Source organism: Felis catus, chromosome B1 (assembly GCF_018350175.1).
Source record: "Felis catus isolate Fca126 chromosome B1, F.catus_Fca126_mat1.0, whole genome shotgun sequence".
Taxonomy (NCBI): Eukaryota; Metazoa; Chordata; class Mammalia; order Carnivora; family Felidae; genus Felis; species Felis catus.
The window spans coordinates 164802290-165729433 of NC_058371.1; the positions used below are offsets into that span (position 1 = coordinate 164802290).

Sequence of the window (927144 nt, forward strand, 5' to 3'; positions counted from 1 at the left end):
CTAGGACAGGGTCTAGATAAGGACAAGGGAGAAGTGGTTGAAATTTGAAGTTGTTTAGTAACTAATCTGAGAGCAGATGAGAGAGAATTCTAGAATTCATAGATGGCAGATCAAGGAGGGAGCAGAAGCCCAATCAGCTAGTCTTGCCAGTGTGTCTGATGAGTGTTTACTCTGCACTTCCTGCCCAACTCTAGTATAATGTAATGTTTCTATAGGAATAGATTACTTCAGAGTTTTGGATATATCTTTAAAAAACGCCAACTTTTCCAACTTGAAATATGATATAGTTAAACTTCTTACCATTAGGTGGCAATGTTGGTCTACAATCACAACCTCCAAAGCCTGAATGAAACTACATTTTTCTTCACAGAAATTATAGGTAGTAAAATCAGAGCTCTTTGGCAATAATGGGCATTTTTTTCCTAACATGAATATTTCCAGAAGATTTTAGCATAGCAAACTATATGCCAGTCTAAAATTAAAGCATGATCAAATAAAATTTAATATGCAAATTTAATGGATATAGCAACAAGATAAATTGAAGCATTTTAGTATTTCTTAATTTCAGAAAGATCACCAATGCAATAATGACAATTACATTACAAGAAGCTTTTTACCAATCTGTGAGCTATGTATTAGAGGTAAGCACACACAAAAAAGGAGCAAGCAGCATTTATATTGAAATTCACTTTATATTTTTATTAAAAAATATCCATTGCTTTAAAAAGTTTGGAAACTATTGATATGTTTTAACAGTGTTGGAAGTATGCCTGGCTAAAACACTGTCAATGTGGTTAACATTCTACCTTATGACTACAGAAATTGTATTATTGGATGCCTTTGTTTATAGACCGTTCAGAATATAAAATACCAAACAACAGGCCTATAGACTCAAAAGAAAAGGTTGCTATTCCCTGGACTAGTTTATCTCTAGGTGAAGGAAGAAAGCAGGAAATTCACGGAAAGGAAATTGGAGCACATAGAAAATGCAAAAAGATTCCAGAGATCGTCTAATTCACCCCTCCTCGTTTTACAAGTACAGAAATGATGATGAGGCAACACTACAGTTGGTGAGGGTGTAGAGTGTCAGGAACTTGGAGTAGCAGTGGGAATTTTTACCTTATGTTGGAGAGCCATGTGCTAATATCTGCTAAAGCCAGGGTCAGGCTGATCTAAAAGCCAGCAATTTCATTGTTAGGTATAGTCACTACAGAAAATTGGCCACGTATGCACCATAAGACATGTCAAAGAATGCTTATAATAAGTAAAGGTTGGAAACAACCTAAATGTCCATCAAAAGGAAGCCAGATACATGAATTGGAATATAGCCCCATAATGGAATACCATACAACATGCTTGAATAGTAACAGATACCAACACTTAACCTAGTGTTTAGTTTGTGCTGGCACTGTTCAAGTTCTTTCTAGATTTCAGTGCATTTAATCTTCGTGATAGCTTGTAAGTTAGGTTCCACTATGTGTTCTGTTTGAAAGATGAGGAAAGCGAGGCACAGAGAGTGTAAGTAATTTGCCCAAGGCCCACAGGAAGGAAGTGGTATAACTGCTCCTTTGAACCCGAACAGTGAGGCTTCAGGGCTCCTGTTCTTCACCCTTGCATTCATGAGCCGACTTTCATGTGCACAAAATATCACCTACACAAAATTTACAAACACACAACACAATACTCAGTAGTGTGCATGGATCTGCACCTCTGATGTCACAGTTTAATAACAGGCATGGGAATATTCGATAGCAGAAATTGGAACAGCATTTACACTTGTGGGGCTGGAGAGAATGAGACGGGGGTGGGGGGAGAGTGAAAAATTCAGAGGACTTCAACAGTCCGTGATGTTTTATATTTTTAAAAACAATCTGAAAGACATAAGTTCAAATGTTAAGATCTGATGAACCTAGGTACAAATACATGTATTCTGTAATTTTTGGTAAATGTGAACTATTTCAAATGGAAGAGAAAAGAGGAGTAGAAGAGGTGAGTATGAATTCACACAGTTAGTTTAGTGACAAAGCCTGGACTTTTGACCCTTGGTTCAGTGTTTACTTCACTGTGAGGTTGCCCTTGATTGCTCTCTACACAGACCAAGTTGAGTGCTTTATGGGGTTCTACTTGGTGATAACATGTCTGTTACCTGTATGTTTCCACTTTAAGCTAGTCAGACTGCATATTGAGTAAATTCGAGACAATACCTTCTAGAATTACATTTCATGTCTGGCTCTTGGTTTCCTGATGAGTTAGAGGTGAAAGAATGCATTTTTCACCAATGCATTCCTTTGGGGTTCTGAAAATAGCAATTTACCACAAAATTACTCATCGGCCTGACAATGTTGGCCCTTAAAAAGAGTTGATATTGGATTTCTTTTCAGATTGCCAATTTCTCTTTTTAGTTAGATTCATTTCTGTTTTATCTGGGTTGAGCTTTAGCTAGTTGGATGCGGTCCAAAAAGCTACTTGAGTTCGTTCTTTAGAGATCATGGAGCCTGTTTCCTGGGTTTGTCACAAAGATTGATGATGCCCAGGAGCATAGTACCATTATGGCACCAAAATCCATGATGTTCCATGCTTTCCTTCAGTGGTCTCATTGCTTTCTCTCTGCAGAAAGGGGGACCAATGAGCCAGCCACTCAGGGCACAAGGGATGAACATTTGCCTACCATTATCAGGAGTCTCTAGAACACAGATGTATTTTTTTTTCCACTCATTTTTGAATGTAATAAGTCACTGTCCCTAGTTCCTTCATTTGCCAAAAATACTGATAATCAATAGATTTATATTACAGATATTTCCATTGCTCCATTCAGATATAATTTCAAAATGCCCAAAGAGCACAAAATATATAAAATTACTACGGAAGCATACCACAATAACGTAATATGAAATTTACTTCAATTATATTTCTTTTATTTTTATATCTAAAATAATTGGGCATTCGAAACTTTTTGATTAAAGAGAGGCAAGACTCTTTGGGGACAGAAAACTGAGAGTTGTTTTTTACTGAACTGCAATAATGGCTATTTCCTCCCTTTTCAGAAATTCTTTTTTCACATTTTGGTACTAAATCTCTTAACATAGACCTCTTGGTTTAACACCAGTGACCTAGTTTCATTTCTGTCTCTTACCTGGCGAGGGAGACTGCTCTTCTGGCCTCCATGCCAAACCAGAAAGACTTTGCTTCTTTGCAGCTCAGAAAGGATGGTCAAAAATAAATCACAAAGGATCTAAAAATACATAATATAGGGCGCCTGGGTGGCTCAGTCGGTTAAACGTCCGACTTCGGCTCAGGTCATGATCTCACAGTCCGTGAGTTCGAGCCCCGCGTCGGGCTCTGTGCTGACAGCTCAGAGCCTGGAGCCTATTTCAGATTCTGCGTCTCCCTCTCTCTCTGCCCCTCCCCTGTTCATGCTCTGTCTCTCTCTGTCTCAAAAATAAATAAACGTTAAAAAAAAATAAAAAAAAAACATAATATAGCTTAACCATATTTCAAACACTTATCTGCAATCAAATATAGTATGCCAAAGGTATTGACCATGTGGATTGAGAGTTTGCTCTCTGAGTCTGGTTAAGATCACGCTCTTCAAATTAAATGGTCCTTGAGAACAGGAAGCCATAACCAAATCACCTAGTTGAGCTGTAAATAGGTTTGTGGACAAAGGAAATAAGTAAATATCACTTATTTGAACTTTCAAAAATTTATCATAAGGATGCTTACTATTGTTTCAATTATATATGACATTTAGAGTAAGATCATACAAGTGGTAGGGTTAAATAGATTCTGGGCTTACTGATCCTGATGGGACCAGTTACACCTAACATGTTTAAATATGATCTTAAAATCAATGGATGAGCTTCAGTATAGATAAGTTCCACTGGAGTACCCCAAGTAAAATAATTCAAATTATAATTTTTAAGTAATTGGCTTTAAGCAATCAAATACAGTAAAGAATACAGTAAAGGCCTAGATAAGGAGTTTTGTAGCCTGTAATGTTCCAGGGAGTACTTACAAAAAAAAATCACAAAAAGTTTGGGTTTCGTTAGGAAGTTTTAAGAAGAAATTTTCCTGCCTTTGTAGAAAATCATGAGCATCCAAACTTAGGAAATTGTGTGCTCTTCTGTTTAATGAACCCCGAATATATTTTATTAGAGCTTGGTGGGGTCTGGAGAATGAGTGAAAAGGTGACACATGGATTAATGGTGCGGGAGAGAACACAGGACTCCAGTACAGAAAGACAAAGGCTGGGAGAAATGCACTTAAAAAAACAGCAACAGCAACAGTAAAGATACCTAGATGATTATTAAGAGAATGGAAAGACTTAACATTGACTAATTCATCTATAAAGTTCCTTCAGAAGCTGATTATTCCCATACTTGTCTCTGAGGACTAAGAGAAAAGGAATATCTAGTCTTACTGTGCAAAGAGGCCTCAACGCTCATCATCTACTCCTAAAGCCAAATGTAAGAAAAACAGAGAGATCCAGCAGCTTCGGATTTTGCTTCACTGATTGGACTTCCCTGAGTGCTGCACTTGTAAGACACATGACAACATGGTACCAGAGGAAGGCTATTCTCATTGGGGAACAAATGATTCTTAGAAGTGTAATTTTTTTTTTTAATTTTTTTTAACGTTTTTATTTATTTTTGGGACAGAGAGAGAGCATGAACGGGGGAGGGGCAGAGAGAGAGGGAGACACAGAATTGGAAACAGGCTCCAGGCTCTGAGCCATCAGCCCAGAGCCCGACGCGGGGCTCGAAGTCACGGACCGCGAGATCGTGACCTGGCTGAAGTCGGAGGCTTAACCGACTGCGCCACCCAGGCGCCCCAGAAGTGTAGTTTAAGCAGAATGTTGAGGCAAAGAAAAATATTTCTGAGCTGAGAAAGGTCAGGTGCGATAATGAAGGCAACTGTTTCCAGGGCAGTCTGTTCAAACTTCCTTGATTATGACCCATAATAAATGACCCATATAACATGCATTTTGATTGCGATCTAGAAAACACATAGCTGTAACAAACCTTTCAGAAAAGAATACTTCCCCTTATAACGTGCAATGTACTCAAGGACTTTCTCTTTTATCTATTCTATTTTAGTTCTTTTGAAAAAATGCTTGTTGCAAATTACTAAATTGATATCGTGATTAATTAATGGACCACCACTGGCAATTTGGAAAAAAAATAAGCTCTCTTTCAGAGAATAAGTAGGATTGCTTGGAAGAGGAACGAACTCACTTTAAACTAGGCAGAGATGAGGAAAATCACGTAATGGGAAAGGGGCGGGAAAAATGTGTAATGGTGGAGGTTCTGGAAGTCTCTTCATACAAAACATTAAGAGTATAACTCCTCACAGTGCTGTCACTAGGAATGAAAAATAGCTTATTTGGAGTGGTTGCCTGTTATTTCTTGAGAGCAAACTGATAATGAATCACCTTGTTGCCAGATGGTTCCATAATTTTTAAAAAGTGATATATGAATGTCAACCTCATTCGCAGGAGTTGCTTCTAGTTTTTAGAAGATTTTCTTTCAGCACGTTCAGAGAAATAGTGAGTCTTTTTCTAGATCACCTAGAAGTGGCAAGAATGTTTGTAATGTTTTGTAAGGTGCCTTGAATCTCCTCAGAACTAGGGTTTCTCAGATTTTATTTTTCTCTTCAAGAGAAAGCAATAATTGTGGAAATGAAGGCTCCTACTAACTTTAGAAGCATTAGGCACTGTTTGGCACACTGTCACGCCATATTAGGAACTAACATGTTTCTAGTATCATGGTTTTTTTTTTTTTTTTTTAATGTTTTATTTATTTTAGAGAGAGAGAGAGACAGACAGACAGAGGAGAGCAGGGGAGGGACAGAGACTGAATCTGAAACGGGCTCCAGGCTCCGAGCTGTCAGCACAGAGCCCGACGCGGGGCTTGAACTCATGAGTGGTGAGATCGTGACCTGAGTCGAAGTCGGACGCTTCACCGACTGCGCCACTGAGGTGCCCCTCTAGTATCATAGTCTTGATGCCAACCCTGGAAAAATAAACACAACAGAATATTTCAATAACAAGCCTGGAAAGGATCTTCAGATGTCAAGTTAACTATTGCTCAGCTCATCTGAGTAATATCTAACGGAATAATATCTAAGCACTTTCAAAAGCCTCAAGGAATTAAAAATTGATCACCTCTTTTAAGCTGATGATTGTATTCTCTGACAGCCATCTCATTTCTGTTGGAATGTTTTTCAAATTCTTGTAATGACTTTTGATTAAAGGTCTGTAGAAAATTTATTGAAATCGAATTATCAGCTTTCCCCCTCAAAACTGGATTATTTGTGTATTGTGGGTTCAGACGCAAGCAGAGGATAGTAACGGCTTAGAAGAATTCAGGAACTGTTGTTTAAACATGATCGATCTCTATTTACTTTTCACGCTGAAGTCCGGATAGAAGCAGGACAGACCTGCCATGACATTTCTCAGAGAAGTTCCCCGGGATACTAGCTTCTATCTGGATGTTTCAACAGATCTGCCTTTCATCCCGTAGGTCTCCTCTCCCAAGATCGCCTCATGGTCTGAGATGGCTAATTCAGCTTCTGCCATCCTATTTACACATTAGGCATCTGGAATGAGAAAGGGGGAGGGCATTTCTTTCCTTTAGGACACTTTCCGTTTCCACTCACATCTCACTGACAAAAACTTAGTTGTGCGGTTACACCTAAAAGCAAGAGAGGCCGACACGGCATAGTCTTTATATTAATATATAATATTACATACATGATATATTCCGTATAAAATATATGTAAAATAATAATATAACATATCATATACAATACATAATAATATAAATATAAGTAACATATAATAGTGTATAATATACATTATATATAATATTAAAGTCTAGCAGAAATACCTGTCTTCTTCTTTTAGCAATGGAACCCCTGAAGTTATATATATCTCATATTTGGAATATCTGCCCAAATAAATCTGTTGTTTCTTGAGACCATTATGTACTCATGAGTTATCCTGCTCCCAGCCTATCTTTTTTTTTTTTTTTTTTTTTTTTTTAAGGTGATATCTGAATGTCAACCCTACTTCCAGGGCTTTCTCTTCTAGTTTTAGAGAACTTCCTTTCAACATATTCAGAGAAATAGTGAATCTTTTACTAGATCACAGATGAACGGCATGAACATTTTACAAAGTGTGTTGCGTTTACTCAGAAGTAGGATTTCTGCTAGACTTTAACTCTGAGCTGGGGGAAGGAAAAAAAAACCTGTTGGTTCCTTGGGTGCTCCCCAAGGCTATAATAGGCCCTCAAAGGAAACAACCAAGTTGAACATGGGGAAGGCTGGATCCTAGACCTGGAGTCCCTAGCCTCTAAAAGAGTCTCATGCGCCAAGTAGTGCACTGAGACCGCACACATTAGGGTCTTGCCACCACAGCATCGGGCATGGGAGCAAGCCTGAAGAATGTCTGAGACAAGTCTCTTACAATGGACAAGCACCCTAAGTTCCTGTCTGAGAAACTGTATCTTCTACTTGTGCACAGGTTTCTAGACCCTCTCTTGTACTCAAGAACTTTGTTGTTACAATCATCTCCCCCTTGCCTTGCCCCCCCCCATCATGCTTTACCATCCCCTCACCCCCTGTGGATTGTCCCCTTCAATGTGCAATGGCTCAAATCTTAAAAGAACATCTACCTGATGCTTGGCCCTGTATCTGCTTCCAGCCAACACCGCATTCTGCTCTCCTTGACTGTAAAACTTCTGTAGAATTTGTCTTTGCCAACAGAGAGAGTTCCTCTCTCTCTGTTCTTCCTTGAACCTGACATGATGAAGTTTTGCTGCTATCACTCCACTGAAATCTCTTGTCAGGGTGACCAATATCAATGACCCCTGCTTTGCCAAATCTCGTGGTCAGTCCTGAGTCCAAAACTCACCAGATCTCTCAGTGGTGTTAGGTAGAAATGATCACTTCCTTTCTGGAAATGCTTTTCTTCACTTGCCTTTCAAGATACTTGGCTTCCAGTCTTCTCTGACTGGATTTCCATCTCCCTTGGTTCCCCTCCTCATTGAATCTTTAAAGGCCAAAGTGTCCCGTGGCCACCATAATCACTCCCTAAGTGAGCTCACATATCCCATAGCATTTTACAACATCTATGTGCTGAATGCTCCCAAATTTGTATCTGCAGCCTCTCCTCTGAACTCCAGACTTGTATAGCGAACTGGGCACATGGTATTTTCTTTGCTAAATGTACTTTAATAAGAAATATAAATTTTGATTTTTGTTTCTGGTTCCTGGCCCAAGCTCCTAAAACCGTTGTAGTTCCCTAAGTGATAAGAGCTATAGGAATATCTTTTTAAGATTGGGTTTTTGTCACTGACTCCTGAAGCCAGCTCCAGAGTGAAAAAATTTAAAAAGCATTTTTTTTTGTTTTTCATAACATGCCTCTTTCAACCACATCTGAGTTTCTGTTGACGAGGTAACTTTTGGAAAGCCCCTAAGGATGGGGGCTGGTTGCCAGGGGAATAAACCATGGGATTAGATAATTGGAATTTTCAGCCCTACCCCCTGACCTTGGGAAGGGGAGAGGGACTGCAGGTTGAGTCAATCACTAACACCCAATGATCTAATCCATTAGGCTTATGTAATGAGGCTCCAATAAAAAATCCTTAACCCAAGGGGTTTGGAGGGCTTCTGACTTGCTAAACACATTGAGGTACTGGGAGGGTAGTGCCCTCAGAGTTATGAAAGCTCCTTACCCCTTCCCACATTCCTTGTCCTGTGAATATCTTCCATGTGCCTGGTCCTGAGTTGTATCATTTATGATAAATCAGTAAGAAAAAGTAAACTCTGTCTCTGAAAATTCTAGAAAATTATAGAACACGAGGTGGGGGACATGATTTATAACTAGTTGGCTAGTAGCACATGTGACAACATGAGACTTGTGACTGGGCATATGAAATGTGTGTGAGGGCAGTTTCGGGGGACTGAGCCCTGAACCTATGGGGTCTGTACTCTCCAGGCAGTTAGTGTCAGAACTGAGTTAAATGTCAATTCTGCAAATTGAATTGTTTTGTTTGGAAGAAGCTATGCATCTAGTGCCAGAAGCATTGTTGTGCAAGCTGGTGATCTTGTTTGTTTGTTTGTTTATAGTGAGAATTTGATGTGTCCTAGGCAGAACTCATGACTTTTTTCTCAAGCCTGTTTCTTTCCCTGTCCTCCCTATGTCAGAAAATGACACTACCATTGACCCAGTTCCTCTGGTGAAAAACTTTGAGTCTTATTTTCTTGACTCTTAATCTCATACCTGTTATCTAAGCTGTCAGTGAATGTTGTGAGCTCAACCTTCAAGATATACCCCGAGTGTGAGGGTAATCTGTCACATCCATTGCTCATCTAAACTACCGTCTTTCACCTAGATTCCTACAGTAGCCTGTACCCAGCATCTAATTCCACTTTTACTCTTCTTACCTCAACAGTCCATTTCCACGGAGTTGCCACTGTGATCTTTCAGAAGCAAAATCAGATACAAAAAAAAAAAAAAAAAACCTAAGGCTTCCTTTTAGGATATTGTTGCCCCTTTCTTGAACCTCATAGTGATTACTTAGTTCCATCATTGAGAACGAATTTTTCTACTTCTGTTTTCAAGATGCTCTCCAACTTTCTTTATGACCTTTGCCTTGGGATTCAACGGAATTTTCTCTTTTCTGGTTCAAACACGTGCCATGTTTATTTTTTCTTCTAAACTTTGGCCTACCGCTCAGATTGCATCTTTCCATTCTATCCAAATCTAACCCTGCCCCTGGCGTCTTCATGAGTCTCTTCATCCTAATCCTAGTACTTTACCTATCGTGAATCTCTCTCATCTCTGAGTACATTATGTCCAGTGCCTGATAGTATTAGATATCTGCTAGACTCAATTATTGATTGATGGATGGATTATTAAGCTGAATATTTGAAAACAGTTTACATTAAATATGAATAAACGTTTGTTTGATTTTTGTTTCTCTTGTGGTTTTCCTCAACAAAGTAAAATGATAAAGTCAAAAAAAATTTGTTTCATTTTCATAAAATTTACATTATACAGTGCTATTTTTATCATTCAATTCTGAATATTACTAACTAAAGGAAAAAAAGAATAAGTCCCCTAAAGTTATATTTTGAAAGTTATTTTAATGTGACTATGGAAACAACCTGATTGTTAATATTCTAGTTTTCCGCTGCCCTATGTATGGCAGAAAATCTTTTTTACTTATTTTGGCTGGTATATTTTGCACTTTATGTCGTATTCTTAATTTCCTTAAAAAAAATTTTTTTTTTTAATTTAAGAGAGAGTGAGCAGGGGGCCCTGGGCCAGTTTCCATGTTGAGTCTGTTTTGAAGGTTAACTGCAGGCCAGGCAGAGACTGCAAGGCTGCTGACCCAACGTGCGGTAGCAGGAAACACCGGAAAAGTTCTTTCCCACGATGTCTCTCCAGCGCCCTCTGCTGAGAAAACTTAAGGTGGTGTTCTCAGACGAGGTTGCTTAAAAGAGTGCTGTCCATTATTATAGAGCATATATTGAAGGGTGAATTGGAGTTGAGAGGCAATAAATTGATAACTGGCATAATGTTTACGCAAATATATATGTATCTGTCAAGGATAAATGTATTTGGGGGGCTCTGTATGGGTACTCTGGCAAAAAGAATCCACATCAGGATAATGTACCAGTAATGGACAAATAAATATAATTAAATCACATTTTTCAAGGGGCTGGACAATAGACGTATTCAGATATATTATTTTTTCTATATTTTATAATTCTTTTCAGAATTGAGGGGTATCACACATATCGTAAATTGCACAAATCATAAGTGTATATATTTTTTGTTTTTATACGTATACACACACATGAAACTACCACCCAGATCAAGATAGAAGTTTTCCACCACTTAGGTGGCTACCTCACTCCTCTTCTCAGTTAAAATCCTTCTACCCCCATCAGAGGTAATCACTAATTTGGCTTCTATTTCTAGTTCAGAAACTTTATGAAATTGGAACCACACGTAAGTACTCTCCTGTGTCTGGCTTCTTTTGCTTAATATGATATCTTTGAGATCACCCATCATGTTATATTCATATATGTGTGTGTGTGTGTGTGTGTGTGTATTCATATATATTCATGTTATATTCATATATATATGTGTGTGTATATATATTCATATATATTCATGTTATATTCATATATGTGTGTGTGTATGTGTATACACACACACACACACATATATATATATACACATACACACACACATTTGTGTGTGTGTCCATTATATGACTACACAACATTTATTTTTCTATTCTGGACATTAGGATTGTTTCTAGCTTTTGGTTGCTATGAATAAAGCTGCTCTAAATGTGAGTTTTCTGGACATATACACTCATATCTTTTAGGGGTATATACAGAAGTGGAATTGTTTGGTTATGGTGTTATAGTACTAAGTCATATTTTAGTAGATATTGCCAAACATTTTTTGAAAGGGTTTCAACCAATTTCCACTTCCACCAGTATTAGAGTTCCAGTTACTCCACATTGTTGCCAACACTTTGTATTGTCAGCCTCTTTTTAGCTATTCTTCTGGGTACTATTTCCAATAATCAAAATTAATTGGACCTGCACAATTATAGTTATCGATCTTTATAATTTTAATTATATTTTATAATTTTAATTGTGTTTACTTATATTTAATTATATTTATTATATAATAATTTAAAAAATTTTTAACATTTATTCATTTTTGAGAAACAGAGTATGAGCAGGCAAGGGGCAGAGAGAGAGGGAGGCACAGAATCCGAAGCAGGCTCCAGGCTCTGAGCTGTCAGCAGAGAGCCCCACGCGGGGCTCGAACTCACAAACTGTGAAATCATGACCTGAGCCGAAGTCGGACACTCAACCGACTGAGCCACCCAGGCGCCCCTATTATATAATAATTTAATATATACTATATAATAACATAATATGATAATAAATTAATAATTTAATACATAGGATATATACTAAATAATATAATTTTAATTATATTTATAATTTTTAATTATATTTCCCATAAACACACAAAAAAATCTTGTTTCTCCCAAATATTATCTGAAATTCCAAAGTAAAAATAACAGCAATGGTCACTTTGTAAACAGGTTCTCAACTGACATATGCTTCCACATGGTATACAATTCTTCACTGCAAAACTTTACTATCATTCTGTAATAGTTTCTTAACACAGATAACACATATGATTCCGATTCCAAAATAATTATGATTATAAATTTTTATTTTGTCATATGGCAGGGGAAAAATTCTCGTTATGTGAGGATTTTTTCACTTGATTAGGCCCTCTAAAAGTAACTGGAATTTCTCTGTAAACATTAAATACATTTATACAGTAATCATATGGCATGGTGTTTAAGAATATAGGTCAGGAATCACGCTACTCTGTTGCGATTTTGATTCTGCTAGGATTTTGAATAAGAAAATTTTGTGTTTGTTTCCTAATTTAAAAAATGGTATCCATGATAACAATACCTAGTTCTATCAGCAAAGGCAGATTACTTAACCTCTGTGTGCCTCGGTGTTCTCAGCTGTAAACTGGGAATAAATAGGGCTATTGTGAAGAATTCATTAACACATATATATTAAGACACTTTGAATAGTGTCTGGCACTTAACAAATGCCATTTAAACGTTAGGTATTTATTATTAATGTAGAGAATTGAGGTTGAAGAGTTGTATAAAGACAGTAGTTCCAAACAGCAATCAACATATTCCTCAGTCCCAGTCAGACCCCCAATTTTTTGACGTTTATCTTTTTTTGATGTTTATTTATTTTGAGAGTGGGGAGAGGCGCAGAGAAACAGGGAAAAAGAGAATCCCAAGCAGACTCCCTGTTCAGCGCTCAGCGCAGTATATCTTACTGGAAAAGTCAGCAAAGTCATGTCATGGCTTTCAATTACTTTCCTTAATAAAATCTACTTTAGGGAGCTGTCATGAAGGTAAAAATCAGCCTCCTTCGGGACCTTACTGTAAACTATAAACTATAAAAAACTATGAGACTTATCCTTTATATCGCTATAGCAATTCAGAAGGGCGCTTGTCTGTATTCCATCCACTTTCTCTCAATACTCCCAGCTTTCCTTCCTTCCTTCCTCTACGCCCAAGTGTTTTCATTGTTTATTTCCGTCAGTGAGAATTCTCCTGCCACCTGAAAGCGCGGAGTCAAGGCTAAGGCTGGAGAATAGTCAATTACAGCCACTCTGACAGAACCCTGATACCCAACTGGGTTTAAGGTACCGTTGGGGAAGCCTTAGCATCCTCTGGAGTTGAGAGCACTTAGGGCCCGCCCACCTCCCAATCTTCCGCCCTCTCTGGGCGACGATCCCACCCAAACCCCAGAGCACGCCGGGAATTGTAGTTTCCGAAGGCTCGGTGCAAGTCAGCGCACGCGCTTTGAGCAACTCTCCCTCCCAGAAACGCTCCCGGATAAGGAAGTGGCCAGTGATGCCACGCGTTCTGCGGCAGTCGATCTGGGCTTCTGGGAGTTGTAGTCGCCCGGGGCGGGCGCCGTCGGTAAGGAGACGTAGCTTTCCTTGGGGTCCGCTACTACAGTTGGTCTCCCGCGGGAGCCGAGGGGTCAGTCTGTACTTTTATCCGCACTACGCTCCCTCTGAGGCTGAGGAGGCGCTTCCCTTCTCCCGGGCTCTCCCTCTGCGGTACTGGATGCTCCTTCCCCTGAGGTCCATTTCTCTGTCTAGTCCTCTCTCTCCCTGGTCCATCTCCTAAACCTGGGCTTAGCGGGGACTGGCCCTCCTAGTGACAGGGCCGCGACCTTCTCACACCAGGTCCTCGCCCCGCGGGGACCCTCCTCATTCTGCTCCTCTCACTGGCTTCCCCCACTGCCCCTTTCCCCGCCTCGGCACCCGCTGCGCTCACTCTCCTTCCACTTATTTTTTTCTCCCCCTTCCTCTGCAGGGATGGAAGCTTCCTGGCGCCAGGTGGCCGGTGGCCGAGGCCGAGCCCGAGGACGGGCCACTGCGGCCCCCTCTTCGGGAAATGGACTCCATCTTCGCGGCGCCGGAGGGGGGCGAGAGAAGGGGTCAGTGGGCGCTGTGGGTCCTGGCCCCAGCCCCAGAGGAGCCGCGACCCCTGCGGCTGCAGGTAGTTCGGCCGGGCGCAGCCCCGCGGGATCTGAGGCACTGCAGACCTCCGTAGCCTGTGGTGAGAAAGACTCCGTCCTCGGTTTCACCTGGATACCTATTAAGGCGCTTACTGCCCAGAACTGCCTCCCTGCCCTTGCTCTCGTTCACTGATTTTCTTCTCCTTCGAGTTTATTATTGCCCCTACATCTCAAACTCTGCAAGGAAGCTACTCATTTCGGCATTCTAGGCAGATTCCCAGCATACCTTTAATTTTAATTGACATTTATCAGCGTCTCCTCTTTGTCCGGTGTTCTTTTCTTTATTCGTTTTTGCCTACTGAATCCCTAGACCAAAAGTTGCAAACTGTGGTCCGGGGTTCTGATTTAGCCTATAGTTTGGTTTGGTTAACACAGTCCTTTAAATCTGAATTGGTTGCCAGCAGGTTTTTTGTTTTTCTTTTTAAAAATCTCATAAAAATCTGGTTAATAACTTTTCTTGTAAAATAGGGTCGTGTGGCTTCATTACCTTTGTTCATGGTAACAGTCAACTTGCAGAAATTCCGTTTAGGCACTCCATTTCACGTGGTCTCTCCTACCTTGGGGGCAGTTGTCATTTTCCACCTTTGCAAGATTGCCTTAGTTTAGTAACTTAAATGGTCTATGCCCCGTAAGCACTTGAGTTTGAGGTGTTTTCCTCAACTTTGGTTGCTATTCACAAATTTCATGTCCTTTTCCGGATGTCTGATGTGGCCGCACCTGGAATGTCAGTATCCTTCATCCACGGCTGTTTGAGTGGAGCCTGAGAACACACAGGCAACTGAATTGTCCATGCTAATGGAGGATTGCATGAAGCTAAAGGAATAATCCCCCAAATCATTTCACTTTTATGTTTGGAATTTATTTTTCAGAATATATTTTTTGAGGGGAGGAGCAAGTTAAGCTTGAGTGCTTTTTTTCCTAAGCTACTTTTTAAAAAAAAATTAAAAAAAATATTTATTTTTAAGAGAGAGAGAGAGCATGCACGCGAGCGCGCGTGAGCAGGGGAGGGGCAGAGAGAGAGGGAGACACAGAATCCCATGCAGGCTCCAGGCTCTGAGCTGTCTGCACAGACCCTGACGCCTGGCTCAAACTTGTGAACCGTGAGATCATGACCTGAGCTGAAGTCAGTTGTTTGAGCCACCCAGGTGCCCCTTTCCTGAGCTACTTTTAAAGTTATTCTCATAGCTTGCAGTTACTGAGTTTATTTTAATTCCAGTATAGTTAATAGTTAACATACAATGTTATGTTAGTTTCAGGTGTGCAATATAGTGATTCAGTTCCATACAACACCTGGTGCCCATCACAAGTGCCCTCCTTAATCCCTGTTATCTCTTTCACCCATTCCCCTATCCCCTCCCCTCTGGTAGTCCTTAGGAGTTTATGATAGTGGTGGTGGTGAAATGTGTAAGTTGGAGACCAAGAACAGTTTTGGTAATGTTTCTTGGACTTTGTGGATAGTAGAAAAGCAAGCATTCTTCACCTGTATGTATGAGATTTGACTGTAAGAAATAATATATATAGGAAGTTTGTTTTGTCACCTTTCCTTGAGAGGATCTTATGTGGATACCTTGATCGGGTTATGGACGTTTTTATTATATCTTCTAATTCAGCCTTAAAAAATGTATCCTTGGGGTGCCTGGGTGGCTCAGTCGGTTAAGCGACTGACTCTTGGTTTCAGCTCAGGTCATGATCTTGTGGTTTCATGAGTTCGAGCCCCGCACTGGGCTCCGAACAGGCAGCCTGCTTGGGATTCTCTCTCTCCCTCCCTCTCTCTGCCCCTTCCCTATGTGTGCTATCTCTGTCTCTCTTAAAATAAATAAATAAACTTATTAAAAAAATAAATTAAAAAAAGATCCTTAAGTGGTCTTTTCCCAAAATTAATGACATTTATCATCTCTCTTATTGCACATCAAGTTTTGGGTCGTATAGCTCATAGCCATTACTTTTTTCCTAATACACAAAGATTCTTATAAAGGCACTGTATACATTTCTTTCAGTTTTATTTGAAATACTGAAATAATCCCCACCTAAACTGGCTTTAAAATGTAAATTTTGATTTAATGAGGGAACAAAAGATAAAACACCATTAAGTACACATACACAACCCAGATTAAGAAAGTTTATCCTGGTAGGGGCTCATCAGTTTCAAGCATAAAGTTTAATTTTAAATTAGTGATTCATAATTTTAAATAAGTAAAATTAAAATCCTCTCAATATGGGCATTAATAAGTTCATATCAATTCAGTATGTTTGGGACTTATTTCCTAAAACTGTGGTTGTTGTCCATAAGACTTTATTAATAGTTACTTAGTGCTTAAAGAAATTTCCCCTGGTCCTTGCCCTTAAGTAGTTGGGAATACACTATGAAGTAATCTAATTCTTTTTGTGTTATTATTTAACCAAATAACAAAATGAGAAGTATAGTCAGTGATAGAATAGTGGAAGAACTGATCAATTTATTTAACATTTCTTTTTGGAATGAAGCTGTTGTAAGAACCGCATTTTCTGTATTGGCAACATTTGGGTGGATTAATGTTAAATATATATATTTTGTGACCACATTTTAATAAAGGCAAAATGTCCTTGAGCTTTCTAAGAACAGATGATAAAATAACAGGTATGCAGTGAATATTGTTTGTGCAAAATCTTCGGTGGGCTAGGTAAGGCTGGGCTGTAGTGTGGAAGAGGATTGTTTGAGAAAGCATCCATTTTAACTGATTCTGATGTGTTCCCAGTTGGCATGATTCCCACCTCTTAAAAATCACTGTGTATGATTTGTTTTTAAACATCCCATTTTTAATTTTTTAATGTCCTTATTTTGGGATTGGTTACAGTTTTTTGATACTTTTATCATATCTTTATAATTTTTTAATCGATTAGTCACTCTGTTTCTAGAACAATTTGCTGCATTTAGGATATTTAACAAAAGTGAAAGTTTTCATTGTAGTATTCTCTTTTTTTTAATATTTTATTTTTTATTTGAGAGAGAGAGTGCACGAGCATGAATTGGAGGGAGAGAGGCAGAGGGAGAGAGAATCTTAAGCGGGGTCCATGCTCAGCAAGGAGCCTGATGCAGGGCTAGATCCCATGACTCCGGGACCATGACCTAAGCCGAAATCAAGAGTGGCTTGCTCAACTGACTCAGCCACCCAAATGCCCCAATGGTGGTATTCTCTTTAGTTATATGACAAGAAACTTGAAAATACTTTTTTTGTGCATAAAGCAAAACAGAATGCTCCAAGGGTGACTTTTAAATCTGTGCTTTTAGAGATTGTTTTGAAGAAATGAAACTAATTTTTTTTCTTTTAAACAGAGCTAATGTCTCAAAGGAAATTTGAGGAAATCAAGAAGGCCAATCAAGCTGCAGCCAAAAAACTTGTTGAAGAACACTTTAGCTCTTCCTCTGAAGAAGAAGGAGATGAAGATTTTGAAGGAAAACAGGGAAAAATAGTTGCTAATACATTTACAACTTACACTACTCAGACAGGTGCTGTATGGTCTTTTAAATTTTGATTTTTTATAGTTTTTATTTAAATTCCAGTTAACATACAGTGTAATACTAGTTTTATGTGTACAATTCAGTGATTCAGCACTTATATATAAAACCCGGGACTCATCACAGCATGTGCACTCCCATCACCTATTTAGCCCGTCCCCCCCATCCATCTCCTAGTAACCATCAACTTGTTCTCTGTAGTTAAGAGTCTGTTTCTTGGTTTGCCTCTCGCTTTTATTCCCCTATGATCATTTGTTTTGTTTAGAAAATTCCACATATGAGTGAAATCATACGGTATTTGTCTTCCTCTGACTTACTTCGCTTAGCATAATACTCTCTAGCTCTATTCATGTCATTGCAAATGGCAAGGTTTCATTCATTTTTATGGCCCAGTAATATCCTATTGTATATATAAACCACAACTTCTTTATCCATTCATCAGTCACGGACATTTGGGCTCTTTCAGTAATTTGGCTATTGTAGATAGTGCTGCTGCAAATACTGGGGTGAATGTATGTCTTCGAGTTAGTATTTTTGTGTTTTTTCAGAAAATGCCTAGTAGTGCAGTTGTTGGATCATAGGGTAGTTCTATTTTTAACCTTTTGTGGAACCTCCATACTATTTTCAAGAGTGGCTGCACCAGTTTGTATCCCCACCAACAGTGTAAGAGGGGTTCCCTTTCTCCACATCCTTGCCAATACCTGTTGTTTCTTGTGTTGTTGATTTTAGCCATTCTGACAGGCGTGAGGTAATATCTCATTGTAGTTTTGATTTGTGTTTCTCTGATGGTAAGTGATGCTGAACATCTTTTTATGTGTCTGTTGGCCATCTGAATGTCTTTGGAGAAATGTCTGTTCATGTCTTCTGCCTGTTTTTTATTTATTTATTTTTATTTATTTATTTTTAATGTTTATTTTTGAGAATGAGAGAGAGCGCAAGCGGGGGAGGGGCAGAGAGAAAGAAACACAGAATCTGAAGCAGGCTCCAGGCTCTGCGCTGTCAGTACAGAGTTCAACGTGGGACTCGAACTCACAGACTGCGAGATCATGACCTGAGCTGAAGTCGAACACTCAACCGACTGAGCTACCCAGGCACCCCATCTTCTGCCTGTTTTTTAATTGGATTTTTTTTTTCTTGGTATTGAGTTTTATAAGATCTTTTTATTTTAGATACTAGGCCTTTATCAGATATGTCATTTGCAGATATCGTCTCCCATTCTCTACATTGCCTTTTAGTTTTTTCGATTGTTTCCTTTGCTGTGCTGAAGCTTTTTATTTTGATGAAGTCCCAATAGTTCATTTTTTGCTTTTGTTTCCCTGGCCTCAGGAGACATACCTAGTAGGAAGTTACTATGGCTGATGTCAAAGAAGTTACTGCCTGCTTTATCCTCTAGGATTTTTATGGTTTCCTGTCTCACATTTAGGTCTTTAATCCATTTTGAATTCATTTTTGTGTATAGTGTGAGAAAGTGGTCCAGTTTCATTCTTTTGGGTGTTGCTGTCCAGTTTTCCCAACACTATTTGGTGAAGAGACTGTCTTTTTCCCATTGGATATTCTTTCCTGCTTTGTTGAAGATTAATTGACCATATAGTTGTGGGTTCATTTCTGGATTTTCTATTCTGTTCTGTTGATCTATGTGTCTATTTTTGTGCCAGGACCATACTGTTTTGATCACTACAGCTTTGTAATATAACTTGAAGTCCAGAATTGTGATGCCTCCATCTTTGCTTTGCTTTTTTAAGGTTGCTTCAGCTATTGTGGTTCCATACAAATTTTAGGATTGTTTGTGAAAACAGAAATGTCTGCAAAAAATGCAGGTATTTTGGTATTTGGTATTTTGATAGGGATTGCTTTAAATGCACAGATTGCTTTGGGTGATATAGGCATTTTAACAATTTTTGTTCTTCCAATCCATGAGCATGGAATGTCTTTCCATTCTTTGTGTCATCTTCAACTTCTTTCCTCAGCATTTTATAGTTGTCAGAGTACAGATCTTTCACCTCTTTGGTTAGGTTTATTCCTAGTTATATTATGGTTTTTGGTGCAATTGTAAATGAGATTGATTCCTTGATTTCTTTTTGATGCTTCATTATTGGTTATAAAAATGCAGCAGATTTCTGTATGTTGGTTTTGTATCCTGTTACTTTAATGAATTCATGTATCAGTTCTAGTAGTTTTTTGGTGGAGTCTCTCAGGTTTTTGTATATAGTATCATTTTATCTGTGAAGAGTGAAAGTTTTACTTCTTCCTTGCCAGTTTGGATGCCTTTTATTCCTTTTTGTTTGATTGCTGTGGCTAGGACTTCCATTACTATGTTAAATAACATGGTGGTGGTGAGATTGTTTCGTTCCTAACCATAGAGGAAAAGCTCTCAGTTTTTCCCCATGGAGGATGATCTTAGCTGTGAGTTTTTCATATATGGCCTTTATGCTGAGGTATATTCCTTCTAAACCTACTTTGTTGAGGATTTTTATCGTATTTTGTGTTGTGTGTTGTATTTTGTCAAATGCTTTTTCTGCATCTATTGAAAGGATCAATGGTTCATATCCTTTCTTTTATTAATGTGGTGTATCATATAGATTGATTTGCAATATGGAATCACCTTTGCAGCCTAGGAATACATTCTTCTTGGTCAGGGTGAATGATTCTAATGTAATGTTGGGTTTGGTTTGCTAGTATTTTATTGAGAATTTTTGCATCCATATTTATCAGGGATAACTGGCCTGTAGTTTTTTTTTTTTTTTAGTGGAGTCTTTATCTGGTTTTGGTATCAGAGTAATGCTGACCTCAGAGTATGAATTTGGAAGTTTTCCTTCCTTTTCTATTTTTGAAATAGTTTGAGAAGAATAGGTATTAACTCTTCATTAGATACTGGTAAAATTTGCCTGTGGACTTTTGTTTCTTGGGAGATTTTTTATTACCGTTGAATTTCTTTGCTGGTTATCTGTCTGTTCAAGTTTTCTATTCCTGTTTCAGTTTTGGTAGTTTATATGTTTCTAGGAATTTATCCATTTCTTCCAGATTGTCCAATTTGTTGGCATATAGTTTTTCATAATATTCTGCTATAATTTTTGCATTTCTGTGGTTTTGGCTGAGATCTCCTCTCCTCATTTATGATTTTATTTATTTGGGTCCTTTCTCTTTTTGATATGTCTGGCTTGAGGTTTATCAATTTTATTATTTTTTTTTCAAGGAACCAGCTCCTTCTTTCATTGATCTGTTATATTACTTTTTTAGTTTTTATCACTTATTTCTGCTCCAACCTCTCTTATTTCCTGTCTTTTGCTGGCTTTTGGCTTTGTTCTTTTTCTAGCTCCTTTAGATATAAAGTTAGGTTGTTTATTTGAGATTTTCCTTATGGTGGGCTTGTATTGCTATATACTTCCATCTTAGCACTACTTTTGCTGCATCCCAAAGGTTTTGGACCAATGTGTTTTCATTTTCCTTTGTTTCCACATATATTCTTTATTTCTTCTTTAATTTCCTGGTTGACTCATTCATTCTTTAGTAGGATGTTCTTTAACCTCCATGTATCTGTGGTCTTTCCAGATTTTTTCTTGCGGTTGATTTCAAGTTTCTTATCATTGTGGTCAGAAAATATGCATGGCATGATCTCAGCCTTTTTGTGCTTGTTGAGGCTTGATTTGTGACCTAGTATACGATCTGTCCGAAGCGCACTTGAAAAGAATGTGTATTCTGCTGTTTTAGGGTAGAATGTTCTGAATATATCTGTTAAGTCCATTTGGTCTGTGTGTCATTCAAAGCCATTGTTTTCTTGTTGATTTTCTGTTAGATGATCTGTTCATTGATGTATGTGGGATGTTAAAGTCCCCTCATATTACTGTATTATTATCAATGGGTTCCTTTATATTTGCTACCATTTTATATATTTGGGTGCTTCCACATGTTGGGTGCATAAATATTTACAATTGGTAGATCTTCTTGTTGAATTGTCCTTTTTATTATGAAACAGTGCCATTTTCATGTCTTGTTATAGTCTTTGGTTTAAAGTGTAGTTTTTCCAATGTAAGTATTGCTACTGTGACTTTCTTTTGATTTCTATTTGCATGATAGATGTTTCTCCACCTCTTGCTGTCAATCTGCAGGTGTCTTTAGGTCTAAAATGAGTCTCTTGTAGGCAGCATATAGATGAGTCTTGTTTTTTTAATCCATTTTGATACTCTGTGTCTTTTGATTGGCACATTTAGTGCATTTATATTCAGAGTAATTATTGATATGTATTTAGTCCCATTTTATTATTTGTTTTGTCATTGTTTCTGGAGATTTTCTCTGATCCTTTCTTGTCTTTGTCACTTTTGGTCTTTCCGTTTCACTCAAAGAGTCCTCTTTAATATTTCTTGCAGGGCTGGTTTTATGGTCAAGAACTCCTTTAGTTTTTGTTTGTCTGGGAAACTCTTTATCTTTTCCTTCCATTCTGATAGCCTTGCTGGATAGAGTATTCATGGCTGCAGATTTTTGCCATTCAGCACTTTGAGTATATCATGCGACTCCCTTCTGGCTTGCCAAATTTCAGTTAAGAAATCTGCAGCTAGCCGTATAGGTCTTCCCTTGTAAGTTAAGGACTTCTTTTCCTGCTTTTAAGATTTTTTTCTTTATCACTGTATTTTGCAAATTTGGCCTGCTTTTGATGATTTTGATGGGAGTTCTTTCTGCCTCCGGGATCTGGATGGGTGTTTTTTTCTCCAGATTAGGAAAGGTTTCAGCTATGATTTCCTCAAATAAATTTTCTGCCCCCTGTTCTCTCTCTTCTTCTTCTGGGACTCCTTTAATATGAATGTTATTACATCTGATGGAGGCACTGAGTTCCCTCAGTCTTATCTCGTGATCCATAATTCTTCTTTTTGTTCAGCTTCATTATTTCCATTATATTGGCTTCTATGTCATTTATTCATTGCTCTGCTTCTTCCAGCCTTGTGTTCATTGTATTAAGCCTGTTACCAATCTCAGTTATTATATTTTTAATTTCTGACTGACTCTTTTTTTAACTCTTTCATCCCTGCAGTAAGGGTCTCCCTGATGTCTCCCATTCTTTTCTCAAGCCCAGTGATTATCCTTACGATTGTTGCTTTAAATTCTCCATCAGGCATGTTACACATATCTGTTTCGCTTAGATCTCTGGCTGTGACTTTATCTTGTTCTTTCATTTGGGATGAATTCCAACATCTTGGCATTCTAAGTCTCTGCCTTCTTTGTGTTAGAAAAGGCTGTGTGTTTCTTGCTTCTGAGAGTAATGGCTTTATGAAGAAGAGGTCATGTAAGTATCCAGGGCCTGGTACCTCAGGGAGTGTCTCTGGTGTGTGCCGCCTGCACCCTGCTATTGTGGTTTGGTTGCTCTATTCTTCAGGCCAGTCATCTACAGAGGCTGTCCTTGCCTGCAGTGGACAGTATTTGGACCTTAGCCAGAATGTGGTAAGTTCTAACTAGGTGTGCTCTGGTCTGCTTGTTAAGTGAGATCTGATACTACTTCCACTAGACTGAAGCTCTGAGAACTCTGGTTAGGAGATGTGGTATGGGCGGGGTTTCTTCTGGTCTTCTGGGGGAAGGAGCCTGCTGTGCTAGGACTGAAGCCAGCTTGCCTGCAGTCCTGCCAGAGCATAAAGGTGTGGGACTTTGTATAAGCAGGTTAGGCAGTCAGTGTTGGTGCTGCGCTGCTTTACCACAGGTGGCTCTGTGTTTATACTGGGGGGTGGGGGAGGGAAATGGCATGAGCTGCTCCTTTGTCCCTAGGGAGACGTCTCTGAACACTGCCTCTCAGGCATACACTCCAGGAGGAGTGAATAATCTTCTCTTTGTGTGCCCCAGGTGTTTTTCAGATCACTGTTTCCATGCTGCCTGACCCCAAGCCGTTTGCCTGCCTTCTCTCCGAGAACAGTGCAGTGCTGTCAGGGCTCTGTGCCAGCCAAGCCCTATGACCTTTAAAACTCTAGTGTTTAATCCCTACTGGTTACAAGAACTCATGAAGATCAGCCCTTCTTGTTTTCCCAGCCAGTGGTTTTGGGGACAGTTCTAGTGCATTCTGCTATGTGCTCCTCTCCCTTGACTTTCTCTGGGACCAGGGCTCCCTCCCCTCCTCAGTACTTGTGATCCGTTTCTCCCCTAAACCATGTCTCCGCACTGCCTATTCTTTAGTGTGGCTTCTTCTTTCCCTTTAATTATGGAATTTGTTTTGTCAGTCTTCAGGTTGATTTCTTGGGTATTTAGAAGATTTGATAGTATCTAGTCACGTTTGAGGGAAGAGACGAGCCTAGGGTACTCTGTCGCTGTCTTAGTTCACCCTAAATTGACTTTTTTGACATCAATGAAAATATATTTCTGATGTTTATACGTTAAAAAATGTTTTTAATTTTTATTTTAGAGAGAGAGAGACACACAGAGTATGAGTTCGGGAGGGGCAGGCAGAGGGGGAGACGCAGAATCCAAAGCAGGCTCTAGGCTATGAGCTGTCAGCACAGAGTCCCATGCGGGGCTCGAATTCAGGCGCTGTGAGATCATGACCTGAGCCGAAGTCAGAGGCTCAACACTGAGCCATCCAAGCACTCTATATTTCTGACTTTCAAAAAACTAGTCTATATGGAATAGTTGTTGCATTTTAATTTTTTTTCTTTTTTTTAACGTTTCCTTTATTTTTGAGATAGGGAGAGACAGAGCATGAACAGGGGAGGGTCAGAGAGAGGGAGACACAGAATCTGAAACAGGCTCCAGGCCCTGAGCTGTCAGCACAGAGCCCAACGTGGGGCTCGAACCCACGGACCGAGAGATCATGACCTGAGCCGAAGTTGGCCGCTCAACCGACTGAGCCACCTAGGCGCCCCAGTTGTTGCCTTTTAAGAATGAGCATTTTGTATCATTTTGTGCATTTTATTATTTGAGTTACATGTTCTAGAACACTAATCTTTCCATAGAGCAAATAGAATGGCAGTGTCCCTTATAGGCTTAGAAGTTCTCCTGTATGTGTAATTGGCAGTTCATTAGATTCTGGAGGGGGATGTCAAAGTTCTCTGAAATGCATGGGATCAAGTTGTCCCCAGTTATGATTTGGTTGGGCTGGAGTACTTTATTCCCTTAAATCTATTCTTCATTTTTCTGTTTTTCATTGTGTTAAATGTGTTTTGAAGTCAATTTCATTTCTTGACTTTATTCCTTTATATCTTAAAAAACTGATTTTATACTTTTCTTAGAGCTAAGTCTTCTCGTATTTGATGTGTACAGTCACATTAAATGTTGTATGTATCTGGTTTACCCTCTTTAAAAAAAAAATGTTTGTTTAGTTTGAGAGGGACCACAAATGGAGGAGGGACAGAGAGAGAGAGAGAATGAGAGAGAGAGAGAGAGAGATTGAGAATCCTCAGCAGACTCTGTGCTGTCAGTGCCGAGCCCGTCTCAGGGCTCAGTCCCATGAATTGTGAGATGACCTGAGCCAAAATCAAGATTCAGAAGCTTAAGTTCAAGTCCTGCATCAGGCTCTCTGCTGTCAGCACAGAGACCGTTTTGATCCTCTGTCTCCCTCTCTCTCTGCCCCTCCCCTGCTCACGTGCTCTCTCTCTCTCTGTCTCTCAGAAATAAATAAAAACATTTTTAAAAAGAGAAAAAAAGAGTCAGAAGTTTAACCAACTGAGCTGCCCAGGCACCCCCTGGGTTACTCTTAATACCACATTTGTTTATGAGAGAAGAGGGCCTGTGTGTGCTGTGTGTGCTGCTCTGAAGGATTCGGTACTAAGCATAAAAACAGATTATTTTAAATTTAAGTGCTTTAACATTTTATACTTAAAGACATTATTGGAAAGATGCTTGCATGTGTTACCAACATTAGTCAGTCACCTGAGTGTTCGATGGCATCATGAGGGCACATATTGTCAGGTAGATTTTACCCTGTTAAAGAATTGAGATCAGGAAGCTTCTTTAAAGTCTGGCTCAGCCAATGTAGGTTGATAAAGTGTGACCTTTATCAACTGGCTCAGCCAGGTTAGTTGATGAAGAGGTAATTTGAGTTTAGTAAGTTTCTTTCTTCTGGAGGACATTATAGGAAGCAACCTTAAGAAGTTTCCTGCCTTAAGACCTTACTTAAAATAGTCTAGATAGAGAGAAGTTTTATTTTAAATAGAAAATTCAGTACTTTAACTCAGTATTTCTTTGTAGTGTTGAAAAAACATTTTTTATGTATAAGTTACTAATTTTTGGTCTGGCTTTCGTCTTAAAGTGTTAAGGCAATTTTTCTTACATCGTTTTTTGTCAAATCCATAAATATTTTGATTCTTGTTCCTTTGTGTTCTCTACCTATATCAAAGGAGGGAAATCTTACTACTTGATTTAAGAACAATAAATGTTAGAGTAATGAGGTGTTTCCCATCTCACTTTAGTGAATTAAATGGCAGAACTTTGCCAAAGAAGTTCATTCTTTTTGTCTGAGTCCTGCCTTTGTATTTTCATGACGCTTCTCTCAAATTTCAGAGTTGCATGGTCACCTTCCCGATGGATGTCTCTATCTTGTTGACCCATGGACATACTGAACATCTGTTGAAAGATAACTTATTTCTTCTCTTGTTTTGTTTACTTCAACACCAGAATTTTTTCACCCAAGCCAGAAATCTGGGCACAGTGATGGCATAGACATAATATGAGTGTGTCTCATCCAGTACCATTCCTCCCCTCTGCCCATGTCAGACATCTCATCAAACACAGCACCCTTTCCTTTGAATGTTGGCATGAATGTTGGCGTTTAAAAGCAGCACAATCTAATTGTCACCAAGCCCTGCTGAGTTTTACTTCCTATATTTCTCAACTCCACCCTTTTTCTCCCCACATGCCATAATTGCCTAATTCAGTCCCCTACAGCTGTTTAATATGTGGATTAAATCTGTATAACTCTATGAGATAGATACTACTATTGCTATCATTACTGTTTTAAAGATGAGAAAACAGACAGAAACAGGTAAGTTGTTGAAAGTCATTTTTTGCTTTATCTGCTGCAACTGCCTCTTAACTGGTACTTGAGGCTTCTGGTCTTGGCCTTCTTAGACTCCTCTTTCTTCTGTTGCCAGAGTGATCTTTTTAAAATGCATGACTTCATGGGGCGCCTGGGTGGCGCAGTCGGTTAAGCGTCCAACTTCAGCCAGGTCACGATCTCGCGGTCTGTGAGTTCGAGCCCTGCGTCGGGCTCTGGGCTGATGGCTCAGAGCCTGGAGCCTGTTTCCGATTCTGTGTCTCCCTCTTTCTCTGCCCCTCGCCCGTTCATGCTCTGTCTCTCTCTGTCCCAAAAATAAATAATAAACGTTGAAAAAAATAAATAAATAAAATGCATGACTTCAAATGCCAGGCTATCCACTATGACATCTTGGACAGTATACCTAATCCCACGGCCAAACTTCAATACACTTTTCAAAGAAATCTTAAATAAATTTTATAAATACAAGGTTGGACTTTATTTTGTTAAAACCTGTTCCATCATGTTCTCAAATTCTGTTTTACATGTGAGCTGTTAAATTAGGTGAAATTTAAAATGTTTTACAGTTGGGGCGCCTGGGTGTCTCATTTGGTTGAGCGTCTGACTTCAGCTCAGGTCATGATCTCGCGGTTTGTGGGTTCAAGCCCCGCATCGGGCTCTGCGCTGACAGCTCAGAGCCTGAAGTCTGCTTTGGATTCTGTGTGTCTCTCTCTCTCTGCCCCTCTCCACTTGTGCGCACGTGCTCACTTGCTCTCTCAAAAATAAATAAACATTAAAAAAAATAATAAAATGTTTTACAGTTGACCCTTGAACAACATGGGCTTGAGCTGTGGGTCCAATTATATATGTTTTTTTTAAAAATAAATTTATGTACAGTATTGTAAATGCATTTTCTCTTCCTTGTGATTTTGTTAATAACATTTCCTATTTTCTAACTTGAGAATACAGCCTGTATTCTCAACATATGAAATATGTGTTAATTGATTATGTTATCAGTAAGGCTTCTGGTCAGCAGTTGGCTACTAGTAGTTAAGTTCTAGGGAGTCACAAGCTATATACCCAGATTTTTGACTGCATGGTTGTTCAGGGGTCAGCTGTCCATTTGTTAAAGCCAACTATGTTGAAAAGCAAAGGAAGCTCACAGAATATGATCATTAAGTCTGCCTTTAAGGATACTCTTTAAACTTCAATGTTTATTTAAAATAAAGCAATTGTCTTTAATAATTTTATAATTTATAGTTATGGGAGTGAATTTATATATATTTTGTTTAATATTCTAAATTATATTTGTTTATAGAGCAAGTTAGCAAGGTAGAGCAAGTTTTTGTAAAGTGCTGTGTTTACTTGGGTGATTTCAGAAAGTAAAGAATTAGCCACGTGTCCTTTTTATTTGACTTTTCTCTTTGGTGACTTAAGTTTTGGTTTGAACCATTGTATTGCCGTGATAGTTTATGCCATTTGTCTACTTTTCTTCGAGATTCAGTTAACCTCTATTGAGGAATCTTTATTGTACCAAGGGCATGTAGTTTTATTTCTCTTACACTAAAGCGACTCAGATTATTAGAGATCGTATGCTTTGAGGTAGCTTTTCAGCCTGTTACTTCTTGGATCTCTTGTAGTAACATTTAGAGGCAGCATAGCATAGTGGTCAAGTAAGGCTCACGTTTAGTCAGACTGAAGTTACTTAATTGTTCTCACATCAGTTTTCTCATCTGTAAAATGAAGATAAAAATAGCTTATTTAATCCTACTAAAATACAAATAGTATAGTGCCTATCAAATAAATGCTCAATAATTGCTTACAGAAAATACAGTTTGGTAGTATTTTCTAAGAAGTTCATGTTCCCCTTTTAAGTAAAGTTGTGAACATAATTTAATGAAACAAGGTTATCATAGTGTAACGACCTTGGGATCACTTCATTTAACACGTTTTATTAAGAATACACTGTGTCTCAGCACACACACTTATATTTAGGCTAAATGGCTCTGCTGAGCTTTGACTTTCCAGCTTCTTTCACTTTGCTTTTAGGTATGCTTTTCCTTAGTTACTGGACATCTTGGAGCTCTTGCCTATGGCTCTGCCCCCACCAAATTTGCTAAGGACGGTAATAGCAGTAAAAGCAAGTATGTTCTGAGAGGGCGGATGTACTGTTTTTAAATCAAGTACATAAGATTTAATGCATGTACTTTGTGACCTTTTGGCAGCTCATTGGTTGCTTTTTTTTTTTTTTAACTTCTCATTTTTCAACTGTATTTCAAGCAATTGATATGGCTTCAGTCCTCAATGTGATGCTATTAGTGAGTTTGTTATTTTCAGATGTTGCTTAACATGAAATTTTCAATTTTTAAATTTCAAGATGGAGATATGCGCGAATTAGAGAGAACCAAACAGTACGTACATGAAGCTTTCCAAGCAGGGGCCATGACTTGCTTAATTTGTATTGCTTCAGTGAAGAGAAACCAAGCAGTAAGTTTTTCTCTTTACCTATATTAACGTATCTTCCCAAAATATCTTATTTTGCGTTTATAGTTATTTATTATTTTATTTTATTTATTATTATTCTTTTGCTTATTTTTGTTAAAAAATGCTTCATTTGTGATTTTTGTTTATGAATTGATTTTCATTTTGTGAATCTAAATTTGAAAAAATTACCTCTAAAGGAGCATCCAGTATTTTTAGCACTCTTAATAAGTGAAGCAAGTATCTTCAGTTTTAATGTACATCTCAGTTTGATAAAGCATAGCATCTGTACTTTAGAGATTCCCATAAATACTAAAATGTTAAAATGCACTGTGTTTCACTACTTTCAGCAGGGTTGAAAAAAAAAAGGTAGATATGGTCCTTGCCTTCAAGGAAGTAGAGCCTGTAGTGAGCTTCTCTTGTGTTGAAGACACTGTAGAAAATGGCTAGGGTCACTGGGGAGAGATGGAGTCAGATAAAACTCATGGACTTAGAGGTGCTGCTATGGTCTAATGGTGAAGTTATCCATAAATAAATAAGGGCATAAATTAAAAGGGCATTAAAGAAGCAGTTAAGGGGAAGTAATGACTGAATATGGTAGACTCAGTGTTTAGATTCAGATTAATCTGCTGTTACAGCAGTATTACCTAGACACAGAAAATCAGGCCAGACTAATTGAGTTGGTTGTGTAGAGTGAATCAGAAATTTAACATGCATTGGATAGGATAGATATAGATGGCATGTGCCTTTGGTGTCACATCTGGTGACTTACTCTGATCTCAAGTGCGGTGGGTGAATAGTTTTTCCGCATATGGTTATAGTCCCACCTTAAACACTTGCTGTGTATGTAGATTTATTTTTTTTTAACCTTAGTCCTTTCTTCTTGGGAACTGACTCAGGTAGTACACAGGAATTGTGCACAAGCACAGGGGAGTTAATGCCCCTTGGGGCAACATTCTTCCACATGGAATTAATTGGTGGATGAATGTCCCAACATCCTCTGCTAGAGGTTGGGGCCTGGGTAATTGAGATGTGTTTTACATGGTTCTCCACAGGGTCCCTAACAGGACTGAACTTTGGCCCTTAGTGCTAATCAGCTCAACAACTTACTATTTATTAACATTTCCTCTTCCCCACCTTGTCCCCTCATTGCTGCATACCAGTTCTTTATTCAGGCACTGCTTTAGGGCTAACTCAAACTAAGAAATTGCCTTATTTTTTAATTCTATTGCAGTTTATGCATTATGCTACTTGTCTGATTGTATTGAATAGTTGCCAAATGTTAAAATGAAAGCAGAATAGGGGCGCCTGGGTGGCGCAGTCGGTTAAGCGTCCGACTTCAGCCAGGTCACGATCTCGCGGTCCGTGAGTTCGAGCCCCGCGTCGGGCTCTGGGCTGATGGCTCAGAGCCTGGAGCCTGTTTCCGATTCTGTGTCTCCCTCTCTCTCTGCCCCTCCCCCGTTCATGCTCTGTCTCTCTCTGTCCCAAAAATAAATAAACGTTGAAAAAAAAAATTTTTTTTTTAAATGAAAGCAGAATTGATTTTTGTCATTGAAATGTTGGCAGGTTTTAAAAATTAAACTACTTTACTATTCTTCAAGTTTTAGTGTATATATATATATGTGTGTGTGTATATATATATATATATATATATATACTTTAGTGTATATATATACCTTAGTGTATATATATATATATATATATATATATATACACATATATATATATATTTAAGTTTTTTGCTCACTTAATTTTTGGAATTTAACATTAAATGCTAGGTTACGAGATTTTACATAACAAAGGGGCTATGTAGAGAATATATGTACATATTATATTTCAGGATTCCTTGGTGGCATTATTTATGATTGGAAATACCTAAATGTCTAAAAAGAAATCGGTTAAATAAATGGCAATATATAAATCTACACGATACACTGTATAGCTGTAAATATCATGTATGAACATATTTAATAACAGTAAATGCTTATACATATCATTACAGCATAACCTTATTTTTAGAAAAGTTTGTAATATATACCAAAAGCATTGGAGATCATTCAGAATGTTAGTAGTAGTTATTTCTAGCTAAATGAATCGGGGTAATGAATCGGGGTAAAAACACTTTTTATTCAAAGTGTTTTACGCTTAAATAAATAGTTATGAAGAACATTTCTTCTATTAGAATGGAAGGAAAAATTTTTTTCCTTTATACTTTGGTAGCCCTTCAAAATAAATTAATGGGATGCTCATTTTAAAGTATTGCGGAATTATCAAAGAAAATCATGGCATGCGTGTTAATTTCTGATACCTTTTTCTTAGGTTTGGAGCTGTTCAGGATGTTTCTGTATATTTCACATGCCCTGTATCCAGAAGTGGGCTAAAGATAGCCAGTTTCTAGTATCTTCTCCTTTGACAGATGACGATTTTGGAAAAAGAGATTATCCTTGGCCATGGTAACTTTTTGCTAATTTAGTTGGAACAGTAAGTTGTAAAATAAATGAAAATTGTAGCTCAAAAGTTGCTTTATTGGCAGTTTCAGGATCCATGTTGGGTTTTCAATTAGTCATTTGGTTTGTGAAGTTAAGGAACTTTGGTAATGGCTTTTTCTTTCTTTTTCTTTCTTTCTTTTTTTTTTTTTTTAATTTGTGTAACTACTTGTTCCTTTCAAAAACTAATAAAGCGTTCAGACTTTTTCTTCTACAAAACGACTCCTTAATTATCCTTTTTAAAGAACTTTCATTTCTTTAAAATTCTATAGGACTAGAATCCTTCATAATTCTGGTACTTCTTTTCTGGAGTTACTGTTAGTATACATTAATTAGTATCACCTTGTAGAAGACTGTCATCTAATGTATTTTGATCATAGCCTTCCCGGGTTTATCTCTGAAATCTCTCAAACTGCAGGTGTATGTTATCCAGCCTTACCAGTTTCTCCACATTTATTTATTAGTATGCTTATTGTTGATGAGTATTTGTGAACTTCTGTTACATTTCCAGAAAGAATTGGGGTGTGGAGAATTTATATCTCTGCTAAATAAAGATAATAAAAAAATAATCCATACTGGCAGCTCAGAGGGTAGATTTACTGTCAGGGTAATGAAGCATAAACTTTAGGGATTCTGTGTTCATATAAATATTCACTTTTGTAACTTATATTTGTAATTTTATGTTCTTTTTTTTAACAGAGGCGCCCAAATTGTGTAAGATTCAGACCTCAGAAAATCTGGATCCATATTGGACCTCCCCTTTTTACTACAAATACTGATACATTTGTAAAATTGTGGTAGTGTAGTTTTTAAAAAACATTTAGACACGCTAGTTACTTTAAAAATAATTCTCGGGGCGCCTGGGTGGCTCAGTCGGTTAAGCGTCCGACTTCAGCTCAGGTCACGATCTCGCGGTCCGTGAGTTCGAGCCCCGCGTCGGGCTCTGGGCTGATGGCTCAGAGCCTGGAGCCTGCTTCCGATTCTGTGTCTCCGTCTCTCTCTGACCCTCCCCCGTTCATGCTCTCTCTGTCTCAAAAATAAATAAACGTTAATAAAAAAAAATAATAATTCTCAGCATTCTGTGAGGGTTTATATTCCCATGTTAATAATGGGGATATTGAAGTTGTTAAAGCAAATTGATATGTTCAGCCTTCTCTTACTCTTAAGTGGTGAAGCCAGCATTTGAAACCTAGGATTTCTGACTTCTAAATTCAGTGCTTTCTCTATTCTACGGAGTTCTCGCTTGTAGTACTACTTTTAGAGATATTATTTGTTTTCTCTTCAATGAATATTAGCTTCTCTGAAACATTTTAAAATTTCGGTCTATGTTTTGCTACTCCATCTTATTTATTTGTGGGAGAATTTCAGTGTTCAATAGGTACAGAATTGAACTAGATACTCTGGCTTAGTTTTAGAGATCTAAACTTTGTGTATACTTTTTATCACCCTTGCCCTTCTCACTTCTTTTTTAAGAGGTCATTTTGCCACAGTGCTGGGAAGTAACCAGTTAAGAGATGAATGAACTGCTACTCTTCACTTAAATCTAAAAGGAACAAAAAATTGAATCAACCGTGTAGTAGTAATCTTGCATTCTGTACTTCACCTTTCTTAAGAAGGAAAATCAATGACTAGTCTGGATTTTGTTTAATCCTCATCAAGATGGAGCTAGAACTTGATAAAAATATTAATGGTTTTAAATTGGTTGTTTTTGTGGAATTCAAACATTTAAAATATATGTTTCTACTAAGATATTGCTTGTTTATAAATAAGATATGGCCTAATTACATTTCATTATTGCATGCCATTATTTTAAATAACACATGCATTTGCACATAATATGCTTATCTCTCCCAGTCTCTTGGAGCAATTCAGCCTCACTGTTGGACAGGCAGTATTAGGGTTTTGTGAGTTGCGTTTTAGTCATCCATATCTAGCCTTATTTAAAGTACACATCCCCCTCCACACTAGCTTAGAGGAATGTAGCCATTTGTCCTTTAGTAAAGGAAAATTATAACTCTTCCAGCAAAATTCTAGAGGAGCGTCTAAATGAATGTTTAGATGAGACATGGTATTTTGTTTTTGACTTTTGATTACAAGAACAAATATCTGTCATTATTCTGAATATTTTTGTGAAAAAATATTATTTTGGAAACAGAACATGTTCTCAGGACAACGAGAATATATATGATACAAGAGAAAGTGATGACATGACTTTTTCCAGTATAGTGTACTAACTGTACTCATTTGTCTGCAGGATAGTAAGGGTTAGAGCATCTTTTTTGAATGGAGTGATCTATGATCTACAGGTGAATTTGATAGAGCTTAAGGTTAACAGTGCTTTTTAAAAATCTTACTAGGTAAGAATCTGCTTTAACAGAGGATATGAGACAATATTTGAACTTTCTTTGAAGCACATTTGGAATATCTACTTTGTATTAGATGTAGAAACATTCTTTCTTTCAAGGATTTTCCCCTTTAATTGTGGATTTTAGGCAGGTTTCTTGCTGCTGCATTGCCTGCCTATAATCTGGTTTCTCTCTTCTGTTCACAGTTGCCAGTATATTTTACTTATTTGCACATCACCCAACCAAACTTTTAAAACATTGAGCTTTATAAAAATTAGAGTGAATACGTCAGGAATAAAGTTCATCTGCTTAGTAGAAAGCTAATGTGCCTTTCTTTTTGTAGCTTCATTCTAACTGTGTTTCATATAGCACCAGCTAGTCACATGTGGTTATTTAAATTTTGAAAAATTATGAAAATTTCTGTTTCTTCCTTAATTGTATGTATCAGCCACATTTTAAGTGCTCATTGGTCATATGTGGCTAATGTCTACTGTCCTGGACATGGCAGGTAGTAGAACAGTTCCATCATCTCAAGAAATCATATCGGACAGAGCTGTTCTAGATTGTTGAAAACGGCTTTTGTAAAATCTTATTTCATACTAACATAAAGATGGAGTGGGTGGTACATTAACATAAAATTGAGTATATTATACTCAGTGTATTTATATTCCTTTCCCTCGTGTCACTTTTAAAAAATGAAATTCATTTCATAATTTTATTATTTTTTTGTAGTCCAAAATGTAGATTTGAATACAAGCGATCTGACACACCTAGTAGGTACTACTGCTACTGTGGAAAAGTAGAAGATCCACCTTTGGATCCATGGCTCGTGCCTCATTCATGTGGCCAAGTATGTGAGAGAGAATTTAAACCTCCTTGTGGCCATAAGTGTTTGCTCCTCTGTCATCCAGGTGAGCTATATATTACATTTCTGATTATTCGTGGGTGGTTATTTCTTATGTTGAGGCAAAAAAAAAAAAAATTGTGAAGGTTTAATTCCGAGCTTACATGTACGTAAGAAGGTATCAGAAGGGAGTGGTTTTTAAGGTATCACTAAAGACAGTTTTACAAATTACTGGTAGGTGTAGGAATTGAAAGTTTTAAATTTTGACTTACGATTTTGTTTTTCCTTTCATTGGATTCTAGGTCCCTGCCCTCCTTGTCCAAAGATGGTCACAACTACTTGTTACTGTAAGAAAGCAAAACCGATCCCTCGTAGGTGCAGTGCCAAAGAATGGTCCTGTCAGCTTCCGTGTGGGCGCAAGTTGCTTTGTGGACAACATAAATGTGAAAGTTCTTGTCATGCAGGTAAAAGGTCATACCTCTAAGGTGTTTTGACTTTTTAGGTAAAAATCAAAGCAGCGTTGGGGCACCTGGGTGGCTCAGTTGATTAACGTGTCCGACTTCGGCTCAGGTCATGAGCTTGCGGTCTGTGAGTCGAGCCCTGCATCAGGCGCCATGCTGACAGCTCAGAGCCTGGAGTCTGCTTCAGATTCTGTGTCTCCCTCTCTCTCTGCCCCTCCCCTGCTGTGCTCTTTGTCTCTCTCTCTTTCAAAAATAAATAAACATTAAAATTTTTTTTTAAATCAAAGCAGTGTTTATTGTTTTTATAACGTTTCTATGCTAATTTATCATTGTGGCTTTAGGAAATTGTCCTCCCTGTCCACGAGTCAGTAGACAAAAGTGTGTCTGTGGGAAACAAGCCGCTGAAAGAAGCTGTGCCAGTCCACTGTGGCACTGTGATCAAGTAAGTGCATGTGCATTTGAAGGGCTGGGAAGTAAAGACTGCAGAGAACATAAGCAGTTAGAGGTGCTAATTAGGTTTAGTTGGATAAAAGGAGAAGAATGGTGACTCAAATGAATTACTTTCATGTTTCAGGAAACTCTTTTCCAATTTAATACAATTTTAATGACTGGGAGAAATTTTCTTTTTCAAATTAATAGCTATTTGTTGAATTTTGGATTTAGTACATATGTGCCCTGCTTCTTGCTGTCTCTCCCACCTTCCTTGTCTTTCCCTTCTCTTGAACTGACACCACTCTCTTCTTAACTGCATCCAGTTGAGGAAGTAGGATTGATTTTGTAGATTGTCCAAGAATTGACATGGTTTTCGTACCATTTGGAATTCTTTGGTAGATGGCCATGTGAAGCTATATGTACTTTTTTCCTTTTATTTTTAGAATATACCCTTTGGTACATAGGAAACGTGTGTGTATGTATGTGTGTGTGTATATGTATGTATGTGTATATGTTTACATGTGTATGACACGTGTTAAGATACAAAGCATAATAGGAAGAACATAAGTTGCTAATGATCAAAAAATGAGTTATGTCGTGCACAAAGGCTTTGTAACTTTTAAGTCCTTCACTGTTGCTTGTTGCATTTTATTTTAGGTGTGTGGAAAAACACTGCCATGTGGTCATCATACATGTGAGCAAGTTTGCCATGTTGGTGCTTGTGGAGAATGTCCTCGATCTGGGAAAAGGTTCTGTCCATGTCAGAAGTCAAGTAAGGCTTTTTTTAAAACCTTTAACGGAATATGATTATCATGCTCATTAGAGTACTTTCCTAATTAGACTTCTCTGGGAGTTCATAATGTAGTTTTGGTAATAATACAAATATGATACTAGATTTCTTTACGTTTGGTGAAAGGACAATATAACTTGGTGGGTTAAGAACTCAGACTTTGGAGTCCGGCATGTCCTGGTTCAAAACCCACGTTCATGAAATAATAGTTTTCTAAAGTTAAATGGGCACAGTAATAGTACCTTCCTTATAAAATAAAGAGAATGGAATGATAAAATGCACGTAAAGTATTTGATGTAGTGCCTGGCAATAAAGGAAACCTCATGATCAGAGACTTATTATTATTAGGTTACAGGTGAATTTAACTTTTGGCTGCTTTGAGATAAGGCACAGAAGGTTGTAGTTTGAGTCTTTGACTCTGTACCAGCTGTACCAGCACACGTGTTTATAAGGTTATTGGCAATATTTGTCTTACTATGTTTATGTTAAAGATTAGTTTCATAATGTTTTCAAGTCTACATCTTTCCTTTTTTTTCTAATCCTGTGAGGTTAAGAGCAAATTTTCCTTTTATAATTCTATAGATTGTCTAATTCTTCATAAAGGTGTACATGGTCTTACTCTTTTATTGAGATAAGTATTTCTGAAATAGTTAGCTCATAAACACATGCTTTTTGAGGATGGTAACTTGTCATGTGTCACATTCTTTTTAAAAAACAAACTTTTTTACTAGGGATTATTTTTATTAAATGTAACTGTTGCTGGGCACCTGTGTGGCTCAGTTGGTTAAGCCTCCAGCTTTGGCTCAGGTCATGATCTCACGGTCTGTGGGTTCGAGCCCCATTGTCAGGCTCTGTGCTGACAGCTCGGAGCCTGGGGCCTGCTTCAGAGTCTGTGTCTCCCTCTCTCTCTTCCCCTCCTCTGCTCACTCTCTCTGTCTCTCTTTCTCTCTCAAAAAAGAAATAAAAAATTTTTAACTGTTTCTAAAAATTATGTACATAACAAAAATTCATAGTCTGAAAGGGTTGTCATTCTTTAGGAAGTCAAAAGAATATGGCATGTTATTAGTGCTTTATAGTAATGTATCTTATTAACTTTGACTTTTTGTCTGCTCTTAGAGTTTTCTTTGCCTTGTACAGAAGATGTGCCAACTTGTGGAGACAGTTGTGACAAAGTACTTGAATGTGGAATCCACAGATGTTCACAGCGTTGTCACCGAGGTCCTTGTGAAACATGTAGACAAGTTAGTCATCTCCTGTAGTAATTAATTTTAAGAATCACCTAGCATAATATGTCAAGTGAGATTATTCTGTAATTGTTTTCCATTATTTGTATAAATATCTATGTCATGATTTGTATGAGTTTAGTGACCTAATACTTATGATGGAGAAGCAAGAGAGTATGCCAACAATCAAATCTAAAAATTACCTTTTGTTTGATTGTGTTTGGTAAAAGTTTGTATGTTGTTATTTTCATAATCCAGCTCGGGGTTGGTTGTTTTCAGAAGACACTCAAGGCACTGATAAAGTTGATCTAATGATAATGAAAGAAACAAATGCCTAGAAGTGAGATGTTAAAGTTGTATATGTCATTTTGGTTTTGACCATATTACTAGATAATCTAATTTCTTTTATTATACTGAGACAAGATGTGCAGATGGTATGGTGTAACTAGATGTGATTTTAATGTGTGGTATTGTTTTACTATTTAATATCCAATTTTTACTATAATGAAATTCTATGAAGTCTTTGTTGGAGCAGAGTAAGATACAAACAATATTTTAAGGAAATTTAGCTTTATTTTTGGTAAAGCCTTTGTATGAAATTTTTATAAAACTTTTCTTCATTTTTTACTGATTATAGAGATTGCAATGTGGAAAAAAAGTCAACAAAAGTTGGTTTTAATAGCGTTTATTCGATATTTCCAGGAAGTGGAAAAGCAGTGTCGCTGTGGAAAGCATACAAAACGAATGCCATGTCATAAACCTTATCTGTGTGAAACTAAGTGTGTTAAGATGCGGGACTGTCAGAAGCATCAGTGTAGGAGAAAGGTATGTGTAGGAAGCTTGGGAAACTGTTTGAAAAACCGTCTTGAATTTGTCCTTTTTGTGCCTGTGATAAGTGTTACCATGATTTGTTCTTCAGATGTTCAAGCATATTCTTTGCTTTCCATATGAAATACTAATAAATGTTCTAGATTAATTTTTTTTATTTGAGAGAGAGAGAGAGAGCAGGGGGGAGAGAGGCAGAGGGGGAGAGAGAAAAATCTTAAGCCCACTCCATGCTCAGTGTGGAGCCTGACTGCAGGGCTTTATCCCACAACCCTGGGATTATGACCTGAGCCAAAATCAGGAGTTGGATGCTCAGCCAACTGAGCCACTCAGGCGGCTCTGTCTTAGATTAATCTTAATTGTTTATATCAGTGGGAAATCTTATCAAGTTGTTTAAATGATGGGTCTTTTTGGTCCTCGACATAAGCCTTTCAACTTGGTTCCTGGGCTGTTTCTGTTCCCTGGATTTTAAATCTTTTTTTTTTTTTTTTTTTTTTTAACGTTTATTTATTTTTGAGACAGAGAGAGGCAGAGCATGAACGGGGGAGGGTCAGTGAGAGAGAGGGAGACACAGAATCTGAAACAGGCTCCAGCTCTGAGCTGTCAGCACAGAGCCCGACGCGGGGCTTGAACTCCCAAACCGCGAGATCATGACCTGAGCCAAAGTCGGACGCTTAAGTGACTGAGCCACCCAGGCGCCCCTGTTCCCTGGATTTTAAATCATCATAGCAGTGTTAGCGTGATAGTTCATTTGGTGGTAGAGGCTTAACTTTTAGTGTTCAAATCTTGTTTATAAACACTTGGTTCTATGTAAGGTTGACTGGAGTATTTTATTGAGTCTGTAGATTTGTGGCTTTTTTTGAGTCCTGTTTATCATTGTGAATTATCCCTTACCCTTCTGGTAAGGTTTTCTTGTGCCTAAACCCATTTAGATATAGTGATACCAACTTTGTTTTGTTTAACGTTAACATGGGTATCTTTTCCCATTCTTTTACTTTTAACTTATTCATATCTTTAAAGTAGATTTCCTGGGGTGCCTGGGTGGCTCAGTCATTTAAGCAACCAACTCTTGATTTCACCTCAGGTCAGGATCTCAGGGTCATGAGATCAAGCCCCGAATAGGGCTCTGCGCTGTGTGTGGAGCCTGCTTAAGATTCTCTCACTCCCCCTCTATCTCTCCCCCCTCCCCTGCTCACATGCACATGTACTCTCTCTCTCTCAAAATAAAGTAGATTTCTCATAGATCACATATAGATTTTATTTTATAATATCTTCCACTTTAAACATTGACAGTCTTTGTCATTTAATTTGGCTGTAAATCATTGACATTTAATATGATCTTTGGGGCACGTGGGTAGGTCAGTTGGTTAAGTGTCTGACTCTTGATTTCAGCTTACGTCATGATCTCACGGTTCATGAGATTGAGCCCCACCCCCGAGCTGACAGCGCAGAGCCTGCTTGGGATTCTCTTCCCTCTCTTTCTGTCCCTCTGTCACTCATGCTCATACTCTGTCTCTTCCTCGCTCTCAAAAACAAACTTCAAAAAAAGTTTTTTAAGTTTATTTTTGCTGACAGCAGCAAGCCCAATGTGGGTCTCGAACTCATGAACTGCAAGATCATGACCTGAGGTGAAGTCGGATGCTCATCTGACTGAGCCACCCAGATGCCCCTCCCCCTGCCCAAAATACACTTTTAATGTGATCTTTAGTATGGTAGTATTTAAATCTGTCATTTGCTATTTATTTTCTATTTGTCCATCTGTTGTTTTTTCTTTTACCATCTTTTTGTTTTCTGTTTAATTGAGTATCGTTTTTCCATGATTACATTTTGACTCTTTTATTGGATTCTCACACATTTTATATACATGTATTTTATAAACTCCAAATACATTAATTTTACTTTTGCTTTAAATAGATATCTTTTAAAGAGTTTGAAAAAATAAGAAAAGTAGTCTTTTATATTTATCATCAAACTCACTACTTCTGGTGCTTTTCATCCTTTTACATAGATTGGGGTTTCTGTTTTCATTTTTTTTCTGTCAGCGGACTTCTAACGTTTTTTGTAATGTTGGTCATGACGTCTTTCAACTTTTATAAACTACCTTTAGCCTTTGTGAAACATAGTTCTATGGTAAAATTCTAGTTTGGTAACTTTTCTCCCATTCTTTAAAGATGTTGCTCCATTATCATTTAGCTTGCATTTTTTTTTTCCCCCGACAAAGAGTGTGCTGTGATTGTTATCTTTCTTCCTCTGCACGTAATGCCTCTTCTTTCCTTTGGGTATTTTTAGATATTTTTCTCTATACTGTTGGTTTTCAGCAGTTTATTTGCGGTGTTCCTTCGTATGGCTTTCTTTGTGTTTCTTTAGCTTAGTTTTTGTTGAGCTTCTTTGGATCTGTTTATAGTTTTTATCAAATTGTGAAATTTTCAGTCTTTGTTTCTTCAAATATTTTTCCCACGTGCACTGCCTTCTGAGACTCCAAAGACATGTATGTTATGCAGCTTGAAGTCCTACAGCTCACTGATGCTCCATTTATTATTTAGTCCTTGTAATTTATGTGTTTTATTTTAGTTTATGTAACTTTGTCTTCAAGTTCACTTATTTTCTTCTACATTATCTAATTTGATATTTATATCTGCCTGTGTTTTTTCATCTCAGATATAGTATTTTTTTTATCTCTGAGAGTTGGAGTTGGGTCTTTTTTATATCTCCCATGTCTTTCCTTACCATGCTCATGCTTTCCTCTATCTTCTTGAATATATGGATGGGCTATACTTACAATGCCCATTTTAATGTCTTTGCCTTCTAATTCTGTCATCTATCATGTTTGGGCCTATTTCTATTGATTGACTTTTCTTCTTTTGGATTATATTTTTCTGATTGGTAATTTTTGATTAGTTTTCAGACATTGTGAACTTTACATTTTTGGATGCTGGGGGTTTGTTTTGTATGTCTTTAAATATTTTTAAGCTTTATTCTGTTTTGAAGTCAAGTTATTTAGAAATCATTTGGTTCTTTTGAGTTTAATTTTATTAGGTGTTTTGAGGCCACCCTTTTAGTTAGGACTAACTTGGTGTCGCTACTGAGGCAATAATTCTTGTAAGTACTCTAGGTGATGCCTGTGTGTTAGGAAGTTCTTCCATTCTGGCCATAGGGAGCACAACCTATTTCTAGTCTTGAATAATCTCTGGAAACAGTTGTACCTTCTTCCACTGGTTCTTTCTCAGATTTTGAATAGTTTCTGCTTCACACATGTAAATATCGGTACTTAGCCAAAGACTTGAGAGGTCCTTTTGTAAGTTCTACAGAGCTTTCTCTGTACTGCTACCACTTCTTCACAAATTCAAGCCACGCTGACCTCTCTGAACTATGAATTTTGTCTTCTCAGCTTGGTGAGACCACCAGACTCTGCTTGTGATCTTCTTCCTTGTCCTGTAGCCTCCAGGTCTGAGCAAGTGCTATCAGAAGACTCACATTGTTTGTTTCTCTTCTTTTAGGGTTGGTGTCTTATGCTGTCTAATTGTCTAATGTCCATAGTCTGTTGTTTCATATATTTTGTATGATATTCTAGTTGTTTAAGATAGAGTAAATCTGATTGTTATTCCTCCATGGTCAAAAACACAAATGTCAAAAGTCTTATTAAGTCATGGACCACATAACTTTCTTTTCTCCCACTGTTAACTGGCAGAATGATAGGCACATAGTTTTACTTGGTAAATATTTGTCTAATTGAATGAACTATTTTGACTTTTAATTGTTTTTCAATACTGTGTGTTCTGAGTTATTTTTATATATTGAAACTTGTTCTTAAGTAGGTTACAACCCTAAGTTTCTTTAAGACAGTTGTAGTATTTTTTTCTCCAAAGTTTGGATATATGAGAGGCCAAGGAAGGAGTTAGCATGGCAAGATGGGCTTTAAGTAGTTAGTTGCTTTGTGTTCATGAATGAAAATTGGGAGAAGTTTGCACGAATGGATTGGAAAACAAGAGAGGTGACAAAACAAAGTTAGAAACAATTAGCCTTTCTCTTTTTCTCTCCTTTAGTCTTTGATTCCATGGTTTGAAAATAACTGCTGGGGTGCCTGGGTGGCTCAGTTGGTTAAGCGTCCAACTCAGGTCGTGGTCTTGTGGTTCATCAGTTTGAGCCCCACATCAGGCTCTGTGCTGCCGGTGAGCAGCCTGCTTGGGATTCTCTCTCTCCCCCTCTCTGCCCTTCCCCTACTCTTTCTCTCTCTCTAAAGATAAACAAATAAACTTTAAGAAAATAACTGCCAAACTGATCTATACATTGAACTATACATTGATTTATTTTCATTGAATTTAAAAAATAGACTAATTGCCTAAATTGACTGTAGGAGTTGACCAGATCCGTTCCTTTGGTTAATGCTGGCAATCTCTGCATAGATAAGTAGAAATGAAATTATCTAATGGGACTGTTGTTAGTCACAGAATAATTAACTGAAGGGCAAGAAACCTTAGCTTAATTTCATTAAATTAGGTCATTGTCTATTTACATTTATAAGTTCTTAATACAGTCTGTCTACTTAGAAGAATGTGGATACTCTTGAATACTTTTATTCTTATGGTGAAAAGTTCTTTTGCTTTTCATAAGTTCTGAGAATAATGACATTCATATTATGTGTGGTTTTCAAGTGACCTGTTCTCTGTATATTGCTTTCCCTTCAGTGTTGTCCTGGAAACTGTCCACCTTGTGATCAAAACTGTGGACGGACTTTAGGATGTAGGAACCATAAATGTCCATCTGTCTGCCATAGAGGTAAAATTTAATAATAGCTGTAATTTTTTGTTTGTACTTATACAGTGCTTTATAGTTGATAGAGTTTTATATTCATTATCTTACTCTTAACAACTTTGAGAACGTAGGGCAGCACCAGTATCCCTATTTTATGGACAAGGAGATTGAAGCCAAAGATACTTCAGTGACTTACTCAGGGAAATACCTAGTAAAGAAGTATGGCTAAGATTTGAACACAGGCTTTCTACATATAAAAGTTCTTTCCATAATGCCATGTTGTTTCCTTACTTCTTCCCAGCATCTCCCCCACAGTTTTTAAATTAGTTATTATGTTCTTAGGTTTTTCAGCATTATTTTGAATATTAGACACTTATATGGAATAGACATCTAGTAAAGGATTGGATGTATCCTAAGCCAGTGTTCTCAGCCTTTTTGGTCCCAAGATCCTTTTACATTCTTTTTGTACCCAAAGACCTTTTGTTAATGTTAGTTTCATCTATTGATATTTATTGTATTTGAAGTTAAAATACAATGTAATAATATTTATTATTTAATTTAAAAATAATAGTAGTAAACCCATCACATCTTAATACAGTAACATTTTTTTGGTGAAAAATGACTGTTTTCTGAAACAAATGTAGTGAGAAGAATGGTATTTTACATTTCTGTGAATGTCTTTACTGTTCAGCTTGATAGAAGATAGGCTACATTCACATGTGTGCTTCTGCATTCAGTCTGTTGTTATACCGCTTGACCCATAGCACCTAGAAAACTACTGTAAGCACGTGGGACCTTGCAGACCTCCTGAACAGGTCTTAGGGTTGCAGAAGTTATTAGACAATGAAAACTGCCTGGGTGTCTCAGTCAGTTAAGCATCTGACTCTTGGTTTCAGTTCTGGTCAGGATCTCACGGTTTTGTGAGTCCGAGCCCCACGTCGGGCTCTGTGCTGGCAGGGCAGAGCTTGCTTGGGATTCTCTCTCCCTTTCTCTGCCCCTCCCCCACTCATGCTGTCTTTGTCTCTCTCAAATAAATAAACTTAAAAAAGAAAAACTGAGTTAACTTTACCCATTTGGAGTAGGATGATATAAAAAAGGAACACTGATTGTATAGGGTAGTAGGAAGGGATGGACTTTAGGGTAAGAGGTCCTGGTTCAAGTCTGGACTTTGCCACTTAGTAATGTTATGACCTGGAACAAACTATACTGTGGGATTAGGTGGATGCTTGATACCTTCCTTAATCTCTTAGTCCTCAAAAACCTCAAAAAATATGTTGTGCTGCTGTTATTTTGTATAGTAAGGAAATAGGCAAAAAGACTATTGGCCCAAGGTCATAGAACTAGTTGCAGGCAGGTCAGATGGGAACTCAAACTTTAATGATCTTTACATTATATCACATTGCCTCCCTGTTAGGAAATGTGGCAGATTCTATTAATCCCATAGACATTTTCCTATGAGTGTTCTCTCATGGGACTACTCATAGTGTTAGTGTCTTCAAATTGTGAAGTTTAGGACTAGTTTTTCAGTTTTCACCATTACTGAAAGAATTTTATTTTTATATAGTCATATAACATCCTTGATTCATTAGATTTCATTAACTTTAAGAAAAATTGTTTTAATGTTTATTATTTTGAGAGAGAGACAGAGCATGAGCAGGGGAGGGGCAGAGAGAGAGGGAGACACAGAATACAAAGCGGGTTCCAGGTTCTGAGCTGTTAGGTTAGAGCTTGACATGGGGCTCAAACTCATGGACTGCAAGATCATGACTTGAGCTGAATGAAGTTGGGTGCTTAACCAACTGAGCCACTCAGGTGCCCCAGATTTCATTAACTTTTCTAATGTTACTCATTAATTCAATTAAAAAAGTGTTTTTGAGTGTCTACTAAGTACCAGGCACTGGGAATATATAATTGAACGATATTGACAAAGTGCCTTCTGCTCTTATGGAACATTTTTTTTTTTTTTTTTTTACTTCCCCTCAGTTAGAATATAAATAAATAAATATAGAATATCAGGTAGTGACAAGTATAGAAAGAAAACATAGTGTGATCGGGGAGGACTCTAGAAAGGTGACATTTGAGAGGAATCCTAAAAGAAGTAAGGGATATAAGCCATGTTAAAGAGAGGGTGGAATAGTGTTTTGGGCAAGAAAGCAGTAATTGCAAAGGCCTTGAGACAGGAGCATTTGAAGGAATTGCAAAGAGGACTGTAGTAAGTGCTCAAGGGACAAAGGGTAGGAGATGAGGTCGAAGAGATGGTGGGATGAAGGGTGCTGGAGAAAGAATATGTATAGGACCTTGTTGACCGTTACTAAAATGCTGGCCTTTACTACAATTAGAAAACCTATCTAGTTATATTACCATTAAAGGAATTGGATCAGTAGTTTAGAATTGCCAAGAAAACACCAGGCTTAGTTGATTTTTGCACATTAACAAAATTTAAGATACATATATTCAATCTCTTTATAAACTGTTTGAGAGTATATGTAAAAAAGGAAGATGTCCGATTATATCATCTGACAAGGAAACTAAGAGAAAATGATCAGCCAATCTAACTCATAAACTCTGTAACTCGTAAATATTTGTAAAATATTAAAGTTTCAGCTAGTCAAATCCAGCTATCCAGTATTAAGTATTAGCTGTCTAAAACCTTAATCTTTCATAACCAAGTTGGGTTTATTCCAATAACGTATATGATTGGTTAAACTTTAGTAAATCTAATAATGTGATTTACCACATTAGTAGTTTAAAGGAAAAATGAAACTAAGTAAATGTCTAAAAAACAGTTGATGAAATTCAATATCCATATTTGATGGAAACTTAACTGGAAATAGAAGGGAACATCCTTAGCCTGATACAGAGTATCTGTAAAAAAAAAAAAAAAAAAAAAGGTAGAGCAAGCATCATATTTAGTAGAGGAGTGTTGAAAACATATCCCACTCTTGTTTATTTTGACGCAAATCCCATAAATCCTTCAGTATTCATTTCTAAAATGTGGATTCTTTTTTTTTTTTTTAATTTTCTTTTTCAACGTTTATTTATTTTTGGGACAGAGAGAGACAGAGCATGAACGGGGGAGGGGCAGAGAGAAAGGGAGACACAGAATCGGAAACAGGCTCCAGGCTCTGAGCCATCAGCCCAGAGCCTGACGCGGGGCTCGAACTCACGGACTGCGAGATCGTGACCTGGCTGAAGTCGGACGCTTAACCGACTGCGCCACCCAGGCGCCCCTAAAATGTGGATTCTTAACCTGAAAATAGTTAATATATGTAACATCAGCAAATATCAGCTGTTTAGATATCTTGTCTCATAAATGTCTTCATTTTTTACTTTAGTTTGTAAGAATCAACAACCTGATAAGATTGACGTACTGCAATTGGTTGATGTCTCTAAAGTCTATGAATCTATACTTTCCCTCCTCCATCTCCTTTTTTTTTTTTTTTTTTTTTTTTTTACCCCTTGTCACTTATTTAAGAAACTAGGTTGCTTTATTTAGTCACAAAGTCTACATATTACAGATTGCATCTCTGTGGTATTATTTGACATTTTCTTCTGTATTTCCTATAAATTATTACATTATTAGTGGGATGTAGAGGTTTGATCAGATCCAGGTTCTTCTTCTTTTTTTTTTTTTTTTTTTGGCAGAGCATTTATTTTTATTTAAAAAAGAAGCTTATTAGACCCTAACAAAAATTACTTTAATGGAAAGTATGTGGAAGATACTATTGTGTAACTTTCACCATCCACAGTTATAGAAGACATATAGAACCATTATTCCATACCCTTTTTCATCATTCTAGATACCTTCATAATCAAGGTTATACTGTGACTCTTAGGAAGAGGATGCTAACTGGATGTTTGCACTGTGAACATAGGAAATTTTGACTTACACTTCTTTAAGTTCAAGGTTATCTGTGTTTATGGTTCCAGAACATTCTGCATGAGTACCCATTTTGGCCGTTGACCCACTGGTCACTGTAGTTACCTTCTGTATGCTGCTTTTTCATTTTAAAAATCTTTCTGAAGCTATTTTAATTTGTCATATTGTACAGGTATCTGTAACAAATTCTGTTGATCAGTAGGAAGACTGTTCACAGAAATTGTTGCTTATTTTTCTCAAGATTTAATTTTCATAAAAGGAAAAGTGATGCTGTAGGTTAGCGTAGCAAAAAAGGTGTTATGTTAAGTTTTCTCTTTGAATTGCTGAAAGTGATTGAAAATTATCATTGTTAAGGAGAAATGATATAATATGCTGAATGAGAAGAGTTAAAGGTCATTATTTTAGAACATTTGACATCTAGTCATTCTTTTGGAAAGATTAAAATTGATCATGTGGATCAGGATAACTTGGCTTGTGTTACCATCAGGGAAATACTTCATGGATTACACTTATCAAAACACTGAAATATAAATTTGGTAATTTGTATAATCCATATATATTTATATTTTTCCCTATTGTACTTTTTACTCATTTCCTTATTCTGTGTTCATTATTTCAACCAGAATTCTTAACTTCTGTTCTTTTTAAGAGCTGTTTTAAGAGGCTTTATCCAGGATGCTTTTCATCACTTATCTGTTATCAGGTTAACTGCTATTCAGTATTTTGCTTGGTCTTGACACAAAGGCGGCAGTCTCTTATGATCCTCACTCCTTAGTTGAAGACTCTTATTCCCTTCTTGCTATTTCAGTTCTAGTGAGGAGCCTTAGTTACTGAGAACACTCGAGTGGGAAGAAGATGATGTTGGAACCGTGGGGAGAATGTTATAGCCTGTTTAAAAGAGTTTCTTTGATTTTGTTTTTATGTATCCTTACCAACATACAACAAAAGAAGGTAGAAAGCTGAAACCAAATAACCGTTCTTTTTGAAATGTTTAGAAAAGAAATATTTGGAGTTAGAAGGGTTATAAGGGTATAACCTAAAATAAGGGTCGAGAATGAGTCCTTCACAAAGCACGAGTAATAGAAAATTGAGTATTCTTGTTAATAACCTGAAGAGAGATGTTATTCTTATTGGGGAATTTATCTAAAAATAATATACTTGAATAAATTTAAGTAAGTTTATCTAAATTTATCTCTTGCTGGGGAATTTATCTAAAAATAATACACTTGAATAAGCAGTATGTGTGAAAATAAGCCAGAAAGACTATTGGAAACTTTAGATTTTCCAAGACTTAGATCCATTTTGCTTGTGCAGCGGCAATTAAATTAGTAGAGTGTTAAATTTGTTATTTAGAGTAGAACTTTTAGGAATTTTTAAAGAAAATTTTAAAACTTTTTAATGGAATTACCAGTGTAGATATAAAAAGTATACAAATCTTAAGTGTATAGCTTGATGAACCTTTACAAACTGATCATAACCAGGTAACCAGAACTCAAGATGATTAAACAGAACATTACCAATATTTCCAAAACCCTCCTTGTATCCTTTGTAACCATCATCCTGATTGCAAACAGTATAGATTAGTTTTTTGTGTTTGTTTTGTGTAAATGGAATCATATATTACATACTCTTTGTGTCTGACTCTTTTGCTCAATGTTATGTGTGTGAGGTTCATTCATGTAGTTCCTTTATTCTCATTGTGGAACATCCAGTTGTGTGAATGCTAACCTCATTGATTCTACTGTTGAGGGGCATTCGAGTAGTCATAGTCCTTTTTAAGTTTCAGACTTTTTTTTCAGGTAGTTGTTATCCCTGCCCGGAAACTGTAGATGTGAAGTGCAATTGTGGTAGTACAAAGGTGACAGTGCCCTGTGGCCGGGAACGTACCACAAGACCACCCAAGTGCAAAGAGCAGTGCAGGTTAGTATGAAGTTCTGCACAAACTTACATCTGCTTTCTTACGAATTTAAATTCATACTGACTTTTAATATTGTTAGTATCTTTAATTTTTCTTTAATGTTCTAAAATACTGATATTCACAATATTCTTGTTCTGTATGGAGTCAGAAGATAAATAGATAATTGCACTTTAGATGTAATTGTTTAATGATCAAAAGTAATTTAAAAAATTGTACTTTATGATTTAGTCGACCACCAACTTGCCATCATACAAGTCAAGAAAAACATCGCTGTCACTTTGGCTCTTGTCCTCCATGTCATCAACCTTGCCAAAAAGTTTTGGAGAAATGTGGTCACTTGTGTCCTGCTCCATGTCATGATCAAGCATTAATAAAGCAAACTGGCAGGGTAAGGGAATATATTATTAAGAGGTAGTGCATTGCTGTGGGTCATATTTTCTTAATTTTACTTAGTCATTCAACAAGCAATGATTAAGTACCTACTGGGTGTTAAGCACTGTGATAGGAGTTGGGGTACAAGGTAAATAAGACTTGATCTTTTGTCTTAAGCTCACAGTATAGAAAAAGCGAGAAACCAGTAAACAAATGTTCGCTAATACTGTGTGATAGTCATGTTGTAATCATGATACACAAGAGTTTGGCAGTCTTCCTTCATATATTGTGGTTCAGGGTTAAAGATATCTTTTTGGTTTCCTCAAAGATTCATTCACTTATTCAGTGAATATTTTTTAAGTCCGTACTGTGTGATAAGCATTCTTCGCGGTGCTGGGGAGACAACAGTGAACAAAATAATGGAGATTACATTCTACTGGTGGAAGTTGGATTTTACCGTTCTGTTTGTCATTCTTCTTTTGGCTAACGAGAAGTGAAGGAGGCTACGTTGCCTTTGTTCTGCCATTTAAAAACTGGGGTCTGCCTCAATTTTTATTGTCAAATGTGTGTAGAGGGGAACAATCTGATAATGACAATCTGATGGAATAAAATATTTCACTAAGCACAATTTGTTGATGACTTGAAAAAATTTCAATCTGCTTGAGCAGAGGATATGTGGAACTATTCGAGTCTTACAATGGCCCTATGATTTAATTCCTCTGCCTTAAAATTGTTAATGTATTTTACTTGTAGCACCAGCCTACAGGCCCTTGGGAACAGCCTTCTGAACCAGCATTTATTCAGACTGCATTACCTTGTCCTCCATGTCAAGTTCCTATTCCTACGTAAGTATTTTACAATTTTAAAATGTTTATTTATTTATTTTTGAGAGAGAGAGAGAGAGAGAACATGGAGGGGAGAGGCAGAGAGAGAGGGAGACACAGAATCCAAAGCAGGCTTCAGGCTCTGAGCTGTTAGCATAGCATCTGACGCAGGGCTCGAACCCACTGACCATGAGATCGTGACATGAGATCAAGACATGAGTCAGACACTTAACTGACTGAGCCACCCAGGCACTCCAATATTTTAGAATTTTAATTTAAAAAAGAAAATCTTTCTGGGGCACCTGGGTGGCTCAATTGGTCAAGCGTCCGACTTCGGCTCAGGTTATGATCTCATGGTCCATGAGTTCGAACCCTGTGTCGGGCTCTGCACTGACAGCTCAGAGCTTGGAGCCTGCTTCGGATCCTGTGTCTCCCTCTCTCTCTGCTCTTCTTCTGCTCATAGTCTCTCAAAAATAAACAAACATAAAGAAAAATTTTTTTTAAATAAAAAATATCTTTTGACACTTTAATTTGAAGTGTGTCTTAGGCCACCTACTCCCCTTTTTCTTTGTTGAGTTTATCATTCTTTCAGGCCTAGTCCATAAACCAGTCTCTCTTTTTCAGCCTTATTCCTTTCTAAATATATTTTACATACTGCTTGAAAACCTCTCCTGTGTATATATTTTTTCAGCCTTTCCCCCAGCTGGAGTTTAATATCCTTATTAGTTTCCATAGCAGCTCTTCTTATCATTACAATAATTCATCCAAGAGATCATCCTCTGTTAGTTTTTCTGACTGATTCCCATGCTAGTCTTTGAGTTCCTTTAGGATGGAGGAAAGCCAGGTTTTAGGTAAGACGTAATTGAAAATGAAAGTAGGTAGTTTTCTGGAGGGACCAGAAAATGACCTGGACTGAGTTGTAAGGAGCCAAACCTAATAATAGAATCTTGGAATGGTTCATTACAATAATTCATCCAAGAGATCATCCTCTGTTAGTTTTTCTGACTGATTCCCATGCTAGTCTTTGAGTTCCTTTAGGATGGAGGAAAGCCAGGTTTTAGGTAAGACGTAATTGAAAATGAAAGTAGGTAGTTTTCTGGAGGGACCAGAAAATGACCTGGACTGAGTTGTAAGGAGCCAAACCTAATAATAGAATCTTGGAATGGTTCATACTTTCAGTAGAGGTTATGGAATATAGAAGAAGAGGAAGCATAGAATTCTGGGAAGCAACAGAAAATCACCATTAAGGTTCCAAATTGAATATTGGTACGTCTTATGTATCAACCTTTTCCAGAGGGGCTTCTTGTTTATTTTTAAAAGCTCTCACTCTCATTTTGTCCCTCCACATCTTTCTTTTCTGTTTAAGTAGCATGTATATTTTTGTATATTGGTTATGGAGTCAGGTTCGGAGGCAAAGTGTTGCTGGGAGCTATACCTACAGAGTGATTTTAGTCTGGATATTAGTGAAAGATTCATAAACACTAAAATTGTATAATTGTAGTCAGTTATCTTTGAATTCCTTAGTTTATCTTACAGGAGGATTATTTAACAGATATGCCTATCTTCATTCATTCAATTAATTTGCTTGAAATCTTAGGTTGGATTAAATATTTTATGACAATAGAAAAACTGCCTGGAATTACTAAGTCATGTTTACTAGAGGTTTAAAAAATTAATTTAAAAGTCTTTCCTTTGCACTTGAATGTGCTGCTGGAAGTTTTTTTGGATATGTATATTAAAATTGTGTTTTAGAGTAAGAACTTTTGAGCCCAGTGTTGTGCTTCCCGCTAACTACTACTATGAATAAGTCATATCCCTTCTCTGTTTGTAAAATAAGGAAATTCAGGATATCTACAGAAATGTCAGTGTGGAAGAGAAATTTTTGGAGGTCCTTATCAAAATCTATTCATTGTGTCTAATAACAATTTTTTCTAAAGTCTATTTTTTCTGATATTAGTATAGCTACTTATACCCTCCTTTGGTTACAGTTTACATGGAGGGATAGACAGATTCTTAGAAACACAAAAACAACTGAAGCTGACTCAGAAGTAGAAAATCTGAATAAAACTATACCTAGTAAAGAGATTAAAGTAGTAACCAAAAGCTTACCATAAGGAGAAGCTGAGGATGGGTGACTTTACTGGTAAATTCTACCAAACATTTAAAGAATTAACACCAATATTTCACTGTGGGGAGACATTTCCTGATTCATTCAATGAAGCTGGTATTTCCCTGATACTAAAAGCAGAGAAGGACCTCATAAGAAAACTATAGACCAATATCCCTTTTGTATATAGATAACAAAAATTCTCAACAAAATACTAACAAACTGAATCCAGCAACATGTAAAAAGGATTATGCATATGACCAAGTGGATATATCCCAGAAATATGAGGTTGATTCAACATATGAAAATCAAAATATCAAAGTAATATTTTATCACTAGAATAAAGGACAATTGATAGATTCAGAAAAACATTTGACAAAATTCTACACACTTTCTTGATTAAAAAAAAAAAAAAACTCAACAAACTTGGAATAAACAACCTCCCTCAACCTGATAAAGGGCTGTATGAAAAGCCCTTAATCATACTTAGTAGTGAAAGACTGAAAGCTTTCCTGTTAAGAACAGGAACAAGACTAGGATGTCTGTTCTTGCTCCTATTTATGTTTACATTGTATTAGAGGTGCTAGCCAGACCTATTAGACTAGAAAAAGAAATAAAAGATGTATTCATACTATTTGTATTGTTAGATGATGTGATCTTGTATATGAAAAATCCTAAGGAATCCTTACATAAGTTATTAGAGATATTGAATGAGTTTAGTAACGCTATATAAGCAACATTGATATACAAAAGTCGATTCTATACACTAGCAATGAACCATCTGAAATGAAATTAAGAAAACATTTCTACCTCCAGTAGCCCTAAAAAAGCACCTTGGGCGATTCAGTTGGTTGAATGTCCAACTCTTGATTTCAGTTCAGGTCATGATCCCAGGGTCGTGGGATTGAGCCTCACATCAGACTTCATGCTGAGTGTGGAGCCTGTTTAAGATTATCTGCCTCTCTCCCTCTGCCCCTCTCCCCCACTCTCTATCTAAAAAATTAAAAAATTAGAAAACCAACTTGTTTATTCAACAAATTTAATGAAAGAAATCTAAGGTTTTATGCACTGAAAACTGCAAAACATTGTTGAGAGAAATTAAAGAAGACCAAAGGCTCTGGTACTGGCATACATACATATAGATCAAGGGAATAGAATTGAGAGTCTAGAAATAAATTCATACACTTAATGGCCAGTTTTTGACAAGGGTACTAAGATAATTATTTAGTAAGTGGCAAGATATCCCACTTTTATGGGTGGGAAGACAATATTGTTAAAGACACTACTACCCAAAGTAATCTACAAATTTGACATACTCCTTGTCAAAATCACAGCTGGCTTTTTTCCAAAATTCATATGGAAATATAAGGACACAGAATAGCCAGAACAGTCTTGAAAGTGAAGAACAGATTTAGAGAACTCATATTTCCTTATTTTAAATTACAAAACTTTAGGGGCGCCTGGGTGGCTCAGTCGGTTGGGCGTCTGACTTCAGCTCAGGTCATGATCTCACGGTCTGTGAGTTCGAGCCCCGCGTTGGGCTATGTGCTGACAGCTCAGAGCCTGCAGCCTGTTTCAGATTCTGTGTCTCCCTCTCTCTATGACCTTCCCCCATTCATGCTCTGTCTCTCTCTGTCTCAAAAATGAATAAACGTTAAAAAAATTAAAAAAAAATAAATTACAAAACTTTAACAATCAAGAATCTGTGGTATTGTAACGACGGACATATTGATCAATGGAATAGAATTGAGAGTCCAGAAAGAAACCCATATGTTTATGGTCAGTTGATTTTTCACAAGAGTGTCAAAAAAATATAGTGGGTGCTGAGAGAACTAGATATTCACATGGGAAAAAAAATGAAATTGGAACTCTACTGCACAACATATATAAATCTTAAAATGGGTCAAAGATCTAAAAGTGAAGTTTTAAACTCTTAGAAGAAAATAGGTGTAACTCCTTGTGTCCTTGGGTTAGGCAGTAGCTTGTTACATATTGCTGCCACCTAAAGCATAAGCAACAAAAGAAAAAATAAAGTCAGGACATTATTAAGAAATTGTGCTTCAAGGACACAATAAAAAAATTGAAAACGTCACCCACAGAATGGGGGAAGATGTTCGTAGATCATATATTCTATAAGAGTATTATCCAGAATATATAAAGATTTCTTTTTTTTTTTTTTTTAAGTTTATTTACTTATTCTGAGAAAGAGAGCACAAGCAGGGGAGGGGGCAGAGAGAAAGAATCCCAAGCAGGCTCTGTGCAGAGCCTTCAAGCAGGGCTTGAACTCACGAACCATGAGATCATGACCTGAGCTGAAACCAAGAGTCAGATGCTTAAGCAACTGAGCCACCCAGGTGTCCCAGAATATGTAAAGAATTCTTAAACTGAGAAGCAAAAAAGCAATCTGTTTTTAAAAATGGGCAAAATCTTTGAATAGACATTTCTCTAGAGAAGATCTACACATGGCCAGTAAACGTGAAAAGATGCTCAAGTAATTATTAGGGAAATTCAGGTCAAAACCACGTTAAGATGTCAATTTATACCCACTAGAATGACTAAAATAAAGAAGACATAAGTGTTGGTGAAACTATGGAATAGTTGGAATCCTCTTACATTGCTGATGGGAATGTAAAGTGGTGCCACTACTTTGCAAAGCAGTTTGGTAGTTTCTCAGGAAACTAAACTTGGAGTTACCAATTTTAGGTATATACCTAAGAGAATTGAAAATATGTGTTCATAAAAAACTTGTACATGAGTGTGACAATAATAGCATTATTATTAATAGCCAAAAAGCGGAAACAACTCAAACGTCTGTCAACTGATGAGTGGATAAAATGTGGTATAACTATGCAATGGAATATCATTCAGCTATAAAAATGCATGAATTAACTGATACGTGCTGTAACATGGACGAACCTTGAAAACAGTATGCTAAGTGGAAGAGGCCAGACATAAAAGGCCACATAATGTTTGATTCCATTTATGTGAAATATCCAGAATAGGCATATGCATAGAACCAGAAAGTAGATTAGTGGTTGCCAGAGGCTGTGGAGTGATTTCTAAGAGTTATAGGGTTTCTCTGTTGGTAGTGAAAATATGCTTGATACTGGTGATGATTACACAACCTCGTGAATATACTAAAAACCACTGAATTGTGCTTTAAAAAAATTTTTTTTAAGGTTTATTTTTGAGAGAGAGAGAGAGAGCATGAGTGGGGGAAGGGCAGAGAGAGAGAGACGGAGACGCAGAATATGAAGTAGGCCCCAGGCTCTGAGCTGTCAACACAGAGCCAAATGCGGGACTCGATTCCACGAGCTGTGAGATCATGACCTGAGCCCAAGTCAGAGGCTTAACCGACTGAGCCACCCAGGAGCCCCTTAATTGTACTTTTTTTAAAAGTATAAATCTTATCTCAGTTTTAATGAGGAGACAAACATGTAAAGGTCTTTGTAATTCTGATATAATGATTTTTCAGTGGCAGGTGTAATAAAATTAGTATAAAGTATATGTTAAAAATATTACTTGTCACATGAACACTGAGGTAGTATAATTTTTTCTTAGAGTAGAATGTTCATGTCTTCTTGTCCCTTGCCTACCATTTTTAAACATAACCTGACTTTTAATAATTTGGCTGTGTGGTAAAAGAATTCTGAACATAAAATACGTGCTGTATCATTATGGTGCCTTTGGCTTCAAGTTGCAAAGAACCTACCTAAAAAGTGACATAATAACAACGGTTTTGCCTTGTGCAGTTAGACTGGAGGTAGAGCAGCTCTGTGGTTGGTTAAGCTGATTAATGTAGTTCTGCATCATCAGGGGTCCAGATTCTGTCTTTCTGTTTTATCCTCAGTGTGGCATCTTTGCTCTCAGGCTACTTGGCTTTCTGTTAAACTTCCCATCCAGACAGGAAGCTTTCCAAAGAGAGAAACAAACTGTTTATGTCTTCTACCATCATCTTCTATTTTTAAAGAGTGAGAAGCCTTTTCCAGAAGCCCCATAGCAAAACTCCTTTCACATTTCATTGGCCAGAGTAGGATCACAAGGGAAAGGGAAATGAAATGTTTATTTTTTAGTTTTTTTTAAATAGACTTTATCTTTTTTTAGATGATTTTCAGGTTTACAGAAAAATTACCCAGAAAGTAAAGAATTCCCATATGGTCCTGCAACACAGTTTCTCTTGTTAACATTTAGTGTGGCATATATATATATTTTTTGTTTACATTTGAGGAACTGATATTGAATAATGATAATATTATAAACTAAAGTTCATAGTTTATACTAGGGTTTATATTTTGTGTTGGATGGTTTTATGAGTTTTGATAAATGCCTGATCTCGGGTATCCGCTAATTACAATATCATATACTATAGCCACTGCCCTAAAAACATCGTGTACTATTCTTGTTTATCCCTCACCTTCTTCCTCAAGTCCCTGGTGACCACTGATCTTTTTAATGTCTCTATCATTTTGCCTATCAGAATGTTATATAGTTGGAATCAGATGGTTTACAGTCTTCTCTATGCATTTAAATTTTCTCTATGTCTTTTTATGTCTTGGTAGTTCATTTCTTTTTATTGCTGAATAATATTCCATTGTATGAATGTACCACAGTTTGTTTATCCATTCACCTATTGAAGGACATTTTGGTTGCTTCCAAATTTTGGCAGTTATGAAGAAAGCTGCTTAAACATTCACGTGTAGGTTTTGCTGGATCATATGGTAAGTCTAGCTTAGCTTTGTAAGGCACTGCCGAACTCTCTAACAAAGTGACTGTACCAATTTTGCATTCTTATCAGCAACAAGAGTTCCTGGTGCCCTGTATTCTTGCCAGCGTCTGCTTGTCAGTGTTTTGGGTTTTAGTCATTCTAACAGGTAGGCAGTGGCATCTCATTTTAATTGGCAGTTTTGTAATGACATGATGTTCAGCATCTTTTCATAGGTTTGTTTGCCACCTGTATGTTTTCTTTAGAGGGTGAGGTGTCTGTTCTCTGTTCACATCTTGATCATTTTTCTTAATTGGATTGTTTGCTTTATTATTATTAAGTTTTAAGAATTTGTCTTACAGTTTGGATACAAACCCTTTACCAGATATGTTTTTTCCCAAAGTCTGTGGCTTTTCTTTTAAGTGTTTTTCACAGGGCAGATGTTTTAGTTTAATAAAGTATAGCTTAACCGTTTTTCTCTCGGAGATCACGCCTTTGGTGTCGTACCTAAAAAGTCATCCCTACACACAAGGTCACCTAGATTTTCTCCTATGTTGATAATTTCACATTTCACATTTAGGTCTGTGATCCTTTTTGAGTTGTCTGTTGTGAAAGGTATAATGCCTGTTTGGATTTTTTTTTTCCCCATGTATATGTCTTTATTCCAGTACCAACCATTTGTTGAAAAGACTATCCCTTCTCTATTCAGTTGCATTTTTCCTTCATCAGAAACCAATTGAGTATATATTTGTGTAGGTCTGTTTCTGGGCTCAGTATTCTGTTCCACTGATCTATTTGTCTGTTTACTGTTACCAGTACCATACTGTCTTGATCACGGTAGCTTTATAGGATGTCTTTAAGTTGGGTAGTGTTAGTACTGTGTTGTTCTTCAATATTGTGTTGACTATCCTGGATTTTTTTGTTTTTCTATATAGACCTTAAAATCAGTTTGTTGGTGTCCACTATTAATAACTTGCTGGGATTTTGATGGGAATTATATTGAATCTAGATCAAGTTGGGAAAGAATCAACATTTTAACAATATTGTGCCCTTCTATCAATGAACATGAAATATCTTTATATTGTCTTTGATTTCTTTCATTAGCGTTTTGTAGTTTTGCTCATATAGATCACGTATATATTTTGTTAGATTTGTATCTATTTCATTTTTTTGTGCTAATATAAATGGTGGTGTGTTTTTAATTTCAAATTTGAATTGTTTATTTCTGGTATATGGGGGAATAGTTGGCTTTTGTATGTTAATTTTGTATCCTGCAATCTTTTTATAATCACTTATTCCATATGTGCTTTTTTATGTAGTAAAACTAGTGGCGTTAGCACCTTTGCTTTAGGTAATCTTTTTGAAGAATTTATAATGTTTTCATTTTATTTTTTTTCTTGCAGAGAATGTCTTGGGAAGCATGAGGTGAGTTATAGGTACAAGTTTTAAGTAAAGCTTATAATCTATGCTACTGTATAGGGATTGTTAGAAATGACAAAGTCAAAGTATTGTTTTTTGTGGTTTTTTTTAGTGCTCTAAAAAGTACAAGAATTTATGTGCTGATTTTTAAAATATACAGTGCTTTTGAGAATTAGTCTATGTCTGTGTGGTCACCATAGCATCATTATATTGAATTTCCCTTTTTAGGAATAGAATGTTTTGCTTCTTGGCATTCGTTTTTTTGGATTTTTTGACAGGTTACTTTGATTTTGATAATAACTATTATTAATGAAAACGTGTTAGACCTTTATGAAACTTGTTTTTAAATGATAACAGAGTCATTTCAGACATATGGGTCAGAAGGTTTTGTGTGTGTGTTGCTAATATTTTCTTTTCTTTTCTTTTCCTTTTTTTTAAGGTGAGTCCACTACCATGCCATACTATAGGACCCTACTCTTGTAAGAGAGTCTGTGGACGAACCTTAGATTGTCAGAATCATACATGTATGAAAGAATGCCACAAAGTAACTGAAATTGATGTCTTCATTGGCAAAAACAAGGTAATATCCTTAGGTTGAATATATATGTGCTTATAGTATGCTTGAAACATTCTTTTGGATAATTATGCCATAAATATTTTTCCATTTTGTTATAACTATTTTCCTTTTTCTTGCCCTCATCTCTTCTCCTTCCTTGCCTTTCTTAATACAAGCAGCTTTAACAGCTTGGTGTACATTTCTCTGTATCTTTGTGCTAGCTCATGATATGCCTTTTAATGTACTCTTTACATACTGTACCTGTGCTAATACATAGGCTTTCGTTTTATGATAAAAGTACAGAAATTACGTATCTATTTAGATAGTAGATAGCAATATCACTTCCACTTCTGTCCGTTTATATCTCTGAGTTTAATTCTGGAACATTTTTTCTTAGCTGTTTTTTAAACCTAACATGTATGATAGACAATGTCCACAATTTTAATAAATTTCTAATCTTTTGTTGGGAATAAAGTAAATAGCATCACAGATGTAGGGTATGTGTGTGTGAAATTCACTAAAAGCATTTTACAAATCATGTAAGTCAACCATCGAAAGATCTCTAAAAATTGCCATTTTACAAGGAAAAATAAATATAGCAATAACATTTTAAATGATACTAAATTTTTTGTATATAATATATAAATAACATAAAACATAAATATATATATAAGTATATATATTTAGAGTGGGAGAGTATGAGCCAGGGAGAAGGACAGAGGGAGAGAGAGAGAATCTTAAGCAGGCTCCATGCTCAGCATGAAGCCTGATGCAGGCCTTCATCCCACGACCCTGGGATCATGATCTAAGCTAAAATCAAGAGTCAGACACTCAACTGATTGAGCCACTCAGACGCCCCTATTAAATTTTATTTTTAAACATTTAAATTCATCAACAAATAAACTAACAAAATCCAGCAAAATCATTTAAAATAGCAATAAAATATACCAGATTCCTGTTGAAACACAATACAGATAGTCAGTCTCCTGCTCTGAATTTCCTAGGCCATATGCAAGGTTCTTCTGGCCAATAAAACATAGGCAGAAATGTTATTCAACTTCAGGAATAGTTAGAGAAATCTTAATTTATCATTAACCATTCTTTCTCTGTTTCCATGATGGAGGAGGTTGTATGTCTCTTGTGATACAGTTAAAAGCTAGCAAACTTCTCATCATCCTGTATCCCAGAATCATTGATTTGCCGGAGTCCCCTGCCAGCCTACATTTGACATGATGTGTGAATAAAAAATAAACTTTGTCCCCTCCCCCGTTCATGCTCTGTCTCTCTCTGTCCCAAAAATAAAAATAAAAAATGTTGGGGGAAAAAAAAAAAGAAAAATAAACTTTGTTATATAAAAAATTATATATTTTTAAAATATTTAATGTTTTCTCAAAGACTTCCATTCTATAGGGAATCATAATATTATTAGCAAGTGTGTGTAATGAGAAGTAAGCCAAAGATTTTAAGATTCATTTTATTAAATAACATTAAATTTTCAAATGTTTAAATCATTAATATGAATTGTATGCTATTGAAAAATTCACTTGCATTGTTACTTTTTTTTTTGTCTTTGATTCAGTGGTTGTAAAGCCTGATAATATAAATGTCCATAGTATCATTCTTGCTCATGTGCAGACATATATGTAGAGATATATTGCCTATAATTTCTTCATTGATCCGTGCTTTGATCCTTAATAAAAATGTTCTCATGATAAAATGAAAAAGAGAGTGGAATTATAAAATCATACTCACATAAATATAATAATTCAAAATCACTTTAGTCAGAGTACAGCTGCTATATCTTCTCTAGATTTCCAGAACATCAAATGAGTTGGAAAAACTCATTTTAAGAGGTGATAAGACACCAATTGTGGAATTATCTTGGATTATCCCAGCATTGCTTCATGGGCAATGGCTGTGGTAAAGTATGGGTTATAACTTACATGCAATTCATCTCAATTTAGCTACAAGTCCACCTTTGTCTCCCACTCAAGGAAGGCTACTACAGTGCAAGTGAATGAAAATTACATTATTTAGGGGATAACTTTGCAATCATTCTAATTTATATATTGAACATGAAATATATCATGAACTCTTTAGAATTCCTTACTGTAACATCTCAGTTGAGACCCACTGGAGATGATCTCCTTGTATGTCTCTCTTGACCCAAATGGCTCAGGAATTGTTAATTCAGCTTCTACCTTGAGTTGTAGCACAGAGCTTACAACATACTAAAAATATGAAATTAATAAATATTAAATATCGGGTATTTAAAAAGCGTTTATTGACTGGAATCAAAAGTCTTTTGTTTCTTATCTCTGTAGATCTCTCAGTCCAGTCAAAGCTGTTCTTATACGCTATGGCTCTGATTGCTACAATTAGCAACAGATATATCTCTATTGTCTAATTCACTGGCTGCAGTGAGTGGAACTGTGGTTAATTGGGGAAAGGTGTGAGATTGATGGCACTTGAAGTGAGTGTATTTCCCAAGGGCACAAATCGGTACATAATCACACATGACACACACATTTCGTATACACTTATGTATATGGTAGACCCTTGCCACGCAGCATTGGCATCACCTGTAATCTTGTTGGAAACACAGAATCTCAGGTCATACCTCAGCATTTAACGATTGCCAAGTGATTGATCATGCACAAAAGTGTTTGAAAATCACTGCTACAAGCAAGTGTGTATGATGTGTCATGTTTCATTGATTTAAAAAAAAGAATTTTGTTATAATCATCAGACTTTGTAAGAGATTGGAACTTAATTATTTCAGCCATTAAAAACAAAGGATAATTCTGTAATGTGATAGAGGTTCTAATTTTTGCTACGATGATAATCATAGTATATAAATGTCGAACACCTTAAATTTATGAAATGTCAAATATATTACAATAAAACGGGAAAGAAAAATTTTACTTATCAAGATTCATTTTCCAATTTGTAATAATATTGCACATGTTTATTCTGCCTTCTCATCATCTCCTTGCTTATAATTAGGATTGCTATCCTTCTGGGATTTCTAGACATCAGATGAATCAGGAAAAACTCATTTAAAAAAGATGGTATGACTAATTGGGGAATTATTATAGATTATCCCAATATTGCTCCCTTGGTTAAAATTCCTGTCTCCCTTTAAAAAAAAATTTTTTTTTTAATGTTTATTTTTGAGACAGAGACAGAGCGTGAGCAGGAGAGGGGCAGAGAGAGAGGGAGACACAGAATCTGAAGCAGGCTCCAGGCTCTGAGCTGTCAGTACAGAGCCTGACGTGGTGCATGAACCTGTGAACCATGAGATCATGACCTGAGCCAAACTCGGATGCTTAACCGACTGAACCACCCAGGCGCCCCAGTGTCTCCCCTTTTTAAAATAAGAACTGTGTAAGATATTTGACAGCCAGTCTTGCTGTATTTCTGAATTAAGGTAGATTCTTCTGGAAGATAGAACTTGATATTGGAAGTGATCCAGGAAGATAGCTTAGCGAGTATAGATTCAGTGATTTTTTTTTTTTTTTCATAACTGGAACAAAGGAGCCCCATACCATCAGTATAATTCTTCTTTTGCAGATAGGGAAACTGAAGGTTTTCAAGTGACTTGTTCATGCTAATATAACCAAGAGAGTAGTAATAAGAAGGTAGTATCCCTGATACTACCTGATATTAACTTCCAGCCCAGTATGGTCTTCTATTTATTTAAATGAAAGATTATTACAGATGTACCACATAGCCAGGAAGAAACAAATGAGATAGACTATGTGTGTCATCTTTGGTTATGTTTGCATATTTTGAGATTCACTGCTTCTCTTTTTCCAGTCTTTCCCATTTCAGAAAGTTGTTTTATCAGTTTTACACCATTCTGCAGATCAAAGACAGGAACATTGCTTAATTTCTTTCTTATCTTCCTTTCCTTATCTCACAACAAATCTTGTTAGGTTTATTATCTTCAAAGTAGATCCCTGAATCTATTTCTTATAACCTCTGACACTAACCTTCTCATTCAAGCCACCATCACCTCTTCCCTAGATTTCTGCAGTATTTTCCTAGCCAGGCTGTCCACTCCCACGTTTGTCTTACTGCGTTAGCCAAATTCGTCTTTTAAAAATGTAAGAAAACAAAATAAGTCATGTGTCATCTCCCTGCTCAAAACCCATCAGTAGCTTTCAGTTACTCCCAGGATAAAATGCAGATGGCCTTATGATAGCCTAATAAGGCTTTATACTGATCTAACTTCTGATGACATTTCCTACCTTTTCATTCATCACTCACCTGTTCCCTTCTACTTTTGTTCTTGTTATTCTTTGAATATTACACATTTGTTCTTCTGTCAGAGCTTTTGCACTTAGTTTTTTTTCCACTCTGGAACTCTATATTCTTGTGGCTTTCTCCCTTATTTAACTTAATTCCTGTTCAAATATGAACAGGAATTTCTTAATGTTGCTCCTATTACCCTCTCTTATCCTGCTTTATCTTTTTTCAGAATATTTATGAAGACATTCTGTTATGTTCTTTATCTCCCCCATTTAAATTTAAGTTTCTTAGGTCAGGGATCTCTCCCATTTTGCATATTCCCAGTGTGTGAATGATTCCTGGCACATAACGCTGAATAAGTGTGAATAAATTAATATACTTTTTAAATTAAAAAATAGAAATTATTTGTAGAAGAATGGTTCATAATTGAGACACTTTTTCTTTTTTGTTCTTTTCTTTTTTTTTTTAATTTACATCCAAGTTAGTATATAGTGCAACAATGATTTAAGGGGTAGATTCCTTAATGCCCCTTACCCACTTAGCCCCTCCCCCCTCCCACGAGATACTTTTTCTTTTTAATCGTGTATGTTAAAAGTAGCTTGGGTTTTTATTGACATAATAACTCGTTTGTAATCATAACTTTACTTAGGAATGATAAAAAAAAATTTTAAACTTTAAGACACTATCCATGTCTATAGCTCTCTTATTTCGTGTATGACATATGAAAATAAATACTGTCTTGTAATAACAATTTTTAACCTTTTGTAGATATAGTTAAATTATTAAATACTAGAGGAGAGAGGTGCCTTCTTGAGTTACATTCAAGTACATTTATTTTTTTCATATATTTTTTTCAAGTTTATTTATTTTGAGAGAGAGGGAGATCACACATGTGTGTATGTGTGAGTTGGGGAGGGGCAGAGAGAGAGGGAGAGAGAGAACAACAAGCACGCTTCATGCCCTCAGCACAGAGCCTGATGGATGGCTTGATCTCAGAACTGTAAGATCATTACCTGAGGAGAAACCAAGAATTCTACCCTTAAGCTTAACCAACTGAGCCACCCAGATGCTTTGAAGTACAATTACTTGTAAATGTAATGTAATCTTGGTTCACTGAAGTGCATTAAAACATAAACTTCTGGTCATTCTTTTTCCCCTCTATGCATGTTTCTCTTTGGCTAGATGAGATCAGTATCTTCAGAACACTGAATGCTTTGGGAATTGTTATTTATGTATTAACAGGGTGTTGATTTCTTTAGTTTGATGGTGATCGTGCTTGTTGGGCAGAAATGAATTGATAATGTTTTACTCTTTATTTTTTTTCTGCTACGAACCATTCTTTAGGAAGTAATTTAAATTTTTAGTAGGAATACCTCATGTAATCAAGTACAATTTCAGATGACGCAGTTTGATTTAATGAAGTTTGTAGACATAACAGTCTTTGTGAATAGTGGTGATATTGATAATTTTGCTATTCTTCATTTTTAATATATATTTTTTCACTTTGAATAATTTTAAAGAGTGAAAGCATGTACCATTTTATTAACTATATTCTCAAGAGCTGCAAAATTGCTTTTTTTTTTAATGGGATATGTGAATTTTGTAGTTTTAATATATAGAAATGTTCAACTTCTGTACTTAGATGATTTATTTCCTTACTACCCATCAGGCTGGCCCAGAATGCCTTCAGTGTGAAGAAGGGTGCTCTAAATCACGGCCTCTGGGTTGTCCCCATCCATGTGTTTTGCCATGTCACCCTGGAGAATGTCCTCCTTGTGTTCAGATGCTTAGAATAAAATGTCACTGCAAGATCACAAGCCTTTATGTGGAATGTAGGTAAGTGGACTGAAGAAGTATTTACTACAATTATTTTAACCAGTATTTCTTTGTAATTCAGAACCCTATACAGTATTCTTTAGGAAACATTATTCACCGTTGCCCATAGACACTAGAAGCCTAGACTTTCCAGTAGAGACCTGAAGAAAGACATGTAGAATCCCTCACCTTCTAGATACTTAGTCCTGGTTTCAAGGGCAATTCTGCTTTTTTCATTTGGGAATTCTGTGTAAGAGTTTTAAGGGAAAAAGTTTCATCAATCACTGCTTAAAAAAAAAATAGAAATATTCCTATAGCAGATTGTCAAGCAACTGTGTCAAACTAGAATTTTGTTGGATCAAAACTTGATGTGCGCATAGTTACTAAGGCATAATTTTTAAATTCTATGGAGCGCCTGGGTGGCTCAGTTGGTTGAGCGTCCGACTTCAGCCCAGGTCATGATCTCGCGGTCCGTGGGTTCGAGCACCGCATCGGGCTCTGTGCTGACAGCTCGGAGCCCGGAGCCTGTTTCAGATTCTGTGTCTCCCTCTCTCTGTGACCCTCCCCTGTTCATTGCTCTGTCTCTCTCTGTCTCAAAAATAAATAAACATTAAAAAAAAAATTTAAATTCTAGACTTTTATTACAAGTGTAGCTGTTCTGGCATATGCCATACTAGGCTATGACTTCTATATTTCCTTTACTTAAAAAAATGCACACTTAATAATATGTATATTTTTGCTTATCAATTATGTGGAGGGGAAAAATTACCATTTTTTTCCTATTTAATCACAATCTAACATAATTTATCTAACTTGTTCAGCTCCGTTTCACCCAAGTTTGTAAAGTGGGCTGTGTGTAAGTGTATTTGACTCAAGTTAAAGTTGGGGATATGACTTTGTTTCTCATTTTTTTTTAACATAAATACTCTTTGAAAAATGCCTGTTAATAGTATCTTAAATTTGCTTTTGTCATTTATACTATAGACTACTGTTTTTTTAAATTGGAAAAGTTAAATTTTATTCTTTTTATATATTAAAATTATTTTGTTGAACTTTTTTTTTTTTTTAATTTTTTTTTTCAATGTTTTTATTTATTTTTGGGACAGAGAGAGACAGAGCATGAACGGGGGAGGGGCAGAGAGAGAGAGGGAGACACAGAATCGGAAACAGGCTCCAGGCTCCGAGCCATCAGCCCAGAGCCTGACGCGGGGCTCGAACTCACGGACCGCAAGATCGTGACCTGGCTGAAGTTGGACGCTTAACCGACTGCGCCACCCAGGCGCCCTTTTTTTTTTTTTTTTTTTTTAATTTTTTTTTTCAACGTTTTTATTTATTTTTGGGACAGAGAGAGACAGAGCATGAACGGGGGAGGGGCAGAAAGAGAGAGGGAGACACAGAATCGGAAACAGGCTCCAGGCTCCGAGCCATTGTTGAACTTTTAAGAATGAACTATTATAATTTTTAGCTTTAGAGTTTTGTTTTAGAGTGAAGAGGGCAATTTTGCTTTAGTAATTAGTGATACTAAAGAAAGGAGATTTTCTTTGGTCTTATAGGGTATAAATTTCCTTTTCTTGCTTCTTTTTCCCTTTGTCACGTAGTCTCCAAAGTGTGACTTTGCCTTTTTACCTTCTTGTCCAGAGTGGTTGCCTTTCCAAGATTGACTCCTTGATTCTTGTGTACTTTTTAAAGTTTCTTCCTTTTAGTCAGTGTTCGTATCTACCAGTACTTTTTCACATTTAGGGTGGACTTTCTCTTTCTGGTGTGATGTTAGCTCAGTTGCCCTCTTCTCTTTTCTGCTCAGTTTTTCCAGAACTCTACTAGTTCTCTGAAATGATTTGCTGTGGGAGCTTGAGAAATAGCTTCGCTATGAATTGGTATTTATTTTTCTACTTGCCTGTAATTTGAAATTTGTAGAAATTTGTATCTTCTGGTTATATGCAGGTCATGGGATTTGAATGATTTTATTATTAATGAGCTGAATGATTGTGCGGGGAGGATATGTAGATAGATATATTTGGATTGAGTTGGCTTCCATTACTACAGTTATCTGGAGTTCCTTTTCCCTTTCCTTGAATGTATGTTTAAAGTGTATGATTTTCAGCAGAATATACATTCTTTTCAAGTGTACATGGACCATTCTCCAGAATAGATCACACAGTAGTTCACAAAAGAGGCCTCAACAAATGCCAAAAGATTAAAGCCTCACCATGTACCTTTTCTGACTACAACACTATGAAACTAGAAGTCCAACTACAAGAAAAAAATTGGGAAGACCACAAATATATGGAGGTTAAACAACATACTACTAAACATTGAACAGCTCAACCAGGAAATCAGAGAAGAAATAAAAAATTACATGGAAACAAATGAAAATGAAAACACAGTGGTCCAAAACCTTTGGGATGCAGCAAAAGCGGTCGTAAGAAGTATATAGCAATATAGGCCTACCTCAGGAAGCAAGAAAAATATCAAACAACCTAATCTTATACTAAAGGAGCTAGAAAATGAATATCAAACAAAACCCAAAGCCAGCAGAAGGAAGGAATAAAAATTAGAGCAGAAATAAATGTTATAGAAACTAGAAAAATAGAACAGATCAGTGAAAACAGGAACTGATCCTTTGAAAAAAAAATTAATAAAATGTGATAAACCTCAAGCCAGACTTATCAAAAAGAAAAGACAAAGGACTCCAATAAATAAAATCACAAATGAGAAGATAAATAGCAACCAACACCACAGGAATACAAAAAATTATAAGAGAAAGTTATGAAAAATTGTATGCCAACAAATTTTTTAAAGTTTATTTATTTTGAAGTGGGGGGTGGGGGGAAGGGGCAGAGAGAGATGGAGAGAGAACTCCAAGCAGGCTCCACACTGTCAGTGTGAAGCCCAGTGCAGGGCTCAAACTCATGAACTGTGAGATCATGACCTGAGCTAAAACCAAGAGCCAGATGCTTAACCAACTGAGCCATCCAGGTGCCCCTGTATGCCAACAAATTTAACAACCTAGAAGAAATGGGTAAATTCCTAGAAACATGTAAATGACCAAAACTGAAACAGGAAGAAATAAAAAACTTGAATACACTGGTAACCAGCAAAGAAATTGAATCAGTAGTCCAACTCCCAACAAACAAAAGTCCATGACCAGATTCTACCAAACATTTAGAGAAGAGTTAATAACTGTTCTCAAAGTATTCAAAAAAAATAGAAAAGGAAGGAAGACTTCCAAATTCATTCTATGGGGCCAGCATTACCTTGGTACCAAAACAAGCTACCACTAAAAAAGAGAACTACAGGCCAATATCCCTGATGAACATAGATGCAGAAATTCTCAATAAAATACTAGCAAATGAAATCCAACAATGTATTAAAAAAGTTATTCACCACCATCAAGTGGAATTTATTCCTGAGTTGCAGGTGTGGTTCAGTATTCACAAATCAATCAACGTGATACACCACATTAATAAAAGAAAGGATATAAACCATATGATCCTTTCAATAGATACAGAAAAAGCACTTTACAAAGTATAATATCTGTTTATGATAAAAACCCCAACAAAGCAGATTTAGAGGGAACACACCTCAAAATGACAAAGGCTATATATAACAACCCCATAGCTAATATCATCCTCAAGGGGGAAAAACAGAGCTTTTCCTTTATGGTCAGGAACAAGACAGGGATGTCCACTCTCACCACTGTTATTTAACATAGTAATGGAAGTCCTAGCCACACAATCAGACAAGAAAAAGAAAGAAAAGTCATTCAAACCGGCAAGGAAGAAGTAAAACTTTCACTATGACATGATAACTATATATAGAAAACCTGAAAGAGTCCACCAAAAAAAAACCTGCTAGAACTTATACACAAATTCGGTAAAGTTATAGGAAACAAAATCAGTGTACAGAAATCTGTTGCATTTCCTTACACCAATTGGAATTTAAATAAAAACTTAAAATCACAATGAGATACAACTACATACCTGTTAGAATTCAAAAGATAAAAGATTGACAGGTGTTGAAAAATTAGTTTATTACTAATTATAATTTTTTTTAATGTTTGTTTATTTTTGAGAGAGAGAAAGAGAGAGAGACAGTGCGAGTGGGGGAGGGATGGAGAGAGGGAGACACAGAATCCGAAGCAGGCTCCAGGCTCTGAGTGTCAACACGGAGCCCTATGCAGGGTTTGAACCCAAGAGATGTGAGATCATGACCTGAGCCGAAGTCGGCAGCTTAACCAACTGAGCCACCCAGGCACCTCCCTCTTTTTTTTTTAATGTTTATTTATTTTTGAGAGAGAGAGATAGTGCAAGTGGGGGAGGGACAGAGAGAGGGAGACACAGAATCCGAAGCAGCTTTAAAAAAAATTTTTTTTTACTGTGTATTTATTTTTGAGAGAGAGATGAAAAATTAGTTTATTACTAATTATAAAATGACAGGAACAAAATGATATTAACTCTTAAGTTCAGAGGTGAGCACCATACTTACAAGGATGAAAACGTACAACTTCTGGGAGAGCCAGAAATTATTAAGTGAATTTTTGCTAAGAAAATTGCATATGTTACCTTAGAGTACATTTATACTAATTTGATAACACATATTTAAGATAATAGTTTTGACATTAGGCTAAATTTATGATATATTTTGGCAATTATGTATACTAAAAGGAAATAGGAAAAGCAGGAAAAGAAAGAAAGAATAAAAAGGAGAAGAAAGGTAATGGGAAGAGAAAATAAGATTCATATGGTAGGGATTTTTTTTTTTCAACGTTTATTTATTTTTGGGACAGAGAGAGACAGAGCATGAACGGGGGAGGGGCAGAGAGAGAGGGAGACACAGAATCGGAAACAGGCTCCAGGCTCCGAGCCATCAGCCCGGAGCCTGACGCGGGGCTCGAACTCACGGACCGCGAGATCGTGACCTGGCTGAAGTCAGACCCTTAACCGACTGCGCCACCCAGGCGCCCCCATATGGTAGGGATTTTAAGAGTGTCACTAGTTAACTGACTCATGCAATGTCTGTTGTGGTTGTATTCAAGTAGATTAGAAAGTAGTTTTATTCCCTGGTGCTTATGACTTCCTGAATTACCCACCAAGTCAAATATAAAAGCACACAGACTGCTCTAAAATGATTGAATCTAAAATGAATCAATTTCTAATATTAATAAATAGCTTACCAAAACAACTTAAAAAGATTTCCTAAAACAAGCTCACTAAATTCTTCAATTTGAAGTAGGTTTTTTTTTTCTCTTTAAGAAAAAGCAAGCAAAGGTGGGTGGAAAGAGAGAGAAAGGGAGGCAAATCAAGAAACAGACTCAACTACAGAGAACAAACTGATGGTTGCTAGAGGGGACGTGGATGGGAGAATGGGTTAAATAGGTGATGGGGGTTAAGGGGTGCACTTGTTATGATGAGAGCTCTGAGTATTGTATGGAAGTATTGAATTACTATATTGTACACTTGAAACTGAATTACAATTTATGTTAACTAATTGGAATTTAAATACAAACTTAAAAAAAAAGAAATCTGGGTGAGCATTTTCTCAGGATCAATTTTAAAGTAATATATTGAGCCATCAGTTTTTAACCGTTCATAGAAGTGTTAGGAAAATGATAATTATATGATAATATAATGATTGATCTATCAACAGGGAAAGATAATAGCAGGAACTCTTAAAGGGATCATGTTTTATATGTGTTTTATACTCCCTTTTTGCAGTGATTGACTTTTTGGCATTTGATTTATTGGTAATAGATAAAGCGCTGGAAGGTTTCAGTTATCAGACCAGGTAAGTAATTTGAGATAGTTATTACAGATGGTACACAAAATAGTTTTCAAGAAAAAAATGAACTAGGGTAATTTTGTGGATATGTTTGAAATTATGAATTACTTTTAGAGAAATTATGTTATAAAATGGACTTTGGTTTGAATGGCATCAAAATTTCCTCTTTTATTTTTAGAAAAATAACCACTGCTGATATAGATGAAAAGAATCTCCTTAGTTGTTGCAAAAATCAGTGTCCTAAAGAGGTAAGCTTTAATAGAAACTTTTAAGTTGTATTTCTATGGCCTTGTTTCTCTTGGATTTTCTTTTTCTCGTTTGGTCTTATTTCAGGTCTTTTCTGAACCTGCTAGACATGTGGGTCCAGAAAAGAAGATGTGATTGAGGTCTGTAAAAATGTAATACATACTAACTGTGGATGCACATCTCTTTATGAAATTTTGGGGGTATTAGGACTAAGACTGACCCTTCGAAGATTTTTTTCCAAGAGCAGTTTTGAAGACAGCTTATATACTTTATATGATAGAGTATTGACCTAATGCTTTGCCCCTCCTTAAAATAATAAATAGGTGAAGAACTGTGTGAGTCATAGGCTGTGAGACAGTAAATCCATAGTAGGTTATTTAAGAAGCAGATTTGTGTGTGTGTGTGTGTGTGTGTGTGCATGTGCGTGCGCGTGTGTGCACGTGTGTATGTATGAACTTTAAAGTTCATTATTATTTTGAATTAATTAATACAAAGTACTTATGTTAAAGTTTTATTTTTAAATATTCTGATTCTTGTATGTGCACTGTATCCAAACTGAAAGTATTAAAAATAGTTCAGAAAAATTATTCAGAGTGTAAAGGTTAAAAGTCACCAGTGATTTTTCTTGATGATAATTTGAGAAACCACAGTGGTCCGTCTATAGTTGGTTAACTTAAAAGTCAGAGTATTCCCTTTTTTGTTGTTGGAGGTAGGGCAGTAATAGTTACTTGATTTGGTTGGACATTTATAAAGGAATCCCTTTGACTTACAGATATACTCATTGTACCACTTTTATTTTAATTCTGTCTTTATGTATTTACCTGTTTCTCGTCCTCTTTATAGTCAGGGAGAGATGGCAACAAAGCCTTAATGACAAGTATAGAAGTCATTCTCTTTAATTAAATAAAAAGAAATTAACGCATGATATGCCTTTTTGTTAGCAATATTTCCTTTTAACTAAAACTGGATGCTTTTTATGGATTTCTGTTTAAGAACTATTGGAAGTTGAACCTGTGTATTTTAAAAGTTATGTGAGATTATAAACAGACATTTCAAGCAATAAATGATTATTTTAATAACCTGTCTTTGTCATACAAGCAAAACTAAGGGGGACATTGGGATATTTCAAATTTAATTTTCTGAATTCTTCAAATCCTGAGTTTTTCCTTTTTAAAATAAATTTTCTTCTGTCCACATTCAGATTCCAGGTAATAAGTGGTTGAGAATGTTTTATTTTTAATCTGACTCAGTAACTTGGTATGAGATTGTAGTTAGAAATAACAAAATTAAATTTAGGGATTGCTAATTTGCAGTTTAACATTTCCTTGGCTGTGATTCGTTTGTGATACTGTTACGACATTTGGTGGGACTAGATGGATGGTCACTGTTTAAAAATTTGTTTTCCATGCTCATGATTATTTGGATTCTAGATCATTCTGGAGCCCTGAGTATTTCCAGAGTCTCCTTGGGCTCTCTTGAAAAATATAGCCTTAGTTTGGGAACGATCCAGGTGGCTGTTATAGTTTGAAACAGTCTAGGAGCGGACAGGTGTCTAATAGAACTTACTCTAGTTTATGGCCTCTCAACATTGGTAAGGCTACAGCAATACTTCTCAAACAGTCAGTTTAAGAGCTTCTTGAAATAGATTAATGGGCCCTGCCCCAGAGTTTCTGGTTTTGGGGGCCCAAGAATTTGCATTTCTAATAAGCTTATATATAATAGTGATATTGTTGGTCTGGCACCACAGTTTTGAGACTCACTAAGCCATAGAATCAAGTCATACTTGGGATCAACCAAGAACTGTGTCACTTTGCATCTGCAGCAGATATCCTGTACTCAGAGTTAAGGTATAGGAGGATGGTAAATTCTGATGTGCTGATAGATTCCTGTTCACTTTCTCTTCCCCTCCCCATACTATGGATTTCTTGAGGGCAGGGACTATGTCATGTTTGACCTTGCATCCAGTCCTTTGTTCCCTGTTTGTATGTATTAGGCAGTTGGTAAATGTTTGTTGAATGTGAATTAAACTGAACTGTGGGAGTGATATAGGCATATCCTTCTAGATATACACACTCTATGTCTTCTGGACTGGTTTGAATTTAAAAGAAAATATAAAGATACCATGAAGAACTAACTACACCTTTAAACTGCCCCACATACACAATTCTGCTTTTAAAAAATATTTCTGAATTTGGTTTTATCATCCCCATGCAAGCTTTTTTACTTTTTGCTTGGGAAAATTATTTAATGTCTCTGTAACTCAAATTGTTCATGTATACAATGGGAGAAATAATACTCACTTCTGAGCGCTGAGTATTAATGAGTTAATAACATGTAAATGTCTTAGTATATGGTAAGTGCCTTATATGTGCTTGCTGTAGTGATGATGATATATGTGAGTATTTATCCACAAACATTGTTTAGCAAGCTTTCCTTAATTATTTTTAAAGAGCTTTTTTAATTGTTGTGATTAAAATGGAACATTTTGAAGTAGACAGTATTGGTTACTGATGAGGTGTTGGATATGACATATGCAAATGTTAGCAGAATGATGTTAGGGACTGAGTAGAAGAAAACCATTCCACATTGAGTAGAGTAGGCTGTCTCTGCTTTAAATGAATGTGAAGGTTAGATGTTTTAGAAAAACCTCAGTATTTTGGTGTGAAGTCTGTAATGAAGATACAGTCTTTATATATTATGCATTTTAATCAGCTTCCTTTGAAACTGCTTTTCAGCTCTTTTAGAATATAAGCTGGCTTTTAAGATAACACATACTTGTACATCTGATTTTTTTAAACAATGAAATTATTACCTAGTCAGAAATACGTAATACATATGGACAGTTTAATAAATGGTTAAAAAGTCAAGACCGTATAGCTCCACCCAGGTTAAAAATTACAGTGTGACTGCATCTCAGAAGTCTACCAAAGTCCCTGTCTGACTGTGGTTTCCTCTTTCTATCCTATATGTTATCTCCATCTCCCTTTTATAGTAATTTACTTGCTTTTGTTTATAGTTTTCATCTGGAAACAATATTGCTTGCCTAATTTTATATTGAAAGTTCAAAAGTATGAACTTATGTGACCTACTTACTGTGCTTTATGTTTGTCACGTTTATTACATGTTGCCACAGTCTTTATTCCATTATATGAGTATACTATAGTTCACTGTGTTTTCTTTACTGTGGGTAGATATTTGAGTTGCTAAAAATACTGTTATGAACATTCTTGTTTGTACATTCTAATATATGTGCATATAGGTTTCTGTATGTGCCATTGCTTATTCATAGGAGATGTATAATTTCAACTTAAAGTCATATTGATTTCCAAAATAGTTGTACAGTTTACTATCAGTAAATTTTCCTGTTTACTACCAGTATTTTAAAGTTCCAGTATTTTAATTTCCAGTTACCACCACACTTGGTATTGTCATACTTTTTAAGTTTTGCCAATTCTATGGCATCTGGTGATTTTAAATTACGTTTTCCTGATTACTAGTGGTTTTTAATACTTTTTCAGGATCAATGACATTACTTTTGTCTGTGGGGCATATGTTGGATACCAGCACAGCAGACTTCTGGATGAGTTTCAGTTCTCCTTGCAAGCTACAGAATCAGTTTGGTTAACTTATCACACATACAAAAAGACATATTTGGAGGATATTGAAGGCCAGTTCATAGATTTTGAAGGAAACGCTGTTACAGCAAACTTTGGGAAGGGCAGGACCTGGGCAGCCCCCAGGGGCTTGCCAGCAGGGGCTTGAGGGCTCTGTAGTGAGATGACTATTCAAACCACCATCTCTTTCTTTTTGGTTTTCAGTTATCAGGAGAGAAAATCTGATTGGTTCCCCTTAGGTACGGGGGGCTCCCTTGGCACAGGCAGCAACAGACAGGGAACTGGAATGGGTGGTACAGTCATGGCCATAGCTCCTGGGAGAACTGTGGTAAACCAGGCAGCCATCCCAATTTATGTCTTCTGTTTCTTCTACCAGCAGAGAAGGTGAAAGGCAGGGAGATTCATGGAAGAATTGTGAGATGGGGGTAACAGGATTAATACAGTATTTAGAGAAAAGAGGTACATTTTAAAGGTAGAAGACCCAGCCAGAGAAAAGAGACTTTTAAGATGGTAGTGAAATTGTGGAGAGTGACCATGGGGTCTTTTAGGACTAAGGCAGAAAGATAGGACATCTGGTTTTTAGCTTTTCATCAAACCCCAACACGTTGAAAATATAGAATACTGTAGTCACAATTCTGAGTAACTTCAGAAAGTCTATATTGATTCTGAAAAGCTTCCCTATTCACTTTCCCCATTAGAGTTATTGATTTAAAGTTGAAGTAGAGTGGTTAGTTACTTTTAGAGAGGATGACCGATGTCATTACCTCGATGAAGGAAAGAGCAAGAGGCTACAGAGACCTGTTTGGAGAAGAAGAGAGGATGGGTGGTAAGTTGATGCCAAATGTTTGTCTTCTTCATGAAGTCAGGCTAGAGGCACTGGCAGGAATGGAAGTGAGGAAGAAGTTGAGGAGGACAAAGACTTTAAACCACCCTGTGAGGCAGATATTTGATAGTTCAAAAGTATGAACTTTTGAGCTTAGTAAGCAGTGTTCAAGGCCTGTAGTTAGGTAGAGAGAAAAACAAAACCGAAGTGGTCCAGGAATGTTAGTGTGAAACTCATTCCAGCAGTGCAGCCCTATTGTGGGACCGATGAAAATGTAGCCTGAGTGATCCATATTTAGTTTTGGTGCGAACGTCTCGGCTAAAAATGAAACAACAAGAAATTTAGTTGCACACCAGAGAGAGACTAAAGGCAATGGAAAAGACTTCTGAATGTTTTAAAGTCAGTAGAGATAATAGTTTGAAGAATCAATCTGGTGAAATATAAAGATCAGAAGTTGGAGAATTCAATGTTTATTAAGGTGTATTTGTTAATGAATATAAGAGACACAAAGAAATAGAAGACCATTGCCCTCATTATAATACCTTTTATTATAATAGCTAAATATATTGAGAACATTTAATCCTCACGACAGCCTTACAAAGTTCTGTTTCCCTTCCCAGTTTTATATGTGAAGCACAGAAAAGTCAGGAGGTTTGCCCAAGATTTCACAGTTGGTAAACAGGGAAGCTGAAATTCAGTTCCAGGCAGCTTGACTTTGGAATTTAACCACTAACCAATGGTGTCTTTTATTCACAGTCTGGTTGGAGAGACAGGAATCTATGAAGTGTCTAATTTTTTTTTAATTTTTAATGTTTTTATTCATTTTTGAGAGACACAGAGCACAAGCAGGGGAGGGGCAGATAGAGAGGGAGACACAGACTCTGAAGCAGGCTCTAGGCTCTGAGCTGTCAGCACAGAGCCCATCATGGGACTTGAACCCACGAACCATGAGATCATGACCTGAGCTGAAGTCAGATGCTCAACAGACTGAGCTACCCAGGCGCCCATAATTTTTTTGAAGACCACACAAACAGTGTCACAATAGTTTAAAAGTAGATTTCTTACATAATTACTATTATTTGTTCAAATATAGGCAAATTTCTATCATGTTACTATGGTGATCTAAGCCATTTATTGAAGTCTGGATAAGATTTGAATACAAAGAAGATCACAATGTTTCATCTGAAAGCTTGACTGTGATAAGAAGATAGTAAATAACTAAAGACAAGGAGCCACATAGACATCATGGCAATTGCTTAGTTGGTTTTGGCTACTTATATAATATGTTTTAATACATAGCGGCAAAGAGAAATGATTTAGAGTAAAAGGCTAAGCAGTTGTATTACAACATAGTGCCTTAAGGACAAGAAAGTTTTCTTTCTTTCTTATATAACCATATAGGGAAGGTAGATGTGTTATCACTGTGCTCCATGTATTCATCCAGGAACCCAAATAAGTCAGGCAGCTCTGCTTCATCTTGACACATGGTTTCCATTCGTGCTCTAAATGTCATCATTTACAGCACATTGGGAAGGGAAGAACATGGGTGTATGCTCTTGAAAAGCTTGAAGGCACAAAAGCACTTTTGCTTACATTTCATTGGCCAGAACATAGTCACATGGCTATAACTAGCCGCAACCCTGATGTAAGATACACTCTTGGAGTGGAACTGGGGAGAATATTTAACATTTATGTGTAAAGTAATTTATATCTAAAAGAAAAAGTTGGAAAATTATATCATTATCCAGGGTTGATTGACCGACCCTACTGTGATAGACTCTCTTAAAATAGCTGTTGGAGGAAGGGGAGTTTGTAGAGTATGACTAGAATATAAATATGCAATTGCTTTATTTTCGTTTTATTTTAGCTTCCTTGTGGTCACAGATGCAAAGAAATGTGTCATCCTGGTGAATGTCCCTTTAATTGCAACCAGAAGGTAAAACTTAGATGCCCTTGTAAAAGAATAAAAAAGGTAAGTATTTTAAGTTATTGAATATACTTTTCTGTGTAAAAAAAATTTTTTTTGTCTCTGTTTTGGTAGTTTTTGGCTTTACTTTTTGCCTTTTAATTTTAAGGTCTTACCTTTTAGAATCTTTATTGTTAGCCTATTTCTGTAGGTACTTATTTTTAAAATCAGCTTTGTTTGGCAATTTAGTTTTCTGTAATTTACTCATAAAAGAACTTTGTTTTATGTTGGAACTAAGTTCAGTGCCCTCTTTTTGGGTAGAATCAATATGCTCTAGATTTGAGGGGTGCCTGGGTGGCTCAGCTGGTTAAGCGTCCGACTTCAGCTCAGGTCATGATCTCGCAGTTTGTGAGTTCAAGCCCTGCGTTGGGCTCTGTGCTGACAGCTCGGAGCCTGGAGCCTGCTTCGGATTCTGTGTCTCCCTCTCTCTCTGCCCCTCCCCCACTCATGTTCTGTCTCTGTCTCTGTCTCTCTCTCTCTCAAAAATAAAGATTAAAAAAAATTTAATATGCTCTAGATTTGAGGTCTTTGTACAAGGAACATGGAATGAGTAATAGAGTGAGTTTCATGGTTTAAGAAATGGTCTGGAATTTAACCTTTGTTGCTCTTAATTATGAAATAGTTTTTGCCATCAGTATCATGTTGTGAAAACACAGCCTTAAAAAGACTTCACATGGACAGTCTTATAACAAACTGGGAGAGAATTCGTTTTAAGATAAAATAGTGGTAATGGAGGAGTAAAAGAGCAAAACTTTTTTTTTTTTTTTGTAATGTTTGTTTATTTTTGAAAGAGAGCGAGAGAGACAGAGTCTGGGGGCGGGGGGGAGGCGCAGAGAGAGAGAGAGGGAGACACAGAATCCAAAGCGGGCTCCAGGCTCTGAGCTATCAGCACAGAGACCCAATGTGGGGCTCAGATTCACAGACCACAAGATCATAATCTGAGCCGAAGTCGGACGCTTAACCCACTGAGCCACCCAGGAGCCCCTGAAAGGGCAAAACTAAGAACTGGGAAGCTCAGTGGAAGCAAACTATACACCATTCAGCTAAACTAAGCTTACACAGAAGAGTCTCACTGTTCTCCAGTGTCAGCAGCTGGGTGGTCTTGTTTTCAGCCTCCTTTTCCTTGACTTGCCTGTTCACACTGTTGACCTCTGATTTTTGCTATCTCGGTTACAGTTGTAACTCCTTTTTTCCTTCATATTCTTATGGTCATCCCCTAAAGTTAGTCTTTTTCTTTTCTTTAAATTCATTCAACAAATATTTATTGAGAATCTTCTGCTTTTATTGAGGATATTTGCTTTTTACTTTTTTTCACAGTTCCTACCATCACTTCCTGGGATAGGTAGCTTCTGAATTTAAATTTAGAAGCCTGACCTCTTCTGAAGTTGAATCCCTAAGTTTTAGATATTTAAATTGGACTGCTTTATGTGAAAATCAATGCTTAGTCAAGTCACTTTTCATCTGAGATGTCTCTCATGTCCTGTTACTGTCCAAATACAGTTTGCCACCCACTAGAAGAACTTTGGCAACAGCTCATTCTTGGACTCTGATAACAGCTTCATAGCAGATTTCTCTGCCTCCAAGTCTAGTACTTCCTTAATCTAAGTTCTTCAGTGGTTCTTCATCACTATGGGAAAAGAATATACATTTAGAAGAAACATCTATGTACATACTGACTTGGCATTCAAGTGAATCTGTGATGGTGAATGTTTGCCTGCTTATCTCCAGTCTCATCCTCTAGCAGCCATCTCTGTGAATCTGTTACTTAGGTGTCCTAACATGTATGCTACCTTACGCTTTAATCTGTGGCGATGTATACATTCTTCCTTTTGTGTAAAATGCAAAGTTTTTTCCCTTTACCATTCCGTCCACTAGAATCCTGCCTCTAGTATTCAGTGCAAGCATTTCCTTGTTTGGGAAGCTCTTCCTTGTCCTGACTCCCTTAGGAAGACTTAGATGCTGTTTTCCCTTGGTTTCCTTTATCCTAGGTTCATGACTAAGAGCTTGATGATCCTAGGGACATCTGCAACCTTGTTTTCTCATCCATAAAAGAGAATTTATACTTAGATTTATTGAAAAGAATAAAAGAGGTAATGCTTATGTAGCATTTAGTACAGTGATTGCTATGTTTAATAAATAGCTGCTGTTATTATTAGTTAACCACTTGTCATATTATTCCATTCTTTTCCTTATTGTGTCCCTGTCCCTCATACAGTGCTTGGCATGTAATAGGTACTCTGTAAGTACCTTTTTTTTTTCTTTTAAATTTTATTTATTTTGAGAGAGAGAGAGAGAGAGAGAGAGAGAGAGAGAGAACGTGAGAGAGCACACACAGGGGAGGGGCAGAGAGAGGGAAAGAGAGAATCCCAAGCAGGCTCTGTGCTGCCAGTGCAGAGCCAGACATGGGGCTTGAACTCACAAAACTGTGAGCTCATGACCTGAGCCGAAACCAAGAGTCGGACACTTAACCAAGTGAGCCACCCAAGCGCCTCACCAAAATTTTAAAACTTTTTAAAAAGATTAAGTGGTTGAGAGGGAAATTTGTAGCTCTCCAGAAAATTCTCTAGAACTGAATGAGTTGGTAGCCATTGGCCACATATGGCTGTTTATTTATTTGAATATTTTTTAGCTTTATTGATGCACAGTTGACAAAAATTATACGTATTTAAAGTGCACACATGATGATTGTCCACATACATACACTGTGAAATGATTACAGCAATAAAGCTAATTAACATTTACCTCACAGTTACTGTTTCTTTGTGGCGAGAATACTTACAGAGCATATTTAAAATATATAATACAGTATTAGTAACTATAGCCAGCATGTGGTGTATTAGGTTCCTTAGAACTTATTCATCTTATCACTGAAAATTTGTAGCCAGTGACCAATTTCTTCATATTCTACCTAGTCCATAGCTCCTAGAAATTTCCATTCTCTTCTCAGCTTTTCTAAGTTCTTCTCAGCTTTAATTTTTAGATTCCACATGTAAGTAAGATCATACAATATTTGTCTGTATCTGACTTATTTTACTTAGCATGATTGTCTCCATGTTCATCCATGTTCTCTAAATAACAGGATTTCCTTCTTTTTTATGGCTGAATAATACTGCATTATAGGTAGGTAGGCAGATCACATTTTTTTTCATTCACTTATCCATTGATGGACACATGTCTTGTTACCATATTTTGGCTATTGTGAATAATGATGGCAGTGAATATTGGAGCACAGATATCTCTTAGATGCTATTTTCATTCCCTGTATAGCCAGAAGTAAGACTGCTAAAACCTATACTACATCTCTTTTAAGTTTTTAAAGAAGCTTCCACACTGTTTTTCATACTGGCTATACCAATTTACATTCCTGCCAACACAGTGCAAGGTTTCTTTCTTTTTTTTTTCTGTAGTCTTGCCATGACTTGTTATTATTGGCATATCAATTATAGTTATTCTAACAGTTGTGAGTTGATTATGTCATTGTGGTTTAGATTTGCATTTTCCTGGTGATTAATGATATTGAGCCCATTTGCGTATACCTGTTGGCACATATGGGTATTTAAAATTTGAATTTTAACAAATTAACAAATAATAGTAAACCTCCAGTTCTTCAGTTTCACTAGACACATTTTGAGTTTTAGTAGCCATATGTAGTTAGTGTTACTCTGTTGGGTAGTGCAGATTTAGAACGTTTTCATGACCTCAGAAAGCTGTGTTGGATGCCACTACTCTAGAGCATTTTATCCCCTGGAAGCCTTAGAAATATAACAAACAATAAAAATAAAGAATAAAAATGAAATTAAAGCTAAGTTCGTAGTGGCTCTAGTAAATAATTATTAAATGGATGCTTTGAATTTTATGTTCTTTACTTTTTTTCAATTATGAGGCAATAAAAGAATGATCCCTCTTTGAATTAAGACATTTGATGCTTGTAACCATATCATCATTAAATATTTATGAAGTGACTCTTAGTATGCATAACCTTAAGCTGTTAGAGAAATTTTGCTTTTTTGTGGCATACAGTTAGGACTTTGAGGGAAAAAGCTTTTAAAATCAAATTTTTAAAAATATTATTTGTAGGAACTACAGTGTAACAAAGTACGTGAAAATCAGATTTCAATAGAATGCGACACAACATGCAAGGAAATGAAACGGAAAGCATCTGAGGTAATGTTACATTAAATGTCAATTCTAATTTGCTAATTAATAGCCTTTTCATATTTTGTGGATTACTTTATGTGCTTATTACAAACAGATCTCATCTCTTTTTGCTTTTGTAATAAAAGCCTAGTTTTGTAGGCCTATTTTCAATCCCCAGGTGTATTGTTCAGTGTGTACTAGATTTTTCCATACCAGTTAGTGTATAATGCTCTGGAATGGGACATAGGTTTTCATTTTAATGTTAGTCTAAGCCTCCTGAAAGCTAGGTTAAAATAATACAAAATAAGGTTTTGGAATTCTTTGCTGTTTGGGTTACCTCTAGGGTCATCATTTGCCTCCATTAATGAATGCATTCAGTGAATAAACTCTTGATTTTGTTTGATACTAAGGATTCCCTTCCAGATAGAACATTTGCAGAAAATGGTCAATTTCAACTCTAGAAAAAGAGTGGTATTGAATAATTTATTATAGACTTAGTATGATAACTCAAGAGAAAAAAATCAGCTTTAAAAATATTTCATTTTGCAGTTTTGTGACTCTTTGAATTGTGATCTAATATCTATTATAATTGTTAAACTGAAATGTTTATATACTGTGTAACACTATCCCTCCCCTCCCCTTCCAGTCGGTTAGACAGAACCTTGGTAACACTTCTCAGTATAACCTTTACATGTCATTAAGTAACTTCCAATATAAAGTTCCTAGAAGTCATTCTGGGTTAGTGGATCCTGGGTGGGAAGATGTTAAAATTCTGAATAAAATTTGATGGTTATGATGGTAATATACTTTTAAATGTCTATGAAACAGATAAAAGAAGCAGAAGCCAAAGCTGCTCTTGAAGAGGAAAAACGAAGACAACAGGTAACTAAACAAAATACCTAGATTTATGTCTTTTTGTATCGTTGTTAGTTTTTAGAGAAACACAAGGTATATTCCACATACAAACTAAGGGCTGGTCTACTGTTTTCTGGACTGAAAATAATACATTTCCTACAAAACAGAAATTAGCCATTCCCTCACTTCAGTCCAGCTATCCTGAACCTCTCAAGAAGCATGAAATCTTGTATATTCCCAGATATTTTGTATATTCCCAAATTTACTTCCTTGCCAGGCTCATCCATTCTCTAGTGATAAGAATTTTAACTCCTCTTTAGGTTGGTGGGTGTTGGTGGGGTGTGGCAGCATCCATTTTTTTTTTATTAAAAATTTTTTTTACAGGCGCCTGGATGGCTCAGTGAGTTAAGTGTCCGAATTTGGCTCAGGTCATAATCTCACAGTTCGTGAGCCCCGTGTCGGGCTCTGTGCTGACAGCTTGGAGCTGGAGCCTGCTCCGGATTTTGTGTCTTTCTCTCTCTGCCCCTCCCCTGCTCACACTCTGTCTCCCTTCTCTCTCTCAAAAATAATAATTTTTTAAATGTGTTTTTTTTTTTTTTTTTTTTTTTCTTGAGAGAGCGAGAACGAGAGAGAACATGCTTGAGCCGGGGAGAAGCAATGAGAGAAGGGGACAAAGAATCCTAAGCAGGCTCTGCGCTGACAGCAGCAAGCCCGATGCAGGGCTTGAACTCATGAACTGTGGGGCTCTAACCCACAAATGAGATCATAACCTGAGCCAAAGTCAGACACTTAAATGACTGAGCCACCCAGGCCCCTGGCAGCATCCATTTTAAAGTACCTCTTGGAGCACTTGTCTTCACTTACCTAAAATTATTTGAGTTCTATTTTACTGGGTTGTAAATTGTCTGTAAAAGTCAGTGTTGTTTACTAACCAATGCACTTATTTTAATAATACATTCCCTTATTTCTCCTTCATTTTCATAAATGCAGGATTATTATCTGCTCTTTGTTCTATAGCAGATACTACATTTCTGTACATTTGCTCAAATACTATCTTGATTGTATACTCCAAAGAGTGGCTTAAGTTTCTAATAGTGACATGATTGTTTATCAGTTTGCATTTTGAGATGCTTCCATACTTAGCAAAAAGGGTATATTATATGCAAACTGCTGCCTTTTGAATGAGGAAATTGAAATTTATATGACTTGAGGGGAGGGCATTGGAAACAATTCAGGTAGCAAATAAAAGTGGGCTAAAATGACCTCTGATGTTAAATGGTTCTATAAACTTGGTTTGCCTAATATTCTGAAATTAGTTATCAAAGCTCTTACAGTAAAACGTGGATTGACTAGAATCCTGGGAGGTTAATTTATTAGGAATAGTTGAGGGTGAATCTTCTTTCCCTTTTTATAAACCATTGTGGACGGAAATTTTTAATATATTCACTATTTACTGACCTTTTCAACAGAGTGTATAGAACATTGTTTAAATTCTGCATGATGAATGTGGGTCATCATTAAAGCATCAATTATTTTACTGTGTCAGTTCCCAAGTTTGGCTCCTTTTCATGTATATTGATCTTGTTCTCTATTTCAACCACCACGAAAAATATTCTGACATTTTGATTCCTTGAAGAATGCTACTTTGTGTTAAATTAAGTCCAGGAGTAGCTCATCTTCACATGTGGTTTACGGGTGAAGTAATGGATGTGTTAACTGAAGTTTGTACAGTTGACTCTCGAACAACACAGGTTTAAGCTGCAGGGGTCCACTTAAATGAGGCTTCTTTTTGATAGCTACAGCACAGTACTGTAAATGTATTTTCTCTTATGATTTTCTTAGTAACGTTTTCTTTTCTCTAGCTTATTTTATTGTAAGAATACAGTATATAATACAACATACAAAATATGTGTTCATCAACTGTTCGGTAAGGGTTCCAGTCAACAGAAGGCTGTTTATTAGCAGTTAAGTTTTGGGGGAGTCAAAAGTTGTATGTGGATTTTTGACTGTGGGGTCAGCACCCCTGACTTCTGCATTGTTTAAGGGTTAACTTGTATTTCCTTTAGATAAATAAACAAGTACAGAATCTTGCATGGCGATTACATACATATTTTAGTTAATGACTATCGTGGTTCAGTTACAATGCACTGTAGTGTATCATGTTACGTTATCATGTATAAAGTTAAGTTCTTAACAGTAGAATAAAAATCCGCATTTCATGAGTATCATCCAGTTATCCTTTTTTTAGAACCAGTTTTTATATTCTACTTTCTAAAATAGTCATTTTGACTTAAAGCATGAAGCATTTTTCCCCTGAAGAATTTCTACTCTGTTTTTAAATGTATTTGATAAAGAGAAGACTCAATTTCTGGCAGTTTTTTTTCTCTACTCACTTGAATTTCCTTCATAAAGCCATTAATGTTTATTACTAGCATTGCAAAAAGCTAGAATTACAGGTATTTTTATTCTCACTGGGCATCTCTTATCGCTTGCCAGAAATTGTTGTGAAAACTCAGTAGGTAAATGGTGTTGAAGTATAAAACTAATGTCTATATTTAGGGCACCCTTTTTAAATCAGATATTTCTGTATTTTGTGTCAAAGTCAGGCCCATGGTCTGAAATAATCTGTGACTCCCCATTTCCCTTTCTGCTTACCTAAACTCTGAATGTGTTGAATGCAATCTGTAGTGGAGAGAGTTTTTTTAAAAAAATCAAATCAATATATTTATTTTATACCATTACTATTAAAACATTTCACAAATTGATTTTCATCCAAGTGGAGAATGTCAAATCAGCGTACGTGTCGAATCTAATAAAAATGATACTGTTTTGTTTTTGACTTAGGCTGAACTGGAGGCTTTTGAAAACAGACTGAAAGGTCGTCGGAAGAAGAGCAGGAAAAGAGATGAAGTGACAGTGGAGCTGACGCTATGGCAGAAATACAAATATTCTCTCCTTCCCGCATGTGCGCTGGTGGTTTTAGTGTTTGCCTGGTACATAGCCCGTGATGTGGCATAGAAGTTGTGATCTGTTCACATACCTCAGACTGGATTTAGAGAAGTCAAGTCTGGAACGTTAGGAAGTGTATACTGTAGAACATATATATTCACATTCGTCTCTGTGTTCTCTTCCGGCTGTTGTTAGAAGGACGGAATGCCAAGCTTTCTCCTGATGAGCATACCGGAAGTGGTAGGGTAACATTGTTCACTAGTAAAAGCATGACCGAAATTGTGAAATCTTTCATAAGTCATAGCCAGTGGCAGGGTAGCACATCAGTTGTTCAGTGCGCTTCCTTGTGTTAACACAGTTGTTTCATTGACTATTTCAAACCAACTTTCTTTTCTTTTCTCTTTTCTTTTTCCTTTCTTTCTTTCTTTCTTTTGCAAAATTAAGATGAAACTGAGCCATATGTGCAGTAAAAGGAATATTTCACAATGTTTTGGTTACTTATTAAAAGGTACTTTTCTTGATCATGTAACTTTGTACTTTAAAAAAAAAAACTATTCTCTAAAAGACCTCTTAAATTGTAACATGAAGCTATAATTAGATGTAATTAGATTCCAGAAATTGGCTTATTAGTGAGGAATTTTTATCAGTTATTGAAATAAGTTTTTATGTGGTGGGTTTCTCAGAGGAAAATATAATTGTTTTTAAAAAATGTCAGGCTAGATTTCTCACATGTGGCTATTTCTTGTGTAAGAAGCACTTAACTGAAGTTTGGCATGTTTTGTAAAACTTGTACGTGTCTTCTCAAAGTAACAATAAAAGAAAAACTGATATTTATGAGCAATAAATGCTTGAGCACAGGGCTTATGAGCTTTCTATACTGACTCTCATTTCTTTTTACCATGATCCTGTAAGTAGATGTCAGCTGGAAATCATCAGTTCTTATGAAAAAAACACTCTGATAGAGAACTATCAGTAAGCCAAATCTGTTTGAATTGTCATTTTAAATGGTTTTGCTATTTAATTTTTGTATGATTAATGTTTTCATTAAACTTTTTCATACCAAATTTGTAACCTAGAATATTTACTAACTATTATCTAGAAGATTCAGGAGCCAGTAATTTTAGGTTAGGTATTAGTATCAATATATAAAAGCTCTAATACTTGATGCAAAACATAGTTAATTGGTAGATACTGAAAAATGCAGAAGTATGTTTTAAACAGAAATACAGAGAAGGATTTTTACACTTTGCTGACCTGAATTCAAAATTTTTTAATGTTATATGCATTCGTCTAGTATTAGCTAGTGTCTAAAATGAAAGGGCAGTCATTCTTTTCATTATGGTATTTGTGTTTTGATTTTAGACTTTTTTTTCTTTTTTACCTTTCTCCATGTTAGAGTAACTGGGTTAGTGTTTCAGGAGCTCTAAGTTAGAGCTGCTACACTTATGTCATTTCCTGACTCTAAAAGGTGAATATTAAAGACTGAGCAACTAGGTGTCTACCTGAGGAGCTATTTTTCATGTATCTCAGAATCTTGGCCTAATAAATGAGCCTAAAGCCTATTTCCTATCTGTTTGTTGGGCTTCTGTTCTTGCTAGTTTTCTTTCGCATTTGTGGGGAAGAATTTAGTGAGCTGAGGAATGAGACTGATTAGAATAATAATAATTAAGCTGTTTATTATTTTGTAATTGCTGGCTAGTAGTTCAGAGCTTTGTTAATTTACCCAAAGTCACACAATTATTTATTTATTCAGTCAACAGATGTGTTTCCTGTGTTACAGGTACTTTGTAGGTACTGGAGATGAGAGTGATCCTTCCTCTTAGGGAGTGACTAAGGAGTGGAAGGGGACAGGAAGGAAATAGATACGCAATAAAATGAACATCCTTTCATGTGTGATAGGTGGTATTAAAAAATGAAAAGTCATGAAAATGGGGGTAAGTGGGGACTAGCTGTTCTATTCTGGGAAAGTCCCTCTGAGATGGGGACATCTAAGCTGTGCCCTGAATGACCTTCACTTGAAGACATGAGGGAAAAATCCATGAGGGAGGAAAAGTAGCAAGTACTAAGTCTCTGAGCCCCATAGACCATGGTGAGGAATTGGGGTTTAGTCCATTCGCAAAGGGCAGTGTTGGAAGGCTGTAAGTGGGGAATAGTTACTGTTGTTAGGATGACTGGCTGGCTGCTGGCTGCTGGCTGCTGGTGGAGAAAAGACTAGAAGGGAGCAAGGGAGGGGGATGGGCTGGGAGGCAGCCTAGGCTGGAGGTGCTGGTGATGCCTCGCCCAGTTCCCCATTGCCCTTGAAAGAGTGGCGAGCACGAGGAAGTTGCCAAAACTGCTGCATGATGAATGGAAGGGGAATGAATGAGATAGGATAGTTCTTTAAGGTCAACGTGAAGTTCAGTTTGGCCTAACTACTGGTTTGGAGGGAAATAAAGCGGTACATATGGACCTTTTTTTGCTTCAGTCTGAACTAGAGAAGGAATGGAAGAGTTATCAAATAGCCACTAGAAAGGACACAGATAAAATTGTGAATGTCATGGCCTTACTTTCCTATTCACTCTGTGTCATTGTAAAAGTTTAGTAGCTTACTATTTGAAATTTGTGGAAATTTTAGTTTTTCGGCTTAAACATTTAGGGAGTGTTCAGAACCTAGTGTTTGTATTTCAATTACTTTAGTCAAGTCCAAATTAAATTCAAATTTCAAATAAATTGGTATAATCTTTGCTGAAATTGCCAGAGGAACTTGATTGAAGCAAAACATTGAAAACATTTGCTTTTTGCAAAGAAGTCTGATGCTTGAACTTCATGGCTATTAATGTTAAAGATTTTATTTATTTACTTATTAAGTGTTTATTTTTGAGAGAGAGAGTGAGTGGGAGAGGGACAGAGAGAGAGAGAAGCAGACTCCATACTGCCAGTGCAGAGCCCGATGCCGGGCTCAAACTCACGTCAAGATCATGACCTGACCTGAGACAAAACCAAGATAGGGGACGCTTAACCAACACCCAGGTGCCCCTACTTACTTATTTTTTAAATGTTTATTTATTTTGAGAAAGAATGAAAGCCCATGAGCAGGGAAGGGGCAGAGAGAGACAGACAGACAGACAGAATCCCAAGCGCTGAGCTCTGTCAGTACAGAGCTCAATGTGGGGCCCGACCCAGAGTTGATCTCACGAACTGAGCTGACATCAAGAGACGGAGGCCTAACTGACTGAACCCCCCCCCCCAGGTGCCGCGATTTTTGTTAAAAATTTTAAACGCAGGTAAGTATCTGTGGTAGTGTTTCAAGATGACCTAAAGCTTTTTTGGCTCTTCATGTTATTTCACATGACCCAGGTGACTCCTCCAGGTGTTACCTTTGCCCATCCTTGGGTGTTAGTGAGGCAGATGTTTAAGCTCTGGAGTCAGAATTGATGTAGGGCAGCTATGTCTCCTCTCTGGTCTTTGGAAGTTGTCCTCTGTATTGAGTGGCAGTGATTAGACCACCTAATCCTTGGGGCTTAGAGTCTACTTATAAGTCGGCGAGCTTCGTAGAGGGAAGAAGCACCCCCTAGAAGAGATGCAAATTTGGGAGGGGGAGCTTCAAATGCCTCCACGGACAAGAGAGACCAGGCATCCACCTGGAAAACCATTTCCAGGTATTGCAGAATCTTGGTCTATTGGGGTAAGCTTAGGGCTCTTATTTGCTGCGCTTCTCTTTATTTCTAAGCTTCGATTTCAGTTAATGTGCGACATGTACTTATGTAGAACTGTGAAGAGTTACCCACATACAGCCTGAAATTCCACAGTCCAGATTCATTTGAGTTAAAACACTTTCAGAGAGACATTCCCTTTTCATCATCATCTGGCCATTCTCTACCTTACAATATTTTCTCCTCCTAGCACCAAACAGTACCTGTCATTGTATCATGGATTTGTTTGTTGTCTCACCTGCTTCACTAGAACATAAGTTCCATGAGGGCAGGAGTGCAGTTTTGTTTGCCGCTGTAACCTCAGAGGGGGCATGCCTCGCCACAGAGTAGATGCTGGCATTAGTTTTCTGGGGCTGCCATAGCAAATGGCCACAAACGGAGTAGCTTGAAATGACAGAAATTTATTCTCTCACAGTTCAGGAGTCCAGAAGTCCAAAATCAAAGTGACAGTGGGATTGATTGGCTGCTTCTGGAGACCGAAAACTATTCCATGCCCCTCTCTCAGCTTCTGGTTGTGGGCATCAGTCCTTGGCTTGTGGACATAATCACTCCAGTCTCATCTCTGTCTTCGCATGACCTTCTTCTCTGGGTCTGTGTCCTTTTTCTGTCTCCTCTGTATATTTAAGGTCCACTCAGCCGGTATAATCTCATTTTAATTAATTACATCTCAAAGGACCCTATTTCCAAATGTGGAAGGTGACATTCTCAGGCTCCAAATGGACATTGGTTTTGGGAGGGATGCTATTCACACTGCAACACTTATTGTTTAACTTCTGTAAGCCTCAATTTCCTTTTGTAAAATAGTGACAAGCATTAGCTATTATTATATGTCTGCAACTATTTTAAAGCAGTTTACGTTTTAAAAATTGCCATGACAGCCTATGCATTCTCCTTTTACAGCAAAGGAAAGTAGGTTTGTTTCAAGGATCAAAAACAAAATAGATATGTCACTTTGTGAAGTACTTGGTCACATAGTGGTTAGAAAATCTTAGCCACTCACCTGGGTGGCTCAGTCGGTTAAGCGTCCAACTTCAGCTCAGGTCATGATCTCACAGCTCATGGGTTCGAGCCCTGCATTGGGCGCTGTGCTCACAGCTCAGAGCCTGGAGCCTGCTTTGGGTTCTGTGTCTCCCTCTCTCTCTGTTCCTCTCCGGCTCATGCTCTCTCTCAAAAATAAGTAAACATTAAAAAAAAAAAACTTTAAAAAAAATCTTAGCTATAATAATATAGGTAAGTGTGACTTAATCTCATAACTTCAAGACCTCTGTTACAAATGGATTCACAAATCAGAGGGGGAAAAATCTGTCGTGAACTGAGGCACCTCAGCTTTTGCTCATGTGGTCATTGTCAATGAGATGGGCACTATCCCTCTGAAGACCAGGCAGAATGCTGACCAAAGGTAGGGGCGTTTGGACAAATTGCAGGAAGGGGCCCTGTTGGTGAGGAAACAGCACTAGGTGGGCAAGGGCGCTAAAAATAAAAATTCCTTTGGAAATTTTTCTGGACCAATTCTTATTCCTTTTCCCCAAATGACTGCTCTGGTATAGTAGAGGAGGGGACTGATACACTAGTAATAATATGTACAGCAAAGCAGAAGGTCTACCCATGCTACTCTTAACATATGCACAATATTTCAGTGTGCTGATAAGGGTATGTTGATTTTGTCTTTTTAATTAAACTCTCCCCTGCAACAGGCAAATTTCCAGTCCACCTATTTCTTGCTCTTTAACATTGTAAAAAAATCTTTGCATCTTTAGATCTCAGCTGAAACTGCCACGTTCTAAATCCCCTAAAGCCAGCCTCACATTATTTTCAAGTATTTTTACATAGCTTATTCTTTGTGTATGTTTAATGCATCTCTTCTACTAGACTGACAGTTCTCTGAGGGCAGGAGCCCTTATTTTGTTCACCTGGTGGCTAGCAAATCCTAAATGATTATTAGTTGAATGAATAGCTAAATAGATAGGTCGTGGGGGTAGCGTATCTATCTTAGCCACTGCTTGCCTATTACCGTCCTCGGAGGCTGGCTGCAGCTTTAAAATATATTTTTCTTGTTCTCAAATTGCCTTCATTTGTAGTACTAAGCACTAAGGATGTCTGTCATATATGTGACCAAAGTTTCATCTGTAAAATTATCCTTTGCAGAGATACATTCAGTATGTTTAAGAAGTTGATTTTTCCCATCAACCTCTTTAAGGTTTGTCTTATTTCTTTTAAATGATCTAACTAGTTGAACATACACTGGAAGTGCTAGACAATAAAAATTTCAAAAGGCTAGAAATGTTTCTCTTGTAAAATTAAAGCATTTTAAGAGACTAGCCGGCGGTTGTTATTTTAAGTGGAAAAGCAAATGTGGCAAATTTTTAAAAGGGCATAACTCAGGTCATTGAAGATTACTGTGGGCCCTCTGCATATCCGAAGTACTTCAGATGTTATGAGACTTCTCACATTTTTGTGATTTCTTACATTATAAACCCTTCGTACAAAGTATATAAAAATAGATGTTTCCTGTCATGCCACCAATACCTCAAGTATTCACTCTGGTACCATTGGTAACCAGAACTGGTTGGTTTTTTTTTTTTTTTTTTTTTTTTTTTCTGGAAAGAAGTTTAAGGAATTCTTATCTGACACCAGCAATGCAAGCAGTGTTAGTTCTCAGAACACAGCTGGTGTGGAAGAGAGAGGGACACCCGTCCACACCAGCTATCTCCAATCCACTGATTTATCTACTTTGCTTTCACAGTTCCTGCAGCACCTCCACCAGAGGGCAGAAAGTGGAAGAGAAAGGAGGGGACACAAATCCATACCAGCCTTCGGAATGCTTGTAGAACCCTTGAGGACTGAATCCAACCCTCCTTTTGCAAACGGAGTTAACTGTGGCTCAGGAAGGCCACGTGATTTGCTCAAGGTAGAGCTGGCTGAAGAATCCCCTAGGCTCTTCGTTTTCAGACTGGTGTCCCTGCAGTAATAACTTCTGATGAGGCAGTATTTCAATAAGAACACAGTCCTCAAGTTACAAGGCTTCCGGGGCATCCCAGCTCAGCACTTGTCTAGCCGTGTAACCTCGGACCGGCCACTTCAGCTCCCGAAATCTTCCTCATCTCTAAAATAAACAGTAAGAGTACCTACTTCATAAAGGGGTTGATAGACCCAAAAGAGAGAATCCGTGTACAGTGATTAGCACAAAGCTTGCCTCAGATACTAACAGCTTAATTTTTTGAATGATGGTAAACTTGTCAGATACTGGATTTCAAATCTGATGTTTGGAACACTGATGAAATCAGCGTTTCAACTATTTTACTATATATTTTTTACTGTTTCATTTCATTTCAGAAACAAAATACAGATTTTCCCCCCACTTGTACAAAGGTAGACAGTTTCCCTCAGCAATATTATTCAATGAACAGGTGCCTGGTGCATACTTTGTTGACTATGCATGGCCTCCACCAGAAAAATGGAGATGGGTGTATTCCATGACCTCATGAATCATTTTTGAAATTTCCATTAAGATCTTGACCGAAGTCGGATAAAAACTCATTTTTCAGAAAAAAATGCAATGTAGTCTCCCTGCCCCCCACACCCCCGGACAGATGACAACTGTCTTGGCCTTCACATGAGAAAGGAATCTTTACCCTTGTAAATACCGGCAGTGCCCCCCTTGCTGTCTGCAGAAGAGCGGATGATAGCGAATCACAGAAAAGCAGGGTTGCCGGACCCCTCGGGGGCAGCCTGTGGATCCCTCCCTAGGAAATTGCCACCTGGGCTTATTAGGGAAGCAGCCTGAGGTTCCCCCACATGCCTGCAAAGCTCAGCAAAGTCTCAGGCAGTTTTGCAAAAGCAGTTTCTTCATCAAATATGTAACAGAAGGCAAGTTTCTATTTGTCTAATGCAAATAATGCTCGCCTTCAAAACGTTACATCTTTTTTTGAGAAAACAAAGTTGGCCTTTTATTGCCAGTGCCCGCAGTTATTTCGATTTTTACTTGGCTAAGCTCTGGCTAAAAGAAAATGGTGTAGGATGTGATAAGGAGATTTTGGGGCGCCGAGAAGTAACTCTTGCTCCCAACTATTCTGTCTCCCAGGGCCCAAAATTTCAGGTCTTCTTTTCTTGCTGTCCTCGCGGGGTGTAAGTCTAGGGGGGTGGGGAGCCAGCAGTCTGCTTGGCCTCCCCCTCTGCCCCTGAAGAGTAACTTCTTTGAATGCAAAAGAGGTGGGGTTGCGGAGGATCTGTCCTTAAGGGCTCATATGGGTGGGACCCAGAGACGGCAGTGAAGGGAGGGAGTGGTCCGCGGGTGGGATCTGTGGAGCAGACAAAATGTGGGGCCCCTGTCCCTTGAAGTTCAACTTGTCTCTTCCTGAGTGAGGAGCAAGTCGTCCGTAGTACGTTCCCCCCCACCCCCAAAGGGCACAACGGGGAAAGAAAAGCGACCAGGTTAAGAGTGGGCAGAGGAAAAAGCGAGTCATGTGCTCCAGGAAACAGTCCCCAGCCCTGGCTCGGGAAGAGCGCTACCGCCCAGCCGGAGCCCCGGAGCAGGTAAGATCCACGAATTGCGCTTGCCCGCAAACAGGTCGGATGACCTCTCAGTGCAGATGAATTCGGGGTCGACCCCTCCTTCCCCTGCGGCCTCCTCCCCTCGGTGCCACCTTCCTCCCCCGCCGTCGGTGAGCTCCGGCTTGCCCGGCGGCGTTGAGCTCCCAGCAACCAGTCCTCGGGGCGCACGATCCTCCACGGGTCGCCCAGCGTCCGCGACCCTCGCAAGGTCATGAGCAGACTTTCCTTCAACGTCCGAGTCGGGTCGGTCCGGAGACCCCGCTCTCCTCGGCAGGGGCGTCGGCACGTCTCCCGCAGAGTCCCTCCTCGGCCGGGCGCCCTGCACGCGGCAAGTGGACTGGGCGGCGCGCGGCCGCCGGGGGAGGCGGCAGCTGGAGCCGTCGGCACGAGCCCCTCGGGGATCCCCGGCTTCCCCTCTGCGCCAGCGCCGCGGACGCCCGGGACGCCCCGGCCCCGGAAGCACTGCGCAGCAGCCCGGCCGGCCCCAGACGTAAGCCTGCTTTCCGACTGCGCGCCTCTCGGTCTCCGTCCCTCGCAGAGCCGGGGCTCGCGCTCGCTCCCCTCGCGGACAGCCCGCCCATTCTGAGCGTTGGCTTATCCCAGAACCGGCCCCTCTCGCAGCGTGCCGCGAACTCCCGCGTCCCCTGCGCGCCGACTGTCTCTGGCGCAAGTCCGCCTGGACACAACGGGCGCCGGCCTCCGGGGGGCGCAGGCTCGGAGCGGCTCTGGGTTTGGCGGGCTCCGATCCTGTCTTGGGAAGGGACCGCGCTGCCCCTACTTCGGGAGACGGAAGGGAGGGAAGGGCGTCACAGACGGTTCGCACTGGCCTGAGCCCCCAGGAACAGGGTCTGATTTGCGACCGCCCTTCTTTTTCGGGGTCAGGAGGGTCGCAGAACCGCTCACTGCCAGGCGGTGCCGGCTGCACGGAGTCGGGGACCAGTGACCGCTCTGTGCGAGCGGGGACCGAGGGCTAGGCGGGCGGGAGGAGGGTGGTGTCGTGTCGGATCCTGTGGGGACTCTGCCCCAGCTCCCGTGGCGGGCGCCCCACCCCCGGTGCCACCAGCTTGGGGCCGGTGGATGGCGGTGTAGGCGCTTTTAGCACTGCTGGTCAATCCCAGACCGAGCCCCTGGCGCTCGGAGCTGCGAGCCCAACAGGAAAGCGGCCGGGCTGGGCATTCCCAGGGAAGCTGTCCTCGCAGTTCAGAAAGTGGAGCTTTCCTCCCGCGGGGAACCTCTGAGAACAATGCGCGGCAAAGACCAATTCTTGGCTAAGCCTCCGACGGCTTCTGGGTACACATTTGTAGTTTTTAGGTTTTTGTCTTTGTAGACTGGTTTGCTGGTGGAAACAGAACTCTGCGAAGGAATGCCCGACTGCTACCAGAAAGGGAGCCAAGTTCAGGATGTACTGACGAAGGCGGGATCATTATCCAAGAACACACACTTTAGCTGGCGGTGTTGAAATTAAAGATGCTGCAAAACGTTAATTTTTTGGCATGACCCGGAGAGCATGAGGAGAATTGCACCCATGCATCCCGTTTGCCCCGTTTGCCCCATCACTGTCTTAGGCATTCCACTTTGCCTGGCCAAGCCGAAAATGGGGCTGCTTGGCTAAAGGAATACTGACCAGTACAGAACACTCGATCCGCAGGAAGCGCTCAAGCAACCTCCAGACTTAACCTGTTCCACAAAATCTACCCGGACATGCAAAGTGCACACACATACATGCTTTTGTGTTTGAGACTGTTTATTGAGGGTAGGTATGGAAAAAAAATCACAAGGGTGAAAAGTGCTGTTAGCTGGGGTGCCTTGGAGAGTAGAGTATGGGTTTTGGTGTCTAAGTTCAAATCTCTGGCTTTACCCCTTGAAAGCTACAAAGCCCTGGGCAAGTCAGATACTCCTGTTGAACCTTGATGTTCCACCTGGATCCAGCAAATGGAGATGATACTGTTGGCCATTTATAAGGACGCTGTGAGGATTAAGGAAATAAATATGTCCCGGAAAGACTATCCATGATAGTTGTACATTCTATGAAGTCTCCCTAACCTGTTTTTACTTACAGAGCTGGTCCCATCTCAGATCCAATGAGTCTGCCAGGCTTTTCTGCACAGCCAGGCTTCTGTGATTCTAAAGCCGTGCTCTCCAATAGAGTAGCTGCTGGTCACACATTGTTATTTAATTAGTGTCATTATTTAAATTCATCAAAATTAAATCAAATGAAAAATTCCATTCTTCAGTCTCACCAGACATTTTTCAAGTGTTCACTAATCCCACGTGACTAGTGGCTACCGTATTATGTTGATAGAACATCTTCAATGTGGAATGTTCTCTTGAGCTTTCTTTTACTTGAGTGATAATTTAATGAGGCTCTTGGATGATACAGTTTTTCTGTTCAGTTGCCTCCTTTTGCTTCTTTTCTTCCCAAAGAGTGGTTTTGTATAGCTAAATCACTTCTGTTTTGTTGAGGTCTTTGACACGGGGCACTTGTTGAATGGTAAATGGCTAGACTCCTTTATAAATCAACCAACAAGTGTGAATTAGCCACAAAGTCCTTGGGCATCCCCTCTCAGCCTTGATGGTTTTTGCTAATGTATTCTTTTCCCTTCACAATGAGCCTCATGGCTGATGGTTTTCCTAGTTTTAGAGCAGAAACTCTGACATAATAGAGGAACGCTCTTCTCTCTCCCTTATGCCCTCCCATGTTGTGCCATTTTTTTACACGAATGACAGTTCTAGAATACTAGGTTCAATGTTTGCATCGAAATTTACTGGGAGTGTTCGATTTATTTAGATTTGAAACTAATACCTCTGCCTTATTCTGTAGGACCCCTTCCTGAACTCACTACCCTTTGACAGACCATATTTTACTTCTTTATTCTGATTATTTTCTGTGTCCTCCTACACTGAGAAGCTCCTACACTGAGAAGGAAGAGATTTTTTCTGTGTTTGCATTCATTGCTAGAAGAGCGCCTGGTACATAGTGGGTACTTATTAATTATTTGTGAATGAACGACTGTACAGAGGTGTATTTGGAACTAGCTAGGACAGATAGATGCTGAGTTGGTTTCCAAGGGCTCTGTAACAAATAACCACAAACTGGGTGGCTTAACACAATAGAAATGTATTCGCTCACTGTTCCAAAATCAAGATGTCAGCAGGGCCATGTCCCTTGAAAGTTCTAGGGAAGAATCCTTCCTCCCCTCATCCTAGCTTCTGGTGGCTGTTGGCAATCCTTGGCTCATAGCTGTATCACCCCAGGCTCCACCTCCATAGTCCTTCTTCCCTGTGTCTCCATGTTCTTTCCTCTTTTCTTTTTTTTAATTTACATACAAGTTAGTTAGCATATAGTGCAACAGTGATTTCAGGAGTAGATTCCTTAATGCCCCTTACCCATTTAGCCCATCCCCCCTCCCACAACCCCTCTAGTAACCCTCTGTTTGTTCTCCATATTTAAGAGTCTCTTATGTTTTGGCCCCCTCCCTGTTTTTATATTATTTTTGTTTCCCTTCCCTTATGTTCATCTGTTGTGTCTCTTAAAGTCCTCATATGAGAGAAGTCATATGCTTTTTGTCTTTCTCTGACTGACTAATTTTGCTTAGCATAATATCCTCCAGTTCCATCCACGTAGTTGCAAATGGCAAGATTTCATTCTTTCTGATTGCTGAGTAATACTCCATTGTGTGTGTGTGTGTGTGTGTGTGTGTGTGTATATATATATATATATATATATATATATATATATATATATCACATCTTCTTTATCCATTCATCCATCAATGGACATTTGGGCTCTTTCCATACTTTGGCTATTGTTGATAGTGCTGCTCTAAACATGGGGGTGCATGTGTCCCTTTGAAACAGCACACCTGTATCCCTTGGATAAATGCCTAGTAGTGCAATTGCTGGGTCATAGGGTAGTTCTATTTTTAGTTTTTTGAGGAACCTCCATATGGTTTTCCAGAGTGGCTGCACCAGCTTGCATTCCCACCAATAATGCAAAAGAGATCCTCTTTCTCCGCGTCCTCGCCAACATCTGTTGTTGCCTGAGTTGTTAATGTTAGCCATTCTGACAGGTGTGAGGTGGTATCTCATTGTGGTTTTGATTTGTATTTCCCTGATGATGAGTGATATTGAGCACTTTTTCATGCGTCGGTTGGCCATCTGGATGTCTTCTCTGGAGAAGTGTCTATTCATGTCTTTTGTCCATTTCTTCACGGGATTATTTGTTTTTTGGGTGTTGAGTTTGATAACTGTTTGAATATTCTCCTGCAGTATGTTTCTACACATCTTTATAGATTTTGGATACTAACCCTTCATCTGATATGTCATTTGCAAATATCTTCTCCAATTCTTTCAGTTGCCTTTTAGTTTTGCTGATTGTTTCCTTTGCTGTGCAGAAGCTTTTTATTATGATGAAGTCCTAATAGTTCATTTTTGCTTTTGTTTTCCTTGCCTCCGGAGACGTGTTGAGTAAGAAGTTGCTGCGGCCAAGATCAAAGAGGTTTGTGCCTGCTGTATCCTCGAGGATTTTGATGGCTTCCTGTCTTACATTGAGGTCTTTCATCCATTTTGAGTTTGTTATTGTGTATGGTGTAAGAAAGTGGTCCGGGTTCATTCTTCTGCATGTCGCTGTCCAGTTTTCCCAGCACCACTTGCTGAAGAGACTGCCTTTATTCCATTGGATGTTCTTTCCTGCTTTGTCAAAGATTAGTTGGCCATATGTTTGTGGGTCCATTTCTGGGTTCTCTATTCTGTTCCATTGACCCGAGAGTCTGTTCTTGTGCCATCTTTTCTCTTATTATAAAAACACTGGTTATATTTGATTAAGGGCTAACCCTAATCCAGTATGACCTCACCCTAACCAATTACAAAGATGGACTTTCTTTCTTTCTTTCTTTCTTTCTTTCTTTCTTTCTTTCTTTCTTTCTTTCTTTCTTTCTTTCTTTCTTTCTTTCTTTCTTTCTTTCTTTCTTTTCTCGTATTCTTTTTAATTATTTAAATCCAAGTTAGCTAACCTATGGTGTAAAGACCCTATTTCTAACTCACATTCTGAGTTTCCAGTGGACGTGAGTTTTGGGGGACACTATTCTAGCCAGCACAGAAGCATAGATAGACAATCTTTTCCCTGCCTGGATTCCCAACTCCCTAGAGGTTGATTTTGTTTCTGGACTTTGCTGGATCTGCTTTGTTCTAAATACAGTCCACAGCGTTTGTTATTCTTACAAAGAATCACCACACGGGTTGGGAGGTTATGTGTGCTGTCCACAGCCCCTTCCTGAGCCTGTCACTGTTCCCAGCCCTGTCCCTGGCCTCTAATATCTCTTGGCTCAGGTGGAGCCACTGTGGTCCGAGAGCACTAGCTTGTCTGCCCGCCTCATCCGTGAGCCTTTCTGCAGGGGTGTTTGCTCAGCTCTGAGCTCTGCTGAAGGGTGCCCATAAATTATGTTTTCCTCTCCGCCTGCTGGCAGTTGCCTCCATTAGCTCACCTTACAGCAGCTGTTTGAATATTCTCCTGCAGTATGTTTCTACACATCCAAGCCATCAGAGCTGGTGGTGACAAGTGACGTTTCAGTGCTCAATGCGGATCCAGGGTGGTCCTGTAGGTGATCCATCTTGCCATTCAATATCGGTGTTGAAACTCTGTCAACAGCTCAGGAGGACATCTGTGGAGAAAGGCCAGGCAGCCAAAGGTCTGGCTTAGGAGTGGGCAGAAAATATTGGGGTGGGTGGTGAAGAACGTTTTGGTGCCACTAGCTGTGCTTAGCCTGGCACCGCTGGAAGCCTTTTGGCTGAAGGGCACCTTTTATTTCCTGCAGTTGGGAGACTTTTAAAGAAAGGTCTTTGTGCAGCTATGAAAGTGCACCTCCAAAGCCATGAAGGTCATTCTGCTAAAGTGTCACAGTAGCACCAGGAAATCTTGATTGGGGGGTCCCTGAACCCCACGGGTGGTGAAAAATCCCTATGAACAGTTCCATGTGAATTTTTCTGGCTATGATACCCTGAGAGGTTAAGAGTCTTGTGCTAGACCCAAATTGCTTCAGCTTATGAGAATCCAGCCACACAGCCTGGACAGAAGGAGGAGTAGATCCATCCATTTGCTCAACAAACACTTGTATGCCAGGCACAGTACTAGGCATTGGGATACACCAGTGAACAGAACACAAAGATTCATGCGCCCCGGGAGCTTTAGTTTTCAACCAAGCAATGGCACTTTATCAAGAGTGCAAGGAAGAGAGCTAGCTGTTTAAGTAGTATGAATCACATTGCTGGTCATTCTACCTAGTGCCCTGGAATGAGAACCCGAGATACGAGAAGGGGGTCTCCTGTTAGTGTCGGAACACTGGTGCCTTTCTATGTGTTCGTGTTGCAGGTCTACATGTGATTCTGTGCCTTCTTGTCCTCTGACCTCAAGCCAGTTCATTAATCTGTTGCTAAACTGACGAGCTTGCTCCATCTCTGGAAAAACTGAGCACGTGGAATTTGTTTACGGAAGTTATATTGGTCTCCAGTGTGGCACTTCTCCTAAGGACTTTCAAGGATTATTTTGACTGCCCACGATTTTCCCCTTTGTGTGCCCATTTCAGAGCCTCATCCTGAAAGCAAGAGGCTCCCTGAGTTTACTTCATGTATTTCTCTGTGATCATTCAGAACAATTTTGGTCCAAGTTGAACAAAAACAGGAAATCGCAAATGGGCATTCTAGTCTTCATCTGATACTAAGTTGCTCTGAGACTTTACAGAAGTCACTTAATCTGATCCTGGTGTCCTCGTGTGTAAAATGAGGTAGTTGGACTAGATGCTGTCCAAGCTTTCTCGGTCTAAAAGCTGAAGTGTTAATGTGGCAGAGAAAATGAGCAGCACATTGTACCATTTTTTTTTTCTTTCCTTCCTCTCTTTCCAACCTTCGAGAAGTGCTGTCTGGGGAAGAAGCATCCTAGCAGATCTTAACGTCTGCTTCCCTCTTTGTGGCTCTGTTTGCTGATTCTTCTTGTGGTGACCATCTGCCAAAGTGCAAAATTGCCTGTTCAACCCCAAGGAAGACTGATCAGGGAAATCCGATCACCAGAGTTCCAATCTGTCTGGGATATCTTTTCTGGCCAGAAGTCAGAGCTGAGCATTTCACCAATGCGTGTGGCTTGCGGGTGGTGGAAAGTGGGGCGAGACAGTCTTGGGTGTTGGGGTCTTCCAACAGATGACCCGGGACCAAGTTGGGAGCCAGGTGTGCCTCTGGGTGTAGCTGAGGAGCAGTTTGACACAGGAGAAAAATCATCTTCCTTAAATGGCTAGGTAGGACATGCACCCCTGTATATTCAGTTAAGAAATAATAATAATAATAATAATAACAGTAATAATAAAAGTGTTCAGAGTAGCAAAAAGGAATAAATTTTTTTTTTTTTTTTTGGAGAAAAGGAAGAATTGTTGGATCTCTGAAAGTTAGGAAGCTTGGTTGTAAAATAACTCAGGAAGTAGAGTGAACCTGATTAAACTGTTCAACCCAAGCCCGGAAATAGGCTCAGGGCAGCCCTGGGTGCTCATGCTTGCAGACCTGGGTCAGACTCTTGCTCGTCACTTAGGAGCTGGTTGTGCCTCCAGCAAGTACGTTTTCCTTAGGCTCAGTTTCTTTCTCTGAAAAATGGGAACAAGGTCCCTCTCCCAGGATTATGATGGAGGATTCAGTGAAATAATGCTTTGTGGAGGTGCTTTGTAAGAACACAAGTTGCTAGAGATATATATGTCTCTACACATACCTAAATATATAGATATATATTTTTTTTTTCAGTTACTGTTTTTTAGTTACTGTTGTGCATGTCCCTAGATGATATCCGTCTTGATTTGAAATCTCAATTCTGTGTTCAGTTGCTCTTCCTAGAGAAGGTTGAAAGAAGAAATGTTGCTCTCTACATCTGGGCTCCCTTCTAAGTATGAGTATGACAAAAATAAAGCAATTGCAATTTACCACTGCCTTGCTTCCTTTGTGGTCTATAGCAGCACTGTCCCTTAGAAATACAATGTCGGTCACATGTGTAATTTAAAACCGTCTAGTAGCTACATTTGAAAAAGCAAAAAGAAACAGATTAATTTTAATAATGTATTTTATTTAACTCACTGTATCTGGAATTTTATAATTTTAACATGGAATCAATATAAAAATTATTAATGAAATCTATTCCTTTTTTTTTTTTTTTGAGTGGGGCAGGGAAAGAGAGAGAGAGAGAGAGAGAGAGAGAGAGAGAGAGAGAGAGAGAATCTTAAGCATGCTCCAAGTTCTGTGCAGCGCCTGATGCCAGGCTTGATCCCACACCTCTGGGATCATGACCTGAGCCCACACCGAGAGTCAGATGCTCAACCGACTGAGCCAACCAGGCGCCCCTGTATTACTTTTTGTTTATAACAAGCCTTCAAGTTTCAATACTCTTACAGCACATCCCAATTCAGATGGGTCACATTTCAAATGCTCAATAACCACATGTGGCTAGGGGCTAGTGTTTGGATAGTATAGAACCATATGGAGTATGATAGGTTGAATAGTGCCCCCCCCCCCCATCCACGTCTTAATCCCTGGGATCTGTGAATATCACCTTATATGGCACCAGGGACTTTGCAGATGTGATTGGTTAAGATTCTGAGATGGGGAGATTATCCTGGATTATCTGGGAGGACCTGCTGTAATCAACAAGTTCTTGGACAGGAGGGTCCATCAGAAGAGGAAGCAATGAGATGGTGGATGTGGAGATTGGAGAGAGGAGCTTTAAAGATGCAGGAAGGCCTACCAGCCATGCCCTACAGACAGGGAGCCACTAAAAGCTGAAAAAGGCAAGGAAACAGATTCTCCCCCGAGAGCCTTCCATAGGAAGTGGCTCTGATAACACCTTGACTTTGGCCCAGTGAAACTGATTGCAGACTTCCGACCTCCAGATTTATAGGGAAATAAGTTTGTGTTGTTGTAAGCCACTGTGGTAGTTTGTTACAGCAGCCATAGGAAACGAATTCCTTACTAGTAGCCTAACAGTAACATCATTTCTAAGACCGCTTTGAGAACGGCTACATCACCTTACACAATTAGAATTATTGGCTTCATCGCGGCCCAGTCTAGGGTACCTATGCACAGTCATTCATTCTTAGGGTTGGCATGCGTCGTGGCCATTCTCCCCGAGCAGTGGGGTCTGTTTCTGACTCTGACTCGGTTGCAGCCCTTGATGGCAAAACTCAGTTGATGTCTTGTCATTGTCCTTGAGAATGAACAGCGGAGAGAGGTTTTTCACATTAGGGTATACAGTACACAGGAGGAAAAAAGGTGTTCAAAAAAAGTTACCAGCTCTCTCTACCATTCGCTCAATGTTTTCCTACATCTAAAAATGTACAAAGAATTAATGTCTCTTAGTTTGTAAAAATGTACTGCCATGTGGATTTGGTATGGGTAAAGGTTTACTCTTTATTTTTTTATTTTTATTTTTTTAACGTTTATTTATTTTTGAGACAGAGAGAGACAGAGCAGGAATGGGGGAGGGTCAGAGAGAGGGAGACACAGAATCTAAAACAGGCTCCAGGCTCCGAGCTGTCAGCACAGAGCCTGATGCGGGCCTCGAACTCACGGACCGCGAGATCATGACCCGAGTGGAAGGTGGCGCTTAACCGACTGAGCCACCCAGGCGCCCCTAAAGGTTTACTCTTATGACCTTTTATCTCTGAATGTTAATGAATGTGATTGGACCACTGCTTCTCAACAGCATGGGAATCACCCAGAGGGCCTGATATAACCTGGGTCGCTGGGTCCCACTGCCACAATTTCCAATGTAGTAGATCTGGGGTGGGGCCCCGGGATTTGCATTGCTAACAAGTTCCAGGTGATGCAGATAGGCAGGTGGGCTGCAGAGGTGAGTAGATGGGCTCTGGGAGAGCCCCTGGGAATACTCTGCCTGCAGGAGGACGTCCCAGGCCTGGCTTCCGTGGGGAGGGTGCAGCACTATTGCTGGGAAGGCCCCCAGGCCGGCCTGCCCAACCCCCACCAGAGTAGACACGGAATCTTCTTCCAACAATAAGCTCCGTGGCGGCTGTTGCTAAGGAACCTCGGGGTCGGAATCCCTCGTCTTGCGTGGCTCTTTTGTGTCTCCCTCCCTGAGGTCAAAAGTAGATGACAATCCTGACATCCCTAAGTCTCAGCCAAAAATACCTCCTTTGCCACACAGGCCTGAGCTAACTTCTCAGATTTCCCAGCTGGAGTGAATCGCCCAGCCCTGGGGCTGCCCCAGTGGAAAGGCTATAAACAGAAAATACCAGGTTAAAAATAGCCCTGGGGAGGCCCCACAAAGCTCTCACCCAGCTGCTCCCTCCAGGTGACCAGTTCCGGGCAAGGGGGCAGGTAGAAGAATTAAGCCAAGAATGACTGAAGCCCAGTGTCATTGTGTAGAAGAGTTAGGGCAAATTTTAGAGACTAGCTCCCTCTCTTCTGATGTGTGTGTGTGTGTGTGTGTGTTTAATGTAAATTCTAGACTTGGTAACTATGGTCCTCAACCTGGCTTGTGGTGATTTTTATGCTGCCTTCTTCTGCATAAGAATAAAGCTGAGGGGCACCTGGGTGGCTCAGTTGGTTAAGCGCCACCTTCCACTCAAGTCATGATCTCACGGTTCATGAGTTTGAGCCCCACATCAGGCTCTGTGCTGACAGCTCAGAGCCTGGAGTCTGCTTCAAATTCTGTGTCTCCCTCTCTCTCTGCCCCTCCCCCTGCTGACACTTTGTCTCTCTCAAAATAAACATTAAAAAAAAAAAAAAAGAATAAAGCTGAGCTTCCCACTCTGAAATTAAAATAGAGGAGAGCCTTTCCGAAGGTGTCCTTGGTGAGAAAGTCAAGTGGACCCTTGGAAGGACCTGTGAGAGCTGATTTATGTGCCAAGGTCAGCAGACTGCATCATCCTGTGACCACCTTAGCTTGCCTGCTCGGCTCCCTCCTGATCGCCCTGACCCTTTCGTCTAGATTGTTTTGACTTTACCTCTATCAGCTCAATGTCAGTAAGAGAAACAAAAATTCTCCCTAGATAAGGGATAAATATTTCTAACTAATAATATTCTGCAATCATTTTGTGTCAGAAACTCCTAAAAGCAGGCAACTCTCTCCCTTTCTTCCTTGAAGAGAGTTTTCCCAACAGGTGAAAAAATATCTTCGTTCCAGAAAAATTATTTATTCCCCCTAATGGAAGTAAGCAAAACTCATGGGATAGCTACTATAATTTTTATTAGAACAAATTTGTAATTAAAACAAAATTTCTTTAAATTGTTTATTGCTTTTTTAATTTTTAAAAGCAGGCTTTTCTTTTTAAAAAGTTTGTTGTTTCTCCACTCACACTTCTCAAAGACAAAGGAAAAATGTAATAAATTATCCAATTTGGCCTTTCCCTCCTTTATGGAGTGCTGGATGTTCTGCCCTGTGGCTGGGAAATTGGTCAGGTCGGGTAGGAAGCAGTGAACACAGAGCTTCGGTGGTGGTCTGCCTGCTGGAGCATAAAACGGGACACACACAATGCATACACTCACGACCTCCTGACTGACAGGTAGGGGAGAAAGTTGGAGGATCTAGATCTTGTCCTTTTATTCCTCTTTTGTGTATGTTTCAGTGAGAAGCCAGTGAACAGAGGAAGAACCTGATTGCCCCCTGTAGATTTCAGACCTTTGTTTGGATCTCCCTTTTCTTGCCCCTTAGTGATCAAGTCCTGAATCTGTTTTATGGGTAGAGAAAAGCAAGCTCTCTGGTCCCAGGAGGGGCAGTGCAGTGCCCAAGACCTGGCTGTGGAGGGGTGCCCTGTGGGGTGTAGGGGAAAGGAGGGCCTGTGTGGGGTTGGCGTGGGTTGAGGGTCAGAGCTCGAGTGGGATGAAGGTCCAAGCGTGGGGCAGCCGAGGCAGGGCATCAGAGCTTGGACAATGTGAGCATGGCATCCATACGACATGGGGCCGGGACACTCCTTGTAGACTGCAGGACTGATCAAATAATTACACATATTAAGAATAAGACACATTCTTGCTATTGGAAAAAGGAGTTAAAGACAGAGAGAGGCAGAAAGCTAAATCTAGAACCCTGTGATATGGGATTGGAATTGGAGATACTTGTGTAAATGTATGTTTCAACATATAAAATTAGATAAATATAGAAGTAATGTGTGTGGATATGTGGATACACGAGTGCACATGCCGTATAAATACATTTTCCCCTCTAGCTCTGTCTGCTGAAAGAGACCGGGCACAGCAACAACCTAAGAGTGATGAGCACACCCTGTGAGTTCCAAGGGACAGCCAGAGCTAGGTTTAAAAATTTTTTTTTTCAACGTTTATTTATTTTTTGGGACAGAGAGAGACAGAGGATGAACGGAGGAGGGGCAGAGAGAGAGGGAGACACAGAATCGGGAACAGGCTCCAGGCTCCGAGCCATCAGCCCAGAGCCTGACGCAGGGCTCGAACTCACGGACCGCGAGATCGTGACCTGGCTGAAGTCGGACGCTTAACCAACTGCGCCACCCAGGCGCCCCTTGAGCTAGGTTTAAAATACCATTTGTTACCAAAAGGAACCAAGGTTCTTGGAGAAATGATTGATTCCAAGGGTGAAGCAAGAAAAGAGGCTAAAACATCTTGTTCCAGAAAGCAAGGAAGGGCTCAAAGAATGATGGGTGCATGTTAAAAGGACACTGAAAGCAGACTGACGTGGCTCCCACTGACCAAATGGGGGGCAATTTAGCATGAAATAAATAATGGTGGTAACAGATTATAAACCATTCAATAAAATAGGAAGCCAAGAGTTCATGCACATGTCAATAAAAGAATACACTGAAAATTTGAAGGGATGAGATAGTTTCATAATTTCAATACCTCACCACAAAATGCTTCTTGATTACACAAATGAGATGGGGAGGAGGGGGGTAATATTCTAGCAGGGAGGCGTGGCACACACCACGTGATTGATGTAATTGTACCAGTAGAGAAATACATTGATAGGATTCCCATGAGAAGAATATAGTATCACTTTTGTGATATTTCTTTTTTTTTTTAAGTTTACTTTTATTTATTTTGAGAGAGAGAGAAAGAGAGGGAGGGAGCAGGAGAGGAGCAGAGCGAGAGGGAGAGAGAGAATCCCAAGCAGGCTCCATGCTGTCAGCACAGAGCCTGACACAGGCTCCATCCTGCAAACTGTGAGATCTTGACCTGAGCGGAAATCAAGAGTCTGATGCTTAACCGACTGAGCCACCCAGGCACCCCACTTGTGATATTTCTGCTACAGATATCTAAATTTAATCCTAAACCACAGCTAAACATCCCACAGAATAACTGGTCTGTAATTCCCCAAAGCGTCAAAGTCATGGAAGTCAAAGGAAGACTGAAGGAGACCAAAGAAACATGAAAAGACTGGGGCACCTGGGTGGTTCAGTCAGTCAGATTTTCTCTCTGTTTGTCCCTCTCCTGATTGTTCTCTCTGAAAACAAAACAAAACAAAAGCTAAGTGTAATATCTGATTCTAAATTAGACTTTTTGGGTGTAAGGGGTATTATTGAGACTATTGGCAAAACGAGCGAATTCTGAGAATTAGATGGTAGCAATGTTCTAGAAGTTTTGATGGTTGTACTGTGGTTATGTAGGAGAATGTCCTTGTTTCTAAGAAATACCCACTAACGTGTTCCAGAGTGATAGGGCATCTGGTTAGCAACCTATGAAATGGTTCAGAAAAATCGTTGTTTTGTACTTCTACCTTTTCTATAAATAGGTGGTTGTTTTGAATTTTTAAAAAAGGAGAAAAAGGTAAATGAGTTTCATTTGATAATTTTAAGAGATTTTAAAACTTTTTATGTTTGTCTCTACACTAAGTTTATTTATAATCATGGCAACCTATTTATTTATTTTTTTTTGGAAAGCAGTAAACAAAAAGTATACTGTTAATATGCAATTTAATCTTATATTTCCAAAAGGAGAATTTCTTCTAACTTCTTCATATGAAAACAGGGTTATTTATAATCACTTAGTTCACAATCATATTTTTAATTTTTTTTGTAGAAGATAAGAGTCAATGCACCAAGTTTATGCAATTATTAAACATTGAAAGATATCTTTTTCGTATTAGTTTAGTCTCTTAATTTGGATTCAGGAGTTTGCCTTCTCATAAGCAAATTAGATACATCCAGTAGATACATATTATGCATTTTAAAACATTTATCATTTATACATTTGGTTTTGTCTCAAGGTGTAGAAAACTTTGGCACTGGCAAAAAAAAAACCAAAAAACTCAGGAGAGTTAACAGATGTTATTCTTTGCAAAATACTATATTATCATTTTAAAAAATTTCCCTTTCACCTATTTGCCCATCCACCCCCATCCACCTCCCTTCTGGTAACCACCAGTTTGTCCTCTGTATTTAAGTCCGTTTGTTCATTTGTTTTGTTTTTTAGATTCCACATATAAGTGAAATCATATGGCATTGGTCTTCTCTGTCTGACTTATTTCACTTAGCATAATAGCCTCTAGATCCATCCATGTTGTTACAAATAGCAAGATCTTTATTCTTTTTTATGGCTGAGTTTTCCACTGTACATATGCACCACATCTTTTTTATCCACTCATCTATTGACAGACACTTGAGTTGCTTCCATATTTTGGCTATTATAAATAATGCTGCAATAAACATAGAGGTTCATTTTTCTTTTCAAATTAGTGTTTTCATTTTCTTTAGGAAATTGCCCCAAAGTGGAATTACTGGATAATATGGTATTTCTATTTTTAATTTTTGAGGAATCTCCATACTGCTTTCTACTGGGGTTGCATGAATTTATATTCCCACCAAGAGTGCACAAAGATTCCTTTTTCTCCACATCCTCACCAACACTTGTTATTTCTTGTCATTTTATACTAGCCATTCTCACAGGTATAAGATGATATCTTATTGCAGTTTTGATTTGCATTTCCCTAATGATTAGTGATGTCAATCATCTTTTCATGTGTCGGTTGGACATCTGTATGTCTTCTTTGGAAAAATGTGTATTCAGGTCCTCTGCCCATGCTTTAATTGGATTATTGCGGGCGGGGGGGGGGTTGGCATTCAGTTGTATAACTTCTTTATATATTTTGGATATTAGTCCCTTATTGGATATATCATTTGCAAATATCTTCTCTCTTCTGTAGGCTGCCTCTTTGGTTTGTTGATAGTTTCCTTTGCTATGCAAAACATTTTTATTTTGGTGTAGTCCCAACAGTTTAATTTTGCTTTTGCTTTTGAGACATATTTTTAAAAATGTTGTTAAAGCTGATGTCAAAGAGATTATTGCCTATGTTTTCTTTTAGGAGTTTTATGGTTTAAGGTGTCACATTTAGGTCTTTCATTCATTTTTAGTTCACTTCTGTGTATGGTATAAGAAGGTGGTTTAAGAATGTGGTTTTCATTCTTTTGCATGTAGCTGTCCGATTTTCCCAACACCATTTATTGAGAAGACTTTTTCTTAATGTATATTCTTGCCTGTTTTGCCATAGATTAATTGACGATATCAATGTGGGCTTATTTCTGGGCTCTCCAATTTGTTCCATTGATCTATGTGTCTGTCTTTGTGCCAGAACAATACTGTTTTGATTACTATAGGTTTGTAGTATATCTTGAAATCTGGGATTGGGATACCTCCAGCTTTGTTCTTCTTTCTCAAGATTGCTGTGGCTATTCCAGGTCTTTTGTGGTCCCCTACAAATTTTAGGATTATTTTAGCTCTGTGAAAATGCACTTGGTTTTTTGATAGGGATTGCACTGAATCTGTAAATTGCTTTGGGTAGTACAGACATGTTAGCAATACTAATTCTTCCAATCCATGAGAATGGTATATCTTTACATTTGTTTGTGTCATCTTTAATTTATTTCATCAATGTGTTACTGTTTTCAGAATATACGTCTTTTACTTACTTGGCTAAATTTATTCCTAGGTATTTTATTTATTTATTTTTGGTATAATCATAAACCGATATTTATTTATTTATTTATTTATTTATTTATTTATTTAAAAAATTTTTTAACGTTTATTTATTTTTGAGAAGAGAGAGACAGAGCATGAGCGGGGCAGGAGAGAGAAAGAGGGAGACACAGAATCTGAACAGGCTCCAGGCTCTGAGCTGTCAACATAGAGCCCGACACGGGGCTTGAACTCACGGAACGTGAGATCATGACCTGAGCTGAAGTCAGACGCTTAACCAACTAAGCCATCCAGGTGCCCCTAAACTGATTTTTAAAATGTTCTATTCCTTGGGAATACTAACTGTAAAGACATTAAAACGGTATTTAAAAATATGATGGATGGGGGGATGCCTGGGTGGCTCCGTCGGTTAAGCATCTGACTTCAGCTCAGGTCATGATCTCGTGGTTGGTGAGTTTGAGCCCTGCATCGGGCTCTGTGCTGATAGCTCAGAGATGGAGCCTGCTTCAGATTCTGTGTCCCCCTCTCTCTCTGCCCCTCCCATGCTCATGCCCTGTCTCTCTCTGTCTCAAAAATGAATAAAAACATTTTTAAAAAATTAAAAAAAATATGACGGATGGGCTGATGAGGCTTATAGTCTGAAAAGTCTTCTTTTAATCATCAGCCTCTTATAATTTTAGGAAATGTTATACAATTCTTAATACTTTGGACTCTGATCATAAATATTAAACAGCACAGTTTATGTTGTAAATATGATTAACATAGGGGCTATTCGGTGGCTCAGTCAGTTGGGCGTCGAACTTCGGCTCAGGTCATGATCTCATAGCTCATGGGTTCAAGCCCTGTGTTGGGCTCTGGACTGACAGCTTAGAGCCGTGAGCCTCTTCAGATTCTGTGTCTCCCTCTCTCTCTGCCCCTCCCTCCTTGTGCTCTGTCTCTCAGAGATAAATAAACATTAAAAAAAATTTTTTAAATAAATGTGATTAACATATTAAAAACATTTGAAACCCTCATTGGAAAGAAATTGGGAAGCTAAATTATTTAATTATGGATGAAATAATTCTAGTAATTCAGTTTTGAGTGCTAATAAGCAAGTATTCATTAGAAGTCCTTGTCACTGAAGTATTTCCAATATTAGACTATTCCCTGTTGTAGTTAAAACAACATGTTAAGTTTTAATGAAAAAGTGGTAATTAGTTTTGTATGTTCCTTGTTCACATTACCACATATTATGTACCCAGTAGTTACTCTGTATAGCACTTAATGCAATTATAATTAAATGAATATTTGAATAACTATATACTCTCTTTCTCCTCTGACAGACTGTGTGTTTCATGAATATCGTTTTCAGTAGCCACTTGACATAGATGTACAATCTTGAAAGCATGGTTTCCAAATTGTTCTTGCAGTGAACTGTCTACTGGCAGCTTTAAGAAGCCAGTTTTCAGTAATTTCTCCAATTCTTTCCTCCTTGGGGGCAATCAATTTATTTGTTCTTTGAGATTTTGCCTTGCCCCTCCTTCTCTGTTTGACTTCTTTGGGTTCCAGCCATGTATTTGTCTAATAACTGCCAAAACTATCTTCCCTCTTCTAATAGCCTCCCTAAGAGTAGTAGACCTGGGTGAAACTTTGCCATTCTCTATCTAGACCTTCAGAGTCATGTTTTCTTCTTCCTATCTGCTCAGCCTGTTGGCTCAAGGCTCAGCCTTTCTCTTAAGGAAATCTCTTTCTTCCTCTAGCTTCATTAGTTTGTTGTTAGGGAAATAAGACTGAAGTGTGTTTTTTAAACCATTCCACATCTCCTTTGACTCTCTGAGTTAAGTTGATTTTGTCAAGACAGATTGTTCAATGCACAGGCCTTTTAAAATGTCTTTTTAGGATTGCATTTACAAAACTTTTATTGAGTTGTGTTCCTAGTTCACCTCAGGAAGATGAAATACAAAATGATAAAGCTGTCTATTCCTCTTCGTTTTGAAACAAAATCTGCCACTTTTCCCTGACAGAATCCATGAATTAGTCTCTAAAATCTAAAGCCAGGGCTAGAGGTTATTTAATTAACAAATCCAGAGTGAATTAGGACCATGTGGTGGAGGATGGCTAAAACTTGTGAACAAGCCCCATGCATTTGGGTACCTCCACTTGTTGGTTTATTTCCATGGATCTGACTATAATTTAAAACAACATCATGAGAAATGGCATCTGGGGAAGCCTTCCTTCCATATTTGTTCTAAGACTGACACAAATAGTCAAAACTAAAAGTTCACATCTACTCCTGGAAAGCCAAAGGATCTCAGTTGCTTTGTAGTTTCTCAGAAGCACATTTGGATCTGCTCACCTCTAGGACTACAAAGGCTTGGTCCTACCTCTTCCTCATTGGAAACATTGGACCAAGCTACACCTGGGTAGCTGGGGGCAGAGCCTGCAAAGATGGTCCAAAGTCTAAAATCCTTCATGGCTCATACTTCGTATGGATCCACCAGAGCTTAAAACCTCATGCCCTGTCTACCCAAGAAATAATCACTCCAGTACAACTCACTCTTACTCAGTATTCCTAGTTTAATGTAGTAGATGTTAGGTTTCGAAGGACCTAATAAATTATGCCTCTCTTCTTTAATTAATTAATGTTGACAGTAAGAGTCTATGTGTGTGTGTGTGTGTGTGTGTGTGTTTTATATGCCAAGTACGGTGATGGTCACAATGAAATGATAAAATGTTTGATCTCGAAAAGTGTACCATCTCTCTGTGGACAAAAAGGTATAAACGCTCATCATTTACCTGAAGGCATTAACTCTCAGTGCTAGTTAATGCCTATAGGATGTGGGAGAAATTTGCTAACCTAGGACTTTGCCTTGCATCCAGAGCATAGAGCTTACCGTGCAATATGTGTTCAATAGATGCCAGCTGAACAGCCCCAAATGTTTCTTAACCAGAAAACATAGTACCCTGGGAACACTTAGAAATAATGGAGGATGTGCTGTTGGTCACAATGCCTGGGCAGGGTGAGGAGAATTACTGCTGGCATTTATTAGGTGGTGGCCAGGGATGCCAAATGTCCTGAAATATGTGTGAGAGTCCCATCAGTGAAAAATTGCCCTGCAAAAATATTAATTATGTTGATTTCCCTTGGCTTCCCTCCTCCCTCAACCAACACACACATGCTCCTAGCCCCATCAGAATGAAGGCTGGAGAAATACTGTTGTTTAATCTTGGGGCAAAAGTGAAAACTTACATATTTTTAAAAACATAGCAGTGTGGACTGACTGTACCCTAGTTCACTTAGCCTTTATGGTTGACTTACTGTCCTTTCTGCATAGTTTTACTGCCAGATCATGGGCTATTGAAGTTACTCATTAAGGTGTGCATCTCCTGGGAGGTAGACTGTCAACTCCTGGAGGGCAGGGGCTATGTCTTTCTCACCTTTGTATCCTTAGAGCTCAGCTGCACAGAGAATAGGTGCTAAATAAGCATGAGTGGAACAAGCCAAATTAATGTTTTAGCATGTAGCATAGACATGTTTTGTAATGGAACACAAGATAGGACTTCTCTGAATTTTCCAACTAGAATACTCATGAAATATAGCAAAACAAATGATGACTGTGAAGTTTGGAATACACCCCTTTGCTACAGGTATTCAGAAAGAAATTGCTGCTTCATCTAACACATAAAATCCTAACTTGTACTTTTTTTTTTTTTTTTTTTTGCTGCAAGATCCCTTTCAGGTAGGTTCAGTAGGTTAACTGTTTTCGACATCTGTTTATGTTTTACTTTGCATTGAAATGCCTGAAATGGATTGTTGTAGAGCATAAAATCCATTTTGTCTTGTATGCATTCCCTGATTATTTTCAGCTGTAGGGAGTCAATATTTTAGTTCTGTACTCACTTTCCCAATCTGTTTGAATTTTTTAAAGTCACAACATTTCCATTGTTATAGGATCAGCGAGTCAATTAGGTCTCAAATTTGCACGAAGTCAACAGCTTCCTTAGTGCTCCATGAAAAACAGGTTTGGCTTCATTTGACAATATGTTAGGCTCCTCTGGATTTTGCTGTAGCATCCTTAGAAATATAGTAACTTATAGTCAGGATGTGAAATTTAAAACATTTTAATGAATGGATGTCAAATATTTAATTTCCTGAGGGACAGATAACCCAACCCTCTTCCCCCTTTCCCGCTCCCCCCCTCCCCAGCCTCCATTGTTTCCAAAGAAACATACTGAAAAGGCTTTAAGACTCTGTAATACATGCAGAAAGACTTCTGATATTGTATCTACTTTAAAAGGAATCTTTTATTACTTTACGATTTGTGGCTGTCATAAAATGGTAACATCAACATGTTTGAGATTGGGGGCAAAGTCATCTCACAACAAGGACGCAGGGCCCCATTTATCTATCTTGTCTAGATGGGGAGTTGCCTGCTGTTTCGTTCTGAGATCATCTTCTGTAACTGTAACAGAAATATGACCCTCCCACCTTGCTCTGAAGAAAATGAGGTTTACCTTAAAAGATTTTCCTGTTGCCCCTGAAGACATCGCCTCACTTGAATAAAGATTATTATAACTTTCCCCCAGAGACTGAATTGAACAAACTCAACACAATGTGTTGGAGAGAAATCAAGGCTCTTAGAGCTTTTTGAACTTGAAAGAGACATTGTTATTCTTCTTTTCTTTTGCTTTACCAATTTCATTTTATTTTTGGAATATTTGTGGTTGGCACCAGACATTTATTTTTCAACCCTTACTTTACACATATGGAAATATGGTTAGGACACGGTGATGGCTTATTAAGGTCACCTAGATTGTCAGTGGTGGAGACAATATTGTACAAGTTGTCTCTGAAACATTCCAATCTTCCCTCTCATATTTCAGACTTCAGCTAAACAATGCTACCCTCAAAACAGAAACAATGAAGTGATATGCTGCCTGGGTACTGGATTATTATTATTAGTCTCCTCGGCAGGAAAAATATTTGTCGGTATTTAGTGTCTGTATTGAGCATCCCTTGTGGGATGTGGGGATATGGAACTTGGGTTGGGGGTACTATCTGGTGCTGCTGTTAAGTTAATTTTCAAAGGAGAAAATGTGAGCCTGGTTGCCTTGCAGAACCATGTGTTCTGGTGTGAACTGAGTAATTTCATTTCGAGAGAGCTCATGAGTTCTTTGAACTTTTTATGCTTCAATTAAATACCAGAAAATGGGATGAAAAGACTTACTGAAAACCAGATGCTTGTTTTTCATGCCTCTTGGAATATTAAAAACAAACATCACAACAAAAGACATTTGGGTTTGGCATAATTCACTGATGGATGATTTTGGAGGCATTTTGCTTAGTGGTAGAGTGGGAGCTAATATTTGAAGAATTAACAGATGTCTGGTCTGAGTGTATCTAAATCACTAATCTCTTATTCAATAAATCTACTTTTAATTCATATAGGGAACGCTTCCACAGCTCATTGAGACCAGAGCGGAGAAAGCATCTAGTGCTGGCAGGTTTTCTTCTCAAATATGGGGTAACAGTTGGCTTGTGTTTTGTCAGTGGATAGACAGTGGGAGGGGATTGGAGAAGCTCTTTCTTGGGTACTGAAAGCACATTTCAAATCACATTTTGGAGTGATGGTCGTACAGGACCATGTTCCATGCTGAATATCGAGCAGCAAGTGGAGTCTTGGGTGTCTGCATGTTTTCGGGACTGTAATTACATTAACACGTGATAGCATAATATTCCCACAGAGTTTAAGGGAGCTTCTAGGTCTTGTTCAGGCCACAGCAGGCAGAGTGACCTTGTCCTTCTTGCAGGCTGCTCCCTGCATCACGGAAGCAGCAGAGTACAGAATATATTGACAGTTTATCAGCTTTCTGCCCAGCAGACTAAGGTGCTAGGTTGGTCTCGAGCCAACACATAGTTTGGCGGTGGGATGAAATTGTTCTTGTGGATTGTTTCTAACATTGTAAGCAAATCTTGTTTGCTAGGACAGATGGGTATTGAATTCTGCCATAGTTTTGCATAAAATCCCATCCACCAAAATGTGTGCTGTCATTTTGGCTTAGGAATGTTTTTGATATTTGACTTGCTCGTATCATAAACCGCAAAGCGATACATAGAATTTTACTAGATCTATGAGTTAGGATAACTTGTGGGTAGTAGGTAGGAATATTTGTACATGGCTAAAATTAACAGGCTACTGACTAACCAGCCCATCTTAACTAAGTCTACATAATTTCATAATTGTATTTAAGAATATAATCATTTTGGGGCACCTGGGTGGCTCAGTTGGTTAAGCACTCGACTTCGGCTCAGGTTGTGATCTCATGGTTTGTGGGTACGAGCCCCGTGTCCAGCTCTGTGCTGACAGTTCAGAGCCTGGAGCCTGCTTCCTATTCTGTGTCTCTGTCTCTGCCCATCCCCTGCTCATGCTCTGTCTCTCTGTCTCTCTGTCTCTCTCTCAAAAATAAAAAATACACATTAAAAAATATATAGTCATTTTGATTTTTAAGAAAATCCATAGTATAGTATCATGTTATAAAGGTAGAATTAACCTCCACATTTCAAAATACTCTGTTAATCTGGAACAGTTTGTATACTACCTCAAGTTTGTCTAATCTTTGGTTGTAATTTAAGCAAATCCTATTTGAAATAAAAATAATCAACATATCTCTACATATGATATTGTACCTTAAGAAGTAGCAAGCTGATACTAGTCTTTTATAAACAGTGTCTTTGGGTGTGCATGCCACTTTTGGAGCTATTGTAGGCCAAGGAGAGCATATGTTTGACAAAACCTTGGAATGGTCAGGAAATAGGGTTTTTGTTGTTGTTAATTAGGTTTTTCACGTATTACATATGAACCTGAACCTCCTTTCTATTCTGACTTTTTACTGTTGAAATGATGTTACTTACACTGTGCTAGGCAGAACAATATCCCTATCTTTGAAAACTGATCATTAAGGCCAATGCCCTGCATTCTCAGGGCAAAATATTCTACACTATAGAAACTGTAGAAGATTCCATATTTTCCAGAATTTCAAGTCATTCTCTGGCAATATTTTATAAATTTAATTCTTGACAGTTTACTTATTTTCTTATGATTTTTCCAGCTCTCATATCTAAAAGATAGAGAATAGAAAACTTACGCACTTAAAGATTCCAGGTAATTAAGGTTTTACTAGATAATTAGATCAAGGTTATAAAGGTAATTTTGAAATGTGAGCTCTAGGAAGAAATTGAAAAATACCACAGACAGGCCACTTCTAAAATGTATCTCTTAATGGCTGGCTGTGGTAACCTCCATTATGCCATATCTGACCTGGGAGGAGGGGCAGAAACATGGAGACTCAGGAAAAGGTCTATTTCCTACCTCCAAAGGACAAGCTGTACTCAGGAATGGGTGGTTTTGAGTCTTTTAGGATGAGGGCCATGAGATCTGGTCCTTCATAGGACATCTGGATCCAGCTCTGCATGACTCAGGGTAAAAGCTTAGTCTGTCTTCGCAGGGACAGAGCTGGAGTGTGGACAGTGTGTTCTAAAAAGTTCCGAAAGCCATAGAATTCGATCAAATTAAAAAATCATGAGATCTCTGGTCTTTCTACTGAGCTTTAGAAAAAGGAACTGAATGACTGCATATTGCTTTGGATTCTGCCTTTTTGTCAGTTGCTTTGAATTATTTTTATAAGTTATTCACAAAGAGCCTCACACTCATCTATAAATGGGTATGGTAATAGCAGCCACCTAGTAGAGTTTTTTGAGGATTAAGAGCATTTTTATATGCGAAGCACTGAGAGCAGTGCCTGGCTCACAGGAAATGCCCAATTGATTTTTTGCTGTATTGTTATTATTTCTGTTATTATTATGATGGTAGTAATTATTCCAACATGGAACAGCATTTTACTCCTTGTGTTTCCAGGACTCTTCTGACAGTGGAAATGCAGATTTAGATGAATTTATTGATTCATCATTTTAATACTTTTATGAAGTGCCTACTACAGTCAAGGCCCTTTTCACGTATAGGGCTACACTGGCGAGCAAAAGCCAACATGGTCCCTGACTTTATGGCGCCTACAGTGTGGCAGGAATAACCAACAGAATCTAATGAGCACACACATGTATGTAAATTGCAACTGGGATAAAGAGCAGAAAGATGAGAACTAATCATGGTCATGAGTGGATGTAGGAAGGGTGAGTCTTGAGGGACACAGGCTGGTTGGGAGATGGAGGGAGGCCGTTCTAGGCAGAGAGTTCTTCTGAGCATCCGGAAGAGCCAGGTGGCAGAAGGTAGAGAGGGAGGCCATGAGAGGTGTCCAAAGAGGCTAGCATTGGTGGTGCAGACCCAGAAGGGTCCCTAGATCCTGCTACTGCAAAGTGTGGTTCTCAGACCACTAGCATCAGCGTTACCTGGGAGCTGGGGAGGAATGCACAGTCTCAGGCTCCACCCCAGACCTGCTGGCTCAGACTCCTCCCACATGTTTCACATGTACATCGAAGTCTGACAAACACTGTCTTCTACGCCACGTGAAAGAAGTTTGCCTTTGTTTCTGGAAGGTTTTAAACAGGGCTACAATGTGAGGTTGGAAGGGGACAGGTGAGGATAGGGGGAAACCAGGTAGGAGATTGCTGAAGTTGGGAGAGAATGTGGGGTTTCCAATGGGATTGCGAGATGACCTAGTCCACTAATTGCCTGCATTTTAACCAACCTCACATTTTATTGCTTGCTCCCTATTAACTCCTGATGAAACATTTTCATTACTACACTGTATTTAGAAATTTAAAAAAATGTATATTTATTTTTGGGAGAGTGTAAGTGGGGGAGAGGTGGAGAGAGGGGGACAGGGGATCTGAAGTGGGCTCTGTACTGATAGGATGACAGCAGCGAGCCTGATGTGGGGCTCAAACTCATGGACCTTGAGATCATGACCCGAGCTGAAGTTGGACGCTCAACTGTCTGAGCCACCCAGGTGCCCCTTTAGAAATTTTTTAGAAGTTTATTTATTTTGAGAGAGAGAGAGAGAGTGCAAACAGGGGAGTGCAGAGAGAGAGGAAGAGGGAATCCCAAGCAGGCTTCTCACTGTCAGCATGCAGCCCTACTTGGGGCTTGATCTCAGGAATTATGAGATCATGACCTGAGCCAAAATCAAGAGTTGGACGCGTAACTGACTGAACTACCCAGGTTCCCCAGAAATTTTTAATTGAAAATTGATAAGCTATATTTTACTATGTTGTAAATTTTTTCTTCTGAATTTATCCTTGTTGAAGACATATAAAAGGCACCTAGCTCCTGAGTAGCAGGAGATAATCTACTGTGGTCACACTGAGTTTCTGTGATTCTGGTCAAAGGCAAACACACTTGACAGTTATATTATTTATCAAAAAGTCTCCTATGGTTTTTATCTCCCTCCCATACACAGTAAGTAAATTAAAAACCCCAAACATTTCTTGGGACATGTTTTGAGCTTTAATTGTGAGTCATTTATTCAATTGAGAAAACATATATTTAATTGATCCTACTATGTACTATGTACTATGTACTAGTACTCCTACCTAGTACTGAGATTGTAGATTGATAATTTTAGTTTGTACATACATGACCATGATCCAAAGTAGAAAGTGATAAGTGCATAGGTCAGTTAAAATTGCTTCAACTGCAAGTGATAGAATATTCAGACTGACAGTGATTTATCAAGAATTTATTCTTTTCTCATGGGAATGTAGTCTGGAAAATAAGCAGTTCAGGACTGATAGATCAGCTTCACAAATCTATCAGGGATTCAATTTCCTTCTTTCTTGCTACTCGGCTGCCTTCTGCATATAGTTTTTACTTCAGAGTCTAAAATGGTTGCTTGAGCTCCAGCTATTACATTCATATTCCCACCAGCAGGAAAGAGGAAAGACAATACCCCTCTCTTTGAGGACCCTTCCTGTAAGTCACATTTACTACTTCTAGTTTCATTTCATGAGCAAGAACTCATGTATGGCCTTACATAGCTACAAGCGAGGCTGGGAAATGTTGTCTCTATTCTTAGTGGCCATTAAATATTGACTCAAACAAAATTTAGGATTCTGTTTCTAAGATTAAAGGAAAGAATAGATGCTAGCAGTCAATTAGTCTCTGCCACCTACCAGAAATTCAGATAAGGCAGAGGGAGATTATTTATAGCTAGGGTATCAAGGGAAACTTTCTGAATGAGGTTAAATATGAATTACTTCTCTGAGGATTTGGACTTAGGCAGGTAGATGTTGGAGAAATAGTGTGGAATCATGATTTCCAAACTGTGGGCTGAGGTCCCCCAAACACTGCAATGACTCACAGAGGCTCTGCTAGTTATTTTCAGTTTTTGAAGGGAATCCAGTGATACTCAACATTTGTTGGTTATCAAAAGAAATACTAGCTTGAGATAGTTTACAGTTTCCACATTGTACTATATTCCTCTTGATATCATCCTGTCTTCATAAGGCTGGGTTCTTGATGGTTACTGTGTAAAAAGTTGTACCACAGAAAAAATCACACGCGATGAATGGTGGTGATTTCCAATCTGATTCCAAGGTTTGAGGTGTTGTGTGTAAGTATTTGTCATTACTTAAGAATCACATGAAAATTTTGCTTATTTCAATTTATGTGTTGTATTTTTTCAAATGGCTACTAAGTGCTTAGGATGCAAAAACGTATAAAATAGTGGTACCAAGAGACTTAAAAAAATGGAATTGTTAGGCATTTCTTTTGGTTCAGGCCACTGAAAAAAAATTACCTGGAAGCCGATAATTCCCTGAGCCAAGAATGTCTGGGAATCTCTGATTTAGGGGGTTAATGGTGTTACAAAACCACTTCTTTTCATGTTCTTAACAAAGATAGTATTTAAAAAATTTTGCCTATAAAAAACCCCACTAAAATTTACTCTTTGAATCACAAAAGTTTCTAACTGACTTCAAAGCTCCTAATAGGAAATGTGAGTATGGCATTGTACCAATACTCCTAGTAAAAGCCAATTTTATTAATTTTAGTATATTTTCCCTGAACGGGAAATATTTTTACTTTTTTTTACCAAACACATTTTCTACTCCATGATTTTGGAATAGACTTTGTAAGGCGTATATAATTTAAAAAGAGAAGTACTAATTTCCATTAATGATGCACAGAGCAATTTCTGTTTAGGTGATTTATTTCATTTCTTTATTCAACTGGTATTGGTCCACTCCTGATTGTGTTCAGGTGCTACTGTAGATGCTGGTACACTGATGAGAAGAGGGAACGATCTGCATATAAAGAGTCACAACTGAGTTAGTACTATTTATGCTATGATTACAGAAGCAGGTATCTCCTTGTTCTAAAGCAGCTTCTGCCATTTGCAGCTGTGGAAGTATTCCCAAGACTGCACTATGTGCTAATAAAGTCAGATGTTCTAGGAAGGCAGAACAAGATAAAGGCTAATGTACCTGAAATGTCAACTATGGTCTCTTTGACCTTTGAAATCTTTTTTAAGTTTATGTATTTATTTTGAGAGAGAGAGAGAGAGAGAGAGAGAGAGAGAGAACACGAGTGAAAGAGCATGTGTGAGCAGGAGAGGGGCACAGAGAGAAGGAGAGAGAGAATCCCAAGCAGGTTCCATGATGTCAGCATAGAGCCTGACGTGGGCTTGAACTCAAGAACCATGAGATCATGGCCTGAGCCAAAATCAAGAGTCGGATGCTTAACTGGGCGACCCAGATGTCCCTGACCTTTGAAATCTTAACAAAATGGACTTGAAATCCCACACACCCCTGTGGAAGTCCAAAGCCCTCTCCAAATCTCTACCAATACACTGGGTACATGCTTCTCATGATCGTATCTTGGTTCTAGGCTCTGAATTTTCTGAATTAGTTAAGTTTGGGAATCATTTTTCATGTTGCCTTTTCTCGTATCCAGTGATATACATCCTCTTCATCATTCTGGCTAGAATGTAGAGAACAAATTAGGGAGAGAAATAATGGATATAGGTAAACATGATGGTAAACTTTTACTAGAATATAAGATCTATGAAGCTGGAGGTTTTTTCCTGCACAATGATATATCCCAAGTGCCCAAACATCACCCGACACACAACAGGTGCTCAATTACTTTTTCCTGAGATAGGAAACTCTAGAAAAATACCAGATAGGAGGATAAAGATTATTTGTTTTGTTTCAGACATGTTAAGTTTGAGGTATTTTTGTAACATCCATTGAGAAGATGTCAAATGGCCTGTTGGATACAAAAGTCTGGAGCTCAGGGGAAAGATTTATGCTCAGTATTTAAAGATGTAAGTCACATGTACAGGGTTGGCAATTGATGCTATTTGTGTAGGTGACATTGCCTGGAGAGTGTGAATGTGAGAAAAGAGCCTACAGAAAGAGAAGGAATGACCATAGAGGCAGGAGAAAGAGAAGTCAAGGGAAGAAAGTGCTTGAAGCAGATGGGAGTGGCTGAGAATTTGATCATTCAAATGATATTGAGATGTCATTACAATGATGACTGAAAAATGTCATTTGGATATGGCAATATGGACATTGTTGGTGACCATACCAAAAAGTCTTTTGGTGTCGTGACAGAAGTGGGTCCCAAATTGTAGTGGCCACAAGAGTAAATGGTAAGTGAAGAAATTTGGACAATAAATATTAACAACTCTTAGGGTGTTTGGGATGCAAACAGAAGGAGAGAAATAGGACAGTGGCTGTTGCAATTAGGCTTGAGGACGGTTAAAAAATATAACTGGAGAAATCTAAACATGATAAAAAGCTGATGGCAGTGAGAATGGGGTGGGGAATGAGGGAGAGAGGGAGAGAGAGAATAAGAGAGAGAGAGAGAGAGAGAGAGAGAGAGAGAGAGAGAGAGAGAGAAAGAGTTTGGGTTTGGATGTATGATTTAATGGAGAATTAAGATGTAAGATTCCTGAGCAGGGAAAAGGAGATGAAGTGTGGGAGGATTAGCCTTTAAAAAAATTTTTTTTAAGTTTATTTATTTTGAGAGAGAGAGAGAGCACGTGGGGTAGGGACAGAGAGAGAGAGAGCAAGAGAGACTTCCAAGCAGGCTCTGTGCTGACACAGTGCAGAGCCTGAAAGGGGGTTTGAACTCATGAATTGTGAGATCATGACCTGAGCCAAAATCAAGAGTCAGATGTTTAACTGATTGAACCACCCAGGCACCCCAGGATTAGTCTTAAATACGAGGAGCCTTAAATAGCTTCTCTGTTTGAACAGGAAGGAAGGGTCTATAAATGATTAGGCGTGTAGGTTTAGATTTAAGTAAGTGAGGCAATTCTCATTTGACAGTTTTTGTTCTCTGTGTAAGATGGGAATTGAGATGGGTCATTCTTTAGGGTGAGGGCAGAATGGGAGAAGGTAGTTTGAGGAGAATGGAAAAGGCTTTAAGTCAGCAATTGAGTAGTCCTGTTGAGTGACTTTTTACAGCTACACTCAACTGTCCAGGTGTAGATACAGAGAGATAAGATTGTTGGATTCATCTGGTATTGACTTTTACATGATGGATGAGAAGAAAATTTAGAGGGGTGAGCAGGTTCAGGGCATTAGCAAGAGTATTGTTGCATTAATGGCACAAAGATTTTAAAGAAGATATGTAGGGAAATGCAAAAAGGAGAGAGCTGATAGACTGGAACAAGATAGAGGCATCCATGGACAGCCGGTCTCCAAAGAGTCAGAGGCTGGCTGTCATGAAAATGGTTGAGTCAGCAAGTTCAGGGGTGAGCATGAGAGAGTTAAAAATATGAAAGGAGAGGGATGAGAAGGTCTCCCACATGGAATCAAGTTGACTCAAGAAAATATCCTAGTTAGACAGATTGTATCCGTACATGTGGTATAAACCAACATGGCAGCTTTTAAAAGAAATGTAGCTCTTAAGATATAAGAAATGAGTTTTTACCAGCAGGATTAACAAAACACAAGAAGGACATATTTGAAGTATGTGCAGGTCAATCAGATGCAGTCTTGCCCGCCTGTCCCATGGAATGCTGTGCTTGTGCTTGTCTTACAGTTTCAAGCCCGTGGAGGTAGTTTCTGGAAGAGGGTGCCCTCTGGAGAGAGGGTTGTAGTCCACTGAAACAAAGCTTAGGAATTTCCCCAGCAGGTTATCTCATCTGGTGTTATTAACTCAACAAGAGAGTCTAAGAGTTATGCCATGCCCAGGGGAAACTCCTCTGGCCTCTGAGTAATGCAGCACTTATAGCTATAGTCCTAAGTGGTCATGAGTACAGGAGGACAGTTATGAAATTGACAATAGTGCTGGCTTTCTTCTAAGTATTTCTTTCTCTTCTCCCCTTGATAAGAGCAAACAATTTCCTAGACACTGGAGAACATATTTGCACAAATCCTGAATATGGTTTCTGGAGGTCAAGTACTTGTTGACTTGTTGACTTGACTCCTATATCTATAGGAGATATCAGAATGAGCTTCTAGCACTTTCTCCGCTGACTCTTCATGGATCAATACTAAATAGGATGTGCTTGGCTACAAGATTCCAGACAGTGCTGAGGCCATTGTGAATTTGCTACCTAAGAAGATGATCTCTGTAACCTCCCGTGACCATCTTAACAAAGAAACCTTTTCTACTGTTATAGAAGCCAAAGAAAGTTCATAACTTCCTTACCTCTCTGATTGTATCTTACCACTCTTTAAAACTATAGTAGGACTTTTCAGGGATACTTCTCTCGGAATTATGTTTGCCTCAAGTGCTGGTTCTCTGTAATGCTTTACCTGATCCTGCAGCAAGAAATTGTATTCCTATGTTTTGAATTCTTACAGCATTTTAGCTGTAAGTGTCATGGTGCTTAACATTTGCTACCTTGACATGTAGATATATCGTTTATGGACTTATCTCTCCTATAAGACTGTGAGCTTTTGAGGGACAGTTAGTCTGAAATCATAGTTACATCCATCACCATGCTGATGATAATCTTAGGTTTTCAATAGCTAATTGCTGAGTAAATGAAGTAAGTCAATAGATTCTCCTACTGTCTCTGTTGGGCTGTAGTCCCACACTTGCTTATATCCATGCCTGAAAGGACACCACCCGTCCAACGCTGGTGTTGTAATTATTGTGCTATTGCAGATCTTATATTAAATTGTGTCAGTGTGTTGGTTTGCAAACTTAGGAGCTTCCTGGGTAAAATTCGAAACTGGCTTTTACACACAGAGTGCAAGGAGATACTGAAGAAAAAGACAGACCACTTCAGATTGGTAGATGGTAGGTTTAAGAAGCAAGGTAACTTACTATGAGGCTTGTCTTAGGCAGACAAGATGAGTGAATTTCCACACCTGCCTGCCTGAATCATAAAAGTTTATATAGAGGCCTTAACTAGGTTTAGTCATGTGTATTGTCCAGATGGTCTCAACAACACATTGCTCTCTCAAGGCTGCATTCTTGAAAATGGCTCTGGCTGTGGGAACAGTGGTACATTTCAAGGACGGGGGAGGGGGTGAGGAGCCTCTGATTGCCTGGGTCCTGCTCACGGGTCGATGGGTGGTCACATTCTTTTTATGGTCTCCTCTAACACAATGCCATGTCTTCGTGCAGATCAAATTGTAAATTCACTCTGATCTCACTTTGGCTGGTGGATTAAGCCAGGTGCAGAGGGAATGGGTCAGTAAAGACATTAACCTAGCAGATCAAGCCATTCTCAAGCTAACATCATAGGTTCTTTCAAATAATATGTCTCATGGGGTATGCTTAAAATTACAGAGGGTGCCATTACATCACAGTACATGTAGTGAACACTGCCTGCAATATGTGTTAGCGAATAAGAATTGATTCTGATTTAGGGGGAATAAATCAGAAATGGAATATCACATATGCCTTGCAATCCAGAAGAATGTATCCAAGTTGCCTTTTTATCCATGAGAAATTTTCAAGTACTTGTTATATGCTGTAAACGATCAAGTACAGGACCATTCTATTAGGAACTTCTTGATTAGGATAAAGGTCTATCTCAAAGGCCATTCATTTTTCAAAATTAGACATTCGTTATAAGGGAAGAACCAACAAAACCTGATAATGCATGGCATGGGGGGATGGTGGAGAAGTGAGGAGTCTTGGGGTACTGGAGTAGTGGAATGTCTGTTAGCAAAAATATGGAAATCAAGAGAAGAACTAGCTTTAAGGTAGAGACAGAGAAAGAGATTAATTTGGTTTTGGACTTGTTGAGAAGAGATGCTGCTGAGCACCAGGCATTGGAAATATATGATACAACTTGGAAGGAAGCTGGAGACTCGAGAAAGGTTCAGGAGTCACTCATGCAGAGGTTATCGTTCAAGCTCTGAAACTGTCACAGAAGAAAATGCTAGGAGAGTCAAAAGTCTAAGAGGAAGCCGTGAGAAACACCTTCACATGGGATTGGAAGAATCGCTCATAGTGAGGGACTCAAATCACTTATAATTTCATCTCAGACTCCTGTTGAAAATGTCAGTGCCCTAAACTAGCCATTTGCAAGAAATGAACTTCCAGACATCATTTCTGGCAAGGGACTGAACTAAAAATTAAGGTATTTAATTTTAGTTTAAATTAGCAAAATTTCAAGTACTTTAAGATAAGAATGTTGTCGGAACCATCTCATAATACTTTCACAAATAGATAGACTGCAGGGGCAGCCTGGACAGTGGAAGGTATCCTCAGGGGTTGTCAGTGTTTAACTGGTCAACAGGACAGGCTCTCTTTTTCATTGTTCAGCTTGTCACTAAATACATGGTCAGTAATATTTAATCTTGCTGAATTATAAATGGCTGAAAATTAATTTTATCCAGATTCATGCAGATTGGGTTTAGGACTGAGGGGACAAACAACAATGAAATCTGGATAATGTCCTGTCTACACCTACTCACCAATATTTTATCACTGTACTAGGTAGTCTTTGCTTGTAGCTCTGGGCCAAGATAAGTCCTTGCCATGGAAACTCAGAGCCCTTTGAAATAATACCAAATTGGCAAATATGTTAAAAAATTCAAGATGGGATATCGTTAAAAGTTCACGTACTCCTGAAAAACACTTCAGAAACAGATGATTTTATCTGCCTTGAATGTGGTTGTATAGTTATTTGTTCACTTAATAGTGTGATTTAATGCCTAAGTTCATTTTCATGCCCTAAAGCACACGCACTAGAATCTCTCAGGAATGCTGCTTCTCTGAATGGACAGCCGTACGCTATAATTTCATACCGTGTATTGCGTTGCCTTGTAATATTACAACCATGTTTCATATTCCTCTTTTACGTTAGGTCTTGGGAGCTGTTGACAATAACATGGGTGATGGCTGCTCTCAGAAGCTGGCAACTGCGAATATTCTCCGCTTCCTGTTGCTCGTCTTGATTCCGTGTATCTGTGCCCTCATTGTCCTGCTCGTGATCCTGCTCTCCTTTGCTGGTGAGTGATGCCACTATTAAAGAAAAATGAAGTCAAAATGAAAATGAGCATAACCGTCATTTCTACTTAGTACTTATTTAACTTGAAGTGTCAACTTGGTGAAAGGGTTACCTGTTGACTATCTAATGCAAATCTGAAGTTTCTGCCAGTGTAATCACTCTGCTAGTAATTATTATCAATATAAATTAATGAAGTAATTAATTAAAAGCACTTAAGGTGTGATTACCAGGTACCAGGCACTTTGAAAGTCCCTGAGAACTTAGGGATGGTTAACTTTAAGTCCTTCTTTCTTAGGAACTCATGGGGGAGAGGAAGAGATGATTACTACACAAGGCAACACAAGTTGATGATGGAGGTTTACCCTAGGTACTTTGGGGGAAATCGAAGAAGGGTTCATGAGGCATTAACATTTTAACTTTTGGAGAGTTCATAGCAATTCAGGTAAGAAGGCCATAGTACAAGTACAGGGTTTGGCAGAGAAAATAGCAAGTGCAAAAGTATAACCTTGTGCTAGATGGAGGTAGACTTAGGAGATTGGGTAGAATTTTGGCAGTGGGAGTAAATGCAGTTAGATTGATAGATAAAAGTCCAAATGACACAGACCCTTGCATGTTGTCCTAAGGGAATTGGGCTTAAGATCCTAGGTAATTGGTTTTCAAATTCTATTCCATGAAACCAAGGTTCTGAAGAAGAATTCCAAGGATTACACAAATGTTTTCTTTTTTCTTTCTTTTTAAAAAAAATGTTTTATTATTTATTTTTGTGTGAGAGAGAGAGGGAGCACACACAAGCAGGGGAGGGGCAGAGAGGAGAGACAGAATCCCATGCAGGCTCCATGCGGTTAGCGCAGAACCCAGTGTGGGCCCAGACTCACAAACCTTGAGATCATAACCTGAGCCAAGCTCAAGGGGAATATGCTTAACCAACTATGTCACCCAGGTGCCCCCTTTTTTTTTTAATTTTAGAGGGGGGGGAGCTGGAAAGAGGGGCAAAGGGAGAAAGAGAGAATTTTTAAAAAATGTTTATTTATTTTTGAGGCGGGGGGAAGGGCCAGAGAGAGGGAGAGAGGCAGAGAGAAGGGGACAGAGGATCTGAAGCAGGCTCAAAGCCCAATTTGGGGCTCGAACTCATGAACCACGAGATCATGACCTGAGATGAAGTCGGATGCTTAACCCCTGAGCCACCCAGATGCCCCAGTAGAGAGAGAGAGAGAGAGAGAGAGAGAGAGAGAGAATCTTAAGTTGGCTCCACACTGAGTGTGGAGCTTGACATGGGGCTCAATCCCACTAGCCTGGGATCATGACCTGAGCTGAAATCAAGAGTCAGAACCTCAACCAACTGAGCCACCCAGCCTCCCTGCAAATGTTTGTTTTGGCTTTCAATTTATAAAAGAAATCTTAAACACATACTCAAACTAAATATTACACACCAATTTTTAACCGAGTGGAGACCAACAACCAAGTAATTTGTGCTGACAGATTAATTCATTTGTATTTGGATCTTGCTATCTCTGTAAATGAATCAAATGCTAAACTTAAAAGGTGAACTGTTAGTGGGGAGAAACCCCAAAATACTACTTTTGGTAGTTACCTATTGCTATGAATCAGGATTTTTTTGATCATGTGCATTCAAATGAAATAGAGAAATAAATAGCAAGATGATTTTGATCAAATTGCTTACCAACAATTTTGAATTTTTATATTTCATCAAAACTACCTATTATTTTCTAATTGGTTTTTAATAAGTTATGTAAATTAATCCTAATAAAATACAGCTTCTATTTGTAGATATTAGGAACTTATATAGTATTAATTTGAAAATAGTATTTATTTTCTAGAAAAATGCTTGAGAACCGCTGCTATGAGTGGTAGTTTACCATTAGAGGATCTTTCCAAGCAGGGATAAATCTGATCATATTTGCATCTGCAAAAGACAGTAGGTCTAGATAAACCACAGAGGATTGGAGGCAGAAAGTCAGGAGGCCTTTTTGAGGCTCTGGCTATGGTCTAAGTAAAAAAATGATAAGGGCTTGAATTAAGGCATTTGGTGCATTAAAATCAGAAATCAGGACTGATTGGATTTTGCTGTGAAGGAAAAGAGGTATCAATGTTGACCTCTGAATTTTTGGCTTAGGCAACCAGGGTGATTTTGGTACCATTTGTTCAAGGAGGAAATAAAAGTGGAAGACTGTGATGTAGGTAGATGGAAGGCAGGTTGGAAGTTTAGTTTGGACATGTTAACTTAGAGATACTTGTGGGAAAACAAAATATATTGGCATCATAGTTTAAGTGCATTTATCTTGATCAAATTCAACAGTGTAGGCAAGACTAAGAAATGAATGTAGGTATAGGGGCGCCTGGGTGGCTCAGTCGGCTAGGCGACTGACTTCCGCTCAGGTCGTGATCTCACAGTTTGTGAGTTCAAGCCCCGCGTCGGGCTCTATGCTGACAGCTCAGAGCCTGGAGCCTGCTTCAGATTCTGTGTCTCCCTCTCTCTCTAATGCCTCCCCTGCTCATGCTGTGTCTCTCTCTCTTTGTTTCTCTCTGTCTCTCTCAAAAATAAATAAACATTTAAAAAAATTAAAAAAAAAAAAGAAATGAATGTAGGTATAGAAGAACATGTTGCTTTCCTAAGCAAATTTCAAGGGAAATTGTGACTACACATGATTTTTGGCTTTCGTGTTCACTTTAGAACTTAGGGTGCCTGAGTGTCTCGGTTGAGTGCTGACTCTTAATTTCAGTTCAACTCCTGATCCCATGGTCATGAGATCAAGCCCCAAGTTGGGCTCTGTGCTAGGCTTGGAGGCTGCTTGGGATTCTCTCTCTCCCTCCCTCTCAGCACTGTGCCCCCCCCCCCAATAAATAAATAAACATTAAAAAAAAAAGAACTTAACTCTCACCCCACTGTTACTGGTTTGAAGCTAGAAGGATCCAGAAGAGAAGCCGAGTCTGACCAGTTATGAAGGTGTGAGTCTCACTGGCAGTTGAAGCAACAGAAATAGATGAACCATAAACAGGAAGTGTACTGATCAAAAGCTGAGGGCAAAAGCCCTGGAGTATTTAAGGGGAAGATAAAGAAACAAAAGGAATCAAGAGATACAGGAAGAACGGTCAGAGAAGAAGGAAAAGAACCTGAAGTGCTGGGTTTCATACCCAAGAGAGGAGAGACACTGCAGAGGTTACAAAGTGACAAGTTAGAAGAGGAAACAGGAAGTGGCTCAGCCCAGGAAGACTTCAGGTTATCTACTGGAGTTTAGTCGCCCTGTCCCCACATGGTACCAACTGTGGTCTGCTCTCAGGCCAGAGACAGGACAAAACTCTGAAACTCTTCTCTGCCACTCTTTTCTTCCAAGACTCACCTCTTCTCCAGAATTGGCCAGCTTCTGTTTCCTTTCCTGGGCCTTCGGGTACTTTTTTGGTGTGTTTTGTCCAGATTTATAGTTGTTATCTTTGCGAGGGTCTGTCTGATAGGAGCTCCCTCAGTCAGACCACTGTCATTTTTAAAGGTCTAATTCTTCTAAGAGGTTCAGAGGCTCACACACACTGAAGAGTATTTCCTTTCATTCTCAGGGTAGAATGCTAAATGTAAGTTTTAAACACATTTTTAAGTACCTCAGGGGGTGATGGGGGGGTGGGAGGGAGGGGTGGGTGGGTGATGGGTATTGAGGAGGGCACCTTTTGGGATGAGCACTGGGTGTTGTATGGAAACCAGTTTGACAATAAACTTCATATATTGAAAAAAAAAAATAAGTACCTCAGGGCTTAGAGGCCTCTGCACGGAGGTGAGATGCTATTAAAGCAGTGCTTAGTCGGGTTAAATTTGTTTGCTTCTTTATTTATTAGATTCTAATTTTTGTACAGCTTTATTGAAATATAATTCACATACCTATTTAAAGTGGATATTGAACAATTTTTAGTATATTCACAGATAAGTGTCACCATTCCTACAATCAATTGTGGAACATTTTTATCACTTTAAGAAGACACTCTATGCTTTTTACTGTTAGTCCCCTATATTTCCATCCTCCCCTTGCAGCCACTAATCTATGTTCTGTCTCTATAGATGTCCCTAGTCTGGACATTTCGTATGAGCATATGTGGTTTTTGTAACTGGCATTTTTTACTGGCATAATATTTTCAAGATTCATCCATGTTGTAGTATGTATCAGTACCCCACTCTTTCTTATGGCCAAATAATGTTCTATTGTATTGATTTACCACATTTTTAAAATCCATTTGCCAGTTGATGGACATTTTAGTTGTTTCCGTCTTTTGGTTATTATGAATAATGTTTCTCTGAATATTCATGTACAAGTTTTTGTGTGAACCTGTTTCCATTACTCTTGGGTTATACCTACGAGCACAATTTTTTTTATCACTATATATGGGATTAGGAAATGTACCATTTATAACCACTTTTGAGTACGATTTTGGCTTATATTTAAGTAACTTTTAGAAAGTGAGAGTTTCCTGGACAGTTTCTTCAAAAACATTCTGTTCATAGATTCTGCCCCAGATGATTTGATATGGATATGTTAAGTAGTATCTGCTCAAATAAATATTTTCTATTTTATAACTGACATGTTTGTTTTTGTAATAAGCAATAAAACAGTTTTATATTTTTGTTTTTAAAAATAACCTTATTAAATTATTCTGCTTACTTTAAAAAATGTTCTGTTTGGTTTGAGTTTTTAACTGCATGCTCTTTCAAAGTTATTTATTTATTTATGGGTCCATAAGTGTTGCTGTGGGATGCTGGGATGCCAATTTTGTATAAATAACAGGAGTTGTAGCTTCAAAAGACAACAATAATAGCGAGAGGATTATGAATAGGAAAAGATAATAAAAGCCTTATGCTAATACAGATGCACTCTGTGTAGTAGTGTTTTGTCCCTTTGGGCTTCTCTCATGCAAAAAGTCAAGTTAGTAAAGAGATTCTGGAAGATAAGGGAGTTGGACTTTCTAAATAATTATTTCAGGAGCAGGATATAGAGGAGAGCAGTAGCAAATTATTTCTCTCCTCAACCCACAAACCTGAAGCTGGAGCTACAAAGGTTTAGTTTAGTATTTCTTTTTTTCTTTCTTTCTTCTTCTTCTTTTTTTTTTTTGAAAGTTTGTTTATTTTGAGAGAGACAGAGAGAGAGTATGAGTTGAGAAGGGGAAGAAAGAGGGAGAGAGGGAGAATCCCAGTTGGGCTGTGTGTGATCAGTACACAGAGCCTAAAGCAGGGCTTGAACTCATGAAACTGTGAGATCATGAGCTGAAATCAAGAGTCGGATTCTTAACTGACTAAGCCACTCAGGTGCCCCAGTTTAGAATTTCTAAAATTATTGGATAGTCTGAGCTGTCCATATAGTTCCAAAAATTTGGACTCTAAAATAAAGATTTAGGTTTTTAAAAAGTGAATGTCCAGGATCAGATGGATTTCAAGGTGGATTTTACCAAACATTTAAAGAAGAACTGGGGCACTTGGATGGCTCAGTCAGTTAAGCTTCCGACTTTGGCTCAGGTCATGATCTTGCCATCCATGAGTTCGGGCCCCGCGTTGGCCTCTGTGCTGACAGCTCAGAGCCTGGAGCCTGTTTCAGATTCTGTGTCTCCCTCTCTCTCTGCCCCTTCCCTGCTCTCTCTCTCTCTCTCTCTCTCTCTCTCTCTCTCTCTCTCTCTTTCTCTAATAATAAATAAACATTAAAAAATAATAATAAAAAAATAAAGAAGAGTTAATATGTATTCTCTTCAAACTATTCCAAACAACAGAAGAGGAAGAAGAGCTTACAAAGACATTCTATGAGGCCAGCATTACTCTGATACCAAAACCAGACAAAGACACCACACACACAAAAAAAATGATAAGCCAGTATCCCTGATGAACACAGATGCAAAAACTCTTAACAGAATAGCAAACTATTCAATAATACATTAAAAGGATCATTCACCAGAATCAAGTGGAATTTATTCTGAGGTTGCAAGGATGGTTCAACATTTGCAAGTCAATCAATATGATCAACGACATCAACAAAATGAAGAATAAAAATCATGTGATCATCTTAATAGATGCAAAAAACCATTTGACAAAATTCAACATCTGTTCATGATAAACACTCTCAACAAAGTGGGTTTAGAGGGAACATACCTCGGCATAATAAATGCCACATGTAAAAAAGTCACAGCTAACATCATACTCAATGGTGAAAAACTGAGAGCCTTTCCTATAAGATTAGGAACTCTCACTACCTTTATTCAGCATTGTACTGGAAGTCCTATTCATGGTAATCAGAAAAGAAAAGAAATAAAAGGAACCCATATTGGTAAGGAAAGAAGTTAAGCTGTCACTATTTGCTGATGGCATGATACTATACATAGAAAATCTTAAATCCTCCACCAGAAAGCTATTAGAGGAAATAAATAACTGGTAAATCTGCAGGATACAAAATTAACCCCCAGAAATCAATAGTATTTCTATACACTAATGAAGTAGCATCAATAGGAGAAATTAACAAAACAATCCATTTAGAATTGCACCGAAAAGAATAAAATACCTAGGAATAAACTTAACCAAGGCAGTGGAAGACCTTTACTCTGAAAACTGGAAAACATTGATGAAAGAATTGAAGATGACACAAACAAATGGAAAGATATTCCATACTCATGAATGGGAAGAATTAATATTGTTAAAATGTCCATATTATCCAAAGCAATCTACAGATTCAATGCAACTACTATGAGAATACTAAGAGCATTTCACCTAGAACTAGCAGAAATAATACTAAAATTTGTACAGAACCCATAAGACCCCAAGTAGCCATAGCCAACTTGAGAAATCAGAACAAAGTTGGAGGTACCACAATCCCAGATTTCAAGATATACAACAAAGCTATAGTAATAAAAACAGCATAGTGCTAGCAAAAAATTGACACATAGATCAATGAAACAGAATGGAGTTCAGAAATAAACCCATACTTATGTAGTCAATTTATGACAAAGAAGTCCGGAATATATAATGGGAAAAAGTCTCTTCGACAACTGGTGCTGGGAAAATGACAGCTGCATGCAAAAGCGTGAAAGTGGACCACTTACTTACAGGATATGCAAAAAATAAACTCGAAACGGATTAAAGATCTAAATGTGGCACTGATACCATAAAATTCCTAGAAGAAAACATAGGTAGTGATTTCTTTGAGATCAGCCATAGAAATATTTTCCTTGTGTGTCTCCTGAAGCAAGGGAAACACAAACAAAATTAAACTGTTGGGCTACACCAAAATAAAAAGCTTCTGCACAGTGAAGGAAACCATTAACAAAACAAAAAGATAACTTACTGAATGGGAGGGGATATACCAAATGATATACCTGATAAGGGGTTAATATCCAAAATACATGAAGAATTTATACAACTTAACACCAAAACCCCACAGAAATCCAATTAAAAAGTGGGCAGAATGGGAAAGCAAGCTGGTACAGCCACTCTGGAAAACAGTATGGAGTTTCCTCAAAAAACTAAAAATAGAACTACCCTACGACCCAGCAATTGCACTACTTGGCATTTATCCAAGGGATACAGGTGTGCTGTTTCGAAGGGACACATGCACCCGCATGTTTATAGCAGCACTATCAACAATAGCCAAAGAATGAAAAGGACCCCAATGTCCATCGATGGAATGGATAAAGAAGATGTGGCATATATATTCAATGGAGTATTGCTCGGCAATCAAAAAGAATGAAATCTTGCCATTTGCAACTATGTGAATGGAACTGGAGGGTATTATACTAAGTGAAATTAGTTAGAGAAAGACAAATATCATATGGCTTCACTCATATGAGGACTCTAAAAGACAAAACAGATGAACATTGGGGAAGGGAAGCAAAAATAATATAAAAACAGGGAAGGGGGACAAAACATAAAAGACTCTTAAATATGGGGAACAAACAGAGGGTTACTGGAGGGGTTGTGGGAGGAGGGATGGGCTAAATGGGTAAGGGGCATTAAGGAATCTACTCCTGAAATCATTGTTGTGCTGTATACTAACTAATTTGGATGTAAATTAAAAATAAATAAATAAAACAAGTTTAAAAAAAAAACTGTAAGCAAAAAAAAAAAAAAAAAAAAAAAAGGGCAGAGGACCTGAATTATATTTTTCCAAAGAAGACATAGACACATGAAAAGATGCTCAACATCACCAATCATCAAGGAAATGCAAATTATAACCCAATGATACATCACTTTATAGCTGTCAGAATGGCTAAAATCAAGAACACAAGAAACACTAAGTGTTGGTGAAGATGTGGAGAAAAAGGAACCTTCATACACTGTTGGTGGGAATGCAAACTGGTGCAGCCCCTGTGGAAAGCAATGTGGATATTCCTCAAAAAATGAAAAAAAAAAAATAGAATTACCATATCATCCAGCAGTTTCACTATGGGTATTTACTCAAAGAAAATGAAAACACTAATTTAAAAAGGTGTACGTACCCCTATGTTTATTGCAGCATTATTTGCAATAGTCCAGATATGGAAGCAACCCAATTGTCTATCAATAGACAATTGGATAAGATGGTGTGATATATATACACAACGGGATATTATGCAGCCATAAAAAAGGATGAGATCTTGCCATTTGTGATGGCATGGATAGACCTAGAGTCTGTTATGCTAAGTGAGATAAGTCAGACTAGGAAAGATAAATACCATATGATTTTACTTGTAAGTGGAATCTAAAAACACAAAAAAGTGAATAAACAAACAAGCAAACTAAAAGTGGAATGAGACTCTAAATACAGAGGACAGACTGATGGTTGCCAGAGGGAAGTGGGTGGGAGGATGGGCAAAACGGGTGAATGGGATTGGGAGGCTTCCTGTTACTAAGTCCCAGGAATAAAAGGCACAGCATAGGGAATATAGTCAATGATATTGTAGTGGCATTGTATGGTGACAGATGGTAGCTACATTTGTGGTGAGCACAGCATAACAGAGAGAAGTTGCACTATGTTGCACAGCTGAAACTAATGTGACTGTATGTCAATTACACTAAACATTTTTTTTTAAAGATTTAGGTTTTTGAAAGACATTGAAAGGAAAATTGAAGAGTCGGAAAGTTACAGTATTCTCCCTAGATTTTTATTTCTTTAGTTACAACCTAATAATGAAGGGCCATGTGACATAGAAATGTAATTTATAATGTCACTGGGAAGCTGGGGTTTAATGTCTTCCTCTTCCATTTACTAGACGTGTGAGTTTTGGTCAGATGCTTTAACTTCTCTGTCAGCGGAGGAATATAATTTTTATTCATTTCGCAGCATTGTTACAAAAGTCAAATGAAAAAATTTGTGAAAGTGTTTTTATAAATGACAAAATTCATTATTAAAGGAAAGAATTAGTTTTTACTATACTCAAAAATTGACTAAAAATGGGTTTATCTTTTTTAAACTCTATCCATAAGACCTAGAATCTTTGTGCAATGATCCAGTGTCATAGTAATCCCATAATCCATAACCCCATAACCCTATTACCCAGCCATTGCCACAGTGTATTTCAGTTATGAGTATAGTTGCTAGGAAGGAATAAAATTGACTCGTTGTTGGATTTGCAATGTGATGGCAGGTTTCACATGAAACCTTTATGCTTAGACCTGAGTGTTAATTTCAGAGGTTATTCATTTCTTATCAGAACTAAACTGGGGGCAGGTTATATTGCCATCACATCCTTAGAAGAGTGAGTTTATGCCCTGGAGTACTTTATTAGAGATTGAGCTGATATCTGCTTGAAATTATATGTAAATGTATAAATAATATCTAAACACATATATGCAATATTTATTTTGCTATGTTGGGAAACATTTGAAAGAGATAGAATTGTGGCTATATTTGATACTGAATTATTCAGTCTTTTAACAAACATTTATTGAGTGCAAGGCAATCTTCCTTGAATAAACTTGGCATTGAATAAACTTGGCATTGAATAAACGTACCCTCCTGGGTACTGGACCCCACAGTTCAATGAGAGAGGAAGGCATTAAAAAATGATCACTCAATTAATTAATGCCAACAGAGGTAACTGATGTGGGAAGAAACAGTTGCTAGGAGAGCTTATGACAGGGGCCCAAAGCTAGTTTGAGTTGAGAGCAGACTTTTCTGATGGAGTGGCACTTTAATCTTGAACTCCACAATGGGGACAATAAGGGTGTTGGAGTAAGGGAGTGACATGTTTGATCTGGTAGAGGCTTTTCAAAGGTGCCTTTGGCAGGTATAGGGAGAGAAGGTTGAAGTGGGTAGAGTATGTGTCAGGGAGAAAAAATGAGGGGGGTATTGCAACATTCCTACAAGTGTGGTGCTTTAGGTTTTGGTTTGCGCTGAGTTTTGCAAACCATTGTTCATCTTAATTTAATTTCATCAAAGTTATGGTCCAAAAAAATCTCATTAGGATGCTCCCAATCTTCTTTCCCAGGCTGTTGAAGCCTTGGTTTCAAAGGCTTTTCCATACATCCACATCAAAAATACATTTTGTTTTAGGCATAAGCTTATTATGAGTGGTATAAGGTAACATTCCTAATTTTCCTAATACTATGAAAGGACTATGTGGTTTGTTTGTTTGTTTGTTTGTTTGTTTTTTGTCATGCGGTGAAGAAGAAAGAAAAATGATAGTGGTGAAGATTGTTGCAAGTATGGTAAATAGGCCATTTTTCTTGAACTCAAGAGAAATATTCCTTACAAAAATGCTAGATCAGCTAAAGATCATTGATTAAACTTAGAGTTTTTCTCTTAGCAAATGTCTTTGCAGCTTGTGGCTTTTACGAGAATTTGGAATTATAAGAATTTTAACTTCCTAATTTATAATGTTGCATTTTGACTATCACTTTAACCTGGAAAAACCTCCCAGATCCTTATTTCCTTACACCAAAAAATTTAAGATCCTCTACGATCCTTTATGACCTGACTCCGCATTTTACTTAGTTGAGCCCCCAAATTCCTTTAATAACCCTGGCCTTCTGGTACAGATTCAGGGACATAAAGCTTCCAAACTTGAGAATAGTCTTCTTTAACCGCTCAGGTCTGAGGTTATATGTAACGTCTAAAGCTTTTTGAAATGGGAGTCTAAAGCCTTACACTCGAAGTGTGGTCCATGGGCTGGCAACATCAACATCACTTGAGAGTTTGTGTGAAATGCAGATTCCACGCCCACCTCCTGCCTTTGCCTTCCAGCAAGATCCCCAGGTGATTTCTGTGCTTGATCCAGTCCTCAACCCACTGCAATCTGGTCTTCCCCTCTTTCTCTTCTTGTCCTACTACTAAATATTCTTACTGAGGCACTGAGTGCATTGTATGGTGGCCTCACTGAGGCGGTGACTTTTTATCCAATGCACAGCATTTGAAACTGATGTGTGTTTGAACAAGACTCTGAAATGAAGAATGCATGCTTTCTCTCTGTGTTTGTTTGCACCAGCTCACAAAGAGCATGTTCATTGTTAGTTGGTGCCAGCAACACTGTCTTTCATTCAGGTAGGGTCACGTGACCAGATATAATCTTGCCCAGTTTTGACTCTCTTCCCAAAATGCTCTTCTGTTTGGCCTGCATATTATCATTTCTGATTTTTCTTCTATTTCTGACTTTTCTTTCTCCGTCTCCTGGAGCTTATCTTTCTTTACCTAGCCATTAAATGGTTGGGGTTTCTGTCCTAGGCTCTCTCTCTTCTCACCTAACACCTATGACTCTCTTGGAAGTGTCATCCATGCCCATCCATGAGTTGCTTCATCATTCACACATGCAACAAATATTCTTTAAGGCCTACACTGGTGCCAAGCATTCTGCTGGGCACTTGAGATGCAGACATGCATAGAACACCTTCCTACCTTCAAGAAGGCAGACAAGAAAACAGACAATTGCTCTTGAGTATATGTGTGATACAAACAGTGTGTGCGCTGGGACCACAAAGATCAGATTTGTGGGGGTCTGACAAGGCATTCTGGAGGAAATGCTTAGATTGCTCTAGATTTTATACTCAGTGATTATAACAATAATGAAAGCCAGCTCCTACAAATTCTATTTTTCATTCTCTGTATTAGTCAGGATAGGCTATGCAATACCGTGTAACAAAAATAACCCTAAAATAATAGTGGCTTAAAAACAGCAAAGGTCAATTTCTCACTCATGCTGCATGTCCTTTGCGAATGACATGGGGGCTATGCTCATTCAGGGACTAAACTGATCACCCAGCCATCATCTTGCACCTGTGTAGTTATTGTGCCAACGAGAAAGAAAAAGAGCACTGGAGATTCTTTTCTTTTCCTCAAAGGGGTATGATATGATATTATTAACTATAATCGCCATGCTGTACATTAGATCCCCAGAGCTTATTCAACTTATAACTGGAAGCTTGTGCCCTTTGAGCACAACATCAGAAATGTCCAGAGACAGAGAATGTGACCCAAGCATATGTCTTAGTGAATGCGAGAGACTTGAAAATATTTGATGAACAGCCTTAATGACTATCACCCTTATCTCAGTGGAAGGTCCCTTCATATACACAGTAATTCAAACCAGAAACCTTGAAGTGACCTCTGACTCTTTCCCTGATGAGCCCATAATTTTTGCCTCTTCCAAATGTTACCTGAGTCCTCACTGCTTTTGTCTTGGATCAGACCTTCCTCTTTTCTCACTTGACCCCTTTCCATCACCACGCTGCTGCCACAGTGATCATTCTAATGTGCCACCCTTTTTAAGATCCTTCAAAAGTTCTTCATCACAAGAACAACTCCAAGCCTTTAACAGGAACTCCTCGTCATAGTCTGGCTTCTTCTCTCTCTTTAGCCTTTCCTCTTGCCAGGCCCCCATGTGCTAGCCATGTTTAGTTACTTGCCGCTAGGTTTTCAGTATCTTTCTCCCTTTGCTCCAACTAGAAAGTTCTCCATTCCCTATTACTATACCTCCTTCTTCTTCCCCACAGATGCTTTGCTCAAACTTCGACAATCCTTAATTATCCTTTAAGATTTATATTGAGTATGATCTCCTCCTAGGAAACCTTTCCTGGCTTTCTCAAATGGAATGACAGCTACCTCTCTGCTTTCTGTCATCAGATTGTCTTATGCTTACCATTCTCAAAGCACTTGTATCATGGTTTGTATTTTTAGACTACATGCCTATTTCCCTCAACTAATCTATAAACGTCTTGATGATAAGGAGCTTTTACAAAATGTTGTGTTTTCAGCAGAGAGTAAATACAGCATTCCTGGCACATAGAAAGTGCCCAGTGAATGTATTACCGCATGTCTAGAGATGTAAAGATGAGGAATTACTTTTAAGCTCCCATCATAGGAAGATAATTTTTTTACATGTGTATGATGGTTGATTTTTTAAAACCTGCAGACTTTGTCCAAAGTGAGAAGTGTATATGGGTGTATATGTGTGTGTGTGTGTGTGTGTGTGTGTGTGTGTGTGTGTGTGATGTCCTGACTCCATTCTTAGGTGCATTAAATAACTCTTGAAAGTGGGGCGCCTGGGTGGCGCAGTCGGTTAAGCGTCCGACTTCAGCCAGGTCACGATCTCGCAGTCCGTGAGTTCGAGCCCCGCGTCAGGCTCTGGGCTGATGGCTCGGAGCCTGGAGCCTGTTTCCGATTCTGTGTCTCCCTCTCTCTCTGCCCCTCCCCCGTTCATGCTCTGTCTCTCTCTGTCCCAAAAATAAATAAACGTTGGAAAAAAAAAATTTAAAAATAACTCTTGAAAGCTTCAGTTTCCTCCTCCCTGAAACTCTGTAAATGAGAGTTAATTATAGCATCTGTTTCAAAAGATTGTTGGAAGACTAACTCAGTAGATGCTTATAGTGAAGATCCTTAGCAAGGTGCTTGTGTTTGTTTCCTGTTGCTGCTGTAACAAATTGGTTACTCGGTACAATGCAAATACCTTACCGTGGAGTTGTAGAGGGCAGAAGTCGAAATAGGTCTCAATGAGCTAAATTAAGGTGTTGGCAGTGCTGTATTCCTTCTGGAGACTCTAGGGGATGGTCTGTTTCCTGTCTTTCCCAGCTTTTGGAGGCTTCATGTGTTCCTTGGCTTGTGGCCTCTTTCCATCTTTAAAATGAGCAATGGTCCATTAAGACCTTCTCACACTGCGTGGCTCTGATACACAAAACCTCTCACCTCCCTCTTCTGCTTGTAAAAACCCTGTGACCATCTTGGGCTCACATGAATAATCCAGGGTAATTTCCCCATCTCAAATTCCTTAACTAATTCACATTGGCAACATCTCTTTTGCCATTTAAGGTATGTAGGGTAGCATATTCACAGGTTCTGGGACTTAGGAGGTGGATGTCTCTGGAGGAACGTTAATTTTGCCTACCACAGTGCTCGATACATTCATTATAAGTGACCAGTGAAGTTCAGATATTATCATTGGAATTATAGACTTTTCCTTAAACATTTTTTTTTTATTTTTAATGTTTTATTTATTTTTGAGAGACAGAGGCGGGGGGAGGGGTGGGAAGGGGCAGATAGAGAGAGGGTGACACAGAATCCGAAGCAGGCTCCAGGCTCTGAGCTGTCAGCACAGAGCCTGACTAGGGCTCGAACCCACGAACCATGAGATCATGACCTGAGCCGAAGTCGGACGCTTAACCAACTGAGCCACCCAGGTGCCCCTCCTTAAACATTGTTAATTAAACAGAGCTGTGTTCCAGAGCTGATACACTTTTGAGCCAAACAACCTTGATTGGTGGGGCCTTGTATTATTAACTGGGCGTGAAAGAGCCACACTTCTTTTACTCCAAAAGTAGGTTAGGTGATTCGCTTTTGAAATTTTCCTTAGCCATTTTGTTATGTGGGATGCACTTAGGGTAAATGGAAATTGATAGTTATTTAAAAGTACCTAAATAGCCCTAAGGAAGACAGTTTTACTTTCATTACTATCATCATGTACTAATGACTAACAGTTATTGAGAACTTACTATGTGCCAGGAACTGTTCCAAGTGTTTATATATATATTGACTAATTTGATCTTAACAGCCAGTCCCATGAGGGGAGGGACTTTTATTTTCCTTATTTAATGGCAGTTGAGACTTTGCCCAGTTTCGGGGCTAGTGAGCACCAGAGATGGGATTTAAACCCACGGGGTCAGGCTATAGAACCTGTACTTTTAACCACAGCACTGTAAAAATAAGAGTGTAGAAAATTCTGGGGCGAAATTGGAAGAGTGAACCCTCGATTGTGGGCTAATCACTCTCAGCATTTTTATAGCTCACCGTGGTGTAGCTTGAGGGTATTTAGTTGTATCGAGTTCTAATGTTTGTACGTTTTAAAAAATGACCAACTGTGAGGTGGGAGTTGGTCGGTTTCCAGAGCTGCTTGAAAAGAAATTGTCTAGTGAGTTCAGGCTTTTAAAGACAGGTCCTTAGGTTTATTCTCTCTCCTTCTTTGTCGGTTGGTCCATCTGTCTGTCTCTTAAAAATATACTTTAGGGACATTAACTACAGCAACTACCATGGATCATATATTACCTGTCCCTTTCTGTCTATTCTGCCAGCTTGTTTTCATATGTAGAATTTAAGAGCAAGGAAGCTGAATTTTTTAGAAAGTTATTATCTCAGTGTTTCCAGTCAGTGTTTCAGAAGATGACCCCCTTCTTCTTCCTCTTCTTCTTCTTCTTCTGGTAATTCATTTAGCTAATTTTTTTAATGTAATTTATCGTCAAACTGGCTAACATGCAGTATGTAAAGTATGCTTTTGGTTTTGGGGGTAGATTCCTGTGGTTCATCACTTACATGCAACACCCAGTGCTCATCCCAACAAGTGTCCTCCTCAGTGCCCCTCCCCCATTTTCCCCTCTCCCTGTCCCACCATCAACCCTCAGTTTGTTCTCTGTATTTAAGCGTCTCTTCCGGTTTGCCTCCCTAAGCAGATGTTATTAACGCTTTCACCCCTGTGGTTTGATGAAAAAGATAAAGGAAAGATTAGTAATATGGTTAATTATTACAAGCAAAATGTTGAGAACAACTGTTGAAATATTTCATACGGAAAGCAACTCCTTTTGAATGGATTACTCAGGGATGTAACTGTGAGGAGTTTGCATTTGCTAAATGTGTGTTGACAGAGCTGGATGCTGACTCAGAGGGTTAGCCTGCTAAGTAAGTCAACTTTATGGACTTTAAAAGTTCATCATGGCCACGTTAATGGAATTAACATGTAATTGTGAAAAGTCTATTTATGCCAAAATAAGGAACGGTGGGAGCAACTAATAAATGGATGAAAATAAAATTATATCTAATTGATTGGTAAATTTTTCTGTATGAATGAAATCTGTATTACATAGTCATCAAGTCTATCAAATACATTTATTTTGATCTCAATCATTGTGAAACTAAAAAACAATTACATAAAGTCTTTCATCTTACTTACTGCATTTAATACTTACTCATAATCATACAGACAGTTTGGAGAGTATGTTACCTGCACCACATGGTCACGATTGAGTTTTTATGCTCCGGCGTTTTATTTAGAATCCTTTAGCAGATGAAACTGTTGACCTTAGTTAGCTAGAAAACAGCTGCTTTTCTATGTTGATTTGTAGTTAATGTTTTCCAAGTGTCAAGCACATGTAGGGAAATTTTTTCCATAGACTGATATTAAACATTTTATTTATATTTCTTTTATTTTTAATGGTCCGTGGACTGTTTGGAGAAGTGAGAGCCAATTAGAGCATTCGCTGTAAATTCTTCTAGAAAAAAAATCTCCCTTGGGTATTTCTATAATGAATCAATATCACATTTGTTTATTTTAGTGACATACTCAGTTGCAGTGCTATATTCTGGAAACAATCTGTTGTCTATTTTTACTAAGTTAAAAATACATGATCTCTTTCAAGGTTTTCAGGAGTTTCGGCCTAAAGCCAAAGTGAGGTGATTTCCAGTAATCTTAGGTTTGACTATTTTGTCGATGAATGAATACCTTGAGAAAGTGACCAGTTGATAATCCTAGTTTTAATGCCTGTATCTTATAGTCATATTTATAGTTCTGGTCAAAGATGAAGGTAATTTAGTTCCTTCTCTTAGTTTTTCTAGAATTTGAGTTTGCTTTTTGGCGGGTTTTCCGATCTAGGCTTGGTAAATATATGAGCCCTATTATTTTTATTTATTTGTTATGCGCAGGTCACTGAAACTTAGTGGAAAATGTGGAGAAATAAAGGCTGAACCTAAGCAGGCACTGTTGTCCTTTGGCGGCAGATGTAGAGATATGAAGAGCTTGTGTCCTGGGTACTAAGTAGCATAAAATGGTGGATGAAATTGAGAAACTGAGAAAGCCAGAAGGAAACACCAAGATTCACCACATTTCATTTATTTGTTGTGAGTCTCAGGCGAAATGGAATTGCCCTGTATTCTTTGGGCACCGGGAACCCTAGATGGGAGGCTCAGTTTCTATGCCTGAAGCTTTTGAGAAAGCAGTGGTTTCTTCACAGGATTAGGTTATTTGTGGTAGAAAAGAAACTCTCTTGGTTGTTCCAATGAAGTGGGTAGTTTTGTGAGCCATCATCTTCCTCTTTGGGTTAGCCAGGGTAGAATGAGACTTGGGAAAGTAGTTCGAGAATTTTCTCAATATGTTTTTAAAAATAAACACTTCTAGTTATGTATCAGAATTTTTTTTTTTTTTTGTCTTTCAGGAACATTAAAAAAAGCCTATTTTAAATCAAATGGGACTGAACCTTTGGTCACCGATGGTGAAGTCCCAGTGTCTGATATTGTTCTTACAAATACGATTTGTAACAAGAGCACTGTGACGTCTGCCACGCATCCCAACCAGCACGTTCCAGCCTGGACCACGGATGCTTCTCTCCCAGGGAACCAGAATCACAGGAACACAAGTAAGTCTGAAGGTACTGAATACCCATGCCCTTTAATGTTTGTAGAACCTACAGGTGGATTTTAAGTGTGGCAACCAAGTGTGACCACGAACTGTCCACAGAGGCCACATTGCACTCACTTACCCAGCAACCCTAACTGAGGGTTCTGTTCCTAAACATGAAATGCCATCAGCTCAGCCATCCAGATAGGGAGGGATAAGGGTGGGAAAGGAAAACGTATGAATGTCATTCAACATTTCTGAGGCACACTGCTTGCCCCGATAGAATGGTAGTGATTTTTATGGTGGTTCATCTCTGAAAGTTTGTGCTTCTGTTTTGAAGTTTTGAAGTTACTTGTTTTGAGATAGATAAATGAATATGTAAGTGAAGTTACTTATTTTGTTATTGGTGCCTTGTGGGAAGGATCTCGGTTCTATAATAGAATGTCAATGATTTAATGGGAACTATCCCCCCCCATTTACTTTTGAGGTGCTCACGCATTCTTCTTTCCTTACTTCCCTCTTCTCCCCCCTTTATTGGCTGTGCAATTTATTTTATGTGTTGATGACTGACAATCACACCTTAAGGAAAATGGTGTGTATGAAACCCTGCTTGAGGACCAATGCCAGCTATTCTAGAACAAGAGCTGGGAGAGAGAGAGGACAGAAAGTGTGGAGATGCGACCAGGTAGATAGTGGCAGACGGTGTGCTGTGGAACATGATTTTATTCCTCAATATCCCTCAAGTTTTTAGTAAGGTCACTAAGCTTCCAGATTGCTGGTGGGATTAGAGTTGGGGGCAAGCGCCTGAGAGCCTCAGCTCTGACCCAGTCAGCTCTGGCAAACATAATCAGAGCGCAGTCACTGTAAGAACTTTCTCTGTAGTTGTCTTCATTCTTATTTTCTGCTTCCCCAAACAAGGTCATGTGATTGAAAATTATACAAAACCCATCCATCTGGGGTCATTTCCTTGTTTGTTCCTCCCTCTTGCATGAAAACCCACAAAGAGAATCACATCCTAGGTCTAGGACAGAGTATTGATTTTCATCCTGAGCCAGGAAGGGAAGGAGGAAGCTAAATTTTAGCGATCATGGTATATATTTGACAGTGTCTGAAGAAAAGTAGGGTTATTCTATTGCTCTAGACCCAAAGAGACAGACTGTTTGGATTCCATTGTTTCACACAGCACCTACATATTTTTTTTTTCAACATTTATTTATTTTTTGGGACAGAGAGAGACAGAGCATGAACGGGGGAGGGGCAGAGAGAGAGGGAGACACAGAATCGGAAACAGGCTCCAGGCTCTGAGCCATCAGCCCAGAGCCTGACGCGGGGCTCGAACTCACAGACCGCGAGATGGTGACCTGGCTGAAGTCGGACGCTTAACCGACTGCGCCACCCAGGCGCCCCTCACACAGCACCTACATATTAACTGTTTCTGATGCTTGGTGTTTACCAGTGATTAATACGGATTTGTGTTTATTACCTGACGGTAATAACTGCAAACCCAAAGTATGACAAGTAAAATTTGCTTTCCTCATGAGTTTTACTTTGAAGTTTTTAATGTTTGCGTCATGTTTTAAGCCCTTCATTTTTCTTAAGGACAGTGTTTTTCATCAGAAGTGCAGAGGTAATTTAAGCAAAAGCTCAGTCCCATTAATGTGTTTGCAATTATAGCAGTTGTGATTTTCTTTTGCTAAGTGGATTTTTCTCTCTTTTGAAAGTTTTGTCATTTGTTAAGATTCAAGTAGAAGTGGCAAACACATACTGTGAAGAGTAAAGAAACATATGGTATTTGTTACTCAGTTTGGAAGCTTGATGGAGGTCTGTTCGACTCGTTTTCTCTTCCTATGACTGGAACATTGCGTGAGACTAGGAATGTAATTTGACATATAAAGGAAATCCAGGTGAAATTAGCACGGTTAAATGGAGAAAGGTCAACACCTTTGAATATATGTCATTCCGTGTTGTTCATGTACTTGACAGCATTGAGCTTTACTGCTAACGACATAGACCTTCAATACACTATCTTAACTAAAATTGTTCATTGCAAGGGATTCGATAGTTTTTCATACATTTCAGTAATATTGCTAGCCTGTGATTGTAGAGCTTTTGGTCATTTTTAGGGCATATTTAAATTCTTTTCTCCTTATGTATAATTAACTGATGACGTATGCAGGACAGGCGACACATACCATTTCAAGTTATGGAACTGAGGCTTAGCTGACATATCCCAAATTGCTTGTCTAGTACGTGATAGGCATGAAATTGCAATTCAGATCCTGGGACTTGTAGACCAGTGCTCTTTCAAGTTTTGCATGCTTCTTCATTTAGTCTTATTGCTTTCATTGCAGGAGTCGAGCAAATTTTAAGCTCCAGGAGACTCGTCTGTTTTGTTTGCTGCTGTATAGCCAGTGCACAAGAAAATATTTATTGAATGAATAAGTAAACAAACTGCAGACATTTCAAATTTTTAATATCTGCTTTGTCACTTCTCATTAATAATGTCTGATCACACTTCTGCACTTAGTAGTTACTTAACCAGTTTTATTTAAAATATCATGTAGTCCCTTGTATCACTACTAACACCTAGGAGAGAATTTGCTTTTGTCCCTCTGAAAAAATTGCTCTCTAATTAAAATGTCATTTTAAATTCCTGGCATATGTAAAAGCTATTTAAGTCCACTTCAGTCCAAAAATACAGTGGCCAGACATTCTGTTCCATCCAAATATCCTGGGTAGGAAACCGAGGACTAACCTTCTGGCAAAAGGTACCAGGAAGTAGCCTCTCCTGAACACATTTGCCCCTGGGCATCCTTAATATCAAGCCAAAGCATAGAATACCTTAGTTTGTAAAGTCTTAATCAGAATCCTCCCTGTATGACACTGTGTGACAGAGCTTTGTAAATGTATAAAGTAGGTTTTATGTGACATCTGTTACTGCTGGACTTCCATGAGCTGCATTTTGAAACCCAGCTGTGACACGGAAAGGGAAAAGGTTGATAGCTCGCATGTTATATTTTAGCAAGGCATTTTTCTAGGTTGCCTTTTGTATTTTCCCCTTTTCTCCTTGTATATGTATTGAAGCATAAACTGAATTTTAAGGAAAGAAAAAAAAAAAAACTCTTTGACCAACCAAAAGCATTTGGGTTAAAAATAATATGGTGGCCAATGGAATATCCTGGAAACTGATCAGGAATTGAAGTGACAAAAGAGTGGGGTAATGTGCTAAAAGCTTAAGATGTTCCTTTTTCTCATCATGTTGTTTGATAACCAGATCCGAAATCTCTGCATCAGATGAGAATGCATCATATCTATCATTCACTTTAATCAAAAGAACACTTTTTGAGTTATTATCCACCTACTATAAAATTCACCCTCTAATACGTAAAATACAAGATTTTAAGAATGCATTCACAGAGTTGTGCAACCACCACAACTATCTAATTTTAGAACATTTTCCTCCATGCAAAAAGTGTTGGGGGCACCTGGGTGGCTCTCTTGGCCATCTGACTTCGGCTCAGATCTCACAGTCTGTGAGTTCGAGCCCTGCCTCAGGCTCTGTGCTGACAGTTCAGAGCCTGGAGCCTGCTTCAGATTGTGTGTCTCTCTTTCTGCCCCTCCCCCACTCATGTGCATGTGCGCGCGCTCTCTCTCTCTCTCAAAAATGGATGAACATTAAAAAAAAAAAAAAAGAAAAGAAAAAAGAAATGTTGTATCCATTGTTCCTCATTTCCCCATTCTCCCATCCTGTGTCCCAAACTCCTACACTTTCCGTCTTTATGGATTTGCCTATTCTGAACACTTCATATAAACAGCATTATATAATAATTATGTGGCTTTGGGACTGGCTCCTCATAGCTTTCTTGAATATGTGCACAGTCTGGCCTTCTAGGTCCCAGAGAATGTATCAGAGCCATTCTAAGGCCCCTTTGGCTATCTTATTCTCCAGTTTTTCCTTTTTAAGTGTTTTGGGTCAGCCTCTTATTTCCACGGGCATCTTTGCCTTAGGTAGCTGTGAAGTTTAGCAACCGCCACACATTGTTTTTGACAAGTGCCCTGGGGATAGGGCTGTTTGCATATAGACAGTTCTGAGTCAGAAACAACAACAACAAAAAGTTCTGAGTCAGGTCAAGTAAGGAGAAGCTCTGAGAATGGATTCTTTCCAGGGATCTTCCAGACAGGTTGAATAATGACAGTTTTCTGGGGACGGCTTTTTGGATAGCTTCAAACCCATTCTTTCTTCTCCATTGCCTCCCCCCTCAGTTGCAGGTTTTTGCAATAAATGCAAAGCCATTGGTTTTCAAGGTTACCGCAAAACTGAGGAGATGGTGATGGAAATAGGGCAAGATGAAATGCTACAAAGCTCAGAGTTCTCACTATGGTTCAGTCATTTTTCTTGAATAAATGTTCCTCTAATTGATGCAAGCCTTTGGTTAAATTCCAAAGTTTTGAGAAATTTGATTCTGATAATTTTTTTTTCCAGTGTTTTCACTGCTTTTACATAGGCGCATATTTCTGGAGGATCTTACTGTGCTGTTCGGGAATTGCTTCCTACCCCTCAATCATTTTTATCTTCCTTATCTACTCTAGTGCTTGTTTTTCATCTCCTCCTACATTGGGAGCTTGTTTTCTTCTTTTTTATAATGCACAACTATGTTCATATTATACATATTATGCTTAAATGGAAGTATTTTTCTTTTTCTTTTTTTTTTTTTTTGCATAAATCTCTTCATTCCCTCTCCTTCCTTTTGCATTATATTACCCCCAATCTGCCCATGGTTAACCCATGTTGACTACTTAGTGTATATGATTTTATAGTTTTCCCCATGCTCATATAATCATACACAAACATATATGCACATACCTGTATATAGAATAACATACGTACAGGTTTTCTTGTCATTGTTTTTCAAAAAATGGGATCACATTTATTACATAAAATGTTTTCTTCATTCAAGAATACTTTGAGTAAATGTCTCCAAGACAACAATTTAGCTTTAATTCATTATTACAATGACTGAATAGCAGTCCATATTGTCATTAGGCCATACTTTATTTCAACGATTCTCCTAACAGTGGACATTCACCTTATGTTTACTTTTTTTTTTTTTCTTCAAGGAACTATATAGAGTCTTCTGAATATAAAATGACTTGGATCAGAACAGTGAAGCTGTCTAAAAAGCAGAGATTTATTAGCACTGATAACTTTGTACCAAAAGTGCCCTAACCACATGCTCAAAATTTGCTGAGTGTAGAAAGCTTATATACCAATCAAAAACCCTAAGGTTATTCTTTCTTCCTGGTTTTCTGTTTGTTACATAGTATTTCTATTAGCTTGAAAATGAGTTCTGCAAGAATATGAGGCTAAGAGGATTAGAGAGCATCTTTGGAAGTTTTGCCACAAGTACTATTCATCAGGCAACTATCCAAGGGAGTACTTGGGAGAGGGAGTCTAATTAGACATCAGAAATCTTTCTTTTATCCTGACGGTTTCTAATACTATTAACAATAGAACCCTAGATGTCTTTATTATATTTTTCAAAACTCAGTTCTGCTGTCCTCAGAGTAAGATACACACCTCTGTAGATTGCTGACTGTGGATTATTGTGCCGTTTGGAGTAGGAATCTGTGCTTATCTGTTCTTACATGTGTAAATGTAGATGAGTGAATGGATTAAATGCATCTGAGAATTGTATCCTTAGCATTCCTCTGTTGTTGTTGGATAGTACTTCTCCATCTGGGGTCTGAGAGACCTCAGATGTATTCTGGGGATCCAAGAATTCTCTGTAACAATTTCTTAAGTATATGCTTTCATTTCAACGACAATATAAAATAGCTAATGTAAGCCTGATCTCGATAACCTGGATAACCATCTTATAACAAGTACTTACATGGACTTTTGATGCCTGTATTTGAGCTTCTATTTATGATTTATGTTGCTGCTAAGCTGCATTGCTTAGACATTTGCCACGCATCAAGAAAGGAACAGAGGCAGACTTGATATTCTTCTCAGTTGCAGAACTAAAGTTCATACCAGCTTCTTGTGCAAAGGGCACCTTCAGGGCAACTCAGATGGAGAAAAATGGTGACCCACTTACTCAGCTGGAATACATTGTAGTATAAGTGTCCTAAAGACAGAAGAAACTTGTGCCTCAGCACCATGCTTTTCAGAGAATAATGTTAATATTATTCATTAATGTAATTAACTTAAATTTCATTAGTTTTGTAGTTTTGTTTCAATTTAATTTATACACACTAATTTTGTAGTTGTGTTAGATCTATAGGCATAAAGTGGTTTATATCTAATTGTATATATACTTGCATAACTTTCTTCCCGTAAAAATGCCTATACAATTTTCAGCTTGCAAAATACTGCTTTAGGGTGACAGAATGCTAGCTGTTTGTGTCACATCTCCAGAAAAAGCAGTGATGCTCTAGGGCAAAGCTGCTGCTTCTTCTTTTTCTTCTTCTTCTTCTTCTTTTTTGACCCCACCCCCACCCTAACCCTATGGCAGAGTTTCTTAAATTTTTTGTGCCCAGGGCTCTTTCTGAAATCTGATGAGGCCTCTGGGTACCTTCTCAGAGTATTGTTTTGGTGCTTAAAAAAAAATTACACAGAATCACAAAGGAAGGCAATTTTATTACAATAAAGTTACCAAAATATTAGAAATACAAATTCATGGTACAGTAATTCACGTGTCTATTAATGCATTAAACAATGGTATCTAGTTATAGGCCAATAACTATAATTTTATAACAGGGATGAGCATAAATAATAATTTGAAACGTCTATAATAACTCCAGGTTGATATGAAAATACCAGATATAACTTTTAATTTGTTCTCCTACATTTGTTACCTGCATTGATAATTTAAGTATGCTCAATTTCAGTAGGAGATTAATGGAAATAGAAATGCTATTTTTCTTCAAATCAGATTCTTCATAGACAGTAAAAATTCTATGTATAGGCACTTTTGGGGTCTTTGAATTATGAGTAAGGACACATATTCCAGATGAAAAAAGTAGTTTTTGGTAGCTAAGAGAGTTGAAGGCCTGTTTAAGCTGCTTCATTAGGAATTTGCTACTACAAAATTTACTGTAGTTGATAGGGAAAAATCTGTTATAAAATGGCCGACAGGACTGATAGGGGAATTTCAGTCCCTGCCTAAAGACTTCCGTTTCCGGGTTCTTCTTCCCACCCTGCTTGCCGCGAGCACCAAATTACTACTAATGAGGAATACGGAAGTAACAGACTATAAACTGTCCCCTCTGTTGATGCCCTGCACTCAGTCCTCTGGAGAACGATCTCCTCTGAGACCCCCGGTGTAAAATAAACCTCCTGCCTTCCAAGATCTCTGAGTGCCACTTGGTTCTTCTGCTGGGTGATCCAGACCAGTTTCCGTAACACAGTCATGATCCTGGACACCATCGCTTATGTACTCTGCTAACCCCCAGTGTTCCACACCAATGTTCACGTCCAGTTGGTTGCCCTCCGCTGTATATTAATCATATTCTTCAGGCTTAAAGAATACTTATGAGATTCAGACATGGGCTTCTCGCTAGCATCAACATCTAAGCAAGAGCCAGCAAAGCATTTGAATAATTGCTTCATGTTCTTCCAGTTCGCATGGTAGCTTTCTAGTGAAGATCGGCACCCTTCTTGGGAGAGAGAGAAAGGAAATTTGAATGTAACACTGGACTCTCTTTTTTTCCCCCCACTCTTCCTTTTTTCTCCTCATTTCATCTTTGGATGACTGGGAAGTATTGGGTCTCTCCCAGAGAGAGCAAACTTGCAGAGGTAGGCTTTTGAAAGGGGTAATGGATTGGTGACTGGCTCACTCTCCTTTGACTACAGTCCCAGTCTTCCCTTCTCAAAGATCTCTGGGTAAGACTTTCTGACCTTCTTTCCAAAAGGAATCCTTCCACAGGTGACATATTCCCCCACATTCCACAGGTGACATATTCCCCCAAAAGCATGTTCCTGTAACACATTACTAAAGCAAGCGAGTCAGAGTTTAGGTAGTTATGTCAAAGGCCTGTGGCTCAAAATTTTCCTCTCCAGATTTATTATCAATTTCCTTTTCTGAAAGAACAGCCCAATATCTTTGATCTGTATAAAGAAAAAAATAATAATAACAAGGTAATACTGCATTACAATCACAGTCCCAATAACAATTCAAGGTTACAAATCATCTTTTAAAAGACAAATTCTCAGATAAAACTAAACAAACAAACAAACAAAAACAACTGTGTAAATTATTCTACTCTCTGGTTCTGAAAGAAAATTGGCATTGTGTATATTCTTTTGCCTGAATCATTCAATTTGCTGACTGTCTTAGGTTTTTGGTCTTTGTACAATTCTGTGTTGAAAGCAAAAAAAAAAAAAACCATCAGTGGGAATCTGTTTGCTGTTATTTATGCCTTTGGAGAATATGTCTTTTCACTTACTTGTAGTTGAAATGAATATGATAATGAGTTTTGTAAGCCAAAAGCTTTGTACCAATTTACATTTGATATAAACCACTCCTTGTCTTTTATTGTTAACATATTTTATGCTTATATTTTTCTCCACTGCATCATTAATCTAATATTTGTATGTGGTGTTTGAATTGATAAAACTTACAGTACTTGTTTATAATTATGTTAATTGGTGTGAATTCACTCTGATGTGTACGTACTCTTCCAGGCTTTATGAGGCATCTCAATTTCTGAGAGTTTAGGATATTCTGGGAAGCACCATTTATTCATCAGCAACTGTTTATTGGGTGCCATGCTCTGGGGTTTGGCTGTGCAGACTATAAGGGTGAGTCAGGTAGAAATCCTGTCCCCCAGTCGTAGCTGCTGTCTGGTCACTGCCTTAAGATAATGAACATATTTACAACCTGAGAAATTCTATAGGAGTTTCAATGACAGAGGAAAACATGGTCTATTTCAATTCTTCTTATTTCTTTAAAAGATAAGGTTTCTAATTCATACCATTTATATGCTGTAAGAAATACAACATTTCCCCAAACAATAAAGTTTTATTTATAATTATAAAGGTAAATTTTAGTTTAAAGGTTTGACCTGGAGTTTTAATTTTTGGTGAGATTATACTGTTTCATTCTTATATTTAAAAACTTATTTATCATATAATTATCTTAGATAAATTGAACAATAGTTTTCAATTTTATGGGAAGGCCAACCTTGCTTTTATAGGTACTACTGAGAATTTGATCACCTCAGGAAGTGGGAGGTCTAGAATTATACAATTCCCTTCTTGAAATTTCTTTTCAAATTTCATTGTTTATTAAGTAATCAGCTCAGAGAGTTTGTTTCTGCTTTGGTTGTATGTTTAGAAATGTGTTCTGACAATGGATATACATTAAGAAACTGATTTATGTTAACTCGATGGCTATTAAGCCACAGTATGTTACCATATTATGTATCCTTTAAAGTCAACAGAAAAGTTTAAACATAAATAATACAAGAGTGCTGCCATGAAAAAGAAATGGACACTTTAAATCAAAAGTCTCTGCTAGTTTTAGAGTCCAGGGATTGGCCAAGTGGCCATGTTATAGCCAATCATGAGATGCAGTGAAGCAAGTAATGTGTGGGGACACATCAAGTTCTGTCAGTGTTCAGGTGAGGACCGGCCACCCCTTCCTTATTTCCTGTTTCTCCCTTTGGGAATGGAGATGTCTATCTTATGCCTGTCCCACCATTGCATTTTGGAAGCACATAACAAGTCCGTTTTCAGTTTCACAGCTGGAGAGGAATTTTGCCTCAGGATGAACTGTACCTTGAGTCCCACCCATATCTGATGTGGATAGTATTTAGATAAGACTTTGGACTTTAGACTTTGGAGTTGATGCTGGATTGACTTAAGACTTTTAGGGCTTTGGGGATAGAATAAATATATTTTGCGTTAAGAAGGACATGAATTTGGGAGGGGCAAGGGTGGAATGTTATGGACTGAATGTTTGTATCCCTCTAAAATTCGTATGTTGAAGCTCTGACACCCAGTGTGATGGCACTTGGAGATGGGGACTTTGGGAGGTAATTAGGGCTAAAGCAGGTCATGAGGGGGGACCATCATGATGGGATTAGTGCCCTTATAAGAAGAGACAGAGGAAAACTTGCTCTCCCTCTCTCCATTTTCACCCCCAAAAGAGGTCATGTGACCACACACAGCCAGACGACATCCTCTGTAACCCAAGGGGAGAGGTTTCATTGGAAACACACCATGCTGTCACCTTGATCTTAGACTTCCAGTTCCAGAACTGTGAGAAAAATAAATTTCTGTTCTTTAAGCCACCTGGTGTATGGTATTCTGTTATAACAGCCTGGGTAGACTAATGCAAGTCTCACTTATAAAATGCGAAGCTATTAAATAGAATATCAGCAACCAAATCTATTAATACCAAAAAATACATTGCATCTTAACAAAACAGGCTTTATAAAAATGCAAGGATGGCTTAACATTAGACACTTTATTCGTATGTCTCCTCATTTAATTAATACAGTAGATTTCTTTTATCGATCATCTCAATTGCTGAAGCAAACACATTTGTTAAAATTTGACAGTAAAAAAGAAAGAAAATTTCTTTAATTCTAAAAAGAATATCCCTCAAAAACCTGGATGCTTTGACATTATTTGCAATTACAAAAGAATGAAATACTCTAAATGTCCATTAGGAGGGAACTGTTAAAACCAAAACAAAACATGGTTTAGCCAAGTAATAGTGTAAGATACATCTGGGAAGATAATGAGGTAGATTGCTACACACATATATATATATTATGTATATATAATGTATAATATATTATATACATAATGATTTCTGGACTAAATAGTGAATCAGTAAGTCAAGGTGCAAAACAGTGTATAAAATGTCACCTTTTGTGTGATAAATGGAAAGGGGAAATTATTTATTTACCTTAAAAAATAAACAGAGGATACACTAGAAACTAATAAAAATGTTTCTTATTGGTGACGAGAGGCAGGAAGGAAGTGACAGAGATGCAAATAAGACATGTTCATATGTACCATTCATGTAGCTTTGATTTAGAATCAGGTAAATGACTTACTTAATGAACAATTATACCAAAGGAAGAAATTCATTAAAAATTGAAAACAAGGCAACAAGTTATCTAACTGTATATCAAGTTAGTGACTTGACCATCTAAAATAAACGAATTATCTCCACTGAACTTAGAATATTTTGATTGTTCATCCCTAGTGGATGTACTCTAAGCACCTAAAGAATTGCAAAGAAAGCTTAAACTTCAACAAGTAGTATTGTTTTCCTCCCAACTTTACTGAGGAAAAATTGACCAATATAATTGCATATATTTTCAGTGGAAAATGTGATGATTTGATATACATACACATTTTGACATGTTTGCCGAGATCAAGGTAATTGATGCATCCATGATTTCATGTAGTTAACTCTGTGTGTGTGTGCTGAGAACACTTCTACTCTCAGCAAATTCAAGTCTATCACACAGGGTCATTAACTATAGTCACCCTGTTGTACATTAGATCCTCAGAGCTTATTGATCTTGTGACTGAAAATTTGTACCATTTGATCTACATCTGTCTATTTCCCCTCAGCCCCTAGCAATCACAAGTCTGTTCTCTGTTTCAGTGAAATCCCTTTTTTTTTTTTTTTTTTTTAAGATTCCACATATAAATGATACCATGCAGTATTTGTCTTTCTCTGGGTTTATCCATGTTGTTGCAATTGACAGGATTTCTTCTTATGACCAAATGATATTCCATTACATTTTCTTTATCCATTCATCCATCAATGGGCGTTGATGTTGTTCATGTCTTGGCTGTTGTAAATCATGCTGCAGTGAACACAGGGTGCATGTATCTTTGTGAATTGGTGTTCTCATTTTTTTGCAGATAAGAAAGAAATTGTGCTTTCCCAGAAGTGGCATGGCTGGGTCATATGGTAGTTCTATTTTTATTTTTGTGTGGAATCTCCACACTGTTTTTCATAGTGGCTGCACCAATTTACATTCCCATCAACACTGTTCAAGGGTTCTCCTTTCTCTACATCCTCATCAACACTTGTTATCTCTTGTCTTTTTGATAATAGCTATCCTAACAGGTGTGAAATGATATTTCATTGTGGTTTTGATTGGCATTTCTTGATGATTAGAGATGTTGAGCATCTTTTCATATTATTTTTAGCAGTTTGTATGTCTTTTTTGGGAAACTATCTATTCAGGTCCTTTGCCCATTTTAAAATTAGGATTATTTGTTTTTTTGCTACCGAGTTGTGTGAGTTCCTTATATATTTTGACTATTAACCACTGATTGGATATATGATTTACAAATGATTTTTCATTTCAGAGGTTGCATTTTCAAGTTTTTTAGTTTTATGTGGTTTCACTTATTTACTTAGCTTTTGTTGCCTGTACTTTTGGTATCTTATCAAAAAAACCATTGCCAAGATCAATGTTTGGAAGCTCCCCCCTCTCCTGTTTTCTTTTAGGAATTTTATGGTTTTAGGTGTTATATTTAAATCTTTAATTCATTTCAAGTTTCCATTAGGCAGTCTTCAGTCTTATTGTTATATTGGGGTTGTTATTTTGAAAGCGTTGTTTGCACATTACAGGAGAAAGTGAGTAAGTATTTACATTCATGTTGTCAGGAACCAACATTTTCAACATAAGAGAAAAGAGATACAGATACAAAAATAAGTAAAACACTGTAATCTTAATTTTGAATTGAAAAGGAAAATATTTTTTCCTTCTTTGAAAATACGTAATAGTTGGGGCACCTGGGTGGCTCAGTCAGTTGAGCCTATGACTTCGGCTCAGGTCATGATCTCACAATTTGTGAGTTCAAGCCCCGCGTCGGGGTCTGTGCTGACAGCTCAGAGACTGGAGCCTGCTTCAGATTCTGTGTCTCCCTCTCTCTCTATCCCTCCCCGACTAGTGCTCTGTCTCTCTCTGTCTTTCAAAAATAAGTAAATGTAAAAAAAAATTTTTTTTTTAAATACGTAATAGTTGTCTCTGTTCAACATAAAGCGAAAGAAGTGACAACTCAAGGACAATGAACACATTTGGTCCTTACTTCCTGACAAAGTTCTTGAAGAATTCTTCTATTAAGTTTATTAACTTAAACTGTTTGTATCTTGATGTCCATCATTCTGATGTCATAACGAAATATGGTTGCCTTTTTCATATGCAGATTCATTTATTCCTTCATTTCAGGAAAAAAATTTTCTTTTATTTGTTATATTTTTTAAAGATGTTAATTTTTGAGAGAAAGAGATACAGAGCACAAGAAGGGGCAGGGCAGAGAGAGAAGGAAACAGAGAATCCAAAGCAGGCTCCAGACTCTGATCTGTCAGCACGGAGCCTGACATGGGCCGAACTCACAAACTGTGAGATCATGACCTGAGCCAAGGTCAGATGCTTGACTGACTGAGCCATCCAGGGGCCTCAGGAAAAATTTTTCTTACTAACATTTTCAGGACTTTTCTCTTCCACTTCTGGGTTCTTGGATTTAGAAGGATATTTTTTGTTGACTTGCTATTTTCCTTACATGTGCATCTTCTTAAATGTGCTTATAGTGATTATCCTAAGACTCGTCAATTTTGATTTATTACTTGTAAACATTTTCAGTGTTAAATTACTATTATTAGTCTTATAGCCGCAATTTTCTTAGTTTTCTTTTATTACAATTTTTTCTTTTGTCTTTGAGCTGTATTTTTTTTGGTAAACATATATTTTATGCATGTATATATATATATATATATATATATATATATATATTAAAATAAATATATATATTTATTTTAATTCCAGTTAGTTTACATATTGTGTTATGTTAGTTTCCAGCATACAATATAGTAATGCAACAATTCCATACATCACTCTGTGATCATCATGACAAGTGCCCTCCTTAATCCCCATCACCTAATTAACCTAGCACCCCCCTCTGGTAACCATCAGTTTGTACTCATAATTAAGAGAGAAATTAGGGGAGAAATTAGGGGAGAATTAGGGGAGAAATTAGGGGAGAAATGTCTGTTCACATCTTCTGCCTATTTTTTAATTGGATCATTTGAGCTGTTGTTTTATTAAACTCTTTCCTTAGTGTTTTCTTATAATACATAGCATTTATAAAGATTTTGGGTTTGTTTGTTTCTGGGTTATATTTTTTAATGGGTTTTTAATCAGTCTTTTGTTCTTCTCCCCATCCCTTCCTTTTGATTCATTGTATGAATAAATGTACAACCATTAAAAACAATGTTGTGGAAGAATACATACTGATATGTGGAAATGTTCAAGATAGGTTAGTGAGCGAATAAGTAGACTAAATAATATACTTTGCATATATACAGAGCATTGTGATGCATTGCAACATTATATATATTCATATTATGTTAAGTAATATACAATGTATCTTTTGAAAGAAAAAAAGACTAGCAAAATAATGTCAAATTTATTGTGTGCTCAGTATTATGCTATATACTTGATTACATGAAAGCTCTATTACGTAGGCACTATTAATATTTATTGACTATAGCAGCAAATACAATAATAATTTAAAATAGATTTCTACTTATGCTTGCCTCATTTCATTGTTAGTTACATAGGTTGTTTTCCACATCTTCTAATAGTAGGGATTGAATTAAAGTTTACATAGGATATGGAAATACAGGCAACAGATATATAGTGTAACGTTCCAAAATCAAAATAATTCAATAATCTGATTTAACTTAAAATACATCATTTTCTTTCTTAGTTCCTTTCTGCATCCAAGGTACAGACTTTCATTTTTTTTTCAAACTTTAAAATATGAGGAATACTCTTATTTTCCTCTATGTTTGTGAGCAAGCAAAGCAATAAGCCCCAGGTTTCTGATTTTTATGGTAATAAATAAATACCATAGCCAGTGCTACTCAACCTCGCAAATTTTTAGGCAATTTAAAGAAGTCTTTACAAAGAAGCCTCTTGCATTCTTTTTCAATGTGATGAAGGATTTCAAGTATACATAATTTAATAATCACCATTGCTTCTTGCTTCCTGCTTCTTCCTTCTGTGTTAAATTCTCTTCTTAATTGAAAATACTCCTTGGAGGTTTGACCAGTGGGAACTATTTCAGTTTTGGTTTATCTTCAAATGTCTTTATTTCCCCCTCAAAATGGCATGACTGTTTAGCTAGGTTGGCAATTTTTTTCCTCTCATCAATCTAAGAATTTTATTTCACATTTATCTGGATTCTTCAATGCTATCAGAAACTTTAGTGCCAACTTAAATTTTATTTCCTTGTAGGCAATTGGAATTTTGTCTTTGGATGTTTGAAGTTTTGTGTGTGTTTTAAAATAAACTGGTTATATTACAATGGATGGAATGTGGGTATCTTTCTTTCTGTTTATCATCTATCTATCTATCTATCTATCTATCATCTGTCTATCTATTTTAGAGAGAGAGAATGTGCACAGGGGAGAGGGGCAGAAGGAAAGAGAGAATGAGAGAGAGAGAGAGAGAGAGAGAGAGAGAGAGAGAGAGAGAATCTTAAGCAGGCTCCACACTTAGCACGGAGCCTGATGCGGGGCTTGATTCCATGACCCTAGGATCATGACTAGAGCTGAAATCAAGAGCGATATGCTCAATCATCTGAGCAACCCAGGTGCCCCTGTATTTCTTTTTATATATCTTGTCTGGAAGATGTACTTCTTGAATTTGGGGATTCAGATATTTCTTCAGTTTGGGAGAATTCTCAGCTTTTAATGCTATGAATATAACCTCCCTCCTGATGTTTCTATTCTGTCTTTCTGGAACTCCAATTACACTTAGGTTGGACATTCTCATCCATCCTTCATTAATCTTTGTGCTAAATTCTGGTATATTTCTCAGGTTTGTCTTCTAGTTCTTTAGTTCTCTCTTCAGCAGTATCTAATCTTCTATTTTACTCTATTCACTGACTTTGAAATTTTATCATTTATATGTATTTTTCATTTCTAGAGATTCTGTTTGGTTTCGTTTCAGATTGTCCAGTTTTTTTAAATTTATAGTGTGTCATTCAAATGACTACATTTTTGTCTTTAGTTGTTTCATTCATACGTGTTTTTTTTTTTAATTTTTTAATGTTTATTTATTTTTGAGAGAGAGAGAGACACAGCCTGAGTGGGGGAGGGGCATAGAAAGAGGGAGACACAGAATCTGAAGTAGGCTCCAGGCTCCATGCTGTCAGCACTGAGCCTGACTTGGGGCTCGAACTCATGAACTGTGAGATCATGACCTGAGCTGTAGTCAGATGCTTAACCGACTGAGCCATCCAGGTGCCCCCATTCACACTTGTTTAATAGCCTCCATTGATTGTTCAATTGTCTGAAGTTCTCAGACTTTTAATACTGCTGCTGGTTATGGCTAATGATTTATTATTCTTTCTCTTAATGGATTGGGTTTATGGGTTTATGACTTTAGGTTATAAACTTCCTTGGATTCAGGTCATGGCACTCTAGGACAATTTTGTGTTCAGTTTGACCAGGCACCCCAAGGTAATACTGTCCTGGGACCAATTTTTATGTTAATATTTCATTTTTGTGGTTCTTGGATCACATGCATAGTTGTAATTTCAAACGCTTGGGAAGGCTAGAACTGTGGTAAAAAGTGCCCAAAGAAATGTTTTGTTTCCAATCAGAACCTAGGCAGAGTCAGACAGGCATCCTCATACTATGCCTGAGCTAACTGAGTCCTTGTTTTTTGTTGGGGGGATCTTTGTTCCTCTTTGTGCTTCTTATGGATACAAGACTTCATTTCTTTTTTTTCTTAATTTTTTAAATTAAGTTTATTTATTTATTTTGAGAGAGACAGAGACAGTGTGAACAGAGCAGGGACAGAGAAAGAGGAAGAGAGAGAATCCCAAGCAGGCTCCGTACCATCAGTGCAGAGCCCAATGCTCAAACTCACGAAACCGTGAGATCATGACCTGAGCTGAAACAAGGAGTCTGACGCTCAACCGACTGAGCCACCCAGGCACCCCTGCAAGGTTTCATTTCGTTATTGAAAATGATAGCTTCCTTCAAGACAAGGCCATTGTAATATTGACTCATGTGATATTCATTCATGTGATGTCATCTCATGTACTCACTGCTTTTGTTGTCAGTTTGCTACTGTCTTTCTGGAATCCTGAGATTTCCTTTTCTTGATGGAGAGTTCAACTGTTCACATGAAAGAAATTTGTTTTAGTTTACAAAATATTTCTCAATGTTTATCATGGGTGGACTTTTAGATTATTTTCTAATATTTCAGAATTCATTCTTTAAAAAAATCAATTTACACAAAAATTTTTAGTCACACACAAAAGTAGAGAGAATAGTACAATGAATCTCAATATGCTGTCTCCCAGCTTACCAATATTGTATCAATTTTGTCAGGATCTTTCTTTTTTTTTAAATTTTTTTTAATGTTTATTTATTTTTGAGACAGAGAGAGACAGAGCATGAACAGGGGAGGGTCAGAGAGAGAGGGAGACACAGAATCCGAAACAAGCTCCAGGCTCTGAGATGTCAGCCCAGAGCCCGACGCGGGCTCGAACCCACAGACCGTGAGATCACGACCTGAGCTGAAGTCACAATCTCAACCGACTGAGCCACCCAGGCGCCCCTGTCAGGATCTTTTTTCCTAGTGACTTTTGTAGCAGAGTTAAACTTTCTCCTGTAATTACACAGAGGAATTTTGACATTAACTAGTTTTTAATTACAATACTATGTTTCATAGTTTTAAGAAATCACCTAGAGAAAGCAAAGGCTTTATATAGCAGTATGTTAAATCTAATATTAAATACTTAATTCATCGTTATTAAAATTCACATTCCAACATTTTCCAATTATAGGAAAATCACAATGTCCCTACACAGACACAAAATTGAATTGATGTTCCCCCTTGGAGTTTTTGTGTTGGGTACTCCAGGGCTTTCACCGCACCATTCAGATCTCTGCCTCTCTTTGTTTGTATTCTACCCCATTTGAATTTGGGCCAATCTCACTAATTTAAAAAAAAAAATTTCATTTATGTATTTTTGAGAGACAGAGAGAGCACAAGTGGGGAGGGGCAGAGAGAGGAGACAGAATCCAAAACAGGCTCCAGGCTCTGAGCTGTCAGCATGGAGCCCGACATGGGGCTCAAACTCTCAAACTGTGAGATCATGACCTGAGCTGAAAAGTCAGACGTTTAACTGACTGAGCCACCCAGGTGCCCCCAATCTCACTGATTTTTGACTCCGTTTCTTTGCTGTTTCAACTTCATTCATTCGTGTACATGTTTAAGCTTCCTGTGTTTCTCTTTTTTGGCTTTATTATCCCAGGGCCCTCTACTCCAGTTACTTCCATCTTCACCCTAACGTGAAAAGGCAGAGAGTAGAGAAGTTTCAGAATTTACATTTTTTTCTAAGGTCACATTTTACAGCGTCCTGTTTTTTGTCATCTGACAAGTGAATTGACATTACCTACTCTTGTTGGTGACAAGTAGGAGAAAAGTACTCCCAGTTTCCTGTTAATATCTTCTTGATAAAGAAGAAACACTTTTCTTAATGTTCTACAAATCTCTTCAGTTACAGTTTGGCCAAATTCATCTAATGTGTCCATAGTAGGGATACAGTATAGCCATTAATATTTTCTTGAGAAATTCCCTGTGAGTCAAGGGCTCAAAATGACTGACTCATGATGGGTGGGCTTTACTATGTGCACTGTAATTTAGAAGCAGGTATAAAGCCGCAAATATTTCAGCACAACGTTTGGAACATTGGATCAGCAGAATTAGACCACGTTTTCTCTCCTGGATAAACGTGAGACAAAAGAGGCCACTTAACAATGGCAGGGAATGGGTTCCTCACTGGTCCTGTGTAGGCAGCTTCCCTGGAGAGATGTATGACTCTCTCAAGCTGGAGTTGAAATGTAGTTTGCACATACATCCAGTTTCCCAAGAGGAGACACTACTTTCATGCAATGTTTGAATGGGTGGACAAAGCCAGGGATGCTGTGTGTTTGGATATCTCTGCCTCTGACACCTTAAAATCTTAGAAAAAGATAGAAGTCCTCTAAGTTGGAGGCCCCTACAGCTCTTAAACTGATCACCTTTAGTTCTTACCTAATGTCATAGAGAAATCCTGGGACTGCTGCTCAAATATCCCTACGTGGAGAGTGATGGAGTTTTGTGGAGGGTGGACTCCTTTTCTAATCATTGACCAGCTTCATAAACATGCTGACCTGTATGGTTGCACAGAACTCTGAGCACAGGGCTCCACCCATTGTTTAATGCATTGCTGTCGCTTTGTTGAAATTATTAACGATAATATAAATATTACAAATAATATAATATAAATAATATAAAATAATTTTTGAACAAGGGGCCCTATATTCGCGATTTACCCTGAGTGCCCTAAATTAGGTAGCCCATTCTGTCCCTGGGTTTTACTGTGATTGGACCAACTTCAGTCTCTTATTTGCCCTTGAATTAAGGACAGTGCCAAGCAATGTCATGAGTTAACAGTCATTGGCCAGTCAGGACCCCTGCCTGGAGCCGGGGATAGGGAGAGGTCTCCTAAACTTCATGGCTGATATTCCAATTAGAGATGAGGAAGTTGATACTGAGGATACAACCAATAAGAACTAGTCCATTCTTCCTCCTTGTTGTTGAGTGGTTGCTTATGTTTTACTTTCACTTTCTAATCTTACACTGCCTTGTAATAAGATAAAAGGTATATTTGTTAAAAAGAAAAAGTATATCATATGCATCCCCAGAACTAAAATTTTCAATATTCCCTTTTGAGATTCCCTTTACAATCTTACTCCCTTTACAATTGTATTCTCTGTAAAGTCTTTCTTTGTAAATTCAGAGAGTAACAAAGGTAAATATCAGCTCAGCTTGAGACTGACTTCTTACTGATTTTAAAGTTAGAGAATTCTGGGGGTGCCTCAGTCGGTTAAGCTCAGTCAGTTAAGCCTCCAACTTCAGCTCAGGTCGTGATCTCACGGTCCTTGAGTTTGAACCCCGCGTCGGGCTCTGTGCTGACAGCTCAGAGCCTGGAGCCTGTTTCAGATTCTGTGTCTCCCTCTCTCTGACCCTCCCCCGTTCATGCTCTGTCTCTCTCTGTCTCAAAAATAAAGGTTAAAAAAAAATTTAAAGTTAGAGAATTCTGAGTGAGAGATGGTTATCTGAATGGGTGTTGTACAAATACATTAAGAACCACAGTACTTAGCTGATATAATGCAGACCTTGGTATTACAGATCTGCCCTCTCACATATTCTTCCAGTATTTCAACGTTGACTGTGAAATGGGGTTCCCAATAAAACTACACATGTTGGAAAGTCCGCTTAGATCTCATTGCCTTCGTGAACAGTGAAGTTTAAAACTAACCTCAAGTGAGGCACTGATTTTATAATAAACCCTACCCTCTATGAACATGATGTGTCACTAAGTAGTTTCTTATACTCTCGTCATTTTAGAACTTATTTTTGCCGTTAGTGGCATTAAAAACCAAACAATTTTCATGTGTGTTAAAGTACATTTTGGGTAAATAAATAAAATGTGGTCTAATTTCAAATTCTTATTTTTAAATTCTTTAGCACCGAGACTAATGCCTATATTTAATAGAGAATACATATTTTCTCAATGAATAACTAATGTTTTTTAAATATAACACCCAACATTTGTTTCTTTTTCAAGTAAGCAAACTAATTAATGAAACTTTGAATTTTGACCGTGTGTGTGTGTGTGTGTGTATGTGTGTGTGTAATGGAATATAATCACGGAATTTAGACGAAAACGGCCGATGAAAGCTTAATGTTTCAGCCTCGGTTTTTCTACCCATACACCATGGATACAAGTATTTCTCCTTTCTAGTCTACAGAGTTTTTGTGAGTCACAAATGAGTTAATCATAATAGTGAAAAGTTTTATAACTCACCATATGTGCTAATGACAGGCATTATGGAACATCACTTAATCCTTATAATAACCCCAAATATAGTAATTTGCAGATGAAGAAACATAAATAGAAAAGTTCAGTAACTTGTGAAAAGCCACATAAATATGGAATAATAAAAGCAGGATTTGAACCAGACCAATAGATATAATTATATAGAAAATGTTAAATCCCAATCCTCATGCTTCTCCTGGCAAAATTTGGTAGCTCATACGTAACTCTGATAATTAGTGTTGTACCAGCCAGGCACTTACATTTTTTGCATGTGCAAAAATTGGCAAGACATTGAGTTACCAATGCCCTTGACTATGTCTGTAAAGACTTTTTACAAATGCCACAGTTGACTCATGTGTTTTACTTTGTCTCATTGATTTTCTTTTTTTTTTTAATTTTTTTTTCAACGTTTATTTATTTTTTTGGGACAGAGAGAGACAGAGCATGAACGGGGGAGGGGCAGAGAGAGAGGGAGACACAGAATCGGAAACAGGCTCCAGGCTCTGAGCCATCAGCCCAGAGCCCGACGTGGGGCTCAAACTCACGGACCGCGAGATCGTGACCTGGCTGAAGTCGGACGCTTAACCGACTGCACCACCCAGGCGCCCCTCATTGATTTTCTTTTATGAGAAATAAAATAGTTACCATATTTGGATTCAAAGATGTTTACAGAGTTGGTTAGGAGGCCAGGATCTTCACAGAAGGACCTGTCTTTAACTCTCTGTTCCTTCTTATCTTACTGTAACCCTTTTACGGATCTTCCTAAGTACACGAAGTCCTTTCATATTAGTTTGTGCCAGAAATTATTCTGACAAGATGTAACTGTCCCCATCAGTTATCTAGAATAGAGAATGGCTTTCATTATTCCATTCTGGTGATGTAGTCCTGACCTGTGTTGACTTTGTAGTACAGCCAGGAATAGATACTAAGCATTCCCAATCCAAATGGACTCTTAGTAAGGACAGGTGAACTACTTTTAATAGCAAATTCACTGTTTCCTTTGAGAACGTTTAATTTTTGCCAATCTTAGAGAAGCAGCTCTATTGCTAAATCCAAGGAGAGTCATCAAAATATTCTACAATGAATGAAGTGAATTTACCATGTTTAAAATGGAATAGTATCTTTGGCAGAATTGTACGGAGGAAAAGAATAGGTTATGGGATCAGAAAAACCTGGTTTCGATTCTACAAGTTAACATCTGTGTAATTTTGAGCACTTTCTTACCCTCACTGAATCTATCTCATCATATATAAAATAGGAATAAAAAATCTTTCTCATAGGATTGTAACGTACCTAGAATATATATAACGTATATATTGTATATAACGTATATAATGTATATAACGTACCTAGAATCATAAATCCAGCCTAGAAGGTACTCAAGGATCTTTTGTCTATTTTCTTACCTTTAAGTTGTTTTACTTAATACAAAACAATAAGTGGAAGGGAAATTTTAAGTATATTTAATAACAAGAGACAACTTGAATAGATACTAATAATTTATTTAGGCTTTTACTGTAAACCTATCTCAGCCTATCCTCTCTGAATTGTATGTTTTTCTTGCTGAAGGTACCAACACTGTTGAAATGATAGTTGAACATCAGCAGTATGATGATTTCTGTTTTCTCTGCTAGGGTGCGGTCTCATGCTACAAGCAATTGAGCATGCTTAAGGGTAACAGAAGGTATACCTTTTACTGGAAAGGGAGGGCAGCCCTTTCTCTCTTACTTCCAACTGCTGCACTATATAGTCCAGAGGGGAGTCCAAGATAAAAATTAATCTAGTGAAAGAAACAGGATGGGATGACTCCCTAGGTCATGGTAGGTTCTAGGGAACAGATAATTAAAAACAATAGTTGCAGTATTAGCCATCAACATTGGTGCCTTTGGGTCTGAGATATACTGGCTCATTCACATCTACTATCTTTTGCAGGAAGAAATCTTTTAGTGGGGACAATCTGTTCCATTGAATCTTTGCATTCATGCAGTGAATAACTATTGTCTACTCTTTGGTATCCCAGTGGTTTCTATCATTGTGGAAGAACGCTGGGAGTAAATAGATAGATAGACAAGATTGTATGAGGTAGTCCTAATACTATAATGAAAATAAAATAGGATGATGTTATTGAGGGATATAGGAGCACTTTGGATGATATGCTTATGGGAACTCTTGCTGTCCTCTGGGAAGGAAATACCTTTTGTGCATGTGTGTGTGTGCAGCTCACAATGCCATAACACAGTAGCACATCAAATGTGAGTTACCTTACTATTTTGTACTTTTCAAATGATTTCTTAAAATTCATTTCTCAGTATTCTCAATATTGATTCTCAATATTCTTTGGCTAGGTGAGGATGAATTAGCCTTTTGATCATCTCCTCACTTCAAATTTAGTTTATCATCAAGTGTATAAACCCCAAAGCTGTGAGCCCTACAGAAAATAATGTAATATAAAATGAATGATACTGGTCAGTGTACATGGGTGCATTATCTATGAATATAAATTCAGATCGATGACATGCCATTACATGCTGTTTAGTCTTTTCCTTTCATGGGCCATTAGGAATTATATTCTTTAAGATATGTTTTTAACATAATAACCCTTTTGGTGTTAGCCTGGGGTGGTTCCAAACAGAAGTTATTCAGAAGACCTAAGTTTGAAGATCTGGAATTTTCACAGAATGGCTCTGCATAGCCAGGCAGATGTCTTAGCCTTTCTGCAATTGAGTTTTCTCATGTATACTATAGATGTGATACCACTTTAGCAGGTTGTGAAAATCAGATTGTTGTGAACGAGGGCCTCTGAGTACCTGGTTTGGTGCTTGGCACCTGCTGGTTTTCAATACATGTCTTCCTGAGACTGAATTTTCCACCTATTTTTTTCACCTTTTTTGGTGGAGTCAAACTCTTACTCTCAGCTCTTTTAAGTAAGCATCTCTGCTTGTAGCACAATACATACAGTTGTGTCATTTTGAAGTTTACTGTCTGTATGATCACTCTGCCTGTGCTTATCTCCCACACTGAAATGTGTTTTAACCTCCCGCACCAAATGACATGACGGTCATATTCATGCAACGTGCCCGGAACCCCTGACCTTAGCACTCACGTGAGGCTGAATTTATGTGTTTATGTGTCTGTTTGTGTTCTGTCTGAGTATTATTTTGACTTGGATTTTCTTCTTCTCTGACTCCTGTCTTTCCCATTTTGTATTTTGAGTTTGAGGAGGTCGAAAAAAGTGTTGTGCCCTTAAGTTTTTGGCCGTGTCTCCTCTATGTTCTAGGATGAGAGAAATTCCACATGTCATTGATTGGCTTTGAAAAGGAAAATCATGTTTTGATCCTGCCTCACTAAGCTCAGCGCATTTTGGGTTAGATAATAAAAACAGTGGTGAAGTGTGTGTTTTCATGAAGAATGAGACTCCGAGCTAATGGCTACAATCTGGTCATTTGGGGGAAAGACTTCTTACACGGTTTGGGCAGTTTTCAGAGAGGTTTGAAAGAGACGTGACGTTAGGCAGTGTACTTAGGAGACTAGGAAGGGCAGTGAGACGATAAGAAGTGAAGTCTCTGAGGTGACCTATGTGAAGGAAACAAGCAGAAGCGGAGGTCTGGAATCCTTCTGTGATAGGCTGTATTTGCTCTGTATTACAGATCAAAGGGTTTGTTCGGCCATTTTGTCAGAGATGCAGAATTATTGTTAAACATTGTTTTTATTAAAATGAAATTGGCCTTAGGTTTGGAGAGGTTTTTCCCTTTATTTCTTTGACTGGGAGTTATATATCAGAAGAGACGTTTCCTTTCTTGTTGAGCTCTGTTCCCTTGCCTTTATCCTCCTCAACGTAATTAGAATTAATTCTTCCACTGTGTTTCCGAAACCTGAAGACTCTGGGTTCAAGTAGCAGCTTGCTTAAATAATAACCAAAATTTTAATTATCACCTTCTTAAATGAAAAGTAATAAATCTTTATATAAACCAATAAGAGAATACAGAATTCAAAGAGCAAAATAGAATAGTCTCCTAATATCCCATCACCTGGATTCATATTAATATTTTTATTTATATGACACCAACCATGCAAATTTAGGGAATGAAGGAGAAAGAGAGGCTACGGAGGTGGTAGTGAGCCAATTATGGAGGAAAATGAAATCGGAGGCTCTGAGCTGACCCTGAACTGTTAGCATGGACAAGATTGGAATCCTTTGAGTAACCATGTATTTTTAAAAATAGGATCATGGTATGCAAATTGTTTTGTGACTTGCTATTTTTATTTAATACAAGCACCATTCTATGTGATTAAATAGTCTTCTAAAGCATCTTTCATATATTTAAGTATTCTGTTGTTTGTTTCATAGTATTTTTAAGCAACTCCCATTGGTGAACGTTTAGGTGATTGCTATCTTTTTATTATAGGGGGCACCTGTGGGGCTCAGTCAATTAAGCGTCTGCCTCTGGCTCAGGTCATGATGTCGGAGTTCATGGGTTTGAGCCCGATGTGCTGACAGTGGAGAGCCTGCTTGGGATCCTCTCTTTCCTCTCTCTCTCTGCCTCTATCCAGCTTGTCCTCTCTCTCACAAAATAAATAAATAAACTTTAAAAATGTTAAAAAAAATTATAAACTATGCAGAGATGAAGATCCATGTAGATAAATCCATGTTCACAACCATGATTATTTCCTTAGGATAAAAGTATTAGAAATATCACAGTGTCAAAGGGTATGCATTTAAAACTTTTTTTTTTTTGGATACATATTGTCCTGCCTAGCTGTAATCCAAAACAGTATTTGCCAACTTATATGCCCATCAGCTGGCTGTGAGAGTGTATTTTTCTATACATTTGCCCAGGACACAGATGCTACCCCTTTGTGAATATTAGTAGCTTGATTTCATTATCATATGCATGCAGGCACGTGCACACGCACGCGCGCACACACACACACACACACATTTATTTGTATGTATGTGGGTGTCTAGAATCTAGAATCTAGAGTCATTCTTATTTGCAGAATGTATTTTATATTATGAACATTGTCAGTCTATCGTGTCAAATGAGTTTGCAAACATATGATTCTGTCGTGCCTGCTCCTAAATATAAATATCTTGACTTCCCAGGTGCCTGTATGAACATCACCCACAGCCAGTGTCAGATGCTGCCCTACCACACCACGCTAACACCTGTCTTCTCATTTGTCAAAAACATGGAAATGGAGAAGTTCCTCAAGTTCTTCATGTACCTCCATCGCCTCAGTTGCTATCAATATATCATGCTTTTTGGCTGTAGCCTCGCCTTCCCTGAGTGCGTCGGTGATGGCGATGACAGGTATTTTGGAACAAAATCATTCAGTGATAAGAGTCAGTTGTAGCAGAAGTGACTGAGGGGGAATGAGATCATCCCAAGCTACCACCGTATATTTTTGTTAAAGGAGAAAATATCTCATGCCAGTCATAGCCAGTTGTGATTCTTTTAAACTAGATTTTTTTTTTTTGAAAACCTAGAGTAGTTTTATTTCTGGGAAGAAATTAGTCAGGATGTTAGGTTGAGGCGATCAGCTGGGATACTGAGTAGCTGTTTCAGTGAGGGTCTGGCAGAAGACAGCACACTCAAAGGGGTGACTGAAAAGAGTTTATTGAAGAGAAGATTTATGGAGGTGTGGACAGGTTAAGAGAACAAATAAATGATGAGAGGCACCAGGGTCTCATGATAGGGGGATGCAGTTCCACCACCCAGGACTTGGAAGGGGAGAAGGGCGGACAGCACCTGGAGAGAATTATAGCTGTGGGTAAGAGGTCTTCCAACAAGCCAAGTGCTGTGACCCGAGACAGAGGAGCACAGCCACTGCCAGCCCTTCAGCCCTGCAGGACAGAGAAGAAGAAATAAATACCCCAACCTCACTCTCCTGCCCTCTCCCCTGCCAGGACCTCCCAGCAGATCAACTCACCCACAGCTATTGGGCAAGGGTGTGTTATTGAGCACATTGGATGAGATCCCAAATCTCGTCTAAATATCATCAGGTCCTAAGTGCCAAATCTCATCCTCTAAATCAGGTAAAGGTGAGACACTAGGTGGTTCTTCTGGTCAACACTGGAACCCATAGCAGGTGAGGAGGGTGTGGGGTAGATGCAGAAGGACAAACAGAGACTGTCTAGTGCTCTATCAAATAAGATTGGAAAGAATTCTCTTATTTTGGGTGTGGGGAAGCATTTGTGAGTGAGCATGCTTGTGTATGTGTCTTGTAAGCTCATTTCTTTTTTTTTTTTTTTGAGATATAAAATTGATACAAACATTATATTGGTTTCAGGCATACCACATAATGATTCAACATTTGCATATATTGCCAAATGACCACCTCAGTAAGTCTAGTTAACACGCACCACCACACGGTGGCAAATTTTCTTTTTCTTAGAATGAGAAGTTTATTTTGCTTATTTTTTTAAGGTTTATTCATTTTTCGGAGACAGAGAGACAGAGAGACAAAGCGTGAATAGGGGAGGGGCAGAGAGAGAGGGAGACATAGAATCTGAAGCAGGTTCCAGGATCTGAGCTGTCAGCACAGAGCCCGATGTGGGGCTCGAACTCACAGACCACAAGATCATGACCTGAGCTGAAGTTGGACGTTTAACTGACGGAGCCACCCAGGTGCCCCTAGAATGAGAAATTTTAAAATCAACTCTCTTAGCAACTTTTAAATGTACAATAGAGTATTATTAACTATAGTCACTATGCTGTATATTACATCTCCATAAATTATTTAGTTTATAACTGGAAATTTGTACATTAATTTGACCACCTTCACCTTACTGAAATAGCATAACTTCAATATTACATTATTATATTGAAATAATTTTCAATAAGAGTAAATCAATTAAAAGTATGTTATGGAATATTTTAAATTTACTAGGTATACATCTTAAAAATTTTTTCAAAGCATGTACTAAATACAAAATTACATGGAACATCAGTTGTTTTCTGAATTAAAATGTTAAGGTATCTTTGGAATAGTAATGTTAGAATGAGATGCATTTTCAAGTGTAAATAGATTGCATATTATTTGCAGTATTTTTTTTTAATGTTTATTTTTGAGAGAGAGAGAGAGAGACAGAGGGAGAGAGAGAGAGGGAGGGAGACAGAGTGTGAGTGGGGGAGGGGCAGAGAGAGAGGGAGACACAGAATCTGAGGCAGGCTGCAGGCTCTGGGCTGTCAGCACAGAGCCCCATGCAGGGCTTGAGCTCACAGACCGCGAGATCATGACCTGAACTGACGTCAGATGCTTAACACTGAGCCACCCAGGCGCCCCTATTTGTACTAATTTAATTAGTGTATAAAATGTGTTTGGAACAGGACACAGGCGTCTTATTGTTTTCACTGGAAAATGCCCGAATGGCCACAGAATAAAATCTGGGTAAAACAGAAACAGTAGATTATTGTAGAAATAAGTAAAGAGCTATGATCAGATACTGTGTTCAGGAAAACATTTCACTCGAAAGAACCCTATGCAGAGCAGCAGGCTTTCATGGTGATAAGAGTGAAGCAGTGGGAGCGTGACATGATGGTTGGATTAGTTTTCTAGAGCTGCCATAATAAATTACTACAAGCTGAGTGGCTTACACATTTATTCTCTCACAGTTCTAGAAACGAGAAGTCTAAAATCTGACAGGGCCATGCTCCCTCTGGAGATTCTGAGGGGGGCAGGGGACATTGTCTCCCTTTGTCAGCTTCTGGTAGTTTCAGGCTTTCCTTGACCTGTGGCCACATCACTCTACTCTCTGCCTCCGTTTTCACATAGCCTTCACTGAGTGTCTCTCTTCTCTTATGAGGACACTTGTCATTGGTTTAGGTAGCCCAAGAGGGTCTCATCATTTCAAGGTTCTAATTACACCCACAAAGACCTTTTATCCAAATAAGGCAGTGTTCAGAGGTTCCAGAAGTTAGGACGTGGACACATCATTTTGGGACCATCCATTCAACACACTGCAACCGGTGAGGAAGCAGGGCACAAAGCCACACGTCTCAGCCTTATCTTGTACGTAGATAAAACAATGAAAGAGAGTGCATTCAGCTTCCTGGAGACTCTGAATTCCCTTTGGTCATCCTTATTGTAACTCAACCTCCACTCTCACTTCAATCAACTGTAAAATTTTAGTGATGCTACTCATAGCCTTCCGGGCACTTTTAGGTAAAATTTGTTTCTCTTCTGACCTGGTTCATCCTGAGAAATGCTCTAATATAAGTGTTTTCCATTTTCTGTTATAATGGATAATAATTTATAGTCACTTTTCAGGTATACTTTGGAGACTTATCCTATTTTTTATTATTACATTTATTATTATACTTAACTTTATAATTACACTTTCAGACCAGTGCTTCCTGCTGTCATTTAGTGTGTGCATAGACCCAGCTAGCTAGATTTAATAAGCAAAACAAGTTAATAAAGGTAAAATGTATTTTAGAAAATAGTTCAAACATTTTTCTTCTTTTTCACATAATATCATCCATTATACTAATTTTTTTCTACTGTTCAAATAATGGAGCATTGCTTATATTCTATTATAGACAAAATAGCTATTTGGTAATATTTAAAATTTAGTTTAAAAAGATCTAGTGGGATATATAAATAGTATAGTTTTTAACCTGCCCCCTCAGATGCTCATTAACTACATATATAACAATGAACTTTAATAATTTCTATTTACACTAGGATTGCTATCAATAAATATGTGTATCATATACTATAACACAGGCTAATTGAAGTTGTGTATAATTTCTATGGATTCAGTGACATATATCTCAAACTATAGAGATTTCGCTGATAAGCCATTTGGGTAGTCATAAAAATATGAGTTAGAAGGACTAGCTTAAAAATATCAGCAAGTAACTAGAGAGAAATTCACAATTTCTGGGCCAGGAGAGTAACAGTTGTTTCTGGATGGCTTTTTGATACACAAGATACAATTAAGGTGTCTGGAAGAGAAACCATCCACATGCTTTCTATGTGTAACTATCTCTCATTCCAACCTTGTTTAAATAATCAGCCTATAACATTATCAAAGCTGTAGGGAAGTCAGTGTGCCTTGGAAGGTCCAGCTTTGCTTGTAGAAGACACCCAGGAGACCTGCTGATGTGGGATGATGGTCACTCCACTCACATCTTCTAATACTTTGTAGAGAAACTCTGTGCTCATGGAATGAGTCCTTAACATTAAAAACTGGACATGCTTGCTATTGATTCTTTCCCCCCTCTGGAGTATTAATTTGTCACTAGGTCCTTTGTAGAAATTCTTAATATCCGTGGAGATGAAATAATCTTTATCTACCTGGATTAGTTGAGATTAAAGATTATATCTCAAACCTAGGACTACAGGACAGTTTTCTGTAGTGTACTCAGTCCCTGTAGGATTGTGTTAAGGATCAAATGACTTTCCTTGAATGAGCTTCCTCAAAAGAACTATTATGCTTTTTCCCAAATAACTATGTTTGCTGGAAGTTAGAAAATTTAATCTGGTAACTACAGAGAAAGCACTTAAAGTTTGGGGGCAGATGAACACTGACTCAATCTGTAGCTCTGTCAATTGCCAGTTAAAGGGCCTTGGACACATTAGTTAGTCTTGTGAACCCATGGTTTACTCATTTCTATGATGAGGGTGATTATACCCCCTTTATAGGCTGTGTATTCGACAGAATGTGTTTGTGTGTATTCGACTGAATGATTTATGCAAAGTGCCCATACATGGTTTCCCCTACCTGGTGCACAGTAACTTCTCCATAAATAATAACTTAGTGTTATCGATATGGTAGTCCAAGATGATATGTGATTTTCTGGGAGTATATAAACTTCATCACCTCCTTTAGAGATGCAAGATTTGCAATTTTTTTTTCTCATTCTTCTCACCTTCTAAACCTGATTAGTGATATTGAGCATCATTTCATGTGTCTGTTGGACATCTATATGTCTTCTTTGGGAAAATATCCATCAGGTCCTCTGCCCATTTTTTAATTGGATTTTTTTTTTTTTTTTGGTGTTCAGTTGTGTAAGTTCTTTATGTATTTTGGATATTAATCCCTTATCTGATGTATTATTCGCAAATATCTTCTCCCATTCAGTAAGTTTCCTTTTTGTTTTGTTGATGGTTTCTGTCACTGTGCAAAAGCTTTTTATTTTGGTGTGGTCCCAATAGTTTAATTTTGCATTCATTTCCCTTGCCTCAGGAGATATATCAAGGAAAATGTTTATATGGCTGATATTGGAGAAATTACTATGTTTCCTTCTAGGAATTTTATGGTTTCAGATCTCACATTTAGGTCTTTAACCCATTTTGGGTTTATTTCTGTGTATAGTGTAAGAAAGTGGTCTAGTTTCATTCTTTTGCATTTATCTGTCCTGTATTCCCAACAGTATTTGTTGAAGAGACTTTTCTCCATTATATATTCTTGCCTCCTTTGTCGTAAATTTGGGACCATAAAATTGTGGGTTTATTTCTAGACTCTCTGTGTCTATTCTTTGTGCTGGTGCTGTACTATTTTGGCTACTGAAGCTTTGTAATATATCGTGAGGTCTGGGATTGTGGTACCTCCGCTTTGTTCTCATTTCTCAAGATTTCTTTGGCTATTTGGGGTCTTCTGTGGGTCCATGTAAATTTTAGTATCATTTGTTCTGGCTCTGTGAAAAATGTCTTGGTATTTTGATAGAGACTGTATTGAATCTATAGATCGCTTTGAGGGGTATGGACATTTTAACAATATTAATTCTTCTACCTATCGGTGTGAAACATTGTTCCATTTGCTGGTGGTGTCTTCAGTTCTTTCATCAATGTTTTATAGTTTTCAGAGTACAAGTCTTTCACCTCCTTGGTTAAATTTATTCCTAGGTATTTTATTGTTTTCGGTGCAATTATAAATGGAATTGTTTTCTTAATTTCTCTTTCTGCTATTTTGTTATTAATGTATAGCAATACGGCTGATTTCTGAGGACTAATTTTGTATCCTTCAACTTTTCTGACTTGACTTATTACTTGTAATAGTTTTTTGGTGGACTCTTTAGGATTTTCTGTATATAGTACCAGGTCATCTGCAGAGAGCAACAGTTTAACTTCTACCTTGCCAATATGGATGCTTCTTATTTCTTTTTCTTTTCTGATTGCTGTGGCTAGGATTTCCAATAATACGTTCAATAATAGTAGTGAGGTTGGATATCTTTGTCTTGTTCCTGATCTTGTAGCAAAAACTCTCAGTTCTTTTTTAATCATTGAATATGTTGTTGGCTGTGGGTTTTTTATATATGCCCTTTATTATGTTGAAGTATGTTGATTACTGGAATGATTAAAAAAATATTTGCTATACTAGAATTATAAAGCCTCTCCCTCATCACCAAATTTATACTCACAATTCCTACTTACTGCACATCATTATATTGCTACACCATTTCTGAGTTAAATTTTACTGATAATGTTTTAATCAGAAATTAAAATTTGTCTGCTTCTAATGTAATTTTGGAGAGCTTACTGTATTCTTAAATGTGTTATTTTATAAGACAGCATGGGCCAATCTCCTATGTAAATGCAACCCTGAAGTCATCTTGAAAGCTATTAGAAAATATAATTTGTTTTAAAACCATTTTTGGGGGGCTCCTGGGTGGCTCAGTCAGTTGAGCATCTGACTCTTGGTTTTGGCTCAGGTCATAGACCTAGGGTTGTGAGATCAAGCTCCAGATCAGGTTCTGTGCTGACAGTGTGGAGCCTGCTTGGGATTATCTCTCCCCCCTCCTCTCTCTGCCACTTCCCCACTCTCTCTCTCTGTCTCTCAAAACAAATAAATAGACTTAAAATTTTTTGGAAGTATTCATAAATTATATAAAGTCAGCATAAGCTTATTGTATTAATTTTTTCTAAGTGGAAAGTAATTACATACTGCTAATTTATTTTATTAAAGATTTTTTCTATGTCCCAAGAACTCTATTATGGCACATTTGGGAATAAATGGAAATATTACAGATTGACATTTTTTAATAATTATAATTTTAAAATTTTATATAGGTCAGTAGTCAAATAAATAAACTTTGTTGCTATTACCAAGTAAATATCCTGAAAGCCATTTGCCACTTGCTTCCCTGATCGTATCAACTAACTTGGAAGCAGCAGTCTTTTCAGCCATACCAGTGTTGACTACATGGCTGTTCAGATGGTCAATTGTGTCTGTCTGCTTTTCAACTTCAGGCAACACAGTTGATGTTGTCTGCTTTTCAGCATTAGACATAAAAGATTAAATGGTAAGTAAGCTTCCATTTTATGAGCCAAAATGGCCCCAAATGTGGGTGAGATATAGTCGAATAACTCATATTATTTTTATTTTACAAAGACATAAAGCTAGACCATCCAGCCCTGATAGCTCGGCTCCTTGTGATTGTGTCCTGTCACATCACTGATGGTGTCTCAAGCACACATATTTTATGAAGCTCAGTGGAATCATTTGTTTACTTTTCTCCTCAAAAGCTCATTGGTATTACGTGGCTGTGACTAGAATTTAGATTTAATCTTTTTGATTCAATTCATTTGAAGATCCATATGTAAGGCGTCATTTCATGAGGTACAAAAATCAAAACAGCTGCAAAAATAATTTAACAATTGCAAGTTTCTTGTGTGATTCGTTAATCCTCTATTCCATGGGCCCTGGTAAATATGCCAAGTATTAATGAGAATCAGGATCGTGTCAGTTAGAAGTTGAGTGGAATTTTATATTCCCTTTCAGGGGTGGTTGTGTGGTTTTACATTATTCACACTCATCTTAATTCAAGCTGTGTTTATCTGTTAGTATTTCCTTGTTCTTCTATTTTAAGGGCGACCCCCTACTGCTGGCATATTAACAAGACACTTAATCTGTAGAGTTTTCATCCTTAGCAATTTTATTAACATTTTAAGAGCATTTTCCTCTTACACAAGAATTATTTCGAGATTGAACAGCACGTGTAAAATTTGCTGACCTAATGGGGAGGAAATCATATGAGCAAGACCGGCATGAGTTCTTGTATAGTCTGTAGTTGGGAGTTAGGTAGTTATGGTTTGCTCCCAACTTTGGTACTGACAGCTTTATTCCAAGCAGGACACTGAATTATCCCCTGCATGTGACTCATTTGTTTTTTCAAAAAATATTTGCTGACTGTACATACTGGGTATATAGCCGCAAACAAAATAGATCCTTGACCTCGCGGGACTTTTATTACAGTGAAGGGAAATAAGCAATAAGCAAATAAATAGATAATAAAAAAAATTAAAATAAATAAATAAATAAATAGATAGTAGTATATCACATAGTGAAAAGTGCGATGGAAAAAAATTCCAGCAAGGAATTGGAGAGCTTTGGGAGAATGGGTTTTGGTGGCAAGATGTGTAATTTTAAGCAGAGCCTTGTTTAGGAGAACTTCACTGAGATCTGTGAGGATATGAGAATCTAGGAGATGAGGGAGACCGGGACATCGGTTGGTGTTTCCAATTTATTTATGCCTTTAGCAAGCATTTGTTGGCACCTACAATGTGCCAGGTGCATAGTTTGATGTTGGGGATGTGGAAATGAATAAAATACAGTTCTGCCTTCAAGGAACTCAGCATAATAGGGGACCAGACATGAAAACAATCAAATTGTACAATGCGATCAGTTCACAAAGTGTGGGGGTTACAGACAGACAAAGGAAGCCCTCTTTCCATCCTGCATTGTTAGAGAAGGCTTCTCCCAGGGAGGAAGCAACGGCTGAATCGGTTTTGCAGGATAAATAGAAGTTCGTCATGTGGACAAGGTAGAAAAAGAAGACGTTTCAGGTAGAGCAACTGTCTAGATCTAGGATATATTAGGGGAACTACAACTAGTTCAATTTTGCTAGGATATAAAGTGGGGAGGGGCGCCTGGGTGGCTCAGTCGTTAAGCGTCCGACTTCAGCTCAGGTCACGATCTCGCAGTCAGTGAGTTCGAGCCCCGCGTCAGGCTCTGGGCTGATGGCTCAGAGCCTGGAGCCTGTTTCCCATTCTGTGTCTCCCTCTCTCTCTGCCCCTCCCCCGTTCATGCTCTGTCTCTCTCTGTCTCAAAAATAAATAAACGTTAAAAAAAAAAAAAGGATATAAAGTGGGGAGAGAACAAACATATTTTAGGGAATTTTAAGAAGTAGAATTAATAGCACATAGTGATTAGTTGCATATGAATGGTGAGGTTGAGGGTGAGGCAAAGGCTTTTGGGCTTGCAGACTTAGGTGGATGGTATTACCACCAAGAAAACCATGTATATCAAGGGAGAAGTCGTGGCTGTGGTGGGGGGGGGGGAGGGGGTTTAGTGGATAGTGAGTTAATATTGGCGTAATGTCTTTACCTGGTTCGAGAAGTGCATGATAGTACTTTTCCTTTCAGAGGAGATAAGAGCATTTTCTCTTCTGTAAGAGATGACATGATTGATATTTTCATCTAGTGGTTTGCTAGTACACTGGCTCCCTGAACCAAAAAAAAGAAACAAAACAATCATTCGTGACACTGGCTGATTTCTGTGGTATAAATACTCCCAGATTTCAAGCTAATAATAGCTTAACAATCTAATCACACCCCACATTGTGTTTTATCCCTTGACAAGTGTTTGCTGAGCTCCCACTAGATACAGGGCACACAGCAGCATGCTGGCTATTTCTCGTTTACCACTTCTTTTTTTTTTTTTTTTTTTTAAGTTTACTTATTTATTTGCAGAGAGAGCACGTGTAGGAGAGAAAGTCCCAAGCAGGCTCCATGCTATCAGCACAGAGCCTGAAGCAGGACTCAATCTCATGAACTTTGAGATTATGACCTGAGCCAAAATCAAGAGTTGGACACTTAGACTGAGCCACCCTGGTGCTCCCCTCTCATTTGCTTCTCGATGTCCACTTGCCACCATCCTCCGCCTCACTCTTGTCCCCAGGGGGCTTTCAATCATGCTACTTTCTCCCTTGCTGTGGGGCTCAGCCAGTGGGAGCCACCAACAGGACATCAGCATATGGGAAGAGTCAGGGTGTGTAGTAATCCCGCACTTCTTTCTTTGCCAGATTGCGTGGTTGGCTTGCATTCCACCACGAGAATCTGTGGCTGGTACAGGAAGCCTTCTCCATATGGCTTTCTCTAAGTTCCAATGACTGCTCCTTCCCTTGTTCCTTAAGACTGGGATGCTAACAGTAACCATCCCAGCATACTGTACTACCCCTTGTTGACTTTTCTAAACCCTGCCAGCGCCTTTGTTAAGTGGCTCTTTCACTAAACGCTCTGCAGTGATCCTACTTGCTTTCCCTCTGGAACCGTGGCTATTTCAAAGGAAAAATAAGACAGACATGGTCTTTGTTTTTAAGGCGCTTCAGACCAATGTGACCAAAAAACATCCTGACATTTCCCATTATTTCTCCTCTGATGTGGGACAATGACATAAAACATCCTCTTGTGCACTTTTCCATCTCCATAGCTAGTGAAGCTGGGAACCAAGGAAACCTCTTTCCTACCTCTGTCATACCCCGTCTAAGCCATACCTCTTATGAGGTCCCTTGAGGCCAACAGAATGTGCTGGCGTAGGAAGCTGACGTGGTTGGTTCACCAAAGAGAGAACAAGCCATCTGTTGTTTTTGTGTTTTCCAGCAGTGGTGATGAAATCATGCTCCTGTGTCATTTGTAGGTTTACTCCTATGTTACTTACCTGTGGCTCACGTCTGTGAGAAGAGACCAGCTGGGTGATGCATTTTGGAGCCCTGGCTGGAGTCATACTATCTGACTATGAGAACTCTTTTTTTTTAGTTTTCATGTTCCTCACAATGTAAAAGGAGGAAATAGGAGCCAGTTATCCTGTAAGACATTTCCAGCATTAACATTCTTTTCATGCTAAGGTCTGCAGCTCTGGGAGCTGCCTGTGACGAGGACTCTGTGAGCATTGTTGACGGAATAGCTCACCCTAACAGAAAATTTAGGAATATGGTTTTCAAAAATGACTGTATGAGTCTCATCAATGAGTGGCACATCTAACTCAGTAGCAGTTTCTGACCAAGCGATATATCAAAGAAAAGTATATTATTTACATACTACTGCATAACAAATTACCACAAATCAGGCAGCTTAAAACAACGCACACCGAACTCTTTTCATGCCTAGCACAGCCATGGCTCATGGTCCCAAGAAGCATTGAAAGTGTGTAGCAGCTCCAAAGCTTTGGATGCTGGATAAACTGACCGGTATGTTTGCCCCTCGCCCATCTACTGGTCCCCATAAACTGAGAGAATGTCTCCCTCTTATTATTTTCCTAAGGAACAGACTTAAGTATGCCCTAACAGGAGGTGAAGTAAAGAAGATCTGTACGTAGTGTTTTATGAAGATTGATGGCAAGGTCTGAACTGATATAACCTCCCCTGCAGTTTTTATGGATGTCATCAGCATTGACAAGGCTGGGGAGAATTTCTGTCTAAATTCTCCTTGGTTTTAAAGACCTTCAGACCAATGTGACCAAAAAATACCCTGACATTTCCCATTATTTCTCTTCTGATGTGAGACAAGGGTGCCACCAAGAGTCGCTTTGCTGTTCATTGGATTATACCTGAGGAAGCCACGTGTAGGTTATGCAAAGTGAGAAGCAAAGTGGGGACAAAAGTGGGGACAAAAGGAATCCCTCATCTGATGACCCATGATGCTTGCATGATCTGCTATCCTAATCCCCTTCTCAAGGTGAATGACCATTCAGAAACTGGAGACTGGAAAGACTGGAAAGTTTGACACTGGTAATCTATGTATGGTGACCAGAGGGTGCTAACCTGGGAAGAGTTGGTGTGATCACCAACAGAGAGAAACACCCTGATTTGCCAATGGCAACAGCTTTGCCACACGGCTGTGTCCAACATTTTTGTTATTAGCAAAGGCAATAAACCATGGATTTCTCTTCCCTATGGAAAGTACATCCACCTCACCATTGTTGAAGAGAGAGACAAGAGACTGGCAGCCAAACAGAGCACTGGATAAAATTGTCTGTAGGTGGTATAATTAGAAATCTTCATACTTTATGGCACAAAAATAGACACTCCGATCAATGGAACAGAATAGAGAACCCAGAAATGGACCCACAAACCTATGGCCAACTAATATTTGACAGCAGGAAAGAATATCCAATGGAATAAAGACAGTCTCTTCAGCAAGTGGTGCTGGGAAAACTGGACAGCGACATGCAGAAGAATGAACCTGGACCACTTTCTTACACCATACACAATAACAAACTCAAAATGGTTGAAAGACCTCAATGTAAGACAGGAAGCCATCAAAATCCTTGAGGATACAGCAGGCACAAACCTCTTTGATCTTGGCCGCAGCAACTTATTACTCAACACGTCTCCAGAGGCAAGGGAAACAAAAGCAAAAAATGAACCATTAGGACCTCATCATAATACAAAGCTTCTGCACGGCAAAGGAAACAATCAGTAAAACTAAAAGGCAACCGAGAGAATGGGAGAAGATATTTGCAAATGACATATCAGATGAAGGGTTAGTATCCAAAATCTATAAAGAACTTATCAAACTCAACACCCAAAAACGAATAATCCAGTGAAGAAATGGACAAAAGACATGAATAGACACTTCTCCAGAGAAGACATCCAGATGGCCAACCAACACATGAAAAAATGCTCAACATCACTCATCATCAGGGAAATACAAATCAAAACCACAATGAGATACCACCTGACACCTGTCAGAATGACTCACATTAACAACTCAGGCAACAACAGATGTTGGCGAGGATGCAGAGAAAGAGGATCTGTTTTGCACTGCTGGTGGGAATACAAACTGGTGCAGCCACTCTGGAAAACAGTATGGAGGTTCCTCAAAAAACTAAAAATACAACTACCCTATGACCCAGCAATTGCACTACTAGGTATTTATCCAAGGGATACAGGTGTGCTGTTTTGAAGGACACATGCACCCCCATGTTTATAGCAGCACTATCAACAATAACCAAAGTATGGAAAGAGCCCAAACGTCCATTGATGGATGAATGGATAAAGAAGATGTGGTACATACACACACACACACACACACACACACATATACGTGTATATATATATATGCGTGTATATATACGTATATATACGCGGATATATATACACGTGTATATATACACGTGTATATATATCCGCGTATATATGTGTGTGTGTATATATATATATATATATATATATATATATACACAATGGAGTATTACTCAGCAATCAAAAAGAATGAAATCTTGCCATTTGCGACTATGTGGATGGAACTGGAGGGTATTATGCTAAGTGAAATTAGTCAGAGAAAGACAAATATCATAGGACTTCAACCATATGAAGACTCTAAGACAGAACTGATGAACATAAGGGAAGGGAAGCAAAAATAATATAAAAACAAGGAAGGGGACAAACATAAGAAACTCTTAAATATGGAGAACAAACAGAGGGTTACTGAAGGGGTTGTGGGAGGGGGGATGGGCTAAATAGGTAAGGGGCATTAAGGAATCTACTCCTGAAATCATTGTTGCACTATATGCTAACTAATTGGGATATAAATTTAAAAAATAAAATAAAATCTACTGGAAAAAATAAATCTTTATACTTAATACAGCAGAAAGAAAGAAAGAAAGAAAGAAAGAAAGAAAGAAAGAAAGAAAGAAAGAAAGAAAGAAAGAAAACATTACACATCTATTATCTCACAGTTTCTGGTGTTTGTAACCTGGGAATGACTTACCTGGATCCTCTGCTTTAGGGTCTGTCATATGGGTACAATCAAGGTATTGGCCAGGGCTGGGGTCTTATTTGAATCATACAATTGGAAGAATTTCAGTTCCTCAAGAGTTATTGGACTGATGACCTATTTCTAGCTGGCTGTTGACCAGAGGTCACTCTTAAATTTTTTTTTTTAATGTTTATTTATTTTTGAGAGAGAGACAGAGCGTGAGTGGGGGAGGAGCAGAGAGAGAGGGAGACAGAATCAGAAGCAGACTCCAGGTCCTGAACTGTCAGCACAAGGTCCAACGTGGGGCTCGAACCCACGAACCAGGAGATCACAACCTGAGCTGAAGTCGGATGCTCAACCGGCTGAGCCACCCAGGCACCCCCAGAGGTCACTGTTAAGTTCTTGTCATATGAGCCCCCCAATATGGCAACTTGCTTCACCAAATCCAATAAGGAAGAGTGTGCTAGCAATAGAGAAGTCATAATCTTATGTACCGTAATGATGGAATGACATCCCATTACCTTGTATTGGTTGCAAGGAGTCTCAAGAAGAGGGAGGGACTTCAACAGGCATGAATAACAGGAGGTGAGGATCATTAGGGACCATCTTAGAGTCTGCCTGTCACAGAGACTCTTTTTTTTTTAAATGGTAAAAAAGTTTTAAATCCTAAGCTCTTCTAATATATTGAAAGGTTGGTTTCTTTGCCAAAAATAAAAAGTGGCAACAAAATGCAATGTGAGATCCCGAATGGAGGTCTTGGGAAGATTTGAATAGAGTTCTTCGTTAAAGGTATTGTACCAATATTAATTTTCTGGTTCTGATGATTATACTGTAGTTACATAAGATGTTTGCCTTGGGGGAGCCTGGATGAAGGATATATGGAAACTTTTTGTAATATTCCTATAACTTGTCTGTAAGTCAAAAAGTAGGTCAAAGTAAAAAAATGGAAAAAATAAATGATTTGTGAAATTTAAAACCCATAGCTATATAAGCTTACTTTGTGACCTTGTTCAGGAACTTTAAAATTTATCTCTTTATCAGAACTTTGTTTTTTTTTGTTTTTTTTTTTTTGCAAATAACATGTATAGATTTGGGGAGACATGAGATGTTGGTTAAAGGGCACAGTAAAAAAAAAATTTTAAAAACTGTAAATAAAGCTAACAATTTTGGTAGATAAATTCACTAAAAATTATATTGGTAAAATCTCCCATTTTTTAGGTAAATTATTTTAGAATGTCCCTGCTCGTGAAAATAAAAGCTTCACTATCATTATATAGTGGAATTATTTACGTATTTCTTTATATGTCTTTGTTTCAACAAATAGTTACAGAGGTGATGCAACAGGTTTTCTGCTTGAACTTTAGTTGAAATGTGTTAGGGATTTGGGCACAACACCAAATGTGCTTCCCACATCAATTTAAAATAATCGCCCGTGCTAAAATTGTATTCTCATAGCCAAATCTGTCTCTTCGCCTGTGCGGTGCACTGTTTTCAGATGTCAGTCTGCTTACTGCTTGGGTATAGACACTCCTAATCCAAAATAGTGTGGCCTGTCTCACCACACTGTTCCATGTGATGAAAAGCCAAATACTTCAAGCCCTCGTAAGCAGTTGGATTTCGTGCAAAGCAAGAACAAATGGCTCCTCGTTTTGCTCCCTGTTTAAAAGGGCTGCTTGTTATAAATACTCATCACCATTTCACATGTCCTGCTCTAACAGGTCTCTGTCGGTTACCCCTCTTAAGAGAGCTATTTGGAAACACTCTAGACATTTTTCTTAAGTCCTATTTTTAGAATGGAAGGCCTAATGGTATTTTAATGTCTCTATATATTCCCAGAACAAATCTTAAGGAAAAAAAAAAATGTTACCTTTCGAAATTTAGCAAAGCTGGTAGGTTTAGCACTGCCCCTCTGAGAAGTATTGTGTTAAAGAATGAATTTTGATTTATAGAATGTTAGTAGGAAAAGGACCATGAGAAACCAGCCCTTCCAAACCCCTCACTTTTCGAATGAGGAAAGTGTGAGTCTTCGTGTGAGTGAATTGTTGGCCCAGGATCAGACAGTGAGGAGTGGCTGTGTGGAAGTTTTAGAGTGGTGGACGTATGCTTTGCTACAGAAAATGATCTTGATCAGAGTCCGTAACGGTCTTATCTGAGGTAAGACTCAGCTTTAGAACATGAAAACAATCTTCTAGGTGCTTGCGTGAAATTTTAATGCTCTTCTACAAGATTCTGAGAATAGATGTTAAGTCATCCAAAAATACGTGGGCTCAGAAGTGAGGAAAAGTCCGTGAACCTCTCGAGAGAATTGGGCCCTGCGTGTTCGACAGCTTTGCATGGATCTCCCCCACCCCACTCTATTGGATGAATGTTTCCCTGGTAAATGGCACCTGGCATTCCATCAACTAGCTATTCCTTTGCTCCAACCATCTTCTAATGATGCAAAAACCTTGGGAAGGTTAAGTGTCCCTCGGTTATTATGAATTACTCTGTGCTATTTTCATCTCTTTTCTTCTTTGGCAGCCTAATTGGGATCTGATCATTTGAGGAATGTAGTTTTGATTGTAGGAAGGGAAGGAAATGTTTAAGAGTGAGTAATGGTCTGGGGGGGGGGGCGGTTATCTAAGTGGGACGCTGGAGCGAGGGTGGCCAGGATCATGTCAGAAACTGGGAAGGTCAGGAACTAGAAGGCAAAGAAAGAATGCTGAAGACAAGCCTGGCTTGCTTGTACCATGACTGTGGGCTGTCTCACACCTGGAAAAGAAAGAGAAATCACTTTACCCTTCCTTTGTGTTCCTTAGCCCCTTGGGCAAATACCGATTCATTGCAGGTTAACTAGGAGTTTGTGGAGTGAAGGGAGAGCCCAACCCCGTGTATACGGCTGGTCCACTCAGAAAGTGTATACAAGCATACCTTGTTTAATTGCACTTTCCATTATTGTGCTTCACAGATGTTTCATGTTTTGCAAATTGGAGATTTGTGGCAACTCTGTGTCGAGCAAGTCTATCAGCATCATTTTTCCAACAGCATTTGCTCACTTCATGTCTCTATGTCACATTTGGTAATTCTTGAAGTATTTCACATCTTTTTATTGTCACTATATTTGTTATGATGATCTGTGATCAGTGATCTTTGATGTACTATTGTATTTGTTTTCGAGGGTCATGAGCCACACCCATATAAGAGAAGGAACTTAATAAGTGTTGTGTGGGTTCTGACTGCTCCACAAGCTGGCCATTCCCCTGTCTCTCTCCCTCTCCTCAGTTCTCCCTTTTCCATGAGATGCAGCAATATTAAAATCAGGCCCATGAATAACCCTACAATGACCTGTAAGTGTTCAAGTGAAAGGAAGAGCCACGTGTCTCACGTGAAATCAAAAGCTAGAAATGATTAAGCTCAGTGAGGAAGGTGTAGCAAAAGCTAAGAGAGGCCGAAAGCTAGGCCTCTTGTGCGAAACACCCAAATTGTGAATGCAAAGGAAAAGTGCTAAGGAAATTAAAAGTGCCACTCCAGTGAACACATGAATGATAAGAAAGCTAAACAGCCTTGTTGCTGATAGGGAGAAAGTTTGAGTGGTCTGGATAGAAGATCAAACCAGCCACAACATTCCCGTGAGCCAAAGCCTCATCCAGAGCAAGGCCCTAACTCTCTTCAATTCTGTGAAGGCTGAGAGAAGTGGAAAAGCTGCAAAAGAAAAGGACGAGGCTAGCAGAAGTTGGTTCATGAGGTTTAAGAAAAGAAGCCATCTCTAGAACATAAAGGTGCAAGGGGAGGCAGCAAGTGCTGACGTAGAAGCTGCAGCAAGTTACCCAGAGATCTAGGTTAGGTACTTAATGAAGGTGGCTGCACTAAACAACAGATTTTCAGCGTAAATGAAACAGCCTTCTATTGGAAGAAAATGCCACCTAGGACTTTCATAGTTAGAGAGGAGAAGTCAAGGCCTGGCTTCAAAACTTCAAAGAACAGGCTGACTCTATTAGGGGCTACGGCAGTGGTTGACTTGAAATGGAAGCCAGTGTTTCTACACTCTTCCAAAATCTCTAGAGCCCTTATGAATTATGCCAAATCTACTCTACTTGTGCTCTATAGATGGAACGCAAAGCCTGGATAATAGCACATCTGTTTACAACCGTGATTTACTGAATATTTTAAACTAGATCTACTGCTCAGAAAAAAAACATCTTTCAAAATATTGCTGCTCATTGACAATGCACCTGGTCACCCAAGAGCTCTGATGGAGGTGAACAATGAGGTTAATGTTGTTTTCATGCCTGTTAACACAGCATCCATTCTATAGCCCATGGGTCAAGGAGTAATTTTAATTTTGAAGTCTTTACTATTTAAGAAATGTGTTTTGTAAGGCTATAGCTGCCATAGATAGTGATTCCTTTGATGGATCCGGGAAGAGTAAATCAAAACCTTCTGGATCGGATTAACCATTCAAATTCCTTAAAGACATTTGTGATTCATGGGAAGTGGCCAAAATATTAACATTAAAAGGAGCTTGGAAGAGGTTGATTCCGAGCCTCGTGGATGACTGGGAGGGGTTCAGGACTTCAGTGGAGGAAGTCACTGCAAATGTGGTGGAAATAGTAAGAGAACTAGAACGACAAGTGGGGCCTGACGATGTGACCGAATTGCTGCAATCTCAGGACAAAACATGAACAGATGACGGGCTGCTTCTTATGGATGAGCAAAGAAAGTGGTATCTGGAGTTGGAATCTACTCCTGGGAAGATGCTGCGAAAATTATTGAAATGACAACAAGAATTTAGAATACTACATAAGCTTAATTTATAAAGCAGCAGCGAGGTTTGAGAAGATTGATTCCAATTTTGAAAGTTCTACTGTGGGTAAGACGCTATCACACAGCATCATTGTGCTACAGAGGAATTGTTCATGAAAGGAAGAATCCGTGGATGAGGCAAACTTCATTGTTGTCTTATATTAAGAAATTGCTACAGCCACCCCGACCTTCAGCAACCACCACCTGCACCCCAGCAGCAGGACCCTGTACCCCAGGGTCCTGATGAGTCAGCAGCAAGACCCTGCACCCCAGCAGAAAGATTATAACTCGCTGAAAGCTCAGATGATGAGTAGCATTTTTTAGCAATAAAGTATTTTTTTAATTAAGGTATGGTCACCACTTTTTTAGACATGATGCTATTGCACACTGAATAGACTATAGTGTAGTGTTAACATAACTCTTATAAATGCAATGGGAAACCAAAAAATGCATTTGATTTGCTTTGTTGTGACTTCACTTTATTGTGGTGGTCTGGAGCCTGTATCAAGTTTTGAACTAACCTTGAGTGGTGCTTTTGGAACATGTGTTCTTGAAGTATAGACTCACATAAATAGAGTTTAACTGAGCGTGTCCTGGGATCAGTCTGCCTGGGTCTGAATCTTGGCTCTGACACTCACTACCTCAGTGATCTTGGGCAAGTCTCTTCTTATTTTTCCTGTGCTTCAACTTTTTTATTTGTATATTTGGGGCCATAATGAGGAATGAATGAGTTAATGCACATGAAGCACTTAGAACCTAGCAAAGTGTCGCAAAGGAATCGCGTAAGAATTCTGTGTTTTCCAGATTTCCTCAACCATGTCCTTTGGTTTTATTTGAGAAAATACAGTCTCTAACTTCTCTGGAATATGATTTTAAAATGCTATTTAAGTGATGCTTTCTTAAGTCCTATAAACATCTAATGTATTTCACGATGGCAGTCAAGTGTCTTCTTTGTACCAAGAAACTTGCCTGAACCGATTCATAGTTTTATGTCCGAAACCTAATCTTTCAAATGCAAAACCTCTCTTTCTGCATCTTCATTAATAAATTTAGTTACATTTTAATGTAGGTAGATAATTATATGGAGATCAGGATTCTAAAAGATACTCAGTTTTTTTTTATTTTTTTTTTAACGTTTATTTATTTTTGAGACAGAGAGAGACAGAGCATGAACGGGGGAGGGGCAGAGAGAGAGGGAGACACAGAATCAGAAGCAGGCTCCAGGCTCTGAGCCATCAGCCCAGAGCCTGACGCGGGGCTCGAACTCACGGACTGTGAGATCGTGACCTGAGCTGAAGTCGGAGGCTTAACCGACTGCGCCACCCAGGCGCCCCTAAAAGATACTCAGTTTTAAGACAAATTCCTGAGAGGAAGGCCAAAAGCATTTGCATCTGAGTGTAATTGTTGAGGACCCCGTTTCCATACTTTTATTGTTCTTTTTAAAGTTTATTTATCTGGGGGGAGACAGAGTTTGAGCAAGGGAGGGTCAGAGAGTGACGGAGAATCCCGAGTAGGCTCCGTGCTGTTAGCACAGAATCCAAAATGGGTCTTGAACTCACGAACCAACCGTGATATCATGACCTGAGCCAAAAATCAAGAGTCGGACACTCAACTGACTGAGCCACCCAGGCGCCCCCATATTTTTATATATAATAAGATCTCTCTCCCGAGATTCTTTTATAGATTCTATCAGACTCTATCACTCTATCAGTGGCTGGTACATCCCATTATGTTTCTGCAATCCATAGAAGTATCAATGGGGAATTTTAATGTTCTTGTTTCATCAAAGGATTTTTAAAGCTGAATTATTCCATCCTTATGTGAGAATAGACAATATGGAAGAGTAGATAGAGCATGAACTGAAATTTCAAACACCTGGATTCTCTTCCCGCTTCTGCCATTAAGAAGATTGTGCTCTTGAGCGTGTCCCAGAATCTTCTTAGGCCCATCTCCAATAAGGGTTTGAACCAGATATTGTTTAAGGTTGTCACAGTGTGTGCTTTGCCTTGACTGACATGTATATTTTTTTCCCCAGTTTCCTTAAAACCACTTGAAATGGCTTAGCCCGATCACCAGCCAGGGTGAGAGATAGATACATTTTATTGCTGCAAAGTAGGAAACGCCACCTGTGTACGGAAGGGAACAAGTCCCTGGCCTTCGTGTTGTAGCATTCTGATCCAGAAGTGTTTGATTGCCTGGCGGTTGAGTAGAGACAGGCTCCCAGAGCATCATTACCCTTACCAACAGCAGACAGTTGTTTGCATTTTTCTGTTTTGCCAAAGATAAAAGAGAAATCTGAGAAGATAAAAAACTTTAAAAACCGAAGATAAATAGTTTCTTACTGTAGATAAATAACTGAGTTTCCACTTGTCGTTGCTTTTTTTCTGGGGAGGCTGTGGAGGTTAAGGCACAGCTTTCTGTCTGCCTCTCAAAGATACTTTTAATTTCTCAAAGGGAAGATGAAGAAATGAGATTAACCTATTTTGTGACCTACTTCTGCTTTTCCAATTTGGGGACCTTCATTTCTATGTTAATTTACTCCATTTGAGATTAACTAGAGCTCCTTTTTTTTTTTTTTTGACAGTTTTACTTCAGCACACGAAATTGAGGGAAAAAAAATCATTTGGGATAAATACTTCTACAAGAGATAGTGAGCTGATATGTTATGGAACTAGCTTCTTGTCCCTAGAATCATGATAATAGGGTGGCTGAAATCCTTGTTTTAGGACTTAATGTGGAAATTTAAATTGTTTTTTTTTGTATTATTTATTATTTTTTTTTAAATTTTTTTTTCAACTTTTATTTTATTTTTGGGACAGAGAGAGAGAGAGAGAGAGAGAGAGCATGAACGGGGGAGGGGCAGAGAGAGAGGGAGACACAGAATCGGAAACAGGCTCCAGGCTCTGAGCCATCAGCCCAGAGCCTGACGCGGGTCTCGAACTCACAGACCGCGAGATCGTGACCTGGCTGAAGTCGGACGCTTAACCGACTGCGCCACCCAGGCGCCCCATCAGGAAGTAGTCTATAAAAACATTAATTTTCATCTTTTCTTTCCTTCTAGTCATGGACTCCTGCCCTGTAGGTCCTTCTGTGAGGCTGCAAAAGAGGGCTGTGAATCAGTCCTAGGGATGGTGAATGCCTCCTGGCCGGATTTCCTCACATGCTCCCAGTTTAGAGTCCAAAACGAAAGCAGCAACGTCAGCAGGATTTGCTTCTCACCACAACAGGAAAGAGGAAAGCAATGTAGGTGTCTGTGTTTCATTTCATTAAAAAAAAATTTATTGAAAAACGCTATTCATACAAGCACATATACAAATAATATATACTTCAATACGTTTTATGAAAGTGATCAGATCCTTATGAGTAGCACCCAGATTAAGAAATAGATCACACCAAGCTTATACATAAATGTTCATAAGTGGCATTGTTTATGGTAACCAAAAAGTGGAAACAACCCAAATGTTCTTCAACTAATGTGTGGATTAAAAAAAATAGTATATTCATACAGTGGAATAGTAATTGACAGTAAAAATGCACGAAGTACTGATACATGCTACAACACGGATTAACCTTGAAAATATTAGGTAAGTGGAAGAAGCAAATCACAAAAGGTCCAGCATCCCAGAAAATCTCTCAAGCCCCCTTTCAGTCGTCTGAAAGAAACCCAAAAGAAACCTCTCTTCTAAGAGAAGCAATCTAAGGTGACTTCTGCCATCTTAGATAGGCTTGCCTACTTTTGAGATTCATGTCATTGGAATTGAGCAGGATGGACTCCTTTTGTATCTAGCTTCATTTGCTCAACATTATGTTTGAGAGATTCGTTATGTTTTCACCTTTGTGGTTCCTTCATTCTCATTGTTGTATAGTATTCTAATATATGGTTATATCCCAATATATTTTTTCTATTCAGTTGTTGATAAATGTTTGAGTTGTTTCTAACTATTATGAATAGTGACGCCATGACTATTCTTGTACATGTCTTTGAACATGCTCATATGTTTATTCAGCAGAGTTTTTTAAAGTGGTTGTACCCATTCATCCTCCTACCAGCTATGTTTAAAAGTTGCAGTTGCCCCAAATCCTCCCCAGCACTTGTTGCTGTCTTTTTCATTTTAGCAATTCTCATGGTGCTGTGATCTTTTGTGGTTTTAAGTTGCATTTTCCTGATGAGTTAGATTGATTTTTCCGAAACTTTTAGTTATGTGAATATTCCTTTTTGTGAAGTGTCTGTCCAAGTATTTTGTCCAATCTTTGATTGGGAAGTCTCCCTTTTTGTTCTTGATTTGCATTTCGTTATGCATTCTGGATATGTCAACTCGTGGGAATATGTATTGTGACTATCTCCCACTTGGTTGGCTTGCTTTTTATTAGTGTCTATTGTGGAACAGAAGGTTGTAATTTTAATGGGTCCATATTATCAACCCTTTATTTTGTGATTCATTTTTGATATCTTATATAAGACATCTTTGCCTACATCAAAACATAGAAGCTTTCCCCCACCCCCCCACCCCATGTTTTCTTCTTGGAGCTTTATTGTTTCAGTGTTAACGTTTATACCTAAAATATTCTGGAACTAATTTTTGTGTATGGTGTGAGCTATGGATTAACTTTTTTTTTTCCTGCACATATATTTAATTGACCCCACTGCCCTTTATTTATTTGGAGTACTGTCTTTCCCCTCTGCACTGTCATGTCACCTTTGTTATCAGTCAAGTGAGTGATTATATGTACATATATATCTAGACCCTCCATTTGATGTAGAATTAAGCCAATACCACTCTGTCTGGACCACTGTAATTTTATAATAAGTCTTTAAATTTAATAGTTTAAGTCTTTCAGCCTTTTTCTTCTTAAAGATGGTTTGCCTATTCTTGGCCCTTCCATTTTATGTAAATTTTCAAATCACCTTGCAGTTGCCACAAATGCCTTTTGTTTTCTTTTGTTTTGTTTTGAATTGGGATTGTATTAAATCCATAAATCAAACTGGGGAGAATTGCTTTACCACACTGAGGCCTCCAAACCATCAAAATGATATACTATGGTAATCTTTAATTAAGTATTTTAATGACTTACTCCTTAAATTTTGTCAAAAATGTTTGGTAATTTCAACCAGAAAGATATTACACATCTTCCCTTGGATTTATTCATGGGTATTTGATATTTTTGATGTCATTGTAAATAGAAACTCAAAAAAATTTTTTTTCTGTTTGTGTAGAAATAAATCACATATTGATTTTTATAACTCTCATTTGGATTTTCTAAGTACACATTATGTCATCTACAAATGGCAGTTTATTTTCTTCTTTCTAATCATTGTGCTTTCTGTTTTTCCTCTGTCAGAGAAAGGTTTCAATAATTCACCTTTAATTATAATGTTTGCAGAAAGACTTTATGGATATCTGTGTCAGATTAAGGAAGTCCTTTCTATTTCTGGTTTGCTAAGGTTTTTTTTTTATTTTAAATCAGGAATAGTTGGGGCACCTGGGTAGCTCTGTCGGTTAAGCGTCCAACTTCGGCCCAGGTCATGATCTCACAGTTCATGGGTTCAAGCCCCACGTCGGGCTCTGTGCTGACAGCTTAGAGCCTGGAGCCTGCTTCGGATTCTGTGTCTCCCTCTCTCTCTGCCCCTCCCCAGCTCATGCTCGCACTCTGTCTCTGTCAAAAATAAATAAACTTAAAAAAAAATCATGAGTAGTTTTTGAATTTTATCAAATGCATTTTCTACACTTGTGAGATGATACAATTTTCTCTATATTATGTTAAAAACATAATATTTAGTGATATATAATGCATATGCCATAACATTCACTCTCTAACATGTATAATTAACTGTGTTTTTGTATACTTGGAGAGTTGTGCAACCATCACAGCCATCTAATTCCAAAATATTTTTATCACCCAAAAAAGAAACCCCATACCCATTATCAGTAGTGCCATTTTCTCCTCTCCTACTCCCTGGAAACCACTAATCTACTTTCTGATTCTATGGATTTGCCTATTTTGGCCATTTCGCATAAATGGAATCAGACGATATGAGACCTCTGGTGATTTGCTGCCTTCATTTGGCAGTTTTCAAGGTTTATCCATGTTGCAGTATGTATCAGTACTTCATGCATTTTTATTGCCAATTACTATTACTTTGTATGAACATACTATTTAAACATTTTTTTTAGCTTTTATTTATTTTTGAGAGACAGAGAGAGACAGAGGGCAAGTGGGGGAAGGGCAGAGAGGGGGAGACACAGAACCCGAAGCAGGTTCCAGGCTCTGAGCTGTCAGCACAGAGCCTGACGCGGGGCTTGAACCCACAATCTGAGATCATGACCTGAACCGAACTCCGGCGCTTAACCGTCTGAGCCACCCAGGCACCCGATTATACTATTTTTTTAAATCCATACATTAATTGAGGAGCATTTAGGTTGTTTCTACTTTTTGTTTATTATGAATGATGATGCTACAGTGGACTTTCATGTGCAAGTTTTATGTGAGTATATGTTTTCAATTCCCTTGGGTATGTATCTTGGAGTAGAATTGCTGTGACTAGTAATAACTGTTTAACATTTTGAGGAAATGCCAGTCTCACCAGCAGTGTAGAAGGGTTCCAGTTTCTCTGCATCCTCACCAACACTTTTTATCCTTTTTGATTGTAACCATCCTGGTGGGTAGGAATGATATCTCATTGTGGTTTTGTTTTACATGTTGCTAATGACTAATTATGGAGTTAATTCAACATTTCATGAGCTTGTTAGCCATTTGTATGTCTTTTTAGAAATATATTTTCAAATATGAGGCCCATTTTAAAACTAGGTAATTTGTCTTTAAATTGTTGAATTAGGGGTGCCTGGGTGGCTCAGTCGGTTGAGCACCTGACTTCTGCTCAGGTCATGATCTCCCGGTTTGTGAGTTCGAGCCCTGTGTCAGGCTCTGTGCTGACAGCTCGGAGCCTGGAGCCTGCTTCGGATTCTGTGTCTCCTTCTATCTCTGCCCCTTCCCCACTCATGCTCTGTCTCTCTCTCTGTCTCTCAAAAATGAATAAACATTAAAAAAATAATGCAAAAATAAAATAAATTGTTGAATTGTAAGAATTCTTCATCCACTCTGGATACAAGCCCATTATCAGATATATTATTTGCAAATATTTTCGTATGTTCTGTGGAGTGTCTTTTCAAATGATTTTCCTGTTTCTTTTTTTTCTCCAAGTGATTTTCAAGTGACTTTTCTTTTTTTTTTAATGTTTTTTTATTTATTTTGAGAAAGAGCTAGAGAGAGCACAAGCATGAGAGGGGCAGAGAGAGAGGGAGAGAGAGAATCCTAAGCAGGCTCCACGCTGTCAACATGGAGCCTGATGCAGGGCTGGATTTCACAACCATGAGATCATGACCTGAGTCAAAGTCAGGAGTTGGATGCTTAACTGAGCCACCCAGGCAACCCTCAAGTGACTTTTCTTGGTTGTGTCCTTTGAAGCACATAAGTTTTTTTTTTTTTTTAACTTTGAAGGAAGTTCACCTTATCTATCTTTTGTCACTTCTGCTTTTAATGTCATGTCTAGAAAATTTTAGTCTAACCCAAGGTAGCTAATATTTACTCCTGTTTCCTTCTAAGAGTTTTAAGATTTTAGCTCTCATATGTAGGTCATCAATTCATTTTGAATTAATTTTCGTATATGGTATGAGGTAGGGGTCTAACCTCATCCAGTTATCTCAGGACCAACTATTGAAGAGACAATTCTTTCCCCATTGAATGGACTTGGTATCCTTGTCAAAAATCAATTGGCCACAGATGTATGGGTTTATGTATGAAATCTCAATTCTATTCCATTTATTGATATGTCTATTCTTATGTGAGCATCCACTGTATTGATTATTATAGCTTTGCAGTAAGATTATTACTGGAAGCAAAGAAGGACATTTAAAAATGATACAAGAATCAATGCATCAAGAAGACATAACCTAATGTCAGAGCTCAGAAATATATGAAGCAAAAACTTATAGAATTAAAGGGAAAAATAGATAACAGTTAATACTCCCCTTTCAATAGTGGATAGAAAAACTAGGTGGAAGATCTATAAGGAAGAAGAATTGAAAAACATTATAAGCCAACTTGATTTACTAGCCATCTGTAGAACATTACATCTAACAACAGCAAAATATATGTAAGCATGTATGCATCTCAAATTTTTCTTTTTTTTAATGTTTTTATTTATTAATTTTTGAGAGAAAGACTGAGCCTGAGTGGGAGAGGGTCAGAAAGAGAGAGAGAGAGAGAGAAAGAGAGAGAATCCCAGGCAGGCTGGCAGGCTCTGCACTATCAGTGCAGAGCCCAATGCAGGACTCAAACTTATGAACCGTGAGATCATGACCTGAGCCAAATCAAGAGTCAGAGGCTTAACTGACTGAGCCATCTAGTCTCCCCTCAAATTTTTAATTTTTTAACTTTCAACCTATTTGTGTTTCTGAATATGAGTTGAATAGTGTTTTTTATGCACTAGGCAAATCCTTGCCTTTTGACTATAGTGTTCAATTTATTTATTTATATTTAATGTAATTACTAATAAGAGAGGATCTACATCTTCTGTTGTGCTATTTGTTTTCTTTTTTTTTTTTTTTTTTTTTTTTTTTTTTTTTTAGAGAGAGAGAGAGAGGGAGAGAGAGTGAGCTGGAGAGAAGGGTAGAGAGAAAGAATCTTAAGCAGGTTTCATGTCCAGTGCAAGGCCCAACATGGGGCTCGATCCCACAACCCTGCTTGTTAAGCATCTCTGGTGAAATTTTCATTTTATTGTTGTACTTTTCAACTACTGAATTTCTATTTGGTTCATTTTTTTTTAAGAAAAAACTAATTTATATCTCTTTGTTAATGCTCTATTTGTTGAAACATTGTTATTATACTTTAGTTCTTTTGAAATGGGTTTCTCTAATTCTTTGAATATATTTAACATAGCTGATATAAATTATTTGTCTGTAAGTCCAATATCTGAGCCTCCTCGGTGACAGTTTCTATTGACTGTTTTTTTTCCTTACATATCAGTCACACTTTCCTGTCTCTTTGTCATATTTTGTTGCTGTTGTTGAAAATTGGATATTTTAAATAATATAATGTACAACTCTTCAAATCAAAATTTCCCTCTCCCCAGGATTTGTTGTTGTTACTAGTTGGTGTTGTTACTAGTTACTTGTTTAGTGATTTCCCTAAACTAACTTTGTATTGTAACATTTGTATTCTTTGTCATGTCTGGCCACTGAAAGTTTTACCCAGATAGCAGCTCAGTGGTGAGCTGTTGATTGGAGAGATATTTTTTTAAATGCCTTGAACCATTAAGTCTCCCACCCTTTTCCAATAGGTTCTGTGTGTATATTGTGGTAGGACTTAAACACTCTGGCAATTTACAACTCTGCCTTAGCCTTCAATTCCTACTTATGCAGAGCCTCAATGTCAGCTAGAGGTAAGACATCAGAGGGATATTCCCAGCTGTTCTTATTCCAAGTGTCAGCATTCGTTTTCTTTCTTTCTTTCTTTCTTTCTTTCTTTCTTTCTTTCTTTCTTTCTAAACTCCCTAATTCAGGCTTTACATTGCCAAAAAGATCTGCTTTCATTAGCTGCTTATCCTTCAGTAGAGCTTGAACATTCTGACTATTAATTCTTGGGCTTGGTCCTCAGTTTTCTAGACTCTCCAGCTACGGTGTTGTAAGAGCCTCTTTCTAAGCTACTGCAGAGGCTTTTTGGCTTTCACACATGGGTTACAATTATCTGTAGCTTTGAGTTATTGTTTTCTAGGTCATTGATGCTTAGCAGTAAGGCATCCAGTTCACTGTCCTTATAGTTACTTTTTTTTTTTTTACACTTCTCAAACCCCATTCAGTGCATTCCTGTGCATAGGTACATTATTCCAATTCACCTCTGATAAGGGTTTTAACAATTGGACTGCCTGATTGTGTCGGGGAATGTCTGCCCTAACTACCAGGAATGACAACACTTTCACAGCAGTGAGTAATCCAGATCAATAACCTTATGTTACAACATGCTCTCTTGGATCACTCCTGAGACTGTCACAAACAAGTCGAGTTTTTCAGAAGCAGTCATTGAGATGGAGTTTGTTGTACAGGATATTCATTAGGCATCAGCACTTGTGTAAAGGAGGGAGAGTAAACAGGATTGAGCAGAAGAAGAAATTGAAATTTGATCCAGGCCCTTCAAAGTCTCTTGCTAAATCCATGCGAAGCTCTGGAGTATATGTGATCTGAGAAAGGTGTTCCATATTAGGCCCAAATAGCTGGTTCTTTACATCCCCATCTCAGTCATTGATGTGGTCCTTTCTGGGTAGGGTGTACCTTTGGGTGAGGCAGCTCTCTGCGGTTGGAGCAAAATCTGAAGGAGATAAAGACTGTTGGCTGACAGTTGGGGCAACAAGGCCTTTCTTGAGGGCTAGACACATAGTGGAACAGATCACCTGGATCCAACAGAGACTGACTGACTTTGCTGTATTAATAAGGCTCCATCTACCTACCTCTGGTTTGTCCTAAGTCTGAGGGTGCACTTCGCCTGTGGTCCCAAATGAGAAACTGGGTTTTTACTGTGTTCTGTTCTTCCTTGGGCAATCCCAAATTCTATTTTTCCCTTCTCAGAACAATAAGATTGCTGGAATTTCCATTTTATGTTGCAGAGGTATTTAGCCTCTTGCTCTTTGTGGAAAATGAAAGGGGAAAATCCTTCCAAGTGATAGGCCTACTTGTCTCTGTCTCCTTTCTCACCACATACATGGCCCCTTAATACCTCATCCCTTTGGCAGTATCCAAACTCTAACTTGTGTCTCTCTATACCTGTGGGAATGCCAAGATCTCTACTGGTTTCTCTGCCTCTTTGCAGAGGTGCTATATCCAGATGCTCAGTTTATAGCACCATGCCAATAACTGGAAAGTTCCATAAGGGGAAAATATATCCACAGAACGCACACTCTTTGTTCTACAGTTATTTTCTCTCCAGGATCTTGGCCACTCATGTCCTAACAGTCTCGAGAGCTATAAGATGCCTTGATACAGATGTTTCTTCTGTTTTATCTGGCTTTTCTAGCTTTACTTGATGAGGGCATAGACCTGCTGGAAGTTACTACACTGAAGCCAGGAGTAGAAGTTTGTTTTATTTTATTTTTTTTAACACAATGTTTAGTAGAGGTCTGATGTTAAGCTGGGTTTCCATCCAAAAGACGGTATATAGCAATAAACCATAAGAACGATAAGTGAGTGTATCTGAAAGAGAAGTCCCTCACATCTTATCTTGTTTAGTTACATTTGCCCCTGTTTTGATAAGAACACTTTATTAGTTGTCTTTATTAGAAGTCATTTGGAAAATGTAGCCCATTGGTACAGGATTTAAGAATCCATAGAGAAAATTTAAGAATCAAAACATCATCAGTGTTCCTTAACGCTGATGGTTAAAGCGTTTCTTGAAAATCAAAGTAAGATTATCAATATTATTTAATAGCTCAGACTGAAATGCCACTGAATATCGATAGGTTCTCCAAATATCAGAAAATATAAATTTTCTAATCTCAAAAAGTACCTTAGAAGTTTGATGAAATATTTATATCCAAAAACATATGTTTAAAGAAACAGAAATTTCCTACGAGGATCTGAGATCCTCTGCTTGTCATAGTCTTTTTAGAATTCTTGTTGTAATATTTTCTCTGCATAGAATTGATTCTCTGAAAATAAACCTGATAAAAAAGTGTTTGATGCAATATTTTCCTAGAATTTAAAATAATTGTTCTGTCTCGTGCTTAATGGATAAATAGGATGTAGCAATTCTAGATATGTTCATGATACATGTCCTAGGGAGAGAGCTACTGCTAGCTATGATCTTTGTGTGTGCCTAAGAACATAATTTCTAGCATACACACACATGGTTACTAAATATGTGTTCATGTACTAAGAATATGAATACAACTAGAAAAGTCTTTGTTATATAATATAGTCTTAATCATATAAGGGTTTATGCTATAGGGCCACTTATAAATACAACTAATGAAGTCCTTTTCTCATTTTTTCATTTATTTGACAAATACCAGTTGAGTGCCTGCTCTGTTTTGAGCATCATCCAGGGAGTCTGAAAAAATAAAAGTAATCACAATAATCATAATATTAGTTTATACCCATTTCGTGCAGGAGTTCTCAACCAGGAATCACTTTGTAGCCCCACTGAGGAACATTTGGCAATTTCTGTAGACATTTTGGTTGTTACAGCTCTACAGACAGAAAGGAGTTGGTACCAGCATCTAGTGAGTAGCGACCAGGTATGCTGCGTAACCTCCTACGATGCACAAACAGCTCATCACAACAAAAGAACTATGTGGCCCAAAATATCAAAAGGGCTGCTTTTGAGAAGCCTTGGTTTAATGTTTATGTTTTGCAAAGTATTTAACAATATCAATGATAATAATTTCCATGCTTCCTACTTTTAAGGAGTGTTAAGCCTAATCTGGTCCACCCTTATGTGAGAACCAATGTAAGAAGAGTATGAGTGACTACATTTATACATGCTGTCACACAGAAACTACAAAGGGACGCAAGTTAAATGTCAGTGGAGTAGAGGGGAGCCAACTGCATAAAGGAATTCTGAGTATCCGAAAAAGAGAAGGATCCCACCTGCAAAGATGAAGAGAAAAGCTATTCTGTAGGCATTCAGCCCTGTGGACTTGTGTTGGGCATCAGGCTCCTATTCAACCCATGAAATGAAGGGTCATTAAAAGTTAATCACCATTTTAGTCTTCTCTTTCCCACTTGTGAATAATTTGCCCCAAGAAAATAGTAATTTCCCCCCCTTATGTTATGGACCCTGTTCTCCTTTCCAGAATGCCTTCATAGCTGTTAGCTCACTTGCTTCCAGAGTAGATCTCTGAGGTATTATCATCTTCATTTAATTAATTGGGAAACAAAGGGTCAGGGATATCGTTTCAAGGTTATTTTAAATCTAGCCCGCCCCCCCCCCCGCCCTATCATCTTCCCAGTAGTCCACCATCATGGGACTATCCCGAGATTCAATTATTAATCCTTGAGCACTACCTTCTGTTACAGCCCCCTACTCACAGGAGCTTTCTGAATGTCTTTTCAGACTGAATTGAACCTAAACCCATGACTTGTAACAGCTGCTTTTCCCAAGGCACAGCTCTGTGAATTTCATTCTTATTTTAGCATCCTTCAGTCAACACTGAAGATATTTTGTTGTCATATAGAAGGATACACGGTTGTCTCGTCCTTTCTGTCTTTTAGCCGTGCTACATCCTGTAAGGTAAGTCATGTGCTAAAGGACAACGCCGTGGGAAGTGTTCTTCAGAGGTTTCAAAATAAACACTTGTGTGCGTTTCCGTAGTTGAGTTGTGAGAACGCAGGGGCTAAAGGTCAAGGCCCATCAATCATTCTGAGCTTTCTGACTAATCCTTTACCTTCTCTGTGATCACATATGAAAAGGCTTTTTTAAATGGTATTTCTGTAGGTCTAGAGAAATCTCCCCGGCCATGAAAGAACTTCAGCTATTTATTTTTTTCCTTGTCCTTTTCCTTTTCCTCCTCTCTTATTTGCCTTTTTTAGCTTTGGTCCCTGAGAGCAACCATTTCAGCCCAGTAGCAGCAAAAGGGTAGTTTTGGGATCTTGGTAAAACTCACACTCTGGATTTCTCCTGTTGACATGTGGATTCATCTGGGATAAATAATGCAATACTGTTTCTCTGAGGTACTTAGTTTCAGTGTTTTGCCAGAGACACTGGCAAAAGTTTGATTATAGGTAGCGTCATGAAGTTACTAAGAGCTAGCCAGGAACTTTTCGTTACAATGAATAGTCAAATAAAATGGGGTTTTCTTAGCACTTCAGATTTTCCTACATTTACGGTTTTAAATTATTCAAATTTAAACTAAGGAAACATTTTCTTTCTTTCATATGTAGATGTTTCTTTTAAAGGCACCAAACTTAGGTCTGAAGAATGGTGTTCAAGCCCTGACTATCTACTTATGAATTGTGTGGGTTTGAGAAAGTTTCTTAAACTCTTTTATCCCCTCTTTTCTCACCATTGATTATTAAGTTTATTTACTTATTTTGAGAGAGAGAAAGAGCATAGGAAGAGCAGAGAGAGAGAGAGAGAGAGAGAGAGAGAGAGAGAGAGAATCCCAAGCAGGCTCTGCACTGTCAGCACAGAGCCCGACATGGGGCTTGAACTCACAAATGGTGAGATCATGACCTGAGCTGAAACCAGGAGCTGGATGCTCAACTGACTGAGCCACCCAGGTGCCCCTCCTCCCTTTTTAATAGGAATACTTATTATTATACATCTGGGTGGTATAACTGTTTTATGGGCAAAAGGAGAGAATGTATCTGAAAGAATTCTGCCAACCATAACACCCTATGCAAATATGAATGCTTCAATTAAACAGATATTTAGAAGTATATTCTGTATGCCAGGCAGTTTGCCAGGAACTGGAAAAGGAAAGATTACCTGCACACTTTTAAAAAGCTTATAGACCAGTGGAGAAATAGAATCTAAGCACAGAAGCAGAGCCTGAGACAAGAGTTGGAGCATAAATGGTGTATTTGAGAGAGGCATGGGACGGTGAGGGAGGGTAGATGTGATTTAGGGAAGGGAAGATGGCCAACAAAAGTAAATTATTAAACCAGCTACCATAGTGGGCAACTGGAGAGCTTAATCTCTTGGGAAAATCTGGGCAATAGTGTACAACATATGGCTCAGAATTATCCCACTAGAGGAGTGAAGTGGCTGGAGTGTGCACTTACTTGCTTTAGCTTTGGAAACTGATAGTATCTACTATAAGTATTATGTCTTGTAATGGCAGAGACAAGGGATAGTGGGGGAGGATGTATACAATTTGCCTGTGCCCTGCAAAAAGCCTGGGAAGGCTTTTGTCCCACTGACTTCTTCATTTGTAGCACTCTCTTTGCCTTTGGTTTCTAGACCAATGCTCTGTTTGATCTGCTTCCCACCACACAGGCCACTCTCTGAACTCTTTCCTTTTCCTCTACAGACTCCTTACGTTTTAACAGATTCTACTCTCAACCTTCTTTCCTTAACATTCTGTATGTTTCCTCTAGGAAATCTCTTGCTTGTGGCCATGTAAGTACTGATGAGTCTTAAATCTATATTTCACCCCAAATTTTATTCTACGTCCCCAAGCTTCATACTCATATTCCAATGTCCTCGCTTCCATTTCTCAAACAAAGCTACTTTTCTCCAGGTCTCCGGGGATTTTCATCCATGTTGCTAAATCCCATGGAAAGTTCTCAGTTCTCCTCTGGCTTGACCTCCTGCAGCATTTGCCACATTTAATTACTCCCTCCTCCCTGATAATCTCTCTTCCCTTGGATTCCAGGGAGAAGCCACTTATTTTCAGCCTCCTCTGATGTGTCTCCTCATTTCTATCACCTCTAAACATTGGAGTGCCCTACAGCTTAGTCTTTGGATCTTTCCTGTTTTTGTGATCTGATTCAGGCTGTGGCTTCATGCACAAACTACCAATGTGAGTCTCAAGCCTGAATCTTCTCTGAACTTTGGGACTGCATGCATATTTAGGACTCTCTCTCATTCTCTCTCTCTCTCTCTCTCTCTCTCTCGTACACACACACACACACACACACACACACACACACTGCCTTCTATTTATTTCCACTTGAGTGTCTGAAAGGCATGTTAAACATAACACATACAAAACTGATCTGATGTTGCCCCCACACCTGCTCCTCTCCCAGCTTCCCCCATCTTAATAAATAACAATTTTTCTATTCCAGTTGCTCCAGCCAAAAATTTTAGGTCATCCTTGACCCTATTCTCTCTTGCTCATACCATAGCTGATCTATCAGCAAATTCCATTGGCTCTGTTGTCAAAATATATACATAATCCAACCAGTGCTCACCACCTCCATAACCACCACTTGACCCAAGCCACTTCAACTTGTTCCTGGACTCTCCTTCCAACTCCTTATTGGTTCTTTGCTTCCTTCCTTTGCTCCTGTTTGCTATTTTCCACACAGAAACAAAATGTTCTTTTTTGCTACTTAAATGTTCACCTCTCTACTCTCCAAGGTTTCTAAAGGTTTCCCATCTCATTCACTTTGAGAGCCACCATCCTTACAACCTTCAGGGCCACCCATCAGTATTGCATTGGACAACTCCAGGGGAGCACCAGTCACACAGAATTCAATATAACTAGTGCTTCTCAGAGCAACATACATCCGGCCCTACATTATCTGGCTGTCTTACCCCCCTGACGCCTCTCTTAATACTTTCCTTTTTTGCTTCTTAGGTTCTAGCTATTCTGTTCTATCTGCCTGCCATGCTGTTCCCCCAGATATCTCCTCCCCGTTCTTTTAGACACTTGTCTGTAAGACCGTTAGGGTGAGTAGCCAAAGACAAGGTACGAAAGAGAAGCCATACCAGTAACAGCTATGATTATCCTTGTTATTGGGGTAGTGAGAGACTCAAGGACATGGAAGAATTCTTAATAAAATTCATGATCAACTTGAATTTCATTCTGCTATGAATTGAACCTTGAAGGTTTTTGTTTTTGTTTTTGTTTTAAATTATTTAAAGTCCCTAACAACTTCTTTCCATCTATTGCACTGTAAGAAATGCTCATCTGGTGGGTTCCCACTGTTTTTCTGTGAGAACCACAGTCTTGTTTCGATTTCTCTATGCCACATACCCAGCCAGAAGAAGCAGTGCCAAACAAAATAAATTTCTCATTGAGCCTAAATACTACCTGTTCTCTTTGGGCTCAGTAATTTTTGTTTATAGATCATTTGAGATTAGGTTTCTATTCTCTGCCAAACACTGCTTTGCTCGAGGCAGCACAGTGGTTCCTCAAACAGAAATAAGGAGGTGCCTGCCCTCACTTGCATTTCGTTCTTCTTACCCTCTCTACAAGTTGGTCCCACGGCTTAGAGGTTGATGACTCAGAAGCCCAAGAGCACAGACTGAGCCCTGTATTATTTTGTTCAGTGGCTCAAGACCAAGGGCATCCACATTTTGTTCAGTATCGTGCCTCACAATCAGAAATCCCCATCTGTGGACTTACGGATTATGATCAAATACAGAAATGTTTAGCTACAAAGGAAACGTCTGATGTTTTCAACATATATAAGTACATACCTCTAAGCGTTTCTGGTCAGTGATCACTTTGATCACTGCAACAAGAATGCCCCTCTGTCACACCCTGAACCATTCAAAACATCCTTTATTTTAATTCTAAATTCAGCTTTATATCCCCCAAGGGTGGTCAATTTAATCATAACAGAACCAGGTAGCTGAAAGAAATTGCCGGGATTTTTTTTTTCCCTTCACATGATTGATATATTAGCTTAGTTCTAAGTTTTGTATTTGTCTTCAAAAATTCCCAAGAAGGGATACCTGTTTATGTCTTTTTGGTGGATATAGTTTCTTAAGCTCAATCAGTTCTCCTTGAAATTGAACTAAAATGATGTAGTAATTGCCTAGTAACTCAGCCATCCAAGTGTCTGAACTCTAGGCCGCCCGCTGAAACTAATGTGTGATTCGGGATCGGCACATCAAAATCTGTGAATCTCTTTTGAAATTGCAATTTCATTATGCCAAATAGCACTGCCATCTTCATAACCTCAATTCCATTGAGCTCAGCAGTTGGGAAGTAATTGCAGTCTCCCTTTTCATCTGTTCAATCTGTATGTTTATTTTGTGTCTGAAGCCCTGCACCCATTGAAACAAAATGAGCTGAATTCTTTTTTGCTTAATGTTTATTTATTTTTGAGGGAGAGACAGAGACAGAGTGTGAATGGGGGAGGGGCAGAGAGAGAGGGAGACACAGAATCCCAAGCAGGCTCCAGGCTCTGAGCTGGCAGCACAGAGCCCGACATGGGGCTCGAACCCACAAACCCTGATATCTGACCTGAGCCGAAGTTGGACGTTTAAACCGACTGAGCCAACCAGGCACCCCATGAGCTAAATTTTAATTGAGGAGGCAGTGTAAGACAGTGTTTTAAAGCTGTGGTCTTCTAAATATTTTTGCCTGTGGAACCCTGAAAGGATTTTGAAAAACGATACACCCCTTGCACAATTTGAAGTTACTGTCTAAAAATTTTAAATCATGAATGTAGTTGGCAAAGAGTATAATTTAAAAGATATCACAATAATTGACATTTTACAATGAAACCATTATATTACTTTTTTAAATGTGTCCAAAGGAATTTAAATACCATAGTGAGGGGGGTTTCACCAGCCATTCAAAAATTACAAGCTCTTCTTTTCACAGTCAATGGACATTACATGGATTCTCTTTCTCCCTGAACTCTTATTTCTATTTTCCTTCTACAGAATTTCATTCTAGTGTAATCTCTTTGAATGCGGCGAATTATTTTCTATCACACTACCATACATCTCTAGAACTAAACCCTGGATTACTTTGAAACATTTTCCCTCAGTCATGAGATTCCGAGTGTCAACAACTTCTTTTTTGATTAATTGATCATAAAAATTATGATTTGAATCTATTACAAGCTTTTGTAATTACTAAATGTGACATTTGCTGGAGGTTCATCTCTTTTTTAAAAAATGTTTATTTATTTATGTATTTTGAGAGAGAGAAAGCACGAGTGGGGTAGAGGCAGAGAGAGAGAGGGAGAGAGAGAGAATCTTCAGCAGTCTCCACACTTAGTGTGGAGTCTGACATGGGACTTGATCCCATGACTGTGAGATCCCATGACCGGATCCCATGACCATGACCAAAATCAAGAGTCTGATGCTCAACTGACTGAGCCACACAGGTGCCCCTGGAGATTCCTCTCTTGATGTGTTAGAGGAATGGTTGGCTTTCTTTTAAAACTGGTTTGTGTACAGTGTAACAGAGTTTGTGATATATTCCGTTCCTGTATTTTTTCTTCTAGATGATTGTGCTTTAGAACTTATTCACGTAATTAAGTACAGGGAATAGAAAGAATTTTATTAGAGTAATGGCATTCAGTTATTTGAACAACTTCCCAGTTTAATGTCAAAATCCACATTATAATAACCTATCGTTAAAAATTATTTCTAATGATTAGATGACAACTTTATTAGATTCTCCTTCCATTTTTGAAAGCACAGAGTTGGAAAGAACTGTACTTGCATCTGAATTTGTTATTCCATCAGTAGAGTCTTCATGATCTTAATTTCTTAGACCTTTAGCAGGTTTTATCAATGGTCGACGTATGGCTTTTTCACTTAGAGGCACTTTATTTAATCCTGTATACTCAGAAAGAATTTGGAAAACAGATGTATTGTTAATTTCAATTAATTATTATTTTTTTAAGTTTACTTATTTGGGGGGAGGAGAGGGGCAGAGAGAGGGGTGGGAAAGAGAGAATCCCAGGCAGGCTTCACACTGTTAGTGCAAAGCCCCATGTGGGGCTTCAACTCAGAAACCACGAGATGACCTGAGCTGAAGTCGGACGCTTAACCCACTAAGCCACCTAGGCATCCCAATGACACAATATTTTTGATATGATGGGAGGTGGGTGGGGGATGGGCTAAATGGTGATGGGCATTAAGGAGGGCACTTGTTGGGATGAGCACTGGGTGTTATGTGTAAGTAATGAATCAATGGATTGTACCCCTGAAACCAATACTACACTGTATGTTAACTAAATTGAATTTAAATCAGTCAATCAATCAATAACTTATCATATTATTGTGTGCTTTAAATATATGTTTTAAAACTTTGGAGCCATTGATTTGATTCCTTCAGTTTATAGAGAATTTACCTTACTGGTAAAGTCACTTTCCAATGTTAAGTTAATTGGCCAAATTAGAGTTACTTTTTGACAGAAAGAGGCTGACTTTATTTTTCAGCTTATATTAGTGTGTCGATATGTGTTCCCATAATAAGAATCTTTCTGTTATTTATTTCTTTTACTTATTAAGTTATACAATATTCACTTTTTCCCCCTTGTGTATAGTTCTATGAGTTTTAACACAGGCATAGATTTGTATAACCACCAACGCAATCAGGATAAAACAGTTCCATCCCCCCAAATATATCCTCATATTATTCTTTGTAGTCAAATCTACATTCCCACCTCAAACCTCTGGAAACCGATGATCTGCTCTCCAAACCTACAGTCATGCTTTCCCCACGATAGAATACTATGCTTCATTATCTTTTGAGACTGACTTCTTTCACTTAGCATAATACCTTTAAGATTCATCCATGTTGTTACATGGATCAATTTTTTCATTTTACTTTTTAATAGTATTTCATTTTATGGATGTACCCCAATCTGCTTATTCATTCATTTGTTGAAAGTAATTTTTTGTTTCCAGTTTTTGGTAGTTATGAAAATTATTGCTAAACATTTGATTATAGGATTTGTAAGCAAATTTCTCTAGAATAAATACCTAGATTGGTAAATGTATGTGTTGCTTTTTCAGAAACTGCCAAACTGTTTTCCAGAATGGCTATGTTATTTGGCTTCTCCTTCAACAATATATATGAGTTCAAGTTGCTTCACAAGCTCATCAGTATTTAGTATTGCCAGGGTGAATTGTGTTGTTGTTTTGTGTTAGTCATTCCAATAAGGGTGTAGCGGTATCTCATTGCAGTTTTAATTTGCATTTGCCTAATGACTAATGATAAGCATCTTTTAACATGTTTGCTGTCAGTATATCTACTTTGGTGAAGTGTCTGTTCATATCTTTTGCCCATTTTTTCCCTTACATTGTGTGATTTCTTATTTGAGACTCCTTTATGTATTCTGGTGCAAGTCCTTTGTGAAATATGTGGTTTGGAAATAGTTTCTCTCAGTCCGTAAGTTGTCTTATTATTTTCTTCACATTGGCTTTCACAGAGCAAATGTTTTTAATTTTGATGACATCTAATTTATTAATTTTGCCTTGCATGGAACATACTTTGGTGTCCTATAAGAACTCTTTGCCTTATTCACACACACAGATTTTCTCTATAATGTCTCCCAAGACTTTTTTAGTTTTCATTTTATTATGATTTATAGTGAGTTAATTTTTGCATAATGTGTGACGTATAGGTCAAGTAGTATTTTTTTCTTTTTGCACATGGATGTCCAATTTTCTAGGACCATTTGCTGAAAAGATTGAATTGCTTTTGCAACTTTGTTAAAAAGTAATTGACCATATTCATGTAAGTCTATTTCTGGACTCTGTTTTGCTCCATTGATCTTTGTGTCTATCCCCAAACCAAAAACACTCTGTCTTGATTATATCTTTATGTTGTCTTAACATATGGTAGTATGAGTTTTTCAACTGTGTTCTTGCTCCAAACTTATTTTTCTGTTCTAGTACTTTGCTTTTCTATGTGAGTTTTAAAATCAGCTTGTCAAAACTCCTTCAAAGATTTTGACTGGAATTATGTTAAAGCTCTAGATCAATTTAGGGAGATACCAGTATGATATCTTAAACATAATGAATCTTTCAAACAATGAACTCTGTTTATCTCTCCATTTATTAGGTCTGCCATGGTTCTTTTATCAGCATTTTATAATTTTCATTTATATATCTTGCACATATTTTGTTAGATGTTTTTAGAGCTATTGTGCAAGGTACTGTTTTCAGAATATTGGCTTCATACTGTTCATTGCTTATTATGGTAAACAGAATTCTGAGATGGTCTCCAAGATTCTAGTCTTCTGGTATATAATCTCCCTATTTTTGAATGTGGGTATGAAATCTGAGTATAATGAGATGGTCACTCCTGTGATTAGTTATGTTATATGCCACAGTTGACTTCAAGAAAGGTAGGATATTTTTGGCAGGGCTGACATAATCAGATAATTCCTTAAACTGAATCTCTCCTCCTGGTTTCCTGAAGAGTTGTCGTGGAAGATGTAGAATTCTATCAAATGTTTTCCCACATATGTTGGCATGATTATGTGGGGTTTTTTTTAGTTTGTTAATGTGGAGTTTACATTTATTACTTTTTCAATGTAGAACTAGTCTTGCATTCCCAGAATAAACCCCATTTGTTTGAGTATTTTGTGTACATATATGATTTTCCTTGAGTTAGTCCTGTTTGGGTTGTGCTGAGCTCAAGTCTAAATTCATAGTGTTCTCTGGATTTCAGAAGTTGAGTCATTAATTTTTAAATAATTTTTTGTACAAATCTCATTCTTCTTTCTTTCTTGGATTTTAATGACATCAGCATTAGACCTTTTTATAGTATCTAATAGGTCCCTGAAGTTATGTTCATTCTTTTCAATCTTTTTTCTCTCTATTGTTCAAGTTGGGCAATGCCTATTAATCTATATTCAAGCTCATTGATTCTTTTTTTTTTTTTAATTTTTTTTGTTTTCAACGTTTATTTATTTTTGGGACAGAGAGAGACAGAGCATGAATGGGGGAGGGGCAGAGAGAGAGGGAGACACAGAATCAGAAACAGGCTCCAGGCTCTGAGCTGTCAGCACAGAGCCCGACGCGGGGCTCGAACTCACGGACCGCGAGATCGTGACCTGGCTGAAGTAGGACGCCCAACCGACTGCGCCACCCAGGCGCCCCAAGCTCATTGATTCTTTTCATTGTCATCGTCATTCTTCCATTCAGTAGCCTTTTAAAAAAATTATATTTTTTAATTCTAAAATTTCCATTTGATTCTTATAACTGCTGTTTCTCTACTGAGAACTTCTACCCTTCCATTCATTTCAAATTTGTTGACCCTTACTTCATGGAGCATGGGTGTAATAGCTGCTGCAAAAGCCTGTCAAATAATTCCAGTATCTAGGTCTTCTCACGAATTGTGTCTACTGATTATCTTTTCACCTGGGGGTTGCTGAAAGTGTCCTGCTTCTTGGTATGTCAACTAATTTTGGATTACATCCTGGGTGTTTTGAATATATTATGAAATTCTGGGTCCTGTTAAAAATCTCTGGATAATGTTAATTTTTGTGTATTTGTTTTTCTTTATAGTCAACTGAGCCAGTTGGGTTTAGGTCACAAGTCCCAATATACTTTCTGTGGTCTTTAGTTCCAATGTGTCAGCTTACTTTTCAAAGATTTTGTGGTGTTACTTGGATCCTCCACACATATTCGCCTCCCAGTGACTGTTGGGCCATGGAATACATTGTAGTTCAGTTCTCAAAGACTTGGTATTCTGTTTCAAGTGATTTTCATGCATGTATCTCCGGGGGCTAAGTCCAGGACTCAATACACAATTCTATGGGATTTTCTCCTCAATCTCTCTTCTCTCTGTGATCTCTCCAAACTCTCTGGCTCCCAGGGACTCTTCTTCCTGGTCCTTTGTGTCCACAAAGCTATAGTTTCAGCATCTTTCACTGTCATATCCTCCTCCAGGGCAAACAGGCAACCCAGCCCATAGCTGCTCCCATTGTTGTGTGAGTACAGCTCCAGAACTAAGACCTCCCTCTAGAGGAGGGTCAAGAGAGAAAACAGCTTGGAGGATTGCCTCCCCACTCTTTGTTTTGCAGGATTCCTCCCTCCCATCCCTCTGACCAGGGAGAGAGTTTCTCCTGGCCATGCCTGTAGCTCAGTTCTATGATTTTGCTGCCCAGACTCTATGTTGGGAAATATGGGTGAAAAAGGAAAACACCAGAAAAGTCACTTCCTAATTAGTCTTTTTCTTTTTTTAAATGAATGAGGTACAAGTGACATAACATTGTGTTAGTTTCAGGTGTACAATATAATGATTTGATATTTGTATTACCCTTTTTTATGTCTTGATATCCCTTCCCAAGCTGCCTGCTATTCTTAACTTTTCAGATCCCATAGATAGTTGCTTTATGCGTTTTGTTTGTGATTTTTAGTTAAAATCAAAGGAGGAGATAAGATGGAATATTCTTATGCCATCTTAACTGGAACTGGTAGCGTCTAACCTCATTTGCACTTTTAATTTTAGTGCATATATTTAGGAGGACAGTCCGTGAGACAAAACCCAATGGCTGGACTCAAGTTTGTTGCTGTAATGAAATGAGTTCCCTGTCCTTCTGTGTTTCTTGTCAGGGCTCTTTTGACTTTGCCCTTCAAGGGGTTTCCCTGGGAACAATATATTATCTGACATTTGGGGAATGAGGATGCAAGATAGCTAAACTGAAGATATTTTGAAATGTCTACATGTTTGGAATTTCAGATATTTTGCACCTCACGATGAGGCACTGGAGCAGGTTTGGAATGGATAAGAGACATGTCTTTATTTTGTCAATTAAAAAAAAAGAGACATCATGAGATGGGGAAGGGAAAACTGACAACTCCAGCCTTGGACAGGTAGGGCAATTAAGTAGGGCAGTTATAAAAAAGAGGGCATTGATTCCTTTAAAACTATTTCTACCTGTGTGTAGCCTTGGAAAATCTTTGCTTATGCCCAGGGCTACTGTGGAATCCTTCAGACTTGGCTTTGATCCCAGTTCTATTTCTTTAGTGATAAAGTTGAAAACGGGCACATACGGTGTCAAAATGAATCACACATGACAGAAACTCATAGGCACGTACACAAGTGATTACATTAATACATGGGATAAATATTAAGAACAGAAAAATGCTGACTAACTGTGAGGACGGATAGCTACATGTTAGAGGCTGGTGGCGCTAGTCCGTGCGAGCGTTACTTTGGCTAGAGATTTGCAGAAGGGAAGATCAATGACTTTTAGTTTAAGTTCTTCTCTGGTGAATGTGGGTAAGGCAATTACAGAACTGGAAAAAAAAATGCAGAAGAAATAGTAGAGGAACTTTTTAATCCAAAGAACAGTTTCAACAATAGTATAATAATAATAATATATAACACTTGCTGAACATTTGTTATATACTAAATGCCATGCCAGGCGTTTAGAGATATTATCTTATTTACTGCTCACAGATGCACTGTGAGTATCAGAGCAATTCTTCCCATTTGGGGCTATATATTGTGTCTCCCCAAAAATTCATATGTTGGAACCTGAACTTCCAAAGGAATGGTATTAGGATATAGAGCCTTTGGGAGGTAATTAGGTTTCCATGAGGGTAGAGTCCCATGACGGGATAAGAAAAGAGACTGGAGCTTGCTCTCTGTGGTATATATCAAGGAAGGCCATGTGAGGACATAACCAGGAAGAGAGCCCTCACCAAGAACTAGACCATGCTAGCACCCCGACTTTAGACTTCCAGCCTCCAGAACTGTGAGAAATGAATGTTTTGTGTTACCACCCAGTCTATGGTATTGTTGCTACAGCCCAAACTGACTGAGACACTTCTCCTTTTGTAGATGAGAGGACAGATACTTAGATTCTATCATTTGCTCAAGGTTATCGAGCTAGGACGACGCAAGCTGTGATTTGAACCCATTTGAACCTGGGCCGGGTAGAGCTCACAGATTTAGTATATCACTGTTGTAAACGAAACACACACATTTTAAAAGGAGGAAAGAAGATTTCTGTGTATATTTAACTTAATGACCTTCAAAATTAGCTCCAAATGGTGATTTCTGTGTACAAAGACTATTTATTTAAAAATCATTCATTGGAAGCACTTAATTAGAATGGATTAAAGATTAGAACTATGGCATTAGGCCCACAAAGGAAGGGAGGGGTTTATTCCATACAAAAAGTTCATGTTGCATAAGGAAATTTCTATGTATATGTATATAGCACATGATTTTATATATATACACCAAGTACTGTTCATTTGCCTTATATTTTGTGATTAGATAAGCAAGCAGTGGCCACCTGCACATACTCCAGTTGGCTTCTTCTCTTCTTCATGAGAACGTTCCTTTTTTTTTTTTTTCATGGTTTGTAGTTCAAATAAATCTCAACATGGGACAAAAAAAGTGGCCATTTAGCTTAGAACTGTTGATGTTGACTGGGTAAGAAGTTTGGAGTTTTGCTTTCAACCTCTTCGGACAAGATGTCAGAAATGCGTGGCTTAATTTAGGCTAAGGCTTTGCACTGAAAATAAGTCTGCCTGCTGGCAGTCTTATAACTGAAGAAAACATGTAATGTTCAGATCTGCCCGGTATAGAATAGTAGTGATAAAAATAAGAGTCTTGACATATTTTTATCTCATGAAGTCTCCTTATTTTGCAAGTCGAATGCAGATGCAGACATGAATGTACTGACCTTTTATCTATTTCTGTGATTTGTAGCACATTTTTGCTATTTTTATGAAGCAGGCAATGCAAATTGATCTGACTGGACACTTGACAGAAAGTAAAATGCAAGGCCACATACTTCTAGCAATAAAGCAACATGTATCGTTCAGAACCTTGTCCTACTAAAATCAGTTCAAATGGATATGATGTTTTAGATGAAATATGAAAAGATCTTCACTCAAAAATCTTGGGGAACACTTGACAAGTTACTTCTGTCCACTAAGTAGCATCTAGAGGGCTCGAAAGAGTTAATGCTTTCTGAGATTGCCCAATACACACAGCCAGTGGCCCCACAGGATCTGGCTTTTTACTCCATAGGATTTTATGAAATATTATTCTTTGGGGTTGTTAAGCTGTTTCCAATTTTCTCTTGGATTTCAGAAGACTCCCTGCTAAGTATAACTTTTGAATAGAGGATTTTTACAGATTTTTATAAGACAAAATCTGAAGACTAGAAAATGTCTTGCTCATCTGGGAAACTCAACAGCCAGAGGATTAACATTTGAACATTATAACAAAACAAATAGTATCTTGTTCTGATAGAAAACAAAATTGTTTCATATGATTTAACAGCCGTGTTTATTTTTTTTTTTAATTTTTTTTTCAACGTTTATTTATTTTTGGGACAGAGAGAGACAGAGCATGAACGGGGGAGGGGCAGAGAGAGAGAGAGACACAGAATCGGAAACAGGCTCCAGGCTCTGAGCCATCAGCCCAGAGCCCGACGCGGGGCTCGAACTCCCGGACCGCGAGATCGTGACCTGGCTGAAGTCGGACGCTTAACCGACTGTGCCACCCAGGCGCCCCAACAGCCGTGTTTAAATGAACAAATTATTAGAAAGATTTAAGTAAAAGGGAATTATTTTTATGTTCTTGTTTTTTGAGAAGCCAGCTTAAAGAAACGCATTCACCCCTTCCTTCAGCAGGTATGGAAAAGCAGCTACAGGCCATTCATGCATACAGCAAATGTGTGTGGAGTGCCTATTGTCACTGGGGTTGTTTCAGCCACTGGGGATTCAGGAGCATACAAAACAAAGTCCCTGTTCCGAAGGACTCACACATTGGAGAATTTGATGATTCTCGTGGGAGAGGTAAAGACGGAAGGTGTTTGGTTGGGAGAAGATGGAGGGTGGTGGTTGTACCACTGGCCACAGTAGAAACCACAGGGAAGAGAACAGTTTAGGAGGAAGAACCATTTGGGCTGTGACTTTCCAGATCGTATCAGTTGGGTGTAGGTACCTGAAGCTCAGGAGACAGGTTTGAACAGGGCAACAAGAGCTTGGGAGTTGTCTGTATAGATACCGGGCTGAAAGCAAAGTGGATGAGCTCATAGAGGGTGAAGGTGAAGTGCAAAGGAGACAAAGAGGAATGAGCTCGAAAGTTCAGGACATGTAAAGGGCAGCTTGCAAAAGCAGTTTTGATATCTGTCCCCCTCTGAGACCCACCGGAGTTGTGGGAAATGGCTCACCGACTCATCTCTTGACTGTATCACAGACTAAGGAATACTAAATCTTCTATTTATTCCGGTATTTCTCCTTCCTCTCTCGTGTGTTTCCCCCAGTTGATTATGAAACAGGCTGGTGCCCTGCTGGACCCAGGAGGATTGGGATGGAGGCACTGGGACTCGGGAAAATTGGAAAAAGATGTGACTCATTGTATTCTGTGAGAAGATAAAAAATGTATATAAATAAACATTGTTTTGCTTAAAAATGAGTTTCTATTGGTTTTTAGCTCAAGTTAGGCGACAGCTAAAAACAAGGTCCTTAGAGCAATAATACCAATAACAGCAACAACGGTAATGATAAGTTACTTTGATTGCATGCGTGCTGGGTGCCACTTGTGTTAAGTGCTTTGCACATTCTGTTTCATTTAATTTTCTATACAGTGTTCCGGGTACATAATGTCATCCTTATTTTACAAGTGAGGAAACGGAAGCTTATCACTTTAGGATATTTCCTGACAGAATAACCTTGATACTCAGTGCCTTTTTGAATGAGAGAGTGAATGAAGGGGCTTGCAGCAATGAAACAAAGAATACTAATTTAAGGGGTACTAAATTAATCCAACTGTTTGCATCGCAACTAGGGAATCTCATTGGGGTATTAGGAGCAACAAAAGAAGCAAGCTCGTAGTCATGTTTATTGCAGAAAAGGGAATGAACTTTCAGAAACTAAGGCTAAGGAGATAGTGATTCAGGTCACTAATGTGTGTCCCTGTTGGCATTTGGCCCAATCAGATGCCCAAAGGCAGTTCTGCCTGGCAGGCTGGATTGCGGTCTATTTTCATTCCTACTTGGGATGCTGTGCTCTTCTGCTGCCTAGTTCCCCCTTCAGTATCCTGTCTCTGTCCCTCCTTCTCAGCTTGTCACTTTCATGGTGCGATATGAGGCTATCCATGCCTCTGTTCCTCTCTCAGCTAGTGGCTAACCTTCCCAGTTTCTTCCAGGCCTGGCAGGGTCCCCGAAGCTGTATCAACTGAAGTTCCTATATCCAGCAGTCGTGTAATAGAGTGCCTCTTTTTTCCCTATATTTAAATGTAATGCAGCTGCTTTATTTTTTATTCTGTGTCATGCCTCTAACAGATTGAACGTGAATAACTAAAACACCAGAAATTTGTTACTGGTGTCCCGGTCCCACTTAAGAATCTCTTGTGTCCAGGGCCAATGTCGTTAGATTTTAAAAAGAAAAACAAGCAAACAAAAGCTTAGGTCATTTAACCTATCAAGTTTAGGCTTAATCACATTTTGGGGGAGAGGCAGGTTGTTGAAAGTGGTGCGAGTTGAGGGTGCAGAGCGTGGACGTGTGAGAGGACGGGGGAAGGATTGGGGTCAGTGAATGAAAGAGCTGAATGAAGGATTTCTTGGCTGGAAGAATACAGGCTGGTTAGAGAGGAAATGAAGGCTGGGAAAACTGGAGGGGGCCTTTGAAGCTAAGAATGAGGAGTCTGCATTTGATAAGGAGAACAATAGCGAGGCCACTGGCTGGGAGGGGTGACCTGGTCAAAGCTGTGGGTGAGAAAAAACATTTTTTACCAACTGGTAAAATTGAGTATATACTGGTTTTGCATGCCTGAGTCGTCTGTTAGATCCATTGTTGTTGTGAAAAACTCTGAAGGGCATTACGATGGAAAATAAATGCGGAGAATCCACAGTTCTGAGATGTCCGAGTTGCTACACAAAACATTAATTTTCCGTTAAGCAAACCAAACGCAACTTTTCTTGTTCCAGGGGGCAGGCATCTTTTTGGTCTTGACAGTTTAATTCTTAAAAATACCCTTTAGTTCCGATTTTCAGAGTATTATTTCTGTAGGAATTTTGTTTATGTCAGCTACAACTAATGAGCATCTCCATACGTTACACCATAATGAATATATTCCTTCTGCATTTTTTCCAACACAGTATTCTTTCAGTTCGCATGTATTTTTTTAACAAGTGTGAAAGGGGCTTAATTTTCATTCGCTTTTTAGTAATATTTGTAAAGCGTCAACATTTGTGTCAGTTGAAGCCGTCTTAATTTTTTTAGTTGATGCACAAAAATAAAATGCCTATCATCCGTATTGAAAAACTGAGGTTTTTGGCTATAAATTATAATTGCATTGCAAGTGAACACATATGAGTAGAGAGTATTTTATGTATTTTATGTACATATATGAAAACTACTATTTGTTCTGTGTGATTTCACATTGTGATAGAGTGTGATCCTTCATCTATTAAGTTAACATTTTTCTTTGCTATCTAAAGAAAAAGGTATAGGAAATGACAGTGAACTACAGTACTCAAGTAACAGCTCTGATCGTGTTTCGGACAGAGAGCAAAGGTGTCTAAATGCTTTTTGGCTATAACATCATCATGTTGACTCATAGCCCTTTGAGTTGCAGAAGTTGTATCCATAAAACTTTCATAGTTATAATCATTTATAACCCGATCTCTCGTTCATTGATAGAGCTTCATTTTGTGCCTTTCTGCTTCCAAAGCCATGCAGTGAAACCAAAGTTGAGGTGTGTGAAAGCCCAAGGGTAAATCAAATATTGGAAGATGATGGTTGTTTGCACTAAGCCCTGAATACGCTGAATGAGTCATTGTATAAACTGAACAGATGTTGGGAGCAAGTTGGCACAAAGTAATGAACCTCATTCTCATCATATATCATTGGGTTACTTTTTAGTGCCTCCAAGGGTAGATGTGCTTTTTAAACAACCAATTTACTACTAGGGAGCAACATAAACATTAGGGAAAATAGAGTAGTACATTTAGTTCAATTGAGTATGTCAAATGACAATTTGTATAGTTCTCTTAAAATTCAGATGTTGAAAAGTCTTGTGCTTCTTTCTTTTCTCTTCAGGGAGGGTACCTCATGCCAAACAGATGCAAAGTTTCGAATTCTCTCAAATGCTCCCTAGAGGAAATTTGAAGTGTTCCTTGGCAAACTCATCCCAATCTGTCATATTTGTTAGGAAGAGGAAATTTGTCCCTGCCTCAGATTGCAGGAAAAAGAGGCTTTTTCCTCTTTTCCTCCTCCTTCCCCTCCCCCTTCCCCTCCTTTTCCTCCTCTTCCTCCCCCTCCTCCTCTTCCTCCCCCTCCTCCTCTTCCTCCTCCTCCTCCTCCTCTTCCTCCTTTTTTCTGCATTAATCCTTCATGGAGAAGAAAAGGCATTTGGGCACTTTCTTCCATGAAATCTCTCTTTGTGTGTCTGGAGAATATCATGAAGATTATGATCACTGCACCAGTATCATCAAGGGCTCCTGACACAGGCCAAATGCACTTTGGGCATGTTTTTGTTGCGGGGAGATTATTCATGGTTCCGTGATCAGACTCATTGATTCTGATATGAAGGATGCTCCCTTGGTGAGAGGGTGATGTGTTTTCAGTTTGTGGTAACTAGTAGATTTTGATGGCACTCTTTACTTATTTCTTTAGGTTAGAATACTTTGCTTACACAAAACCCCTGATGCCTTGCATTTTAGTTATTTTAATTAAGTAAGTTGTATCATTTAATGCATACTAATATTTTAGTTCTCTTCGCCATTCTTATTTAGCCAAGATAATTTAGAATTCCAATTCTCTTAAGAATCCTCTGCTTTCTCAGGGTTGTTTTCTTGCATTTTCTCAATATTACCAAAGAATATAATGGTCTTGAGGCTAGGATTAATCCTTACCCAACATCATTTAAAAATGTCACACTGGCAACATTTAAAATATATATAATCACTCTCCTGAGTTCTGTTACTGTTATTCAGTTTTTTACTGTATTGACAATAGGTTTGTTGATTTGAAATTATACTGATCATTTTCATTTAACTAGAGTCTGCCATCTTGTTCAAGATCAGGGTCAGCAAATGACAGCACATGGAGCCAACTAGAGCCTGTAGCCTGTTTTGTAAATAAACTTTTACTGAAACACAGCCATGCCCATTCATTTATGCATTCCCTATGACTGCTTTTGCTGCACAATGGCATAGTTGAATATAGTTTACAACAGAGACTATGTCACTGCAAAGTGTAAAAAATTTACTATCTGGGGCGCCTGGGTAGCTCGGTTGGTTAAGCGTCTGACTTCAGCTCAGGTCATGATCTCACAGTCTGTAAGTTCGAGCCCCGCATGGGACTCTGTGCTGATAGCTCAGAACCTGGATCCTGTTTCAGATTCTGTGTCTCCCTCTCTCTGCCCCTCCCCCACTTGCACCTCCCTCCCTCCCTCTCTCTCTCAAAAGTAAATAAACATTAAAAAATTTTTTTTTTAAATTTGCTATCTGCCCCTTTGTAGAAAAAGTTTGCCAACCTCTATTCTAGATTAATTCATATGTGCTTAAGAGCGTTGGAAAGGACATGAGAAAACCTGGATTCCAGTCCTGTCTCTACATTCTCATTAGCCCACTGATGTTGATTCTCCGGCCTATGTTTCCTCATTCATAGAATGCGCAGGCAGAACTGTATGATCGCCAGTGTCTTTCAGCTTGAAATTTTCAGAAATCTGATTAACACTATTTTACTTAAAGTAACTTGAAGTTGATTTTTTTCTTACAGATTTTTGGGTTTGTTACAATCCCTCTTGAGCATATTAGACACACATCCAAATTTCCACACGTATTCAATGATTTAAAAATTATAATATAGCTTGCCTATATGAGCTCCATATGTGCCAAGTATGGAGGCGGGCATTTTACTTTATCTCTTTTAATCTTTAAAACGCCTGTCTAGAGTGGATGTGAATGTTCCCACAGCTGTAAGAGGCAGACCCAGGACTTGAACTCAGTTCTCATGGTGAAGCTCCCTGCCCTTTCCACGGTCTCTTTTCATATGCCTCCTCTATTGTTATTGTCATTTGCATAAATGGTAGTATCTCATTTATCCAGGGGTTGCCACTTAAATTATTCAGAACACAATCAATAATTAAAAAGTAAAAAAACAAAAAGATTAGATTAACCGAAAAGATGGTCTCTTTTAACCACTAAAAGTATTTCCCAAGGTCCTCTTTTATAGCCTGTTCACTTTTACTTTAAAAAAAAATAATGTTTATTTTGAGGGGGAGAGAGAGAGAGAGAGAGAGACAGCGTGAGTGGGGGAGGGGCAAGAGTGAGAGGGAGACAGAGAATCCAAAGCAGGCTCCAGGCTCTGAGCTGTCAGCAAAGAGCCCAATGTAGGGCTTGAAGTCATGAACCATGGGATCATGACCTGAGCCGAAGTCGGACGCTTAACTGAGCCACCCAGGCGCCCTTATTCACTTTTACTTTTGAACAAATATAAAAACTTGCTTTTTGTTTGTTTGTTTCCCAAACCTCTATAATTAATGGCAAACCAATTGGAATCAGAGATGGGTAAAACCACAGGTGCGGGTTATCTTTAGTAGAGATGGTGATGGTGGAGACTATGGATAATGTAAGAAGGATTAATCCTAAATGGCAAGAGCCTAAAGCAGGTGGCAATCCTTGGCAGCTCAGTCTAGGGACAAATTTACCGCAGGAAACTCCCAGAGGCACTGAAAAATTTTTGCTTCTCATCGCAAAGACCCTGGAGCAGCAGGGAAATGTTTAAAATTAGCACACTCGATTTAAGAAGGTGGAGAAAGAGTGCTCTATTTCATGAAACTTTAATACAATGTTGAAGGATATTAGGAATCTCAAATAGATAACGCTTGAGTTATTTGAATTTCTCACTATGTGGAATATTTCCTTCCTTCAAAGTGCTCAGCAAACAAAATACTGCCGAGTCCCGAGTATTTGAGAAATCTTTCTCCAGATTTTCACCGATTTCATCTCACTTTTCTGCTGTTTGTTATTGCCTTAGTCAGTGTTCACACTCTGAAAACAGGGCTCTAGAGAGAAGTAATTAAAAGTCTGACTTTTCAGTTTCGTGTATTACCAGATTTTCTCCACACCTCATTCAGTCTTACATGTTCCCACTACCTCTTTTTATTCCCTATGGCTCTAAAGAAGGTCTTATTGTTTTCCTTTTATTGTTTTCATTTTTTCCAAAGTAGAGACTTTGGTTTCTAAAAACCATCTTGCTTTGATCCATTGAGTATTATTGATTGTAAAGTGAATTTGCAGAAGGTAAACATTTCTTCTACTGGTAGGCTCTTGCAGAGGTGGGGGGAGTGGATGGTGGCCCTTCCTTTTATGTTTCTCTCTTGTATTCAGTTCTTGGTTTCTTCTTCCTGACGTGTAGGCATTTCCGGCCATGTTGATTTTCTAACCCATCATTTCTAATTGTCTACTTTGGGAAATGTTTTAAAACCTCAAACATTTTTTGAGGTAATATTTGATGCTATTTAGTTTGGGGAAAATGCGCTAGAATTACTTGTGGAAGTTAAGAGATCTGGAAATATTTAAAGCATTCATCCCTCATACCTCTGACTGTGAGGGTCATACCAAAAGCCTGAGGCACTATACTTCCTTAGAGTAAATTCCTCCTTTCCTTGCTGCCTATATTATGATATTGATTTAATAATGTCACTAATAGTCCGCTAAATATGTTAAAAGCTCATTTGAAGGCAGATACTATGCATAATGGTTTGCATGTAATATGCCCATTAATCTTCACTATAAGGCAGATACAGAATTACTGGCAGTCTTCGGCTAATAAATGGGCTATATTTCAAAGATATACTTGCAGATTAGTTGTTTCAAACATGAAAGATATTTTCTCATAGAAGCTCTGTTGTGGGTACATCTCTAGCTTGAACTGGATTACGAAGTCTATTGGACTCATAGCCAACATGTGTAAATGAATGTCTGTGTGGGAAGGTACGTTCTGAGTCCTCATTGGGATGCAGTGGGCCCACCTTCTTCCTTGGATCCTATATTTATTACAAGTGACTTGGCTTTATTCTCAGATCTTCCTTATGGACAGTGGGAACGAAACCACCCCCCCCCAGATTCAAACCGTTCATATCAGTTATAGAAAAACTAACCTGCTGTAACAAAAGAGATCTTGAAATACAGTGGCTTAAAGGAAACAACACTTTGTTTCTCTGTTAAGCAGTAGAACCAAGATGAATTTTCCAGTTTGTAAGCTCAAACTTCCTCTATGAACTCATCCAAAGACTTGAGTTCCATCCATTTTTTTTTCTTTTTTTTTTTTTCTTTTGCCTCTCCAGTTCCTAGATTATGGTCCTTATCTGAGTGATTGAAGCTGGCTGAACCATGTAGCTGTGCTCCATCTTATGGGAAGGCAAAGAGAGGAAGCACATGGCAGCCAGTCACGTTTAAGCCTGCAAAATAGAAGAATCATCTGCTTATAATATATTGCTGAGAACTTAGTAACATGACCACACTGAGCCACAAATGAGCTAAGATATGTAGTCTTTAGCTGGTCAGCCATAGGGGCACCTCAAACTCCATTACTACAACAAAGGTAGAGGTGTTTTAGGATGAACAACCAGCAGTCTTTGCCATATCCCGGTGGTGGTACCCACGTCTAGACAGGAACTCTGGCGGGATTGAATTTGGTGCCTGTGGCAGAAGAGATGTGGGTAGAGGTTGGATACAGCGAGTAACACAGGGTAGGTTTTGGGGTGAGTGGGACGCTGGGTCCCTTGCCATTGTAACTTCTTGGAAGAACTCGTTGCAGATTTTCATCTCCATTTCACCTCCTGCCTTTCTTTTTCCCTTGGAAGGCTGAAGGCAGGGCTGGTTTCATGGCTGGTGATCTGTGCAGTGAGTGGCACAGGACCCTAAGGTCAGAAGGGTTCCAGGCTTGGTTTTAGGCTATGCTGTCACCGTCTTGAAATTGCTAATAACTTTATATTTATACTTGTGCTTTGTGATGAGGTTGGATGGGACAATGGAGCAGGTGTGTGAGTGGCAGAGATATGCTAGGTAGTAGTGTGTGCACATGTGGGCATATGCCAACAGGCATGGCGAGTGAACGGTGTGGGTGCTTAGCAATTGGCCTGGTGCCTCAAAGCACATGCATATGCCTGAGGATCATCTGGAGGTGGCCGGGTCAGGACCTGGGTCCCCATTGGTGGCCATGATGCAGCCACAACAACAGAAACACAACAAAGCAGGTTTTGAGGGTGTAGTGGTAGCCTTGGCCCTGGGCTAGAAGAGGGGCTCCACCCATGAACCTGTGGGAGGTCAGCCTGGCTGACTGTCCCTGGAGCCTGTCCCTGGGGCATCTGCACAAGTATTAACTCTACAGCCTGAACCTTGAGACGGAAACTTCTGGTGCTTGGGCAGCCGGCTTTGTAAGTAAATTATCACACAATAAAAGCGTACACATGAACATTGCAATAAAGCATTAATCAGAGTTATTAGGATTCTTCAAGGACTTAAAAATCCTTGGTTTTGAATGCTGAAACATTGCAAAATACATATCCACAGGCTTAGAAATAGAAATCACATTTAACTATTGTCATTGGAAAAGAACACTATTTTCATATGAACTTTGGATGAACCATTTGTTAACAAGGAAGATAACTGAAAATGAGAATTTTACATAAAATTGGCAATACGGCTATAGAATGTATAAACAGGCATTTTGAATTGTATATACATTTTAAAGCCCTTTTTGATTTCTTTTATGATCTCCACAATTTACAGGGAATATCAGAAGAATCATCAAAATATCATTGTATAAATTTACATTTAAAATAAAATTCAGACTTCCATGAAACTGATTCATATGAAGAGTTAAATCTTTTTATAAAAATTGCTCCTAGAGAATCATCAGCTCTAGATATGCTAAAATTTGTATTTCCGAACGGTTTATCAGACATCTATCCTAATGTTGTCACAGCCTATAAATGCTGCAAACAGAAAGAGTAAAATTTGCACCAAAGATTCTTGTCAAAATTAAGAACGAACAAAAATCATTTGCAATTTTGCTTTTTTGTTGAGCTACTTACTGAATCTATTTTCATTTATGTAGACTAAAAATAATGTTGCTAAACATTAAATTAATACATGAATTTGCAGAAAAGTGAGCCAGAAAAATCACATTAATAGGGTATTGCTATTTAAAAAAAATTTTTTTTAATGTTTGTTTATTTTTTTTGAGAGAGAGAGAGAGATAGAGTGTGAGGCGGGGAGGGGCAGAGAGCAAGGGAGACCCAGAATCCAAAGCAGGCTCCAGGCTCTGAGCTGTCAGTATAGAGTCCGATGCAGGGCTCGAACCCACAAACCATGAGATCATGACCTGAGCTGAAGTCGGATGCTTAACCGACTGAGCCACCCAGGCGCCCCAATAGTGTTTTGTTATTTATTGTATCATATTAAATTATGACAGACACAAAAATATGTTTTGTGCTATTTGTAAGTTTATGTTGTTCTTCATATATCACTATTATTGATATTATGTTTTATAAGTAATAAAGTATTTTTAAAGGAAAATATGTATTTTAGTGTCCTTGAAGCACTTTTTTTTTCCCTGCAAGGGCCTCTGTGTCTTCAGTTTCCACTGGGCCCTACACATTATGTAGTTTGTACAGGTTGGGGGACTAGTTTATCTGCTCAGCTTTCTTTTCTGTCTATTCTATGCCTGCTATGTATAGTTCTTTTGCAGGTTTTAAAGGATTTTGGTTACTAATAATGAATGAAACAGTGAGAACAGTCAAGGCCACGCTCCTCCTCAGGCCTTTTCTGTCTCTTTGCTTGGCGCTTGGCTACTCAGAAAGTAAGAAACACATGTAACTGATGGCTACAAAAGCACAGATATAGCTCTTGGTTGCACCAAAGCCCGATAGAAGATTCATTTACATTTTAGAGTATCATCCCTGAGTCTTTTGAACACTCTTATTACAGGAATAGAATCAAACAGCAATTATCCACCTAGTGATTTTGTGCAGCCAAGATGCCTGCTACCCTGGGCTCCTCTTACACTAGAATTGACTGAATCAGGCTGGAGTCAAAGACTGAGACTAGAGATTCCAGACCATGGCATCTCTGACACAGGGAATGGGAAGGAGGAAGAGGAGGGCAGTCAGCAGGTGGGACAGAAGGCACATCTGTTTGAGCCAGTCATTTGCAGGTGGCTGTTCATACGTACGGGGCGCACAAATAGAGTAAGATGTTAAGGCATCTGTGGTAGGCCGAATAATGGCTCCCCAAAGAGGTCCATATCCTAATCCCTGGAACCTGTGAAGATGTTAGGTTACGTGGCGACGGGGAATTAAAGTTGAAGAATGGAAGTAAGGGTTCTACCCATCTGACCTTAAAACAGGGAGATTCTCCTGGATTATGTGGGCGGCCCCATTGTAATCACAGGAGTCCTTAACAGTTGAAGAGAGAGGCAGAAGAGGAGAGTCAAAGAGATGTGAAGCACACACAAGAGCAAAGAGATGCTATGTGGCTGGCTTTCCTTATGGAAGAAGGGGCCACAAGCCAAGGAATGGGGGCAGCCACCAGAAGATGGAAAAGGAAGGCATCATTCTCCCCTAAGAACCTCCCAAAAGAAAGACAGCCTGCTGGCACTTTGATCCTAGCCCAATGAGACCTATGTCAGACTTCGACCTGCAGACCAGTGGGAGAATACATTTCCATTGTTTTAAGCCACCCAGTTTGTGATCATTGTTGATGACTGTAATAGGAAACTAACACAGCACCCTTGAGTGTTTATATTAAGGGTACAGGCTCCTGAGTCAGACTACATGGGTTTTGGTGAGGAGCTGTGCTACTTATTAGCTGTGTTATGGGGGAAATTTCCCAACTTTTCCAAGCCTTGGTTTCATCCTCTGATAAATGAGGTTATCACCATCATGGCTGTGTTCTAAGGAAAAATGAAGGTAAATCCTTTAAGACCTTGCCTGGTAAATAGAAAGTTCTTGGTAAGTGTTAGTTTAAACAAAGTCATGGGGGGTCTGATCCTGGACGGAGTTTTCAGTAAGGCAAAAGACTTTCTTCCTCATCTATTCCGTGTCATTCACTGCTACTCCCCTCCCTGACATCTTTGGCTCTTGAAGATCCCATTTGACTCTTGGTCCTCTAGGGCTCTTACCCAGGTATGTCCTTGATGGAGTCACAATCTTTAGATTCCACCGTTTCCTATATTTCATGCTAAGTTTCCAATATCTCTTAAAGAAAAATAAATACACAAGATAAATATATAAAGTACTATCTCCAGAGGTACTAGTCACTGATATTGCCTTCATCTTTTATGGTCTCTGCAAGGCCTTATGATTTCTGCCATGTCCTGCACTATGCCTTCTGCCGACAGCCTCGTGGAATTCTTGGTGGTTGAATAAATGAGGAGTCCCAAGGAACTGCCTTTTAATTGAGGACTTTTGGCTTACGTTAAATGAGTGAAATCCAAACTGAAGAATTTCAGTTGGGAAATATTTTAGGGAGAGAGACCTCCCAGGAGCCCTTCGAATCAAGCCAACTTTCATAAACATTTGGCCTCGTTTTCTGTCTACTTGTAAACAGCTCTGGAATGGCTGTCACAAAAGTTTCTTAGGAGGGTATTTGCTGAGTAAAATTGGCAGTTTTTCTTCAGAGTTCTTAGAGCAGAGGGGTTGGAGCTGATGATGCTAACATTTCAGAAGAGCTTTGCTACAGCTGCGAAGTTTCATTTCGATCTGGATGCCGCGGTGAGACGTTCTAACAGGCATTTGTAATGAGATTGATTATCTTGTAATGAGATCGCCTGCTAAAAATCCGTTTCAGTTCCATAAAAATCGTATTATGGATAGATTACAATCCTAAAAATGTATACAAAGCCATTTGAAAGAAAACCGTCGGAGTCAAAACTGGATCTCTAAAGTTCTTGGTTGTTATGAGAATGGAAAATGTCAATTCCAAAACAAATGCACAAAGTACGTGTTAGTGTTCCATATGCACAGGTCTACGAGGCTTCCGTATTTTTGGCGTCTGTAGTTAAAATGCAAAATTACACTGTGATTTGCTGTTTAATAGAAATGCTGAGAACCCATAAAAGACTGTTGTTTTCAAATACTTTCACACACCTGGCCACTTCCGGCAAGTATAGGGCAGGCTCTGTAGTTTGCTTGGTGGTGGGTCTCCCTCTGGTGGTTGGTGTTAAGGAAGGTACCGGCTTGAAAGCAGTCACCGGATTTATTCCCCTTGGTGTTTGGCTGACACTTAAATCTGGAAAGCGACTCAAGAGTTCCTTTCTCCTATTCTGTTAAATACAGACCAGGCTACATATTTTGTATTTTGACCATTTCAACAATATGGGAAGCTTTCTTATTTGAACAGAAGTTAGTCAGTCAGCCTGTAGCCTACCCTCTATGACTGTGTCAAAATCAGTTTTGACTATTAGGAAAGCTAACCTGGATTTTCTATCTCTATGGCCAATTTTGGCATATTTTGACCCCAAAATGTCTCTTGATTTGGCCGGGATGTTTTCCATTTGCTTTAGAAAAGGCTCTGAGTTGAATACCACATTTATTCAGCCCACCTGTGTGTCCATCACTTTTCCATGACCCATGGCATAGCAGGAATCAGACAAAAATTACTGCCCTCCTAGAGTTTCCGTTCTGTGATGCATATAGATATGGTTTACAAATACATACATTTTATAAAGATTTTTGGCTTCACCTGTGAAACATTTGTATAGCTCAAGGGACTATGAATTTAAAAGGCATGGGGCGCCTGGGCGGCGCAGTCGGTTAAGCGTCCGACTTCAGCCAGGTCACGATCTCACGGTCCAGGAGTTCGAGCCCCGCGTCGGGCTCTGGGCTGATGGCTCAGAGCCTGGAGCCGGTTTCCGATTCTGTGTCTCCCTCTCTCTCTGCCCCTCCCCCGTTCATGCTCTGTCTCTCTCTGTCCCAAAAATAAATAAACGTTGAAAAATAAATAAATAAATAAATAAATAAATAAAAGGCAAATAGGGGCTCCTGGGTGGTTCAGTCAGTTAAGTGTCCACTTCTTGATTTCGGGTCAGGTCATGATCTTACAGTTGGGAGTTCGAGCCCCACGTCAGGCTCTGGAGCCTACTTAGGATTGTTTTTCTCTCCCTTTTTCTGCCCCTCCCCTGCTCACGCTCTCTCTCTCTCAAAATAAATGAACATTTAAAAGCTTTTTAAAAACAAAGAAAAAATGGAACAAAAAGGGCTCCAATAAATCAACAAGGAAGAAAACCAACAGAAAAAATCATTGGCAGAAGTGGGACTTCATGATATCACATTTACCTGGTTAAAGACACAAGCAAGAGTGCCCATTGGAAAAGAGCCATCTCCCAGCTAGAATTCCCTGTGCATCTTTACAACCTCTCGCATAGTGGGGGTCTCAGGCAGACTTCCCTGTAGCACTGCCCAGAGCCTGTGTGCTGAGTATGCCTGCTTGGAAACCGCACGTTCCCTACCCTTTTGGCAAGTGGCAGCAAATGGACCTTTTCCCAACGGTATTCACCCCCTTGCTCAGCTCGGTCCCCCAACCCATCTACCGTTAGCTGATCCCTGTGGCATAAAGTTTCCCAGGATTAATTTAAGCACATTAGATTGATCAGTTGAATATTTCCAGATGAGACTACATTACTGCTCAGACTGTGGTGTTGAGAGTTTATAGTGATAGACACGTAGTTTGTGACTTTCCATTATCTGCTCTAAGGTCTTTCCTCCTCTCAGGGATAACATAGAGCTTTTCCTATTTGACTCAGGGCCGATCTTAAAGACAAATTATTTGCCACCCATTTCTAGTCCCTGTATGGCTTTCCTGAAACTGCAGCCTCATTCCAACCTCTCACCTCTTCCTTTCCTTGGCTCATTCCGATTGGATCACTATATCTTGTTCACAAAGACATTCTTCCTGTTTACCTATACAAAGAAACATGTGAATCCTATGAAAATGTTGAAAAAAAAAAGTTAGCAGGTTTGATTTTTCCCCCATCCCTCTGAGCCCTTGGGTGCTGTGTACCCAATCTTCTAGTTTCAGTGCACTAGCAGCTACGACTCTGGAATGCAAGTTAATTAAATGGTGCTTATATTTAGTTTTAGGCAAGGTTGATTTTTTTTTCTGTGTTAGGTTTAGTCTGTGTGGCTTTGCGATATACAATCCTGGTAACTAGGGATACTAGGAGAAATTTTATGTGGCTGTGCTGTGAAAGGCATGCAGTGGGAGAGAGAACTCAGGGACCTCTGTGTTCCACCAGTATGTAAATCATCTAGCAGAACACAAATGCTTTAACAGTCAAAGTCAACTTTCCTGGAGCAATTGACTTCCTTTTCTGTCTCTGAGCCAAAGAAAAGTTAGGAATTCTATCCCTAGATGCTGTTATATTGGTTCCTGTGTGTGTCGATCTCTTCAGAAGCAGGCTCTTTTCCAGTTATCTTGGTTGTTACAAAGAATCCAGTGCCCCCACCTCCCAGCTCCAAGGAGGCAGTGCTATATCCCTTTAAAGTTGGGAAAGGGGACCCTCTACTCACTCACAGGTTAACCCTTGAAGCGCAAGGCATTTTTCGACACTCGGTGATGACCATCTTTCGGAAGTGAGTTACGCATTTCGCAACCTTAGTAAACAGAGCATGCTGGTCATTCCAGGTGCTTTCTATCCATTACTGATCCATATTCTTAAAGGCCATACCAAAGCAGGTAGGATTCAGATAAGGAAACTGAAGCTCAGAAAGGTTACATAAGTCACCCAAACTAGCATGAATCGCTTAATTTAAATCCAAGTTCATACTTTTTCTCCACGATTACTTTTATTTTCATATCAGGTTCATTATCGTGAATAGTTACTTTTCTGGCCTCTAGATCCAGTCACTATCAGTATGGTTATTAGAGTGAGTGTTTTAAACTAACCATTAATTTATTTTTTTCTAATCACAATACCATTTAGGATTGAAGTTTCCTTTCATTGTGGGGTGGTTTAAGCTTGAAGGGTCGGGTAACTGGAAGTGTCTAGGCTTTCCCACCCCTGCCCTGACCTAAGCAATGGAATGTGTGCTGTCTCCACGGGCTACTGTGCAAGGGCAAGTGAGTGGGGTTTGTTGCCATCTGTTAAGAGGAAGGAGATTGGAGAAGGTCTGGAGCTCTAATTGAGGGCTTGAGAATCTCAGCACCCAGTACTGGCTATCTGATGTGGAAGATAAGTGAGATCCTACAGTATCCTGAAGATTAGTGACTTTTTAAAGATGAGAGTACTTTGGGATACTGTAAATTATAATAATTAACAATAGGGAGTAGGTGGGAAAATGATACAAAGCCATCTAAATGGGATTTGAGGTGAATTTTTAGATAATAAGATAGAACTGTTATCTCTTCTTGAAAGACGTTTCCTCTAAGTTCTTAGAGTAAATTCTAAATATATATGTCTATTCTATGTCTGGGTCTCAGGCCACAATAGTATTGCATCATAAGCAATTTATTCCAGCTTTTAGATTGTCATTATATAAAACACATAAAATGAGCTGAAGTAAAAGAAACCAGGATTAAAAATAAGTTTGGGTGAGTTGAAAATTAAATCCATGAACTATTAACTTATAAAATGAAATCAGTCCAATTTGTATAGCTTAACTAGTAAGAAAAATAACACGGAATAGCTCTTCAAGCTTATTATTATTTTTTGTCTGTTTATCTTTCTCTTAAGTCTTTCCATAGGTGGTGTGACCGACTTTCACATGTAATAAAGGTCAGGAAAAATGCTAGTATGTATAATTTTTCAGATACTACCCTGTGAATGCAAGAGACTGTTACTTTCTTTCCAAATAATATATATCTCTTTTAGTTCTCCTAGATTTATATGCAGACATCTAATTCTTTTCTAAAAAACACCCTACATTTGTTTGAAATTTGTCAATGTAATGTATATATTGTTCCATCATTTTCATTTCATGATTCATAATCAATAATTGCAAAATGTCATATGAGACAGACTTACGTTTGGAGAAAATCTCAAAAATGTTCTAAAGCACCATGAAATGATCATTCTTGTTTGGAAAATAAACTGTTTATTTCTTAAAGCAAACTCAGAAAGTAGCACCCCTCCCCCCTCCGTAAAACCTAAATGTTTGAGTAGGAATCTCTACCTGCCTTGTCAAGAGGGTAGACTGGCTTAGGCATAGTTTCTAAATTGTCCGCGTTCTCTAGAAAGCTGAAGTTACGTTATTGCACTTACATGCAGGGAATGATAAATGACACAATCATTGTAGGCATCTTATTTTCCAGTGGTTTTTGATAAAATTGTTTTAGGGTTCTATTTGGGACTTTTAGACACTAAAGCTTGGGGTAGTAGATTAGTACATCCTTTTAACTGGACAATTCCTGTTTGGAAGTTTTCCCTTCTTTCCTCCCTCCCTTCCTTCCTTCTGCAATGTTGAATGAATACATTTTTTTTTTTAAGTTTTGTTTAGACTTCTGCTTGGCAGTCTATTTCTGTCAGTCTCTGATCGTAAAGCTAACGTCCTCAGTTTTCTCCTGCTCTGTCTCTACCTTCTCCTCTAATTAGATTTAAAATCTGAGCAGGATTTTGTCTAACTCTATTTTATACTGTGATTTTACTTGAGACATTGAATGCTGACCTGGAACTGCTCTCCAAACTCTATATTCTCTCTTCTATCAGAGTGCCACCAGTCACAGAACTATTTTTGTTTCCTGCTAATGATTTTTAGATAATTTCACAATGACTGATTTTTTTATAGAATGATAGATCCTCCCTCCATCATGCTGTCAGGCGATACATATACTTAGTTCTTATTTTCAGGATTTTAAGCTGAAGGCCAGATGGCAAAGTTTCCATCGAATCAAAGCATAGCTTTATTTCAGAGAGAGAGAGAGAGAAAAATGAGTCAAGAAGTAACTTAATCTTGAGGACATTTAATTGGGAGTTGTTTTGATTTTCTTTGGCCATTTATTTGACAATGATAGTTTCTCACTAATTGAAACATGTTATATACCAGTCACTGAGGGACTTGCAACTAACGAGTTGCACTGTGTAAGGGAACTCGCTGGACCTGGTCTCTGCAGCAGGTGTAGGAGCACCACAGAAAATAAAAGAGAAAGTCACCATGGTACTTCTGCTGTTAGACTATCTAAGTTAAGAAGTCCCCAAGTGCATTTATTCAATGGCATTTACTGACCACTTACCATAGTCTGCTTTGGAACAAAGATCTGTATGTTAAAAGGTGGTAACAGAGTCCTTTGCTCCCTTGGTCATGAACAAAATATCTGTGTAATAGAGCAATCTACTAAGAAAACAAACAGGGGGTGCCTGGGTGGCTCAGTCAGTTGAGCGTCTGGCTCTGGCTCAGGTCATGATCCCACGGTCCGTGGGTTCGAGCCCCGCGTCGGGCTCTGTGCTCAAGAGCCTGGAGCTTGTTTCAGATTCTGTGTCCTCCTCTCTCTCTGCCCCTCCCCAACTCATGCTCTGTCTGTCTCTCTCTCTCTCTCTCTCTCTCTCAAAAATAAACATTAAAAAAAATTAAAAAAAAAAGAAAACAAACAGGATCTGTGTTACCATCTCTGCATTTTCAGAAGAGAGAGATCAGCTCTGGGGAGGGAAGGACTGAGCAGAGATCGTGTGGCATCACCCAGAGTGGGGTGGCACAGGGCGGGGGGAATGTTTGGAGGTGTAAAAGTGGAGCAGGGGATGTAGGAGGCATTACCCAAGGCTCAGAAGGGGGCTGAGTTTTGCCATGTCCCTCACGTAGCAGGGAAAGAGGCAGGATGTCAGACATCCTCAGGATCCCACAGATGGCTGTGTGGGGCAGCCTAGAAAGCTTGACTCTGGGGACCATGACACTGCACCCTGGGATGGATCAGACATAGTGGAGTAGTCTATTCAGTACAAACCTTAAGGGCGTAGAACCACGAGTCCCTCAGCAATTCTCTGAGGAACTGAAAACCAGAGTCCCTTCCTCGGTTCTTCCAGGTACCATGTAAGCCCCTTGGATCCTCACAGCGCCCTAGGAAGGCTGAAATCCCTGAAACACATGTCTGAATAAGATTTCTTATCACCTTTTTGAGTGGGGAAGGATGCGTTCATTTCGTTTAGAAAAATAAAGCGATGTGGCGTTTCTCATACTGTAGTGTGACAGAGTTAGGTCCACACCCACTTCTGAGCTCATTGTGCTTCCTTCCGTGTCTACTTCTCATCGTCACTTCTCAAGTCATGAAACTTCCCTGAACTCTCCTACTCCCACCTCGAAAACTACTCGTCCGATAGCTCATTCTTCCAAGTCTAGATATAAGGAGAAGCACAACAGCTTGTAATTAAATTCAGAACTAAGTATTCATAACCCCCCCCCAAAAAAGTGTAATTAAAGTGTAATCTCTATGAGACTTTAAGTAAACACTTAAAATCTTCAGGGTGAAGGGTCGTCAAACTTGTTTGGGCAGCAAAACCCCATTTTCAAAGGAAATTTTCCACGGACCGAAATTTGTAAATCGGACAATTTGTAAAGCGAAATTTGTGGCACTCCCTGGCTAAAGTGGAGAGGGGACTGGAGATACCCCTCCAACCCACGATGTGGCCCCAGAGCCCCTTCCCTTGGTCTCCTAGAGTTCATCGGAAAACCACCATTCATTTTAACCTAAGGAATGAGTAGTGTGGGTGTAGGTTTGGGGGGAGTGACATCTCCACAGGCCAGCGGGGAAGATTATTTTAGGCAGAAGTGTCCTTTATACCCATTGTCCTACCACACAAGCAAATGCTCCTCAGAAGGCCAGCTTGCCAGCAGGTTTGAGTGAGTATCCCACAATAACACAGAGGGATTTTTAACATTTCATCAGCACCTTATTTCCCTGCCAATTAAAAGAAGAAAGTTGTAGGGGCGCCTGGGTGGCGCAGTCAGTTGAGCGTCCGACTTCAGCCAGGTCACGATCTCGAAGTCCGTGAGTTCGAGCCCCGCGTCGGGCTCTGGGCTGATGGCTGGGAGCCTGGAGCCTGCTTCCGATTCTGTGTCTCCCCCTCTCTCTCTGCCCCTCCCCCGTTCATGCTCTGTCTCTCTCTGTCCCAAAAATAAATAAAAAACATTAAAAAAAAAATAAAAGAAGAAAGTTGTAACATATGTATTGCCTTTAAACATCTCCCCCCAAAGGAATGATCATTTAGTTCTGCTAGGCACCTTATGCTCTGTCTTTACTTAATTATTTAACAACTATTTAATTCTATCCTAGACTCAGGAATGAGAGAAACTGATACAGTGCTTTCTCTCACAGAGCTTACATTCTAGAAGGGAGAGAGGGGGAGACAATAAACAAACAAATACCCTCTGCTAATATAAATTATGGGAATCATAAAACAGTCTTTTTTAAAGCAGGCTGTAGTTCTGATGGTTTTGAGCATCAGCACTATTAGAAGTGATTAGCATGGTGCACCATGTTTAATAGAGGCCTAGTAGATGTGCAAGAAGGTAAAGAAGAGAATGAGAGCATTTCTCACCTTGGAAGACAGATACTTTTCCTGAGGAAGCCGCATTTTAGTGATAGGATTAGAGAGAGAGACAGAATAAGACTGGCTTCATGTTTGGATGGTAAATATATCCCTGATGTTGGTGACTCTTCATCCCCAGCCCCCTCTATCTTCAAGACTGATCATTGTTTATTTGATTCATGCCAACCGGTAGGCAAAACTGAGTACCACTCTGCTCCCCACAAAGAACATACTCATACAAAATCACTTGAAAATGCCTTAAAAAAACACCCCACTTCCTTTGATATCTACCACCCATTTATTCGCTTCTGCAGCAGCAAAGTTGTCCTGCCTTTCTGAGCTACTTCCTCCTCTTTTATTCTCTCTTAAACATAGACTTTTGTCCTTCGAACTCCATTGATAAACTGCTCTTATTAGAGTCCCCACTGACCTCACATTGCCAAAATCTCATCTGGGCACATGGTGTCAAATCGATATGCTGACAACTCACACATTAATATTAATATTGTTTCCATTTGGATTTTACTCCTATCCTCTTTCCCAGACGTTGAACTTACATATCCAGTTGTCTACTTAATATCTCTACTTGGGTGCCCCCTGTATATGTCAGATGCAACAAGTCCAAAATGCAACTCTTGAACTTTTTTCCCACAGTCTTGCTCCTCCAGTAGGCTTCTCCACCTCAGGAGATGGCAATTCCAGCCTTCTGGCTGGCGGGAAACTTGAAGTCCTCATTGGCTCTTGTCTTTCCCTCACAATTCTCATTGTGTGGGCCAGAAAACCCTCCTGGCTCTACTTTGAAAACACACCCAGCATCCAGTCAGGTCTCGGCACCCTCACTGCTGCCCCCACGAGGCCGCCATCACTCTTTCTGGACAGCTCTGATAGGCTCCTAACACTAGTTCCCACTGGTTTCTTTGCCCCTCTAGAGTATTTCCAACACCACAGGCAGAGATCCTTGTAAACATAGGTCAGATCATACCACATTTAACTGAAACCTTGTAATGACTTTACTTTTAAGTCTTCGCAAAGCCCTAGGTGGTTGACCCCTCCCCTCTACTGTCCTTCCTGTCTTGCTACATTCTCCACCACTTGCTCTACTGTGGCCACACGGGTTTCTTTGCTTTCCCCATACCCCACACCCCCGCCAGACATGCTCCTGCCTGAGAGTCTTTGCACTGAGACCTCCTTCTGCGGAAATCTTCCCCTGAAAGTTGGTTAATTCCTTCACCTCTTTGAAATTGTTACTTAAATGTCAACTTTTAGTGAGGCATAGCACTGGCTCCTCTCTTTCCCCATGGGGATGCTTTACTCATTCATACACAGAGCTCTCTGATACCCATGCATACCTACCCATGTTAATGTTCAACAAAAAGAAGGGTGTGCTAGTGAGTATGGCATGGAAAGCTGGGTAAGAACGAGTTGACTCACTTGAGCATATCGTTAGATTTTCTTTCTCCTTTCTCATCTTTTATCTTTCACCTCAATCCTTTTATCTACCCAAAGAAACAGTGCTCTCCACAAGAGGAATTCTTGTATCAGCTGCTAAAAGATTAGACATGTTCTTTTTCGTCTAGTCAAATACTCTCGTAAAAGGTAAGAGCGATAGAGGTTGACAGTAACTTAATTTCAAGAAGCATGTAGTATGAAGGGCTAACAGGCTCTCAGTACAGGCTCAGGTGATAAGAGTCTCTGCCAGGTCAGCTTTCTTTTCAGACGTTGAGTTGAACCTGAGCTTCAGACTTTATACAAAGGCTCAAAGACTGAGTGAATGAGGACATTATACAGTCAGTGATTGGTAGGTAGTTTCCGAAAAGGACTCCAAAAATTAACAATCAAAGTATTGAGAGCATTTGCCAATATAAATGCCTCCCATAATACACTAGCAGAGCAAACTGAGAGACCTGGAAGCGGCTCTAGAAAATCTAAAGGTCATTTCAGGATATGGATGTTATTTCAGCAGGCTGTTATCAGAGACCAAAATACTGAAGAGTTGATCATCTTCATGGGTATATACTCTTCAGAATCCAGAGAATACTGAAATCAGGTGGTTCATAATTATCCCCATCATCTGGACATGTAAACTAGTGTCTTAGGCAATATTCCTTTGTATGCTGCTATTATTGCATTAATATTAATCAGTTGCCAGGTGTCTAAATGGAAATCAACTTTGGTGGTGAAGTACCTTTACTTGGTAAAATTATCTTTATCAGATGACCATCAGTAGAATATATGCTACCAAAGGTAGGGGATTATTTTTGTTTTCTTCACTGCTGTGTCCCTAGATGCTAGAATAATGCCTAGCACAGAGTAAACATCCAGTAACTGATTAACAAACGAATCTTCTGTTGATCAATTTGCCATTGATTTAAAGTCCAACATGCACCTCTTAGAATCATAGATGATTGTATAGCATGTCAAGATTGTATAGCATGACTTCTCCTCATGGGATCTTTCTTTTTCACCTTAAGGGCTAAGTCAAAAGGTTATTTGAATGAAGATAATTGGTATAAGAAAGTGAAATTTATGGTTGAAAAATTTCGATACAGATTTGTTACGAGCTCTCTCAGGGTGTTCTCTAAAAAACCCAGAGCTGAGATGGAATGTCATCTCACCTGGTCCCAATCACCTGAAGGGCAGACATTTATCTTTTGTTTAGATAGAAAAATAAAGACAAACTTGAACTTTTACTTGGAACTGATGTCTTTGAACTGACCACAAATAAGGTGACCACACAACTGCTCTGGACAAGAAACTGGGCGCGTGTGTGGTATGGAGGACTGAGCCTGAAGCTCAGACCTCATGATTCTGTGTCTACCTGGCTATATGACTTTGGGCAATTGTTGTCTTAACCACATGACACTCCAATTTCTGTATTTGTAAATCACCGTTTCCCCTAAGGAAGGTGAATAGAATGCCTGCCTGTCTACTTTATGCGGCTGCTTGGAAATTCCAAAGAAGATGTGTTTGAAGTACTTTGCTAGTTGAACAGTTTTACACACCAGAAGTGGAAGTGCTGAATACAAGTTAAGGAGAAATCAAACAGAAAATAAACAAAAGTTATTCTGAGTTTACAAAAATAGTATTGATTAATGAAACTACGAACTTCTAAAGAAAGAATAAGAATAAACAAACAACTTACAATGTAAAACCAAGGGCAGTCACACCTCCCACTGTGGAACCACACAAAAGAAGTCAGTGTCTGCTGAATCAGCCAAGACAGGGGGATATCAATAATCAAAACAATGCAAGCAATGCTATGTTTTAAATTTGATCCAGATTTGATATAACCATACACAAGAGATGGCTTTACTGGAGTAAAATATTTAGGGTCTTAACGATGAAATCTAGATGTTAGGAGCTATTTACGGGTGAACTTTTAGCTACATTTCTGGAGGAATCATCGGAGCCCTAAGGTGGGGAATGCAATAATTCTTCTGAAACATTGCAGCTGCTGAAATGCAGACAGATGGAATTTCTGCAGTCTCTAATATAACACAGAAACAATCCCAACAATAGGATAAACACTTATGCCTTGAAAATGTTCTCTTAACCCTAGAGAGAGGATATTGTATAGACCGGCCAGTAAAATCTTAGTGTTTTGGGTTCTCCTTTTATATCTGGTTTCCTGTGTACCTTTTAGAAGTCTGTGTTTGTAGGTATAGGAACGCAGTCCCGTGCTGAGTCCTCTAAGACTATTCAAAATATAAACATGTTTCATATTTTAGTAGTTGAGGTCCGTAGATGTAATTTGTATTGATACTGAAATGGTAGCATGTAAAGGAAAACCAGACATTTGTTGCTGATCTTTTGACGATTACATGTGAAGTAATATCATAAGAAACTTAAATCAATCAAATGGTAATTAATGTTCAGCAAATCAAAATTCTGATTTCCTTGATACCATTGGAAAATAATTAAGTAATTGCATTTTTTTCTTTGCTTTTTTGGTAATATACTGTGCTTCATTGAGATTGAGGTGACTTTTTCTCATCATATATTAACTAAGAAACTTCTGAGTGCCAGCCACTCTCTTAAGAGATACTTTTCTGCATTTCTAATTCTGAGTTAAAATATTCTGTTATTTCCTAGTTCTCTTTAGTTAGTCAACAAAGCTCATCTCATCAAGGAATATACCCTTCTGGGAGCAGTGACAGCAAGCAGGCAACTGACCACACGAATGATCACACTATCTTTTGTGGAGGGACAGAGACAAAGAGAGACAGAAGTTTTCAAGGGTTGCGTTTATTTACTGTTACTCTGAATTGAAAACTCGTGAAAAACTCAGCTTTTTTCTTTTCTGATTAAAAAAGTCAGACATCATGAAAGCCAGTGGTATGCCCCAGCCCAAAGCTCTTAGTCCCGTGAAAGGAAGTGGGCACGATCCCGTCCTGCACTTTCCCACTGCGTTGCTAAAGCCAGCAGGTGCACATAGTCCACATAGGGGATGCTCCTTAATCACCTGGCTCTGGTAGTGAGGGGGTGGCGGTATTTCTGGGCACCACAAGATTGTAACTATTGGAGAGACAGTTCTTGGCAGGCTAGATATATGCACCCTTATGTTTACTGCAGCATTAGTTGTAAAAACCAAGATATGGAAGCAACCGAAGTGTCCATCAGCAGATGAATGGATACAAAAGATGAAGTATATACATACACAATTGAATATTACTCAGCCATAATAAAGAATGAAATCTTGCCGTTTGCAACAACTTGGATGGATCTACAGAGTATAATGCTAAGTGAAATAAGTCAGACAAAGACAGATACCATATGCGTTCATTTATATGTGGAAATTAAGAAACAAAACAAATGAACAAAGAAAAGAAGAAACAAAAAACCAGACTCTGAAATATGAGGACTAAATTGGTGGTTGCCAGAGTGGAGGCGGGTGGGAGGATGGGTGAAATAGGCAATGGGGAGTAAGAGTATACTTACCATGATGAGCACTGAGTAATGTACAGAATTGTTGAATCATTATATTATATCTGAAAGTAATATAATTAATTAATACAAATAATTAATACATATAAAATAATTAACCACATGTAAACTATACTGGAATTAAAATAATAATTAATTAAATAATTAATTAAAATGGGTAGAAGATCTGAATAGACATTTTTCCAAAGACATGCAGATGGCCAAAAGGTAACTGAAACGATGCTCAACATCACTGACAATCAGGGAAATGCAAATCGAAAGCACAATGAGATACCACCCCACCTCTGTCAGAATGGCTATTATCAAAAAGACAAGAAATAAAAAAGAAAGACAACAACTGTTGGTGAGGGTGTGGCAAAAAGAGAACCTTGTACACTGTGAGTAGAAGTGGAATTGGTGCCTCAACCACTATGGAAAACAGAATGGACTTTCCTCAAAAAATTAAAAGTAGAACTACCATGTGGTCTAGTAATTCCAGTTCTGGGAATTTATCTGAAGAAAAGGGAAACACTAATTCAAAATTACGGGGCGCCTGGGTGGCGCAGTCGGTTAAGCGTCCGACTTCAGCCAGGTCACGATCTTGCAGTCCGTGAGTTCGAGCCCCGCGTCAGGCTGTGGGCTGATGGCTCAGAGCCTGGAGCCTGTTTCTGATTCTGTGTCTCCCTCTTTCTCTGCCCCTCCCCCGTTCATGCTCTGTCTCTCTCTGTCCCAAAAATAAATAAATGTTGAAAAAAAAATTATATATGCATTCCCACATTCATTGCAGCATTGTTTATAATAGTCAAGATATGGAAACAACCAAAGTGTCCATCAATGGATGAATGGTATATACATATGTGTGTGTGTGTGTGTGTGTGTGTGTATACACATAATGGAATATTACTGAACCATTAAAAAAGAACCATAAAAAAAGGAAATTTTACTATTTGTGACAACATATATGGACCTCAAAGGCATTATGCCAAGGGAAAAGTCAAAGAAAGACAAATACCACATGATCCCTCTTATAGGTGGAATCTTAAAAACAAACAAAAGCAAAACAAAGCACCAAACTGATGGACACAGAGAACAGATTGGTGTTTGCAAGAGGCAGAGTCTAGGGGGAGGTGGAAGAAATGGGTAAATATTGGTTTTTGTCTGTATTCGTTTAAATAAATTGAATAAAAAGATCTTTAAAAAACAAATAAAAGACCTTATTTCAAAAAAAAAAAAGTCCATATCTAAAAAAAAACCCCAAAAAACAAACTCATCAAACCATAAGGGAAGAGAGCAAGAGAAGAAGGAACAAAGAACTAGAAAGCAGCCAGGAGGCAATGAACTGAATGGCAGTTAAGTACCTACCTAATAATTACTTTAAATGTAAATGGACTAGGACGCACGCACGTTGTGGTGGCTGTGGGAGGTGCTGCTGCGAAAGGAGGCAGAGGAGGAGATGGGGCAGAAAACTGGTTTGTCCCACAAGAGCATAGGGCATGAGTAGGGCAGGGGTCCTGACTCAGGAGCTTCTGGCCATGCCTGGTCTCTTCATTGTCCTGGAAAAGGTCTGACGTGGGACTGAAATGAGAGGGACTCCGTGTCCCCTGATCTCTGTATGTTATCATCTCGTGTACACCTCATTCCCACAATAGTCCGGCTTGTCCGTTCCCTGATCTGCAAATCCCCATTCCTTCATGGATTTGAAGGCTCTGCTTTCCTCCTTGAATAACTTTGCATCCCTCTCACTTGCTGAAAGTTGGGACAATTTGGATTATGGTGGAACCAATCCCACAACACACTGTGAACACACTCTTCCTTACCAATAACTTGACTGCGGAAGTGATGCAGGAGGCGCTGCAAAAGAAGGCAAGTCTCACTCTCTCCTACCATCTGCCTATTTTCTGACCCTTGAAGCACATAACCTGGAAAACCTGGAAGGAGTGCCTGGTGCTCCTGGCTCTGGGAAACCGTCCATATTTATTCTCCTCACACAGCCCAGGATGCCACGCCTCAAGAAGTCAGCAGCCAGTTGGCTTAAGGGCTTGGAGTTTGCACCTCCAGGCCCATACATCCATCCAAAGCTCCCAACTACCCCACGAGGGGAATGTACAGGGTAGAATTCGGTGTTAACTGCACCCACGGACCGGCCAAAGTCATTTCTGCAGTGAAAGGAATTGTGCGTGTTTCTGTCACTTCTTCTACTAGGACTGGTGATGAAGAACAAACGTGGATTAGTCTGAATTGTAGTCAGGGGGATTTGATGCAGGTGGTGGCTGTTCTTTCTAAGAGCAGACATTTTATCCGAAGACTGAAATTCTGTCACTGGGGAAGCCTCAGCTCCCACATGCTGGAATGGGACAGTTGTGCACGGTGGATGTGTCTGTTTCCTTGGCAGCCATGATTGTGTGAATCAAAAGTCACTTTAAACTATCTCATGGTCGCCTTGCTCTTGAGGTAAGAAGGACCTTGGTGTCTCCAGTCAAAGCTGTGACCCTGTGCACTGGTTCTAGGAGCACTGTGCTGCAGGTTGGCAGTGGCCGACCTTTCCCTCACAAGTGAGATGTCCCGTCGTGATGCTCTGTATGCTGCACCCCAAGGAATAAATGTCATCCTGTGTCAACACAGCAACATCGAGTGAAGCTTTCTTTCTGATCTTCAAGATATGCTGGGTGCTCCCTTAGGAAAATAAGATTAATATTATCCTGTCAGAAACAGACAGGGACCCGCTTCATGTGGTGCACAGCACACAGGAACAACAGGATGACAAAATCGACAAACTGATTGGTTCCCAATGTGAATGCATAACGAGAATCAACGGAGTTGGTATCCTTCTGGAAGAATGTCTTAGAATGTACTTATTTCTGGTTTCTAAATCTGCTTCATCAAATGTTCTGTAGCTCATATGGTGAAAACCATGACGTAACTACCATTAAAGAACAAATATTTATCATAAAAGATGAACTAAGAATATACAATGTAAAGTAAATATTCATTATAAACTCCAGGAAAGATCAACTAAAATCTGTTTACTTAACATTCTTGGTAAGTAGCTCAAGTAATTGTCTCCTTAGCTTAATTAAAGGTGCAATGTGTCATTCTAGATCTTTCTGCCCTTAACCAGTTTAAAAACATACTTTTAGGGGCCCCTGGGTGGCTTAGTTGGTTGAGCGTCTGACTCAACCAACTCATGTCATGATCTCCTGGTTTCTGGGATTGAGCCCTTTATGGGGCTCTGGGCTGACAGCACAGAGCCTGCTTGGGGTTCTCTCTCCCCCTCTCTCTGTGTCTCCCCCACTAGTGCTCTCTCTTTCTCAAAAATAAATATTAAAAAAATAAAAGTGAAAACATACTTTTAAAAAACTTCAGATTGGAGCACTGATTTCTAGGTAGTAGCCTCTAGAGGTTGATAAGGTCTGTCTGTATGTTCCTGTTTCTAGATTACTAATCTCTCACCTAAATTTCAAAATCAGAGGGAGTTTTTTTTTCTTAATATACATGAGCATTATTCATAACTATTATTTTATTGCTTTTAGGTAACTCACCTGTAATTTTATTAGTAATATATAAAAATGGTTAGCTTTCAAAATAATACCAGTAATTATATAATATTAATTTTGTGCCAGGCACTCTCTTAAGTATGTTATAAATATTTTCAATTCTTTATAAACAAGAATATAGTTATTATTATCCCCATTTTACAGATGAAGAAACTGAAACAGAGGTTAAAGAGTTTGCCCAAGGCCACATAGTTAGGAAGTGATGGAGTTAGGACACAAACTCAGGCAGTCTGGCTCCAGAGTCTGTGTTCTTAACTACTTCTTAATCAGCATGGATGATAAGACTGACATAGGAGGTATGTAAGAAATCCTGAAGGAAAAGTAATCCATTTTAACTGGGATTTTCTCTGGGTGGTATGATGGAAGGTTTTTCTTTTGAATGCTCGTATACATGTATATTTCTAATTTATGCTGAGCATGTTACTTTGGTAATGAGAAAAGAGAATCTTTTAAAAATACTGTCTAACATGGGGCTCCTGGGTGGCTCGGTTGGTTAAGCATCCAACTTCGGCTCAGGTCATGATCTCTCAGCTCGTGGGTTCGAGCCCCACGTCAGGCTCTGCGCTGACAGCTCAGAGCCTGGAGCCTGCTTTAGAGTCTGTGTCTCCTTCTCTCTCTGTTCCTCCCCTGTTCACGCTCTTTCTCTCTCTCTCAAAAATAAATAAAGATTAGACGAATTTTACATTTCTTTTGTAGGACCCCTTTCCTACCAATCTTACCTCCTGGAGGATTTGGGATCCTAGCTTACAAATTATTCTTGGTGATTCACCTGTAATATTAATTCACTACAGAAATAACCAATTGGACTGAGCCTTAAGAAATGCACCCAGTTAGAGAATTGGAGGAGGAGCCAAGAGAGGAGGTGGGAGAAGATCAGCAGTGTCAGAAGCCAAGTAGAGAGCTTTGATGAAATACCGTCAACAATGTCCAAGTGAGAGAATGAGACAGCAGACAACTTTGAGATACTGTCTCAGTGGTATTTGCTTCAGTTATTGTTTGTGTTTTATGTGGGGAGAATAGGGACAGAAATTGGATAATACTTAAGAGTTTAATACTTCAACTTAATTGGATAATACTTAACAGTTATTGTGATTGTGCCAAAAATATGCAGAGGGCCTACAAGGAAGGTTTTCTGGGGGAAGTGGGTAGAATTCAGTCAAAAGGTACAGCTTGAACAAACACAGTAAGTGTAAAGAAACAGCACAATGCATTGAAAAAACCCAAGTAACCAATTCATTATTGTCAGGGCAGAAAGCAGGAGGCAGGGAAGGTATGGTCAGAGATGATGCTTAAGAAATAGCCTGGGGCCAGTCATTATCAAACCATTTTAAATTTATGGCACACTTAAGGTATAGCATGATTTTACCTTTAACAGTTAATCAAGTTGAAGGTTGTGGATTCCTTTGGATAGAGTTCCAGAAGGGGTTAATTGATCATATAATTTCTTTATGATTGGTCAAACTTATTGCCAAATAGTTTTTTTTTAAAGAATGACATTACTACTGTAACTTTTTGTTTTTTATTTTTTAAATTTACATCCAAATTAGCCAGTATATAGTGCAACAATGATTTCAGGAGTAGATTCCTTAATGTCCCTTACCCATTTAGCCCATCCCCCCTCTCACAACCCTTCCAGTACCCCTCAGTTTGTTCTCTGGTTTATGAGTCTCTTCTGTTTTGTCCCCCTCCCTGTTTTTATATTATTTTTGTTTCCCTTCCCTTATGTTCATCTGCTTTGTCTCTTAAAGTCCTCATATGAGTGAAGTCATATGATATTTGTCTTTCTCTGACTAATTTCACTTACCATAATACCCTCCAGTTCCATTCACGTAGTTGCAAATGGCAAGATTTCATTCTTTTTGATTGCCGAGTAATACTCCATTGTGTGTGTGTGTGTGTGTGTGTGTATGTGTGTGTATATATATATATATATATACCACATCTTCTTTATCCATTCATCCATCAATGGACATTTGGGCTCTTTCTATACTTTGGCTATTGTTGATAGTGCTGCTATAAACATGGGGGTGCATGTGTCCCTTTGAAACAGCACACCTGTATCCCTTGGATAAATGCCTAGTAGTGCAATTGCTGGGTCATAGGGTAGTTCTATTTTTAGTTTTTTGAGGAACCTCCATATGGTTTTCCAGAGTGGCTGCACCAGCTTGCATTCCCACCAATAATGCAAAAGAGATCCTCTTTCTCCGCGTCCTCGCCAACATCTGTTGTTGCCTGAGTTGTTAATGTGAGCCATTCTGACAGGTGTCAGGTGGTATCTCATGGTGGTTTTGATTTGTATTTCCCTGATGATGAGTGATGTTGAGCATTTTTTCATGTGTCGGTTGGCCATCTGGAGGTCTTCTCTGGAGCAGTGTCTATTCATGTCTTTTGCCCATTTCTTCACGGGATTATTTGTTTTTTGGGTGTTGAGTTTGATAAGTTCTTTTATCAAACAAAGTTCTTAGATTTTAGATACTAACCCTTTATCTGATATGTCATTTGCAAATATCTTCTCCCATTCTGTCGGTTGCCTTTTAGTTTTGCTACTACTCTAACTTTTCTTTACTGGCATGCTAACATTTATAAATAACTAAAAATACCCCCAAATATATCATTTATAGTTAAAAAAAAATAAAGTATCACTGAAGATTTAAAAAAAATAAATAAATGTAAATTGACTAAATTCTCCCACCAAAAAACATGGAGTGGCTGGATAAAAAAAAAAAATTATAATAAAATCCATTTTTTTGTACCTACAAGAGACTCACTTCAGATGTAATGGCACTCAAAGACTGCAGGTGAAGAGATGGAAAAAGATGTTCCATGCAAACAGAACCCGAAAGAAAGCTGGGGTAGCTATGTTTATATGCAACAAAATAGACTTTAAAACAAACACTGTAATAAAAGGCAAAGAAGGGCATTATATAATGATAAAGGGGTCGATCCAATGAGAGGATAATAATTTTTGTAAATATTATGCATGTAACATAGGAGTACCTAAATATATAAAGCAAATATTAACAGACCTAAAGGGAAAAATTGACAGGAATACAAAATAGTAGAGGCCTTTAATACCCCATTTACATCAATGGATAGATTATCTAGACAAAAAAAATCAATAAAAAAACATTGGTCTTAAATGATATATTAGACCTGATGGACTTAATAGATATTTACAGAACATTTTATCCAAAAGCAAAAAAATACACATTCTTCTCAAATGCACATGGAACATTCTCCAAGATAGATTATATGTTAGGCCCCAAAACAGGTCTTCATAAATTAAAGAAGACCGAAATCATATCAAGCATCTTTTCTGACCACAACAGTATGAAACTAGGAATCAAAGAAGAAAACTGGAAAGGTCACAAATATGTGGAGGTTAAATAACTCCACATAAATATATACATAAATATACAATGAGTCAATGACAAGATCAAAGGAGAAATCAAAAAATACCTTGAGACAATAAAAATGGAAATACAAATCTTTGAGATGCAATAAAAGTTGTTTCTAAGAGGGAGGTTCATAGCAATGTGGGCCTACCACAAGCAACAAGAAAAATCCCAAATAGCAATCTAACCTTATACCTAAAGAACGAGAAAAAGACAAAGAAGCAAAGCTCAAAGTTAGTAGAAGTAAGGAAATAACAAAGATCAAAGCAGAAGTAAATGAAATAGAGACTGAAAAGATAATAGTAACTAAGTAACTTGAGCTTGTAACCAAGAGCTTGATCTTGGAAAAGATAAGCAACATTTAAAAATCTTTACGCTCACCAAGAAAAAAAGAGAGAGGGCTCAAATAAATAAAATAAGAAATGGAAGAAGAGAAGTTACAACTGATACCACAGAAATATAAAACATCTTGAGAAACTATGAACAATTCTGTGCCAGAAAATTGGATAACCTAGAAGAAATGGATAAATTCCTAGAAACATATAATCTTTCGAGATTGAATAATGAAGAAATAAAAAGGCTGAATAGACCAATTACTGGTAAGGAGATTAATCAGTACTCAAAAACCTACCAACAACAAACAGAAGTCCAGGATCAGATGGCTTCACTGGTGAATTCTACCACACATTTGAAGATTTTATATATATCCTTTTCAGACTCCTCCAAAAAATTGAAGAAGAAAGGACACTTCAAAGTTCATTTTATAAGGCCAGCATTATCCTGAAACCAAAACCAGACTAGGACATCATAAGAAAGGAAGAAAAGAAAAAGAAAAGAAAAGAGAAGAAAAGAGAAGAAACCAAAGGAAAGCAATAGGCCAATATTTCTAATGAACATAGATGCAAAAATCCATGACATTTTTCACAGAAATAAAACAATCCTAAAATTTGTATAAACCACAAAAGATCATGAAGAGCAAAAGCAATCTTGAAGAAAGAGAATGAAACTGGAGGTATAATGCTCCCTGGTTTCAAACTAGATTATAAAGCTATAGTAATCAAAACAGTACGGTATAGGCATAAAAAACAGACACATGGATCCTTGGAAAGGAATAGAGAGTCCAGAAATAAACCCGTGCGTATATGGTCAATTAATTTACAGCAAAGGAGACAAGAATATACAATGGGGAAAGGACACACTCTTTAAAAAATGGTGTTGGGAAAACTGGACAGCCATATGCTCAAGAATGAAACTGGACTACTCTCTTACACCACACACAAAAATAAACGCAAAATGGATTAAAGACTTGAATGTGAGACCTGAAACCATAAAATTTATAGGAGAAAACATAGGTGGCAAGCTCCTTGACATCAGCCTTAGTGATGAATATTCGAATCAAATTCCAAAAACAAAAGCAAAAATAAACAATTGGGACTACTTGGAACTAAAAACCTTCTGCACAGCAAAGGAAACCATCAACAAAATGAAAGGCAAGCTACTAATGGGAGAAGATATTTGCAAATGATGTAACTGATAAGGGATCAATATCCAAAATATATGAAGAACTCATACAACTCTATAGCAAAACAACAACAAAACACAACCTGATTTAAAAATTGGGCAGAGGATCTGAACAGACATTTTTTCCAAAGAAGACATACAGTTGGCCAACAAGCACATGAAAAGATGCTCAACACCACTGATCATCAAGGAAATGCAAATCAAAGCACCATGAGATATTGCTTCCCAGCTGTTTGAATGGTTATTATCAAAAAGACAAGGAATAGCAAATGCTGACAAGGATATGGAGAAAAGAGAACCTTCATGCACTGTTGGTGCAAATGTAAATCGGTGCAGCCACTATGGAAAATAATATGGAGGTTCCTCAAAAAATTAAAATAGAGCTACCACACTGATGTAGTAATTCCACTTCTGGATATTTATCTGAGGAAAACGAAAACATTAAATTGAAAAGATATATGCATCCCTACATTCATTGAGCATTATTTACACAAGCCAAGATATGTAAACAGCCTAAGTTTCTATTGATAGATGAAAGGATAAAGAAAATGTGATATACACACACACAAAGGAATACTACTCAGCCAAAAGAAAAAAGAATGACATTTTGCCATTTGTAACAAGATGGGTGGACCTTGGAGGTACTATGCCAACTGAAATAAGTCGGACAGAGAAAGACAACTACCATATGATCTCAATTATGTGTGGAATCTAAAAAACAAAACAAAGGAACAAAGAAGACAAAACAAAACATGGAGATACAGAAACAGAATGATGGTTTCTAGAGGGGAGGGAGGTTGGGTGTGAATGAAATGGGAGCAAATGGGGGTCAAGAGGTACAAACTTAGTTACAAAATAAATAAGTCATGGGGATGAAATATACAGTAGTCAATAACATTATGGTGCATATTTGTAAGTTGCCAAGAGAGTAAATCTTAAAAGTTCCCATCACAGGGGCGCCTGGGTGGCGCAGTTGGTTAAGCGTCCGACTTCAGCCAGGTCATGATCTCGCGGTCCGTGAGTTCGAGCCCCACGTCGGGCTCTGGGCTGATGGCTCAGAGCCTGGAGCCTGTTTCCGATTCTGTGTCTCCCTCTCTCTCTGCCCCTCCCCTGTTCACGCTCTGTCTCTCTCTGTCCCAAAAATAAATAAATGTTGAAAAAAAAAATTAAAAAAAAAAAAAAAAAGTTCCCATCACAAGAAAAAAAATCTGTAACTTTCACTGGTGATGGATGGTAACTAGAACGACTGAAGTGATCATTTGGCTGTGCATACAAACATTGAATTATTATGCCGTGCACCTGAAACTAATATAACGTTATGTGTCAATTATACTTGAATAAAAACAGACACCATCATTATAAGAACATTTGTAAAATACAGAGGAAAATAAAACGAAGAAAATAAAAATTGCTTTTAATCCCAATACTGGGGATAATCACAGTAACCATTGATTTACTTCTTTCTAGGCCAAATTATATTTTTTTTTGTACCAGTGTTTTTCCACTTAAATTATCTTGAACTTTGTCCTAAGACATCGAGTATTTTCGGCAGTATACTTTTCAATGGCTCTAACAGTATTTCTTATTATGAATGTAACAAAATTTATTTAACCAGCCTCCTACTATTGCATAGTTCTTTTCTATCATTTCCTCATTATAAATCATGATTGTACAAATAGCCTTAAAAATAAAAACTTGCACTTATTTATAATGATTTCCTTTGTATGAAGTCCAAGAAATAAGGCGCTTGGTGAAAGGTCATGCACATTTGAAAGGCATTTGATGCACGTTACCAAGTATTTAAGTCTATTTTAACACCCATTTTATTTTGAAAAGGAACTGATTTTGCCTTTTGTTAATGATTTTCCTTAAAAAAAAATCTCTCTAGCTTTTTGTCTTACACTTGTCTACTGTAATTTTGAAGCAATTGAATATTGATTAAAAAAAAGAGTACCATAATACTAAGCAAAAAATATTAAAATGTAACTATGCTGAAGAAAAGAATGAAAAAATCCTTAGGTCATGTTTCACATTCCTTATGCCAAAACAGACTCTGATATAGTCAACTGACATCCTTTTAAGGCAAGTAAATATATTTCACTACAGATCAGGGTGTCTCTAGGCCTGGTTCAAGCACACAACGATGGACTGTTTTTACTGTAACTTTACTGTGCAGCGTTGGGTAGCATTTTAATTTTTTTTAATGTTTATTTTTGAGAGAGGGAGAGAGAAAGGAAGGTGGAGCGTGAGTGGAAGAGGGGCAGAGAGAGAGGGAGACACAGAATCCCAAGCAGCCTCCAGGCTTTGAGCTGTCAGCACAGAGCCGCATGGGGGCCTTCAACTCACCAACGTTGAGGTCATGACCTGAGCTGAAGTCCGATGCCTGGTGCAGCAATTTAGAAGGAGAGGGTTGGGGTTTTTTGTTTGTTTGTGTGTTTGTTTGTTTGTTTCTTTTTTTTTTTTAATGTTTGTTCAACTAACAGCACTTCATTTTTAAATAATTTGCAGTTAAGAAAAATATTCACATCTGGTATTTTCCCCACATAAATCGTGCAATTGATAAGAACACCTACCCTCTTGTGCTCTGAACACGGAGACCTCTCACCCCGCAAGCCTAGTGCTGAGTTTTCTTCTGCGTTTCTCAGGCAAACACTGTTTGTATTATTCCCAGGCAATTTCACCATTCATGTTCTAGAGGGCCAAAGGAAACTCGGTGAGGGAATGTGGACACAAATCCGTTGGAGAGCAAGGGAAGGTTTTCCCTCTGTTCTTCATTTCTCCCACTTTCGATGGGAAAACCCTTCTGACGCTGTGTTCCCACCCTTGTATTTCAGCGCTGTGCGGAGGGGGCGAGAGCTTTCTGTGCGCCAGCGGGTACTGCGTGCCCCGGAAGCTGCAGTGCAACGGCCACAACGACTGTAACGACTGGAGCGATGAGGAGCATTGCAGTAGGCGCGGGGCCCTGGGGGTTGTGCGGGCGGCCGGGTCCTAGTCAGGCGCCTACAGACCACAGCCATTGCATTGTCAGAGCCTGCCGACCACCGGCCCTTGCGTAGACCACTGCTAGTTTGCCTTTCTAAAGTGAGCCAACGGGTACGGGGTTTGCGAGCCTTTCAAAGGCCTCATGCCCTTAGCAGGGCAGGAGCTGGAGGCCGCAATGGAGCTGCTCAAGGACTGGGGCGTTGTGTTGCCTCAAGTGCTCAAAATTGCAAGAAGGCTTTTTTGTTTATTTTGTTTGGGGGAGGATTTTGTTTTTGTTTTTAAAGTTTAATGAGCTATAAAGGTCAGCTTTTTGGAAAAGGACGTTTTTAATAGGGAAAATTTTCACCCTTGTGATGCTTAACATTCCAGGTCCAGCAGATGCAAAACCTCTTGTTTAGGTTTTCTCGAAACCTGGAGAGAGACCATGGTGTTAACTGTTTTGAATCCATGCATTGATAGATTCAGCCATAAACATCGTCAGTTTGTTGGCTATTGATTTGATTGCTTGTTTTGACTCGATTGCTGGGTGGCTTGTCTAATATTGTAGTAGTCTGCTTGGGCTGCCGTTCAAAATACTGCAGACTTCATGGTTTCAATAGGAGAAATTTATTCTCTCCCAGTTCTGGAGGCTGGAGAGTCTAAGATCAAGGCCAACCAAGGTCAGTGTCTGGTGACAGTTCTCTTGGCTTACAGGCAGCTTCCAGCTTCCTATGTGCTCACGTGACCTCTTTGGAGGCAGAGAGGGACCGGGAGAAGATGGGAGAGGGTGAGAGAGAGAGAGAGAGAGAGAGAGAGAGAGAGGGCTCTGGTGCCTCATCCTCTTATAAGGTACTTAGATTAGGGCCCCACTTTTGTAGCCACATCTAAGCTTTATCACCTTCTTACAGATTCTGTCTCCAAATACAGTTATTTGGGGGTTAAGGCTTTAACATACACATTTTGAGAGGACGTAAACATTCTGGTCCTACATATATATATATACATATATATATATACACACACACACACACACACACACACACTCCAACTTTCAAGTTGTTTTGCACTTATGCAACAGATGAAAAAGAAAAATTCATCTCAATAATACATTGCAGGATTTGCATCCAAAGCAGAACGATATGTAGTGTTCTAATTGCTTTTTAATGGTTATACGACCAGCAAAAGTTACCACGGGAAAAGCTGTGTTTTACTCCCTGTAGGAGTTGCCAAGGCTGTATGAGAGCTCATCACTGTTGACCTTAATTGAGAGGTTCTTGTGGTCTCTTTGCCAGGTGGACCACCTTTTGTTTCTCTGAAGGATTAGGATGCTTATTTATCATAAGTGTTGAAGGCAGTATATTATGATAATATTTCAGGTCAGCGTTTCCCTAACTCATGTTCCATAGTTCCTCAGTCTTGAAAACTGCATGAGAAAAAAAAATAAATTTGAGACATTCTGCCAAATCTACTTTTTAGAGAGTTGCAACACATACACATTGCAAGCTCTGAGAAATGCAGTTAAAAAAAAGACTTACTGGGGTGCCTGGGTGGCTCAGTTAGTTGAGCGCCCGACTTCGGCTCAAGTCATGATCTCACGGTTCGTGGTTTCGAGCCCTGCGTTGGGCTCTGTGCTGACAGCTCAGATTGTGCTCCTGTCTCTCTCTTTCTCTCAAAAATAATAAACATTAAATAAATAAGTAAATAAATAAATACTTATTAATTTTGCTTAGCTTCGTATTTTCTCAAAATTATTTGTTCATTTATACCCCTACTTTTATTTATTTATTTTTCATGCATTCTTTTATTTATTTTGTGTAATATCTAGCATCCTATGGAACTTCAGATATTTTGGAAATATTTTCACTATGACATTTGTTTTTATATTCTGGAATGACCTGTTCAGAAAAGCCTGTGGCATGTGATTTTACATGAAAAACACTTTCACAGGATGTATACTTACATTAGGGAGTACTGCTGTAGAATTAGGAGGAAATATTTTATAGAGCACCCACAGTAGGGAATTTAAAATGATTCAATAGAATTATGGAAATTATGGAAATCGTGGTGGAATCTTTTCCTTATCTCCCAATACAGCCCATGTGGGCATTATTAAAATTCTGCATGTGCCTCTACTCCCGGTGTGGGCTCACACTGGCCCCTCATTCTGTTCCTTCACTGCAGTGAGCACTGCACTTAAAACAGTAAGAGCTTTCTGCTGCATTGGTTGCAATGGATTTTGAAGGAGCGAATTTTCCAGTCAGTGACTGAACAAGGAAGGTATTACTATTCTATAAGGTATATAGCAATGTCCTAGGAACTGAAAGTTTATGAAGGAAGATACGGGCTTTCCTCATGAGCATACTTCAAAACCCATGTGGCTTGGTCAGTTGAGGAAATAAAATACATCCCTTCAGAATATTTGTCTATGAAAATGCTTAGTTAGACATTGAAAGCCTTTGCGTGTAATTGTTTCCGGACTCACGAGGACATTTGATTCTGAGTTTTAACCTTCAGTGCTTGTGGCATTTCAGTGCGTTCACTGAGGGTGCCACCCTCCCGCTGTCCACCACCCTGTGGTGAAGGAGGAGTGCTAAGTCTGAAATAGGGCATGGATGCAAATCAGAGCGTGAATGCAGCCTGCATACTCCTGAAGGGAGAAGACGGTTTTGCTGGGCATTCCTAATGAATGAGCAGAAAGATATGCCGGTTCCCAGGGCGCTGGCAGGTATAGGAGGAGGAGGACTCCTCCTCTATGCTAATCAACTATGCTGGTAGCATTTATTTACATGATGTGATTGCATTTTTAGCAGAGGAGGTATTATCCCTTTTTGTCCAGCTGCAGTGCTGAGGTTGACAGTGATGAACAAATTTGCCACTTGTTCAAAGTGCTAGATTTGAACCTGGTTCTCTACTTCTCTACTATTTGTTTGTTTGTTTTTATTGAAGTGTAGTTGATACACAAATGTCATATTAGTTTTAGGTGTACAACATAGTAATTCAACAATTCTGTACGGTACTCAGTGCTTATCACAAGTGTAGTCACCATGTGTTACCTTACAATATTATTGACCACATTTCCTATGTTGTACTTTTCATCCCCATGACTGATTTATTTTATAACTGGAAGTTTGTATCTCTTAATCCCCTTCCCTTATTTCACCCATCCCTCCAGTCCCCTCCCCTCTGGCAATCATCAGGTTTTACTTCGTATTTATGAGTCTGTTTCTGTTTTGGTTTGTGTTCTAGATTCCATGTATACATGAAACCATAATGACATTTGTCCTTCTCTGACTTATTTCACTTAGCATAATACCCTCAAGGTCTACCCATGTTGTCACAAATGGCAAGATCCCATTCTTTTTTATGGCCCCAAATATTCCATTACACACACACACACACACACACACACATACACACACACACACACACACCCCACATCTTTTTTATCCATTCATCTATCAATGGACGCTTAGGTTGCCTCCACATCTTGGCTATTGTAAATAATACTGCGGTAAGCATAGGGGTGCACATATCTTTTTGAATTAGTGTTTTCATTTTGGGAGGAGTAAATACCCAGTAGTAGAATTACTGGATCATATGATATTCCTATTTGTAATTTTTTTGAGGAACCTCCATACTGTTTTCCACAGTAGTTGAACCAATTTACATTCCCATCAACAGGGCACAAGGTTTCCTTTTTCTCCACGTCTTCGCTAACACTTGTTGTTTCTTGTCTTTTAGGAACCAGCTATTCTGACAGGTGTGAGGTGATATCTCAATGTGGTTTTGATTTGCATTTCCCTGATGATGAGTGATGTGGGGCATCTTATGTGTCTGTTGGCCATCTGTATGTCTTCTTTGGAAAAATGTCTCTTCAGGTCCTTTACCCAATTTTTATTCAGATTATTTGGGGTTTTTGGTATGGAGTTGTATGAGTTCTTTATATATTTTATATACTAGCTCTTTATTGGCTATGTCATTTGCAAATATCTTCTCCCATTCCATAGGTTGCCTTTTTGTTTTGTTGATGGTTTCCTTCACTGTGCAAAAGCTTTTTATTTGGTGACGTCCCAACAGTTTATTTTTGCTTTTGTTTCTTTTGCCTGGGGAGACCTATCCATAAATGTGTTGCTAAGGCTGATGTCCAAGGCATAACTGCGGGTATTTTCTTTTAGGAGTTTTGCGGTTTCAGGTCTCACATTTAGGTCTTTCATCCATCTTGAGTTCATTTTTGTGTATGGTGTAAGAAAGTGGTCCTGTTTCATTCTTTTGCATGTGGCTGTCCAGTGTTCTCAATACCATTTATTGAAGAGACTGTCTCTCCATTATAAATGCTTGCCTCCTTTGTTGTAGAGTAATTGACCATACAAGCGTGGGTTTATTTCTGGGCTGTCTATCCTGTTCCATTGATCTATGTGTCTGAATCCAGCCTTGAATGGGTCCAAATCTAATTGTTGTTTTTCCCAAACTGTGCTGCCTTTCACTTGCTCTTGTCCGTGTAAGTTCAGACTTGGTGAACAATTATATTCTGATCACTTATATGACAGGAAAATGTTTATTTTGGATGCTCTATTATACTTTGGGTGATGATTGTCTATTACACCGGCGTGCCAGGTATCTGGGACTGCTTACGGACTTTCTCCACTAACTAATTTTGTCATGTCCTTCAGTCTCTTCCTAAGTATTTGTAGAATGAATGGACTTCCAACCACCTGGAATAATTTTAGTGGGGTAGTGAAAATATTTTCAAAAATTAAGGAAAGTTTTCTTTTAGAAATTTCTAACTCTGTGACTTTAGGCAGGCTACCTACCTCTCTGTTCCTGGGTTTCTTTGTCACTGAGGCTGGCTGCACTTTAGCACTGCAAGAAGCCCCACCTGCAGGGATCCTAATCCAGTGGGTCTGGAGGCGGAGCCCAGCAGACCTTCGCAAAACTTCCAGGGTAACTCTAATATACAGCCAGATATGAAACCACTGGACTAGAGGGTGTCTGGTGTCTCTTTTGTTGCTCACATTCTATAATCTTTTGATTGTATAACCAGCTCTAGAACAGTGTCTGGTAGATAACTAGTGCTTAGCAAATGAATAAGAAAGCTTCAAGAAAAACGGTTGTCACAAGGAAAATAGCGGCCACAAAGTCCACACACTTTATGCCACCTACAATCACTGTCAAATACCTTTGGAAATCATTTGCTCGGAATTTAGAGTAAAATTGGTTGACTTATATTTTAGTATAATTATACTCTAAGCTATACTAATTATACTATACGCTAATTATGCTGTGTTAACTACTTATTCTAAGTATAATTAATTACACTAATGATCACAACGTGTAGTGATTACTCGTGGTGGACGTTCTGGAGTCAGGCTGCCTGGGTTCCTCTCTCTGCTTTGCCATTTCCTGCTTCTGTGAACTTGGGGAAGTCACTCAATCTCTCTGGGCCTCAGTGCCCTCATCAGTGAGATGGAAACATTAACAGTAACTATCTCTAGAACTATTGTGCAGAATGCCGAATCCTTGGCTAGAAAGCACATAGCCCATTGTCTGTCTGGCATGCTATAACCCTTTCAAGAGTGATAGGACTTCTGGTTGCTAGTGTGGTTATTGCGTTTTTATTCACCACATCTTTGCTCCCCACGCCAGCTCACCTCCACCTCTGCCCACCACCTCTCACCTCCAAGGTGTAAAGGATGGTCACCGGAAGCCATGAAGGCAGCTCATAAAGGTCAGGGGGGTACATTGAAGAGGAAACAGAAACATGAAAACATCCACCCCAACTTTAAAACCAGCACCACGTGAAACTATTTTAGAAAAGAAGCACAAAAGAAAAACTGGTGTTCCATATGATGTTTCTGAATCACCAAAAATGACCACACTGACCATATTCTGTTTCCTAAAAGGCAGGGATGCAAGTACATATTAGAACTGTTTCCATCAAAATAATAAAAAGGAAAATATTACTCTGTACACTGAAGGAGGAAGCTTCAGATGTCTGGAAAATTCGCTTCAGTTTAGTAGCAATCTGATTATACAAATCAGTAAGAGTATTGAATAGTCTTGAATTCCTGCCATGTGCGAAGCATGTTGTAGGCACCCACGAGGTATAAAGACCGTTAAGACACGGTTTCTTTCTTCAGGAGTCTTTGAGTCTAATCAGAGGAATAACATGAATACGGAGATCATTGAATATGGTACTTTAGAGCAATACAGTAGAAGAGATGTCACAAAGGGAAAGAAGACTGGTGCAAACAAAAAGGCAGGGGCCGTAGGTTCTATGACTAGATGACAAGGGCAAGTTCATTAGGAGTAAGATTAGTGTGAGAAAGCTGATGAAAAGATGGGATTGAAACCAGGCCTTGGACACAGGTGATGTTTGGAAAATCTAGTTCAGTGATTCTCAAGAGAGGGCAGTTTTGCCCCCCTCTCCCCCCTCTGAGGGGACATTTTGCAATGTTTGGAGACAAATTTGACTGTCACGAGTATGGAGTTTGGAGGAGGTGCTACTGGCATTTAGTGGATAGAGGCCAGAGATGCTGGTCAGCATCCTACAATGCACAGGATCGTCCCCACAATCAAAGAATTACCCACTCCCAATTTGTCAATAGGACTGCTATTGAGAAGTCCTCCTTTAGAGCTAAAAACAGTCAGAAACCCCAGGAGTCAAGAAACCTGGGTAACCGTAACGAGCTGGGCAACTGCAGGCAAACTATTTAACCTCTCTGGTTGTCTCAAAATGAGGGCGCCTCTGGGTGGAAATTGAGCATCCATACTTGAATCTTGAATTGAGGCAACACAATTATGTTCATAGACTTGTAGAGATTGAGAAAAGTGAATGAAGCTCTTGATAAAAACTTTTCTGTTCCTTAGTTTTCTCCTTTAATTTAATGATAATTTTGAGGGATGAAAGTTAGTAGAGTAAGATGCCAAACTGAAATAAATATCAACATGGAAGAACTGCAGAAGTAACATTTTGTATCAGGTACTCATTAAAGAAAAAAAAATCTGTATCTAGAAAAACATCTACCTTAGGTTATGTAAAGTTATGCTTGTATTGAGCAAGAAAATCATAGCAAGAAGCTTTTGAAAATTTTGATTTGTTGGCCCTAAATGGTGCTGGCATCTCTTTTCAGTCCAAATAAACATTTATTCCAATAAAAGGAGGCACTGTGATCTTTGCTGTTTGCTATGCATTTCTGGCTGCGCAGCGCCTCTGGTTAAGGTTCTGTGTGTTTACTAATCACGCAGACCTCAGGGAGGTAACAAGTTGTTTTCCAAATGCAGCTCATTTTGTATCTATCCTCTGAAAATGGCTTCTAACCAAGGAAGTGGTAACAGTGGAAAGTTCAATCTGCACCTGTGTGAATAATGAGGAATTAAAAAAAATGCTTGAGTCATCTCCATTTATGAAATAAATGTTTATTTTTATGAAACAATTTAATAAATGACAGCATTAATTGAAAAAAATATCTACAGCAAGGTGTTTTAATATGCAACGTTTTTAGAATGGGCCTCACAGAAGGGATGCATGAATCATTGGAGATTTGTGGCGTGTTCCAAGGTTAATCAGATTCTAAAAGAAGTATTTGATTCCCCAGTCTTACCATTAAAAAAAAAAAAAAGTGAAATGTACTGCTTAAAAAAAAAGAAAATTAACTCATATCGTTTAAAATATGTCACCCCGTCCACCCCACTCCCTCCTCTGGGGAATGCAAATACTTTTGTGCGATGGTCAAATTGAGGCCCCTGGTTATTGCTGATTCTAGCATACTGACTGAGTCAAAACCTGCTACAAGAGTAATTTAGATTAAAAACAAAAACAAAACAATAATAAGAAAGATTTTTTTCAAATTTCCCAAGGAAATGTATATATTTTGATGCACAAATTCCCTAACTTTGCAGAGTGGGCAGGAGAATCAAAGTTTGTAACCTTTCTTGACCCAGCATACATACAGCGTGGGGTGCAGGGTGGGGATTTAGCGCCCTCTGCTGAATGGGAGGAAATAGTCCTGTCAGGTGGAAACTGGGACCTCTTTTTAATTATTTTCCTTTATGATGGTCATCCTTGTTATTAAACTTATTCAGCCTGGGCGAAATAAATAAAAAGCACTTCCAGAGTTCTGTGTGTGTAGAAGTGGGAGCATGTATGTAGACACGTGTGTGTGTTGTCCACATACGCACCCTCTTAATGTAGGCACTGAACAGATAGATGGTCCCTAAGGAACATTACATTTTTTAAACGATATGACCCTACAAGTATGTAAGTAGCTTCTTCAAAGAACGCTTCGTGAAATAGAAACTTATAATTCATGTAACAAGTATAATATTTTGATGTATGTGGTCAACAGTTTAACTGATCCATGCCCAAGAATTTTGGTAAGGAATTATTATAGAGTCTGGGATGTTTACAGTGAAGAGGTACTCATCGCCAGTCGTGTGAGATGCAGACTTATGCTTGAGGAGAAGCAATCAGGTAGAATTTAGGAGACAATTAGATTCTTGGTCTTCATCAGCCAAGTAGACTTGTCCTCAAACCTGTCCCCTTTGTTCTTGCTTTTCCTTCTGCTTGAATCATGCTGAAACTTTCATCCCATCCACTCTACTGAGATCCTGTCTTCCATGATCCCTCTCCAGCTTTAAGAATCTGTATTTTGGGGGCACCTGGGTGGCTCAGTGGGTTAAGCATCCGACTTCAGCTCAGGTCATGGTGTCATGGTCCGTGAGTTTGAGCCCGGCTCAGGGCTCTGTGCTGACAGCTCAGCCTGGAGCCTGCTTCAAAATCTGTGTCTCCCTCTCTCTCTGCCCCTCTCCCACTCACACTCTGTGTGTGTCTCTCTCTCTCTCTCTCTCTCTCTCAAAAATAAATAAACATTTAAACAAATTTAAAAAAAGAATCTGTATTTTGAACGTAATTCACTTTAAATAAGAGAAAATACTTTTAAGAAATTTCATTTCTATTAAATGCAGGCTTCTTCACACATATTGATTTAAAACATTTTTATAACTTTATTGAGGTACAATTTCCATACCATATGGTATCCCATTGATTTTTAGTAAATTTATGGAGTTGTGTGACCACCACCACAATCCACTTCTAGAACTTCTTCATCTCCCCTCAGATTTCCCTCCCACCTATTTGTAGTCAGTCCCCATTCCCACCCCTTCAGCCACAGGTAACCACTGCTCGGATCTCTGTCTCTGTAAGTTTTCTTTTTCTGGGAATTTCATAAATGGGTCATACAATATGTAGTCTTTGTATCTGAATTCTTTTATTTAGCATAATGGTTTTGAGATTCATCTGTACTGTCACATGTATCAATGGTATGATATTTTTAATTGCTGGATAGTATTTCATCATTTGAGTATTCTATATTTTGAGTATTCATTCACCAGCTGGTGAACGTTTGGTTTCTAGTCTTTGGTTATTATAAATAATGCTGCCACAGACATTTGCATACAAGTCTTTGTGTGGATGTATGTTTCATTTTTCTTGGGTAGATTTCTAAGGATGGAAATCATGAATCATATGATAAGGTTTATAGTTAACTTTATGAAAAGCTGCCATACTGCTTTCTAATGTAGCATTATTATTTTACATCCCCAGCAAGTATATATGAGAGCTTCAGTTTCTCAAAATCCTTGCCAAATACTTGGTATTTTCTGTTTATTGTTATTGTTATTATTATTAATTACCATCTTAGGGGATATGTAATGGTAGCTTATTGTGGTTTTAATTTGCCTTTCCCTAATGACTAATTATATTAAGCACTTCTTTTATGTCTCCTTCGTATGTCTTTTGTGAAGATTTTCTATTCAATTCTTTCATGTATTTGAAATTGGGTTGTCTTATTATCGAATCTAGAAGTTCTATATATATTCTGGATGTAAGTCCTTTATCTGATACATGACTTGCAACTACTTATTCCAGTATGTGGTTTGTCTTTTCATTTTCTTAGTAGCATCTTTTGAAGCACAAGCCTTTAATGAAGTCCATTTGTTATTATTATTTTTGTAGTGGCTTGTGCTTTTGTTGTTATACCTAAGAATTCTTCCAAGGTCAAAAAGATTGTTCCCTGTTTTTTTTTTTCTAGAAACTTCATGATTTTAGCTCTTACATTGAAGTCTGTGATCCACTTTGAGACAGTTTTTGTATACGGTTTGAGGGAAAAGCTAGACTTCAATTTTGCAATTGGCCCAACACCATTTGTTGAAGAGTATTATTTTTGCATTGAATTGTACTGATATCTTACACATACTGATTTACATTACACATATTTATTAATCTCTTCCTTAAACCCTATTAAGTAATTGATATTATCCTAGTTTCATAAATCAGTTTACAGATTCATAGACTTTAACCACTCCAGTTATTCAAGTTCTCACAGCTAGTAGTAGATGGCAGAACCAGGGTGCCCAAGTATCTGGTTCACCCAAGTACAAGATCTAGTACAAGGACCAAGTCCAAGTCCTTCCATATTACTTATTTCAACATTAAACTTTAAGCTTCTGGAGGTTACATAGCACTTAATCTTATCTTGTCACCATAATCTAGCCCAGTACTGATTATTTGAGGGTCATGTTATGAAACACTGAGTTGACTTAAATGATATTGTGTGTGTGAAAATAACAACCTTATCATCTAAATAACTTTTTCTCTCCATTCTGTTCATGCTTATCACGGACAAAACTAGACTTTCATTTTATTTTATTTTTTAAAGTTTAGTTATTTTGAGAGAGAGAGAGAGTGCAAGTGGGGGAGAGGCAGAGAGAGAGAGAGAGAGAGAGAGAGAGAGAGAGAGAATCCCAAGCAGGCTCTGTGCTGTCAGTGTAGAGCCCGACATGGAATTTGATCCGACAAACCATGAGATCATGACCTGAGCTGAATCTAGAGTTGGACACTCCCACCAACTGTGCCACCCAGGTGCCCCTAGACTTTCATTTTAAAGGAAATGTTTTAAGGAAATAACTACTCAGCCTGTATTAAAAATCATTCATTCTGCATGAACATGAATTTCATTAGGAACTTTGTTGAGTTGAGAGTGTCTGTGCTCGTATTTGACTATAAAGGAGCTTTCAGGTAACATAAAGTGGATCTCAGATAAAGACTTTCAGAAAGTGTTAGAAGCATTGGTTTGGGAGCCAGAAGGTTCTAGTCCTCGCTCTGCAGGAACTTGGTAAGTGATCTTGAACAAGACCTTGGATGTCTCTGCATCACAGTCTCCTCACTGGTAAAACAGTAGATGTGGACCTGGTTACCATTATGATTTCCCTCCCGTGATATGCTTTTGTTAAATGAATATCCTATAACATCCTGTTCTGCTCTGATGACATATCAGCGGCTTCTCTTATATACAGATTGCAGTGAGGATTTGTTTCACTGTCACACGGGCAAGTGCCTTAATTATAGCCTTGTGTGTGATGGATATGATGACTGTGGGGACCTGAGTGAGGAGCAGAACTGTGGTAAGTAGTATTGTTTCCCTGAAGGTTTTCATTTAAAATGACAGACGTGCATAGTCCAGAATTCGTAGCTCATTGTTTGTTCACGTGATTAGCACATTAACTTGCAAAATGGCTGGTTTCCTTATTTTTAGAAAGAGGAGGTTTTTTCCAATTACTCGTCTCAGTCATGTCTTATGTGTCAATGTAATATTTCTTAAAGTCACAATAACGAAGTGCTTAAGAAGTAGAGTGGAAAGATGGGTAACGGTTGTTAATACGTTAACATTTTCTCCTTGAAAGTGTTGTATTTCTTCTCTGGTTAGGGCCAGTGGCCCATATTTAGATTTTGAGCTCTTGAGCAAAACTTCACAGACAGATGTATTGTTGTGTGTACATCATAGAGTTTATAGTTGGGAAAGGTCTTATAGATGACCTAATCCAAACCCTCCTTTTACAGTGAGATAACTGGAGAAACCGGGGGGGGGGGCGGGGGAAGGTGGGGGATGGGGTGGAGGGCTTGAGTAGTTGGACAGGTCAATGGAGAGGACCAGGGAATATAGTTACTGTGTGAAAAAGAATGGTCTTAACCACTCAACATAATTCCTCTGAAGATAGTAGGATATCATGAAGCTTGTGCTCTTAGGGTGACTTTGCGCCTCTGTAACGGTAATCATTACAACTTTCCCTTAGACCAGTCTTTGCCCCACTTGCCCATCATTATTAGCAAGCTGAGCACGTGGTGCTTCTTCTGGTTTCTGCACATGTATCCCATCTGTTGTGTCTTTCTTCTTTTCTCAGCACTTCATCTTCCATATACTATACCTTACTTTATTGCTGCAATATGACCTTTCAGACCCATGGTTGCTCCATGAGTCTGTCAACGACAGTGGTACTCTCTCAGTGGATACTCGTAATTGTTCCTCGTTATTGAATCTGTTATCCACGAATCCACACACATCTGTTAAGTGAGACTTATATTAAGGCTTTTCCACATCTCATGGTAAGGAATCCCACAGAGTCTGCTCTCTGTGAGAAGAAACTTGACTTAATTCCCTCTCTTTTTTTCTCCAGGAATGTATAGTTTAGGGAAGAGGTTAAACCTAGGCTAAAAAGGATCATGAAAAAAATATAAATATTCTGCATTTCTTACCCAGGAGTTTTTTTTCCAATATGAATTATATATTAAGATAGTTTAATAAAAAGCCTAAGCTTAGCATCAGGAAAGATGACAGGAGATATTTGCCTTCCCAATTTATCAGAGAGAGGTAGGTTACAATTCTTAGATACATGGTAGAGTCCTCACAAATCAAATCAGCTATCTACATTGTGAAACCCACATCACAGGTCTGTTTATGTTAGCCAATGTAAAAATAAAAATTTTTCATAAGGAAAGAAAACAACAACAAAACAAAAACAGGAACAACCCATGGGTCCTGAGAAAGCTGCCCGGTTGTTACTCATTTGAAAAACAGACAGATCTTACCCCACAGTGATGGTGGCCAGTGGGTCACATGCTTGGGTAGGAGGTGGCATTTTAATTGTGCCGGAGCCACCATAGAGAAAGCATTGAAGGTATCTGAACAATTGGAACAGACTCTCTTCAGCTGGAATCATGAGTCATTCAGCTCTAAGTCTTTGTCGTGCTGGTTCTCTACATCCCCCTGAGTTTTTGTTTCCTCCAGATTGTAATCCCACAAAGGAGCATCGCTGTGGAGATGGACGCTGCATTGCAATAGAGTGGGTTTGTGACGGTGACCATGACTGTGTGGATAAGTCCGACGAGGTCAATTGCTGTAAGTGCCCTGCAGATTTCCATTTGCTTATTTTTTCCTTTCTGCCTGTTTAGACAAATATAGTGTCCAGCACTCAAAGGGAAGATCGCTGTACTTTGCTTCTAATCTATGAAGATAATAATTGAGCGGTGTGATGGCAATAACAGTGTCACGTATCTGGCTTCCACATGGGTCTCCCCAGAACTCCAAGCTTAATTTGGCTGCTCTGGCCAGGCCGGTGTCTGTTTTCTGTCTCACTGGCCACGCATCTCCTTTCTGCATCTGTAACTTTGTCAAAGAGGTTGTTCTTCCCAAAGACTGGGGGACTCCTTTTCTGCAAGCTATGTTTCAGTAACTAAGCTTCCCTGAAGGAACCTCCAAACATGCTCTCAGTCACTATTTGTGGGAGAACATGGAGAGGATTGCCAGAGAGAAGAAAGCCTTCAGTGTTCCTAGGGTTACATAGAGCACATGATAATAACTACAACTTTATGGGCTGTTGTGTTTCTGGGTGAGTAGACAGTCTGGAATAGTAGAAGCTAGATGTTAAACGAGAATAGTATTGACCTGAAGGAGTTAATATGATGCATTTGGTGCATGTTCAAACCAATTAAAGTTTTTATTCCATCTTTTGCTGTCTAATAAAAATAGGCAAATTGATACATATAAGATTGAATATTTAATTTTCCTATAATTTGAGGCAAAATAGAAATATGGGTCATATGGGTTTTATTTTGACAGAAGAAAAGCCATCTAAATTAATTAACAAATGCAATACCCAGCTTTCCCTTTCCCTGAATTGACTTGGAACTGAGTCCTTGCTGGTGGACATAGTCAAACAGAGTGGACAATATCTCGATGGATCCTGGGAAAGCAAGGACATGGTACTCAGGTCTACCGATTCTGGTGTTCAGCCTCAGTTCAAGCATATGGAGCTTTAATATTAGACAGTAACTCAGTGAAGGCTGAGGTTACATGAATGGGTTTCTGATGCTCGAAAAGACAATAGGGATAGAATTTAGACAACCTTCAGGAACTGGAAGGTTAGTAGCCACTAGACCATCCCTATCAAACGTCAGATGTTATAAGCAGTTTTGAAATAAGGCGTTTATTATGTGCCGGGTACTATGCAAATTCTTTCACATACGTCACTTCGTTGGCCCATTAGGTGAGATTGGAATAAAATGAAATGTTTGGGCTTTGAGTCAGAGAAGCTTGCCTTCACATTCCGGCACCAGCTTTTAACAGCCTTGTGGCTCTGAGACGGACGCTAACCTCTCTAGACTTTAGTTTCCTTATTCTATACAAGGTTGATAATATCTACTTTGCAAGTCTGTTATGAGGATCTGAGATTAGATACATAATACTGCTAGCACAGTTATTGCCATATGCTAAGCCTTTAATAAATTATAGCTTTTATATTTGTAATAAAGTTACTCTCATCCTTAAGACAATTTCTCACCCTGCCCTTATCAAGAAAACGTTAGTTTTTAGTAAGTGCTATTTCACACGGCAAGAGAGAGCCTCAAAAGAAAACTTTCCATCCCCAAAACACGTGGAATGAAACAAATTAATGACACATTCGTTCATTTACGTGGAACATGCAGATAGAACGTTTCATTTCTTGGTAATGCCAGATAAGCGGGAATCCTGTCTACGATCCGCAGACAGAAGTACAAATCAGTGCAGCGAATATTATTCTGGCCTCCGCAGCTTGTCACAGCCAGGGTCTGATGGAGTGCAGGAGCGGACAGTGTATCCCTAGCTCTTTCCAGTGTGACGGAGACGAGGACTGCAGGGACGGCTCTGATGAGGAGAACTGCGGCGACAGTAAGTGTGAGAGCATTCCTCACCCGCGGACTTTTCCCTGGGAACGGAGCAAAGAGTTGGGAGTTACCTAATGCTTACGTAGGATTTCCACATAAACAATTCCAGATTGCCCAGCTCAGCATGGCTCACAGCACTGGCTGGCCGTAAAACCCTTCCTTGTGGTCAATATAATTCCCCAGCATCTTGCACTGAACAGTCCTCCCTCAGGATAGACGGTGGAGGTTGAACACTTAAACAGCATGGGAGATTCAGTGATCTGTCTTATGGGGAAAGTCAACACGATGATCAAAGAAAAGTTGAGTCTGTAGTATTCTGTTAAATTACATTAGGTTACAATGTATCAAACGTGACAGCCTCCCCGGGTGCCTCGGTGGCTCAGTTGGTTAAGCGCCCAACTCTTGATTTCCGCTGAGATTTACGATCTCGTGGTTCACAAGATTGAGCCCCATGTTGGGTTCTGTGCTGACAGTTCCAAGCCTGCTTGAGATTTTCTCTCTTTCCCTATCTCAAAAATAAATAAGTAAAAACAAACAAACAAATAAAAAATGTGATTGCCTTCTACAATAACTATGTGCAGAGAAACAGTTTCTCTCTCTTTTTTTGTGTGCCCTGCCGTGTCATTTTATTTTCATTTATTTTTTTATTTCGAGTCGTTATTTAAATTCTAGTTAATTAACATATAGTGTAATATTGTTTTCAGGAGTAGAATTCAGTGATCGATCACAGAGAAGCAGTTTCATACCTCACATTAACAAGTAACATACTCAACTACACTTGAAAAGGGTCACTGATGTCTTCTGTGAAATTCGAAAAGAAAATCAAATAAGTTGGTTTTTAAACTGTGTCTATTTCTGTCAGAAAAGAAGAGCCCTTGACTTAAAAATCACTACATTTGTTTGTAAGTGACCTTGCCACTCACCGGCATAGCCTAGTCATTAACAATGTGGCTGCTGGATGGGATGCCTGGGTGGCTCAGTCAGTTGAACATCTGACTCTTGATCTCAGCTCTGGGGGACTCAGGTCTTGTTCTGAGGGTCGTGAGTTCAAGCCCTGCATTGGGCTCCATTCTGGGTGTGAAGCCTACTTAAAAAAAAAAAAAAAAAAGAATGTGGCTGTAGGTGACTTTGGGCTGGTAACTGAACTCTGTTGTGTCTCAGGCTCTGTGCCTGTAAACTCAGAGTAATACCTACTCAGAGGGCTGGCACATCGTGAGCACTCAATAAACATGAGCTATCATTATCACACGACTGTTGTGTTAAAACATGTCTTGGGCTGCGTATATCGCAAATTGGCCAATGAGGTCGGTCACATGTCGCTAAATTAATTTTGTCATAATGGATATTGATCCTTAGAATAACTTCAGTGAAAAAGCATTCCAGGCCTAAAAAGAGGTACTTTTTTTTTTTTTTTAATTTTTTTTTTCAACGTTTATTTATTTTTGGGACAGAGAGAGACAGAGCATGAACGGGGGAGGGGCAGAGAGAGAGGGAGACACAGAATCGGAAACAGGCTCCAGGCTCCGAGCCATCAACCCAGAGCCCGACGCGGGGCTCGAACCCACAGACCGTGAGATCGTGACCTGGCCGAAGTCGGACGCTTAACCGACTGCGCCACCCAGGCGCCCCTAAAAAGAGGTACTTTTAATCACAGATGTAGTACCTAAGAAATCAGGTAATGAGTACTTCATTTTACCAATTTTAGCATTCAGAAGCAGATTCTTTTCTAGCCATGAGTTAGGATGTGCATATCAGCCAAGCACCTCCCTTTGGATCAAACCGTTCTTTCTTTCGACATAATTCATCTGTGTTTGAGACAATTTTGGATTCTTTACTATGCAATGGCAAGATTTAGAAACTATTTCCTAGCACATGTGAGATGTAAGAAAGTCATGCAATAAAGTGGATCAAAAGTAAAATTTTTACCATCTTCATATTACTTAATCTAATGAATCTGACTTAATAAATGCATATTGTGGTGCTAATATGTGGTCAACCACTGGGAATCTGGTGGCAGGCGAAATAGGTCAGGGAGTTTGCAGGCCCCTGGGGAAGACTGGCATGACACAAATAATTGTGTAAGTCAGTGTCTACCATGGAGTGACATGGGCCAGGAGGGAAAGTTCAGGGAGCTTTGTGCTGTATATGGGATGCGTGAGCTGGGACAGGGCCTTAGGGAAGTTTCCCTGAGGAAGAGACGTTGGAGCTAAGATGTGAGGAATGAGTGGAGCTGACTTACTGAAGTAAGGTGGGACTGGAGAAAGCACTTGGGACACGGGGATCCGCTTGTCCGAAGGTTCCAGGAAGGAGAGGAACAAGGCATATATGTAGATACCAGGAGAAGGCCACTGTGATTAGAGCCAGGAGTGAAGGGGGAAGGTGCTACTCCAGAATGTTGTCACCAGTATCCCAGGCCGGCTCTGCTAGGAAGACTGGGGAGGGAAGTAGAAGCCGCCCAGGCCTTTGGGCCCCATTCAAGATTCAGGCCTCTACAGCCCTCAGGCTCCGCTCTCAGCCCTGTTGTCTAGTCTCCCGGAAGCTCCAGTGATGCCAACCTGTGCCCTTCCCACTCCAGCCTTTGTGTATTCTGCTTTCTGCTTGGGAAACCATTCTACCTTCTTTCTTTTAGTTATTTTTTATTTTTAAATTTGTATTTATTTTTGAGAGAGAGAGAGAGAGAGAGCGTGCGCGCAAGTGGGGGAGGGGCAGAGACAGAGACACAGAATCCAAAGCAGGCTCCAGGCTCCGAGCTGTCAGCACAGAGCCTGATATAGAGCTCAAACTCACGAATTGAACTGTGAGATCATGACCTGAGCCGAAGTTGGACGCTTAACCGACTGAGCCACCCAGGCGCCCCACCCCATTCTACCTTCTTATGCCAACTTAACCCACCTGCCTTAAAAACTCCTTTGAGAAGCTCTCTCCTTATTGTCCTAGTTTGCTTCTACTGCCTTACATATACCTTACATACACAGTGATCACACGGCTTAGCTGTGTGTGTAAGGTTCTGTTCATGGCCACATGCCTAGGTGGAGTATAAGCCATTTCACTTCTTTTATTTTTTTTTTTATTTTTTTATTTAAAAAAAAAATTTTTTTTAACGTTTATTTATTTTTGAGACAGAGAGAGACAGAGCATGAACAGGGGAGGGGCAGAGAGAGAGGGAGACACAGAATCTGAAACAGGCTCCAGGCTCTGAGCCATCAGCACAGAGCCCGATGCGGAGCTGGAACTCACGGACCATGAGATCGTGACCTGAGCCGAAGTCGGACACTCAACCGACTGAGCCACCCAGGCGCCCCACTTCTTTTATTTTTTAATGCCTCATGCCTAGCCTGTCACCTAAGCTTGTCACATAGCAGACGCTCAATATCAGCTGAAATAATGAATGCAGGTTGTCTTATTAAAATTCTTTAAGAGACTGGATGCATTGATATTAGCCTGGCTTACCTTGCAAAAGTGGTTTGACCCTGATGATATTAAAAAAAAAAAAAAAAAGGAGTGGTATCTGTTTTCTTTGAAGGCTGTGATATATACTGTTGCACATTAATGGGAAGGAAAGAGTCCAATATCATAAACATTATCTGAGAATTATAGATAAGAATGACTTTATGTACACATATACTGTTATTTATACTTAAAAATGCCTTGCAAGATTTTCTAGATTCTAGATGACATATATGAAAGTAACTGACTATAATGAGCAAGAGGTAGAGAGAGAATGGGTAGTAATTTATTACCCTATCCATTTAACCTACAAATGACCAGGAAATCAATGGGAAAAGCAGTTTCCTTTCTACAAACCTTAAGGAAAAGCCATTAGGCTGATGTTACTGCTTTCATTCATTTGGAAACAAGAAACCCAATTCTCAGGTCATCATAGCTAGGCCAGTGATACTTTCCAAGGACATACAGAAAATATGGATAGCAGCTGCATAAGATTTGCACCATGATAAAGTATCCTTACTGTATTGGTGTTGATGCCCTATTTATTTTTAGGGAAAGCATTTTCCTTACAGGGAAGAATAGAGTTGGGTGCAAATGAGTCCTTAAAATAATATCATTTGATACTCAAAATTCCAAGATCATTATCTTGGCCTTTCTCTCCAACTACCTAAATTTTATTCTGTAATCAAGTTTATTCACCCATGTAAACATAAAACACCTTTTCCCCCTGTTAAAAGTAACAACCACCTGTTTTGTAGGCTAGGTTGCCTCTTATTTCTTCATTCCTACAGAGTCCTTTTTGCAATAACAGTGTTGTATTTAGTTGCCAGGACAATTAATCCAGAAAGTTACATATTTAACGTGTGTTCAATATTTTTGGAGAAATTGGAAGGGAATTAAAGTTGTGTCATTCCTCCGCTCCACCAGACGTTCTTGATACTTTCTATCCCCGTGTCAGGACTTTACAGATGATGAAAGCAAATGTGCCTTTTCCCCCCCTCTGTAGGTCAGACTCCATGTCAAGAAGGCGACCAAAGATGCCTCTACAATTCCTGCCTTGATTCATGTGGCGGTAGCTCCCTTTGTGACCCGAACAACAGTCTAAATAACTGTAGTGAGTACAGCAGCTGACAAATGCGATCATCATGTCAGGATGTGCCTTTGGCTGTTTTCTTCTGAATTGACATTAAAATGTTGAAATCTGGAATCCCTCCAAATGTGTGTGTGTGTGTGTGTGTGTACATTTATATACATATTTCTTTTTTAAAGGCTGCATGTGGTAGCGGAAAAGAAACAAAATGGTCTTAGTTAACTTAAATCAGAAACAAATGTGTCATTGTGAACGGCCTATAAATCCACCTTGCTTAATATCATTACCATTATTTTCGATTCAGCATCAGCTCCTATATATTACGTTCTTGGCTCCATCTATGGGCAGATGCTATCTTTCTTCCGTTTGAAAGCACAGCTTCAAAAATAGAAACTTTATCCAAGAAGGGAATATGAAGTTCATCTAAACAGCCACCTAAAACCGTGGCGGGTCTGTTCTCCTAATAAGATGTATTCTCACCTTTCCGGGAACTTTGCGGGCCTGTAATGATCTTGAGGCTGTTATGTAAATTTGCTTTGGTGACCAATGGTGGAAACAGGTGGCTTTCTCAAAAGAAGCTTTCAGGAGAGGGAACTCCTGGGGAAGAGAAAAGGGGCAGGGATTGCAGACGGCTGTATAGACTCTCGTGGGAAATTGAAAATGAATCAGAAAACCCCACAAGACTCTGATTTCTAGTAATGAACTCTTATTTGTGGGCTCCGCTTTCATATTCTGCTTTTTTCACTTTTTATAATCAACTTGTGGCCTCATCTTCAGCTTGGGGCTTGAGGTTTAGAAGCAGGTCTGTCAGCTGTTCGTTTACAAGAAAGTATAAAGGTTATCTCCCAGATGAAAGGCCGAAAAGTTCAGGTTCTAGTTTTACGCAGTGACCTTTCTGCGTCACTGTAGAGCTTATAGGGGCTGCTCCTGTACCCACAGGGATGTGAGGGAGGCAGCCAGTGAAAAACCCAGACTGAGGAGTTTTTGTTTATTTTCATGAGCACTTAATACCTGTTTGGGGAAAAGCACAATCCCCAAGCCTTTTCCATTTCCATTTCCATATGAGAGAACGGTTGAGATAGATATTAATGTAACCATTAAGACATACTGCCATTTTCCTCACTCTAAACTGATGTAAATAAGTGTGTGTTCATATGCATGTATGTATCTGTATCCGTATATGTATCCGTATACGTATCTGTATACGTATCTGTATATGTATATGTATATGTATATGTATATGTATATGTATATGTATATGTATGTGCTGGGTCCATTTCACGTTGCTTTATCTCCCAATCTGCTCTGGAACTTTTTCAGGATTGTTTCTTTACTACACCTTTAGCTTGGCGTAAGTAATTTTAAACAATGACAGTGTCATCTCAAAGATATGTGTTTATTATTGGTTTTGGGGGTTGTCCGACATGGAATGGCACTTTGTGTTAGATTCAAAAAACGTTGAAAGGGCACTGTGAGCCTGTGTCAAATTTGGGTGGGGAGGAATTGAGCGTATGTTGTCCTATTTTCTCCATTTTTGAAATATGTCAAAATATAAAATTTAAAAATATGTTACACCTGTCAAAAAGAGAAGTGGAAAGAAGGGCACTAGATAACTCTGGCTCATAGCCTACTGGTATTTATAGCGTGCAGACAATGTTCCAGGCTCTGGGATGGGCACCAGGCACTTTAATGGTGAAGAAGGGCGACATGATTTCTGCCTTCCTGGAGACAACTTTTCAGTATGGGAGAACATAGTGCCATCTTTCCACTCAGGTATACTGTATGAGTTTTATCTTTATGTTCTTTTTTGAATGCTTATTTATTATTTTTTTGAGAGAGAGAGAGAGAGAGCAAGTGCGGGGGAGGAGCAGAGAGAAAAAGGGAGAGAGAGAATCCCAAGCAGGCTCTGTGCTGTTAGTGTGGAGCCTGAGGTGGGGCTTGATCCTATGAACTGTGAGATCGTGACCAGAATTAAAATCAAGGGACGCTTAACTCACTGAGTCACCCAGGCACCCTTCTCTTTATGTTCCTTAAATACACTCAAACAATGTCCTTAGCACTTCACTGTCTCATCAGCTTTCTCACTTACCACCACTAATATTCTCGCCAGCTTCTTCCATATATATTCAGCAGACATTTGATCATCCCCTCTTCTGAGTTCCAGGCACTGGGCTGGTCATTGGTCCCTCATTCCTACTCTGTTATTAAAAATAGTTTATATCCCTAACTTCCAATTGAAAGTAAAGATTTTTTTTTCTCATTTTTCAAAGAGCTTCATGGTGGTATGTCTGTAAAGTTGGTCAAGGAGCATCTTCTCTCAGAAAACGTCATGCATTTGAATATGTGATTAATTATTTGAAGATCTTTACCACTAGAGAGACTATCGTTACCTAGATTCTGAGGCACAACTACACAGCACTGTCTTTCTCTAGCTCCATACTAATGGAAGTATGAGTTTGAAGAATGTGGATATTCTGTCTGATGGAGTCAGCCTGTTACTGGAGTTGCTGGGATTCTGGTTCTTGAAGACACTTGTTCTTGCTATCCCATAATATATAACTTACTAATGGTCTCTGAAGATATACTAACTGGGACCCGGGCATCAGTATTTTTTAAATTTCCTGGTGACTCCAATAGGCAGCCAAGGTTGAGAATTATTAGCTTAGTGGTTTGTCCGTGGCTAGGCTGCAAGGGTATGGGACATCCCTGAAACTGAATATAAAAAAGTCTTCATAGTTTTCAAAGTTTTCAGTGGAGAAGTCCATGGCTTATCTCAGACTCCCAGAAATACCTACAGTTAAAAAAAACCCCTAAAACCCACATCTCTGATGATATTGTTTACTGAGAGGCTTGAAGTATCACAGTATTCCCACATCCACTCACAATCCCAAATCTTTAATACCTCCTTGAGGCAAAATACAGACACATCCTTGCGTTAGGGGATAGGAGCAGGGTGTGGGATACTAATCCTCACTTCCACGTGGTGGTGTGCAATCCAGACAGCCAGGGAACCCTGTGGAAAGAGCAGCTCCTGGGCATGTGTCCTTCCTCCCACTCTCTGTGCCCATGAGCACCATGGCTGTATGAAGCCAGGTATGACTGTCATACCCCAGGGACTCTCAGGTTCCCCCATAGTGTTCCATCAACTGTTACTTCTACATGTTTACTCATGCCTTTTTTCCCCTCCAATGCTGAAGAAGCAATGGACCGCTTTGTTCTTTACATAGTTTCCTACTGACCTCCCAATTTACTGTCCTCTCCTTGCAATCTCCAGTTGGAAGGAACAGATAGTATAGGGATATGGTAAAGGAACCAAACACCATAAGGGTTAAGGACTTCAGTCCTTGGGAGCAAATGGTAGATGAGAGGAATGGTCTCTTTCTAAAAGTATTCTCAACTAATGAGTGAAAACTAAATGATTAAATTAGAATATTACCATATAGTGACACTGATTGGTTACTATTTGGTAACATTAATCAGTGAATTAATGGGTCAAGGCATTGAGCATCTACAGCTGCTGACATCACAAAAGGAGAGAAATCAGTTATACTTTGCCTTCTGATGAAAGAACACCATAGCACCTATAGCCTTACCTAAGGGATGAAGCCTCATCAGCCCTCTGCATTCAGCTGCCCATGTTCTGGAAATAAGAGTAGCAGAGGAATATATTTAACTTCACCAGGACTGAGTAGTCAGCAAAGTCAAACTCTGGGACACTCTACAGTTCAAATCTCTGGGTTCTTCCATAGTTAAACTTTAATTAAAAATAAAGGATGGGCGTCCAGATGGGTCAGTTGATTAAGCATCTGACTCTTGATTTCAGCTCAGGTTGTGATCTCACAGTTGTGATCTCATCCTGTGCTGAGCATGGAGCCTGCGCCTGCTTGGGATTCTCTCTCTCTCTCTCTCTCTCCTTCCTCTGTCCCTTCCCTGCTCACCAGTGCACAAAATAAAAAATAAACCACTCTCAAAATAAAAAAAATATTTTAAAAAATTTGAACAAAATTAAAGGATGGAGGGGAAGACAAAACAAGTTTTAAAAAATGGGCAAGGCTTAACTCTAGTATTTAGGGTGAAGTGCACACTTAGGTAATAAAACTGTAAGAAGACTAAGGTGACAAGTATGAACTCAGTTGCTACTCTGCGGAGAAAGAAGCTTGATAGAAGATAGGGTATATGGAGGGTCATCTGGGATGTCTGGCAAAGTTCAATTTCTTGATTTGGGTGGTAGGTACACGGATGTTCACCTTATAAAACTCATCAAACCACTAAAAATAATGATAAAAATAAATATAGAGTTTGAGGCAAAGATGAATCTTAGAATATTGTATATGCCAGTAGACGTTGAAAGTGCCGTTTTTCTCGTGTAAATGACCATTTAATACATGATTTGCATGGGCGCCTGGGTGGCTCAGTCAGTTACGCGGTTCACTTCACTCAAGTCACGATCTCAGTTCGTGAGTTTGAGCCCTGCATCAGGCTCTGTGCTGACAGCTCAGAGCCTGGAGGCTGCTTCAGATTGTGTGTCTGCCCCTCCCCGCCCCCACTCTGTCTCTCTCTCTCTCTCAAAAATAAACATTAAAAAAATACACGATTTCCAATGGCTTCATCGTGGCAAGGATGTAACATCATTTAGTTAACAATCCCCTCTTTAGGTTGAATTTAACAAATATGTTTTCAGACTTTGAAAAGTGGGATATCATTAAGACTCAATTAGGATCAATTTTTTTTTCAACAGATATTTATTAAATCTCATCTATGTTCAGGAAAATGTGCTAATGAGCACGTCATTAAACTCGCATTGAAAACAGTCCTGCAGGATTAAACGTCTTCACGTTTGTGACACGACTGCCCTCTAGTGGCTGTCATAAATCAAACTAGTGAGTGAGTGAATAATCCTTAAGATAAAAAAGCTTATTGATGGGGGCGCCTGGGTGGCGCAGTCGGTTGAGCGTCCGACTTCAGCCAGGTCACGATCTCCCAGTCCGGGAGTTCGAGCCCCGCGTCAGGCTCTGGGCTAATGGCTCAGAGCCTGGAGCCTGTTTCCAATTCTGTGTCTCCCTCTCTCTCTGCCCCTCCCCCGTTCATGCTCTGTCTCTCTCTGTCCGAAAAAATAAAAAAAAAAAAAAAAAAAAAAAAACGTTGAAAAAAAAAAAAGCTTATTGATGCTATAAATCATAGAACGTGAGGTTGATAGATATTTTGAGAGTTTATATTGCTTAGCAATTCCTTAACAAGATTCCTTAACAAGATTCAGTCGCCCTTACCACGTTCAGTAGAGATCTCCAGAATAATGTATGATCACAACTTCACCCTTTCATCTTCCTTGGCTCGGAAACACTGAAAGCTTCTATCTCATCTCAAATCATTAGCGATATAGTTTCCACATATAGAAAAGAAAAAAATATCCATGTGATAGGTCTGCTAGTCATATAATACAATATACCAATAAAAAGTTAAAACTTGATAGGGCGGTAGAGGAAAAGCTAGAAAGGTTTACACAAGAAAAGAAAAAGACTGCATCAAAAATTCATGTGAGTCATCCCATTTTTGTAAAATTACACTAAAGAAACTAGGACAAATATGGTTAGAGTTGCATCTACTGACTTATATGATGGTCATGATTAATAATTAAGCAACAAAAGTGAATTGAGGAATCATAGGAATGGTATAATTCCACTCTGGCAGAAGCAAGCAAGCAACCTCCTTCATGTGTGTAAATGCTTCTATGTAAATGCTTGTATGTAAATGCATGTATGTAAATGCTGTATGTAAATGTCTGTATGTAAATGCTTGTATGTAACTGCTTGTATGAGCCAGTGAAAGGCATGGAAGGCTCAAACCCAGTCTGTTGGCTTTGAGGGTCAGTGAGAGGAAGGAGGGCAGGGAGACCATGAACTTTTTCTTTACACATCTTGCGTTGTTTTTATTGTTATGAAGAATATTCATTTTTTGTAATATGAAATCCAAATATTTAATGTTACCCCTCTTTATAAATCAATGGACATGATATTTTTTTTTAATTTTTTTTCCCAACGTTTTTATTTATTTTTGGGACAGAGAGAGACAGAGCATGAACGGGGGAGGGGCAGAGAGAGAGGGAGACACAGAATCGGAAACAGGCTCCAGGCTCCGAGCCATCAGCCCAGAGCCTGACGCGGGGCTCGAACTCCCGGACCGCGAGATCGTGACCTGGCTGAGATTGTGACCTGGCTGAAGTCGGACGCTTAACCGACTGCGCCACCCAGGCGCCCCTCAATGGACATGATAAACTGAACCAGCCCCACACCTCCTCTGTGTCTTTCTCTTCTCTCCACCCTGTATTCATTCTCATGCCAACTTTACAGCATTACACTTTGGTCCTGGGTGGCTCAGTTGGTTAAGTGTCCAACGCTTGATCTCAGCTCAAGTCTTGATCTTACAGATCCCAGTTCAGGTTTGGAATCTCAGGGTCATGAGTTCAAGCCCCACGTAGGGCTCTGCACTGGTCATGAAATCTACTTAAAGACAAAACAAAAAAGGAAGTAATAAATCAGAAGACAAAATGGGTAAAAGGAAACCTAAAAGAACGTCACCTTGGGGCGCCAGGGTGGCTCAGTCGGTTAAGCGGCCGATTTCGGCTCAGGTCATGATCTCGTGGTCCGTGAGTTCGAGCCCCGTGTCGGGCTCTGTGCTGACAGCTCAGAGCCTGGAGCCTGTTTCGGATTCTGTGTCTCCCTCTCTCTGACCCTCCCCCGTTCATGGTCTGTCTCTCTCTGTCTCAAAAATAAATAAACGTTAAAAAAAAATTAAAAAAAAAAAAAGAGCGTCACCTTCAGATAGATTGAGCCAAGGGAAAAATGAAAAAAGACTTTCTATGACATGCATACTGGGCACTGTGCTAGCAGCTGCCTATACAGAAATGATTCCTGGTTTGGAAGTTCTTCAACCAAATGATTTACCTTTTGATGCAAGTTATATACTGTTTGCGTTCCAGTCTTAGTTATTTTTTTTAAAAGAAGGTAAGATATATTTCAATTTTGTAAGTTTTTAAGAAATTGTTTTACATATGAAATTTACTATAGGTATAGATGTAGACATAGATATATAGATACATACCTATATGTGTGTTTTGTTTTCTTGTTAGGTCAATGTGAACCAATTACGTTGGAACTCTGCACGAATTTGCCCTACAACCATACAAATTATCCAAATTACCTTGGCCACAGGACTCAAAAAGAAGCCTCCATCAGCTGGGAGTCCTCTCTTTTCCCTGCACTTGTTCAAACCAACTGTTACAAATACCTCATGTTCTTTGCTTGCACCATCTTGGTACCAAAGTGTGATGTGAACACAAGCCAGCGTATTCCACCTTGCAGGTAACACAGTGGGGTCTCCCCCAAGCACCCTCACTTCCCCTCAGGGAGAACCAAGGGAGCAGAGACTAAGTTTGAGTTTAGACAAAGTCCGTGTTGCTGAGGAGCTCTGTATTTAACAAATTATACATTTAAATGGTAAAGAAGTAGGAATTCTAAAATGAATATTTGAGTAAGAAGTAACTGCTGAAGTACCACACAGTGGAGGCATGGACTACCTTTGATAGTAGTTCACAGACTTTAATCCAATAAGATCATCCACGTTTCATTTTGGTGGATCAAGAAGTGTTCTAAAATGTGAGTTAATGGAAGATGGAGTGTATCTGCCTTTTTCTCTGGCAACGTGGATGTATTTAAAATGCTGCCTCCAGGGCGCCTGGGTGGCTCGGTCGGTTAAGCGTCCGACTTCGGCTCAGGTCATGATCTCACGGTCCGTGAGTTCCAGCCCTGCATCAGGCTCTGTGCTGACCACTCAGAGCCTGGAGCCTGTTTCAGATTCTGTGTCTCCCTCTCTCTCTGCCCCTCCCCTGTTCATGCTCTGTCTCTCTCTGTCTCAAAAATAAATAAACGTTTAAAAAAATTAAAAATAAAATAAAATAAAATGCTGCCTCCTAGGGCACCTGGGTGGCTCAGTCGGTTAAGCGTCCAACTTTGGCTCAGGTCAAGATCTCGCGGTCAGTGGGTTTGAGGCCCGCGTCGGGCTCTGTGCTGGCAGCTCAGAGCCTGGAGCCTGCTTCGGATTCTGTATCTCCCTCTCTCTCTGCCCCTCCCCTGCTCGTGCTCTGTGTCTCTCTCAAAAATAAATAAACATTTAAGAAAATAAAATAAAATAAAATAAAATGCTGCCTCCTCACATGTACCCCAATGTTTACAGCAGCGTTTGCAACAATAGCCAAATCATGGAAAGAGCCCAAGTGTTCATCAACTGATGAATGGATAAAGTAGATGTGGTTTATGTATTCAAGGGAATACTATTTGGCAATGAGAAAGAATGAAATCTGGCCATTTGCAACAATGTGGGTGGAACTGGAGAGTATTATGCTAAGTGAAATAAGTCAGTTGGAGAAAGACAGATATCAAAAGTTTTCACTCATATGTGGAACTTGAGAAACTGAAAAGAAGACCATGGGGGAGGGAAAGGGGGAAAAATAGTTACAAACAGAGTGTGAGGGAGGCAAACCATTAGAGACTCTTAAATACAGAGAACAAACTTGAGGGTTGATTGGGGGGAGGTGCTAAGGGAGTGGGGAGAATGGGTGATGGGCATTGAGGAGGGTACTTGTTGGGATGAGCACTGGGTGTTGTATATAAGTGATGAATCACGGGAATCTACCCCTGAAACCGAGAGCACAGTGTGTGCACTGTATGTTAACTAACTTGACAATAAGTTATATTAAAAAGTAAATAAGCAAAATGCGGCCTCTTGATAGCACTCAAAAGTTAGAGACATAGGGGCACCCGGATGGCACAGTCAGTGGAACCCTGAAGGTTGGACAAGGGACGCACGTTGCTGATGTTTTCCTGCTTGCTGGGATGAAATAAGGGGCAGAATTTCAAGCTTGCGGCTTGAATTGAGAATGAGCGATATCCCACTTCGGGGTAAGAGCACTACTCCGGAGTCCACTGTCTGGGCCACGTCCTGGCTCTCCTTCGCTGCCCCGTGGCCGGGGACAGATTTCCCCGTCTCTCTCAGCGTTGGCTCTTCTCCTGTCTGTGAAATCAAGAGAGTAGGTTGTTGGGTAGGGTCGTTGGGAGAGTAAATGAACGTGCATCAGGGTGGCACCTTCTGACTGGCAGATCTGATGAACACCAGCTCTGATGGCAGGAGAGGAACACTACTGTCTGGTGGCAGGTGGTTCCTGTCCTGTGCCGTAGGTTGTGACGTAGTCAGAGATGGCGCCCTTCCAAGAGGTGGTCACATAGGCGGGCCACTGCACTCCTCGCACTGTTTTCCATCAGGGGTGAATATACAGATGTGCTTGTCCAAATGTGAGCGGTAACTACGGAAGCTCTATGCTGGGATCAGAAGTCACTTAGAGCTTTAAGAAAAAGCAGTGATATCAATATAGTGGACAGATGGGAAAACAATAAGTTAAATACCCAATATCAAGCGGATGACAAGGAGGGGGCATCTATAGAGGACAGGAAGCAATAAAATTTCAAAATGAGTTGGGGAACTAGATAACCAGAGTAAAAGTTAATGTTGTCTTGTGCAGACATAATTCTGGAAACTTCTGGAAAATGCCTTTAAAGTATCGCTAATAAAACGTCTACCCATTTTATGTGAAAAATTTATTTCTCAATTTTATTCCACTTTTGCTAAGCAAGGTCAAGGATAGTGAATAATCACCTCTGATGATACGTTAAAAATGTCTGCCTTGATTTTCTTTTCATATGTATAAAAAATGTCCCTAATGCAGTATTCTCTGGAACAAATTAATATGCACATATGATTTATAATTTCAGGGCTTATGTTTCATATTAAAATGCCCAAGATGAGACTGAAATGTTATTCAATCAACATTTTAGTGAACTTTCTTCAGACACTTTCGTTCTGTTTCTCGTATCTACAAGTACATGTGTCATTTTCAGTGGCTTTCAAAATGACTTTTGCATTTTGGTTATTTGTTCGTAAGATTTTTTTATATTCGTTCAAGAATAATATACTGTTATGTTCATGAAGCAGCGTTGCTTTTGCCAATCTTGTTTATTGATCTTAAAATTTCATGAAAAATTTTTTTAACGTTTATTTCTGAGAGAGAGAGAGAGAGAGTAGGGGAGGGGCAGAGAGAGGGAGACATAGAGTCGGAAGCAGGCTCCAGGCTCTGCACTGACTGACAGCAGTCAGCCTGATGCGGGGCTCAAACCCAGGAACTATGAGATCATGACCTGAGCCAAGGTCAGACGCTTAACTGACTGAGCCACCCAGGCGCCCCCTGACTCATAACTTAAAAATAAAACTTTAAGGGGCGCCTGGGTAGCTCAGTCAGTTAAGCGTCTGACCTCGGCTCAGATCATGATCTCACCATTCGTGGGTTCCAGTCCCTCATCAGGCTCTTTGCTGTCAGTGCAGAGCCTGTTTGGGATCCTCTGTCCCCCTCTCTCTCTACCCCTACCCTTCTACCCATGCATGCACTCCTTCTCTCTCTCTCTTTCCAAAGTAAACATTAAAAAAAGTCTTTAAAGGGGACCTGGGTGGCTCATCGGTGAAGTGTCAGGACTTCCACTCAGGTCATGATCTTAGGATTTGTAGATTTGAGCCCCACCCCCACCCCATCAGGCTCTGTGCTGACAGCTCGGAGCCTGGAGCCTGCTTCAGATTCCGTGTCTCCCTCTCTCTCTGCCCCACCTCCACGCACCCTCTGTCTCCCTCTCTCTCTCAAAAATGAATAAATATTAAAAATACTAAATATTAAAAATTAACATTTTAATTCTTAAAAAAATCTTTTGAGCCTGAAAAACTTAACATTTTCGAGCCCTTACAACATGTTAAATATGTTAGGGTACTGCTGCTGTCTCCTTCTCAAAATGTCCTGAGAGAGGGCCCTACCATCAAGGATGCTGCCTGTGGCTGCATTGTCTTATTTTGATTGTATTGTCTTATTGCACTACTGTTGTTTTATTTTAATGTATTCTTGTGTTATTTCCATTTTATGGAAAAAATAGGAAGTGGTAGAGTCAGGCACTAGACAATGTTCCATGTAATTAGGTATCCTATGGCTAATTTAAAATCGCAGCAATTAAGTCATATACATTTTTTATAAATCTACAATAACACTCTTCAGTCTAACAGAGGGTTATTGAACACTATTGAATTTCCCATTTTTGCAAAACTAATGTGGACATGCCATGGCTCTGTTGTTGCCCCAAATTCTGAGGCTAAACCAGCATTAAATTATGCTCTGCCTTGTGCAAGAGTAAATGTAGACAGAGTTTTCTCTGAAATTTTCCCCCATTCTATTGTCAACCTTTCCCTACCAGTTTCTGGCCAGACTGGAGATGACCCTTCTAGAAGGCCTGCCCCATTTTATTGAGGGAGAGACCAAGACCTTTGTTGAAATTAATAGTTTAAAGTTGAAAACTTCTGAAAATAAATAATACATTTGAAAGGAAATAAAAAATTTGCCTGAAACTTCTTTGGTTATGTTTCTTTTTCTTTTTTAATTATGTAACTCATTTCTTGGTAATGTGGTGAGGCAAGACCATTCTTCCCCCACCGGAAGTAAAGAAATCTCCTGTGAGACAGGCTGATACCTCACTTGGTACAGAGGCGCCTGGGTGGCTCAGTAGGTTGGGCATCGGACTCTTGATTTTGGCTCAGGTCACGATCATGGTTGTGAGACTGAGTCCTGAGAAGGGTTTGGCACTGGGCGTGGAGGCTGCTTAGGATTCTCTTCCTCTCCCTCTGCCCCTCCCCCACTGGCACTCACGTGCTCTCTCTCTCTCTCTGTCTCTCTCCCTCTCAAAAGAAGAAAATATATATATATATATATATATATATACACATATACATATATATATGCTTTGTACAAATGTGATAACACAAATGGAAGCACCTAGCACAATGCTTAGTGTATGTTTTCTTTCAAAAAGAAACGAACACATTTTATTTTAGCCAACTTGAGCTCAGTGTAGCTGGGTTTGGGGGGAGGTGCCAAACTTGTCAACAACACTGATCCAAGTTGAAGTGATGATGACAGTGCCTTGGGTAAGCCAAGCTGGCACATGGAATGGCTCCCATGGCTGTTCGCCAGAGGGAGAGAACTCTACGGTTGAGGGTATGGTATAGATGCCATGACCCTTGGTGGCCGACTCTCCAAACCGATGCTGGGAACTTCCTGACTTGGAATAAAAGCATTGGAGAATGTGTCTTCTTGGAAGACAGAAGAGAGAACAGAAGGGTATCTGTGTTCTGGATGCTGTTCAAGCGCGTAAACTTGCGACTAGTTGATATATAGATCCTGGAGATCTTATGCACAATATAGCGAATATAGACAACAGTATTGTATTATAATCATCAAGCTTCCTAAGAATCTGGATCTTAATTTTTCAACCACTAAAGAGAAATGGTAATTATGTGATGTGATAGAGGTTCTATCATCACATTGTAGTATATAAATGTTATCAAATCAACATGTTTTACACCTTAAATATACATCATGTTATATGTGAAATACATTTCAATAAAAACACACACAGCAAACTTTTATTTCTGCAACGAAGTTTCTTTTGGTGAAATTGTGTTGCTGGAATGCATTTCCCTTGTGGAGGTATTACTCTTTTTGTTTTCCCAAATATCTGTTACGTATCTGTGCATCTATACTGGTATATACACACACCAGATACACACATAGACCCACACTCGTGCAGAATTAGAACGCTACGTATATTCCTGACATACCATTTCAGACGTAGCTATTTCTGTTACTCATGTTTACTCTTTCTTTCTCTTTCAGAGCACTGTGTGAGCACTCCAAAGAACACTGTGAGTCTGTTCTTGGGATCGTGGGCCTGCAGTGGCCTGAAGACACAGACTGCAGTCAATTTCCAGAGGAAAATTCAGACAACCAAACTTGCCTAATGCCTGATGAAGATGTGGAAGGTTAATTTTTAAATCAATTACCGCCGGTTATCTAACATGGACGAATAGATCAGCTCCCTTCTTGAGTTTCCCGGTTGTTATTGTTCTTGCTGTGTTCTATTTAGTTGTCGATCAGGCGGCATGGGTGAGTGAGTCTATGAACTTGATTCGTTGAAGAATGTGGTGCTGATCTGTTAAACGTTGTCTTCATTTTAAAAATAAATTGCAGAGATGTATGTAATATTCCAGGTATTTATCTTAACCATACTCAACTCACAGAGCCCATTATAGGCGGCTTTTATACTAGGGTTCCTGTAGGTAATGGTGAACATCGAGCCTTGGTTACTTTAAAGTTTTTAGAGACCTTGGCAACATAGGATCATCAGGTAGAGAAAGAGAATCCAGGACCTGCCCACCTGGTGGAAGGATTAGAACTGGAAACAGTTGGACACATCAAGGTGTCATTAGAAGCATTGGCTCCATGGGCTATTTCAGGCTCTGACAATCCGTGGAATGGACATGGTTGTCCATTCGGGAAGGTAGTTAATTGCTGAAAAGCATAAAGACACTAAACAACTGACGGGAGAGACGATGCCAAGGGTGAAGGAAAAAGATCCCCATCAGCAAGCAGAGAAAGCCAAGCTACCTTTGGTTGGCTCAGCTTTGTGGAAGACCATCTTCTCTTCAGGAATAGCTCCTTGGCAATAGCCCACCCGTAAATGGATAGATCAGTTGATGCTTCCAGGTTTTCTGTCCAGCGACAATAAAGTGGCTTATTGTTTTTAACAGAATGCTCACCTAGTCACTTCAAGTGTGGCTCTGGACGGTGTGTTCTGGCTTCTAGAAGGTGTGATGGCCAGGCTGACTGTGACGATGACAGTGATGAAGAAAACTGCGGTATGCGTGTGAGATGACACTTTTCTGGAATATACGTTAATGCCTGGCTAGGATAAAGGCCTGTATTTAAAAATGTGAGCTGTTCTGATAGTCATGGGCAGGGATGAAGATCGAATGCTAATGCATTTACTTTTAATATTACCAAATGGCAAGGTAGGACTCAGTAGGTATTTTTCCTGTTAACTCTATTGATTTTCCCTAAATTATACTTCCGTTTATGACCTTGCTGATATATGTCCCTAGTAAAAGGAGAAGCACTTCACAAATGCAAGGGATTATTTTTATGATTAGAAACGTTAAAGCAGTTGTCCTCTGTTTAAAAGTCAGAATAACAGTGTCTTTGCATATGATTTCCATGTTGCTAAAGAGGCATCTAAGGTACACAGACAGAATTCAGGCTCCAACGTTCAAATTTAATTGGAATTCGTTTCCATGCCCTCTCTGATTTTGTCTCTGTCGGCAGAGGATAAAACTCTTTCTGACGTTTCTTCGTGGAGTTCCAAAATCACCAGTGGAAAGGCCAGAAATGCCAATGGTAATTTGAGTGAAGCTAATTCCCATTTTATTTCCCTGCAAACGTCTGTACTTGTAACCTCAGAATGTGTCAGGCAATAGACAGCGGGCAATACTCTTTACTAAGCAATATTCTAGAATAAAGCAAAATGATTGAAAGGCTATCCAAAGAATAGTTTGGCTATGATTATTTACCTTGTTCTGCTTAAGAATGAATTGACACTTTCTGTCACTAAACCACACGAGGCAATACATCTTTTGAATTCATTTTATTCTTTTGGCCTTTGAAATACGAACTATTGCCTGGCTTCCCAAAATGAATTTTCTGTAGTAGACGTTGTCCTTCTGGTCTAGACAAATGTCACAAGCAATAAACTGAAATCCTATCAGTTGTTATAAATATGGACAAGTGCATCTTCTAGATAATTAGGGCTGTCAGGATGATGATCCAATGACCAGGGGTAATTCTCTTAGAGAAGAACATACAGTGTTTGGAGAAGCTACTGTTGTTTGCTTGTTTGTGGTCTTTATGTGGAGAAATAAATCCAAACTCATTGAATATCCCTTATATAAGTCATTTGTCGAGAATCTATTGGATTTGTTTGCTAAACTATGACTTCAGTGTGTTATGGTATTATGAGATGCAATTTAAACTAGATTAGCTTTGATGACTTAAAGAGGTTACATGGCACTCTACTGGGGTGGCTCGACCTAAATCTAAGTAGGGGACTAAATGTATCAGTAGGGGGCTAAATATTTGAGAAATGTAAAAACTTAGTTTTAAATGGTCTGAGTCCTAGAATATGTTTTGCAAAAAGAAATTCAAAGCTCTGTAGGGTTTTAATGACCCTAAAATGCCAGGTTTCTAGTTTAGCAAGGAGTTTTTATCAAAACTTTATTCACTCAATTAAAGGCAGTCAATTCACACCAGAATGATACAATCTGTTGTCGAATCTCTATCAGCACTCAATATATTGATGGCACTACTGAGAGCTCTAGGTAAGGAAAGTTAAAAATGGGAGAGAAATTAATACATTCGGATTTACATTAATTGCTCCAACAGTAGTCAGTTATGAGAAAGCTCTTATTAAGTTTTTCAAAGTGACCAATGATAGAAATTTTCCATATATTTATTTCCCTTTGGGATGTATGTACACATTTGAATGGGCATGTCCGTTACTCTGAGAGAATAAGACACTTAAAATGAAATAAAGAAGTCCTGTGGAGGAGGGCCCGATGAAGGACTACCACCCAGCTTCCATTTCTCATCTTCTCAGTCTGGCCCTCTGGTTCCATGGCCATGCATGTCACCATCCAGCAATGCAAACACCAGCCCCAGTAAAGCCGGGTTTCACCTCAAGCTTCAGGCGGTTTTGATTTATTCTGTCCATTGTGAAGCTTAACACACTTAATGGCTTGGGCTTACTGAATAATGTGACAATTAACCATTCACTGGCACGCACTGCGGATCCTCCAGAACTTCTAAAAACACTGTAGGGTTTTCCTCTCAAAACAGGATTTATTTATTTACAAAATAATTGACGCGTTGGAAATTTATCTTGTGTTTCTTTGGCAAATCTGCAGGAGGAAAACATGGTAGCCGAAGCACACCATTTATAACTATGCTTTTAAAATACAGACTTCCCCTGCGATCCGGAAGTACAGCATTCCTATAAAAACTTTCCTAAGCCAAAATTGTGTGAAGTGAAGAAGCAATTGCCATTAATTTATGTAGAAAAAAATTTTGAGTATTCCCAGAACCTAAAAAATATCCTCCCTTAGGCTTTCTAATACCCACCACACATCTTGCTAGTGGGTATACAAAATAAATCAGGACAAAGCAGAGAGAGAAACATCAAAGCTTCCGTGGCTTGACGCTGAGAGGCTGAGTGTAGTTCCCGGGGAAGGAGCTGGGGGGCGCTACTCGCTGCTCAGCGTGCACCCTGCCTGCGTAAAGCCTGGCGGCAAAACCAATGCTGAAGCTCTTTTCCTTTTTCACTCGCGGAAGCTATTTTCCTGTTTTCCTTTCCGCTGTTTCTCGTGAAAGGCACAATCCTCTTCAGATTGCTCGGGGTCAGTAAAAACAGTTGCTAATGTAGATCTTTTCCTAAAAGCGAAGTGGTGTGATGTGAACTTTCGAAAAAGGGGGGGTACCTGTACATGCGTTAGAATTTAGCAACGACCAGTGTTGCTCTGAAGTGTCATCTGCTCTGGTGGTAAATTTTTGTGATAGTTTTTTTTTTTCAAAAAAAATTTTTTTAATGTTTGTTTATTTTTTGACAGAGAGAGACAGAGCATGAGTGGGGGAGGGGCAGAGAGACAGGGAGACACAGAATCCGAAGCAGGCTCCAGGCTCTGAGCTGTCAGACCAGAGCCCGATGCCGGGCTCGAGCTCACAGACCAGGAGATCATGGCCTGAGCCCAAGTCTCACGCTCAATCGACTGAGCCACCCAGACGCCCCGTTAAACTTTGTTTTGGTTGTGTAATTGCTAATGTAAACAATCGTTGAAAACACTGTGAAACACTGTGAAAACACTGTCCGCCATGTGAACGGAACTGTTAAACTAGCAACTTGAAATAAGTTGATTTTCAGCATAACCTTTTCCAAGCACTGATATCTAAGCCATGAAGAAAAAGGTGACGATCTGGGCAAAGAATTGAACAGGAATGGCATAAAAGAGAGCTGAGGGAAATAACAATGGATTGCATTTCTGGGTTTTGCCTTCATGCATAGATTTGAGTTCGTGAGACTGAGGTTAGAGTTTGCTAAGCCTATGTCCATGCTTTGGCTGGGCTACCAACCAGCAGGAGCCAGGTGGTACCTGGTCTGTGACGTGAGCAGCATGTCTTCTCAATGGGGCAGTTAAATGGGAATATAGCTAAGACAGTTTCATTATATATACTGTAGACATAAAACCCTTTATGACATAAATACAGCATCACGATTATTAATTGATCGCTGTTCTGTGTATAAGGATATACACCATATGCAGAAAGACTGACGACAATACAAATACTCAGGTGTCATTAAGTGCCTTCCTGTTTATCTTCAAGTGATTGAAAATCACTGGGCTCAATGGGGCGCCTGGGTGGCTCAGTCGGTTAGGCATGTGAATTTAGCTCAGTTCATGATCTCACGGTCTGTGGGTTCAAGCCCTGTGTCGGGCCGTGTTGACAGCTCAGAGCCTGGAGCCTGCTTCAGATTCTGTGTCTCCCTCTCTGCCCCTCCCCACCTCATGTTCTGGCTCTGAAAAATGAATCTTTAAAGAAATCTTAAAAAAAAAAATCACTGGGCTCAAATAAAATAAAATCTTCAAATATAATCTTTTCTTGGGGTCAAAACCCCTTTGTGCTGCAATCAAAGCCTCTGACTCTGATATTTGTGGGGTGTACAGCTTGATTTTTAAAGTTTTCCAAAAGACCTGTTTTCCTATCCATTTGGATTCTTTAACACTATTTCTATGACTTCTCAAAGAGAATGGCTTACGTGGCATTGTTAGCAAATAGTAGTCTCCAGGCCTCTCTTTCTCTTTGCTTGTGGATGACCCCGACTGTGCTCTGTAACTGGCCGAAACAGAGTTCGAGTCACTATGTCCGTATCATGTTGGATACTCACAAATGGCTTTCTCTTTTGATATTTTTCTACTTCGTTCACTGTTTAGCTATTTCATTTGGCATCTTGGACAGGCAGCCTGAAATGTCAGGGGGTGCTCTGTGTAGACCTAGACTTGGATTTTTTTTATTAATATGAAATTTATGTTGTTCCCATACAACACCCAGTGCTCATCCCAACAGGTGCCCTCCTCAATACACATCACCCACCCTCCCCTCCCTCCCACCCCCCATCAACCCTCAGTTTATTCTCAGTTTTTAAGAGTCTCTTATGCTTTGGTTCCCTCCCTCTCTAACCTCTTTTTTCTTTTCTTCCCCTCCCCCATGGTCTTCTGTTAAATTTCTCAGGCTCCACATAAGAGTGAAATTTAAATCCCAGCTCAGCACCTAGAGACTGTGTGACTTTTGGCCAGTCACTTAATTTCTCTGGGCCTCGGCTTCCTCACCTGCAAAACGTAGAGAACGCCCACTTTATCCTCCAGAGCTTGGAATGTTTATTCTGTGCCTTTATTCATTCCTCAGAAGGCAATAACCAAGCACCCATCTGCCATGGTGCTAGCATATCCAGGGGGCAACTCAAAGGTCACCCTGGGGATTTCCCTGGAGGGGAGGAGTCCTGTCTTGCTTGGTCTTGTTTCAGACAGACCAAGGTCTTGTTTATGGCAGAGGAGATGAGGCTGACATGCCATGTCCGAAGCGCAAGCCGGGCAGAGCCACTGGTTCGCATCATAAACACCAGCAGCAGGGAGCTGTCTCATCCTGGAGGTAGACTTACCTGGAGGCAAATGTCCCCATCTCCCTCCAGGATGAGTCATGGAAGGGGGCCCCCAGCCTGCAGTTTAAAGCCTTTCCATTCCCCCATCCTGCCTCCTCAGAGGGTCCTAAGCCAGCATATGTTGAAGAAGGTGACATGGGGATGTCACCCCTAAATGGGGGAGGAGTTGGGAGGAGCTGCTGAGGAACCATGAGCCCTATGGTTTGTGCTGGTGTTGCTGTTCTACAGGTGCTTCCGCTGGTCCTTGAGATTGGAGTTCCATCTCCCAGGGTTCCATCTCCCAGGGTTGCATCTCTCAGGGTTCCATCTCCCAGGGTTCCATATCCCAGCGTTGCATGATCTGCAGGGACCTTGAGCCTCGCTGCTGCAGCTTCGGATGCCAGCCCAACATGGCTGCATCCAGACTGCCCCAGCCCCAGCAGCTCCAGGACCCAGATTCACCTGCCTCTTCTTTTTAAAAAATAAAAAATTTTAATGTTTATTTATTTTTGAGAGAGAGAGAGAGTCCGAACGGGGAGGGAAAGACACTCAGAATCCGAAGCAAGCTCCAGTCTCTGAGCTGTCAACCCAGAGTCCGATGTGGGGCCCGGACCCACGAACTGTGAGATTATGACCTGAGCCCAAGTGGGACGCTTCACCAACTGAGCCACCCAGGCGGCCCTCCCTGATGTTACGTTTTACTTCTTACAGTTCAACTTAGCAGACCTAATGAGCCCACCTACTCACCTTATATTTGCCTGGGAGATCCTTCCAATACAAGAAGCATCCACTTTAAGGTGGTTTGCTGCCTTTATCGATGATGACAACGTTTTCGGTAGAGAGACAAAAAAACCAACGGTGCCCCAGTTCAGGTGGGACCTGCCTCTGGCAGGGAAGCCTGCTGCTTCACAGAGTCTTTGTGAAGACGAAAGCTAGAGTAAGGGAACGACACAGCGCAAACTTAGCACACGTAGGGCAAAGAAGCATCTGGTTTGCCTGGGACCAGGGGAGGTTTTTGGACTGAGGGACAGTTAGTGCTCAGAACAGGAGGTCTTGGGTAAGCTGGGATGGCTTGGTTACTTTAGCCACACACCATGGCCTCCAGGAGTGGGTGTTGTCATGATCTCTGTGGTGGTGGTGATCATTCTGACATAAACAATTATTTGGTTTCATGACCTGAAACTCCATTAAACATCCCACTCCATCCATATCTGTCTATATATTTTTTAAATTTTTTAAATGCTCATTTGTTTTTGAGAGAGAAAGAGAGACAGAGCATGAGCAGGGGAGGGGCAGAGAGAGACGGGACACAGAATCCGAAGCAGGCTCCAGGCTCTGAGCTATCAGTACAGAGCCCAGCACTGGACTCGAACCCACGAACCATGAGATCATGACCTGAGCTGAAGTCCTATGCTTAACCGACTGAGCCACCCAGGCACCCCCATAATGTCTTTAATTTTTAGTGGAGGCACACTCTTCATTTTAAAGCATATATTTAAAACATAATTACACCAAAAACATCACTTTAAAAAGAGTGGTTTCTTTGCAAAATAATAATACTATCTTCCATGTGACTAATGTCTTGACCTGTTCATCCTACTTCATTTATGCTCATCATAACTCCACAAAAGAGGTATTAGGCCACACAAACTTCTATGAGAAAAGAGACGATACAGAGGATAATGCTCATACTCATTTAATCTGTATAGCAACCCTATGTAGCAGGCATTATTATTACTATTTTATAGATATTGAAACTGAGGTTCAGAGAGGTTAAGTAACCTATCCAAAGTCACACAGCTAGTGAAATTAGAGGTAGGACTCAAATTGCTTTCTACCCCTTATGTGTATGATACATTCTCATTTTACAGAGGACTGCAGCTAAAGACTTGCACCTAGATCCCAACTGGATCTTTCTCTGTAAGGCTGTGATTTGGAACAGTTGATTTATTTTCTCTAAATGTCATTTTTCTCACTTATAAAACAATGATCATCACCTGACATACTGATATTGTGGTGTTATTATAAGAAATAAAACTGGGGAGCCTGGGTCGCTCGATTGGTTCAGCATCTGACTCTTGATTTCAGCTCAGGTCATGATCCCAGAGTCATGGGATTGAGCCCCGTGTCGGGCTCCCTGCTGAGCATGGAGCCTGCTTGAGATTTGCTCTCTCTTTCTCTCTCTTTCTCTCCCCTTCTTGAGCTCTCTCTCTAAAAAAAATAGGAAAGAAAGAAAGAAAGAAATTTGAGCCCTGAATATTTTTTAAAAAACAAATATTTATAATGTGTATATGTAGTGGATAATGAATTCTATCATTATTATTATTATTACTGTTAAGAATTCAGGCCTTATGGATGTCCCAGAAAATCTACTTCTGTGGTCGTTCATGGCCCATTCCAAAAGTCCACATTCTCCGGACTTTTAGGAAGGGTACCTTGTGAATAATCAGAAAGGCTCATACTGTTTTCTCTCATCCTCTGCTGGCAAGTGGTGACGTTTGTAATGAGACTGATGAGACTGTTATTGTCAGAACACTCCAGATGATGTCTGTATCCTCTGCTAGCTGAAACTCCATAATATACCCATGAGTTCCTAGAATAGACATCTCTGGGCCTAAGACTGTTCCAGATGTACCGCTAGTGAAACACCCTCACTGTTCATTTCCTAGAGTTTTGAATGGTGAAACACTTTAATCTAATTGTAGCTCATAATAAAAATTTCTCTTCTAGTGACTTATTTTGGTAACTGTTTTCAATGAAAATTTTGATAAGAGCAGATTTTTTTTTCTTACAACGGATTCCAAGACAGCTGAGTCAATCACCCACAAAATTTCTCTGAATTATTTGTAGTAGGTCAAACAGGAAATAGCCTCTTTTAAGAAAGTCCTTATTTGATCACTGCTTTGCATTTCACTCACCTTAAACTAAATGATCTTTTCCTGGGAAGTGAAGAGACTTTCTGTTCCCTACATTTGTTTGTTTGTTTGTTTGTTTGTTTGTTTTAATATGAAATTTATTGTCACATTGGTTTCCATACAACACCCAGCGCTCATCCCAACAGGTGCCCTCCTCAGTGCCCATCACCCACCCTCTCCTCCCTCCCACCCCCCATCATTTAAAATGCACATGTGTTGAAGGCCTGCCAAGGGCTATTGTGACATGTGGGGGGTGGGTGGGAAGCCAAAGATGAACAGCATGTGGACTCCTCCTTCGTGCACCTAGCAGCCTAGTAAGGACCATGGATCCCACTGGAGTGACAAGAATGCATTAGACTCTTGGCATGTTTCAGCAGATGTATGAAACGCACTGCCTTTGATGCAAATGGCATTTTTTAAGTTCATTGCAAGTTCTTGCTATTAAATAGGCAAATTACAGTTCAAGCTTATGGTCTTGATCTTGTGCAAATTACGTTCATTTCTCCTATTAATTGATGAAGTTGACATCCTTAGATCTCTTAGGCTATGTTACTGAACTAACAGCTTTTGTACCAGGCTTTTAAATGAATTTTGTTGGACTGATGAATGGATAAAGAAATTGTGGTTTATATACACAATGGAGTACTATGTGGCAATGAGAAAGAATGAAATATGGCCCTTTGTAGCAATGTGGACAGAAATGGAGAGTGTGATGCTAAGTGAAATAAGCCATACAGAGAAAGACAGATACTATATGGTTTCACTCTTAGGTGGATCCTGAGAAACTTAACAGGAACCCATGGGGGAGGGGAAGGAAAAAAAAAGAGAGGTTAGGTTAGAGTGGGAGAGAGCCAAAGCATAAGAGACTCTTAAAGAATGAGAACAAAATGAGGGCTGATGGGGGGTGGGAGGGAGGGGTGGGTGGGTGATGGGTATTGAAGAGGGCATCTTTTGAGATGAGCACTGGGTGTTGTATGGAAAGCAGTTTGACAATAAATTTCATATATTAAAAATAAATGAATAAATAAACATTAAAAATTAAAAAAATAAAAATAAATTAATTTTGTTGCTATTTGGCATAGGAGGCACCTCTTACTAAACACACAGATGGCCTTTCTATTTGTTGACTGAAATTACATTTTTAAGATAATATGCATCTAAATCACTAGGTTTTAGCATATTTACTTAAAGCATAAGTTATCATTTCATAGTTGAGTCTAATGCAATGGCAAATGGATTCTGGAGGCAAAAAGAACAGCTAAAGATGAGCGTCAGTGTATAGCTGTTTTTCCATTTTTTCCCCCTTTTCCCATATGTCACTTTTGATCTTCTCTTAGGAAAGCTGTCCTATTTATATTGCAGCATGGAGATTATCGAATATTTCTGCTCTAAAAATTACAGTTTTCATGGTATACAGAAGTCAAGCCAAGCCTTTTAAAAAAAATGCTTATTTATTTATTTTGAGAGAGAGGAGAGAGAGAATGAGCATGTGAGTGGGGGAGGGGCAGAGAGAGAGGGAGAAAGAGAATCCCAAGCAGGCTCCGTGCTGCCAGCACAGAGCCTGACGTGGGGCTCCATCTCATAAACCATGAGATCATGACCTGAGCAAAATCAAGAGTCGGACACTTAATTGACTGAGCCACCCAGGCACCCCCAGAAGTCAAGACGTTTTAAGAAGACAGAAATCATGACTTTGCGCTATAATTTTGCTACGTTGCTTCATCAAATCCATCATTATTTTTATCTCCACATCTATTGCAAATAACCTTTTCTTCTGTCTTCAGGCTGTAAAGAGAGAGATCTTTGGGAATGTCCATCCAATAAACAATGTTTGAAGCACACAGTTATCTGTGATGGGTTCCCAGACTGCCCTGATGCCATGGATGAGAAAAACTGTTGTAAGTGCTTACCTTGAATTGACCAACACAACTTTTTATATGTTAAACACTGATTACCTCTAATTTTGAATATAATCTAGAAATTTGGAAATATGTATCAAAAGCTTTTAGTATGTTCAGATCTTACGAACAAATCTCCACTTATAAAAATATATGCAAGAACATAAACGTGTAAATTATATGCACAGTGATATTATTCTAATATTATTTATCACATGGAAAAATTATAATTTTATCCAACTATATAAAAAAAAGGGACAGAAAATACAACCCTAAAATGCAATAATATGCATTTGGAAAATCAAATGGAAAGAATAATTTCTCCTGGGTTCATTACATGTCATTAGGCAAATAAAACAAAATATAAAGTATTATGTGCACTATTGTCGTGAATTTTTAAAGTGCTGATACCCACATATAGGAAAAGATCAGAAAGTCACAAGAAACAGTTTACAGTTCTTATCTCTAGGTGGTGGGATTATTAAGTGTTTTTGCTTTTCTGTCTTTTCTACGTTTTCTAAATGAATGGCCACTACTTTTAGAACCAGAAAAAAATTATCTCTCAAGATATTTTATCTACTAGTAACAGAAAGCCCAGCTCAGGCTGACTTAAACAGTGAAGACTTTATTTTATTTTATTTTATTTTATTTTATTTTATTTTATTTTATTTTAATTTTATTTTATATCCTATGTCTCACTATGTCTTGTATTATCATTTTAAAAGTCAAGTACAGGAAGGATTCTTGAGGCTAGATGTTGGAGTTCAGCACCTCTTCTTAGATTCTTTAAGTTCAGCTTGACTTCAGACTAGGTCTGCGAGAGTCCAAAGATGGCTGCCAAGAGCAACTGAGATGCCATGCTTTCTTGATCATATCCAGTGAGAAGGAGTGATGATGACCTTGCCCTCATCTCTGGAATATCACTTAAGCGTTCACTCAGATTGGCCAACTTTGAACAAGGTTCCAGCTAGCATTCAGGGGTCTTTGTGTGAATTAGAAAAGATACCACCTAAATAGCTGGATTGCAAAAAGAAGCACCCCTTAGTGAAAACCAATTAGAAAAAATGCTGTTTCCTTCAGGCTGCCCCTGTCCCAGGTTGGGATGCATGGTCTGGCCAACAGGGTTTGAGAAGGAACTATCTTGGAAAGCACAACCCAAGAAATGGTAGGCCAGAACTCTGATCTTGGGTCCCATCTTTTCTGTTGGGCTAGTAACTATACTCAGAAAAAAAATAGTTGTAGCTAGAAAATGCAGCGTCCCACTTACACTAGTCAGGATCTTCTGGAGCTGTGGGAAGCTGAACAGAATCAGGTTCCCTTAAAAAAGGAGGAAGAAAGGAAATGGATGTTAGGCAGGCGGGCAATCAAGGAGTGTCACTATGATTTTAAAAACCCAGCAGAATTAGCATGTGATTCAGGGAGTCATTTAATAGTAGAGATTTTTAAAGAATAAACATTATCCATGTATGTGGAGAGAGCTGGTTTCCATCTTGTGGTCACTTCATTCTGCTCATCCCCAGTGCTGGCCTCATGCCACAGCAGATTTTAACGCTGTTCTCTCAATCTTTGGAAGTTCTGCTGCTCTGGGTACCGCTTTTCCAATCCTGGTGTCAGAACTAGACGATTTAGTGACCTGGAGATGGTAGTATCATTTAAATGCTCGCTATTTGCATGGATTGGCATCTGTGATAGGAGTTTTTACCAATTCAGTTATTCTGTCCTGAAACCTGTTTGGAGGCCTCAGGGACCAGCAGCTTTTCTTCCTTCCCTGCTCCTGCTGACAGATGATAATGTGCATGTGGATGATGATCACACTTGTTTAATGTTTCCATCGTCTCGCTTCTTGTTCCCCATGCCAGCATTTTGCCAAGACGATGAACTCGAATGCGCGAACCATGAGTGTGTGTCCCGTGAGCGCTGGTGCGATGGTGAAGCCGACTGCTTGGACAGTTCTGATGAGTGGGACTGTGGTGAGCTGTGTGTTTCTGCCATTGGCCACTCACTGGAACACCTATCAGCTATTTAAGCTTAATAAGTCCTAAGTGACTTCACAGAATTTACTGACCAATTTCATCTGTTTTGTTTTACTGTGATAACAGCTGGCAGTAGTGATTCATAGATGTTATTTCCAACGCACAGAACATTTCCCCCTAAGTTATTTTGTTATTTGAAATGTCCATATTATATGTAAAAACATCTGGGTTTAAATTGTTATGACCATATAGCTTCTAGAATACAATTTTTAGACTCTTTATTATCACCCAGCTTCAACAATTATTAATATTCTGTCATTCTGATATCATGGACACCTCCTGGAATAGGGTATTAGAGAGGATCTTCCACATGAATAGACATTTCTCCAAAGAATACATACAAATGGCTAAGGCACATGAAAAAATGCTCAACATCACTCATCATCCGGGAAATACAAATCAAAACTATGAGATACTACCTTACACCTGTCAGAATGGCTAAAATTAACAACTCAGGAAACAACAGATGTTGACGAGGATGCGGAGAAAGGGGAACCCTCTTAACACTGGTTGGTAGGAATGCAGACTGGTACAGCCACTCTGGAAAACAATATGGAGGTTCTTCAAAAAGTTAAAAATAGAACTACCCTACAATGCAGCGATTGCACTACTAGGTATTTATCCAAAGGATACAAAAGTACTGATTCAGAGGGACACAGGCACCCCAATGTTTATAGAAGCTTTGTCAATAATAGCCAAATTATAGAAAAAGCCCAAATGTCCATTGACCGATGAGTGGATAAAGAAGAGGTGGTATGTATACACAATGGAGTATTACTTGGCAATCAGAAAGAATGAAATCTTGCCATTTGCAACAAAGTGGATGGAGCTAGAATGTGTTACCCTAAGTGAAATAAGTCAGTTAGGAAAAGACAAATATCGTATGATTTCACTCATGTGGAGTTGAAGGAACAAAACAGATGAACACGGGGGAAGGGAAGGAAAATTAAAATACTATAAAAACAGAGAGGGAGACAAACCATAAGAGACTTAATGATAGAGAACACACTGAGGGTTGATGGAGGGGAGGTGGTGGGGGGATGGGCTAAGTGGGTGATGGGCATTAAGGAGGGTGCTTCTTGTGATGAGCACTGAGTGTTGCATGTAAGTGATGAATCACTAGATTCTACTCCTAAAACTAATACCACACTGTATGTTAACTAAGTTGAATTTAAATAAAATCTTGGAGGAAAATAAAGAGAAAAAAATGTAAAATGCTAATGGAAAATCCAACAAACTATATTCAAAATTTTGAAATAAATTATTATTGATTATTTTTTAAAAAGCGGGTCTTCCGTCTTCCCTGTGCTCTTGCTCTAGATCCAAAGGAAATAGATATCTACCTAGCTCCTTACATGGACAGGACCTAAAGGCATCTCCCACCAGTATCCAGTGTTGCAGTTTGTAATCTTGGGTTTGATTAATTTTGTTGTCCCATACTCATCATCCTTCCATTCACTGAGCTCTTATTTCAGTCCTTTGCATCATCTGGCCACACCATGATCATCATTTGTGCTGTGATTAATTGCACAGTGTTTCACAAGTAATCTATGGCGTAGGAAGTAGAGAGGATGCTCTATTGTAAAATAGGAATTAGAGCATATACCAAATTAGTCCTAACTTAACATCGCTTGCCTACCCTTGCCTTCTCACATACTCTCTTGAAAGGAAATGAAATGAACAAAGTGACAACTAACCCCTGATAGCTGTGCAAATCACTGGATAAACTCAAGGGATTTGAGTGCTGCCTCTGGTCGTCTTGTAAGTCGTAAAGAAAAGTTAAGAACTGCCCATGTCTTTCACTAGAGCCTGTGGTTCCTGGAGGGCAGAGAACATTTCTAATTCACTTTTTGCAGTCTTCCACAACACTGAGAGCAGTGCTAAGCACAGGGCAAGCACTCATCAAGTGGTTCTTAATTAAAACAATGAAACACAAACGCAAGCAAAGCGAAAGCATGTTAAGTTAGCCTTTGGTTTCCTGAGCAGAAATGTTTCTAATTAGGGTTTTCCCTTTCTTTTTTTTCTCCGCAGTGACCCTTTCTAAAAATGTGAGCTCCTCCTCATTCCTGACGGCTCACAGATCTGCCAAAGAACACCACGTGTGTGCGGATGGCTGGCACGAGACGTTGAGTCAGCTAGCCTGCAAGCAGATGGGTTTAGGGTAAGGTCAGTAGTTTGTAGCACTGATGAGTTTCTCAGAAGGCTTCGTGGAATTGGCAATAACATCTTCCTTATGAATGCAGAGTGAGTTAGTGCTCTCACATAGAGCCCTCCAGAGCATGGGAAATGAATCAGGTGAGAGAACCATATTTTATGACAGGCACCTGCTCTGAAGAGGCTGCGGTGAAAAGCCACTTTGATGAAGCCTCTCGCTACACATAAATGCAGTAATTGTATTTTAACAACTTCTGAAAGGAAACACTTTGAGTGTTTGCAAAAGCATTAAGATGGTTTCCTCCAAGCAACCTGGATGGGGAAATATTGAGGTTTTTCTCCCAAGAGGTACTGAAAATTTCTTTTTAAGCAACACACATTTTTTAATAAGTTGAGAAATAGAACTTAAAGTTGACGGCATTTCAGTTTACCCTCAGTAGTAATTAGGAAACCTAAATCAGGAAATAGTTCGCCATTTTGGCTCCTTAGTAGAATGAAAAGACACTAACTCTGGCTTTGATACAAATAGACTGAAACCTATACTTTGAAAGTTGGATACTTGCTATTCTGTGGGGTTTTCTTTTTCAGTTCTGTTGAGGATGGAAAGCAATAACTGAGGGTCTTAGATGTATATGTGAGGATATGTATTCACATATATATTTTTTTTTACCCCTGCTGTATGTGAGATTTGGGGGGAAATGTGGAAATGATGGAAATGATGGAAATAAAAGACAAATTTTAAAATTCTAGAATAAAAAATTGAGTAAATGTCATTTCCCAGGATTCCACTGAACAAACTTGAAACAATTTTTCAATAATGAGCTATGAATTATGGGATAGAAACTAGCAGCGCATTTTTGTTATCTCAGTTTGAAGAGTGACATAAATCCCAGTATCTTCAGCCTATTTTCCCCATGTAAAGTCTTACATCTTTGGAAAGTTGAGTAACTGATGCTACTGTGTAAGAAAGAACTTTCAACTTTGCCAGAGCGGAAAAATTATATCCATCAAGATCCATTAAATTATACTTCATTTTCACAACATCCTTACGGATATCTAAATGAAATGGCATGTGACTGTGATCAGAGATAAATGAAAAGCCTTTTGAATGAGCTTTATTTTCCTCTCACCAAAACATAGGTTATTTCTTAATATGAAAACTGGATTAACATAATGATCGATAACTCTGTTGAGAGTTCTGAGGAAAAGTCGCAACCGCAAAGATTTTGCCAGCTGAAAAATTCTTCTGACAGGCCACCCTGCTCTATTATAAACAGAAGGGATCTTGTTTTAAATATTCTCTTTGATATCTCTTCTAATTTTTTTGTATATTGGATTTTCGTTTTTTATTTTGATGAGATACATATAACATAACTCACCATCTTAACCATTTTAAAGGGTAAATTCGGTGGCATTTAGTGTATTCACAATGCTATGCAACCATCTCCATTATCTGGCTTCTTTCACTTAGCATAGTGTTTTTATACAACTATGGACCAGCATTTCATTGCTGTTTCTGGCTGAAAAAATATTACATTGCATGGATACACCACATTTTTAAATCTGTTCATCCAACGAGGCACATTTTGGTGGTTGCCATCTTTGGCTATTGTATGCATATTGGATTTTTTTTTTTAATTTCTTACGCTACTTTCTTCATTTCCTTAAAATAGTGGGAAAATGTTATTTCAATATATTAGATATTTAAAATGGAAAAAGACATCTAGATTTTTTTTAAACATACCTTTATTTCACAGAAAGGCTAGGAAAGTCTGAGAGAGCAGTGTGGCTGGAAAGCCATAAGCATTATTTGAGTGAGTTAATGGGTAAGTAGTGATAAGTCTTTGAAGGAAATGAGTAGGAAGGGTAACCTTAGTATTTTTGTACTTTCTGATTGCCGTCAAGAGAACTCTTCAGTTTTCTTGGGTAGATCGTGAATTGACAGAAATCTGGAGAGCCAGGCTGGGGCAGGAATGAAGATAATGGGCAAGAAGAGGCCATTGATTCCTACAGTAGGAATGGGCTACTTAGGAATCTGCTCTGTTCCCACTGTCTCTGGTGAGTCGCAGCTGTACTGTGAATTCACAGTTCTGCCACTGATGCCTCAAACTCTAAGTGACCCTGCATCTGAGTCATTTCCTCTAGATTCAAAGTCCCTACAGAAAGGTCTGTCTGGCCATGATTAGTCATTGACCTACACTCCAGCTGCCAAAGGAAGGGAAAACATTATAGCTGTCCTCTTTAAGCTTCTGGAGTGGAGTAGGTCTGTCTTTATACCTTCAAACATGCTTTACACCCAGAAACTTGAAGCTTAAAGCACAACCCCAATTAGTTCTATTCAGTATGTCTTTCCTATTGGGTTTTTGTTTTGTTTTGTTGTTGTTGTTATTGTTGTTGTTGTTGTTGTTGTTGTTTTGAGAATCTGCTTATGGGCCTTGAACTAGAGTAGGCATTATGTGGAGGATGCAGGGGTGAAAATATCATCAAAGAGCTTACCATGTAGTGGGGAAGACACATAAGGAAACAACCTAGAACATAACGTTGTTGGAAAAAACTTCCAGACTCTTTGTCATCTGAGAATGGTTCATGTACAGCATAGCACCTGGCATACCTATTAGAAGTATATAAGAAAAATATTCAACTCTATCATTGTCTTGATATTATAATATACATTTATTAAGTCATTCATTTAGTCATTCAGTAAACATTTATAGAGAATAGCGTTGTAGTGTAGTGTCCCAAACTAATATACTTTAACTGCAAATGCAGGGAGGGTACAGGTTGGAGTTAGTTTATCAAAATGTAAGTCTAGACCGAATTACATGTTTTGCGGGGCTTCTATTGAAATACTTTCATGATAGAGGCAGTTGATTAAAAAACCTACACTTGGAGTTTTTCAGATGCAAATTACACCTTCCATGTCTAACAGCACAAATGCTCAGCTCTCAACTAAGTGCTTGCCCAAATGAGAAGATTGAGAGTTCTGTGCTGAATCTGTACAACTTTTTACGCCCATCTGCAGATATCTTGAGTTCACCCCAGCCTGGAAGTATGATGACTATTTGATTAGACAAGGATATAAATCAGCCCCTAATTCTCATGACAGTATATTGACTTTGCTACCTACATGCCCAGTATTAGAAACATATGGACATTTAATCAACAATACAAATCAGAATTTAGACTGCCCTCTAATACTTGCCAAATGTTCAGTTCAGACATCTGGTATTTGAGAAAGTTGGTCTAAGAGAATGTGATTCTCGGTGTCCCTTGGCTTCATAAACTTTATATAAAACCAGATCATCTGGAAATAGGCTATTCTACTTTGACAAAAATTCCTATATGGGATTGGTTGAAGTTTGATTTTGTGTCCTAATGTTTTAGAGTTGGTCAATAGAAGCACCAGGCTTCCAAATAATATTTCTTTATTTTGGGCTAAACCACAAAGATAGCCTCAATTGTATTACCTGAGAGTCGCTGATATAAGGATTTATATCGAAATTTTTCCCGGAAGTGTACTTCCAGGGAAAATCTTCTAACTTCAGATTCCATTTGTCACATAAGGATGGTTTCCTTATTGATTGACTTCCATGAAACTCGTGAAGCTCAAAGACAAGACTAAATCCTGTGCGGTAGTAGATTCAGCCCAGGCTGCTGGTCCTGTACAAGGAAACCATGGAAAAGAAGCTTGAATCCTTATGGTCTTTTTTTAAAAATATACAATATAATTCATATACCATAAAATTCACTCTTTGAAAGTGTACAATTCAGTCATTTTTAATATATTCACAATATTGTGCAGTCATCACCACTGATTCCTAAACATTTCATCACTTGGAAAAGAAACCCCATGCCTCTAACAGTCACTCCCCGTTTCTCCTCCCTAAACCCCGGACAAACACGACTTTCTGCTTCTAGAGACTTGCCCATTGTGCACGTTTCATAAAAACAGAATCATCTAATATATGCCTTTTTTTGTCTGGTCTCTTTCACTTGGCATAATGTTTTCAAGGTTTATCTATGTTTTATAATATGTATCAGTGCTTCATTCCTATCTATGGCTGACTAATATTCCATTGTGTAGATATATCCACACTTTGATTATCCATTCCTCAATTGATGGATATTTGGGTTGTTTCCATTTTTGGGGCTCTTATGAAAATGTTGCTAAGAACATTGATGTACAAGTTTTGTGTGAATGTATGTTTTCAGTTTCTCCTGGGTGTAGACTCAGGACTAAAATTGCTAGGTCAGATTTTTAATTTTTTGAAGAACTGCCAAACTGTCTTCCAAAAGGGCTGCACCACATTATACTTTTCCCAGCACTGCATGAGGGTTCCAATTTCTCCATATCCGTGTCAATACTTGTTATTATTTACTTTTTATTGTAGCCATTTTCTGACTAAAAGGTATCACTCTGGTTGTTATTGAGAATATGCCATAGGAAGGCAAGAGTAGAAGCAGGAAGACTAGTTAGGAGGCCACTGAAGTCATCCAAGTAAGACATTTGGGTGGCTCAGATCAGAATGGTAGCAGAGAACATGGCGATAAATGATTTAATCCTGGATATATTTTAAAAAGTGGAGCCAACAGGACTCCCTGACAGATTGGATATTGATTGGAGATTGAGAAGAGTCACGAATGACTGAAAGGGTTTTTTTTTGACTCAAGCAACTGTAAAGATAGTATTGTGGTAAACTGAGATGGGGAAGACTGTAGATGGAGCAGGTCTGGGGAGAAAGATCAGTTCTGTGATCTTGTGAAATTTGGGATGTCTATTAGACAGCCAAATGGACTCTAGTCCGGAGTTTAAAGTTGCTTTTTTAAAATTTTTTAAAAATTTGCATCCAAATTAGTTAGCATATAGTGCAACAATGATTTAAAGAGTAGATTCCTTAGTGCCCCTTACCCATTTACCCCATCCCCCCTCCCACAACTCCTCCAGTAACCCTCAGTTTATTCTCCATATTTAAGAGTCTCTTATATTTTGTCCCCCTCCTTGTTTTTATACTATTTTTGTTTTCCTTCCCTCATGTTCATCTGTTTTGTCTCTTAAAGTCCTCATATGAGTGAAGTCATATATTTGTCTTTCTCTGACTAATTTCGCTTAACATAATACCCTCCAGTTCCATCCACGTGGTTGCAAATGGCAAGATTTCATTCTTTTTGATTGCTGAGTAATACTCCATTGTGTGTGTGTGTGTGTGTGTGTATATACACCACATCTTCTTTACCCATTTATCCATCGATGGACATTGGGGTTCTTTCCATACTTTGGCTATTGTTGATAGTGCTGCTATAAACATTGGGGTGCATATGTCCCTTTGAAACCCCACACCTGTATCCCTTGGATAAATACCTAGTAGTGCAATTGCTGGGTTGTAGGGTAGTTCTATTTTATGTTTTTGAGGAACCATCATACTATTTTCCAGAGTGGCTGCACCAGCTTGCATTCCCACCAACAATGCAAAAGAGATCCTCTTTCTCCACATCCTTGCCAACATCTGTTGTTGCCTGAATTGTTAATGTTAGCCATTCTGACAGGTGTAAGGTGGTATCTCATTGTGGTTTTGATTTATATTTCCCTGATGATGAGTGATGTTGAGCATTTTTTCATGTGTCGGTTGGCCATCTGGATGCCTTCTCTGGAGAAGTGTCTATTCATGTCTTTTGCCCATTTCTTCACTGGATTATTTGTATTTTGGGGGTTGAATCTGGTAAGTTCTTTATAGATTTTGGATACTAACCTGTTATCTGATATGTCTTTTGCAAATATCTTCTCCCATTCTGTCAGTTGCCTTTTAGTTTTGCTGATTGTTTTCTTTGCTGTGCAGAAGCTTTTTATTTTGATGAGGTCCCCGTAGTTCATTTTTGCTTTTGTTTCCCTTGCCCCCGGAGACATGTTGAGTAAGAAGTTGCTGTGGCCAAGATCAAAGAAGTTTTGCCTGATTTCTCCTCTAGGATTTTGATGGCTTCCTGTCTTACATTCAGGTCTTTCATCCGTTTTGAGTTTATTTTTGTGTATGGTGTAAGAAAGTGGTCCAGGTTAATTTTTCTGCATGTCGCTGTCCAGTTTTCCCAGTACCACTTGCTGAAGAGACTGTCTTTATTCCATTGGATATTCTTCCCTGCTTTGTCAAAGATTAGATTAATCTTTGTCAAAGATTAGGTTTGTGGGTCCATTTCTGGGTTCTCTATTCTGTTCCATTGATCTGAGTGTCTGTTCTTGTGCCAGTACCATACCGTCTTGATGATTACAGCTTTGTAATACAGCCTGAAGTCGGGGATTGTGATGCCTCCTGCTTTGGTTTTCTTTTTCAAGATTGCTTTGGCTATTCAGGGTCTTTTCTGGGTCTATACAAATTTTAGGATTATTTGTTCTAACTCTGTGCAGAATGCTGGTGTTACTTTGATAGGGATTGCATTGAATATGTAGATTGTTTTGGGTAGTATCGACATTTTAACAATATTTAAGTTTTACTTAAAATATTCTTCCTATTTAGGAGCATGGAATCTTTTTTTCCTTTTTTTGTGTGTGTCTTCTTCAATATCTTTCATATGCTTTCTATAGTTTTCAGTGTATAGAGTTTTCACCTCTTTGGTTAGATTTATTCCTGGGTATTTTATGGTTTTTGGTGCAATTGTAAATGGGATCAATTCCTTGATTTCTCTTTCTGTTGCTTCATTGTTGGTGAATAGGAATGCAATGGATTTCTGTGCATTGATTATATATCCTATAACTGTGATGAATTCATGAACCAGTTCTAACAGTTTTTTGGTGGAATCTTTTGGGTTTTCCATGTAGAATATCACGTCATCTGCGAAGAGTGACAATTTGACCTCCTCCCGGACGATTTGAATGCCTTTAATTTCTTTGTGTTGTCTGATTGCAGAGGCTAAGACTTCCAATAGTATGTTGAATAACAGTGGCGAGAATGGACATCCCTGTCTTGTTCCTGACCTTAGGGGGAAAGCTCTCAGTTTTTCCCCATTGAGGATGATATTACTGTTGGGTCGTTCATATATGGCTTTTATGATCTCGAGGTATGCTCCTTCTATCCCCACTTTCTTGAGGGTTTTTATCAAGAAACGATGCTGTATTTTGTCAAATGCTTTCTCTGCATCTATTGGAGGATCATATGATTCTTGTACTTTCTTTTATTGATGTGATAAACCATGTTAATTGTTTTGCGGATATTGAACCAGCCCTGCATCCCAGGTGTAAATCCCACTTGGGGTCTCTGTCTGGTTTTGGAATCAAGGTAATGCTGGCTTCATGGAAAGAATTTAGAAGTTTTCCTTCCATTTCTATCTTTTGGAACAGAATAGGTGTTAACTCTTCCTTAAATGTTTGGTAGAATTCCCCTGGAAAGCCATCTGAAGTTTTTGTTTTTTTGTTTGTTTCTTTGTTTTTAAGTTTTACTTACTTTTGAGAGTGAGAGAGAGAATGCAGACTGGGGAGGGGCAGAGAGAGAGAGAGAGGGAGACAGAGGATCCAAAGCAGGTTCTGTGCTGACAGCACAGAGTCCAATATGGAGCTCTGTAACTCACGAACCATGAGATCATGATCTCAGCTGAAGTTTAATGCTTACCTGACTGGGCCATCCAGGTGCCCCTCAAGTCTGGAGTTTATTAGAGATGTTTGAGCTAGAGCTATATGTTTGAAAGTCACCTGGATACAGACAGTATAACTTTATGGGACTGGTGACATAATCAAGAGAGTGAATTTATGTATTTATTTTTACATTTTTCTTAATGCATATTTATTTTTTATATATAGAGAGATAGAGCATGAGTGGGGGAGGGGCAGAGAGAGAGAAGGAGACACAGAACCCGAAGCAGGTTCCAGGCTCTGAGCTGTCAGCACAGAGCCTGATGCAGGCCTCAAAGTCACAAATAGCGAGATCATGACCTGACCTGAAGTCTGATGCTTACCTGACTGAGCCACCCTGATGCCCTAAGAGCGAGTTTAGATAGAGAAGATAAGACCAAGAGCTGAGCCCTAACATTAAGAGGGTGGGAGAAGAGAAGTAGTAAAGCCAAAGGAGATGAGAGAGGACAACCCAGGGGTAGGAGGATGTGATACCCTGGAAACCAAGGGAAGAAAGTGTATCAAGGCAGAAGCAACGGTCAGTTGTGTTAAAAGTTGCTGAGAAGTCAAGTAAAATGAGGGCTGAAAACTGACTTTTGGTTTCAGCAATGTGCATGTCATTGGCATGAGTAGTTTTAGTGGAGTGAGTGGGGCAAAAACATAAGATAGTGAAAGGAGAGAAATAAAAGATAGTATAGAACTTTTTGGAGGGGGCCACCTGGGTGTCTCAGCCGGTTGAGTGTCCGGCTTCAGCTCAGGTCATGATCTCTCGGTTTGTGAGTTCGAGCCCCGCGTCGGGCTCTGTGCTGATAGCTCAGAGCCTGGAGCCTGCTTCAGATTCTGTGTTTCCTCTCTCTCTGCCCCTCCCCCACTCATGCTCTGTCTCTCTCTGTCTCAGAAATAAATAAACATTAAAAATTTTTTTTTTCAAAAAAAGAACTTTTTGGAACGATTTTGTTGTAAAGAGGAGCATAGAAATGTGAGTAGTGGTTGGTGGTGGAAGTAGGATTAGGAAATGTTTGGTGCCTCCATTTCCTGGGAAGCACTCAGTATCCCGTGGATAAATTATTAATAGGGACCTACCTGCCATAGTAGGACATCATGTTCAATTGCTATTGAATGTTTGTGTTCCTCCAAATTCATATGTTAATTCCTAATGTCAAGTGTAATGGTATCAGGAGGTGGGGCCTTTGGGAAGTGTTTGGGTCATGAGAATGGAGCCCACATGAATGGAATTAGTGTCCTTGTAAAAGAAACCCCAGAGAGCTCTTTCACCCCTTCCACCATGTGATGACCCAGCAAGAAGATGGCCATCTTATTATAAAAAAGGAAGTGGGTATTTACCAGACACCAAATCTGCCAAGACCTTGGTCTTGGATTTCTCAACTTCCAGAACTGTGGAAAATAAATTTCTGTTGTTTGCAAGCCACCCAGGCTATGGTAATTTGTTATAGAAGACTGAATAGATGAAGGTAGAAATAAATAATTTCTCTGGAAAAATCTTTCATTTCACATATTTTTTTTTAACCAAAATGTTTGGACTATTTTCCCCAATTAGTGGACTCACCATAAACTATTTCATCTGTCTTTAACTTTGGACCCCTTTATACGCTCCTTCTCTTTCAAGACTGACTTGTCTTTTATCCGTGTTCCACAGGCACATTCTTTCCTGCTTCTGTGTCTTTGTCCATAAATGTCCATACATTTCCTCTCCAAATTCTCAGGGCCTCACTCAAGCCCCATGACGTCTGTGAAGACTTTCTCATCTGCATGTCTTTTTTTCTCTCTATACTTTCTGTGGTACATAAGAATTGGTATTACACAATTTCCCTCTTAATTCTACAATGCCATACCATTTTACTTTTATTTTTTTATTCTTTATCTTATTTCCCAGAAAGGTTATACAAAATAGTAATGGCTAATTTTCATTGTGTGCCAGGCTGCTCTGAGTCCTTGATATATATCAACCCAATTTATCCACACTATAATCTCGCAGTAGACATAGCATTATTATTTCTACTTTACGTATGAGGAAACTGAGGCTTAGATCAAGGAACTTTGCTAGGTCACAGAAAAATATGGTGCCGGGATGCAAGTCCAAGCAAAGGCAAAGGGCCTCATGGGGAGTAGATCCCCTGTACATCCAGTTAAATCAACAAATGTGACCTGATTGATGTGGCCAACCAGCTTCTTAAACATAAATCCCTTTTAGTATTGCTCCCTTCAAGATTTTTGGTGCAAGTCTTAGTACCATACCACCTAATGATCTTATCATTGTGGCATTTTTTTAAAAGTTGATTTATTTATTTTGAGAGAGAGAGCGAGCAAGTGTGAGCAGGGGAGGAGCAGAGAGAGAGAATCCCAAGCAGACTCTATGCTGTCAGCGTGGAGCCTGACACAGGGCTGGATCTCACAAACCTGAGCCAAAATCAAGAATCGGCCACTTAACTGATTGAGGCACCTAGACGCCCCCATTGTGGGATTTTTAAGTAGATAGTAGTGAGGAGGTGCAGCAGTGGAGAAAATTCATCATGCATGCAGGACAACAATGTAAGTGCTTTTCGGTTTTCAAAAAGCCACTTATAGTAATAAGTAGACGGTAGGCATATTCTGAGTAGAAGTTAGCTGAAGCACATCCATAAAAAGTTGTTTTCTTTCACACAGCAGCTTCACGGTTTTTCTGGCAGGCACGTAGCTTGGGCACAGGGAATTCAATCCTACACATTTCCGAGAAGCTGGTTAAGTGACTGCCTGGGTGAGAAGAAAATCAGATAGTCCAGAGTGTGAGTGTATCGTTCCCTGGAACGCGTTATTCTGGAGTGAGGATGAGGAATAATTTCGCGAAGAAGTGCTGTATCCTAAAGGAAGTTAAAGTGTTTTTTTAAGTTCTTCCATGAGACTACTGGGTATGAGGCTTTAATAAACAAAGCAAGGGAAGTCTATCAGTTGTCCTGAAAGAATTGCTGTATGATCGCCAACAGCAGGCTCTACCAAGAATTTAGATATTTGTCAGAAAACTGAATCTCGGGGTGCCTGGGTGGCTCAGTCGGTTGGGGGGCCGACTTCGGCTCAGGTCATGATCTCCCGGTCCGTGAGTTCGAGCCCCGCGTCGGGCTCTGTGCTGACAGCTCAGAGCCTGGAGCCTGTTTCTGATTCTGTGTCTCCCTCTCTCTCTCTCTGACCCTCCCCCATTCATGCTCTGTCTCTCTCTGTCTCAAAAATAAATAAACGTTAAAAAAAAAAAATCTAGCAAACTGAATCTCAAACTGTGTTGGTAGAGGTAATGAATATTTTATGAACTTAAAAGGAAACTTCTCAGTGGTATAGAGAAATTCGCCGTTATTAATTAGAATGGAACTATGTGAGATTCTGAATTAATCAGATTGTTTTTTACTCTCTTACATTCCATTTTGTGGTGAAAAGTTTATCAGGGGAAAATGGACTCATATCCTGATTTTTAAAACCAACAGATGGTTCTCCAGAATTAAGTACTGTCAAGACTCAGCTTTTAGCCAAAAATACCAGGGCTGATGTGAGCCAGAAGATTCTAGAATGGAAAAAATGCATCTCCATAATGTCTCTGGGGGACTTGGATTCCCCAGTCATCATAATGAATATAGCATTGCCATTGGACATAAATATGAGTGAGTTCTGGGAAGTTAAGAACGTGATTTAAGATAATCCATCAATAATTGACCAAAGATGCCTGTATTCTTTCTGTTAGAAGTCCTTATCTGGCAGCCTACTCATTTTGGAACTTTTACCAGAAGACTCCTGGTGATGACTAACTTTAGATCTGTTACCTTTTTCATAGTGTCTTTCAAACTTACTGCAGTTTGACTGGCTTTTACCTCCAAGACAAGACTGACAGTCAGCAATGACATTATCTGCATGGCAAACCCACTAGTCTTTTCTTATTATTTATATAGTTTGGGCTCAAAATCCAATTCTTACTCTGGCTGTAAGACACTGGCCCCTCCCTCCCTCTTTTCTAGCATTCTCCGCGTGTCCGTGAACTTTAGACACGATGACCTTATTACTGATGTTCAAACTGCAAACCCATTTCCACCTCAGGGGCTTTTGCCCTCATTGTTCTTCCTGCTTGGAATGCTGATCTGTAGACCTTTATGTGGTCACCTCCCTCTCATCATTCATGTCGTCTTAGCTCGTACATCAAACACTTAGAAAGGCCTTCCTTAGCAACCCTAGTTGAAGCAGCTTTCACCCACACCAAGTCATTCTCTGCTTATTTTTCTTTCTTCAAAGCACAGTATTAGAAATTATTTTTAACATGTTTGTTATTTGTTTCTCTAACTAAAATAATAGCCCCTTGAGGAAGGGACTGCGTCTAAATACAACACCCTTGTGTTGTCTCCATTCACATTACACCTTATTAACCCCATAGTCATCAGGTTTAGCCTTTGTCCATCTGACTGCGTCATTTGTTCAATTCTGCCAGGACAATGTTCCTCCTGAGATCCAATTCACCTTACAACATTATCAGCTTGAACACTTACGGAGTAACCCAGTATTTCATTTATGAACATAAGTCAAATCTAATTTCTACCCAAGTTTTTATCCTTCCTACCTCTTCTAAACAGTAACAAAGGAACATGTAGAATCTTGACTCTGAGGCATAATCATCTTTTAAGTAAAAAATTTCAATTAAAATCACTTGTAGCAGACATTTATTAAGTTGCTTCCCTGTATCCCTTCCTTTTGGGGACTTGCTTCACTCCTCATTCTATCCTTGGGATCCAAATGGGAGCTGCCATTTTGTACATGAACCACTCTTCTTGGCCTCAGTGACTGGTTGAGGGGGAGGGACCTAACCCAAGCTGAACCAATCAAAGGACTTCACTTCTAGGTCACAGTGATTGGATTTGGGATACTTAAAGTTCTTCAACGAGATTTGTTTTTGGTTGAGCTAGAAGAAGAGACTTCTTTCCTTTTTGTTCACGAAGATGAATGAATTTGAGTTTAGAAGAGCAGGCAGCCTGTCCTCTGGTCTGTGGAAAGTCACATGGGGACAATAAAGCCACCCTCACATCACCTCCTGCTTCTTCTCACAGAAGAGGGTAGATGAGAGGTAGAGGGTCCTGAGGGCTCTTGGTTCTCTGGCACCCACTTTTCTGAAGACCGTCCACATCTCCTTAGAAATTGATTACATTTCTAGGTTTTCATACTCAGATATTCCAGTGGTATTTTAGGGGCTAAAATCCTGAGGGTTTTGTTTGTTTGTTTGTTTGTGTAAAACTAGTAACTGAATATATACATGAAAAAAAATATATGTACATATATATACTTAATATATATGTATATATATACATATACATATGTAAGTGTACACTTATACACACATGTATATATGTATATATAATATGTATATATAAAATAAATATGTATATATAATATACATATAAAAACCTCAGTGTATGTGTGTGTGTATATATATATATATATATATATATATATACTTAAATCCCTAAAGTTTGTATTATTTTATCTTCTATCCAGAGACATAGTCTGTCTTAATTGAATAAAGGGGTATTTTCTATACTTCTATAGTTTTCAAGAGGAGGAAGAAACAGGCACTTGACAAAGCAAGACTTCTGTTAGAAAAATTAATCCTACTCTGGCTCACAGTCTTTCTGAATTAGTGGAACAAAAAAATGGCATATTGTAGTTGAAATTGGTAATCTCTGCTTTTATATTGATCAACTGAAAAGTGAAGACAAAGAGGAAACACTTTCTTTGAAACTAAACTCAAGCCACTCTCAATAAAATGTTGAATCTGTTTCTTAAAAAGAGTTTTAAAAATTTTCCAAAGGTTTTCTGCAAGTTATCAAAAAAGCCATGGAATTTTCTGCACATAAAATAGACCAAAGGATCGAAGGAAAGAGTTGGATAGTGTAGATTCTTTCTTTTTAAATAATTTATTTTTTTAATGTTTAATTATATTTGAGAGAGAAAGAGTGCATGAGCCAGAGAGGAGCAGAGAGAGATGGGCACAAAATCTGAAGGAGGCTCCAGGCTGTCAGCACAGAGCCTGACACAGGACTCAAACTCACAAGCTGTGAGATCATGACCTGAGCCAAAGTTGGACGCTTAACCAACTGAGCCATGCAAGTGCCCTGGGCTAGTGTGCATTCTGAAAGAGGCAGACACTTTTGCTCAAAAGTGTACTTACCACTTGACCCCATGTACTCCGTTTGCTTCATAAGATTGAATTTTAAAAACGATCAAATGACATTTTAATTAAAAATTTTTATGATTGGTTGATTGTTTCACTTTTAATGACGTGTTTATTTTCAACAATACTTTTTAAAATTAATTTAATTTAACTTAATTTAACTTAGAGAGTGCACACACATGCAAGAGCAAGGAAGGGGCAGAGAGAGAGAGAGAATCTGAGCCACGCAGGCATTCGATATTAATTTTATTTTCTAACTTATGTTAGAATAATGTATAGTTAACAGTTATATTTTATAAACTTATATTTTACTTCATGTTATAATTTTAGATAAATATGGATTAAATACCTAGTTTTATTGATGTTTAAATTTTATGAAATATCAATACTGTGATTTAATTTAAATTCATAACATTCTCCTCTCTGCTTGGGGATAGTTTTTGTCACTTGGACCTATAGCTCATTGCCTCATATAGTTCTTATACTCTACCTCTGAGACAGACCAATGAATAAAATTATATGTCTTCAGTTAGGATTTCAACAAAAATATTTTTAGAAATACTGAGTTTACTGGAAAAATTAACTCAGACTTTATGCTGTCCTTTAAACATTACTACCAGGGGGAAGTTTTCCTGTATAAAGCATAAGCTGAGCTAACTTACCAGACAAATGACTCTATAGTGATACTCATTCCTGCTTTGTTTTAAACCTACTATGCTTTCTTGTCAGAATTTCCAGGTCATCTTTCTATTTGACAAAATAATTTAACTAATTTTTTAATAACATGTCTAGTCTATAGAAACCAAACAGAGATAATGTGACAGTGTTCACGAAAATATTTCTGAATCAGAGAGCTAAATGTTTAGTGGAGACGTTCCAAGTTCTGAACAGGATATTTAGAAGAGCAAATAACGTTATTTTGTCTACTACACTAGACATTTATATTTCAAGACCAACTGTTAGTATTGAAGATGAAAACTCAGATTATTTTTCCCCAGCAGTAGCCACAAGAGAACAGACTTTGCCCTGCTACTGAAATGTGTAACCTTTGTAGGTAATTCCTCTCCTGTTCTCTTGCTGCCAAAAGTGAAGAAGCCCTTGGTTTCTGGGAATTTGTGCTGACCTTCATTGTTTAAGTAAGCAACCCCAACATAAGGATAACACAAGCATTGAATGCCTTATTACTGAACACTGGGTGTCTTCAGCGTGGGAGGACAGGTCCGACTATCTAGAGATCTGGTTGCTCACCTAAGCCTTGAAATGCATCCATGTGTCATTCCTTTCAGAATGTCAAGATGTTTTAGAATTCTGGAGAAGTTCTATCTTCTCATTTTGGGGGCAGAGGAAGAATTATACATTTTTAAATATATATATGTCTTATGGCCACACAATTCAAGAAGCAAATTTGGAAATCCTTTTGCTTTTCTGTGCAGTACTGCCCCTCGACCCAGAGCAGAGGGCCCTGGCCCTGGGCTCCATGATTTAGAGCAGTGGTTCTCCACCAGGCTTAACTTTGCCCCTCAAGCGGCATTTGGAAACGTCTGTAAGACCCTTTTAATTGTCAGTCCAGGGGTGGCTACTAGCATCTCGTGGGTAGAAGCCAGGGATGACACTAAACATCCTAAAGAGCACCAGACGACTCCGCACAGTGAGTAATTATCTGGTCTAAAATTTCAACAGTGCCGAGGATAAGAAACCCTGATTTAGAGTGAACACTCTGGCCTTCCTCCCCAGCCATGCCTCACCCCATGGGGCAAGGAATCTGTCTTGCCCACCTGGAGCCTGGTCTGCTATCTGAAGCAATGTCTTCAAAGTGTGGTCCCAGACCAGCGGCGGCCGCATCACCTGGGATCTTGTTAGAAGGGTAGCCTTTGCGGCCCCATCTCAGACTTACTGAATCAGGGAATCTGGGAGTGGGGCCAGCAAGCTTTGTTGTAACGGGTCCTCCAGGTGATGATGAATGCCAAGGTTTGAAACCACTGTTCCAAAGAGGCCAAAATCCTATATTCCGAGCCTAAAAGATACGTTGGTCAAGATGGCAAGATAGAAACAGGTGAACACAGGGGAAGGGAAGGAAAAGTAAAATAAGGTAAAAAGCAGAGAGGGAGGCAAACCATAAGGAACTCTTAAATATAGAGAACAAACCGAGGGTTGCTGGAGGGGAGGAGAGTGAGGCTAAATGGGGGATGGGCATTATGGAGGGCACTTGTGATGAGTGCTGGGTGTTATATGTGAACGACGACTCATTAAATTCTATTCCTGAAACTAATACTACACTATATGTTCAGTAACTTGAATTTAAATAAAATCTTGGGGGAAAAAAAAAGGGAAGATAGAAGACATGTTCTTTAACAACTTGTGAATTCGATTTATAACATCTAAATATGTAGACATATCTTATGTGGGCCTCCATTTGTACCCTTACTCACAAATGTTTGGCCCCCACGAATGTTTGGGATGGGTCTGTATCTGTGTCTCAGTTTTCTCAGACTGTCAGGCTGTCAAATGAGGGCACTGGATTAGATTGTCCCTTATTTTCTTTCTCTGTATATGATTTCATGGCTGCTATAGAAACATTCAGGGTTGATTATATTCCCTGCACACACTTTCTTAGGATACAGTGACTTTGATGCCTAATTACTAGTAAAATGGGTTTTGCTCTTTCGCTGTCTACCCAACAGACTTTCTTTAATTTGGTAAAATATGGAGAAAGGTAAGTCAAAATCACTACCGACTGTCAAACCAAATTTGAGCAGCTAAGTTCCAGATACCTTTTAATAGCATGATTTACACTTTGTGCATAGTTATAAAAGTTAAAAAGTCCTTACACATATATTCTTGATGAGTATGTAAATTGCCATTAGTGTTTGAAGGGAAAATCCATACTGTGAGGCAAAGATTTCCATTTTGATTTGATACTTTTATATCTAGGAAATTATTTTTATTTTGGGAAACTGTGCATGTAGGCAAAGGTGAACAGTTAAAAGGGTTAACTGCTGTTTTTTGTTGTAAAAAAAAAAAATTGGAAACAGCCTACCTGTGGGTTAATAGTGGGCTGGGTAAGTAAATGTATGTACATCCATATAATGGTAAAGCTCTGCAGCTGTAAAAAGAACACAGCATGTGTTGTTAATGAAGAGGGACCATGTGGTGTTCGAAGTGTTAGGAGTGGTCCTCTGGCATCAGACCACCGAGATTCAAATCCCAGTTCTGCCATCTAGTCACTGTGTGACCTTGGGCAAGGTACTTACTCTCTTTTTACCTGAATTTTTTCATCTCCGAAAAAGGGAATAATGATGCCTCCTTTCCAACATTGTTCAGAGGATTAAAGAAGATAAAATAGTGCAGTTGACAAACGTTAACTATTTTTACGGAAAGCCTTCCAAGATAAATCACTAAATAAAAATATCATCAGTACAACACAGAACAAGGTGTGTAGATTAAAAAAAAATACAACAGAAAACAAGGTGTATGGACTAAAAAAAATCTATGTATATATACATGAATTACAGCTAAAGCTTGGCAAGGATACTCTCAGATGCTATTTATGGAGGTTGTTTCTATACATCTGCAATGGGAAGAATATTTTTTCACTGTATAATTTGTATTATTTTTTCCAGGTGTAAGTATTTTTTAATTTTAAAAATTATCTAAAGAAAAAATTTTAAAAATTGAAATCACACAGATGCTCAGATTCTGTATGATGGCAGGAATACAACCATATGGATTTCCTGATATTTTTTTAATGAGCCATAGAATGGCATTTCTGGGGCTGAAAGATTTGTTTTTTGTGTATGAAAAGAATTCTAGTATTTAAGAATTTCATGGGAAACTAATTTTTGTAATGACATTCCCCTCTTCTTGATGATGAATTTCTTATATTTTCCACTTGATGTAAGTGAGAGATTCAGACTAAATTGCCTTTCTTGTTGGAGATTAATGAATGAAATGCAGAAACATCCCATGTGCCTTGCTCTGTGGAGACCTTTTTTCAGGGTAACTGAAGTTGCCTTGCAGATTGAAAGACTGAAGTTTCCTTTGCAATGATTTTTCTATCCACCATCGGTGCAAATCCTATGCTGAATAGACTTCCCTGTGCAAATCCCTTTTGCCTTATAAATACCTGCCTAAAGAATGACTTAAACAACAAATTTAATCTGATGCTCATCTTCCTTTGTCTTTTGGCCAGTAAAATGCCTGGATTTAGGAGGCTCCCAAGTTGTTCTACCACAGAACATAATTCTCAGGATGCAGGTATCAGGAGAAATACTGTCAGTGGTATTTGTGACCTCTGTCTGACATTGAAAGTTTCCCTCTCACTATGCCTCCACATACGCAACTTCTGAGATTAACAGAAAGCCATACTCTCATTTTGGTCAAGGACAAGGAAAACCCTCATTTTGCAGTAGGTTTTGTGAACTCTTCAACGACCTCACTGTTCATTCAAGTTTCTAACTAAATTTAAATCTGGTGGAACTCTTCTTAAAGTGTGGTCAGGGTGCATGCTCTTTGCTTTAACATCCAGTGATTAGAATCCATTCATTATTAAGGGCTCTGTTTTGTTTTTTTCTTTGGCTCTTATTCTGTCATCAGTTCTCTTTAGAGGGTTTCCCTCTTTTTAAAAGTAACAGGATTTGGGGAAGGTTTTGTTCCTTTTGTTTTCTATGATGAGATTAGTTAAATCTCATAAAGTGAAAATTTTAGAAATAATTTGTAAATAATAATCAGCTGCAATGTTCATTTCCCTTTCAATGCCACTGAACCGAACTTTGCTTCCCTTTTGTGCCCTCTACACCACCCCCTCTTTTTTTTCAAAAAGTGTCATCCATCCGTTATTGGAAAAGAAAGTCACTAAGCATGAAGACTTGATGCTGGCACAATTTCAGGATTTCCAGATTCATCTGAACCCTCAGTGCTGTTGCCATTGTCCTCGTTATCTTTGATGTGTTTCTTCAAACACTTCCACCAGGGAACGAATCCTTATACCTGTCACTTTCCTTGTCATCATGAGCCCCTGACATCCCCAACTTTCATCTGAGGAGCTCACCTTTTACTTGGAAAGAAAGATAGAGGCTATCCGATTTGAAGTCTCTACTCCCCTCCAACTTCAGCAAAGTATCATCTTCCTTCCAGGTTTAGAAGCAGCCCTCCTCCCTCCTGTCTAAATTCATTCCTCCACCTCATCTACCCTGGGGCTTCAGGTGATGGAACTGCAAAAGGTTTTCGGCAAATACAGATCGCCTAAAAGAGCCAATTATTTCATGAAGAATAGAATATTTTACATAAAACCTGCATACTTTTGAACCCCAATTTTCAGTCTTTGGATTGAAAACCCAAGGTTTTCAATCTTGGATGTGGTGTAACCATATGTACTTGAATGATTGAATAAGACATTCACAGAAAAGGATTCATAGAAGTTGATTAAGAAGACAGGAAAAGAGGAAAATAATAGTGTTTAACTCCCATTTCTATTTTCCAGAGTTTTTCCTGACTTTTGGTGCATAAAGATTTTATAGTATGTTGAGAAAAATCATTACAGTTTTGTGCTGTCCAAATAGATATTACATAGCAATCAATTTACTTATTTACTTCTTTAGTTTTTACTGTATTTACTTCATTTTAAGGTATCGCTGCATTGCAGAATTACATTGGGCAAGAAGAGAGGAGAAAAAAATCCCAGGCAGATAAATTTTATCTTGCTTTTTTTGATCCCTGCCCGAAGTTGCTCTTGTTTTTGAGATATTGGAACTTTTATGTCGTATACGTTAGAATTCGAACACCTCACAAAGTTCAAGTACATGTCAGTGAAGAGCATGATTAAAACAGCTGTAACAACTGAGATTTTTATTGCTTTAGTATATACTTTTAGTAGCTTCCTCTTCTATTGATCACATTCCATGCCAAATTTCTAATACAACCCCCCCCCCCCACTATTGAAATATTGACTTATAATGTAATGTTTCTTTTTGGGTTTTTTGTTTGTTTTTTAAATTTTTTTTAATGTTTATTTATTTCTGAGACAGAGAGAGACAGAGCATGAGTGAGGGAGGGGCAGAGAGAGAAGGAGACACAGAATCAGAAGCAGGCTCCAGGCTCTGAGCTGTCAGCACAGAGCCCGACGCGGGGCTCAAACTCACAAACCATGAGATCATGACCTGAGCCGAAGTTGGTCTCTCAACCAACTGAGCCACCCAGGCGCCCCTGTAATGTTTCTTTTTGAAAGAGAATGAGTGTTAAATAATGATATGGCCTGTCAAAGATCACTGTGCTTTGAATATTTCATTGTTATTTGTCCTTCTATTAGAGAACCATCTGTGACTAAATTGGTACAGGGACAGGAGCAAGACCAGGAGTGGCTGACATTACACTCCAACTGGGAGAGCCTCAATGGGACCACTTTGCATGAACTGCTGGTAAAAGGGTAAGACACTCTTCACAAGAGCTGTGTAGAGTGGATTATGGAGCAGGAATCTATCATCAGGGGCTTTCTCCTGTTTCTAATTTAGCATAATCCAAATGTATCACATCAATAAAGAACTTCCATAGAATGGTGATTGACCTTCATATTTCAACAATGTTTTGCTTTATCTCTTCTTTCTAGACACAGATTCTTTTCTCTTGCTAATTACATTTTTCTTTAATGAAGATTACAGAAACTATTATGGTGAAGGAAGAGGAACTTAGATTCTAATTTTGGAGCTTTTCCAAATCCTATCCAAAGTAAATTCTCATGTCTAATACCCTACAGATGCTACATGGAACTAGTTAGGAGGGAACTGAAGTGATGAGAACTGATCAAACTTGGAGAGTCTGAGGGAAAAATTGACACAAAATGAAATTATAATCAAGTAGCCTTGAAAGTCCGCTTGCTCTGGTCTTAAAAAACCTACATTGTATAGGTAGACAGAGAAACTATAAGCTAGTAAACAAAATACATTTCAGATATTTGGAAATACTACAAAGAAATTAAAGATAACAAGATAGAGAGTAAGTAGGAGACAGGACTTCAGGTTGTGGGAAGGCAAAAAGCAAACATGTGTTTTCTGAATTATATAACTTATTGATACAAATAATTGCACACATCCCCATGCAAATTTACCAAGAAATGAAAATATAGCAGATCCTCAAAAGGGAATATGGACATGGCATATTTAGGGATACTTCTTTTTTTCTGAGAGGTCTAGGATTCTAAGCATGTCACAGTATTTTTTTTTAATTTTTTAAAGTTTATTTAGTTTTGAGAGAGACAGAGACATAGTGGGGGAGGGGCAGAGAGAGAGCGAGAGAGAGAGAATGCCAAACAGGCTCCATGTCCCCAGTACAGAGCTCGATGCAGGGCTTAAACTTATGAAACCATGAGATCATATATACTAAAGCAAAAACCGTCAAAACTGAGTCAGTAGCCTAACTGCTTAACTGACTGAGCCACCGAGGCGCCCCATTGACAGTCTCAAAGTATCTTTTGTTTTTTTAAATGTATACTGTGAATAAATGCTTCATGGTTGAAAGAAAACTTTGTGATTGAAACTTAATATTTCCTACATTGAATTCTCTTGTGCAGTCACATTGATAGATGCTTAAACATGGCCCATGTTCTTACCTTTAAAGGTTAACCCTGGTTTTTAGAAAAGTCTTTCTTTACTGAACCCATTATTCCTGTAATTCTACTGACTGGCTCTGATCCTGCCATCTAGAGTTACATGGAATAAATTTAACCCCCTTCTTCTTGTCAGCCAATCATAGATCCACATTAAAATTTTATTTTCAGTTTACTTATTTTGAGAGAAAGAGAGAGAGAGAGAGAGTCAGAGAGAGAGAGGGAGAGAGAGAATCCCAAGCAGGCTTCTCACTGCCAGCACAGAGCCTGATGTGGGGTTCGAACCCACGAAACTGTGAGATCATGACCTGAACCAAAACCGAGTTGGATGTTCAACCAACTGAGTCACCCAGGCAGGTGCCCTAGATCCACATTTTATTATTACAAGTATCTTCATGATTCTTTTCCAGTCTAAATATTCAATTCCTTTATCTGTTCTCTAACTTTCTGAAGTAATATTTTATCTCTCTAAACTATTTGCAACTTGTTTTGAACATCCACACCCTCTCCCTAAGCGTAAAAATCTGACACGCTCCTTTCTCACTAGAGATTCTAAGAAATCACCCAATTCCCTTGCCTTCCTCTCCTTACTTTGAAAATTATGGTTTGACATAAGACTCTTAAAAATTGAGAATAAACTGAGGGCTGAAGGGGGGTGGGAGGGAGGGGAAATTGGGTGATGGGCATGGAGGAGGGCACCTGTTGGGATGAGCACTGAGTGCTTTATGGAAACCAATTTGACAATAAATTTCATATTAAAAAAAAAGAAAAAAAAAAGAAAATTATGGTCTGAGTCAATATTCTGGGCGGTGCCACCAGCCAAGATGATGTGGGAGACTTTGCTAAAAGTAGTTTCTTTTCCCACACATGTGAAAATATATTATGATGATATTAAACAAACTAAAAAAAAAAAAAAGTAAACATCCTCCATATGCCGTCATTTCCAAGGTGGTATTTGACAATAGCCCTGCCTCCAGAATTCCTGCACCAGTACAGACAATCATTACTCAAAGAATACAACCTCTGGGAACAGTGGAACCTATGTCTTGCTTTTCGGTGGTAGTGTTTGAAGTGAGTGATAAATATGTGACTTAACACTATGCCATTTTATGTTTCCAAATCTAGGCAGCCTTGTCAGAGCAGAAGTAAGATCTCTCTTCTGTGTACTAAACAAGGTGAGAGAATTAGTGGTGTAGCAATGGAATACGAACTTAACTGGTTTGGCTCAGGGCAAAAACAATAACTTGCACTTAACAGCAAAGATCCAAGCATGGAGCTGGGTTTGTTGGTGAATCACCCGCTGTCTTTCCTGCTCCCTGGTAGACTGTGGGCGCCGCCCTGCTGCCCGAATGAACAAGAGGATCCTTGGGGGTCGAACGAGTCGTCCTGGAAGATGGCCATGGCAGTGTTCCCTGCAGAGTGACCCCAGTGGACACATTTGTGGCTGTGTCCTCATTGCCAAGAAGTGGGTCCTGACGGTTGCCCACTGCTTTGAGGGGTAAGCTCCATCCTTCGGCTTTGCCTCAACCTGATCATTCTGTCACTCGGGCATTCTTAGTGTCTTATATAATTCTGCGAAGCCACTTCAGTGCAGAAGCCACAGTTGATTTACTTCCTTGATCTGCTTAGATTTTCCTATCCTTGATGTTGTCATCCTGTGTATGTGCTGATCACTTACTGGCAATCATATTGTTTATGATTTTTCCCTAAAGAGGGGGGAAGTGGAAGAAAGAGGTTTAGAAGGTTGGCTCTCCAGCTAGCATTAGTCTCTTTTCCAGCCCCCTTAAATACGTTAACTACATCTGAAGTTCAACAGAGGGGATTTATGTTTCCTATAGTGAGGTTAGCTGGGAGGATTTGTGAGGAGTTTGAGAAGCAGAGTTAAAGGCACGCCAATATGTGTATTAGGGTTCTCAGAGAATGAGAGAGGAGGGGTGAAATTATTTTAAGAAATTGTCTCACATGATTGTGCGGGTGCTGGTGGGTCCAAAACCTAATGGTGTAGATTGGCAGCCTAGAGTCTCAGGGAGAGGTTCAGTTTGAATGCAAAGGCAGACTGCTGGCTGAATTTCTTCTTGCTCAGGGGAGACCCGTCTTTGTTCTCTTAAAGTCTCCAGTTTATGGGATGAGGATAATCATATTATGGAGGGTAGTCTGCTTTATTCAAAGTCCACCAATTTAAATGTTAATCTTGCCCAAAATACCTTCACGAAAGCATCCAGAACAATGTTTCACCAAATATTTGGGCACCATGGCCTAACTTCATTGGCATATAAAATTCATCATCACAATATGCCTGAAGGGACTAGAAAAATAAGATAAAGGGGAACCCTACCCTAAATTGACAAATATCACTGCACCTGTTCTATCGACTGTGTATTTTAGGAGCCAAAAAAACAAAAAACAAAACAAAACAAAACAAAACAAAACAAAAAAAACAAAAAAACAAAAAAAAAAGCAAAAAAGAACAAAAAAAACCACCCCAAATCAAACAATAACAACAACAAACAAACAAAAAATCCAATTCTGGGGGTCAGACGTTTGGAGCTGACATAGCCAGCGCAGTTTGTCTCTGATCATCAATGTCTGGGGCCTTGGTTGAAAGATTCTAAGGCTGAGGGCTAGAACCATCGGAAGGCAGGCAGTCGATGCTGCCTGTTGGCTGGGGCCTTAGTACATCTATCTCCATGTGGGACTCAACACCATGGTGGCTGGTCCCCCAGAACCAGCTGCTCAGAAAGGGAGCTGGGAGGAAGGTGTGTTGCCTTTTTTGACCTAGCCTCCAAAAACACACAAAGAGGCAGGTACCTCACCTCTGTGGTTGGTCGGAGCCCCAACAAGCCCCGCTCAGCTCCAAAGGGAAGAAGCAAGGAACTCTCCTCTCAGTAGGAGGAAGATTTGACGGCATGTTTTAAAATCACCACACCTTTTTTCTATTTATTTTTAATAATTTTACTTTACTCCAAAGTAAAATTAAATATTAAATAATAGCAAATATTCAAGACAAAATAACTCATAGTTCTATCACCTGACCAAATTGATTCTTTTCATTTGATCAGCTTAATTTCTAGAAAAAAAAATGCAATTTCTTCTCTCTCTCTCTTTTTTTTTTTTTTTTTTTGCCTATTCACATTTTTTCTTAGCATTGCCACTTGCTGTGTCATCACGGGTCAATTCATTAACCTCTCTGGGCCACAGTTTCTTCACTTATGACATGAGGGAAATAATAGTCCCTACCTCACAGGGCTGGTGCGGGCAGTAAGTGAAATAGTCTTATGCAAAGCCTTGAGAACCATGCCTGACATTGATCAGTAAGCTCTTGATAAAGGTCAACTGTTCTTTTAAAAAATTACTGCTGAAAACGTGCATTCTACCTTTTCCCTTTGCAGTATCACATGAGTATCTTTACATTTTGTGTATTTTTGTGTATTTTACAGATTTGCTGTATTTTTGTCTTCTCCCTTCTCATCGTCTTCCACAGTAACCCCTGTGATAGCCGAGGGAGTGTTCCTTCACAGCTGTGAACACAGAGACTTTTCGCAGGGTGCCACTGTTTACTTTTATAATTTGGAATCATACTCTGTGCTTTCGTTTGTTAAGTTGTTTTTCTCATTTGATAATATATCATGGACCTCCCTCTAGGTTAATAGACTTGGCTCTCCCTCACTCTTTTTCTAGGTTAATAGACGTGGCTCTCCCTCACTCTTTTTCTAGGTTAATAGACGTGGCTCTCCCTCACTCTTTTTCAAACCTAAATGATATTCCATTATATAGATTTACCATAACTTTTTCCATTATCCCCTAGTCGATGGACGTTCAGGTTAGTCCCACTTTGCTACCATTTTAGCAATACTGCAATACATCTTCTCAAGCACAGCTACTCACCTACTGGTCCTTGTTGCTACGGGCTACAGTCCCAGCATATATATTCAGCTCTACATGGGGGTTACAGAGATGAATACATGTTTCCTTCCTTGAAGTGCTGACCTAGTAAGGAGACAGACATTTAAACGAGTAATTAGAGTACAATTGTAAAATGGAAACGTGTATTTCCAGTTGATTGCTCGTTTGGGGAAAAGAAAATATAAAAAAAATCAAACCAGTACCTCCTCTTGAGAACTTTTAGTGTGTAAGACCCAAAGCAATTGGAAAAGTCTGGGTAGTATGTCAGGAAAATACACTACAATGTTATTGCTTTGGAAGGGGCCAGATGTTTCCAGATGCCTTTCCCAGTTTTGGTGTATAGCTCTGTGATAAGCAGAAGATGATACTAGCAAGATTACATTCATCAAAAGATGATCACCTAAATAAATCCAACAGTACTCTTTACGTGCTAGCTAAACCAGGTTCATTAAACCACTTTTGTCATTTCCATATGTGGTATCCAAGCTTCCTCTGTCATTGACAGCTCTGTAAAGTTAAGAAGAAACCTTGCATTCGAAAAGAAATATGTGTTTACAATTAAGGAAATGGATATAATATCAAAGGTCTTGGTGAAATTTCATGGAACACTAGACTTAACAGAACTGTCAAGAGGGATCTGGTCTGTCCATAAAAAGCTAGAAATTGCCCAACTTCAAATAAGCCTTCTCCTGAATATGTGCTAATAACTGATTCAATTTTACAATCTCTCCAGTGGCCGGCAAGCTTTGAGAACGTCTCATTGTAAGCCCCATTCCCTGCTGGAGTCATCAACTGCTGCAATTAATGGGCTTTACTTCACACTGTGATCCCATACTTTGGCAAGGCCCAGCATGATCCATCTGTAGGTCTTATCAAGCCTGTCTTTTTAAATTATATTGGTAGAAAGAAAAAAACCAAAAAGACAGGTTTGTTTTTCTCTTCTTTGAAAAAGTATTTAAAAATCCCAAATGAAAATTAAAAACATGAGTTACTAAGCTGATCAGACCAAGGCCCGTATGCCCTAATAACAACTCAACTTCAACAGCTCTGAACAAGAAAGACTTTGACTTTCAGGAGTAATTTCACGCATTGTTCTTGCCTTCTCTTGCCTCTGAAAGACTTAAGGCTGGACTTCCTAGGCTGGCACACAAGTGGCACTTGTCAGAAGCATCTAATTGCTCACCAGGAAATGCGCATAAAAAATGATCACCTCACTAGATGACCACAACCCTTAACCCCACCACGTTACCCATGCTGTGATTTCACCCAGCCAACTCTTCTGTCCAACAGGACTGTGGCTGCTAGTCTGCACGTGTCCCCCAGTGATTTCAGTCCCCTAGTCTTCTCATGCCCTCCTCTCCACAGTTAACCTTGTGTGCCAGGCTAATCACTTCAGTCCTCTCACCCAGACTTTCAATGTCTTTGTCCCTGGATTTGCCTGCCATTCAGACCAGGCAGATGTCCAAAACTGAGTCAATGCAAATACCTCATCTTCTGATCCCAATATTCTTGCTTTTCGGAATTGAGGGGGGACATTACCCAAGAGTGGCGATCAGCACCATCCCTGACATTCAACGTCAGCTAGACTTTTAATATTACTCTGTCATCTTTCTACATCCTTCTGGAGAGCTCCCTCTCTCATTCTCCATAGAACAAAGTCACTGTGCTCACCCAGCTCTCCTAATCTAACAGTCTGTTACTGCACTCAGAAAAGGAAGTGAGAGGTTTGGTCTGACTTTTTAAAAGTTAAATCATGTTGTGTCCTCATGATTCCCTCTTTATCTCTAGGTGCCTATGAACTGTGCCAGTAATTCACAATTTGTTTTTCTGTTCTATTCCCTTGAGGAATTTTATCCACTCCCATCAGTAATAGTGCCCAGTAAAGCAGAAATTCTCCATTTTGGATCCATATGTCCCCTGAGGTGCTGTTTTCCAGTGTCACTGAAGAATAAGTAAGTGTAGTTTTGAAAAGTCCTTGGTGACAAGGACCTGACTCCATTCTTGCCACTGTGCTGCCTCCTATGGAGATATTCTCTCCCCTCCTCTCTCCAGTGGAAAATATCTGGGTCTAGGATGTAGTCAGAAGTTGGCTTAAAATATGGGCCAAACCTCATAGTTTCTGGGGCTCACTGAAAATGGGAGCTCCTCCTCTCTTAAGCTTTGTAGTTACTTACTTGTTTCTTCTAGTCGTGCCACCTACTATGTACTCTGCATCTGCACCTGAACAGCTAACCACATTGCTGAAGAATATCACACGCCCAACTGCTGAGTTCACATAAAATGTGTGATCATGAGTCTCAAATGAGCATCTAACAATGTGGGACACTTCTAATCTACTTCCATAGTAAGATCACTTTTCTACCCTCAGAGACAACTATCTGACATGTTCTCCTCTCTCCCCAAATCCTCTTCACCCTCCATTGGTCTCACCTCATGCTTCATGGAGAGAACAGACACTGCCATATATTCCACCTTGCCTCATCCTTAATCCCAACAAATTGCCTGTAAATATGGCCATATCCCCTACTCTCCCCTGAGTTATGGTGGAAGATGTGTCTATTTCTGTTTAAGACAATCATGTCCTCCTTCATCTTTTTCAAGACTTTATTTTTAAAATCATCATTTCTGTTTTGTATCATCAGTTTCTCCCTTTTTTGCTGGGTCATTCTCTTCGACAAACATGCCTTGATATCACTACCTTGAGCCCCCTTCTCTTGACTTTCCATCTCTCTTCAACTACTGGCCATTTTGGCTACTATTCACAGTAAAACTCCTAAAAGACTTCGGCACAGTCACTGTCTCCCCTTTTCCACTTTTCATTTTCTCCTCAACCCACCCTGGTCGAGCTCTCATCAGGGTCACCACAAAAATGGCACTTATCAAAGTCTTTGATGACTTCCATCTTGCCATATTCAATGGTGACTTTTCAGTTTCCAACTTATTGGAACCCTCCCTAGTATTTCATCACTACATCTTTCTTGAAATACTTTCTTCACTTTTATTTTAGAATAACAAAAATGTTCTTGTTTTCCTCTTATTTCACTGACCTACCTATTTCTCTTTTTCCATCTCTTCCTTTTTTAGGCCACTGAGTGCTTTAGTGCTCCTGAGCTATTATGGACCTCAGGCTTTGTTTCCCCTCCAAATTCATATGTTGAAACTAATTAGATGAAGTTAGGAGGTGGGGCTGTTGGGAGATAATTAAGTCATGAAAGTAGAAGCCCCATAATGGGAATAATGTCCTTACAGGAAAAGAAAGTGAGCTTTCCACCTTTTTCTGCCATATGAGGTTACAACAAGAAGACTGCTGTCTATAAAGTAGGAAGAGGGTCTTCACCAGGAGCTAACCATGCTATCCCCTTGATCTCAGACTTCTGGCCTTTAGAATTATGAGAAGTAAATGTGTATTATTTAAGTTAGTCAGTCTACGGTAATTTATTATACCATCCCAAGCTAAGACAAGGGCCCAATTTGTGGCTTTCTTATCCATCTACGCTCATCTAATAATATGGTTTAAATATGTGTTCATATGTGAGCAAATATGAAGATCAAGTATTGACATGAATATCATTTTGAATATCACATTTTAATATAAAATATGAATATCACATATTTGTTCATGACTTCCAAACATATATCTCCATCCCAACCCAGATTCTTCCCACCCCTCACTACTACCCATTGACTTTAAACATGTATAACTAACTGCTTAGATGAGATGTCCATTTGAATATGTAATAAACATCCTGCTTTACGAGGCCAAAACAAAACTTGATTTCTTGCCTCTCCCACTGATCAAATAATTGTGTGCTTCACAAACTTTCCCCATCTCAGTAAAAATCATCATGATCCATTGGTTCACCAAACCTAGGAATTATCCTTAATTCCTCTCACATTTACTCTAATAATAATTTCTGTAGGATCTTCTTCCAAAATATCTCTAACCCAACCATTTCTCACCATCTTCACCCTATATTCCTAGTCCAAGTCATTATCATAGCAGGTCTTCACTATTGTATTAGTTCTCTAGGGCTGCCATAACCAAATACTATAAACTGGGTGGCTTGAGCAACAGATGTTTATTGTCTTACAGTGCTGAAGGCTAGAAGTCCAAGATCAAGATATGAGAAGGGTTGGTCCTTTCTGAAGGCTGGGAGAGAATGCCTCTCACCTAGATTCTGGTGGTTGCTGTCAATCTCTGGTATCCCTTGGTTTGTGGAAGCATCACACAAATCTCTGCCTTTGTCTTCACATAGTGTTCCCTTGGTGTGCATCCCTATCTACAGTTTCCCCTTTTTATAAGGGCAGCAGTCATTGGATTAGGGCCCATCCTAATGACCTCATTTTAACTTGATTATCTCTGTAAAGACCTCATCTCCAAAAAGGTCATATTCTGATGTACCCATGGTTAGGACTTCAACATATGGATTTGAGAGAGAAACACAATCAATCCATAACAACAATTAAAACAGTTTCCTGTCTGGTCTTTTGGACTGCTCTCTTGTTCCCTTATTGTCTATTATCCACACGGTGAGATAGTGATCTTTCTAAGATGTGAATCAGACCATGTCGCTCCCCCTACTTAAAATTTCACAATGGCTTCCCATTGTAGCAAGAATAAAATCTTCTCATCATAGCCTTTCAAGATCTAGTCCTACTTCTTGGACTACATCTTCCCCTATACTCCCATGGTTCACTGGGCTGCAGACATCTAGCCTTCTTCGTGTCACTGAAATCCTCCAAGCTCATATCCACCTTAGGACACTTGAACTTGCTGTTTTCACAGTTAGAGCCACAAAGCTACCTCCTTCTGGTTATTAAAGTCTCTATTTAAGTATGGCTCTGTCAAAGGCCTTCCCTAACCATCTTGAATACAGTGAACCCCCACCCCCTTCAGTCATCTATCAAGTTCTCCTATTTTGTCACTTTTAAGTGCCTGAGATAATCCTACTTCTTTATATATTCTTTAAGTAGAATAAAAGCTCCATGAGGGCATGAACTGTCTTCCTCATCCCTGTGTTTTCATTTCTTTCAGCCACTCATCTTCTAGATGTTTCAAAGATGCAATTGTTTGAGTAGTTAGGACTATAACTTGTGTGGAACTAGAAACGTTAATATATCTCACAGAAGGTCAATGACGTCTCACTGAGTCCTCCCAAATCTTAGACCACACATCTGTTCAACATTGTAATGTATTAAGCCCCTGTATGTTTTATGAAATGGAAAGATGAATCTTCTGCATATTGTCTGAAGAATATTCTCTTTGAATGGAGAAACTGGAAGCAAAGGAAACTTCCAATAGTTCTGTTTTGTCTTAGTTCTTTAGTAATATTATTTGCCACAGACAGAAAATTTCCCCTTTCCTTGTTCTTGCACATTATTTTGCAGAGAAGCCATTTTTATTTTTCCTACTTTTTTCCTACTTAAACATACCACTGCTCAGCCTATGACAAAGACTTTCCAATAGTTACTATGCTTTCATGCCAGTGTTTTGTGATGGTTTCCAGTTGCAAAGCTCTGGGATCCTTGTGCAGTCACATTTGCTTTTTAGATGACTCTTCATTTTCTTACTGCAGTCACTTGTGACAATTAGCATCAGAATTTGGCACTTTAATTCTCTCATGTCTCCTGAGTTATACTTGCTTTAAGAGTCCCAGGGCACACTATCATGTCTGCCTTTTTTTTTCAAAACATTCTGAAATCTGTTTCTTGAATGTCTATGATATGTATCTGACTACCTCCTTCTCTTGCTTTTTCGGGCCCTGGGATAACAGGATTTTTCACCTTCTGCAATTTTACCGCTGGTGGCTAGCTCCCCATCATGGCAGGATGATATGTTCAGGAAAAAGAAGATATCTTCCTGCTATCTCACCAGTGAGTCTCCACCATGTTACATGCTTTCCTGTGGCCAGTACCTGATTCCTATGTAGATGCCTGTAGATCTTTCTCTTTGTTTCAGAGAAGTTTGGTAGAAAGGGTGTGCTCCAGGGGTTTAAAGGACCAGCATTCCGGTCTATCACCATCATATACTATCTCTGTGACTTTAGATATGTCACTCATCTGCTGTGAGTCACTGCTTTCTATTCTCTAAAATGGAATTAGAATTCCTATTTACATCTTGCAGTTGGTAAGAAGATAACTTGAAATATTGTGTATAGAAATACTTGGAAAGCTATAAAGTAGAACTCTTACACTAATAAAATCCAGGCTTTTGGGGTTTTTTTGCCTATTGTATTGCTGTTGTTTGGCCAGCATTTAAAACTGTGGATTCCATAAAAGGAATCCAGCACTCTGGCTTCCCTTGAACATTCAAAAAAATAAAAGGTCAGGTTACACCAAGCATTCCAACATGACAGCAATAAGCAGGAGCTGAGATGTGGACGGTAGACAGAGCCTATGATTGACACACTGTACTTATGACCTGTATCCAGTCCCTTCACACATTCACTCTGCGATCACCCTAGTCTAAAGTCTGTTTACCAGGAGCGTTGCAGAGAATTCTTTAGAAATACCAAGGACAGAGTACAATATTGAAAGAGGTTTGTAAGATATGTAGAACAACAATGATGCCATCGTGTGATATTTCTTTACTTAGTGCAAATTTGGTCCCCTACAAACTACCTCCAAAATCACCACTTAGCTGTGCTATTTCTGTAGTAAGACTTGTAAAACTAGGGTGACTTCTATCACAGGTGTTAATTATAAATATTAGTTTTCTTTTCTTAAAATGATAAATATTAAATATAAGATATTAAAGCAAAATCAGAAAGGGTGAAAGAAAGGGAAATTTTGTGCTCTTAAGAGAAGAAGTTAGAAAATCTCTAAAGCTGGCTAGCTGAATTAAGTAAAAATGTGGCATTTTTGTGTCTAAACTAGAATTCAGGGTGGCAAATTATAAACCAAAGTGACCAGTTCTGACGACCAGAGACATTGTGCCTGCAATTTCGTGTAAATTTTCCTGAATGTCATCTGAGATGTGTACGAAGCTGGGCTTTCTCTCTAGAGCTGATGTTTGAAGAATTCTAGGTGAAAATCATATCATCTCAATGTTCTCTGTAGAGTGTATCCATTATTAAAGCAGTCATATAGGCATGAAGCAAATTAGACCTTAAATGTGAATTTCAGACAAGGAAATAACATCTAGGGCAAGAATGAAAGGAGAAAAGGGGTCTCTTAATGTCTTCCTCAGCCATTTTTTAAAGAGAAAGTGAGAGTGCACACATGCATGGGTTGGGGGAGGGGCAATGAGAGGGGAGAGAGAGAGAGAGAGAGAGAGAGAGAGAGAGAGAGAGAGAGAGAGAGAGTCTTAAGCAGGCTCCATGCCCAGCACAGAGCCCAGTGTGGGGCTTATCATGGGCCTAGGTCTCAAGACCCTGAGATCCTGACCTGAGCCTAAATCAAGAGTTGGAGCTTAACCGACTGAGCCACCCAGGTGCCCCATCTGCCATTTTCATTTGATTGGTGGATTTTCACTGGGCTTCCTCTCTGCCTGCTTCATCCCTCCCAGAACATGACGGGTCTCTGCAGAAACTTCTTTAAGGATGCACCAGCTCTCTGTACTGATGCTTTGATGTCTGACAGCTCAGTTTGAAAAAAATCCTCCTTTTGCTGAAGATTTTCAGCTTCTATAATTGGCTTTTTTTCTTTTGTCATTCAAACGCTTCACTAAACCACCCAGGTGAACCTCTTTGTTCTTATGTGTTTCTCCACAGGGTAATTTTGAACTGAAACTAGACTCCCGTGGCATTCATGAAACTCTAAATTTTCTTTCCTCTTTTTGCTTCCACCAACACGGGGTTGTCTCTGCTATTATTCCTGACTCATTCTTTCCAGCATGTGTTTAATATGCCCATTTACCATTTATACACAATTCCCTCACTTCACATGTCCATTTCAAACAACAGCTTGTGGTTTTCCTGGTTTTTGCCAGCCTTGGGAAAAAAAAAACATTAAAAGAGACTTTATTTTTTTCCATCACACTCATAACAAAAAGTAAAAAGAACAATATCTCACAGATTACAAAAATTATGTGAATTTCCTGTGTTACCCTGTTTGTTTTTGGTGGATGTTAATGCCAAAAAGACCGTAACTTATGTAGCAAGAAACTACTAGATACAGGTTAGTAAAATTTAGCAGTTTTACTTTTCACTGTTAGAATTATATTAAGCACAATACAGTAATTAAGTCTGAAATTGATGCTACTTCATCTTGTTACAAATAATTTGCAGTGTTCAATTATTTGAAATACTGCTTATGATTTAAGCAAATGGATGAGTATTTGTTATAAACAAAATTTAGTAGCTCTGAATCAAGGGCAAGGAGCTATTAAATAAGCATAAATTTGAAATAAATTGTTGCTTGATTTCAGATGCCTTAAATGATAGAATCTCAAAGGAATATTGAATTTCTCAAATGGTCATGTACTTACTTCTGTAGGATGGAAAAATGGAAGGAACAAGGGAAGGAGGGAAGGAAGGCAGGAAGTGAAAGAGGGACAGAAGGGAGGAAAGGAAGGGGAGGGAGAAGGAGGAGAGAGAAAGAGAAAGAAGGAAAGGAGGGAGAGAGAAAAGTGGGGAGAGGGAAGGAAGGAAGGAAGGAAGGAAGGAAGGAAGGAAGGAAGGGAGGGAGGGAGGGGGGGAAAGGAAAGGAGAGAGGGAAGAAGAAAAGGAGGGAGGAAAGAAAGAAGAAAAGAAGGTAAGGAGGGAGGGAGAGGGAAGGGAGGAAAGGAGGGAGGGTGGAGAGGAGGAAGGAAGGGAGAGAGGGAGGAAGAGAAAGAAAGACATATTCTTTGAGTGATAGCCTTCTTTAATGAAAAATAATTCTTCTGTAATATCATCTTGAAATGCTCATGAGGTATCACTTCCTACATTTTACTATGATTGTTTCTTTAATTGTTCATCTTCATTCAGTTCTGAAGTTTGTTGAGCAGGAATCATATCTTGCTTATTGTAATCCCTAGCACCATGTTTGGCATGGAGGAGTGCTATATGTCTATAACTATCTATATATCTATACCTATCTACATGTTGATAGCTAATATCTATATCTATATCTGCATTCGAAGAATGACATCAATTCCTGTTCATATAGCCTAAAATTATTTTTCTTTACAATGGTAAAAGGATAGAACTCATGGACTACGTTTTTTAGAAGAGTCATTTAGTAGAGTGTACTCCAAGAATCCAGCAAAGCTGTAAACATTTTGAATGCTGACCTTGGCCACTTCTTTCCTAACCCTCCTGAAATACCAACTCTTTGAATCTTTGCCATGCATGAAAACACAGTAAAGAAAAGCATGCAAAGGAAAGAAGGAATGTGGGTGAGTTTTTGTCAGAGAGTCCATTGAGAGCTCTTAAAAATATTGATTCCCATGCCCCACCTAGCCTAAAGCTTTCAACTGATGTGGGGTGATGCCGAGAAAATCAGTATTCAAGAGTTCCCCACATGATTCGGCGTTCAGCCTGGATTGAAAAACAACTGTCTAGTGGGTCAAATCAACCTGCTTTAGTTGAGCAAGCTCCCAAGTGGGGACAGTTGACATGGCTCACTTACGCTAACACCATGTAAGGGGGTGTCCACTAGGAAAGCTCTGCTAGCACTGTGGTCCTCTCCACTCCTCTGCTCCTGGCCTATTCTGGAGGAGGAGGGACTGGGAAAGGTAGAGAGGGTGGGGAAGGGTTGACGAAGAATAGACTTTGCCTAGGTGGCCATTAGTAAATGTTTTTACTAGTGTTTACGTGCATTGAGCCACCATTAAGCAAATACTTGTTGAGAACCTGCTACATACTAGTTCATGGGGCCTGTGAATACAGCACTGAATAAGACCAACCAAGTCCCTGGCCTCATGGAACTTCTATGCTGGGTGCAAGGCAGAGGATAGACAAACAGCTGTGTTGATGTCATTGATACCAATGAGATAAAAATTAAAGCAGGGTCAAGAGTAGAGAGTGATGGAGACAGAATAGAGCTTAGACTGGGTGGCCAAGGAGGACAGCTATGAGGAGGTGGTGTTTGAGCTGAGACCTCAAAGAAGAGGAGTTAAGGTGGGAACCATATGGGAGCTGAGAGAACAGAAAGGGAAGAGCCTCTGAGTTGAGGATATCCTCAGCATGTCTGAAACTAGAAAGTTCTTGGGGTTGGAATGGAGCAAGTCAGCTCAGGGGCCATGGGGAGAAGTCTACAACGTCTCCAGTGTGATTCAATTTCCCTGGAGAATTATGAGCATGAGATGGACTCAATATAATTTTTTAAAATATTTATTTATTTATTTTTAGAGAGAGAGAGTGAGAGAGAGCAGGGGAGGAGCAGAGAGAGAGAACCCCAAGTGATCCCTGCACTGGCTTGAACTCATGAATTGTGAGATCATGACCAGAACCCAAATCAAGAGTGAGACACTTAACCGAGTAAGCCACCCAGGTGCCCCTCTAATGTTGTTTTTAAAAAGATCACTCTGCTGCCATGAGGAGAATGAGCTCAGGGGGCTAAGGGTAGAAGGGCCTTCTTTTGGGAGGCCATTGCAGTGGTCCAAGTACTTGGCAGTGGTTACATTAAGATAGATTGTGGAAGAGGGAGAAACATCAAGATTCAGGGTATATTTGAAAGTGAAATGGTGAAGATTTGCTGATGCAGAGGATGTTGAGATAAGAGAAAGACGTTTCAACTGTGTCACATGGTTATAAGTACTAAATACCTGTAAAATGCATTCTGAATGCTTAGAACACTGTCAAAAATGTGGTAAACACTAAAAAATCTTAGCTATTGTTGAATATACAAGCAAATGTGTTGAGTAGATGATTCTCTATTCAAATTTGTAGCTCATGGGGGAGGGGAGAGCTAGAGATACATGTTTGGGAGTTACCAGGATTTGGTGGCATTTAAAACCATTGGACTAGATGAAATCTTCAAGGGGATGAGTATGAAATAAGAAGACTGACAGTAGAGCCCTGGGGCACTTTGACATAGACTTGAGAGCAGAGGAGAAGAGGAGACAAGAGGAAACATGAAAAGGGAGGAGAATAAAAAGCCAAGACTAAGAAATTCCTCCAAGAAGCAGCAAGTGCCTCCAAGAAATGGCAAGTTTTTGGAAGAACCTTTTGAAAATTTCAAGCCAAAGGCTTAAAAAGGTTACCATAACTTCCGGTGGTCAGGCTCACAAGACTGCATTGTTTTTGAGCACTTGCTGGGATTATTCTAGTCAACTCCCACCTTAAAACACTTTACTCACTTACCTTTCAGGACTCTCCATGCCCCAGAATTTCCTCTTTCTTCTTCATGTCTTTTTATTATTTCTCCCACTCATTGAAGCAAGAAACCACCCTGGCTGCCTTCCAAATTGAACAAATTTTGCTTTCCAAAATAGCCCCATTCTAGAAACACGAGCTTTTCTTTCTACAAGAATACCTATTTACAAATTAACTCAGGCCATTATAGAGGTGCAGGGAAAGAGCCATTATTTACATAAACAAAATATTTTTAAAAATCACATGTACATTTTAGGGGTATCTGGGTGGCTCAGTCTGTTAAGCGTCCGGCTCTTGGTTTCGGCTCAGGTCATGATCTCAAGGTTCATGAGTTCGAGCCCCATGTCGGGCTCTGTGCTGACAGCACGGAGCCTGCTTGGGATTCTATCTTTCTCCTTCTCTCCCTGTCCCTCCTCACTCTCTCTCTCTCTCTCTCTCTCTCTCTCTCTCAAAATAAATAATTTTTTAAAAAAAATTTGCATGTACATTTTAAAATGTAAATTCGAGTTTAAGCCAATAGCTCTTGAATTCATTTTAGGAGAGAGAGCGCTGCCGTCTGGAAAGTGGTCTTTGGCATCAACAACCTAGACCATCCGTCGACATTTATGCAGACGCGCCTGGTGAGGACCATCATCCTGCACCCTCGCTACAGTCGAGCTGTGGTCGACTACGATATCAGCATAGTGGAGCTAAGCGAAGACATCAATGAAACCATCTACGTGCGGCCGGTCTGCTTACCCGGCACGGAGCAGTCCTTGGAACCGGATACGTACTGCTACATCACAGGCTGGGGGCATATGGGCAACAAAAGTAAGCCACCGTCCTCAGGAGCACTTGCCTTTCAGTTTGTCCCTGGAAAACACTGTGTTACTGCCCAGCCGTTGGCACCAGTTTCCCATTTTCACTTCTAAAAGTGTAGCCACAAATAGCAAAGACGAGGTGCACGTGTCACACCCACCTGCCACGCACATGGAGGTGTCAGCACCTCACGGTACTTGAACCTGCCAGGCTCACATGCAGCCTCAAAAATCCTTCTCTGCACCCCAGATTCTTTCTCCAGGGAGCCGCTGCCGATGCCCTGGGGCTGCCCTGTGAGATAAGGCTTATCTTCCTGGCTTCAGACGGTCTCTACCGGTGATTTGCACTCTGCAGGCCAAGTCACTCTCACTGGGAGCCCCCTCTCTGGAGATCAGGCAGTTTCAGTCCTGCGGTCAGGCTGCATGGTCACGTTTCCAATTCTCTGTTATGATTTGGTCTTGTCAACATCCATAACAAGCTGTAAGTCCTTCCAGAAGGAAACCTGATTTGCCATTTGCCTGTTTAAATTGATTAAAATAGTTGGGCTCTCTAGATGCTTGAAACCTACAAAACACAAAAATTAAGCAATTGGTACTGCCTACTCCCAGCTCCCATAACGGATTCTCTCATTTTGTTGGACCTGTTAAAAGTTTAGAATAAGAATGTAATCAGTGAGGCATTTGCTTTACAGTAAGTGCTGGCCACCCCAACTGTATCAAGAACACCAGCACGGCTCTCGGGAATGCCGATGTATATTGATATCCTGTTATCTATGTTAGCAACTGCCGATTTGATTGACAGTTTTTTTCTTCTTCTCAAAATTTAGTCAGAAAAGTTATGGGCTAAGTTGAGTTTCTTTTCTATGTGATCACTTGAGGACAGAAAGAAAAAGTCAAATGATAGAAATGAGTCAATGCCATCTGAAGAGCTCCCATGGAAGACCTTTGAAGGCGGTGTCGGACATACGATGTCACGATCCCTGTGGCTCTTGGTTTTTCAAAGCTATAATTAGTACTGTGATGTGATATAGCAGAATATGCTTTATATTGCGTCTACTTGTGTTTCCACAATATCCATATCAAACTCACAGCAATCATGTAGCATCACACAGACCACATATATGGCATGGCATGAAGACCAGGGGTCCAAATTCAGTTAGAAAGGTTTGATTGACCCTGACTTTCTAGCTTACTCTAAAATGGAAAAAAAAAATAATAGCAACTGTCTATTTCACAGGATTATTGCAAAGATTAAAGACAAGAGGCCCAGAAAATGCCGAGATCAGGTTTACTGGCCTGTACCCAGTAAATGTTGGTGATGGTTCTTATCACTATTCTTTGCACAATTCATTGAAACTGTTCCCGTCACACTGATTTTCCCATACATGACTCTTTCTTCCTATAAGCTGTCCTGTACATAGGCACTGCTTTACCATCACTATCTAAAAGGAGAACAATGTGTATAATTTGGTAGAAGGTCTAAACAACAAAAGATTATGCTCCAAGAAATCCGTTATTATTCTGTGACAATGTAGAAACAAGATGGAATTCACATGTTCCCTCTGCTGACAGTAGGGATGGCTTTGTCCCTTTCGACATCTCCCTGTCATCTCCTCTAGGATTAAAGGTTCTTACCTCCAGTAATGGCTATGGCAGTACATGATGAGACGTATTCTGTAAACCTAAGAGCAATCATTCCCCTGTTAGACCAGATGGTGTTCTGTACCTTAGCAGAAGGGGGCTGGCATGCTCCGCTGACACTGATCCAGCAGCCTCGCATCTGGGGGCAGTGCTTTGGCTTGATTATTTCCCTTTTCATTTTAGTAGTTGTTGTTCTTGTTGCAGGATATATTAAGGGGGGGCGGAAGCACGAGCCAAGTTACCTAAGCAAGTTACTTGACCAGTCTGTACCTCAGTTTTCCCATTGGTAAAATAAAGGGGTTTGATGAGATGATTGCTGTCAACACTTCTAATTGGAAGATTCTGACGCCAAACAAGACTTGTCTTTGAGACGACACTTTAAGATTATGGTTCTCTTGGTATACAGATGTAATCATTTCATATATAGCTAGCCTCATCTTTGAGTCATTTTACCCTCTTATATATTGTGTTTCTTCTTTTTAAAAAAAATCTAGTGCCTTTTAAGCTGCAAGAGGGAGAAGTCCGCATCATCTCTCTGGAGCAATGCCAGTCCTACTTTGACATGAAGACCATCACCACCCGGATGATATGTGCCGGCTATGAGTCCGGCACAGTCGACTCGTGCATGGTAAATTGCTTTCTGGTTACCGAGGAGATTCAGTTCAGCAGTAATGTCGATGGGTCCATATAAACTTATGATTTATTTGTGGCCCTTTGGGAAGCTTTTTGAAGATTGCTTATTACCAAATGTTTAATTATTCACAGTATGTACTTTATCCAGTACCCGAGTGATCCCCCTAACTACCTCCATGCCCTTCACTCAGGTTGCCCTCAGCTTTCTCATCTACTGCATGGGGAACAGCACCCTGGGTCAGCAAAACGAAGAAAAGCAGTTGTCTGGCCCATCTCAGCAGCTAGCACAAACAAGGTTCTGTGAGGAGCTAGTGGTAATCATGGCTCCAACCAGGCTGCCCCTCCCCACCTCCCCTCCCTGCCCACAGCAGAGTAGCACCAAAGGATGTTTTCAGCCATCAGGGTGACGGCGTTAAAGCACACACCACATCCCACCTTCCAGGCTGTGTGAGAGAACTACCTTTGTCTCAAGAGTTGATTGCTCCTGAGTTGATTGCTTTCGACACCCAGGATTCCTGGTCGCAGTAGTTTCCTGAGCATGCTAACTTAGCAATACAGGGAGGCGTTTTTATTTCTATATAATAAACATTCATTGAATATTATGTTGAACTAGAAACCAGGGAAGGACAAAAGAGTTATTTTTTTTCTTTCCATTTTAAAATTTTAATTCCAGCATAGTTAACATACAATGTTATACTAGTTTCAAGTGTACAAGTGATTCAACAATTCCATTCATCACCCGGGGCTCATCACATGTGCACTCCTTAATCTCCACCACTGATTTCACCCATCCCCCTCCCCACCTCCCCTCATCAGTTTATTCTTTATAATTAAGAGTCTCTTTCTTGACTTGTCTTTTTTTCCCCTTTGTTTGTGTTGTTTCTTATATTTCACATATGAGTGAAATCATATGGTATCTGTCTTTCTCTGACTGAGTTACCTTGCTTAGCATTATACTCTCTTGCTCCATCCGGGTCATTGCAAATGGCAAGATTTCATGCTTTTTATGGCTGAATGATATTCCATATTCCAAGATATCCATATTCCAAGATAAATACCATATCTTCTTTATCCATTCATCAATCAGTGAACACTTGGACTGCTTCCACAACTTGGCTATTGCAAATAATGCTGTTATAAACATCAGGGTGAATGCATCCCTTTGAATTAGTGTTTTTTATTCTTTGGATAAATACTCAGTAGTGCTATTACTGGAACTTAGGATAGTTCTATTTTTACCATTTTGAGGAACCCCTATATTGCTTTCCACAATGGTTGCATCAGTTTGCATTCCCACCAACAGTGCAAGAGTGTCCCTTTTTCTCCATATCCTCACTAACTCGTTTCTTGTGTTTTTGATTTTAGCCATTCTGACAGGTGTAAGGTGATACCTCATTGTAGTTTTTTAAAAAAAATTTTTAATGTTTATTCATTTTTTGAGAGGCAGAGTGTGAGTGGGGGAGGGCCAGAGAGAGAGAGGGAGACACAGAATCCAAAGCAGGCTCCAGGCTCCGAACTGACGGCACAGAGCCCAACGCGGGGCTCAAACTCACAAACCGTGAGATCATGACCTGAGCCAAAGTCAGACGTTTAACCGACTGAGCCACGCTGGCGCCCCTGTAGTTTTTAAAAAATTAATTAATTTTTAAATTTACATCCAAGTTAGTTAGCATATAGTGCAACAGTGATTTCAAGAATAGATTCCTTAATGCTTCTTACCCATTTAGCCCATCCCCCCTCCCACAACCCCTCCAGCCACCCTCTATTTGTTCTCCATATTTAATGTTTGGTCTTATGTTTTGTCCTTCTCCCTATTTTTATATTATTTTTGCTTCCCTTCCCTTATGTTCATCTGTTTTGTATCTTAAATTCCTCATATGATTGAAGTCATATGATATTTGTCTTTCTCTGACTAATTTCGCTCACATTGAAACCCTCTAGTTCCATCCACGTAGTTGCAAATGGCAAGATTTCATTCTTTTTTATTGCCGAGTAATACTCCATTTTGTGTGTGTGTGTGTGTGTGTGTGTGTGTGTGTGTGTGTGTGTGTGTGTGTATACTACATCTTCTTTATCCATTCATCTATCAATGGATATTTGGGATCTTTCCATACTTTGGCTATGGTCGATAGTGCTGCTATAAACATGGGGGTGCATGTGCCTCTTCAAAACAGCACATTTGTATCCGTTGGATATGTATCTAGTAATGCAATTGCTGGGTTGTAGGGCAGTTCTGTTTTAAGTTTTTGAGGAACCACCATACCGTTTTCCAGAGTGGCTGCACCAGTTTGCATTCCCACCAACAACACAAAAGAGATCCTCATTCTCCACATCCTCGCCAACACCTGTTGTTGCCTGAGTTGTTAATGTTTTCCATTCTGACTGGTGTGAGGTGGTACCACTTTGTGGTTTTGATTTGTATTCTCCTGATGATGAGTGATGTTGACCATTTTTTTATGTGTCGGTTGGCCATCTGGATGTCTTTGGAGAAGTGTCTATTCATGTCTTTTGCCCATTTCTTCACTGGATTATTTGTTTTTTGGGGGTTGAGTTTAATAAGTTCTTTATAGATTTTGGATACTAACCCTTTATCTGATATGTCATCTCCTATTCCGTCAGTTGCCTTTTAGTTTTGCTGATTGTTTCCTTTGCTGTGCAGAAGCTTTTTATTTTGATGAGGTCCCAATAATTCATTTTTGCTTTTGTTTCCCTTGCCTCTGGAGACGTATTGAGTAAGAAGTTGCTGTGGGCGAGTCAAAGAAGTTTTTGCCTGCTTTCTTCTCTAGGATTTTGATGGTTTCCTGTCTTACATTTAGGTCTTTTATCCATTTTGAGTTTATTTTTGTGTATGGTGTAAGAAAGTGGTCCAGGTTAATTTTTCTGCATGTCGCTGTCCAGTTTTCCCAGCACCACTTGCTGAAGAGACTGTCTTTATTCCATTGGATATTCTTCCCTGCTTTGTCAAAGATTAGATTAATCTTTGTCAAAGATTAGGTTTGTGGGTCCATTTCTGGGTTCTCTATTCTGTTCCATTGATCTGAGTGTCTGTTCTTGTGCCAGTATCATACTGTCTTGATGATTACAGCTTTCTAGTATAGCTTAAAGTCGGGGATTGTGATGCCTCCTGCTTTGGTTTTCTTTTTCAAGATTGCTTTGGCTATTCAGGATCTTTTCTGAGTCCATACAAATTTTAGGATTGTTTGTTCTAGCTCTGTGCAGAATGCTGGTGTCATTTTGATAGGGATTGCGTTGAATATGTAGATTGCTTTGGGTAGTATCGACATTTTAACAATATTTGTTCTTCCAATCAGGAGCATGGAATCTTTTTCCATTTTTGTGTGTCTTCTTCAACTTCTTTCATAAGCTTTCTATAATTTTCAGTGTACAGGTTTTTCACCTCTTTGCTTATGTTTATTCCTAGGTATTTTATGGTTTTTGGTGCAATTGTAAATGGAATCGATTCATTGATTTCTCTTTCTGTTGCTTCATTATTGGTGTATAGGAATGGTACTGATTTCTGTGCACTGATTTCATATCCTGTGACTTTGCTGAACTCATGGATCAGTCTAGCAGTTTTTTGGTGGAATCTTTTGGGTTTTCTATATAGAGTATCATGTCATCTGCGAAGAGTGAAAGTTTGACTTCCTCCTGGCTGACTTGGATGCCTTTTATTCCCTTGTGTTGTCTTATTGCTGAGACTAAGACTCCAATACTATGTTGAATAACAGTGGTGATAGTGGACATTCTTGTCGTATTCCTGACCATAAGGGGAAAGCTCTCAGTGTTTCCCCATTGATGAGGATATTAGCAGTGGGTCTTTCATATATGGCTTTTATGATCTTGAAGTTTGATCCTACCATCTCTACTTTCTTGAGGGTTTTTATCAAGAAAGGATGCTGTATTTTGTCAAATTCTTTCTCTGCATCTATTGACAGGATCATGTGGTTCTTGTCCTTTCTTTTATTGACATAAGAAAAGTTAACACCTATTCTTTTGAGGCTATTCCAAAAAAATAGAAATGGAAGGACAACTTCCAAACTATTCTGTGAAGCGAGCATTACCTTGATTCCAAAACCAGACAAAAACCCCACTAAAAAGGAAAACTACAGACCAATTTCCCTGGTGAACATGGATGCAAAAATCCTCAACAAGATACTAGCCAACCAGATCCAACAATACATTAAAAGAATTATTCACCACAACCAAGTGGGATTTATACCTGGGATGCAGGGCTGGTTCAATATCCTCACTGTAGTTTTGATTTGTGTTTTCCTGATGATGAGGGATGTTGAACATCTTTTCATGTGTCTGTTGGCCATCTGGATGTGTTCTTTGGAAAAATGTCTGTTCATGTCTTCTGCCTATTTTTTAATTGGGTTATTTGTGTTGTGGGTGTTGAGTTGTATCAGTTCTTTATATATTTTGGATACTAACCCTTTATTGGATTTGTCGTTTGCAAATATCTTCTCCCATTCCATAGGCGGTTTTTTAGTTTTGTTGATTGTTTCCTTCGCTGTGCAGAAGCTTTTTATTTTGATGTGGCTCTAATAGTTCATTTTTATTTTTGCTTTTATTTCCTTTCCCTCAAGAGAGATATCTAGAAAAATGTTGCTGTGGCCAATGTCAGAAACATTACTGCCTGGACATGTACATGCTGACTAGTTTTCCCAGCACCATTTGTTGAAGAGACTTTTTCCCATTGGATATTCTTTCCTGTTTTGTTGAAGATTTATTGACCATATAATTGTGGGTTTATTTCTGGGTTTTCTATTCTGTTCTATTGATAAATGTGTCTGTTTTTGTGCCAGGACCATACTGTTTTGATCACTACAGCTTTGAAATATAACTTGAAGTCTGAAATTGTGAAACTTTCAGGTTTGTTTTTCTTTTTCAAAATTGCATTGGTTATTCAAGGTCTTTTGTGGTTCCATATAAATTTTAGGATTGTTTGTTCTGGTTTTGTGAAAAATGCTCTTGGTATTTTGATAGAGATTGCATTAAATCTGTAGACTGCTGTAGGTGGTATGGACATTTTAATAATATTTGTTCTTTCAATCCAAGATCGTGGAACATCTTTCCATTTCTTTGTGTCATCTTCAATTTCTTTCATCAATGTTTTATAGTTTTCAGAGTATAGGTCTTTCACCTCTCTGGTTAAGTTTATTCCTGGTATCTTACAATTTTCGGTGCAGTTGTAAATTGGATTGTGAATTTCTCTTTCTGCTTCAAAGAAGTTTACAACAGAGTGCAACTGCTACGGAAGACCTTTGTTATTTCACTGCTGTTCAGTAAAACAGATTGCCCCTCACATTTTAGAATTGACAAGAGATCAACAATGTCATTACCGCTCACACGACATAACAAAAGGACATTCTCAGTGGCCTATTTCAAAACGGGCAAATCAGGGGACTGGAAATGGCCCAGTGGTGATTCTTTAGCTGTCATGGGAAAGAGGGAGGCGGGCACCTCCTCTGGAGTTTCACCAAGGCCACAGTCTCTTCTGCTTCCTGACCAGGAATTGTCCAAATGAGGTGGGCAGTAGTGGAAGAATTCCTACCTTCATGAGAGGCCCAGATTTGATTTCCCAAGCCAAAAAAAAAAAAAAAAAAAGTGGGAAGGCAGCTTGGTGTGGGTCTTGGGACACAGAATGTGCAACCTGAAAGTTTTGGGTTGGGTCCTATCTCTGCCTGTAAGAACAAAGTGACCTGGAGAAGTTTCTCTAGAAAGTTTTCTCATGGGGCGCCTGGGTGGCACAGTCGGTTAAGCGTCCGACTTCAGCCAGGTCACGATCTCGCGGTCCATGAGTTCGAGCCCCGCGTCAGGCTCTGGGCTGATGGCTCGGAGCCTGGAGCCTGTTTCCGATTCTGTGTCTCCCTCTCTCTCTGCCCCTCCCCCATTCATGCTCTGTCTCTCTCTGTCCCAAAAATAAAATAAACGTTGAAAAAAAAATTAAAAAAAAAGAAAGTTTTCTCATAAGATGGGGCTGATTCTAATATTCAGGGTGTTTGATGATTACCCACGTCCATGTATGTGAAAGCCCTTTCACCTGTGTGTGATGTCCGACTCACTCAATGAATTGTACCTTTAGCATCAGTATCTATCGGTTGGTGCTTGTTGTGTTCCAGTATCTCTTCCAAGTGCTTTTTAATAACTCATTTAATCCTCACAATCAACGCTTGTGGCAGTATCATTGTTTCTGCTATTTTACAAATCAAGACGACAAGGGAGCAGAGAGGTTAAGTAATTGACCCCCGTATCACCCAGCATGAAGGTGGCAGAGTGAGGATATGAACTCAGGAAGTCCAGCTTCAGGGTCCAAGTGCTCAACCGCTACACTCTCCTGGTAACAGTGATGAGTGTGTATACATTTCTCCCTGTTCCCAACACCATTCGGAGACCCACCCCAAATTAGTGCCTCTTCATCCCTTGGTAATTGCTAAAGGAGAAGAAGGGAGGTGTTCTTTGAAAGAGAATTGAAGCCCAAGCACAGGCACAGGCATGTTCATATCATGTTGCCTGGTAGGAACTAGGTCCTAGGAGTTCAACACTGTGGTTGTCTTAAATGCATACCAGATACTCTATAATACATCCCCAGGGAGCATACAGAACAAAACAAATAATCAAAAGCTACTTTTTCCCCAGGTCTGGAGCAAGATTATTTACCAGAACCTCTCGTTATCTTCCTCAATTACATCCATAGCATACATTGGAAGCTGTTAGACCCTTGTGTTAAGGTCTAGAAATAAATCATGGGGATCAATACTGAAGCCAAACATAAACTTTGGCCTAACGCCCAATGTTATGAAGAGGAAGAGGACCAAAGAAGAGCAAATTATGCATTTTTGCTGTATAATCCCTTGTATTTGAATTGCTTCTTTCTCCTCTCTTGCTTTCCACCTGACACTTGTTTATTTGCCTCACGACGCTTAACTCAAAATCCACATCTTGGGAAGGCAAGATGGCTTTCAAGTAGAGTTATGCTTGGTACCCAAGCAGACTTGTGACCTCTCTGGGACAAAAAAAATGGTGCCTTCTTCGTCTTCATAGACCCTAGCACAGAATCTTGCAGAGTAGATGCTGAATAGTTATTTGGCTAAATTCCTGATCTGAAAGTACAGAGATGCTGACTGTACACGTCTCATTTTTTTTTAGAAATGCTAGTTACATTTTATTTTATTGGCAGCATCTTTCAGTATACCGAATTCCCAAGTTACCGTGTACCCCTTTCCATTCTCTTCTCTGCAGAGGCTTCTTTTTTTATTTTTTTTAATTTTTATTTATTTTTTTTAATTTTATTTTTGGGACAGAGAGAGACAGAGCATGAACGGGGGAGGGGCAGAGAGAGAGGGAGACACAGAATCGGAAACAGGCTCCAGGCTCTGAGCCATCAGCCCAGAGCCTGATGCGGGGCTCGAACTCACGGACCGCGAGATCGTGACCTGGCTGAAGTCGGATGCTTAACCGACTGCGCCACCCAGGCGCCCCTACAGAGGCTTCTTTTTTAGAGGCAACGTAGGCATGTCCAACTTTAATAACACTCTGGCATAATAAACAGCTTATCCTAAATAAGTCAGCATTTTACTCTTGCCTTTACCTAAGGGGAGATAAAACAATTGTGGAATTTGATAAAATTTTTCTAGTAAATTTTGCTTTAAAAAACTCCATGAGGCTTCCAGGCAAAACAGTTTATTCAGCCTCTTGCAAGGTCTATCCTTACTATTCAGGCTTACGGCATTGCTAAGTTAGAGGCGTCCAGGCAGAACAGTTTATTCAGCCTCTTGCAAGGTCTATCCTTACTATTCAGGCTTACGGCATTGCTAAGTTAGAGGCGTCCAGGCAGAACAGTTTATTCAGCCTCTTGCAAGGTCTATCCTTACTATTCAGGCTTACGGCATTGCTAAGTTAGGAACGTAAGGATCGCCATTGCCACAAAAGCCCACAGCACAGTCAAAACTCTATTTCTAATAGCAGTAGTAGTTGCTGACACTTCTGAGAAGTAGTTATGGAGCTGGAGTCATGGTGTCAGGACGCCTGCATCTAACGCTAACTCTGCCAACGAACACGTTACACACCTGTGCTTCAGGCTCATTGCCTCCAACACGCATATTATAATTATTGTCAACTCATAGGGGTTTCATAAGGATTAAATGAGCTAATCCGAGGGCAAGTGTTTAGAGGAGGCATCAATAAACATAATTACTGTTTTTCTCCAACATGACCCGAGCGGGAAGACCATCTAGCTAATTCTAAGTCTGAAATTCTTACAGGGCAAGGATTATTGGTAAACTCCCACTATGAATTTCCACACTTACTTCCTTATTTTACAAGGTATCCATCCCTCTCTTTTGAGGCAGTGTGGAATGCACTTAATCTCTGATCTTTTCAGATGTAACAAATAGTAACATTTATAAAGTCATAGTGTCTTAATTACATGTGGGCAGAAGAACTGCAACACCTGAAGTTAGATGTCAAGAAGGAAAATCCCCACACATGTGAAAGAGAATACAAGCTATCCACAAAATACCTTGCCGGAAATAATTCTTGGTGGTGTTTTCCATTCAAGCATACTAATTGGAACGGTCCTAAAAACTACTAAGAAATCAAGCAAGTTGTCAGTGTCTTTTACTGACTGCACACATTAATGGAGCATGAATCTCGAAAATAGGGTTATTCTGGAGTATTTTTCTAGTAGTGCTTTGTGGAGAAAATCAAATCTCTGAATGTCCCATTTGGGTACTTTCCACATTTATAAAATGACTCAAAGAATGAGATCAAACTAGCAGAGTATTAGTTCTGATACACCCATTTAAAAAGAAATTATGACCTATTTGAATTTAGCACAGGAAATGACTGAGAAACCTTCTGATTTCTTGGGGAAAAAAAAAGAATGTAGTCCTTTCCCAAGGCACCTCCGTTTTTTTCAAGATCAGAGTGTAAGTGCAAGTTCCACTTGCGTAGGTCGAAAGCACGCTCCCTCCACCAGTTGGCAATGAAAGCTTTGTTAGAACTTTCCAAGAAGTTGGTTAAGTTGGGTTTGGCTTTATTGCACCCTCAGGATAACACAGACGCCATGAGGGTTCCGAAATACCAGTGACTAATGTGCACTGCTATTCATTACAGGGTGACAGCGGCGGGCCACTTGTTTGTGAGCGGTCTGGAGGACAGTGGACATTATTTGGTTTAACCTCATGGGGCTCCGTGTGCTTTTCCAAAGTCCTGGGGCCTGGGGTTTATAGCAATGTGTCCTACTTCGTCGAGTGGATTGAAAGACAAATATACATCCATACCTTCCTCCTAAACTAATCCCAAAGATGATCAGAGACTTTTGCCAGCTACTTTCAAAGAAAATGGCCTTTTTGACTGTGGAGTGCTTCCCGCAGACAGCTGAACAGAAGCACTTTCCGTGGACCGGGATGCTCGGCAGTGCACTGCAAATTTTCATGTTTGTTTTGGTCTAATTTTATTCCATTTTTTTTCAACTTTAGTTTTCTCTTGTTTCAAGTTTAATGAAGTCTTTAAAAAAAAAAAAAAACCCAAAACAAAGAAAAGCAGATTTTGTTCTCCTGCCAGGCCTAACCTTGACCTTAGCACAAAATTTATCAGCCCTGGAATATGACAGGTGCTAGGGGAGCAGGTTATGGAAAATTCTCTTTCAGTCACAAAGAGGACCTTGAGATCCAGGATGACTAATCTTTGCCGGTTTTTGTTTCTTGAGCACAGTGGCAAATTGCAATATTAATGCTGGAGACTTGCTTTTGATTTATTAAAAAGCCAGGATAATTTACAAGCTTAAATGATTTACTGTTACTCTTCTCAAGTTTGCATAATTCTGAGAACCTATGACAGACAGATATAAAAGACAAGTAGCATCCACTGCGGTAGCTGAAATGGAAGGACATTTTGAACACAAAGTTCTTCAGACATCAACATTAGCTCTCCCATAGAGGACTGCACGCTCTGAACTCAAATCAAGGATGTTGCTTTATAGAAAAGTCTCCACAAAAGCTTCTCCAGAGCTGGGGTTTGTTCATTGTGTATCGGCTGACTGAGATTTTAACAACTAGAAGCATATTCGTGGAAAACATTTTGTTTTGCCTGTGTGACAATGAATGGAGTTAAAGCTTGCCAAAGGAGAACTCGCTTTAGACTGGAGAGATTCAATTTTGGAAGAGGAAAATTAAATTGCACCCAACCTCCAATTCCATATTTTCCAATTGTCCTGTGTTCACCCATAACAATAGAGTCGCAGAACCGCATCTCAAAGCACGGTGAAAGTTTGCCTGGAGTACCACATTTTGTCCTTGAAACATGTTTCCTATCTGGTGTTGTTGCCATTTCCTCCTGTTGATGGTTAAAACAAAATTTTTTTTACTGCTTTTAAGCACTAGGCCACTTTATGCACATCAATCTCTCCCCACTAAAAAGCTCCAAAATATAGATTTTCACACGGAAGTAATTTAGTTAGGTGTTCATTTTGCAACATCCAAATGCCTTTTGAGCAAGTAGGGTTCCCTACTAACCTTCACCAGCAAGCAACCCGGACTGCCTCAGCAGACACTACCTGCTATTTTATACATGTATTTTTCTACTCTTTTCTATGTGCCCACATATTTCAGTTTCAAAAAGTTGTCTTGACACGTTCCATGTTATTCCTCTCCTATTCTCTAGTTTGTGTGAACCTACTCAGAATGTGAAATCCAGCAACGGAATTGCAGTCACAACTGTATGAAAGTTTAAGAACATTATGTCAGTTTTGTTATAGTTGTAGGTACATACTTAATGTAATAACTTTTAGCCTTGCTCAACTTCTGTTCAGTCAAGTGTACCTGTTGTACTTATTTTAAATAACCTGCAATACAAATAAAGTGGTACAATCCTTTTTTTTTTTTTTTTTTTTTTTTTTTTTACTGGACATGGAACATGGATGGAAAGTCCCAGGCAACTGTGTCTCCCACCATAATTGTTGGCCCCAGCCTCCTACCAACCTGAATTTACCTGTCTTGGACTCCCTCTCACAGGAACATGCTCTTTTATTTTAGGTAACAGATGGCTTTTTGAAGTGAAAGGTTGCTAATAGTCTCAGGTTACTTAAGTGTCCAAAGAAAACTTTAATCCTGGAAGAGTGCAAGGATCTTTCATGTCTACAGAGTACATTTTGGGAGCCTGGAATAACTCTTTTATAAATCTTTTGGGATAAAATTATACCTCAAAATATACATTATTAACCATTTTTTTTCTGGCTATAAAGAACAATGATCCCTCAAATTTGGGAAAATATATTGAGCACCAAAATGCAAAAACTTTGTGTAAAGGTTACTCACTTGTAAATGAGGCCTGTCAAGGGCTTGATATGGATCCCAAATCTTTTTTTGCCTGAGGGCTAGCTGTGTGACAGAATCCTGAATTTTTCAGAATCTAAAAGATACAATATAGTTTAGCACCCAGTTATACATTTTTATAGCAAAACACCTGAATAATTATATTGAATAAATAGTTTTACATCTGTCTGGTACATTTAATTTGTGCCTAACTTATGAAAAAACCCTCACGTTTCAGACCTCTTGGGATTTTAGAATTGTGGATAAGAGGTTGCGGACACATAACATGAACACTCGAGTTTCTTCTACTCTTACGTACGGATACTTGACATCTGGAAACTTAACTTTTTTTCTTAGTCTTCTTGGCTTATTCTTTTCTCTTTACATTCTAACCCTTTATTTATATTCAGAGAATGAATGCCAGCTGCTATGACATTACTGATTTTTCCATATAAGAAAAGGTCACTACAATATTCTGGTAAAAGGTGTGCTTTAAGAGCTTCCTTCTAAGCTCAGGTAACAATTACTATTAGGTTCAATGGTATCTACAGGAATGATGACAGTTTTTTGTACAAATTATTTATTAAACAATTTTTAAAAAATCATTAAGAAAGCAGAAAGCAACCTCTAATATCCATGTGGGATTTTGAAAGTTCTAGAAATCAGTCTGTATAAAAGACTATTTGTAGTAGCATCAGACAGTTATAAAAAAAAAAAAATGTCAGACCAGGAAAGTAGGTATCAGGAAAATATCAAGCCCTGAGAATACCAGATTAATAGTCATAAGACCTTGATACAGACAGAGAACATTGGCATGGAGATTTCAGGAAGGAGATTCAGGGTGACTAGTGGCTGACAATGTTCAGATGAATAGATACTGAATTTTAAAAAGAACTCAACAAGAATAGATGATCTTATAATACCTGGGCTTACTTGGTAAACTAGACTTTGTTCCAACTAAAGCCAGCATACATGATTTGCAACAGCAAGTAACTTGCTATGGACATTCCTGTCCTAAAATGTATTTAAAAAATGAAGTTTTCTAAGAACCTCATGAAATCCTTCTGAGAACCACCTGTATCAGTCCCAATTCACAGTAAATCACTTTTAAAAGTTGTAACACCAGAGAATTTGTAGGATTCTGTAAGGACCATGAACCCTCAAATGGTCTCTGAAAGACTGTTTTGAAATTGATTGTCTCATTTTGATCAGGCTTTTGATTGTAAGTTTTAGAATACAAGAAATTGCCAAATAGGCTAGAGACTCAGCTGATTCTGTCTGCCCCTACCTATGGTCTGTGTCCCAACTGACAACAGCTGCATAGAGGCAGACCTCATAAAAGGTTGTCTTTTGACTGAAAGCTGAGAGAGAAACACATTCCTACGGAACCCTGGCATCCCTCTGCCCTTTCCCAATGAAGACTCCCCCTCAAGAGAACACTGACATGAGCAGAAAGATATGCCTAACATCTGCAGGCGACCAAAGGCATCTTCCTGCATGAAATAAGCTACTAATAATCACTAACTCCATTTCAAATAGTATAGCTATTACCCTATTTTAGGTACACTGTCATTAGAAGGTTCTTTGAATTTTTCTGGAAGTGAACCATTTATATGTAACATTTTTTTCTCTTTGGAGTTCTAACTGATCTGAAAACTACTTTTTCTTCATTTAAAACAATTCAGATTGGAGTCTGCTCATTGAAAACACTTCCCTGGAATCAGAGATCTCCCAATTAAATAAATACATCTCAAAGGAATCCCTTAAGAATGTCTGCACTTGTAAGACAATAAAAGAGCTTTTACCAAGTCCAAAAAGTTTCATAAAAGCATTTGATTCTGAATTAAGTATTTTACTTCCCTAAACTCTGTTCAGGTCACACTCCAAGTCCTTTTACAAATGTATCTACAAACATACGATAAAGGTCATCACATTGGCTTTTCCAAGCACAGTAGAATGAATGTTCATGTCCCTTAGGGAAAAATCCATTTCATTCTTGATAGAGGTGCCTCTTCAAGGTCCCTCTTCCAAATCTGAGGGAATACTTGCAACTCCAAGGAGGCTACAATGCTTTTTTTTTTTAACCCTTTGGGGGCCCAGCCATCCCTGAGGCCTTGGTTTCACAGTAGCCTGAGTCCAAATCAGTTTCATGGACAGAGAAGTCTCCCTGGTCAACAGGACGAGAAGGTGCTGACATCATTGCAAAGCTGTCAGCAGGGCCAGACTTAGCTCTTTTCTCTGACTTGGAGTCTGAGTGGTCAGCATTCTTGGGTGTCACTTGGCCCATCTTTCCAGCCTCTGCCCACTTCTTGAGAGCTTTAGTCCTCTCCTCTGGAGTCAGTCTGTCAAAGTGCTTCGCCCTTAGAACTGGAGATGGAAATAGGGATCCCTGAAGAACTCGGTATACAAACCTAGGTTACAAAAAGCACCACAGAGTTACACTCACCTCAAATGTAGCACAGGGACACAAAAAATACTCACCAATTAGAAAAAGTAAAAGGGTCTGGTGGCCATTTGTCTTCCTGAGGTAAAAGGAAAAGATACGCAAACTATAAAATGGAGGCAGTAACAATATTAAATAAGTTGATATTTGTAAAAGCACTTGGAAAACAGTGAGTGCCCTAAAAGTGCTTATCAAATCAATAAAAAAATAAAATCTTAGCAGGACAGGTGCCGACACTGCTAGATCATAGGCTGTTAGATAAGTTAATACATGGAAAGCAGACAGAGTGTTGGCACATAGTAAGCATTCAAAAAATGCTAGCTCTTAGTTTCCCGTGAGTACTATGACACATTGCTACAAACTTGTCCCTTTCAGTCCAAGCTGGCAGTGTTTATGCTGGTACAGGATTCTCATAAGCCTTGTGGGTCTCCAATATATATGTCATGCAGAGTTACGCCGTTAATTGAGGGTCCTCCACAGATCTTTCCTACATAACCCCATCTCCTTTCCTGGTGGCTGTCAAGATGGCTGAAGGGATCCAGAAGTCACAGACCTGATCTCTTCAGCACCAGCAAAAGGTTGTCCGGCCGCACTGTTCCCCTTTTCTCTAGAGCATATTCCCCAAAGCCAATCTCTTAATTGTAACAACTTTTAAAATCTGGATAGGCTGAGAATTTTGTAAATCTAGCTTCTCTGGGTTTAACAGGCCTTCCCTCAGTCTATTTTCTCTCACATTTTACTCAAAGCAGCATGCAGAAACCAGGCCAAATCTTCAACACTAAATATCCAAATTCATAGTTCATCAATTCTGTTTTCCACATAACAGAACACACTTTGGGTACGTTTTCTGCCACTACATTGCAAAGATCCCCTTCCCTCAAACTTCCAATACCATGTTCCTCATTTCTTTCTAACTCCTCACCAGTGCCTTTAACACCCACATTTCTAGGATCATTCTGTTTAAGACCGTCTATGTATTTTCTAAGATGATATGGTTTTTTCAACCCGTGCTTCTCACTTGCTTCTGAATCCCCACCAGCAGGAACTTTAATGTCCCTGATTATCTACAGTCTGTTTAAAGAAGTCTAGCATTTTTCTATCAGGTACCTCTAAATTCTTCCAGTCTCTGCCCATTCTCCAGTTTCCAAGCCACCTTCACATGTTTAGGTATTTGTGATAGCAACACCCATCTTCCCCATATCAAAGTCTCTTAGTTTCCTAGGGCCGTTGTAACAAATTACCATAAACTTGATGGCTTAGAACGACCAAACTTCATTCCCACAGTTCTGAAGGCCAAGAGTTTTTGTTTTTGTTTTTTTTTTTTTAAGTTTATTTATTTTGAAAGAGAGAGCACAACTGGGGAGGGCAGAGAGAGAGGGAGAGAGAATCCCAAGTAGGCTTCGTGCTGTCAGCACTAAGCCTGACTCAGGGCTCAAACTCATGAACCATGAGATCCTGACCTGAGATCCTGACCATGAGAACCTGAACCATGAGATCAAAAGTTGGATGCTTAACCTACTGAGCCACCCATGTACCCGCTGGAGGCCAAAAATTCTGGCATTGGTTCACTGAACCAAAATCTAGGTGGAGGAAAGGCCATGCAACTTATAAAGGTTCTAGAGGGGAATCCAGTCCTTGTCTCTTCCAGCTTCTGATAAGTGCTGGCATTCCTTAGCCTGTAGCCAAGGAATCTCTGCCACTCTGGCTGGAGTGCTTTCTCATAACTGCTTGTGTCAAATTGTCCTCTGCCTCTCTCTCATAAGGATACTTACGATTGCATTTAGGGCCCACCCAGATAATACAGGATAATCTCCCCATCTCAGTATCCTTAATCACATCTGCATAAGCAAAAAACTCAACATTCACAGGTTCCAGGGATTAGGGCATGGGTATATTTTAGGGGTCACTTTTTTCAGCCTACCACGACAATGTCAGATAGAATTGTACTCTTAGTGGTACAATTGGGAGGATTTTTCTTTTCAGGCTATAACTTTTTAGGAATTGTGTCTTCATAAATTCTACAAGCTCATCTTGTTAGTTTTTATTCTATTTATTTATTTTTTCATTTTAGTTTTGTTTTTCTTCTTTTATTTTTTTATATGAAATTTATTGTCAAATTGGTTTCCATACAACACCCAGTGCTCATCCCGACAGGTGCCTTCCTCAGTGGCCATCACCCACTTTCCCCTCCCCCGCACCCCCCATCGACCCTCAGTTTATTCTCAGCATTTAAGAGTCTCATGGTTTGCCTCCTTCCCTCTTTGTAACTTTTTCCCCCCTTCCCCTCCCCCATAGTTCTCTGTTAAGTTTCTCAGGATCCACATATAAGTGAAAACATATGGTATCTTTCTCTGCCTGACTTATTTCACTTAGCACAACACTCTCCAGTTCCATCCATGTTGCTACAAATGGCCAGATTTCATTCTTTCTCATTGCCAAATAGTATTCCACTGTATATATAAACCACATCTTCTTTATGGACAGTTGATGGACATTTAGACTCTTTCCATAATTTGGCTATTGCTGAGAGTGCTGCTATAAACATTGGGGTACAAGTGCCCCTGTGCATCAGCACTCCTGTATCCCTTGGGTAAATTCCTAGCAGTGCTATTGCTGGGTTATAGGGTAGATCTATTTATAATTTTTTGAGGAACCTCCACACTGTTTTCCAGAGTGGCTGTACCAGTTTGCGTTCCCACCAACAGTGCACCTGGCGCCGGTCAGAGTGGCTAAAATGAACAGATCAGGAGACTATAGATGCTGGAGAGGATGTGAAGAAACGGGAACCCTCTTGCACTGTTGGTGGGAATCACCTTGTTAGTTTTTGATCTGAAAGCTGGTAATCACAGTGAGTAGCATGGAAGCATTTCAGTTGAGCAGTAATACTGTCAAGTACACAATCGTAAACACCATAGAAGGACTCGAGGGTTTTTCTTACACATTTCTAGAAGGAATGCCCATCAGTAACAGAGTTTGTGCTCATTCTGTCTTACATTGGTGTTACAAACTGGGGGGTGGCAAACTTTCTTCCGGCGGGCCAGATAGTAATATTTCAGGCTTTGCAAGCCAGACGGTCTCTGTTGGAACTACTGGACTCTGCTACTCTGCGAAATCAGCCATAGATAACTCATAAATAAGTATGTCTATGTTCCAACGAAACTTTATTTATTTTTAAAAACAGGCAGCGGGTCAGATTTGGCCTGGGAGTCAGTTTGTCAGCTCTCTTAAAGAATCATCTGAAATCACTATTTGACTCTCACACCATGTTTACAAAGGTAGAACAACTATTTGGCAAAGTGTTTCCAGCTAAACAGATAAATTTTATAAAAATATAAAGAGAAAGAACTATAGATTAAAAACCCACGTATACTTCTTAGCCAGTTCCATCCTGTACATTATTAGAAATTCCATTTAAACTAAAATGGGAAAGGTAACTAACTCAGATTAAGTTTTCAGCAGTTATAGGCTGTAGAAAGACCAATGCTGTCCCTCAGTATGCATTCTCCCCTTTTTCCTTTTAAAAACACTCAGATTTTAGTCACTCAGAGTCCAGATACTTAAGTTCTAGTTAAGGGGATATGAGCAACTTCTGGGTCACTTCTGCATAAAAAAAAAAAAAAAAGGAAGAAGAAGAAAGCTGCTCGCACTCCATTTTCTCTCTTTCTCCCTCTTGCAGGCAGGGAGGTGGATGGGCTGAGGGTGAGTCACCTTCAATCATGCAGATAAGGGCAACACCCTTGGGGATTGGCAGAACAAAAGGACAGAGGAAAGGATCCTTATATAACCTTGTGGGTGAAGCTGCCCCATCTTTGGGGACTGGGGACTGCCAACCAGTCAGAATTTTCCACGAGAGAGGCCTATCCCTTGTAGTTCGCTTAAACCATATTTGTTCTCTGGTAAAGGAGCTAACACACCAATGTTTTAACTAGTACACAGGCTGACCTCTCCACTAGTAAACAGGATGGTCTGCCATCCATTCTCAGCAGTTGCCTGAAGAATTCTCAGCCTGTGATCTCACTTACTCTCTTGATGATAAGACACCATACCTGGGCAGAAGGGCGACGCAGGCTGCGAGGACACAAACCAAGTAGAACACTGGATCCAGCATGTGCTCCTGCATGATCCAGTGGGGGTTGGATGGTGGGTTGCAAGTCACACACATGGCTCCAAACGCCAAGGCAAAGAGAAAATAAGACAAGACACTACCAACGATGACCAGCATGTGGATCCAGGTCTGCAAGACATGAAAAGCGGGGGAAATGAACACTCTCTCACTGACAGGGTTTTGCACCCCGATGCACTCTGTTCTTTTTTTTTTTTTTTTAATATATGAAATTTATTGTCAAATTGGTTTCCATACAACACCCAGTGCTCATCCCAAAAGGTGCCCTCCTCAATACCCATCACTCACCCTCTCCTCCCTCCCACCCCCCATCAACCCTCAGTTTGTTCTCAGTTTTTAACAGTCTCTTATGCTTTGGCTCTCTCCCACTCTAACCTCTTTTTTTTTTTTTTCCTTCCCCTCCCCCATGGGTTAAGTTTCTCAGGATCCACATAAGAGTGAAACCATATGGTATCTGTCTTTCTCTGTATGGCTTATTTCACTTAGCATCACACTCTCCAGTTCCATCCACGTTGCTACAAAAGGCCATATTTCATTTTTTCTCATTGCCACGTAGTATTCCATTGTGTATATAAACCACAATTTCTTTATCCATTCATCAGTTGGACATTTAGGCTCTTTCCATAATTTGGCTATTGTTGAGAGTGCTGCTATGAAGAGACAACATGTCTGAGCAATGAATAAACGTCACAAACCTTAGAGAACAAAACACAAAATACCAAAGAGATGAGAGCATCTTTCGTGAACAGTTGAAATTCTGTAAAGCTAAGTCAAATGCCAACAGGTTGATTCTGATGACTATTTTATATTGTCCACGCACCATAAGGTGTCGCATTCTTGCTTTCTCTCTCTTTTTAATACAGTCACTAATTGGTCTGTTTCTTCATTAAGTTATATTTCAGTCCTCAAACTTTACCCATTCACAGGGCTGGCAGACATTACTGTTCCTCACCAATATTCGAATTTCTTCCCATCATAAGCACGTGGAAGGATTGCATTTCCTCATCCCCTTGAATTTAAGTATGGCCATATATCCTGCTTTGACCAATGAAATGTGAATGGAAGAGAGATGCAAAATGTCCAGGTTAGAGGCATGGAAGAGCTGGTGTGCAATTTCCCATGCGGTCTCCTTTCCTTCCATGTTGATCAAGAAGATCCCCCTCTTGGGGACAATTCCAGATGGTAAAGCTACAAGACATAGCCAGGGCACTCAGCCCCCCACTCAGAGAACAAGTACTCTAGAGCTATCTGGAACCTCAGCTGACTTTATATGAACAAGAAACAAATCTTTTTCTTCACACTGTAACCTAGCCACCTTTGTATCTGTGGATAGCTTGGAATTTTTCTTAATATATATATTTTTAAGTTTATTTATTTATTTTGAGAGAGAGAGTGAGAGTGGGGTAGAGGCAGAGACAGAGGGAGACAGAGAATCCCAAGCAGGCTCCGCCTCATCAGCACAGAGCCGACGCAGGGCTCAAACTCATGAACTGAGCCGAGGTCGGAGGCTTAACCCACTGAACCATCCAGGTGCCCCTCTTAGTATTTCCCTTAAACTGGCTTACTATTTAAGTAACTTCATTTCGAAAAACAAGTAGATGACTTCCTTAAATGCAATGTCGCCATTACGTATTATCCTAACTGCCGAGTCTACAGTCTGACCTTTGTTACAAAGGGAAATTGCCACAGTGGGGTATTCAGTGTTATTTAGTGCAGTGGATACTACCACCTAAGATCATAGTGTATACCATGGTGGAAAAGGTTATGCTTTTGCGGGGAAGCACTGCCTTCAGTAATATTTTCTAAGGCTATAATTTTCTCCTTTTCTCTCTTAATTCTGCAAAGTATTTCCCCAAGGTGGACATCTTCACACGCATCACAAAGACTGCTCATTTTGTGTAAAATGTACAAACTGCTCAGAAAGTGTTGGCTACATCCTGATGGTCATCATGCCTCTAAGGCAATGATTTGTTATCTTTTGCCTTTCTTTCTCAGATGTCTTTCCTTCCCACTGAACGCTACTGCCTGAATTTTTTTCCCTAAGGATGTGCGTTTGGCAAGTGAGACAGCAACTTGATGGTTGGCACATTTACAGAAGTTGATACAGTTAGAGTCAAGAGACACTGGGTGAAAACAGGGAGGTGGGGGGTGACAATGAGATGAGGGTGCTTCACACCCTCCCAATGGCTGACTCTTACTGACAAGGGACTCTCTGAGGCTGTGAGCTCTAGCGTCCCCTGGCATGAGAAAAAAGTTTAATGATGCGTCCTATAAAGGACACTATTTGCTACAAATAGCAAATAGCAAACACTGTTTTTCTTGGCGCCTGGCTTTCACTTTCTTCCTTCTCACCCGGACATTGTGCACAGTCTTGGCACGATATCCCTCCTCTAGCCAAAGTCTAGGACTGAAGCTAAGGAAACAGAATTCTGTCACCAGGGACTAAACTTGGAGCACAGTGAGGCAAGAGCAGAAAGAAAATGACTATAGCCAATTCAGAGCAGAGCAATCTTGTCCGTTAGTTTGTTTCCTGGATGTCTGGAGCCACTCTCGTTTCTCAGGATGGTTTGGTTTGATTTTATCATCGTTCTTCAGTATATTTTTAATAACTTTTCTATTTGCTCAGGTTGCTGTTCATAACCAGTGAACCCAAACGGACACACTTGATCCATTAGATCCTTTGAAACGCTAATAAATGCTAGAACCTATGACAATCCCTTGGGTAGTAACTAAGAGTACCTACAAAATTGTTTAAAAATGAAATCAAATAGATACTAAAACAATGCCAAATATTTTAGTTCTAGAATTCCCTTTAGTCTCCCTACCTGGTATTTTCAGATATTAACCTTTTACTACACTTTGGGCTTGTACAGTTTGATTATAGAAGGTTGTAAGCAAAGGAAGTGATGCCAGAAATATTCAGCTCTACTTTAGAATTTATTATAAATAATTTTACAATGTAACTGCACATAACATTTCAACTATAACCTCATTCAGCTATTCCTGTGTGAAATGCATTCACTACCAGGGTGGTAAAAACACTCTAAATACTGGTTAGTCATTTAATTATTTGTTTATCCATTCAAATATTTTTAAGCACCTACGATGTGCCAGTCTTGTCCTAGATTCTGGTATACAGTGGTCAACAAAATAAATATGAACTCTGTCCTCACAGAGATTATAGTTTAAGGCAGAAGGTAAACATGAATCAGACAATCACGTAACTGCTGAATAATAAGAAATTACTATTAGGGTCATGGATAAAAGCAAACGGATGGCATGAGACAATGGATGGTTAGGGAAGGGCCCCTGGGGAAAGCAGCATTTTTGCTGAGACCCAAAATAATATTTGAGCTGGGAAAAGTGTGGGGAACCAAGGGAATAAGAATACTCCCCTCAGGAGGTATGGTGAATGCTAAGGACCCGATAAGGTAAGGAGCTCACTGTATCGGAGCCACTGAAAAGGGACAGTGTGTTTCCAGTGGAAATGTGATTGGAGAGAAAAGGAGAGGTGTCACTGCATGAAGTCTTGTAGGCCATCTTAGGGCTTTTCAATTTTATTCCAAGTACAGTAGGAAATCACTGAAGGGTTTTACCCAAAGGACAGCAACAAGACATGGTTTGTGTTTCAAAAGGATGATTCTGGTGTTTTGCAGAGGATGGCTAGAGGAGTCAAGAGTAGAGGTTGGTGGGAAGACTAAGGAGGCTGTACAGTAGTCCAGGAAAAGATGATAGTGGCTTAGACTATAGCAAAGATGATGCCAACGGAAATGAGGAACTGGCATCAATAATCACAGAGGCAGTTTATTCTTCAGAGTTGGGTAGAATGTTCACCTGCAAAGGAAGGTTTATAACCAAGCTCTCATGATTTGAATCCTACACATTAACTTTGCTGCAGAGAGCTACAGTGCAATCATTTTGATGAAGAGACCTAACTTTATCATTAAGTCAGCAAATAAGATAAAAAAGACCTAGATTTAAATGAACAGTAAAAATTCTGGAGGGAAGATAATATGTTTCTGTATCATGAGAAATTTTGTTGTGATAAAATCATCACTTACTAAAGTCAGTATACCAGGATTATGGCACAACCCCTCTTTTTAGTTGAGTTGCAAGACATCAGCACAATCTAATAGTGTTGGCCATCTTGAAGAGTATTGGCCATCAATTATTTCTCCAGCCGGATTCACACCTCCATGAACCATCCATCATGGCTACCACCAAGGGGACCAGGTAGGTATCTTCCACTTTCCCTGGCTATACATCGACCTCAACATAATGGCACTCAACAGTCAACAAGAGTAGCCATGAATCACCACTCTTATTGGGAATCATTACTCTTGTTAACATGTGTCTTCTAGGCATGAAGGGTTTAAGCAGGGTCACTGCTAATAGAAGACACTTCCCCAAGCACAGTTTCAGCCCAATTCAGAGGCAGGAAAACCACTCACCAAACTGTTGCTTTCAATCACCAGGTGGAGGATAATGATGAACAGAGCAGCTGTGTTCAGGGGGTTTCCAAATGCAAAGATGTCAATGTCTGAGCCCTGGTAGGTCTACAAAAAGGACAATAGGCGGTGATGCAGGAGAGTTGTCACACTCAGTGGTGTGAATACCATTCCTTTATTGTACAGCTCAACTGTGGATGGGTCCCTTCTTCAACAACAGGTCATTTAGGATAAACTCGAACATTTCCAGAAGAGAGAGACTGACTCTTAGCTAGGCCGTCTAATCTCTAAACTTTTCAGTTGGAATGCCTCTTTATCTTGAGTCATAATTCATCCTCCCAGAACCTTGTACTTACTCTCCCAGCTCTTTGAAGTATAGAAAAATAGGAAATATGTCCCATTGAACAGAGCTGCAAGCCTCTGAGGCAGCTATTAAGGCTATCTTGAGTATATATCTCTGCTAAGTAAATATCTCCTCCTCTCCTACGTATATGTCCTCAAGTCCTTAAAGTATTCTTTGAACGACACTGTTTTCTGACATTTCACAATTTCTGGCATTTCATAATTGTTCTCCTCTGCCTTACACTTCAGACTGCCTTATCTGTATTCCCTTGAAATGCCGTAAACCTGGAATATTCTAGCTGGGCAAATTCAAGTCATTTTATTTAAATAAATAACTAAAGAATAGAAGTTGTTAACTTAGAGACTATAACCTTTCTCATTCTTAACACTGTGTTTTTTGTTAACACCAATCTATGATCAAACTAGTGTTTTCTTCTGGGTAGGGCTGTGTATGGGTGGGCAGTTACATCATGTTTTGTGCTTGGTGCTGGCACAAATTTTAAAGTTCATTTTTACACATTCTTTCCTTAGTCACATTTCTTCTATTCCTCACCTGTGAAACAGGTTTTTTAGTTTTGAAGAGACTATGAATAAGAACTTAAATTTAATACTATGAATATCATCCGGGTAGAATCAGCCCAGCACTAATAATAAATCTCATATTCTGACTTTGCCTTTCTGATTTTGACTCATCTCATTATATGCCTGGACTCTCAATTTTATACAGGTCATTTGCAAAACTGATCAAGCAGTACAGGGCTAAAAAGGAGACACAAGAGGAGTCAACTAGGTACTTATCTCCAAACTTAATCCATTACCTAACATTTTCGGGGGGACATTATAATTTAGTCAGCTAATAATCAACTTGATTATATGAGCAATCTACCCTAATATATCCATCCTGTGTGTTTATACTGGCAACAAAGAAGCCTCATTGACTCATTAATAGCATATTCTTTGAGTGAACGGGGACTCACATAATAAGGCACAAAGAAGCAGACCAGGCTTTGATAAAAGGCATCCAACAAGGTGATCCAGAAGGTAAGGGGTAAGTATGCCTGAAAATGAAACAGATATTGCGGAGGGATCAAGATTAAAATGGGTCAAAGCAAAGTCAAGGAACAACACAAGCCAATACTTACTTTTGCTTCTCTAAGAAGACTATATTCCTTCATGGGAATTTGTAAACAGTGGTGGCATTTGTAAACAGTGGTGAACAAATAAAGTGTGACAGTTGAATAAATTCCTAGGTGAAAAAAATCCATAAAGGAACTCTGTTCCGCTCATGTCACTCATACCTTTTGATCAACCTTGGGCAAGCCCCACAGTGGGCTCCGTGCTTAGCACAGAGTCTGCTTAAGATTCTCTCTCTCCCTCTCCCGCTTGGGTGTGTGCACGCACTCTTTTTCTCCAACAAGAAACATCTCTCATCACCATTGGCAATAACTGTATTTGTGTACCTAATGGGTCATTCAACAAAATGCAAACTACATACAGTGGGGCTTTGATTTTTTTTTTTTATTCAAGTGATTAAAACAGTACCTGGTACCTATCAAGTACTCAGTAAATATTTGCTGGATTAATAAACTATTCCTATATAGTTTTGCATGTGTTAAACTGCTTCTTACCAAAAGCTTATAACAAAAAAGTTCAAGCAGAGACACTAATCTCTACTTGAAAACACATTTTCAAACAAGAGCCACCTCTGACTGAATGTTGATGTGTGTGCAGAACGATTCTGAGGCTGCATTCAGACCCAGGAGGAACAATAGAGTGCTATGGTCTATCAGTGATGTCTGCCATGGACAAAAATGGCAACACATGTATTATATCCCTACCCTAGTCTTCTCTTTTCTTAACATGTTCTCATTCTCATTTCCTTCCAAATACGAAAAGGCTGAAATTTCCTTGAAAATAACCAATGTCTTCTAAATAACAAAGTTTTAGAAATACACAAATTCTCCATATACACTCTTTTATTCTTCAATAGACTACACTTAGAGTTTTAAAATCTATCCTTTTTTAAAAGGATCTCTTTGTCCTCCGGAAAATCAAAACAATGAGGATTTATTGTTTCTGATCTTATTACTATTATTGTTCCTTTTATTACACTGTCCTGTTCCTTTTCCTTGTGTGTCTTTTACTATTTCCTCCTTAAAAATGATAGGATATTTTACCAGCCTTTCATCATCCAAATGTCCATAAAATCTAAGCAGAAGCACAATCAAATGATAGAAGAGAATGCAGCAGAACCAAAGGGGCAACCAAAATGCCACTAGACAAGAGAGAACAATTTGGGGATAAGCTAAAATGTAACTTCATGCTTCTGTTTGAATGGAAGTTGCTCAAAAATCCTAGCTCAAATAAGGTAAAAGCACAATTACTCCACAGCAGTTACGTGAGTAAGGGGACTTGGGAAGTAGAGAAGGGTAAAAGATGAATGAGAGGCTAAAGAGATGAACTCATCGGATCTCTTGGAAACCGAAAGGGAAAATGTGGACATGAAGTCCAAGCCAGAAAAGATGACTGTGTGGGTGATGAGAGATGGTTAACAGATGATTGTTTCTTGGAAGGGAAGCCTCTGCTACAGCCCTCCACATCATCTCCTTCAGGGGAAGATTCTGAAACCTCGGAGAGTATGTTTCATGATGCTGAAGGCAGGAACTGGCTCAAGCATAAAACAGAATTCATTTGAAGACCAAGTTCAAAGAAAGGACAACTCCTCTGGAAGGTAAACTCAATGAAATCAATGGACTTCTATCAATAGCCACATGCTGGGAATCCTCTTGCTATTACCATGTATTATAAAACTGGCCAACTCAATAGAACAATGTGTGCAAAGGATTGATAACAGGGTTCAACAATAGGAAACAATGACCTCAACTCTTCCAAGGGTAAGAACCAACCAAAGTCTGTACAAATGGGCTTTTAAAATGCCAGCTACAAACATTTTGAACGTTACCCCCTCACCTCTCTTTCCCCAATGGACTTGGAATTTAATTTAGGTAAGGGGTACAGGACAAGCTTCATTAATATCAACCATACATTCCTGCATCCTGGCCTTCAACTTTAAGTCAGACTGGATTCCTTTAGGAAAACCCTATTTAGCTCCTTGATCCAAATGGATTGGATGGTATTAAAGGATTATGAGGATTTCTTCTCCCCTGAAAGATGAACGTGTGACTTCTCTGTGTTGCCTACTGCAGGTAGCCTGTGGACATTAACTTACTCCCCAGCCTAGAAAGGAAGTTCAAGTCAGGATAAAGTTAGACTGAGGAAAATAAACATATTTTACATTTGAGATTTCCTCAAATTTCTGGTTAATTCTGGAGAGTAAAAATAACAATACTGAGAGCTTCATGTGGATGGAACTTTTTATCTTCCTCAATCCTCATACCATCTCTATAAAGAAACAGAAATGCAAGCAACTTAAATAATTTACCACGGTCACACAGCACAGAACCAGAATTTAAACACTCAGAATTTAAACATAAACTCAGCATTATTTCTAACTGATCTGGGTCAGTGTCTTTAGAACAGTGGGTGAAGCACAACACAGAGATTTCTTATGGTGGGTCTGATTTTTGTCTGTCCAGTACTTCTATAGGACACCCTTCTTTCCAATCCTGTCCATGTGATTCAGCTCTGTCCTCACAAATGATAATTGTCCCAACCTTGGTCAAGGAGAAAACGAAAAGGCATGAGACTCAAGCTAGGCCAGTGAGTCCTTAACCTGGACATTTAGAGTTGCTTTAAGAGTAACAGTGTTCTGTCATCATTACCTGTGGATTTTGCAGCTATGCAAAAGTTTATTAAGCCAATAAACTTCCCTTTTTTATTAAGCCAGTTCGAGTTGGTTTCTGTCACTTGCAACTGAAAGAGTCTTGAGTAACAGAGTCTTCTTTCAAGACAGACTAACTGACTACATGGACCCCTCAGCTTTGCCCACTTACAGGTGTCTACAGGCTCCTGGCCCGCTTCAGTCCCTGTGATCCTGACAGTGCACCTGTGAAAGCACTTTGGCTTCTTGGCATTAAATAGCATGTGGAGGCAGGGGGTGACCCAAAGACTGAAGACAGCATCAGTGTTCTTTCTGCCACATAGCATAATGGTGGACAGGACGGGCTAGAGATCCAGAGTTCACCTGTACCACCCATGAACACTGTGACATGGCAGATTACTGAAGGGACCTTCTTGTGCCTGACCTTCCTCACCTACAGTGTGGATAAAGACAGCACTTATTTATAGGATCATTTTGAGGTTAGATTTATATATATTAAGGACTTAGTGCCTGGCATATAGGAGGCATTACAAAAATGTTCAGAAGTGCTACATTAATTACTTTTAATTTTGTAGAAGAGAAATTAAAAAGAAAAGAGTTTTGGAGGGCCTGGGGGGCTTGGTCGGTTGAGCACCCGACTCTTGATCTAAGCTCAGGTCATGATCCCAGGGTAGTGGGATCGAGCCCCGCCACTGAGCTCCATGCTGACAGTGTGGAGCCTGCTTGGGATTCTCTCCCTCTCTCTTTGCCCCTCCCCAGTTTGTGTTCTCTCAAAATAAATAAATACACTTTAAAAAAAAAAAGATTCTCTCTCTCCCTCTACCCCTCTTCCCTGCTCATGCACTCTCTCTCTCTCTAAAAGAAAAAATAAAAAAGAAAGAAAAGAGTTCTGAGACAGCTAGCCCAGTTAATCAGCAACCACAATATTCTGGGTGGGAGGCAATGAGGGGAGTGAGAGAAGACTGGAAAGTGGGGACATACATAAATGATCCATCGGTAGACTGACAGCACGAAGATCAATTAAGTAGAGGCGGGGCATGGTTTTAAGTAGAGGGAGCCAATCAGAACAAGCCACTATTTTGCATGACAGTAGAACATGAAGAATTTGATTTTGGCTTTGGAACCAGACTAAGAAGGAGTCACATCCTGGCTCTGCCATTTGTTCAGCTGCAAGATTGTTGAGTCTCTCAACATGTTTTGTGGAGATAAATGAGATGGAATGTTCAGTAGTTTGCACAAGAGACGGCACAGTGAGGTTTAGCAAATACTAGACATTATTTAAAAAAAATTTTTTTTTAACATTTATTTATTTTTGAGAGACAGAGAGAGATAGAGCACAAGCAGGAGAGGAGCAGAGAGAGAGGGAGACACAGAATCCAAAGCAGGCTGCAGGCTGACAGCACAGAGCCCGATGTGGGGCTCGAACTCACGGACCACAAGATCATGACCTGAGCCGACGTCGGCCACTCAACCAACCGAGCCACCCAGTCGCCCCACAAATACTAGACATTATTAGCTGTGAGGTCTAAACTCCAGATGTCTTCATATAAGTACCTAAGGCTTTTCATAGTTTTACCTCTGTTCATCTCAGAAGCAAGTAACTTAATATCTTCCTGTTATCTCTGTTAGCAGAGATCTTCTGAAACAACCATATAATCCAAATAGGTTTTTTTTAATGTTTATTTAAACATTAAATAACGTTTAAGAGAGAGAGAGAGAGAGAGAGAGAGAGAGAGAGAGAGAGAAAGCACACGGGCATGTGCACAATCGGGGGAGAGGAGAGAGAGAGAGGGAGAGAGAATCTTAAGCAGGCTCCATGCTGTCAGCACAGAACCTTACGTGGGCCTGGATCCCACAAACCGTGAGATCATGACAGGAGCCGAAATCAAGAGTTGGATGCCCAACCGGCTGAGCCACCCAGGCGCCCCCTAATTCAAATTGTTTTAAGTAATCCTGAATGTACCACAATATTTGAGCTGCGCTGACTGGAAAATGCCCTGGCTTTGACAATGGATGTGCGCTGGTCCAAGCATTTTTGCTTTAGCACCTACCTCTGATTTCTGACCACTCTTGTAAAGTTCGGGCAGTTGCATGAGGGTCTCTGCAGACACATCTTTCTCCAAAACACCATAAATGACAGGAGGAGCAGAAGTGAAAAGGAGGTTGAACAAGATCAAAACCCAGTAGTCAGTCATGGATGTTCCTGAAAATCCACAAAAGAACTGGTACCAGAAAAGGAGGTTCACATAGGCCTACGGACACAAAGAGCGACATTTGCATCTTAGAAACAGCCACGTGTGCCGTCACGGCACCAGCCACATGCTGCCATTTTCAGCTGTGTAATCTCCGCCTCTCCCTCGGTGTAGTTCCCTCACTTACAGAATGAAAGACCACAACTTACCTTGGCGTCCCTTTTAGGTAAATGTTTTATTTAAGTGAAACACATACACACGCACACGTACTTACATACACACATGAACACACACATGCCACTTACTGTGTGGTCCTAGCACTGTTCTAAGAGCTTTACAAATGATTTGCTCAACCTTCCTAACAACTTGGGAATTATTGGTGTCCTATTTTACAGACGAGGAAACTGAGGCAGAGAGAGGCTGAGGAATTTGCACAGAGTTACCTGGCTGGTAAGCAGCAGAGCCAGTTTTCAAACTGAGGAATCTCTTCTACACGAAGAGACCCTAGCCCAGTGCCTGGTATGAAGCATGCACACAACAAATATTCATTCTCTTGCTTTCATGGTTTAAAATTATGTGTTTAGTGGTGCCAGCAGGTTAGCCAACCATCCCACTTAGTTTTGGACTGAGGAGTTTCCTAGGACAGGGACTCTCACTGCTAAAACTGAGATAGCCCCTGGCAAATCAGGACAGGTCGTCACCCTAGAGGCGAGACACATACATCCTACGGTGTTTCCTCCAATATTTTTCTCAGACGAACTAAGTCCACTATGGCAAAAGTTCCATGCCCTCAAGCAAGGCAGGCCACAGGAAAGGGCACTGGACCGAGATTTAGGGGTCCTCTTCAAGGCCTGAGGACACTTCATATTGCTCTTTTCACTTTAAGCCATTTTCCCAACCCCTCTGAATTTTTGGTTTCCTCATCTGAAAAATGAGAAATTACACCACCTCAGAGCTTGATATCAAGATCAACTCAGAAAGTGCCCATGACCTGCAGAGTGCCTTAAACATATTGAGATGTTATTGTTGGCATTCTAGACACACTAGAATACTTTAGGGTAGGGGCCACAATCCTTAGAATAATCCTTAAGTCTAGGGTCTATGGACATACACTACACCCTGCTCCTGAAAATGTATTAATTTGGTGCATGTGTTTTGGGGAGTGAATTCATAGTCTTCATCAGTATCTCAAACGTGTTTTCAGATCCAAGAACCACAGTCTCAGAAACATACGTTACTTGAATGGCTTCTGGTACTGGGCCTTTTTCTCCGTAGTTTACAAAGCATTCCCTGTTTTGCTAGGTACAAAAGAGGTAGAGATAAATTGTGAGGTTATCAGTGGGAGAGGCCATCAAGGGTTCCACAGCAGAAAGCCACCTTTCCGTCTCTGTTGTCTCTGTTCCATCTTTGTTCCCTGGTGACAGTCTCTAATAATAAACAGTGCCCCACTCTCTGAAGATATACGTCACCTCTCTTTCTGACAGTAGTGTTTCTTAACCCTTGGGTTTAATCTGGGCTTTATGGGGAAAGAGGAGCTGCACCACAAGAGGAGAAGGTAGGAAAATGCAAAAGTATTTACAATTTTTTTTTTTTACATTTATTTATTTTTGAGTCACAGAGTGAGAGCACAAGCAGGGGAGGGGCAGAGAGCGAAGGAGACACAGAACCCGAAGCAGGCTCCAAGCTCCGAGCAAAAAAAAATGCAAAAGTATTTAAAAAAAACTTGGGAAGGCAGTTCCTCCCTAGAAGTCAGTGAGCATTAAGCCCCAGAATTTTAAAAAAGCTAATTGTGCTACAGGACAAAAGAAAAAAAAAATGTTCTGCTGACCAACAGACAGACAGACACACACACAGAGATACATGGATCTAAATTACACATCTGGAGTATCTGAAAAATGACCTACTGAAGTTATTTTTTTCCTAAAGGTGGTATTTCAATAGAGTGATGTAAATTTATGTTTACTATTAATGCACTGCCTATGGACTTTTTGAAGGCTAGGAATAAATTTAGTCTAAAAATCATGACATATTTACATAATCACTCTGCCTGGAAGGAACTTAAGTGAAGCGAAGCAATCTGAGGTCACTACGATCTTATAAAGGAGGAGACTGAAATTTAAATGGTATGTCAAAGATCAGAAGCTCGGATTCTCATCAAATTCTGCCCCTTTAGGAACTATATAATCAAAATTAAGTTCCTTGGCCATCAAATAACTCTCAACCACAAATACATTTTACAGGTTTGCCAGAGAATTCTTCATTTCTGAGTGTTAGCCAGCTACAGGCTAAGGCATGATAACTGGGTTGTCCCTGGCATCTGTGTCTTCCACATACAACATGGGACATCGGTTTGAGGACCCCAGGTATTTTTTGGTATCTTCTGTAAAATGGAAGCAAACATTTTCATTGTCTACTGACAGACGGCATCAAACATTTCATAATTCTGCTTGTCACTACCTTTTCATGGAAGGTCAAAAATTAGGTCTTAAATGAACCAGACAGGACTTAATTGAATTTAGAAGCATAGGGAATAGAAAACGCCAGCAGACGGACAAAGCTAGCAATTTGCTGTCAGCAGCTGAAATGGAGCACATTCCCAGATTATTTCTGGTAAGGCAGCAGGAGTGCTCCTGGCTGCTCCCCAAACATCAGCAAGCAGAACCGCTTAACGTGGGGGCATTTCCTCCTCATCCCTTATGCTAGCAGAATAAGAAAGTGTAAAGGGGGAAGGGACAGATTGTCTGGAGCTACGTACCACGTTCTTGTAGAAAAAATACAGAATCATGTTGGAAAGTCGTGTATAGCACCAGTGCCCGTGGACAAGGAGGAGCTTGCTGAGATGCTTAAACTGAGAAATGGCAAAATCACTGGCCATCACAGCCTGCAGAGACAAGGGGGAGAGAATGCCACCCTGAGCAATCAAATGTGTTAAAACAGACACAGCATGACAGCCTGACCATCATCAGGCTCCAACTGGTCCGATCTGTTGTTTAAACGTTACACGCAGACCAGACGAAGCCAAACCAAACCGAAACAAACAAAACTCATGAACACAGAGACTTGATGGTCTGCCTGGAGTTACTATTCAGCTTTCCAGTCTGGTCACATGAAACAAGACTTCTCTTTGGTTACCACTCGACCCAATTTCAGCAAATGTACTTTTCTGGAAAGCAGCTCCCGTAGCAAGAATGCCATGCATCACAATATGCATCTGCTTCTCCCTCACTGGGAAGAATATTAAAAGTATTGTAGTCTTGGGGCGCCTGGGTGGCGCAGTCGGTTAAGCGTCCGACTTCAGCCAGGTCACGATCTCGTGGTCCGTGAGTTCGAGCCCCGCGTCGGGCTCTGGGCTGATGGCTCAGAGCCTGGAGCCTGTTTCTGATTCTGTGTCTCCCTCTCTCTCTGCCCTTTGCCCGTTCATGCTCTGTCTCTCTCTGTCCCAAAAATAAATAAACATTGAAAAAAAAAATTAAAAAAAAAAAAGTATTGTAGTCTTGACACTATGTAACAATGTATAATGTGCCAGGCAAAGAGATCACTGAATTTCTCAACTGTTGGAGAGAATGTCATAATTTACAATTCTCTGGAAACCCTAAGCCTCTATCCTATCTTTCTCTAACAGCATTTGCTCCATACATGAAAAGCAGTCTTTGGACAAGCTTTTATCTGAATTTTGTGCCTAAAACACGATCTAATAGTCACACGTGTACACACACACATACACACACACACACACACACACACACACACACACACACACATACAAAGAGCACCCCGCTCCCTCGTTCTCAAATATTATCTCCCTCCCTTCCTCTTTAGGTCTGTAGGTCTTTTATCCAAATCCTTAGTAGCTCTCACCAGTGTCAAAAGTCACACAGCTAGAATAAACTAAGGGCTGCTGGAGGGGAGGTGAGTGGGGGGATAAGCTAACGGGGTGATGGGCATTAAGGAGGGCAATTTTGGGGATACACACTGGGTGTCATATATGAGACAAATCACTGGGTTCTACTCTTGAGGCCAAGACTACAGTGCATGCTAAATAACTTGAATTTAAATTAAAAAAAATAAAACCATAAGAAAATATCTTTAAAATTAAAAAAAAAGTCACACTGCTATTGCAGGACTAAATATATATATTTTTATGTTCTAGATGAACGATATTTAAAAAAAATTTTTTAACATTTATTTATTATTGAAAGACAGAGCATGAGCATGGGAGGGGCAGAGAGAGGGGGAGACACAGAATCCGAAGCAGGCTCCAGGCTCCAAGATGTCAGCACAGAGCCCGACGACGGGCTCAAACTCACAGACCACGAGATCATGACCTGAGCTGAAGTTGGACGTTTGACCCACTGAGCCACCCAGGCACCCCGATGAGCTATATGTTTTAAACTGAACAAGGGAACCACATGGTTAAAATTACCCAGGAAAATACCCCAACACCCACACAGTAGATAATGAATGAATGCAGAGACCAACTCCCTGTCTTCCTGCCTCCCACTCCTGATCTAGCCACAGCCAGCCTCACTCTACCACAGAGATTTTACTGTGAAAAGACGTTGCCCTGGAGTGGGCAGGTGAAGTCTGTGGCACATGGGTGGACGGCGTCCACTCACCTGCATGCCTTCTTGACCGGAGATCCCCATCCCAATGTCTGCCACCTGTATCATGCTGACATCATTGGCACCATCACCTTCAGGAGACAGAAGAAAAGCTGAGAAACGTATGAAGGGTAAAGAAAAGATACAGACTTTTTGCAAAGCAACAGCGACCACCCAAGCAAACAAATCCTTCAACGTTGATCCCAGGTCTGCAAATGACCTGGAAGCCAGTTAAAGAGAAATGAAGCGCGGCATCCCACTGCCATGAGGAAGGATTCCAAATTCGACACTTAAAATCCTTAAAATCCTTCACGCTAAGGCAACCTTTCTGGACTTATCTCCCCTTTTTCCGTGCCACTCACTTTACTTTCAATTTTCCAGATATTGGAAAATTGGCTCCTTCCAGCCACCGCTCATGCAGTTTCCGTATCCTGTAACACTGCCCTCACCACCCCACCTCACGTGGCTGGATTTCAATTGCTCTTGCCCTCAGCTTAGAGGTCAGTTCCTCTGGGAGATCCTTCTCATCCTCCCTTTAGGTTAGATGCCTCTTCCTTAGACTCCAGCACCACCCTGCGTTTCTCTATCATATGATATTACGACTGCTACATATTTCTTCGTCTCCCCAACACACCGGCAGTTTCTTTTTTTTTAAATTTTTTTTTAACGTTTATTTATTTTTGAGACAGGGAGAGACAGCATGAACGGGGGGAGTGTCAGAGAGAGAGGGAGACACAGAATCTGAAACAGGCTCCAGGCTCTGAGCTGTCAGCACAGAGCCCAACGCGGGGCTTGAACTCACGGACTGCAAGATCATGACCTGAGCCGAAGTTGGATGCTCAACCGACTGAGCCACCCAGGCGCCCCACACACTGGCAGCTTCTTAGGGGAAGTATTACATTCCTGTTGGTAATGACCATTTGTTGTCCCCAAATGCCCACTGATCATTCACTGTTTTCTAGTAACAGTATCCTGATTTTGCTTGGGAACTCTGAGTCCATGTGGTTTATTAGGGATGAACCGAAAACCCCAGATGTAGGACGGCAACTCACCCAGATCTAGACAATTAGCATCATCTGTTTCCTGGCCTTGGTGATTGGCTCAGAGATGGGCACCTGACTCCAATGATGTAATTGACATATCCAGAAGTTCTAGCCTCAGGAACATCTGGATCCAGGGGCTTGAACAATTCATTCATTTATATGTTCATTCAATAAGACAGCTGAACAAAATTCCACTCTCATCCTGATTCTTTATTCCAGCAACTTGAAAAGAGTTGCTATCTTTTCACTCAGGTTGCTAACAGGATAGGATGTAAACCTAGGAATTTTTGGCAGCTGTATCAGCAAGCACGCTGAGGGGAGAAGCTACCTGAGACTGAAAGCAATCCAGGTAAAAACAGAGGCTACAAGAGATGGCTGAGTCCTCATCTTGCCATTTCTGAACACTGCGGTATCTCAGAGCTTAATCTCACACAGCTTCTCTCTTCCATTTATACTCATATTTTGGTGGTCGCATCTACTAGCCAGACATTAAGTATCATCTAGGCTTATAATTTCCCAGTTTGTATCTCCAGCCAATCCCTCACTGCTAAACTCCAGACTTCTAAATTCCAGACTTCCTATCGAGCTGCCCACCTGACACATCCCTGCTCAGATCTCTACGGACCTGTTCAAATTTCAGATGCATGTGTCCCAGTTCCTGATTCCCCTGCCCTCCTGGTTCCATCCCTCTGCTCTCAGAGACAAAAATCTTCTTGTTTCCTTTAACGCCTTCTATCATACAACACATGAAATTCATCAGCATGTGTCACCAGCTCTTTTTCCAAACCATGTCTATTAGCTGACTGTGTTTCATGTCTCATCTGGGCTCAAGCCACCACCACCTGAATTGCCTGAATTATTCCAGTAGCCTCCCAACTCTCCATTCCAGTAGCCTCTTTACCTATGTCCTTGCATCCAACAGTTACTCTCAACACAGTAGCCATGCGATCCTCTTAAATTTAAAGCAGATCATTTTCCTTCTCTGTTCAAAGTTCTCCCAAGACTCCCTACCTCCTCAGATAAAAGCCAAAAACGTATAATGGCCTCCAGGACCCTACGTGATTTGGCCACCTGCCACCTCTCTGCCCATCACTCACCTAGAAAACTCTTCCCTTTGCTCAACCTGCTTGGGTCTTGAAGCACCCCAAATTTAGCCCACAGTTTTCACTTTCACTGCCCTCACCAGGAATGTTCTCCCCTCAGATCTCCGTGGCTCCCTGATCATTCTCTTCAGGTCTCTGCCCACCTGCAAACTTCAGAGATTGTCTCTGAAAAACATTTAAGCTAGCAGCCCCTCTCCCTCCCCTAGTGCTCTACGTCTCCCGGCTCTGCTTTATTTTTTTTAATAGTTTGTCACTATCTGATATATATGTATGGCTTTTTTGTTTTGTTTCATTTTTTACTATATGCCTTCTAGTGGATATAAGCTCCTTAGGAAAAAGTACTTTGTCAATTTATATACTCCTTTATCTCCAGTGCCTAGAAAAATGTCTGGTACACAGAAGGCACTCGATAAATATTTGTTGAATGAATAAATAAATGATTTGTTCATGTCCCTAAATTTAACTTTTCTGAAGGTAGAACCCCTAGATTTTTCAGTTTTATGATTCAGTACATTTACCCTCCTTAACTTAGTTGACTTGGGGATCTCACATGTAACCCAAAGTCCTACTATGTTGTTTTCCACATCACATCCCTACCATGTGGCTCGAAGCAAGTGGTCAAAAAGGTGATGAAGGCAAGAAGGGAAGGAGTGGAGGATAGGGAGGAAGCAGAGAGGAAAGGGAGAAGGAAAGTGGGGGAGGGAAAGGACAGACAGACAGAAGGGTAGACAGAAGTACAGAAGGAAGGACGGAACAGAAGGATCAGCCCCTAGTGTGGCATGAAAGTGAGGAGCACGCGGCCGGTTCCATCCCCACTCACCGATGGCCAGCGTCATCACCTGGAGATGGTTGCGCACCAACTTCACTACCTCGCTTTTCTGCAGCGGGGTGGCTCGGCAGCAGACCACAGCTTGACAGCAGGCAGTCAGCTCCAGGAACTGCTTCTGCAGACTCTCCTGCAGGGCGAACTCCAGGGTCTTCCCATTGATGATGAGTCCAGCCCGCAGCCCTGAGTCCTGTGTGGCTGGGGACTGGTGTGAGCCCTCACTTAACAATGCTTGCTCTGGACAGGCTGGATTCTTCTTCTGAAGTTCCTTCAAAATTGTGCTCATCAGCATCTCACAGGCATCCTTGAAACAAGAGGCAAAGACACTTGGCCTTAGGGCTCCCTTGGTGGCCATACTCAGCTAAATTTATCATTGTCATTCTTTAGCAACTGCTGTATAAAGGCAACCCCAGGTACTTCCTCAACCTGTTACTTCTGAAGACCTCCCAGCTTTTTCAAAGAGATCGGCTGGGGGGGGGGGGGGGAGGAGGGAGGAGATCAGTTAATAGGATGGAAGAGACCTCTCATCCCCAATTCTGCAACTAAAAATAGCTGAGAATTTATTCATTTGTACAATTTACCTTCTCAAACAGTGACTCCTGAGAGTTCTTTGGTCTTTTTCTACCATTTACCATCTGTTTGACATTAGGAAAATTATATAACCTCTCTGAACCTCAGCTTTCTCATCAGAAAATGCAAATGTCTACACATTATAACATCATTGTCAAGAAGAAGTGAAATAATGTGTGCAAAGTTCCTAGTGTAAGGCATGACACAGAATTTAAAAAATAATAGTTACTATTTTTATCTTCTTTTGGACTCAACATTCATTCATTCACAGTGGTTTATTGAGAAACCACTTTATACTAGGAAACATCCTAGGCACTGGGGATTGGCCAACGAGCACAAGAAGACCCCTGCCCTCATCGAGCTTATGTTCTGGTTGGGATGTTTTCAGTGGTGCTTGTCACGTTTGGTCTGTGCACATCCCTCCACTCTCTTCACCCCACATAGTTAAGAAGTACCATGAAGACAGATATCATTTTTAATTTACTTTTGAAGCCTTCACAATGCCTGAGAGAGGGTCACATCAGACACTCAATAAATACTCATTGGATGGATTCTACTCAAGAAGACTGACAATAAAATTACCCAGAATTATTGTGTCAAGTGACCACTAAGGACAGAGCCTAACAAAATCCACGAGCACTGCATTTAAGTTTAGACATTAAGACTGAAAGAAAAAGAAAAAAAAGACTGAAAGAGTTCATTCGTAAGAGATCCCCTCACTCACAGGTCCCATACATGTCACTCTGATCCCACACATGTCAAAAACTTCTGAGGAAAAGTATACAAAGGTGAATCAAATATGCCCTTTATAGGCTCAACATATAATAGTAAAAAGTTATTTTAAAAAACCTTCTAGAGTTTGGTTATATTAAAACGATATATTCAGAAGGTAACATACCCTTGAGTCATTGAAAATCAGCGTGTCTATTAACATGAGATAATACTTAAGGCATTTGTTAAGTGACAAAACACAATTACAATACTATACAATACATAATGACAGCCTTTGTATGCTCAGGGTGCACAGAATACAGGCTTGAGTAGAAGCCCTCTAAAATATGAACATAAATTATCTGTAGTTTTATGTTTATAGAATGATTATAGACATTTTTATCCTCTTATTTGAGCATGCATTTAGTTCTATAAATTACGTTTTCGTTATAGAAATATATATATATATATATATATATATATATATATATACTCAATTTTCATTATTTGCAGATTCTATATCTGTGAATTCACCTACTTGCTAAAATTTATCTGTAATCCCACAATCAATACTTGTAGTGCTTTCATGATCATTGGTAAACATGCACAGAGAGAAATTTTTTGAGTCACGTGATATGACTCCAGCCGAAACTGAACAAGGTGATGCTCTATCTTATGTCAGCTCCTGCACTGTAAATAAGTGTCCTTTTCACTGTTTGGTGACACATTTTCTGTATGTTTGTGCTTCTTGTTAATTTCACTGTTTAAAATGGCCTCCAAGCATAGCGCTGCTGAAGTGCACAGTGCTGTCTAGGGGTCCTATGTACTAGAAGGTTGTGATTGGCCAAAAATTCAATGTTATAATACATATAATAAATTGTTTTTAAACAGAAACATGCACGGAACAAGGTTCTATATTGATTGGTTGACACAATGTTGTGACCAGAGGCTTATGGCAACCTAATCCCACGTTTGGTTCAGTATTCACTAATACAGCATTTGCAGCAACTGTATAGAACTTAACTCCACGAATAATGAGAATAACTACAGATGGATATAGATTATATAATATGTAATTCAATACAAAATGTATGCTTGACAAGTAATCAGCTGTGAGTAGACAAACCACAACCTTTTAGAGTTTCAGGCTATAAAAAATGAGGATAATTTTACCTGATCTGTGGCCTTGTTGTAACTGTCAAGTAAGATCACAAATAAGAAAGCCTTCTATGGATTCTAACCAACATGAAAATAAAGTTACTATCTCAGGAAAAAATTATAAGTGAAATAATAAAAACAAAACTTAAAAATTAAATGATGAATCCTGAAAGGCCTTTATATATCAAAAGACAATAAAGAATCCAATATATAATTATATTAACCTTTCCCCCCCAAAAAAACAGACCCAGGACTTTTATGAGAATGGAAACTATGTAAAGTTTGTAAGTGGCGACATTTACTGTAATCTAACTTGCAGATTTAGGAACAAGAGTTGATAGAAATTTGTAAAGCTGAAGTACTACACTACAAAAATGACCAGATATTCTACTGGTTTCTAGGTGGCTCACTTAGAATGTCACAGAAGCAATTTCTTCACTAACTGGCCAACCAGGTTCCGTGATCTTTCTTTTTTAATTCTTAGCATCTCCTGATGGATAGAGGAGAATGGGGGAAAAAAATGAAAATAATATAGTGACTTAGCCCCTACTATGTGCCTGGCATTTTATATGGATGGACTTGAGTCACCATAAAACTAAATTGTGTTCACTGTGCTCTGTTAGTTACCTGGAAAATTCACATAGGTGGAACAGCTTTTGATAATTAAAAAAAAAATGTATTTTTTGCATTTAGAACAGTCCACAGTGGATACTCTATAAAGACTTCTTGAATTGGTAACTTTAAATATCTTCAACTATAATTGTGTATTTACAAATAAGCTCTATGATCCTATGGATTTTACTGCTCATAAAAATGTCAAAGTTGAAATCAAATAAAAAGAACTGACTTCCTTTTCAATGGTAATTGAACCCTTTCTGACAGGTACTACATGTTTAATTTATAGTTTATATTTTCTCATTTAATGCCTACAATGACCCTATGAAATAGATGTTACTCTCACATCACAGGTTAGGGAAAAGGTCCAGAAGAAAACTCTCCAAGGTCACATACCTGATCACTGGCAGACCAAGTAAATGAACCAGGGTCTTACCAGCCTTAGGGCACATCCATTTTAGTGACCAAAATGACTAATGACAATTTTCTTGTGCTCAGACCTGGCTGGTACTAGGAGCTGGCTGGAGGTTGTGGTTATGGGTCTCTGGATCACAGCCAACTGCCAAGGAGAACCCACCCTGTGTTGAAAAGGAAAGTTCTCTTTCCTTAAAATATATGATCTGGTTAGGTATTGACTGAGGCCCGACCATAATAACATGGCTAACCAAACATGGCAGCCTGTGACAGCCCCAAGATGTGATCCAGATGAGAAGCTCCAGAGGATTTCTGAGAGGCGGGTTGCTGGCAGAGTATGGATGCCACTGATGAAGTCTGACTCTGAGGAAGGAGGGAGAAAGGTTTTCCAAGCTAATTAAGCGCTATGCACAAATCTCAGAGGTTATTACTATACGGGAAAATTAAAAAAAAAAAAAAAAACAAACCTATTCAACTCATTAGAAATTTGTGTTATAATTTAATGGGAGGTGGGGCAGGGACAATTATAAAAAAATAAATAAGCTGTATCCAAACCTCTTAAACTCCTTAAGGAAAAAAAAAAATTTTCCCTTTCCTTAAAACAGTTCTACAAACTTGACATTCTCAACGGTACTATCTAAGAATTACCACTAGAGGGCATAATTATCCCGAGAGTCTATTTTTGGAATTAACCATAAAAATACCAATTTATTCACCTAATTCCGATAGAAATCATCACTTCCCCTTAACTCGAAACAGAGGTATATTCCTGTCCAAGAATTTGACATAGTTTTTCATTATGGGCTAAATCTTATCAGATCCCTGGAAATCCAATGGGGGGTGAGGGAAAGCAGATAGAAAATAAAAAGGCAACTTTCTATAGCAACAATTTCTTTGAATCATGTTAAACCATGAAGCCTTTAGAAGAACTATGGTACCTTCCCAAGCACAAGCTAGGTTGCTGGATAGAAGAAGTAATTATCAAGGAGCTAATGGTTATTGGTTTTTTTTTCCTCCTTCCATTCATCAAATCACAAATGCTCCCTTGGCTATGAAAAAAAAAAAAAAAGACTCAATCTCATTACACATACTTTACTCTGGGTATTGAGGATAAAGAGCTTGTCATCTGGCTCCAGTAGTTTGCATGCATAAGCTATGTTGACAGCTGTCTCCTGCTTGTCCCCTGTCAGCATCCAGATCTTGATGCCGGCTTTTTGAAGGGCTTCTATAGACTCGGGGACTCCCTCCTGCAGACGGTCTTCAATGCCAGTAGCACCTAAAAGATAGCCAAAGTGCAACAGAGCCTGTGAGAAACTGAAGCCAGTAGGAGCTCACCTAGGCTATAAGTGAACTGTATCTGTTTGTCAAGCCAATCCTGAACTACCCGAACTGTGCCAGCAGCTTCCAGAGATTCAAAGAAGTGTGGACCCAGACCAAAATCATATACAAAGTAATATTCTGGGAGGGAAGCCTTAGGAATCAATGAGCTTATTAAACTTACTTGTTTTCCTTGTGGCTAGCTTTCCTCTCCGTACATTGAGGGGGACTCGTTTCAGTTACTTATGCAACCTTTCTCTATGATTTTGTAATTCTGTGACACTCCCAAGGGTAAGGACAGGCTTTCAAAGAATGTTCTTGCCAATAAGTGGCTTATATTATGAAACAGCATTAAAAATAGATATTAGAAGTCCATAATTCCTTTTGCTAAAACAACCGGGGCCAGGTAAGTTTTAGAATTCAAATTTTTTCATATTTTATGAAGGTAATATAGTGCATCTATCATATTTTGAAGTATCTGATAACCAAACATATTAATATTTCTGTGGAAAACTTTCAAATGTCCACACTAGTTAGGAAAATAAAGACTTACAAAAGTTTATCAGACCAGGCCTGATTTTTATAGCCAAATGAGTTCTGGCACTAAACCCACAGAGCGTTTTTGAGTTTGGAATTTCAGACAAGGAGAGGTAGACCCATACAACTGATGCTGTCACAAAGAAATGACGTAGGACAGCACTATTACTCTAGTGACTCGACACAAAGTGGGATCACTGTTTTTCTCTGAACCAGAGGAATGGAGCTCCGATACTGGTCTCTTGCTATGTTAGCACTTAGATTAGAATCTAGATGTCCAGACTCGGAGACAGTGGTTCTCAACCTTGGCTGGCTCAGCATTCCTTGGGGATATTTTGAAAATTCCAATGTCCCAGTCACACATCAGACCAACTGAATCAGAATCCCTGAGAATAGGATGCAGGTTTTTTTATTAAAAATTTTTTCTTAATGTTTATATATTTTTGAGAGAGAGAGAGACAGAGTGCTAGTGGGGAGGGGCAGAGAGAGGGAGACACAGAATCTGAGGCAGGTTCCAGGTTCTGAGCTGTCAGAATAGAGCCCAATGCGGGGCTCATACCTCTGAACCGTGAGATCATGACCTGAGCCAAAGTCGGACACTTAACCGACTGAGCCACCCAGGTGCCCTTTTTTAACTTTTTTTTAATGTTTATTTATTTTTGATAGAGAGAGAGAGTGCATGAGTGCGGGTGAGGGGCAGAGAGAGAGGAGAGGGAGGCTCTGAAGCAGGTACTGTGCTGTCAGCAGAGAGCCTGACACGGGGCTCAAACTCACAAACTGAGATCATGACCTGAGCCAAGGTGGGATGCTTAACCGATTGCACCACCCAGGTGCCCTGCACTAGTATCTTAAAGTTCCCCTGATGATTTCAAGGCACAGCTCAGTCTAAGACAAGAGGTGTCGTTTGTGCAACTTTTACCAGCAATCAGGAAGTAAGAGAAGAGAGAAAATTTCATTGGTCCAGTTGCAGGTACATACAAAGCACACAGGCCCTGTTGCTAGGTAGACCCGAGTTTCTCTGCAGCTCTATCAGCTGTTAGTGTGACTTTGAACAAGTCAATGAGCTGCTCTGTGCCCCAAGTTTCCTCCAAATAATTTAGAGATTTGTTGTGAAGGTTCAAAGAGACAACACATATTAAGTACCTTATCCAAGGCCTGGCAAGAAACTTAAGCTGGAAGTCCTCTTGAACCAGGGGGAACCAGGATATTTATTTGACTTGGTATTCTAAGTTAAAGTGATAAGGTTTTAAATGATCTTCTTAAGGACGACCACCCTGATCCCACCATAGATGGAGTCTAGTTCACTGCAGCGGAAAACAGAATGAAAAGAATTGGAAACCGGGTAGAGATCAGACTGGACACGGTAGACAGAACTATGTGCTCTATTAGATCAAAGTAGGGGGGAAAAAACCACTGGTGAATAACTTACTTAGAGAGAGCCAGTGTTTTTCAAAATTGTCCATTCAGACAACACAACAGAGTCTACCTACCAAGTAAAGTTAGCTTGTTCTCCAACCTCATGGCAGATTCAAGGAGTAACTCTTCCCTGTGGTCAATGCTGGTTTCTGCTAAAAAGTGGTTCCTCAGCCACTCTGCGTATTCAGTGTCACTCATGACCTAGGGGGGTAAAAAGAGCTATGAGACAGGCCAGATCATCTTGTGGGATCCCACCAGGACTGACCACTAGCTGAATACCAAGCCATCAACCTATTTTCGGTATTCCTCTCTCTAGACATACTTATGCCAGGTTCTCACACCACCTGGTCACAACCTTCCCAAGCTCTATGGTCAGACTTCTTTAACACTGATAATGGATGGACACGATAGCTCAGTAGTTCTTGGAAATTCTAGGCATCATACATGATGAGAGTGGGTTAATTTCTTTAATTAACCCAGGGGGTACGCAGTTGGAAGAGGTCTCCACGTGGCAGTTAAATCTAGAAAGATTCTAATGGTGCAGTTGAGAAAGTGGTGTCAGGACTGCTCAGTTTGAGGCATTACATAGCCAACAGCACCGCTAATATCTTTTGACGGTTAGTTTGTGGAGTTAGTTATTTGTAAAGGTGAAAAGAGAGAGGGAGCTGTATGAGTGGAGCAAGGAAGTACTCTTCCAAAAATATTAAATGAAATTCCTGGAGAAGGAACCAATGATACATTTTCCTCTTTCTTCAGGTTGCCATAGAGGGAGAAATCCACATTTCGGTTCTCAAAAAGCAACGTGAGGTGGAGGGGGTGAGGCAACTTCTCTATCTACTTATTCTCACTCACAAGGTAATCTGACTTAGGAAAAATCTGACATCTATTGGGCTGCATTTTTATCAGGGACAGGATCATTCCACTTGAAAAGGCAGCATTCTCTCCTTTTGCTTTCATCTTGAAACTCTCCATTTTTCTTACAACTTTGTGTGGGGCAGGCTTTTGATTCTATATGCAGCTGGGTGACTAAGTAATGACTAAGAGTCTGCAATGGATCCCAGCTTCCCTAATGCAGCTCGTCAGAACTAGAATTTGAAAGATGTGCTAATGTTGATGGCACTATAAATTTCTACAGAAATGAGCGATCCCTACATTTGTCTTAGGTGCTCGCTACAGTCTCCAATTCAGGCTTCCTGGAGAGCCTCGTATTTAAAAATTATAATGGATGGCAATTAATGCACTGATACTTTGATCTACCTGTACATCCCTGCTGTCTTTCATACTCGCTAGAGCCCAGAATGACACACGGAAATTGATACTCTGGTTTCTAACACAGCACATGAGAACTCAGAGAACAGAACTTTTAGGTACCCTTGTGGCTTGTTCTCCAAGCAAAACACTGCTTTGGAGAACAAACTCCAAGCAGCCAATACATGTGGAAGGGAGAAGCTGTGAACAGAAAGCCCATGATCCAGGGGCTTTGCCAATTATCCGGACCAGGGTTTGACACATGCTTGTCATTAAACAATGGCTACACGGTGGAAGAATAAAGAAGATGCGCCTGAGAGCCTCACCTTCTTCGCTATACATAACGTGCGTAGGCCTCGTTTGGCATAGTCGTCCAAGTGTTTCTGGGTTTTCTCTCTTATTATCATCTGTTGTTTTTCCAGACTTGCTCCATCTGAAATAATTAACAAAACACAAGTATTCCCTCCAGGCTGCCCAATTAAAGACAAAGTTTTACAAACAATGGTGGCTTACCCCACAACAAACAAAAGACCTTGTAGTTTTGAGTCCCAACTGTGCATTTATTAAAGGGACCCTCAGAATAAAGCTTTCCCTTGTTCCTTCCTCCCTGGGGAAAAGCACCATGAACTTAATACAAACACCATTCCCACACCATCAATAACAGTAGTAACAGTAACTATAATAATGCTGTCTGCCATTCACTGAACACCTGCCATTTGGTAGGCACTGGACAAAGGCTCTCCATATACTGGATATGGCGTGTCATTAAACCTCTGAGGAACCTACAAAAAAGGTACTACAATCCCCATTTATTGAACACTTAGGCACAGAGTAGTAGGTAACTTTACCAAGACATAGGTCAGATCTGCACCCACGTCTGTATAGCCCCCAGACTTACATGCTTTCTCACCAAATCCTAGGCAGCTTCCCCTACTTTGCCAAGTGCAGCTGATCCCCCAAATATCCACTTGCTTGTCTTTATAAAACCATCTGGAGTGGCCTTTGAATTTCTGAGCCCTTCATATCCCCGCTTTCAGTTCTGTATGAACTCACCCGGGGAAGCCACAGAGAGCAACTCCATGATTACAGAATCCGCACCCTTTGTGTATACCACGACTTGGTTGGAAAGGGGGTGTCGAACAACAACAGACATTCTTTTTCTTACTGAGTCGAAGGGCAGGATGTGCAGGAGTTGAAACGTTAATGGCCCCAAAGCAGCGAAGTCCACCATGACCTGCTCTGGTGTCCGGGACCGTAAAGTGCATTGGTAAGCCCGGGCGGCATACACCAAGGCCGCTTCGTCTGGGCTCTCAGCCTCATAACACAGGCTGGAGGCCAACGGCTGTCCAGGGGAGCATTCCACCTTGCCATCGGTGAGGCCTGCATCACAGTTCTGTTTCTCAGTCTCTGTAGGGCGAGCAGAATTACTAGAGTCCCGAGGGCTCTCGCTAGTTTGGGAGACTTCTTCCTCCACAGGTGAAGCCAGTTTCATTCGACTAAAGAGAGAGAGTCTGCTCACAAAGGCACTTGGGATCCCAGAAGATGGCTCTTTCCCACTGGCAAGTGACGGCGAACTTGATCTTCGCACAGACAATCTCTGGAAGAGGTTTTTAATCTCTTCCAAGGACTTGATAGGCATTCCACTCAGTGATGAGAGTCCAATCTAGGGAAGACAATTTGGGAGGGTCTCCATCATATAGTCAAAAGCAGTTCATAACCATGTTGAAGTCAAACCAGGAAAAAAGTAGGTAAGAATTACCCCTCCTTAAATAACTAGCAGCCTGCTTCTTCATACTTAAAACTGCCCCAGAAAAGGGGTGCCTGGGTGGCGCAGTTGGTTAAGTGTCCGACTCTTGATTTCAGCCCAGGTCATGATCTCAAGGTTTGTGAGGTTGAGCCCCGCATCAGGCTTCGTGCTGGCAGCACAGAGCCTGCTTGGGATTCTCTCTCTGCCTTTGTCTGCCCCTTCCCTCCTCATGTTCGTTCTCTCTCTCTCTCTCTCTCTCTCTCTCAAAATAAATAAACATTAAAAAAAAAAACTGTCCCAGAAAACATTAACAAAAATTAAAATGGCCATAATGAAAAAGATGTGCTAACGTTGATGGCACTATAAATTTCTACAACCATTTAGAAATAAATTTGGCAAATAATAGCAAAAGATATAAAATGCCAATATTGCCAGCAGTGGGCATATTAAAGCAATTTTTCCTAACGAATAACTTAAAATATAGGTGATCCATAATCTTTATTATGTACATCCTAGCAATAGCAATTTAAAAATTATAAGCGAATTAAGTATTCAAAAATAGCAAAGCAGAAAAATCTTCCTGAAATGTTATACAGTCCTTACGAAATAAAGTTTATAAAGTCTATGGGGTAAAATTGGTAAAGCTTTAAAATATAAAATTCATGTGAACAACATAAAAATGAAAATTGTATGAACATAAGAACAAATGAGTGACAATATGCATTTAAAACATTGAAAGAAAGCTAAAAGATTAACAAAATGGGTTGTTTTCCTCTTTTATTTTTCAGATTCTATAAGATTGTTACCATGACTTTTCCTGTTGTTTTAAAAAGGCCAGTGAACAAAGTCACTTAAAGTGTTATCAGCAGAAATTATTAGCTTATTAGCAGAAATTCACAGTGAATGTGAATTTCTATTACATATTTTTTTCTAATTTGTAGCCTTATTTTCTTTTCTAGCTCTCAACTTTTATCAGTGATTAAACTTAGAGTTTAATATTAATTATGAAGGCCAATTAAACCCTAAAATTTTCTCATTCTGAAAAGCCCAAAATATGGAAGTGTTTTCCTAAACATTATTAATCTTTGGATAGTTGGAGACACCTATGCTGGTCAGTTTTCAGACTTATCAGCAACTCAGAAATGAAGAGAAACAACCACAGATGAGGTTTTCATATTCCTGACAGATTCTGATTAACTTATTAGTCATGGTCTATCATTACCTCAAAATATCATAAAGCTTAGGCTTTTATAGCTCTAGAGATTTTCTTTCAGACAACAGCGTATCCTATTCTTTGGGGATAAGGCAACAACATTTTCAAACAAAAAAACACCAGAAGATGCCTACTTTGGATACAGATGCACAAGAAAAACTGTTACACGAGGAGGAAAAAATATCCAGTAATTTATTCTCTAAGTACATAATCACTTTCCAAAGAGCAACTCTCTAATTGAAAACGTTATAAAAACAGTTTTCTGATAAAAGCTTAATTGGAAATAAGTTATTTTTATGGTAAAGTTGACCACCTCTGAATTTGCCAAAAAAAAGATGATCTGATGGGAAATTAAAATGTAACTGGGTTGTGCTGCAAACTGAATCTAAGTGGGTGTGTGCAAAAGGGAAGAGAGTTCTTCGCACGAGGAACACAGCACAGCATGTGGTGAATCACCAGTCTTTAAAACAAGTTTTTCTTTTTAATTGAAAGTGAATTTTTCCATAAATTCTAAGCTACAAATAGGCCTTTTAAATCTAGCTTTTGTGGGAACTGCAGAATCTTGGTACACTATAAATGTGCTGGATTTTAAATTGAGTTAGAACTAACCCCAACTGGTACATGAAAAAGGTACCCTATCGTGAAACATGATAACGAATCTAATACTTTAAATTTTGCCTGATGTAGTGCATATGACGTTGGAGGTCTCAGAAGCCTCAAAGAAGCTTTGATTGGGTAAGGAAACTGCAAAATGAGCACAGCCACATTCCACAAGAACTGTTCTCATCAGCTATCCTTCTAGAGGCAAAATAGCAGAGCAGCACTGAGTCCTATTTCATGGGTTCAAATCCTGCTTCCCCCACATACTGGCTCTGTGACCCCAGGATAGTTACTTAACCTCAATGGCAAAATGGAATAGTGGAGTAATATTACCCAACTTAGGAAGTTGTTCAGAGGATTGCACGTTAATACCAGTAAATCACTTAGAACATATGTCCGGAACACAGATTAAGTGGTGTGTGTTAACTGCTATTATTATTATCATTAGTAATAGTGTTAATTATTATCTACATAACAAGGCCAGTACAAGTACATTTAAACCCAAAGTTCTCTTCTAGAAGGTGATCCTTGTTTGCATTAGAGACTTTACCTTTTGTCGTGGTTGGTTAGGAGCAGAAACCACTACAGTGTTGCAAATTGCCAATGCAATAAAGAAGTCAATGATATACAAAGTCTCCAGTGGTGGATTTGGGGCAGTCTCATCTAGTGGTGTAAAAAGTTGAGGTGTAATCTGATTAAATTTGTCCAAAAGCCTGGTGTCTGGTACCACATCTGTTTCCTGAAAACCCAATTAGAAAAAGTGTTGTTATGTTAAGTATCTAAAAATGAGAGCTTTAAATTTACATGAGAAGTAGCTTTTATAACCACACTCTATGCACAATGAGATAGTAAACTTTACTCTTCTAAAAAACATTTAACATGGCATCATGGGAAGTGAGAATAGGAAAATAACAGACCGAAAAAAAAAAAAAAAGGAAAATCCAGAATGCACAATACTGATGGAGAACACCTTGACTATTAACTTAAATTCAAAAGGAGATAGGAACAATGCCTTCCACCAAAATCTAGTTGACTGTTTTTCTATTTTGAAATACATAGTTGACAAAAGTGAACTATTGGGAGTTCATCAAGATAAAAAGCTTCTGCACAGAGAAGGAAAAAAAAAATCAACAAAACTAAAAGACAACCGACGGAATGGGAGAAGATATTTGCAAACGACATATCAGATAAAGGATTAGTATCCACAATCTATAAAGAACTTATCAAACTCAACATCCAAAAAAAAAATAATAATAATCCAGTGAAGAAAGGAGCAAAAGACATGAATAGACACTTTTCCAAAGAAGACATCCAGATGGCTAACAGACACATGAAAAGATGCTCAACATCACCCATCATCAAGGAAATACAAATCAAAACTACAATGAGACACCCCCTCACACCTGTCAGAATGACTAAAATTAACACAAGAAACAACAGGTGTTGGTAAGGATGTGGAGAAAGGGGAATTCTATTGCACCGTTGGTGGGAATGCAAACTGGTGCAGCCGCTCTGCAAAACAGTATCGAGGTTCCTCAAAAAGTTAAAAACAGAACTACCCTATGACATAGCAATTGCACTACCAGGTATTTATCCAAAGGATACAAAAATACAGATTTGGAGGAGTATATGCACCCCAATACTTACAGCAGTACTATCAACAACAGCCAAACTATGGAGAGAGCCCAAATGTCCACTGACTGATGAATGGATAAAGAAGAGGTGGTATATATAAACAATGGGATATTATTCAGCCATCAAAAAGAATGAAATCTTGCCATTTGCAACAGCATGGATGAAGCTGGAGTATATAATGCTAAGCAAAATAAGTCAGTCAGGAAAAGACAAATACTGTATGACTTCAGTCATATGTGGAATTTAAGAAACAAAACAGATAAACATATGGGAAGGGGGAAAGGAAGAGAGGGAAATAAACCATAAGAGATTTTTGTTGATAGAGAACAAACTGAGGGTTGATGGAAGGGGGTTGGTGGGGGGTGAGCTAGATGGGTGGTGGGCATTAAGAAGGGCACTTAGTTATGACGAACACTGGATGTTGTATGTAAGTAATGAATCACTGAATTCTACTCCTGAAACCAATATTGCATTGTATATCAACTAATTAGAATTTAAATAAAACTTTGAAAAGAAAAAAAAAATACAGTTTCCAGAGCATCCAACAGCAACTGATGATTCATCTAACAACTGATGAGTACCACCTCTTTTAAAAGTGAGGACATTATTCATACCATGTTATTTTATGGTTAATACAAAAAATTTTATAGTTCAAATCATTACTATAATAAAAACAAAAACAGAAACAAACAAAAGAACCTCTCCAAAATAAACATTAGTATGAGCAGGCAAACATATATAAAGAATATTACCTAGTAATATACATGACATTAATGAGGGTTCCTCCAAGAGATTTTTCTCTTTTTTTTAACATTTTCATTTTATTTTTTGAGAAAGAAAGAGAGCATGAGCACGGGAGGGGCAGAGAGAGAGGAAGACACAGAATCCCAAAGCAGGCACCAGGTTCTGAGCTGTTAGCACAGAGCCCTATGCAGGGGCTTGAACCCACGAATGTGAGATTGTGACCTGAGCCAAAATTGGATGCTCAACTGACTGAGCCACCCAGGCGCCCCTCCAAGAGATTTCTGATCATCAAATATATTGGCAATATATGCCCTGTGCCCTCCTCTTAAAGATTGTTAGCATAGGATGGTTCAGTCGGTTAAGCATCCAACTCTTGACTTCAGCTCAGGTCGTGATCTCATGGTTCTTGAGTCTGAGCTCCACATCTGGCCCTCTGCTGACAGCATGGAGCCTGCTTCAGATCCTCTGTCCCCCTCTCTCTGCCCTTCCCCTACTTGTGCTCGCTCACTCTCTTTCTCCCCAAAATAAACATTAAAAAAGTAAAAAAAGGGGGTGCCTGGGTGGCTCAGTCGGTTGAGCGTCCAACTTCGGCTCAGGTCATGATCTCACAGTCCGTGAGTTCGAGCCCCATATAGGGCTCTGTGCTGACAGCTCAGAGCCTGGAGCCTATTTCAGATGCTGTGTCTCCCTCTCTTTCTGACCCTCCCCCATTCATGCTCTGTCTCTCTCTGTCTCAAAAATAAAAACGTTAAAAAAAATTTAAAAAATTTAAAAAAATTAAAAAAAAAGATTCTTAGTACAAATTAGCTCTAAGAAGTTCTGCTATTGAAAAGACTCCACGTCCATTTTAACACAGTGCTTCTCACATTTACTGAAGAGTACTAGTTTTAACAAAAGAATGTTGTACTAGAAAATGGTTTATAAAACAGTCACATGTAGACAACTGCTTTAGAAATTTTTCAGATGAATCAAAAGAGGGATCATCAACTACAAATCAAATTTCACTAAAATGCCATTGTATTCTAGAGAAGTCGTGCATGTAGTCGGTTGGCATACTGACTTCAGGAAGCCAGGAGAGGTGATTTAGAGATAGGAGAAAACGGTGGAGATGTGAGACGTGTGATATTAGGCTCAAAAGACCATGGCTTGTATTTTATGCTTAGTTTGGGGAGAACTAGCGTAGGCTTAATAAGAAAACAGCACAGGCTGAAAAATCGCATGAGTTTGAGTTTAGATCCTGGACTCACTGCATAGTCGCTGCTATCCGCAGGCAGCATGCTTCACTCCCCGAGCTTCATTTTCTTCTTCTGAGTAATGGTAAAAAAAACACCTACCTCACAGGGTGGCTGTATAAAGTCAATGAGATAATGAGTGAGGTGATACCTGTACAACAGGAACCTATAGGCAGATCACCAGGCTCACAATGGGTCCAAACTATATGCTGTCACAAAGCATTCTCAAATTTCTATTTAAATACATCAACATCTACTATCCTGTGATATGAGACATAGTTTGGTGGAGTTCATAGGCACTAATATCCTGATGGCTGTTCACTAGTGAGTCAGCCATATTTCCTCACGCATCTCATGTACACAGTAACACTGAGCCAGTGTCTGGGCCCTCAGTTACTCAGAGAATAATCCTTTCCTCAGGACCTCCTTGCCAAAGTCAATAGAAGACAGTGGTAATGTTTGAGAGACTTCTTTCTTACTCAATGCTTAGTCAGCAAGGGATGCTTGGGAAACTCATCACATGATATTTGGCAAATATACTGTCATCTATTGCTTGTGAGATCCCATGAGTTAGAAAATATTTCCAGAGGCATCTCAGAATGCTAATGTGCACTAAGTCAAAAACAAAAACAAAACAAAAAACAAAAAAACATTTCAGAGTGGAACTCTTAAGAAATGTTTAAAAATTTTTTTCTAATATTTATTTATTTTTGAGAAAGAGAGAGAGAGAGAGAGGGAGGGAGACAGACAGAAAGACACAGAATCTGAAGCAGGCTCTAGGCTCTGAGCTGTCAGCACAGAGCTGATGCGGGGCTCGAACTCAAGAACCACGAGATCATGACCTGAGCCAAAGTCAGACACTTAACCAACTGAGCCACCCAGGCGCCCCTCTCTAAGACATGTTTAAATATCAATTTAAACTTAGTGGCTTTCCTTCGAATCATGCTTCCTTTTTAGTAATTCTCGGCCACCTCCCCCACCTTTTCTGGCTTTATTTCCCACCTATGTTTATCAATTACTGACCCTCTCTCTTCAGGTCCATTTCTCTTACCCCAATTTTCATTTTTATTGCTGCAAAGTCTAGGTCTTTTGGGCTTGAGGTTGCTTTCTTTTCTGCTCTGTAAATCCCTCCTTATTAGTTTAATCCTAACTCAAGTTTTACCTCTTTTCTGCAGCCCTTCTTGATCCCTCCTCCTCCCTTGAGAGTTGAACACTCCATTCTTTGTGCCCTCACTATACTTTGGGTTCACCCACTGTTACTGCATCTTTAATATAGGATTGTTTTTATTTATTTTTATGTCTGCCTCCTCTGCCTAGAAACAAAACTGAACGATAAGGACATGTCTTACTCATTTTACATCCCTGTGTCTAGTATTTTGCCATTGTTTTTCATTAATCTATTCATTCATTCATTCATTCATTCATCCCATAAATATTCATTGTTGCGTCTATGGCATCAGGCACTCCTCAAGGACAGAGGGATGCATAGGACAGATACGATCCTGGCTTGCGTGCAGCTCACATTCTAGTTAGGGGAGATAGCAGATACAAAAACTAACCTATAAACAATAAGATGCTTCTAGATTGAGACAGAGAGAGACAGGAGGGGTGGAAAGAACTCTGGATTAGGTGGTAGGGAAGGTTTACTGAAGAGGTGACACTAAAGCTGAGATCTCAGTGACAGAAAGGAAAGCCACATAGAGATCTAAGAGAATAGTCACCTGGGTAGAACAAACAGCACTCCTGTTGAACAAAAACATAAAGAGGATGAAAGAAGCATAAACAACCTTGGCTTACAAAGAAAAGGTTTCTATTTCTAAGTAGGTAGTATGAACCCAGGAGCCTGGGGCTTCAATGACATGTTAATTCCCAAAGCTTGGAATATTTTTGCCAGCAGCCCGCCTAGGATCCTTACTCCCTGGCTCTTAACTTGCATCTCCATGCAAGGTGCTAGCTTACAATTTTCCATTTCTAGACATCACAGCTCTCAGTGTGCTCTCAAGCTGGTGCTCTTAACCTGGGCTCCACTGACAGGCTTCTGGAACTGGATGCAAAAATTTAACAGATGCTAATTTTTCAGGTCAAAGAATCTATAGCTTTCTCAAAATAATCTTTAGTCTCAAAAGGATAAAATCAACTTGTCTAGAGCAAGAGTGAGATGATCTCATATTTCAAGGAAGACCTCTTTATCCTATATATAATGGTGCGGTTTTGAAAACACAAAACACCCCCAGTGCATCTTTACAATCAAAATGGCACATGGCATTGAAATAAAGGGCAAGTGAAAACAAAATGCACTGAGTGGGGAGGCTGAGCCTGTTAAGCAGCTTCACTTAACAACCTTCAAAACTACTTCATTGAGAATGGACACATGAGTCCCTGAGACAGATCTTGAGAATTTAAGATGTTAAGTTCTTGCTCTTAAGGAGCTACTGGCATATTTCAGGGGCATAAATAAGGCCTGCGTGATGAGAACTAAGGAAGGGAGGGAATGGGTACACAGAACTCAGAAGCTGAGAAAAGAGAATCTGGGAAGTCTTCAGAAGAGAGTATTTAACGTAGTCTTATAAGAAATAAGTGTTTCATCAGATTTGGTAGACAGAGGTAGGCTGCCAATGGGAAGAAAAAATGTTAGATGGAGAAAATGGTACAGATAAAAGAACAGACTTTAGGAAACATCACTTTTTTTCCAAGGAGGTGAGGCTAAATCAGGAAACTGAGAGGGTGGGTAGGGCACAACCCCAGTGGGTCACCAATGTCCTATTTCCAAGTAAACATGGGTCAACATGTGGTTAACTTTGCGTGGGTGGAAAATGTAAAAGATCAGTACAGGAATAGGTAAAAAGAGAAAAAATATATATCTATTTCTGATACAGCCTTATAGTGAATGCACAGAAGAGGCTGTATGCATTCTTTTCCTATTTTCCTTTCAGAAGTTGGAGAAAAAAAAATTAAGCCTAGATGTTTGGAATAGTCTGACATGTGGCCAAGATACAATATGACAGGTGCTATATCTTCAGTGCCACAGGAATGAACTAAATGAGTTGCACGGAAATGTTTACCCTCACTCCTGAAATTTTTACTGGCAACTTTGAAAAGAGCCAGGAGATTCCCTTCAAGGCCTTTCCAGAACAAAAGAGACCACTGGCATCTACTCAGATCACATCTCTGCTACGAAAACCATACAATAAATTCAATGCAGACACACAAAGTTCCCCCCCCCCAAAGTGGATTTGTTCTTGTTACGCCACCTACTTTAGACCAGTTGCCAGTCTCAAGCCTGGGGAATCCTCGTCTTGGTAAACCACAAGAGTTAATGAGATGTGGAAGGCAGAAAGGGCAGCTGAAGGTTTACAGAAACAATTCTAAGTACAGCAAAACTTTTGAACTCTGATTCTTTCATGTAAGTATCATTCCTCTTTCCCATCTTCCACATGGCCCTCTAGATTTTTCTTCAGCACAATGGGTTTGTCAATGGGTATAACTAAACAGCTTCCAAAACTTCCCTCAGGAACTCAAGTGATACCCAGATGAGCTCTAAAATAGAAATATCATAAAATGTCATTCTGAGGACTCAGAATGGGGAAGAGGACACAGGTCTGGTGGGACTGGGGGGAAAAATGCAGAAAAAAAGGCCTTGGAGGGTAATGACAGTACGTATGTCATTCAGACACACTTAGCTGTCTATGAGATAACTCTGGAAAGCTTTGCTGGTTCTGAGAGTGAGTCATGGTCTGTAACCCAAGGCAGCTGTTTTTGTTTTTGTTTTTCCAGAGAGACAGAAACAGAGACAGAGACAGACAGAGAGAGAGAGAGAGAGAGAGAGAGAACAAGAGCATGAGCATGGGGGAAGAGAGTCGGGGGGGGGGGGTGGAGAGAATGGTAACCAGGTTCCAGGTTCAGTGCAGAGCCCAATGCGGGGCTTGATTTCACAACCCTGAGATCATGACCTGAGCCAAAATCAAGAGTTGGACACTTAGCCAACTGAGCCGCCCCAAGGCAGCCTTCTTTAGGCTTAGACACCATTGGCCCTGATCAGAAATACTATGCTATTTCAGAAATGATACACTATCTCCCAACACTGAAGTATCCCACAAATTAGGAAGCTATGATACTGTTTGCTTACATTTCTAATTTTGTGCAGGCAACTACACTGAACCACAGTTATGTAGTCTCTTCTCAGGTAGAAAAGACAACAGTGTTTGGCTCTGTCATAATTAGGGGGATGTTCTTTCATTATTCATTATAGATATACAAGATTCAAGTCACATATTCACACTTACAATGGGGCTACTGAAAGCAGCCTGTCTGGAGTGAGGCACTTCACTGGCTCCTTCTCCACTTCCCACAGCTAAACAGCTCCCAGCAAGATGATTCAAGGATTTACTTCCCAAGGGCCCATTATGAACTGTCCTGCAGCTGGGGGTCCTCGGTTTTGTCATATTGGTGAGGGAGCCGCTGGGAGTGTCCATGGAATCTTCATCTTCAGAGGCAGCTTCCTGGTAGGACTCTAACCTCTTGGCTGAGCGATAAAAAATCATACTGGGTCATTACCTGAGAAGAACCATTTGCAAACTGAATATGTCAGACATTTACTTAAACAGCTATTCCACACCATCTCCTCCCTTTTCAAAAACTGCCCTCCAAACTCCCCTCTCCAGATTCCCTTCATGAACTTACCTCGTTGGGAAAAGTAAAAGCAATCAGACAGCAACTCCCTTCTTATCCTATCATCAAGTCTACCAACCTATCCACATCTGTATCTAAACCCTCCTACTACTATGGATAAAGTTTCAAATGCCAAGCTCTCCACTCATGATCTGCCTCCCACTCCTCTGGCCTTCTCAAGGACTTCACGTTTACAACTTTCCCCTCCTTCGCTTACACCAAGCTCCCCTCAACCAATCTCATGGCTTTCTGTCCCTGTCTGTCCACTGACACTGCTTTTGGCAAGGTCGCCCATGAGTTCCACATTATCAAATCCCATTACTGCATCTGTCCATATCGTATATGCATCCTTAGCAACATCCAACAAAGGTGACCGTTCTCTGCTTGAAATGGCTCTTTTGGTTTATCTGACACCATGTGTACCTGTTTTTCCTCCTACTTCAGTGGCTATTCCTTCTTATTTTCTCCTGCTATCTTCTCTTCAATCAAATACTGGGTTGCTGCAGAAGCTCCTTCCCTTCTCCACCTATACACTCTTCCTTGGTGATATCACCTGGTCCCACATTTGAAATGCCAACTCTGTGCACATGATTTTAAACCTGTATCTTCAACTCCAACTTCTAACTGGAATCCAGACTCCTATATATATCCAACTCTCCACTTGATACTTCTAGTTAGATGTCTATTCGGTTCTTCAAGCAGATTATCTGCATGGCTAACTCCTTTACCTTTCTCAAGTCTCTTAGCATGTCCCTTGTCAGCAGACTTTCCAGATATAACCACTTCAGAGCTTACCACCATCTACACACTATAGATCTTATTTATTTTTTGAATCATCGAGTAGAATATAAACTCCAAAAATGCAGAGACTTTTGTCTGTTTTGGTTTGTCTGTTTTGTTTTCCTGTAAAGCATCACCAATAGCTGTCCATTATTTATCCAAAATATCTCTAATATCTCGAATTCTCTCCATCTTCATTACCTTAACCCAAGCTACCATCATCTCTCAACTGGACCAGTGCTAACAGCCTCATAACTGGTCTCCTTACTCCCCGGCATTTCATTCCTTAACCAGTAGCTACAGTGATCTTCCTAAAATATAAAGCTGATCACATTACTCCTGCACAAAATTTTCCTTATGTTGGCTTACATAGCTCAAAATGATCTGACCTTTGCTGATCTTCTCGAAGTTTCTTGCCCCTTCCTCTTCCACATGTCCACTAAAATCCAGCCTCACTGGCCTTCTTTTCTTACTTTGAAAATTGCCAAGCTCATTTCAGCCTGAGAGCCTGTATACTAGCTGCTGCCTGTAACTGGTAGGTTTTCGCATCTGAACTTCAAGATTATGTTATTCAGATCTAAGCTGTAACCCTTAGAAAGGCCTTGCTCCCCTACCCAATCCAAAATGCCTTCCAATCATTCTATATCATATCATCTCATTTTAATTCTCTGAAAAGCACGTTTCATTATTTATTTTTCTTGATTTAAGAATTAATTTATTTGTGACTATTCAACAGAAGCTCTGTGAGAGGGCCCCTGTCTGCCTTGTTAATCATTATGTCCAGGAGTACAGAGTAAACAATCAGTCAATGTGTACTTGCTGAATTGCTAGCTGCATTCAAGCCAAGTCTAGCTACTTAGAGTATGGCTTTTGTCAAGTTAATTTCAAAATAAAAAATATTTTCATATTCTGTTCAATAGTTTTTATCTGTATTTTTCAAGGACAAAGAGAAGCTAAGAGGCAATGTTGTGATCCTGAGTTCTAGAACCGACTCTTCCAAAGACTCAGTGTTTTCTAGGAAATCACTTAACTCTTCCCGGGCCTTTGTTTTCTCACTGGCCGAATGAACAATTTGGATTTAATGACTTTAAGGTCCTTTCCAGTTCTGCAAGTTTCATTATATTCTCTGACTAAATAATACAGAATGCTTCCCTGTATGGCCTTTCAGCTTCAAAAACCCATCCACTTACTGAATCCCAAACATACTGAAGTTCTCCATTTTCACCTGTGCCCTTGTCCAGAATATCCATTCTCTTTTTCTATGCTTACATAAATCCTCAACATCTTTGAAGGCTTAGTTCAAAGGCCAGTTCCTCAATGGTGACCTCTGTAACTATACTGGCCCTCACTCCCTGGGCCTTTAAAGCTTCTATCTACTGAATGTACTGAATGTTACTATGCACCAGGCATCTGTCTCATTTAATAACTAGGACAACCCTCTGTGGCAGATACTATTAATACGTCAATTTTAGTAATAAAGAAATCAAACGAATTTTCCCCATTTCATAAAAGTAATAATCATCGGTCTTACATCCAGTTCTATAAAGTTCACAGCCAGTGCTCAGAATGTTATGTTCTGAATGTATGTTAACATGATATTCCTTATAATTTTACAGCAATATTCCCTGCTTGATTTCAATGAGTCCATGTATTGTAGTTTAAACATTTATCAAATGAATAATGAATGCATGTTTGAATAGACACATAAATGGAATATCCGTAGAATCAAGGGAATGTTGTGGGGTAGGGACTTGACATTTATTGAGTACTTCCTGGGGCGCCTGGGTGGCTCAGTCAGTTGAGGTACCGACTTCGGCTCAGGTCATGATCTCATGGTTTGTGAGTTTGAGCCCCACGTCAGGCTCTGTGCTGACAGCTCAGAGCCTGGAGCCTGCTTCTGATTCATTCATTCATTCATTCATTCATTCATTCTCTCTCTCTCTCTCTCTCTCTCTCTCTCTCTCTCTCTCTCTCTTCCCCTCCCCCACTCATGCTCTGTCTCTGTCTCAGAAGTAAATAAACATTAAAAAAAATTTATTGAGTACTTCCTGTTCATCAATCATCTGTTTAGGTCTTTATGTAAATATCTGTATCTAGATCTTCCCTTTTCATCTTAAAAATAATGCTAGCAGTTAGGAACTATCACTGTTTCACTTTGCAGGTAAGAGAGGCTAAAAGCCAGAGAGATTAAGTACTTTGACCATGGTTAAACAGCTAGTTGGGGGTAGAGTTGGGATTTAAATGTAGGTCTTCCTGACCCTGAAGCCAGTACATGTATCCACTATGTTACGTCTCCTTGGCAGTTACCTATATAGATAGGTTAGTTCAGTCATTCTCAACAAGGGGTGAATTTGTCCCCCAGCGAACATTTGGCAATGCCTGTACACAGTCTGGTTGTTATAACTGGGGGAGGAGTGCAATTGGCATTCAGTGGTCAGAGCCCATGGAGGCATCTAAACATCTTAGAATGCACAGAACCGCACCCATCTCAAAGAATAATGCAGCCCCAAATGGCAATAGTGCTGAGGTTGATAAATCCTTGAGTAGCTAAAGAAACTTATTGGTGATGTGATACCATTTTAAAAATAATTACAATATTACAAAACCTATAGAAACATAAAGGCTTATACTTCAGGAATTTCTCCTGTACATCATTAGGGAAATCAGTCCTCATGCAACTGTGTAATTACTATAATGCCAGACAGCTCAGCCCTTAGGACAGGACAAACTTGCTCAATAAATAACGCTGGAAGAGTGGACTCAAGAACACATGGAGCAACCTTTAATCATTTTGTAAAAAGCTATGGGAAGGAAACAGAACAGTAAAGCTATAATTTGATTCAGAAAACAAAACTATAGGTGTAATACTTGTAGACTCAGTGAAGGTTTTTCAAAAATTGGGTATGAGATGGCTCAGTCGGTTAAGCGTCCAACTCTTGGTTTTGGCTCAGGTCATGACCACACAGTTTTGTTAAGTTTGAGCCCTGTATCGGACTCTGTGTTGACAGTATGGAGCCTGCTTGGGATTCTCTCTCTTTCCCTCTCTCTCACTGGCCCTCCCCTGCTTGCATGCTGTCTCTCTCTCAAAATAAATAAATAAACTTTAAAAAAAAAAATCAAAAATTGGGTATGAGAAAGGAAAGCTTATTACCATACTGATAAACAAAAATCTATCTGGGGCGCCTGGGTGGCTCAGTCGGTTGAGCCTTTGACTTCAGCTTAGGTCATGATCTCGGAGTTGGTGAGTTCAAGCCCTGTGTCGGGCTCTGTGCTGACAGCTTGGAGCCTGGAGACTGTTTCAGATTCCTTGTCTCCTTCGCTCCCTGCCCCTCCCCCACTCAGGTGCACGTGCGTGCACGCGCGCTCTCTCTTTCAAAAATAAGTAAACATTAAAAAAATTTTTTTAATCTATCCAGCTGATCATGCAGACTTTTCATATGTCTCTTAAAACAGGTTTCAATTAGTTCCATAAATGCCTCAGAGTGGGGCAGGAATTCTTGCCTTCCAATTCACAGGAGAAAACGCAAAGTATGTAGTCTTTCTATCAAGGTAGGTACTGATTAGATGTTAGGTTAACTACTTTAGTTCTCTTTCTTATTTAATCCCTAATCTTCTCTTTTGAATCCTCCTTCAAATATCTAGTAACCTGTTCAGGCCCTATTACTTACATTTATTTGATATTTGGAAGAAGTGAGCAAAAATCTGTGGAACAAAAAGTTGATCATACTTTTCAATGTGCTCCTCAAAGGGCCTACAACAAGGGTGAACAGCACAATGTGCACATGGATTTCTCCCAACTGTATCATCCCCATATCCTCCAAGCATTTTGCTATGAACTAATCCCCCAAACATTTCCAGCATCCCGACTTTCACCTGCTCATAAACAGCACGCTCAGCTAAGCTTCGGCCAACTGTATCATCCATGTATCCTTGATACACACAAATCTTTTATTCTAAACTGATTCCTTACGCATTTCCAGCATTCCAAAAATTTCTTGCCCAATATCCTTCTAGGTCCCAAACCTTGATCAATGCTAAAATCACCTCCAAAACACCAGATTTTCATCCTATGAGATGAAGTAAGATATTTTTACGTTTCCATGCCTGTTTTCCATATCGGACCATGAACTCCTCAAAAGATAAATCTATTTCTTACTTTGACAACTGTAATGACAAAAACAATGGCAGCTCATACTTACAAAGAATTTATTCTGTGCCATGCTTTGAGTGGCTTTTCATGAATTATCTTCATGAATACTATTATGGATCCTTTTTAGTGAGGCCCAGAGAAATTATGTAACTGGCCCAGAGTCATACAGCCCATAGGCAGTAAAGATGGGAATCAGATTCAGGAGGCCTGATTCCAAACTCTTTGTTCTTGGAAACTACTAAATGCTCTCACCATGTAGATCAGATTCACAAACCGCATCATAAAGGCACTCTCTAGACAAATCCAAATTGAGAAACATTCTACAAAATCCCTGAATAGTGCCCTTCAGAACTAGGGTCATCGAGAAACAGAAAGCCTTAGAAGCTTTCAAATCTAGAGCAGTCTAAATGAGGACTGTCACATGGTCTTCTGGATGGGATCCTCAGACAGAAAAAGGTATAAACTAAAGAAATCTGAATAAAGTATGGATTTCAGTTAATAATGATATCAATATTAGTTCATTACTTATCATAAATGTATTATACAACTAATGTAAGATGTTAATGACAGAGGAAACTAGATAGGGGTGCATAACGGAACCCTCAAAAGCATCTTTGCAACTTTTCTATAAATCTAATGCTATTCTAAACTAAAAAGATTACTATTAAAAAAGACATTCTCTTTCAGTAATTTTTTAAAGGATTGCTTTAAAATTTTAATATACACATAAATCACCTGGGAATATTGTTAAATGAAGATTTTAATTGAAGTTTTCAAGAGGAGCCTGAGATTCTGTGTTTTTAATACACACTGAGGCGTTGCTGATGCTACTTAGTTCATTAACCAAATTTCTAAGTTGCAGGGTTTTATTTTTTTCTTTACGTTTATTTATTTAAGTAACCTCTACACTCAATGTGGGGCTTGAACTCACAACCTCAAGATCAAGAGTCATAAACTCTTCCAACTGAGCCAACCAGGTGCTCCTAAGTTGCAAGGTTTTAAAACATAAAATAGTGTCGTCAGATGTGTTTAGTTCAAATGCATATGTGCACGGGGCTATTTCCTAGCAGTGATGTTTTTTATGGACAGATCTCCTAGGCAGTGATTTTGCCCCCAAATCCTGAAGGGTTAACTAGCTTTAATTTCAGTAAAAATAATATATCTTAGGGTTAAATCCTGGAGAGAAGTAGCCCCCACTACTCCCTCCTTCATCAATCAGAGTGTGTATACATGTCCTTATTTTTAAACTATTACAGAAAAGAGAGCAGGATCTCCGTATGTATGTGTAGTAGGGAAGTGTTTACGGCGAAGTTGGTACCTATAGAAGCAGTGCAACACTCCACGGTCCACAGACAGTTCTGTCATGATAGCATGTGATTCTCAGTCTCTTGGTACCTTCTCTGCATAAAGGGCAGAAGCACTTTATAGAAGCACTTATAGAAGAGAAGTACTCACTGGGCCCAAGTGTGTGCTCAGGAACTGTGGCGGGAAAGGGCTGATATCAGCCCTTTTAAATGCTACAAACACAAAATTTGAAATGCTACGAATACAAAAAAAGATGCGATGCTCCTCATCACACATTTTGTGAAACACTACATAAGTTACTTGAAAATAGGGATCTACATAGTCAACTATTTTGGAAGACACTCCTCTCACAAACAGGTGTGAAAGTTTAGCTAGTGAGGTTCACTGCAGCATTGCTTACCACAGTAAATGTTGACAACCAAAATTAATGGTGGATTATTTACATAAATTTTGGCAATTATTACAGTGCAATATAGCATAGCCTCTAGAAGAGTAAGGAGAGAACAGAAAGGCAGTCACGATGAAGTCTTCAGAAAAATGGTTGTAAAAGCAAAAGCACACTGTAATTTCATTTTTGTTTAAAAAACATAAAGTGTACAAGAAAAAGAATCAAAAGAAATGTACGAAAATGTTAACAGTGGTCTACTCTGGTGGGGATTACTTATGGCTTTTATATTTTTCCTCATTTAGCTTATCTGAGATTTTCTAAAATATTGTTTTTGTAACAAAAATGCAATAAAGAAGATAAAACAAGGCAGAGTATCATCATATGCAGTATGACTAGCTATTTTTTTACATTTGTGTAGTGATTATGTGATAAACATTCAACATTTTATCCCTTGCATTCACAGGTAACAAAACCTGGCTTAAAAATGTGTGTGCCTAAGAGAAAATACAATGTATTTTTAAAAAAATTTTTTTAAAGTTGATTTATTTTGAGAGACACAGAGAGCAGAGGAGGGGCAGAGAGAGGGAATCTCAGGCAGACCTTGCACTGTCTGCACAGACCCCGATACGGGGCTTGAACTCGCAAGCAGTGGGATCACGACCTGAGCTGAAGTCGGATGCTTAACCGACTGAGCCACCCAGGTGTCCCTAGAATTATCAAACTTTTAAGTGGGTGCCAAAAAGCCCAATCTTCAGGTTGGTTTTCACAGAAACCCACACTTACCATTTTCTTCATGGCAGTAATCGAAACCTGCCACACTACATCTTCGAAAAACCATCTTATTCTCAGTGAGAGTTCCTGTCTTATCAGAAAAGAGGTACTGAATCTGCCCAAGGTCCTCGGTGATGTTCAGCGACCGGCACTGAATAGTAGAATCCATTTTCTCATTGTAGAAATCCACATCACTTTGAATAAAATATATCTGTCCAAGCTTCACAATTTCAATGGAAACATAGAGAGAAATGGGAATCAAGACCTAAGAGGAACCAAGCAATTTAAAAAATATTAGAGAGGGAAAATAACGGGTGAGAAACCAAATGTAGTTGGATTAAGTAACAAAGTCCTCAAAATTCTATGATGAACTCAACATAAATTACCTGTAACAAAATGATCATGGTCCAAAACATATAGAATCCTGCCAACACTGGTGATATGACATGTCCATCAGGCTCCGGGATATTAAAAAATATTATGTTTTCATATCTACTCAACCAGATTCCATGACCTTTCAAAAAACACACGGACATCAAAAGAATGCTACATATACACTATGTAAATATAGAACTTCATTCCTAAAGAGGAATAAAAGTATTTATTTTGGTTGAAGACCCATTGTTTATTTTTTAAAACAAATTAAAATTCAAAAGGCTCCAAATTCTCCTGTGTCGGTCTCTCTTTAAATCTCTTGCCAGGTCCCTTTACTACTGTGGCCCCATGTAACTGGATATAATCAACATTAATGTTTTTCAGACCAGAGATTGAGAAAGATACAGATGTGAGGAAAAAAATGAATGGCGAATGAAACCTCCTTTACAGAAGTCAAATATTCATCAATATTTTGAAAATAAAATACTTTTAAAGAAATACCTTGCTGAAAAGACGTCAGCAAAAAAATCAAATTTACCTACCCAATGCACCAGTTAAACACATCATAAGCAAAAGTAGGACACACCAGAGGACATCTGTATTTGCTCTTCTTTCTAATTTGCTGCGCTTATACCTTGGACCACTGTTGTTCAGCATTGCTTTGGTTTCATGGCCTACGTAGGTAACATGTCAGAAAATTTGCAAATTAAAGCCAGATAGCAAATAGCATATTTTTAAATCTCTGTGGCAGATAATTTAATAAAGAGTAATCACACAATAGATTTTGTTAATTTAGTTTGTTTTTGTGATCCATTTAGAAAGAGACCGAGGATTAAGTTTACGAAGACAAAATTTCCTTTCTGCTTTTGTAGATTGCATTTTGAATAAATGAAAAATGTTAACTTGAAGAAAAACACATGGGAGACAACAGTGAAAATCAGAAGTGTAACTAACCTGCATAAACCACGATGCCCACAACAGCCTCTGTGTTCCTAATGGTGCATCCTCTAAGTAATAAATTTTCTTTACCGAGACCCACGCGTTCTCTGCTGGAATGTTCTCTATAAGAAAGATAGCATAGAGATTCATCTTTAAATAGCAAAAGTGGGGATGTAAAAATAAAAATCATGCATTCTGAGTTTTCTTGACTGGAGTATTAAGTCAAGCAGGTCACAAGAAAGGTTTCAAATCTCTGGGCCCTTGTTTTTCTTATCTTGCTTTGGCTTGGTAAAAGATGCAACAAGTCTCAACTACCATCATTTTCTATCATTCCCGTTTGTCAACTTCTCATACTACAAAACCTCAAAAAAAAAAAAAATTCCAAATAAGGAACCTACTGCTAGTACAAACTGTGTTTCAGGTAACTTAGTAACGGACAAGGGAAAAGTTCTTGATAGAATTAGAAAAATTCCATTTTCAAACTAGATGGAATCAAGGACTGTTCTAGGGAATGGTAATTTGTGGCTGCTAAACCCACTAGGTGACAGCCTGATGAGGATTTTATAATGAAAGAGTATGGCTGACAACACCAATCTTAATAGAACCACCGATGGGACAGGGGACATCACAGGCCTCCAGATGATACACAATAGCAAGTACCTATTTTCACAGGTACCTAATCAAGCATCTCTAACAGCAAATCCACCTGGGGTGGAGATCAAGAGATCCATGAAGCCTTTGAAATTGTATGCAATATTTCCTGCATGTACGTATGTGTGTGTGTTTGTGTGTGTGTGTGTGTGTGTGTGTGTGTGTATCATTTTGTAGAAAAAGAAACTATGTCCTTTATCAGATTTGAAAGTGTCCCTGGACAGTTTACAGGAAATCAGATGGCCAGAAAACAATGTTCACTACCACCACAAGGATGCAGCCTGGTAAATGTGGTAAACTGTGATGCGGCCGGGGGGGGGGGGGGGGGGGGGACAAAACTGGCAAAATTATGAAATAGTTAAATCTGGGTGAAAGCCCATGAGTGTTCATTATATTTTTCTTTTTGCTTTTGCCTGTTGGAAAGTTTCTGTAATAAATGGCTTAAAAATTATCAAAGCAATTACTTGACCAAGTTACAACAGTGGCAAAAATAAAGAGCAAAATAATTGGACTTTTTTTTTTAAATAAGCAAAAGTAATGTATTTCACCTATTTTGAAAATGCCCCCTTAACTTCAGCATTAAAATTAGGTTGCTTTCTAAGCAATATACTTCAGTTGATAAGTTGTTTCTTCTTTCTTAAATATAGGAGAACTGTAATTGTTATCTGGTATCCTTGCTACCTGCAATTACTAAGGAAAACTCTTCAAAGAAGGATACCACAAAGGAGGAAGAAACAGATGTGTCATTTCACTCCTATAATCTGCAAACACCTTATTCTAGGAGATCTATGTTTATATGCTTTCACATATGTGGTTTTAGGTACAAAGAGACAACTATAGTGTAGTGTCCTTGGGGTTAATTTAATTCTGCTTCCTGGTTTTGCAGATGAAAAATTTTTTATATAAAAAAAATTTTTTAACGTTTATTTTATTATTGAGAGACAGAGAGAGACAGAGCATGAGCATGGGAGGGACAGAGACAGGAGGAGACACAGAATCCAAAGCAGTTTCCAGGCTCTGAGCAGTTAGCACAGAGCCCAATGCGGGGCTCGAACTCACAAACGGCGAGATCGTGACCTGAACAGAAGTCGGATGCTTAACCAACTGAGCCACCCAAGCACCCCTGCAGATGAAGAATTTAAGTTCAACAGTAACATTTCTATGTAGTGTTCCCAGGCAAGCCCCACACAATCCTCATCAATATAACATTCATTATCCCTAGAGCCTTTATAGGAACAGATTCAACACAGAAACCATTTCCAAAGTTCCTCAGTAAGATTTAAAATTCCTACCCCCCCCCCACCAGATCCTTATTTTTCACCGTTACATCACTCTAGGTTACTATCATTAGATCAAAGCCTAACTTCTATAATAATAGCATCTGCCCAAACATTAAACAGGTCCTGCCCTTGACAGGTATATGATATTTGGCACTTATGATGTGAGATCTCTGGACTCTATATGAAGCACTGACTGTCCACATAGAGCTCTCATCTCCTGAAATCACTAGGCAACATCTATTACAGGCCCAGCATTCCCACTCAGATGCTGGGAATAGAAAAACACACATAGTCTTGGCTCCTGTGGTCTAAGGGGAAGTGACTGATACAGAAATATGTAAGTGTAATAATATAGATATTATAATAGAAACTTGATATTCAACATGCACTGTGGACACAAATAGGGAGAAAGCTCTACCTGAGAGTAAGATCAGAGAAGGCACCATATAGAAAGTGAGCCTGAGCATCTCAATTTTTGTTGATTTTAGAAAACAGACCACAAAGCAGGTAAAGGATAAGGAGTTAGCTTAGTGGATAAAAATGATTCCACAGAAAAATCACTCTATCTACCTGGGCTGACTCTATCATTCAATGCTTCCTTGCAAGTTGCTGAAGCCAGCTTAATAGAAGCTTCAACAGAGCAGACCCAGGAAAATCTAATTACTGAGGAAGACAGAATCTGAGGGAGGGAAAAGAAGCAGAGAGCAGCTTTAGTTGTGGATTCCAAGAGAAAGGCAATTCCAGTGGTCAGATCAGACTAATCAGAAAGTAAGGCAGCACAGTTGAAGCAGACAGACATCAGAGGAGCCCATCACGAATGGAAAAACCAAAGAGCAGGTGAATGTGGCATCAGAGAATCCAGAGGCAAGTGATAATTAGGACAGCCAAGAGGCTAGTGGGGCCTTAGAAGTAGGTAAGGGTTCTAGGGCAAGACTGAGTACTCACAACAGCAAACAATGTTCCAATGTGTCTATTAAGAAAAAAAAAATATGTCCAAGGGGGATGAAGAGAGAGGCTGACAAGGTAGACTAGGAGTCCAGTTCCAGAAATTTAGTTAAGGCACTCACTTATCTGCTTTCTATTGCTTTAAATTAGGTTTATTTTCAAGAAATTATATAAATCAAACCATAGAGTATATATTCTTTCCTGCCTGGCTTGTTTCACTGAACGTGACATTCAGAGATGCATCCATATTTTAGCATGTAGCACCAGTGAATTCCTTTTGCTGAATTCCCCCTGCAATGAATTCCATACACTGTATGGATATACAATTTGTTCATCCATGCTCGTGTTGATGGTATTTGGCTTGTTTCCAGTTTTGGACTATTACAAACAAAGCTGCTATGAATATTTGTGTACAGACTACTCTACCGAGAAATGTTTTATTTTCTCGTGGGTAACTACCTAGGAGTGGAGCACCCAGATCATACAGTGGGCATATGTTTAACTTTTTAAGAAACTTCCAAGTTGTTTTTTAAAGTGGCTGTATTGCTTTATATTCCCACAAGCAGTAAGTGGGCACTCCAGTTCTCCTACTTACTCACCAGCACTGGGTATAGTTGGGTCTTTTGAACTGTTAGTAGTTGTAGCTCTGTGGTTTTAACTTGTATCTTTCTATACAGCTATTTGTCACCTATATACGTTTTTTGGTGAAGTGTCTGTTCAAATTACTTGGACTATTTTAAAACTTATTGTTTGTTTTCTTATTACTGAGGGTTTTTTTTTTTAATGTTTATTTATTTTTGAGGGAGAGAGAGAGCATGCACACATGCTCGCAAGAGGGTAGGGGCAGAGAGAAAGGGAAATAGAGGATCCAAACGGGTTCTGCACTGACAGCAGACAGAGGATGTAAGGCTTGAACTTAGCAACCATGAGATCATGACCTGAGCTGAAGGTGGACACTTAACCAACTGAGCCACCCAGGCGCCCCTTATTACCAGGTTTTAAGATGTCTTTGTATAATCTGAACACATCAGTTACATGCATTGAGAATATTTTCTTCCAATCTGTTACTTATCTTTTCATTCACTTAATAGCATCATTGAAGAGAAAAAGGTTTTAATTTTGATTCTGAAGTTCTTTTACGTATTTTTTTGTCCTTTTATTGTGCTTTGGGTGTTCTGAGAAGTCTTTGCCTAACTGAAGATAGCAAAGATTTCTGTTATGTTTCCTCCATGTTTAAGGAGTTTCAAATCTTAGGTTTACATTAAACTATACAAGCCATTTTTAGTTCAGTTTTTTAAACAGTGAGAGGTATGGCTTGAAGTTTATTTTTTTACAATATGGATATCCAATCGTTCTGGCATCATTTGTTGAAAAGAAAAACCTTGCTTCACTAAATTGCTTGTGTGTACCTTTGTCAAAGGCACATTTATGGACAACAAAAACCAATCGTCCATAAATGTGTGGGTCAATTTCTGGATTCTATAATCTTTTAATCTTTTCTGATCTGCTGGTCTATCTTTATGCCAAAATGATGCTAATTTGATTACTGTACTTTACTAGAAGCCTTGAAATCAGGTGGTGTTGGCTCTCCCACTCTGTTCTGTTTCAGTGCTGTTTTGAGGTAATATAGGTTCTTCGCAACCCCATATAAATTTTAGAATAAACTTGTCAATTTCTTTTAAAAAAATAACAAAACCATGCTGGGATTTTGATTAGGATTACACTGAATCTACAGATCGATTTGGAAAAAAAATTAAAATAAACGTGCCAATTTCTTTAAAAAAAAAACATGCTGGGATTTTGATTAGGATTACATTGAATCTACAGATCGATTTGGAAAAAAACTGAATCATAACAATACTGAGTCTTTCAACCCATGAACAGCATACATTGCTCCATTTATTTAGGTCTTTCATTTCTTTCCGCAGTGTTCAATGGTTTTGAGTGTGCAGGTGTTTCACAACTTTTGTCAGGATTAGCCTCAGGTATTTCATTTTTTCTGATGCTATCATAAGTTGTATTTTGAAAAATTTCAATTGCTGATTGCTCATTGCTAGTATATAGAAATACAATGGATTTCTGTATATTGATCTGTTTCCTACAACATTGTTAAGCCCAATTGTTAAATTCTCATAGATTTTACCAGGTTTTCCACAAAGAGCATCAAGCCATCTATGAATAATAAACAGTTTTACTTCTTTTTTAGTTGAAATCTTTTATTTCCTTTTCTTGCCTGACTACACTAATCTAGAATCTCTAGTGAAATCTTGAATAAAAGTGGTGAGAGTAAATATCCTTGTCTTGTTCCTGATCTTAGGGAAAAAACATTTAAAAGCATTTAGTCTTGCACCATTAAGTATGATTCTAACTGTAGGTTCTTCATATATGCCATTACCGGGTTGAGAGAGTTCCTTTCTAGTTCCAGTTTACAAGAACAGAAGTTAGATTTTGTCAAATGCTTTGTCTACATTCATGAGATGATCACTTGGGTTTTTCTTTTTTAATTTGTTAATTGAGGCTTGTTAATATGGTGGATTACATCATTTGACTTTCTAATATTAAGTTGTTTTTTTTTTTTTTTTTTTTGAGAGAGAGAGAGAGAGCAAGCATGAGAATAAGGGACAGGGGAAGAGGGGAAGAGAGGGAAAATCTTACGCAGGCTCCACACTCAGGGTGGAGCCTGACGCAGGGCTCAATCCCACAACCCTGGGATCATGACCTGAGCTGAAATCAAGAGTTGGACACTCAACCGACTGAGCCACTCAAGCACTCTGCTTTTCTAATATTAAACCAACCTGCATTTTTGGGATAGGTCCCACTGGGTCATGATATATTATCCTTCTTATATATCGTTGGATTTGATTTGCCATAATTTTGCATCTGTGTTCATGCAGGACACTGATCTTTCCGTAAGTTTCTTTGTATGTTTATGGTATCAGGATAATCCTGGTCTCCAAAATGAGTTGGAAATTTTCTTTACCATTCTCTCATAAGATCACTACTATGAAGTAGATCTGATTGTCTCCTCTCCTCTTAAAAATCAGGGAACTGAGGATCAAAAAGAGTAAATAACTTGGTTCAAGGCATAAAGCACTTAAGTAGCTGAAATTAGGTAAGACACCAAATTCTAGCTGCCCTTGCAAAAGGGATATAGATGCCTTGAGGGCTCCAGAATGAACACTGTTGTGACTTCCCATACTTTTTCTTACACATTTCAATTCCTTGGCTAACTTTTGCCAACCAGAAATATCCACTTGATACTCTAATTCTGCAGGAGGACACTATCCTATCATGTCACCTAGGTTGCCAGTTCTGTGAAGGCCCCTCCTTCCAAACAACATGTCTTAAGCTTAATACAGAGCTCATGTAAAACATTCTTACACCACTGACCGAGATTTTGTGATTATTTTAAGAACAAGCTTTTGTTATGGTTTTTATTTTTTTTTATTATTTTTTTAAATATAATTTATTGTCAAATTGGCTTTCATACAACACCCAGTTAATAATATTTACCAGATTATTAAAATAAAGACAAATTAATAGGTGACTAAACACATGGCCTTTGGTGATTTAATTTGGATATACACACAAAAAAATATTATTGCGTTAAATATAATTGCAACACATAATTCTACTCATACCAATGAAGGTTAAGTCATGTATCACTCACAGGTAGCCTCGGAATCTGTTGAGGTCATTGTTTGGACTTTCACATTCTATCTTACTGGAGAATTTCTCTGGATCAACTTCAGAGTCCTAAAAACAAACAAAAAATATATACATACATATATATACACACACACACATATCTACATATTTTAAAATCATGACACAAGAAAAATTCAAAGTTAAACCCTTGATATTTAAGTGTTTATCCTTTCACCAACTCTTAAGATAAAACTAATGCATTCTTGCTACAAAATTTAGGTCACAAATTGCCCAAATAAAGAAAATGAAGAACAGTACAGGCATAATCATAAATGAATATGTGGAATGGGGATGGTCCTGGAGCATTAACAAACATCTATAGGTCTTATTCATACACTAGAATCCATGCAGGACTCTCTGCAGAGAAGACCTTCTATTCATACAGCAAACACTCCTTTATGCAGAAATCACTGAAAAGCTGAAAATACTTTGTTGTTATTCTGTTATCATGTAGGGATTTTCGAAGATTAAATGTGTATGTGAACACTCAGAGCACATTATGCATTTATCCCAGCAAATTTTCTTTAAAAATTTAAAAATAAGCTGGACGTCAGCATCTTACAAAATTCTCTAATGGATTAAATGGTAATTTTAGTATGCTTTATGAAACCCGTGAGCAAATAAACAAAATGTTTTTATAGAACACAGGCATGGATTCACGAAGAATAAGCCAGGGGAAACTTATCTCATTTCCTTGTTTTCATACGAATGTTTGCCTAGTAAAAAAAACTAGTATTGATATATCTCATCAAGTATTAACGTATCACAGCAAAACATATGGAAAATGAGTCATATAATTAGATGATTTGATTTGCTAATCATTAATTTTTTAGTTCTTTTGATGTAGTAGAATCTCTATTATGTACTTTAAACATATTAGTTTCTTAATATGAGGTAGGTGCTATAATTAGGTCTAATTAACAGATAAAGAAAGAGACACAGAGAGAAGATCAGTAATTTGCTCTAGGTCTCCACACAAGGAGGTGTTTAGAAACAGGATTATAATCTAGGTCATGGGATTCCAGAGCACTCACCCTTAATTGATCCCAAAGTGTACTGATTAATCAACTGTGTTACCTTCAGAATAGGTACTTAGTAGTATATAATGGAATCTCAAGTTGTACAAGATTTTTACAAACGTCTTAGTAATATAAATGTTCACAAGAGTGACAATGCGAAGCTGAGAGGCTTATCAATCACAGGATTTAATTAAATCCATAGATAGAAAGACGGCCCAACGTTATACCATATCATGAAACTTACTAAAGATCAGGGCATTTATTTGGCTAAAACATTTTTTAGTTTACGAACTTAATGGTTCAGTTTAAGTCAGTTACCTGAATTAATGGTTCAGTTCTAAAAAGACTATTAAATTTTTAAAAACTTCATCTCAAGTGCTTCCAGAGACAGGGAAGGGAAACTAATATTTAAGCAGTGTACATGATATTTTTACATACATTACTTCATTTACATCTCACAGCAATGCTATGAGACAGGCATCATCATTTCTATTTTAAGATAAACTGAGGCACAAAATAAGTGACTTGCCCAAGGCCACACAATAATGTAATAGGAGAGCTAGAATTCATTCAAACTCATGTTCACAGAACTTCACAGTTCTTGTTCCCCTCGCCACAGTGTGGTGAAGAGTCTAGAAGCCCTGTGGCATGAGAAACTACACAAGTCTCAAAAGGTCTGGGTATGTATGCAATTATACATTGTAGGAACAGAAGGTGATCATTTCCATTGCAAAATAATTTTCCAAATTGCAAAATAATTCTGTTAGTTTCCTTTAATTCAGTTCAAAAAAATATAGGATCGGCAGACTAAAATGTGTGAACTTCAAAGTCATTACAGCCTATTATCTATAAAACACTTCCAGGAATATCTGGAAATGGATTAAGCCCTCTGGGCTTCTATTTTGTAATGGTAAAAATAAATTTAAAAATCTCATTTTCTGTCTCTGTGAAAAATGAGCTCGGTCATCTTCTGAAAGGAAAAATGTTAATAAGTCACCAAGTGAGAACACAGTATTTACCTGCTCTGCATATCCCCGAACCACCTGCCTCTGTTTTAAATTGCTCTCTCCATCGAGACCCGAAGTCTCAATGTGACAGATTCCATCTGGATCGGTGGAAAAGAGTAAGACCATGTCTGCAGGAATAACCTCATTACAGGAAAGGCGAATGAAGTCCCCAACAACAACATCTTTCCAGCATTGGTCGACATATTTTTTCTCTTTCCTAACATTGGGGGAGGAAGGGAAGTTTAAGGAGAATATTAAGACAGAAACACAGATAATCTTATTTTTTAGGTTTTGTGTATAATTTGAGGCATGTTTTAAGCATTTGGGGTGAATTTTAATCCATTAAATGCTAAAACGGAAGCCAGAGAAAACCTAAATTCCAGAATTTGCTTCACCTGAAAATTTAGTTATTTAGTTACTAAAACACATTTTTCAGCTCTTTAGTCCTTGAGATTTTTGAACTATTAAGCTGCTTGAGAGTAATTCTGGAATAAAACTAACGTTTGATAAGTTTATTCACGCATAAGGCAATTACTGTGTGCTGCCCTGTGGTCAGGTATCAAGAACTCACAAGTGCACAAGACATACCATCTACTTTCAAGGAGCTTCCCATCCTTTGGATAGGATGAATAATGAAAGAAAACATCAAGGAAATGAAATAAAAAATAAAATGAAATAAATAAAATACTCAGCGTTTTAAAAATCATTATACTGCTATTAATGCCTCTAACTATCACTTAATGGAAATACTGATAAACAGTCATGAGTCTGCTATAGCTGATCATTAGAAAGAAGAATGGCAAATTTTAAGTCTTTTCAAAAGTGTAGTTTTCCCATTTATATATTCACTTTAAAGGAAAGAGACATCATTTGAGATTGTCTGCCTTAAATACCCTGCTTTATGTTAAAGTTTTTCTCATGCCTTTTCATACTAACCAGCATGAATGACGCTTCACAAAGCATTTTCCTTAGAGTAGAATGAGGAAATCCGTATCAAAGAACATCATATCGACTAGTTCAGCAGCATTTCATATACAATGCTATCAACAAATATTAGGAAGGTCTGTCTCATTCCTCCATTGTCTACCAATGCAACTGGTAATTGTCACAAAAATACACTTATTTCCAAAGTAAAGATTTCTCTTCAATTACATTTATAGAGCTAAATATTCAAATTCATTGTCAAAGAAGCCTGAGCGACAGCTATATTCTAAATTATGCATCAGATCAAATAGAAATGCCACCTTAGGCCAATGCTTGTACACTTTCTGCTATAGGGAATTATATCCGTTATCTCAAGAAATATTTAGCTTAAAAGGATACCTAAGAACTACGTTTTCAGGACGCTTTTCCCCCAAATACCTAATGCACCAGGTTGAATCCAACTAAAGAAAATCCTCAATTACCTAAAGAGTTGGTTAGTGTATGGAGAAAGGCAAATCAATGGTTTGTACCATCCTTTTTGCCTACTGTTTGTATACACCAGTTCACTCTTCATGGAAGGAAGTAAGAGAGAAGATCAAAAACACAGGCATGGGTCATATTTCAAAGGTTCAGTCCTACAACTCTAAGAGTAGTGATTTCATTCCATAAAAAATGGGGAGTCACAAGGTTCACCAGAAGAAGGATTTGATACTATCTCTACTTGCTAACTCCTGTAACAGAGTAATGGATGGATTTTGGGTGTCAGGCTAATTTGGAGTAGGAATGGCCAAAACAAAACAAAACAAAACAACAATGTAAAGTTATTGAAATAATTCAGGAGAAGAATGAAGATGATCAAAATTAAGGCAATAGCAACAGAGATAAATACAAGATTAAATCAAGACATGTTTGGGTTTTTCTACTTAGTACATGTTTTACAACTTAGTACACCATATTTCATGACTTACTACATGTAAAGAAGTTATAGAAGATGACATTATGGTTTCTAACTTGCCTGATGGGATGAGGAATGGTGCCTTTCGCCATGTGTCAAATTTTAGAAGCAACTGGTCACATGAGAGGGCAGATAATAAAAACTCAGACTGGAAAGGTTTTATCTGAAATGGGATATAAATTGAAGATGTGCAGCAATTTGAGGGTTCTGATCTGAATTTCCAGATGTGAGTTTGGAAGTCCTAGGTACAGAGACACCTATGTCAGACACCAGGTAAGGACATGAGATTCCTCAGGAAAAGAGACGTCAAGGTGATAGAGAATTGGAAGGAGACCCAAGAGAAAACGATATCACAGAAATCTAGGGAGAAGGAAAGTTCAAAAAGGGAGTCATCATAGTAAAAGAAGCTGTAAAGGGGCCATTCCTACATTTATTTATTATGATGTCTGTTGACTATGGAAAAGGCTGATGGTGTAAAATTGTTGCTGGGGAGTGTGAATTAGAAAGTAAGACCTCCATGAACCTAAGAATGCCTGAAGGTTGAAGAAGTAGAGCATGTCACGTTTAGCCTCTGAAAGGACTAAGGGGTAAAAGTAGCCACTGCAATGAAAGGTAAGTCAAAGGACAAAGGATGAGAGAATTGGACATGAACATGGGCTGTTGGGAAGGAGTCTATGGAAAAGACAAGGTAGAAGATAGAACACAGAGTAGGAAAGGTGGTTGAGGTTTTGAAGAAACAACAAGAAACAGAAGTGCCTGGGTGGCTCAGTCAGTCAAATACTTGACTCTTGATTTTGACTCAGGTCAGGATCTCATGGTTGTGAGATCAAGGCCCCGTTGGGCTCCACACTGGAACCTGCTTAAGATTCTCTCTCTCCCCCCCACCCCCCCCCCCCCACGGCACACGCATGCATGCTTTTTCTCTCAAAAATGAAAGAAAGAAAGAAAGAAAGAAAGAAAGAAAGAAAGAAAGAAAGAAAGAAAGAAAGAAAGAAAGAAGAAACAAACAACAAGGAATAGGATTAAGAACACAGATGAAAGGGGGCACCTGGGTAGCTCAGTCAAACAACTTTGGCTCAGGTCAGGTTATAGTCCGTGGGTTCAAGCCCCAGATTGGACTCTGCTGACAGCTAAGAGCCCAGAGCCCTCTTTGAATTCTCTGCCCCTCCCACGCTTGCATGCACGCATTCTCTCTCTCTCTCTCTCTCTCTCTCTCTCTCTCTCTCTCTCTCTCAAAAATAAATAAAACATTTTAAAAAAACTGAAAAAAAAAGGAAAAAAAGAACACAGATGAAGGGTTACTATTATAATAAAAGGAGTTAGGTCTTCATCTCAGGTCAGAAGAAAGTAGGTATAAATGTGAATGATGCACAAAGGAATCTGGGATACATACATTCATGCTTAATGACCTCTACTTTTTCTATGAGGAAAATTTGCTAAGAATTTGTGAAGTGTGATGATAGGAAGAGAAGACAGACTTGAATCTTAGGGTTAAGAATTTTATTTTTCTTTCAAACATAAAAAGTAGGATTCCTATGAAGGACAAGTTTATTTATTCTACATTGGAACGAAATTCAAATGAAGCCAATTTCATAACTGAATTAACTTCATTGTCCCCTATTTGGAGTAAACACCAGGATTTAAAAAAAAAAAATAGCTAATTTGCCCAACAGCTAGCTCATTCAGATCAATAAACATATACTGATGTTAATTTATGCCAGTTAACATATTAGGTGCTAAGAATACACAAATGGTTAATATATGTTCACCACCCTATTGAAGTTATGGTTGAAATTTGAAAAAGAGACACAAACAGTACTTTCTTAAGAGAGAGGTCTGTAGGTACAGGTTACTACTACTACTATGGAAGCCAACCATTGGGGTGTTTAGTCCTGGAGGAGGTGAGTCTTATAGGATGATCAAGACTGACTGAGGTGAAGACAGTGGAACAGTGTTATCAGTCAGGGTACTTAGGCAGAGTACAAAGACATAGGGCAAGAGAACACAGTGTGAGAAACCAACTGCAAGCTGGTGACAATGCTCACTGCCACATTTAACTAGCTCTGAAGATTTATCATCATGGGAGACTCAAAACGAGACTGTATTTCCTTACCCAATCAAGAATTAAAACTAGTAAAAGGACCTTCTTCTTCTCCCACAGCCTGAATACACAAGTAGAATTTGTTGCATCTAGTTATTTCCTTGTGCTCCTGAACCACTGTCACTGGACAGGACATAGTCTTCACAATCCCTCCTTCAGGCAAACTCCTAGACCCAATTCTGCTTCTCTAAGAGTTCAAGATCAAACAGCTCTGCTACATAAGCATGGGAAACGTGGGGAAGAACACACTGGACTATTAGCAGTGATTACACTGGAGTGGGGGTTGGGAGGAAGGGGAGACATAAGAAGAAAGAGTGGAGGATGTAAACTTCTATTTCTTACTTTAACAAATTTAAACAGAGGATTCTGCGTATTTCTCTTTGATGTAGCATTTTTCCCATAAAATACTAAAAAATTTACAATAATCAAATAATAATCACCGTATAAACAGCAGCTAAAATTTATCAGATGCTTTATACACACCAACTGATTTAATTTTTGTATCAATGTTATGTGGTTAGTACTATGAAGGAATTACGATCCCTGCCCCCTACCCTACCTTTTACAAATTAGAAAAAACTGGTTTTGGTAAGTTAAGTAACCTTCTCAAGGTCCCCAGCTCCTAAACTTGTCCTGGGACTTAAAACAAGGTCCATAGGTCCAGGGCCCACCTCTCAAGAAGGAGACTTCACTCCAAATATATAGTCACTTACTGAGGACTGCCAAATAAAAAATGGTTTAGAAAGTGAATTTCAAGAACCATCACTTTAGAAAATATCACACAAAAGATTAATTACTTTAGAAGGTCACTGATATTTAGTCTCATTTTAAGACTGCTGCAATCCTATGAATTTATGAGATAATCCTAAAATGTTAACATTACTATTTTGAAACTCCTAAAATCAACACAGTGATTCTTATTATATATTTTTTAATGCTTATTTATTTTTGAGGGAGAGAGAGAGCATGCAGGGGAGGGGCAGAGAGAAAGGGAGACAGAGGATCCAAAGCAGGCTCTGTGCTGACAGCAGAGAGCCTGATGTGGGGCTTGAACTCGCAAACCATGGAACCATGATCTGAGCCGAAGTCGGATGCTTAACTGACTGAGCCACCCATTTGCCCCAACACAGTGATTTGTCAAAATCAGAAAATAATGTAGGTTCCTGGAAGAAAGGTATTGTATTTACCTTTTTTTCCATATTTTGTTTAAATCTCTAAATCTCTCAGTGCTTACAATGAGTAGGCATTCAAATTTGTTGAGTGATTAGGTTTTTTTCATAATATTTTTATTTTTTTTTATTTTTTTACTATGAAATTTATTGTCAAATTGGTTTCCATACAACACCCAGTGCTCATCCCAACAGGTGCCCTCCTCAATCAGTGCCCATCACCCACCCTCCCCTCCCTCCCACCTCCCACCAACCCTCAGATTATTCTCAGCTTTTAAGAGTCTCTTATGGTTTGGCTCCCTCCCTAACTTTTTTTTTTCCTTCCCCTCCCCCATGGTCTTAAGTTTCTCAGGATCCACATAGGAGTGAAAACATATGGTCTCTGTCTTTCTCTGTATGACTTATTTCACTTAGCATAACACTCTCCAGTTCCATCCACGTTGCTACAAGAGCCATATTTCATTCTTTCTCATTGCCACATAGTATTCCATTGTGTACATAAACCACAATTTCTTTATTCATTTGTCAGTTGATAGACATTTAGGCTCTTTCCATAATTTGGCCATTGTTGAAAGTGCTGCTATAAACATTGGGGTACAAGTGCCCCTATGCCTCAGCACTCCTGTATCCCTAGGGTAAATTCCTAGCAGTGCTATTGCTGGGTCATAGGGTAGATCTATTTTTTGAGGAACCTCCACACTGTTTTCCAGAGTGGCTGCACCAGTTTGCATTCCCACCACCAGTGCAAGAGGGTTCCCGTTTCTTCACATCCTCTTCAGCATCTATCATCTCTTGATTTGTTCATTTTAGCCACTCTGACTGGCATGAGGTGGTATCTGAGTGTGGTTTTGATTTCTATTTCCCTGATGAGGAATGACGTTGAGCCTCTTTTCATGTGCCTCTTGGCCATCTGGATGTTTTCATTAGAGAAGTGTCTATTCATGTTTTCTGCCCATTTCTTCATTGGATTATTTGCTTTTCGGGTGTGGAGTTTGATGAGTTCTTCATAGATTTTGGACACTAGCCCTTTGTCCGATGTGTCATTTGCAAGTATCTTTTCCCATTCCATTGGTTGCCTTTTAGTTTTGTTGACTGTTTCCTTTGCAGTGCAGAAGCTTCTATCTTTATGAGGTCCCAATAGTTCATTTTTGCTTTTAATTCCCTTGCCTTTGGAGATGTGTCAAGTAAGAAATTGCTGTGGCTGAGGTCCGAGAGGTTTTTTTTTGTTTTTTTTTTGTTTTTTTTTTTAATTTTTTTTTCAACGTTTATTTATTTTTGGGACAGAGAGAGACAGAGCATGAACGGGGGAGGGGCAGAGAGAGAGGGAGACACAGAATCGGAAACAGGCTCCAGGCTCTGAGCCATCAGGCCAGAGCCCGAAGCGGGGCTCGAACTCACGGACCGCGAGATCGTGACCTGGCTGAAGTCGGACGCTTAACCGACTGCGCCACCCAGGCGCCCCACCGAGAGGTTTTTTCCTGCTTTCTCCTCTAGGGTTTTGATGGTTTCCTGTCTCACATTCAGGTCCTTTATCCATTTTGAGTTTATTTTTGTGAATGGTGTGAGAAAGTGGTCTAGTTTCATTCTTCTGCATGTTGCTGTCCAGTTCTCACAGCACCATTTGTTAAAGAGACTTTTTTTCCATTGGATATTCTTTCCTGCTTTGTCAAAGATTAGGTGGCCATACTTTTGTGGGTCCAATTCTGGAGTCTCTATTCTATTCCACTGATCTATGTGTCTGTTTTTGTGCCAATACCATGCTGTCTTGATGATTACAGCTTTGTAGTAGAGGCTAAAGTCTGGGATTGTGATGCCTCCTGCTTTGGTCTTCTTCTTCAATATTACTTTGGCTATTCAGGATCTTTTGTGGTTCCATACAAATTTTAGGATTGCTTGTTCTAGCTTCAAGAAGAATGCTGGTGCAATTTTGATTGGGATTGCATCGAATGTGTAGATAGCTTTGGATAGTATTGACATTTTAACAATATTTATTCTTCCAACCCATGAGCATGGAATGTTTTCCCATTTCTTTATATCTTCTTCAATTTCCTTCATAAGCTTTCTATAGTTTTCAGCATACAGATCTTTTACATCTTTGGTTAGGTTTATTCCTAGGTATTTTAGGATTCTTGGTGCAATTGTGAATGGGATCAGTTTCCTTATTTGTCTTTCTGTTGCTTCATTATTCGTGTATAAGAATGCAACTGATTTCTGTACATTGATTTTGTATCCTGCGACTTTGCTGAATTCATGTATCAGTTCTAGCAGACTTTTGGTGGAGGCTATCAGGTTTTCCACGTATAATATCATGTCATCTGCAAAAAGTGAAAGCTTAACTTCATCTTTGACAATTTTAATGCCTTTGATTTCCTTTTGTTGTCTGATTGCTGATGCTAGCACTTCCAGCACTACGTTAAACAACAGTGGTGAGAGTGGACATCCCTGTCGTGTTCCTGATCTCAGGGGGAAAGCTCTCAGTTTTTCCCCATTGAGGATGATATTAGCTGTGGGCCTTTCATAAATGGCTTTTATGATGTTTAAGTAGGTTCCTTCTATCCCGACTTTCTTGAGGGTTTGTATTAAGGGTTCGATTGACAGGGTCATATGGTTCTTATCTTCTCTCTCATTAATGTGATGTATCACATTGATTGATTTGCCAATGTTGAACCAGTCCTGCAGCCCAGGAATGAATCCCACTTGATCATGGTGAATAATTCTTTTTACATGCTGTTGAATGCAATTTGCTAGTATCTTATTGAGAATTTTTGCATCCATATTCATCAGGGATATTGGCCTGTAGTTCTCTTTTTTTGCTGGGTCTCTGTCTGGTTTAGGAATCAAAGTAATGCTGGCTTCATAGAATGAGTCTGGAAGTTTTCCTTCCCTTTCTATTTCTTGGAACAGCTTGAGAAGGATAGGTATTATCTCTGCTTTAAACATCTGGTAGAACTCCCCTGGGAAGCCATCTGGTCCTGGACTCTTATTTGTTGGGAGATTTTTAATGACTGATTCAATTTCTTCGCTGGTTATGGGTCTGTTCAAGCTTTCTATTTCCTTCTTGATTGAGTTTTGGAAGGGTGTGGGTGTTTAGGAATTTGTCCATTTCTTCCAGGTTGTCCAGTTTGTTGGCATATAATTTTTCATAGTATTCCCTGATAATTGCTTATATTTCTGAGGGATTGGTTGTAATAATTCCATTTTCATTCATGATTTTATCTATTTGGGCCATCTCCCTTTTCTTTTTGAGAAGCCTGGCTAGAGGTTTATCAATTTTGTTTATTTTTTCAAAAAACCAACTCTTGGTTTTGTTGATCTGTTGTACAGTTTTTTTAGATTCTATATTGTTTATTTCTGCTCTGGTCTTTATTATTTCTCTTCTTCTGCTGGGTTTAGGGTGTATTTGCTGCTCTGCTTCTATTTCCTTTAGGTGTGCTGTTAGATTTTGTATTTGGGATTTTTCTTGTTTCTTGAGATAGGCCTGGATTGCAGTGTATTTTCCTCTCAGGACTGCCTTCGTTGCATCCCAAAGCATTTGGATTGTTGTATTTTCATTTTCATTTGTTTCTATATATTTTTTAATTTCTTCTCTAATTGCCTGGTTGACCCATTCATTCTTTAGTAGGGTGTTCTTTAACCTCCATGCTTTTGGAGGTTTTCCAGACTTTTTCCTATGGTTGATTTCAAGTTTCATAGCATTGTGGTCTGAAAGTGTGCATGGTATGATCTCAATTATTTTATACTTATAAATAGCTCTTTTGTGACCCAGTATGTGACCTATCTTTGAGAATGTTCCATGTGCACTCCAGAAGAAAGTATATTCTGTTGCTTTGGGATGCAGAGTTCTAAATATATCTGTCAAGTCCATCTGATCCAATGTATCATTCAGGGCCCTTGTTTTTTTTTTCTTCTTCAATATATGAAATTTATTGTCAAATTGGTTTCCATACAACACCCAGTGCTCATCCCAACAGGGCCCTTGTTTTTTTATTGATCCTGTGTCTAGATGATCTATCCATTGTTGTAAGTGGGGTATTAAAGTACCCTGCAATTACCACATTCTTATCAATAAGGTTGCTTATGTTTGTGATTGTTTTATATATTTGGGGGCTCCCGTATTCGGCACATAGACATTTACAATTGTTAGCTCTTCCTAATGGGTAGTCCCTGTAATTATTATATAATGCCCTTCTCTATCTCTTGTTACAGCCTTTAATTTAAAGTCTAGTTTGTCTGATATAAGTATGGCTACTCCAGCTTTCTTTTGACTTCCAGTAGCATGATAGATAGTTCTCCATCCCCTCACTTTCAATCTGAAGGTGTCCTCAGGTCTAAAATGAGTCTCTTGTAGACGGCAAACAGATGGGTCTTGTTTTTATCCATTCTGATACCCTGTGTCTTTTGGTTGGCGCATTTAGTACATTTACATTCAGTGTTATTATTGAAAGATACGGGTTTAGAGTCATTGTGATGTCTGTAGGTTTCATGCTTGTAGTGATGTCTCTGGTACTTTGTCTCACAGGATCCCCCTTAGGATCTCTTGTAGGGCTGGTTTAGTGGTGATAAATTCCTTCAGTTTTTGTTTGTTTGGGAAGACCTTTATGTCTCCTTCTATTCTGAGTGACAAAGTTGCTGGATAAAGGATTCTTGGCTACATATTTTTTCTGTGCATCACACTGAAGAATTCCTGCCATTCCTTTCTGGCCTGCCAAGTTTCAGTAGATAGGTCTGTCACTAGTCTTATGGGTCTCCCTTTGTAGATTAGAGTCTGTTTAACCCTAACTGCTTTCAGAATTTTCTCTTTATCCTTATATTTTGCCAGTTTCACTATGATATATTGTGCAGAAGATCGATTCAAGTTATGTCTGAAAGGAGTTCTCTGTGCCTCTTGGATTTCAATGCCTTTTTCCTTCCCCAGATCAGGGAAGTTCTCAACTATGACTTGTTCAAGTACACCTTCAGCCCCTTTCTCTCTCTCTTCCTCTTCTGGAATTCCTATTATATGGGTATTGTTCCATTTGATTGCATCACTTAGTTCTCTAATTCTCCCCTCATACTCCTGAATTTTTTTTAACTCTTTTTCTCAGCTTCCTCTTTTTCCATAATTTTAGTTCTAATTCACCTATTCTCTCCTCTGCCTCTTCAATAAGAGCTGTGGTCGCCTCCATTTTATTTTGCACCTCATTTATAGCATTTTTAGCTCCTCCTGACTATTCCTTAGTCCCTTGATCTCTGTAGCAATAGATTCTCTGCTGTCCTCTATACTTTTTTCAAGCCCAGTGATTAATTTTATGACTATTAGTCTAAATTCTGGTTCCGTTATATTGCTTGAATTGTTTTTGATCAATTTGTTAGCTGTCGTACTTTCTGGAGTTTCTTTTGAGGAGAGTTCTTTCATTTCGTCATTTTGGGTAGTCTCTGAGGTGGCTCCAAACTGCAGGGCACTTCCCCTGTACTGTCCAGAGTAACTTGTGTTGGTGGGCAGGGCCGCAGTCAGACTTGATGTCTGCCCCCAGCCCACCGCTGGGGCCATCGTCAGACTGGTGTGTACCTTACCTTCTCCTCTCCCAGGGGCAGGACTCACTGTGGAGTGGTGTGGCCCCTGTCTGGGCTACTTGCACACTGCCAGGCTTGTGGTGCTGGGGATCTGACATATTAGCTGGGGTGGATCTGCAAGGTGCACAAGGGCGGGAGGGGCAGGCTTAGCTAGCTCTGCTGTCGGTGATCCCTTGTGGGAGGGGCCCTGTAGCACTGGGAGGGAGGCAGACCCTCCTCCATGGGCCTCTTGTCTACGCTTGGCTCCGGAGAGTCCATTCTGCTAGTCTTCTGGTGGTTTTCTGGGTAATTTAGGAAGATGTGGGTGGAATCTAAGCGATCAACAGGACGCGGTGAGGCCAGCATCCTCCTATGCTGCCATCTTCATGATAGCATTTTTAATTGTGATGTAAGAAAATAAGCAGTCAGGCAGCTCCTCGGATTGCACAGTCTTCCACAGGATCATGACAGATTTTACCACCAACAGCTCCGTGGCCCTGCAATTTGTGATGGTCACTATTGGGTGGTTCCCGGAGACCAAGCTGAGATAATCTGGTGGCAGATTTCTCAAAGCACACCGTAGGCTCAAGTCAGAAGAAATCACTAGAGAGTGGGTCCTCAGGACTGCTGCTGACTAGCTGAAATGGGGGAGACTCCGGGGCAATTTCCAGGGGTCTAGCTTGGGCACCTGAACACTTGGGTTTCAGTAGTTTTGTTTTTGACACACTTCTATTCTCTTGAAACAAATCTTAATACCTTATGCACAGCTGCTATTTTAAAGGCAATCTTAAGAAAGTTAGGTTTTCCATAATAGCTAATTCCAACTTAATTGAGGTATAATAAAGTTTAAATGTTTAATTTCTATATTAGTGTTTGTTATTTCCCAAGATACTTGCCCAAAGACAAGCACCATGTGAAAGACCACATATTACAAACAAGAATCAAATTATCTGCACAAAAATGTTAATATGCTTCTTCCAGAAGCTTGTACAATTTAATGGCTCCCACCTTCACCTTAATTTTGCTGAGGAATAATTTGTTCTCTAAAGTGATGCCTTTGTATTTCATGGGAATTTAAGTTGTTAGCATGTTTAAATCAACAAGGCATGATCTTAGAGCCTACTTTTATTTCTTTATATCCTTATAATTTGTTCCAAGAACAATGTGAGGGGAGGGGGGAAAAGGTAAGCAGTATTTCTTCTGCAACACCAAACAAAATAAAATTACATAAAATAATAGACAAAAAGAAAATTACCTAATTCTACTTTGAAATGCAATCACAAAATGGCATCTTGGGATAGACTATAAACAATTAAATAGAATACTGCACCTTATCTTTAAATTTGTATGCAAATTATCTAAAATAGATGTGGACTATGTCCAAAAGGACACCTTAGAAAAAAATCATACCAGGTCTCCCACTAGGCAATTTTAATATTTACAAAACAGTGTCCTAAGGAGTTCTCAGATGTTGATTAAATGACTTAATAATGTGACAACTGTAGCTAGTAGTTATTACTAGCCTACAAAAATGATCATAATGGCGAACCTTTACTTAGGACTTAGAAAGGGCTGAGTTTATTGCTTACTGTTTTATTACTATTAGATTCCTAACGAAGGGAACTGGGGTTCCGCTAGCTTATGGAGTGTGCCTAAAGTAATCCAGCTACTAACTGAGAAAATCAGAATTACAGTTTATTTAGAACAAGTTAGAAAAGCAAACAGGGGTGCCTGGTGGCTCAGTCAGTTGAGCATCCAACTTCAGCCCAGGTCATGGTCTCACAGTTCATGAGTTCAAGCCCCACATCAGGCTCTGTGTTGACAGCTCAGAGCCTGGAGCCTGCTTTGAATTCTGTGTCTCCCTCTCTCTCTGCCCCTTCCTTGCTTGCTCTCTGTCTCCCTCTCTCAAAAATAAACATTAAAAAAAAATTTTTTTTTAAAGAAAAGCAAACAAACACGTTATCAACTTTAAACTACCACTAAAAGTCAGTAATTATTTATATACAATAACTTGTATTTAAAAAATACTTATAAGAAGCATTCTTCCTGTTTGCTAAATTTGGTACTCTGGGTAATCTTAAAATTGGTCAAAATTTCGATTCATTGCTCATCATATAATCATTCTAAAATACTGTTTCTTGCAGTTAGTTTTTAAGGGTAAGGTTGTATCAACACCACCTGTCTATCCTTGGCATATGATAAAGACTCAAATACCATCAAATGATTCATACTAATGTTTTAGTAAAACACTCATGACTTTAAAATAAAAACCATGAGCTTTTACTGTTATTCTCAGTTTTCTACACAATACAACAGTTTTTCCTGGTTCGCTTTAAATAGACAAGAGTATAAGAAAAAAAAAACACAGACCAAATTTTCCCTTATCTAAGTACAAGTCACATCATCTTACAAAGGAGAAAAAAAAAGTTATTTGTTTTGTTTTGTTTCTAGATCTTTAAAACAAATATTGAGAAAGTCACTGGAGAATTCTAATAACGAACGCAATTCAGAATCCCACAGGTTTTAGCTTAAGTATCACTTTATCAGAGCAGCCTAACTATTTCCTCTGTGGCTCACATAAAATTAAAGACAATTCCATGAGGACAAGTCTTTGAGTTCTTTTTCTCCCAAAACTAAACAACAACAACAAAAATTATGTCATCTGGTTGAACTTTTGGTCAGCCAAAAGAGCCTAAAATTTGTTCAAAATGTACTGCTTTTTATTATAAAACTAGACTTTTGAACCTACATGTCTCTTATTCAGACTTGGTAACTAGAACAGAATCTCTAGTCTGACAAATTTAGAATTACAATCTAAAAACCTAGAGTCTACATAAGAACACTAACGTCAATCCAAGAAATGTACCAAATGCTCTGAGATGTCAGAAGAAGGAGTGGCAACATCTGCCCAAAGGAACCTGGAAAGTCTGCTCAAGGGGCTGAGAAGTGCTTGCCTACCTCTGGGCTCAAAGCTCAGCCTTTCAGCTCTTCATCTGTTTTCTCTTAGGGCTTTAAGTCCAACTCCTCACTTCAAAATCATCTCTACACAGACTGATGACTTTGTCATTTCTTATCATAGCTTTTCCTTCCTTCCAGAACTTCTGCACTATGTTCCTGTTTGCCTGGGGGGCATTTCCACTTGGATGCCTGTCTGCTCTCATTTCCAGCTCATCCTACCCCTAAGGTGAATGTAATGCTCCCTACTTCTATCAGTGGTACTTCTACTCAAAAATCACAGAAGTTCACCAAATTCAACTGGGTTCTTCTTCACAGTACCTCTGTATGCACCCCTTCCTGTACTTTGCATCTACTCCCAGCAGTGCTCTGGAATGATTTGCAGAGGCAGATCTACTCTATTAGGAGAGGCTATTCCCAGGACTTGAGTAGACCAATAATCCTAAAGCATAGCTTTCACCCATTCCTTCTCTGCTCAAAAGGGGGTGGGGGAAAGAGAGAAGCAGGCAAGCCAAGAAACAGACTCTTAACTATAGAGAAATGATGGTTACCCCTGAAGGAAGGTAGGTAGGGGGATGGGTTAAATAGCTGATGGGGGTTAAGGAGGGTACATGTTGTGCTGAGCACCAGGTGATCTATGGAATTATTGAATCGTTATATTGTATACCTAAAACTAATATTACACTGTATGTTAACTGGAATTTAAATAAAAACTTAAAAAAGAGAGAGAGAGATGAATTCTCTGCCACTAAAGGAAAACATCTCTGATGGTTAATTTTACATGTCAACTTCACTAGGGATGCCCAGAAACTGGCTGAACACTACTGGGTGTGTCTGTGAGAGTGTTTCTGGGAGAAAATAGCATTTGAATTGGTGAACTGAGTAAAGCAGATGGCCCTCACTCAATCCCTTGAGAACAAAAAGGCAGAGAAAGGTTGAATTTACTATCTGCCTTTCTGATGCTTGAGCTGGGACACTGATAGTCTGACCTCAGCATTCCTGGTTCTCAGGCCTTCAGACTTGCACTATAATCTACACCATCAATTCTCTGGCTCTCAGGCCTCCATAGTGCGCTGCTGGCTTTCCAGAAACTCCAGCTTGTGGATGCTGGGGTTTCTTGGCCTCTTTTATCACAGGAGCCAATTCCTTATAATAAATCTCATTCCTATTTGTTCTATTTCTCCGGACAACCCTGGCTAGTGCAATGTCCAAGCAGTGGCCTGGTGGTAAAGTCCCTTCACAGTAGGCCTAACACTCCCTCTCTTCATTTCTCATCATGGCTCCTTTAGTGGGTTACCTCAGGCCAAGTTAATATACTCCGTTTCCTCAGAACACTCCTACCCGAGAATGAATGAATGAATGAATGAATGAATGAATAAATAACATTATAAACTGTTTGTAAAGCTATTAACACATTAGATTCAGAATTTCACAAATCTGTTCTAGTGATGACTTTTTAAAGTTTATTTTATTTTCAAGAGAGAGAGTGAGCATGTACACATGAGAGGGAGAGAGGAAAACAAAGAGGGAGAGAGAGAATCCCCAGCAGGTTCTGCACTGTCAGTGCAGAGCCTGACATGGGGCTCGATCTTATGAACCAGGAGATCATGGCCAGAGCCAAAATCAAGAGTCAGACACTTAACCGACTCAGCCACCCAGGCACCCCTAAAGATGAGTTTTTAAAAAGTAGATACAAGGGCACCTGGGTGGCTCAATTAAGTGTCTGGCTTTGGCCCAGGTCATGATCTCACAGTTCATGAGTTCAAGCCCCACATCGGGCTCTGTGCTGACAGTACAGAGCCTGCTTTGGATCCTCCGTCCCCTTCTCTCTGGCCCTCCCCCTGCTCATGTTGTCTCTCTCTCTGAAATAAACAAACATTAAAAAATTAAAAAAAGAGCATTTTAAAATAAAAAGTAGATACATTTCTCATGAAACATAATGCCAGAGAGTATTATAAACTTTCTAATTCATTTTCATAAAAGTATGAAATAGGAAAATTTCATCTTCACAAAGACATGGGAAATGTTTGTGGTACAGTATTAGGCTAAAACAACTAGGGTAAAAATATATGCAACACAATCTTAATTTTGTAAAACACATGTACACAATGAGCACAGGACTTAAAGGAATATACAGCCATGTTATAGTTATCTCTGGATACCAGTATCGTAGGTATAATTTGTAGATGTAGATTTACAACATACAGCACAGTTCAAAACTCATCTTTACAGACTTTATTCTTAGCTACACAGTCTTTCAGTTTAATAAATACTGGAGATACACGTCTCCAACAGAGTATATATGCTTCTGAAAAGACCTATTATGAATACCTTTTGCTGCTGCAGTGGGAAGAGTTTTATAAGCCTCTAGTTTTGTGTACAAAAAAGAACACTCTTGGGGTGCCTGGCTAACTCATTCAGTAGAGCATGCAACTCTTGATTTCAGAGTTGTGATTTTGAGCCCCACGTTGGCTATACAGATTACTTAAAAATAAAATCTTTAAAAAAAAAAACAAAAAAAACCCACTCCTCCCCTTTTTCAGTATTCCTTTCCTCAACAGGTACTTCTGGTCTTTTCTTCCATATCCCATCTTGTTTTTCATATCCATTCATATTTTTCTTATTCCATCCTCTTCTTAATCCCAAATTATAACATCCAGTATTAAAAACTATCTGCTTGCTTTCTTTCTTATGGTTTGAAGTTTAATGCTTTCAATTCCACTTATAATAAGTTATAGAAGCTTTTGCTTTATCAACTCCTGGGTTGACAATAACTTTTAGAGCTCTTCCTTGACTTATGAAAGGGTTACATCCCAAAAAACCTATTGCAAGTTGAAAATACAGTAGGTTGAAAATGCATGTTAATACCCCTAGCTTACAGAACATCATAGTTTAACCTAGCCTACCTTAAACGTGCTCAGAATGCTTACCTATGAGCCTATAGTTGGGCAAAATCATCTAACACAAAGCCTATTTTATAATGAAGTGTTAGTGCTCACTTCGGCAGCACATATACTAAAATATAATGAAGTGTTGAATATCTCACATAATTTATTGACTACTGTACTGAAAGTGAGAAACAGAATGTTGTATGGGTACAAAATAATTATGTACCCCCCTGATCATAGGGCTGACTGGGAACTGAGGCTCCATCATGAAAGTATCTTACTGCATCACTCACCCAGGGAAACTGTCTAAATTTGAAATCTGAATGCATACTGCCTTGTATCACAGTAAAGTCAAAGAATCCTAAATCAGACCATCCTAAATCAGGACCATCTTACACATTTTGGTTCTGCTATGACACCTGAACTAAACTCACTGCAGGTCTTCAACAAATATTAGCTGAAAACATCACTACCACCACCATTACCAAAAAGGGTCCTGATCACATCTAAGGGGGAAAAAAGTAACATTCTAAGGGGGAACACATCTAAGGGGGAAAAAAGTAACATTTCTAAGACATGGGTATTCCCTAGCACAGCTCCTGTTCCACTTACCTACTGTAAACTTTAGTTACTAAATTATTGATCTGTTTGTCAATCTTGTATTTTCGGTAATCTTCCAAACCATCTTTAATTGCGATAATCGTAAGGACTACCACCAAAGGCAGCATCGTAATTTCCTTTTGGAAGGCTTCGACCAAAGGCACCCAGTTCAAGACAGCTAGAAACAGGAAATATAAATTGGCAGCTCTGCAAATCCAAACACACACAAGCAGGTGTTAACAAATCACATACAAGTTTAAAGCAAGAGGGGCAATAATACCACAGGGTGCCTTCCGACAAATTTCTACTGTTTCATTTTCGATGCTACGGAATAGATAACTAGCACAACCTGACGGATCTGAGCAATGTGTCACTCTTGCAGACATCCAGCTCAGGGCATTATTTCAATAAATAGGAGGTATTTTTTATTAAATACATAATAGTGAATATTGGAGCAGGATAGTCTTGGGTTGTGTAAAACATGATATAAAGCATAACAGAAGACACTATTTTCATTTTAAAGGCTCCAGAAATTTAGAGGAAATTCAGTGTTTAACGCATAGTAGAAATAAATTTTTAAAAACTCCAATTCTCTAGTCTTCAGAAGTTACTTTGCAAGTCCGAACATTAGATTCAAACAAGGCTCAAAATAAACAGAGGAGCCCGAGAGGGTTTTTTTCCCCTGGAGACCTACCCTTCTATCTCAGCTCTTCGGCTATTCACTTTTTCAGGAACTTCCTCCACTCCTTTATTTTACATATTCAAATACTTCTCCACTGGTCCCTAAGGTAAATTCAAGTGGCTCATTTCCTTAAAATCTCAATCCTGCATAGCCCCTTGAGTTTTTACCATGAATTTTCTCCATTAACCATTAAACTTCTCAAAATAATTTCCCCACATTTCTCCCTTCCTCGCCTCTAACTCCTTCTGCTCTGAAAATTTCTTTCTTAACCCTTTTTGGTACTTTTTTGGTTTCTATTGTTTCCATGTGGACTGCATCCAAACTTACAACACTGGCCCTGGACTCTGTTCAAGTTCCAGATTCTAGCTCCATCAAGTGTACTAGATTATGAACTTCATAAAAGACAGACTCACCCATAGCATTTAAAGCCATTAATTCAACAAATTCACATCTATACTGTAAACATACCCACCGTTCAATAAATGCATGTGGAACCGAAGTAGAGTGAATAATGAAAATGAATATGTGTAGAATGAATAATGAATGCTGAGAATCTCTCTATTCACACATTAGCATCTCAAACTCAACATTTATAAAAACAAAATAATCAAACCAACTTTCTTTTCATTCCTGTCTTCTCCTAATCCTTCTGGCTAACTCAGATCAAAATGTTCACACCATCTTTTTACTTAATTCTCCGTATCTAACCCATAATATCTGTAATAGATCATTCTTTTCATTCCCGCATTCTTCTAAGCTCAGGTCTTACCACTCACCAGAGTATATACGGAATCTTCCTAAATGTTCTCTCTGCCTTTATTTGCTTCTAAGGGTGTCAGGCAGAAGGGTCCACATTCCAGGCCTCAGTTAAATCTATGCTACTGCCTTTCTGCTTTTACTCCTATTCCTTCCTGGATCTGAAATGTGCTTTGCCAACACCTTTGCCTTGAAAATCTCACCCGCTCTCCGTAATTAAATTTCAACGCCATTTCCTCTTCTATTGTTCTACTATTGCTCATTTTGAGGCTTCCATCCTACTTGGTAGGACTTTATGACACTCATCACATCCACTGTATCTTTTCATTGTATACACCTCCTGTTTCCTCGGCTGAATGGCAAACTCCATTAGGAAAGGAGCACCATTTAGACATTTCCCTCAATGCCTAAACTCACAGGAGAGTTTCAATAAATACATATTAAACTGAACTATGCCGTTGCTTCACCTAGTAACATCTTATATCTGCATTTGCTTCAGAGCTCTATTTCCCCCTATAATCAAGTAAGAAAAAGCGAAAATAAATGCAGCTTGGTCTAATGGAAAGAACATGGAAGCAAGTGTGAAAAGACTCAGAGCTATGGCTCCTGGTCTGCTCCTTATCACTGGCATGACCATGGGTAAACCCCAGCATCAAACTTTGTTTCCTAATCTAGAATATGAACACAACAATATCTTCCCTGGTCAAGAGAAAGCATTTTACCAATTGTAAAGCGCTGTGTAAACGTGAGGGGTCATCTTTTCACAACAGACTCTACCAGAGTCATCAAAGGAAATGTCCCAAGTCGCAGGCTTAGGTAACCTACGTTATAGAAATGAAAATTCTTGTATCAACCAGAACGACAAAGAACGTAAGATCTTCTTTTTCAAAAAGAGAATAAAAGTACCTGTGAAATTGTTCAAATAAGTTTCTTGGCACAAAATTTAGAAGTGTGTACTTTGTTGTTCGTATTCTGTTATTGACGTAGGTGCCAGAGAACTTTTCATACTCATCCTTGAAGGGCCGAAGGTGGGGGATAACAACGCGGTGCTTTGCTGCCAGTTTGGGAGCGTGAGAGGACACACTCCCACAGGCGAGCAGAGAGGAATAGTTGTACGGCCTCTCCTCGTCGTCCCTGCGTGTGCTGCCCATCAGCCGCTGCCAGCGATACCTGGCCCACTGAAGACACTCAGTCATGTCCAAAACGCGCTGAGATCCAGGAGGTGTAGGTGATCTGGCAAAACAAACAGACACCCACTGAAACACTCCTCATAAACTTCTGGAAAGTCTTAAAGAACAGGAAGGATAGTAAAATTTACAATTTTTTCCATATCAAACAAACATATGACTCAACCGCTGAAGGTATAAATGGTATGAGAACACTTTCATTAGGGGCTCTATTTACTCATGTATTGTGTTTCCCCTTCCCCCGTTCTCAATCCCAGGGAATTTTAGTGAGGACTGAATTGGGGCTGCCTATTGCCCTCCCCAGCATCCTCCTCGGCCATTGAATCTCTGTCCTTCTCTCCAAGGCCAGGTGACTCATCTTGTAATGCCTTCCCCTCAGCACTGCCATTCTCTCCTGAAGAGTGAATACTGGATCAAAGGACTGATCTACACAAGACAGAGACACTAATAGCGTCTTCGTGGGATTGCAAAAAGACCAGATGCAGAGGTAATTAAGATGTGGTTAATATCCTTTCAAATTTCCAGTTTAGAATTTAAACCACTTTATATCGAGCAGGAATGACCAAGGATCTACTTAGACATTCTAGCTCGAGCATTTTCAAAATTTGTCAACTGTCAGACTGGTGAGAAATACGTTCTGTGATGTAACCTAGAACCTCCACACACACAAATACAAACACAGCTGAAACAGAAGTTATAAAACAATTCTTATCCTTATTACTTGCAACGCATGTTCTATTCTACTCTATTTTCACTCTTGTTTGGTCTCTCTCCCATTTTAATACTGGTCAAGATGCACTGAATTGATCTTGAGATTAACTAGTATGTTGCTATACACACTTTGGAAAGACAATGATTGAATGTGGCTCCACAATGGGTCGAAGGTCTACACGGAAGTGAACAGACCTACTTTCTGTTATGGCAGAAAGGCAGGGGAAAACAGCAGCCGAACTAGAATGTTCACGGATGGCAACACTTCCTATCATGGCCAGGAGAAGGTAGCCTTTTAATCTTTCTTTATCTATCCCAGCAAAGCTAAAAATACATTACTGCTTAAAGAAGGTTGTTATTAATAATAGTTCACATAAATCTACAGCAAAACTTAAGATATCAAAAGGAAAGCAAATCAGAGTAAGTCATACCTCATTAAGAATCAGCATGAATCATAGTATTTTAAAGCTTAGGCTTTAGAGATTATTTAATCTAGAGGCCACAAACCAGTGGCCTTTAAGCAAAATTCTACCCAGTGATGTATCTTGTATCATGGTGTCGGTAAACACATTATTAGAATTTGTTTTCTGATACAGGACCAACCTTTGCAAATAGATATAAATTCACACAAAATACTGATATTTAGTTTCTCTTAAATCAAAAAAAAAACAACAACAACAACAACAACAGAATATTGGGCACATATTTTCACATGATAACAACTGTCAGAAGCCTTTTTTACTATAACCCCTGACCCTAACCCTGCATTTTCTGGTTCACCTATTTTAATTGAGTGAATGAGCACAATGTTTACCACTTTTTGACAAATCAAATTCTTCCTGCTCTATAGACTCCAGCTCATATATCAGTTGTATAACTTATTAGGTATGTGACCTATGTAATTAACCTCTGCACCTCAGCTTGCCAATGAAAAAAATGAGACACCATGAAGAATCATGGGGCACACTGTTGACAAACATTGTTCATTCTATTCCCCACTCTCACTCTCCACTTTGGCTATTTCTCAGGTTATACAGAATCAAGGTTGTAAACCCTGTAAATTGGGCTGAGATCCAATCTTTCAATGTATTGCTTTTCAAATTAAATAAAGTTGTCCAACTCTAAGTAAATGCTCAGTCCAATACACCTGTAGATACGTGACAAGTAACCAGCACTAAGTAGGATACATATAGAAGAACAAACATTAACAAAATACAGGCATGACATAAAATGACCCCCACACCACCCGATCTCATCCTCAACCATTCTATCCGAAATTCAAACTATGTTCACGAACAAACTGTATTCCACTTGTCTGGTGTTTCCCAAGCTTCTGTCGTAACAGTTCCCTAGGCCCCTTCCCTGGACATCCTGATTAAAAGAATCTAGAATGGAGCCCTGAATGTGGAATCTAGTACCCAAATGACTTATCAGGGAGGTTGCAAAGCACAGGTTACACCTTGTATCTCTGCAAATGCTGCTCTTTCTGGAGGGCTGGTCAATCATTTCACCCACTCACTGCACCAGCCCCTATTCATCCTTTTGACTGCTTTAGTTTGACCGTGGAGTGGGGGAAACTGAGGAGGGTCCACACAGGAGATACAGTAAGGTATTCCCTGCTCTGCTCCCATTACAATGCTGAGCCTGGCTCATTCACCCCACTTGTTTCAGGGTGCAGCAGGTAGCTTCTTTCTTCAAAGTCAGGCAACGCCTCTAATTGTTTCCAGACTCCACAACAGAGTCTAATGCTTGGCCAAAGTTAGATGATCAACAAATGACTGTTGATCATTGAATTTTATAGAAACGAGGAAGTATGGGGAAAGGAGACGAAACACCCCATTTCCTCTTTCATGGTTCAGCCTGGCTTTCCTTCCATTAGAAGCAGGAGTAATAAGATTTAAGTTTGAGAAAACAGAAGCAGTCAGTTTGTGACTGCATTCCTTCTACCTTTATTAATAGAAGGAATCTGCTTCTCCAAGCCTGAAAGACTCTTGCAGAAAATCATCGTTTTCTTTCCTACTGGCTTTATAAGACCAGTAAGCAGTACAGTAGTGATTAAGAGCATAGACTCCAAAGCCAGACGCTGACATCAATTCCTGGCACCTTCACTTGCCAGCTAACCTTGATCAAAGGGTTGTTGTGAGGATTAAGTGAGTTAATATACGTAAAGCCCTTACAATGGTGTGTGAACCATAATTAAGAGCTAAGTAAAGCAAAAAAAATGTAGTGATTATCTGGAAAATGTTCTCTCAATTATAGCATTTATTCATAAATATTGAGAATTTATATGCACAGTGTTGACATTAACAACTATACCCAATTATTGATCTATATTTAATTTCTTAAACTGTATATAACTCACACTCAGCTTTAGCAACTTTGCATTTCATTTAATTGGAGAGTTTGCCAGGCAACCAACCATGTGAGGATAGCAATACCTTCTTCTCAGCTGTTCCCAGGGGTAAACAGAGTAACCTAGTAGACAAAACTCTAAAGAACAACGTGCTATGAAGCATGTTTACAATTTTTTAAAACACCATTCATCATTCCAAGATTTAGCCCACTCCAAAGAGAGTTGATTTGTCATGGTGTTCTGCTAATACATAAAATGGTCCCATGCTTTATTTGACCTACTACTCTGCCACTGATTGAAACACTGCCTTCAGAATTAACAGCAAAATTAAACACACACACACACACACACACACACACACACACACACACACACAGAACCAAAGGCTAAAAGTTCAATTATCATCACTTAGAAACAGAAAGAATTTTCAGATCTAAATACTTGACTTGTGAGTGAGCTACTGTCCCTAAAGGTAGGGAGATTTAGTATTTCGTTTAAAAGGAAAAAAAAAAAAAACATTTACCTAGGTTTTATTAAAGTCTCCATGCCTAACATCATTTTTACTTCAGGAGTAAACTACTACTTGTGAAAATTTGGGTTACAACAAACTTGCTGCTGGTTAGTGATGGAAAAATACCATTAAAGATTAACTATATGAAAAGGCCTGCATGTTCCCAGGGTAAGCATGGAAACTTGAAGCCCAACATTACCCAAATATGCAATGTCAAAAACACCTGACTCTGGACACTTTGCTTTCACTAACGAACATTAGCATTTTATCTAGAATTTAAAAATTAATTAATATGATCATAGATCCTAAAGGTCAAGATGCTTTTTTTTTAATGTTTATTTATTTTTTAGAGACAGAGAGGTAGAGTGTGAGTGGGGGAGGGAGAGGAGAGAGAGAGGGAGACACAGAATCTGAATCAGGCTCCAGGCTCTGAGCTGTCAGCACAGAGCCCCACAGGGGGCTCAAATCCACCAACCCTGAGATCATGACCTGAGCCTCAGCAGAAGTCGTCAGCCACTTAACCAACTGAGCCACCCAGGCACCCCCTAAAGGTCAAGATTCTTAACACATGTGAATACTGGGAGAGAAGGACTGGGTATGAGATTAACATGAACCAAATGCTACCTACATCCAACTTGCAACACTCCTTCACAGCAAGGCAATTATATGGTAAAAAAAATAAAAATAAAAAAGTTTCACTGCAAATAACCATTTATCACCATAATATAAATATCTATACATATTAAAAACATGTGCAAACTTTTTTATAATTGCCACAAAAAATTATAAACCACTTTTACTTAGGAATATTGATGGAAAAACTCATAAAAATCTAGCAAATTAAATACAATGCAAAAGGATGGCTGCTGGTTGTCTCTAGGGGTTGAGAGCAGCCTTCCAGTGACGGCCAGCAAGAAAATGGAGACATAGGTCCCACTACTGCAAAGAACCAAGGTCTGCCAACAACCTGAGTAAAGTTGGAAGTAGATTCTTCCTGGGTTTTCAGTTAAGAACTCAGCCTCGATGACATCCTAATTTCAGCCTTTGAGAACCTGAGCAAAGAACCAAGTCTCACCATACCTGGACTTTTCATCAACAGAAGTACACTCATAAACTAGCATTTATGAATGGCATGGACTAAGCCACTAAATTGTGGTTGTTATAATGGCAAGACAAAATTAGCGCAGAGGGCCCAAAATTAGATCCTTGTATAAACAGAAAGATAATATATGGCAAATATCCCAACTGTGGGATTTCAAATCAGTGGGAAAATGGTGACTTAACATACCTGAATAAATGGTTATCCATCTTGAAAGCCAGAAAGCTAAAATCCTTTATACCTCATTTAAAAATAAATTTTTATTTCAAAATATTTTAATAAATTTTTGATTTAAAAAATCTCTAGGTAGATTAAAACTTAAATGTAAAAATTATAGTAAATTTACTGGAAGAAAATTCAGAACACTTATTGTTAGATGGGCAAAATTGTTAACTTCTCTCTTGCTTAGGAAAGTTCTCTTGTAGTCAGTGCTGGTGAGGATACGGGGAAACAAATCCTCTGGCAATGGGAAATGAATTGCTTAAAATCTCCCCTCCACCAAAAAAAAAAAAATTTAACAATATCTAGTAAAATTGAAAATACATGTAACTGCGGCACGTGGGTGGCTCAGTCGGTTGGGTGTCCGACTTCAGATCACTTCATGATCTCATGGTTTGTGCGTTCGAGCCCCACGTCGGGCTCCGTGCTGACAGCTCGGAGCCTGGAGCCTGCTTCGGATTCTGTGTCTCCCTCTCTCTCTGCCCCTCCCCTGCTCATGCTCTGTCTCTCTCTGTCTCAAAAATAAATAAAAACATCAAAAAAAAAATTAAAAAAAAAAAAGAAAATACATGTAACTATTGACACAGCAATTCCATTTTGGGGAGCCTTACCTATACATATAGGTATATGTACAAGAATGTATACTGCAGTTCTGGGGTTTTTTTTGTTTGTTTTTTGTAGTAACAGTTTTGGAAATATCTTGAGAGTCCTTCAATTATGGAAGAGCCGATACATACACTAGGACACATCCACATTACAGAATATTACACATTTATTTAAAATTATATATATCCATCCATTGACCTGAATGAATATTATGTATAGTTAGAAAAAAAAAAAGGAAATAACGGAGACCTGCAAATAGAAATGATCAAAACCAAAAATTAATAAACATGAATGAAGTACAGACCAAAATGACTGATCTGGATTCAAAGAATGGCAAGAATAACAACGTGGGCACAGTTGAAGTTTCACCTTAGTTATCACCTACCAAAATAGGCAAAGGTATACATAGATCTAGGATGCACATAAGCCGGTGCAGCTCTTGTCACCTCCTTAGTTCCTCAGGAAGACAAGACCGTTTAGTAGTACTGTCGGCTGTGAGGAATGTGGAGCCTGCCAGTTCACAAGATGCTGGAACAGAAGTCCACTGCCTTTTCAAATTCTTAGGCTGGAAGAAGAGCCACATCAGCCCACAAGGGTCTACGGATTAGATTATCAAGCCTTGATTAGAGAATCAAGGGCTATCTTAGTGTACCGCAGCTCCACAGACCTAGCTTGTATTTCTTAATGCACTGTTGAATCCACAACTGGCCTGGCCTTGGTTTGCTTCACTTAATAACACAAACTGTGTGTATGTTCACATACATTTGCAAGAACATGGATAAAAGTATAGAATTATTTACACAGGGCTATGACTATCGGTTATCGATAGAATACAAAGGGAATAGAAGATGAACTCTTCTTTCTTATCTTTGGCACAATGAAGAAGTATTGATTTATAATTTTTTAAATAAAGTTTTTGAAGGGAGAATTTATAATTAATAGCTACAAACGTCTAATGTTGCCCTAAGCATTAGGTCTGCGTGATGCTACATGATCCAATATTCCATTCAGTCACAGAAGCTGAAAAAACCAATAAAGTTCTAAAATCTACAAGAGATCATTATGCACAAAACCAATTAAGATTAGAAATAAAGAAATATAGGGATGCCTGGGTGGCTCAGTCGGTTGAGCATCCGACTCTTGATTTCGGCTCAGGTCTTGATCCCAGGGTCCTGGGATCGAGCCCCACATCGGGCTCTGTGCTAAGCATGGAGTCTGTTTAAGATTCTCTCTCTCTCTCTCTCTCTCTCTCTCTCTCTCTCTCTCTCTCTCTCCCTCTGCCCCTCTCCCCTGCTCACAGTCACTCATGCTGTCCCAGAAAGAAAGAAAGAAAGAAAGAAAGAAAGAAAGAAAGAAAGAAAGAAAGAAAGAAAGGTAAACCAAGCATTACTTATAAAATAAGTACTAACATTTCTATCATGGCTACTCTTTATGAAATACATTTCCCAGTGTCATTTATGACTTCTATTTTTCAAAGAAACAAAAAGTCAAAGAAGGGTTTATAATAACTCAAGGCATGCAATTTTAACTCCAAAGTCATGCCTTTCCAACTATACAATACTACTTCTATAGAAAATTTAAAGTAAAATATTATCATTTAAAACTATATTATTTCTAATTATAGCATTTTTTCTAGAAGATATTAAAAACAAAAATCCTTCATAACAGAGCGTACCTAAAATAACATATCGCACTATGCTCCTTCTTGAATACAAATGTACTTGAAAGCAAACAGTTCTCAAAAACCCTGTTTCCCTTAATGAATGCTTAATGAAAAGTTTGTAGCAAGGCAGATTACCAAAGGTAAATATGCAGTAATGAATTCCCTTGGGCCCAGTTAGCATTTAAAACTTTCTGAGGTCATCACCACCCAACAAACAACTGGAATTACACACATAAGCTCACTTGCCTGAAAGAGAAAAACATTCCTACGTATAGTCATGTCAAGATGCTCTGTTTGTGGCTGTCAAACTCCAACATGCATCAGAGTGTCCTGAACCACAACCCTGACTTTCTGATTCCACAGGTCTGGGGTGGGGGTTCAAGTATTTGCATGTCTAACACATTTCCAGGTAGTGTTGATGCTGCTGGTCCTGAACCATACTTTGGGAACCACTACTCTATGCTAAATCAGTTTATTTCAAAATGTGAAGTTGAAATTAAGAGTGAACAGTTTATTAGGTACCACTCCTGTTACCAGCAAGCCCATCGCCTTTGACTGTATAGACCAAGGCTATGACCAGTGACTTGACAACCTGCACAAACAGAAGTTGGTGGTGAGGCCTGCAGGATCAATTCTTTCTACAGATTTAATATAGTTACAGTCAGTTTCAACCAACATTTCCAAAAGCTCAGCAAGGGAGAACAGTAAGTCCCGGCCTTGACAGACTTCTAATCTTCTTCTCAACTAAGAGGAGAAAACCCTAACAAAATATCAAAGTTGTTATATGTTCAAGATCTTGGAAGAAAGTCAAGTTACCTAGTAGGGTCAATAAAAAATACAGAGTAATTTTATAGCTATCAGTTTCCGAGAATAAGATAGGAACTGTTCACAGTAGAAACTTACAAGCTATGAAAGTTTCCTTGACCTCGATGTGTCAGGTAGCCCTCTCTGAAGCACGATGAGCCCTGATAAAACTTGGGCTTGTTCCAATCTGGGTCATCCCTGACTAACTTATTCAATTCTCTCTGTAAGAGCCCTATTGCCCTCAAGGAGACCAATTCTCTCTGACAGATAATAACAATGGCAGTAAGATCATTTGATATCTTTGCTGGTTTCTTTGTCGTATCAGGGGCCAAAGTGACAGGTTGGCAGGGCTCCTTTAGTAACTACTATCCTGTGATCTACAAAAGGAGAAAGTATTTTCATCACCCCACATAATCACTGGAAAAAATATGAACAGTCATAGATGGATCTAATACAAGTTTGGTGATGACAAGGGTCAATTTATTTAGTGGGAAAACTGGATCTTGAATAATGAAGTCCCATAATCCTCTGTGCTCTCCAGGTGAGAGGAATCAGATTTGCCAAATAAAGTCATTTTGGAGTTCCGTGTGCTCTTTAATATTCTCTATTAATTTAACTTCTTGAACTAAATCCCCAGTCGAAGTATATATTCTTTTAGATGTATGCAAGAGGCCAGGCAAGGAGAATATGTCACCAAAAACAATGAACTGAAGTAATTACTTTCGATAACTGCTGATTATTATCATGGGAGGAAGTGCTACATAGGAGTATAAAAAACTAACTTATAGTGTCTTTCACTTCTACCACTAACGAAGAAGTCTTTGTGAGAGCTTTGTCATTTTTTAGGACCCTAAATAGGAAAAGGTCACCTCTACTCAAGCACATAGCCCTTAGGCATCTTTAGAAAAGAGTGCTTAAAGGGGCACCTGGGTAGCTCAGTCAATTAAGCATGCAACTTCGGGTCAGGTCATGATCTTGTGGTCTGTGGTTTCGAGCCCCATGTCGGGCTCTGTGCTGACAGCTCAGAGTCTGGAGCCTGCTTAAGATTCTGTCTCTCCCTCTCTCTGCCCCTCTCCAGCTTGCTTGCTCTCTCTCTCTCTCTCTCTCTCTCTCTCTCTCTCTCTCCCTCCCTCTCTCTCTCTCTCTCTCACACACACACACAAATAAACATTTTTAAAAAATTTTTTAAGAAAAACAAGGAGTGCTTAAGCCACGTTTACTCAGTCCATGACCTGAAAACCAGACACTGGCTGATGGAGGGGGAGAGAAACAAAAAAGACTGTTCTACATCACAGAAGCAGCCTCTAAATCAGACTGAGGGAAGGAACCCTCCACAGCAATGGAGGGTCCTCATGTTTAATATCATTGCAGTTGAATTTTCAAAGACAACATGTTTATTTTAAAAGAAGACAGGTACAAGATATGACTGTGGTACCCAGATGCATAGTTTTATACGGGGAAGAGTTATTCATCCTTAATGTTTCCAAATACATTAAGTATAAGACATTCTTTAATTCTCTTATGTGAGTGTGCATATATATATATATATATATTTTCATCCATTCAGACGCTGAAAGCCTTACCATCTCTCATCTTTGATGTATCTCAACTTTCCCTTGAAAGGACCACACATCCAAATGAGTTACATTTGCTGATGCTTGGACTTCAAAACTGGTTTAAGCTAGCAAAAGGGCAGGGAAAATGCTGCAGTTGTATGAATGTCTCTCTGGTACTAGGAACCAAAAAAAAGCTCACCCATACTCATGGTTAGTTCCCAATATGTCTTTGTCTATTCCTAAAGCTGAAAAAACATATATTAAAAGTTAATAACAATTTTTAATACTATGTTTTGACATTGGTAATTCTAGATAGTACTCCTAAATATTGAGATGACAGAAAAGCATGTTTTTGAGATTTGGCTATTCAACTCTAATAAAATATTAATTCAATAAACCTAAGATCATAACAATATCGGCCACTTAGAAAGACATGCCGAGTTCTGTGCTGGGGATAAATATACAGTAACTTTAATCCTTACAACAAAGGACATACAATTATCCCCATGTTAGGATGAGAAAACTGAGGCTCAGAGAGATTGAGAAATTTACCCAAGGGACATAGCTTGGTGAGTGGTTGGTTACCCAAGCGTAACCCAAAGAACATGAGGGTTGGAAGAAAGAAGACGATGAGTATAAAAAATCTGAACTTATGTCGTTTAGGGAAAAAAAAGAACTAAAGACACACTTCATTTGAAAAACTAAAGTTAACAAGTTCAAATATTTGTATTTAATTTTAAAACATTCTATTGATGCATTCAATAGAACAATCTTTACATATGTTTGAAACATGATTCAGTACACACAAATAAAATTTGCTTTTAAATGATTCATTTTTAACCTGACTTCAGTATCATCTGCCCCCACAGGGACCTGTAAGCAGCTAAACCGCGGTCTTTCACTGTTGCTCCTTCGTGCATGGCCTCACTTCCCTGCTCATCCAAATTCAATTTCATGGTCAACCCTGTTATCATTTCCTTCTGTAGTCTCTCTACCCCTTAGCTCTTCTTTCCTCTCTTGGCAAAACTCTTATCCTAGTTCTATTCCAATCAGTTATATCCAGATCCCTGTTATACTCTGTTCTAGTTAGTACCTCCAAGTTGAAAGTATCAGAGAGAAACGTGTAACATCCCTCACTGGTGTCACTTTAAATTACTGACCATGGACCACCAGCCAGCCACACCTGCTGATGGTAATCACACAGCATTTGCAAACTCTTCATTTTTCCACTTTCATAGACAACTGTTTCATACCTTCTCCTCTAACTTTCCATATCTCCCTCCTAACATTCTTCCTGCTGATGACCTTGTTTCTACTGTACTGAGAAACCAGGGCCATCAAACCAGAACTTCTACAGGTTCCCCCCACGTAACTGCCCTCCAGCTCAGACCTCTTCCCCCAAACTCCAGACTCCTATATCTGCCTGCCAACAAGGCAGCCCATCTCTAGATGGTAACATGTACAGAACTGTGCTCTTCTGCTTCCTCTGCAGATTAGCCCTATCAGTTGATGGCAGCTCCGTCCTTCCGGATCCTCAGCCTGGGGTCCTGTCCTTTCCTCAAAACCCACATATAGTCAGCAAATTCAGCTGAATCCAGAATCTCACCACATGGCATCACCTCTACCACTACCATCTAGTCCCGTTAAACCCTAAGTTACATCCTGAATTTTCTACAATTTAAAACTCTCTAGAGGTTCTCATCTTAATTATGATAATAGCTGTCAGCATCACGTGTATCTGCCTCCCAAACTCCTCTCCAATTTATTTTTTTAGTGTTTATTTGAGAGACAGAGCACAGATGAGCAGGGAAGGGGAAGAGAGAGAGAGAGAGAGAGAGAGAGAGAGAGAAAGAAGAAGAAGAAGAAGAAGGAGGAGGAGGAGGAGGAGGAGGAGGAGGAGGAGGAGAGGGAGAGAGGGAGGGAGGGAGGGAGGGAGGGAGGGAGGGAGGGAGAGAAAGACAGAATCCCAAGCAGACTCCATGCTGCCAGCACAGAGCCCAACGTGGGGCTAAAACTCCCCAATGGAAGATCCTAACCGGAGCCAATATCAAAAACCAGATGTTTGACTGAGCCACCCAGGTGCCACAGTCCTCTCCAATCTATTGCTCCTCCCCTCCTTCATGCCACTTGCCACAGGCTCACCTCAGCCATCCCTGTTCTCCTTCCCAGTTTTATTTTTCAATAGAACTTTTGCATCACTTTCCAACATCATAAAATTATTTTTGTATTTTAGCTCGTCTCTCCTCTCCATTAGAGGAGGGATTTCTATCTTCTTTGTTCACTCATACAGACTAGTCCTGCAAAGTACCAGGCACAGAGTAGATTTCAATGCATATCTGTGGAACGAACATAAGAATCAGGTACCACCTCTCATACTTAGCAAAAAGAGGAATATCTGTGACAATCTTGTATACACCATTTCCATAAGGTATATAAGTTACTCCATGATCTCATTGTATCTTTTATTGTGCATGCTAAAGTTATTAGAGTTTCAGATTTAGATTTATAGCATGTAACCCTAAAATGACCGCTAACAAGACTCTGCAACAGGTAGACATAAAAAGGGAAATAAAACAAGGAGACCGTATTTTTAAAAAATTACTCGGGTATTTGAATTTCTTTGTTGTGAAGCTCTCAGGGAGGAAGTTTTCTGAATACCTTTTTTTTTCCACATAGCTTAAGGTTTATCCCTTTAAGTACCAAAACAATTTTATCTGGGATGAAACAGCAACATGTAAAAGAATGAAACTGGACTACTCTCTTACACCATACACAAACTCAAAACGGATGAAAACCTAAATGTAAGACAGGAAACCATCAAAGCCCTAGAGGACAAAACAGGCAGCAACCTCTTTGACCTCAGCTACAGCAAGTTTGTACTCAACATGTCTCCAGAGGCAAGGGAAACAAAAATCAACTATTGGGACCTCATCAAGATAAAAAGCTTCCGCACAGCAAAAGGAACAATCAGCATAACTAAAAAGCAAACAAAGGCATGGGAGAAGACATGTGCAAATGACCTATTGGGTAAAGGGTTAGTATCCAAAATCTATAAAGAACTTATCAAAATCAACACCCCAAAAAATAAATAATCCAGTGAAGAAATGGGCAAAAGATGTGAATAGACACTTTTCCAAAGAAGACATCCAGATGGCCAACAGACACTTGAAAAGATGCTCACCACTGCTCATCATCAAGGAAATACAAATCAAAATGACACTCAGATACCACCTCACACTAGTCAGAGTGGCTGAAATCAACAACTCCGAAACAACAGATGTTGGCGAGGATGTGGAGAAACAGGAACCCAGTTGCACAGTTGGTGGGAATGCAAACTGGTTACAGCCTCTCTGGAAAACAGTGTGGAGGTTCCTCAAAAAATTAAAAATAGAACTACCCTATGACCTAGCAATAGCACTACTAGGAATTTATCCCAAGGATATAGGAGTGCTGATGTACCCACAACGTTTACAGCAGCACTATCAACAATAGCCAAATTATGGAAAGAGCTCAAGTGTCCATCAACTGATGAATGGATAAAGAAGATGTGGTTTATATATACAATGGAATACTACTTGGCAATGAGAAAGAATGAAATCATGCCATTTGCAGCAACGTGGATTGAACCGGAAGGTATTATGCTAAGTGAAATAAGTCAGAGAAACACAGATATCATATGTTTCGCTCATATGTGGTATTTGAGAAACTTAACAGAAGACCATGGGGGAAGGGAAGGGACAAAAAATAGTTTCAAACAGAGAGGGAGGCAAACCATAAGAGACTCTTAAATACAGAGAGAAAACTGAGGGTTGATGGGGGCTGGGGGTAGGGGGAATGGGTTATGGGCATTGAGAACAGCACTTGTTGGCATGAGCGCTGAGTGTTGTATGTAAGCGATAAATCATGGGAATCTATTCCCAAAGCCAGGAGCACACACTGTATACACTGTATGTTAGCTAACTTGACAATAAATTATATTTAAAAAAAATAACTAAATAAAAAATTAAAAAAATAAAATTAGAATAAACACAAAGTGGGAAAAAAAACAATAGGATGAAGTGTGAAGAGTGTTAAAACCAGGGAAGTGTGTGTGTGTGTGTGTGTGTGTGTGTGTGTGTGTGTGTGTGTAGTCCCTGTGTGTGACTGCCTTTTAAAATTAAATATAAATTGTTTCTTGGTTACTATTTTGGAATTTATGTGCATTCTTACATACCACTACTTTGGATAATCAAGGTTTGATCCTACACAGACCTATGGTTTTTCCCTTTGTTCTGTAACATCAGGTATTCAGAAACTGTATCCCCTTCCAGATCGTCTTTATTTTTTCCTTGTTCATGTTAGTGCTTCCCGGGATTTATACTGAACAATTCAACTTTGTCAAAGAAGAATCATGCTTTCACAACATTGTACTTAAAAAAAAATAAAATAGGGGTGCCTAGGTGGCTCAGTCAGTTAAGCATCCGACTTTGGCTCAGGTCATGATCTCACAGTTCATGGGTTCAAGCCCCGCATCGGGCTCTGTGCTGACAACTCAGAGCCTGGAGCCTGCTTTGGATTCTGTCTCCCTCTCTCTGTCCCTCCCCTGTCTGTGCTCTTTCTCTCTCTCTCTCTCTCTCTCAAAAATAAACATTAAAAAATGTTTTAATAAAACAAAAATAAATAAATGAATTTTCCTATATTTCACACAGTTTAAATAAATTTTCTTCTGAGAATTCAGTTCCAATGTTCTAAGCACCATTACAGCAAAGTGTTCTATATAGTGATGCCTTCAGGATGTTTGGAAACACATCCATAGGTTCTCTTTCAGTAGTTGAAGGCCTCCTTGTTTTGAATGCTCATGTCTGACTTTATAGGTTTCTCCCTTGGATGCCCAAATATCTGACTTCATCAAAATTTAACTCGTACTCCCAACTCTCTTAGAAAATCAATATGCTTAAATATTGAATTAATAATGACCTCAATGGTCTTCAGGAAGCAGAACACAGAAACTTAGGGCTTATTTAGTGAAACCTATTTTCACTGTTCAGAGATCACTTTTCCTTCTATCTGTTTAATAAACAGGCACCAAGGGTTCCCTGTGCCAGTCTGGCACTTTTCCTGGACTGCAACCACAATAATGAAAAGTCCTATGTAAATTCCATGATTCCTGCCCTCAAGGAACAAAGAGCCCAGAAGAGGGATCAGGGATGAACTTCATGAGATTCCCTCATTCCCTGAAATACTTCAGAGATTAACCTCCATGAGACAAACCTTGACATGTTTATGGCCAGGTTTCAGAGTGGTAAATACAAAGAACATTAAAACACTAACCTAATCAATAAACAAGTAAGTTATGATATGAAGCTAGCACCCAGATAAGTGCCCGTTTTGAAAACAAGGGCCAAAATACCTTCCTAAACAGCAGAACACAAATTTCATGGCGTGGTATCTTTATTCATCACACAAAGGACAACAAATGCTAGCACTATGTGACAAGCTGTGTGTGTAAAACATAATAAACACACTGGATTGTGATTCTAAATACATGCTGTAAAAGACTGTTAGTAAGAAAGAGGGGAATGAACTGTAATTATTTAATAGCTGCTTCCCCATTAAGACCATCCTATTTACAGTTTGAACCAATAACCAGACAATGCCTACCACATGACAAGTACTCAATGAATATTAAAAAAAAAAAAAATTGTTAATGTTTGTTTATTTTTGTGACAGAGAGAGACAGAGCACGAGCAGGGGAGTGGCAGAGAGAGAGGGAGACACAGAATCCGAAGCAGGCTCCAGGCTCCAAGCTGTCAGCACAGAGCCCGATGCGGGGCTCGAACCTATGGACCATGAGATCATGACTTGAGACAAAGTCAGACGCCCAGGCGCCCCAATGAATATTTTTAAATAAATTAAATAAGTATTTTAAATAAATATTTTAAATAAATTAACTAATATCTAATAAGGTTCATGGTCATATACTATGCATCCCAGAAATGAGTGCTCTCCAAAGAAGAAAAATCTCAAGAAGATAAAGGTCAAGCAATCAATAAGTGTGCAATAAGTATTACTGAATGATGGGATCCTACTTGGTCTATTCTACCTTGTCTTCTGTAATCCAAGACGACCTAAAGCCACTTACCTCTGCTTGAGATAATTATATTTGTCCTATTGATGACTTAGGTTGCATTAAACTAGGGGTTCTCAACTAGGAACAATTTTGCCTCCCCAGGGGACATTTGCAGTATCGGGAAGCATTTTCGGTTGTCACAACTGAGGGGGTGCTAATGGATAGGTGCTGTGGATGCCATTATAATCACAGGACAGCCCCTACCACAACAAAGAATTATTGGCCTAAAATGCCAATAATGCTACTGCTGAATACACGTCTAGAGCAAGCCATCACATTTGTTCAAGAGAGAGGAAAGTAGCAGAGTGGAAAAAAGAGCTTTTCAGGCAATCATGGGGTCAAATCCTGGCCCTAATCACTCAATCCTAGTAGGACTTTGTATAATCTTCAGTTTCCCCATCAGGAAATTAATAAGTACTCTTTAGGTCCTTAGGTTTATTGTGAGGAGTTAATGAGAATATATGCAAGGTATCTGGCATAGAATAGATCAGTAAGTGGCAGCTATTCTTACTATTATGGAGCACTTATTAATCATTTGATGGCAACATTTCACCAGGTAGGAAAAGCATTTAAAGGTGATAAGACTTAGCAACTTAAAAAATTCATAATTTAAAGCTAGAAAAGATCTGAAATATCCAACCAAATACTTCATACACAAGAAAACTGAGGTTCAGAGACACTGACTCGCCCATTATTATACATCAAGTTAGTGGCAGTCACATAAAATAATCCAGCCATCCTCTCCACTACCGTTTAATTACTGATTCATATATAGGTAGGTTTTTATTAATTCCTAAATTGCACACTTATAAATATGTCGTAAGTTATTTAAGTCATAGTTTGACTACAAGATTTTATGCCTGCTAAAATTTTATATGATAGTGTGCTTACCCTATGTTTAAAATTACTAAGATTTATTCACATTTGTATCTACCTTAAAATTTTCACAGCTAATTTGTGAGCTCTGCCTTATTTCATTTTCATCCTAATGAAAATGAAATTTTCCTATTAGCACTCACAATGGCCTACTTTTTACTTTGATATTTTATAAAAGCAATATAAAAAATTATTCACTTCTGGTTTAAATATTTGCTAGAAGGGCATGAACAAACACGTAGACACTGACAAACTGCAAATACATAGGAAAAAGTATTTCCAACTTCACCAGTAACCTTAAAAAAGCAATTAAAACAGAGTATTTTTTGCACTGAATGTAGCAAAGAATTTCTTTATTCATAATGCTCAATGAAAGCAAGCTTTCATACAGTTCTGGGGTAATCTAGCCCGCTTTTTCACTTCTCTGGAGCCAAGAGGTAATACGCCTTAAAATGCTCATCGTCCTCGGCCCTGAGTAGAAAGATGATCAACTCAGCACTGGAAAGGGCACTAATTCAAATGCCGAGAAAAAGAGAAATTGTTAAATTGTGGTGTATCTAAATGGAAATATAATATTTAAAAAATATTCAAATGAATTTTTGAAGTTTATAAGGTTTTATAAGTTTATAAGGTTTTAATCCATTATTTATACCTGTATATCACTATGAACTCAAGTGGAATGAATATATATATATATATATATATATATACATATATATATATACACACTCTTTATATACATAAATTTGGAATAAAATATTTTTGAAACATAAACACTGGTTATTTTGAGGTAGTATATTAATAACTTTTAAATATGTTTTGTAACTGTCCATATCCATGAAAATATATACTCACTTTATCATTAGAAAATATATCTTCATTTCAGTGAAAAACTATTCTAAAACTAATCCCACAAAACATGTCCCAACTTTAATCACAAAGCCAAATGCTTATGGTAGAGAAAAGCATACAAGTAAGTTAATGCTTTGCTTCTACATTTAAGATCAGGGATGGGGTGCCTGGTGGCTCAGTCGGTTGAGCATCCAAGTCTTGGTTTTGGCTCAGGTCATAATCTCATGATTTGTGGGTTCAAGCCCCACATCGGGGTCTGTGCTGATGGCACGGAGCCTACTTGGGATTCTCTGCCTCTCTCTCTACCCCACCCCTCCCCAGGCTTGCTCTCGCTCTCAAAATATATAAACGTAAAAAAAAATAAAAAATAAAAGAATACAGCCTGTAAAGATGTACTATGAAAATACTTTTATGTGGAGACTCTATACATAATTAATTAATTACAACTTTAATGATCAAAGTAGGTACCTATATCATTCCTCACCTCCACAAAGACACTCAGGACCTCTGGTAAGAAATCTTGATTCCCTAGGCACAAACTCCCTACTGAGAGTCATAAGGATTCATATTTGCTTTCTTTAATCATCCTCCAAAAATATACCCAAGATCAAAGGATGAGAAAAATGTCCCCCTCTTTTTGTCTTATGAAACACAAAAATGTTTAATTATATCTTTTGAAGCTAGCTCACAAGTAGCACACAAGTATTTGAAATGACACACAGGAGTCCATGGAATTGTCTTTTTCAGAGACCTTTTAAACTAGACCAGGCACCTGTCCACCAAAACCCAGTGACTATGGCCTGCTCATTAAGGATCTTACCCTAAGCCTGTATTCTCAAACTATCACAGATCAGAATCACCTGAAATTTGTGAAAACATGGCTTCTTCCCCTGTGCACGCACGTGCACACGCATGCACGCGCACGCGCGCGCGCGCGCGCACACACACACACACACACACACACACACACACACACACTCCAGTTTCAGATTCAAAAGGTTTGCAGTGGGGCCTGAGAATTTGTATTTCTAACAAGTTTAAGTGATGCCAATTCTGGGTACCAGAATCTGAAAATCATTGACCTAGGCAGCTCAAATCTGCTCTGGAAGAACTTATTTATAATTTATAAATATATTTTCTCCATAGATTCATTATGACTAAATATTTTTATGCAACTAATCATTTCTAGCCCAATAGTGTATATGTTACTGTCGTTCAAATAATTAGTGAAACTACTCTTTTTTTTTTAATTTTTTTTCCACGTTTTTATTTATTTTTGGGACAGAGAGAGACAGAGCATGAACGGGGGAGGGGCAGAGAGAGAGGGAGACACAGAATCGGAAACAGGCTCCAGGCTCCGAGCCATCAGCCCAGAGCCAGACGCGGGGCTCGAACTCACGGACCACGAGATCGTGACCTGGCTGAAGTCAGACACTTAACCGACTGCGCCACCCAGGCGCCCCGAAACTACTCTTTTATACACAAGAAATGGAATATTTTCTGGATGTGTAACCACAGAAACTTTTATCAAGGCAAAGAAAATAAAAGAATGAGGAATAAGAGAAAAAATTAATGGATAGGGAAGGGAGTTATTTGTAGCTAAAATGGAAAGAATTTAACTCTGAAAGATGGTATATACTTATAAAACTAAAGGTTAAGTTAACTGACTACATTAAATTGTTTTCCAAAGTTTTTTTGATTATTATTATTATTAACTTGAGTTATAAATTATTATTATTATTAACTTGAGTTATTAACTTGAGTTATTAACTTGAGTTATAACTTGAGTTATAAATACAAACTAAACACATCAAAGACTAAAATTTGGGGGTGTCTGGGTGGCTCAGTTCATTGGGCATCTGACTCTTGATTTTGACTCAGGTCATGATCTCACAGCTTGTAGGATCGAGCCCCACATGGGGCCCTATGCTGGCAGCATGAATCCTGCTTGGGATTGTCTCCTCTCCCTCTCTCCCCCTCTCCCGCTCCTCTCTCAAAATAAATAAACTTTTTTTAAAAAAAGACTAAAATTTTAAGTCATAGTTTTCTTTAAAAGTATATGGTATCACTGGATATATGAAGACAGGCATTTCTTTAGCTGAACTGTAGAAAGGAGATTTCAGTATAATGGATGAGATTTAATTAATTTCTAAAAACTATTTAAAGATTCACTCCTAGAAGTGCTGGGTGACTTAAAATATGTTACAAGTAGTTCAGAGAAGTATTAGTTTACAATGGCTAAAAATGACTTCCGCACATGACTTAATGTAATGAACGCACAGGTATACCTTGGAGATATTCCAGTTTGGTTCCACACACTATAGTACAGTAAGCCAATGAATTTTTTGATTTCTCAGTGTATTCAAAAGTTACGTTTTTATTACACTGTAGTCCATTAAGTACAAAATAGCATTATGTCTCAAAGAGAATGTAAATACCTTAAATAAACAATGTACATACCTTAATGCCTGTCTTAATTAAAAACTGATTTATTGCTAAAATTATGCTAACCATTATCTGAGTCTCCAGCCAAGCTGTCATCTTTTTGCTGGTCGAGGGTCTTGCCTCAATGTTGATGGCTGCTGACTGATCAGGGCAGTAGTGGCTGAAGGTTAAAGTGACTGTGGCAATTTCTTAATATAACAATGACATTTGCTGTATCGACTGACTCTTCCTTTCACAAATGTTTCTCTGTAGCACGCAATGCTATTTGTCAACATTCTGCCCAAAGAAGGGCTTCTTTCAAAATTAGAATCAATCCTCTCAAACTCTGCCACTGCTTTATCAACTAAGTGTATGTAATATTCTAAATCCTTTGTTGTCATTTCAATTATCTTCACAGCATCTTCACCAGGAGTAGATTCCATCTCCAGAAACTACTGATCACTGATCGTCATAACAAATACAATAGTAATGAAATATTATAATAATGAAAAAGTTTTAAATATGGCAAGAATTACTAAAATGTGACACAGAGACATGAAATGAGCAAATGCTATTAGAAAAATGGCACTGACAGACTTGTTTGACACAGGACTGCCATAAACCTTCCATTTGTAAAAAATTCAGCATCTGAGAAGCATGATAAGTTCAAGTACAATAAAGTGAGGTATACCTGAATTTTAATTGTCTTGACATGTATATATAAATTGTCTTTGGGGTACCTGGGTGGCTCAGTTGGCTGGGCATCCTGCTCTTGGTGTTGGCTGATCTCACGGTTCATGGGATCGAGCCCCACATAAGACTGTGCTGGCAGCGGGAAGCCTGCTTGGGATTCAGTCTCTCTCCTTCTCCTTCTCTCTCTCTCTCTCTCTCTCTCTCTCTCTCTCTCTCTCTCTCTCTGCCCCTCCCCTGCTCAGTTCTGTCTCTCTCAAAATAAACATTTCAGAAAAATAAAATTAATACAATAAATTGCCGTTTATGCCTATATTACAAGGTATAGCATATAAACACCAATAAAGGACAGATGAAAGCTGTAAACGGTATTGAAAAGAAATTAATGATATTCAATGGGATTATAAAATGAATTCATAATAAATGGTCAACTCCAACAATCAACACAATGCTACTGGCCCTTTAAAGCACATTCATCTTGAACAAGAAGTGATGATATAATTAGCTGTTTTCAAACCAGCAATAAGTGCAGCAACAATCTGCAGCTAGTAGAAAAACACAAGCTCTAACAAGTTCAAGTGTCACTGATGCTCAGATTGACAGTCTGCCACTTAGCACAAGCTCTTAGCTCCTGAGTCTCAGTTTCCACATCTGTAAAGTAGAAATAATCATCACCTACCTCACAGTTTTGTAAAGAGGTTTATTAAATAATGCATTATGTCTAACATACTGAATAACTTCATTCTTTCAACTAATGTTTGCTGAGCTTCGAGTATATGCCAAACAACGTTACAGATAGCAGAAATAAATCAGGGAACAAAGGACAAAAATCTCTGCTTCCTAGGAGCTTACCTTCTAGTGTTCCTTTATTTTACCTTGTCTTAGGCACAGTGCTGGGTACTTTGAGAATGAATAAAAGTGCCCAGAGCAGGACAACATACTCAATTCAACAACAACAACAAAAAGATAACATTAGTGTAATCATACAGTATATAAATTTAGAAAACAGAAAGTCCTAGGAGAGGACATGACATGAGGCTGGAAGACAGAAAGGGAGTGGAGGGTAGACTTCTGGGAAGAGAGGGCACGTTAAATGAACTCTGGGAAATGACAGGAGAGATTTGTAGATTTTAGAAATATTATGAATGAAGGCTAGGAGACTGAAAAGCCCTGTGTTCATTTAAGTAACAGTGAGTAGTTCAATATGGCTGGAGTTTCCACATTAAGGAGTGAGGGCAAATAAAGATGGAAATCTAGGTTAGGACCATGTAAGTCCTTACTTACTAAGATGAAAAATTTATACTTATTTTGAAGGAAATGGGAAATCATCGAAGATATGAAGAGGATATACGATGGGAATGCAAGCTGGTGCAGCCACTCTGGAAAACAGTATGGAGGTTCCTCAAAAAACTAAAAATAGAACTACCCTATGACCCAGCAATTGCACTACTAGGCATTTATCCAAGGGATACAGGTGTGCTGTTTCAAAGGGACACATGGACCCCCATGTTTATAGCAGCACTATCAACAATAGCCAAAGTATGGTTAGAGCCCAGATGTCCATCGATGGATGAGTGGATAAAGAAGAAGTGGTATATATGTACAACGGAGTATTACTCGGCAATCAAAAAGAGTGAAATCTTGCCATTTGCAACTACGTGGATGGAAATGAAGGGTATTATGTTAAGTGAAATTAGTCAGAAAAAGAACAAAAATCATGACTTCACTCCTACGAGGACTTTAAGAGACAAAACAGATGAACATAAGGGAAGGGAAACAAAAATAATATAAAAACAGGGAGGGGGGCAAAACAGAAGAGACTCAAATATGGAGAACAAACTGAGGGTTACTGGAGGGGTTGTGGGAGGAGGGATGGGCTAAATGGGTAAGGGGCACTAAGGAATCTACTCCTGAAATCAGTGTTGCACTATATGCTAACTAATTTAGATGTAAATTTAAAAAAATTAAAAATAAAATAAAAAAAAAAAGAGGATGTGATACGATATGGACATTTAAAGGATTTCTTTGCAAGAAGTTGAAAGCACATTGGAATGGGGGAGAAAAGGCAGGGAGGCTAGACTGAAAAAAGGAAAAAAATGTGCTTCCGAACACAGTTGACTAGTAACCTAACAAGGAGTGGGATTACTAGAGATTTCCAGAGGCATCTCGGAGTGCACATTCGTGACATCAGCAGCACCAATGGCTGGCGAGGACACCCCAACAACCTGGCAGAAACCAGGCTCGTATTCCCCACTATACCTCCTGTCCTCTGCCTGTTACCAACACTGCTTCCTTAACAGGACATACTCTGTCCACACATTCCTACCATCACCCCATCCATCTGGACCATGACCCAAATCAAGCAGGCAAAAAATGTGACTAATTGGGCACTGGGAACCACAATACACTCTCTTTTGCATTATTTAGCTCAAATGAAATGTTACAATTTGAGAGAGGAAAGACAGCTTAGGACTCTGAGTAAGAATTGTTTTTTAAAATACCACTGCCCTTGGGGCGCCTGGGTGGCTCAGCCGGTTGAGAGACCGACTTCGGCTCAGGTCATGATCTCATGGTTTGTGAGTTCGAGCCCTGCGTCGGGCTCTGTGCTGACAGCTCAGAGCCTGGAGCCTGCTTCTGATTCTGTGTCTCCCTCTCTCTCTGCCCTTCCCTCACTCATGCTCTGTCTCTCTCTGTCTCAGAAATAAATAAACATTAAAAAAAAAAAATTAAAAAAAAAAATACCACTGCCCCACTGAAAACATTTCACTTTTCTCTAGGTCCTTGGTTTAGGAATCTTAAAAGTATAATAATAGTTCAGGGGCACCTGGGTGGCTCAGTTGGTTGAGCATCATCAGACTTCAGCTTAGGTCATGATTTCATGGTTCATGGGTTTGAGCCCCACATCGGGCTCTGTGCTGACAGCTCAGAGGCTGGAGCCTGCTTTGGATTCTGTGTGTGTCTCCCTCCTGCACTCTGTCTCTCTCTCTCTGTCTCTCAAAAATAAACATTAAAAAAAAAATTTTAAGTATAATAATAGTTCAGAATCAGGCATTTTTCTAACCTGACAAGGTAGAAATGTTGATTTGTTAGCTGAAGGGCATCACAGGTAAGTAGAGAGAATATATGAGAACACCTGTCTTGGAAAGACTTTAGTGAAGAAAAGATATTATAAATTAAGATTTTTAACAATAACCTTCAGTGTATCATTATAGCCTGTAAGGGAAATGACAATGTTTTTAAATAGTGCTAGTTATGAAAACTATACCTTGAAGAAAAAGACTTCACCAAGTTTTTGGATAATTTAAAACTGATTTTGACCTTCTTTCTCATAACTAAGCTATTATGATTTTTTTATTACCTTTCCTACATACGGAGTTGAAATTTTATAAATTTGTGTTGCTGACAGAAATATAGACATGTACTCCTCTTCCTCATTCAGAAAGGCCTTGAATGAAATGAGTAGATTTTAGAAGACGAAATTAAGAAGTGTTTAATTAAGGCCTAGTAGCTTGGGCCCCAAGAAGATGTGATCAACCGGACATGAATAGGAATAAAGCTTTCATCAGTCCAACACTGCTTATTATTTCGGAAAACAGCTGGGGGCACTAGAGTGAATGTGACTAGAATAAGTTTTATCTTGAGATTTCCCTTTAATTTCACATGTTCTCACCATCAAATATAATCCGGAAACAATGACACTTGACACGGAATTACACCCTGAGACTATACAGGCTTTGTGAAAGAAAACAAAGAGAATATCATCCATGTACTCTTCATTCTAGAACAAACTGATTTATTAGGATAGCAATTTTCCCCCTGATAACCAAAATATATTTACTGTAGAAATTTTAGAAACTAGATGAATACCGTGAGAAAAACAGAAATCACCCACAATCCCATCACCCAAACATAAGTAACATCACCATTTGGTTTACTCTCCACCAATAAAGTAGTTTCTGTGCATTAAACTGGATTTTTTCAAAAGTAAGATTCTGTAACTTTTCATTCCTCCTACCCTAAACATATTTCCATATCATTAAAAAGTCTTCCTTCCCAACAACTTCACACATTTTAATTTGCTTTCCAAGTTTACTGATGTGATGTGTGAAAGTGTGCTAACTTAGTAAACATCCCTCTCCTCCTGACCTTAAAAAAGTCCATTTTGGGGGCACCTGGGTGGCTCAGTAGGTTAAGCGTCCGACTTCAGCTCAGGTCTCGATCTCACTGTCCGTGAGTTCGAACCCCGCGTCGGGCTCTGTGCTGACTGCTCAGAGCCTGGAGCGTGTTTCAGATTCTGTGTCTCCCTCTCTCTCTGACCCTCCCCCGTTCATGCTCTGTCTCTCTGCCTCAAAAATAAATAAATGTTAAAAAAAAAAATTTTTTTTTAAGTCCATTTTTTCCCTCTGTGAATTGCCCATTTATGTCTATTTTTCATTGGGCATAATTTTTCACATGGGTGTTCATTTATGTCTCACTGCAGTTTATAATATCCTTTGAAAAGGGTTTACTAGTATATAAAATATAGACCTCAGAGTTTTAATTTCGGTTTTGGTATCTCTTGGCAACATTTTTCAAAACAGTATTTTTGTGATTATTAAAATAATAGTAGCTATAGAAGATTTGGGAATGTGAAGAAGAATATTTTCAAAGAGTCACAACTCTACCACCTAGAAATCCAATTTTTTTTCATATATGTCAGTGAATACATCCATTGATACAAACAGGAACTTGTATACAAACAGGAAGTACAACAGTCTTGTCCAATGTTTAATTTAGAACAATGCCTAATATATAGTAAGAGCTGAATATGTGAGTAAATGATATTTTATCTTTTTAGGATACTTTCTAAGTAATGAAATTTTTTTCAAAACTATTTTGGAAACTGAATTGCATCAATATAGATATATAGTACAATAATTTAGGTATTTTGCTATTGCAGGGTTTATTCTTCTTTTTCGTATTACATTCATGTTCACTGTAATGAACATATTTATAAATCTTCATATAAAATTCAGAGGATTACCTTGGTATATATTTCTAGACCCAGTATGACTGAGTCAAAGCCTGAAAGGATTTACAGGTTTTAATACATACTCTCATTTTATCAGCTTATATCATTGCATGAACATACCCTTCATTTAGAAGCACAGAAGAAGATTCCATGAAGGCCACAACTCTTTAACAAAACTAGTGTCACTGTTACTTCTTACTCTAATGGTGGCACTAGCTCCATGAAAAGTGTCGTTTCTATGGCTAAGATGATTTCTGAAGTGAAAGAAATCCATCTAAGGTAATAGGAAGGGAATAACGTCTTTAAGAAGAGTACATTCACATCAAACCTCTTCTTTTTTTTTTTTTAATTTTTTTTTTTAACATTTATTTATTTTTGAGACAGAGAGAGACAGAGCATGAACGGGGGGAGGGCCAGAGAGAGAGGGAGACACAGAATCGGAAACAGGCTCCAGGCTCTGAGCTGTCAGCACAGAGCCTGATGCGGGGCTCGAACTCACAGACCGTGAGATCGTGACCTGAGCGAAGTCGGACGCTCAACCGACTGAGCCACCCAGGCGCCCCACAAACCTCTTCTTAAGTGATAAGGAAAGCTGTTCAGCTGCTATAACTACGACCAGGAATAGAGACAGCACACACACTATTGTTCCAAGAGTTGTCCACAGATTCGCCTTCTTGCAAGCACAAACTATTCAATGTATCTTCACCATTGCATTGGGTTTGGGGTATTCCCAAGCGATTTTGCTTGTAGCATTTTCTTTGATTTTCCTTCATCAAAAAGGCTATGTCTAATTAGATCAGACAACAACTGAGACATGTACTGAAGCCTTCAGTATGTGAACATTCTTGACCTCTTAATTTAAAAATAGATTCTAACAAGTTTATTTGTCTAGCCAATAAGTCATTTCCTTCGTTTTACAGACATCAAAATAAACAATATCCTATTCAATTTCTATTTAATCATTAAGTAATTGTATTTAAAAAGTATTTGATTCTTGCCATCCAAAGGTCAAGCATTCCCGAAATCAGGTTTTAGACTGCGTAGATTATCCGTTTATGTATACAATTTAACAAATGTTAAATTAGCAGCTAGTGCTGGGGCACCTGGGTGGCTCAGTCCGCTAAGCCTCCAACTTTGGTTCAGGTCATGATCTCATCGTGGTGAGTTCAAGCCCCGCTTTGGGTTCTGAGCTGACATTGGGGAGCTTGCTTCCAATTTCTCTGTCTCCCCCTCTCTTTGCCCCTCCCCCACTCGTGTTTTTTTTCTCTCTTTCAAATAACTATTTAAAAAATTAGCAGCTAGTGTTATTTTTTTTAACTCCCTAAAACTTTTTGCATGTTGCCAATTTGCTTTTCAATATATGTAGTATGACCACATTTTCATAAAAACAAATCATCCCAATATAAGTATGTAATATGTATTTGTAATGAGAACAGAAGAGAGTCCAGAAGGAGCAGACATTACCCCTTGGGGTAGAGTGGAGTGAGGACTCACACTGGGGCACTAAAGGAGTTTACAGTGTTACAACGATCATATGTCACGCACCTGTTCTTAAGCCAAAGATTTTTTTTTTTATGATGGCACTCTTCAGATATTTGACCTAGCCCAATATAAAAATTACTCTCTCCTCTATAGTTACCTTACTAGTACAGCAATCAGTTGGTAGACAAAGAGCCCCCATTCTTGTGGATCAATCTTCTAGAGCTGATGAGACTCAGAAGCTTGCTCTCAGACTACAGAACTGTTTCTCCTTGCAAAGAACTAGCATGAAAAGAAGCAACAAGAAACTTTGTGGTCTCATTGCGATAACATTCTAAACACCTGAGTTAGCATGCCCTTATGATTAAGAATAGTTTAAATATATCCTTTAAAAGCAGAAAGGCTTAACTCTCCAAACTGGAGGGTTTCACTAACCAAGTTGATGTCTCTCTGCTGTACATAGGAAAGTATGACTATGTTTTATAACGTAAGAGGAAGGATGCCTCAAACCATTAAGTTCTGTTAAGTTAATGTGTGCGGGGACGAACGGGGGCTTTTCTGCAGCACTCCTTTAAAACCATTTCTGAGCAAACTCCAACACAAACACCTTCCTAAAGAATAAACCCGGCTTTTCTACTGGGTTACAACTTCAACCCCCATTGTCTTCCTTACCCTTGAGACAAAGCCAAAATTGCCTTTAGAGTGCTGGATTTCACAATGAGATGACAAGTGTGTGCGCGCATAATTTACCTTTTCACAAAACCCAGCATTCAGAATAGATAAAATAATTCCTCTTTCGCAATCAAAATCTAGTAACTGAAAACGGGGTCTCTCCGTTTTGGTTTTGTTTTGTTTTTTAAGTTCAACAACAGACCTAAAGTCTAGTTTTGAGGCACTGCATCAAACCTGAAAGCAATTATTGGGGAAGCGGGAGAGGAAGAGGGGAAGGGAAGGGGGAGCAGGGTGAGAAGTGAAACAGAAGTCAAGGAAACAGACCTAGGAGTTCGCACGTTCACCCTTACCAATTCCTGCATCCGCACACATCACAGCATGACGATCACGACTCTCAAGGTGCAAGAGAAAACCCAACACAAATCCGAAGAGTGGAGGCGGGTTATGCGTCTCTGCCAGCCATTTGCTTTTTGGGGAAACAAAAAACAAGAAAACAAACAAAAAAAACCCACTTCTCAGAAGACAGCCCGCAAACCGCTCGGCTGAAGCCTGAGCCAAAGCCGCGACCTCCTCCTCCTCCTCCCCTTGCTCCTCCAGCCCTCCTGGCCTGGCTCCGGAGCAGCAGAGCTTCCGCGAACAGCCAATCGCCGGCAGCCCCGCCTCCCGTGACGCAGGAGGGCGTGGCGTGGCGGAGGCTGGCTTCCCGGCCTCAGCTGTAGCACCGAACTGCCAGCCCGCAGAGGGTACGGCCCCCGTGGTCCAGAGCTTTTACAGTCCCACCCCGGCCGTTTATCCAGACTTGAAGCGCTTGGCAGTTATTTTTTTGGAGGGGTAAAAGGAACAAATCTAAACTTTTAATGTTATTGTTTTATAACTGGGAAAGGAATTGAGAAAAATACTACAATTCTGATTTGGCCTCGCTCAGTGTAATGTACTTTGTCCGTATACCTGCCATGGTCTGTGGCTTTAAGCAAAAATATTTTTCTCCTAAATAAATTCCAGCAACCCATTTGGTCCCTCAAAACTTCTGACCAACTAACTGCTTTGAGAAAGGAAAAAAGGGATTTGGGAAAAGACAGCCAATAATGGCAATAATTCAGACTAAAAACTAATAATCACTGACCGCCAATTGTTTTATCCCACTGAAACAAAAATAAAAGGAGCCAAAACCTCCACAGCTCATTTGTACATCTATCTTACATTTTCTTAACTGTTTCTCAAATGCGCAGCCAAAGTGAAGAAAACTATCGATCCTTCAAATGCTTCACTAACAGGGAAGAGCTCTCCAGGGCAGACCCATGGAGCCACTTGGGAGGTTTGCAGACTCTCCCAGACCGGGCTGGAGAGGCCAAACAAGTTCCTACATTCACTGGGAACGTGCCTCTCCCGGAGGGGAGAAACAAGTTCTGGGTGTGGCTTCCTGTGATGGCAGAACTTGGAAAGCAACTTCTGCAGGCAAGGGCAAATCTCTATAGAGTGTAGTCAACCCTGGGAATAAATTCAGTTGATTCAAGAAGACTGGCATTTACGCGGCCTCTGAAAATTCCTAGCCTTGGTAGCACTTTTTGCAGTCATGTGAGTGTCCCTAACAGGATTTAGGATTAAACTTAAAATTACATTTTCTATCTGATAGCCAACCTTCTTGAGGAGACTTGAAATTTAAGATGGGCCTCCCAGAGTTTCCCCAGTCAGCACCCATGCTATAATCTCCGTGAAGGGCCTTCCTGGGAGGATGCATACCAGGACAATTCAGGCAGGCCGCTGGTATTTGCCGCCTGTTTGGATTGCTTAAATCAGTGGTTCTAACCAGCTACACCTCAGAGCCAACAGGGGAGCTTGATGCCAAGGCTCAACCCAGCCCAATTAAACTGGAATCTATAGGGGTGGGGCTCCGGCAATTCCTTTCTTTCAAGTTCCCTGAGGGACTCTAATCTGCATCAAGGGTGAGAATCACTGGCTCAGATTTAAATGATTAGAGACAATTTGACGTAATATTTAAGTTAAAATGTGATATTTTGTAAGTAAAAGTAAAGTAAAAAATTAGGTAAATTTTTGCAGAATAATGTGAAACATTTGGTAATATAACTTGTCCTTATGTATTCTTTACATATTTGTATATTTTTATGTAAATACAGAAAATATGTGGTGAGATACACATCAAAATTGTTTACTCAGAAGGGAAGGATTGAAGAGTGTGGGGAAATTACTAGCTTTCCATTCATGTCTGTGTCATTTGACAAGGAAAGGTACATGTACCCTGTTTATGATTTAAATAGATCCAGTCAAGTTTAAAAAATTAATATTTATGAATGTCATTGCAAATGGCCACTATTAAAGTGGACTTCAGTTTGTTTTTGCAAATGTTCCTCTAATATATAACTTTTCTAAGGGTTCTTTCCATTTTGTAAAAGGAAAGAAAGAAAAAATCCATAGTTTCTTTAACACATTAGCTAATTGCCAAACAATATATTTACTTCCTTATAATTCATATAATGTACCTATCATCTGATGATTTTTTTAAACTAATATTCAAAGTATACAATATAAATGTAAGGAAATTTCACCTTTTCCAAATTATTTGTAATTAGTATCTCAAAACTAATGGTTTCGGGGCACCTGTATGGCTCAGTCGATTAAGCATCCAACTCTTGATTTCAGCTTAGGTCATGATCTCATGGTTCATGAGTTTGAGTCCTGCTTTGGGCTCTGTGCTGGCAGCATGGAGCCTGTTAGGGATTCTCTGTCTTTCTCTCTCTGCTCCACTCCTGCTCACACTCTCTCCCTAAAAAATAAATAAATAAACATTACCAAAAAAAACTAATGGCTTCATAATTAATTCCCAATAGGAAACATGGCATAGTAATCAAGTGCCTAGGTTTGACCTGGCTTTAAATGTTAGCTTTGCATATTTTTAGATAAATGATCTAAGGTACAATCTCTAAACCCCACAGGTAAAATGAATCCAATAATACCTACAACAGTGTTATTAAGACTACACCACATCATGTAATAGGTGCTTAATAAGTGATAGCTAATTAATCCACTGACTTCTATTGTCCTATTTTTTCTTAAACATTCAAAGATTAGCATGGCAGCAGTAGACTAAGAATTTATCAGGAAACATTTTTATAAAATAGTATGATTTTTTCTATGACCATTGATACTTCTTATCCAGTTATATAGGCGAAAGAGAAACATTCATTCTTTCAGGTCACTGCTTTAGCATAGAACGTATATAAGGGTGTTTTTTGTTTGTTTGCCTCAAAACATTCTACATATAACAATGTTTCCTGAAGTGATACACAAGCGGATTTTAGGATTCATAAACCACCATTTCTTTTTCTCTATACTTATTAACAGAGAGTGACTTATTAACAGAGAGTAACAGAGAGCACAGATCATGATGTTTCCCAGGATTGGTTTCCTGACTAACTGCTGGACAAAAAAAAAGGAGAGGTCAATGCCTCAAGCAATAAGGGCTTATCTCCTGTAGGTAATATCATCCTGCGTTTTAGTAATATCATCCTGCATTTTTTGTCTCTTTTGTTTCTTTCCTGGACGTTTACTGAGCATCAGTAAAACATTTCTATGTTAGGCACTATTCTAAGTAGTTTACATCTATCACCTCACTTGATCCTCTTGTCAGCCAAAGTTAGAGCAAGCCAAAGTGTGAAGGATGAAGAGAAGTCAGGCAAATGAAAGGATGAATAAGGGTAAGACCATTGCAGATAGAGGAAACATGCTAGAGGTGGAACAGCTTTCACATTGGGGATTTATAGGTCATATTCATATTACTAGCATGGAGATTTTCACAGGATATTGGTGGCTTTGGCCTGTGTAGGTTGCCCAGCTCTATGATGTTTTTATATTTCTGGTTCCATATTTCAAGGGTGTTCTACCTGATCATGGTCAACCCTCACTTCCATCCCTTTTTCTACTACTAGTCTATCCCATCAATTCCCAACCATGCAGAGACTCTACTGGCTGTTTCTCCCCTCTTACGTTTCCAGGTTGTGTTAGCAGAATGTTATGAAAGTAAGCTAATTGAAAAGTTAATGGAGTCCACACTCTTGATAAACTTTCTGTTTATTCCTAAGTGATTCCTTATCATTATCAGCCAAGCTCCCCTCTTCTGACAAACACTTAACTGAGCACCCACCAAATGACAGCCTGAACTCACCACCTCCACTCACTAGAAGGGAGTCCACAGCATGCTGATGTGGATCCAAGCACCACAATGTATAAATCTCATTATTTCCCTTCCCTCTCACTCTTTCTCCATTCCTGCATTTCTGTGTAAGTGGTTCTCCCTTCTTTAAAAAAGCTCATTTCTCTCTGAAGTTGGTATCTCTGGCCACTGGCTCTTGCCCCTTCCATAACTTTATGGTACCCATTATTGCCTCTTTATATCATTAACTTGTTTCTTTTCACTGGACCTTCAACCTACGTATACTTAATTTAGAGATGAATATATATGTTCTCCACACCAAAGAAGAGGAGGAGGAGAAAGAAGGTAGGAAGGGAGAGAAAGGGAGAAGGAAGGAGAAGAAAGAAGAGAAAAATGATAGAGAAGGCTCTCTTTTGATCTTGCTATTCTTTCAGATCAAACTTTTTTTTTCTCTCTCCACATTACCAATATTCACTGGAACATATCTTAATTGCTTCCTGACTCCTTGAGCCCCTGCAATCTGATTTCACTCTTTTCTCCCCTGAACTTATCAATGGTCACAATTCCAATTGTCAAACTCAGTTGTATCTCTCCCATTCTCCATTGTCACAACTGGCTTTGATAGCCACTCCCTGCTACTAGGAACTCTTCTTTGGGGGAGTTCTGTGGTTCTTCCTGGTTCTCGTCTTCTTTTTTTTTTAATCATTTTTTAAATAAAACATTAAAAAATTTTAATGTTCATTTATTTTTGAGAGAGGGAGAGTGACAGAGTGTGAGTAGGGGAGGGGAAGAGAGAGAGGGAGACACAGAATCTGAAGCAGGCTCCAGGCTCTGAGCTGTCAGCACAGAGCCCGACATGGGGCTCAAACTCAACAAACCCTGAGATCATGACCTGTGGTGAAGTTGGATGTTCAACCAACTGAGCCACCCAGGCACCCCTAGATAAAAAAGATTTTTATAAAGACTCTTGTCTGATTCATCTGCTTTCTTCTGTACCTCAGGTGTATGAATTCTCCCAAGATCTGCCCTGGTAGCTCATTCATTGTGATAATGTAGTTACGGTTTCCAGCCTGAGGACTTCCAAGCTTTCTGCCCTTTGCTGAGCTGCAGGTGTGCATTTCCAGTTGTCTGCCCGCCACCTCTTCCTGATAGCAATGTCACCTTGATACCTCCAATGCAGTGTGCCCTTCTCTCTACACTTGCTCCTCCCTTTTCTCCTTTCTATTTCCCCACCAGGCTCTGCTGTGGCCACAGCTGGGGTTCGGTCATGCCTAGGCAGGTCTGGCACACGAGTGGGGCAGCACAGCAGACATTTATTGCCATGGGAGGCCTAGGAAGAACTTGGGATTTAGTTATTCTAAGATGAAATTCCAGGCCGATTTGACTGGCCTAGCAAAAATCTTAATCCTTGTAGGGGTTGGATGACTCTCAAGGAGAGTGCTTTTCATTAGAATTATCTTCCCCATCTCCCTTTAAATATCACCACAGAACCTTAATACCAGTTTGTGAAATACTAATACATTTACTGTATGTAATGTATACAAATATCTTTACTATAGAGGTATGGAACAGGTGTTACAGGAGTGTAAAAGACAGGGAATTCTCATGGGACAGCAGAACTAGCAAAAGTTTCATATGGGGTTGTGATTTGAGTGGGGCTTCTGATATGTGTAGGAATGCACTGATGGAAAAATAAGGGTCAAGCCTCTGGGTAATACAAAACAACAGACAAATAAGAAGAAAAATGCAAATGCATTGGAGTATATGGCATGTTTGAGAATTGTTTACCTTTTTGTCAGACCAGTGCAGAGTAGAGAAGGAGACAAAGAGTATTAGGACTCCAGTGTGAAGGTTTTTGAGCAAAAGAGTTGTGGTTGGTTCTGTGCCATAACAAATTAAACACACTGGACAGGATAGACATTGCAGTGTGACAGAGATGAAATAAAGGCCTGAAACAAGGGTCTGGCAGTGGTGTGGAAAGGAAGGGATGCATTCGAGAGTCTTTGCAAGGTCAAATCTTCCTTGAGAAGAAAAATGAGCTCCATCCAACAATGTAGGTTGCATGGCCAGTAGGAATGTTATTGCTCTGCAGTAGTGGGGTTGGTCAGAGGATCCTGTGCTCTGCAGAAGAGCCCTGACCTGGATAGGCTGATAAGCAGAATCCTAGTTGGTTGTTTTTTTTTGTTTTTTGTTTTTTTGGTCTGATACATGGTACATGACTTAAATGGTGATAGGAAGTACCATTAAGTTAGGTACTTCATTAAGCCCAGTGCAAGTTTTCATGCTGAATGTAGTGACATTCCTGCCATCTATTGGGTGAAGTACCAAATCTCTTCTTTTTTTAAATTTAACTTAATACTTAATTTAATTGATTTATTTTTTAATTTACATCCAAGTTAGTTAGCATATAGTGCAATAATGATTTCAGGAGTAGAATCCAGTGATTCATCCCCTACGTATAACACCCAGTGCTCATCCCAACAAGTGTCTTCCTTAATGTCTCTTACCCCACCCACAACCCTTCCAGTGACCCTCAGTTTGTTTTCTGTACCAAATCTCTTCTTTGAATAATAGCCTCCCCTTATCTGTGGGGGGATATGTTCTGGGCTCCCCAGGAAATGCCTGGAAGGGCAGATAGTATTGAACCCTATATATACTATGTTTTTTCCAATATATACAGACCTACAATAAAGCTTAATTTATAACATAGGAACAGTAAGAGGTTAACAACCATAACTAATAATAAAATAGAATTATACTGTAAAACAAGGTATGTGAACGTGGTCTCTCTCTCTCATAATATCATTGCACTGTACTCACTCTTCTTCTTCCTGTGTTGATGTAAGATGACAAAATGTCTATGTGATGAGATGAAGTGAGGTGAATGACAGAGGCACTATGACATAGCGTTAGGCTACTAGTGACCTTCTGACCATACATCAGAAGGAGGAGCTTCTGCTACCGGACCATGGTTGACTGCAGGTAACTGACACCATGGAAAGCAAATCTCAGTTAAGGGGTAATTACTGTGCCAGGAAACAAATCACAATAGAAAGTCAGCATGACCAGAGAGGAGCACACAGTGGACTTCAAAGGTGCTGGGATGTTTATTATCAAGCTCTACGGTGGTATAATATAGTCAGGATTCTACAGAGAACAGAACCAATATGATGGTATAAATATATATTGGGAGAGAGAAATTTTAAGGAAATAGCTCACACAATTGGTGGTGGGGGGGTGGAGTGGTGGAGATCCAAAACCTGCAGCAGCAGGCTGGAGACCAATGGAAGAATTGATTTTGCAGTGTGAGTGCAAAGGTTATCTGCTGCCAGAATTCTCCCTCAGTCTTTTTCTGTTAAGGCTTTCAGCTGATTGAATGAGATCCACCTTCATTATGGAGGTTAATTTCTTTGAATCAAGATCTGCTGATTTAAAGTTAACCTTATTTTAAAAATACTTTTGCAGAAACATGTAGAATAATGCTTGACCAAATATCTGGGTGCTGTGGCCTAGTCAAATTGGCACATAAAATTAGCCATCACAACTTCCTTTTGTCATTGTTTTTAAACTGTTAAGATACATTAAAAATTAAAAAAAAAAAAGATTTCAATGTCTTCATCTTGGAAGCTGAGAGTACAATTTGGAATATAAGATCCCAAGGTCAGCTAAAACAGTTGTGAAAGCTCTGGTAAGCAAATAATAATAAAATAGACTTAAAAAAAAAAAAAAAAAACAACAGCCAAACCAGGGCCCTTTGGAATCCAAGGGAATCATCTTTGTTAACAAGGACTACCAAAACAGAAGGGCAAGGTATAGGCAGGCCTTTCCTGTTCTTACTTGGTCCCAGGCCACATTAAAAATCTCCCACTGATTTGGAAGCTTCCAATTGGAAACTCAGGGCATTTGCTGAATCATTAGTTGAGACCTGAAGGGAAGAATCTAGAAAATATCTTGCCCTTGTCAATCAGATAGAATTGAGAGGTGGGAAAGAGGGCTGGTTAGACCTCCAACGAGCTGAGTCCCTTGCTGTGCCCAAAACTGTTTCTGCTACCACATGCTGGCATTGACTATTCCTCTGAAAACTGTTATTGCTTAAATCTACCCAGGGTATAATGTTTAATGTTCAGATTAATTGGGACCATCTGTCATCTAGGAGACACATTTACTCAACCCACAGTGAGTATGGAGCAAGATAAATATTTATTTCTCTGTTTACCAAAGTGATGTTTCTTTTTTTAAATTATTTTTTAATAAATGTTTATTTATTTTTTAGAGAGAGACACACACACAGCATGAGCAGGGGAGGGGGAGAGAGAGAGGGAGACACAGAATCTGAAGCAGGCTCCAGGCCCTGGCTGTCAGCACAGAACCCAACGCAGGGCTCCAACTCATAAACTGCAAGATCATGACTGAGCTGAAGTCAGAGGCTTTACCGACTGAACCACCCAGGTGCCCTCAAAGTGATGTTTCTTAAACATTATGTCTTTGTCAAAGTTCCATAAATCAAATTTTATTTCAAATGCCCTAGAGAAATTCTTTATTAAAGGAGTCTGGTAGAGCATCCTTTTATAATTTCAAATTTTGTTATGTTTGTTTTTCTTGAAAGAGGGCACTAATGATGTTTAATGTTCTATGCAGTCCTGCTAGTTTCTGAGTGGCCCTTCACGAGGCCCCTCAATATTAATGGTTGCATAAAATTGACTTGCTATCATTGCCATAGGGATTTTACAAGAATTCTTAACAATATTTTTTGTGTGTGTACATTCCGTCAAGCCAGCTTTTACAGATGCTAAGACAGAGGTCTTATGCTATTCTTTTATATGCTCTCAATTTACATAGTTTAATCCATGCTAAAATTTCTTTGGTTTTTTAAAATAATCTTTATTTGCATAAAAGTAGATTAAAATAAAACAGATTTAACAAAAGTGAATTTAGGAAAGTATCAGCTTTACCTGTAAATTTTAAAAACACTGTCTAGAGCAGACATTATAATTTCTATGTATCATTCTTCTTACATTTCAGCATGTGAAGTAGATAAATGTTTTACTACAGTAGAAAAACAAGACATGACTAGTATTATTGAATTGTGTTCTGATGACATTGGCATTATAGTCAGAGTCTGGATTGGATTTGACCAATGGTGACTTTAACTTCTGGGCCTCCATTTCCTCTTTTGTAAGAGGAAGTTAGATTAGATGCTTTCTAAGTTAGTTTGGCTTCTACTATGGTAACTATCTGACCGAGTTCTTGTTTCCTCTTGCTCTGTTCCATAACTTAACAATACCAACAGAAGAGCTATCTTAGAGAAATATACTCACTTCACTATGATCTGAATATTGCTCACAATGCTATATATAGAAATTTCTTCATTCTTGACCTCAAATTTTGATTTAAAAATGTACTTATTTTGGATATATTCTGACATTGAATTTTATTGTCTGCCTTTTTGGTTTGTGTGATTCCTTCCAATTAAATTGCTATGCTCATTCATTTCTGCCTATGAATATTCAACCCAACTCCCAAATCCTTCTTATTCCCTTAATAGAATGACTCTGATCACCCTGATAGTTCTTTCTTCTTAACTCCTGGCTTGTACCTGTCATGGACCTTATTATTGCTTTGTTTTTGTAATTTTAAATGATCTAGACAAGTAAAAAGAACATAAAACAAACTTACAATATTCTATTTTTCAGATTTATAGTTATCATTTTGGATTATGGGCCTCTAATTTCTTATTTCTTTAATGAAATATTAAAGATATCACTAAAGTCCCCTTCAATACTACTCCAAGTCCTGCTTCTAGAAGGTATATGTTTATGTTGTATAACCTTCCAAGATCCTTTCATAAAAAATACACATTTATATGATGCTCTGCTACTTTTTGTATTTTAACTAATGTACACGACTATTATATGGTGTGCCAATATTTAGTTCCACATCTTTTTTAACTGAACATTATGTGTATATTTTTATTTTAATTCCAGTATAATTAACATACGGTATTACATTAATTTCAGGGGTACCATATAGTGATTCAACAGTTCCATATATTACTCAATGCTCATCAAGATAAGTATGCTCTTTTTTTTTAATGTTTATTTATTTATTTGGAGAAAGAGAGAGGGAGAGCCTGAGATGGGGAGGGGCAGAGAAAGAGGAAGATAAAGAATTCCAAGCAGGCTCTGCACTGTCAGCATAAAGCCCAACACAGGGCTTGATCTCTGTTCCTGAGATCATGACCTGAGCCTAAATCAAGAGTTGGACGCCTAACTGACTGGGCCACCCAGATGCCCCAAGATAAGTGTACTCTTAATCCCCTTCCCCTATTTCACCCACATCCCCTCTGGTAAGCATCTATTCCTTCTCTATAGTTAAGAGTATGTTTCTTGGTTTGTCTGTCTCTTTTTTTCCCTTTGTTCATTTGTTTTGTTTCTTAAAGTTCACTTATAAGTGAAATAATCTGGTACTTGTCTTTCTCTGGCTTATTTCACTTACCATCATACTCTCTAGATCCATCCATGTTGTTGCAAATGGAAATATTTTGTTCTTCCAAATATTTTGGAAATATTTGTTCTTTTATTTCTTTGTGCATATATGCCATATCTTCTTTATCCATTCATCAGTTGATGGATACTTGGGCTGCTTCCACAGTTTAGCTATTGTAAATAATGTTGGAATAAACATCAGGGTGCATAAATCCCTTTGAATTAGTGTTTTTGTATTCTTTGGGTAAACACCCAGTAGTGCAGCTACGGATCACAGGATAGTTCTACTTTAACTTTTTGAGGAAGCTCCATACTGTCTGCCTCACCAGTTTGCATTCCCACCAACAGTGCACGAGGGGTCCCCTTTCTCTGGCCAACACTGTTGTTTCTTTGAACATTATATTTTTAAGATCTAGTTCTATTCTCACTGATATAGTAAGTTCATTTAAGAGCAGCGTTTTACAGTGTTCCATTATATGACTGTACCTTATTTCATTTATAATTCTTTTATTGATGGAATGCTATCATATGGATGCCCTTCATATTGTGGTAACTGGTTCACAAAATATATCTCCCCTATGACATTAGAATTCCTTGAGTTTCAAAGATATTTTTAAAATAACCTTTTGCCCAGGAAGAACCACAAAAATAGAATAAATACAATGAAAAAATATCTTTAAATGCCAATGAAAAGAATGGTAAATTGGCAGAAACCGGAAAATATATACCTGAAGACACAGATCTGAGGTTAAGACTTGCTGAGTCAAGCTGATTAAAGGTAAAAACTCAAGTGCTGAAGCAGAAAGAGTGGAAACCATGAGGGAGGGGAAGCTGCCAGATAGAAGGTGGAAAAGAACCATAATATGCAGAAAAGAAAAAAAGTACTCCTGTGATTCCAGGGCAAAACCAAAAGAAACCTCCCCCAATTCCAGCAAGTTGTAACTCACACTCCTTGTTGGAACCAGTGCAGGGTAAATGTCTCTGTGCCTTCCTCTACTGTTTTAACAGGCTTGGGATGATAATACATTTACAGGGTAGAGAGCCAGAAGTTGCATTCAAATGGACCTCCCCCAACAGACGGATTAGGGGGTTAGAAGGACCTTTTCAGGCCAGTTGGGGATTGCAGCTGCGGGCATTTTCTTCAGTCGCTGAAGGGTAGGGTGGTACACGGACCTGAGCGTTCCTTCAGGAAGAAGAGTGTGCTGAAGGATGCACTTCCATCTCATTTGCTGGATACCAACCAGGCTATGCAGGGAAAGCTGCAAAATATTCTAATCATCTCCAGAAATTCCTCAAGCCCTTTGCTAGCTTTTCTCTTTGGTTCTTCTGCATATCCAATCCCCTTATGCTAAACTTCGCTGCTGAAAACTCTTTGCTGAGGCATTTCTTTGGCAGCTCTTCTGGACCTGACCTTATTCACCAGTCTCAGAGTTTCAAAGTTATCTATTTATTTTGACTTTGACCAAGACTATTTTAACATTTTCCAGCTTGACTAAACGTTATAGAAGGCTTCTTCCTGACTGAACTCCTGACTTCCACTTTCCTAGAACATTCTCTTTGGGAAAACTTGTAATTATAATTACTTTTCCCCTTTGAGATGGAAATCTTTTGAAAAGTCTCTTGCCAGTTTTACACTTTAGGAATATCTTTCTCAAGAATTTGTGATTTATGTTTCTGAAATGTAATCACCAAAGGATAGCCCTATCTCTGTTTCCATGAAAGGGTAGATGCAGGGCCCGGACTCACAAACCGTGAGATCATGACCTGAACTGAAGTCGGACCCTTAGCAGATTGAGCCACCCAGGTGCCCCCTCATTCTTGAGACTCTTAAGGGCTTTGTAATATTTTAAACAGATATTTGTTAAGCCACATGTATTTCTGAGCTCTTTTCAGTCAATGTAACAGCAAATAATTTATATATTTTAGACAATGGGGCAGAGATATTTTTGGTCAAAGAGGTAATTTTGGACCATCCTCTAAGGCTTTAAGCTCATGGTTCTCAAGTTCAGCTACACATTGGAAAAAAAATATTGCTGGGTTCTATCCCTAGAAATTCTGACTTCATTGTTCTAGGTGTGATTTGATCGGTTGTAGGGATTCTGCAAAACTCCTCAGTTGACTCTAATTTGTAGTCAAGGTTGTGAATCATTACCTATGCTCCCTATAGTGTTTTTTTTTTTAAATTACTTACTTCTTTTCTGAATTCAATAAACAGTTATGGGGAACCTCCTTCCTGCCAGATGCTGTCCAGAATGCTAAAATGAATGTGTCATGGCCTCTGCTTTTCAAGGAGGTCTCAGAAAAATGGGAGAGCCAGAATATAAACCAATAGCTGCCATGCAATGCAGTAAAGACTGTGATAGTTTGTTCAGAGTTATGGAAACACAAGTGAGGCAGTAATGAAAATTCTCTGGGGGATGCGTTTGAATTCATTAGGTCAACTAGGTGTACATGGAGCGAGCTGCAGGAGAAAGGAGAGCAGATTCTAGTCAAAGTTAGAAAAATCTATTCTAAACGATAGGAATAGCAGAGTGATCAAAAACCCACCATTCTCTAAATGTGCTAAAGGTCTTTCTTATCATGCTGTTGTTGTGACAACATTGGCCGAGACTGACCAGATCTCTTGGTTACTAAGGGTTTACATCTTTGCTTTCCAAATCTTCATCTTTTCTACAAAATTTTTTCCAAATCAGTGGATCTCAATACTGGTTGACATTAAATCACACGGGGTGTTTTGTCAAACAAAATAATACTGGTGCTTTACCTGCAGTAACATTCTTTTAGTATTGGCAGAAGGGGTGAGGTCTGGATATTATTTTTTTTTAAAGCTCCCACATGATTGCCTACAAACAGACACAATGGACATTTTGCAGGACCATGGTAGTTTCTCAAGCTAAATTGTGGGAATGGTTGTACAGCTGTATAAATTCAGTAAACCTCCCTGAACTGTTCTTCAAATGGTGGGGCTTTTTGGTATGTAAATTACCAAGCTATTTCAAAAACAAAACACAATAAAATTGGACACATTTTAAGTGAAAAATCAATCACTCAAAAATTCCCTGGAGTGACCCTAATGTGCTAATCTTGATTAAGCAGCACTGGCTAAAATTCTAAGAGCTCACAGACGTGGAGAATTTTTGTACAGTGACTAAAGGAGGTGCCAACTGAGAAATGAGAGGTCTTATAGGCATAGAATCTTCATCAGAAAGACTAATTGAGCACTTGACATGCCATTCTAAAAGACTGCCACTCCTAAGGATGTAGTGTGGATTACAATGCATTCCATCTGAGGTCCAAAATTGCAGTTCACCCAGGTATTTCACTTTCACACAGCAATTTCAGAGCTTTTAATATATTGTATCTTTTAGTGCTACACTGAAATAACTTATGTATGATCTCTATTGCCCTTTTTAAATCAAAATGTCTATTTGTTTCAAAGATCATTTTAATGGAGAACTCAGATACCTTAAGCTACAAAAATATTTTTTGATAAAGAATAATGGAATAAGGAGATATTAAAAGCATTTCTTAACTATGTACAAAGCTCAAAAAACAAAAGACCTTCAGTTCATTATGTTTATTCACCAGGATGAGGCATTTATCCAAGTGACCTCTAAGACACTGTTTCTCTAGGCAGCCAAATCTGAGTTGATACAGACAAGACTGAACCCAGAACCCCCCAAATCTTTACAAATTAGCTATTCATAACTTTTTCTAATGCAATGGAATCAATGTCAATATAACATTTAAATATTTCCTGTACAGTTATAATAATTAAAGTCATTTAAACTTGGAAGGCCCTTTCCTCTCAACAATTTATGGACAGGAATAATTTTAAATAGATTGCAATGCAAATCACTAAGCACATCTGCATTGCAACACATCTAATTATGATGAACAAATTAGTCAACTTCAAGTCAGAGGATAACTGGAAAAGCAGGTTTGAACTGGGAAAATAGATGTGGAAAGCTACAGACAATTTTTTTATTATTAAAGGGTGCCATAAATTCTGAATAATGAGTTAATAGCTTTTGATTCCTAGAACATTTGTCAGAAATTGTAATTACTGAAGCTAATGTTGTCAGTTCATGGGTAGTAAAAGTAGGGAGCCCCAGAATTTAGGGACAAGGAAAAAGTAATCATTTGAAATTAACTAGGAAGACAACCCACAATGATGGGGAATAGGAATTCCCAGGGTAACCCTCTGGAACAGAAGTATTTCTTAAATCTTGGTCAAGAGTCTGTATAAAGCAACTACAAGGGTACGGTATCTAGTCAAAGAAACAAGTTTTTTCTTCAGTCAAGAGGAAAGGATGCTTTGTTTTCACCCGACCCATTCCTGGAATGAAAAAAGACTACAGTTCATTACAATTTTAAGGAAGTATTTTAGATGTATTCCATTTTCATTCATTTAGTCTTACATTCACTAAGCATCTTTCTAATCCACGATTTGGTTAAAGAACTTGTGGGTCAAGAGAGAGTGCCCTAAGGAGAAACAATTCTTATCCCGGGACATTCTGGTTTATCAATCAGTCTCTTGAGATGGGGGGCTTAAACAAGAGATTTATTCTCACAGATCTAAAGACTAGAAATTAAGGGGTGCCTGGGTGGCTCAGTCAGTTAAGCATCTGACTTCAGCTCAGGTTATGATCTCGCGGTCCGTGAGTTTGAGCCCCGCGTCGGGCTCTGTGCTGACAGCTCAGAGCCTGGGGCCTGTTTCGGATTCTGTGTCTCCCTCTCTCTGATCCTCCCCCCATTCATGCTCTGTCTCTCTGTCTCAAAAATAAATAAACATTAAAAAATTTAAAGACTAGAAATTAAAAATTCAAGTGTTCGCAGGGTTGGTTCATTCTAACAGCTGTTAGAGAAGGATCTGTCCAGCCCTCTCTCCTCAGCTTGGACAGCCAAGCTATCTCCCTGTGTCTCTTCACATAGCCTTCCCTCGATTTGTATCTGTGTCCAAATTTCCCCTTTTCATAAGGGCATTAGTCATATCGGATTGTGATGCACCATAACAACCTTTAACTTGATTATCTCTATAGAGACCTATCTCCAAATAGTCACATTCTGAGATGGGTCTTACGACTCCAACAGATGAATTTTAAGGGGGACAATTTAACTCATAAAAGAGAAGATACATACTGGGGGAAAGCAGCAGTCTCTGCCATAATGCCTACCTTGTGTCTGAATGATCGGCACAATCTATGTCCACCCTTGCCAGAGTCAGTTACTTATGGGAATTCACAGGATGAATCAACTCCAGTTTTCTCTGGAACTTTCCTTATCTGGGCCCCTCACCAGACCCATTAGCACAGGGCATGTGTGTACATGTGTGAATGTATCTCACTTTGTTCCCAGGACTGCATACTACTTGCACTCCAAGTAACACTAGTATTGGCAAAAGATAATAGGTAATCTTTACTATTGGCGAACTACATTCTACATGCTATGCTAAACACATTGTATGCATTATTTCATTAAAAAATTTTTTAACGTGTATTTATTTTTGAAAGGGGGGGGGGAGAGAAGAGACAGAGTGCAAGCAGGGCAGGGGCAGAGAGATGGAGACACAGAATCTTAAGCAGGATCCAGGCTCTGATCTGTCAGCACAGAAGCGACACGGGGCTCGAATTCACGGACCACGAGATCGTGGCCTGAGCCGAAGTCGGACGCTTAAGCGACTGAGCCACCCAGGCACCCCTGCATTATTTCATTTTAAATTCACAGACACTTTATTATGTGGGTAATAGTTTTATTCCTATCTTCAGTCAAGGAAACTGAGGTACAGAGAATTTAAGCACTTTACGCAAAGTCATGCAGCTGTTAAGTGACAGGGATATAAATGGACTCTGACTCTAGAGCCACTGTTCCACACCGTTCCTCAAAAAGTTTCACTAACACAGTAGCTCTAGCTTATGACTCTATCTCTTGGTCAGAGCCCCCAGCCTCCAGCTGGCTGAGAGGACAGATGCTTTACCCTGTCATATAGTTTGCATTTTACTTCTACATCCTCTTTCTCTTTCCAAAGCATCCAGCCCACCATAAATTCCATAGATCTTAGTTCCAAAATACCTTTTTTTTTGAGATTTTAAATATATTTCTTTTTTTTCTTGTTTTAGTGAAGTGTAATTAACATTCAGTGTTATATTAGTCTGAGGTGTACAAGGATTCAACAATTCTATGCATTACCCAAAATATCTTTTGAGTCTTTCCATCTGTATGTGGTTCCCACCACTCATCATCGAAGCCCCTAGATTTCTATAGTCTATGCGTGCAAATTAGGTCATATCAACTTAAATGCCTACATTAGTTAGGATTAGTCTGGAGGCACCCAGGTGGCTCAGTTGGTTGAGTGTCTGACTCTTGATTTTGGCTCAGGTCATTCATGATCTCATTGTTTGTTCATGGGATAGAGCCCCACGTTAGGCTCTGTGCTGACGGTGTGGGATTCCCTCTCTCTGCCCCTACCCATCTCATGCTCTGTCTCAAAGTACATAAATAAACATCAAAAAAAAAAAAAAAAAAAGGAATATCCTCCAAACTGATTCTCCTGCTTTCACTCTTGCACCCGAGAGCTGGTCTTCCAAAGTCTAAATGCTTTCCAGAGTATAACCATTTAAAAACGCAGACTAGTTCACGTCAATTTGCTGATTAAAAATATCTCTGACATCATCTCCATTACGCTTCCCTTGCTTACTGCGTGTGGTCTGGCTATACAGGCTTTGGTTATTATCTTTTTACTTTAATTAAATTTATTTTGGGAGAGAGAGAGAGAGAGAGAGAGAGAGAGAGAGAGAGAGAGAGAGAGAAAGTGTGAGCAAGGGAGGGGCAGAGAAAGAGGGAGAGAGAATCCCAAGCAGACCCCTCACTATCAGCTCAAGGCCTGATGTGGGGCTTGAACTCCTGAACCATGAGATCACGACCTGAGCCAAAGTCAGACACTTAACCAACTGAACCACCCAGGCACCCCTGTTTATTATCTTAAATAAGGCAGGTTTTCTCCTGCTTCAGGGCCTCTACATTGTAATAGCAACTCTCATTTCCCAGATGTTGGCCTTCATGTCTCCTCCTCTTTTATGCCTGCAGGTACATGCCACTTCTTGGCAACGTACTCCTTGACCAATGTAAAGTGTATTTCCACCATCCCTCTCTATTACATCACTCTTTTCATTTTCTTTAAGATGCTTCTCCAGGGCACCTGGGTGGCTCAGTTGGTTGACTGACGCTTGGTTTCGGCTCAGGTCATGATCCCAGGGTGGTGGGATCGGGCCCCACATGGGGCAGCACAGAGCCTGCTTGGGATTCTCTCTCTTTCTTGAAATAAATAAATACACATTTTAAAAAAGAGAGAGAGAGATGCTTCTCCATAGCTCACATGATCTTATTTGCTTACTTGTTCAATATCTGAGGTCCCGCCATACGCAACTAGAAGGTAAGTTATTGTTCACACTGCCTGCAATACCAGAGCCATTAGAGTATCTAATGCATGATATGTGTTTAACCAATAATTGTTAAAGAGTGAGTGAATGAATAAACATCCCAGGGCATGGTGCACAAAATTCTTTCTTGCTCCTTCCACTTCAAAATGAAAAGATCCCAATTACAAATAACCTCGAGCAACAAATTAACTCTTCGATAAACAGCTTGAATTCCAATTTCAGGTCAGTAAGCACACCCAGTGAGGTTTATCTGAGATCTTTAGATCTGTTTTTTATATGTGTCCGAGCTGTGACCACTGACCTGCACTGCCTATACTGCACTATATAACAGCTTAGGTGGGTTTTAGACGCAGATCACATTCCCAAGGCAGAGAATCTCCAACACTGTATCTAGGAGGGTAAAGAAGAGGGAGATACACCCTGCTTTCTGGAACCCACTAAAGTTTGGCTAGATAACAGGGGAGAAAAGAAGGCCACTTATAAGGGAATCTAATAATGTTTATGTTCCAGGCTAGACCTCATTTCAAGAACTTTACATATATGAACTTATGACTCTGTAAGTTCTGTGCTAACATAACCAATTACAGATGAAGAAACATAAACACAGGTAAGTGAACACTACTTGCCTAATATTCCACAGACTGTAATTTGCCGAATTGGGGTTTAAATTTAAGAAGTTTAACTCCAGAGTCCCATGTGTCTAACTATCACTACGAGTAAGATTTGTAAATTTAGAACTAGAGCACAGTTAGTAAAAATGGGACTGTAAGAAACAAAAATGTTTTGAAAACCTCCTGGATTATACATATAAGAACATCCTCTTATCAAAAGGCAAATATTAAGTACTCTAACTGAATTTTGGGCCCTGTTCTATGTGCCTCTTTCCCTTATTTATTAATCTGTTATGTGGCCTTGGGAAGTCCTATCACCTCAGAATGCCTTTCTTTCCTCTTTAGGGCCAGTGAAACACACAGACAGCCCAGTGACTTTTCAACTAACACCTGCATGACCTTGGACAAAGTTGATACTTCACCAAATTTGTTTTTCCTCACCTTGGAAAGTTGGGGTAACTCCCACAACACAATGTTATAGGGAAGATTGATAAGATAAAATATAGAAACTGGCATATAGTAGATGCTTAATAAATATTTTTACCCCAACTTTTACCATATACAAAATCTAGCCCTTTCTTAGAAAACAGTCTCTACCCTCAGTAGACTTACTAAACACGCACAGATTAGGTAGGAGATTTCCAGACACCTTGTTCATTAACTATTAGTTGAGGGGCTCTTCTGCACAAAGTCGAAGTGTCTTAAGATAATTATGTTTCAGTTGGGGCAATGATTGTTGTACATAACTATGTGTATTAAGAACTGGAAAGCGCTAAATATTTTAAGTGAGGGAGAGTCATGAAAATTTAGAGGAGGAGGAAATTGCTTTCACCTCCAAGAGATGGGGCACAGAGTAGAGAAAGGGCATCCCAGCTAAACATTGAAGGGTGTCACTAATATGTAGTTTTTCTTTGCATAGCCCACATTATAAAGTAATTACTTTCTCCTCTGTGGTATGCTTCATCACTTTTCACTACTTTTATTATTAAATTTATATTAGACTGTCATTTCTGTTTCTGTCTCCCACTTACTGTGTACTTCTAGTTACCAGGAAGTGTCTTATCCCTCGAAATTCTCCAGCATCTGATTAAAGTAACAGCTATAGTGAGAGAAATCACAGAAAATGTTTTTTGGTTAGTTCGACGTTAACCGTGTGGCTGTAGGGTCTGACTTTGCTTAACTTTAGGCTGTGCCTCCTAGCTCTTGTGACTTTTACGGTTGCTGTAAAACACAGAATGCCCAGTTGACTTTGACTTACAGATAAACAGGGAATAATTTTTTTGGTATAAGTACGCCCCATGCAATATATAGAGCAGACTTATAAGAACACATTGTTCATTGCTTATCTGAAATTTCAGATTTAACCAGGCACTCTATTTTTATTTGCTAAATCTGACTATCCTAGTGACTGATCTTATTTGTTATTTGGAAATGGGGATGAAAATAGTACCGGATAATCTATATAAAGTATCTTGCACACAGGTAAACCCTCACTTAACCTTCCAATTAGAATACTTTAGTAAAAAGAGACACATGCCAAGCCTCCGGGACAATGGCCCTGAGCTCAAAACAGGGTTACTCTTATTAGACGGCTTTCTAAGGACTGCAGAGAAAGTTCGACAGAACTCTGAACAAAGTTACAACGTGCTTGCGAGATTTGCAAATTTGCTTTCAACATAATAAGTGTGTTTAGCAAACTTACTCCAGGCGGAAAAGGGATTTTCCTTAGTTACAGGGAAAGCGCCGGCTGTGTCTCTGCGCACGCGCACGAGAGCCCCTGCGTCTCCACGCTCGGCCCCCGCCCACCCGAGAGAGTCACGTGGCTGAGCCGTCGCCTGTGAGGCGCGACCGGGCCTTGTCATGTGACCTAGGTTCCTACTTGGTACTGGGATGGAGCCGGAAGAGGGGACGCCCTTGTGGCAGCTGCAGAAGCTTCCAGCCGAGCTGGGCCCGCAGGTGAGGAGAGCGCGGGCGGCGTGGCAGGCGGGGCCCCGGGACGCCCCGGCGTGCAGGTCTGGCCCGGTCTGATCGAGACGCGCTGGCTGGGCTCGCCCGGGCTGCCCAGGGCTGGGACGGGGAAGGGGGCGTCAAGTCGGGTGCACGGCCCCCTGCTGCCCCTGGAGAGCTGAGAAGGCCGACGCTTTGGGCGCCACCTCCACGCCCCCGCTTGAAGCTGCCCCTTCGAGGGGCTTTGCGAGCTGACTCCTCGGCTTTGCTCGCACCTGGGTAGGGGTGGCCCGTCAGCTCCCCGGCGCGGCCCAGGACCCGCTGACTCTGGGCTGGGGAGCGGAGTCCCCACCGTAGTATTTGAAGAACTTACAACGTGGAGCCGGTGGTGTGCAGCATCTCATTTCATTCATTCGTACACCACGCACGCCGGCATGCTGCCCGTGCACCAGGCACAGTGCTAGGTGCCGGGGATAGGCTGGGGACATGGGGACGTAGAGAAGCACACCCTGCCCCCTGGAGGGCTGCACAAAACAAATTGGTAAGTACTCCCAATAACTGGGCAACTTACTTTCGGTAGGGTGGTCCTAGGTGGCCTTTCTCTCAGGAGGTGACATATACATTGAAACCTTGGGCCTGAGAAGTAACCTGGCTGTAAGGGATCTGGAAAGAGCCTCGTTCGTTTGTTCGGCCAGCTTTTCACTTAAGTGGGCCTTGTGCTGAGTGCCCAAATGGGATAAGGTAAAACAGTGAGTGAGATACAGCCCGTACTCTGCTGGAGCTTGTATCTAATAAGGAAACCAAACTGAATTATCCAGTAACCAGCTTGTGGGACAGGTAGCAACCCAGATTTGAAGGGACAAGGAGAGGCGTTCCGGAAAAGGAACGTCTCAATTCCTAGGTTGAGTTCCAGAGGACGAGTCGGACTAGATAGGCTAGAAGGGAGAGAATGCTTTAGGCAGAGGAATAGCAGCTACAAGGCTAGAAAAAGGAAACCAGCCTCTGTGGGCTTTGAGGACCTGCTCGAATTCTTGGAGGCTGAAATTCAGAGTGAGAAGCAGGGCAGGGAGACTAAGGCTAGGCAGGCGAGTAGAAAGTCAGGTGGCTCGAGTCTATATGCCACGCTTGTTATTTAGCCTTAATACCAAAGGCATTGGCAGTTTTGAGTGTGAAAAATGAAATGTGGAGGCAGTAATTGCATTTATGTAATTACTGTGGGCTGCGAAAGGAGGAGAAAACCCAGTGGTTGCTGTAAGAGGAAAATCTGACTGAGAAGTGAGACTTTCCCCCTTGAACTTTCAAGCAGAAAAACGTAGACCTGAAGGAGATTTGCCCATCCCTGAAAGAAAGCAGTATATGCAGAATTGAGCTGCAGCATTAGGTCTGGGAGCGGAGGTTGTTTGTCCTCAGAAGTCAACCAATTAATACATTGTATTGTAATCAATATATAAGTATGTTTACTCCCATCTCCTCTGTCGCCCAACAATTTGGGCACTTACACAACTTCTTGACCCATTGGCTTGACTCTGGTCTCTCTCTTATTCTGAACTCCTTCAGGGTAGATAACTTTGTTTTACATTCCCAGTTCTTCAGATTTGTGTTCTGGCTCATGGTGGGTTCTTGATCAGTGTCCGCTGAGGGAAGGAATTAATGCGTACTGAACTCTGCTTAATCTTGGGGGACAGTTGTCTGGATTCCAAGCTTCGATGGACTGGCCTTAAGTGTAAATGATTGGCAATTCGGAGTAAGTCCCTATTGTGTTCCACTTACAATGGGTGACAGGTGGGAGTGGGGGCTTACCCTACGTAGTGTGATAGAGGCGTGTGGGGTAGACAGCCTTAAAAGCCCCTCATTTAAGACTTCTTTTTTCCTCTGTTCCATTTGTAATGGGGAAAGTGGGGGGGAGGGGGAGGTGGAAGGGAACAAACTTAATTCTTATCAGGATCAGGAAAAACCATCTTAACTCCCCTGTGATTTTACAAGTGAGGAAACCAAAACGTCAGCAGAGAGAGTTGGAGTACCGTGCCCAAGCTTGTCAAACTAGTAAGTGGCAAAGGTGAAACATATGTTCAGATCTGTTGGTTGTGAGTCTCTGCTCCTGTCGTCCTTCTCCCTGCTTCTTAGTAAGGCCCATAACCTTTCTCATCATGTAGGTTGATGACGCCTAGATCCCTGTATCCAGCAAAGAATCTCTTCCTTGGGTGTCAGGCTCCTGCTTAGACACACCCCAGGTACCTCAAATTCAGTGTGTCCTTGGCTGAACTCCTTGTCTTTCCCCCTGGAACTATTCTTCCTGTGATTATAGCCTCATTTTTGGTTTGGAGCACCACTGTTTACCCAGTCACTCAGCCTAAAATTCTGAGTATCATCCTTGGTCCTTCCTCCTTTTCAGTCTCTTTTACCTCAGTACTGCCCCCATGTTGAGTGTCCTCAACTATTTAGCCGCCCGCCCTTCCCTCTCCCCATCTAATTTCTTCCTGGTAAAGAGAAGGCAAGGGGCCTTTGGTCTCACCAGCTCTCTTTTCCTTTTCTCTCCTTGTATCTCCCAACTTGTTGGGAGATTTATGGAAACATAATGCAAATATGTGAACAGGTTGCTTCCCTGTTGAGACAATTAAAGCCTGGACCCTGTATACAAGGCCCTTTATGATTTGGCCTCCACTCACCTCTCCAGCCTTGTATCCTTTTTTTCAAATTGAACATGTGATTGTTCACTTTATTCTTTTATGCATATGCAGTTGCTGGTGACTAGAAATGCCCTTCTCTCCCCTTAAATGGCCAAGTACTACAACAACATAATGTGGGTAGGTGATATCCTCATTTTATGCTTTTAAAAGCAGCCCTTTCTCTTCTCCTCTGTGCTTCTTTGTACTTTCTATAAATTTATAATATAGTTCCTCTCATTCTAAATTGCATTTATGTATTTATGTTTGTCTTTCTCTAACGGACTAAAGCTCTGATATGGTAGCACCTTAATCTTGTTTATCCTCAGTTTTTTCATTTGTAAAACGGGGATAATAACAAGACTTACCCCCTGTATAGGGTTGTAGTGAGGATGAACGCAATGCTTGGTACTCAGTCAGGGCTCCATATGTGGTATCCATTACAGTTATATTTGCTTTGTATTTCAACGTTTATTTATTTTTGGGACAGAGAGAGACAGAGCATGAACGGGGGAGGGGCAGAGAGAGAGGGAGACACAGAATCGGAAGCAGGCTCCAGGCTCTGAGCCATCAGCCCAGAGCCTGACGCGGGGCTCGAACTCACGGACCGCGAGATGGTGACCTGGCTGAAGTCGGACGCTTAACCGACTGCGCCACCCAGGCGCCCCTGCTTTGTATTTCCATTAACTTGTTTAACAAATGGAGTGAAGTGCTCATTACCTATTTGGTACATGTGAATACAAAACATGAATGAATGACTAAAAACATTTATATTCCAAAAGATAGTACTTTATCAGTTTGAGCTCTGTGTTTTGCTTTAGCGTGGGGGCAGTTTGGGATAACATGGGATATGTGTAGAGAATTTGGAATGAATTTCAAATTGAGACTGTTGGTGGATGTACGGTAAATAAAAGGTCTGTTCATAGAGGGCATTAGCCATCATTTGGAAGTGGAGTTACCAGTTGCTCATTTCTGTTCTGATATGTGTGGTGTTACAAGGGGAAGAGTCACTGCTTAAAATGAAGTGGACTATGGTCCAGGGAAAAAGATTTGGAAAACTTGTTGTTTAAAATAATTTTCCAGATTATTTGGGTTCAGATACTCTTTTAACAAGACACAAATATCCCCTGGGAAAGAAAGCCATGTTAATCATTTATCTCGAATAGTGCTGACATAGTAGGCAATCAATTAATGTATGTTAAAGACGTGGAACGTAATACCGGTAGTGGTGGGGGTGGTGGTAGTAATAGTGATAATAACAATAATAAGAAGAATAGTAACAATGGCTAGCAGTGTGTAAGTGTTTTGTACATGCTAGGAATGTGCCAAGTAATTTGCATGTACTCCTTACAACAGCATAATGTAGCTAGATGATCGCCTCATTTTACACACGGAACAGGCACAGAACATCGAAATAACTTGATAAAACTAAGTAGTGGAACTAGGATTGAAACTAGACAGTTTTATTCAAAAATTCAGTCTTAGTCACTGTGTTCAGTTACATATATGTTAGGATTTCTATTGCTGATACTAAGGTAGGGTACAGGGGGAGGAATGTAAAAAAAGAAGATAAAGGCACTGACGACTTTCTTGGAGTGGACCAAAACAAGTGAGTGTAAATGCTGTGAAAATGGAGGCAAGGGGAAATGAAATGTATAGATCTACAGTAAAAAACTTTGATCTAAAAGTCATACTTTATTATTATTATTATTATTATTATTATTGGTATAAATACAATGTCTAAGGAATCCCAAGGTGAAACTTTTATATTCACCATCATCCTTTCAGGATTATTGGAGAAACAACAATGTGTCTATGAAATTATTTCAGCTTCTGAAGGTGGACAGAATTTTAGAAAGTCTGGGATTTTTATTGGAGCTTTAATTTTTAATTAATAAAAGTAATGTTAAAAATAGTTACATTTCAATCTTCAGCTGCTCTTGTGGGTAACATGAGCTGCTCCCAACAGCATTTGTTTCCTACAAGGAAGATAAGTCTGTTTTGTAAGTTTACTTATAATTCACTTTCTTTTCTCTCTAGCTGCTTCATAAAATAATTGATGGCATTTGTGGCCGAGCTTATCCTCTCTACCAGGATTATCACAGTGTTTGGGATTCAACAGAATGGAAGAATGTCCTAGAAGATATTACCAAATTTTTCAAAGCGGTAGTTGGTAAAAATTTACCTGATGAGGAGGTAACTTCACTGCAAATTTCTATATCTCATAATAAATAATAAGTAGTGTTAACTTTTTTCTCAAGTTGGTTTTAGGGCACTATATCATACAGGAGCCATCATCAGTAAGTGTATGTTATATTAACAAAAACATCATGATTTTGAGCAGGCAAATCTGATTGTGGAAGTTCTGGTTCTCTTGTTTTGGTTGTTTATGTTTTTAGAATTGTGATACATTTAAATCATGTGGAAGAAAACCAGAAGTTAGGTAACTGACACCTACATTCGCATTATCACAATTAAACAGTTGTTAACATTTTACTTTATGTATTACAGGTTTGTGTGTTTGTTTTAGAAACAAGGTATTATAAATATACCCAAATACCACCTGGCATGCCACCCTTCCCCAAGAGATCACAACTTGTTGGTATACATGTTTTGTATTCCATGTTGTAGGAACGTTTATGTCTTTAAGCAATGTATACAATTATTTGAGCTGTTTGTGTAACTTGTAAATGATAACATATGTATCCATTTGTAATTTTTTTATGGGATATTGTTTTAGACTTGTCAGTATTGGTAAATGTAGATCTGGTTCTTATATTTTAATTTCTTATAGTATTTGATGATAGGATTAGCAGGACTTCTTTTTCCGGCCTCCTGATGAACCATTAGATCCTTGCCTCTTTCATTATTATGTATAGTGCTTCTACTGATATCTTGTGTGTGTCTCCTTATACACATACTGTTTACCCAAGGGATACAGGAGTGCTGATGCATAAGGGCACTTGTACCCCAATGTTTATAGCAGCACTTTCAACAATAGCCAAATTATGGAAAGAGCCTAAATGTCCATCAACTGACGAGTGGATAAAGAAGATGTGGTTTATATATACAATGGAATACTACTTGGCAAAGAGAAAGAATGAAATCTGGCCACTTGTAGCAATGTGGATGGAACTGGAGAGAGTTATGCTCAGTGAAATAAGTCAGGCAGAGAAAGACAGATACCATGTTTTCACTCACATGTGGATTCTGAGAAACTCAATGGAAGATCAGGAGGGAGGGGAAGGGGGAAAAAAAGTTACAGAGAGGGAAGGAGTCAAACCATAAGAGACTCTTAAATACTGAGAAACTGAGGGTTGATGGGGCGTGGGGGAGAGGGGACAGTGGGTGATGGGCATTGAGGAGGACACCTGTTGGGATGAGCACTGGGTGTTGTATGGAAACCAATTTGACAATAAATTTCATATTTAAAAAAACGTAAAAAAAATAGCATATTGGCCACCTTTTCTAGGATAGATATCTTGAAGTGAAATTAATGGTGTGTCCTTCCATTGAATGGCTTTTGTACCTTGGTAAAAAGTTATTTTGGCATGTTTGTGTAGGTTGCTCGCTTATAAAAAATGTAGTTTATGTATATTCATTTTGATTTGGATATTCTGGGTGGGAGTTCTTTGTTAGAGCTATGTATTTTAAACATCTTCCATTATGTGGCTTGCCTTTTCACTCTTAATGGTGTCTTCTTGTCAACAGAAGTTCTGAATTTTAATCAAGTCCAGTTTTGTCAACATTTCTTTTGATTGTTAGTGCTATTAAAGTCCTGTTTAACAAATACTTGTGCCAAGTCATGAAGATTTTTTTGTTTTCTTGTAGAAGCTCTCACATTTATGTTACTGGTGCATTTTGAATTAATATTTGTCTGTGGGTTAAGGGTCGAGTTCACATTTTTTCATATCAATAGCCAGTTGACCCAGTACCATTTATTGAAATGACCATCCTTGCCCCATAGAATTTCTGTGCAGCCTTTGTTGTAAATCAGGTAGCTGTATATGTGTTGGTCTGTATCTGGACTCTTTATTCTACTCCATTAGTCTAGTCTATATTTCCCAATACTACACTGTCTTAATTACTGTAGAATTAAAGCTATGTTACATAGTCTTGATAATAGAAGACTTTCAATTTCATGCTTCTTCAAGATTGCTTTGGCTCTTCTAGGTCCTCTGTATTTTCATGTACATTTTAAAGTCAGTTTGTCAATTTCAACAACAACAAAAAAAACCCTGGGATTTTGATGAATATTAGTCAACTTGGGCTGCCATAACAAAATACCATAGACTGAGTAACTTAAACAACAAGAATTTATATCTCACAATTCTAGAGTCTGGTAAGTTAGTCCAAAGTAAAGGTGCTGGCTGATTTGATTCCCTGTCAAGAACCCTTTTCCTGGCTGCAGACTGCCTTCTTGCTGTGTTTCTCATATAGCAAGGGGAGAGGGAAGCATTCTTTCTTATGTTTCTTTTTATAAGGGCACTAATCCCATCATGAAGGCCCTACCCTTATGACCTATTAAACCTAATTACCTCTCAGAAGGCCCCATCTTTGAATATCATCACAGTGAAGGTTTGAATTTCAACATAAGAATTTTGAAGTGACATCATTCGGTTTGCAGCGTGGAGATTGCACTGAATCTCTAAAATCATTTGGGAAAGAATTTATGTCTTAATATTAATCTTCCCAATCCACGAACATGGAATAACATTCCATTTATTTGGAGTACTTCAATTTCTCTATTATTTTGCAGTTTTCAGTATAGAGATCTTGCAAATATTTTTTTAGATTTATTTTTAAGTAATTGATACTTTTGGTGTTAATTTTGTTCTCCACTTGTTTATTGCTGGCATATAGAAGCAATTTTTATATCTTTACCCCATATCCAACAATTTAAAAAAAATTATTTAATGGCTTATAAAACATTTTTCTGGATTTATTTCTTTTGTGTGTACAATGCTTTTCTTTTTAGATTTTAATACCCATTTTTTTCTTACCTTATTGCAGTGCCTAACACCTTTAAGACAGTGTTGAAACAAAAAGCAGTGTCTTATTCCTGATCTTAGGGATTCACAATTTTATCATTTATTGTGTTAGCTGTGTGGTTTTATAGATGTATACTATAAGATTAAAGAAGTTTCCTACAGTTCCTACTTTGCTGAGAATTGTTATTAATGGGTATTGAATTTTATTTAATTTTTTTTCCTAAATTTGTTATTTTTTTCTTCTTTATTTTGCTGATGTGGTGTCTTTCATTGGATATTTAAATGCTAAATTAACCTTGCATTGCCAAAATAAACACCACTTGGTCATCATGTATTATGTTTTTATGTATTTCTTGATTTGATTTGCCAATATCTTATTTAGGACTTTTGAATCTGTTTTGGAGTGATATTGGCCCATAGTTTTTCTCTTTGTAATGTCCTTGTCAGGGTGTCAAGTCTTATTCTGGTCTAATAAAATGAATTAGGAAGTATTTTTTCTCTTTTCTTATTCTCTGAAAGAGTTTATGCAAGATTGACTTCTATCTTCCTTAGTACTGTGTTACTATGTTGTATAATTTTCAAGTATTTGGAGATTTTTTGTAATCAGTTATGATTTAGTTATACCATGGTAAAAAATATATATATAATTTGATTGCAGTCCTTTGAAATCTGTTGTGATTTGCTACATGTCTTGTCTTATGGTTCCTTTTGGTGAATGTTCCACATATATTTGAAAATAGTGTGTTCTGTAGTTGTTGAGTATAATGTTCTGCGTGTCAGTTAGGTTAAAGAAGATAGTATTTTTTTGATTCTAATCTTTATGATTGTTTTGTGTGTTTTCCTGTCAGTTACTGGGAGATGTGTTAACATTCTAATTATAAATGTAATAAATCTAATTAGGCTTACCGATTTCTCTTTTTAGTTCTGCCAAGTTTTGCTACTTTATATATTTTGAAGCTCTTTTATTGGATGCACACAAATTTATGATTGTTCTTTCTGTTGAATGGTCCTTTTGCCATTCTTTATTTCTTGTAATACTTCTTAAAGGCTACGTTGTCTGATATTAATCTAGCTATGCCAGCATTCGTGGTCTTTGCTTTCATGCTACTTCATCAGTCAGCCCTTTACCTTTTTGTTTTGCAAAAATCTCGTTTGTCAGTTACACATTCTCATCTTATTCTAGGTACAGAAGTCTTTTTTTTTTCTTTTACTATCATTTTAAAGGGGTTGTGAAAGGGGAGTGGAGCTATATGTTTACATTTTAAACAGAAAGGCCCTTTCACTTACTTTCTGTTTATTTTCATAGATATTTCAGCAGTTGAATCAGTTGAATTCATTTCATCAAGAAGCTATCATGAAATGCTTGAAAAGTAGGAAAGAGGAAATCAAGAAGGCTCTGTTTGAAGAAATAGTTGATATTTCTTCTGCACAGCTACAGGATTTTGACTGGCAGTTAAAGGTGAGAATCTGTTTATAGGCATGTATTTTTTTTATCTCATTTTTTGAATGGAAAGAAATATTTATTCTTTTTCATAATATAGATCTAAAATTTCTGTTACTTTAAGAATACAGTGTCAAAAATTACATTTTTTACATTATTTATGCATAAGTACAGTACAGACATCCAAAAATATGTAATAAAATTACATTGATAATAAATTTAATTAACTAGAGCTGTGAATCATTAAATATCTTAAATAGTGGAGTAGTATGTATTCAACGTATATTTTTGGCTAGAACTTTCTAGCCTTTATTATAGTCTTCCTGAGATTGGTAAATGTGATTCTGTCTCCAGGGGAAAATCTATGTATTATTAAAAGTTAACTTTGGGGCGCCTGGGTGGCTCAGTCGGTTGGGCATCCGACTTCGGCTCAGGTCATGATCTCGCGGTCTGTGAGTTCGAGCCCCGCGTCGGGCTCTGGGCTGATGGCTCGGAGCCTGGAGCCTGTTTCAGATTCTGTGTCTCCCTCTCTCTCTGACCCTCCCCCATTCATGCTGTCTCTCCCTGTCTCAAAAATAAATAAACGTTAAAAAAAAATTAAAAAAAAAAAGTTTAATGAACATTTTGAAAAAGAGACTCATGATCAATAGGATTCATAAAAAACAATTTCAGACCAACTTTCCATGCTGTATAGGATACGTAGACCTCAATGAGGAGGTTGTGTTGAAACACGTTGTGTTGAAACATTGCGTTTCCTCATTTCAGCATGATCCTGGATAAAGTGTCTCATACTGTCTTTGTGGATAAAGTGAAGAAAAATGTGGAACAGTTACATAGTTACTTGGGTCATAGCTGGATAAACAACCAAAGCCAGATGTATTTGTGTTATCCAGGGAGGAGGTCTCTGTGATTCTGGTTTTGGCCCAGTCTTTTATGAATATTATGCTTATCAAATCTAAGATACATTATATTAATATAATACAAAGTTTAAAATTATTTTGTAGCAAATTACAGCCATGGGCCAAATGAAGCACAATAAATTAAGCAGCGATAACCTAGATAGAGGATTTTTATATAAATAAAACCAACTTAATATCAAAGATATGAGAGGTAGGCCAAAAGTAGTATGTATGAGAATATTTAGTTGTTTTGATTTACCAAATGTGGCTTGAGTCAGCAGTATGATGATTCAGTCTTATGTTTTGTTGATAGAAATGCAGTGTTTCAAGCAGTGGGTAGTTCTAATTCTGTTTTTATTCATTTCACTTTTTAGTTAATTTAGTTATTAATGCTTTTAGTTCTGGTTGCCAAATGTAAGAGATACTTAAACAAATTAGTGCCAAACCAGAAAAGAATGATCAGGAGCTTAAAATCATGAAGGTTTTTTTCAAACATTTGGGGAAAGGAGAAAACTTAGTAGAAAAATGATAATTCTCTTTAAAGGACTAAAAATCATCTCTATGGATGAGGGACTTGATATACACTCTGTGGCTACAGCGGCTAGGACAAAGGTTAAGGTTTAAGGTACATAGTTTGAAATAAGACGAGTTCACATTCAACCTAAGGAAAATGTTTTAACAGCTGTCAGTATCTGAAGATTATTTTAACCTCTTCTTGAGGTAGCACGTTCATCATTGGTGGTATTCAAGCATAGACTGAGAAACCACTTATTGGACACACTGAAGAAGACAATTATCTATAATGTAGACCATCTTTGATACTTCTAAATTAAAAAGAAATTTTTTTAACGTTTATTTATTACTGAGAGACAAAGAGTGTGAGCAGGGGAGGGGTAGAGAGAGGGCGAGACACAGAATCTGAAGTAGGATCCAGGCTCTGAGCTGTCAGCACAGAGCCCGACGTGGGGTCGAACTCACGAACTGTGAGATCATGACCTGAGCCGAAGTCGGTCGCCTAACCGACTGAGCCACCCAGGCGCCCCATCTTTGATACTTCTAAATCTCAGATATGATGAGCCCTGGTTTTTGAAGAGAAAACGGAGGAGGTATGTGAGGATTCAATTCTACAGTGTGTGCACGCCGAGGGTGGACTTAGAGGTTGTTCGTTAGGGAAGTAGTTCCTTACCATTCATTGCATAAGTAAATTTTTGCAAGTAGTAGCACTTCAAAGATTCACTTATTGTGGGGTTTTCTAGCGCAGATTCCAGGAAAATTTGATTTTTCCTTTGCCATCTGCCAATGAAGCCATGGCGCTTGTTTCAAAAAGTATTAGTATCATAAATATTTGGTTCTTCTGTTTCTTCTAGGATTCTCTGTAGACAGAAAATAAGAAGTAGGGAAACTGAGTGTTTTTGCTGAGTGACTCTAATTGAAAGTGGTATCTTGATAATGTGTTTAACAATAATTTGGTAGAGAATTGGCTGATTGTGAATTAAGCGTCTTAATTTCCCAGGCTTTACCAGTGTTTTTGGTTGTATCCTTGTACATGGACTTTCATCCTCTTGGTTTCTTCACACATCTTTAAGAATTCTCAGTTTCTTGGGGCGCCTGGGTGGCTTGGTCGGTTAAGCGTCCGACTTCGGCTCAGGTCATGATCTCACGGTCCGTTAGTTCGAGCCCTGCGTCGAGCTCTGTGCTGACAGCTCAGAGCCTGGAGCTTGTTTCAGATTCTGTGCCTCCTTCTCTCTCTGCCCCTCCCCTGTTCATGCTCTGTCTCTCTCTGTCTCAAAAATAAATAAACATTAAAAAAAAAATTAAAAAAAAAAAAAGAATTCTCAGTTTCTTGATGCATTGGACCCATTCATTCCTTCCCGGCCATAACTCTGCGCTGGATTGCTGCTTACGCTACGAAATTCGGACTGGTTGTCCTTTTTTCCCAGTCCGCATCCTCTCTATTCATCCTCCTTTCTCTTTCTGTTCTTCATGTATGTGTTGGTTTGGCGGGGGTTTCTTTGTTTCTTCCTCCTTTTCGTGTATTTGATAGCAAACAGGAGTGTTCTTGTATTGTTAATAAGCTCTGATGTATATTTAATATATTCTTTTTTTTACTACTTATTAATTACTATTTTCCTCATTTTAAACAGCTTGCACTGTCTAGTGACAAGATTTCTACGTTACAAATGCCACTTTTAAACCTTACTCTAGACGTAAAAGAAAATGGTGAAGTCAAACCATATTCTGTCGAAATGAGTAAAGAAGAGCTGCAGAATCTAATAAATTCCTTGGAAGCAGCTAATAAGGTACTTGTTTTAATTGTGCTGTGTGGTTTAAAATGTTTAAGTGTTGACTGATAGATACCCTTAGAGCAATAGAAGAAAAACTCATAATTGACTTTTAATATTTCTTTTGTTTCTGATCTTTTATGTCAAGCACAGAAAATACCTTGTTGATCTGTTCTGCATCTCTAGTTTTAGATATTAAAAAAATTACGACTTGTAATTTTGACTGCTTAGTTTTGAGCCTAACTTATCAAGTAGTCATTCTTGATAGAATAGTAGTGCTGTTCTCACAGCTAGATTTTGTTTGCCCCAGTGCTCAGTAATGCTAAAAATAAATTTTTACCTTAGGGCTGTGATTCTAAAGAGTTTTTATGATTATAAATAGCTGTGATCCCAAAGAAAAGAGGGTCTTATTTAACTGGACAAATAAAATTGCTTTTATAATCCTCTAAGAATGAGACACAAAATATGGCTTGTAGTTATTATGACAAAATCAGGTAGGGATAAGATATGACTAATGAATGAGTAAAAATTTTGCATTTACAAAGGGTTGGCTAAATAACAGGAACAATTCCCAGTGTTTATTTAATGAGAAAAATAAACAGTACAAACTGCTGCTGTCAGAAAATAACTGTCTCTGTATATGTATGTTCCTTTCATTATTGCTCAGCTTTTTCTGTGTGATCTGAAATCCATGATTAATGCCAGATACTCTAACTACCTTTTCTCGCCACTGACTAGCCTTCTTAGCCTTACCTCTTTTAAACTCTGCTATCCTCAGTTTTCCTCTATACTCTGCAGATGCCGATTTTAGTGCCATGATGACTGGTCCACATGCCCAGTAACCACATTGGCAGCCTGGCTTGCTTTCGTATGGGGCTGTCTGAAAGGGTGTGTGGTGCGGCCCAATGTAAATGTTAGTTGATTCAGAGCCATGGATCCTGGCAGGCGTGCTCCTGTGCATTGTGCTTGCTTATTATCAGTTCTCCAGGCCCTTCTTCAGAGATTTCAAAGCATTTCATTAAGCAGAGATTGGCATCATTTTGGAATAACCTGATTTTTTCCCCCGACTTTGTGTTTTAAGGTGGTCCTGCAGTTGAAATAACTGGAAATGATGAATACCAACACTATCAGATTTCACTGCTACACCTGATAACGGCCGAGTGAATACTGTGTGTTCAGAAAACCTGCAATATATGGACTCTTGTGCTGTGCTGAGAAAGCAACAGTGTTGAGATTGCAAAGATAAAAATTTATCAGCTTCCCTAAAGAACAGGAAATGACATGGTTGACTGGAAATGCATAAAAATGATAGATGAGAAAGCTATAATAGCAGTTTATATTTTCGTAATGGCTGTTTTGCCCCATTTATTAAATATTTGAGAAATCTTTATAGATATACAGTTTTATTGAAAGTTGAAAATAGGTTCTAAAGTAATGTAAACATACAAAGCACAAATATACTTGAATGTTGCTTAAAGGAATATATGAATAGCAAGGATGTGTATTATGGATATATATGATTAATTTGTAATATTTTAAAAAATAACTTTTAAAGAATGTATAAGCTGCATATATAACTCAGGAGATTCCATATCTTTCATATATTTCAAAGGAAAGATTATAAAATGTAAATTTCTTAGAGAAAGAAGCTCTTCTTCAGACATGAACAAGAAAAAGTAATTAAAATTGTGTGAACAGTTTTGAGTTTATGAATTATTAAAATATTACTAGAATAGGAAAAAATGAAAATAACACTGTTACTTCTGCATTTCTGTGTCTGATTGGGAGGGTGTGCTGTGATAAAGAGAATAGATGTCATTGTAAAGTGTGTATATAACTATTCAAATATTAGCTAATATTAAATATAAGTCCACTTTTGTTATAAACCCTTAATATTGAAGTTAATAGTTTTCACTGGAAAACAAGCCATTTTTAATTTCAGTTAACTTTAAAAACAAGCATTCTGGGGCGCCTGGATAGCTCAGTCAGTTAATCATCCAGCTGTTTATTTCGGCTCAGGTCATGATCTCAGTCGGTGGGATGGAGCCCTCTGCGTTGGGCTCCATGCTGGCAGTGCGGAGCCTGCTTGGGATGCTCTCTTTTCCTTTCTCTCTGCCCCTACCTCACTCTTGCGCGCATGCGCTCTCTCTCTCAAAATAAATATTGAAAAACAACCCAAGCGTTCGGAACAAATAAAAAATGACATTTCATTTTTACATATGGCTCTATTTTAAAACACTGTCTACATAAAGCAGTGGCCCATAATTGATCAGAACCTGCTATCTGCAAGCTTTGTAGCTCATCAGAGCAGTTATCTCATCATACAGATGAAGATGGGCTTAGAGAGGTTAAAAGAACATCTGTGTGTGACCTCGGCAGCGCTACTCAAAATGTGTCCCTAAACTAATGCCAGTCTGTGGACTATTTGTTACAGGTCAATGATTACATGAGGAGCTTAAGCTAGAGCGTTCATCAGCATATTGCTTTTTTCATTGAGAAATGTTAATTTTGGAAAAAAATCAGCTGAACTAAACAGTGTGCTTGGGAGGTAGGTGACTTACTTCCTGTGCAAGTTCCTTGTGTCGTTAAGGACCAGAGGCAGTTTGTAGGCTAGCACTTTAAATAGTACAGATGGCCCCTGATGTACGATCATTTGACTTAAGATTTTTTGACTTGACTGGTGCGAAAGCAATATGCATTTGGTAGAAATCATACTTTGATTTTTTTTTTTTTTTCCATTTTGAATTTCGATTTTTTCCTGGCCTAGTAATATCCAGGACACCATTCTTTCCTGATGTTGGGCAGTGGCTGTGCTGCAGCTACCAGGGAACCATGCAGTCATGAGAATAAACAGCCGATACACTGACAGCCATCCTGTACCCATATAATGATTGTTTTTCACTTTGAGTACAGTATTCAGTAAATTGCATGAGGTGTTCAACACTTTATTAAAGAATAGGCTTTGTGTTAAGATGATTTTGCCTAGCTGTAGGCTAGCATAAGTGTTCTGAGCACACTGAAGGTAGGCTAGGCTAAATTACGATGTTTGGTAGGTGAGGTGTATTAAATGCATTTTTGACTTATGGTATTTCCAGTTTATGGTGGGTTTTTTGGGATGTAACCCCATCATAAGTTGAGGAAGATGTGTACTTATCTAAGGGCCTTCTGAATTTCAGCCCTCCATGCAGTATTTCCATTGAGAAGCAGAAAATCTTGCTCTACTTATTCCTCTCACTACCTTATTTACCACTCCATTAGTATGTTTACCTTATTGAGATCTGACTGATAATACTATAAACTCATTTATTTAAAGTGTACAGTCAGGTAAATTTTGACATACACCATGAAAGAATCACCTCTATCAAGATTGTGAACATGGCAATCCTGAAAGTTTCCTCCTATTCCTTTGTAATCCCTACTCTTCCACTCCCCCACCCCCGCCACAACCACTGATCTGCTTCCTGCCACTTGTAGAGTACTTCACACTTTCAAGAGTTTAATATCAGTGGAATCATATAGTATGTACCTTTTCTTTTAATCTGGCTTCCTTCAGTATTGGGTTCATCCATGTTGTTGCATATATCAATAGTTCACTTCTTTGTATTGTTGAGAAGTATTCAGTTGTAGAGTTTTACCATATGTTTTTATTCACGTTAAAGGATATTTTGGTTGTTTAAAACTTTATGTATATTACATAACACAGAATCCTGTGAACATTCTTATGTATACCTTGGTATGGATATATGCTTCCTTTAGAGTGAATACTTAGAGGAATGAGATATTTCCAAAGTCTGGAAGAGTTCATTTACCTCCATTTACTTCCTAACACATGCTTTGGTCAATCTTCATTCCAGCTACTGTAATACATGTGCAGTGGTATCTCATTGTGGTTTTAATAATTTTTATTTCTGTAATGACATGATGTTCATTGTCGCATGTGCTGTTGGCCATCTGTATATCTTCTTTGGTGAAGTGTCTGTTCAGATCTGTTGCCCATTTCTAAATTGGGTTGTTCCCTTAGTGTTGAGTTTTGGGAGTTCTTGGTAGCTTGGATACAAGTCTTTATCACATATATGCCCTGCAGGTATTTTCTCCCAAACTGTGACTCTTTTTTCTTCTCCAAATGGACCCTTTTTTTTTTTTTCAGTTTAGTTTTAGTTCTAGATTCACATAAAAATTGGATAGAAAGATCCCCTATACCCCACATCCAGTTTCCCCTGTTATTAACATATTAGTATGTACATTTGTTATAACTAATGAACTGATGCCAATACATTGTTATCAACTAAATTCCATAGTTTATTCAGATTTCCTAAGTTTTCACCTGATGTGCTTTTTCTGTTCTAGTATTTCATATTTAGTTGTCATGTCTCCTTAGCTTCTCTTGTTGTGATAGTTTCCCATCCTTTCTTTGTTTTTGATGACCTTTACAGTTTGAGAAGTGTGGGTGAAGTATTTTGTAGGGTGGCCCTCTGTTGGAATTTAATGTTTTTCTCATGCTTAAGCTGGGGTTATGGGTTTGGGGGAGGAAAATCACAGAGGTAAAGTGCCATTTGCAACACACCATATTGAGGGTACATACTATTAACAGGATTTGTGACTTGACATTGACTTTGCTTACCTAGCTGAGGTAGTTTGTCAGGTTTCTTACTGTAAAGTTACTCTTTATTTCTATTTTTCCATATTGTACTCTTTGGAAGGAAGTCACTATGTGTGGCTCATATTTAAGAAATGGAAGTTGTGCTCTCCCTTCTTAAGGTCAGAGCACTTACATAAACCTTTTGGAGATCTGCACAGATTTGTCTCTTCTATTAATTTAATCCTTTATATAATATGGACTCATGGGTATTTATACTTATGGTTATAATCCAATACTATTTACTATTCAAATTGTTCCAGGTTTGGCCATTGGGAGCTCTTTCAGTTGGCTCTTTTATATTATTTCCTTAACTTTCTGGCAGTATATTCCAGGCTCCTTTTGCCTATTTCCTGCCCAGTCCTAGAATCAACCATTTCTCCAAGAATCCCTGGTTCATTTTATTGAGGAATGGTAATAGAAATCAAGCTAGATGTGCTCATTGTTATTGGGGTATTGTTTAAGTACCCTCAGTTGACAACAAAGAAATATATGTATGTAAACTAAGCTGTGTATATATACCTATCTGTAAATATTTCTTTACATAATCAACTATATCTATATTAAGCTACACAAGTTCATCCTGATGTCTTCAACTCTAATCCATTACCACAAAGATCACATTCTCACCTGCTACCCTTCCTTATCTGTAAATTCACAGTACAACTGTAAGAAACCTGACTCCCAGGTGCCTGGGTAGCTTAGTCAGTTAAGCGTCCGACTCTTGATTTCAGCTCAGGTCATTATCTCACAGTTTGTGAGTTCGAGCTCTGCATTGATGCTTGGAATTCTCTCCCTCTTTCTCTCCACCCCTCTTTATGCCCCCCCCCCAAATAAATAAACACTAAAAAAAAAAAAAAAGGAACCTTACTCTTACCATCCACTATACATTTGCTTAATTGTTCAATTCTAGTGTGTGTGTTTGTGTGTGTGTGTACATATATATACATATATTTACATATATATATATATATATATATATATATATATATATATATATATAATTGTTAATATATGGGAAACAACATTATCTTCCTGGAAGGAATCATATGCAGTTCTTTTTGCCTTTAGTCTTACTTCACACATTTCCAGAGTTACTTAGGTCAGTACCAGCTGCTCCCCACCCCCCCCTTCAGTGAGGTGGTTTCATACATTTGTAATACAGTTCAATCTTTTTGCCGTAGTCTGCATTCCTTGCTGGGATTGCTTGACTACCTAAATGATTTTTAAATTTGCAAACATTAATTTTTACTTCGTTGAATAGCTCTGTTTTGGCAAATACCTACTGTCATGAATCCACTTTACAGAATAGTTCACCCTAAAAATCCTTTGTGCTTTACTAATTCTTTCCTCCACCTTCCTCTGGACCCCACAATCAGTGATGTTTTCATAATGTGTTTATAGTTTTGCCTTTTCCAGAATGTTATATAATTAGGATCATACAATATGAGTCTCTTCAGACTGGGTTCTTGCACTCGGTAATATGCATTTAAGGTTCTTCCATGTCTTTTTGTGGCTTGATAAGTTATTTTTTTTATCCCTGAATAATATTTCATTGAGTAGATATATCAGTTTGTCCATTCACCTATTGAAGGAAATTGGTGATGCCTAGGAGTGTGATTGCTGGATCATTTTATATGACAAGTTTAACTTTGTAAGAAACTACCACATTTTTTCAAAGTGGCTATACCACTTGATATCTTTTTTCTTCTTTCAATTATGGCAAAAAACACATGACTTGAAATCTCTCCTCTTGACAATTTTTGAAGTGTGTAGCACAGTATTGTTAATTCACTGCACATTATTGGGCAGCAGATCTCTGGAACTTTTTCATCTTCTACCACTGAAACTCTACCCATTGAACAGCAATTCCTCATTTCCTTATCCTCCAGTTCCTGGCAGTTACCATTGTGCTTTCTTCTTCAAGTTTGACTACGTTAGATACTTCATAGAAGTGGAATCATGCAGTATTTGTCCTTCTGTGACTAGCTTGTTTCGCTTTGTCATAATGTCCTCAAGGTTCATTCATGTTTTAACATATGACAGTTTCCTTTTGGGGGGCTGAATAATATTCCATTGCATGTATATGCCACATTTTCTTTGTCCATTAATCCATCAATGGACATTCAGGTTGTTTCCGCTTCTTGGCCATTGTGATTAATGCTGCAGTGAACATCGGAGTGCAAGTATCTCTTCAAGATCCTGCTTTCAGTTCTTTTGGCTAAATACCTGGAAGTGGAGTTGCTGGATCATATGGCAATTCTATTTTTAATTTTTTTGAGGAGCTCTATACTGTTTTCCATAGCGACTACACCATTTGAGAGTCCCACCAACAGTACACGGGGTTCCAATTTCTCCATGTCCTTGGCTGATACCAGTTACATCACAGATACACAAATACCTATCTTGTGTTGGCTTCATCTATAATTCTTACAGCAAATCCTAAACATGTTATATATATGTTTGTTATTTGTCTAAAAAAGCTGGTTGTCCATTTATTTTTTCCATTCCATAACATAGTCTTCTGGAAATAGTAACCAGGGTAGGATGTCTCTACAATTCTTGGCAGCTCTGCAGGCCAAAGGTCTGCTGATGAAGAGGTGATCCCAGGTATTTTGCTGGATGGGTGTTAATGTCGTCTCTAGGCTGGAATTTAGACTCTCACTGAAAAGCTATTCTGCTAACCAATTAATGGATATATGAACTTCACACCTTCAGTCTGTTCATTATTTTCTTATCAACATATTATTTCTGAAGGGACACAATGAGTTTGGAGGTTGGAGGTCTTCAAATTAGGAAAGACGGACAAATCGGCCAACTCTAATATTCATATTTACAGTGGAGGTTTTAAAAGAAATTTGACATAATGCACCTCACAAATGGATGCTATTAAAGTCAATTTTAGGCATCAGTTTTGAATACAAGAAGATTTAATTTCTTCTTTTTTTCATAATATAGAAACACTCCATGTGTCCAAATGTTTGTAAGGTGTGTCGTCTTAAAGAATTTTTTTCCCCCAAAATCAAAGTGGTACAGAAATAAGCTTCTGGAAAAGTGCTGGTATTTTTTCCCCAATTGTTGGATAATACTGCAAAGAATTTCTTCCAAATAAAGGGATTTTGCTTTGTATTAAATTTTACAATAAAGGCTCTCAAATGGTAGATTCAGAATTCTAAACATTTTTAAGGATTATAAAAGGATTTGCATGTTTTTGAACATAGTACAAACTAAGCTTTTTATATGTAGGCATTTTTAATAAAAAAAGTTTTATTTGTGTTTTAGGAATAAACAAGCTAACATAAATTGTACATATTTACAGCATTCAACTACATTTCAGAAGCTGCACAACGGCGTTTGTGAGTATAGCTGGTGGTTTTTGACACCAACCTTCAAATGTGTTTTCTTTCCTTTGCTGAAACATTTAAAATCCTGTAGTACCAGAACAAAGAAAACAGCAACTTATTTTGTAGCAAAGCCACACTACTAACAAAAAATACTGAGTGAACCACAGTCCTGTGACTGCTAGAGTATCTGTGAGTCCTGATATCGAGAGCACAAGCGTTTCTTGTGTCCATACCTGATTGTATGTAAGTTGATTTTCTACTTTACAGGAATACATGATTACTCAATGAATGATTAGGAATAGAAAAAAGGCCATGAAAGGTAAAAGGGTCAGGAATCAGAGGACACTGAACAGTTTCTTATTCGCTGACTCACTGCTTAGAGGGAACTCTGCTTCTTTCATGTGGATAAATCACAGTCTACAGGCTTCATGGATTTTTGTCCACAGATAGTTTTTGAGATAGCAAAGTCATAACATCACATACTTTAAGCACTTAAAAAGGAATTAATGAAACGGTTAGGATATTTTAATCAAAGCCCTAACAGAAAGATTACAGTCAAACGCTGTATGAAAGTTTGATTTCAAATGTAAAAAGCAACCACAGAAAATCTCAAGTTTCATTAAACACAACAGTAGTTTCAATCAGAAAATGCAGCATATATTGATACAAAATAGAAACTGGAATTATAAAAGCAAGGAGTCCACCTTTCTTTTCTTGGCATTTTTAAAACCTATCCCATTTCATTAAAATGTATTTGGTTTCCAGAAATACTTATTCTTGCCGTATAGCTTTTCTAGTGGTCTGGTAGGTATACAAAAGTATTATCTGCTTATGTAAGAAAGCAAATGCTTATGTCGAAAGAACAAAAGAACATTAATTATGTTGTAATTTATGTCTCTTTCCAATTAAAGAAGTTCTGCCTGCTGAAAAATAGGGAGAAAGGGATTATTTTATTTACAAGAACTGTGTACTACCAATCAGGACATAAATTAGCTAACTCATGTTCGGTAGGAGGGTAAATAGACGATTCAGCAAACTGATTAGTGGGGACTTAAAAACACAAGGAGTAAAACATTTAACATATTCTAACATATTTGGTGGGTTAAGCATAACAGATTTTGAGAGGCAACATAAGGTATGAAGTTTTGTGTGTACGTAGCACCTGCTTTTGAAAGCCCCGGCTATTTAGGACAGGGTGCTATGAATTAAAATAGCAGGAGACTGGTTTGGAAAGTGTAGCTAATTTTTGGATTAAGTCAGGTTTTAGGTGAGGTGGTGCCGAAGAGGTGTTCCATTGCTGGCAGGAATAGAAATTTTCCCATTCTTTAACCTAACGAGCCCTGCTTTCCCAAACCTCCCGAATCACTGTGAAAAGATCTTTGCCTCAGGTTGAGTGTCCTTGGGTAAAGTCACAGGAGATGATGGACAGCCAAGAGAATTTTTCAAGCAAGCCACCCTAACCCAGATGTGTTTCTCTCAAAAACAGTTTTATTTGTATTTACACAATGTTAAAGTTTCCTGTTTACATTTTCATTACCCTTTTAAATGACACAACAACATTATTTCACATTAGCCATTAGGTTCCCATCACAATGGCACAAAATGCTGCCTGGTGGTCAAAAATAAAAAGCTTCTTTAAAGATGTCAAAAAATTTTTAGTCCTTGTAAACATTTAGAATTTCTGAAAACCTCATGCAATCTTCACTTTGGAATAATGCCGCATGGTAGTTTGTATCGAGAGGGTTCATGGCCCTCTCTAAAATAAGGAGTTGAAACAACACAGTCAATAAATATATGCGTATCTAATCACGAGCATTCCCTACCTAGTAGTGGATGTTCTGAATATGAAATATCACTGTATTTAATAATTCTGCTTTCCATGACACTGCAGTGAGTTAGAATAATCAAGGGGCTTCCCTAAAAATGTCTCAGGAGCATTGTCGCAAAATATAAAATATTTCAAGCTTTATCCAGTGAGTATTTTAAAAAGATGTAGGAAACAGATTAACATGAATTGATTTAGCTTAAAAAAAGAAAAAGCAGGTACACTGCAATTCAATGTATTTGGGGGAATATCAAGTAGAAAAATACGTTATCTCGTAAAACTGGGGTGGCTGGTTGCCACTCTGAGGTAAGGCTTGCAAACGATATATTTCTTTTATGCAAATTTGTAAATAATATATAGAACAGGAGAACAGGAAAGTTAACAATTGAAAGAAGGGCTGCAGAAAAGTATTTCTCTGCACATCTATCTTATGCAGTCTTGAGGGACCATGAAGAACTGCCCATCTCTCTTAGTTCTAAACCTTCTGTTCATTTCTTGGCAGAAGTGAAATCTCGTGTGCAGTACCCTCTGGAAATGTCCTCTTATAATTCATGCTGCAGTGTTCCAATTAGGCAATACAGTCCCAACTTTGAGAGTAAATACCCCATACAACCTAGATGCAGAAGGCTTTGAATAAGGCAAAGGGGAGTATATGGGGGGAAAAAATGAAACTTCCAGTGAAGAATTTCCTGTTTCCATAAAGTTAAAGCAGTCGGAATCAGCATGGAAAGTTCAGTTATGCCAGCACTGGTAGAATTTAGAATGGTGTTATTAAGATTCAGCCTGTTTAAGTCCTAAGCAATGAGGAAAATCTCAATGGCCACTTTGCACAGACCCAAGCCTGGTTTCAACTGTAAGTTTGACTGTATTTTTTATCTGTTTAGAGATTGTAGACCTAGGCTCTATGGAAGTAAAATAAGTTGGGGGAGGGTGTGGGTGGCACCTGTTTCACAAGTTATTATCTGTAATCCTGAAGTACTGTCCCTAGGAAATCTTTCTTTTCCCACATTTACCAGTGTAGGCCATTCAATCAGTACTTACAGACTCTCTACCACGGACAGAACAGCAAATGCTTTGGGCAATAGAAAAGAATTAGAAAATGGGGCATTTACCCTTAAGGACCTTATTTCGGGAAGCAGAGAGTGTATTTTTCAAAACTACCAGAAGATACACAAATTCAACATCTATTATTATTGACTAAGTGGCCACAAGAACCGAGGGGGTGCTAGCAGGAGAGTAAACAGAATGAGGAAAGGTTGGCTGCTCATGGATGGCTTTTTGGATGATGTTGCCTTGATTTATAATCCAGCGTTGGGGAGGGGCAAGGGAAGAGGAGAATCTGGGCAGTGGAAAAGAAATGTAAAACTTCAAACAGCAGCGAGCACACTTTGGGATGATATGTGGCTGTTGCTGCAGTAGATATGTGAGGATTAGTTTGCTTGAAGCTGGGTAAGTGGAACAATGAGAAATAAAGTGAGTGTGAGTAATGGAGAGACTGAGGTTGGGCTTAAGTGATTCACAGGGAGCCAAGGCATATACTTTCTCCAAGGTGTTAATATTAGCCTATTAATATTTCCCATACCCACCAGGAATGGGAATTATGAGACTCATATCTAGTGTGACTATATAATCGTTATCTAAATGGACAGATTTGAGAGTGAATTGTGGTTGTCTTGGGGAAACTGGGGCATGTGGTCCCCTAACAGTAATGTTATCCAAAAAAGAACTGGGCACACCTCAGGCTATTCAATTGTTGCTGGAGCTATTCCTTCTACACTTTCCCTCAAGAGAATAATGAAAGGCTTTTGTACATCTTGGCTGGGGATGGGGGGGGGGTGCGGTTGCCGGGGAGGGAGTGTGCAAGATGGAGGAGAAGGATAAAAAAAGAACAAGAGTATTTGGAAATTGTTCTCTTTCTTCCTACTCTCCTCTTATCTTTGAACCACCCAAAACCTGGATCATCAAAGTACAAAGCATTAGATCTAGGCAGTGTGGTTAGAATAGACATAGCTTTGCCTTTACAGTCAGGAAAAAGAAAAAAAAAATCTCAGATTGAATAGTAACTCTGTCACTAACTAATTATCATTATCAGATTTGGGGTAAATCATTTAACCTATTTAGCCTCCATTACCAGACATTGGTAGTGTCATCATAATTTTCATAGGGTTGTAGGGTAGTGATTTCAAGATCACATCATGAAATTATGTGTGACAAAGTCTTTTCTGATACCTTAGACCAATGTGTGACAGTCGTGTTTGGATATCTACCCCAAAGCCATTCTTTCTTCTTTTTGTTAACATATTCCATCTTTTATTCCCCCTGGGCAACTCACTGGATCAATGTTGTAAACCCATCATGATAAACCCATCCTTTTATCAGTGACTGGTTCAGGAATGGTTGTGTAATCCAACCTTGGCCAATGGAACAAGAAAGATGGCTGGGAGAGTTTTGTGGGGAAAGATTTCCTTGCTTTTAAAAAGAGACCTAAGGCAGGACTTTCCCTTGTTTCTGCCACTTGATACGAGTACATGAGTGTAGCCATTTTGCAACCACAATGCGTGCCGATAACATACAGAGTTAGGAAGAACTGGTCCTGGGAGGGATCTCAGGTCCTGGATGACATCATTGTGCTATTGAAATAACCCAGGAACCACCCTGCTTCTGCACTTACTGTTACATAAGCTATCATTTTGGTTAAAGTTACTTTTAGTTGCATCTTTTGTTACTTATACCTGAATGAATCCTAATGGATATATATATTAATAAGTATTAATCTCAATTTGGTGAGAATTTGAAGACTTATAAATGCTTCCTCTGTTTTTAAAAAGATGACATTAGCTATGAATGCATCTCAAAAGTGTAAAATATGAGAAACCTGAAAAAGAGAACTATTAGTTCTCTACTTTAAGAGCACACCTGCATATAGGAACGTTGGAACTGTGAGAGGTCAAGCAGCAGAATATTAGGCTAACGTTACAAAAAAGAGGCCATCTCATTCGTAGGCTGACCCAAAATGGAAGGGAGGAATTTTTAGGCACTCTCCTAACAATTCTGAACGGTCAGGGGGCTCTCAGGAGAATCATGGGAGCTTAGAGTTGGAAGGTATCTTCTGAAAAGGGGGAAAAGTTAAGAATATCCGTGTGCAGGAATCACACTGGGGGTCATGTTCAGAGATTGGAGTGGAGAGGATGCATGCTTTAACAATATGAATAGCTAGAAATGTTAATCAAAATTTAATAAGTAAACTTTCAGTTTTGTCACGGTTGTGCCTAAAACAATTGGCAGATTGAACTAGTTAAGAGGGGAATAGGAGGGTGGTTGGGAAAGTGGGACAGGGAGAGCAGATAGCAGAGATTCTGAAGACCTGGGATCTTTTCCAACTAGATGGGAGGTCTCCCCTTGTCTGAGAGCTCAACCCTATCTGGCTGCTCCACCTACAGAACCCAGACAGTGATGGGGTCTCACACTGGGGAGAACACTGAAGGGGACTGTAGCAGCATTTCTGCTCAGATGCTGCCTCAAGATAGGCTCTTCCACTATGGCGGGGGCATTTCAGGGCTGTTCCTGACCGAGTTGCAGAGAATAGCCTAAGGGAGCTACATCTTCCAGAGATCTAAAAACAGGGACCACACTGATTTATGTTATCTGAGACTCTCCAGTGCTCTTGAAGGGAAATATTTGTAGTATAGACCATTATTAAAATTGTTAAAATTTTTTTTTTTTTTTTTTTTTTTTTTTTTTTGCCATCTGCCTGTAAATGTAAACTTCTAAACATTTCAGCTTCAATGTAATTTTAAAGGAATATGGACAGGTATTGGATTTGATTCACTTGACACCAGATGGCCTACCCTGATGACTTACTCCCAAAGATATACAACAAAGAATATTTATGGGACTGTTTTAGCAGAAACTACCGTGCTCCTATATCTTTCTGGTAACTTCCTGCACAAACCTGTCTCAAATGCCCTTTGAAATTTAGTTGGCAATTTGGTTTCCAACTAGTTGAAGTTTGGAAGGGAACGTGGAAGTCATCTGATGGCTGGTCTTCAGTCATACGACCAGGCAGTGGTAGAGGCAACATAAAGGCCAGGTCATGCAATTCTAAGTCCGGGTGTTTTCCGCCCACTGTCATCTCCCTCTCTCCAGCATGCAGCTCATTTACTGTTAACTTTTTAAAGTTATTCTGTACATTGCTTGGTATATGTTTGGAGAACTCTCTGTTCTCCAAGTATAGGAATGCTGTTTGGAGGCAAAAGATGTTCTACATACTTGGGAAGGGCAATTTGGACAAGTTTGCATTATGACTTGTCTTACTACATTTCATGTCTGCTAGAAGGCTCAGGGGGAGTCGGTGGGAGATGCATGGACGTGGAATCTGTAACAGGAATAAGCAACTGAAAAGATAGTGGGTCAGGTTCCCAGAGGATGGTCTGTAACCAGTGGTATACTCCATGAATGAGAAACCATTCTGGAAGGAATAATGATAGGTTTATAAAAGGTGTGCAATTAAGGCTAAAGGAGGGCATGAGAAAACAAGTTTGATGGAAAAGAGCTGATACAGTATGAACTCACTATATTGCACCTAGAATGTACAGGGCCGTTCTTATCATCAAACTTTGGTGTAGATAATGTGAATTTTCCTAGGTTTGAGCTAAAGACTTTTATTTCCACTTGATTTTAAATTAGGCTGGGAGAGACAAGGTTTATGTAAACAGGTACTCTTTCCAGAAAGGACAGAAAAGCAGAAAAGAAAAATAACCCAAGGCAGTTTCAGAGGAGGCTACCATGACGACACAAGCTACCTCCGAAGACCTGCTAAAGGCAATAGGAATAAGAATTTGGGGAAATTATTAAAGTTCATTGTTTTCATGAATTCAATTGAAGATACGCAAGGTAAGTTCAAAGCTGGAGCTTTCAGCTACGCATGGGCAAGATAACTTAGGAGATCTGAATGAGAAAGAGGAAAAATGAATTGGTTTCATTGGGTTAAGGCATAAGGTTGGATGGCATACAGCACTGGGAAGGAACAAACACAAGAGAGGTAATCTGTTTTACACGGCCACACGCACACAATGCACACACATAACACATTTTAATGATTTTCACCTATAAAAAAGTTGTATTGGAAAATGTCCCCCCTTTTCTGTTTCTCTTCAAAAGGAAACCCAGGGAGAGATGAAAGCCAGACAGCAATACTGATTGCTTTTATTCATCCTTTGGCTTCTAACGTGAGCTGTTTTAAGCAAGTGAATCTGTGACCCTGTGTACCTAAGGCAAATGCATCATGTTATTTGGCCTCTCTTTTTATTGATTTATGTTTCTATTGTCTTCAGAACAGGATATGCAGGTAGAATCATTCATGAGAATGGTGTTATTTCCAGATGGTTAAAAAATATACTTATTTCCCCCACACTGAATTCCTACTGAAGTCTGTGATGAGTGCTGTTTGCTCCAGGACCTGCATGGTCTCTAGGGGCCAGTCAGGAATGACCGTGAGACCCTTGATATACCAAAGACTTTTTGATTAGGAAAAATGAAACAAAACAAACAACTGTTAGGTCTCTACAGTTGAAATAAGGAAGTTCTTGCTATCAGAGAGGTAAAAATAAACTCAAAACTCTTTATCCTTACCCTTCTAGGAACTTAGCATTTTCTGGTTTGCAATTCTTCTATTAAAAAGGATTTCCTTGCAAACGTTGCTTGTGAAATTACAACCTTTAACAATTAGGTTTCTGTCAGTTTAGTTGATTTCAGTTATATAGAAAAAGCATGATTCACGTAAAAGCACAATGGGTTCTAGACCTAGAAATTGACTAACCTTGTTAGTTCCATCGCTGGTGGACATTGATTGGGACATTTTGGAGCCAGAATAAGTCTCCAAGCACATAGAATCTTTACACAAAAAACTCCGCCTTGCTAAATTCCTAACTCCAAGAAAGATGCTGTGTACCCTAAAATGTTACTAAGAAACCAATCTATGTCCCAGCTTGCTAGGCTATTCCAAATTTCTGCAGACACTATCACCATCTCTGGGACTGCCAGCTTGCATGGAAACACATGTTATGGCTGAATATCCCACCATTCTGAAGTCTTTTTCAAGAATACTAGGACTTGGGAGACATATATATGAAAATATTTAATCACCAGATTCTAAGTTTAACTAGCACATATCAAACACATCCCGGACTCCCAGTTGAAAAATACTTGCTTTAATTCCCAGTATTTCTCTTTACCTTTTAGAAATGTGACATGGTTACTTCTGAATCTTTGCAGGATGAATCGGCCAGTTGGTGTTATCAGTGTCATTTGCTGTCTCTTCCTTTTTTCCTTCCCATCATTTGGACACTTCACTGTTTACCCTGATCAAACCCATCCATTCACTTCTTGTCTTATTCAAAGTTCTGGGAAACATCGTGGAAGGAAAAAAGGTAGAAACTAAAGCTATTGGCGCAAATGATGCTTTGGATTGCCTGTGGATTTTGAACATCCCTTCCATTCCTGACCCCTCAACAAGCATGGATGATTTGGTCTTTCACTATATGAGTAGCCACGAATGACTGATAGAAACACCCCTGATTTTTCATGATACAGTTCCAGGAGCAGCTCGCTATAGTTCCTGTCTCTGCTGGTGTGCCGTCCCTAAGCCCCAAGGGAGTACAGCCTTCTCCTCAGCTACCGTCCCTTTCTGTGGGGTTGGGGCATGAGGCAGAGTGACGCAACTGCGCACGCACAATGGCAGAGAGAGAGCAAGAGCTAAAAAGATTCTGGTTTGGGCCCACATCACTAGTTGCTTCACTTCGTGAATAAAAGCAAGTGCCTCATAAGCTTACGTTATTTACAATGCTCGGATTGTTCAAACATCCACCCAAAGCCGAGGACCACCACACAACAAGGAACAATTCAATGAACTATGTACAGAATTTACAAGGAAGTTTACATAATATTCTACATTCCGTTAACAAGTTTACCTTTGTTTGCTTTCCTGAAACTGAGATATTTGTTCGTTTTTCTGTCTTTTTCATCCCAGTAATTGCTGATTGAACCAACACGAACAAACGCTTGCACATTCCTTTTTCCTCCCTCCTGGGATATAGGATTACATTTAGTTTAGGAAAAAAAAAAACAAAAGTGGCACATCACCCTTTGGTGAGATACTATTCAAAATTGTCCATATGAGAATTCGTGGAGGTCGTTTCCTTCTAGCATGATAAATATATTTTGCTTGTTTGTTTGTTTAACTTGGCGAATTTCAATTGAGCTCTTTCTTAAAGAAGTATTTGTGAAGGAGTCAACTGATTTTGGAAAGATGGCATTTACTCAACATTTCTGTAGATTGTACATAATGTTTGTTGGCTATCCTTGGATCCATAAACCAAACTTTATTCTCTGCACCACATTTTTCTCTTTGCATTTTCAAGATCTTTCATTGATTGTAATGCACAATAAAGATGGTATATATGATATGAAAACACATATCATTTAATCAGCAGAACTACCAACCAGTCTGCTGTTTCTGTTTGGCAATATAGAGGATTGAGGCAATAATCCTGGATAATTTAAGCCAAAAATGTGTCTTTATCTGGGTCTGCCTCACAAAGCTGGTAAGCGTAACACACGTGTCACCTCTATTTTAAGCCAAGGAACATGAGTAGAAAAAAATGTGTAGTCGTCGTTGTCAAATGAAAGATGAGGTTCTGCTGGGTCTACACAGGTTAAATCTATGACACAGTTTATGAACTGCGAACATGGGGTCCCCTGAACATGACTGTGGCAAAGGAGAGTGAGTCTGTGCAATTTTCTGCCTCTGCTGCCACTTCAGTAATGCAGGAGATTATGGCTATTTTCATGGCAAAGATAAAACAACCCAGTAATAGCAGGAGAGTAACCCCTCGATAATGTACTGATCTGAATCTTTCAGAAGTGGGGACCGGTGTGAGGGCACTTAGGAATGTCTAACAATTTTTATGTATTATGTACATCATTTAGAGCAAGACAAGGGAGAGAGGCAGAGAAGGAAGCAGTTTTTTTTCCCTGCACTGTTAAGCCTGGAGGGAGTTTGGGTGGGGGCCACAGAGGAGGGGATTTGGCTGAGAGGTGTCCTAAAGAAGGAAGTGGGGACAAAGGTCATTAACCAGAAATACATCAGCTTCTCCATTTTTCAGGCTACCATTGCCTCTAAGTCAGAGCTATTAACAGAATTTGCACAATCCTGTGGCTGTGCCCTCTCTAAGCCTACGAAGACATACAATGATACCATTTTGTGCCTGATGGTAGATTCAGGCTTACTAATTTTGCAATTTACAAAGGCTAAGATATAAGATTTAAAAATGTTCTATTTTTTTCTCAGAGATGCTTTACATCTGAACTACAAGCATCAAATTCTTTAGACTTTTAAGGCAAGATAAAAAAATTAGTAAAGATATAAATTACCTCAATCTTTTCCAAGGAGAATGATCTTAACAGGTGAATAAAGAAAAATTGTTTTGTTAAGGAACATAGATCATAGATACTTCCTTTCTAATTTAGCATTTCATCCTTAAAAGCTTTTTAAAAAACTTTGACATCAGATGATTCATTCCTGTTGAGCATCAGCCCAAAGTCTACCTTCCTGTGTTTAAAATACACAGTATTTCCTGAGTGGTCATTGGGAATATTAACCTTACAGTCACCGGCATGGGCACCTTCCATTCTATTTGGGCATTTCATGATGGCAAAGCCTCATTCCATGCCAAGAAGTAGTCAGTTTCAAAATGGATCCCTTCATCCCCAGAGGCTGGAGATTTCCTTGACCATGGAACTGTGATTATGCAATTGAAAATCTAAATGAGAATTTGGTCCCCATACCCTACTAATTGGTTATGAAACCATTGAGATAATTTTTCCAGTAAAAGCACAGTTTTTATATTCTAACGTATATTGTCTTTGGCTATAACCATTCATTTATTTTAGGTTTCTCTTTTCTTTTTGCTTTCTAAAAAGAGTATCTCAAAACTCTGTCCCCTTGGGCTCATCAGCAGGAATTTGGCCTTATCTTTCCAATTAAGACTATAATTTCTAGCAGCTGATGCTACTGTCAACACGGACCCTCATCACAGCCTTAGGGAGAAAGCCAGATCATCAAATGATGCAATTGTCCTTATTATTACCTAAACCCATATTTGACAGCGAGGGGTCAGATCCCCAATTGCCTCCATCACTGGTTGGTTGTTTTAGGGTTTCACTCAACCTTGTGAATGAACATACAGAATTCTTAAGATACTCAGGGTGAAAAAAAATTAATGAGGCTTTCATGACATAAAATGTGATAAACCTCAACTGTAGCTGGTTAGACGTGTTTAGAATTGTGTGTTGGGCTACTGAGGGATGCCCCTTCTATGACGATCATGACCACAGTAATCCGTGAGCAGAGATAAGGCAGAGCAGTAATGACTGCTGATTAATGATTAATGAGTGCAGATGTGTTCTATGCTTTAGGGGCTGGTATAAATGTTTGAAGGCCCAGTGATTTTGTCACGGTTGTTGTTGATATCTGTGGTTTTCCTACTTTGAGATTTTTCTTTAAAAAGGTAATCCGGCCTCAGATGACAGCAAAATGGGTGTATGTGCACTTCCGGAAGCATTCATTTCCTACTTTGGAATGCAGAGCTCAGAGAGGTGAGCGCTAAGGTTATTAGCCGGGGCCTGTGCAACAAGGCCTGTCACCATTAGGTGCTCTCTGGAAGGCTAAGAAATATATACTATTTGATTTAAGATTTGGCAGTTTAGGTAACTGCCCAGGCACCCTTTTCACAGCACATAAGTCTTGCCTTCCTCGTGGAAAGGGCAATGTGTTTTACACGCAAAAAATGCTCACCAGCCCATTATTAAAGCCCTCCTCCCCCATTCCCTTCCTCTCACTCTCTCTGGAGCAGGAACTAAGGAGATGTGAAGGCATGGCTTCAGGGCACAGAGGCAAGTGATTCCAGGGTAATAAAATGAGTTCAGGGCTGGTCATTTGAGATAGTCAGTTAAATAAATCTCCATTGCCCTGAGACTCCTTATTCTCAACAAGAAGAGATAAATGTTCTCAATGGCCACCAGGATGGATTTGAGTGTTAATTTTAAATCTGCCTGCAAGTCTGAGAAAGAAGCGGGTTTTTTTTGTTGTTGTTGGTTCTGTTGTTGTTTTTCAGAATATCCAGCTTAATGGTGAGGTGAAGATGGCAGGTTTGGTTTGCACAACCTCCATCAGCCCTTGTCAATCCCTCCCTCCTCGCCCGCCCGTGGAGCTAGGACCCCTTCTGCAAGGGCGCTGGGGGGGGGGCTTGAGGCTGGAGGGGAGACTTCCTTCCTCTTCTAGGCTCCTCTTATCCCCCCTTCTTCCTGGAAATCTGTAACTTGTCAATGGCTTTGTTTTTTCTTCTGAGATCCTGGAAATTGTGTTGGTTTTTTGTTTGTTTTTGTTTTTGTTTTTGTTTTTTTGGCAGCATGAGATTGTTACAGTTTACCAGGAAGCAGTGCGCGGAGAGCTAGGTCCTGTTTTCCTTCTCATTTTAAAAAATAGATCAAAAAAATCCAGGGCCAAAAGATAGGACTGCTAAAGATCTACCTATATAACTTCTCTCTTTGTGTGTGTTTGTTCTTTGTTTGTAAACACGGCAATTAATAGAGCTCTGACAGAGCTGATAACCTGGACCACAGTAGACTGGAAAAAAATAGAGTTTTCTTTGTGGAGTGTGTGTGTGTGTGTGTGTGTGTGTGTGTGTGTGTGTTGTTTTTGGAAGTAAACATGGTGCAGTAATAAAATTGATATGCAAGACCTCAAACCAATCGGATGGCTGAATCTCTTACCTCAAAAAAGCACAGCAGTGGCGCTGCGGGGGGCCTGTGGGGTCAAAAATCAAAAGAGGAAAGTAGTCGTTTACGAACCCTTAGGACAGACCTTAGTGTACATAGTAAAGCCAATAAACGACGTTAAAAAGAGAAAAGGTGATGGGGAAGAACATTCGGGACCACTTGTCTATGGAGTTCACATCAGTCAAGTCGGGGATCTTGACTTTGAGCTGCGAGGCGCGCCTGCGGATGCGCCCCTTGCTGTGCGCGCCGTGCCGCTCGAGCGCGCGCCCGTACGCCTCCCCGCGGCTGCTCAGGGGCTTGCGGTACTGGATGCTGGCGCTGTCGTACGAGTACATGCTGCTGGCCTTGGGCTCGCTCACGCCCGTGAGCACTTCAGAGCCGCTCGTCTCGTTCTTGATCTCCAGGGTGCTGAGGAGGATGTTGCCGTGGACGTCCACCTGACGGGAAAGGACACGCTCAGGCCCAACTGCCGGGGCACGGTCTGTGCTCGTGACCCTGTAACTGATGACACCGCAGCCCCACTCTTTAAAGACTGTCGCTGGACGTCCGGCTGTGCGTGCCTCCTGCAACCGGATCTAGCATCTATGTATCTATCCTTGTGTGTTTACCTAACCTACCGCTGTCTAAGCCATCATCTGTCTGTGTCTGTTTGTGTATGTATCTAGTCCATCACCCGTCTATATCCGTCTCTGTCTCATCCGTCATCTAGCTGTCTAATCTGTCTGCCTATTTAATCCACCATCTTTTTGTCTGGCTAATCTACCACCTACCTAATCCTATCTATATCTTTCTATCTAATCCTTCATCTATCCGTCTACCACTTATCTAGTCTACTTATCCAAACTGCCACCTATTTATCTGTCATCGATTTCTTTATGTATCGTCTATCTAATTACCGCCTGTCAAATCTACCGTCTATCTAATCCACAATCATCTATCAATCCATACATCATTTTTATGTATACGTATATGGCATTTTTTCGTGTTACAAAAGTGGCACATGGAAATATGTAAAACTAGAAACAAACAGGAAACAAAAATATAAGAAATAGAAATTTGTCATTTCACTTTTAGAGTTCATTATTTTTAGTATCCTGCTAGCCGCCTTCTGTTTTTTCTACTTACAAACATGGACTCACCTGGTATGTTTTGGTCTACAATATGCTTTGTCACTTAATAGTGTAGCATGGTCCTATTTCCACGTTAATAATTATTCCTCTGTGATATCACTTATTAACAGCTTATATGGATAGAGCATAACTGGGTTGATCTATTGTGAGATGCGAAGGCTTGTTTTACTTTTGCGGTATTATATAAGCAAGCCTACAAGCGACATCTTTTACGTAAACCTTTGTCCTTCTCCCCAGTTATTTCCTCAGGCTAAACTGCCAAAAGTAGGATTCAGGGCTCAAAAGGATATGACTAGCTGTACTTTGACTTTTGCGTCTCCCCCATTATTTATTGTTGCTTCGTGCCGTTCCAGTAGTGCCTATCTCAGATTTCCTGGTTTTTGTCTGTGCTATGCCCACACACATTTACGGAACTCCATACATGAGCACATTTGGCCTGTAAAGTGGCTTTGTTTAACTTCAAGCTGATGCACTTTGCAAACGGATTTACCTTGAGAGGACATGCTCATTCATACAATGGAGCTTGAAATTCTTCCAAGGACAGTACAGGCAGCTGTGTTTAAGTCCAGTGTTATTAACACAAGTGCCTGAGTTACAGTAAGTGGTCTATAAATGCTTTCAAATGAAATTAATCTCAGTAAACACTTTTAAGTGTCAAAGGTATAGGTAAGGAGAAAAAAAAATGGGTAACAAAGAAAGAGTAAAGTGTAGGAGGAGGCAAAGACAGACAAGGAAGGAAAATAGAAGGAAAGGTGCAGAGAGTGGTGGGGTGTGAGGCTGGTACATCACAGACGAGAGAACTAAGATGTATTGAGTGTCCACCCAAAGCCTAGCATTATGGTAGCTGCTTTGTATACCTTGTTTATCACTTGCAACAGGAAACTGCCTCAAGTTTACTCCACTACAAGAGCTGAGATTACAACCTGTGTCTTGTCTGTTTCAAAGCTTATGTGCTTTTTACTGAGAAAGGACCGCTTCATAGTCCTTGGCCTTCACCACATCCCGCAGTGAACTTAATGATGCATTTGATAGCTTTAAGCTCAGAGGTAGTTGGAGAGAGAGAGAGAGAGAGAGAGAGAGAGAGAGAGAGAGAGAGAGAGACTCAATCTGGCCTCTCCCTCCACTCCCATCAATCATTTCTTTCTGTGAAGTATTTGACTCTAGCCTAACTGAGCTACCTATTATGCCCTCACTGGCACCTTTACTGGCTTATTTATTCGGGGAGTTATTATTAATTTTGTTGTTAAAAACTACTCTTTATTGAATCCTACTACATAATTTATCTCACTTATTTCTTATAACAACCCTATGGAATATATAATATTATTCTAGTTCAACAGATAGGGAAATAGAGACCCAGAGAGCTTAATGGCCTGCAATTAAACAAGGAATAAGTGCCTAATATGGGATTCAAACACAGGATATTCTTTGTCTCAAATATAATTTTCCCTCCTGTTTGCGTGTTAATCAATGTATTTTCTTTAAGGCTCAATTTAATCCTAATCCTTGTGTGTACCTGTGTACCTTCCCTGATTATAGTAACTTCAAAAACCAACTTCCTCTCCCTCTCTCAGGAAAGCATTGTTGAGTACTTACTCTGTGCCAGGCACAGTGCAAGGTGTCAGGTGTGTGTGTGTGTGTGTGTGTGCGTGTGTGTATGTCTATGGATGAAAAGTCATGCATATGAAAGTTTACATTATGAAAGAGGATGGTAGGGTTGAAGTGACATGGAACAAAGTGCTGAATCCATTAGAAAAGGGACTAGAACCTTAGAAGATAATCATGGTGTCCATAATTCTGTTAGGTACTATGGTGTTTCAGCCAAGAGTATCATAAAACATGGATTTTGTCCTTGAGATAGTAATCTCCTTTGAGGCGTGCCCGGGTGGTTCAGTCAGTTAAGCATCTGACTCTTGATTTCGGCTCAGGTCATGATCTCACAGTTGCGTGAGTTTGAGCCCCGCGTCCGATCCTGTGCTGACAGCATGGAGCCTGCTTGGGATTCTCCCTCTCTTTCTGTCCCTCCCCCACTTGGACTTTCTCTCTCTCAAAATAAATAAACTTTAAAAAAAAGTCTCCTGAGAGATACAAGAGTATCTTGTAATACAAGATAAAATATACAAGAGTAAGTTATACGAGAGTAAGATATAATTTTGGGAGTGAAAAGAGTTTTTAACCAAATGCTAAATGGTACAGTATAGACCATGATTAGGGGTTCATAAAAGTCTGAAGGTCAAGGAAGGCTTCATGAAGGAGATGCAACTTATACTAGGCCTTAAAGACAGAACAAAGGATTGAGAGGTGAAAACTGTATTCTCATCCTGGGTTTGTTATTAAATCCATTTCTTCATCTATAAATAAAAGGTTTTCACTAGGTAATCTCAAGGGTTTGCTTCTGATTTTTGGCAGTCTTTGGTTACAAATAATATTCCAGGCAGAAGACACAGCATACTAAAAATCAAACCAACCAACCAAACAAACAAACAAAAAAACTTATAAAATTGAATCACTTCTTCTGTACTGCATGCATCATTAAGTTCCATTATTATGAAATCTCCCTAAGTAAACAAGTTGCTAGAATTTAGAATCTGCCAGTGAAACATAGAGATGCTCCTCATTAAACAGAGGTCATGCAAAACTACATTTTATTAAGATATTTTGGTTAACTTTGGTACAGATTCTAATGCACCTATAAATTGCATGATGCTTATTTATTGGTTTGTTCAAATCCCTCAAAATATTTTGTCATTGGGCTAGAAATCAGAGCTGTAAGTGATTTGACATATAAAGGAATGAATCTGGTTCTATACCCATGAAAGCTGACTGCATTACTGTGTAGTTGAATCAACATTACTGTGTCCCTTATTAGGAAAATTTAAGAAGTGTCATATAATGCTTATGATCTATCTCCAGTCTTTCTCCTACACAGTCTAGAACTTAGCCTAAAAGCCAGTGTTACAGACTGTGTGTGTGTGTGTGTGTGTGTGTGTGTGTGTGTGTGTGTATGTGTGTGATGGGTGCTTGTGCATTTCTCCTGAAGTGCGTTTTCATTCCCTACCTTTTAAGCTGTTTGCTTCTCGGTAAAGTGATTATGTGGTCAGAATACCACTGGTGACACCAGCAGGTTTCTGGTTGGCTCTGGCCTAACCCCTGTCCTTTGGAGAAGAGTGGCTTTCCTTTTACCTCAACAGTATAAAAACACCCAAGGTATCTTTATATCCACAGCTGGCACAGCTTTCCAAAAATAATGTCCAGGGGGAAAGTGGTCTTTTCACATCCTCAGAAACAATAAGGAGCCATGTCATAGATCACCTCAACATTTGCAATGGTTAAATGCTGCCTAGTTAATAAGAGATCAGATCAACATCTGCATTGGGCATGGTCTAAGCATCAAGGATTTTTAAACCTTGAAACAGAAGGAAGTAAGGCAAATGAAAATGTCATTACAGTGGACTTCCAGGGCATATACAGACAGATTTCCTAAAACATTCATTGCTAATGTTGAAATAGCTCTTCGTTTGGATAATCACTCCTGATGCCTCATGATGCCATAAAGGAAGAGACTTTCCACTCCAGTCCCTGGGAAAAAAGCTAAGGGGTCAATACTTCCAGCTTATTTTCCCTTTCTCCTCTCCCACTGCTCCCCACTGGGAATATTTGGGAGAAGGAGGCAGCATACTTGGCTCCTTGTCTTCTGAATATTGTTCTCCTTCTGATCTGCTTGCAGAGAAGGTACAGTCCAGTTAGGGATGTGCATGTTGAACTTGCTGCATTGGTGAGTAAGGCCTGTAATTGTCAGGTGGTTCCAGTGATTGGGGAGATAAACCTAATAGTGGGGTGAATTACTGCATTATATTAACTATATATTCCTCAGACCAACATCACTGATTTTTTTTAAGTTTAGATCTATCATTAAGCCTAAACTTAGAGCAAATGAATAAAGTCATAATTAAGACTTCAGGAGGACCAGGGCGCCTGGGTGGCTCAGTCGGTTGAGTGTCTGACTTCAGCTCAGGTCATGATTGTAACTTAGAAATTCTGCCTGAACTTCCAGCCTGCCCTGCAGATTTCACACACAAGTGTATGAGCTAAGTCCTTAAAATAAATTTCTTTTTATATGTATATTGATTCTGTTCTGTTCCTATTGGTTCTGTTTCTCTGGAGAACTCTGGCTGATAGAAAGGGTATGACAAAAATCATGAGAGTCATTTTTAAATGACTCCAGTCTGGAACACATTGATGTGATGGCTGTATTTCTTCCCTCAATAGAACCCTGAGCAAATGTACAAATTCATATTCTAGCTTGGGGCTAGCCTCCCCCCCCCCCCCCCCCCCCCCCCCCCCCCCGCCTTTCCAACTCACTCCCTCTCTCCTCTCATTCCCAACATACGCAAACAGTGCCGTAGGCTGTGAAAAATGTTGCCACTCACTGAATCGAACTGTTCTGGATATTTTCAATATGTAAATAGAGCAGAACTCATTGCAGTGTAATTGGAATAAAATATAATCTTGTTTCCAGTGGCAGTTTTAAAGCCCTGTTGAGAAATACCTTCCGGGCTCAATCTACTTTGCAAACAGGAAGTTATTTCCTTCTTGCTAGCTAATTCAATTGGATTCACATTTACTGAGTGGTTCTGAAGTACAGCGCAGGAAGCCAAGTGAAGTGGTGCTCGCCCCGTAAGGAGCTGCCTTCCAGAAGCCTACAGTCTGTTTAACTGAGTTTGTCCAGTGCGACTGGCTGCCTTCACCTGTAGGGAGCAGAGAGCCACACAGCCACATGTCACGTCTGCCCATCCTGCTCCTAGAATGTACCACATCCGGGCTGTTGCTGTCAGTCATTAGCTCTCACCAGGCCTGTGCTGAACGCCAATTCCCTAGGTCTCCAATTCCTGAAACCTTTTGGTTTGGGGGGTGAGGTGGGGGGTGGGGGGTGTGGGGGTGGAAATAGGAGGCTTTGCTGGAGGTGATTTGCATGTCTCTCTGCAAACTTCCTGACAACTTGTTTCAAGACGCTGTAGAAGATTGAATACGAACCTACATAAATCTAAACAAATCCACACTCTGTTATTTAAGAAATAGAAATGGAAGAATGACAAATGAAACAACTGGCAATTTTCCAGCGCGTTGCTCAGGTAGATAAATTTATCCTGGACCCCTTTCTTTGCCTTCTTTCTCCCATACATTGGTATGAGCAGATCCTAATGGCTTTACTTTTGAATAAATCTTGATTCTGACCAGCTTTTCCCCACCATGATGTCTTGCTGCATAATTGGTCTTCCTCTTTCCAGGAAGGAACTCTGTGGTCTTTTCTCTACATAGCGGCTGGAGTGACGCTTAAAAAATGTAAAACAGACCAATGTCTCCTCTGTTTAAATCAAATGACTTCCTAAGACATAGAATCAAATCCAGATTTCTCATCCAAATCCACAGAGTACCATGTGATTTAGCTCCTGCAGGGACCTCTGCCCTCACTCTGCCCCTTCAGCTCTCTGCTCCAGCCACACTTGTCATTTGTTGACTGTCTCCCCTGATGCTCCTAAGTCCTCGGGACATTGTCAACTGCTGTTCCTCTCTCTTGGAATGATCTTGCTCAGATTGTTACCTGACTAGCTCCTCACCATTTTCTTCACCATAATTATCATCATCTGCCATTATAGTGTATATTTATTTACACACTTGTTTTATTTTATTATTATTATTATTTTTAATGTTTATTTTTGAGAGAGAGACAGAGAGACAGAGCACGGATGGCAGAGGAGCAGAGAAAGGGACACAGAATCCAAAGCAGGCTCCAGGTTCTGAGCTGTCAACACAGAGCCCCAGGTGGGGCTGGAACCCAGGAACCATGAGATCATGACCTGAGCTGAAGTCGGACGCAATTGGCTGAGCCACCCATATTTACATATTTGTTAATTATTCAACTGAAATGTAAGCTCCAGGAGCACAGCTGCTCTGATGTTACTGTGTTTTTCATCACTGTATATCCCCCTTGCTCTTCCAGAAAAGAGACTGATACTCCTAAGGAGGGGCTGAGTAAATGTCTATAGAATGAGGAACTCTGAAACTCTGACTTGGAGTCATCTCTCTAAGCTCTGTTTGAGTTTCAGTGGCTAAGGGACACTAAGTGGCTAGATTCTCTAGAGTGGTGGTTCTCAGACATTATTGTGCATCTGAATCTATTGGGAAGCTTGTTAAAAATACAGGTTTGAACTCATTTCATACTAGATTCAGGTCTTCCCAGTCTGCATTTTACACAAGCATTCCAAGGGTCCTAGCTGATTTTGGTGTACCTAAAATCCACAAAGTGTTTAGCTTATTTCAGAGAGCTAAGAATTAATCACAAATATGCACTGTTCAAGCCTGAGATATGTGACATGAACGTTAGGGAGTAATTTCTTAAGTTGATGTTAGTGGGAATTTATTGAGCTTTGACTAGAGAATGATAGAAACAAGAAACCAGAAACTATCTTATGCATAGGAGCATTTTATACATAGACTTAGGGAGACCCAAAATGTGAGATGAGTGCTTTTTACAATTAAATATAAAATGCATTATAGACTAGAAGCGGCAAGATGGCGGCTTAGGAGGACGCTGGGCTCACCGCGGGTCCTGCTGATCACTTAGATTCCACCTACACCTGCCTAAATAACCCAGAAAACCGCCAGAGGATTAGCAGAACGGAGTCGCCGGAGCCAAACGCAGACGAGAGGCCCACGGAAGAGGGTAGGAAGGGCTGCGAGGCGGTGCGCGCTCCACGGACTGGCGGGAGGGAGCCGGGCGGAGGGGCGGCTCGCCGGCCAAGCAGAGCCCCCGAGTCTGGCTGGCAAAAGCGGAGGGGCCTGACGGACTGTGTTCCCACAACAAGCGCGACTTAGCGTGTGGGAGGTCATAAGTTAACAGCTCTGCTCGGAAAGCGGGAAGGCCGGAGGACAAAGGGAGGGAGAGCTGCTGAGCCCCCTGAAGACAGAGCTCAGCTTGGTGGGGAACAAAGGCGCTCGCCAGCGCCATCTCCCCCGCCCATCCCCCAGCCAAAATCCCAAAGAGAACCAGTTCCTGCCAGGGAACTTGCTCGCTCCGCGCAAACACCCAACTCTGTGCTTCTGCGGAGCCAAACCTCCGGCAACGGATCTGACTCCCTCCCGCTGCCACAGGGCCCCTCCTGAAGAGGATCACCTAAGGAGAAGCGAGCTAAGCCTGCTCCTCCTGCCCCCGTGCACCTTGCCTACCCACCCCAGCTAATACGCCAGATCCCCAGCATCACAAGCCTGGCAGTGTGCAAGTAGCCCAGACTGGCCACACCACCCCACAGTGAATCCTGCCCCTAGGAGAGGGGAAGAGAAGGCACACACCAGTCTGACTGTGGCCCCAGCGGTGGGCTGGGGGCAGACATCAGGTCTGACTGCGGCCCCGCCCACCAACTCCAGTTATACACCACAGCACAGGGGAAGTGCCCTGCAGGTCCTCACCACGCCAGGGACTATCCAAAATGACCAAGCGGAAGAATTCCCCTCAGAAGAATCTCCAGGAAATAACAACAGCTAATGAGCTGATCAAAAAGGATTTAAATAATATAACAGAAAGTGAATTTAGAATAATAGTCATAAAATTAATCGCTGGGCTTGAAAACAGTATACAGGACAGCAGAGAATCTCTTGCTACAGAGATCAAGGGACTAAGGAACAGTCACGAGGAGCTGAAAAACGCTTTAAACGAAATGCATAACAAAATGGAAACCACCACAGCTCGGCTTGAAGAGGCAGAGGAGAGAATAGGTGAACTAGAGGATAAAGTTATGGAAAAAGAGGAAGCTGAGAAAAAGAGATAAAAAAATCCAGGAGTATGAGGGGAAAATTAGAGAACTAAGTGATACACTAAAAAGAAATAATATACGCATAATTGGTATCCCAGAGGAGGAAGAGAGAGGGAAAGGTGCTGAAGGGGTACTTGAAGAAATAATAGCTGAGAACTTCCCTGAACTGGGGAAGGAAAAAGGCATTGAAATCCAAGAGGCACAGAGAACTCCCTTCAGACGTAACTTGAATCGATCTTCTGCACAACATATCATAGTGAAACTGGCAAAATACAAGGATAAAGAGAAAATTCTGAAAGCAGCAAGGGGAAAACGTGCCCTCACATATAAAGGGAGACCTATAAGACTCGTGACTGATCTCTCTTTTGAAACTTGGCAGGCCAGAAAGAATTGGCACGAGATTTTCAGGGTTCTAGACAGAAAAAATATGCAGCCGAGAATCCTTTACCCAGCAAGTCTGTCATTTAGAATAGAAGGAGAGATAAAGGTTTTCCCAAACAAACAAAAACTGAAGGAATTTGTCACCACTAAACCAGCCCTACAAGAGATCCTAAGGGGGACCCTGTGAGACAAAGTCCCAGAGACATCACTACAAGCATAAAACATACAGACATCACAATGACTCTCAACCCGTATCTTTCTATAATAACACTGAATGTAAATGGATTAAATGCACCAACCAAAAGACATAGGGTATCAGAATGGATAAAAAAACAAGACCCATCTATTTGCTGTCTACAAGAGACTCATTTTAGACCTGAGGACACCTTTAGATTGAGAGTGAGGGGATGGAGAACTATTTATCATGCGACTGGAAGCCAAAAGAAAGCTGGAGTAGCCATACTTATATCAGACAAACTAGACTTTAAATTAAAGGCTGTAACAAGAGATGAAGAAGGACATTATATAATAGTTACAGGGTCTATCCATCAGGAAGAGCTAACAATTATAAATGTCTATGCGCCGAATACCGGAGCCCCCAAATATATAAAACAATTACTCATAAACATAAGCAACCTTATTGATAAGAATGTGGTAATTGCAGGGGACTTTAACACCCCACTTACAGAAATGGACAGATCATCTAGACACACGGTCAATAAAGAAACAAGGGCCCTGAATGAGACATTGGATCAGATGGACTTGACAGATATATTTAGAACGCTGCATCCCAAAGCAACAGAATATACTTTCTTCTCGAGTGCACATGGAACATTCTCCAAGATAGATCATATACTGGGTCACAAAACAGCCCTTCATAAGTTTACAAGAATTGAAATTATACCATGCATACTTTCAGACCACAATGCTATGAAGCTTGAAATCAACCACAGGAAAAAGTCTGGAAAACCTCCAAAGGCATGGAGGTTAAAGAACACCCTACTAACGAATGAGTGGGTCAACCAGGCAATTAGAGAAGAAATTAAAAAATATATGGAAACAAACGAAAATGAAAATACAACAATCCAAACGCTTTGGGACGCAGCGAAGGCAGTCCTGAGAGGAAAATACATTGCAATCCAGGCCTATCTCAAGAAACAAGAAAAATCCCAAATATAAAATCTAACAGCACACCTAAAGGAACTAGAAGCAGAACAGCAAAGGCAGCCTAAACCCAGCAGAAGAAGAGAAATAATAAAGATCAGAGCAGAAATAAACAATATAGAATCTAAAAAAACTGTAGAGCAGATCAACGAAACCAAGAGTTGGTTTTTTGAAAAAATAAACAAAATTGACAAGCCTCTAGCCAGGCTTCTCAAAAAGAAAAGGGAAATGACCCAAATAGATAAAATCATGAATGAAAATGGAATTATTACAACCAATCCCTCAGAGATACAAACAATTATCAGGGAATACTATGAAAAATTATATGCCAACAAATTGGACAACCTGGAAGAAATGGACAAATTCCTGAACACCCACACTCTTCCAAAACTCAATCAGGAGGAAATAGAAAGCTTGAACAGACCCATAACCAGCGAAGAAATTGAATCGGTTATCAAAAATCTCCCAACAAATAAGAGTCCAGGACCAGATGGCTTCCCAGGGGAGTTCTACCAGACGTTTAAAGCAGAGATAATACCTATCCTTCTCAAGCTATTCCAAGAAATAGAAAGGGAAGGAAAACTTCCAGACTCATTCTATGAAGCCAGTATTACTTTGATTCCTAAACCAGACAGAGACCCAGTAAAAAAAGAGAACTACAGGCCAATATCCCTGATGAATATGGATGCAAAAATTCTCAATAAGATACTAGCAAATCGAATTCAACGGCATATAAAAAGAATTATTCACCATGATCAAGTGGGATTCATTCCTGGGATGCAGGGCTGGTTCAACATTCGCAAATCAATCAATGTGATACATCACATTAACAAAAAAAAAGAGAAGAACCATATGATCCTGTCAATCGATGCAGAAAAGGCCTTTGACAAAATCCAGCACCCTTTCTTAATAAAAACCCTTGAGAAAGTCGGGATAGAAGGAACATACTTAAAGATCATAAAAGCCATTTATGAAAAGCCCACAGCTAACATCATCCTCAACAGGGAAAAACTGAGAGCTTTTTCCCTGAGATCAGGAACACGACAAGGATGCCCACTCTCACCGCTGCTGTTTAACATAGTGCTGGAAGTTCTAGCATCAGCAATCAGACAACAAAAGGAAATCAAAGGCATCAAAATTGGCAAAGACGAAGTCAAGCTTTCGCTTTTTGCAGATGACATGATAGTATACATGGAAAATCCGATAGACTCCACCAAAAGTCTACTAGAACTGATACATGAATTCAGCAAAGTTGCAGGATACAAAATCAATGTACAGAAATCAGTTGCATTCTTATACACTAACAATGAAGCAACAGAAAGACAAATAAAGAAACTGATCCCATTCACAATTGCACCAAGAAGCATAAAATACCTAGGAATAAAGCTAACCAAAGATGTAAAGGATCTGTATGCTGAAAACTATAGAAAGCTTATGAAGGAAATTGAAGAAGATTTAAAGAAATGGAAAGACATTCCCTGCTCATGGATTGGAAAAATAAATATTGTCAAAATGTCAATACTACCCAAAGCTATCTACACATTCAATGCAATCCCAATCAAAATTGCACCAGCATTCTTCTCGAAACTAGAACAAGCAATCCTAAAATTCATATGGAACCACAAAAGGCCCCGAATAGCCAAAGGAATTTTGAAGAAGAAGACCAAAGCAGGAGGCATCACAATCCCAGACTTTAGCCTCTACTACAAAGCTGTCATCATCAAGACAGCATGGTATTGGCACAAAAACAGACACATAGACCAATGGAATAGAATAGAAACCCCAGAACTAGACCCACAAACATATGGCCAACTCATCTTTGACAAAGCAGGAAAGAACATCCAATGGAAAAAAGACAGTCTCTTTAACAAATGGTGCTGGGAGAACTGGACAGCAACATGCAGAAGGTTGAAACTAGACCACTTTCTCACACCATTCACAAAAATAAACTCCAAATGGATAAAGGACCTAAATGTGAGACAGGAAACCATCAAAACCTTAGAGGAGAAAGCAGGAAAAGACCTCTCTGACCTCAGCCGTAGCAATCTCTTACTCGACACATCCCCAAAGGCAAGGGAATTAAAAACAAAAGTGAATTACTGGGACCTTATGAAGATAAAAAGCTTCTGCACAGCAAAGGAAACAACCAACAAAACTAAAAGGCAACCAGCGGAATGGGAAAAGATATTCGCAAATGACATATCGGACAAAGGGCTAGTATCCAAAATCTATAAAGAGCTCACCAAACTCCACACCCGAAAAACAAATAACCCAGTGAAGAAATGGGCAGAAAACATGAATAGACACTTCTCTAAAGAAGACATCCGGATGGCCAACAGGCACATGAAAAGATGTTCAGCGTCGCTCCTTATCAGGGAAATACAAATCAAAACCACACTCAGGTATCACCTCACGCCAGTCAGAGTGGCCAAAATGAACAAATCAGGAGACTATAGATGCTGGAGAGGATGTGGAGAAACGGGAACCCTCTTGCACGGTTGGTGGGAATGCAAATTGGTGCAGCCGCTCTGGAAAGCAGTGTGGAGGTTCCTCAGAAAATTAAAAATAGGCCTACCCTATGACCCAGCAATAGCACTGCTAGGAATTTATCCAAGGGATACAGGAGTACTGATGCATAGGGCCACTTGTACCCCAATGTTCATAGCAGCACTCTCAACAATAGCCAAATTATGGAAAGAGCCTAAATGTCCATCAACTGATGAATGGATAAAGAAATTGTGGTTTATATACACAATGGAATATTACGTGGCAATGAGAAAAAATGAAAGATGGCCTTTTGTAGCAACGTGGATGGAACTGGAGAGTGTGATGCTAAGTGAAATAAGCCATACAGAGAAAGACAGATACCATATGGTTTCACTCTTATGTGGACCCTGAGAAATTAACAGGAACCCATGGGGGAGGGGAAGGAAAAAAAAAAAACAGGTTAGAGTGGGAGAGAGCCAAAGCATAAGAGACTGTTAAAAACTGAGAACAAACTGAGGGTTGATGGGGGGTGGGAGGGAGGAGAGGGTGGGTGATGGGTATTGAGGAGGGCACCTTTTGGGATGAGCACTGGGTGTTGTATGGAAACTAATTTGTCAATAAATTTCATATAAAAAAATAAATAAATAAAATAAAATGCATTATAACCAGCAAATTCACTGAATTCTAAATGATGCAAATAAGGGTCAGTTTTCAGATTCATTTTCAGTGAATCCCCTTAAAAAGTCATCCAAAAACTCTTCAGTAATGTTTTGCTCTTCAGGAAAATAAAAAAGTGATTTTGGTCAAAGTAACCATTACTTTTTGGATGTTTGAAAAGGAGGTATTCAAAATGTGTGATGTCGGGGCACTTGGGTGGCCGAGTCGGTTAAGCATCTGACTCTTGATTTCTGCTCAGGTCATGGTCTCAGGCTCCATGATGGACATGGAGCCTGCTTAAGGTTCTCTCTCTCTCTGCCCCTCTCCTAAGGTAATCAACAAAGCACTTCTACACTTTCTTTCTCCCCACTGGAGAATATCATGAAGTAACGGCAGAGTAGAGTTATCAATCACTTTAGATTCTAACATAGAGATTTCAGGAGAAGGAATTGCTGAGAAAAGAAAAGTATCAACACTGTTTGAAAGCAGTCTAGGGGCACCTGGGTGGCTCAATTGGTTAAGCGTCTGACTCTTGATTGTGGCTCAGGTCATGATCTCACAGTTTGTGAGACTGAGCCTGGCATCAGACTCTGCTCTGACAGCACAGAGCCTGCTTGGGATTCTCTCTCTACCTCTCTCTCTGCCCTTTCCCTGCTCATGCTCTCTCTCTCAAAAATAAAAAAAACAAACTTAAAAGAAAGCAATCTATTAATAGCACACATCTATTATTACCATCGACGGTCCCTAATCAAAATATATGTCCTTCATTAGGAAAGATTTATTATATATATATTTTAAATTTGGACAGGTACCAAACAGTTTTCACTGTAGGAGAGGCTTAAAAAAAAGAGAGAGAGGCTTAAATATTTTATTTTTGTAACAATAGAAATATAATAGAAAAAAAGTTTCCAATTATACATGAATTTTAAGAGCATTCTGCTTGGTTTTGTAATTAATTCATTAGTTCACTTATTGTTTTAAAAGTCATTTAAGTGCCTGATTTGTGCCGGGCTCTTTGGCAGGCATTGGAAAACCCAAAGTGGAAGATAAAGTGTTTGCATTCAAGTCCTACTCTGTTTTTCTTTATAGTGTATATTATTGCCTGGCATTATATGTGTGTTTGTGGGTGTCATTTTGATTGTGTGTGATGTATTTATATGTATAATGTTCATCTTTCTCTCCCATCCAAATGAAAGGTTTTTTTTTTATTCATTGCTGACTATACCTAGTGCATACAGAGTATTTTCATAGTATATGCTCATTAAATATTTGTTAAATATTAAATATTAAACAAAATTTGTTTATATTTATTCATTTTTGAAAGACAGAGAGAGACAGAGCACAAGCAGGGGTGGGGTGGAGAGAGGGCCGGGGGCGGACACAGAATCTGAAGCAGGCTCCAGGCTCTGAGCTATCAGCACAGAGCCCGACGCGGGGCTCGAACTCACAAACCGCGAGATCATGACCTCAGCCGAAGTCGGATGCTCAACCGACTGAGCCACCCAGGTGCCCCAATATTAAATATTTTTAGGTGACTTTTATTTTTTGAGAGAGAGAAAGAGAGAGTGCAAGTAAGGGAGGGGCAGAGGAAGAGGAAGAGAGAGAATCTTAAGCAGACTCCATGCTCAGCATGGGGCCTGACACTGGGCTCAATCTTACAACTGTGACATCATGACCTGAGCCAAAATCAAGAATTGGACACTTAACTGACTGAGCCACCCAGGCACCCCTTAAATATTTTTTAAGTTAAAAAAAAAAAAAAACGGTAAGCATAGTGTGCAATGGAGAGCTCTAGGAGAAGCACCTGATGAGTGAGGGCAGACATCAGGCAAGAGGTGAATTTGGGGGAACAAGCCAAGCTAAGTTAGCAAAGAGTGAAACCATGGCAATTTGGGAAAACTGTGAGTTGAACTTCTAGAGCAAAGTGTGTGTCGGTGAAGGGGAGAGGGAGGAGGAATGAGGCAGAAGAGGAAAGCAGCATGAGATCACAGTGGGTGCTGGATGTAACATTAAAGAGTATGGATATTTTCTTTTAGGCAGAGTCTAGGGTGAGTTTTGGTGGATGCCTATTGGTTTGGCCTGTCTGATTCCATTCCACCTTCTTCTGATAACATTACCTGACTTTCCTTGGTGCATGTGGTAGAAGTGGACCTACTCGCATCTTTAAGGCTCCAGGGACAGGCATGTGATGCAGACCTGTGCATTTATTGTTTCCCAACTTCCTAGTCAGAGAGATTGATTTCTGCATGAGAATATGACTCAAGCTGATCCAGAAGACTCAATCCTAAGACTTTTTTTTGTTGTAACTATTGGTGATTGGGTTAGGGTTGCAGAGCTTGGAACATATAAACTTCGGCATTTTGGAACACCATGAAGGAAGGGTTTAATGAACGTAAAACCATTATAAAGGAAAGCAGAGTTAACAGATGAAGAGAGATGCTTTCTGATGACAATGTTTAAACATATGGATATAGCCACATAGGAAATTAGAACCACTCATGGACCTTCTAGTTGTGTGTGCCAAAATATATCCCCCACCTTTTTCTTAAGCCTGTTAAGTGAATTTGATTTCTTCCTCATTTACAAAAGAATCCTAGATGTTTGGGTATAGAAGGAAATGAGAGGGAGAGAGGGAAGGAGGGAGGAGGGAGGCAGAGAGAGAGAGGAAGAGAGAGAGAGAGAGAGAGAGAGAGGGAAAATGAGCTGTTGAAGCATCTGGAGATTAGTTACATTAAGCCAAGACTAGAGAACAAAGCATGAACCAAGCCAGATTTGGGCACGGATTTAAGGGCTAAAGAAGTCCATGAATTGCTAACACAGGCTATCCACAGAAATCAAAGGTCCTGCCTGAACTTCTCCAGAATCCAAGATGCTAAGTCATAAAGGTTAAAATTTCATCAAAGGCTGAGAGAAGTGTCTTAGTTGGCCCGATGACAAGGCAGTGATGTGGGGTACGTCCTAGGCTCAAAGGCTAATGTAGGTATCCATCTGTTTCAAGCTAGTTTTAAGGAAAAGCTGTTGACTGTTAGGATGCCTGCTTTCACATGCATTATGGATCCTGGAATTAATCACAGTACAGAGCCGATTTCCATTTAGCAAGTTGTCTGAAAGTGTAGATGTCTAAAAGTGTCTGAAAATGTAGATAACACACCACAGAGAATAGGAATGAGAGGAAAGAGGCCAGATTACAGCATCGATATCTGAATCTGAATGGAAATTCTATTTCTTAATTGTTGGGGTTGCAAGGTGTCCCCCATGACTTCAAGTGATTTCAAATCAGTACCTGACTATAGACTGCCCATGCAACCAATCCATCCTAGGTGGATGTGGCCAACAGACACAACCACGTATATTCCAGGTTAGTGTAAAAGTGGCCCAGAAGTAGCATACTTACAGCCTACTAGTACTGTGAAATCTATCTTTCAAAACTCTAAATACCATCTCTAGTTTCAAATGATGCCTGAGGGGTACATGAATCTACAGTCTTTATCACCTCAGAGGTTGAAACTCTCCTAATGTCTGGATTCAGCATCTGTACTCCTACAGAAAAGATGCTTCACTGCAGCTGGTGGTAATATAAATCAAGACAAAGCAAGCACTTCTAACTTCAGTACAAATGACCCTTGACATGACTGCCCAGCCAAGGCTATCAAGAGTAATGTGTAATAAATGAATGATGCCATGCTATGCTCTAGGGTACCAAGGCAAATGTTAGGGTCCCTCAAATGAAAATTGTCTGGGACCACAGCACATGTATCATTTGAATTCAACTGTTTACAAGTATCTAAAAGGAAAGGGGAGGACCACCCAAACTTTTATATGAAAGGAAAAAAATCTGATATTATTTTCTATTTTTTAAATTTCACCAGGGGATAGCATTTTTAAATACCACACAGGTTGCATTATTATCTTAACTGCTGGAGATAATACACTGAAAAGACGAAGTAATACACTTGCTTTGTTATTGAAGATTATATCTATCTGTTGTTATATGACACTGTGATTCAGAGAGAATAGCAGGGGTTGATATAAATCATGCTTTAGAAAATATTAAAAATCAAAGTGATAGAAACAGTAAGAAAGTTTGGAGCAAAAACTGAAGTGGACTACAGTCTCTTTTTCTTACTTATTATGAATGTATATGAGTTTTATAAAACATGATGTAGCATCCAGGACCTTGGGTTATGGTAGCTAAGAACTCATCCTGAATGGAGAAGTCCTCTCTAAATTTATTCACTCGGCAAATACTTATTTGTTTTTTCCTCTGTTCTAGCCACTGATTAAAGAACAATAAACATAATAGACAAGAACCTTGATCCCAATCCTTGGGAAACTTATAGTTTAGTAGAGAGATAGACATTAAAAAATAATTACTTAAGTAAACATATATTCACTATTGTGGTAAATCCTATGGTGGAAAAGCACAGAAAGCCATGAGAACAAATAACAATGGTACAAAATACAATCCACCATTGGGGGGTGTCAGTTAAGCCTTCTTTGAGGTAGTAACATTTATGATAAGAACCAGTGTGATGGAAAAATTGAGAGATGGCCAATATTAACTTTAATGTCACTAACCCTTTCTTATGTTTTATAAAATCTGATGCTGATTCATCTAATGCATTTTTCTTTTTTTTAAATATATAAGCAATTTTTATTCAAAAGGATATATGTAATATATAATGGACATTCTTTCATCTATCTGAAAGGGGGGGCGGGGGATCTGATTTATGCATTCCTTTGCTAAGGATGCAGTAATCTAAATAGAAAAGTTGAAGTGTATGTAATCTTTTTAAAAAATTAATTTATTTAAATTGAAGTTAGTCAACATACATCATAGTATTGGCTTCAGGAGTAGAACCCAGTGATGCATCACTTACATATAATACCCAGTCTAATGAATTTTTCAATTCTATGATTTCCATTGGTTCTTTTTCAGTTTCAAGTCTTTTTTTGAAACTCCCCATCTCTACCTATATTAATCTGTTCCTATGGACATTATTTAAAAAGTTTTCTTTTGAAATTATTGTAGATTACTAGAAAGATAGCACAGAGAGCTCTTATGTACCCTTCACCCGGTTTCTCCTATTGACATCTTACTTAACTACTGTACAATATCACCCAGGAAAGTGACATTGGTATAAAGTATGTATAGTTCTATGTAGTTTTATTACATGTGATGATTCACATAACCACCACTGCAAGCTATAGAATTATTCCACCACCTTGTGCTACCCCTTTCTAATTAATCACACTCAATCCCTCCACCCATCACTGACTCCTGGTAACCACTGGTCTGTTCTTTAATCTTTATAATTTTATTATTTCAGGTATATTATATAACTGGAATCAGACAATGTATAATCTTTTAAGATGGACTTTTTTTCCCATTCATCTTAATGCCTTGAGATCCATTCAAGTTGTTGTATGTATCAATAGTTCATTACTTTTTATTGGGCTGGTATTCCATGGTATGAACCTACTATGGTTTGTTTCACCATTTGCCTATTATAGGATATTTCAGCTCCTTTTAGTTTTGGGCTATTTTCTATGAACTTCTAAATATATTAATTACTGTTATTATTTTTAATTATTGTCCTTATCTTTTAAGCCAACATGTGAGACTTTTGCAGTTCTGTTTCTAGTGACTTTTCTCTTTTCTCTTTTTAAGTCTTTTCTCTTAAGTATGGGCATGTTTTCCTGCTTTTTTCTCATGTCTAGTGATTTTTTATTATATAGTAGCTGTTGATGATGCTCTGTAGAGACTTTGGATTCTGTTATTTTCCCTAACAAATGTTGGGATTTGTTTTAATAGGCAGTTAAGGGGCACCTGGGAGGCTTAGTTGGTTGAGTGTCCGACTCTTGATTTCGACTTAGGTCGTGATCTCAGAGTGATTTGATCAAGTCCTGTTTTGGGCTCTGTGCTGACGGTGGAGCCTACTTAAGATTCTCTCTCTCTCTCTCTCTCTCTCTCTTCCTCTGTCCCTTTCCTTTGCTCTCTCTTTCCAAAATAAAAAAAAAATTAATAATAATAAAAGGCAGTTAAATTACTAATAGGTCACCTAGAATGGGTAGTGAGTGGGTTTTATGTGTAGTTACGGTGAATCTATTTTAATTTTTCCCTTAACTCAAGGAGAATCCCTTATTTTTGTTCTTTTTTTTTCAGTCTTTCAGCCGTTTCCCCCTTCCAGATTCCCTAGCATTTTATACTTTTGTAGTTCAGAGGTCAACCAAGGATTTGTGGGAAGTTTATATTCAGGTTTTTTTTTTTAAGCTTTCTTTTTTAAAAAAGAAATGTATATTTTTGAGAGAGAGGAGAGAGACACACAGACAGAGACAGAGTATGAGCAGGATAGGGACAGAGAGAGAGGGTGACACAAAATCTGAAGCAGGCTCCAGGCTCTGAGCTGTCAGTATAGAGCCCGATGAATGGCTCAAACTCACAGATCGGGAGATCATGACCTGAGCTGAAGTCAGATGCTTAACTGACTGAGCCACCCAGGCGCCCCAAATTCAGATTTTGCATTTCTCTTGTGACTCACTTCTTTCTAGGATTTCTTGAAACTCTGGAAGTATCAAACTCCATGTTCTGACTCATCAGACTGATAAAACTGCAGGTTTTTTGGCTGAAGTTCTGCAGACTGGGGAGTGGCCTCGGGACAAAGCTATATAAATACTGATTTAAGAGAATGTCATTCCCTTCATTTGAGGGTTGATTCTCCTTTAGTTTTTGTTTGTTTTCAGTTAGGCTCATGTCTTCAAGCAGATTTAAAAATTTTTTTGCTCAGGAGGCACCTGAGTGGCTCAGTCGGTTGAGTGTCTGACTCTTGATTTTGGCTCAGGTCATGATCTCACAGAGATCAAGCCCCACCTTGGGCTCCATGCTGAGTGTGGAGGCTGCTTAAGATTCTTTCTCTCTCCCTCTGCCCCTTTCCCCTGCTCAAGCTGTCTCTCTCTCAAAAATATTTTATTTTTTTTTTGCTCGGGGTTTATAATTTTTAATCCATAAGAGAGTTAGTCCAATATAAACTACTCTTTCATGTCTTAACATGATTTTTAAATTAATTTGGGCATGATTTTGTCTGTGTTTTTCTGAAAAGCATTTGTGAAGTTTCTAATCTAACTTTCCATGGATAAAAGCACATTTTTATCTTCTTTAAAAATCCCTGGATGAGCACTGGGTGTTGTGTGGAAACCAATTTGACAATAAATTTCATAAAAAAAAAAAAACCCTGATAATTGAGGGATTTTTCTATCCTATCTACTGGAATTCAAATTTAAAATGTCAATTCATCTGGCATAAAAAGTTCCTGATTTGAGATCCAGTGAAACCTTACTATGTTTGTGCCCAATGTTACTCAAAGATCAGTTAGATAGAAACATTTTACTTATTAGTCGCTAAGCCCTCTTGAGGGCAATATGTATTATATATCTAGATATGATGTGGCATACAAGGCTTTCATTTGGCCTTTATTTGTCCCTTAACATCTTAGAAAAATTCTCTGATATCCTGGGGTGGAATCAAGGTAAATGACCAAAGAGTGTGGTTAAAGTTTGTTTTATGATGTTTTTAAATTATCTGAATGCATTGATTTCAGTTTGCTGAAGGTGTGACCTTTCCATTTAATTACCTTTCTAGAGAACACTGCTTTTCTAGCCAATTCAGAAGCCCTGTTTTCTCCTTTACCTTTCCAAATTCTACTTATCTTTGACATCCATCCAGTCCATGGCTTCATATTTTCCTACCAGTGAACCTATGCCACTTTATTTATGTAGGGCTTTCCCTCATGATATATCCATTAATACACATTCCGAGCTATGCAGAGGCTTAGAAGGCAACTGAGATGAGAGTGGGAACAGAAAAGAGGTGGCCTTAAAATCTGCTAACGTACTTTTAAAGCTAGTAGGTCAGAATCAGCCTTTTCCTTTCAGAAACACTCCTCAAGGTAGGTGCTGTCCTGTTTCATTTTATAATCTAATCACCTCATCTGAATATAATCTTCTTTCCCACAAAGATCAGAAGATTATTCAGGGCAAGTATCATGCTTCCTCCTTCTTGCATAGAATCCAGCATAGTATTTCACATAAGAGTGAAAATTTCCCGGGGCACCTGAGTCAGTCAGTTGGTTAAGCTTCCAACTCTTGATTTCAGCTCAAGTCATGATCTCACGGTTTGTGAGATCGAGCCCTGCATCAGGCCAGAGATGACAGCATGGAGCCTGCTCGGGATTCTCTCCCTGTCTTTCTGCTGCTCCCTCACGCGTGCTCATCCTCTCTCTCTTTCTCTCTTTCTCTCAAAAAAAAAAAAAAAAAATTAAACTTAAAAAAAGGAACTTTAAAAAAAAGAGTAAAATATTATTTGAATGAGTTACTTTGAATTTTGACCATTTGGCTGAATCTGTTTGGTATTTTGCTTATAATTTTCTAATTACCTGACAGTGTTTGGTTTTGATATCCCACCAAAGAGCATGAAGATACGTACATGGAAGATTTATAGTTTGGCTTCTGCCTGATTCTCCGGCCACCTCTAATACTACATATTCTCCCTCACTTGCTATGGTCTTGCCAGATTGGTGTCCTCTTAGTACTTTCATACCTCAAGCAATTCCTTCCTCCGAGCCACTGCACTGTCGTGTCCTCTGCCTCGAATGGACATGGTGTGGTTAGTGCTTCTCATCACTTAGGTCTCAGATCAAATGGTCATGTCTCAGAGAGGTCTTCCTGATCTACCTTCCTTGTTCCCTTGAAGGTGATCCAAATCATTCTTTTACCCATCGCTCTGTTTTACTTTCTTCAGAACTTACTACAACCTGAAATTATCCTCTTAATCCATGCTTACGTGTTTATGGTCTGTCTTCCCACATTAGAGTCTAAACTCTGTGAGAGCCAGGAGTTTTGTCTCCTTCAGGGAAGTATCCCTAATGCTCAGAATGGTGGCTAAATGAGCGAATCTTTTGAGTTGTCACCCTGGGTGCCATCTTGAAAACAATTTATAGTGGATGCAGTATTTCAATGTTCACAATTTTAATTTGATTTCAGTGAAACATGGCATAGAAGTAGAGGCTAAAGAGATGTTCTTAAAGAATAAAGAAAGCACTAGTGAAAGCACAAGTCATAAGATCTACCAATGAAAAGCAAAAGAAAAATAGTGACAGTGTCTTACATCCAAGGGTGATAGCTAGCTAGCTATAATGATAATGAGTACCTCTCATGCTCCAGGTATTGTTACAAATATTAGACTTAAAAAAAAAACCTCATTTAGTCCTTATAACAACTCTGTAAGTATACTATAATAACCTCAATGATGACATTGAGAACAGAGACTAGATGAGAAGTTATGTAGGTTGATATGTCTGGGGTTATAAAGCCAGTAAGTAGCAGAGCTGGGACTCAAACCCAAGCAGTTTAATTCCAGTCTGTGGTTGTAACTACTGGGCCATATCTTTTCATTTCCACCGAGTACAGAACTGATTTATTTTAGTTGTCTCATTCATTTATCAAGCAAATCTGGCATTATTCTTCTGCCTATAGTTTTACAACTATTTGGTTTAGAATAAAGAATAATGGATTTAGGGTTGAGTTTTAGGTCCAGGTATATTACTAACCTATGGTAACTTCAACCTAACTTCTTCAATCCCCAATTCTCAAATATGTAAAAGGGAGGCATGTTTGAGCCATATTAAAGATAAACTAATATACTTTTTTTTTTCCTGTTATGGGAGCCCTGAGCACCATGCTGCTGATACATTTTGGAAGAATATTGTAAGGAATATTTAATACGTTACCTGAACTTTATTCATCTCCAGTTTGTTCTTCTCATTGGCACTCTGGTCTTGTTTGCTAGCTCCCTTTTTCTGAGGACCTTTTCCAAAGAAGATGTAATTTACAAAGGCATATTCCAGGAGAGCCAGGAACACAAACACAAAGCAACCCATCAGGTAAATATCAATCGCTTTGACATAAGGGATCTTCGGCAAAGTCTCCCTGAGGTGAGTGCTGATGGTTGTCATTGTCAGCACGGTGGTGATTCCTATGAAACAGAAAGACACATCTTAGCTGAATGCACTTGTTAAGCTGCCCTTGAAAGACTAAGACAGATGCTATTTCCTTATTGGTGTCCCAGAATGATGGCAGCAATGTGATAAACCACTAGGCAAAAGGAGCAGATATTTGGAAGGACAAAGCTTCAGACTCCCCATACAGGCCATGAACAAATCGTAAAACAGGATGTACCATTAATGGAGGGTTGGAAGCCATTTTTTTTAAAAATAATACACATAGAAGAAAGAAGAATAAATGGACCTGCATATCAAAATCCCATTGATGTGCTCACTGTCTCCTGTCAAATGTTCCTCATTCTGTTACACACCGGGTAACCCGGACTTCTTCCGGGTCTCAGCGTCTTGCTCATTTTCCTACTAAATCTGTCCTTGTGACACTAATGCCCACAATAGCCACTACCAAACTGAAAGTTGGTAACCATCGTGAGGAGACCTACTTCATTCCATAAGTCTATAATATATACAAGGTCAGTATTACACGTTAAAATAATAATGCATCATTCATAGTGAAACAACGCTAAAAGAAGGTATATGTAAGAAAGTTCGCGATTTGCATCAAACATTTGATTTATGTATTTTTTAAATAAAACCTTGTTGCTTTGATTTTTCAAATGTTACCTCTGGTTCTTGATTCCAGAGCCTAGAATGAATTAGTTCCCCGGAGTCAAGAAAAGATTTCCTGAAAAATTCAACTTGCATTTGTTAAAGAAGGTTAAGACTGTAAACTCTTAAAAGGAAAATTCTGTTTTGTCTATTTTGTTAAGCACAAGCTTTCTTAACCATATAATCTTTGCATGACTGTAATAAATATTTGGTGTTGATGATGGCAATGATGAAATGTAATTGGGAAAAACAAAACTGAAGAGGAAGTTGGAATCTTACGTAGATAATTTGTGCTATAATACTAAAATTACACATTTATATAGCATATTACAGTTTTATTTTATTTTATTTTTTAAGTTTATTTATTTATTTTTGAGGGAGAGTGAGAGACTGGGTTAGGGACAGAGAGAGAGAGAGAGAGAGGGAGAGAGAAAGAATCCCAGACAGGCTCCGTGCTGACAGCCCCAACATGGGGCTTGATCTCATGAATAGTGAAATCATGACCTGAGCCCAAATCAAGAGTCCGATGCTTAACTGACTGAGCCATCCAGGTGCCCCAATATTACAGTTTAAACACAGTTATGAATTATCTTATATGACTGCCATAACAGCTTGCTGGGTATGATAAGGCAGGTATATGATTTCTGTTTTATAGATGCATAAACAGAAATTCTGAGATTAGTTATTTTCCATAGATCACCCAGCTAGGGGCAAAAAAGCAAGGAAGTGTTAAAAGGCACTTAAAATGAAAACAGAAAGATGAGAAGATAAAACTTGAAACTTGATGACAGTGCTTAAAAATAAAGACAGGAAATGTTAAAATGGGTGTTAAAAACAAAGGACATCCGGCAAAGAGAATAGAAGGTAGAAACTGAAAAGGGGGAACAATAGTTTAGCACTCATTTGCCCATGAGATTATTCTGGATAAATTCCCTGATTTGACTATTCAACTTTAAGAGAACAGATAAAATAGGAAGTCGGAGTTAGCATATAAAAAGTTAAAATGGTTCAGATCAGTGATGAATTCCAAAGTACTGCACTGATCTGAAATGCCATCATGAATGGTCTCACTTATTTCTTTGAATAAAATTTTAAAGTTCACCCAATATAATTCTAGCTAATATCCTCAGCAGAAATAAACAGTTCATTTACAAATCCACTAATTACTTTTTGGTTTCTACTCGTTGATTTAAATTGTTAAGCAAGAAGGGTTAGTAAACAAATGCCTTTTTTACTTAGTTAAGTTTTAAAATGTCACAGATTTTACATTTCAAAGAGAAGATTAAGTCAGCATTTTATGTGCTAACATCTTTAATCAAAATACCATTAGCTTTGGGGATAGATGTGTAAGGAGAACCACGATTTATGACCTTGATAGTTGTATTCCCTGCTGTTGACATCATCCACTGTTTTTTCCTTAACCATAGTATACACATACTCATGTTCACATTCAAATAATATATGCAGATTCATACCTATGATGTGATCAACTATTTGTTGCCTTTCCTTAGTTTTGGAATGTTCAAAGGTTGATAAGGGGCTACCAGCATTTGACTGTGAGCCATTAGAAATTAGTCATTAGAAATAAGTTATAGAGATGACAATTACTTTGAGTGTGAAGGGGATGCTGAACATCTAACCCAGTTCAGCAATCTCAAAAGAAGTGATGTGTATGTCAGCTTAGCTGAAAATGATGCTGTTATGTATTTGGTGTGTGTGTGAGTGTGTGTGTGTGTGTGTGTGCGTGTGCACGCACACATGTGCACGCATGTTTGAGAATAAGCCCCAGAAAATGATAACTGAGAGGGGTCTAGGATCAAATAATGAGGCACACCCATACATGCTCAGATTCATCAAACGGACTTTATATATTCTAACTTTCCAAGGAATCCTTTAAAGTCTCAAATATAGCCTTTCAGTTTGCTGCAATTACTCAACCGTGGCAAGATTAATTTTGAATTTTGTTCCTCCAGGAAGGAAACCATTTTTATTCTGTGCTGATCACAGGTCATTAATATAGCTGATGAATGTCTGTGCCCTATTCAAGTGCGATGAGCTCCATTTAAGGAAAACTCAGATCGATACGACTTAACTTTAATGTTCGAAAAATAGTATTTTTTAACAATTGACATATCTTGTTAACAGTCACAAGGTTTAGCTTTCTCCAAATCCATTTGAGAATAATGCATTGTATGAGAAAGAATGAAATCATGCCATTCACAGCAACGTAAATGGAACCAGAAGGTATTATGCTGAGTGAAATAAGTCAGTCAGAGAAGGACAGGTATCATATGTTTCCACTCATATGTGGATCTTGAGAAACTTAACAGAAGACCATGGGGGAAGGGAAAGGGAAAAATAATTACAAAGGGAGGGAGGCAAACCATAAAAGACTCTTAAATACAGAGAACAAACTGAGGGTGGATGAGGGGTGGGGGAGAAGGGAAAATGGGAGGGCACTTGCTGGGATGAGCACTGGGGGTTGTATGTAAGCCAATTTGACAATAAATTATATTACAAAAAAAAGAATACAACATACAAAAAAAAAAGAGAGAATAATGCATTGTAAATGTTCTTCATTGTAAAAAAGCAGAGACCAAAGAGGAAATCATCATGAAGTTAGTAAAAATTAGTGTAATGAAAATTTAAAAATAGGCTCTAAGAAGCACTAATAATATAGCTAGTATTAATTATATTTCAAGATTTTTTTGGTAAAATGCTAAGAAGATATTGCACTGTAAAACATTCATCCTGAAAATGCTTACCCTTTGATATTTTACTATAAGGACTCTTACGGTAATCTCATTCTTTGACTTGCTCTGAGAGAAAGCCATTGCTCGTAATTTCTAACAATGGTTGGTTGGTTGAAGCTAAATCCTACCAGCTCTTTTCAGTGCTGGGAATGCCTTACCTAGTGCAACTCTGGCTGCAGATGCATCATAGTTGATCCAAAAAGACACCCAGGACAGAATTGTAATCAATGTGGAAGGCATGTAGGTTTGCAAAATGAAGTAGCCAATATTTCTCTTTAGACGAAAACTTAGTGACAGTCGTGGATATGCCCCTGAATTAAAAAAGGAAAACAGAAAAAAAAAATCAGATCTCCATTTGGTAGGAATCATCTTCTTTCTTTCACAGTGCCCCGAGTTCATTTGGAGGGAAATAACCTCACCAGTTGTGAACTCCACTTTCTTGGAGACCATCTTGTAGTCGACAATTGAAAACTGAGGAAGCTCAATTTTATTAACTCCAGTTACTGCTCCCTCTCCTCCATTCCAGTAAAACTCAATGTCATCAGTAGTATAGCCATCTGAAACCAAGAAATACAGCATGGTTAAATAGAGTTAGGTTGGTCTAGAAATTCATTTTGAAGAGTCTTGGAACTGGAGAGAAAATTCCCAGAAAGTGGTGGTAAGACAACAATGCTTTAAATAGGATGGCATATAGGTCTCATGATGAGCACTATTCTTGCATTGAGAAGATGGATGCATCTGCTTTAGTGGACATAAACTCTGTGCTCATTCAGTGATGTCTGATATCACTTCTCCTTATTTAGTTTCTTTGCATCTACTAATGGGAATTCTTTGGTTAGATAAGGCGATAGCTGGATTCTAGTACCTGAACATAGATTTTTACTATGTATCCTTTAACAATAATACATAATAATAATTGAGCATGTATTTGTTAAAAGGGATATGGAAAAGGTAAACTGGTAGAGTATAATGAAAAACCAAATTTGTACATACTGATTATATGATCAAGACATTTAAAAAAGAAATACACATTTTAGAAAATAGGTAAACTTCTATTCAAATTACATATATATTTATTATTCATTTATTTTGGGGAAAGCCCAAGTGTGGCAGGGGCAGAGAGAGAGAGACAGAAGATCCGAAGGGGGCTCCATGCTGACAGGCTGACATCAGTGAGCCCTATGTGGGGCTTGAACCCATGAACCGTGAGATCATGACCTGAGCTGAAGTCGGATGCTCAACTGGCTGAGCCACCCAGGTCCCCCTCATATATTTTTATTATATCTAATATACAGGTGAAAAATTAAGGACTATATGAATTTTTAAATTAAAATTTTAAATTGAAGTGTAATCACATATTATATTAGTTTCAGGTATACAGCATAGTGATCAATAATTCTATACATTATGCTTGCTCCCTGTGATAAGTGTAAAGAACTTTATGAATTTTTGTTTAACGTTTATTTATTTTTGAGAGACAGAGAGAGAAAGAGAGACAGACCATGAGTGGGGGAGGGGCAGAGAGAGAGGGAGACACAGAATCAAAAGCAGGCTCCAGGCTCTGAGCTGTCAACACAGAGTCCAATGTGGGGCTTGAACCCACAGACAGCGAGATCATGAGCTGAGCTGAAGTCAGATGCTTAACCAACGGAGCCACCCAGGTGCCCCCTATGAATTCTTGATAATACATTTATAGCTTAATATTTATGAGGGTGAGCTTTTGTTAATTTAAGAGTAATGTATAGAGGATTGTAGATTGCATTATTAGGGTCTACCCTGAAGTCTATTGTCTTCTCTTTTCTACTTCTGATTCCCCTTATCAGTGGTCTAGCTGGGTTATGGTCACATAAAAAATTAACTTCTATAAAAACAATGTATGGTATATTTAAAAGTCTAAAAATCAGTTCGGGCATATAGAAGGCTATAGTTGTCTCTTTCTACCTGGTAGACATAAAGAAGATATTTCTGAGTTCATTTGCTCTTTATATTCATCTCAGATAAAAAAAAAACCATCAAATCCTTTATTTCCATTAGAATTACTAAGGCTTGTGTTTCAAATATAACCATATAATATAGTAGATATGATGCAGACCTACTTTTGATTAAAGCCAGTAATATTTTCCAAGAGATTAAAAAAAAGAACATATTTAAAATTTAGAAGAGTGCCAAGTCTTCAGTGAGGCTCACTGAAAACATACCAGTGCAAGATGTAGGAAATTTTAATCTATTCTTTTTTTTTTTTTTTTTGAGGGGAAATAAACCTGTCTCAATTTTATTACTTTACACATTTCTAACTTATCTTCACAAAAAGCTCTTTTTTGAATTCTTATTCTTAAACTCATTGAACCCACAACCTTTTTATATTTGTTACTTTTGCCCTTCTATAGAGGTTATTATTTACTGTGTGATAGGTTTCAATTTAGCTTATTTTATTTCTCTTTAAACCATTTCCTTCTAGGTCTAAGAACTTGCCTTTTCTTCAAAGGGTAATCTTCCATATTCAGTAACCCATTTTACAATGACTCAAGAGTAGCCATAGAAACAGAAGATATTTATTTTAGCTATGATCCCTGGTGTCCAAGAAGCTGTGAGACCCTCTTTACCTATTGGATTTAGAATGATCTACATCTTCTTGGCTTATTGACTTACTGGCCTATTGGGGATTTATGATGTGTCCATGTAGGTTCAGCAGTTGTAACAAACGTACTACTCCGATGGGGGGTGTTGATAACGGAGGAGTCCATGTATGTGGAAGCTTGTGGCATATTGGAAATCTCTGTATCTTCCTCTCAATTTTGCTATGAACATAAAACTGCTCTAAAAGAGTAAAATTCTTTAAAAAATAACTTCTAGGGGCACCTGCGTGGCTCAGTTGGTTGAGCGTCCAACCTGACTTCAGCTCAGGTCATGAACTCGTAGTCAGTGAGTGCCAGCCCTGTATTGAGCTCTGTGCTGACAGCTCAGAACCTGGAGCCTGCTTCGGATTTTGTGTCTCCCTCTCTCTCTGCCCCTCCTCCACTCACACTCTGTCTCTTTCTCTCAAAAACAAATAAACATTAAAAAAAGTTAAAAATAAAAAAATAACTTCTAAAAAAACTCCACAGAAACATATTCATGCATATACATATATAGATAAATGAATGAATGAATGAATGAATAAATACATAAATAAATAAATAAATAAATAAAATTTGATGGTAATTTCAGAGGATCATGGATCCCCGTGGAGCCTATTTATGGTTCTAGAATGAGAAAATGGCTAGTGGCACTATGATAGCTTAAATTCAACCCTGATGCTCTCCCCTCCATTTTCAATTCAGCTATGAACTATTTCAAAGCCCAGCATGAAGTACCATCCGGGGAATGTAAGGTCTCAGCTCTGTCTGGATCTAAGGGACAATTGTGTCATGGGTTTTTTCCCCCACTCTGGGGACTAGTGGCATGGAGTTCTTGAATGGGGATTGGGACAATGAGATTGATGAAGAAAGCTGAATGCAGGGGCTCTTTGGACCCACTAAATAAAGGGCACGAACACTTGGGTAACTGGAGGAATTGTTTTGAGAGGTGGGAGAGTTGAAAATGTAGGCTGCCTCAGAGACAGAGACTACCTCCTGATCTACCAGCAAGAGAATGACATTTTACCAGGAGCTCATTGTACTTTTCACCTAAAACATTGTTTCCATTTTCAGTGCTCTGGCAGCTGGGTCCAAACCACAAGATATATGTAAGAAAAAACAACAATGCTTATAAGAGAATCCAATAGTCCTAGAGAAGAAAAGCAAGCAGAACATCCAAAGTATATGGCCCCTTGTGAAAATAACTGGTGGAGGAGGAAGACAATAGTTTGAACTCTTCAATTCCCATCCTTATTAAAAATATAGGAAAACCTAAAAAAAAAATATATATATATATATATATATATATATATATATATATATATAAACATAGGAACACTTAAGTATATTTGATTAGAGCACAGAAACCTTCCTTCTACTAAAACCCATAGATTTTAATAAAAGATGTTTTAAATAAATTGAGGAGATGGTCACTGGTGAGGCCAGATTAACATTTTAAAAGACAGCTTGAAAGAAATATCTCAAAAGAAAACAAAATTACAGAGATTTGGAAAGTATGAAGAAAACATAATGGCTTTGAAGGACTCATCTAAAAGATCTAATATATAAATAAATAGTAGGCAGTCTTGAAAGAAGATGAACCATAATAAATAAAAAGAAAACACAAGTTCTCTTGAGCTTAATAAATATTTTGCAAATTGAAAGGCTCATTATATTAGGTAATTGTGATAGCATGCCTGAACTCCAAGAGTAAAAGGATAATCTTAGGATTTCCCAGACAGAAAGTACAAGGTATTTTCAAAGGAAAACATATTGGACTTCTTGTATGGAAAGGAAAAGCTTATGGAATAATATCCACAGAATACCTAGAGTATAGGCAAAAAGGACAGCAAATCTGAGACCCAAGGGTCCCATTCCCTGCCAAAATATTGCTTCTTTCCAGAGATGATATACAAAGCTACAAAGATTAGAGAACATATCACCCAGGGACCTATTTGAGGAAACTATTCTACAGAGAAGTCTAATCAAATAAACGAATCAGGACGGATAATTAACACATAAAAAGGGAAATCACCTTGGAAACAGGGGGCTTGTAAAGAATCATAAGACTACTTTGTTCAAATCTATGCAAACAAATTAGAAAATCTGAATGAAATGGATAGTTTTTTCATAAGAAAAGCATTTGTCCAAATCAGGAGAGATAGGATATCAAACTGCTTGATTTCATTTCCTATAAACAAACACCCACGGGACTCAAATATTTAAGAACTTATAAGTCTATTACTAGTTAAACAGTTCCAAAGTAAAGGCTAAGATTGAACACTTCCAAATTATTTTCATTAAGTAAGTAGAACATATTAGTGAACAAAATCCAGCAGTACACTAAATAATAAGGAGTAACTAGTGGAGTTTATTCAGAGTGTGAATTGTTCAATATTAGAAAAATCTAGTAATATAATCTAATATATTAATAGATTTAAAGAGAAGGAAAGCATATGATTATTTACAGAGGTGCCAAAGGGGCATTTGACAAAATGTAATAGCCATTTAGTCTTTTGACAAAACAATACCCAATAAATATGAATAGATACTTCCTTACATAGCAAGATATAGCTGAGTCTCAAAGCCAGCATCATATTTATTGTGGAAACACTAAAACATTCCTACAGAGTTAACCGGGTAAAGGCGTTCACTACCATTGGTCTTATTTAACAGTGGTCTGGAAATACTAACCAATGAATTAGGCAAGGGAAAGAAAATTGAAGTATAAAGTTGTAAAGCTGCTGGTTAAGCTAATTTACAAATCATGCAATTGTATACTCAGTGAACCCTAAGCGGTGAACTTAATAACAATTAGAAATAATAGGATTAGACATGATAATGGGGTACAAAATTACTGTATAGAAATGGGTAGTTTCAGATGTAAAGACAACAATTTATAATGTGTAATGGAAGAATATTTAAAAAGAGATACAAAAATATATAGCGATAAACTGAAAAATATGCAAGACATATGCAGCATTGAGAACATTCTTGAAGGGCACAACAGAAGCCTTAAATAAACAAAAAGGCATCTCATGTTTTTGAGTAGAAAGACTCAACATCATAGGTTCATTTGTAATTTAACGTGAATACTACACGAATAGGTTTTTGTTTTGGAAACTGAACAAAATAATTCCAAAATGAAAATAAACAAATCAGAAGTTCCGAGAAAACTCCAAAAAAATAAGAGAGATAAAGGATACCTATTTTTATCAGGTAGTAAAATGTACTAAAAATCTTCAATAATGACAAGTGTTATCTTAATGCTGGTATAGACAGCTTAATGGGCCGCACTTAAAAATTCGGAACTAGAGCCAAAAAGAACAGAGGAATTTAGTATATAATAGAATTGGCACCTGGAAAAATTGGGAAGAAGACAGTTTCATAAATTATGTAGAAAAAATTGGGGAGCTACTGGAAAAAATTTGTTTGGACCTATATGTCATTCCGTGTATTATTATAAACGTCAAATTAATTGTAGTTTTATCTAGAAAATAAAACTATGTATGTACTAGAAGAAAACAAGGGAGAGTTCTTTTATAATTCTGGCATCAAGGAGACTTTTGTTGTTGTTGTTTATTTATTTTGAGGGAATGAGAAAGTACAATGGGGGGGCGTGCCTGGGTGGCTCAGTCAGTTAGCCTCTGACTTTGGCTCAGGTCATGATCTCGCAGTTTGTGAGTTCAAGCCCCACATCGGGATCTGTGCTGACAGCTCAGAGCCTGGAGCCTGCTTCAGATTCTGTGTCTCCCTCTCTCTGCTCCTCCCCTGCTCATGCTCTGTCTCTCTCTTTCTCAAAAATGAATAAACATTAAAAAAATTAAAAAAAAAAAAAAAAAGAAGAAGAAAGTACAAATGGGGAAGGGACAGAGAGAAGGAGATACAGAACTCCAAGCAGGCTCTGCACTGTCAGCACAGAGCCTGATGCCTGACTCAAACTCATGAAATGTGAGATCATGACCTGAGCTGAGATCAGGGGTTGTACACTTAACTAACTGAGCTACACCGGCGCCCCCTTGAGGAGCCTTTCTAACTGTAATACAACAAGCAGAAGTCATTTAAAAAAATGACAGATTTGTGCATACAAAAAAAAAAAAAAAGATGTGGCATAACCCCATAAACAACATCAAAAACAAATAATAAACAAAAAATAATTATAGTGCATATTGCAGGTAATAACTACATTTCTTAATATATAGACTTTTCTACAAACAACAACAATAAAAGAAAATGGCCAAAAACCTAATAACAAAATGGAAAAACGATATTCAAAAGCAGTTCATTAAAAAGGGAAAAATATGCAATTCAATCATAATAAAGGAGATACAAATTAAAATTAAGACTATATCAAAATACCTTTTTTTTTTTTTTAACCTGACAATCTGGTAAGAATCCACAAATTGATAACACAGTATGTTGCTGAGCATGTGGAGAAGCAGACACTGTTATGTGGTGCTGGTGTGAGTGTAGTTTGATGTAACCCATACAGGATGCAGTTTGGCTTTATCCAGCAAAAATACAAATGTATATATCCTTTGACTCAGAAATTCCTATTCTAGAAATTGGTCCCATAGGTTGAATCGAATAATTGTGAAGAGGGTATGCGTAGGATTATTCATTGCAGCACTTTTTCTAATAACAAAATATTTGAAACAATATAAATGTCTCTCGATAGAGGAGTGGTTGACTAAATTATGGTACATTAATGCACTATTGTAAAGCTGTAAAAAAGAATGAGGAAATTCTTACATATAATATGAAAAACTCTCCAAAACTACTTTTTTTTTAATGTTTATTTATTTTTGAGACAGAGAGAGAGACAGAGCAGGAACAGGGGAAGGGCAGAGAGAGAGGGAGACACAGAATCTGAAGCAGGCTCCAGGCTCTGAGCTGTCAGCACAGAGCCAGACGCGGGGCTCGAACTCACGGACCGTGAGATCATGACCTGAGCCAAAGTCCAACGCTTAACCGACCAAGCCACCCAGGCGCCCCTCTCCAAAACTACTTTTAATGAAAAGAAACCCCCACAAAGTTCAGCTATAACATTGTAATATGTGTGAGAAAAATATGGGAAAAGCAACAACGTAATTGTCTATACTTTTATATGTATAAAAGAACCTTGGGGGGGGGTCAGATAACAAATTGGTAATTATTTCCTTTGGGGGGACTAAGAAGATGGGAGATAGGGATGGGAGGGAAAATTGCACTATATTTATCTTAATATTTTTTTGATTTTTGAATCCTGTGTATCTGTTAAAACATGAAAACACTGAATTAAAAAAAATAAGATGTCCTAGAATCCTGTATATTTTCTACATGTGAGCAATATGGTTTCAAATACACATGACCAGTGTGACCTGGAAAAGATACAGAATGGGGCTGAGTTTCAAAATCTATCCAGCAGAGATATAGTGGAGTGCAAATTTCCCCAAATTCCTTTGCTCTTAGGCTCATCAGAGGTAGACTGAGGGCCCTGTAGCCAAGATTCCGGTAGAGAGGAGCCCTGCCTTGTAATGCTGTACTTTTTAAAGGACTGGCTGGACATTTGTATATGACTACGTGACTGTGTGACAATGGCGGGTCCCAGTGGTGGAGGTGGATCGGTCATAAAGGCATAGCCTTAGGAACTTGGCAGCTGGGACCAGCCCTTGCTTGTCAAGTTCACTTAGATCTGCTGAGTCTGCTGTCCGCCAGGAAGGAGGAAATGAGCTTCCAGGATCATCCAGACCTGTATCTCTTCAGAGCCATAAAAGTGCCTTCCATCAACACAAAATCAGACCAGTTTAAAAATTCACAATGCCCCTGAGAGGAAAACAAACCAATTGGCTTGGAAAAAAAACAAAGTGCTGATGCTAGGCCTGGGGAAAATTTCTCCCATGCACCTTTTTTATGTGGTGATAAATACCTCAGCCACATCCATTCAGGAAGACGGTGTGAAAGGTAAACTTTTTCAAAATGATAGATGGAATCAAAATAAATACAATTTAGTTTAAAAATCCTTTAAAGAAGCCAAGACAATATACTTCAAATTTAAAGCTGCCTTCTTGTCACACTTGAATGGAGTGTGGGGTTTAGACTAGCATGTCTCATACCCTTTGCTCACCTTTATATGGGGTTGGAGTGGTTTTCATCCAGGCAGGCTCTTGTTTGTCTCGTCACATTTCACAAAGAGATACTGTCCTATTCTAAGCTAGATTACACATGATTTTGCTTTTAGCTGGCAACATAGAGTATTTCAACTGTAAGTATTTGTTTGGGAGGAAGTTCTAAAACCTAGTATCTAGAGACTCTCTGTGGAGAGACATAGTATTTATAGATCAAAGCCTGAGTACAAACCCTTGACCTTGTCCCAGTTTGGGGATGGTTTCACCTACAGCTTTTGACCTCATTAAGCCTCTATCATTACTTTATGGTCCTGGGTGGCCTGTTTCTAGTAGGCAGTAAAAACAGGGATGATCAAGCACAGCTTCTACGTTAGCGTCTATGTGCTGCTTATCAGGGGCACCTGCTTGCTCACTTCCTCTTCCCAAGTGATCTAATACAAGGTCTTTGCTGACTCTTCTCCCCTGCCATGGGCAACTCTGGATTCACCCTCTCATCTTCCTGGATACCCATCAGGACCTCTGCTGAAGCACAAATACCAACTACCTCTAAATTGGCAAAGACAGATCAATGGAAATTATATTTAACATTCTAATACACATATTTTGAGTGCCTACTATGTATCAAACACTATGCCAGGAACTAAGGATATACAGTGGGTCACACATGACACTGCTTTTCAGGATCTAATGGTCTAATAACAGGCTGAGCAAATTGGCCAGAGTGGTGGAGCATCTATTATTACTTCCAGAGAGAATAATATGTACAGTGAATAAACATATAGAGGGGATAACATAAGATTAGGAAGATGTCGGCGGGAGACTGTGGTTTACTTCATAGAAGTTACTCAATAAGCAACCCAATTTTATCAGGAAAACTGAAATTTAAGGGGCAAAGTTAAATACATACAAACATTATAAAATCTTCAAAGATTCCAGTATGCGAAGGTAAGAGTGGGCTGACAAGGGGACAGTGGTTGGTAGCCATGACTGAGTGTAGGAAGAAGTGTAGGCAGATACCTAAGGCACTTGTCACAGCTCTTCTGCCCCCCAAGTGACTTTTATCAACTCAACTATGCGCTTGCCTTGAACGAAGCACAAAACAATGTTGAATTTTACTTGGCTTCTTTGTCTTCCACCGGGCTCTGAGCCCTTGAGGTCAGGAACCAGTTTTCCTTCCTTTTTGTACCTCAGTAGCATATGTATCAAGCTCCTAGCATACAATCAGTATCCAATAAAAGTTTGTAGAATATTGAATTTTTGCTCCTTGTCATTAGGACTCCTGGTTCTGTGTTACCAACCTTAACCCGACAACCAGGCACGAACCTGTGTACGTGTCTCTACTCATTTATTGTGTAGATATTTATTGAGAGCTGACTATGTGCCAGTGGTGGAAAACTACTGGAGGTATAATGGTAAATAAAGTTGACATGGCTCTTGTCCTCTGGGAGCTTGTAAATGTCATCTAAAATGCTATATCTTTCACCATAGAATTCCTTCTATGTCAGGTATTATGTGTATTGGCTTTCTTTAGCATGTGTTCTAATCTCCTTCAGGAAAGACAACTACATTTCCCAGATTTCCTTGCAACCAAGGGTGTGGATATGATTTAGGCTCTCTGGATTAGATGGAGTTAAGTGATGTCAGAGATGGTATTTGAGGTACTCATTTTTTTTTTATACAGCTCATAGAGTATAGATGGCTGTGGAACCAGAAATTCTGGTTTTAGCTCGAATCAACATGGTGGTGGAAGCTACCTGATGACCAGCTTCCTGATTGTGGTGGTGCTATCAGTTCCCTTGAAGGGCCAGTCTGCACTGTAGCTCTGGGAGTCATGTTCAGTGGCTCAGCCTAGAGCCCACTCGTTCAATCCTTTAATTTTGTAAGCACCACTTTCCTCTATTAAATCTCTTTCTGCTTAAGCTAGCCAAATGGGCTTCTGTTATCTGCAATAGAAACTGGATTGATACATTCTCTTTCTCTTCTAGGGAAGAATTATTTGCTCCAGGTTTGGGATTACCAGCGCCTTTCATTAGAACCTCCCTTGTGGGGGTGCCTGGGTGGCTTAGTCAGTTGGGCATCTGACTCTTGATCTCAGCTCGGGTGCTGATCTTGGGGTCCATGAGTTCAGGCCCTGTGTTGGGCTCCACTCTGGGCGTGAAGCCTACTTGAAAAAAAATAATAAAAACAAACCTCTGTTATGGCTTGTGTCAGCCTTTCATTTGGTGTTTCTGTGCCTCATGTCCCGCTTTCTACACACTGTACTGCTGAGGCTGGGTTCCCTGTCTCTTTGGCTTCGTGTTAGATGCTGCCCCTCAGAAGAACTGGCTGAAGCTTAGAAGATAGAAGGGGAGGGAAGGTTCTGGATTCTGGCTCTAGCAGTGTAGTTGTGTTGTAGTTGCTGGTGATTGCTGCTGGAGCAGTAGGGTGATGCCAGATCCTTGAAGCTGAGCAAGAGGCAGCATCTCTTTGGGCAACTCTACACTTCGAACACCATCTCTGACAGGATCTCAGCAGATTCAGACTCATGGGCTCCATCCAGCACGGGAGTATTAGCCATTTCTGTCTTTTGCTCCTTCAGCATCCCATCCTCCTTCTCCCTTTCGCTTTTCCAGCTCTTCCAGTTTCTATAACCAATTCTCTCTATTGAATTACCTTTTTGAACAAACTTGAGCAGTTTCTGCTTTCCTGATGGAATCCTGTCAGTTCCACAGTACATCGTATCATGTAAATATTTCATCTGTTTATGTAGCTTTGTGTTTATCTCTGCCATTTGTGTCCTTTGTTCCTCTCTCTATACCTTATGAAAGCAAGACCTTCTTTGATTCAATTTTTAAAAATTCCTGATGCTTAGAACAGATTCTGTCTACAGTCAGCATCCAATACATATTTTTTAATAAATGGATTAGTGAATATTGTTTGCAGCTTAGAGTTCTAAATTTATTGTCTCAGCCAGGTAGCTTGATATAGGTAATTGTATGGTAGTATTCTTGAGCTGGATTTACTCCTTGATTAAGATGATTCTGGTCATCAGGGACTTGCAGGTGGGTCTGGGCATCAAGGACGTGGAAAACCCTGCTTGCTAATTTTAGACATACTGAGTAATGAGGTGATAAGTTAAAACCTCAAGCCAGTTTTTGAATCATAGGATCTTATGGGAGAAATGGTAGCAATAATTAGAATTGTGAGACCGGAGACAGCCTGCAGCTTGGGGTTGAGAGAGGAGAAGGCAGTGGATGAGTCAAAACAACACCTCTCATTGTCTCCTACTTCTGAAGTCTCCCACTCCCGAAGTAGAACACTTCAATGCCATGCACAGAAAAAGGGCTGGAATATGGCCATCAACCAATACAGATTTTAATAGTATTCAACTGCTCATACGCTCAGTGGTCTGGGTCTTTATTTCCAAGCTCACTTATGCTTTGTTTAACTAAAACCCATTAGACTTAGCGTTCAAGGCACTGAGATAATTACACATGATTTGGGGGAAAAAGAAAATGCTCACTCCATTTCAGGTAGAAGTTTGAGTTCTCCTGAGAGCAATAATGGCAGCTGGATCCAAAGGAAAGAATAGAGGCCTAGAAATACACTATTATTCAAAGGTTACACAAGAACATTTTGCCACAGAGAGCGAACATCAATTTACTCACACCTCAACAACCTATTTACCAAAGGCTTTCCTTTATGAACCAGTGACTTCACACCGTGCCTCAAAGCCTGAACACTTGGATACCAAGGATATTGTTTCCTAGCAACAATAACTACACAGAAGCTCTCAAAATTTCCTCTCTGTCCCTGGGGACTTCTTGGTGCAGAAAGTACAGATAAAATTAAGTTGATGTCAATGGATAAGGATGCATGGAGCTAGTACAAATGTAGAAGTATCTGGATGTTAGTGTTTCTCTTTATTATTTGAAACACTCTGTTTCGGATCCATTTTCTAATCTGAAAATAAAAATCACTCCCCACTGTGCTTAATAGACCCGAGAGGATGGTCTAAAATTGTATTTAAATTGTGTCTTAGATCCTGTAGATATTTGAGCTTCTAACCCATGAGTGGGCAGAAGTAAATGTATTTCCCTTTGTGGAGCAGCCATAGCCTCATCTCAAGTTTCACAGTGTGGAGCTTGATTGGCTTAGGTCACTTGCTAAAATATCACCCCCTTTGCTGTAGTGACTGGCTCAGGATTAGGCAATAATCTAGGTTTAAAACAATCAGCTCATTGTAATCCCTCGGTCAGATTATTTCTTGGAAATAAGCAGGTGATCCAAGTTCACTCCTAGAGAAACCTGGGACTTTTGTTCAAAAGTTGGAGATTTCCCTCTCTCTTTTAGCTGTCAGCAAACAAAATGTGTTTAGTGGAACATGGCTGGTCCCGTTACAAGAGCCAATATGTTCCCTTCCTATTTTCATCAGTTCCTACTTGCCTTTGTTTGAAGGGTCCTAAATCACACTCATGATCAGCATTTCAACTGTTGTTAGAAAATGATCTATTGAAATACACTTAGTAGTCCACCACTCCCCGGTTCTTCCTTCTCCTTCCACATGAGGGCAGAAATATTGGGAGTTTATCAGCATCTCTGTTCTTATAACTGTGTAGATACTTCATGTTACAAGATTATCGGGTATTTGTAATCGTGCATCTCAGCAGCAGATAAGGAAGCCAACGGGGTGTAATCCTTCCAGTGGCTCCAAATGTGTTACAACATTTATTCTAAGAGCTACTTTGGATTCCTTTCTCACTCACATCTGTATCTCTGTGATATCCCAAGAAGCAGTAAACAAACTATGGAAGGCATATTTTTAAAGTATTGTCACAGTATTAAAAAACCTTAAGTACAAATCCATGCGGTGATCCACTTAGTGTTTGACTCCTATCTGATAAGGTACTGTTTGAGTGGTCATCCAGTCCCTAGGGATGGCTGTCATTTTTTTTTCTCAGTCAACTCAATTGTTAATTAGGTTTATAAGTAAACATTAGAAAATATGTCCTTATAATAAGTAAAAATTCATCTTCTTAGAGAGTATTCATTATCTAATCCTTGTCTACCTGTTGTGTTAGTAGGAAGACCAACCCAGAACCTTTTCTACGTGACAGCACCTCCCATTTTTTGAGTACCCCTCTCAGGATCCCTTTCAGTCTTTCATTCTCCCAGCTCTGATCTTTCCCAGGATATCCTGTCTATGAAACTTTTCTCTGCTCAGTAGTCTTCAGTTTGCTGGTATGCCCCTTGAAGCGTGGAATCCCAAACTGAGAGGTGGCTATAACATCCTTGTCTCTTCCACCTCTCTGAGTTATCTGGCTCCTTTCCCTGACTCCCAAGGTTAATTCTGTCCTGGTCCATTGAGCCACTCCTGATGGATTTAGAATTTAAGCAGTGGCAGATCTGGAATTATATCATGTCCTTCAGGTTTGGAATCTTACAGCCCAGGCATGTTTTCTAGTTTCTACCCACTCCAGTCAAGCCTTGGCATCTCCTATGTTTGCCCAATATGTAAATTCCCAGAATGACTTTTCAAGAGTCTTGCTCCTTCATATCTGATTGCTTAATACTGCCTAGTCTATTAATGCTTGTATGCACTAGATTATCTCCATTTAAAGATTTTTAGACCCCAGGCACTTCTGCTTTTAGAGACACCTTCTCACGTTATATTAACTACATTAAAATGCATTAACATCCCATGTTAAACATAATTTACATGTCACTATAAAAGCGCTGGATTTTAGCTGACTTGTTAATGCTATATTTGTTTTAAGATTATAGTTCTCTTTATGTATCTTCGAGCCAATAATTTAAGACGCTTGAGAAACTCATAGCATATAAGACATTTTGCCTATAGTGCTTGATGGCAAAATGGCTTGGCTGGATCCCAGATACCAATAGGGCTTTAGTGTATTGCCTAACATCTCCCAAGGTTTCTTTATTTGGAATACATCCAGTTCCTCTTAAATCTCCCACTGATGGGAATCCTGCTATGATCATCAGATCTCCTGACCCTAATCGTTGGCCCATCCTGAATTCTAAATTAGCTAGCCACCCGTAATTTCCCAGGATGAAGTTGCCTGCCAGGTTGGACTGCTTGCAATCACTCTACCCTTGGGCTGTCCAGGTGCTGTCTCGGAGACCGAAAGTCTGTCTGACTCTGTTCTGCCCTTCTCTATCATTTTTCTGGCCCCATGCTGATGAGATTCTTACATGCTTTATGCCATGCCTGTCTAACTCATGATACTCTCAGTGTGGGTGGCTAACAAAGAACACGACTTTTAAATATATACACATATATATGTATATTTTATATATCTATGTATTTATTATGTATTTATATATTTAATACTTTTTTTTAAAATTTTTTAATGTTTATTTATTTTTGACACAGAGAGAGACAGCATGAATGGGGGAGGGTCAGGGAGAGAGGGAGACACAGAATCTGAAACAGGCTCCAGGCTCTGAGCCATCAGCACAGAGCCTGACGCGGGGCTTGAACTCACGAACCGTGAGATCATGACCTGAGCCGAAGTCAGACGCTTAACAGACTGAGCCACCCAGGCGCCCCAATACTTCTTAACATATATATATAATATATGTATATATATTATATGCATATATTATATGTATATATGTAAATATATATGCATTTAAGTAGTGTGGAGCTCAATGCAAGGCCTTGAACTCACGACCCTGAGACCAAGACTTGAGCTGAGATCAAGAGTCAGGTGCTTAAGTTACTGAGCCACCAGATGCCTCAAAGCAAGACTTTTAAGTTTTAGTTGCTAGTCTTACTGGTCTTCTACTACAGGAGCACAAGTTCAAATTAGCATTTTGACAGTCACATTTTTCCCCTCTTCAGACTCAAATATAGGATTTATATTGTCCCCTTAAATGTTATCTAATTCAATGTGACTTGCCTTTCTAGCCTGTTGAGGGGTTTTTTTTTTTTTTTTTAATCCTTATTTGCTCACCCTCTTAGTTTCATGTTATCTTCAAATTTGATAAACATGCCTTTTATCATTATTCCCTTGATTGAGACAAATGTGGAATGGCATAGACAAAAATAGAGCCCTGTAACATTCTCTTGGCAATATCCCTCTAGGTTGCTATCAAAAGTCTTTGATCAGCACTTTACGGGGTGGCACCATCATTTATCCACTTAATATTTGCCTAACTGTTTTAGCTTTGAGCCTTTATCTCTGTATTTATCGCATTTTCCTGATTTGCTGATTTTGCAATCCTATCAAATCAGAAAGTGAGGTCTGTTTTGACTTGTGTTTAGAAAAATCAAGCTGCCTCCATAGTTTACAGATCCCCCTTTTATGGGATCCAAGGCTGGAATCTCACTCGGACTGAATCAGTCTTATCAGCTTGAGTGTCTTACTATTTTCCTTTCTTGCCCTCTGGAACAATGGAATGGGGTATTCCATTCTATTCCCACCAATAACCATTTGGTGTACTAATGTAAGTCTATAGGCTCATGATAATAACGTTCCCTTCACAATATCTAGTTTCTTGTAATAAGTGCTAAATAATTTATGTAGGTGCATATGTTTTAGGGGAAATTATTGGTCACAGAGAAGAACTATTGCCAAAATCAGTGATGGGGTAAAAGATAATCACATCTGGAAATCCTAAAATCTTATTATGGAATGTTTGTCTTACATGTTTGTTACCAATAAAATTTTGTCTAAACAAATAGCCACCAGCTATATTTCATTTGCCTTAATGTCAAAGGGAGAATATTTTATGCCTCAGGAAAAAATTCTTATCCATCTCCTTCCGATTTACATTAACAATCACAAAGTAGATTTTTCTGGGATAATTATGGTCAATGTTTTTATAGTCTTAAAACGCTCTTACACTGTGTATATATTTAATGAACATCCCAACTTTGTGCACACTCTCTTAAAAATGATTTGGGCAAAAGATGAAAATAAATTGTGATTATTAATTCTTGTTTCTAAGTTCTGCCAAGATCTAGGTGCACCTTGTCTTAAAGATGAATTTCACAGCATTGCAACCAAATAAAACTTGTACTCTTTGTAAAGTTCTGTGAGAACTCTCTGTTCCAAAATTGAGACAGTTTGCTTAATACTGCTGTCACAGAACGGAGAGGGCCTTGCTTGTTCAACTCACCTCATATGAGGTCTTAGAGTTATTGTGATTAGATGTCACCACCTCTGCCAGCAATTTCTGCTCTGGATAAAAAAGAAGACTAAAACCTCTCGGCTTTGAAACAGTTGTTTGGTTGTGGTCCTAATGCTCATGGAATGACCACATTCACTTGAACATGTGAAAAAAGACCCTTAAGCAGAGACTCTAATAGGTTAATATCAGAATGTCATTTAAAATTGTTTTGAAATCCTATTTAAGATTGTTTAAGAATGCCCGATCTAGGGGCACCTGGGTGGCTCAGTGGGTTAAGCATCCAACTCTTGCTTTCAGCTCAGGTCCTGATCTCATAGCTGTGGGATCAAGCCCCAAGTTGGGCTCTGTGCCCAGTGCAGATCCTGCTTCGGATTCTCTCTGTTCCTCTCTCTTTTCCCCTCCCCCCTACCCCCCTCTCAAAAGAAAAAAAAAAGAAAGAAAGAAAAGGAAAGAAAGAATGCCTGATCTATTTGGCATCCTTAATAGTGTACATTATTGTTTTATTTAAAAGAAAAAAAATGGAAATCATGCCTAGAGAAAGAAGTCACCTCTGATTTTGATAAGCACCCAATATGATACATGTAGCTTTATTTCTGAAGTGTAAACTATCTTTGAAGATCAGAGCGGAAACAAGTAAAGTAGAAACCAGGGCAATTACCCAGGTAATCTAACTGCAGTATTACCTTAACCTTACCTCTCTGCCAATGTTATTGCTGGCGCTGGCCTAAAACCCTAGATTAATAGTTGGGATGATAACCCCAGTTACGTAGTTTAATTTTTATGACCACTTAAATCCAAAATGTGGAAAATTTTTCAGAATATCTTTATGGCACTTTTAGTTTGAAGATTCATATGCAGCCTAGTTTTATTGCTTGCGAACCCACCCTTGAATGGTTGCTGAAAAATTCTTTCCTTTTTTCATGGAGTGTCACTTTTCACTGAGAAATTCTGACCGTACGAAATGGTGATTTGTCAATAAAACACCTTTTGGGAGAATCCATTAAATATTAAATTTATACAACTAAAAAAACTTGTGGTAAATTTATAAAACCTAAACAACTTATAGTAAAATATTTACAGCATGCTATTAAGAGAAGAAAAACATCATAAAAACGTACACACATGTGTATATATAATCAAGAATAAGTATAGAAATAGTTAATATTGGTTATTTACAGATGTTAGGATTATGGGTGATTTTTTTTTAATTCCAAAAATTTTATGTGGTAAACATTTAATACTTTTAAAAATAAAACCCCAATATATTGTTTTTGTGTTCTGAAATTGCCCAAATATATTATTTTGGGACAGTGAACTTTAAATCTGTGACTATTATTTAAGTAACCTGTAGAGGGCACTCAAGACCTTCCAAATTCACGGGCAGAGCGGGGATAGTCTGAAAATTTTATTTTTCTAGTTGCAGGAGTTTTAGGTATTTTCCTGATGGTTTCAGCTTTGGATCACTGATTCTTATGAGGTTTTATTTTAAAATTCATTTATGTTAAATAACACCAGAAAAATTGTGATTAATATATCTTGTCACAAATTCAGATTTTCAGCTAGAAATATCTGTTTACATTTAAATACATGCAACTCTAATTGATTGCTATAGTAACTATAATAAATTACCTGTTTTGCTGTATTTAATGCTTAAGTTATAATCTTTTTAGTACTGTTTTGAAAAGGATAGTCTATACTATTTTAGCTATGCATATGAGTTAACAAATATCTATGTGCAGCAAATGATATGGACTCATTTTTCATATCTTTCAATTATTATGCTTTTGTAGCTGGTAGCAATAAAGCGCAGTAAATTAAAAATTACCATTCCAGCAGGTCAGAGTTTATTGTCAATTTATACTAATTATTTGCCTTGTTCTTGATTTCCTTTAGGTATGTTTTTAGTCTCATATCTTTTTCTCATTCACACTCTGATGATATTTATTGAGACTCACTCAATTTGATTTCTAAATTAATTTCCAAATTTCTAAATTTCCCCATTTGTGGACGTGAAGTATGTAATCTGTGCCCTGGGTTTTCACAGATGTATTGCACACAGCCTATCATAGTCATATAGTGGCAAGCTCTCGTATCCAAGTCAAGTAAATTGTTTCCAACAAGATAGATTTCTCCTGCAATTCTCAGCCATCTTCAAATACCTCATATTTTTTTGGCTTCCCTCCAGGATCAGGTGGGCAACCAGGAGGCCGTGTATTTTTGTGGCTCGCAAACTATTATGCGTTTCTTGTGTAATTTCTTGGCTTTGGAAATCCGTGTAACCAGAATATTGTAGAGCTGACAGTTCACAGTTGCTTGTATCTATAGTTTATCTGCACTCATTTCCAAGTGCTGGATTGGTGTCACGGAGGTTATTGTGGTAGGCATGTTGGGCACATTAATATCTGTGTTTTAAAAATTGCATTGTGTCTGGGCATGACAGAAAAAAACCCAATCTGATTATGACTGGTTTTGCTGGAATGGAATTGATTTTTTACTCCGTGTAGTTTGGCAGTTACAGTGATGAAACATGTGGCTTGCTGCCATTTTATTTATGTTGAGGGCTCTATTTCTGATGCCCACAAAATAGAAGGACAGGCAAACGTAACTTTATCTTTGAAGCTGCTTGGTGTGGAGGTTTGGGAACAGTAGTTAGGGAAGGGCGTTGCTCTGTGGTTATTGCCTGATCTCAGGCTGGGAAGAAAAGCGGTGATTACCATTTTCACTTTTCAGAGGGGGAAAATGAAAGTACAGACTTCCATGACCTGATTGGGAAAGCTGAATGCTTCCAAGTTTCTAACTGTGGAAACGGGGCCAGTAATCTGTGCTACCTGACTCATAGGGAGGATAAAAAAGGTCATTTTGCAAAGTTACAGCTACAGAGTGCTTCTTAGAAGCATTCTATCATCAGAATACTTGGAAACATTACACAGGCATCTCCAAGATCAGTCTATAGCAGCAGTTCTCAAATGAGAGTCCTTTACCCTGCCCAGGGGACATTTGGCAACATCTGGAGACATTTTTCGTTGTCACAATTTGGGATGGATGCTACCAGTTTCTAGTGAGTAGAGGCCCTGCTGAATGTCCTGTTATGATCAGGATAGTCTTCCACCAGAATTATCCATCTCAACATGTCAATAGTGCCAATGTTGAAAAACCCTGGCTATAGAATGCTGTGGTTGGTAAAAGTGTTCATGTTAAAAGTATTTGTATTGGTGATATGATAAATGGTTCCTAATGATACCTAGGTCTTATTCTAAGCAGACAGAACTTGTAGGAAAGGAAGATACAGAATTATTATGTAATCAAATCCCAAACAGAATTTCTTCACTTAAAATCCAAGAACCTCATCCCCACTGCTGGTCTAGACAATAAAATTGTGATCAGACACTACTGGAGAGGGATAGAAGGGGAAGGGGTTCTTGGGTAACCTGAGCAATAAACATGGCAAATTCTTGGTTCTTCAGTTTGAAAGATCCTGAAAGTCAGCTGGATGTCTACACATGCAAACTCTTTGAAGAATTCTCTTCATCCTGAACTCCCCCAGTGCATGCAATAATTTAAGGCTTCAAGGAAGGGTGAGGGGGAAGAGCAGTAGAGAGGAAAGAGTCAGATGGGAATTGGGGAAGCCCTGTGCTTTCCTCTGCCTCTTCGAGCTGGATTCTGGGGGACTCTAAAGAGCCTCTTCAATGTCCAGGATACGAGCTGAGCCTGTGCCTTATGCTGAAGATGATTGTAGAGGCTTTTTATTTTACCATTTGGGAGAACAGGAAGTATACACAGCCAGAGACAGCTGTGTCTGAGTTTCTTGTGGATTCACAACAGTGAGGGAGGAGTCCAGAAGGTTTCTGGTTGCAGACACACACTGGGAGAGAACTCATGGTCCTCTAAGAGCCCTCAGGGTTGCTTCATTGAAAGGATGCAGCATGCACAGGGATCAAAAACCCAGTTCCGTCTTGGGCATATTACTAGTGCTAGAGAGTGGCAGCTGAGTGAACACCCACAGAATGTCTAATCACCAGGGGAGCAAGATCTGATTTCACCTGTGCTGGGCCCCAGACAGGACAAGTTCTCTCTGAGGTCACTTGAGGCCAGTCAGACTCCCAGGACCCAACAGACTGAGCAGGAAAGGTGAGTATCCCTTCCCTGCCCCAAGGGTGATGTGTCTATAAGCACCTCCAGAGTTTAGAATCAACCCTAGAGGAAGAAGTGTCACAATTGAAGTATGAATTGACTAAAGTATATCCCATCTGCTGTCCTGATGCCATTTATCCCTGTGTCCTCTGAGCTTACTGTCAATACCAGGCATAAGAGCAGGAAGAAAAGGGCAATCCTGATGCTCCTGCATTTACACCTAAAGTGTCCGAGCAATGGCTATATTTAAAAGAGTATATGGAAGTTACTAGACTGATCCATACATATAAAATTAAATTGTAGAAAATAAAGAATGTATTTTGACATATTTTAGTTTGTAGACTGAAATTCTTACCCATTTCGCTATATCTATGGGAAAAAGTTAAAGAGATTATGGTCTAGTGTCTCATACCCAATTTCCATAGAATAGCCAAAGGCTGTATTATAATTTCATCAAGAAGATATACAGTTAGATTCCCATGAAACAACATGGCTGGGACTTTAAGAGTAGATTGAATTACTTTCTCTCCCTGAAGAATCTCTATTTTGATCTTTCAGTTATATAGATGGGTGCTCAATTTCCAGAAGTTCGTGTTACTAAAATATGGATTTTAATTTTTTAAATGTTTTATTTATTTTGAGGAAAAGAGAGGGAGTGGGTGTGTGGAGGGGCAGAGAGAGAGGGAGACAGAGAATCCCAAGCAGGCTCCATGCTATCATCAGAGGTCAATGCGAGGTTCGATCTCATGAACCTCAAGATCATGACTTGAGCCAAAATCAAGAGTTGGATGCTTAACTGACTGAACCACCCAGACACCCCTAAAATGTGGAATTTCAAATAAAATTCTGCTAAAAGAGTCCTATTGCATAGTCTTTTTGTGGTATATTTTCACACTTTTTCAGAATAATTTGGTTTAGTCCACATACTGCCGACCAAAAGACCCTGGAAGTGAAGATAATACTGGCTATTTTTCTAGAATGTTCTTGGGACAACCACTTCTCATCATTAATTTTCATTTCAAAAACAAGATTATGACTGGATTACTTCTCTAGAGCTTAGAATAGCCAATGTTTCCAAGAATTCTTTGAGAAACTCCATATAAATATTTATCTTAAAAAAACCTACTGTTGGGCTACATCTTCCCTGTTGAAGATTACCTTTTATTAAAAGGTATTACTTTACTGGGATCTCATCAAAATAAAAAGCTTCTGCACAGTGAAGGAAACAATCAGCAAAAGTAAAAGGCAATCAACAGAATGGGAGAAGATATTTGCAAATGACATATCAGATAAAGGGTTCGTATCCAAAACCTATGAAGAACTTATAAAACTCAACGCCCAAAAAGCAAATAATCTGGTGAAGAAATGGGCCAAAGACATGAATAGACACTTCTCCAAAGAAGACATCCAGATGGCTAACTGACCCATGAAAAAATGCTCAACATCACTCATCATCAGGGAAACAAAACTATAATGAGATACCACCTTACACCTGTCAGATGGTTCACATTAACAACTCAGACAACAACAGATGTTGGCGAGGATGCGGAGAAAGAGGATCTCTTTTGCACTGCTGGAGGGAATGCAAACTGGTATAGTCACTCTGGAAAAAAGTATGGAGGTTCCTCAAAAAACTAAAAATAGAACTACCCTACAACCCAGCAATTGCACTACTAGGCATTTATCCTAGGGATACAGGTATGCTGTTTTGAAGGGACACATGCACTCCCATGTTTATAGCAGCACTATCAACAATAGTCAAAGTATGGAAAGAGCCCAAACATGCATCGATGGATGAATGGATAAAGAAGATGTGGTATATATATACAATGGAGTATTACTTGGCAATCAAAAAGAATGAAATCTTGCCATTTGCAACTACTTGGATGGAACTGTAGGGTATTATACTAAGTGAAATTAGAGAAAGACAAAAATCATTTGAATTCACTCATACGAGGATTTTAAGAGACAAAACAGATGAACATAAGGGAAGGGAAGCAAAAATAATATAAAAACATGGAGGGGGACAAAACATAAGAGACTCATAAATATGGAGAATAAACAGAGGGTTACTGGAGGGGTTGTGGGAGGGGGATGGGCTAAATGGGTAAGGGGCACTAAGGAATCTATTCCTGAAATCATTGCTGTACCATATGCTAACTAACTTGGAAGTAAACTAAAAAAAAAATTAAGGGTGCCTGGGTGGCTCAGTTGGTTAAGCATCTGACTTCAGCTCAGGTCATGATCTCACAGATCATGAGTTTGAGTCGTGCGTCAGGACCAGTGCTGACAGCTCAGAGCCCGGAGCCTCCTTCGGATTCTGTGTCTTCCTCTCTCTCTGCCCTCTCCCACTCGTGCTCTGTGTCTGTCTCTGTCTCTCTCTCTCAAAAATAAATAAACATTTCAAAAAATTAACAAAAATAAAATTAAAAGGTATTACTTGGCAGACAACTGTTTGTGACACCTGGTTAGACTCCATATAGTGAACTTTTCAATACTAAGGCAAGGGATACGCATTATCACAAGAAATTCCAAAGAAGTTATATACAAAATATGTCCAGCAAGTTAGAAATTGTGTTCCAGAATAAATTCTGGAAAAAAATAAACACCCTATAGCAAAAGCAGCCACGTCCTCTTGTGATCATAATTTTAGCTGCCATTGATTTAACGCCCTTAATGGGTCATGTCTAGAGCTAGACATTTTACATACACGACCACGGCATTCAATCTTTATAACAGTCATTTTGGGAAGAAATGATCTTCATTTGAATGATTGAAAACCAGAGGTCTAGAAAGTTTAAGTAACATGGTTACAAACCTCATTGGACTGTTTCTAAAATCACACTGCCTACTTTCATACTAATGAATTTATACTGCTACTTCATACTTTTAGTTTCGTACCATAGAAGGAATTACTCTATATCCTATTAGGTTGAACGATAGGACAGTGCTGATATTCGACCCTTTTTGAACCTAAAACAGCAATTTCATATGGTTACTCCTACTATAGTATGGTATGCGGTGACCCAGCTCAGTCATGATTATGGGTTTGGGCACTATGGGAATCCACAGACTGGTTTTGATCTATTGAGCTACCCCCACCTCAGATTGCATTGCTAATCTGTAATCGTGAATACAATGAACTATTTGAAAAGCAATGCAGAAGTCCTTTTGAATCCATCATCCTCAACACCCTCGGAGAAAAGATGTCAAAGCAATTCTGGTGTGATGGAGTAGCAGACATGGAATCAAAAGCTTGGATTCTGGTTTCAGCTCTGCCACTTACTGCTTGTGACTTCTGGTAATTTGTAGCTGCCCCAAGTCTCAGCTAGCTCTTCTGGGGAATGAAGCTAATGATAACCGCCGCCTTCAGCGTGAGGATTAAATAATTTAATTTAAAAAATTTATTCCATGCCCAGACATTGTGATGAGCTTTCAGTATAAACAGATCAATAAAATCTTTACCCTGTCTTTATCCTGAAGGAGCTCATTGTCTTAAGAAATACAATATACTGTTAAAAGTGCTAAAGTAAAGGAATCTACAATATGTTACAGGAACAGCAAGGGGGAAATACAGTATACAGCCACTAGAGCAGAATATTAAGAGCAGAAAGCTCATGTGTCATGTTTATATTCTAATAAGGCTTTACTAAATATTGATAAATAAATAAGTGATTCGTGGCGTTGAAGAATAAAACTTCACTTTCTTTGTCTCTTCCACTTCCTCATTGCTCTCTCACTATTCAAATCATAGCTTGTGCCTTGACTCTTCTCATAAACCTTTTTCTGTAATAGCTTCTTCTCCTCCTCCTCCTCCTCCTCCTTCTCCACCTCCTCCTCCTCCTTCTTTGCAATTCAACAAAGAAGAAAACATATTTCTGGTGTGATTTTAAACTGTCAAGACTAATAATCAGACAAAAAGAAAAGAAAAGAAAAGAAATAAAATGCTTCCAAATTGGTAAGGAAGAAGCAAACCTCTCTCACTATTTGCAGACAAGATAATAATACATATAGAAAACCCTAAAGACTCCAACAAAAAACTACTAGAACTGATAAATGAATTCAGTCTGGTCACAGGATACAGAATTGATGTACAGAAATCTGTTGTACTTCTATACACTGATAATGAAGGAGCAGAAAGGGAAATTAAGGAAACAGTCTCATTTACAATTGCACCAAAATAATAAAATCCTGAGGAATACGGTTAACCAAGGAGGTGAGAGACCCCTACTCTGAAAACTATAAAACACTGATAAAAGAAATTGAAGATGGTACAAATAGAAAGATATTCCATGCTCATGGATTGATACAACAAATATTGTTTAAATGTCCATACTACCCAAAGTAATCAACAGATTCCATGAAATCCCTATCAAAATACCAATAGCATTTTTCACAGAACTGGAACAAATAATCCATACAATATGGAACCACAAAAGTCCCCGAATAGCCAAAGCAATTGGAAAAAGAACAAAACTGGAGGTATCATAATCCCAGATTTCAAGATATGCTACAAAGCTGTAGCAATAAAAATGGTATGGTACTGGCACAAAAATAGACATAGATCAGCGAAACAGAATAGAGAGCCCAGAAATAAACCCACAATTACATACTCAATCTTTAGCAAAGGAGGAAAGAATATATAACGGGAAAAAAGACAGTCTCTTCAACAAATGGTGTTAGGAAAACTGGACATCTACATGCGAAAGAATTAAAATGGACCACTTTCTTACGCTATACACAAAAATAAACTCGAAATAGATTAAAGACCTAAGTGTGAGACCTGAATCCATAAGAAACCTAGCAGAGAGCAGGCAGTAATTTCTCTGACATTGGCTCCAGCAATACCTTTCTAGATCTGTCTCCTAAGGCAAGGGAAACAAAAGCAAAAACAAACTGTTAGGATAACATCAAAATAAAAAGCTACTGCACAGCAAAGTAAACAATCAACAAAACTAAAAGACAGGGTACAGAATGGGAGAAGATATTTGCAAATGACATATCTGATAAAGGGTTAGTATCCAAAATCTATATAATATATAATCTACATAAATAACTTATACAACCTAACACCAAAAACCCAAATAACGTAATTGCAAAATGGACAGAAGTCATGAACAAACATTTCCCCAAAGAAGACATACAGATGGACAACAGACACATGAAAAGATGCTCAGCATCACTCATTATCAGGGAAACAAAAATCAAAACCATGATGAGATATCACCCCACACCTGTCAGATGGCTAAAATAAAAAAACACAAGAAACAGTAAGTGTTGGTTAGGATGTGGAGAACAAGAAACCCTTGTCACTGTTGGTGGGAAAGCAAACTGGTGCAGCCACAGTGGAAAAGAGTATGGAGAGTCCTCAAAAAGTTAAAAATAGAACCACCCTATGATTCAGTAATTCCACTACTGGGTATTTACCCAAATAATATGAAGACAGTAATCTGAAAAGATATATGCACCCATATGCTTTCTGAAGCATTATTTACAGTAGCCAAATTATGGAAGCAGCCCAAGTGTCTATCAATAGATAAATGGATAAAGAAGATGTGGAATATATATATATATATATATATATATATATATATATATATATATACATATATATATATGAATATTATTTATCCAAAAAAAGAATGAAATCTTGCCATTTGCAGCAACATGGATGGATCTGGAGAGTATAAATCAGTCAGAGAAAGACAAATGCCATTTGATTTCACTCATACATGGAATTAAAGAAACAAAATAAGTGAACAAAGAAAAAAAAGATAAACCAAAAAACAGACACTTAACTCTAGAGAACTAACTGATGGTTACCAGAGGGGAGGTAGATAGAGGGATGGGTGAAATAGATGAAGAGATTAAGAGTACACTTACCACAGTGAGCACTGAATAATGTATAGAATTGTTGAATCACTATATTGTACCTGAAACTAATATAACACTGTATATTAACTATACTGGGATCAAAATTTAAAAAAAAGGGAAGACTAAGAAATATTTCAAGTGTACAAAAAATTGAATGGGAGAAAATATTTGCAAACCATACATCTGAAAATGGGTTAATATCCAAAATACACAAGGAACTCCTAAAACTCAAGAGCAAAAACCAAATAACCCAATTAAAGAATGTACAAAGGGCCTAATTACACTTTTTTCCAAAGAAGATATAGAAATGACAAACAGGTAAGTGAAAAGGTGCTGAACATCACGGATTATGAATCAGGGAAACATCAAGGAAATGCACATTAAAACCACAATGAGATTATCACTTAATACCTACTAGAATGGCTATCCTCAAAAGGACAAAAGATAAGTTGCTGGTGAGGGTGTGGACAAAAAGGAATCCTTGTGCATTGCTAAATGGGAATGTGAATTGGTACAGCCACTATGGAAAACAGTGTGGAGGTTCCTCCAAAAATTAAAAAGAGAAATACTTTATAATCTAGCAATTGCACTTCTGGGTATATATCCAAAGGAAATGAAATCAAGATTTTAAAGAGATATTAGCAGTCCCATGTTTGTTGCAGCATTATTCACAATCGCCAAGATATCAAAACAGCTTACATGTTTGTTGGTCATTGAATGGATAAAGACAATGAATGGATAAAATGTCTTTACCCATTCAATGTCATATATATTATATGACATAAATATGACATATATATGTCATAAATGTATAATATAAGTGACATTGAAAGGATAAAGACAATGATTATACACACACACACATATACATATATAATGCACACATACACACACATATGCTGGAATATTATTCAGCTTGAAAGATGAAGGAAATCCTTCCATATGTGACAACATGAATGAGCCTGGAAGACATTATGCTAAATGAAATAAGTCAGACACAGACAAATAGTGCATGATCTCACTTACATGTAAAATCAATGGCTTCTTAACTCCTAAATCAACTGGGCCCTTTTTAGCCTCCCTATCACCTGATCTTTTAGTTCTGTTTGTTGTTGCTGATTACTTTCTCTCATAAACCCTCACCACCTTTCACTTTTTTGAAATGACATTTCTGGGTTTTCTCCTTGTCTGCCTTTGACAGCTTTTTTCTCTTTTTCTTCAGGTTTTCTCTCAAATCAAAAACTCTGATGGTCCTTAGGGAACATCTTACTCTCCTTAGATAGTACTTCCACTCTTGGTTTCAATGACTGATGATGATTCCTAAATCTTATTTCCAGTATTTAACTCTCCTTTGACAGTTAGACTTTAAATTTCTGACAGTCTATCTGTCATCCTCAAATGAAAATTCCTTCAGCACATAAAATTCAAAATGCTTAGAGTGGGAGTTCTCACCTGTTTCATTTCCTTAACATTTCATCTCTCTTGTGGTACCCTCACGCTCCCAGTTCAGGGCATTATCATTTACCTTGTTATCAGTGGGAGGCATCCTTGAATCTTTCTTCCTCACTTACTGTGAATGGTTATTACCTATACCTGGTTTTTATACCATCCTTGGGCACATGGGCCATCACATTTCCCAGGTCCATTGCAATTAGTCTGAGCCCTGTGACTAATCACTTGGCTATAACCAAAAGTGACAGGTGTTACTTGAGGCCAGCGCCAAAGTCTGAATGTCCATGTTCTTTCCCCTTTTTAGAATGACCCAAGTAGCTCTCTTTTCCAGATGGTGCTGCTATCTGAGTGTGGAATCTTTATCAATTGGATCCCCGAATGATTCTGTGGAGCAGGACCCCCTCCCTGTATCAACTTCTGATAGACATTTAATGTAAACAGGGTTGAAACCTTTGTTATGGAAAGTCATTGAGATTTTGGCGTGTATTTCTGACTGTAGGATGACCTAACTCTCCCACTGATACATATACCTCATTTAATAATAAAAGCTTCTTTCGAATTTCACTTTTTCTTGTCCCTACTATCTTACTATCTTACTATTCACGATTGCTTTCCTGGATTGCTTCCACGGCCTCCTGGCTGGGATCACTAAATACTCTTTTATCCTTTCAAATTCATCTTCTACACATGTACCAGAATGCTTAATTTAAAATACAAATATGACAGTGTCACTCCCAGCTTGAATCTTTTAATGATCCCTTGTTACCTATAACAGTAATTGTTAAACTTTGTTCTTTGGAACAGTTAATTGGTGTTCTGGAAAAAAAATTCCTAAAAGACTAATGTCCTCAGGTTCAAGAAGATTGTGCAGTAATGCACACTGTCTTGGAGATTTACAAATGTATATTGGTAGAATATTCATGTGGTAGAGAAATTAGTAACTTGTTTTAAATAACCCTTCTTCCAATTATTGGACTTCTAACCATTTTTAGAAGAATTCTTTTAACATCAGCATATCAGAGAATTGTCTAAGCTCCTTGCCTGGCCTCAAGGCTCTTTATGCACCTTCTTTATAGACCTTCTGTCTATTCTTCCACCTTCTACCATCTTCTACTTCACAATTTATGCTTCAGTAACATTAAATGTGTACAGATCTTACATATGTTGTGCAGGGAGAATTTAGCTTTCGGCAGTGGAATTTACTTCAGCTGGAATCATGACCCCAACCCATATCAGTCACTCATATAACATATGGTTAATCTTTCAGACCAAGTTCAGATGGTGTTTGCTGCAGGACGCTGTTGTAAGACCTAACACTAAAGCTCAATAGTACGTGCTACCTTGATGTCTGGTGAGATCAGGAGGGCCGTCAATGACCTGCAAGATCCCCTCTCTACTTTGCTCCTGTCCCCTAGATATACAGTCCTCCTTAGCATGAGGACCAGACACAGGTTCTACTTATGGGTTTCATTTCTCTGTCAGCCTGTGGAGCTATTCAAATAAGCCAATCATACCACCCCTCGACCTTGGGAACCAGGGGAACCTGCCTCACATAGCCCCTGATTATTCACTCTATTCCTGAGTACAAGCCTCCTCCTCTATGTGACTAATAAACTGCTCTGATGTGTTCTGTCCACTGTCAGGTGTTACATGTTCAGCCATCCCAGAACCCAGGCAGGAATCCCTCTCTTGCCAACAGGATGAAGAGTAGGCAATTAAAACCGAGATCGTCCTAGCCCCCTTGCCTCACGGTTCCCCTGGTTCATTCTGACCCCATAGCACTCGAGATGTATCTTTCTTTGAACCCGCCACATTTTATTGTAGTGATGTCTTTATGTGTCAATCTCTGTGTTAGATTGTGAACCCCTTGATGTCACCTTTACTTAGAGAGTTTCTTGCACATTCTTGTCACAATGTTGCTTGTCAATCTGATGGAAATATTAAATAGTGTGTCTTATTGAGCACTTTTATCAATCAGAGCCCAAGGCTCCACAGGGTTGATGTTCCTATTCTAGAGATGAGGAACTTGAGCCTCAATTGAGCAATTTGCCTTAACGCAACATTAAGAGGCAGAGCTGGATCTGGAGCCCAGGTATGTCTCTTAAGACCTGCCATTTGCAACTACGTGGATGGAACTGGAAGGTATTATGCTAAGTGAACTCAGTCAGTCAGGGAAACACAAAAATCATATGACTTTACTCATATGAGGATTTTAAGAGACAAAACAGATGAACATAAGTGAAGGGAAACAAAAATAATACAAAAACAGGGAGGGGGAAAAACAGAAGAGACTCATAAATATGGGGAACAAACTGAGGGTTACTGGAGGGGTTGTGGGAGGGGGGACGGGCTAAATGGGTAAGGGGCACTGAGGACTCTAGTCCTGAAATCATTGTTTCACTATCTGCTAACTAATTTGGATGTAAATTAAAAAAAAAAAAGACTGTCATTTTTATATGGGATGGAGGTACTGCTCTCAGTCATTGAGCCTATGATGTACGGGATGACTCGGTGACAGGAGAGTGAAATTCATGCAGGTGTCACTTTCCCTTTTTCCCCAGATTGGTGGGTGGAATCCACAACAGGGGCGAATGAGGCACAAGGTACCTCACGCTCTGGAGATCACCACAAACAGGTGGGACTAGCTGTCCCTTCCTGGGCAAATTGAGAGGCAGCCGACGCTGTCATTTGAATCACCATTCCCACCCTAGTCCAAATAAAAGTAATGGAAAGACGAAGAGAGAAAAGGGGATATGGAGTGAGAGAGAATAAGAGGAAAGAGCGCATTGAGAAAATTGCCAGGGTGCGATTTATCAGCTAGTAGAGCATGTTACGGCGTTCTCTTCAACTCTTCACAGGGAGAAAGGGACAAACCACTTGAAGATTGGGAATACCCGCAGGAAAGAGACACTTTGTACCTCATTCCTGCAGCGATTGTTTACTTAGGCACAGACTTCTGACATGTCCCTGTCCCCACGGGGACAAGGATGTGAGACACTACTATGCAGGGCAGAAAGAAAGAGAGGCAGCAGGGGGCACGTGCTATGTGGCAAGATTCAGTTTCCGGTGGCTCCAGTTACAGGATCAGGGCATGAGTGTGTGTATGGGGACAGTGGGTGGGATAGGGTGTTGCCTAGTGGTGAAGGCTGTTTATTTTCACATGAGGTAAGTGTGTAGCCAGGAGGCCCCACACCTCCCCAGAACTCATTCAGATACTCAAAGAGACAGGCGGTTTTTTGAAGCCTGTTGTACAGAGGACGTGTTTGGCCAGATGGGGTTAGCTACAGGAGCTTCAACACCTGACAACACTTAGTTATTAAGCGAACACTATTTTCTTCCTTTATGTACATTCCTTCTCCCAATATCTATTCTCAGAGGCAAGATGACAGAGCAGAGCTTCTCCCTTCCCTTCTTATTGTAGTTTCTGGAACTGCAGGTAGGGAGGAGTGGTAGATAGGAGGAGATTGGGATACTTACTTTCTTTTAAGTTTTATTTATTTATTTATTAAACATTTTAATGTTTATTTATTTTGAGAGAGACAGAGAGAGAGAGTGAGAGTGCAGGGGAGGGGCAGAGAGAGAGAGAGGGAGGGAATCCCAAGCAGGCTCCTCATTGTCAGGGCAGAGCCTGACTCGGGCTTGAACCCGTGAAATGTGAGATCGTGACCTGAGCCGAAACCAAGTAACTGACTGAGCCACCCAGGCGCCCCAAGACTGGGATTTTAAACAGGACTGAGAGTTTTGTTCTTTGGCTTTCAAGGTTTTTTTGGGTAAATAACTGAAAGTGGTCACAAAGATATGGAACTTGCTTGAGATGTTTGCAAAGATGACAAAGAGATTCATTGGCGCATCAGGAGCCATGATTGGAAAAAAAATCAAACCTCTGCCTGTTTGTATTGAACCAGTTCTGACTGTTCAGTTCACCAGTCATCAAAGCAGATTGTTAAAAGTAATAGCCTCGCTTTCTTCACACAAGAGAATTTAATTCAGGCAGTAGAAGGTGAAGAAAGCTTTGTCCTCTTCTTAGGGGAATGCCTGAGTACTCATTCCTGTTCAGTAGTTGTGACCCACTTTCAAGCAGTTTTCTCGTATCCCTGGGATGTCAAACCTCAGGGTTTAGAGGCAACTACTTGCTTCTACCGGAAGGGAGACCCTGGAAAGACAAGCAGCTAGGTACTGTTCTCTGCCTCTAATGTTCCAGATCGTTAGCTGCATTGGAAAACAGGACCCATCTGCCCATCATCTGGTGCACAGAGCAACTTCCCAGACACCCAGAAGTCACAAATATTGTGACTTTTTCGTCATGAACTTTAACTTTAGCCACTTGAAACTTAGCTTGATCAATATCCTAATCCTGTTCCCATGATATATCCTTAAACTAAAGGTGAATTGCCAGGATGCAGAAAGATGTACTCACCAAATTCTAAATAGTCTTTTTTTGCAACGTTTGGGACAAAAATAAAATTGTATGTGTACCTTTTTTTTTTAATGATATAGAAAATCAGGTTAGGCAAGTTACTTAGGAAATTGAAGAGAAGCATCTCGCTGATATGTCTATATTTAAACTTGATGTTTTGCTCTGTCTTTTAGTTTGGGCTGTAAAATACAGTAAAAAAAAAAGAAAACACTGTATGAAGTCATAAAATAACCACCCTTTTTTGTATGTTCATGGTCAGTCATGATTCTAAACATTTTTCCTACTGCCATTTTAGGAACGTTGATGTCTTCACTTATAAGTGTTACTGTATTTTCATGATACCAATCATCACACGGGCTTAGGGGGTGTAAGGTTAGGTCAGAGAAGGTTCTGGGTTGGCATAGTGTATCAGAACTGGAAGGGAATTGAGACATGAACTTTTACTTTGCCAAGTGGAAGCTAAGACCCAGAGAGATTAAGACTTGGACGAGCTCACACATTCAAGTTGAGGAGTGGTAAGTTTGAAATTAGAAAAAATAATTAGATGGGAATATAGAAAGATTTGCCTGTTGGCTTAATAATAGTTACTGCAAACTACTACTGGTTTAATTCTAGGAAATATAAACTTAACTGAGGAAATCACCTCTTTTACAGAAATGTGTATGCATGTGTGTGCGTGTCGGGGGTGGATGTGTGTGTTTGTGTAAACAAATTAAAAAAAAAGAGATGTGAAGAGGTAATTATTGCAACTGGGGGCCAGACACAACAAGAACGATTTAGCGACTAAATGAGTCCCACTGTTCATTTCACTGAAAGGGAAAACTACAGCTCACGAGGACTATAATTTGCTCACGATCAAGGTCAAGAACCTGTTCCCCGGGCCTACGCTCTTCCCACTAAGCTAACTGCCTGTGTTCATTCTTTGTTAGAACTGAGAACAAATCTTTAATGCTCCCTAAAAGATAATAAAGTTTTATTTCACTAGAAAGACTGACTTAAACAATGTTAGTGGTCAGACTACTGAGACTATTAGTTTTTAAGGAACCTAGATCAAGGGTCTGAAACAGTGGATAGTGAGAAAGCAGGCCAAAGCATGGGTAAAAAGCACAGTGCCAATCATAAGAATCTACTGTGCTAAGAGCTCGACCCTGGATCCTTGTTAAGATTTCTGAGAGGAAGCAGAGCTGTCCAAGAGAAATGTTTCTCAGAATTGCTAATATTCTATTTGTGCTGGATACTTGCTTGTCATAGAGGACTATCCTGTGTATGGTGGGAGGGTTAGCAGCACCCCTGGCCTCTGCCCACTGGATACTGGTAGTACCTCAGGCCCTCTTCAGCTATGGCAATCACAAATGTCTTTAGACATTACCAAATGTTCCCAGGGGGGCCAGGAGGAAGTGACCGAGTTGAACAATCACTGGCTTAGAGTGTTAGGCCTGAGCTCATGGATGCTGGGGAGTAGACAATACTAGTCAGGTACAGGAATGGGAGACTGGAGAAAGGAAGCATGGTGGTTCTTGATCCCCTTCGATTACAGAGTCTTTATTTATTAACTCACATATAGGCTGCATCTACATTCATGCTGGGGATGAGATGCTAATCATGGGACACACTTTTGGGTGTCTACAACCAAAGGCTTCAGGTTTCTGTGTAGTGGTAGTAGTATGACATGGGGCTTGAAGCCTCCACTCCCAGAACACGACTTACCTCCCCAGGCCAATATATAATTATGGCTGACAACCTAGGGCTTTAGGGTCTTAGTTAAGACAAGAGCCTTACGTGGTGGGAAGAGACTGCCCAAAGGAAATTGGTTGCCCTCTGCTTCCTTTTTCCCACTTCCTGTGAGCTAGAATGTGGATATGATCAGCCAGCCTTGACCATGTGGACATGGGCAAGTGCTCAGGGGCTGGCATATCCAAAAGATGAGAGGTCTTTGGACATGCTTTTGGAGCAGAGCTACTTACTCATCCTGGACCACCACCTACCTCTGGACAGATAACCAAGAGAGAAGCAAATGTCTTGTTTGAGCCAGTAAATTGCAGGGTTTATTTGTTCTTGAAAGCTAGTTTGTGTCCTACCTAATACACAGCAACATGACTGAGGAGATAAAGGATGAAGACAGGATGGAGACTAAAATGAGTCACCCAATGGGACAGCAAAGGGATTAGCTGGAAAGAAGAGTCCATGAAAAGAGTTCTAGGGAACACATAATGTTTGCCTGATTTTTAAAAAAAATTTTTTTTTAACATTTATTCATTTTTGAAAGGCAGAGAGAGACAGAGCGTGGACAGGGGAGGGGCAGAGAGAGAAGGAGACACAGAAACAGAAGCAGGCTCCAGGCTCTGAGCTGTCAGCACAGAGCCCAACACGGGGCTTGAACTCACGGACCGTGAGATCACAACCTGAGCCGAATTCGGCCGCTTAACCGACTGAGCCACCCAGGCGCCTCATGTTTGCCTGATTAAACTTTTCCTGGAATCATTGACTCTGTTCAGGTAGAGGGTCAGTTATCAATACTTTCCTTTTGGGGATAGTTTAAGGTCTATATGAGAACATAAAAGAAGTAAAGTAAATTTCCCTTTTCTGTCAGGTTGTCTCCTTCCTTAGATCTGCCTTCGGTAGATAAAATAAGCTTTGACTTCAGCTAGACATGTTTTTTCTTCTCTTTTCTTTCAATTCCTGGGATGGTGTGCTAATGTGGATACAAAGATATGGGAGCTTCCTAAAGGTACTTACAGTCTAATCGGGGAGACCTGACCTATATTAAGAGACACATGCTATAAAGAAGCATATGACAAATTAACTGGTAAACAATGAGGTCTCTTCAGAATAGTACTTGAAATGAATTTTGAGTGGCAGGGTAATAATAATGGTAAGGCCTACTAATTAGTTAGCACAGGACATGTGCCAGCAGTATTTGGATAACCAAAGAGGAAGATAAAAGACATTTCAGGTAAGGGAATAATGAAGCTTGGAAGGAAGTCAGAATGTACATGATGGGTATGTCCAGGCTTTGCTGAAGGGAGGCTTTATGCACCTTTGGGAATGGAAGGCACCACATACCCTCGATACCTCAAGTTAGAACCCACTTACAATCTCGCAACCTAATGTCACAAAATCCCAGAACACATTTTAATAGTCTAAAAAGCAACAGAAGTTGAAGCTCAAGAGCACATGAAGTCAGTTAAGTACATTGTGAAGCATAAGTCATGGTACGATTTTTGTATGGCTGGGTAAACTTTGCCACTTTTCATCATGACAGAAACTAAAATCAAGGAAAAATTATGAGCTGCTCTCTCATGGAGGAGTCCACCAATGCCTCATGACGTTGTTCTTCTGTTATTGAAGGATACAAGAAGAAAATATTTTTGGAAAATTGGAGTGGTGTTGAGATTATTTCCCCTTTCCAACTTATGCTAGTCCCCTAATGCTAGACTTATCTGCCACTTGGAGCCAGACTGTGGATCTTAACTGGCTGAATTTATCCTATGGACAGTGAGAAGCAACTGAGGCTTTTAAAATCTGTGGGTGGCATAATGAGAATGTATTTATAGAGAAATTAATCTGGTTGCAGTACTTCGAATATATGGGTGGAGAACAAAACTGGAGGAAGAGATGCTAGTAAGATTTTTTTCTTTCTGCAATAATTCATGCTGTTGTTATTTGAAGGCCATTAGGAAACATTTTCCGACCTGCATGAGAGACAATTCATTTCCTGGCAGAGATTGGTTATGGGAATTCACTTCCATGCACATTGAAGAGACCTGCATCTTGGGAAAGTGGCTCACTGTGCAGATAAGTTTAGATGGAAAAGGAAGTCAGACACATTCTAGATAACCATGGCTTTATGAATCCTAGAGGTATGTCAAAATGGGGATCTAAAGGCAGCCCATGGGCAGGATGAGGGTACTGCATGTTAGGGTGGAGAATGCCAAAGTTAAATTTGCCTATGACATACTTTTACCTACTGTGTCAATCAAGGTCCCGGCAGGAAACAGATGGCACATTCAATATTGAGGAGTTAATGAGAGGGCTATTTACAACGCTGAGGACAAGGCTAGGAGAAACTAACAAGGGATGGCTAAATGTCCCAGAACTATCTACTTCCAGGGAGCTAGATATCAACCACTCCCAGGATTGAAGGGACAGGAGGAGAAAGCAGACTATCTGTGCTCACAGTCTAGAGGGAATAGCTACAGGAGAAGTCCATCAGACAGGAGCTATGGCCTTGATAAAGAGATGGAGTCAATCTATAGCAGTGAGGGAACCCAGATATAAATACCTTAGTCTCACTGTCCTCTTATTCTCTGATATCCTGCCCATGTTTCCAACTGGTAAAATTAACCAGAAGGCTGTGAGTAAGCAGGCCCATGGACACAGTCTATAAATCAACCTCCCAGAACACAGACAGGGTGGACAAGGGTGGAAGGGTATGGTTGGGGGTGGAGCAAAGGGATGACATCTAACGTGAATCTTCCTGGTGTTGCTAATTACTAAAACCCAGGGAAGGAAGAAATGATCTCTATCCAAAATACCTCTCCAATGGACTTCCTTTTAAAAGGAAAGTTACTCTGGAAATGGTAGAATTAGATTAATTCAAACTAAGTGGTAATTAACTAATGAATGAATAAGAGATTAAATGGTAGAAGCATATTGGAAGGACAAGCAAACGGATTTAAAAAATGAAACAAACTCTGTATTGTTTGCAATTTTACAATTGTACCTAAGGCTCATTGTATCTAAGCTGTGGAAGTCTGTTCCTTACTGTAAGCAGTTGTGGAGGTTGGCCTGGGATGAGAGGAAAAATAGTATTTTATTTATTTTATTTTTCCAGATGAGGACTGGAGAGGTGGGAGAACGGACAGACACCAAGGATGCATTTTCAGAGTGTGGCTTACTAGGAGCTCATCTCTTTCTCCTCTTTGGCCTATTGTTTTTGTTTCCTTATTGCATCAAGAACATATGCTGGGGTACAAATCAGCATCTCAGCATTATGTTAGAATTTCTTGTTGCCGTGGTGTATGTTGACTACTTAAATTTTCCCTATTTCTATTTCAGTTTGTTCTGCTTAATTCTTTAGGATTCTTGTTTCTCCCTTGTCTTCACTTTCTATCTCAAATTCCCTCTTTCTATTCTATTTTAAGGAAAGAGTGAATTTTAAACAGTTTTTTTAAAATAATTTCATGCTCAACTTCTAAGTATTGCTTTTAGCTTGGATTTTCTTGTTTTAGCTTTTATCTTTTATCCCTCTGACTTTCATGTTTCCAGCTTTTTATCTCACTGGTTCTAGCACTTTTATATTTTTTGTTTATCCTGGTTTCATCTTTCATCCCTCTTATTTTCATGTTTTAATTTTTTTAAAATTTCACTTGTTTTTCCTTCTCTTTTCTGCTATTCTTTAGGTTTTGCCTTTATTAAACATTATAGTTTTTAGGCTAAAAGTTTACTGTATTTTATTATCTTTTATTTTCATCCTTAGTCTTAGTTTTATGCTTTGATTTTCCTTTAAATTTCTTCTCTGCCTTTATCATTTGACATAAGTTTCTTGCCTCTCTCCTGTCTCTTCTTCCTCTCCTTCCTTCTCTCTCCCTCCTCCTCTGACTTCTCCGTTCCCACCTGCCCTGATTCCTTTTCTTATTTCTCTTCCACTTCCACCTCCATTTCCACTTCTGCATCTACTTCTCCTATTTCTTTATTTTGTAATTTGTTTTTGTCATTACAAGAAGGTAAGGAACTTGGCAACATGAAAAAAAAAAACCCATCAAATCGATTGAACAGTTTAGAAGCCTTCTTCTGCCCACTTATCCCTGCAGCTACTTTTCTACTAGCACCTTAATGACCTCTCAGTTCATGGAAGGGCAATCTTCCCCCAAATCCTTACACCAAAATTCTTAAAATAGTCTATAGCAATACCAGCTTCTTCTAGTCCCTCCTTTCTTGGTTGAGGTCTTGTCTCAGTCTGTCCAGACAGCTGTAAGAGAACACCATAGAATGGGAAGGTTATGAACAACAGAAATTTATTGCTCATCATTTTGGAGGCTGGGAAGTCCAAGGTCAGGGTACTAGCAGATTTGGTATCTGGTAAGAGCATTCTTCCCAGTTCATGGACAGCCATCTTCTTGCTGGTTATTCACATGGAAAAAAGGGCAAGGAAATTCTCTGGGGTCTCGTTTAAAAGGACACTAATCTCATTTGTGAGGTCTCTGCCCTGATGACCTAATCACCTCCCTAAGTCTCCACCTCCAAATACCATCATATTGGGGATTAGATTTCAATATATGAATTTGGGGGGACATAAATACCCGTCTTTGCAGGTTCTAAGGATAAATCTTTCCTTATGTTGCTTTTCTGATGCAGGCAGTTTGTACTGTGTGATTGTAGACCATCTCTATTCTCAGTGGTTAGATAAGAGTATCGTTGGTGAGAAGTCAATTAGCCTCTTTTTTCCCTTGATCTCACTACTGTTGCTGGGGTCCCCAGTTCATAAGACAAAATTTTCTTCTGTTCTGATACAGTGTTCTGGAAGCTAGCCATGATTAGTCCTAAAGTCCATCTGCCCCTGTCAAGGTTAAACTGTTTCTCCTTTAATATCTGCTTGTTCTTTATAGCCCAGAGTGGAATCAATCGCCAATGGTTCCCTAAGTGCCATGACTGCCAGGTGGTGTGATGGAGCCTAACTTGAGCCATTTTTTTTTTCAAGATGAACTTATTAACTTAAATAGAAACTTGTCCTCCACGTCATCCTTACTAAATTTTACTTTAAAATGGACAGAACCTGTTATTCATTCTATTTCTATTCTATATTGGTAACTTGGGGATCAGAATCTAGACTATCTTATAATAAGCTCCTTTCTGCTTACTGATGTCTTAACCTGGGAAAGTGGCTATACCTCCTCTTTTTACTCCTGGGATAAAACATCCTACAGCCAGACTGAGATTAGAAAACGAAGAAAAATAAGATGGACTAATTTTCAGGCCTGGGATATGCCCTTCCTGCCCCAATTACCAACATGCACAAAGCTTGCCTAATGTCTAATTGTCTGTCATGGTATATGGTGGTTCTTGGTATATGGTATGTAACATGGCAGTCCAGAAGACTGGCTCTGGGGGGAGACTGGGTTTGGATCCCAACCCTAACACTTGATTATGCTGCCATGGACAAGCTACTTAAACTCCTTCTACCTCTATTTCTTTATCTCTATAATGGGTGTAATAAATTGATTAAGATATAAATTGCTTACCACTTTATAATTTCTTAATAAATAATTTCTTAATAAATTATTCTTAATAAGAAATAAATAATTTCTTAATTATAATTTCTTAATAAATATAAACTATCAATATTATTTAAGACTCAGTTCAGGGGTTCCTGTCTCCATGAAACATTCCATGATTGAGCCCCATGGTTGTGTGTGTGTGTGTGTCCGTGTGTGTGTGTAGGTTCATGTGCCTAGACACATACTCTCTTTGTTCAATCTGGCACTTCATATACCTCTTCTATGTAGCATCCTGTGCATATTTTTTTATGGCATTTTACAATGTCCTAGTGGTATCTGTTTACATGTACATTTTCTGTTGTTGTTTGATAAACATCTTAAGCTCAGGTATTATGTCTTAGACACCTTTGTATTCTCAACGTCTAACATAATAGCTGGTATGCAGTACGTGTTTAATAAATATTTGATAAAAATGATGATGAATAGTGGATGCCTAAGGACTTTTAATAACTACATCTTTGAAGCTTTAAGGGAAAGGGTCTTCCTTTTACATTCCGTGCAACAGATGGACAATAACCTAAACATCTACATGTACCCTGTTCTGTTCTCTGAGTCTAGATGGATAGGGCTTCTCTGTAGTTAAAATTGTGACAAGGTTAATGGATCACTACAGAAAGAAAAAGAAGTCTCTTAGGACTCAATAAAAATTTATGGTCAATTATAAACTACTCATTCTTTTGAAAATGTTCAAATATTACAATCTTCTGTGTGTTTAATAGTCTAGAAATGTGGGCAGATTCTGAGATACTATCATCAGAGATTTTAATTTTATGGCTGAGGTCATTTTCTTCATCTCATTATGTCTCTCTTGCTGCCACTTTAATCCCTCTCCCCACTTCATAGCCAACTTTCTACTGAGTTGTCCACAGTGGTTGTGTTCCTTCACTACCCATTTATGCTGCTCTAGTCTGATTTCAGTCCCATCACTTCCAAACAGTTTATGACAATATGGCCATTTGGCTATATTCAGCTTTTCAGTCCACATTTTACTTGACCTGTCAACAGCATTTGACTCTATTATCTTTGCCTTCCTTCTTGAAACTCTACTCCTTTGGCCTCCCTGACACCATTTTCTTTTTGTCATGCTCCTACTTACCTGGAAACTCTGTTTTATAATTTTTTGCAAGATTATGTTCTCCCTAGCTGGGTCTCAGGCCTTCCTCTCTTCTTACTCATTTTCTCCCTAGGTAAGTTGTGCATGCTGTTGGCTTTTACAACTATCTCTACCTTGGTAACTTCTGAATGTATATATATGTCCAGCCTAGACCTGTCTTTTGAGCTTTAGATTCACAGTCTCACCGTGAACTTGACAACTTCAGTTGACAGCTAGAGCCACTTCAAGTTCAATATCTTCAACATGACCTCTTGATTTCCTCATCTAAACCTATCATCTCTAGTTGCACTAGTCAGAAATTGAAGAATCATCTTTGACACCTTCTTCCTTATCTCCAATATCTAATTTGTCATCACTTAAAAAATTTCAACACTGGAGTATCTCTTGAATCTGTTCAGTTTTCTCCATCTCCACTGATATAATTGCTTTCATGATTTTTGGGTAATGCTACTGCAATATTTTCTAAACTGGTGTAATGGTTTTCACAATGTACCTCTCCAAATTGTTTTTGGTTTTACAGAGTGGCAGCCAGCTGATAAATTTGTTCATGTATTTTTTCCCCTTCCCCCTGACCCCCTCCCCCACCAATTCTCTTAATGTTTTCCCATTTCTCTTAGGACACAGATCAAGACCTTTAACACAGCTCACAAAGCCCTGAGTGGAATGCTCCCTTTCTTCTCTAACTTCTTCTCCCTCAGTCAGACTCCACTCACTCTGATTCTAGATACTCTGGCTTTAACTTTAGTCTCTCAAACACCCATGTTTCTTTTTGCCACAGGTCCTTTGCATATGCTGCTGTTTTTGCCTGAATCTGGAATAATTTAAAAAAAATTTTTTAAGTTTATTTATTTTTTAGAGAGAGAGAGCATGCACAAGTCGGGGAGGGGCAGAGATGATTAACTGACTGAACCACCCAGGTGCCCTGGAGTACTTTTTACCCCTGTTCCTTTGACTACTTTACTATCAGTCTGTAAGATATTTTCATAAGCATGTTTTCAATTAAGTCCCCAGGAAAAATTTCTTTGGATATTAAGACCAAAAAAAAAAAAATCATTGGAGTTCTCTTGACCTCTTTATTTTATTTCATTTTGTTTTAATCTGACAGACACAATAAGCCATTTAAAATGTACCATTTTTCCTTCTTGTCACTAGCTTCTCAAGTGTCCACACTGTATAATAGTTACTGGCCTGGGCTCTAGAGCCAAATTAATTGGATTTGAATTCTAGCTCCTATATTCATTAGCCGTTTGATCTTTGTCAAGCTACTTAACATTTCTGTGACTTCATTTTCTCATTTATAAAACTGGAATAGTAATAATACTTATTCTCCAAGTGTTGTGAAAAGAAAATGAATTAACATGCACAAAAACATTTAGAACCGTGTCTGGGGCATAACAAGCACTTAATAAAAATTGGCATTATTATTATTTCCTATCTCATCAAAGTCTAAATTGCCAGGGTGCTTCATGTTAAGTTACTTCTGGATCTTAGTTGTGTGGATTCTTGACCCAATGCTCCATTTTACTTTGCATGTAATAACGTAGTATTTGAAGAATAGTTTTGATTATTCAAAATCAGATTATATAGAAATGGAGACTCTCCATTGTAATGATAGACATTTTATATTAAAATAGGAAAGATATTATTTGTAAGACTAACTGTAAGGGCATTGTGATTTGCTCCATAGAACTGTATAATCAAATCAACAGCAGAAAGTATCTTTGAAGCAAGGTTTTATCTAAACTCCCACCTCAACACAAATGCGGCTGCACACCATAATTAGAACCCAGGATTAGAGGCATGTTATATTATCAACACAGGCAATACCTTCCACACTTGTTGTATGAAATTAGCTCTTTCCTTACATGGTTTAGGAGGTTGGATGCCATTTTTATTTTCTAACACCAAATAAATGGGGGAAAAAATCAACTCTGAATCGCAGTGATCCTGCAATCAATCATTTAAAAAACATATGGGCAAAGAATAAGGTTATTCCTTAGGTTTTAAATCCTAAAAATGATCTTTCTACTTTCTGTACCCTTTGTATTTCAGAAAAGCGATCTTCCTTATCCCACATCACAGATGTCTCCGTAGCTACAGACTCCACCAGCAGAATAACAAGAGGATTCTCAAGATTATGCTGCGTCTGTTCATTTTTTTTTTTTTTTAAAGCTTGCCTGCAGAGAGTTGAAACAGCCAATGCCTTTGTTGTACAGAGTGTGATTATACTTGGACAAATTAGGTGATTCTCCCCCTCCCCCCAACAATGTTGGTCAATGTAACAGGCTCCCAGAGTGAAACAAAATAGAAATTCATTTTTAATTCATGTCTGATGCAAAAGGCACACAGGCAGAAACACAGATCACTATTTTGTTTAAAAAAGAAATCACCATCTGCTTTGTGTAGGGAGAAATATTCAGGCCCTATCTAATTGCAGCAAGTATTTTCAGTTTAGGATCTTTTGACCACAAATTACCCTCAGTTTTCCTTTAAAGGGAATGTGTAGGTTTGGCTATTAACAGAATAGAAAAATGGTAATAGAGGCGTGTTTTTGTCTAAAATTTTTAATAAGGTAAAATTGGATTTAAGAGCTAGCCCTACAGAAAATGTTGTTAAAAACAAAGTAAATAGTAAAGGATTGAAAATCTTTGCATAATCCCCACAATTCCCTTAAGGGTTTAACTCAGTAGCTTTACTATTTGTGAATTTGTATAATAATGGTGCCTTGATTTTACAGAACGATTTTGGAGCAATTTCCTTACTTTGGGTCATGTTTTTTTGGCTCATAAAGTGCTCTCTAAGATTGTTAGACACATTGGGAAGGCGGATCTAACTTTCAGGCCAATCAAGGACCATTGAGATGAAATGAACTAATGCGTGTGCAAGCACTTTGAAAAGTATAAAGCACTCCACAAATGCAAAAAGGTTTTGCTGCTATTAAATAACTGATGGAAGAGTTAAGGTAGCTTTTCCAAACACTTACCTTCACTTGCAACCACTGAATAAGAAATCTCTAGACGAAAAACATGACAAATGTTCCTATCATGATGTTCATTGCTAAGAGGTGTACTTCAGACTTCACAATGCTGTCTGACCCCCTCACGGTTTGAAACCTTTGCAAGAACTATGAAATTACAGCTAAAAGCGATCAGTCCTTGAACAACAGAATATTTTGAGTAGCTGTTTAACTGTGCCATAATGCAGTTTATTTCCTTTGATTCTCCCAATGGGTTTAAGTACTAGGAAACTATGCAACTCGTTTTTGTACTTCTCTGGGAAAACACAATCTAAAACTCCCATATAGCTGGGTATTATCATCCCTAAGGAACTAAATTAGAACATAGAAGACCTTCGTTACTAATAATATTAAGGTTAGCATTTTGCTGATGGTTATGGGCAGGACTGGTCTTTTAAAAACTGAGGGGACCTATAAACAAACTGCAGATGTATCACTCAAACTCAGAAAATCTGTGAGGTTACATTTATATTAAATGCTATCCAAAATGTCGCATTGAAATTTACTACAGTTATAGGATGAATTGTGTCCCCTCCAAAATTCATATGTTGTGGTCCTAACCCCAGTACCTCGGAATGTGACCATGTTTGGAGATAGGGTCTTAACTGAGATAATCAAGTTAAAATGAAGTCATTAGTGTGGATCCTAATCCAATATGACTGATGTCCTTATAAGAAGAGTGAATTTGACATATATCACTGATGAGGCGGGGGTGGAGAGGACAATGGGTGATGGGCATTGAAGAGGGCACTTGTTGGGATGAGCACTGGGTATTGTATGTAAGTGATGAATCGTGGGAATTTACTTCGGAAGCCAAGAGCACACTGTATACCTCTATGTTAGCTAACTTGACAAAAAATTATACTTAAACCATTAAAAAAAAAAAAGGAAGAGGGAATTTGGATATAGATACCTACAGAGGGAATTCTGCCCTCAGACTGCTTCTGGACTTGAGCTGTAACATTAATTCTTCCCTGGGTCTCTGGCCTGCTCTTCTGTCCTGCAGAGTTGAGACTTGCCAGCCCTTGAAATTTTGTAAGCTCACTCTTTAAGATGAATCTCTCCATATATACATAAACACACACCCTATTCTGCTTCTCTGGAGAAGCTTGACCAATACAATTACCTATAGCCACTTACACCCCCAAAAATATAAATACAAACTACCCCTAAATTATATATTCAAAGTTATTGGCTGAGTGAATAGTTTTGGAGTCAAAATGATGGTTCAAAATCTGCCTCTGCCACTTTCTGGCAATATGTCTTTGAGCATGCCATTTAACCTCTCAGTTTCCTCATTTGTAAAATGGAAACAATTGGGTTGCAGTGAGAATTTAATGAATAAAATGCTGTTAAAGCATTTATCAGAATATTTTATCAAGTCATAGGCTCTCAAGATATGCTGGTTATAATGATCATTATTGCTATTATTTATATATCGTGACAGTCATGATTCTTAGTTATGGGCCATAGACTTGACTAAAGTTAGTTTAAATAGAAAGGAATTTATTAAAAGGTATTAGGAAGCTCACAGGTTGCTTGAGACTACCAGAGAACCAGGCTGTGAGGTGGCAAAGCCAGGAACCATTGCCAAAATAGATGCCATAGAACTGGTCCCATGACACCCTATTGCTACTGCCCTGGATGTTGCTTCTATCAACACCATTGAAGCTGGAGACCAGAGAAAGCCACGAAAACCATTCTAGAAGCTGCTGTGATGAGGTCATTCCTGTCATGGTGGCTTCTCTGTGCTCCTTTCCTCTTTATGTCAAGAACTTCTGATTTGATATTTGCAACGAGTATGAGTGAATGATAGTACCTAGGTCTGTCTTGTGCCCATATGCAGGGTGTCTGGAACAATGAATATCATGGATTTTCAGGTTTTATAGTTAGAGGCAAGTTTTGCCTTACAGGATGTGGGAGGTGGATGGGGGTGGGTATACAAGATAGAAACGTTGAGTGTTCAAAAAGTGGCCAGCATTTACCATATATATGAAACTCACAGAAACTCTTCTCTTTACTAGTATTTTATTTTATTTTTTACAATTCTTTTCCTATCCTCTCTTTCCTTCTCTGGCATTGCCTATGATAACTCCCAAACTCCTATACCTAAACTTCTTAACCTTTTTGTAAATGTTGAGTTGGTTTAGGAAATTTAGTGTGACAAGTGTCACATGATGGGTCTAACATTATTTCATTGTCTATGAAGATACCTCATTGTGATTTCTAGGAAAAACATCTCATTACAAGAGAGAAAGGTATTGAGAAACATGAATTTTGGAATCTGAAGGAACATGGTTTGTATCCTGCCTTTCTGCTTAACATTCTAGTGATCACTGACACATTTTTTTATGTGGGGTCTCCATTTCTCCATTTGTAAAATAGGAATAACAATAAATTGATGACCCTGAAGAATATTTGTGAGAACTGGATGTAACATATGTCCTGTAGTGTGGGACTAGGCAAAAATGGGACCTATTGTAATCATTTCTCAGCCTTCATGGGCATCGAAAAGATCAAAGAAACTATTTTAAATCGCATCTTATCAGATTTTTATCCACAGAGCAACAACAAATAAATGTAAATTGTTTTGAATGGTTCCTTTTTTTTCTGGGTGACATTATTAGTGTCCATTACATGATGGAGATTTTTGGATAAAAAATCTAGAGTTTTAAAAAATGCCTCTTTCAAGGCATTTTTACTAAGGTCTGTGACCTATTCCCTTCTGCTAAATCAAACCAGCACCCTCATCACACAAGGAGCACAAACACCATCTTACCTGTGACAAATGCTTTTCAAATACTAAACACAGAATTTTCCCTTTTCTCCTTTAGTCTTTAGTACAAGTGTGGCTAGAGAGGGCACTGCAGACAAGACTAAGTGAGTATCTGATTGGTCATGGTTGGTCAAGAAATCTTTGTCTAAAATTTGCACCTTGGAAGAGTGTTTGGAGCCTTAAATTTGAATATTAGAGGATATTCCTTTAATAACAAATTGACTTTCCTAAATACATGTACCCAATAATTTTCTTAAAAAAATTTTTGTTTTTGCATCCTGAAAATTAATGTAGGTAAAACATATCTATTTGCTCATTCCTTTATTGGAAGATTCATTTGTTAGTTTCTGCTGTGAGCCAGGCAGTGGTTTATAGGCTAGCTGAGCAGCTAGCCTTAGATACTTCTCTGGTATATTTGGTCTTTCCAAAGTGGCTGGTTCACAGCTCCCAAACCATTGGAATTTCCTGAGAGATAAGAACAATGGGAGTATCTTTTGTCATGATATTTGGTCTTTTGTCCTCAGTTCCTAAAATTCTTCAGAGCCATAAAGGTGAGATGGGTGTCCTGTTATTCATAACAAGCCCCTTTCCAACACTACTAGGTTTCTGTTGAGGTGACTTTGGGAAAGCACCTAAAGATGGGGGCTGGTTGCCAAGTGGAGCCAACCATGTGATTAGAGGTTTGGAACTTTCACTCCTACCCCTTAACCTCTAGGGAGAGGAGAATGGCTACAGGTTGATTTGCTCACCAGCGGCCAGTGATTTAATCAACCATGCCTATGTAATGAAGACTCTATAAAATCACAAAATGATGAGGTCCATAGAGCTTCTGGACTGGTGAACAGGTGGAGATTCAGGGAGGTTGGCACCCTCTGAAGCCATGAAACCTATATGCCCTTCTCCCATACTGTGCTCTATGAATCTCTTCCATCTGGCTGTTTCTGAGTTATATCCTTTTATAATAAACTGGTCATCTCGCAAGCAAAATATTTTTCTGAGTAATGTGAGCTGTTCTAGCAAATTAAAACTCAAGGGGCAGGGGATCATTGGAACTTCTTTTTTATAGCTGGCTAATTAGAAGTGCAGATGATAATCTGAACTCGTGACTGGCATTGAAGTGGGGTGGGGTGCAGTCTTGTGGGACTGAGCCCTTCACCTGTGGAATCTGACATTATCTCCACGTAGTGTCAGAACCGAGTGGATTGTAGGACGCCCAGCAGGTGATGGAGAATTGTTGAGTGGGGAGAGGAGGAGGAGATTTGCCACCCCCCACCTCCCGTGCCCCAGAACACACACACTGGAATTGGTGAGCTGAACCTTTTACACACTTTAATCAGATTCAGTATTTTTGTTAAAAGGAAGCGTTTATTCCTCCATTCAGTTATCCATTCAACAATTATTTCTCAAATGCCTACTAGGTACCAAGTAGTTTGCTATGGGCTAGTCAATAATAGCCACATTCATCGCATGCTGATTATATGCCAGGCCCTGTACTAGTTGCTTTACGTGTATTTAATCTGCACACAAACCTATGAGGAGTACGTTATTTTGTAGATAGGGAAAACACAGGTTTAGAGGGGTTAAGTAACTTGCTTAAGGTGACGTAACTAGAAAGTGGGGGAGCTGTGGGATCTGTCTGACTGCAGGGCCCAAACTCAACTGCTGCTCTATAACCTCTCAGGAGAGGTCCATCTTGTGACTTACACAGTTGATGAGCCAAATGACTATATCAATTTAAGTGTACAGCAGGAGAATTACTGCTCCCTCAGGGCCTTTGATGTATCTGCAGTAATGGTGCTAACAATTTCTATAAATTAGGAAAACAGTAATTAGACCTACTGAGTTGAAATCCAGGGACCGAAATGGTACTGTAATAGTTACAGCCACAGACAGGGAGGCAAAAGCCATAGAAAGCAATTTATTGGCTTGCCGAATGACCCTAGAAAGTCTTTGGAGCATACTGTTTCTTTGTTTTAGTCTCTAAAAAAGTAAACAATTTCATCCCCTACCTTTGAATTCTCTCTAAGGTTATTTTCATTTGTGAAAACTGAGTCTCTTCCTTCTGAAAGGATGTGATCAAAGTCTGGAAAAGTACAGTGAGTGGAAATATACAAGATAAGAACAAACTTAGTCACATACATCTAGACAATCAAGGATATATTCCTTGAGTTTGAAGATGATTCTGATATGCTATGAAGTGTTGCACTAAAGAAACTCTGGAAGCTAGAAAGCAGATGGTCAAGTGGAAACTGTCTTAGCACATTTAAGCAAACCAGAATCTAAGCTGGCAATGGGGGAAAGCTAAGAAGCACCCAATTTTCATTATGGAGACTCAGAAAATCTCAGCAATCTCTGAGTACCAGGTACCTTTGAAAGTCAGGGTGATAAATGTTCAGCCACAGGGAAGTTCTTAATTTAACTATGGTACATCCCCACAATGGAACATAATGTAGCTATATAAAACAATGGGGAAGATCACTATGCTTGATATGGAGGGATGCCCAAGAAATGTTACGTGGAAAAGCAAAGTGTGGAACGATGTATATAGGCTTTCACTCTTGTTAATAAGTGGGAAAAATAAAAATATTTATTTGTATACATTTGTATTTGCATAAAGAGACAATAGAAAGAGTAATAAAAAACTAATACAAATGGTGAAGAATGAGTGAATTTGGAAGGGAGTGTGGGTGAGGCTTCCCAATATTTGCCTTTTAATTTTGTTTTTTTTTTTTAACATTTTAGCTTTGTAAATGCATTGCTATTAAAACAACTTAAAAATAAAGTGGCAAAAAGCATCTATCTGAAAGAGGACTGGTATCCAAAATATATAAGGAACTCTTAAAAACTCAACACTATGATGACAAATAACCCAATTGAAAATTAGGCAAAAGATCTGCATAGACACCTCACCAAAGTAAAAACACAAGTGGCTTTATATCATGCCATTAAGGAATTGTAAAATAAAACAACAATGAATTACACTTATATACCTATTGGAATGGCTAACATCCAAAATACTGACAACACTCCAATTCTAGCAAGGATGTGGAGCAAAGGAACGCTCATTCATTGCTGGTGGGAATCCAAAATGGCACAGCCACTTTGGAAGACAGTTTGGCAGTTTCTTACAAAACTAAACATATTCTTATCATACTGTCCAGCAATTGTGCTCTTTGGTATTTACTGAAATGAGTATAAAACTAATGTCTACACCAAAACTTGCACATGAATGTTTATAGTGGCTTTATTTGTAATTGCCAAAACATGGAAGAAACCAAGATGTCCTTCAATATTTAAATGGCACGAATGGAGTATCGCTCAGTGCCAAAAAGAAATGAACTATCAAGCCATGAAAAGACATAGAAACCTTTAAACGAATATTGGTAAGTGAAAGAAGCCAATTTGAAAAGCCTACTTGCCATACTGCTATAGGCTGAATTTTAGTATGCCCACCCAATTCATATGTTGAAACCTTAATGCTCAATATGATGGTACCAGAAGGTGGAGCTTTTGTTAAGTGATTAGGCCATGAGAGCAGAGCTCTCATAAATGGGATTAGTGCCCTTACAGAAAACCCTAGAAAGATTCCTTACCTTCAGCCATGTGAGAACACAGTGAGAGGATGACCATCTATGAACCAGGAAGCAGGTGCTCACTAGAAGCCAAATCAGCTGGTGTTATGATCTTGGACTTCTTTGCTTTGAGAACTGCGAGAAATTTCTGCTGTTCATAAGCTATCCAATCTATGGTATTTTGTTAAAGCAGTCCAAATGGACTAAGACATTTAAGATTCCAACTATATGTCATTATAGGTGTTTCCAGATTAGAAGACCAATCTGATCCTTACCATGATCACATAGCTTCCCAAAGTCCTCATCATTATGAAATTTAGAATATTAGAAAACAAAGGAAATATCCTAAAATGCTGCAGAGGAAAAATCTATCCATATACAAAGATTCCAGAATCAGAATGGCATTGATGTTCTTAATAGAATATTGGAAGGTAGACACTGGAATATTGCCTTAAAAATCTGAGGGAAATTGATCTCTTACATAGGAATCTATATACATAAAAATTCAATCAATTTTGTCAGGAGAGAATAAAGGCATTGCCAGACACACAAATTCTCAAAAAGTTAATCTTCCCTCAGCTACTCTCAGGAAGCTACAGGGAAAAGATCCACCAGGATGTAAATTAAGGAAGAAGATGACGTGGAAGTCGGGAAACAGACTCCCATACAAAAGACAGACAAAAAATCCCTAGGATGATGGGAAAGAAGACTGTAATATGGTAAAAGTGCAGGGAGGTCTGGAGAGCAATTAGTTCAGATGCAAGCAAGAGAACACAGAGTTCTAGGAGAGATGTCTCTAGGAAGATTAATTTGATAGCTCACTTGTGTGTTTGAGAAGAGATGTACACGTAGAGCAAAGAGTTTACAGATGGTTTCATAATGGAAAAGAGGCTAAATAGTACAGGACAGTGACTTTAGTCATAGTATAGTCATAATCATAGTATACTATGTACATAGTATACATAGTATACATAGCTCAGCTGTAAATAATGTTCACAGAATTGTAATAATGTGAACATTGAATATCAGTGTCACTAAAATTATAATATAGCCAGGGATAATATATTAAAACTATTAAGTATTTACCAACTTGTCTGGTATGAACCACAAACTGAGGTATAATGGACACTGGGCAATGCTGAGGGAAGCTCTGGGCCAGGCATCACTCCCTTCACTGTTAGATTTTAGGTGGGGAAGATCTAGGAGGGGCCTATGCATAAGGCTGGGTTAATAGAGTGGAGGTGGATCACTTGATAGTTACAGAGCAGTAGTTATTTTTCAACCTAGAAGAAGTATTTCAATATTTTAGTATTAGTGGATCATCAGACATTAATATTGGGGAGATGAAGGGAAATGTGTGCATCAGTGCTGGGTGGGGCTATGGGAATGTACAAAAAAGGTATGTATAAAAGTGAGAAGCCAAGAACTCACAGCACAAGTGAGGTTATTTAGAAATCTGAAGGAAAATTAAAAAAAAACAAAAACTTAAAAGGTGGACGTCCACTATTGCTGGTTAATGGAAAGGGGGGAAGATGGTGTGCAGATGGGGACAGAGGACTGCTGCTTTTATAATAGGTCTTGGAAAAGTTATTGAAATCTTAAACCACTTACATGTGTTACTGACAAAAACAAAAATAGAAAACGAATACCTACTGTGTATCAGGCCCACTGATATTGCAAGACAGATGCGATCATTCCCATTTTTATAAGGAACTGGTAGAGTTGGTGTCTTTTCTCCTATACCATTTAATCTATCAAGTTGGGAGAGGGAATTTTTTTTTATATATTAGAAAACAAATTCAAGGAATTTATATCAAGAAGACTTCCATACCATTAACTTAAATGAATTAAAAATTGGTCTTGATTCGCCTTAAAAATAAGTTAGCAATAATTATGGACCTGTGATGGAAATATCAAAGGAATTACTTAGCATGAATTCCCCCCAAAGATGGCTTGACCTCACTGTCAGAGAAAATACTATAGTCGAAGGACCTTTGATGGAATTCATTATTACATTTTTATGTTTTTAGTATTCGTTGCTTAATTAAAAAACGTTGCAAAGCACCTGGATTTAGAAGTATACCAGGAAAGATCTCTGAGACTTCTATACTTTCTTCTCATGAAACCTACATTGCTATGAGGAAATAAGAAAAATATCCAAAATAAGCAAATCCAAATGTTTAATTTTTAAACTAAAAAGCTGTGGCTGTTAAAATATCAATCAGGCAATAGGCCAATTACAATATGCCTCTATGCTCAGGATCAGAAGGAAACAATATCCTAAAGAAGACAAAATCGTAGCATGAAGTTAAAAGAAACAATGTCATCGATTTATCTTGGCTTTTGGTTTGGTTAGACTGGATATTGTTTTGTTGGGAGAAACAAGATAGACACACTTGGCCTAACGTGGAAAGATTAGATGAAAATTAGATGAGAAGGCTACTCTATTTGGCTGGCTTTGGAATAATCTTGTGATTACCTGGTCCATGATTTTCCTACCTGACACAAGGGCAGAGACCTACTGATGTGATTCTTTTTTGACCATCATGGAACCTAATAGAGTAGCAACATGGTAGAGCACCATATCTGTTGAGTAAATGAATGACTAAAGAACCCAGAACAGCACTCACTAATTTTTCTACAGAGCGCTAAGTCTGCAAAACTAGTGTAATCTCTAATTTCTATACATTTCGTAGAATATGCATATAAACTTTTATCTCATTCGCTTTCCCTTTAGTCATTCACTCAGCAAATCATTATTGAAGAAATTCTCTGTGAAAGATGGGCACCTTTCAGTGAAAACTAGTACAGGAGAAACCATCACTTTCTTCTCTCACATCATAGGGAAGTTAAGTGTCCACACTGTCCACGATCATGAAACATTTCAATTCATAGACTATGAGATGACCTTAAACCCAGAGTTGATCTGTTATCATCATGTCATCAGGGTTCATAGCACCCTGAATATATTAACGTGATTATCTTTCTGTAAGACATGAATGCTAGAATACAGTCATAATTTTTCAGGTGTCAATTCTTGCTCTTTCTGGAGGCTGCTATCCTGATGTAGTATCATTGTGATGTCAAGGAGATGTTTAATGAATGCTTATATGTGGTAGACATTTCCTTAGAGCAACCCCATGGGGTAAGCCTTATTGTACCTATCTCACAGGTGAAGCAAATGAGGCACAATATGGTGTAATGGAGATCTGCGCAGATAGCAAATCTGGCATCAAACCCAGAGATGCTTGAGTTCACATCGTTCCTTCCCTATTACGCTACAGAGGAGTTGGCCAGTAGGGCTTGTTACCTTCATAATGAATTAAGGCCAACTATATTAACATGATATACATAAATTCAAATTTCTCAAGAAAATATATATTGAAAATCCAGTCTTTAATAGATTTAGATATATATTCATTAATGAATACCTTTAAATATCATTATATATGTATGTATATATATATTTTTTAAATAATGAGAAAATAAGAACCGATGTAATGTTCTTTTAATCAAGTGAAATCTATTTTTTTCAGACATTAAGTTAGCTGAGACCAAGAGAGCATATTAAAGTTATCTTGCAAAAGAGCGTCTTGAGCTCTGAAAAGTGTAGATTATGATATTCCATGCTTAGCATTTTCATGTGCACAAAGTCAGAAAGTATTTTTCTTTCTTACTTTTTTTTCCCAGAAATTATTTCTAAAATGGAGAAACAACTAACAGAAGCAAATACCTCTACATGTGGGAGGGCTCTAACCTGTGTGTATGTGTAAATATATTTTGACATATTTTCATAATTTTGATGAGAGAAATATATCACAAAGACTGAACTAAGATCTGAGAATTAGTATTAGAACCAAGATTCAAAACACATGATCTTTCCTCTGTTCCATTTTGAACTTGAACTTTTTTTTTTGTTAGGAATATAGATGTTCACTTTTTTTTTAATGTTTACTTATTTTTGAAGGAAAAAGAGACTGAGAGAAAGCAGGGGAGGGTCGGAGAGAGGGAGACACAGAATATGAAGCAGGCTCCAGGCTCTGAGCTGTCAGCACAGAGCCTGATGCAGGGCTCAAACTCATGAGCTGTAAGATCATGACCTGAGCCAAAGTTCAACACTTAACCAAATGATCCACCCAGGCACCCCAGGATGTTCACTTTTATATTAGAAAAAAATTACATGACTCCATATCTCAAAATTTAGCATCTTTCCATTAAACATCACACAGTTCTTAACATCACACAATTCTCATCTTTGTTTTGCCCTACAAACACCCTAAATGGTGTGGAGTTTCTAATGATATTCAACAACAACAGGGTCCATAAATTTTAACTAAGAAACAGCTGCAGAAATGTGTGGTGGGCAATAATCTGTGTGTGCCACAAGAACCCGGGCTGACACATGGCTGCGATTCTGCCTCCATGGCCTGGGCTCTCCCCCACACAGTCAGATGAGTAGGGTTCCTGTAGACCTTAAAATCTCCATTAACAAGCAACTCCTTTCCAGAGGGAGGCTTCCAAGAGGTGAAGAAAGCAGCAGCCACTGAGGATGGAATGCCCCGCTCTTGACTAGAAGGATGTTCAATCTTACACATGAGACAAAGCTATAACTATAAATTAATATGAATATAAATATAAATATAAATATAAATATAAATATAAATATAAATCTTCAGTTAAGAGCCCACGATTTCCTTTCCTTTCCTTCCTTGGTTACTCCAACTCCATACTCTGTAATTTTCTCCTATTTCTCTGGCTATTCCTTCCTTGTCTCCTTTCCAGTCTAATTTCTATTCTGTCCTGTCATTAAATACTGCAGTTCCTTGAGCCTCCTGAACACTCTTCATTCCTCATACTGCATCCTCTCCACAGGGAAACTCACCTGTGCCTACAGCTATAATTATCAAAACATTCAGATGATTCACAAATTTATATCTTCAGGGTAGATGTCTTTCTGTGCTGCAGACTTGTACCACACCTCAAGAAACCCCAAACTATACCTGTGATCTCTTCCTTGTTCCCTACTCAGAATTTAAAACATCATTCTTCTAATTTTTGTTCATCCACTAATCACTGTTCTTCCACTAATACAAACAACCCCCCAGATATTGTAGGAGTCATTATGTATTCCTCCGTGTCTCTCTCTCTCTCTCTCTCTCTCTCTCTCTCAAATTAACTTCTTCACCAAGTCCCATCTGTGTTTCCCTTATTTTTTTTAAAAAAATTTAATGTCTATTTATTTTTGAGAGAGAGAGCGAGTGAGCGAGCGAGCAGGGGGAGGGGCAGAGAGAAAGGGACACACAGAATCCGAAGCAGACTCCAGGCTCCGAGCTGTCAGCACAGAGCTTGACGTGGGGCTCGAACCCATGAACCATGAGATCATGACCTGAGCTGATCTAGGGGGCTTAACCGACTGAGCCACCCAGGCAGCCCTGTTTTCCCCTTTTAACTCTCCTTGCATCCATCTACTCCTTCCCATTGCCATCCTGGTCCAAGCTAGCATATCTCTGTGGTCCATTCTGATAGTCTCCAAAATGGTTATTTTGCCTTCTTTACCTGCATCAGTCTGTTTTCAATACTATAGCTACAGTGACTTTTCAAATACAAATTTTATTATGTTAGCCTCCTTCCCGCAGCTCAGAAATCCTCCATTGATGTACTGCTCTTAGGATAAAGACAAAATTCCTACAAGATCCTCCAGGGTAGGTTCTCTGCCTACATTTCCAGCTTTAACTCACACAATGGTCTTTTTTCTCTTGTTGCTACAACCACATTAGATTCGCTTCTGCTTCTCATGTTTGTCAAGATCCTTCCTGCCACACACAGACTCTTGAATTTGATGTTTTCTCTGCCTGGGCTGTGCTTTATTCTCCTTTTTGCTAGTTAAATTTTCTATTCTCCTTTTTCCTAGTTAAATTCCTTACTCAACCTTTAGGTCTCCAAACAACAAAGACACATTCTCAAGGAAATTCCGTTGCCTCCAAAAGTCCAATCTTCACTGATTTGCTCTTTAACAGCATGAAGTGCCACTATTTCATAGCAGTGTTTGCCTTTATTGGTGCAAGTCTTTGATAAATGCCTGTCTCCCTAACCTGCCTGGAAGCTCCAATAGGGAAGGTAGGTACCCTCTCTACTCTTTTTTTTAATTTTATTTTTAATTTTTTAAAATTTACATCCAAATTAGTTAGCATATAGTGCAACAATGATTTCAGGAGTAGAGTCCTTAGTGCCCCTTACCCATTTAGCCCATCCCCCCTCCCACAACCCCTCCAGTAACCCTCAGTTTGTTCTCCATATTTATGAGTCTCTTCTGTTTTGTCCCCCTCCATGTTTTTATATTACTTTTGCTTCCCTTCCCTTATGTTCATCTGTTTTGTCTCTTAAAGTCTTCATATGAGTGAAGTCAAATGATTTTTGTCTTTCCCTGACTGACTGAGTTCACTTAGCATAATACCTTCCAGTTCCATCCATGTAGTTGCAAATGGCAAGATTTCATTCTTTTTGATTGCCGAGTAATACTCTATTGTATATATATACCACATATTCTTTATCCATTCATCCATTGACGGACATTTGGGCTCTTTTTTTTTTTAATTAATTTTATTATTATTATTTTTTAAAGTTTTTCTCCCACGAATCTTCTTTATTATTTTTCAACGTTTATTTATTTTTTGAACAGAGAGAGACAGAGCATGAATGGGGGAGGGGCAGAGAGAGAGGGAGACACAGAATCGGAAACAGGCTCCAGGCTCTGAGCCATCAGCCCAGAGCCTGATGCGGGGCTCGAACTCCCGGACCGCGAGATCGTGACCTGGCTGAAGTCGGACGCTTAACCGACTGCGTCACCCAGGCGCCCCTATTATTTTTTTTCAATATATGAAATTTATTGTCAAATTGGTTTCCATACAACACCCAGTGCTCATCCCAAAAGGTGCCCTCCTCAATACCCATCAACCACTCTCCCCTCCCTCCTACCCCCCATCAACCCTCAGTTTGTTCTCAGTTTTTAAGAGTCTCTTATGCTTTGGCTCTCTCCCACTCTAACCTCTTTTTTTTTTCCTTCCCCTCCCCCATGAGTTTCTGTTAAGTTTCTCAGGATCCACATAAGAGTGAAACCATATGGTATCTGTCTTTCTCTGTATGGCTTATTTCACTTAGCATCACACTCTCCAGTTCCATCCACGTTGCTACAAAGGGCCATATTGCATTCTTTCTCATTGCCACGTAGTACTCCATTGTGTATATAAACCACAATTTCTTTATCCATTCATCAGTTGATGGACATTTAGGCTCTTTCCATAATTTGGCTATTGTTGAGGGTGCTGCTATAAACATTGGGGTACAAGTGGCCCTATGCATCAGTACTCCTGTATCCCTTGGGTAAATTCCTAGCAGTGCTATTGCTGGGTCATAGGGTAGGTCTATTTTTAATTTTTTGAGGAACCTCCACACTGCTTTCGAGAGTGGCTGCACCAATTTGCATTCCCACCAACAGTGCAAGAGGGTTCCCATTTTTCCACATCCTCGCCAGCATCTATGGTCTCCTGATTTGTACATTTTGGCCACTCTGTCTGGCGTGAGGTGACAGCTGAGTGTGGTTTTGATTTGTATTTCCCTGATGAGGAGCGACGTTGAGTATCTTTTCATGTGCCTGTTGACCATCCAGATGTCTTCTTTAGAGAAGTGTCTATTCATGCTTTCTGCCCATTTCTTCACTGGGTTATTTGTTTTTCGGGTGTGGAGTTTGGTGAGCTCTTTATAGATTTTGGATACTAGCCCTTTGTCCAATATGCCATTTGCAAATATCTTTTCCCATTCCGTTGGTTGCCTTTTGGTTTTGTTGGTTGTTTCCTTTGCTGTGCAGAAGCTTTTTATCTTCATAAGGTGCCAGTAGTTCATTTTTGCTTTTAATTCCCTTGCCTTTGGGGATGTGTCAAGTAAGAAATTGCTACGACTGAGGTCAGAGAGGTCTTTTCCTGCTTTCTCCTCTAGGGTTTTGATGGTTTCCTGTCTCACATTCAGGTCCTTTATCCATTTTGAGTGTGTTTTTCTGAATGGTGTAAGAAAGTGGTCTAGTTTCAATCCTCTGCATGTTGCTGTCCAGTTCTCCCAGCACCATCTGTTAAAGAGACTGTCTTTTTTCCATTGGATGTTCTTTCCTGCTTTGTCAAAGATTAGTTGGCCATACGTTTGTGGGTCTAGTTCTGGGGTTTCTATTCTATTCCATTGGTCTATGTGTCTGTTTTTGTGCCCATTTGGGCTCTTTCCATTCTTTAGCTATTGTTGATAGTGTGGCTATAAACATGGGAGTGCATGTGTTCCTTGGAAACAGTACACCTGTATCCCGTGGATAAATGCTTAGTAGTGCAATTGCTGGGTTGTATGGTAGTTCTATTTTTAGTTTTTTGAGGAACCTCCATACTGTTTTCCACCGTGGCTGCACCAGCTTGCATTCCCACCAGCAGTGCAAAAGAGATCCTCTTTCTCCGCATCCTCGCCAACATCTGTTGTTGTCTGAGTTGTTAATGTTAGCCATTCTGACAGGTGTAAGGAGGTATCTCATTGCGGTTTTGATTTGTATTTCCCTGATGATGAGTGATGTGGAGCTTTTTCTCATGTGTCGGTTGGCCATCTAGATATCTTCTCTGGAGAAGTGTCTATTCATGTGTTTTCCCCATTTCTTTACTGGATTATTTGTTTTTTGGGTGTTGAGTTTGGTGAGTTCTTTGTAGATTTTGGATACTAACCCTTTATCTGATATGTCATTTGCAAATATCTCCCATTGTCATTTGCAAGAATCTCCCATTCTGTCGGTTGTCTTTTAGTTTTGCTGATTGTTTCCTTCTCTGTGCATAAGCTTTTTATTTTGATGAGGTCCCAGTTGTTCATTTTTGCTTTTGTTTCCCTTGTCTCTGGAGACCTGTTGAGTAAGAAGTTGTTGCAGCCAAGATCAAAGAGGTTTTTGCCTGCTTTCTCCTCGAGGATTTTGATGGCTTCCTGTCTTACATTGAGGTCTTTCATCCATTTTGAGTTTATTTTTGTGTACGGTGTAAGAAAGTGGTCCAGGTTCATTTTTCTGCATGTCACTGTCCAGTTTTCCCAGCAGCACTTGCTGAAGAGACTGTCTTTATTCCATTGGATATTCTTTTCTGCTTTGTCAAAGATTAGTTTGCCATACGTTTTTGGGTCCATTTCTGGGTTCTCTATTCTGTTCCATTGATCTGAGTGTCTGTTCTTGTCCCTCTCTACTTTTGGTTACCACTGTTATCTAGGAGAGTGTCAGGCACTACCCAGGCTACAGTGAATGCTTGCTGGATGGATCACGGAAATAATTAACTAGTCAACCAAACATTTCTGATTCTTTGATGCCGATTCTAGAAACAGTTTATGTTTTCAAGAGAGAATATTCAATTATTCAGAGAAGGGAGGAAATCACATATTTTGGTAAGATCAGATATAAATTTTAATAGCGTAGATAAATGTTTCACTAGGCACTGAAAAGCACCATATAGATGGAGGGTCACACTTGTGATAATGCTGAGTGACAGCAATAGGCTGGAGATACCCTACTGATCCTCAAGAAGATTTCAAGAAATTTTTAATCTAACTGTGAAAATTAGCAGTTGTGCTCATATCCATTGCTAACCTCAAGGAGATGGCAGCCTGAAACAGACCATTAACTTCGATTTTAACCAGAGTTGCATATGACTCTGTATATTCTTTGATTTTTTCCTCTCCAAATTATCAACAATCAGCTTTTAATATTCTCTGAGTCCTCGGGATATTTTCGTTAAAAAAAAAAAGACATCCAGCTTCTGGTACTCTGACCACGTAATACCATGGTAGCACCTGATTAATTTAGTTTGCCTTTTAAACATCCAGGCTCAGTTCTTTTCTCATCCCACAACTAATTGTTGACCTGTCCCAGAGCAGACATAAGGGCAGCAGCAGTGTCAAAACACACAGTATTGTCAACTGGATGGCCTGATTCACCTTCAACCAGCTGCAGGGCTCTCAACAGCTCAGTTTGGCATTCCTCTTTCATATCTCATACCCAGAAGTAGAGGAGCGGGTTACTGATTCTGCAACCTTTAGTTCACCTTCAAACTCTATGGTTCTTGCAGGAATTCCCTTTTTAAATTGTGTCTCATAATAGAAACCAAAATGCTTTAGTTTCATAATTTAAAGCAACCGCCCCTAAGAGACAGAGAATCTGTATTACATAAAGGTGAAAAACATTAGCTTTTGGGTCCCAAAGATCTGGGTTCAAAGCCTGTGGTATTAACTAACTGTAACTTCGAGGAAGTCACTTAAATTTTCTGAGCCTTGGTCACCCCACCTACAGGCTAGTGATACTTCTTCCTCCACAGAGAAGTTGTGAGGATAATATGAAAAAATAATACATGTAGTGTAAAGCACAACACCTGAAACATAGCCTACAATTAAATACTCATGTAATTACAATTTTTATTTATAATGAGAGATAGTCCTTACTGTTCCCTCTGACCCTATGTATGCTTTCTAGTTAAGTACAGACATCATTTTCTGGTATGTACAAGACAGGTCAGGTTGCAAATCTCTCAGCCTCATTGGGAACCAAGGTCCATCAGTCATTCGCAGCCATTCTCTGAATCAGAACAGCTGACAGAATCTTCAGTGAGGTCATTATTTTTAGCTTTGGAACTGTTAGAAAGTCTGCAGGGGATTTTCACAGCATTCAACAAATTAGCAAAGGTCATCAAAACAAATCTACTTACTGAATTCATTGGCTTGAAATCCTATCAAACCAGTGCTGTCATATTAAATTAGAGAACTTTCTACTGGCAATATTTCCATAAAAAGGATCAAGCTGAATTGTGTTTAGACATGCTCCATTGTTACTTCATTTTAAAGTCATAAATTTTGATGGCAAACTGACTTGTCTTCTATTTGCAACGCCCCCACCATTTGGTCATGTGATTTTCTGCTAGTCTAAAATTCCTCATTTCTCCTCCTTGCCTGTCCAAGTTCAGGTCCCATCTCCTTCCAGAAGCCGTTCCTAAATTCCTAAGTGATTTTGACCCTATTCATCCCTGTGCAAAGATGTTAAATACGACTCAGTTAGGCTCCTACATTTTCAGATTCCCTTAATGACACACATCTCTGCTTGGTCGATTATCCAAGCTTGTAGAACAGCCATCAATCAGCATGACAGACCATCTACACCATAGGTTCTTGCCAGATATTATTATGTTGAGCTTCTTGCTTCACATATTTCCATAAAAGTTTTGGAAGAAACACTTGAGAGTCAAGTAATTATCCATTTCTCTACATACTCTGCATAATGCCTTTGAATCAAGCCATATCACAAGGTTGCTGGATCCTTCAGCAACATCATTTTGGATCTAATATGATTGCTTTACTGAATTGTACTTTGGTGTTATGCCAAGGGAGCACACTGACGGTTTGTGTTAAGAAAGAACTGGATGAAACTCAGGGCCCTCTTTCTAAATACTGAAGAATACCACTGAACAGTAAGTTAGGTTTTGTTTTGTGGACAATATGAATATTATAAATTGACTGTGTTTACTTTGCTTGGCCATTAGAAAACTAGTGATAAATCTGGGGTCCATTTATTTCAACTGTATGGTTCACCCCTAATAGCAGATCTGGCTTTACTATTTTTATGCCTATAATTTCCCTTCACCATGGTCACCACAACTGCTTAATTTAATTCTTTTGTATTGAAAGGATTTTTATGAGGTGCCTCACATCTTTTGTAGAATGAGGCAGAAATTAAAAATAAATTCTTGATCTATTTTTTTTCAGCGAATTACAGCAATTATAGCTTATGGACCATTATTTAGGAATTATTTCTTGGCTTGTGCGCTTCTTTCATTGTTGCACGTCTTCACAACTTGATTTTAAGCCTGAGAATATTCTTTACATTTTATGATACCCCCCACATACTGGCAGTTCCCAAGAATCTTCAAACCAGACTATCACTGTTCACAGGTCTGTTTCTAAGTGATTGGCCATGTGATTTTTGACCTCAAGGTCAAAAAAATCCAAACTTCAGGGCACCTGGGTGGCTCAGTCAGTTAAGCATCTGACTTTGACTCAGGTCATGATCTCACACTCTGTGAATTCGAGCCCCACGTCGGGCTCTGTGCTGACAGCTCAGAGCCTGGAGCCTGCTTCGGATTCCTTCTCTCTCTGCCCCTCCACCTCTCATGCTCTGTCTCTGTCTCTCTCTCTCTCTCAAAAATAAATAAACATCAAAAAAAAAAATAAAAAAGAAAAAAGTACAAGCTCCACAGGATTTCACTCTTTTCCGTGTGAGAGAATTGGTCTAAGTAATCTTCAGTGTCCTCTCTGGTTTTAAAATTCTGTCATAAGTGCTTGTGTTCTCTAAAAGTATGTTTGCCAGATACGGATATTATAGGACAGAACTGACTTAGTAAATTCCTTAAAGATATGAATGTGACCAGGTGACCTATTTATTGCACAGAATGTTCATGAAAGAAAGAGCTCTGTCCAAGAGGCATTCGCTCATTTTTCCATTAAACAAAGAAGAGGACACTTCTAGATACTTCGAGACAATTCAGTTCAGAATTTAAACTGGAAGAACAATTACAAGTGGGCAATAAAAATGATGTAGAAGGGCAAGGCCTTCTTAATTCTATAACATCACATATAACAAGTGCTGATTCCAGTTTATTTAGTACAAAAGAGACAGTGGGATACTGTTGAAGGGCCCTAAGTTGAGAGTTAAGACCTAATTTCAAGTCTTACATTGATCATTAATTAATAAACAATTTATTGCCCTTATCTATGTCCTTGGTTTTTCATTAGTTAAAAAGAAAATTATCTGCCCATATCTGTTTTGTGAGGGTCAAACAAGTCAATGCTAGAGAATACCTTTCAATAAGTACAAAGTGCTATGCAAATGTTGAGGATTACTTTGATAATTCCCTGAGAGCATGGCCATGAATCAAGAAATGACATCTGATGACTCAGTGGGTATTTTGGACTGCTTTTATGATTAAACTGGATGATTTCTCAAAGTTGGTCATTAAGATGGCTGAAGCAATCTTAGACTCTTGATGCTCTTCAAGTCTGTGAAGACCCAACAACATATAAATTCTTCCCCAACTTCAAATTCAATGGATTTTAAGACAAAGCCTTATCAAGAGGTAGGCACTAGAAGAGATGGAACCATGTCTGTTTTGTATCAAATATTTGTTGAATATACGGAGGGAATTTAATCATGAGGTGTTCTCCCTGGCTATGTGGCTTGCTCCTTTACTATGCCAGTTAGGATATAGGATTCCAGGGTGTGCTTCAGAAAACTTAAAGATAATAACATGGAATTCTGAGATCACTTTGTCATGCCTGTGTTAGATTGCTTGTTGTCAACTTGGAATCACCTCCCCAAATATCACTGAAAAGAAGTTGGATACAGTTTTGCCAGAATCTGCTTCCCCAGATTATGGTTTTCCAAAGAGAGGCATTGGCACCAGATTTGGGTGATAGAGGAGGAGAGGCCATTATTTTCTGGGGGCAATTGCTGCCAGATGCATGGGCAGATTTTCCAATCTTTGGCTATGCTCTTATTTCTCTATATTAAAACCTTTAATACCTTGAATACACTGAGTGGCTCTTCTGTTTTCTTGACAGAACCTTGATTGGCAATAGAATCACAAATGTTAAATTTGTGAATCTAAGTTTTTTTTTAATGTTTTTTAAAATTCATTTTTGAGACAGAGACAGAGCATGAGCAGGGGAGGGGCAGAGAGAGAAGGGAGATGCAGAATCTGAAGCAGGCTCTAGGCTCTGAGCTGTCAGCACAGAGCCTGACGCGGGGCTTGAACTCAAGGACTGTGAAATCATGACCTGAGCTGAAATCGGACGCCCAACCGACTGAGCCACCCGGGTGCCCCATGTGAATCTAAGTTTTAACTAAATGCATTTATATACACAGAGTTATAATTAGCACTTTGGGAGAAACCATAGGATTGTTTTAAGCCATTTAGATTTTATTTAGCAAACTATCGCTTTTCAGCATTGAGAAATACCTCTGAGACTTAAGAAAGTCAAATGAAGTTTTCCAAAGTGTCCCATTTTGTTCTCTTAGAAGAACTAGGTTCAACAGGGCAAAGTTTCCTGTAGCCTATTAGTTTGGGCTCTGCCATGTTTTCACACTGTGTATTTGGCAAATTCATTTAACTTCTCTCAGGCTTGGTGACTGTATCAGCATGATGGGAGTCATGACAGCTATTTTACTTTTCCTATAGGTTGTTGTGGGACTCAAATGAAAATGTATGAAAATATTTCATGATATGTATTTGTATATGCACATGTATAGGTATGCTATTATTCTCTGGTCTTACACTCATACTTGGTCAAATGCAAATAATAATGGGGATTGATAAGGATTCAATAAAAGTAACTTCCAGAGCACTGCAGCATTTCTACTACCTTTGAGGGTAAACATGTGATTACGTGCACACTTACCTCCATGAAATCTAGCCCAGTGGGCCCTGTGGATATAAAGGGCAGTGGCTGAGAAAGACATTATGTTGCAGGGCTGAAACTCCATGGACAAGAGTGGAAAACTTTGTTGCTCCAGTAGGGACAGTTCTCCAACTGCTTGAGGCATACATAGGTCAGACCACACTGCATGGAGTTGTAAACTGCTCTCTACTTCTAAGGTCACTGTTGTAATCACATTTTACTTTGTGGTAATTGGTCAGGGATACATTAAACAAGTTTCTCAAGCCACTGAGATACCTTCTAATTCTACATACTCGTTGGCAGTGATACTATCCTTAAGTTATTGAATAAACATGGTTAGGATTTCACACATGCCATTTATTTAAAGCAAACCCTTTTTATTCATTGCACGGAGGCAAGATAGGGCTATGAACTAGAACAAGGGAAAAAGACATAAACCAGCAGTTCAGAATTGCTGACTGTCTTGGTAGCATTGAATAGATCTTTTAACACTTCAGTGCTCTGTTTCATAACTATGAAATGTAGACATACACTGGCTTGTCCTTCCTTCAGTAGTGTTAAAATTACTGACTCTTCATAACTTTCTGATCCAAAACAGCGTTACATACACGCTACACCTACTCTCTCTCCTTCTCTCTTTCTCTCTTTCTCTTTCACACACACACACACACACACACACACACACACACACACACGTCTCCATCCCTCTACCCAATTTTTCTCCTCTTCAACACATTTGTCACAGCATACCATACTCCTGCAAGAATTCTATTTTAGATCAGTGACTTTGTTTTATTTTCTAATTCCCTGTAACAGATTGTAAGGTATATCTAGTTAGGGGTTTTGCTTTGTATAGAACAGTTCATGATACCTCATAAGGACTATAGACAGAATATGAGTGAATGAATAAAGTTACGTGTGTCTAAATTAATTAACCAAGATTTTAAAATATCCTGCTTGGTTCTCGAAACTCTTAGGGAGAGATTGGACTGATAAATCCACAAAGTGATATTTTTTGAAAGTGTGCCAATGGATGGGCCACCCATTTTCCTTTCTTAAGGAAATGGAGGCTTTATCTATAATTGTGTAGGGGCCATAGTTGTTCAAATGCAACAAATGGAGATTTCCTCCCTGAGAATTAGGGAAAGAAACTGTGGGCCAAATTCTTTGTCACATCACTTTCTTGCCTATAAAGTAGGCTGAACAATCGTTTGTATGGTGCTTCACAGAACACACAAAAGAATGTTGAAAAGTAGTCCACTTGGCAGTGAGATACACAGGAATATGATGTAACCAGTAGCTGTATTTAAGCAGCCAAAGATAGGAGAAGTGCCTATAGAGTCTTTTCAAGTGATCCCAAGTTAATCTAAAAGGAATTGAGTCACTGGTCTGTGATCCTGACCAAATATACATATATATATATATATATATATATATATATATATGTGTGTGTGTGTGTATACACACATATATATATATTTGTGCAAATATATAAATTTATGCAAATATATATTTATGCAAATATATATATATATATATATATATATATATGCATTGGTCTTGAATGCCATGTTAAAATATCAATGGAATGTTTCTCTAGTTGTTGATCAATGATCTAATTTCTAATAATCTAAAACTTTTGGGAATGGCATTTGTGCATCCATACACGTGCTACCTTAAGAATGTAGTCTTTGGGGGACTATGATATAGTCATCTTGTCATCCTAGAAGTACTGACAGTGTTGGGAATGAGATGTGCACAATAATCGCTTGTATATGATAAAAGAATCAGAAACCTCTGGGAACCCAGAAATAGACAAAGAGAGCCAGGAAGAGTGAAACAAGTACTTGCTCCTGGCACTCTGTCATCAGTCAGCTCAAGAGTGGAGAAGAGGGCTTTGATTGGTTGGTGATGTACAGAGAGATCAGCTTTTTAGGAAAAAGCTAAGAGAGATGGGAGAAAATGGTTAGAAATGAAGAGGGGAGAGCAATGATGACATTGCAGCAATAGTGGCAACAATCAGGGTGATGACAGGTATGACAAAACTGAGGAAAAGGAGCACTCACAACTGATGTGAAAGTTGAAACTTCAGGATTCTGGGGGAGCAAACATCTGATTGCTCTGTACATCGGTGATGGTTGTGATTACCACTTACTTTACCTTAAACACTGTACCAGGCACTTTAGCTTTGTCTTAATGAGGTCTCTTAAGGACTTATACTCTCTCTATTCTGCTTCTATCTTCCAACCCTCCACAATTTCCCAAATTCCTCCTCCAGTGCCCAGTGGAACGCAGTCCAGCATAAGCAAAATCTCCTCTGTCCTCAATGTCCTTGTCTTTACCACTTGCTCCCACCAAAGCCTTGCTTTCCCTTGCAAACACAGCTTACCCAGTAGCCCTCTCAATGTACTGGCTGTTTTTTCTGTGACATCTCTGATATTGGACTTGGGAGTTGCACTAAGTGCCTTTTTGTTTCTCATCGTCTCCTCCAGGCTATTCTCCATTCCTCCTTTCTAAAAACCTCTAACTTAGAATTTCATGTCATCTTACTGTCATGGGCCAATCCAAGGTTAATTCTTCTCCTTTCTCTGTATGTTTAGCTTTTTTTCACTCACACGATCCTGTTTTAATTCTTTGGGAATCCAATGTACATGCAGACTTTTTTCTTTTTTCTTTTTTTTCAACGTTTTTTATTTATTTTTGGGACAGAGAGAGACAGAGCATGAACGGGGGAGGGGCAGAGAGAGAGGGAGACACAGAATCGGAAACAGGCTCCAGGCTCGGAGCCATCAGCCCAGAGCCTGACGCGGGGCTCGAACTCCCGGACTGCGAGATCGTGACCTGGCTGAAGTCGGACGCTTAACCAACTGCGCCACCCAGGCGCCCCCATGTAGACTTTTTTCTATACACCAGACTTTAAGTTTTTGATCTCTTTTTCTACAACAATAATTTCTTCCGTTTTGCCACAGACCTTGACTGTCCTAAGAAAGAACTTACCACAGATAAGAGGCTTCCTATGTGACTTCTTTTGGACTGGTGTATAAGGCTCAGAGCTGGTGTCGTGTTTATATGCAGTCTGCATATAAATATGCATATAAATAATTATTATTATTTTCACTGTGGGTTTAAAAGTACTAATGAATGACATACCATATCTGGGAATCTTTCGCATATAAAATGGTAGACCACAAATGTTCCATACGTGGGGTACTTTACAAAATCTAAGCTGTTCCAGTTCCAGTGTTTGGAAGTTATTCAGGTCACTTGAAAATGACTTTTCTGCCTCGGTTAATTTAAAACCCGAAACTCTCTTGAATCAAGTGCCGACCCACCAGTGTGGCAAAGGCTTTTAGCTAATTATTTAAATCTCAGTAGGAAGCAAACAGGCTGGTAATGTAGATCGAGGAACACAGGTGAGACAGGTTTTTTGTTTCTTGTTTTTACTTCAGTTCTTACTACTCAGTGTGGTCCATGCACAAATAGCATAGGTATCACCGGGTAGCATGTTAAAAGTTCAGACTCTCAGGCCCCAGCCTAACTCATAAAACCAGAATGCATTCTAACAAGATCCCCGTATGCACATTAACGTTTGACAAGCCCCTCAGGGAGCATCAGACAGGTGAAGGGTTTCCACTCTGACAGTTTCTAAGGTAAAAGCCGAAATGCTTGGGCTCTATTTAGTGGAATTTTCTTTGTCAGAATTGCAGGTCTATGTGATCTAAGCACAGGGAATACAATCTATTTGAAGTCAATGCAGTCACCTAGTGGGAGCTCTGTGACAAATCTGCCCTTCTACACAATCAAATGAGTTCAGTTAGTGCCTATAGGACAGGTTGCAGGGAAATGAAGATGAACATAGAAATTATTATTATATTATTTTTTGTGGTTGAAACAAATAAACCATACTTGATTTCGGTTTGATAAACTATTCCCATTAAAGCCTGTTGCTGTGTGTTCAATTCAAATATAAATTTTGACTAGCTTTTTTCTTTTTTTAAAATGAAAGAAAATGTTACTAAAGCAGCCAATGTGCATACTTCTCTTTCCCAAGTAGATAACCCCATTCACCACAGAATTATTATACAAATTAATGTGTCATTGATTGCATTCATATTAATATGTGGTATATATATTGGGGCTTTAAAGATAGAGTAGCATCTTGTAACAACTTGACTTATTATTACATGGATTTGAATGTCTGGTTCAAGCACTTAATTCCAATGAAAGGCAGGGTCCATTGGTCTATCTATTTATTTCAAGGCATCCACTTTTAAAGAAAAAAAAAAAGCCTTCTGCCAGAGGGGATAAAGAAAAGAATAGCTTAAATTTTCTCCTTTGATCATTTCAATAATTTCTTTCTTTGAATTTCATGCTATTTTGTGTTCTTTGCTATACTTTCTTCTCTCAGTTCTGTTTCCATTCTGTTTCCCATTTAGGGAACTGGGTCTATTAGAAAGAGAGGAGCAGAAATTCGAAGCATTATAGCCTTAATGCAGTGCCTGTCAAACTTGGCTGCATATTGAAATCATTGGGGAGCTAAATAAATGTTTGTGCAAAGGCCCACCTTCCACAAATTCTGATGTTATTGTCCAGGGTGGGGTCGTGGTATCAATATTTCACAAGCTCCCTTAAATTTTTTTTTAGTGTTTATTTTTGAAAGAGAGAGACAGAGTGCGAGAGGGGGAGAGGCAGAGAGAGGGAGACACAAATCTGAAGCAGGCTCCAGGCTCTGAGCTGTCAGCACAGCACAGAGCCTGAACCGGGGCTCAAACCCACGAACCGAGATTGTGACCAGAGTCAAAGTTGGACACTTAATAGACCCAGGCGTCCCTAGCTCCTTTTTAAAATCTTTGATCTTGAAGATAAGAATAAAGCAATTTAAATGTGGAAACTGACACCTAAATAAAAACTGAATTATACATACTGTCACACAGTTTTTATATGGATGGGGTTCACAGAACAATACAAGTCCAGACCTCTCAAGAGAATATGTGCATTTCCAAGATTACAGGTGCTTGTGCATCAGAATTATGAGTAATGAATAGATTTTGAAACTATAGAACCACTGCAATCTGTTAGACCTAACACTATATGAAAATGATTTGGGAACTAGTATCTGTAGCCACTTCGAAGAGAAAGGATTTCTGACCATTGTGGGATCTGTTGCAATTATAGAAGTGACCTGGTAAAATAATGATTGTTCTTTAAATTATATCAATATTCGGTTTAGTTGGCAAGAATGTCAGAAAATAAATGCCCAAATAGGAACTCAACTGAGACAGATTCAGGAAAAAGGAAAACCGATTAAAACCTGCTTTATTCTCAGGGGTCTACTTTGCATTCAGATATATCAGACCTAAGAACCATGCAATTCACACCCAGTGGGGAAGCTAGAGAGAAGAGTTTTCTTAAGAGGCTACAAAGAAGGGCCAAATCTTCTACTTTCAAGTCGGATTTCTTGATTTCAAATCCCATTTGGACCACTATCATTTTGTGACTCGAGTCAAATTACTACCATGTTTTGATTTCCCCCCTCTACAAAATGGGATAGAACAGTAGGGTTTTGGTGAAGATTCAATGGGAAATCTTTGTTAAGTGTGTGGCCCACAGTATAGAATGAAGAAATATTAGCTATCATTATTATTAAGTTTGGATCCCAAGTGAACCAAAGCCCTCAGTTTAGCAGGGGTATCAAGTTCTAGATCAAAGTTACATTATAAAATATGTCTTTAAGTGTTTGGTTAATACCTAAATCATTTAGGCAAAGTAATCATCTTTATTTTGACTCCCTTTTTGGAAGCTGATAGCAAAATGGTCATCCATCACAGCGTCAAGGAAAGAGGAAATTTCTAGGAATCTAAATCTGTAAATCAGAGATATCCTCATCAATCTCCATAGCCACTCATCCAAGTATGGAAAATAAACTTACACTGTCTCTAGGATTGAAATGAGCAGTTATAAGGCTAACTTTATAGTCAAGTTGATTGAAAACTAATTTTCATGAAAAGAACTCCATTCCTCCACTGGCTTTTATTTTATAACTTTAAAGGATCAGAGACTTTTCACAAAGAGTGCTTTTTCACAGTTTCAAAGAAGCAGCCTGGAAAAAGGAATAAATTAATTCAGAAATATTCCCTCCTTCCCTACACCCACCCCTCTGCTCATCAAAAAAGCTACAGGCACTAAAATTCATTAACATTTCTATGAACATAAATGTGAAATATTCATTTTCATTAAGTAGTCTACTGAATATGGCAAAATCAAATTTATCTAAGGAGATATCCAATGCTGCTAATTTCCTTGACAATGGGGACATAAAGCAAGGAAGCCATGAATCATTCATGAAGTTCAATTTACTTCTGTTATTTTTGGTGTTTAGCATCCATGAATAGAAAGTGTGCAGCATGTTGTAGATGTTATTTTTAAATTATTTCAGATCAGAATTAATGATCTGGCAGGCAGCAATAAAGTAAGAGTGATTCAAAGGCTTTGCTTGTAATTATCCTATATTTCATATTTTTCTTGTGAGTATGTGTTCATGTATTCATAACATTTTTTCTATGTTCTAATATCCTTTACATATCAGAATCACTTTAGAACAAATATTTTAGGAAAGCACATAAAGTAATTTACTGGTGATGTGACTAAATTAAATACACTCTCAGAGTCCTAGATTTTAGGGCTTAAAGACATCTTTAAGTTTATATAATTAACTGACCTCTCAAAGAGGAATGTCTTTTACATTAATACTGGTAAGTAGCCATTTCCAATTAATTGAAAACTCTGTGTGGGATGGGAAGTCTTTCTTTAGCAAAGACTTATTTCATGAACGGGCACATTTGCTCATTGGAAGTATTTCTCTCAAATTATGCATCCCCCTTCTTATAACTTTTGCCTCTCTGTGTGCTTGGTTGCTGCTATATCACCAGCATTTACTTTATACATAGAGCCACATGTGCTCACCACTTAAGAAACGCTAGTTGAATTGAATTGAATTGAATTGAATTGAATTGAATTGAATGGGTTCAAATCTTGCATTCTGGTTGTGATAGTTTTGTGTCAGCTTGAGTTGGTCAAACATTCTGCATGCTCTTATGAGGCTGTATTTGCATGAGAATAACATTTTAATTGGCAGACTAGGTAAAGTAGATTGCAATCCCTAATGTGGGCAGGCTACACCCAATCCATTGAAGGTCCAAAGAAAACAAAAAGACTGACCTTCCCCAGAATAAGAAAGAGTTCTTTCGGCCTATCTTTGAATGGGGACAATCAGTTTTTTCTTGTTTTCAGACTCAAATTGAAACACTGGCTCTTCCTGGGTCTCAAGCCTATTGGCCCTCAGGCTAGAACTATACCATCAGCTCTCCAGTTTGCTGACTCACCCTACAGATCTTGGGCTTATCAGCTTTCATAATTGCATGAACCAATTCTTTATAATAAATCTCTATCTATCTATCTATCAATCATCTATCTATCTATCTATCTATCTATCTATCTATCTCTCTTATTTGTTATGCTTCTCTAGAGAATCCTGACTAATACACTGGACAATACCAAGGATAACGTTGCTGTTCTATATGGTAGCATTTAAAACATTTGGAAATAGCTGTTATGCCTCCCTAAAATTTTCTTACCCGATATCTTGGTCTCTTCTTCCGAAGGAAATTATCTTAATATGGCATTAAGAACTGGATACATGTGGTTTTACCAGGACGGACTTTTGTAGAACTGCTTCTGTCTCATGTCTGGATACTACACTTTGATTTTATTTATAGGTTTTAAATAAATCTTAGCATTTCACTTCACAAACATCACATTTTCTCAGGGAATTTTCCATAGCTGAGTTGGGCCGCCTTATTGGGTAGACACATTTTTCTTATCACTTGCTATTTTTTGGACAAGGAAACAATTTTATTTTGGAAATAATCCAATATGACTATGGCTTGACATTCTGTGTATATGGTGTTACTACCAAGACTTTTAAATCAACACAATGACAATATTCCTAGACTAAAAGATAGATTGATAGTTCACTAAATTGAATACATTAAAGCAATGCCTAAATTAAAAGTTTCCAAATCATTTTTAAAAAAGAAACAGGTATAAAAATAACCCAGTGTCATTACATGTTACCTTTGCTTGATAAATTGATTGTGGTTTAAGTACAAGGGACATAGTTAATGACTCAAGTCAAGCCCCACCCCCTCCACCCCACAATTGATAGTAATTGATCACATTTAGCAGCCTATCAAAGTTCCTCAAGTAAAATGTTGTTTTTCCCTAACTGGCTCTTGACTGACACATTTACAACTTAAAATTTTTAAGTTAGTCTTAAAGCATGAACATAAAAATTGTACAAATGAAAGAATATTTTATTGCACATAAAAAATCCCTGCCGTAAATTTTATCTAAGAAAATTAGAGCTAGACTTATCTTCTAAGACTCAAAAGACTTGAAAAGTTTGAACCCAAAATATTTAGCATACATACACTCCACAGATACTGTCAGGTAGGAGACTAGGTTTTAATTATTGTGTTGTGAACAAAACAATGCTCCTTTCCCTTCATGGAGTTTATAATCCACAGAGGGGAAAAAAGCAATAAAGATGGAAACAAATACTACAATACTGAGTGCCATTTGGGAAACTAACAGAGTTTTGAAAGAGAATAAGTAGGGTTTCCTAATTTAGATTGGATTCTCAGGAAAGCCGCTGATTGGAGGTGGCATCTTAGGTGGGAACTATAGGATGAGAAGAGGAAATCACCAAAATGGGGAAAAGCATTTTCAGACCAAAGGAATAAGATGGTGAAGATAATGAGATAGAAGAAAGCTTAGTCTGCAAGACACAAAGAATCTAGGGTGTTGGAGTTAATGTAGTAAAAGAAGGGAAAGATAGCTATAGATAAGAGTTGAGATATCAAGGGAGGGCAGGTCACACAGAGCTAGAAGATTAAATTAAGAAGCATGGAGAGTCTGGTGCAATGGGAAACCTTTGAATATTGTTATTCATTTTATTTTTTATTTTTTTAATGTTTATTTTTGAGAAAGAGAGAGAGAGAGAGAGAGAGAGAGAGAGAAAGTGCATGCAGGAGAGGGGTAGGGGCAGAGAGAGAGGGAGACGTGGGTTCCAAATCAGGCTCCAGCTTCTGAGCTGTCAGCACAGAGCCCAATGCAGGGCTCATACCCACGAACCGTGAGATCATGACCTGAGCCGAAGTCAGACACTTAACCGACTGAGCCACTCAGGTGCCCCAGAATATTTTTAAAGCACTGACGTAATATGACTTGATTTATACCATGCGAAGATCACTTTGGCTGCTGGGTATAGAATGGGCTGGAGTCAAGAGTGAAGGCAAGAAGACCAATGGAAACATGGCTACAATGATTCAGGTAAGAAGTAATGGTGATGGCAGTAGGGCTGAAAAGAGTGAAAGAGCTTGATAAATACCTTGCAAGTAGAATGGATGGTACTTGAAAATAGATTGAATAGGAGGAGTGTGAGGGAGATGTCAACAATTAATCCTAGGATGGTGGTTGGATAGTGAGATGAAGGAGACTAAAAAGGAAACTCATTTGGGAGGGAAAAATTGATAAGTTTTGAGCAAATTGAATTTAAGATGTCTTTGCAACACCAAACTAGATATGTCAAGAACAGGGCTATGTATCGATCTGGGACCTTGAAGAGATCTGAGCTGGAGTTATAACTTTGGGGATCATTGGAATAAAGATGGTATGTAAAGAGATTGTAACCTTTCTGAAAACATTGTTAGTGAAGGTGGGAGTTGGGTGGCCAGATTACAGTAGGTTAAGAAGTTGAGACAATAGACAAGAAATATAAACCAATCTTTTGAGCAGTTTGTAGAAATAGAAAGCAGAGAGATTAGGAAACGTTTAAGGAGAGATGTGGGCATAGAGTAGAGATGTTTATGATACGAAGAGTTTTCAGCTAGTTTTTAGGCTGTGAAGAGAGATAGCAGACTGGGTGAGATTGAGGATCTAGGAAATCAGGGGTAGAGGTGTGTGTTAACTTGGGAAAATCAATTAGAGGAGAAAGCGATGGAATCCCGAACACTGGGATCAGGTCAGTGTATTCAAGGAATAGAAGCATCTCTTCCTTTGAAATACAGGGGGCTAAGTCAGAATGATGAAGACGTAATGATCAGACCACTGAGAGATTGCAGGCCTGAAATGGCTTCTACTTTTTGGGGTATAGTGAGAGGTGACACTATCTGCTGATAGTCAGAGGGTAAGATTAGGATGGAGATTTTCCTCAATTGTTGCTTCTGGGAATGGGAAAAGACACCTGAAACCTCCATGACTGTTACCCCAAACCCTTTTCGTATCTTTATGAAGCTTGTGGCTATCAAGCCTTCACATGATAGCTTTATTGATTTCAAATTCCAAGCGCTCTTAATACTAAACTCCTTGATTGAATTTTCTATGTGCCATTAACTCATTTTATAGCATCCCAGGGCCAAGAAGCTATTAATGTGTTCCAAGTTCAAGTAAATTTTCAATTTAATAAGGCTTTATGGCCTTTCCAATTTTACTTGACTAGATGACATTAAAGTGAAGCAAAACATCTTTAATTTGTCTCAGAGGACCTAACCAAGGAAAACATTTCCCCATCCTTGGGACTGTGATGGGAGAGAACATAAGCCAGTAAATTTTGTAAGGTAGGTAAAGTTTCTACTCCACTGGTCACAAAAGTGTGATTGGTGCAATCTTACCTTGGCAGAATCTCTATCATTCTTATCTCCCAACTAATACTGGAGCTTCTCATTTATAATCACTTTAAAGCTCAGTTATAGACTTCATAAATTGTCAGTTCAGGGAGAGCTGTTTCAGCAAATAATGCAACACATGTCTCTCCATGTAGAGTTAAAAAATAGATGACTGACAGATTCAGTATTTATTGATACTTAGCAACACATCGATTATGTACTTAGGCAAGAACAAGCAAAGCTCATTCAAAGTCCATATTATTGCCATATGTTACTTAGTTACTTGAAGTTTTTACTCTTAAAATTTAAAATCTTGAGGGGCGCCTGGGTGGCTCAGTCGGCTGAGCGTCTGACTTCGGCTCAGGTCATGATCTCATTGTTCTGAGTTCGAGCCCCCCATCGGGCTCTGTGCTGACACAGAGCCTGGAGCCTGCTTTGGATTCTGTGTCTCCCTCTCTCTCTGCCCCTCTCCTGCTCATGCTTTGTCTCTCTCTGTCTCTCAACAATAAATAAATGTAAAAAAATAAAAAAAATTTAAAATATCAGGTGCTTGGTGGCTCAGTTGGTTGAGCATCTGACTTCAGCTCAGGTCATGATCTCACAGTTTGAGAGTCCAAGCCCTGCGTCGGGCTCTGTGCTAACAGCTCAGAGCCTGGAGCCTGCTTCAGATTCTGTCTCTCTCTCTCTTCCCCTTTCCAGCTCATGCTCTGTCTCTCTCTGTCTCTCAAAAATGAATAAACATTAAAAAAAAATTAACAAAAAAAGATTTAAAATCTCTTTACACTGATTAATCTCTTGTTTAAAAGGGACACATTTTTAAGTAAAATAATGTTGATTTAGTAAGCAATGTTGAGGCTTTTAATTTTTTTTTAGGTTAACGTCAATGGAATCAAGGACTACTCAGTTTCCTGCCTCCACAGACTATCCTCTCTTTCCACATTTGCAATCATTTGACCTTTGACCTAAATGCAAAATTTTGCTTCAGCTTCTGAGATCTATTCTAACCTTTATCAGGGATAATTTTAGGAAATAAAGACGAGTCTTTGGTTGACTCAGCAATCTTAACCCAGCTGAGAGTGATTCCAATTGGTGTTATACTTTTTTTTTTAACTTTTTTTTTTTAATTCTAGAGAGAGAAAGAGAGAGAGTGTGCACATGAGAGGGGGAGAGGGGCAGGAGGAAAGAGAGAATCATAAGCGGGCTTCATGTTCAGTGCGGAGCCGAAGCAGGGCTCGATCCTGTAACCCTGGGGTCATGACCTGAGCTGAAATCAAGAGTTGGGCCCTCTACCGACTGTGTCACCCAGGCACCCCTTTTTTTTCTTTATTTTTTTTATTAGGTGTTACACCCCTAATGATGGGTGCTCTTTGCTTCTTTGCTCACCTATTGATTGGAGGATTCTGTGAAGGAAAGTACATTACCTGGGTTTGAATCCTCTTTACCACTTTCCTTGCCTGTGGTTCTGGGTTAATTATTTTACTTTTCTGAGCCTCAGATACATACTCTCAAATGTTATTAGAAATACTTATGTTACAGAGGTGTTGTTTGGTGAGTAGAAGACAGTTCCATTCCCGCTCCTGTCCCCTTTCTCCCATGTTCCTACCTTCATAGACTCCTCATTGCACAAATTCTCCCGGCTTGAGTTTTTGCTTTGCTTTAGGTAAATACCTTTAGGGACCAGATTTCTGTGAACTGCTATTGGATCACTTTGATGATGGTTACCATCTTCTTGCATTCATACATATTAGCTGATTTTGGGGTCCTAGCTACAAGGCCTTCCACCTGTCCAGACATCTGGTTGTATTTTACTGAATGCCTCAATGATTATGACGTACTTGGGTCACCACCTATTGCTTGATATCATATTTTATGATAACTTTGGACTATCAGGATGCTTGGGCTTCCCCCCATACCTGTCCCACACAAATTGTGTTTAATTTATACCTCATTTACAGTTTTTGTTTGGGTCATTATATGGTATGATAAACGGACCTAAAAGCCGTATATTTTCTAAATATGAACAAAGAGAATCTCTGCTTAAAGAGGAGTATAAACCTATGATCACAGACAAACTTGATGTGAATTATAAAATATATATTTTGTGAGAAAAATGCTGCTAATTTCAGGACTTGCAATTTATAACACAGAAACAATTCAAATACTTGTCAAAATTCATTGCTTCTTTAAATGAATGGTGTAAACCAGAAGATCTTGTGATTTCAAGAGGTTGTCATACCTTAATGCCAGCATAGAAGCAAAGATAACAAATCAGTAGAATCAATGGAAGAGAGGTCAAGGGTAAAAGCCAACCCATACGAATAAGCTATTCATCCTGCTCTTTCCATATCAGTTCTAAAAGCTAAGGTTTACTTGCTTAGCTAAAGTTCAGCCTTATTTATAAAACATCATTAGCCATTAATAAACAGTTGGGTTCATATTTCATTTCTATGGTTTAATTTTGGTTGTCATTGGCATTTAAACCAAAGTCGCCATCAATACCTTTATATATTAACATTCTTCAACCAACTTATTTATACACTGTATTTTAAAGTTAGAATATTAATTAAGGAATAACTCATGAATGTTCTTGTTCATTCCAGGTTCTAGTGGTGGTAGATCAATGTGCATGTCTAAATATATAGCTATATCTGCATAAGCATTTTTATTTATTTCCAAGCCTATATACAACAAACTAGAAAACTAATGTAATTGCTTAATAATCAGACACTGGTGAATACATTTGCTCTTTAATAATACTATAGGGTCATCTGGAATGTTCCTTTGGTATTTTGATATCTAGATCTGGGAGTATTTTAGGTTATCGAAATAAATAGCTCTCTATTTCTCACATTACATTAAGCAGTTTTAGAATGCTCTGAATTACCTCCTGCACCCTTCTGTGCCTCTACAAACCAGGAAATCACCTAGGCCTGGTATTCACAATTGATGGGCTCAACTGCCTGCATGTTGATGGCTGAGAAACTATGAAACAGAGTCAATCAAATTAAATAAATAGTGACTAAGATATTCTAATTGTCAAGAAAGCAATCAATGAAACACAATCCCAGAAGACAAACAAAATCAGTTACTAGACTTGAAAAATATCAACTCTTTGGCCCAGAGCACAAGCCTCATGAATACTATCATCCTGTTCTTCCCATGAAGAAAGCCAAATGTCACAAGACTCTAACATAGTGTTGTTCTAAAAGACAACAATTTACAGTCATTCACATGTACAGACTACAGAACCGAAAACAATCTCACAAGGTCTTTTCATGTTAAAATGTTTTGCGTCTCTTATTAATGCAGCTTGGGGATTAGAAGGCTTTGGGAGAAACTCTACCCCAAGGAGAAAGCATGAGTTCATAAATTGTCCAGCCAAACTAAGTGGACTTTCTCTAATGGTTCAAAAGTATAACTGCATTGAAATGACCCTTGAGCCACCAATATGAGGGAAATGTCACTGGACTGTGAATCTCTTGAAAAATTGGCAGGAAAGTGTAGCTAAAAGTATCCCAGTTCCAATTACTCAGGGCAAGGTTGAATTTAATTGGGTCAAGCAAACATCCCTCTTTCTCATTCCCCTGTCCAAGTAACTCACAACTTTCAATCTCCAGAGTGCAGTTTTGCTCATCCAGAGGATATCTTCGTAGATCCATCATACATGCAGCTGTGGTTGTGATCCTGTCAGGATGAGAGAGAGAAAAGACAGCATCATAAAGATGATGACTTTCATTTCCAGGCTTCCCAGCCCCCCATCGTGTTTACCAGTTGGCATCAAAATTCTGTGATTACAATTTTTGAAGGTGGGCAGATTAAGTTCAAGTCTTTCTTTGCTGCTCACTAGCTGTGTGAGTTTGATCTAGTTTTATTTATCTCCGTAAGACTAGGCCCCCCTCATCAATCAAAATACCTCCTGCAAAGGATGGCTGTGAGGATGAAGAGAGATAATGTGTGGAAAGCTCCTAGCCTGGTGCCTCGTAGTTGGTAAGTGCTCCACAAATGATGGTCATTTTACAGCTGTTACTATCCCATGGTCCTTCCTATACTTTCTAGCATCTAGCAATGTCTGTGACAGTATCTACAGTGGGTCTGGCCTTATGAGTAAGAAGAGATCAACATCATGCATCAAAACCTATCTCCCTCTCCTGCTATAGACTAATAATAAAACGACAACAAAAATGACAAGAACAGGAAATACAAATCAAAACCACACTCAGATATCACCTCACGCCAGTCAGAGTGGCCAAAATGAACAAATCAGGAGACTATAGATGCTGGAGAGGATGTGGAGAAACGGGAACCCTCTTGCACTGTTGGTGGGAATGCAAATTGGTGCAGCCACTCTCGAAAGCAGTGTGGAGGTTCCTCAAAAAATTAAAAATAGACCTACCCTATGACCCAGCAATAGCACTGCTAGGAATTTACCCAAGGGATACAGGAGTACTGAATGCATAGGGGCACTTGTACCCCAATGTTTATAGCAGCCCTCTCAACAATAGCCAAATTATGGAAAGAGCCTAAATGTCCATCAACTGATGAATGGATAAAGAAATTTGGTTTATATACACAATGGAGTACTACATGGCAATGAGAAAGAACAAAATATGGCCCTTTGTAGCAACATGGATGGAACTGGAGAGTGTGATGCTAAGTGAAATAAGCCATGCAGAGAAAGACAGATACCATATGTTCACTCTTATGTGGACCCTGAGAAACTTAACAGAAACCCATGGAGGAGGGGAAGGAAAAAAAAAAAAAAGAGGTTAGAGTGGGCAAGAGCCAAAGCATAAGAGACTCTTAAAAACTGAGAACAAACTGAGGGTTGTTAGGGGGTGGGAGGGAGGGGAGGGTGGGTGATGGGTATTGAGGAGGGCACCTTTTGGGATGAGCACTGGGTGTTGTACGGAAACCAATTTGACAGTAAATTTCATATATTGAAAAAAAATGACAAGAACAATAAAACCCGCCTTCTATGACAGTTGGGTCCTCACATTCCTCACTATTAGAAAGATTTGTTGGATTCATCTGAGATCCTCTTCTACCTATACTCAGCAGGTAGCATATAACCAGTAAAGAAACACTATCCTAGGATTGGTGTTCAGACAGTATTTACCAGTTTCCGCTCTCCATTGACTTTATTTGTTTATGCAAATGCCAGGACCTTGACTCTAGATATCCTACTGGGATTTCCATTATCCCTCCTTTTTCTCTTGCCTCTAAAATTTCCTAGAATGTGGAGTGTGAGAGTACCTTAAACTCCTTTGGCTAGTCCATGCCTTCAAACATTTGGTATCACTTTGTAATTGACAAAGTACTTTTCTTTAAAAAAATTACATAATCCTTCTGTACAAAGTAATGTATAATCATATTTTAATGAATTTGAAAGATTCATATTTAGTAATATTTCCTTTCTAGCTTAATCCATAGGAGGTACAACACTGGACATTTTCCATAAATACTCTGAATGCCAAAGAAGTCAGGTATGTCTTCTTAGGGGGAAAATTCTTAGATAGCATCCTACCACATCTCCTGTTCTGAGTCGTGCTTGTTTTCATTAACAGTGCATCTTGGTTTTGGTCCCATGTGGTAAATAAGCTGTCTTAAAAAATTTACTACAATAGGTTCAGTTATATGTAAATATCATAATTTATTTTTCAAATCACACTTCGGTGGACATTTACATTGTTTTCTTTTTTTTTACTTTTATAAATGAAGATGCTCTGAATATACTGGTATACTCTACTATGGCTAACTGTATGTTGGTCATTTCTAGAAAGAGAATTATTAGAAAGAATGGTATGTATATTTGAAATTTTGCCACATTGCTCTTCATAGAGGTTGTGCCAACTTATACTCCCATCAACAGTGTGTTTAAATTTGACAAGGTATTTCTCAAACCTATGTGTTTTGTGGCTTCTAAGATAAGTTATTGTTTTGGTCATTTGTGTTAACCCAACAGAACCTTCTTCTTAAAAACATTATTAGGAAAAATACTGGCCATTTCCAATTTCTCTTTGGTTTTCCTTATGAAACATTACAGTTTACTGAGGTGAACATTTGCATATTCCCTTTGAAACCTTCCTTAGACAGGATGTTGGTCAATTTAATCAGATTTATTTGAGCATTAGGCAGGGGCAAAAAGAATTTTAAAATTCAATTAAAAAAATTTCTTCAAAGTATTTTACAAAAAAATACGAAGACTAGTTGTATTCCAGAATTTAGCATATAAAAGGATTTTACTACATTCCTTATTGCTTCCCACTCCCATTAGCATATGAATTAATTTTTTCACTTAATAATATATCATGAAGATCTTTTGTTGCCTGAAAAGATAATTCCACAACATTATTTTTATGGCCTGTGTAGTGTCTCAAACGCCCCCAATAAGGCAGCACAATGAATATTTTAAAATGTTTTAAATATCACCTATCTACATTACTGTATTCTTGTTTAACAGCTGCTTATGAATTAAAAATTCAGGAGGATGTGAACATTCCTTAGAAATTACTAGTGTGGCCAGCCCTCTGATCCTATGACTTATCCGGTAATTCTCAACCAGAGATAACCCTTCCATACAGGAGACATTTGGCAATATCTGGAGATGTTTTTGATCATCAGTCTGGGGGGTAGAGGCTTGATAGCAGCATCTAGTGGGTGGAGGCCAGCGATGCTGTTAAACATCCTACAATGCCCAGGATACTGGTCACCAATAGAGAATTATCTGTCCCCAGATGTCAGTAGTGCCAAGGTTGAGTGACCCTGCCACAATGGTGGTTTTCAAACATTTTTCCTCTGAGGATATCTTTAATAAAGTGAAATCTACAGAACTTCAGCATATAAAATGCAAATGAAATGAAAGCTATATATATTTTGTTAATATGAAATTATCTTATAAACTAACATGTTGACGTCTATTTTAATAAGCATAGAAATTTGAAAGCAGGGGTTATGATTAGAATTATGGTCTTAAATCTCTCAGCACCAATTATTTTTGTCTTGTGTTTTATTTGTATAATATCAAAAAGTCCTAGTAAGTAAGGAAACACTTGCTTCTAAAATCATACATGACTGGCCATGGGCTACCTTGAACTGGCAGGGGGATCCCCCAGGTGATCAAGTAACCTCCTCTATAGTCAATCACACCTTTGCAAATGGTTCAGATACACCCCTAGGTGGATGGACTCTAGTTGGTGTTTAACGATGGATTAAAGGGAAGCTTTATTTGGTGCTTCATGCTCTGCATAAGTTAATCTGGCAACAAAAGTTAATACTATGATGGTCTTGAATGCATTAAAATGTGGCATAAGACACATTGCAATGCACATGCTTATTATAGTTTAAAATAGTTATAATATTTAAAACTCAAATTAAAATCAAATGTTTGTGGAGCTCTTGAAAAACTTTAGGGATATTTGAGAGCATCATTTGAGTGTTGGTCAGCATATCTCATTTAACTGACCTCATTTTCAGACATGTGTCATCTAGTAAGCAAACTACATCATCTCAGAGTAAGGACATGCACTGAAAGCTTATGCTGAACCACTGATTCACATATTGCGAGGCTCTGGAATTTTTACAAAGCAATTTGAAAAACCAACAAAGCACTGTCTATAAATGATGAACAAATGCTTCGAATGTATGGGTCCTAGAATTGTGAGTGTTAAAAAAAATCTTTGTAAAGCATAACTGCATTTACTGCTGCTATTTGTTATGATCAATTCATTCAGCAATCAACAGATATATATTTTTTTTAACGTTTATTTATTTTTGAGACCGAGAGAGACAGAGCATGAACGGGGGAGGGTCAGAGAGAGAGAGGGAGACACAGAATCTGAAACAGGCTCCAGGTTCTGAGCTGTCAGCACAGAGCCCTACGCGGGGCTTGAACTCACGAACTGCGAGATCATGACCTGAGCCGAAGTCGGACGCTTAACCGACTGAGCCACCCAGGCGCCCCTCAACAGATATAATTTAATTGATAATCACCTTGGGAAACTATACATCACATCAGAGGCTTGCCAATGACCTGATGATTTTTCAACTAGTATCACCTGGACCAGTTTACTTTTGCCTCAAGTACCATTATGAACCCAAGCAGAGTTAAGTAATGACAACTCAGAAAGGGAAAGAATCAGGGCAGCTCCAGGAACCTGAGCTGTGAAAAGTGCCTGACTTTCTCTGAGGAAGACGGACATTAGTGAAATAGCTTCCTTCTTGGGATCTCTCTGTTCCAAATTTCAACTTCTCAAGAGGATCTCATTGGCTCCACTTGGGTTAGGTGCCAAATCTTCCAAAATTATTTAGTAAGAGCAGGAAGGAAAGTTGCACTCATACAAATATTGTCACTGCCCCCCACCCCCCAAGGGTCTCTTATTTAAGAAGGGAGGAATCATTGAGGCTCAGACAGGGACCTCTATGCAAGTAGTTACTCATAAATTTAGGTTGTGATCTGTAGAAATGTTTGCAACCGAGTGTTGGTCTCCGCTAACTTAAGGGTTTGGCATTTCCAGATTTTGTAATACTTATGGCTAAGTGAGCTGAGGCTGAGTGCCCTTAGCCCTTTGTAAGAAAAAGATTGCTGAGCAAGAATTCCCAGGATCATCAATAAAAAGAGAGATGTCCCTGGGCAGATTTCTGCTCAGCCATTCTGTCTTCTGGGTGCAAAGCAGCAATGAGAGTCTCCAAGAATGACTGCTCCCTGTGTTTCCATTTGTTCACTTTGCTGAATGTAATTGCTCAGTAGTCGTTAGTCACCTCCACAAGTGATTAACACGTCCACACGGAAGTGGACTCACACTGTGGCTCAAGCAGCCTGATAGTCTAAATCTTCTATGGAATCAAAGGTGTCAAAGATCACGAAACTGGATGGGTTGAGGGCTTCAACATTGAAGTGTTTTTTGAATTTTGTTTTTCACTTTTAACACCCAGGTCATTCATTCTGAATATGTGAAAACATTATTATTCCTTGATAGTAAATGAAAGTACAATAAAGTAGAACCAGCTAAACGTAAAAGCATTAACTTTTTCTGAACACAGACTTCCCAGAGGTACAGTCATGACAGCTTAACATTTATCTGTCTTTTTTCAAAGACATTTGGAGTGGCTTACATTATAATCCAATTTATTGACATTTTGAAGGTTAGGTCAGAACACTATAACAGGCTGTTAGTTAAAAACTATGGTCCCATGAGACTTTAGAGTGAATGGAAATCACGTTGCTGTAGTATTCATTTATTAAGGTGTATGCTGCATGGTCACTGACCTTAAGAGTCACTGTAATTGCAAATCATGTATATTTGATATCTAAGGGCTCTCATTGCTGACAAAACACAACCCAGTAAGTCCTGGCCTATAAAGACATTAAAATCCAGTCATACACACACACACACACACACACACACACACACACACACACCTGCCCACATATACATATGAAGAGGGCACTTTTGCAAATAACAAATCAATGAACAAATTATGTACATATGATTGAGACTTTCCTGTAATCTTCAGTTCTATAGGGATGAGCTCCCAAGTTTTGAGTGTGATCTCTGTAGAGCAAAATTCTACTATTTAATAGATTCTACATGAAAAAAAAGTATGAGGAAAGAGAGGAAAAAGGCAGCCTGAAAATGCTAAGTCTAAATGGTGGCCCTTGGGGTGCCCGGATGGCTCAGTGGGTTTAGTGTCCAACTCTTGATTTCAGCTCAGGTCATGATTCCAGGGATTGAGTCCTGTATCAGGCTCTGACTGGGCTCTTTCTCTCTCTCTTTCTGCCCCTCCCCTGCTCACACTCTCTTTCTTTCTCCCGCAAAGGCAAAAAAAGTCAGCCTTAAGATTGTTGAGATTGATGGTGAGTAGCAGATATAAGGTTGATATCACTATCAGTGAAGCTGGTTTGAGGAATGGTCTTTGTGATCTCTGGGCTACACCTTAATCCATGTTGGGTATATCACCCGAAGAAACTGATGAGGGAAGATGGGTGGGTTAGTCTGAGTCATGACCAGGTAGTATATAGATTTGTTTCCTTGGCTAACACTGAGTGGTGAAAAGAATATGTATTATCTTCACAGCTGGCACCAAGTTTTATTTTAGGTAGACTACCATGTTTAAGAAAATGCTTTGGTATTTGAAAATGAAATTCTGAGGGTGTGAGATATGAATGGTGAGAAAATAAAAGGAGATAAACTGCTATGTGAGATTTAAGAGTAATTTAAGCATGGGGAAGAAAAATGATGGAGTAGCAAAATTTTAAAAAACAGTTATGTTTAATATTCAATTAAAACAGTTTTGCATTACCGTGATAATTTTTCTCTATTTACCTAAACCAATACTAACACACACACATGCATACACACACACACACACACACACACACACACACACACACACAGTAAAGCTTTATGTAAATGTTTTATTTTTATCCTTGGAAAGGGGCTGAATTCATATCTTGACAGCATTCATGGAACAGTACTCTATAAATTGAACCAATTCAGTGAGAGCCAAGATTCCAAGCCCTAGATGCTCAAATCGTGTAAAACCCTTTGAGAAGATTCAGCAAGCCTGGGAAGGCACTGGACTCCCACAAATAATAGATTGTAGACTTAAGCTACTCTTACCTAGATCAAGGGGCAGGCTGATCTTAGCTAATACTACGCTGCAATCTTACATAATGGACACTGTGCATACTGTATTAGTTTCTGATGCATACTCTATTTACCAAACATTTAGTGACTTAAAACAACAACAGATTTATTATTTTACAATTCTGGAGGTCAGAAGTCTTAAAATCAAGGTTTCAGCAGGGCTTTGTTCCTTCTAGAGGCTTTAGAGGAGGACAATTTTCTCGTCTTTTTCAGCTTCTAGAGGCTGCTTACACTCCTTGCCTCATGACACCTTCCTCCATCTTCAAAGACCATCATTCCAACATCTGCTTCTAGCTTCCCATCCCCTCACCCTCTAACTCTCCTGCCTTCCTTTTATACGAACCCTTCTATGGATTACACTGTGCCCATCCGGATAATCCAGAATAATGTCATCTCAAACCCTTAAATTAATCACACCAGCAAAGTCTCCTTGACTCGTAAGGTAACCTATTCACAGGTTCTGAGAATTAGGACATGGCCATCTTTGGAGAGCCATTATTTTGACTACAACACATGCATTATTTGATTTATTATTTACAATTGCCTTATTATGTTGATGTAATTCTTATGCTATTTTCAGAGATAAAGAAATGGATAACTGATGGAGTTAAGAAATAATTCCAAGTTTACATGATCTAAATTGTAACACTGGGATTCACATTCAGATATGCCAGACTGAAGACCTGAGGTTTATTTTCTCTTTAGTTACTATATTCAGGGCAGATAAGTCTAAGCAGAGAACTATTGGTTCAGTGTAGGAATTATTTATTTCTTTTATAGGCAGTAAGATAAGTGTAAAAAAATATTAAGATCTGACCTTACCGTATATATGTAGTATTCATTTAATTATCAGTAATTCAAGACATACTTTACCAATCAATGAGTATAAAAATGAAAGAGGATGCACAGGAATCAGGCAATCCTGTGAGCATTGAGGCTATAGCAGTTAAAAATATCCAGCTACACTTTCATCCTGTCATAATTCTTTTTTATTTTTGGAGGGTTGTTTTTAGTATACTGTCAGGTCTCAGAAGATAGAAGATAGAGCCAGTCAATTGGTTTCACAAAATAGCCATGTATGGTAGGCTCACTTCTCATTTGGGTAAGCCATCTTCACCATTTTTCTAGAAATCCGAATAACTTACATCAGAGAAATGTTTATATTATCAAGAAAGCATGAAAATCATTCACAAGGAATAGAGCTCAATCCTATGCTTATTTTGTTGGTGGCCATTTGGACAAAAGATGCTTTAACCTGGATTTGTGATGTTCCAAGAATGGAGCTGTTATGGAAGCGGATGTGGTGTGAAACAAGGAAAGAGAAGAGGGTTATTATACCCACATACAAGTTCAGTGATTGATACATAGTAGTCACTCAATTAACTCTAGCTATTACTTTTAAACTATATGCTTCTAAATAAATAAATAAATACATGTATGTTTACTGATACAAAAATATTGTATGATTAATGTGTGGTCATAATAAAACACCTGGGAAATATAGAAAAATACAGATAAAAGAATGCAAATGACCTATAATCTTATTACCACAATCTTATTCATTTCCTTTCTTCTAAGTATATTGTTTAGCAAAGTGAAATTACACTGTATTTAAAAATTTCATTTGCTGGTTTTTGGTTAACCTAAAGGTAAGGATTTTCATAATACATTTATAGTCTTCATGAACACATTTTTAATGGGTATTCAAGATTTTGAAATGTAGATATCTTGTTATAGTACTTAACCATTCCTCTTGGATGACATCATTAAGTACTCTTTGGTTACATTTTTAAAAATTCACACTAATTAAATAGCATTCTCATTGTTACTTTTACATTTTTACTTTTTATTTTTTGATTCCAGGTTTTTGCTTTCTTTTCTCCCTTTTTTACTTTTACTGCTGAATGTTAACGACACTCTTCTCAGTGCAATCCCAAGCAGTTGTTTTTTGGTAATTAGCTATATACCAAATGTTGTGTAAATGGGTTCATTTTTATTCATTTCTGTTGGGCCAGGGTGATTCATGAACCATTTTGTGAATATGAAAAGCTGTTCATAAATCAGAGAGTCCTAGGGCAGGGGAGAAAAAAAAAAGGTAAAAATAGGGCAATAGTGATTAATAGACCCTTGCCAAGGATGCTATGCCGACCTCAGTCTTCTTTTACCTTAGGTATCTGGCTGAGTTTAAGTCAGACTGTTTTTCCCAATTATATCACTATATGCATATAACTGTGAAGTGTGAGAGCATCTTTTAAATTTCTATTATATTTAGTATTCCCCAGTAACAATTATCTGAGATCTGTGTTAAGGTGTTGAAAAAATATGGCTACCTCCCCCAAATCAGAGCATTTTTATTATCATTTTGATCATCAGGAAGTTCTGTGGTGGACAAACTGTGAAGAATTAAGATGATAACGAGCCCTTAAACAACGAGAAGGAACTTAAAAATTGAAGTCAAAGTCAGATGTTTACCTTGACTGGAATGCCACGACTTGGTAATCAAAAAGTGCAGGTTAGTTAAACAAGGAGTCAGACAGAATTAGGAGGTAAAGCAAAGTTATAGATCTTCGTTTACAATTATTAATTTTTTGACTTATTTGCAAATCTGCTCTGTCACTTTGCCTTATGATGATTTCTACCAAAACAAAGGACTCAGACATTTACTGAAAGGTAATCAAAGTAATCTTGAAATGGTATTCCTGAAGGAGTGAAAGAAAGTTCAGGAGTGATAAAGCATTAAAATACTGCAGTGTCCTAGGACAATGGCTTTCTGTTGAAAAAAATACAAAAAAAAAAAAAAAACAACAAAAATGAATATAAATAAGACAGGAGTGTAAATTATGCAAAGTTTCCAGCTCCCTATCTCAAAAGAAAAGCAGGGCTTGGGACACCATTCTTTTCCTTTTTAAATACATAATACATTTTCTAAAATATTCCGAAGTTAGTGGGTAACTATTACTTCTACCATGACAACTATAAACGTTATGGTTATTTAGTTTTATTCCCCCACCACCCCTGCAATGTCCTTGGGCTTTTTGCATACTTGTAAAACCATGTTTAGAATTCCCTTTTCTTCCCTTCAATCTTAATATTACAAACATTTTCCTCCTTGGCATCAGGACTGCAAATTTTTCATTAGGAAACAATACACTTTATGTTGGACATTTAGGTGGTTTTTAATCTAGTGAGTTTAAAATAAAGCTAAAATAAACACATGAATATATGGCTTTTCCAGATTTTGAATTATTTCTTTGGGATAGAGATACAGTAAGTAGGATTACTCTATCCAAAGATGTGAACATTTTTATGGCTTCTCACAATATATATGGCCAAAATACTTTCTTAAAAAATTGTCCTAAGTTGTAGTGCAAGAAAGTATCAATTTCCCTATACTACTGCTCAAATGGATATCGTATTCTTTTTGTTAACAGGTGAAAAGTGGTACTTTAAATTTTATTTTAATTTTTTGATTACTAGCATAGTAAAATATTTTTATATTTATTTAAAGATGTATTTGGACACATTCTTTCTTTAGAAACTAAAGTCATTAGTGTTATAGAAATTTGTGATTAAAAGAAGACCAATAATGGAATTTTACCAAATATCAAGCAGGAGTGAACAATCTGCTTATAGAGTAACTTTGCTGCTGTCTTGTTGAATTAACTAGATGAAAAAATATATGTGGAACTTAATATCTTTGTTGACATGTATTTTTGTGGTTTTACTATGCACAGTTTTTGAGGGGCAAATGTAAATTATTGAAATAAAAATCTAAAATAAAGCCATGCTGCTTTTGTTGGTTCATAATGAACACCATGAAAATTAAGCTAATCGATTCTTAAGTTCCACATATGAGTGAAATCATATGGTATTGTCTTTTGCTGACTGGCCTATTTCGCTTAGCATAGTACTTTCTAGCTCTATCCATGTCTGATGAACATGGTAAGAGAAAAAAAAAAAGGGAGGAAAACCAAGAAACAGACTCTAAATTATAGAGAACAAACTGATGGTTACCAGAGGGAAGGTGGGTGAGGGGGGTATGGGTTAAATAGTTGATGGAGGTGAAGGAAGTCACTTACTGTGATGAGCACTGGGTATTGCATGGAAGTGTTGAATCACTCAATTCTACACCTGAAACTAATATTACACTGTTTATTAACTAACTGAAATTTAAATAAAAACGTGAAAAACAAAATAAGCTAATTGAGAGGTGATTGTATATTCTAAAAGACAAAAATAGAAAGAGGATTTAATGTTTCCAAGTTAATGATGAAGCATTCCAGATATTGCAATCATAAAATATAATAAATAAAATAATATTATTTGTGTCCCTGTGCTTCTTTATTTTTTTAAATTTTTTAAAATGTTTATTTATTTTTGAGACTGAGAGAGACAGAGCATGAATGGGGGAGGGGCAGAGAGAGAGGGAGACACAGAATCAGAAGCAGGCTCCAGGCTCTGAGCCATCAGCCCAGAGCCCCACGCGGGGCTCGAACTCACGGACTGTGAGATCGTGACCTGAACTGAAGTCGGACGCTTAACCGACTGAGCCACCCAGGCGCCCCTATGTCCCTGTGATTCTATAAGCATAAATTCCCAAAATGGAGCTATAGAATAAAATAAGGTTTCTTTCTTTTTAATTTTATTGTGAGTACAATGTTAAAGAGTTAAATTCTGGAGAGTTTAGTAGGACCCAGTCATTCTGCTTTTAGATGTCTACTCATTTGCACACAAGAGAACAAAAGTAGGGATGTTTATCAAGGGCTCCGTGTAATAGCAAAAACAGGTAAACACCAAAACTGTCCGGCAAAGCAAAATGGATACACAACTCAGGTGTCTATGCTGTAGATTACCTGAGAGCAGTTGATGAATGAACTAGATCTACATGTATAAACATGGGTATATCTCACATAATGTGAAACCAGAACAGGTGCCTACAAAAAGTTACGTATGCAATGGAATATTATTCAGCCAAAGAAAGGAATGAAATCTTGCCATTTGTAATGACATGGATGGAGAGTGTTATGTTAAGCCAAATAGTCAGAAAAAGACAAATACCATATGATTTCACTCATATGTGGAATTTAAGAAACAAAACAAATGAACATAGGGGGAAAAAAAGAGAGGGGGGTGGAAACCAAGAAACGGACTCTGGTGGTTATCCAAAGGGAGGTGGGTGGGGGGATGGGTTAAATAGGTGATGGGGACTAAGGGGTGCATGTGTTGTAATTGGCACCAAGTATTGTATGGGAGGGTCGAATCACTATATTGTATACCTGAAACTAATATTATACTGTAGGGCAACCAACTAGAATTTCAATAAAAACTTAAAATACAATTTTTCAAGAACAAATTATATGCCTTAGGAAATCACATTTGTGTACATATGTAGTAAAATTGAAAAATGTATACCTTGGATTAATGAATAGCAATTTTGGCATAGTAGGGTCTCAGCAGGGAGAGGTAGGGGAAGGAGGAGATAGGATGGGATGGAGATGGTCTTGTAGCAATCTCTGAAAGTTTGCCTACCCTTCCTCCATCTTTTCTCCTCTCCTTTCTTCCTTCCTCCCCCCTCCCCTCCCCTTCCCTCCTTTGTCTATATCTGAACAGATAAATCTTCAAATAACCCACTTATGCTCTTATTTTAAATGTTATTTTGAACTAGCTATAGCCACCTTCTTCTCCCTATCCTAGAATTACCATCATTCACTACTAAATGCCATGGCATTTAGTAGTGAATGATGATTATAATCTGAAATGAGTCCTTTCATTTAAGAGATCTATCAACTTGTACAGATTTCCTCATGTGTATGTATATATATATATATATATATATATGTATTTCTTCAAATTTTCATCACAATTTGCAATTATATGTCTGTTGGTTTGATTACTTGTTTTTTGTGTGTAGCTGCTTGAATAGATAGATGGTAAGTGCCACAAGAGAACTCACCTCTTAATGATTCATTTACCAGCGTCCAGCCCAGTGTCTGGCACAGAATTGAGGGGTAAATTAATGGAATTAACATGTAACTTCAGGAAACACGCAAATCTTTGCTTCTCTAGAGAAGAGGGAAAAAGACCACCATGCTGTCTTTATTAATAAAGGCTACACCAATACAGATTTGGTATACCTTGGAATACAGATTTGAAATGAAGATCCATTTCCCCTCTACCGGTTCAATTTCTTATTGAAAAATCATTTGGGTGCCTTTGCTAAGTAAACATCCAGAGGCTGTTGTCAGTTGGATAATTTCTAGGGCCACGAAGCTGCTTTGATGTATCTTTAAATTGAACCCCGTATCATAGGATGTCTCATCTGTTAGGGCTTTTAGAGGTCATGTGAGCAAAGAGTGGCCATAACATTAGTATTTGCATTAAATAGTCCAAATGTAAACATAGGTTCCCATAAACCCCCTTCCCTTGCTACTAAGAGAACTTATGCACACTAAGGCCTCAACAAAAAGTTGGATTTCTTTCTAGGCACAGCATAGGGACTGTCGTTATTAAATGGCTGAATGGAAGGGGACTTCCGTGGTTAATCTGTGTTAGATTTCTGTCTCGTGATTGGTGAGTGATTAGGGGCTGGACTTTTCTATGTGAAAAGGAAGAATTTACTTGGCATGAGAAGGTTTTTGCTTTTAATCATTAAAATATTAAATTTTCATCTGTTTCATTAGAATGCCAACTTCCTAGCAATTAATAATTAGTAAGTTTTGTTGTCTGGCTTAGTTTTCAATTTAAAAACTGAAGAAAAATGAAGGAATATTTGGACAATCTAGAAGTGAAGTGTACATGGACATAAAGAAAGAAACTTAAAAATATTTTGTAACAAGAACTAACATGATGTTATTCTTATGTATGTAAATTATGTATAAATAGCATATCTGTAATTCTACTACCATCATTATTCTCCATTGAATACTGGCAATGCACATTTTACTATGTTTCTATCTATTTACACTGAAATCCTTAATTATTAGTTATACCTAAAGAAGGCTGTGATTAATTTCTTAAAGCACAAGTGCAGTCGACAAATTACATAATTCGCAGAAGTACTTTTTCAGAGTCATCCTTTCTTTTATTTTTTTAACATTTATTTATTTTTGAGGTGGGAGAGGGGCAGAGAGAGGGAGACATAGGATCCCAAGTAGGCTCCGTGCTGTGAGCAGAGTCCCATGTGGGGCTTGAACTTATGAACTGTGAGATCATGACCTGAGCCAAAATCTACAGTCAGCTGCTTAATCGACTGAGCCATCCAGGTGCCCTGCAGAGTAGTCCTTCCTTTAAAAAAAAATTTTTTTTAATGTTTATTTTTGAGAGAGTGAGAGAGACAGAGCTACAGAGCATGAGAAGGGGAGGGGCAGAGAGAGAGGGAGACACAGGATCTGAAGCAGGTTCCAGGCTCTGAGCCATCAGCACAGAGCCTGACACAGGGCTCGAACCCATGAACCATGACATCATGACCTGAGTCAAACTTGGGCGCTCAACTGACTGAGCCACCCAGGCACCCCAGTAGTCCTTCTTTTTTAAACAAAGGAAGTATTAGTTGCTGGAAATTCAGAGTAAATAAATGTACATTTCTTCTAGTATACCCTCTCTCACTACCACCCCTCAAACTAAAAAATTAAAAAAAACCCAAAACTCTAAATATACTGGACTCAAAAAGGATACCTGCTTACATATACGGATTTTGAAGTCAAAATATTTTCTCCTAAACAAGGGAAATTATACATATAGCTTTGCTTATGTTACATTAAACATAAAGAGATTTCTCTCACCATTAACCCCAAGAGTAATAAGATTCATTAATATCATTTTTAGGTTTATGGAAACCTGAAACCTGTGAAGCCTGATAACTAATTACTGTGACAAAAGACTGTTTTAGTACCTTTATTGTTTAAGTCGTTCAGTCCTATAGTCTAAGAACTGCCTAAATTAGAACTACATTTTAGTAGAGACCATTAGCCTGCTAGGTAAATTCAAAACGCTGTACCCAATAAATCTTATTCTTAAACTGTACACTCAACATAGGACTAGAACTCATGACCCTGAGACCAAGGGTCGCATGCCTTTTGGACTGAGCCAGCCAGGTGCCTCACCAATAAATCTTTCTTAAATTATAGTTACTTATTAAGAAAATATTTCACAATAAACATATAGAACCTAATTTTGAATATTCCACATATGTAATAATTTGAGTTTAAATAGCCTGATGCCTCATAGTAAAGGAGCCTTGAGTTTTACATATTTTAAAATATTTGAATGTAGTTTATTAGTTTAGTATTTATGAACCTTGGGCTAATAATTGCCAATAATATTATAATAAATGGTACATTGGAAATATTCATATATAAAACATTTAGGACTTATATAATATTATATATAATAATATAATATTATTAATCCTATAATTAATAATATAGTGATATAATAGCAGAAAGTGTAATTAACATCTCCCCCTTAAGAATCATTTCTCAATATTTCAAATTCAAATCTTATACAAAGAAATTGCTTTATTTAATAGAGAAATTTACATGTTGTATTTAATACTGTGCATAGAAATATGAGAAGGAAAAGCAGTATGCACTTTGCTCATATTATCTCCCCAAATCTTCATAGTATCCCTCTATGCTGGGAATTGTTTTTTGGTCAGAAGAGAAATCTCTTGTTAGAGGAGGAAGTCATATGATGACCATAGTTTTGCATTTCTTTGTTGACTCTGGACCTGTGGCAAAACCATATATCTGAATTTACAAACATGTGTAAATTATGTGCATTTGTATATGTAATTCAAAAAGCCCTTTACCTCTTACTGTGTAGGGAAACTTATGAAACATTTTAAAATGAATCAGAAAGATTACTAGATGTTTTGTCTAATGGTCAGGATTATCTCACTTTTCGTTACCTAACAGCTATTTTGCAACTCTGTATGCTCTAGAGAAATAACAATGCAAAGAATTCTTATCCATTGAAGTGCAATGGTAATTAATTATTGCCTGGATAATTGGCTAATTTTGCCAGTTTGCATCTATCTGTAAATTCTTTTCAGTATGATATGTCTTTTCAGTATATTTTCTCCTTGGATTCCCCTTTGAACTACATGTAATATCTTACTAGTTCTCTCATTAATTGAGTTGTTGAAATGTTTGACACTTTTGTTTCATATTCTTATATGATTTTTTTATTTTTGAAATTATTTTCCTTTAACAGTTTTGGAGGTAATCTATCAAGATGACCAGTGGATTTACCTAACAGAGCCAGGTAAAATGTGTTACCAGAAAAGTGTTATCTTATAGTTGACTTAAGCTCAGGTATATATATTTCTTGACTCGCAGAGGTGAAATATATATTTGTTGATTCATTTTAAGGTGAAATCCAAAAATTTAACTTCGCTGACTCTGATTCTCTTTTTATCCTCCATACTGATTTTTTGTTTGTTTTTGTTTCTGGTTTGCTTACTGCCAGTTATGTTATTCCCTTGGTGATAGCAGCGATTGAGAATTTGGTTTCACAGTCTGACCTTTTAATGATTTCTGTAAATAGGTTAATGGATTATAGAGTTAGAGTTCTATACTCTGTTGGATGAGAGACACCAGAGAGTCTGGTTTATTAGCCTTTTTGTTTGTTTTATCTATTTGCCCATTTTGAGCTCAAGTTAATTAAGAATCTTGTGCCCAGTACAATGGGAAGGAGCTGTTTGATGTCTGGACCATGAATTTCTGTGTTTCTATATTCCTTATCGACCTGTGGCAAATGTATAGATCTAAATTTATAATCATCTTTGTGTTTTTGTATGTATAATTCAGAAGGGCCTTTACCTTTTATTATAGGAAAGTGTTAATAAATTAGATTATAAAGACTTTAATATGTCCTGATTGGTTTATTTAAATAAGTGCTAATAAAAATCGAATATTCCTAAATTGCTAAAAAATAAGGAAAATGGTAATTTTAATATTTTAAATTTTAATATTTTAATATTTTAAAGATATTCATTAAATATCTTTAAACGAAATATTTTCTTTAGTAAAAAGGCAAAAGATACATACTATCTGAAGATAAACCTGAGTATAAACAAAATATATTTTTATAGACACAAACACAGGGGTGCCTGAGTGACTCAGTAAGCTGAATGTCTGACTCTTGATTTTGGCTCAGGTCAGGATCTCACGGTTGGAGAATTTGAGTCCTGCATCAGGCTCTGCACTGACAGTGTGGAGCCTACTTGAAATTCTCCCTCTCTTACTCTCTCTGCTTCTCCCACATGCTCTCTTTCTCTTTCTCAAAATAAATAAATCAACACTTTTTTTAAAAAAAAAGAAGCAAGCACAGAAACATTTTAAGGATCTAAGTTCATCTAATTAAGATAAATCTTTGGTAAATGGATTTAGCTTCATAATTTCGGTTTAATATAAAACAGCTATGCCTTTTCTGCTTTATCAATATTAAGTATAATGAAAGCATACATTTTTTTGTACTTTGGTTTGCTTTCCCTAAACTCATACAGGTTAACTGATCAAATATGCTAACATTCATGTTATATAATATTTAAGATTATGAAAAAATGTAAATTTGTGTTCAAATGAATTGGATCATAATTCTGGCAAACTTTAACAGCAATTATGTTTTGTAACACGTCAGTATAAAGATAATTTTCATGATATCTGCTGTAAAGTCTTAGATATTAAATTGAGTTAACTAATGGATAATCATTATCAATAATTTCTAAGTAAGTGGAATACTTAAACATTGATTACTGAGCATAATTTTAAATATATATACCTTTGCTTCTTACTTTTTTATGTTATGAACTGGCCATAGCTTTTTTTTTTTTTTTTTTAATTTTTTAACGTTTATTTACTTCTGAGACAGAGAGAGACAGAGCATGAACGGGGGAGGGTCAGAGAGAGAGAGGGAGACACAGAATCTGAAACAGGCTCCAGGCTCTGAGCTGTCAGCACAGAGCCCGACGCAGGGCTCGAACTCACGAGCCATGAGATCATGACCTGAGCCGAAGTCGGACGCTTAACCGACTGAGCCACCCAGGCGCCCCTGGCCATAGCTTTGAGGATGTTAACGATGTTGTTTATTTTTGCCACTTTAGAAAAATATTAAAAGGATGTGTATGTCTGCAAAAATTTGTGTTATGTGGGTTCATGAGCTCTGCTAGTCTGCTGAAATACTTATGTCAGATAGATAGTTTTCAATTTTCCATAGCCTAGTTTTTTTTTTCAATAAAGTACATTAGTATTTATTTATTTATTTATTTTTTCAATTAATAGAGATTTTATTTGGACGAATCTTTAATATAGCTGGATTATATACACTGAGAGCAGGTTTTTTTTTTTTAATTTCTGTCTCTCTTTGTTCTCATTTTTGTTTTTTTTATTTTTTTTAATATATGAAGTTTATTGTGAAATTGGTTTCCATACAACTCCCAGTGCTCATCCCAAAAGGTGCCCTCCTCAATACCCATCACCTACCCTCCCCTCCCTCCCACCCCCCATCAACCCTCAGTTTGCTCTTAGTTTTTAAGAGTCTCTTATGCTTTGAGTACATTAGTATTTTTTTTTAAATAAACTACTAGCTGAGACTATTCTGGGAGTAATAGTGACAAAGAAATACACTTGTATTTGTGTCTTCACTATCCAAGAAAAAAAAAAAAAAGATAGTTTTAGCCTAAAGCCTTAAGTGATTCTCAAATATTTTGGTCTTCTGATACATTTATACTGTTAAATATCAATGTTTACCACATTTGAAATTAAAACTGAAAAACGATTTACTATATATTTATTGATTTATTTTAATAGAGCAATGATGAATGCATTTTAACATCTTTTTTTTTAACGTTTACTTATTTTTGAGACAGAGAGAGACAGAGCATGAACGGGGGAGGGTCAGAGAGAGGGAGACACAGAATCTGAAACAGGCTCCAGGCTCTGAGCCATTAGCACAGAGCCCGACGCGGAGCTCGAACTCACAAACCGGGAGATCAGGACCTGAGCCGAAGTTGGCGGCTTAACCGACTGGGCCAGTCAGGCGCCCCAGCGTCTTAATGTTATTATAAAAATAGTTCTGACTGCATAGACCCCCTGATAAAAAAGCATTGTACTAAAGTGAAGAGAATGTATGTTCCAAAATATGACAGAGGACACACTTGGGAAATGAGTTTTATTGCCTTGAGTTATAATACCTGGGTCTGACAATAAGCTATGAAATGCATTAAATTTTAGCAAAGTTTAACTAAAGTACATGGGTTTGCTTATTGATTTACTGTAATGCCTTTTCCTCCAATGTGAAGATTATTCTTTATCTTCCATGTATATGGCTTCTTAGATAGCAAACATAATGTCTCCTCTTTTTCTGTGCTTTATATTTACTTAATACATCCTTGATTATTTAAGAAAGAAAATAAAAACAAAGCTGGCACCCATGACCCAATCTTAAGCAAACGTTCAAATCTCTGACAACTCTTTTGACTTGCTATTATTTTCTTTAACTTTTTAAAAAACATTTATTTTTTTAACATTTATTTATTTTTGAGACAGAGAGAGACAGAGCATGAACAGGGGAGGGGCAGAGAGAGAGGGAGACACAGGATCTGAAATAGGCTCCAGGCTCTGAGCTGTCAGCACAGAGCCCGACGTGGGGCTTGAACTCACAGACCGTGAGATCATGACCTGAGCCAAAGTCGGACGCTTAACCGACCAAGCCACCCAGGCGCCCCAAAAAACGTTTATTTATATTTGAGAAAGAGAGAGACACAGTGTGAGTGGGGGAGGGGCAGAGAGAGAGAGAAGGAGACACAGAGTCCAAAGTAGGCTCCAGGCTCTGAGCTGTCAGCACAGAACCCAACATGGGGCTTGAACCCACAAACTGTGAGATCAGACCTGTGCCGAAGTCAGATGCTTAACTGACTGAGCCACCCAGGCTCCCTTGCCCTACTATTCTGAAATCAGATCACATATATTTGCATCCATATCGACACCTACACCAACACCAACACCTTTACATCTATATCTATTGTACCTTTTACATGTAAAACTATCTCTTGGTTTTCCGAGACAGCTCTTGAAAACAATCGCAAAGTAATTTGTAAGAATTGCATGTGAGGAGTTATCAAGAAGACGTGCTCATTCTGCCCCAAGTAAATTTGTATAGGTAAAATGTCATTAATTTAAATATTTCAGAAAGTGTAGGCTTTATGAAAAGTCTCTGGAAACTTGTAAGTGCTCTTGTTTTCCATCACATATATGAACTTCAGGAAAAACACTGACTCTTACCAAGTAACTTTCTGTAGTTTTCCTATTTTATCAGAGTCCTGACTGTGCTTTACCTGGAGATATTAAGCACTAACAATAATACTATTTTCAGTCATAATTTCAGTTACTATTTGAAGTGTTTACTTCCCCACAATCTCACTTCATGAATATTAATCCAGCAGCTTCTAGACAGTAAGGTCCTGTTCTGGCCCCATGTGTGCTACTGAGACCTACTTCTCAGACAATACTGCAAAGTAGAGATAACAATGTTTCAGCATTTCCAACTGCTTTTGAAGACCGTATACATCATTTGCTAGATTTTGCTAATCTCAGCACAGCTGAGTCCTAGTCTCTGAGCCCCATTCCCTTAAGAAGTAACATTACTTGATCTCATTCCCTAAGCTCCATTCCATGAAAACCATGCCTTGAGCCCCTTTCCCCTAGTCCCATTCTTGATCCCCATTTCCTGTGCCCTGTTCCCTGAGTCTCATTCCCTGATCACCATTCCCTGAGCCCCATTTCCTGAGTCCTGTTCCCTGAGTCCCATTCTCGCATCCCGTTGCCTGAGTCTCATTCCTTGAGCCCCATTCCCTGAACCCTATTCCCTGAGCCCCATTCCCTGAGCCCAATTCTCTTTACCTCATTCCCTGAGCTCCATTCCCTGAGTGCCAGACCCTGAAGTTCCTTTCCCCGAGTCCCACCTCCTGGAGGCCATCAATATTCATTGTTACCTCATTTCTTCTCCTGGGTAGTACAAAATTATAAAATAATTTAATGTAGGGCCCTACAAAGTGCCAAGGCTAGAAATAATTGAGGCAGTGGTAGGGTCAGGTGTTTGGATAGTTTGTATCTTGTTATGATTAAACTTACCAACCTCTTCTATATAGAGAGGAAATGAGGCTAGCAAACTGTAAGGTAGCACACTTGGACTTCCACTGCTTACCTAGTATTCGTCCAGAATTTTGACAGCTGAATTTATCCATTGATAGACTAAACTCCTAAAAATAAGGCATATACTGTTTTAGGTAGAGGCCAATCTACCTTAGTGAGCATGGATAAATGATCAATAGATAAAGGAGTTCTGGGTGGTGAAATAATTTTCCCAGAATGCAGGCTGAAGGTTGAAAGCAGAATGTATAGGTTGTTCACCTCTATTTGGTCTGTTATAATGCATGAGAACAACAATATCGCAGCAGAGTCTTTGATTTGGGATTACCATTTTGGATTTGAATTATTCTATGATGTAATAAGACTGTTGTATGTCAGTTGGATCTTATTTCAGAGAGAGTACTTTTTTTGTCCTGAATGAGCTCATTTAAAATAATAGTTTCAAAATGAAAACAAACACTGGCAGAAATAAAGGCCCTCGACAATGTGGCATTTCTCCAGTTTTCACTCAGACAGAATGGGGAATTGAAAAGGTCTCTGCGGACTGATGGTGTCGGTTTCACATCATCACAGATGATAATGGATCCTCAGGGAAGAGTCAAAGAATTCCTCCATTGCAGATGTGCATGTCCCCTTAGCTCAGAAGATAAAAACTCAGCCAGAAAAAAAAAAAAAAATCTCTGGTGTTGATTCCTTCACTCACTCATTTACTCATTCATATTTATTGATCCTTTCTATGCAAGGTACTGTGTGCATGTGAAACAAAAACATGTAATATGTATATAAGTTGTATATAATATTAGAAATATGAGATATGGATGTAATCTTTGTGTAAGAATGTAAGCTCTAAGTAGTTTGCTCCTGTTCATAGCCAGCCTCCTTTAGTTATTGATGTTGGGCAAGTTACCTGACTTCTCTGTGACTCAGTTTTCTCCTTCCTAGGATTGAATAAAATAATACCTGTAAGCATTTAGAAAATTGCCTGGAGGGTCAAGGGTTCAATAATGCTTGGAATTATTATAATGATTTAATTGATTACTACAAGGAGCTTCCAAATCACTAAACATCTTAGTCATGGAACTACTACATTCCAAGAGCTTCCAGACTCTTGGAAAACATCACTGAGATTGAAGTTCTTTTGTTTTTATTTTTTAAAAAATGTTTATTTATTTGTGAGAGAGATAGAGAAAGACACACACAGAATGCGAACAGGGGAGGGGCAGAGACAGAGGGAAACACAGAATCTGAAACAGGCTCCAGGCTCTGAGCTGTCAGCACAGAGCCTGATGAGGGGCTCCAACCCACGAACTGTGAGATTGTGACCTGAGCCAAAGTTGGGTGCTCAACCTACTGAGCCACCCAGGTGTCCCACTAAGATAGAAGTTCTGTCTCTAAGGTGCAAACAATCTTATGGATCATACAGACATATTACATCAGTGCTCTGTGATTAGTACAAATATAGATGTGTGTGCAAGAAACGTACTAGCTATCTATTGCTCCACCCCACATTTAGCAGCTTAAAACAACAAACCTTTGTTATCTCATAGATTTTGTGGACCCTAATGTATTTGGTGCCTGTGCCTCAGGGCCTTTTACAAGGTTGCTGTCAAGGTGTTGGGACTATCGTCTTATCTGAAAGCTCTCGAGCTCACTCACGTGGTTGCTAATAGGATTTGGTTCCATACATGCTGCTGGACTGGTGCCACATTGCTGGCTGTTAGCTGGAGCTCTCCTTCTATTCTTTGTCAAATAGACATTTCCATAGGGCAACTTTCAAGTGGCTTCCATTAGAGCAAATGAGAAATAGCCAAAAAAGCCAAAAAGAAAAAGCAAAAAAGAAATAGCCGGATAGATGGAAGCAAGAGTCGTTTTGAAACCTAATCTCAGAAGTGACATCGTATCATGTTTGCTTCCATTCTATACCTTTAAAGTGAGTGTCCGGGTACAGAAGCACTCAAGGGAAGAGAATTACACATGATGGGAATACCAGAAGGTAGGAATCATTGGCATCCATTTAGAAGCTACTTAACAAAGGGCACAGATAGAAAGACTTTAAGAGTAGGACAAGGGGCACCTGGGTGGCTCAGTCAGTTAAGTGTTCGACTTTGGCTCAGGTCATGATCTCATGGTTCATGATTTGAGCTCCTCATCGGGCTCTGTGCTGACAGCTCAGAGCCTGGAGCCTGCTTCTGATTCTGTGTGTGTGTGTCTCTCTCTCTGCCTCTCCTAATTGGCACTCTGTCTATCTCTCTCTCAAAAATAAATAAACATCAAACAAAATTAAGAAAAATAAAAGTAGGACTAGTGTGATCTGGGTTTTAAGGCATAAGCAGTTATTCCTGCTTGACTTAATATGTCATTGACATATTAAGTCAAGGTACGGTAAGGCAGTAAGGCAAAACAAACGGGGCAACCTACACTTAGAATAGGGTACAATTAAGTATAAGAATCTCATCACCTAAATTCTGGGACACACAGTGTTCATATGCCCTCTTATTTCTTTGCCGACTCAGACTCTCCAGTGATGGTGTGATTACCAGGGCTAGAGTTGAGGTTTAAGCAAGGTAGCCCACAGAAGGTACTCTGAGCCACTGAAACATAGGGAGAGATATAAAAACAATTAGATCTAACCATAGCTGAGTCTTGGTAATTAGCTCCTTGAACAGCCATGTATTTTATTTGTATTTCTTGAATAGAACATGTGTGGGGCCAGAACTGGGGCTCTTGGGTGTCACTAATGTGTGGCCAGAATTGGGGTTGTCATACATGGTTGTCAGTTGATGACCAAGACTTTGATCTTTCCCTATTTCTCTCTGTAAGTAAACATTCTTGTTTGTTCCATCATATTTTTCCATTTATTTTTTCTTTGGTTCATCATACGTGTTATTAATTTATTGTCCATATTAAGCACATCTTATGAGTTCTGCCTCTGTTTCACAAGCTCCTTCCTTTCTCAACACTTCCTCTGGGTTTCATATATATTGTTTGTTTTCTTTTTTTCATAGTACAATTGAATACAGTATATGCAGATTATATCAGGGAACTTGAAAAGTTCTGCCTCAGCCAGAAGCCAAACAAGGGTAAGAGATAAATATAAAGAGAACCTTGTATGGAAACATGGACTTTATTTTGCAGGCAATGGGAGATTGCTGAAGGATACAAGCAGAAATAAAATTTTATTGGAAATGTCACATATATATGTGAATAAATAAAATGAGAGTAACATATGACAAATTCCCAATGAGTGTATCAAATAAGATGATGCATATACTGCAAGGGAGGCAAAATGATGTCCCTCTGCTGTAAACTTTAAGGAAGATGCAGTGTGTTTGTTTAGTCTGTGTAGGAAGGGAATGACTAGTTGAGGATGGAACTGTCTAGGCTGAGAGAAGGATATCAATAAATGGATCTGTTCCCTGAGCCTTCTATTGATATAACCAATAGGTCAAAAAAATAAGATTACCCTCTGTGCTTCATGATAAAGGTTTTCATGGATTTCATAACTTAATTTGGCTCATTTCCAGTAATGACAAGGGTTCATTTCAGCTGTTCATTTGTAATTGAGCTGAAGCACAAATTTAAATCACCTATGTTGGAAATTAAGTAGTAACGAAGACTAGTTGATTTATTTCTTCCATTTCTCCTAGCAAATGAATCTCAGTGCAAAGTACTATTTTTTTTAATGTTTATTTATGTTTTTGAGACAGAGAGAGAGAGAACGAGAGCATGAGCAAGAGAGGGGCAGAGAGAGAGGGAGACACAGAATCTGAAGCAGGCTCCAGGCTCTGGGCTGTCAGCACAGAGCCTGATGCGGGTCTCTAACTCATGAGCTGTGAGATCATGACCTGAGCCAAAGTCGGATGCCCAACCGACTGAGCCACCCAGGCACCCCACAAAATACTATTTTAACAGAAGTAAAGGAAAACTGTTTTGGGGGTGGGTGGGTGAAATATGGACCTCCAAAGAAACCACACAATTATTAACGATGTATTAGGCATGTTATAATGTTGTACATCTCATTTAGTCCTCACAACCAGCCTAAAATGTAGATTTTTTTCAGACATCAGGAATTCAGGATGAATGAATAGAGTGAACCTGCTCAGGTCACACAGTTGGGAAATACCGGTATAGGAATTTGGACTTAGAGTTAGACTTGGAGTCCAGCCCGTAACCCCTATGCAAGCCAACCTTCCTCTGCTGGTGCTGACGAAGGAAACAAAGAGAAAGTGAGGAGGTCTAAGAAGGTAATATTTTGTACCTAGATAGTATATACTTTGGGGTTCTTTTTGTTTGTGTTTTGTTTGAATATTTGTTTGTTTTTTGATAGTATATACTTTGGATAAGCTAAAAGAGAAAAGTAGAATTAATCAGATGCTTGTAAATAAGTTGTGAAATAATCTATCATATACTACATATGGAAATGTACCCATTGGTTTTAAAACCATTTTAGTGAGATCCTAGTCAATTAAAAAAATTGCTGCCTGAATAAAAAATAAAGCTTCTGTTACTATCATGTTATGCGTAGTAAACATGAGACTCTCATGGGAATGTGTTCTGGGGAAAAACAAGCTTTTTTCTTTCCAAGAACCGGGGACCATATGCCCGTCATGAAAGTCAAGGGTCTCTGATAGTAGTGAGCATAGCATACAGGTCAGCTACAACCCTTACTCTGTACATGTTCCCAAGTTTTACGGTACATCATTTGTTTCCATAACCTCAATTTTTAAAAATTAGGCCTGTTATTTCAGAAACTAGAATGAAACCTCTATAGCTACTCTCACATTGTGTTGGAAACTATATGAGACATTCCCAGAAAAAGGCAGACCTACATGCTGACGGTAGAGACCTTTTTTTCACAGGATGTGGACTTCCAACCTCTGCCGCCCATTCTAAAATGTTACTATGTGACACATCTTACAAAGTACTGTTGTGTTACATTTTTTTGTTAGTGTATTTTTGAAACCAATGATCTCTTTTCTTCACAACAGGATTGAAGTTTTATTTTGCCTCTGCTTGCTCTGAGAATACCTTTATTTAATTATGAAACTGTTTTGTACTTTTACAGTCCAATCTTTAGGACATTGAGATTCAAAGAACTGACAAGAATCAAGAGGAAATACTAAGCATGGGTTGCCCTTTAGCTTTGGTTATAGCATCTTGATGAGAGAACACAGCTAGGAAACCACTTTAGCTCTGGTCTTTAGGATTTCTTAGAAAAAGCAATCTTAATGCTGCATGAAAAATTAATATACATAACTCAGGATTATATAACACAAACTCTATTAAGAGAAAAATGAAAATAATTTCCTGATTAGAAGAAGGGAAACAAAAATTACAGATATTATTGCCCACATAGTAGGGTGTTGAGGACTAGTATGAATTTTGTGGACTGAATAGTTAGAAATGACTAATGTGTAGGAAACAACACCACTAAACTGAAGTTCATAAAGATATGCATTGGGTGCAGAGTTTAGCTAATAAGAAAAAAATAAATAAGTAAGAAAAAATATTTGGCCACAATAAAAGATAAAGAGTTTGTATAATATGGTGCCATTCAGAAGTTGTGTCTCCTTTTCTAAACTTTTACTCTTTTTTTTTCCCAAACATTTTTTTAATGTTTATTAATTCTTTAGAGACAGAGAGAGACAGAGCACAAGGTGGGGAGGGGCAGAGAGAGAGGGAGACACAGAATCTGAAACAGGCTCCAGGCTCTGAGCTGTCAGCACAGAGCCAGACTGGGGGCTCAAACTCATGAGTCATGAGATCATGACCTGAGACAAAGTCAGACACTTAACCGAATGAGCCACCCAGGTGCCCCTCTAATCTTTTATTCTGAATTGATTCCTAGGCTTGACCCCTTATTCATAATCACTAAGATCTGCTGCATAACCATCTTCTTGTCTTAGGATCTGCCATCAAGTTCAATGTTCTCCATGATCAGATATGTATTAGTGTTCTATTGCTGCTGTAACAAATTGCCATAAACTTAGTGGCTTAAAACAATACATATTTGTTATCTTGTAGTTCTGGAGGCCAGAAATCTAAAATCCAATCATTGACAGAGCTGCATTCTTTCTGTGGGCTTCAAGGAACAATCTGTTCCCTTGATTTTTCTAGCTTCCAGAGATATCCTGTATGTCTTGGCTCATGACCTTTCCTGTGTTACTCTGACCTCTGCTTCCTTAGTCATATCTCCTACTCTTCGTCTCCTGCCTCCCTTACAAGAACACTTATGATTACATTGGGCCCATATGAGTAACAGGTTATTAGTCCCATTTTAAGATTTTTAATTTAACCACATATGTAAAGTCACTATTGTCATGTAAGGTAACTTATTCATAGGTTGGAGGGATTAGGGCATGGGTAGCTTTGGGAAGGTTATAATTCAGGCTGCCACAGATGTGTGCCTGTCTAACCCTTCAGCTTCACAGCTGGGACCTTTTAAATAATAATTGCCAACAGTCATGGAGCACTTGCTATAATATAACCCTGACACTATTTTAAGTACCCTATAGAGCTTACTTCATTTAGTTTGCAAACAACCTTTAAGTTAGGTGCTATTGTCACCTTATTTCACAAATGAACAAATTGATGAACTTGCTCAAGACCACATAGTGAGTTGTCAAGCCGAAATTTGAACGGAGATACGGCCCTAGAGTCCAGGTTTTTAAACACTATGCTAAGATGCACTTCATATAAATGTCCTAGATATCATCCCTCCTCCACTCTCGTCTTACTGGATCAACTGCGAATGTGATCAAAAAGCAGAAAGAGTTACAGAGAGACTGGTCGTATTACCTTGACTGAGTTGTTCAGTCAGTGGTCACAGCCATCTACCTTTAGACTTCATTGTGTGAGAAATTTAGACCTCATTCAATTTTTCTATTTCTTGCAAGCAGAATGCATCCTAACCGATCGATCAACTGACTCCATCACAGTGAAGAACACTAAGCTTGGAGTGACCAACTTAAAAATCCATCTTTATACTAAGATCAAATACTGAAGGACAGTGAAGCACAATTGTCCAGGACAGTTTCACTGCAAATTCATGGTCACCAACCTCAGTCAGGCTCTGAATTCAACTTTACATTTCTTTCAATTATCTTTGGTGAATTAGCTCTCCCATTAAACTCAAGCACTATTCCAAATCTTTTTTTATTCTTTTTTTTAAGTTTATTTATTTATTTTGAGAGAGTCAGAGACAGCGTGGGGGGGGAGGGGAGACAGAGAGAGAGAGTCCCAAGCAGGCTGTGCACTGCCATCAGCACAGAGCCTGATGCGGGCCTCAAACCCATGAAACCGTGAAATCATGACCTGAGCCAAAACCAAGAGTCAGACGCTTAACCAACTGAGCCACCTGGGTGCCCCTCTTTTTTATTCTTCTTAAGTTCCCTAGATAATAGCAACCATGTCTGGGACATCGCTTAGCAGGTAACCTCAATAAGACGGGTCACTCCTCTTCCCTTCACCTACAGTGCTTACATGCCCATCCTTAGCCTTCTGGTTGAGGAAAAACCTCAACTGTTCCTGCAACTCTATCCCTTTCCACCAAAGCCAGAATCTTAATCAGTCAATTACTTATCCTACTTTTTTTTTTTTTGTTATGTTTTATTAGTCCTTTTCTGAAGTAGTATAGCTCAGGACATTATAGCTCATAAACATATTCCAAGCTTTGCAATACAGATACACAAACAAAAAGAACTCCACCAATAACAATAATAGCACTCTTCTCTTGGCCATGCCTCCTGCTCTGGCTACTACCTTCTCTCTTTCCTTCCCTTCTTGGGAATGTTTACATGCTCCTCCTAGCATACAGCTCAATAACTGCACTTAGACCTTTGCACTCAGAGGTCACCACTGACTGTCATACTGCCAGATCCAATGGCCACCCTTCAGTGCTTACCTTCTGAGTATCTCTGAAGCACAGGACAGAGTTCACTGTCTGCTTTATAAAGTTCTCAGGTCTCCATTCTACCACTTTCTGGATTTCTTCCCATTTCCTCCCTTTAATGGACACCCTTTGTTTTGTTTATCCCTTTGATGACATCATTTCATTCAGTATCCTCTTTGGGCCACTTCTTTTTCCTCTATACATCTGTTCTCTAGGTAATGGTGGATTCAGTTCTGTACTTGCTCTCGCTTGCTCTGCATTTGGTTATTCTTCCTGACTACTAGCTATATGCCACAATGGCCACAATCCCACCTCTAGATGCTTGGTCGAGGACCTGCAGAACTGATAGCTTGGCAGAGGTAATATATGTTACTAGACTTTTTCACCAGCTCCTGTTCATTGTCTCACACTGGCTGTTGAAAGCATCTGCATTTTCAGATCCCCTTGTAATCTCCAATTTATCTCCTCACCATAGTGCTTCATGAGACCTCATTAGAGATTTTCATGCTCCAGCATCCCCTTCTGGACCCTAACTTCCACAGGTTCTCCCCCAAATGAGAAAGTTTGTAGTCTTTAATAAATTCCTTTAATAAATCCTTCATGTTTGTGCTCTGACACCACCGCTTATCTGGATATTTATGTGTGAGGGAAATAAACTTGGCTTTTATTTAAGGCAGTGTGTTTTTGAGTTTATTTGATACATTAATTTAATCTGTATCTTTACTAAGTCAGAGAGGATCATTAAGTGTTCTCGTTTGGACATACTGATTTTGGGATGCCTACTGGCACTGAAGCAGAAGTTTTAAATAAGCAGGTGAGTTGTCAAATCTGGGGCTCAGGAAGAGGTCATGGTTAGAGATAGAAATTTGGGAATGACCAGAAATTGGGGAAAGAGATATTTCAAGCCATGGAACTGGTTGTAGGATTGAGAACAATGTTTAGGACTGAAGGGAAATCCAATATTCACATATGTGATAGAGGATGACGAATTGGTAAAGAAAATTGAGAAAAAGCAATCAGTCAGTTAAGAAGGCATGATTAAAGGTTAGAGGCTGTGACATCCTTCGAGCAAGAGACTGTGTTTCAAGAAAAAGTTTGAGTCAACGTTTTGACTCAAGAGGTCTAGTAAGATGAATATTGATAGCTTTCCACTGAAATTAACAAGATGGAGGTTCATTGATCACCTGTAAGTTGGAGTGGCAGGGAGGATATTCTACAGAAGTGGAGACAACGTTGCCTTTCAGTGACTTTGGCTATAACATATGGGTGCTAGCTGGAGTTTGCAGGGGGTCAAAAAGGATAATACAGCACGTTTGTGTGCTGTAGGCCATAGTCCAATAAAAGAAAAGGATTGTAGGAACAAAGTCCTTGAGTAGTCAGACGGAATGGGAGCCAGTGCATAGGTAGAGTCCTTGGTCTTAGATAACTGAAACTGATACAGTTCACCCATTGTAACTAATGGGTGTCAGTCTGAGTGGGGATATTTTCAGAGACCTGGTAGATTTGCTGGTGGATAGATGTAGCTCTCTTCTGATTGTTCTCATTTCTTTAATTTTTAAAATATTTTTAAGTTTATTTATTTTTGAGGGTGAGGGAGGGAGCATGCACACAAGTGGGGGAGGGGCAGAGAGAGCGAGGGAGACACAGAATTGGAAGCAAGCTCCAGGCTCCAAGCTGTCAGCACAGAGCCCAACACAGGCTCGAACCCACAGACCATGAGATCTGACCTGAGCCGAAGTTGGACGCTTAACCAACTAAGCCACCCAGGTGCCCTTGATTCTTCTAATTTCTTAACGAAATAGAGGCAAGAATGATTGCTGTAAATGGGATGGGCATTGAAGACTTGAGGAGATAAGAAAAGGTGTAAATAGTAGTCTCGGGGATTGGAAAATCAATTGTTTAAGGAAATGTAATAGGATTGCTGGACAGTGCTGAGAACTCCTTAAAGTTTGGATATAAATTCATAATTTAATTAGTTATCATTGTTAGGTTTTTCCTCTTTATCATGTTCTTCCATTCATACAGGCATAGGGCAATTGTATTTAATTAGGGTTGGAGATTTTCTAGGCAAATATCATATGACAAGAATAAGGGAGTTGAGTACATATGTAAATGAATGATCACAGTGATGGAAAATGGATTCTAAGCTCTGTAAGGAAAGAATTGAGCTCATTGTTGGGAGGAAGGTCAATGGATTTGAAGGTCAATGGGACTGATATATTACCGAAGGGTCTTGAAAAACTGAGAGGAATTACAGAGATATAAGGTAACAGAGTCTGAGCTAGCAGAAAGAAACTATTGATGCCTTTCAGAAACCCTCTCAGGTAGTGGCAACTAAAAGAGAAAATCTTATTAGCTGTCTGTTGGTATAGATGCCAGTGTTTTCCAAACTATAGTTGTCTGAATACTGTCTTCACAATTTTCATCATATAATAAAAAGAATAATAATGATAATTCATATGTATTGGGTATTTGCTATATGCAGATACTATTCGAAGCATTAAATAATTGTCACAATAACACTATGAGGTAGATATTATTATTATGTCCATTTTACAGATAAAGTAACTGAGGCATAGAGAGATTAAGAGATTAAGTAATTTATCTTAAGTCACTCGATCCCAGAGAAGCGGGCTCTAAGTGCCTGTTCTAACCAGTATACAAATGGTTTCCTAATATTTGTAACTGTGTTGTGATTTTCTCATTATTTTCCTTTAGCAGACTCATCATATTAATATATTTCAAAAAATTCATACGACTACCATGAATAAAATTGACTTATTGGAAATAATGAAACGTAAGTGTGAGGTGATCACAATGAAAGTAAAATGATATTTTAAAATTCCAGCTAGTCATTGCTACATGCCAGAGGCTCAGAGAGGGGGGCATGCTCTCTGTTACAAAGATTAGCAATTATTGGAAGGGGATGAAAGATTTGTGCCAGTTGGAAAAATTAAGAAAGATTTTTAAATGAACCAAAAAAGAACTCTTCTATGTTATCTTAGCTCTTCATTGTTCCTTGAATTATTTTACAACTTGATAAGTTGTAGAAAATGATGATAATGCAAATGATTCTTAGCCTTAGAAACAGAAATTCACTGCGTCAGGTGAATTGAAACTGATCATTGCCTTGTGGATAGCCCCATTTTGCATCTATGTGTAATTTCATTTCAGTATTCTTTATTTGTCTATGTGCATAGGGCCCTTTGAACCTTCCTTTGATCTCATTGCAAAATCTTACCGGTTCCCTTATTGATCAATGAGTTAAATCTTTAGTGTGTCATGTTGTATTGGTATGAAAGTCATAATTTTACCTGAAAAAAAATTGATCCTTTAACACACCCTAAAAATCTTTCTTCCTTTTGGAATCAGTGGGATGGGTACGATTTGTAAGGGAATAATTTCCTCACTGTGTGATTCAATACTATTTAATGTTATTATCATTTAATGTTCCTTAGAACTCAGTCTCCAGGTGAAAGTCGGCCAGTGTACCACTACCATCAAGAAGCATCTCACACTTTGACACTATTGAACTAGATTATTGTTTTTTCAGGCTTGGCTGCTCTTCACAGTCACCTGTGGAAGTTAAAAGGTGTGGCTACAACAACCAATTATACACAGTTGTGATCTTTAAGAGCATATAGTTGAAAACACGAAAGACAAGTACACATCGGTTAAAAGATATGTATGTGCTAGGATGCATGAGGGGCTTGTAATCTTCTAGAAGGAGACTCAACCCATACATGCAGTACACCCCCAGGTTGATGGGGTGGGTGGGAGAGTGTTCCTGGAGAAGGCTAGAAGGGGACAAAGAGCCGTGAGGCAGGCACTGGTGGAAGAGTGTGTTGTGTAAAAGGTCTAGAGCCACAGAGCTATGTGCTTTTAGAGACCAGTGCAGCATGATCAGAAAACGAATTTTGATGTAGCATTTAGAGACAGGATTGGGAGATGGGTGAAAGGTCCTTCACTGCCAGTGGCTTTCAAACTTTTTCTTCACTTCACTTTTGAACAAGAAATACATTTTACCTTTCAACTCAATACAACACACACAAAAATATTTAAGTAGTTTCATGAAGCATCATTTACCCTTAGTATTTAGAAATTACTTTGCTCTACTCTATTCTATTCATTTATAAAAATTTGTCACTAACCACTAAATTGATTTCACCTGTTAATGAGTGGCTGTGGTTTGAACCTCACTGGATTTTATTTATTTACTAACCTAAGAAACTTGGACTTTATCCTGAAATTGACCTGATAAACACTCGATATTTGTTTGTTGACTAACTGACTAAATGATTGAATCCACCCATCTATTCATCCCATCTAAACATCTCAGAAACAGAGGATGGAATAAAGACTTTTCTGTGCTCAGATCACACTTCAATGTGGTTCCCCAAGTGATTCAGAAGGGAAGATGGAAATGAGAACAATGAAAATGAGCAGTACAGTACCCAGCGCTCTGGTTCCAGGAATACAAGTACAGCTTGTGCTTGCTGACCCCCAGAGGCCATCTTTAATGAGCAGTGAGACAGTTCATCTAAGTCACGAATTGTCACTATAGCTTCTGTTTCCTTAGAAACAGGGCAACTGGTGAAGCTCTTGGCTCTAAAAACCACAGTAAAATATCCAGTAGGCAGATGGTCTGGCAATTGAAATCGTCATGCCTATGTGAGCATTTATCATGAATTGGCATCATATGAGAAAAGAAATTCTTTCAAGTTGGAATTGAGCAAGGATGGGAAGTGTGATCAGCAGGGGTCTGTTGGTAATTGGCATTGAGGGGCAGGCAAAAGGCAGAAACCTGGGGCTTGAAGCTCCACCCAGTCCACCAATTCCCAGTTCACTTCTGTTGTCATTGTTCCTCCTGCCTCTCAACCACTGAGCATAGCACTGTGAAATAAATATTGTTTCTATCCTCACAGTGTCTAGGAACAAATGGAATTTTGAGCACTTTCAAATCCTTCTTCAAGGAAATGAATTTCTTGTATATCCCCTATAAATGGAAAATGCTAACCAGGACTAGCCAGGAGAGAGACTAATGTAAGCATTTTATATTCCCTGGCATATGTTTCAGAGATTTCTATGTATTGTCAGTGCCACTGCTATTGGCAAAATACTTACTAGACAATTATATCTGAACAGAGGCCATATTATAAAACACTAAAGCAGTAAAAATAGTAACTTCCAGTTATGAAGTGCTTAGTATGTGTCAGGTAGTGTATTAAATACTTAACCTTATGAAATCCTGTATGAGCCGTGTGCTAATATTATTCTCATTTTAGAGATGAAGAAACTGAGGTTTAGAAAATTATTTAATCTGGTTAAGTAATTTGAGTGCAGGTGGAAAGGAGCCACTATATAACTTTACCACTTGTCTCCCAAAGGATAATGAGGTAAGATGAAGAAGCTTTAGAATAGAGTTTTGTAGACTTCTTGCACCATGGACCCCTTCCACAGTCAAGTTAAACCTACGGACATCTTCTCAGAAACTGTACAGATGCAAAAAAAAAAAAAAGGATTACACAGGAAAGCAATTATTTTTGGAATAGAGTTAATGAAATTTAAGAAATATGCTATAGTACTTTTGTATACTTTGGGTAAATACCTAGTAGCACAATTGCAGGATTATATGGTAGTTCTATTTTTAACTTTTTGAGGAACCTCCACACTGTTTTCCAGAGTGACTGTACCAGTTTGCGTTTCCACCAATAGTGTAAGAGGGTTCCCATTTCTCCATATCCATTTCCAACATCTGTTGTTTCCTGTGTTGCTCATTTTAGCCATTCTGACAGTGAGGTGGTATCTCATTATAGTTTTGATTTGTATTTCTCTAATGGTAAGTGATATTGAGCTTTTTTTCTTGTGTCTGTTAGTATGTCTTATTTGGAAAAATGTCTATTCATATCTTCTGTCCATTTATTAACTGGATTATTTGTTTTCTGGGTGTTGGTTTTAAAAGTTCTTTATATATATTGGATATTAACCTTTTATCCGATATGTCACTTGCAAATATCTTCTCCCCTTCCAAAGGTTGCCTTCTAGCTATAGAAATACTGATCTGAAGGGATACATGCACCTCGATGCTTACAACAGCATTATCAACAATAGCAAAATCATGGAAAGAGCACAAATGTTCATCAACTGATGAATGGATAAAGAAGATGTGGTATATATACAATGAAATATTACTCAGCCACCGGAAAGAATTAAATCTTGCCATTTTCAATGACTTGGATGGAACTAGAGGGTATTATGCTAAGCAAAATAAGTCATTCAGAGAAAGACAAATATGATATGATTTCACTCATATGTGGAATATAAGAAATAAAACAGATAAACATGCTGAGGGGGAGGGGAAAGACAGGCAAACCAGAAAACAGACTCTTAACTATAGAGAACAAACTGAGGGTTGCTGGAAGGAAGTTTCATGGGGGGGATGGGTTAAATGGGTGATGGGTATTAAGGAGGGCACATGTTGCTATTAGCATTGGGTATTGTATGTAAATGATGAATCACTAAATTCTGTGCCAGAAACTAATATTACACTGTATGTTAACTAACTGGAATTTAAATAAACTCTTGAACCTACAAAAAAAAACCTATAATCATATGTATAGAAGCCTAAAAAATATAATATAGTAATATATATATACCTCTTTAGTAATGTCTTAAAGAAGATTGGACAGTGTGTCAAGTAGCTACCATAATTTTGAAGTAGTAATTAGAGTCATTTGCTCTATTTTTCAATGATATTTTGAAGTACCTGCAATAACTGAAGTTAGAAAATTTGGTACATTGATACTTTCTATTAGTTATAGGTCACAAGTACCGATAATTCTACTAAGGTCTATGGCCTACATTTATCATAGAAAGAAAGGTTCAGTTTCTAACAGAGGTTAGTAAAAACAAAGATGTAAATCTTTCCCATCCAAGTTCAAGGATCAGTAGAATTCTATCCAAGGGCCCTTTTGGGGATCCACCAATACCACATTAAGAGCCCTGATTTTAGAGCTCTGGTTCTCCACCCATGGCCATTTTGTCCCCCATCCCACTCCATTGGACCTTTGGTACTGTCTAGAAACAATTTGTATTGTCATCACAGGGGTGGCATCCTACTCGCTTCTAGTAAGTGGAGGCCGAAGATGGTGTTAAACATCCTATGATCTGCAGGATAGCTCCACAGAACAAATGATTATCCATCTGAAAATATCAGTAGTGCCAAATTAAGAAACACTGCTTTACTTGCGTTGATGAAAAAGAGTGAAATCTTGCCATTTGCAACAATGTGGATAGAACTAAAGGACATTATGCTGAGCAAAATAATTTGGTCAGAGAAAGATAAATATCATGATTTCACTTATATGTGGAATTTAAGACACATAACAGATGAGCATAGGGGAAGGGAAGGAAAAATAAGACGAAAACAGAGGGAAGCAAATCATAAGAGACTCTTAAATACAGAGAATAAACTGAGGGCTCTTGGAGGGGAGTTGGGTGAGGGGATGGGCTAAATGGGTGATGGGTGTTAAGGAGGGCACTTGTTGTGATGAGTACTGGGTGTCATATGTAAGAAATGAATCACTGGGTTCTTCTCCTGAAACCAAGGCTACACTGTATGTTGACTAACTTGAGTTTAAATAAAGAAAAAAAAGACTGTTTTAGAGCAAGAAGATTTGGGTTTCGCTTCAAATACAAGCACTCATAAACTGAGTGATATTGGAAATGTTTTTCCTTCTGAATCTTGGTTTCTTGACCTGTAAAATGAAGGTGTTAAGATCTACATTACAGGACATTTGTGAGAATGAAATAAAGTAGTGTGAAAGTGTATAAAAAAGAGTAATGCATCAAAGGAATGGTTTTTAAGCTATGTTCTTTTGAGTTTTTGGATTACACAGGGTCATTAGTGGTTATTTCTTGGGACTGATGAGGAGGACACAAGGTCAGAATTTTAGACATCTAACCCACACTTTAACCAGAGAATCTCTGTTTTTTATTTGTCTTATATATTGAGCTTCTGTGAAAGATATTACTGAAACAGATAAACTCTTTGCTGTTCAATATAATGCTAGACATAATTATTATTTTAAGTATATCATGATAATCAAATATTAAAAAAGGATTCTGATCCTTTAATTTCTTAGCATCTAATCACCTGGATGCACATATTGCAGGAGTTATGTTAACCGGCATTACTTTTGGTCAAAATTTGAACACAGCAGCTTGAAAAGAAAAATACACACTCGATTTGCTTCTACGTGTCATGTTTTGGCAATTATTTTCTCTATACGAGCATTGAAAACACATCAAATAAAAGTAGCAAGACATTCATATTTCAAAACCACCTTTCCTCCTCCTGCTGACACAGAACAGAACTTTCTCTTTCTCGGTTTCATGCATATGGTAATCAGTTTGCTTTCCTTTGAACTAGATAATTGTAAGAATCACAGAATACCCCAAGCCTGTCCATGTATATTTATGTTCACTAACACAGTTACACAAGGGATCAGCAGAAATATTACTGGTTCTGTTGGTTTAAATTAAATTCCTTAATCAATCCCCTGAGAAGTGTTATCCAGGAGGTAACCGCTGAATGTGCATGAATCTTTTATGTGCTTCATTCTACAACAGTTTCTGGGAGGCCTGCAAATGTGAATTTTGCACAACAAAAATGAGTTGCTAACATCAGACAAGGCACCTAGTGGTTTCCTGATCTTGGAAACCTAATAACACAGGCTTGACACAGCAGAAGACAGATATGATAAAGTTTTCTTGACTTATACTGCTCTCCATCCATCTCCCTTAAGAGTAGCAGAAACGAACATCTACTGAGTGCTTTCTTATGCCAAGACTTTATCATTATTTATTTTCCCAAAAGAACCCTGTAAAGTCAAAACTGTCATCATCATCTACTTTACCAACTAAGGAAGTCATGGCTCAGAGAGGTTGAGTAGTTTGCCTAAAGTCACTAAGCTTGTAAGTGGCTGAGGGAGGATAGGAACCTAGGTCTTTTTGATTCCACAGTCTATGGTCTTAGCCGTTGCTAGAGTCTGTCTTTCCTAATCCAATCCTTTATTTCTTCCCTGCCCCAACAATAAGGTGATTATTTAAGCATTGCGTTTACAGTTGGACTGGGGGTGGGATAGGTTACAAAGAGCTAGACCACTCTGAAGTGCTCTTTTACCAAGGCAAAGATGTAGCGATGTTGGCTATAGATGTAGAGAGGAAATAAATGTAAATTGGGGCCTATAAAGTTTTCCTTCTTCTGTGTTTCATTGAATTGTACCCTGAAGTCCTCCCTCACTCCTTTGCCAAGGTATCTGGATGTGTACCACTCAGTGGCTTAAAAGGAAGTTGTCGAAATAGATTCAGTAGAACGGCTGTCAACATTTCAGCTCTTGGACTTTTCAAAGGCTTTGTTTCAAGTATGACATGAAAATGATTTGAAAACAGACTTAACCCAACTGCTGACCTATTTCCCTAAACTGAAAAAGGGATCTCCTTCCACTGAATGGGCACAGTCATTTGGACAGAAGCTAAGTCCGAAAAGAAAGATCTCCAAGTACTGTTGGCCAACACCACTGGGGAGGAGATACCATAGATCTCGTGAATAGGCATAAACAAAGCCCATGCTTTCAGTTTTCCTTCTCATGGCCTATTGGTGAAAATTTCACTTGCCTATGTGCCTAAGACATTGCTCAGCTCTCCATTTGGCTTACTTGTATGGGCAGCAAAATTCTCTTCACGCTGGAATTGAGCATTGGGGTCATGTGACACTTATAGGGGTGGGGAATGTGTGTGGAAAAAAGAATGCTTAACCAGACAACACATGGTGATTGGAATCAGCCTGCTATGTCTAACGGTTCATATATAGCCATTGAAAATAATCCCTTCCATGTGTAGATAATTTTATATTCTCTATAAGTGTTCAATAAATGTTCTCTAATAATTATAAGATACCAGAGGGAAGGGAATAATAATGAGCTCCAAGTCTGTGGATGATTCTTATATTGACTGAGTGCTAATTGTAAAAGCAACCAACATTAATTGAATTCTTAACTATGTACCTGGCACTATGTTGAACATTTTGTATACATTATTGTTTACAATCTGCATAAAATCCCTATGAGATTATATGGTTTTTAATTTTCATTTTAAGATAACCTGAGGTTTAGTGAGACTAAGTAATTTTGGAGAAGGTAAAAAAAAAGGACAAGAAGTAGAATTTGGATTTGAGACATGTAGCTTTAGTTAAGCAAGGGAAAAAAGTTATGAAGAAGAGGGCTGTAGAGTAGAGGAGAGTGGAGAAAGCATCCCTTCATTTTTCCTAAAGGAAAAATATGTGTAGGTATGTATGTAAATGTGTATATGTATGTGTAGGGAGAGTCTATCTTCAGTGTATGTGTGCACATATATACATATATGTGTATATGTATATCTATATACATATCTATATATGTATCTATGTCTGTATTTATCTATGAGAGAGAGAAAATCTACCTTCAGTGTGTGTGTGTGTGTGTGTGTGTGTGTGTGTGTCAGTGGTCTACCTTCAAAGATATTTAATCTTTTATGGGAGGTAACATGATCAATCTCATAATAATATAACTGACAGATATTCTGAGGCTGGGTGGGATGTCCTGATCTGTGTTCTTTTACATAATGATTGTTTTAATTATCTGACTCTCTCTAAACTGTAAATTTCCATGAGTACAGGGACGATAATTTGTTTATTCTTTTATCACAGAACCCAGTTCAGCCACTGACTAGCCCAGGGTCACCCAACCAGCCACTGGAATTCAAACTCAGGCAGTCTGGCACTAGAGCCAAACTCATACCACGGCTTTGCCTTGTCTCTCGCAGAACAATCCTCTCCCAAATATACTGCATTGTGATTTTAGGGCAGAGCTGCTTCCTCCTGTGTGGGTGTAAATCAAATTCTCCTTCTATTCTGCACGCAGTTTGGTAGGAAGTAAACTACCCAGAGAAATGTTGTCTGACTCTAAGCTTAAGAACAAAGCTGAATATCCATAGCCCCTTGCATCATCTTGCCAATTTCTTATTTAGCATGTGCATTGGAACATGAATAAATATAGCAGATTAGGGTGCCCCAGATGACGAGGAGCTGCCTGGGAGGATTTTATTCTGCAAAGCTTCTGCGTAACATGTTAGATGGAAATGTTCAAGAATACTGCACATAAATAATAGATGCATATAAAAAAAGGGGAGATTCTTAAGGCTTTTTAAAGACAATGCGCCATAAGATTTTTTTTTAATTTTTATTTTTATGAGGATGTTGTAGGTAGGTCATATAAATTATGGATACTCTGTGGATAATTAACTATTGAATAAGCTACAGTTCACTGCAGTGATGATTCACACCATCTAGTTTGTGGATAATCAATTGCGATGCTCTCGTCCAGTTTTTTTGGCACTGTTTATTGCCTAAAAGCAGTCCCATAAGATTAGACTGAGACAAAGTCAGAAAGTAGGAATAAAATGTGTACAGAGGTATCATCTAGCCCTGTTTATAATAACAAAACCTGGAAACAAGCTAATCGCCCAATAACAGATTAAGAGTTAAATAGATTTTGGTGTCTCTGGATAAAGGAATATTATTATAGTAGAATAGTTTACAATGAGAAGTTAATATTATTAGATGCTTAAAATATGGTAGACAATGGAATATCTAGAGTAGTTGACATCTGGAATGAATCATTTTAAATACCCTTTCCTCCTGTATAGGACAAAATTATTTTCAGTAATAATCATGAAATGTAACAAACAGTAAAGTACACCTGGGTGGCTCAGTGGATTAAGTGACCGACTTTGGCTCAGGTCATGATCTCACGGTTCGTGGGTTCAAGCCCCGTGATGGGCTCTGCTGACAGCTTGGATCTTGGAGCCTGCTTCAGATTCTGTGTTTCCCTCTCTCTCTGCCCCTCCCCTGCTCACACTCTGTCTGTCTCTCTTTCTCTCTCAAAAATAAACATTAAAAAAATTAAAAAAAAAAAAAAGAAATGTAACAAACAGTAACAATAGTCAGAAAAAAAACCATGGATAGTAAAATTCGAGTCTTGAACTTTTTAATATGATTTTATGCCAACAAAGAAAATAGACTAAAGTATATTTTAAAAATAAATATTTATGGTATAAAAAAGGAAAAATGAATAAATTAATATTTTAAAGTACTTTTTTTTTGTAAAGAAGGAAGAGCACAGGGAGAAATACTTTCAAAAGACTGCATTCCCCATTTCCAAAAATGATTTGTGCGTAGAATGATTGAATTGAAGTAACTGAAGTTCTGTTCATTTATCTTTATAACCACTATGCTACCATTGTTTATGTCAAATTTACTGGCTAAGTCCAGAAATGTACAGGACATAGGAGCTGAATAAATGAAATGGGCCCAAAGTGAGCTTGAGTAATTCTGAACCCTATGGAACTTGCTTTTGAGAAGAGAGGAACATTAATCCTCTTTGTCATGGGCCACACAGGGAGTCCTTTGAATTAACTCCCACATAGATTACAAGGTTGATTATAGTGTAAGTAATTAAGATGTGCTAATTTGAAGCTTAAATATATATTATTTTAGTAAAACCCATCAGTGTCTTCACTGATTGTTTAGAAATTAGAACAACAAAAAATATTTTGGGGAAGGAGTATTTTATTCCCAATGTTTAGACTTGCTGAAACATTGTGATAATACAAATCACCCTGAATTTCCATTGTTTTTATTTATTAGTTATTGCTTTTACTTTCTCTAAAATGCTGTCTCTCCTCCCACCACCATTGCTTGCACCTCGGTTCAACCATTTCTACTCTCCCACTTTTGAAATAGATGATGACTCTCAGGGGGAAAATAAATATAGAATTGTGCATAAGACATACCAATAAGGAGACTTTGAGACTGCCTTCTACTCAAGGAAGGCTAAAATGGCCCAGTTAAGTTTCTGGGGTTCTGCCATTCGTGATACATGAAACTAAACTTGCAACCTGGGCGAGGATTAAGTAAACCAGAAAAATAGATGTTCCATGTTGGATGAGGGCCAACAGACCCATCAGAACCTCTCTGTGGGAAAATATGAACGCCAAAGCACAAATGAGGTAGGTTAATTATCTTGAATACTTGTTAAGCTATTGTTTTGGATCTTCATGAAGTTGCTCTTAGAGGCACTGCCACCCCAGTGATTATCTACTATGTATCTTCTTGTTTCTGTCTTTTTTTGCAATAAACCCTCCATTATCCAAGCTTATCTCTATGGGTGGGTCAAGCTTAAGGAATGATTCAGTTTAAAAAATGAACTAATGAAACAGAGATATGATATAAACACTAGAAGAGGATATATAAAAATTTCAACAATGGTCAGGCTCTCTGGTTTGTGAGATAATGGATCCTTTTTTTTTTTTCCTTAACATTTTCTGTGTGTCCTATATTATCTACCATGAGCACGTGTTGCTGGCATTTCAGGGGCAAAATTTCATAAGAGATAACTATATTTTCTATTTTCGACTTGATTGGCTTTAAAAGGAGAGAAGAAACAACCTTTAAATCTGTAATTCCTTGCATAGAAGTAAGTTCTCTTTTCTCCAGAAAAACTAATGAGTGCACAAAGTGAACGGGCTAAAACATGCTGAGATTAAACACAGTTTATACTGGGCTAGTCATCTGAATTTTTATTCCTACACTGTAGAATAAACAGACCATTTGAAGTTTTTCCAGGGTAGTGAGAGACCAACATAATGGTCAGGTAGTTACCTTGGACTGGAGAGGTGAAGTGGGTTAGTGCTTTTAACAATCTCTTGCCTATACGGAAAGGTTATTTTTGAAGACAAGAGTACTGAATGTTCCAAGTTCCCACAGTTGTCATGGAAACCTTTTAGCTAGCTGAATAGGTTAGCAGGATTTTATGTTCTCCATTTTGACAAATACAAGAAGACATGATCCCAGCTTTGCATTACTAATCAGAAAACTTCTGTTTTCAAGTCTTCCAGCACTTGATTAGTCACATTTTCTTATTTATTTTTTTTCCTCTCCACAACATAAAGCAACAGGCAAGGTCTCTTTCAAAAATTATTCCCACTTCAGAAGCAGAGCCAAAATCGTGACTGGGCTGACCTTGCTGTGCTTGGGAGTAATACCGCTTGCAGCTTCGAAAGGCCCCTGCAGGTTAATTTAGGCCCCTGCGGAAACTCTTCTGATTTGTACCTACTTTCAATGGTTTCCTGGAGGCAAACTCACTTGCTAATGGGCAGGAATTATTCCTCATTTTAGGAGCAACAGTCTGCCCACACCATCTTATAAAGCACAGGTGAGCTTTAGGAAAAAGGCTCCCTAAGGCTAAAACCAAAACAGGTCATGTCACATGGGTAAATTCAGATTCAGAAAATCTGACATTTTCCTTTTATCTGTCTGTAACAACACTCCACATTGCTTTGGAAGATAGATGTGGTCTAAGAATCCAAACGCAAATTGGAAAACGAACAACTGCATTGCAGGCAACAGACTGACTGATTTGGGTGAACTAGTTGAAGCTGGAATTTTTTGGGCTTCTTTAAGAATCACTAGATGCAGAAAGCCTTGTGTATACTTGGGGGAAGGCGTTGACAAGGGCTCCTTAGAGCATCTGGCTTCTTAAGCAGTGTATCAGTAATAATTAAGAATGTAAGATTTTCTAGGTATGTGAATTTGGGGAGTTCATCTTGTGTCTCGGTTTCTTTATCAGTATGATGGCAATATTAATAACACCCATCCCATAGGGTTGTAGGGAGGATTAGAGAGTTATCACGTATACACTGCGTATCAGCTCTGACACATAATACATGATAAAAGGGAATATTTGGAGGATAAAGGCATGGGGGAAAACAGGAGTGTTGGGAAATAAGGAAGAATAAAATGCTACAAGGCAAAGAAAGAGGGAGAAAGGACCCTGAAAGAATGAGGTGCATCTGGCTGTATTGGGTTAATGGCATTACCAGTTTCTCAACTGTCAAATGTTGCCGCAATTCCCACCCCAGCCCTAGACCCCACGGGGCCCCATCTCACTGGATGCAACTACCTGAGATGACTTTACAGAATTCACTGCATTAATATACTGGTTTCATCATCTGATTATGTCCCGATGAAATTCTGCTTTCTGTTGTTAAATGTCTCAGTGTGTGTCTACACTGATGTAGTGATGTTTGCCTGAGAAACCTCAAGTTAATAAAGAAGTGCATAATGAAAACCACTGTTTCAATGGGGAAGGAGGGGGTTTGGGATTAGGAGGTTCCAGCCCCACCAAGGCAGAGTTATGTCTCTTCTGGGAATTTAAACAGAGAAGAAAATGCATTTGAAATTCGTTTTGCAAGCTAAAAATAATAAATTGACATTAAAATGCGTAACAAAGAAACCGGCCTAAACTTCATTGAGTAAATCTTAAGCAGTAGGTAAGATCAAGCCAAAATCAATGATTTTGGAGACCATCAAAATGAACTGTGGCACAGATCACAGCTCCAATATTAAACTAAAAAGTGATTGCCAAACGAGAAGCTAGGCACGAAGATAAAGCGTCTTGAGTTCATATTCTGTATAAAACATGCATTTCCCCATGATACATACTCACAGACTGATTTTCCACACATACTATGTAATTTTTTAGTAGTTTGATAATTTTTATGACTTTGGTATAATAATTACTGATAATATGTACAATGAAAATTGCATCCTATATTTAGTTAATCATGTTATACCAATGTATACTATGAAAATATGCCCAGGCAAAAATGCCTATTTCTACCAGTTGATAATAATATTGATAATGAGTTTTTAAAAAATATTGTAGTATTTATTCTCTGCATATGGCCTCATGTTTTTCATGTAGCTCTTCCCAATCAAAATATGCATTCCAAAAGTATTTTTATTCCCTGCTGGGCACAGAATGTCAGATATTTAATAAAGAGGGGACAAATCAAGGTGTTAATTAATGATCACGTAATGGGCATCATAATTTGGAGAGCTTAGTGAATAATAAAATGATACTTTCACTTCCTAGAAATGAATTCATTCTTAATAAAATTAATTTATGTCAATGTAATACATGAAAATGATAAAAAAATCTAAAAGATTTTAAGGAGATAAAGCAGCACCTGCCCACTCATTTCTGCCCTTCAATTCAGCTCTCTAGAGAAAATAACTTTGAACCATTTTACCTTTCTTCCGGTACTAATTTTCATATTTCTGAACATTTTGTTTGACCACTGTGTTTGCAACATCCAATTCTCTGACAGCAACTTAGTGTCTCACAAATCCATTAAATTTTGAGTTAGTACAGACCCCACAGGTTGAGGGGCTCAGTCACCCATGATTTCCTCCATTTCAGATGCCAGTTGCAAATCCTAGATGTCCCCACTCCACTTACAGTTCTTCCTGGTTCACTACAAATTTGGAAGTCTTCACAAGCCCCTTTTAGGTTAAAAAATTTGGTGGGCTACACAACTCACAGAACTTACTCAGAGCACTATACTTAAGTTACAGTTTTATTATGAAGGATACAGCTCAGGAACAGCCAAATGGGAGAGAAGTATAGGGCAAGGTCTTGAGGGATGGAAGTGTGGGAAGGACCCAGAGCTTCAATGCCCTCTCCCAGTGGAATCTGGACATGCCATCTCTCAGCACATTGATGTCACCAACCTGGAAACCCCGAGCCTAGCTGTCCAGAGTTTTTATTCAAGGTTTCCATAGACATGATTGATTACTACCATTGGCTATATGATTGAACTCAATCTCTGGAGGTTGGGAGATGGGGCTGAAAGTTCCACTGCTCTAGTCACCTGTTTCTTTCTGCTGACCAACCCCCATCCTGAAGTTATTTAGGGTCCCATCTCATGAGTATAAAATAACACGTGTTGGAAAGAAACACATCTTTATGCATAACAAGACATACTCCTATCACTGAGAAAATTTGAAGGGGTTGAAGGTTCATGCCAGGAACCAAGGGCAAACACCAATTATGTATATTTTTTACTAAACCAAAACCACTATTTTCTACTGCCTTCCTCTTACCATAGTTGAATATTCAGCTTTCTTATACCCACCTCCTTTATTTTACCACAAAACTTATATGTATAGATAAAATTTATATCTATCAATGCAATAATTGTTACATTAATCATATAATTATGCTATTATCATATGTTATTTATGTATATATATATGTTATATATATATATATATGTATATATATATATATATATACACACCTGTTTCAATTAGGGGTTAGTGTTTGTATTATTACACTTATATAAATACTGCTCACCGTGAGCCAAGTAGTGTACCATATTTGTTATTTCCTTTCTTGTACAAGTTGTGTTCTTTGATTTTATTGATTTCCTCATTTAAAAAAAATTTTTTTTAATATATGAAATTTATTGTCAAATTGGTTTCCATACAACACCCAGTGCTCATCCCAAAAGGTGCCCTCCTCAATACCCATCACCCACCCACCCCTCCCTCCCACCCCTCATCAACCCTCAGTTTGTTCTCAGTTTTTAACAGTCTCTTATGCTTTGGCTCTCTCCCACTCTAACCTCTTTTTTTTTTTTTCCTTCCCTTCCCCCATGGGTTTCTGTTAAGTTTCTCAGGATCCACATAAGAGTGAAACCATATGGTATCTGTCTTTCTCTGTATGGCTTATTTCACTTAGTATCACACTCTCCAGTTCCATCCACGTTGCTACAAAAGGCCATATTTCATTCTTTCTCATTGCCACGTAGTACTCCATTGTGTATATAAACCACAATTTCTTTGTCCATTCATCAGTTGATGGACATTTAGGCTCTTTCCATAATTTGGCTATTGTTGAGAGTGCTGCTATAAACATTGGGGTCCAAGTGCCCCTATGCATCAGTACTCCTGTATCCCTTGGATAAATTCCTAGCAGTGCTATTGCTGGGTCATAGGGTAGGTCTATTTTTAATTTTCTGAGGAATGTCAGAGTGGCCAAAATGAACAAATCAGGAGACTATAGATGCTGGAGAGGATGTGGAGAAACAGGAACACTCTTGCACTGTTGGTGGGAATGCAAATTGGTGCAGCCTCATTTAAAAACTTTATCCTGTTTTGGGACATCTGGGTGGGTCATTTGGTTAAGTGTCGAACTTCAGCTAAGGTCATGATCTCATGTTTGTGAGTTTGAGCCCCTCATTGGGGTCTCTTCCGTCAGCACAGAGCCTGCTTTGGATCCTCTGTCCCCATCTCTGTCTGCCCCTCTCTCACTCGTTCTGTCACTCTCTCTTTCTCTCAAAATAAATTAATAAAAACTTTAAAAATGCTTTTACATGTTTTTCAAATGCTATTGCTCTTTGTCACATGGATATTTGGACTGTCTTTAAATTTTCAAACAGTGCCCCCACTCCATACCCACAGCCACGTTGTCCCCTCTCACAGCTCTTTTTGTCTCTCTCTGGGCTGGCTGCCTTCCATGTTTGGTGCACATTAGTCATCTGCAGATTTCTCACATGTCACACTTTCTTTCCTATTGGGTTCTCCTATTGTCTTACTTAGATTGCATGTGTCTCTTTATTATTATGATCATTACTGCTATTATTACTTTAGTTTCTTATTTCAGTTTGTTATTTCATTTTGCTGTAGGATATTCTACAGCAATTTTCTAAGAAAGCATATAAATGGTGGGGCGCCTGGGTGGCTCAGTCAGTTAAGCATCGACTTTGGCTCAGGTCACTATCTAGTGGTTTGTGGGTTTGAGCCCTGCATCCGGCTCTGTGCTGACAGCCCAGAACTGGAGCCTGCTTCAGACTCTGTGTCTCCCTCTCTCTCTGTCCCTACCCAACTTTCATTCTGTCTCTCTTTCAAAAATAGATGAACATTATGAAATATATATATAAAAGAAAGCGTACAAATGGAGGTAAATTTTATTTGGTCTTGAATATCAAAAAATATCATTATTCTCCATGACTTATCATATATAGAATTCTAGGGTGAAATAATTTGTCCTCAGAATTTTGAAGGTACTTTCCCACTAGTACCTCTAGATTTTAGTTCTGCTGATGAGAAATCAGCTGTCATTCTAATTCCTATTCTTCGGATATGACTTACATTTCCTTCCTGGGAGCTTTCATGAATTTCATTTATCTCCTGGAGGTTGTAAATTCTTTGTGATGGTCCTTGGAATGTCTCTTTCATTTACTCATCTGGGGAATTTGGGGAACTCTTTCAGCCTGGAAACTTAATTTTTTCAGTCTGTGAAAATTTCCTGAGTTAATTTGAGGATTTCTTCCTTTTAACTTTTTTCATTCTTTTTTTTTTAATTAGTTTTCTTTCTTTCTTTCTTTCTTTCTTTCTTTCTTTCTTTCTTTCTTTCTTTACTTTGAGAGAAAAAGACAGCATGAGTGGGGGAGAGAAGAGAGAGAGAGAGAGAGAGAGAGAGAGAGAGAGAGAGAATCCCAAGCAGTCTCCATGTTGTTGGCACAGAGCCCAACATGGGGCTCAAACTCACAAACTGGGAGATCATGACCTGAGCCCAAATAAAGAGTCTGATGCTTAACCCACTGAGCCACCCAGGAACCACTAATTTTTTTCCTTCTTTACGAAACTGTTGCTGTGATGCTTGACCTCTTAACACTTGAATTTCCTAGGTTTTTTTTTCTCTTTCATTGTCCATCTGTTTGCTTTTCATTCCACTTTCTCTGAAGTTTTCTTGCTTATTTGTTCTACTCTTTCATGGACAGTTTTTCCCCAGAGCTATAAAATTTTTACATTTGTGTATCCCATTTGCATCCCATTTGTGTGTTTATGGATATAATCTTTTCTTTCTGTTTATGGATATATTTTTAAATTCTTTCCTGTTTGAAATTATTTTTTGTCCTTTGTGCTGGCTCTGTTTCTTCTAAATTCCATTCCCCCTCCTCTGTGTCCCACATAGAAGGATTTCTTCAAATTGCTTTATCTTCAAATTGCTGTTGCCCTTACTATTTGCTGTTTGTTCATTTGGAGAGCTAGGCATTTAAAAGCTGTGCCTGGCTTCTCAGCTGATGGACTGAATTTAAGACTAGCTTTTTGCATTCAGAGACCATCATCTATGTTACTAATTGCAAGTTTCCTCTGAAATTTTTTTAGAGACAAATCTTCAGGCAGTAGATATACCCTGGGTTACCAATAGTCTGTGAGCAGATGTGTGGGAATGGGGCTGGGAGTTCCAGTAAGAAACTACTGAGACTTTCATTTAATTGCCTGCTATCTCTTTAGTAACTCACCATGGCCCCATCACAGGGGGAATGTGAGTCCAAATTCTCTGGTTCATTTTCATAAGAGAATAAAACTCTTCTAGTCTTTGAAAGTTGGGGATGGATAGTTGCCTGGCAGCAAGTGTTGCAGGAAGAAATCTGGGTCTAACTTCTTCTTCTTCTTTAAAAAAATTTTTTTTTTATGTTTATTTATTTTTATTTTATTTTTTTAATTTTTTTTCAACGTTTATTTATTTTTGGGACAGAGAGAGACAGAGCATGAACAGGGGAGGGGCAGAGAGAGAGGGAGACACAGAATCGGAAACAGGCTCCAGGCTCTGAGCCATCAGCCCAGAGCCCAACGCAGGGCTCGAACTCACGGACCGCGAGATCGTGACCTGGCTGAAGTCGGACGCTTAACCGACTGAGCCACCCAGGTGCCCCATATGTTTATTTATTTTTGAAAGAGAGAGAGAGAGAGAGAGACAGAATGCGAGTGGGTTAGTGGCAGAGAGAGAGAGACACAGAATCAGAAGCAGGCTCTAGGCCCCAAGCTGTCAGCACAGAGCCCAACGCAGGGCTCAAACTCACCAGCTGTGAGATGGTGACCTGAGCCAAAGTCAGTCACTCAACCAACTGAGCCACCCAGGCACCCCTGGGCCTAACTTTTTTTATGAAGCCTTTCCACTTTGCTATCTTCAGCCCTAAGCTCTGCCCTGACATTTCATGGAACATTGTGCCCCAAACCCGAGTGTTGAGATATCTGAGGGGTGTATTTTTTGCCTCGTCATTATTTACTGTGGCACTTATATAAGAGTTTAGATTTCTCTTCACCACTAAGTCAGTGATCTCTCCTTCACCAACTTCCTACCTATAAAATTTTTATCTATATTCTTTCCTTCTTTTCTACTGTTGTCCCCTTTCCTTTTTTTTTTTTTTTTGTATGTTTGTTTCTTTCTCTGTTTTGCCATTGAGGGTTTATACTACTTTCATTTTTCCTCTTTTATTTTGGTAATGTGAAAAGTCTGGGAAGAAATAGACTTGTGTTTATTCCTCCATATTTAACCAGATCCCCACCTCCCAAGCTCACATTTTTGAAATGAGTTAGTGGTTGAATATTTAAGAAGCCTTCAAAGTGAAGTGCTGAGTCAAACATGCAAGTGATTGGTCTCTGCCCTTTCTGAGATAGTATTAATCACCTGCCCTTCATGGTGACTTTTTTTTTTTTTTTAACTTGTCTCTGTACTCATATCAGCTGCCTACATTCCCGAGAAGGTGACTACCAATGGGTCATTTTAAGAGTTCAAAGAAATCCCCCTTGCCTCCCTTAATTAAGTCTCTCTATATGTGCTTCAAATCAGACTTAATTTTGCCTTAAAAACTCAATTCTTGGGGCGCCTGGGTGGCTCAGTTGGTTAAGCATCCGTCTTCGGCCCAGGTTATTATCTCACAGCTTGTGGGCTCAAGCCCCACATCAGGCTCTGCACTGATAGCATGGAGCCTGAAGCCTGCTTCAGATGCTGTCTCCTGTTCTCTCTGCCCCTTCCCTGCTCACAGTCTTGTCTCTCTCTCTCAAAAATAAATAAATATTTTTAAAAAATTTAAAAACTTCAATTCTTGTTAATTTTTTAAGCTCCTTCCCATTAGTAATAATTTGGAATAAATTTCAACCTTTCTGTAAGGTTTAGTAGGAGCTGGGGTTGAGAAAACTAGAAAAATGAGACACAAAGATTGATGTGTTTATCACTAGAATGGGAAGTCATTATGACCTTAGCTATGACTGGAAAAGTTTATAATACTAAAACCCAATTACCCAATGTTACCTTTCAGATGTGAGTTTGAATCCTAACTTAGCCACTTGTTATGTGACTTTATTTAACTTTCCATAGCCTCATTATAAATCTGTTAATAATACTTTGTAGGATGTCAAAAGAACTGAATGAAACAGTAGGAATAAAAAACAGAACTTGGGATGTTGAGAGGATTGAATGAAATAGTAGATGGGGAAAAAAAAAAAAGTAACCCACAACACTGCCTTGATCATACAGGGTACAATACACGTTAACTATTTCTAAAACACAAATAAGCCTTACAAATATTACAGAAGAAACAGTTAATGGTTTTAGTGACCAGGTTTGGTTTACTCATTACTTTCACAGTTTTGGTCCCCCCACATCCTCTCATTTGACACAGTTATAATTATAAACTGGTGGATCATTCACATCATTAACCCTGAAATTTTGGACCAACTGCATCATTCTTTCTAGTCTGGGAAAGCTTGCCCAAGGTGAGGGCCAGACTTGTCAGTGGCTAAAAGTAAATCGACAGCGGCATGCTGGGATTGTTAAATGTAGCTGTCTCAAAGATGGATGTCTGTTGCTGCAATGATCAGTTTGGCTGTGGGGACTGAATTGATTACATCAATGGCTGCAATGAAAGTCTCATTTAAAGGTGCAGTCCACTTAAGTCAGCTGCATATGGGCATGACCTTAAGGCCAAGGAACAAGTAGAAAGTTAATTAAAGCCAAGGAAACAAGTTGGGTAGACATATGGGAACTAAGACATTTTATTAATGGTTTCTGTGTAATTTGTTAGAATAGAAATTTATCAGATTGATAATAATCCTGGGCTTAGAGTCAAGAGATCTAGATTTTACAGTGCATTGGTATATCACTCATTTCTAATTTAATAAGATTATTTCTGGGAAAAGAAATTGAACTGTTTTGACTATCTATGTATTGAATGTGATTATCACAGTGGTTTTATAGAAAATTGCATGTTATTTTGTGTACATAAATGAAATACACTTAATATTGTAATTCATTAAGAAATCAAGTCTTGATAAGTGTATTTTTCTTTTGAGTTTAAAAATTTTAAACTTCCTTTGTAATATATATATATTTATTTGTGCTTTATAACTCCTGGAAAAACTAGGTTTGCTACATCTAATGACTTTTATTTGTTCTCATTTTCTCAAGTCTTTTATTATTTTCTCAGTGGTGGTCACATTACCATGTGAATTTTCACTATCTAACATTTAATTTTACAGCAACATCTCCATAGCTTTTGATTTCTGGGCTAAGGAACTTATTTATTTATTTATTTATTTATTTATTTATTTATTTATTTTTAATGCTTATTTTTGAGAGAGAGCGAGAGTGAGAGAGAGAGAGAGAGAGTGAGCATGAGTGAGGGAGGGGCAGAAAGAGAGAGGGAGACACAGAATCTGAAGCAGGCTCCAGGCTTTGGGCTGTCACCACAGAGCCCGATGCGGGGCCTGAACTCACGGACCTTGAGATCTTGGCCTGAGCCTGTCAGACGCTTAACCAACTGACCCACCCAGGTGCCTCAGCAACTAATATATTTAAATGTAAAATGGTAGCTGCATGGTTAAGCTTATCTATGGTTAGGATAGCGATATGGGGCTTGTTAGGATGTTAAGGAAATCATCACAAGCTGATGGAGCTGGTATCTTGGCTATGACTATCTCTTCTCTGAACTCTGATTAACAATTCTAATCAGTTTTGGAAAGTTGAACATCCATCTGTTTTCTGAAGATTTCATGTATATTAACTTTAGTTACATATAACTGTATGTATCACTATATATGACACTCTATAATCAGGAATATGATACCACACACTGCAAGAAAATGAGTTCTTTTAACTAAACAGGATATGAATATGAGAGAATAAAAAGCTAATCTCCAGAATGGTGCTTCTCCTCCGTCACCCATTAAAAAAAAATAGTCACCTACATCATGTACAAGGTTGTTAGTTTAAACAGCCCCTTTAGAAATTTCGCAGAAGCTTTGACTCCATCCTGTCTCATTTTGCTCACCACACTATTTTAATTCCTTGTCTTGCTGATGGAAGGGGCAGGAACTGGAGTGTGATGTGAGATTGAGAAAACCAATGGTTCCCACTTAGTATCTTCATAATGATGCTACTTAAAACCCTATCTATTTTTAAACATCTTGTTGCTGTCATATAAAGATGTTGAGGGCCATGTAGAAACTCTTCTTTTCTTTCCCAATTAGGGTGAACTGGTCAAAAGGACAAGGAATAGATTTTTCACTAATCTTTTTTCGGACTCTCAGCTTTTCTTGATTTGTAGAAATCTATTTAACCAGATGGTTCTTTGCCTTTGTCTAGACTCATTTCCAAAATACAGGAGAAGAGACACTACTGACCAAGCTTTTCTCTTTCCCTCTCCCCAACTTCAGCAGACTCTAGGGACTTGGTGTCTAAAGTCAGACTGTGGGATTTTGAATCCCTGCCTCCTGTACCCTTTCCCTATATTCCTTGACTGTTCAATGTGGGATAATTTAGTGATACTGTCATAAAGGGACTCATTTAAAAGTGTAAGCATTTTGCAAGAAAACTACAACAGCTAGTGTGGTACCTTGGTCATAGGAACAGAAGAGGTGTTACTACTCCTAAACCCGAAAGGAAGAGGAGAAAAATTATTTTCTGGAACCAGGAAGGAGAAAGCTGTGTAGACAGGGCCACATTCAGAGATCTATGGCATTTTGTTGAGGAACATAGCCAGTGTGAGACAACATGTGAGGAGGGAATAAAACCTGACCTCATTTTGTTCCCTACCTCTGGTCTCCTGCCAGGTTCTCCTATTGGCTAAACCCACATGGAAGCTTGTACACACAGGTCAGCTTCCTATGGCAGAAAGCAGATAGAAAAGAATGGAGAGTGGCTTTGGAGGGGCACATGAAAGCTGTCTGAAACAGGAAATGTTCTAACTTATGAGCCATGTTTCCACATTTGTAAGGTGGGACTAATCATAGTGCCCACTCTAGAGTGTGGTGAGAATTAAGTAAAATACTGAGTGTGCAGGAGAGTTCCTAGTGCAAAGCAAGCACTAAATACACATTAACTATCATTGTGTACACACACACACACACACACACACACACACACAATTTGTCATCAAATTGGTTTCCATGCAACACCCAGTGCTCATCCCAACAGGTGCCCTCTTCAATGCCCATCACCCACTTTCCCCTCTCCCCCATGCCCCATCAACCCTCAGTTTGTTCTCAGTATTTAAGAGTCTCTTATGGTTTGCCTCCTTCCCTCTCTGTAACTCTTTTTATCCTCCTTCCCCTTCCCCCTGGCCTTCTGCTAATTTTCTCAGGATCCACATAGGAGTGAAAACATAAGGTATCTGTCTTTCTCTGCCTGACTTATTTCACTTAGCATAATACTCTCCAGTTCCGTCACATTGCTACAAAGGGCCATATTGCATTCTTTCTCATTGCCACGTAGTACTCCATTGTGTATATAAACCACAATTTCTTTATCCATTCATCAGTTGACGGACATTTAGGCTCTCTCCATAATTTGGCTATTGTTGAAAGTGCTGCTATAAACATAGGAGTATAAGTGCCCCTATGCATCAGCACTCCTGTATCCCTTGGGTAAATTCCTAGCAGTTCTATTGCTGGGTCATAGGGTAGATCTATTTTTAATTTTTTGAGGAAACTCCACACTACTATCATTGTTATACTTTGGTAATCGTTTACTAAATGGATAGAGATTGCTAAAATGGTTGGAACATATTACATTTTTTCAAACCTGTTCTATTTTATTATGGGTTTAAATATCTGGAGTAATTAAAAAACAATTTCTGACATATAATTAGAACTATTATAGTTTACATAATTTATTATGGATTGAGTCCTTGAAGAGCATCTTCAAACCAGGCTCCTTCCATCCTTTTACCACATACATCATCAAGCTCTGTCTGTTTCATCCTTGTCCCCACGTTGACTTAACTCAAGCCCCAGCATCTCTCCCTTGGATGATTACACCAACTTCTCAACTGACCAACTAGGCCTCAGGCTTCCCACTCCCCAATCTATTCCTATAGCAGTGATCCTTCCAAATTGGGCCTTGGACTAAACTTCTATCCCTCAGTAGATGTCCAAGTTGCTTCATGATCTGGGTTCTATCTGTCTCTTCTGGTCCATCTCTGGCTATGTGCTCATTGCACCACTTCATCAGCAACAAAGCACAGTCTCTGCAGTCCCCCAGTACATCATCCTGTTCCAATGCTTCTCAGAATGTGGCCCCAGGCCGGTGGAATCAGAGTCAACTAGAAATCATTAGAACAGTGAGTTCTTGGGCTTTATCTGAAACTTATTTAACCAGGAACTCTGGGGCTGAGGTCCAAAAATTTATGTTTTAACAAAGTCTCCTGGTCATTCTGGGACACATTCAATTTTGAGATCCATTGCTATGCCTCTTCATCTTGGCTTATGCTGGGAGTCTCTTCCTGGAATGGCAATTCTACTTACTTCAAGACTCATTTTAAGCGGCAAAGACTCCAGGATTGACTTGCTGATTAGTTGCAACAAATTAAGTTTAGTTCCCCTGAATCTAAATAACTAGTTGTTTATATGACCACCATGTTTGAAAAGAATGAAACTAATTCTCATGGTGACTTTTTGGGAAAAGTTTTTCTGCAAATATTTATTCAGAAAGGTTGATGAATTTTTTAGGAGAAAGGAAGGAACTTTTATGTAATCAGATTTTTCTTGAAAATGTGCCAATGATGAATAACTACTTCTTCTCCTACTAATAACAGTTAATGATTTGACTCTGTTTAATGGGCTTCATTTTGTAGACGAAGAAACCAAAACTCAAAAGCGTTATGTAACTTGTTCAGGATTACAAATCTAGCAAATAGCAGAGCCGGGATTGGAACTCAGGTCTGCCTGACCTCCAAGATCAGATACTTAAACATCATATTGTCTTTGAAACACAGAGAAAGAAATTGCCTCTATTTTTCTCTCAAGGATTCCCTTTTTAATTCAAAGAACAGCGAGAAAGGAGAACATTTTTGTCTTGTAGGCAATGATGTATAATTTCAATTAGTCACTAGGCAAATGGCAGACTTACTATGACATGGTCCAGTGTCAGTTCTTTCCCACAGTGTCATGACAGACTATTTCTTTCACACTGATTAGGTATGGGTTTGCTACAAATACGGTTTAAAATACCTATAATAGGTTTTATTTATGAATTATCCTTGCATACATTGAGAAGGAATCAAAGTTATCTATATAATAATGTTTCTTCCAGATTTTGGCATTTCATTGTGCTTTGGTAAAGGGAGGAGGGGAAGGTGGGCAATATAGGTTTGGGGCAAGGAATTGTGCAAAAATTACAATCTATTTTGTGCAAATGAGAATATATTCCATCACATACATTCCAGCAAGAGAAAAATGTCATGCGTACTTTGTGGGACTGGTGAATGTATGATGGGGTGGGCATAAGGGATATCAGGACTCCTGAGAAAGCCTCTCCTAATTTGATCTCTCACTAAAGGTAGGGAGGTTCTGTGATAGTGGATTCTCTGGCACAGAAATGGCAAGATTCAATCTTCTTGATCATGGACCTTAGTCACAACTCAGAGAGAAAATGATCTACCACATTTACAAAATCACCACTTTAAAGTTTCAATACTTTCCTTCTTTTTAAAATAAGATGCCCCCCCCCATTGTCAGTGCTATAGCCTAGACTTTAATTTGTAAGCATTGTTAGCTCATTTGCTACTCTAATCTCAATAAAGTAAGAGATACTATTCATTTTATGGATCACATTAATGATAAGTACTGGCATATTCAATAAAGTACACAATTACCAGTCCATTAGCTATTTCACTAAAGAAATTGCATTATGACATTTCTTTGGAAAACATGACTATTATGGCCTTTTCCTTATGTACTGGAAAATTGTGTCCTAAGAAAGTGAAACTCAAAAATCTCCATTAGTTTTCCTGTATGAACTTCACATAGACTACCCTAATGATTCGTTTTATATGTTTTATTTAATCATCTTAATTTCATCCTTATAGGAGTAATGGGGCCAATCAAATGAAATTGTTACTGTAATAAAGGAGGGTGGATAGTGTTCAAGTTAGTATCCCTTAAGGCATTTGAATATACTTGATCGGTGGAGGGGAACAATTTGTAAATAAGAGTAAGGAAATGGAATTAGAGATGGAGAGATATTAGATTACAAAGAAGACAATGGTAATGGTGAAGATGGAAAGTTTAATTACTGTAATTACCCTACAGAGATATTTTTAATAATAAAGAAACCCATGTTTTCAAAGTCATCTTCCTGTTTTGCCATTCCAGAGTTTCTTCAACTGAAGTCAAGTTCTTTCAAATACTAAATTTCATTTCTTTCTGCTTTAATTAGAGCTTATGTTTTACGAATGGGGTTCTCTGTGGACCTAAACAACTAACAAACTTCCCCACCTTTTTAAATTTCTCATATGCATACAGATAAAAATCACACTATCTTTCAGCCTTCTTCCTTTAACTTAATTACTTTACGGTATATTCAATAGCCCAGAACCTGGAGCTGCACTGCCCTGTTTTAAATCATGGTTTCCATTTGACTTGGGTCAAGTTACTTAGCCTCTTTGTACATCACTTTGCTCATCTGTAAAATGGTATGATAAGGTTATTATGAGAATTAAATGGCCAATCTCTCTCTATATATTTAAAATTCAAAAAAAAATTTATTATTTAGTTTTGAGAGCGAGAGAGACAGAGCATGAGTGGGGGAGGGGCAGAGAGAGAGGGATACACAGAATTCCAAGCAGGATCCAGGCTCTGAGTGGTCAGTACAGAGCCTAACACAGGGTTCGAACCGTGAGATCATGACCTGAGCCCAAGTCAGACGCTTAACCAACTAGGCCACCCAGGCACCCCAAACAGCCAATCTATGTTAAGTTCTTAGAGCAGTGTCTGGTATATATCAAGCACTACAAAGGTGTTTGGTATTACTATTATTATTTTTGTTATCACCTTTTTGAATTTCTCCAAGTGATTTTAAAAAATCTCTCAATTTTGGGGCGCCTGGGTGGCTCAGTCAGTTGAGCGTCCAACTTCAGCTCAGGTCACGATCTCACAGTTTGCGAGTTCAAGCCCTGTGTTGGGCTCTGTGCTGACAGCTCAGAGCCTGGAGCCTGCTTTGGATTCTGTGTCTCCCTCTCTCTCTGCCCCTCCCCCACTCATGCTCTCTCTCTGTCAAAAATAAATAAAACATTTAAAAAAATAAAAAAAATCTCTCAGTTTTATTTTTAATAAAGATAGTTTTGTAGACATGGTAAGGAATCTGAACAGTAAATAAATGTATACAATTAAAAGCAAAGGCAACCACTGGTAATAGTCTCTTAGATATTCCTTCAGAGCATTACTGTGCTGACTCTGTCTCTCTGTCTCTCTCTGTCTCTCTCTCTCTTTCAATGGAAAGACCAGAGCATGCACAATGCTCTTCATGGTGCCAAATGTAAAAATATGGTGGTTAAAACTCAACACGGTACCCTCATGGGCCAGCTCAAGTATTTGGGAATTTTGTGTCATCATGTTTCAGATCTTATCAACTACTTTCCTTGTTGCACATGTAGCTTTCTGTCTGGTCTCACGGAGCCATGTCATATTGTTGGCTACTGTGTGTGTAGACTGCTGTCTATTGCAGCCAGCCCTCACTGCCCCAATTTTCTGGAGGTATATAAATCTTTCTCCCTCTTCTTTTCCAATCCCTTAGTAACATCCAGATTCCCTAAAAAGTTTTCCAGGGAGCAAGGAAAATTGGCAATTCCTTATGTGACTGTTTTAAATGCGGAATAATTGAGCATCAGCATCTCCACATCTCTCCCTGAGTAACTGAGAACTTGGAATTAGAAAGCAAAAATGATAGGCTACCTGTAAAATATTAATACTGGGCACTTGATCCATTTTTTATTACTTGGTTATATTAGAAAATAGTACACTTTTACACTTTAGCATACTGGATGCAGAAAAAAAAATTAAGTGAAGATAGCCTATGAAATTTCTTACAGAGAATAGTATGTTTAAAACTCTCAAGGAGGCAGGCCCATACTTTCTGTATAATCAATGGAAATAAGATATGTGTTATACAAACATTAAAAAGTGTCTTCGTAATTCATGTTTCCTAGTCTGCAAGGGGAAGTTGGAGGTAAAAGTTTAGGAACCCTTGGGCATTGCTAGGTGGATGAGGAGGTGACCTTTCTGGGAGTTTGATTCCAGCATCTAAGAGATAAGAAGTTAAGCCAACGATTACCAACATTCCAGTAAGGGTGTTGATGGCGAGCGAAGATTGCTGGTGAAAATTTTCTACAGGGTGATGCAAGCTTGGAGCATACAGAAGGTCAAGGTGAGAGCACACCTACAGTGTGCCAGTCTGCTAACTTCACGGTCAGGTAGGCACGTGTGTGGTTTTCTCCCACAGAACTGTGGGCAAGACCACATGACCTCGACATTCCTCTCATCAGTCAGTGCTAATGTATAATAATCCCTTAAGCTGGCTAACATTCTCTAACGTGGCAAAAGGAGGGAGGAATGAACATACCAACCTTATCCTACGATATTTTAGCACCTTTCCTCTGAGCCCAAATCACTTTGGAGGAAAAAGAAGAAAAAGTAATTTTCAGTACAAAAGCTGTATTGTTGCCACCCACCATAAGAAGTCACTGTACACAGATTTTCAGTTTCTTTCACTGGGAGGATAACCTGTAAAGCTACAAATGAGGCTGCACAGCTAAAACACAAGAAGTAATAGCTTTTTGAATTGCAAAAGTCTGAAACTGATCTGCAAGGGAAATGGCGAACGCTGATGTATTACCTACAACAATAACAAAAGAGGGCTAGCGTGTAGACATCTGGGTTTTCTGTGGCTCTTTCTCATCACAGAGGCTAGCTTAATGTACAGTTTGTGGTTCTTTCACCTAGGACTTGGAGGCTGGAGGAGGAAGAACAGGAGTAGGATGAGGGAGAAGGAGAAGAAAGCAAGTACAAGAACAGGCACAATAACGATGAAAGTGGATATTAGCAAATGCCACCAAGTGCTGTGCTCCTGCAAGGCCTGATTCCACTTAATCCCCACCAGAGTCCTTTGAGATTGGTATTGCTCTCACACTCATTTTACAGGTGAGAAGAATAAGGCATTGAATATGTAAATTACTCGGGTCCTCGGGGTGGCTCAGTCAGTTAAGCATCCGACTCTTGGCTTCAGCTCAGGTCATGATCCTTCAGCTTCATGGGTTTGAGCCCCACATACGGCTCTGCACTGGCAGCGTGGAAGCCTGCTTGGGATTCTCTCTCCCTCTCCCTCTCGGCCCCTCCCCGACTTGTGCTATCTCTTTCTTGAAATAAATAAATAAACTTAAAAAAAAAAAAGCCACTGAACTTGTAAATTACCTGCCTAGCCTCTTCATATATGCAGAAGCCAGAAAGAAAAGGTGTCTTTACATTCAAGCTCTTGGTGATTTCAGATGCAGCTCTTTTCAACTGTGGAGCTACAAAAATATCTCTGGACATGAAAGGAGCAAGGATGGTTTTACACGATTAGATCTTCCCTCCTGTTTAGCTTCCATTTGGTCTAGATGTCCAGAAAGACTGCCTCTTCTCTCGCTGTAGCTGTAGGCCAGTACAATGCTAATTTCTACCACTCCTGAAAAACTGAATCCTCCACTTATTAACTATGCGTGCACAATGTATAGATACAGTCTACTCGAAAGCACAGCTCTTATCGCATGGAGAAATATCCTGCTAATCACTTTGTCAAAAATAAAGGCTTCGGGAGGAGTTCTGTGCTCAAAATTTTGACATTTAAGTCCACTATTAAAAACTTCTACCTTTTATTCTCTTGCTCCCTCTTGCTCTTTTAAAACCAGCTCAGAAAAAATTTCGAATCAGGAAATGATCTCCTCATAGCTGCCTGCAAAAGTGGGAAGAATCATCCCAAATAATAAATAATCACAAACATGCTATTCAGACAGAGCTGCAGGGTTGGATGATGGGAACTCCTAACAAGGCCAGGAACTGAATAAATTGCCTCTTGATCTCTCCACTGAGAATAAATTCATGTAAATCCGAGGAAGCTGAGCGGCTGCTAATCCACCATGTGTAGTGACTAATTTTATTAAGTGAAATACAAGAAAAGGAAAGATCCTTGTAGTAGAAATGTGCTCAAAGATGATTGCCTTGGCCCGAGCGCTGGGCCCTGTGGCCGTACGAAGTGAGCACGGCCAATTAGGCAGCTCATAAGGCAGAGCCCGGCACAGAGCGCGAGGCTGAATGCTGAGCGAGGAAGGCTGGGGAGCGCGGGACACTGTAAACCCTGCGCGCCTCGCCGGGAACGTGAAAAACAATGGCTGCTCTTGACTTTGAAGTAACCTTTGTCCTGAGAAGATGGGTTGACTGTACTTTAACGATTCTGCCTTTCTTTGACTGAAATACTTAAAAGCCATTACCACTGGAAATTTGACGTTTATAATTTCAGATGAATCAGTGTGCTAAGTTCTTTTTCTGGCAGAAGTTGCAAACGAAAAGCCCTTCTGGACCAAGCAACACAGATAAATAAGGCTGCAGAGGTGATAGGGCCTGTTTGTAACTGGACAGGCCCATTGCTAATTCATTTTTCTCCCAAATGTGCCAGAATCTACCGAAGCAAAACACACGCCTAGCCCTCATCTCAGCCATTCTGTTCCTATGTATCTATCCAAGAGGTACGGCTGTGTATGTTCACCGAAAGTCATTTAGAAGCAAATTTATTTATAACTACCAAAATCTGGGAAATAGCCCAAAGAAATCCAGTAATAGGAAAATGGGTAATTAAAACATGGTATATTCATACAACGGAATATTACACAGCCATAAAAATGAAGTACTGATACATTCAATAACATGAATGACCCTCACAGATGTTATGCTGATTTGAAAGAAAACACATGCAAAGGATTAAAGACTGTGTGATTTGGGGCGCTTGGGTGGTTCAGTCGGTTGGGTGTCCAACTTCGGCTCAGGTCATGATCTCACAGTTTGTGAGTTTGAGCCCCACATCGGGCTCTGTACTGACATCCTGGAGCCTGCTTCTGAGTCTGTGTGTGTCTCTCTCTGCCCCTCCCCTGCTCATGCTCTGTCTCTCGCTCTCTCAAAAATAAATAAACATTAAAAAAAATTTTAAAAAGACCATGTGATTTGACTTATGTAAAGTTTGAGAACAAGCAAAACCAATAGATGATGACAGAAGTCAGAATAATGGTTATTTTTTGGGCTGGGGTATTGTTTGGAAAGGGTTACAAAGAATCATCTAGGATGTTGAAAATTATTCAACATCTTGATCTGGGGTAGATACATGGATGTACAGATTTGTAAAACTGCATCGAACTGAACATTTAATACTGGTTTTACTCTATGTCTGCATTTTACTGTTTTAGTCTGTCATAATTCAATTCAAAATTACATCATGACAGGACAAAACAAAACAATAACAAATAAAACAAAAGCTGTGCCAGAAAAATAAAATAGTCTGAGCCACAATTTGGTCAATGACCGTGAACTTATGTCCCCAACTGATGTTTCTCAATCTCTTCCCACCACAGCTGAGGACTCCATGTCTGCTTAGTTTTTAGCTCATGTTTCCCCTTTTGAGAAAAGAATTAGGACAATCAAAACGTTGGTATCTGTTTGATATTTACATTGAGGCTTCTACCTCTTTAATTTTGGATATTGTTTAATCTCCACATTTTTGTGAATTTTCTAGCTTTCTTTCTGTAACTGATTTCTAGTTTCATACCATTATGGTTTAAAAGGAATGCTTGATATACTTTCAATCTTCTTAAATTTGTTAAGACTTGTGTTGTGGTTTCACGTATAATCTATCCTGGAGAATGTTCCATCTGCACTTGAGAAAAATCTGTATTGTGTTGCTCTTGGATGGAATGTTCTGTATATGTCTGTTCATTCCGTCTGGTCTAATGAGTCTTTTACTCTTAATAAAATTTTATGTTAACATTTCCTAGCACTGTCATAGCTCACATATTGATTACTTTATATGATAGCATTTTATTAATAGACTCTTTACTTAACCATTCCATTACTTTTCAGAACTTATGATGTTTTCAATTTTGCATTCAGAATAAATGAATTATTTTAGTTTTCCATTCTCAGTTTATTTCGCTGAAATGGGGCTATTCAGAGAAAGGCCATAAGTGAATTCTCAGAGCCTATTCTAATGCCATATTACTTTTAAAGGGCTGACATTATTCATTCTCAAATGACATTTATAGGACTACCTTTTCTGTTTCATCTTCACCAACACTAGGGCTTGTTAAAAAATCACTTTTTAAAAATCAAAGTACAATGCTTCTAAAATCATTTAATGGAGTTAAATTTTTTTTTGTTAGAATGGAGGTAGATTTCTCAAATACTAGCTAACTTCCTGTATTTCTCCATTTGTGTATTATTTTTTGATCATTTCTTAAACAGAATCTGTATACTGACCATATCTATTAATCTCAGTTTTATATATATTTCAAATAGCAAGTGTTTATCTATTATGTTCATCTGTTATATTTTCCTAATTCTGCTATTTTAAGTTTACTGCATTTTAGCTTACAAAAACTTATCTTTGTATGGTCAGGCATATTTTGTCTCTAATAATCTTCATTCTTTGAATGGCCTGAATTTCTCTTTCTTCATATTTAAATGTGCTATTATGCTTCTTTTTATATTTTACAAAATGTTATATGTTCTTTGATTCAGTAGTTATTGCAGTGTAAAATGTGAAATATAAGTCCAAATTCATGACTCTTCATAAGAATATCTAATTATGGGGCGCCTGGGTGGCTCAGTCGGTTAAGCGTCCGACTTCAGCCAGGTCACGATCTCACGGTCCGTGAGTTCGAGCCCCGCGTCGGGCTCTGGGCTGATGGCTCAGAGCCTGGAGCCTGTTTCCGATTCTGTGTCTCCCTCTCTCTCTGCCCCTCCCCCGTTCATGCTGTGTCTCTCTCTGTCCCAAAAATAAATAAACGTTGAAAAAAAAATTAAAAAAAAAAAGAATATCTAATTAGGCAAAAAACTATGAAAAATTACCCACCGTTATGTTGTTCTTTGCTCAAATGGTCATAAAGAATAAATATATTTTAAAACCCCAATTTTTATTCCATTGAGTGTTTACTCCTGATTTTTAAAAGTCTAACAACATTTGGAGTTGTTGTGTTAAAACTTTTGTAAAATTAATAAGCAAGTCTATCATCAATCACCTGTGTGTACCTATGTCTGTCTGTCTATCTATTTAGCTTTATCTTCTTCATGCTTCTTGCCTGCTGCTTATGCATTAATATATAAATGGTTTTGAAGATGTTTACCTATAAAGTGTCTTTGAATATCCTATGAAAACTGGAATTGGTATTTTATTCCATTTATCAAATAAAGTAGTGCAGTTTAATTATATTGACTTTTAAGATAAGATGTTTATCTTCCATTATGTTCAGTCAGAATGAATTGTTCCTTTTTCCATGTTTCCAAAGACCTTACCCATAGTTCTCATTTGCACTTTCTCAATGACTGCTGCTTAAGAACAAATTGAAAATAGGGAATGTAGCAACACCAATATTTATGCGCAAATCTGGCTATGTTGGTAGAATGAAAGGAGAATTTCAATTGTGTGTGTGGCAATATCAAAACCTGTTCAGGTCAAAGATGTTAATAAAGGGAGAATTTTTTCTTCCTTTTAAAATGCTCTGAATTAGGTCACAAATTTAAGCCAGCAATCTTAACATCAACAAAGTCTTACAAAACAAGGAAAGCAATAAAAATTTTCTATAAAAGTAGTAGACAATAGAATTTTTTCAAATAATGAAGCCAAGGTAATACAATAGAGCATTTGTTTTTGAACTTGGGGAAGCATAACAAACCCTAAAGTGATGGAGTCCCTGCCATATTTCAGAGTGATGAAACACTGCATTATGCTTTAGAACTTTTAAGTTTTATTAAGGTCTTATGAACAACTGCATAGCCTGCATTCAAAGTAATTCATCACTCTCAAGGAAATCTTCTGTTAAAACCAGTGAAAAGAATGTTCTAGGATCATATTTTTCTTATTACTGTGTCACACCATAGGTTTCAAAAAGTGAATATTCTAGGGAAGAACACAAGACAGTGGAGTTTATTCTTCAATAGTATGCTAGTGATGTTATATGCAGTTTCATGACTGGCAGTTAAATACTTTTCCCCAAAGTTTATAAGCTATCAATGTCTGGTATGCTTAGCATTTGCACGATTTGAAACTACAGCTTTTTAAAAAGAAAACAAAAAAACACCACAATATGTATTTAGCACATAATTGCTAAAATGTATGGCATATTACGTTCCATTTTTTGGATTTGTCAAGAATCTTGTACGTAAAAATTGATAATATAGTCTGGTGGTGTGAACTGACATAAATTGAAAAATTATAGTATAGTACATGGTACTTATATACATAAGATCCAAAGACTCTGAGAATAGGAGCAACTAATCAATCCTCAAAAAATAAGAAATACTTCATTTTTAAAATATTTATTTATTTTGAGGGAATGAGAGAGAGAGCATGGAGGAGAGGCACAGATAGAGAGGGAGAGAGAATCCCAAACAGGCTCCATGCTGTCAGTGCAGAGTTGATGTGGGGCTTGATCTCACGAACTGTGAGATCATGACCTGAGCTGAAATCAAGTGTCAGACGCTTCACAGACTGAGCCACCCAGGTGCCCCAAATAAGAAACTATTTTATTGGGAAGTTACATACATCATGAAAAAAGAATATGTTAAAAGAAGTAGAATCTTGAAAAGATTTGGATATGAGAAGGGAGTAAGGAAGCTCAATGCCAGTAGCACTAAGTGTTTGCAAAGAGAAGAAAAGATGTTGCCAGAAAGGAGTTGGAACGAGATTGTCAACCCATTCATATCAGTGCAGAAGTGAGAATTTTATTTCAAATTATCGAAGGTTCTGGAGGCTCAGCGAAGTTTTCAAGTAAGAGAGAAATACGGTTAGTGTCATTTTGGAGGGAAGGGACTCTGGCAGCAATATAGAGAATGGTCAAAAGTAGGGAGAGAAACAGTAGGAAGAAGAGTAGAGTTATAAAAGCACACAAAAAAGGTGGTGATAATCTGAGTTATGGCAGAGGAAGCAGGCATGGAGACAAGAAAAGGAATTAGAGAAGCATTTTTCAAAGAGGAATCTGAAGAATTTGATAACTTCTACCTCTAGAAGTAGAGTTAGTCTGATGAAGGTGTTGGAATGATGTGGGGGGGGGGGGATAGTGGAAGTGCATCATGTTGAAGATGAAGCAGACTTACAAGGGAAGACTACAAGTTCCATCTTAGAACTTAAGATGTGAGGTAAGTGCAGGGAGTCCAGATGGGAATATGTGTAATTGAGTTTGGGGTCAGATGATGGGTCAAAGTTTTCAGCAAAAAAAAAAAAAAATGTTTTTTTTTTTCAAAGTCACAAGAGTAGGGGATCGCTGATGGGCCAAATGAGAAATGTTGGTATAGGAACCTGGAGAAGATTAAAATTTGAAGGATTGCTAGAGGGTGAAAGTCAATAAAATAAAGAGAAGACGTAGGAAAGTTCTATCTCAAAAGCCAAAGAACAAGGAAAATACATAAATATGTAAATATCTAAGATGTGCCTAAATAGAATGAGAATTAAAAATAGTTATCTGAATTTGGCCTTTAGGAGTTCCTGTTGATCTCCATGAAAGAAATATCAGAAGTCAATATTATCATCCTTGAGGACCCAGCTCATGACTGCTGTGTGTGAGGCTGTGAAGAAAAGTTTAGAGTTGGACACTTGTTTAAAGCACCAGGAAGGACCTTGACCCTGACACTGTTGGAACAGGTGATACAGAAGTTAACTCTAATACCCTGGACAAAACCCCAATGTACAGTCATGTTTATAATTTGCTTCCTCTATCTGTAGGCTAGAAGGATAATAACCTACTCTTTTGTAGGCAACTGTTGGAAAGAATAAGAAGCTCTACAGGAAGGGTTTAAAGATACTTGGAACTTGGATACAGTATTTTAAAAATACAATGTACTGACTGTAATTATGAGCATCATCAGTTGCTTTGGAAAACCTTTATTGAAACTCCAACAGAGTTTAACATGGATACAATGCCAAAAATTTACAGATAATTGTGATTTTCCTCATCATGTCTGTGTCTGGAAATAAAGGCCTAACAATAGGCTTTCACAGAGGGCATGAGTACCTACCATTATGTTCCAGGCATGGTGTAAACACAGTTCACGTACTCAAAGAGCTCACAGTATCTCTCTGGTCAATACAAAAAGCTAACCTGGTCCCTCAAATTCATTAGATTTGTCTGTCTCCAAGAGTCCCCACTTCCTAGGTAATGGCTGCATTGTTACTTTGTGTTTTCCAATAATAAAAAGCACCATATAATAGACTAATTTCCACTGCTATCCAGTAAATTTTGATTTGCTTCTAAGTACATTTACAGCACTAAGGAAGTGATTTATCATCATAGAAGCAGAACATTTCCAGCTTTTAGTGATTGAGTCATAGGTTGCTAGGCCAATTGGTGATTATGACATGGCTATAATTATTTTTTTCAATCTCCTCCTTTTACAAATGAACGAACGGAGACCCAAAGAAGTCAGATGACTAACATAGAGCATTACTGTGATTTGAGTTAAGCATATGACATTTCTATTTGCTGACAGCCATGATTCTCTTGAAATAGCTAATTTATTTTAAACTTCTCTTATGGAAAAATCAATTTTACCAAACATCATTCACTGTTGTTTTAATACAAATGCCTTAATTGTTAGTTAATTGCTATGAATTTTCCAGTAGCTTCTAAAGCCTCACCAGTGCCTGTGTGGCTTTAGGAAGGAACAAAGGATTGGGACTCAAGAATTTCTGCTTCTGGTGCAACATTTTGAACCTTATCCCTAGCCCCACAGTTTCTAACTTCAGACTGAATTGGTAGGTATGGAAGACCTTAAAGCCTCTTTACTTTATAATTCCAGCCCTGACAAGAGTCCCAGTCTGACTGAAGCCTCAAATGAGGGTCTATTATATGAAATTGGGCATCTCTTTGGCTGCCTTCCATGGGATATTCAGTATGTGTTCCTAAGACAATGAAGGCCAAATTCCATATAATGGACCCTTCTCCAATAGCATAAATGCCCAAGGTGGGTTTCACTGGAAGTTTATTCTTTCAACAAACAATTGGTGAATACTCACCATGTTCCAGGCATTGTTTTAGATGCTAGGATTTCTTTTCTTTTCTTTTCTTTTCTTTTCTTTTCTTTTCTTTTCTTTTCTTTTCTTTTTCTTCTCTTCTCTTCTCTTCTCTTCTCTCTCTTCTCTTTTCTTTTTTTCTCTTCTCTTCTCTTCTCTTCTCTTCTCTTCTCTTCTCTTCTCTTTCTCTTTCTTTTCTTTTTGTAGGTAGGATCTACACCCAGTGTAGGGCTTGAACTCACGACTCTGAGATCAAGACCGAGCTGAGATCAAGAGTCAGATGCTCAACTGACTCAGCCACCCAGGTGCCCCTAGACACTGGGATTTTTAATCAATGGAATGGACCCCAGTCTTCACATTATTGTGGGAGAACATAGGTGCATGAGAGAAAATACACAACAAGTTCGATGTTAGGCATTGGTGATCATGCCTTCTTTGATTTGACCCATTGAACTGTGATCCTGGTCACTTCCCTCAAAGGATATCTCTCTGGCCTGGAACCAAACCTGTGTCATAATCACTGAAATTTTGCTCTTCCAAGGGGTGGGGAGTGCATTAAATATACTCTGTCTCCCCACTACCATATCTGTCAAAAAAACCCCTTTCATTGAAATGATTAGAGTTTCTTCCCACTTCTGTGCATGGATTTGAGTGGTCTGTTTTTTTTTTTTCCTTTAAATCATTTTCTGAGGTAATCATGGCATTGTGCTCCAAGTTGTGGTTTATGGGAAGATCCAGTGGGCATCCCCTCCAGCAGCATTTAGCTCCCCAGTGACAGTGCCCACTTCCAGACTCAGCTTTCTTCCTTCCTGTCACCTAACCCTCCCCCACACCACACGCTCACATAATTCATTGGCAACACCCTCTCTCTCTTAGCTAGCTTTGAGGCTTTGGGGAAATGAAAAGTAGGTCTTCAACAAAATGTTGGGGTTTCCTTATTTTTATAACAATATTTTTTTTTTCTGTAGAATTCAGGCTTTATTATAGTGGCAATAATTTATTTTGCCAATTGTTTCCTTTGAAAGCTAGTACAATCCAATAAAGTATCACTTGTAAGCACATTGTATTCATTTTCTATTGCTGTTGCAACAAATTACCACACATTTGGAGGCTTAAAACAACAGAAATTTATTCCCTACAGTTCTGGAGGCCAAATTCCTAAAACCAAGGTGTTGTGGCAGGGCCACACTCCCTCCAGAAGCCAGTGGAGAATCCCCTCCTTGTCTCTTCCAGTTTCTGGTGACTTCTGAAGATAAGCATTTTTAAACCTATGGCCACACTGGGGCACCAGGGTGGCTCAGTCACTTGAGCCACCAACTTCAGCTCAGGTCCTGATCTCACGGTTTGCGAGTTCAAGCCCCACATTAGGCTCACTAATCTCAGCACGGTCCCACTTCAGATCCACTGTCTGCCTCTCCCCAACTCTTTCTCTCTCAAAAATAAATAGATATTTAAACTTATGGCTGCATCACTCCAATTATCTGCCCTTGTTTTCACATCACCTTTTTCTCTATGTGTGTCTATCTCAAAGTGTCCTCTGCTTCTCTCTCTTAAGGATACGTGTGATTGCATTTGGGTCCACCTCTGTGCCAAGATGAGCAACTCTTATAATTTTTAACTTAGTCGCATTGTTTGCATTATAAAGTAATATTTACACTTTTGCCGCATAAGGTAATGTACACACGTTCCAAGGATGAGGAAGTGACTTTACCTTTGAGGGGACATTAAATTCAGCATACCACAGATATGGTTACTGAAACTCCATTTTTGCTTGGACATTCTCATTTTCTTTCTAGAAATCAATATAGAATTATCTGATACTTGGATGTCACACAAGCCATTCAATAACCTTTGCATATCTAATGCATGTGGTTCAGTCAGTGACAAATATTACTTCTCTCTTTGTCTCCTATCCTTAACATACACTGGGCTTTTCTTATAAAATAAACTATAAAAATACCTAGTGGGCATTCAGCATGAATTTCATTCATTCATTCAACTTCTTTCAGCAAACATGCATTCAGCCTCATATATGTCACATTTGAGTCAGACACTCCAAATAATTTAGTTTACCTAATTTCCCAAAAGTCATTTGAACTAGAGTTTGGCATAGTGATTAAGATATAGAGTTTTGAAGTTGGACAGACTAGATTCCAATCCTAACTCCACCACTTATTAGCTGTGGGAATTATTTCACCTCTCTAAGTGTCAGTTTCTTCATCTGTAAAATGGGTATATGAATACCCACTGCACCCGCACAGTGCCTGGCACTCTACAGACAACTGATGTTGTTATACCCATTTGGAGAAGAAATTGGGCTCATTTGAGGGGTAAAATAATTTGTTCCATCTCACATACATGAATCTGACTTCTAACCTTTGCCTTGTCAACTCCATTATTCTACAAGAATCTCATTGTGACTCGGCCTCACTGATAAAGAGTGTTTCAGTGGGTTGAATCCAAGGACAGAAAGAACCAATGTTCTATAGCATTATGTAATAAATATCTCTGGTCAAGGATAATTCCCTTAAAGAAACACAACTATCAGATACTTTTTCCTGAATTAAATGCATAGTAACTTCAATTGTCTCCTTATGGGTAACGTACGGGAGTTTTAAGAGACTCCTTCTACTTTTCCTCAATATGTCCTCCTTCCTCTTTCTCCACCACACTATGAATATATACATCTATACTGACAACAAGAGAGTTCTAGTTGTGTTATCTACTTGGGTCAGGCTTGTGAGATCCATTAAACCAAAACTGATGATACTTAAGGCACAGTGCAATAGAGTTAGAAAGTGTGTTTGATATTCCCATTTGCCCTTCCAGACCTACTCTCCACCCTTTATCCATTTTCCTCCATGCCCCAGGATGCTATCCTATGTGGACTATACAGAGGGCTTTGTGGCCTTTTGGCTTCCTTTTGGGTCTGGCTAATGGAAGGCAGAAGCAGAAGATTAGACGTAGGAGGACAGTGAAGTCAGGGTACCTGTTACTCCAGCTCCCTCCTGTGGGCTCCCCTTGGTTGTTGATGTCAGATGATCCTCCTATAAAGCTACTCTCTCCTTTACCTCTTCTTTTAAGGGACTTCACTATTGGTAGTTCTAGGTAACACACCATGTGTCTGTTGGTTTCCCTAGACTCTACCTCACCTTTTCTGAGTCCCTTGATTAGATTTTATCCAAATAGGCCAGTTGGAATGTACCATCTGTTTCCTATCCTGGGGGACACAGCAAGTTTGAATAGTATTGTCAGCTCCAAGGGTGGAGCAGAGTGCCTGGATTTGCAAATCACTTTTACACCTGGAGAAAGAGCCTAAGATCCCTGGTGTTACATGGCTTGAAAGGCAGCTTAATAAAACCATGTCCACCATGAGCAAACATGTTAGCTCAGCCTTAACCCTGAAACAAGGTTCTTGAGTTTGAGGTGGGAGGAGACTCTTGTGGAAAGATTCATCATGGTAAGAACACCATTTTATTGAGAATATGTGGAAATTATCCTGTTCATTTATTTCATTAAATATCTGATACTAATCTGATATTTATTCCTTCCTTGAGAATGTGGATTAATTTCTTTTCTTTCTTTTCTTTTCTTTTCTTTTCTTTTCTTTTCTTCTCTTTTCTTTTCTTTCTCTCCTTTATAAGTATGATAACATAGTGGTGAGGTCATATGATAGTATGTAATATCAGATCATATGATAGCATGTGCTAATCTCCCTGATTTGATTTCAGCATTGCAACTTATTATTCTTATTATCTGAGACAAGTTATTCTGCCTTATTTAAAAAAAAAGTAGTTATCTCATGTTTCGTTAGGAATAAAAGCACTAATCCATATGGTAGTGGATTTTATGGTGGATGGCAAAGAACTTCCTTTAGGACCAAAAGACTCATCTACAGGTCTCTTTCCAGGAATTGCTCCTCACTGAAGTCAACTGTGTGGCCCAAAGCTATGCCTCCTTACCAGAGGCATCAGATAATTGTTCACAGCTGTGGGAGGGTACAAAGTCAACCCTGAAAGCCTATACAACTCTGATCATCCTGCGGAATTCGCCGAGGCCTCTGTTGTCATTACTACGCAATTCAAATTCTCCATCTGTCCAGTCCTATTTATGTCATGTTAATCAGCAATTTGGAGACTTTGGTAAGATAGTCTCCAAAGGGTGAATGATAGACTGACAAATATCCAGGTAGCTGCTACATGAAGTTTGAAGGATCTCTTAGCCTAGAATGCAAGGCTGTGCCACTCAAAGTTAAAGGGATTGTTGTATCTCACATTTCTCACCACTGAGAAAGAAGGAAAATACTTGGTAGGCTGTTTTTGCCCTCTGGAGGTAGCATATTCCACACATGTGGGACCCATGACCCTTTCTTCTTTCCAGATTCTCCTTTTTAGAATGGAAGTCTATCCTGTGCCTGTCCCACCACTGTAATTTAGAAGCAGATAACTTGTCTGGCTTCAAAGGTTCACAGCTGGAGAATTTTGCCTTGTGATGAATCATGAGTTTCATCCAAACTTGATTTAGATGATATTTAGAAGAGATTTTAGCTTTAGAGTTGACACTGGGACAGGTTAAATCTTTTAGGTATTAATGTATTTTGCATGAGAGAAGGACATGAATTCCGGGGTCCATGGATGGAGTATTATGGACTGAGCTGTGTGACTTCCAAGCCCAAAGTGAATGGAATTAGTTCAATAACAATTCATTTGATAACTATTTATCAAGTATTTATATAATTGGGCAAGGCATCATCACATGTAGGTTGCTGGGGCTGGGGACCAAAATTTGAACACTTGGTTTTATCCTAAATAAGCTCAGAATCTGGTAGAGAAAATAAGGCAGTGGGGAATGTGATTTGGATCACACAGAGGGGAGATGTTCACAAAGTATTAAGGGAGCCCAGAGATGAGAAATGCATTTGGCTGGCAAAATCAGTGCAGCATTCATAGAAGAGACGTTGAAATATGGATGCTATTTTAACAGATAAAGAGGAGGGAAAATGAAATTTCTTTTGTAAGAAAGGAGCATCATGCATAATAGATATGCTGGAGAGGGGAGTGGGAGAAAGTTTTGGACACTGGGAAGTGTATAATGAACGTCTAGTGAAGTGGTTTCATCAAAGCTGGTAAGAGCTACCATACTCTAATCATTTCACATGCATGACTTCATCTCACCCTCACTACCATTTTCTGAAGTAGAGTACTGATATCATTGTTTCGGAGGTGAAGCCTGAGGCTCAGAGAAACTTGCCTAGAGAGTCACAGCACTCTTCCATCTCGGAGTCCCTTCCTGTTTCTCTAACGAGGCCAAGCACATTCTCGCCATTCTCGCCAATGACATTTGCACTTGTGATCCTTCTGCTAGAATGCTCTCTGCTAGGTCTCAACCCAAGTGTCAGCTCTTTAGACAGGTTAGCCTGAACACCCTATCAAACTTTGATACTAATTATAATAATACATATTTGTATGTGTTTGCGTCATCCATTTATTTATTCATTTACTTGTATGTTTTATTTACAGCTGTATCTCCTGGAACCAAATGTTAGTAGACACTCTTGGCACACTTAACAAATACTAATTTTAAAAACGCATTAAGTTCTGTGAGAGCTGTGAGAGCAGGAACCTCGTATTCTTGTTCCTTTGTGTATTTCCAGCCCCCCCCCAAATAATTTCTGGAATGCGTTAAGGTACTTAGTAAGTATTTGTGGCAACAATGAAATAGTAGAGCCAAGACAGAAACCACGTTTACAGAATTCCAGAGCTGAGCATGTAACTACTATTCTTTAGTAGTTACAGTTGCATAGAGTCAAGAAAAAAATTGAATCCTGATCATGATGAGTCTTTAATTCCATATTAAATAACTTAAATTGTAATGTCTAGACAACTGATGCTTTCTGAGTGAAAGAAGCAGTCAAATCAGAGCTATGCTTTAGGTCAAAAGTTCTCTTCAGCAGCAGGATTAGATTAACTGGAGAGAGGGAACCACATGAGGGGCAGGGAGAAGAGTTAACATATTATCACAATAGCCAGATAATAGATAAAAGGGACATCAAAATCCACAAGGAGGGCAATGATTCCACAGATATTGGAGAGATCTAATGCACCGAACTGTGGAACAAGACTAGAATTCAGAAATGAAAGATAAGCATGAGACTCCAAGCTATCTGAGTATCAGACTGGTGATGTCATTAATTGAAATTGGAAAGACAGTTTTTGAGAGGAACTCAGGATCTGCTGTGGGCATGTTTATTTTTGTTTCCGGTAGAACCTCTTTGGAGAGGTAACCATTAGGAAGCAGGAAACACAGAAGAGGCTAAGCTGGCAGTATATACTTGGGAACCATCTGTAGAGAGGTAGTTAATAAACCTGTGATGATAGATAACATTTCCACATTGAGGCAATTGCAGAAGAAGATGGAGAATATACGTATGAAGGATGCCTTCACTGAACAGAAGGAATCAGGAGAATGCAAAGAGGAGGGATCAGGAGAGACAAGAAGAAGGAGGAAAGTGCCCAGTTGTAATCAACTATCAAGGAAAGGTTGTTTGGATGAGTAGAAGATCTTTGTAAATCATTTTTTAAAAGAAGATTTAAGATACAGAGAACAAACTGAAGGTTGATGGAGGGAGGTGGGTAAGGGGATGGGCTAAATGGGTGATGGGCATTAAGGAGGGCACTTGTTGGGATGATGACTGGGTGTTATATGTAAGTGATGAATCACTAAATTGTATGCCTGAAATCATTATTACACTGTATGTTAACTAGCTTGGATTTAAATAAATCTTAAAGATTAAAAAAATAAAAGATTCAAGAAATCTTGCAGTGGGAAGTCAGATTGAAAGAAGTTGAGGAATATTTAGTGTCTAAAGAAAAAATGGGATGGTAGCTCAGTTGAAGAAGTTTATTTAGGAGAGGGACCCTTCGGAGCATGCTTTGAAGATGGATTTTGTGATTTGGGACAGAGGAGTTTTGAATAACATAATGGGTCCAATCATAGTTGGGAAGTGGAGGGCTGGCATGGCAAAAAATTAGAATATAAGAATTCTCTGTTTCTGACAAAAGCAATTCTGAAATGATTGACCATGAGATCTAGGCTTCCTTAAGGAAACAAATAATTCTTGAGTGGATGTGGTCCTCTGAAAGAACTGAAAGAGGTCAAGATCAAAGCACGCTGTGGATAAGAAGTAGTAGATTGAGAAAGATCAAGAAGTGAAGAAATAAAAACTATAGCTTGTGGATTGAGTTAGAGAGGAGGCTTTCATACGTTTTGGTTTTGGAAGGTAGAGTGATTTTAGGCATATTGATATACCTAAATATAAAATAAGATGGAAATGATAGACACTGGAATGAGGAGTGTGAGGAACAGGGTTGATGTTCTCAGTGGACTGTTATCAAAGAACAATGACTAAGAGGGAACTGAGAGGAGGGCCACAAAGCAAATATGAACAACATTGAGTCCAAAAGAATTTACAATGGCCAGTTATAATGAATGAGTTCAGGCATAGTTGTTTACAAGGTTTCTAAGGCAATTAACAGAAGAATGTTAGAATATAAATAATAACAAAAAATTATTATAGTGCTCTGTAATACATCTGTGGAGTACCTAGCTAGGCACCAGGTACTAGGCTAGGTACTTCAGTACCTAACTTCTGTGGGGAGTGTCAGATCTCACATTTAATGCAATGGAAGTCTGGAAGGCAATAGGACTCTTTCATGTTGGTTTAGCTAGCTCTTTATAGAATTATGTTCAGTGAATTGAACTTTAATATTATATCATCAGATTTTGACATGGTCACTACAATTATACAACATGTCATAAGACATTTTAAAGTATATATTTTTATCAACATTTACATATTTGGTTTCATTTAATTCTCATGAGAAACCCACAAATATTAATCTTCTTTTTAAAATGAGGAAATAAGAATCAGAGTAAGAGGTTGTTAAAAGTTTTCCAGAGATCAAATGGCTCATTAATCATACATAGAACCAAGTTTTGAAACCAGTCTATTGACCATAGATTCCACTTTCTTTTAATGTTAATTTTTACAAAAGAAGAGTGCATGGTGATAGAGGTATCTCTATAAGCAGACATTTTAGGTCTAGTTTTCTGCCTTTGCCCCAGATGTACAAGCTGGAACATCACTTCAGGGACACTTTGCTCTAGCCTAGCAGGATTTGGCATCGTTTTATTGTGTATTGTACATAAACTTTAGAATGAAACACACGTAAAATACCATTAGCCTTGGAATAAGGAGAAAAGAGAGATTAAAAAATGAATAATACATAACCACTACTTCCTATCAAAGCAAGAGAAGCAGACATGAGGACAAGTAAGCTAGAGAAAGCAACAAGGAAATGAAAAAAGCATGGGAAAAAGTTCCTATGACTTGCTTCTGGAAACAATGCTTGAGCTTGAGGGCTCAAACATGGAATTTGTTCACGAGTTGCTTCAAAATCATGTTTCTGGGTCAATTCTAGAGGGTGGCATCAGTTGGTAGAAGATGTCTATGGCTAGTAGACAGCTCTTCCTTTTCCTGTTGGGAGTTTTTATCTCCCAGGTAAGTGTCAGATTATACCCTGAAGAAACTCAGGCATCAACCGGGTATGAGGGTCTGATATTAATGCTGTTTCTTGCCATGCTAGGGTACCACAAATAATATTTATTATTATTATTATATATAAGAAATGAAAAAAAAATAGAGAATAATATAACGAACATATAGTTATCTCCACTGTAGATCTGTAACACTAAAAATATAGTTGAAAATCCCTGTGTAGCTGTCCTCTATTACTTTGGTATTCTTTATACATTCCTAGACTCAATGGTTTTCATTTCCAAAAATGTCTTCATTCTATAAGTATACATTCATAAACTATAGTATTGCTGTCCATGTTTTAAAATTTATATGAATTGTTCCATCTTGTACGTATTCTTTAAAATGAGTTAAAAAATATTTATCTGTATTGATGTATGCAAATCTAACTTGTTTATTTCATCTGCAGTGTGGTGTTTTGTTGTGTGAGTGTATCATTTTTTCATTTTCCTGTTAATGAAGAGTTAGTTTCTTTCAATTTTCTTTTACTATTAAAACAATGCTACAATAAACAGTTCTTTGCAATTCTTTTTAAACACATGTGCAAGAATAAAAACTTAAGGCTGGAATTCCTGGGTTGAACAATGCACAAATTCAGTTTATTAGTTATGATTTAGTTGCTCATCAAAGTGGTTGTCCCAAATGTACATTCCTTTCAGCAATGCATGAGAATTCTTAATGCCAACATATCATTGTCAAACTTTTTTTAAGCTTTGCCAGTCAAATGGGTGTGAAGTGTTCTCTCCTCAATTACTAGCAGAGTTGATAATCTTATTATACGTTCATTTGTCATTGAACTTCTCTAATTCTCATTAGAAATCCATGTGTGACTTTTAGCTATTGGCCTAGATACTACTTTGACAATAGTTTTTATTATAATGAATTATTTATATGACTGAAAATGGCAGCAAAGAGTGTCACATTACAAAGAGCCCCAATGTTGAATGATGCTCAAGGTGGTTCTCCTGCAGCTCAACAATAATCCCTGAGGTTCATTCTGGGGAGAACTGCTTAAGAATGTCAGTGATTACTTTCCCATCACATGTTTTCTACAATCACCATGATTTTTTCTTAATGGAGTATCAAACAATAGTATGGTACTTTATGGCCAAAGACACCCTTTCCTCTTCTAAAATATCAAATAGAGTACAATAATATTATCAATAGTTTGAGGAAGTAGAATGAACTTTGAATGAATCAAGAGTGAAAAATGATCAAATCACTCTGAAAAGGCTGGTTTTGAACTGTAAAAAAGAGAAAAGTTTCTCATAAAATCTGGCATATTTTCTCAGCTCTCTTCTGAAAAGGTGATATTTATTCATAGTCCGTTTTTCTTACTTACTTCCATTTTTTAACTTGGAAAGCCTATTCTTTATGACTAATGTATTCCACTCCCATTTGTCAATAATAGACAAGCACACTAGCCATTCATTTAAGGTAAAGGGTTTCATAGACTGTGATATCAGCCACTTGAAATAATTTATGCAGCTGCAAAGCTCCTGTGTGAATAATTTGAGCAGAGCTGTGTCATCCAATATGAATAAAGAACTAGACTGAGTTTTTGAAGAGGGTGTATCCAGTCTTACTCCAAGACCATTCTAGAGTGTTTGAATATCCAGTATGAACAAAACTTCTAAAGTGGGCTTATTCCTTGTAGATAAGTTATCTTATTGACCTAAATGGATTCCAATAATTATGTTGATCAGTTTATTGAAATATCCAGAGAATAAAAATCAAAATTAGTGATTCTTCTAAGGATATGATAGAGTCTTATTCTTCTTATTCTTCTTATCATTTATGAGAATAGAGAAACTCAATATCTTATGGTATATCAAAGTATATTAGCATTTAACTGATCCAGGGTATATCTTATTTATTTATTCATATATTTCTTAAAGTTTTTATTTAAATTCCAGTTAGTTAGCATACAGTGTAATATTAGTTTCAGGTGTAGAATTTAGTGATTCATCACTTACATACATCAGCCAAGGCTCATCATGACAAGTGCCCTCCTTAATTGCCATTGCTCCTTTAACCAATCCCCCCACCTACCTCCCCTCCAGCAACCCCTCAGTGTGTTCTGTATAGTTAAGAGTTTGTTTTCTCGTTTGCCTTTCTGTCTTTCTCTTTTTTTCCCCTTCTCTTGTTTGTTTTGTTTCTTAAATTCAAAGTGAATGTGTACGGCATTTGTCTTCCTCTGTCTGACTTATTTCACTTAGCGTAACACTCTCTAGCTTCATCCACGTCATTGCAAATGGCAAGATTTCATTCTTTTTTTATGGCTGAGTAATATTCCATCGTATATATATCCATCTTCTTATGTTCTCCCTTCTCTACCTAGCAGTCTTTAGGACTGGTCATTAGTCAGTAAATAAATAAATTTACATAAATAAATGATGTTTATTGAATACTTCAAATGCAGAATTAGGTTGTCTGCAGGAAAACTTTTAGAATTAATATGAGAGTTCAATAAGGTATAGAGCAAGCCTATGCAAATCGACAGCAATAATAAATATAACTTATAAAATATACTAGATGAATTCATAGGAATTCATTTTCATTTGTATCATTAACTCTAAGATTATCTAAGATCAATCTTACAAAAGATGCATGAGTTTTTGTAAAGAAATAAAGCTAGAAGAATTTATGGTAGTTATAAGTTAAAGATAATATATCAAGAGTCTTATGATGCAAAATCAATTACATCAACAAGAAGATGAAGGAAATTTATATATAATGCAGACATTTCAATGCATAGATGAAGCAACATTATTGCTGATGGTTCAGAACTGAACTATATTTATATGAGCCAAAGGTGATTTTAGCCCCATATTTAGCAGCTACAGTTGATGCAGAAGCAGTTATTTATGTCTGTAGTTATCCCCAATTCCCTGCTTGCTTTAAAAATTAGGTCTGGCTGAGAAGGACAGAAAATGTAAAATAACAGCAGCTTAAAAACCACAGATACTTTGCTTTCTGTTTTTAAAATACAATATGGATGGGAATGCAAGCTGGTGCAGCCACTCTGGAAAACAGTATGGAGGTTCCTCAAAAAACTAAAAATAAAACTACACTACGACCCAGCAATTGCACTACTAAGCATTTATCCAAGGGATACAGGTGTGCTGTTTTGAAGGGACACATGCACCCCCATGTTTATAGCAGCACTATCAACAGCAGCCAAAGTATGGAAAGAGCCCAAATGTCCATCAATGGATGAATGGATAGAGAAGATGTGGTATATATATAAACAATGGAATATTACTCGGCAATCAAAAAGAATGAAATCTTGCCATTTGCAACTACGTAGATGCAACTGGAGGGTATTATGCTAAGTGAAATTAGTTAGAGAAAGACAAAAATCACATGACTTCACTCATATGAGGACTTTAAGAGACAAAATAGATGAACATAAGGGAAGGGAAACAAAAATAATATAAAAACAGGGAGGGGGACAAAACAGAAGACTCATAAATATGGAGAACAAACTGAGGGTTACTGGAGGGGTTGTGGGAGGGGGGATGGGCTAAATGGGTAAGGGGCACTAAAGAATCTACTCCTGAAATCACTGTTGCACTATATGCTAACTAATTTGGATGTAAATTTAAAAAATTAAATATAAATAAGTAATGCACACACACACATACACACAAAATAAAATACAATATGGAATTCAGCATTCCTGAAATGATATGGTAGCTCCACAATTATCAGGAACTATTTCTATTTTGTTGCTCTTCCATCTTGAACATGTGGAACTTCCTCCTCCTAGTTTAAGATGACTGAGCTCCAACCATTATGTTGGTATTCCAATCAGCAGAAATGGGAGAAGATATATAAGGGTATACCCATTTTTTTTTTAGAGATCCCTACAGAAGTCACAAAATGATACCTTCAGTTACATATAACTGAACAGTACGTGTTCCATGACCATGCTTTTCTGTAAGGGAAGCTAAGAAATGTAATCTTTACTTAGAACAGTTATATGCTTAACTAAAACTTAGGGTTCCGTTCCCAAAGAAGTGAAGAATAGATATTTGGTGACTTCTACTAGTCTTTACACCCAACATTAATTAACCTTCCTCTATTGTAGAGAAATTCTGTTGACTGATGACTTTGGAAATAAAATGAAGGTTGGGGAGAATACTGTTTTCAATGTGGCCAGCAGATCCATTTTAGGAGGAGTTTTATAATTTAATAATAAAAATATGAGTTAATACAATATATGATACTTAAAGACTTCTATAGCCATATTTTGCCTAAGAGAGGCTACGATTTTTTTTCAAAACACCACTGAAATTCTCATTTCCTTCTAAATACAGCTTTTTTTATGCATTCTCTAAAAAAAACAAACAACACAGATTCACAAGGGGAGCAGAGAAAATCACAGATAACCTATGCCTATAGCATAACTACAAGACAGTGAACACCACAACCACAATTTTTGTGCAGGTAGATAAATATTTCCAAACTAATGGAGCCAAGCTGCAGAGCTCATGTTGGAGCTGCAAGTCAAGTGGAAACTGTGAGGAAGAGGGAAAGGGGCAGTGGGGGCAGGGGTGATAGAACACAAATAATATTCACTCCAGATAAAAAGAGTCCCACCATAAAAGGGGAAACCTTGAGGACAGAACAAGGAATTGACAGCTCAGAGGGCTGAAGGGAAGGAGATTATCTCATGAAGACACTGTTGCTGCAGATGGAGAACAACCTTGAAGTCTTGGCGATAAAGAAGGAAAAAAAAAGCAGTGAACATTAAGAGTGTCACCAAAATAGAAAATAATCACAGAATAAGGAGGTACACCTTCTGCACAGAACAAGGGAAAATGCTTCCTGAGATGAACAGAAGAAGCTCTCTTCAGCTAAGAAATTGTGTAAGCCGCACAAATCACCCCATGCACCTGTTATTGTTGGCCCAGAAAGACAGAAGACATTTCATACTTAACAGAAGATGGCAATCAACGTTAATATAAGATGAAAATAGAAATGATAATCATAGAATGTCAGATGATAAACAGTCTTCCCAAAACATACCATAAAGGAGAGGAAAACAGTAGGAAAATTCCCCAGTCTTAGTTAAGTATTGTTAAATATTTTAACAATATTTAACAGGGGCACCCAGGTGGCTCAGGTTTTGACTCAGGTCATAATCTCATGGTTCATGAGTTTGAGCCTCAGGTCGGGCTCTGTGCTGGCAGTGCAGAGGCTGCTTTGGATTCTCTCTCTCTCTTTCTCTCTCTCTTTATCCCTCTCTCAAAATAAATAAACTTAAAGGAAAATTTTCAGATATCAAAATACAGTTGAATTAGAAATTAAAAAATTAGGGGCGCCTGGGTGGCGCAGTCGGTTAAGCATCCGACTTCAGCCAGGTCACGATCTCGCGGTCTGTGGGTTCGAGCCCCGCGTCAGGCTCTGGGCTGATGGCTCAGAGCCTGGAACCTGTTTCTGATTCTGTGTCTCCCTCTCTCTCTGCCCCTCCCCCGTTCATGCTCTGTCTCTCTCTGTCCCAAAAAAATAAATAAACGTTGAAAAAAAATTAAAAAAAAGAAATTAAAAATTAGAACATAAATCAATACTAAGAGAGAAAAAGAGAAAAGGAGAAAAAATGGGAGAGGAGAAAAAAAAGGAGAGCTACTAAGCTAGAGAAAGAGAGAGAGTGCACAAATGTGCAAATATGTTAAATATTGATGTAATTCCTTGCCATGAACTTTGAACTTTTGCTGCAGATTTGGAATTTGTTTTTAAATTTTATTTTTTATTTTTTAAAATTTATATCCAAATTAGTATATAGTGCAACAATGATTTCAGGAGTAGATTCCTTAGTGCCCCTTACCCATTTAGCCCATCCCCCCTCCCACAACCCGTCCAGTAATCCTCAGTTTGTTCTCCATATTTATGAGTCTCAGGGTACACACATAGACACATAATCCCGTATAGCCAACCACTGTAGTAGGGGCTGGGGATACAGAGGCTATCTGGCCTCCTAGGGCTTAGGTCCAAATCATAAGAATGGGGTATGATAAACTCTCAGGATAAACCTGAAAAGGCAGGTTGACTCTGGTGATTTGGGAAAGAAATAATGCCGAAGCCCAGTCAGTGTCAGCTGTTGGTTAACTAATGTTCTAAAGCTCTTAAATGTCCAAGAAACTCATCATTCTGCCCTGCAGGATGGTTTGCTCATGTCTCTGGGCTTTTCACATGCTGTCTTTATCCAAAAGTCCTCTTTTTTTTCTTTGCTTCTAATTCCTACTTGTCACCTCCTTCTAGAAGCCATTCATTACCCACAGGCCGAGGTAGGTGTCCACTCTCAGTGTTCCCATAACTCCTCTGGTTGTATCCATCTTTGCTAGTCAAATATTGGAAGTCTGTTTGCTTGTTCATCTCCCACCACGAAACTGAGTTCGTTTAGGGAAAAACTATGTCTATTATCTTTCTATGTCTTTACCACCTGGCATAATTTATGGTTCATAGAAAAGTCTTAATAAATAATGAATCTATCATGAGTGACCCAGTGAACAACATACTGTATCTAGAGTTAAATCTACATTGTTATTGTATGAAGACAGCGCTGTTCTTAGTATTAAGTGTTATCCATTCCGGAGTTGAAATTAAAAGCTTTTAATAGTACCCAGCAGCCCTATTCAAGACTTTAGAACAAAAATAATGCAAGGGTAATGCCACAATGTGAAAATAGTTACCTTAAACGGAACAGCCAGATATCAGAATGAAAAAATAATGCTCATATGAAATTGAAAATCCTTAGATTCCTGAGACTTCCCTTCCGCTATCTAAATTTAATGTGGATGGGGCGCCTGGGTGGCTCAGTCGATTGAGTGTCTGACTTCGACTCAGGTCATGATCTCGCAGCTCAGGTCATGATCTTGCAGTTCATGGGTTTGAGCCCTGCGTCGGGCTCTGTGCTGACAGCTCAGAGCCTGGGGCCTGCTTCGGATTCTGTGTTTACCTCTCTCTCCCCCTCCCCCGACTCACCCTCAGTCTCTCTCTCTCTCTCTCTCTCAAAAATAAGTAAACATTAAAAAAATTTTAAATTTAATGTGGGTAATTTATCACAAGTACATGCCAGCTTTCGTTCATTCATGTGCTTTACAGCCTCTGTGTGCACTTCAGCTGTTGGCTTTAGTGAATGTACAAGCTATCAGGTTAAATAACTTACATTGATTTTCTTCTGGAATTGAGTCAAAAACCTGGAGTGCATATTTAATACATACGATTTCTTAGAAAAGAATGACAGTATTGCCATTAACAGCCATTCTACTAGATGTTCTGCATTCTGCCCTTCCTGGTGTATATTTAATGGCACATCAGTTAAGGACAAGTTTAAGTGAGTAAACAGCACTTTGGAACTTTAAAAATGTAGTTAGTCAGATTTTGATACATTTATGTATCAAATTATGCTTATTTTGAAATTATGCTTACTCTACTTTAACAGAGCTACAACGCTTGGACTGTGTGTGTATATATATATATATATATAGCCAGTTAGGAAAGGGTATTTGCGACTACTGAGGCCATAGCAGGTGGGAAAGCATACCCACATAGGTGACTGATGACTGGCCCACTGGATATTTGACTACTCACAAAATTGGGCACTTTTTTCACTGAGATGTCTTTTTTTTTTTTAAATCAGTAAAGGATTTATTTTATTTACTGGGCTCTTTCAATGCCATTCATTTACTGATTAATTTTTTTCTGTTCATTGATTCATTTAGCAAACATTTTTTCATGCATCTACTACAGGCCAGGCACTCTGGTGGAAGTGAGAAGAAAAATAGCACATGGTGCCTGCCTTTTTGAAGTTCATAGTTTATTGGGGGAGACTGACAAGTATACTAAAAATTGTGCACTGCGATGAATACTATGAGAATATTATTGTGATTACATGGTATAGAAATATTACAATCAAAGGGAGTAGCAGGAGATGTGGTTTGCTTGGCAACAGCCACGGATCACTGAAACACTTGAGGTATAGAATCAAATCTGAGTCTAAACTTGTGAAATATGAGATTAGATTTAACAGCTCAGGAATTTTTCCTTCTTTAGTGAAAAGACAATTACTGACTTCTTAGAATATAAAATACCTGGGAGACATGTCAGTTAGGGGGAAATGGAAAGGTCTAAGAATAGTGTAATAATTACTATCATCAACGTTCCGAGGTGGTGGTCAACCTCATCTGTGATCTAAAGTGCTGTCTGAGTAACAAAGGGGAAAGACGGGCAAATTTTTAGCAATATTATCTTTGGCTAAGCACAGTCTCATCCTCAGGGACAGGAGAGGCCAACATCAAGTCTGTTCCTCAACTCTCAATAACATGTTAGTGACACAGGTGATGCCAAAAGCCGAACAGAGTAGTTGGTTTAAGGAACTTTGGTTCTGTCTGTTTTCTCAGAATGGACCCATCTCTAGGGAAGAATGAAGATGCTCGAAGCTAGAAAGCATGACCAGAAGGGAAAAGAGACAAGCCCGAGCAATTTACAGGAGCACAGCTCTCACTTGTTTACCACGCTGACCTCCCCCTGTGGCCCCAAGTCCTTCCATCCCTTCACCCTTTTAGTTACTGATATCCATCTGTACCTCAGAACAATTTGTTTTTTGTTTGTTTTTAACAGCTTTAATGAGATACAGTTCATATACCATACCATTTCTACATTTACAGTGAACAATGGGTTTTGGTATATAGTATTAAATATTAATTTCTAAACATTGTGATAAAATGTATTAACACAATTTGCCATTTGGGGCATTTTTCAGCGTACAAATCAGTGGCATTAATTGTATTCACAATGTTGTACAACCATCACCAGTATATGCTTCCAAAATTCTAAAATTATCCCAAACAGAATCTTTGTACATATCGAGCATTAACTCCCCGTTCTCCTTGCCCCACAGCCCTGGTAACCTCTAATCTACTTTCTATCCCTATGAATTTGTTTAAACTAGATATTTCATATAATTGGAATTATATAATATTTGTCCTTTTGTTACTGGGTTATTTTACTTAACATTATGCTTTGAAGGCTCATCCATGCTGTAGCAAATATCAAAACTTTATTCCTTTTTATGGCTGAGTAATATTTCATTGTTTGGGTATACCATATGTTGTTTATCCACTCATTTGTTGATAGACTTTGGGTTGTTTCCACATTTTGGCTATTGTGAATAATGCTGCTATGAACACTGGCATACAATCAGAACAATCCATCTTTACAGTCATTATTCGATTACTCTAAGTAAATCCATAGAGTTAACAGTTTAAAAGTTAAGCAATTCTTCCAAAGTCATTGAAGAAGTCATAGCCAGAAGTTTCTAAAGACTGCGTTTCCATCGCACTCTATTTTCCAAGATGAACTGACACGTCTAGATTAAATATATAATTACAACTAACCTGGGTACCTTTGGGGCTAAAATGAGTTTGGAGTTCCATGTGCTACAGAGGTGGGACATAGAATGGAACCTGAATAAATGTAATTGAATAGCTGGCCATATAGGTGAGGAGAAAGAACTCTTAAATTAGTGTGTATAGTAGGCTTCTGTGAGTGCTTTAACATTATTATGTAAAAATAGTGCGCATTTGAAATCACTGGATGAAAACCTCAGCGATTCTTTAAATACCTACAGTATCCAGATTTTATCACAAAGGTTGACTGCTAACTTCTAGTCTCTTGTATACAAAGCCTAGAAAGGTATTTAAGAGTATGAGAATTGCGGAAGCCACATCCAATTGTATGATACTTTCCTGAAAACTCATTTCAAAAGAGAAATCAGCTCTGATTCACCTGTTTTTCTCACTGGCATCTGATGCAGAACCTTGCGGCAAGAGTAAACAACAGGGGCCAGCTTTGGGGAATCCTTATCTTAGCATAGTTTTCAATTCCTAGAACCTAGCTAGAGTTCATAGACTAATAAGCAAACAAAATCATAAGTTGGAATTCTAAAGACAAGAGAACCAGAGAGAAGCTCAAGTTGAGTGTAACGCCACATTAACGTCAAGCTGATGGCTCAACGAGGTAGATAAATAAGCTAACCTTATACGGCATTTACACAAGTCGTGGCATGATGCTGCAAGTTTCCACATGTCCTGTCACTGGTATACACTTGTGAATTCTAACCATCTATTTATAAAAATCTTGTTCCTTCCTTGCCTGTCAGGGAACTAGGTTTGAGTTCATTTCAGAGTAACACTGATTGCCAGGAAGATGGAAAACCCACTCACAGAAAGCATTGTCACAGTGGCTTAATGCCTTTCAGACTCCTGAATAAGATTATAAATTCAAATAACTTTTTCTGGTGTAATCTGGGAAGTAATAAGCATAATTCAGTAAAATGAAATTATTCTCTAAATGTTGAATATCTGTCCCTGTGTTTATGCTTGGTGTGTGTTTGGTTGTGAGTTAGACGGTGTGGGTCATATGGTTGGCTGTTCTTTGTTAGCCCTCTGACTTTGGAGAAATTACCTCCATCCTGCAGTTTCCTCAGTTAAATGAGAAAAATCATAAATCCTAGGTTTTTTTTTTTAATTTTTTTTTCAACATTTATTTATTTTTAGGACAGAGAGAGACAGAGCATGAACAGGGGAGGGGCAGAGAGAGAGGGAGACACAGAATGGGAAACAGGCTCCAGGCTCTGAGCCATCAGCCCAGAGCCTGACGCGGGGCTCGAACTCCCGGACTGCGAGATCGTGACCTGGCTGAAGTCGGACGCTTAACCGACTGCGCCACCCAGGCGCCCCATAAATCCTAGATTTTTAATGTATTAAGTGAAATGTATTCACTTAATGTATTCACTTAATGTATTAAGTGAAATGTATTAAGTGAAATGATAAAACTCAATGCTTGATACATAGTATGTAGTAAACCAATGTTAGCGATTACATTTATTTTTCGATTATGATATTCAATATGTTTGAAAATAAGGATTCAATAAATGTATTTTAGATATTTTATCAGTTATTATTTTGAGACCCAGTTGCAAAAGTTGAACAAGACTAGGGATACCTTTGAAAGAGGTGTGAAGTCATTGTGTATTTAAGGAGATCAAATGCCATCCAGCTCCCATGGAGAGAAATCCATTTCTACCCTTGGCATTCTTTACTAGAATTATTTATAGACTGTGACAGGGTTTAGAGCCTCCGTTAATTTTAAAACAAACAATGAACAAAAACCCAGCATGAAACATTTTCACCTTCACTCTTTCACCCCCAGCAGGTTAACTAATCCTTTTTAAAGTATGTTTTTACACCAGAGTATCTGGATAAAAAAAGATGAACAAGGCCCATCCTGGCAGAGGGAAAGCCAACAGCCCTAAGGTCAACTCATGATTTGAAGGCATTGAGTTTTTTTTAATCTTGTGACCCTAATGCTCAAATGTGAAGTGTTTTATTAAGAAAATCCCCATGGTTCTTGTGCAGTTAAGCCTGTAAGGTTTTACTAACTCTGGGAATATACTCTGTGCTAGTCTTTTTAAGCATTCACAGATAGTTGAGTAAAAAAAAACTGGAGAATGATAAAGATATCTCTGAACAAATGAGTATAATCATTTATCTCCCCCAAATATCTTAACTTATGTTTAGCAGATTTCCTTAAAGATCTCCTTTAGAGGGGTTTGATTTAGCACTACATAGAAGATATTTTCTTCTCTTCCATTACTATTCCTTGATTCAATAATTGCAGGAACTCAAAGAGAAAAGAGGAGATGGGGAATAAAGAACAAAGGAAAATGTTCACCTCTGTTTTAGATGGTAACTGGAATTAGAAAAACTTCGAGAGGCTGTAATACCAACATTTAAGAGCATGGCCTCCAGAACCATCCCTATAAGGCATTTTATAGAATTTTGAGAAGATATTTCAGAATATACATTCACATAAATCTTAAACTGAATTGTTTTTAAAATTTGAGGTGAAATCAAGATACGTTCAAGGATTTGTTTTGGACAAAATTAATTTAAAGAAAATAAAGTCAAGGAAAAAATGAATACAGCATCAAAGTTGTCCCATAATTCTTACAAGCCAATATATTTTATGAAGATGACATAAACTAAGTCTAGACATGTGACTTAATCATAGTTCCCTTGAACTGAATATTTCTTATAACACTGGAAAATAGACAAATTTATCTGCTCTGCCACATTTTCTCTCCATCCAGTTGTAACACCAATGCCTTTTTAAGTAAAAACAATTCTTATATAAGAATCTGGAATCTGTCAGTGTAAATTTGCTTTGACTTTTTCAGGAGTATTTGGAGATTAAGCCTTGGAATTAAAAGTAAAGTCTATGACTTCAGAGATTTCATACACCTGCAGCCTCAGACCGAATTTGTAGGCCTGTGTGTATGAACACATGTGTAACTGTGTGTGGTGAAATGGTAAGTGGAGGAAAGGCAGGAAAGCCGTCTCCGAAACCCCCGACGTACTAATTTACTTCGCTTATGTGTAAGGCTGTTGATTTGTCAACAGATTAAAGCCCAAGATGAGCCATGAGAGTTGTGTTTGATTAGACAATTTTTTTGATGGGTATGCTTGGGGACTTCTCATGGGAGATGAGTGAGAAGAATTAGCTCTCAAGATCCCCATTAATCAGAAGAAAACTACCGAAACGATAATTTCTGACTATTTGACCTGTGGTCTAAAGTCCAAAAATCACTTGGACCAGGCTCCAAGCTTCAGAACCCCTGAAAACATTATGTCCAAATCAGTGCTGTTTGTCGCCATAGTTTCTGCTTGTTCTTCTGATTTTGATCTTCAAATACAGACAGAGAAATCACGATGTGTAGCCAGTTGTGAGCAGAGACACCAGACCACATGTATGCCAAGGATGTAACCACAAATCCCAGGCCCAATGTGTTAGAACATTAATTATGCAAGCATCCAGTCAGATAATGTAATCATCTCATAAAGAAGACCACAGTGATTTACCACTTACATTCAGATGCATCTGCCTCCTTTAAACCTCAAGGCCAGATTCAATTTTCTCTTTCTCAGCATCTTCCAGAGCCACAGTTTTGGAGGAGGAGAGTGCAAAGTGCAGAAAAATTATTGAGCTGGTTTTAACCCAGCTGTTTTATTTTTTATTCTTCAGACTTGTCTAAGGTCCTCTGAGGTCCTTGCTTTCATTTTCTCAACCCCAGAAGGAGCAAATGGAAAAGGCTCAGAGAAGCATGGGAGTTGTTCCAAGAGCAGTGCTGTGAGCATACATTTGTCCTGCTCAGGAGTGAGGTTTCGCCTCCACCTACACTCTGAGGGGGCAGCTGTGATGTCTCGATGGGATGAGAGAAAAATCAATATGCATGGCAATCTGGTTCTGTGCCCATGGGACCATGGAGAGAAGATATGCTGTGTGCCATCAGTGTGTCACAAATGAAGGCTGCCACCAACAGCCAGGGCACCTCTGTGTTAAAACAATTACTAAAAGGAAGGAGTGATAGTTGTAACAGCAGAAGCAGATTTTCCCACTCCTTTATGTCTCTTTTTTTTCCACTTGCTTCAAAAATCCCTACTTACCCTTATGCTCCTATGAGGGAGCATCGGTTCTATGATATGTCTGGGTATTCAGCCAAGAAGTGGATTTTGGGGTGAGAAGCTCAGTTACTGATTGAAATAATAAGAATGATAGGCACCCCTGACTCAGATTTAGGTAGAGGCAGTTGGTGGCATTTGACCACTGAAAGTGAAGCATCACAAAATGCTTTTATACACTGAACAACTCCTTACAAAGTGGAAACACACACATCAGTTCCTGAGGAGGGAGGGCAGGTGGTAGATTTTAGAGTCATTGAATGCCCTGGGTGGGGAGGCGGAAGAAATAAGTTCTCATTAGCTGAAAGTGAGTGGGATTGCTTATTTTCTTAACTAACATTGTCAACCAAGGAGTGAATATGGATGACATACCTAGAAAGTCTACAGGACCAGCATTTTTCTTCAGGAAGCCCTGCACAGAGGGTGTCCACATGGGAGGTAGAGGCAGCAGAGGCCTCATTTCTTCCATCTTCCAAGTCTTGAATGCTCACTTCGCAGAGCAATGACACTGTGTCCCTTTTGAGAGTGACTGAGTGCAACAAATCTCTTCTCGGGCCTTGATATTGGATGCTGATGAACACTGTGGGCTTTTCCTGTTCACATGGGCAGACAACGAACCAGGCAGTCAGTGCCTGCTTCTCTTTTTATTTTATAACAGATGGACAATTCAAAGCATCTAAAAATTTAAAAAAAAATTATTTTACGGAGAGGGGCAGAAGGGGAGAGAAAGAATCTTAAGTAGATTCCATGCTAGGCATGGAGCCTGACACTGGGCTTGATCCTACAATCCTGGGATCATGACATGAGCCAAAAATCAAGACTGTTAGATGCACAACTGGCTGAGTCACCCAGATGGCCCAAGAGATGGGTCACTAGTTCAAAAGAAGTAGTGTTTATATAGTGCTGAGAGTTCCTGGGAGATTTCTGAGATAGGATATTTCCATTCCTGGGAAAGAGTTATTCACACTGATTATGAAGGCTGTACCAACCACTCCTTGGGAATTAAGTGTTAGCCCCATACAAAGGAAATACGTCTTTGAGACAGTCATGTCAATTCTGTGCTTGTTTTCCTTTCACTAGCTCTGGTGCCACAGTACCTCCCAATTGTCCCCTTTTTCCATAGGAACCAGTGGACTACCCAAAGAGTTTATATATTTGTAAAATTCAAAGTGCATTATTCACACGGGATAGAAGGGACCTCAAAATTCATGATTCCTTACCCATACACAATATTCAAAGTACTTATTAAGTGAATGAAGGCTGTGCCAAAATCTCTACCATGGAAACCAGGATGGTGAGGGTGTAAAGACAAAAGACAGGATATTTCTTGTGGAGTGAAGGTAGTACATGTTGCATTAGGATGGGAGGACCCATGTTGATTCCTTTAAGGCTATGGAGGGTACTCTTCTATGCAAGTTCATCTAAAATAGGATGAAGCAACAGATGATTATGTTCTTCCAAAAGATTGGAACACACAGGACAGAAGTGACACTAGAGGCATAACCTGTTTTTATCATGTTTTGCTTTGTTGTACTTCACAGATGCAATTTTGTTTTTGTTTGTTTATTTTGGTGTTTTTTGTTTTTTTTTTTTACAAGTTAAAGGTTTGTGGCAACCCTGTATTCAGCAAGTCTATTTGGGCCATTTTTCTAACAGCATTTTCTCATTTACTGTTTCTGTGTCACATTTTGGCAATTCTCATACTATTTCAAGCTTTTAATAATTATTCTACATGTTATGGTGTTCTGTGATCAGTGATCTTTGATGTGACTATTGCAATTGTTCTGGGAGGCCACAAAATGTGCACATATGGTATGGAATTTAATTGATAAATGTTGTGTGTGTTCTTGCTGCCCCACCAATGACTGTTCACCTGTCTCTCCCTCTCCTTGGGCCTCCCTATTCCCTGAGTCACAACAATATTGAAACGATGTCAGTTAATAAACTGACAGAGGCCTGTAAGTGTTCAAGTGAAAGAAAAATTTGCATGTTTCTCACTTTAAATCAAAAGTAGAAATTATTGAGCTTAGTGAGGAAGGCATGTCAAAAGCCAAGATAGGCCGAAAGCTAGACCTCTTGCAACAGTTAGCCAAGTTATGAATGCAAAGGGAAAGTTCTTGGAAGAAATTAAGAGTGCCACTCTAGTTGGACACATGAATGATAGGAAGCAAAACAGCTTTATTGCTGACATGCAGAAAGTTTGAGTGGTCTGGACAGAAGCTCAAAGCAGACACAGCAAGTCCCCCAAGCCAAGGCCTAATCTGGGGCTAGACCTAAACTCTCTTCAATTCTGTGAAGGCCAAGAGAGGCAAGGAAGCTGCAGGAGAAAACTTTGAAGCTAACAGAGGTCGAGTCATGAGGTTTAAGAAAAGTAGCCATCTCTAGAACAGAAAAGGGCAAAATAAAGCAGTAAGTGCTGATTTAGAAGCTACAACAAGTTATCCAGAAGATCTAGCTAAATTAATTAATGGAGATGGCTACACAAAACAACACATTTTTTTAAAAATTTTTTTAAATTTATTTTTGAGACACAGAGAGACAGAGCATGAATGGGGAAGGAGAAGAGAGAGAGGGAGACAGAATCCAAAGCAGGACCCAGGGTCTGAGCTATCAGCACAGAGCCTGACGTGGGGTTTGAACCTATCAACCGTGAGATCATGACCTGAGCCGAAGTCGGATGCTTAACCAACTGAGCCACCCAGGCACTTCAACAGATTTTCAGTGTAGACAAAACAGCCTTATACTGGAAGATGATATGTCTAAGATTTTCAGAGATAGAGAAGAGAAGTCAATACCTGGCTTCAAATCTTCAAAGAACATGCTGATTCTCTTGTTACAGGCAAATGCAGCTGGTGACTTTAAGTTGAAGGCAATATACATTTGCCATTTCAAAAATCCTAGGGTCCTTAAGAATTCTGCTGAATTCTGCTTGTGCTCTATAAATGTGACAACTAAGTCTAGATAATAGTACATCTGTTTACAAGATGAACATCTTAAGCCCACTATTAAGACCTACTGCTCAGAAAATATTTCCTTTCAAAATATTGGCAATACACCTGGTCACCCAAGAGCTCTGATACAAGATGAAATTAATGCTGTTTTCATGCTTATTAACACAACATCTATTCCCCAGCCCATGGATCAAAGAGTAATTTCAACTTTCAAGTCTTATTATTTAAGAAATAAATTTCATAAGGCTATAGTTGCCATAGATAGTGATTCCTCTGATGGCAAAGTAAATTGAAAATTTTCTGAAAAAGATTCAACATTCTAGAGACCAGTTAAGGACATTCATGGGAAAAGGTCAAAATGTCAATTAACAGGAGTTAGGAAAAAGTTGGTCCCAACCTTCATGGATGACTTTGAGGGGTTCAAGACTTCAATGGAGGGAGTTACTACAGATATGACAGAAATAACAAGAGAACTAAACTTACAAGTGGAGCCTGAAGATGTGAGTGAATTGCTGAAATCGCATAATAAAACTTTAATGGATGAGGAGTTGCTTCTTATGATGAGCAAAGAATGTGGTTTCTTGAGATGAAAACCACTTCTGGTGAAGATGTTGTGAAGATTGTTGAAATGAAAACAAAGAATTGAGAATATTACATAAACTTAGTTGACAAACCAGTGTCAGGGTTTGAGAGGATTGACTCCAATTTTGAAAGTTCTAGTATGGGTAAAACGTTATCAAACAGTGTTGCATGCTACAGACAAATCATTATGAAAGGAAAAGCCAATCCACGTGGCAAACCTCATTACTGTCTTATTTTAAGAAATTGCCACAGCCACCCCGACCTTCAGGAACAACAACCATGATCAGTCAGCTGCCGTCAATAACAAGGCAAGACTCCAAGACCAGCCAAAAGATTATGACTTAATGAAAGCCAGGTGTTGGTTAGCATATTTTTAGCAATATAATATTTTTAAATTAAGGTGTATACTTTTTTTTGACATTATGTTATGGCACACTTAATAGACGGCATTGTAGTGTAAATGTAACTTTTAAAGGCACTAGGAAACCAAAAAATTCATTCCACTTTCTTTATTGTGATGTTGACTTTATTGTGGTAATCTGGAACCAAATCCACAATATCTCCAAGGTATGCCTGTATTCCAGTGGGGGGATCATAGCTTTTACATTCTGACATTTTATAATATGACTCAGAAAGTAGTATCTATGATAGAGTTACGAGCTCAGAGGCTATATTATAGAAATAGCTATTGATTCTGCCTGGGGAAATGGACAATGTAGCACTATTTGCCTTCAGCAGATTCAGTTGTAAATATTAAAGAAAAGCAACAGTAGTAATGAACCACCCCATTAGGTCAACAAAAACGGGCCAGAAGATTGGGCTTATTTATTGTGCCACATTGCCATTAATGAATTGGGGGCAGAGTGGAGTGATCAGTGCCTGGAAAATGCAGTTTTTATTAATCCAGGAAATATAAAGCCCAATGAACAAATCCTCTCAAATCACACAACGAACTGTAAATTAAGCATACACACAGGAAGTTATGGGCTTTGTAGCAAAAGAAAGCTATGTAGACCATAGCACACAATTTTTCCACATGTGGTAATACCAGATGCCTCAAGGACCTCCAGCAGTTCTCAGTGATGTCTGGCCACCTCCAGAGGACACCTAGTTGTTAGCGCAGCTTATTAGAAGAACCCTGCCCTTCAGAAGAACCCAGAGGTCATGGACTTAGCTCTAATTTTGTTTTTGCCAAGTTTTTGTTATCCAACGTAAGTTACTTAAACCTCACTTTGTCTCAGTTTCTTGTCAGTAACTCAACAAGTACACACCGAGAGAGTCTATGTATGAAGGACATAAGGGCCACATGCAAGAAGGAATCATAAACACTGTCCTCAAGGAGCTCACTTTAGTGGCGGTGAAGACAAGTTAACAAGAAATGTTCCATAGTATGCTTAATGTAAAATGTATGTACACAATACAGAAAAGAACTCAGAGCATATTTATTCTAGCTACACCATAATCTGATGGATGAAAAGTACTTACAATTTTACTCTAAAAAACTGCCTTGCTTATGGCAGTGTTTGTTTGTTTTTTAATACTAATTCCCAGATTTTAACTCATTTGGGCATGTATTTTCTGAGAATCTAACAATATGTCCGAACCTTTTTCTAGTCTCTCTATACACACCTTCCACCCCAAAACACCTCTGTCCTCTGAACCATAACTCCAGGTGTCTTTAGGGGAGTGTCTGGTTCTGTTCTAGGAGAGAGTGAAGATCTTTTTGGCTATTCTTCTTGTGCCCATATTGTTTCCTTGTTTGCACACACACACAGAGCCCTCAATGCTCCCCTCAGTCTGCCTCTGTGGTACCGTCCAAGATTCTGGACTGGATCTACCCGGTGCTGAATCCCCCTGTTGTTTCCACTATGGGCATGATGACTAGAGAACGAATCCCATGAAGACCCAGCCCAAGTACTTCTGACCGTATTTCCCAACTGTGACAATTCAATTATATTCCACGTATGAGTTGTTCGGGCTGACAAACCACTCTCTGCTCAAGAATTTTCTTTCAGGGGAATATGTGAGAGCTGACTGTCTCACTTCTTTAGATCCATATCCCTTGCTTTCCAAGGTTATGATTTAGCATGCGTGTGGGGACCTCAGGGGGAGGCATTATTTGGTAAATAAATAGCCATTAGTGTCATCAATTCTGTTCTGAAATCTTAAAATATTTACTCCTATTATGTATGTTCTGAGCTTTCCACACTACTAGGAATGTCTATCAACGTTTGCTTTTACTTTCCTTATTCACTCGATACCACAGAAGCAGTGTTGCATGAGGGGCCAGAGAAAAGATAGCTATAGATTTGACATCAGATAGACAACGTTTGCTATTGAATCACTGGTAACATTAGGCAATTATAGGTGATTTTAGTCTTAATTTCTCAAAAATAGAAATTTAAAAATCATATTTCTTTCTGTATTATTGACAGAATTAAGTGAAATTATTCAGTAGACTCTTTAAGACAGTTTCTAGAACCTAGTAAGTGCTTAATGTTAGCGTTTTTGGAAAGAACAACAACAACAACAAAATACAGTTACACTGCATTTGGAGGCCTGCGTCCTTATGGGAATAAAATTCAATGAAAATATTAAGGTCCAGAATTGTAATCCTTATCAAGGACAGTTTAGATAGTTTTAATTTTGAGCATGAAGTGATGGGAGCATTTAAAAGCTAAGAATCATAATTTGGGATACTGATTTATGTAGGTAGGGCACAATCACCACCTGCCTCACCTGCCTCTGCCCACCTGATGTCAAGAGGCAGATTCACTGTGCAACTAATGAGTCTTCAACTTCAAGGTTTCTTATTTTCATTGGATCCTTTCCAAGACTCTAGAAGGAGTCTTGCAGTTATATATCAAGTTGTACAACTTTTGGGCCCCTAAATCCTAGATGTGCCTCTGTTCTGGTCCCTAGCCACTTCCTCTTAGTTTGTGGCCATAGTTATTTAAGGAACTTTATATCCTTTGGGTACAAAGTGCACCACATCTTGAAGAATCGTGATTCAACCTCTCAATGACACCAACCTTCTCTTTAGAATGCATTCATTGAGTCCTACAGTGACTCTTGGAAATGTCCTCATTGAGAAGGTCTTCAATAAAATATCTTATTAAATGTTTAAGAATATACTTCTATCTGGTAACTTTTGTGCATTGATGCGCTGCTTTGAATAACACCCACCCGATGATTCATCATGGGAAAAATAGTATTTGCTGTAAGAACATAGAACTCTCTGTATTATTAAAGAAAGTAAAAAGAAAATTAGAAGTTTAATACAACATTTTTGGAATGAGAAGAAGAGATAAAATAACCCCCAAATGGTAATTTTATGTATTTTCACTCATTTTAAATAACAGAAATGACAGATGGGGAAGGCAAAACAAGAAGACTGGCAGAAACAACTACTCATTCTAAATAGAGTTCAGCCAATGAAAAAATGTAAGCTTGTTAAAAAGAGTATGTATATTATTGTGTGGTCCTTAGGCTGGCTAAAGAAACACATTCCAGATTTGGAATACACAGCTCAGGCTGTTTTCTGATTCCAGGCAAGGAGACCATCTGACAAAATGACGTCAATTTTATTCCACGCTGTTGAACTTATGTCCTGGTTTAATCAGTTTGACATGAGTTTTGCAAGAAATAAAAGCAGTATATTAATGAGCTTGAGATGTGAGTACCAGAGTCAAAGCACAAGCCATTTTATCGTTAGCGAAACTGGTGAAAATTGAAAGAGAAGCAGAGTATAGTTAATGCTGTCATTTTCAAAATAATCATCTGTTGCATCTCATCCTTGAGTATTGTATCTGAAATAATGCATTTTGTATGGAATTTAGATGATAAAAAGGAGCTGCTGACCTTTTCTTGGCCATAAAAATGGCACCCAGCTATCAATCACATTTTTCATAATCTTGCCTTATTGTCGAGTGATGAAGATTCTAACTCTTCAATGAAGAATTGTGGAATGGTGCAATAATTTAATTTAAATCACACACACACACTCACACACACTTATATAGTTGGCTCTTGAACAACATGGCGGGGTAGGGGCATCAACCCCTGGACAGTTGAAAATCTGAGTATAACTTTTGACACCCCAAAAACTTAACTACTTTTGATCCAGAGCTTTCCTGTTGACACAAGCAGTTGATTAACACATATTTTGTATATGTACTATATACTGTATTCTAATAGTAAAGTAAGCTAGAGAAAAGAAAATGTTATTAGAAAAACAGGAGGAAGAGAAAGTACATTTATAATACTGGTCTGTAGTTACATAAAAACATGTACGTGTGAGTACACTCATGCAGTTCAAACTTGTCAAGGGTCAACTGCATATATGTATACACTTTATCCTATTTCTGCAGCATCCCGTCTGCAAAAAATCATGAGGTTAGATTCAATGCTTTCAAGGTAGACTGTTATTCCATTATGGAAAAAATTTTGATTGATTGACTTTTAAACAGGCAAGAAAGATCTTATTCCAAAACTTTACAGTAAGGGGAGAGAGTGAATGTAACTCCATTGAAACCATAGATGGGAGAGTTTTTAAGCTCTTTGGTGAGTTAGTAGAAAATACTAGTGAATCTTACTGGTGAGGTTGCTCAATGTGATAATGCCACCTGTGTTTTGCTGGTTGGTACTTACACTTACCCCACTGTAGAGACTGGGAGAGAGGGCCCTGATCTTCCCTAATGATTATATTTCAAAGAAATGCCCTCCAGGTCCTTGGGAAAGACATTCCTGGGGAGACAGATTTAGGTAACACCTTCAACAAAAAGCCATTTGTGTAGAATCTATTACTTGCCACTTTACATACATGTTTTAATTGTCCCCCCAACTCTAAAACACACTTGATGTTAGCTTATACAAATGAGGGAATTGAGTCTTTGAGAGATTAAGTAAATTGTCAATGCTCACAGATATAAGAATCCTGACTCTAAGTCCCAATTTCTTCATTTGTAACATGGATAACACCACATATTTCACAGAGCTGTGGGAAGAATTAAAAGCTCGTGTTTTTTATACAGTGCTGGCTCCATGTGGATTGAAAACTCCCTCCATATGTGGTTAGGCATGTGGACTCTGAATACTGAGCACCTTGGTTTGAATTTCTAGCTTTTCTGCTTCTTGGTTATGTAAACTTGAAGTTATTCAACTGCTTTATATCTCAGTTTTCTCTATTAAAATGGGGATGAAAGTAGTGCTCACAACATATGATTGTTATGATTAAATGAGTTAATACATGTTCCTTAGAACTGTAGTGTCTTAGAACAGAACTTTAATATAGGACCTTAGACCTTCATTCCATAAACATTAGCTATAATTAATATAACTAATATTATTAATGATTTCTTTTGACTACTGAATCCATTATTAGTCTTATATTCCTCAATGTTGATTTAAAAACATTTTTACAATAAAGAAAATATATTGCAGAAGCTACCATGGATTATAGTGGAACCACTGTGGATTAGTGGGAGAGCATAATCTTTTATTCCAAGGTTTCAACCATTTAGTGGAGGGAGAAACATAACACATTCAATTATAAATGTGTAATTCAAAACTGCTCTATATTTTAAAAAGTGATTTGTTATATTAAGATAGAATCTGTTCTGCTTTAGTTTTATAAAATGTTCAAATTTTAGTTTAATCCAGAAACTCCTTTGAATCATTTTGGAAATAGGTAGTATGAACATCTTAATCAATGATATAATAAGGAAAATATATATAATGACTAATAATTAAACTATAGACTGAAATGTATTTTTGAAATATTCTTTTCATCATTTTTACTTTATTCAAATTTGACTGGAACTAAGTCAGGTGATTGAAATGCCTTGAAGAATGGTTGCACTGACTTTCAAAAGCTCATATAGAGGGATGATCATCAAATCATTTATGCATTTCACAAATATTTGTAAATCTTACCATGCATTTCACTCATCATGGACAATTATGGAAATTGGTGAATAAGGAAGAAGTGGGTCCCTGCATTTTTGGAGGTAATGGGAAATTTTGGGGGAGAAATAAAGGTGGGGGATCTATTTTAGATAAGGTGGTCATTTCTGAGGGGGTGACATTGAGCTGAAAACTGACAGATGAAAACCACCATGTGATTTGGGGAAAGAATATTCCAGAAAAGGGACAGTAAACGAGGCCCTGAGGTACCAAAGAGCAGGCGTTTTAGAGGAACTGCAAGAAAAAAAACTTTGGGGGGAATTCACCTTCTTTATCCTGTTACATCTTAACATGGGTTTAGTGATGTAGCTTTCTGTGGGTCCTCTGACTCTTTGATCATCCCTTCTTTATCTCTAACTTGTCTTTTATGCGGGCATTTTCTTTCCAGGTGAGGGGACAAACATAAAGTGGATCATAAATACTTTGCTGGGAGTTTAATGTCTCAAAACAACCTGAATTTGTTCTTAAAAATCTGAAAATTCAAGTAATTAGATATACAATGCCAGGCCAAGGAAGAATGTCATGTGCCAGTTAGACCCGAGTCCAGCACTCGCAGAGCTAAATCAGATATCTATCACAGTCATTGGCATGGACTGAGTTTTCTGTGCTCACAGTCCAGTGCAGTGGTTTACAACCATAGTGGCTGAGTGTTTATACTCAAGGTATGGTCCCTGGAATCTCAGTCCCCGCCTTTGACACATAACACTACTGAATCAAAATATGAGTTTTCACAAGATCCCGAGGTGATTCAAACGCACAAAAACCAAACTCTTAGAGAGAACAGATTGGTCGTTGTCAGAGGTGAAGGTGGTGGTGGGTAAGGGAAATAGGTGAAGGTGGTCAAAAAGTAGAAGCTTCCAGTTATAAAATAAAAATGTCCTGGAGATGTAATGTACAGCATGATGACTATAACTAACAATACTGCTTTGTGCAGTTGAAAGTTGCTAAAAGAGTCTATCTTAAATGTTCTTATCACTAGAAAAAACATTATAACTATATGAGGTGATGGATGCTAACTAAAGTAATTATGGTAATCATCTCACAATACATACATGTATCAAATCATTATGTTGGATGCCTTAAACTAATACAATGTTATATGCCAATTATATCTCAGTAAAACTGGGAGGGGGGAGTAAAATTTGAGAACCAAGGGGATTGGGAGTCAGAATTTAAATCCTCGTCCCACTACTTATTACCTACGTTTCCCAGCTTAACCTCTCAGAATTTTAGCTCCATATCCTTTCTCTTTTGCTCTCAAAATAATATATTCATTATGTTTTGGATTCAAGAGATTTAGAAGCTTTTCAACATGTTTGTGATGGCTTTCAAAAGCACATATGGCGTTAACCATGATCCGTTTTGGGGGGAAGATTAAAAAAATTGTATACAGCTATTAGCACATACTGTATGCTGATTTTCAGTGTGTGTACACAACATGGTAGTTAAACTTCTCTTGTTTGCCAAATCAGTTAAAAAAGAACCATCAATTAAACTAATTTAGATAGAGTTTGAATAGGGTTGGAAGGGAATGGGTGGGCTGTACTTATTATTACCTCAGCTATTGAGCAAGCTGCCAGAAGATGGGCCATATGACACATACAATTATTTTCTTAACTAAATTTTCCCAATGATGGCTCCAGCCCCCTTTTCGGAGAAATCTTGTTACATTCCTTTACGCTACTCACTGAACCTAGTAGAGGTAGAGGATTAAGGGAATCAGATCACATAGGAAATCCAAGTTGCTTCTAATTGAACTGTCTGTTCTGGCTTTATCCTGCCAAGGAGGGAGAGCAAACTGAGGTGGTCTCAAGTGCTTTCTTGAATTTTTCAGTGCAGTTGTCTCGGAGAGTAAATGCAAGCATAGCTGCTTCTTAGCAAAGATGGACCAGTGGACACCTGTAAAGGCTTAATAAGGATGTTTCTATCTTTGTGTTATATAGTGTGTTGTACAACAGAGCCTGGAAACTCACTGCATTTAGAAAACAATGTAACCGTCTGAGTCAATTATTTATTGAGTACCTATGGTCCCAGGAACTCTGCTACACCCCAGGGAAAGAAAGATGATTAAGACCGTGTATTCTACCTTTAGGAACTCATAATCCAGTGTGGCATAGAGTCAGATCTTTGAATCTGAGCATAAAATTACCTACCTTCTTGTTACCATCAAAATTAAGGCTAGGATTATCATATGATCCAGTAATTTCACTACTGTGTAATACCCAAAGAAAATAAAAACACTAATTCAAAAAGATATATGTACCGCTATGTTTATTGCAGTGTTATTGACAATAGCTAGGATATAGAAGCAGTCCAAATTGCTACTGATAGATGAATATATAAAGATGAATGGATATATACAATAGACTATTACTCAACCATAAAAAAATAATGAAATGTTGCTGTTTGCAACAACATGGATGGACCTAAAGGGTATAATGTTGAGTGAAATCAGTCAAAGACAAAGACCATATGATTCCACTGATATGTGGAAATTAAGAAACAAAACAAATGAATAAACAGAGAAAAAAAGAGACATGCAAACAAACAAACAAACAAAAAGAACACCACTCTCAAATACAAAGAATAAACTGATAGTTGCCAGAGGGGCAGTGGGTGAGGGGATGGATGAAATAAAGAGGATTAACAGTACAGCTGTCTTGATGAGCACTGAGAAAGGTACAGAATTGGTGAATCATTATCATTATATTATACACCTGAAACTAATATAACAGTGCATGTTAATTATACTTGAGTAAAAAAATAAAAAATGAAACAAACAAACAAAATACCTAGCTCCTTTTAGAAATTCACGTTGGCTACCAGGAGGCCTGGGTGGATCAGTTGGTTAAGCATCCAACTCTTGGTTTCAGCTCAGGTCATGATCTCACGGTTCCTGGGTTCAATCCCTGTATGAGGCTCTGCACTAACAGTGCAGAGCCTGCTTGGGGTTCTCTCTCTCCCTCTCTCTCTGCCTCTCCCCTGCTCTTGTTCTCTCTTACTTTCTCTCTCAAAATAAAGAAATAAACTAAAAAAAAAGAAATTCAAGTTGGCTACTAAAAATCCAACACAACCTCACCTTCCTTGTATTTCAACCTACACATTGCTCCTAGAAAGGGACTTGCTAAAAAATAATTCTGAAATAGTCACTATCCTATTTTATAAATTCAGGATTCATGATCTCTGCTATAATACTCTGTATAAGGACCCCACATACCCTTCCATGTTGACTCCTATGCTTACCCACTCAGTGTATTCTCCATCCACTCAAAGCCTTTCCAACAATTTCCACTGCCCTGATAGCTGTTTCCTTCCCCTGACCTCTTCTCTTTAACTTTTTTAGCATCCCTCACAACTGAGCTCAATTGTCACCTTCTTCATAAGTATCTACTCTTTTCATTTTTCTTTGAAGACTTAGGCTTCTGTTCCTTTGTGATTCTGGACATTTTCACTCAGGATACTTTGTACATTGTGCAGCTGTTCTTCCTTTCCCAGATTCTCTCTCTCTCTAAACTATACGTACGACTCAACTTTGTATCTCCAGAAACTTTCTGTCCTCCTGGAACATAGTTGGTGCTCCAGAAAAGTTTGTTGAATGGATAACTAGAGATCAATGACATAGGGTATTTGCCTGATATAGATTGACATTTATTGTAACCCCCCAAACCCAAAACAGGTTGAATTTGTATAAGCAAGGAAGTTACATACCAACTTTAGCACAAAGGAAGATTGAATATTTTATTTGGGTTCTATCAGTGATCTTCAAACGTGTTAATTGATGAAATGTTATTATTTAATTAAGTCTACCTTAGTGTGAGAACATACTTTCTTTACACCTTTTAAAGACTGTTTTGGCCCAGTATTCAACGTCACACATCAAAAAGGAGGGAACAGAGGAAATGGTTTCTTGATTTTCCTTCTAAAGCATATTGGATTTCTGACAAACCAGTGAACTCCTAGAGTAACAATATATTTTTTTGATATATAAGAAATTTCAGAGCAGACTATTGATTGCAGTTCAACAAGCACAGCATCATTTAACTTGGCACCCAAAATACAATTTTCCCTTTTAAAGGTCAATTAGATTTGGGGTGAAAAATCAACCATAAACACATCTGGTAAATGAAATGGGTTATTCATCTAAAAATATACCATCTTGCACTTAAAAAAAGTTCTAAAGTAACTCTAGAATAATGAAATTAACCTCACTCTGAAATAACTTTGAAGACAAATAAGGCAAGAATAATGAATATTATTCTAGAATAATGAAATTAACTTCATTCTGAACAACTTTGAAGACAAGTTAGGGTGTTTGTTGTTTGTTTGTTTGTTTGTTTGTTTTAAGTGGTTAATTTGACCGGGAAGACACTCATTTAGATTTGTATTTTGTGTCATATTTACTCATTAAGTCCTTTATCTAGTTCATGCTTTTATCCAACAAATACAGTATGAGTGGCTACTATGTGCCAACCATGATCTTGTCACTGGGATTACAGCAGTTAACAAAACAAAGCTTGTGTACTCAGGGAACAGAGAATCTGATGTTTAGAGACAGGAATCAAAGTACAAGGAAGTACATAATTTGAAAAATAGTTATAATTGCTAAGGCAGTAAACAAATTAAGGCAAGAGGAGAGAATGTGATAGAGGACCTCTCTGGTCAGGTGGCATTGTGGGATCTGGGTGAAGGAGCGAGTTTTGTGGCCTTCTGGAGGGGGAGCTTTCTCAGCAGAGGGAATAGAAGAACAAGGGCCAGAGGCAGGAGTCAGTTTGTTGTTTACGAGCAAGAAGGCTTTTGTGACCAGAATAAATGATTGAAGGGATGAGATAGGAAACAAGGTGCAAGAGGGTACCCTGGGGTCAGATTGTGTGGTATCTCAGTTTGGATACTTTTCTGATTGAAGTGAGAAGTCTTTGGAGGGTTTTTGGTAGAGAAGTGAACTGATTTCTGTTTTAAGCATCACCATGGCCGCTGTGCATCTAATCGACTTCGAGGAGAGGCTAAAAACTCAGAGAAGGAATCTCGACTAAGGAGAGTCCATGAAATTTCATGCTCAGTTATACATATGCCTGTATGTGTGAATATGCATGAACATTTATTTTCATGGAGGGTGATGTTCATTTCTTATACCAGCTCCTCAGAAATATTCGTGATCCCATGAGCTGCAGCTGTAAAGGAACGAGAGCAGGCATGTTCAGGTAAGAAATAATGGTGGTTCCAACTAGAGAGAAACAATGTTCATGGCAAAATGTAGTTGGATCCAAGATTTACTGAGGATATAATTAACTTATAGTCACCCTCCATGTACATATGCAGTGGGTCCCACTAAAAGAAACATTTATTTGCCAATGTGGATTTAGTTTAATTTCTTAACAATTTTGAGTGACTTGAAGTGAAAGTCAGGCTTGGGCTCCAAGTTGTGTCACTAGCAAGCTTTGTGACCTTAACACTTCTTGCCATAAACTTGCTTATCTACAAAGTAGTTTATTATGAAGATCATATGTTACCTGTAGGTTTGCATGCTTTGTAGATTAGAGAATTTGTTTAGACAGAAGCTAAATGTAGTTCTAAAAGCATGGAACCATAGATCCTACTTCTTCATAACAGTGCGTCTAATATTTACTACATGTGCAATCTTTTGAAAGTTATTTGACCATCCTTGGGCCTTTATTTCCTCATCTAAAATAAGGATATTAGTTTACCTCAGAGAGATTTTGTGAGATTACCATAAAATAATCCGTGTAAACTGGTTTTCATAGTGCCTGGCATATAGCAAGGACTCAGTAAATTCTAGCATTTTATTCAATTGTTATCTACCGTGACTTCAAAGCACCTCTAAAAGCTAACCAACAACAAAGCCAAAATTGTCTCTCAGACAAGGGGACCTACTATAAATAATATGATGGAATTAATATTGTCCTGTTTAGTTGAAGGTATTATTGCTTAGTAGGATGTTATTTTTTTAATCTTCTTTATTTATTTTGAGTGCACGCATGTGCACGTGCATACGCATGTGTGTGTGTGTGCGTGCACACGCATGTAAGTGGAGGAGGGGCAGAGTGAGAGGAAGAGAGAAAATCTCAAGCAGGCTCTATGCTCTCAGCACAGAGCCTAACGTGGGGCTCGATCTCAGGACCCTGAGATCATAACCTGCATGGAAATCAAGAGATCAAGAGTCGGTCGCTTAACCGACTGAGCCACCCAGGGCCCCAATAGGATGTTATTTTTAACTTATTTTTCATGAGAGATAATTTCTGAGTTCCATGGTTATTGTCTGTGCGTGACAGTCAATTTGTGATAGGTGGAGTCCTTTGAAGATTCAGAAAAGTAAATTGGTTAAATATATAATTTCATGAGACCTCCAAATGCATGGACCATTTTCACCAATGTGTCTTGCCATGAGACACTAGATGCTCTAAACTGTTAGGCATTTTTAATGCACATTTGAGAACAGCTACAAGTGTTTGGACAAGTTTCCTCTACAAATTCATGTTTACACCTGCTTTTCTAACTCTAGCCAAACTAAAAATATTACAAATAGGGACCTTTTTTTTTTTTGATTTGGGGCCCATGATCTGATGCTTAGTATGTGAGCCGGTGTGCTTAGCACACAGTTCCTGATTTTCTGACGAACAACTGAAAGACATTTAAACACAATGATTTTAAGAGCGAGCTCAGGACTGACTCCCTGAGTTTGCTTTAGTGGTACTTGGAAATGTTCCTCCCACCAATTAGTTCCTTGGTTTTGTAAAATCAAAGGTGCATCCAGGAAATGTTGATCAAAAATCCTACCATTAGAATGCAATTTAATGTTTTTAAGACATTTTGAGACACATGCTTGGTGTCAGAGCAATTATTAGGGATTCATGCAGTATGTGAAAAGACATTTGATTAAGCACTTTGGGGACCTTCTGGAAAAAGCTATATATAGGCCAGCCATGACCAGTTTTGAACATTGCTCGATGTTTTCACTTGATTAAATAGAGCACAGCCATGCATGGTGCTCCGCCATGAGACATCTGAACAAGAGGAGAGCAGCAATCTGTTGCGGCTAGCTTCAAGGGATTCTGCTCCAGCGCTTGGAGCAGAGATCTGCAGGCCAATTTTTGATCAATGTTTTCATCGCAGTGGGCCCATAATTACCATTTATTGAACCCTTATTGTGCCAGTTACTTTGCACACAGTGATACCTAATATGAAAATCTTGTGAGATGTTATCAGCATCTTCAGATGAGGAAACTGAAGTGCTGGGAGATTGAATACTCCAAAGTTTCACAGCTAATAGAAAGGACTAGAAACTGAACACAGTTTTGTATGCTTCCATCACTCTGCCTGACAATACAGAACACTATCTTTTACAAAAAGAAGAGTGAGCAGTGGACGGTTCCATATATTTTCTGTCAGGAAGTTTTAATGTTGACCTTTAGATTTGAGGCTGAAATTTAATTCGTTTTTTCATATGACTGATTTCATGTAAGCCATGACCTTTTCCTCCATGGCGGGGAGGTGGTTCGAACAACTCCCCAAAAGCAGTAGTACTGATTTCTTCTAGGAATTTATTATGGAGGAAGGAAGGAAAAGAACGAAGAGCAGGAAGATCACCTGTTTCTGGAATAACTGGAGGAGCTTTGCAATGATCCAATTGCCTGTGAATAATCTTGAGGGACAGTGTGTCCAGTGAAAAAATTGAAGGGCTTTGTTAACCTTTATGTTCCAAAGACTGGTCATCTTTAGAAAAGCACAAAGATAAGCACAGAGAAAATGACTCATTGGCAAAGGAAAATGAAAAGAATCTGGAAAACATAAGCAGAACTTTTTTTAAGACATGATGGAAATAAGTTAAAAAGAAGTCTAATGCCTATTTTAGAGGAGGAAAGGCAGGTACGTCAAGATTGCTGCCCTGTAGCCCGAATCATGGCTCGGGAAGACATAACAACTGAGACACATCATCTTGGTATAGCAATGTAATCATTTTGTGGTAAGAAGGTGGATCTCTAACTCCTGACCTGTTCTTCAACTACTCTGCCTAAGATATTCAATACTCAAAAATCCTGCATTTCTGGCACTCTCTGATCTTAGGATTCCCTCTGTAGCAAGGACCATTGAAGTCACCAAAGTTTAGTAGGTGTATCTTTGTGAATGATGAGGGAGGTGAGAGCTGGGAGCCATGGCCATCTTGTTGTCCTTCAGTTTTGCTGATTGAAGAACAAACCAAGTTAAATTAACCTCAGCTGAGTGCAATTTACCATTTTACCCGAATTTTGACCTTGGGTTGGCTTCAGTCGTCTGACCCAGCTCGTGGGAGTACAACCAAAGTTGTTAAAAGGAAATAATTAAATTGGGGGAAAGATTGACATGAGCAGGACTTTCCATTGCTTTAGTGTAGTGCTAAAAGCCACTCTACCACTGTTGTGCATAAGTTACAGTGATATGGAGTAAGGTAAGGTGGAGCAACATAGGTTTTATTGTTTTTTGGGGGAATTCCAATCATTCCCCTATCCATGAGGCCACTCATTCATCCATCTAGTCATTCATTCATTCAAAAATTACATGTTTTCAATAAACCAATGTTTATGGAAATCGAGAAATGTATAAAAGAGAATCTGTTCCCTTAATTTGATAATCTGGTTGGAGACACAATACATACTCACAAGGCAGATGAAAGGTCATGGAGTGTGGTGGTTATAAGATGACTAATGACTTAAAGGATGGCTGTTTTGGTATAGTGGTGGGGTTATACAAAGAATGGATGAAAAACAGTGGCTTTCTCCCATGTTGTTCTGGTGCCCACAAATGGGAACAAAGAAAGTAGATTATGAGAGTAACCAAGGGTGGCCACTAGCTTCCTAGAGAGGGTGGATGGCTTTAAAGTATAGTGAGGAACCACATTATACTAGCCAACCATGGTATCCTGACTGAACAGGACTCTAATGTGAGTAAATTGGGAAGGGACCATGAATTGGAGTAACTATCAGGGCAGAACCTTCAGTTGAGGGCTTTTGGAAGACTGGGTGAAGAGATTAAAGTAAAAAAGCATATAGATCAAGTGCAGACTTTCTGCTAATTTTTTTGATAAGAATGAAGCTGGAGGTAAATCAACTGAGAAGTAAAGTGGTCCATAATTTTATCTATTTGGATATAGCACGCATTGGGTTAAAGATGGAATAGGATGGAAAAGCAAAAACAAAACTGTGAGTTATGTGAGTTATATAAGAAAATAGCTATAACCTCATGTGGATGCAAAGCAACACTAGTGGGGGTTGGAAGAGGGGGTATAGACGAATATGGAAAAAGGGGAGTGATTGAATTGTTTAGAAGCAGCATCTGGGAAGAATGAAGATATCTATGTGGCATTTCATTTCCAGAGTTCGGTAGAATGAGGAAAGGTGGGAGGTTCCATGGAAGAAATGAGTGGACTGGTCATGCTTTAAGAGTAGCAGATCACAGTTCCAGCAGAGAGAGAAAGGTGCTGGTTATCTTATGTTATTCATGGAATTATCAGATATGAATTAAGAAAGGAAAACTGAGCCTAAAAAGAAAGGTGCTAAATCAGTTATATACAACAAGGCAGAAGAGCCTATAGTGTGCCAGTTAATGTGTTGGGACCGCTCTTGTAAATGTCAGCAGTTCTCTCACCATCGCAGATACTCCTGAAGTGCTTGAGGGTCACAGAGATGTCACAGAAGCATATGATTGCCACTGCTTCACCTCTTTAATATCAACGCCATGTGCTTTGGTACCTTCAATGAACCACTCTGCTGAACTACAATCACAGATGTAACCTGAGCTTTGACAAATAAACTAATACATCCACTAACAACAGTGGCGTTGGTCCACGTGAAAGGAAAATCAGTACATAGGAGGCCTGTAATTTTCACAGCACAAGGAAGCACCTGAATAAATGAATAAATAAATAATTGGTATAAGAGTATCTTCAGACATGATAAAAATCCTAGATTCTTTGGAATTTATTTTTTGGTTTGCTATATAAGTTGAGGTTTTACTCCTAAAAGCAATATGTAAAAATCTCTGACCTGTAATACGAGTCTGCACCTGCTATAGCACTGGCAGAGGAGTCCTTTCATAAATATAAACTTACATGTTATTTTAAAAATATTAAGGCAACATATTTACTTTGATTTAATCATCATTATTTAATCACTCCCCATTCCTGACTTAAATCTGGTCAGGGAATGTAGATGAAAAGAAACAACTTAATTCTTTGTGTCAATTTTTATATCGTGTACAAGGTAGAACATTAAAAGTTTAACAAACAAGGACCAGAGAATTATAACAAAATTCCACATTACATCTATTCACTGTGCCATGAAATAAGATTTTATCTTCTTAAAAAATTTTTAATGTTTATTTATTTTTGAGAGGAAGAGGGACAGAATACAAGCAGGGAGGGGCAGAGACAGAGAGAGACACAGAATCTGAAGCAGGTTCCAGGCTCTGAGCTGTCGGCACAGAGCCTGACATAGGGCTCGAACCCACAAACTGTGAGATCATGACCTGAGCCGAAGTCGGATGCTTAACGGACTGAGCCACCCAGGCGCCCCTAAGATTTTGTCTTCTGAGTCAAATAATGTTCCCATGCACTTAAGAAGAAAACGTCTTCCTTTCTAAACATCAAGGGAACGATATAAAACATGGTTATTACCCCTCAGTAAACGAGATTCTACAGGATATTTGCACATCAATTAAAAACATTAGGAAATATTTCTGGGGGTACCTTGGTGGCTCAGTCAGTTAAGTGTCTGACTCTTGATTTCAGCTCAGGTTATGATCTCACAGTTTGTGGGATTGAGCCCAGCTCCAGGCTCTACACTGACAGCATGAAGCCTGCTTGGGATTCTCTCCTTCTCTCTCTCTCTCTGACCCTTCCCTGCTTGCACTCTCTTTCTTTCTATCTCTCTCAAAGTAAATAAATAAATTTAGAAAAACTATTAAAGAAAATATTTCTAATTCTTTATGTGAAAAATCTGAATGTCATGCTTTATTTTCTGTCGTGTGAAACCACAACATGCTTTCCTGCATCATATCATCCTGGAGTTGAAAAAGTATTGCATTAATAGTAATCAATAGCATACCTGATTATAATTTCCCCTCTGACACACACACACACACACACACACACACACACACAGAAAATAAACAAAAACGTATTCTAGAAATCTCCCTTGCAATTTCTGTGATATCCTATGAAATTTCTCACATGTTGCCATGAACAAGTCCTTTTAGCTACTAACACGAGATCGCTCACTTTTGGGGTCAAAATGACCAGTGCCTCTACTCATATGGTCTGAGCAAGTATGGGGGCTCAAACTACTACTGAGAAACAGGGTGGAACACTGGCCATACTATCAGAGTCAGACCTCTGAACTAAGTAGTCTGAGGCAACATATGGGTATAGTCACTTTCCTCTATAAATTTGGGGCTGAAGCTTTCACAAGGCAGCCTTAACTGTGAGGTCACTAGAACCCAGGATGCTTGCAGGAGTAATCTCCCTTGGAAGATGAGATAATAAGTAAAATTTACCCGATACACAGAGGAGATAAATACTCTGAAATCTTACACTTGGGCAAATAGTAATTATAATCATAATAACAGCAACCACAATAGCAGCTATTCATGAACACTAATTAGGTACCAAGCACTATACTAAATGCTTTACATATATATCTCATTATTGGTCTAAAAACACTATGAGATAGATACTGGTATTTTCCACCTCTTGTGGGTGAGGAAAGTGAAAGATGGGGATATTAAGTAACTACTCAAGAGCAGGAAGGTAAGAAGTTATGGAGCCAGAATTACAACTCCCACATCCAACTCCAGTGTTCCTATTCCCAGCCACTGGGTTCTACTGCAATGTGAAAGAACTTCAGTTGACGTGTAATTAATATTCCTAAGTAGATAAAAGAGTAAAAAGCATAAATAAAATTATAAAATTATAAAATTATTTAGGTGGTTATAAAAAATCCATTAGAAAACATGGAAATTAAACATATACCTGTTGAAATAAAAGTCCCAGGGGCGCCTGGGTGGCGCAGTCGGTTAAGCGTCCGACTTCAGCCAGGTCACGATCTCACGGTCCGTGAGTTCGAGCCCCGCGTCGGGCTCTGGGCTGATGGCTCAGAGCCTGGAGCCTGTTTCGGATTCTGTGTCTCCCTCTCTCTCTGCCCCTCCCCCGTTCATGCTCTGTCTCTCTCTGTCCCAAAAATAAATAAAAACGTTGAAAAAAAATTAAAAAAAAAAAAAGAAATAAAAGTCCCAAATGATAAGCCAAGTGGAACCCTGGACACAACTGAAGCCTGGAGTATTGAATTAAAAAGTTAATGATGTAATGCCCTAGAATTCAGTATATAATATTAAAATTATAAAAAATACTAAGAAAGATGAATAGAATAGAACCAGAAGCTCCAACATAAGCCTAATAGGAGCTATGAAAGGAAAGAATATGGAGGGGTGGCTGGGTGGCTCCGTAGATTAAGCTCCCACTCCTGTTTTTGGTTCAGGTCATGATCTTACAGTTTGAGATTGAGCCCTGCATTAGGCTCTATGCGGACAGCGTGGAACCTACTTAGTCTTCTCTCTGTCCCTCTCTCTGCTCCTCTCCTGCTCATGCTCACTCTCTCTCTCTCAAAATTAATAAGCTAAAAAATTTTTTTAAAAGGAGAGAATATGGAGAATGGTGGTAAATTAATATTTGAAGATATGATAGATGGGAACTTACCAGAATTAATAAAATGTATGAGTTTTCAATTTGAATAAAATATCCCAGAATGCTGAATAAACTTTAAAAAGAAAAAAAAATCATCAAAAAAACCCCACACCAAAGGACACTATAGTCAAATCAGGTATAGGATCAATGACAGAAATTCTAAAATGAAATAGAAAGACTGAGGGTTTTTAAATTTGTAATGTAATTCAAAAGACAGTGGAGATGAACCTTCAAAGTGCTGAGTAAAAATATCTTTAAAAGTAGAATATTATACCCAAAATCTAACACATGAACCCAGATGAAACAAATACACTTTCTGATGTATGAACCAGACTCTTGCTGCTTAACATTTGGGCAAGAAGGAAAAGTAAAATAAAAAGGAAGTTGGGGAGTGTAAGAAACAAGAATGAGTAACAACAAAAATTGTTAATTCCTGCTGATAAATGCCAATGGCATTGATTCTTAAAATACCAAAGCGATAACAATAGATTTGTGTGTTCAAAAATAAGCTGTAATTAAAATTCTTGACAATAAAAATTGGAAGAAATGCAGAGGATAGTTAAAGCAGCAGATCTTGTCATATTTGTGAAGGGATTAGAGATATGGGTTTACTTTAGACTTTTCTAGAAAAAAGACAAATTTAAATATTATGTTCAAGCAGCATTTGTATCACTGTAAAATATAAATTTGCGTATACCCAGAAACTAAAAGAATATCATTTCTCAATATTTTTTAATTCTTCATAAAATTAAAAATAAAGCTAAAGTAAAAATAAATAAATACATACATAAAATAACACATCAGTAATCTGGATACAATCTTTAGGTGTGAAACCAGGCCAAATTTAGCATTTCAAATACAGATTATATAAAATTTGGAGGTATTCATGTCATATCTGACTTGCTCAGACTCCTATTCAGGCTAAGGACAGTATTAACTTCCTAAAAAAAAAAAAAAAAAAAAAAAAAAAAAGCAAAATGCTAGTTTAGAGACTATGTCTGTTAATTAATTTATCTTCAGATAAAAGGTAAATTATATTTGACTTTTTTTTTTCAGTTTCAGGTATAGAATTTAGTGATTCATTACTAACATACAACATCCAGTGCCCACGACAAGTATCCATCACCCATGTAGTTCATTCCCCTGACCACCACCCCTCCAGCAATCCTCAGTTTGTTCTCAGTAGTTAAGAGTCTGTTTTATGGTTTGTTCTTTCTCTCCCCCCGTTATGTTCATCTGTTTTGTTTCTTAAACTCCACATACGAGTGAACTCATATGGTGTTTGTCTTTCTCTGACTGACTTATTTCTCTTAGCATAATCTTTAACTTAAATATCCAGGAAGTATCTATTATCTATTGATGTAGAAATATCCAGTATCCAGGAAAAACTACTTCCCTTAACTGATTGACTAAATTTTTGTTTTGTTTTGTTTTCTTGAATGATTTATTTTTTGTAAGGTTTCATTTTTTATCGTCGTCATTCCTGCTGGGTTTGGAAAGAAATAAGATTCTAAGCATATCATGAACCTGTGCTATGAACATTGTTGGCAGGTCATTCTGGATGAGCTGATCACATAAATGAAGTTGGCTTAATTCTAGGAGGCTTTTTTGGGGGTCTTGGATGGAGAGATCACACATTTAATTGGAACTTTTCTAACCTAGTAGATCCTTAACATTAAACACCTATTTTCTCCCTGCATTACTGAAAACCATCATGTCTATTTTTATCTAGGTTTGTATGCAAATTAAATAGAGTACAATCATACAAAATTACAGTGATATTTTAGATCATGGTAGCTGCCATGCTAATGTCTCATTCACAAACATTTATAAAGTGGACTTTAGAAAATACTATTGTCATGTAGTTTCCTAAAATCAGAAAGACTTTTGATTGTCAGAGGTATTGAGAGTTTGACCTATAACATATAAACTGCCTGTGGAGACACTGTCTCTTAGTTTTAGATTACATAAATCAGGATTATGAATTAAAGGGATAAGCTGAAGAAATTACCACATACATATATGACCAGACTCATTTTGAGTTATTGACTGCAGACAAATTCTACAAGCTGGCTAATGTCCCTCAATGAAAAGAGCTTTGCCAAAAGGGTGATAAATAATATGTAAAGTCCTAATGACCTCTAGTGAAAATTCTAGTCAATAGTTAAATAATCTAATAAACTAGAAACAGAAGAGCTGATATAGACACAATAAAATTATTTGTTTCTGGTCTTTCAGGCAGATACCAGCTGATTGCCAGGGAATGATGCTTCCACAGACAATGGGGAGAACTTCCAATACAAAGCCTAATACTATTCTGGTAAAGTTCATGGACTTAGTAGTAAAGTTCCCATGGGGAACTTGTCTAACCTCTCTGAACTCTAGTTTCCTCACTTGTTGCAAGAGAAAGTATAATACTCTCTCCTGGAACTGATGGAAGAATTAAATAAAATTACATTTGTGCTTGGCAGTTAATATCACCTGATAGATAGTAGCTGTTGTTATTGCAATAGTTATTAGCTCCCATCCAAAACTATGCAGGACTTAGTAAGATACTTAGAAATCAGAAAGTTCAAGTGAAGAGAAATCCCAAAAGGATAAATACATGTAACTGTCAATTTACAAATGCTAAGTTGATTCAAAGAGAATTTTCAAAAGCAGGCAAATAACTGTCTAGAGGTTTGCCTTCTCTAAATAGGAGAGGCATTTTAAGGCAAATGATTATGTTTTATAGAGTGCTTCATATCATTTTTGCCTTCTGTTGTGAGTACCTTATATTTTTATTAATTAAAATTTAATTAAAATTTATTAATTAAAATTTTATTAATTTAATTAACAAATAAATACTAAATAAATAAATAAATAATAAATAAATAAATGAATATAAAATAAATAAAATAAATAAAATAAAAATAAATAAAAAATAAATAAAAAATAAATAAAATAAATAAATAAAAATAAATAAATAATAATAAATAAATAATAAATACATAAATTTATTTATTTAATTAAAATTTTATTATTAAAATTTAATTAAAATTAAAGTTATTAATTAAAATAAAACATTTATTTTAATGTTAACATTATTTTATCAAAAATATTATTCTCCATTCAAACACATAGCATCATTATGCGTCACTTCAATTTTAATGTAACTCTTAACTACATCCAAAGTATAAACAATTCTAGCTAAGTAACTCAATGGAAAAATATTATGCACAGTACACATTCACTTTGGAGCAGATTTTGCTGGAATACATTTCCTCCACTAGGTGAGTGGCATCTGTGATCACGTGAGTATGTCATGCAGCCTCCTTCTCTGTATAAGGAGCTTCAGACAGAAAAAGAGACTGTGGCTTATGACTGTGCTACTGGGCTATCACCGTGTGCATCTGTGCAAACAGCACACTCTTAAAATGTATGTTGACCATTCTGGATCAGCACCTAAGCCCTCAGGAGAATATAAAACACCGCATGGGGAGGAGTGGATTGCTCAGAGCATCAGAGTGGTTGGTACCAGTATGAGGGTTGCTATTCATTTTCTGCATTGACAAGAGGTGATTTAGTCGCCAGGAACATGTCCCCTATGCTGCCCGGTGATGGATAGAGCTGACACTCGAAACAAGAGGCTTCACTCTTTCCCAGGTAGCAGCAGCTTTCTTTTCTTTTGTTTGGTGATCTTGAAAGGGTTTGAAATCACGGCACTTAGAATAGTACCTTGTGGTAGTGGTTTCTCAACAGGATCTGTAGTGACGTAGCCAAGGAATGCATGAGCTAATTGATAAGCTAATGGTTAAACTATAGCTTTAATTTCTACCAAAGAATCTTCGGATGGAGATAATCAGCCAGCTAATAAGAATGGCAATACGTATTTGTTGAATCTCTGCTAATGTGCCAGGCTCTATACTGTTTAACCTTTAATTCTCACCCTAAACTTTAATTTTCACCTTTAATTCTCAGGGGGGAAAAAAAACCCCATGAAGTAGCTACTATTTTAATTTAGAAGGAAAAACTGAGATTTATAATTTGAGAACGTTGCCCAAGGACATCTAGCTGATCATCTGAACCTTCTGAGTGTGTGTTATCACCAGTGCCTAATGCCCCTCCCAACTCTCGAGAGCCGGTGCATGCCAGTAGCAGGGACTTGGTGACCTCGGAGGCCCAGATAATTTCATTAGAATTGCCACAGACATTTGCCTGGCATACTGGTTGACTTGGACTGGTATTCTAGTTCCAGAAGGAGTCATAGTGCCACTTTTGTTACCCTCTGATTCCTGTGATTTTGTTCCTAAAGCCCTGCTAAAACAAAGAGGACTTTCCACTCTCTTCCTACAATATTTGGAACGGAGGGAAAATACAAGATCCACAGCAGGGAGGAAATGCCTTTGCTGTGTTCCAGATGCTCATCAGTGACTCTGGCTTAGACAAGACGACTAATATCCCCTTAAATTCCAAACTTTATCTTAAATGCATGATCTTATCTTAATGTACTAATCCCAGAGTCTTACTGGATGCATTATGATTCAGAGTGTAGGCTTGTTTGATTCCCAATGCCATTTCTTGATTCTCCCAGTAGAAGGAGGAAAAGGGAGGATGTCCAGGGAATAGAGTCAGTGCATAGAGTAGTGAACATTTAGGTGGCCCTTCTCAAATTTGTTCTTCCAGCTGCTGAAGGTCATGGGCAAAAGATTTCTCCAGCACTATTTCAGACTCTGGGGTATCCCAGAGATGACCCTGGTAGCACCACACCTGTCTGACTGGACATTAGTTTTGTATTTTCTTTAGAATATACCATATAGGCTAAATATTTTGCTATTATTTCCTTTCCACTCTTTCCCAACATTGGAAACAAGTAAAACATCCATTTTGGAAAACGTAAATGACTTAAGAGTATGGCCCATGATTCTCACAGGCCTGAAATAGTAACATTTTAAATTTCTTGACAATAAAGATGGGGATAAAAACAGAACATGAAAGTCAAACCTGTAACAAAGAAACTCATTATACCATATTTTTTCTCTATATTAAACCATAAGCGCTACACACAACTGTAGCCTTTAATTTTATTAAGCCTCTTAGCAGAAATGAAATCTCTTGGCATCTCATTTGGCATGTGTATTTCCAGCTGAAAGACACAAAGGAGGCTTATCTTCAAAGACTTTTCATCTTTATCTAAAAATGGCATTCCTCATTGCCCCTTTTATATGGGGTGAATAAAAATGACTCCATATTTTCAGCACATATGGTTTCCTTGGTACAGAATTATCCTGCGACACAAAAGACGAAAGTACATAACACTTGAAAATAATGAGCAATAACAGAATTCCCTGCACAAAGATAATGACTTCATTCTTTTCTGGCCTCACTAATCCAATGACTCAAAAATCTAATGACTAAAAATCTAAGAATGATAGTCCTCTTCTTTGTCCAGTTTGAACAAACCTACAGAGATTCTAAAAGGTCAAGAACAGATACCATCAAAGGTAATCCAAATGATTCTATAAGGGCCATGAAAGAGACTTCCATTCAATCTTGAAAACAGCAGGACGTCCCAAGGAAGCGGAGTCACACTTTAGAGAGACAGGCTCTTAACTCACAGAGCAGTTCCTACGAATAGGAATAGCTACCATTTACTGAGTGCTTACTACCGGACAGGCACTTTGCTATGCATTTTAGATGTATTTCTCATTTAATTGTCTCAACAATGATATCCCACTGGCATATCATGATCCCATTAAAGAAACTGTGGCACAGACAGGTTAATTAACATGTCTTATAGCTGACATACTGGAGAATTATCTGATTATATCCAAGGACTGTCTGCCTCTAACATCCATGCTTTTCATCTCTGTGAATAAGGTTTCTGTTAGGTCTATAACAATATGGAGTTACCGTGCACCTGTTAACCCACTTAATCAACCTCACACTCAGGGCTGGAACCCTATTTGTAGCATCTTTGACATAAATTTGTACTTATCGAAGCTCTGTCTAAGCATTGCTGGCAATGGAAAGGTCAGTGTGAGAGAAGGGTAAGAGAAAAACAAGCAAAAAAAATGTTTTTCTTTTCACTTCACACACATTAGTTCTTATAAAAACCTGAAAGAAAGATGGATATCACTACAGACATTTTATGAGTAAGGAAACTGAGGTTCAGCAAATTTGAGTAAGTGATTCCTAAGACGTGCAACCAGTACGTGGTGTGGCTGGTTTTTCTGATTCTAAAGCTTCACTTCTTTTTTCCACCAGCCTACCCACCTCTGGACAGACACTCGTAACAAGGCATTAATTCCACTTTTGAATGTAGGATCAATGTTTATAGTGTACTTTTTTCACCTTAGGCCCACAAAAGCAGACAAATGGAATGACATATTTTTGAAAATCTCACATGTTGATCCTCTGTTAAAGAGCAACACAGAGTAAGTCTAAGCTTTCTTTGAAATGGCAGACTTTCAAAAATTTTAGGTGAGTTATCATATGTCTCCAGCAACTAGGCTTATTTTCAGCCTAGGTAAAATGAGTTCCTTCCCTAATTCCCTCTACATTTTCCTCCTGTTTCCTTCAAATATTGTTTAAAACCATAGTTTCTGTTTTTCTTACATGTTTTAAAAACTAATCAACTATAGTGGCGTCTCCTCTGCTTTGAAGATAAAAAGATCTGGGAGTGTTAATCTTCAGAACTTCTTAAGAAATTTACTTTCCTCATAGGGACAGACTTCCTTGTTCTTTGCCATCCCACCCGTGTTTCTCTGGATTGTCAATGTTGTTCTCAAGTTGTGTCATCCAGGACTGAGAAAAATAGTCTAGCCAGGACCAGACATTGCGCTAAACTCTGTATTTCTAATAGAATAGTGGTTAAGCATTTAGGCCATGAAGTCAGATTGCTTGATTTCAAATACTGGCTCAGTCACTTTCCAGCGATATGATTTTAAATTAGCTTTTTGACTTGTTGATGCCTCAGTTTTCCTCAGAGAAAATGGGATGATTAAATACCACCACTGCATTGAGCTCTCCATCTGAGTTCATCCCCTAACTCTGCTTTCTCTCCTATAACAATAAAAGAACTGCTCATGCTTCTATTAAAGGCTAAGCCTCCACTTTGGCAGTAGCTCTCATACCTTTTTGCATATTCAAGGACATTGCCCCAGTATCTCTTTACTCTCTTCCGAATCATGAAATTTCCCTTCTTAAATGTATTTTTCTCAACAGCACTCTTATATGCCCGTTGTTTACAATTCCAATCCTCCCCCTCTCTCTTGAATCTACTCGTTAGACTGTTTCCTCTACCACTGCAGTCAATTGGATCATGCCAAAGTCACCAATTACCCTCATGTTATTCTGCTGATCAGCAACACTTGATTATTCTCACCTTCTTGAAGGACTCTGTTTAGTTGGCCTCAAGGAATCCACACGCTCTTGGCTTCCGTCTATTTTCACTAGCTGGTTCTTTTGGGTTTCCCTCCCGCTCTTTCTAACTCTGAATATTGGAGTACTTCTGTTTTTTCCTGATGTGGGTCTCATCTCCATTTGGTCTATGTTCATTCCCTTGGTGACATCATCCAGTTACATAGTTCTAAAGGCCATCTATGTACTAATGATTCTGAATTCAGATCTCGCTCCTGGATCTCAAGCTTTTGCATCGAACCGCCAACCAATCTCTCCACTGGCGAGTCTGCAGGCACGTCAAATACAATATCCCCCAAAACGGAGCTTAGGTGCTCCCCAAAAGTATTTTGTCTACAGTTTCCCCAACTCTGTTCTTCCAGTTCCTCAGTTCAAAAATCTTAGAGTCATCCTTAGCTACTCTATTTCTTTTACGACATGGATCCAAACTATGAGCAAATCTATCAGTGCACTGATTTAACTAAATGTCCTTTGAATAGTTAACCTCCCTCCTGTAATTTGCTAATAATCTTATTTTCAATAATTTTTAAACCGTGTTTGTTTTTAACAATGCCAGCTGGAATATAGTTCTCCTTACCCGATAGGATGGAGGTCAGATAGTAGTTGGTTGGATAGTTCTTCTACTGACTCTGGTCTATGAACAATAGGTTATAATAAATATAGATGTGTTCACGTTCTTTAAAGTGATCCCATTGAAGATATATGAAATTATTTGATTTGTATGCTTCCTCAGCTAAAAGCATCTTTCTACTTTAATTTGGACTATGTGTTTATAGTTATTTAGCAAACTACACAGGAAAACGTGTGTGTGGGAGTGTTGCAATCAGTTTTTGACCAAAAATATTGTTCACAAGTTTATTTCCTACTGTTATTTTTTCTCCCCCCACCAAGTTTTAATTTAAATTCCATTAACATACAGTGTAATATTAGTTTCAGGTGTAGAGTTTAGTGATTCATCACTTACATACAACAGCCAGCATTCATCACAGCAAGTGCCCTTCTTAATCCCTATCACTTATTTAACCCATTCCCTACCCACCTCCCCTCTGGTAACTATCAGTTGGTTCTCTATAATTAAGGTCTGTTTCTTGGTTTTCCTCTTTTTCTGTCCCATGTTCATTTGACTATGTTTCTTAAATTCCACATGTGAGTGAAAACATGTTATTTGTCTTTCTCTGACTTATTTCACTTAGTGTAAGAGTCTCTAGCTCCATCCATGTTGTTGCAAATGGCAAGATTTCATTATTCTTGATGGCTGAGTAATATTCACACACACACACACACACACACACACACACACACACACACACTTACATACATACAACATCTTTATCCATTCATCAGTTGTTAGACACTGGGCTGTTTCCATAGGTTGTCTGTTGTTGGTAATGTTACTATAAACATCAGGGTGCATGTAACCCTTGGAATTAGTATTTTTGTTTCCTTTGGGTAAATACCTTGCAGTAGTAGTAGCTTGGTGAGGATTTGGAGAAAGGGGCACCCTTTACACTGTTGGTGGGAATGCAAACTGGTGCAGCCACTCTTAAAAAACTGTATGGAGTTTCCTCAAAAAGTTAAACATAGAACTACCCTATGATCCAGCAACTTCACTCTTATTTATTTCTAATCATCACCTTCAAGGTAACAATTTCCAACACCTTGAATATTTAAACATGTGACCCAGAGTTTAAATGAAATTTCTAAAGAGAAGTTGTAAAGATACTTTGAAGAATAAGGACATAGTTTTCTGAAGGAGCTACTTTGAAGAGAAAGCACTTATGCACATATTTATGCATTGATAAAAATAGAAGAACTTGATCCATAACACTGTATATATTCCTCATATCTTAAAATGATTTATACTCTTAGGAAAAAGCTCCCCTGCCCATAAGCTACAGCAGAATGTTATGCATTAGAATTAACAATTTTCATTTAAGGGTTCCATTTTCATATCAGATTTATTTTCATAAAATGCATTAGCTTTCTCCTTAAAATTTAGTAAATCTGCACACAAATCATAGTCATGGAGATATAGTTAAAACCAAGATTGAGTTTTAAAAGTAATAAGTAAAAGGTAAGTGTACCATTTGCTCAGTATATGCTGAGTGTGGTATGCACTGTGGGAAAAGAAGTATGAAAAATAGACTCTATTCTCAAAGGAGGCTACAGTGTTTGGGGAGATGAGAATAACATAGTGAACAGTAGTTAACCGGAGAAGACATTTCATAATTAAATGCTATACTTGTAAGTGGTTCCAGGTTCTGTACAACGAAGGAGGGGGAGACTTACAAGGTTTAAGGTAGTTACAGGAGATCTTTAAATTGGGTCTTGGAACCTGAGAAAGGAAAAATAATTTTCATCGATGAGTTAAAAAAAAAGGGAACCACTGACAAAAGCTAGGAAATAAGAATCAGTCTAGTAATTAGGAAAAATAAAAAGAAACCTGCACATGCAGTGTAAGGCTTCATGGTTGGGAAAAATCTTAAATGAGGCTGTGTAACAAGGGTAGATCTAATTGTGAAGTGTCATGAATGTCTGGAGAAAAGCTTTGACTTGAGGTGGTAGGTAATTGGGAATCAATAGGTTCCTTAGCAAGAGAACGGTGTGATGAAATGGTGCTTTATTAAAACAAATCTGCTGGCAGGCTGCAGGATAGAACAAAAAGAGAAGTAAGAGAACTGGTAGAAAACCCCAAAGTAAAGAGAGCATGAATTTGGTCTTTTTGAGCATTCTTTTAGCCTAAGGCATTCTTGAGCAAATGCAGCAAAAATAATATGAAAAATAACTTTTATGATCTTGAGTTTTATGATTTTTTTTAATCTGCGAGTGACTTGTAGATACAATGTCAGATTTTGAGGCACTTAATCAATAATTCTAATTTTTATCTCAAAGTTTTCTAGTTTGAAGCCGTTAAGCCTTGCTTTTCATGTCTCATTCAAAAAACATTGAAATGCTGGCAGGCCTTGGGACCTGAGACTGTCAGGCTTGAGAATAAAATATTCTTGAAGAGATGAAGTTCCTTTTTCCTGGTATTGGCCATTCTTTAATTGGAAAGGTAGAACCCAAAGCAAACTGTTGTTTGGATTCCAGAGCAATATATTCCTCTATCTTCAGTAATCCTTTGATGTGTAGGAAGAGCAAAGAATTCTGCTTTAAGCAACTTTTTTCCAAGTTTCAAAAAACAGGGGTAAGAATGTGAGGATTTAATAAAAAATAAAACCTGTGTTTACATTATTTGTTATTGTTCTTGTTGTCGAAGTGTCTACCCCTGCTTTGCAATTAGAAGGAAATAGATCAGCAGCTCTATAAGCTTCAGCTCTTTGTGGTTTCATTACAGGCTGGCTTTACCCCACTATCTCTGTATATATTAAAGAGAAGAAAACAAGGTTTAGGAACAATAAGCCAAAATTTTTCCTAAAAGACATTGAAGAGTGAATATTAATTCATTGGACAACGAGCTGCTTCTTTGATTAAACGTTTATGTCCTGGGAAGAACAAAACATGTTCGACTTAGACTAACAGTACTTGTGAGCACTGCTTAAGGTGTCATGACCATATCTATGCAATTTGAATATTTCTACCTTTTCAATTAAAGAATGGCCAATACCAGGAAAAAGGAAATTCGTCTCTTCAAGAATATTTTATTCCTGTTTCCAAACAGGAGGGAAATTGGGTCATGCAGGAAAACATTTTTCCCCAAAATATGTTTTGTGGTTTGTGACACTCTGAAGGATGAGGCATTAACTCTAGGAAATACGGTATTCATTGCCCCATTACTTCTTTTAGATGTAATTAAGCAATATTAGGTTTACCACAAATATGTGTTATTAACACCAGTGAGTTTGCTTACATTGGTATAAAAAATAAGTTAATATTTTTCTAAAAGATCTCTCCTTAAAGAAAATGTTTTCTCTTGTATTTTAATGGAATATAGTCTTCCAGAAATTCTCTAGACATTTCCGTTCTGGTCTAGGGTAGACTACTTCTTCCATAATGGTTCGGAATGCTGCATAATCTATAAGCATCGTGTTACATTGGTCACTCCACATCTGGAAAGTTATAATATCATAATACTTAAAAACAAGAAGTGATTTGGGATGCCTGGGTGGCTCAGTTGGTTGGGTTTCCAACACTCTTGATTTCAACTCAGAGCATGATCCCAGGGTCATGGGATTGAGCCCCACGTCAGGCTCTGTGCTGAACATGCTTAAGATTCTCTGTCTCCCTCCCTCTGCTCCTTTTCCTTGCTCATGCTCTTTCTTTCTCTCTCAAATTAAGAAAAAGAAAAAAAAGATGTGACATATCAGGCATAGTATTACCTGTGATAGACAAACCAAGGTGGGATTTTAGGTTTGAGAACATCCTCTGGCTTCCCTTTGGTATTCAAAATGAGAAGCTGAATTGCAATATAGCCAGCTGGTGACTGCTGGGTTGGACATTTCATAATCTGAGACACAAACACTGAAAGGGAAGCTAGCTTTAACTTGGTACCTCAAAAGGTTAGTAGAAAAACGTAGGCCTTTATTTTGATAATGATCATTATTATGTCAACAGTATATGTTTATTATCCATGTGTACATGTGCCAAAACTTTTAAACAAGGCAAATCAGTGCTCATTAGGCCTTTACTGTGTGTCAGAGAATGTTGTAAGTTCTTTACTGTATTAACTTATTTAACCATAATAATATCCCATTAGATAAGTAATATTGTTATCTCAATTCTATAAATGAGGAAAGATCATTGTAGGTGGAATATGGATAAGAATTTTTATATTTTAATAAAATTTCTAGCTTAGATGTACTTTAATGTCTATTTTAAAATAATAGCTTTCTACATACAGACGCCATAAAAGTTTCCTTTAAAATATATATGGGGGTGCCTGGGTGACTCAGTCGGTTGAGTATCTGACTTTGGCTCAAGTCATGATCTCCCGGCTTGTGAGTTTGAGCCCCACGTGGGGCTCTGTGCTGACAGCTCAGAGCCTGGAGCCTGCTTCAGATTCTGTGTCTCCTTCTCTCTCTCTCTCTGCCCCTCTCCCGTTTGCTCTGTCTTTCTCTCAAAAGTAAATAAAAACACTAAAAACATTACATGTATATGTATTTATGTATATATGATATACATATATACATATGCAAAAAATGAGCCAATAATTTCAGACGATATGGCAGAATTCATGCAAGTGGTACTAAGATACTGAAGATGGAAATGATGGCTTAATGGAATCAACTGAGGGTACTGGAGAAGATTACTTTTAAAATTTCACAAATTTTATTAGGTTGTCAAAACCTAATACATCTTCTTGGAAAATGTGTGTGGTGTTTTTAATACTATAACTAGGATCTAAAATTCAGAGCACATCTTTAACATATTTGGTTTTCCTTTCCTTTTTTGTTCTCCCCTTCCTTCCTTCTTTCCCTTCTTTTCTTCCTTCCTTCCTGCCTTCCTGCCTTCCATCCCTCTTCTTTCCTTCTTTCTTCTTCTTACGTTTTTCTCTCTCATTCTTTTCTTCTTTGCTAAGAGTTCGGATTTTGGATTATACCATAAGAGACTCAATCAAGGTGAAGAATTTCAGAAGATGCTGTTCTTTTTTAAGATATTTATGGTCACCGTTTTTACTTAATCATCTACATTAATTTCATTAAGGAGGTTTAATCATAATGACACATCCACAGATCACATGGCCAAACAATCGTTATAGTAATTGCATAATGATTTAAATTGGTCTTTTAGTACTTGAATTAGTCACATCTTCATATTTATCAAAACAGAGACTCTGACCAATATTTAATCATAAAGAGTTTCACATGTAGATAGATGACTAAAGAACATTAAAAATAAAAATAAAAACTTTGAAAAGAAAAAAATAGCAGCCCTTTCACTGGAGAACATTTCAAATTGCTTTCTCTGTATGCCGCTGATGAAACTCTAAAATATGTCAACTACAGTGTGAGGGGAATAGCAATACTGTGCTCTTTGGTTGGAATTGCAAAGAAAGTCTCCAGGCATTCTTCCTAATAGAGTGAACTACCTATTCTTTATGCATGGCCTCTTTTTTCTCTCTTCCATTTGAAGTAAGAAGTTTCTTTCTCTTAACAGGATGCATTTGTCAATATCAGCCAGCCTTCCTCTGTAAACACTGCGTCAGCCCACATATTTATTCTCTACAATCAACTCAACAATATCTTTGCCCAGCATATCTCACAGTAAGCCCTGTGTGATCTGCCCAGGACTCCTGAATGTAATCATAACTGCTTCTATATACAGAAAGTCCTTAGGAGAGAGAAATAATTTTTTTTCAGGGTGTACAATCAATGTAGAGAGCTAATATGAAACAGTTAGGACCCCAAACTGCTTTAAAAATCAATAGTGGTGAGTTTTTTTTTTTGGATCAGTATTTTCAAAATAATTGCCTCTACGTTTTACTTTACTTTATCATGAAGATGAAATGATCCTCCAAGAAATAGTGGGAAACTCTGTTTTTCTTTTACATTCAATAAATGTAGCCATTCATTTTATTCTCATGCACAACTCACGGCCAAGCACTATCAAGAACATCAAAAAATCGATTCAGAGTAGAGCTAGGTAAGCAAATACGGCAAGGGAGTTCTCAAAATCCCTATCAGGCCACAGGTTTCTGGTTAACATTAAATTCATTTCTGAAACCTAAAACTTAGAAGCGTCTCTTGCAATTTTGAGTCATTACTGTGCGTTAGAAAACCTGACAAAGTTGTGTACATTTTATAAAGCTCACACACTTGGCAGAACTATTCCCATTTATGCTGGGTACCCTCTCCAATTATTTTCATTCCAATAATGGTGAGCAATGAAAGCATCAGACAGAGAAGACTGTCTTCTCGGAAATAACTCGCAGGGAAAGACAAGCTTAAACGGGACAGCGAAAAGTTGCTCTGTGTAGGAGCTAAGAATATAGGCTGAAATGAGGAAACTTGGGTTAAAATCTGCTTTCAAAATTATGATGGCTTTGCAAAATCACTTCCCAAGGTAAAGAGTAGCAGGTACACTGTGCTATATTCAGGCAAAGGTGGTGACAGACAATATGTGTGGGTCTAATAGAAGGAAAATATTAAAGAAAATTAAAGTGTTACAGGGGAAGAAAATGGGAAAGCGTTGAGACCACAATGGAAGTAATACTTCTTTTGTTTCATTGACTTTAGAACTATGTCAATGTTTTATATAATTATGAAATAGAATTAAATCAAATTTAAAAAATCTAAACCAAAAGTAAAATGCATTTTAAGTGGTGGCTTAACCATATAGTACAGAACTATTCCTAAACTGAAGCTTAAAATGTAACTTTAAAAATAGTAATTCTACTCTATGTCCCTAATAGGATATGCCCTAAAGGCAAAATCACTGCAAAGAACTCTTAACCTGTTTCTAGTAATCCCATCATTAGTAACAATGATGTTGGTAGTTTTATTTAAAAATATTCTTATTGTCATTTTTAAAATGGTATATATATAAACATAATTTTTATATATAAAACAGGATAAACTAAATAAATAATCATGTTTATACATTAGGAATCAATATTTATAATAAAGATGAAAGAAACAAACATAAAATCAAAGAAGTTGAATAAAAGCCCTATAATTTTAATTTTTTTAACGTTTATTTATTTTTGAGACAGAGAGAGACAGACCATGGACGGGGGAGGGTCAGAGAGAGAGGGAGACACAGAATCTGAAACAGGCTCCAGGCTCTGAGCTATCAGCCCAGAGCCCGACGCGGGGCTCGAACTCACAGACCGCGAGATTGAGACCTGAGCTGAAGTCGGACGCTTAACCAACTGTGCCACCCAAGCGCCCCTTAAAGTCTTTTTTTTAAATTTTTTAAAAAGCCCTATAATTTTAAATTTGAATTAGAAATGTCCAAATGAACTTGTGATGCGTCTCCTCTACTTGTAGGACAGACAACGGACAAACTGAGGTATCAGAAGACAAGGAAGCTGTCAATGACTACTGAGATCATACGTTGAAAGAACTCAGGAGCCAACTTAAAGGGATTGCCAGGCCAGTGGCCAAAGATGAGACAAAGTGAGGGTCAAAAGTAACAACAGGTGGAGTGGACTGCAACAGACATACCTGTCACAACCCATGATCTCATGATAAACACACACACAAAAAACAACAAAACGTCAAACCTCAGTGGCCACTTTTGGGAGACTCTAGGGAAACAAGTAGTTATTTTTAAAACTGCTAAATAAAGGGAAACAATCAAGCATTTATCCTGTCTTCCCTGCAACAAGTTTATTTCAGGATTACCAAACAGTTGATCAGGGGAAGTTCTTGTTTAGAGAAAAATCTAGATAATAAATTAAGAAGGAATGATGGAATATCACCAGTTTGCAAAGTCTAAACAGGTGTAGGCAAAGATTAGCAGTAGCTGCTAAACTTGTCATGGGCTGAACTGTGTTTCCCTACATTAATATGTTGAAGTTCTAACATCCAGTACCTCAGAGTGTGACCTTATTTGGAGGTAGGGTCTTAATGGAGGTAATCAATTTAAAGTGAGTTAGTTGGGGTAGGTCCTAATCCAATATGACCAGTGTCCTTTAAAAAAGAGGACACAGAGATACACATGGAAAGAAGGCAATGTGAAGAGACACAGGGAGAAACCAGTCATGCCAACATGCCAAGGAGAGAGGTCTAGAACAGATCCTTTCCTCACAGCCCCCAATAGGAACCAACCTTGCTGACTCCAGAACTGTCAGACTACAGATTTCTGTTGTCACCCATGTTGTGGTATTTTGTTACAGCAGCCTTAGCAAACTAATATGATTACATACAAAATTAACAGGATTATTATACCATTATTACACCATTATAAGATCAAGTTGTCAATGGCTAAATCTGCTCATCAGTCTTCACCTCACAAACACAGAGACAAGCAGGCATTCTGTGTCTCCTGATAGAACTGTACGATATGGCTTACGAAGCAGTGTTGCCAAAGCACAACAAAATAATCTAAATCTGATCAAGCTTCAAATACAGGGCATAGAGAAACACATTTATAATAAGTGGATGTAATCGTAAAAGATTCATGTTTTTTTTTAGAGCAATTTACAGGGAGGGAAATATAGGAACAGGAAGTAAAAGAGATTTCAGTATTTAGATAGTTTATTAGTTAAATGTAATGTGTGTAATTGTTTGACCTGTTTCACCTTGACAAATAATAAATTATGAGGCAAGAAAAGTTACTTTGGATTCTCTTAGTGTTGTTCTACAGTATAATAATAGTAAACAATTCATAGTGTTGGGGTAAAGATTAAATATGGAAATAGGGGTAGAGCACCTAGCATAGTATAGTTTTAACTATTTACATAGTTGGGTATTGGTTAGCACGCTTACATACTTGGGTAGTAGAATAGCACTTGTGCATAGGATAGTTGCAATTATTTACATGCTTGGTTATTAGCTAAATCCCTTGCCTTCATCGCTATAAATATTCATTTAAATGATGTGGTATGTGTGACTTACTCTGCATGTGCTTATATGTGCACACAAGCCCAGATAAACACTCAACATACTTACAAGGTCCAATGTGAGCCAGTATTGGGCCAGAAAGATTTTCACTATTCACTCCACTCCCCATTCTCACATAGCTCCTCAAAACTACCTGTCCCCATGCTCACCTTTGCTAGAAAATGCAGGAAAGAAGCATTATGAACTTTTGAAAGAAAAACCAAGGCAAGGGTTGGGAGGGAAAGGCAAAAGGAAGGGCAGTTTTAAGAAGGTTAAATATCCCACTAAATATGTCCCCAGAATTAAGTCATCCATTTCTGCCATTTTCGGGGAAAGATAAACACAGTTTTTCAGCATCCACAGGGTCAGGCCTTGGAGAGAATCAGTGTTTGCAGCCAGCTGGATCATGTTTGGACAAGAGGCAGAACACATCTGGTCATTAATAGTGATAATCGCTCTTTGGTTAAGAGCCATAATTTAGTTATAGGAAATGTTGCAGCTGACATCTATTGTGAGTCAGGTGACCACATCCTACAAATTTTCATTTCAATTTTTCAAACATTTATTTGGTTTGAGAGAGGAGATCAAAGGTTAAAGAAATACAGTTCACATTTTCAGTGGATATACAATCTTGTTTGTATCACAGGAAAATAACTCTGAGACAGAGAAAGATATAGCATCAAAAGAGTATTACAAATCCCATGGGCCTACATGAGATTAAAGCAAAGTAAGGTATCAAATCAGAGAGAGTTTTTATCTGGTTAAAAAGATTGTGAAAGTCCTCCTAGAGAAAGTGGAATTTGAGAGAGGCTTGTAAGAAAAAGGGATAAAATGGGAGAGAGAGGCTTGTAAGAAAAAGGGATAAAATGGGAGACAGTGATAGAGTGAGGGAAAGGGGGTTTGGGGATAGAGAAGGGAAGGGCATCTCAGCAGGGCTGTAAGGTTGTCAGATAAAATACAGGATACCTAGTGAAATTTGAATTTCAGGTAAATAGCAAATCATTCTTTAGTATAAATATAATCTATTTGGGTCATATATTTGGGTCATACTTGAGTTTGAAACACCCTGCATGTGTTTAGAGAAAACAAGTAAGTTGTTTTATAAAAGTTTAGGTTTCAGAGAGGAAGAAAATGGCTGATTATGTGGGAAAGTTGTTTGGTGACATATAGACGGTCTTAGATTATAGACAGAAGAATGAAAATGCAATTTTATAGGGACTGTGGAGACATTTTTTTTTTCACGTGGGAGTGATTTGATCTGACGTGTGCTGTAGGAATAAGATGGCAGTGATGAGAACAAGAAAAACTGTGACAGGAAATTGGCCAGGAAGTGACAGACAGTGAGGATGTTAAGTGAGATGATGGAAATGGTTTGCAAATGGACATAGCTGAGATACAGCAGAGTGGAAGCAACAGATTGGACCTCGGGACAAAAGAGATGTAGAGGCAAAACTGCCTACAAGTATATCCCTATTGACTTGGAGAATGATGGCTTTTGTTAACAGCTGTGTAAGGAGGAGAATCTGGTTTTAGGAAAAACAGATAATAGGGAAATAAGGGCCATGTCAGGAGTATCTGGCCAGGTGGGCATCCAGATACAAATGCTCAGTAAGTAATTACAAATATTTTTCTGAGCTCAATAAATTGGGATTTTAGATATTTAAGCTGTCACATCAGTGAGTTGGTCAAAACTTAAGGAATCTTTCTAGCTCACTAGAGGCAAGAGAGCAATTGGTGGGGGAATAGCAAAAAGACCAAAAGAAAACCAAAAGAAGACCAAATGAAAAACTTGGGGGCAGGTCTTGGAAGTCCTGAAGTCGAGGTCGGTCACCACTCTTAAGTCATGCAGAGAAGTCAGGAGTATAGATTGAGAACCAGCAACAGTGCCATTAATTTTGGACAGAGCTGTTTTAGGAAAGTACCATGGGCGGCAGCCAGGGTTTTGGAGACTGAGGTGTAAATGGTGAGGGAGTAGAGGAAACCAAAGAGGTGAAGTGTGAGAGGACCGGTTTGAGGACAAAACCAAGGGGAAGGAACCCATGGAGAGGGAAGACTGAAGACTCGCTAAAAGCAGGGATCAAAGTCTGAAAAGAGTGTGCAGCAATAAAATTAAATGCATACGTGGAGAGACTGGCCTTCAAAAGAGGAGAAAACCTCCCTCAGAGTTAAATGGAAGGTAGGAAGACAGAAGCTTAAGGATTCGATGCATGACACTGAGGAATTTGGTTGTTTGGTCTCCACTTTTGAGTAAGAAAGGAAATGACATCATAATTTGGCTATTGTTGAAAGTGCTGCTATAAACATTGGGGTACAGGTGCCCCTATCCACCAGCACTCCTGTATCCCTTAGGTAAATTCCTAGCAGTGCTATTGCTGGGTCATAGGATAGATCTATTTTTAACTTTTTGGGGAACCTCCACACTGTTTTCCAAAGCGGCCAAATTATGGAAAGAGCCTAAATGTCCATCAACTGATGAATGGATAAAGAAATTGTGGTTTATATACACAATGGAGTACTACGTGGCAATGAGAAAGAATGAAATATGGCCCTTTGTAGCAACATGGATGGAACTGGAGAGTGTGATGCTAAGTGAAATAAGTCATACAGAGAAAGACAGATACCATATGTTTTCACTCTTATGTGGATCCTGAGAAACTTAACAGAAGACTATGGGGGCGGGGAAGGAAAAAAAAGTTTGAGAGGGAGGGAGACAAACCATAAAAGACTCTTAAAAACTGAGAACACAAAATTGCACCAGGATTCTTCTCAAAGCTAGAACAAGCAGTCCTAAAATTTGTATGGAACCACAAAAGGCCCCGAATAGCCAAAGTAATTTTGAAGAAGAAGACCAAAGCAGGAGGCATCACAATCCCAGACTTTAGCCTCAACTACAAAGCTGTAATCATCAAGACAGCATGGTATTGGCACAAAAACAGACACATAAACCAATGGAACAGAATAGAAACTCCAGAACTAGACCCACATAAGTATGGCCAACTAATCTTTGACAAAGCAGGAAAGAATATCCAATGGAAAAAAGACAGTCTCTTTAACAAATGGTGCTGGGAGAACTGGACAGCAACATGCAGAAAGTTGAAACTAGACCACTTTCTCACACCATTCACAAAAATAAACTCAAAATGGATAAAGGACCTGAATGTGAGACAGGAAACCATCAAAACTCTAGAGGAGAAAGCAGGAAAAGACCTCTCTGACCTCAGCTGCAGCAATTTCTTACTTGACACATCTCCAAAAGCAAGGGAATTAAAAACAAAAATGAACTATTGGGCCCTCATGAAGATAAAAAGCTTCTGCACAGCAAAGGAAACAATCAACAAAACTAAAAGGCAACCAATGGAATGGGAAAAGATATTTGCAAATGACATATCGGACAAAGGGCTAGTATCCAAAAATCTATAAAGAGCTCACCAAACTCCACACCCAAAAAACAAATAATCCAGTGAAGGAATGGGCAGAAAACATGAATAGACACTTCTCTAATGAAGACATCCAGATGGCCAAGAGGCACATGAAAAGATGCTCAATGTCGCTCCTCATCAGGAAAATACAAATCAAAACCACACTCAGATATCACCTCACGCTGGCCAGAGTGGCTAAAATGAACAAATCAGGAGACTATAGATGCTGGAGAGCATGTGGAGAAACAGGAACCCTCTTGCACTGTTGGTGGGAATGCAAACTGGTGCAGCCGCTCTTGGAAAACAGTGTGGAGGTTCTTCAAAAAATTAAAAATAGACCTACCCTATGACCCAGCAGTAGCACTGCTAGGAATTTACCCAAGGGATACAGGAGTACTGATGCATAGGGGCACTTGTACCCCAATATTTATAGCAGCACTTTCAACAACAGCCAAATTATGGAAAGAGCCTAAATGTCCATCAACTGATGAATGGATAAAGAAATTGTGGTTCATATACACGATGGAATACTATGTGGCAATGAGAAAGAATGAAATATGGCCTTTTGTAGCAACGTGGATGGAACTGGAGTGTTATGCTAAGTGAAATAAGTCATACAGAGAAAGATAGATACCATATGTTTTCACTCTTTTTTTGTTTAATTTTTTTTTCAACGTTTATTTATTTTTGGGACAGAGAGAGACAGAGCATGAACGGGGGAGGGGCAGAGAGAGAGGGAGACACAGAATCGGAAACAGGCTCCAGGCTCCGAGCCATCAGCCCAGAGCCTGACGCGGGGCTCGAACTCACGGACCGTGAGATCGTGACCTGGCTGAAGTCGGACGCTTAACCGACTGCGCCACCCAGGCGCCCCATATGTTTTCACTCTTATGTGGATCCTGAGAAACTTAACAGAAGTCCATGGGGGAGGGGAAGAAAAAAAAAAGAGGTTAGAGTGGAAGAGAGCCAAAGCATAAGAGACTCTTAAAAAACTGAGAACAAACTGAGGGTTGATGGGGGGTGGGAGGGAGGGGAGGGTGGATGATGGGTATTGAGGAGGGCACCTTTTGGGATGAGCACTGGGTGTTGTATGGAAACCAATTTGACAATAAATTTCATATTATAAAAAAGAAAGGAAATGACATAATGTGCTTTGAAAGGAGCAGGGTGGAGTGATCATGGGACATAGTCATAAATTCCGGTCTCCTGCCACATCTCACAGCACATCACAGACCTCTTTTATTTAGATCCCTAGCAAAATGGAAGAGGAAGCAATAGTGACGATGGGGCTGTTCCTTGGTGTAATGCATTTTGTCACTGCAGAGGTAACCTGAGAGCAAAAAACATGAGGAATGGAGTCTCTTCTATTTGCTGAATGCCTGTTGCACTGCAGTCTGGTTCCTCCAAAAGCACTAGACTTACATCAGACACCACCCTGTTATTTTAGAGTGTTAACGCAACTGTGTGTCATTCCCTGTGTATAAAATCTGATTTGACATAGTTCACAAAAATAGAAAACAACCAACTCTATTCTTGCGGCTTCAAATACATTAAGTTTTAACATCTCACACTGAGTTTGAATATAGAAAACATTTTATTTAGCTTAATGATATAGTCTCATGATTATGGAATACCTGGTTAAAGGGGCTTTCAGGGACATTCAGAAAATCCCATTGATCCCATCATTGCTAAAAACAACCCATTAGTATATGGTCTCATTTCATAATGACTATTAGCTGGACTTATGAAAAGGGATAAGGCAAGAAATTTCATTCTCCTGATTACCCGTATCTAAAATAAGTACAGCTATAAATATGCCAATACATATGTTGTATGATAAGGATTTTCTAGTACATGTGCTAGGGAGTGATATATGGCAGTTATTCTTGAAAAGTCAATTACAAAGAAAAAAAATACAGGTTGTCATTTCTAAGACTAGAAAATGTTATATCAGAGGGATTAAAAATAAACATTCCTTAATATATAGGATAAGGGAAGCAATGGAAGTTAGATTTGGAAGGGAATTTAGGTATAATTTTATGCAATCTCTTCCCTTTAAAACTGAGGGATCCAAAGCCCAGAGGAGGAAATAGCTTACTTAAGGGCACAGTCTAGTTCAGCCACAAGTCTCTTGACTCATAGTCGCTGGTGATTTCCCCTTTGCCATAATGACAAATTTCTATCAGGCTTCTGGGGAATTATTTCCAGGGCCAGAACAGTGAGTATATGAACATATACAGGTACTCACTGATTTTTTTTAATTGGATAACTGTGTCTCTGTTCTGGTCACTGATATTCTTGAGAGTGAGAAAGCCATCCTCCAGTACCTAATATAGCTATATAAGGCACAATGACTTTAGAAAAATACAATTTAGAATTCACCATATATTAACATATTCATTATTTAATAAGAATTTCCCAACAATGAATAAGGGGTTATTAGCCCATTATTGTAGATTCAGTAAATTTGTATAACTTGTGCAAGGTTAAACAATCAGAAATGCTGGAATTTGAGCCCGCTTTTGGTCCTCTGACTCCAGAAGTCATGCTTTCTTTGCTAGAGCTTATGGTTTCTCCAGGATGTTTATAACCTCCAGAAAAAGAAAAATAAACCTGTGAGGGAAGAAGTAGGGAAGAAGACAGGGAGGAGAAGGAGATCAGAAGTGATGTGAGGTTCTTATGGAAAATGCTTGTGCCTAAAAGAAATCAGGGTTCGCATAATAGACGAAGGATTTGTTTTCCTTTGGTAGATCTGTTTGCGGGCTCCAAGTCTGGGTTGGCTCCCAAGAGGAAAGAGCAAGGTTGGACAACTAGGAAGGAGGTGTTTTCTTCTAAGTGTGTTTGAAAGGCAGTGGGGTGGGAAGAGCACAACTATGGGAGTCAGGACACCTACATTTTAGTCCCAATCCCTTAGATAGACAAGGTGCTTAGAAACGGTCCTTGTCATTTTGTGCCTCAGTTTTGTTTAAAATGAGGTATGTTCAATTTCAAGATTCTCAAATGTTTTTCTTCCTTTACATCAATTCCCATTGGTAGAGGCTGCCAATAATTTGAGAAATGCCTGAAGTGAGATTCTGTAAACTGAGATTGCAACCCACTTTCTTGCCTGTAAAAACCTGATTGCCTTTTTTTTTTAAATCAAAAACAACTTTTTATGCATTCTTGACTAATCACATAAAGTGATCATACATGTGATTGATTAGCTTACTAAATTGGGTTATGAAATTATTCTCCCAGAATACTTTAGAAGAGTGATTTGTCCCTTTTATACCTTGGCTATATCTGATAGAAGTTTCATAGGTGGCAAAAAATTACAACTGATTTCTAGGGTATATACCGTTATTAATATCACCACTGATCTTGGATTAGTAGATTTCATCAGGAGTCACTATCAATACATTCAAGGGAATTGTTGGTTTATTTTGCCATTTTTCTCAGAGACTTTTAGGCCAGAGATTAAAATTTTTTTTTTAATGTTTGTTTGTTTTTGATAGAGAGAGAGAGAGAGAGAGAAAACATGAGTGTGGGAGGGGCAGAGAGAGAGGGAGACACAGAATCTGAAGCAGACACCAGGCTCTGAGCTGTCAGCACAGAGCCTGATGTGGGGTTTGAACTCACTAACCATAAGATCATGACCTGAGCTGAAGTCGGACACTCAACCAACTGAGCCACCCAGGCGCCCCTAGGTCAGAGATTTTAAACTAGAGTCAAAAGATTTTGGGGGTACTGAAAGAGTGAAGAAATTCCAAACATTATTTTTATCTGAATCTATTTTACTATGTAAATAAAGTCCAAATCTATCAACTACATAGTCAACCACTGGGTTAAGTTCAGAAGTTTTATCACACATCTAGTTTTTTTTCACTTGCATAGTGTTCTGGGGTATTTGTGAATGTACAGAAATTAATTGTATGATTTTATCCTTTACCTAGAGTTTTAGCTTACTGTTGGTGGTGTGTGAAGAATTTTAGGGGGCTTATAAAGACTCTAAAATAATAGGAAAATTTGGGGCATACATGAGTTTGTGGATATAGCTATCAACAGTTTCCCAAAAGGATAAGGTGACAACAAAGGTTTGTTTTCTTTTTTTTTAAAAGGTTACAAGAAAGGTTAAAGAACCACCACTCTACATATCTTACAATAACGTCACAATTCAGGTATTTCTTTGGTAAAATGGGAAGTTGATTTGAATTTTAGTCTTAAAATTTTTAATAAACCCATAACCAAATGAGGGTTAATAATAAGTATATGATACCTCTTTTATACTTGATTCTTAAAAACAAACAAAACAAAATCCACTGTGGTGCAAGTTATTGTTAATATAAATTAAAGGTAACCTAAAGAAGTGAAGATATATCATGTTCATGGATTAGAGTGTTAGATCATTTTAAGATACTGATTCTCCCCAAATTGATCTATAGAGTCAATGCAATCTCAATTATAATTCCAGCAGATGCTTTCAGGTAGAAATCAACAAGTTGATTCTACAAGTTATAGGTAGAAGCAAATGGTCTAGAATATCTGTAGCAATCTTAAAGAATAAATACAAAGTTGGAGGACTTACACTACTTCATGATTTATCATATAGCTATTGTAATTAAAATAGTGTGATACTGCTGGTGAATAGACAAATAGAACAATGGAATAGAATAAAGCCTAGAATTAGACTCCCCCCCCCCCCCCACTTATCCAGTCAAAGGCACAAACACAATCTGGTGTGAGAAGAAAAATCTTTTCAATAAATTATAAAATTGGATATTCATATGGAAAAAAATTAAATCTCAACCTCTACCTTACATGAAACACAAAAATTAATTCCATATGGATCATATACCTAAATACAAACACTGAAAGAGAGACTTAAGGGAATGAAAACACTATGTATCTTCGCAAAGTCACTACAAAATATTTTCCTCCTTCTTCAAAGTATTGTTTCCCAATTCTCTTTCATAATTAAGTAGCTATACCCAATACTTAGAACACATTTCAGTTCAGTCTGGGTGGCTCTGAGCCACCAGCAATTTGCTAAAAAAGGATATAACTTCTACAGTTAAGTTAGGTATAAAATCTGGCAAACATGCATTTTCTTATTCCTATGTTTATTATTTGAAGTTTAGGGCGAATAATTCACTTACCTTGATGAACAAAGTTGCCTAGACTTAGTTCAAATGATTCCAAAAGAGTTTTTTCTGGTCTTTAATATAACTTTGTTACATAGGTGAAAGTGTCTATATATTCTCCTACTTGCTTCTCTTCCCTCTGCCCATTTCCAAAAGTAAAAAATAAAACATAACAACAATAACAACAGCAGCAGCAACAGTGAATCATACAACACAAAGTCATTTACCGGAGTCCGTAGAGAACTGTTCCGTCAGGATGCAGTCGGATCATTCGATTCTTCACTGTAACCCCATGTACAAATGATTTCTTGTCATTCAGAAAGTAGGTGTCTGGCACCCAGAGTTGGTCAGCTACCCTGTTGTCTAGCGTGAGATTTAGTGGGATTCCAGAATAAGAAAGCCTTTTGTCTTTCCAAGATTGCTGGAAATACATGGTGAGTGTATAATCCTGTGAAATAAAGGAAACAAAAAATTGGACTCTCATCATCGTCATCAAAGGCCTTCTGTATGAAAGTGATAGTACATAGTATTGTATAATCCCAGAGATCCACTGTCCTGCTGTCCCTGAAGAAGTTAAACCTGAATACACTGAAATTTTCACCTCCAAGTATGGGACAACCAGTAGGTTACAAGTGTTGGAGTAATAATTGAATGCATGGCCAAGAATTCCCTCCAATGTAGGGTAAATCCATTTAAATGAATTTTAAGGTTTGAAGTTAAGGTCATGATCGCGAGGAGGGTCACAAAGGAAAGTTGTACTGAAAGATCCATGTTCACAAAAGTTAACATCTGGATATTATAGTTATGGTACCATTTTGGAGGGGAATGTGTGCTCAATAATAACTTAAAAATTTATGCACTTAAAAGGAGAGGGTGTTTTCTAAATTGCCTCTTGAATGAATACTGCTGTTTGTCTTATAAGGGTCATCAATTACCATTATCTGGATCTTTCTAGCAAATTACAACTTGTCTATTGATACTAAAAATCACCTTTGGATGGAGATAATCATTTGGCCTGAGAACTGAAATCAGCTGTGGAACTGCTCAACCATTTCTCTCTTACCTCACTCTTGCTTTGCTTTAGAAATTGGTTTGACGTCAGAGTTGGGTTTGTATTTGAGTTTGTTTCCAAACCTCTTGTACAAGATAACACTAAGGACTTCTCTTTTTGCATTTTTTTTTTCTGCCCAGGTTTCCCCTGGCAGTGAGAGTCAGGAAGATTTGGGTTCAATAAATAGATCAAGCTACTGGAAAGGGACTGTGATGATTATCTTAGAGTTTTAGTTGTTGTCTGTTTTTAAAGAACTTCATTAATATAAAGTGTAATTGTCCATTAAAAAATGGTAGCAGTAAAATCATAAAGTCTTTAATATGTGAGTCTCAAGAGTTCCCTTTTTCTTTTTTTTTTTTAATTTTTTTTTTCCAACATTTATTTTTGGACAGAGAGAGAGCATGAACGGGGGAGGGGCAGAGAGAGAGAGGGAGACACAGAATCGGAAACAGGCTGCAGGCTCTGAGCCGTCAGCCCAGAGCCTGACGCGGGGCTCGAACTCACGGACCGTGAGATCGTGACCTGGGCTGAAGTCGGACGCTTAACCGACTGAGCCACCCAGGCGCCCCGATAAATATCCTTTAAAAGAAAAAGGGGGGCGCCTGGGTGGCTCAGTCGGTTAAGGGGGCGCCTGGGTGGCTCAGTCGGTTAAGCGTCCGACTTCAGCCCAGGTCACGATCTCACGGTCCGTGAGTTCGAGCCCCGCGTCAGGCTCTGGGCTGACGGCTCAGAGCCTGCAGCCTGTTTCCGATTCTGTGTCTCCCTCTCTCTCTCTGCCCCTCCCCCGTTCATGCTCTCTCTCTGTCTCATAAATAAATAAATGTTAAAAAAATAAAAAAAAATAAAAAAAAATAAAGGATATTTATCTGTCAGTAGTGATTGTGAATATTTTAGCGACAGTTAAGAAAACACTACATAACTCCTGAACAATGTATGTGTCCTGCTATTGTTGTATATACCACTAATTGAGAAACATTGATTCACATCATGCCTTACATCTGGGCAAACCGCACTTTATATAGATCCCTTTATGGATCTGTATGCCATTTCTGAAATATCCCAAAATATACGACAATATTCATTATGGATAATGAGCTCCAATGTCCTTTAACCATTATATTCAAGAACACTCACACTGTTTACTCAAGTGGCATCTTGCAATAATTCAAAGCCATTCTTTCTTGTTCAATGACAAGGACATTAGCTCTTCACTATTAATCACACAATATCCCTTAAAGCTCTAAAATCTCCTTCCACTTTACCTTCATTTAACAGAAAAGAATATCCAAAGGGTTACATACACTTCCTTTCTCAACCGCTACTATTCTCATTTGCATTCTCTTCAATTTTTTACCATAGCACCTTTTTGGAGGAAAAATGAATTGAACAGATTCTGGGCCTTAGATTTCAAAATACCTTGATTCCAAAGCCTATGACATGTAGACCTATGTAACATGAGTAACTAACTTAACCCCTTGTATCTCTGACGCCTCGTTTTTTTAAAATTAATTAATTAATTAATTAATTAATTAATCTTAAATTTGTTTAACATCTATTTATTTTTGAGAGACAGAGACAGAGCACAAGTGGAGGTGGGGCAGATAGAGAATGAGACAGAATCCAAAGCAGGCTCCAGGCTCCGAGCTGTCAGCACAGACCCCAACATCGGGCTCAGAACCACAAACCATGAGATCATGACCTGAGCCAAAGTCTGATGCTTAAATGACTGAGCCACCCAGATGCCCAATCAGATGCCTCATTTTAAAGATGAAAATAATATCATTTACTAGCACTCACAATGTATTGTGAACATTACTTGGGAAATTATGGTGAAAGCTCTTTAGAAACTGTAATATGCTAAACAAATATATGATCTTCAAAATTATTGCTATTTAAAGATTGATATCATACTTCCAAATTACTTTGAGTGTGCATATTCATTTTCATAAGCATTTCTATTTTTAAAGAGATGTTTATGAAAAAAAGCTTACAGGCAGAAGGACCCCAATGACCACGAAAATAAGCAATTGTGATCAATTGTAAGTCTGGGTGTTCTGTTCTTATTTGTAATTCAGCCAATGTAAGAAAAGTAATAACTATCCAAAGCCATGTTATTGTAAACTTTGCCATTATGATCAGCACAGTCAGCAGTGGAAAACATGTTTTAGTACTCAGGCTGAATAGCCATTAGTTTCCAGACCTTCACAGGTGATACAAAGGATTTCCACACAATGAGAACATGGGGCAAAATCCTTACACCAACTTTCCCTCAATAAAGTTTTATTTTTAAAAAAAATTTTTTTTCAACGTTTATTTATTTTTGAGACAGAGAGAGACAGAGCATGAACGGGGGAGGGGCAGAGAGAGAGGGAGACACAGAATCGGAAACAGGCTCCAGGCTCCGAGCCATCAGCCCAGAGCCTGAGGCGGGGCTCGAACTCACGGACCGCGAGATCGTGACCTGGCTGAAGTCGGACGCTTAACCGACTGCGCCACCCAGGCGCCCCTCCCTCAATAAAGTTTTAATATGTGATGGGGAAAAACTTATAAAGGATTATAATGGCAAACAATACTCTGATAATAAATGCTATAATTAAAATATGAGTTTGTGGTAAGTAAACAACGGAGAGTAGAAAGGAGGAAATAATGTAAACATGAGTAATCTCTGCGTAGATTTGAGTGTGCGTGTGTGCGTATGTGTGTGTGTGAGTGTGTGTGTGTGTGTATGTGTGTGTGTGTGCATTTGCATAGACTTTTCCCTTTCCCTTTCTGGAAACTGTTTTGTTTCCCGTAAAGAGAGAATTCTACACATGCAGTGAGATCTCTGCTCTCCACAACTCGCTCTTTTTTTTACTAAATAAGGACTAAACTTCACATCATGCTTCTAAATTAGAGCAGTAATTTACCCTATTTTCCAGAAGAAGTAATTCAGTGAAAATGTACTTATGCTTGTATCTTACATTTGGAAGTGGGTGATGTGGCACAAGTAGTTTTCTGCACTTGTCTTAGGTATGTCTAGCATTATTATCTTAATCCATGACATTCCCATGATAAATGAACATATGGACATACGAGATTGATATCCTTAATGAAAACTTTTGGAAGAGAATGGTAGTTTGGTTATGGTGATAATGATGATTATGGAAAGATCCAAAATACAGCCGTGTCTCTTATGTACTATCTGTATGATGACACGAGCATCACAATAATCTCTTTCTCCTGGAGAAGGCTCTGTGGTTTTTGTAGTCTTTCCAACCCCATCACATTTTGTTCTTACAACCTCACGAGACAGGCAAATTCTCTCTGAGAGAATTTATTATTTACAGGTCAGAGAAACGATGTACTGTATTTTAAAGAAATTATTCTTTCTATCTGCATCTTAATAGTAATATTAACAATGACATCTGAATATAGTAAAAGTCTATGACTTGTTTTGGTATACTACGTTTTTAGACAGAAAAGAAAGGCTTAAAACTGCTGCATTTTGTTGTCTTGTACACCAGATTTTCTATTATTTCTTTATGAATCAAGGTGCAAGCACTCAAGGGAGAATGGAAAATCTTGCAGAAAGAAATTAAAGGTAGCAATACATTGAACAAGAACACTAAAGCCTTTTTTCTTCTGGGTGTATTTACAAGTATTCAACCAGCTTTCTCAAGTATGCAAGCTACTCTGAGAGAGGAAGAAGAGCAACGGATTTAGAAACTATGGGCCATCGGGGATTCTCTGACACTGAAGCAAATTAATGGGATTAACGGGTTTGAGTTGGCTAATGAAATTGGTCAGGCTGATTCAGGCATGAGAGAATGTGATTCATTGAGGAAAAGCAAGACAGATGATACCAAATCAGTAGTGCTCCATTAGACTCCAAAAGGACATATTTTTAATAAATCTAAAAACGTTAAGGGAATAAGAAATTATTTACCATAAAAAAAAAAACCATGGGGGAGGGGAAGGAAAAAAAAAAAGAGATGGAGTGAGCCAAACCATAAGAGACTATTAAAAACTGAGAACAAACTGAGGGTTGATGGGGGGTGGGAGGGAGGGGAGGGTGGGTGATGGGTATTGAGGAGGGCACCTGTTGGGATGATCACTGGGTGTTGTATGGAAACCAATTTGACAATAAATTTCATATTAAAATAAATAAATAAATAAATAATTCTTGTGGAGAACAAAGGTTAAATCAGTGGTTTCAAACTCAAGGCGATGTTGCTCCCAGAGGACATATAGCAACGTCTGGAGATGGTTTTGGTTGTCACAACTGGGAGTGATGATATGTGCTACTGGCATCTGTGGGCGGAGGCCAGGGGTGCTCCCTCTCAACACACACGTAATGCACTACCCAGCACAGACCCCACAACAAAGAATTATCTGGCTCAAAATGTTAATAGTGCCAAAGCTAAGAAACCCTGCCTTAGATGAAAATATCCTTCCTTTTAATATCAATAAAATATTTCAAAATCCTCTACCATTACTTACCATGAAAATTGTGTATATTCACTGGTCTTCTTGAGCTTTTAACATATTCCTCAAAACTTTGTGCTAGGGAATTCTGACATTGGATGGTTTATAATTTGCCACTTTACCATAAGAAATCATTTGGTAAAAATGCATTATCTTGCATTGGAATAGGGAAAAAGAGTTGTGTGTTTTATTGGGGTATGCCTGTGACTAGAATGAGCTCTTAGATGTTATGCTGGGCTAAAAAAGTGGTCTTTTATGAGTTGCCTCCACAACCAGCACATCTCAGGCTGGTTGACTTGTTAGTGAAGAGACAAAATATTGCTTTAACGTCTAGTAATATTGCATCCACACAGAAGGATCATATGAACAATCCCTTCTTTTCAAACTGTTCTCAGGAAAGGGGATGTGTGTGTGTGTGTGTGTGTGTGTGTGTGTGTGTGTGTTCACGTGTATAAAAGAACCAGTGCTCTCGCACACATTTATATTTTATCTTTCACAAGTTCGAACATACATTATAAAGCATCCCAACCACAAATCCGTGTTCCCTGTAAAATATTCATGCCAGTTTAGTTGAACTCTAATATGTGCTCTTTCCAAAGCTAAGGCTGCTTTTCCTAAGAGCTGATTGTGGTAGAGCTGTGCGTCATTGCCTGCCAGTTCTGTGGTCCCTTCTAGGATGGAAACTGCCCTGCCTGCTGACCGAACAAGGCCACAATGAAATCTCATGATCCTGTCCCGCCCCCCCCCCCCCACCACCTTGGGAACAGAGAGTAGATACCTAATTTAAAAGCAGCTGATCCACAGGCAAGAAATAAACCTGTGCCTGGATCAAAAAGATGAGATGAACCAATCGGAGCCCTCTCCCAGAAATTAGCTCTTGCATAAAGAATCTGACAGGAGCTGTAGGACTAAGTGCAGAAGTCATGACATAGAACTAGGGCTGCACTGCTATTATGAGGTTATGAGAGAAGAGAGACTATGAAAAAAAGAGGAAGCCAGCCTACACATAAAGGGACCGGAGAAAGGGAATACAGCCGTAAGAGGGAGAGTCTGACATTGTGAGAGAATGAACAACTGAGTTCATGAAGGCTTTTTACTTCTTATTTCTAGTTCTCATGAGGTCTGGACATGTGGACATGTTCAATACTTTAACCTCTTAGGAGCCCTCTTTATATCATTGCAATAAACTTTGCTTTCTTTGTGCTGGTTAACTTCATTTTTATTTTCTCCAACCAGAAAAAAGCCATAATAATGATGCTGATCAACATCCATATCAGAATATAATTAAGAAAAGATTACACATATTAAGGAAACCCAACAAAAACCTCAGTCATCTGGCCTATCTTCCCGATTTCAAAAAAGGGAGGTATTATGAGAAATTTGAGACCCAGAGATGGCAAATGACCGAAAAACAAAAAGAGAGACATATTTGGCTTTGCTTATTAACTGGAAGAGCAAACAGAGAGGAGGAAAAGATATTTAATTTTAATCAAGACAATTCCCTATCAAACACAATGACAATTCTGAAGAAAAGTAACCTGGAAATTTATCCAAAGGATACAGGAATGCTTATTCATAGAGACACATGTACCCCAATGTCTACAGCAGTGATTTCAACAATAGCCAAATTATGGAAAGAGTCTAAATGTCCATCAACTGATGAATGTATAAAGAGATGTGGCTTAAATATACGATGGAATACTACTTGGCAATGAGAAAGAATGAAATCATGCCATTTGCAGCAATGTGGATGGAACTGGAAGGTATTATGCTAAGTGAAATAAGTCACTCAGAGAAAGACAGATATCATATGTTTTCACTCATATGTGGATCTTGAGAAATTTAACAGAAGACCATGGGGGAAGGGAAGGGGAAAAAATAGTTACAAACAGAGAGGGAGGGAGGCAAACCATAAAAGAGCCTTAAATACAGAGAACAAACTAAGGGTGGATGGGGCGTGGGGGAAGAGGAGAAAATGGGTGATGAGTATTAAGGAGGGCACTTGTTGGGATGAGCACTGGGTGTTGTATGTAAGCGATGAACCACGGAATCTACCCCTGAAACCAAGAGCATACTGTACATATTGTATATTAGCCAATTTGACAATAAATTAGATTTAAAAAAAAGTAACCTGGAGACTAGGTGTGTATGCTGGCAACAAGTAGTATAGCTTATAAAGATAGGAGGAAACAACCCACACAACATGCATCTCATGCAAACAAAATGTAGTGGAAAATGGTCTGATAAATAAACCAATTTAAGTTGTAATTGAAATGAACGGCACAACATCTGTTTCTAATGCAACCTCCTGCTTAAATGAATGTTTCGGTATCAGTGTCACCGTTAAATACATTCTGCCATGGAAATTCATTATTGTATCTCCAGGTTTGCTGTTAATTTATAATCTTTTATCTTAACATCGTCTACTATTAAGTTAACTGTTAATATATGTTTGTTGTGCTTACTCCTTAGCCATGTTTTGCTACAGTGCCTTTAAAATACATGCACTGTCATTGTTTCCAAAATCCATACTCTCATTTATTATTGATTTTTTGCCCACACACTGGAGCCTTGCACTATGCCTCAGAGAACATAGTCTTCTTTACCTTTGCCTTATCCTAAATAGCCCCATTTGGTTTATCCATCTGGGTAGTCAGGCTTTTTGTCAGTCTTGAGTTTTGTTCTGAACAATTCTAGAGTCAATCAACCTCGTGGGAAAACAGAAACAGCGAGTTACGGGCTTGTACCAAATCAGAGGCACCTAAGAAAATCACACAGGCCGTTGTGATCACTGTGATACATGAACACACAGATGACATGGGATGTGACAACTAGAGAATGCACTTGGGTTCTGATGCAATGAACTATGAGACTATTGGAAGTACTATTGGAGACTGAGACTGTACAATATAAGAATTTCAGCATTTGTAATCTACATTTTTTTAATGTTTATTTATTTTTGAGAGACAGACAGAGACAGAACATGAATGGGGGAGGGGCAGAGAAAGAGGGAAACACAGAATCCGAAGCAGGCTCCAGGCTCTGAGTTGTCAGCACAGAGCCCAACACGGGGCTCGAACCCACAAACCGTGAGATCATGACCTGAGCCAAAGTCAGATGTGTAACCGACTAAGCCACCAAGGCACCCCTCAGCATTTGTAATCTAATATCTACTGTAGAAGGTACAAAGACATATTGCCTTTAAAAATATAAAAACATTTTTCTACACAACAAATCCAATTTCTTCAAATGGATGTGATAAAATTAATGTTTCATCCAGTGTCAGTTTAAATGTCTTATGTTCTAAAGTTTAAATAATCAGAAGCTCAAATAGTTAGAGTTGTTTCCATGGTAAGATATATTGAAATGTTGGGCCCGCAGCGGGGACGATTTTCTAGAAACTTCTGAAGCAAAAAGATCTTAGGGTATTAGAATGACTGAGTCACTGTGTCAACATTTAATGGTTTTTTACTATGCTTAATGAGTTGTATTATGCCAAATGCTGAGGAGAAAAAGTTGAATAACACATTTTTCCTGCCTGCCTCCAGGAACTCCTAGGTCAGTGGGCGAGACTCAGCACTATTAGTCCCAAGCTGTCCTGCTGTTCTCTGTAGTCTTCTCAGCTCTTCCTTTACCTGTGTAACCAGATTCCTGCATGAAATTCCCTCCACTTCAAATACTCTGAAGCAGAGTAGTTCCTCCCATCTTCATTGGTAGCTGCCTACTCAAGGAGACAAGATTATTGAGTAGGAGGGTGTCGGTTTAACAAGCTCTGGCATTCACCTAGGGAATAGATAGATAAGTCAGAGTTGACTTAACACAGCACTGAAGGAGAAGAGAAGAGGAAAAACGTGTGCAGCAGTGAAGTTAGAAGAGAGCATCGGCTATGACCACTGGGTTTCTGACGTAAGTGAGTAGAGAGGTAACAATAAGAATTGAAGATTTGGGGCTGAGGATGACTAATGGTTTTCAGGCTGGTGTGTGTTGTGGGTGTCGGTGGCATTTGCACATTGAGATGCCAAGTAAGTAGTTATGGGCCAGAATATAGGAAGATAGGGCTCAGGGGGAAACAGACCCATGTGAGTCATGAGTGATAGATGAAGTCATGGGAATGAATTGGCTCACCATGGAGACAGTAGAAGGTGAGAAGAAAGAACCCCTGGGAAATTTGATTCTGTGATTAGTCACTCACTCCTTTGAGCTCCCACAACACTGTTCTCCCACTTTGATTGTAGCACTTGCAATTCTTTCTCAGTCCCACTGGATTCTGAGCTCCCCAAGGGCAAAGGATTTTTATTTTGTTTTTAATTTTTAGGCCCTGGCATAGTGTGCAGTGGAGAGCACAAACATGCTAGCTGAACGTGAATTAAGTAGTGTTGTGTGTCTGTAGCACTGGATATAAGCACTAAGTGTGTTAGTCCAAATTCATCTTGCCATGTTCCAATTTTCTGAAAAAAACGTGTCATCCTTAGATAACATACATGGGGACTTACAGTTAACTAAAATAATTTCTAATCCGGAGTATTTTTGCTCTAACTGTTCAAGATTAATGGGTCTATAACTCCCACTAACATATGTAACTGATAAATCTCCGGGAAATGAGAAAAGCACATGGAGTTTAAAACAAACTTACGTTTTAGGGCTGAAGTCACAGTGACTTTCTACAAAATACTAAGAGACATATTTTGAAATATATCAAATGAAATTTCATTGATAGTTTCAGTAGTAACTTCTCATTTTGGAAGCATAAGGCTATTTACACCAAAGCTTTAAAAATGGACCGTATTCAGTGAAACTTTTGAGCTCATTTACAAATTAGTCAATATTGAAAGTTATCAGTAAAATACTAGATTGGTGATTAATTCATCAAGAGAATCATAAATGTTACTGATGTTTAAAACCACATAATTAATTACATATATATGACGCACTAAGTTTTTTCAAACTTCCTTAGTTCCAGAGATCCCTAGGAAACCAATGTTTCCATTTTCTCTAATATCTCAGTAAGAGCAGAAGTAAAAACATATGCATGGAGTGGAACATTCAGAAGGTGGTAGTTTTGGCTGACCATCCTGAGTTGAACTATGATTATATGACCAGGATGGTAACCATCATGTGGTATGCATGGCAATTCAAGAAAACTAAATTATCAAGTGATGTAAGCTTGGGAAAAAACATGAGAATCAGAATCAAACTAAAGTTCTGTTAAAACACACACTACTTAGAAGAGATGGAAAAAACTTTGCGATCATTTTCCGGCCCAGGGAGGTAGTCTTCCTTTGTGAATTGTGATCTTTTAATGTGAATAGAGCTTAAAAGGGAACAGTCAGTATAAAGTAAGGAGGGGAATTGAGGAGGGCACTTGTTGGGATGAGCACTGGGTGTTGTATGGAAACCAATTTGACAATAAATTATATTAAAAAGATACATGTATATGTGTATATAAAGTAAGGATTCTATTATGTTTTGTGGCAGGAGAATTAGATATTAGGAACTTTTCCCCCCAAGTCAGATGGTGCATACATATTCATTTATTTATATTTAAATTCAAGTTAGTTAATTTTTTTAATGTTTATTTATTTTTTTCTGGAGGGGGGGACAGAGAGAAAGGGAGACACAGAATCTGAAGCAGTCTCTAGACTCTGAGCTGTCATTAGAGCGTGACACAGGGCTCAAACTCATGAACCCCGAGATCATGACCTGAGCTGAAGTCGGAGGCTTAACAGATTGAGTCACCCAGGTGCTCCTCAATTCAAGTTAGTTAACATAGAGTGTAGCATTGATTTCAGGAGCAGAATTTAGTGATTCATCACTTACATATCACACCCAGTGCTCATCTTGACAAGTGCCCTCCTTAATGCCCATCACCCATTTAGCCCGCCCCCCCCACCTCCACACCAGCAACCTTCAATTTGTTCTCTGTATTTAAGAGTCCCTTATGGTTTGCCTCCCTCTCTGTTTTTATCTCATTTTATTTTTCCTTCCTTTCCCCTACGTTCCTCTGTTTTGTTTCTTAAATTCCGTATATATTGAAATCATATGATATTTGTCTTTCCCTGACTGACTTATTTCACTTAGGATAATACACTCTAATTCTGTCCATGTTGTTGCAATTGGCAAGATTTCATTCTTTTTGATAACCGAGTAAGGAACACTTAACTTTTTTTTTTTAATGTTTATTTATTTTTGAGAGAGAGACAGTGTGTGAGCAAGGGAGGAGCAGAGAGAGAGACACACACACACAGAATCTGAAGCAGGTTCCAGACTCTTAGCTGTCAGCACAGAACTCAACGCAGGGCTCAAACTCATGAATTGTGAGATCAAGACTTAGGCTGCAGTCAGATGCTCAACCGACTGAGCCACCCAGGAGCCCCAGGAACTCTTAACTTAAAACTAATAGGGTGAAAAGGAGAGACTGTTATGGGATACAATGATAGCTCTCTCAAGAGCCAAGTATTTCTGATATCTCTTAGAGCTGTCACTTACCCTTCCAGGAAGGAATCCTATAGAAACTCTCAGGAACTTTATTTTCAGACTTTCTAACAGGAAGATGGATTTCCATCAAATTATCCATCAGATTGTCATCCTAAAGAGACCATGGATAATGGTCTCTTGGGTGTCCCTGGGGGACTCTCAAAATAGAATGGGCAGCCAAATTAAATGCTCAAATGTCAACTTTATCATGTTTGCCTTCTTGCTCCATTCTCTCTTTTCTGTACCGTCTTCCTTTGCTTAGATTTCTTTTAATTTTCCTTTTAGAGATAATCATTATCAACATTTTGGTGGCTAGTTTTTCTATCTACTTAAAAAAATAAGATCATTTTATATACACTACCTTTTTATCAAGAAAATTATTACTTCTACACAGCTATTTATTTATTCATTTGCTTGTTTGTTTATTGTTTGTCAAGATCTCTTTCTTCCTGTATCCTACTTTCTTTCACTAATTGGTAACTTGGTGAGCAACATTTTATATGTTTGCTCATACTCATACAATTATATAGGAACATATATATGTATAGATGGGAATTTATCATTGTTTTTTCAAAAATAGCATTATAGGGGCACCTGGGTGGCGCAGTCGGTTAAGCATCCGACTTCAGCCAGGTCACGATCTCGTGGTCCGTGAGTTCGAGCCCCGCGTCAGGCTCTGGCTGATGGCTCAGAGCCTGGAGCCTGTTTCTGATTCTGTGTCTCCTTCTCTCTCTGCCCCTCCCCCGTTCATGCTCTGTCTCTCTCTGTCCCAAAAATAAATAAACGTTGAAAAAAAATAGCATTATATATATTCACTTCTATGAATCTTTCTTTTATTAATGAACAGCACAGAAATTCCTCCAAATCGATGGGTAGAGATATAACATTCCATTTGGTGGTTATACAGTGTACTATAATATAGAAATTAATCATATTCTATTAATGGCCACGAAGAACATTTCAGGGTTTTTTAAAAAACCAAAAACAACATTGAAATAAATATTTTTTGATATATAGGTAGATAGATGATGGATAGATAGGTAGATCACAAGTACTGGTGTTTCAGTGCATCTTTTGCCTTGTGTGATGCTATGCTCTGGAGCTTAATATGGCAACTTGCTAAGACAAATAAAAATAAAACCACAGACTGCTCCTTTAGTACTATAATTTTCTAAATATTAAACTAAATTCAAATTTATAAAAAGCATTAACTAAGTAAGGTATCTTAAAGTCAAGTTTATAGAACTAAAGAGCTACATCAATATCCATACTGGCCATCCTCGGTGGCTCAAACTCGTTGAGCATCTGTTCAAACTTCTCTTGGTCTCTGACTGGATCCGGCTAAAAAGTGACTTGGCAGACCTGGCTGCAGAGAAGGACCTCGGCAATGTTATACCATTTAATGAGAAAAACAAAACAATAACGAAACTTTAAAGTCTAGGAATTTCTTTGGTAGTATAGAAAAAGTGGTTTGTGGATTGTAAAGGTAATAATTCTGATAAACTTAATAGTCCTCTAATACAATTTCATAGTCATTGGTCATATCAAACATGCATATCTCAAGAGATTTGCATTAAGGATATACACTGGACCCAACTAGGAATAAAACCTCCATGCTAACACCATGCTAAAACAAATTGACCCATCAACTAAGTCTTTGGCAAAAATAGAACTAAGATAGTTGGAATCTAGTTAAAGATTTATTGCTCACTAGTCCTGTGATCTTAGAGCAAATTTGTCAATTATTTGGAAATTTAATCTCCTTGTCTGTGTGAAGGGCAGAAAAACTATGAAGAAGTTTGTTGTAACAGTAATCAAAATTATGTATGTAATAGTCCTAAAAATATTTAAAAACTATATGTGAATAAATGAGGAAAACAAAGTAGCTTTAAACATGTCACAGGGCAATGAAATGCCTAATATATATTTGTACTCTCTTTAGCTGAGTTATCAATGCCCCTCTCTAAATACTTAATAAGAGCTGCCTATTACTGAACGTTTACCTATAGTAGGTGCTTTCTATATGTTATATTGTTTAAACTTCACAGCATCTTTATGAAGTTGGAATTAGTATTCTCTTTTTATAAATGAGACTCTGAGTTTATGAAATGCCCAAAATGACTCCGCTCAAAAAACGTCAGGTTTGTGATTTGAACCCACATCTGTCTGACTTTAAACTCCTAGTTCTTTCCAGTATATAACAAGCAATGGCTTAAGTATGTATCATAAGCACGAAAGGTTTTTCGACTAGGACATGGTTTTTGTCTCCTGCCTAAGGCTGACTTCTGACTTGCTTTATTATGGATTAATCATTAACAATCAGTTCTAATGTAGACTTTTCAGTCCTCTCTGATGCTTTATCCATGAATTCTCCTTCATCAGCTGTTGCTGGTAAGGAACACCACTGCCATGCTCTTATCTGTGTGCAGCTGACATCCCCACAGAATGCTAAATAAAATCAATTGTCCATCACTGCCCTGGATGATTCTTCAGATGTTAGCTGAGGGAAAGACAACATTTTCGTTCTACGATATCCTCAAGGAGTATAGGAAGTAGGATAATTTTCTTTTGGTAGGATGGCTTCCCATTCAAAAGCCTGCCAAAGTATTTTACTACTTCTAAGTGAAAGCCTTCTTAATCATTGCCTATGGTAGCAACTGCATTTTCCTTGCTGGCAGTTATTTCTAAGTAACAGTAAGATGAAAGGCAAACATGGCAAGTGCCTAGAGGTTAAGGATCTTTTCATTTAGATTGTGTGCGCATGATAACACTCTAGGAGAAGAGAGCACATACATTTGTTGAGGGTGGGAGCTACTAGGCTTTACTTCTATGCCTCCGGCACCGGATGATGGAATGCTGAATGAAACAACTATTCATGGCCCCAAACAGAATCACGCCCACCCACACTTAAGTCTGCTTCTCTACCTCCACCCCCATCTCCATTCCCCATGTTGATCAAATCAGAAGCTAAAAATCTTTCTGGACTCTTTTCTCTGTCTCAATTTCCATACTAAATGAGTCAGTAAAACCTGACCTTTCTATTTCATGAAAATATCTCTTTATTCCATCCACAGATGCTACGATTTAGTTTGGCATTTATCATTTCTCACCTGATTAACTGTAAGCGGCTTCTAACTAGTCCTCTACTTTTGGTCTTGTTCTTCTTCCCTAATGCATTTGATATATGGCAGGTAAAGTGGCATTTCCATTTTTTAAAATTGCATGATGAATATGTGGCTCCCAAGGTTAAACTTTGGTGGCCCCTCCAAGTTGTGAAGATAAAAATACAAATTGCCCAAGGGCAAACAATGTGTTTCCTTTGTTCCTATTTCTCTAATTTCACTTCCTTACTCGATTCCTTTTCCACTCTATCATCCAGCCATGCTTGTCTTCTCTCAGTTTCTCAGACACATGGTATTTCCTCTTGCTGTTAAGTCCTCTTGTCCTAGAACAATCATTCTTCTTCTCTTGCTCCTGGCCACGCCCTACTGATCCAGGCCTCAGACTGGAAGCCAAATTGTACCTTTCTATCCCTAATCAGGAAAGAAAAAGTTTGGGTTTGGTCTCTCCTATTGCTCCCCCAGGACTCTCTCTTCATAACCTGTATTTCTCTGGAAGGAAAACTGGCTGGGTGCTCTTCCATTTCCTCCACCAGCCTGTGAGCTCCATGAAGACATATCTATTTTATTACTCCCTGTGCTGAGGACAAGGCCTGCAGCCCAGAGGGTATCTAACAACTTGTTGAATGAAGCAATAAATTGTTGAGAGGAGGGTAAATCCAGAGGGAGACAGCCCAGTTAAGATTGTAGCAGAGGTGAAACATACTAGGAATCTGAATGGCGGCAGAGTAGGAGTAGCCTAAGGAGAGGAGTAAGAAACAAAACATTGGAAGGAAAGAGAATGGATTTAAACTGGTTGCTGGGAATATGAGAAATAAAGAAAACAAGGCAATCACTAGAGGAGTACCAGAATTCAGGGAAAAGTTGATGTATTTATGCTGGACATTAATTCAAAGAGTTTGAAGTGGAGATATAAGTATTGTAACTGATCATGAGATAAGTAGATAGATATCAGGGGCATATATTTAATAAGCCCTCATCAACTCTATGGGGACAGAATTAAATGAGATTATCAAAGTGAATGTATCAAAGATAGAGGCAAGACAAGGGTGTAGGACAGAAGCTTGGTGCATATCAGTCTTCCCCCACCCACCACCTTGCACTGGCTAAATGCCAAAATGCTCTTTCAGTGTGTGAATGCAGGGCAATTGATCAATTATCACTCAAGAGGAGAGATGGGGTATTAGTAACTATGAACAGTCTGAATATCAAAATCTACAGATAAGCTCCAAACCCATTTTTACAAAATTCTAATATTTAGCTGAGAAAACTGTTTTCTCATGTAAAGTGAAAGATGTCAAGGACAAATAAGACTCACTTCTTAAACTATATCATTTTGTTTATTTTTAGTGTGTCTTATCCACCCCTAAGGGAGGTGTATGTTTCAAAGTTAGGCATCAGCAACAAAAATGACCCAGAAAAAGAAATTGCCTTGGATAATTTACCACCCAGCCAATCAAGTTTCTAATTAAATTGTGGAGTCACACACCAACATGTTCCTTTTAAGCATATTTAAAATGCATTAATTTAGTCATATGCTAGCCTTTTCCTTGTCATAAAATTTTTCTAGATATATTACTTAAAAAATTCATATGGGGATTTGGTTTGCTAATGAGAATAAACCTAAGGATCTGGAGAAGTGGGTTTTAGATCTATGGATAATCTTTGTCAAATCAAATTCCCAGACAGTGAGCAATTTCATCTCATAAAGTGAGGGGGTTGCCTAGATCAATGATTCTCACACTCCGTGTATGTAATTAACGTCAGGACCACTTGGACTACTGAATGTGATTCTAAGGAGCACCATCCTGAAATTTACATTTTTTGGATGAAGGCTTCCAAGAACATTATTATGCTTATTTAATTCTCGGATCATAATTCAAGAAATGGTGACCTGGGTATTTTTCTTCAAAATCCTAAATGATCCATGTCTATGCTTTCATTAGTCCTATAAAATCTGTATCTGTTCCTGTCTCTATCTACTTATCTATTTAGTTAGTGATGAGAGAGAGATAGAGAGAGAGAGCACATGAGTGGGGGAGAGGGGCAGAGGCAGAGGAAGAGAGAGAATCTTAAGCAGGCTCCATGCTCAGTGTGGAGCCTGACAAGGGACTGGATCTCACTACCAAGAGATCATGACCAGAGCTGAAATCAAGAGTTGGAAGCTTAACCAATGAGCCACCCAGGTGCCCCCCTGTCTCCACTTACAATGTCATTCTCTATTTTATCAATTTCCTTTTGTGTTGTCTTTTCACTGAAGCAAAACAAATATAAGCCTTGGAAACTTCTCTTAGTGTTGCTCTACAAGAAACACATTTTCTTGAATAACAAAAGAGGAAAAGGGAAGGATAGAGACAAAAAGTAAAGGAGAGAAGGTCCTTTATCTTTACTTTCACGTACTGTGTATTTTCCTGCCCTTCCAACTCACTACTTTTAGCTTAGCACATTTGTTTTATTTTATTTTATTTTTTATTTTTTAAAATTTACATCCAAATGAGTTAGCATATAGTGCAACAATGATTTCAGGAGTAGATTCCTTAGCGCCCCTCACCCATTTAGCCCACATTTGTTTTTAAAACATGTAACTCAGAAGCATACTGAAATTTGAATCCCTAGCTCAGATGTGAGTGGAAATAAAGGATCAACAAGTAATATGGCCACTGAAACAATATCTGCAAGAATAATGCAGATTTTATTTTTGAAGAGCAGCTTGAGTTCTTTCCAATTCTTCATACCTCATCTGTGGCCATTTCTCCATCCTGAATATGGAAGAGACTGAAGGACAAGGACAAGGGAGGTCTTGTATAGAAACATCACAGAGAGCCTTAGGAAGAAAAATCACACACTATGCTGATGTATTTTTTCATCTGCATGGAGCAATGTGTATTTTGGTTCAGTGTTAAAAATCCTCAAGCTATTTCTCTCATGTCACAAGTTTAAGGAGTTATCTATGAATGAGTCAGCCTGACAGTTGCCATGGTAACAATGCTCATCCCTTTGGAGTCCGTCCCCTTGTAATGTTGCCGCAGAAATACCTTAGTTTCAGGAGGATCTGAAGTTCCTCCTAGATTTAAATATTCATTATGTTATATATGCATTCCCTGATTTTTCAAGATTACCTGACTAGAAATCATTTTTAGAGCTCTATAAATAGACCTGCTACGTCATCCTCCTTTCTTACACAGATGAAAGACAAGTCCATAAAAATCCTTCCTGTGCTCATAGCACAACCAGTCTCTCTCGCTCCCCTCACCCCTTTCCTGGGCATAAATGTGGGCACATATGTGGGCAACCAGCGTCCTTCATATTTGAAATGTTTGAAGAGACCACTCTGGACAGCAATCATAAGCCCCTATTTTCAGGAGAGTGGTTGAAAATTCTTGCAGACTGCCACGCTGCAACTGTGCATGAATGTAAATGATGCTATCATTTAGAGTGTAGTCACTATGGGCAACGTTGGTATGGTTTCTGATTTATATTCTAGGAACAATCTATTTGACAGAATAAAGTGCTTGTAGTTGCTATACCTTCAAACAGAGAAGCCCAGACTTTTCTTTGACAAGCTAGGTTCTCAATAATCTCTCTCCATGTACTTTTCCAACACCTTTTCCTTCTTGACTACCTGCCTACTCAGGCGTGTGCTACTGCAGACACAAAGGGCTACTCATTATTTCTTTAACATTTTGTATTTTCCCATACTTCAGTGTTTGGTTATACTTTTTTCTCTTCTTAAAATCAAAATCCTACTTACCTACAAGGTCAAAGATTTTCCCAATCCTCCCTCCGGGCCAAATTAACCTCCCCCCCCCCCCCCACTCTGCTCTTTGTTACTTTGTCAATGTCTCTATGGAGCATCGACACATTCCACCTAGTGTGGTCATGATGTAGCTATTCAGAGGCCTGTCTCCTCACTCTATGCTTTAGAGGTTGTGCCCCATGTCTCATTCATCCTTGTGTGCCCATAATATTTAGCACATAGATACCAGCCGATGTTCACTAGACTTAAATATGTTGACGTGAATGGAATAAAATATTCAGGGAAAACAGCCACGTGAAGAGCTTTGAGATCCCGGTTGGTCACGGTATAATATAACACTCCTAGTACACATAGGTTGGCGTCTTTGCAATATGGTGTTTATGAGTACCCCATTTCTGAAGTAAGCATGATGGGCTGTTGACTATGATGGTTTCTCTGAAATCCATTGCCAAGCTGCACTTTTAGAAACTGTAGTCATGTGGTATCATGATTAGAGCATAGGCTTTAAAGTAAAAAAGATCTGAATTCAACCTCAGCTTTGTTATTTACTAGCTCTGTTACAAAGTCATTTTGCCTTTCTAAGGTCCAGTTTCCTCACCATTAGATTAGAATTAATTGAGATAATATAATAAAAGTCTTAGTGCAGCGCTTCATATACATTCATGTATTCCATAAATACTAGTGATTACTACTGCAAGTATAACTCAGAGATACTTCAGGAGGTTAATATATCTCAATTGTTCTCGTGGTACCACTGGGAATCCTCTTTGTGATTGTTATACTGCACATGAAATAGTCTGCTGAGGGTGTGCCAGGTCCACAGCTATTATTTCTGATATGAATCTGCCTGTACTTTGGTCAAATAACTTTCCCAGACTAGGCGCAACTCTCTGATGCAAATAAAGTACTTCTATAGATTAGGCAGTGGGCTACAAATTGGCCTTAAATATTCACGCTGCACATTATGTATGCTCTATACTCAGTGGAGACTCTCTTCCTTCTGAAGGTAAGACACACAGACAAGGACACAGTTAATAGCATGGGGCAGAAACAAAGACACAGCCAGAGGAAGCAATGTATAGAAAAAAAGGGGAGTTTAGCATGAGTTGCTGGGGAAAACAGGGGACTTGGATGTGCTTACAGAGAAGCAAAGACAACAGGCAGCAGAGATCCCTTAATGTTATTGCTGAGAATCTCTAGAGCTAATCCAGGATCTTGAGTCAGGTTCTATTTCCCAGTGAAGCCCCGCTGTGTGGGTGCTAAGACTATTGCCAGTAATTCTAGACCCCTCCTTGTATCATCACTCAAATAACAGGAACCCCTCTATTCTTTACATCCTGAAAATGCCTACCTGATGATGTCAACATTTTTGATTTAGAAATGTCTACAATTTGAAATTTATCCCAAGGCAATCACTTAGTCACTTACCAGCTATTTTTGAGTAGTTACTATGTGTCAAGCACTCTGCTGAGCATTGGAACCCCAGGGAGAGTTACTTTCTCCCTCCTCTCTGCCAGTCCTACACCTTAGCATTAAACTCAGTGTCCAACATTGCATTTGTCTAGAGCTACATGTATGTATCTTTTCCTAGCCTCTTTCTTCCAGGAAGGCAGTATTTATGTGTTCTTTTTTCCCGTATCTCGCACAAGGTCCAGAATGTAATAGGCATTTGTTAACAATCTTGGATGTTTACAATCATGAATACATTGATCAAACAGAACTAAGGTTGAGTTCCTGGTGACACTGATACAAGTTTTTTGAAGAGCAGTATATAATACTGAGACCAACCTTATTTTATTTTTAACCATGAGGTTGTGAATGCTCCTCTCAAGCTTATGTTAATTGAGTTGGCATATATATAGGCACTTTTTCCAAGTCCTTCATTTGGAAATTTCTACATCATGCCTCTTTATTGAAGTCTTTAATCTCACTTATACACATACTTAATTTTGCTCTAAGCAAAATCTATTTTGTGAGATTCTTTGCATTGTCAGAGAGCAACTTAAAAAAAAAGGTAACAACTTGAGACAAGCGTCTCTGTTATTTCAGAGAGACTATTTTTTTTAACACAATGTCATAGAAGGCACAATGATGTACTTATGATCTGTTTAGTTTTTTCCACTCAGTGGTACCAAGAAACAAGGGACAAATCCCCTCATTTGTAATTCCCTCCAAATATCCAAGGACAGAAGCCTAGTTTAATTTCTAAAGGTAGTTATATTTAGCTGTAAGACCATATTATTTGATGAATTTGATTATAAAGATTGAAGATTTGTTTGAAAAGTTTGCTGAGAAGATTTCAACAAGAGAAATAGCTACTGAAATACCGTATGAGTTATAACTGGCATTCAGAAGGAAGCCTTGAACTAGGTAAGCACCTTCTCTCAAGGTGCTGACAAAGACAGGAGGAATGGAACTAACATTTCTTGAGCATTTACAGTGGACCAGATACTTTGCTCTTCATTTTGTATACGTGTTCTCGCATGGCACACTTAGCAGTTCATAAGAGCTGATGTGATATAAAGACTGAGATTGAGAGGGATCGAAAAGGCTGCTTGTAAATGTTATGATCTGGGGTTTGAATCCAGGTATGCCCAAGTCCAAATTTGCACACTTTCTACTATACCTTTCATGCTTGCCATAGTGGGCTGAATGGTAGCCCCCCAAAAGATATGTCCATATTCTAATTCCCAGGACCTGTGAAAGTAACCTTACTTGGAATAAGGGACATTGGAACTGCAATTAAGTTAAGGATCTTGAGATAAGATCATTTGCAGTTATTCAGGTGGACCCTAAAGCCAATGACATGTGTCTTTATAGACATATACAGAGGAGAGAAACAGGGAGAAAAGAAGGTGATGTGAAGATGAAAACCAAGATTGGAGTTACATGGCACAAGTCAAGGAATGCCCGGAGCCACCAGAAGCTGAAAGAAACAAGGACAAAATCTCCCATACAGCCTTCAGAGGAGCACAGCTCTGCTGACACCTTGATGTCAAACTTCTGGTTTCCAGAACTGAGAGGAAAAAAAAAATCTGTTGTTTGAAGCCACCTGGTTGGTGGTAATTTATTACTGCAGGTGTAGGAAACAAACATACCTCCTGAAGTTGTTCTTTCAAATTTGGTATATATTTTTGGATATTCACTAACATAGTCACTCAGCCTTATAAGTAATATTTTAGTACTTTGAATTTTATGTTCTAGAATTTTAAGCCTTACGTGGAATATAAAATGTATCATGTCCCTGCCTTCAGTGTGCTCAGAGAGAAGAGAAAGATGCACATAAAACAATTAATGAGCAATATACTCAGAAATATTTATTCCATTCATATTATGCATCAAAGATAGTTTTAGGTGCTGAGGATTCAACAATGAATAAGACAGAAAACTTCTCCATTCTCAATGAGATTCCAGGGAGAAACAGCAGCTACTCTTGGTCCTACGAAGGGGAACGGGCTTGGTTGGTTATGAAAAACAAACTTGTGGAAGTTAAGAAAAATATGTAGTGGGAAATAAAAAAAAAAACAAAAACAAAAAGGAAAGCTAGCATGTATTAAGCATTTCAATAGAGATGGTCTGCTATTATTATTATTGTTATTATTATTATTACTGTTATTATTATTCACCCAACTAACATCTAAGTAGTATATTTAGAATTTGCTGAGCAAAAGACAATATTAGTGTCTTTTTAAAAATATATATACAAAAACCAACACCCAGCTACAGGGTCAATGGGACCCAGTGGTGATGTAGGTGAAGACTTATGGGTTCTGATAGACAAGCACCTCCAAAACGTTTGCTTCATCTATGTATCATGGAGTATCCGCACTCTATCTAGAATTCTAGGGGGAACCACACTAAAAAAAAAATGAACATGTCAGTATTCTTGTCCCCAGTGTTTTACTCTAAAATATTTGCCTGAAAGTGTTTACATGTATGCGTGTGCTCCTCCCACTGAGACAGAGCCATCAATAGAAACCCTTTATATATTAAAACAAGATACCCTAAAAGGTAAGGAAAATAATAAAGGCAAAGAAAATGAGAACTATCATGGAAGATATGTTTCATACAATTCTTATTTTGCCTTCACTGTTGGAAAGGCACTCACTCAACTAACAAGTTAAAAGAAGAGAGAGAAAGTGTGGAATCCTTATTTTGGTGACACCTTCCTAGCTTCCTGTTTTGACCCACCAGCCACTAGGTGGGGGCAGTGTTTTAGCTTGCTGCTCTTTTTTCCATAGTAACATAGAAAACTCATGGCAGGGTACTGCTGCTGAGAGTATTGGGGCAAACTATCTGAATGCAGTTCACAGCATATTTTTAGTTCATAATGAAAGATATATCTGCAGTTCTGATCCCAGCAGAAAGGTCAAAGAAATCATGTTTTCCATGAAGGCTAGGTAAATATGAAAGGGAGATGATTTTAATAGAAGAAAATTGAAAAGGAAGATAGGTATCTATCCTATAATATACGAACAGATGCTAATAAAGGGAGACTGAAAATCACTGAGTCAAGTGGTAATTTACTTTTCACATCCCAGACACCATCTTGGTTTTCAGTTTATTTAGGTGTCATACTTGACTTTGTCTTCTCCTCCTTACCCATGTCCTTCCCCATTCAATCAATTATCCATTTTCTTCATTTATAACTTCTAAAGACTTCAAATTTATCCCCCTTTCCTACTTACTGCCATGATCTTAGTTCAGGCCACAGTCGCCTCTCTTCTGAACAACTGTACAATTCTAACTGGTTTCATTGCCTCCAATTCACCTACCCTTCCAAATCCATTTTCATATTATTGTCAAAGTAATTACATTCTAAAATGAGAATCTGATTATATCCTTATTTTTTTCAAATGGCTCTCATTGCTCTCAGAATTAAATTCAAACTTCCTGACATGATTTCTCAGACGATTGGTGATCTCTTTCTATGCTCAGTGTCATCTCTCATTTTTCTCTCCATCTTGAGCTCTACTCTCTAGTCAGAAAATCGTATTTGTCATTTATTGAATGGACCATGTTTTTTTGTGTGTGTCCTGTCTCATTGTCTCATATCCTTACATTCAGAATATGCCTTTTAGCATTTCTATTTGTCTTTCCTTTATCCCAGCCCTGACTACACTTGCCTATGCTTCCTCTCCATCTCCCAATTTCTAGTACTAATTTGATATATTATCTTAGATATACCTTCATCTGGGATCATTTCTTCACCTCATAAGCCTAGAGACACTCATAACCCCCTGTGCTTATCATCTTATTGAAGTGACCTGTTTCCTTAATGTCTTTCCTCTATAGCATAAGCTCCCCAGGGGTGAAATTATATTTTATTCATCTGGTTTTTTTTTAGCATCTAACTGTGCTTAGCTCATACTTATTGTTCTCATGATTTTCTTTGAATTAATTGGTAAATGAGTCACAAAATGGTCATTTCAAGGGGGTGGGGTATGGTTATAGAGTCTGCCTCTGTGTTACTTGAGTATTTGGCCCAGGAATATCTTTAATACATTAGTCACTTATTAACACATGGTCTTGGGATGACGCTTGGTGGGATCAGTATTTATATTTACTTGAATTCACCTTGAAGTTAATAAGGGATGTACATCTATTGAGGAAAAAAACTCCAAACATACAACACAATACACCTTTTAGTCATAGATTAAAAGCCATTAATAAGGATTTCAAGGGGCGCCTGGGTGGCTCAGTCGGTTGAGCGTCCGACTTCGGCTCAGGTCACGATCTCACGGTCTGTGAGTTCGAGCCCCGCGTCAGGCTCTGGGCTGATGGCTCAGAGCCTGGAGCCTGTTTCCGATTCTGTGTCTCCCTCTCTCTCTGCCCCTCCCCCGTTCATGGTCTGTCTCTCTCTGTCCCAAAAATAAATAAACGTTAAAAAAAAATTAAAATAAATAAATAAATAAATAAATAAGGATTTCAAGTGTTTCTGAGAAATGATTCACAACTTCAGGAAAGTTATATATATATATATATATATATATATATATATATATATATATATATTATATATAATAAGATTGTATAGGGATGGAATTTAGCTGAATATACTAGTATAGTAATATCAGTTTGTTTACAACTATAATTCATTCAAATTGATTGGCACCTATACTATATTCATTTTTAAGTGTTTTCTATCTTTCAGTCCTGGTCATCCTAAAGCCATTAGTAGTAAAATCTGATTTTTCAAATATCTGTCTTACAAACATTCTGAGGATACACAATCACTGAAGGCCTATTTAAGCTCTTGGCAAAGAAGGTTGTGATTTGGGAGTTGTTAAATGGTTTGAATATCACATGTGTCTCTATATCCATTAGGGAAAATATTCTCGCTCTCTCACTCTCTCTCTCTCTCTTTGGATAAGCTAGCTTAAGTTGGTTCTATTTTTTTTTTTAACGTTTATTTATTTTTGAGACAGAGAGAGACAGAGCATGAACGGGGGAGGGTCAGAGAGAGGGAGACACAGAATTGGAAGCAGGCTCCAGGCTCCGAGCTGTCAGCACAGAGCCCGACGCCGGGCTCGAACTCACGGACCGCAAGATCATGACCTGAGCCAAAGTCGGACGCTTAACCGACTGAGCCACCCAGGCGCCACAAGTTGGTTCTATTTTTTAAGAACCAAAGATCTCTTAAAGAGGAACCCTGTTACACTATTGGTGGGAAGGCAAACTGGTGCAGCCAGTCTGGAAAACAGTGTGGAAGTGTCTCAAAAAGTTAAAAATAGAACTACCCAGTGATCCAGTAATTGCACTAGTAAGTATATACCCAAAAGATACACAAATACGAATTCGAAGGGATACTTGCACCCTGATGTTTATAGCAGCATTATCCACAATAGCCAAATTTGGAAAAAGCCCAAATATCCATTGACTGATGAGTGGCTGAAGAAGATGTGGTATATATAAAATGGAATATTACTCAGCCATTAATAAGCCATGACTTATTAAAGCCATGAAATCTTGCCATTTGTAATGATGTGGATGGAACTAGAGAGTATTATGCTAAGAGAAATAAGTCAGTCAGAGAAAGATAAATACCAAATGATTTCACTCATATGTGGAATTAAAGTACAAAACAAAGGAACATGGGGGGAAAAAGAGAAACAAGCCAAGAAACAGACTCTTAACTATAGAAAATAAACTGATAGTTACTGGAGAGGAGGTAGGCAGACTGATGGATTAAATATGTGATGGGGATTAAGGAGGGCACTTGTGATGAGCACTGGGTGCTGTATGTAAGTGATGAGTCACTAAACCCTACACCTGAAATTAATATTACACTGTATGTTAACTAATTGGAATTTAAATAAGATTTTGGAAAGAATAAAAAAGAACCAAAGAACTCTTAATTATGAAGGACAGATCAAAGAAATAATGAGCAAAAGTATACATGACTCATGGTAGAGAAGGAGAGGGGGGCTCTTTTCTCTTGGGAGAGTTAAAAAAAAAAGAACTAGGAGGAAGCGAGGAATGTTTCTGTGATCTGATTACCCATTTTGTTTTGCATGTCATGGTCCATGTACTATTTTTACCTCATACCTGACAAATGTGATCATTGCTAAGACAATTCTGTACTTTTCCTCAAGGTAGGAAAAAAATTTTAAGAGCCTTTTGAATTTTCTAAATTTCCCTGGCACTTAACTTGCTTGAAAGTCATTCCCATCCATTTGTCTAGCAATTGTAAAATTTACATTTGTACCAAGCAAAGCCACCAGAGAATTACATATTTTGATCAGAAATTCTTTGGTTCCAAGAAAACTAGTCTTTCTCAATTACATTTCCTTCCTTATTATGACCTCAGGTCTGATATGAGATAAAGTAAGAAATTTAGGGAGGAGCCAAGATGGCAGAACAGCATGGAAGTTTTTTGTGTGTCTCCCATCCATGAAATACAGCCAGACCAACACTAAACCATCCTGCACACTTAGAAAACTGATTGGAGGAGTAACACAACAATCTGCACAACCTGAACCACAGAATTCAGCAGGTATGTGGCATGGAGAGGTGAACGTGGGCAGTGAGAAGCCGTGGGAAGGGAGGTGCTTTTGCGGGTGGAGAGAGGATGGAGACGGGGCAGGGGAGAATACAGGAAAAGCACCCCTCCCCAAAAACAGTTGGAGAGAAAGTGGAAAATTGGAAACAGCCACAGGGACTAAACTAAAAAGGGAGAAAGGAGAAAGGAGAGGGTTTAAAGTCCATTAAGACTGTAAACAAGGGGAGCGCAAAGGCTGCAACTCTGCAGCTCGATACCTGGCAGTGCTCCAGTGGGAAGGGTGAATCCCCAGGAACAGAGTGGGGTCTGGGAGGTTCTTGGGCCACATGGGGAAAAGTAGTTCCACTGATGGAAGGACATTTGGTAGAGACTGTTGAAGCCACCTGGTCCCAGCAGACCCCAGAAAATGGCCACATTCGCTGGTGCTGGAACAAGGTCATTAAGGGTGAAACCTGGTGCCAGATGTGTGTTGTGATTTTCCATAATCCCTGAAAGGCTGCTGCTACACTATCTTGTGAACTTTTTCTGGGGCGGACTGGGACCTGGCCGCAGTGTTGGGGCACCAGCAGCAGCAGGTGTTCCTGGGTGCAGCTGGCATTCGGTCATTGCTTGGTGAGGCCTTCCTGCACAGGGGATGAACAGGTCAAAGCTGCAGTCCTTCAGAAGTAAGGCGCCGGGAAAACAGCTGCATCTGAGACAAAACTCGGGAGAGAGGTATTGCCTGGGGCTTCGTCACGGACAGTGAAGAAGCGGGGAGTGGAGGAAAGCTGAAGACAAAGGACGGGTGTGCAATTGCTGATTCGGGAGAACAGAGTTCTGATACTAGAGACTGGCTAGCTGCATGACGCCATTTTCACTGCTCCAGCACATGAGCATACACACCTATGAATGCCACAACACTCCACCCCAGAAGGCGAGCAGCGCCATCTAGTGGAGAATGGAACCGTTACCCTGAGCCCTGCCCAACTGGGCCAACCTTGCTAATCATGAACGCAAGTTTCACTGCCTACTTAGCTTATGGAGGCACTGCCTACTTAGCTTACATAGTCTGACTTCTACAAGAAAACAAAGTAATTTCAGCCCTATTTCAATCTGGTAGCAGGTCCATCTATTCAATTTTTTTTCTTTTTCACTAACTTTCTTTTTCTTGAATACAGAAAGAAAAAATTCATTTTTATTTTCAATTTTTGTTAAAAATATTTTTCTTTCATTTTTTACTATATTTTTTACTTTTGTGTATTTTTTTTCAAATTCTATTTTATTTCCATCATTTTATTTTAGTCTACTTAAGTGTATTCACTTCTTCAAATTTTCAAACGATTTCCTTTTTCTTTTTCTTTTTTCTTTTTGTTTCTTTTCTTTTTCTTGAATGCAGAAACAGAATAACTTCCTTTTTACTTTCAATTTCTATTAAAAATATTTTTCTTTAATTCTTTTTACTATATTTTTTGCTTTTATGTAATTTTTTTTCAAATTCTACTTTACTTCCATCATTTTATTTTAGTCTACTACAGTGTATTCACTTTTTCAAATTTTCAAATGATTTCCTTTTTTGTCTCTTTTTTCTCTTTTTCATTTCTTTTATTTTTCTTGAATGAAGAAAGAAAAAACTCATTTTTATTTTTAATTTTTATTAAAAATAGTTTTCTTTATTTTTCTACTATATTCCTTACTTTTGTGTCAATTTTTTCAAATTCTATTTTACTCCCATCGTCTCATTTTAGTCTACTTCAGTGTATTCAGTTTTTCAAATTCTCAAACTATTTCCTTTCCCCGCCCCCCTTTTTTTCTCTATTCTGTCAAACTACTTTCAACACCCAGACCAAAACACACCTAGGACCTAGCATCATTTATTTGATTTGTGTGTGTGTGTGTGTGTGTGTGTGTTTAATTTTTTAATTTTAATATTTTTTAATTTTAATTTTTCTACCTTATTAATTCCTTTTCTCACTTCAAAATGACAAAATGAAGGAATTCACCCCAAAAGAAAGAGCACGAAGAAGCGACAGTCAGGGATTTAACCAACACAGATATAAGCAAGATGTCTGAAACAGAATTTAGAATCACAATAATAAGAATACTAGCTGGAGTCGAAAATAGATTAGAATCCCTTTCTGCAGAGATAAAAGAAGTAAAAAACAGTTAGAATGAAATAAAAAATGCTATAACTGAGCTGCAATCACGGATGGATGCTGCAGCGGCAAGGATGGATGAGGCAGAACAGACAATCAGAGGTATAGAGGACAAACTTATGGAGAATAATGAAGCAGAAAAAAAGAGGGAGATTAGGGCAAAAGAGCACAATTTAAGAATTAGAGAAATCAGTGACTCATTAAAAAGGAATAACATCAGAATCATAGCGGTCTCAGAAAAGGAAGAGAGAGAAATAGGGGTAGAAGTGTTATGTGAGCAAATCATAGTGGAAAACTTTCCTACCCTGGGGAAAGACACAGACATCAAAATCCAGGAAGCACAGAGGACCCCTATTAGATTCAACAAAAACTGACCATCAACAAGGCATATCACAGTCAAATTCACAAAATACTCAGGCAAGGAGAAAATCATGAAAGCAGCAAGGGAAAAAAAGTCCCTAACCTACAGGGGAAGACAGATCAGGTTTGCAGCAGACCTATCCACAGAAACTTGGCAGGCCAGAAAGGAGTGGCAGGATATATTCAGTGTGCTGAATCAAAAAAATATGCAGCTAAGAATTCTTTATCTAGCAAGGCTGTCATTCAAAATAGAAGGAGAGAAAAAAAGTTTCCCAGACAAATGAAAATTAAAGGAGTTTGTGACCACTAAACCAGCCCTGCAAGAAATTTTAAGGGGGAACTCTGAGGGGAGAAAAGATGAAAAAAAATATATATATATATTTATATATTTATATTTATATATATATTAATATATATATATATATATATATATATATATATATATATATATATATAAAGACCCAAAGCAACAAAGATTAGAAAGGACCAGAGAACACCACCAGAAACTCCAACTCTACAAGCATCATTATGGCAACAAATTCATATCTTTCAGTACTCACTCTAACATCAATGGACTCAATGCTCCAATCAAAAGACACAGGGTAACAGAATGGATAAGAAAACAAGATCCATCTATATGCTGTTTCCAAGAGACCCACTTCATACCTAAAGACACCTTCAGATTGAAAGTAAGGGGCTGGAGAACTATCTATCATGCTAATGGTCAACAAAAGAAAGCTGGAGTAGCCATACTTATACCAGACAATCTAGACTTTGAAATAAAGACCGTATCAAGAGATGCAGAAGGGCATTGTATCATCATCGAGGGGTCTACCCACCAAGAAGACCTGACAATTGTAAACATTTATGTGCCAAATGTGGGACACCCAAATATACAAGTCAGTTAATCACAAACATAAAGAAATTCATCGATAGTAACACCATAATAGTAGGAGACTTCAACAAACCACTCACAGCAATGGACAGATCATCTAATCAAAAAAATCAAGAAGGAAACAATGGCTTTGAATGACACACTGGACCAAATGGACTTAACAGATATATTCAGAACATTTCATCCTAAAGCAGCAGAATATACATTCTTCTCCAGTGCACGTGGAATGTTCTCCAGAATAGACCATATACTGGGACACAAATCAGCCCTAAGTAAGTACAAAAAGATCAAGATCATACTGTGCATATTTTCAGTCCACAATGCTATGAAACTCAAAATCAACCACAAGAAAAAATTTGGAAAGGTAACAAATACTTGGAGACTGAAGAACATCTTACTAAAGAATGAATGGGCTAACCAAGAAGTTAAAGAGGAAATTAAAACGTATACGGAAGTCAATAAAAATGATAACACCACAACCCAAAACCTCTGGGATGCAGCAAAGGCGGTCATAAGAGGAAAGTATATAGCAATCCAGGCCTTCTTAAAGAAGAAAGAAAGATCTCAGATACACAACCTAACCTTAGGCCTTAAGGAGCTGGAAAAAGAACAGCAAATAAAACCCAAAACCAGCAGAAGGCAGGAAATAATAAAGATTAGAGCAGAAATTAATGCTATCGAAACCAAAAAAAAACAGTAGAACAGATCAATGAAACTGGAAGCTGGTTCTTAGAAAGAATTCACAAAATTGATAAACCACTAGCCAGTTTGATCAAAAAGAAAAAGGAAAGGACCCAAATCAATAAAATCAAGAATGAAAAAAGGAGAGATTACAACCAACACAGCAGAAATACAAACAATAATAAGAGAATATTATCAGAAATTATATGCCAATAAAATGGGCAATCTGGAAGAAATGGACAAATTCCTAGAAACATATACACTACCAAAACTGAAACAGGAAGAAATAGAAAATTTGAACAGATCCATAACCAGTAAGGAAATTGAATTAGTAATCAAAAGTCTCCCATAAAACAAGAGTCCAAGGCCAGATGGCTTTCCAGGGGAATTCTACCAAACATTTAAGGAAGAGTTAACACCTATTCTCTTGAAACTCTTCCAAAAAATAGAAATGGAAGGAAAACTTCCAAACTTTTTCTATGAAGCTAGCATTACCCTGATTCCAAAACCAGACAGAGACCCCGCTAAAAAGGAGAATTATAGACCAATTTCCCTGATGAACATGGATGCAAAAATCCTCAACAAGATATTAGCCAACCAGATCCAACAATACATTAAAAAAATTATTCACCACGACCACGTGGGATTAATACCTGGGATGAAGGGCTGGTTCAATATCTGCAAAAGAATTAACGTCATTCATCACATCACTAAAAGAAAGGACAAGAACCATATGATCCTCTCAATAGATGCAGAAAAAGCATTTGAAAAAATAGAGCATCCTTTCTTGACAAAAACCCTCAAGAAAGTAGGTATAGAAAGAGCATAACTCAAGATCATAAAAGCCATATATGAATGACCCAATGCTAATATTGTCCTCAATGAGGAAAAACTGAGAGCTTTCCTCCTAAGGTCAGGAACAAGACAGGGATATCCGCTCTTGCCACTGTTATTCAACACAGTATTGGAAGTCTTAGCTTCTGCAATCAGACAACACAGAGAAATAAAAGGCATCCAACTTGGCCAGGAGGGGGCCAAACTTTCACTCTTCGCAGATGACATGATACTCTATATGGAAAACCCAAAGATTCCACCAAAAAACTGCTAGAATTGATTCATGAATTCAGCAAAGTTGCAGGATATAAAATCAATGCACAGAAATCTATTGCATTCTTATACACCAAAAATGAAACTACAGAAAGAGAAATCAAGGAATCGATCCCATTTACAGTTGCACAAAAAACCATAAAATACCTAGGAATAAATCTAACCAAAGACGTGAAAAATCTATCCACTGAAAACGGTAGAAAGCTTATGAAAGAAATTGAAGAAGACACAAAAAAATGGAAAAAGATTCCATGCTTCTGGATAGAAAGAACAAATATTGTTAAAATGTTGCTACTACCCTAAGCAATCTACATATTCAATACAATCCCTATCAAAATAACACTAACATTCTTCACAGAGCTAGAACAAATAGTCCTAAAGTTTGTATGGAACCAGAAAAGACCACGAATAGCCAAAGCAATCTGGAAAGTAAAACCAAAGAAGGAGGCCTCACAATCCCAGACCTCAATCTATACTATAAAGCTGTAATCATCAAGACAGTATGGTACTGGCACAAGAACAGACAATCAGATCAATGGAACAGAATAGAGAACCCAGAAATGGACCCAGAAACGTATGGCCAACTAATCTTTGACCAAGCAGGAAAGAATACCCAATGGAATAAAGACAGTCTGTTCAGCAAGTGGTGCTGGGAAAACTGGACAGCAACAGGTAGAAGAATGAACCTGGACCACTTTCGTACACCATACACAAAAATAAACTCAAAATGGATGAAAGACCTAAATGTAAGACAGCAAGCCATCAAAATCCTTGAGGAGAAAGCAGGCAAAAACCTCTTTGACCTTGGCCGCAGCAACTTCTTGCTCAACACTTGTCCAGAGGCAAGGGAAACAAAAGCAAAAAAGAACTATTGGGACCTCCTCAAAATAAAATGCTTCTGCACAGCAAAGGAAACAATAAGCAAAACTAAAAGGCAACCGACAGAATAGGAGAAGATATTTGCAAATGACATATCAGATGAAGGGTTAGTATCCAAAATCTATAAAGAACTTATCAAACTCAACACCCAAAAAACAAATAATCCAGTGAAGAAATGGGGAAAACACATGAATAGACACTTCTCCAGAGAAGACATCCAGATGGCCAACTAACACATGAAAAAATGCTCCACATCACTCATCCTCAGGGAAATACAAATCAAAACCACAATGAGATACCACCTTACACCTGTCAGAATGGCTCATTAACAACTCAGGCAACAACAGATGTTGGCGAGGATGCGGAGAAAGAGGATCTCTTTTGCATTGTTGGTGGGAATGCAAGCTGGTGCACGACTCTGGGAAACAGTTTGGAGGTTCCTCAAAAACTAAAAATAGAACTACTCTACGACCCAGAAATTGCACTATTATGCATTTATCCAAGGGATACAGGTGTGCTGTTTCAAAGGGGCACATGCACCCCCATGTTTATAGCAGCACTATCAACAATAGCCAAAGTATGGAAAGAGCCCAAATGTCCATCAATAGATGAATGGATAAAGAAGATGTGGTGTGTGTGTGTGTGTGTGTGTGTGTGTGTGTGTGTGTGTGTATATGCAATATATATATGTATATATATATATACATATGCAATGGAGTATTACTCAGCAATCAAAAAGAATGAACTCTTGCCATTTGCAACTATGTGGATGGAACTGGAGGGTATTATGCTAAGTGAAATTAGTCAGAGAAAGACAAATAACATATGACTTCACTCATATGAGTAATTTAAGAGAAAAAACAGATGAACATAAGGGAAGGGAAACAAAAATAATATAAAAACAGGGAGGGGGACAAAATAGAAGAGACTCATAAATATGGAGAACAAACTGAGGGTTACTGGAGGGGTTGTGGGAGGGGGGATGGGCTAAATGGGTAAGGAGAACTAAGGAATCTACTCCTGAAATCATTGTTGCACCATATGCTAATTTGGATGTAAATTAAAAAAAATAAAAAATAAAATTAAAAAATTTAGACACATTTATTGAATGATAAAATTACAACAGCTGTTACATCTCATAGTGTTCACAGAATTTGTGCTTCTTCCTAAGACTTAATTTGCTCTTTTCACGTATCTCGGGAACCCTGTAAGAGGGTGCTTTCCCTTACGTGATTTAGTGCCTGGAAAATAGACATGTAGTCTTCCACAACTCTATAGGGTCATGAAACCTGTGCTTCTGTGTGATATTCTTATCTTTGTTGTTCTACCTTTATTTTTCATAGCCCAGATTTACTACTTATTTACAACTTAGTTTTGTTGAGTTTTTCGTATCTTTTGCGAAATGCACTAGAGGTGCCTTAATCAAAGTGCGGTCTGTGAACTTATTACCTGGATGCTGATTGGAAATCCAGAATCTCAGGCCATACCTCAGATCTACTGAATGTGCATTTTAACAAGAGTCAGGTGTTTCATATTCACTATGAAGTGAGATAAAACCGGGGCACCTGGGTGGTTCAGTTGGTTAAGTGACTGACTTCAGCTCAGGTCATGATCTCGCCCCGCATGAGTTCCAGCCCCACGTTGGGCTCTGTGCTGACAGCTCGAAGCCTGGAGCCTGCTTCAGATTCTGTGTGTGTGTGTGTGTGTGTGTGTGTGTGTGTGTGTGTGTGTGTGTCTCTGCCCTCCCCTGCTCACGTTCTGTCTCTCTCAAAAAATAAACAAACATCAAAAAAAAGTTAGATAAAACTGCCATTACAGTATTAAGAATAAGCTAACACAGGGGCGCTGTGGTGGCTCAGTTGATTGGGCGTCAGACTTCAGCAGGGGTTGTTATGATCTCCGGGTTTGTGGGTTCTAGCCCTGCACTGGGCTCTGCGCTGACAGCTTGGAGTCTGGATCCTGCTTCAGGTTCTGTGTCTCTCTCTGTCCGCCCCTCCCCTGCTCATGCTCGCTCTATCTCTCTGTCTCCCTCCCTCTCAAAATTTAAATATTAAAAAAAATTTAAAAAAAGAACAAGCTAACACAAATTTATTTAAGTTACTGATTAAAATTATGTACCGGTTTCAATTCTGGCAATTTCAAATTATGGACTTAAGCCAATTGGAGTGTTGACTAAAAATGAAAGTCCTCTCACCTTCAAACTTTAATCCTGCAGGGCCAGAGTGAACCCCTGGAGTCTGTAGTTTGTCAGGTTCCTCAGGTGATTAGGAACATCAAATGACAGGCTTACGCCCTGGAAATCTTCACTTTCTCAAGGATATGATTTCAAAATATCGGTACCTAATTCAAGCACAATCAACCTTCTTCAGTTGTTCTAAGATGGATAAATAATGTAAATTTATAAGTTGGTGGTGAGTTAAAAGCAAAATGACTGAGATGATATAGACCCTGCAAGTAGTAGAGAATATTGTCTGGAGGCTGTCATTACATGTCTGCTTTGCTGAGGTCTAAAGAATATTGTAAATGATGTTTTTATTTACTGTTGGAAACTGTTTTTGAAGCATTGCTCTCTCGAAGCCTGTCTTTTCCCGGTGTTATACTTCCAGGCCTGCAAGGATTCAGAGTCTGTGGGGAGAATGACAGATTCACCATCGTGATCAAGCTAAAAAGTTAAACTACCTTTGTAGAGAAATCATGTGCACAAGGGAATGCAGGAATAGAAATAGTCTGTCGGAATGTGTAAGAAGTGAAGTAGAAGAAGGTTGACCTTTGCATTCTTATAGTTGTACTTTTACCCCAAATGCTTGGGAGCCATTAATTTAAGTCATTCATGGTGAATTACTCAGGCCTCTAATTTCTAAATTTTTTTTTTTTACATTTATTCATTTTTGAGAGACAGAGAGAGACAGAGCACAAGCAGGGGAGGGACAGAGAGAGAGGGAGACACAGAATCCAAAGCAGGCTCCAGGCTCCGAGCTGTCAGCACAGAGCCCGACGTGGGGCTCGAACCCACGAGCTGTGAGATCATGACCTGAGTTGAAGTTGGACGCTCAACTGACTGAGCCACCCAGGCGCCCCTATCAGGCCTCTAATTTCAATGTCAGAAATCCAATTCACACTCATTTAAACTGAAATCAGGGAATTCACCCATTCTCATAGCTGAGAGGGCCAAAAAGGTGCATCTTTTCTATTTCGGGCTCAACTACATCCAGGTATTAAATGTCAGACCTCTGCCTTATTCCATCTCTCACCTTTGTTCTACTCTGCTTGTCTTCCTTCTCAAATGACACAGCTTTATAGGCCTGAAAGATGGCTTCTGGAGTGCAAAGAATATCCAGTTCTTATCACTTGTGATTCCCAAAGAAGGGAATAGTATTTTTCTTGATAATTTGGTAATAGTCCCCTAGAAGTTTCTCACTGGTCCAGCTTTGGTTATATGCTTATGTCTTAATCACTCTGATTAGGTTGATGAAGAACTCTGGTTGGGCTTGGAACATGCTTGACCTTATCAGTCCTATCAGAACTACGGGCACTAAAAAGGATTACTGAGGGAAAGGGGCAGATGATTCGCCTTGAGCCAGGAATTCTGGGCAAAAATATGTATGTTAACTGTAGTAGTCAGGTTGAATTGGCTCAATATCTTATGATACTAATAAATAATGGCCATCCACAAGACACTGATTCCAAGTTGATCTCAGGTTAACACACTTCTCTTTTACTTTTGAAACATCCATATCATTCTGGTGGCCCGAATCAGTAAATTTACTACTTCTCTTAAATGCCCAGAAGAGACTGTCTCAAAAACTGAAGACTGTAGAACCTCACCAGTTTTAGTTTGTTTCAGTGGTAAGTTGTGATATGCCGTCCATGCAGCTTTCAATACCTACTGATCAGACATACTTTCAATATTTTTTCTGGACAGCTTACCTCAATACAATGGAAACAATCAATTTAATCATGACTGTTTTGATATATATGGGTATTTCTATCCCTCTAGTTTCCTGGGTCAAATTAGTTTTTGTATTCACTTGTTTATATATACATATATTGAATTGAAACAGATTGAATTAATTTTACTTGAAAAGTTCCCTAAAGGTTAACTTGCTTTACTGTTACATATTACTGCATTTTAGGAGAATTTGCAAGAAACACATGGTCGAAAAACCAAATGCCTTAAATTCCTGTCATTACGTAAGAATTGTTGACAAGCATTTGGCAGATGTCAGTCTATATTAGCCTATGTTTTGGAGTTGAGATATAAATGTTGTGGTTGCTCATTACTAGCAGTGAAAAATTTTTATTTTGCAAACAGAAATAAATATTTCACACTAGAGAGGCAATCATCTTTATGGCTACTTCCTGCTAATGGTACTCACTTTGTGTTTAATGGTACCCACTGATGGTAATCATCTCAATAGGACAAAGGCATCTATATTAGATGACCAGATTGGTGAACAATGATAAACACCACATTTTATTTCATCTGACAAAAACTACTACTTCTAAAATTTTTCTTAAAATATCTTACCTCCTATCTGTTTTATTCTCAGTCTTCAAGTGGTCCAGTCAGCCCACATGCTGTCATACTAGAAACCCAGCAGAGGCCTGACATGAGCAATCATGAGAATCTCTGGTGCTCATCAGTCTACCTCCAAACCCCTCTTTCTTGCTGTTCCTTCTTCTCCCCTGGATCTCTTATCCACCTGAAACCTCCCCTTCCTTCATCATTTTAAAGACCATTTGAGAATGGCTTCTCAAGCTTTGACTTTCCAATTTAACTCCAGGGCAGAAGTTGGTTATAAATCAACCTTCAGGGCAAGTTAATCTCCTACATCCCCTTTCCTCCATTCTTATGTCGGTAAAGTTAGTCCTACTCTACCTGTCCTCTTTGTATAATGATTTTGGGTAACTTTTTTGTAAGTGCTTGATATGTGCAAAATTTTGTTGGAAATTTGTCCTCTACACTGTAGGCTTTGCTGTCATGGTGTCGTTCTTCGTTATATTTTGTTAGTTTCCAATTCTATAATAAAATTAAAGACCAGATATATACAATAACTCTGATATTTTAGTTTGGAGAGATAGAGCAGGTATATCTGGGTCTATAGATATCCATTTGGATACCATGTGGAAACTTAGAAGCTGTCATATTATTAACAGAATAGAAGAATCTATGCATTAAGCAACAAGATTTTGTGATATGGCCCTATCAGAGTGATTGGGCATACTCTTATTTCCCTAGAATCTGCAAACCTTTCCATTTCAGTGAAACTATTATGGTCTCCCCTGAGCCTCTAGGTGAATTCAGCAGTCATTTTGACTTGTTCTTTGCTTTTATAAGTTTTCTGTATTTTTTAGGTCTCTGTAGCATAGTTGCTTTTTGTTCATAAGCCTCCCAAGGATTGTCTTCATCCATTCTTTGTTGTTTGTTTGTTTTTCTTGCTTCTTTCATTCAACAAAGTCTGTTGAGTACTATTACTTTTCAGGCTGTACAAATCACTCAAAGTGATTGTAATGTGACAGAAGTTATGACAGAAGAAAGCACATAGGAACGACACCTGTTTCCAGGGAAAGAAAGTCTTCCTAGAGGTGGCATTTGATCTAAGTTTTTAAGAATGGGTAGGAATTATCAGGCGAGGAAGAGAGGAGTCTGTTTCAAGCAAAGTATATAACGTTTTTTAGAAGGACCATCATGTGTAATAACATAGAGGACTTGGGAATTTTGAGTAGTAAATATGTCGGTATCATAATTTAGATTTAAATATAAAGACATGAGGAATCCAGTAAAAAAAAAATGATCAGGAGAATGCTTTGGTTAGTTGAATATTTTATAAAGATCACTCTGATCACACAGCAGTTCAGAAAATAAATTGGGAAAGGGAGGCCAAGGAACCTAGAAGCAGAGACCACTAGCTGGCTGATTAAAGCTTGCACCAAGAAATAGGCAGTGGAGACGGAGAAAAGAGATTGAAGAGATACTAAGAAGGGAGAATCATTAGGACTTTGGTGACATATTTGTGAATGGTGCTTTTACTTATTTTTCTTCCACCCACTGAAAAATCTCCAGTGCATTTTCTTCTTTTTCTACACTTTGACTAAGCTGTGCCAAAACCGAAATCCCTGGTGCTGTGTCCCATCTCTGATTCTCCTCGGAGGCATCTGCCATAGGTTCATCTGTTGAATGATGATAGCGTTAATAGCTCTGATCTCTCTGTCCCTTTAACCAATTGCTGGTAGGCTATCTTCCATGCGTATGCTGCCAATTTTTGAAGCTTACCATATTATTATGGAGCTCAACATCTTCCTCCTAAAACTAACATCTCACCATTATCATTAAAAAGTCTCCAATAGTCATTCTGTAGATTTCCCAGAATGGCAATATTTTATTGTTTTTATTATTCTCTACTTTACTTATTGTATCTATTAAGTAGTCTAGTCTTTTGCTTGTTTGTTTTATTATATAAGTTTCGGGTATGCAATATTAAATTTGACATCTGAATACACTACAAAGTGATCACCCCCAAAGTATAGTTACCATCCATCACCCTACAATTGATTATTTCTAGCTGTTTTGCCCACTCAAACCTCCTTCCCTTCTGGTAACCACCAATCTATTCCCTGCATCTATGAGTTTATTTGTTCATTTGTTCATTTGTTTTTAGATTCCATATATGAGTGAAATCATATGGAATTTGTCTTTATGCTTCTGACTTATTTCATTTAGCATAACACCCTCCAGATCCATCTATGTTGTTGTAAATGGCAAGATTTCATTCCTTTTTATGGCTGAGTAATGTTCCACTGTGTGTGTGTGTGTGTGTGTGTGTATGTGTGTATGTACACCACATCTTCTTTATTCATTCATCCATTGTAGACATTTATATTATTTCCATATCTTGATATTATAAATAATGCTGAATGAACAGAGGGGTGCATGGATCATTCCAAATTTGTGTTTTCGTATTTGGCAGATAAATAACCAGTAATGGAATAGATGGATCATATGGTATTTCTACTCTTTAGTTTTTCCACTATTTTCCATACTGGCTGCACCAGTTTGCATTCCCACCAGCAATGTATGAGGGTTCCCTTTTCTTTACGTCCTTTCCAACCCTTGTTATTTCTTGCCTATTTTGACAATAAGTATTCTAGCCTTACTTGTCCTTCATTTTATTTCCAGCCAAAGCTTTTTGCTAATGTCCCTTCCTGCCCTTTTTAATGTAGTGTGACATACATTTAGAAAACAGAAATCTTTCCTTTTTATCACTAACTACTTCAAGACTAAACTCAAATTTTCTGGTAAAGTCATACTTATTGATAAATTTGGCAGAAAATTTTTTTGTTATTGGTAATACTTTTAAGTTGGTAGTTTATTTACCTATTAAAAGAATCTAATACAATCAAGTATGCAAAATAAATCAATTTTTATATCTAGATAGATAGATAGACAGATAATAGATTTTTTTTGGTTCTTTTCCCAAGGTCATTTATCATTGCATTGTCACTAGTATTTGAAAATTTTATTAGTTTTGTTTTTTTCAACTTTACACATTGGTGACATTAATTTGTTATCTTGTTTTTATTTTCCTCCTTTTTCAACTCAAGCTAATTATGGGTGGTTTTATTGTGTATATTTCTTATGATATAACCCCACATCTAATTGTTAGCAAATAGAGGGTAAAATTATCTAGTACTTATAGTGATAGGATAAAAAGTACTAATCCTTTCCAATGCACAGATGAAGACTGTAGCATCACCTTTATTTTCAGCTTCATAGTGAATCAGTGGAGTATGATTAGAAACAACTGATTATTAATCTATTGTTGGAAATAACCTAAATTACTAAATGTAAAAGAGGTATCTTTTTAAAAATCACAAATAGTAAAACATATGTGAATGAAATCAGCACTGCTGGTTCTAAATCTCCCTATAATTATTTTAAAGTGGTGAAATATTGACTGAAAGTTCTTTGAATACTGACATAAAAATCAAAGATTATTATTCCCTAAAACTTTCTCTCACCTTCTTACCATGTAAAATACTATATTTCCACACTAAAGTCAGTGGATAAAAATTTGATGAGAAAGAAGATATTTGTATAGTGTCAAAGAACTCTCTAGTAATTGCAGAGGAAAATTCTAATTTATAATGAAAATATCTGAAGGCCTCTACCTCAACCAAATGATCAAAGATAATGTCAGGAATATTGGAACAAACCAACATGACGTGTTTCTGATGGAATGCAGTGAGAACACAGTCTTATTTCTGTGAGATCCCTGCCAAAAATGCATAACCTGAATTTAATCATGAGGAAACATCAAACAAACTCAAATTGAGAGATGGTCTATAAAACAGCTTGTCTGCCTCTTAAAAAATGTCAAGATCATGAAAGACAAAGAAAGACTGATGAACTGTTTCATGTTAAAGAGACATCATCGGGGCGCCTGGGTGGCTCAGTTGGGTAAGCGTCCAACTTTGGCTCAGGTCACAATCTCGCGGTCCGTGAGTTCGAGCCCCACGTCGGGCTCTGTGCTGACTGCTCAGAGCCTGAAGCCTGTTTCAGATTCTGTGTCTCCCTCTCTCTTTGACCCTCCCCCGTTCATGCTCTGTCTCTCTCTGTCTCAAAAATAAATAAACGTTAAAAAAAAATTAAAAAAAAAAAGAGACATCATCACTAACTACAATCTGTGCTCCTGGATTGGATAATGGAACTGGAAAAAAATATATAGCTAGCTCTAAAAGACCACCGAACTGAGGAAAAATTTAGATAACTGAAGAAATTTGAATGTGAACTTTGGAACAGATAGCAAAGTGTCAATGATATAGGTCCTGATTTTGATAATTATACTGTGATTACATAAGGGAATGTCCTTGTTCTTAAAAAATATACACTCAAGTATTTAGGGGTAAAATAACATAATGTCTGTAATTTATTCTCAAATAATTCTGTAAAAAAAAAAAGCGTGTGTGTGTGTGTGTGTGTGTGTGTGTGTGTGTGTGTGTTTGGAAGACAGGAGAAGAAACCATATTCCCAATGTCTTCCGACTTATGATTGGAATTCATTCTTTTTCTTTTTTTTGAAAAACACTGACTTTTAACTTTATTTTTCTTCTTAAGGCTTTAGTTTTCTTTATTTTTACTTATATTCTACTCTTTTGACCTAACCTTAAATTCTTTCTAACTTTCAACCTTGTTTTCTTTTTTGTGACACACTCCACACCATCTCCCCAGAACACTTCTTTCCTGGAGTCCTCCATCAGCTTGATCCTATGTGGGTTGGCTCCTTTTCAGATTGCTTACAGAAATGACTTTATAGGATTTTTTTTTAGAGAGAAAGAGAGAACACACTAAGTGGGGAGAGGGGTACTGGGGGAGAGAAAGAATCCTAAGCAGGCTCCATGCTCAATATGAAGCCAAAAATCATGGGCTTCATGGATCATGGAATCATGACGTGAGCCAAAATCAAGAGTCAGTCACTCAAGTGACTGAACCACCCAGGCACCCCCCCCAAATACTTATTTCTTTTTAAAATTTACTCCCTAAAGTTTCTGATAAATATCCTCAAGTGATTTTCTAAGTAAGAGTTTACCATAGATAAATTTAAGCCATTGCAAATCTTGAAATGCCTGTACTTTGCCCTTTTAATTTACTGATAGTATTTCTGGCCATTGGATTTTAGATTTCAAACTATTTCTCTCAAGACTTGAACTCAAATATCTATGTATATTAGCATTTGGTATTGCTGAAATTTATGTCAGTATGATTCTCATTCTTTAGTGGTGACTAGCTTTTTTTTTTAAGTTTTTATTTACATTCCAGTTGGTTAACATGTACTGTTATTGTTCCTTTGTTTTTCCACTTCACTGGGGATTTTAAGATCTTTTCTTTATCCTCAGTGGCATATAGTTTAACGATGATATTCCTATGTGTGCTACTTTTGTCCTTTATTCTTCTTTATATTTACTAGGCCTTTTGAATTTAAAGATCCATGCTTTTCTTCATTTCTAGGAAATGTTACTTATTTTATTGAGAATCTCCGCTTCTATAGTTTTTTTTTTTCTCTTTCTGGACTTCCTAATAGTTGAAACTTGAACTTCCTAGACTGAGCCTCTTTATATCTTATTCTCTACATTGCGGGGAATTCCTTCACTTTTATTTTTTCCTTCTTTTGGCTTTCTTTTTAATTTTTACCTGGTATATTTTTAATTACTAAGGGCTCTTCATAGCATCTTGTTCTAGTGTTGAGGATGCAATATCTTCTCAAAACTCTCTAAGAATATGAATTAGATTTTGTTTAAAGTTTTCTGTTTTTAAATGATTATCTTTGTTTTTCTAGAGTAAGGTGTTTCTGTTTGTTCTACTTGATCTTTGTCATCCCCCATGCTTTCTTCAAATGTGTGGCAAATCTTGACCGATCATTATGTTTAAGAATGAAGCAAATATGTTGACTGGAAGTTTGTGGACTTTGATGAATTAATGGGACCCCAGCCATTATACTGCCCAAAGTACCAACATCTATTCTAGCTGCTGCAGTTTGCTTTTGATCCTTCATTCATTTTAGAAAAATCTACTCCTTTTCCTTACCCTTCCAAATTGGGAGAAATGTCTGGCTACTAGATATTGTAAATATTGTATTGAGGAAGTGTGAAGATGGGGTGAAGGTAACATACCCAGGTTCATATTTACATTTCAACCATTCATTCACTTATTAAGTTCACAAATTGTTGGGGCACCTGGTTGGCTCAGTCGGTTAAGCGTCTGACTTCGGCTCAGGTCATGATCTCATAGTTTGTGGGTTCGAGCCCTGCATTGGGCTTTGTGCTGACAGCTCAGAGCGTGGAGCCTGCTTGAGATTCTGTGTCTCCCTCTCTCTCTGCCCCTCCTCTGCTCACACACACACATACACACACACACACACACACACACACACAAACACACACACTCTCTCTCAAAAATAAACATCAAAAAAAATCCACAAATTTTTATTGATAGTCCACAAATTGGTTAACTAAACAGATAAGTTTTATGCTCTTTTGAAGGTTACTTTCTTTTGCAAGAGACACACTGAACAAATTAAAGCATAAAGATATAATATGCTAGGTATAATGAAAAAAATGAAAGCAGGGTAGAATAGATATAGAGTGATGGGTTTGAGGGGGAAAAGGAGAGACAGTTCTTGCCTAATAAAATGGTTCAGGAGTATCTCTTTGATAGAGTGTTATTTGAATAGGGACTTGAAAGAAATAAGGAAGAAAAACAGAGGTATTAAAAGGAAGCATGCTGGGGGCGCCTGGATGGCTCAGTTGGTTAAGTGTCTGACTTCAGCTCGGGTCATGATCTCGCAATTCGTGAATTTGAGCCCCATATGGGCTCTGCACTGACAGTGCGGAGCCTGCTTAGGATTTTCTCTCTCTCTCTTCCCCTACCCGACTTGTTTTCTCTCTCGCTCTCTCTCAAAATAAATGTAAAAAAACTTAAGGAAAAAAAAAGGAAGCATGCTGTAAGCAGAGGGATCAGGAATGCAAGGCAAGATGCGATTTTTCCTGAAGTAATTATAAATACTTCTCTTTCTTGCCTTCGAGACTGTCTGGGGTTCTGCAGAAATGCTGACTTCCTACCTTGCAGCAAGGTCCTCAGAACATAATCTATATAGTGTCTATTTCCATCCAGCTCCATCACACCACGCTTATTCATGTACTTCCCTTCATCAAGGAAATTCATTGAGATTTCTAGTTCATTAATGACTTCATCCTTTGTTGATTGCCAGGAAAGTTTAGCTTATAACTATTTTTAGTGGACTCTCCAGGAGTAGAGAACTTCAATGAGTAGGTTCAGGTTGTTATCTTGAACAAAAAGATTTTTTAAAGCCATCTTTCGAAAATGAACTTGTATGCCTTTTTAAAAGTAATTTCCATACAAACCAAAAATGGATAACTTTTTCACAGAGGTTCTAAACCAGCCTAAGAACATTGGAGTATTTTAACAGTAATGCTAACATGAGGATCTGTGTCATTATGCTATCTCTCACGTCAACAGGAAAATATCAAGACAGAAAGCTGGCACATAACATATAAACAGTGATTCATATTGCCAAAAAGGAAACAAAATAAAACTGTAAAAAAGGAGAAAAATTAAAACTGATTGGCACCTTCCCAATACAATCAGCCCAATGCAATGTTTTATAAATTTTTACTCGCCTTCAATATCACCATAGTTAAATATTCAAAAAATATTCAATAAACCAAAGCAAATAAAATAAACTTAAGTCCTAATTATATGAAAACTCATGAAGCTTCTTCGCTTTTTGAGGCAGTAGGCAACAGGCTGTTTGTCAAATTAAATTATAAATTTTAAAAAAAAGGAAAGGAGAAAACATAACTAAATATGGAACTAATTCTATGAGCTATAAAAAATTGTTTTCCTTGCCAGAGAAATCAGTGATGGTTCTCAGGTATTGTACTTGTCATCCAGAAGACATCCAGAGCCCTTAAATCCCTTCTCAGAGTCAACCTTACCTAAGAGTTCAGTCATTTGCACAAATTAATGGTGAGTTGGCAACATAATAGAAATATAAACTGGGCCACCAAACTCCAGGTGTTAGTCCTTTCATTGTATCATAACACGGCATGGCTCATTTGAAAATAAATAAATATTCCCTCTACGCTGGCAAATTTGACTTCTGCAATGCTAGGGAGGCAGGCGATGATAAAATCTGAAACAATGGCTACATTATATAAAACTGACTTGCACTCAGAAATAACAGGCCTCTCACAAAGGAACACTGGACTTCAGCAATCAGAAAATAGTTACTTCAGTTTTCTTCCGGAGTGAAAGACAATACAGAATGTATGTGTGAATGTGGGCATACAGAAGCTTTAAATCCTGGCGGTGTGTTATAAGTGGAAATAGTTTTGCAAATGCATAGACAGACCTTCAGTTTTGGTTTATGCCACCTGTCAGTCTGATCAGCAGTCAGTCTTCAGGAGGCCTGTTTCCTGCACTTGCATTTCAAGGACATGAAAAACTTGACTTGCAATCAGCTTTCCTGAACGTAACACTGACTCTCTCAGTCCAGAAAGACCTGTTAAGCCCTACTATGTCCCAAACACAGTGCTGAGAGCTGGGGATACAGTAATGGAAAAAACACAAAAGAGTCCCTGTCCTCTTGGCCCTAAGAGCATATAGGGTCCCTGAGCCCATTATGTACATGACCTACGGCAGGAGACAGGCTCTATTTAACAATTATACAATTAAATATGAAAATAAAACAGTAACTACCCGTGTCATAAAAGAGGGTGGATGTCTCTAGAAAAGCATGGAACAGGAGGATTTGAGCATTCCTGGTTTGGGGTGGGGTATGTGTGTGAAAGAAAAGCCATGGTAGCTGGAGCCAGATGTCATGGGGTAGTGTGCAGTGACAAGGCTGCAGAGATGAGCAGGGCCAGCACCCCCAGTGCCGGTTAAGGTTTGTGCTCTTTATCCTGAGGGCAGTGGGAAGACATTGAAGAGGTTAAACAGGGAAGTGACATGATCAATTTGCATTTTGGAAAGATAATCCTTGGTTTGGTGAGGGGGAGAGGTTGTGGGGAGAGGAAGCGGAGTGGAGATCAGTTGGGAGATTATGCAGGAAACAATCAACCAGGCAAGATAATTGAGGACACGCGATTTCCTGGGACATCTTTAGCAGAATTTTCAATATACTTTTCAAAAAACAGATGTTTAAAAATGAGACAATGATTTATACACTGAAAAAGGAAAGCCAGACTATATCTACCTATCCATCTATCTATTTATACATTTATCTTCCTGCTTTAATTTTTCTTCTTCTTCTATGCTGACCTATTTTCCATTCCTGGATGGTTGGTTATCTCTTCTTGCCTGGTGTCTTTGAACACTTGACATATCCTCTTTCAGGGAATGCTCTTGCCTTCTAATCATGCTTTGGACTTAGTTAAGTATGTCTTTCTCCAGGAAGCCTTAAATTGACTCTTAAAGTCAGGGGTTGCTACATTCATGGTGGCTCCCATTGGACAAGATAGGCCATGGGCCTTAATTAACTATTCATAACTGCTAACCTAATTCTGTTTCTCTCACTCAACTATAAATGCCTTGAAGGTAGAAACTCTGTTTATCATGACATCATTTTATGTCACATACCTACAGCACCTGGAACATCATACGAACTGAGTAAGTGTTTGTCAGTTAACTGAATGCAATACAATATAATTTATTTGACAAGATCAAATCCAGGTATTTTGAAATATCTGTATGTGTGTGTGTGTGTGTTAGGGTGACAGTCCATGTTGGTATTTGGTTTATGTTATGTTCTGAGGAGGGGCATCTAATTTATATCAGTTTTGGATCTGCTTTGCTAGTGGTTGTCCATCGCGCCTCTCTTATGATGAATACTCTTGAGAGCAGACTCTGGTATGGACCAACAGTTAATTGAAGAAGATATCTAATTTCTGTAACTTTGGGTGGGAGAGGAGAGAGAAAGGTAGGTGGATAGGTGGGAAGGAATGATATATTTGGAAATAAATGATGTTGGAATTTCACTCCTTACTGGAATCATTTTGACATTGTGTACCTGCGAGCTGCCTTTTGGCAAAGATAGTCTCATGGCAAATTCAATCACTACTAAGAATTCTGCTTAAGACTCAAAGTTTATGCAACATATCAGCTCATCTAGAGAGATTCCACCTTTAATTATCACACTCTAGGGCTGTTGCTGTGCCCTGGTCACTTTGCAGCAATTGATTATGCTAAGAGTTGAAATTTAGTTTCAGAGCCCCCAGGGTCACCCTCTTTTGGATTGAGACGGATTTCATTCATATGAATATGACTTTCCTCTCAAAAATACAATAAACCAGTTTCTCTCTCTCTCTCTCTCTCTCTCTTTGCTTTTTGGCTATAAAAGCCATCACAACACTGAATAAATATTTATGAGAAATGAGAGAAATAGCCTATGATATTTTAGCTACCCATTAAAGCATATCCTATGCCTGGGGGAATCCATGACCAACGTCAGGAAATCATTAATTCTATAGATAGTCTACAAAGGGTTGCTCCAATCTCTTTTCCCCAAAGGAAAACATTCAGAGCAGCAAATCTGTGGTGCATTAGTACAATTAGTACGTATATTTTATATTGATGATACTATTTTATTTTTCTTTCATTTCTTTATCTTTTGCCACAAGACATAGGTTGCCAGTAGGTTACTATTATTTACCAATATACAGCTTTGTACTTAAGCAATTTCCCTAAACTTAAACAAGTTTCGGTAATTTATGAAAGCAATGCTGGTATAATACAGACTGAAAGCAATAGAAGAAAAGACCAGCGCCTGGCGAGATCCATGGCTCTCTCCTTTTTCCTGGGTAATAAAGTCCTTTGCCCCATTAACAGTTATGTCTAAACATTCCGGAAGGGGGAATACTCTCAAATATGGTAGCTCTCTGAAAGACGATAAAATAAGAAACTTATATATGAAATCATCTGCATGATACGCTTTTTGTATCTAGGTTGGATTTACTTATTCTAGAATTTCATGTAAGTGGAATTATACAACACACAGTTTTTGTATCTTATGTTCAACATGTTTTTGAGATGAAATAACAACTTTCTTTTATTAAATGATATTATTAAATTGTATCTTATCTTTTTATTTTCTTAGTTTAGGTCTAGGTAGAAGTCTTTCTATTTTGCTGATTTTCTCTTTTTTTCTTTATTATTTCCTTTCCTGTACTTAATTTGATTTAATTTTCCCTCCTCTTCCTAGCTTCTTAAGATGAAGCCTAGATGGTTGATCTTTCTTCTTTTTTTAAATTTATTTTTATTTAAAAAAATTTTTTTAATGCTTTTATTTATTTTTGAGACAGAGAGAGACAGAGCATGAGCAGGGGAGGGGCAGAGAGAGGGGGAGACACAGAATCTAAAGCAGGGTCCAGACTCTGAACTGGCAGCACAGAGCCTGATGTGGGGCCTGAACTCATGGACCGCGAGATCATGACCTGAGCTGAAGTCAGATGCTTAACCGACTGAGCCACCCAGGCGCCCCGTCTTTTTTTTTTTTAATATAAGCATTACAAGCTTTATATTTCCTTGTCAGCACTACTTTAGCTACATTCCATAATTTTGATCTATAGAATCATCATTTTAATTTAGTCCAAAATATAACTACTTTGGTTTTCTTTTTTTTTAATTTTTTAATGTTTATTTTATTTTTGAGAGAGAGGGAGAGGGAGAGAGAGAGAGCAAGCGGGGAGAGGAGAAGAAAGAGAGGGAGACACAGAATCCAAAGCAGGCTCCAGGCTCTGAGCTGTCATCACAGAGCCCGACTCGGGGCTCCAACTCAAGAACTACGAGATCATGACCTGAGTCGAAGTCGGACACTTAACCTACTAAGCCACCTGGGTGCCCCACTACTTTGGTTTTCTTATGACTAATGCTCAAATGTTGCATCTTTTCATATTACTCTACTTTAGCCTATCTGCATCTTTGTATCTGAAATGGATTTCTTATAGACATTATTCTGACTGTGCCTTTTCATTGGAGTGTTTACATATGATTTACATTTAAGATAATGAATGATACAGTTATGTTTCTTATTATTTTATCTATCTTATTGCTATTTGTTTTCTATTTATCTTTTTGGTTTTTTTTTTCTTTTCCTGCCTTCTTTTAGATGAATTAAATTTTTAGTATCCTATTTTCTGCCCACTATTGGGTTACTATCTACTCGTCTACATTTAACTTTCTTTAGTGGTTGCTCTATGTTTACAATATGCATCTATAATTGATCACAGTGGGAGGCAATATTTTAAATCTCATTTTACAGATGAAATAACTAGAAGCACAGAAAGCTTTATATACTTGCCCGAGATCATACAGCTTGTAAGAGGCAAAGAAAATGTTGAAAGGGAAACACAGAGTTTAGCCCAGATGGAGGAGCTCATGTGCAGAATAGCATGTGAGCAATGAGATAGTGAGAAAACATTCATGACAGACAGTAAAAGAAAGATACGAAAAAAAAAAAAGAGAGAGAGAGAGAGAAAGAGACCAGATACTGAAGTACTTTGATAGCTAATGAATTAATTTATGAAGAAAACAATAAGGTCCTAGAAACTGGTAGCAATGGAGAAAAGAAGGAATAGTTTCCTCAAAATAATTTTCTTAGAACTTTCTATTTATTTCCTTGGACATTGTTGGCTATGGAAACTAGTTGAGGCTAATTTAATTTGTACTTCCAAATGTTCTAATGATAAATGAGTGCATATATATATGTGTGTGTGTGTGTGTGTGTGTGTGTGTGTGTGTATGTGTGTGTATGCATATATATCTACATGTGTGTATGTATCTGATTATGTTTGGGTTAGTCTTCTTTTTAAAATCCTAGTGCTTTATAAATTATGAACATATTGATATCATTCCTATATCTTTGATCTAAATAAAGTTCTTCAGCTGATTATTCTCATAATTAATATTGTAAGTATTTAATCCATAAAAGATACTATAATAAAAATATGAGGCTTAAGGGGCACCTGGATAGCTCAGTTGGTTAAGTGTCCGACTTCAGCCCAGGTCATGATCTCACAGTTTGTGAATTCAACCCCTGCGTCGGGCTCTGTCCTGATAGCTCAGAGCCTGGAGCCTGCTTCAGATTCTGTGTCTCCCTCTCTCTGTCCCCCTGCTCACGCTCTGTCTCTCTGACTCTTTCAAAAATAAATAAACATTTTTTAAAACTATGAGGCTTAATATAAGGAGGCATTCTAATTTTTTTTTTTACTCAAACTGTATCTGATTTTGCCCTATTTTTATAATTCTTAAAAATAACATGGACAGGGACAGCTGTATTACGAACGTGGAAGCAGAGGCTAACCACCTACATAAAAAACATTTTTAGCACCTCATCTAGCTTATGCAGAAATGGAGGCTCACTGTAGAAAAAAAAATAGATGGAAATATATATTTTGTTGAAGTCCTTTATTCCTTCTTTTCTACTGGTTCAGCTTCATTACTGATTTCCCTGTATTATTTGCCAGTGTGTTCTTTCTCCTATGACTCAACCTGTACACAGCCATTAGCCTGACTCTGTGAAGCTTTTTACCTATTTGTGTAAAAATTTCCAGTAGCTTATCCACTAAATAAATAACAAATTTCCTAGCATAGCATTAAAAGGCTTCATAGTCTGATTTTTAATTCATCCTCAGACTTCTCTCTCATTATCCTTACATCAACATCATAGTTAGTGTAAATCCAATGCTTTTTTGCCACTAAAATTTTTTTTCTTTTCCTGTAAGCCCAGATTTAACATGCCAGTCTCTTTGTCTGTGAAGACTTTCCTAATGCCAATATCCAATTTTAAAATCCTACCCATTTTCAAAAGCTTGCGGTCTCTCCAAGAAAGTCTTTTATTTATTTTTTTTAACATTTATTTATTTATTTATTTATTTATTTGGTTGGGGGGGAGTGCATGCCTAAGGGAGGGGTAGAGAGAATCCCAAGCCGGGCTCAAACTCAGGAACTGCGAGATCATGACCTGGGCTGAAATCAAGAGTTGGACGCTTAACCGACTGAGACACCCAGATACTCCTCCTATAAAGTCTTTTATAAATGATCCCTCAGTCTTTTGATCCCTTTATCAGTTAGTTTAAAGAATGAATAGACATATCTGGAGCTCTATGACCTTAGGATGTATAGTTAGGTTGTACAGCTTTTATTCTCCTATTAATTTAAATATAGAATATATATTGATGTATATATGAATAAATATATCTATAGTTACATAGAGATATATGTATATATACATAGATATATACGTTTTCATTATTGAAGTATAACAGACATACAATGTTATATTAGCTCCGGGATATTTGACAATTCTATACATTACTCAGCGCTTACCATGGTAATTGTAGTCAGCATCCATCATCATACACCATTCTTGTAGTATTATTGACTATATTTCCTATGCTGTACTTTGCATCTCTGTGACTTACTTATTTTATAACTGGAAGTCTGTATCTCTTAATCTTCTTTGTCTATTTCGTCCATTCCTCCACCCATCTTTCCCCTCTAGCAACCACCAGTTTGTTCTCTGTATTTAAGAGTCTGGTGTTGGTTCATTTGTTTTTTTTTTTAGATATATGTATTATATATATATATATATATATATATGTATATATTCTTACATATATTTATATTTTTATATATTCAGATTATATATTATCTCAGTTTTAGGTTTCACATAATACATTTTTTATATATATACAGATTATATATATATATATATATACATATATATATAATGTCATTTTTAGGTTTTCAATTCTTTGAAGAGAGGAACTGAGTTTATGTCATCTTAGCCCAGAATAGCACTTCTTGTAAAGTGGATATGAATACATTTTATTTAAAATAGTGAATAAAGAAATACTGGATTTATTGAATGAACATTCCCAAGAGACATTTATGATGTCAAAGGTTAGAGCATTTGAAGAGATCAGGAGAGTTCTGGCTTGCCCATCTATCTGCTTTCAGATCGTTGTAGAATGACAGCCTCCTACTTTATATGTTGATACAGACAGCATGACAGCTCTAAGTTACTGTGTCTCAGTTCAACCCCAACTTACTTTACTGGGACTGTGATTCCACTAAATTCAAGTGTGGCCAGCTCCTGAGTCTTAGGCTCTGCCGGTGGAGAGAGCTAGAGGGAGTCTGCAAGTCTAGAGAAAGGACTGTGCTCTTCCCCGTGGGTTTCTTGTGAGCTTCCTGTCCACATGGTTTCTGTGAGCCTCCCCTCAGGAAGGCTTCTTCACCCTCGTGGTGACAGTTTGCCCTGCAACAGAAGCTGTTGCACTTTTCCCAACACTGGCAGAACATCTCCATCCTGCTGCCCCTCAGAGGCACCAGCTCCTGCTGAGTTTGGCCATTTCTCAGGGACCTGACTTTTCTACTCCATGGGGCCCCTTCCCCAAGTGTCTGTTTTAATAATTCCAACCTCTTTCCTTGTTTCACCAGCCATGGGGGTGGTAGCTGCTTTCAGAATGATTATTTCCATGATGTCTTTGAATTCTCTTTTTACTCTTTCAGTTGCCTACTACATCAAATGCAAAAAGAATAGTTTTCCTGTAAAAAATGAAGAACCAAATGGTCTGAAAGTTATTTCACCCAGAATGAGTTCAGCAAATTGAGATTCAACATTGTCAACTAAAATTTTAAACCTCTCTGCGGAAAAAGTGTTTCCTTGACCACTGATGATTCCAAGTTTTCAAGCATAAATCCAGTTATGTGATTTTGGAAGTACAGCTCTGGGCAATATTACAGTGACAGGATGATCACATTAAATGCTGACAGGGTTTCCCCAGAAGCTCTGCTCTAGGCTGTTTGTGGAGTCGGAGAGCCTGAACAGTAAGCTGGAGACGAATTAAAGATATAGACATCATGGAAGTGAATTACAAAACCAGACAATAGAAATGTCTATTTTTTTAATTCACAAGATCAAACCTAACAAATTTATATTAATTATTAAAGATTAAATCATTAAGAAATTAAATATTTTGAGATGTATTTAAATCAAAGGACATGGATTATACATATTTGGTGTTTACTTGCCACAATTATTTATAAGTCTCTACTATAAGGAAACCACCTCAAAATTCCAAACAAGTATTTTCTTTTCTTTTTTTCTTCTTTTTTTTTAATGTTTATTTATTTTTGAGAGACAGACAAAGCACTACTGGGGAGGGGCAGAGAGCAAGGGAGACACAGAATCTGAAGCAAGCTCCAGGCTCTGAGCTGTCAGCACAGAGCCAGATGTGGGGATTGAACCCATGAACCATGAGATCATGACCTGAGCTGAAGTCGGACGCCCAACTGACTGAGCTACCCAGGTTCTCCTCTTTTTTTTAATTAATTTTTTTAATGTTTATTCATTTTTGAGAGAGAGAGAGGAAGAGCTCCAGCAGGGCAGTGGAAGAGAGAGAGGGAGACAGAGGATCTGAAGCGGGCTCTGTGCTGACAGCAGAGAGCCAGATGTGGGGCTCGAACTCATGAAATGCAAGACCGTGACCTGAAGTCCAACACTTAACTGACTGAGTCACCCAGGCACCCCCTGCCCCAAATAAGTATTTTCTTTCCCTTATATAAAATAATTTAAATATGAGGGCACTATATGAAATTGGTTTGTATATATCCTTTGATATAGAATCCATTTCTATATGCAAAATATATCTTTACAGATATACTTTGTATCTGTGACTATCTAAGTACAGCTCATCTCAGTGTAATGGTATTTATGTGTTTTTATATGTTATATACATTTATGTATATAAATTTTGAAAATAAAACTTATTATTATTGTTTTTATTTATTTATTTTGAGAGAGAGAGAGAGTGCACACAAGCTGGGAAGGGGCAGAGAGAGAGGAAGAGAATTCCAAGCAGGCTCTATGCTGTCAGTGCAGAGCCCAATGCAGGGCTCGATCCCACCAACTGAGAGATCACAGACTGAGCGATATCAAGAGTCAGACGTTTAATCGACTGAGTCACCCAAGCACCCCAAAACACAAAACTCTTTTTTAAACCATCTAGGAAACATTAATATTTAAGGGGCACACAATAGGCTCTTTTGTAAAGATGCATTTTTAATTATGAACTATTTTTAAGGTTACAGAAAATAGGAGTGGATAACGCACTGAGAACTTACCTAATTTTATTAAATCTTAGCAGTTTGCTAGATTTGATTTTGAATATTTATAGTAAATAATTACCCATTTAGTTGAAGAATATTGCATGCCCCAAAAATCCTTTCCCAAATTTCATTGCCAAAGTAGCTCTAAGCTGATTTTGATGTTTTTCTTTTACAGCTGTGTTTTATACTATTAGTTCATGTATATGTATTCTCAAAGTATATATAATTCTCTTGTAACTTCTCAAATGTTATATAAGTTATATATGACATATCGTTCCGCCATATATGTTCTGCTCAAAATTAAATTCCTGAGATTTATATATGTTGATGTGTGGTAGCACTAGTTCATCCATTCTGGCTTTAAGTATTTCATTGTAAGTGTGCTACAATTCACTTATATATGCTTCCATAATGAATGGTAAATTTGTTTCCAGTATTTTCTTAAATAAACAATGCTGCCGTGAACATTATAGTGCATATCTCCTCACATTTATGAGTTCTGGTTCTCTTGGGTACACAGCCAGAAGTGGGGTCCTTTGGGTTGAATGTTAAACACATCTTCAACCATACTATATAGGGTCAATACAAGGCTTGCACCAATGAACACTCCTTCCTACAGAACCAGAGTGTACCTGTTTCTCCAGCCCCTCACTACCATCGGTTCACACCTTCATTTGTATCTGCATGATGAATATTTCATGATGTCTGATTGCTTTATTTTGCATGTCCTTGATTACTAGTTACAGTGAACCTCTTTTTAGGTGCTTATTGGCCTCATGGGGTTTCTTTTCTGCTACCCTTTAAAATCTGTTACCTAATTTTCTACTGGGTAGTTTTATATATTACAGATAGTATTGCTATGTGTTTGTACACACTTTGTAAATCTTCCCTCAGCTTGGAGCATTGTGTTTGAACTTTATTCCTGGTGTCTTAGGTTGAAGTTAATGGCTTAATTTTGATGTGGTCAGTTTTATCAAATTTTTATTTTGTGTCTCGTCTTTTTGGTAATTTGTCTAAAAACGATTTTCTCTCCTGAAGTCATATATATCTGCCTCTATTTTCTTGTAAATTTGAATGCTTTACTTTTGGTTGTATGTATATCTGATATTTACTTAAGGTAAAGTATGAATAAAAATAGAATTTGGGGATGTCTGGGTGGTTCCGTTCATTAGGAGTCCGACTTCAACTAAGGTCATGATCTTGCAGTTTGTGAGTTCCACTCCTGAGTTGGGCTCTGTGCTGACAGCTCAGAGCCTGGAGCCTACTTTGGATTCTGTGTCTCCCTCTCTCTCTGCCCCTCCTCCGCTTGTGCTCTGTCTCTTTCTCTCTCTCAAAAATAAACATTATAAAAATAATTAAAAATAGAATTCTGTATTATCTCATATTTACAATCAATTTTCCAGCATGTTTTTATTGAATAGTCAATCTTTTCTCCCCTGATTTGTAAAGCTATTCCTATTTTATACCAAATTTTCTTGTATGTATAGATACATTTACATATACATGTATTTTTGTTCCTTTATTCATTTCTTCCCATATCAATATCACACTGTCTTAACTACAGTAACTTTATAAGTTTTAAAATCTGGTAGAGCATATTTTCATATGCATGTACAGATTGCAAGTATTACTACAAAAACAGTCTTATGTACTATAAATAATTTCCTCCCAGTGTAGTTCATAATCAAACCTTATTATGGGATATTATATGGAATTTCATAACCAAAATAGAACAATTTTTCGACTGATTCTTTAACAGAGATGTTTTCTGGAGCCAAACACCAAAAAGTAGCCCTATGGCTACTAAATGTTAGTGCTATTAAGTGGTCAAACCAGAGATATTGCAAAACGATTGCCATTACCTAAGTTCCAAGATGATGTTAACTAGACTATTGGGGAGGAGTTTGAGAGTTGGAATGTGTCTGATAAACAGCTATTGTTCCCAGAGAGGATTTTACAGGGGAGAATGTATCTGAACTGAATCTTGACAAATGGCCCTTCCCAGCGGAAAGCAGCAGCCTCCCCAACAATCAGAAAGGCTGAAGAAGGTATCTAGAGCACAAAGTCTTCCTCATGCAAAGATCTGGAGGTCTGACGGCACATGTCACATGGCTCTATCATGCATGTTAGAGGTGGTTGAACTTCATCTGTATGTGCATACTTTGAGGTCCGTGGACTTCAGAAACAACTGAAATATTTCTCTAAAAAACTCAGAGGACCTGCTTCTCTCATAATATAAAAATACGGCATAAAATACTATTAAAAAATATAGTGACCCCTCCATTATACACAAACGTGGTAGTTTCTGAGCTTTCTAACAGCTTATGTTTTGTTCTTCTTGCCCAAAGAAAAGTTCCAGAGCGTGATCATTATGACAGTAAGAAATATGGAACCAATAAACCATAAAATCTAACCAGAAACCCCAAAGAAAAATTAGTATACCTTTTACTCTCCCACCTAGTTTAACAGCCAAACTAATTTACTATTACATGTTCCAAAATATTTAGCTGTGACAATTCTGCTGACTTAGGAGACCAGATAAGTAGAGATAGTGAATGAAGACAAACCATAGCACTGAACATGATGGTATAGTGATATTCACCGTGTGTCCGAAGACATAATTTGAAACGGTTTTACACATCTTTGCCGCCAGGTTGAGCACTGGCAGATGTCTGTGGCAACTATTTTGTAAGTGAATAATATTCCATATTAAGGGTTATCTGCAGGGAGCCAATTCAAATAATTGAGATGAATGTCTTTGGCTAGAAATGAACTTGCAAATACTTCACTAGCAGAACAGAAAAATAATTCTTAAGAAAACAAAACAAACCTTTCTCTTTCTGAAGCCCATAAACACTGCATTAAGTAACTAGCTGTAGAGTATACCAACCTTAGCAATTTATTTTGTTATAAAATGTTCAAATAAAAGCAACAGCTAAAAATCAGAGGCTACCTGCAAAAATATTTTTAAATGCTGAAGCTTGCTTTCCCTCAAATTAGCAAGATAGAACACCAATGCTATAAGTGGCTTATATTGGTTAAATGTATAAAATGTTCCAAAGTTATCCTTGGCAAAATGACATGGCCCAACTAACACGGTCATTAACAGTAAGAATGAAATGAAGTTAACAAATGGGAAGCTACAAAGTACAATACAAAGAAAAGCATGGTACCATGTGGTTTGTTTTACATTAATGCAACATGGACTCAAAATTATGAGTTGGGAAATGATATCCTTACGTTTAAAAATCAGAGGGGCGCCTCGGTGGCTTAGGCGACCGACTTCGGCTCAGGCCATGATCTCACGGTTCATGGGTTCCAGCCCCGCGTGGGGCTCTGTGCTGACAGCTCAGAGCCTGGAGCCTGTTTTGGATTCTGTGCCTCCCTCTCTCTCTGCCCGCCCCCTCACTCACGCCCTGTCTCTCTCTCTCTGTCTCAAAAATAAACAAACATTAAAAAAATTTAAAAATCAGAGAAAATTGTGATTTGAAACTTTGTTTTACGATATTTTGTTCACACAGTATCTTTGATTCAATGATCTTGATACTTCAAAAAAAAGTCTTTTCCAGGGGCGCCTGGGTGGCTCAGTTGGTTAAGCGTCGGACTTCAGCTCAGGTCACGATCTCGCGGTCCGCGAGTTCGAGCCCTGCGTCGGGCTCTGGGCTGATGGCTCAGAGCCTGGAGCCTGCTTCCGATTCTGTGTCTCCCTCTCTCTCTGCCCCTCCCCCGTTCATGCTGTGTCTCTCTCTGTCTCAAAAATAAATAAACGTTAAAAAAAAATTTTTTTTAAATAATAAAACAAAAAACAAAAAAAGTCTTTTCCAGTTCAATATTTATACACTATAAAAGTTATGCTTTTTTCCTTTTACACACATCAAAATATATGAAAACAATTTTTAGCTGATTCTTTAGCAGGGATGTTTCCTACAATTTAACACCAAAGGTGAAAATCAAGGGGGTGCCTGGGTGACTCAGTGGTTGAGCAACCGACCCTTGGTTTTGGCTTGGGTCATGGTCCCAGGGTCATGGGGTTGAGACCCACATTGTGCTCTACCCTGAACATGGAGCCTGCTTAGGATTCTCTCTCTCTGCCCCTCTCCCCGCGCATGCATTCTCTCTCTCAAATTAAAATAATAATAATAATAACAATAATAATTGAAAACCAAGTATATCACCCAAGACTTAAAGATGATATAAGTTGAACATACCTTAAAAAAAAAAAGTATTTTTGATGTTTTCATCTATTTGCCCAAACTCGTTTTTGTCAAGATCTTATTTATTTTACTAAATCTTAATCTCTGCCCCACCCAAAAAATAGATTTATTTATTTATTTATTTATTTATTTATTTATTTTTACCACTTTATTTAAAAAATTTTTTTAATCTTTACTTATTTTTGAGAGAGAGGGAGAGTGTGAACAGGAGAGGGGCAGAGTGGGAGAGAAAGAGAGACAGAGAGAGAATCTGAAGGGGGCTCTGCACTGACAGCAAGAGCCCAATGTGGGGCTGGAACTCACAAACCATGAGATCATGACCTGAGTCGAAGTGGAACATTTAATGACTGAGGCACCCAGGTGCCCCCCAAAATAGATTTAAAGTACTGGGGTGTTGGGGTGGCTCAGTCAGTTAATGTCTGACTCTTGGTTTGGGCTCAGGTCATGATCTCACCGTTCGTGAGTTCCAACCCTGCATCGGGCTCTGTGCTGACAGTGTGGAGCCTGTTTGTGATTCTCTCTCTCTCTCTTTCTCTCTCTCTCTCTCTTTCTCCCTCTATTTCTGCCCTTCCCCTGCTCACTCTGTATCCTCTCTCAAAATAAATAAACTTTAAAAAATAGATTTAAAGTACTTAAAACACTCAGAGAACGTGACAAAATAGAACAAACTAAAAAAAAACAAAACAAAAAAAAAACCAGAAAAATACTGAGTTCGTACCCCCAATTAAAAAAAAAGATCAAAGGTTGATTGTTACCTAGATTTGTGAATCCAGGGAGATACAATATTCAAAGAGTCAGCGTAAAGAAAATTCATGTGAAAGAATGAGGTTAATAAAGGATAAGATGAAGGATTCCACTATAGGTGTTTCAGCTGTCAGTGCACATGTCTCTTTGCAATTAGAAATTTGTACTTCCTACTTAGGGGAACCAGTAAAGCTGGAGGTAGTGAGTTTAGAGCCATCCTCAGACAGGAGTGATTGAGATCATTAAACTAGTTGGCATTTCTGAGAATTACATGGTAGAAAAAGAATGTGAAGAAACTGAAGGTGTAATCTCGGGTCCACTTGTACTTAGGGTTTTTGTTTGTTTGTTTTTTTAACGTTTATTTATTTTGGGGACACAGAGAGACAGAGCATGAATAGGGGAGGGGCAGAGAGAGAGGGAGACACAGAATCGGAAACAGGCTCCAGGCTCTGAGCCATCAGCCCAGAGCCCGACGCGGGGCTCAAACTCATGCGGGGCTCGAACTCACAGACCACAAGATCATGACCTGGATGAAGTCGGACGCTTAACCGACTGCGCCACCCAGGCGCCCCAAGGGGTTTTAAAGAGAAGAAGAATGAAGGCAGTTAAGGCATGGAGAAGCTATAGGAGAAAGAAAGAGAACACCGGGAGACAGCAAAGGCATCAGAGCCGAAGATGGAGACAGCTTTAAGCTGGGCCAGCTTTTCGGGCAGATGCCCAGGATCCAGCACTGAGGTTGCAATGTTTGTTGAGCACTCTGTTTTTGTGGGCCCTTAGGAAGAGTTTTTAAACAAAAGACCCCACATTTTCACTTTGCACCAGGCCACACAAATTATGTAGCTGGTCCTGATTTCAAAAATGAAAGAGAAACTTTCCAGTCAGCATGGGGGTGAACTGATAAATGACTCTCAGGATTCTTATTAAAATACCTGTGACTGTATGAAAACAGACAAAAAACTGGCAATAATGCCACAAACGAATAAATTAGAAAAGCCACATGCCAAAAATCTGGGAAGAAATTCAATGATCTGCCTTCTTGATGAAGATGAATGGAAAAACACATTCTTGGACAACATACCTAATACTGGATGCCCAGAATTACAGGCAGATGGCCACAAAAAATATAGTCAGGGATGGGGACGAACCCTGTGATTCACTGACACTTTTAGTACCTAATCTTGGTATGGAGGGACTGCCAAGACCAGAGAGAAAAAGGCCTACTTCCTCCAAATATTTAGGAACTAACTTTGAAAGGAACCAAGGTGAGAGTCCTATACCTGAGTCAACTAGTTCTCAACTGCTGCACATACTCTGAAAGCACTTGGAGAATGGCCCATGAAGGAAGTAAAGGGTGGCAAGAGAGGTTTCCACCCCTCTCTTCGTACACCCTGGAATGCTTAGCTGCCCAAGAAAACCACCGTATGCAGGGGTGAAGACAGTAAGGGCATGAACAATGAATGCTGCTGATGAGCTGTGGCAGAGTATTTCAGAGCCAGAGGACTGCAAACTGCGCATGCGTCTCTAACTCAGGTGGATAACCAGAACCATCAATGTAGAATGAACTGCGCCTTGTCAGTCACAACAAATTGCCAACAGGCTGTGGACACATACCTTGCCTTCCGGCCTCCGTAGTAGGGGGTGGACCCTACTTGACCATAGGCAGTCTAAGGACACTCTATGTACTCTGTTAAATTTTTTTTTTTCAGCGTTTATTTATTTTTGGGACAGAGAGAGACAGAGCATGAACGGGGGAGGGGCAGAGAGAGAGGGAGACACAGAATCGGAAACAGGCTCCAGGCTCTGAGCCATCAGCCCAGAGCCCGATGCGGGGCTCAAACTCACAGACCGCGAGATCGTGACCTGGCTGAAGTCGGATGCTTAACCGACTGCGCCACCCAGGCGCCCCTGTACTCTGTTATTTAAAAGCAAAACTGTAAGGATCTTTCTCATTTATAGCTGGATAAATTGGATGATCAAAAACGATACATGGGAAATTTGGATTTATTGATGAAGCCAATGAAAATCTTTAGTTTGTTTCCAGGTTGTGCTTTGCTAAATTGACAAGGTGTTTTATCAATCTGAAATCTAGCACAACTAGAGTAATGATACTAATTAAGAACCTGGGCATTAGGAGCTGAGAGGAAAAAAAAAACTTACCCTTTCATGATTGTTCTTCCTTTCTCCATGTCTCTAAAATTTATTAATTCTTTAACGGCTTAAATTCCACTTCTTTTTTGAAGTTTATTTGGCAAATTCCATTGACTTATATTTATCTCTTCTCTGAATGTGCATTGGCTACATAGATATTTATCATTTAATGTGTGATTATGTTTTATAACGTGATTTGAGCTATTATTCATAATTATATGTTTTCTTTCTTTGTTGTGACATTCAGCTTCTTGAAGTTAGGGATTTACACTTTTGTATACCCTCATCACATCACCCAACCCTCTAACTCATTTCAAGTTTAAGTGTAAAGTTTGAAGGGAAAACAGAAAGGGCTAAAAGAAAGGAAGTAAGAGAAAAAAGAAAGATGGATTTAGAAATAGGAATATTTTAGCTTAAATAATTTTATAATTATATGTTTATAATTTCAGAAACAAGCACGTGATTAACTTTTTTAATAAGAATGCAGTAGGGGCACCTGGGTGGCTCAGTCTGTTAAGCGTCTAACTTTGGCTCAGGTCATGATCTCTGGTCTGCAAGTTTGAGCCCTGCGTCAGGCCCTTGGCTGACAGCTCAGACCCTGGAGCCTGCTTCAGATTCTGTGTCTCCCTCTCTCTCTCTCCCACTCCCCCTCTGGTGCTCTGTCTCTCTCAAAAATAAACATTAAAAAAATATTTTAAAAAAAGGATCGTAGTAACATCTCACAAATAAGGATATAAGCTCCTTAAGGGCAAGGCATTTTTATTTCACTGCCGCTTCCCCAGTGCTTAATGCAATGTCTGGCATAGGGTAGATGCTCAATGTTCACGGATTTAATTGAATTAACTGGTTAAATGAATAATTGAAAGGATGAATTATGGACACCGAGTATCCAGCATAAAAAGGGAAAGAAACTGACAGGCACTGTGTACATTCTATGCATTATTTCCATTTTCATCCCCAGACTTAATAAATAAAGGAGGCTCCCAAAGTTTAAATAACTGGACTAAGACGATATAAAGCAGTACAGGGAGGATCAGATAATCAAACCAAGACCTGCTTGGCTCCCTCCAAAAGTCATTTACTTTCTGCTCTACAGTAACAAAATAGTAGTATACTACTTTTAATTCACTGGGGGAAGCAAGAGAAAATAGGACATCTGATATACCAAATAATTTTTCAAATTGGACACAGGTAAAAAACTCCCTAAGGCTTATTGGATTTCTTGTAAGGATCTCTTTGACAGGCAATGGCATCAGCCTAGGCACCAATTTCAAGTTTATAATTCTACTACCCTCCACCTTCTAACACGACATTAAGAAAGATCAATCTTAATTTGAAATTAATTTTGATATCCTTAGAAGCATGAGTTTATGTCTCTAAGAAATTTATAGTTCAGTTTTGAACTATAACAGCTTTTTAATTTTTATAGTTTATTTATTTTGAGAGAGAGAGAGAGAGAGAGAGAGAGAGAGAGAGAGCACATGAGCACCAACTGGGGAGGTGCAGAGAAAGAGAGGCAGAGAAGATCCCAAGCAGGATCCATGCGGAGCCTGATGTGGGGCTCAAACCCACCTATCATGAGATCATGACCTGAGCCAAAATCCAAAGCAGATGCTTAAGCGACTGAGCCACCCAGGTGACCCATCACAGTTTATTTCTTAGTTGGATGCAGATCTCACTTAAGACTGTCCTTATCCCCCCATAAGCTTAATAATACCAGATACTTGTGAGAAGCTGTGAAAAATATTCTCTAACTATAGTTGTACCCCCTACATTTTAAGTCATAGAGCAATACAATGACATACCAAACTGAAACTAATTTTTCCCTAGAAATTCTTCTGATTCAGTGCTCAGAGATACGGTCTTCTGAAGAGCAACTGAAAATGAATACATCATTTTTTCCCCCCAAACCACAGTGAGAGGTATCACTGACTAGATCCAATTCAATTCAGTTCTTAGAGGAATAAAAGATTCCAGCTTCATGTTATAATATCTTTTTATTATTTGCCCTTGTAATCTGAATTCACTTGCCTCATAGTTGAAATTCACCCAGCTTCTTCAGAGAAATATAGGTTAAAAGTCCCTGGCATATGGTAAGAGCTCACTAAATATTTGTTGAATGAATTGAAACTCACATACTTCCACATTTTGGCAACTGGTTCTCTAAATAAGGAATCAATGTTGCTCCATCTTTTAGTTTCCACTGGCAGAACTGATGGTGTTTCATGAACTATCATTCTACCAGTATCAAAGCAGGTATGATTTCCCAAACTTGTCTTTCATTAATATTTTAAAATGTTTTGATTGAGTGAAAATCAGACCCAATCTTATATACCATCAATAAAAATGTTTCTCACTTATAAAATTGATTCCCTTCAATGCCTTTGGAACAAAATATCTCTATGGTTTATTGGAACTGACTATAATAAACTTATTTAATTAACACCATGATTTTTAAAATTTTTATTAGAAAAAAATTTGACAAGGTATATTAAAAACAGCTTTATCCAAGAGATATATACACTAATGGCTTTCACATCTCTTTTTGTTATGTTATAATGCAGTTAACAAAAGAAAAGATAGCATTGCATGTATTGAGGAAATGAAGTTACTGCTGCTTATGGAAGAAAGCTTTATTTAATGATAAGAGTAGGTAAGGTTGGCAGTGTATCTTGAGATTTGTACATAGTTAGAAAGGGAGACATTGATGGAAAACATAGTGAAGATGGAGAATGGGCTGATTATCTTGGTAAGTCTGTCCTACAATCAGACTTGGCCCAATATCTTTAAAAAGAGCCTCCCCACAACCTGCTGTGTTCTCAGAAATAGCCCCAAACCATTAACCTCAATCTACTGATTCCTTAGGTTCCCATCTATTCCTGAACTAATTAATTTCATTTTTATGTCTTCACTAATCACAGCTTCTTTTGTGATGTTTAGTATCACTCTTTTGGTCCTTAACCTCTGATTTCTGGCTTCCTTCTTTTACTGCAGTGCTCTCCTCTTATTGTTTCTGGCTGATCCGTTTCAGCTCACAGGGACTTACACAATGACACTAGCTTTGCAGATGAGTGCTTCAGTAATGATAAGGACCTAGAAATGCACACCCAAAGCCCTGGTTTAATCCTTGGTATTGAAAAAAAAATAGAATTTTCAAAAGGTCAGAAATGAACTACTCCAGAAGTTTTCAGTATTCCCAACATTCATCTTCCATATGCAGACAACTCCAAAAGTAAGAGTTAACTCTCTAAATTGACCATGCTCATGAGCATCAAGACCCCAAGTGATATGCCTAATACATATTTCCCTTTGTATATCCTTTTAGCCTCTAAAATTAAAAACACCCCGAGCATCTTATCTGTCATATCTTTCCTATCTTAACCCCCAAGCTTTTTGCATGCCATCACCTGTAAGTTCCTCTTGCTGTTCTTATTTTTATTGAGATGCCATCATTCTTCCAAATCAACCTGCAACCAAACATCTGGGTTATGTAACATTTCCCTCTCTCTCACACTCTATAAGAAGTTTAAGTATTTGTAGGTTTTAGAGAGAATCATATAAAATTGTGTGTAATGTATGGCAAGGCATAGTTGTGTGTGTGTGTGTGTGTGTGTGTGTGTGTGTGTGTTTATCAGATTCTAATGAAGAATGTCAATATTAAAGGAACTTTAATGATCACTGAAGTTACCCACTTCCATAGTGTTTGTCCTGTCCGTTCTTGTCCCAGTGATTCATTCACAAGCCAATAATCTAACCTGTAATCTCTCCCCACTGTAGGCCATCCTTCAAACTATATTCACATAGTTTAATCATCCTGAAATAAATTTGATTATATCTGTACTCTGCTATAAATATTAATGATATACCATAGTGTACCAAAACATATCACACTTGCAGAATGCTTTAATGTTTCAAAGAATTTTCACATGATTTCACTTGAATTCTCATAACAATATTTTTTAAATTTTTTTTATGTTTTATTTATTTCTGAGACAGAGAGAGACACAGCATGAGCAGGGGAGGGGCAGAGAGAGAGGGAGACACAGAATCCAAAGCGTTGAGCTGTCAGCAACAGAGCCTGATGTGGGGCTCAAACAAACTGTGAGATCATGACCCAAGCCAAAGTCAGATGGTTAACTGACTGAGCCACCCAGGCGCCCCTAATTCTCATAACAATCTTAATATTCAAAGTAGTTCAGAGTCAAAAGCATTTTCCTCATCCCTGACACTTCGGTAAGCAAACCCTTTTTTTTTTTAAGTTATTTATTTATTTTGAGAGAGAGAGAAAGAGAGTGTGCACATGCACATGGTCGGGGGGGGGGGGTTTGCAGAGAGAGAGAGAGAGAGAGAGAGGAAGAGAGAGAGAATCTCAAGCAGTCTCCGTGTTGTCAGCACAAAGCTTTATACAGGGCTCTCAGGAACTGGGAGATCATGAGCTGTGCTGAAATCAAGAGTCAAGAGACTTAACCAACTGAGCCACCAGGGTGCCCCAGGAAGCAAATGACTTTAAATAAGTTCACCAAGCTTTACTTCAGCAGCTGAGTTAATGTCTTAATAATAAATAAGGTAGATAATTTGAACTCCATGGAAAATGATGTTTATGTTCTCCATCATCCACCTCGTGTTCTGGCTATTAAGGATTAATTCATTTTGTCAGAAATTTGTCAAAAAAAGAAGACTGTTTAGGTAACACCTGTAGTGAAATTATGCCATTGTTTGACAATTTCCTAGAATAACAACGAATACTCATTGAAGAGGCCCTCATACAAGCCAAAAGCAATAGGCACAATGATTAGAACACATAATTCTAAACTTATTAATATGACAGTATGGCTCAAGTGCAATAGCTGATTTATTAAAACATGACTAGTTGGAAAATTCTCTTTGTTTTTGCTTTGTAATTAATTGTTATTACTGTGTATGAACCTCTGAAAATTAGAGCCAGAAATTTATGCATTTTTATTAAAGAAGTAATGAAATATTGAAAATCCATAACATACTATTGATATCAATGTGTTTCTTACTAGATTTGTATTTACCTGATGGCTTTAGGATTATTTCAGAATAAAATCATGAAGCATCTACTCCAGAAGGTTTTTTCAAAATTTCCTCTCCATTGATCCTTTCCCATTTCCTTTATGGATATACTTATTATTCAAAAAGTGGAAGATAAGCCTGGATATATTAATTCAGATGACTACTGAGATCTGAGCCGAAAGCGTTCTTTAAAAAATTCAATGGCCTCCTCAACCTTTCGCAGGATTAATTTTCAAGGGTCTTCGAAATTCATCTGAGGGGATTCTGATTGTCAGTGGTGGCAAGGCAAGTTCAGAGAAGATGAATAGCACTTCGTGAATATAAAATTATAAAACCATGCCTCTGAAGTGGATTCAAAGTGGGTTCATTTAAATTGGAAAGGAGAGGAGATTTGGGTTATTGTAAACACAATTGCTGGCTTCCAAAAAATGGAAAATAAGAACAAAAACAAAATATGACTGATAAAAAAACCCTCAATCTTTAGCAGTTTTTATTAATTTCTTTTGGGTTACTCTGTCATACTTAAACATAAAATAATGCTATCTAAAAGTTACTCCCTTATGAGATTTTGTCTCTCTTAAGTTTATCTGAAAATTTTGTTTTAAGAAAACCCCCTAGACATTTGGGATTATTAATAAGCAGCTACTTTCGTTTCTTCTCCAGATTGATTTTCCTCCCAACGCACAAATTAGTAGCTGAATCTTATTATGTGGCAACCACGATTCTAATGGTGTTATTCATATTAACTCATTTAATTTTTATAATCCCTAGAAGGTTATTTATAGAAATTAATATCATTGGCTCCATTTTACAGATGAGCACACAGAGGTGAAGGGAGATTAACTTCCAATATGATGCAACTAGAAAGTAGTATAGTCAAGATATCATTATTATTTTGCTAAAAGCAGTGATACCCAATGAAAATATTATTCCTTATTAATTGTCCCAATTCTAGTAGGTGAAGTCAATATTGTAAAAATCTCAATAGGACACAAAAACTAGAATTTGTCCAGAGGAAAGTAATTAGGTTGCTGAGTAGTTGAGAGAGGCATTAGGTAGAAGCTGGATATCAACGCATGAGAAATAGTGTAGGAAGGGTCCCAGAGGCTCTACCCAATCCTAAGAATTTAGAATTCTAAATACATCACTACACATTGATGATGGAAGTCATAATAAGCCAAAGGACTAGGGAATATGCTATATTTCTGTTGAACCAAATTTTGTAGAGTCCATTCAATGGTTGCCTTGAGAGGTTTACAACCCTTCAGATGCTCTTTAGCTGGTAAATGACAATATTTCAGAGAGGGAGTTAGATCAACTTTATTTCCCTGCCCCAAAGAAAATAACATTCCATTGGGAAAGTCTTCTAAAGAGTTTACTAGGAAGGCACCCAATCGCCATGATGTGATAGAGAATGGAGAACAGAATAAGAAACAGCTACCCAGAAAACAAAGGTTGCTCAGAATAGAGCCAGGCAGTGAAGAGAAGATCACTCAAAGAAAGTGAACCCACATCTGAGAGATAAACAAAAACAGTTATTCATTTTTGTAGGTTTATTTTAGGACAGTCAGGCCTGCTTAACACCAGTAAGTGAAGACTACACATTAAGAAACTGGAAAGATGCGGCACCAGGGTGGCTTAGTTGGTTAGGCATTGGACTCTTGATTTTGGCTCAATTCATGATCTCATGGTTATGGGATTAAGCCCCACATTAGGCTCCATGCTGGACGTGGAGCCTGCTTAAGATTCTCTCTCAAAAAAAAGGGGGGTGTCTGGGTGACTTAGTTGGTTAAACTTTTGACTCTTGATTTTATCTCAGGTCATGATCTAATGGTTTGAGAGATTGAGCCCCACATTGGGCTCTGCGCTGACAGCGTGGAACCTGCTTGGGATTCTCTCCCTCTCTCTGTGCCCCTCCCTGCCTCCCTCAAAATAAATAAACTTAAAAAAATTATCTTTCTCTCTCTTGCTCTGCCTTTCCCCTGCTTGCACTCTCATGCATGCTCGATCTCTCTCCTTCTGTCTTTCAAAAAAAAAGAAACTAAAAAGAGATGGAAGTCTTCTTATTATACAAAACCTTATTTAAAAAGAAAGAAATAAAGAAAAAGAAAAAAGCAAGAAAGAATATAGTGAAGTAAATATATAGACTGAGGTCATTATAAAGCACAGAAGAGTTAGTAGGGTTTTCAGAACCTGAAAGAAAATCTGACTGAATTCAACATGAAATGGTATCCTGCAGGATCTGCTTAGTCTTTATGGGAACTAGTTACAATTCATTACCAAAAAAAGAAAAAAAAAGAAGAAATCATACATTTCTTTCATTACATTCAGAAGAACAAAGATAAGAATTATAGTTCACTTCCCATTTGAAACCACACAAATTAGAAGAAGATGGAGTGATACCTTTAAAGTGCTGGGGGGAGGGTACTGTCATCATCTCAGAATTCTATATCCAGTGAAAATACCGTTGAAAAATAGAGGGGAAATAGATCCTTTCATATAAATATAAACTGAGAATTTATTACCAGAATTCTTGCGCTAAAGGAAAATTTAAAAGACATTTTTCATACAGAAAGAACATAGTATAACCAAACTTAAAATTACATCAGGGAATAGCCAAAGCAATGTTGAAAAAGAAAACCAAAGCTGGAGGCATCACAATCCTAGACTTCAAGCTGTGTTACAAAGCTGTAATCATCAACACAGTATGGTACTGGAACAGTAGACATAGATCAATGGAACAGACACATAGATCAATGGAACACAACAGAGAATCCACATATGGACCCACAAATGTATGGCCAACAAATTTTCAACACAGAAGGAAAAAATATCCAATGGAAAAAGATAGTCTTTTTAGCAAATGGTGTTGGGAAAACTGGACAGTGACATGCAGAAGAATGAACCTGGACCACTTTCTTACACATACATAAAAATAAACTAAAAATGGATGAAAGAACTAAATGTAAGACAGGAAACCATCAAAATCCTAGAGGAGAAAACAGGCAACAACTCTTTGCCTTGGCCACAGCAACTTCTTACTGGACATGTCTGTGGAGGCAAGGGGAACAAAAGCAAAAATGAACTTTTGGAACCTCATCAAGATAAAAAGCTTCTTCACAGCAAAGGAAACAATCAGCAAAACTAAAAAGCAACCGACAGAATGGGAGAAGACATTTGCAAATAACCTATCAGATAAAAGGTTAGTATCTAAAATCTATAAAGAACTTATCAAACCCAACCCTCCAAAACCAATAGTCCAGTGAAGAAATGGGCAAAAGACATGAACAGACACTTTTCTAAAGAAGACATCCGGATGACTAGAATTAAAGAGGCTCAACATGAAAAGATGCTCAACATCACTCATCATCAGGAAAATACAAATCAAAGCCACAATGAGATACCACTTCATACCTGCCAGAATGGCAAATTAACAACTCAGAAAACAACAGATGTTGGGAAGGACGCAGAGAAAGGGGAACACTTTTGAGCCTCTGGTGGGAATGCAAACTGGTGCAGCCACTCTGGAGAATAGTATGGAGGGTCTTCAAAAAGTTAAAAATAGAGCTAGCCTGTGACCCAGCAATTGCACTACTAGGTATTTATCCAAAGGATACAAAAATGCTGATTCAAAGGGGTACATGCATCCCAATGTTTATAGCAGCACTATCAACAATAGCCAAATTATGGAAAGAAAAATATCCATTGACTGACATGTGTATATATATATACACAATGAGATATTACTTGATGATCAAAAAGAATGAAATCTTGCCATTTGCAACAACATGGATGGAATTAGAGTGCATTACGCTAAGCAAAGTAAGTCAGAGAAAAATAAACATCATATAATTTCACTCATATGTGGAATTTAAGGAACAAAACAGATGAACATAGGGTAAGGGAAGGAAAAATAAGGTAAAAAGAGAGAGGGAGATAAATCATAAGAGACTCTAAAAGACAGAGAACAAACTGAAGGTTGCTGGAGGGTAGGTGGGTGGGGGAATGGGCTAAATGTGTGATAGGCATTATGATGGCACTTGTTGGGACGAGCACTGGGTGTTATATGTAAGTGGTGAATCATTAAACTCTACTCCTGAAACCATTATGACACTATATGATAACTAAGTGAATTTGAAATAAAACAATTTTATTTTATAAGTTTTATTTAAATAAAAATATTGCATCGGGAAATAGAGTTCTAGAAAAGACATAAGTGAAAGCAAATGCAAAATTTATTTTTTCTTATTTTTGATTGCTCTTGGTTTTGATTTTCTTATTTTTAACTGACCAAAATACATGGACAATTCCAAGAGTGTTGTCAAGAAAGCAAGCCAGTGGAACTCTCATAGATTGGTGATGGTAATACAAAATTGTATAGCCACTTTAGAAACTTATTTTCACACTATTGCATATGTGAATGTTTATTTGTAATCACCAAAAAATAATCCAAATATCTCCTTACGGAATGGTAAATCACAATACATCTATACAATGGAACAACACTCAACAATAAAAAAGAACAAAGTAACAACATACACAACAATGTGGATGGATCTCAAATACATTATGCTGGTGAAAGAAGCCAGACTTAAAACACTGCATACTATATGCTTCCATTTATATAGAAAAATTATAGAGCCAGAAAACAGACCAGAGGTGGCCAGGGGTTAAGGGTTGGGAGAAAATTTGACTGTAAAATGGCACAGGATTGGGCTTTTGAATGATGAGTTTTGTTTTCTGTCTTGATTGTGTAAGTTAAGTAACTGTACGTACATTTAAAAACTTACAACTAAACAGTATAAAGGGGAATTTTATTGTATATAAATTATACATTTATCAAAAATTCAACTAAATATTTTTGTATCACATAAACTATAGCAAAAAAATTAATAAAGAAGTGCAGGATAAACTTTTCCCATGATCCTCAGCACGTAGTTCATATCAGACAGATGTTACCTCATAGTTTTTTCAAAATGTTGGCTTTCAGAGTAGGATGATCACTGGCCAGAAGTTTGCCTGGTTTATTTTCCTATAGGTGTATTACATGTTATGGTTGCAAAGGTAATTTTGTATAATTCTTTCAAACTTTCTGTTATACCCCCCAAAAATTATATTTTAAAATATTTTATTGTTTTTCCAACTTAATCAATATGATTAATTCAATCTTGGCTATCTATTGACTAGTTTCTATACAGAAATATAAAATGCAATTTGAATTTCACCAGAAACAACTTGAACAATCTAAACTTTCTTGTGTTGAACAAAAACAATATTGTGGAAAGGTAATTCTTTTAATGATAAACACAATGATATAGTTAAATAGAATAGCACAATAAGTAATCTAATAACAAAATTACTTCTAAGTATCAAACTTACTACACAGTAATTTTGACACCAAAAACTATGAGTTCAATAAAATAACTTGGATTGCAATAGAGTTTACTTTATGGCCTTTCAAGATGCATATAGAAAAGTACTATTTTGGAAAAGATTTCCAGCCAGAGACTATAAAATATCTCTTCAATATTTCTGGAGGCCGCAGGTATGTTTTTCACATTTGACACTGAAAGATACATAATAATGGTAACTCAAGGATATAAAGAACAGAAGCTTTTCCCTTATTTTGCTTTTATATATTCATAGTTCTTATATAAATTACTTACTTTAAGTTCAGTGTTTTGAATTTTTTTCATTGGATATCCTGCAAATTCTGCAGCCATTGTTTATCCCTTCCCTCCTCATCTCTCTTCACCCCAGGAGACCAGCCTCCATGCTTATCCTCTGTGTTCTAGATCTCAAAGAATGTGCAACCACCTACCTAGTTGTCCACATGGGGAAATGGAAATCATCCTTTCCGTCTCCCCATTATTCCTCTGTAATTATTAAGAACTGTTAATTCCACCTCCCTTACATCTTTTTTTTGGATCTCTCTGCCATGGATGTGACAGAGATTTATCATTCTTTGCTAAACTACTTTTCATTTTTTAAATGTGGCTAACAGAACATTATTTATTTATTTATTTATTGTCAACATCTATATTTATTTCTTTTTTTTAACTTGTTTTATTTTTTATTTTTTTAAATTGACATCCAAATTAGCATATAGCGCAATAATGATTTCAGAAATAGATTCCTTAGTGCCCCTTACCCATTTAGCCCATCCCCCCTCCCACAACCCCTCCAGTAACCCTCAGTTTGTTCTCCATATTTATGAGTCTCTTCTGTTTTGTCCCCCTCCCTGTTTTTATATGATTTTTGTTTCCCTTCCCTTATGTTCATCTGTTTTGTCTCTTAAAGTCCTCATATGAGTGAAGTCATATGTTAAACTATTGAAATAACATCATGACTCTCCCTCATTCCAGTCTTAGTCTTTTTCAGCCTATGTAGCTAAAGTACAAATCTGTTTATCCTACCCTGATTGTTTAAGTTCCCCGTTCTTCATACACTCTACCCTGCTTTTTCCTCTATCCTTATCTCTCTGCCTTTGGGGCCCTTTATATTCTGGTCACATTATATAGTTTAAAGCTCTCAAAGCTTCCATTTTCTTGCTCATCTCTGCCATTTTGTTGCTCCTTTCCTTCAAATGGATAGCTCCTACCGGTCTTCAGGACTCAGCTTAGACTTCACTTCTCTGGTATCTTACTTTGACTCCTTACTCCCAGATCGGTGAGGGGACTCAACTCTTCATACCAACTCCTACGGTTCTCCATAATCTTCCTTTTTAATATACATTCATGCTATCCAATTTGCCTATGTACTTGTTTGCCTCAACAATCCCTTAAATTTCTTGAGACTAGGTGAAAGATTATATTCATTCTTAGATCCACATCTGTTAGAAGAGTGTCCTTGAGGGTACGTAGGCACCATGAGGTTATTTGTTGTTAATGGTTTCTGGCTGAATCACACACAACCAAAGCAAAACATCTTACCTTGATTTTAAATTCCAACTTAAATCAAAACTTCCCTCCCTATTTGGTTACTTAAACAGTCAACCCTGTTTATAAAGGCAGATTACTAAGACCTGTGAAACTGTGGGGTTCCTTCACCCTGTACCTTCATAGTCAAGTCCTTATAACAACCGGCCAAAATGTTGGTTGAGTCCTGATCATTTCATTTTTCAATTTCTGCAGAAGTCAGGTTCTCTGCTAATTACGATGGCAGAGTGTTTATTTGCTGTTCCTACAAAGAACAGCCCTCTCCCTCTTCCTATCTAGAGATACACTTCAGAGGTGAAGGAAATGCTTTTATAAAAATGCCTAAGTTCAGGGGCGCCTGGGTGGCTCAATCGGTTAAGCGTCCCACTTCGGCTCAGATCATGATCTCATGGTCCGTGAGTTTGAGCCCCGCGTTGGGCTCTGTGCTGACCGCTAGGAGCCTGGAGCCTGTTTCAGATTCTGTGTCTCCCTCTCTCTCTGACCCTCCCCCGTTCATGCTCTGTCTCTCTCTGTCTCAAAAATAAATAAACGTTAAAAAAAATTAAAAAATAAAAATGCCTAAGTTCAAAGAAAAAAACAAAAACGAGCACCCATCTGTCACTTCATTCTCTTTCTGAAATAAGCATTTCACATCTCAGGACCAAGTTTTCAAAATCAGATTAGAAAATACTCTATACCTGAACATTTCTCCATCATTTGATCGGTTCTGGCACTCAAAATAGAAATGTGTTTTCAGCTGGCTGCCATGTTTGCTGCCATGTAATCTGCATGTTTTTTCACATACAAGCACTTAGAACCAAACATAAACAATAGTTGCAAAGCATCACGGGAGGTCGGTCGGCAGAGATGAGCTCAGGTAGAAGTGATGTTTTTTCTTCTCTTCAGTTCTACTGTCAAAAGGAGCTGTAGGTTAGAGTGGCAGTAAGGAATCTGGCTCAAATAAAGGAGGTTAAAATAAAGATACTGTGCATCTTAATTAAATTCAGCTTCAAGAAATTGCATATTGTATATATTCTGGAAAAATGGAACAAAGTAATGAATATTTCTAAAGTCCTCTTTTTTCTCACACTTAAAAATCATTTACAAGGCAAAGTTGCTTTTAACTCTACATTTCTGTTCCTCTTGTTTTGAGGCTATTAAGTGACATGTTCCTCTCCCACACCAGAGCTTTTAATTTTATGGAAATAATCTGGTTTCACACATGATTCATGCACTTACACATTTATTCAACAAATATTTACAATTCTAGTATGCTATGCATTGAGGTATATGCTGGGGCATAGAGTCTAGCTTACTCACATGTTTTATGTGAGTGCAGACAGACCCTGTTCTAAGGCAGTCTACTCTAGTGAGGGTGAATGTCATCTAAAACTTCCAATATATGCAAAGACTAAGTCCAACCTTCTTAGCATGGCATTTGAAGTTGTTCACAATTTCACTACGACCTAACTTTCCAGTCTCACTTAAGTCCATACGCCATATATACCCTGTGTAACAGACACAGTCCCTGATTTTCAGATAACCCTCATATGTATACCCATTCCACACATTCTTGACTTCACACAAGCTGACCTGTCTTTAGAAATACCTTCAAGTTCCTGCTGTTATTGTCTTAGTTCTTTCTTCTTTAAGCCTAATACTTGGGTAGAGTTGGCCTCTGATGGTTATTTCTATAGCTTTCTACTTTTTACTTTTGCTATAAGTACTTTGTTATACATATATTTGTTATTCTCTTCCTTATCCTTCCCATCCCTATTCTCCACAACACATGGTGACAAGCTACATGCAGAGCTAACTAAAATGTTATTTAAGCCAAGGAAATTTGGTGGGAGAAGAGGAAGGAATGATTAATTCTAGATGAAGAATCAGGAAAGACTTCCAGAAAGAAGGGGCCCATTTCACTTAAAATTACACCAAAATTTACCATGGAATACTACTCAGTGATGAAAAAGAATGAAATCTTGCCATTTGCAACAACATGGATGGAACTAGACGGTATTACGCTAAGCGAAATAAGTCAGTCAGAGAAAGATAAATATCACATGATTTCACTCATATGTGGAATTTGAGAAACTCAACAGATGAACACAGGGAAAGGGAAGGAAAAATAAGGTAAAAACAGAGAGGGAGACAAACCATAAGAGACTCTTAAATACAGAGAATAAACTGAAGGCTGCTGGAGAGTGTGTGGGTTGGGGGGATGGGTTAAGTGGGGAATGGGCATTAAGGAGGGCATTTTTAAAAAAAAGATCATGTTTCATTTACTTACTGCTTCATAATAAATTATTCCAAAAAACTTAAAAAATAAACCCAAAATTAGTTGCACATAAAAATAATCGAAATATTTCAGACTCACTTATAATACTACTCAAAAAGCTGGGAAAATATTATACTGCTCCTTTTCCTCAAGAAAGTCTAATCAGCTTTTCTTTGTTGAATTTTTCTTGCCCAGACCCTGTATCCTAAAAAGTCAAAAAGTCTCCTGAAGGAAAAGCAATTTTGAAATTTGTATCAGCAATTTTAGGCTCTTAGATATAATTTTATAAATGAGTAATATACAATAAACATGAGCCTGCATGAGTTATTATCCTTAAAATGTTATTAAATAAACATTTACCTTAACAAAATTTCTCCAGAAATAATTTTCTAGTGATTCGCTTTTTATTGCCCTTTAATTAAAAATAGGTCCCATTCTCTGAAAACATAAAATGAAATAGCATTCTCTTAAACTGTCTCTTAAGTATTTGAAACTCGGAGCATTTAACTTTAATGTAAAAGACTTAAGTAAGTATATGCAATCTGTTTGCTTTATTATATTCCTCTTTGGATAATGTCTCGATGTAGTTTCCAGAGTAAAATAGAATATAAATATTCTTAAATCAAATCATGTAGGCGAGTTTACAACTAAATGCCTTTTCTGCAATCACTAAATAAGGCATTTAACTGAGAAGCTTGTTTACAGAAAATTGGTGGGCTGTTTCAAAGTTAAGTTCATGCTCATTAAGGCAGAACGCTAACAACACTAGGCACTTCAATCTTCACGCATTTGCGGAAACATCCACATGAATTCCTTCATGGGGGAGTGACTCCTCCTAACTTTCTTGCTCAACAACCACCCAGCATCCCTAGAGAGACTTCTCTGCAGGTGTGGTGAGAAAAAAAAAAATTAAAAGTTAAATTCTAGCTCTGAAATATTTCTTGCTTCTATAGCTTTAAAGGACAAGCATGGGGTTCTGCACGCAGCAGACAACAAGCCGCCATGAACTTTATTTGTATTTAGGAGGAGAGTTAGAGTTTTACTGCTCACTGTGAACTTTCATCAGCAGGTGGACATATCTGTCTAGCTTAAAGAAAAAGCAAGGAACCTGGAAGAGCTACTTTGCCCCTGGGGGCGCTCATAAGAACTATCTATCGAAGCTCAACAGTGGCGTCACAATACGGTCTATTGGAGAGATGGAAATCATTCCCTGTAGCAGCAAATCTCAATCTTTTTTCTGTTTAATATACATGAGGAATATGACCAAACTCCTATATCCCATGAAGTACAGTGGTTCTTGGAAGTCATGATGTTAGTATGTTCCCCCTATTTATTTGAGAAACACTGTTCTGTAACTTATTTGCATGTTTTCTTCTATGATGGAATTGTCACACCTAAGACAGAGTTTCTTTATCAAGGCTATACCTATACCATATTGTTACCTATACTGTCAAATGTGGACGAGAACAGAAAGTACTTTGTGTTTTCCCAGAAACCAGTACTTTATGTTCCAACCAATGGATAAAAATCACTTAGCTATTTTTCCCCTTGAGTATAAGAGCTGCCTTACATATGATAGACTGAAAATAGAATGGTTTACTTTTAAAGAGTTGCACTTTCTTTCAATGAAAATTTACAAGGACTAGGTGGTGTCTACCTGGGGTTATCATAGAAAATGAACATGGCTCATCGGGAACACTCCAGATCAGCATCTCAATACTGGGCATCACAATATAACACAACACCACAGTGCCTCAGCTCCCTCGCCGTCACCTCAAATTCCTTAATAATTGCTTAACTTTAGGCTTTATTTAAATCTAAGTAATAGTCAAGTTTTACCCTACATAGGCTTTATACTGTGGTGAGATTCCTGTGAGATAACAGATATCAGTGGTATGAAATATAAAGCACCGTTAGCCTTCTGTGATAAATTAGCCTCAATACCCTGCCCAATCAGGGCTCTCATTTGTAAAAAAAAAAAAAATTGTTTTTAAATAACATTTGGTAGAAACCCGAATTGGGGAAATAAACAGTTCCAAATGGCAGACAGCAGAAGAGTTTAGAGCTATTCCTCTGTGAAAATGACAGCATTCACTGACAAAGTTTCATGATAAAATGCCAACCCAGTAATGAGCTCTTTAACCTATGTACAGTGAATCAATAAACCCTCAAAGTAAATGATACTTGTATTGATTTGGAGTGAGAAAGGGAGACCTAACTCTAAGGAAGGCTTAGCGAATTTTACTGAAGTTGAAATGGAAATAAAGGGAGAAGGAAGAAAGAAATTCGATCAGGAAATAACTTTTGTGTGTGTGGCCAAACTACATTCCAGGTTACCATGCTAACTGTTAGTGATAGAGAAACGAGTTACAGCTGTTGTGTCCAGTGAACTCTATTTAAGAAGAGGTGTGGAAAGATAGCACATATGTGGTTAAGTATATGCCAACCTGACAAGACCAAATGAGTGAAACAAACAGGACCCCAAGGCAAAATTCATAATCACAGATACTCATACATTGTACCGATGCTAAGTTTTTGAGAAATAAGTTCAAGAGACATCTTGAACTAGAGAAAGACTAATTGTGAGTCTAAGTATACCAACCTAATTCCTGATTTGTGGATTTCTGTAGAGAGGCATATGTTTTTAAAATGCTTATACCTGGGTTGCATTGAATATAAATGTCATTACAGCATCAAGGACAGAATAAGCAAAAAGAGGTAATTTCCTCTTTTTAATTCCAATATCACCTTCATTCAATGTATTAAAAAATATGTATTCAGCATCCACTATGTCCCAGGAAACATTCTAGATACTGGAGAATCAGCAATGAGTAAAATTGAAAAAAAAAAATCCATGCCCTAATAGGCCTTACATTCTCATGGAGGAAGAAAGATAATGAACAATATAAGTAAATGAAATATATGGAAAATGGTGTTGCATATTATATGTAAAAGGGTTGTGACAAAAAACAAAGGAGTATATTATTCTGGGGGTGAAAATAGGAGGTTTAAATTCCAATTTATTTGTGGTCATGAAAGATTTGTTTGATGGGCATCATTGGGACAAAGACCTAAAAAAGATACAGAAGCATGTCAGGCAGGTAACAAGAGAAAGAGGTTTCCAGTCACAGAGACACTAAACACCAAGTCCTAAGGCAGAAGCATGTCAGATGTGGTCTAGAAAGAACAAGGCGATCAGTGGGGTTGGATCAGAGGGAGTCAGGATGAGAGGAGTAGGGGAAAAGTCAGAAGCAGTGAAGAGACAGATGGTGTAGGGCCTTAGAGGCCACCATGAGGATTTTTGTTATTATTCTAATATGGGAAGCCACTAGAGAATTTTGAGGAGCAAAGAGACATAGTCTGTCTTTTGTTTTAATAGGATCACTTCAGATGTTATTTTAAGGGTAAAATGTAGACAGTCAAGGGCAGAAGAAGGAAGATCTAACCATATCCGTGTTCTACTGCTGCTATAAAATAGGACCAGAGACTTAGAGGCTTGAAACAGTATGACTTTGTTATCTTACAGCTGTGTTGGTTAGAAGTCTGCACATGTCTCACTGGGCTAACTTCAAGGTGTCTGTAAGGCTAGTTCCTTTCCAGAAACTCTAGGGAAGAACTCATTCCCTTGCTTTTTTCCAGTTTTAAGTGACTGCCCACATTCCTAGGCTCGTGGACCTTTCCTCCACCTTCAAAGCCTGCAGCATTGCTTCTCTGTTGATGTTCTTCCATAAGCATATCTCACTCTGACTCAACATTCTTCCTTCCTATCACATCTGGAAAAGATTCTCCATGTTTAAGGAGTCATGTGATTAGATTGTACCTACCTGGATAATCCAGGATAATCTCCTCATCTCAAGGACCTTAATGTAATTATATCTGCAAAGTCCCTGTTGCTATATAAACTAATACATCCATAGGTCCTAAGGATTGGGGCACTATTATTGATTGTGGGGAGGGGGGAGGTATTATTCTGTCTACCACACAAACTTAACCACAATCTTTTTTTTACCTATATTATTCTTATTTGTGCCTGTGTCCCGTTCCCTTTACAAACCACTAATTCTCAGTAGCCATGTTTTATTTCCACCATCTCGTCCCTCCTAGTCTGACCTGTTTCCTACCTATTTAGCTTGAAGTATCCATTCTAATCAGTAAGAAGGCAAAACACAAAAATAATAGAATGCCAAAAAGACTTCTAGGATCTAAAAGCAATATAAGAGGCTGTATTTTCTCTCCATGAATAGGGGTTTTAATATTCACACTGGCATGAGCTCAGAAAAAGGGATCCCTGAAGATATATTAAAGTGTGCTAGACCACCATCTGTGTGGCAGGAGAATAGACTATAAACTATATGACATGTGGAGGTATGTTTCCAGCTTTATGACTCCATGACAAAAGTCCTTTACATAGAATAAAAATGGGCTCAATAAACGAAAAGTGAAATATTTGTCATTATCCTACTCTAAGCATTTTATAATTGAAAAGATTCTGCATTGTTCTTCAAACATATGGTTAGTCTGTCAGATGTTTCTTCCTGCCCACCTCGCCTCAAGATAAAGTTTAAGTTAATTAAGTAATCATTCTCATTTAAATTCTAGGTAAAGGTTGACCCATGGCTTATGGAATCTGATGCATGTGACTGATTTTTGGAATAAAAGTCCTCATTAAATGATTGAAGATAATACTTCCATTGAAGAATAAGCACAATTTGCAAAGAATACATTGATATCCACATCTGTGATATTTTGAAAGAGACCAACTCAGCACTGACAGCTCATGAAAGCGACAGAAGAATGTGAAGATTAAAAGATCAGTACGAATCAAGAACTGAGTTATGAGTTTCATGAGTCATAAGTGTCCCCAGTCTTTCCCCCAGGCCTCACCAGTCTTTTGGTACAAATGGTAGGCATTCAGAATAGTTACCATGTTCCAATGGCTCTTGGTCCCCCTTTGCATACGCAAGATGCACAACACCACCTCTTGATAAACTTCTTACCTGTGCACATGAACCAGGCCCTCAAGTATAGCCATTATTTAATTGCCAAACACAGTCCTTTTGTTCATTTCTTGTTCTGGTCCCCTCTTCTGAGAACTTCAGAATCATTCGCATGTTGCCATAGACTGCTATTGCCCTTGCCAGCTACCACTACCTCTGCCAGGTGCCGGTGATGCTTCTGCCATGTTTGTTTGCCCCTCCTAGTACACCATAGGCATCTAAGTTCCCAGAGTTGTTTGGAGTTCCATCAAAAAATTCGTAATTGCATTTCTCTCTCATTCTTGTGTAAATTCTGTTTGATACTCTGCTAAAGGGGTGTCAAAGCATTGTGCCCCGTGTCTTACTACGTTTTAGTGGAATGACTTTTAAGTTTGCATTTAGCAGTCACATTCTTCGCTAAATCCTCAGACAAACGCTGTGCTGTATTTTTTGCCCTAAGCCAAGCTTTTCTACTGGAATTTTTTTCTCTTGAAGCATCTTCTCAAATTCTAGTTCAGGCTGACATACAGTAGAATATTACTTGGTGATCAGAAAGAATGAAATCTTGCCATTTGCAACAACGTGGATGGAACTAGAGGGTATCATGCTAAGTGAAGTAAGTCAGGGAAAGACAAATATCATATGATTTCACTCACATGTGGAATTTAAAAAACAAAACAGATCAACACAGGGGAAGGGAAGGAAAAATAAGATAAAAACAGAGAGGTAAGCAAATGATAAGAGACTCTTAAAGACTGAACAAACTGAGATTGCTGGAGGGGAGGTGGGTGGGGGATGGGCTAAGTGGATAATGGACATTAAGGAGGGCACTTGTTTCAAAGAGCACTGGGTGTTATGTGATGAATCACTAAATTCTACTTCTGCAACCATTATTACACCATATGTTAACTAACTTGAATTTAAATTAAAAAATAAATGAATAAAACATACGTCCTTACTCCAAAACAAAACACTGTGAATGATGTCAGGAACTGGTTTTGCCAACTGATATCTGTAACATGACCTCAGATTCACAAATTCCTTCCTTCCTTTATTTATTCATTCATTCAACAAGTGTTTAATGAATTCTAAAGATGAGCTGGGCCCTTTAGAATTGCCGGAGATTAATGGCGAGCAAAAGCAAATGTGATCACACAAATTAAGGCATAATTTCAGTGACAAATGCTACGAAGAAAGGGGCTAGGAGGGTATGGGGAGAGCACAGACCCAGTGTGTGAGCAGAGAAAGTATCTCTGAGGAAGAAAAAATTGAAGAGAGTTGAATCAGATTTAACCAGGAAAACAAAGGAAAGGAAACAGAACTCAGAGGTAATAGTGTGTAGGAAGGCCCAGCAATGGGAAATAGCCCAAGAACCTGAAAGGAAGCTTATATCATTGGAAAGCAGAAAACAAGAGGTCAGGGAAGGGCATAATGTGTGATGATGCTAAGGGAGTAGCAGAGAAAGAAAGTGAAAAGCCTTGGAAGAATTTAGTCTTTATCCTAACAGTAGCTAAAGGTCAGTGGAAAATTTTAATCTACATCTAGCAGGTGGGATGGAGTAGGTAACATCTGAAGGACTTGGTAATCAACTGGAAATAGGAGATAAGAGACCACAGAGACTCCTGGTCTTGAGGAGCAGAGTGATTGAATGAACAGTTGTGCTATCCATTCAGCCAAGAGCCTGGTCATCTGGGAGAGTCACAAGAATGGTTTCTCCTTGAACAACATCATCACTTTAATATAGAGAGAGAGAGATAGCCATATAAACAAATAAGTTGACCCTGTTACCCTACTATTTTTCTCTTTCTTCTGAATCTAGCACAGGCTCTGATACTTACTGAGAGTTTTAAAATGAGTAGTTACAGGGTTTCTCAACCCCATCACAACTGATTTTTGAGCAAGACAACTGTTTGTAGTGGGGGGCTGTCCTGTGCATTGCAGGATGTTTAGCAGTATCCGTGGCCTCTATCTAATAGATGTTGGTAGCAAGCCACCTTCTCCATAGATGTCATGACCAAGAATATTTCCAGACACAGCCCAGTGTCCCCCAGGGGACAAAATTGTCCAATGGTATAAATGGACTGATCATATTAAAATGTGATTAGTGCCAATACTGAGTTATACACATGGGACCAGAGTATAAGAAACCTTTACTTGCTGAGGAGACATCCTTTGGAAAAGTTTCATAGAAGACGTGATACTTGGGGTGGCTCATGAAGAAACAGTAGAAAAGTGGTAGGCCAGGTAAGTATGTCTCAAATTGTACAGCTTGTTCAAGATTGACAACTCTTCTTATGCTACAGTGGTCCATACTTTCTGGTCCACCCACACTCGCCTTTCTGAGGTCACTGGGTAAGGTGCTTATATCCACACTTTAATTTTAGTAAGTTCTCTAATCTTCAGCAACTGGTGAGGTAGAATTTCTTTTTATTTCCCTAATGCCATGAGATCAGTAGAAACAGTCAGCATGCGGTCCTGTCCTTAATTCTTGAGAGATAGAAAATATAATCAGGGTAAGACCATGCAAATTTCAAATTATTCCAATATTCTCTTGTTAACACCTCAAGATTTATCCAAGACTGTGTCTCTCTAGGTCAGTTGCCAGAGAAATATCCCCCAGTTTGACTGATTTTCACCCAACCTCTTCACTTTACCTTTACTTCGTGCCATTGGATTCCAGCTTTGCACAATTCCTAGATTTGAACACTGCAGATGACTAACAGGAAACATTGTGAAATAGCTTTTCATGACAAATTTTGTGCAATTTTATAATCTAAAATAGATGGGATTGTGTAAGTCTATTGTAGGAAAGCCTGGTTACCATTGATTGTACTAGACATTTTCTATTTCATGAAATTAATAGCATGCCATTCAAAACTCTTTGCTAACAGGATATAAAAGTAAACAACTTATTTCCAATTTCCTATCCCTCAGATGGGTCACGTATGGCATTAATATCCTCCCCAATCACAGCAGTAATTGTTTGTATATTTAACTAAAAGTCTGATAACATTAGCAGTTTCCTGATGAGAAAATCTACTGAAGGAAGAAGAGTCACAAATGTGATTAAACTAAGATGACATTAGACAGAAATTATTCTCTAGAATTATCAAAAGAAGAAGTATGGCTTCTGCCCTAAGTATGCTACTTGCAAATAATGTGGTAACAACTGGGATATTTTCAACTGTTCTTTTTTATTAAGTTTATTTATTTTGAGAGAAAGAGAACACAGGAGGGGCAGAGAGAGAGAGGGAGAGAGAGAGAATCCCAAGCTCAGCACTGCCAGCACAGAGCCCGATGTGGGACTCTAATCCATGAACCGTGAGATCGTGACCTGAACCAAAAAGAAGAGTCAGACACTTAACCAAGTGAGCCACCCAGCTGCCCCTCAACTATTCTTATGGTTAAAAAGATCCTATAATTTATTTTAAAAACATAATTACTAACACAGCCTTATTTCTATAATACCTACTTCCATATATAGTTTCTGTTATCCTCCCAGACTTGAATAGAAGAGAATAATGATCATATACTTGATTATTGATTATCTGATTATGTGATTATAAGCATATTGAAATTCTTAAATAATTGATTTTCTTCTCCTTTATTTGTAAAATACAGTATGCTTCATACCTTCTATTTAAAGCCTCTTGATTCTGCGTGTTTTTTTTTTTTTTTAACATACAGATATTTTTTCATATGTTCTCCACCCAAATTCTGTGAAGGGTTAGAGATTACTCTTCTCACTTCCTAATGAGAAAACAGTCTCAAATGTTTAGCCATAGCACACTTCAGACTGGCACCTTGAGGTGAAGCTACGTTAGAGCACGGTGCCTTTGGTTCCCAAAGTCAAGGCTTTTCCCATAGGCCCATGTGCTATCGAGAAAAGGCAGACTGTGAAAGAAGGAAAGGGAAAATGATGAGCTCTCCTCTCAGGAATAAAATCTAAGGACACAATCCACTGAATCATCTCTGAACCTCCGAAGTACAAAAGCAGCTAGAGACCAGAGATATCCAAAGAGGACAACATCTCAGTTTTAAAGATCTTTCTTCTATCCCTTCCTTCTCTCCAGTGTTAGTCAATCATTGGGACTGGCAGTGAGTCACGTGAAAACTTCTTTGTTTCAAAAAGAGAAGATGGAATGATCAAATCATACCCATCATCTAGGCTTGAGGTCAAAGATTACCCCCCATTTTTTTTTTTAAGTTTAATTGGCAACTTGAAGAAGATAAGAAAACTAGATGGAGTCCTTGCTTTTCACACAAAGCAAAGAGGTCAACTTCGGTCATGGATAGAATTCTGAACGGTTTGTGTGTTTTGCAGGGACAGCCATATTGCCCTCTCTTTCACAAAATACAATATTTCTTATTTTTGCAAGCAAAAGCAGGTCCTGTAACACTGACTATAGCTAGGGGAGATTATAGTTAACTGGTCTTTTGCAAAATCAAGCAGGCAGACAGAATGATGGTCAGTAGCTCATTCTTTGCATAAGGAATAGCAGTTGGTAGTTCAGTGGTTAATAATATATCATTTGTTAAATACTGAATACAATAAGAATTTCAAACATTTGGATCCTTGTGATATTAGCTGGCTTTCTCAATGACACAGCTATAAAAGAAAGAACCCTTTCTTCAGGGCTCAAGGTTCAGAACCCCATGGTTCTACCTTACCTTTCTTCCTGCTTCTCGAGCCTCATTCCTACCACATTTCTCCCTTTCTCTAAGCCTGGCCGTGAAAACATACCAGGCTCTTTCTCCTGGGATTTTGCTTTGGCTCTTCCCCAGACTAGTACTCCCAGTCTCTATATTGCTAGATGCTTCTCCTTCTTCAGGTCTCCATTTGGATGTCTTTTCTTTAGAGAGATGCCCCCACCTCACCACTGAAAATTATTTTCTTTGACTCAAATATTCCTTTCTCATCCTCCTATGTATAATATAGCATTTGTTTATTGTCTGCCTCTCTTTCATGAGGGCAGGGATTACACATGTCTCCTTCTGCACTCTATGCTCAGCATCCTGGACTGTATTCCTCCCTATCTAGTGTTCAACAAATGTCTGCTGCATGAATTCTAATGCCTCATATCTTTTTAAAAGTAGAAAAAGTAGTACTTTCTACTTTTTTTCTTGAGAGAGAGATAAAGAGCAGGTGGGGGAGGGGCAGAGAGAGAGGGAGAAAGTATCCCAACAGGCTCTGCATTGGTTAGCGCAGAGCACAATGCAGGGCTAGAACTCAGGAACCGCGAGATCATGACGTGAGCCAAAGTCAAGCCGGATGCCTAACCGACTGAGTCATCCGGGTGCCCCAATATTTCTACTTTTTAAAAAAAATGTTTATTTTTTAGAGAAAGAGAGAGTGGCAGAGGGGCAGAGAGAGACGGGGGGACAGAGGAGGATCCCAAGCAGGTTCTGTGCTGACAGCAGAGAGTCTGATGTGGGGCTCCAACTAACAAACCCCGAGATCATGACCTGAGCTGAAGCCAGCCTCTTACCCAACTGAACCACCCAAGCACCCTTCTACTTTTAAAGTGCTGTCATAGTAGGGATGTCTTATACTATTTCATATCTCTTCTCTATCATCACTCTTCTCTAATAACAATACTAAGAATTAATATAAAAATTATCATTTCCATATAATATTATGATATATAGAAATTACTGTTTTAATATATACATAATCAAGAAGGTAATAATTTCTCTCAGGTTTGAAGTAAGTTGCTGGATTGCAAAAACAATGCTAGCTTCTTTGTATCAAAAGGCTGTTACCTCTTACTAAATAGTGTGCTAGAAGCTTTACACACATTTTCTTCTTTAATCCCTGAAATAATCCTACATTAAGTTTTATTATCCTTATTTTCCATATGAGGAAAACATGCCTTAAAAACATGATGCTAATTTGAGAGAGAGCTAGTTTACCAAGATCTGTCTGACTCCAAACTCTTTTCACCATACTATGCTGTTTTCTCAATGTGTTTTCCAAAAGTTTATTCAAAGGAAAGTTCCATAATACTATGGAAAATTGTAGGGTTACCTGTCACATGATTTTACACTGTATATTCTAGAATTTGACTTTCCTGCCTGAGAAATCCTGAAAATTAAGTATTAATGTCATGACTTAACATATTTGTTAAGTCAGATGCCCGAAATCTTAGCTGAGTCTAAACTGAACTTCAGGTATGTCTTCAGATGTCTCATGAACTGCTGAAATCAACAGATGGCCATCTTTCCCCAGTGTCTATTTGCTTGTGGAGAACTGTACCTGCCTATTTTCAGTGGGGAAAGTTGCCTAGGGGATGAGGGGGTGAATCTCTCTGTGCTTGTTTAAACGGAGAGAAAAGTGGTCAATGGGAAAAATAGCCTGGGTCATTACTGTGATGGTTAATTTTTGCATTGACTTGACAGAAATAATGGATGCCCAAAGGGCTGGTAAAACATTATTTCTGGGTGTGTCTGTAAGGGTATATGTGGGAGAGATTAACATTTGCTTCAGTAGACTGAGTAAAGACACCTATAGTCACAAATGTGGGTTGGCATCATCTACGCCATTGACGGTCCCAAGGAAACTAAAAAGCTAAGGAAGGATGAATTCTCTCTCTTCTTGAGTTGGGGCATCCACCTCCTGCCCTGAGACATCTGAGCTCCTGGTTCTTGGGGCTTTGGACTTGGAGTTACACCATTTCCCACCCCTGGTTTTCATGTCTTTAGACTGGGACTAAATTATACTACTCCTGGCTTTCCTGTTTCTCCAGTTTGCAGAGGGAAGATTGTGGGATTTCTTTGCCTCTACAACCAAGTGAGCTGATTCCTATAATAAATTTTCTCTGATATATATCTGCATATATCCTCTTGGTCCTGTTTTTCTAACCCTGACTACTACAATTACCCTATGCCATCTCATCGACTAAGTATAAACAATCTGGAGAAAATGCAGGCAGAGGTTGACTGGACTTCTCAAATTCCTGAAGTACTTTGTGTGACATAGGAGTATAAGCAGTAGAGCCTAGGGCCGCAGGTAAAAAAAAAAATGTGGTACAAAATGGGGAAGCCAACATTGCCCTCAGTTCTACACAGGATAGAGTATGATCACAGCACTACGAGAACAAAAAGAAATCTAGTAACATTTTAGCACCATGAATATGTCAGGATTAGGAGAACCAGAGTGATCACTCCCTTGGAAGTGTCAGAGGCAGTACGGAAGCGTCACACAATAGTAGCCCCCCAGACACTGAACACCAGTAAGAGGACTGTCTTGAAAGAACTATGAGCCCTATTGGAGTGATCACATGAGGCACCTCTGTGGACTCCAAGCCATCCTGTGACACAGGTAGGGGTTAATGAGCCAATGAATTGAGAGTGGTATAATCTGACAGGTACAGGAGCATTTGTATTCACTCCACAGACCATGCTAGGGGTTTCTGTTCTAGTTATCAGTTTGGCTTACCATGCCCATTATTGATACTTCGGTGACTTCTGACTTCTTCATTAATGAAGTTCTGAGTTCAGATGAGCCAAATGCTCATAATTTCCTTTTTTAAATCAATAATTTGCAATAATACTATCCTTTCTCCAGCTTTTGCCTTTTAAGCCTCGAAACAAAAGAATGTATCAAAGACTTCATTTGGGTGGGTTGCTTTAGATAAAATATCTTAAGAATTATGTAGCCAATGGCTTTCTTGAAGAAAAATAAAAAGATTTTTTGGCAAGGAAATTCCATTTCAAATTCAGAAGAACCATTAACCATTTCCCATAGACTACAAATTTATTATTAAACAGTTGAATGTTTGACTAGGAATCCTCAACATCTGGAAAGCTGTCATCTTCAGAAATTCTCCATGTTATTCTCTGAATACTTTGAGCTAATTGTAAGAATTACAATTCTTTGGGTAACATCGTATTTAAAATCAAGAATAGTAAGACCATGAGGATAAAAGAGCTCTTTCTAAATTGTCTTTATGGAAACAGTATATCGGCATGACAGATTGTTATAATAAATCACTCCTCCCTGTATCCACACCCTTTTGTGATGTGAGTTGGCTACTCCTATCAAAAGCTGGAGTCTACTTCATCTATCTAGGATGGCCTCATGACTTGCCATGTGGCAAGAAATGGCACTGTAAACTCTCTCTAGGTCTTAAGAGGCCTTGCAGCTCTGTTCTTGCTTTCCTGGAACCTTGAACTACCATGCTGTGGAAGTGAGACGCCAGCGAAGTGACAGGTAGAGCCAGCCCGAATTGCCAGGTGGTAATAAAGCTGTTTGCAATTGACTTGTCAGATAATTGCAGACACATGAGTGACTCCAGATTAGACTAGCAGAGCACTGCTCAGATAACAACCCAGATAATCATGAGATTTTTTTTTTTTTTTAAAGAGAGAGCGAGCAAGAGTACAAGCAGGGGAGGGGCAGAGGGAGAGAGAATCTTAACCAGGCTCTACATTATCAACGTGAAGCCCCACGTGGGGTTCCATCTCACCGCCATGAGATCATGACCTGAGCTGAAATCAAGAGTCCCATGTTTAACCAACAGACCACCCAGGCACCCCATGAGGATGTAAACACTGTGAAAGAGAGAGAGAGAGCCTGTAAGTCCTGCATCAAAGATGCTCTGGTACTTTGCATTTATTTTCATTAGGCTGATACTGAAGTACAGGGATGAGTAATACTGGTTTGAAGGCATATGTGAAGGTCGAAAATAATTAGGCTTAACCAATTCAGGAGTGATAGGTTATACTGATTACCATTGAAGATCTGAAAGACAAAATACAGCTTCTCCTGTGTTTGCCTTGCAAAGCCAAAACCACATATTGGCAGAAGCATTCCCAGAGAAGGCTGAAATAGAAATGGAGTGACATTTCAGTCCAACACATTCTATTTATTTAAGCTGTTATTGATGTTTGTCCTTGAGACTTTTAATTTAATTTATCCTCCGTGAAAGAAACCACAGCTACTTTACATTTATATTGATGACTTACTCTAAGAATTCCTTTGATTAAAAAATAATCAGTTTTAATTTAAAGGAATCAAACTGTATTTTTTTTTTCTTGTCTTCCCTCTCCCGGCCCCTTTACAGCTGAGAGTTTTCCATGTGAGGCAACACAATGGTATAACCCATACACATGGGCTGGGGGACTGGGGTTAGGTGACAGAGTGAGATCTCTGGGGGCCTAATTGTGGCTGAGTCTAGTGAGGTAGGTCTTTTATCAGAAGATGAAAATAGATGAGTAGAGTTTAGGAGAAATCCAGAACAATTAATGAGTGGTGTGTAATAAAGGTAAGTTTGGGGCATCATCAACAGATCTAAGGTTTTCAGGGTGAGGACTGCAATTCCAAAGGAGAGGTAAGTCAGGTACTGGTAGACATTGATGTGGGGCATGAAGAGTCTTGGAGTGGGGATAAGTAGCTAATGATTGGTTAGCTACATTGACAAGCAATTGTGTACCTGACAGAAGACTTAGGGAAGATCTGAGGGAGGACTGCCCCACTGTAATCACTGATCAGTTCCCCTAAGCAAGCCTCTCATCCCAGTCCTTAAATATGAAGCTCTTGGTATACATTTGTCACTTTACTATGGTAATCATATGATATGATAATCGACTTTATGAGAGCATATATTTAATAAAATAAGACATTAAGAAAAGCTGGTTACCAAAAATTTTTAAAAGGCAAATAAGCTTTGCCCTACCTTGTGCTAATACATAATATATGACAGGTGTGTGTGTGTACATGTGTAATGACAGTCTCAAGAAAGCTAAAGTATAAAACATCCAATAGGAAGCATAGGTCAGTGTCATTCACCAATTTAAATGAACTTCTTTGCAGAATTGAGGACATTATCAAAGGCCCGAGTTTCAAATCATCATTAAATCATTCAGAACCCATCGACACAAAACTAATGGTCCCCCAAATTCATCTAGTGCTGTATTGATTCAGGTGTGCTTGCGAAGCAGAGTAATCTATCCTTTTTACTTTTCTGTTGTAAAAGCATACTATCAATCAAGACTTTTCTGTAGCACTCTAGCAGGAGAGGTCAAGGGAGCCTGTTTCTCATGAATACCTGATAATTTCACATACTTGATGGTATATAATCCTCCACTGCATTAAAGTGAATTCCATGATTTCCCCCATAAACTTGGCCATCTCTTGAATGGGTGATGTCAAAAGAAGTTCGGAATTACCTTATTTACAAAGATAGAACATTATGATGAACAAGATCATTCTTCTAAAACTGAAAATCTAGACGTTCTCAGATAGTTACTAAATGAAGTATTTTTCATGCATAAATAAAATACCCTGCAGAGTATTACAGGGAAGAGAGACCTTAGAGATACTATATCTTAACACCCTTATTTGAAGTTGAGGAACTAAGGCTCATGGATATTAGTGACATGTCAAGGTCTGAGGCAGAACATATACTTCCAGCCTAATACACTTCCTGTGGCACCAATTCCCCTCCAAATGGGGATATGACCTACAGAAGGTAGGCAAGATAATTTGAAGTCATTTAAGAAAGAGCCAGAAAAATGATACAGTGAGAATGATACCCCTTTTAAATATTTTTCAGTACTTCTGACTTACATCTAGTGGAAAGCCTTGGTGTAAAACTAGCGTAATGGTTAATGCCTCCTGTAACAGCTACTAATTTCTGATTTAAAAAAAAAATTTTTTTTCAACGTTTATTTATTTTTTTTGGGACAGAGAGAGACAGAGCATGAACGGGGGAGGGGCAGAGAGAGAGGGAGACACCGAATCGGAAACAGGCTCCAGGCTCTGAGCCATCAGCCCAGAGCCCGACGCGGGGCTCGAACTCCCGGACCGCGAGATCGTGACCTGGATGAAGTTGGACGCATAACCGACTGCGCCACCCAGGCGCCCCAGTAATTTCTGATTTAAACAAATGGAGCAGGTCAGGGTCACAGAAGACAGCAGCATCTACCTAGAATTCAATGGCATTTATTAATTGCATTCATTTTTAAAGTTATCTACTATTTTTCAAAGTGACACTTGTTTTCCATTTAAAACAGTGATAGAAGGTTTCTTTTTAAAAGCAAATTAATTTTGGTAACGAGATATGTTGATACAAAATATTATGTAAATAAAAGCTCTGGTGATCCCTGGCTGCTACAGAAATTGTAAAAGTGGTATCAGGGGACTAAAGTTGAGTGAAACCCAATATGGCAGAATTATTTATACCACTAATCGTAATATCATCAAGTGTTATATTTTTATAACTTCATATCTTATCTAGAGTCATTTGCAGCTATTTAACAATTTTGTGAAATTAGCCAAGCCAGCTTTCCCGTCCTTATTTCATAATGGAGGATAATGAAGTTCAGAGAAATGAAACAATTTCTATATGATCACAAAATAAACAAATGGCAGAGTCCCAAGAAAAGTTAAAATCATTTTCTACAGAGGTTAATCTGCCTGTTACACCGCCCACTCTTCTAGCAAGAAACATTCTTGCCCCACCAGTTAATGGGAATGGAAAGTCTGCTGCACAAAATAGCCGGTAAGATATCGGTTAGATATTTTATGGGTTTTAACACCTAATACTATGGAAAAGCTATTGCAGTCTCTCCTATCTAAAACTTTCAATGCATGATAATTGGATAAATTGATATGCATTAGTCATCGTGTATAAGGAAGATGGAAGTGATAGCTGTTTTTAAAGTATAATACTATGATTCCAAAACACAAAAATCCTATACCTTATTTGAATATGGTGTATAAAATTCAGAGAATAAAAAGACAGATATAATACTAAATGTGTGAACTGGACTAATCACCTGAATTGGGTCAAGTTTATATGTGCTACTTCAACACGCATCATTTCATTGAACCTTCAAAACAACCAAGTGGTTTAGGTTATCTTAATTCTATATACGAAGAAACTGAGGCTCCAAGAACCTAAATGCCAGGGCTCAGGCTTGTTGAATAGTGCCCTGATATTTGGACAAATATGCCTCCATTGCCATATCCCCATAATGATTTGGGAAAAGAAAAATCTGACTTTGTGGCTGTGGCTGATCCATTAAACACCGTGGGTCTTAGTTTTGGACAGTTTTTCAGAGGTATCAAAGGCTGTATTATATCATCTTAAACTGGGATTATTTTTAATTCACAATCTTCCGTTCCTCAGGATGACTATTCATTGTAAAACATAATCTTACAGGATTCGACTTAAATCCCCTTCCTTTTCATCCCAGCTTCTGCATACAATTCAAACTGTAAACATAGATCCACCTGATGCGCTGAGCTTGCATATTGAGAAGGTTTCACAATACTGTTAAGTATAGTTAGAACAGTTTGACCCATAAAGACATAAATCTAAACAAATCCCCTTTGTGTTTACCCACAAAACTGTCAATTGGAGTATGACTAGAGAGTTGCCATATGCATCACCCCCCACCAGATCGGCAGAATGTTCACAAGACCTTCGGGGTCATTGTTTTTGATTAAGAAATTTGTCTCTTGAAGGTCTTATTAGAAAGAACAGGAGTTACCTAGGAGAGACTACACAGCAGTCCATGCTAATGTGTCCATTTATCATAATACACTGCATTTCTGACAATACTTCACACTCACTTCTCTCTCATTCTTCTAACTCCTAACATCTCAAAACTTACAGAATGCTATTATTAGTTCCGTTTCACCCCTGAGGAGCAGGAAGTGCCTGTCATTCATCATGTGTGTAGAGCTAATTAGTGGTAAAACAGGGCCCTAGTTCTTTGTTGAATGGCCAAAGGTCTTTCTATGCAGAGAGTAAAATTCTGAAGGAACAGGACACAGGATGGAAAGATGAATTGGAGGGTAAAAGACAAGGTCTAGGGGCACCTGGGTAGCTCATTCGGTTAAGTCTGACTCAATTTCGGCTCAGGTCATGATCTCACTGTCCTGAGATAGAGCCCCTGCTAAAGAGTCTCTCTCTCCCTCTGTCCCTGACCCCCTCCCTCTGTTTGTATGGGTTCTCTCTCTCTCTCAAAAAAAAAAAAGTCTAAAGAGTAGCTCTGTGTCCAGGAGCAGTGGTCAATAATAAGTCATTGCTGTAAGAAAAGCTGGAAATAGGATGACAGGGAAAAGACACCCAGAAATAGCTTACAGTGTTCTAGGGTGTTACTGTTGAAAGATATCCTCAGGTTCAGTGTCCTCACACTTTTATTTTACAGATGATCAACATGAGAGCTGTAAGAAAGACTAGGAAACGAACAGGACAACACACACAGAAAGGGGAAAAAAAGCAGAGCTGAAATAAGTCAGGCTTCCTGACTTCATATAAGGTGCTTCTATTCGCCTTGCAATTGGCTGAAGGATGGTTTAGACAGAATTTGAACTAGATTAAGATTATTTCAGTAAATAGTGAAAAGTTGTGGTGTGGAAGTGGCAGTTTTTATGGAAAGGGTAAGAATGTGGGATAAAAAAACAATTGTGAAAGAGGGGGGAAAAAGAAAGAATAGCCTATACCTGCACTTAGCCATGCATCCACTAAATTTTTCTAGTGACTGATAATACAGCAATATTTCTAGTCATTAATAAAAACATGAGCTAATGAAGCCTTTGGAAAACTTCTCTGCAGGTTGTGGATAAGCTAATTTTCAGCAAAGGGTGAAAGTGGAACCAAGTATCTCATGTGGTTTCCCTAAAACTTTATTTAGAAGGGTGTGATATTCTGTAGGCAAACTCTTCCTTGAGTTATTGTGTTTTTCTTAGCATGATTGAGAGAATGTGAAGTATTTTTAGGGAATGTTTTGACAGGATATACTTAGCAATTTGTAAATAATAGAAAACTTGCTGATTGTATATTCTACTCAAAATACACTTGCCTCAAAGGCATTTTTAAGGAACATAATACAGATGACAAGGAATAAGAAAAATAGCTAGTCTATGGATATTTCATGTTTCACTTCAGTTCATTATTTTTGTTCCATGCTCCAGGTGGATGGTAAGGAGGTCATCCTTTCCACGTGGGTTGCTTAATGCATATTGCGTGCAAAACTTAAAATAGTTTGTGGCCTAAAGTCTGTAAAGGACCGCTCTATTCAAAAAGGAAGTCCAGATCCCAACAAACCAAGAAATAAGGGAGTACGTAATAACCTTCTCTAGAAACTAACATCTTTAAGTCAGGATCCAGTGATACCCTTAGTAAGATACATTGATCTGGGGGACTCAGATACATTTCAGTTTCCGATAGAGTTCCATTGTATTTCCAGGCTTATGCGACAAGCTTTGTGCCCTGCCAAAGTTCCTTTGGGCAGGGGTAAAGAAGAGGTGATATTTAGGGTCTGTGGGGGTTAGGGAGAAAAATAAGGATGAGTATAGCCTTGGCTGGTTTGGCAGATGGTATGCCACGCTGAGATGATTTTATAGCCTAACTTATGGCATGAGAGATGGTTAATTCATGATTGGGTCTCAAGCCTGGGATCCTAGCAGTGGGCCAAGGAGGAAAGAAAGTTGTCTTCAGTCAGCTTCTTTAAAAGCAGAGCCTAGAAGGGGGATTCTTGGAAAAGCCAATTATTTAAGGGAATTCATTCAAAAAGGTAGCAAGAGATATGGGGATCTGATGAGGAAAACAGTTGAGCAAGTGTGGGGAAAAGCTTGGTCTGTCCCTCACCCTGGAACAAAAACTGCACCACAGAGTTGGTCCTACCTTGAGACCAGGATGCTTCCCTTTTTATATCATTGACTGCTGGCTGCTGAGAAGAGTGTAGGTAAGTTATCAAGCAAGAATATCATTGAAACAAAGGCATTCTCCAAAAAAGGGAGTCACTGGGATCCTTCACAGGTCTGCTCACAGCTGTTGAGTACGAATTCATCAGACCCTTCTCGGGAGTCTAGGCCGGCCCCCAACGTTCTAGACTGGGGTTAGTAGACCAATTCAGCTGTAGGGATGACTCACAAAAGAAATGGCCAGAAGCCCATGTTTAAAATAACATATGGAACTCTTATTGGGCCTAAGCAGGTGTGTATTCAAGGGGCACGTGGCTGGTCTGGTTATGAGACAAAGCAGAGGTACCTTAGGCTAGTGGACCATTGAATCAAGAGCTTCATGGGAGCAAGACTTCCCCCAGTGACTGAAGGAACAGTAACAGAGACCAGCTTTTGCTGAGGAAAAGATGGACCAGGCCTAGACAGGAGGTCAGGGCCCTAGCCAAGATTGCTGAAGACAGAAAAGAGAGACAGTCCAACCTGGGGAACTGGAACTGAAGCCAAGAAACAAGGCACCTGCTTGGGAAGCTGCATCTGACTGGGAAAATAGAGTGAAGATTAGGGCGTGTTTATGGTTTGGTGAACACTCAAAGACAAGGAGTCCTCCATCCATGCAAATGTTACACAAGTCAAACTCATTCCAGACTCCACTAGATTTTCATCTCTGGTAGATTTTCATCTCTGGCTATAACTTAATAATCATTTCTGGACTGATTCAGGCAGGTTCCAAGGGGGCTTAGGTTTCCAGGCCTCAGTGACTCTCACATTTTTGGAAAAGGAAGAGGAGAGTTAAAGTCCTGGAAGCGGTAATCTTAATGGTCTTAAATATCCACTGCCAGGAGCTGCCCCCATCGATGTGCTGCATCTCTTGTTTTCACTTTACGTTGTTTCCACCTGCGTTCTATTTCATATGACCCCATATTGGTGTGAAAACCAGCAATTTCCATAAAGAACAAATATCTTTGAAAGGACCAAATCTCTTGTTAAGGAAAGAGACAGAAACACCCAATATCAAGAAGAATTCTCCAGATACCACAAACACACTGGTTGGAAGCTGGGGTACAAATTTCAGCCCTTTTTTCATTATTTTTGGAGAGAACGTTTAACATTTGATTCACTTGCTTGATTCGCCTGCTGGGAGAGACAGGAAGACCAAGCATAGATGGCCTATTCAACCCCAGCATTCATGAAAACAACTCAACTTGGTCTGCAGGCTTTATTTCTAATTGCATCAGTACATTAATAACTGATAGCATCATGTATGTGTCTCCAATTTGTGTGTATTTCAGAGTAAGTTTAAATTCTCATAACATTTGCAAAAGCTAATTTCGCTGGTACCAGTGGGATTGTTCAAGCGTCACTCTTGTGGGGCCAGGAGCTGCATGGAAGAAAAAAAAAATCACAGGATGCTTCTGATTTGCTGCTGCAGCAGGAACATTCCCAGCAGTAGCCCTGCTCTCCGATTTCGGCTGATTTAATTCTAAGTGTTAGTGGCTCCTGCATGAAACAGAAACGACTTACACAGCCTCATATTGGCAGTGAAAATCCTCATGGAAGCCATTTTTAATTTTGGAAGAAACTTGCTCTAAAAACAGCTCTTCCTCACCAGACCTTGGCAAGAAAGGAAGGAAATTCCTCCATTTCAGTAACATAGATATTTTAAGTGATTTGCCCTTAAATGCTGAGATAATCCTAAGATTTTCCTAGTACCACATCTGCCATTTAGTTACTTTTGGTACTGTGCAGAGAAAAGATAAGTGGTCTGAAATTCAATTAACAGTTGCAACCTCACTGATAATTATAATTCTTTTAGTGGGAGCCCCGTTCGATCTTTACGTGACAGCTGTATACTCATATTCTAGATAAGGCTCAGATGGTACATCTTCTGAACCCTTCCTTCTGTGACTCCTGCCCCTGAACTTTTAGCATGTTGTGTATGCCCTAAAAATATAGTAATAATTCTGTAACAATAGCAAACATTGAGTGGGCAATTCTTATGCATCAAGTACCATGATAAGTACTTTATAGCCATGATATCATTAAAACTTGCAAGAATTCTACGAGAGATGTAAAATTAGTATCCCCATTTCACGGGTAAAAATGCCCTGCTTCTCGCACCCCTGCCAGGCAGTCCCCCTGCTTCCTTACTTAGTGCATTTTAGAAAGTATTTTATCAAATTTAACCAAACAGTAGCTTTACATGCTACAAGGAGGATCTATTTCTGAAGAGCTGCAAAATACTTTAAACTCTTGAATTGTATGCTACTTGTAGACAGAGGCTTCAACGGTGCGATTGAGCACATTGTACATGTTCTTTAATTTCGTTCCTTTTTATACAGGCATTTTTAAAATATGCAGTCTTTCAGCATATTTGTTTGTAAGGATGTTCTTTATATATATATAATGAGCATTCACCATCCCATTTTCCCTAGGAAAACTACTGTTAAAATATCATTACAAAATCTTTGACAAGAGCAATGTTGTTTATGAAATTCTATCAGAAGAAATTTGTATTTATCTTATACATATGCTATGTACTTTAAAAATGATCCAATGACACCTTGAAATTAGTAATATTCCCCAATAAAAAAATGGGAGTGAGAGATACCTAGTAATCTATGTTTTAGCCATCAACTCACAATAAACTCTCATCCCATGGTGTTCTATGACATCTCTGTATTCTGGCTGCTTACTGACCTCATATCAGGTAAAGAGTTCCCTTAAGTCACTTATTTTTAAGTAACGGAAAGATAACTTTCCTATCTCTGTAGCAAGCGGCCTCCAGTTCACTAACATGACACTCTGGATGGTGCCTAAGTAAGAGAAAATGATGAATCCTTCCTCTGAGCACCAAACTTTTATATTTATAATTGATGGTTGTTTAAAAGCAGGAGAGGGGCGCCTGGGTGGCTCAGTTGGTTAAGTGTCCGACTTCAGCTCAGGTCATTATCTCACATTCCGAGAGTTCGAGCCCCGCGTCGGGCTCTGTGCTGACAGTGCGGAGCCTGGAGCCTGCTTCGGATTCTGTGTCTCCCTCTCTCTCTCTGCCCCTCCCCGCTCATGCTCTGTCTCTCTCTGTCTCAAAAATAAATTAAAAAAAATTTTTTTAATTTTAAAAATAAAAAAATAATAATAAAAAAATAAAAGCAGGAGAATGTGGCTGAACAGAAAGGCCAAAGTAATTTCAGGAAACAAAGAGTTTCTTCAAAGTATAAATAAAAGGCCAGTGTTTCTAACTTTTCCAGTTTTGAGTCATCCTAAAATCTGCTTTTTACTCTTTTGGCCTTCTCTTATTGGGTTCACATCCACTTTAGTCACTTTCCCATATAGATCTGAGCTTTGTACCCACTTAGAATACTGTATTACCTGGTGTATGTTTGCAGTTTCAATGTAACATTGAAGATGCTTAACTGAAAGTATTTTCTCAAACACTTTGAGAGTATGGAAGAAACAAGAAAGAATTATATCAAATTAAGGAAAATAACTTGCCTTTATACGCTTGTGATAGAATATATCCATTTTTTTTATAAAGACTGTTGTAAATACTTTCACACCTCTGAATGGTGGCAGAGGGATGATGTTATTTTCCTTCCTAGCATGTCGTTGATGAGTTTACTCTCCTCATCCTCTCATAATTTCCAAAGCAGATAAGGAGAGAAGCAGCCAAGGCCGTTAAGAGTCTGTATTTAATTCAATTCTGGACACATTTTCAGATTAACTCTATGTAGTACTTTAATATCCTTTCTGATAAGTGACAGTGTATAGGTCTTTAATAAGAACTATCTACATGAAAAAGACAAAACATTGTAAGTGTGCTAAATGGCAGAAATATTCAGCAAATACTCGATAATGGTGACGCTATCAGTGTTTCAAATCACATTAACAATTCCAGATAAATTGTTACATTAATTTAAAGCACTGCCAAATGGGCTGTATAATTTCTGAATGTTAATTAAATTAACGGCAACAAATAAATAACAGTTTTCAAGAAATTTATCACAGGAGAAAATAGAAACCAGCTTATTAAATCCATTTGTAGCCATGATATCATTGTAACAGTATGTACAGTATATAACTAAGTGCCATGGAAATGTCACTCTTAGGAACAAAACATATATGAGTAGATTAAAATTTACATCACGGCCTGATCATTATGCAAACTCATGTTTTCCGTCAGAGAAATATTATCAAACATGGTTCCACATAGTGAAAATTGTATTTAGCTGAATATAGAAATAAACCAGTAGATTCCTTTATAATGCTCCTTATATAGTATGGACTCCACTGGGAGTCATAGTAGCAAACTAACATTTCCTTTTTCTCTAGGAGCAATGCCCTTCTGTAGCTTGAAGAATTGCTACTAAAATATGTTTAGCTTGAATATGTAACCTGCTGTGAGTTATAAAATATTAAACTCTAACCTTCTTCCTTTGACTGTGATACCAAAAGAAAACCTCAACAATGTATTCTACCAAACTGTAATCCATGTGTAATCTCTATGGTAAATGTCATCACTTGCTTAAAATCGTAAAGCCACAGGAAGCCACTACTCCTAAGCACTGCAATGTAATAATAATCTTCTTGATTGAATAAATATACTTGGGAGTCAAAGTTTACTTGAGAGGGCACAACTTAAAAAAAGAAATTTGAAGCTTTTCCAAAGCATGAAAATATCCAGTCAAAATGACTTTTTGCCTTGCATCGTCTCTACTTGTTTTTGTTTTTTTTTTACTGATGACTAAGAGATTACAATGACTTCATTTCCTCTGTAAAAGAGCTGTTTCAGGTAATTTACAATCACATAATAGTTCTCAAGATATTCTAACCTCAGCTTCATCATCCCCATCACCTTCACCACCCAATTGAAATAGAACAGGAATTCTATGCTTTACTGAAAAATAGGTTATATGCACTATGTTTCCACAAGTTGACTTGAGAATAAGGAATCTAAAAATAGAATAAAGTTTATTCAATATGTATCTATTGAATGTCTTCCATATGCTTGACACTTCTAGTTCTGGGAATACACTGAAGAACTAGATAAAAGCCCCCATCCTCTTGCAGTTAGCATTGTCTGTTGAAAAGAGATGGGAAAAGAAAACACATACATAAGAAAATGTGTGCTATTTCGGTTGTTGGTAAGTCGGTAAGTTGGTAAGTTGATAAAGTAAAAATAAAGTAATGAGAATAAAGACTGCAAGGTGGGGGCTGATTAGAGGGTGCGTAGGTAGGGTATTCAGGGAAATCTTCACTGAGGAAATGATATTGGAGCAGAAACCTGAAAGAAGGGAGAGAGAAAAATCCTTCAGGGATCTAGATAAACACATTCCTGGCAGAGGAACCTATTGCAAGGACCTTGCGAAGGCAATGCAGGGAATGCTTGAGGAAAGGAATGGAGGCAGGCGTGGCTGGGGCTGTAGGAGTACAGGGGAGAGTGGGAAAAAGTCCAATCAGAAAGGTAGCTAGGGCCAGAATGACTTTATAGGCCAACTTAAGGCATGGAATTTTATTTTGAGTGAAAAAGAGAAACCACTGAAATGTGGAAGCAAAGGAGGAACAGGGTCTGACTTGGGGTTTAGGAGCATCAGTATTGCTCTGGCTGCTCTGTTGCCTATAGATTGTAGGGGCTTAGTACAGAAGCAGAAAAATTAGATCAAAAGCTTTTGCCATAATCCAGTACTCCCAATGACAGCAGATATGAGAAGTGATCAGACTCTGAATGTAGTAGGAAGTCAGAGCATTTGGGCCTAGCTGAGGGATCCAGTAGAGGATGTGAGAGTCATTAAGGATGACGCTTTTAAATGGATGATCTAAGAAATTAGAAGGACAGTATTCTGTCTTGTTGAGTTAGAAAAATTATGGGCGAAGCCTAGGTCAGAACGGGGATAAGGGAATCAGGCTTTTGTTTTTGGGCATGTTAACTTTGAGATGCACATTAGACATCTAAATGGAGATGTCAAATAGGTAGTTGGATAAGGAGTCTGGAATTCATGCTTGAGATAGCTGACTTTGAAAGTCCCTAGAGTAAAGCTGATATTTAAAGCCATTACACTGGATAAAATCACCACTCAGGGACCAGGCTGAAAAGAGCAAATCTAGGAAAAAATGAAGTCTGGGTTACTACAAAGTTTAGAAGTTGGGAGATAATAAATAACTAGCAAAAGGAACTGAGAAGGAGTGGTTGACAAGGTAGGGAGAAATGTACACTGAGTTGTATCCTGGAAGCCAAATGGACAAAATATTTCAAGAAAGAGGGCAAATGCAATATCCTCCCTGAGTAAGGTGTCTGAGAATTGGCCATTAGGTATAGTAACAGAGAGGGGTTTGTTGATTCAGATGTGAGTTGTCTTGGTGGAGTAATAGAAATGAAAATCTAATTTCAATAGGTTCAAAAGGAAATATGAAGAGAAAAATTGGAGATACTTGTATAGTCAACACTTCTTCTAATGTTTTTGTTATAGAGAGAAAAATTGGACTATATTAAAAATAAAATATACCATGGAAAATAGGAAAAGGGAAGGTTTTTTTGTTTTGTTTTGTTTTTTTCCTGGAGGGGGAAATGGAAGGCCCTAAAGGGGTGGCAATCTAAAGGATTTTGATGAACAGGGGTGGGAAGAAGACCTTTCTAGTCAGAAGAGCATATATAAAGCACAGAATTATTTTAGGAACAGCAGTGAGAGATGTGGCTTGAGAATATGGCTCCTGGGAGTATAAACTGTAGTGAAGAAAATGCAACCAGGAAAGTAGGTGAGGGTCAAATTGTGGAAACTACTGCACATTGACTGAGAAGTTTAGAATTTACATAATGTAACACGGAACAGCAGAGATGTTTCAACAGATGTGTATTTTTAATGGTACCTCTGGCAGAATGTTTGAGTTGGACAGTAAATTGGAGGATTGCGCGGAATGGATGGAGATAATTAGAAAATATCTTTATTTTTTGGAGGAGGGGTGGAGGCCTCAACCAGGAGGTAGAAATAGGACAAATTTGAGAAATATTTCCAAAGTAGATAATCAGTGACTGAGCAGAAAAGGAGTCTGGTGACAGCACCAAGGTTTCTGGAGGGTTTGGGAAGACTGGTGATGCTTTTCATGTGGGTAAGAGAAGAGGAAAATATTGGTTTGGGGAAGTAGATTTCCTTTTTACACCAGATTTCCTGATCCAATGCTGATCTAAATTAATCCTATGTAGGGCGATTCTGAGTCCTTCAAAACTGGGGATGGGAAGGTAAAATTCAGAGAAGAGATTCGATTGCAATAAAAGCTCAAAGTGATAACAAACAAACGTGGAGAAATCATCATTTTCTGGAGGAAGTCCGGTCTTGGCTCTCTTTCTGTTGTTGTTCATTGTCTCCCCTTCCTGAAGCCAGGGCTTTTCTGTTCCAGGCATCTAAGCAACTGCTCTCAGGGCCTTGAAAGCTGATCCACACATCTTACGGCTAATTTATTAAGTTGGTTGACTCGAAATGGAAGACACTTTGATGAGTAACAGGTCTCCCGCTTAACATTTATCCCCTAACTGAGTAGGGACATATAACAAACACTAACACATAATTTGGAACCTATCGTGTCTCCCTCCTCCACCAAAAAAAATTTTCAATAATAATTAAGTAAGTGCTGTTTTCCCATCATCAATTTTTATTAAGGTGAACCTAGTTTTTTCCAGGCTTAAGAAATTCCGTGATCCCAGGTTTATCAATGGTTTCATTCTTTTCTGTACTTCAGATGGAGGCCATCTTTTCATCCCACATTTCGTAGCCTATGGGTACGAAAGCAGAACAACCATCATTGTTCAATTTGCGGGACTTGTTCACAGTGCTTGGCTAATCTGAAGACTGGCAAGCTGTGATTGCACCCAATGATTTGGAGTTCTCATATCAAGAGGAATTTAAAACAGAGAAATTTCAAGGCATTGCCATTCACTGCTCATTGGGATTGTATTCCGAAGTATCCAAAGGGTTTATTTTTTCTCTTGTCTTAAAGTTCTTTACACGATACTTTCTTTACCTTCCTTCGTGTTTTTAGGATGTCAGTTTGTGAATGGAGCTATCATTGTGAGTGACGAGCTGCCTAGCTAACCTGGGAGAGCTGAGAAATTGCATGGCTTCAACAACAAGGCAGCTTTCCAACTTACGCTAAAGGGGAGAAAAATATCACATGTCTGCACAAAATAGACAATGCACATTTGGGTTGAAGGGAAGAAACCTTTATTATGCAAGGGATGAGACACTGTTTTTATTAAGAAGGGTTGTAATTGGTTTGAGGCAGCATTACATACTGGTGTGTGGGTTTTAATATGCCATTTGTCTTTCCAACATCTATTGCCATTTAAAATGTCACCAGTTTTTCCCAGTGGTGAGGTAAAACCATGGGAACGGCATTCAAACCACTTCACAGAGTACAAGCCAATTTTAACAAATTCATAATTAAAACCCAGCCAAATCTCTCCTTGCACTGCCAACGTCCTTCCTGCGTATTTCCCAATTAAATATCCTTTCTATGAGGAAGCAGGCTTCTGGAGATGCCAAAACTGAATCACTAATGTCTTTATAACAATGAAACCTTTCTGTTCTCATATCATTTTCAAATGCCTTAATCCCATTGGCTTTCACAAACATTTTGAGGGATAATACACCCATTACCTCATTCAGTAGATATTTATTGAACACGTACTACATACGAAAAACTGTTCTAGACCCTGGGGAGCAAAACAATGTCCTTGCAGTCAGGGTGCTGCCATTCTAGCAGAGGAAGAAAAGAATAAGTAAATAAATAAGTAGACAGATTCAATAATATTAGGCTGATAAATGCTGTGAAGAAAATAAGGAAGAGGAAGGGAGAAGAAGTGTTTCCATTAGAATAGTTTTAGTTAGAATAGTCAAGAGGACTATTTGAAGAGTTGTCCTGTTTTTGTTAGAATAGTCAAGAAAGGTCTCATTGAAAGGGGGACATTTAAGTAGAGAACCATATGGGACATAGCATTCGGGAAGGTAACTCCAGGCTACAGGTAGACTCATCTTGAAGCTAAAGACGCTGAAGCTTTTAAAGTCCCTCACTTAAACAGACTTCTGCCAAGGCCCTGGCTATGTGTTCACAGGGTCATATATTTTTGGTAAAGTTTGCACAATAAGGAATTTTAACCACAATTGGTTATTTGTTTGCTGCCTCTTTCCATTCCAGCTCCTACCTCCAGCACATTTCTCTCCTTCCTATCAGGTGGTATTGGTGTGGCCAGGGCATTGTTGGGATCACAAGGGACTCATTTATTTTGGTTTTCATGGGTTTATGTGGTTTGTAGTCACTGTTTACTTAAGCTATTACCACCTTCCCAGTTGTAGGTGTACCTAAGTATATGCCTACATCCACCATGCCAAAGCAAAAAATATATAATTAATTAATAAAAATATCATTATGCTGTTTGCCAGCTTGTTCAAATTTGTAAAGTACTGACATTTATTTGGTTAAATATTCACTTTTATATCTAATGTTTGTATTTTAATTGCCTGAAAACGATTCTCAAAATTGAATAAGCATTAGGCTCGTAGAACATTTCAGGCATCACCTAGGGAGTGTGCTTGGCATGTTCTTTTTTTAAAATATAATTTATTGTCAAATTGGCTTACACACAACACCCAGTGCTCATCCTAACAAGTGCCCTCCTCAATGCCCATCACCCATTTTCCCCTCTCCCTCACCTCCCTGTCCACCCTCAGTTTGTTCTCTGTGTTTAAGAGTCTCTTATGGTTTGCTTCCCTCCCTCTCTGTTTGTAACTATTCTTTCCCCTTTCCTTCCCCATGGTCTTCTGTTAAGTTTCTCAAGATCCACATATGAGTGAAAATATATGATATCTGTCCTTCTCTGACTGACTTATTTCACTCAGCATAATACCTCCCAGTTCCATCCATGTTGCTGCAAATGGCATGTTCAATACCTGCATGGGGGGCGGCCAGTAGAACTTGAGCAAAGTGAGTACCAGGGAGAAAGATGGGAGACGAGCTTGGAAAGTTCCAGAGAGATTGCCTAGGGCCTTAGAAGCTAGAACAAGGTTCACAGGTTTTATTCTAATGAAGAGGAGAAGCCACTAGAGGGTTTTAAAAGAGAAGTGATATAACCTGAACAGTGTTTTAGAAATATTTCTCTTGCTTCTATATGGAGAATGGATTCATTAGTGGCAAGATTGGAAACTGGGAAATCAGTTAGGAACTACTGCAGTGGTTCAGGGAGGAGATGATATGGCTTGGATTTGGGTGGTGCTCACGAACCTGATAAGAGTGGTCAAATTTGGAATAGATTCCAAATGTATATTTGAATATATAGGATTTCAAATTTGTTTTGGATTTGTTGATGGGTTGGATGTGAAGTGTGAGAGAATTATAGGTGATTTCAAAATTTTTGGCCTAGGTAACTGAGTCAATGGTGGTGCCATTTTGAAATGGAAAACACTAAGGGAAGAACAGGTTTGGAGTAAATTCTAGACTTTGTATGTATAAAATCTGAGATGTTTTCCACACATCCAATCAGAGATATTGGTCACATAAATTTCAGTTATCAAAGCACTACTGTTGGTGTTTAAGGACAAGGACTGGATAAGACCACCAGTAGGTGAAGAAACCACGACAGAAAGAAGTTTAAAAAACTCATTGCTTGCCGTGAGAACACTAGGTCTCCTGACATTGATAACAGTTCTCTTTCCATTGCAATCTTTTTCTGAGAATCAGAAGACCAGTAAGACAATCTTCTGAATGTTATGGAAAGTTAGAAAATTCTGTTTGTGAGGAAGAAAAATAAAATATTGTGTCTTTCTAGAATAAACTTAAATGTTCACATCAAGTTATGTCAATATAACCAATTTAAAACAAAGTGCCTTATCTGTCTCACTGGCATTTAAAATATATACATCCTCCAAGAACATTCTAGCTAGGCCAAATTATCCAGGGAAAGGTATAATATTTTTCTGGTGGAAACAAGTTTCTATTGAGTCAGCAAAAGAACCAAGCAATAAATTAATCTCTGCCTTGTCAAAAAAAAAGACATTGCTTCAAGCTTGACCTGAAGGAGTCACTAGAAATCTAACGGGAATAGCTCAGGACTGGAAAAATCCTTTTGAGAAAATGACCCTGTCTGGTTTTTGCTCTGTTCTTAGTGGAATTTGATAGAAATGGCTTACAAGTGCCCCTTAATGTGATGCAGTTCAAATGCTATCAGCGGTGTCACATCAGATTGGAAGCAGGCTCACCAGGACCTCGGGACCCAACAAGGTGTACAGCAGCATAAATGAAAAGACCTCATAACAGTAAATAATGCAAGAAGGTCTCCAAGGAGAAGATAAATATGACTCTGATCTACCTTGGCAGCATCATATCTGTCGCTATTACAGAATGCAGAATTCAATGTGAGGATAAAAGTAAGAATGGATATTACCATTTGGAAGTTGAGAGGGGATAAACTGAAATAAGGCTTATGTGACAAATTCACCTGAGGAAAAGTGGGGCACACCACAAGATGAATCAAAAGAAAGTATTAACAAGGTAGTCACACAGTGATGAGCATTTGGGGGAGAAACCGTGGGTTGATAAATATGATTCTAAAAAGACCACTCCCCCAGAGGAATTGCTTTGAAGATGAGACATTTTCCTGCATTGACCTAAATGCTTTCCGTGTACGTTCTGTGTGAAGCAAAGGCATTGTGGAATTTGCCTTGCTCACGAACATGACTTATTTCTTTTAGTTCAGTTTATTCTTCAAAACACTAGGTAACTGCAGGTATTCCTGCAGAAAAGCAGGTTATTTTCTTGGGAGGGTTCCCAAGGAAGCCCAACTTCCTTACTTCCAACAACCTGCTTTTTTTTTTTCTCTCACTGAGTCCAGTAAAGGAAAAATAACAATTTTATTCAATTTTATGACTCCTCAAATCTCTAATTGAATTATCTTCATAGAGGAGACCAATAATGCAATAGAAAAAAGTACCATACGTGTAGTTCACCTCTGTTAGCATCTTTAGAATGTATGCAGTGGGGAAAAATAAGCAAAAAGTCATTTTATTTTTCAGAATCAAGTTTTGCCTTGGGAGAGTTGACAGTCCAATTACTGATATACAGATTTCTGACCCAAAGAGAAATTCAAATCACACATCAAAGCCATTTGAAAAGTGGGAGCACAGGAAGCATCATTATATTCTTAGCAAAACATTTTTAAATAGATGGATTTGATAACTATTTTGTAGTAATTGTGTGGCTCACAATGATGGGATAGAAGATTAAATATGTTTATTGTAGACTCACCACGGGACATTAATTCTTCAATTGAAACCATTAAATCTTGGAATTAGACACTTACTTTTAACAGCAGAATGCTTTAAGATGAATAATAGTACGATTTGTCCAACCAACTCTGAATAACATAATGAAGAACGAATAGGGAAATGGGGTGGATCAACACTGCACATTGACCTTCAAGTGCCATCTTTTTTGGGCAGCTTACATGACTCATCCTAAGGCCATTTCTATACTGGAAATTAACTGAAGCTTCTGAATCCACCAAGATCTGCCTGCCAATCTGTGCCTTGTAGAGAGAAGTGTTAAAGTGGGAAACTCTCAGAGATACCAAACATGCCACTAGCCTGAGGAGACACCATAACAAGTTTTTTAACCACATGTAAAGTCGAAGGAGAAATTTCTTGTATGCTTTCTACTCAACTGCAAACTCTGTAATTCTTTACTTACATTTCTATGACTAAAAATGACATACAAAGGTTAATTCCACAAATAATCCTCACCAATGCAAATGCAGAATTGGTTAAAGGGCTGCCTTCATTCTTCAGTTATAAGGTAAACCTCTGGAAAGCTGAGATATTTCTGTTGGGGTCCGCCCCCCTCCCCACTCACACACACACTGATAAATGACAAAGCCACTGTTTACTTTCTCTGGGATTCAACAGGTGATGGTGACCTTACAGTGGCCTTACAGTTACAGTCTGGCAGGCCTGTATTTATATTCTAGTACCCTTACTTTCTGCATGATGCTGTATATGGGTTACAGCTTATCACCCATGTGGAATATATGTTAGAAAGTTCACCACTGGAGGTCATATTTATTCCTTGAAGCCTGTTCTGACAAATGAAATCCATGAATTATAAAGCATGGGAAGAGCTTGTGAACTCTTTCCTATGGGGCTGCTCTCAGAGAGTGGTCATTCAAGTATACTTATCTGGGTACAGTATAAGGTAGTAGAAAGAACACAGGTGAGGAGCAAAAATGACTCCATAGTTTGATGCTTGTGTAGTCCCACTAACAGAAATTGAGAATACTGGAAATGCTAATTTGGGAGAAAAAGGTTACAGTGTGTCCATTTTGGGAATATTGTATTTGAGAATTGCTCATTTTTATAACTGGAAATTATATGACTAGCAAGCAATTGAATAAGGGACTAAATATATGGAGGACAGATTGGGACTGGAGCTATGTATTTGGAAGTCAGCAGCATACAGATTATATTGAAAGTAATAAAATTGGATGTGATCTCTAAAATGCGTATTTTAGAGAGATTACTTGGCCCTCTACAACTCATCTTTGACTATCAGGGATAGAACCCTGGTGTCCATGTATTCTAGATTTTATTCAGCATGGAATTGCTTATATATTTTTTTCCTTTGGTCTTTATGTTGTACTAAGAAAATATCTTGAGAACTATACAAAAATCTATGCTATTAAATAGTCTTTAGGTCTAATACATTTATTATTCCTCAAACACTAGGAAACAACATTAATTAAAGTAACATCCATGAACCGGCCATATGAAACAGAGAAGTCATGGGGCCTAGTCTTACCATAGGATGTCACATACTACAAAGAAAACTTAGGGTTGAACAGTATGCTTCTCAACCCAGTCAGCTACCGGTGAGTAAAACTGGACTGTGAAAGGACTAGGAAGTGACTCCTATTTAGAGTATCCTAAATCTTCCATAGCGTAGAGAACTTTCTCTAAGATTGAATTCGCTCATAGCATTCCTTCTCGATTTTGCCTAGCATGAACGTTAAGGTGATATTTATGCCAACTGAACTGACATTTTTCTCCAAGATAAATTAGACTCAACTGCAAAATGGGGTATTGCAATCTCGCTAAATACACGTTATTAATTAATTAATCAATTAATTAGATGAACCTCAGCATTGATCCTTAGTAGGCACTGCCATTTTATTTTTTTCACTAGAAGATATTCCATTTGTCACTATGCTTTATATCCTGCTTTAAATCCAGTTTTCTGTTTCAAAAAATTATCCAAGTCCCTTAGTGAATAAGGGGTAGAGAAAAATGACAGTTTATATCCATTAAAGTAGACAAGAATGACAATTACAGGTTCATCATACAAGTAGAAGGGATTTCAGAGGTAATCTAATACAACTGTTTTCAAGCCCTTTGTATGAAACCCTACAAGGAGTGCAATATGTAAAACAAATCTGGAACTCCCCAATGAAGCAAAGTCCACCATTAGCTTCTCTGGGCATGCATGGCTTTCAGGGCACGTATGTGTAAGTCCAAGAGGCACAGTTGGAACATTCCTGAGCAATCCAGCTCCCCACTGGATGTGAATCATCTTTCCAAACATGGATGCATGAATATCCAGGGTTCGGAAAGTTCCTCTAGTTACATATCTTATGAGGTATACCTTGCCAAAGGTTCTCTGCATGTCTAATTAAATTACTTCTACTAGTAATTCCTTGTCTACAAGGCATTCATTTATTTTTTTTTAAAAGATCTATTCATGCTTGAGAGAATTCAAGTTGTTCAGTCAGGCATGATTTCCACTTATAGAAACCATATAGACTTTTTCCCAATAGATTCTATTTGCGTATTTGTTCAATGACCTGCCTCTATATACAGGTCAGTGACTAATGAGAGCTTCTTGAATGATGATGGACCCTTCTGCACAGAAATGAAAGCTTTGTTCTCTAAATAGAAATTCTAGATACTATCAGTGTATCTAAAGAAGTCTTGGCCTTCTTTAACCTTACAGACTATATAAAACTATCTTCCAAATGAATCATTTGCCTGTTACAACTACAGCTCTGGGCATCTTTTGCAGGTGGTAGTTTTTACTATTGCATATTTTCATGGAACATCCATGCTGTACGTTGTGTGTTCTCCAGGTTCCATCTCTTGGTCAGAGCTTTTCCCTTTACCATAGCTAAAACCACTTCCTTTTAGGAACCTACTTAATCCCACTTCTGTCAATATTCTGTATATGATCTCTATACTAGGGTAAGAAAGACTTGCCTAGCTTCAATACTAGTGACTATTCCATGTTGATGATTGTGTCTTTCTGGGACAGACCAATGCCAAACTGCTGTCTGTATTTACACAAAGTATACACAGTCCTCTCAGGAGTTGTATCAGATCCACAGCTCATCTTATGAGTTGAGGGGGAAAAGTGAATCAATTCTGGAAAGTTTATTATGATGTATGTAGTTAGCCAAGGTGGATGTGCAAGACGGTGACATATTACATAACTAAGCTTATTCATTGGACGTTAGTTGTAGTGGGTGTGCACTGTATAAACTAGTTTCTCAGAAAACAATTCCAATTGTGTTACTACATAAAGGAACTCATCTTTATTCTAGGCATTAAATGTGCTAGAATTGTCCTATCTAGGTTCTCTTCTGATGGTTTCTAATTTTATTTAAGATTTTCATATTTAATCTTTTGTTTTGCGTCTAATGTCAACACTATGGAGAAATTACATCTATTTTTTTGATAAAGAGAGAGCTAGCAGGGGAAAATGGAGAGAGAGAGAAAGAGAGAGAGAGAGAGAGAGAGAAAGAGAGAGAGAGAGAGAATCTCAAACAGGCTTCATGCTTAGCATGGAGCCCAATGCAGGGCTCGATCCCATGACCCCGGGATCATGACCTGATCTTGGAGAAATTAGTTTTAAATAATGATAATCATCATCTTAGTAATAATTCATTGGATCACATGACATTAAAAAAATCACAAATGGCTGCTATTTACTAGAAAATTTTCACCAGGATCATTAAAGAAATCATGTCCTTTCTTACCAGATTGAAGGCTCAATCAGAGACACAACGATAGAGACCTAGCTTCCTTAGTTCATTTGTCTCCTCCTTATTGTTATTGGTGGTGTAAAAGTAGAATGAAGAACTATATGTTGGACCATGACTTATGGTCTTATAAATCACTTCTCAGTCTCTTTCCCTTTCTCTCTCTTCTCCTCCCACTCATTTCAAACAGTGTGGTAAAGACTGAGTCAGGACAACAGTTCCTAGACACCCCGCCCTACCTCATTCATCCCCTGATGAGTTAGGGCCTTAGGAGTCCTTACACGAACCCAGGCGTAAAAGGTGGGAAATCAGTATTTATTAGTCCAGGCAAATTCAAGTGAAGCAGAAACACTGATTTTGAAAAAAAAAAACTTTTCTTTTTTTTTTTAATGTTTACTTATTTTGGAGAAAGAGAGAGAGAGAGACAGAGTGCAAGCAGGGGAGGGGCAGAGAGAAAGGAAGACACAGAATCCAGAGCAGGCTCCAGGCTCCCAGCTGTCAGCACAGAGCCGGATGTGGGGCTTGAACCCACGAACCGTCAGATCATGACCTGAGCTGAAGTCAGACACTTAACCAACTGAATCACTCAGGCACCCCTGAGAAAATGCTTTCTAAGCTGAATTAGAGAAGTTGGCTTCTCAAAAGGACACAGTGAAAATAATTGATTTTAATTTTTCTTCACCAAAGAAAATGGAGACAGATTTAAAGACCTCTGAGAGAATAGTTCTGCCTATGTTTCTATGGCTTTGTTTTTAATCAATTTAAGCTCTATTTTTCAATAAGGGTAGGAATTAAGTGCTATAGAAAGGATGCAGACTGGATCATAGATAGAATAAGAGTTGGAATCTAGATGTATCAATAGAACATAACTGATACCATCTCATGGAAGATACTTAATAGGTGTTCATTGATGATTTGAATATCTTGGCCTAGGATTTACCAGTCCCAGAACTTTTACTAATAAAAACCCATTCATGAACTTAAGCCTTTGTATTCTATAAGAGCAAAATGCCCCCAAGCACATTTGTGGCGCGAGACTTTTCAGTGGATTGAATATGATTATAAATAGGTGTCGTACCCAATCGTGAAGATAGGCTTTTTTTCTTTAATAGAGGACTAGGTATAAAATATCTGAAAGCAACAGGTACCCATGGAAGCCTGGGAAAGGCCAAACATAGATATAAAAAAGTAGGAGTGAAAAGACAGCTTTGCTCAAGGGTGTCCTGTTCCATGGCTGGTGACTCCCCGAACACTTGTTTGCTTGGCAAACAAGCAGTGTCTGTTTGGGTGCTAACAATAATGCTTAACTCTGTCACCATTTCACCTTTCACCAGCATCTCTGCCTCTGCTATGGGAGGACCTGTTTAACTTAAGATCAGCAAAAAAAAAAAAAAAAAAAAAAAAAGTCATTCCATTTGGGGAATGTAATTAGAATTCTGAACAATATTTAGACAAAGTGCTTGCCCATGTAAATGGTGTCTGCTTGGTTACCACTTGAGCACCTTCTACACCAAAACAGGTAATTAAAAAGCCCACTACTGAGCTCCTTCAATCTCAACTCAATGGATAACTGCATTAATGGAGAACATTTAATTCCAACCCATAATTAGGTTTGGCAGTCTGAAATTATTTGAGGTTAACCTTTCTTCCCTGGGTATTTTGAAATTCTTCTAAACTCTCTCCCAGATTCTATGCTACATACACATCTACAGTACCATTCTTCCCTCAAACAAGTAACTTTATTAACCACACAAGAAGCATCAATGTCTCATTTCCCCTGGTTGATGGGAATGTTGGTGTGGAAGATGCATGTTTATGAAGTTTAGAAACCATATCTATCTATCTATCTATCTATCTATCTATCTATCTATCTATCATCTATCTATCTATGAGACCATCTAACTTACCTCACTGTTCACTTCAAAAATGAGGAATCTAGAAGCCGATGTAACAATTCATGTCCTACCATCATGAATGAAGTATATTTCTTCTATTACATTGACCGATTTAAAAAAAAAGCCTAAATGACTTTTTTGTTACTCTATACAATATAACAAGTGGGGAAAAAAATTTAGAAACTTGGGGTGCCTGAGTGGCTCAGTCAGTTAAGCGTCCAATTTTGGCTCAGGTCCTGATTTCATAGCTCGTGGGTTGGAGCCCTGCTTCAGGCTCTGTGCTGATGGCTTGGAAGTCTGGAGCCTGCTTCAGATTTCATCTCCCCTTCTCTCTACCCTTCCCCCACTCGCACACTGTCTCTGTCTCTCAAAAATGAATAAAAGTTAAAAAAAATTTAAGAATTTTAGAAACTCCATTCAGAAACTGATAATAATAATAAAACTTCTCCTGAACTGCATTTTAGACGTCAAGCATATTAGACAATCATCTATTGATCCTTATCACAATCCTTCAGCCCAACTCCCACTGCTACTCGAGAAGATAAAGCAGACAACACGATGCCTGATCACTACGGGAGAAGAGAAGGCAGTCTCAGAGAGTTTAGCTGATTTTCTCAAGATCCTGTGATAAGAAACACAACAGCAAGAAACACAAGCTGGTCTTCAGATTCTGGTCAAGTGTTCTTTCCACTGAAGAACACAGACTCTCACTTTCACACCTACATTCTCCCGGTCTCCCTTACCTTTCCCTTTGCGTTTTCAAGATACAGAGCTGCCTGTAACTGCTACAGAGTTTCATAACCTGTTCAGTCAGGAACCATTTATCTGCATGCATGGTAGGAAAGACAAAACTTGGTAAATGAGAGATCATTTATACCTTCTCAAAATATGGAGAAAGAATTTTTAAATATTTCAGCATCATATTACCACAGGCAATGGGCTTGCTTTCCTGTTGATTTTAGATTGGGCCAATTACTCTGTTAAAGGAATTGCTGAGACAGAAAATTATATGACATGAGATACTGGTACTCAATGGGTTTAGAGCTTAGGTAAAAAGCAAGACCAATGCACATGAAACAATCGGTGTGGATGGTGCTAGACTAAGTTCCGTAGAGCCTCTCAGGGAAATTCACTCTAAGTCGGCTGTGTTCTGTCTCTAGGGGTGTGAGGGAGATGCTGTGAGGCCCAGCCCATACCTCGCAGCCCTTTCAAGATTGAAACACTCATTTCACCAGCTCTTGGGAGTGGTGGCTGATATCTTTGCTGAATCCCTCTCCAGGAATGCCCTGGCTGGAGAATGTCCCCATCACAGTCACTCACATCTCCTTTCCAGGAGCGGGTGATGGTGGAGTGGGGGTGCAAGGTGAGAATGTAAAGACCCAGGCCATATGCCTCAATTCCAGGTAATTTGATGTCATTCTGGCTCCAAATTTCCCCTTGGGGTTAGTTATGCATTTGTGGCAATGGCATCTTGACTCAATTTCACTGCATCATGTACTATTAAAGTCCAAAGTTTCACCTCTCCTTTTGCCTAGTGTTGTGCTCTCACTGTCCCACAGCAGTTGTTCCTGAGAGCATCCTCCAATACGTCCTGATAAACAGAAAAGCCCAACCTGCAATACGTCCCTTCCTACTCCTCTCTTTTTCCTCATATTTGAATTTCCTCTCTGATTTCCATCAGTTAACTGTACCCGCTGAGTTCACCCTAGCCCTAGCTGGTGCTCTCTTTCTGTCTCTCTCTTCTCTGGACATCTCAGCTTTGTTCACAAATGGAAGTGTTCTGCCTGGATCTCTAATTTACCTCCTTGTATCTGCCTTAACATTAGGCATCTTCCTGTCAACATGCCTATCTCCTTTATGGACTCTGCAGTTGCTTTATCCCCAAGTTTGCCCAATAACGTATGCCCAGCTAGGGGCCTCATCTGTTTCTATAGGGACAGCAGGTTCAAATCACCTGGTATGTAAGTCCACTGAATATTTTGGAAGCTAATCCACAAAGGAATAGGTACATTGACAGGAAGACTCATAATGCTAAGATAAAGCCAGGGAGGAAAATGGGAGAACTGAACAGGAAGTTAGAAAGCATGGGATGCAAACAGAAAGATCAGCAGAACCAGCAATAGCCAGGAACAGGGTACGTGTCTCTGATGAGTTTAAGGCACTGGTTCAGAATTCTTGGGCTTCACTACCTCTGGTACTTAAAAGGGGGCAGCACAAACTAGGTCTTAAGGCACATTGTGACTATGGCAGCTTCATGCTTTTGAGTCTGTGTGCAACACAACTTTAAATTGGTGGCCATATTCTTTTAAGTAATTATGCATGTGTTACAGGGACTGAATTGCCAGAAAGCCCTCTCCCCACACTTTCGGTCTATGTCTGAAAATGCACATCAATACTCACGCATGAGTTTTCCACCTCCATGGGAGGTCCCACAGGAAATCAGGGAAGAAAACACTGATCATGCCTTACTGCCATGCTCTTGACTTCCTATGTACTGAAGTCTTCCCATAATCCTTTCCTGTAGTGGCACAGTGGCCTCCATATTATTTCTGTGAAATGAGGGGACCCAAGTTTATTCAGCACCTATTAGGCACCAGGCTCTCTGCTTCCTACATGGTGGCTTTGATCATACTTTATTCATAACCAGATGTCAGCTGACATCCTCTGAGACTGAAATCAATTAACCCAAGCCCTTCATCATGTACTACTAAAACTCCAGTGTTTTCCCTGGGATTTTTGTGCATGTCCAGACATGTCACAGTCACCTCTGGCTCTGATTTCCTATTTCTTCTGCATTCTTATTATCATTCTAGTCTTAAGTACATGGCTGTTGTCTTCCCTATATTCCAAGCTGACCCAGATGTGGAACTCCCTCCTCAAAACCATTCCAACAAAGCATTTCTAAAATCACAGACTTTTTTGAAAACATAGAGAAGCGATGGTGGTTTATATGACAGCAATGAACAATAACATAACATCAAACAGTTAAAACCCCAGTTTTAAAGTCCTTCAGCCACTCTGGCGCTGGGAATTATTTGGTGAGAATTTCAACTTCTTGACTAGTTTCCCCAGCTCTTTTTGTCTCCAGTCTTCCTTTTCACCCTGGTCCTCCATTTTCTATTCTGCCCTCAACTCCTCTTGGATTATAGCTCAGAGAATTCTCGCTCTTCTCCCCTTCCTAACTCTAGACATAATTCATATTTCCAAAAGCTCACTAACATTTCCCCTACCCAAACGGCCAGTTATTCTGGGTCTTGCCCTTTAGCTCCACGGAATAACTGGTAGAGCCTTTGAAATCTCAATATTCTTTTCCTTCCTTCCTGCTTTCCTCAGCAAGCAGAAGGGGCAACCTAAATATGTATCTTCCTACTGACATAATCTGTGCCTGCCTGCCTGAGAAAGAAGAAGCAGACTCAGTGAGTCTGAATGGCATTTTTTCCCTTGCTCCAACATTCAGAGACAAGGAAATTAACAGAGAGAGCATTCACAAAAACAGCGCCAGAACCCAGGGTGGGCTAAATAACAGCCCATACGTCTTCTACCATGTTGTTGTTTCAGAACAGATGGTGGTCAGATGAGTCTCCATTAATTACTAAATTAAGGAAACATGGGGGAAAGAGCAGGAGAGTGAAGGAAAGGTGGAAGAAGACAGAGGAATTGTCAATGACACTGAAATTGAGTTTGTGATTGAAGTTTTTCTTTGCATTCATGTAGAGTAAGGGGCGGGGGGGGGGGGATGTGAGGAGTCAGGAGACAGAACGGAACATTTGCTGTTAATTTGCTTCTCAATGCAAAGGAGGCAATTTGAGGGAAAATAGTCTTTCTCCCAATGCTGAATGTATGCTTATAGCAAGCCATGTGCAAAGCAGCTGTTCAACAAAAATGATAGGCAGGTATCTAGAAACTCTAATTTATCAAAATAATTCTCTACTTTCCTGAACTGTTTGCCCTGGCCTTTATTTTCCCCTTTGTATCTGAAATCTTTCAAAAAAACAAAAACAAACATCTTCTTTGGAATTCCTAGCTGCAAACTCTTAAAAATACATATATTTATTGGCTGACATGGGCTTTCCCCCCCTATTAACTCTCTAATACAATCAGAAGTTAAAGGAATTTAGAAGTTATAAAATAATGTGCTAGTCTGATGATGTGAATTATGAACATTATTCCAAAATTACGTATTTTCATACCTCAGTAAAACCCACAATGCATCACGCCGAAAATTATAACTTTTCTTGAAGCCACTTTGTGCTGCACCCACCCTTTAGCCCGGGAACTGGGCAAAATCCTGGAACCGAAGATAATAAAGTTCTGACGTGACCTGATCCAGGTGTGCCTGGACCTGTGTGGGACTGCAGTCTGTGGCGAAAGCACATGCATAGTTAAGCATGTCCTTGCTAAACGCCCCACTGAGAGGTAAGAGCACATATCATTCCTCAGCTGCGAGGAATCAACAAATGCAGCAAGATCTGTTAGCGAGTATCAGTACTATGCCTTATTTAGTACCCCAAGAAAGAAAGCATGAAAGCCTGTAATGGCTTCAGCAGAATTTAGTGGTCTCTCGAATAGCCTAACTCTGCATTTTTGAAATACAGGAACAACAGTTTATTTCAAGCAAGTTGTTTTTCCCCCAAACTGTGTTCCATGACTGTATTCTACTTTAGAAATAGATATCGAATATATATATAGAAGTCAGAAATATATACAGAAATCCTTTCGGTTTATTATTGCGGTGGAGGTAAGCGAAGTAATTGTTATATCTCCGTTGCCATCATTCCGATGAAGCCAAAGAAACACAGGTTTTCACATGTTTTAGTATCTGTATTTAATTTTTAAAATAAATATATTTTAAGGGGTGCCTGGGAGGCTCAGTCGGTTAAGCGTCCGACTTCGGCTCAGGTCATGATCTCACGGTTCGTGGGTTCGAGCCCCGCATCGGGCTCTGTGCTGACAGCTCAGAGCCTGAAGCCTGTTTCAGATTCTGTGTCTCCCTCTCTCTCTCTGCCCCTCCCCCACTCGCGCTCTGTCTCCCTCAGTCTCAAAAATAAATAAACATTAAAAAAAAGTAAAACAAATGTATTTTGAATGTATCTTCCTCCATGAGGCGGAAAAATGAAAAATATCCCCTGTAAACTTTGTGGTATAATAACTTGCTATTTTAACCTCAAGATGCCATCCGCATTTCATAATGTAATTTCCCATTTCTAAAAGGACAGTGATGAGATGATCTGACCTTTACATATTCCTGTTTGATTTCTCTCTCAGTGTCAGTGGGAAAAATAAGAAGAGCTAAATATACCTGAGCCTTTTCTGTCTTCTCTACCCAGAAATGGGTTGTCTAATTAGCTTCCCTACTCTCCCCACCAAGAAACAGTTGGCATGCTGCCCCCCTCCTGTTTGTTGCCGCCTGCCCCCATTAGAGAATCCTGGAGTGGAGAGCAATTCTTTCTTTCCGCTTGCAGGAAATCTTGTGAATTGAAAAATAACAGATTTTAGATTTTCTGGGTCTTCGTCTTGAACTCAAACAAAGAAATCACCCTTGCAGGCAAACCTGACAGGAAAAATGTTGTGTTGCCTGCTTTATGGACCATGACAAGGATGTCAATGGAGGGAGAAGCAAGAAACTGGGCTCCCACCAAACGACACTCTCCTCTGGTGTGAGTCATTTTTTTTTTAAGTCTTTGAACATGCAAAGATTAAGAGGTAAGGCTCTGTCCAGGGAAATACAGACAGTCTCTGACTTATGATGGTTCTACTTATGATTTTTTTTTTTTACTTTCGGAGGGTGCAAAAACGATAGGCATTCAGCAGAAACCACGCTTGGAATCTTGAATTTGGATGTTTTCCCAGGCTAGTGATACGCAGTGTGATACTCTCGTAACGCTGGGCTGCAACAGCGACAGCAGTCCCAGCTCCCAGTCAGCCGGAAGATCAGGAACAATCGTCAGCAGCCCATACACTGACTCCCATCCTGTACCCAGAAAACCATTCTGCTTCTCACTGTCAATACCATCTTCAATAAATTACATGAGATATTCAGCACTCTCTTATAAAATTGGCTTTGGAGATGATTTTACCCAACAGTAGGCAAATAGGAGAATTCTGGGGTGAGTAAGATACACTATGCCAAGCTACGATGTCCGGGAAGCTACGAATATTAAATACATTTCCAGCTAAGGATACTTTCAACTTACAATGGGTCAACGAGATGTAACTCCATCCTCAGGTCGAGAAAGATCTGTAATCCTGCTGAACTGGATCAGGAATGCCAACTATTCCTATGCATATGCTTATTTTGAGCCCTGAAAGTCAAAACTTCATCCTTTCTTTAAATTTTTTAAAGTGTATTTATTTATTTTGAGAGAGACAGACACAGTACAAGTGAGGAAGGGGCAGAGATAGAGAGGAAGAGAAAATCCTAAGCAGGCTCTCCACTGGCAGTGCAGAGCCCCACACAGGGCTCGAACTCACGAAACCAGGAAATCATGACGTGAGCTGAAAACAAGAGTCAGAGGCTCAACCGACTGAACCACCCAGGAACCCCAAAACTTGATCCTTTTGAGTAGGATTCTGCCTGACCCTTCATGTAGAGGGAAAAAAAAAAAGATCTGTTTTTATAACACAATTCAGACCAGAGTGAACTCTAAAACAGAAAGAATTGATGGCTGGATAATATGAGAAGGGGCATATGATATTGTGATTTAGAATAAGAAATACATATTTGGTCTCCCCTCACCCACCCTTGCCCCTGTATTTTCTGCCACAGAGCTCCTCAGATGGAGTTCGGACAGATTCCCACTTGGCGAGCACATTGGAGGTGCTGGGACAACACTATTCCTGGAGAGGACATAGAAGCCTTTGCTTATATCTTGTCTCATGCATCTCTTTCATCTGGTTATTTCTGATAAAATATTTCTTTTATAATAAACTGTCATCTATAAGTAAAATGTTTCTCTGAGTTCTATCAGCCACTATAGCAAAAAAGAATCAAACCCAAGGAGGAGATCATGGGAACCTCTGATTTAATGCCAGTCAGTCAGAAGTACAGGGAAAAACGAGGGTTTGCGACTAGAATCTGAAGTGGGAGACAGTCTTGTAGGGTTGAACTTTAACCTGGAGAACCTGATGATATCTCAAGATAGATAGTGTCAGAATTAAGTTGAACTATAGGACACCCAGCTAGTTTCCAGAGAATTGCTTGTTGTATGTGTGCAGAATCACTCCCTGCCCCAACACACACACATTGGATTTGGGTCCCAGAACCAAAGAGAGGGGGTTAGATGTATGACTCTGAAGTCAAACAGGCCTGAACTTTAAACACAACTCCATCTCAAATGTCCCAGAGCCTTACTCTTCTCAGTTCTTTCTCTGTGGAAGAGAGATATTAAATATTCCTATCTCAGGTGGCTCTTGTAAAAACTGATTTCAAATACTTATTCTGATACCCAATACATGGTATGTATTCATTATATTTTAATAACTTTCTATTCTTAACATTAAGAGTTGCCCTTTTTCCCAGGACTAAATACTGATGTAATAATGTGTACACAGACTTGAATTGAATGCATTATATTTCAATTTAATTCAACATAATTTTATTCAGCCTGCCCTGTGCAGAAGGCATTTATTAGGCACAATCTTTAAGAAGCTCTCATTACAGGAAACTCTTGGCATTTGAGGATTTAATATCTCCTGCATCTCTCTTCTTCATTAACTACCCCGAAAGTTAGTGACATGGCAACTTTTTCTGAGATAGAAGTTTGAGTAACATGCACTATAAGGTCAATAAGTTAGCTGCTCCAGAAAGAGCCACTGAATTAATGACAGCCCAGCCAAGTGCCCTGTTCACATGCTCTGAGTGTGTGGTTGTAATCCTCTTAACTAAGTATATAGTGCAAAAGTAATCAAAATGTGGGGATTTTTGAAGATCTTACAATGAATTGTTTGTAACTATCAAGTAAAAATCTTCGAAGTTCAAATTTCTCAATTGGGAAGGGTCTTAGAGAAAGGCTCTTTCTTATGTCGCCCTCTTGCCTTTAGACAGAAGAGCCATATAAGCCAACTGGGACAGATATAATTAACTTTTCTTGTTCTGAGGCTTTCTAAGGATGGACAGTTCCCAGATACTCTTCATAGCTCCTTCCAGCATCTTCTTACTCATTACAGTCAAGATGTTCTTCCTTATGTCCAATCTAAACTTTGCTTCTTTTTTCAAGTTGAGTTCTCTCAGCGGCAGCATCAAATCCATTTTCTCTCTCTATTTCCAGTAAGTACCTTACACAGCACTTTAAGTGACACCTTGCATTAAATCGTCCAATGTGACTTAAATCCGTGAATGGATCAAACATTTTCATAACCTAAAGACGTTAATCAAGGTACTCTTTAACCTTTTTAAAGTTTAACTTTGAGCTAAATAATATCAATTGCTAATGCATTTCATTGTAGGACACATTTTGCTAACTATTAATCATGTTTCCTAATCTTTGAAACCTACATTTAAATGTTATTAGAGGGGTGCCTGGGTGGTTCAGTTGGTTAAGTGTTTGACTCTTGATTGGCTCCGGTCATGATCTTGGGGATTCATGAGTTCAAGCCCACATTGGGCTCTGCACTAGAGCCTGCTTAGGAGTCTCTCTCTCTCTCTCTCTCTCTCTCTCTCTCTCTCTCTCTCTGACCTTCCCCCTCAAGATAAATAAATCAACTTAAAAATGTTATTGGAAATAACGATGCTTTATGACCTGATTTCATGACAAAACTACCACACACAGACTATGGAGGCATCTTCAGATCTGGCATGCAGATCAAAGTCTTGAGTGCAAATCACAGCTCTATCACTTACTAGTTGTGTAACTTTGGGGAAGTTACTTAACTTTATTATGTCTCAGTTTCCTTACCCATAAGATAGAAATAATAATGAGGGGCACGTGGGTGACTTGGTCAGTTAAGCATCTGACTCTTGGTTTTGGCTCAGATCGTGATCTCCTGCTTTGTGGGTTCAAGCCCCATGTAGGGCTCCATGCTGCCAGTGTGGAGCCTGCTTGGGATTATCTCTCTTCCTCTCTCTTTGCCCCTCCTCTCCTCTCTCCTTCAAAATAAATAAACATTTAAAATGAATGTTTTATAACATAACAAATAAAATAAACATTTAAAAAATGAAAAAATCAAATACTTCTTCCTTAAAAAAAAAGAAACAATAGTGACATACTTCATATGGCTGCATGACGGATTAAATGGGTTAATAATTATGAAGTACTTAAATGGTACCTGTTTTGTAGAAGTGCTCAATAAGTATCAATTTTCATTATTAAGATGCAGGAATGATTTTCCAAGCCTTAAAATTCAAATATTGTTAGTGAATTTCTCTCTTCTTGAGTACTCTTAGTATTCTTATCTCTCTACAGTCTTTTTAGTTCTATTTTCTCTGCCTGGAATACTCATCACCTTCCTACCTACATGATCTCATCTTGAACATCTCAGCGTGTTTGCATTTTCTCTGCGATGTCCTGAGTTGTGATCTCATCTTCAGGGCACTTTTTTTTAGTGCTACTTGTGGTCAATTATGACCTCATGAAGACAGTTACTTTTTCTTAACTTACCCTCTCCATGAGATTTTTGGATGTTCCTTGAAGGAATAAAGTAAATGCTACAATTTTTAATAACCTTTCACAATTCTTAGCTCTTATGAAGTTCTTGGTAAGCAAAAGTAAGTTGATAGATGATATTTTAATTTGATTATCTCAAACTTTAGGATAAAAACTCTTATTATCTTATCTCATCCACATAATTCTATGTTGATATTGACATATCAATTGATATGACATATCAATTCTATGTTGATATTGATATAAAGCACTCATAACAGTGCCTCATACACAGTAAGTGCCCAATAAAGAAGAAGCATCAGTTTAAAAAATAACCAATATTTTCCCCAAGCCTGGGGACACATTATCTTATTTTGCTTTTAATGACCTAAGAAGAAAGTAGCACTTATCCTCATCTTAAAGACGAAAAAATTCAGGCTTTCAGTGTCACAAAATGGTCGTAGTCTTGACTTTCCCAGCATTGTGTTGGTTACACTTCCTGTCCCAGGTAATATTAACAGTGTTCCCTTTTATTCTCAAAAGTGCATGCTTAGAAAACAAATTATATCATTACTCTAAAGTTAATGTCAAGGTAACAGATCCTGCAGGTGGAGGGTCTGTAATTGAAGAAATCAACTCCAGAGCCCTAATTCCTAGGCTAAGCCTATGGAAAACCACATTACCAGGGAGTAATACAAAATATGAAATTTAGAGAGGTATGGGAGGACCCTACACAGACTGAAACTTTAAGTTTGAGAAGTGAGAACCAAGAGAAAGTCAACGAAATTTTCCATTTCTTTCTCTCAGATCTCACAGAATAGTTTCACAATTAGAAGTACTATAAATTTCAACTGCATGATGAAAACCCCAATATTAAACAAAAATACTATATTTGATTATTCATGTTGTGAATCAATGTTACTCTTGATGTCCTGGCATTAAAGACAGAGAAATTCATTATAAGCTTTGGAGATGATGGTAAAATAATGAAAATACCAGCATTTAATATTTATATAGTAATTTGCAATTTATATATCACATATACAGACCATATATTTGTATATGATTTATTTCTTTTGAATCTCACAGCTCCCTGAAATAGGTGAAGCAGAAATTATTATTTCCATTTTACATGAAACTGAGAATCAAGGGGCTTAAGTCACAAGATTTATGCTTGAGAGTATAAATGAGGATACAACATCATCCTGACATTTTAAAGTGATTTAAAATTATTCAAATATAACTTGACAGAAGCACATTCAAGGGGAATGTACTTCAGGAGAAAAACCAAAATTATATACGCCAGATGGGGAGTGTCTGGACTTAAAAAGTTGCCAGTATGCTGCCCACTAGACACTGATTTTAACTATAAGATTCATTGTCTACAAAGTTATTAAAACTACAAGATATTATCCTATAATTAAAACTGCCAGATATTATCATCACCTTGCCCATCGGTATGGATGGTACATCTCCAGAGAATGGAGGTGAGTTTGTTGATTTCACATCTCAGGTTACAAAATATCAGGCATTGCTGTCAGATCAAGCAAAATACATTTTGAGGGCAGAGGATCAGTGTGGACCACACAAATGCTGTCTCAGCACACCTCAGTCACTTTTTCTAGCTGTTTCATATCGGCTCCCAAAGTCAGGAAACCGCTGATTCTAAGAAAAGTATGAAATAACTCCTGTTTCCTTCTTCTCTTCGTATCCTTTTCTAATCTTTGTCTCTTAAGCAAACCTATTCCCTCACTAAACCATTCCTTCACACTCTGATGTAAATACAGGAACTAAACTCTGGCATTATTGTTGCCTCTCTCTGGGGTTATGTGCAATTCAGCAGTAATCAGAACTGAGGGTATCAGGAACAAATGATGGCATTTTAAGCTGTTAGCTTCCCACTGGTACTCCCTACCTAAATACCAACAGAATCCCATATTTTGCCTCAATAACAAACCTCCAGTCAGTGAGACCTAACAGTATTGGAAAAGAATAATAGCAACTGCTTTGTTTGAGTTTGGGTTCACGTATCTCTGTTTTGCAGAACCAAAGGTGCAAATCCTTCAAAATGTGGAAAAACTTCATTATGACTATTCAAACACATGGCTCATCAAGACACGCTTATGTTCTACGATAGTGATGTTGAGCACAGCAGGGCAGGTGTCACCTGTGATATCCTTCCATAATTTCAGAGCCCCTGGTTATAAAGTCCCCTTCAAACTTCATGGCAACAGAGCACATAGGAGCATATCCAAAACTGGTGGTAGCATGACATAGGAGATATGGACCAATAACCCACAAGGACTGAATATAATTTTCCAGTTTTGTGAGTACTTTCTACTCTACAAATTTTTCAGCCAGTCTCCCTCCTCCAATTTCCAACTTCAAAACTTCTAAAAAGCAGTTCCTATCACATTAAGCCAAGAGTTTCAATTATATTGAATTCACAAATTGAATATATTCAATTATATTTCAACTAAGCTTTATAGAGAATTTTCTCTGTCTGCTCTCACCAGCCTCAATTCAGCAGTCAGTTTGAACTGGGAATCTGTTCTCTCAGTTGTTTCTTTGGGATGTGCTGAAGTGTGTGTGTGTGTGTGTGTGTGTGTGTGTGTGTGTGTGTGTGAGGGGTGGGCACAGAGGTGGTGATGTCAGTGGAAAGAATCTTTTATCATGGGGCACCTGGGTGGCTCAGTCGGTTAAGCATCCGACCTCAGCTCAGGTCATGATCTCGCGGTCCGTGAGTTCGAGCCCTGCATCGGGCTCTGTGCTGACTGCTCAGATCCTGGAGCCTGTTTCAGATTCTGTGTCTCCCTCTCTCTCTCACCCTCCCGTTCATGCTCTGTCTCTCTCTGTCTCAAAAATAAATACACATTTAAAAAATTTTTTAATTTTTTTTTAAAAAAAGAATCTTTTATCACCATTTAGTGTGGCAGTTGAATAAACACATTTACTAGTTATGACCAATTACTCTGTGGATCTGGAAGTTTCAGACAAAAGTTGACATCTGAAAGCAAACTTAGCATGTAGCAGCAAGGATACAATTAGAGCAAAAATAACTACATGGATAGATAGATTATAAACACATACATTAAATATGTATATTTCTCAATTAGACATGTTTTGTAGTTTATATTTTGAAACTTAATAAAGTTATTGGGTTATCTTTTAAAATCTACTTATTCATAACCTCTCCAGATTGGCTGAGGAATCCCTTTTCATATGCTACCTGTTAAGTTTGATTCTCCTTCTTTTTAAATGTCACTTGCCTTATAGTCATCAATCAAGTGGTTCTTTAACAATTTCTTAAATATTTCCAGAAATAGTGATAGTCCAGGTGCCAGTATGGAAATGACATTTTGAAGAATGAAAAGCAGTCATTATTTTTTAATGCTGAAGAAAAGTTAGGTGGTTGCATGCGTGTGTGTGTGTGTGTGTGTGTGTGTGTGTGTGTATACATTGCACTGATATTTGTCATGAAGTAGTTTTTTGTGTGTGAAACTGTGCCATGTGATAAAATTGTTTCTATAGAAACGGCTCCTGATTCATGATCAACATAAAAGAAAATTACAGATTCAGGCATAAGGTAGACCTGACAGAGAAGCTATTAATTTCTGAATTAATAAATTCAAATGACATTATTACTAACACTTCTTTATGACCAGAAAAATTATGTTATAATCCTAATAAATGTTATTATTAAGTTCCCATAATATGCTAGGAGCTACACAGAGAGCATAAAGAATATAATCCTAAACTTCCTGGAGCTTACATAGTGCAGGGTGAAAAGACAAGGTCAATAAAAACCTTATTGGGACTAAAAGAGGATCGTTATATTATATTGGGTCTTTTGCCTCTTTGGAGTCTTGATTTGTTTATATGCCCTGTATACTCTTTCTCCAGCATAATTCTCTCTGGTGTGGCTACAGAAAAGGCTCCACAGAAGAAAGATGACTTCCTGTGGGCTTTAAAGTAGATCTAGATGGATTTGGGTGGGAGAGGGATTGCGAGTGGTAGGAGGGAGAAATGAAGGCCTCTGACATGAGAAATATTCTAGGTAGGATTTCAACTAAATGTCATTGAAATGTCTCTATGGAAACCACAAAGCTGTTCCTCTTGACTAGAGAATTGTGTATCATTCTCTTGAAAATAATAGATCAGAAGAAAAGAGAGAAAGAAAAAAAATCTCACCATGAGTCACAGAGGGTTAGAGTAGGCAGGGAACCTGAGCTTTCAACAAATCTATTCCCCCGCTTTCAGGAAGGATCCCAAATAACCCTCTCATTCAAGCAGGATTCACTTCTAGCAACTTCCCTGATTAATCCATTCAGCAACAAGAGCGAGGCATCTAGCTTCTAACTTTCCTGTTGTATCTGAAGTGCCTTAACCCATACTCTAGTATGGGTTAGCTGATTGCTAATAGCTACCTAAGAATCCTTTTCTATTTGGATCTATTTCTCCAGCTACATCTCTGCCTTTTTTCTCTAAACCAAATATTACAATGTATGAATACACCTCTGCTTAAATAGCTATCCCTTTTCCATGAGAACATTTGTGAGGGGCAGGGCTCTGTTGAATTCTCATTTAAAATCATTCCCATCAGGCCATTCAGATGTTTCAGTTCTTCAGCAAAGCTGGGAATTACTTTTTAATTTCCTGGCAGCTAAGATTCACTTCTCGAGGCATGCTATTGGCCTCACTTGTGTTCTGTTGGTCTCATGTCATCACCAAATACACTTTCTGCAAGAACTCACAGTGCTTGCACATGACTTCACATGGAAACACAGTGTTCCAGAAGGGCTCTGAATCATTTTGGGGACGTGGTAGAGAAGAGAGCAGATGCTGCGTAAGTGAGTTCTCCACACATCTTTTTTCCCCACCTATTTGGTTTTATAAAGGCAACTAAAACAGAGTACAAAGATTACATCCCTGGACGAATTTGAGAAGTATGTTTTACATACTATCAGGGTCTAGGTCCTCACAGAGAAAGAACAATATTGCTAGAGATTAAAGTTGACTACACTCTATTCTGCCAACACCCTTTCTCCTTATCTCTAATCAGCTCATTTGAGCCACCACATTGATGCACCCCAGGATTTCTCCCTGTAGAGCTTGCCTTATTTGCGAACAGAATTAGAAAACTCATCAAAGAACTAGTCTTCTTCAGGACAGTTTCAGTCTCCAATATTCTACCCCAGTGTCCCCACAAGTAAGCTTATAGTAACATGCTCTGGCAATTTTTTTTTTTTTTTAATTCTGATAACATACCCACTTCAGTGGTGAATAAGATGGTTGGAGCTTCTTTTCCTGTGTTCCATCCTTGGGCAGATGGTACCACATGTGCCGATCATTTGACATGGAACCTCATAGGGCATTCTAGGATCATCTTCTCTCTAATCTCCATTAAATAACCAGTCACATGGGGCGCCTGGGTGGCTCAGTCAGTTAAGTGTCCAACTCAGTGTCCAACTCTTGGTTTCGGCTCAGGTCATGATCTCATGGTTTCTTCAGTTTGAGCCCCAGGTCTGGTTCTGTGCTGGCAGTATGGAGCCTCCCTGGGATTCTCTCACTCCTTCTCTCTCTGTCCCTCCCCCACTTAGGCTGTCTCTCTCAAAATAAATAAATAAACTTAAAAAAATTAAAAAAAATAACCAGTCATAAAATCCCTCCAATTTGCCTCTGTTAGATTATCTCTTCTTCTTTTTTTACTTCCAATTCCTAAGGTCATTCTTCTTCTACTTTAGGCATTTATCCCCTCTCACCTGGATTTTGAACCACCCTCTTAGCTTCTTAACTAGGAATGCTGCCCCCAATTTTATCCTCCTCTACCTCATCCTCCACATCACTTCCAGAATGATCTCTCTGACATGTAAAACATAGCACCTGTTAGAACCTTTAGCACGTTTTCTGTATTTCAGGGTTAGTATTCATTTTCTTAGCATACATATTCCAGCATCATTTCTTTCCATGTGCGTTTGTGTGTGTCTTTTTAGAGTGAAAGCTTAAAACATGTATAATATTTTTGTTTAATCAAACAACTCAAGCAGGTATGTAAAATACAATGAGTATCCCTTCAGGCCATACTCCTAGTTCCACTTCCAAGAGACAACCATTCACTTTTTGTATATTCTTCCAGAAATGGTCAGTGCATATACTGTGTGTGTGTGTGTTCTGTAAATATGTATGTGTGTATACACACACACACACACACACACACACACACACACACATATATATATGGAGAGAGAGAGAGAGCGAGAGAGACAGACAGAGACAGAGACAGACAGACAGACAGAGACAGAGACAGCCTTCTTTTTATACACAGGAGAACATTCAATAACACTGTCCTACACCTTGCTTTTAGTATCATCTTATCTCTTGACAATCTTCCCCGCCCTCTTTAAGTTCTCACAAGAGTGACTAACCTGTGGTTTCTGAAACACTCAGGCTATTTTCATGCACAACTGCCAATGCTTATGCCCTTATTTTTTGCTTGAAAGATTTTTCTTTTCATTTGTAGCCTATACATGGTGCTAACTACTATATCTCTTTAAGATTCTCCTCAGGATTAACCCTTTACTACACCTTGGAAACCACTCTTCCATGTTCCCATAGAATCTTGGACATACATGTCTCCATCATAGCACCTAACACATCATTTTAAAATATCTTCAACCAATTTGACAATAAATTTCATATTAAAAAATAATGTTAATAGCTAACATTTATTTAGTACTTACTATGTGATAGACACAATTTGAAACACTTTACATGCATTTAATGAAGAAATTATATTTGTGGGGTGCCTGGGTGGCTCAGTCAGTTGAGCATCTGACTTTGGCTCAGGTCATGACTTCATGGTTCATGGGTTCAAGCCGCCCCCCAAATAAATAAATAAAATAACTTTAGGTATACATTGTCTTGTATACTGTAAAATATTTGAAGGTTTGGAGCATATGTTAGTCATATTTCCATCCCTAGGACCCATTAAAAACATTTTTTTTTTAAAAAGAATTGTTCTATAAGTATGTGTTGAACCAAAACAACCCAAGAACAAAATAACTGTAAATGTTTCCAAATCTCTCAAAGGGAAAGAATCTTCATTCTGCCAAATAAAGTTTTAAATAATTTTTTTGAGAAGAATGTAAATTCTACGAGGACAGAGACTAGTAGAGTAGTTGAACGAATGCTCTTGGAAAAAAAGCCTTTTAATCTTAAATATGCAATACAATGACAAGTTGTACTGGGCTGAAAGAGGGGGCATACATTAAGTGCCTAACAGAGGGGTAGCAGAAAAAAACTACTAGTAGAAAAACAATGAGGACTAATAAAGATTCTAAAACAGGATAACAGGGCTCACAAAAAAGAAAACCCACACATCTTTTACTCTTTGGCCAACCTTTTCTCTAATGTATAACTACTTGTAAGAATTAATTGTAAATCCTTTCTTGAACATTTCTGTCAAGGGCTGAGTAATAGGTTGTTATATGTCACAGACTATTAACCTCCTTCGGTGGATAGTCAAAAGATTTCATGAAATGTACAATCTGCTGAAAACAAGTATTCTAAAATATAGAAACTCGGTTCTGGTATTATAAAAAAATAGGATTTAGTGCTGTGAAAAAGTTCATGAGGAAGCTCTGTACTAACATTTAATCAATTATAAGCATATATCTATTTATCCTCCTATTATTTTCAAGTGTGGTAATGTCATTTGAGTTATTAAAACTCAAGTCAGTTGGAAACACTTACAACCATTATTTTTCTTTTGAAATTTTTTACCTTCCTTGCTAATAGCAAGATTTCATTCCTCTGTGTTTTGAGGGTGCTATTGAGACTTTGGGGGTCTGCCAAGACAAAAAGTATCAAACACTTAGAGAATTGATATCAAGTAATATTCAGCTGAGATGAACACTTTAGCTTTACTGTTGCCACCAGACCACCTGATGGAAAGATTTTAAGTGGTTTGGGTAAATCTTTGGGATACCCAGATCCTGGAGAGTAATGGTTTCTTACTGTTTCACGTTAAGTGTTGAAAAATTTATTAATTTAGAGTGGAGTGATTTTCCCAGTTTGAACACAGTGGACAGAATTGGATAGAAAAATTTCCGTCTAGGTGCTGGCTCCAACATTCGGTACAATGTAAACCAGGAATCAGTCAAGTCTCATTTTGAAGACCATTGATCCACTGTTTCTTATTGCTGTCTTTGGAAATGTGCTTAGGAAAAAAAAAAAAGGACAATAATGCCATGACCAATTAAAATGGTGGTTTAAGAGGCCCCAGATGACACACAATCATTGCTGTGCTGTTCCCAGGAGACCACCATAGTTTGTCCTCCATAGGAATTCAATAAATGTTTGTTGATTGACATATCTAACAGGAGAACTAAATGGAAGAAGATAGACTATAACAGAAGAATAAGATGGAATGGAAGAATCTTATTTTGGGCAGAGTCTAAACTCTTTAAAGGCCTAAGTTTATGTCATAGAATATTTGAACTGAAAAAAGGTTTAGCAATAGTGCCATTTACTCTCATTTTACAGAGGGGAAACCTGAGGCCCAGAGAAGTCAAATGACTCACTCAAGGTTCCAAAGCTACATACTGGGAATATATTTCTGCTTGCCTGGCAGATAGGAGCCAGGCCTTGGAGTCAGGTTGCCTGGTTTCAGACTTGGGCCATGCCATTTACTAGCTCTGTAACTTCTGAGCAAACTATTTAATCACTATAGCCTAAGTTTCTCCATCTATAATGCAGGATAATAACCCCATAACCTTAAATCTAGGATTAAATGAGCTAGTGATACAAAGCACCCCATAAGCATAACTCATGCACAGGATGTATTCAATAAGTGTTACTATTTATTTTCATCGTATTGCACACTTTAATACCCAGGGCCTTATGATTCCAAGAACATAGGCTTTCAAATGTGAACCCAAACATTCAAAAAATTTGGAGAGCCTTGCTTTGATGTGGCTTAGGGTACAAAAAGATCTTTCTGTTATCTCAAAACAGAATGGCAAAGGGACATTTTTCCTCTCTCAGCTTCTCAAGATGGTGTAATATTGTAACCCAGCACCTAAAAGTGAGACCTGGTTGATTACTCATATAAGAGAAAAATGCATTTCTATCTTTATTTAACTGCTGATAGCTGTTCCTACCTTTAAATGATACTGACCTATTTGCTCTATTTGCGAAGTGATTTTGTTATAACCTCAGAGAATTTCCTGACAGCAACAAGGGTATGTTTAGACTATTTTACAAAGCTATTGCAAGCTCTTCAGTGGCGGGGGGTGGGGAGGGGACAGTTTGCAATGTTCTCTATTCTGACTAAGAAAAGTCACTGGTGTTCTGTAAAGCAGCAGGATAGTATTGTCGGAGTTACTGTGCTTGGAAACACTTTCATAGCCCTCATGTAAGGTTGGCTGACTCATGAGTATTGACACATTTAAGAGAAGTGCTTATTAGTTAAGTCAAGCCCCATCATCCAGGCTCTTGTCTTTGTCCTATTGCTTAATCATCAATTACTAAACTAATGTTCCCCTTTGAGCACAGCTACCTGGTTATCTAGAAATTAACTTAAAACTCAATTTGGAACCTTGAAATAATAGCATTCCTCAGGAAATTTAATAGAAAAAGGTGCTCATTTCTCAATAATGCAAGATCTCAGAATAACGCACAACAACCTTGCCGCACAGAGTGCCGTCCACACGCCAGTAATGGGTGTCACCTAGGAAATGCAGAATGCCGACCCCATCCCACACCTCTGATTCAGAACTTGCATTTTATCATTTTAAGATCTCAGAGCAATTCAGGTATGCAGTATAGATTGAAGAACACTGACTTAAAGAAATGGGCAGGGGGATACTGAAAGTAGTGACTGTTTTGTGTCACCAAGATGATGATAATTGGACATAACCAAAGTATGCACCAGAAACCTCTGCAATCAAATATTAAAATCACAACAGCAACAACAGGGCAATTTAACAACAGTGGATACTTGGTAAATTATATTTGTTTATCTTTTAGGTATTATTTATGTAACAGGCTCATTTGAGGCTTTTGCAAGTTTTTTTTTTTTTACTCTTTTCATTGTTATTTCCAATGCCTGTAAGAGCATTCACTATTGCATCCACCCATGCATGAAGGAAGAAAAGAAACCATGAATGCATGGTGCTATCTATTACTAGGAATGGTTACTTGGGTCAAGACTCAATAGATGTAAAGTCTTCTGGGAGTGCCCACTTGGAACATTGTTCTCTAGGTCAGGGAAAGAGAGTTTTATGCTTGGAACTCCTACCTGATCATCAGAAGCCACCTTCTTAATAAGAAGGAACAACTAGTTATTGGAATCTGAAATGCAAGAATTCAACTCTTGTTTGCAGGTAGTTAATATCATGCTTCCCCAGTCTTCTGCTCAAAGAGAAGATCTGCTTATTATCATTTGTGTTTCACTGAATTTATATTGAGAGATATTAGTGTTACTTAAAGGCAATTTATGGGGTCTATTGTCTCCTTTTTGCCCCAACTGCCTTCTGTTTATCTTTAGTCTACAGAGAGAGAGAAAGAGACAGAGACAGAGAGAGACAGAAAGAGTAGGTTTATGGCTTGGCAGAAACTAAGGGGAGGTTTGAAGTGTTTAATAAAACAACAAATGGAAATCACAGTAGTTTTTAAAATATAACTGTTCAAAAAATAACAGTGTATAATCACTATCGCATGCATAGTATATCCCATGTTGCCATAAGAAAAATTCTTCCTAATCAATAATATTAATTCCTGAAAAGTCTTGCTCCTCAGTATAGTTTTCTTTTTTTCTGCATTGGAATTACTCCTCAGAGGAATGCTGCTCAGAATTCACTGCCCAGAGTCAATAATTTTGGATTGTATAGGTTCTTGACCATAAAAGCTAGCTTTTATTTTCTTAATTTGGGAGTAGCATTCTATGTCCTGAAGAACATGAATCAGAAAATACTCGATGTTATGTTAGTCTTGAAAACAGATAATGCTATAAACCGACATAGAATTATATTTCACATAGGGTAGCATAAGAAAAGACCAAAACCTAACAAAGCCTCATTTTCCAACCCATTAATGTAATGTACAATTATCATGTCATTTTCCCAGCTATGGAATGGGTGGGTAATAATGCTAATGAATAAAAATATAAAAATGAACAGTGTTTTAGGAATGGACTTTAGTCTGAAGTCTCTTTAGAGCTATTTTTTATTATATTCTTTGTCCATTCTTAATTTTTGTCAATTTTTGTAAAAAAAAATTCCTTTTAAATAACCTCAAAAGTTACTGCCTATTAAGGTACTAAAACATGTTTAATATAAAAATCATTGAGCCTTATTTCCCATTGACATTTCAGCCCTACTTATATTATCTAAAATTCAAAGCATATTGTAGACAATGCTCTTAACCAGAACTAACTATTGAGGTTGTGGTGATAACCCTTGATCTTAAAAGTCCTCTTTGTTTCCATTTTTCTTGGTGTTTTTTCCAACCTATTTATCTCAATGCTTTGTCATATATGAGAGAAGGTAAAATAGATCTTGGATCTTGTTGGTAGCTCTCATTTAAAAGGAGAAACAAGGAACAGTAAGTAAATCAAGGTTTACTATTTTTCAATGTTCAGTGTTTTCTATTTTCCCACCATGCTTCTAACACCCCAGTGGAAAGGTAATTGGTATTTTAGTACAATATATTTTTCAAAGGCTTATCTGTTGGGGGAGTATTTTTAAAAACTCAAGTACATATATACATAGTACAGTAAGTAAGTAGGCTGTATTATTCCATCATTAGGAGCTTTTTCCAGGGGTACTGCAATTAAACTCAATCCTCTTTGTCTGGGCTACGTATGAATTCAGTTGAACAACTAGTTACACAGAGCTTTTTTTGTGGAAATGGTTGTTTTGGTTAATAACAACTTCCCTATTCAATTCATTTTCTTTTTGTAGCTCCAAAGTTGTTTGTAAATATAGTCAACAGAATTATACATTTTTTAAAAATTCTGTAAAGCATAGTACCCTATACAGAAAATAGACCACCAGCAAAGGCACTGTTTGCCTTTTAAGCTGTCTGAATCTTCTCCCATTTTATAAATTATCTATGTTGGTACTTACAAGATGCCAAAATAAATGACTTGGAAAGGAAAATATTATCATCATTTATCTACATGATATAGACTACTTTGTAATTCATTATCTTCATTATCTAATTTATCCAGTTGCAATGGCATAGATTAGGTATGATTTGTATATGTGCACGTTACTACTACGTTCTCCAGTGTTTGTAAATAGTGTGTTTTGGGTTGCTTTGTGGTAGTGAGATGTATGCGAACAGAATATGATTAATAAGCCAGTCTGTTAAAAAACCTTCCTTGAGTCAGAAAATATTCACCATGCATTCATTTTTAAAAATTGTTTTTCTTTTTCCAATACAACCACCAGAGACACCTTATTTTAAATAAGCTATTTAAAGCAGAAGTTACAACTATAAAATACAGAAATTTAATAGACTTCTTCTAATCCTTTTCAATAGATTATAAACATATTTATTTTTCCTTGACTCAAGCTAAAAAAAAGAAAGAATTCTTAAATCTTAGCATGTTAAGATAACACGGCACACTCGTAATGAAATGACAATTCAATAGCCTTTACAGCTATAGAGTGACAAAATCCCAGAGGGTTTTAGTCTTTAAATTATTCAGGCTGTCTAAAATTTCTGCTGCCACAATATTTTTTCGCAAATGAAATAAAAATGGCATTTTGCTCACGTAGATCTAGCTATTCCCTAGATGGTTGGTTCTAGAAAAGCAACAGGCTTTTTTTCCCCCTACCTTACGAGAAGCAACAGTTAGAAACTCTAACAACTAGAAAACTGCTACCCCGCAGTGGTTGGAAACAGCCAATAGAGAAGACGACAGCTATGATTTCAGTCTACTGTGCAACAGCTTCAGAAAGGGAGAAGAAAATGTGGAAATAGAAGAATGCTAACCTTTTGAAAGGAGGGCGCTATGTTACTACCGCCCTCTTCCCCCCCCCCCCCCCCCAATTTCCACGGTCCCTTTAATCATCAGGCTTTTCCGGCCTGCTTAAGTTTCTAGCATAAAGCAAAGCAGTGACTCGACCCATTCGGTTTCCACTTAAATTTGCGAGATGCTGGAAGACAAATTCATCAACCCTCACAAGGGAACAATACAAGCCTCCCCAGAAACTGTCTGGAGCACTTTCCTATTAACAAGCATGGACTGTTGTCTCAGCCTGTTGCTCCTGCCACAAGGTGTGCCAGAGCCTGGAACGAGGGAGGGCACAGTCTGAAACCCTGAAGGAGTGCTTGGGCGTTCGGTGGCGGGACCTGAGCGGGCTGGGGGGCTTGGGCCACCGCTCCCGGAGCGGAGGCGGCGGCGAACCGCGGTCCGGGGACCCTGCTGCAGGCCGTCGGGCCGCCGGCAGGTGGTGCCCTCCGCATCGGAACACCAAAGGAAACCCTGCTAAAGTAACGCTCAGACTCCGCCCCACCCGATCCTCCAGCACCACAGTCACCCGTCCTTCCCCAAATAGTGCCGAGCACGTTTCCTCCGGAACACTGCAGTAGCTTGTGTGTGTGTGTGTGTGTGTGTGTGTGTGTGTGTGTGTGTTGGAAATACAAACCAGGGGCAACGGGGAGTGGGGAGTGGGGAGTGTGTGCCAGTGTGGGGAGCGCGCGGAGTGGGACTCCCGGGGCCGGGGCGAGGTGACCGCCAATGAAACGCAGAGGGCGCGGGGACCGGTCCATTTCACATCTGCGTAAGCCCGGCCGCGGGCGCGTCGGGAGGCCACTCACCATGTTCACTTCGGAGACCATGTCTATGCTGGCGACATCGATCCGCATCCCTACGTCCACAGGGGGCCCTGCGGGGAGGTGGGACACATTATGGACACATTCTCAGAGTGGCGACAGGATGGGGAGAGGCGGGGGGCTTCCCTGTGCTTACTACGTCTGAATGGGCTTCCTCCATCCCCCACTCCCCCTTGCAGGGGACAGCCTGGGAAAACAGGTGTGGGCACACGCGTGATGCAGTGACTATGCAGAGGGTGTGTCGGGCCGGGGAAGGTCGGCTCTGCCTGGGGCTTCATCCACCTGAGACTGAGGGTCCGGGATGTGTGTGTGTGTGTGTGTGTGTGTGTGTGTGTGTCCAGGGCGTTGGGCGTAGCGCACACTTGCGGAAATGACATGCTTTTTTTTTTTTTTTTGACATTTATCTTTGACAGGAAAGGAGAACTAGATATGGGTTACAGGTTGAAAAAAGATGAAGCATTACCTCCAAAGTCCGGCCGCAAGCGAATGTCATATCCTTTGAGCAATCTGTCCACTGTCTCTTTCACGTATGACATGTTGCTGGGCTCATTGGCGCTGAAGGGAAGAAGTAGGGACCGTATTCAGAATGAACACAAACTGCGAGCAGACATAAATATAGACAAGCACACCTACCCCCAAATAACAAGCTACATGATCCAGCAAGCATGTAAAAAAGAAAAACACCAAGGAAAAAAAGAGACGTTCAAGATCAGCAGCTCACCTGTGTGCACAACAGACCATGGCAATCATCACAGGGAAAGAGAGAAGCCCCAAACTCTCTCGATTTTGTACTGTCCACATTACTAACTCTGATTAAAGAATTGTCTTTTCTGCGAAGATTCAAGGAATGCAACTTAGTCGGCGGCAGGGCAGTAATTCCCGAATGGACCTGCGCATGCGCAGAGGGTGCTCACTACCAAAAGACACCTTGTGCCTTGCAAACAATATTCCTAGTGGAACAGGCAACAGATTTCAATCCCTTTAAAGTTCCTGTTTGTGGTGCTGCACGTCCTCTGGGTAGTCGGAGATATCCTGCTCTTTCCTTGCTTAGGATCCTGTAGGCATTTGCATACTGAGATTTCTTCGTGCTTTGGAGGTTGCTACGTGCATTTCCTTTCTGTCCTCAACCTGATTTTTTTTTTTTTTCTCAACTCCCAGGGATCTGGCTACTGGCATCCTTCATTGGCAGCCACGGTGGTCCTAGAACTGAGTCTGGAGGCGGGGCGGTTTTCTGGTCTCCAGTGTGTGCCTCTGTTCGTGTGATAGGGGGATGAGGGGGTAGGGGCGGGGAGGGGGTTGATAAGTGGAGAAGAAGAGCCACAGAAGAAGGGAAGGGGCAGAGGGAACTCTGAACGTATTTGAGGACTCCAGCCAAGAACCAGGTCCCCTTGGGAGGCGTCTTAGGACATCTGCCTGAGTGTAGTCCTTCTCTATGGGAGGGGGAGGAGAAAGGCGGGCCAACTTTTTCACTCGCTCTCCCACTTTTCTTCCCTCCCCCTCTCGTGTCTCTCCAGGCACGGGATTTAAGGGAAACAAGCGATGAGGCAGCATCTCTGGGCAGGCAACCCTTTTTCTGGTGCCATCTGCCGCAAGTCCCACTTTTTTTGTAAGGTTCTGGTAAGGAAAACCTCTTTCTTAAAATTGCCGGCATGTTAAGTCGCATTGGTAGCCCAGAACAGAACCGTGAAACACCCGGAGGGTCTAATCTCTGTTCGAAAATAGATTGGGGTTCTGAAGGAGCAAGAGTTGTTTGAATTATATTAAATTCTGTCAATGCAATTCAGTAAATGCCATTGAGCACATGTTATGCGGGAGGCCCTGGGCTAGGAGTTCGTTCATTTGTTTAATGGTATATATTAAATCTTTACTATGTTTTAGGCATTCTGGAACTTAGAATAGACTTAAAGAGGGTTCCCCACCTCAAGAAGTTCACAGGCTCTCTGTCAGGACGACGGACACAAATATAAGCAAATTCAGTATATCTCTAGGTAGTTTACAAAGTGATGGGGGCTTGTTAGTAAGACCAGAGAGAGGTAGATAATGGTGTCCAGAGAAGGAGAAAGCTTTTTGTCAGAGCAGAAAGGGAGGGGTATTCCAGAAGGTGAAAACAGCCAAATCTTGTTCTGTCAAATCTTGGAGACTTGAAAGGCTATTGTCTGCTGGGAGAGCTGAACCCAGAAATAATTGGTTAGAATATAAAAGGAGAGAGGTAGGGATGGTGGTGAAGAGGGTGCAAAGGGAAGCTGAAGCCAGACTGTACCGGAAGTTACATCCTCTACTTTGCCAATTTAGGCCTCTAGAAATCACTGAAAGATTTAAGTACGGATGGTCAGGGTCAGATGTCGGTTTCAGGAAGAATGTTTTGGTAGAATAATCATGATGAGAATAATTAGAATTTATCACTTGCTGACTATTTGCTGGTTATTGTGCACATTATGTAGGTAATCATATTTGAACCTTCATAACAATTCAAATATGATAGATATTAGTATTATTCTCATTTTATAGATGATACTGAGAATGAATCAGAGTGATGTAACTAGTTCAATATCAAACAGCTTATAAATGGTCGAATCAGCATTTCAACCCAGAATCCACGGACCTGACTACTCTATGCCACGAAGTATCGACCCCAAGAGGAGGAACCAGAGACACGGAAAACAAGGAGATGGGAGAAGGGATATTACAATGCCCCAGGCAAAAGGAACTAAAGTCAGATAGTGTTTAGCATGGAGAAGAGGTGACCCACTAGTGCAAATTTTCAGAAGTGTATTGGAGACATCAGATAGCTGGAAAGGTCAGCCCATGGAGACATGTGGACGGTAACTAAAGAATTGTACACATGTGTACATCTTGATATTCTTCATATATTAACTTCATTTTCTCATTTGAGCCTCATAACATCCTTAAACACTGAGGCCATTTCTTCCGGGGACAATGATACCTAACTCCTAATCAGGTTTCTTACTTTTCTGAGAAGTGTGTCAAGGCTATCTCTTTTTAATTCATATGTATCTGCTTCTAATGAGCAAAAGAAAAGATTTATTTGTGCTTCCGGTCCTTGCTGAAGCATAGAACCTCTCATGTGGCAGAACTCTGCAAAAGCTGCATTGTAGAAAATGAAATTTGTGGAGGTTTATTTCATTCATTTGTCCATCCATTTATTTCTCCAAATATTCATTGAGCACTTACTAAGTGTCAGACTTACTGCTAAAACCGGGTGATACAACAGTAAAAAAAAAAAAAAAATATATCAAACAGGGTCCCTTTCCACATGAAATTTGCCAATTTACCCATATTTTGGAGGTTGCAGATTTTAGCCTTCCTTGCTAACAGAATTCAATTCATAAAAGAAGTATTTAGTTAAGTGTTCTTATGTTTTGCCAGTTAATATAGCTTTTATTGGGATACATGTTTTCCATTTGCGCATAAACCCCAAAATTCCTTTTTGAATAACAGCCAGGATTGTATTTACCAGCGTCTGTAAAAGAGCCAAGATTTTATCCTAGAATTGAGGAGGATTATGGGGTCATTTCATATAATTGAGTCCTAATGTTTAGTTTACCCTAATTTGGGTCAGTTTCAATGAATATGGCTTTTAAATTATGTTTCCATTTATATGGAAGGACACTACAAAAAGTCATTAGATACTTATAATAGCATCTAATATTGGGGTGCTATTGGGTCAGTTTCAATGAATATGGCTTTTAAATTATGTCTCCATTTATATGGAAGGACACTACAAAAAGTCATTAGATACTTATAATAGCATCTAATATTGGGGTGCTATTGGGTCAGTTTCAATGAATATGGCTTTTAAATTATGTCTCCATTTATATGGAAGGACACTACAAAAAGTCATTAGATACTTATAATAGCATCTAATATTGGAGTGCTATTGAGGATGGAACCCACTGCATCACTCAGTATCTTATGTATGAGGAGTTGTGGAAGAAAATTTTTACCAGACCCTACTTTGTGAAAAGCAATAGGAATCCTAAAATTCATTAATTTCCTTATTTGCTTTGGTCACTGGGAATCTCTGAGTTATAAGTACAGTTCAGCTTCCGTCATTATGTAAGGTCTTAATGACCTGCATTTTGTTATGTTACATTTCTCCCTGATGCCTTCCAATCCTAAATTAATTTTTCTGTGTCACACTTTACTAATTTAAAAACAGATATGCTGCACTGATTATAAATAGTGTGTAAACTGTCTTGAATAAATTTTGGAACTAATGGGAATAAATTCAAAATAATAAAAAAAGAATAAGTAAATAATTGAAACATGCTAAAAATCATCAGACCCAGACCCACTGTAGGATTTTTTTTTTATGGCTTCAAATGTCGACAGTTACTTCCTCTGTGAAGTTGCTTATTTCTTTTCTAAACTAATCCTCTTAATTAGGACCTTCCCCCTTGAAGATTCAACTCAATTTCCATTTTTGTTTTTTAATTAAAGCTGTCCCTGAAAGCCATTGGCCATCTCCACTCTTATTATCTTCTACTGATAGACTCCTAGGGGGATCCTAAAAATTATCATCCACGCAGCAAATTTAACTGTGAACTTGTGAACGGATTAGTATGACTATTTACCAAAAAAGAAAAATTTCCTATAAGTAAATAAGAGAGAAAGAAAAAAAGACAAAGAACCACTGTAAATGAGGAACTGCAAATTAAAACAATGCACACCGTTTCAAACTTATTACATATGCAAAATGTAAGAATGCCAAATATTGGTTAGAAACTTTGAAATACTTTCAGTAGGCATACAAATTGATCTGAGCACTTTGTAAAGCAATTTGGGCACAGCTGGTAAAGTTGAAGATGCACACGTCCTTTGGCACAGAATTTCCACCACTAGGAATATGCCCTTGAGATACACTCATGTGGTCTAAGAATGCCCATTGCAGTGTAGCTTTTAATGGTGTAAAATTGACAACAGCCTAAATGTTTTATCTATTGGGAATAAATAAATACTGACATAGTTACACAATGGAATCCAACAATAAAAATATACAAATATCACATGCTTTACATAGATAGATCACAATATAAAATATTAAGCACAAACAATCCAAACAAAGAGGTTGGTGCAGAATGACTATGATAGCATTAAGTAAAGTTAAAAACATTTAAGTGCAAAAACCAAAACATATATTATTATATATAGAGAGAGATAGGTTTTAGATGGATATGTATCTATTGTAAAAATAAACAAAGACAGGAAAGATACTAGATTTTAGGATATAAGACAGGCTTCAACTGAATCTATAATACTTTATCCAAGAAAAAAACCCTCAAGCAAATTAATTAAAACATGATATGTGGATGTTCATTTTTCTACTCTTTATTTCCAGGTATTTGAAATATTTTATAAAAACTGATTAAAACTAGTAAGTGACAAATTGGGAAGATATATTTGAAATTTATATTTTTTAAATGTTGATGCATATCAATAACAGAAAAAAATAAACCTAATATATAAGTAGGAAAATGATTAGAACAAGCATTTCACCAAGGAAAGTGACCAATAGATACATTACAAATTTTCAACCTCAGCAGTAATACAATGAATAGAATTTTTTAAAAATATGAAGTACCATTTTTATTTATTAGTTTTCTATTTTAAAAAGGTTTATAACATCAAATATCATGAGGGCTGCAAAGAAATATAGTTTTATACACTTTTGGGGTAGTATAAATTACCACAATCTATTAAGGGCAATTTGTAATACTAATAGCCATACAATGCTATTTTGTGAATCTATTTGTAGACTTCCATTCCTTTTAGTTGATCAGGTTTTCTGATTTAAACTATATTCTATATATATAATGATCATTTGATATACATATGCATTGTGGTATGCCTACCACAACCTAGTTGATTAGGTATCTCACATAGTTACCAATTTTTGTATGTGATAAAAACTCTTAGGTATCTCACATAGTTACCAATTTTTGTATGTGATAAGAACTCTTAAGATCTACTTGCAGAAACTTTTGAGTATACAATACATGATTAAATATAATCATCGTGCTGTACATTAGATCCCCAGAACTAATTCATCTTATAACTGGCCAAAGAGTACAAACTTTCACTTATTATATGATATATTTTTATCAAACCACTGTTAGGAAGATTTGAATTTTGGTAAGATAGCCACACTATCACTACTTTAAAAAATATTTACATGTCTTTTGTCATGCTTTCATCTTTTTCTGTTTTTAGGAGATTAAGTTCTGCATTAATTTATTAAAATTATAAATTTTGTATAACTTTGATATTACATTAAGTCTACTAATTAATTTAAATACTATTTTTATCTGTCTTAATGGAAATAGCCTTACTTTATTTTTTGCATATGAATTTATTCTTTAAGGGCTTATTATTTTCAGGCTATATTAATATTCAGGTAGTTAACAAATTTTTAGCTGCTAATATAAAAAATGCCTTTTTTTACTTTGTATTTTTCAGTTCTTCCTAATTCAAATTTTATAATGTGGACTTTTGAAGATAAAAATTATGTCATGTAATAGAGCCAAGTATATTTTTACCTCCTTTTACTCTTATTTTTTAATCTTAATGCTATAGCAATTTTATAATTATCTTTAATAAATAAATTCATGTTTTATTCTTTCCCTATATTTATTTTTGCTTTGAATTTCTTTTTAAATTACTATTTATAGTATTTCTACTCTTTCCAGTGTTTGGAATGATTATAAGAATATTCTTTTCTTGTTTTAAGGAGAATTCTACCCAAATAAATATATGATTTCATGTTTTTTGTTTCATTTTTAAGTTTTTATTTAAATTCCATTTAGTTGACATACAGTGTGATATTAGTTTCAGATATACAATTTAGTGATTCAACACTTACATGCAACACTGTATTTTCTATCTTATTAATAAAGACATTCCAAGTTGTTAAATATATTAAAAATACTAATTTATGTTAGTAAGAATAGTTAACACTTTTATAGGCTTATTATTTACCAATACAATTTTAAACACTTGATATATTTAGTGCTTATAATACCTTATGAGGTGGTCATACTATGCTTTACAGATAAAGTAATTGGGACACAGAAAGTTCATTAATTTATCCAAGGTTATCCAATTAAATGATAGAGACAGAATTTAAATTCAGGCAGTCTAATGGCAGTCTATACTTTTTACCAGTACACTACTAAATATGAAAAAATGTTGCCACCATAAAACACTCCTTTAACCTTTATTGAGTTAATTATATGATTTCTGCAAATTCTCCTATGTAATTACAAGCATTTAGAGTTTACCCTATGCTATGAGTGACTTACATTTTTAGAACAAGCCAAAATTCGATATTTTTTTACGGAAACACAGCAGACCTATGTTCCCCAAGTGGAACCTGTAAAGGGTCACTCTGAAAACTGGAAGTACACATAGTGTCTTGACCTTCAGCTGACCTTCATTTGACCAGTGGGATGCTGTGGGTACGCGTTCAAAGAGAATGACTATTAAGGTTGTTACCAGTGAGCTACTGCTTGAAACTGTCTTTCAGAAGTGTTGCCATTTGTACTTCTGTTAATGTGCAGATATTTTCCTGTTATTTTTTTAGTAGAAACTGCTTATACTTCTCACTTCACTTGTTTCCTAGACTAAATTTTTGGTACCTGAGATTATCTAAGTAACAAAAGTATTACAACTAGCCAGGTGATTAGCCAGGTGAACACTTTTCTGTCTAAACCTATGGCCCTAGGGCTTATTCATTTATTTACTCAAAAATATTTTTAGAGCTATGCAACAATAAAAGATAAAAACTATCAGGGCAAACACTTCCAAATAGCCAGTATATAATGCAAACAATACTAAAAATGAGAAAAGAACATTCCATCATATTGATAAAAAAAAAAGAAAATTTAACTGAAGAAATTTGAAAATCTAATTGGCTTTATTAAGCCCATCATAAATCAGGGAACATTCCACCCAGCAAGTAGAAAGGAGTTCCAGAAGTTGTACAAAATTAAAGTTTTTTATAGGAAAGAGTGTGTGTGTGTGTGTGTTGGGGGGGGGGGGCTTTTATTAGCAAAAGAAAAGAAAAGATGGCTTCAGGCAAAGTCTTCTCCCCTGAGGAGAAGGAGGGGGGTCTTATTAGGTGGATTACTTCATCTTCCTTTGGGGAATGGAAAGGGCCCCTGTGACAGCTTACCTATCTTGAAGGTGCTGACATACCAGCTAAGACTACATTTCCAGGGGAGATTGGAACTGCAGTTAAGGTAGTTATCAAACTCTGGTTTGGTGACTCCAATTTGGACTTTGGTTTTCTTTCTAACACAACCTTGAAATATCAGGAAAAACACCGCAAAAAGTTGAAACCTTCTGCTAGACCTTCAGTTCATGGAATTAAGAAGTTGGGAGAAGTTGGGGCAGGTGACAAACACAAGCAAAAGCTTTGGGTTGCACCATCCATCTGATGAAAGAAATGGTAGTATTACAGGGAGAATGGAGAATAGATGGTGCTTGCAGTGGTGAGAGAACTGAAGCGACTCCAGAGAAGAGGGAGGGAGGAAGCCAAGGAGAGGGAGATGCTCCAAATTTTAGCTAACCAGGAACAAGACTAGAAAAAGAAAATAGGAGATTTGGTTGGAAAATAAAACTGTTTTTTTTTTTCCCTGCCCATTACTAAGTGGAGATCAAAACACCACTGACCTATCATTTTTATTTTGTTGTCATTATAATTCTTTCAATTATTTTAAGAGGTATTTGAAGGCAAAATTGGAAGATCTAGATATTTGGACTGATCACAGATATGACATTGTTATTAGTCATATTAGTTGACATATTAGACATATTAGACATATTAGTCATATTAGAGTAATTAGTTATTTTCAAAATTGCTGTTATCATTTTTGAGTAAAGAAATGAAACTTATAAAACCACCCTCCTTCTTAAAGTTAAAACCTAAATCATCTCACATTTTAAACAACAAAATATATTCTTTGGTCATAAGTCACTTCTACTATATAGTAACGCTGAATAAATGTGGGGTAAAATATTTGAAAGTTGCAGGCCTCCTTCACTTCCTGGAATCAGAAATGTACGGACCACAGGCATGGAATGGTTCTAATTTGGGTCCAAGAAATCAAATACTGTAATATGGACCTTCATATACAAATAGAGGCAGGTAGTCAAAAGTCAGCACATTTAAGGAAAAACAACATCATGAAAAAGAGGAATAAATTCCACAAGAAGAAAACCAAATTCTGCTGGGAAAGAGAACTCTTTTAAAGCAACTGTAAATAGCTTGAGAAAGAGTTAAGTAGATACATAATAGCCAGTAAAAACAACAAACTGTTAGGTGAAAACAGATGTCAACAAGGACACAAATTAAAAGCTGGGATTCTAGGAAATTAAAATGTAATTGCAAATTTTAAAAGAAAATTCAGTAGATGAATTGAAAGACACAACTGATGATTTTGTTAGTGAGCCAAATAATAGAATCAAATAGTTATCAAGATTACATTGCAGAAGACAAAATAAAATGTCACTGAAAAGAGATCCAGAAGTTACATAAGGAAAGAATAGAAGACAAAAAGAGGAGCGAATAATAGAAGAAATAGTAATGTCCCAGAAGCGACAAAAGTTATTCATTTTGTGATTGAACAAGTTCATTGGAAGTTAAACAGCATTAATTAGTCATATTCTGATGAATTTTCAAAACATCTTGGATAAAGAAAAAAATTGTAGAATTCTCTTGGGGGTGCAGGGGGAATCATATTAACAACATAGAAAAGAGAATAATTTGTCATTATTATCAGCAAACTTAGTACCAGAAATTCCTGTTTAAAATGAGAGAAAAACAGAAATTTATTAACCCCATGCATCAGAAATTCTTATCAACAAATTTAGTACCAGGAATCATAGAAGCAATGTTTTTAAAATTCTGAGTGAACATGACTTTGAAGTACGAATTCTTTAGTCTTACAAATTAGCACTGAGTTGTGTTGGCAACTTAAAGTCAGTTTGGGACATAAAAGGACTGAAAGTTTTGCCCCCACAAACCCTTTCAGCAAGAATTACTTAAGTGTAACTACAGCAAAACAAAACATCAGTAAAAGAAAGAGGAAATTAAGACACAAAATGAACTGATAAGCAAATAAATGGGTAAAGAATTATTCTTCAATTTTTAGGTTAAATGCAGTGAGATCAAAAGCAAATGTTAAGAAATTATTCTGCAGCTATAGGCAAAAGGTATAGAAGTTAAACATTTATGAGTTAGAGAAGATGCCATGAAGTTGACGGGCTGCAGTGAAATAGGAAGGAACAGATATTTTGAATAAGCCATGCTTTTAAGTAGAAATAATGAAATAAAAACAAAAACTACCATTTATTTAATGCTTACTATGTGCCACACACTATTTTAAGTCTTTTAAAATATGTTATCCCATGCATATCTAACATTTCCAGATTCTAGTAACATTGCCTTCATTTTTCAGTTTTTTTAAAAGAAGAAGAGATGGGTAAAGCAAATTGCTGTTGGTGGCACAGCTTAGATGAGACAGAGCCAGGGTTCAAAGTTAAAATCCAAAGCCAGTATTATGAACTACTATGTACCCTCCTTCTTGGAGAAAAGGTGGAGTACAGAGAGTGAGATATCCAAATGCTGGTGAAGGGATAATGGAAAATTCCCCTTAGAAAATGAGAAGTCCTTGAGACAGTAGTTGAGCAGCAGTAAGAGTAAAACGCTTGAGAAAAGACCACCCATGACTGAAAATCTACACACCTTCTGAGAAGCCAAGAGTACAGCCACACTTGTGGGCTGCTGTGAATGCCTTCTATCTTCGTGTCCAAAGCCATCACGGCAACTGCTATTCCTAATGGTTCAGGATTTCCTACGTCCTTACGTGACCAAGTATTGTGGCTGAGATTTCTCTGTTCTTTACTATCACATACATTCTTACAATAAAACTGCTAAATTGAAGCTTTATGAGGGAAAGAAGCATTTTCTTTAACTCACCCAGGTATATCCCTGGTCTAGAACTGTGTCTGGCACAAAATAGATGTGCAATAAACATTTGTTGCATGAGTGGACAAATCAATAAAGTTAGCCACACTTATTGAATGTCTAATGTGAACCAGGCGCTATTCTAAACAGTACACAGCTGTGAACAAAACAGAAGAAAATCCACCCTTGTCATCATGGAGTTTATACTGTAGCGAGGGAAATGGACCATAAGCAAAGTATAGTGTATATTTAGACAGTGATGAGAGAAAGAAAGAAAAATAAAAGGCAAACCAGGGAATAGAAATAGGAATCTGGGGAGAGCTGAGTTTGTTGAAACTTTAGAAACAATGGTCGGGGAAGGCCTCATTGACTTTTGAGTAAAAGGCCATAGGCAGTGAGGGAGTGAGCCTTGTAGATGGAGTGAGGAAGAACATTGCCAACAGGGAACAGCAAGTGTAAAGATATGGAAGTGGGGATGTGTTGGTGTGTTTAAGAGGGGCCAGTGCTGCGAGAGCAGAGGGAGAGGCAGAAAAGGTAACAGGAGAGGTGTTAGAGCTAAGGGGTTTGTTCTGAGTAAGAGGGAAAATCAGCAGAAGGATTTGATGTGGACAATCCAGGATTTGATCTGACTTGCTTTTTCATAGAATCACTCTAGCTGCTAGGTTATAGACTGCTAGAGGGCAAGTGTAGAAGGAGTTATGTCGCAAGTCCAGGTGGAAAACTCAGAATAGTAATGGTGGTGATGACAAGGGGTAGTATTCTGGATGTATTCTGAAGCTAGAGTTATCAGGGCATCCTGACAGACCGAAAGTGGTGTGTGAGGGGAGGAGAGGAATTAGGGGTGACTTCAAAGTCGACAAGCTGAGTAGATGGCAGAGTTGGGGAAGACGTGGAGAAATCATTTGGGAAAGAGACTTTGTGTCCTGAGTCTGTTCAGGACTTTCTAAACTGGATGTACAGACAATCCTTGGACAATGGGAGGATTAGGGGCTCTGAACCCTACACAGTAAAAAATCCCTATGTAACTTTTGACTCCCTCAAAACTTAACTACTAATAGCCTACTGATGACCAAAAGCCTTACTGATAACACAAAGTGCCATCTAATACATATTTTGTATGTTATATGTATTATATACTGTATTCTTACAATAGAGTAAGCTAGAGAAAAGAAAATGTTATTAGGAAAGTTAAAAGGAAGAGAAAATACATTTATAGTACTGGACTCTTTATCAACATAAATCTGCTTATAAGTGGACCTCTGCAGTTCAAAATCATGTTGGTCAAGGGTCAACTATATTTTGATAATTCCATTTTTTTTTATTTTTTTAAAAAAAATTTTTAATGTTTATTTTTGAGACAGAGAGAGACAGAGCATGAACGGGGAAGGGTCAGAGAGAGGGAGACACAGAATCTGAAACAGGCTCCAGGCTGTCATCACAGAGCCCGATGCGGGGCTCGAACTCACAGACTGCGAGATCATGACCTGAGCCGAAGTCGGCCACTTAACCGACTGAGCCAGCCAGGCACCCCGATAATTCCATTTAAAGGAAGAGATCTTGACTGGAGATATAAATTTGAAAAACATTGGCCTTACCTTCATGTCCTCCTAAAATTCATATGTTAAAGCCCTCCCCTCAATGTAACTTTATTTGGAGATGGGCCCTTTAAAGAGATAATTAAAGTTCAATGAGGTTATAAGGGTGTGGCACTAATTCCAATATGACTCATGTCTTAGGAGAAGAAAAAAGAGATACCAGGGCTACTTGAAAACAGTGAGCCATGCGAGGACGCAGCAAGAACAGAGCCATTTCTGAGGAGACAGGCCTCAGCAGAAACCAAACCTGCCCCCACCTTGATTTTGGACTTCAGCCTCTAGAATCATGAGAAAATAAATTTCTATTTAAGCCACCGAATCTGTGGTAGTTTGTTAAAGCAGCCCTAGCACACGAATATCAGTATTTAATGCCATGGACTATGTAACCTCACCAATATTGTGGGCATAGATAGAAAAGAAGAAATTCTGGGTGCCCTGGGGCTTTACAATCTTTTGAGGTTGGGGTAGATGGAAAGGCCCTAGAAAAAGAGACTGAGAAGGGACATAAGCAGCAAGAAAACCAGGAGAGTAGGGCGTCCTGAAAGCGGAGGGAAGGAAGTATGCAAAGGAAAAGGAAATGATCAGTTATGGTACCAGTTACTTCTGATAGATCAACCAATAGGAGGACACGGTGAATCTTCCATTAGGCGGATGATAAATGTATTATTTTTTCCAAAATTAGTGAATTTTGCGGTGTTTCCGTTTCAAATGACTTTAACTCCATCTCATTAAGATTTTTAAGCTATACCAAATATCAGAATGGAAGATCTTGAAAGCTTATTTTCAGAGAAAAGCAATTTTCCTTTTTAGTGCTTAGTGATGCATATAAATTTCATAAATTATCAGGAATGAGCCAAAAGATGAAGAAGAATATATTATAAAATTTTAGCTCTCCAGTGTTACCACATTGTTTTCTTGGGCATTCATTTTATTGCTAAGAGCTACAAACATTAAAATTCAACAATTGAGTAGGTGTAAAGGGATTCTCTGTTAAAAAGGAAAGGGCTACTAATATTTATAAAAGGAAAAATTAAATAAAGACATGGGTAACCATTAGGGAAAGTGGTAAGAGACTGAAGTTTGGAAAAGTCAGTAATTGAAGCTAGGACTTAACAACAAATTAATTACTTGAGTTCTGGGAGAAAATAACCTGTTATTTCAACTAATGTTGGACTCCCTTAGGAATCTGTGGATAGATACTCACAGGGCTCCAAAGCAGTGTTCATGTAGCAGTGTGCAAAATTTTGATTGGGAGATTAGCCAGCTGCTAGTCAAAAAATAATCACGATGAGAATGTTAAGCCTACAAAAGTTAAGTATCTTGACAATATTCCATAGTTAATGGTTAAAAAGAAGTGTGTGTGTGTAAGGAATAAATCATTAGATTTTGAAGATGATGATGATTTGTTGTTGTTTTTTTTTTAATTTTTTTCAACGTTTTTATTTATTTTTGGGACAGAGAGAGACAGAGCATGAACGGGGGAGGGGCAGAGAGAGAGGGAGACACAGAATCGGAAACAGGCTCCAGGCTCGGAGCCATCAGCCCAGAGCCTGACGCGGGGCTCGAACTCACGGAGCGCGAGATCGTGACCTGGCTGAAGTCGGATGCTTAACCGACTGCGCCACCCAGGCGCCCCGAGATGATTTGTTGTTTAAAGCTACTTTCTTATTTTACATATTCCTATTTGTTTTCACTTGTTTCTTATTGTTTCTTTAGGTTTAGCCCTTAGGTGGCTTCCTACAGTGTTTGTCACAGCACAATTCTCCTGGAAGTCTGTTTCATCTTTTCTCAGTATTTCTCTAAAATCATATTGCATGCAGTACTCAGTTAAGAAAATATTCACTTTTAATTTTCTTAGGAGTTTGCGTAAATACATGAGAAATACGACATCAAAAAAGCATCATACTTATGAAAGTATCATTGAAGCTGTGCTTAATGTCACATAGTTGCCAGAGTCATAATACTTTTCTCTGACAGTTATATTGTATCAAAAGCATGATGCCAACTGCTCCCGGAATCTTAACACCAGCAGGGAAATTAACAATCTGGCCAAACACTCTCATTTTAAGGTGAGAAATAGTGAGATACATAGAAACTTTATGACATGCAGAAGTCCACACGTTTAGTAAGTTACACTCCTGGAATTATGTCCTAGGTCAGTTAACTCAAAATATCATTCTCTTCAAACAACAAGTCCTTAATCTTTCTCCAGCCAAAAAACATAGTATTAATCCTCACATTCTCAAATTCTTCTTTCAAAACAGTCCATGCTATTTATTAAAAACTAAATTTTCTAATTATAGCAGGTTGGACATTTTAGCATCCTGTTCAAAAACTGATTCTACTCTCATTTCAACCAAGGAACATAACTTTGTTCATTAAATTATCTGCATAACAGAAATTTTGTCACCTAGGGGAAGATAAAGAAAATTTCTGGATTTGATTTTCCTTTTCTTCAGAAAATTATTGAGCAATTTTATAATTCACTGGTGTTACTATGTCACTTTAGTGATCAATTCAAATGATTATGGTTTTCCAAAATTTTCTATTGAATCATTATTAAAAGAGCGTGAATATTTTCAATGATGGAAAAGAAAAAAATAATTGAAATAACAAGCTTGGCTTTTCACCAAGCTTGTTGGTCATTCTTTTAACCAAGAATATGAATTGTTATAAGGAAAAGTGTGAAGCATTTTTAAGGAGTTTTTGTCTTTTGTAGTCTGGTTCATATTTTGTTGACGGCAGCGTGCTATACTTGGGGACATAGGGAACGATGACCCTATCTCTTACATTATTTCTATTGTTTTTCCTTCTTTGAACCCCTCCCCTATTACCATGTCCTTGATATTTAAAACACTGAAATGCTTCCATTTTCTATGTAATCATAAATGAACCTTTTATATGCTGGATTTTATTTCAGCAGTGCTCCTGTGCCCTTTTCAACCTTACGAATGTTAAAGTGTAGTTCTCCCTAATACTCCAGCTGCTACAACATTTAGTCAGAACCTCTATTCAAACATCTTCCCCACAATTCTGTAGTTAGCTAGATATACATTTTCTCTGCTAGATTGTGTCCTCTAAGAATAATATCTGTGGTATAGCAAAAATCCTGGTACATTGTAGGAGATGAAACATACATCTTAAATAAATGAAAAATGGAATGAGTTAAGATATACAACGGCTGTATGAATGGATACAAAAACCTCAGTTCATTTTCTTGTTAACGGAGAGTATAAACATATTGCAGAATTAGCCCATGCAGAATTAGCCCATGCCCATAAATGGAAGAAAAATCTCAACAAATTAAAGCAGGCAATTAATGGTAACACTTTCTAATTAATGCCCTGAAACCATTTAGTATCAATTTTGCATCTCAGTAACTCCCTTGCTGTTAGAGTGACTGTATGACATGTTCCAAACAATCAAATGTCAAGAGAAATGTTATGGGTTACTTTTTGGCCAAGATGGTTAAATATCTAGTGTGTTTCCCTTCTTTTCCTCTTTCTCCCACTTTAATGCATTATTATGTTGTTTGTTATAGACACTAGGGTCAATTACCATGAAAATGTATAAAAATGAATAATCTCAAAAAGCAAAATGTTAATATAAAAAGCAAATTGCATGATGATAATATATATAAAATATTAAAAGCATAATTAACAACATCATTTACTTTGTATAGTAATGTAATAAGAACACAAATATGCACAGAAAAAAACTACAAAATTCAATGTGATGGCTATTTTTAAAGTCGGAAGGACAGTTGTGTTGGAGCATTCTGGAAGTTTCCTTTGCATTTGTAACTTTTTAAAAAGTTTATTTATTTATTTATGTGTTTATTTGTTTAAAGAGAGAGAGCATGAGTGGGGGAGGGACAGAGAAAGGGAGAGAGAGAATCCTAAGCAGGCTCCATGCTATCAGCACAGAGACTAACACTGGGCTCAATCTCATGAGCCATGAGATCACGACCTGAGCGGAGATCAAAAGTCAGATGCTTAACCGACTGAGTCATCCAGGCGCCCTGTAATGTTTTACTAAACAAATTCTGAATCAATTTTGACAAAATGTGAGAATTAAGTTGATCTGACTGTGGGGCACCAGAATGGTGCACTTTTGGTGGTTGTTTTTTATTCCCCCTGTATTTTGAAAGATTTATTTATTTTTAATTTTTATTTGAGAGAGAGAGAGTGCATGTACAAGCAGAGGAAGGGCAAATGAAGAGAGAGAGAGAGAGAGAGAGAGAGAGAGAGAGAGAGAATCTCAAGCAGGCTCCACACTCAGCATGGAGCCGGACTTGGGGCTGGATCCCAGGACCCTAGGATCATGACCTCAGCAGAAATCAAGAGTCAGATGCTCAACCGACTGAGCCGCCCAGGCATCCACCGCCCCCCCCACCCCGAATTTTGAAATATTTATAAAATCAACTTATAAAGACCGAGAGGAGTTTGGATAGAAGTTTATAAATTGTGAATAGTTGGAGAGGAAATTTGTGCATATTCATCAAACATGTAAAATTAGATTTAAGCACAAATCCTAAAACTTGAAAAACGGAAGTCTTTTCTCTTTGCCCAGAAATGTATTCTACTTAGTGAGTATAAACATATGAGCTGCACCAGAATTGGAAGAGGTTGGAAAAGACAAAGTGAAGCAGGGATTAGTCAGATTCATTAAGCCCCCCCACAAGGTGCTGGAACGCCATCCCCATGGAGCACAGGTATGTGTGCCCGCGAGCAGATCTCCCTGGGAATAGTCTGCTCCCTGCATCTGCTGTGTCTCTGCTTTCCAGTCAAGCATGACCATTTGCCCCCACCTTGGACCTTACTCTCATGATTCCTGCACCTCGTTTGCAGCCCCAGGCAAGCAGTGCACAGTGCAAACTTCCTTGGCTTGGCCCCACATTCATCTTGCTGCCGGTTTTCTTAGTACTTGCTGCCTAGGCAGTTCACAGCTGGGCTCAGTGCCTGTTGCAGCCCCTCAGTCTGGCGGCCGGCTCGTGTGCGTCTGCACGGTCAAACAGGAAAGAGGGACCCTGGTCACATCTCTGGATTCATTCCTGCTGCGGCAATAAGGTGACGTCGGGAAAAACTGCGCCGGTTCACAAACTGGCTCCCTTCCTGGGTGGCAGCAGACGAACAGAGCTCCCCACCCACTGGCCAGAATCTTAAAACTTTATACAGAGGCCTTACCTGCGTTCAGTCAGTGCTGAGTACAGACGGTCCCAACAACACCTTGCTCTCCTAAGGTGAATCCTTGAAACGGTTCCTAGCGTGGGGCACCTCGGTGGCTCAGTTGGCTAAGAATCTGGCTCTTGATTTTGGGTCAGGTCATGATCTCCCGGTTCATGGAATCCAGCCGCGTTGGGCTGTGCGCTGACAGCCGGGAGCCTGCTTAGGGTTCCCTCTCTCCCTCTCTCTGCCCCTCCCCTGCTTACAATCTCTCTCCCTCTTTTCTCTCTCCCTCTCTCTCAAAAATAAATAAATAAACATTAAAAAAAAAAGAGAGAGAAGAAATGGTTCCTAGTGTGAGGACGGTGGATGCAAGATAATTCCAAAGACAGGGATCTAACGAGGAGCCTCTGATAGCTTGGGTCCAGTCCATGGGTCAACTGGTGGTCACGTCCTCTCGATGACCTCCTCCAACAAATTGGAAAGTCTTTGAAGTTTGTCTCAGGGCTGCCAGCATCCTCATTTGCTAACTTCCCCCACTCAGTTGCATTTCAATTTGTAGGTACCTTGACCTTTGACCTCCGTCCACCATTGAAACTGCAAATTGTTGGATGCTCTCATTTTCACTTTGACTAAAATTTATTTCCATCAATGTGTTAACTCCCTAATGCTTTAACACTTTGAAGCTTTTTACCTCTCGCTGTAGAAAGATTTTCTCTCCATCAGTGACAATGAGTTAAAAAAAGTGTGAGCTTCAAAAATGTAATGTGTTAGTTATTAATATAGCTAACACTTTAATAGTGCTATGTTCCAGACATCCTTTGAATTGTTTTAACATGTATTAGCACATTTAATCCTTGTTAACAATTCTATAAAATAGGCACTATGATTGTCCTTATTTTGCAAATGATGAAAATGAAGCACAGAGTAGTAAAAAGACGTTTCCAAGGGCAAACAGCTAAGAAATGGGGTAGCCAGAATTAGAATAGGTCAGAGTCACTAATATCCAGCTTTGGGGAAAAAGAGAAACTTTGCTACATGTTAAGGATTATATGATGATGGCATGATAGTTTCACCACAATATATGGTCTCAGGGAAATGAGCCATTATTTCCATTGATTCTAGTTACCTGCACTATTAAAATAAGGTAATCTCAGCATTGCTTACCATAGTTCTTTCATTAGTATACAACACAATAATTGCTAGGTAATCATTAAACACACACTGGAATAGGAGGCAGGGAATTGACCTAGATGGTTTTAAAAGTTTTTTTCTGCTCTAATACTCTGTAAAATGGTGCTGGTGAATTTGGGGTTGTAATTTATTATGGCTTTTTGCTCCAGTAACATGAGTATCTAATCACATCTCAAACATTAAAAAAAAGAAAAGAAAAAAAGAAAAGAAAGACTTAATTCCTAATGTTCACTATTTGGTGTCTTAGTTTTGATCTCTATTCAGCTGACTGTGGGCAGACTTGCAAGTGCTGACATTTGTTGGACAGTCATTCCATTTCAGATGTGACACCATTGCTGATTCCGTCCTGGAAACAATAGTATAGTATTCAGATGTTAGCTCAGGTCAAGTGGAAAGGGCTAAGGGTAGCGTAGAAGGCAACAATGAGGCGTGGAAGCAGTCTGTGGGACAGACACGGACAGAAAAAAGAAAACAGACACTGGGAGGAGGAGATAGACATCAGGAAGGGTAACTGACAAATTGGTATCTGTGAAGATTGATAGCAAGCATCTAGTGAAATCTAACATCAAGAATAACATGCTCGGGTCAATGATCAGGGCACATCTCCATAAGGCTGAAGAGTAAACAGCAATTAAATGTCCGAACTGACATATGGAGAGTTTTACCATGGAAATCTATAAACAGAGGAACTACAACCCAGGAATCTGGAAGTTTTGCATAGGAGGATTCCTCTCCCTAGGTAAGGAGAAAAACTATAGGACTCAAATCTAAGTTACAGGGAGAGACTGAGTTACAGGGAGCAAGTCCTCACTGGAGTGCAAGTTTGGAACCATATAAACTGCAAGAGTAAGTTCAAGTTTAGTCCCAGGGTGTTCTGATGGTGCTGCTTAAATGAATCTTTGCCTCAGATTCTTCCAAAGGAGACATTTTTGTCCTCCTCAATACTTCCAGACCCATGCACTTGTTTTTCTTCTAGTTCATCATATGAAACACCATCAAGAATTGATTTTTTTTTTTATTTTTTTTTTCAACGTTTAGAGAATTGATTTTTGTTGCAGCCATCATGTCAGAGGCAGGGATACGAACCTGGGGTTTGTGGAAGGGAAATGCCAATACAGTTCCTGCTACATTGCCATGTTACTTAGCAAAGGGAGGTCAAGTCAGTGTGCTCCACTCACTGAGAAACCTTCCCTGAATATGTACTAAAGCTAAGCCTGGCTGAGAATGTGGAACAGAACAGTCACATTTATCCAGAGATGAGCAGAGTCTTGGTTAAAATGTCAGCTGTGGCAGGCAAGAATTCTTAGTTTATCTGCAAGGGCTTAGCGCATCCAAATGCCTTGTTTTGCAAACTGCCTGGCAGAGTTTTTTAAAAGAAAGCTTTCAAAGTACACACATTAAAAAATCTACAGAATTTGGATGAAATCTACAGTTGCTTACTAAATGGGGACTAACACCTTTCTTGGTTTTACTTTCTTTGTGGTCCAGCCTAGAGACCACCTTTTCTGTGCTACATCAACCACTCTCTGGCCAATACATGCTATTCTCGGTTCACTTATCCATTGGACCAGCCCTGAAACTGTCCAGCTTAAATCCCCTCAACCAATGGACTGCCACTACTGCAGTTTAATTCCAGAGCACCATTGAAGACAATTCTCAATTACATGAATTTATGGTTACAGGAATATGACCTCTGACACCACCAGGACCCTCATGGCCACCCATTTTATATCTCTCTTATCAACTATCTTAACCATGATTTGTATAATTGGACTCACTAATTCTCAGGTTCTATTTTTTTCTTCTCCTTAAAAAAGTTAAAATTGATACATTTTGAACACATCTTAAGCTTAGTAGATGGTGTTTATTAATAGTGTTGAATACATTAATTTTAGGTGTCATTCCTTAAATTAAATGAATAAACCTATAGGGTAAGTATTTTATAATGGTGATATTTTAAAAGTCCAGGTATAAGAAAAATATTTTATTTTTTCCCCAAATGATAGTATCAGAAGTTTAAAAGTTGCCATTCTTTAGATTCTACAATAAGCTTTCTACTCTTTTTTTTTTTTTTTTTTTTGGTGCAATCTCATCTACTCACATGACTTTCCCACTTACAATCTCAAATGTACATTACAGGTCCAGAACACTATTCAGAACCAGTGTGACTATACAACCCCCTTGTGGTCACTATCACCAGTTCCCCCTGCCTTCATGGAAGAATCCTGTATTTAGGTGACTGATACCACAACCTACCACCGAACCAACCCAAAAATCTGGGTGTCATCTTTTTGTCACCAAATGCGAACAATGCTTATCTTGTCACCTAAATATGTCTCTACTTCTTTCCATTTATTTCCATCTTTGTTTCCCTGCTACTAGTCCAGTTCAGGCAACCACCCTCACCTGTAACATTGTAAGCACTCCTTAACTGACCTCCTTGCCTCTAGACTTTTCCTCACTTCAAACCATTCTTTACCCAGTCTCACTCCCCTCAAACCCATCACCACAGTTGCAGCCAGAATGACGCTTTTAAAATGTAAAATTGATTAAATCAGTCCTAAAATATACATCTTTGAATGTTCTCCCAATGTTCTGTCGGGATAAAAGTGCCTTAGTAAAGGTACAGCTTAAGCCTCGCCATGACCTGGGCCCCACCTACCTCCCTGAACACTTGTTCTATCTCCCTCTACTTTTCTCCAATCTCTAGAAGGATATTCTGCTTATCTATGTGCTACTAATGTTTGTTAATTTTACAGTGATCAGGGGCGCCTGGGTGGCTCAGTTGGTTAAGCATCTGACTTCGGCTCAGGTCACGATCTCACTGTCCATGAGTTCGAGCCCTGCGTTGGGCTCTGTGCTGACTGCTCAGAGCCTGGAGCCTGTTTCAGATTCTGTGTCTCCCTCTCTCTCTGACCCTCCCCCGTTCATGCTCTGTCTCTCTGTGTCTCAAAAACAAATAAACATTAAAAAAATTAAAAAAAAATTTTACAGTGATCAAAGAACACACTTGGTATAATTTCAATCCCTTCAGGTTTGCTTTGATTTGTTTTAAGATGCCAGCAGCATGCGGTCACTTAGGGGTAATGTTTCACGTCATTTGAAAAGAATATACGCTCTGCAGTTTTGTCAATGTTTCCTATAGTGTTTTTTTAAAGCTATGAATGAAGGTGCAAACAATTTAAGAATTATTATATTATTCTGATAAGCTTACATCTTTTTCAATGTTTTTAAAGTTTTTATTTATTTATTTTGAAAGAGACAGAGAGAACCAGCCAGGGAAGGGCAGGGAGAGGGAGCCAGATGAGGGGAGCCATCTGGCATGGAGCCAGATGAGGGGCTCAAACTCACAAACCATGATATCATGACATGAGCCGAAACCAAGAGTCAGATGCTAACCAACCGAGCTACCAAGGAGCCCCAACAGTCACCACAATTTACCATATCTTTTTCAATGTGAAACATTCACCTTGATCTCTAATAACGCTTCTTGCACATAAAATTACTGTATCTGACAACATGGGGTACACTTTATTTTAAAATTGTCTTACATTTAAAGTTAGTCTGTTTTAAGTGGTATATAACGGAGCTTTATTTTGTTATTCAGTTTGGCAATCTTTGTCTTTCAATTGCAATATTTTCTCTCGTGTTTAATGTAACTATTGGAATATTTGGGTTTAAATCTATCATCTTTCTATATTTTCCATTTGTCCCACTTATTCTGTGTTCTGCTTGGGTTCACATATGGCAGAATTTTGTGTTACAAGCAAAGCAAAATATGTTGAAAACATGTTAGTTATTGAATCTTATGCCAAACCCACATAAAATGTGTTTCAATGCCTGGCTTCTATAATTCCTTATTTTAGGAACAGTTTGCTTATAGGATAGATACTTTATCATAACTCAAGTCATTGTAATCAAAAGCAAGTGAAGCAATTTGATTTTGCAGTAATTTTGTATTCATGATGTAAGACAAATTATAGTTGTAATAGATGTACCAGACTCAAAAAGGAAAGAGTTCTATCTTTATGAGTATTACAGGATATTTTTTTTACATTTTTTTCCTTGTTTTATTTTTTGTTACTGTGAACTTTGTGAGAATATGTACTTTGGAATAATGAAATAATATTATAATATGTTAAATATCTTTCCCAAGAGCCAGACTTTTTCAGTATAACTTAATGAGGGGTCTGTCTGTGAATGTTAGGCAGCTTTATAAAATTTCTAAAAGCCAGTTCCAACCTAAAGTCAAAGTCTATGGTCATAATTTGATAGGGAAGGAGAAAGGAAAAACACATTTATCATTATAATTTTGTTGTAAACAATTCAATTGAAGAGATTCCCTTCTCAAAGAACATCGAAATGAATCAGAAAAACAGTTGGGTTATATCAAGCAAGGAGAAAGCAAAAAGACATTATCGCATGTTTATGGGATGGCTTGAGAAAAGGCATAATATCAAAAGTATCTCAAAATCAGATACTTGCAAATTTCAGGTAAGATTTTTTAAAAAGAGCAGGAAGAAAGAAAAGGGAAAGAAGAGAACACTTATTTGTGCAGAAAGGGGTTAAAATGCTGAGAGTTGGCTGTGAGTAAGGCAGACTAAGCATCGTGTATTGCAGTTAGCCTAGTTGGCTAAAGAGATTTGCTAGTCATTGACGAGCCACTGGTTTCTAGTTTTAAAGAACTTACAGAGGGAGAAGTAATGTTCTCAGTGACTGAAAAAAAACAAAACAACCACCACCTAATAAAAAGGATATTTTCAGTGCCTGTGTCTTCAGAAAGCTATTAAAAAGTTGACTCTAAGGTAGACCACTGATAGTCTCAACTTTATGAGGGAATGTTTTCACTGCTTCACAACTTTCTCTTGAATTCCTATTCCTTTTAGTGCCAAAACATTCCTTTTCAGATACTGTGCTCAAACCACAAGTTTGCTACATTTTTCAGCACGCACCGAAATTTAAAATCTTAGTAGATGGTTATTACTTCACCAAGAACCACTTTTTTTCTATATTTGTTTCTATATTTTTTAAACTCACCCCAGGAGAGTTTCTGCATGTGGGACAGTAACCCTGGGAACCACAAAGCCACGTTGTGTTTGGCCTCAGCCCAGGTGCGTCCTTGGCTTGAATTCTTTCTGGTTCAGTGCCTGGCTGTGTCTGCCCCCTGGCCTCCCAGCACCCACTATTTATATTTACGCCTTAGCAGAAATTACAAATCACCATGTGCCAGAGACCTGTGGAAATGCCAAAACTATGAAACTATAAATGTTAAGACTGCAAATGCCAAAAGCATTTTTTTCCTCTAGAAGTATAATTTCTAAAGCTGAAAAAACCGCATGATATGGCACCATATACACATTCCCAGAAGAAAAGTGGTTCTGGATTTTAGCCAACATATCTTATTAGAAACCTATTCCAAGAGACTGTGTCATCTGTTCGTGTAGTGAGGTCACATGGATTTGGCGTCTACTTAGAGTAGGCAATTAAAAAACAAGGTGTGTTTGGAGCATCTCAAAAACCTCCTACTCAGCCCTAAAGTATATCTCATAAGAGCAAAACATTCCAGAAATTTTACCAGGGAGTCTATCCTTTTTGTCAGAAGTAAGTATTAATAATGCTGTTTGTTGCTCATCGTGCTCATAATATTGGCATGCATGCCTTGTTATTTTTTTAGAGTAAATTCATAGACTTAGTGGCACAAAATCCAAGCACTTAAAACACTTAAATATATTATATTGCCCAATAACATAATTAATGATTTCCTAACTTGCCCATAAATATTTGTAGGCTGGGTCATGGATCAAGAATAGAATTCAGATCCATAAAAAGGCTTTTAATTTTTAGATTTCAAGTTCCGTGCCCTAGAACTAAGTTTTCTCTGAAGAGAAGTTAGGGATTAGCCAGTAGAATAAAAATCTCAATGATGGAGAGTCAGAAGACAGGGATTGAAATCCTGATTCTGGTAGCTGTTAATCGTAGACATTTGATCAAGTCATATATTCTCTCTGAGCCTTAGTCTCACACTGAAAATTATGTGGCAAAACTAGATGATTTCCCTGGTTGTATTTTGGCTTTGCAGTTCTATGATGGAAGTGGGAAATTTAAAAGGTCAATATGGACATTCCCCTTCTCTAAAATCTAACTTTTTCCTCGCTTTACTGTCTGTTAAGCTTGAAATGTCAGAGGTTTCTTTTGGTTTAAATTTCCTAAGTAACAATGAACTTGCATGGATTAATTCCTTGCGTAAATATAAATTAAATGCTTAGAACTTGGGTCTTACAAGAATAAATAAGGCACGGTCTCTACCCTTGAGAAACTCAGACAGGCATGAAAAGAAACCATTACACAAATGATCAGCACTCTGTAGGGGTGGATAAGCAGAACCCTTAGCCGGGACGGCGCAGATAGACTTCTGAAACGAGGCACCATTTAAGCTAAAATTTTAGAGAGATAGACGTGTTTGCCAGGTAGAGAAAATGGAAGAGGATGCTTCTTTGGCAGATGGCATATGAATATACAGGGATGACAAAGATTTAGTAAGTCCAGAAAAAAATGCTTACATCTAATACCTCACCAGAAGAAAAATTGCATGTCTTTTCTGTCATAAAGCAAATAGGTGTGATTGGGGGTCTTATGCTGTTCCTAAGTCATGGTTACCAGACATCCAACTTTTCTCCATTGTAAGTTGTTTCCAAATTAACTGTTTATGATATACTTTTTTTTTTTTATTGTAAGCCAAGTCCCAAGTCCTTCTTTGGTCTTTATCCTCACGCGTTTGTCACATTCATCAGTAATACTCAGGTTCTTCTCTCTATTCTTAAGTATGATATTCAGTTCCTTTAACTCTCTTTGAGAGTTATGTTTAATGCCACTCCATGCAGCAACCACCAGATGGTAATGAAGAGCAGTCTGGCTACACAGTCTTCAGAGGACCAAATATATTGCCACCGTGTCCTGTTAAGACTTCACAGGTTTGTACGGAAAATTTAATTCCGAACGCTGTCTCGCTTCGATAGCAGGCCAGTGTAAATCTCTGATATTTTGGCAATTTATTTTGCCTGAACCCGATTTGCATGTTAAGCTCTGTATTGAGGACTTAAAAATACTAAAAAAGACACCTGACTACCTGACGTTATGCTTTTCTTTAAGGTTTTTGTTATTCAAACAATTTGAAAGACCAGGATATGTGTGTCTAGAACAATTAGTGACAATAAATGTGTTTTCAGGTTCATTTTTTGCTTCTGTTTATTAATATATTTGAAGTGAGAATCTCTTCATATCACCAGTGAAAAAATAGATAAAATTAACATATCCGATGCAAATATATGCAATAAAATTACATAAAATATACAATACATTTCACGTCTTTGTTTCTTGGGCTGATGTAATTGCTAAATACGTCCACTTACTATTGTGTTTCCCAAAGCTTATTAAGGAAATGGTGATATCTCTTCAAAGGCTTAGGTTTCTTTTCTTTTTTTTCAGAGTTTAAAAGCATTTCATTTGAATAATTGCATTGTACAGGGGTTTTTTTGCTGTATTGTTTTGTATTCTTCAAAAAAATTTTTTTGAGAGAGAGAGAAAGGAGACAGAGAGAGAGAGAGAGAGAGAGAGAGAAATCCCAAGCAGGATCCACACCTCACAACCCTGGGATCAAGACTGAGCCACAATCAAGAGTCAGATGATCAACCAAGTAAGCCACACAGGCGCCCCTGTATTCTTCAAAATTTCTACAATGTGCATGCATTATTTGGCTGATTTAAAAAAATCAAAACAATAAGACTTAAATACAGTGATGAGTTTTTAATGTTTATTTATTTATTTGAGAGAGAGAGAGAGAGAGAGAGAGAGAGAGAGTCTCAAGCAGGCTCCGGGCTGTCAACACAGAACCAGATGCAGGCCTCAGTCCCACAAGTGGTGAGATCATGACCTGAACCAAAATCGAGAGTTGCACATCCAACACACTGAACCAACCCAGTAGCTCCTGCAAGTGATTAATTTAGAACCAAAATTATGGCTCATGTATGTTCAACATTTATAAATGCTCACATGTCATGAACCTTTACTGGTGTTACAAAAATCTGAAAAGCATCCTAAAAGCAACAATGACAGTATGTTGTAACAACCAATTCAAGATTCTATTATAATTTTATACAATTTCTCTTTCAGAAGAACTCAGTGACATTTGAAAGGCAAGAAAATTTTTAATTTGTTAAATGGGTTTCGCCATTAAACTTTACTCATATCCAAGAGATTCAGTAAACATTTAGTCTTGTCTTCCTCTACCACTTGTGTTAGATTAGGGTTCTCCAGAGAAAAAGAATCAATGGTGGTGAGTAGGGGATGAGATTTAGTCATTTATTTTGGCTCACACAATAATGGAGGCTGGAAGTGCAAGATCTGTAGGATAGGACAGAAGGCTGGAAAACCAGAAATGAGTTACAGTTTTAGTATGAAAGCAGTCTGCTGGCAGAATTCACTTTTCCTATAGGGAGGTCAGTCTTTTTTCTATTCAGGCCTTCCACTGATTGGGTGAGGCCCACCCACATTATGGAATGTAATCTACTTCACTCAAAGTCTGATTTCAATGTTGACCTCATTTAAAGATACTTTCACAAAAGCATCTAGAATAATGTTTGACTTAATATTTGGGTAATGTGGCCAAGTCAAGTTGACACATAAAATTTACTATCATACAACTAGTATAAAATGTTATTCATTTTTCTATGAACTATTTCAAGCATACAGAAAAGTACATATGGTGGCTAGTCTTCAAAGATGGCCACCCAAAAACCATACCTCCCAGCGATTTCCTTGTGCATCTCCTCTGCACAGATGTGGTTTGTTCCCGTCTTGATTTGACCAGTAGAATGCAGTAGTTGTGGTACTCTGTAACTTCCGGGGCTTATTCTTAAGAAGTCTTACAGTTTCAGCCCAACTCTGGAAATGTTTATTTTGGAGAAGCCAGCTTCATGTTGTCAGGAATCCAAGCTAATTAAGTGGGAGGCCAGAGAAAGAAATAGAAAGAGAGAGAGAGAAAGAGAGATCCAGCCAACCCTCCAACTGTTCCAGATGTCCCAGCGAAGGTGCCAGTCATGTGAAGTAACAAGCTGTCCTCAGTGGCCAGCTCAGTCAAACCTTCAGATGACTACAGCGCCAGCTACCGGGTAACCTCAGGCATCTCCCTGAGGTATCTCCAGGGAGAACCACCGGATGAGAGCGGTCAAACCAGGAATACTGAGAGATCATTATAAATTGCTGTTTTAAGCCAGCAAGGTTTGCAATGGTTTGTTATACAGCAATAGATGATCAGGACAATGAAAAAAGTAATATAGTGAACACTCAAGTCCCTACCACCAGATCTGTCAATATTTAAGATTTTTTTCATATTTGCTCCAATACTTAAATAATTGAAGTAGTCAATTTCCTCTCTCTATTCTAGTCCCCTTTCTCCCTCTCCATAGATATCCATTGCCTTTAATTTGATGTTTCGTTTTTCATGTGGGTTCTCTATCACTACATACATACCCATAAACAATGTAAAATGTTATTTTTCATGTTTTAAATTTTGTGTGAATGATATTTTACTGAAAGTATTATTCTGTCACTTGCTTATTTTACTTATCTTATTTTTCTCCTATACCTGATTTTCTTAATTTTAATTACCTTATAGTACTCTGTTTATACCATAATATAGTGTCCATTTTCCCATCAAAGGACTTTTATTTTGTTGCTATTTCCCCACAATTACAAACAATCTACTATTTTTCAGTTGCCTCCTTGCAATGTTTGAGAACTTCTATGGACTATAAAACAGGCAGGAGATGGCTTGATCATAGGGCATATTCATGTTCAACTTCAACTATTGCCAAATGGTTTTCCAATTTGGTTGTATTAGTCTGGTATCGCTCTGGAAATAAAACAACACAGATTGAGAAAGACAAATGCTGCATGAACTCAGAGAAAACAGGTGGTTGGGACTGCAGGTAGGGGAAATGGGGTGATATTGACCAAAGGGTATGAACTTTCAACTGTTTATAAGATGAATAAGTCCTATGGATCTAGTAAAGCGTAGTGACGTACTTAGTTAACATTGTTATACATAGTTAACAATTCTGTATTGTGTACTTGAAATTTGCTAAGAGACAGATCTTAAATGTTCTCACCACACATATAAAAAATAACTGTGAGATGATGGATGGGTTAACTAACATTATTGTAGTAATCATTTCAGAATATATGTCTATGTCAAATTAAACAACAAGAACAACAAAATTACATTTTATCCAGCTAGTCCTCCAGGGACAAAGAATAAAATCTTGATCTTTCCATTGATTTGGCCCACCATGAACAAATTACTCAGCATGTTTAAGCTTCAGTTTATTCATAACATGAGAATAATAACACCTAACCATAAATATTTGTTCTGAAGATTTGAATGAAATTAGGTACTTAATAAAGGATAATTGCTATTATTATAATAAAGATTATTATCATCATAATTATTACTATTCGCATAAGAATGTCCAAATTGCCTTAATGGCTTAATGAATTTTGAAACTCACTATATGTACATTATTTTCATTTCGTTTTAAATATAGTTGAAGGAAGATCACCACGGTTATGCACTAAATTGTGTCCCCCCACTCACCCAAATCATAAGTTAAAGTCATAACCTCTGGAGCCTCAGAATGTGACCTTATCTGGAAATAGGGATTTTTTTTAAAGGCCTTTAAATTAAAATGAGGTTTTAGGGTGAACCCTGATCCAACAGTACTGTTGTCTTTATAAAGAAATTTGAACACAGAGTGCATGAATACAGAGAAAAGACCACGAGAAGACACAGTGAGAAGGAGGCCATCTGCAAGTCAAGAAGAGAGGCTTCAGAAGAAGTCAAATTTGATGACACCTTGGTCCTGGACTTCTAGCCTTCAGTGTGAGAAAATTAACTTCTGTTGTTGAAGAAGAAGGAGAAGGAGAAGGAGAAGGAGGAGAAGGAGAAGAAGAAGGCGACAACCTAATGTATATATCATAAGACAGACACTTGGCAGAAAATTTAACAATAGTTTAACTTGGGGCATTATTGGTAACACATGAATTTCCCTTCCTAATCATTACTATTAGATATAGAAAAAAAATCTGTTACTTGATAATAGTATTTTTTTTCAGAACCTTTGAAAACATACACACATATACACAAATAAAATTAAGGGAGGCAATTAATGGAAACAAAAACAGGTTGAATTCTTTCAGATTCATTTTATTACCACTCCAAAGTTTTGTGTGCCAAGCTAATTGGATGTTTGACAAATTGACAGCAAATGGAGCTGAGTACCTTCAATGGAGACCCAAGATCTACATAACAGTCTATGGAAACTGGCCATGAATAAGGGTATCAAACGGGATAGAGACGTTTGGTACACACTGGTTACAAATGTTTTCCACCTATTTGGTTGATTGTTCTATTATATATTTAATCTTTTATTTTAAAACATTAGTCTGTACTATCGTTGTCCATAGCTTTTGAAACTCTGATGAAAGTCATAAAGAGCCTCAAAGAAAAATGCACATACTTATATGAATACAAAATTTTGTATTAATTTTTAGGGCATTTCATAGGTATGTGCACTCTGAAGTAAGACTTCAGCATTACGGCAATCTATTTCACTTGTATTCTACCATACCAGAGATAAGGCTTTATGATAAATTTATAATACGTGGCTGGCTTAACATAATGATGTTTGGGGGTTATGTAATTGAACCTAATTCAAACTCTATCAAGCATAGCAATGAAAGACTTTTATTAACTTTAAATAAGGAATTAATATGTATAATTTTAACACCTTTATATTTCTGTACAGTTATATACAGGCAATCAGGATTCACTCACAATCTGAATCAGAATGGATAGAAATTTATATAAAAATAATAGCATATTTAATGATATTTATAACTTCTGGTAAGTTGTAATTTTTTAATGTTATAGTTAATTTAAAATTCTTAGTGACAAAAAAATTTTTTTTAAAGATTTCAGACAGTAACACCCAATATATAACTTCTTTAAGTAATATAAAGGACAGCATAAATGAAAGGCTATGAGATAAAATAAAATGATATATCTATGCTATTATCTTCAGTTGATCTTAAATACATCTGTTAACAAAAATATAATTGGAAGTAGCTACACTGAAGGGGGAAATCTTTTCATACCTTTGAAGGTATTAGTTTCACATATTTAAAATTGAAATTTTGAAGATAATTTTCCTTTAACAATATGAAACCTCTTCTCCCTTAGGCCATTATATTTGTTTTTTGATATATATGTATATATCAATATCTATCTATCTCTGTATTTCAAATGGATATTGTAAGAAAAAAATAAAATTCTGTTCTGAAAGTATAAGAAAGCATTCAGATTGAAAAAATAATATAACGTGATATAATAATATGATGTATTATAAGTTTTTATGTGTAGAGTCTGTGGAAACAAATGCTTTCATGGCATATATGGGGAGGACACTTATATTTTCATTTTTCGATGAGAGTAAGTTTGAGTTTCATCCAAATTAATTAGGATGGATCTGGGAATAGGTAATTCATTAATTTGTTTAATTGTTCATTCAATAAATATTTATTGTCCTTGTACTATGTGGTATGCACTGTAATAAGAGAAAAAATATCCACAGATAAATCATAATTACCAGCCCAGCCCCTCAAGGGGTCTTTAGAGAAGAATGACACAGACAGAATTAGGATGAAGTATAATAAATTCCATGAAGGAAACAATATAGAATATCACGGAATACATACCTCTGCGATTAAGCACTTTGGGCGGTCAGAAAGGTTTCCCCTTTGCAAAGAAAAATTTTAATGACGATACTGAAACAAAACCTATTGTTTTCATATCAAATCGGCCCAGTAGTCATCCAAATTTGAACAAACCATCAAAGTTCTAAACAGAATATAAATATCGGTGGTGACAGTTTCCAGGGAACTAACTTTTTGGAAATCACTTAGGTCATTGGTCCATCATATG

At 38.5% G+C, this 927144-nt stretch overlaps 5 protein-coding genes, 4 long non-coding RNA genes and 2 pseudogenes across 31 annotated transcripts; 5 read left to right on the forward strand and 6 right to left on the reverse strand.

Annotated features, from left to right (window-relative positions):
* The first annotated feature begins 13428 nt into the window (after positions 1-13428).
* On the forward strand, positions 13429-87028 carry NFXL1 (nuclear transcription factor, X-box binding like 1). Of its 5 annotated transcripts, none has more exons than XM_019829540.3 (23): positions 13429-13568; positions 13971-14216; positions 17489-17662; positions 28990-29099; positions 31413-31546; positions 34657-34835; positions 35071-35232; positions 35571-35671; positions 36319-36433; positions 37568-37692; positions 38377-38499; positions 43185-43275; positions 48931-49051; positions 49278-49437; positions 50175-50266; positions 58458-58479; positions 58913-59053; positions 64953-65119; positions 71055-71124; positions 77427-77531; positions 81603-81689; positions 82491-82544; positions 85362-87028. In XM_019829540.3, exons 2-23 carry the CDS (start codon positions 13973-13975, stop codon positions 85533-85535), a joined length of 2751 nt encoding a protein of 916 aa, XP_019685099.2. In that variant the 5' UTR covers positions 13429-13568; positions 13971-13972; the 3' UTR covers positions 85536-87028. The 5 variants fall into 5 exon arrangements, with proteins under 5 accessions (XP_019685099.2, XP_044912342.1, XP_003985448.2 ...); XM_045056407.1 differs by having other exon boundaries at positions 13971-14156; XM_003985399.5 differs by having other exon boundaries at positions 13522-13631.
* A 5758-nt stretch (positions 87029-92786) lies between these two features.
* CORIN (corin, serine peptidase) lies at positions 92787-350208 on the forward strand. 13 transcript variants are annotated; one of them, XM_045056421.1, is made up of 23 exons: positions 92787-93691; positions 126845-126989; positions 144624-144836; positions 170842-171049; positions 192289-192470; positions 252321-252434; positions 263800-263907; positions 265569-265679; positions 267372-267488; positions 271938-272045; positions 279148-279379; positions 284833-284978; positions 285747-285854; positions 286318-286389; positions 295434-295547; positions 297407-297517; positions 299612-299741; positions 319823-319939; positions 322241-322290; positions 322439-322613; positions 336797-337068; positions 339191-339324; positions 339521-340128. In XM_045056421.1, exons 1-23 carry the CDS (start codon positions 93620-93622, stop codon positions 339734-339736), a joined length of 3255 nt encoding a protein of 1084 aa, XP_044912356.1. In that variant the 5' UTR covers positions 92787-93619; the 3' UTR covers positions 339737-340128. The 13 variants fall into 13 exon arrangements, with proteins under 13 accessions (XP_044912356.1, XP_019685110.2, XP_044912353.1 ...); XM_045056410.1 differs by lacking the exon at positions 92787-93691 and adding an exon at positions 93723-94199 and having other exon boundaries at positions 339521-340130; XM_045056420.1 differs by lacking the exons at positions 92787-93691; positions 339521-340128 and adding exons at positions 93725-94199; positions 343919-344071.
* On the forward strand, positions 180025-182853 carry LOC101097146 (annotated as a pseudogene).
* Positions 222396-252567, reverse strand: LOC109499184. Its single transcript, XR_002156377.3, has 5 exons — positions 252060-252567; positions 234512-234899; positions 231152-231231; positions 230469-230538; positions 222396-224034 (listed from the first exon to the last, which is right to left on the reverse strand). It is a non-coding gene; the product is annotated as an uncharacterized LOC109499184 (long non-coding RNA).
* Positions 242233-244249, forward strand: LOC102900901 (annotated as a pseudogene).
* Positions 267244-278139, reverse strand: LOC123385074. The gene is made up of 4 exons (XR_006597112.1): positions 277289-278139; positions 275615-275661; positions 272502-272618; positions 267244-267525 (listed from the first exon to the last, which is right to left on the reverse strand). It is a non-coding gene; the product is annotated as an uncharacterized LOC123385074 (long non-coding RNA).
* On the reverse strand, positions 280664-291278 carry LOC123385075. The gene is made up of 3 exons (XR_006597113.1): positions 290427-291278; positions 289856-289932; positions 280664-281415 (listed from the first exon to the last, which is right to left on the reverse strand). It is a non-coding gene; the product is annotated as an uncharacterized LOC123385075 (long non-coding RNA).
* A 2257-nt stretch (positions 350209-352465) lies between the features above and the next one.
* ATP10D (ATPase phospholipid transporting 10D (putative)) lies at positions 352466-460706 on the reverse strand. 5 transcript variants are annotated; one of them, XM_003985402.6, is made up of 23 exons: positions 460427-460705; positions 432161-432487; positions 429829-430023; positions 412705-412909; positions 410629-410714; positions 404098-404204; positions 403686-403817; positions 403155-403282; positions 402781-403033; positions 394990-395228; positions 387646-387834; positions 384589-385198; positions 383862-383968; positions 382362-382488; positions 380109-380293; positions 375544-375853; positions 372593-372669; positions 370732-370857; positions 367836-368036; positions 362981-363061; positions 361665-361769; positions 357137-357324; positions 352466-353058 (listed from the first exon to the last, which is right to left on the reverse strand). In XM_003985402.6, the coding sequence occupies exons 2-23, from the start codon at positions 432448-432450 to the stop codon at positions 352728-352730; spliced, it is 4272 nt and encodes a 1423-aa protein (XP_003985451.4). In that variant the 5' UTR covers positions 432451-432487; positions 460427-460705; the 3' UTR covers positions 352466-352727. The 5 variants fall into 5 exon arrangements, with proteins under 5 accessions (XP_003985451.4, XP_044912344.1, XP_044912343.1 ...); XM_045056409.1 differs by lacking the exon at positions 460427-460705 and adding an exon at positions 431977-432075 and having other exon boundaries at positions 432161-432300; XM_045056408.1 differs by lacking the exon at positions 370732-370857 and having other exon boundaries at positions 460427-460706.
* Positions 460707-462799: 2093 nt separating this feature from the next.
* LOC123385076 lies at positions 462800-480540 on the reverse strand. The gene is made up of 3 exons (XR_006597114.1): positions 480482-480540; positions 479811-479878; positions 462800-462858 (listed from the first exon to the last, which is right to left on the reverse strand). It is a non-coding gene; the product is annotated as an uncharacterized LOC123385076 (long non-coding RNA).
* An 86-nt stretch (positions 480541-480626) lies between these two features.
* Positions 480627-494895, forward strand: COMMD8 (COMM domain containing 8). 3 transcript variants are annotated; one of them, XM_023253142.2, is made up of 9 exons: positions 480660-480735; positions 482312-482470; positions 482710-482769; positions 482880-482957; positions 483465-483530; positions 485430-485585; positions 489687-489839; positions 492865-493020; positions 494084-494895. In XM_023253142.2, the coding sequence occupies exons 5-9, from the start codon at positions 483501-483503 to the stop codon at positions 494102-494104; spliced, it is 516 nt and encodes a 171-aa protein (XP_023108910.2). In that variant the 5' UTR covers positions 480660-480735; positions 482312-482470; positions 482710-482769; positions 482880-482957; positions 483465-483500; the 3' UTR covers positions 494105-494895. The 3 variants fall into 3 exon arrangements, with proteins under 3 accessions (XP_023108909.2, XP_023108910.2, XP_044912357.1); XM_045056422.1 differs by lacking the exon at positions 482710-482769; XM_023253141.2 differs by lacking the exons at positions 482312-482470; positions 482710-482769; positions 482880-482957; positions 483465-483530 and having other exon boundaries at positions 480627-480735.
* A 14099-nt stretch (positions 494896-508994) lies between these two features.
* GABRB1 (gamma-aminobutyric acid type A receptor subunit beta1) lies at positions 508995-896342 on the reverse strand. Its single transcript, XM_011281892.4, has 9 exons — positions 895889-896342; positions 895631-895722; positions 895153-895220; positions 758400-758620; positions 620002-620084; positions 541110-541247; positions 540849-541001; positions 537059-537303; positions 508995-514080 (listed from the first exon to the last, which is right to left on the reverse strand). Exons 1-9 carry the CDS (start codon positions 895966-895968, stop codon positions 513730-513732), a joined length of 1431 nt encoding a protein of 476 aa, XP_011280194.2. The 5' UTR covers positions 895969-896342; the 3' UTR covers positions 508995-513729.
* Positions 896343-927144: the final 30802 nt, after the last annotated feature.

Bases quoted from the DNA above. Each gene is read 5' to 3' on its own strand.
- NFXL1 (XM_019829540.3), top strand. From the start codon at position 13,973: ATGGAAGCTTCCTGGCGCCAGGTGGCCGGTGGCCGAGGCCGAGCCCGA. The intron at 35,672-36,318 runs GTAAGTGCATGT...ATTTTATTTTAG, and splicing joins CACTGTGGCACTGTGATCAA to GTGTGTGGAAAAACACTGCC. The intron at 37,693-38,376 runs GTTAGTCATCTC...CGATATTTCCAG, and splicing joins CTTGTGAAACATGTAGACAA to GAAGTGGAAAAGCAGTGTCG.
- CORIN (XM_045056410.1), top strand. From the start codon at position 93,921: ATGAGCAGACTTTCCTTCAACGTCCGAGTCGGGTCGGTCCGGAGACCC. The intron at 94,200-126,844 runs GTAAGCCTGCTT...CTTTTACGTTAG, and splicing joins CAGCCCGGCCGGCCCCAGAC to GTCTTGGGAGCTGTTGACAA. The intron at 265,680-267,371 runs GTAAGTGCCCTG...TGGCCTCCGCAG, and splicing joins GTCCGACGAGGTCAATTGCT to CTTGTCACAGCCAGGGTCTG.
- ATP10D (XM_003985402.6), bottom strand. From the start codon at position 432,450: ATGACTGAGTGTCTTCAGTGGGCCAGGTATCGCTGGCAGCGGCTGATG. The intron at 387,835-394,989 runs GTAAGTGTGAAT...TTGGGTTTTCAG, and splicing joins CTGCTTTCAGTAGCCCCATT to GAAACAGATGTGGTACCAGA. The intron at 375,854-380,108 runs GTATGTGTAATG...TCTTGTTTCAAG, and splicing joins TCCTCAATACCCAGAGTAAA to GATGCCTGTGAGATGCTGAT.
- COMMD8 (XM_023253141.2), top strand. From the start codon at position 480,670: ATGGAGCCGGAAGAGGGGACGCCCTTGTGGCAGCTGCAGAAGCTTCCA. The intron at 480,736-485,429 runs GTGAGGAGAGCG...TTTTCTCTCTAG, and splicing joins CAGCCGAGCTGGGCCCGCAG to CTGCTTCATAAAATAATTGA. The intron at 493,021-494,083 runs GTACTTGTTTTA...TTGTGTTTTAAG, and splicing joins CCTTGGAAGCAGCTAATAAG to GTGGTCCTGCAGTTGAAATA.
- GABRB1 (XM_011281892.4), bottom strand. From the start codon at position 895,968: ATGTGGACAGTACAAAATCGAGAGAGTTTGGGGCTTCTCTCTTTCCCT. The intron at 895,723-895,888 runs GTGAGCTGCTGA...TCTTCCCTTCAG, and splicing joins ATGGTCTGTTGTGCACACAG to CGCCAATGAGCCCAGCAACA. The intron at 758,621-895,152 runs GTGAGTGGCCTC...TTTATTTCACAG, and splicing joins TGGTCTCCGAAGTGAACATG to GATTATACACTCACCATGTA.